General features: G+C 38.9%; 4 protein-coding genes and 3 long non-coding RNA genes across 26 annotated transcripts; 3 read left to right on the forward strand and 4 right to left on the reverse strand.

Annotated features, from left to right (window-relative positions):
• Nucleotides 1–4,323: 4,323 nt before the first annotated feature.
• SLC5A9 (solute carrier family 5 member 9) lies at nucleotides 4,324–27,591 on the forward strand. The gene is made up of 15 exons (XM_031602115.2): nucleotides 4,324–5,881; nucleotides 6,004–6,870; nucleotides 7,714–7,785; nucleotides 10,101–10,205; nucleotides 12,030–12,194; nucleotides 14,715–14,820; nucleotides 15,049–15,129; nucleotides 15,885–16,090; nucleotides 16,854–16,989; nucleotides 17,869–17,976; nucleotides 18,141–18,291; nucleotides 19,485–19,653; nucleotides 20,204–20,419; nucleotides 25,321–25,468; nucleotides 26,807–27,591. Exons 2-15 carry the CDS (start codon nucleotides 6,517–6,519, stop codon nucleotides 27,013–27,015), a joined length of 2,226 nt encoding a protein of 741 aa, XP_031457975.2. The 5' UTR covers nucleotides 4,324–5,881; nucleotides 6,004–6,516; the 3' UTR covers nucleotides 27,016–27,591.
• Nucleotides 27,592–31,717: 4,126 nt separating this feature from the next.
• Nucleotides 31,718–73,007, reverse strand: SPATA6 (spermatogenesis associated 6). Of its 2 annotated transcripts, none has more exons than XM_031602125.2 (13): nucleotides 72,821–73,007; nucleotides 69,023–69,160; nucleotides 67,461–67,509; nucleotides 66,533–66,574; nucleotides 65,124–65,248; nucleotides 60,682–60,762; nucleotides 57,894–58,172; nucleotides 56,219–56,306; nucleotides 54,705–54,745; nucleotides 53,543–53,721; nucleotides 44,998–45,097; nucleotides 42,041–42,129; nucleotides 31,718–38,404 (listed from the first exon to the last, which is right to left on the reverse strand). In XM_031602125.2, exons 1-13 carry the CDS (start codon nucleotides 72,866–72,868, stop codon nucleotides 38,224–38,226), a joined length of 1,440 nt encoding a protein of 479 aa, XP_031457985.2. In that variant the 5' UTR covers nucleotides 72,869–73,007; the 3' UTR covers nucleotides 31,718–38,223. The 2 variants fall into 2 exon arrangements, with proteins under 2 accessions (XP_031457985.2, XP_031457992.2); XM_031602132.2 differs by lacking the exon at nucleotides 31,718–38,404 and adding an exon at nucleotides 38,435–39,132 and having other exon boundaries at nucleotides 72,821–73,005.
• Nucleotides 73,008–91,858: 18,851 nt separating this feature from the next.
• LOC116234502 (BEN domain-containing protein 5) lies at nucleotides 91,859–946,821 on the reverse strand. Of its 6 annotated transcripts, XM_090146639.1 has the most exons (14): nucleotides 946,632–946,821; nucleotides 930,307–930,429; nucleotides 901,640–901,764; nucleotides 732,976–733,070; nucleotides 607,528–607,744; nucleotides 494,976–495,015; nucleotides 297,433–297,522; nucleotides 273,753–273,867; nucleotides 239,432–239,543; nucleotides 189,863–190,015; nucleotides 175,607–175,769; nucleotides 104,550–104,646; nucleotides 94,051–94,214; nucleotides 91,859–93,854 (listed from the first exon to the last, which is right to left on the reverse strand). In XM_090146639.1, exons 1-13 carry the CDS (start codon nucleotides 946,720–946,722, stop codon nucleotides 94,091–94,093), a joined length of 1,545 nt encoding a protein of 514 aa, XP_090002765.1. In that variant the 5' UTR covers nucleotides 946,723–946,821; the 3' UTR covers nucleotides 91,859–93,854; nucleotides 94,051–94,090. The 6 variants fall into 6 exon arrangements, with proteins under 6 accessions (XP_090002765.1, XP_090002766.1, XP_090002764.1 ...); XM_090146640.1 differs by lacking the exon at nucleotides 91,859–93,854 and having other exon boundaries at nucleotides 93,896–94,214; nucleotides 494,976–495,012; XM_090146638.1 differs by lacking the exon at nucleotides 91,859–93,854 and having other exon boundaries at nucleotides 93,901–94,214.
• Nucleotides 288,869–292,269, forward strand: LOC149916884 (uncharacterized). The gene is made up of 3 exons (XR_016469408.1): nucleotides 288,869–288,939; nucleotides 291,477–291,543; nucleotides 292,192–292,269. It is a non-coding gene; the product is annotated as an uncharacterized LOC149916884 (long non-coding RNA).
• LOC116234514 (uncharacterized) lies at nucleotides 843,557–844,722 on the reverse strand. Its single transcript, XR_004168138.2, has 3 exons — nucleotides 844,678–844,722; nucleotides 844,249–844,390; nucleotides 843,557–844,135 (listed from the first exon to the last, which is right to left on the reverse strand). It is a non-coding gene; the product is annotated as an uncharacterized LOC116234514 (long non-coding RNA).
• A 14,624-nt stretch (nucleotides 946,822–961,445) lies between the features above and the next one.
• ELAVL4 (ELAV like RNA binding protein 4) lies at nucleotides 961,446–1,035,603 on the forward strand. 13 transcript variants are annotated; one of them, XM_090146647.1, is made up of 7 exons: nucleotides 961,446–961,961; nucleotides 996,033–996,273; nucleotides 1,018,201–1,018,304; nucleotides 1,027,588–1,027,741; nucleotides 1,028,137–1,028,362; nucleotides 1,029,695–1,029,733; nucleotides 1,033,898–1,035,603. In XM_090146647.1, the coding sequence occupies exons 1-7, from the start codon at nucleotides 961,917–961,919 to the stop codon at nucleotides 1,034,223–1,034,225; spliced, it is 1,137 nt and encodes a 378-aa protein (XP_090002773.1). In that variant the 5' UTR covers nucleotides 961,446–961,916; the 3' UTR covers nucleotides 1,034,226–1,035,603. The 13 variants fall into 13 exon arrangements, with proteins under 13 accessions (XP_090002773.1, XP_031458044.1, XP_090002771.1 ...); XM_031602184.2 differs by lacking the exon at nucleotides 961,446–961,961 and adding an exon at nucleotides 962,134–962,368; XM_031602210.2 differs by lacking the exon at nucleotides 961,446–961,961 and adding an exon at nucleotides 975,924–976,118.
• A 3,715-nt stretch (nucleotides 1,035,604–1,039,318) lies between these two features.
• On the reverse strand, nucleotides 1,039,319–1,112,212 carry LOC116236135 (uncharacterized). 2 transcript variants are annotated; one of them, XR_016468974.1, is made up of 7 exons: nucleotides 1,112,063–1,112,212; nucleotides 1,059,697–1,059,775; nucleotides 1,055,848–1,055,948; nucleotides 1,051,686–1,051,864; nucleotides 1,042,029–1,042,123; nucleotides 1,041,724–1,041,924; nucleotides 1,039,319–1,040,290 (listed from the first exon to the last, which is right to left on the reverse strand). It is a non-coding gene; the product is annotated as an uncharacterized LOC116236135 (long non-coding RNA). The 2 variants fall into 2 exon arrangements; XR_004168498.2 differs by lacking the exons at nucleotides 1,039,319–1,040,290; nucleotides 1,041,724–1,041,924; nucleotides 1,042,029–1,042,123 and adding an exon at nucleotides 1,045,950–1,047,062.
• Between the last annotated feature and the right edge of the window lie 32,901 nt (nucleotides 1,112,213–1,145,113).

Here is a 1,145,113-nt window from a genome sequence, read left to right on the forward strand (position 1 = left end):
GCATCATGTAAAGTGGTGGCCAGCCATGGTGTGACCTGTAGGCAAGCATCTGTCTCCTCTGCATCAAGACCAATATCACCCTTCTGCTTTGGCTTACCACATACAGCCAATAGGTGCCAGGCCCTGTGATGTGGTTCCCTATGGAACAGTCACAGGGCTCTTGTTTATCCCTTGGAGCTCAGAAGGTGTTTGCTGGGGATCACATGAGGTAGCAGGGGAGCATTGGTCCTTCTAAGCATCAGCCCCAGCACTAGTAGATGCCTTGATCAACACAAACCAGTGTAATAGAAAATGAAAAGGTTTGAACTGTGAAGTCCTTAAAAGGTTTGTGAAAATAAATGGTGGAGTGGAGGAGAAAGACTCCGTCAGAGCCACTGGCAAGGGGAAAACTGAAGTGTTAAACCACTGAGCCCCCGAACGTTGATTGAGATGTCAGAAGGGAGAATGTCCCTATTCCAGCTCCTAACTCTAAATTAAAAGATGTCATTCTTCTTTGCCATTTTTCTCTGACATGAAGAAGAAAGATTTTTCTAAATAGTCACCAAGCAAGCTTCTCTGCTAAAAGTTAAAAAATAAAAATCCTCGTGATATCTTAGCTGATATTACCTAATTTTGGTGCCCAGCTCAAGAATTTTTAAGGCTTGGAGTCTACAGTAGCAAAACTCCTCTGATGCTTTGGCCAGCAATAAGGGCATTATTTCTTTCCAGCATCCCAAACTGGAAGAATCCCTTTCTATGTACTCAAAACTGCCTCCTAGAAATCCAGCTCTGCATGAGGATTTTTATCACATCGTGTCCTCAGCTTCTCCAGGGCATCACAAAACAGCAGCATCCTCCCACGTGAAATCTCATCATGCTGCGCAAGCTGATGGCAGTAGTTTATCAAGTCAGATATATTCCTCAGGACGCAGGCTGCTTGAGTAACATATAGGAGTTACAGGAGTTATTATTATCAGGGTGCAGATTAGCATTGAGGGTGTTGATGGCGAATGTCATAGCCTTTCTATTTCATTCTAATATTTGTTTAGTGGGAAGCTAGGTTTGAAACTCAACCAAAGAAGCTCCTTATTTTTATTTTATTTTAGTTTTGTTTTAAGAAATCTCGCCCTGGAGGGAGCTGTCATTCTGGGATGCTGATTAGCTTTTGCAAGTTGACAGGGAGCAAGGCAGCTCTCTCTGTAGCACTCCCAAGTTCTTTCACCTAATCACACCAGCACTGCAGGCACCATGTGGAGGAAATGTAACCCTATCTCACTGCCTGACAACTCCTTCAGCTCCAGACTTTGTTTTCTCGTTCCCCTCAAACTGTAACAAACCATTAAGTTTGATTTTTTTTTTTTTATTTTTTCTTTTTTTCATTCTTTCAGCAACCATTTTCGCTCTGCCTCCCTTTCTGGTTCTTTTCCTTAGGGATAGTAACTCTGAAGACTGTATTCGCTTCGTACACATTCTTTATCCTTAGAGCTTTTTGGCATCTATTGTATCAACTGGTCAGAGGATCTGCAGCATCTTTCAAAAACTCTCCTTTTTTAGCTGGGGGGAAAAAATAGTTGTAATATATCTGTCCAGATTGATGTGAAAAATACTCCAAGCAGAAACAAATTAACAGGATTCCTAGCAGGCTCTTATTGCAGTTAAAAAGAGGGTTCTGTATTGTGGAGTTTGATTCAGAAGATGTGGATTTCATTCCCAGTTCCTGAGAGTCCATAATGTGGGGAAGTGACATGAAATGTGTCTTTCACATTTCACACAAGCCCAGGTGTGAAAAACAGCAAGTCCTGTTGATGGACCAGTTGTTGGATCAAGAGCTGCTGCTCCAGACCCTCAACAATTGTCTGAACCCAGAAGAGCCTGGGGAGGAGAGTGCATCCTTAATAAAATGCCTGCAGAGCTCTGGGGCAAAGCAGCAGCTGGGACTAAGCTTTCCCTTGATTCTCCCACCGAGCTTCCGTCTTTCTAAACAAGCAGGTTTGTGCCAAACATTGACTGATAAGGGGGAGAATGTTCTTATTCCAGCTCCTAACTCTAAAATGAAGGACATACTTCTTCTTTGCCATTTTCTCCCTGACACGGAGTAGAAGGATTTTCTAAACAGTCACCATACAGAGATGGATCAAAGCTGCCAATACCTGCCTGAATCTGCATTTCCAAAGCACATGGGCTGTTGACATCTGTTTTTTTTTTTTTTTTTGTCATGGAGCCTTTTCTCTTGAAATGGGTTGCTTTGGTATAAATTTAATTTACACTTTTTAGCTGTGCATGGGGAATGCTTTTTTTTTTTTTTTTTTCTTTTTTTTTGCAAATGTCAGAATGATTGAGCAGTGGCTGCTTTGTTCCTCACAGTGTAATCTGGAACAGCACTGTGTAAAACTGCACCAGAAAACAGGGATGGGTACGAGCCCACCTCTTCCCCTGTCTGGCAGGAGCTTTCCAGGTGATTGTGCACCACCTCCAGCTTTTACCCATATCAGTTTAAGTTCCTCATGATTTCTCAAACAGCAGATTGCAGGAGAACAACAAGTGAAACTGGTTGTTCCTGTAGCACAACCACACGTACCCTTGGCAGGGGCTGGGAGGCATTGGCTTACCTGCTTTGCTGGAGAGCTTGATGGGCTCAGCAGCACAACTCAGCTCCTCCTGCATTCCTCCTTGGCTGAAGTCTGGTGAAATAAGGCCGACTCCCTTGCAGCTCCTCTATTTCTCCTGCTTGCTTATTCATTATTTTTGCTTCTCCTTTTTCCTGGTGGTAGCTAACGGCTGCAGCTCAGCATGGCCTTGCTGTGCAGCATCACCCCAAATGCTGTAATTCACAGCCCACATTGCAGGGACTGTGTGGCTTTCATTTCTTCCGTGTTTCTCAGACCATACTTTGTTTGCACTCCAAACCTGAACCACCCTTCCAGAAAAGTAATACCCAGAGTCCCAGTACAAACCACACGCAGGTCTCTTTGTGTCTTAAATTCATTAAAAGCGCTCTTAGAAAAAGGATTTATTCCCAGGGCTCTTACCCAGACTTCTGCACGGAGCTGGCAACGACATTAGGTAATAGCTAAATCTTCATTAGTTATATCTGTTTGCTTTGTGCCTCCGTGACAGTGATGAAAGCTGTAAATAAGTGTATTGTCCCATCTTAACAAGGGTAGCGTATCCATCAATAAGGACACTTGCTCTGCTGAGATCTTCGCAAGGCTGTACAGGGGAGTAAATTAAAGAGAGAACAACATCCTTCATTTAAAGCGTCCTTGTTCTGTCACTTAATGTTTTACCCTTGCTAATATCTTTCAAAGTCTGGCTCTTAGTCAGAAAAGTCACTTGGTAAATATGACATATTTTATCCAACCTATGTCTACTTGGTCCTAGAATTATTTTTCCGGGCAACTGCAGCTTGAAGCTTCACCTGTGGCATCTCAGCTTTGTTTCCCAGCAGTCACTGGAAGTCTGCAGATTCCCTGTTCAGTCAGACATGCACCCTGCTTCAGGCCGGAGCAGACAGATGTTACCTCTGATCCCACCTGGCCGGATGGACATCATAATAATGCAGGGAGAGCTGAAATGCTGGATTTGCTTCAGACTCATTGGACAGTCCAGGAGTGAAAATCGGAGTGTGGCCTGCAGAGGGAAGAAAAGAGCTGTGGTAGCACTGCCTGGCTGCCCGGGGTCTGCTCCTCTCCCACCGCCCTGCTGCTCCTCAGCTGCTCCCCTGAGCTGAAGCACTGTCTTTAAGCATTACGTGCATTTAAAGCCTGATCACATCAAACCAAAATTAAACAGAAGGTTTTAATTCGAGAGATATTCCTTCTAAGCGAGGGCTGGGAGGAAAATATTGGTTAGCTGAATGCCTCTCCCATCCCTGTTGCTGGAAAAAGCCCCCAGGAGGTGAGGTGAGAGGAGAGGCTTGGCTATTGTCTTCCCTCATTGCATTGTTATGTGTATATTGGCCAATTTCTGCATCCATTTAGAAATTCACTAATTGTCACTGGAGCTGTTCGCTGACGACTGTGAAGTAGCTTCATAATGAAGAGGAAGTCCATTTATTCATTAACATTTGTAAAAATAATGACCTGTCACTTAACCAAACACCGTTTACCCCAGAAACACTTGCTCTTCTGTTTTTATTTTTTTGTTTTGTTTTGTTTTGTTTTTAAATATATATATAGATTATTATTTCAAGCTGCACTCTTTGAAACGCCACTTCTAATTTCCCACCTCTGAAGGGCTCATTCTCAGCTGCTGTGATGTGAGTCAGAGAACAGACTGCATGAGAAGACATTAAAGGTCCTGTCACTTCTGCTGCACGGAGAGCAGAGTGCGTTAACGGAGCTCTGATGCTGTGCTCCAGGAGGGCTGCAGCTCTGAGATACTGCTTGAACAGTGGGTTTGGGGGATTGCTGCTCCTCTGCAGTCTGCTCTGCTCCTTGCCTGAGCATTATTGTGGTGCAGGAAGAGGCTATGAGTGCAGGGCTTGGTGGTAAAAGGTCATCTCTGGTCAAAGAGGTGGGACATACAAGGTAGCCCCAGCCCCAAAAAGAAAGGCTGGGAGATGAAGGAGGTTTCTCAGGAGGAAAATGGGGAGAGGATGGAGGACTGTATCCTTCGTGCTGGCCCTCTGTGCCCATTACACCTATGAGCAGAGCTGTCACTTCCACCGACACACGTTTATGCTACAGGTGATGCTCTGGCAAGGCCTTGTCCCCCTGCCCAGCAGCTCACGACAGTCCTGTGTGCCAGGCTCTTCCTCAGCCATAACCACCCCCAGGGATGAAAGAAACCAACCCGTCCCTTGGCTGTGAGAAAGCAAATTTTGGCTTTGCTGATGTAGCCTGGATACTCTGTGCTGTTCTGCCTGCTGGGGAGGATAGTTTGATAGTTTTGCAGCTATCCAGAGCATTTGAGGTGCATTGCTATGTCCCCTTGGGATTGAGAGGGAGCAAAGGAATTTGCCTCCCCAGGAACCAATGGAGACCTGTCTGCTTTCACCTGCCACACTTCTGCTGCTGTAATAGCTTTCACTATTTGTCACTGTGTTGAGTGTTTATTGTTTCCTGGGCACGTGAGTTTCCTTCTCCACCCATCCTCTCCCAGGGCAGGGAGTGCCACATCTCCTGGTGATGAATGGCCACCACTGTTGACTTAAGAGCGCGGTGAGCAGCAGGTGAGCACTGTGCTGCTGCTTGGGTCACCAGAGCTGTGCAACACGCTCCTCACCTGGGGACAGGAGTCAGGGAGTGCGTCACATCGAGCCAACATGCGTCATACCCTTGGCTGTGGGCAGGGACACGGGGCCATGTCCTGGGGGGCTGTGGGAGGAGCATACCTCCATGGCCAGCCCCAAGGAGTTGTGAGCAGAGCAGTGGGACCAGGACAGGAGGGCCACCAGACTGCCCAGCTGCAGAGAAAGACATAGCCACTGACAAGGTATGTTCTGTTTTCAGGATGCAGCCAGTGCAATCCTACCTTGCTGCACCAGCAATGGGGTCAGCTCCATGGCTTGGGATGGTGCAGTCAGTGAAATAACACTTGAAGGGTCCTTCAGGCTAAAGCCAATGTCATGCTTACTGGTTCAACAGGCTTGTGATACCTTAGAGCCGCTGGGAATGGCTTGTTAGGTGGATTTACTTTTCATGGGGCAAGCTTTCAAGTGCTTCCAAGTGCTTTCAAGTGTTAATCGTTGCTGTTTCGGCGCCTTGGAATGGTGGGGTGAAAGGGGTTGAGTTGTGTGAGGGCTTTGAGTTGTGTTCCCCATGGAGAGCAGGCTTCCTGGTTTGGGAAGACCAGAGATACTGACTTGTTTGCTTCTTCGGCAGGAATTTGATGCATTTCAAGATTAAGCTACAGCCTTCTTGCAGTTCGAGTGTCACGGTGTTGAGAGGGAAGTGTGTGGGTGAGTGTAAATGAGCTCTGCATGCGGAGAGCTGCCTGTTTGCAATGGGGGATTTTGGCTTCCAGATATTTAATTTCTGGTAACTGTACTTCAGATTGTTGAAACATTTCAATCTTGAAAAGCATTTTGCAGATAATGAGACCATGGGGAGGCACTGCTCCCAGAGAGCTTCAGACTCAGAAGTGGAGGTGGACAGGGGGCCTTCCATTAGCAGCGCAATTAATTAGCAAGTACGTAGCCAGAAAATGCTGGGAAAGAGGGAAATAAAATGAGAGAGTGGTTTTGATGCCCCTCGTGCAACCAAGAACAAATGAAGCCTGTAGAAGTCTGATATTTCATGGGGTGAGGGGAACCATGGATGGCAGAGAAAATGAGGGGAGGCAGGAGATGATTCTGCATGGAGCATTGGGGGCTGCCAGGAGAAGCCCCATGTCCTGCAGCCATGTCTAAGCAGGGTCTTTCTAGGTCCGTGTGGTTCTCAGTTTTTCACTGCAGTGGGGCACGGCCAGCTCCCACCTGCCTGTAGCCCAGGCCAGCTGCTTCTCCTGCTGCACTGCAGCTTCCTGGAGCCATCCAGGGGATCTGGCAGCAGCTCTGCTTGTCACGCAAGCAGCTTAACTCCTTTGCTTCTGGCTATGTGCATGCCAAAAAGCTCATCTGTCTCCTCTCCTGCACTTTCCCTGTTGCTATCTGCACAGCAAACACTGCTTCACATGAGCTCACCTAGCTGCAACTCTCTGCAGCATGGGGCTCCCCGCTCACACCTTCTTCACCCTGTTAATTATTACAAGGGAAGCGATGAAGGCGAACGTGCACCAAAGTCCAGTGTGAAAGAGAAAATCATTAGTTCTCCCACAGCCATGAGCCAGCCAACTCCAGCCACCACGGAGCCACCCGTGCTGCCAGGGGAGACGAAAGCTGTCTTTGGGGTGGCAGACATCATCGTAGTGGTTTTGTATTTCATCTTTGTCCTCGCTGTTGGAATATGGGTGAGTGCCTGCAATGAATGGGTTCAGCTCTGCCTGGGGCAGCATTTGGTTCTCCCCAAACCATTTCTGGGTACAAAGGTGTCTGCCTGCAGGAGGCATCCTCTGCACACACCATTATCCCAGGCCATAATGAGCAGGCCTGGGAGGTAACACACCCATGAGCCCCTGTCCCCACATGGAGACCACTATGGGGTCATCCCCTGGAGGTTGTTCTGAGGGAGGTGTAAACCTCCTGTGCTGCAAAGTAGTCTCATGCCAAGGGATGGACAGGAATGGGACCAGGTCAAGAAGAATGCTGGGGCCAGGGGTGAGAAGACCATAATGAGATTTTAGAAGCTTTGGAAAGGTTAGCAATTATTTATTCATGTTGCTTTATGGAGGCCTCTTTTATAGAGATCCGCAGTGTTCTGCTTGGCTGTTTTTCTCATTCCCATTGAGTACATTCCAGAAGTCATTAAATAGGTAAAAGTGGCTTCCTTCCAAACCTAGACTACCAGAAATCTGAGTGAAGAGAGGCAGAAGCAATGGCTGAATCCTGGCATCCTTAACAGATGCTCTGAGCAATTCTGGGAGCTGATGCTGATGCCAAAACTTCAGTCTTCTCCCAGCTTGGTGGCAATGCTGCTATCTAGTCTGAGTGCTGCTATGCTTCAGCCTGCCACAAAGCCACCTACAAAGTTCTGAGTCGGGTAAGCTTGCTGATTTGGCAGCAATCAGGGGAGCAGGACTAGGGTGGCACAGGATACTGCTTATAGGATGTTTCAGGCTGCTAGGAAGGGCATTGGGTCTGGCCTGAGCGTGAGAGAATGGAGGAAAATACTTTCATTTTTCCTGTGTTTCCAGTCATCAATACGGGCAAGCCGGGGAACCATTGGAGGTTATTTCCTTGCTGGACGATCCATGACCTGGTGGCCTGTGAGTGAAATGCATTGCTCTGTTTCTCATGATTTGAAAGCAGATCTAAGGAGGGCAGGCCTAGAAGAGGACCCTGTACATGCACTTTTTGACTATAGGCTTCAGATGAAAAGGATCCATAAGGAATCACCTCAGGCAACTTTGCCAATGAACTGTGGTGTGAAGCTACCAGGTCCAAAGGGCAATTCAGCATCTTCAATTTTTTCTCAACTTCCAATTCCTCTGCTAAAGTTAGCAATAAAACCATCCATACAGGTGGATGTGAAGGAGATCTGATTGCCCATTTGGGGCTCAAACTCTTTGGTCCCAACTCACTAAAGATTCCATTGTCCCCAAAGACAAGAGAGCATTAGGTAATCTAGCAATGTGCTATCCAGTAAAAAGCATTTAAAGACTGAAGTAAAAATAATCCCAAAGCCCAAGACTATCTGAGCCCTCGCTATTTAGAGCAAAGTCAAGATTATCGACTAACGATGTAAGGGATATAAACTTCAAACCACCAAAGTATAAATCTTCTCTATGAAGAAAAAGGATCTATTGAAGGCATCTTTTCTTGAGAGTGAAAGGTACATATAAAAATAATTTAAAGTTTGAAAGGAATAAAACCACCACAGGAATAAATATCCTTCTCAGCCAATGCCAAACTCCAGTACCATATATCTCCCTAGTGAGTCGTGGGTAACGGAATGCACTTCTCAACCAAAACAGTGGTTTTTTAAAAATCTTTTTTCCCTTTGTATGTGCATTGCCCATAAATTCACTAGGTTAAATAAATCAGACACACATATGTGTCTGTAAGTTATTTTTTAAATATTTTTTGTACTTTTTCTTGGCCACCTGACTTTTAATGAAAAAGCTTGATTTGATGATTTTCTCTGATTAGGAGGGGAAAAATTGAAAAAAAAAGTACAAAAAATGAATATTTTTCCCCTAATAACATCCTTTTTTTTTTTTTTTTTTTGTTTCTTTTGGCTCAAACTGCAAATGGCCACAGACTCTGCTGGGTACAGCCTGACTCTTGGCATCTTCGACTTAGAACCCTAGGTCCATAACGACCTCAAACACTGTTCAGTTTTTGAGTCTGTTAGTCCATTTATAGAGCTGATGCCAACTCTGCAGTGCCTCTTGGAGGGCTAGCTCCTCGTGGCCTTCACCTTGAGTATGTGATTGGCTTACCTGTACTTTTTTTTACAGAGGTGACATATTTCTGCAGTGTGTTTGCCTCAAATAAGCTCCAGTTGCATTACTGCTCCTGTGTAATACATCGCCTTCTGTATTTTTCTGTCTGATGTAGATATCACAAAAAGAGTTTACATTTCTTGAGAGCACCAATTGCAACCTAAGTTGCAAATTCAGGTAGCAGCAACCAGCTCTCTAATCAGGAGTTTTCTTAGACAAGAAGGCAGAGCTGCTGGCAGGATCCATTGTGGGTGTTCATGCCATATTAATGTTTTACCTTGCTCAAGGATGAGAAGCAGATCAAATTCCATCACCCTTTGTTTCAGTTTAGCATTACTTGGGAGAAAAAGTCTCCTCACAGAAGATGTAGCTAAAAGCAAACTCCATCTGGAGAGAAACAGGCTCAGCTTGTCCTTAGCATCGCTTCTCATTTGACCCTGAGAGATTTGGCATTGTTGTACAGAAGAAAGTGAGGCTGTATGCCAAACAAGAGTGGTAACTAAGTCTGCCTTGTTTAAATCACCTTGGAGTTTGCTTTCTTCCAAATAGAGTGTCAATGAGCCATGTTTGGGACAGTGTTAAAGTTAACCTGAGGAATTAGCACATTCCATAATGTGGAGCTGAATATCTTTGAACCCATGTGAGCATAGTAAACAATAAAGAGCCAGCATGTTTCCAACACTGATCTGGCTACAGTTCAAGGATATCCTATCTTAGGATGGGCTTCAACAGAATCCCCAGTGCTGTGCAAACCACCACATGCATGCTCTGTGCAAGACTAAAAGAGGACTAAAAGATGTGGAGAGCAGATCCCAAAGGGTCAGCAAGGCTTCAAGTTGCCAGCTGTGTACCAAGGAAATTAAGAAATCCATTACATTTCATAGACACTAAGTGGCTGCCACCAGCTTCCCTCAACCACCCATTTTCTGTAAAGCAGATGCTTATCTCAGGAGAACCATTGCCAAAGTGAACCCTGATTCTGAGGGAGGAAAACCCAACTGTCCATTAACACCCAGGTACCTACCTGCACGGAGATGAACATCCTGGGGAAAAGGAACACCTGGGGGAAGTACTGGGGATGGTACAGAAGTTCCACATAGTGATTTGATTTTGTGTGCCTGTGCCATGTGTTTCAGATTGGAGCATCACTGATGTCCAGCAATGTGGGCAGTGGCTTACTCGTTGGACTGGCAGGCACTGGAGCAGCTGGGGGTCTTGCTGTTGGGGGCTTTGAGTGGAACGTAAGAGTCTGTTGTGTTGTCTACTGGGACATCGTGGTTTGCAAAGGGACTGTGGGTTTCTCTCCAACATCATACACTAACAGTATTGGCAACACCATGTCTTGGGGGCAGGGTTAGTGGGCCATATTGGTGGTAGATGGGTGGTTGGACTGAATGATCTTAGAGGTCTTTTCCAACCTTAGAGATTCTATAGTTCTAAGTTTTCTAACCTCAGGAGAGAACCGTCCAGAAATTGAGGCAGTCTTAGAAAGATGAGATCCGTTTCTTTTAGTTTAAGTGCAATCCACTTAAATGATTAGCTCTTTGACCTTCCCTGAAGCACACAGCCGTATTTTTAAGCTTTAGTTGCTGCACATAGAGACTAAAATGAAAGATAACGAGTGCTGAATATGTACTTGGATAATTGCATGATTCTGGAAACAGGGACTTTGTACTCCTAAATTCACTGCAAAACCACGAGAATCAGCAACACTGCATTCACCTGTCAGCTGCCGAAAAGTGAAGTCTCTGGGGTGAACGTTTGGGTGTGAAGGCAGGTTTCATTCTGCCCTATTGAAATGCCCTGGAAAATTGCCACTGACACCACACGGAGCATGAAAACCAGGCCCTTTGTGTGTGATGCTAATGATATTTCTCAGCTGCAGTGATGAGAAGAGAGACTAGCGCCAGCCTCACAATAAACATCACTCACCTAACTCTAAATCTTTTGTCTGTATCAGCAGAGAGTGCTAATGGTGCCGGATACTTGCCAAGCACAAGCAGGACCCGGCCCACCAAAGGCTTTCTCCTGAGTTATCTATTCACTGCAGCTATTTTTTTTTTTTTTTCTAAACCCTTAAGATCACCTTTAAGTCCTTTGTGAAGAAACCTGAGCCTGCTTTCAGGCTGATGCATGTAAGACATATCACTGTATTTTAAGTAAATCTATTCGAGTAATTTTAGAAGCCCACGAAGACAAGATTGTATGTCAAGGCAAATCTAACTTCATGAGTTTAGATTCATTTCTTTCAAATTGGAAAGGGACCTTAGGATATGCCATTATTCTCTTCCTTCAGCATGGGACATCGCTCAGCTGCAGGGATCATATAGGCATCTTTTACCTGAGCCAATCTCTGCCACTGCAGGAGACACGGCTGTTCTCTTCAATCACACTCAATCTCTGTCCCCAGAGCTTGGTTTCATTTCTGATAACTTAAATAACCAATCAAAGTAAAATCTGACTAATGTAAGGTATTTGGGAAAAAGGTAATGTCCAGAACATGGAGGAAGTGAGGTCTGATAATTCAGTGACTTTTATTTAAGCTCAACTTCTCCTGTCTGGACTTTTGCTGGGTTTCAGAGAGGAAATACATGATGGGAGATGCCTTTACAACTTTCTAAAAACTCTTCACCTGTGGTGAAGCTGCTGAACTGCCCCTTTATCTACAAGTAACAGAAGCAGATCTGCTTCAGCCTGAAAGGAGAACATCCCAGCAGAGTCTTGCTGTTGCTTATTTTTATGCTCCACAGGGAGAGTCTGCAGCCTCAGCCTCATCACTTGCTAATCAAGCAACAAACAGATGCTCTCATCCTTCTCTGAATCACTTAACTCTTCACTGCCACCACATCAGTGGTTTCTAAGGCCATCAAATGCAATTTCAACTTGGAAGAACAGAACACACCGTCTCACCCAAAAGTTCTGAGCAGGGAGAAAAACTCAAGAGTTCTTCCCAAATAAACTGCATAGCACCTCACACTTCTTTCTTTGTCCATTGGGACAGAATAGGAGAAAGGTGTTCCTGTGTGCTGAATCATGTGCCTTTCTTTTCTCCCTCTCCCCACCAGGCTACCTGGGCACTGCTGGCTCTTGGCTGGATCTTTGTACCTGTTTACATCGCAGCTGGAGTGGTTACCATGCCTGAGTATCTGCAGAAGAGATTTGGAGGGCAGAGGATACAAATCTACATGTCTGTGCTGTCCCTCATTCTCTACATATTCACCAAGATATCTGTATGTATCTACTGGAGGCAACCCTTTTGGCTAGGGCAGTGGTAGGTCGTCCTGGCAAAATGCAGGGATAACTCAGATGTCCTTGAAGAGATCAGCTTGGCTACCAGGAACAGGATCAGTGTGTTTGTAGTGTGCTGCTTTGCTCACATAAATAACTGCCTCTACATTGATCATGAAGACCTACTTTGAGAGAGACTATTCGTTAAACAGCAATGCACGTTGAGAACTATACAGGGATATAGCAGCTAATTACTAAATAGTGTAAGTGCCACACTTCTTCTGCCTATTTTTCCCTTCCATCAAACCAAATCTTTGACAATATAGACAGGGGAACTGTGGCATTACCCATCTAAGGATCTAGCTGGCTGCATCCTATAGACATGAAATTCTTTTATATTATCATAAACCTGCATTGTCCTATAAATTATTTTGCTTTTGTTTTTGTAGTTGAGTTTTCAACATTAAGAATGTTGTGATTATTCCTCTTTCTTTCTATCACTTGTGCTGCATAAGGAAGGAATAGGAAAAGGGATAGGTTCTGGCTTAAGAGAAAACTCAGTGTCCTTTCTGGATCGCTTGCAGCATTGTACCCTGCTGATAGTTAAATGCAATGTAAGCTGCTGGGTATTTCATTTCATTTAAATGCCATTAATAAAGAGGAAGAACTTATGCTCACGGATTTGATAAGCACTACCTGTGCCCTTGGAGGGAGAGGACTGCATTCCGAAGTCCATTACAGGGACTGAAAATGTCAGTCTCTTGTCTCCAGCGGACTGCTCTACAGCAGCACAAATCAGTGTTGAATAGACCCTACTGAAGTGTTTGGATCTCAAACTGCCTCAGAAGATGTTGAATGGAGATGAGGCACCTTTTGCTGCTGACTTCAATGCCCTTCCAGGTTTATCATGTATCAGGCTCTGAAAAGTGCATTAAAATGAGCTTAAGGCTGGAAGCATAGGATGGATTTCCCACCTGTTGGCTGTATTGCCCACTGCTGCCACCACTGCAACACCCCAGTTGTTTTGCTCTCTGGGTTGGAGTATTGCCCAAGGTGAAGCCTTGAAAGGACACTTTTGGAGTGGAATTCAGTACATGGAATGCTCCTGTAATAGTGGTGTGTACAGCTACACCCTCAGTGTATTTGGAGAAAAAAGACCGATCTTTCTGGATAACCTTCAGCAGAGCACTATTTGCCAGTGCTTTCCAGAGCAGGACCCTGGCCCCAGTCATTGCTGTTTCAACTCAGTGGTTTCTTCTCTGTGCAGTTAATTCACATGTGGCTGATGGATGTGACTGGTGGAGTTTATGGGCATGATAGGTGCTTTCTATTAAGCACAGTGCCTTTGTTTGTAGAGAGCTCATTTAGCAGCTGGCTGGACAGCAGGCAGTTGGTTACAAGAACAATTTTTCTCCCTGTGCTTTTTGCTCACATGTAAGTTAGCAACTAGGACATTGCAGAGCCCTCCCCACTTGCCAAGAAGAGCAGAGATCTCAGTGCACAGTGTTGTTGAAGGACTGATACCGTACAGCTAGAGACCTGTTTGCATTCCCTGCTGGGTGGGCAGCAGAAGGCAGAGAGGCTCCTGCACTGTCCTGACAGTTGCTGTCCCATCTTGGGATTGCAGAAAGCAGGAGCTGCACAAGATGCTTGCTTTTAAGGTGCTTATTTATAGAAATCCTGTCCTATCCTTTCTGTCTTGCTTTCCAAATGTCTTTACCTCTATCTCACCTCATACCAGGTTTACAGGTGCTCTTTAGATGGATTTCCCAACACGTACACATCTCCCATATCACCTTCTGCATCTGAAAGATGTTATCTGTATAATTCTGGGTTTCGCCCGGTTTTTGGTTTCAATCTCTCTGGTAGTAGGTCCAAACAAAACAAAGCTGATGGGGGTTTCTGTATTTCCAGGGAGGTTCTCAGCAGGTATAACCTGTTGTACTGGAGTCAGGCTGCTGACGTTTTCAGATAAATAAATCATAGCATAAGATACCAGTGATACTTCAGAGGGCTTTCTAGCTGAGAGTGTCTCTTGACTACTAGATCACCAGGACATGCTGATGTGCAGAACCTCTTTCCTTCTGTGGATACACAAGCATAGGCTCTATGGCCCCAAAGCATGGGATCCTGTGCACCATGATTGGCTTCATAGGCAGTAAATGGTGTGGGAGTTTCCACCTCTGTCTCTCTGTGTCAGTGAAGATCACGTGCCGTGAAGGCTGTCTGTAAAGTAGCCCTCATTTTGATGGCTTTGTGATCTGTTGGGATGTAGGATTTTCATTTTCATTCTGCTGCTCCCAGACACTGTGAGCTCTGAGCTCAAGGAAGCATTCTTGCACCGAAGGTTCACTGCCATCAGTCCCACAGTCTCTCCACCTCTTCCACTTCACCTCTGTAATGTCTTTCTTTGTCAATGCTTTCCATCTGCAGAGGGCTGCAGCCTGCTTTATTAGATTTCACTTGTATTGAGTACTGCTATCAAACCTCCTTTTGTAAATTATTATTTGATTATATTCCAGACAGATATTTTTTCTGGAGCATTATTCATCCAAATCTCTTTGGGCTGGAACCTCTACTTGTCCACTGTGGTCTTGCTAGTTGTGACTGCTGTCTACACTATAGCAGGTAAACTGCTGGCTTTAAAACACTAAATTGTGGGCAGACCCTTTAGTATGTTCCTCCTGGGAGTGCTTGGAGCAGCTATAGGGCCCTAGGATCCAGCCCTGTGGCAGCTTTCCCCAGTGAATCCATACTGAAGTCACAGGGCTGGGGCCAAGGAAGTCTTTCCCAGAAATACAGGTTTCTGTGTACATGGGGACACACTCTATCTGTTGTCTGTCGTTCTCCTAACAGGTGGTCTAACAGCTGTGATATACACTGATGCACTGCAGACCTTGATCATGGTACTGGGAGCTTTGGTCCTCATGTTTATAGGTAAGGGGAACCTTCAGTGACATCACGCACTAGCTTAATGATCCCAAGGTCATCAGAGCTTATCAAGCTACCTCACCCTTTCAGGGAAGGTGCAGAAATGAGTTTTAATCACTCACAGAATAGGTGCTGGCACAATCCTCATTTGCCAGCAAGTCAGACTTCCATCATCCTTTGTACTAGCTGTCTGGAGGCAAGGTTCTGGATAACTTCACCTCCCTACTTTGGGGTTGTCTGGAATTGCCAACAAGCTTACAGAACTCATCCCCAGAGACAAATTCAGCTCTCACTGTGCTCATGTAAATTCAGAGCAATTCTGCTGACTTTCCATGTTGACTTTGGGAGTTACTGTGGGTTCACCTGGGTGTAACAGAATTATAAAAAAATAAAATAACAAGGAACAGACCATCATTAGTCTTTGCTTTATGTCTTCTTGGCAAACAGAGATACAGTTAACCCATGTTTCGTTTCATACCTCCTCCTCCAGCTCTTGGAGGGCATATGAACAAAGAGTAGGTGCTGAGGACACTGTGGGGATTAGGATAACAGAGGTTTTCCTGCATTGATCCTCTTCCAGGATGCACTGCTAAAAGCACAAGGACTCTGGGCAAGATCCAACTTAGTTCTATACATGCATTGACTGCCAAAAGCGAGAGCGGAATGGAAAGTAAAGAGATGAGAGAAAGATAAGTGAAAAGAATGCAATCAGTAAACTCAGATAAGGAAACAAAATTAAATTATTGGCATTTTCTTTTCAGGATTCGAAAAAGTTGGCTGGTATGAAGGACTTAAGGAGAAATACAACACAGCTATACCCAAGGTCATAGTCCCAAACACGACCTGTCACCTCCCACGTGAGGATGCCTTTCATTTGTTCAGGGACCCAGTCACAGGTGACATTCCTTGGCCTGGCCTCATATTTGGCCTCTCCGTGCTGGCTCTTTGGTGCTGGTGCACTGATCAGGTAAAGAAAGACTTTTCTTCTCCGGGAGCCCCCTGTAGTTTTATTTCCAGTCCACTCCTCACTTTGTAGATCTGTGAGCTGAAACATGACTGTGCCTTGCTGTGTAGGAGTTACTGCCTCTGTTACTGGATTAGACCACTCTTTCAACTTTCTCAGCAAGCAGCTAGTTTTGTGCACTTCTTGGAGTGGAAAGAGCAGGTGATTTTCATCCAATTTACCCACCTGCAGGCTGCAGTTTGTGCGATGAGGATATAGCAGTACAATCTGGAGCTGGCTCTGCAGTGACCTTGTGTAGATCTCCAGATAAATCGCTCGTATTCCAGAAGGTCTCTGATTTCTCATCCCTATCCAAGCTACAAACAAGGAAAACTGTATTTGTTTCCTACAAAATTTTGTTTTTGTTGTTCAAGGAGGGATAATCACCAAAACCCACCACTGAACTTTCACTGAATCAGACTAGTCTGCTTCATTCCTTGTCTCTTGCTGCTGTACAGCTGCTGCCTCCAGTCCCCAAGGTGGCTTCGTTTCAGTCAAGGGCGAAATTATTTCTGTAAGGAAATTTCCACTCTGCCCTCTTGCATAGCCTGTGTGCTGAGCTCTGAGCAGGCTGCAGACACTGAGATGGGAAGGTTGCCATTGGCATGCAAAACAGCCTGGGATGCTGTTGGGTGAAAGTCATCCATGAGTAGGAGAGGAAGGATGGATCCTGCTCTCTCTGCAGTGCTTCTGTTCTGCTTCCCATTCTCTTTCTGATCAATTGCAGGTAATAGTTCAAAGGTCTCTCTCTGCCAAGAACCTCTCCCATGCCAAAGGTGGATCAGTGCTGGGAGGATATTTGAAAATCTTCCCTATGTTTTTCATTGTCATGCCAGGAATGATCAGCAGAGCTCTTTACCCAGGTGAGCCTTCTCATGTTCCTCACTGTAGAGTTTTACACCTGCTATAAGCACTAATCCCACACAGGTCCTCCAGCACTTTCACACCTCAGGCATACCTGCTTTCTTCATGCTTTTTTGTTGCACACATGTGTTCCCAGGCCTTTCCTCCATCTCCAGTGCTCTCACAGTGGCAGAAGTAACTGGGAGTATCCTTATGGGATTGTGCTAGAGGGAACACAGAGATCATGCTATGGATATTGCTTGCTTCTGTATAGGAAGTTGATAAGGTGAAATGCTTGAAGCATTGAGGTTGTCCTTCAAGTTCTGTGGATTGTTTCCAGTAGGCATTTGGTGAGAGTTTTAGCAGGCTGCCATGCAATTTCATGCAATTCCTGGTAGACTAAGTGCAGCAGCCCTCCTTTGTGGAAAAAAAATATCAGAATTCTCCTCATGTTGTCTCCCAAGGAACTTTCCTTGCTCATTCCTTCAGAGCACACCACTTCCTGGGGAGAATGCCCTGATTAGAAGGCTCATACCTGGAGGAAGGAGCTTCAAGTGCCTCTCTACCGAGTTCATCAAATAGGATGCAACATCCTTGGGAGCCCAGCTGGCAGGATCATGGAAACTGTACAGTTCCCACAGCTTACAAATCATCAGGCATTAAAAATATGTAACATCCAGGAGACAGAACTAAACAGAACTGCAAAACCATATATCAAAGTTTCGCCTTTATTTTATGACACAAAGTGTTCTTCAGCTCTACTTGCTTTTACTACATTTCGGCTTCACCTCAGATTTGTATGAACTTACACAGGACATCAAGATTTGTTCCCCTGGGTTGTACATCCTACGGCTCAATAGAATTTATGTGACTTCTTGTTCTTTTCACGTCTCCTACAGATGAAGTGGGCTGCGTGGACCCAAGCATCTGTAGAAGCATCTGTGGAGCTGCGGTGGGTTGTTCCAACATTGCCTACCCCAAACTCGTGGTAGAGCTCCTGCCTGACGGTGAGAAACTTTTTGGAAGTGGGCTTGAGACAAGCTCTATGCAGAATCAGATTGCCTTAATCCATCCTAAGGACAAGGAAATCTTCCTGCAGTTATCAGCCATTGGGATGCTAAAGGAGTGCTGGGAGGCCAAAGGTTCAGTCCTGATTTTTTTGCTCCCCCAGGGCTCCGGGGTTTGATGATTGCCGTGATGATGGCCGCCCTGATGAGTTCCCTCACCTCCATTTTCAACAGCAGCAGCACTCTCTTCGTTATAGACATCTGGCAGCGGATCCGTAAAAATGCTTCGGAGCAGGAGCTGATGATTGTGGGCAGGTCCTTACGTTTCTTTATGTCTCTTTACTGGCATCATCTGTTTTGACAGCAGCATTTACATTCTTCAGTCTGGACACACTAAGAAAAACCTGGTGCCAAAGACATAGAACAGAAACACAGCCTGGGAAGAGCATTACAGTGTCCAGCTTCATCTCAGATAGACCTGGTCAAAGGATACATTGAGCTTACACAGCTGTGCTAGGTAGATTATTACTTCTCTGTTAGCTAAACTTAGCAAAAATACTGCCTTAAATCTGCATTTTAGGAAAGGCAAAGATGCTCTGGAGTCACTGTCACTGGAGGTCTTTAAAAACATGATTTTCACATCAGGCTGTGGCAATATATTGCAGTTGCTCCTTTTTGGGGAAAAGAGCAACCTTGATGAGCTGGGCCTCCCAGCTCTCTTTGTCTGTGATAAGTTATAGTGGCCTTTACAAGCAAGCCTTAGTACTGCATTGTATCAGGGGCACATAAAGTTCTCCTTTTGATAGCAGAATTTAGGCTGCATTCTGCATATTTGTGCTATTTCCTTCTCAATTCATAAGTACTGTTTCAAATCTTTATCCTGGGATAGGTGAAGGATACAGGCTGTACCTCACTCTGCCACTGTAGAGTATGGAAGTACCTCTTCCTCAGCCACATGGAGAAACCTCTCTAACATGCAATATAAAGATGATGAAGAGATATAACATGCACTTGAGACCACAGGATCAATTTTAAAAATGAGAATGTGAGTTGGAATTTGGCAAAGGCACTGGACCAAGCATGATATCTGCTTGGAGAGGAGGCAGAAAGGTTGCTATTGATCGCAAGCTTTCATCTCTCTGTGGCATCTGAGAGAAAGTCCTTTGAAGTACATGTCACTGAGGACGTGTGAAGTTGAGGGGTTTGCATTGGCCGAGCTGATGGTGTGAGCCACCAGGCCCTTGAGGATCTCTCGCATGTTGTCTGGCAAGTCCCAGTGCAGCTTAGACTGAAACCTGTGAAATTACCTCTGGGATTTGATTGATCTGATAGTATAATAATAGTAGAGAATGATTTTCTCTTTTCCTGTGTAAACACCATTCTTAAGAGTGATGTCTGGATTTATAGGGTAGGAAATTGTGGAAGCAATCGGAATTTGCTGCAAAACTTCATTTTGAGGTTGACTCCTCCAACAATAGAGCTCATGTAATTTTATCCTAACCTTCCAGAGTCTTCATCCTCATCCTGGTAGTCATCAGCATCCTCTGGATCCCCATCATTCAGTCAGCCAACAGCGGGAAGCTCTTTGACTACATTCAATCTATAACCAGCTATCTGGCTCCACCAATCACAGCGCTCTTCATCCTGGCCATCTTCTGCAAGAGGATTAATGAGCCCGTAAGTAGCATGTGAAATACCAATTGATGCACATACTTAATTTCATAGAATAAATTATTAAATCTCCCCTCACTTCCCAGCCTTGGAGATTCCTTAGACTCAAACCCACTCCAGCTAAAAAGTGTGATGAGTAGAAGGCATTTTCCTGGGACATATTAGTAGATCTTAATCTCTAGTGTATGTGTTTTGCTTCCAAGAAGCTACTGCAAACAATACTTCTTATAAGTCTCATTTGAAGTCACAAAAGTCGAAGATGTTCTACACTTCAAGGATGGGATCTCAAAGTCTAGATGGAGGCATGTTGCTAGGAGGAGACTTGCATTATCTGTGCTCTATCAATTCCATGTTCAAGAGCAGAAAAATAAAATGAGGATTTAAAACTAATCCTCCTTTGATGTGTGTCAGTATGGGATTCTATCAGTCATAAAAGGTTTTGGTCTATGAAAGAGCTATATTAATAAAAAAAAAAAAAAGGAAAAGAAGAAAAAGAGGAAAACTTCAACCAAGGGTATTGTGCAATGAGTGTTTCTTTATGCTTGCCTTCCCTCAGGGTGCTTTCTGGGGCCTCGTGTTTGGGCTGGCTATTGGTCTCATTCGGATGATCATGGAGTTTATTTATAGTGCACCATCCTGTGGTGAGGAGGACAGGAGGCCAGCTGTGCTGAAGGACCTGCACTACCTCTACTTCGCGCTCATCCTCTGCGTCCTCACCGCCATTGTCATTGTCCTCATTAGTCTCTGCACCCCTCCAATCCCTGAAGAAAAGGTAAGTGACTTTTCTCAGAAACCCCATTTGGTTTCCAAAAATCTCTAGAGTTTGTCCTTTTCACGCCGTGGCTAAGAAATGGGGTGTAATGCTGCAGAGAAGCACTTGCTCCATAGCTTTCTGTTCCCCAGGTCTCACAGTGTTAATGCTTCCTGAGGCACTGAAATTGAGTGTGAGTTTCCATGCTGACACTGGAGCTGGGCAGACACCGCAGCCCATCATAGCTGGAAGAGAAAGAGAAGGAGGGGGAAGGAGAGGAAATCATATTACAGAGCACTGCTGAGGAGAAATTAAATATATCTAATTGTAGCATCTACTCTGTTTCAGCAGAGCCAGCATCAATCTTGCAGGCAAACAAGATTAATAACTTTTGCAACATGGGCATTTAGGAAAATTGTCCCAATGTGATCTCAATTACATTTAATAACTTTGAGTCAGGCGCAACTTTCTTTTACTTAACACATTAAAATGGTGCAGAGTCGGGAGGCTTTATGTAATAAAACCTCAGAGCAACTCTTTACAGTGCAAAGTTTTAAAGCAGCTGTCAATATAACAAAACTGCCATCTACCTCCAAACAAAGTTACTGGATAGATTTAAAATACATTGTATTTTATTTTTTTTTTTTTTCTAACTGCGTGAGGAAATGAGGGTGATGCTATCACAGCATTTTCTATCTGTTGCTTCCTCATAACTTGCAAAGCATTAACCAGCGCCGTCCATGTTTGATTGAATGTTAGTGGTGTCAAAGATACCCAGCTCCTAAAGATTACATGAAAGCAGGTGCTCAGATAGAGGAGAGGCAGAGAGAGATTGTCTTTGTGTCTGCTTTGAGATAAAGTCTCAGCTTTTATTAGCTATCAGAGGATCCACATGGGAGAGAAATACTGGCAAGGAGGCACCATTAGTTCTGCAGCTTACGTTGTTCGCTGCTGCTCAGGGGTGGCCAGATGGTTGCCAGCAATTAATTACTGTGGTTTAATGAGTTCCCACTCATCATCTGACCTGTGATAACTAAATGTGTGCAGTGCTCCCTTCCCACAGCAATAGCAAGATAAGATGCATTAGCATAGCACTGGCAAATAGTGAACATTCATACCCAGCAGTTCAGAAAATGAAGAAACTGACCGCAGCATCTGCATCTTTTTGGTCTGAGCTCAGAGGTGTAAAAGCATTTTCTCTTAAGGAATGTGTGTGGTGGGGGAGGAGGTACCAAAAATATCTTGTAGACGGGTGAAAACCTTAGAAAAATTAAAGTGTAATCACTGAGTCTTAGAACCTTCAGAAGGACTGCTGCCTAACCTGCCTTGATAGACAAAGTTACCTTTGTCTCTCACATCTATCTGAATTCTGTGAACAATATGGGGTACGGTCTACCCTTAAGAAGATGGTGAACAGTCTAATTATCTGGTCAGATCTAGCCATTTTGTTAATAATTACATCACTAGTGCTTCTTTGCTTTGTATTGTGTAGTTAATGCAGTTAATGATGTGACAGTGAAATGCTGGACACAGATGCTCAGATAATCATCTGATGATGGAGATGTCAGATTGAGGGCAGCTTTTGCCCTGGACATGAGCGTGTAAATAGGGCTGGGCCATGCCTGTAACAATGTGGGCTTAGAGTGCACTGCTGAGGTGCTGTGGGGATGCTGTGACACCCCCTCATCATCTCAAGTTGGTCTGTGGCTACGCTGAGATGGTTCAAGGACAGAAATATTGTGGGAAGAAGAGCAGGAGGTAGAAAGCAGAGCAGGTAAGTCAGGCCCTAAGTCTGGCTGAAGCTGGCACCTGAATTCAGTGTTTGGCCACAAGCTATTTTGGGTTGTTGGGTTTTGGCTTGCAAGACAGGAAACTTAGGTGATGAGACTGTATGTCCCTATAACAGTGGCTGAAGAGAAAGCTGGTAGTGGGCATCCGGGCTGGAGGTGTGTGAAGTTGTGGCCCTTCCCAGACCCAGTGCTGGGCAATTCACATCTTCCCCCATAAATATCACTTGGGGCTAATCTGCCAGCCCTTATCTGTGCAGCATTTCGAGAAGTAATGATGAAAGATACTATATAAGGGCTAGAAATTACACCATTTATTATGTCAAGCAAAAGTAAAAGAAAAACAAGCCTCTAAAGTAAAAGCCAAATGAAATACAGTGATAGATCAGATTTCAGCAGATGTAAATCAGCATAGCTCCACTGCCTTCAAAGACCAGCAACAGCTGCTGAGCACAGTTATGCCACTTTATACAAGCTGAAGATCCACACAGGACAATTTTAAATATTGAATCCCAATTCTTTTCAGATAGCAAATGGGAAAAAGGAGAAAAGAGATTTGTATCTGATGTTAGAAAGGTATAGCTAATGTGCCTGACTTTAAATGAATTACAATCCGAGAACTGCAAGCTGTAGCATTTTCTCCTGCTGTTTTGGACACTCTCCCATCCCTGTGGTGATTGATGCTGTGCTGGAAAACAACTATGCAAGGAATTTGTTTGGTATGCTCCAGAGTTCATATGTCTTCATTGTAGGTAGTCCATATTGTGTCACGCTGTCCTTGAAAACCCTGCAAAAGAGCTTACAATTAAATTTGAGACTGTGAAGCTGAAACACAACTGTCAGGTGCCAGATGGCATTTTGGAACAGAAGGATTTATTCGAGTTTACAAACAACAAAAGAAAAACTTTGCTGAGTTCTTGTAAACTCCCCTGTCCAAGGAGAATGTGGGGGTGGAGAGAGAGAGAAGCAGCTCCCAAAGTACAAGTACTAGACAAGCAGGTCACCTCCTCTGGGGTCAGGGCTCATGCTGACATGCTGATGGATCAGCAGTTCCAGCTGATGTGCTCTGGAACTCAGGACGTTTTCTCAGTGTGCTGTGGTCTGGATTCAGTGCTTTCTTTAGGTGTGCTGCCTGAGAGGAGCACCAGGCCAGCATGTACTGGGCTTCTTTGGTGTGTGTCCTTCAGCTGATGACAGAGAGGAAAAGGGTGACCTTGAGGAATTCAGTCATCCTAAAACTACTCTGGGGAGGTTGAAGCTGGAGAACAGATATGAGGCTTCACCAGGGAGCCCTCTGGGGTCCTGGCTTGCTGTGTAAAGAGGTTGGCACAGGCAAAGCACCACTTTGACAGAATTATAGAATGGCTTAGCTGGAGGGGACCTTAATGATCATCCAGTTCCAACCCCCTGCCATGGGCAGAGTTGCCAGCCACTAGATCAGGCTACCCAGGATCTGATCCAACCTGGCCTTCAGTGCCTCCAGAGATGAGGCAGCCAGAAGCTCTCATGGTAACCTGTTCCAGCTTTGGGGTGGTTCAGTGATGCTCTTCAGTGATGGAGTTACCTGTGTGTCTGTACTGCTGGGAATGGCTCTCACTAGCAGAACCTGAGCCCCAGGGAATCCCCAGCCCTGCAGGTTTTGCTGCAGTATGAAGGGGGTTGGTCACACGGTGACACATGGGAAGAAAAGCAAAAAGACAAAAGTTTCTCAAATCCTTCAGTACTCTGAAACTTTGATACGTTCCAGTGACATTTCCCAAGTGATTAAAAAAAAAAAAAAATCCTTGAGAAAGATGAGGATCATCAAATCAAAGCAATTTAGCACATCGTGACAAGAAAGATTAGCCCTGCCCAATGCTCATCTTGGTTGAAAATGATTTAAATAAAGCTATAAATCTTCTGGAAATTATGCAACATTTTGTGTCAGCTGGAAACTGCTGCCTAGATTTGTGTGTGTGAAATTCAAAAATTAAACTCATGTTACTTTGTAAAGTGACCCATTTGAGACATTCATTTCCATACAGGCAGAGCAGGGGCACAGTTTCTCATCAGCTAGATGTGTGACTTTGCCTAACCAGGGCTTTGCTGCCCCAGTCTTGTTCTATAGGATGTCCATGAATTTGGGTAATTGCTGTTGTATTGTGTGGCCTTCCTGTTTGGCTCAGTGTCAGCACGTAGGAGTTAGAAAGAGGCCATCAAGCTGCTCAGTGTGCCATAGTCGGCCAAACAAGCAGCAACCCCCAGCTTAAATTTAAAGACCTGAGCCCCTGGGATGGTTAATGCCACCCCACAGCTGGCAAAAGGACTGCTGTGGTTTGCAGGATTAACCCTTCCTATGACCTCCTTGAGCTTCCCATCTCCAAGATGGGAGAAGACATTGAGACCTACCCTAGGATAAGGGCTTCTCTCATCCCACTGCTGTAATACAGAGATTGCAGCCACAGAAACCCTTCCACAGCTCATTTACACACATGGCTTTTGAAAGGATGATGCAAGGAGCAGTAACTCCAGAAAACTGGAATTAAATATAAACAAAAAAAAATCCCAAGTGGAAAAAAAAAGTAATTCAGACCAACAAGTCTTACAGCACATGCTCAGACCTGATGCTTTTTTTTTTTTTCTTGTAAATACACCTGTTGCTGTAACGCACAGGATAACCATTCCTGCAAACTGCCACCTGTTTATCAATACTCTGCCTCTGTCCCTCTGCACTGCTTCAGTCACAGAACAGAGAGACAACACTGCTGCTTTTCCACCAAGAACTACAAGAGAATCTCATTTGGAAGTGCAGGTTACTGCTTGGATGTGAGCTTCTCTCAGCTGTGAGGCTTAATGCTCATACAGGGTTTCTCCTGGTAGAGACAGGGATGGAACTGATTAAGCAAAAAGAAAAACAAACAGATGGAAAGAAGCTAGATTAACTCACCATTTTTTCCTCAGCTTTTCAGCTCAAGCTGGCTGCTACTACCTTTTGTTTCTAGCATGTAGGCGACTTCAGAAAGGGGAAATGGCAGGGGAATATCCACCACCCCCAGAACCAGCACTGTTTTGGACCTGTCCCCAGAGAGAGCCTTGACTTGCATACCTATCTGGGACTGGCAGGCCATAACCTGTGTTCTCCATCCTTCTTTTCAGCTTGCTTGCCTGACTTGGTGGACGAGACACAAAAAAACTCCTGACATTGACCTGAAAAATTACAAGAGTGAATCGGCACAGATAAACCCAGCTAATGGAGAGCATGACTTGGTTGAAAGCGCAGACGCATGCAGTAAGGAGGAGGCAGGTAGGGGGCCTGGCTGTGTACAAGCACACTCGTGTGCATGTGAGCACACACACACTTGTCCAGCCACAACACGTGAGAGGTCAGTTGTTGGACTAAGGGCTTGTATTTATGGGTATACCAGTTACAGAGATGGAAATAATGAAAGTGTTGTGGCTTTTAGCCTTCCAGACAGATCTGCTAGCGTGTGCTTTCTTCTCATGCTCCACTGAATAGCTCAAAAGAGCTGCTATTTTTGAGAATCAGAGAAAACCCGCTATTCAGTAAAATGCTTTTTCTCCACCCCAAAATCAAGTCATTTACTCACGCAAACTACCCTGATCAAGTCCTGCTCTGGTTGCAGTGTTATTTTAGCCCCTAAGGCCTGGCACTTCATGGCATGATGGACTCCTTAGATGGGAGTCAACAGCCACCTACTGTGACCCTTGGGGTGGAGGTCTGTGCAGCTGGGATGATGCTCTTCATCCCATTGGCACTGGAGCTTTGTGTCATGACACCACATCTCTTTGGCTGGCTCAGCAAAATGCTTTTGAGGAGATCTGTATCACTACTGCAAGATTTCTTCACTCCCTACTTTTGTTGGTCAGTTTAAAGGACATTGGTACCAACAGCCAAGCTAAACAGAAGTGAACAGAAAAAAAAGCAGTACCTTTATTTTTCTTTTTTTTTCCAGTAGAGTAAGCTTGGGTTTAAGTTACATACAGATGTTCATCTACTTAAAACCTATTTATAATTTCTTATCAACTCCTAGTTCTCTTAACTGGCTCATTTTTTATAAACAAATGTCTCAGTAATTTGGTAATTAGTAATGATGGGAAAGGAAATATGGAGTACAAGAACTGACAGTTTAATGAGTTCTTCGATAACAGCTTTTTCAAGGCCTTACGACATTCTGCCTTTCCAAAAAAAAAAAAAAAAAAAGGTTATATTTGGAAAGCACAGCCAATGAAATACACACAGCACAGGACTGACAATTAAAACACATACTTCACCTGGCCTGTCACATGTAATAAATCAGCCGGGAGAGCTCTAAAAACACCATCATGCTGTCAGGAACTTGTGAATGTGGATGGAAGATGGGCCAGGGAGGAGGGGGAAGAAGTCTGTTAATTAACTAATGAATGATTGGCTTTGCAATCAACTAGCTACAATCAGGCTGTGCTATACTTGGTAGAGGCAAGTATACTTCCACTTCCCATCATCTCCCATCACCATCTTCCATCTCCTATCCCGGGTGCACCTCAAAAGCCATTGCAGTTTGGCCAACACAATCTGGCAGGAGGAGGCAGGGAATTGTCCCCACTAGATGGTAACAGTGATATTTTCTCTGTGTTTCAACAGTACCCAAGCCTCCCTGCTGGAAAACACTGTATCTGTGGTTCTGTGGTCTGTCCCCCAGCCCCACACCAACTCTGTCCCAGGAGGAGAGAGTTGCCCTGGAGCGCAGACTTACCAGCATTGAGGAGAAGCCTCTCTGGAAGGCTGTTTGCAACGTTAACGCTCTTCTCCTGCTGACCATTAATGTCTTTCTGTGGGGATATTTTGGCTGAGATGTGGTTGGGCAGTGCATGGCTTTGGTTTACTACAGGTCTTCTCATCCTCACGTCTGAGCCAGAAGCTTTGGGTGACAGATTCTGGTGATGGTCCCCATGTGCCTGGGCATGGCCCTTCCCCAAGGCACTGCTTGCTGGAAATGCCTGTGGGGCTTGGTGGTGCCATTCCTGAGCCAAGGAGTGACCAAGACTCAAACCTGGCTGCAGACAGGATACATGAGAAAGCATGTGGGTCGAGCCAGAAGAGCTGGGGTCAGCTTTAGAGCAGAGCCATACCTCACAAGGAGCAAATGTCTGGAAAGCCTGGGGCTTTACTCCTCTCATGCAACCCGACTGCCCCACTGTTTCAGGGGAAGAACTTCTGGCTTACATTGCTGTGGGGAGGGAGGCTGAAACACTTCTTGCAGACTTTTACATGGTCAAATTGAGATGGGGTCAGGGTGTGATCGCTGAATTAGTGACACTCCAGGTTCCTGTAGCTATCCCAAAGCTACACTGGACAACCCCCTCTTCCCCCTGCCCCACATTGGCAGCAGACAGACCCATACCAGCCCCTGGCCTGTCCCTATTCACTCCCGGATGAATCCTGCCTTTAACAGCATTACCAGCAATAAAAGTGCCTTAGTAACAAAGCCAATTTTGACTCCAGGTTATTGTGGCTATATATCCTGCACTGACACACCAAGGTCTCCCTGGGACCACCTTGTCATAGCTGTGGGATGGAAATGAACACTCCTCCATGGGCCGGGTCACTTGGACTCCAGGCCCCTCTGCCTCCCCTTGGGACTATCGTGAAACATGCTATAGCCAATCACATTTCCACTTTATGAAGAAAAAGTGGAAGCACTCACTGTTAATAACACTGCATGGTGGTTAGGGCGTGAAAAGCCTGGAGAAAGTTAAAAATCCCCATGGGGTTGCGACCATTTACTCCACCACATCCAAACTTCCAGGCATGGGCTGTATAGGGAAGTAAGGGCACCCTATGAATCACAGTACCATGAAGATGAAAGAATCACAGATAAATTGGGTTGGGGAAGGGATCTCAAAGCCCACTTACTTCCAACCCCAGCCATGGGTTGGGTGCCCTCAGCACATCAGACTGCCCAGGGCCCCAACAGCCTGATCTTGGGCACCTCCAGAAATCAAGTTACCAGCTGCAATTAATAGCTGGGTGATGTCTAATAATAATGGACACATTTCTAACACTCAGGCTCCCACCTCCTCATCTGAGGCAGAGGTGCTGTGTGCTTCTGAGCCACAGAGCCCCCTAGCAGTGCTCAGCTCAATGCCTTTTATTGTGTTTTTTTTTTTTTTTTGGACCACATATCCTGTAAGCTATCAGAAATGAAGCACAGAACAGGATGAGGAGCAAGGAGCAGTTTTTAAAAGCATTTGAGATTGTTCTTTTCCCCTAAGAAAAATGCTAGTTTTACAGAGATTAGAAGTAGAGCTTACTAAGCCTTTTATTTTTAACAATACAAACAGTTCTGATCTGGGGACTTCATGCCCTGACTCTTCCCTTCCTCATCTCACCCACACATCGCGGAGGACAATGCTTCCCCTAAAACCATGATGCCTGTGTCAGTTAAAGTGAAATACTTCAAGCGATGCGACTACATCCCTTAGCTTGGCCACAGAAGGAAGGGAAAGATTCTATTTCCCTTCTTGGTTGAAGACTGGAGATGAAGAGAGTTCCCATTCTGTGCTAGTCCTCATTTCAGTCCCTCAGCTCCTTCCTTCTGCCTACACCCACATGAGCTTCCTTTGCATCTCCAGCCCCTCCATTCCAGCCTTGGTGACTTCCCTGTGGGTCACACCTGAGCAGCACAGAATGAGCACATTCATGAGGTCAGGAGACTTCTAGCACCACCCCCAGGAGACGTGCACGGTGAGGCAGAGCCCGGCCATGCCACAACCATGGTCAGGCAGCGGCAGCTCCGTGCTCCCCTGGGAGCAGGCTGTCATCACCGCAGAACACGGCAGCCTAGCTCCTCACTGTGCTGATGGATTGCAATATCCTAACGGGAACACATCGCTTTCAGGGCTGTAACCAATATACAAGTCCATTGGCAGCAGATGTTATTAACGATGCCAATACATATTTTCTTATTAATCTTCCATACTAGGCTTGTGTCTATCTGCAAATGATTATCATTCATTTTCCTGACAAATCTATCAAGATCATTTATTACTGTTCAGCAAAGGATCTTCTTTTATACAAAGATTAATAACATTGCATTTTATCTGGCTGGCTGAGCCAAAGGAAATGAAATTAACAATGAACCCTACAAACGTGTCATCACTTTAATTTACCAGAAAATATTTTAAAATGTTATTTAAAAGAATATATGCTACAGTAGGCACAGTTTATTACAAAGGAAAAAAATGAAATGCCATACATACATTTTAACAGGGTGGAGAGTAAGTTAGCAAGCAGGGCTGCGTTGTCTCCGGTTCCTTGCACTCATTTTCTGGGCCAGAGGGAGCAGGGCATGCAGGCATCAGTACCCAGGTGAAACACAGCTGGAAATTGCGTCTGGGTTTTGTGGTGCTACCCAGGATCTCAAGCTCTGATCCCTGCAGGCAGCATTGCCCTCCTGTATTCCTTTGAGAGGAAACTTCATCGGGATAAAACTTACAGAGGTCTGAGGGAGAGAAGGGGACATGGGCAGGTATGGAGGACTCTCATGGTTGCTACTACAAAAACAAACACACCTGTGAGCTTACATAGCCATGCTTCTTTTCTTTTGCTTTTTCTGCTCCTGGGTAGGGTTATTCCCTTTCTTATATTTGAAAAAAATCAAAACAAATGATAACTATACGCCAACGAATATACCGTATATTGCCTACTTTTACTGCAAGTAATAACAAAAAAGCTTAATGTTACAGTTGCTTTTGCACTGTTTTATTTGTTCTTCGAATCTCAACTCAGAGCCCAGCTCTGGCGGAGCCCCCACCACCGTGGGACATTCCTCAAGTTCCCAGTGCTGGCCTGAGGCATCCTAGGCAATGGGATCCCACAAATACCACCGCTCATGTATCTATTTCCCACCAGCCAGCACTTCCAACACCAGCATATAACTCCTTTTCCTTGCTGGGTGGGGAGAAGATTGCTTAAAATAATTTTGGATTATGTAGTCAAGAAACGTTTCTTCAACACACAATAAAAAGCCAAACTTCTTACCTTCAGTGCATTCATCTTATCGCACCAAATACAGGGACAGAAGCAATGTTTTAGACACCAGACAAGAGAACAACCCTGCTAACCTTAAGCTTTAGCAGTTTCAAAATGCTGATGTACTGGCAGGAGGATTTTTCAGCGTGCATTTGTGCATCTCCAGGGAGCAGCACAACCACACGTGTTAAACCTGCTGGCGTTTAACCAAACGCTTTATCACTATACAACAAAGTCTTCCTGAGTCTTTTTAATTAAAAAAAAAAATCATCAATATTGTGCAAGTCTAAATAAAATTTTAACATGTGAGAAAAATATTTGCCATTTCCCAAGTGCACCTCAGCCCCCAAAGCCATGCATTTTTTCTTCCCCAATGAGTTTTGAAACTCCTGGAGTTGGAAAATGATTCTGCCTCTGAACGTACACCAAGCACTGGACACACGTCAGAGACTCTTAAAGGTTTCAAATCATTCAAGTGCAGCAGGGCAACCAGCAGCTCTTCAATTCCTGACCAAAAATCCCACATCATGCCTTCCCTCCCCGTCTCTAAGTTTCCAGCACCTCTGTCTATTCATCTCCATCACAGGGGATGGGAGATGCTATTTCAGCAGGTGCCATCTGGTCAAAGGCTGGCACCAAGGTAGCAGTGTGCTGCTCAGGCAGCCCAAGATGTCAGAAGCAAGAACTGAAATATCACGCAGCGCAGTATTACTGATAAGCTGTCCAAGCAAGACCAGATGGCATCACCGCACCAAGGACAATGAGCAAAGATATTAAGATGTCAGAGTATGAACCAAGTCAGTGTGAGCTGCTAAGTTTGTGCCATTCGTGTGCATAGTTTCTGGAAAAGAAGCTGTCCAGAAGCACAGGGCAGAAATGCCCCTGGAGAGGGCACATGAACAATGCCCCAGGAGCCCCAGGATGTCCCATTGGCACATGGAGCACTCAGCTCCTGCTCTATGGGACTACTAGCAGGCTGGGCTAGCAGTACTCAGCACTGACTTGGCGATCATGGGGGCAATTCCTCCAGCTGCTTTCTGGTTTAGAATAAGCAAGCAAGCAGGCTCTACTTTTAGGCCTGGGGGGAATGAACACAGCCACCATTTTAAGAACCCCATCTTTTTTGTTGTGTTCATTCAAACAGGAATGCTGTGCAAAACATTCAGCCCTCACTCCTTCCCCTAGCTTCCACAAAAGAAGCATTCCATTTAATATGTGAGGCTTATAACCAACTCACGCAGTGCAATAGTTCACATCAGTTTGAAGGAAAAACATTCTGCTGGAAGCACAGGCAAGTAGCAGTGTCAATTTTTCATTAACCTACAGCCACTGTCTCTGTAGACTTCCAGCTCTAAGTAAGATTACTGTTATAATTTCTTCTAGTCCCAGAGGGAAAGGGAAAAAACTTCACAAAACTTTTAAGGTCATTAAAAAGAACCCAAACAAACCACCTTTAAATTGGAGGTAGTTTCAGTTTACTTTCATATTTCAAAAATCAAATCTTAGCTTCAGCTGCACATCACAGCAGAAATGTCAGCTGCTTTGTTTCGACATCTTCCACGAAAGAAGTTCCGGCTCATACATGAGCTGAATGCCAAGCAAATAGATTTTCCTGGGGAACAAAGGAAGCTTTTCTGTTTGTTTTAAACATATGTAAATAAGAGTCCCAGGAGCGGAGCTGCCTGTCACTTCCACCAGGTTTGCTCTCCTGCCACCCGGGCAGCAGCCCCAGCCCTTGGCCTCAGACCTCAGCAAAAGGAGAACGGTTTAATACACACTCCTTTTTCTTGCTTAGCGAGGTCCTTTCTTTTTCTTTTTTTTTTTTCCTCCTTTTTGATTTTTCAAGCTCTAGTTAAAGAAGGGAATTGCAGAACTACTTTGGCCCTCTGTCACAGTCACTGCAGCGATGCTGAAAAGCGTTTGGCAGATAAGATCAGCATCTGACAACGTATGACTGCTATCAATAAACAGTCAGGGCTGTGCTCCCACATACCGGTGCTGCATTGAAGACTGATGGTACCTGCTAGCTTACAGTGGGCAGAGAAGAAACTGAAATAGATCGGTAAGAAAAATGACATAAAAAAAGAACAACAAAAAAAACCCAAACTGAAAAAAAAACAACAAAAAAAACCACAAGGACACCATCAGGATTTCTGTCTTTTCAGTACCTGCCATCTAAACAAGCTGGAGTTATTTCCCCCAAAGTCAAGAGACAGCAAGGAGCACAATCCCTTCACGTACCCATCTGCTATTACTCACATTTGTTTAAATTTAATACTAACAGATCAGTGCAAAATTAAGAGAGCTTACAATGCCTGTCACTGCCAAATGGCTCGCGTTGTATCTTAATCTCCAGCACTCATTCTGGGTGTAACACAGGCGAGCACTGAGGGCTGTGTCACTTTAAAGGCCGTGCATAAGCCACCATTAAGAAAAATCCCCAAGTACACAAGAAGCCTCAATTTTGATTGGCCGCGTCGCCGTAACTTATTGATCATTCAAATCACTCAAGTATTATTCAGTGTTTTCTTCTCCCTGCTTTTTTCATCTCTTGACAAGTTTACAAAGACAAGAATGGTGCAGAGCTTAGCTGCCTTACATGCAATATGCTGCCTACACGGACGCCAGAGAAGCAAAATGAACCCCAGAACATATGGCGCTCTGCTGACAGAGCTCAGAAAGCAGTTCTGCATGAGCAACAAGGAACATCTTGAAACGCACAAGACATATGTGTTTTAGGAGGAAGATTGAAGTGTTTCATAATAAAACAGGACAAAGTGAAATACAAGTGCTGTATAAAATTTTAATTAAAAACCGGTTTTACCCCTCAACGTGAGTATACAATATGCTTCACAGATGGATTTCATATTTAAGTATTATCCGAACCAAAAACGTAAATGAGACAAATAAAGCCTTCAAAAAATGGCACAGAGGCTAAAATGTATGTAAACAGTAGATGGTTGTGGTGAAAACAAGGCAGACGGGGAAAGCAACCTCTCAGCAAATGTTCACTGGTGGAGTGCTCAATGGGACACTTCATTCAACTGCAGTCATAGTAACAACGCCATCGGCGCAACATCCAAACAGAAATTCAAGTCAGTGCAACAATATAAATACATCTGTGTTAGAATTCAGCAGTGTGAGTGCTGCTTTCGTTACTTCAACATCTATTTATGGGTTTCACAGTTGTTTTGTAGACAAGTGCAGAAAGCACAGAGAGCCTTTTCCCAAAGCGCTCCCAAATCCCATCCCTGCCCCATCCAATCACAGTGGTTCCATGCCATCACACCAATGTTTGACCAAATAAGTTTTCATAAGGAAGAGGAAATCCATATGAACCAAAGGGGACCTTGTTTAGTAACAGCAAACACCTTCCCCTGAGGAGATAAGGCAGCTCAGACCCCACCTGTAAAGAGTTCTCTGTCAGAAGCAATCATCTAGAGCTGCATAGAAACAAACACAAAGTGCAGTCTCCACATTGATTAAGAAAGGAGAAGGATTGCAGTTCCTCCATGCTGTCAAACAGACAAATTATCACTGCACTTCAGAGAATTTCTCTCTGAAGACAAACACAAGGAACAAATCACATGTCTGTGGGAAGCCAACATTGTTAACAGAAAGAACTACAGCCACCACTTTTTAAGGGTTTTGGTTGATGGTGCTTCAATTCCGTGGGCAAGCAGCAGAAATCATGAACAACATTCAGGTTTGTGCTTAATATTCCCTATTAGATGCTCTTGATCACTTCCCACAACACTAATTTACAGACATTCAAAGGAACTGGGCAAAGACCAGCTCTCCGCTGCTCCTGGAGACCATCACCAAAACCATTTTTGTCACTGAAGTAGCTCATTAATATGAGCTACTTCACAGAAATGCTGTTGTCTTCTAGAATCAATTGTTTTCACTGCAGTCAAGCAGTGAAGAATTTCCACCAATTTAAAAGTTTCTTCAAATTTCTTGCCCCCTAAAAGATCTCTTGATACGTTGTCAGCATCCTGATAACAATCACTCTGTAATAGCAAAGTAATTAGCTTAATGGTTAGGTTTTCTATGACCCAGAGATTCCACATTACAAGATTCATACAATTAAGTAGCCACTACTGAAAAGCTAAGAATTTTGCTGCATAGTTCAGTGTTCCAGAAAACACTTTTAAGTTTAAAAATCAGGAAGATCAGCACTATATAATAGGCTATCCCTGAACACCATATAACCTTTCCCTTTGCCAAGTTGCACGCACCACTGCACCCCCTTACTTCTTGGGGAAGGGATGAAAACAAAGTGATAGATGTTAGCAGTGCTGGTTAGCATACCTTGAAGTACGAGTACGATGAACCCAGATCATCCAAGAGACATAAACTGCATAAAATGCCCATTGTGAGAAGATCTGTAGTAAAGATCTGTGATAAAGCATTGTCTTTTTCAATAGTCTTATGAATGTGTAAGGTTTCTACCTTGATAAGTTTAAGACTTGCTTAATACTTGCCTTATTAAAACATAATAAATCTGGGAACATTTGAATAAGGTCTTTTTAGTAACTTGGAGATGAGATGGGAATTTTCAGCCAGGCTTCCACAAGAAAATTTCAGTAACATTCACTTCAGGATCCCAAAACACTTTACAGTCATTTAATTAAGCTTCAATAGAGCACAAACTTCCTATTTTACAGCTGAGGTAATAGCGAAAGGGAATTTAGCACAGACTATTTAATACTGAGCAGAGCTAAAACTTCTGTTATCTTATCCCCATAAATAGGTTCCCAACACCAATAGGTAGATTTCTTTCCATTTTGGCAACCTACTAAGTAACAGTAAAGTTCAAACACGATGCACAATCTAAATAACAGCCCTCATCTTCAAAGCCACTTCAGATCTGTCATTCAAACACGCCACCCATTTATCTCATAAGGCTGTTCCTTACTCCATCCACCCCTTTGCCTCCTGCCCCCAGCAGATCAACTTCAGCTTCCCTGCTTCTTGTTGAAAACTTTGATAAGGCAAATCATTAATAAGTCAGATATTTTTTGCATTTAAGCCACAACAGGTCAACGACTAAGTGATTTCCAAAGCAACTGCTACTCAGCAAAGGATTTGGCATTCTGCCCAATAAATAGACAAATATATGCCTAGTGAGCCATCCCAGGGTCCTAAGCTATATCAAGTTCTTTGTAGGAAAGGGAGCATGCTGGAAGTTGGTTCTGATTTATTAAAATGAAAGTGATTAAAATATTACACTGATTAGACTGCATACTGCAAGCAATACTGGATGCTGAAAAACATTTGGTGATAATACACATGGGTTATAATAGCTCAGGGAGGGCAAGAGAGAGAGATAGACTGTACAAAAAAAACCACACTAATTCTCTCTTAATCTACCCCATTATTTCTAGATTTGAGTAGGCAGCTTTCCTTTAGGAGGTAAAATGATGGAGGTGGAACGATGCCATCCCAATGTCACTAACAGACCACTTTGTGGATGGCAAAAGATAAGGAATGAGCATAGAAAATGCTATTTAAAGCTCCACTCAGGAACCTAGAAATTTGCATTTGATAGAAGGGATTTAAATTGTATTAGAAGGCAAGGTGCACTAAACAATTACAGTTTATTACTATGTTGGTTCGTTGCCTGAACCTATACTTATCGCATGCTGCAGTAGCAAAGGAGCAGCAGTGCTCAGTGCACTTGAGCTGTATGCATATTAATTGGAGGGTTAGCTGAACAAACAGGGAAGGGGCCAAAAGCTTTTAAAAAACAAGTGGCTTGCAGATTTTATGGACAGATAGAGTACTTTGGGTTTTAAGTCACATTTCATAGAATAGCTTTCCATTAACCCAACTGGATTTCCAGCACAGTGCTTGGAAGAGAACTGTGCAGTATCACAGCATATAAGCTGTGGAATGACTCTGACCCAAGAGAGAAACATATCCTGCAGCAGCTGATGCAGAAAGACGTACACACCATCTCTCCCTGCAGCTGGAGCAGGGCCAGTGACACTCAGAGCCTATCTGCTTCACTTGTTATGCTGCATACAAAGGCTTCAGTGAGAATGTTCATACTGGTCAGAATTCAGTACGTGACACTTCCGATTTCTCCCATCTAGTTTTAGTCCATGATGAAAAATCAAAAGTTGTCATTTTACCATATGCTGTGATTATTCTGTTACATCCTCTGGATCTCTCCAAAATCTTACCCAGAATTTTCATAGTGGCCTCCGAACTCTCTCATCCCCTGCTTGTGCCTTGAGCTTATTTTCCAGGAGCAGCAAGATACCTTTCTGAACTAACCTGGGGTCATGGGACTAATGACAAAATACCAAGTACTGGTAACACAATACTCCTTGGCCACCATGTCTTCAGTGGCATGGCTCAGGTAAGATTTTCTTTTTCACATCTGCAAAAAAAAACAACCCAAAAACAAAAACCCAAAAAACCATACTACTTCTTCACAGAGTGCCTCAACAGTTATCCAAAGAGTAAGGCTGTGCAGCTAATACCCTTTGAAAGCACTAGTGTGTTAAATGGCAGCAGGGACAGGAAGTGATCAGTGTTAATCCACTTCAACTTGCTTAACTGTTACAAGGAATAGAAACGTCTGTATGGGAGACACTTCCTCTGAGAGTCCCCTTTCCTGAAGCAGAAGCACACAACCTTTCAGCATGCTTTCCTACCAGCATAATTGCTTACCAACTGATTTCTCAAATCAATTACGTTGTCTCAGCATTAAAGTAGACCAACTTTTTGTTTATCTAGGCATGCTGGCAGGTAACAGTCGTATGTTCTGCCATCTGTACTGCAAGCTTTATCTTTTATCCAATCATAACAGGTAAAAATGGCATCGGCATAACTGACTCTGTTCACTTAGTTAGGAAAGGAAACAGAATATGCACGTGTTCCCCCCCTCCCCACTCTAAAAGGAAGCAGGAGATGGACACTCTTGCCCTTTTAAAGCATTCGGCTTTTCAATAGATGGGCAACTTGCCCTGGCTTGCTAATGTGGGATCTGTTCAATGCAAGGCTGAAAAGGTTCCATCCCTCGGGATAGCATTGAACCGCTGATGAACATTTGGTGGCCTTTAGCAGAAAGGATGCGATTTCTGCCAACAGGATCCCAGCAGGCTGGCAAGGACAGGCTCCAAATTAGGTGGGATTGTGATGCAGGCACTTCAGAAGGCCTGTACTGGATACATGAGCTTGCTGACTATCTTGCTCCAGTCTTTCCCCCTCCCCACTCCTTTCCCATTTGTATTTTTAAAAACTACAATGATATTTGCAAATGTCAGGACTGCATTCAAGAAAGCCTGAAAACACACAGGGTACACAACGAAAGCTTTTCTTCTAATACAAAGACTGCTGATCTGGGTAGGTTTCTTCTAAAATTTGACATTATTTGAAAATTTGTGACTAAAGGTGCTTGAAATCTCATTGAAAGCATGCCTGTAGGTCACTATTGAAGTCATCTTTCCGCCCTTCTCAAAAACAACCCAAAGCTAATTTTCTAGAAAACAATTCAAATTCTCTCTTTCCCAGAGCAAACCATTTATATCAACCATCACACTTACCCTCCCCTTTAGATACCCTCACTGAAAACTAGGACTTATTGCTTCTTCTGTTACTACATAGATTTAATTATTTAAATCATAATTGACTGCAGCTGAAACCCGACCTATGTCAGGCAGGCACCTCCAGCAGACATATTAGTCTTTAAAATGGCTATCTTCAGAAAGTCTCAAAGGAGCAACATCACTCTCATCAACTGTGGATGGACTTAGGGCTTTTTTTGGCTCTTTTTTGTTAGTTTTTTTTTTTTTTTTTTTTTTTTTTAAATTTGGAGCAGAGGTGTTGTGGTGGTGAGGGGGGGAGGGTGCTAATAGCATTCATTTGGCAACCCAGACCAAAACTCCATTTCTCCCAAATCCTGCCCAGCCATAATTACATCTTAAAAATAGAGTACAAATATTTGTCACTTAAAAAAAGTTTTGCTAAGAAATATCAACACTGTGTACTGTGCATTTCCAGCTGAATTGCCATCAGGAGTGTGCTTTTTGGTCTGAAATAGTGCCAGAAGCTTTTTGGTACATGTTTCTATATATTTTCCCAAGACTGTCTTCAAAGATTGCTCTGTGAGGTTTCCCTTTGTATACAGCTGCACGGTTAGACCAGAATTCACCATTATCCAAGTGAACAGCGATGTTCTGCTGCACTGGTGAACTGTCAACAGAAAAAAAGATAAGAAATAATGATCAAATGAGATAAATGAAAGGAATCAGAAGTGCAAACCAACAGAAATCCAAGTACGAAGCTGCTAACCACAGATTACCTTTCACAAATAGAAACAAAATCTGCACTGCAACTACTCATCAGAAATGGGAGCCCACCCCACATTATTCATTCACACAAAATCTCCCTTACCTGACCATGTGCATTTGATAATCCTTTCCAAAAAGAAGGAATTAATTCTCAAAGAGCATGAAGTCATTATGCTGTATTTTGATAGGCAGTGTGACTAGGCACTGAGCCCATGCAAGAGCAACACAGTTGGATGTCTGGGTCCTTTGAAGGTCAAAATGTAACTACAAGCAGCTATTTCAATATGAAGACAATCTATCAGGGGTATATTAAATTACTGTGGCTGCAGCAGTAAAGTGCTCTATCGGAAGCATCTTGGATTAAGTATTCTACCAAACACATTATGACATAATGGCAATCAAGCGCTCCCTTTCCCACCCCATCTTATTTGTCACCATTTCAATACCAAATGCAGTCCGTTTACTTTGAGAAATTATTTCCCTTATCTACAAAATAAAATTTATTCTCTGAAAATCATTACAAAACATTGACAGATCCAAAGCATGTATATCTAAACTTCATGACTGTGTACCTTCTCTTGAGACTCTCAAAACAAAGGATCATGGTATATAATGAAGTAAGCTATTTTCCTGTAATACAGCATGAAATAAATAGATGAAAAATCAGCAGAAAAATAACTACTGAGGTGACATTTGTCACATATGCTAAGATATTTAGGCACTTATGACACTTAAAAATTAGGACTGAGTTACCTTCAGCCTTTCAGTAAGGTTCTCGCTCTAGGAAAAGAAATGGGAAGCGTGAAGCTTGTGGTGACCATTCTCATTTGGGAAATGGCTTACATCTCACAGGGAAGTTTTAGACTGTTATATACACATAATTTCTTGATCTACTATTGTCAAGCCAATCCTCAAAACTTTGCACTCAAGTTTGCACCAGTAAGCATATAGGATAGAATTGGAAGAGGGCTCGTGTCACAGGACTCACAAATACCTGTAGATAGCTATATTAAATCATAAGGTTTTCAATTTAAGAAAGGAAAATGTGAGCCAAGAGAAAGATCAGTAGTATGAGTTTTTTTTTTTTTAAACTCACATATCTAAGCTTCTATTCATCCACAGAAAACAAAAGTAGTATTATGCTGATATCAACTCATACCTCATTTAAAAAGATTTATATAAGCCTGCAATATTAAAGGAGGAGGAAAGGTCAGCTTCTCACTTTTGCAGATAAAGCCTGAACATTTTAAGTCAGCCAACAGCATGAGGAAAATTTAAACCTACTCATCATCCTGGAGAGGGTGATCTGCTCACTACTGTTTGGAAGCAATGAAACCAACCTACCAAACGGTAAAATCAATAGAAAAGTTATATTGGCCTACGTTAAATATAGACAAGTCAATGCTTTGGGCACCCATCAACGATTGAACTTTTACCCTTTCCTTTCCCCAGTCTGGGTCACCTCAGTTCCAACACAGAATTCTCAACCAACAAATAAGGACAGAATTTGCAAATATACAATAAACAGCTCTAGCATCATTTTCCTTGGAGCCCATTTCCTGTAGTCAGCTTTGTACTTTCATTTTCATCTACTGAAAGCTTAATCTACAGAGAGACACTCAAAAAACAACCAATTTAGCTCCAGTAAGAGAAAGTCTCTAAAAACAACAGCAACTTCCACAAACTCCTTATTCTGCTTCTGACAAAGAATTGAAAGCATGCATGCTTTAGCTTTGTTTTAGACCTTGCACACCAGATGCTTAGCACTGGTGTGGACACAGAGCCAACCTAGAGAAGAGTCCCTCCTCTGTCTTGACTGGAAACGAACTGACAACCTGAGCTAAACAATCTGGGAATTACACTCACAAATCATATTAACAGCAGGATTTCTGCACGCAACTCCCTGCTCTGAAATACCTGTCAGATGCTTTTGTTCCATCATACATCTCCTTTAAGAGTCCCAGAAGTTCTTTTCTGAGTGAATCATATACTAAATATTTCACAAAACATGGACCTCTTCCTTACTCCCAGCGGTTCTGAATCACCTGCTTTACTGCCAAGGTTTGGTTGACAGAACCATGTCCTTCTGTGAACTCTGTCTCCGTCCTTGTATCCTGTTTATGAGCACTGAGGTGAACGCTCAGCAATCAGACTGTCCTCGAGTCCTTTTATGTCTCGCCCTTCACTGAATAGGATTAGTGCTGCTGGCCTCTAAACCCAAGGAATGGTCTTTTCCCAAGCTGACTGCCACATTTCATAACCCATCACTTCTTGATTCTCTAGTATTAGGATTTGTTTCTTCTTTTGTTTCATAGTCTGCAGTCTCAGCATCAATCTCAAACTCCCAAAGCTGCCTCAGAACAAAAACTTGCACTTTCTCTCTCAGAAACACATCCTACACAATTTAATTGCAGCATCTCTCTGCACAAAGGATAAGGAGGCAAAAAGGCTACACGCAGAATACAAGAGTGAGCTCAGGTACAGAAATACTAACAACTTCTGCAGCAGCTCCACATCCACGTGAAAATCCAAGACTAACTAGATCCCTTCCATGGAAAAAGCTGTAAATTACAGGAATTAGAAATCCAATAAGTGAATGAACTTATTAAAGCATACTTATCATAAGTCAAAGTTCACTACTAGCTGAACACTGAACTAACTCTCCTTTTCATATACAGAGGTGACTTGGGAAGCCTATGTTAAAAAATTGGCACTATATTTAATTAGCAAAGTAAAGCCTCTTTTTTTCCCCCCTCAAGTGTCAAGCTCTCTCAAATTCAGCACCATAGTTCTAGGAGTTTTGTCATAAAGAAAAATAGAATCCACACAACCCTAAAAGTGCTCTGCATTACTTCATACCTTTCCTTCAGCAAGTACACAAACAGTTATACAAAATACCACACACATACATAGATATTATCAGTACTGAGAACTCAGACTACAGAACTGGACAAAAAACCCAACAAATTAACTGGTGCCTTTTAAGTAATATTTTCAAAAGAAAACCTAATTATAAATATGAGGGCAACACAACAATTAACCTATAGAAGCAAGGTGTTCAAAATGTCTTCTGAAATACGACACACTGAATCACTAGACCACATCTTATGTATTTGCACCATTTTTTAAGATGCTCCTCTTTTCCAAGCATTTGTTTTGGAAAAAAAAAAAACAAATAAATTATCCACAAGCCTTATTAGTAAAGGAACCTTAAAATTACTTTTGCACTCCTGTAACTTTAAGAAAAGATAACCAAACAGCTATTTTTTTTAAGTTACAGTTATTTACTCAGCCACTGATAAAATCCAACAGCTTCTGCCCATGGATCATTTTTATGACCAAATCCAGTAACAAAAATCAGAATTTAATGAAGATTATACTGACACAAAGCCAAACAGAATGAATGGTATAATGATACTTAAGTGTATTTTTGTTTTAGACAAAAAACCTTGGTAAATCTAATATAACACAGTTCAAAATAGGAAGAGAATTTTTTTTATTATTTAAGGGGCAATATAATGATGGTTCAACTCCATACCTGCTCTGCAGATCACTTAAGGATAAGTGTGCTTTATGTGAAGATTGTCTCGTCTTAGTCAAGTTTCCATTTGATGAGTTACTTTCATCCTAAAAAAAAAAAAAAAAACCAACCACAAAAACCCAGAAATCAAATTCTCATTACCTTGGTTTCTGATTACAATGATCTCATTTCAAAAATACTTTCTTTCCACTTAGAAAACTATTAAAGTGCTTACATTTCTTGGGGGGAAAAAGAGACAAAGTGTAATGAGCCAAATGCTATTTATGAACACTTTTAATTAAGTTCAGCACAACTCAGTTAATAATTCTCAGGTAATAAACTGGAAAAAATTTCTAGACATTGTAGATCTAAAGAACCATGCAAACAGCATAAGCTTCAATAACCCAAAAGCATGTGGGTTAAATGCTATGAAACCTACTGCTAACTGCTTTACTTTTGTTTCTTGTAAAAGATGGGAGAAAGAACAAAAAACTTACTGTTAACAGCTTTGCCACTAAGCTACCATTATTCATGTAATGCATTTTAACAGACAGAAGTATTCTACACATCTGCGTATTTCCCATTCCATACACAAGGCAGAGAACATGCTTAAATGCTTATTTACCCTTCTCAGGTATGTATGAGACAGGATATCTCTTTTGAAATAAGCTAGCTGCCCTCCTGAGGTAGGGTGGGAGAAATTTCATCCATACAAATACACAACCACGTTCACTCTCCTCTGAAAGGCAGAGATGCTACTGAAGAGAAGGCATTCAGTGATGTTTGTAGCATAAGCTAATTGATGCAAAGATTAGTAAACAAAATTACCTTTCACACTACATAAGAAATAAACTTGAAAACAAGATTGTGAAGTTGAAATAATCAAACTTGTCGGTAACACAAGCCTGGGAGAAAAGACAGTAAATAAATACAGTAGTAGACAGCAAGAAGATATAGAACAAGCTGAATGGCAGGAGTGTGGATGTGGAAAAATCTAACAATTTATTGCATTGCAATACAGGTAATAAGCATGTTTGTAAACAGGAAAACTCTTCTTTCAACAGTCACAGGCTACACAGTACTGAATAGAGAGTGGGGTACAGTAGTAAATAAAACTCTTCAGCATTTGCCAGAGGCAAACTATGTACTGGAAAGAAAAAAAAAAAAAGAAGAAGAAATATTATGATACTGCCAGAATGTCACAGTGGAAAGCTACAGCAGACACCCTAAGGAACCTGCAGCAGAGCTTCAGTCACACTATTTTTACAGAACGCTATGGAAACAAAATTTTGGAAAACACAGATGGAAGCTTCTGGGAATGGTTGTTTAGGATTACATTCTTCGGAATAAAACAGAGTAAGAGAGATTTGTTAACCTTTCAAAGTTTGGAAGAGCACCCAAACTGGAGCCAGAAATCCACTCACCCCATTGCAAGTACATAAAATCATCAAGGTTGGAAAAGACATTTAAGATCATCCAAGTCCAACCATCCACCTTCCACCAGTATTTCCCCACTAAACCACGTTCCTCAGTACATCTAAATGTTTCCCTACACTTCCTCTGCTAAGCCCTCACTTTCAAGATGACCCGTTTACCTCAGCCATCCACTGCATAACAGCACAGTCTAGATTTCTGTCAGCTCACAATATCATCATTTTTGGATATGAACTGAAGAAGGTACAACACAAACTGGATCAAACAACCTTAGCTTGCATAAGAAAAATCTTTTTCATGGTTGAAAACAAAAAGTGCATCAACTAAACTGTAAATAAAGATTGACCAGAAATGAGAAAATTATCAGATTGAGACAGTACACAAGCAACACAAGTCGCTGCCCACGATGGCTACAGCTGGGGAAATAAGTAAATAAATCAAGACTTCAGAGCCAAGGCAGATGTTCTGCAGCAGCAAATTAAGACAACAACCTCATTTTTTTTTTTTTTTTGCCCCAGCCCTCTGCCAGGAGTAAATGGTAGTTACTGCATCTCAGTCAGCAGAGCACTATTGGTACACTTACTTTCTCTTCATTGAAATGTGAGGTGGGGAGACCAAGGCTCTCCCATTTTTTATCATGCCTCCCACAGACACAGTAAACTCTGGCAGAGGGATGAGGTGGACAGCTGGGGACAACAGTAGCCTAAAACTTCAGCATCTGTCAACACTCCTTTTTCTAAGAAAGCTGAAGCAAAAAAAAAAAAAAAAAAAAAAAGAGATCTTTCCCCACTTTGAGAGGTTCATCTCTTTGAACCAATCAATAACATCAGTGAGGCAGATTGTCAGACAAAAAAAAATAATTTCAGAGCTCCTTATCTCTATTCTACCTACTCTCACCCTTATATCCTTTTACCTTTCCTTTACCTCATCTCAGACTTAAGACCCCTAAGTTCTCTGCAGATGAACAATATTTTACAAATACTTTGCTGAAAGAGGTCCTGTGCCATGAGTGGGTTTCTCAAAATTGCAAAGTGGCAAAAAATGACTGTCTAAAATCAGACTTCAAAATTCCATCAGACTCAAGGACAAAATATTCTGATCCCAGGCTTAATATCATTAGATTTCATTTAGAGCCAGCTAATTAAAGGGAGGGAAAAAAAAATCCACACACAACTGGAGAATAATATTAGCTCTACAAACAGCTGGACGCCAGCAGCTGTTTATGTGCAGATGCACAACATGTTAAGCCACGGTGTTCTATAATAGATCACTAACATTTTTTGCTTACAGTGAAAGCAGAGGAATCAGATATAAAGAAAATTTAATTGTCTTCTATACCCTTATGAGGTTGCCACCTGTCCACAAGAGCTTCACACAAGGAGGCTACTGAAAACAGTGAGAAAGAGTTCAGCTTACTTATTAAATTCAAATTTCTAAATCACGTGTGCCTCAAAAGACATCATAATAAATTCAAGAGTAAAAGCACAATTAATTGTCTTCCTCAGTCATCTTGGAAAGAAGGACTTAGTATGCAAACTTACAAACACCAGGCGCTGTCTAGCACTGTGTGTCCTTAAAATATTTTTCACTCTTTTATGGATTTCATCTCCATTTGCTGGTGGAGGCCAACCACAGTTAAATCTGCAAGAGGAAAAAAAAAAAAACAACACAAAAAGAAAAAATATTTGCAAGTTGAAAAGCTCTAACATACTTTTCCGTCCGATTTTTATTTTATTTACTAAAAATTACAAAGCATGCATAGCTTCCTTCTATTTGGAATGTATGCAGTGTTTAGATTTGATTCTTTTTTTCCTCTGGAGTACAAGGAAATAAACATTTTGAAGCACTGCATAAACAACATGCATCTACAATTCCAGCACAGGATACAAAGCACAGAAAATGTTGATGATTTTGTAACAAGTAATATTTCTGCAACGTCTGTTTGTCCCTACAGAAGAGAAAAGCTATACAGTTATGCTATTCCCAGTGATCAGGTTTCATTTTTTTCTTTTTAAAGCAAATATTACGCACATGAAATTCTTTCCACTGGATGAAATCAACAGAAAGATAACCCCAATGCAAATAGGAAAGCCCACAGAGTTCAAAAAAGGCAAATTCACAATCTTGATTTCATAGGATGGAACTACATCTTAAGTTGTTTTGTGTGTTTTTTTTTTTTTTTTTAAACATCAGAAATAAAAATAGTTTGCTTAATATGGGCAACTTAAAACCCAGTCACTTTTGGATCTTCTTTTATGTTTTGCAGAACTTTTCTTCCCCAGTTTATTCAAGAAAGAAAAAATAAGGTTCTCATCCTTCTCAGCAAGTTGGCAGAAATTTCACAAATTATTCTCAGACTATTAGAGGATGATCAAGAGATCAAGATTTTAAGAATAGGGTCATTTACACTCCAACCTTCAGACTTTAGTACACTCAAATATGTATTAAAACCAACCAAACAAACAAACGAGAAAACACTAAGAATGAATTAACTGGGGAAAAATGAGTTAGGAGACCGTGTAAGTAAAAACATCATCAGAGCAAATAGAAACAGGGTGCCAAACCAGGACAGTGCATCTACATTTCAATGTTTCCTAACATCCAAGAACCTGACTTGTGCCAAGAAAATAAAACAAAAACTCGTGCTAAATATGAATATGGTTCAACAGCCAAGCAGTCAGCTGTAGATCAGCTGGACTGGGGCTATGAGCCTTTCTGTCCACTTCTCATATCCTCTGTTATTATACAGCAATACAAGAAAAAAAGTGAACAGTTCTCTGCTTTTGCTTGTTTTATTGTCCCGTGTATAATTAACACGGACTCAGTTATTGTTTGCCTCTCCAAATCTCTCTATTCTAAACAGCCCCAATATTTTCAACCCATTTATGAGTTTCCTTAAATCAAATCACCCATCTCTGAACACTTCTATTTTTCTCCAAGAAAGGGTGCCAATAAATGGCACAACACTGTGAGGATGAATCATATAGTTTATAGGGGGGACATATTTTCTGTATTTCTAATAACATCCAACATTGTTTATCTTTGGTTCATTACAGGCAAGGGTTTTCACAGAGCCGGCTGTAAGAACATCCATATTAGCATCCTAAACATTTTCAATTAATTTCAAATCCAACAGCACGTATGGCAAATCCATATAGTTCAATTACATACAGAATGCAAGGATCTGTTGCATTAAGAGTCCTCACATAATTTTTCTTAAAAGAAAGCAAAGTAGTATGTTTGAATTTTGTTAAGAAAGTGTTACCTTTAAAGAAAATAGAGGTCTAAGTCATTTAGGCAGGCAGGAACATTCACTTCCTTAACCCAGTCAAACTCAGTTTGATGGACAGCATTATAAGGTGTGTGCTGTATCACTAGCAACATAACAAAACCCTAACCCTGTAGTCGTGCTAAAGCACATTACTTTGAATGAATCAGATCATGCAGGAGTTAAAAAGCTCTTGAAAACATCTCCTGGCTTGCAATTAGCCCTTACAAACACCAATATTATAGATCATCCAAAGCGCACGTTTAAAAATCTGCATTCTAGATGCAGTGAGTCTTTTCCATTTAAGAAATAAAAGCTAGAGTCATGAAGTCATGGCATTTCCTTCGTATTTATACAGTAGCTGCTGTTCTTCCAAATCCAGGTTGCTGGCAGCGAGAAGTTGGAACAGATTACCTTGGGGAAATAAATTTTATGAAATTCCTATGTAAGATTTCACATCATTGTTATTAATCTCAAATTTACAAATATCCTTGGAGATATGTGCATTTACTTTTGAAAAAAGAAAACACAGTTTGCTACTATATTCACTTAGAAAATATCTGGCTACGTCTGCAAGAAGAAAATCCAATTACTTAAATCAAGAACTATTAGATTTCCTTCTCCAGGTGATTTCATTGATCAATCCACTAGTGTGCGCTGTGGTATAAGAAATGTTGGCCACTCACATACATCCCAAACTTAATTTATCAAGGGAAAAATAGAATCAAAACCTTAAGTATGATTAAAAGCAGTATCAGCTTATTTTAATTAGTTTTGCTAGTATTATCATTGTCTAATTTTAGTAATAAATGTTGAGTCTAAACTATATTTAAAATCATAACGTTAATATTTACATCCACCAAAATGCAAACTAAAATAAATTCCTGCCTTAAAATGTAATCCCATTACATACCCATAATCTGAAGTGAAACCTTTTTATGATATGGTAACTCTCCTTCCGGAAACGTTTTAAAAACAGGCATTAGAGCACAGCTTCTTAAGCCATAAACAACAAGATTCCATTTGCCTAACATGACTAATAGCGTGTTTCTAAAAAGACTGGTTACTTATTTATGTGATTAAGGTGTCAGTATTGTACTGCAACACTGAAAGGAAAGTCATTTCACTTCGATGACTGTTTGTCCTGATAAACAAAATAAACTTCTATAGCTGTATTCTTTGTCATACTTTCAATTTTCCCTGGGACTTGCAAACATTCTGCAGTTACATCAGTTTAAATTGTTTATTGATTCCAATAGATTGTATAAACACTTTGGAAATATAGCTCAGTGACCTAGAAAAAGCCAGATCAATCAGAGAACTTCTCAAGATTAATTTCAAAGATGTTGTGTTGAGTACGATCAAGGAAACAGAACCATTTTCCCTTGTAATGTGACTAAAGGCATTTATACTCTTTATGAGATAAGGCTTTTTTTTTTTCTTCCTTTTTTTTTTCTTTTTTTTTTTTTAAGGTCATGCAGACATCTACCTTGATAGAAGAAAAAAGAAGCCAAGCACAGCTTAGATCTTGTGTTAAAGATTAAAGCTGTTTTTTGCATAGAATTTTATCCATTAGGACGAAATACTCCATTAGAAATACAAACAGAATACATCCATCCACATACTCTAGTAAAACAGCAGCTTGCAAACTTGAGAGCAGTAATAAATAGGAATTTTCAAATGTCAGACAATCCAATCATTCATTTGCACAAAGCAAAAATGTTAATACCACATTTCAGCAGGAGATACTAATACATTTCAGATCAGTAGAATTAATGCAAAAGCCTGCTGCAGAATATTTGCATTGCCTATCGTGACCCCCTTCCCTCACCATCACACCTCCCAGCCTTGTGAACAACTCTGTGCATCTGGCCTCCATGAAGAATTCATCAGCTTCAAAGACACAGACTTCATGCTGAGCAAAACCACATACAAGGACAAACTATCAGAGGACAGAAATCAATGAAGTACTGTGGTACCAGATTCACAATTGGAGAGGATGTTACTGTAATTGGGGGGAAGGGAGAAAAGAAATAACTCTTAAGCTAAATATAACCTTGAAAATAACAATCTTACAAGAATTTGTGCGTGGAGCAAAAGAGATTCTCAGAAAACCCAAATATATTTAACTCTGAAACAGATGAAGAGTCACACATCTTACAATCAGGATGTTTATGAGCGTGCACAGAAAGTGGAGAAGTTACTTTATACTCGCTCAAAAGGACATGAAGTAGTAATGTAGCAAGATGAACTTGCATCTTGATATATACTGGTCTACAACGGAGGCACAACAGAATGGCTGAGCTGCACTTAACAGTTCTACTGGACTACTTCATAAAGGATACAATTTTGTTTTGCCTTTTCTTAAAATACCTGATGGCTATAAACCTTAGTACAGATGCAGCTGTACAAGTGCAAAAGTGTTTCAGAGACTATATTGGTACATACATTATCATTACAATTCATAAAAGAGTAACAATATGAAAATCCTTACATTCTCACAATATTTGAAGTGAAAGAAGTATGCTGCTTTCACAATGTAGGATACCTACTATGAAGCAAAAACAACTGCACACTGCCAATGCCTTAAATCAAAGAACAGCTTCAGCATGTGGAAGCAGAAGCTGACAGTTGCTCTTCTTCTACAGAAAGAAATTAAAGAAAAACAAACACCACCAACAGAAAAAAAAAAATAAAAATGCAACCCCTTCTAAAGAGTTTCTTTCATTTCCAAAAGCACCGTTTACTGTTACAACTTCAGTGCAGAGATGTAAAATTCACAGATGCTTTCTTTTCCCCTCTAGCCTTTAAAACTGGGGCAAGATAAATCATCCTCATGTATTGGTTAAACGTTGGAATAGGCTCCCCAGGGAGGTGGTTTAGTCACCGTCCCTGGATGTGTTTAAGAGCTGTTTGGATGTGGTGCTTGGAGATGTGATTTAGCAGAGGGTTGTTAGAGTTAGGGTACTATGGTTAGGCTGTGGTTGGACTTGATGATCCTTGAGGTCCCTTCCAACCTGAGTAATTCTATGATTCTATGATGACATGAGTTCCAAAAGGCAGACAGCTTCCAAATTCAATACTGCAGCTCAAGATCTCAACCACAGGCCCAATAATACCATCAAAAGTTCTAGGCATTCTTGCCCTAGATGTTTAAAGATATTAGAAATGAGCTGCGTTTTCTTGTACTCTTCGGCAGCTTTCCCATTTCTTGAATATGTTTATTCATATTCAACTTAGAGAATGCAAAATAATGAAAGCTTCCTCAAAAGGTGAGAATGATAAACCCAAAAGCTTTGAGAACCACTTGACTGTGAAACTGAATTCCAAAATATTTGGCTAAAATCAAGCTGGAGACCGAGTCGCAGTCTCTTCCCAGAGCAAGCCACCTTCTGAAAAGTCTGCTAAATTATTTAGAGTTCCAATTAGTAGCAGAAAGCTCTCATAACTTAAATATTTGTTCTCGCAGAAGTAAATCTTAGGCTAGGATGCATTCTGCTTTCTAAAATATAAGGTAAACTACCTGCGGTTAGGATTTAGTAGGATCCAGTATGGCATTTCATGCTGATGTTTCCCTAGTACTAGGAAAAAGACAATAGAAAAAGATGGTAGAAAAAAGATGGTAGAAAACCAGTATAGGAATATTACAGAAGCTATCTGATCCAAGCAGTTAACCTCTGTCTTGCTTCAAACAGAACTTAGATTTCTGTTAGATTTTACAGTAGGTAATACCACATTTCAGCAGAGCAACCAGAACCTCAAAAAGACATTGGAATGGCCTTTGTTCTGGAAGTGATTACTTTGCAGATCAATAAAAAAAATCCCTTGATCTCAAATGCATCAGAAATAGCTTTGTTTCTCAATGTGGGAGAAATGATCAAATGACTACGACTGCTGTAGTCTCTTGAGAAAAGAATTTCTTTTGTGCCATCATATAGCTCCATTCAGAGGACTTCTATCACTAGCTTACTTTTCTTTACAGAAGGATGACTTTAGCTTTGTATTTTGCTGCAGATTTCAGTGCTGCAAGGAAGGCTAAGCTTGCAAGTCCCCGAGAAAACCACCACCCTCTAGGCATGCATGATGATATACAGGCACTATGAAAACAAGGACTGAAGTCAAATTTTCCTCTTTTGCAGGAGTTCTAATGCTTTCACAAAGCATCTATGCACAAACAACCAGCCTGTGGGGGCAAATAACATTTTAACCACATTGATTGAAGCTGGCCAGACATCATGAGCAGGAAAGAACACGCATGCATCATTGCTCTGCATAAGAAATAAAATCAAAATATAGGGCACGAAGATGCACAGCCTCACCACTTTATTTTGATTCAGTTTGCAACACAGCAAATGCTTTCCTGCAGCGACCTAAAAAATGAAAAATGTAAAAATAAAATATGAAAAATAAATATTCAAAACTTTGGAGGCTTGTCCAACAGTAAAACTGTTTGCCGTTCTGCTTCTGGCTCAACTTCAGTGGAAAGGGGGAGAGCATTGATTTAAGGTCTCTCAAAAAGGCTCACATGAAAGAAATGGAAACTGCTACAAAGGATGCAAAATTCCCAAGAGGGCATTAGGCAAGACCCCAAACTTCTGTATCACTTAAAGGTATTGCAGTGGCTTAACAACTATTCGGCAGGTTTCTGGGGGAAGTGCACCCAAAATGGCAGACACTCACTTCATATTCACTTCAAAACAAAAAAAGGAAGAAATAAAGAAAGGCTGAGGTAAGTCGTCAAGTTTTGTATTGACCATGGATTGATCAGATGAATAAGTAGTATGTATATGTGAAGCTATTTGTCTTTGTAATTCAAAATAAGATTGAGGAAAAAAACATCAAATCACTGTCAGATAAGACATCATCTTGCAAATACTCTAAAACTGCCATACGTCCAATAGTTCTGATTTCCTCTGTATTTCTATAATCTATAGAGCAGCATTTGCATGCATTTCCAAACATTGACCTCTGATCCACGCTTGTCATTCCAACAAATCTCTGCATACAGTCAGCTAAATCCATTGTTATCTCAGCAGCATAAACACAAAGATCAAACTTTCCAGAATATACCTCTTACTTCCTTCTTTTTTATTTTTATTTTTATTTTTAATGTCAGAAGTAAATTCCCAGGTCTTTAGCATAAAAAAATGCTACATTTCAGAAGAGCTAAGAATATTTGTTCTAAAAAGAAAAGATAACTTCAAAAATCGCTTATCTGTTCTGGAGAGAGGGGCTGGTAATGAGAAAAGGCAAGAACATTCAGATACTTTTAAGATGACTTGGAGAATGACTAACTTGCTGAGTAACTGGCTCAAACACACAAGATTTCCCTGCTATCAATACAAAAGACTTTGTCATCTTTAAATATAGAGTTATTAAATAAGCAAATAAACAATCACCATTACAACCTTACCCAGACATGGCTAACTAGTGCACAATGTCAGAAGAGGAGACCACATGAGAGAATGTGGGGAGGTAGACAAGATGATAAAAAACCAAACAACACACTTTCTCCAAACCCAAACACATGCTGATTCTCACATAACTCACAGGAAATACTACTACACAGAAGAACAACCAAGCAAGTTTTCAAGCAGAGAAAGATGTTAAACCATCAACTTGATCTGAGTACTAAAAAATTCAATCCCTACCTGCCATCTGTCATTTTTCTTTTAAAAAGAGAAAACTGAGATAGTTCTCCTTTTTTGGAAATAGGAGTATTAGAGTGTGTGTAGGCTACAAAATACACCCTTTGAGCACTCACTAAATGAAGTACCAATTGTAATAAGGAGAAAAGAATCAGAAATGAGCGCGAACATGCTGTCAAAATACATACACGAGTATGGCTTTAGATAAATACTTCAGAATCAAGGGACAGGACATCAGTTTGATCCTAAGCATCTTCAAATTGTTTTAGGTACTTGGTTATTCAGGCCCAGATTTGCATACAACCTTCCTACCCCCAGAAAGTCACCTAGTAACCTATTAAGCCAGATGTATAGCAGGAACATCATGTACCCAGGACACATACTACTTAACAGGAAGTAGGGAATACTCTCCTTGTGGGATTGGAGTGCTTAAACATGAGAAAACTGCTTGTTGAAATTTCTTCTGTTTCACCCTCACAAGATACTGGAACTTCTATGCTTGCCCTACATGCTCACCTAAGGATTGAAATCCACCAAATTAGGGGATATTAATATAAGAGGACTAAAAAAAAAAAGAAAAAAGAATATATACAGAAATGAACACACACAGAATTGCTACAGAGGCCAATACTTCAGCTTAAAACAAAGCAGAAGAATCATCTCAGTCTGTAACGATACTAATTATAATAAAGTTGCCCATGGACATTACTCAAACTAGTCACATATTTGACTACAGCACAACCAGAAGTACATACTTACAAACACTAAGGTGAAAAGGACAGAAGGAAAAAAGGTTTCCACATAGCTCTAAAACATCCTACTTGACATATATCTATATTTGTATTCCTGATAGCCTAACACCCTCTGAAACGTTACTTATTTACCTACTTAAGTTTTCCCTATTTAAGATTTGGTGGATACTGGGGACATGTAATCAGAAGCTTTATTGTTTGAGGGGAGGTCAGCAAGAGTGAGGTCAAAGATCCTTTTCATTGCCATAATATTTGTATTATAATCATTAAGCAGAGAGGTGATGGCGAACACAGCTCCTGATAAAAAGTCTTTTCATCCTGTATACCTCCAAACACAAAACCTATGGTCATGCAAGTACTGTTATGATCTGCTCTTTTTAATGATTCCAGAATTTCACAAACAAAAACAAGTTATTACCTTTCCCTTAGAGAAGATCGATTTAGTACAGAACTCAGAGAATGCTTCTGAAATGCTGAAGGTGCTGAACGCACTAATGAACCACCAGAATGGACCAGCCTGTTGGGTGAACTGGAGATCACATCCTCACTACAAACATAAGAAGAACTGTCACGGCCTTTCCCATGAGTAGATCTTGCCTGTTAAAAACAAGAAGAAAAAAACACCAAACCTCGCTAAACTGCATCATGAATATCAAGAGGTACAGTTTTCTTTTTTAAACTGAAGGGTTACAGGCTTTCCATACACGCAGGAATATCCACTTGCTGGAGAAGAGCAGAGATCCCCATTTTACAAAAGGGGGGATTTGAACTAGGAAGTGTTCCCTGCTGGTATCTAACACGCTGTATTATAACAAAGCCTGGTTTTCAGGCTTGCTATCATCTTATTCTGACTGCACAGTGTAAAGTCCCCCATTTCATAGGGTCATCAGAGATTCAGAGTGATGCCCAAGAGTCTACACCAATAAACCTCAGACCTCTCCTCCTAGGACCCCTGTTTAGACTTATTTTTTTCCCCCATGACTTTTACTTCCTCCAGGAAAAACTCTGGTCAATCTGCTCATCTCCTCATCAATCTTAACTCTTCCAATTACTCCTTTCATAGCACCTCTTAATCTGAAGTACACCATTCAAATGTCTCCATGAGTTGCCCTGGTTTACAATAGAACAAGATAGAACCCTGACATTATCTCTAGATCCTCCATTTATAAAGCACCTAAAATCTTAACAATTTAATGTGAAATGACAAAATAGTGGCTTGCCATTTGTACTTGAGCTACCTTTGCATAATATTCTGGAAAAAAGTTTGATCTCAGAACGACCAGGAAGATTACTATAAGTCACTTCTCAAGGCTCTTCTACAGTCTTACCACAAGCCTTAACGCCAAGGAGAAGTCCTTTACCTACAGGCATGAACATATCACAGAATATTGTTTTGCATTTGTATTTAAAAATAACCCATCAGCAGGGATAAATAGAGTTATATCAGATTTTAAATATCCTTCGTCTTGTTTTTGGTAGTGCAGTAGATAGTTACAAACATACCTACACAGAACAAACCTCCTCACTCAGGGCTTCCCCCCAAAACCAGTTTGTAAACAACAGCACTACAGAGTACTCACTTTGGTTTTCTTGGGTCTGTAGCTGCCAAGAAGAGAAAGATCTAGAGAAAGAAAAAAATTGTGTACTTGAAGAAATTCAAAAGAAAATTTGAATGCCCGAGTTTTTTTAAAAAAATCTTTTACAAAATAGCTTACCTCTCCTCCCAAACAATAATAGACCAAGTTATTATTACAGACTGTGAAACTCTAAACAGTCTTCTCAGTAATATTTCACTATCTTCAGATGAAAACAATGACTTCACATTTTACTCAATACAGCACAATACAGTTAATACATTAAGTCAGTGCAAGCACAATCTTCTATGTAGACAGAAGTAGCATATTTTGCTAAGCTATTATTTGTCTAGATCAATAAAAAGTAAAGCTCTATCAGTCTGAAAAAAATCTCATTTACATTACTCTACCTTCCCATGCTTTTTGGAACAAGCTTCCCTACAGCTACCTCCTTCTCCTCTGATCACCTCCTCATTCTTTCCCTCACCACTGGTTCACAAACACAAGTTATGAAGACCACAAAAGCAGAGGAACTATTAAATCCACACCAGCTCAGGGTGTCTGACCACTGTCAATATGCACCTCACGCCAAAGAGAATGACATTAATTATGTCTGCCTTTTTTATCAGTTGTATCAGTCTGTACTGAGCAGCCCTAACGACAACCTATTATCGTCTACCTGCACAAAAGCAAAACCAGACTAAATTGTACTGTAATCACAAAAATTTATGCTTTATAAAAATTAGATTTAAACTTCAATACACAGAAACGTGACTAGTAAACCATTTGGATGTTAGTTGTGAAGCAGGTCTCACTCTCCTAACCATTGGCTAGATACCATCAACTCATTTGTAAGTACATAATGATATCAGATGATAGTAGGTCTATTACATTACCTTGATACAACAGATTGATATGCACGATCCCAAGAATGAGTAACCTTTAATATCCTGCACCCAGTATTATTACAAAGAAAAAATGTAAGATTTAAATTTCTTGTCCTGCACCCTTTATAAAACACTCAGTTACTGTTGCCAGTGAAAGTGGAAGGAGACATGCGCATGCATCCTGGATGCCCATTAACAATTGTAAGCCACAGATCCACTTAAAAAAAAAAAAAAGCTGATATAAACATTATTCATTTTTGGAGCAACAGAGCTCTCGAATTTCAAAGTGATCAACATTCCAGGCCTGACTAACACACCCACTGACTGAGGTGCTGATTTGTTACTCTATGCAACTAATCAAAACAGGTGGATGGAACAGAGTGCCTGGACACTCTGGTATTTTCTGCTCTTACTTTCCTATCACATTGAACTACGTTCCAATTCCCGAGGTAAAGAAATATGCAAACCCACCTTTTGCAACAATAGGGTTATTTCACTGCTCTTATTCTTCCTATCAAAGAGGACCAGGTTTTTCTCCATTAGAGATTGCTTCAAACCAAAACAAAAAACCCACCTGACTAAGCTATTGGAGAAAAAAAGCATTAATGAGAGATAACAGTATTAAATACTGACCAGGGGTTACCTTGGACCAAGCTTCCATTGAGCCTTCTCGCAGGGTACAGCAGGCATAAAGCTCAGTTCCAGGACTTGGTTGTTCTACCTGAAGCAAAACTACTGTTAAGAGGTGCAGTATCAGATGTTTCTATCTCTACACATATTTTTGATTGTTTTTTTTTTTGTTTCATAAGACCACATCCAGTCCTTTCTGAAAACACTTATTCAAATACAATTTAAAAACATGTTTATATGCAATAATGGTAATAATATAAACATTAAGAACAAAAACAGTTCTAGAAAGGTCTAGAAAGCTCAGAATGTCATGTTGTTCAAAGGAATAAAAATGCAGATATTTCTCCTTCATTTATAACGTTTTTATGAAGATATCTTTTTAAAGACTACTTGATACCACACATTTATTCCAAATTGTTCAGACCTTACAAAGTGCTGCTGTTCCTAGTTTAATAAGTTATATTTTAACATAATTTAATTTTAATTGTCATGCAATGTAGTACTGCCAAACCAAGAGATCTCAGCAATAAAGATGCTCTAAAAGGAGCATTCTCATTCTAGAAAAGCCATGATGTCAGGAAGGGATGCACTAAGAGACAAGAATTTTCCTTCCTGTACAAATATAACAGAGCAACTGAAATCAATAATCAGTATTTACAGATGTTGTAATTAAATTGTGAACTTCACCTATAGATCAAAAACCAGAAAAAAATTGATTAGCGGAAGATAAAAGAAAAATAACAGAGACAGATAAATAGAAGGATGATGAATAATTAATGGATTAATAAGACTAATTTGAATTTCTAAAAAAAAAAAGTACCTACAAGTAGAAGAAAACTTGTGAAAGAATTTTAGAATTTGATAAGCTATTACTACTTGTACAAGAAAAATGAAATAATGTGAGAGGTAAACTAATTAAATGCTAAATTATCTCAACGGCTGTAACAAATGTTCAAAATTATAGACAAATCACGTCACAGCACAGAGTCAGAACAATTCCATCTTGGCCCCTACACCTTTTCAGCAATATCCTTAAAAAAGTGTATGGCCAAATTGTAACAAAGCAATTTGCTGGAGAACACCTTCATCCAAGAGGCTGGGCAGTCTGGACCTGCAACAAAGCACTTAAATGAAGTTTCTTCAAGTAACTACTTAATTTCAGAACAGTTTTTCCACATACAGTTCTCATGAAAGTGCTAAATGCAGGCTGGTTATCAGCTGTAAGTCAAAGTATCATAGATGTAGCTTTGAGTAAAGCAAGTGTTTCAAAGATCATAGAATGCTAACAAAGTTGAAAGAGGCAGTGTACGTGTTCTTAATGTGACTAGACACTTCTTCTTTAAAGTCTTATTCGGGATTTTTTAATACTAATATCAATTACTTCCAAGTTGAATTTATAAAGCTATTATACTGTCTAGCGTGCTGGAAAAAAAGAAATGGGGCCTCAGAGAATTTAACCAAGATATTCATGAAAGAATTTGATCTTTGTCTATTACTAACAGATAAAATTAACTAAAATAAAATTCTTTTATATTTAAATAACTACATGACAGGCTGGAAAGGAGAAAAAAATTATTCATCTAAACTAACAGATGAATGAATTTTTGGAGCAGTATTCAGTGAAAGAACAATGTTTGATCTCAGCTTAAGCTAGAAGTACTTTGTAGAGAATACAAACCCGTCTAACTACAAATGGAGGTTTATCAGTTTCTCTTCTGAATTCGTAAGGACCCAGGTTTAAGTGGGCCAGTCGTTGCCTGGCTTCTTCTGACAGCTCACACATCCGTCTTTTTGTGTATGGAGATGGAGAACGTGACTTGGAAGCTATGGTAGGCTGCTCATAGCTCTTTCTTGCTACACTGTGACTGTTTTTCTCAGGTGAAAGCATGTTTTTCTTTGGTAACTTTGTTTGCAGTTTTCCATTTGGAGTTGAGTGATGCACCCAATTCAAATCATCCTAAAGTGAAAAAGAGAAATTATCTGCTTTGACAGCATGCAGAACAAAGACCACTGACAGTAACAGAAACAGGGAACTAATAATTTTAACAGAAATTGATGCTGTATGTCAGCTGAAATTCCTCTCAGAAGACTATAATCAGACAGCTATTTAAAAAGCAACAATGTATTTACCATTTTGTCAGAATCCAAAAGGAGGTTAAAACACACATTACCACATGTTGGAAGTTAAGTGCCTAATACTTCACTCAATTAGTTTGTTCATTTCTTTAGCATACAGAGACTGTAAAAAAAACAAATTGAGTTTTGTATCAAGTTCATTTAACACAAGCTTTATCTGCATTAGACATAAAAAATTGTGCAGCTTTTTTCATCTGTTTAAAACTTCTAAAATACATATCTTAAAAGTCTTCTCCATTCATATCATTTAAAGTTGCCTAAAATTCACAAGAAGTGTAACTGTACTCTGAAATTTATATTTTCTTGGAACACTACTTGCATAGAGTGTGTTAATCAAGAACGTTTTGTATAGGTAACAAACTACAACAACAAAAAAAAAAACAGACCATCTTTCCAAGATCATCTTCAATCAGGTGAATACTTTTGCAAAAGTAGAAAAATAGCTGTTTGTATTGCTGCCAGTTTACATACAAAGTATGTATTTTTTTCAGCCAAGGTTCACAGAAATCACACCATTTTCAAATACTGCTTTAGAAGTTTATCTCCAAGGAGATACTGCTTTTAAAATACTCACATTTAACAGAATGGAGGAAAGTTGGGAAATAATCACCCTCACCAGCTCTCTGTGCACACTACAGTACATGAGCATTTTGTTTACTTGCTTGTTTTTCACTGGCAGAGCCTACTTAACAATTCAGATTAGCTCCTCTTCCAAATAATTATCAAATTTTCAGTGACCAATTTAAAAGTCTGCAAAACTCATTCCAACACTGAAGTTTTATTTGAAATACATTATCATTCCTTTGCAATTCTTGGCATTAAATGCACATTTAATTACTCTGGAAGCACTATAGGTCAAGGAATTCTAGATTATACAATTCTTATCAGACTACTAAATCAGTGGCATGTTTTAACTTAGAATACCACAGTATGAATAATTAGGCCTTACAGTCAAATTTTACCTAAATTCCCATGTTACAGAAGCTCAAAAATAAAAGCATGGCAAGATTTTTTTTTTCCAGTTAGAAATTACTTTTTAAGCTTGAGGAAGTTGCCACTGTTCTTAAATATGAATGCTGCATGCATTATTTTAGTTCAGAAGAACCTAGGAATAAAGTGTCCAGCTTACCTTTGTGTCTTCCCTTCCACATATGAAACAAAGATGAGGTTGAGTGTTTTGTGCCAGCATAGCACGAATCTGGCATCACAAACACAGTTCACATTGCTTTCTGTTGCCTGTACTAGCACTTGTGCAGCTGGTAGTGAGCCACAGTGTGAAACTGTCCCAAACAAAAAAGAACCTAACTCTCTTCAACAGAAGATGACTATGCGTTTTCCTGGCTTAAACTAGTTGTGAAATTAAATCATCACTGTAGTCCATGAAAATTTAATGGAGATTTCGTAACATATTAAATACTTTCAAGGTCATTCTTTAGTTCCAAATCAAGCTGCTCTTACTGAAGTCCCCTTCAATGAGTTCAGTTTTCTATCAACACTAATTTTCACTAGTTTTCTTTTTTCTTTTTTTTTTTTAAAGAAATTCTTTAAGTGCCTCAGTAATATATTTTGCTAAAATTGAATTTTCTCAGTGAACTAACGAACAGTACCACGAATGGATCAAAGTCACCTCATCCTTTTTGCACACATACCTCCTTAACAATTCCATTTGAGCGATGCTGCACCATTTGCAATAAACGAGAAAAGGAGGAGCATGTAAGAGTAACTTTGTGTGACAGTCTGTCCCAGGAAACTATGACACAAACCAGTGAGATCAGAGAAGAGTGATACAAATTGATCTAACACATCAGAGAGGGTATTTCTCCCCAGTCTCTTCAGCTACTACTTCTTTAACTTTACTCACCGAAGAGACAGCATTTCTAGATTAATAGAAGGAATTGGTTTTGCAATAGATATCTTTGATTTGAGTGCTACTGACATCATATATTAATTGGTTTGTTTTTGATAACGTACCTTCTCTGACTTCACTAAGTTTCATTGTCCCACCTTAATTCTAAGTGTCAGTAAGAAACAGTGAGAAGGCATCTTCCCACCTACAATACACCAGGGATTAACACTTCAGCTGATCACAGAAAATAGAAGGTGATAATTGTTTCAGATTCAAGGAACTCTCAGCATTTACTGTCATGCACCAGACCCACTCTTTACTCATTCCAACATTTAATCAAGCTGTCAAGCACCCATGACAACTGCTTTAACCACAACAAAAGAATGAAAAAAGTTTGAAGTGAGCAGTATATGCAAAAAATGGAAACGAAGGCTATCAATATTAAATCTAGAAATTAAATTGCAAACAATTAAATTATGCTAACCTGTATGTGACTCCTTCCTGAGCTCAACAGACTTTCAGTAATAAGGGAGCTCGTAGAAAACCTCAATTTTGGTGCAATTCCCTAGAAGAGAGACCATAATTGAACATCAAGCCCCAACTCAAGATAAAGGGTATCAAAGAAGTAAATGTCACCTAATGTAACAAACCATCCCTAATTTCCAGCCATTTCCTTTGTTAATTTCAGCCTTTAATAAAGATAATTAGAAAAGACAGAACAGCAATGGTAAATGTCAAGATGCTAACATTTGCATTTCTGACAATTCAATTACAGATGATTATATTGCTTTCGTACAACAATTAAGGTCTGACTTTCATTTCAATACATTTCTTAGTCAAAAGCAATTTTAAAGATTTTTCACACCATGCTGTACAGCACCAATAAAAATTCCAGTCATGATCTGAAAGTTTCAATAATGCTAACTTCAGAAATTTATTTATAGTCTCAACTGTGTCACCTTTTTTGTAAGAATATTTTGAAAAATCCATCAATTACACTGCAAATAACTATTCACTTGTAACAGTGTCATTAGGAGTCCCCTTTGTTCTGTAACTCCCAGAGCAACATCTGATTCCTGTGGATCGTCTCCAATAATCTGCTTCTTTTCATGATCTCTTTCGTGATCTCTTAAGCACATGGCTGGCAAGAGGCAGGCCTAATTTGACTGTTCTGGAGGCAGTGGAATTCAGCTGGACCTCCTGGTCAACCAGCACACGTGTACTAATGGATTGGCAGGCCCCTGCATCTCTGAGAAACCACAGACAAGTGTGAATAATCTAAGAGCACCTACCACAGCTCTGTAGAAGCATATAGGGATTCAAGTGTCCCTAAAACTTCCTACTCTCTCTTCTTTCAAAACAGAGAGCTTGCTGTACAGCCCCAGGCATCTGCATGCAAAGACGTTTGTACAACTGAACGCAAAATTACTGTGAACCAAAAAGGAGCTCATCATTTTGTGATCCTGCCCCACAGCTGAGAATTAGCAGGAACTTCATGAGTGAAGGTTACTGCTGAACCAAAGGATTCCCTACCACCTGCCTAAACATGCATTCATTTCCCACAAGGGTGTACGATCCAGCCCCAGGTTAGATTATGAAAATGAAATGACAAAAATGCCAAGAAAGCTCAGTTAAGCAATTAGTAAGAGTCTGGCATTCAATCAAGTCAAGTTACGGCATATAAAAAGATTTTAGAGCTGACCATCTTTAATCAACTCGGTTTTACTACTAATGAATTGTCAAGTGCTATCAACAATTTAAAAAAGGACACATCAGAATCAGCAAGTCTATAAAAAGCAGAGCACCTCCTGCTCTTACAGAGAATGAGAACAGAATTGTTACGTGCTTACAGATAAAAAATCATATAAGACCACAGTTCTTCAGATAAATGGTTCATGGAGAGCACATACAGGATAGCACTTGCATATACAGGAGCGGGTCCTAAGTAACTTATAGATCAACAGAAAAAATGAGATTTCCCTTTTAATATATTGAATATATAGCATTATATATGAATATAAAGACCATTCGATAGCTCTAAACACTTTCTACAAATGAAAATCCAGTTAGAAAGTTTTGTGGCTCTATTTCCCTTCCACTGTGTTAGTGGTGCCAGTGGAAAACTTGTAGTGCTCTTGTACCAGTCACTGAACAGATATGACATCAATATAATATTAACTTCCTCATAGGAAAACTGTTAAGGTAGATCATATTCAATGGAAACTAAGTCTAATACATGTTATGTTCTTAGAGAGCATAAGAACATAACAGAACACCTCCCGTTGGTATGCTAACGAAAGGCAATGAAACTGAAAAGAATATGTTTTAAGTAACGTAGCAAATACTGTATGAAGGTGGAGAATGGAGATAAGAATGTCTGTCAGAAGTCACCACCAGTTGAGGTTTAAACATATTCTGAAAAGCAAGGGCTGCAGAGAAACACAGAAGAGCCAGCAAAAGCCTCAGCTGGGCAGCACTGGACCAGGAGAGATAACTTGAGGCATATCTGGTATGCATATTGTGTTTGTAAGCTTCAGAAGACGTTTAGCCAGAGACATTATCAGCCAAGTGCCAGATTTCTGGAGGAGTCCTGATCCTCTCAACTTGGGATTCCTTCCAACTGGCAGATTAGCAGTGTTCATCAGACACTGCTTGTCACTGCCTATCTGAACTCCACAACTGTAACCTCGCTGCTGCTACCTTTACTTTTTTAATAAAAGACAGTTATTGGGAATCAAAGTGCCAGAGAAGCACAGCTGTCAGTCTAAAATACTCAAAATCTCAGCTAACCATGAATAACTTTCTATGCAGGAATAACTCAGCTTGAATAGCACATGAATAACGTGAGTGATTTTTGTCCGCAGGACCTTGTTTAACACTTGGCCTTTTGTTTAGTGTTTACACTCAGTGCTTGGTGCTGACAGGAGACACTTGCCAGTACTGCTTAGGGAACACTAGAAGATGGAGGCATTTGAGACTTCACAACTTCTGGAGATACAAATCCTCTCATTGCAATCCCATTTGGCAACCAAAAGAGGAGCCACAAGTAGCTATTTGAGAGACTTCCTCCAATTGCATCAAACACAGCTTCGTTATTACTTCTGGAAATGGGGTCAGTATGCCAAAATCCTCTCTTTGAGCTGTTCTGATTTTCTGTGATGGAGATGCAATAGAGTATAACTGATGCTTCTGCAGTCCTCATTTCAGGGCAGAGATGTATTTTATTTACACTGCTGCTGAGGACAAGGAAGGACATTTCTGTCTATCATCAGTCAACATTTAAAAGCTACCAGTGTCATCATTCAGTTACACATTCAAATGATGCTGAGCACATCTGCTCACAGCTCACAAAGTATGACACCTTGTTTTACTAGAGAATACATAATTTTTTCTATTAAATAACTGAATCCAGCAAACAAAAACAATGCACAAACTTCTCTATGCATTTCTAATCACTGAAGTTTCTCTCACTGACTTATAACACCAGCACAACTGTATATGTGGCTGCATTGAGAACTCTGCATTTAAGGTCTTCTTTGTTTTCAGCATGGTTTTGCTGACAAACATATTTTTAAAGACTTAGTTCCCTGAACTAGTGCATAGTGTGGTTGCACTCAGAAGATGATGAAGTGATGGGAAAGGAACAAACAGCAAGATGTAGGAATGTAGTGTAATTGAAGGCTGGATACAAAACTACAGCAACTTAAAAGCTATATAAATGGAGACTCCTCCTCCTTCCCTCCTCCTCCTCCCTCCCTCCCGCCACCAAAAACATTCATAGGATAAGTTTGATATATCAAAGAGATGCCATGACAAAAAATGCCTTTTTCTTTCTGTAGGGACAATTTAAGCTGCTGCAGAACAATACATTTTGTATCACAAAATCACAGCTTTAATTCATTGAAATGTAGCACAGCATTAGACACCAAATTAGCACTTCTAATTGCAAGTGACAGGGCAATTTCCAGGTTGCCCTTGCAGGGGAAAGATTATACCAGCTAAACGATACCAGTGACCTTTAATCAGCCTTCCACCCACCCCAACAAAGTGTTTTTTAATCCAATCACAACAGATAGGGCAACTGAGTCCTAATTCAAATGTTCTGTCACTCCACTAGTACAACTTAAATTTCAAAACACATCCCCTATGCCAATAGCAACATCCTTTCTGAGGTATTCCACTGACATAGAAGATCCAACAGTCTTAAACTCTTTGATAGGGTAGTGAGATGAATTCATTTCCACTCAGCGTGCACTCGAGCCCATATCACCAAAAAATTAACATTAATCCATTGCACTTGTTCTGCCAATTAGTTGTCATTTATCATAGTTTTCATAAAATTGTAGAAAAGGCAGTTATTAAGAGAGCATGAAAAGGTTGAACAGATCTTGAAGAACAGGCTTCATAACTGAAAAACAATCATATAGCACTAAGCTAAATTTCAGTCGCTTCTTTTTTTGGTGGTGACTTTGGACCTCAGAGAGGCCCACAGAACAGATGCCATAGAATTGTATGCATCTGTAGTGACTGTCACAGTCTTAAGCATTTACAGTAAACGAAAACAAAAACTAAAAGGGGAGATTAGAGAGGAGGGTTACATGGTTTTTTTGTTGAGAATTGTGAATTTGATACAAAATCTCCCTCTTCAAATACCATCTGCATCATGGATTAAAATGAAATAGAGACATGTCACAGAATCATATGCAAACCACATGGAAATTAACTTCTTCACATTAAACACTTTTATGAAGCATTTTGTAAAAACCACAAATCCCTTCACTGAAGGTGCAACTGTGGATTTGTACGTTCAACACCTGAACTGGTAATATCTATCAGAAGAAATCGCTTTTCATTTTGAAGTAGTTCAAGGAGTTTGTCCACTGAAACACACTGTATCATAAAAACAATCCAAAGACATTGACTCACAGTAAAATAAGACGACCTCTTCATTAAAATCTCACGATCTATACCGTGGTGCTGATAGGTAAGCTTAGGGTTAGGGAACAGGAAGTCTCTCGTATTCTCTTCATAAGTAGCAAGAATTTCTCCAACAAAAAGAAAACATGCACTTTAAGTAGAAATTTGAATTAGCAGCAAGGCTCTATAACTCATATCACAGTAGGGAATAATGTCATCAATTAAATCAGCAGCAGAAATATTCAGAAACTGGCCTAAAAGCATGGTTCACTTATTTAAAAAGTATATAGAGAACAGCTGAGGCAATCTTCATTAGAAGCCATGGGAATTTCCTCAAGGTAATCCCTTCAATAGCTTCCTGCTTCTCTACTTTCCATGACACAGAAGAAACCAGCAGTTTTTAGCCAATACGTCGTCAAAAACTGTCTTATCTCATAATACAGAATGTTGATGCTTCTTAAATAGCAAATTGTTGTCAGGAAGAAATGCAAGCAACATCAAAATCAACACCTCAAGATTCTTCAAGTATTGTGGTCTGCTACTTTCTTTTAAAATATTTTCTTTAGGGGAAACCCATGAAAGCATGTTTTTATTAAAAACAATTAAGTATTGCTATTATAGTTATTTTGTCAGCTTCCACTGGGATGTATCACACCTACCTCTGAGTCCTGAAATTATTGAAGTCAAAATCTTTTAAGCCCCCCTGCCCCCCCCCAAAAAAATCCACACTCAGTACATTTTCTTGAATAAATAAGTCCAATGAATCACCTGCGAGAAGCAATTGTTTCTTTGAAACTACTAAAGGCAAGTAACAGAGAGTGCTTTTAATACTAGTTTCCAAACGAGTTCTCTTTCAAACTTGACTTTATTTCCAATAAAGACTTATATTATTCATGGGAACACTTGAATTTCATTAAAATAGATTTTTATAATCACACAAACCAATAACAGAAGTATGACAAATTGCTATTTATTATTGTCACCTATCCCAAGCGACCTGCAATACTTATAGTGAAGATAAGAGTTTTCCCAATGGTCACCATTAAAACAGAAGGGAAAAAAAAAGAAGTACCATTCTGAGAACAAGATGATATGCTCTGAATTTCAGACAGACACTGCAAGTGAATCGTGATGCAGTTAATAAGCAATGTGCTGGATGATTTCAGTTTATTTTTATTTTTATTTTTTTTTTTAGTATTATCACTTTCCAACATAGCAAGTTTCAATATTCAGTTCTATTTCAAGAATGAGATCCTCTTGATCTATTAACATTTTATATTCAAAGAACTATTTGTTGAAATGCTTCCTATTTTGTTTTTGCTTTTGTTTTGGAAAAAGTGATTGTGCTGTAATGGGCAACGTCCACATGGAAATTCACCTATTAAACTGCATAATTTATGAAGAGACTGATACAATACCTGGAGGAACGAGCTGTATTAGTTCAAGTACTGCTGTGTCAACTAGAAAGGAAGAAAAGTTTCTTTGTAAGTTAAAAAAAACTAAAATGAGAGGTTACTTAAAGAAAAATGAAAAAACTGCTCACTGATTGATAGCACTGTACTCAGTGACACCAACAATAAGAGCAAATAAAGAACAAGTTGCCTAATTCCTGGGAAAAAAACCAACTACAGATGAACACAATGGCATTAGCAGTATACAAAAAGCAACTCCTTCACTAAGAATTTGTTAAGTTCTACCTGCTTATAAGTTTGTCTTTGGAAATATCTTGTAAAGAAGATTATGCAAGCTTAACCACTTTTTCAGCTAACTCCCTGTATTAGGGAGCATACTCTTGCAGTTTGCATGCAGGGCTGATGCTGTCTCACTAAAACTCATTATGCTCCAGATGTGGTGAGACTGCTTACTGTAGGCATATATCATTTTCTTAAATATATACATCCCCACATACAGACGTTTTGTGTGAAATTAAGAAGTTTCATTTGAAATTAATCAAATAAGTAGTCAGACAGAGGAAACCATTATCTGTCTGGATAAGCAGTTGGATGTCCTGCTAATTAGGACATTTTCCCCTTGTATAGCATACAGCTTACATTTTAGAGGCTTTTTCTTAGTTAACAGTATTTTGGAGAAGTTGGTACTATCCAAAAGACAGCAAGAAACTTATGCCTCTACTGATAACAAACCTACACTATAAAGTCACTAGTGCTGTGGTCCTCATTTATTTAGTATAAAATGCACATTTGTTATCCACTAACTTTTCAGAGGACAGGCTTCTGATAAAAAAAAATAATTGTAACATTATTGTAATCCCCAAAATATCTTTAAATCCCATATGCAGATAACATTAATGCACACAACACAATATGCATAAAAAGCAGAACCTACCTTCTAGCAACTCCACAAGGTCTCCAGGATCAACTATATTAGCAAATATCTGGAAAGTAAATAAATACTTTTAAAAAATAATGGCATAGTCAAAGTCATCACATATCTCTGAAGGAAGAAGGAAAAAAACTAAAAATCAATATTCTTCCTTGCTTCAGATGGTTGTCAAGAGTTCTATCCCTCTCGGAAAAAAAGAAAGGAAGCTGGAATTATCATTTGACACACGATCATATTCATTGAAAGCTAGCAGTTCTTGTCAGATGCTTTCTAGCTATTTCAGGGTTACCTGCCCTAATTTAAATTATGAGCTATTGTGAAGAGCCAAAGACACAGAAGAAAGTATTGTTTGAGAAAATTTCAGGAGAGAAAGGTAAATTACTGAATGCATTAGAATTCTGATAGAAGAAGAATGTTTTTTAATGTAGTTCCACTTTAAGCTTAACTTATTCATGTACAGAGTACTGTTCAGATTTGATTTAAACTAATCCAATGGCAAGAGATAGCAAGGAATTGGGCAGGAATTCCTGCAAAAACATTTCAATGGATATTAAGCACATAATGGACTTCCCTGTAATTTTGCACAAAGTGTAGAATGGTATAAATCACTTTGCTGTTCCACACCTCAAACACTTGATAATACCAAAGCACAGTTCACCACAAGTATCTAGATCCATTCAACAGCCATTTGAAAATAGTTATTACTTCAGCTTTCTTGTTAAGCTCTTTTCTAAGTAAGTAAATTCTAGTGTCCTGGAACTCCCCTAAATTACAACAAAAACAGTACTCAGTACGTTTCCCTTAAGTAGACTGTGGGATGTTTGCCTTTAATGAAATACTGTGTTCTTTTGTATTTTTTCCATTCTTCAGTGGTTGGTAAAATTATCACTGTTTTTATATTACCTACATAACAAGAGTACCACTGATGTTTACTCAGTCTGGTTTTGAAAGTGCAGGGGGACGCTTAAAGGAAAAGAACTAGAAAGGGCAAAGTACTATTATTCACAGGTAGTCAAGGAACCAGGTCATATCTGTATGATTTTGTGTTTCATTACCCCTGTGGTACTAATAATGAAGGTAGCAGGGATTCAGAATATGTGATAAACAACTATAAATTAAAATGCCAAGGTACTAACTTGGGAATTGTGGTGACAAACCATGAATAAAGGATCTCAAAAGGAAAACTATGTCACCAAAAGGGTTTGAGCTGCTATCCTATCTTTCTACTGATTAAGCTGACTCTCCCACATCTTATAGTTTTTGTGTTAGATTTTTAAATCAATAATATTTAGTTCTTCCCAAGCTAGTAAAATAGATACTGAAAAAGGACAGTTGCTAAAAGAATGAATAAATACCTAAAAAATTATAATTTTCAGCATGTGTATTTCTTCAGTCACTGTGTAGATAATACAGTTGCACACCTCTGTTGTGCCAAAAAAAAGGCAGAAGTTATAATATTACACTGACCTCTGTGTGATTACTTGCACATCAGGGTTCTGCAATGAGCTTTTGTGTGTATGAGATATGTTTTATTTGCCTTGTATCAGCATTTGACATTGTCTTACCTTTTCAAATACTAGTTTTTCTTGAAAGAAAAGTGGAAATGCTGCAGGGACGCACCGAGTTTTTTTGTATTGCCCAAGTATAGAGACACTGAGATAGAGCTCCTCTTTGTCTTTCAACAGCACTCCAGGGCAAGTTATCTGTAAGAGGAACACATTCATTAAACTGAACTTCAGTTAAAGAAGTAATGGCTGTTTTCAGGATAAAAATGAAATGGTCAAAGCTGAAACGGTTGATTGCTGAGAGTCGGAGTGGAAACATTTCTTTTCTAAAGGAGTTCTATTTGTACTGAATGACAAGGAAAATTTGTCACCGCTTTAAAATAATCAAGAACAAGCTTACTTACAGTAGGAACATGTTCCACTGTCTTAAACCAAACCTAAGAGCAGTATCACGATCTTAGGACTGTACAGTTAAATAGATACTCTGTGCATTCATGAGTTAATCAAGGGTCACATCATGTTCTAAAAGAAGGATGGATGTCTAGAATGAAGCTTACATGATGCAAAGATGCAAAAAATAAAAATAAAAAAAAATCCAAACGTAGCCTACGTAATGAGTGAACGAAGCTGGTAGATGTATATGCTTCAATTCCTGTACTCTGTTCAGTCACCAAAACAGAAAAGTTTATTTGTAAATATAACAACTGAATTAACATCACATTTTAATGTGCAAATGAGAAAAAGTAAATGTTTTGCTCCTATGGGAGGAATATCACACAAATTGTTATAGGAGAATTTTGGCCACCCAGGAGCATATTCAAGACAGGAAAGACTTTTCATTGGGCTGCCAGATATGGCCACAGATTTCTCAACTTACTCCGGCCAATTCTTACTCATCAATTAAGAAGTTAGCATGCTTTTAAAGCTCTGATGAACATCAGATATCCTTAACTGTGTTTCCACTGCAATGATGTACACAGATCACTGTTAGCTATTTTCTCCAAGCCACATGGTTTTATTCTATTACCCATCCAGAGAATTGTCACCTTTCACTTCATTTCTACTGCTCACTTTTTATAGCAGTATAATAAATATGAGGTTGTCTCTCCTAACATAAGGTTGCTGCAGAAAGTGTTCAGACTTTCAATTGCAAGGCACAAAGACAAAGGAGCAGAGTGACAGGAATTAAAATAAGTGCTTTGCTTACAGTCCCTTACTCCCAAATGAACATTTTACTTGAGAAATTCTTGCTGGAGCTAAAACAAAATTACATAAACAGCAGAACAACAGCCTCGAGTGAAAGAAAATAACAGAAACCAATGTGTTAGAGATTATTATAGGTAGAGTCTAAGCTTAAAAAAAATAAAACGTTTCTACTCATAAGTATGCTAGAAAAGAAAGAAAAACATTTCCTCTCCATGTAAGTTAGGACTTCAAAACTGCAAAAGGAGTACTAGAATGATGAATATTCTGACTGAAATAGACTACCAATCATTAAACAGTTTCATGACAGTGGCTGCAAGTGCTAAGAGGAGTGAGTAAAACAGAGAGGTTTCATTCATAAGGGCAAGACTGTTCCCAGACTACACACTAAAACTTCTATAGCTTGGCTGGGACTTTTCCTCTTAAATTTATGATTCTTCTTAACCAGGGCTTTGCACCCTGCAGAAGGCAACTGGAAGAAAAGAAGAGAAAGGTTTGAATGCATCAGGCATAGCAAAACTGCAAGCAACAGTTAGGGGATACGTATTCTGGTAAGCCTTTAAGAGTAAGATCTTACAAATCAGCATGTGTAGTGTGCTGCTTATCTACAGTGTTGTAGAAGCACAATTCATTGTCTGGGCTGGAACACCAAGTCTACATGTTCATATAACCTCAAATCAGCTCAAAAAAAAACAAAAACCAACAGTGGTACATGTATATCCACAGTTCATGAAGTGTGTTAGGTAATACACGCTGCACAGAGCTGCAGAACACTGAAGAGACAAACTGAAGTCCTTAACTAATTGCAAACCTTTCAGGCAGAATAAGGGACCATTTTAAAAACGGTATAATAATTTTCAGAATTAACTGCTCTTACAACCAACCAGGGGGGCTATCAAAGAGAAACAACTGTTACCATGTGCAGTTCCAGAAGGATGAAGACATGCCATCCCTAGTGCTGGGACACCACAAACTGCCATAATGAAATCACTGAATTCACCTCGTGGGAAGGAACAGACTTCTATTGTTCCAACATCTGATACAGTGTTCATTTTTTTTCCCCTCCTACACTCAATACTCAAATTATACCACATATATGCAACCAATGAGAAAGGCTGGCCATGAAAAAAATCCCTTTAGGAGCCCATCACTACCAAACAGAAAGTGTTCTGCATGAAGGGCAATGGACAGTATTAACTTCTGTGGAGTGCTAGCTTACACAAAGAATAGCCCTTTGGACTCAGAGTTACAAAAATAATCTTCTCAATATAAAGAGATGACATTTTAGTCTCCTTACCTGACAGTAATCCACAATGCTATTAATTCATCTTGCTGCTTAAAGCTTTACATACTTCACTGCCACATTTGTGAATTCTCCAAGTAGCAGTGACATGAAGAATAATGTGAATTTCATTCTGTTGCTACATGAGCAATCTAAATGCCAGCAGCAGAGGTAGGAACCAAAATTAGTCTCAGAAAACAAATAACAATGAAAGCTCAGTCTGAGCAATCATGAATTATTCAATTTAAACTAATGGCAGGGTAAACCAAATATGGTCTTAAGCTAAGGTTTTCAATTTTAGAGGAGCAGCCTTTCAGAAATGAAGACGACTGCCTATGAAATAAACCAAAGGACTCATGCATTTCAGATAGGAAAACACCTTGGAACTTAGATTAAGTTAAAAGGAACTAAACCAAACTAGAACACGTATCCTAAGCAAGAGAAAATCAAATATGACAGAATTTCTGACACGGGTCAAAAGGTTTCTAAGAGGCTTCAGAAATATGCAGAGCATTGAAAAAGAACCAGAAATTGAGAAAAAAAGGACAACGCTGTCTGGCTGAAAAATAACAACTGTGAGGCACCTTTGAGGCAGAAAAAGAGACCTGAGCAATTATACCTCATCAACCAGAATATTAAATATGAAATAATAAAGGCTATGGAGGCAAATATGAGAAGGAAAAAAGCCTGGCAGCACGTGTTTAATAAAAAGAAGACCAGGCAAGCAAAACTCAATGTTTTCTGGGCAAAAGGTATCTAACTTTATCTGGGCATCAGTAATGTCACATGGTGCCACGTGAGATACTGCTACCTACGATGCAAAGAGGGAAGTTAGCAAGAAAGTCCTATGGTAATATAGAACTGGCCGAAGGACAGCATCAGTGTAATGGTCAATTACATCAATTAAGGGTTGCTATTAAAAACATTCATCTGTATACGTTGGAATCCACATCTTTAAACAACTTTATTGATCCCGGTCCAAGAAGTCAAGGAACACTCATGAAATTCCTCAATGAAAATTCAGAAGTCAGAGGTCACGAGAAAGATACAGAAAAAAAACAGTAATAAGAACCAAGACAGACCTATTGTGTACATAACATCACCTGGTTTCACTAGAGAACCTCACTGTGTTCAACAGCGCAGCTGTGAAGGGACCAAAGTTAAGGTATGAAGGATGAATTGCAGACTGTTTTTCTTTTGTTTTCTTCTATTTTTCTTTTTCCCCCCCCTGACATCATCTACGGTAACCGTGAGACCCTGTGTGCACTGCCGAATTCAATTCTAACCCTGATCAATGCAAACTCCTTCCGGAAGGAACGTGAGTGGCACTCCGGCAGCAGGCAGGCCGCAGGAGTCGCGGCCCGGGCACTCACCGAGCGGATCTCCAGCTGCAGGACGCAGCGCAGCACCTTCCGCGGCATGGAGCGGCCGGGCCGGGCCGGAGGTGACGGCTCCCGACCCGATCCCGAGCCGCGGGCCGGACGCCGTTGTCACGGCAACCGCCACGCTTCCGCCTCCCTCTGCGCATGCGCACAACGCCTGCGGACGGCGTCCGGGCGCTGAGGGAGGCGCTCTCGGGGCGGTGCTCAGTGACGTCATTCCCACAATGCCCCGCGCCTCCGCCCTCTTCCCACAGTACTTTGCGCTCCTTGTATTTTTTCCTTTTTCCTTTTTTTTTTTTTTTTCCCTTTTTTTTTTTTTTCCCGTTGTTAAGTTTGGGTGCGTCCTCGGGTTTCTCTGACATCAAGAGGGTTTTGGCCCTCTTTGAGCAGTTGTCTCAGAGTACCAGCTGTCATGTTTTACACCAAAATAGCAACTTCTATCTGCAACCTCAGACTGGGAGGGATTTAAGCCTTCAGATATTTCCAAATTCACGAGAGCTGCTGGAGAGAGGAGAGGCAGCTCAGCGTGCCAATAATTGCTTCCAAAAGAGGGAAGTGGCACAAACGTATCCCACAAACGTTTTAATTTCACATTTTCACAGACTGGCTATTAGTGCTGTAACAATTGGACAGATCAATACAATGGGAAAGACGTTACAACAAAGGTGTGAGGAAGAAAGGACCAGCACGATAGCAGGATGCTACAAAGGAAGGGAAGAAAATTGCTCACCCATATCAGAAGATTCCAGGTCCACAGGAGAAAGCCTCAGCAAGGAGAGATCTCCAGAAAAAGATCATTTCCCCATCACAGTCAGTCCTTAAATGGGGTCTAAGAGAGGTGCAGCCAGGTTTCACCCCTTCTGGTCACACAACTGAATTGCCTTCACCTGTGTTTCCAGAGCTGACCCAGCCCTTTCCACAGGTGCTCAATCAGTGGCTCAGGCTGTGACTCAACAGTTCCCATACGAGCACTACATGATTGGGAAAGAATCACCATTCTTAGTGTGTTTTGGTTTTTAATTAATACTGTATGTATATACTAAGGACACAGAACAGTCAACAGTGGTTTCAGTTATTCCTAGAGATACATTCCTAGATTTCAGTCTGTTAAAATAAAACAACTGGAAATGCGGGCTTTATGTGTATTTTGGTGATTTCTATGCTGTGAGCCTGATTTGGTTTGTGGTTTTTGTTCAAGCAAAGGCAGGATTCTGCATTTAGGGACTGGAAAAAAAAAAATCAAACCACCCTCATTTGTGACTTGTACACCTCTAATACATTAAAGAGGGATTTCCATTTGGATATGAACATTTTATGTGCATTATTGGTCTCAAGCTTATGAATGGCTTTCCAGAATTAATAAGAAGGAAATTCTCAAAGATCCATAGCCTCAGAGGTTAAAATGGTTTACTGCATATTTTCAGGTACCTTTCATATAGAATCATAGAAACATGAAGGTTGAAAAGACCTCTAAGATCATCCAGTTCAACCCCAGTCCACTCCCACCATGTCCACTAACCACATCCCTCAGTCCATGTCTCCACAGTTCTTGGACACCTTCTAGGACAGTGACTCCACCACCTCCCTGGGTGGAGGTGCATCACCAGTCTGTGCCAGCGCATCACCAATACGCATACTTTTTGGAGGGATAAATAACATGTTAAAGATTGTGAGGTATGAGATTTTTATGATAAGCGTGGCCATATAAGACCAGAAGACAGATAAATGCTGAAGTAAAAAAATGGCATCATGTCTGTGATGAAAATTCAACGTCTATGTGCAGTGACCTGGAACAGAAATGCTTTATAACCCTTGAAAAAGGAGCACAAGGCAAGGCAGAAAGTTTCTCTGCAGAAATAACAAAGCAGTGAGTTTCAGCCTTTTTCTCTGGTAAACCAAGAAAAACCTGGAGAAGGCTGGAAGGTTACACAGTGAGCGCAGAGATGCTTCTCCATCCCTCAGATCTACAGACACTCCATTTCACCACGCTGGACCTTGGAAGGGAAGGATGCTGCTGCAGTGTTTTTCCTGTCCAGCCCTTTCTGCAACACTGCGAGATCCATCTGTATCTTGTGGTCATGATGAAGTGCATAGTTTACTCAAATATTTGCACTGCAGGAACAGCGATGCAAGGAAATCCCGTCTTTCAGCACAAATCCATTTGCTAATAAACAAAATCAATAAGCAAAACCACAGAGAGCATGCTACTTTAACAGACCTGAGATTTTTACTGCAATAAAGTTTCCCTGCTGTGAAAATGAGTGAATTCCTTTGCTTTTACAAAATTAAATCTTGGAATGCTACTTCTACTTAGTTCTTTGTAATACAAGAGCCTGGAAGAGAGCTTTGCATTTATGTTAATGTTTTTTTCAATCTTCTCCATTTAAAATCTCCTTTTCCAGTCCTCTGAGCCCTTCCACATATCTTCAATTTCATCAAAATACTCAATACTCATACTGTCAAAAGATTGAAAATACTGGTTTAAGATAATTATCACAACAATTCTACCCTATTTTTGCAATAGTCCTCAGGGTCAGGCCTCAAGAATTTCAGCGTATTGGTATATGCTAGAACAGAGCTGAGGTGGGAAATGCACAAGAATCACAGTTGCAAACAATAAATATTGCAAAGTCCAGAATCTAAAAAAATACTGTGGATTAGAGAGAAATGGATCAGATAAGACTGGAGATCAGATAGCAAATCTAACGTCACCGAGTGTGTCAGAGATTTGCTTCTGGTTAAGAAGCCATGAATGTTTCTCTCCTTAAACTTAGGAAGCGGTACACTGGGTACAAAGTGGTATTTCACATTTATTCCAGCTATAAGAATGAAGGAAATATAGGAGCTTTCCACATTTTTTCTTCCTTCTACTGCAGTTCTTGTAAGAGTGTTGTCAGAGAGCCATTTCTGCCTACTTTAAGATCTTAATGTTGTTGGAGCAGCCAAAAAAGACCTCAGCCTACGTATATGAAGTGCCTCTATTTTACATAACATCACTGAGTATGATTGTCTTGTCATAAATAACTGTGGAGAATTCCAGGAAGACATCTGCTCAAATAACAGCAACAAATTATGAGATATGGAAAGATTTCCATATTAGAAAAAGCAAACAAACAAAACATTAAGACTGCTTTACTTTGGAGAGCAGAAAAGTAAGATGTAATACAAAGAAGGTACATAAGGGATTGAGTAATTTGTAGAAATGTGTTTTTCTATTTACCAATGCCTATTTATCCTTTCAAAGGACACAGGCAATGAAATTAAAAGACAACACAATCAAAACTGATAGAAGAAAGTACTTTAGATAGTGGAACTCATTATAACAAGCTACATTCACCAGTGTTCAAAGGAGAATCGGAATGCTTTAGAGACCCTGTAGGACAATACCCACATGCATTGCTTTTTTTGATCTTCTCACTCACTGCTAGGTTAAATGTGCAATTCACAAAAGTCTGTTCCTGTGCAAAGAATTGTAGTCGAGGAAAACAGCCAGAAAAAGTTAACACTAAACAATCCCAGTGCACTATAGAGCAGAGCTGGAAGAATTTTGTAATGTGAGAGATTCTAATAGGATCTAAGGGGAGCAAAGTGAATTGCATTACTGCAGACAGTAATGTAACAGGGAAGGTAGACTGTTAGATTATTGATGAGGACAGAGGATGAAGATTACCTGAGGGTGTCAGCACACTCTTCACAAAATACATTTTCATCTAATCTTTCTACTTTAAAGCAGGAAAGAAGTTGCTCAGAAGTTAGCATTCATTAATATCCATGGCTTTAGAAAGAGACCACAATGGCTTTGTCGATCCCATCGTGGTGTGGTGTATTACATTCATCTCGCTCTTTCCTATGCTGCAAGGACTCAATTGGGCAGAGCTCTCAGGCTTCCTCGATGAACCTGCAAGTTACTATGGGCAAAAGGCTGCCTGATCATTTTGTTCTTTTGGGGAAGCCTTGGCCTTTCTTTCCTGTGCCCTCCCAGTCTCACTCATGTCTACCGAAGAGCATTTTTCACCATGCATCTGGAGAAACTGAGCACCTATCAGCACACTTCACTGTGGCTCAGCCATTCATAGGGAATCTTCTGCATTGCTGCTAAGCCAAAACTCACTTTCTTGGCTATGACCATTGACCTTCACTGATTCTTGATGTAAGTCATGCCTGCAGTAGAGAAAAAAAATAAATAAGGCGAGCTACCCAAAGACATTGAAATATTCTTAGCATGTAAGCTGTTTTTCAGGTCTGCTAAATTCTTTCTTGACTGGCTCCAGCTAAGGAAGAAATCAAATCTGATTTGATTACAGCCACTAGAGGAATATTCCAGATCTTGAATTCAGCCATGGTAATTGGAAACTTTCCTTGTAAAGGAACGATCTAAATTCATCTAAGAGATAACTTCAATGCATTCAGTTTTATGAATTCACAAATGGTACAGATACAATCAGCCAATACAGTATTAGATTTATACCCCTAGAAAGTTCCTGGGCTCTCCATTAATCAATTCAAAAGAGGTAATACTTTCCTTTGTGTTTTAATTATTTTTTAAAAATTATCTTAGATGGAGGCGTTGCCCCAGCAAAGTTTCTGCCTGAAACAAAATTATTCTAACCAAGTTATAAACCCCTGAAAATAGGGGGTTTATAATGGGACTGCTGATAGACCCTTAACAATAGCGTTGTGAATTGCGCTGCTATAATTAATGATACTTCAGAAAGATTTATGGTCCTTAGACAGAGATAAAACAGAAATATCATTGCTTCTTTGCCTCCCATCATTTTATCCTCTATGAAATTTTATGCGAAATAAGTCAAATGAAAAATGTAAGCTCTTAATCTTTTCCCAGAGTCCTGTCTCCCACTTGATGAACACTTTTGTAGAATAAATTAGAGCATTTTATTCCTTATGCATTTATGGCTTTGTATTTAAAAAGCAAAGAAAAGAACATTGTCAGGTTGGCAGAACAGCGCAAGACAATGGTTGTGGAGGAAGCAGAATCTTCCAGCCCTTCTTTCCAGTCCTTCTGCCATCCCAGAGATGCAATTGTGGCCCTGTAGGAATGTGGAGCAGCTGGTGGGGCAGTGTCCAACATGGTGCCTCTGTGCCACAGCGAAGGCAGAATGTTGGCACTGGTGGCTCTAGCTGCAGCAGCGATAGCTCAATCGCCCTAGCAGGAAGCCAAAAACTGGGGATCAATTACAGCCATTATGTACCTTTGTGTTGAAAAAAATGCAGGATACAAAACTGTTAGGTAACATAACTGGGAAGAGTATACAAGAGGAAGTTGCTAGAAGCTGAAGGCAGAAGAATTTGAATCAGAAATTAGGCACTGTATTTTAACACAGGAATTGAGTAACCACTGGAATCAGCTCTCAAAAGGAAAGTGAAATCTCCATCTTCGACAATTCCAAAAGAAAATGAGGACCAGCCTGAACCCAACCTGCTGAACAAAAGAAGATATGACAACAGAATTTAATTACTGTTGTCTGTGATATCCAGGAGGTTGCAGTAATGGCCTGACATTACATTCTGTCTGTGAATGTTGTGACTCATAAGCATATTAAAAACTAAAGTACTGCTAAGTGGGCAGAGCCACAGAGAGGGCTCTGACCAGTTTGCTCTGCAGTGTGCACACTGCAGCATGACTTCTACACAGTGCTCACAGGAGATATCCATTCCCAGCAGAGGAGTCCCTATTCTTTCTTCTACAGAGAGAGAGTTTGGCACCAAAGAATCGTTGCAAGAAACACTGTAAAACAGGGAAAAGTGTTGTCTGTGGGCAGCTAGAGTGGGACAGCAGCTGAAGAGCAGGCTGAGAAATTGCAGTTTGGGGCATAGGCCATCTGAAATGGCAGTTAACGATCCAAATCCATCACATCCCATTGTAGTCCCCGACTCAGGCTTCTGTTAGCCTCATCTAGCTCGGATGGCATCTAGTCACTTTTTTTTTTTTTTTTTTTTTTTTGAAAAACCTTTCTGCAGCGTGGCAGGAGATTTGTCCCTCTGCCCATTAAAGTAGCAGTGTTTGAGGTTCTTCCATGTTAATTTGATTGACAGCAAAGTCACTAGAGAACCTCAAGGACTTTCTGGCTGGCTTGTTTTCCTGGTATAAATTTTAGTGTGGTGTTCTATTACAGAAGAAAAGGAAAACACTCTCTTCAAACAAATGCTGGAGTTACTCACTTAATAGGGTGCTCTGAGATCTGATCTCAAATTCCTCATAAATTATAATATTACTCCTTTAAAATTTCTCAAATGTGTCAAGAAGATTATTATTATTATTGTCTTAAACAGGAACTTTCGGTTTTCAGTGGAATTCACTCCGGATGGCAGAACATTTTTTTCCTTTGTGAGGAAGATTTGTAAAGGGGCAGGATTGCAGCTATTATTAGAGTCCATCCTAAAGAAAATCATCAAATCCTTTAGAGCACTAGGCAGATCTGGGCTAGGGAGCATAACAGGATGGCATACAGCAACAGAGAGAAAATGGAGCAGGAAGAAAGGAAAAATGGAAACCCAAAAAGAAGAGCAGACACCAATTAGAATTCTTGCAGTCTGTAGCAAGGGGCGAGTGTAAGAAGCCATATGAAAAGAAAGGGGAGAGTGGATTAGTGTTAATCACCGATACAGGGAAGTAGGAATGATTTTAAATGAGCTTTAAAAAGCAAAAAATTGAGTTAGCAGTGCAGAAGAGAATTCCAGATCAAGCAAGTGTGGGAGCAAAAATAAAGTGCCGAATACCAGGAGATAATCTGAGCCTAAGCAATTAATTTCTTATGGTAATTTTGGGGGGAAATGGAAGCTTCTCTCTCCCCCCCTCTCCTCCCCTCTACGGAAAGCACTATTTACCCATTTCCTTATTCTAGTGAAAGGGTGCTTTTAGTGTTAGAAGTCTTCAACCTGATTTTTTTTCCCCTCACTTTTCTAATGGTATATACATATGACACCCTGTTACAGGAAAAACAAAGCACTGAGGACTAGAATTTGCCAGTCTCAGGTAATAACTTGGCCCATGCACAAAGTTCAGAGATTTGCCTCTGGAGCTTCAACAGGTATCAGAGCTGAAAGGCTGGGCAGGAGCTCTCCTTACAGATCGGGGATATGGAACATCACCTAACATCATTATTTTACCAATTGAACTGCCTGTAAAAGGAGAACAGTAGCAGTTAGCCAGTAATTAAAAAAAAATAGCAAAACAGAACCAAACCACACACAAAACCAACCAAACAAAAATGGTAGTACAGATTGTCTGTTCTTGCACACTGCTACCATCAAGAAATCCTATTTTTAGCATTGGATTTATCTGCAACATAAGAAAGAATAGTGTGGTGTTTGAGTTAGGGTTTCTTTTATATCTGAATCATCATTTAAAGGTTAATGAGGAAAATAACACTGTGAGGAAAGGTTGTTTCCTCATCAGTTAAACACTTCCTTTATAAAAGATCTGTGTATTTTTAGCAGATTAGGAATTTATCATTTGCTACAAAAAGCCTCGATCAGTTCCTTTTTCCTTCAAATTTTGCTACAAGTTACAATGAAGGAACACTGTCATGAAGGGCTGTTAGCATAGCACCACCAAACTCCAATGTCCACTTCTCTGCGCTGGGATGTATTTTGGTGATGACATCAGCCTGCTGATATGGCAGAAGACGACAGGTCCCACCTTACGGCCTCAAACCAAGCTCTAAGGGAACAGAAAAACCCAAACCTGCTCCAATTCCTCGCTCTGTGCCAGGGCTGCACGTGCCACCTTCTCCAGCATGACAGGACTCTTTTAATGACCAAAGTTACACACAAAACCCACTCTGAAAGCAGGGCTTCAGGACAGAAATGCCTACACAGCTGTAGCAGCCACTTCTCAAATGTGCTGCTGCTTATGAACTGCAAGAATAATGTGGTGAAATGTGCCGACTTTTGCAGTTTTCCCCTCTTTTGTTGAAACTAATGAGTCACGATTAGAGTAATGCTTTTCTGTGACTCTGAAACCATTTTGCTTAATGAGGTACTAAGTCTTTATAATTAGGCCCAGAAGGGAACTGGGACGTGGCCCCTTAAGAGCAATAATTATTTAGGTTATTTATGGTAATAAAAAATTGAAAATAGGAATTCTTCCTCAGAATGTGACTATTTATTCTTTTACATATTGCCTAACAGGCAATTACCCTATTAAGGCAACGTTTTGTTGCTAAAGACATTAATTGAAATGTAAATTAAATGTAAATCAGCTAATTAAATTGATATGTAATGAACTTGTCATGCAGGCCTTTGAGATCAGATGCATTTTGCTAATAAACAAGTGTTATAATAGTGCCATTGCTCACTGGAGTTAAAGTTGTTTAATGTGTTGCATCTATAACACACTCCCTCTCCAAACTCAGAGGTCTGGATGGCGTGTTAGCAACCAGAATAAGGCCAGAGCTGGGAATTTCCCGCTTATTCCCTCCAACTATTTCCTGCTTGACCTCCCTACATAGCAAGATCAGTGCTGCACAGCCCATTGCCTGCAGCCCAAGCACCCTGTTCCTTCTGCACCCCAGAAACGGTAAAACACTTCATAAAGACTCTCACCAGGATGATGCTGCAGTATCCAATGGCCTCTGGAGGTGAAGAGCCCAGCCAAGTGCCAGCTCTGTCTTTCTTCTGGGTGTCTCATCCAGGTGCACTTCATTAGCAACTTAAACAGATACCTGTGGTGGTGGCTTGGTCTGTGGAGAGCAGGTGTGCTCTTTTGATGCTTTTTTTTTTTTTTTAGGGCAGTTACCTGTCCACCAGAGTTTTTTAAAAAAACTCTTGAAGCACGTGCAGTATCACTGCATGTTGACATCATCACCTCCCAGTTACCTTTTATCTTCTGCTTGTTTTATCACTCTGCTTTTTCTCTTCTCTGATTTTGACTGCAAGCTGTTGGGATGGCAACATTTTTTTTCCCCCTGTGTGCTGTGTCTGATTCAGAGGGGGCAGTGAACCCTCACAGCAGCGGGAGGACAACTGGACATTCCTGACATACAAAGAAATAGAAAAAGAAATGATCAAAATTTGCTTGGAGATTATGTTGAAAATGTGCAAAGTGAACACTATTCCTGACATCATCAAGTCAATCCAGTTATAGGAGGCTGAGCAAAGATAACCCTCTGTGCTGTCAATAACAAGTAACCTTAATCATCAGAGTGTGAGCTTGTGTCAAACTGGAAATAAGGGGAAGGGATATGAAACTATCAGTTCTGATATGAAACTATCAGTCTTCCTGCAGCTACGTTTTGAGCCAAACCCACTGAAATTTCTAGGATAAATTCAAGTCCTGAGTTGAAGGTATTGTGGAGGGTGGAATCCTCCCCTCCGCCAGAAGTATGGGCAGAATTCACTGTCTACCATCACACAACACTAAACCAAATGTCACAAATTTAGCTTTTGAAAAAGCCCTGGTAAAAACTTTAGAAAGTCCACTGCCTGTTTGCAGTGAAATCGTACAGATATTTTGTATGTGCAGTCATAAAACTGAAGGAAATGGGGCACAAAGCGCTGTGGAAGAGTGGCTTGGAGGGGCTGAAATGCTTTTGCAGAAAGTTTTCCTGGACCCATCATGCCATTGTTGCACCTGAGCATTCACACATAATTGTTCTGAATTGAATAACTCTGATGCTGCATTTGTAACTTCTACGCAGAAACCTTCCACTCTGCAATCCTTTGGGTCTAGGGTATTTAATAAACATGTCAACTACCACTCTCTTTAGCTTGAATGCAGCATCTTGTTTTTTCCTGCTGAAGAACACTCCAGTTTGAAGTTTACAGAGCAATTAAAGACCCTCACGGGGCCCCTGATATGTAGAGATTGTCAGCATATGTAGATTAGTAATTGTCAAGTTTCTCCCTAAGGCCGGAGAGCTCTTAGTCAAATTCCAGAGATCATCAAGTATTCAGATTTCAGTGGGCTTTGTTTCGTACACAACATAGTGGCATAATTAAACTACAATGCTTCTTTTCCAATAAACTTTTGGATCTAGCTATGTTTCCATTAATTTATTTTAATTAGCTATGATTGGAAAATAAAAATGAACATCATTCTAAAGCTGTAACTTTGCTGCTTTGAAAAAAAGATGCACTGGGTACAGCTTTCTCTTTTAAACTGCTGGGGCTTGGGGACCATACTTACTGACGTGGCTTGCAAAGGCCTGATGTAGGACAAAGAACAGCAGTCCAAAGGGAGAAGCACTCCAGTTGCTTCTCAGCTGACTTGGGCACAGGTGATTCAAGGATGCCCCCACCTTGAACTTCATTGACCTCCTGGCTTGGACTCTACCTCAAATTTGAGTATGTTCTTTAGTAGTTTCTGTGTCTTTGGATGTTGATTCAAATAGTAATTGAAAAAAGAAATGGTTTTAAGGTTAGAAAAGGAAATTAGTATAAGGATTTTAACAACCTCAGCCAATGCTGTGATGGTCTGCTCCAGCATCCTTGCTGAGTCCCCTGTCCTACCAAGGCAGTTCTCTTCTACAAAGCAAACAAATACATATCTAAATTTAAATATTATTTTGCTTAAGTACTGAAGAGGAATTGTGCTGACTTGCTTTGCCTCTTGAATGGTCAAACCCTAAAAGATCAAATCACTGCTTTAATACAGTAATCCCTGGAAGCCATGGGGTAACAAAAGGAAATGGATGAAGTTTTCAGAAGATCCAAATGCCTGTGCACATTCTGCTGTATTCTCTGCTGAGGCTCTCACATGTTGCATTGTGGACCCTGGGCTGGGAGAATACAAACTGCTGGTCGTTGGTCTGCATCCATTGTTTGGGTCCTACTCCATCGATCCATGTCCATTTGTAGACAAAGCCTGTGGTAAGGAGCAAGTTGTAAATGTGTGTGGTGTTTTTGGCATACAAACTGTGATTTTTTCAAATCAGCATGTGGGATCTGAAAGTTTAATTCCTAGTAAAATAAAAAAGATTTGGACACTGAAATAGTGATGGCAACCCCAGAGGAGACAGCTAAAGCATCCCCAATATCCCAAAAGGATAATTACCAGCATGTACTTTCAGAGTAACTTCCTGCAGTCTCAGACTGACTTTGAAGCAAGGATCTATCATTTTGTCATCAACCTTTAAGTCCCTGTGTCTCCAAACTCCTTTATGGGCTAAACGTTCATTTCACAAAAAATCACTTAAATTCTTCCAGTCAGTAGCTATAGCTGTAGACCTGAAGTGTCTTTTCTCTGCTTGGCCCACTGCATATACATCTTGCTTCGTTCTTTTCCCAAGGCCTGTTTTTGTGCTAGGGCATGAGAACTGGATCCAACGAACAAAGTTTGGCTTTGAATAGTTGCCCAGGAGGAGAATCCGAAGGTAAAAGAGTCCTGATAAAAAGAAGGGAAAATAAACCTCCTCACTTTTTTCCTATGATGATACTTCTCAAAATTATTAATTTTGCTTGTCCTCTATCATATCTTAGGGCAAGCTACTTTTCCTGACTGAATTGCAACGTGGAGTTTGGTTCGGTGGGCTTAACTGAAGCGTGGCTATCTGGCAAAGGCTGTGTTATCTGTAATAAAGTAACTCCTTCAAATTTACTTTCTTGATCTTGTACTTTGGTTGGGCTGCCAGTCTTAATGCCTGGAAAAGTATCTGTCACCCAGGGGCCCTCATTTGAAAGGGCTGTAGGTTTTTAGGGGCTGGATGGTGTCATCTCTCCACATCAATTTTGTCAATGTATTCCAGGGAGCGAGCCAGCCTGAGCAGTGTGCTAATGTCTCATCTCTTCTTCAGCTGATGGCAGTCCTGGCTCAGCGAGATTTCAGTTTTCCTCACTGGACTTTTCTTTCCCTGCCCTCCCTAAGCTATATTTTCTAAGCACCAATTTCACTCCAAAATTAAAGATGAAATTTAAAGATTAAGGACTGCAGGTTTTTTTTTTTTTTCTTCTTTTTTTTTTCCAAAGGCATTTTGATGTCTCATACTCATTGATTGAGTTAGGTATCTAAAGCATTCAGAGGAATCTGGCCCCAATCCAAAATTATTTGATGTAAAAGGCCAATTTGACTTTTAAAATGCTCTCCATTTTAATCGCCTACTGTGCAATTAGTAGCACACATAACAACTGCATTTTACGCAGCATGGGTTGGCCAGGTGTAGAGTGGTGCAAAGGATCCCACTACCTGGCTTGGATATAAGTGCCAGAAATACCGAATACCACGTGTGCCAGTCACAGTCCCAATCAATTCCAGTTACATCAGTAGTCTGACTCCAAATTCAGATGCACCATGGCGTCACTTAGGTCAGGATACAGTACATAATTCCTATCTTATGAGTAAAACCTCGTTAGTACCATAAAGGCAAAACTGCACATTATCCAAGGAGAGAAGGTCAGAGCTTTGTTAGTTGTTTTTCTCACTGAACAAAGGGTTTAAGATTATGTCTCTGCTGAAGAGCACTCTGTTACAGTGCATTTTTAAGTTAGAAAACAAAGAAGATTGGAGGGGCCATTCCTGCAATAAGCCCTGTGTGGGAAATCCTTAAACGAGATTTGCTGGGCTATGCTGGAAGCAAGATCAGAGCTGAACACAATGGCACATGCTCTGTCAAACTTCGCATGTACAGCTATACCAATCCCTTTCCCTGTGTTAGAGGCATGGGAAAGTTGGGCTCAGGTGCTGATTTTAGTTTAACTCAGTTCACCATTCTACATACTACTGTGGGACACCTGTTCTCACTAGCTGCACCCATTTCCAGGGTGCTGTCCCAGGAGCCCACAGTCACAAGACATCAATTTGTTCTTCCTCTGAAGGAACAAAAGTCATCACTAAAAGCAGATCCGTATTCATTCCACTTCTTCCCTTGGCTGATATCTCTAAAGTGTTAACTGCTGAAAGCATGGACATGAAAACCCACCATAGTGAGAGCTGATTAGAATTCAGCCTGCTGTCTCACCCATAAATAGGAAATAGAGAATACATGTCTATGATTAATTATCCATAAATGGCTGGCTTCCCCTATACCATACAAACACAGTCCTTGTATTTATCCAGCTCACCAAAAGACCAGCAAGCAGATTTTTCCTGTCAGTCAGGACCAGGAATTTAAAGAAATACATAAAGTGGAGGCTCTGTGTGTGTAGGTAGACATGTACAAACATCTGCTTTTCTCCATGATTTACAGTGTTCATGAGAAAATCAGAATATAATTTTTCTTTTCATAAAGCTGTGCTTGTCAATAGATCAAAATACACTGAGTCATCAAATCATTCCTTTAGTTAAGAAATGTTTGTGACGTTAGAAACATCAATCTATAATCTGTTTCTGTTGTGCGTTGTAACTTGGCCAAATCTGAGACCTGTAGAATCACTGGAAAAAAGAATAAAAAACAGGTGTTATACAGAAACTAGAGCTGCAATCTGAAGCACAGGTGGGTAAAGGCTGCTCTTAGCAATTGGGAGTGTACCTGCTTTAAAGCACCAGCTTGATTGCTGTTCAGCTGAGCTCACCAGAGCGCAGCTGCCTGCTCCATCCTCTCCTTGGTAAAGCCCAAGAGCTCTCCTCATTTGCTGTGATTTACAGCCCTGGGGCTGCCCTGCATGCTGCATCCCACATCTTCAGCATCTGCTGTGGCTGGATGCTAGGTGCAGCTGGCACCTCTCACCAAATACAATTGCACAGGCATTGTGGTTGTAGTGCTGGTCTGAGAGTGGGAGGTGATGCTCTGGAGATTTGGTCCCTCTGCCCCGTCTTCCCAAACGTCTTTAATCAAATCATTTGTTTTCTGGCTGTCCCAGTTTCCCCAGGTGCTAAGAAGGGATGAAGAGCTACAAAAACTCTGTAGACACACTGCAGAACAGTGAGAGAAAAATGCTGCAGGAGACTTAGATATCATTATATGATTTGCTGCAGCGACTTGTATAGTGGTCAGGACCTGGTATAAAAAACAGGAACAATATCTTAGCAAGGATGTTCTTGAGATAATCTCATTCAACAGCTCAGCTCATGCTAAATCACCTGGAACATTTTGCCCAGGGTTGTGTCCTATTGGGTTTTGAACATCTCCAAAGATGGGTGCACTGCAGCCTCTCCAGGCAGTAGTTCCAGAGTGTGACCGTTTGCATGGCAAAAAATGAGTTTACTTGTGTTCAAATAGAATTTTGTGTTTCTTTTAATTTGTGTCCGTTGCCTCCTGTGGATTGTGTGGGTCCCACACACCCATGAGCTCCCAGCAAGCCCCAGGTGGGGACTGAATGTGACAGAATCTGCTCTGAATGGTGGGTGGGTGCACGGGCCTTGGAGACATTCACCGTCAGGCTGGACAGGACTCTGAGCACCCTGATGGAGCTGTAAGTGTGTGTTCATTGCATGTGAGTTGGACCAGACTACCTTTAAAGGTCCCTTCAAACTCAAACAATTCTATGATTTTATGAATTTGTCTGATCCCTTCTGAAATCTGAGGCATCTGTTCCCTTTCGTCTTGTGCATCTCTTCCCAGGTGAGAATTGGCTACCTTTCCTGGGAACCCGCATCTGCTCATTCAGTCACTGTGTTAACAGTCTCACATCTCCTGGAGATACTCTGGCACTGTCCTAGGGCCCAGCCGTTAGCAGAGATTGTCTAGCAACAGGGAGCCCTCGCTGGGCCTGCCTCTCTAATTGTAAAACATAGTGATTACTTCCACCACTACCAAAAGACAGCTCCTTCAGAAAAAAAAAAAGAAAAAAAAAAAAGCTCATGCCTAAAGATGTTATCATGCATAATTCAGGGGAAGAAATCCATACTGCATTTAAAAGATTACATCTTATCATCCAGGGTACTTATTAGCTTGATGATTTAAAAGTACACAGGGATAGTTTCTCCTGTGATTTTGCACTGGCATACTGCAGTCGTGCTGATGAATGATTTGCCCTGCAGCCTGGTTTGGGACAGAACTTGTTTTCTGATGCCAGAACTGGCCCAGCCACGATTGGAATTGCCTGATGCATGATGGGCAACTCAGCAGCACTAGAAAGTGTTTTAAGAGAGCGAAGAGCTGACTGCGTTGGATGTGCTTGAGCTTCTCAAGTGCAGAAACAGTGGGCCAGTCCATACAATTCCTAATACAAATGCTTGGTATCATTATTGTTAGTATTTTTATTAATTTACCAATAACTTTTCACCTAGAAAGCTCACAATAAGAAAGGATTTTGTTCTGTGTGCATTTATTAATTAGCACTGACCCATGCCAGCACTGCCCTGGGACACATGCAGTGTGTCCTTTTTTTTTTTCCTCCTCTTCCATCCTACTTCTTAGTCAAATCTCTCTGGACATGCTATGTATTTTCCACCCTGTGACTCAGAATCAGCTTCTCAAACTCTTTGGGAGTGTGACAGGGCTATGACCAACCAAGAGGGAAAGGAATCTCCCTTAGGGGAGGAAGAAATGAAAGTGCAAAGTACAATATGTATTGCCAGAAAACAACTTCCCCACTAGCTGTGCCTGGTTTCCCTGCAGGCCCTGCATTCAGCATTGCAAACAAGAGCAAGCAGCCTCATCATTTCCTGCAGCACAGCTCAATATGGGGCATCTCACAAAGGCATCACATAACATGGGCAACACGGTGCCTAAAAAAAATTCCTCCTATAGAAATTCCTTCATCCTTCCTTAAAATGAGGCATGGTAGCAGCAGAAAAAAATCCCCTTGATGGGAGTAGTGGTATGGACTGGGAGTGAAACTAAAAAAATCACCCATCTTCACCTTTAACCAAAGGGAGACGGGTGCAAATGCTCAGCAATTGTTCAGGCTTAAAGTACCAAGTGTACTTTAGAGCTGTAAAGGTGCAAAATGGACAGGGGACTTTTCATACTCAGTATAATTTTGTCTGTGCAGTGGTGGATTGCAGACTTCTTCCCAATGGCAAAACTTGCTCTAGCACTTCATTGTTCTTTCAAACACTTAGCTGGAAAGAAAATCTTCCTTCATATACCCAGGTGATTGGTACTGCAGGTGAAGTTAGAGCTGGATGGTTTCTGTTCCCACTGCTTTCAGACATTCAAGCCTTGCTGGAAAAGCAGCATTTTTATATTTTGTAAGTCTGAAATATTTCAACGACAAACAGCTTTCTTATGAGAAAAAAGGTGGAGAGGGGCTCTGATTTCAAAATTTTCTTGTGTGAACCTTGCTACCCAATGCCCATGAGCTCAGCCTCCTTTTTGTTTCTTTCACAGGAGGATTTAAACCCCTCCAGACTCACTCTCCCAAAATAGCATATACTGTGCACGCTAGCCTGCATGAAATGGGAAATAAATCACGGTCCCTGGCTATGACAGCCCCTGACTGCCACAGTGCTGTAGCACAGCTCCCATAGATGCCCTTGGATCTCCACTCTGAGCTACCAGATGGGGAAGAACATGAGTAATGAGAAGTGCTCCTCTAGGCCCCACCAGAACCACAGCAAGACATAGCATGTCTGAGCTGATCTGAGGCCCCTCAGACATGCACTTACCTCCAGAGAACGGAATAGATGTTGGCCAGCTGTGCTGGGACCTGTGGCTCCAGGAAGCCTTCTAGCTTCTCCATGCCTGAAGACGATCCAGTTGCATTTACATGGAGATAGTGAGCAAGTCAGCAGGCTGTGGGTCATCGTCCCCTTCCAAAGGGTGCAAACAAGGTGTGCGAATGCAAAGAGATTGCATCTAACCATAGTGCAGCAGCTGTGTCAGCACACATGGTCCTGCTAGCCCTGGACTTGCACAGACCCCACGAAGTTGCTCTCTGCTGTTACACTGGCACTGTGGCCCACAGCACACCGATACGAAAGCACACAAGGAAAACCATCGTTACAAAGTGCTTTGAAATCTTTTTCACTGCAAGGGCAGAGAGATGTGCAGGGGACAAAAATCAGCTCTTTTGCCAACCGTGTCAAACGTTTTTAACAACCTCTGGTACAAAACAATTCAGTGAGCTCTGCTTATGAATTGTCACCATCCAGCACCATGCTTCAGGCTGCGGAGAGAACTGCTTTAACTTATTTTATGTGAAAAGAGATAGACATACATACACATATAAAGCACGCACACATATAATATAGGAGGCAGAGAGAATCTGTATCTACATTTGCGGTATCTTCCTGCACCAGGTAAGGAAAGCATCTTTCGTCTTTTAAGCGGGTGCTGTATGCACATTGTTTCCTTGCAGTCTATCTTTAGGTTATAACAGTTCACAAGCTTTTTTTCTGCAGATGTGTTATTCAATTACTTCAGGGCTTTTCCATTTGTAATATTATGAAGCAATGATAGCCAGCAGACTTCACCTGTCTTTTAGAGATAGCCAGCCTGGTAATTTTAACTCTGCCCATTTTATCCACACCAGTAAATCTCATAACATGGTTATAGAGAGATTCCAATTTTTGTAGAATCTTCTCCTGGGAATTCCTGTATACAATATTGCCATAGTCTGTAATGGACATAACCTGTGATTGGATTAATGTTTCCCTAGTGAAGAAGTCAAAGCATTTCATGTTCCTATAACTGGTTTGTAGCTCAGCAGTAAAGGTCTTTGGTGTGGCAGAGAAAATAATTGCAAACTCAGCCCCAATCAGAATATATAATCCCCTCACAGCGAGGGTCCAATTCAACGCAGTTAGACTGCCTGTGCAGGGGTTTCTAGCAGGATTTTCTTGTCAGGAGAGCAGAATGCACAGAAAACAAGTTAATTTCAGTATTTTAATATTCATGAGCCAGTCCTGGGCAAAGCAAGGTAAAGTCATTGCTACTCCTCCAAGGGAGAGCCCTCCTGCTCCCAAGGCAGAGAGCAGCAGCAGGCAGGACAATGCAGCGGGGCTCCAGGCTCCCCACAAGGAGAGCCCCCCACTAGGGCTCACATAAATACATGCATTTGTTCCCAAAAGATAATTTATGTCCTGTCAGACGCACAGTTTGGGCCTTGTATTGTCTTCTGAACCTTTCAGGATCCCTGGTGTTCCCTTACCTTATACCCCTCCACCTTACACACAAGAACAGGAAGGAATTACTTGTTGAGCATACAGTGTGCAGCACTTATGGCTGAGACATAGATCTACTTCTCCAGGAAGAAGGGGCTCAAACCACAGCAGCTGGCTGGCCAGAAACAGGCTGTGAAGTGGGATTTGCCTGCTCAGATGTAGGAAAAGGACCTCAGTGCTCACATGGGGGAAGCTGAACTAGAGACTGGGAGCAGCTCCCACGATGGTCTCCCCAGGCACTCGTGAAGTGGTCACACACAGTGCCACACGAAATTGTAAGCCAGCAGACAACTAGCAAAGGGCTCAAGCTCTGCCCCAGAAAGCCAGGGAAACCATGAAAGCAGAGGTGGGTCTCTGGAGAAAGTACTATAGATTTGCTCTGCCTAAGGGATTCAGAGGCAACATTATAGAGATCTCAAGGTGGAAAGATGAGTGGGAGGCAGCTATTAGTGGAAAGAAGATGTAGAAGACAAACTGAGAAAGAAGTGAAATATGAGAGCAAAGAATCTGAACACAACATGCTGGAACAAGGATGGAGAGGGTGGGCTCCAGAACGGGCATGCTGCCTGACTGTAGAGCAAGGCAGATGCTCCTGGCAGATAACCTTATGTTTGGATGTTATGGTATTGCTAGGCAGGTGGAGGGGATGGGAAGAAGGTTACCAACATGGGAGCTGACAAATGGGATGTCATCATTTCCCATATGGGTAACTATCTCCAATCTGTCCTTTCTATCTGACTAAAGCTTGGGATATCTCAGCAGAAAGGATACCACTCTGGCAGAGATGAGGATTCTACATTAGGTCTTCACAGAGCTGAAAATTGCAGGCTCTGGGGCAGATGTGGGTGACAGAAAACAAGAAGTAGAAACAGCGATTTCAGGAAAATCCAGTTATTAAATCTGAACTTAAAAGGCTGACTTTTACAAGTCAGATGGCAGGAATCTCTGACAGCTGATATCAGGGCAGCCCAAGGGCTTACCAGAACCAGCTTTGTCCACTTCTTGGTCTCAAAGTGACTCTGGGAGCCCTTGGGGAAGACGGAATCTGAAAATGAAACAACACGCACATTCCACATCTGCTTTTATCACTTTATTCATATTTCTTGAGCAAATCCTTTAGCAGCTAAGCAAATATCTGAAACTCTCTTTTTATATATATGCATACATATATAAATAGAACCATTCAAAAATAAATAACAAGGAATTCTGCAAATATTTTCCCATTGAATATGCAAAAGGAACATTTTCCTCCCAGTATACCAACTTTGAAAGTCTTCCACTAAAACCCTATAAAACCCAATGATAGTCATAAATTAACAGTAGATTAATTCAAAGGAGAACTTATCCCCCCTCTGCATACCTTCTAATCCATATCTCCAAGAGGTCATTTTAATTATCACACTGTCACAGCTATTCATTACTCTGCTCTAGGAGACAGAGAGCCAGCACTATGCCTTTTGGATGCCTTGGAATTCATCATACGAGGGCATTTTATTCTCCCTAAAATGCTCAGTTTAACCCTCTCACCTTGAAAGACTGACAACATCACATTTGCTCGGTATTTTAAACCATTCTCCTTCCAGTGGGGTATCTCGTTTTAGCCAAGTTACCCTTTTCAGAGACAAACTAACTAACTAATGGACTAATGAAAGCTCAGCAAGCAGCTGACTAAAGCACAGACACAATCAGCTCAAGTTTTGTCAGATCCTGAGTAGTTTGCCCTTTTTCAGAGGCATGCAAAGCCCTTTTTTTTTTTTTTTTCCTCCTGGATTGTACCTGCTCACTCTTTCTGACTGCAGTCATGCTAATCAGATGGAAACCATGTGCCAGTAGCTCCTATGAGGGCTGTCTGGGTGGTGCAATAGGACTACAGAAGAGTGTGTGAGGTCCTGAGACACAGAATGCAGACCTTTGTGTTTGCTTGTATGGCAGAGACCCCAAAGGACCTTATGCAGAGCTCCCTTACACCTGTCATGACACTGGGACGGATACAGTATTCAAAGACAGATGAGCACATGAGGGCCTACTAGTTTCCTGGCTGCATAAACACAACTCAGGCTGCTTTCTGGTAGTTCTTTGTAGGATCATACGTTGGTTTAGTGTTGGTAATGCTCAGGCCCTGCAGCCAGTTCTCCACTGCTGAAGATACAGGGAATATTTTCACAAGGGACAGTAAATTTAAATAGCCTGGGAGGTCCATTGCCTATAATTTCCAGTTTTTCTCATATCTCTTCATTTTTTTCCCAGAATACTTTCTTCTCTGTCTAGCCCAGCATGGCTACACAGCTGAGCCTGACCATGTTTCTAGATTGCAAGGGTCATGCCCTGGCTTAGAGAAGAGGAGCAACCAACCTCACATCCCTTACTACAGAGTGTGTGGGACTGCTACTTCAACTGAACCACCTGACACCAAGGGGAGCTCATTCATTCTTGTTTCACATATCTCCCTTCAACCTCATTCTGGTTCATCCTTTACCTTTCTATCCACTGGGTCTCAGCACCTTCTCTTTCAGCGCTACCCCTCGCTGACACTGCCTCAGTCATAAATCTTTTGCAAGCCCACTCTTCCCAGATTCCTACCAGCTACTGCTGCAGGAACATGGTTTCTGCCTGTTAGACAGGGCTTGCAGTGAGTTTCATGCCTGCACCCTGACAGGTGACACCACTAGCATTTCTCATATGACCACTTTTCTCAAATGATCTGATAGAAGAGCAAAAGCCTAACCATGCAGCAGATGATAAACGGCACACTGAGGAGCACCTGCCTGACTCCCAGAAGCTATTTATCAGGCTCTCATAATGCAAGCTAACTGGGCTAGGACATGCAATTGGCATAAAAGCTTCTGAGCCTGCCACTAAATGGGGAGACATCACATGGTGAAGCAGGGAGCCAGGACTCCCTCATTTGCTCATTGTATGGATTACCCCTTAAAAGAGAGGGAAAGAGAGGGGCTGGTGGAGGAAGGGGAGACTTTTTCATTTTAACAAATAGCTTTTCAGCCACCGCAAATGATTTCTCCAGATCTATTGGGTCACTCTTTTTTCTTTTTTTTTTCTTTTTTTTCTTCCCAGAGATGAGAGCTAAAAAAAAAAAAAAAAAAAAAAAAAAGGCTTGAAATTGATTTACCGTCTATAAATAAAAAAGAATCAATGGTAAAATTTCTAGCTAATTTCCCTCTCCTTCGTTCCCCTTTGGACTATTTGTTACCTTAGAAATATTTATCTGGGAAAAAAAAAGAGAAATATCAGCAGCTCCAGCTGCACTCCTCCACCTTACCACACAATCCAGCCCTCCTCTCTTCTCTTCTCTTCTCCTCTCATTGTGCAGGGAGCGATTGGTCCTTCAGGTGTGCCTCGCTTCTCTTCTCTGGCTTGCTGTCAGCATGGCTGGTCCCCTGGCCTTGCTGGGTGTTGCATTTAAAGACTGGCAGCTTTTCCTTCCTGCCAAAAGAAGAGAGAGAGGACAGGTGTTATGAATGCTGTGGTGTTCCTACAGCAGGTAAGCAAACCCTGGGTGGCTGAGCTCTGAGGAGATGCACGTGCAGTCTCACAGAAAAGTGCATCTGCAAGGGAGGCTTTGGCTGCTCAAGAGAAATTAGAGGTGGTTAAAAGAAATTAGAGCTGGTACCCTGCTCCTCTGGTCAGAGAAGGGTTAGTCCTTCCAGAAGACACTGCACTATTTCTGAACTCTCCAAGAGAAAGCCCCCCCTGTTTCCCTTCAGGCCAATGCACTTACAGCTGTTTTCTCCTCACCGCACTTCTGAAACATTTCGCATCATTTCTCCCCATTATCAGCAATCGTGTCACTGTGAATATTTCCTTCTGGGGCAGATACTGCTTCCAGGACAGCTGGTTCCCACGTCTGCTCACCTCTTCATTGCCCCCGCTATGAGGAAGGCTCACAGCCATGGCTAAACTCTGCCCATGTGGCTGGGGAGCACCCATCACATTGCATGTGATGCCAATGAGTCCAGCACTTCCATTAACTCCAAATATTTAATGATAATGTAAAACTTTACTTGTCACTGTTGTTTGTGGCCTGATCCTTTCAGCACCCTTTGGGCTGCAGGCCTCGCAAAGCAGATGGAATTCAATTGCTGACCTCTGATGAGAAGAATTATACAAAATATAAAACCCTCTTTCAGTGATGCCCCAGGAGTTCACAGGCTAACCAGTGAGCTCATCACAGCCTGGCATGGCAGCACCAGCCCTGTGGCTTCCCACAGCCTGTCCTGGATAGCAGAGCTGCTTCATGCGGTTCTGCTCTCACTGTGCGCTTCCCAGGCAAAGTGCTGCTGGGTGTGTGTTTACAGTGTGCATCCTGGATATTTGCTGCTTTAAGGAAAAGTAAATCTCTAGCCTTCATTATCTGTTAATTCTGTAACATTTCTGTTCTGTTTACTTACACAGCCTCTTTGCTTAAAGGCCTTAATTAAACCCCCCCAATTCACAGCCCACCACTTCCACCACCCTCTGGCTCCTGACAGTTGTGTGTCACAGCATGACAGGCACAAACAGCCTCAGCCTGTCTGTCTGTCCATCTAGCTGCTGGGCAGAGCCAAACCTAGGAACCAATCCTCACATCTTTGTACCCTGAGATATAGCTATGATGGGAGGCTGAACATGAAGGGGTCCTACAGCCCTGTACCCCGCTGTGCTGGGGCTGTGCTGGAGCAGGAATCTTTGCCTTAGCACACCATGACAGAGTCATGGAATCACAGAACATCCTGAGTTGGTAGGAATCCACAAGACCTATTGAGTCCAACTCCTGGCTGAGGGAGCTTTACTGCCCCAGCCCTCCCCTCCCCATTGCCATCACAACTGCCACCAGTTCAGCATCGACTGCCTCTTCACAGTTCAACCAACCTACATATTTTGAAGAGAAAAACACAGAGACAAAAATAAATAAATTAGGACCCTGTGAGGGAGACCTGAGAGGCACACAGAAGTGAGAACAAGTGCTTTCTCTGGTTCTGTGTATAATTACATTGACAAGATCCTAGACAATGCTGGAGACCCAAACACAGCAGCAGCTGTGGACCAAACAGAGAATCACACAAAACGTAGGGAGGCACATCAGTCAAGCCATCCCTGCCCTTGGGCTGCCCCTGTTACTGCTGACAGCCTGCCCATGCCCAGCACTGAACAGGCAGGGCTAACCCCAGAAGAGGCAACCTCCTTCCCAAAAAGGCAAACTGGGTTGTCTGCTCTTTGCAAGAGAAGAAAGCAACATAAGAAACATGCAAAGAGGATTTTTGCATCTTCATAACACCTGAAAAGCAAACCTCGGTTAACCAACTGCACTTACAGCAGCATTTTTATTCACTGCCCTTTTTTAGCAGCTATCCAGGCATTATTTGTGCTGAAGCACCACAACTATCAAGCACTCAGCTCACACCAGATTCTTGTGACAAAGTGATTTTTGGCCGTACAGCCAATTGATAGACAGTAGTGATCAAATCACAGCCCTGCTGCGTGCTCATCACACATACAACAGTTAATCTTGCAGCCATGCAAACTGGTTTGCAAATCTCAGAGGCATAGCAATTACAATACCAAATTTATACTGCATCTCTCAGTCAACTAATTGTACATCCAAAAAATCACCACTTGAATAATCTGAATACATTCACCTTTGGTGCTAAAAAAAAACCCTTCAGTACATGCGTGATCTCAACATAATTTTGAGTTATGGAACCCATGGGAAAAAATGCCAACCTCTGATTTCAACAGCAAAATTGCTTCTTTCTAAATACAGCAGGAGTGTAATTCACATGGAGGTCTGGCATCTTGGTGTTTCCAGAGAGGCTTTTTTTCATGCTCTACAAAATGGAGATGTTGCTTGCTTTAGCTCTCTCAGCCCGTATTTAGGAATTCAAGCCCTATATACATCTACACAAAATCTACTGCACATGTTCACCTCTAGAACAATTGCATTGGTTATTTTTAATTGTTAGGAAATCTTAAAGATCTCAAAATGAATTATCAGACCTCCAGACCAGGCTGATGTTTTAGATGAGCTGCGGTTTACACACCACTGTCCTAGAGCAGCGCAGGTGAGCTCACAGCCTGTAAGCACACGTGTGCTCTTGTGGCATTTTGGGCTCTTTCACACACACTTTTCTTGACATTTGTTTCCAACTGGTGAAACACGTTGAGGTGGGGAGTGATAGGTGTTAGTTACTTTGCAGCTGGCATGCTGAGAGGGCCAAAGCAGAAGAGAATTCTGTATTTAAACTGCAAAGGGAGGAGAAAATAAGGTTATTCAAGCCACATGAGTAGGAGCGAAAATGAATCATCAAGGCTGAAAAATGGCTAACCTCTGATCCCCGAAACCATGAAATCTGGTTGCTGTCGTGTGTCTGCTGATCTAATTTTTACACTCTCCCCTCCATCCAAAGGAGATGTGTTTCCATTGCAGATGGGCCGCCATTGCAGCCAAACAATCAATGCCTGATTACTTCAAATGCTTCGCTCTCAGGGATGCACAATTAACCAGGCCCACATTTGACACTGCAAGGGGAGCACAGTATTTCCTGGGAATGTCTGACAAGTTTCAAATGTAAAAAACTACAAATTAAATGACCCAGCAGATAATGACGGTCAGTGCCCTGGCAGTTAGATAATGTACATGCTCCAAAGCAAGGCAATTAGAAGCTATAAAAACAAATTTACAGTGTTAGAGCAAAGGTCAGAAATCCTCAGCCATTACCGAAGGCTTGATTTTGCTTTTTTTTTTTTTTTTTTTTTTTTAAGTGGTCACCAGTGTCCATTTCAAGAAAGCAAGCAAAAATTCATGTACGTGAGGTGGCCACTCACCTATTACAGCAGATTATGATTTCTGAGCCTTACAAATCCCACTATCTCAGTGCATGGAGAATAATACCGGAACTATCTGGCAATCTCATCAAGTTCTTACCGTGAGGCTATACCTTTCTGAATGCAGGAATCAGTCCAATGGTGCCAAGGCACCACATTATAGCTGCAAAGTCTCTCTCAGGAGACTTTGCAGATGTCTCTCCCTTTGCCACTGAAGGTTTTGTCTTGTCCTCAGTCCTCCTATTTTCTAAGGAAGCAGCAGGAGAGTAATGCATTGCTAGCAAAAAATGATTGTCTCTTCGTGTCTTGAGTTTGTTCAAATTAGAAATATGATGTCAGGATTAACGTGCTCTATACACCAGACATTACCTAAGTCAGCTCATTCAATACATAGCAGCTCTCTGTGCTTTCACAGTGGTGTTCTCTATCCTGCTCCTTAGAAATAAGAGGAGGGTCCACACAGTGGCGAGGCTGGAAAAAACACAGATGCTTTACATTTGCTTACTGAGCCCCAGCTTCTTCAGAGCAGCAAGCCCAGGGAAGGAAGGGAAAAGCAGGTGGGCGTCTCCAGGGGTATCTACATGAGGATGCCCGAGAGAGCTAATCCAAATACATTTAAGGTGTAAACCATGAAGGTGATTAGTCAAACCACAGTAAGCTCCTATGTGGATATGCTCCTTCAGAGTTAAAGTAGCCATAATTCAATTCATTCATTTAGCTCATTTCCAAAAGTAAATTAAGGTAGAGTAAATTAAATTAAACCATCTGACAGCACCTTCATTTTGAAAGGGATTGTTAACATGGACCCAGCCTACTTCCTACAGTAATGCAGATTACTTTCCCCTGCTGGGCAGGCATGCTGGCTCCCTGGGCCAGTCCTGAAGTGGTGTGTTTTTACACACTCTTTACATGGAGATTTCTGAAAGCAGGACCAGTGCTTTTTGACTGTTTGCACGTGCTTTAGAGTGCATGCCTAAATCCAGGGTGAAATCCTTCCAGCCAACACTGGCTCCCAAGTGCTTGAGGAGGCAATTGTTGTAGTGGGGTGTTTTGGTAAGCTCTGCAAATCTCCCCAAACCCTGCAAATGGATCCTTTTCATTGAACCCACGCAAATGTGTCACAGTTTAAAACCTGAAAAGCTTTCCTTAATGACAACTACAAGTATCAAGAGTTGCATAAAACGTGTAGACATGCGTGGGAGTGAGCTGACAGATTATAATTACCAGTTGAGAAGGGGGAAAAAATAAAAATTATTTTTTGAGGCAAAACATATAATCTTCCTTTAAACCATAGTAGTGCTCCCTTTTACTACCCTGGAAATCAGACTGAAGTTGTTTGACTCCTTAGCGGGATTTTATTTTTATTTCCTTTTAAAGATGCACTGGCCAATGTGGGAGGATAAAGTGGGGCTTTATTTAGACACTCATATAAGCTTCGCACTGTTTGAACAGGAAGAGAAGTGGTAAGATGTCCTGCAGGCTTCCAAAGCATTTCTGTCCTAGCTGGTAGGATTGCCTATCACTACAGCCCCAAACAGCCCTTCCAGGGGCACAGGGAAGATTCTTAAATTCAGACTGGTGCAACCTGTCACTACAAAAGGGACACATCTGTGGGGCACCCATTGGCCAGCTCCAGGCGAAATGCCCAAGATAGGCTTCAGTCCTCTCTTTTAGCCAGGCTGGTGATGGAAGGTTTTGCAGGTGATTCTTTTTTCTCTTTTAATTTCCTCCTTTCTCTACAAGCAGTAAGTAAGTAGTTTTGCTGATTTTCCTCTGGAGCAATACTGGAGGAAGGAGCTGTATCAGCACCATTCAAGAGCCATTGCCAGTACCCTGAGACTGAAGTGGGGTGATATAAGTAGCCCAGGGAGGTGAGAAGCCTGCGTGCACCCTGTGTGGGCAAGGGAAATGGCCAGACATGCTAATGTTTAGGAGTACTTTAGATCACATATCATCTAGAGCACCATTGCTCTGACAAAATTTATAATACTTGCTAGGGCGTGCACTTTTTTTTTTTTTCTTTCTCCGTTTTTCCCTAAAGACTGCTTTCCCACTGAAAAATGGTGGGGGGAAAAGATGACAAGACAGCATTTTAAGTTTGGGGGAAGTGAGCTGTGGTGACAGCAAACAGAGCCCCAAGAGAATGACAAGAAGCAGCCATCTACGTAAAGCAGACAGGTGGCTTCACTCCCAGCTCTCATTTCAGACGTGGCCAGGTCAAAGAAAGCGCCGACAGATGCAGGTAAAACCTCAAAAATCCTGAAGGCAGATCTTAAAAGTTTTTCTGAAAGACAGCACGAGTGGACGGGAAGAACGTCCCAGATCCCATGGGACAGAAGGACTCCCACACATGTGCCAGAAAGCAGCAAATCCCCAGGATAGCATCAGTCAGAGCCTGGAGGCCCACACAACCACTAAACATCTCTTTAGTGTCAGATGGGGCTCAGCATTTGAATGACTGAGTTGTCCTGGCAGAAGTGTCTCTTTATCAGACTGTGCCCATACAGGAGAACACATTCTCCATCTCCACCCACTATGATGCAGATGATGGTTCCCATCACCTGAGGATGACGGGACAGTCCCGTGGGCCAATCCAATCTGGTTGGATACACAGCTGTGAACTTATACATCATCATTAAAGCTGCAAAGTCAAGCAGCAAGAGGAGGAATTACCAGAATAAAGGCTGTCAGAGCAATTTTAATTCAGCCTCCTGGCAGATATGCCTTCTGATGCAGTCTTTAATTACCTCATCACAGCCTACTTTTTCTTCAACAAGGCTGCTGCTTCATTCAGGGCACAACAAACAAGCAGCAATTAAAGAAGGGTCAGTCAATATTTTCTTCTGTTTTTTTTTGTTGTTGTTCAGTGTGTAACTCCAGGCATTATTTGCTGCATGCCATCAAGTTCCCTGCTCTTAGACAGAGCTATTCCTCTTCTCCTGAACTTCATGAGTATCAGTACGTCAACAGAGAGCTTCTCACATAGGAATGGATCTCTTTTCCTATACCCCAATGAGCAGAGGGCCTGGGTTTTACCTGGTGCAGAAATATTCTGCTGGCCAGGTGGGATTTTTCAGGGTACTTATGAGATGTCTGTTCAAAGTCTAGCTCCTCTAACCTTTGTCAGAGCCAAAAGCACTCAGCATTTCCATAATTTGGACCTCAGTGAACACAGAGAACCAGAAACATGGGACTAGCAGCTCTCAGAAAAACAAGTCAGCAGTTTGAGAGGCAATAGCAACTTTGCTGACGCTGCTGTGCTGAAGCACAGCTCTGCTGCACAGTCAATGAGCCAGGAGGGAAAGAACAGAGCAATGCTGGCGTGGGCAAAGGCCTAAGGCAGCACAAGGTGACTTGCATTTGCAAATTTTTGCATGGCAAGATTTCTGATTTCTTTTTTTTTAACAGATGCACTCTGCTTTCTCTTCATCTCTTACAAAAATTTTGCCTTTTATACCGAAGATTTCAGTGGAGGACATTTTTTACTTTCAACACAACCAGTGCTAACCCTTACTCTGGCACAAGTAGAGAAGTGTGCTCAGGACAGAGACACAGCAAGAGAAAGAGCAGCTTTTGTCTCTGACTCAAAATCCCACTCAAATTCCCCCCAGTGAGTACAGCAGAAGCAGAATTTGCTAGCCACTGTGCAGCATAAAACTGCACTGCAAGAAGAGGAGAGGAAGGGCATGAACTTCCATTGCCAACCAGACAGCTGTGCTCTCCTGCTCTGTCCCCACTTAACCCAGCCTTGAAGAGATGTCTTTGTGTGCTGGTGGACTTTCCTGAGCCTTTCTGAAGCACACTGAAGTGGCAGCACTCTGTTCTCCAGCAGCTTCTGTAGGCAGCATACAGGTCTCACTCTTAGAAATTTATAGGCCTATTGGTTTATCACTCCAGAAAGCGTTCAGCATTTTCAGCAAGGCTTTTAATTCATTAGCTCACATATGAAAATACTCTAATCTTCCTGCCCTCCCTAGCTGAGTCATCGATGCTTTCCTATCTTGCTGCAGACATATCACCTTCAGAAAAGTAATTGTTTAGCTTGCTGGTAACAATGGACATCATCTTTCTGAACTAAGTGTTCATTTAGGATCACAGGGTCCTTGCAAGAGCAGGACTGTGGGATACATTGGGGATACCACAGGTCCAACTGTAGATCCAACCAGTGAGATTCACTTACATGCACGTAAATACCTTATAAAGATACAGCTATTCCTCTTTCCATCTTGGAATAAGCTTTACAAGTGCTTGGCCCCACATTCAGTTTTTGCCCTGTAACCAGAGCTGCTGTTCTTGTTTCTTGCTCCAGACGATCCTAATTCAGTTCTCAGTAAACTGCCTGTGTTGTCTATTCTCTAATATAGCTGTTGTCAGGGCTAAAGGTGCCTGAACCTGGGCACTAGCAAATACTTGCACCAATTTTCAGGACCATCCCTTCCTTTCTGTGCCTCAGTTTCCTTCTGCGCACCACGGCGATAACGAAGTAAACATTTCCTTCTTTAAGGTCCTTCAGTCAAGAGGTACTCTGGAAGTGATTCAAGTTGCTGTTCATTTCCAGGGCTATCGTTATAACACATTTTGGCCGCATTAATTCCCTCAAACAGAAATCATTCTGCCTGCAGTAGACTAGGACAAAGCAGCCAATTAGTTGTCTCTTAACTCTGCAGCTTTCTTTCAATGAGTATGTGGAATCTGGTAATGTTTTAATATATTTTCATAAACTGTGGTCACAACATGTCCAGTTTCAAGCTAATAAACATACCGTATAATTAATCCTGATTACAGAGATATTTAGTATCATTTTATATATTCTATATATTTCCCAATGCCACTGCTCAGCCAAGGTAGATTTAAAACCACAGCTATCTTCCTCCTCCTCCCCAGCAGTTTGCAAGGTTTTCTTGTGCACAGGTTTGCAGTTAACATGACAGCTTCAAAGAAGATTTCATTTCGTTGATGTACTTTTAATAATAATATACACAGGCTCTGATCAAATGTCAGGTGACAAGACCCACGAGACAAATAGAAGGCATTTGTCTACTTACAAGGAAGACCAGCATTTGAAAGCTATCAGGAAATTAACAACATGAATTTTCAAAATCTATTCCTAAAACATCTGTTGGCTTTAGGCTGAACATTTACAGTATTTAGGATTTTAACGTGAGACAGAATCCCCTAAACAAAAGATCCCTCACCCCATTAGATTCTGGTAGTGGGAGAAGAGAAATCTGCTCTGTTCAACTCGATTATAGATGTGTATCTTTCCCTGCTGGCATGGCTGTCTCTATAGAGATGGACATGGATATTTGATGAGATTAAAATGCTTCAGTTACCACTGTCAGTGGTTCTTTAATTTAAAACGAAGAAGGCAAACAAACATTCTTTTTGATGAGGTAACTGAATGATGCTACGGAAAAGCACTTTGCTGTCAGGTGGTAATTAGGTTCAGTAATAGTTGTGGGTTTTTAGCCTTGGAGGTTGCGGCCCCTGGGAATCTGAAAGAAATGATACATTCAATTTCCAGAGGAAAGGAAGATGCTGGATGCTTTTCTCTGCTAACCCTGCAGGTCTCTGCAGATAAGAGCATTCAAAGCTGCAGTGCTGACAATCCTCCTTGAGCCAGCCTAAACTGTTGTGTCGAGATCACGAACACAGAATGGAAGATGGACCCAAAGTAGGGCCTTTAAACACCTAATGCAGTCAGGCTGGTTCGGACTGTATGCATAAGGAACTGCCAGAATGGCTGCACCAAAAGGATTTTTAAAGTCTGCTGAAGTGTATTCCAGCAATTGCTCTATGGCCTGGGCTGATAATTGTAACATCCATCTTATGCATCAGTGGAAAGTCTTCAGTAGGAAAGTGTTTCTTTGTAAACAAGCAACTGTTCTCACAGGTATTTTTTTAAGGGGAAAAAGGGGAAAAGAAGGGAGTGATATTCAAGGGTCATCTGCATTCCTTGCAGGAGAGGAACAATTCCATTTGGAACTCTATTTTCCATTGTAAATACAAATTATGCTTGGCTGTAGTATTAAAACAAACAATTCCAAACTTTCCAATTGATCTAAATGGACTTAATTGGAAATTTTGAGTTTGGAGGCAAAAATGCTCTGTTTTCTGAACAGAAACAAATTCTGAACATGGTGTTTCCCATACAACAGGAGCTCTGATTCCTGTTCAGCTCCTCTCTTCACATTATTACCCATCTTTGTTCAAATAATGGCAATTCTCAATCAGCACTTCTGTAGTATTGCCACTGCTGCTCATGCAAGGTAAGAAACTGAAAGGACATCAGCGGTCCAACACCATGCAGAGGGCCAGCAGCACTGCAGAGAATAGAGCTTGGGCATTTCAAATCCTCTTTTCATACCTGTGTGCCTTGCCTCTCTAGTGGCCTTACTTCATGTCCAAGAAAAGAGACACTTTTGGACAAACAGCCTACACGGGCTGAAAAGCTGGATTAGGGATTCACAATGAGGGGGAAACCTGGTCCTAACTGCAGAAGAAGCCTGCCATCCAGCCGTCAGCGCAGGTCCAAAGTGAAATGAAGAATACTGCCTTCAGCACAGGCTTGCCAATAATCTCCTGAAGCACTGAAAAAGTTTTTCCTTCCAGAACTAAAACTTTTCAAAATAAAGAGAGTCTGATTCTCCTCTCACTCCTGGGAGATAAACGAAGGGTAAGTCCATTAAAGATACTGGTGTGAGATTGGTGTACAGCAGACAGAATTCAGGAAAGATATTGATATCTCCCAAATCCCCTGAATATTTTTTTCAGGCATAAACCAGGTATCTTTCCTGATCATAAATGCTTTACTTCCGAATGGAATTTCAATAAAATAAGCACAGTTAGATTGGCATGCTTATTATAAAGCCATAATGAAGGAGCACTGAAGTTTAGTCATGAAAGGTATTAAAGAAGCAGCCTCACTGAAGCAAAAGAAAATGCTTTCTGACCTACCGAGTTTTAGGAGTTGCTGCCAGTGGTCTTTCCACCAAGGAGTTCAGCTTGTAATAGTCCAAGAATGTCCTGGCCACATTCCTTCCAAGCTTCATATCTGTAAGTTTTTAATTAAGGAGTATTTTTGGAAATAATTAAAGGTATTAATAATAAAAACACACAGTCCAGAGGTAAATTACTGCTATTTGACGCACGAGCAAGTTTTACATTAGCCATCCCACAGTGCTTAGACCTCAGGCAAAATGACTTACATAAGCAGATACAGCAACGGTCATCTTGTTTGCTTCTTGTTTTCACAGGTAGATGCTATATAAAAACCACAGACAGGAGGAAACAGTCTCTCTTTCCCTTTACACTTGGCTGCAGATCCCCGTGGTGTTCATGAAGTAACAGACTAGACCAAGGAGCCTTCCAATTTTCACACTCAGAGAAAATAAATACCTAAAAATGTTTGGACACAGGTGGCATTTCTGTGCTTGTGCCCAGGAAACAAGGTCAACAATGTCATGGTACAAACCAGACATGTACCAGTATAAAAATTTATCACTGGGATCAGAGCAATAGCCCTCCACCTTTAGAATGGAGCTCCCACACCATCCTGGAAGAATCTACAGTTCTCTAGTTGTGTTGTATTCAGAAGCTAAAATGGTGGTTTAGCACTGATCTGGAAGAATGCCTTGGAGAGCTGTGCATTGCCTTCAGGAGGTCAGCAACACCACTGGGGCTCCTCTCCCCTCACTGGCCACGATTTCTCTTTTGGGTAACCCTGAAACCCAACACTATACAGATGAGCTGCTGAAGAGACCTTGTGGGTGCCTGAACCTCCTGAAGACTCTGTTGCCTAAAAATAAGCTGAGTAATCCATGACTGCATTAAAAAATAATATCCAAGATCATATATTCATTGGGTGAACCTCCTCCCTATCTGAAACATCAGCACTAGACCTGCCTGTTATAGAGTAGCCCCTGCTTATCCTCTGCATGATGATGTTCAACCGGAAGAAATGCAATGGGTACCATTATCCATAGCTGCATGGCTGAGGACTCTTTTAATTGCTTATTTTGACCCAATGCCTACACACACTCCAATAACTATGTAATTTTCAAGAGTGCTGCCCCAAATGGTCATCAACAGCCATTTCAGGATTTCAGGGGTGTTAATGCAGAAGCTGAGGTGGGCATGCAACCTGGGGAACTAAATATACTTCTGCATCCGACATCCAGCAGTCTAGGAAAAGAAACCATTTCTGGGTTGTTTTGTGTGCATGTGTTCACATTCCGTTACACCAATAGTTATCTGCTGATGTTTCCATTAGAGGAAAATTCCAGAAGAGCAGCATCCCAGGGGTTTCCAGCAGCGGCTGTGAAGACGTTTGCTTCTAAATGAAGCTTTTATTATCCGCCCACTTACATTAGACACATCAAAACAAGTGAGCATGAGACATCGGGTTCAGGCATCGCTGTGGGCTCTCTGTTTATCATTTATTTATTTATTTAAAAGAGAGGTAAAACTGACATGACTCAGTCTCTAGCTCTAGTTCTTCAACCAAAAACTATCAGCCGGCCACCAGCTCTGCTGGCATTGCTATTAAGCCCTGATCAAGTGGCTGAGGATGACTCCTGACACTAATTTTCTCCCCCCATTATCTGGTTCCACTTCTCTAGTTTCCATTCCAGTGCCTGGGGATGGTTATAGGGATCTATTCCAGGCACACTAATTGCCATTCTAATACGATGCATGCTGTAGGTACCTATGTTATTGGTTCCCCAGAGAGGTGGTAGGTGCCCCATCCCTGGAGACATTCAAGGTCAGGCTGGACAGGGCTCTGAGCATGAGACCAAGCTGTAGGTGTCCCTATTTAGTGCAGGGGAGTTGGACTAGATAATGGTCCTTTCCAGCTCAGCCCAAGCAGCAGATGTTCATGGCTGCTGTCTGCATGGACAGAATATTGGTTGGATGGGGACATCAGCTGTGGCACTACCTGGTGAGCTTCCCTGCAGCTTGCTGGCACCAATGGATGAGGATAACCATACGAGCTCAAAAGTTTAGAAAGTTGGAGGCAGCTTAAAGTTTAGCAATTCCAGGAAGGGCACAGTTTCTTTGAAAGTATTTTGTGATTGTTACTGGAATTTGGGAATGGCTGTGGGTAGTTTGGTTTCTGCAGTTGAGAACTCAAAGCAGCAGCAAAGGTTAAGAGTTCAAAGTCTTCTGAGAAAATGAGAAAGAAGGGGAGAAGACTGTCAAGCATTTAAGGGATTGAGAAAACTAACATGGCTTGATCTTGTAGTTTCTTTCATTTACTCAGCACTTTAAAGACGCAAAGTGGTAATTGGACTCAGTAAAGTCTCTAGGACATTTTGTCAGTGCCACTTTCAGAAGGCTGATCCGCCAGAGCTGGCCCTGCTGCTTTTTCTTTGTCTCTCTACAACACGTGCGTTCACATGGTGGGCAATGCCTGACACACTGCACCAGGGAAGGAAACGCTAAAATGAGAGTGGATGCAGCTGAGGAAGTGACTACATGAGCTCCTCCACGGTGCCTTACAGCTCTGCTTTACTCCTGATTTGGAGGAATTCTGTTCTACGGCTGAACTGTAGCTCTTGGAAAATGCTTTCTATCAATAAGGACTGGTAACCACTTCACCTAAGCACAGCTGGAAAATTCCAGTGCAGAGGACTTCAAGAACAGGTTGAACCTATGGCAGATAAGATCAACTTAGCTCTAGCTGGTTTTGCATGAAGTTAGGGAAAAGAAATATAGAAGAACCCCTAAGGCCCATCCAGCCCCATTTTCTACAGTTCACTCCATGTTTTGCAACCCATACAGACCTCCTGTTTGTTAAGTTTACAAAGAAGGTAAAGGCATTTTGCCAAGCACAGACACAGAAAGTAGATGGACATTTTGATAAAACTGATCATGCAATTCTGTGCCACCACATCCAACCACTGAAAAGCCACAGAATGGAAACAGCTTGTAGTCTGGAGTAAGATTCAAGGCAGCATAGGATAAAAAAAATGTACACATTCTAATATTGGCTTCTCATACCATCCCACTGCCACTGCTTTGCCAGCCACCTCCACAAAGGATGAGCAGTTTCTGTCACAGAAAGCAGGTACCTGATACATAAAAAAGCAGTAACAGTCTGCCTGTGCCTGCCTAGCCTGGGCGAGAAATGGCCTGACTCACTCAGAAGTGCAGGTGGCATGAGTGTGCAGAACTGATAGAGAAAAACAAATCATAGCGATGACATTTGCATTTATTTTGGGTGCACAGAAGACCCAGACTCCATTTTGCTTCACTAAATACCACAGACACAAAAATAACTGCAGCTACAGCCAGAACTCGCCTTTTCTGGGTAGTGTGGTGGATTGTTTTGTAATCGTCTTTCCTTCTGCTAATCACACAGGCTGTGTTTTTGCCCACAAGAACTCTCTGCCCAACTTCAACCACACCTGCAGGCGATTGCCCAGCTACTCCCATCACAGGAACTCCCATGGGACAGCAGAAACCCACCTGGAAGAACCACAATGGAAGCAGCTGGATGAATGTCTGTCTCTACTGCCTGCCAGGATTTTCTCTCCTCTCCCTTCCTCCTTCATCAATTTGTTGTTCTCCATGCTCTGTATTCGTACCTGGAAGTGGAAACCAGCATCCCCAAGTTTCCTTCTGAAAATGCTGTTCCCGCAGTATTTGCTCTTTGACTGGCATCAGTGGTTTTGGGGAGATTTCCGAGCAGTCTGTTCGTGCACAACTCTGCCAAATTTCGCAGATGTTAGGAAGTTCAGATAAGACAAGAACCAGGCAGAGCTCTCTGCAAAATCCCCCACACTTCTGATCTCCACCATGCCTCTCCCCCCAAAGCTTCTGGCCCTGGCATGAAAACAGGACAGAGGAGGAGTGTGGATCTCAGAAGTCATTACTAGTTTTCAACAGAGAAGATTCACTGATCCTATTGTGAACAGTCTGCTTCAGCTGGAGCCTCCAGAAACACGCACACAGCCTTATTCTGTCTGTGCGTGAAGGCAATAAGAATCTCAATTTGGAAACCAGTTAGCAGTACAAGTCATTAGGGGAGGTACTAAATGTTGCTGCTTTAATAGCTCGCTGATCATTTAATAATATTGCTGCTGCAGAGCATGGTGGCACCATTCGCCTGCTTTTGTTTTGCTTTTTGAAATTCAGGGTCATTCCACTTTGAAGTGAGTGGATTATCTCTCCTTCCTCCTCTTGCCAGACACTGCAAACTGCTTTAAATAATTAGAGAAAGGATGGCTCCTTCAAGCTCGTCGTCTCATTTTCATAAGGTCCAGTGTCATTGCTTTGGAACAGGAAGAGAAGCGGTGGTGGTGGCGAGGATTTGACAAGGGCAAAACAGTTAGCAGCCCCCACTCATCTTTGATAAGTCCTGCGGGGTCCCTGCCAAGCAGATTGGATCTCTGTTTTTATGTCTCATCTAGAGGACAGCACCTCCATCAATTTAAAACACCGCACTGGGTTATTAGTTTATGGAATTCATCCAAGTTTACTCCTAAGCAGGATTTAAAATCGTGACCTTCCAATTCAGAGGCATCACTTATCAGACCCACGCAAGTCTTTTGTTTCCAAAAAACAGCTCTAAGTTATCTTAAAGACAGACAGAAGAAGGAAAAATAGGGAAGGGAGAAAGAGGGAAGGATTCGCAAAGAGAAAGAGGGATGAATCTTTTTAATAGCTCAAATTAAAAACCAGAAGAAGCTCTTTGTTTGACAAAACTGAATTCTGCAGCAAATCTCTGTCCACCACAACAACAATCCTGTTATTTATGAAAAGAGGGATATTTTGTGTGGGAGAGTCCCAGATGACTGTGGTCAGTGAGCATACTGTCAGCTTTGTACAATCTCAAGAGAAATATGGATGAGGTTTTCTCATCTCTTTATAACAGCTTCCATCAATGGATCAAACCCCTTCCTGACTTGAACAAGAGCTCTAATGGAAAATGGCATTACACAGCTTTAAAGCACAGTGCTATATCACGCCCAGCCTGATCAGAAACAGTCCTCTATTTTAGCAGAGCTGTTTTTGCCACAGTCACTTGTTTTGTTTCACAGGGCTGACACTACAGTCTGACAAATAAGAGAAGTTGCCAATGACACGTTTAATTGTGTGTGGGGGGGGATACTTCAGATAAAGTGCAATTGGGGCAATTCGTAGGCTTGGGGAGGGGGACTCATCTGTGGCTTTTCAGAATCACTAATCACAATGCAAACCTGGCTGCTGATGCTACATCCTTGTTCAGGGCAGGCATATCAGGAAACCAGGTTCACATACTCCAGAGTATCGGGATATTTCAAAATCATTAGCAAAGGAGGAAATTTCTAAAAGAGCGCGGGAGTGGACAAGACTTATCATAGAATCATAGAGTGGCCTGGGATGAAAAGGACCATAATGATCACCTAGTTTCAACCCCCCTGCTATATGCAGAGTTGCCAACTACTAAATCGGGCTGCCCAGAGCCACATCCAGCCTTGACTTACCCCTGTTCTTCCTACTGACTTTCTTGGGAGCAGAGCCAGGCAAGCACAGACCACACCATGCTGTTGGCATTGCAGAGCTGCAGGGTACATGTGGGCACAGCTCCTGGGAGGGTCTGCTATAGTCATGGGGCTGCTTGTAGCTCCTGTGTGAGGCTAAGAGAGGAGGTGGGCATTGTGGGAACAGATTGGCAGTGGATCTTCTTCCTGTCCTTGGAGACATTCAAGGTCAGGCTCTGAGCACCTGATGGAGCTGTAGGTGTTCACTGCAGGGGATTTGGACTAGATGGCCTTTAAGGATCCCTTCCAACTCAAATGATTCTGTGATGCTCTGCTGACCATCCTTTCCTGGTATGTGGCAGGAGGTCAGATGAGAGAATGGCAGCTATCCCCTCTAGCCTTAAAATCTACCAGTGTCCTGAGCACAGCCACCTTGGAAATAGCACAGGGGCTTTCCCCAGATACTCTCTGACATAAGGAGAGTATTTCTATCCCTAGCAGCTTCTGTTCCTGATCCAAGGTGGGACTGGGCAGCACAGATGCTTTTGGAAATGGAATGTACTGGCAATGACGGGTCTTCATTTTTATTCTTTTTGTGCGTTACGAAGGAAGGAGCTGGGCGGAAAGACTCTGAATGACTATTTCAGGCTTTCAGGTCCTTTTCCTGAAAAGCTTGATTGTGGTGGAAGAAATTACGAAGATGGAAGTTGTACACTCTTCTCCCAGAGCAATCAGAGGGCTGTAATTTTCCCTCCTCCTCTGACAGGGGTGGCTGGAGAACACGTACCTCGGAGAGCAGCATTTTCTCTCTGCCGGAGGGACTGTGTTGCAAGGACCGCGCCGCACTTCCCATGAACTCATTTCAATATCAGCTGTCGCATTTGCCCCTCACATGAACTCAACAGAAGCAGAAGATCCCAGCCAGTGCCTGGGGTGTGGAACGGACGAGTCTCATGGCAGGAGGTAGAGATGCTGCATGGCAGATCTCTATTCTCCCTCTACCACACACCAGCACCAGCAAAGAGCCACCTAACTGAATACATTCTGCTACCAATGGAAACCCTATGTTTCCTGAGATTGAACTGCAGAGCTGCCTTCACATGTGGCCAGGAAAGGGGAGCTCTAATTTCACTGTAGGATTTGAAATATGCAGACGGGGCATCCAGAGCAAGCACAGAAACAGGGAGGTGTGAGATGTCTCAAAGCAACACTGAAAATGCAATGGGTCCACTGCCCATTCTTAACTCTGAATCCACACGCCATTTACCAGCACTATGAGCATCATTTTGCAGGGATGTCTCTGACTGCTCCATTATCGTAATGCTATCTTCACATTGTCCCCTGTAAGTTACATTTTATCCATCTCACTGTCCCTTACACCACTGGGAGATGGAAAAGGGCCCTCCTGTAAATTGTAATCTGTCCTAAGCTGTAAAATGACAAAAGAAAATGGTTTATTTAATACCTTGGCAGCCCTGACTCCTGATGAGGTTATTTAAGGGGCAGAGGTCAGAACGAAGCTGACAGATGAGAAAGAAAAGCCCAGAAAGGGTGAATTTCAGCATCAGGATATTTGAATTCATGAAAATACTGCATCAGCATCCCTCTATATACTGATATACTCTTAAAGTGATTTACTTAAAACCTGGTTATAATAGCTCCTTGTCAAGTTGTCCCCAGATGAATTTGGGCCAGTATTTACTGGCCTCACACTGCTGTCTGATTGATCGTTAGTTACAGTATCAAGAAAATCCCAGGATAAGTCTCTTCTTGTGATTTTAGCATTTCTGATATTGTATTGTTTAATTCTGGTCACTTGCCAAATCTGGGAAGGAGCCCTTGGGGATTAGCTGACCTCAGCTCTTTACACAGTCAATGAAAATTGCAGAGCTGATTCTCTCATACAGATACACAGAAAACGGATGAGGGGAGAGGAAGCAATTTTCAAACGAAAATCCAGCATTCACAATCTTCTCCTATCATTGATGTTCTCAAAAACACAAGGGGAAAAACAGCAAGAAAACTAAGTGTTAAACGCTTTTGTTATCAGTTTGGTTGGGAATGCAAGAACAATGCAGTTCCAATATAAATTAAACCCTTCAAAATACACTGGAGAAACATGGGCGGAACTTTTTTGGGATCCACCACAGCTCAGCCATCGCTTCACGTCCAGCAGTCCCCATTAGAGATTCCACTCACAGCTTTGTGCAAAACATTCACCGCTACCCAAACAAAATCAGTTTCAAGATAAATGGTAGAAAGAATGTTTCAACACACCAAAGTGTGGATAAAGCGTTTTTCATCTCTAAATTGTTGGAAGCTCATGAATTGTATAAATCATAACTAGGCATCAGTAGTCTGTTGCATGCTGCATTTTCCTCTCTTCAAGTGCAGCTTGCATTCTGAGGCAGGACATAGTAGCTTTGACAAGAGCTGTTCTAAACGGAAGAAATTAAGAGAAAAGAGGAATTAAGAAATATGAGAAATTAAGAAATTGAGAAATATTATGATTGAATTTCTTTGTGATGTAAACCTGCACAGAACTGACTTTGAAGTTTTTGAGCAGAGGAAAGATAAAGTGAACTGCAGTGATTTCAAGACTCACAGTGATTTTCAGGGACGTTCCTCCCCTGGCTGGGTTTGAATTGCTCAAAGACCCACTGGATTCCTCTTGCCTTCCATCAGCCTTTGATAAGTCCCTTTAGGATAAGGCAACGTCTGCATTTGTAGTGGGCAAAATGCGAGGAAGAGATAGCTTATTCTCAGAAATTGGCTCACCTCCTCTTTCAGACTGTCCCGGGAGGCAAAAGGACCACGGCCTCAGAGGCTGTACCTTTAAAAACACTTGCAGTCTCCAAGTAATAGTCGTGCTTCAGTGTGTTCAACATTTTGGCTGAGCTCAGTACAAAGTGCAGTGATTTAGAGGTGGGAGATCAGGCGGGATTCAGCAAATTCAGAATTATTTATTTCTTTAGAGCAGAAAGTCTGGCTACAGATTATTTACTGCAAATGGGTCTGTTTGGGGGAGGGGAAGAAGGTGAGAGGGTAGAGAGGAGGCAAATTGATGGATTGAAATTTTTCAATTAAAACAAGCAGTTTTTGAAAAAGATTTAAGGTTTTATTGAAAAAAAATTGGGAAATAATTCAAGAGTCTGGAGCCCTGCTAAAGTGAAGATCATAAAGATCTAGGGGGAGAAGAAAAAAAAAAAAAGCCCTATTCTGTGTAATATCAGGAGGAAGGAAAAAATGTAAGAAAAACATCATTATCTTTGTTTCTTCTGCTATGTTAATGTATTTCTCTCCCTGCGTTATCTCCAGCATCTGCAAGTATTGATTCTGAATAAGGCACTGTGGTGTAGGCTGCAGGCAGCAGAAAGGTCTGCTGGGAGTAACACATTTCCAGGGCTGTCAGATCATGAAAAAAGACCTTGGGATTGATTTTACAATGGGAACTCTGCTTGGCCAAATCTGAGACGGGGAGTCTACCCTCCCTGCAAGGACAAGGATGGGCTGAGTAGCAGAGAGCTTCCAATTCAAGGGATGGATCAGTGGTGCCAGAGGTTCTGGGAGCTTTGCTTGGGCAAAGAGAGGAAAGAGGAGTTACATGAAATAAAAAAAAAAATACAAAGAGAACAAGAGAAGTTACATGAAATAAAATACATCTGGGTGGGGAATATGGGCCATGCATGCCAAGACCTCATCTTTGTCTTGTTTTGCTTTCTTGGACTCAAGACCATGCCACTTCAGAGCTTTCTCTGTAGGGACACCCATGAGCTGGAACAAAGCTCTCTGCAGGTCAGCAGACACACCTCCCTGGGAGGTGGTCACTCCAGAATAGTGCTGGTGAAGGACAGTAGAGATTAGGGATGTTACTAGCAGGTAGAGAAAACTAATGCTATTTTTGCTTGCATAAGGCAGGAGTAAAATATTACTGCAATCTCCATCCCCTCCAATTAATTTCCTCTTTTGCTATAATAATTCCCATTCCCAGATAAATTTAGCTTTTTCTAAAACCTTTGATTTTTCCTTTGTGTTTTACGCTCAAGCTGGAATGCAGTGATAAGGGACTACACACACATATATATTTAATCTACATACACACACGTATAGTTATATATAGTCCCTGCCACAAATAACACTCCTCTGACTGCTGTCACAAAGCCCTTGCTAAAACAGCTACTCACCCAAACTGGCTTGCTTTCCTGCATCATACCCCAGAGAAGGACTGCTGGCAGCAGAGCGTCTGTGTCCAAATAATGATGCTGGAAAGGTCTGCACTCTCCCCTTCTCCACTGCCTGCCTCTTCCCCTCACTTCTCTGATGGAGTTGGAATAAACCTGTGCCAAACTCCACCACCTCTCACTGAAACAACAGCTGACTTTACTGGAGTGGCTGAAATTACACACATACGCAGTCAGTGTGGGAGAGGCTCTTGTTTTATAGAATGGGCAACTCAACACAAGTGCTTGTGAGGGGATTTGGCACTAGCTGGTGGGGCAGCTTCAGAGCCATTGCTTTTGCTAGTGAAAAAGGCTTTCAAAACAAGGTGCTTTTGACTATAATATAACCAGCAACCCCTGGATTTTATGAGAGACCTAAGCAGCAACCTCACATCTCTCCATTTTCCAGAGTGTCACTTACGGTTATAAAAATCACTTCCCCTTCACATTCTCCTTCTAGAGGTGAGACCTGTCTACTGCGCTGCTCCTTACACTGGCACAGCTCCTGTGCAATAAAATGAGAGCCTGGGCTGAATGACAGTCCCAGCAGATAAAGATAACATGAATAAGAGGCTGTTTCCCCCCTCCTTTTCTATTTTTTATTTTTGTAAAATAAAATAAAACAAAAATATTCTTATGTAACCTTCTTATTTTCCTATTAAACTCTTGTATTTTGAGGCCACATCTCATTTTGCACTCTCACTGTCTGCTTGTATTCCCAATCTCTATCTATTACTATTAATAACGAGGAATAATTTCGTTCACAAGTTTCTGTACCTCACAGGAGAGCTCCTTGCTCTGCATCGCCTGGAGAGACCTCCCCATTGCCAGACCCACTTCCTTCACCAGTGTTTGCATTGAAACACTGTAGGACACACACCCTTGAGTGCCAAAGGAGGTTGGCTGCAGCTGTGGACCGTGATGCACAGTGCCTTCCCCAGTCCCTGCAGAGCTGGATGGCTGAGCCCCCAGCTGTGCCCCAGGCTCCTGCCAGATGCAGCACTGGGCTGTGGTGGCATCAAGCAGAGTCAGACTCTGCTGCTCCCAAAGCTGGTTAAATTTCTGTTTAGTTGCCTGGGGATTATCAGGAGTCCAGAAAGCCTGAGGAGGATAAACTGACAGGAGACGTGTAGCCTTTGAACCATGAAGTAGTGAAGAGAGAGGGCTCCACAAATGGGTGGAGGCTGCTGTAGAGCAGGATAAACTTCTATACAGCTGCAGGTGATGGGACAAGAAACGATGGTCTGAATTCACAAGAAAACAGCTTGAGATTAGATTTTGAGGGAAGCTTTCTAGTGATAATGAAGCACTGGAAAGATATCTCCTTGGGAGGCCATGGCATCCCCATCGTAAGGAAAAAAGCTATAAGGAGAAGGGCAAGCAAAATTGATCCTGCTTGAGAATGGAGGAGTGGGCAGAGGGTTGTGCCTCTAACTCAATGCCCTATGTTCAGATCTCGTCAGGGGCACCTTCTCCGCCAGGATCTTTCTCAGTCCTTAGTAAGGAGGGTAGGACCAACCTCTACTTTTGCGTTCCCAGGAGGAAGAGTAAGGGGCATAAATCCATCCCTTTGGAACCACAAACCTGCAAAAGATCACTACAGTTATCTCACCATTATGGCCTGTGATTGAAAATTCAGATCCTCCCTAAAGGCTGTACACGCTGCTATCTTCAGCTGGGCTAAATCCCAAATCCCCTGCCCCACATTCATCTTCTCCTTATTTCTGAATTTAAACACTGTTTTTTAAAAGCCTCTCCACCTTTTGCTACTTATTAAAATATTGGTTGCACTCTAGCTTGCTTTTCCAAGAGGTCTGGACAGCAGTGCAGGCAGTTCAGACAAACAAACAACCAAACAAACAGAATCCATTAGGAACTGCCACTCCTGACTGTCGCCTTTTCACATACATCACGTTGAAAAGGTTAATGCTTCCCAAAAGGGGTGGAAGAGACGGGCGGAGGGGAAGGGCAGGAGGGATCCAATCCTGTGAGGACCAGATGTCAATGGTACTCAATACAGCACAGAATGGGCTCCCCCACAAGTAAGACAACTGCCCGTCCCTTGGCAAAGCTTCTCTTTGAGGGATCTATAATTTATTAGGGAAGGTGGAGCTCTGAATAAATTGTGCATAGAGATGAAGAAGTGATGATCGCTAACTCAAATCCCTGGGAGCTTGGCATTTTCAATCTTTAGCTCCCATTTGTGTCCCCAAGGTCCTGACTAAGTGAGCAAGCCAAAGAGCTGAATATCGACAAATCATAATGAGCTCATTGAGATCTAAGCGTTGCAATTAGCAGGGTGGAATGGAGCAGAGGGGCTGGGAGGCAGACTGTAATTATTAATAATGTTGATAATCACTTACATGTAGTTAAAAATATAAATACATCCCAAAGCTTGATGGCATTAACTACCTTTCAGTTAGCTCCATGCCCAATAAGTAAGCGATACCCCACACCTGCAGGAGATAGGGGAAAGGTCTCTGTCTCATAGCTATACTCATCAGGAACCTATAAATTGTTGGCATGGGTGGGAGGTTGTTTAAAAGAGATACCATCACTGTACCTCCCATCATTAGCTTGTGTTGCTAATGGACTTGTGGAGAAAGACAGTTCAGACACGTGGCTTATGCTCATAGAATCATAGAGTTGTCTGAGTTAGAAGGGATCCTTAAAAATCCTCTATTCCAACTTCCTACTTGTTCACCTGGTAGTTCCCCCTCTGCCATCTCCCTTCATTAATCTCATGCATCCCAACCTTTAGATAGCTCTAGAGTTTCTCACCCAGATGACCAGAATTCATTAAGTCAAGGAGCACGAGTGCAATGAGCACCATGGGAGGAGAAGCATGCTTTGCTGTGAGACAGGCTGGTATCTCCATCCTGCAGTCACAACAGTAACCACGGTGTGTTACAGCGATACTCGAACCATCCTTAGAAGCACTCCAACTACAGCTCACCTCATGCTGTTTCTCTTGAGCCGAAGCCAGCTGGTTTAAAAATAGCTGGAGTACCTCTGTGCTGCAGATATTTCCCTGTTCCTGAAGATTTTGACCAAAGCGACTCTCCCACAAAGTCAAGCAGCCTGAAAGATGTAAGAGCTGGATAATCAATTGCTTTCCTCGCTGCAATGTCCCGTCTCTTTGTGGATATTGAATCAAAATGCCTCTTACAAGAACATAAGAGACATAATGGAAGAGTTGGTCCAAACAGAGATATGTTTTGCCAGCCAGAGGGGAGGGAGAAGGAGCAGTGGGCAGCAGTGTCTCAGAGCATAGCTCACAGGGAAGATTACATACTAGATCAGCAACACACCTTCACCTGCACAGTAAGCAGGAGTGACCCTTATTATCTCTGCAGTGCACTTCAGCAATGTAAAAGTAAAGCGTTAAGTCAAGTTTAAATGGAAAAACAGATAAGAGTGAAACCACGAGAGAAGTGGAGATCACTGCACATCAAAAAGAAAGACATTTTTTGGGGGGGGGAGGATGTGAGACCCTGCTCTGCCTGTACCACTGATTTCCTACCAGGTGAAGGGAGTATTTAACACACTGAGGGTAGGCGTGGGCCCTTCTTGGAGCAAATGTATAGAAAGGACAGTAGTGGGGACAAGGCAGTAGAGCTTAGTGGGGGAGCTTAATGAAACCATGGAAAAAGCAGAAAGAAAAAAAAAAAGAACAAAAAAAAGGAGGGAGAACAGCAGCAGGCTGCACTGCAGTCAGACAAGCTCAGAAAATGCAGGCAGCGTTCAGTGAAACTGAAAGGGAGAAAAGCAACGCTGGAGTAAATGGAAATTGTTCAAAGATAATTGAATGTATGTCCAAGTGCTCGCGTTTGCCAGCTAGCAATAAATACGCTGCCTGCAAAAGCAAGCGAGTGTGGGCAAAGGGAGAAAGTGCAAAAAGCAATCAAGGGGAAGCAAGAAACATATGCATGCAGGGCAGCAGTGCTGTAGGGTACAGGAACAGGAGACGAGGGACGACAGGCTGGAGAATGAAGCTGTGAGACTGGAAATGAGGCAGAACTATGTATCTTGAACCACATTCAAATAGGGCCCTTAGGCCTACCTCGAGCATGCTGGAAACCTGAAGAAAGGCAGCTGGGTCGTGCTGCCAGGGACTGGCAGCAGTCAGGAGAGCCGATGTGCTTGGGGCCACGTTCTGGTAGGATGACCATTCAGTAGAGTAAGAAGGTACAGGTAATTGGTCCTCACTCTGTGGACAATTTTGCAGGGACTAAAGCAAGTGATTTTCAGCTAATAGAGAAATATACCTGAGTGATTCTAGTAGAGAAAGAGCAGAGAAAGCAGAAAGGATAGGGAATTTTTGAGCTCTCGAGAAAAATCCTTCAGAGAACAGAAATAAAGGATTCTTTCACAAGAAATACCAAACCAGGTCAGACCAAACAACCCACCCCAACAGCCCTTCTTTGTCACCAGACAGTGTTCAAAGGAAGAACATAAATGGTTCAAGTGAAGATGCCCCACCTGGTCAGAGGAGCAGCATGGACACCTCCTTAGGGTGCAGTGCCTGAGCTGGGATCAGCTAACTGCCCACATCAGCCTGGGCACAGGCTGCACAAACATCAACCACCCATTTTCAGGACTAATTTATCTTCTCAGTTACCAGCAAAACTAACCAAGATCCAAAGAGCCCTCTGCACAGGCACACTTGGTACAGCTTCAAGTACAGACCCGAGAATCCATATTGGCTCCAGCACATTCCTGCATGCCAAAATTAACACAGGAGATAAGATGCATAAATACCTGGTCACCACAGCAAATAAAGCAATTCTTTGACGGAGCAATAGAAAAAACCATTCAGAGGCTCACAAGCTCCCACATGTGGATTAAACCAAGGTACAAAAGCAGATGTGATGTTTCCAACCCCACCAAGGAAATCTAGCAGCAAAATCAAAAGTAGGAACAATTTCCTGACATGCTCCATAGGAATATGCCTGTCCTTGGCCAAGGTGATTCGTGTTTGAGAGGAGGCAGCCTGGACACATCATTTCATAAGGAGAGAATAGCATCATCAATATTTCCACAAAGATTTCCTTTAAGGAAATTGCTCCAGCTACCTCCATGCTTACAACACATCCCTTTTCTCAGTTTGCAAGAGAGAAGCTTTCTGCTGGCTCACCTCTCACAACCAGCCTGTGATACCTCACTCACATTCAGCCCGTGCAAAAACAAGGCAGTGAACCCACGGGTGTGGGAAGCCCACTTGAAGCAGCTCACCTGCCAAAGCCCAGCTCCCATAGAGAACAGCTCACAGTCCAACAACCAGCCAAGGACTGCTTGGCAAGTCATCCTGAGCTGATGTAGCCTGGAAAATGTGGGTCTGTTTGCAGATCATTTGTCATGCAGGAGAGCATGCCAGACTGATCAGAGAAGGTGAAACTGACAGAAGAGCCAAAGTGTCCTGCAGCTGGAAGAGTACAAGAGCTGTGACCCGGCCCTTTTTTCAGCCCAGCTCAGCACCTGCACCTGCACTTCTTTGTTTTTCCAGAAACACTTGAGCTGATTATAATTTTCTTTGTTGTTATCTTTAAAAGTTTTTTTTGTTTTTTTTTTTTAATTTTTATTTTTAATATCAAAACAATGATGGGTGCTTTTCACTTTCAAATCTGGTAGCTCAGAAAAGAACACGTGTGAATAACAACTCTTAAAACATGGAAAGGAAAATATAAATAGGTCCTTTCCTTACCTTGTAACATGGAAACAACCTCAATATTTCAATACTTTCAGTGCTACATTTTTTCCCCTCTTATGCAACCAGATCAGCTCTAATTAGTTCTGACTAGCGCATCTGCTTTAGCAGCACCTGATCTACATGGCAAGAAAACCATCAGGGAGAGTCCTGCTTTTTCAACGTGCTTTGGAGAAGTTTCATGTTGGATTAACCACTGAATCCAGTCACAAACCCAGAGAACAAGGGTGAAGGTAATTCAGGCTCCCAAACAAGGAGTTAAGGGATTCTAGCAAACCAGACCTGATGGGGGAAAGGTGTCTGGACCAACACCTGTTCACTTGCCTGTGACACCCATAATAACTTGTCGTACATTAGATAAATTTTGTGACAGCCGATCCCACAGCCCCGCTGTTCCTGTCCTGAGAGCCTGATTCATATATTGCACTGTTTTTCATGCATGCTAAAATCCCCTTTATTCCTCTCTCTACTGCCGTTGCCTTTGATTGTACAGAAGGGATTTCTAAATGCTTATTTACTACCAGCCCCTTGTAATTCCGGCATCTTGGAGGAAAGGCAGACCAGTTCATTTTGAAGCAGGACGTTCATCTTTTCGACAGCTCGCGTAGACCGGGGCATCAATAAATTAAAGCTTCTAGGGATTAATTGATTGGAACAAGGTTGGTTAACTTTATGACTAAATGGGAACTAATCTGCCAGCAGACAGAGCGGAGCTGGGCTACATTTGTACGCGGAGAGTTTGGGCTGAGAAGATGAAAAATTGATGACGGTAATAAAAATACAAACAGGGATGCCAAATGGAAAAGGAAAAAGGAGGCTTTCTCCCTAAAGAAAATGTACACAGGCTCCGTTAGATCTGAAATGATATCTCCCTCAACCTCTTTTCTTTGTGAAAATCACTACTTCTGAAACAGAAATTCTACTGAAGGAAAGATCCTATTATCAGCAGCAGTCACATTTCACAGCAATGTGATTAACTGCCGGTCACATGGTCCCTTCGCTCACCACTTGTAGACAGCTCAATAATTTTAATGAGGAAAAAAGAGCGCCTTTCTCTTCCTTTCTTCTTTCCTTCCTTCCTTCCCCTCCCCCTTCCCTTTCTTCTCTCCCTCTCTTCCCTCCCTTCTCCCCCCTAGACTTCCCTACAAGGCAGGCGGTTGAAGCTGACCCTTAAGGAAAACCCCTCTGGGACCTGGATATCACTTATCAAGTCTAAATATGCTCCAGGTTGATGTGAAGAGCGGCAGCCGCGTCTCAGAAATCTCCCCTCTCAGAACAAACCCAGTCACCTTGGCCAGGAAATGTGCTCCCTCCATCACAGTCACACTTCAATCACCAGTCTCTCCCTTGTCTCCGCTCCTGTCCTTGGTTTGGAGTATTTACAGCCCATCTGTCTGTCTCAAACACACTTCTCACTCAAGAGGGAAATTAATCTCTCCTTCTCTCCTCTCTCTGCTTTCTCTCTCCTTCTCCCTCCCCCTTCCCCCAACACTTGCAATTTGCCATGAACAGCTTCCCTTTTCTCATCTAAAATTCTCAATGACTTTGAAAATTGACTGCACCCACACACCTGGGCACGGCAAGAGATAATTGATTGCATTTTTATTTCGTCTCTTCCCTAAACTGTTTTCCTTGCTAATGGCCAGTTCGCTGCCTTTTTTTTTTTTCTTTCTAAACTGACACTCGATGTGAGGGACTGAGGGAAAGGAAGAAATAACCAGCTGCTGAATATCGTCTCGTCTGCCTCTCCCAGGAATTAAAAGCTCTGTGAGTGATGAGGTTCCTGCCTGGAGATGGATCAGAGCTCCCGGGTCCAGGTGATAGAGAGGTTTGCAGGCAGACTCTCTGGTGGCTTTGCAAAGGGACGTGTCCTGCAGCACCGTGAAAAGTAAAGGTCACATAGGCAGCACAGCCAGGAGCTGCAGACACCTCCACGTTTTCCTCACTCATCATTAAGATCAAGTTACTTCTGCACCCTCTACAGACTGAGCCAAGTCAACACTGTGCAGGCAGGGAAACTGAGGCATGACTGTTTCCATGCAATGCCATGAAATGGGAGGCACACAGTTGGCAAAGCACCGGACAGGGAGCTGAGACAGACCAGCAGACTGCCCAGCTAGGCATTGTGTGGACAGAGAAACCAAAATACACAGATACACACATTGACCTTGGCTCCAAAATCCAAGGGAAGCAACTGAAAAAGACAGCCAAACTTTTCAAGTGAAAAACTGGCTCTAATATCTCTGGCTCAGTTTCCTCTTGATAATCGTAGAATCATGGAATGGTTTTGGTTGGAAGGGAGGTCAAAGATCATCCAATTCCAGCCTCCCTGCTGCAGGCAGGTTTGCCAGCCACTAAATCAGGCAGCAGATCAGGCTGCCCAGGGCCGCATCCAGCATGGCCTTCAACACATCCAGGGACAGAGCATCCACAGCTCCTCTGGGCAACCAGCGCCAGTGCCTCACCAATAATGAGTCTGATCTGAGAGGTGATTGGGAACCTACTTCTCATCATTAGGAACTGGTGGCAGCTATCTTATGCCTGTCAGGTTGAAAAGATGTTACTGGTGTATTTATTCCCAGCAAAAACCTGCCTCTACTTCCATCCTCTTCATGGGGAAGAGTAAAAGATGCATCGGTATTTGTCAATGTTATGACCGACTCAAGAAACAATGGCAGCCCTTGTGAATAGCCAGAAAAGTAGGGTGAGAGAGGCTGGGAGCAAAGGACAAAGGTGGAAGAAAGGTACAAACCAAAACATTCAAGTCATTGAATGTGAGGAAACCTGTAATAACCAAAACTGCTCTGAACTCATACTGAAATGGAGCCACAAAAGAGGATCAACACGGCGATTAAAAGTAAGACACGGGGGATACAGGATAAAGTCATCATTTGAAACAGAAGGCACCCACTAGATAGGTGAGTACTTCCTACCTGTAGCTGCCTCCTTGAGGTTTTGTTTCTTAAAAGAGAAAGCTGCTTTTGCTGGGTGGTGACCAACAAAGAGGAACATGCTGTAAAGATAGCAATGCGTCTGGTGTGCACCAGGCCATCCATCTGCGGCTAAAGGCACAGCAAGATCAGTCTGGAGACAGATGGCAACTCAGGAGAAGCTGCTGCTCAAAAGGCACACCATCATTTGACCCTCATGTCCTGACAGGTTCTGCTTATCCAGATTGCCTGGAGCACCTGCAGACACCCCTGGGCAAACTCACATTTGTATCTTACTTACAAAATGGTAACAAGAGAAAAACAGCCATAGCCTATTGCTTAGGGGAGGTCGTGAGCATCCTGGAGAGCATTTCTTTGAGAAGCGACATCTAGCTATGCCATGAATAGATATGGAGCTGCTAAGGAGAAGGACAGGAAAGGACTGGTCTCAAATCCCCCCTATTAACTTGTCTTTCTGATTTCGTGCTGTACACAGCCAGCACGATCCTGGCACTGAAATCAGATTTCGGCTTAATCCTATACCTGGGAGCAAAAGATTGAGGAAAAACTGGAGAGAATTTGCAGTCATACAAGATTTCTGCAGCACAAGATGACAGAAATCCTGTGAAGCAGCCTGATTTTGCCTGATTACAGACAAAAACCTGAAGACATTTTAGCAATATACAGTTAAAATCCATCCTGTGCTTTAGTTTCTTTTTAAGTCTGTACAGAAAAACTTGATCCAAAAGAAACCTGGCTATCTCAGTCCACGGCTACAACCTGCCCAGGAAGCAGTGAGTTGCAGTTATGTGGGCTAAGTCAATTTGCCTCAAGTCTCAATAGGCCAAAGCTACTCTGCTGTTTTGCTGACGCGTAACAGACAGGAGCATCTTTCACTTCTAACCTTTCCAGCCTGGATCAGCTGATTACATACATCAAATACTGATGTCAGAGATGAGCAGAAGCAGGAACAGTAGGAAATAAGATTTAGCTTACATCTTCATTTAATTTTTATGATCAGAATGTTTCCAAACCCAGTTATATCCAAGAATATCCTCAAGCTGGATGAAGGTGTCAGGCAGAAGTCAGACCCTTCCTTTGTGTTAGCCACTGCAGAAAGCAGAAAGGACAGGCTGTGCTTCTAGAACAGGATGGGTGCTGAAGGAGCACCTCCCTGGGATGCATCTCTGAAAGATATCAAAGCCAGATTTGCTGGCAATAGCATTTAGAGGGGGTGGATGATATTTTTAGGAACAATATAGGTTTGTTTGAACTATTTATCCTTTCTATACAAAACTATTTTCTCTTCTATTTCAGTAAGTACACAGTTCCTCTCCAGATTTACACTCCCAGGTATTTGTATAACCTTCACTCAGGGCTCACAGATTTAAGCATAAACACATTTTGATCCTTTCCCTTCACCTCATCTCTGGATTTCTCTAACTGCAAGAACGAAGAAGCGCTCCCTGAGGTGAGCTCCCCTCTCATCAGCCTGCGGTGACCTCAGGTCACAACCTCTGGCTTTGCCAAATGTGTGCAAACACAAAGTACGTACATACAGGCCTGCAGTTCAATTTGGTTTCAGCGTTCATTTTAAAAGTCAAACCTTCTTGTTATTTATTATCAGTCTTTGGACAAAAGCAACAATAACCATTTCTGGTGTGCTGACCCGCCATGACCCACGTAGCTCTCTTGGCTCTGCACTATTACCAAGGACCTCTCCCAAGCCAGTGGTTGTCAACAAGAGTTCATTTTTGCTGGTCCAGCAAAGCAATAAGCTCAGAGGTGCCTGAATGCCACCAATTGGCAATTTCTTCATTTGCTGTCTGGAGATCAACTCCCCTTTTCTGAGCACTCCATTAATAAGCATCCCTCAGCAAAAGGACTGAGAGACCCAGCTCAGCTCCCTTGCTGCCTTACAGCACCATTCCTGGGGCCACCTCTGACTCAGCTATTGGATACGGCCTTCTGCAAGCCTATAGGAAAGCAAAATCTTACAGCTGAAACCCAAAAGATGCTCACTCCTGTGCACCACATGACTTTCTCAGCAAGGGCTTTTGGCTTTGCAGTCAGGCTGCTTTATTTTACAAATTTCATACAAGAGGGGAAATGTAACAAACAAACCATTTAATTAGCAGGTATTCTAGGAAGCAAGAAAAGAGCAATGCTGTGGAGAGATTGACTGTATTTTCTCTCCATTTATTTCACAGAGACTGAAGTGTAAGTGACAGGAAAATAAGTAATAATAAATCCTGAAAGAAAAAAGTATTTTTTGAAAAAAACCACAGCTTAACAGCATCTGTTTGAAGGCAGTCTGTAAAATGAGCAAGGCCCTACTTGGCCCAGGCAGTTTTTGATCTGTACTGGAACTGTTCTCTTTGGAATGTCATATAAACACAATTGATCCTTCAGCTGAAGCACGGGAGAGTTGCACTGCTCACACCCATTCTCACTAATGAACATCCCCATATTGCAGCAGGAAAACAGGCTTCTGGAGGATCAGTATATCCAATGTCCCTGGAGGCATTCAAGAACTGTGGAATTCTGGCACTGAGGGATATGGATATTGGGCATGGTGGGCTGGGGTTGGACTAGGTGATCTGAGAGGTCTTTTCCAATCTTAATGATTCTATGATCACATACTTACATAAATTTTTGTATTTCTCTCTCCTTAACTAGGGTCCAAGTGTGCAAGCATTTTAATCCTCACAGCTTCTCTTCCCCTGAGTGATACAACCCAAGAGTTAAATACGTGGTCTGTCCAGAGCAGCTCTGCAGTGTCCTGAACATACAGTAAGCACAGCTTGCCTGAGTTGTACACCAACTGAAAATGGTGTGATGCCAGGAGAGCTGGCATTCTACTAGCAGAATCATTATGGTTTGAAAAGGCCACTCAGATCACTCAGTCCAACCCCAACCCATCCCTACCATGCCCACTAACTATGTCTCTCACTGTGATATCTACACTTTTCTTGAACACCTCCAGGGATACTATGGCTTATAATTCACCCTGCTTCTCCAGGCTCTGTTTCCTGGAGACCAAAGTGAGCCACTCTACATGGAGCCCTGCAGCCACTGGGCCATCCATCAGGCTCCAAACCTGCCAGTGCTGGCTGAAAATAGTGTGCAATTACTGTGTTTGCAAATGAGTGTATCCTCAGTCACCGAGAAGTGAATTTAATGCCATTTAGTAGGAAGAGCAACAAGTAAAGTGTGATGGAAATGTCAATCACCTTCAAAATGAGAAGTATCAGACCCTGAATATTCAAAGAGGAGGAGCCTATTGAGGGAGAAGACACAGCACAGCTCTTTAAATGGTGACACTGTCTGTATCCGAGGCTGCAGGAGGCTTTAAACATGAAGGGAGCAGAGGGATACCTTACAGACCTGCACAGTATTTCCCTCCAGATAATCAACACCAAGACAGAGAGAGAGGAAGTACCAAGGCACCAGAATGCTCACCTGCAGCCAGAGACATTGTCAGATCTGACTTTCTACAGCACACCAGAAACTTGCAGCTGAAGGAGATGAAGAGGATCAACTCTGTGCCTGTCATGCCCGAAGTTGAGGTGGTCCTAGGTCCGTTTGACATGGAAATGTGTCCACATGACAAAGCCTGCTGCCAGGGTTGACACCCTTGTTCCCTACTATCACAGAGAAACAAGGCACTCAGCAGTCTATTGAGAGGTCTTTACTTTTCACCTCTAAAGCTAGTCCTCCCAGATGAGTGCTAAGACACAGCAGCACACTTAAGCTCTTCAGAGGACACATTTTTCAGGCCTGATAATCCAGCACTAAATTCACACACACACACAACATTCTCATAATAAGACATAAAAGCAATTTCTTGTATATGTCACACCATTCACAATATCTCACCGCCATCTCTGGGGCATTCAAATACAGCACAGTGTGACCTGCAAGAGACTCAGAGACACTGGGTCAGCTCTGCATGCAGGGTTACTAGCCTTTCCCTACACCCTGGTGGCCTGGCTGGTAATGGATGTTTCAGGGAAGAGCCCAGAAACACAAAAACTGTCTCACACCAATTGCATTTTAGAGCATTGTGCTCTGAAAAAATGGTCTGCACTCAACAACTCTCCAGAGCAAAACAAGTTGGAGGCAGCTGTAAGCACCTGCATCTTCAGGGAAACCTGGAGCAGCCTCTTGGTATCCAGGAGACGCCCTTTGAGAAAGACAAACAGCAGCTCAGTAAATAGCAATCTGCATAGTTGTGCTATGCTATGTTCTTATTCAACCAGGGGAAGCATGCCCCAAACACTTCTGCCACAGCTGGAAAACACTGTTGACAATGCAAATTTCCTGAGCTACGAATTTAGTCACTCATGACTATTGCTTTGCTCCTGCCTCTTAACCTCAGTCAAAATCCACTCATCTACCTCACTGAAATGAACTGATTCCTTGCTGTTTTCTGTAACAAATACAAACAGCACTAAGTGGCAGCAGTTGGGCTCTCTCTATAAGCATTTGCAGTGTTTCATGATGGGGATCAGCCTCTTTTCCCAGGCAACAGAGTTATGATGAGAGGTCATGGTCTTAAGTTGCATCAGGGGAGGCTCAGGTTGGATATCAGGAATAACTTCTCCAAAAGAGTGGTTGGGCACTGGCATAGGCTGCCCAGGGGAGCAGTGGAGTCACCATCCTTGGAGGTGTTCAAGAACTGTGGAAACTGAGGGACATGGTTAGTGGGCTCAGTGGGGATGCGTTGGGGTTGGACTGGATGGTCCTAGATGACTTTTCCAATCATTATAATTCTATGATTCTGTGTTGGAGTAAGTGGACACCAGGACATACATACCCACAAAGTGATGTCTTCTGAACAAGTCATCAGCATTTGCATGAAGAGCAACAAATAAGAGGGCACTTTAAATGTGCATATTCACAGTGGTGCATCTCAGTGAACATTTAAAATGCACATCCATGAGTTCTTCTACACATATGGTTAACCATGCAGCAGATGTACATGGCTGAGTCCTGTACTGGCATGGCTGAGCATACTGCAGCTGCTGGCCAGCACAAGCAAAAAGGAATCAACTCACCTGGGTGAGGGTTGGCTTGTCTTGCTGCATGCCCACCCCTGGAACAAAGTGCCTGTCAGTTTAGAGGCAATCAGTCTGTATCCCCAATAGTAACAGAAAAGGTGAGAAAGAAAAAGAAAAGAAAAAAACAATTTACCTTAATGATACGGTTTGGTTAAGAATTAAGTGCTGATGAAAATTTGAAAGCTAAAGCCCACTTTTTAATTCACAGACCAGCTGCAGCACAGCATGCAGAAAGTGGGGTTGTCTGTTTCATTTGCTAAAACACCTCTTTTCTAGCATGGTGATGACTATACTCTTCTGTAATTCAGTTTAATTGAAATTCTATGCCTGTTAAATTCTGAGCCCTATATTGATCAACATATGTCAACTGTGGAAAATTGTACTAAATTGTGTTGTGTTACTGTGCAGCAGTCAACTGTCCATTGGTGTCTGAAGTTAGTTTATTTCACCTACTCACAATTGGACCTGCACTGATATTACATTTAGAATTGGATTTTCTGTTCTTGATTTTTAATAACTAGGATTTGTACCACACTCACAGAGATAAACAGAGGCAGCAATTTGGGCCACGAATCCATCAGAGCCCAGACTGGCCAGGAGCTGCATAGGAAGCCTCCCAGGACTGCTGTGCAAGGTGGTGCTGGAGTTTCACCCATCAGCTCCCTCCCCAGTCTGCTGGTTCTGATCTGATCCCATTACACAGGGTACACGGCAGGTAAATATTTTTCTGACCATACTTCTTCACAAAAATACTCCCCAGGCCCCCTTTTCCTGTTCTGAATTAACCCCCAATGCTTTTTACTAGAATCACAATGCTGAAATGTCACATCCTGAGCACTGGAACATATGAACTTCTAGCCAGGTAAGAGTCCCTGAAATATAAACCAAGAAGACAAGGACAAAATTACACCAGTAATACGTACCAGTATATGCAGAAAACAATAAAGGGACCTAAATATGCTTGTTGGTTACTACACTAGCATAGAATTTGAGTAAAGTGTGCTGCAGGGGATCAGTAGCTGTGGCTTTTTGGCAGACCACACTCATCTCAGGATTCGAAACTCAGCATCTAGCACTCCAAAAATGGAAGGGGACTAAAGATGACATTTAAGAGATTATAGATTTTGACACTTTCCATAGGTGAATTTTCCATTGTGAGCAGTTTTCCCTTTGATGGTAGAGTCACTGTCCTTTGAAGGTTTAAGAACAATGGAGATATGGCAGTGAGGGACGTGGTTAGGAGTCATGGTGGTGATGGATTGGAGTCAGTCTGGATAGTCTTAGAGGTCTTTTCCAACCTAATGAATCTGTGAGTCTATGATTCTAACAGGAGACTCATAGAAAAAACAACTTACAAACAGGACTTTTTTCCTCTGCAGCCTAATGCCAAGAATGCTCTAAGAGGAAAGCAGAATGAAGGAGTTCAATAATTACGAACAGATTTGGGGATCTACAGACTGTTGCTCTATAGATATTTTTTCTAGATTTATTTCAGATGGAAGTGACCAGCAAGCTTATTTCCTTTTCTGTCAGTCACTGGATAACTAAATCTTTCTGCCAAATAAGATAACAAAGTATTTCTTCACTTATTACACCTTATTTTGGGTTTGCTGGTTCTAGATCCTCCAGGTTAACTGTCTGTGGCCTCACCTCACAAGCTGGCAAGGGTAGAAGAGAAAAGTGCAATGAAGAGTTGGCTAGACAAGAGGACAAAGAGCGAGACAGCTTTACCCATCTGTTGCTAGACAAAATCTGGCTGTAGTTATCTTTTCCACTTGCTAGCCAATGTAGAGATAGTTACGTGTCCCACAATGGCTCTTTCTGGATAGTAAGATGTTGCTTTAGGCTGACAGGTTTCCGCATGGAAGATCTTCAATGTATTCTACCAATTTGCTTTTGAGGAAGGTTTATAGGAGCAGACTGAGCAGCGCTATCCGTGACAAGATTGGAATGGACACTCAGAGATGCACAGCTCTTTTATCAGATAGCTCGCCCTCCAGCTGGGCGTGGGTGGAAGACCCAAGGAAGCAAATTGCCTGTCACAGAGCTTCTGAGTCACACCAGTGATCATATGGCCACTGGGCCTACATCTGCAGTCTAGCAAAGGGGCTGGAGATCAAATGGACCTGTTAAAATGAAATTTAAACATACAGACTTCTAGGAAAGGACTGTCTGAGGTTGTCCAGCTTCTTTCTCTGCCTTGGGTTGCTCGACAGCTCCTGACAGATGGGCACCTGCTTTATTCTGAATGCAGCAATGGGTATCCCTGAGCTTGCTGCCCCCCCTAGACCTTGCTGTTGCACCCTCCCTCACTTTTTGCTGCAATTTAAGCCCATCACTCCTACTCTCAACTACCATGACCATGGAGGACAGATTACTCCCTTCTTTGTAGTCACGCAAGTATTTAAAGACTGTAACATGTTCTCCCTCTATCCTGCTTTTTCCTTTGCTAAGCGACCCTGAGTTGTTTTGACCCTTCCTCTCGCATCCAGTTTTCTAGATTTTCAATTGTTTCTGCAACTCTTCTCCTCCTGACCCAAATTTTCTTGAAAAAAAAAAACCCACACCCAGAACTAATTGCAGTGCCCCAGCTGTGACCTGATTAACAGTAAGCAAAGCAGAGGGGTCATCCCAGTACCTATTTCCAAGGCAGACTGCTGTTTTCTCCCCAGAGAAGAAAATTTGTGTCATGCTGGAGAACCACAGTTCCCTGAACCTTTTCATTTCTAGTTTGTTGCCTGCCCCTGTCTATTTGTACAGCTGATTCTTTCTGTGCATAGACTCCTGCTTTTGCTTTCTGAATCGCATCCTCCCTCTCTCTTTTTTTCAGAACATTTCTCCAATTTGTTTGATCTTCTCAAGTGGAAGCTCTTGCACTGAGCAACCTCTACAAATACACGGTGCAGTTTAAATTCCCTGGTGTTAAAAATATATGCTTGACCGTAAAACACTCTACTTTTTATATGGAAATAGCAGCTCACTGGGAGAAAAGTGGTAATGCATTGCATAGCATGCTGAAACAATCTAAGAAAAATAAAATCTATTACACACCAAAAATAAAAATACAAAGAAAATAAATAAAGAAATAAAGCCAATGGGACTGTATTTACGAACATATCAAAATCTTCCTACGCAAAAGCATTTACTTTCCATGCAAATGCAGTTTTTTACTTGCTTTTATCTCCATTCTATATGCACACTGTACGTCTCAGGAGTCTGTTGGGTTGATTTGTTATTGATTGGGGTGGGAGCGGGTACATTCAGAATAGACAAATACTTCTTTAGCAAGTAGCACAACTATTAACTCAATATCCATTGGCCTCAAAAAGCAGTTCTGTCCTCTTTTGTCTGTTTTCTCATTTGGTTTCAACCACCATGGGCAGATATCTTCAGCTGTCTTCTCTTTGATGCACAACAGTGGAAGCAGCAGTAATTAGTTCTAATCACAGGGAAGAAAAGCATAACTGTGGACCATACCCGATGGAAAGATATGGTCAGAAGCTCTCTACTCACACTCCTGTTTGCCTGCACCTACTATACACAATGAACTGTGAAGCCAGGGGAGAGGAGAAGCACCTCTCACTCAATATTTTGTGCTTGTAGGCAATTAAATAGAGAAAAAATAAAGCCCTGTTTAAGTTTTGACACAAATGGATGTAAATCTTAGAATAACTGTTCATGGTAAGTGAACAACAGAACCTTAGGGACACATCTGCTACCAGGCTGGGACAGACTGACCTACCCTTAAAGGACAACACACACTTTATGATTCTCCCAGTTCTCCATGATGCGTCCTGCCTGATATGTCCATACTACAACAGTATGCATGAGCAGAGACTCAGTGATACTGCACTTTAAAGTGGACTAAGGTTAACCACTCCAGGGCTGTTTAAAATAAAAATATGAACAAAGTCTTTCTCATTCACAAGCTGCCAACTTTTCTTAAACTTATTTTTCCAAACTCCCTCCATAAGTTAAGCCTTATGAAGTTAAAACTCTCATGTCAACCACTGAATTTCTCCCAACTTGCCCCAGGACATTAGGTACCCATGCCCAAAGCAATGAGGAAAAAGAATGTTGGTGGACAGACCTCATCTAGATATCCGAGTGGTGGTGTTTAACTCCTTGGCCAGTGTTAGGTCAAAGTTCTATCATATTTCTATAACAGTCAGATGTGCTACCAAATGTGTATGGTGTAATCCTGGAGGGAAAGAGACACTAAATCCTTTTAAGAAATGCCAAAGGTAGAACAGTACCTATTGAGTGTTTTTAGAGAAACAGCTATATAAAAACCAAAATAAGTTAGAAAAAAAAACCCATACAAAATTGTATCCAACATAATTATACTGATATAAATTCAGTGTTTAGAGTGATCTAGGTTTCGTCGTTCAGATACCACTATCTTTGGGCCTAAAGCAAGTCTGTCAATAGCTTTGCAACAGAGTTTATGGGATTTGGCATGGGGATTTAGACATGTTTTTTCCTTTTAATTAGTGATGCCTCTAAATTTCACAGCATACTCTGAAATTCCATACCTTCCTCAGATTTTACAACCCCTTTTGCCTCCAATAATCTGAACCGGAATAATCTTACATAAGAGCACCAGTGCTTCCTTCCCCAAAGGATCCAACAAGGAGCCACCTCTTGAAACAGGAGTAACTGCCTAGCAACATACAGTAATACTATAAAAAGTCCAAGAGAGGAACAAAGAACAAGAAGTCTTCACAAGAAATTCAGGGGTATAAAAGACCTTCACATCCACATCACTGTTTGGTTAAGCGAGATAGCTGCTGGAATGACCAAACATTAACATTAGGCCTTAGTATTAGGTATCATACAAAATAGGAACATATAGATTTAGTAAGTAAATAAATAAGGACAGAGTTATTTTCATATCCTTTGAGAAAGCGGAAGACAGAAAGACAGTTACTCCAGCAAGCACAGACACGGTCCTGTGATCAGAAGTGCTTAGTGGAGAGGTCTGAAGAAGTGAAAGGATGGACTCTGTTCAACATTTTGGATTTGTGGCAGCTCCTGGAGGGGCAACTCTTTCAGTGTCCCACTGCCAGGTGAGTACAGGTGGACATTTTAGCTATTTTTGCCATTCTGACTCTTGGCTTCTACCAGAACACAGAATTTTAAAAAGCAACAAAAGGATGTTACACAGCTATTTTGGACCCCACAAAACATTTGGTTTACCCTTGGGACAAACAGAGTCAATGGTCCTTGGAGCCATTTTGTCTGGTATTTGTTTTCACTGCTTATTGTATGCGCTCAGGGAAACACTTCTTGTGCTATTTCTGTAGCTTTAGCATCATACTGCATAGAAGGCAAAAATCTCTCTGTCCTCGTCTCTCTGACATATCACTGGAACGACAGACACAGAAAAGAACCCAGCAAATACAGTGTGTCAACTAGCTAGGGGCATGCATAAAAGGAAGCAAAGAAGATGTAATTTCAGGTATTTTATTATATTCCAATTTTCACTCAATCTGATTGTAACCAGGCAATTTCAGAACCAATACTTTCTTCTTTCTTCCCAGATAAGCCTCAGAAGCAAGGACTTTTTTATCATTATGAGAATAACTCAATGCAGTGTTGATTTAAACCAAGGACCATGTGGGATAACTTGAGGCCAGCTTGAAACTTGACCATTTAACAAGCAGTGGACAAATGCATCACATCACTGTGTATGCTGTGAAAATACTACTTGGTATTTTGATCTTAACAAAAGAATTGATGCATTTGTAAAGAATCTGCTGTGGCCTTTCAAATGAGAGAAATCCAGATGATATATGAAAAACATTGATTAATCAGGTAAGCATCCCAAAAGTATACCTTATTTAATCTGAACATGCATACAATTATGCATGAATAATGTTTGGTGGGCCTAGAGAGCATTTGTTCTTATGGCAGGTCTTCACTTCCTCCTAAAGCCTCATGAAAAGAAGAGGCAACAACACTGTCACAGTGAAACTATGCTTTTAATATCACAAGGATTTGGGTTCTCCATGAGTTGTAATGGGAGAACTATCAAAGGAGTTCTTATTTTTCAATACTTCCTTCACTAATTGAATTACCAGATACAGCTGTCTGAATTCTATATTAAAAAATATGACTGGCCATTCTGTTCTCGATTTCAAGTTTCAGGTTATTTTTTGCTAGTTTGCTGTGATGTTGTTTTGTTTTTCTCTATAATGTATGGGGACAATGTGATCCTGAATGCTGCAGCAGAGATTTCAAATTCCAGACCGTGGCTGGGAGGAAGTGGCACTGACTTGGCAGGCACAAGATGTAAGTTCTGTTCTCGGCTCTGCAATTAATTTGCTATCTCAGCTTGCACATGCCTTTTTCTTCTTCTATAATACATTTGTCCATCTAAATTTTACAGCCTTCTCAGCTAGGATGGGCTTTCTGTTAGTGTTTGTGTCTCCCATCACTCAGTAGGGCTTGTTTCCTCTGGAACCTTGAGCAGCATTGTATTTCAAGCAATTAAGAAGAGCAAAAAGCCCGATTATTCTGCCTAAAAGTCTGTAATGGAACTGAAACCGGGCAGATGGGAGAACAGATACCACATCATGTGACTATTTTGCTCCATTACCCAACAAAGAATCAACTGTGAGCAGCTCTGTACAGTCTGTACAGCAGTAGGTTTTTGCCCAGAGTATTCTGTAAATACTGATAAATAAATGATTATGCATTTACCTGTGATTTATTAACCAGCCCTAGAAGCTAACACTGGAGCACAAACTATTCTAAAAATAAATGGGCGTACTTTGCTGTCACCAGTAGAGGCATCTTCGCTACTGCTAATGGAGAACTTGGACTGCAAACTCTGCAGGGTACAGACTTTGCTCTGCATTCATACAACAGTTAGCACAGTGGGATCCTGGTCTATTATGAGATGTCATGGATGCTAAATTTACACAAATACACATTTAGTAAGAAGCCAATGACAGATGTTTTGTGGACACTCAGGCTGCCATATTATTTGGATTACGAAGTTCTACTTCAGCCCAAGCAGTTCCAAGAAAATACTGTATTAAGATATCCCACATATTTCCAGGAGCTTTCTCATGCAATATTCAACTACCTGAAGTGACTCAAAGCACGGCTAGTATTAAAGGGCGTACTTTGCTGTATTCATCTGTGAGCAGTTGCATGCCAAAATCTGAGCACACAGAAGATCCAGAATCACAGATAATATCTGACAGAGGTCTTTACATCATAAAAATTCAGCCATCAACATCTGCTGAGCTGGGTCCTGTTCTGAATGAGGCTTATGAAGAAGCTATTGATTAAACTACAGCTTTAGCTCTGTTTACCACTTACATACACACGCAAACAAATAAAAACACTCCAGAGCTGAATAGCATTTGAAATTATAGGAGTTTCCACTTCCAAAAGCACTTAAAAACATTAACCACAGACATACATATATGTTTGCTGTTTAATTGACATTGTTTTCCCAACTCCTTCAAGTCACCTGTAATATCAAGTCAATTAAGTATTATTTTCCCAACCTATTTACTGAGCTACCTAGCAATCAATCCACCTACACACACACAGAGAACAAATGCTCATGGGGGATGGTAGAGCTCGAAAAACTGCTGAAAAACTGTCAGCCTCCTCCAATGGCAACCAGGCTGAGAGCTGTACAGGATTATACAGCCTGACATCTTGCAGAAAATAAGTCTGTGGGATAAAAGCTCCATATTCCTACAGCGCCATTGCTTCTCTGCAAATCGATACACTCCTGCATGGAGGAGCATTACTATTTCAAGTTGTACACATGCTAACTATGTTTTGGATTATAGTGGTGTGAACAGATAGATATGAACGCATTTCTTTTTCACTTCTTGGTGCATGGCAGTAACCTGGGTCACCCAAGTGAATTCGGTTTGGTTCCTGACATTCTCAGGCACATCCCAGGGTTCCTAGGCATGTCATGCAGGGCCTGACCCCAAAGAGGCTGCACACAAACTTGAGATGCAGCAGATCCCAGACACTTGGTCACCTCATCCCAGCTCATTCACCAGCTCACAGAAGACTCAGCTAACTAAACGGTGATCTCTGCAATGTATTTCATAGAATCATTTGAGTTGGGAGGGACCCTAAAAGGCCATCTACTCCAACTCCCCTTGAGTGAACAGTGACACCTAGAGCTCCATCAGGTGCTAAGAGCCTGGTTCAGCCTGACCCTGTCTCCAGGGATGGGACACCCTCCATCTCTCCGGGCTACCTGTTTGATATCTGATTTTCTATGTGTATGGCAGTGATGAAAGAAAGAGAGATAAAGACATAATTAATCACTTTTCTATAAACCCAGTCTAAATTAGGGTTAATTGGGCTCACAGCTGATGTACTCACAAAGTTTCACTGTAGTCTCACCCATCAGGGAGCGTGCAGGGTCATGGAGCAGGAGAGCTTGTCCTACCCTCTGCCACATCAGCTTCACTTTTGCCATGAAAGGAACTCTCACCGTGGCCTGACATATAGGACCCATCTTGTGAGAGGGCATACGATCCCACTGACAAATAATTTTTTGTGTGTGTTCAATTCCCTAACCTTGTAAATCAAAGAATCAGACCCTTTTCTTCCTCCCTTTGTCTGTGATGGTTCTCCAACTTAATTCCTGAGCACTACTGATGTCCATAGCACGAGGGGGCTCCAATTGACACAGGAACATCAGAGTCTTTCAACGTGAACCAAACAATAACACATCCTAGCAGCACGCTGTACAGACCCAGCATGATGCTGAAATCAGAGATGGCTATAAAGCTATTTCAGTGAAAACTATTATTATTTGCATTGCTTCATTTAGTAGAATGGCAAGTCATATCCCTGTACAAATATGTACCATTTTGGGCTCCAATCCAGGCATTAAGACAATAGCAACTGTGACTTGTCAGGTGAGACAAGATCAATCAGGCCAGGATTTGGAGTTCAAATTACTACTGGAAATGGAGCTTCTTGGGAGCTAAAGCAATCTAAATTAAAACACAGCTATTCACACCACCAGAGCATCTCCAAATGGAATTTAAAGATTTTCTTCACAGAGATCAGACAGTAATGCAAACAAATGACAGTGAATATTTGTTCACATTTTACAAGCCTTTGGTTTGGACATTTTCACCTGTTCTCAGTACCTAAGTGTGTATTTAAGTGATCCACGTTTCATGGTCCAAATGTTGCAGCCTTTCAGTGTTCTCTGCAAATGGGCTGGCTAGCAATTCCAGCTGGGGAATAATGCCAGATGTTTCCCCCCGCTCACCTGTATCTGCTAAGATGGTCCAACTTCTGAATTCAATACCAAACAAAAACTGGAAACTTCCTTTCTCTTCAGACCACGCTTCTTTTAGCAAAGACCCTGTTGAGTATTTTCAGAGATGTTCTATGAGTTTTTTCCTTTCCACGGTCAGCTCAGAGCTGAAGGGAAGGTCTAAAATTTGAGCCATCACAATGGCTCCTCTGCTACTTTATCCCTAATATCTATTTCTCCCTTTATGCTCTCTGTGCTAATCTTCACTCACTAACCAGTTGATGTGCCTACGCATCTCGTACAAAGAGACACACTGGCAGCTGTCACAGCATCACTGAAACCATTGTTTGATGTGGTGCATGCGTACTCTTTTCACAGCAATTTTAGCCTGCCTTTTCATCACATTCAATGCGAATATACCACAAGGAAGGAACAGAATTTCAGTTTAAATCAGCCACTGTTATATACTGACGACAGTTCTGGAACAGACATTTTATCCCTTATTGTTCTTTTTCATAAGAAAAACACATTGCCTTCCATAAATCTTTTCTGTGAGCCCACAGGGTCATCTATTTGCCAAAAGAGCAATTATTGATTATTCCCAGTCTACAGCTTCTGTCGCTATTCCTGGAAGTGCTTGTCCATTTCTAATCAGAGCTAAGGTTATGACACAGCTTTTGTCATCTGCCTTATCAGAAAACAGCAATATCCCTACAATATCCAATGCACTGGTGTAAAGCACTAGAGAAAAAAAAATGGGTTCTTAGTGAAGGATCTGCTTTTATTAGAATCCCATGTGTTAGCAAGGTTGATGCCCCATGTATCAGTCAAATCAGCTCTGAGTGCAGTCCATCCTTTGAGTCTGTCTAAGCAGGAACCTCTGACAACTCCTTCTAGCACATTAAGGCTTAGAGGGAAAAATAAGTAGTGTTTCAAAATACCAATTAGACATAAGACTCAACCAGGCATTTAGAGTAATGATCAATCACTTGAAATTTCAAATCTGAGTGTTCTGAACCTTCTTGCTCACCACATAATCACATTCTCTCGCCAAGAGACAGTAAAAGACATGGATCTGCTAACTGCTGTTCAGAGGATTTGCTTTTTTTTTTTTGCTGGGACTGACTAGCCCTAGGACATGCAAGTGACACTCCTTCTTAGATCATTAATTTGAATCACTGATTATGGTTCGAAGGGGCCACTATGAAATGAATTGTTAATAGTTTTTATGTATATAGACAATGTTTTGGGCTGGGATGGGATGCCCCATGACAGCCTTTACATTTCATGTGTTTAATACATGATACATTACATACCAGATAGTATACATACCAGATACATACCAGATACAATACATTAATACCAGATAGTTCACACTCATTTAAGTGTACCAGCCTTGGAAAATAAATCCTCAGATAACCCATACAGTCAAATAATCCACAAAATCACACGTGGAGGGACAACTTTGGGCAGGGAAACTATTAGGAAAAATGGAGCAGACCATGGGAGCCAGACACAGCAGAGCTGGTAGAGGAAAAGAGACGCTGAGGCAAATGTTCCCTTGTCTTATCTATGTGTGTAGGCTGAGACCACACTGCTGCTGGAGCAGTTTGGCTTGTTTGCTTTTTTTCTTTCCACTGAGAACGAGCAGCCTGTTCATGAGAGAATGTAAGACTATACAGAATAAATGAGATTTGAAAACTGCATATTTTCCACCCACACTACAATGGGCACTATTGCTGGCAGCCAGCAGTGGGAATAGCTAGATAGACAGCCAGCCTTAATTAGGAAGAAGGCATATTCTTCTCAGGAGAAAGCCAGTGTTGCAAATGTTCATATTGAGCATGTTCCTTGCATTTTGGATGTAGCACCATTTTGGTTAAAAATGAATGCACCGTAGTCACCATTTTCAAAATTCTACACAGGATACTCCTCCAGACAAACAGCAGAGGACCTTTAAGATACTGTCTGTCCTTTCTTACTCCGTGAATTGTAGATGATGCATTCACCCAAAATACCAAGCATCAGGAACAAGGTCTACAACATCCATGAGGGCTGAGTCCTCAGGAACACCACAGACCAGTGAATTAGCATTTAAACAACTGAGGCTGAGATGGAAAATTGTTCAGGGTTCTGGTTCTGAGTTCCTGCGTGACCTTGGCATGTATGGCCATGCTTGGTCTGTGCATCTTTGGGATCGTCTGCATAAGGCAGGAGCAATTACATCTCCTTAAATTACAACAATGTTATTAGGGGAACTTCCTTTAGGATCAAAGTGGTTAGGTAGATCAGAGCAATCAAGAGCTGACCAAACAAATACAGCCCTTCACTTATGACTCCTGACACATCTCTAGTTGGCTGTCAGAAGCATCAGGCCCTCATCAAGTACACCCTGGCCACTCATCCTGAACCTTAAGAAAGATGGAAGAAATCGTTGCTAAAAAACATTTTGCAAAATGATTTTCTATGTAAGCTCAGCATTTGTAGAACAGTTTTGATGTCCTTCCTGTATTTGTGCTGTTCTTAGAAAATTGTTTGAAAACAGAAAGCTGATTACTGTTCATGGTGAAAAGCTGAAATGTTGTGTTGTTTATTCTGCTTTGGAAGTGGTTAGGCTGCAGACATCTGAACCTGGCTCCATTTCATTACTGTATGGCTTCCAGCCTCCCCTAGAGATACACTCACACGCACAGCCCCATCCTCTGCCCTCCCACTAGCAGGCTGCCACCAAGCCAAGAGGTGCTGCTTCCTCTAACGCAGTCATCAGTGTCAGCACATGAAAATGCTGACAGATGGAGACTGAAAAGTCATTAAAAAAACCTACCATCACCAAACAACCACTCCTGCCCTGGAGACCAAATCCATCAGCTTTCCACCATGTCTCACTCCTCTTGCCTGCTCATGAACTGATTTCCTAAGCCCCCCTGAGAGAAGGACCTTCACAGGGCCATGGCACAAAGCTGCAAAGGTGTTAGCTAAGCTGGGTTTTTTTGTTTCACACTGTAATTACACATCAATTTTTTTAAAATGTTTTTCTGGGTGTTTTTTTCAGAGGCAGCTGAATCTCTCTGGCCTGTCCCATCCAGATGGTGCTCCAACTGGATGCATGCCTTTAGACAACACTTTTCAAACTTGAACTAAAAGCCCAATAATTAAAAGTGTAACTGAATTAATTCTGTGCCTGTGAAAGAAACATAGCTGCAAGAGAATGTAAAGAGTCAAATTCCCTTTGGCTCAGAAAACAATGAGAAAGTCACCAACCTACCTTTTGGTGTCCAGGGCCCAGATAGAACACAAAGGTCAGGATCCATTTCTTTACTCCCTGCATGGCAGATAGAGAGAGCCCCAGGAGGTGACAGAAGTGATCTGTCTGCTAAGCAGGAACATCTTGGCAAAGATCGAGGTACAGGAATAAAATCACCAACTATACCTTAATTTTAAGATATGGTCTATGTATGCCTGTTTCCTAAATCCCATCACAGCATAGCCTGGGTTCAAAGTAAGATGTGATTCCGTTCCTCCAGAAGTTGGCATGATTTGTTGTTTGTTTGTTTGTTTGTTCAAACTGAGAATGTAAGAAGGGCTAAGAAAGTCTATCAGAACTGAATTGAGACCATAAAGCCATATGATAAGAACACTGGTGGGAAGCAATTATTGATTTTTGATCCTACAAGGTAAAGGATTTCTATCCCTTCTTCAATACTCACGCAAATATTCACCAACTCATGTTTATGACTCCAGAGACTGGGGAGCTAGCATGATGCCCGATGCAAGAATAGCAAGCTAGTACATGACAACCCAGAAGAAACTAAATTCAAGCTCCTTTCAGATGGCCTACTGTGTGATTATAAAGGAAGCCCCTTCTATCTATATGGCTTCACATTAATTTTCTTCATCTGTTTCACGCTTCTCCCCCTTTATCTCCCCACTTCCCCAGCAATACAAATGATGTTGGCTTGGACATATTTTCTCTCCAGCAGTTTAATAATTTGGAGACAGTGATGCATCAGAGCTCTCTGTTGGAAAGCGCATTCAAACATTTACCATTCACTCCTACACTGATTACTCAGAGTGCTTAAATAATAATAATAGCAACATTAAAAAACAACAAAAAATACCAACCTAAAACAAAAAATGGGAATATAGAAGTGTATACAGCGTTAAAATAAACTCTGGGTTCCTTGCCAAACTCATTAATAATTTTGGCTTTCCAAAAAAAAAAAAAAAAAAAAAAAAGATTTGGATTGCTCTGCTCTTCAAGTATCAAAACATCCAATTAACACAGCTAATTAGCGTCACAAACAGCAGTCAAAAGAATGGTAATTTAGATTCAGGATTTCAAAGGTTTCTTAATCCCAGGCCAATGCAACTAATCTCTCAGAGGCTGAAAGTGTTTTGTTATTGCAATGCAATTGTATAGCATCCCATCAATTAGTGGCATTGCAGGGAACACTCACTTGCATGATTCATTTGTCTAATCAGAACAAAAAAAAAAAAAAAAAAAAAAAAAAAGGGAGGGAGACAGGAACAACAGGAAAGAGAAATCAAGCTCCTTTAAATATGCAGTATAAATTTTTCCTAATAATGTATACCTTAGCTGGAAATAATTGTGAATAACACGATGTCCTTCCCAAAACTGAGCCAGCAGGCTGGAGGATTTTTGTAAGTTTTTGAGAGACTATTAGGACAGAAAGGCCAGCCACAGCTTGCCTGTGATTAGATAGGGTGACTGATAAGAATATTTTCTTAGAAAAGAAAGGAGAAAAAAGTTTGAATGAAAAGACCCCTTTCTCACCAGCCTTCCCTTTATGCAGGAAATAGACGAAAATGACAAGGTCCTATACTAACCTTTACTCTGTTATGTCCTAATAACAATCAATTGCATATTACCCAGGGATTTGACCCAAGAGCTCTTAGCAATCCTAAGGTACTGGTATATCTTGCAATATCACTTGCATTCTCAAAACCTTACTTTTTCCAATGGGAAGAGAAGGGAAATTCTTGGCCAATGAAAGCCATAGTAAATGTTCAACCCTTCTTGCTGCGTTAAAGGCTTCAAGAGATCAGCAGAGCCAACAGAAAACATGACAGTCTTTATTTGTCATAAATCTCATGACTTTCAAGATAACGTTCTTTTCTCACTTACAATTTCTCTTCACCAAAAACTAACAAGAGCTTCCCTTCAGGTAGAAGGCACAGATCATAAATGTGCACAGTTGCAAGAACTATGGACTGGCAGAAAAACTAGTCTGCTGTCTGTAGGACAAGAAGAAAGCAGAAGGTTTAAGGACAGAAACTTAGCTTAATGTAATCCTATCACCACATCACAGCAGAAATAAGTAGCAAGTTGAAAGCACTAGTTTTTCAATTTAATGTGGCTGTCAAAGACTTCTTCTCATGAACTCATACCTAGATGTAGTTAACATGGGGAGTGGCGTTTACCTGAAGCACTGGTATAGCCTGAATCCTGACAAACACCAGCTCTGTTACTCTACTCCTTATCTTCACACATTCTCAAAGATGTGGGGACACACTTCCAAACTCAGGCATATGCCTGCCTAGCAGGAAAAACACAAATTATTCAAGAGAGCTTTGCCAACATACCTTAATCAACCATCTCACAGTAGGACGCAGTACAGAATGAGGGCAGCATAAAACAGCCTTTACCTTAGGAACGTGGAGGAGGACAAATTTAGTTGTAATGAGCAAATAAAAGAAAATAAACAAGAAAATAATCATCCTATAATGAGACAGACCCATGAAAATAGGAACAGAGTTTATGCAAAGGAGGTTGAAAACATTCAGTAATGTTTGCTAAAAATCAATCTGTTTTGGCCAGTGAGGAAATTGCTGGTATTTCAGCTTTGCAAGATGCCTACTATGCTCAGGAAAAAGGCAGCTCATCCTTGTCTAAGACTAGATGAACAGAGGAGCACTCGGTACCACTGCTGAAATCACTGTACCCATCTTTGCAGCACGACTCAAGTCACCAAGATTTGAAGGAATATTTGCAATACCCAAGCATCTCTGCTTGTTCAGAATTTGTGAGAGTTCAGTTTTAAAGATTTAAGTCCAATAAAAAGTGAGGAAGGTGCAAGTTCAGATATAATTTTTTTCTTAATTTGCCATGTTTCTGTTTAATTCTAGTAAAGCTCATCCCTAGTTTCTGATCAAAACTTTACAGCTTATACCTTTGTCCATGCCACAATACTTGGTCCTCTCCAAAAGTGATGCAAACTTTTGTTCATCTGCTGAACTTGTTATTTAAAATTATACAACTCAACTTTTACACCATACCTTCCTCAGCACCAAGAGTCTGGGATGCCTCACATGTAATCCTTGCTCCAGCCTATAACTTGACCTTGCAAGTCACTTATGCCACAGTTTCCGTGCTAATCAGTTCCGGGCTGCAGGGATGCAGAGAAAATACTTAAGTTGGCACATATGAAAAAAAAAAATACATAGTATCTGAGCTCTGGAACCAAACCATTGTACTTTACTTGCATGACAGGTTAAGGTAATTATGACAAAGAGGTTTCAGAATAAAGATGATAAATCACAGGTTTATTTTAAGCACCCTTCATGCAGAACTGAGCTGTTCCATTTAGCCCAGATCTGGAAGAACCAGAGTGATTCAACCATTACAAAATGCCTTCTCCTTCTAGAATCTGCACACACTGTCCTAGACCTCCTCACAACAGAGCCTTTCTGCTCCGTTCCCCATTGGGTACATATCCATCTGCCAAATGAGCAGTGGTTCTATTGCAGAGGCAGCCAAGGGTTCTGCAGCTATGGATGCTTACAGTCTATCATAAAATGGAGCCCGTGCTTAGAAGAGGCTGGGGATGAGATGCTCACTATACAGTCCTACCCATATTACCCATTTTTAATTTCTAGAAAAAAAAAGGGGGAAATCCTGAAAGCAAGTGGACATAAATCAAAACAAGATCAAGGAGCTGGGAAACGAAGGAGGAAACCTTTGTCCTCTGCAGTCCAAACTTCTAGCTACTGTATTGGACTGTGCTTAATAAGACTGCATTGAACAAGACAACCCATGAGCAGAACAGGGTCTGTAATGAGTTGAGTGCACAGCCAGCCTAACTGAAGTCAAGAACAGGGAACATACAAAGGCTGGGACCGCCCTCTGCATAAGCCCAGTACATGATCCCAGTATCAGTTCTAGTCCAGGCAAAGCCAGTATAAAAAGGTTACTCAGAAGTGAAAAAGTTAATGTGCAAATACAGTGTTCACTCCTGAGACCATTACCACGTTTAAGGCATAAAGCACTAATGAAGATGTATAGACTCAATCTCATGGACTTATGGACTAAATCTTTGCCTCACTTAGAGTAAGCTCTGGCTGCTCTTGCTCACTCAATCATCCTTAACACACACATTGCCATCAACTGCTTCTTTTGTCCTCTACATTCAGAGATTTGATACAAAATCTAAAGAACAGCTAATTATTAGAGGGCACTTTGTTCTGACAAACTCTGCAGTAGTTGGGCAGAGCTGTTGCCATTTACTCAAGAAAAACAAGAGAAAAAAGCCCAGACAAAGCAAGAAAAACTCTCTCAACACTATTCTCAACTGATACAATTTATTAGAGATGATCCAAATTAGAGCCATATCTATGATTTCTTTTGTTGTTTCAGGACTAAGAAATCTGAAATCAAAGTCTGTCTGCATTATGTTTACAACAGAATGGGTCTAAAAAAACAAAGAATAAAACCTCTCAAACCAAAGAAAAAAATGGAATTGCACCAATCTGGCAGGATTAAAACCTGAAAGGCTGGTATCTTTGGGAAACCTATGGGAGGACACCATAAGGAGACTGTGATGCTTTCTTTTACAGTACTGAATCCCAGGGCCAACATGACACACAGTAATAGGAGTGGGAACAGTGATCCTGAAATCCCCATAAACATATCCTACTGGTAAGATAAGCACCACACTAATGCAGGATGTTCTTGGCAGCATGTATGCATACAGGTGACAGATGGAACTTGAATACTGAAAAAACTTTGGGAAAACAACTCAACTTCTGGGCATTAAATATTCAAGTTATTTGGCACTTTAACAGTTGTTCTGTTATTGTATTAAATACGATCACTATCAAACAAATAAAGACACCTTCTGGTTCTGCCTCAAAGGAGAAAGTGGTATTTTGATCAAGATGCTTCAGCATTTCCCACCTCCTGCTACAGCTTGATAACAAAGATCATGGACAAAAGAGAATGGGTAGGAGCAGTTATCTCAAAACAACAGTGCAGAAGTTATCAGGTAGCTGGTAAAGTTCGGTTTTAGTTGAACTCCTCCTTCTCAGTCTTACTGAGGATCAGGCAGTAAGGCCTGCTTCTGTTGTGTGGCTAACTAAACCATGGCAAAGCATGTGCTCATAAATTATGTGTATACTGTACCTATCTATGTCTATGGGATCAATGACCAAAACTGAAGCGCCGCTTTTCCTGTGAAATGTGCACAGATCATTCTGCAAGCCTCATGTTCAGAATCTGTAAAATGGAGGGATATTGCCCTTCATTCCCAAAGCAGTCCTAAATTCATGAACTTAAAGGAGCTCAGAAGTACTCTTTACAGACAGCACCTTTAGTACCAGTTCTCATCCTTTCCAGATGTGTTTGGAAATGTGCAAGAGATTCATTGCAAGAGAGAATCTTTGTTTGATGAGAAGAAAGTATCTTGAGGTCTGGACTTCCTTCCTAGTGTTAGTGAGTCTAACACAGGTACTAAAATATAATCTTAGCATCAGTGCTATGTATATTAGCTGAGAGTTAATAGATAGGTACATAGATCTACATTACAATTAATAAGCCTAGCCAGGGAAAAGCAAGTCCCACAGCACACCTTTTAGAAGCAAGACGTTATTAATCAGCATTTTAACGAAGCATAATTACAACAGCTTATGGCTCCCACCAGGTAAAGCAATAATTATAGGTGCAACCAAATAAACAGGGAAAATAATTACCTATTTCTCAGAGCTAATATTAATTTAACCAGGCTTGAAGTGATGGCTAGACAGACAGCTCTGTGCTCGTGCACAGCCAGACAGCAGGAAAGAATAGTTCTGACTGAAAAGAAAGATCACTGTCACTATTGCCAAACAGGGAGAAAGGTACACAGTCCTTTTAATCTCCAAGACATGTTCCAGATTTCAAGCAGATGATGCAGTTATTCACTGGGCAATGAAATTCTTCCCATAGGCACTGTGTCTGTTAATTGCATATTCTCTTGGGAAGAAGAGGTGAAATGCCCTGGGCTGACACACAGTCACGATGGATGGTAAGCAGGAAAATACATAGTTCTGAGCAAATGGAAGTTAGAGAAGGGCCCCCAAAAATATGTGGGTTACCATGTATAGAATCCTAAAATCACAGAATTGCTAAGGTTGGAAAAGACCTCTAAGATCATCTAGTCCAATTGCCAACCCATCACTAGCATGCCCACTAACTATGGCCCTCAATATGCCATATACCACAGCAGAGGACTGGGTTCAAGGAAGATGCCTGCTACAGTGCTGTACACTAAATAGCTTCATTGTTTCAACTGCAGCCATGCAAATGGCAGGCAGAATAGAGGACACACCAATACACTGATGACTCTCAGATCTGCTCGACAGGAGAGTTATCCCTTGCCAGGAGTAGTCCCTGAGTTAGACCTGCCACCATGCCTGACTTTGAGAAAACGGTACTGTTCAGATGGATCAGCAGAAAACATTTAATAATTACTTTCCAGGGCAATTTCTGCTCTGCTGTACTTTCTATCCAGGGAGAGCGGCAGACGCAGACGCATCAAGTGCTGCTATAATATCTGGAACACTCCAGGCTTCCTCTGCATTATGGTGGCATGTAAGCACACCCCCTCCTGGACTCAGTGAGGCTTTCTGATTGCATTGGGGGTCCCCCACGGCATTCCAACTTGTCTTGTTGCAAGCAAGTCCCTAGCATGTGATATTAAAACAAATCAGAGCCTTTGGATTTTTTGTCATGATGCTCCTATTTCACTATGGAAACACAAACAAAACAGATGTTGATGATGTGTTGCACACAGACAAAATAAATAAATAAATAAATAACTCCACAGCCCAGTGGTACCTTTTCTTCTAGATCTAATGATGCTAAATACTAATAACCTAATGATTTTAATACATGCTGTTTTAACCTGGTGATCCAAAGGAAGGAGGTGGGGCCGGGGAGCGCGGTGGAAGCTGCCAACCAAAGGCTGCTTCTCTGAAGAGCTGGTGACTGCACTGTGGGTCAGAAATGGGGAGGGAAAGCAGAAACGGGGAGGTAAGAGGAATAACACTGTGCAAAATCACAAGCAGATGGGTTACAAGACTAAATGACGCTGCCAGAGATGTCATTATGGCACAATCATAGCATGGCCCTACCAACCCACATTTGTCCTCAGGCCACTTTCCAGTCCTCTGAGTGTTTCAGCAGCACTGTTTCATTGGGGTTCCCCAGTGCTGTTTCAGAACAAATTACACTGGCAAACAGATTTGTGGCAACGCATCAGGTTGAAAGACCAACTATGCCTTTGAAAAGCATCAATTCCTCAGAGCGGTACAAATCAGCATGGACTTGTCTAGCTCTAGTGAAACAACAGCTTACAGCTGGGTCAGGCTCACTGCTACTGGGAGAACCAGATATTCTGGGAATTCACTAAAGTTGTTTAAGTCAACAAACGTCCTCACTTACAGTTGTAGGGTTGTATGGTCCTGGTGTGGGAGTCAGTCCTGGCCAAAAGCATGGGCTTCGCACTCAGGAGTGGGTGATCCTTTGCTAGGGTTCCTTTGGTTTAATCACCAGAAGAGCTCGTTTATTCTCTTTCTTTCCTATTTTGTTTGCACCAAGCCTGAAAACATTCAGTTGTGTTTCATATTTAGCAAAGTGTCATTGCAGATTTGTTCTGTTGCAAGAAAATCAAGAAATGACACTTGTCAAGGACAGAACTAAAAAAAGAAAAGGAAAAAAAAAAAAAAAAAGGAAAGGAAAGGAAGCCATAAAAATAAAAACAAGAAAGAGGGATTTAAGACATTTTTGAAATGAATAAAAAGACAGTGAGAACATTCCTTAAGAATGCACGTTCTCCTCAGAAGCTCCAGAACAAATTGGTTGGGAGAAGGTTTGAATACAGTCTTGATATATTTCAGCAAAGCTAAACCAAATCCCAAAGCCGTTTTAACTGCACCACCACTAAATGGAGGCTTATGCCACTGTAATTTGGGCTTGAATTGAAGACATGAATGTCAATAGAGTCAAGAGGTTTGGATACAAGTGGGGTGGAAAATTTTCCCAGAGGAATAGATTTTACCCCCCTCACAAAACATGTAAAGCAAGGATTATACAGAAAATGAAGCTACTTTGCCAACAGTAGGATATTTAAACCCCTCAGGCAACTTGTCTGTAATTTATTATTCTTTTAATTTAATTTTTTTAAATCTCTTTCTCTGCCCCCCTCCAAACAGGAACCATGAAATAACACTGGAAGAAGACACGTGGGGCCAAATTCTCATCAGCTGGAACACTCTAAGCTCAATTTGAACTGACAAGGTGCTTGCATGAGGCTCTGAATCAAGCACTTTCCCCGTGTAATGCAACTTCTTACAACAGAGGGAAGTCTCAGGGCCTCTGTATCTAGAGAAAATTTTCTGCATTTTAAATGCTTCCAAATAGCTTCACTATCTTCTGCTTCAGTTCACCTAAATTAAGTACAGTAATAACTACCATCCCCCATCTCAGAAGAGAGCTATGACATTTGCAGGGATATGTCAGCTCATATATGAGGGCCAAGGGGTAGGAAATTCTTAACTGTTGATGAGGAAGAGAACTCAGCCCATGCAAACCATTTCACAAGAACAAGGTTCAAAGCGAGGACATGAAGGGCCTTAACCAAACTGCTTCTATTCAGCTGCTATCCAAAAAATGCAAAGCTTCCATTGAATTTTCTCCCAGTCTTACTACTTGGAAGCTTATGTGATGCTCCAAGTAGCTGCAGGAGTCTTTCTAGGCAATTCAAACTCAAAGATCCTGCTTCTGGCTGCCAGAGTGACTTTTACAAAAGTTTTCCATGCCACTTTATTTTGAGGGACATTACCTTAAGTTTAGATTCCAAGAAGAATAATATAGGGAGGGTTTTGCATAGAATGAATGTGCACTTAGTGCATGGTTGATCAAAGCGGGATTCCTCTGTCCTGCTCAATATCTGACTTTGCAGAGCTACGCTGACAAACAAGTCTGATGCTTTGAACAGAAAAGGAAAATGCAGTGGAACAATGTGAGTGCATGAGAGATCAGCAAGGATGGTAGAACAAATCCAGGGAGGAGCTGCATAAATTCCCCTGCAGAAAGAAGGGCCTGAAGTACAGGACAGCCTTCCCCAGCTGGCTGCTCTGACCTCACACTTGGTAGTGAATGGCACCACACAGCAAAATGGCAAAGTATCTCTCCCTGCACTTTTTTGTGCATATGGATTCCCTTGACACCTATGGAACAGGTGAGCTACAGTGAGATGGGGAAGCTGTATGGAGGGGACCTTTGAGGCCAGGACTTTACCCATTCAGCTCAGCAGTTTGGTTGCTCTCAAGCAGAGCACAAAGACAGACCAGCCGCCCTCATCCAGCTCCCCCTTTCTCTCAGGCTACACAGGCTTACAAAGAATTGCAACTTCTGCAGGTGTACGGTATCTTCTATACTAGTATAAAAGCAGAGGCTCCAGGAGCCATGGAATTATTTGAGGTTTGCCCAGCATTTATTTAAAAATGCAATTGAAGTTTCACAGTTGGAGAGCAAAACTTAATGTTGCGATAGAATGAAGCCCTAAAAATATATATAAAAAAATAAATAAATCCATTTTAAAAGATTCCTATATACATCTGGCAATGCTGCATTCCAGCTTCAGCAGAACGTGCCCTTCCTTGTACTTCGAACTTCCCCTGCATGTATTTCCCCAGGGAAAAAGGAGAGAGAATTAAAAAAAAAACCACCAAAAACAGAAGAGGAAAACATAAATGTAAAAAGTTTGAAAACACTGAGGCAAGGATTAGGAGAAGATGCAGTGCCAGAAAGTGATTCATTTACAAAACCTGCCCCGACTGCCAGAGCCTCTTTGACTGAACACAGTCAGCACAAAAATGAGTCCACGTTGTATGCAATGAAAATGCCGATGAACGCCATTCCCTGTGCAATGGCTTTAAAATTGATTTGAGGGGTGAGGGAGGGTTTTGTTTCACCTTCCTTAGTGGGGAAGCCAGACAGAGCTTTAAGCTTTATTGACTCTGGTATTATAATCACAGTTGCTAGTCTTTCAACCTGTTCCAGAATTGGAGGAAGGTTTTCTTCTCTGTATGACTAGACACTGTAGCATAGTCGATTCTGTGCTGAATTGAAATTCATCAGAGCCTGCTTTGTCTCAACAGAGTAATAAAAGCCTAAAACGTTATTATGCATGAAATAGTTATGGAGCTTATGAAAGAAAGGGTTGGTTTTTTCTCCCTTGTTGCAAAAAGGGGAAGAAAGGGGAATATCTGACCTGACCACAAGAAGAGAGTGAAAGGAAGATAAGCCTTTTGTATAAAATTGGCTCTACCTGTAAAAATGTGTAAATGAAGCAAAAGTACCAAATGGGTCTCAAAGAAGGGACCCAAAGGATGCAATGAGAATGCTCAGTACAGGGAACTTGGCTGAAACCCGTCTCAGCTCATAGAGAATCTGGTGTTTAAATACAGCTACAGTCTGCATGCAGCTGTATTTACAGCTCATTTCTTGATCTTCTATCACGAAACATGAGCAGGTACTCCACGGCACAACAGAGCAAAACTCGATCCTTCCTGGCTCTATCTTGCAGAGAATTATGCACCAGCTGTAAGAAGGTATCCCAAATGAAATATCTATGAAAGTTCCTCAAAGGCTCTGCAAGACGTGGATGCAGCCAAGTTATGACCAAGGGTGGGAGAAAACCACTGTAACAGGTGAAGACACTTTGATCTGTAGAGCCTCGTCTCTCCCAGCCTAAGCATTGCCAGATGAACGCCTGTGATGTGGACACAGCATTTCGTGCTGCTGCAGGCAGGCTGGGGGTGGTGCAGCAGCGTTAAATCTGGATGCACATCCATTGGAAAGGGGTCAACTAAGACAGGCACTTCAGCAGGAGGAGCAAACCCTCTGCAGCCTTTCTCTCTGAGTGCATATTACAGTTAATTAGCAATTAAGTAATTGAATTATACAAAAAAAAAAAAAAAGCACAAAGGAGACATATATGCATAGATCAATATCAGCCACTAGTATGTCTTTCATATCTTTGGAGTTGCATACACAGAGAATATAAAGATACAGAAAGATGCTTCAACCCTGCTGAAATGGGTGGGGGTTGGCTAATCCAGGGAGGCACCCAGCTGTGGGCACCCATCACACTGCAGTACAAACACCTGCATTAGGATTCCTTGGTCCACTCGAATGCTTCCAGGAGCTTGGAATTAAGAACAGGATCCTAAACACATGCTGAACAAACCCACAGTGTCCATGTTTCCATAAACAGCTCGATATAAAACACACTTTGTTTATCCCCCTGAAAAAGAGGCTCATGAAAGTGCCCAGTCTTCAGCTCCCTTGGATCCTCTCCGAGGGGGGCTTTCAAAGCAATAACTATTAAAACGTTACTGCCATTTGTCTAATGCAATTCTATGTTCTGCATCCATCTTTGGAGAGCTGACTTTCATTAACACTTCAAAAATAATTTAAGGTTTTCACGGTGAAGGTTAGAAACTTTTCACAGCTCAGAGCTAATAGCTCTGCTGTTTACATGCTATAATGTCTTGATAACCTTTTCAAACACACTGTGGCCGGCAGCTGGGACCTGTCCCTGCTATTTTTGTTCCCGGAATGTAACAGCAGAAATGCGATGACTTTGTGCCCCCAAAATGGTCACATTTCTTCTCTTTAGGCTTCTCTTCCATTACAGAACTATCAGAAAGGGCCTCACCTTTTCAAGGGGCTCCTGATGTATTGAAATACAGCCCTGCTGTCCTTTCCTTGGTGAAATGAAACAAGCTGATTGCCTCACTGGAAGCCCTGTTTCCAGTGAAGGCATAGGAGGAGGGCAGGCAATCTGCCTTTTCCGTATGGGGGGGTCTTCGAGAGGGCAATGAACGTACATGAACCATTTTTGGCAGAGTAAAGGTAGGATTCTTGCAAAAAACGTGCTGCAGCCCTCTTGCCTTGTTTTACCTTAGTTGGGTGCAGATTACAAATCCTTACTGAAGATAGGGCAGGGTGGCAAACAATAGCTGAGTGCCCTGGCATTCACAGGCTACAAAATGGAGTCTCAAAAAGCAGAAATCTCACTTGCTCCAGACTCCTGCCCATTCAACAGCTGGAATGGGGAAGTTGGGATGTAAGGATTATGCTTTATCTATATATATTTCTGAAAATGTCATGCAAGACTAATTTCAGCATACTGCCCTTACTGGGCCAAACAGTGATCTCATATAGACATTACATCCCAAGGAAGGCTCCAAGAGGGGTTTTCTCTCTCCTAAACCCAGAAGAAAATAAATGCAGCTGCTGCAAACTTCTATTGAGGGAAGGCCCTGAAGTTGAGAGCATGGGAACAGTCCATTCTTATTGAGTTGAAACATTAAGAGTCCTGGACAAAATGTAAAAACAAACAACTGAGACACGATCAACTCACTCAAATTTACAACATAGGGCGATGTCCCCTGTGATGTCCCCTCTCTTTGCTGGATGCAGCCTTAGAGCAGTCATAGGCACCAAAGAACATGTTTGCAAACAACAGGGTAAATAGGCCTACGAGAAATTGTTCTAATGATCACATTTCTCTGCCTGGACAAGGAAGAGAAAGGCAGAGGTCAGTGTGTGCCAAGCCCTCCACAGTTCAGAAACCAGCTAAGGTGAAAGGAAGGCTACGAAGGCACAGTGACTATGGTGGGCACTGGCTGATAGCACACAGAGCACCTGTTCCTGAGACAGCACATGGAATCCTAGAGAACAAAATGGAAAGTACTTCTTGCTTCTATAAGCAAGCAGAGTGAAGACAAGTACAGCCTTCTGACCTCTATCCAAGTGCTTTAATTTTTTGAAGTTGGTAAGTGATGATGAAAACTTTTAAAAGATTCCTTGGCTTGGAAGGAGAGGAGAGTAAATCATAGAGTAAGGGATACGCAGTACAATTTATTGTGGCTTATTTAGGCAGCTTGGCTACATCCTCCATGGAAAGCTGCACATTCAGCAGAAATTTTGCAAGGAGTTAGTGTAGCAAATGAGAACAGATAGCAAGCAGGCTACAGAACAGCAAAAGAGAGTCATCGTTAATTAAGAGACCTAAATGATGAGACCTGCTGAATTAGGTCAGTGAATATGCCCCTTCCTGCTCTAGTTTTAGGTTGTGTAAATGACTTCAAGCGATGTCGTTTTCAGAGTCCCTGTAGTTGCCAGTGGGGCCATATAACGGACGTGAGAAAAGCAGCCAAGAAATATCCAACAATTTAGATCTACTCTAGAACTGGGTCAACATACGGCAAAAGAAAATTAAAGTCAACAAATGCAAAGTAATGTTCATCGCCACACTATGCTTGGAACCCCTGCTAAGCCTAATTTATATAAATGGCTTAGAGAACCTGACTGAAAACTGGTTAAGCCTGCTGACAACACAAAACTGGGGAAGTGGACACAGAGGGGAAAGGAAAAAAAGCAAGCAAAGAAATTCTACACAGTCCTTCACTTTGCTAGGTAATTTGGAAGAGGTACGGCAAATAACCCTTAATGTTGACAAATGCAAAGGCAATACAATTTATTTGTGAGATCTCAGAACAAAATGGGAATTGCCTTGGGCTTCTGCAAGGGGAAACAAAAATGGCTACAGCAAGAGAAGAGCAGCTTTTTCTGAGATAGACCAGGTGGCACACCCACCTAACTCATTTTTAAACTAAGAATGGGATCAAGCTGAACAGTAAAAAGAAACAACACTGAGGTCGCTTAAAGGTAAACAGAAAAGAGCATCAAAATGAACATACATCTGCTATTACAGCAAACTCTTTAGCTAGCAAAGAAAAAAAACTGTACTGGTAATATTCTGCCAAGCCTGAGCATAAGCAGGACCTTGATATAGGTGAATGCAGTAACCTTTGCATAAGGCAGAGGAAAAACAAGAACACGAGCTCCAAAATGAAAACCAAACCTCTGGGAGAAGAGATTTTGGGGGAAACTTGTCTATTATCTCCAGATTATTTCTGATTCTGCCCACTCAAACATGTGCAGAAGAGGCTTTTTCCCACACAATCAGGTCTTAAACTGTTTGCAGATGAGGCAGGGAGGGAATAATTTTGCAGAACTATCATGCAGGTTCAAACACCACCCACTCCAGCACAGACAACTGACACAGCAGCATAGCGCAGGCTAGAGACATCGAGCCTATAAATGAAGCAGAATCAACTTATTATATAAATAAAACTTGCTAGACCGTCCTCCATCTTCATGAGAAGCAATAAAAGATAACCCTTTGGAAGTCTATTGTTCAATTTGGACATTAAAAACCACACTGTACCAACGCTCTGACAAATACACTACACTGGTTGTGAAAAAGTGACTGACCTAGATACAACAAAGTGAAACATACTGTAATAGAGAAGTGGGCAGCAGGAAGACATATAGGACAAATGTGGGCTTTAAAAGGAGAGCATATGAGAACAAAATCAGAAAGGATCCTAAAAGGGGGGTGGGAATAAAAAATACAACACAAATGACATCACAAGTGCTGTAGTCAAGGAAACAAAAGTTTCATTTTTTTCCCCTCCGTTCAGAGCAAGCAATCATGAAATGGACAGAAAGAAGAATTCAGAGCCACTCCCATTTTCTTTCCTGAGCATATACAACTTTCAAGGACAATGAAAAGAAGGTTTAGTCAGTATAGATTTGGGATCTAATATACACAAGTCTCGATTTTTCAGTGCTCAGTTTTGTAGTAATTGTGACTTTTGCACAGGACTTCGATCAGTGCATGTGGCATCCGGCCAGAAAACAATTTACATTGTGAGAACTCTTTACCTGCCCTTCACTGGGCAGACTTTCAATCACCACCTACGTGTTAGAACAATCTAACACTAAGTTAAATGCTTACAATGTTATGACAGAGTAGCTGAACTCCATTCTGAACCTCTTTATGAACCTCATCTCCTTTGGCATAACAGCAAAGAAGGTATTACTTTCCTTACCCTTAGCTGACCTCTGGACGACAGAACCTGCAGAATAGTTCAAAACTCCTCCTTCCACTCTCCAAGGTTTCTACTCCTCAGCTGGACAAACTTGAGAGAGCAATTAAGAGGAATTGCACATAAGCATGCCTTCCAGCCTGCCCAAAGAGGCAGAGAAAGGTATTTTCCCTAACACATTTCAAATCACAAAGCAACCAGCTGGCCCACACCCGAAAAAAAGACAAAGGATGAATGTTATACATTGTACTTTACCGTTAATTAACCAACATATTTTAAAGTCCTAACTTGCTTCACTACACCTAGGGTAACATAAGCAAGTTAACAGTCCCCACTTTTACAGACCACCCTCTCTGAAATGGATCCCAGTCATTCCCAAATATAAATTCAAAAAATGCTGTACTTGGTCTTATTCAACTTGCTTATTATTTTCTTGACCCAGTGTCACATGTTTAGTCACAAGGAGATGCACATTCCTCTGCTGCAAATCACACAACTGTAAAACATTCACACAAAGCTTAGCCAAGCACTGAGGCCATTTGCCCTGTGCCAGATCAAAGGGACCACAGCACCTGCATCAGCTCCATTCATCCCACAGCATTCTGAATCAGGAGAGTGGGGACAGTGCTACAATACCAGTGTGGGACTGGAGGAAGCACAGTAAGTCTATCCTCCGGTGTTCAGCTTCCATACAAAGTCAAGTCTTGACTGCCCAAGAAAAAGTGCTTTGTTCGCTGCTTGTAAATTAATTTCTTGCCTCCTCTGTAGAACAAGCTTAGAAAAAATATCTCCTTATTTCCTTTCAAGCTATTGTATCTTCTTGCATTTTTGTGTTCTTTGCAGATTCCTAATCTTTGAGTCAGTGCTGTAAGTAACATTTAGATATTGAATTGGGAATGACAAGTAGATCAGTGGCTATTAAAAATGATGACCTGATGCTGCCTCTGGAACAGGAAGTCCTTGATGACCTGATTGCAAAAACTGGGTGGATGCTTCAGTATTCTCTGCCTTATGTCTCCCAGTTTGCTTCAGTTTTAGTACTATTCAGTCAAACTCAATTGTCACTAAAAGCTTTATCAAAGTGCATAGCCTTGCCTGAGGTCAGACCAGTCAAATCTTGAGCCTCATATGAACTGTTCTGATGCATAGAAAATGTGTTTTTAACAATTCCAGCCTCTCCTAATAAACCGGCCTGTCTCTAAAGAACACTGATTTTGAAACAGAAATAACCTCCGTCTATTATGGTCTGTGCTACAAATAACACCAGGAAGAATTTTTTTTTTTTTTTACCTTGTTCACTCTCATCTATTGAATCACAATTCCTTATATCATGTTTTTGTTCATCTCATGCTAGTGGGACATGAAAACAAGTTTGGGTAGGTGTGTTGCCTAAATTTTCTGCTGCACACCAGCTGCCCAATGCAGCTCCATTCTCTGCAGTGGATGAGTATGCTTATTCCCCATTTCAATACCATCTCTACCACTTTTCCTGGGGGGAAAGCATCTTTTACCTAATATAACTCAATATGTGTCTAACAAAATACTTCTTCATATGATATCTATACATTTTAAAGCCATTTTGGGGTGATGAAGCAATACCTTTCCCATTTTCATTCAGTTTTGTGAGTTTTCAGTCAAGCAGAAGCTTTGCCAAAGTGCTCAGCGTTGCCCTAGAAGGACCAGACCAGGCAAGCCCTGATCTCATGTGGATGCCCTGCTCAGCACACTGGGTTCCCTGTATACACTGATCACCTTTGGAACTCCTTGCTGCCAAATATCAAGAATTGTACAAACTCGTCAGCATTTAAGAGAACAGACGACAGAAGTAGACCTTGGAAACACGCTTTAGCTTGCGGATCAAGGGAGAACATGGGGCAAGCAATGACAGAATGACACAAGAGAGCCAGCAGGTGCAAAGCAAGACAGTTGACAAGAAGCTGACATTCTTGACTTGCAGGGTTTCTTCCATGAGGAAGGGATTTAATACATTTATTACCAACCAATTTACACAGAGAGACAGGAAGTCAGCCGCTACCCATGAGTCAGAAGGGAATCAAAGCAGGGGGAGGAAGGAGGTGAGAGGAAACTGTCCCAACAACCATCAGAAACACCTGATCTTCCTCAAAGCTGCCTTGCTAAAAGTATCCCTTCACTGCTTGCCCAAAGGCAACAATCATCAGCTTTAGTGCCCAAAACAATTAGACTCACACAATTTAAAGGCAGGTGGGAAAACACAGAAGAAAAGCACAGCAAAATGCTATTCCCTGTTGGCTTCTTAGAGAGTGGTGAGATGGGGCAGCAGGAATGCTACAAGGAAAAGTGGGATGGGACAAAGGGAACATGCATTATACAAAAGGCTGAAAAGGCTGAAGGTGTCTGCCTTGCTCATCTAACCCGCACGTCTCTCAAGCAAACGAGCAAAGTGCTGTCTATATTGGTTTCCTGGTGGGCAGCAATGAAGGGAGGCAGACAAAGTGATATTTCTCTCTCTCTCTTGCCTTGAGCAGGTGCCAGCAGAAAGCTTTGGCAGCTGCTGAGTGTTGTGCTCTGGGATTTTCTGCAGCACAGAGTGTTGGTCTCACTGCCGCAGTTGGATGACACCAGACCTGGTGGTGACAATGAGCCTTACAAGGAGAAGTGAAGGTGTAAAAACAAGATGAAATCCAGGCTGTGCTCTTTTGAAGGGAAGAAGGCATTTACTGACGTCAAAATCTGCAGCCAGTTCCATTTGAGATGTGCATCGTGCCCAAAATGAATTTGAAAGATCACAAATTCAGTTGGAAGATTGATTTCATGGCCTGAGAATCAGAATATTAACTCTGTGCAGCTCAACTTCAAAACAGGCCTCCTTTTCCCATTTGTGCTATTCTTCTGTGCTATTACTCTTCTGCCAAGGCAGGGAAAGCACTGCGTGCCAGCCCTCACAGCCCACCAGTATCTGAGAGGAACCAGAAAAGCAGTGAGAAGACTGGGGACCAAGGACACACGAGTGGTGCAGTGGGAGCCCAGGGAGAAGGAAGTTGTACCCAAGGTGCCAAACTGATGTATGTATGCAAAGTTTTCCACCATCCTCACAGCAAACAGACCAAACCACCCCTTGGGCGACACTGAGCACGAGACCCTGCTCTGTTCACTGCCTCTTCATGCTTGTTAAAAGGAAACATCCAAAATACATCCCGTGTGCACATGCTCCATCCAACCCATCCAGCTGCTCCTATTTTCAGCCCAACTCAAAATTTCCACTGTCTGGAGCAAAGGAAAACGCAATCAGTTCATGTAATGCCACAGAAAACATATGCAGAACCAAGTGCTAAAGCCAGTCAACAGCAGGATGAGTCCCGGACAGGCAGACACCCACAGAGAGTCATAGAATCACTCAGGTTGGAAAAGACCTCAAAGATCATCCAGTCCAGCCATCCCCCTACCAACAATATTGCCCACTAAACCATGTCCCTAAGTGCCACATCTCCATGGTTCTTGAACACTTCTAAGGACAGTGAGTCCACCACCTCAGTGGACAGCCTGTGCCAATGCCCAACCACTCTTGGCAAAGAAACCTAAACCTCCCCTTGTGCTACTTGAGGCAATTACCTCTTATCACAGTTATCTAGGAGGAAAGCGGACCCCCACCTCGCCTCCTTCCAGGGCTTTGTAGAGATAAGGTCTTCCCTGAGCCTCCTCTTCTCCATCTAAACAATTCCAGTTCCCTCAGCCACTCCTCATCATACCTGTACTCCAAGGAGAGGTCTTGGCTGTCTCCTTCTCCCCTCCAGCCTTCTCCAAAGCCCCAAGCCCATCGTGAAGTCACCATGGACAATGCAACAACCAGGGGTTGGGGCAGGGGTGGTGGTATTTGCAAAGGATCAGACACAGAGCAGCCAGACAGCTTGGAAACAGACTCCCACCAGGATCTGGCCTTCTCGGGCTGTTTTACCCTGCAGCGGTTTCTGAAGCACAGCGTTTGCAAACTCACTCCCGCTGTCCCTGTGCCACAGCTCAGCTCTTCCGAGAGTCACGGAGCTGATTAGGTCTCTGCACCGCCTTCCTCAAACACTCTCCCTCCTCAGCTCATTTTCTGTTGATGCGCCCAGTGTGGTTTTCTAACTCCTGACAGGGTTAATTGGCAGGCCCAGTAGGGGAAATAAAATGTTTCAGCTCCGTGCTTGCTTTTTTTTTTTTTTTTTTTTTTGTCCTTGTTTGCTCATGAGGCTGTGGGAAGCGTTTGCTCCTGAAGGGTTAAGGAGCAAGCACAGCAGGCAGCTCGCTGCTCCAGATCTCTCCTTTTTATTCCTGGCCCCTCTTCAGGCTGCTCAGGTGCACATTAAGGCCACTGCAGGGCCAGCACACAACCCCTGCTCCTCAGCCCCACACCTGTGGGCATGGAGGCCACAGGTGAGGGGCAGGGGGAGGGCCAGGGCTGAGCTGTCAGATGGGCATGGCCACTGGAAGCCATTTTGGACCCAGTGAAAAGAATGAAAGGCAAGGAAAGCCTGTGGCCCTTTTTCTTTTTCACAAAGGCAGAGGCACCCTCACAGCTTCTCCTCCGATAGCACTCTCGTTCCACATGCATTTTTCCATCAGTTTCTAGTGAAGATTTATTACTCCAAGTGATTATGCTGCCAGCCAAATGAGTGGGGAGCAGGAATATCCTTTCTTCTTGCATTGCAGCCACTGCACCATTTGGCTCTCAGTGGAAGGAGCCAAGATGGTTTCAGTCCCTTTTTCTTGCAACTATTGTTTATTTGCAGCCTGACAGCATGTGGGAAAAGCCATCAAGAATCAGAACCCCAGGGCATGGAGCTGGGTTATTATTCACCTATTTAAAACCTGAAGGAATGGGGTGGTCAGGGAAGACTCCAAGACAAAAACTCCCTGTCAGCACTAAAGGCTGTCTTCTCCCCAGACATTTTGCACTCAAAAAAGAATTAAGAAGTGACTGAAAATAGGCGAAGAGGTTTGTGAGGAAATAGAATTGGCAAAGAAGACGACAACAGTAGTATCCATCCCACACTGAAAAGCTAGGCATGTTACACAAGATGGCCATTGCCAAGGAGATGAAGTGTGCATGGATACACAAAGAGATCTTCCCAAAACCTGAGAGTTCAAGGTTTCTTTTTGCAGGTAAATTTATTTTGGGAGGGGAGGTGTTTTTGTCATTAATTTTCACTTCCTTGTAATAAGAATATTCCCCTGTCATGTGAGAATGCAGCTGCAGCAGTAACACTGTGTTATGCCTGGATGACAAGAACACAAACCCAAATACAAATAAAAAGAGAGCACAACCGGTCTGATTTTGGCTCCTACCTGAAAGAAATGCAAGTGACAAACAGATTGCACCAAAAAAACCATCTCTCATGCTGGATTTCTGACATTACTGGGCAGATTATTAAAATGGTAATCAGTAAAAAGGGCAATTTCAATCAATCAACTTCATCTCCTAAAGAGAAGCCACAGGAGGGAGAGTGAAGGAGTCAGGAGATCTGGTTGTGCAGATTTAGGCAAATCACTTTGCTCTGTGTGCCTGTTCCCTTCTCCTTTTATCTCACCAGACTGTGTCCTAGCCCTGTGTCATTGTCTAGACAACATCATTCCTCCTCCTGTCCTGTGTTTTCATTCAAGAGGGCTGCCGGAGGAAAGGACAGGCAGAGCAAAGCACCAAGTCTGCGAGCTCTTCACAGAACCACAAACAGAATTCAGATCCCTCGTAATCAGTAAGTGGTCAGGAATCCCTCTGGCAAAACGTACCTTTTTTCCTTCCTTACACTGGTCCAGCAGAGAAGGACAATGTGCTATTCTGTTAGCAGCACCCTGTGCGTTGGAGTTGAAGGCACAGCCCTGCTGGTGCACTGTGCGTGTCAGCACAACATCACTTCTGTTCTCAGTTTGCTTTGGCAAAATTCAGAAAGTTGCACACACAAATGCAATGTTAAAAAAAAAAACCTGTTATGATCACAAAGCTGAAAGCCTGCTAATCGTGAGATGCAAGAGGAAGACTGCATGACCTGCCCAAGGCCAGGCAGAGTCAGTGACTGAGTTCACAGCTGAACACAGCTATCCCAAAAGCCAAAATCCTCCATACATACCAAACAGAAAGTCCCCAAATGCCCTGATCAAACAGGATATAAACCTCCTACCAGGATCACTGCAACATCAGGAAAAGGATGTGTTTCTGGGGGAGCTGTTTCTACCTGCAAGGCTGGGGATCTGGCATTCTCCCCACCAGGCTGCAGCAGGACTGCTGGGATGAGGTTCTCAAGGTGCCTGCACTGCACAGCACACGTGGGACATAAATATATCACACAAACTCTGTCCTTTTGGGTTCTTCTCTTTCTCTCCATATTCCCATGTCACTGTGCGTGTCACCCTGGCAATACCAGGTTGTTTATCATCACTGAGTGCCTAGATTGGCCCCACTAGAGGAAAATCAAAGAAAGCAGCAGGGGCTGAGGTGTGATGGGAAGAAAGCAAATTCTTCCCTCTGAGAAGCATACGTACTTCTCCTCAGCTACCCCATACACACCCACACACAAGCACACATTTCAGGCTGCTCGCCTTCCCCCCACCAGTCGCTGCTTTCAGCCTGGCGAGTCCCTGTGCTTCTCCCCTTTCTCTGCTCAGATTCGTGCCTCGTTTCTATGGATTTCTGTGTCAGCTCCCTCAAGGATATTCACTGGAATGGACACATTTACGGGATGACTAACATTCTGAAAGCAGGTGGTGCTATTATAGTCATACAAAAGCCACCTATTTTTGCTGCCTTGCGCTGTCATCCTGTTATACTTTGCTTTGCTTTGTTATCGTACCAACTTCTCAGCACCATTACTCTGGGCTGCTCCAGTTCTAGGGTCGTCTGCAGAGGACTGATAGAGGGACACCTTTGTTCCCTGCAGAGCTAGTTTGGTTCTCCCCAACAAAAAGAGAACTGAGAGTTTCTGTCTGTCATAATTCATTTGCTTCACGAATCTTGAGAAAATACTGAAAGAAAAAAGTTCTGGTATGTATGCGTACCTAATGCACACACAGATTCATGTATATATTTTCCCATGCTGAGTAGTAGCTTTAAAATGAAATGTTAGAAGAGAAGTATGTTCTCTTTATCCTTCTATCATACAAAGGATAATCCCTTTGAAAGCCATAAGGTAAGTCATGAGTACTAGCTGTTATTTCCAGTGGTGTCTGTTCACATTAACTACTGAAACATCTCAACTTGCCTTGGCTTGAGAACCCTTAGGTTGTCTCATATCTCAGATCTTGTTATGTGCCCTTACCTCCCTGCACTGCTGGTAGTGTGGTAACAATGCGAGGGTCTGACCAAGAGCAGGATTTCTTTGTGCCAGGTGCTGTATAAAGCCACAGACTGTCTCTGCACATCATTTAAGCACCGAGGACTGAGAACACGGGGAGAAACACAGGCATGGAGTTAAAATAAAACTGCATGATTAGAAATCACATTTCCTGAACCTCTGTCCTGAGATCTCATTTAACTACCTAATAGCAAAGTGACCACGAAGAAGCAACATCAGCGAATGGCAGTTTTAAAGTGCATGTAATAGAGCAGGGACCACTGCAGGAAGAGCCTCAAGCAGACCAAAACCTCCAGAATCTCTTCTGTCCTTTTCACCTTGAAAGGAGAAGCTGAATTTCTGTTTCCAGCTCGGTGCTTTGCAAAACCTGGCAATCCTGACTCCAGCTCCTTTCACTCCTCACAAACCCAGTGGAGGGCAGTGCAAGTTGTATATGTGATTCTCAAACTGGCTTACGCCAATCTAGCTTGTGTGTGAAGGATTTGCATTCAGAGAGCCTACAATAAGTACAGAATTATTAATACAGCAGTGTACTCAATAGCTGAGACTGTGCTTGTTACCGAGAGGGGGAAAAAAAGCCACTACCCTTCTGCTACAGAGGATCTAAATGGGAATCAGGCTCAGACTTGTTTCATAGTGTAAATGCCCTGACCTGTTATTCCCTACTTTATGACACAAATTCAGCTATAATCAATTATAGCTTGAAATGCTCCTTAAATATAAAGAAAAATCCACAGCACATGCAAAGGCCCCTGACGGTAACTGATGCAATAAAGCAGAGCAGGAAACTCCCTTTTCTTATTAAAGGCTGAGTTTAAATCCTTCCACAGACAGATGCAGTTGCTGTGCTGTTTACTGCTAACCTTGAATTCACATTAACAAGTGTATCAAACTTTCCCTTCCCCTTGGAGTGCTCAATGTGGAAACTCCTCTGACAGTAGCTGCACGTCCTCCTCCCCTCACATTTTATCATGGAGCATTCCCTCCTAATCAATACAGGTCAACGTGGGATCCCAGAGGGATCCACACTGAAAACTATTGACATCAACAGGTCAAGAATAGACAATATATGATTTATATACAGCAGAGAGCAGAAAACATAAGCAGGAGAAGGATTCCAAATTCTCAGCTGGTGTAAATCAACACATCTCCAGATTTATACCAGCTAAAGACAAGGCAAGAAAACAAAACAAAAGAAAACAATCATTTTTAATGACCTCAGAGATGCAAACAAGACCTCATAATAGCACTGTCCCACCGAGATGCTGTGACACAGCCAGGCTGGTACAACAGGGAGGCTTCTCACTGACCTCTATTTCCTGCCAAGGCAAGCCAGGACATAGAGTGGACAAAAAGGAAGAGAAAACCTGCTTTGTTCCTGATTTCAGCAGCCATCAGAAAAACACCCCCTTCTCTTCAGTCGCGTGCCATTGAGGAATGAAACGTTTCATGCCAGAAGAGGGCACTTGAACTACAGGCAACACAATATGTGCTGCTGGTGCTGACCCAGGCAGGGATCTGGGGATGGGGAGACCACTTCTTTCTGTCCAATCTGGCTGCATTGCGATGTGCAAAGAGGCTGCTGGGCCTCTGCAGTCCTCCACAGAGAGAGCCCTGAGTGCTCATCCTCGCTACTTGTGCTGCCTTGACCTTGCTGAAGGTACACTCACCATGCAAAGACCTTGAGCCTGTGCTCTAAGGTCATGCAGACTCTGCAGGGGGCCAGGTCTATTTTGAAATAGCAATTAATTGCCCCACCTACAATGCAACAAATTACATCCTGTCCCTATTCTTGTTTTTATGCAGAGAATGGATTATGTGCCAAGTGAAATTCTCCCCATGATGGAGCTTTTTACAGCAGGGCTCCCTCTCCTGCCCCCATAATAGAATCATAGAATCACTTAGGTTGGAAAAGACCTCTAAGATCATCCAGTCCAACTGTCCACCTATCTCCAACATCTCCCACTAAACCATGTCCCTCAGTACAACAAGACCTTCTGGTGCACAATAACATCTAAATTCCATCCAGTTTTTTCCCCATCACAGGCCTTAGTTGAGTCTCCCTTTTGCTCAGCTACCTATTTTTAGAAATCTTGCCCAAACTGAGAACTGTTTCTTTGCCAATTTTGGCTGACACCAAAAAAATCAGCTCAGTGGGGTCAGTGTATATGACATACACACACACACACACTGGTTGCCCATCAAAAGGGCCCTAAAGACAAAGACTGCCTTTTTCCAATTGTACCAACTGCTTCAATATAAGGTTGATCTCCTTACAAACCTTACTTGTAGGAGCACATACATGGGTATACAACCCTCCAAACATATTTTGTCTCCTTGAAAAAATCTTGCCAGCAACACAAATTTCAGACATTATGCAAAAAAAAACCCTGAATCATAGGCAAGAAAGACCAGAAAAGATGGAGAAAAACAAATGGAATGATACAGCAAGTCTGAGAAGTTAGGTCTGCCTTGGAGAATTTTGTTTCTTTTCTGTTGTGTTCCCTATGATGAATGTCAAGCCATTTTTTTCCTTTGAGGTAACACTAGCACAGAGTAACAACTAACATATCTGAACCAGTCCATAAACTCCCATTCCATCTATCTATACCACCTAATTCTCAGTGTCTCCCCCAGAGTGGCTAGTCCTCTGCATCTCCAAAGTTTCCAGACACATAAATAAACCAAGCACGGATAAATTGGGACTAAAGATCTGTTTCTCAGAGAAATCTGGCAGCTGCCTCAGTTTATTGGCAGTTCATTTATCATCTCAAGAAAAATATTGATGGTTCTGGAGACACAGGTCCTTTCTGTATCCTGGTTGAAGGAAGGCTGCCCTTCTAGACAGGCTTTGGAAAGAAAGTCAATGCAACAAATTCTACTTGGCAGACACATGAAGGATGTGATGCAAACAGGAATCATTAAGAGAGGAAGAAGGGGCAGTAGGATGATAACTCTATTGGCCCAGGAGGGACCCAACCTCACATACCTCATGGATATCACAGCAAGAATATGAGAATGTGCAACTATTAACTAACAAAATCATAGGCTGCTTCTCAAAGTGAGTTATTACTGCCACACAATTCAAAACAAGGAGTTTGAAGCTGTATTCTGCCACCAGAACCAACCACTTATCAGATATTGGAAAAATCCAAAGAAAAATGTCACTTTACACATGTCTTCCAACACTGTTTCAGCCAACTATCTGCAGAAACTAGTCCAGTGTGAGCTTTTGCTACATGCAACAATCTACTGCCTGCAGATCCTTCTTTGCCACACAAGAAATCTCAAGTAGCCAACCTGCAAGCTGGAATTCTGAGGGACTGGGAAATGAAGAAAGGATAAATGGGCTGTTATCTATCATTTGGTCTTTTTTTGGCATCAGATGACAAGCTTCTAGTTTAATAAAAGTTGCTTGGTTTTAAAAGAAGAAATAACTGGTCTGACAGAACCATACATGCAAACTGACTGTGGGAGGAGTTGGATAATCCAGGAGTTGATTTGCTGAGAAAGAGTGATGCACACTAACCATAATTACTGAAAATATAGTATTTGGGATGTTGCTTTAAAACAGCAAATTTCAAAAGCCATGTATTCCCTCAGCAGTAGTTGATTCCTGGCCTCTCTTCACCAGACTGCCAAAACTCCAGCCCATGATCAACAGAAATTAAATTATCTTAACAGACTTTGAATCCCTCTCAAGTTTAGGAAATGGGAAAGTACAGCAGAACACACACGGATGGTTAAGCATATGAGGAAGTGGACACACAGTGATTGCAGCGTGTACTCTGAACCTGAAAACCATATCTCTCATGTTGGTGCTTGTATCTTTATCCTGAGCACAAGCAACAGTCACAGTGTACAGTGAATGCAAACCCTGCTGTTGGAGTCACTGGAGTTGATTCTCCATTGCTTAGCAACTCATGTGGTTGTGGATACCTGGAAAGAAAGTGCTAAGACGATATATCAACTCCAGAAATGAAAGAATGATTTTGATCTAGAAATGTTATTTCACTCACAGTGTACAGGATAAGTACTCAGAGAATAACTAGGTCGGCTAGGAGGCTTCAAACATGAAAAAATGAGGACTGAACCCCATGGGGAAAGCAGATGGGATCAGTGCCCCTTCCGGTGTAACAATTAGGAGTCATAAAAATAATGTTTGCAGGTGGTAGGCTTAAAACAAACAAGACAGTGCTAAGTTGTGGAAATCCCTGGCAAGGAGTGCTGTGGATACTAAAAATTTATAGAGACATCCACTTGAGTGTTCCTACGTATGATAATCAAAATCTCTAGTTCTGGAATTCCAAACCACTAATTGCTCAAAGCAATTCTCAAAGGGAGAATATTCAGGGGAAGTATCATGATTTGCTTATTCTATTATTAGATTCTCGGGCATCTGCTTTTGCCCTCTGTCAGAGACAAGACACAGCAGAGGACTGATTTTGATCTGAGCTGATTCTGGGCTGTTCTGTTAAGAGATGAGACATGAGAGAATCAGCTCATCCCACTCTTACAGAAACACAAAGATGACTCTCCTGAACACTACTTCAAAGCTGCAGATTATCTTTACTTTCTGATTGAGGCACGTTCAGACTTCCCTGATCTGAACCCTGGACAAAGTGTCACTTCTTGGTTACAAAAAAAGCTGTTGGCTTGGGGTGAGCATGTAGTGGCATTGGCTTGAATGTGTATTCATTTCACCCATGCACTCTACCTGCCAGGCTTTTCGCCCCTTTCAACAGTAGCTTGATGGAGAAGGGGCATCTGCTTCTCAGGATACCATGACAAATCCTTTGTTAAGGATTTCAGTGATATTAGGGATAAAAATTTGTAGAGAAAAGGAAAGCGAAGGGAGGTCTTTCCTCATTAATGACAGGCAAGGAAGGCAGTGAGATGTGGGATCTGTTTCCTTGACTATCATTGTCTTCCTCTGGTTTCTAACAATAGAGATGCAGCTGTCCCTACTAGGGAGATTAATTTTGGTCTCTGTACTCATTCAGGCAGCTATTTGTCATGAAACTTGCAGGAACGTAATATCTCTGAGACCTTCATCACTGTCAAATTCAGTTGCAATTGGTCAAGCAACTGAGACAGACATACACATACAGCAAGACACTAATTTCTTTGCTGAGTTCCCTAAAACATATCTCTGATTCCCTTTCAGGAAATTGGTATGAGGAACTAAGGAAGTAGTAGTAAAAAATAGCTTCTGCTCCTGCCCTAGAATTCCCTTTAATCACAAAAAAAGCCCTGCTGAGCCTCTAGGTGGAAAAAATATAAAAGAAAGAAGCAATAGTTTCAGTGAAAGAAAGCACACAGTGGGTAAGAAGCAGAAATTGGGTGTGTCTGAACAATGAAACACCACTTGCGAAAAATCAGATGAGACAACAAGAAGTCATAGAGGCACTGTTGCAAGGCACAGTGGTAATGATCTAAATCCCCAAACAAGATGGACCAGCAGAGAGCAGGAGACCCAGCCAGAAGCGAGGAGACAGAAGACAGAAAAGATGGCAAACGTGGAGACACGCAACCACCACTATGGGCTGGCAGGAAAGCACACAGGTCTATCGAAGAGACATTACAATTTTTTCTGTTTATTGCTTTTTGAAAAACGCCTCATTTTGAATGGCTTTTTCTCATTCCCATTGACATTTGGGAAAGCTCCAAAGCACATCACTGGCGGAAGCCCTCTCCCAACCTCAATCTTCAACCCACAGATGTTACTCTTTAGTCATATTAACCGTTCCTCTCAGACATTTCCAACAAATCGTTAATATCTTTTAAGCCTTGCTCTCCATTGCCTTTCAGATTAGCCTTGCCCTTTCCTTTGCACTTAAGTTTAGCAAGTGTTACTAATAGGAATTTAACATTTACCAAAGAATTATTTTAACTACATGCCCAATAGCATTTGTAGAGCATTCTGAGTACCCAAGAGCCTCGCTATCAATTCCATATGCTTAGTTTTGTCAAAGTTGCTGATAAGACAATGGAAAAATACAAGTTTACAGAAAAGCCAGTCCAGAAGAGTAATGTTCAAGACCTTGATCCAGTTCCAAAAGGGATAGCAGTGCCTAGAGGGAGCTTTCCTTTTGTTTATATTAGCCACAATTCTTCAATCCCTTATGTAAATCAACCTCCTGACCATTCAGTGAAAGCATCAATTGTGCCTGGATGAAGTTATTTTCTCCTATAGGTATAAGAAATAGTAGTGAACAAATGTAGCAATATTTATTACTAACAGGCAAATGATTTTTTTATACCACCAACAAAAACATTTTGAATTATAGAGTTTTGTCCGCTAGTTTAGCTGGTCTTATTGCAACCACAAGTCATTGATAGCTCAGATGGAAAGCACTGGGGAGGATTTCAATCAGTAAAGCCTCAGTGGCAATCTGGCACAAGTTAACATGCAGTCTCTCGAGAGAAACCCCAAAGGCTGAATTGGATATAAGATCATTTTTGGAGTTGGGCTTCTTCATCTTGGCTGGCTCATATGTATCAGTCTTCTCATGTCACTGGATACAGCCCTACCTGGGCCAAAGAGAACCTTCTCTTCCAGCACAGAATAGAACACAGCTGGCTGAAAGTAGGGTCACTATTTGCACGTGTGCTTCTGTAAGATGCTTCTGCTCCTAATGTCCCCAGGGTTCCTATTCCCAACTAGGTTTGTAAATACTGAGAGCCCTCACGTCTGACCTGCTCACCTTCCTTCCCCTCAGAAAGCCATGAGAACGCTTACTGAACAGAAGGTATGCCAAGCACCCAGACATGGGGAGAAATGGACCAAGTACGTAAGACCACTCTCAATACAGCTGCTACCTGCAAGATTGTTTCCCATCCACACGTGTGGTATTTGATGGCTGGCTCCCAGCCAAAAAGAAACAGGAATCATATGGTTAAATCCTCAGGAAATGCTTTGAAGATACTTTCCAAGACTGATATTCTATACTACTGAAAAAAATATATTTCTTTAAAAGAAAAAAAAAAAATCCTCACTTTTATAACACTTTGCACTTTTATAGTATCTCTCATCTGAGGCTATCAAAGCACTCTGGGATACACATGCTAAGAAATCCATTGCAAAAATTACAGATATTCCTAACTTGACTGTAGTCACTTGCCTTAATTTCCATTTCTTTACTGACACTCCCAGATGGTGTCTGCATAGATTGATACAGTCAATGCTACAGGCAACGAGATAAACAACCTACATCCAAACATACCCTCCCTCACCCCCCCAACTCCTCCTCTTAAATTATTTCTCTACAGCACTGTCCATCGTATCGAACTCTACGGAGGAAATAGGTGCGAATACAGCAACACCATGCAATGCCTTTCAATTTGGTTACACTGCACTTCATTAAACAGACTTTGTCCTTTTCTTAATTTTCTTTGATCAGGTTCCCCTGTACATACCTGATATGAACAAACACACAGATTCCTTCTGGGTACGAGCCAACAGCTGCAACCCTGAAAAATATCAGCTTCTTATATCATTAACTGAGTTTCCATGGTGCCCTGGGGCAGAGATATTGATGCTTGACAGCATTATCACTATAAAGTAACTTTACAACTCTATAATTTAACTCTATGCTTCCAGTAATATTAAGAGCATTTGAAATTGTGGCTGTAAACCTTGACACTCTTTCACACAGACTGGGGATTTGAAAGAGGATTTTGTTTTCTTTCCTCAAAGACAGCCGAAAACATGGTGTTGAGAAAGAATCAAATACTGATGATGTGCAAGGAGGTCACTCTTAGGGAAATCTCTGCAGAATCAGGATTAATGCTATTTTTTTTTCTTTTTTTTTTTTTCCTGCAACACACAGAAAGGAGCCTGTTTTCTAGGAGCTTAACAGAAGAAGGATAAAGAAGAAGACCTCTGGAGGTCTTTTTCTGACTATATGCCTGACTTAGAAATCATCTTGGCAACAAGTTCTAACTCGAGTTCAAACATAAGCCATGCTGGGTAACCTCTGAGGAGCTCCCTCGGATTTATCAGCATAGCCTTGCATATCTCACTGGCTTTTGCTAGTAGTGTTGACTTTACTGGATGGGAATGAACCTGCGAGGGCTATAATCAGGCACGTGAGGATCTTCTAAGGATACTGCTAACACAGCTGTGAGGATCAAGGCAGGCAGCTGCTAAGAAAGAAAAAAGATACAAATAGCCAAATACATTGCCCTAAAGGACTAGCAGATAGATGAAGCTCTAAAAGTTATAGATGCTTTTATTATAATTGTTGTTTGCATACAGATTTCTTTTCTGCTGGACAGGCACTCAGTGAGATCCAAGTAGAATCCAAGAAGAATTTGCATATAAGCAAATGACTCTTTTCTCTAGAGGATTTAACTTCTGTAGTCCCCAGAGGTCAAGCAGCAGGCTGGTAGCCTGGAGAATAAGATTCAAGCCAAGTGGGTCCCAGCTGTCCCAATGGTCCAAGACTCAATTACCTGTTAGACACCTCAAGAGACTCCAACCAATCCAAGCTGTCATTCTGCATGTGCTGACAAGCATGGACACAAGATGTAGCCACAAAGACATCTTTTACGTCCATAAACGTAGGAGTTCAGCAGTGCAACTGTACCCTGTTTAATGAATATAAAGCTTCCAGTTCAACATATACAATGAAATGGCAAAAAAAAACAAGTTGTACCTTTACAAGTTGGTTCAGCTACAGCATTAAAGTATCAGGCTCATTTCTCAGCTGTTTGTAATGTGATAAGACTTATCTTGGGATAACAGCAGTAATGTCTATTTCTTCTTCAAATGTGACTTCCAAAGCATAGTTTTGTTTTGTGTCTTTTAAACAAAAGAAGTATCATTGAATCCCTTCTATATACTAAGGATACTACATCAAAGAAGTAAACTGATGTACTTAGAAAAGCCAGACAAAGGGGAACTATTCTATCAGACCCTCGTACAGGGTTGCAGTCTCCTGCTCCACTCAGAAGTGATGCCAACAGTAAATCTGTATAAACAGATGATTAAAGGCCTGTCTTTGGGTGGGGCCTCTCCTATCTAGGGAAAGCTTACCATAAAAATAATACACAACGAAGCCAAGGACACACTGATAATTGTGGCACCCACTCATCTTGATTATTTTCCCTACGGCTACCAGGCTACAGTCACACCAGTTCTTGCCTTGTCTCCATCATTTCTGTCTGCTACTTCTTGGCAAGGCTCAGGAGGAGTGAAACCTTTTATGCTCTCTTATGGGATACCTGCTGTGCAGCAGGGATCCAGTTCAAATGGTCTGAAAAAAAAAAAAAAAGGAACCCAATAGATGTGAAAACTGTTGATGCGAGGCTCCTTTAGTGGCCACTCTTAGGTCAGGTTGTGACAGCTGCTGATCAGTGGCTGTTGAGGAAAGCAATTCTGGGTGTGCTATCAGCAGAGCTCAGAGTTCTTCAGCTGCGGATTCATCCTTCCTCCCCCTCTTTTATCCTTTGCTCCCTGCCCAGCTATGAGGCTGTTGTGTACCTAAGACAGCTCAGCAGCTGAGCTTCTGGTGGTGAATGCTATGGAACAGTTTACATGCCTCGTGTCATAAGCCCAGTAAATACTTAGTAAAACATGGTATTTAATGGAAGCATATCAGCTCATGTTAAAGCTTCTTTACCTTGTGCTGAGCAAACTGTTGCTATGCTGCCTTTTTAATCAGTTACCACCAAATGTGCGTGTGTGTGAGAAGGGTTTTAAACATTTCTCTGCCCATTTACTTCCATGCAACAAACTGACAAGCTCACAATCCTCTTATTATGGCTTTGAAACACAGCACATTCACTGTTATCTACAGCATGCTATCACAGGATATTCTGTGGAGCCAGGCTTATAGAACATATCCCTAATGTTTCTTGTAAGCCAGGTACATATCAGTTAGGCACACCACCAGGTACACCTGAACCTCTGAAAGAATGTATAACAGGATGTTCAGGAAGTTACACCTGATGCAATATTCCCATAGTGCAAAGCACAAGAGGCACTCCAGCAATAAATATCACTGATACAATGCTAATTGATGCCTGAGACATTCATGTAACCACATTAGCTCTTTTTATTTTAGAAGAGAACAGAAATTCAGTGCTCCACAGAATGCTGTTATCCCACCACAGAGATCCCAAGACATAAACCCTCTGCACAGACTGATGGAAGGTCCTTCACTCCCAGATTTCATTTAAAGCGAATTCTGCTCTTTGTTTTTACAGAACAAACCAGATGTAATCCCCTAAATGCTGAATCTTTGAGGTACAGTTCTGACAACATCAGAATTCAAATAATGCTGTTGTGTTGAATGTCTGTCTCCCATTTTCTTGTATGTAAGCTGTTTATCCATTTATTTCAATAATTACTGTACTTCAGCCATGCAAGTCTGAACAAAACGCATAATCTTATCCATTGTAGAAACATCTCTAATACAGACTCATGTAGAGGTTGTGATGTAGCTCCTAATCCCCAAGGAACACGAAAAGATTAAAAAAAAAAAATCATACACTTTTACAATGTCATGAAAGGGGGGTGGTACTTTGATCTTATTTGCCTTGAATGCTGTAAAGGAAAGGCTGACAGGTAGAATTACATGCCACCAGTGCAAACAGCAGACTATTCACAGTTTATTCAGCTTTCTCACCTGTCAGATGGGTTTATTTCTACCAGGCAACTCTAGAAAAATGTTAGGCTAGATGAATATTTTTGTAGATTCTCAATGAGCCAGTGTAGCTCACTTCTGAATATGGGGTATGGTCTCTGTAGTCTCTGTTCAAGACAGTGGGTTGCATAAAATCTGTGGGTTGCCTAATGTGGAAGTTGAATCACAGCCTATAATTTTGAGGAAATTTGAGCAATTTCAGCCATCCTGATCCAGGTTCTATTAAAAACAACAACAACAAAACAAAAATTGACCAAAAACAACCAGACAAACAAACAAAAAAACAACATCAAGACAACTACCATAGCAAAAAAAAAAACCAAAAAAAAACCAAACCAAAACAAACAAACAAAAAAAAAACAAAAAAAAAAACCCACAAACCAATAACATCACTATGGGATATTCATCATAAGAAATAATAATTTTTAAAAATAAGTCTTTGAAGGCAGATTTCCTGAATATTTTCCCTACCAGTTCACAGTATTTGGGCTTGCTACATTTTCTTCATTTATTTGCTTGACTTGCTGTCTGCATGTAGCTAGATAGTTAACAGAAGCACGCCTGTCCTTGGAGGCCAATGTGAGTTGACTGGCTGTGCCTTTGGTTCAGGTCCATTAAAAAATCTGAGCATTAATTAATCACTGACTTGCAAATAGCTTGGAAGAGTTGTTCAGGCTAAATGGGAACGTTCTGCAATTGTTTTACTCTTGGTTACAGTCACTTCTGTGTGATGAAAACGTCTCCCTTGCCAGGATACAGTATGCATAAATCCAACCACTCCTGTGCTAGAGCAGACAAGACCAGAGTCTGCATCAAGCAGCTCCTTTTCTTTCTCTAACTAGGAAACTGCACACTTGAGGAAGAGCTGTCATAAGTAGCCCTCCTGAATCCCATTGAAAAGGCAATAATAAAACCTACCAGGGCAAAATGACAGCAAAGCATATGACATGGGCAGACAGCCTTCTGGAATCCTTCTGGAAAAAGAAACTAAGCCAGCATGACCTGCAGGTCATCAAGAAAAACATACTCAAGGGAATCATGATCACATTTGTATAGGGACTCTCCCCACTCCTCGCTGCAAAAGCTATTCTTGATAAATAAAGGATAAATAAGCAGTTGTCAGTACAAAGAGTGCTAAGTGAGGAGGAAAATTAAAAGTGGAATTAAGGCACATGTCTTATAAGGCCAAACTATCAACATAAGAAAATAAATATCTAAACCAACATGAAAATTTTGTCCTCAGTGGCAACATGCAGGCATAGTAGTTAAAATGACTGGAAAAAAGGACTTTGTATTTCAAATGCTCAAGACTTCTAAGTCACCTTAACATATTCAGTCTCCTCTCCCAGATTTTACCTTCCATGGAAAATCTAAATCAAAAAATAACCATGCAAATGATTCAGAATTATTTTCTAAAAGCTACCAAGATAGAATGACAAAACAAAACAAGATATTCAGGCTCAAAGTATAGGCAATGGTTATTTGATTGAGGACCAAAAAAATAAAAATAAAAAAAAGATAAAAACAGGTCATAAGACCACAATTCTACAAACTGCTGAATACAGTGAGATAGCCAGATGGATACGTGCCTTTTCAACAGTGAGACACTGCACCTACGAGTCCTCAAAAATGCGGACAACATTGTCAGCTTTATTTGTAGAGCTCGCTTTCCATTTCTTTGTCAACCAGTATTAAAGATCTGGCCCTGAGGCAGCTGCAGAACCTAATGAACCCTTTAGAGCCTTTTGGCAGCAGTTCAAAGGCAGAGAAGTTATTTTAACTCAGTACCAAAGATGCACTTTCAACTTGCTATTAAAACAATAATACAAATGCAGGTATAATGAGAGAATAAGGAGAGAAATGAAGAAAGAAATAGAAGATTGTGGAAAGGAATGGATCAGAGGCTCTCCAGGACTTGTTTCCATAGTAAGTGTGTGAGACAATCTCCTACAAGAGGGAAATGGTTTATTTGATCTAATGTGCCTTTCTCTTCTTGAATTTCCATAGTATGGAGAATCAATATGAGGGAAATTAAAGCATCAGGAGCAGACTCACATTTCCACTTGTGTGTCCCTATCTCAGCAAACTCTTATTGAGATAGAAGTATTTACCTTAAGTGCTCTGTTCACGTGCTCTGCAAGAAGAGGCAGGGTTTCTAAAGGATACATGCTTCTTCTGTGTAAGGGACAGCAGCAGTAGTTCCACCCACGATGTAGCTGTAGAATGAGACTTCCAGGGTGTAGCAGTAGGACGTATCATTTAACAGCCCACCAAGAAAACGCCGGCCTGTCCCTGCTTTCACAGCATCTCGGTTGAAGGATGTACTGGACTGCCAGGGAAAGAACACAGAGACACAAAGAGAGTTCGTAAGTGGAACAAGGAAAGGGTTGGGAAGCAGATTGTTAAAATAGAAAACAGTGAAATTCACATTGCCAAATCTCAATTACGTTATTTGAGACTGTAATATTTTTTCAGTGGTTGCCTGGAGAGACCATTAATGGAAATACGATTCTGGCACACAGAACTATAAATAAGGCCTTGCAAACTTTCACAAAGTTAATCTCAGTTCACAAGTAAGATTAGCTTTTCTTCTCCCCTTGTGGATAACACTTAGATAAAGCCTGTTGCATGTATGAGCTGAAAAGGAACACTTTACACCCTTCATTTCAAATGCTAAGCCATAAGCATTATTTGGATATTGGGTTTCTTCTTTCTACTGCATTCTCCTATACCACGGCCGTTCTCACCAGCCTGGGCACTTTAAGCAAAGTAGAAATACAGCAGTATTTACATCTTAGTGAAACTTTCTCACCTAGGACATTTGACTGGTTCTTAAATTAGGTCACACAAATTTCCACTTCACTAACTTAAGTGTTAACTGGGTGTTGCTCTCCCAGTGGAAAAATACACCGCGCTGTTTTACAGCACTAGTAGCACAGTGTTAAACACTGTGTTTTGTGCTATTACTGAAGAACTGACTTTAAGAACCATGCAGCTTTATGACTATTCATTTGAGGGATAAAGGGGAGGATTCCAAGTATTTCCAAAAACGAGTTTTAGCTCTCTTTTGAAGGCACAGCAGTACAAAAGGGAGATGGTTGAGTGGGGAAATATTCATAGTAGGTGGAATGTTGGACTGGATTATCTTGGAGGTCTTCTCCAACTTTGGTGATTCCATGATTCTATCTGGATACTAAAGTGGAGCTCACCATTAGGCTAATCAAAGTCTCAGAACATGTTCCTACCAAACACATAAAAATGAAATTTGATTTCATTTTGGTTAGCAGACCCTAATAACCACTAGACTGAGTCACTTTGGGTTAAGCATAACCTAATGATTGCTGAGGGGAGAAAAAGACAACAAAAAGCCCTAAGTTTCATAGATCCAACTTGCATTGGTTGCATAAAAAGCCTTTATATCTCCTGTTTTACGACTTTTAAGTTGCCAGAGAAGATAGAAACAAAAAGGACCCTCAGCATATAGTTTACAGTTCAGTCATTGTTCCCATGCTGAATTATCTGAGCAACCCAGAGTTCTCTGATTGAACCTTAAAGACTTGCATATTTTCTTATTAACATAATGTTAGTATGTATCAAAACCAGGGAAAATAAGACTTTTTATCTTGTCTACAAAAAAAAATAACAAACAAGAGATGCAATCATTCAAAATGCTAAAATTCTATAGACCAACAGAATCACACTAACACTGAAATGAGCAACAATTCTTGATGAATAGCATATACCAAAAGATATGAAGAATGGAAATACCTGTAGGCTTATTAGCATTCTCAATGTTTTGAAGTCTCTCATGTTATAAAAAGGAAGGCTTTCCAGGTTAATTAGAATAAGATGGAATTGGGTTTCTTATTAGCATTATATGTAGGACTTTCTAAACGTGATATCGCCTTAGTGGTAACATAATATTGCAGAAAAAGGTACACTGAATTTATTCTGCTATATACATATCCTGTTTTTTTCCTTCAAATTGCATGGAAGAATCTTTGAGGACGGTTTGAATACTTGTGGGACAGAGAAGTAGGGCACTCTTAAGGACTGATGGGAAAATGAATTGTTAATTTGCTGTATGGAATAAAATACTTGAGGAAATCTGGAAGAGGGAAAGCTTTCTGACCTCCTGCAATAGAAGCCTTCAAAGGACTGAGACCCTGAAAATGGAGGATGTTGTATCTTGAGTTAAGATCAAAAACAGAAAGGAAGATGATCATACTCTGGAGATTTCTTCATAATGCAAGCACATTGATTTCAGTGGATAGAGCTTCACGGTCAAATGAATGTCTGTGGTAGAATATTTACTGTACTAAAGCATCAGCTGGTGAATCTGGGTGTGTGGAGCCAGCTCAAAATAAGAAGATAACATGTCAGAACACAGTGGTGGTTTGTGAGCACAAGCATCACTCGCAAGAAAAATGAGCTAAGTCTATTGCTCTGCTCAGCACAAGCAAAACAACGGAAACGTTGGAGAAGTGATTCAGGGCAGGCATTAGGACAGAAACGCTCCTGTCGTTTGGAAGCTGAAGTACTTATTGTCACTGAGTATCTGTAAAGATAGTATGTTTACAAAGAAATTGGACAAGTATCTGCCAAGTATAATTCATCTTTCTTCGGGATCCAGTTTGGACTTGAGGTCCTTTTCCAACTGTAATTCCCATAATTTCAGTCAAACTAGATAAAGGTTACTAGTTGAATTTCTCAGAGATGATTCTTGATATAAATCTTACATAATATTTTCATCACAGTTCTTGGCACAGTAAAGGAGGACCATGCCAACAAAATTTGCTGATGACACACCGTGGAATGAATCATCATTATGGAGGAGGCTCTGAATATCATACAAAAAAGCAGTGGGATGACTTTAAGGACCAAAGTGATAGTAGTCAGATGAAACTCAGCTGCACAAGTGCCAGGTCGTGTACTCAGAGTCTAATAAAAAACAATCTCTGCTATAAGCTGAAACCTCATCAGCTGGAAATAGATGAAGAGAGTCTGATGTATTACTTCACTGAAGTGATTTTTGCTTTCTGGCAGAAAATAGCTCAGAAGTTGGATCTAGTTATTGGCAAAATTATACTTGCCATATTTCAGAAGTGAATCGTAAGTGGCTTAAGTAATTTAAAGAAGGATTTTTAGATGGCCAAGAAGAGAAAACAAAATTTGGATCTTTCCATAGTTCGGATTTTTTATAATGCTATTTGGTGTTGCAATTTTCTCTTTTCTTTTTAAAGAAAAGTTCGAGTTTCACCTGTGCAAAATTATTACAAATAGTGGCAATGGCATGAATTAAATCATCTGTTCATTTCCCTGCCAGGTAGTGCTGCAGTTCCCACAGTGAAAAAAAAAAAAAATCTCGAGTAGAAAGGAAGATTTGACTGAAGCAGGTTGAGATAGTGAAATATAAAGTAACCCTTCCAAGTATGAACACATGCAGGTTTTGAAACGATGGTTTGGACTTGGCTCTAAAACAATGTTACAAGCAAGAATATGATTTGATGTGTAAGAAGAAAATAAGAAAATTCCAGATTCAAGAAAATTCAAGTAATGGCAAGGTCAGGCAGCAGGTACTTGCTTGAGTTCTATCTGTTACTCACTAGAGTCTCAACTCTAGATAAATGGCATGGAAAAATATGTAAGCACTGATTCCTGATCTTGGCAACTGATATTGCTGAAACAAAGAGGATAAAATCCATGTATTATTATTGCAAGGAAATAGCCTTTTGCATGCACATTTATTTAATCAAACTTTACTCTGGGGAAGAAGGGACAACGAGATGGGGAAAGAATGTAGGTACCAATGTCAGAAAATGAGTCTATTGTTTCTCTCTGGGAGAATCTATTGCTCTAAAACCCTTGGAAAGCTGAACTGAAGTCATCATTAAGCAAATGCACTGAGCAGGCACAGCAGGAGAACAGCTAAACAAATATTTATTTCTCTGAGGCTGAATCGCATGGGAGTGTCAACAACAGCAGCAGCAAAAAGTACAAAATCAGAGGAGGCAGGGTTGGGGAAGAAAAACACCAAAGACTTTGAAGTTCTTAAATAGAGATATTTGTACAAAATCAACAGTAATTCATTATTAAAACACACAGATACATTAAAGCTCACAGAAGGACTCTGCCTCCTAGCTTGTGTGAGAAAATTCAGTACACAAATTAGCCATCTTCTGGGTTAGGAAGTGCCAAGTAATGATAATTCACTGCTAAAGGAGTGGCAGAGGAAGGATGAAGGATTCCCTCACATTCTGGTGAGAAGAAATACACCAGAAAATGACACCTGGATCTTACAAAATTGGGAACTTTGAGGTGTATCTAGCCACTCTCTGCATCTCAGGCATTTGTGGCAGATTTCCCAGGCCTCCCTATCCGATCTCATCCCTCTTCCCCATGCTCTGCTGAACCCTTTCTGTATGATTGATTTTTCCCACTAGGAATGACAACGATCATCCAGGCAGACAAAGAAATTTGCAAACCAATTGGACAGTTGTGGCAAAAAAGATGCATGGGATGGAAACTCAGGAAAAATCTGCATGTGAAATCTTTACTGGAGGAGTCCCATGGAAAAACAAAACAAAGCAAAAAAACATTCTTAGCCTTTGGCCAGACTTCAGTGTGCTAGAATCCCTAAATCCAGGCAGTCTCTTGGCTGGTAAGGACACTCAACCACAGTGACCCTCAGTGAATTCAACAGCTTAGGCAGCTGCAATACAGCTGATGGATATCTTCATTTTCTCAGTGCTCCTCTGTTGTCCTGCTAGAACTATAGAATCAATGCCCTGAGCAGTCCATATGCACATTGTAAAGGCAAACAGTTCACTATTTCTGCATGTTCATATCAAAGTACAAGAGGGGCTCCAAAAGACAAAGAAGGAAAACAACAAAAGTCTGTAGCTGAGACTGAATGTACCCAAGTCTATCCTTTGAGTTCCTGGTGTACACTGAGTTGTTCTGCTCAGTGACTATGTGGCTTCACAGGGAATTTGTTCTGCTATAGCATCAGAAAGCCTAGGGTTACACAAGAGGGAATATAGGAAGCATATCCAGTAAATGTGGGTCCACTGATCTGTGGAAAAAGAGATGCCAGAGAGGGCTGAAATAACATTCAGGCTCAGTGTCAAGCTGGAGATGGATGGCAGCGTCAGTTCTACCTTTCATGGATGGCAGGAGAAAGGGACATGGTACAAAAACTGTTGCTCTCTTATATAGAGCTATTGGGGAATGAATCTTTGTTTTCTTCTCAAATTGCTCAACACATTAGAGAGAAAAAGGATCGAGGCATTACCACAGTCAGACCTTACCAGGCTCCTAGCATGGTAACCAGGCTATAGGCTGTGCGTCACTTATGATCAATCTTGAGGTGTTTCTCTAACCCAGCAAGAAAGGAAAATACGAAGTACAAGATGACTTAGAAAATGAATTAGGAAAGAAATCATCAAACAGACAGAAATCCGCTCACAGGCTCTAACAGATTGAGAAAGATGAGTTTCTGATTTAACAAGGTCTAGGGGGTTCCTGTAATCCAACAGATACATTTTACCAGCTGTTCACATCTACTGAAGAACTATTGATTGCTTTATGTGTCCATGGAAAGAAGGAGCAAAGTGCACAGGGTTTCAAAACCTTAAGTTCTAGTGTGCTCGCAAATGTTTTCCCAAAGATAACTTGTCTTTTCAAAGAGAGTATCTGCAAACTCAGAATAAGGAGATCCTCCCATATGCCAATATAGATAGCTGACGTAGGTCTAGTAACTTATAGAAAAGGAAAGAGCATGTTCAGTTGTGTGCTCACAGAAGTCAGAGTATCTTGCTAGAAATCTTCCCTGGAGAAGAGCACAGACATAAAAACTTAGAGGATTCATAATTAAAGAATGGTTTCATATTACAACACATAATTAAAAATATGCTGGGTCACCTTATGCCATTTCCATTTGGGAAATGAGCTTTATTTCACAACTGAAGCTATCTCTTCCTTAAAACAAAACAAAAAAACCCTCCACACCTTTTGTACAGTTGAGCAGTAAGCACTTTACCTACTGGGATAAACTGGGATTACGTATACAAATTGCTTCATTGCACAAGCAGTGGCCAAGTGTAAGCAGGACTAGGTTACAGTCTCACCACAAATCTCTATTGATGCTTCTCTCTTAGCTGAAGAGCACACTTTATTTCTAAAGCAGATCTGACCTCTATAAGCCCTCAACTCACTGCCCCAGTGTAGCAAAAAAAAAAAAAAAAAAAAAAAAAGGGTGATAAAAAAGTTAGTAGTTAGTGCTCTAGAGAAAAGGAATGACATAGTTGCCATCAAGGAAGAATAGACGTGCCGTTGGGAAATGGACTGGAGCCCAGATGATGTCAAATCTATCTCAATGAAGAGTTTTACGCTACCAGCTATAACTCACTCACTCCCATTTTCTAGAATGCTTTATTGAAGTCTGTGAAAGTTAGAAAGGGAGCACAGAAATGCACTGACTTTGAAATCTTTTCTACAGAAGACTGTAAACAGTGCAGTTACCAATTCTGACTCTTCTGTTAGCCCGTCCACAGGGTGCTATAAGAGGGGTGCAACTGGCAGCTCACTTTTCCCATAGAGATAGATCTAATTACTGCCATGGCACGGCCAGCACTCACTGCTTTGAGCCTGTCACTCTCACAGCTATTAGCTCACTAAGCTATCTTACCAGCAAAACTGATCTCCTTACTTCTCCAGAAGCAACGAGGCAACTTCTCACTTCTAAAGCCAACTTAACTCTCTCCTCACACCCATCTCTCACCAGCTCCATTAACTCTCTTAATAGACAGGAAAGTGTTTTTTTTGGTGATAGGCAACCGACTTTATGCCAGCTGGGTCTGGAGACATGGAAATCATGGCATTTAGAAGGCTGCTATCAGGCAGCCATCTTCCAATTCATTTTACAAAGAAGCTGCAGATAGCATCTGAAATGTAGACGGATTACAAAAAAAAAAAAAAAAAAAAAGGGGGAACACAGCTTAAAATTGCTCCTTGACTCATCTCACCTTGCAGCTTTGCCATGTTTGTGATGCACAGGAGAGAAATGCATTTCATCTCAAAATCATGCATGACTGATGAAATCTGGGAAGAGGAGATTTTGAAAAGTTCAGGACCGTTTCAAAAAAGGGATCCCCCCTACTTGAAGGTATTCCAGATCCTTTGTGGACAGACAGACCGGGTTGATATTCTTGTGGAAAGAGTTTTCTCACATCTTTCTGACAGTTCCACAGATAACAGCTTTTTGTTTCATAACTTCTGTGCCCAGTAGGGAGCACTGAGGTGATCAGAAAGCCTTGGGTTTAATAAGAAAATATTTTCTGAACTGGAAAAAAAGAGAATTCAATTTGTAGAAGTCTGAGGGAAGGTGTACAGAGGAGATCTGACATGGTTTGCCCAGAATTCCTAAGAACGTGAAAGAGAAAAGCCTGAAACTGAAATCTTAAGAGCAAATATTCTCAAATCTTAAAACGTTTTGACCAGCTCTACTGCCTGGCTCATTTTAATTCCTTCTTACTGCTTGGAAGCAGCATCAGCATCACACTGTAGGAGTACCATGAACTCAACCTGCCTAGCACCACACTGTCAGGCTTTAAAGCATTTCTCCTCAGAGAAATAACAGTTTAAAAGTATTTTGTAACCACACATCTGCTCCCTCAGGATCTCCATTATTCCTCTGATGTTTGTGAATGGATACCAACATCTTTCCTTCAACCCTCCCAAGTGTCTTTCAGTCATGCCTGCTTGAAACCTGCTGACAAAAACACACATTTGCATGGCCATTAACATAGGAACTAAAAGGAGGGAGCTTTACAGGCTCTCAGTTCATGCCTCAAAACTAAATCTACCAAATTAGCTTTTCTTTTAAGATAGAAAACCAACTGGGTTTCATGCTTCATGGTTTTAGCTGTTCACCTGTGAGAGTTGCACTTGACTTCTTCTGGTAATCTGTGCTCCCCTCTGTGCAGTGCTCTGCTGCTTTTCTCTGCACCTTGGACCAGTTACACTGGCAGCACCAGCATGGGCATTTGGCCTGTTTTAACATTCCCCAGCACCCATCCACATGCACTGAAATGGGTTGTACATAGAAGCTCCCACCTCCTCAAGCAGTACAGCACCAAAGTGCACCCCTACAGAGCGGAGCGGATACTTGTAAGGGATCTGCACATGCTTCTTGGTAATAATAATAATAAAAAAATCTGCTTTCCTCTCTCCTCCTCTCTTTCTTCCTTAAAACATAAAAAATAAAAAAAGAAATGCAACCTCTGCTTCCCAGAGAACATCCTTCCCCAAAGATGCCAAAGCTAGCATTTTCTAGTCTAAACTCTACAGAATAATCACACCATTTAGAAAATAACTTGTGTCTCTGGAGTTCTCACTTTCCCTATTTGTCAGTAGAAAATGAGACGTTTCCACAAAATATACAGTAAAATAGCCTTTAGCAATAGCGTGCAATGTTTCTCTTTACAATAGTTTTATGAGCATGTGTGCAGTCTCCTGGGAGTGCTTTCATAATCATTTATACAAATGATAGAAACTTAGGACAATGAGAAGCAGAAAGGGAAATACAACCATCACACAAGCAGTTGCTTTGAATACTCTGCAGAAAAAGTGGTTTGTTCTGTGGCAGAGATTTTTTGCTCCTGCTCTTTTGTCTATCCAGAGCAGGAGATTACAACCCTTCCTGAGGAGATGTTGTATGCACTACATCCAGTCCTCCTGGACTGTCTGACTACTCCAGAAACGGTTCCTTTCTGAACCAGGTTTTATTCTACGTCTGTTAATATATCATGTACTAAAGTGATAATACACAGAAAGAGATGCTGGGAAGGGGCCAATTTCTCAATTCTTGACCCACTTTCCACTCCTCCTTCGTTGCACAGTTTGTCCCAGTGCAGTGAAATTTCACAGAACTGTAGAATCATTAGGGCTGGAAAAGGCCTTTAAGATCACCCAGTCCAACCCCAACCCATCCCCACTGATCGTGTCTCTCAGTGCCACATCCCCACAGTTCTTGAACACCTCCAGAGACGGTAACCCCTCCACCTTTCTGGGCAGCCTGTGCCAGCGCATCACCGCTCTTTCTGAAAAGAAATTGTTCCTAATATCCAATCTGAATTTTCCCTTGGCACAACTTAAGGCCATTACCTCTTGCCCTAAATTTGCAGCACTCTGCAAGAGAGATGACTTGCATCTGAATGTGAAGGAGCTCCTTTTATTGGTGCCATTCTAGGAGGCTGCCAACTGTTCCCACCACCTTGGCATTTGATAAAAATTATGAGTGTCTCTCTGAAATGATGTAAATATGCTATAAAATTATAGAAAAAGTTATTTCTTCTGCACCTAGTCAAAATTTCTACCTGTGTGGGGATGGAAAAGGGACTGCAAACTTATGTGCACAAACAACAGAGCAAAAAGGTGGTGAAAGAAGATCTGTTTACTCAAACACTTTTACTCCCTTCCTTTTCCTCTTCTTTGTAATACAAGTCAATTCATCTCTCTGTATTAAAAAAAGAGGAGTGGACTGGTTCAGCAGTAATGGAGCAGTTTCATTTAGCTGTGAATGTCTTGTGAGACAAAGATCTATCATGATCAGAAAAGAACAGGCTTTACAGCCTGTTCCTTGTGCCACCAGACAAATGCTTCCTCTCTCTCCTCACCCAGCCTCCAAGAATAAATAATAAATGTATGGAGAAACTGTCCAAGAAGCAAAGCAGCGAGCAGAAATGCATCCCAGAGGGGCAATGAAGTAAATAAAGCTATATTCATCTTCCTGGAAATGCCTTGCTACAAGATAATAAAAAAAGGAGGTAGGATCATTTCTTGTCCTCCAGTTTTAACAAGATTCTGAGGAGATCTGTTAAGCTTTCACGATGTTAACAAAACTACCTGAATGCAATAATGCAACTTATTTATGCTTTCTTGGACAAAGGTCTTTTTGGCTGGCACAATAGAGAACTATTTAGGAAATAGTGGGTGGAGACAGTTTAGATTTTACTTTCGGATGAATTCCAGGTCTGAGAAACCTGCTCACTGCTCTCCCATTCCCTGCTCAGTCACATGCAATACAAACTGGCTCTTCTTTATTTCAGAACAGATTATTGAGTTTGCTCCTTCGCTGTTCACCAGCTGTTATTACTCCCTCTGGCACTTGTGCCAGCACTTCCTTCAGAGACAACCCCAAATACACAGGACTAAGAAGGAGATGTCTAGCCAGAGTAAGTGACAACAACTAGTTGGGTCTGCCGATGATAGATAGAGAGAGGTTTGCTGGAAGGAACACGTTTCAACTAAAAAGGCTGGGATGTGTAAGGGGGATACCGTGGAAACAAGTAGACCTACAGGAGACCTAAAGGAAAGCAACAGAAAATATAGATAGATTCAAATCTCTTGTTTGGTTGACTTTCAAATTTAGACATCCAAGCTAAAAGAACCCAAGTAAATCACAACAACAATGAAGAAGTCAGTTTTAACAACAACAAAAAAAAGTAATGGACCAGACCATTCCATGTTTGAGATATTTCATCTTGCTGAGTCAATGATACTCTCAAAAATATGTTTTAGGTCACTAGGTTATGACACTGAAAGGTTCCAAAAGGAAATTAGGTGGGTCCTTGCTCAGGGATTTTACTACTGAGTGCACAACATGGCTTAAACCATGCAGTAGGCTATGCGAACTGCTGCCGAAGATACTGGCACTTGGGAAACGTGGGTCTTATTCTCTGATTTCCCCAGGCAAGTGCCTTTCGACCTGCTATTCTTTTCTTTCCTGACATGACTGGAAGCTTTTGCAGTACGTGGTCTTTCTCACTAGGTTTACCTACTGTCCAGTGTAGTGGGATCCCAAGTCACTACTAGGGTCTTTGCTAGAGCCACGGCACACAAAAGAGTATGACAAAGAGTATTTCAAAGGAAGCTGCTCTGCTGGAAGATTGAAAGCAAGAAAAGAAAACAAGAACTCAAAGGTGTCCCAAGTAGCACCAGTTTTGAGTCAAAAGGAAAAAACAAACAAACAAACACCCACAACAGAAAACAATCACAAGATTAAGCCAAGTACTTCTAGTCTTTTTCATCTCACTGCAAAGCAAAGCAATCTTTACAAAATGATAATGCCATCCATAAAAGACTGTGGTTGTTTCTTTTAAATGAACCAGAGCGAACAGATGGTCTCCTCTCATACTATCACAAAGGTCAGAATTAGCCACCCCTAAGACTAGCAGGTTCTTGAAATGTTCAAGTGCTTGTATCTTGTTGTTATGACTAATCCACTCTCCAGAACAAGAAAGGTCAAATGAAGAACACTCCTCCAAATAGTGCAACAACTCTTAGCCATGGCTGATGTGTAATGCGCTCCGACGTGGTGTCAACAGCTGCTCCTGAAAACCCAGTGAGTCAGCCTTTCAGAAGAGCTTGTCAGCTCTCACTGTTCGACTTTTCATACAGATTATATTTACTCCCCAGTGTTTAAAAATAGCCTTCCTAAACCCTGAAATCATAAAATGTTTTACTTCCAGAATTGTCCTCTTCCCCTGAGACAGCTGCCCATGTATCTCTCTCATGTATCTGAGAGCAAACCTTCCTAGCTCTTCTTTCATCCACTTTTCCCTTCACATGCTGACAGCCAAACCAAAGGCAGGCCCCAGTATCTGAAGCCACATACAAATAAAGGACTTCTGTCTCCTTTCACAACTTTTACCTTCAAACCACAGTCAGCCCTCCAGCGTACTGTGAGGTTAAGTGTTCTGCTCAGCAGATAGAGTACAGAGATGCTGGTTGACTTGCCTTTGGTCCTACAACACACGTAGGCACATATCCCCTATTCTAATCACCAAACTCCCTTGCATGCTGTCATTTAAATAAGAAGGCCTATTGGAAATGACAGGTGAAGAAAGCAGTCCAGGCATGAAATGCACCCTAAAGTATATTAATAGAAGGTTGCCAGACAAAACAGCACAAGGCATTTGATCGCATCATCTAGGCTTGTTGTTCATGCTCCTTTGCATCTGGCTGCGTGATTTCTGCCAGATTCTCAGCTGGAGGAACAGGCTAGGATTTGCCTGCTTCCCCTAACCCGTGCCGGGCTCAGCTGCAATCATGCAGAGCACTGAAAGAAATCCCTTTGAGTTGGGATTCATTCTGAACATGTAAAACCCAGACAAATGACTGCTTCTCCAAAGTGAATCCCATTTCACAGCAAGTAGGTTATTAGTGTGGAACTCCATACAAGTAGCCTGCATTCAAAAGCCCTCTGCATTATTAATAGAAGATGAGCTTTTGACATCAAAGGAGAACCATTATGTATGCTAAACGGTGGCAAAAATTGTACCCGCACTTCAAACCTTTTCAATTCTTTGTCCCTTGTAAATCAATCAAGGTTGACAGATGCTTTAAGGAGAGTAATCTTTTCAATGATACTGTCAATGGATAACATAATGGAACATTGTCTCTGTGCTGTGTGAAGACATGGAGCTAGTCAATTATGGACAACACTTCATGCAGCCGCCAGTTTTCACTTGAAGTGCTGCTGTTGAAGTATTATAATCCCAACAAATGGCCGCAGCAGCACACAATGTAAATGAGACCTCCTGAAGCTTTGGAAAATTAATTAGTAACAACAGTGGTCCATTCCCACACTTTCAAACACCCGCCTGGTAATGTTAACGATGCACTTCCCCCCTTCCCTTTGAGCAGTCAATAGGGCATATTTACATACACTATTTTTAATCTTCAACACTTTTCTTTCCCTCCTTTTTGAAAACATAGGAAGCTCTGGATTCTTTTCCTCTCTTTCCAGCAGCAATATTCACCCCTGATATTTCTAACTAGTCACATAACCCACATGGCTGCAGCTGAAAACAAGGGAACAGAAACTTTGTCACTCAGAGCAGTAATATTCACTCCTCTTGCTTCCCAGACATGGGACGGTTCATGGCTATCTCCTTTCCAACACCTCTATACCCTCAGCTGTCCTGATAAGAATGACTTGGCTGGATGGCAGGGGAAAGGCTTCTGGTCTCCAGAGATCAGTAGAACGTGGGTTGGAAGCTCAGCACTCTGAGTGTAACACCAAAGTTAAACCTGTGGTGCTCTAGATGTCAAGATGCATGTCTGATAGCTGGTTTCTACAAAAAGGAGATTGAGAGTCAAAGGGTAGAGACTGCTCTGTATATTTGCCTATTGGCTTCCATTTCCTACATCATTTTCTCAAAGATTTTTCCATTGTCAACTGAGACTTCCACTAAGAGGAACACAGTCTCCCACAGTAACTGAGAGAAATCCCACCACGATGAAAATGGTCTTTTTCCCAATTGTAGCAAATTTTGCTGTGCAGACACAACTACTTTTGCGTCTGATATTAGATTTTGTTTCTCTAGAGCTAAACACATGGAATGTTTCTCTACCACCACTGCCACAGGCTGCTTGAGATGACTCTGCAGAGGAGGCAGGCACTATGCCCAGCTGGAGAAGACTCATGCTTCTCTCTCTGTACCAGGAGGATGAAGTATTAGCAAGAAGGGGATAACAGACTGAGAAAATATATAGTGGGTAGCAAAAGTGGGTAGAAACATAACAGGTGTAAAACCAGGACCTAAAAAGTAGGTTCTTCCACTCCTCTTTGCTTGGTGCAGGAATCCAAAGTGACTTTAAAATGAGTTTGTTCCTACCCTATGTGCCAAATGTCACTCACTGCCCTTCCTCCTGACCACTGAAAGTTGCCCTAAATCCACCAGCTTCTCCAGAGCAACTCCAACAAGTGCTGGATAAAGATCTTTTCCCTCTATTTGAAGCTCACTCCTAAGATATATATATATATATCCTCTACCACCTCATTTATAGGAGCTTGCCAACTATTTCCAACACTCAGAGATAACTGCACACAAACTTTCTTCTAAGTTACAAGACACATATTGAGCGATTGCAGATTTTCTTGAGAAACATTTTCCCATAGTAGGATCAAACAATTTTAAGAGCATATATAACCCTTGTCACAACTTGCAACAGAAAATTATCTAACCTTTTTCATCAAGTTTATTTTTCTAATCTCCACTTGATATTATAGCATTACTTAAAGCATACAAGTCAAAAGGTTGTGAATGTAATGTAATATAAACACTGAAACATTAAACCTGATCCATTTGATAAAAAAGATCTTCTGATAAAAATTAAATGTATCAATAAATCAGAAGCAAAGGTTATAACATGGAAAATGAAGAACCTGCTTCTAACAATACATGAGATCACATCGTACCACTTTGGGAGAAGGTAAGAGGAAGGATTATGGCAAATCACGACTAAAATTTTAAATAGTCCTATATTCATATTAAAATTAGTACAATTCAATTCAATTAAAAATTTATCATCAAAAATAAACTGGGCACACAAAAACGAATTAAGATAACTTACATAAGAGAAATCTTCAGCATTCTGACAGAGTAGCTTGGGGAAAACAGCCTGTCGCTGAAATCTTTCCTCGTTTTCAAAGATGTTCCCATACATGAAGCCATTCATCATGGTAGAGTGGGCATGGATGTCAATGTAGAACTCCAGGTTAATCTTCTATTAAGGGGGAAAAAAGCAGACAAAAAAAAACCAAAAAACCACAACGTGAGATAAATCATAACTGTGTTCTGTAGGTTATGCCTTCTGTAAATCTAATACTGCCATTCCACAAATATATCCATGGTGCCAATGCCAGGTAGCCATGATAAAGACACTATTAATGCATCCAGCCATTCACACCTTCTTACAGAACCTTGACAGACATTTCTCTATCTGTCCTGAGCAGGCTGAAACAGTTATGCAGCACAGATAACATGCAAAATAAAGCTAAGGCATTCTTCTTTGCATTACCACAGGGTCACTGCCACTGATAAAAATATGTACCTTCCAGTTCCAGAGCAAGATTGTTAAGGCATTACTGCATGGCTGTGTGTTACATATACAAATCTATCCATTCTGGCAGCTCAGAACTGTGTAAGTAAGAACTTCATGATTTCCCATGCAGTTTATTTCTGTTTATAAAGACAAATACCACAATTTTCTAATCCTACTTTACACATGGAAATTTGTTTTACTCTACTTTGTGTCATCCAACAGAAAAAAAATACCAAAATAAAGTGCTGTGAATGCCTGCTTCCAGCTTGTAGCAACCCTTGCCAGTAAAACGCAATGTGCAGCTCTCCAGACGCATCTGGTCTGCACACAAAAGTTGCTCGGGCTGCTGGAGAATACTGAGCTACATATCAGTCGAATGTATTACAAAAGCAGTTCATGTGACAGCAGTGTCAGCTCTTCTAGACAGTCTCTAATGGGGGGAGAACATCATTTGGTATGTGATACTAATATGATACAGATTTACGTTCCCTTGGCAGAAAACCAATGTACAATACACACTGAATGTTTAGTTTAATTAAACAGCCTAGAGAGAGTAATACTGCATCTTATTAAGCCTCTCCAATGTTAAGATGTTAGCTAATGCAATATCGATATCTGACCATGCTTCATAGAAAAAAGAACATTTAATTGAATTTGACTCTAAAACAATAAATTGTCTGCTCGTGCCAAAACATTTTGCTGTGCTGTAGAGGACCAACAGGGCAATAAAGCACGCATCTGCAATTTGGAGATATAGCACTAAGGAGAAAGATTAGCATTGACAGGATGAAACACCACATATGACTTTCTTCCTCTCCAAACATGCACAAATTAAAAATTAAGATTGAATAATGTTGTTTTTTTTTTATTTCCATAAGATAATATCCCCATCAGAAACAGAATTTGCTGAGATCAAATGTACACCTCTACATCACCATAAAACTGATTGTGTTGTAGACTTCAAACAGTGACTTAATGTTGAAGGGAGGAGATAATCTAGTTGCAGTGGGTATTTATAAAGCATGAACGTCCTTCACAAAGAAGTCAGTGACCTAAGACATGTTTATTGTAGAACAACTAGAAAGAGTTCTTCATAGGGATGTAGTTATTAATGTAAAGTAATTGAGAAGCACAGCAAGATATACCATAGACTAGTATCACTTGTGTCTTAAACAGCACAATTAAAAGCGGTGGCTTAGATGGTATAATCTGTGCTGAGGTATCATATGATACTTCTTCATCTATAGTTCTCAAATTGTTTCCAAAAGAAACTAACAAATGCACAGAAGCACAGATCAGTCATACAACTTTCCATATGGTAATAATTCTGTGATTCTGTGATTATCTGGCAAAAAACCCCACACCTGTACAATATGTGTAAGTGGAAACCCAGCTTAGCTTTGATTTGACCAACCAGCCTTACACAGTATCAATAGACAATTTTCAAAAGTCTCTTAGGATTCTTACTAAAAAGTTACTGATAAAGGTGTTCAGGGGAATTTTAGATACTCTCTTGGTAGTACTGAATTTTTTTATTTTTTTTTTAAGATCTTTCTTGATTATCAAAAACATTTTATGCCGGTTATTATTTGTGAGCAAACACTGTCACGGAATCATAGAATTGCTCAGGTTGGAAAAGACTTTCAAGATCATGAAGTCCAACCACAACCTAACCTGTCCTGCACAGGCACCACCTTGACCTAAAGATTACATTTCCAGATTGCTCATTCGGAAACCATGACATTCAACACAGAACTCATCACCTAGACAGGTGATTAAACATTTATCCAGCTACTCATTACAACATATTTCAAGAGAGTCATTTCTTAAGTCTGCCAACAACCACTCTTCAACTGTTTTTCTCTGGTCTTAGTTCCTTACCCTTCTAGTGAGCACATCAAATCTCAATTCCACATATTCCTGCCCACTAAATATAGTCCAAATTTGCAATGCTCCACTCTATTCAGTAAGTTTTTAAACATTGTTTGAGTAATTGCCAGTTAGATACACTGCTCCCAGACACTGCTGTATGTTGGCAGAACAGTATTTCAGTGTTTCACGTTTCTTTTCTTCTGATCACATTTGTTATTTTAATCAAAAGGAAACATCTTGAGCATTATCCACTACAGAACAGAATGACTTGGTCCACTGTTAATATAACCCAAGTTCCTAATGGAAAAATTCTCTTCATTCAAAGGCATAGAGATATTCTGGCCTCCACGTGGTTGATAATAGTCTACCACTAGGATATTATTTCAAAGTAGTAATAACTGTGTTTGCAGACATGTTCTGCAGAAGAAATAGGATAATCTGCAGAACAAAAATGAGATGTGGTGAATTTTAAAGGGAAAGCGAAGTTAGTAAATGTACATGTCTATTTAAATGTGCAGACATGAACACACTTAGAACATAATCCAATCCAATCCACTGTTCAAACCCATGGACATTTGACAGTATCCACTCAGCAGAACCCATCCTGGCTATGGCTTCTAATGACGTAGCATCTACAAGTGAGAATGGGAATAAAGTTAGATAAGGCTCAAACTCTGATAATTACATTTGCTTCAGCTTTTAAGCAGAAAATAATGAATAACGAAGCTCAAACATTTCCAGCTGCCATCGTTGCCTTCTTAGAGACTACAAGTTACATCCTACAGCATTATATTAAACTCATCATTTTCTGCTTTAGAGGTGGAATGCAAAATGATTCAGATGCCTTATAAAAGTCATCTATCAATTTAATTCCCCCAAGTGTCTTTTCTTTGTGCTTACAAGCAGCAGCAGAGAGCTTCTCTCTCATGCTCTCTTTTTTAAGTAAAGCTATAATTACCTGGATGACCTGAGCATACAGAGTTGAGAAAACAAATGCAGACCTGCTATTTCTCTCCTCTGTGTGTCAAAACACTCACTAGATTGACAATGATTGAACCCCACTTCCTAGAAAACAACAGTTAACATCCTCTCCTTTGAAAAGAATGGTCTTTGCCTCTTCTCGATGCTTACTACATAAAAAGGGAGTAAATGAATAAGCAAACAAATTTCTGCTCCAAAGTTTATTTGAATCCCTGCCTTTACGACACATTCTTTTTACTGTTCTCTTGGGTCAGAATAAAACTTCTGACAGCTTGAGAAATACACATATAAATTAGGGAGGGGAAAATGAAAGAAACCGTGGACAGAGAATGAAAGCTCACATTCATTGTTACAATGTGAAATAGTACTGAAACTGTAAACTAGTGTGTGATACCATGTGAAGTGTTTAAAGAAAACGTTCTCACTTGTCTGAGTATTTATTTCATTAGTCAAATGCCTTTAGAAGATCAGTAAGGAGCAAAAGGAAAGAATGATGTTAATAGCCAGTGCCAAGATGACCAAAGTTGGATTTTTGAACAGTACAATTATGATTCTTAAGGAAATAGAAATTAAAAAAAATAAAAAAATCAATAAAAGCTGTAATAAAAAGATAAATATGCATTGAGCCCAGAACATGGGCCACTAGAGAGGTAAGTGATGCAGGAAAAAGCCAGCTCTGTCCACCAGCTGTCACTCCAATATGGATATTATTAATTTTTGGACATAGCAATTAGTTTAGACACAGTCCCAAAGCTTTCTTTAGTCCAGTATATCATACGGGGGATGGGATAAACTCCTTGCAGTGTTTTATGCAAGACATTAAAACCATAGCTTGTCGTTAGTGGACACAACAGCCTCCAGGCAGACTTTCCAGCCTTACTGCTCAGTCACTGTTCTAAGCAAATAGACATGTAACAGTTGGCACCACATAAGGAATTTGCCCTTTTTTGGTCAGAAAGGATTCAGAAGTTCTGAGAACACCTGCTCTTTGAAGTTTCTTCAGGTTTAGGGTATCTCAAAAGAAAATTGTGCAAAGATCTCAGACATATGTTTTCAGATATGTACCATATAAGCCCCATGATAATATTTTGGCAGCTCCTACATGTGATACCAGAAAACACAACAAGCTAATAAGACAAACCAAGGAAAACTGACCATTCAGCATCACATGTTCAGCAGCCGACATTCAGCTGGAAGCCATCAGTCCTTGCCTTCTCAGCTCCAGGGCACTCTGCCCAGTGCCCTGATTCACTCTAGGAATGCACAACACCCATCTATCACTGACTACACAAAGGAACATCAGGCAAAATGCGGGCGGTCTGTATATGATTCATATTTTCAAACTTCCCCTGAAATATCCAGATTTCGATGAGGTTAATCGTACCCAAATCACTTTTCTTACTTCTACCTTCTTCCACATTTGTCCATAAATCTGAGAAGACTAGTATAAAGCCTCAAAAAAAAAAAAAAAAAAAAAAAGTTGATTCTATAACCTCGGGAGCAAGCGAGGCCCACAGTGTCTTCTCCAATTCTACAGATGATACAAGTAAGCCATGCCACTATTTCAGAGACATGCCACTACCTCTTTGTAACCATAGAGGCAACCTCATCTTTCCCCTTCCATTCATCATCTCATAGTGATCTGTTTACCACTGTGCAACACCATGGCAATGGCAGCAATAATTTACATAAGCAATTAATAGTAGAAAAGTGGCTTATTACTTTTAAAAAACTTCTAAAGGTTAAAAAGATTTAAAAAGTATTTCCTCTTCTTGCTTCTAGTGAATGAGAATATGTCAGTTTAGATACACCCTTATTCTTACTGACATGAAGCACAGCAGTCAATTGCTCCTTATTCTTATAGATATAGACCTTTGCACAATCTGAGAATGTCTTAAGTGTTCCTGAAAAACAGCTTGCAAAATCAGTGGTGCATCAATGTTTGTGTGACCTCCTAGCAATTCTTCCTGGCATTTCAGTCATTTTTTTTCAGATTGTCTCAACAATGTTCTGAAAGCTGTTGTTTTACAAATGGACTAGTCCAAATCAGCTGTAATTTAGAAGTTGTTATTTACCCATCTGATTACACGCCAATTTCTCTACCTGAATGATACTTCTTAATAATAGGCACAATCTGACATGAGGCAAAGAGGATGGAGATTTCTGTTGGCTCCATGGATTCATGTAGCAAAAGGATGGCATGTCCAACAAGACTGCTACCATCATACCTGTCTTACAAAGAAAGAGATGCTTTTATTGCAGAAAAACATAGGACCCCCTTCAATGAACTTGAAGCCTACTCTGGATGCTCATCAGTAGGGTTGAAAGGAGCTGAACGTGTAGTTTTAGACCTGGAGTGGGCAGTCAGCAACCTGCATATTCTGATCCTGGTTCTTTCTTTATCTGCTTGCTCCTCTCACCTGCCAGTGCAGATAACAACACCTCCTGAGGATTAGCTGACGTTTGTAAAGCACTTTGAAGGTATAAAGCATCACCGTGAGTACAAGTTAAGTGTTAATTCATCTGCCAGGCTGATTCACTCTTTGACCCCTCTGCAGAGACTTCCAGTTAGTGTCAGCTCTGGCAGTTTTTGCAATTCAGGCACCTGTCCACCAGCTACGGGATGGAAGCCAGCAATTCACACAGGACGCAGAGAAGCCGTCAGATGGTGGTAACATTTGGTCACGACAGGGCTGAATTGGATTTGAAAGGGTGACCTGGAGGTGAAAGGCTCTAGCAAGAAGCAACTGCTGTTCAAATGCATATTAAATTAGGAAGGGGCCAAAGAGACAATTTTAAGACCCAGATCAAGCTTAGACAAGATTTTTGAGTCAGCTGCATAGGAAATTCTTGTATAATTTTTACCCTCGATGAAAAGGAATCAAGAGATACATTCTTTCTGGATTTTGGGCCTGACCTCCAGCCAAAAAATGTGAAGGGTAACTCAGAACAAGGAGAGTCATTGTTCTGTCACATCCTTTCTGTCTCCTTTATACAGGAACAGACATGCAAATAAAGCTGGAGATATGGGTTTTGACCTCAGCAAGCTCTGAAGATTTTAGTAGCCTGCATAATAAGAATAGAGCATTGGGATTGAAGAGGGTATCAGGCCATTACCTCACACTAAATGTACAGGGCCAACTGAGATCATCAACAACTCAGACCTCACTTGCACATCTGTACTTTGCATCCATTGACACAGATACCACACAAGATCTGGATCCTCTGTATGCCCAGCTGGAAATCCTGCTGTGCTCACTTGTCTGCAGCAGCACTGGCTCTACAGAAAGAGAGCTTTTCAGAAAAGGGAGGGGGAAGTTATGGTGAAAAGAATCAGAAGCTTTTGGGGAAAGGGAAAGAACAATATAAAATAGAAGGAAAACTAGTTAAAAAAAAAAAAAAAAAAGCAAAGTTGTGACAGCATGGTTATTCTGGCAATTAACAGCAAAAAAATTGAGTTACAAAACAGAAATATCTAAATGACCATGTTGTCACTGGGCAATCCAGTTTGACTCTTGTCTGGTTCTTCATGTTTTCTCAGTTGAAATGTTCCCAATAGCTGTATCAGGGAATTTAATACTCCTTAGTACTTTTCCTTAGACAGTTGCTTGCTGTGTAACCAAGGGCAAGTAATGTAATGTCTTTAGGCTTCATTAGTTGCTGCCGACACCTGAAGCTATATTAAGTTCAAGAGTTCCTGTTCAACTATTCACTTCTTAGCAGTGCTAATATTTTTCTGTTTTACAAATAACTTTTAATTATACCCTCACAGAACCTTCTGACCAGGGTACAGTCTTTACTTTTCAAGTACATAAATAAGGCCAGAAGACATTGCCTGCCTCTCTTCCAATTACAAAGGCAAAGATAGATTCAGAAGCGATGGGTAGGAATTAGGACTCGCTGTCCCTTAATTTCTTAGAGACTAATCCAGTTGGGCAAAAATACATGTAAGCAAATCAAATTTTCTAATGACCAACTTCTATTGTCTCTCAAATAATATATGGTATTACTCATTATTTCTCATTAAATAAGTGACAGCTGGCAGAATATAAAGTCATCTGGCAGAAGACCTAAGGCAAACATAATAAAGTACTTTTAAAATTACCTTTTACCGCACAAATCACTGCCACCAGATTTTGTCCAAAACACAAACATCAATTAGATAATTGATAAATTCAAAGAAAAATATTCCATCATCTCACACAAAGAAGTGAATGCAAATTCTCAGTCAGAAAATCCTCAGATAACATGTTGCCAGGAGCTCTGTCCTGTTCTTCCAGCCTGTCCCTTAGTATCCACAGTAAGCCATTGGATACTGAGCCAAATACACCTCGTATTTATCACTATTCTTATTATCCATTTAGCCATTAATTCATATTGCAGAATATGACTTTTGTAGGTCTTAGAAAGTTAATGCATTGCCTGTTCACGAAAAGCATGCAAACAGTGCTTGAAGACAGACCAGTGTGGAGTTGGAAAGAGACAAATATATCTGTATGCAAACTGCAAACCCGTCCAGTCAGGTAGAAAGAAACAACTTGAGATACGTCATTCAAAGCCTGTATGGTCACCTTCTTCCGTGGGAAGCAACAGGAAGGCTACAAATGAACACTGTGCATGTGTTTTGCTAATGATGGACAGCTGAACAGCAAACTAATGATCTCTCTGTCTTCCTGGCACAGCCTCACCACAAGCAGAAGCCATCCATAGCTGTTAGTCTTATTCTGTTCCTCTGAAAGTTGTTTCCTCTTTACTTGCACTCAGGCCAGTGACAAGTACATCCAAAGAAGAGATAAAAGTGAAAGCTGATAAACAGAAACATAAGGACACTGAAAGAAATTAGGGACTGTACAGGAGCCATAGCTACTTGTGGGAGGAACAACAAGCTAAGAAATAAAAAAAAGAAAGAAAGAATTGTCCATGACATTCTCTTGTTGACCCAAGATTCATTCACAGCTGGTAGAACAGGTTTTCCTGAGTTTTACAGACTCAGAGATAGCTCACCCTTACAGATCAGCATAGCATTTCACATCAAACTGTAGAACATTTTCTCCATACTTTACACCCAGTGGTATTTATTACCTGTACAGTGCTATAAAAGTTAAAATGTAATGGTCACTTTGGAAGGATCTGCTTTTACGACTAAAAGCATAACACATCATGCCTTTTGCAAGGCACTTATCAGCATCAGATGCATCTGACATTTTTCCCTCCAATATTCCCCAACCCACATTGGCTGATAGGCAACTGTGCTGCTGCAGGCAATACCACCTTGTGTTCTGCCCATCAAACCAAACAGCAAGGCAACTGATGGAGGCTGTAAGTAAAGCCATAAGATCTCAAAGGAAACATATGCCTTCTAAGTACATATTGGGGACCACTATACATACATACATATAAATATATATATCAAACTAATTCCTATGGAAAGAGTGCGCAGGTCTCACAAAACATCTGAGACTCACAATTTAACACAGTGATATAAGAAGTAATCAGAGAGATAATCTGAAGAGCGTTCACTAGGGCAGGACTAAACAAAGCTAAAATAGCTCATAAGAAGAGTATTTCCCACTCCAGAGAGTTGCAGCTGCTGACATTCACAGTGGTTGACAATTTGCTCTGAATTATGTGTATATCAGATCAATGTCTGATCTCTCCTAAACTATCTAAACCATGTCTCCTAAACCATTAGCACTGATGGTCCACGTTCTGATTTCACATTGAGTCACTAAACACCAGACTGACTAGCCAGTTTATGATACACTTTACTGACTGCTTCAGTCGATTGGCTCTTCAAAACCATGTAATTTGGGTTTGTCAAGCTATTCTGAAAGATATAGACAATTTTGGTAACAAAAGAACCCTAAATATGTTGTTATCAACTTAGCCATCTCACTAGCATGTGGAATCAAATCTGAATCAAAAGTGATGCTTTCTTCCCACACTAGGCTAAGGACCCAGCCTCCTGCTCTAATTAGGTTTGGAGATCTGAAGTCAGGCAAATCTGACTAATTTGTACTTGCTGCTGTCTTATAATCCATTTTTCCTCGGTCTAGTTTGTTGCATAAATATAAAATTCCAACAACAGATAGCTTTCATTTTTTGGTCAAGCCAAAAAAAAAAACGTTTTTTGGACTCTATACTGCCTCAGTAATCCCAGGAGTTTCTTCAACACGTGAATAAAACTGAAATCTGAATCAATCTGGTGGTTTCTTCTCTGATCACTGACTATACAGGGAGTGAACAGTGACTGCACTCCTAATGTAGGCTCGCTGATTTACTGCTGAAGTTAGAAGTTGTTAATTCTTTGTTACTGATTTTTTTTTTCCTACAATCAAGACGATATGCCTGACCTTATATATATATGACACTTAGAAACTTTAAAAGTTTCAAATCAGTAGTCAAGAGGAGGGACAGTAAACAGTTCATTGCAATGGTATCAGAGTGCTAAAGGAAAAATGGCAGTCAGCAATATTACTAGCACTTAATATTGCATACTGGCTTGTTGCTTTATGATCATTCCACAAATTGACCCAACCCTTATCTAGAACACAGAATAATACTTGAATACAAGGAAAGAAACAGTACATCTCCCTCTGAAAAGCTGGAAACATCAACAAAACACATTTCAGAATAAGACATTTCTCCATAAATGAATGAACGATGAATGAATTATTTATGTGATATATTTGCTGTCTGCTTGTTGAAACTATTGGAAATACAGACAAGTCACAGTCACATGTGCCCCATGTTTGTCATGTAAAAAAACACATCAAAATAGTTCCAAAGGGCTGATTTCCTTTCCCAAAGATACATCACAGGCTCTGCTAGCCAGAGGAACCAGAGAAATGCCACAGGGTTTACCCTGTTATTCTAAGAGACAAAGAAACAAGATAGAACCCAAACATTCATGACAGCTTAGTGAAAGTTCTCTGGAAGCAGAAAGTGATCACATTAAACTTCAGCAGACAACTAACTCATGGGTAAACCAAACTTTTGGTGAATTTGCTCTATTTCTTCATATTTTCCCCAGCAGTTTGGTCCCCTCTATGCTCGCACACATCACACTGTGAACGGAGAAAGTCCAGAAGTATACTTTAATAAAACTCCCATTTCTCCCAAGAACATTTTCCCTTCAACTTCAGATTTCTCTGAAGGGAGAAGATTTCTGCTATCTCTGATGGTTGGAACCTGATCCTGTCATCATTAGCTTTCTCAGAAACTCTTCATTTGTTTAATGCTGGTCTGTAATAAGAGGCAGGAAGGATAGTCATTTTTATAGCAACTACCTGCCAACAGAATTCATTTCTTTATCCCTTCAAAATCTCACATCTGTCCATGTCTCCAGGCACTAGTGGAAAAAGCTCTGCATTAGTTATTTTTATTATCAACATAAAAATCTTTCCATTTATTTATTTATTAAGAAAAAAAAAACCCAGCTATCTACAAAACTCAGTTCATTTTGTCCTTAGGCAGACATTTAAAGCTATCTGCCAACTTCTTTTCTTAATAACAAAATAAGCGAAGTCTTTATTACACAGAGTGTAACAAAATATGTCCAGCTACATTTACCCAGCTTAGACATATGCCATCCATTTATCAGGCAAGAAGTCTGTGACTGAAAGAGGAAACACCTGATAAAGAAAAGGGGCCCATTTCTGAACCTCAGCCACGGATGAGTGCAGATGATGATGCTGAGCCTCAAAAATGTGTCCTGTCCTGATAGGTAGCCAGGTCCACACTGCACAATGGAGCAGGGACAGATAACAAGAGCCCAGAACAGTCCAGTACAGACCTGTCCGTTCAGAGCAAGGAAGGCTCAGCCCTGTGACTAACCTGCATTTGGGACTCAAGCGTGCATATCTGGATGATGCTACACCAAATGGCTCCTCCAGTTCATCTCTAACATAGCAGAGAAGGAAAAAGCTTGTAGAGATTTGCCCTTGGGAGATGCCATCACATCCTCAACCACCAGCTCCTCGGCCTGACCAGCCCGCTTCCAGGCTGGGGCTTTGATTTTGCTTCTTGACAGCATGACACGATGAAGGCTGAAAATATGGACTTGATTTAGTGGGCGATACTGGTAATAGGAGGATGGCTGGACTGGATGATCTTTGATGTTGTATCTAACCTTAACGATTCTATGATCCCAAACCATTTAAATTCCTTGCACAAATGTCTGTTGGACTCTGATATGAGAACATGGTAAGTGATGGGAATTGCACATTTTGTCCAGAATTTTGTGGCCTACTTCAGAGTAAGCAGTCTCTGAAAGGCAGGGAGGATTTGGAGCCCCAGCCAGGTTATGTGTCAGAGCTGCTGCTTGAACTCTTTCTAGGCTAGCGACTGGCATGTGAAACCCAAACAGCACATATTAAGCTGACACAAGATGAAACGCATTAGGCAGATGGCATGTTTTCTCTGCGCAAGCCAGCACCGAGCATTTCCTCCTAATGATCTCCTGTTCTTGTTCTCACAGCAAAATTAGTTTTAAAGGAAAAAGAAACAGAAAAATACATAGCATGATGAGAGCTAAGATTGCTGTCTGAAAAATACATCAACATCAACAAGAGAAGGATTTTATTCTCTCAATTCCATGGCTTTTATTTATATATATATATTATTTATAAAAACAAATACCCTATTTAGTCAGATGTGAAAAGTCAAAATTTACATTTAAATGGAGGCATTTAGCTGGTTTTTTCCCTCTCATCTTTTGAATGCAGACTATAAAAGACTAAAAACTCTCAATTTTCCTAAATGAAAGGATAACAGGAGAATTTTGCATTCTGAGAGCTGTTCATTAAATGAACAATGTTAAAGTCAGCAATGACCAAAGCCCACCTGATCAAGGGGAAAGGAGCACTGTCTATTAGGCCTGATGGGGATTTACTCAACAGCAGAGACCAGTAGAAGTCGCATTTTCATTGTGCCCCGTCCCCAAGGAGTAAATTATGCCAAATATAGCTCCCTGAGAGCAACATCTACATTTTCAGATGTACAGTGGGTCACTACCCAACTGAAAATCATTGCAATTTTAGAGATTTCAGAGCTACAACAGCACAGGTTTCATTGTTGGAACTACTGTGGATGTTTCAAGGCATGAGGTGGACTGCTTATAAGAGAAAATAAGACAACCTAGAACAAGTCCATAATTGCACTGTATTAAAGCTATTGTAAAATAATGGAAGTGGAGACAAATACTGTGATGGCCCCTAAAGCTTGTCAACAATTAACTCTTTTTTCTCCTACCGTTTCTTCCTGGCAAGGAAAACAAGTTCTGACTCTAAACAGAGTCAATCAAACAAATACACTGTAACGTGCACAGAGAGTGCCATCCCAGTCCATGGAAAGATGCAGCACTATTTTTATCCAATTTATCTCGCTGGAGCAGCCCAGCAGTAACAGATGATATACCAGAGCAGCTCATTCAGTCCAGAGCTGGATTGCCACTCTCTGGCTTTTTCTTAGATGGAGCTGATCCACAGTGTTAAAAGGATACAGACAAAAAGAAACCTCATCATTTTTAAAACCACAGTTAACCACAAATCCAGTCACCACTCTGTGGGGCTTTACATCAATTGTTTTTAACTCTCTCTTGTGTGTTATAATGACAGAGGCTCATACAAAACAAATGAAGAAAAAAAGAATAAAAGAAGAATCACAGAAATAGTCTGGCTGTATTTGTAAAAGCAGAGGAAATAGTACATAAATAGCTGGAAAAGGCACATATACAATCTAAATGCCTGCAGGTAGGAGTGCTATCGCTTACGTACCCAGCACTAGGAACTCACTAACTAACTTGCTCTCTTTAATGTTGAAAACAGTGTTTTCAGTACCCCAGGACACTACCCCTAGCACTACTTTACTATTGGGAAGTATACTTTAATGTTTGTCCATCGTGGCATTGGCCCCTCCATCTCCTGTTTGTGAAGGATAAGTAAAATACAAAGGACTGAGAACATCTTAAACTTTTGACTCTGAATTTAAGCTTATCCTGAGACAAAAGGGTTTAAAGTGAGCCAGCGAGAGAGCCATAACATATTGTCTTCAACCTGTATCAGATTTCTCCCCAAACAACCACCAGCATCTCCTCTGAGCACCCTGAGACCATCTGTCCTGCTCTAAGGAGTCTGCCTAAGAAATAAAAACTCCTCATCTCCTTCTCCAAGGACTTTACAGCTGTGTCCATCCCCATAGAACCCTGTGATACTTTCTCTAGGCCTGTGCCCCACTCCAGCCAAATACGTAGCATGGGTGGGTCCTATATGTGCTCCTGGTTTCCTTTGAACAGACATCCAGAGGTGTGAGCAGAGGCTCCAAAGGACCCCCATGAACCCACCTGAGCTGAAGCCTGCCCTGCAAGGAGGAGACTGTACAGATGTGGGTTTTGCTTATTTTGTTTGTTTTCTAACACCCACAGGACCTTGTTTTTATTTGTTTCTCTACTTCAGATGGCAGCACTTCAAATCCATCCAGTTGCCTGCAATCTTCAAAAGCAAACAAAGTCTGTTGACACTATGTGGCAGGTTTCCCAGAACCACTGTCCCTTCACTTTGATGAACGAGCTCACAGCCACTAGGTATGCAGTCTTTCCAGACACGTAGGTAATTAAAGCCTACCTGGTATTTTAACCCAAATATGATGTATAACACTGAGAAAATGTTGAGAACTGTATACCATTAATATGATTCCATCAAAGGGTAATGAATATTGTAATGCACCGTAGGAAAACAGTTACTGTTCATGGACACAGACATGTTTCACTTCAGAAAAACCCCTAGGATGCAATTTTAGCCTCTAGAGTGATGTCAGCTTGAAGCAAATCTGATCTTAATATTATGGGATCCTGTGAAACATATCCTGCATTGCCATCACTTACCATGACCAATTCTAACAGTCCACAAGGTCTGGTATATTTGCACACACTTCTGTGGCATCCATGCCCACAATGTCCAAATCTGACATCTGTTAATTCCATGCAAGTGAACTCAGCTGGACAAGAGGATATAAAATAATATAAAATGTCAGCTTTCATGCTATATGGATTAAGCCAGCCATGTAATCAGACAGACTTTATGATGGGCATGTCATGGGTAAGCAGTGATGACAGAGTTTATCAGTTACCAAAAAACAGTAATACATATGCTTGATTCTGTCTCTGTAGGAGATTTTCAGTCAGCGGTCCCTAACTCAGGCACACGGTTATCACAGCTGGTGGAAACGTTAAACCTTCTGGGTTACCTTCCAGCTCCAGCAAGGTTTAGCATGCCCTTGAATTAACCTTGAATCTTACCCAAGGGAATAGCTGTGCAATAAATTGAAACAGGCAGCTCCAACCAGCTGCAAATACACAGGGATTGGGACAGGGCAAGGCCAGTGGAGACTCAGCAACAAAGCTAAGGTACAGCTGTCTACCTTCTGCTTGTCTGCTCGTGTACTGCATTATGTGAGTCATCAGGCTGCTGTGCTCCTCAAGGCAATGGCAACTGATCTCCAAAGGGTCAGGCATCACCTGAACGTGAATTACATTTCACACTGAGTATGTAACTTCTTTGAGATGACTTCTCTGCTGGCACTGCACCACCCTGGCGTGGAGAACTACCTGTCAGGTACCTGCTGAAATCCCTCCTATGTACTCAGCTCCTCTGTATTCAGTTACTGGGAGAAAAGCTACATGACAGGTCTGAGTCATCTAAGGCATTCTTCTTGCCCCCAAAGTACTTCCAATGGTTTTTTTTTTTGTGTGTATGTGTGTGTGTGTGTCTGTTGTTTTTTTCCCCAGCAAATATTCTTATATCCTTTTTAATAGCCAAGCTGTGGGGAAGACAAGCATTTGCAAACGTTTATCAAAGAAGAATGTCAGTTGCATCACAGTAAGTGGACCAGCTCAAAGATACAGAGACCAAAGATACACAGTATAAGCACCCACCAATTTCAAGCCATCTTCTGTGCTAGTATGCTGAATATGTACTAAAGACCACCACAGATAACACTGTGATTGGAACACTTGATTACTTGGAAAAAAAAAAAACAATACAGACCATCATACCCTGCTATACCTTTTCATTTTCGGCAGGGAGGAGTTGTTTGCTTTGTTTTTAAAAGGTTTTCAAGTTCCTGTAAATGTCATTGAGTTGTGTATAAGGCTGTGGCATTTTGCTCTCTCTAATACCAGGAAATTCATATACAACATTTGCAGCTGTTTATCTCATAAATACAGAGTCTGAATCAAAGCATTATGGGAAAAGTAAAGTGGATTGTTTTTTCCCTAACTTTTCTGGAACTCAATAATATCATCAGTTTCTCTTTCTCTCCCACTTCTATTTTGTCTTAAGGCTCTGCATCTTGGAAGACTGTGAAGCTGCTGTGTGATTTTTATCTCCATGATTAAAGTGTTACACTTTATTGAGCTCTTTGCATCAGCACCAAAATCTGCAATGCAGGATTTTACATAACACTTCATTTTCTCCTCGCACCATTACTGTTATTAACCTGGTGGCAATAAACAGAAAATACAGTTCGGTTCATGATGTACTCCTGAGATCTTTTTTTTTTTTTTTTTTTTTTTTAACGTGTGTGTGTGCATAACACAAAAGGAAAAAGAATGGAAACGAAAGAGCATCTACCCCATAAAAGATTGGGAATGTCTGTATAAACCTTCATTTCCCTCAAAGAACAATTGCAGCTTTTCAGAGTTAAAAGAGAGATGCTGTTCCACAGCATCTGTGTGCAAAGATTTCTTCTGAAACTAGAGATCAGAAAAGAAAAGAATATCCAAACAACATCCAAATTCTCTACCTCATTACAATTCTTCATTACGCTTCTGAGATGGAAGATTTGAATGATAGTCTGCTTTGGGACTCTGCACCCCAAATAACCCAAACACTGCAGTGTTTGAATTACGGGATTTGGAGAACACATGATCTGTCAGCATAAGGGTATGAATGGAAAGTCAAGAGCTGCATGTGCATGCCATCGCAGGTGACCTTCACAGTCCATTGATGGATGTGTCTCAGAATGTGTCTCAGATACGAGATCTCCAAGTACCAAGGAAAAGAGCAGGAGTTCAATATCCACATGTGTAGGAATGTGAGTTACCAACAGAGATCCTTTTTTTGCTGAAGTGGGAAGAGACCTGCTGTTTCTGGATTAGAGGCTAGAAGCAGGGCTGCAAGAGCCATGCAGAAAGAGATGGGTCATCTGGGACCAGCTGGTCACCAAAAAGCCTCATAGTAACAGAGAGAGAACAGAGATAAATATGCCAGTACAGGGAATTAGCTAGATAAGCTTGTCAGAAAAGGAACATTCAGGAGCAAAGCCACTTTTGGTATGAACAGCAATGTTTGGAAGCTTAGGTATCATTTTCAGGAAAAACAAAAATAAGGAGGGCAGGGTGCATCTCTATGCTCTTCTTCTCTGCCCTTCAGATCACATAAGCACTCATTTTAAAGTCCTGAAGTGCCGTGGGAGGAAGAAGGGAGAAGTCTAAAAGTCTATTTGCAACCTGCCTTCAGTTGTTCCTACTGCTCTCCATGAACTGTGCTATGCTGCAACATGCACACAAGGCATTTCCTTGAAGGAGCAGTTAAGAAAGATGATGAAGATTGGGCTGAGTGGTATTGCTACTGCTCCCATCCAACGGATTGCTTACCCTGAGAGGTTCTGGTTATTTTTTGAAGGATTGTTTTGTTGTTTTCTTTTAAACCAAAAGAAAGCTTTTAGAAAGCTCTCCAAGCTTCTGCCCCCTACTTTTGTGGGTTTCTGCTCTTTAGTCTCGCTATTTATTTTGCACTTGCTCTTTACTCATAAATGCTGCAGTTTGAAATATAGCAGAACATTTTTCAGTCTGTCAATGTGTTGTTTGCTGTCAAGGAGACGAAATGTTACTACTTTCCTCTGGAGAAGCTTAGGACATGATGGATGAAATGTCACAAATAATTAGACTTTTCTTATGAATTACATTTTTTTTAAACTTGTGTTTTCATGTCAACAGGTATGTTACAGATAGGCCGCATGAAAGGACCTGGGGAAATTTTAGTTCTCTGGAAAGAGCAGTAATGCAATATCTGCTAAGCCAAGGCACAGCTCTGGCCAAGACAACCTTTAAACAACTTCCATTATGAAAATTCTGGTCTATGAGAATCTGAATCCATTGGCAGGAACAGAAAGGACCGATCCAGTTCTTCAACAGTATGGACATAATTGTGAATGTAAAGGTTTTTTGACATAGTGTGACCTTAATCCCACCCACTCCAGCATCTTGTTTCTGACTGTGATCATTGGCAGCACTGTTAAGCCCCAGACAATAGCAAATCCAGTGATAATCTAAATAAATATGAGGCTTGGAGGGAATAAACAATGCCGTTCACTTTCACACTTCAAACAGAGATGTACTGCAGAGAGGCAGATATTCAGATTGCATAGAATTATCTAGAAGACAGACATGTAGAAATCCTACAACTCTGAACTCTGGCTTGATTATCATGGCTAATCTGCATTTCATGGATAGGAGACACAGCTGTGAACATCCCCAGTATCTGCCAAATATCTGAGGATGCTGAAGAAAACTGCAGGAAAAAAAATATCACAGGCATTCACATCCTACTTCATTATTGTTATATGAGATTCTAAAGCTCTCATCATTTTAATCTCTAAGTTTATAAACTGCCAGTTGTTATAGTAGGTAGGCAGTAAATGCTAGATCATACATAACATTGCAGCTGAATTACTGCTTTGAAATCTTGTATCACATGCAATGATTTTAAATTGCTTGCTTTGCTAGAGAGAGGCTCAAAGAATGTGAAGCCGTGACACCTAAATCACACTAATCAATGATGTAAATCTTAACTGACAGCATGTGTCAATAATCAGGAAAGCTCTCAGGGATGAAATCTTGGGAATTACACACTGTTTAGGTCTCCCTTTCATGACAAACTTATTGTTGTTTATTGTAGAGTCATGAAGAAAATACAAAGATTAGCAATAAGAAAGAAATTACCCTTTGACATGGAAAGAAATTATTACTTCTTATGTAGAGCAAAAATAAGTTTCTGCATACAGTTGCTAAGTGATCTCAGCTGATTAGAAATTACTGAACTAAAATGGAAGTGTTGTAATGAACAACCTGAAAGGATCACTGGAGTAACTGCATGCACATATACACGTGCAGAAGGGAGAGGGAGATGTGAGGACCCAATGTTCCTAAATGGAACACAGTTTGCAGGGAGCTTCCAGTTAATTCAGATATAAATTTTAGATACCAATATTACTACAGCAGGGCCCAAGGAAATACATAGCTTGCTCCAAAAGTAATGCCTCCTATTTATTTCCACGAAAACTACAAAAGATACAAAAAGCAGAACAGCACTGTTTGATAGAACAAATTCTCAGCTACAAAATGCTATTTTGCAACATAGACATCACCATTAGTTCTGCCTTTTCACCAGAAATGAACAAGAGCCTGTATGCCATGCTTGTAAAAATCTGCACCAGCGGAGATGACGCACTGTCCCTGACACCACTGCTGAAATGTACCACTCACTGCCTCATGCTCGCATCACCTCTTGATCTCCATAAACATTCACAAGCACCCATGTATGTCAGTGAGTGCCATTTTTTCTGTGTGAAGAAATTCAGCGTCACTCCTTTGCTTCACTTCCACGCCAGATGCCATTTTGTCAGACTGCCCCTCTGCTGCCACTTGTCGCAGTGGGATACTGGCAAGAAGGTACAACCTCTACTGCCATACCACCAACATCCACCTCTGACATTGTGGGCCAACATAACAAAACAGGGAGCACTATTTTCAGAACACCCCTCACAGTTTTCTAATACCACAGCTGGGGAGGGGGAAGAGAAAAGTGAAAAATGTTGGGTTTTTTTTTTTTTCCTTCATCCAGAGAATAGGGCTGAGATCACTACCTCATCCCTAAAGATGACAAACAACAAAAGAACATTGCTTCCCCATGGATAAGAGAAAAGAAAGGGTCTGAATATCCTCTTGACTGTGTCACTTCCTTCCAGCAATACCTAATGAGATTCTCTGTTGAGGTGAAACCTGCCACACATCCTCTACATCAAAAGGGACCTGCCTCAGACCTTCATGCTACCTACTATGGTAGGCAGTTGCTTCTGAAAGTGAAAGTCCCCACAACTACCAGAAGTCACCTATTGCTCTGTGAAGAGCTTCAAAGTTGATAAAAACCATCACAAAGCACTTCTTTTACTGCTTCAGAACTGTTTATAGTGTAACAGCCATGTGAAGATTTATCAAAGGGAAGAGTTAAGTGCTTGTGTTTTTTTTCTCCCTTCGTACAGCCCATCATAACATACATCATACAGTAGCGGTGTATCCTTCCTCTTCCTTCACACTACAGCTAGATGAGGCTCAAGAACATCACCAAATTTCCTGCAGTGAAATCATATCCCAACGTAAATAATATTGGCTCACACAGTATTGGCTGTGTTCCACACAAGTTGCGATGAGGACAAGGCAGCAGCTACCTGGGAGCATATCTCTCAGGACTTTGATATTCTGTGGATTCCTGTGCTTGGTTCCTGACTCATTTATCACACACTGAAGGTTTTACTCCTGCCACAATGCTTCAAGGAAGCCGCTCCGCTGTTTCCCAGCCAGCAGAGATGGAAGGGGCAGGAAGCCTCCATATCATGAAATGATACGTGCACTGATTCCTCAGTTCCGCCACAGACTTTGCATTTGACCTTCAACGAGTCACTCAAGTTCCTCTCAGCTCTCACTTTTATAACAGCATTGCCGAATGCTTGTCTGTCTAATCTTCATAAATCACAACCTCCTCCTGGAAGACATTTGCTCATAGTATATGGCAGGGCAAATTCAATGGGATGCTGATCAGAACAGAAGCTCCCAGGAACTGCTGTACTACAAATAACCCACGGTTACACAGACCTCAACACTCTCATTCATCGTGTTTCTGGAGGAAAGTGCAAGAGTTATGATAATAGGAATATCCAGATAACCTGTTGTTTGAAAGATACTGTGTACTTAAGAAACTGCCCTTACTTGCATTCAATGCTTTGTAACTCAGGTTAAATCAATGAAGGAAATATTCCTTCTATTCCCATATCTCAACAACAATCAAACAAAAGGTCACACAATATATCATCAATAAAATAACATCTCTTGAAAATCAGTTTTGCCCCACAGTTTTCGTATACTCTAATTACTTTTGAAATAGAAGTGTCCTTCTTTAACCCTGTCAAGAAGTTATAGGCACAACGTTCAGTTTCCATTTAAAAATCAAAGCAGAGAAGGGTTGGGAAAAAAAAATAATAATCGCTAACACAATGTCAGTTGGGTTGTACAAAAAAGAACATGGAGATAAACGTTATCCTTTTTAGTTTGCTACCAAAACAGAAGATACTGAACTAGAGCATGACAATAAAATCAAATACACATATGCAGACAAACTGGTGAGTTGAGTCTCCAGCTCAATCCAAGCTGGAAAAATGATCGGAGGGGTGGGGAAAAAAATAATTAAGCTGTTAGGATAAATGAAAAAATAAATAATGTTTTTTAAATCTTTAGGTTTAAACACATAAAATAAACTGTTCCTGGTAACAGGAGAAAAGTCTGAGGGCTTTTTTTCTTTTTTTCCTGTTAACATGGGATTTTTATTCTGACAATTTCTCTTTAATGTTCCTTGAACATAGGCTACTCAAGCTGCACATCAAAAATATACTGGCTTGGAGTTTAATTTTGGGACATTTAACATTACGTTTTCCCAAGAAATGGCTGTTCTTTTCCTGAATTTCATGGCTCATTGAGCTTTCAGGTAAGAGATGGTTTTACAGGGATATGTCTCTGTACATTCTTTACAGTCCTTATAAAACTGCCTGGCCGGCTGCAGCACTCTGATTGCCTGGGGGACAGTTGGCAGGGGTAGGTTAATCCATGTGACCCCCATAGTTCAACTGAAACTACTGCAAACTTTCCAAACAGCCATCTTTATTTCCTTGCCGCCCTCTCTCCAGTTTCCAAGAGATACCCAGGCACAAACTTTCTCAAGGACAGCTGGAAACAAAGAGATAGGTGAACACAACATGTTTCTTCCTGGAAAAACATGCACAGCAGTATAGGCAAAGATTCCAGCATACCCATAGATTTACAATCCCTTAGGTACCAACCCAAGTGAAAACTCACGTATGGCACAAGTGTAACAATTAGAGTTGTGCTGAACTGTATTTCTATACCAACAAGAAATAGAATTAATCTGCTAGGAGGGGTGCGTTACTAGCTGGTAGCTGTCCTCTCTAGAAACGAAAATAACGTGCTTACTTTTTGATGGAAATGACAAGCAGATGCAATCCTTTCCAGGTTATCCTTTATCCTACATGGTAGTGCATTTGACTTTTAAACAGACGATGGGCTATCTATCATAATTATTCCAACCTGGTGCAAAAGGGTAACTTCACGCTGCTCACACGCCTTTTCTTCCCATCCTCTGAAGCAGCATTATTCAGATTTGCTGCCTGAGCCATGGAGCACTTTGCAGCTCTACCCTGCCTCCTTCCCATCTCTTAACACCTCTTCTCCTATTCCTCCCACCCCTATCAGCACTGTCCCCCCAGCAGAAATTGCCACACATCTGTACAAAGGACAAGCAGGAGAATAAGGTGACAGTTCTTTAAGGAATGCATAAAAATGCAAATTAACAAACACCAAATTTGCTGTAAACATTAAATACTTCAGACATGAAACCTTCTGTGCTACAAGAGTGCTTTCAGCATTATCTATTCACAGCAGTTCCTCTGCTCCTGAGGGTCATAAACACTGAGAGATGGAGCCAGCAAAAAAGCTCTAGTTGAAATTCAGCTCACAGCAAAAGCAATTTCCGAGTGTGCAAAGTGCTGTCAGCAGGCCTGATGTTTGTGTATGAAATATAGACAATATGACTGGCCCATCGGCAGTCACTGTCAGCCTGATGGATGGTGCCTGAAAAGAAGTAAAGCGGCTGCCGTTAGGGCCCAGTCTATCAGATGCTTGATGGAGATTCGGGGGCTTAATAGAGGTAAAAGTTTCTTCTAATCGGACAAAATTTCCAGCGGTGATCACAAAGAAAATAAAAGGGATAGCAATGCAATACGAGGGCACAAGCAAGGCTTTCCCATCTCAGCCACAATACCAAGCACAAAAGGAAAGCAGTGCGGTCTCAATATCAAGCAAAATTGGTATCTCTGGTCCTCTGACCTTGAATGTCCCAGAGCAAATGGGGCAGACCTATAGCTCATTGCATGCCCAGGTGTCTTCAGGGCTTCACCACAGCCCATTCTCCCTGGCAAAATGATGTCAATCAAGACCTGTAAGCAGGAAAAGTAGAGACTGCATATCAGGCACACAGTGTGGATCAGAGAGCACAGGTGACAGTCAGTTAATTATTACCTGTGCCAAGCAACCATGAAAATCCAAAGGCTATGATGAAATAATGTTGACTACCTCAATAAAGCCTGAGTGGTTTGCAATTAGAAGTGAGGTTGCTTTTCAAAGTTCAGCTGCAAGCATGTATCCAAATTATATATAGTTTGAAGCTAAATTAACCCAGAGCTTTGATCCATCCCTATTTGCAAAGTCAAAGCAGGACTGACAGCTAGCTTTTTTTTGGTTCCTTCAGATACATGAGAAGGGAAGTTCACAGCAAGGGACAAGGAATAATTATTGCAAGTTCAGTCACGGAGTCACAGAATCACTAAGATTGGAAAAGACCACTAAGATCATCTAGTCCAACTGCCAGTCCATTCCCCACCATGTTCACTGGCCATGTCCCTCAGTGCCACATCTCCACGGTTCCTGTACACCTCCAGGGAGATGAACAGGACAGAAACTCTATCACCTCCCTGGGCAGCCTGTGCCAGTGCACTATCACTCTTTCAGAGAAGAATTTTCTCCTAATATCCAACCTGAACCTCCCCTGGTGCAACTTAAGGCCATCACCTCTCATTCTATCACTGTTAACCTGAGAGCAGAGGCCAACTCCCATCTTGCTACATCCTCCTTCAGGGCATTTTAGACAGAGATAAAGCCTCCTCCTGAACCTCCTCTTCTCCAGACTGAACAATCCCAGAAGACTCAACCAATTTTCTTAAGCAACATGAATTAAATCAAAACATACAACGAGAAATACAAAGCATGCACAAATAGGAAACGTTTTAAGTCCATCTAACATTTTGGAAGAAGCAACATATATGAACAAAAAAACTTAATCTTAAAATCCTTCATTTTCAGTGAGACTTTTTACTTTTGACTTCAGTTTTAACAGCTTCTCTTCAATTAGAAATAGAGTTGGGAGTAGCTGCTGGGGCACGTAAGGAATTGAAAAATGGTCATTTTATCTCAGAAATGTTTAAAGTAGGTCATGTTCTATCAGGGAAAAAAAAAAAATAAATGAATGTTTCAGCAGCACTGGATGCTGCAATACTTAACTCCAGCACAGAAGGACAAAATGCACCTGGTTAGTTCCTACCTGACTTTCCAGAAACAGCCTACAGCTTATCAGTGGTTCTCTCACCTGCTGACCTGCTGCACACTCTCTAGGAATGGAGAATTTCTCCCCTGAACAGCCTCTCCCCAAAGAGAGATGGTCAGAAATAGATCTATCCCTGCTGTCAGACGAGGATATGGATTTGAGACAATACTCCTGGTGTTTCTGCACTACTCAGTGGGTTTTCTCCCATGACCCCAGTTCATTCTGCTTCAGACTCAGCTGGATATTCTGCATCCCAAAGCTCCATTCCAGGATTTGTCACAGGGGCTGGCAATCTCCTACTTACCAAACATACGCAAGAGCAGACAGAATTCAGCCTGGTAGCAAAGCAAGCCCTGACATTAATATTCTTTAGCACCAACTCCAGAAGAGTTGCTAACAGTGAGCTCTAAAAAAAAAAAAAAAAAAAAAAAGATTGCTGCATCTTTAACAGGTTTTAAACCAAGCTCCTTTACCCTATTACCAGCACCTGATGAAAACGAGTACCCTATTGAACTCACCAGCGGGCCATTAGAAGTGTGTCAGATTATATTAACTAGGCAATTAAAAAAAAACACCCAACCAGCACTAACAAGGAGCAGGCAGCACAGCACACAAGGAGAGCCTGTCTGTCGTTTTGTAAATCCCCAAATTAGTTTTGAAAGGCCACTTTCAGCCTGGAGTTAAGGCCAGATTTACCCTCTGCGCGTCTGCAATTGGCTGAATCTCCGCAGTAACCTGATGAGACTGATTATCTATGATAAGTGACTGACATTGGACTGCTGCCCACGAGGCGAAGGAATGAACGCCGCTGTGACCCCAAATCAGGAATTTTTCTGTGGTCAGCTCACATAAACTCCTAGAAAAAATTATGACTTTTCATTCCATGCAGGAGATCAAATAATTAGGCAAACAGATGTGCACATATTAATAACAAAAGGTGTCTGCGTGTGGGGAGTATCCAACTGCAAACAAGCCATTTATTTTAAGACTAAAGTGTTGCTGAAATTCCCAATCAGAAAAAGAAAGAATGATTTTTAAGCGTGGCATGGGAGGCATTTTGGAGAACTGGGGGGTAATTTAAAGCAGAATATGCTTTTTTGATGAGACTGCCAAAACCGAAATGCCTCTGGATAAAAAATAAAACAAAAAAAAAAAGTTAATTTACATACAGACAGAGCTGTCAGGCGAGTCGTCAGCAGAGAGAGGGATAACAAGTCTTTGGATAACAACTCCCTTGTTAGGAAGATGGCAGCCAGAAGCAGGATCAAGGGAAAAGGAAAGTCACCGTGCAGATGTTTTAAAGGAACAGTTAGCATTTTCTGTGGCTTTGGGGGGCTAAGCACTGCAGCTGCCTTCTCAGTGCAAGCACAGAAACCACTTGCATGAAGTATGTGTTCATAGCTGGGGGAAGTAAGAGGAGGGTCTGAGCAAGGAATTATGGCTGCAGACTCCAATCTCAACTCTTCACATATTTGTGCCACTGCAGAAGGGGCAGGAAGGATGTTAGTGTGGGAGCTGAGTCAAATTTTCCTTGGCTAAGATAGTCTGAATTAATTTAAAGAAAAAATGGATCAAGTTACAGGCCCTGTCTAAGAAACCTCAAAAAGTAACCTACACACAGTCCTTGAGAGCAGCTGAATGAAAAGTCCATGATGAGTAATACAAATGAAAAGACCCAGTTCCCCCAAAAGAGCTGCAGAGAGCAGATTTCAGGGCCTCATCAGCACAGCAGCTATTCCTCATCCCCCACTGCATGCCTGCTACCCCACCAACAGCACAAGGACCACTGATATTCAAGGTAAGGAAGGCGTCCCCAAAGTGCTTCCAACTGTCCACATGGAAAATCAAGCAGGAAACAATATATTTATCACATTTTTACTGAAACTAACAGAAATTCAGCTTCTGACAGTAGGAGCAGGTTCAGCAGCAGCCTGTATCCTCTCAAAGAGAAGAGAGCAGAGCTGGCCAAAGTATTACTGGTAGAGACTTCCCAGCTAAAGGACTTTTCAAACCAAAACATCTTCTTATCTAAAAGATATGTTTTGCACAGGTGTGTTTTTCTGCTCTTATGCCCTAGCAAAATAAATCTTTAAACTGTGTTTAAGCTAAATATCACACAGAGGGCTCATTCTAATAGAAAGAAAATCATGGCTTCCACAACCCTTAGAAAGGAGAAAAAAATCTACAATCAGAACTCTATCAGTTTTGCTTTACCATACCATTTTCACGTATGCAGTACAAAGGGCCTACATGCTGCACAGAACTGTACACAGTAGGGTAAGAAACCACTTGGCTGGACTGGCTGATCTCAAAGATGTACTTATCTCTGTCTTCCAACTTGCTAGGGGAATGACAAACCTACTAGGAAGTCAGTACAGGTGACTCATGATTATCTGCCTTCACGAGTGTACCCCTTGATCACGATGATGTGATTGAAGATCAGGTGGGGTCTAGTTTCAAAAAGCAACGTGCACCCCCAGCTCACACTGACATCATCTACTGGATTGTGCAAGGAGTTCACTGTATTTGGTCTTATGGATATATAGTAAACCATCATATTTTTTCAACAATATATCTGTTCACTATTTCTTTTGAAATATTAGCCAGAGAGCAGGTATTCATACATAATTTCAGTGAGGTGAGAGGAGAGAGACGGAAAATCTCTAAAACGTCTCTTACTTTACTTAGCCAATTTAGTAAATATATTCAGAATAATAAAAAATAAATAAAAGCTGAGGTAGTCTAGTATTATGTGATGTTATATTTTTGGACAAAATGGTGTTTTCAGCCATCACCACCACCATTTTTTCAACTTTCCAGTCCATGCTTACATGTAAATTTACCCTATATTTGGATGGCATTTTTCTCAGGCTCATTCAAATGCCAGAAAGGATATTTCAAAGGAAAACGAAACCAAACTTTACAACACAAAGAATATACATGGGGAGGAATGGGGGAAGACTTTATCTATATGCATACAACTGGCATTTTTCTGAGCTTGTCTTTACAAAACAATATGTGCTGCTGCTCTGACATGATAGCAGTCGATTTATCCACATGGTATTTAAAGTGCAGATGATGTGACCCTTCTGCTCCAGTCAACTCACAAGCCATAGATTCAAAATCCACATATTAAGTGGATATTATGAAAAGGTGGAATTTTCAAATAAAAAAGAAGCTGCCACGGTTCAATAATTTGCTTACCTGATGTAACCAACTCTACAAGGCCAGAGCCCACCCACCACATGCTAAGTATATTTGACAAAAAGGCATCTCCACAATATCTTAGTATGATTCCCATTCTTTCCCATGTCATGACTCTTACTGAAGTTTTCCAATGCTGTGAAGCCCAGTTTTACAAACACAGCAATGTGAACGATAAACAATTTCTTCTGAACAAACATCCAAATATCTGAATGCTTACACAGATCTCACCTGAACTTCAGACCCCATCTGGCTGAAGCCCTCATTAACAACTATGATTTCAGTTCAACATTCAGGATCAACTGCACTTGACAGCCACCAGTGCTCACCCAGGCTGTAGTTTATGTACTGGAATAGAGTATCTTTTACTTTGTCCATATAGGTCAAATGCCTGCTTTCATATACAACTAAAGGTTGAAAGAGATCACTCATGACTGCTATTCAGTAAGGCCCCTACCAACACATTTCTGAGAGCTCCAGGCAATTTGGAGAGGAAACATGGTGGGAATTATGGGTAAACAGCAGTAAACATTAAAATGAAAAAGGGGAAAACAAACGTTGTTACAACAACAAGAACATGAACTTTTGGGCTTTGAAATCTGACTGGATCAAAACTTGTTTCCACTAAGCAAAAATGAAAGAAAACCTGAAAGTGCTCAGTGAGAAAGCTACTGATTGGAACTATTTATTGATTCCTGCTTTGTCAGTTACAAAAAAATAGCATCATCAAGGGAAAAAAAAACCACTAAGTATATACTTTTTACCCTTGAAAACATTAAAACCACATTACCAGTCCTGGTAAACCTTTTCACAAAAGAAAACCTCTCTCCCCTCCATGCGTTTCCCATATGTATACTTTTTATTATTCACCTTTTCCTATCAATAACTTCCAGCACTTAGAATGTATGTGCAGTATTTAATAAGAGCTGGTGCGAATGTCAAAGGTATCTTGCTAAGATGTTATGTGTCAAAAAGCGATCGTGTTACAGCGTGATGGATTAATATGAAGAAACAGCTTGAAGGTAAGGTATTCATTTTTTTTTTTTTTTTAATGACAACACTAATACATTTGTTTCAGTTCTGAAATTAATTTCCTAATAGTAAGAAAGGTCAAAATGAATGAGGAGCATATGAGCCTTTTTGTCATCTTTAACAAATTATCCCAAACAAGCCTGTCAGATCAAAAGGGATAACATTTTGAGTAATAAATGTTAGTACTGATTAACTGGTCAAAGTTAATTCTTTTCAGGAGCTGCCATATGCAAAAGGTAGAAACCCATTCATCTGAGTTTTCTTTTTTTCTTTTTAATTTATCACCCCTATCATGTTTTCAATATAGCTCTTTTGGAAGTAGGCCTACTGTCATCTGTAAATAATATCCGTTAGATGAAAGAAGGCAAAGATGTTATCTTTAGTAGTGTTCAGATGGGAATTGACTTCAACTCTCAAACAAGTCAAATTAACTTAAAAAACAAACAAAAAGATCCTCCAGTTTGTGCAACACTTTTGAACTTAAATTCAAGCACAAAAGCTTCTGTTTTGCAGGTATATTGAAATTCTAACCAGTTTTTAAATACCTGCTTTTCAGTAGGATTATGGCAGAGATTTCTTCTGAAAGACCTGTTCTCCTAAGTATGTAATGAGTTAACACCATGTTACAGAATCCAGAACTTACAATCAGAACAGAAACATCTTCATTACACGAGGTTCAAAACCGGTAAGCTCAGATGATGCTATGGGTGGGTATATTTTATACGTTCAGAGGGTCTGAGTAATTAAACCTCCTTGAAGCAGAGAAACCTCGCTTCCCTCAGCTAAACACTTCCAAGGCAAGGATGATAGCCAATAACATTTAACAGATTTTGTAGGCTCTTCACATTTGTCACCTATAAGACTTAATCAGAAAAGGAAAAATAGGCCCTATACTTTGTTTTTCCACAAACACCAAAATGGATGGTAAATATGCAAGTTATACTCAGCAGGCCTCAATACTTGTTGAACTAATCGTTATGAACACCTGGTTATAAAGCTAACATACACACAATTTAAATAGAACTTTTAGAAGCCTGCATTTCCTAAATGAAAATTCACCCTAGCTCTGCAGGGACCAGATATGATGTGTAAGATGTAAGTTGCTGGCAGAGTGTCTGCGTCACAAAACAGAGACAAACTTGCTTTGTTTGTCCAAAAATACCAGTTGGACTAAGAAAAATTAGTACCTTTCCTCCTAAAAGCCTTGTTTCATTTCTACTCTGAAAGCAGGATGATCACAGTAACATTATAGCTCATGTCACAGGAATACCTCACATCTGCCAGAAGTCTTCCTTGTGTTGTCCAAGAAATCTGAAATTACTTGACACCAAGTACACACAAGCCTTTTGGCACACCTGAAAGTGAGGGAAAATTCAGATTGTCCTGCTGCTCAAGTGGTACCAGTACTCTTTGACTGACATTTTGTACTTCCACAGACTTCTTTTTAAAATAAATCATTATAACTATACAAATGTGTATTCTGCATGAATATCGACACTTTCAGCATCAGTATTCTTGCTCTTCCTCCAGATCTCTGCCAGCCATCTGAACACCTCAACAGTCTTTAAAGATAGCTCAGCTAAAACAAAAATGTCAGACAGCAAATGCAGGTGATGCACAAAGACAGTACAGTGCAATTGCATGCATGCAGAAAATGGCTGGTTTCTGTGCCATACTATACAATTTATTGGCCTGAGAAAGGGCTTCTATGAATTTAACACATCCAACTGCAGTCATTTTCTTGGGAAGGATGTTACCTTTCTGTCCTCTCCCAGTGACAACCACTTTAAGAGAACCAAGTGCATTCTCTAAGTCTATTTGCAACTCAGTTTCCCCATAGCAAATGCTGACATAAGTTTATTCATCCAGTTCAGAGAGGCATGGACCCGCCAGTGCTCCCAGAAATATCTGACTTGCTCCTATACAGTATCCTCCATAAGGAGTCTACTCCAGCAGCCTATTAGATATCACAGTTAGGAGATTTTTTCCCCTAACTTATTCACATCAACTTGTACTGTTAAAACTTTGGTGAATATTGAATAAATCCTTTCCTCTTCAGGGCTTATGCAAGTCAAAAATCTAGAAGAGAGCACAAAGTTTGAAGGCAGGGAGGGAGAGAAATATGCTGGATTCTGATAATTGCTCTTCTTAGAATAAAGGGTTTCCAAATTATTACAGTTGGAAGGATTTCTGCAGCACAGAGAAAGCTATATCAGTCCATACATATTAACACAAGATTGGGCTTTCTATTACGATATCAACACTTTTCCAAAACAGACAGCAGCATGACTAATCTCAAAGCTCCAAAAAAAGAAAGCGTCTCCTCTTTGTTTGGCCTCTGAGATCTTCCAAATATTTTTTTTAAATGTTACTTTCTCTTCACCTCCTCCTTCTACCAAAAAAATAAAATTAAAGAAAAAAAATAATAAAAATCCCCAAGAAGAATTTAAAGGGAAAGTGCACATTCAAATATAAAGCACAAAAAGAAAACCTCCAGTGGTAGATTCTTTCTGGCTGGTGAATTTATTCTAAACTCAGTGTGGAGAAATGAGTAAAATAAAGGTCAGACCCTGTGCTGGGAATTCCCCTGACCTTTCAGGCTGCATCTATCATCGGTATTACATAGAACGTGCCATTTATCACACCAAACAGAGAGCAAATCTTTAACTCCTTTTCTCTTCCCAATAGTACAGACCCAACAATTATTCAGATTTTAAAACGCAATCGATGTTTATCCAGCTTCTTTTTACAGCTCTGCCTCTTTGGGCCTCTCACTTCACCAGCCATTGGACGTACAGTACACAGCCGATAACGCAGAGAGCATATGAGAGCTGATGCAGCCTGGGGAATGGGTGTGAAGAGGTGGATAAAAACTGCATTTGAAAAGGCTCTCAGAGCCTTTTAAAAAGGGCTTGCTTTCCTACTGACACCTGGCTCATTCGAATGATATTTGTGACAATCCTCTCCAGAATTCAGGATCTTATCTAGGGAAGTCTGTCATAATTGAGGAAGAGGGATCTGCGAAAGAAAATTTCTGGCCGTTAGGAAGTACCAGGTGATTATTCTGCTATGCTTTTCACAGAAGTACTGGCAGATGCTTAAAAGAAACGTGGCTGCTCTGCACGGAGCGCTCCAGCTGTGAGCACACCACAGCACACTGGGTGTTGCAGCCTGCTCGGACCTGCCTAGTCCCTCAGTGCACAGCATCCCCCACCAGCACACACCTGAGCTTCTCTGACACACAGATGGGCCCTTCTGACAGCAAAGGATTGTCAGCCCAGGAGTAGAGATCAGAAGGAGAACATGGAGAGGAGACATGGCTCAGCTTCCTCAATGCTTCGCTCCATGCCAGCACAGGGATCTCTGTTCCTCTGAAAGCTAGCTCTACACCTAAGCCATATGGTGCCCTGGAGCCATTTGGTGTCATTGGCTTGCATTTATTACATGCATTACCAGCACTAAGGATCAATCTGGGCGCTCCCAAGCATCTCCCTCACAAAGAACGAAGGAAGACAGAGCAGTTGCCAGGATATTTATGGAAGGATGCATGGGGCAACTATATTTGCAGAGGGTTAAACAGCCTAATGCACGTTATGAGCATCTGTGTCATGAATCAATGATTAAAGTAAAGTTTCTTTCATCAAAATTCAGCTATCTCAACCATGGTAAATAATGGGCTAATTAGGCATCTCCTTATTCAATGTCCAAAGGGACAGACCAATTCCTGGTGCAAAGTGAAACATTTGTCGCAACAGTGAGAAAGTCATTTTGAAGTCTGAAACCACCTAGAGCAAAAGGGATCATTTACCAAATGATTCTCGCCTCAGAAAGCACCCCCACCTTCCTCTTCGTGCTAATAGGGCTTGCAAACCAACCTGAGTTGGGTGAACAAGATGAGAATGGCCCGATCCGGTGCAAGATGGACATGAAATGTAAGGCCTAACTTCCAAAATGTCAACTGTTCAGAAAAGAAGGAGTGGGAAGCTGCAATGGTCTGTTGGCCAAAATGTATCAATTATACATTGTCAAGGGGACAAAATTCAACCAGAGAGCAAAAGAGGCAGCTTTGGTAACAAGAGTGGACTAGTTTTCCTTTCATGGACCCAGCCAACTATGACATCCTTACAGCAAAATAATTTGAACAGAGGCACAATCTTTGTTTGCTTCCAGACTGCATCCCTCCTCTACTGCCTCAAAACAGGCTCAGCTTCTTTTTCTATTTTCCTTTGGGTCTTTAAGCAGTTCAGCACAGCTATCAGTGCATCACCCCGTTGTGGTGGGAACAGCAGCACGCTCCAAATCTGGTTGTGGCTGCAGTACCACTGAGGTGGCTAAAGTCATCTGAATGATGGCTGGAGTTAAGAGGCAGTCTTCTAAGGTTGACTGAAATAACTGGTAAGGATTATATCCCATTAGAGAGGCTACAGATGCACATTTATTCTGAATTAAGGCTATTTCTTCCCAAGCACTCTTATCTATCCCTTACACATAGCTCAATCTCTCCTTCAAGCAGTGAAGTGCTGCTGCCAGGTGACTGAATACATGAAGGCCACTTGGCACCAAGCAGTCTCTCAAGCAAAATTTGTAACTAACTTTATGATTCTTTAAAAATAGCCAGATGAAGTTTCTAGTTCAAGATTCTTTGTTTTGCTGGACATTAGATAGGAGAACAAGTCTTCAAAGGAAACAAACTGGGTACCTCCTTTATAATACTATAATCAGCAGCTCCTCTGAGAAGTCTAGAGAACTGCTTCTTAAAAGGTTTTCTTTTCTTAGCACACCACCTGAATGCATCAACAAGGTTCTGTATGTTCTGAAATAAGCTGGCCCTGTGCCTGCTGTGGTGCTCCCTGGACTCCTGCATTGCTCTCCTGAGACAGATGGGATTTTCCATGGCAGCTTGCAGCAGATTTAAGAATGGAGAGTTTTTCTGAATGCAATATGGTCATGAGTAACACGAGCAGTTTAGTAACCTGCATGTTATTTGTTTTGTTACTGAATTCAATTCATCCACTTTATTACAAATGAGGGTGTCACCTTGCAAAATACAACAGGCTTGCTCAAGTATTGCCAAAAGTACAGTAAAGACGTTTCCTCCCCTATTCCATGAGGTTATTCAAAATTGCTTTAAAACACTTACAAGACGTTCAGGAAAAAAACTAACATCCTCTCCCTGCCCTTCTATCTCCATTTGTCTGGCTATTTGTCCTTTTGCACCTTTAGCAAAATTTCAGCATGTTTTTTTTTCATACAAATCTCATCTGAGAATTGTTTCTGAAAGCTAAAATCCTCAAGGCCACTACGAGATGCATTTTTAAAGATATTTTGAGCGAGAGGAAAAAAACAGATATTCTCCTTTCATGAATAACATTTCTGATGTCAAACTGTTGCAACCAAATTTTCCCTATTCGTATTCTTAGTTTCTAAACATGTCATTTTGACCTCTAAATTTGTGTCTTGCTCTCTTCCTCCCCTTTAATTTTAATGCACAGGGGCAGATTAGCACCATGAGAAAAGCAATGAGTACCAAGTATAAATAGTCCAGATGAACAGTTAATAAATGGGGTTTACTGGTACTGAAATATAATGCTCAGAAAAAGCTGCAACAGCATCTAAATGCTTGAATACCAGAACTAGCTGTTTTGTTTATGAAAGTCACAAAGAAGGCTAATTTTCGGATGTTCAGGTAGCAAGCATGCCTTCCCACGTTCAGGAGAGTGGAAATCACACTGTTCATCTTTGAAAGTTTCACGTGGATAGAAAGACCTTTTCTAGACAGCCAGATCAGAGAACTTTGACCTGCATATTTGTATGCAAATATGCAACATCCATACTTAGAAGTAATTTTACCCCAAGGCTGCTAGACCTAGGTGACACCTCATGTCACAGATCACAGCAAAAGCCATCTTCAGAGCATCTTTTTCCTCAAGCAGACTTCTCCTCAGTGCCTTCCTAGGCAATGTAACTGTTTCCAACTTCTAGGCATCTTGGCCAGGAACGTGGGGGTAAAAAGCATGTAAGAGCCATTTCTAGAGCGTGTGTTGCAAGGCAATGTGCATGAGTGGCCTATCTGGGAAGCAGAGGGTTGAAGGAAATCCTGGGGCTTGAAAACAGAGGGAAAGCGGGCAAGCTGTAGCGCTGAAAACAACTTCCATGCTCAGCCCAGACAGCTGCCAAACACTTATCTTATCTGAAGGGCTTTCAGTGCACAGAGGGAGTGAGCACTGATGTCAGGATGACTTTAAACATTTGCAAACCCTAGGGTAAATCAGTATCACTGTCCTTTCTTTGTGAAATGTAACAATTCCCTAAACAAACCTTTTGAGCTTCCCCTACACATCACTGTATCAACTCTACCAAGCTGAAGGAAGCAGTGGGCAAGTAGAAACTATACTTATGGAGGGAGAATAACATCTGTTCTGCCCGCAAACTGGTCTGTAAATTCCAGTCTGAAAGAATAAAAAGAAAATAATCAAATTCCCCATCAAGTACCAACGTAGTTAGAGGGTATCGACTTTGTTAATAACAAAGTTCACAGAGGTACAGAGCCAGTCAAGCCAATGTCTAGCTTTATTCTCCCTCCAGTGTCCTGAAAGAGGGTGGCAGCCAGCAGTGTGCTCAAGCCAAATTTCCTTTGCACCAGTTAGAGAGGTAAAATTCCTGTCGGCTTAGTTCTGAGTTCTGCAGGATGGCCCCCTACAGCTCACCGAGGACCTGTGCTGCAGATAGCATGGACCCCCCTGATGCTGGGCAGCCTGCAAAGCCAGATGGCAGCTCCTACCAGGCATTTTGGCCCCGAGTACCTTTTGTGATGGTCTGGTAAACAGCTCCCAAGCTTTATTCCAAATGCTTGGGTCTTTCCCCCAAATTGCAGCACAAATAGATCCAATTCTGAAACTCCAAGGGGAAAAGATGCAGATAAATATTTTTATAAATACCTTATCAACAGGAAAACAATGTGTAGAGCATACTACAGGTTTAATATATGTATAGGCACATGCACTCCTTCTCCTAATACTCTTGGTGCACAGATATTAAAGGTTTCAGAGGATTAATCAACCTGAATGGCAAGAAGCAGCCACAATCATCATTTACAATTTCCACTGACTTCAGTAGAAGATTTTGTTCTGGTGATCTCAGAATGAGACTGAAAACTAAGCTAATATTTCATTTGGATGAATTTCCATTTCAGACATGGCAAACTGCATTTGAAGTTATTTCCACTAATAGCATAAAATCACAAACGTCTATTATGATATAAATTTTCATTGCCCTTTGCTATACAATACTGCAGAAATGAACAAAGTAGTTTTGCAAAAACACTGCACGCAGTACCACCTTCTTATACAACAGCAGTATATATCATTTTGACTAACACAGCCAATAATCTCTAAATATTTGTTTTTTGCAAGCAACAATCCACTACTGTGACAGATGTAAAATCCGTGCAATAAAACGCAGGGGTCAGACATCTCTTAGCACTGCTCTCTAGACAATCCACTCCAAATCACACTTTCAAGGGTCTCTAGAGTACAACTGAGCAGCTCGCTGCCTCTCTCCCCTCTCTCCTTGTAATCTTGTTAGAAAGTAACCATGCCACTTGGAGAATGATCTTTGGAATTAACAAAGTAGGATGAAGATGATACGCGATCAAGCAATCAGCATTTTCTGTCTCTCTCTCTCTCAAAAAAAAAAAAAAAAAAAAAAAAAGAATACAAAAGAAAACAGTTTGCCCTTTAAATCAGCCAATCTCTCCACTACTTTGGTTTCTGAGAAAACACATTTAATGAGCTAATAGTTCTGTTCTCTCACTGCCAGTCGGTAGTCTCAGGCCTCTTGCTTTTAAAAATAGTCTAAAACATCTTTTCTTTTTTTTTTTTTTTTTTTTTTTTGTCATGATGAGACATTTATCATTGCAGAACTGGAATAATTCTCATTACAAGGGACAACTGGGATTTTGTGCTAGGAAAACCAGGTAAGCAGATTTAAATGGTTTTCTAAACAAAGATCCAAATCCCCGAACAGCAGATTCAGCGGTTCTGACTTCTACCTTTCTACTTTGAGTTACTACATTTAAGAATTTCGGCTCAAAATCTTTTCCCTTAGCTGTTACCTTCTACTGAAAATTTCTTGTAGAACTGAGCAAGCAAGGAGATAATTAAGTGATTTGCCTTGAGCTGTCAAGCTGGACAACAGCCCAGCTTCCTCCCCATTCTTATTCTTGTTCAGGTCTGTTTCAGCAACTCAACTTTTTTCATTTTTCAAAAGAAAGGAATGCTTGGCTTATTTAAAAACAAAATGCATAGGTGTTCCTGCACAGCATTGCCAAGGTGGCTTTCATTTCCCAACAGCTGAAAATTAGGATAACCTTTAAGTGTTCCCGCTTCGCTCAGCAGATGAAACAAACATGAAAAAAAAAAAAAAAGCTTTCTAATTTTACAAACTTCCAAGTGTGACATATGCTGGGTACCGACACATGCCATTTTCCTGAGTCACCAACATGTGGCATCCTGCTGCTCCGGCACACTGTGGCTGAGGGATGATGGAATGTGTCTGCTGGTCACAGCAATAGTCTGGTACCCTTAGCAACATTTGGCAAATCGTGAACCTTTGCTTACATCAGGCCAGATCAATACAGCCATTACCAAGGGACATAAACAGAATAAAAAGCTGTCTCTATTGCATGAGTTAACTGCAGCAAGAGGAGAACAACCAAGTCCTGAAGGGCAGGTGCACAAAAGGAGCACAGGCAATAATGTTTCCATAGACTACAAGTCATCTGAGAGGATTAAATCTACTCCTGCTGAGATTTAATTCTACAGTGAGAACCCTGTTTGGGAGAAGTCATAAAACACCATAAATTCCCTAGCAGAAGACCAATACTAAGATTGAGGTGGTTTATTTAAAAAAAATACAAAACAATAGATTAGTTGAACTCAGAACAGAAAAAAAAAAGCGTTCAAATATTGCTGTGCTGATGGGGTCTTTTCCAGAGATGACTATATTTCAGGAGGGCATAAACCAATATCTAGCTTGCTTTAGAACTCTGGATTTAAGACATAATTAGAAAGGACAGAATCTCAGAAGTTACTTTTGAAAATTCAGACTGAAATGCAAGCTCCATAAATAAAAACATTCAAAGCAACAATCTTTTTACCATAACAAAATGGTAATGTTAACAGTATTCTGCAGCGATACCATCTGCATTAGATTCTGAGCTAAACCATCACAGAATCACCAAGGTTGGGAAAGACCTTCAAGATCATCCAGTCCAACCATCCACTTATCACCAATAGTACTCACTAAAGAGAGTTCATCAGGAACACAAACGAAAAAATCAAATTCTAGACATGAAAAGGGGAAAACAGACCAAAATACCATGGTGAGAGAGGCAGCAGAGCTGTACTCATGTTACAACCTTGGCATATAGCATTTTGCAGAGCTCTTTTTAGCACCTCTAAGTGCATAGTTCCTCGTCTGCTCAACTGCAAACACTCCATGGTATGTGTTTACCTTAACTTAGACTCTGCTGTTTACACCAGGCAACCCTCTGTTTCTCCCAGACATATGTTTATGTTTACCAAAATGTGATCCCTCCTCTTCTTCTTGGCTTATTTTGAGAAGCAGTGAAATAATTAACAGCCTTGATTCTAAAGAAGTTGCCCTGACACAAGTAACCCTAACAGAAAGGAAGGCAGCAGCTCACATCTTGGGAGAGCCCCTGGCTTTCTACACATTTGGGTGGCCTTATTGATCACACTATCAGATTCTGCAGCTCAAGCCACTAAAGTGACCCCGATCAGTAATCCTACTCTACACTGCAGTTCCCTACATGTCAGTTTGCAGAAGGTAGATACGCTGAATAGGAAAGGAAGTAATTCATTAAAAAAAAAAAAGAAAAAAAAAAAAAAGAAAAAAAAGATGAGTTTAACAAGCCTTGACCAGCACAGGAATAGGGTTTTGAGGATATCTGGAGAAAGATTTGACATGCCAGATGCTCCAGTGAGATAAAATGTCTGAGCTTTTTTAGATCAGTCATTCTCTCTAACAGCTAAGCCACCAGAAGTTGGGGAAGCTCAGACTTTGATGCCCATTTAGGAAAACCATGATGGATGATATTTAGTACTATGTAAGTCAGACTAGATTATCACAGTGATTCCTGTCTGGTTTTAAAAACCTATTGATCTACTGGTGTCAGCACTGCTGAAGACAACAAGTAAAAGCCTTCAAAATACTTATAAGATGGGAGCTATTGCTAACTTTGATGCTGTAAAATTCCAACAATAGGATGTACCTACCAAAAAGAATATAATGAAAACTCTTCTAATGAATGCATTAATTTTAATTGGATTTTTTTTTTTTTTTCACTAGGCACATTGTAATCAGATTCTGGAAAGATGACTGAACACATCCATATAGGAAACAACAGCCTATCATGTTAACTCAAGAGTTAAGCTACAGTTTTCTTGTCTGAAAAACTTTTGCCGGTAGAGATTTGCATATAGTGGTCCTTTGGGTTTGGGATAGTTTCTAAGCATACAGTATATATGCTTCACAACTATGCTAGTAGTGAAGGTAGTCAGCAGAAAAGCTTTAACAAGAAGAGGAATTAAGTCTTGTTCCAATCCGGCTTGAGCAGCATTATGAATAGGTCACATACATCATGAAAACCAGCCATGAAATATAAGAACTTACAGCCATCCAGAGACTGATTAATGATTCAAATAAGCAATCTCTTTGTATAATAGCACTTAGGGAACATTATAGACACAGTCCCCATTCAACAGCTTAAACTGGGCTCTAGATCAAGAAAGCATATGCAAAACTGCAGAGTTTCTGCCTGCAAAACCCAGTTAATAATGCTACAGGCAATAAGCTATTTTTGATGCCTGCAAGTCTAAAAGTGTGGTTTTTCAGGTTGAAGAAAAAATAATAACTCAGGATGCATCTCTCCTTCATTATAATTCTTATAGGATGAATTTTCAAAAATGCAAAGATACTGGCAACTTAAAATCACAAAGAATATCTATAACAGTTTTCACAAGAGCAATAGTATTACTCATTCAGCTCTCTGGTCATCCACTCTGCAGCTAAAACCTATCTGCCTGAAATAGCCACACTGGATGCATTAGTTCCTATGCCTCTCTTTAAGCTGTTAAACATCTGCTGTGTTCTTCTCCCAGGATTCCCATTTTCATGCTCAAACTCTGGAAGGCAGAGTAAAACAGATGCAAGATGGAAAAGAGCAGTAGAGAATCGGACCTGTAGAACTCTACTTTGGAATTAGATACACCAAGATATCAAGGGACCTAACCTATATTTTTAGGTATGATCACATAGAAAATATAATGTCCTCCACTGTATGAAGATAATTCTCTTTCCTCCTAGGAATATCACACAGTTTTTACGTTTTCCTCTTCTCATTCAGAATATGGTTTCACAGATTTTTTTGGCACCTTAGTGATACTCTATAGCTCTGCATGCTACCTCCAAAAAGTCTCATGTAGCCCCAGGTACCATAATTACAGGTACCTGCTGCAGAGGTAAAACAGGATTATTAGAAAGGAAAGGGAGAGCTTTCTTTTAGGCAGAAGTCCTGTCATTCACCCATGAAAGCAAGAGTCCCAGCCCTGCCATCACTCACTCACTTCGTTCTCCCTTTTCCTTGGAATAGTACAAAAGGCTGTCAGATGCTGGTGGCAAAAGTGCATCTAAGAAAACAGTGCAAGCAAAATCACAAATATGATTAGTATTGTAGCAAGTACTAACTTTTTTTTTTTTTTTTTTTTTTTTTTTTTTGCATTTTGTAGATCTCTGAGCCTTTGCTAGTTTACTTGCTTCTCCATTTTTGATAAGAGAACATGCCCTATAGATTTTTATATACAAACTATTTCAAATTCCTCATTTTCATTTTCTCTATCCTTCATTGGAACTTCCCTGCTCAGTAATTTCTGAGATCAGGTTTTCAGAATTGTACGCTTTACCCAAGACACAGGTAAAACCATGAAGTACCACAGTGATGAGTCTTTGCTGTCTTGAGCATAACTGGCCATCAACAGGCTAGAGGCACACGTGCTTTTGCATTTATTGACAATGGACTTCATCTGCCATTGTACCACTCAGTATCATAAGATTCTTCTGTGATGCAACTTTGACTAAATCAAACATTGTGTAACACCAGAAAACTTCATTCGTTCTTTTTCTGAACATTATGAATATTTTAAATAATCTCAAGTGATCTGCAAATGTAACTTTCATCTGTTGTGAAAATTTCCCTTTAACTTAACTTGTCTTTAATCCTAAGGAAAGCTGCTCATCTCATCCAACAGGAACGTGGATTCGTAATTTCTTTAGAATCACTTGGGTAGCGATTTTCCCAGAGCTTATTAAAATTCAAAATATGCAACAGGCAGTGGCATTTATCTTCATGTTTATCAATTCCTCCAAAAGAGGCAAGCGGACTTGTGAAGTATAAATTCCTCCTCCAAAATTACATGTAGCATTATAACACTCTTCCCCATATAATCTGACTTGCCCCTTATAAAAAGCAGCTCTAATTCGGGAATTCCCTCTAGGCTACTCATAGTGAACACCAAAGCAAATAATTCATTTAGCATTTCTGCACTGACCTTATTTTCCTTGAGCACTTCTTTTACATCTTGATCATCTATCAACCTTATAGACCTTCGGGCAGGCTTCTTGCCTCTGATGTGTTTGAAAAAGTTTTTATTATTAGTTTTTACGCCTTTAGCAAGTTATTCTTCAAAATTGTTTTTGTCCTATATTATTACAGTTTTGCATGTAACTTGCCAGAGTGTATTGGGGTTTATTCCTTAGTTCATTTGAGCAAGGTTTCAAAGAGTGTCCTTCTACTGCTAATGGCCTTCTTCAGTCTAGTACTCCCCTTTGGTAACTTCTCCTATGGCCTAATTTTTTAAAATTTTTTCTTTTTTTTTTTTTAAGTTTGTGGAGTTTCCTAAACAAGGGCACTATGTGTCTACTCCTAATGGTAAAGACAGAAAAATGGATTCATAAAATGGTGTTCTTACATAGTTGCCATGTCACCAGAAAGTGTTGTTTTATCCTGCTCCGCTCTCTTAGCTACTCCTTTCAGTTTTCTTCTCCACCTTTATGCTGCTCCCTTTTCAAAAGTGAGTGAAAATCTAAAGGTTTTTTAGCCCTTATACTCCACAAGGAATGATGGATTTGAGTATGTTTATTACTACAGAATGATTCTCTGACAGTTACATCTTCAATCAAGTCTTAATCCTTGCTCAGGAATAATAATAATAAAAAGAAATCTAATTTTCTCTTCTGGGTTCTCTTATTTCTTTCTGGAAGATGACATCATTTTAAAAGTGCTTAAGTACAGTTTCTGTGTCAAATTTGGTCATGACATTTACTCAGTCACCAGCAATATACTCTCAGTCCTTGTAGCTTCAGTTGCTCTCAGCATGCTTGAAAGGACGCTTACTGTTACCAGCTTATTTGGGCATGATATTTTAATGCATGAGATTGTGAGATTTGTACTTGTTGATACAATTTCAGCCCCTTTCTTTTTTGCTTCTGAGCTTTCTTTTATCTGCAGTGTCACTCCTCTACTGGCTTGCTTTCCTCTGCTATTCGTGAGTAATTTTACACTGCTATTCCAGTGCCCACTGATTGAGATGCTATTATGTCAATATCCTCATTTAAAATCAGCATTTCACTTTTCCCATCTTCATTGCATACATTGGGCTAATTGTCCACTGGCTGGGTAAGCCTCTATTACAGCTATCTTGCACCAGTAGAATAGCACGAACAGACATAGTTAGGTCAAACACTTGGCCAGCTGTCTGTAAATCGTTTTTGAATACTAAGAGCTCTTTTGTATTAAATAAAAAAGCCCTGGCAGTGACTTTGCCCCTGTGTCTTAAAAGGCAAATGCAATCCCAGGCACAAAATTGAGCTGCATGAACAAAGAGCATGTTCCCAATGCTGTCTGAAGTACAAAAAATAAAATGGATCAGCTTGTTCCAGGCATTTCCACTTGTGTCCTGTGAGAAGCCCCATCTCTAAGAATCTCTGGCAAGAGCCAACTGGAATTGACCATAGCATCTTGCAAGAGCTCATTCTCTTCTGAACTCGTCAGCTGAAATGCAGCCACTGACTGAAGCAGACTTACCAGTGCCCTTGACTCTGATCTATTTTATAGAAGCACTTGCTGGGGAGCAGGCACGAAGGGGGAATTCTACAGGAGTAAAAAAAAATTCTCAAACCCTGTATCTTCCTTGAAAACAGAGAAGGGGAGGAGAAACATGAAGCCAGAATTGCTGAGGAGGAGCTTAAAGATGTCTCCCAGGCTCAGGGAAACTCTCAGCACAGCACTGAACGCGTCAGCCACTCCCTGATTAATGGTGCTCTCCCCAGTACAGACACTAAAAGAAGAATCTAATAACATTACAGCTGTTGGAATTAAAGAAGGTAAAAGCAGAAAGAAGATGTGAGAGAAGGAGAAAAATAATCTCTACAGAATCTGTACATGCATACCGAAAAAAAAAAAAAAAAAAGTGTATATTATATAAAGGGAATATTTTCCTTCATTGACAAGGGGGAAAATTCTTTGAAGAGATGGGTCTGATTCATCAGCAGGGTGCTGGCAGATGCCCCTAGAAAAACAGAGAACATGACTGTACATCTTCAAAAACTATTTTAGGAGACATTATTTCCTCAGAGGGATATTTGAGTTGTGTTCAGCCCCCTAGGCATGTCCCAGGAAAATACAACCATGTTTTGATGGTAGAGAGGGTACTAAAGCTTTGATGGATAATATTTTGATCCAAGGTAAAAGAGAAGAAGGGTTTGACTAAAGGCTCTTAAGAGATGTGGAAAGAGACAGATCTGCCGAGCCGAAACTAAGAAAGCAACAATGTGAGCTCCATGTAATAGCAATAAAACATCCAGAAGAAAAGATAATAAGGTGTGCAGTAGATCACTGCAAAGTGGAGGTCATAACTAACATGTCTGCCCCAAACAGAAAAACATCAGTACAAAGATTTCTCAGAATGGTGAACTACAGGAAAGAAAAATGTGCCTGATTTGGATGTACAGAGCAACCACCTGCAAGTGCTGCTGCACACTGGTGTCCCAAGTCACAGGTTGCAAAGATTACTACCACACTTCGGAAACTGAAAGAGTTAACCAGAAGGGTACCAATTTAGGAATATGATAATGGAGAAAAGCTTTGAAGCATCAGGTACAAAGACCACATCAATGCAATGTCATTGCATTGGAACTGAGAAGATTTTGGGTTTTGTTTTAAATCCTACAGACCAAAGTTTCATTCTTTTGTGAGAGACGTAGGTTAGCTGAAACACTTCCTACTTTAGATACAAACATTGCCAAAAGAGGACAGAAAAAAAAATTAAGAACTATATCTGTGTCAGAGATTACCCCCACAGTGAAATGATTCGACAGCACATCGAGTGCAGAAAGAAGCTTGGTAGATGGAGGCACATCCCCCAGGAATCTAGAGTACTTGACAAAAGCACAGTGAAGCAATGCCCAAACACATCATTGAGTAGCACAAAAACAAAACAGAAACAAAAAACCTGCTCAGTTTAGATGGAATGCAGGTTGTAACTCCCAGAGCTCTTACAACAGTCAGGTTGTTTGCAGAGGGTGGCCTAACACATTCCTTCCACAACCATTACTTTGAGAAGGAGTCCATGGTTCCAAGTGAGACTTCATATTTAACAATGGGAAGAGCTTAACAGGAATATTTTTTACTTTGTCTGAAGTATAATGTTAGCTAGAGCATTACTAACTCCTATTATGCTTGTTTAACAGGATGGCACAAAGTAAAGTCAAAATACAAAGCACTTGGTAGAAAAATCTACAGAATCAGACAATGATCTATCTATTCCATTGTTAAATTATGACCTAGCAGCAGTGAAAGAAGGGTTGCCCTCGCTGGCATTTTGTTCAACAAAGGACTGAAATAAGAAATGCACTTACAGTTCTAAAAAGTTACCTTTCAATCAGCTTGGACTGACAAGATGGCAGTGCATTTCCACAGCTGTAACAAACCGGCACAAACACAAACATCACAAAAAGCAGCCACAGGGTTACCTTAGTTGAATACTTGCTGTATAAGAGATAAAATCTCCTCTAATTTCATAAGGAGAGAACTAAGAAGCAGCATATCAGCCATTTTGCCTCAGAACAACTCAGAATAGCATGCACTAAGTTAGGCTGAGAATTATTGATGAAAATTGGTGCCTGATGATAGCTGTTTTGATGCCCAGAGTAAAACCCATCAGGTAGAAATGACAACCCAGGACTGGATCTGTAGCATACATAGCACTCCCCTAGCTTTGCCACACTGGTCTTCACAGGCCAAGCTGTCTCTCCTGTCTTCCAGCAGTAGCGATGGTGCACTGAGGGAAACCAGCCCCAGATAGGGATGTCCACTTGTTTTTAAACAAGGGTTTATAGATGGATGGTAATACAGAACCAACAAAGAGTACAGCCATTATGTTTGGAAGAAGACAGATATATTCTTGTGAAGAGAAAAGCAGCTATCTGCCAAACAATATAGACCTACATTGGCTTATCAGACAAATGCTAGGTCTTCTGTAGTCTTAGCACATGCACACCCAAATCTATGTGGATCAAAAATAAGGCCTCCGCAGATGCAGCAAGACTGAAAATTATGATGCTTTTGTCTAAGCCAGGACACGGAATCTTAAAAAATCTCTCAAAACCAAAGAAGTGGTTATTCATCCTTAACTGCCACCCCCCATGCCTGCATTACTATGTTTACTCATCCTTTCTTCTTATTAATTCCCTTGTCAGCAGATGCCCACAAAGCCCGTAGGCAGAGTCCCTTTTCCTCCCTCACAATAGTCCATAGCAGCAGCACATTGCCATCAGCAAACTCATCAGCTCATGTAGCAAGTGTCTGTGTGGTGCATCCAAAGGTTCCAGCCCAGCAGATGACTCAGACTTGAGCACAGTGGCGTTACATTTTGGCTGTATGTTTGGTTTTGAATCAAGGAAAGCCTTCACTCAGAATGGTATTGAAATCATGCAAAGGCCGCAATGCTTCAAAGCGAAGAATTGAAAGGGAAATGTTTCCTGTATAAAAATAATTTAAGACCTTGGCATATGCGTGTGTGGCAAAGGAGGTGATAATTAGTGGGCACACATCAGGTAGGTGGGGGTTTTGTGTTGGTTTTATTTTTTTTTTGTTTGTCAGGTTTCCAGCTCAGTCAGGGCACAAGATTAATAGTGTCTAATATTGGAAACATTTGCATGCAGGTCTCTAGCTTCAATGAAAATAAGCAATGGAAAACAGGTGAATGACATGAAACCAATCTGGTCCCAGTCATCTTAAATTATCTCTGTCAAATGAGTAGGTGCTTCTGCTGTATCTGTTTCAGCCTCTGTTCTCAAATCATACAAGTACAATGTAATTGTCTTTCATGGAGGTGCCAAGAAAAAATAATTAATTTTTCTGAAATGCTCTCATGGTATAGAAATAAACAAAAATAAAAAGCCCACAAGGAGATTAACAATCCTATCTTCAGTGTAGGACCAGAATAGTGCACAGAAAATACAGGATGAGGCTGTACAACCAAAACTGAAGCTCCTGAAACAAGATTCCAAATGGCTATTTATTATGGGAAAGTTTCCCATTTGGAGATTTCAGTGAGGCAAGGGTCTGACCAAGAGTAAAACACAAACCCCTGTGATTAAAGATTATATGACAATGTACACGCTCAAGGGGACTGAGCTGGCATTGAGTATGCCACCTAAGTTCACTCAGTGAACTTGTTCTAAAGAGTTATTTGCTCCTCAGGAAAACTGCTGTATTGCTATGCAAAACCAGTCCAGTCCATCAAGCAGTTCTATTGCTCTCTGTTTCTGAGGCTTCATGTTATCCCAGAGATAAGCTGTTTGATCGCCATAAGACCATCTATAGTCTGAACTTGCCATTGCTGAGTATTTGATCCCCTATCCAAAACATTTGAAGACCTGCTTAACTAAGCACACAAGGAACCCTGCTGAAGTCAACCAGACTGTTTATGTGTTTAAATCCAGCTGTGCTTATATGATTTATCAGATTCCTTGCCTGGACTACAGACATCCGTTCTCCCAACAGCTCTCTACACCCCACTGAAACTTTCTGGTCCCACTGTTCACAGTTGCTGAAATGGTTCATAAGAACACTGTTTGAACATCCAGGCAAAAGTCAGCTGAATTGGTTTAAATACTCCATTCATGTTCCAAACAAATTCATCTACCTTGGCCCAATAGGAAGAGGGGAAACATCTACATGTATCACAGAGGTGGGAAGGCAGCATCTGGAGTATGGGAAGAGAATGGTACACTTGTAAACAGAAATATCTTCAGCCAACAGTAAAAGATGAAGAACAAGTCTGCCACTTCAGTCTCATCTGCAGTACTGACAAAACTAGACCCAGAGCTGAGAGTACCCTCTCAATTCAAATTTGGCCTACAAAATGACAGTGACTTACTATCAGGAGTGATTGTTTCAAAATCAATGACAGAGAATGATGGAAGCTTTTGGTGTCTGATTTCTTGACCCATCCACTTCCTCCTAAAATGTGGTCTTCATGAAATTTGAAACGTTAAAAATAAAATAAGCACACATTGTAAAACGTGTGAGTAAAAGAGCAAACTAGAAAAAAGAGAACTAGAGATGCTTTCGTTTATTTTTATACAGTAACTACAGTAAACACTCAGCCCTGGACCATGTAATGCTGGAATCATGTGGCATTGTGTATGTGCCTCATACCCACTTGACTTATTTAGTCATCCTCCCCACTCCAGAATGAACTTTTTTCAAAGGAAACAGCTTATCTTTCATACTGCAGCAGCAGAAGAAAAATCCTCCTATGCAGCAATACTTAAAATGTGGTTTTATGCTCTTATGGCAGCTAATTTTCCTTAAATGATTTAAGGGAATGAATATATCTGAGGGGCCTGCACCAAGCCATTCTGGAATAGCAACATGAAGCTGAACTTCCTCTGCTTTAAAGAACATAATCTGCTGCAGGCAGCTCCTCGTGACAGATCTTGTCTAGAGGGGAAGGGATGGAGGTTATTTTTTATTGCAGTACTTTGCAGGGATCATTACTTTGCATTTTATTTCATTTCATGCTCCCCAGTGGGGGGAAAGGTGACAGGACAGACCAATGTGGATGCAGATTCTCTGATCCATCATGGTTTGACAACAGCTCCTTACCACTGGCTCACCTGTGCATGCAACCAGCCATCACGTGCTGCCCAGCTGAAAGGTGTACTGCACACCTGGACTGTAATTACAATTTTCAGCAACCTCAAGTGATTCAAAACAAGTTTTTATTCTGGCACTCCGTCAGTAGGGTCTGAGGCAGCTGACGTTTTCCCTTTCTGTCACAGCACTTTATATATATATATATATATATATATATATATATACATATATATACATATATACACATATATCCACACACACATATACATATATATATATATACACACACACATATATTTAAATACAAATATCACTGGATCAGGAAGAGTAAGAATCTGCTATTGCCTGAAAAAAATGCAATCAAACAATAATCCCTTATACAGCCTTGTATTTCTAGGGGTCTCAGAAACTATCCTCAACAACGGTACTGACTTTGGGATCATAAAAGCAGGCAAGAAGTTTTTGGTGAGTAGCTAATTCACTGAAAAATGAAACTGAAGAGACATCTGGACTTTGCTAGAAGTCTAATTAAAAAAAAAAAAAAAAAAAGAATCCTAAATTGCATTTTTTAAAAAAATTAAATAACCCTGAAAATGAAATGTTACATTTGTGTCTGAAAGGCTCCTATTCTTTCTCAGAAGGAAATGAACTGGAACTGGTTCATCTCAGGTTGATCACTGGGGAGGGATGGGAGACAGAGAGATGGAGGAGAAAAACATTCCCATTTCATAACAACTCCAACCAAACATTTCTTCTGATTTTTCATTTCAGCCACCAGAGCAAATAAATTGATTCTTTGCACACAGGGCAACAGGAAACTACCAGAGTCTTTAAAGCTTCTCAGGAATGGGACAAAGTTGAAAACACTTCTTTTCTCCCAAGAATAGCTTTAGTTTATTGATAGTGACTTTTAACTTTGACAAGAGGTGTTGCTTTACTAGTTAACATGCTTTCCCTACACCCAACCCTCTCATAATTTTTAAGGACTTCTTTGTCCCTTGAAAAAAAAAAAAGAAAACAACTTTCTTTTCATCTGAAGCAGCCTGCACACTCTGTCTTCTAGAAGGAAATTGTTCTTTGGAGTAGCAAAGATCAAACTATCTGGAACACTCCTTCCGTTTCATTCCATCATCATCACTCTAATATTCAGGATGGATGAAGAGCTTTAGGCACAGAGCTAGGTATGCCACAAACAGAACAGAAAAAAATTGCAAGCCAAACAATTAGCAGACTTAGAAAATACAATAGGATTCCTCTCCTAATTTAGGACACTAACTATTGTCTTCTTTGTGCCTAAAGCCCCTTCTGTACAGGTGTTACTGTTATCTGAAATGGTCCAGTGAAGATGTATTGGCAGAAACGGAGTTAAAGTGAAGTAGCTCTTTAGCTCTTGTTCTACACAAGATGTTGCCAAGGGTAGGAATACTCTTTCTTTATTAACGGGGCAAACCAAGTCCCTTCTTTTTTTTAAAAACAAAACAAAACAAAACACTATCAGAAAGAAAAAAGAAAAAAAAAATCCTCTATGAAAATAAAGATCCAAAGCAAAAAAAGAGAGGACAAATATCAGGAATTCCATACAGAATAAAATAATAAGCTGTAAGATCTACTCTTATTTTTCAGTAGTGATTTTTTCCTACCCATCTCCATCGTTGTTCAGCAGTTTTTCTTAGGTGCCACATTCAATAATCCTTCTGCGCTTTGATGTCAAACATTCAATAGCTATCTGCCTGCCTCCCACTTCTCCATATTCCCTGCAATCCATCTCCTCTGATTAGCTAAGATTTCACCTTCGAAAACACCTCTGCTTCTCTGAGTGAGCATGAGTGTGTGCGTGTGTATTTATATAATATTTGCAAATATTATCTCCCTCCTGCTCTGCATGCTACATAGCAACCCCTGCCGGAGCTATGGATTAAGCATCAATGCCATTCAGTAATTCAATTTGGGGGGCCTGCTGTTTCAAATCCAGCTCAGGACATCACGAGAGCAGCTCAATTGAATTTAGGGCCCGCTTTCAGCATTACTTCATATTTAATCCGAGCTGAACTTCATTTCACTTGCTCTCTTCACTAAGATGCTTTCTGCAACCAAAAGATACTTCAGATGTTCCCTGATCTCATGCAGCGGGGATGGTGTGTGCTTACTTCTCTCTTATATTAGTTTGCCACTGAATTAAGCCATGTCAGGGCTGCTGGCTTGCACAGCGCCCACAGGAGGAGACATCTGAGGTGAGTGGCTGCTGTTCCCTTCCCCACTCACCGGGTTGTTGTACATCTCCACGATGAGCTGCTTCACTCCGTGCAGGGTGGGATGAGCCCATGGAGATGGATTTGCCCAGTGCCGGTTTAAATCGAAACCCATCAGAGAGCACCTGTGCACACACAGACAAAAAGAACACAACAAATATATATATGGGTTTCCAACACTTCTGGCTTCAGATGTAGAGCTATCTTTCATTCAGCCTCCTTCCCCTTCCCAGCACAGATGCTCCCTCTCTCCTTCCCCTTCCACCAGCTGGCCACATGAGTGTAGAAAAGCCTGCCTGTGCCTGGGGGTCCCCATCTGTGCCGTGTTGCAGCTGGAGATCCACAGCTACAAGGATGAAGGGCATCTCCAGGCCTTTACTTTGCCCTCAGTCAGGCCTTGACACAGCAAAGCTGTTAAGAGCATTGAAATCAATGGCCATTAAGTACGTGCTTAAAGGATTTAAAGCATGAATGTAACTGTTCTGCTAACCCAGGGCCTTAGTTTTTTCCCCTTCTGCAATTGCCTGTACAAAAGTTAGCCAGCCAAGACACTAAGTTAGAATGCATTCTGGCCAGGGCAGCGAAGTGTATATGCCACCTTGGCTTCTCCTTCCTTCCCTGACTCATATACCTCTCAGTATGCCATCTGTATGTTTTATTTTGCTGCTCTTGGTCCTATGGAGTAATATTCAATTCTGAGTGAAGCCCCATTGAAATCTTGGTACGGGAAACACTCAAGAAATTAAAAATCTGGAGGAGGCATAAACAGAAGAAGGAAATCATTTCCCTTTTTGCTCCAGAGATCACCAGACAATCCCTGGCCACTGATATAAGGTGGGAGATAAGTCCCTTCTACTCTCTCAAGCTGAGCTTGGGACCAGTGAGAAGAAGCAGAATGTCAGGAACTGCGATCTGAGATCACCACAGGAATTTTATGAAAGATTACACAAAGTCCACAGAAATAACAAAAGCCCAGGCAAAAATGCAACTTTCTATATAATACAAACAAAAAAAATCAACTTCATTGCTAAGCCTTAAATCTTCTTGAGAAAACAAGGGCTTTCATTGATCCCTGGTCTATTATGAAAATGCCTGTTCAGCCTTTATCTTTTAAACACACCTATGTAAACAATAGAGATTTGCTCCAGTGGCATTATCTTTTGATAAAAATTTTAAGAATCTGAAGACTGAAAAACATTAGTTTAATTGGCAAAAAGAAAGGGAAATGCTCTCACTTCCCTAGCAGTCGAAAAAGATGACTGTGTACATCAATCCCAAACAAAAGCTGCATACAGACAGGTGAAATACTAAGAAAGATGAGGGGATGAAAACAGGATGTGGTAGAGAAAACAGCCTCCTTGTCTTGGCCATAACCAGTTTGCTCATCCAGAGAACAGCTGTGTGTCTTCCCTGGACACCCCACCAATTCCGCATACAACTAAGGCTGTTGTTTCCACCCCAACATAAAACAAAACATTACAGAAGCTCTTTTTTTTCTCTCTCTCTCTTTTTTTTTTTTTGTCTTAACGTAAACTCTCTCTCCAGTCGGTTCTCCTAATCCTATTTTCTTTTGATCTCACAGACATTGATATAAAATCAGAAGTACTTTCAGAGACATAGGTGGAATTACATTGGGATAAAACTGGTAGAAGTACAGAATCACAGGAATGAGTTTTTCATTTAACAAACAGAAGCTGTGGTGATCATCATGAATCCTATTATATTTTGAAACAATTCCCAAGAAAACAGCATGCACACCCTACAGGAAAACTTTCTTCAGAGATCAGAATCTCAAATCATATACCCTTATGGCTGAAATCTCCCATTTAAATATTTCAAACTAATAACACTACAGAAAACAAGCATATTTTGATTTTACTCTCGCTCCAAAATACACTGAAGTGGGCAAGCTATAGTGCAGCAAAAGCAAACTTTAAATTCACACATAGGTTGTCAATATTCTATCTTGGGCTTGGGACTATTTGGATAACACTATATAAGTTATCCCTACAGGGAACAGAAGTAAGCGATATCTAATTTTTGTAAAATACCCAGGTGTTGCACTTTGCAATAGCTAAATTTTCTGTAATGTCTTGTTAGTAATGAATCTCATAGTTCAGGCAAGAAGAATAGTTGAAGATAGTTGTCTTTGCTCAACAAGTCTTTATAAATAGAAAGAAGTGATACTTGATAAACAAGTTATTCATTTGGGAAGCTCCTCTGAGCTCTATTTAATAGGATCCTAAATCAATTTCCAAATATCATTTAGCCAGTCTTTGATGTGATATCACATCTTTATCAATTTAACAACAATTAATTTAATTTCTGATGGAGGCATTATTATTTCTTTCCAGTATAGCAACAGTGTAAAATTTTCCTTTTTTCTTTTCTTTCAAGTCTGTTTTTTATTTCCTTTTTGCCTAAAGACACATTTGTATCTACCGCATCCTTATTATTTATCTGCTGCAAACTTGTGGTCTCTCTAAGGTAACATCAAGTTGTGTTCCTTGTTACTTCAGATTTGATTATTGACTCTATTACATGTAGAACTGTCTCCCAAAGCTCACGTATATCAGGACATGACCAAAACATACGGCAAGAGTCTCCCACATGCCTACTACAGATCCAGCATTCATTATACTCTCCTGCTCCCAGATGATGCAATCTCCCCTGTGGTAGTACCTCCAATGCAAGCTCAGGATAACTTAAAAACTGCATCTTGAACTGCTTTGTAATTCCCCCTACCAACCTTTAAACAGTTCATTTCTAGTACACATTGCATGCTATTTCTATTGCTTAACTATTCATCTGCTCCTTTAAGCACTGAGTAGGCAAAGTGAGAATATAGGTAAGCTATGGAAACAGCAGCTCTGCAAAGGGAAACAGCTATGTACCAATATAACAGGGTATTTGTCCATATTTAAGATCAGATCTCTCCCTTACTCGGACTGCAAGTGGCTTCAACACGGTTCCTTCTATGACTAAGTATTTCCCAAATTGGAAAAGGACTTCCAAATATTTCCTGCTGAGATTAGATTTATTTTGTGCAGTAATCGAACTAATGCACTCTGTACAAAAATAAGAGGATAGAAAATAAAAAAAAAAAAAAAGTAACATAAACCAAGCTAGATAAACTCTATCAAAGGACAGTTTAAGAAAAACATTTGAAGAGTGATAAGTAAGAAAAGAAAGCAGGAGATGTCACAGAATCCAACAGGCTTAAGAGAAGACAAAAGTGGTTCCAAAATTAGTGATAGGTGAAGGAGGTGAACATCTCCAGGGTAAGGGCGTTGGAAAATGCTACATTCCACGAACTGATGAACATGGAAGATAATATTGATATAGAGACAGGTAAGAATGATATGTACAGACGAGAAAGGTGTAATCAGGAGGAATTGAGTTTCCAACAAGCAAAGTAACAAACTGTTGCTATTACCTCACTGCAGTCATCATTCATACTATGAAAACCTGATGTTTGTATTACAGAGTAATTGCTGGTAAAAATGACATATATGTCATTTAAAATATTTAATCCATTAACAATTGCTTGAATTTTGGACTGTGCTAGTTAGGGTTTGCTAGATATACATGCCATTTAATATCTTTTTGTTTTCTGACAATTTATATTTAAATCAGGTTCTATCGTTATTCTGATTGAATTGGAATTTGCTTTTCACAAATGTTCTTCAGTCTTTTTCCAAAATTTCTATTTTCTACCAGTAGATAAATTTATTACAGTGTTTACAGATTTACATAAACACAGTACAAATTCAGTCAAAGCAAATGAGCTTCAAAATTGAAATGGAAACTGAAACATTTTGCAGTATTTATCCCACCCTACTTGGGAGACAGCCAGATCTCAAGAGGTTACCAGCTCAATTCAGTTAAACCAAAAAATGTTCAGACCTGCATTCAGCTTGCTGGGCAACTGTCTGGACAGAACCTCCTTGCCTCCGGGGGCTTAACTTATCAGAGGTTTTACAGACTTCTTAGACATCTGCTGTAATGAAAACATTCTCATCTCTTGCTAGAATAGAGGAAGGTTTAGTATCAAGGCATATGCTAGGTTTATTGTTAGGGCTGCTTTCCTATTCTTTCAAGTTATGTCTTTACTTTCTGCAATCTTCAAGTTTCAGAAACCTCCAGGACCTCTGCCTTCCTTTCACTTGGGTTCTTCTCCCCACCCCCTGTCCCCCATTCATTTTCCCTACCACGTGAGTCCAAGTCTCTCACTAACAGACCCATTTCCACAAGGTGAGATACAGAGAATAATGGAGGAAAGGAGTTAAAGAAATCCTTTTTCATGGCATATGATTTAATACAAAGAGAACTCTACACTCTTCCCTTCAGCTTTGTAAGGTTGCGTTGGTTCATTGGATCAGTACCAGGTGAATCTCTAGATAATGCTGCACATAAAGCCAGGGAGTTCAAATCCACAAATGGCACTACTGACAGGGCTAGGATTTGAAATTGAAAAGGTAGTGGGGGGACCTCAGACTTACTGCAATACAAGTGGAGACAGAGGGTAATTGGTCTCCATTGTTGCACTTCGAGGCAAGAGTAACAGCAAGAAACTGCTGGGAGTCTGCAGCCTGCAATATCATGTGAGAAGAGTAGTTGTGCAGCATGAGAGTGAATACAAGGGGAGCACATGGAAGACTTGTTTCTTTTAATAAATATATCATTTTAAACCTGTTATATTCACGGCGTTTTACAAATCAACTCTACACCTGCTGTTGTTGTTGAAGTCAGAGTCTTCATTAGTGCACATTTCATCATCTGGGTGCTTGGGGTTTGCGATTTATGCATTTGCCTATTATTCATTAAAGAGGATTCATTCAAGCCCACATGTTCTAAGGCAATTAGGTAGCAAGACATTCTAACGCTCCAGCTACAAAGCATCCCTCTCCCATCTCTCTCTCCCCCCTTCCGAGCTTTCTGCATTTTTAATTTAGAGCTCTGGAAACCTTCACAAAGGCTATTTAACATAACCACTGCAGCGTGCTTCAGGCAGAACACGAGTGGCCATACAGAGCAGAATAGCATTAGCTACCAGAGACCACACGGTGGAGTAGATGTTTACAGAATGAGTTCTGCATGGTGTACTGACATAATTTTAAACAGTACATGACGGTTAAAGATATGTTTCTCCATTTTCTGTGTAAACAATGTTAAATAAGAATAAACACAAAGGGATATTTTCTCCTTCTGATGAATACGTGCATTTCTCAGAGCTGGTAATAGGCGTAACAGACACCAAGGAGAATATGCCTCTGCACCTGACATGGGCAGACTCCCTTCTCTGATCTGCAGGATACATCTCAATTCCAGTATTAAACTCTCCCTCCACAGCCTGAGCCCTCAGAAATGCCAGAACTCCTGGCTATGAAGCAAAGCATTGGAAATAAAACCCACCCCTCATAGAGAAGAATCCTGCCCTGTGAGTGTTCTTGGGTGTAAGGTGGTAAGAGCTGATCATCAGTACAATTTCTCCCTACACATTCTCCAGTCCACTTTTCAGTCTTTCAAGAAACACCATTCCCATCACATCCCCAGGGAGGCAGCCCATAGGTTCACCAAGATCTTTCTGAGGCAGCCTGTTTCTGGCTCCACACGCAGATCTTTGCAGGAGCAGCTCATCTCTGTCTCACCCCAGGAAGGTGTTCTGGGACTCCCACTCCCAGCAGCATGCTGAGTCACACGCACATCAATCTAGCACACCTAGGTGCTTTAACCAAGTTACTGACACCGCCTACAGTGCTTCCATTTTCAAGCTTGATTCATTGTTTGGCCTTTTCAAAACAAAGCATATAGTTCACTTAATGAGAAGAAAACAGCAGTTTTTTCTCCAACTTTTGGATCCCCAAAATTTCCACTGCAGATATTGACCACCGCAGCTTCCCTGATGCAGACCAAGAGCCACCTACAACTCATGGATCACAAGCTGTAAGGAGAATCTTAGCTTCACATGAGATTAATTCACTGAATCTCCACCTCTCTGAGTGCTCCCTGCAGCCCAAACTCCTCCAGGTCCTCCTTCCCAGTCTTCCCAACACTTCTCATCTTCCACATGATCTCTCAGAACCTTCCGCTTCAGAAAGGCAGACATGCTTTAAATACATGACACCTCCCAGTCATTAGCGAGCACTCCAGCTGCTGTATGCCAACATTCCCCATGTTACAACGTCTATTTCACACAGTTCTTGTCAGATGAAGTTGGCAGTCTTACTTAACCTACTCACCTTCAGGCAAGAGGAAAGGAGTAGTGCTTTCCCTCTAGACCGGTGTTATACAAACATGCCCCAAAAGATGGTTCAGCTCCTACTGTCAGATCTATGACACGTGGAAAGCTGCAGTTCAAGGAACAAACCTTAACATCGCAAACCCATGCTCTGAAGAAGTTTGGATATGCCACAGCTGCACAGATACATACAGCCTTCATTCAACTCTGTGTATGTCATTATTCTGACAGCCTTCAACTATGGGAGCACAGGGTTTTTTTCCACAGGGTTCTTGCTCTATTCTGCACACAGAATCAACACTGTTCATTAATGAGAGGATTATTCAATATTTTGTCTCTTCCTTATAGCTCGATACGCAGCCCTAGGCTCCTGCTTACTGCATGCTGCCCAGAGCTGTTCTGGAGACAGAGCTATTCAGCTCCTCACAGCTTTCCTAAAGTGCTCAGCACTGCAAGACACAATTGCTGTATAAAACACTGATGGACTTCTTTTCCCAACTGCACTGATACAAGAGGGAACTGCATTGTCCCCAGTTCATAGGAGAATCATTGGAACACACTGACTGAGGTAAGAGGTGCCTGCTAATTTGGACCACCATATCCAAGAGGCCAAGGACGGATATTTTAAGACAACTTCACGTTACATAGCATGCTACACATTCAGCATCTACCATACGCTGATTTGAGTTGAAGCTGACTGTGCTCAAGGCCCAAAATGACCACGTGAATGGGAAGAATATTTAAAACAGCCAAGTTTAGGAATTAGGAGAGCTGGAGGTATGGTTCCTATCAAATGGTAAGATATTAATAGATGATATATGGCTTTGGGTGTTTTTCAGTTATATCTTAATTCAGCCATTTTGTGTTTTTGTTTTTAATTCCAGTGCTGCTGCAGTTAACTCTGAGACCCTGCATGGTTTGCACTCTGCCTGACCTTGCCCTTACTCTTCTGTATAGCATTAACCAATTACTTCACTACACTGCAGGCTGCCAGACATTTTGCATCCAGAACCACCACTTATGTTATGACAGTGATGCTACACACACACACACATTTTCAATAGGTCCGTGTCAGAACTCAGCTAGAAAAAATCCATCTCCACATCTCAAAGGCCTTCTCCTCTTTGATACCCTGAAGTGCAAGTCTGACTTATTACCAAAACTGTCAAGAAGATGTACTCTATTCTGATGAGATGGCAAACAGTAAAGCAGCACAGGACTGGCAACCTGCAGCTGAATGCTAACTAGCAAGATTTAACTGCCCAGCATCGGAGAGCTCGACTGCTGGCTTCCTTTTAGAACTATCCTTGCTAATGGGCTTCAATATACTTAGGTATTTCCCACTCATACGCAGCCAGTATACTGATTGTATTCCTGCACAGTCTTGCCATATCTGCAACTAGCTCCTCTTGCAAATGTGTTTTGGATTGGATACATAAATATCCATCCATTTTGAGCTGGTGGAAGAGAAGGCTCTTTTATCGTATCTGCACAGGGATACTCAATCCATGCATGCTGCCTGCAAGCAGCCTATCCATGCATCAGTAGCTAGCAGCAGGTAGAGTCATCTGTTAAACAGTCACTCCAATACAAAGTCCCTTTACCACTATTAAGTGAATTTACAATTGCATGAAGACCTAAACAAAGCTACAGGTTTCATAATGTTACAGAAGAGGGAAAAATAAGCCAGTGGTTAACTTAGGGTGGTAACATAAGACTGTGGGGACATCTTATACAGCCTATAGAAAAACTGCAATGCTTAAGTTCTCCTCTCATAAAAATAATTTTATTACTGACCCTCCATGGTGTTTTAAGAGGAAATACATAAGGATTATGAAGTACTTTGGCACTACAGTGATGGGGATATATCAGGCTCTGTAGATGGAGATTAAGTGGTTTATGGAATCACAGGAAGGTTTTCTGACATAGTCTGAATTTTAGTGAGATTCACTTCCAGTAAGATTGCACTACTTCACACTTAACATTCTCTTCTGAAATGCTTCTAAAAGCAGTAAGATATCCCAGCCTATTTTATGAGAGAAATTCTCTGAGGTTTTATATGTATATGTACAACACATCTACATATACATACACACAAATATGTCAGCGTTTCCTCTTGCTCTTTCAACCTCCAGCTCCCTGTAACTAAAGATTTTTTTCCTCTCTCAAATGTGCCTCCATTCTCACTTTAATTTTCAAGGTCATCTGGCCCACTGGGTGTGTTACATATTGCTATCTAATTAAAGAGAGCATATTAACCTTATTCTATTAGGTTGTTTTAGTACCTGCCAGATGAATATTGTGCATTAGCAAAGGGACAGCGTGGCCAAGTCAGTTAAAAAACAGCAACACACAAAATACCAGAGCGTACATCTTTGGAAAGTCCACCAGAAACTCTGAGTGTGATGCAAATGTTCTTCCCATAATCACTGCTGCAATAAAATAACAAACATTTCATAACCAAAATAACACCAGCGCCAAGTTTGTCACATAACATTTCAGAAGATGGCAGGCAAGCTATAAAGCCCTGATCTGCCACTGATTGCAATCAACAAAAAAGCCCAGATGCTTTCAAAGGAAGTTAAATCAGGCTCAGATCTTTCCCAATCACTTCTTAATTTAAGGGGCAGAGTTTTACCATCTGAGCTTCACTGCATGGTATTGCCTCAGCCCAAACAACACAGAAAAGGAGGAACTCTTTGATAGCACGGTGGTCTCTGTTCTATTACCAATTTTTACCTCAGATCACTTTGGCTTTGCATTTTCCACCAGTCCCATTGGTGGAAATGGGACTTTCCATGGGATCAGTCCCATGCTACACGCCCAAGGCAAGCTACCTGGCAAAGATTTACTTTTTATATTACCCCACGGCATCTCCTCTTACTAAGTCAAAACAATGTAGGAGGAGATCTGGTGCCATTGCATGAGATAGGGGTCAGTTGTCTGAAATGGATGCTTGTCAGATGCAGAAGAATGGGAATGTAAAAGCACTCAAACTGTAACTTCTATGAATCACTGCAACGCACCAGCAGAATGTGATTTGATACTAAGCCAAGCTGAAACTACACATTTTGATTCTGGTGCACTGAAAGCATCTCATTGCAATGAATAATGGTACAGTGAAAGATTAGTCTGAGAATCCTGATGAGAATGTTAAATCTGAAAAAAAAATCAGGGATTTGGAGCATTCGCTTTCTTTGTTGCTATCCATAGAAAACGAGCATTTGGGGGGAAAATAGCCAGAAAACTTCTTTTTTGCCTATTGGTTAATAAAAATTTTTAGTATTATACAATTTCCCGTGATTTATGGAAGAATAAAACCATTTCCGAGGACACGCAACATCTGAATTAAGGAGCTGAGGATGAAGCACCATGCCAAATTAAATTTGCTGGTAACCTTTATCCATGCAGACCAGGAGAGATTTCAGGTGGAAGCTGATCTTAGCATACTTATTATCCTACTTCTCACATTATACTTGTTGATCAAAAAAGCCACTGTGTTGCCTAAATATTTATGAGTGAAAAGCTTCTTGTCAGTCCAGATACTTGAGTTAAACCTGCCATGCAGAACTGATGCTTTTTTCTTATGTAATCCTTAAAGAGATCATCCAATATGAAATTATGACACACCACTGGATCTGGCTTTCTACATCTCTTCTCATCCTTAGAAACTTTGCTTTCAAACTTTGGCAGCCAGAGAGCTCCATAACTGTCAAAGATGAGCACTTCTTTCAGTCTAACTGCGTCTGTCTGGCAACATGGTCTATATTATTTTCTAGTGAATTGTCCATTCAATCAGACAAATTATTAACAGATATTAAAGCACTAAGATACATAGGAATACTATAATTATGCCAGCAAAATGAAACAGAAGTTCCCAGCCATATGTTAAGTTTCCCAGAAACCTTGTATGCCATTGATCAAAAACTGAAGTATGGCTTCAGTATAACTTCAGTCAAGTTTTATAGGAAAGCTTGCAATTGCTTCAGTACCATCTCTGAGAAATTCTCTTGCCTGTTGTTGTCAACATCACAAGTGCAAAAGCCAGCCAATATCATCCCCTGTTAAGAGAACAAGTATTCATCATCTCAAGTATGTTATATGTGAAATTTAAGATGCTGCAGCAGTGGTAGGAAATGCAATTCAAAACAATCTCAGGGTTAAAAAATACAAATGCTCACATGGCTGTGCATGCTGCAGTACCCAGTACTTTTTGCCTATGACTTCTATCCTGTAAGTTAAATGAAATGGCTGGTTGGGTCACGCTGTTTGTGCCCATGTTATCTTCCAGGAATTTGGGGTGTCAGTGGATGACAATGTCAAAGACTTTCAGTTCTTTTAATTTCTATGAACACAGGCAAGTAAGCAGAAGAAAAGAGGGTGCCCCTATGGTCATTTCTACTGAAGAATATATTACTTAATGAACTAAAACTTTATTAGGCAACAGAGAATCCGAATGTTAAAAACATACAAACAACACCACCACAATAAACAAACCAAAAAACCATTCATTTCTATCCAGAGACTTTCAACATGTGACTGGAAAAAGCTTAAGAAACAAATATAACACTAGGGCTAGCTCTTCTTTCAGATAGGAGTCAGACTGAAAACCTCCAGAAGCCCACGTTAATATCTTTTTCATTTAATTCTGTGAAAATCCCTAAATAAAGGGAAAGTTTCAATTACTGCTCTTAGCTCAGTAGACACCAGAGAACCCAGCTGTGGGACAGCAGGCTTCACAAGAGGCCTCTGGAATGATTTATTTTTCTTTATGCATATTTGCAGTCTAACACAGTTCAGCACTCTTGAGATACAATCCTATAGCAAAAATGTACAATGAATGAGAACATATATGAGTGGGAAGTGGAGGAGCAAACAGATTTCAATTTCAAGCTTTCATGGCTTAGCATAAACAAACATGAAACAATTCATCCTTAGAATATAGAGGTGGGAGGAGGATATTGACAGTGTCCTCTAGACACAGAGAGACTGAGAAGTAGGGAGCCTGGAGCTAAGAGAACATTTTAAAAACTGTTGAAAGCCTTAGGAAAGTTAGAAGCAAAGATGAAGCTTGCCTGTTTCATTCACTGGGCTGTTAGTGGAATTCTCCTACCCCGCTACCCCTGAGACTGTTAAAAAATAAGTCAGCCCTGTCAAATGTTGCTTTCTCCTTAACAAACATGACCTTTTAAAAATCTGAGTTAAAATTCAGATTGAGTGAACAGATTCTAGAGAAAGCCACAGGAATAGCTTCTAAAGAGCTTACTCTCAGATAAGGTTCTTTATGAATCTGAAAAGCCTAAATGAATTTTTTATTTCCCCCCCAACATGTTGTTTTTCACAAATTCATCTTTTGCCCATATTCAAGCTGACATGGGACTAAGGTTTTAATGGGACAGTGCAATGATCTTGCAGTGATCATTAAGCGATTAGAGAGCTTTCTTCTGTTCCAGATTTGTATAGACACTCATTTAAGCTGTAAGCAGACAATCTAAATCCCACCTTCCCAGCAGACTTTCCCATTAGCTTCCTTATTCTCTCAACATTAAAAGCAATGAGGCACTGCATAGTTGTTACTCACTGCTTCAGCACCAGCAGTGCCTCCCATGGTAAGCTCATCTTGAAGCATAACTGAAAAAGCCATGGAATATTAGTTCAGACTACATCCATGATCCATCTGCTTCTAATATGAGGAAGAAAACCTAAGTGCATCCACCCCGTCCCACTGTGCCATCTTCCCAGTGGGGTTCAGGAACCAGCCCTCTCAGCTATACTTTGCGTGGAGAAGTGCTCCCATATTCTGCAGGAAAGACAGAAGGCTACTCCATGGTGCTGATATGTGGTTTGTTCAAGCTAAGACAAGGATCCAAGTGCTGTGTCTTCCAGTACGGACTGAAGTAGTTCTTTGAATTTGGGAGTTAGTGCTTCCACCTTAAGTATTTTGGAAGTGGACTCTTGTTTTTCCTTTGCAACAGAATTTCAAAGCAACTTGTTCTTAAGGCCCATGAAATGGGATTGCTGGAGGCATGTGGAGAAAAGAGCAATTTACTACTTTCAAAATCAAATTGTTCTTCTCTACTGGCTTGACCTGAATGCTTGCCAAGAACACTGTGGTATCCCTCTCTGAAATTCACATTCAAACTCACAGTGTGGAATTAATCAAATAAAACAAACTCTGACAGTAGTGAAATGGGTCACCCTGACCACAAATGAGCTTGAAAGAGAAGATCTAAGTAAACAAATTTAAGGCTTTCAAAATTAAGTGGTTCACCTGTAATGGTAACACATGGAAACAATAGTTCTATGGCCAGAACAAAGACAAGATGAAAATGACTTTCTTCCATTTGAAAGAAAATATATTGAAGCCCGGAAGACAAGAACAGAGACAAAGGAAAACAAAGTGAAACAGTTCATAAGAGCCCAGACAATTCAACTTCTCCCATCAGCCTCTGGAAAATGGATAACTTACGTGTGGTGTGATTGAATTTCACTGCTCTGTCACCCTAGCGGTAGCATCTTGTATGAAACTCTGTTTTATGAATTAAGTTTTGAGACAGGGCTGAGAGAGCAGGAGTTATGCCAATCTAATCAGGATGTGACAAACACATGCATCAAAATGTTGCACTGTCAAGATCCAGAAGCCATTTAATTCCAGAAAGATTTTTAAAGTTGAGAAAGCAGTTTTGGCAATACAATTAGAAATGATGAGAAAGAAGATGAAAAATCCAGGTGGAGAAAGATAAGAGTTGTTTTTGTTTTTTTCTTCAAAATATATCTTCAAAAATTTGGGCACATTCCTGCATGGTTTCTTACTTTCTTATGCAAAGTTTTGTTTTAATCAGATGAAGTGCACAGGCACTTTCTTCCATTAATTCCATTTGTTTTCTAATCATCTGATAAAAATGCAGTGAAAGGTACATGAAATGAGATAAATCACATCACAGTGAAACCCATAAGGCCATTAGATAAGACACCACACAACACTGAGTAACATATCCCAACAGAGGAGGTTAAATATAATAAGTCATATGCTAATGTCATTGCCACGCAAAGAAATAAGCATGCCAATGCCATGTCATAGGAAGGAAAGAAAAATTCACGAGCCTGATTTGTAAGAGCTCCTACACAAAAGCAGAGCACAGAAATAGTCTGTGATTATCAATAACATGACACCAAATTGGAAAGCATGTGCATTTAAGAGAGACGAAACCAAATGCTTCCTTCAAAAGAAAAAGAACATCACAATCACTTTGTATTTCCCTGGTCTCAGCTTGCATTTCCTATCTAAATACTGAAGATAGCTTCAAAGGATAAGTACAGATTAGCAAAATACTCCAGGTGATTGAAAGGATTAGTATTATTGTTTAGCACAATGCAAGGTGATAGAAAAATCTACAGAAAAGAAAGGTCTGATATCTGGACAAACACTCGAAATTACGCTGCTGAATTTTTACTTTTTTTGTAACAACGTCAAGTGTCACAGTAGATGCCTGAAAGCAATTCCAACTAAAAAGTGAGATTTAAAACTGAGGATCTTGAGCAACAACAGGTGGAACAAAAATTCCTAAGTGAAGTGCTATTTTGTCACACAGAGAAAAATCCATATGCTAGTAGCAGAAGCAAAAATATCACGTTCTAACAAACTGCACATAATAAAAATCTAAAGAAACATTTTCATGTAGGAGGGAGGATGAAAAGAAAGAGAAAAAAAAATGCACCAAGAAGAGAAAATATCTTAAGAGGAATTCATCCTGTATCTAATCCTGATCAGGTAGAAAGCATAAATACCTGATGTCCTCACCATGCAGGCTAATGTAATCACATCCATCGTCATGTTCTCTGTTCTCCCCACCCTCAAAGAGATCCACACTTTAGTTACAGGCTTACTGATATGTTCCATTTCCCTTAGATCCCAAGAATGTAGTATCAAACAGACCAATTCTTATCAAACAGATCATTTCACTGCATGATGTGGCTAATTAGTTTATGTCTAGGTGCACAACATTGACCTGAACTTCACTGTCTATTAAACTATGAGCCATTTCACATAGCCTGTAATTAGGGATGGAGATTTTGCATTCAGATATTACAGTTCTACAGTTTCCTCAACTTTCAGAACTAAAGACTTTGTACTTCAAGAGCTTAATCAAAGCCTCTAAAACTCAGACATCCATGGTTTGCATTTCATTGGTTCTTGGAACATTTCACAGGCATTAATGAAATATTCTCCAGAGCTGCAGCAAGGCAGGTGCATGGTATTAGTCTCACTTTGCAACTAAGACGACTGGGAAACAGAGAGAGATTGAATGAATCATCCAAGATCACGCTGGACTTGTCTGACAGAGTCACAAATAGCAAATCAGGTCTCTGAAAAAAAGGAAATAAATCTTCCCTCCCTGCAAGAAGCAGAAAAATATTTGGTTTATTCTGACTGCGTGTATCCTCCATGTTTCTGGGTTACAGCCAGCAAAGGAAACATTGCTATTCCAAGCAAGGTCGTTCCCACAGAAAACCCAGACAGACCATCAGCTGTAAGTAACAAGTGTACCGAAACAGCATATCCTCACAAGAATTTCATTTGAATGTTTAAGATCCAAGATACTCATGTAAGGATTTAAGATGCCTCAGTGAATCTCATTTACCAGAAGAGAACCCCAGCTCCAAATTTACTCATGTTTTCTCATGGGCAATTGTCAAGGCAGGAGTAAAGAGCAAATAGCATTCATAAGGAGGCCACGGGACAGCTAAACATGCCAGGTTAGCCAACTATCTCCAGACATGAAGAAGCAACTTGCCCTAGACTGAGGCAGGCAACTTTAGCCAAGATAAAAGCAAATTTGTGTTGATGTCTCTTAGAGCACCTCACCCAGTGTGTACAGGTGTGGAGAAAATGAATAAAGACAAGAGCCCTACTTGCCACAAACACTAGAGATTTACCCCCATTCACTGGGATGAATGCACAAATGTAACTGTAAAACAGTGTTTCGTTTGGGTTAAAAAGGATGTTTGCTTTTTAGTCTGTTGGTAATTCTGACAGGATGACTATCAGACGGGTCCAGAGAGAGATGTAAAGCAGAAAAAGGCCAATTATTATCTTTATTCTCCTTCAAAAATATTTGAAACTGTTTCCCTGTAATGAACAATACACAAGCATATTACTGAAAAGTGAAAGGAGTCTTACCTATGACAATCAGAACAATAATTGGGACAGTTTTCAAAGACAGCAAAATCTTTTCCCTCCAAATTTGTGACCACAGCTCTTCAGATTCCCTTTACTCCTAGAATTAGAAGTCAGGACTTCCATTTGTGAACAATGGCATTCAAAGTGCAGACACGTGCTCAGCAGCCATTCCTGTGGCTATGCTGCTCACACTGGGACTCATGGTTTGTTCAAACAGAAAAATAAAGTTGTAAAAACCAAAGTCCTATTGCAAACACAGTGTGCTTTTACTAATCCATCATTACAAGAAAGGGACATTTGAGCAAAGTTATTATTTGACTGTTTACGACATGTGGAGAATGGAAGCAATCACCAAGTCTGACTTTTGAATCTACTTCTAGAGCATTGTGCAAACTCAACCCACAAACATATCTACTTCTGTCACAACAAATGCCAAGTTGTCAGGAAGAAATTAAACGAAATTGGGTTTTGAATTATGACAAGATTAAGAGAATACTAGTAGAGAATGGTAGAGTTACAGTTAAACAGTGACAAAAATACAAAAATAGAATACACACAATGAATCCAACAACAGTGGGCCAGATCCAATCAGCGTAACAGTCTGTGCAACTCTGTTGAGTTGCTCTGTACACAAGGATGACAGTAAATTTACTCTAGCTAGAGAGCAGACCTTCTGACTCATGTTAAACAACTTACGGAGGGCAGATCAACCTCACTTCCCTTCCCAACTCTCTCCACTCCTCAATTTAACAGAGAAATCCACCCAGACAGCAACTTAGTTCACCTGGGACTGTGTTGCTGACCACAGACAGCTCTAAGACATCAGGCTAGAGTAGATGACTGACTTTCAGCTAAAAGCTAAACAAAGTGAATCCAACTCTGGTTTCAATTTCATTTTGTGAAGTAGCTGCTAACAAGAAAGAGAACATAGCAATCTTGTATTTTATAAAAGGTATTTAAGTGTGTTATATCTACTGTGCAGAAATCCAGATCTGCAGTGCAAGATCTGACAACTGAAAATAGCAAACCCCTGATCAGGTACACAAAGTCCTTCATGTTTTCAAAACACTAAAACCCCAAGGGACACTGTCCTCAAGCAATTTCAAGCCATATTTCACAACCCAAGGAGGTGCACAGGTTTTGGCTTTTTTTTCTTTTTTTTCTTTTTTTTTCTTTTTCTTTTTTTTTTTCTTTTTTTTTTTTTTTCCCCTATTTTCCATTTAGTTCTCAGAATGGAACATCCAAACCTTTGAAATTCTCTCATGGCTCATTTGTAGGCATCTCACTGCATCCGAGTGAGTGTGGATGAGAGGAATAATTGAAAATGGGACACGTGGGCATCAAAACAAGCAAAATGTCCCCCTCCTTTCTTTTTCTTCTGGTTCATGCTTTTAAATGAAATCCCAGGCTGTCTTCCAACTGCTACTCAGAGCTGTCACAGAGAAGGAACACGTAGAGAGCACTTAAACGACTGACTGACCTATTTCCATCCTTGTCTATACTGCTGCATCTAAACCCTTCGTTCTGAATTCCACGCACATACATGCACACGTGTACAGCAATTTTTCTGAATACTCCCACAAGGAACTATTTCCAAAGTCTAACCTCATCTCCTAAAGGAGCTCTCTGTAGCCTCCAGAACAGCTGTTAACCCCTCGGCCTAAGTGCCCTCCTTAATTAGGTGAACTTTTGGGAGCTCACCCTTTGGGGGAAACATCAAGAGTTCTGGCTCACTACCTTGTCTTCTCTTGTATCAGATCTGTTCTTGATTGGATGCTGTGTTATATCCAAGGAACCTGTGTACAAGGTTATTTTAATTTCTTTTAAAAATGCAAGCACATAGAACACAACTGTGTATTGAATAAATCTAAAATTACACTAATAGTCGAAGCTCAGTACAGAGCCAAAGAGCACCAGTAGAGCACCCAAATGGCTCTTCCCTTCCCATAGCACTCTAACCAAGGAGCCTCAAGAGTGGCAAAAGGTCTCAACAGCTGAGGGGCTCTCCAGTCTTCCTCAACTCTTATACAGCAACAAAATGAACCTTATTATTCTACGTGACTCCTGTGCTACTACTATATCTGGCTTCCCAGGAAGCAGCAGACATTGTCTCACTGATCTGGCAGAACCTCAGAGATATAGAAAAGTTAATTGGATGAAGTGAGACTTCGAAAAACAAAACCAAAAAGCCCTCTATGAAAAGACCTTCAACAAAATATTTTAATGAAATCACTAATCCACAGCAGTGTGATGGAGTGGTGGCAGTATTCTCAATATTATAGTGAAACCAATAATGCTTAGGAGGAAACTTTGTTGTTGTTTCTCCAAAACATGCCCTTCATATGCTTCCCCCCTCCTTCCACCCCTTTCAATTAAAAGGGCTGTAAAACGAGAAATGAAAAAAATGTTAATGAAGGCAATATAGAGTATTAAAAAAAAAAGATTCTTTTTGAATATGGCCACATTATCCTTTATTGGCCCCTGAAAAAGGATAAAGTAAATGTTGTTTCATTATTATTTCTTGTTGTAAGAGAGCTCTGACATGAGTGAGTATAATTATTGCTTCTGTAATTTTGTATCATTCCCTCAGTAAGTTTTCTGTCTACTGAATGTGTTTATTATAAAAAGAACCCCTGGTCAGCAGGGAGCCAAGAGCTGCAAAATGCTGTTGATGGTTTGGGAGTAGAGCATGCTGTTGTAGAGTTTTAAAAAGCCACACCAAACTGATCTAGAAAGCTAAACTTTGTGGATTCCCAAAAACGGTGAAGAACTTCAGAATATTCGTGTACTCTCAAATGTCACAGCAGACCCTTAAATTCATCTTGCCTGATTTTTATTTGTATTTATTTATTTATTTTCAATGCAGAACTTGATGACACCAAGCATCTATACACATATAGCCAGATAGGACAAAATTTGGTTTCCAGCTGCAGTCTTCATGCAAGGACAACTTGCTGCTTTCCTTCTTAGCAAATGACCATCTATCCCCAGAGCAAATTTTAGCTCTTACACTCTAGCCCCATTTATTGCCCAGGAATAATCCTAAAATTGAATCAGAGTATCAAATGTTTTTATGATTCTGCCCCTCAGCATCATTCCCAAAAGTCTCCTGAACTTTGTCGCTACTCAAGTCAAAGGTCAACACAAAAAGTGTGTCCCACACTAATGGCAATCTTCTCTCATTTCCTACTGGAGCTCACATTTGTTATATTTTGTAAGTGAAAGATGTCAGGTCCTTGTCTGCAACAGACTCAGCCTATTGTAAGATAGCTAATTCTTAATTTCTTGTTAGCAGGCTCTGTCCCATAACATGTTGCTGAAATAATTGACACAGATTAACTTTAAATACACACCCCAGAGTAGCTGTACTCCAAGTACATAAAATAAGGAAGCATGCTTAGCTGAAAGCTAATTTAAATGCCAAAATAAGTTTGCGAATTTGCACTGAGTCCTCCCTGAGGAACCAGGCCTTTACTCCTAATCTCTGGGCAGCAGATTTAGTATTTTAGAAAAAGAGAAAAAAGCAGATGACAGCACCTTCCCTCCTGTTCAGTTCTATATAATGAAAGCCTGCTGTCCATCCTTTTCAGAGATTAAAGGACTGTGAGACTCCTACATAGTTACAGAGACATGCTACACAGGCAAATGCCCATTAAATGATACTCTCTTCAAAAGGAATTCAGTTATTTAAAAATTTGTGATAAAGAGAGCTCTGAAAACAACTCAAAGCATGTTGACCTTATAGAATGCCTGGAAATAGTCTCCAGTAGAGCCTTGAAACATGCAGTTCTTATGTTCTTGTTATTCACAGACCTAAACATTTATTGCAGAAACTACCACGATCTTATTTGTGATGGCATCAACTGCTCCCAGAAATACATTCTCAGATAAAACCACATCCACTCATGTGCAGGATAAGTATAGAGCTACCTCAAGAATTAGAACAGAATAGTTAAATTGGAAGGGACCTACAAAAATCATCAAGTCCAACTTCCTGACCACTTCAGGGCTAATCAATAGTTAAAATATATTATTAAGGGCATTATCCAATTACGCCCTTTAACAGAAAGCCCTTTACTAGTTGGTAATCTTTAATGATAGTTCATAAACAACCAGAAGAATTCCATTGATTAAACAAAATAACAAAGGGAAACATCTCCAATGACATTTGCCAAAGATTTCTTTCTTTTCTTTTCTTTTTAAAGCAGGTACAGAAGCTCAGGATTCCAAGCTCTGGATAAGTTCAACAGCCTCAAGAGAAAGAGAAAAAAACCTAAGTACATTAAGGCATAATGCTGTCATGCAGCTGAATGCTCTCCTCCAAATTTCATTCCTCATATGCCATGTATCCCAAGATGTCTCATCCTGCCCCAAAACAGATCCTTAGCTAACAGGACAGAGGCAGCTGCTCTAGTCTCAACACTGATGCACTTATGCCTGCAGGCAATCCCTGGAGAAATTTTACTTGCAGCTGGTTTAGGTTTGCTTGTCCTATTGGACTCATTCACACAAAAGGAACAAAATCGGATGGCAGCAGCTGTGTTAGGAAGCCAAGCCATTATCAACATTTATACGGCAGAACTGGGTGTCTGGCCTGCAGGAGATGAGAAATCCCACCAAGAAGCATGTACAAGGCCACCAATGCACGTGCATCTATGAAATGAGCAGTAAAATAGGAATCAAAAGAGAAAGCCCCATAGATATGAAAATCCATTTATCTTAAAAAACTGTAGAGTCTTTACACAGGACCAATGAGAAGCTACCATTCCAATTCCAAAGCTCAAAATTTCACAATCAACTATTTAGGTGCTTGATCTTAAGATGTGCTACAGAGGGTCCTGAATTTAAAAACAAAACAAAACAAAAAAAGCGAAACACTCCTCATCTGGATCCCAGAACCATTTGACATATCTCACTGTCAAAAACTAAAACCATAGCACCTGAGAACCACCCTCTGCTTATGAAAACCTGAGCTCCAGTTTCCAAATCCAGTGCAAATCTAAGGCTTTCTTCACAAGTGGAACTGCACTGCCCAGTTGGCTGTTTGCATCATCCTGCTCCAGCAAGACACAGTGAAAAAGGCACAGGTGCATATAAAAAGCAATGATGCTCATTCATCCTGTGCCGTTTTCTTGAGGTACTGTTTCAGAAACACGGAGTGGTATAAAATAAAGCTCCTAATATCAACCAGTTATACTGTAATAGTTCCAACTACGGAAATGACTGTTTGGCATTTCTATTATATTTTTTTCAATTTATAGTTGGCAACAGTTCTAATTTGTAAGAAAGCTTGTCTTCAGATAATTAAATAGTAGCATGAACACATACATGGAGTAGTTCAGGTGACCATTTTAATTAAGATGACCAACCACAAAATAGAGTTCCCCTGACAAAACTAAACACCAGGTTTTACTTTGGCCAACTGGTCAAAGTCAGATTGAGTCTATTCAAGAGTTCAGATTTTAACACAATTTCTGTCCCTAGATATAGGGAAAATACAGAATTGTTTCCAGCACTAAACAAGAAAGGTATGCAGTATCTGGCAGATCCATTTATAAAGAATACGTGCATAGTATTTACTTTGCTCATGCCAACACTTATTCATGGCCTGCTTTCAACTTGATGAGTCATTCCCAGTGCCACTTTTATATTATAGGTTAGAGAGTTTATGTTTTCAATTAAAAAGAGAAAAAAGGTTTTGTTTGTTTATTATTCCTTATCTGACTGCTAAAACAAAACTCCATGTCTAAGTAGCCATTCAGGAATGGCAGGTACAAATCTGTTCTGATCATTATAGCAATGATCAAAATGGCCAAAGCTGACCTTCATCCTGCTTCTGTGGACTTTGTACAACTACGAATTAAAATGCTTACATCTTAAAACTAACACCATCTGTTTAATACAAGTTTTCGGGAAAGTATCAGCAAAAGTTAACTGGATTATGAAGTTTTATTCCTGTGGTGTTTCTTCTGTATCCTACTAAGCTTACATGGTATCAAAGCTTAAAGCTCTCTGCATTGGACAGTTGAAAGAAAGAGCCTCCAGCTTCTACTGATTCTAATGGAATTTGTCATTTGAAAGGAATAAATTGTCTCCAGAACTTTAATTTGTAGTATACTTCAGTTGGATTAAATGATTTAAGTAGGTAGTGCGTCTAATTTTTTTTGTTCAGATATGTATAATACTAAAGGAAGACCAAGAGATCATCAAACATACAGGCTTCTTGGAAAAGAATTCCATCTGCATTGAACAGTGTTTTGATAAACCCACATTTGAAAGCTAAAAAGTGGCTAACTATCATCCTTCTCGATTTACCACGCCCTACACACACAGATATCTCCCTTGAAGCATTGCCCATTCACAAAAATAACCAATCAACAATGATGACATGGACCTGAAAAACCCAGAGTTCTTAGAATATTGATCTAGATTATTTCAGACAGGAATCAGACATAAGTCTGAGATAAATTCATTGCTTGAAATATCCAGGTTGGCTGAGGTTCTCTCTCCTCCAACTTCAAGATGAAAAAGGACTTGACTGAGTTCCTCTAAGGTAGCAGTCATTTGAATTCCATGGGAATTTATGAATCCTCAGCTGTGTTGTTACTGTTAACAAGAGCTGACAGTTAAATGCATTTCATTAACAGAAACTAGAATAAGAATGACAAGACTTTAGCAGATCAGATCTGTAATTGAAAGGGTGACCAATGTAAGGAATAAGAACTGTCTGCTAGGATTGTGCTTGCTTCTCACTTATACCAATAAAACGGTGTGCATCTCCTGGGTGTGACCTGTTTTTCTCTTACACAAGTTAGCAAAGCATCAGCAAGATAGAGATGTCAAGAGCAAGCCTACATGGCCATTAGTTTCTCCTGCCATGTCAACACCAGAAGTAAAAGTAAACTCTACTGGAAGAATTAAAAACAAACAACAACAACAATAATTTTAGCTACTGAAAACATACAGATTTACAAGGGCATAGCAGAAAGTGAAGGAGAAAGACTGGCAGTTTGTCATTTGAGTCTTTTCAGTCTTGAAAGAGCAGACAGATTTACCCATGGACATCCACTGGGGTGCAAAACTTGCTGGGAGGGCTTACATGGAAAACTGATATTCTCATTGTGTAAGCTTCCTCAATAGCCAGCACTGCCAAAAGATTGACTGGGCCTTAAACACCTGTGAATTTCCAAAACCTACAGAACAAAACTACCTCCAGATGCACAAAATGGCAATTTAATCCAGGTGCAAAAAAACCGAGTAGAACCATAATACTGCTCAGCTGCAATAGAACAGCAAAAATCCTAGAGCTAGAATTGAAATAATGCTTGCACTGGGAGATGCCCAAGCAGTGAAGAAAGGGAGAACAGAGGAACATCTAGAGGTAATCCATTTTGAAGAAATGCACCTTTTGGTTCAACCTCCCTTTGCAAAATGTATTTTGCCATGGAAAACTCCTTCTCCAGCTTCACTAAATCTAGAGAAGCCCTACTATCCATTGATATATGAAGATTACTTATCCTGATTGTATAGTTATCTATTGTGTTTCCTGCCACTGACCAGAGGGGAGGGAGGAAAAGAAATAATCACAAAAGAAAGAGAAAAAGCCCTACTATTATTCATCCAATTATATTTAGCACTTTGTCTTCCCTTGCTATAACAGTTCACTTGATTGCCTTGTACACCTGCTGCGCCACACTTTTAGCTCTGAAAGCACTTTGGGAAAGTGAGGATCATTTATGATGTGCTCGTACAGCATCTAGCAGAAAAGGATTGTGGCTTTTGGTGAACACCACAGTCTTATCAATCATCTGAAAATTCAGTCTCCTTTGCTAGCTTGTTACAATTAGAATTAATATACAACATTTATTATTAATAATACAAAATATTGGAAGTTTTGCACAGTTCTGTGTCATCCTTCTTGCAGCTCTTGAAATTACCAACTCAATCTTGCCCTAAGACTTTCCATAATGCAGATTACTTGCTGCCTTGCACAGGATCAGATCAGAGCTCAGCCCGCTTTGCAACTAGGGACTGGAGTAGTTTATAAGGAGAAATCATTCCCTCACCTAGCTGTTACTTGGAGATCAAATACAAGGCCTCTATCTTCCTTTCTTCCCAAAGGAATCACACAGAGGCACCATGGAGAAGTTGAGACTCTTCCTAGATCCAACAGAGCTGGCAGACTCCCAGGATAACTGCTACATTAGCCTCAGGGTGCTGGAAAGCTTCATCCTTATGCAAACACTGGGATGTCTGAATGGCAGCAATGAAAGGGAGGGGGCAGCTAAACCTCCCCCACCACAACAGCATTCCAGTATTATTAGAAATCCAGCTGTTCTCCACAAACAGGCAGGATTTACTATTCCCCTTCCCCATCCATTATCATTGTATAATCTATACAATTCATCAGCTCAATGGCTGTGTCAGTAAAGAAAAGGGAAAAAGAGCATTAGTATTCAGAGCACACGCGCCACACAAGACAGCAGGCTTATGATCTGCACAACCTGAAATAAGCACTTCTCTTCCCTGGGGATGTGGGTTAACACTGAGTAGCTGCACATTAAGTCACGTATACTTCTATTAATATACATCCTTTCCAGTCTGGGAGGGGAAGAAGAGGCAGAATACCTGTCCCACTCACACTGGCAGAGATGGATACTGCTTGTGTGATTCAGCACTGTGCATCCACAAATGTTACATCCATCCCTTTCCTGACCACAACCCATCCATGTCAGCATTCTTCCTCCAGCTCCCGGGCACCAACCAGGCAGAGCCATCAGCTGTCAATCAGATGTCACATACACCTCCTCCCAGGGCATCCTGACATCCCCCCTCTGCCTGGTGCCAGAGGCAGCAGGGAAAAGGTAATCTGCTAGAGATTAATTGCTCCCGCTGCCACGTCAGCACCATTATGTTGGCTGCTGTATTCTAAGGGGGTGGAGAGGGAAAGGGATTTCATGGACAGTTTTTTCACCACATATGTAACAGGACATAACAGCTGCATGGAAACAGCTCATCTCCAGCTTCTGACTCCATGAAGCCCCTGAGTGGGCAGTAAAAATAACCATTTGCACCTACTAGCAAATAATAATCCTAAGAAAGAGATAGTATAGGCAAGGTTGTTTGTGAATGCACCAACAGCACTCAGGAAATCAGTGGTCATCCCATCCTTTGTTTCTAGGGTGTCCGGGCTAACTGCACAACAGCTACCAGCATCTCAGCCTCCACTTCAGAATTACCTTAAGTACATTACAACCAAACCATCAACAGAAGGGATCTGTCCCTGCTCATTCCTATCTCTTGCTGTGGTCCCATTTTCTGTGCAAGAAGCCAAGTGAAAACCATTTTGCCGAGCTGGATTTCTGCAGGATCAATCCTTTTCTGGCTCATAGTGCTGCCACACAAGCACCAGTTGTGGCACAAAGGAGATGGCAGAGATGTGTGGCCAGGAGGGAACAGAACTGAACTGCCCCTTTGGCTGCCATATCACACTCTTCTTAGCTTAAATCACCTGTGAAACAGCAGTCTCCAATCTACTCCAGCAACAAAGATTTGTGTACTAGTAGCTACAGAGAAAGTTTCTTTTACAGACGTAACCTAAGTTTTCAGACAAACACCTTGAAAACTCCTAAGATTCAACACATAGTTCATCTTCTGAGAGACTTCACCTATGCAAATTAGCATAAGCAAAAAGGCATCCTTTCTTCTGCATAGAAGTGATACATCACAGCTCCAAACTACTGAGATCCATTACTGGAAAGGACCAAAACAAGGCTCCTCTGTGTCACCAAGATTAGGGACTCTGCAAGTCAGTGTGCTAGCCAAGATGCGTAAAGGCATCTTCCCCTTTACACTCCCCAGAAGTGATGCACATCATTAGGTTATTGAATGCTGTTTTAATAAAACCATATTGTTCTAGATAATGGATGTTTATTATTTAGATTTGTCTCATGATTTTTTTTCATGTTATATGACACTGCCCTTAGGTCTAATATCATAAATTATACAGCAAGCTGCCATCATTTTAAGTGCCACCATTTAAAACAAACAACAACAACAACAAAAATAACAACAGAGCAGCTGCCACAGCGGAAAAGAAAACAACAAAAAGCAACTTAAACAAACATTCCCTTAGGCTGCTATTGTTTTCCTAGTAACTTGGATGGGATTTCCCCCTCACTACCCACACAGCAGCAGATGGAACAGGAATACACAACATCTCCATTGATATGTGAGAAATACTTCCACCATAAGCTGAAGGGGAGCACTAAACCCTTTGCTTGTGTCACATCATAAATACTGACCAGAAGCAAGGAGCTTTTCAGAGGTCCTGGGAAGGATCAGTGGCTGATGATGATCTTCTGTAAATTGAGACCTCTTTTTCATCAGCTTTTTCATCAGCTGCTTTGCCTTAAAAGTGGCAGGCAAATTTGTAGGTCTAGGTAATCAGATGCTGATTAAATAAGGAGAAGTGCAGAATGGACACGGTGAGAAAGTTTTTAAGATACTACCTGTGGTGAAACAATCCAAAAATAGGATACGAGCTAAGTACACGCTGGGTGTTCCTATGCTTATGGATAGAAAACAAAACCCCTTCCATGTTATCCCTCTAAGTTGTTCCCTGGAATGAACAGTGTGTGATCTCATTAATGCAAAATTTGACCTCAAATTGGTCACTTCTACAGGAAAATATTTTGCAGTTTACATTTTTCAGTTACTTTTTGCAAAGAAAAATATTTTTGGCATGAACCATCAACCAAATGTACCCTGGTAAAGCTAAAATATGACAGTAGCCTGGTTGTGTCCCCTGGACCAACAGACAGCAGCATCTAGGAACCCCTCCAGAGCCAGGAGAGTATAGCCAAGTTGTTCCATGCTGGACAGAATCCTCTCAAAGTGAGGGAAGGAGGCAGCAGTCTAGTGAGAGTACAACAGCCCTGATAGCACAAGAACATCTTGAATCCCCATACACAGCCTAGCTGTCTGTAGGGCTGTAGGTGTTCAAGAGCCCCATCCTGAACCAGATCTTCAGCAAAACAGCAGTATCATTAATTAAATTTGGGGGAAAAGAGGAGACAAAGCCTTGGGACTCGGAAGCTGGATCCCCACTGCTAACACCTATGCAAACACTTCCCACACCATGCAACATCAGCCCATAGCTGCTGCAGAGACACCTGCTAGAGCAGGAGGATCTCTGGTGTAATTGCAGCAAGGTGCAATTCAAGTTAGAAGCTAGCCATGTCCCATGTGAGCAGGCAGATGCCTGCAGCTTGCTGATAAAAAAGGCTGTTACAAGGAAGGCATGTTTTACACTTGCCTCTGGAAATAGCTCGGAAAACCATACCAGCAGATGGCACTTGTAAATACACGGCATACTTCTTAGGTAGTGTCACAGCAATAACTTCCTGTGTCCAGCAAACAAGCTTTTGGAGCAGCCCTTCAGTCTAAAAGCTGCTGAGGGTGGCCTGGCAACTGCTGTTCAAGAGGTAGAGCTCAGCTTGATACATCATGAGATAGTGACCAGCTCAACGTGTTTCTGCCTCCTCTCACTTGCAAAACCAGAAATAAAACAAAACACAGCTTTGATTGCATAGGTATATTTAAAGATGTCATTTCTCTAAGCAATATTGCTTGGTACCTACACAGTGCCTCAGAGCAAAGGAATGAATGCAACACACTAATAATCGTAAGGTCCACAGCTAACCTGATATATGAGACCTAATTTATTCCTAAATTGCAGCTAGGGAAACCAAAGCACAGATCCACTGTAAATAGGCTGAAGTTAACTGTAAGTCTTTTGCAGATTAAAAAAAAAACAACAACAAAACATCTCGAACACTGGTGACTTTTCTCATTTGTTTGCTACTATAAGCAAGAGCTCGAATCACCATCCAGATATAAAAGTTAGTCAAAGGACAGAGAAAGAGAAGGAAGTCCAACATTAGTTGGTTTTACAGCTGAAAGTAGAGCAGAGGAATCCAAATAAGATCATTCAGATCTAAGATTAGCTATTCAGGAGAGTAGGAAAAGAAATGGGCATTTAATCACCCCTATTTATTGCAAATATATTCTATAAGAGAAAGATATGCAAAAATGAATTCAGTGAAGGTCAAGAATAGGCTCCTACAGCAACACACAGACATAAATGGCACTCGGGTACAAAACTTCGATTCACTCGGCTGGGATTCATGAGTTGGGTGCTTATCCTCTGCATAACAGCCCAAAGGTAATAATCACAAATGGTCCTATTTAAATGGAAAATAAATAGCCCTGTCTCTTTAAGGACATCATGTCTCATTCTCAGTGGAATAATGGCAGATATAAAAACGCTATGATTTCAATATTTCTCATTATGACTTTTCTCCCTGCTTCCATAAAAATAAAAGGCTACTCTGTAGTCCCTGATCAATCTAGCTAAAAGAGAAGGGTTTGCTTATAACAACAAAATAGCAGCTCCAACACTAGTTACGTATTCATCACATGTGAAACCGGTCCCATAATGCTGCCTTCAAGCCCTTGCAACAAGTTGTATTAAATTAGGTCTTTTTTTTTTTTCCTGTACCAAAAGCAAAATAAATATAGCTTTATTTAATGCTACTAAAAGGTTCAGATTCAACTGGAACCCCAAGGCATGTGGCTTTGTTGTTAAAGCACATATACTGACTCTATTGATTGGTGCAGTCCTCTGTGCAAGAGAATTTGTCACATCAATAGCAACTGAAAAATACTCAGGAGCTGTAATATGGTTTAAATGAGCAGTTACCACGTCAATATAAAGAGCATTTTCAATGGCAGTAGATAGGAACCCTCTTGCAAACCTGGCATTTGTTTTAAGATAAAAGATGACCATTTTTTATTTTATTTTAAACAAACAGAAACTTTGTTTGTTTGTTTGTTTAAATTAATAGTGACCAAAGCCAGTAACCACAATCACTGTTTTATGATTGTAGCATTTTGGGCAATAAGAACCACAATGGAAAGAAAGCATCCACACAAGAGAGGAACAACAATGCTGTGAAGAGAAGATCTTCACTGATTGTTTTGCCTTCCTGGACTTTTCCAGTGCTGATGCCTAAAGCACACCTGATCACAACTGAGGAATCACTTCAGACTCTGCTTTCAACTCAGCCCATACTGGAAAATCCACAATAGACCCAAATGACCAGGGAGAAGGACAGCACAGATCATTTCTGAACGTTCCTTAATTCCAAGCAGAAGCTGGGGAAAGGAAAGCTACTCTTCTGCCACATCTCATCCCCTCCCACCTCCATAAGGAAGAAGGCGATGCAAAGAAATGGCTGATGCTAAATGTGATATAGGCAGGTAGGGAAAGTGGTTCACTGCCCTGAGCAACCTGCAATCTAAGTTAAGAACAAAAACAAAGAGAGAGAGAGGCCACTGAGTAGGCGGTGAAGCTGACAGCAGCCTGATGTAGGCAGTGCTTCCCATAATGGGGCAGGAGCTGAACAGCCTTGGGCCAGAGGAGACCAAGCGCCAGCACTTCCCTTATCCGAGCTCAACTGGACAGGTACTAGGAAGATGGATCCACTACACATAATTAATGAAAGAGAAATCCCATCAGCTCAGGAGACGTATGGGAAGCTGTGCAGATGTATAACCTCTGGTTTGGTCACAGGTGTATTAAAATCAAACAAACAAAAACCAGAGAAAACTCATAGCAAGGAACAAATCTCCATCTCATGCAATTGAAAAATGCCTCTTTTTTTTTTTTTCTTCTTTTAAATAATATGACATAGTCTTATATTTTCAGGGTATGGAACATACTTTTCCCAGCAGTTATTTTTAGAGTATAATTCTCTCTCAATCACATCCTTTCATCCCTCGGTTTAATGTACCACCAACATTTTTGTCACTCAAGCAAAATCCCACTGAAGGCAGACGAGAAGCGGCATGTGCTGCAAGTTTTGAAGGAGATGAGAAATTTCACACTATCCTGATATCTTCTGGGTAACTGCTTATTTTATGATGACTAATAGGCAATTACTATGGTAATACTGCAATACAACATGTGTGAGGTTTGGGAATGAGAAATTATAGGTAACTACTTTGGACTCATTTCTATGGTAACAAAAAGTAATTGTCATTAAATACCAGTTATAGTGCGGCTGTACCTGGTAATTATAGATTTTTTAATGCCCAGTAACATAAATAAAACCAATAAATTTATTCAAAAGGTCCATGATTGTTTACTTATATGCTGTTATATAGAATACACAATGACAAACGTCTAATTAGGAAAAATAAACTCCATCGAGAGCTTCATCTTGTCATCTGAGATAGATATGCAGTTTTTCAATTCAAAGCAATGCATGTTTTTCACATTCATGAAATGAAGCTAGGAAAAAAAACCTTTCCCATTAGAAAAACACATGAAAAATAATCATGTTAGGCAAATGTCAACATGCACATGAACAGCCATGTCTCACAATAAGTCAAGTAATAGTATGAATGACATGGCACATCCAGCCACTGTGAACAGTGAACAATTACGTATGTGGGTATATATATATATATATCCTCTGCAAGTGTTAATATCAAAGACCAAAGACAGTCACCCAATGTTACAAGATACAGTTCTAATTCAAAGCTAAGACGTTTTGGATAAAATCCTCTTATGCTTTTACTGTCAAATGTCCCTTCAGCCATTACATGTGAACATCAATGTTTCACTTTTACTATTAGTCACAGAAATAAAGTTCACAAAAAACCTTTGTAGGACCAATCTGAAGTATTTAATTTGATCTGAAGCAAAGTTTCCTCATTTTATTTCAGACTCTTCAATAGGGATCTTACCAAAAGAGTTTTGAAACAGATCGTGCCATTATTAAATAAACAAAAGATTTTTCTTAGAAAATACTAAAACTAATCACTTTGTTTCTCTAAGCTTTCCTCTCACTTTTTTTCCCCACTCAGAACAAACTGTCAAATTAAGCCCACTTCTGCAAGCAGTTTCAAGTTTTTACAAAACTATATTTCCAAGGCTAAAATATGCAATTTGTCTAAAACATTTCATGTCAAAACAGCTCTCATTTATGTATGAACTCTGCCAGCACCTACAGTGAATTTGGCTTTCCAATCTCAGTAGGGTTGGCCTCCTTTCCAACCAACAAATTGTTTTGTTGAACCCTCACACAAGCAAGTAGGAGACTTTATTGGCTTCAGAACCATCGTACCTAACAGTGAAACAAGAAAGGATCAGAACTGGCATGTGCCCTCTTCCCCCATCCACACAAACTCTTAAAGCCTCTACAATCAAGATAGAAGGATATTCCAGTGATGACATATCAGAATATTTCAGCTAATTCATGGCTTTAATTTAGAGAAGGGTGGCACTGTCACAGCTGCCACATCAAAGGCAACACAGAAGCATTAAGAAAGGGGAGCATTAGTGGGTCACACAACAAAGCCTTTAGAAAACAGTCAGGATATTTCAAGCACCTTGTCATGGCATTTCCGAGACATCTCAGTGAATATCTGCCCAGACTAAGAAATACATCCCTTTTGGTGCTAGTATGGGGTTTCATCTCTGGAAGGTGAGACTGACAAATTGGAACTAATCTAAGACAGTGTGGTACAGTCATCTTGCCTGCAGGGACACATTTCAGCATTCAACTGCAGAATGCCAGCTTAAGAACAAGCTCTCGATAAAGGAAAGTTCAGGCCAAGCCTGGGGATGCACGACTTTTAAAGCAAGAACACATTTTTTTCTTAGTCTAACTCCACCTCCCTGGGGATGGTAATAGATTCAGAAGATGATAATGCTGTAGCACAAGTAGAGAAAAGTCAAGAATCTCTCTTCTCAACAGCAGTATTCCTTTGCTTTCTAAAATTGTTTCACGGTTTAATTCATCAGAGAGGGATGGAGAAGTGCACAAATATACTTATTTTTGGCATGATCTTTCATGATGAAAAAAAAAAAAAAGTTATGCCTCATTTTCATCAAAAAGGGGTCTTTCAGTTTTGTTGAGAGCTCTGGACAAATCACTTGCCAGAACAGAGGGACAACCATGCTAAAGAGCCACTGTTTTAGCTAGGATGACCCTTGGTTTTTTGTTCCCAACTGTATGGGGCCCACAAGTATACTTTCCAAACACTTGCACATACATCAGTAAAGTTTAACAATCTTTTTTTTGCATTAAACCGGATATCAAAGGAATTGACATTCAGTCCCATGATGGTTTCTTTTAGAGCCCCCTCAAAGTATGTGCAACATAGAAACAACATTCCTCACAGGTATTTCTGTGCCGCGAGCAGTCATGTTTTATAGCCGTGATATTAAACTCACTTGTTGCTGGTTATGAACATTTCACCACAAGAAATCCCCTGTAGAATTACAACCTATTTGGTCTGTACCCTTGAGAATGAGCAACAATTTATAGATAATAGACAATTATTGGTATTATTGTTGCAGTTTTGGCTTAAACTCCTAGATCTTAGTTCACAAGCAACTCAGAACAAAGGAAAAAAAAAATATTTCAGAGAATTGCACAGGGACACACCATCCACAAGAGTCCTTCACCTCCGAAAGCAAAAACGAAGAAAACCCCATCAGCCAAATGTTACCATATTACCCTGTGCAAATGTGTATGCAGAACATGAGAAGGAGTACCTTCCATCCGCTCTACAAGAACTGCTGACACACTCAGACTTTTAACAGTGCTCACTACACTTGGGATTTCAGAGGACAGCAAAGTCCATCTGACAGCATACTTTGCCAACCGTATAAAGCTGTGTAGCACTGGGGTTAAAACAAAATTTCTCCCCATGGCAGAGGATCAGTTTACAAACTCAAGCATGAGGTTTAATTACCCATTTCATTATCTTAACTTGCATAGCTCTGAACGTGCACCTTCAGTGAACCAAAGAAATAGTCAGTAGCTGCTTTTAGAGAGAGGGAGATAACAGGAAGGAGAAGTTCAAATGACTAGAAATGCTCTTGCTGCTTATGGCACCACAAACCTTGTTTGCAAGCCAAAGAGGGTTGCCCCCAGCTGATACCTCTGTGTTATACCATGCCACATTGAAGATTTCTGAAAGTTCTATTTATGTGCTAATCCCAACAAAGACCAAAAGAGATGAAACAGACTTATCTAGTCAATCACAGAGAAGCCAAAGAGTTAAATTTTCAAATACTAGCAATTGATCCTTAGAGATTTTTTTTTCTTTAAATTCATCCAGCAAATTCAAGCAAATAAATTCTGATGTGCTTGTGGATTTTGTATGAGCAGGAAATAAAGTGTTTGCTGTAAATTATTCACTCAGCACTAGTTAACTACAACGCCGGCACACTATTAGGCTTTTTAATATTCTTCTCAAGATAATAGGTAGTATTTTGCTTATTACCCTCATTTTTAACTTATTAGTTACATTAGGGCTTTTGTAAATAAAGTGAAGAATTGCAAGGAAATCAAATGCTTTTCCAACTACCTCATTAAAAGTCCTTTTAGTTCAGGAGGGCTGAAAATTCTGCATATCATGAAAGGCTAAAACAATAGCATAATACCAGGCTCAGCAATTCCAGATGAATTCACTTGCCCTTTCGTAATACCTGGGTTCCCAGATGGCTTTTCAGGTTATGAGCCATATGCATGTCTAAAGCTGCGTGCCTCTCAAAGGGTATAAATAACAATGCAGGAGAAAAACCTACAGGGCAGGTGAATTTATGGCAGGAAAAGAAAGCTACTTAATTGCAACTGGACTTGCCTAGGTGCAGGGCACCTGCAACAAGATAACGTAGTATCAGATTGTAGAGCCATTTTAGGGCTTCCTTCCTATACGGTGACACAGCCATTACAATAAATTCCTGGTGCTGTGAGACACCGCTACAGCAGCATTGCTCTCTGCTTTCAGATTAGCTGAGCTGAGTGAGTATCGGTGTAGCTGGAGGGTGACTATTTGTCCTTGGAAGTTTCACATATAAAAGTTGCATAAGCGTGGTGAAATTACCCAGGCAGTCTCCTAACACTTCAGTTTAGGAAGCAACAAAGCACAGGCGGACTGAGAATCATGCCTGAAAACAAAAAAACAGAGCCAGCAGCACCAAACTCTGCAACTTCTATCTTCTTCCTCAGTGGTCTCCCCACCCACACAATAATTTAGTCTTATTCTGCTTAGCAATGCAAAACCTAATTAGATCAAACCTCAAAGTAGCCTGGCTTCAGAGTATAGTGTTATTTAGTCTTGCACTGTAAGCAAAACCGCATACACTATGTATTACAATTCTCAAGGGTTCCTCCAGAGAACTGTGTGGTAGATGTAATTGCCCCCACAAACTAATCATCAGCTTATCAACTGCTTTTCATTATCACCTCCAGCAGCACATCTATTTTGTAAATAAATGCATAAAGAACAAACAATTTTAGGGAAAACAAAAGATTATCTGGGTACGTTCTCAGCGGAGGAGGAGGTAAAGCAGTAATTCAAATACTAAAATGAAGCAAAATTAGCATAGGGTGGGTGATTATTCCATTCTATGTATCGCTATCTATTACAGTACAATAATAGACTGAAATCTGTGACTTTAATGGATGATCTGGGTAGTTGGAGGAAACTGTGATTGACTGACACATTTACAGAGAGGCTGATGAGCAGCATAATGAATGCATTTATAAAACATAGCTGAGGTCTAGCTCCATGCTGACTTCAGCTCCCACACATAAAGGAGGCTTGCAGAGCAGATATCCTTCTATCTTGGGGAGTTTCTGCCTACACCTTGATGAAAGCAAATTTGCCATTGTATCCCCTTCCTCAATGGGAATTTCAGGAAGCTCTGTAGTCACATGGGAACCTCCAGTTTAGAAGAAATGAATGAAAATAAGCCATTTGGTACAAAACAGAACAGAGTGCATAAGGTAGATATAACAATATAGAGATTAACTCTCCATATCATACCTGTAATTTCCTAGGTATACTCCATCAGGATTGAGCATAGGTGCAATCTTGAACACCAGGTGGTCTCTCAGTACTTTTGCAATAGGATGCTGGCTCACAAGGAAATCAATTATACCTGAGAAAAGCAAAAGATGAACTTGAAGAGAGTGGTCTATAGCATCAATAATTTACAGGTATCTATCTCAAAAGTCACATATGAAAGATTACACTGATCATTCCTCTTGGTTCCTGGCAGTGTTTTGCTTCAAACAGAACCAGCCACTAGCAACTACATAGCACTTTTTACTTTAAAAAAACATCTCCAGAAATGACAACATTAAGAATAAATATCCTTAGCCCATCTTGATAACTCAAGTACAGTATGACCACTACATTAGAACCAGCCAAGTTACTTCTCATCAGCTCAATCACAACAAACATTTTCCTCTTAAGTGATAAAATTGAGAACTAATGATTAGTTTAAACTTGGTACCTTTCATGGCCAGCATGTACATACATGGGCATGTACTGCCACTCAGTTCACGAGTGGCAATCCATTGACCTGGCCTCAGATTTGTTCAAGAAGATATGTAGATCTATCGTAGACACGGAGATCAGGTCATCTGAATGCATGAAGAGATATAAAATATCCTATTATATTCAGGAGAGTTACATCAACTCTGTACCAGGTACAGAGAAAACTGTGCGTCTGACAGTTTGGAATTCATAAAGTCAGATTCATCACTTGCTTTACACCCATACAAACCAGGAGCAACTCCACTTCATCAAGGCAGATCCTTTATTGTGGCAGCAAGGCAAATGACAGATCCTAAAGCCCTTTCCTCCAGGCACATCCAGCACCAGACCCCACCAGGGCTCTTGCCTCTAAGCTTGCGCTCAGGGAGTAACTCATCCTCTCCTTGCTCCAAGGTTGGCACTGGGGCAGGAGGCAGGCAGCCTAGAAGTTCCATTCATTGCTTATTCCCCCACTGAGTTGGTACTGACAGGAATAGTTTCCAGGGAAGAAATGTCGAGATAAATTGAGTTCCTGTGTAATCTCAGGACACCCACAGATAGGTCATGACAGTTTGCTATTTATTGTAATGTCCATCCTGTGAAGCAGGAACCATTTACTGAATTTCCCTAGAATAAATCAATCACTATGCTCTAGTAACTGGATAAAATTAAGCAGAGAAAAATTAAGGCTGATCATGAGTAAAATTTCAGTAATGGCAAGCTCTATTATACTGTGGAATCATCTCTCCAGGGGAAGAGTGGAACCCCATCATCAGAAACATTTAACGTTGGACAAGGCAAAGCCCTAGGGAATAGATATAACAAGCAATAGTTCAGCACAGAAGAGATGGCATGGGCTAACTAGCTGACTTCAGAAAGTTGAGTTTAAACTTGATTCCTTACAATGCAGTAAAAATCTTCAGAAAAATACAAACTAAAATCCAAATATGTGCCAGGTTAAAAACACTTGCTTATGACTCTGTTGAAACATTCTATAAAAACAGGACCCAAATGTCACACTTGGTGTTGGTACTTCATTTGGCTGAAATCATAAGGCCCACTCTGTATTTCAAATATTAAAAAAATTAAACCTATGTTGCTTTTGGAATTATTTCTAATTTATTGAAGCATAATGAGTAAAATGAAGTTTATGAAATGCCTAAGGTGGTCAAGGTGTCTCTGACTGTAAACATCACCAATTTTCTCATCTATTAGTGACTAAACCTGAAGACTAAACCCTTTCTGCAACTGGGTTTTCCACAGGAAAAGGGACTAAGCCTGAATTTCTGAGGCAAATTAGCATATACATAATAACATTGCTCAGGAAATGTTTTTTTGCAATTATCTCCACCCAGTGAAAGAAACCGAACACCAATCTGCATTGGGACTGGTGTTCTGTTTTTTGTTCATTATACAACAGCAAGAACAAGAAGAAATGACACAACTGGACCCCAAATAACCAAGTCTCCTGTATGTAAACATAAAAGGCCTAGATAAGTTAAACTGCTGTTGTGACCGTTCTCTGGCAGTGTCTAAACATAACCCACAGTTAGCACAACGGAAGGATTCCAACCTACTGAAAGGGATTCAATCCTCCACTTAGGTCCTGGCTTCTGGAGACAATATGCTGGTTTTAATTTTAAAAAGCTTGCAACTAGACTGAAAATCCTACAGCTGTTTGTGTTTTCTTTAAGACGTGGAAGAGTTAACCACCCAGAAACACAATCACTAAGGTTGGAAAAGACCTTTTCTAATTTTCTAATATCCAACCTGAACCTCCCCTGGTGTACCTTAAGGACATTACCATTCATTCTGTTACCGTTATCTGGGAAAAAAGGCCAACCACCACCTCACCACAACCTCCTTTCAGGGAATTGTACAGAGAGATATGGTCTCCTCCTCCTCTTCTCCAGACTGAACAATACGGAATCCCTCATTCAGGAGGTGGCACAAGAGCCCAGTGTCTCAGAGTTTTGCTCTGGCTGTAGCTATGCCAAGGAAGAGCCTTGTCCAGATTCTGCTTGCTTTCCTCCTGTTACTGATGCATCCACACTCACAGAGCTTGCAAAGGCAAACCAGCAACTAGAAGGCACAGTAATCAGCTTTGCAGAGTGAATTATTATTCCCTAACCAAGCAGATGCTGTAGCACGAAAGGCTCTATATAAACACGTTATGAGTGAATGCTGGCTCTTCACAACACACTGTTGCACCAGGAACACTAAACAAGAGGGAACAAACCAATCTTGGACACACAGCAGATTGGTAGAAAATCAGACCCAGCATCTCCCAGTGTATCCTCAATCTCTTAGAACATTCTGCAGTTATGTTCACCCAGTCAGAAACGGTTTACTCTACTTGCATAGTTAGGAGAACATATTACTTAAATCTGACCAAGACTTACCCCATGACAGAAATACAAAGCAAGTGGTAAAAATAACTGACAAAGAGAAGCCTGGAAGAAAAGCAACTCCAAGGAGCACAAGAGAAGCACCAGATGAAAATGTAGATGAACATCACCATGGAATTATTGTAAGCATCCAAATAATCAATACAATTAGCATAGACTTTTGTCTTTCAGAGGAACCTGATGGGCTCTGGATCGATAACATTTACAGTAAAAAGACAGATATCAGACTATTTAAAAAAAAAATCATACCAGAGAACTTGGTCTTGTTAATAAATCAATACAAACTAAATTTTACAGCTTCTGTAATCAGCAAGAGACATATCAGTGTATCTCATTAGGCTGGGGTTAGGAATTTGGCAGCAACCAAAGCCCATTTAATATCATTTACTTCAAGGCAGACATGGCAATACAACAGATGCCCTAATTTATTTGTTGATCTTTGTATTAAAATAACAGTTTGCTGGTAAACAGGAAGGGTAATGATGCCAGTCACCCTTGTTAGTGGCTAATAATTGCTTAATTTGTCCACTAATTGACCTGTGCTACTGTTGAAGCACTGGATCATGTTGCAGGGCATGAAGTAAACAAGGCCACTGTAATGTTACTTTAGAGAATGACTTCTGGAAATAGAACTACTTATTGCTATAAATTTTCTCTTCACAGATGAGCAGATTAATTGGTCTGCCAATTAGTTTGCTATTAAAGAAAAAAACGGCTGCCCACAGATTACTTGGATCTTCGAACCACAGCCCCAGTTTGGGTCAAATGAAATAATCCAATCTGAATCAGTCACACCATCTATGAAAAATACAAGTATTATTTAAAAACAAAACTCTACAGCTAGAGGTCAAAGAAAATGTCCCATTAACTGCATATTGTCTCTTCAAGTCGCTTCAAGATAAAAGAAAGAACTGGATGGAGTAGACCTAGTAGGGCACATGAAAGTGTGTAGAAGTTCTCCAATTAAAAGAAGCAAACAAATAATAAGTATTTTGGTATGTTCCTTTCTGGAAAGTAATTAAAATAATCATTTTTTAAATAATAACATGCAATTATAGATGCTGCCTGGAACTAGAACGGCTCAGAAATCAGCAATCAGCCATGACACGAGAAGAGGCTTATCCATAGGCCACACAAAATCAAGTGCAGACTTTACATTAACTTTAAGGAGCTTTTCACAGTTGTTGTGAGGGGAAGGAAAGAAAGAATTAAAAACAGGGGAAAGGAAAACAGTGCTGACAACTGCAAGCTGTTAGATATGCTGTCGTAATGGCACTAGAAATCTTAGCAATGAGCTGTTGTTTTTTTAATCAGTCCTTTCTGGCAAACTTCACTGAAACTGTGCCAAATCTGGACTAGACCTTCCCTACTAAGAGTCACGTTGCTGCCGTAATTCTTTCTGAAGACCAGATGTGCTTGCTGGAATTTCTCCTGGAGCTCAGCACCTCGCACCTACCATAACACCAGATCCTGTGACGCTTCTCTTCCCTAACCCAGCTTATGGTGCTTCAGCAGCACCCTCTGCCACCGTCCCTCCTCCTGTAATGTGGCAGAGTAACCTTCTCTGCTTACCCAGAAAGAACAGCGGAAATTGTGTTTCCTCAGTCAACTGCTTTAAACTCTGTTTAAACTTCCTGCCGCCTCTAACATGACCTCTTCACATTTGCTCCTTCCAAAGCAAAGCCTGCACTATCCTGTTTCTGCCTCACCACATCCTTTCACTCTGACAATACATTTAATTGTATAACTATATCATACATTTGCCCTGTTCCTACTACTGAAAACCTAATTACCACAGATCTTAATGCAATATGGCAACTGCTAATGCAAACGTATCCTGGACTGTGTTCTAGCATATGCCAAGAAAGAAGAAATGATTAATATTTTCAAACCCTTTTCCTAACGTTGAGTGGTTAGCTGATGATGTCCTACAGTCAGCTTGCCAGAGCTCGTAGGTTAAAGAGAGCACAACACTTAAGCACACAAACATACGGTATATTCACTGGAAAATAAATATGAAGGGAGCCCTGAACGCTCATCCTTGTATAAATGTTGAAATGTCCTGTTAAAGAAAACAGAAACCAATAGGAAAGACGTTATGCTCATTTGTGGAAAGTAGGAAAACAAGAATGTGAGGTTTGTTGTCTTGTCATTAGGCATGAAGGAACTCTGTTTTGGAAAAGGGATCCTGGTCTGCTCATCCCTCATCCTTTTTCTTCTGTCTGCAAAAAGGAAAAAAATGATGGATAAAAAACACTTCTCCATCCCAGCGTGGCAGGAAAGATATCATCCTCACATTGAACCTCAGCACAGGCCAAAGCAAGGCCATGTGGGGGCTGCAGAATGCAGATCTGTGCTGTCAGAACAGCCCCCAGGACAGTCAATAGCCAGAAACAATCCTATAATATCTTAGCCTGAAGTATTTCCAGTATTCAACCCCACAGCAAGAGGTGGAGAGGGAACCAAAAAAAAGCACTTTAATGGTGATAAATGAGCAGAGCTGACTCACAGCAGGATTACTGACATGATCTAACGTCATGCTGACGCTGAAATTATTATCTCTACGAAGGATCATTGCATGTGATCCATAAGCAGAGGATCATTGCAGATGCTGACCCTACTCCTTCTCAATAGTGCTGCTCCTCCCCTTAGCGCTTAGACCCCCACTCAGCTTTCCACTGGGACAGAAATGGGAGAAGGGGGGGTATAAGAAGTAAAGAGAAAACAAGAAACCTTATCCTAACAATCTTATCAATACAGAAGGGATTCATGGATTTGCAAAGTGATGCTTTATTAATTGTTTTCCTTGTCTTTCCAGAAGTTCCTTTGGAATCCGTGGCAAAAATAAGGTTTGTTTCATAAAAAAATAATAAAATATGAGTAGTGAAGGAGCACTGGAAAAGTAAACCAGACACACTGGTTATAGTGCTAGATGAAGGAAATCTCATTGCCTGGAGTATAAATTAACAGTTTCCAGCTCTCAACCCTAATGTATATCTACATGCATATGCCTGAGTGGTTGCTGCAATTAGCAAGAGTAGGAAAATCCAGCACACTGCCTGTTTTTCATTAACTCTCTCTCTGGACAACATCTGTGCACACAAACACGGGAGAAATGCTTACACTCAGAGAGGGATGCAATGCCATGCACAAAGACGTCAGGGAGTATTCATCACACCCTACCTTTCCTCTAGCTTGATGCTCAGATTTCATCTCCCCGCAGGATAGGCTCAGAGCTGAACTGTACAGGCCTGAGGGTGCCACACACTGAAAACTAATCAAATGTTAGAAAACACAGAAGCTGCCAATGGTTCCCATTGACGTGAAGCTCTCAAAGGAGGCAATGGCTAAGCAACATCATTACCCATGACAAGACAAAGAGGAGCCAATCGAGGCAAGCAAAATGGAGTTAGAAAGGTGACCTAGATGCATTCCCTACACATGTTGAGGGTTAGGTTGATCTGGATTACCAGAACTTTTTAATCATGACACAATTTGTCCCAACCAAACAAATCACTATTTTCAGCGTTAAATAAGATATCATTGCTTGATTGTGTCACTGATTGAAAATGCGTCAAAATATCTCTAGGTTTATTTCAGAAGGGTTATTATTATTTTTTTTTTATTCTCTCCAGTCATCATAGCTGTTAAAAAAAATAAAATAGCAACAGCTACCTGACGGATTGCACACATGGCCCAATTTCAGCTATCTTTAAAGAAGTTTTAATGAACCAGAGGCAGAAAAGTTGTATGCTTAACTTCAAGGATTCAGCTGTGATAAGCATATTGATTAGGAGCACATCAAGCTGTATTATGGGATATTTGTTCTTTTATTTACCATTGCTCTCTCATCTATTCTCTGCTGTAACTCTACGTCTCTTCAAAACACAGGATTAAAAGCAAAGGAAATTTCAAATAATGGGATAAAATGAATGTGCAGGAAATGAATGGGTGAATTAGATTACAGCAGATGAAACACTGAGGTCTCAAATGCAAAATGCAGGGAGTTTATTTAATTTGTTACTCTTTTAAAATGAAAATATGCTCACTGACTTGAATCAGTAATTTCCCTGTTTTAAGATATGTTAGGCCATTACAGCTAGGCCTGTTTCCAGAGCAGTGAAATAAATGGAAAACAGCCAGTCTCCCAGGGAACACACTAGCTCACTGCATTTTGCCAGCCCAATGAAACAGTGCTAATGTCAGCTCCAGAGAAAATCGTGCTTCTGCTTTAGGGCTGCGTGCAAAGGAATTGGTAATGACTAGCAACAAATGCTTAAAATGGCAGAGCAAGGCACTATGGATTTTAACTCAAGTTTTAATGTGCTTGGTAAGCACTCGGAGTAATTTATTCAAAGAATGCTTAAAAAAAAATTAAATTGTCTCCCTCCCTCTCCACCAGTCAGCATAGGTTCCCACCAATAATGATCCTGGCAGTCAGTGTGGCTGAAACACAAACACAGATGAAGAAAGCCAGAGGTGGGAACAGCAGTCAAGAACCTCCCAAATGGGTTCTGCCAGAGACACATACAGTTCTGCAAGTACCTGACCTGATTCAGGGCATCACACCTATTCACCTCCACCCCATCCCTCCAGTTTTTCCCATATGTTCTTTGGTGTGTAATTGTCTGAGAACAACAGCTGGGTGGTCAGCCTACCTGGACAGATCAGCACATCACAATTTGTGATTAACACTTGCTTTAATATTTTACAGCTCTAAAATTACCAACAACTCTGGCCATTCTAGGACTCGAGTATTTCAATTATGTTCCAGAACACCCAATAAAGGTATTAAAATCCACCTCGTACTGTTGTATGGAACCAAATGTATTTCTGCCATTACAGTCTCCAGTAACATTGAGATTACAAATTAAAAAACTATTTAGGAACTTCTTGCCACAGTAAAACAACCCAGGACTGCTGATGGACCATACAGTGCCACTAGGTAGGCCTTTCTGCCCATTTTAATGGGCCTGCTGATTAAGAACATACGGGATAGAGTGGGCTGGAAAACATCCTGTGGATTCATTTACTTATGCTTATACTCTTTGTTTTTACATAAAGGAAATACACTTACATAATCTATCTTTCACGTGCACTGATTGTTCCATGCTTTCTGCTTGATGTCTACGTTTAGACCACTCAAACATTGCCCCCAAACACTGAAGAGTTCTAACCACATGTTCTCCAGATGTATTTCATGCAGGGAGACCATGCAGAGGAATGGATTTAAGTGTCAACTAGTCAGACACAAAAACAGCAACAGAGAATTAGAATCAATTCAGTCCAAAAAAAAAAGAAGTAGTGAGTATTTGGGATTTCCTTTGTATCTATATGAGCTTTGGCTCTTTCATCATAAAAAGATTCACGTTTGCTTGGGAGAATATGTGATTGCTGGTGCTGGGGTAGAGTACAACATCCTGATGTTACTGAAAAGACATAGATATACACTGCCAGTAAAACATAATTGCAGTTGGCATTCTTGATGGCTAGGGTGAGGGACCAGGAGTCAGACTGTGATCTATCTGTAGCACTGCTGATTGTTGGCAGGTTGTTACCAGACCCTGATATTTTACTAAGTTCAACTTGAGAAAGCAGTACCTAGATTTGCAGGGCAACAAAACTGGTATCTTCGGGGCCAAAACCAGCAGATGGATTTCGCAAACAAACTCATGGAACACATGAGTGCTGAATACACTTGGAAATATGGTAACTATTAAGCAACAACAAAAAAGGTTGCTAAGTACTGTAAGCAAATCCTGAAAATTTTTCTATTCTTACTCAGCTGGAAAAGATCTACAGGAGGTCTGTGCTGCTGACTGTCCCTTCCCTCTCCCAGCTCTTCCTAAAACCCAGCCCAGCACAACAGAAGGCAGTAAACATTCTAGCAATTGAGACAATGAGAGTTGCTGGACACTTCAGAAATGCAAGCTTGAGTACTCTCAGCACTACTGTCATCTTTTCTTCCACACAAATCAAGGAGCACTAAATGTGCTCCACAAACCATAGGTGGTATTCAGCATCACAAAGCATCGCCCCAGGTAAAATGTGGCATAAAATGTGAATTTTTGTCTGTCGAAGCTGTCAACCACAAAAGAGGCAATCAAACATTTTGTGAGAGCAAGTCTAGTTTTTACTTTGTAAACTTTCCACATTCCTTATTGTAACTAGAACCTTATCCTGCTTGAAAAATAAAATTACTAAACAGAATTTGGCTGATGGAACAAGACCACAAGAAACATCCTGTTACAAAGGACCACCATCATCTAGGTCATATTTTACATAAGGTTACCGTGACAGAGCAGGCTTCTGGCATGCACTGAGATTTGCTTTGATGCTGTAGCAGTTATTTAACACCTGGAGACCTGGAGGAACTTAGCAGTTTGAGCCTTTGCCTCATTCATTGGAACCAACAATTTATGGCCTCAGGACTCATTTTGATGCAATTGATTTTTCAGGTTTTAGAAAAAGGCATAAAGAAAAGGCTAGATCCTCAACAGCTTCCAGCATGGGGGTTCATGGCAGCAGCAGGCTGCTTGAACATTTGGTCAGAGAAGCAGCAGGATGTTAATGGCAACATCCACCTCCACCCAGCACAGCACATGGTACTCAATGTGAGTGCAGGTGGTGTACCAGCTTAATCTTTCCCTCTATTTCATTGTATCCATTTCTTCGCTTCTTTACAGTAATGAGATCTCCATTAACTTCGAAAATAATAATAATCAGACCCACACAGGAAAGCAGAATGAGGCCAAGGCTGGATTTGTTTGGTAAAAAGTGCCGGAATGAACAGAAGGGAACAGACTGCCTCCTGACCTCTGCAGAGATGAGCCCGTTCTTCAGCCGCTTAATTACCCTGATGGCTGATGTCACTTGCTTAACTACAAACTAATCTCCCCCGGGTCCCATGGGCAGTCATAAATATCTCCAGGAGTACTGGAACAACTGCAAAACTTGTGGAATCAACTTGAAAGAACATGCCAGGCTGTCAAAGAGAGGACATATCAGCAAGAGCGTACAGCTGCTGCAGAACTGCCCGAAGAGTTCATAAATTCTGTGCACAGCACAGCCTGAGTGGGTGGCTTTGTTTTCTTTAATTTTCCTAATATGCTGTAAGGAGCTTGAAGTTCTCTTTGCATCAAAATGAGTCGATCAACATCCCCTAGATGATGTCTCTTTTCCTCCTGGGAAGAAACAATAGAGTTCCTGGGGAAACACTGCAGGAATCAGATGATCTTGCTTTATTAATGAATTACTTGGGATTTATCAGAATCGTTCTAAAGACGTTGCTTCAGAAGACGATGCTTTTGGTCATTATTATTCAAAGTCTGTCCTTCCCGTGAGTGCAAGTCCTCCAAGACAGCACTAAAAACATTTCCTGGATTATGGCCCTCGATTTTTACAGAATTAACTAACATTAAATACAGCTACAATTTAAGCCTCAGAATTGAACCGATACGCAGGACATTCTGCCTTCCATGATGTGTAAGACAAGAGGGTCACAACCCAGGACAGTGCCTCGATGGCAAGAGGGAAAAAAAAATGCAAGCAAAATAGGAAGATCCTGAATGCGTGAACAAGAAATTAAGCAGGCATGTTCATTTGCAGAGTTAACTCAGGCATTGTTTCCTACTATCACTATCAACTAAAAAAACATCAGTCTTCTGATCATGGCACTGAATGAGAATTTCAGCTGCATACCCATACCTTGCACAGCACAAACAAAGAAGAGAAAAAGAAACAAAATCCCTTCATTCTCGTTTTCTATTTGAAGAGTCTTACAAAAAGCAATAGTCTAGGTTATTTTGTTATTGCTGCTCCACCCAGGACCAGTCTCAACCCCCCACTAGCTGGAACATGACAATTTACTTCCCCCACCATAACAACTGGAAATCTGGACGTCAGAAATTCTTCAGGGACCAAGAAGGGGACCACACCACAAGCGTGAAGTTTCCAAAGTTGCCTGCACCCAGAAAAACATTCCCAGCAGAGCTCATAAGGAATGAAAACAAACTCTTTTATGGACTTAGGGAGAACTAGGCAGACTTTGTTCTATTTGGGAAACCTCTGAAGTTTGCTGGACTATAAGGAATAGCTAAAGATGTCATTTCTCCTTTCAAGCTTTTTGACGAATTATTTCACCAGGACTCCAAGCACCCCCTGTGCCCAGAGCTATCTCCTCGATATCTGGCAGCTCTGTCTTTCTCTGGGAATACTTCAGCCTCTCAGTTGGCTCAGTTTAACAAAGGTGGGTGATGGGAATGGAAGGATGAACTAGAGCTACCTAATGCTTCCCTCCAGGACGTGCCATATAACACATTTTTGCATATTAAATGCAAATATGCAGCCACAGTTTGCTCTTACTCTTACAGTATTAACTGAAATAAGGTCTACACAAGTCTACAGAAGACAAATAATAACTACATATGAAGATGGATAGATCAGCCTAAGCAAAAATGTGCTGCAAAGCAAGAAGGCAAAAGGTAGATTTCTCTAGAGAGAGACAGAATACATTTACATATGAAAATCAAATACAAAGCAAAAAGGAGAAAAAGGCATTGCATAAATAATGCTAGGAAAAATGAAAAATCTGTAATTTTAAACACATTCTAAAAATGGTTTCCAACATCTGCACGTGTGTTGCTCAGTCAAGCAGAGACCCTGGAGCAATAGGGTATGAAGCAGACTAAGGAACACTAAGCCATACAATAGAACATAAAAGTCATTCACAACTGTTCTTTTCAGTTTCCTTCAGCTGTGGAGAGCCACAAGAGCTTATCTGGGATCATCTCTACTAAGTTGCCTTCACCTTTAATAACCCAGTGACAGTTGTCTTTGGCTACTGTTGGTCACAAGTGGAGCACTTGGCTATACAGGTCGCTGGTGTGATCAGCTCTGCTTGTGTGGACATAGAGCACACAATGCCGGAAAGCGGCAAGAGCACATGAGGAATGAGCCATCCCTCCAGGTGCTGTGGTGCCTTCATGTCCTGGGCCCCTCAGTGTGGGATACACACACGGGATTCAGACCGAAACAGGAATCTGAGCTGAGAGGAACTTGGGTAGAAGCACAGACTGAATCTTCTTGTGCTCCAGCTCAGAGATTCAGCCTGCTCAGCTGAAGAGTAAAGCCAAAGAGTTCACTCCTCGGGACTGAACCCCAGGTCTTGGCCTCTACTGGAGCTGTTGCTTTGCAATTCACATAGAAAGATAGCACAAGAATTCTATCACATTCTCCAGATTCTAATGACGACAGCCCCTCTCCACAGAAAACCTGTAAGGTTTTTTGCCCTTCTTCCCCCTCTAGGGATAAGTGATCACTTTCTGTTACTGTTGATACATGAACATTACATTAAGTCATCTATACTGGCACCTTTTGGTTGCCTCATTGATTTCTACTCTACTAGGCTCGCAGTGCATATTGCTTCACTTTTATTGGATTTTCCAATCCTTCTATAAAAAAACAACTAAAAAGGTGCAAGGCAGCCCATCTCTTTTCACCCAGGCAAAGTCACTTGTAAGACTCCTGAAGTCAAGTGGGGCAGAATAAAGTCTGCAGCACTGCGCATTTCTCATGTCACCCAATGAAGCAGTACCTCTAAAGTGGACACCAATTAAATTCCAAAAAACAAAAAGAGAACACCTGCTGATTCAATAAAGAGCTACTTCACACTTTCCTGTGGTTTCCACAAGAAACATGAGAGGGGAATCAGCACCACAGCTGACCTCGCTCTTTGCAAGAGATGGCTACCTTCCTCCTGAAGCTAGTGCCAGCACTCCACCTTCTGTGGGGTTACACCATAGAAAAACATCTGAAAGTGCCACAGGTAAAACCAACTCTGAGAGAAAAGTAGGCCTGCAAACATTTCCCCCTTGATAGATGTGAGCTGGTGGTGGGCACAGCAAATAGGACCTAAACTGAAACGAAACAGAAGTCTTACATGCATGGCGAAGTCTGTAACTTCAGTTTCTGCAGACAATGAAAGTAGGGACTGTATGAAATATCTGAACTACTTCTGGGTGACTCACGAGCTGACCAGACTGAAGGAGAAAAAACAAGAGAGAGATTTATTCAACAAAATCCTAATCCTCTGGGAAGATACGATGGCCAAGAAATTGCTGGCTGCATCTGAATTTTCTCGCCTTGAATTCAAGATGAAAGATGTACATCCTCAGGCTGCTTCCAGAGCTGCTTGAGGGGACTTGTTGGATAGCTGCTTACACCAGGCTCCAGGAAGAAAAAGCTTTTTTTCTGTGATTTTAATCTTTATTAAAAAAAAAAAAAAAAAAAAAAAAACACAACAAAAGTAACCATATCTCTACATGAAAAAAACAACACTGCAACAGCTTTGCTTTACTCCTCACCAGTGGAGAGGGATCTCTTTTTATTCACAGTGCATGGTATCCAGGCAAGAATAAGCTCTACAGAAATAAATGAGGGCCACTCTCTATCAGCTAAGATGAGCTCCTGGCTGCTAAGCAGCAGAATAAGTTGTAAGCCCCCACCTCCCCTCCAAAGAAAGCCTTGCTGTGAAAATGAAGCTGCACTGAATATCCTGAAGGTGATGGTAATTAACAATGAAGATGGAATGTTCAGAGAGCAAGCTGTCCTCACATGAGTAGGTCTGCCACGAGCATCTCTGCATGAAGAGGTAAAATTCTCCAGGCAGGTAAGGAGTACACATTTCCATCTGAAGAGCACTAGGGAAGAAGTTAGCAAGATATAACTTTCGGGGCTTCTCTAAGCACTGAGGAGCTTTGTTGTTGCTGCTTCAGGAAGAAAACATTTCCTTAGGAACTCCGTTTGGAGACATTTTTATTGCAGAATCTACTTTGAAGCATATTAAACTAAGTAGGAATAATAAGATGCTCTTGTTCCAGAATAAGAATTTCTCAAGAAATAATCTACTGCACTCTACATTCACAGCCTGCCTCGATGCAAATGAACTCTCAAGTGCCAGCAAGCCCTCAGACAGAACCTCTCCCCAAGCACTTAGCAGCAATGGGTTTAGACTCCGGCAGCACTATGACCACATAAACCAATGTCAAGGTGTTATTTTGCCCTTATCCTTAGCCTCTAAGAACATCACCAAGAAGAAAAAAAATAAAAAATCAGAGGAATCAGAAGGGAATCAGAAGGGAAGGAGTGCCACTGAAAACACCAGGCAGGCTGAGACCCCAGACTAACATGAGCACTGGAGAGTAAAGGTTTATTTCAAAGCCACTTACAGGAGACACTTCTCAGCTGCTGGATCCAATGCAGGGCAGCCAGCCTGCCTGCAGTGAATTACAGGTTAATTTCCAAGGGATTCCAGTTCTGATCCAGGAGAGCAGAGCTTGCTATTCCCCATTCTTCCCAGAAGAAGACAAACATAACTTTAAAAAGATGTTACTCTTGTACCATCTCTTGGAAAAAAGCATTTTTGCAGCTCCACTTTGCCACCATTTGATAGATCATAGAATCATAGAATGGTTTGGGTTGGAAGGGACCTTTAAGATCATTGAGTTCCAGCTCCCCTACAATAGGCAGGGACATCTCACACTAGACCAGGTTTTGCTCAAAGCTCAAAAGGCCTGACTGGCTTGTTCTGCAGCAAGGAACTGCATCCTCCTTTTGGGTATCATGACTTACCATACTGTTATTATTCGTAACATATCTGTTCTGCAGTCACACAAAAACCTGGCTCATGTTTGACCATAACATAAGGCAGGACTCAGCTTTTTTAATATTTTGTGTGCTGGCTCAAAATTGAGTTTTTCTTCTAACTTTAGAAGGAAATGTTTTTGTCATAAAGAAGTCCTACACATTTTTCCTTTCTTCCCTTTTTTAACTGTGAAAACAAATCAATAGTTGATTTTTTTTCTTTCTGTTCCCAATCCCCATCCCCTTCGTATTTTTTTCCCTCAGTGATAAAATGACAAAAATGTGGGAAGAGAGACAAGAATACAAGATTAAAAAAAAAACAAATACAAAAGTGAGTTCTCACAGTATTGCTAATAAAGCATTCTTTGAAAATCTGTGGTATTAAAAAAATTAACTAGCTTTTCAGTCATCTCCAATCATCTATTACATAAAGAAAAATATTAAAACCAATCTCCATGTCAGAGTACAGATGAAGGTTGTATTACATGTTCAGCAAGGGGTAATAAGACACCAGAACCTTGAACTTGGCACTATGGAACACATCTGGAAATGGTTACTTAGCAGCCATTCCAAAAACTAAGGGCCCAGTTTTCCTGGGAAAGATGACTTTCAGGGAGGTGGTTATGTCACTGCTCCTGGAGGTATATAAGAAATGTTTAGATGTTGTACTAATGGACATGGTTTAGTGGGGAAATATTAGTGGTAAGTGGATGGTTGAATTAGATGATCTTGGAGGTCTTGTACAACCTTGGTGATTCTAAGATTCTACGATCCCAAACCCACATTCTAATTCCTTGTCCGTAAAGCATTTAATAGAATTTTGTCCAAGTGTTATCCATCAAAACAACTTGCACAGTTATATTTCTTTCGAGATAACATTAAGCAGGATTGGTAAGGCATGTATGTCTCCTTTTGGCTGGAGCATGTGCCCTGTTACCCCCTTCTCTCAATCTTTAGAGTGCAAACCAGGACCACATTGAAAGAGAAAGATGACCTCTAAAGTGCTGTTCTCTCAGGGAGGAACTTGCTTTCATCATGAGTTCCTTCTACTTGCCCTCCGAAGGAGATATAAGCGGCAGAAGTCAAGGAGACACTTTATAAATGTGTACACAATACTCTGACACACACAAAACAGGTGAGCAACCTGTTCAGGGGCAGAGAAAGAATTTCATCCAGGTGCCCTCATGTCAAAGAAAAGTTTTCAGCAGCCAAGTCCTAGCCACACGTGAATGCAGGCTCCTTAGAGGAGCAGCTACTGCAGAGGCAAAAGGAGAAGGAAGGCAAGCACAGGGCATCTCTGAGACAAAGGAACTGAAAACAAAATGAAAACAAAAATCAATTCAGTTGAACTGAGTCAGGGCAGGCAAAGAACAAAGGGTCAGAAGACAAAGCTAGAAACGATAGACTAGCAAGATTAATATCAGTTGTGAGGAAGAGCTTAGATGCTACTGAAGGAGAAAGAAAAAGCTTAAAGAAAAGTGTGAAAACAAGGAGAGAGCTAATTGTGAAACCAGACATGCTGCTACAACACCTGCAGCTTGATCAGTACATACCTCACTGTTGCCCTTACAGAAAGGGCTTCAGCTCACAGCATAGACTCCTTGAAATTAATGACAATTACTCACTGTGAGCCATTGCTTTTTCACTGACAACAGAGCCACTCGGGTGGGATCTAAAGACAACACTCAACTTCTTTTTTTTTTTTTTTTTTTTACAGCCCTGTTCTGATTTTTGCATATTCATGCTCTGGTCTAACTGCATTTGGGCATGACTTCAAGATTTCCCCACTAGCACCTGATCCACCAGCACCATGAGACCCAGGGAAGCCAAGCTCCTTGGGGAAAGCTATATGCACAGTGCAATGGATGCTCTTGGCCATAAGCCATACCTCCTACAGGCCTGCTCTCTCAATGAGGCTCAGAGAAGCTATATAACATGAGCATAATACCACTCCCCAAAAGAGCTGCCCAAAGCTATTCAGAGCCTTATGCATGTAAAATGGCCTCCATCTAACTGATAATTGGGAAGAGACAAACATCTTCAAAATCCACCTGGATTTCAGTTTCCTGCTGAAAAACAGACCACATTAAGGGGAGCTAAGTGACCATGAAGTTCAGCTATATCAATATTTTCTCTTTTTCCTGTCCTCAGACACCAACAAAGTGCCACAGTGTACTGTTACAAAGATGACATGCTCTGGCTTAGAGGCAGATTGGTTAGGGGTGGGAGGAAATGATCTTCAAGGTTAGTCACAAGTATAAGCAGTGAAAAAACATTGCAAAACCAGTGTGTTTAAGAGATTAATTGGGCAATCCCACCCGGAGACAAAGCAAATTTGCCTGCTGTTGTGCAGTGAAGCCTTTCTCAATTCTCTCTTGAAGACCAAGGGCTCCTTTAACTCTGATTACTGTAAAGAGGATTAGTAAAGCAGAGGTAGTCAAATGCCTGCCCTGGGCAAAGAGCAAACTGAATCAAACAAAACCACTTGACATTTCTTAGCTGGGTAGGCAAAGCTGACCTTGTTGTCCTAGGGACGAGGAGTTAAGACCAGTCCATTCCTACTACAGAAGATGCAAAGTGAGCATGCAGGTCTATGTCTGCCGAGCTCAGCTTCACTGTCCCACTGCTGCTGAAGGGATACAAAGAGCGAACAGTAGGAGTGAATAACAAAACCACAGAGCCAGAAAAATTTAACCTCATTATAAATTTCCTCCAGCTCAAGAAACCAGTTGCGTAACCTCTCATGCCTACCTGAGACCACAGCAGTTTGATTCAGAATGTGCTATCTTGTAATACCTGATATCACTTTGGGTAACAGAAATTCTTCTTATGGCCTATTTACATCAACATTTTTAAGAGGTGCTTTTATTTCTGTTACTCCAATATAGGCACTTTATATTCTCAAAACAGCCTCCCTCCCCCGGGATACTTCACACTAAAATCCCATCCAGGAGATTTACAAGGGACAGACAATAGTGTTTTTCATGTTGCTTTAGAAGTCAAGGAGAGTGTTTCCCTTTGTATTAAAGCTTAGGAGCTGTGCACTTAAAGGAAAAAAAAAAAAAAAAGTGCTAGTGAGAAGGATGAATGCAGTTCTAGCAACTTTAAGAGAGCCCTGCAGCTCATTTTATGGTTGGGCTGTTGAATTCTGTTGTCTTTGTCTGCTTCTCATCATTAGGTTTCCTGAACCCCTACAAAAGAGACCATGAACTGCAGCTTCTGTTTGCCACGCTCCCTCATTGCTTGTAAGTGCTAAGCTGTGGCTAAATGAACAGTGCTCCCATCCAATCCCACCACAACATACGCATAATATCTTATGTACACAGGACGCCATTCATTTCATAGAAAGAGTTTTCCTTTTCTTTTTCTTAACTAAGAGCAGTCACATCTGGGATGGCACTTTGCAATGGCAAAATGTGAGATGCATTCTCTTATGTATTGCAGCTGGGAGAGGAGGTCTGCAAGGGGTACTGAATACTGAAAAAGAATGGAAGCTCAGCATTTTTGTACTTTTGTGGCAGTAAGACAGTATGAAGCCCCTTAAGGAGGAGCTTCTATTTAGTTTCATTCTCTTCAGTAACAGAAATGCAGTCAGCAAGCTGAAACGTTGGCAATAGTACCACAAAGGGCAGTCCTGTGACTGAGAGCTGCTGCATGGCCAGAGCAGAGCACCGTCCTGCACTAAGAAATGAATCACAAGCTATGTTGTGATACATATGGAAACATTCACTTCTTTGAGCCTAGATGTAACCAGCGTAGTATAAGCATTTGCTTCCAGCTGCTTTCATTTCGCAGAGAAGACAGAACTGAAACCTGACATTAATATGACAAACATGTTTGTATAAGATTCATGTATTCTATGGAATTCTATGTTTTTTTTCCTCCTCTGTTAGGAAATACAGCTGAGAAATGAAGATTTAGCTTGCTAAAAGGAAAAGTACAACAATTAAAGTACACAGAATGAAGTCAGAACTGACACAAAGCTAGGATTTATTCCAACACAAATTCAGCCTCAGGTGAAGTCCAGCAGACAATGCCCTCAAGCCCTGAGGATCCCAGCACTACCACAGAAGGCACTTTTTCAGCTCACTGTTTTCCTCCAGCATGGCTGCTAGAACCAAAGCATCCTATACCAATACCTATGGAACACAGTTCCATTTTTCTAGGTGAAATTTATCCTCCAGAAACTGATAAGCAAGATTATCACCTGTGTTAATTCAGAAAGTTTCTTTTCATGTGTAAAGGCTTCATTAGCTGCATATGCTCTTGTATTTAAAACATGCCCTGTCCTGTCTTTCAGCGATCACTTACACTCTTATTGCTCTAAGATTTATGCTTAGTGAAGGAAGCAGAAAAGCAACTTTTAATCCAGGTGCAGCTTATTTCTCTTATTTCTTCAGAATGAATGACGAAGTTAAGCAGAAATTCCAAGCAGGAGCAACAAGTCCCTGAATGACTCTACACATTTGCAATATGTCTGCCACAAGGGAAAAAAAGAAAGAGAAAAAAAAAGAGGGGAGGGGAGGAGAGTCCCAGTTCTGTTGCAGCAACTTTACTCTTCTATTATTTCCTTCTGGGATCCTCCAGAAATATATAAACAAATAAATAAATAAGAGAACATCTTGAATCTGTCCTAAAATAAAATCCTTTGTAGCACACAAAGGGGAAAATAGCACCTTAGTCATGCAGAAAGCAAGCTCAATAACCCACTAGACTGGTGAGTTATTGTACAACAGCAGAGATAGTTGGTGGAAACCTTATTTTCAGGTAGTCTGTCCCCTTCTATCCCATTGTTTAAATATAGAATTAAAGTTTGTACAAATGTTGTCAGGTTTTTTTTTTTTTTTTTTCTGCCCTCTAGTGGGAAGAGAGTGGGGGTTAAAAACAGACAGAGAATGTTAACTGAAAACCAAAAGACATTGACCAGTGTAGTCTGGTTTTTCATTTCATATCATCTGATTTAAGCTGAAGCTAGAGGGAGCATCCATTTAAACAGTGGTAATGAAAAGAGATTGATTGAAAAGTCATTTTTGCTCCATTTCTTATGGATAAGAGTCCCAGGTGCCTGTTTTCCTTACATTTTCTTTTTAATGGCTGCTCCCTGTTCAGCCCATAATCTTCAAGGTCAGCTTCAGGTCAAATTGCATTTAGTACAAGATGATCTGCATCTGCAAACCCGGCTGTAGGATCCCTCTCTCATCTCTATAGCACTGGATTTTCCATTCTGGGCTCCCAGCTCAGCAAACTTTATCTAGATTAAATGCTTATAGGACCATATTTTATTTCTACATTTAAATGACATCATGGACATCACACTGGCAAGCATATTACGAAGACAACAGATAGCTCCCATTCTAACAGAAGATGCTGAGTCTATGAGGACCAGTCCATGCCTAAGTACATCTAGAGTTGCTAGAGCTGCAGGTGCTAGACTTGCAAAAGCCAAAGCATACAGAACAAATTTCAACATGCGAGCCAACAAGTCTCCTACAACACTCCACGTGCATTTGTGGCCTCCCACAAAGAAAATCTAGCAGGCAGAGGAAGGAAAATAAGACTAAGAACACTGGAAAAAAAATACTCTTGTTGCCAGATCTTAAATGAAATTCAAGCCTTTGGAAAGCTGTCTTAACGTCAGCAATTAGAGGGTAGGAACTCGTAGACAGATTTTGCACACACGTGCATATTGCGTGTGTATGTAGGCATTATCTGATGTTTGGTTCCAGCTGTAAGACAGAATTATCTATCTACTTACTTAAGATACTTGTCCTAGAAGTGCAATGTGAAACTAAGACAGTAAGTAGCATATATTTTTTAAATAAAATATTTTCTGAAACAAAAATACTGTTTGGTTTTCTTTTTTTTATTCTTTGGGGGGGAGTGGAGGGAAGGAACAGAGGGGAACTGTTTTTTCACTTTTCAAGAGAGGCACAAAAAAAAAAAAGATCCAAAATCATAACTTCAGAAAACTTCTCAGAAAGCTGAACAGCCCACAAGAGATGAATTCAAGTTGTAAAATGAATTCACTTTTATTTTTTTAAACGGTAAAAACTCTCCAGTAGCAGCAGTGACTCTATTAGAAAACGTTCATAAGAGTAAACTGAAAACAGAACCCTCTACATCCTAGACCCTATTCCTACTTTCTCATCCCCAAACATGACAAGCATCAATGCTCACGATGAGTGTCACAGCCTGAGGAGGAGAGCACTGTCCAACCTTTGGATGTAAAGGGTACTCATGCGATGCATTCTCTGTTGACTAACTCTCCATCTCTGACCTCGAACTTCACAACAAGCAGTTAAGAGCTATCAGAAAAATGTCCTAAAAAGGCTGACCTGAAGCATTGTAATAACTCTTAAAAGACCAAAACAGAAACAAAAGGTTTGTAATCCATCTTTCTGTGAAGAGGCCCTTTGGGGTTTTGTCTGCCTTTTAATGAAGAGAGCTACAGCTCAGCAGCTGCACCACGTGTGAAATATTATGGCACTTGTTTTTAACTGCTGGGCGAGGTGTTTAATGATTCTAAAGAAGTCTGGCTACTGCTGCTAGCACTCCACAGCAGAAAGGAGAATAACATTTGCATCTGAGTTTACAGTACTCTCACATCTACATGAATTTGGAGCATTTTCATCAAAATCCCAGTTCTTCAGTATGAAGTATGAAGAGGGATGACCCAAACAATGCAGGTCTGAATGGAGAGAAGCATTTATGGTCTTTTCCCACAGGTACACAAATGTTCTTGTTTAGGTTTTCCACATCTGGATAAGGTGGAAGACAAAAGTTCCATAGTCAGGACCAAATACATACTGATGCATCAAGGTTATGTAGCTTTCTTCTCAGGGCATCTTGCCTAACCAGATAGTGGAAGCTGTAAGAATATACTGGTGTCAGGCCCTAGGAAACTTGTGTGGATGTTACAGTAGAGAGCAGGAAGAGATGCAGCTAGCCCAAAGACAGGTAAGGAGTTAGTTACAAGCTTAGTGCCTTAAAAAAGACGACAGATCCAGAACTGAATAAAATATTCAGAACAAATTAGAAGAATGAAAAATGAAAGCTTGTAACTTATCATTGATTCCTCTGTTGGCTGATTATCCAGGCCCAGGCAGTCAAAATACTGCTCTTCCATATATAAGATGCTGCTTGCACCTGGGGAATCTTTGGGATTAGCTTCCATATCTTAATACTTCAGGTGGTGAGTATAATCAAGCATTCGAGAAGAAATCTCTCTACCGAGGAAAAAAATCCTGACATGTTCCATACGCACTGATTGGGCTTGCATTTGGATATTAAATCTGCAGTATCTAACTCTGCCAAAATTCCTCCCAGGACTCCAGAAATAAAATTCCTTATTATGCCTTCACTTGACTGCCCAAGGGATCATTTTCATCCCTTCTTTTGACCCTACCATGCAAAAGTTTCCAAAGATGGAGCAAGCACCCAATTTCACATCTGGCAATGCTAGAAACAACGCAGCAACAGCCTTGAAATGTTTGCCATTTCTACTTGTCTTGACACTAATTATACACACAAGGCAGCTTCATCTGCACTGGGCAGAATGGCTCGATGCACAGCGGAGTTCAGTGCCTTCAGATCTGTGCATTTCCAAGTGAGTGAAGCGTGCATTATAACTGCAGTCACAGCAAGTTTCTGATGTGCTCCTCCAAGACTGACCCCTCCTTTCTTTTTTACATTCCCCCTCTCTGTTTTAATTTTCCTGTAAAATGCAAAGTTTTTCTCAGACAATCAGAGCATGACTTCCATCCAGTTGCTTCATCAGGCTAAATTTGCCACCTGCTTTTTCACATCCTTTCCTCCCCCCCCTTGTTGTATAAACTCTCCATTATCAAAATAATATCACTTACAAAACACCACCTCAGCAGCATGCCTCAGCCCTCATTTCACACGGCTCTGCCAGCAGCCATGAACAGAATCAAAGCATCCAATTAAAAAACCATATTCATTAACAAACACCATGTGTACTATAATGCTCTACATTGACTATGCTACCACAGGAGATGGAAAACTCTGAGTTTCCCTGCACTCGCTATGGAGGTCTGGTTTCTAAAAGGAAGTGTTTTACCTTTGCTACTCACAGGTGGGTGAGAAGAGGCTTGGTACTTCCTTAGCCCATCGGGCTAGGACAGCAGTAGTAACAGCTGTTGACCTTCTGCCTCAGAGAGATGCCAGATATGGGACTTGGCCAATATGAGAAACATACAGAGAAGACCATGAAGCCATGCCAGACCTTCCCTACTGAGGTCTTTTGGTACCAACAGGACCAGTTGCAAACCAATCTGCAGCATTATGAGCAACCAACGTAATAAGCTCTGCGTAAGCTTGATTGATGCAACTCATTGGTTAGGCAGGGCCACATCCGAGCTGATGTAGTAAATTAACACATTCCCTTGGTTTCAGGGAAGTTGCATTGATTTATACCACCAACAATTTACCACCGTGAAAAGTCACATACCGTAAGTACAATATTTCAGACCTATACAATGAAGCTATACGAACACATGCCAGGATTATTTATTTATTTGTACCCACAAGCCTGGGATTTACAGCTCTTTATAAATATGAGCTGGGTAATTTGCTTTCTATTTTTAGCAGGAATGCTTTGTGCAGGGAACAGCTGTCAGCCAGTGGGAGCTGTGCTTCTCAGAGCAGCAGCTTCAGACAAATAGAGGCCTCTTAGAATTACACTGGAGAACTAGAGCCATTGCTTCACAGTGGAAAAGATGCTGAAGATAGTAGATAGTGAGAAAAATTATCACTCAACTGAGAACCACTCCCCGAATTTTTCCATCGTTTCTTTTCCTACAGGAAGGAGCCTTATGCCATCATATTATATGTATGGATCTTGAACTGTCAAAAAACCCAGAATAATCTCAGAGCCCATTGTTCAGTTTCGACCAAATTCAGCAGACGTTCACAAATCTCAGGATTGATATATCCTCACAGATCTCTGGGTAGAGGTGAGAGACTCCCTACTATCTCCATTACGGAAAAAAACATCACATGAACTCAGCCTTCTATCAGACCAACAAAATTAGGCAAATCCAGCAAGTGAATCTGTAGGAAACCCAATCTGGTATTTCCATTTCTTACAAAACCGTGATGTTGTAGGCACTCACCTTGGCACACGAAGGAAGCAGGCGTTTCCCCAGGATGGACTCGTGCAGTGATGAACACCACTTTCTGTTCAGCACCTGGGCGCAGGTTCACTGCAGCATTGGCAGGTGGCAGAAGGAAAAAAAAAAGAGACAAAAGATCCTTAAACTGGGTTCCATATGTAGGACACAAAGGAACATTAATATTAAAGCATATCCTTTTATTAAAATTGGTCATACATTATAAATAAGCACAATCTATAATTAAAGCAGGCAGCGTCACTGGGTCTCTGTACCAGGCCACAGCAGCAGACTGCACAAGGGCTGCAAATCTAATGACACGCAGCCAAACCTGCAACAACAAAGTTAGCTCTCTTTTCAAAAAACAAGATTTACTACAGGGAGTTTAACTGCACTGTAATTGCTCTCTCACTTGTGATAAATATCCCCCTGGGGCAACAAGAACAGTGGGGGTCCATTCACATCTTAAAGCCAATTGCACCCTGCATAACACTTGATGCAAGCCTTAGCAGCACCAAAGCATGGTGAAGTGCTCACCGATTACATTCGTTATCACGGGCTTTGCTTTGAGAGATCTTTCGTCTCCTATTTGGGTCCTCATCTGCTCTGATGAAAAGAGATACTCAGGAATATCGAAGTATGGAAAGGAGATCAGAAGTAAACTGGGGTGAGACAATAACTACATGAATTGCGTTAAGGAAATTACTTGCCCTGTTACATTAAATAGCAAGTACCTCTGAGGTGGACCATAAAAGGAGGCTAATTGAGCGCTTAATTCCCTCCCCCCTTCTTCCCTTAAACCGCACTGCTTTGGCCATTTGCTTAGTTGTAAACAGGTTGGGTCACACAGCGTGTTCCCTCTGTGCAGTGATAGCATTCAACAAATAGGAAATAAAAATTATGCCTCTTCAAAGTGGTTTTGGGGATTTTAAGGACCATGAGGGGTTAGGACCTCAGTTATTATCTTTCCTAGATCTGAACACACACAGCAGGGGAAGTACTGGACACAGCAGGATTCAATTTAAATCTCTGCTGTGTAATAGTTTTTACATTGAAAGGCAACTGAAAACTAAATCCAAGCTTTAAAAAAAAAATTAAATTAGGTATATGCATTACATGCATATCCAAACATAGAAAGATATTTGGGGTCTGAGATCACCTCAGAGTTTTCTGGTTGGTTATTTTTCTGTTAAAAAAAAAAAAGTTCCTGGTTCTTATAAGTGTTCAGTTCTCTCAGTTTTCACATCTAACAAAATCACAGAAATAATCAATACATTTTGGTTGGTTTTGATTGTTCTCTGGAGGCAATGGGACAACAGATCTCTGTCAGGCATTTCTTTCCTTAGCCCTTCTACATGTTCTACAGCTGCTCACCCTGCAACTTGACCAGTCATTCATTCTTTCATACTCCAACTTCACCACTCTTGGCATTTCAGAGCCCCAGAGGCAAAGAAAAATAAGAAAGAATGTCTCTGACAAACATAGCAGATGTGGGGTCAGTTCAGTCTGCAGAAAAAAAAGTGGGAGGCAGTAAAAAGGAATACAACACCATCAACTAGAAGTTGATGACCACTCCACATCATTTGCATTAACACTGAGCAGTGTGGGAGGAAGGAGATGCATCAGCAAACCAACTTTAATGAGCAGGAAAGGAAGCCTATGGTGACAAGTGGAGTTTTCCAGGGAACTCCAGGAGGCGTTTTAATTTTAGTCTTGGTCTACCTGAGATTATTTCAACTGCAAGTAAGTTAAACTAATTTCCTTCCCAGTCAAATTTATTTGCTTATGAGGGTAATAGGTGAGATCCCTATCTCTATCTCAACCCACAAACTTTTTCATCTCATTTTCTCCCGTCCCACTCAGTCAGCTGGGTGGGAGTGTGGCAGCCAGCCAAGGTCAACACAGTAAAATCAGCAATAGATACAGCTACAAATCACTATCTTGTATTTCAACATTCAACTAAAAATGCATCTTTTCTATACCAGGATGGATGAGACCAATAGAATTTGTAATAAAAAAGGTTAGATGTGTACCTTTTCTCAGTAGATGCCGAAACCTAAACTACAGACAGGCACAACCCACTTAGCCATGAATTATCCAACTTGACAAATGGAGAGAATGTACTTTGCTGTGGTACCTCATGCCCCTACAGCCACCGTAGCAATGAATCTTTGAAAATATCAGATGTAAAAAATTTTCCAAGGAAAAAAACATATCGATTTCTGGAATTATTTTCTACTCTTACTTCTAGCAGGTGTGTTGAAGACTGGGCTAACCATTTTCCTTCCCATCTTAAGTCTACTACTGCAGTCACCATTAACTATATTTGCGTTGCCTGAAGAATTTGACTGAGACCTTAACAATTTGCCTCTGTATCTATTGGCAAAACAAATTCCACATTGCCTTCCTTTCTCAGGTGTTCTGCAGTATGAGATGGGCTGTTGCCAGCATTTTGTATTCAAAACCCTGTGAGCCGAAGACTCCACAGAGGAAATGAAAAGAACTCTATTGCATTACACTTCCCTGTGCTGTCTTGCCTTGTCTGTGTCCAACAGAGCTACAACATCTGTGTTGAATGCAAACACTGATGTCGTTGCTGTCCTGGCTGTCTAGTCTCTGCCACGTTAAACCGCTTTAGCAAATCAAATCCAAGCAGCATTTACTGTACTCTGGCTTTTCCTGAGGGAACAGATTAGCACCTAATACCATTTGTTCTTGTTACTTCTGGTCACAGATGTCATTTCAAGTAGGAGTGCACATCTCAGCACCACATGTTGTAAAAGTATGTCATTTTTGGTCCCTACCAAATCTCACTGGACAAGGTGGAGTTGAATAAACACAAGCTCTTCTTGCCTGCTTATAGTTGGATTGCAGGCCACTTCCCAACATCCCCTTTCTTAAGACTCACGTAGGCTGTGCAAAGAAACTAAGCAGGTAAAACGGGTGCCTTTCATACCACAGAAATAAGCAAAGACTACACTACAATTTCTGAAAGTCAGATGTCTATTCTGAGTCCCTTTTCCCTGGAAGGGGCATAAGCAGGATCTCAAGTGCTTTGCAGAAGAACGCACGGGAGGTCAGCTGTGTGCAGGGGAAGCACCTCTACAAGATGCCCTCACTGCCTCTCTTCACCTTCCACCATGTTTAGGTAGTCCCATGTAGAGCACAGAGGAGTTTTGTTCAAAGCCCCACTTGTACCTGGATTCTACCCAGCAATGGTCTTGCTTGGCATGCTCTAAACTGGATCCAATCCTCTCAAGTTCCAGATTTTCATTCAGGCTCTGGCCCTGACTCTGTCAGGTGCTTAAATACATGATTTAGTTTGACAGACTTCTATTGTGTTTAAAAATGGGCTTAAATGTAAGTGTTGGCAAAAGAGCTTTGCTGAACTGGGGCCTTTTAGCAGGAAGCCTGCTTCTGAGATCATTGTCACAATGTTTTAAAGTTGGAGATTGTGCAACTATTATCCTTTATTGCCCATTTTATACCAAAGTCTCTCTTCTTTCTTTTTTTACATCCCTCTTAAAAGCAAAGCTATTTTGGAGCATTTAATATTATTTAATCTCTCTACTCTGGCAGCATAGAAATTACAGGAACCATTACAATGGTCCTGTGTGCGTGTATGCTTTATTGATATATATGCTGACCTAATATCAAATTGATTTTGCTCAGCTTTTCTGCTGACCATAGAAAAATGCAAATTGGGTATTATATTTGCACACTAATTTTACTGGGCCCTTGTGTCTTCATAAAAAGATAAAGTTTGGGCTAATAAAAATAAAACATTTCTGGTGCTAATATAGGCAAATGTTTATGTAGGCAGGTAACAAATTGGTTTGTCATTTAGGGGAACATAAAGAGCACTAAAATCATCTTTAGGCAAAATAGATTGGGGACTTTTGCTTAGCTTTTAGCTTTCATTTGCAAAATCAATTTAATGTAACACACTGTCTCAAAGACAGGGTGACACAGGATTAAGACATTCATTGTATTCCCCCTCCATAACTGCTCCTTATTCAGAGACCATGAGATTTAGGTTTGTTCCTGCTTAAAGCAAATTAAATGTACTCCAACCAAAAGGGAAAAAGGAACGTTTAGGGTTCTGCTGTACGTGAGCATCCTATAGGGACAAACACAGAGGAGGAATAGGAATGAGAGGCTCAGAGTGTTCCAAAGGTAGTTGTTGAATGAGTTATCAACACTTTTCAGTGCCACCAGGAGTCTGAAAGTGTAATACGTGAACGGTCTCCTTGCCTAGCTAGTTCTTTATTCCTCCTTCAAGTCCTTTGTAACAATGCCTTTCAGGTCTCTTTAACAGCCAACAACCTCTGCTGAAATGCAGCTAAGTGAACGTCAATGACAGTTTAACTAGACAGGCATATATCAACAGCCTAACTTCTATTTACTGAAATGAGTTGACCCATTAAGTTCTTTACTATGAGAGTGGTGAGGTGCTGGAACAGGCTGCCCAGAGAGGTTGTGGATGCCCCGTCCCTAGAGGTGTTCAAGGCCAGATTGGATGGGGCCCTGGGCAGCCTGGTCTAGTATTAAATGGGGAGGTTGGTGGCCTTGCATGTGGCAGGGGGGTTGGAGATTCATGATCCTTGAGGTCCCTTCCAACCCTGGCCTGTGTGATTCTGTATTTAAATCCCAGAGCAGGTACTATTTCCATCCAGCTTTTGCTTTGCATCCTTTACTTCCCCTTCCCTCCCTCAATTGCAAGGTATTTTGGAGGGGTTCCGTGCAGCAGGAGGTTACATAAACAGTTTCAATGTTAATACTTGACTGCATTTTCAACCTAATAGCCCAGTAAAGGGATCTGACTGTAAAGGAAAAGGCCAGAAATGTCTCCTGGTAAAATTGTGCTGAAGCACAGATCAAATGACACTGCAAAGCTATTTGCAAATCAGAAATGGCAAATGATTGTGGGGCAAGATTCTCGTTACCTCACAGCCCCCCCCCCTTGTTTTTTTTCATCTCCATTAAGTTTTGGAAGCAATCATTTTTCTATTTGGTCTGATACTGCCAGCTTGCCACCCTTCTGAGGAAGGAAAATTAACCACATGCAAAACCAGTCAACGTACACTTACATCGTCTTTCCTCACTCCTCCTCTCTGCTGAAAAAAAAAAAAAAAAACCACTTCCAAAAAAACCTGAGGTTTTGTCTTTAAATTATACATACCCTTTTGAACGTTAGAACATACAGTTCTATGAATAAGAATAGCAGTCTGGAATATGAACAGCACATTATCGTCCTCAAATGGCCAAGGTGATGACAACTCATAATTAAGGATGCAGACAGTAGCATTTAATGTCACCTACCTGCATCACCATCATACCACAACAGTTTAGCAGGCAGGTCCCCAGCCTACTTTCTTTTTCCCTCTCCTGCTTTGCTATTTATAAAGTCAGGTTGGAGTGTAGATAAACCCTTTGCCCTCCAGAGACCACAGGCAGGCAGTAAATTATGGGAAAGCTAAGTGGTACATCAAATGTGTCTCCTCAAAGCTATATATCATCTTGTTAAATTTGATGCCTAATCCCAGAACCCCAGAAATCATTCCCCAAATCCCACAAAACGCTTGTGTCCTTCAGCTGGTATAGAACAAGAAAATAAAGTTTACCAGCAGGAAAAAAAATCATTCTAGCCCTCTTTTTCTAAATGTCTTCATTTTACTTGGGTGTCTTTCAGTGCTATTCTGCAGCATTAGAACACACCCATCTGTATTTGAATGTATGGATGCTGATCTGCAATACTTTCTTTCTTTCCTTGCGTTGGATATCATACTGCAAACTGAACAAACCAAAACACATCCCACTTATCTCTTTTTAAATATGTTACAGCAGATGCAGATAGAAAAGCAGTATCTTACATACACAGCAGCGTTTCTCCAGTTATCACGAATGACAGTGTAAAGAACTACAGCTGTTCCACAAACTCCTCTTAACCGAACTCCACAACCACACGTTAGTGAGGAGAGGTAAAAACACCAAGGAGCTGCCTGCAGCCACAGAAGCAGGCCTCATCTTTAGGGAAGGAATCAGTGCAAACTGTACCTATCTTGTTCTGTCTTTTCATAGCTATCTTCCCTGTAGAAACGCTCCCTGTCCCAGCAGCTTTCACTCTGTACAAAGGGCTAGAAATAAAATATTCAGATGGAAGACATTTCCACCTGCAGTACTACAGTTACATTGGTATCTTTTCAGTTTGTCTTTAAAATCCGGGGATTCAAAAGATATTGCTAGGGCGTGTTATAAAGCAATTCTCTATCAGCTCTCTCCAGTGGAGAGGGCTAAGGCTATGTTTGTTTGCTACAAGTATGCATGGACTGAAAGATAAGGGAATAATTTATGTCAGAATTTCAGCCAAGATAGCAAAGAGGGAATTACCAACCACTCATAGAGTAGTCCAGCAGCTACAGGAGCAGCCAGGACACCTTTGTTCCAGTTTTGCTGTGGATTTGCCTGTGATTAACTTGAGTGCTTAGATTTTTTCAAATTAAAAAAAAAAAAAAAAGAAAAGCATAAACATATGCACAGAAGAGGATAGTACAGCTTTATCCAGAATTCTCCTAAGTTTCTAGATGCAGAGTCGTGTCCTTGCACCATGGAACCTTAAAATAAATAAATAAAAGTAAAATAAAAGGGAGAGCTGAAGGGGCTATCAACAGTTGTTTGGAGATGCAACTTCAGAATCCACTAGGCTGGCACTTCTACTCTCACAAGGCCAATGAACAAAGTATTAGAGAATGGACTAACTGCAAGACCAGCATGTAGAGATCAGGAAAGATGTGCCTGGATACTACCCACTGGAGCTATGCCTCACTCTTCTCTTAAGCAGCAGCCTCAACAGACCTCAACAGGAAAAGGAGTGGAAAAAAAGAGAAGTATGAAGCGATAGACAAAGCTGCATAGATATCTACACAGCTATTTTGGTCTAAGTAAGGTGTGGCTCATTCTGGGAGGAAAAGAAGTGAAAAATAATCAAGGTTTCCTTCCTCTGCCAGCAAAGGCTGAAATCAGCAAAGCATTGCTGCAATGCACCCAGTGTTGTTACTGGATTCACATCCCATATTCTACCTCTCAGACACTGATATGAACATCATGAACCGTTCTCACTTATTCTTCCCAAAATACCAGTTATAAAGGAGTAGAGACACTCTATGCTTAATTACAGAGACACAGGAGGTGTTGGGTTTTTTTTTCTTATTTTTCTTCTTGCTGCATCAGATCCACCCTGGAAAGAAGGTGAGGAACTGATAGGGTTAAGAAGAACAAAGTCTTCTGTGTGCAAGGCCCGACTTGAAAGCAGTGATCCCAGGCAGGACATATAAGGTGTTCTGCAAAAGGTTTTGGCCTTTATTGAACTATGACAGTACGTTCTTTGGTAGCTGAGCTTGCAGTCAATAAAAAGCAACCTGCTGAAATGAGATTCATGAAGAACACTGCTCTTCAGAACATGACACTGACCTCCAGGAAGCACCAACACTGCCTTCAGAGAGAGCCTTAAGTCTGCAAGACAAAAAAAGATGCTTCTTTCTTCACATTCCCCGCTTGCCTGAAATTAGAATTCAGACCTGAGCATGTAGCACCAAAAAAATTAAGGTGCTCAGCAGAGGGGCTTATATATCCAATGCAAATTTCAAAATACCTCAGCAAGATGGGGGATGCAGACAGCCCTTAGCTCACCACAGGGCAAAACTCATACATGTCCTTAAAGCAGGCCCAGAAGCAGTCCTGTCTTTACTGTAATCTTAGACACTGGTTTCAAATTAGGATAAGAAAACAGCCCTTTTTAACGTAAGGGGGAAGGCAAAGATGGGATGGAAAGCAGCTCCTCACTCATGAGAACTTGAGTTACCAGCTCTTTTGCACACATAAGAGTATTTAGCCTGTACCATCTGTTCTGTGGCCTGGCAAGATAAAGTCCTGCCACATTCTTGTCCTTTCCTTCATAGAAGAATGGTGAGATGCATGCCCAGAGGGTGGGCACATTTGTTCCTCATTAAGGACCAAGAATTAAGTAAGCCACCATTTTGATTCACAGACTATTAGATGGCTTTTTTCTCTCTGTTACAAAACCAAAATGCTTAAATTCTACCTGGACACACAAAATCTTCCAGCAGTCTACACCAGCCTGCTATGTCTGTGCCCTGCCTTTCTGCAAACTAAGAACAGATCCTCACACAGACAGAATTCTTCTATAACATCAGCATACAACCCATTAACTTCACGTGCACAAGTGCTTACCAATCCTAGCTGCCCAGAGTGGTGATGCCCTGTCCTTGGGACATTCAAAGTCAGGCTGAATGGGGCTCTGAGCACCTGATGGAGCTGTAAGTCTCTGTTCATTGCAGGGGAGTTGGACAAGATGGCCTTTAAGGGCCCCTTCCAACTCAAACAATTCTATAGTTCAATTATTCTAATTGAGCTTTCTGTCCCAATATTCAGGAGTAAAGTCAAATGGACAGTATATTGCACATGTGAAAAATCATTTTGTTGTCTGCATGCACATACACACTAGAAGGCTGTGCTCACATAGCTAGTCATCAAACTGTTAAAACCAATCTATACATATGCACCGTCTCTCTCCCAAGGCAATAAGCCTATGGAGAGTTTTAATTAAAGTCAAAGGAGCTTTTAAAAGTGGAGGGGGAGAAATCTAGCACAGCAAGAAATAAATTAATAAAAACACACTCCAAGTTGAAGCTCAAGGGGATCACTCTCAGTCATCATTTATTTAAAGGATGGGACACGTCAAAGATTGGAATGTCAAGTGGGAGATGCTGTGAAGCAGCAGAGGGCAGAAAAGGGGCTGATGATCTGGATGCCAGGGCTCCTGTAGCAAACCATTTTTTGTCAGTTTGGTTATATCTGTGCCTGACCACCTGCTGCTTGATATTCACTATGTCTCAAAGTTAGTCACCAAAATATCTGTATTCTCTTTCACATTTGATCTGGCGAGGACCTTTCAAGCCCGTCTAGACCACCCTCATCTGGCAAATACCCCATTTCTACAGAAAATGATTCCATTGTCTTACGCGAGGATATTTTCTTTGGTATTCATCAAGCAATTTCCTTTGCAGAATTTCAATCTATTTCTCACTTGCCTCTTCTGTTGGTGTTGATATTTTTTCTTAATTTCGCATGCCCTTTTTTAGCTTTTGCTCAGGCAGTGAAATATTCCAGAGGAACTAGGTAACTCCTTCAAATGAACTCCTATATACAGGAACACCACCATGCTCAATCCTCACGTCCTAATGATCTTTTTATGGAGAAAGCTTCAATGCTCAGATAAGAGCTGGCATTCTGCTCTTCACTTGCCATTCTCACAGCCAGTGAATCATATCTTCTAGCTTTTTCCATAGCAGGGGGTAGAGGTTTCTTCACTTGAGGCCAGTTGCAAGCAAGCAGTGCCACATTGCTCAGCTTTAACAACTCCCAATTTCAGCTGCTACAGCAAGCTCTCATCACCTCTGCCTGTCTGTCTTGTAACAGCTCACTGGGGTGTAAGATGCTTGTGTGGATCAGTGTCCTCAGCAGTCCCTTAGGTCTCCAGACCTGTATTCAAGGGAATATAATGCTTCTATTTGCTGCTCTGTCACAAACCTCCCAGCACTGGATGCAAATGAAAGTAATCATCCATAATAAATCATGTGATTATGCTGGAAACCCATGCGTGTCTGATCCTTCAACTACCAGAATTATGGAGATCCAATATTAACTGCATATCTTGACACTCATTATCTCATTTACAGAGTGTTGTGCTGTCTATTCTTCACCAGCCAGATCCCTTGGTAGGGACAAAAGCTTCATGGATTGGTAAGACCCCACATCAATTTATATGTAAGAACATGGAAATGTAACTCATTTCCAACATAAAATATTGAAATTTGAAACCTAATACATATATTTATTAATGAATGTAAATTTAATTATGTTTTGCCCTTTTCCACGAAGAAAAAAAAAAATGCCCTCGTCATGGAAAGAGGGTTAGAAAGGTTAAAAAAATAAAGAAAGTCAAAGTCATTACGTTCCAATCAAACTTGATAAATATGTAAATTACAGCAACTAAACAGTTGGCTTTGACAAATGACTTCCATGTAATGGATTTTTCATAGTAATGAGGCTTCAGTGCAATTGTTTTTTAAAGCCTTATATTTCTCATCAATACAAAATGTGAGTCAGTATGCAGAATGGGGATATTTACTTTAAAAAATTAAGAGGAGAAAAAAATGCAGACAGTAATTGATATCACAGAGGGATGCCACATCCTGTGATGGTGTCCTTCCTTCCATCTACACTGACATGTTGTTTACTGCTCCTTAATTAAGTAGCTTGAACTTGATGTGCTACTCAATGCCAAAGAAGCATAAAGCCTAGGACTTTGTTGCTTGTGATTCATTTTTGATATATTCATCCATCCAACTCTACAAAGGGTGCCAGCTACACATGCTGTGCAAACCCTACAAGAACCACAAAAAATGGAGAAAAAAGGAAGAAGGTCACTTCAAAGAACTTAAGTAACCTCCCTGCCCACATGAATCATCCAACCTCGTTAAGGTCTTTGACAATTCAGACCATGTCAGTCATCGTGGCATCAATGCATTCCCTTCTGTGCAATCTGACCATGTCTCTTCAAGCTGTCAGCTCAAAAACTCTATTGCCCATAGCCTCATCTTTATCTCATACAGATATTCTAATATAGGTTGGATTCTAGAAAAGGATTTATGCAGAACACTCTCATTCAGAGTATTCTTCTCAGTTGCCTTATCACTATCCTGAAAATGATCTGGTATTCAGCAAGACATCTCCCAGTTTTACTCCAGGCTTCACCTTTATTTGATGCAACCTATTTGGGAATCTCGAAAGCAGCAAAGGTGACAGAAGCCAGCAACAGTTTTTCAAAACAAAGTGGCAATGATTGCAGTGAAAACACATCCAGAAACCTTGATGCGTGTTTAGCCTCAGCAAGGACCCTACCACACAGGATTATGGTTGTGTTGTCCCACTTAGTGCACACTGTTGGCAAGCAACCAGGCAATCACTGGGACTATAAATGGGACTATATTTGGACAACCAAACTCAGCAACCAACTATGTTGAAAAAGGCTCCTTTGTCAAAAAGCAGTAAGTTTTTCTCTGCAGACATCTTGCTGCATCTATAGAAGCATTTCTAATTTTTTTCTGATTTGAATGGGAAGACCCAAATTAAGTAAAAGGGGCAAAGAGGATTAGCTCTCCCCTTTACCCCTTTACCCCATCCCCTACAAAGCCAAATAACACTGGTGAACGAAAGGGTGAACGAAGGGACTCAGTTTATAGATGTATGGTTCAGAAGTTCCTGGACAAATATAGGGGAACTTTCAACATGGAAGAGTATGTCATTTGATTCAGTTTTGGCTGCTCAGCTTTTCTATTTGAATGGAAGCTGAATCCATGCCCCCTTAGCAAAAGGATCTTTGCCACCCGGCATTTGCATTCCTGAGCCAGGGCTACACAACAGAGCTTAGAGTTGCCCCAAACATGATCAGATGGTCCAAAGGTCAGCCAATACTGGATAGTGACAGATCAAAGACTGTACTGCTGATTTTAAGTTATTTAAGTAAAAACAACCCTTCTCACCCCAATCTGTTGAAAGGACAGAAAAGTGAGGAAGGGAAAACACAGCCAGGGGAAATGTCAGCTGAAAATAAGGACAGAGGAGGTGGAAGAGGGTGTTGTTCATATATCTTCTAATAAGCCTTATAAACCCTGGCTATAGCTCTGCATGCATGCATTTCTTTTGCTGATATAGGATGCATACTCCATGTAATGCTATTCTTGTGAGCCAAGAAAATCTGCATGTAATACAGCAGGAGAATGCTAATGGCTTTCAGCGGACCTGTAATCCAACACTACCTGCCTTTATCAAAGGTAAATTTCAGAGCAAATAGTCAACCTTGGGGTTCCTCCTTGAGTTACAAATCGGTGAACACAACACGACCACATGCGTGCCTGTTCCAGCTAAGCGTCCCCCAGTTGCAAAAGAGGTACAATCCTTCCCAAATATCCCTCAGGCTATAGCAGAGGTATTTTTCAAGCAGCCCTTTGTCAGTAAAAGAAAAGCAATTTCAAGCCCATTCAAGTGATGAATTCAAGTGGGTTAAACAGCTTACCCAACTCAGGCTGCTAAATCACCAGCGTAACTACCAGCAAAACACCTGCATCCCATCTTTCCCCATTTCCATACCACCAGGCTGCGAGGACTGTCCCTGCTTGGTTTGACCCACATCTCTGACAGAAGCTACATTACCCACTCTTCTTCCATTAAAAAACATCTGAGATATTTGGAGCGATTTCAAACTAAAGAAAAATGAATAGAGAGAGATACTCCAGACAAGTAGAAAAACAACAGCACCAACTGATAGGCTTAATCGATGGTCCTTTTCATTAGAAACTACCAGTAAATGACAGAAAAGCTTAATATGAATGGAAATTTAGGTCAGCACTTGCAATGACTGCCTTCTGAGTTTATGAACTTATTTAGGAGAAACAGAGAATAGATTACTCTTAATTTGCTTTATCTTTGCATTCCTGATCAATTGATTATAATAACTGTGGCTAATGAGAAGGAAGATAGGTTCTACAAGTATTACCATACAGACAGCAGGCATGAGTCAAAGTGAATTTAAGCAGTTTTGTTTCCAGAGTGATGGTGTAATGCAGAACTGCACGTTTCCAAGGCAGAAAAGGAAAAAATAAGATTTGTGACATTAAGTTCAAGCAGATTTTCAAATCATTGCGGAGAACAAACAAACAAGCCAACAACAAAAAAAACCCCACAGTTTTCTCTCAAATCAGACATGTCCAAACTGACATTTAGGACTATACCCTAAAGAGATTTTTCAGAAGTTGTCAAGGCTGAACCCAAACCACTGTCCTAATTTTCAGAAAGCTTCAAAAATAATGGAAAACTTTTTGAAGGTCATTGTCCTCTGTCAAGCATGTGATGTAGCACTGTCTGAAATACGAGAACTGAAGTCCAAAATCCTGTGTTCTTTTTGTTGGTCTTCCACTAAACTGATGAGTAACCTTTCAAAAGACACTCAAGAATAAATCCAAAAGCAGATTTAGCAACTAAAGTAACCTAAATCCTATTTAAGCCCAAAGTTTAGATCTTCAAAAACTGCATTCAGTTGTCACGAAGTTCAGGAGATGCCTGCATCCACAGGCAGAGTTCTCCTTATCGCCAAGTCCCTCACAAATCCAGATGCATCTCTTTCTCCCTCTACTTTCAGCAAACATTTTCAGACTGTGCTGAATGGAAGGGAATCAAAATAAACCATAGCAGTAAAAGCACAGAGGCAACAACACCCGTTTCTGTCAGTTCTTACAGCCTCAACAGTCTTGCCCAAAATATGGGAAGTCCCTTGGTACAAGAGCTCACTGTAAGTACCTACAGCCCTTTTTTGTCTCTCTAGTTTTACAATCAGCTTCCCCCATTTTAATAACACTAATAACAGTTACCTGTGGTTTTTTTGTTTGTTTGTTTTTTAATACATCACTTTGAGATACTTGAATGGAAAAGAACTTTACATCTGCACGCATTTATTACTGAAAACAACTCATGCATGCTTTTCTCTTTACTGGGAAAATTTGGAAAGCACTTTTCCAAAATCGGCACCTCGATCACTCAGTATTTTATCTACAAAAATGCAGACTTCAAGGTTTTATTTGCTTGAATAGACAGAAGGCTTCAGAGGGAGAAGAAAAATATGGCTTTCTTAAACATTTTGTTTTCATAATCTATTCCTTTCCTACTTATCTGGCTGTGGATCACACACATATAGTGGCCGTTCATGATGTCCAGATGATACTAGTAAGTCAACAGTGGATACATTATGCTTTTATTTCTAACATGAAATTTACTACTTTTTTGGATAGAAATAGAGAACATAAGCTGCATACAAATGGGTCACAGCACCTCATGTTTACCATTAAACACGAATTAAATCTGAGTAGCTTGGCATATCTCTATAATAAAAAAGGCACCGTTAATAAGATTTCATTAAATGGAGAGCTAATGTGTAACAGCCTTATATCAGATATGTGAAAACAGAATTTCATAACAAGGCTGGGAGAAGCATTATCAAGGACCTAAGTAGAAAATCTGTCTTTCTCGATACTGGAGGAATTTATATTTGAAGAGTGTTCTTTCCTATTGAGATCTTCATTGACTTGTACAAAAATACCGCTTTTAATCTCAAATCCCCACTGGCATTTTCATATAAGCACTGAAAATGCTATTGGGCTTTAGAGATTTAATTTAATGAAGGAAAAGTATTTCTATTAAAGTGTGTAATTTTTTTTTTTTTTTTTTTTTAGTTTTTTTTTTCCTTATATATTTAAACACAACATATTGTGAGAAACCAGGGAAACAGGATTATTTTAAGCTCTGAAAAACTAACCTGTGCCCTTGTAGACTCCTGCCTCACAAAGAAAGCTTAGCAGCAGCAGCAGAGCCTGTAGGTGCACCTGAAAAGGGACCCTACTGTCCCAAGTCACTTATGCACCAAGAATGCCAAGCCTGGAGGAGAAGGTAGCAGAAAGAGGAAAAGAAATGTCCCCATGCAGTCAGGTTGTTTATGCTAAACTGCTGCATCATTAAGCTCCATTCTGAAATGTCAAAGATGGCAAAAACTCACCAAATAGCTACTAAATCTTCTGCATTAATGGACTGATCCTCCCATCTATTTGTGTCAAAAAGTATTAGGTCTGGCTGGGTAGGAAACAAATTCACTGTTGGGGTAAATGAAAGCCACTCCATCAATTTGGGCAGAAGGGCGCCCATTGGCTCCTTTGATGAGATAGACTCTGAATGTGCCACCATGAATTCCCTGCACATTAATTCTAACAGCACTCCTTTTGTGAGGCTAAAAATCTTTGTTTCTTCTGTGGAACACAGATCATATGAGTCGCATTTATCGTATGAGTATTCATTACAAATACAAATTCCTTTTCATATTGAAGAAAGAGAGTGCACTTGACACCAGGAGGCCTCTCAACAGGACACTGCTAGGGCTGACAAGATGAACAGTAAACATAAGTAAAAGCAGTTGTTCTGATTATGTGCAGGACTTATGCAAAGTTAAATTTCCCTGTTTGGGGTTGTTTTTTTATTTTTTATTTTTAAAAAAAAGGTTATGCTTTTATATAACAACGAAGCAAATCATAGATAGATAACAATGCAATCCCCCTATAAACCTATAATAAGTTCTTACTACAACAACAGCTGAGCCAAGATATTATTTGAGTAAACAGACAGCAGAAGAAAGTAGTCCAGAAATAAATTCTGGACTTTTTATAAGACTCACTGCTTATCTTATATTAAGACAGCAAACTCTGCAGAGGGATCATTTATATAAGGGTATACAGGCAACTGGGCACCTAGATGCTTTCACAAACAATCAAAAGGATCACTTCTGGTTTCTGAAATGATGTAACCTCAGCAAAAGTAGGACTGAGATTAACATCTAGTTCCTCACTGCTGACCAGCAAAGGGGATGTTGGCAGGCCTTCAGCCCCAGATCGTTGTCACAGCTTTGACCTTTCAGTTCCCTTTCCCACATTTACCCACTGGCCTCAACTGCTTACATTCTCAGACCTTTCAGGCATTTCTCCTTAAGCATGAAGTTGTAGACCAAAAGATAATTATACCATTAACTTCAGTAGATCTAGGGTTCTCTTTTGTACAAAATAAGTACATTCCCTTCAGTACACTAGAGTACCTCAGTATCTGAAGTCCTCATAGCAATGAAATAAGCCAACACCATGATTGGGAAATTCACTTAGCTTGCTGCACAAGGTACATGATCGGTGTCAAAGAACAGTGGTTCATTTCATAAGTTAAAAAGTTTTGAAGGCATATATTAAATATTACTAATCGGGGGACATGAGCAATCACCTGTAGTGTTTGGAAGAGCAAACAATGAAAAATAATTTTCATTTAAATCTAATTAAAACATGGATGAAAAAAGAATCTATGAATCTTTTATTAAAGGTAATATTGGTGGATATTTAGACTAGACATTTCAGCTCAGCAACTATTTCATCCTAACTACCTCAGTTTATTTTTGTGGTGGGCATAGGCAAGCATGATAATCCATGGTTTGATTTCATTTATCTCTCCTGAAATGCTCCCCACCATGTAGATAGCTCAGCAAAGAGAAGGACAGTTCTTAGGTTTGAAGCAACACGTATCCAGGAATCTCTGGTTTGATTTAACGTATACTCAAAATTATGCAAATAGCCACAAGAGAATGTTTTTTGCGTTGAAGTGATCACTGTTATCAAGTGCTTGTGCAATGGCAGTTCTAGTACCTCACTGAAGCAAAACAAACAAACAAGCACAGAGCTTCACTCTACATAAAAACCACAGTCCTTCCTTGTATGCTGTCACACCACCGACAGAATACTTCCATTCTTTCATATACCCAGGAGAATAACAATCTGAGTTGATGTAAAATTTGCATAAGACAGAAATCCATCTAGCCTCCTGACTCATCTCCAGCAATGGTCAGCAATGGACATCTATGGATATAAAAGCACATGATACACAGAAAGGAGTCATTTCTCAGCCATTTCCTGACAGATTCTTTCATTTTAGAGATGATTTTTGTTTTAAAACGTCCACAGATTTTCCATCAGAAACAAGACTTACTGTCTACCCAAATCTGTTCACCCAAATTTTGATTCAGAACCATTTTGAAACAAGTTGATACTCCAGTCATGAACAGCCTCAAACACTGGATGCAGGTGAAAATTTCACAAGTGATCCCTGTCACTACAGAGAACCAAACAAAATCCCAGTACTGTAGAAAAAAACACAGGGTCAGGTTCAAACCATGAGGGAGCATCCTTCAACCAGCATAAATTGTTACCGCTCCACTGAAGCCAATGGAGCTCTGACTGCTTGCCTCAGCTGAGAAACTACCCTGAGTCACTGGCTCATCTCTAATGGCACTGCCAGGGGACAAGGTGGGTGGCAGGGAGAAAACAGTTCAAGAGGAAGGCTGATGTAGGGAGGCAGATGGTGTATTTTTTGAAAGAAGTTGGCAGAGTTAATAGAAACTCTCTCCCATTGCATTCTTATGCAAAGCTCAGTTCTGAAGGTTACCTGCTTCCCCAGTGACTTGAAATGGAATTTTTTGTAACGTAATCTCTTCAATCTGTCTCTTCCTCTATTTACAGAGCATAAAAGTAACCATAAAATGCCACTGTTTTTGAGCAAATCTAATCTGCCCTTCCAGTAATACCAGGCCATGCGATGATTATCTCATTTTCTCTTTGACAAATGTGGAATTATTGGCTGGTGATTGTCAAAAAAATGCATGTCTCTACATCAGATAAATAAGAGTAAAGACAAATAAAAAATGTGAAACACTAAGCATAAGCAATAAGAGGCTAATGTCCCTGACTGGTGACCTGTTCTGCAGAGTTAGTGACATATAGCAGTCTCATTTTTTAAACTGCTTATGGTTCTAGTCCTTTTTTCTTATCCTGGCTTTCAGTCATAAAAGAGGAGAAGAAAAGTAAGAAAAGAAAACCTTTTTGTTTCGGCACACCAGGGAAAAATACGAGATTTAAACAAAAAGAAAGCAACAAAAATAGCCTGGTTTTGGAATCTTGGTTTGGGGGAAGACAAGACCTCTCTGTAGAGAGAAGGTCAAAGGTTTCTAGAGGGGAGGGATTGCTCAGTTATCAAGGGATGGAGAGGAAGAGTGAGTCAAAGCAAACCTCACTGAATGCAGACAGAAAATGGCAAAGATGATACAAAGTTAGCATCCATTCCAGACATCTAATTATCAAGGACTGGGAGAAGAACCTGTCCTTGGAATATCCATAGCATCATCAAGTTCAGCAAGAAATAACAAACAGTCAAAATGAAACAGTGACAGTCTCAGTAGGAATGCTACTTCTGCAGCAGGTACACTGCAGGGAGTGCCAGAACACTGCCAACCAACCTGACATGACCACTAAAAAGCACAACAGAACTTTTTCCCTAAAGAGAAGCAAAGAAGTTTCACTGCATGACCGAGCAGCCTATAACCATATCTTAGACAGACCCAGTACCTCAGACACTAAATTCAGAGGAGAACCATCTTCTCCCATTTAGCTTGACTCCTACAGATAGAAGCCTTACATATGTTTAGTGTGCTGACAGCAGTGAAGTTCGTACATCGGTCCCAGAAGTCAAGCAGCACAGAGTCAAGCTAATGTGAGATCCCCTTTGCCAGCACCAGCAACAAACATTACATGGAAGAAGGTCACTCGTAGCCTCAGGCAGAGGAATGAACAGCTCCTCTAGTTTGCTGGAAAAATACCGGAGAGCAAAGCCTGACAAAGGATGTCCTGAGGCTGCAGGACAGATAAGGCAGGAACCGATCCAAGACGACACTCAGAAACCTTTTTGAATCCATGGGACTTAGAAGGTAAAAGAAGAGCCAGGCACCTAAGTGCCTTCTTGTACCCTGACTTTCAACCAGGATTCAACCCATCTGGCTTTAAGTATTTAAGTAAAGTGTCAACTATCTCCAGAGAGCAAAGCAGGTCTTTGTGAGATCAGGCAGCCTCAGCAGTTTCCAGCCTCCTTGCACTGACTGCAGAGTGAGCTTGGAGTCTCCAACCCAAGCAGCTCAAAGCTCTCATTAAGCCAAGGCAAATCTATGGTTTAACCTCTTTCCCTTTCTCCCTCCACAAAAGAGGACCAGCCCTTTTCCAGTGCTATCAACCAAACTTACCATAAGGAATTCTCAGTGTGAAAACATCATCATGCTCCTGTTTTTCACAGAAACCTCAGCAAAACTTCAAATCAATTCACAGATATGGTCCCAGTAGGTGTAATACTCCCTGTTTTATTCCAAAACTGAGTAATCCAAAAGACACCTTGGGAATACAGTATGGTGGGACAAGAGGCAGCATAAATCAGGTTTGCATGATGCAGAGAGCAAAGAATTGCAGTGAAACTACTGAAGTCCTGCCCAGGTCCAGTAACTGCATTAAAGAATCCCCATTGCAGTCATTGTACTTTATTTCTGCACTTTCATTTTCCACTGTCACGAGGCACACTCCAAAGACATATTTGCATTACCAACGTGTTACCAAAGTGGAGTGAAACAGCTTAAAGTTTCTTTTATAGACAATACATCTATTCACGGTAGATAAAGGGATTAAAGATCCTACTAAAATCCATTAGAATCAGGAGTAATACTGCCACATATAGTTTTATTTTGCACTTTTATTGTACCTTTCCTCCTAGGATCCTAGAGCACTTGTCAAATAAGAAATTAGGCTTTGCTACTTTACCAGAATAAAAAGTCTGCTTTCAAATAGAGAGGACAACGACAGTGACAGCTGAAGGTCACACAGGAACAGAGCCCGGGTGCTCTGGCTTGTGGGTTTCTGCTCTAAAGCCCATTCCCTTTTTCAATTAGAGGGATGACAGCACCACATAGACATGGTACTTAGGGTAAACATTTGCTTGAGTTCTTCATCTCCTCCTACCATTATCTGCACCATTTTTATTTGAACGCCTCATTTTTTTTCCAGAGTTTTCTGCAAAATTCAAATGAACCGTGAACAAGAGAATGAGAGGTTTATTGAGCCATAGCAGGCTAACACTACCCATGTTGCAGCATGATTCGAATACTTAAGTGGCCCAGATGCTCTAGCATTCAATTAATGAATTCTGGAGATTTGGGGAGGGGGTGGAGAGAAAAAAATTACACAAGATGTTGGCTTTGCCATTGCATTATCCTAGGTGTCTCACTCTGATGTAGGTTAATGAGAAGAGTTCAAATGCTAAGACATAATTAAATAGCAATAATTAAGGAAGCTGACACTGCTAGAAGTAGCAAACTGAAATAAAGTAGGATTGTTTCCCTTTAAAAGAAAGAAGGCACTTATTGTTTAAATACAACCCTAGCAGGTTTGTGAAACGGTTTCCCATCTTCCAAAACACGAGGCAAACGCTCATTAATTGGTATCATTACATGTTTAATGTTGTTTGCCTTGCCTTTCCCAATCCTATTTGCCTATTTTTGGATGGTAGCCTCAGCACAAATGAAGCCCATTTGGCAAGTCTGCACCCTGATCAGAGACAGACATGTGGTCATCTTGGCTAATGCACAGCTGAAAGGTGTTCATATACTCCACAGGTAAGCACGATATGAAAACTGACAGGGAAAAGAATTGTAAAGCAAGCAGTGCTCTGACCCATAATATTCTGGGAGCACAATCGGTGCAAGACATAAAGCTAAGTCAATGTTTGGAAATGGCAGAATTCAGATCCTGAATGCTGTGGACATTTTGGAGCATTGGTCGTCCATGCTGATTCACAGTATGCAGTAGGAAAAAAAAAAACAAAAAAACTTTCTGCTGTGTTTCTCACACCAATTTGCAGCTGGTAGTTAATATTCATCTTTTTGTTAATGACATCAAAACTTCCCACTGTTCAGAAAATTTCACTGATTTACCGAACACTTAAGAATTACTCAGTACTGTCAACAGAGCAAGCACTGCTATGGTAAGCACAAGTTTTCCTGCTTTTGAAATCCAGCTCTGGATTAATGGAAATCAGGTGACACGATCCTGCCAAAAGCAGTACTCATGTACAATGGTATTCTAAAAGACATAACCACCCCATCACTTCTGCAGGGGTGGTTATTCTTCAGATGGGTTATTCTGATGGATAAGTCCAGGTGGATTATTTCAGCTAGCAGAATGAAGGACAGTGAAAGTGCTCCATAATTTTGTCCATTCTGAATTCATGTGGTCCTCGTGGGTCCCTTCCAATCTCAGTTGTTCAGTGACCTCCTGATGATGACCCAAAGACTTGACAAGGAAAAGTCAGGCCAAGAAAAGATAATTTCCAGCCTGCAAAAGGATGTTCAGTGATGAATCACCAAGCACAGTACCATTTTCCCTTACATTCTTTGTAGATAAAAATGGATAATTCCTTTTTGTCACCCCATTAATGAATCCCATTTCCTTCCTTTCTGAAATACAATCCAGGTCTGCAAAACCTAATCACAGCCATTTGCTGAAAGATCTTTCAAAAGAAAGTTTTCAGTCCTCAGACCCAGAAGGATAAGCTCAAATCATTTGAGCTGAAGTGAACCTCATGGGGCCACCCAAGTAAACCAAAACATCAGATCAGAAACTGGATCTGAAACTTAGGTCTGTTCCTGAATTGTGAGATTATCATCCCAATCCAGATTCAAGCTTGCACTGGTGGAAAGATGGAAAGATGAAGAACACACCATCTAGATCTATTTTTACCATTCTTCCACCTGGAATGTCTTTTGAGATAATTTTGGGTACTGATTATCAGCTTTAAAAGAAAACAGAAGTTTCCATTCCCTGCATACAAGCAGAATCATAAACATCAGTTATGTATGAGACTGCAGCTTCTCTACTGCATATCAAAACCCAAAAGGTGCTTACTACCAAATGTACTTAGAAGTATTTGTTAAGTAAAGTATGAAATTTTAAACAGATTTATAAATATGGTCTGAATATTGCAGGTACAAAAAAAGTGTGATAGATATTCTAGCAAAATGCAATTTCCTTTTATTCACTTTTCACACTATTCTTCACAAGAGCATATCAGTAAATGGATAATGTACATCTAAGAGGAAAAAGTTAAGTGCAATGGAGAACGAGCATTGCTCCTGGTTGGATAAAAATAAACCCATGTTCAGTTACATTTTAGGAAGGGAAAGGAGAACGTGCCATTAAAGATGCTGTGTAAATCAGCCCTCCTTAGAAAGTGGCTTATCTAAAAGAAAAAAAGAGTCCAGCATTTCAGCTCACTATTGACCAACAGCTTCGGCAGTACTGATACAGCACCAATCACTGCAAACACCTGAACAGCAGTATTTCTCCCTTTGAAAACTTGGCAGCAGTCAGTCAAGGCAAAACTTGCAGCATTATTATTAAGGTGCAGAACTGGCATTAGAGCAGGAAAACAGCATGCTCTTTTTCATCTGAGTCTGACCAGTATTTGAAGGCAGGCTTCAGTGGGTGAAAATCCAGTGCATAATTCCACTGAACCTCTGTGAATGCTTTCTTTGGTCATTTAATCTTACTCAGAGGCAAAACTGATGAGGAAAACACCTTTAAGAATAAGACAAATCAACAGAAAAATACCAGCATTCTTATTCCCATTACTAAGCTGTGATGACCTTGTTGAGTGGTGACCAAGGGGAGTCTGGTTACAGATGATTGGTGGCTGAGCTTCTGACAGTAGAAATATGTCTCTTATTATAAGTTTTCCTCTAAGTTAAAGCACTCTGCTCTCTCTTGCTACCTACAGATGTTTTAAACTTGAGGCAAGAACTTGGCAGGAGTTTGAAACCAAGCAAAATGCACTATTGCTTATATCCATGGAAGTTGTACAGTTTGAAGCTCTGCAGACAGAATCCTAATTATAACTTAGTAAGCTCTTCCACAGGCTGATTCCCCAGTGGTAGAACCTGGATAATCAACTTCCTAAAGCTAGTCACAGAAAAAGACTCGTTCCTAGGGGAGCACCAAGATGGAAAGATCATCCAAGTCAGACAGGGATTACAGAACAAGACAGCTGGTTCCAAGAGATCAACCACCCATGGCAGCCATGCTACCAGCTCAAAAACAAAACACCACTCACCCATCAACCAAAACCTATATGATAAAGCTCTTGAATCAAGTAATTACACCCATTTCATGAACTGCATCAGCATCCAAAGGTTTCTCCCATCATCATTTATCACATTAAAAACACTTGCTCACTCTCAGAGATTTTTTGCGGAGATTGAACAACTGCCAGATACTCAATTTGCATGCAGGAAGCTGTGGAAGAAGACAACAACCTTAAACTGTCTGGGGCTTTAAAAGCCATAGTTCTCGTTACAATCACCAGAGAGCATGCAGCTATACCTGTACTCAACAAGCCCTTGCTGATCACATTTGTCTCCTTTCCCTCCCCCCTTCCCCAAGGAATTTTTTTTTTAATTGCTTGGATGGTTAATAATTACTTCATGAACGCTCCTCAATTCAGCAATTGTGAACTGCTGAAAGTTTCTCAGCAAATTGTTAAAGAATTTACATAGCAGCATTCCAGGCCTTAGTATACTGACCAGAAACAAAGAATACTGGTTATATTTAACTGTTTTAACCTTTGAAATATCTTTAAAGGAAGGGTACAATGTTGGTAGTCATAACAGTTTATATTAATGGCCTTTAATGGAGTACAACATGCAAGGACTAATGTTGACACTTAATTTAAAATATGATCAATTTGAACCCTTCAGGTAAATGGTAACAACAGGGACAGCAAATACTCAGAATCAAAAACTTCTAGGAATATCTTCACGAGATACATAGATATCTCAGTATTTTGGTGCTCAAAATTTCTTCCAGACTCATTACGTCTTCATGCAAAGTCCTTTCTTATTTTTGAGAAAATATTCTGGAACGAATGTACTAAAACACCACAGTCTTCTAGTTTGCCAGTAGAATAATATGCACGCAGTAGAGGAGAAAGAAAAAGAAGTGCAAAGAAGAGAAGCAGTACATGGAGGTGGTGAGCTACTGTACATCAGCCAAAGAAAAGTTTGATCAGGTTCGGTAACATACTGATGGTAAAACAGCTGTAAATAATTTAAATAAATATAATTCTGATATTATTTGTAACCTTCTGTCACCTTTTACATCACATGTTCAGCAGCACAAGAATTATACCATTGTCTTTCACCTACCAATGGCTAGCAGTTCTGTGGAACTCCAACGCTACGCTATCATAAACTCCTCTGTTAAGCTTATTGTCAATTATCCACAGGGCATACATATATATATATTTTTTTGAAAGGTGAAGTTAAGAAGAAGAATGAGATTGCCAATATAAAAAAAAAAAAAAGCTTTTTGAAGAGATCAAGATGATTCCTAAATAGTTGGATAATTGGCTAATGAACAATCAAAAGACTTGACTATGCTGCGGTTTCTTTCTTTCAGAGTGCTTTTAAATGCATCGTTTCATCTCTCACTGTGATTTATACTACTTTTATATAGCTTGCATTACAAGGAAGTCGTGGCCTCCAAATTGCTAGGTCCTCTAGGAACTCAATTATTCACCCAATGAAAAGCTCCATCTAAAACCCTCCATCTAACCATTTTGTTCTGGCAGGGAATTGTAATGAAGCAGTGTCCCAGTCAAGCATGATGGTGGACAAGTGGGATATTTGCAGGCAGCACATTCAAAATCATATACAGAGAGTATTAGGTTACTGCTGGGCCATCAATTTCACTAAATCAAGTTTTCTCATAATTAATAAGGCGGTTATTTTCAGTTTACAAAAAAAAAAAAAAGTATAATCAAGATCATATAACTGCTATCTCAGAGAAAAATCACAAATTTTTGCCTTGTGAAATTGCCAAGACATTGTTATATTTGAGCACAGTAATGTGAAGTTATGATATGTCCTTCAACAAAGTGTGCACAAGATAGATATATAAAAAAAAAATCTAATACTGTCTATTTAGAAGCATGCATACTCATACTCCAGCATCCATCCTCCTTCATGTCAAATGAAGCCAACACTAAAGGTAATAAATATCCATCATTTAAATTAATTTAGACAAAAAAAATTGCTAACAGAAAATTTTACTTACATTTTACTGAAAGCACAATATTTATTAACCTATGGGCCATGTGCATATAACAACAAATACTATATCCTTTCCTTATTCAAACGTTTCACAATTTAAAAGAAGCAGGAAGAATAATGAAATTAAAAAAATAAACTGAGGCACATAAAATACTGCCACAGTCATTAACCTTCTGTTTATTGTGAACGCACACCAAGTTTATTTTTCAAAGTTAGGCCCTTTTAACCTGCCATGCCTACGTTATCATCTGGAGATGCACATACTTCAAAAGACAGCATTTCTAAAGATATAGGAGGAATTCTGCAGGGGAAGGCATCAGAGCTTCGTCCATTTACATCATTCAGGGTAGTAACCTGTGGCAGAGTATCCTCTGTAGTATCCTCTTCCCCTTTTGCATTTAAATGCTAACAGCTCCATACTGGGAATCGAGTTTGTACAAAGCTAACTTTCCATAAAGGAAACAAACCATGCTAAACATCCATCTGATGTGTGTTTTACCTGGGGTACTTTCCTCTCATTCCCCCATAACATATTAAATATCCTCAGGAAACAGCACAGTATTAATACAATATTCCAGTGATCCACTTATCTTCACCAAATAGTCCCCCTCACCTCCGTCACTCCCCTGAGCATGAAGACAAATTATATATGGTTTTTAAATGCATTCTTTTGGTAATAAAGCAGCTTATCTTATCAGTTATTGCATGTATTAAAGTGTTGTCCCCTAGAGGTATAATTTTCCACTCTATCCTACCCTTATTTCAGTATCTGTTAGACTGAACTAAATTTACAATCTCTGTGTACTAATAACTGACCTTTGGCCTTGAGGTAGGAACGCTGATCCCCAGCTTTATCTGACAATTCCTGTTTTCCTGCAGTTACCCCTGAAAGTAAATGAAGCTTAGTTTGCTTTCAGGGTTTATTGATTAAGTACCATAAAGGATGGTTGTTGTGAACTAACTTAGGTCATAATCGCTTAAACAGGTCTCAGGAGCAAGAATAGTCATTTTCTTGCAAAGATAACTGAAACCACACAACCACATATGCGAGATAAAACACACATGGGTTTTTAGGGTGAGCTGGTGCTTTGTGTTATAAATAAATATCGTACAGAGGAGTGCGTTTCCCCTTTCTTTAAAATGTCTGCCACCACTTTCCCTTAAGCTTACAAAAGGAAATGCTGGCGATCATAATCTTTGAGATGCTGCTGTGCAGTCACATATTTTCTTCTTACACAGTGGCTTTCATCATGGATCTCAAATTACTTTTTGAACACTGATTAATCCCCACCTGTGAGATAAGCATTCTCATACACATAGGAGAAAACAGTGTTCAACAGCTTATCCAAGGACACAGAGTTCCTGAATGGTAGAGCTGGTAAGTGAACCCAGACTGGCTGGGGATCACATTAGGTGACCTCCAGAGGACCCTTTCAGCCTTATGCTATTTTATGTAATGCTACACAAGTCACCGCTCACTTAAAATAGTTTTTATAGTGTGCAGTGTGCTTATTAGATGGCAGCCACAGGACTACAATGTGCACTCAGAAGCTGCTGAAGCTTCAAGTCTGCATGGAAGCAGTCATCCCCTACACTCCTCATTGGACCATGGTGTCATAGCATCCCTTGCTGAGGTGCATCCCAATGCTGAGGTGCATCCCAATGCTGAGGTCCCAACAAATGCTTCACTCTCCTAGGGAGTTTCACTGGACATTCCTCTTTCATTGCCATCTGCTCTGCTTCTTCCAGGTTGATCTCCCACACCCCTTGGCATGACACCCCGTCCAGATCTAGCCCTCCCAAATAAGACTTAGAGAAGTTTGTCTCCACATCCCGATTTCAAAATAAAATTCAGACAACCTACAGGAACAGCAGTGGGCAGGAAGATGTCCTCAGGCTGGAGAGACATTATGTTGGAGGAGGATGGAGTGAGTGAGCCTAACAAGAATTTAGGGCTTAAACTGGCTCCTGATGAAGACGACATCAGATCATCTATCACCTTCTGATAGAGTTAAATCCAGGATTTAACCTCAGGCCCTGGGGAACAAGTTTAAGTAATCAACAGAATTTCCACTGAAGAACAAGGTACAGAAGAATTCCACTCTCACTAAAGTCTGCAGGGTGAGGGGACTGCGCTGGGAACGTGATCAAAGAAACTAGCCTATGAAATTCTGCATCATCAACTTGAAATAATTATGTTTTAAACTGAAAAAAAAAAAATAAAAAATTGTCATTTAACTTGTATGCACTGACCGTTTCTTAGATTGGTGTTTGATATTTAAATTACTTCTCATGAACTAAGTCTGCTTGGAAAGTATCAGGCAGATATTGGCAGAATTCCTACACTAATATGTACAGATATTTAATATTTTCATAGAAAGTGAAGAAGACAATTGAATTTTGTTCAATAAAGTGCTGTTTAAACTTCAAAATTAAGAATGAAGCACATTAAAATCTGAGATAAACTGGATTTTAAAGAAGCTATCCAGAGAAGTACCATTTTTAGTATGTGCAGAGATACAAGTTAAAGAAAACATGCAAAAGATCAGATCAATGGAATAATCTGTGCTGCTTATTGGAACACTGCTTTGTTTAATGAGCAAATTTCTGAAGTCTTTCAATTCTACATTATGCATTTCCTGAGCATGCATTCTTGCTATGCTGAACAGCTCTCATCCTATATCAAAGAAAATTTTCAATTGACCAGAAACTAAATCCACATCCAGTTTCTCAATCTTTCTGCCTTTCCCTTTCAGTATATGGGTTATGCCTTTTATTTTCTTGTCCTAAGTTTATGGTTGTGAATGAGAACAGTTTTACCTTTGAACACAATTATTGTGCTCTACTCTTCAACACAAAGAACCAGGTTCATATATTTCTTTGAGATTCAGTATAGATTTCCATGACATGTAGTCAGTAAGCACAACAGAATGACAAATTCATAGGGAATGGGTAATATGCCTGTGTTCCTCACTAATCACTACACAACTCCCACTTTCCGCTTACTCATACTCTTTTGATCATTTAGGAACAAAAAAAGTCAAGATTTATGACAGTTATTTTTGCAAGATTCCTTAAAGAACCAACATCATGGGACTTGCACAGAATTATCTGAAAAATAACTAAATCTGGGTTCCCACAGAAAACACTAAAGCCAGCAGTGCTGGCTGAGCATTTCTAACACGATCCAGTTCAGTTGAATGCTTTCCTGCAAATGCTTTGCCAGCACTACACAGATCACGACTGTGGTTATGCTCAGTGTCGACATTCTTCAGGCTGCAGAGCGATTTGTAGATCACAATCATTATTATCCTGCTGTCTAAAAATCTTTAGCTGATATTGTGAAACAAACCTTGAGGAAAAAAATTCAATCAGTAAGTATTTCAAAAACAATACCATGGAAAGAGCATAAGAGAAGGATATGAATGAGCATTTGCTGTGCAGGTGTTGATGCTCTGAGTTACCTTTTAGAGAACAACAATAAGGGGAAAAATATCTGTGCATGTTATAATGAAAATTTCTCTTTCACTAGAAGGTGGAAGAGATTATTTACTGAGTTCTCTGAGGCTGAAATATCTTGTTTCAAATCAAAACTCTTGAAAATATTAGAAAATTTAAAATCAGATGTAGTCTCTCAGGATGTTCTGTTGGACTAAGGGTTGACAATTGATTTTTCTGGCCTCAGAAGCTGATCTCATCTAGGATTAAAGTCAGCTGTGAAGTCAAACTCATTCCCTTCAATGAATCTCTCATCTTACAAGAAAAAGGATATATATTTTATACACACACACACCATGGTAGCCCCTCAAACTGATTAAAGCAGTATCTGTGCAAAGAGAATCTGTGTTGCAAGACTCTTAAAATCAATGATACTCAGTAAGAAATGAAGCACAGACACCGAATTCAATGGAGAAAAAACTCCAAAAGCAGAGCTCCTCATCATTACCCTACGATCTAAATTTAGAAAGCAGATTAACAGACTCTTACTTGGTACTGTTACTGTTTGGCTAAACATTTCACAAAGCAAAGATGTTCAGCAAACCTTTTTCATACATCCCTACTCCTCCATTTTAGGATACAGTTAGAAATAACCTTGTTTACCTCGTAAATAACACAACTATATTCCCTGACCTGGGAGAAGAGTATTTGGTGACATTTCCCCTTCACAAAATACAGACTGGTTTGATGATAGTTGCATTCACTAGATTTTGGTACAAATGAAAACAGGAAACCCTCATCTTTTACCTCCAAACCTACTGCCCCTCCAGTTCTTCTCAACATGCCACACAGCGTGGTTGACTTCCTACAGCACGGTCTGATTTGAGCTTCAGCAACAGCTGTGCATAACCAGCTTAACCAGCATCAGCAGAAATACACAAAGCATCCAAGAATAAAAGCCCAGATACACAATCAAATTATTGAGCCTGAGAAGCTACCGTGCATCAGCTGAGACGGTCGCTGTGGTTCAGCATGCTCAGACTGAGAAGTAAATTATCTTAGCTTAAATCTCAGCAAAATGTGCCCAGGCAGAATGATGTTACTGCTCCCAGCTGATGCAGGTAACCAGACAAGCAGGTGCTATTTTGTCAGGTGTCTTTAGTGCAGCTGCTGAAGAAGTACAAACATGTGAGAGTGGATAAAGTCTGGGTATACACTTCTCATATTATACAACACAAGGTAATATTTTAAGGAATTATCCTTGAAAATCCTCACTGCACATTTGGGTACATGCCTGAGGTGATGAAGGCACTGAAGACTTGTGTTTGGTTGTTTTTAGCAAGCTTTGCTTACAGATTCCTCAATAGTTCTGGTTCAAGATCTTAATGCTTTTCTTAAACACAAGCTTCTTAGTTGACAGAAAACAAAAACTTCTCCCCTAAGCAAAACACTTTACTGCTGGAAAGATATTTAACTTTTTTATACTCAGTCTTGGGAGGAGAGAGGGGGAGGGCACTGAAATTTCCTGCTCTAAGTTACTCTCATCGTGCTGCATCAGAGCTGGCTGAATCAGTCACACTGCATTATGCTACATGGCTGATTTAGCTGTGTATGATGAGTCACTGCAGTCAAGCGTCAGCAAAGAGATGTGCTACTTAAGATAAAATAATAATAATAATAATAATCAGGGCAGGTGCTGTGTGGTTAAAAAGTTATCCATAACAATCATCTTTATTTTGTGCCTAGAAGCCCCCAGTGGGACTGCTGGCCTGAGCACTGAGTGTTTGTGTGGGGAAGTGACAACATCCTCTGCCATCACAAAACATCAGAGCACATAGGGGAAAGTCTGCAGGAGTCTGCCTCTGGATTCCCAGCCTCTGGACTATAACAGACCTCTAAAATATCACAGCAGTAAGAAAAAACAGTTTTTCTGATGTTTTTAAAGAAAGGAGAAGAGGGACAAGGTGAGACAAAAAAGGATATGGGCTCTACCAATGAACAAGATGAGCACAGAAGTCAAGTTTCACCTTTACATCTCACCTGCCCCTCTTAGGTATCATTTGTGTGCCATGGAAAAGCAGGCGAAAAACAAACAGGTCAACAGCATGCTTTGGTGGAACCTCCTTCCTATTCTGCTTGTCAAAAAGAGTTTTTGGCACTTGAACTAATTTTTTGTTTTGCTTTTCTATCGCATCTAGTGTTTGTATTTCAGTGCTCACGGATCACAGCATAATCCCAAAGAAGTACAAAAATCATTCTCCCAAGATAGATCTCTTATTCTTTCCCTCTGCCTTCATTTCCTACTTCCTCTCATTTGCTTCTGGATGCCTGAGTAGATTTAGATTAATCGTAGGACTGAAATGTTACATGGAAGGGTTGTATTCATGCCTGATCTAGCTACTGCATCCTACTGTAATTCATGTACATCAGTAATAAAAATAATCCTCTGGGAAAATATTGCTCAGAATGGATTTTTCTCTGTGACTGTCAGCATATGTTCATTCCAAAGAAAACTAAAAAAAAAATCTGAAATAGAAACCTTTAATGGGAGTATTTCTAGGTAGCTGATCACCCTAGTTCACTGAACAGTTTGTTTTCAGTCTGAAATGAAAAGACCGAAAAAAGTACAAAAACAAAATATTATTCACTGCATTCTGCACATTTGTTTCTCTCCTCCATTATTACTTTGCATTTCCTAGTTGAAGAAGCCAAAGATCAGAGTTTTCCACATATTGCAGAATCTAGTCAAGTACCACTTAATCACTTGCCAGCAGCTAAATGAGTGCTCCAAAAAGACCAAGTCCTGTGCTCTTCACATGAGGATAATGTATCAGAACGCAGGTGCACCACTCTTCTAAAAAGCAGAGTTCACATCAATTTCTCCCACTGCTAAGTCTCATTTAAGCAATCTTCTAAAATAAGCATATTCTAATTGAACTGCTTACAGTACTTGACAGCATATTTTGCTGCAAAAAACTTAAAGTGCATTCCCCGTTACTAAAAGGATGAGGAAACATAAAATAAAATAAAAGTTCATCCAAGGCCATAAAAGATCCCAGATTTCTTCAGAATGTATATGCATGATGTAGGCCAAAGCGGGCAATAATTTTTAAAGACTATTTACTTACGGGGTATATTAGCAGAGGAAAGGAAAAGAATTTTCCTTTGCTTCACTACACACACTGACATGAACAAGTAATCATTCAAATGCTTTTAAGATATGCAGTCTTGCTAGTACAATTCTTTGGAGTCACAGAGAAATGAATGTAGATTACAGCAGCAATAGAGAAGCTATAAATACACATACTCTGCCAGTCGCATCTGCTGCTTTTTTTTTTTTTTTAATATAAGTTCATAGTATTGATATATTTCTTCTTGTAGATGATTTAAACAGTTATTTAGGATGTCAAGATTAAAAACAGTCTTTTAAAGAGCAGGTAAAGTTATGATTCCTAGATTTTCTTTACTATGCTTTCCAGATGTATATTTCACCTCAGAAAAAAAAAAAAAAACAGCTTCCTTATGAAGTATCTTGGCCATTGATCAAACGTAGGGCCTTGAAAAAAATAGAAAGCTTAAAATAAACAGTATTATCTGGGAAAATACAATCAAATAACACACCAATTAATCCAAACAACTGTTTTGCCAGAAAGGATTAGTTTTAACACAATTTGAATTTCAAAGTTAAGGTAATCTCCTTCAAGTTCCCTGACTGTTCATGCATATCATATCCACATTTTCTAAATGACCTCATGTTTTTGGTTTACAGTTGAAGTGAGGGATGTGTGTCAAAATACCAATGACATTTTATTTCCCTTGTTCTCAAGCAGAGATAGCACAAATCCTCCCTTCCCTAGCTCAACCCCTCCAAAAAAGCACCCACACTGATTGCTTGACATTTCAGGGCTCCATCCAGCTCAAAATCAGAAGCATTTCTAAGCCCTAAAATTGTCAAATGGTGACACAACTTTCTGCCTAGCTATCAAGAACACTTTTAGTTTTCTTTAAATTCATCAGCTCCTGACACTGCTCCCTCAGCCACATATCAAAACAAACGTAGAATGTATGGAAATACATTCTAACTGAATGTATGTTTATTCACAACAAAAAATGAATTACTCAGACTAATAATACTAGAAGAAATCCTTTCTCTTCTGAAGGACTTGGTGCAAGCACTACGGAAGAAGTCAGGACCTCTGGCAGTTTCTAGTCCAACCAACTACTCCAGAAGTGCCAGTTTCAAATTTGGATTTACAAATAGCCACCATTTACATACGTAGGGTCATGGAATTCAGTGTTCCTGTTTAGTCAGATCTCATTTAACAGCTGTACTTGAACAGAATATCAACACATCCATTTTCCAGAATAATGCAGCAATTATTATACTATACAAATACTGTACATTACAAAGATAATAAAGAGTCAAGGTGTCCCATCCTGTTTGCAAGGCACACCAACTGCTTCAGTGGCCTCTGCAATTACTAACCTATTGTAATGCAATGGAAAGTGCAACAAGGACAACAACACAGCAAGGTCTGAGGCTGCAGCAAGCGAGGATACGCTCAAACACAACAGCCATGTGCAAAGAAATAAAGAAGATTACCTTTGGAAGGTCTCTGGTATACAGGGATCTCCAGCAAGATATCCCCTTGCCTCCACTGCTAACCCTTAAATGAGGTTCTGGGAAGTCACTCCAGTGCATCACACACACCTGAGCTCCCCTGGGTGGGAGCTGCCTTCCTACCAGGTGCTCAATCACTTTTCAGGTCATGACTAGCATTTCCACTATACCTACCAACCAGCTCGGTCTCAAATACAACAGAAAGCATATTAGCATTTTGGACCTCATGGAAGGTGATCAGAGTGCCATTAAATAGCATTTAATTCCCTGTGCCCAATGAACTAGCAGCTTCTCTTGTAGCACTTTGGACCACATCTGGCAAGCTCTGCAGGTGAGTAGGGAAGTTAATGTGGATAAGATTGATCAAAGCCCAGAAATGAAGTCTCTTGGTGCTCCAGTGGAAAGACATTACTAGTGTTAGCATCATGCTAAATTGTTGTGTAGCTATGTGTGCAAGACTTTCTGGTCTTGAGTCATTTAGAAGAATGTCTTGGAAAAAAAAAAAATAATCCAGCTAGTGGAGACACAGGTGGACACCCAGGAGAGCTGGTATTGAACACACACTCTCTTTTCCAGCATCTCAGGGCAATTATGCATGTTACAGCTGTTCCCAAGGCACAGCTGAGCTGCGTGACTTGCACTTCCATCAGCAAGTTTCAACAGATCACACTAACCTTGACAACTTTACAGCAGCCATTTTTTCCCACACAGAACAACCACAATTTTCTGGAATAATTTCTCCAATAGATTGGAATCAAGTACAATTTTCTTATACAAGAAACAAGAAGGTTCCTTCCTCCCTGTATTTACTATGCATTTATTTTTTTTTTAACCATTGTGAAGAAAATACCACTTTCTAATTCTCCTTTATACTTAAATACCTCGGTGTTTCTCTGGGGGGAAATGGTGCATTGCACATTTTTGTTCTGTAACTTTTGATTTTTCAGATGCCTTTTTTTCTCCCCTCAAAAATCTCAAATGGAGAAAAAAGGGCTGGCAAATTTTTCTGTTCTATTTACCTATGATTAGAGTGTGCTGAGCAGAAAGAGAATAAGTTTTAGAGGTGGTTAAATTGGCTACAAGTCTGCCTTTCTCAGCAAATTCCACAGAACTCTGAATCACTCCACAATTTGACTTACCACAGAAGTTTGATGTAGCAGGCACTAAGATAAAATAAATAAAACCATGACCCAAACAAATGTAAATGAATAGACTATGAAGAGTTATGTGAACCAAGAATTTTCCTCACTATATATTAATTTCTTAACATGAGTTGTAGTCTGTGTAGCACTAAAGATCCAGGACCTTTCAGACCAAGACTAACAAAGCAAGACATATATCTTGTCTAGCTGTAAACCTTAGAGCAGCACTAGCAAATGCAACTTTTTAAAAGGTAACACCACAGACCTTCCAGAGCAGTACATAACACAACTCGTCTTTATTAGGAGACAAGCATCATTTTTCTCAAGGGAAACTATGTCCAAAAAGAACAAGAAAGGAGATAGATCAGTTAATCTTTCAAGAGATAGAGGCAGATCTATGTGAAAGGTACCATGGAAGAAGGCATGACAATGAAGGCTGGTGATCAAAACAAAGGGATATGTTATACAAAGAACACTTTAACAAAGCAAAGAAAAGGACCTCAGGAATGAAGAGATCTGCGAGACACTTGCAGGCAAAAGCAATCCAAACTTGATTTAGGACAGCAAATAATAATTGCATTCAAAACACAATGTGACTGTCCTAAAAACAAGCAAACAAACAAAAAACCCACAAGAAAAAAAAAAACAAACCAACAGCAAGTAACTGCCAAATTATAAGGAAAACGTGGAAAGATTGCACTTTATCCTTTAAAATATGCACTGAATCTTTCACGTAGCATGGCAAACTTCAAAAGCCAGTATCATTCTGGAGATAATATTACAACGTGCACAAAGCTATTTGTCGAGCCATAATGAAATGCCAAAATTAGTTCTGATGGAACATGCAATTGCTTACTCCAGACAACATTCACTGTCCAAACAGATAGAGATTTTCTAGTTAGAGAGCAATTTTTTAATTATTATTTTTAATCACCACTGAAGTCATCTCATTAATATGAGCCAAAAGGAAATTGACCTAACATAATATACTATGTCAGAAATGAACAAAAAGAACATTCCTTTCTAATCAGCAACCATTTTCAATTAAAATGTCGACATTTGGATTCGAGCTTATTGCAAGAGACTTGCATTGGCTAATAACCTAGCTCTCCTAAGCTAGTCAGTTTTATCTGAATAAAAGATCAAGGTAGATCTGTAATTAATTATTCCTTCAGACAATCGCATACTATATATGGAGCACAGAAAAGCATATGAAAGGACTAGATGCTAAATCCTGGACTCTCTTGCAGTAAACTTTGTAAAAATCCCTCAGTTTTATCCTCAACCAGCTTAAAATTTCCCTTTTTATTGGTGGCATTTTGGTTTTGTTATAGCATCCCTGTTCTAAGGAAGCCTAGACATATCCAAGGCAACGGCAAAAATTAAGAACAACATTTTACTGCATGTTACAAAGGCATTCAGTTTGCTTCCAGAAGTTCCAGCATTTCACGTAGTCAGGCCTAAGACTGATGAGCCCTTTTAAGAACACACAGCTAACCATGCTGCCACCAGAACACGTTTTCCCTGTGCAAATTCAAGAGGCTAACACAATAAGTAACAGTGTCTAGAAGTTTGGCGGAGAAAAAGAGGTCATCGCATGTTTGGCAACACATCATTAACTTGCTAATTACGCACTAATGGACATCTGATATTTCAAAAGCACTACTTGATGCAATTATGTTCTGCTTTCCTACATTAAAGGAAAAATGGAACAGCTCTGCATCATCCACCTGCTGCATTTTTGTATGCTTTCTGATGCCCACTTAGATCAGAATAAATGAATCGATGAATCGCTTCTACTCTCCATTGGTATCAGGCAACACATACACTAGTTTTAGTACTTAAAAATATATACCTTTGATCAGCAACCAGTATTAGAGATATGTGCTTACTCAAAGACTTCCACAGAGTTCAATGGTAATAAATTACAAGGTTAGAGTCACACTGCTGTATTGCCAAATTCTGCTGAATGTGTCTGTTAGTCCCAATCCACAATGCCTGAGCCCATGCTAACAAAATAATAGCTCTTTCCTGTTTTATCTCATGACCAATTGCACAGGCACCTATTTGGTTAGCTAGGGCAGTAACAGCACAGCTGGCTATGATGGCCCAGAGCTGACTCCACCTACCAGCCAAAAAGAGTAAAACAACGCGTTTCCATCAGCCTTCCCAATAATCCAACATGTTTCCATCAGCCTTCCCAATAATCCTGAAAGCTGCTGTGACTTGCCCACCACCTCGCTGCTGGTTGCTTTTATTTTTCCCTTATTTGCCTTTCTCCTAGCACTACAAGATTTTCCCCTGCGGCATGTTTTACCCAGATGTAACAAATACCTGCTTTCATACAGTTGTTTCCTGTGGACTTCAAGGTTTAATTAGCAACTTAAAGGCATAATGTTGCATTGTATGATTGGATTGGAATCCCCTTAGCAGACACAGCTTCAACTTTCACCTTCCTCAGAGCTTTCCACTTCGTGCAACGTGAACCTAAATAACTTCAGAGCCCTCAGATCTGCACAAAGGGACCCCATTGCTGACAGACTGTTATCCTCTCAGTTCACGAGCAGGAGGGCCCAGCTTCCATACAACATCCAAGGGGAATTAGCACACGTGGAAAGGGCCAGTGAACCCTGCAGAAAGCATCCCTTCCCCCACCTAAGGTCAACAGCATGAAGGCCTGCTCAGGCACTCACACACCACAGATGTAAACCAAACCCATCAGCAGGTATTTTCTGTGCAATGCCTAAAAATCCAGCATCAGCCCTTCGAGCAGATGTTGACCCAGTGCACCTCAAATATGAAAGCATTCACGTGACTTCCTGAAAGCACTTCTAAACCGTTTAAAGGACAACACAGGAGATCCAAGAAAACAAAAAAAATAGCCCCAGTGAAGGAGAAATGAAGTTTCATCAGGATAGGTCTGGTTACATCTTGCCCCCAGAGGGCTTTTTCAAAGCTTCTGGCATTCTCAGATAATTTTGCTGCCATGATTTATACATAGCTGGGGAAGACCTCAGATGAGAATCGCATGTAGAAATCTGCAGTGCTGCCAGGTGGCCTCTGGAGGGAAGAAAGTGCTGTGAAACTTCTGGAACAGTTTAAAGCTCTGAGTCCCTGCGAGGCAATTTGGATTACAGGATGGCCCATAGCAACATGCTGTTCTTGAATACACAAAGCATAAATACAGCAAATTGAGTTAATAGGTTTTGTATTGCACATGTTGTTTTGTTTGCAGACAGTGCTACCAGAAACAGGCTCCAGTACAGTCCATCTTCTTTCCTGACTGTTTTGTCCTGCTCTTGCCTGTTTATGTAAGTATTCATTTTAGAGTAGCAATTGCAAATCTACAAGCACTATGCAAGGACTGAAAGGAACTGCTCACATCAGTTGCTTTCTCCACCCCAGACAATCATGTCAGATGAGTCATGATCAGATAATCCCTTAACAGCATCTGCTTTCCTCCTTTTTTCTCTGCCCCTTCACACAAGCATTTCAAAGTGTGTTTCATCTGCCAGAGATGTCCCTGTCTGATACCAAACTGGCAGGTGTCCATCAGCACCCATCACCAACTGAGCATCCAGAGTCATGCATAAAGAGCACTGCCACCCACAGCAGATGAGCAGAGCCCTGTAAAAGAGAAAATCAAGTTTGCTACAACTATCCACAAAGGAAAAAAAAAAAAAAAAAAAGTACAGATTTAAGAATCTAGTCTTGCTATATTTAATTTCTAAGCATCAGATGGTCTACCACACCGCTGTCACCTCATGTGTGCAGAGTAGCTACAGCTTGGTGTGTGCTTCCTGCCTACTAGGGAGGCCCCAGAACACACCGTTCCTTAGCACCAGACTCTAAAACAGGCCTTTAAAAAATGACATTGTATCCTACACATACTTTGGGTAAATTGCACAGATTTATTTTGTTTTCTAGCTCAGAGATAGCCAAATGAGTGATTCCATATGTTTGTAACCTTTCCCCAATCTGTGGCAGATTGCTTTATAACCGTTTGCAGGCAGCTGATACATCGAGGGCTTGCTCACCCTGTGCAGCGGGAGCAGTCTTGTCAACTCACAGACCTGCTGTCCATATGCAAGCCTGGGCCCTTTCCAGTCTGCTCTAGGGGCCTGGTCCCTGTTGAAATACTCCAGAAGGTCTCATTTAATCCCAGCAGCTATAACACTTGTCCCTATTATCTAGCTTACAGTGCACAAAAAGACAGACAGAGGTGTGGTTACAGCGCTGAAGAATGAGGGAGTAGAGAGAAACAAAAAATCACAGAAGAGGAGGGGGAGATAATAAAGCTTAAATGTGTGTTAAAAGAACACAACATGTATTCAGCTAGGAAGACCTGACATATTTCATAACAGCGTACACAATTGCAGACTGTCCCAAGGCTTTTTTTTTTTTTTTTAAACTATAATTCATAGTTTACCTCACACTTGGCTGGGCAAACCAAAGCCCTGCACTCAAGGTGCCTGAAGAAACAGCACTGCTTTCAGATCTCACAGCTACAGCAAAATATTCTGCTCATCATCTCTTTGATCCAGCTCATACCAACACACACAGATACCCCTGAGAACTCTCCCTCGACGGCATAGAAAGAGCAGGCCATCAGCTGGAGAAAAAGGCAAGGAAGATTCAACACTGTTTTCATTAACCACAGGGGCTACAAAAAAAGCCACGGACCCACCTCTGCAAAAAGAAGGCATTAGTTCTAAGGGAACAGTGCGTCAGGAGAATGCATCATTAGATATGGCACAAAGCACTTTATGGTGGGTGGATATTTGTGCTAGGAAGTAAGGAACAGGACAATTTAAATATGAATTTGGCACATGCATCAGCTCACTTCATTGACACAAACCATTTGAAAAATACATCAACAAGCAATCAAGGAAATGTTCCAGCTGGGTTTCTGTGTCTGCTTCTTCTGAGGCATTATTATCCCTGAGTCGTAATTCAGGGACACTTCAATACAAGACAGAGAATCTGATGTCCAATGTCCTGCTGATTAGCTAGCAGGTTTAGCCAGGAGACTTGGAAGATTCCCTTTTTGAATTAAAAAAAGCCAGTTGCCAGCACCAACTGATTGGCATTAATGCAAATAAGCAATTCCAGAGTCACGTGTCAGCATCCCATTACTGCATTACATTATGCAAATCAGACTCCAAGAAAATGCAAATAGACAAGAAGAGACTCTAATCTCAGCAGGCATCACACTGTCAAGTGCAGCCCCAGCTGCCAGCCCCTTGTAGGAGTTAACACCCCATTTCCTGCAGAACAGGTTGCAGTCTGCACTGGCTCACCATTTACTTCTATTCCTTCTCTGTTTTCTCAGCATTAAGGGCTGGCACCTGGGTACTGAGGAGTGGGGGACTAAGGGAACTCCAATACTCAACCCATGCCTTTAGCATCTAGGAAAATGGAAAATGCCACCCCGGCATGTTGAACTGTGCCGGCCATCCTGTCTGCTCCCAGATCAGGCCTGAGCAAGTCCAGAGAAGTTTCATGCTCCAAAATATAAAGGGAAAAACACAGGTGGAAAGATATTTCTTTAATGCTTTCCTGGGAAGAAGAAATTTGCCAAGCACTGAATTCTTCCATTTAAATGCATACTCAAACCACCCTGCTACCTGATTTTGCTCAATCTAACAGTGACTTTTGTTTTAAGAGATCTAGGTCTGACCTAATTCATACTCCCTGTCCAGCCTAGGTGTGACCTCAATGCTCCCTGCCTTTCACTTTCTATCTGCCCAGTGCTCTTTCTCTACTGTTTTGTCCTCTCTCTGCACTGGGCTGTACTAATCCTATCTTTGAATCCCTCCACTGACTTCATTTAAAACACCACAATAAACCTGGACTTCTTTCTCAACTCACAGAAGCCTAATTCCCCCAGCAGCTTGGCTCTCATCATTTCCTCCTTTACCTTATATCCCATGTTCCCTTTAACACTCCCAACCAGCTCCTATCTTTGCTCTCTCTCAAAGCCCTCCCTTGCATGCAGCCCCTTAATGCATTAAGGATGTCTATTTGTTAAGTGCCTGATCCTCTTCCTCCATTTACATCTTTCCAGAGAGACACTGCTTCAGCAAGGACTTGCAATTTAATTGTAACAAAAGAGCCACGTGCAACTTTAAGACCAAGCTTTGATGATCTGATCCTTTCCAGACACTGCTTGGATGTAATATCCACTGCTCTGCTCAGCATTCTAGAGTACTGAAGCAGGGACTGTGATTTCCTGTTTCATGAGGCACAGACCACACTGTCAGAGCTTAATAAATACTGGGCAAAGTTTCACGTCCCTTTAATTAATTGCATCATTTGACCCATATTGCGGAAAGGGAGGCACAAAAGCAATAGACAGGAATCTTGCTATCTGTAAAAAACTGATGAAATACAATAGCAGCATCCAAGAAACACGTAAAGAACAAGAGATTTTCAAAGACCTCATCATAACCTAAAGCAATCCTACTGCAGGAATTACATGCTCTATTCAGCCAGAGAAAGAAAGAAAGTACAGAAAAGAAAGTTCTGTCCAAAATCGAATTTGTATTATACAAAACATGTTGGTGGGCATAGCAAGTGGGCAGAGGAGAAGAGAGAGAACAGAAAAAATCCTTGTTTTTGCTGTGTAACATATTGTACTAGTTTTTTGCAATTCAAGATCCTGGAGTCTTTTCCCAGTGGATAACTGTTGGTTTCACATATTGCAAGAAGAGTCAGGAACTGTAGCGGCAAAATTAAATGCAAGAAAAGGAACTGAAGCAAAAAAACAAAGAGGAGATGCTTTCACACTACCAGGATAGACAAAAGACTTTTCACAATATAGTAAGCAGCCAGGAACTTCTTTTTGTATATCATGATATAAGATAGAACTTCCCCTAATCTTGTCCTCAAAGCCTACAATCACATCGCAATGCCAGTAAGCACGGCTTTGACCACATAACACCAAACCCATCAGCTTTAGCAGGGCTGCTTCAGTCAATCATCAATCCCTGGAGTCCATCAACAGCTGATATTCACAACCCTCCATACTGATTTGGCATGGGAAAAATTTATTTTCAGCAGGACATCAGTATCTGCATAGAATGACATCTCTAGCGTTTGTCTTGTTTTCATGGAGGAAAGTGGCTTACTTCCATTTTACTAATACACGTACAAAGGTCTGGAAAATGGATGTTGGGAGGGACTGGCAGTATGAATGGCAGCAGTTGCCATTGGAAGGGTTCAGCACCATTAACTGTACTGATATTAGCTGCGTGCAAGTCACTCAAAGCGAGGCAGCAGAGTTGCAGTCTTAATGACAGTGTCTTCAGGAGATTTGTTTCAAGAGTAAGGAACAAGAAGAAAAGAGCATAGTCTCAGCAGAGGAATGATGAACATCTGGTCTGAGGCAGACGACACTCTGGAAGTGATGGCCATGCAAATCACCGTCTGTACAAGCTCAGAACAAAGAGCACACACAGCAGATGATATCTCGGCTCATGCTGCCACTTAAATGGGATCTGCTAAGAAGCAAACATGCCATTTTCATCCGCACCAGATTTGTTTTATGACATGCTGGGCTTGACTGAGCTTCTCAGCTAAAGGCATGAAGAATTCCCGAAGCCAAGGACATTAGAAGGTGGGACATTGTGCCTGCCAAGTCACTCCTCCTCCCAGGATCTGGAGGCTCCCAGCTCATTCCAGATCAGTTGCAGCACACTGGGCAACCTGCCAGCTTGGCCCTTCTCAGGCATCAGTCAAGTATCATTAGGACAAATCCATCCACACGAATAAGTGGGAAAAAAAAAAAAAAGAACAACAAAAATTTTTGGAGCAACCAATCTATAACACCTCCCATTTATTTCTATGGAAACCACAACAGGTAAAAAGAGCACAGTAACGCTATTTGATAGAGCAATTCCTTAACAACAAAATGCTGTTTTTCAACCTAGCAACCACTATTAGCCAGTTTGTATGGATGAGCTGATTAAGACTCTCTTCATCTCATGGTGTAACAGATGTGCAGTCATCTGGAATGTGGCTTGTCTTTCACGTCACTGTCACCACTGCTGAAATCATGACCTTCCTCACTCTGTTCACATCCACTGTTTGGTGTCCATACACATTCAGCAAGAGATGATGAATATCAATGGGTGCGATTTTTTTCTGCATGGAAGAATTCACTGCCACACCTTTGCTTCATACACACTTTTATGTCAGATGTCGTTTTCTTAGGCTGCTAATTTGCTGCCATCTGTCACACAGCAACAAAATGGAATGGAATATTGGTTCAACCTCTACTGTCATATCACCACCATCTGCCTCTTTGATGGGCCAATATAATAAAATAGGAGGTATTACTTTTGGAGCAGCCCTCATACATAGTGCAATCAACTCTCTCCATCTGTTTGGGCTTTGGTTTGAACCCATGTTTCAGAGACACCTTAAGATGAGAATCAAGATTTAATCTGAATATCCAATAAAGAATGGGGCATGCCAGGATAGATAGCAAGGAAATCTGAGCTATGATACCAGCCACACCTCTCACCCTGGGACAAAGCTACAGCTTCACCCAGATTTCCTATTATTTTCACTCATACATTACAGCCAAGAGTTGGGTTTCATTTCCAAAACAGCACCACTTTCCCAACTAATGTCTTTCAATGCTTTAAAAATCTTCATGTAAGAAAAAAGACAGGCAAACAGTTCATGAGCAGCCCTGAGCAGAAATTGCAGGGATTGCTCTGCACTGCTGCCTTTGGCTGATCAATCCTTGCTCCAAGCTGTGTGCCCTCAGGGTACAGACATTGTTTTAGAGGCAGAACAATGTGGGAAATTTGCACACTGGTTTGTAGTTCCCACAGCTGCCAGTCCAGTACTGAGGATGTAAACACCTAACATATCTTGAATTAGGATTTACTGCTCTGAGTGGCAGCTGAATCAACCCTCCATGTTGTAAGCATGTCCACTGCTCCCAGCAAGGCCCCTACAGGAAATTTTGATGGTGGTGGGGAGAAGGCAAACCCCCATGAGGCCTGGGCAAGAGCAAAACTTGCAGTTCACCACCAACACAAAAAACCTCAGCAGCTGAAATTAGATCTGCACGGGGCAAAATGTGTGTCCCTGTCAGCTACACAAGCCGAGACATGCAGGTCATATAGGAAAAGCCTTTTTCCCAGCAGATTCACATCGGACCAATGCAGACAGCCAGAATAGTACAGTCTTCAGCTAGAACCTCTTAAACTACATTTAGGCCTTCCCAAGAGCTCTCCCATGTAAGCTTCTCTGATCTTAGAAGAGCTGAACCCAAATTGCCATCTTCAATTTGGGCAGAGGAAAATGTCATAAGAGCATCTTCTCAACTGTTTTCCACAAAGGCTTTGGAAACTCATTTTTGAGACTACCACCTTTCAGTCAGATTTGGTTAGCTGATGGTAATCAGCAACTCCAGAAGTTGTGATGGCACACTATGGAGGGAAGGAATAAAAACAAATCATGGGAACAAAGCCTTAAGGACTCAGAGTTGAGTACTTAGGTTGAGGACTTGGCAGGTGCTGCCCACACAAGTACAATTTGTATAAGCGCTATCCAGTGGAGCAAGCACTGTATGTCTCAGCTGGCAGCTGAGAGTAGGGACGTAAGTCACAGAAAAGAGTTGTTTTCTGAGCCAGCCATCACACAGAAGTAACTCTTCGTGGAGTTTTTCACATGCATTGTTAAAGTTGAATTGTTGCTTGAAGGTACAGAGCAGAAAACCAACAAAATCAAAACAGACTTTCAGAAGGGCAAGGAAATATGCCAACAAATACACTACACAGGGCTTCACCTTGTCAAGATTTTGGCATGCACAGCCTCGAAGAAACAAAAAAATCACCTTTTGCCACTTGCTCTAAGAAATTTCACAATCCTCTGAAAACGTACAACAGAGTAGCTTGTAACGTCAAAGCTGATAAGCAGCCCCTGGATGGAAGACAAGGCAGCTCTGTTTTGCACCGAGATATTTTGTCATGAAACCAATCAACAACATTAATGGCAAATAAACTTGTTCATTAAAGTAAAGTTCTCTCTGTTCACGTTCTCTGCGCTGGCAGCTGGCTTCCCTGAGATTGCATACTTCAACACTTCGCCCCAGAGGAAGAAATTGGGGGGAACGTTTTTCTTTTTATATAAATAGGCATAGTTTGATTTAACCTCAGAGAAAAAGCCATAGATTTCCCAGCTAGCCAAATTATGAGAACACATGGAAACTACATTGACATTTGGACTAAGCTTGTTTATATTTAGAAAACAACAACAACAAAAAAACAGAACTGACTTTCTCACTGTCATTCTGCCTCTGACAGTAGTCTTCCAACTAGATCCAAAATACTTGGAGAGAAGAAAAAAGATGTTGTAATAAATGGAGATCTCAGAACATTCCTGAACATCCAAAGCATGGGTTATTCTTCCTAATATCCCTCGCAACTTCTCCTGCATTCAGTAGCACATTCAAGCCAAAACCAACTCTTTGGTTTCTACTAGAATATTAGGATCTCTGCTGAGGTTAAGAGGGTTGTCTGAGAGAAAGAGAGAAAACTAAGGAGCTGTAAGAATACCTATTGGTCTAACTTAGACAAAAGTGTTTCATGCACTTTTTAGCTTTTAATTCCCTAACTGAATTTCAGTAAGGGCTCTTCTGGACAAGGATCAGTAGAATTCCTAATCAAAACCACGACATGCAAAAAAAAAAAAAAAAAAAAAAAAAAAGGTACCATTTCTGCTTCCCGACATGAAATATTTAGTGTAAAATCCCATGAGCTGCACTATAATGACATCACACCAACGGAAGATGGAGAGAAAACCTCCTAACAATTAAAAAGATCCTCGCTGAGAAAACACACAGGAAATAGTCATGCTGTCATTTATGCAGCAGCCACAGCACATCGGACCGTACTGTACAGTACTGCGTGCCCATTTGTCTCGCTAATGGGCTGCATCAGGAAACAATGAAGACCATAAACTGAAGGAGGTATTTTTTGTTTGCTTTCAAGCAGAAGGGTAAGGTCAGTTAAAAAAGACACTATAGTACTATCCAGATCTGCCATCAGAGCCTGTTCCAAGCGTTGCTCTTCCCTTAACAGTCCCTGTGCAAGCACAGAGCAGCTCTGAAAACATCAGAGATACCCCAATGCAAAGGAGAAAGGAGCTGTGTGTAACGCGTGTTTAGTTTTCTGACAAAACCAAAATTCACGCAGACCAGCAAGCAAATTTCTTTCTACCTTCTGCATCTCTGGCAAAATTGCTGATGAGGGTCTGGTTCCAAAGCCACGACTGCCAATATGATAACACACAAGGCAGAAAGAGCACAGCTTGAGCTTTGGATGCCAGGCTGAGCATTCAGCACCAGCAGGTACAGAAACCTTGTTTTGACTTTAAACCTGAGCAAATCTGATCTGGAAGTTCACTGATAGAGAATAAATATGGAAGAAACTGATTTCAAATTGCATCTTCTGAAAGCGTGAGTTGGCAGGACAAAAATAGCAAATGCAGTAGGTACCTGACTGCCATCGTTACTTTTGTTTAAGCAGAGATTGCTGCAATGTTCAGGAGCTGCATAAAAGACTCTGCAATATGCAATCAAGTCACAGGTCTGAAAACACACCAAGAAACATCCAGTAACTTTCACAAATGATAAGAGCGGAGCAGATAAAAGAAGTAATTACATCTTCTTTGAAACTCTATTTAGCTATTTTTAGTGCTTTAATCACGGGGCCAATTCTTTTACCTTTCTTCACATCACATTATCCTTTACTCTGCAACTATTTTCACTGGTAAGGCTATTGGTAAATTAGAAGTTACTATTGAGCCAGAGTTAGGGGAGTCAGACCCTGTCCCCAAACCTTTTAAATCAGAAGCAGAGACTCTGACCAAATGCTGTATCATTGCTGGGAAAAAACAAACAAACAAACAAAAAATTGAAAAAATCTCACACATCTCTTTACTTATTGGTGTGATGGATGTAGTCCAGAGCTGGAGGGTAAGGTTTCTCACTGTGATTGTTAGCCAGTGGCTCTCTCCAGGGCTGTGCTAATCAGACTGAGCTAGATCACAGTTTGATGCAGAGAAATACAGATGGCTATTAAGGATTGGACTGGGACCAGCTCATTCACAAATACTATCAAGCTTTCAGACACCAGAGCCACTCCTGGGCAAATCCCAGAGTAAAAGTGAAAATATTTTCTGAACAGTAGGCTTTTAGCATGAAGTTCCACATCTAAGCCTGCCATGACTGCCAGGCTTGGGAACAGCTCCATACATTGCTCCACACTGGTTCAGTGGTCTGCATCAGGGTAGAAAGATCCAGAGCCAGCACAGAAATCCTCTTGATGGCTCTATTTTGTGTTGTGGATACATCAGCATGAGTCCAGCAGCAGCCCTGGGATAAAGGGGAACAACCAACCCTAAGGAGCAGGCAGGTCAGATCTACTTGTGTTTACTTTGGAGACTTGTAAGATTTGGCTGTCAGTGCAGAGCCAGGAGATCATCATCAGCATTTTAAATAAGCATAAACACTTGTCAGGCTTTGCATTTCACCAAAACATGTCAAATTTGGATTAGATTTCAACTTCAGCACTTCATCCCTCTCCAGATTCAGATACTCTCACTCAGCACAGAGCTCTCAGCCCTCCTTGCTCAAGTAGGGAGAGCTGATTGCCCTTGTCTGTTTCTTCTTCAACCCCCAAGCATTTTGCCATGTGGAGGAGAGCAGCAGAAAAAGAGCAATATAGGAAGCAACCAAAAAGAAGATTAGTGTCCCACTCTGGTATTGGTTAATGACTGTTTCTGAAAGAAGCCATCTTTTATTACTTTTTGTTAAAGTCTTTTTCATAAAATAAGAAAACCAACCCATGCATTCTGGAGTATGCGATGATTCTAAAATAGACTTAAATAGCAAAAAGAAAAAAAAAGCAAACAGGTGATCCAGATACAGTGGGATACATTGGGAAGCATGGGATTGCAGCTTGCAGGCTGCCACAGATGAGGTGAACAAGAATGATTCAGAACAACTCTCACATCATATAGAACATGGGCAAAGTGAAATTACGTTGCTCAGAGGAGGATTTCCTGCCATAGCCTAAGTTACCACCAGCATGAATGAGGTTCAAGGCAACGTGAATTAACCACAGCCACGGCCCTGGTATGCACTGACCTAAGTCAATTGAATAAATGGGATATTATTCCAGAACTCATTTTCAGAAGAAGCCATCTGACAGCTGTTACCTTACGAATGGCTCTGTAGAAACAGGTGCAACGTGAGCGGAAAGCTTCAGTTTCATTCCTTGCTGAGCTGTAGCACCCAAGACAGATAGTTACAGTAAGGACTGTGCCTTCAGAGAGCTGGAAGAAGAGCTGTGGAGACCCAGTGGCCTCTCCACAGAGGAATGCTATCAGCAGCCATCTTATGTGGTGAGCAAACAAGCCTTGCAGAAATCAGACCTCAAGCGTTGCATGGCTTAATTACATTCTGCAAGGTCTTTAAAGATCATTAGCTAGAAAAGCATTGGAAATGCACACTTATTACTTAAAAGAAAAAAAATATATACACATATATCTTTCTTGACTTCAACAAAGCATTATGAATTAAAAGAAGAAAAAAATAATCATCATCCACTTAAAAGGAATGAAGCATCAAACATTTGATTCAGAATGCAATCACAAAACAACACAGTATTTACAAACCATCCTTTTGAAATCACACACAGAAAGGGCAGATGCATCTGGATTCTCAAAAGAAAAGAGTAGCTCACCCACTTGTTGTTTTGAGATTCTAAAAGGATCAAAAGGGCCATTTTAATGCTCCAAATCCTCTTAAAAAAAAAAAAAAAAAAAAAAAAAACACAACAACAACAAAACCCCACAACTCTCAAATATTTCAAGCAGGCTGGATGGAAAGGAAAAAAAAACAGATAAGACACATGATGATTTAGGGAGATCTGAGTGCAGAAACTTGCAAGCATTTCCACTGAATGCAAAGCAGTAATTAAACGCTTCCTATAGAAAAGAAAGGTTGTCCCTTGGACGCTTCTGTCAATCTGCATTTAACAGACACAGCAGCCTTCTCATTGAAGCACACGAGCGCTCCAGCACTTTGTTGAAGTGACCTTAGCTGTCAGCCCAGCCTGTCCTGTTCAATATCTGTAGCTCTGCTCAGTGCGTTATGTGAACATGTGTGGAGATGAGAAGATGCAAAAAAGAAAAGCATGATGAACAGGCAAACCATTGGCCCCAATTAAAAAATTAAACAGGTGTCCTGAGACTGTCAGCCTGAAGATGGAGCATCTACATTTAATTAAAGGGATAAGTTTAGCAGAAAATGCCACTCCAGCTACTGTCAGAATGCATGATTAATTTGTGATAAAATATCCAGCACTGTCTAACAGAAACAGACGGCTGGGGGACACATATTTACACAATCACTTGTTACTTCTTCAAGATATTACCAATGACCCTGGGCTTAACATCAGTGCATTAAAGTCAAGAAGAATAGATGTGAGAACTTCAAGCTCACGACTCGCTGGAGGCATTTCGCAGCAGCCCCACGCGATGGCACAACAAAGCCTGGAAGCAAAGAATAAGCAGTAGGGTCACCTGCCTCCTCCTCCAGTCTTGGTTCATCAGTCCCTCTCCCCACAGTGACACGAGGGCACGGCTCTCCCTTAAGCTCATCAGTGATGCAGGTTCCTTCTAAGTGATTCCTTATCAACTAGTTTCCCTGCTACAACAGCAGGTACTGCACCCGCTGCTAATCAGCTACTCTTTCTATTAGCAGATTGGGTTTTTCTTTCCCTCGCATGATTGATATACTCTGCTACTGAGATGTTAAGCAGCTCGATTATTTCTGCTCAATCGTAGAGACTGTTTTATAAACCATTTAGATGAGATAACATGCAGAACCATATCTTGAAGTCTCACTTCTCCTGCCTTGCTGATCAAAATTATAATTCTGTGGTCCTCATTGTTTTTCAGCTGATGAGAGGAGCTGGTTTTACTTCCAGCTCCTGAGACTGCAGGTGAGACTTCCAGAATTGTAGCATTTTCTTCCCAGAGAGGAAAAGTTGCCTTGGGTCACCCAAATTTCCTCCAACCTGTGGATGCAGTTTATGCGTTATTTCATGCAGATATGCTGGAACAGTTTGACGAATCAAGCTAAGCAGGCTCTGGGGATGACACATTTATGGAACTTCTGCTGAGTTTTTTTCTTTCCTAGATTGGTGCTCCAGCATACCAGAATAGATAAAAGAATCTCAGGGTTCTCAGCATTTCACGCAACAGTCATTTTCAAAAATCAAATACCCAGTTCTTTTCATACTAGTTAACAAGCACATGAGACTTGTACTGAAGAAGCCAAACTCTTTCAGAAAAGAGACACTTCCCAAAACACAAAACAGTACAACTAATATTCAAGAGGATATTATCTGATACAGCTAACATCTGAATTTTAGTTGCTTGCCCAGGAAGCTTTAGTAGCAAGCCCAGGGAGAAAATAAAAGTCAGGAATCACTGCCTTCAACTCTGCTTGACATCACTAATTTCCTTCTACCCCTATCCATGGCCATGCTCCTAGCATAAGACTTCTCTTCAGGTTAACTTCAGCAGAGATCGTTAAGACTCCACTGAGCTAATCTCAACTGCTTTATAGATGTAGGCACTCAGACATCCACAAGTTACAGTACGAGAAACGATCACAACTTGTTCTAGCATACGTCCTGTACATTTTGTGTTTGTATAGGTTTAGATGTAACGATCTGCATGTTCAGAACATCTAGGCAGAATGATCCTAGTTTCTCTGTACCTGCACAAGAAGCCTACACCTTCAAAGAGCAAGAGTTTATTCAGAGCTAGGCATATGGATATTTTCAGATCTAGAATCTCAGATGGATGACTGTCAGGCTCAATGCAGACCGTGACATAGACCTAGTTAAGCTTTTTTATAACTGTCTTTGGATTTCCCTTAGCTACTTATGAAGAGATTCCTTTCAGCAACCTTAATCAGAGTGCATAATGCCTTTAATAAGTGAAAAACAGCTACCTATCAACTACAATCAGCAAGGATATAACCCTGGAATATTGCTACTTCTGCTTTCAGTAGATAAACAGAGGGAGAAGTAGATAATACTATTAAAAATAGATATTCAGGCAGACAAAGTTTGTAAATGCAGACATTTCTGATTTGTACAGCTGTATGGCTGAGCCACTCTCGTCTGCTCCTGAAAGAGTTCTAAGGACACAGGATGTGATACTAGCACTGCCCAGCCCAGCTGCATTAAGACAAGGTGTACTCTTATACGTTGCTGCCCAGAAGTACTAACCATCAAAGGAATGGCCAGAGCAGCCCTTCAAACATGCAAGGTATAAGGTCATGAGCATTTACTTGCACACTACATGAATTCATAGTTACAATGTTTAATACAAAACTTATACAGGGTGATTTTGTGGGGGTCAAAGATGCTTCCCACTTCACACAACATAACTTTCTCTTGATGGCCACATTTAGCAGCACTATGGGGTTCTGGCAATCATGAAATTAACTTCTCTGTGTGTCACAAGGCTGTCTATTACCAGATCTTCTGGTTCTTCTTCTTCTAACTGTAGGACACAACAAACCTGCAGGCATAGAGAGCTTCGGAACTGTAGGCACAATCCAAATACTAGAGAAAGCCAATAAAAGGAAACAAAGGCACAACCGAAATATATAGTCGAAAGGCCCTCTGATAACTCCTTGGAAAGTCAATATACACGTTATTATTACCTGAGAATGAACTGAGCTAACTGTAGAGTTTTTGTCTCTGTTCTAACTGTTAGATTTCCATTCTGTTTCCATTTGCTTCCAAAGAAAGAGGGATTTTTGCAGGCTTTCTGCAGTTCTCGCATTTTCAGTAATTAAACTTATCTCTGAGGGAATCACATTTAGGATTACCAGGTTTCCTATCTCAAGGCTAATAGGGTCAAAATGCTTAGTTGCCCTCCTGCCTGCCAGTTTATTGCATTTTGCTAATGGATCATTTCCTTCCATGGGGATAACATATTGGCTATTAGGTGTTCTCTTGTTGCACTGCAATTTTAGGTGGTCAGGAAGCAATAATAAGCGCTCTTGCTATATGGGAGACTTTATTGCCAAATTAAATAGAGTAACAAAGCAATAGGAATAACTTCTTACTCAGTGTTTGCTGTCAAAGACAAGATGGACACCTGTAACTTGCTCAGTAGTTCTCCAGTTTCTACCTTGCTTATGCTCTCTTATTTTACTGCACTTGTAGTCCCAAACCACAATACTGCTCAGTTGACCCTACTTAAATGTCCGTATCATGGAAGATTCCACGTTTGAGGGGTTTCTATTTAGTCTAACTCTTCTCCTGACAAGCTCTGCACGTGCATTAGTAGTTTTTCCTCAGCGTTATTCTTGCCCTTATTTTGTTTTTTCTCACACTTACTTGCCTAACATATCTTACTGCAGTAGTCAAATATCTGACCAAATATACATTTCTGTATATTAGAAAGGGGGGGAAGACTAAGAAAAAAAAAGGAAAATGCAGCATGTGAACAATTCATCTGTACAAAATGGAGTTAGTATGCAAAATGGCATTACTTAGTCCATGTTCATACTGTCAGAAATTGCTATTTCCTTCCACTCTCATCATGCCAAAGCAACTTTTATGTGTCTGTGACAAACTAGAGCTGCGGTTGTATCTAATACATTCTGCTCTTGATGCAAAAATGGGATAATAGTGACTTGCCCTTCCAAATGTTGATTTTCTGGTAGAAGCATTTAATATTACTTATTAGACACTACCAAGTGAATGAGTTAAACTGATAGAGGTTTTTTCCAAGTTTTTTTTTGTGTTTTTTTTTTCTTCCCTTTAGTACTTCAAGGCCATTACATTGCACAGAAAGTAATAATCACTTATCAGGCTCTCCACTTTGCACAGAGCCTTATTTCCATAGAGGTGAAAATTTAGTAGTTCACTCAAATGCTCTTATTTTAAAGAATTTGGTGCAATCAATGTGAACCTCATATTTTTGTCTTTTTTTATTAAAAAAAAAAAAAAAGGACTAAAGACAGCCAATCTGGCAGAGTTTCCATTCTCAAGAGCTCAAGACAAGATGAATTAAAGTTAATTGGGGGTAAAATGAAGCACTTTAAAGTGCATCTCTGGAGCTCAGAAAACTGGAATAAGCACAGAAATCTATTCAATTATCTGTGACTGTGAGATTTGTTTTGTGGAAACCGTAGTACTCAATCCACTTGTTCTTACTGCTCTCAGTGCCCTGAACCCATCAGAGCTCATAGGCTAAGCCCTCTGTCTGGGTCAGTACTACAGCTGGAGAGTCAACAAAACTCAAACTTGGGCTCCATAAGAGATGGTACTGATAGTTCTCCAAACAAGAGAGCTTCTCCTCAAACCAGTCACCTCGCTGGCATCATTTTACTGATCTGATTGAAGTGAACAAGAATAGAGAAGAAAAAAGATGACATTTTAGAGAAGATGAAACTGAAGGCTTATCGCTTGCTTCCAGGATGGTTTCTGCAAGTAGAGGACCTAACTCCACAGGCCAGCTGCTACCTGAGTTAATTCTGATTTCTTTTGTTCTTTTCTACCAAACACAAACTTACTTACAACTAATCCTAAGCAGTTTGGTCAAAAAACCTAAACTATACCTTTCACCCCAGAAATGGCTGCATTTCAGCCTTGGCTGGAGCAGCTGCCACATACACAGTGGTACCCTAGCATAACAAACACAGATTCTGCTTGCATGCACATACCTAGCCCAGGTCTAACCCTGCTGTGATGTGTACCCAGAACTCTGCATGGGCTGCTCAGTCCCAGCTATGCAGGGTGAAGGGCAGCAGCCTGCACTGGGCTCACAGATTATCTCAAGCATGGTGCAAAGTGGAAGTTTGGCAAATTAATTTTTTTATCCCACCTAATGGCATTGCAATATAAATGAAATGTGCCTCAGACTGGTCCAGGCATGTCTTTGGCTGCAAAATAGATTTATCACGCTGCATACAATCTATGATTTGCTCTGGGATTTCTCTGAGTGAAATCGAAGTCATCAGCATCCTCTAAATATCCTCAAAGAGTGGAAAGACAAGGAATAATCACGTACAGATTTAGCTCTTAATGGGATCCTGATTTAGGCTTCTTGCTTTTCATCCTCATGGCTTGCAGTAGGTGAGCTGATATGCTTTCTTTCTGAGAAATCTGCACAACTAGCCAGGTTTTGTTTTGTTTTGTTTTGCTTTGTTTCCTTCATTCTCTCTCTCTCTCTTTGTTTCTGTTGGTAGCTGCGTGTGCATGTTTGTCTTTGTTTTTGTTGAGCAGGCAGCTAATGAGAACAGGGGAGGTAGGTGAGAAGGGAGCTGCTTTCTTGCACTGGGCACACTCTGCCTCCTGTACAGCACTTTTCTGCAACTTACTGACCAAACTCCCACTTCAGCAGAGGCTTCAGGTGCAGGTGTGCCTGGAATAGGAAATAAGCTCTACTGCAGAGAGGGAGGGCAGTGGGGGAAGAGCTGCGCCTGGCCTTTCTCACACCTTTTGACTCAGCTGGATCTGTAGGTCTTACCTGCTTCTTTGCAGTTGCCTTCTACAAAAGGCCAGGCCATGAACTAAATTTCAAGGCTGAATTTCCAGTTATGAGGAGTCTGGACGTCAACTGGTCCTTCCAGGCCACACATTAATCCAAGGTAGAACGGTACAGCTACAGGCGTGACTAAAGAGCGTGCAGCAGCCAAACAGGCTGTGCAAGAAAGAGCCCTTGCTCTCCCAAAAACTTAGGCCATGAACCAGAATGTCTTCTCAGGCTATACTGTGGGTAGATGAGGATTGGCACTGCCAGTCAACTTGAGTCCAATATGATGGTCACCATCTTAAAGGATGCCAAGTCACAGACTGCTGTCACAACAAATGGTAATTTCTTCAGGTAAATCCTTTGGTAGGCAGAACCCTCAGCTCTAACCTGCAAGCTGACATGTGATACAGTAAATCATGCTCTGGTTAAAGGGAATCATCTTGCAAAAATGTATTGAAGTGACCCCAGGCTCATGAAGTATTGATGGAAGGTCTTCATTTAAGTTCTTCTTTGCTTGAAAAATAATAAACATTCTTTTTTCCCCACTTCCTTTATGTGGTTTCCCTTTGATGAGTAATAAATAAAAAGGCAGTTAAAAACAGAAAACAAGTGCAAAGCCCTAGATCTAAAAGGGACAAAGACTCCATCTGTTACAGAGAAATCCAGCAATCCGAGTACCAGTACAGAGCCCACCTGCCAAAAAGGTTTTATGTTTATGTTAAGTGTGGCTTTAAGGAACAGAAATGTTCTCACAGATAAAGGCAGCCACAAGAATGACTAACTGAGATGCACAGACAATAATTCCCTCCTTTGATTTCCTTTGCTGTCACCACTATCTGTTAGACATCTGAATGAAAATCAGCTTAGAAACTTTGATCCCTTTAAAAACAGAAAAACAAACCCCATAATCCAGAAATCCTTAGAGGAATATAGAACTTCAGTGGCCTCCTACACACAGTCATCAGCGTAAGGCTGCAGCTGTGGGGAGGGACGTGTGGGACCCTGTCATCCCCAGGGACCCCAGGTCCCACAGTCCAGGTAACAGACAGGTGTCCATTGCTCAGATTCACATAAGGGGACTCTGCTCTTCATCTCCACGAGGAACATGGCTCTCCTCATGGCTTGCTGCTGTGTGGGCTTAAAGGAAGGGGAATTTACGCCTGGTATTTCTCTGTAGAGGATGAAGCAGATAGCTCTACCAAACTGGAGACCCCCAAAGACTTGGAGTCTTCTAAACAGATCTGTTTTCCACCTCACTGTGTTTTGCTCCCAATGTATCCAAGGCTATGAAGTGCTGGGCGCTTGCTCCTCTCAGCCACTTGAGTGAGACCTTGAGTGATTTCCCAAACATGGGCAAAACCACTATATTCTGCACTCCCCATCCTTGGGTACTGATGCCCCAGTACAAACACTAACACTGTGCGCTGGGTATTGCAGAGCCATCAATTGCTTCAGCACAAAAACACAAGATCTGCTCTGATCCCAGAGAACAACCTGCTCACGCAAGTGCCGTGGAGTTAGAGACTTCACAAATGACCCCCTGATCACCCCAGCAAGCTCCTGCTGGGCCCAGGATGCCAACACATCTCAGGAAAGCAAGCTAAGCTCTAGAGCACAGAGCAGGAGCATGACCTATGGGTCCTGTTTGCAGTTATTTCCTCCAAGCTAGTGCAAAGCCATTTCTTTTAATAGCATTGGCCTTGACTTACCCCAGGCAGCCTCCCTGCAGGGCACACAATCAGTATCTGAATCAGCTTCACATGCTTCCTCTCCTCAGTGACCTCCTGGGCTGTGCTCCTGACCATCCCATTAACTTGTCCTTAGGGGATGGAGCCACACATGAAATACCTGAACTTTCCAAAAAAAGCCCATCGCATCCATGGCCACTAAGCACAATGTTTCCTGCCTGTGCCCTCCACATAGCCAGATGTCAGACACTCAGGTCTGAAGCAAACCTCATTTTCCTCCCCTTCTCCAGCACAGCAGTCCTATGAATGGCTTCCCCCTCGCCCCAAAACAAGCTAATAAGTATTACTGCATTTCTGCAGGCCTTGTAGAAGGGCTCAGCCACCAGCCCTATCTGCTGCAGATCAGGTGCCTCCTCTCCTCAACAGGCAGGTTATGGGTGCAACACGCACCCTAAATGATACCCTTCAGGAGGGCTATAGGGAACAGCCCCTTCCTCCAGCCCCAATGCCCTGCAAAGGAGCACTGGCCCCAGCATTACAGAAAATGAAGTGCAGCTCTGAAAAACAACATGCTTTAACACCCCTGCACCCTGACCATTAACTATAATTGTATTCTACATCAATCACATGAGTTTTCCCCTTAAATGTTATTAAGTATAATTTCTGCTATGCAAATAGTTCCAGCTTCATTAATGGATTTTTGGTTTCCAGTAGAAGTTACTCTTTGATGAATGTCTCCAGATGTCAGTATCTGAAAAAAGTATTGGGGGGAGGAGGGAGGAAGAAAATTCTCTCTGATGCAACGTAAAAAGTCTACTGGAGAGAGGGGGTTGGGAGAGACAGGAATATAATTAAAACAATTAAAATTCCTATCTCATGACCATTTACAGATGCTCTAAAGTGGCTCTAAATTAAAGAGAAATGTCACAGAACATGGATGCTTCTGCCAAAAAGCAGCATTAAAAATGACAAATTCCAAACAGCCTGAAGACTCTTGTTAAATCCAAGGAGCTTCACAGCTCAACCAAGGCAAACTGAAGGGGTAGACCAAAAAAAAAAAAAAAAAAAAAAAAGAGAACCAGACCCAGCAGTCAGCTGCAGAAATGAGGAAGAGGTGTCTGGGGAAAAGCTATCTGACAGAATAACCAGTCAACATGAGACCTACTGATTTTTAGATTTATTCCCACCATATCAGAGGTCTTTTCTATTAGCTAGTCTTTAATGGACTCAGCCTTTCTGTTACAGCACTCCCAGTTATTGCTTTTTCCAGTTTGGTTTTTTTTTTTTTTTAAAGTGTCAAAGTGGAAGATATCTGCTATCCAATTTTACTGAATGAAGATTCTACACATCTGTCCAAAACAAAATCAAACATCACAAAACAAGACCCCGAGTCTCAAATCAGTGGAGAGAGGCAGCTGTAGAGTCTGCGTATCTTATGCTTTTCTCACTGCTTTTTGTTTCATTTCTTTTTCTTCCCCCCCTTATCTGCACTGCTGGGAAAACGCTCTTTTGAAATATTTTCTCATTTGTGCTGTGAGAAACCTCTGCTGATGTGCTTGGGTGGGAGACCTGTTTTTATTTGTTTGCTTTTCTTAAAATAAATAAATAAGAATGAAGGGCCATCTGCCTAAACTTCCCCTTACACTTTTCCACTTAGGTTTTCACCGGAGAAACTCAATTATAAGAAATACAATAAATATTTATTGAACTGGTGAAAGCACTAGCATATGCTGCACACGCTCTGTTTTCCTGGATATTTTTTTCCCCCTGCATCAAGCCCTTGTTCTGTCAGAATTGTTTTCATGTTAGTATTACTCAGTCACTCCCCATGTGTCAGTAAATGCAAAACATGCCTGCTGTGAGACAGAGAGTGCGGGTGCCACTTTGCAGTTCCTAGGGATGCGAGCTGGCACAAAGACAAAGCACACACAAAGGATGACAGGCACCACAGCCTGCTTTTCCAAACAACAAACTGTGGAAATGATAATACCTTGGGAACGGGGCTGGAGTGTGGGGGGGAGGATGCACATAGGCTTCAAGAAGCTGAAATTCAGTCGTCCTTGGTGAGGGAGGGAAAGTGGACCCACGTGGCACAGCTACTTCAGGAAAGCAACATCTGTGCGTGGGGTCAGGTATTACAGCCTGGTAGCAGAGCCCATTAAGTGGCCATCTGTAGATGGTTTGCTTATTTACAGGCATTTCAATAGCACAGCTCATCATTACCTAATAAATGTTAACGAACTTGGCCGTGTCATGCTGTTGTAAAGGAGGCACGTTTTCATTCCCTTTCCAGCCGACAACAGGCATTAACTCTGGATGCCTTCACTTGCAGCCAGAGCAGTTCCTCACTCCTGGAAGCCCGCCTGTGGATGACCCTAGGAGAGAGGGATTTGGCTCAGGCTGTTTTTTCAGCCCCTGTCCAAGTCACTGAGGATCCAACTTCCAGAGCACTTGGGCATTGCTCAGCACTACTGGGCCAGCTGCTGGAGCCGTGTCCAGTGCAAGCACTGCAAGAACAATCAACTGAAGTCATCACCATGGACCAAAGCCGGGCATCTAAAATGAGGAGCATGGACCTATATGATCTGATCTCACATCACACAGAAAGACCATGGTTCAGTCCGGAAATTAGCTCAGCCTTTCAGCTCGCAGCACAGTGCCAGAAGAAATTATAGGACAGGAAATTATTGTTGACTGGATCCATCATTATTCTTTTACCATCTGTTACTTTCAGGTTTAGTGTTTTTCATAGCTCATGGATTAGTAGAGAAATGTAGCGCGGTTTTTCACCAGTTGCATTCAATTTTTACTGACCAGAAGATGAAAGAATAAGCTCAGATCTTGATCAGGGGTTCACATTCAATTCCCAGGGAAGATTTCTGTCATGAAAATTGTTACAGAATCATTAATGAGCAGTTATAGCAGAGACTTATTTAATCTCTCATCCATCAGATGGCACCTTTGGCATTGCTGCGACCCAGGCTTCCCATAACACCTGGTACTTACATAGTGGTTCACCTTCTCTACGCACTTAATTGGCATAATAGATTAATGTTTATGGATTAGCTGACTCAGAAGGAGACCACCACATTCTGGGTTTCTGCTATCCCCTTCTTTTGACACACAGCCGCCTTTAGTTGCTGGGCAGGAACTGCTCATTGACCTCTTAGGGTCCAGCATTTTATAGGTTTTGAGCAATGGGCTATGAATTCTCCCACAGATGTCCATTACGAGTAGGCCAGTCAATATCTAACACTCATAACACTTTCTCTGATGGAAATAAGGAAAAAAAAGACACGAGGAAAGAACAGACACTTAGGATACCTGGTCTAGTGGTTGGTGACCCTGCACATAGCAGGGGGATTGAAGATGATCATTATGATCCTTTCCAACTCAGCCCATTCTATCATTCTATGATTCTACTACTGAGGGTCAGGTGGCACCATCACCTTCAGCTGGTATCTTCAGTAGACAGGATGCTATACGACACCATGATCATCCAGAACATTATCAAAGACATTTGGTGGAATTGCCAGAGTAAGCATATACTCCACCGAGTCCTCAAATAGATTTACCATACATGCCCATCCATCCACTATGCTGAGCATATGTTCATATTGATACCACTGTTAACTGAATCAGAACCAATAAGCAGGTTTACTTAGCACGCAGCATTAGGTGTCTTCCCAGCAAAATCTTCTTAGCTCAAGGAAAAATTGTGATTCCTTTAGGCTCTGAAGAATTAGGAACCATCAAGTGACATGCAGTGGGGTACCAAAGAAGAGACTTTATCACAACAATCCCTTCTGACTGCTAAATCATGTGATCTCAGCAGTAACCATCCTCTATTTCTACAAATAATATCCAAGAAAAGCTCCAGAAGCTCATTTAAATTTGTGCTATACATTTTTCTCCACCATATAGCCAGTTCTACCAGGAACACCAATTACCCCACCTCCACTGCTGGCTCCAGCTCTTAGACATGAGGCTCATCAGAAGACTCCAGCTTTGAGAGGGAGACATACTAAGTCAGGTTCTAAAACTATGCAAAACCAGCGTTCCTATTAAGCAATCATGGAAGTTTTCCAAAGCCTCAAACCACTGGAATAAGTGCAATCCCTGTCACTAGGCTGTCTGGCACACACAAACACCCCTGCAACACAAGCACCATCAGCAAGCAGAAGAACACTGTTTTAAATGCCTGTGCTTCCCTCTTTCAGCAAAGCATACCAGCACCCTCACTTCAGTCAATGAACACTGTTCTTAAAGGATAACCACCAGCTTAAGAGAAGGCTTAGCATGCACAAATGCTGCTTGTAACAAAACACTTTAGGATAGAAATAATATTCTTAGGCACCTTCTTTGGCTAGGATTTAATAAGTGTGAAATCAATGTTATAATCAAATATAATACTCATTTCCTAGAATAATCCTCTGACACAGCAGTTGCTATTTCAGCTGATTAGAAACATTGCTCAAGTAATAGAAATTCCTGATCAGTAACCCAGGAGTCCAAGGCAAGGTTGTTTTTTTTTTTTTTTTTTTTTTTTTTAAACCTAAGGCAGTTACTTCCCTTCATCCTAAATGTTTACAAGTGGAGAAACACCTGTAGGAATTCTTCTGTTACCATCAACTTAAACATCATGTTCTCCCAGCAGCAGATAAATAATGGATGATTAAGCTTTTGATGCCTAAACACTGATGTGTTTGGGATTAACAGGCAAACCTGTGCTCTTAAGGTGTGTTTTATATTTTATTTTTCTTATTTCAATAGGCAGGAGCAGGGAGGGAATTTCAGACTGCGAATCTCAGCAAGGGAGCACAGGAAAGACCTCAGGCAACAGCAGTGGGATGCTGCCAGTCCTGGGTGAGTTCTACAGGTGGGAAGCGTCTATCTTCAAAAGGCTCCCCGTCAGACAAGATAGATTTCACTGAGGAGATGAAACTGATGGGAGGTTTTCTTTCTGCGTCTGCTTTTGCCAGAGCAGACCTACGCATGCGTGAAGGAGTTATGACTTGACAGCACATTGCAAAGCTTTCCCTTCTTATCAAGACAGAGCAGCTGAGACAGCCTCTTCTATAGCTGGCTTTTTAATTGAAAGATTAGAAGTTCTCTTATGCAGTTGGCATCAGACAGCATTTCAGAAAAGTCACACAGGTGCTTGATAATCCAACAGCCTGCAGGATGGCCAGGGTCACTTCATGGGAGGGGAGGATCCTGGTCCTTTTACCACCAGATCAACTTGTGCCAATGAAGAGCTCCATCCAGCTCCCCTGTTCCATATGGTCTACCCCAATTTGTTGTAAAGAGAAAATTTTTCCAAGAGGCATCTCAATCCCTATTGCCTAAGTGCTTCTTGGCACCAGCACTGCAGGACCAGGGTACGTTCAGGGCAAGGACCCCAGTGCAGACAGCCGAGTCCTGGACTGTGGCTCAGGCTGAAGGGGCTCTGGGGACATGCATGTAGGAGGCAGCCAGCTGCAGCTTCTGAAACAAGCCTGGGAGAAGGGATTGACTTGAATGGAGAGAGAGGAAAGGACAAGCTGGCAGCAGTGCTGGAAACACTTTGTGCAGCTTGAGCACTCATTTAACCCATCTTTGACTCCTGTAATCCTCCAGAGAAGCAGCAAACACTTCTTGGCCAACCTTCCCCCCCCCAATCACTTTAAAACTGGGGAACTCAAAAGCTCAGACCATGAAGTCTTACCATCACTGCACAGCAGAGAAACAAAGTAACTGCCAATATACAGAGAAACAGAAACCAACAATAAACACCTTCACAAGAGATGGTCCCAGTCAAAATAAATGCAGATGCACATTTCCACTTGTATCTGCACTGCTGTACACAGCCCAAGATGTTTCCAGACTCAAGTGATTCATTATTACAAGAAACAGACAAAGAACATGAAGATAGCATCATTAAAAATGAAGATAGTGTCATTAAGAGAGCACCTCATGCAAACACCCTCTGCTTCATGTTGCAATGCTGAGGGATGACACCACCCAGCCTGCTAGGGGTGGCTTGGCATCCCTGGCACCCCAGTGCATGGAGGCACAATCACTGCCTATAAGCCAAACTTTGTTTTCTTCTGCCTGATGGAAATGAAACACAGCTTAAATATGAGGATGTCAATTTTTTTTCAGCTGAGAATCTGGTCCTCTTATGTTTGAATAAGGCCTCAAGGAAAAAAATGTCAGTAAATAAAAGGAAATTTGCCTCCCTTTAAGCCGTGCAGAACTCATCCATCACCCATCTGTCCACCTTGCACCTCATTATTTATTATTCAGGACTCAACAAGTCAGCATGCCAGTTCAGATTTTCCCTGAAGAAAGCTGGCATCTAGACAGACAGCCACAGCCACCAAAATGTTTCTTTTCTATTCCTCCAACCTCCTGTACTCCATTCTTCACAGTGGGAATAAATACAAAACCCTTGAAGTAAATAAAATGGGTTTTAATGAAGGAGCAAAAACAAGATGGAAACAAAACAAAACACAGAAATCTATTTTCTTTAGTCAGACTTTACCAGGCCTCCATTAAATCACCCTTGTGGTTCCTTTCCTCTTGAGTTTGTACCTACAACAGGTTTGGTTTCGGGCACATATAAAGCTTCTGAATACACAATGCACTTGTTCAAACCAGAGGTCCAAAGCATAGCTACAGCCATGCTGCATCTTTTCTAGTCAGCACTAAAGAAATAATTTGGCTTAGTGGCATTGTTTCAAAATCAAAATATGATAATGGCCTCCAGGAATCCTCCCATCATGCAGCACTTGGTAGCAGTGCCCCAAGGACTGGCTAAGATAGGATCCCCATTGTACCATGAGCCACCCATACAGCTCCTCCAGCATCACAATGTCCAGGTTGCTCATGAAGGCATGGCTTGTCTTGTGGGTCAACTGACTGCTGTGCGTCTGAATTGTAGTTAAGGTATCTAGCTCTGGATTTGAATTCTCAACACTTGATGCACTAAGAGAGATAAATGCATGACTGTAGCCTTCACCTCTTCCATTTCAGATTTGCAGGAGTGTTTAGCAGGGAGCATCACTGCCAGCCACACAACACAGGCCAATGTGGGGCCACGTACTGGCTCAGGTTAAACATATCTTTAAAATAAAGCTCCAGGTGCCTTTGAAAAATCAGGCCTTTGCCCCAGACAGAAAACAATCTTGTGGCAAATATAGAACAGGGTAAATGAAGTGCCTTCATTTCCACGATAACATATTCCTGCCTTTGTATCTTGCATCAAATAACAGCATCCTCCTTTATAACACTCAGAGCAAGAATATTTATTAGGAAAAACATAAGCCAGAAAAGGTGAGATTTCCCCCTGCTCCGTTATCTCAAAGTTTCCTGCCTGTCAGTCTCGCACATTGGCTGGTGCGTTCTTTCATGTAATACATAAATATAATTTATGCAGGAATGTATCTGCCAGCGTGCATGCTGCAGGGCCCTATCTTGTGCATGCATACAGCACATCCAGGAGCTAACAGCTCACTGTGTCAACTGTAAGATATGATGAATATGGGGAAAAGTGGGTTCCTTTTCTCAGACTGGAACTTCCTTCCCCTGAGCAGGGCACACAGTGCTCAGGCAGAGAGCAGGCAGTTTGGAAAAGAACCATCCAACTGCACATGGGCTGGGCTCCGGTGCATGTAAGCACACAGTGTTTCCACCCACATTTACAGGCGAGGAGCTTCCAAGATCAGAACAGCTCTGGTGTGTCCTGGTCAGTCACGCATACCTCCAGCACCAGGAGGTGCACACACATATGGCATCATCTGGTAATGCAAAAACATTTATCAGCCCCTCGGTGTTTGTGGGACCCCGAAGCCTGGTTGTGATGCAAAGCAGCACTCACAGTACTGCACACCCACTGTGAATTACAGCTGCATCAGGTGTGGTAACAGAGTTGCCTCTCTATCAGTCTCCCCCACTAAGCATCACATCACCATCATATCACATTACAGATAGCACTGGAAGATGTCATACAAACGGTGCTCAGCTTCACACACACACAATCCAAAGCACAGTATTCTGGGGCAGAAATGGCCTTCTCAAATATCTTGTCTCTAGAAACAGCAGCAGAGCTTAAATGTCAATTATTTCATAAATATAAACCAGCAAGATTTACGGTTCCCCACTGCTGTTCTTTTTCTCCATTTTTTTTTTTTTTTAAATATGTATCTACTTTACTCCTCTAGCTGCTTACTCATTTGCACTTACCTTTTGGTCTGATCATGTAAAAGGTTTTAGAAGAAGTACAGAGGAAGAATAAAAACATAATGGTTTCTCACTGCTCGAGGGCATAACTCTAATTAAAAAGAACATTTTTGCTTTTAGCACCCAGACTTCTCTCTCTTCAAAAACTGAACTTTGACATTTTCAAACTGAGATTTAAAACAAGAAAATAATTCTCAGTAGTGCAATGAAGGATTGCCTGCACTGTACAATGGAAGAGGGTTGGGGTGAGGGAGAAGGAGGTATCAAGCCAGCAGCCTTAGCAGGAAGCTGGTCCTAGGAAATTGTGATTTGCTCAGCAGCAGGACCTCACCTTCTACTCACGCATCAGCATCACAGCAGGAAACCACAGAGTGAAATGAAATCATAGAATCATTAAGGTTGGAAATATCACTAAGATCATCTAGTCAAACCATCGACCCATCACCACCCCACTAAATCACATCATTCTGTTAGACACCTACCCTTTCCTTTAACACCTCACCTCCAAGGATGGTGACCTCACCTCCTCTCTGGGCAGCCTGTGCCAATGCCTCATTACCCTTCCAGAGAAGGCTTAAGGAGTTCCATGCAACACCAGCACGACCAAAGCTATCTACAAGACCTGGGAAAAAACTGGTGCTACACATGAACCTCCTTTTGTGGATTTTCCAGCTTCTCAATCAATGCACCCAGAAATGTGCAAGTGCTACCCTAGGCACCAATATGCTGTAATGCCCCTGCTTCCTGTAATGCTCCCCAGTACAGTATGACTTTCCCAAATTATTCCCTTTTGTCTTAGATGCTCCTCCTCATTCCAAGCCAGTTGACTTGAGATCCTCTTTAGAAATGTTTCTTAGGTGCTCTTAGCTATATAAAGCAGAGTGTTTTAGCACTGAACAAACAGGATGTTCATAGCAAAGGCCTTCTTCTTCCACATACCCCAGAGAATGACCATTTTTACTGTGCAAATGAGAAAGAGACTACTTAGAAATAAGAATAGGAGAACATTGCTTAGCAAGAGTCTAACGCTATATTTTCATATATGATGGTCAACAAGCCACACTCACGCATACATGCAGAGCAAACACCAATCCTGCAGCCAGAAGCTCCAGAAAAGACCTCGGGGACAGGCCAAGCAGTGCTGGATGAGAGCTCCTTGCTCACTAATTGGCTATGGAGGCATCTCTGGTTGCAAAAGGTCCCACATCAGCAGCTCCTAACCAACATATGGCTGTTTTTCTTCCTTAACTGTATATCCTTATAGTCAGAATAGCCGAACAGATCACAGTGTATTTTGCTGCAAATTCAGCATCTGCATAGCAAGTAACTCCTCATTTTCTGCCCTTGTCCCTGCTTCAGGGGGCACACACATTCAGCTGCCCTTTTATGTCCTTGGGTGAATTGGCAGAGCAAACCCCAAATCTGCCACAGGTGCTGCTAAGGAATCACAGGTGTGGCAAACTAACACCTTGATTCCTGCAGTGTTTCTGCTTATGGTCCCTTTACTTTTGTGACAGATAGACTGTAAGTTTAAAAGAAAAAAAGCACATTTTAGAATTAGGTATTACAATCACCTAAAAATCAGTCAGTCTTGGATTTGGAGTGGGAAAGATATGGAAAAGGAGCTCAGAAAAATAGAATCAGTAAACACAAGATGAAGAAATTTTTTTCAGGTTTGGAATCAAGATTCATTGAAAGCCACAACTCTGAAAGGTGTAATAATTAAAAACTGGTAGCAGTTTAAAATTAGCACATTCTACTCTATTTCAAGTTCAATAGATCACAGCATATTTCATTTCTTCGTGTAGCAGGAACAATTCAACTGCTATCACTTTGAAGGAATACTAGTGTTTTATTTTTGTTTCACATTTACTAACAGCAAATCAAGAACTGCATATGTATGGATTTCCATGCTGAAATTCAGATCACCAGCTAACAAGGGACTAAATTCTTTCACTATTTCACATCTAGCACATATTACTTTGCAGTGTGCCTGCAGATAGGTCTAATGTGACAGAGCAGACATGCTTTACCAGTGAGAAATCTGCACACCAATGGGCAGCCCCACTGCCTTGCCCCTGCAGAAAAGCAGATTCTCTATAGTCCACCATTAACCAACCTGGCTGAAGCCCTGAGCTCACCAAGCAGAACACTGATGAAGAGCTATCAGAAGAACATGTGTTGCCCATAGAAACATTTGTTCGTGGAGTATCCTTGTGATAGGATGTGCTGGAGAACTTGGAAGCAGCTGCAGGATAATTTATTGTTGATTTGGAGTTCTCATTCCATGTAATGACTTTAACTAGATGCTGGATGATTGACCAGCTCCATCCATCAGATGCTTCAAAAGAAAAAAAACACACTGGAAGTGTTACTGCAGACAGATTTTCTCCCCTTTGCTCATTTGCAGATGAGAGGAAGTGTTTTTCTTAGTCTTCACTGGCAACAGCAAATATATATATGCATACATGTTGCTGAGGAAGGGTCAGAGGGAGTAAAAAGCAAAGGTTTGTCCAGATCAGAAACCTTCAGAAGATCAGGGCATGGATCCAAAAGCCAGCTATCTTACAGAACTCCCAATCATCCCCAGACTTTCTTGAGATGGAAAAGGGGAGTCATGGACCATCCCACCCCCATCAGTGAGAGGTTTGGATGGTTTGAGAATTTATATCACAACCACAATTTCAATGTCATTGTCCCCAAGGAGAGAAAAAGTGAAACGACCACCTGTTCTACTGGAATTTTTAGGGGGCTTAATTCACTCTAGCAGTTTCATCTGAATGAGAGCAGAGGCTGCAAAACTCACCCACCAACCCAGCACCCACACAAGTTCTTTTTTTCTTCAAATCATTCAAGAGTGATTTAGACACTTGAAAATAGCCCCAGACTTTAACCAATTGTTTGCAACTGAGACATAATTCAATTGTAATTATTCTGCTGATTGATCTTCAAGTGATAGATTTTCAAAAGAACCTAATAAAGAAAAGCATTCAGTTCCCATTCAAAGGTGATAGGATTGATACCTAATCTGTCTAGGATCCTCTGAAAAATCCACTTTAAATTAACCTGCAGAGAAACTTCCCACTTTTGAGAGTATAAATTAGTAGAATTGACTATTACCATGTATAAATCCGATGAATGCTAAATAACATGCTCCTAAAGCATCTGTCCATATGTCTCCATCCTGGGCAATGCTATCCATTCTAATTCAGCTCTGGACCCGTGCAATAGAAATACTCTAATTTCTACTAACCATATATTAGCTTTGGCATATGGAAAAAAATATGCAGCAATGGGAGTGGTGACAGAGCCTGATTCTTTTCCTTATGTAATCCACAATAAAACAGCATTAAACCTAGGTCTCTCCTCTGGAAAAAGCCAGGACAGACCACTTCTGTCCCTGTGGGGAGAGCCCAAGTTGCCTAGCAAACACATTAGAAACACTCATGCATCTCTTTCAATGGGGTGAAAAGTCTTCATAATTGTTTTATAGTATTGTACTGAGACATGAAAGCTTGGTTGTATACCATAAGTTCTAGGACATCAAGTGAGAAACTGAATTTCTTGATATTACTGAGAACACCATTATTACAGAACTTCAGCAACGTCCCAATGGGATTTTATCAGCATTTCAGTGAAAAAGGAAACATCATTTATGCAAAAAGTGAACCACAATTATGAATTTATGCTTTTCAGTGTGTAGACACTAATAGCATGGAACAAACCTGAAACACGGCTAGGGAAACTGATTATTTGTCTGTATTTACCCAACAGAAAGTACGTTTAAATCACAGGGAAGAGTCTGGTGATCACAGCGTTTCCCTTATGTGCTTATTCCTCTGCAGATCAGAACTGAAAGGGGAAGAACTAGAAACACGGGCAAAAGTCTTGGAGAGTTAGGCCACGTGACTGGGGACCTGCCATCCCCGCTACTTCACTCCATTGATCCTTGGGGATGATTGTTCCAGGTGGAAAACCAGCCCAGAGGACACCTGCGATCTGGGAGCAGCCATGCAGCCCAGGACTGCAGACACCTGCCCAGCTTTAGAACTCGACTCAATCTGACCCAGCATAAGCACTGGTAGACCTCCACTGCTTTGCAATAGGTAGCTCTCAGAAAAATGGCTTCCCTGAGCCAAGGACTAAAAAGCATAAATTTTCTGGTTCTGTATAAGGCTAATTCCTTCCCTCTGCATGGAAATCCATGTCTTCAAACAAAATAAAGCTTCCTCCTTCCTACCACGGGTGCCTCCAAGCAGATGGAGGTATGTTCCTATCCCAAGCCCAGAAAGGTTATCTAATTACAGAAACAATACTTACTGGATGCACTAATGCTTCTGCAATTTTAATAGCAATATGATATCTAGGATTTATATTATTTTCCCTTTCTGATTAATTATTTACACAGAGACAAGCTGAGATTATTAAGTACGTGTGTGCTTTGCCAAGCTGCAAAGAGATTTGAACAAAAAAAGAAATGATACAGACTCTAAACTTTCAGAAAACAAGAATCTGAGTGCTTCCAGAGTGCAGTACTCTGCATCAGCGCTACTGGTGCATTGGCTCAGGGAAAAGACTTGACCCAACACAGTACAACTATAGCTAGCTAGTGTGATAGTAAGCTACAGCAGAGAAAAGAAACTCATGTGTCAGCCTGTCGACCAAAGAGAGCTGCATTTATCTGCAAGCCTAACAAAATGCCTAACACAGGAGCACAGACAGCTGGAAAACATTCCATGGAGCAGGGAGCTCCCAAGGACCATTCACCTACTCCCCATGCAGCATGTCCCCAAGGAAGGTAGAGAAAAACTAAGAACAGTCAAGACCGCAGAGATGCATTTATCAAACACCCAACCCGCTTCAAAGCACAGCCAAGAGCTCTTCAAGTAGAACTAACTCTGTGGGAAACACATTTATATATTTATTATAAAGAGGGGAAAGAAGACCAATGACTTCTGTTTAAAATTTATCATCTTTTCCTAAGATCTAGTAGTTCTTGGAAATTTGCCCCAGTATTTTAATGGGCACGCAACAGTGAGTTAGTACTAAGTGGCAATGTCGAGCCTGGCATCTGTTCAGGTGGGATGATATCATTTTGAATATTTCATTATAAAATAAAATAAATACAAGATGCTCTTAAAGCCTTGGAAAAAAAAGTCTACCAGCTCATAGAAATCAGAACTATAACCACTACGCAATCTCCAACACAAATCTCTGTTTTATATCTGAGCAAATTCCCCTGCACTTGTTTATCATTCAGCATACCAAACGTCACTTTGTTAACTTCCTAAAGTCCAGATGTTTACAGGAAACGATGCTGCGATCCTCCTCTGCTGCAGTGGTGAAACTAAAATGAGGAAAGGAATTAATCCCACAAAGTTTTGATCAGATGGCAACTTCGCTTTGATTTGTGAAAAGCAATTTTAAGAAAAGACATTTTGCAGAACAGAGAGTCTCTGCCCCAAAGTCTCCTCCTCTGACTGAGAGTTTCTGGTCATTAGGAACATCAAAAAGCAAAACCACCACCACCACCCACCTCATCTGGAGAGGATGAGAAAGCAAGTCCTCAGAAAAAGAGGCTCCAAAAAAAAAAATCTGTGTGGTGTGGCAGATTGGGTGTATTCCCCTATTTTCCAGCAAGAACTTGACAATAGAGTAAATCTCAGGTAGCGCCGAAGCCTGCTGCATATGGAAAAGCCAAATATGAATAAGAAGCCCTTCCATCACACTGTCACAGAAAGCAGGTTCCCTAGAGCTTGAAGGAAGGCTATGCCTTAAAACGGTTTGCTCTTTAATGGGCTTTTTCTTTGCAATCAGCATATGAACTTAAAAAAAAAAAAACACCAAAAAAACCCCACAACAACACTGGTTTGGTTGCTGGAGCATGTAGTCCTGGGCCTGAACCCACACAGCTCCCAGCATATGAGCACCTGATTGGCAACCCTGCCATCCAGAGCTGCTGCACAGCTTCTGCATTATGGATTGTATTAAAAATTCTGATTTTAAAGGATTTAAAAGAGGTTTATTTTTTAAAAATAAGAAAAATGCTTTTGATGCATCACCCTCCTAGAAGCCAAGACAATGCATTTCTAGAAAGAGAAATATAAGCAAGAAGGTCTGCAGGTTGGGGTAAGGCATATCTGGATGCTCCAGAGCCAGACAGGCTTTGTAGCTCTCCTGGTACCAGTGGGGTCTGAGTGGAGGCAATGGCTCCATCAAGGCTAATAGCTATTGCCCTCATGCAATAGAGAGAGGACTGGATGGATGGATGTGGCTAGTGTTATCCCATGCAGTAAACATGTTTTCCAGAGGCTGGTAGGCTCTGCTACCCAGGAGAGACAGAGTGCAGTTAGCTGCTGCCTGCATGGACAAAGGCATGTATTAGCACTTGTCACAACTTCAAGACTCCTTAAAAACTCACCTCTATGAAAGGTCACGCATCAGCCTCCAGCATGCTGCCAGAACAGATGGTGTCCTCTACGTCACATAAGTAGCCTTCAGTAGACCAGAGAACTGACCCCAGTCCCCAGATTACACCTTGACCAACCCACTTCTAGCTGTGGATTCTCACATCAAAGAAACTAGCTTAGTCTTTGTTGCATTGTATTTACTTCTGTTTTCCAATACTAAGGAAAAGCAAACAATGTGGAAAACCTTTAATTTCACATTTTCCCCCAGCTGGTAAAAATGATAGCTGGATATGCACACATCAGTATAATCATCTCCTAAACAAATGGCACAATGACAAACTGAGGGGGTGGGGACAGGGGGAGCAGAGCGCAAGCTGGTGTTTTCAATTTAGAAAGTATGCATTATTTACACTGCCATTATTCCACTCAATTTGAGTTCACACTTTAGTCCTAATTTCAGTATAATCAAAGTCAATGAATATTTAATCAGCATTGCTTCCAGAAATTGAGTAATGCCATTAACATAATGTCCCCAGGACTTCAGTGCCGATTTTCCTCAAAAGCATGGGACTTCCACTCCTTCTGTCCTCCCCCCCTCACTTTAACCAGTTGGTGCTCTGATCTCCACCTTGGCTGAGTTTAACAAGGTGGAACTTGTCTAAAATGCAGAGAATGGGAAAACCGTTTCCCAAACATCGAAATGTCTCACACCCACATTGATCCAGTCCCAGGATGGTTAATGAGATCCATGCATTTCTCTTTGAGGTGACTCAGTATGGAGAAGAGTCCTAATAACAATAATCCATTTGCACTTCTGAGGAACCCTTCTACAGAGAGGCTCCAGTCATTCTACAAACATTAATTAAGCCCTTCCCTTCCCCTGCAAGGGGGCACTTATTAATGTGATAGCTAAGCTACAGATAGGAAAACTGGAGCAGGATGAGGTTAAGTGCCTAGTTACAGTCACTGGGAATCCATTTGGGTGGAAGTTAGGAGCTCTGAATGGCTCCAAGTTTCATTTCCTAACCAACAGACTGTACTGCTTCACTAAAATACGATCAAGAGAAGCAGCGGTACCTATGAATATTTATGAACAATACAAAATTACAGCATAAAAAATTGTACAGACATTTCAGAGCTGCTAAGTGATGGCTCCAGAGCTGCGTCTCTGTATGCACAGAGCACTCAACAGTCTGTGCACACATGCCCCCTCCAGCGGGGCTGCATCTAATCTATCATCTTTTCTAACATGACTATCACTGTAATATCTCAGCAATGCCTTCAGCTGAAGACCTATCACAGCTTTCCATCTATCTGGGCTAGCTTATAAAGCTTTCCTTGGTGGTGTCAGAAAATCTGTGGGGCATATGTTTTTAAATACTGGATAAATTCTCCTCTTTCCCTCCCATAAATCTAGCTACAGTCTTGGTGCAACCTGAATCAGAAGCGATCACTTGTTCTGCCATAAAATTAATCCTTATGTATATTAATTGGGATGAAACAACATTCAGTTTTGTTCACACAAGATACGCAATTAGAAAATCTGAAGTTGCATACAGAAATTATTTTGGAAGTCGCTCTAACCCAATTTTAGAGGGTTGTGGCAGCTTGGGATCATCACATCTTGAGAAAGACTCTTCCACATGCATTTTCTCATCCAAGGTTATTTCATCAGTGCTCCCCCATGGTCATCAGTTTCCACATCTAACACTTGCTCTGACAAGGCTCCAGCATGGCAAAGACACATAGCAGTGCAGGTGCTCTGCATATAAGGAATGAGAATTGGTTAAGAACCAGTGGAGATTTCTAGACTGTACTCATGCATGTGGCATATAGAAAACTTCAAATCCAACCCCGAAGAATGGCCCTCAAAAGTATTTTATCCAAAGGTTTCACAAAGTTCTCAAAAGGTTTAAACCAGTATCACAAACATCTGATTATTTTGCTGAATTACACCTGGTTGTGGCCAGCTCATTTGTAGCCCTGCTGGCAAGGCCATACATTTGGGCTAAATTAGTGACAGTGGAGTTAAGCAGCATCCAACAAACTTATTCTCTAGAAATTTTCCTCATGTAGGCAAACATGAAGATCTGGTTTACAGTCATTCACAGAGCCTTATTCACAGGTCACCTAAAGAGTTTCCTCTTGCAGATCAAATGAAGGAAATAAGTGACACATATGGAGCATGGAGGGAGGAATAAAACATTGCTCCACAGAAAGAACAAGGACCTGTACTCCTTAAGCAGGAGCAGTAGTAGTGATGCATTTACTATACTATGAAAAAAGCTTGTACGTGTTACTCTGGCATTAACTATTATGCAATGATAGCTCCCTGAAATCTCAGGGGAATCACCTCCATAAAAGTCAGGTAGCATTTTTCTAGCCTATCTTGCTCTTAATACCAACCATTTAGAAGTCAGAAGCATAATGGTTCTGTGTAAGTGACATATTCTCCCTCCTGTTGAATAAGGTTATGTCAGCCAACACCCTCTCTGACACCTTCCTGATTATCATAATAGCTTTAAACGTTAGTCTTGGAAAACACCATTATTACCCTGGCTGAGATTAAGGTGTCACAGCACCAGTTGTGTTTCAGCAATAAGATGGAAGGATGCTGGTTCTGCCCTTAAAAATCCCAACTTCATTAGCTCCAAAAGAAAAACAAGTACTCTGACAACATCCAGAGGTGCTTCCCTTTAGGAAGGAACAAAAGATATCATGCAAGTCCACAGCTCACCTAGAGCTGGAAGGGCGCTCAGCTTTTGCAGCAGTATCAGGGAAGGCATTTTGCAGCGTGCTTCCTGACAGGCAGGGTAAGAGTTAAGCTGGAGGGTGGGGGGAAGTAGAGGATTGCCATAACATATCATCTGTGGGACTATTAATAGGGTACAGGTTATAACTTATTCATGAACTTCTGCACTTTTCACTCCCACAGTAAGGCAGGGCAGCATGGGAACACTTAAGAACGACACTACTAATGCACCAAAGAGAAGGGAAACGGCTCTGGTGCTGATGCACATTAAACCTATAAAATTTTCCTCAAGACTCTATCAGATCAATCAAGCAGACACGGATACTACAATTAAAAGATTTGCCCTCAGTACATCACTATCCTCTCCGGGTCTTAGAAGCCTTTGGCAGATACAGGGTACATTAAATCTTTCTATCTTGGGCATACTTGCATAACTTGTATAAGTCCCATTTCAGCAAATACTTAGGGGCATGGTCAGGCTCAACATGCAGCACACGTCTGCCTGGGGCCTGTGACCATAGAAGCCCAGTGCCCTCACAGAGGCACTTCCCTTGCTCTTTGCAAGGCCAAAGCAGTTCAGAGTCATACCTCTCCTTAACCACACCACAGTACAATTTACATCACACCAGTGTTAATTCATTACTGATATCAAGCAGAAAAATTCAAAGACCTTCACACCCTGGAAAATCTTTTCTGTGGTTTTTGATTCTCATGTCCAAGAAGAGGTTTTGAGTGCTCTTACAGGCTGGTGAGAAAAACTGCTCACATTACAAGGGTACAAATGAACAGGCAGCACTCACACAGCTATCACAAGAAATGTAAAAGCCCAAATTGACTTCGCTCTTTCAGCAGACCAGCTCACACTGGTCATGCCTACTATCCTGAAGGGGACCAGAAGTATAGCACAACTAAGTTAAGACTTCACAGATATGGCGAAGGTGATGGGCTGAGACAGTAGTGAGGCTGAGGAAGAAACTCAACTATACCTAGTGACCAAATGTTTTCTTCTCACCTGCTTTCCTGGGAAGAGATTTAGCACTTGTCAGTGGTCACTGTTTTATCTCCACTGTCTTAATTGCCTTTCTGCTAGTTAGGGCTCATTGTATGTTATATTGATTGTTTTCCCCCACTAATTGACTGTGTGGTTGTTGGCCTCTTTAATTGCCATCCTGAAAGGCACTGTAAATTGTCCTGCATCAACATTAATGATGGCAAAAAAAAAAAAACAACAACAAAAAAAACACCACCACAACATAGAAGTGCCAAGGAATTTCAGTGTTGACACAGCAGGGAGACATTTCAAAGTAGGCAGCTTTTATACCCAGTCTAAGCACACAACCTAAGGCTGAACTGTACCTATTTTCCAGCAAGGTTACATAAGCAAATGAAAATGAGAAGTGCAATCCATAAGCCCAACAAGAAGATTCCTAGATATCTCCACTAGTGACAAAAGAAAACCAACCAGTTGCAAAAGAAGTTACCTTGATTTTAAGAACAGAGCTACTGCCTAACCCACGAGATTTTTGGAGCTCAGCTCATTTCATCCCCTCCTTTTGCTAGCTCCTCCTATAAAGATGTTTTTATATTCTGACTTTGAATCCTGGTTCAGAGCCATGAAGTTCCATATATGTTTACCCAGATGGTGGATACCACAGCATATCCTGCCCAAATACACGTGCTCTGCCTGGTTCTTCCTCTGATTAACTGAAGTCTGATCCAAGCCATGGGTATTGTGATATGGTTAATGGGTATGTGCTTTAGGTTTCCAGAAAACCTTTGTTCGGATCGTAAGGCATTCACTGCTTTTTGAAGACATAAGGATGCTGACAGAGACCCAAAGAGATTTCCCAAGGCATATAATTCCTGCTGCTAATGCCAACAAACTGACTCAGTCATTTTAAGGCTTTCAAAACTTTTACAAAGCACTCAGAGTCAATTTTAAACAGTTAAGTTGCTCTACCTGGGTCAGTCCTTCAGACCCCGTACCTGCAAGCATGTGCGTGTGCATATGCAAATCCAAACAACAGCTACACTGAACAGGAAGAGTCATTCACACAAAACATATAGATTTTGTGGAGATGACAGAAGACTACAAGAAAGGGGATGAATCAAAGCCTAGAAAAGAAAAAGAAAGTGTTTTTTAAAAAATATTTAGCTTTTACAGTTGGAGTCTGGAATAAATTTGCCCTCATAGATCTCATTAAACATTTAATTAATCATATGCACTTTTATCTTCCAGGGTTTATCCCAAAAGAGTACTAAAACCTAGTTCTGAATGTTGGTTCTATAATGGAAGGGCAGCATGGCAAAGTTCATCAGCTGCTCTCCTTCCTTCAATCACTCCACCTGGATGAATAATTTAATTTTCTTCTCAGATTGGAATAAAAATCTAGTTTCTTTACAATTTCCTAAATTCCCTAAAGTAGTCCATACAAATGGCAGTACTGCAAATAGAATGAGGGCTAAATAAAGAATTAAAAAGCTACCAGTATTTCCAGCCGGGCTGTGTACAACCTTGTCCCAGTGCCAATTATAAAGAACCCCAACAAGATGCTCGGCCAGCTCCACGTCCCCGCACCTGGCTTTGGTGAGATGGGTTGCACAGTCTTCAGCACCTGGCAGACCCCCTACCAACCCAGCTACTCCTCCTGGGTGTTGAAAACATCACTCCTTCCACCTTCACATGCACCAGTTCAATGGGCAGCTAAAGGCACTGCTCAGTATTGAGGGCAGAGATGCTCATCGAATACATGCCGATTGCCTCTTTTCCAGAATAGCATCAATACTGCAATTGATTCCAGGACTTTTCTTAGAAGAAACCCAGTTTAAATTTAATCCTGTTGAGCAGCAGCTGGGAGACCACCAAGGGAGGAATGTCACTTATTTCAGCAAACAGTCAAACAGAAGTAGGCTTTACAAAATAAAAAATATATATATATAGCAAGTGGAAAGGATCACATCATCTGGCTACTTGGTGTTCCCAGAATAGCACTGTATACAACTGCATGAGGACATTTTCATCATACAAGTAAAACTATCTTCCTAATTTATCCAGAGTAGTGCCATTTCTTACCATCTTTACATGGCTTTTCAACCAGTCAGTACAAGAGTCTGTATTCCAGTTGATGAAAAAACACTATTTAAATTCACATCCGCTGTTTCTACACATGCTAACCTCTTCACCATTCTTTCTCAACCTTGTCCCAGAAATAAAAAAGCAACCTAAAAGGAATCTACCTGCAACACTTGAAATCGTTTCCCCAGCTTCCTCCCAATCATTTGAGTAGTTCACATTGTAAACAAGTAGCCAAGAGAAGATGTTTTATTCTGCCACGTTTACAGTCCTTTCTTTAATTTCAGGACGCTCTTTTTGATCTGAAACAGAACAATTAGGAACTTGCAGCTGAAGCAGAAAGAGGAGGAATGCAACTGAAGCAAGGAAATCCTGGGATGCAATCCCATCTATCTTCAGATGCCACATCCTCAACAGTATCTGCTGTAACCACCAATTCATTAGAGCAATGCAATCTATTAAGTAACAGCCACCAGCTTGTCCCACCTCCCCCCCCCCCAGTTGCCTCTACAAAGCAGCCAGTTAAATGCTTACAAGGTAGAAAGCCAATACAGAACCATTTTTCTCAGGCTTCATTGTTTCCCACCATTTAAATTACTAACCTTCAAGCACAGGAAAAGGGTTTTTTTTTGTTCGAAGCATCGGCTTTGAGCTGAAGTGATAGGTGTGTGGTAGTTGTGCATGGAAAAGGGATGTGAAAAGGGATGTGAACCTTTCTGCCATGCTGGGCGTGAGCCCACCAGCCCTGTGAGATCAACTTCTCTCTAAAACTAGATTCACACTCTGCAGCTTGGAAAAGAACAATACAAACATGCACACACAGATGAACCCACCTACTACACACCTCACTGTAGTACCACTGGAGGAATGGTTCGTTTCATAAATAGGAATATATGAGATACTCAGAATTAAACTTACTGAAAGGATAGACCCACTCAATACTTTTGAAGTCCAATCCAATGATACATTTCCATCTGCTGACAGTTTAAGCAAGATCATTACTCTGAGCATTAACATTCACCTTTGTTCCAGAACAGACACCTATTATTGCCTTCCAGTCCTGTCCTATCACCTGTTGAAAACAGTTCATCATGAGGAACAATTATGTGTTCTCCATCAGTCACATATAGTTATCATGTTGCATCCTACACATGACACTCTGTAATATTATTTAACAGCAAACCTCTTGCTGAAACCTTATTATTTCCTAGATATATTTCACTTTGTTGGCACAAGCAGAGAGCGTGGCAGAGGTTCTTAAAACAGGAAAGGAATTCTTAAATCTGCATTTTCAGATGTTGGCAAAACTTTGCAAGTATATTTTGCCTGTGAACAGCATCCTACCCACCAGTATTTGCTATGTCTGAAGGTGCCAAAAAGCAAGCCTGAAACACACACAGGGAAAGGGGCTGAGCTGAAAAAAAGCCAACTTAGTATCTATCTGCTCACAACAACCATCAAGCACATAAACGAGTCCTGCACTTTTCTTTCCACATTTTCACTCTGTTGCCACTCTCCAAAGAGAAGGCAGCATGATGAGCCAGAGGAGAGCAAAGCAAAGCATCCCTGTTTCAAGATCTCATTAACTGGGAAGTTAATAAGTGCACTGAAGCTTTCATTCCTCAAGCTGAAACAGGAAAAGTTAAGAGGAGAAAAATAAAGTACTTTTTACAGTGTCAGAATTTTTATTTCTCATTTTAATGATGTCTCTGTACATTTTAATAGCTGATCCTCCACAGAAACCCCAAAGGAGCAAGGTTTAAGGAGCCAGATCTTACTGGAGTGTTTGCATCCACTTTTCGAAAAACCCCTTCTTTCCACAGAAAATAAGAGTCTGACTGAAAAGCTAAGAGAATCCTCACCTCCATATAATCTAGAAGCTTATTAGTGGCTTTTTGACTCTTGAGCCGTTACAGTTCACTGGTTTCATAGCTTTAGACTTGTCTACTAATATCTTCCTTGGGGCCACATACCTTCCTCGGTCTTTCTGCAGCCATCTAGTGTTTAGAGAGCAGCTTGAAGCTTGAAAAACTAACAGCAAGAATGTATCAAGAACTAGTAAATTACAGTTACCAGAAATTAACATACCTAAGCAAATACACTAATATTATTCAAAGCTGTTCTTGGACACGTTAAAACATCAGGACTTCCATTTTGCCAATGAGTAGATACTGGCCAGAAGTGATTCATGGTTGGAGCAGAGAGACAGGAGCAGCAGAGGATGCAGATCCCACCAGGACTTGACCCTAGGAGTACCTTCACTACTTAGAAATCTCCTTTAATTTGGACCTCATCTTCACTCCCATTTGTTTCAGAGAGAGAGATTGGGATACCCTTGCAATCACACTCTAGATACACCAGGATAGATTTTTTTCATTCTAAGTTTAAATATTCTTTAAGAGACATTTAGAGGACTTTTAAGATGCTTGAATTCCTTTCATTTTCTTGAGGGAAACTGAAAACACCTAAACACCACCACAGATTTCTTTGGATGAATTTAGTTACCTGCCTTTACTCAGCTAAATACCTGTAGAAACCTAGTTACTATAAGTACGTTGATCACACAAAACAGCACCAAAAGAGAAAATGAAATTTAGCGTTACCCAGCTCTTGATCTCCCCCCAAATGCCACAAATTAAGGAGAAAAATGGGTATTTCTAGATTCACACCCAACGTACCAACAGCACGGTCGCTATTGCTATCCATACTGTCCCTGGAGTCGCTCAAGTAAAATCAGGGAATTGTTGAATTGAATTGAAACTTGGAGTTCGTGTTATATGGCACTGAGACTTGGTGCCTGGGAAGCCACAGCAGGGGCCTGAGTTCCCATTCCTAGCACAACACGTCTGCACTTGGCTTGGCTCCGTGCCCTCGCAATTCCACAGCTCTGTCCAACAGCCACAAAGGCTGTTGCTGGAGAGAGGAATTCAGCATGTTCCCACTAAGCCAGACTGGCTTCCACAGCTTAAGAAAAGTTCTGCTTTCTCTTGTGCCCTCTACAGCTTTCACTTCGTGTCATTTCCCTTTCAGCACCAGGCAAGGCAAGAGGAATCGCCCTGGCTGTTGGAGTCAGCTGCTGACAATACATTAGACTTAAAATCCCTTTTAATATTCTACTTAGACACACTGTAAAGGAAGAATGGATATCCAGAATAATTAAAATATGTTTAATTTGCATGGAGCTCAGGGCATTGTTCTGACATCAAACATCACTGTCAACCATATGTGGAATTTCAACTGCCAAGTGCTTCATTTATGTGAAAATTAGCTTAAGTGTACAAAGAATGAAAAATTTATGATTATTTCACTTCTTAATAAATGCAGTGCTATGCATTAATTTAGACTTCTAAAACAATTTTGACAGTGACAAGGGAATCCTCCACAGACTAAGTGCTGTACTGTGCTGTGTTTCACATGTCCTGTGGAATTATGTGGCAGAGCATTGAGGCAGTTAGATTTTTATGTTTTTAAACAAAGATATTATATAACTATATCACTTAAAATACTGCTTCAGTTCACTCTTTCTTTCCCCTGTTTTCCCATGAGGAAGCATGGAACCTATCAATAGCTTTACTGTGCTACACAAACACATTTGCAGGGAGAAGAAGTGCATATACATTACATTGTTCAGTGTAGCAGGCATTGGCAACTTTCTCCAGACTTCTGTCACATGGGAAAATGACTTAGATGGTGACAGCATCTTCCCCAAGGTGCTAAGATCTGACACCAGCACATTATTTTTCATGAGTATCTTCTGCTCTGCATAATAAGATGCCATGTTTTACCACCTCTCATTCCTTATGGGCCATCTGGGCTTTATCTAGACCTAGACAGCAATCCCTCAAAGTATTCATGTTTAGGGAAACCCAGACCACGAGACAAAATGTTGGCAACACCATAAGAATGACTTCTTCCAGAGGCTTCCACCTCTGGATATATCATCTTTCCTATAAGGACTAAGTTTGCATTTTGCTTTGATGACAAAATTAATAAAGAGGTAAGATAAATACTTGAAATGCGATATACAAACCTTGAATAAAAGCATAACTGACATAAAGAAAGAAGTTTCCAGCTGTTTGTCAGCCCACACAAGTCTGACTTATGCACCTTATAAGATCTATGATTTACTGCCATAGTCTAGTGTACATCCTTCTCTGTGCATATTGCACACCCAAAATCTACATTAAAAGAAGGTTATTAAGACAGTTCTGCAAGAGTTCAGTAAAGAGACCAAAACCAACTTCATTCTGCCATTTCCTAAGGTGGGGCTCTTTGAAAATACACCAAAGAGCTTTGCTCTTTTTTTTTTTTTTTTTTTTTTTAAAGCAAAGTTATAAAAATGGAAATTCTATCGCATAGCCTCACCTTGAGCGCAGATGAATTATAAACAGGTTTGATCCTTCAGATCCACCTAGAGCTCTCAGCATGTGAGCTTATCTGGTAACCAAAAGCAGTAAAAGCCTTCATCCTATCTGAGAATCAGCTCTAAAAGGAGATGAGATCAGAAGTATACCTTGCTATTAGCTTTCAAGGCTGTTCTCTGACAGCAAACTAGTACTAAGAATAAAGAAAATTAAGACCCATTCCAGCAGCCAGAAAAGGGTTTGATCTCTCAGGCCCAGCTCCTCCTGTACACGCTGAGACATGAACCATAATCCCCAGTTCATAGTTGGGTTAGTTACAATGGTTGTTTTTCAGGTTAATACACAAAAGCTCACTTATTTTTATTTTTGCTTTTTTTGGGGGGGCATTTATGCTGCAAGTGCAATCGAATGTTTGATACCACTTGCTACCTCAGCAGGGGAAATGCTGGTGCATAACAGAATGGCCCAGCAATAAATTATCTTCACGGACTTTATGCTGGATGGTAGATATCTCATACCAGATAATCACTTTAAGTGGAATTTCAGAAGTATTCTGCTCTACTCTTAATGCATTTTCACCACAAATTAAAGCCAATTTTAATTGCTGATTTGAATAGAGACACTTATGAACCTTAATATTTCTCCCACACTTTTTTCCCTAAGTTTTTCTACAGTCAATAAATTAGATGAAAACTGTATTTGTAAAACCGCATGTGGATCATTTTCACTGAAAGAATACAACAGAAAATTTAAAGGAAATCTAGAAGATTAAAGTTTAAAGACAAATTAGAGGCTGGCATCTGTTTCATTATTCATCTATCAATTTGTTCAAGACATAATTTTCCTCCATTATATATAGAAAAGCTCCATAGATTGTAGTAGGAAGTTTTCAGCCAGATGATACTGAGATCATTGCTTCGTTCAATATTTGCTGGAGGAGTTTCCACCCATAGCCTAACACCAACATCCTGCCCCAGGGTTTTGCTCCTAGCTCATGAAAAGTATTTTGTCAAGAGCTCTGTCACTGTGCAAACTTCTTATACCACCACCATTACACTAGAGAGGGCTGCAGAAGTGGAAAAAGGAAATATAGAGCACTACATTTTCACTTTTACCCCCAGTCTCCATAACTCACCCTTTCACCACTGCCCTTGCTCCACCTTCAGACAACAGATTCACGATCATAATTAAGGTTGGAAAAAACCACTGAGGGCATCTAGTCCAACAACCTACCCATCCCCACTAACCACATCCCTCAGTGCCACACCTTGAAAGCCTCCAGGGACAATGACTCCACACCTCCCCGCAGCCTGTTCCAATGCATCGCCACTATTCCAGAGAAGAAATTTCTCTTAATATTCAGACTGAACCTCCGCTAGTACAACTTGAGGCCTTCATCGCTTATCCTATTACTGCTTCCTGGGAGAAGCAGCCAACCCTCACTTCACTCCAACCTCCTTTCAGGGAGTTGTAGAGTGTGATGAGGTATCCCCTGAGAGACATCCCCCTTTTTATCTGCAAGCTGCATTTGGAAACACTGGCATCACACACAGAGACACCCAGGGAGATCTCAAAAGTAGATAAAACAGAAGAATTCAGGCAATGTGAGCTGAGGATCTGCCACCATAACATTGTACATCTGCCCACAAGCCAGTTTCCCAGAGAGAGGCAAACACAGATAACACATATTGACCACATGGTGTACTAATTAGCTAATTCCTATTTAAGTTTCCACCCAGGGTCCTGCAACACATACCCCTCCTGTGTGTGCAGATGGTGACACAAACACTGGGGGAATTCCTCACGGAACAACATCTCTGCGGTCCTGCGGCTGTGCTGGCGGCAGAGCTCAGCTGGTGCTCCTAATCCTCCAAACAGGAGGGATAGGATCAGCTCAGTCACTGAAAAACGGATGCTGAACACATCCTTCCCACACCTCCTGCCAGCTGCTTGCAGCAGGGTTGGCATGAGATTTACAGCCAGCTGCTAACCTCAGCAGGAGGTGCAGTGCCACGAGAGCAGGTAGATGAAACAGGGAGAATCTGTCAGGAACTTAAGAGAAACAAAGAGAAGGAAAAAACAGTAAGAATTAAATAGAAAGAGGGGTTGGGGGATAATTACAAAACAGGTATTTTAATGGTTGCTGGCAGAAGCCCCAACCCTTGTATTTAAATGGCTTTTTTAATTAAAAAACAGCAGGCTTTGAATGCTAATCTTTCCGAGCAGAAAGCTCCTGATGGCTTTCCTGTTTCCAAAAGACTAAATCAATCAGCAAGAAGGCTAACCCCATCTCGGGAACATTCATTTCAGAAGGGCTCTAACTTCCAAAGTCAAAGCGCAGTGCATTTCTGTATGCACAGAGCAAGATATATACTAACACTAGAAGTACAACATGCAACAAAATGCCCAATAGTGTTTTAGCTTCATGGTTTTGGTTTTTTTTCCTAGATCTGATCTGTCTTTCCTTGTTACTTCAAAATGTTTTTTTCTTTTTTTTTTTTTCTTCTTTTTCCCTAGCTAAAAATATCAGTGGAGGCTTGCCAGGCTAAAATGTGCAGTTCAAGTCCCTAAGTGTTTGGGTAGGGAATATTCCAATTGCTCCACATTTTTGCCTATGTAAACTATTTAACTTGCAAATCAGAAAGCAATGTTGTATGACACACTTGGGTTTTTCTTGGAACCTCAGCAGACATGCAGTGGAAAAAAAAAGTATATAACCACCAGTGAGAGAGAATGATGTCAACCATGTAGTACAAAAATAAATTGTTAGCAATTTCTTATGAACTGAGGTTTCCCAAATGTAAAGCAATTTAACAATTTTGTGCCATCGTAATTCACAGTATCTGTGGATAGAGGGATTTTAAATGAAAAGCTGGCCTTATTCTATTCCATGTCAAGAATTATGCGTCATTTTGTTTCCTCCCTGCATTTTATATTTGAAGTGTTAGAGAAATAAAGCCACACTGGGGAAGGCCACCACCAGAAAACAGCATAAGAAAGCCCCAATACAGCAGCACTGTGGAAGGCTTTATGAAGATGACCCAAATTAAGAGAACTTAAAGCCTCTTGCAAGCCAGCAAGTTCCTGCAGTGATGTCTGTGCTGGGGCTGCTCACCCTGCTATGACTGGAGGAAGAGATGGTGGTGTCCCGTGCTCGAAGGCACACATACACATCCTCCTATCTCCAAACACCTGGTCTTTTTCAGCATCCTCATGCAGCAGAACAGATGCTGTAAAAGTCCCCTGGCCACTGCTTTCTGTCCCCTCACTACTGTGTCATTTCTTCCTCCTCTGTCACTGTGTCAGCTCCCACTGATGGAGCTGACCTCCCTCCTGCTCCTCAAAACATTGCATCAAAGCCCTCCAGCACACACATCCATCTCCTGGCACACCACACTACTAAGGAAAGTACATTCGGAATTAGAAGATGATTACAGTTTGCACTGTCACTGGGGAAAATATAAAACCCAGCAGGCTACCAGCACAGCCCATGCCTTTAACTGAGCATGCCTTGCTCAGGCAAACCACGTGTGAAAAGAATCCATTTCAGGCAAATATTCACAAGGGAAATAGCAAAGCATGGAAAAGAAATTGGGTATCCTGTATCCACACACAAGGAAATCTTCTCTGCTGGTCCTGTGAAGCGTAGAGATGCTTACGAAACATTTTGTGGCAAGCTGTTATAAAGATGATAAATAAGACCATCACTGATGCATACAATTCTCCTAACATTTGCCTACTTCACAATCCAGTTTCTGTAGGGTTCCTTTGAAAGCAGCTTACTGTCCATTGAGTAGGTCACTGATACAAGGTCAGAGATTTATAGAATAATTAATGTTGAAAAAGACCTCAAAGATCAATTAATCCAACTGTCAACTCATCACTACCATATCTACTAAACTATATCCCTAAAACCACATCCTTAAAATCTCAAAGATGATTCAAGAAGCCTCAGAGATGGTGCCACCCAGTTTATGTTATCAGCCCCAATACATCTGGATGCCCTGCATAGCTAACATCATTACTTTGAGGCACCCTGTAAGCCTCCGAGAAGAAAGACTTGAACATGTGCTCCATGGATTGCTTGCTTGGTTGCTCTTTTCTTGAATCAGGCTGAGCTTTTGCTGCAAGGAATTTATCCCAAACTCACGTTGCAGGATGCTGATTTCTAATAATGAGAGAACACAAATCCATTTGACAAGAAATGTTCTCTTTCCATTCTCATTTTATTTCACATCATATGGCCTTAACCTCAGGTGAATCTTCAAATAATAAGTCAGCACTCATAGTTGCAAAGGAATCTCTACAGGAAACAAAGACATCGAGCACATTCACATCTTATGTTTTATTGCAGAGTGCAGCAAGAAAGCATAGGAACATACTGACCAAGACTGGGCCTTTCCTTCACATTGAGTGCAAGGAACTCAAAGGATTTTGCAGGCTTCCTTGAATTGTGCCCCACAACACTGCCATGATACTTTTCTCCCCTTTTTCAGATGGAAAAAAATAGGAGAGAGATGGGGTAAGATTTCCACATAAAAACCTGAGAGCAATCCATAATCTTGATCAAATGTACTTCACATGGATCATTCTGCTACAAAACTATTCAGCTGATGCTTTGTGCAATGATGGACTGACTTCGTACATTCTGCATTTAAGCATCACGCTGACACTTGCCATTCCTGGCACAAATTTTCTTTCTGGGGCATATTAAAGATAACAGATCTCCTTGTGTCTGAGACACAGATTCTCATTGTTACTCCAGACACTGAGCAGGCCAGCACTACAGCCATACCACAAAGGCTTTCCAGATTGATATGCTCTATCCATCGAACACCAGCGCGTGGATCAAACAAGGCTGAGCAGTTGCCATCCACCTGCTTCTCAAGTGCAATGAAGCAGAAGATATCTACTCTGACAATTTGAAAGGGGACTACAACCAATTTAGAAGGAAATGATTGCACAAAGTCCAACCCAATGCCTCGAAGAACATCACAAAGCAATCCTCCTTCACTTAGTGTTCTGGGCCTGTCACTCTCCTGATTTAAAAATGAGCTTAGGTAAACTAGTGGCACAGCCACAACTCACTCAAACACTTCCACTCAAGAGTACTATTCTGCCTTGCTGATAACTTTATAATTTAAAAGACTACTTCTGCCACGTTTTCTTATTTACTGAAAGAGATTTATATGTATAAATATGGCAAATCCATCCACATTGACAACTGAGAATCTTTGTTTTCTTTTGAAAAAAAAGGAAGAGCTCTGGGTGTTCATGTAAACAAACATTTCGTTAGCACACCTAGACCTAGTTTTCTGCTTATGATAGAGCTGCAAGAATGTGATCAGTGCTAGCTGGGCATTCAGTAAACAATCACTGGGAACAATATTTGTTTTAACACCGCTCCTTAATCCTTCAGATTTTCGTACAAGAGATTTTTTGTCAGGTCAAACACTCTCGACCTTAGCACAATTTGCTATCATGGAACTGCAGGAACTATTCATTGACTTTCAGACCCAAAATACAGTTCAGCATGTTCTTAGAAACTTCAGAAAGAAGCCTAGTTGTGGCATCTCATCCTGTAGTCCCCAGTGCCTTTCACAGTTATTTCCTTGCCAAGAATCAATGCAGCCTGTGCCCCTCTGTGCTCCAGGACACCTCAGAGACTGTCAGAGCAAACCTCATGGGACACCATTGGAGACATCCCTGAGAAGTCAGTGAAAAGCCAAGATGAGTGTTAATACCTTGGGGACAGTATGAACACTATGGCAGAAGAAGCATCCCCACAAAAAAAAAAAAAAAAAACACCACACAACAACACTAAAAGCACAAGAAAACCCACACATTAAAAATAAATCCCATGAGCTCATGCTTCCAGGGAAGCATGAGGAAAAGCATGCTGTAGTCTTTTAGATATATGAATGGTCATATAACGCAACCTAGTAGAAGTCAACAGAAAAGGGTAGAGAGCTTAGCAAGCATCACATGTGCCAATCCCAGAAGCCCTGCTGGAGCTGGTGCCTCTGCTGCCATGGTTCTCACTGCATGCTTGAGATACACAGGCTGCTTCCACCCAACCCTGGGGCAGCAGATCCTGATGGACCAATCCTGATGGACCAGACAAAAGCCAATGCAGCCATGCTTTGCCCTCCCCTCCATACAAATAATTAGCTGGAGAGGCTCTAGATTAAGAAAATGAGGTACGTTTACCTTTTTAAAATACTTTTTAAATGTCCAACAATATATTCATGGATTTATTTACTTTAACATCATGACCACCCCTAGAGCAAAGAAGTTGGCTTTCTGGACAAAAATCTAAGCAGGCTTTGACCCAATTGCACATATCTTCCCTTCTTTAACAGCCTTAGATACAACCTATATAGTTACAAGTTCCAGAGCTGGAAACTTCATAGATAAAGCACATTCCATGTACTTTACACAAGTTCTCTTTGAAACTAAACTGATAATCTGGAACAGGGTATGTCTTAAATGTTAGAATTGTTTCCACAACAAACCAACATAGTCATTCCCTTTTAGTTTGGCTTCTGGAATTTTACACAGGGGTAGCTCTTACCTGCAAGTAATGCAACCACTGTACACATTGCTACAGATTCTGCTCTCCCAGCTGAAAGATAACCTGCTCCTTTCATTGCCCTCTAGATCAGACACATTCCAGACATGCACTGAATGAGTGCTTGAAGATCAAGAATCACATCTCTTCTCTAGTCCTGATCTGCCAAGAGTGGAAAGTCAGGGGGTCTGAACACCTCAGGACAAGCAGTAGAAATTGAGATGAAGCTCTTCTCCAGAGAAACACAAGCACAACATCATCATAATCCTTCAGATGTATCTGGTTCACACGTTACAACAGACTCCTGTCACCAAGGCAACTGCTATGTGAACTCCAGGGGAAGAACAAGGTCCTGTGTCCTTCCCCATCCCCACTTGGGATGGGGAAGGCCACCTCTACCATTCACCAATACCTCAGTCTGGTGACTGGCTGTGCATTTTGCCTCGCTCATACTACGTGCTCACCACGGTCTCCAACTCATTCCCTTTTTAACGGGGACACGGACTGGCAGTTCCCCTTTGGTGCCTATCGAAGGCAGTGGCTGCAGCTGGATAGCTAGTTCTATACTTTGCTCTGCTTGGAACTGGGCTTTCAATGACATAATTATAGGCCTATATTAAAATGTTATATTTAAACGATCTTATTCTTCATCAGCAAAGGATATTCCTAACCAAAACAAATTCTTCTATATCATTTATTGTATTTAAGATAATTTAATGGGTTTCTATTCATGCTGGAAGGCAGCAAATGAATAAATTCCATAGCACTTTATTTAAATATTTTAGAACAAATCTTGAAAGATGTTTTCATTTAGCTGAAAGCAGCTTAATAGCAGTTTTTTTTCCCCCTCTGCCACAGTAAAAAAAGTATGGGTTTCTTTTTATTGCGCTTGTTAAAATAAATGGCATTTTTAATAAAGACTGTCCCCATAACAACATATATGATTTGATCATATTATGAAATAAATGTCATGTGAGATTATACATTTCAAAGTAGACAGTTTATGTTCTTTTAGTTATTAAATTCAATCAACTTTACTCCTTTTTTTTTCCTGAAGGCAAGTATGGTTTTGATTAAAATGTGACCCCAAAAGCAGAATAATTTAAAGTGAGAGTGTATTTTCTATTTTTGAAGGTTTATCTACCTTCCCATAGGAACATAAAAGTTTTTTAAAAAAGTGTCTTTCAGTGGCAGAATTAAAATTTGTTTTCCTTTGACTGACGTTTTTATTCCAGAGAAGAACATGATACAACACAGGGCTGTACAGGGGAGAACTTATATGTAGTGATAACTAATGAGATATTATGGTTTTAGTCCATAAAATGGGCTTGATACAAACATGCTTTTGGAATGCTTTAGAGCCTCCTCAGGGGATACCACTCTTATACAGAAACCCAAACACCTACATCAACTATCAGAACTCAGCATTTCTGATTCTCCCTCTCTTACCCATCAGCTCCTTCATAAGCATCTCTCTTCGCCAATAAACATGTTTTAAGCATGCCAAAACTCCCCATATTTAGCAAGTCATTTCATAGGAAGCCCACAAGTCAACAACTGGCCCAAACTTCAGCTGAAGTTAGATAACATACTTTCATTTTCTAGTCTTGATTCAGTGCAAAAAGCTGCAATAAAGTCTATTCCACCTGGTGCATTTGTAGTCAGCTCAATTAAATACAATATAAAAAACAGCCTTTTTTTTTTTTCTAATAATCCATACAGAATTCCCATTAGGGTGCTGCTAGATTCCCATTCCTTATTTAAGTATACAAAAATAAGATCTTTAGAAAAGAAAGCAACATTATATCCCTGAAGCCCCACTTGCAACACTGAGATGCAGAACCTGCGTTGGGTTCCCCCAACCCCTGCATGCTGTTATCCCTATCTCTAGCACTCTGAAGCCCTCCTGAGTGCCTTCCATTTTTTAGACACCTCCACTACACGTGTCCCACTCCAACAAATGAAGCTCCCATTAATAATCACTGATAACATGGGCTTTGGTTCGATATTACTTTTAATCAAAACATCACCACCTATCAGAAGAAAAACAAGGAAAAAAAAGTGCATTGATGCACAGCCACAGAAATAACATTTGAAAGCACATCCCAGCTCAGTCAGAGCATAAACACTGAATATTAAACCCACACCTAAAGCTACATGTGCCGTCACCTAAAACTATCACTTCATTTTCTGTTACTTGCTGTGACTTAAGGAAACATCGCAGACATTGCCATCTGTGTCACTTTTAATTACCAATAGGACGTGCACATGACATATTTCACAGCTCACCCAGAAAGCTGGGCTGAGGCTTTCTTCCACTGCTTTAGTTTGTGACTTGGGCGCTCACTGCGAATCATGGTGGAACAGGAACAGCCTCTCATTTGAGAAGAGGAAACAAGCTTCCAACTGAGACCTGCACGTAGCCCTGCCGTCCCCTGATTAGTGAGGGTGCTGATTGTTAATGCTGTAGATTCAGTGTCGGCTTATAGGTAGCACCATTTAGGTTGAAAAAGACTGTGAAGCTCATCACATCTAACTCTCCACCTGAGAAGAGACCAACACCCTCCTTGCTGCAGTGGGCAGAGCCATCCCCATGCAGTGAGCAAGGACATAAAGAGAATGCAGAATCAAAGGCTCTGCCTGGGACCTCAAGCTCTATCAGAGAACACAAAGCCTGGATGAAGGGCAGAACTACACATACTGCCAAGAGTGACGACAAAGTGAAGTCACTGAGTACTGTCTCATTCATTGCAGTTGGATGGATCAAAAGGGTGGGAAGCGGGCTGGGCTAGGAGGAAAGTCAACAATGGTCTCATTAATTCTGACAGCTCTGAGCATAAAACCAGGCTGAGGGCAAATGATTTCACCAGCAGCGGGTAGTTTCCATGGGTCTGTCCTTGCTGCTCTTTCTGTTTGCCCCTCTAGGAATCCAATGCCTCTGTTATTCCTTCTCAAGATGCTACCAGGTTTTCTCTGCATTCCCTGGCCCCAAGCCCTCCTTCTCCTGCCAGGAGGATATGCAGGGGCAGGGTGGATGGGGATGACAAATCAGCAGGAACCGCACTGTTACCGCAGGCAACCAAGTTCAGCTGTGAATAAATCAGAAGTGAATAGCACGAGGTCGGATGTTTTACAGATACTTATCTGATCTCCTCATATCCTGTTAAACCTCTCAGGAAATATTCAGTAAAATCTAATGCCTGTTCACTGGAAGTGACATTCTTCTGCAATTAAAAATGACTGGAAATGGCACTGCGCTGCTCAGCACAAAGAACCCAGACCACAGAGAAATAAAATAAATCTCCTCCTCAGAACCAGCTGTGGGGCATCTGGGGAAAAGCTACTCAGGAAACTCAACCAGAAACAAGGGCCTCAGACCCACTCCTCTCCCATTTCCCACCCTCCTGCTTGTCCTCTCTTTTCTGGAGCTAACTCTTTCCTGCTCATCCCCACTGGGATAGGATTCACACTGACCTCTTCTTATCCAATGACAAAAGACAAAAAGTGTAACTATACCTACCAGCATCTCTTTGCTGTGCTGATAAGTATAGGAATAGAGCCAATTAAACTCAAACTCCAGAAGCCAATCAATTTTTTCACCTTCTGTTGGAGTGAATGCTGCATCTTCTCCTCAAGTTCCCTCCCTAAGTAACAATCCCATTTACTTTTTGACCTCTGAAAATTAAAAGAAGTTTGGAGCTCTCTTTTCTTTTCAGAGCTGACTCCATTTACTTGTGAAATTGTTTATTCAGGCAATTCCCACTCTGTAGCATCAAAGTTTGTTGTTAATAGTTGCAGACCGTTAATCTACATGATGAATATAACAAAGCCTGTGGAAGAATCCCTAATGGACAAGCATGATAAGAGATGGGAAAAGAGGCTGGCAAAGCTCCAGGTAGACGATATTTTTGTGCCTGACCTCTTTAATTGCTCAGACACCAAGTTGACTGGTAGATGAGCTTTAGAGCCAGCAGCTACCAAAGAGTTCTTTAATTTCTGTGAAAAAAAAATGCAATTTAACTTTTCCTCTGCAGCACAGAGGTAACATTTCATCCATTACATCTCACCATAGTGCAGAATTAGTTTAAAAAAGAAGAAGGAACCTCGCAGCACAGTGAAGGTATACAAATACCTCTTCTGAGCTTTCTTGCCAGAGTAATATCATATTGCCAACAGGGTACTAGGGGATTTATTCTCATCTCAAGGTCCAGATGCAGGGAGCTGAGCGTGAGGAGCGTGGGATGATGTACTGGCTGCTCACTGCAGATTCTTAACCCAAGTGACCATCACAGACACCATTTCAGCAGCCACATTTCCTGGCACTGAGGAAACCCGTGACGAAGTATGAATAAGAGTATTTAATAGAAGAGCATTTTGCTATTACAAGGAATAGCTTTTATTTCAAATTGTAACAAACTCAGCAACACTTCAAGATAGAAGCAATGAACCAAATAACTACAGCTATTTTTCCTCATATAGTTTGCTGTCTACATAAAGACAAAAATATCTCTCCGCTGCTGAAATCAGCAGCAAGGTGGAATGATAAGCTCCTGGGGCAATTCCCCAAGTAACTGGAATTGGCCTTTCCTCCATCAATCCATCTCCATTCACCACATCATGGTATATTCACTCTTTGAGAAATTGTGAACCTCAAAGACTCTTAACAACATACCTTTAATTTTACCCTTGCCTCTTCAGATTTGAAACTGGAAGGAGAAAAAGGATCAAAGTCTTCATAACATCATAGAATCATTAGGGTTGAAGACAACCCCTAAGATCACCCAGTCCAACCCCAACCCACCCCACCATGCCAACTGACCAACGCCCCTCAGTGCCACATCCACACACTTCTTGAGCACCTCCAGGAACAATGACCCCACCACCCCCCTGAGCAGCCTGTTTTGGAGAAGAAATTTTTCCTACTATCCAACCTGTAGCATGTCTCAGCTCATGGAACCAAGACAGAGTTCCTCACTAGGTTTTGTGCTATATCCCGTCTATCAAAATTAATGATGTCTGTCTCTCCAAAAACTAACATTCAAAAACCAAAACAATAACAACACACACTTTGATAATATCCTATATTTAAGAATTAAAAACATTTCTTAGATGTAAATTAAATCTCACAAAGCACAAAAGAGTTGTCTACTGACAAGAACATTTACTGAAGGAAAAAAAAGTTCAGATGATTGAACTAATGACTGTCAAATGAGGAAAATGCCACAGGAATTTATAAAGCAGAACTCCCTCCTGAAATCAGCGAAAACTTCCTGGTTCAACATTACTGACTTCTGCGAGCAATTTGGTTTTGATAGATGCTCCTATTTTTTGACTAAAAAGTAGGAGTTATTACTGACTTCCGAGGTTGATTTGGAAAAATAATTCCTTATTGAAGTCTCATCAATCCAGAAAATATCAAAATCTGCGCCTGAAATATCATCCTTCAACCTGAGATATGCAAGAAATCTCTACTGCTGAGGAGAGATCCGCAAGATGGATTAGAAAGAATTTTGCCTTTGGTTTGATGTTCAAATTAGATTACTAATTCACAGAGTCCTTTTACTGTTTAATAAATTCAGATGAAAAGGAAAGATACAAATTCGTACAGTTCTCTCGCTACTTAATGCATTCAGATGAAAAGGAAAGATAGAGCGTAATCAACACATGCATTAATTTATGCAGATCTTTCCCCAGCCTCATGTTTTAAAATGTCTTTTTAGATAAAAGGCCAATAATACTCAGCATTTTTCATCTTCAAAGTGCTTTGAAAATCTTAACTACTGAATTGGCACAGCATACCCATCAGGTCCACACAGATTAGTATCCCTATTTTAAAGAGCAGTTCCAGGCAGAAAGGTTTCGGTATTTCCTCACTTAACCAGAAGTCAAGGCTAGGTGCTAATTAGCAAATTCATAACTTGCAGTCACAGCCCTTAGATTACATGCCACGCTCTCACTAAGTCACATCGTATAGGCAACGTGTGTTTGTCAAATCTTGAGAATACTTGTCCTCGGGGGACAGAACTCAGCAGGAGAGCCTGCAGTGCTCCAAAACCAGGGCTGTAGCAGCAAATTCACGGCGTTGTGCAAGGCAGGTGTCTTACACAGCTCTAAACCTCACCTCATTTCTGTCAAAGCACCCCAGTCCAGACAGCAGAGGTGAAAAGAGGAGCCAAAGGCAGGATGGCAGGCAGGCACTGCAGAAACAGAGCTGATAAGCAGATTCAGACCTTCTGATTAGCACCAAGGGTTATGTGAGCAGATGCCTATCTCATGCAGAGGGCATAAACACATCACAGAGAGGACTTTCTGCAGTTTATTTACAAAGAACACTTCCTATATCTGCTACTAATAGTTTTTTCTTGTAGTCGGGATTCAATCTGCACTGCACCACTGGAAGAAATTCCATTAATATCAGCCCCAGCATTTCTCCACTTAAGTTCACTATTTCCTTTCTGTAATATATAGGCACTTCCACGCAGGCTCAGGCTATGAAACAGAGTCGGGGTGCACTGTGATGGATGTGCAGTGGATCACACGTGCACCGGCACAGACCTGCACAGGGAGGTGGTGAGGCCACCATCCCCAGGGGAGTTCAAAAGTTGTGGAGGTGTGACACAAAGGGACATGGTCAGCTGCATGGTGGGGTGGATTGGGGTTGGACTGTATGATCTTAGAGGTCTTCTCCAACCTCAATGATTCTACGATTCACTTTCACAGCTGAGGACATGGAGAGAAAGCACGCAAATATTCCATAGAGAGGCAAGATGCAGACATGCAAGAGCAAGCCAGCTCAAAAATCATAACTACATGGAGATTTACAGCAGGATATACTCCAAGCTATAGAGAAGTCTTATTTTTTATAACAGTCCTTTACTCTTTTTTTTTTTTTTAAAAAAAAAAGACGTATCATTGTTTTTTCAATTGGGGCAGGAGGTGCCCTCTGGCAGATGCAGATTTGCAATGGTTCCTTCCTCAGTCATCTACAACAAGGCATGTTTATGCAGAGTTACACACTGCTTCCCTGACACAGCAATGAGCTGAGGGCCACGAGGTGAAGTGTCAGAGAGCTGTTCTAGCCAAGGGCCCAGCAGACAAACAGTGGGATGAGAAAGAAGAGTTCACAGGAGTTCAGCATGCAGTAGTACTGTGGTTTGGTTCGCCCTTCCCTGCAGCATCAAACACTGGGGTTGTATCTTTGCTTTCAAATCTTTCAAAACGCTCAGGAAGCCTCCAGAAACTCTGACAGTGGTTTGGCTGTGGGAGTGCTGAAACCGCTGCTGATCCCTTTGATGGTGACACAAAATTATCTGGCAGCTTCCTGGCAGAGGAACTTCCTCTGTCTGTCCCCGGTGCAATACATCACATGCAAATCTCAAAATCTGTGCAGCAGCTCTTATCATATATTGTCTCAGCATCCAGCACAGCAGGGTCCCAGGCATACATAGGGCTCTCCCCTGGCTGCAGCTACGACGGCTCATCAAGATGTGCCTCCCAGACACCAAACCTAAGCAGAGCAACTTAGAGAGCTCAGCTTTGAGCCAAAGGCCAAATGTCACCTCTCAGTACTACCTGCAATTATAACTCGTTAATGCTCTGTCTCCAGGACCCAACTGCAGAACTATCACAAAGATAACAGGCCCACCCCCAAAACCATAACTACCTTCTGACTGCAGAGCTTACAATGCACTTCATCCAAAGTTTAGGCTACTAAAAGAAGGCCGGTTGCTCCATGAGAAAATTAATATCCGTTTTAGCTTCCAAACATTTTGGCTTTTTTTTTTTTTATTTAAAGTACGTCCAACAAAAGCCTTATGCTGTTGCCATATACAAAGCAGATAACAAATGGCATATACAAAGCAGATAACAAACGCTAAGGAGTGGAAATCTGTCAGCTACTAATATCAAAAGGCAAACACATAAAGAAGAGCAGAGAAGTTTTTCACTGCATCCTGTTCATAGCCAACAAACCGAGGGTAGTCCCAGCCCCTCCTTGCCTCATATGCCCATCACATATACCAGTAGCACAGCTACCAGAAGCAGAAACACACTGGAAACTTTAAAAACAACCAACCAACAAAACAAAACCAATGCAAACTAAAAGCAAAACACTACATTCACTTCTCCCTTCACTGGGCAGTGTTATCCACAGAGTTTTTTTTCTGTGGGTCCAGGAAGGAAAACTCAGTGTCCTTTGGTACTCAGAGCTCCAGGATCCTACCGTAACATCACAGGAAGGTTCTTCTCATCTGTAATGCCAACTCCTGCCAACGACAGAGGGGTCACCCCCTGCCCATCCATTTACTGGAAGGCTAGGCAGCCAAACCTGCCTAGCTTGGGTTTGCTGATGGCTCTCTCTCTTTCTCTCTCTCTAGATAGTGACATGTTAACAGTGTGTCCTTTTTGGTCTGTTAGCTCCCACTTGCAGCAAAACAGCTGTGTAATTTTGGCTAGAATCCAGAATTAAGATAAGCCATTTTTTAACCTCTTGATACAAAGGTATTTTATATGGTTCCCTGGTACATCTCCATAAATAGAAGCCCACTATAAAAATAAACTACCATGTTCAAACCACTGACCTTATGGTACTGTGTATCTTGAGGTGCTCCACCATGGCCTGGTCCTGCATGGCATCTGAACAGTAGGATTATAGAATGATTTGTAAGGACCCACAAAGTTCATGAAGTCCAACTCCTAGCTCCACTCAAAATCCAAACCCTACATCTGAGGGTGCTATCCAAACACTCCTTGAACACTGGCAGCTTGAGGCTGCAGGTATTGCTTGCCTCGTGTCCTGGCTCATGGTACTGCAGCAACTCCTAAAACCACAATGCAAACCAGAAGATCAGCGAGCCCTGCCTGCAGCAGGGCTATGAACCCAGCCACTGCAGGGCTCAGCCATGACTAATTAGCAGAAACCACTGATAGATATTAAATCTGTCACTTTACAGCAGCAGCCTCCCCTGAAGTGCTCAAGAACAGCTGTGCTGTTTCACTTGAACTCAGTGGTGGAAGGATGTTGAGACTGAAAGTTTGTCTTTTTTTCCAACTTAGCTCTCAAATGAAGGTACAATGGCTGTCTACCAACACTGCTTCCCTTGAAGAACCAGGACATCTCCACTTCAGAGGTTAAATGAGGACTTGGATACATATCTGCAAATGTTGACAAAAAGATGTCAAGCAAGTGTATGTAGCATCTGAAGGATACACTGTTGCTGTGCCACTTGCAGAGAGGTTATTAGTGAGTATTTCACATTGTGGTGGAGGCTGCTCATCTTTAACTGCAGGGTCACACAAAGCAGGAGCAGTTATTTGCTTGCATGAGCAACTGCGTCAGCGAGTGGCTATTCAGAGTAAAGCAGCCCCGCCTGCACTCTGCTCAGCAGCCATCAGCAAACAAAGTCTGATCAACTACCTCCATTTGTGCCTGCATGCTTGAGAGGCCTGCAGATATTAGCATTGATTCAGTTATCTCAAGAGCTACATACGTGATAACCACGTAACCGAGTTTTCAGCCGGCCTTCATTTTTCCTCATTCAAAAGGGGAGCAGATGAGAAATCACCCATTTACCCATTTACTTTTGGCTTTGGTACAAGGCAGCACACTGCAAAGCAGCGACCATCCGCTCCATCAGCACGGAGCGCCCAAGTCCTGGTCCGGCACTGGGGTTGCTAAGCAATATGGAAATACAAATAATAAACGAATAACAGCCACCTGCAAAAGATTACATGCTGAATCGTACCTTACCATGAAAGCTTATGTTTCAGACTTCATCTCATTTGGATTCAAATTTGCTGAAATTAAATTTTAAAAGATGGCACGATTACTGTGCAGAATGTTTTGAGATATGTAAACGCTTTCTATTCTATTACTGTGAATCACTTCAGAATTTGCTCTCTCTTTTTTTTTTTTTCCAAGGCATTTAAAGCACGCAGCTCTGTGGAATACAATGGCTGCTTTGCTTATGACAGCACAGACTTGAAACCGTTTAAATATATTTTTCTGTCAGCGTGTATTTGTGATTCCCATCGTTATTTAAAAAGTGACTTATTCCGTGTACAAATGTGTTGTTAGCATGATTGATGTCAAAACTGTGTTTGCACTCCACATCAGAGAAGATTAAAAGCTGCTCCTAAGAAAGGCTCCTCACAATGCACAGCAATGTAAACACGCCATACTAGGAAATCTCCCAAAGGGAACTTCCCCCCAAAGGCCACCTCAGCTTTGGTGTATCTGCTCTGAGCTCAAGCAACTCTTGTCACAACCACACGTCCCTTAAAAACAGAGAACCCCTTTCTCTGCAGTTTGGGTCTGGAACTCATCAAGAAAACTCTTTAGTGGGTGCAAAGAGCAGCTCCACGCTGTAGGTATGTTGAGGGCCAGCCGCCAGGCCACGGCCAAGCAGACACAACAGGAAGGAGAAAGGAATGCAACAAGGCCTTCAGACTGCAGTGCTAGGGGTAGACTGTGCATTTGGAATTGGAATCATGCAGCTTTAATTAGATTTTTGTTGCCACAGCCCCTGTGGACACGTACCTAAAAGCAGAGATCAAGGCAGGAGGAGGGAAATGGACAGGCCCAGAACTGGTGGCATGACACGGGTTGCCAGCCCTATGAAAGCCAGGTGGAAAACAGAGCAGCCATCTCAGTTGCAAATTATTACAACTTTGCAAAACAATATGCTATCTGGGTAAAGTAGGAAATTCATAAAATTGTTAAGGTTGGAAAAGACCTCTAAGATCACCCAGTCCAACACCAGCCCACCCCACCATGCCCACTGACCTCATCCCTCAGTGCAACATCTCCACAGTTCTGGAACACCTCCCTGGTGCAACCAGTGCATCACTGCTCTTCAAAACTCCCTTAGGGTCACTGCAGCCTTAAATGCAATTGTGGGAACTGGAATTGTTCATATACTCCATTTCTGTTGTTCCTTCCTCCCCTGTCGGGTGCTGATAGCAACTCACTCTGACCACAGGCACCTGTCTCACCCCCAGCAGCATGCCAGCTCCTGTTCTCAGCACATCTCAGGAGATGCAGTAACCCTCCACGTGCGCAGCATCACAGCAAACCCTGAAGCAGCTTGATTTTTCTCAGCTTGCTGAGTTTTAAGCTTGCATTTACTGTAGACCAAAAGCTCTCATACGCAAACAGACGTACAAAGCTATAATTTGTAAGCTGCAGCAATTTAATTGCAAATTTCAACCTTCAACACCAGAAGATTATCTTGTGTAGGGATAAACGCTGTACTCAACCTTTCTGCACCGCTGGGGTGGTCTTACCATGTACCCAAAATAAACATAAAAGGTAATTTCTGTAATTTATTTTTTTGGAAGTGATGAACTTTGCAGTTGGCATGCATTCTCCTCCTGTAGGTCTGGCTCAGAGTCAGGAGGTTGGCTTTATGGGATGGACTGGTAAAGCTGTGTGCAAACCTTGAAGTAGCAACTTCTATGCAAGCAAATATGTTTTGTATTCCTGAGAAACGAAGCACGCCAAGATGGTGCTGATGCAGCAGAATAAACGATGCCAATCCAGACTACAAAGGAAGTGCCACATTGCACAGCCAGATGCAAAGCTCAGTATTTACTTTTTCCATGGATGCATTCTCTGTAGCTGGGCTCCTTGGGAGATCTCACTCTGCATTATTACTTAAGCTTGCAATCACCCCTCACGTTGAGATTAATCTCCACAATAAACACCACACTGACAAACAGAATTGGAAGCATAAGGGAGAAACGTGGATATTTGTGTTCGGTTTAGTTTTTTTCCATATATCACACGTGCAGCTCGAGAGTTGGTAAATTTCAAGTGAATGTTGCCTAAAGTCCTTAAGATAAGCATTACCAAAACAGTAAACACAGACAAATGTGGCATTAGATGCTATCAGCTCACCTGACCTGTTAATCTGAAGTATTTATATATACACACATAAGTAAAAACAACAATGATGCTTAACCAGGTTTTATAACAGTACTTACAAAACTTAAACACATGGCACCCCACGAGAGCACACCCAAAGTATTGGTGGCTAAAGTATCCAGGCTTCAGTTTGAAAAGCTGCCCAGGAGAGGATATGAAATGCAATTCCCATTAAACTAATCTTCCAGATAGCTTTCCAGATCTCAGCCTCAAGTTTACATTGACATATCTAAAGGCATTTAGAAAACGTGGTATAATCTCCTATTAAAAGGCAGCATTGTTTGAGTTTTAGAGCAAAGGACCCAGGATTATGCCTTCAGTGCTAATTTTTGACATAAGGTGTGACGCTGAGCTACTAACCAGGTCCCTGTTTCTGAGCATTCTCACTCATTTATTGCTCACCTGACCCACTGGGCAAGACTGAGGCTCCCACAGATCTTTACCAATAGTTTTAGAATAGACAGAAATATACATAAAAGCAGAGGCAGTTTTGACATACGCACTGTTTAAGAACACGCTCTTGGCAGAAGGAGGAGGGAGTGTGCTAGAAACATTACTAATGGCGCCATGCTGGAGGTTAACATCAACGTGATGCAGGAACAGAGGAGTATCAGATGGGAAGAAAACAGGACTTTCAAGAATGGAGTAATGGAGCAGAGATCAAGTTCGACAATCTAAATACGAGTTCCTAGAGACCTACAGAAGGCCTGTTGTACAGCAGGAACCCAGAGAAAAGATTATAATCTCAGCAAAGTCATTGATTACCACTAAATTATGAGTCCTCAACATGGCAAAGCCATGAAAAGAGCAGAAGATATTTCTAGAGAAAGGTATTTCTCAAGAGATAATGTCACTGCATAAGGTACTGTTACCACTCCAGATAAAACTCAGTACAAAGCACCACTGATCAAGAAAGATCTGACAAGTACAGAAGAAGCAAAGATAAGCAGGTGAATCAGTGAGCATATCTTCCAAGTGAAGCGTAAAAAGCAGTTCAGTCTAGGAAAGGTAGAGTATGTATAACCAATCATATCTCCAGAGACAAAAAGAATTAGAAGAAAATATGCAAAGTCTCATTTTAGGACTAGACAACCCCATTTCCTAATGAACAAATTGAAACTGGAAGGGAGGGGTAAAAACCAAGCCCTGACAAATGATGTTCTAGGCTCATCCACCATCAAATGTAGGAAGAGCAACACTAGGGCTTCAAATGTGTGGGAGAGGTCACTTCAATCTCGCGTGACAAAATCCAACAAGTCTGTACACATCCAGTGCTAAATAACGACTAGCTCCAAATTCAGTAAAACCTTGGCATCTGACAGAACTCTAGGCTTTGGAATAACCTATTTTAGTGCAGCCAAACAGTTTCACTGTAAGAAATTATGGTGGAACAGACATTCCTGGAAAGAAGTGCTTGCTATACTTCCCACTGCCAAAAAGAACACGTTGATCTTATATTTTATAAATGTTTCCTTTCCATAGCAGACTGTGATGTTTACATTAGTTTACCCTAGATGTCATCATCTTATTCTTCCATTAGGTGAGCCCGTCCAAATTAAGTTGAATAATGTGATACAGTAATACACTTATCTTTGATTCGACCTGAAGTGATGCAATCCAGGCTACAGTTGGAATCATTACTATTCATTCTTTCTCATAAGGGAAGAATATATATTCTGATGTATGGATTTCTGATTTGATAAAGTACTTGTACTCTAAACAAATGCATCCTTCTCTGGATTTCAGCATATTGACATATCCAGTATCCATAACACTCAAGTCAGCACTCACATTTTCTATCATCATCTTTTCTACAGGCAAAATACCTCCAGATGAATTTAAGGACACAAGAAAAAGATTGGCACATGCTTGCAGTCTTGGGAGACAGGGATTAACAACAACAGGACTTTCAATCCTGAGCTCAAACTCCACTAACCAGTGCCATGGGATTTGAGGTTCTGCAAGGATGTAGGTCAAGCCAGAGGGGACAGACAGAGTCCTGCAGGAGCCTGGAGGCAATTAAAAGCAGTGATGCAGCTGAGCATCACTTCCCCCAAGATAGGAAATCACAGGCAAGAACCATCTATTCATCTTCCATATGCCTGACAAGAAAAGATGACTTGGTTATAAAGCCTTTCAGATGTAATGAGTTACCAGAGAAACTCTCAAAGGATGTCACTAGTTACCAAAAATACTGCTCAAGTATTTAAACAAAGAACAAATCCTGCAGTAACAAATATCTGTTCTTTTAATTGTGCTTTTCAGACTGCATCCTTCCAGTAATTCCAACACAGGCCCCTGAAAATACAAACATAACTCTCATACACAGAGCACAGGTAATACTGGCCAACAGGACAACCTTCTGCCTAAACAGCCCCACTAGTTTGAAGTTTGTGACTCAAACCAGATGAGTCTGTTAGCCAGCAACAGAAGGTCTCCAGCTTTTGCAGAACTGCCTGAATAGCCAAGATGCACAAAGTGTATGGGAAGATTCTGAGAGAAGAAAAAATTATCAGCCACAGATGAACCTATCTTTGATTTCATAAACAGATGGGATCAAGTTAGCTTTTCCTTTTCCTTGTCACAGGTTAGAGATGAGGGAGTGAACACAGCTGTTCAGGTCCTATCAGCACAAAACAACTTCAGGGATATTTCTTGGGGGGGGGGGGGGGGGGGGGGAGGGAAACATGGTAGATGCACAGAAGAATAAGCTGAAGGAATCTCTTACAAATCACTGGCTAGACAGAAACCCACCCATAAGTGCAAATACCAAACTCCATCGCCTGTATATCACTAACAACTCCACCCAGAGCAGACACCCTGTTAATTTTGCACAGGTTATAACAACCTGACCATTTTCAGCATAGATATTAAATGTATACAGAGTGACTGGAACGCTATGAACAGACAGCGTGGGGGTAGATAACACACCACAGAAGTACTAAGGATACAAATGCAAGCTAATACTGAAAGGCATGCAAATCATCCCAGTGCTATTGACACCTCTGAGGCAACAAGCCCATGGTGGCCCCTGCAGAGCCATGTTGTCCTTTGTGCACTGGCACAAGCTGAGCTGCCATAGGAAGGGGATCAAGTGGGACCTTGTGAATCCCACCACGGCTCAGACTACGATGAGACACTAAATTCCTTCTCCAAGGAGGACAAGCAGCTGGTAAATCTTGCACTGCAAAGTTGAAATCTTTGGGGTCCAGCTTCTACTTGATCTCCAGAAGGGAAGTCTTATCATTAACCTTCCAGTTAGTTAAAACCTACACAGCCCTTCCCAGCTCACACGAGAAGAGGACACCCTTCAATACCCCCCAGAGAGGGAAAAAGCCAACTTCAAGCAACACATTACACGTTTTTCCTGAGCTCATCACCTGAGGGGCAGCATTTGAACAGGACTGGCTCCATGATGCTGTCCTGCCCATCTGTTGTGAATGGAACCTGGATGAACCTGCAGGTCAGCTTGGAATAGGCAGTAGCATTCATTTCAAAATCCATAGGAAAGACACAAATATCAATAGACATTTAAAAGAGAAACAATTTCTTTTCAAAAGTGTGTGGAACACAAAATTTCTGACGCCTTTTAATGACACAATGTCACAACACTTATAAGTTACCAGGTTAATTAATGGAGAATATTCAGAGATGAAGGAAACTCAGAAGAACCTTGTCTGACAACATTCAAAATTCTCAAAGGAAGGAAAAGGCTTCTTAAAAAAGGATTAATTACAAGTGTTTTCACTTTACCTTGATATGCTTTGTTTACATATTTAATTCTGTTTTGACCTTCAGAATTCTCAAAGAACAATTTTTATTAAGCCATCTCAGTGGAGGAATTCAGCAGTTCCTTATCTTGTCTCTGAGGTTAACTGAGAATATTAATTATTTAAAGGAAATAATCAAACAAAATAGTGCAATTCTTATCTAAAGCAACCTTCAATTTGTTGAAGTAGGCATAGCAAGGATTGAGGCATAGCAAGCTCTTCTCCTGGCAGGTCCAATTTCTTTATGTGGTTTTGGTCAAAGGCTACAGATTGAGATATTCCAATAAGTTATTATGCCTCTCTATAAGGAAACCCTCCTTTCCTTCTCAGCATATATAACAACAAAACAATAAGGACTCCTTGCCTTTTCTTGGCAGTTCCTATATATCAAACAAGAAATCTCCAAACACCTCTCTCAAAGATGACACAAAGTTAAACGATGCTAAGATGACCGCAGTCTGCTTTCCTTCTAGTTTTATCATTTTATCTCCACTGTATTTAACACAGCTCACTTCTTGCTCTTTTTAGCCCAGTCCCATATTGCCATCCCCTGCCCAGCTCAGCAGAGCACTCTGCTCTAATTACAAGAAGAAACACTTGGGCAAATAGGAACAACGTGCTCCGTCTCATTGTTGGCACACACATAGGACTCAGTCAAAGAGAAAAAGCATATAGAGATAAATACAACGTTGTCATAACAGAGCTATACTTAGCTACACAGTTAAAAAAAAAAATAGAAGGGAATTACATTGCAGCATCAGTTGATCAGGAACCAATTAAGTACCTTTTTTCCCCCCCTTCTACAGAGGCAAATTACATTTGCCCCACAAAATTAAATTACAACTGGCGCATGTGACATTCTAATACAAACTGACGTGTCCTAAAGCATGAGACTGTACACGTTAATTAAACCAAATACAGTATTCAAGAGAATGTCAACAACTCTTCTGTAGGTAGCACTTCCATAAAACTAAAATGAATTCGGATAGTCATAAAGGAAATGCATCACAAAAATGAGCTGCCATTCAAGAAGTGCAGGGCAGTGAAAGAATGAAGAAACTCAGTCTATTGAGAAGTGCATGAGTTGTAGTAATACTGAATCAAAAGTATATTAAGATAAATTCAGAACAAGGAACTGGAAATTAAGTCAGAAAAACATACAAAAAAACACGGTAGAAGTCAAGTAGTGAGATAGCTACTTGCTGGCTAGAAGAAACTACTAGTGGAAAGGATGGATTTAACATTTTGATGCATTTTCAAGGCTGCTTCTTGCTCTTAGCAGCATGCTGCAGCCCAGCAAATGCTTCTCTCTGAAGGAAAAGAGTGAAGTTTTCTGGTGGGGACCACACTGCTCCATTCAATGACCCACCAAGCAGCCACACCGCAGCCTGCACTGCTTCCACCCAGCACATAGCACAGAACTCAACAGCTAAGAGGAACATTCTCAACAACTCTACTTACAACACAGGATCTTCAAATAACTCTTTCTTCTTGAGGTCAACAGGTGGCTGCTTTTTGTATAGTAAATGGAAAAAGGGAGTACCATAAGGCAATTTAATATCATAAATCAGCATAATCTGTCAAAGTGCAAAATGCTTTCCATTGCTCATAGTATAGAAACAATAATCCAAGCTGGAGTAGTAGCAGGGATAGCCATGTCTATGAAAACAAAGCAGGTAAACCTCTATTTTAAGGAACAATTTCAGATACTGATGAAAGCTCGTATTTACAGGAAGTTCCATCTCACAACTTTGAGGCCTCCATATAAGAGTAAAATTTTCTTTGCTACATACAAGATCTGCTTCAGCACAGCAAGAAAAAGAAAATGCTGCTACATTTAGTCCCTGAACTGCAAAGCATGCCTTACAGCAACAGGAAGAACACCAGATCTCGCAAGGGAAGACTTGAGCTCTGTGTAACTTATCTCCAAAAACAGCAAGTAGATTTTCACTTCAGAACCCTGTAAGCCATGGATTGTGAGGTGCTTCTGTCCCCTTCTTTTCAAGGCAAGGGCTTCAGACCACCTCCTGCTTGCAAAAGTAACAGAAGAGGAAAAAAAACAAAAAACAGATAGGACTGGCCAACATCAGAAAACTATCAATTTATGTAATTACATGGTGTAACTGCAACACCATGAAAAGCATTGTAATGGCAACAGAGCAGCAAAGACCTAGGCTATGGAAAGTGAGGACTTGCACAAACACAACAGCTGTAGGAACAGAAACAAAGCAAAGAAACTGCTTACCTTCTGAAAGCCTCAGGTGCACAGGAACGGCCAACAAGATACCCTCACCTTCACTGCCAACCCTTAAATGAGGCTGGGATGGGGTGGAGCCTTTGGTCACTCAGGCACATTGCATGCACCTGTGTTGGCCCTGCCTTCTCACCAGGTGCTCAATCACTGCTTCAAGCTGTAACTCAGCATTTCCACCACACATGGCACAAAGTTACACAGAGTAATGGTATATTGTACCTGTACACATACAGCTACGTAACTGCGTAAGACTGCAGAAGAAAATGCTGATTACTCTACTTGTTAAAGGTTAAATTTCTGGTATGTAAGAGTGATTGAACTTCTGTAATTAATGAAAATTCTCACTGATTGTATCCTTAAATGCCAGTCAATCAGCTTGAGATTTTTCTCTGTGGCTGCTGACTTAATCTAAACCACACATATTAATTCTCTGTGGGAAGGTGCAAAGCACAACCTGCTGCAAGGTGCCCTGTTCCAGCCATGGGTCCTGCTAGAGGGAATCCCTGCTTCATTTTAAATTTAGGAAAGCCACAGAGTGGAATTGGTACATATTTACCAATGCTGTGATAAATAATCTTCCCTATGTACCTACAGAACAGCCATCCTCTCAATTGTCCAGCCTTACTCCAGCAAGAAGGGCAACTCCTTGCACTGCACTTCAAAGCAGAGATGCTACAGCCTTCACCTCTGGTTAGTCCCAAATTCCTACATCCCTGATTGATTCTTCCTGTCAGAATATACAGTGAAATGGAGAACTTGCATGAGTATACACTGGTTGTGGAAGAATGAAAGCATTCTTGCAACTGCAAAGAACCAGCAAGTGCCAAAGCATGTTGACAAACAATTCAGTAAAAATGCAAAATCCCACTTTCAAAAGTTTCATAATTAAAGGCACTTTAAAAAAAGGAAATGCAAAGCAGTAAGTTAGAGGCTGATGCTTTGCCCATCTATACATAATGGATGGCAGGCCTACTTATGTTGAGAATTATTTTTTAAAGGGAACTCCCACAAACCTGCAGAGGACTCTGTATGTAAAGGGAAGAATTTGACACATGTGGTTCACAGATTCAAAATGTCCAGTGGACTACTTTCACTTACTAGAGGGCTGATATCTCAAATTAAACATCAAAAAAGGTGTGTCCCATTAAACTTCTATTCAGTTAATACAAGAAAAATTGAAAACGTGTGAAAATACAATTTAACTATGCTGCAATTTAGTAAGATTATTTCTGTAAACATTTGGGAATTATTTAAAGATATGTTCAACTATAAAGGAAAGATTATGAAACTCTCTCATGTTATGGTTTTCATTCCTCTGTGTCAGGGGCTGGCAGCAGTGTGATACGGCCATACCAAGGCATGTTCCCTGTGCTGCTATCCCAGTGCAGCTTCATTCTGACTGTACCAAAGGGTGTTTGCAGCCAAGTCTTCTGATAATTAGTCTATCTCGGGAAACTGGGACTTTTGAGATGTTTTCTCCATCCCAAAAGTAAGAAGGCTCATGATGACATGATGATGGGATATGCAAGCCCCAGCAAGCATACTTTCTTATCTCATGTTTCACAGAACTTTCTGCAATTCTTGTGCTATAATGAAAGCAACCTTTTAGGTGTTCAGTAAATTTTCGGTGACTCAAAAATTCCAAATCACTAAAGACAAAAAATTCATATTAAAGTAGGTAAGCCCAATTCATTAAAAATAGGTATAAATACTAACAAGGAGTTCAGTTCCATTTAGGTTTTATTATCAACTCAAGTTGCTATGCTGCAAAATGGGGAGGAAATTATTTCTTTCACAGAAAGAAGTTCTCTATTTATCAGGCAGCAAAGAAAAGAACATTCCTTTAAGGCTCAGCTTCTTCCTCTCCTCCCAGAGTTGCTTTTACCTCTGCATTGGCCCTGCCATTTTGGAACTTCTGATGTCACAGGTAAGGTATTTTCAACTTTTGGATCAACAACTGATGTCACAATTGCGAGACTGTTATTTCCCTAGAGGACTGAACAAGTGGTATCTGATGCACAGAGAGAAAGTTATTGTTCAAACGCAACAGCGGAAATAATTGCAAAAGTAAAGCAAATGAACAGTCAAGTAAATTAATTCCTTTTTGAATTACTGTTCCTGTTTTCCAAGTCCAAATGATTCTCATTTCCTATTTAGGAAGCCTGAGGGGATGAAAAAGTGTCCAAGATGGTGAAATTAAAAATTAGCTACTGAGCATGAAACATGCAATAATTGTACTTCATAGCATTTTTATTGCCCCAGTGTTCTATGAATCACTTCACCATCCCACACTGTTACGACGAAAAAAATGACACCAATAAAGTCAAAGCAATTGATGTTATGACTTCATCAATCCAAGACTAAAGGCATGCACTTAACGGCAAATATTTTCAAGAAAACTACCACCTCATTTTGAGGAAGCAGAAATTTCATCTTTATGTCTTCCTGAAAGTTAGCCTTTCTCATACCAAATGATGGAACAGTGGAATATGATGCCTAGTGTCATTCCTGTGTCCATATGACACAACCTTGCTTTCTCTTCCAGAAACCAGCCAAGTTTGGGGCTCTCAAGCAACACGAATGCAGTTAACACAAAGCCAGGCTACAGCTAATACAGCTGTCCTAATTCCAAATGCTCTCATTCCTTTGAGGTTTTGCATCAAGATAGTATTATTTTAACAATGAATTGCACTCAGCTTTAGTTTTTTAAAGTCTACAAATTCAGGAAGCGTGAAGCTGAATTATCTCTGCAATTTCACTAAAACCAAATAAAGTTCAATTTATTGCTACTTAAAACTTCCAAGAGAACAATAATCTACACTTAAGACAACATAGCCGCAGCGCAGCGATCTATCAGATACGACATCAAAGGTACAGCAAGCAGAAGTCACCTCCCGCAGGGAGATCGTGCCTGATCTGACAGCCATGCTCAACAGCTACCCACGTGCAATCTCAAATTCCTCCTGCTGATAGCTGAAATTCGACAGGACTAAATAAATAAGAACATTAGTCTGGATGTGTTTAAAAAATAATAAAAATCCAAACAATCCTCACATACGCTTCTACCTCTACCAAACATCACTAAATCCAGACCCTTTGTACAGCCAAACAGGATGACTTCTTTCTATAACAAATACTTTCTTTTTTATTGAGTGGGTAGGTATCTCGACCAAGGTATTAAAATCTCTGTTAGGATTCTTCCCTTTAAAATAGTAGCTCATTTCCCTTATAAAATCATTAATGGAAAATCAAGCCTTTTTTGTTAACTCTAGTCTAGCTTCCTTGCAGGAGTGCCAGAGGCTTTTTAATATGGATCAGGTCATGAATATACATATTACAAATTGCAGCAGCACTATGTGGCAACAAAGGACTCAGATCATTCATAGAACAGTAATACCTTCTTTCTATTTTGATGAAAAAAGAAGTAAGCAGCATGCACTGATCAGGACAGAAGTTACTTCCTCTTAAATCTGTGTTTTCCTGATGCTTACAAATCCAGGTTTACAGCATGAAGTAATAGCACAGCACAAACCTAAGAATGATGAACCAGGAGTATTAAAGGGCAGGAGAAATCCTCTTTCACGTTATGCCACAATTCAGTCCTGTTTCACATGAAATACAAAGTTAGAAGGCACTGCTGTGGCATAATGTTTCCTAGTAGATTCCTGGCAGATGCCCTATGAGCAAAGCAAAATGGTGTACAGACACAATTCCCAAAGAATTAATGTACCAATAAGAACAGCATTTGTCAGAAAGGCAGAGTAAAATAGCGACATTAAATTCACAGCTAATTTATCAATCAATATTTCAATTGAGAAGAGCACACCCTCTTAAAACCTCTATTTTTTCTTAGGTAATGGTGGAACAAATGACAACCAAACCCTATTTCCTTACTTGAAGCAGGCACACCAGTAAAGGCTTCTATGGTTTGTGTATGGGTTCATGGGGAGGGAAAAGACAAAGTAATGGCCAGTCTGAAGTACAAAGATGTTATTTGTACACACCTGCTAACCATTACAGGGCTCTCCACGAACTGCTTTATAACTACATTGAGTGAAAAACTGGCTCATGATTAGCAAAAGCTTATTTCCAGAAATATAAACATTATTTAAAACACGACAAATCAGCATATTATCTTCAACACACCTTGTTCCTTTAACTTCAAGCAGTGCTCACGCTAAATGCCAGTTGCCCAGTCCAAAGGAATTAGCCTCCACAACACTTCTCGCTGTGGGGAAGTGAACCTCTGTGTGTTATCCTAACACACTCCAGTTCAACTCTTCTAAAAACTGCCTGCTGGACCAAGGGTGGAAGAAACTTCAGAAGAAATAAATGAAGACTTCCGAGATACCTTTCCCACTAGAGTACGTGGGAATTCTTTTACAGCATTAACATGTGATGGGACAAGTCTGTCAAGAAGAAAGCTGAGAAAGATGGTGCTGGTTTTAAAGATAGAATCTTTGCATTTTAGGGGCAGCTAGACTCCTTACTTTAATTAAATTCTAATCTACTTTTCCCAGGTTTCAGAAAGTGCTGTCTCAAATAGACTTATCTTCTAAGAAACATAGCATCTTCTTCTCATTAGAGTTGTTACAATGAAAAAACATTAGTACTAAAGCCATAAAAGACTGAGGAAATCGTGGACATTTTCCCCCCAAACTAGTGGATTTTCTTAATATCACTTAAAAAAAAATTGTACAATCACAAGTCTGCTTGAAAAGTGGAAGCTTGACGTTTAAGTGTTTCTTCTGTTCTGTTCCTTAATTAATAAAAGGATACATGCACTGACATTATAAACACTAATTTGCTATTTAGCATCCCAAATTAGGGAGCATAAACATTTATGCACTTCATTAAACACTACCTAAGAACACTTTGAGATTAACAGGAGACAAGCAAGGCTGGTAAAAGCAATTTCAGACTAAGCATTAACCACCGTAAAAAGACACTCTCTCTCTTGCCCTCGCTACAAATTCTCTCCAGCTCCATCCTAGTGGTACCAGCCCCTATGAAATGAGATTTGGAAATCGGTGGGATCTGACAGACCTGTTCTGGTTTAAGGGAAGAGGTTGGAATGCAGAGTTATGGACAGAGAAAGCACTCTTTTGGCAGCACGACAAACTTAGATTGGCTTAAATCAATCACAAAATTGCACCTTGGAAAGCAAAAAACAAATACTTATGTCCTAAATTAAGACATCATTTAAGCACACGTGGCATACAGAAACAGATGAAGTGGCAGTTCCCCCATCTCACCTCCAGCACACTGCATGCCCCATCCCTTCCCACTATCCCAGCTCTGGAAGGAATCCTGACATCACCCCTCACACATTATCTGTGCACACAGGACACTGCAACAGGCTCCATGTCATGGTGTGCTGGTGCTAAAGGAGGATGAGAAGAGATGACATGTCTCAAATTTACATCAGGAAGGTTTCCATGGTGGAAAAGAACCAACTGGTGACACTCAGAACAGACAAGCTGAAAGGCAGATAATCACAAATATGACACATCCTCAAGACCGATCGGTACAGGTCCTAAGTTATCCCTACAAATCTTATTCTCAAAAATGTTTCATCCTTCACGAAACAAGAATTAAGGCTATTTTCTTCCAGTTACAGACAGCAAGATATAATTCAGACACACAACAAATGATGTCTCCTATCTTTGTGTTGCAAGACTAACTTCAGGGTTACAAATGTATTTTTATTTCTAATTCAAATTTGTGCTAAAATAGCTGTGGTTAAATTACAGACTCACAGGGAAATGGCATTGGATTTTCTATTATACAGAATCTTGCCATAGTGTAGCCATTTTAAAAATCTTCTGAAAATACAAATGTTGTATCAAGAACAATAACATGGACATACTTGAGAGCTTTGTACCAAAACCAGAAATCTGAAAGGCTCCTTGGTTCCTGAAAAAGAACGGCTTTATATATATATATATATATGAGTACATATTTACATCTTTTTAAAAAATAAATTATGATTTTACAACTTTGGATTTTTTTTTTAATTACATTGGCAATAGTGCTCTGACTACATGATACGAAGTGAAAAAGAAGCATTCTCTCTGTGTTTTTGACCAAATATTTATAAAAAGAAAAGCGATTAAAATTTCAGTTCAGAAAAACATGTTGTAAAATACAATAAAATACTTTTCTATAGCAAAGTGAATTTTATGGAGTTCTTCCTTTTGAACAGATTTTTCCTGCAGCCTAGATGCACTAATTCCAGTGAAACAAAATATGTGCAAAATGGGTTTGTGTTTGTAGGATTACAGCCTATGTACAGAAGTGTGGGTATCCCACTGCAACTCGTTGGAAAACCTCTGAAAATTTACTGCTTCATTATAAATGGACTTAAAATCTATCTGACAAGACTTAAAAACAGATTCCACTATAGTAAGGCTTTCTGACAGAACTGCTCAAAAAATGAATCCGTTATAGAATGAAAGTAACGTCTCAGGGCAGCTTCTCCCATCAGCAAAAATGCCACACAAGTAATAATAAAAAACAACACTTATGTAAAACACTAAGATTTTATTAAAAATCCAAAATTTATTGCAAATTGAACTTTGCACTTTCCCTCCTTTCTTCATTTTTACATGACTTATTGATATCCATGATTTTTTCACAGATGTACTTGTTGACTTTGGAGAGTCTCTGTGCAATTTCAGTTTCATCCACAGTTTCTTGTGCTATTCTATCATACAAACATTCTGGGGAGAAAAGAAAAAAAAGGAAAGCGTCATTAGTCTATTTTTAGAAGAGAACATAGCCCTGTTTCAGGCTAACTGCTCAAGAGACATCACTGTTGAGTATTTGTTGCAAAACAACAGAAGCTGTCATTGATTCACTGGCTATTTTGTTAAAGATTTTTTTCACCAGGATTGAATCTTTGGCATGACAACCTTCATGTTACACCATGACAGCATTAAGAGGCTTTCTATACAGAGACAAAGCTAACTCCAACCTTCCTTGTCAGTCTTGCCCACCTAACTCTGATATTTTTTCATACCTCCAGAGTAGATTTTGAATCTTCTCCCACATGAATGGTTTCACAACTGTTATTTACAGTTCCCTGTCACTTCTATTACTGCATCTTCAAAACATTCAGTAAATTATAATGGTTAGAAAGAGAAGCAGTAACCAGTAGGATAAGCCATCCATTGATTTTTTAATTATTATTATTATTTTTTTAAATCTGTACATCATACATTAGCATCTGCACCTTTATGGTATGCCCTGTCCTGGGGCATACTTTGCTTTTATTAGTAGATTAGCAGGGGAAAGAGCCATCTTCTCACAGGTTTGCACAATGCACTTCGTGTTCTCAACTGTTACACAGAAAGCAAGCAACAGTAATAACTGCAAAGCAATGAAGACAACGAGAGTAGAGACAACCCTGTTCATGGTGTCGGCAGTTCAGTACCAGGACTCAGCACAAGTTCCTGAAACTGACACAACACATCCAACTCCTTAGGCACAGGCACAGGCTTTTCTTTTTGTTTTCATAACCCGAACAATGTGTTTTGTTGAGTAGGCTACTAGCAATAAACAGCTTCCCAGACTGATTAAACAAACTCAGCTCCTGCTTTGCCTATTCCAGTGGCCGTTTATTGCTTTATATACAGAAAGCCATAGAGATTATCACTTAATTAACATGGTTTATAGCATTTATAATGCATCACATTAAAAAGTTATGAAAATTAAGTACTATGCATGCTTTGTAGTTCACTTTGAAACCTCTCAGAAGTTTTATAAAAGGCTATTTCATGTTAACAAGGTTTATAGCAGTGCTCATGCATCACACTTTTTATAATTTCTTTGTTACATACCACACAGTAGAAAATTTTGAAAGAAGCCTGAGATACCAGACTCATTAAGAACTAATGCTGTTACTCAGAAATCCATTTTAAATATACTACTCTGTGTCCACAGAATGATGAGAGCATCTAAAACAATATGAATTTTAAGTTGTAAGATATACACTGAATATAAAATAAAATTAACCAGCATGAAACCCAATAGCTGAAATGCCAATGATAAGGAAACTATGATTTGAAGTATGACGCCTAGGAAGAGGCATTTCACTGAGAACCCAAAGAAACCCAGCATGTTTATGGGACAAACTTGTATTGCTGCAATCCCATAAATGTGGCCCAAAAGGTTGCAGCAGATACACTAGAATGGTGAACTTCCAGTACAGCACAGGCTACAGCCACAAAAAAGAATTACTTGACAGAACTGATACATCAGCGTTGGTTCTTAAAGTCAGTATGACCCAGACAATCCATGACTATGGATTATCACAGTTCTTCATCTTCTTTCTCTTCCATTTCTGAGAGGCTGCAGAAACAGTAGTTTAGTAGTTTAGATGGTGGTTCAGGGGCTCCAAAAGTTGATTCAAGGATTCTGCTGCTTCTTTGCCTTTTGACTTCAGAGAAGTATACACACCTTCTTATTTCTGACTTAAGCAAAGATTCAGGTAGACCTGAACTTGAAGGTCTACTCACACTGAAGTCTAACAAGAAACGTTACATCTTTCTGTGATACCTGAACAAAGCCACTGGCCAACTACCTTCCCTGCATTCCAGCATTTGTCCAACTGTTACTCTTTTTTTTTCTTCTCTATTTCTCCATTACATAACAATTTCTCATTTGATTATTTCCAGCTTTCTGGGAGTCACTGTTAATTTAATGGGGCAAGATCTTGAATATTAACACAAATGAAAAGATCACAGAAATGTGGAAAACCATGTTTATGCACTGCCTGCTGCCACCTGAAAGTATTGGCCATGCAGTTTAAGTGGCTGAAGAGGAAATGGTGCAGTCTCTAGTCCGACAAAAAAAGAGTAAAAGACAAGGTGAAGGAAACACTGAAAAGAGAAACATGGAAAATCAGTGAGTAAACAGTAGAATTCAAGTGATGGTGGCAGGAAGCCAAAGTTTGACAAAAAACACAGAAAACGGAGGAGATGGGGAAGAGCTGAATTGCTGGGGAGCATGAAGTTAAGGAAGAGCACAAAAGGAAGAGCTCAATCTGCCTTTCACCATTTATCTGTCGGAGTGCACTTCCAAAATCACTAATCAAAACAAGTTAGAAGAAAGTTATCATTTAAATAGTGTAAGCAACACAGACTGGCCCTGACTGAAGTAGAAGAGCAAATTCTCACATAAGTAACCTTGCCAGCAGCAATGAGAAGCAACAGCCTCCAGCTGAGAAACTAGAAAGCTCACTGCAATGAACAATAATCCCTTTTTACTGCAGGTTTGTCAGTCCATATCTGTAAACTGGGCAATTAATTCTTTTTTCTACTCGGAGCAGACAAGCCACAGAGTGGACTCCTTACATGTCCAGTATGTCACTATGTATGTTAGGATTGTACCAAAAGGTCCCGGTCAGAAGTGGAAAATCAGCATGGAACAGCTTGCATTTCTATATTTATTCTCAAGATAAGTTAATTAAAAAAAAAAAAAAAAGTCTTTTACTCATTTCTTATGGAGTAAGAAAAACAACAGCAGGAATACCAGCTTCCAACTTTTCCCCACAACACAAAGACACAGACACGCACACACTCAAAGAGGAACAGTATTTCTTAGTTCCAAAAAGTGGTACTTGCAAGGCATGTTACAACCGCACAGTTCACAGTTAAGAGCACACAGTAGCTAAGAACAGGAAATACAGAATAACGAAGCTCAATCAAATTGCAGAAGAAACTTTAATAGGGAGATTTCTTTCAGCCCTACTGCAATTTAGTCTGGACACAAAACCAAAAATCCAATTTTGCTAGGTATTCCATGAGGAACTGCCTCAGTTGTAACTTAAAAAGAAGGCTGAAATACCGAGAGAGACAGAAATGAATGCGAAACACAAGCATGATGATACAAAGGGTCTGAAATTCACTGTTCATTTTAAATAAAGGAGAAGGCCTGCTCTATCTCCAAGTACTAAACGCATAGACACTGGCTTGCAGTTACTGAAAGTGTCACTGCAATTTTTTCCTGCCAATGATTTACACTTCCTGTTCAAATTCCAATTCAAGTGCAACATTTAATTTTTACTATTTACATTTTCTCCACTTAAAAGGGTAAAACTATTATTTCTCAGCTTTGAAGGCATGCATATTTTTTACAGACACAACTATAACTGTTTCTGTGCCTCATGTCAGAGTTGGTTACATTCTGGATGGAAGAATGTGGTAAAGCTACTCTCAGGCTTGTTAAAAGCAATAGGTGCATTTAGAAAGATTGTTATGTTACAAACAAATTCCAGAATCGTGTGGTATTCTCCAAGCTCAGAGTCCTGTCCTGGAAGTGGTTCAGAATGATGATCTTCTAGAACCTTACTGAAGTCAACACACAACTCTGTGAAGGACTGTGCTGTGCACAGCTATTGCAATGTGTCTGATTTTTCCTGGATATGTATGCATTGACAATGCAATAGCAATTTTAATTACAGTTTTTAATCAGTTAATTTTACATGAGCTGAGAAGAAGCATCTTTCAACTCAGTGATTAATGGTTAAACTTCAAAGCAGGAAGCAAAAGTTTTCAAATAACCTACCTCTGACAATGCTTAATTTGTGAGGTGAGAGAGGTGGCTTGGGAACGGCATCTTTCTTTTTTTTGGTTGCAACTCCTGTGACACTTCTGTTCTTGAGAACATCTGTTCCCCAAATCATAACCGCTAGATTTTTTGTATACTTTGAATCTCCTTGTGTTACTTGCAGCTGGTGCCATTTCTCCTCATCTACCCAAATTCCACTGCCAAGATGGACCTAGAAGGTAGTAATAATAACAGCTTATCTACGGTACGTAGCACACAACAGTCTCCAAGTGCTGTTTGAACATTAATATTAGGTACTATAATAACAGTAATTAGGGTTGAAAAAAAATCCATTTTGCCTAACACTGAAACTTCTCCAGCTTTGTGGGTCAGGGAGTCCCTCTTCTTTTCTTTTCCTCAATTCTTCTTACTCTACCTTTTTAATTTGATTTCTGCCCACCCATAGCCTACCTCCCAAGACTATGATTAAGAACAGAGATAGAAGAAGGAAACAGGAAATATATCCAGTATTATTATAAAGGTATGCACAGCATATAAACCAAGCACCAGCCTAATTTAGGAGCAAAATAAAACATTTTCTTTAACGTGAAAACTTCCCTTTCCCTTTGGCTGAAAAAGTCCCGGAGCGGTAGAAAAGGGGGGTAGCAGAGAAGGGAATACTACCTAAGCCATATCCTGTTCCTGCTAGCAGGAATGAGCCTGATTGTTCAAAGTAACTTGATGAGCAAAAGCGATTTTGAGAGTTCCAATTTCAGCATAAGCCAAGAGACTTCATAAGTGCTGCAGAAATCAAATTCTATAATAAAGTCTACTTAGCCTGAACAGTCTATCCAGGTAAATACTGTTTTGTGGTAAGGCAATGACCCACTGCTGCAACATCATAAACTTTCCATTACCCAGATACAGGGAGCAGAGATATTGTATTAGAGTAGTAAAAAGGGATAATAACACAGGTACTGAGAAATGCAGCATAAAGCCACTATAGTCTCCAACACGAATCTGCTTGAGTGTAGTTGTGCTTCGTAGTCTTGCTCAGCGCTGAATATGCCTGGCTGACTCCCACAGGGCTACCCAGAATCCCTTCCTAAATGTTCCCAGTGCTTCAGACTTAAGACAAATGCAGGACAAGAACTTGAGCACCGTCCTTAGGCTGGCACTGTGCACATCTGAGCTGATAAGCCTCCTGATAACCGGGCTCTGTCAAGGAACAGCAAGGAAAATGACTCCACCTCCACCATAATCAGCAGGGATCTGACATGAGTGCAACTAGTAAATCCAACTGGATCCAAATGCTGGCCCTGCGCAGCAGAACCACAGTTAATATTTGTCCTGTATCTGTCTATGCTCCTGATCCTTGGAATACAGCTCAGACACCTGCAAAGCCTCTGCACGCAGAAAGCCTTGTTCACATGCTGATTAACTTCACCCTGCTGGGCCCGCACTTGCTCGGTACCCATGACAAGGCAGTGCATGACTGAGCTATTCCAATCACTGATAGAACTCACTGCACTGGAAAACAAGATGATAGAACTTGCTTTCAAAGAATTCTGTAAAAGTGGAAAATACCAAAAATATGTATCGACCGGACTGTTGCATCCAAAATTCAGGTTTCATAAAATCTGATTAAATGGAGGTTCTTTCTGCAACACAAAAGCTTTAGTAAAACTTACTGCCTCCTCATCATTAAAAAAAAAACATTCTGTGAACATAACTCTCTCCTTTATTAGGAGAATTTGTTGGGCTTAGCTGTTTTCTTCTTAGTTTTTCAGATTTTTTACTTCTTTCATATGGTGTTACATAAACTGTGTCTGTTACCCATATGGATCTGAAGAATATCACATAAGTCCCATTAAATTCACTGAACATTGGACAAAGCTACTGTAAAATTTTATATAGCCATAATTTTACAGCCCATATTCAAGCAAATTCAAGCAAACTTCCATTTCCCTTTAAACAGAAGCCTGCCTTAATTATTATTGTGGGCTATAGCCTGAAGAAATATTTTATTATTACAGCATCTTTCAAGAGTAAGTAGTTGTATAAAACCTTAAACAGGAAAATAAGAATGGTTTGGCTACCAGCTACTTCGTAAAAAAAAAAAAAAAAAAAAAAAGTAAAACCATAAAGCAAGCTGCCTCTACTGCAGGAATTACTGTACTAAGAGGATTCTAAGAAGCTTTTCATAAGTCCACATTTTATTTACATTTCATAATAGACAGAAATGGAACTAGTAATAAGCACAACATGAACGCCCTTTCTTTCTTTCATTCCCTGTTGGTGAGATTCTTCATAATTCTTTGAGATAATTCAAAGTTTTGTTGTGCTCTGTATATATTTTGTGAGACACCTTCATTCAAAGTGAGCAGCCTGTGCACAGAAAAGTCACTTTACAGGTATAAATCGGCTATTTGTGGAAAAGTTACCAGTAAAAATGAACACAAAAGCTACTTATAACTGATATACGGAATGCCGTGATGTGAGATTTTGGATTGCTATATTAACTAAGTTCTAGAGACTGCCCCCTATTTGATCAAAAAATCTGATTCCTTCTTCCTAGAAATTGTTTAGTCTTTTAATTGTTCATTAATTTTAAGTTATTTAATATAAAGCATAAAGTACAGCAAATATTTTTGATATTTATGGTTCTGGCAGATCACTTCTTCTTTGAACGTCCTTCATTTATTAAAAAAAATAATGATCCCTGATACGAAACCCCTATGGTAACAGGAACGACGTGACAGACAGCCACAGCCACAGAAATCTTATGTCTTTCTTTTTCTATTTCTAGCAGTGTCACAGCAAGAAATTTAATCTGTCCATGTCTCAGTTTACCTCTCAGTAGAACAGGCTTGGTACTGTTTCCTATTACTCCCAAAGTTATGGGAAGCTTACTGTATCAATTCAGAATTCATTACCTTCTTGCTGGAAGAGGTGCCCCATGGGCCAATCCCTTGGCTTGATGAAATCAATGGGAACTTTGCCCCTGACTTCAGCAACAGCAGGATCAACCTTTAAGCCCAGTGCAACAAGAAGAGCAGCAAATTCAAAGCAACGCTCACCATTGCAACTGTGCTAACAAGTGCAATATATTTAAAATGTATCTCAGAAGATGGACTTTTTTTTTCCCCTCTCCAATGAATGCCATGGGCTCTTGTTCAGTAACTCTGCTGTCCCTCTGGAAGAGACAGATTTATCTGCATGGAAAGAATCCTGCTAAGATCAAACACAATGCCACAAAGGAGTAAGATTTCTAAAAAAGTATTTCCACTACGCTAGAAATGTACATCAATACAGGAATACTGGAAAGAAAAAAAAAAAAAGACATGAATCAGGAAAATGGGGGAAAAAATGCTATCCAACACTAAATAAATTACTAAATCTGATCCGGCTGAAGCACCCCTAAAAATAAGAAAAAATTAAAAATATCCCCAAAATACAAAAAATAAAATAAGGTAAGAGATCTGTAAAGACAGAAAACTTGCAAGTGTCAAGAGGCTGGCAGATGAAACAAAGGTGCAGAAAAAGCTGCATACAAATACTAAAGAACATACCCTAGCTTACAAACCTTACGGAGAGAAAAAGTAAACTAAACTGTCACACTAGTATGTTGTAAGTTTTCATTGCCAATAATATGCACACACAAAAAAAGCAAATGACACATGTTAAATACGTGTATTAGGCAAGAAAAGCTACCTGAAGAAAATAACTGCCAAACTGCCAAAATTACACCATTTTTCATATACGTTTTGTCCTCAACAATTATGTTGAATCATCTTTAAGAAAGACAGGCACTTTTGCAGTCAATCTTGTAACACAGATCTGAAAATGTAGCATGTGATGCTACTCCATTACTAAATTCTACTCCATGTGAAGGCTGAAATGGACACTTCCTCCTAAAGGGTTCTCAGATTGTGGAACTGAATGCATACATATCCTAAGAGAATGGATCTGCACAGGCAATGCTTAAGGACATATGGTTTTGTAAAAGAAATATCACGTTAATTTAATCATAATGGCAACAGCTATAAAAGCAGGCCTCTGTGGATAAGCAGACAATGGATTAAACATGCTGGAGTCTGAAAAACTATCAGTCAGGTGCTGGCATACTGCAGCTAGACTGCATTTCACCAACTTCATAAAAGCATCTGGAAAGCAGAACTACTTCAGCTCATCTCAAAGGCAACGCTCCTACCATATTCAGGGGAGCCCATTTTCATTCCAGGGTTCATAATTATCTGCTGGACTCCAACCAAAGCATGAAGGTTTCTCTGCAATATGAGTATAGCACACTAAAAACATTAAAGACCTTCTAAGAAAAAAGGTATTTTTGTTAAACAGACTAACGTAACTTTATAATGTGTGTCACTGACTGTTGTATATTCAGTGGATTTACGTATGTCATCAACTGAATACTCAGTGCATGCACATTAATTTTATTTCTTGTGTTATTCAGCATTCTATGCTTTCAACACTGAGCATAATTTTCAGTGCTGTTCACATTTGCATAATTCCATCATTTTCCTCAGCATTAACAGCATACCTTTGCAAAAACAAGGGAAGTTTGTATAGGCTGGTATCATGCACAATCCCCAGGATTATGAAAACTCCACAAGAAAAAAACACCTGAAGGACATTTACAAACTATTCATGCCACATTTAATTTAATTTAAAATACCTTTCCATTCTCGAGAATATACTTGTCCATTACTGGAACAGGGGCAGGAAAATACGTTGATGTATTTGCTTCCTCACTGAAGGTCTTCTGTACCTCAGGTTCAGGCTCAATTGTTTCTGGTTTTACTTTTTCAAGCTCAATGGCAGGTCCTAGACAGTTAAGAAAAGAGAGCTGTCTGCTATCCCAGAGAACATGGCATCAATCACTTCATCACCCGTGGTTAGCGTAAAATATCACAGTGGTCAAGTTCACAGTAAAGTTAGAAAGAGCCCAAACCAAAATCCTACTTGTGAACATCAGTAAGCAAGAGCAGGATAAGTAACTCTGTCTTATAAAGATTAAAACATTCAATTTAAATTTAAGTGTTTAATTTTATTCTTAACACGTAAAAACTTTAACAGGTGTGGATAAGACTGCTTCAGTGCACACTACGGGTATTTTGCTGCAGTGGTAGTGAATTTATAAATCAAAGGACACAATAGTAATTCGCCAAATAAGAATTACTATAGAGTTATGTAGAAACCTACATAATTTACTGATAATTATACCTAATATTATATGGATAACTTATATTTAATAGAAATTTGAAAACTCTTTAGATATTTCTGAGCATCTACAAAAATGTCACGAAGGAAAAAGGCTTAGGCTACTTATGCTGAAGTATCATGCAAAGAAAGATTATTCAAAGTTAAAAACAAAATAAAACCATAAATTAGAATTTTGATTCTCCAATCCATCCAAATCCATCCACCACTCCAATTTTTATTTTTAAACTAATCAACAAAAATTAAGCACAAATTAAGTAATAGAATAATGTTAATCATTTGTTTTCAAAGGAGGATAATCATATTGTCAGTCATCATCTTTTCTTTTCCAGGTCAAATTGATCAAGTGCTCCTAAAAAGGCAGAAGAATAAAACAAAAGAATGCGTGAACTGGATTTTATTATCCCATTCATGGCAGCAGTTAAACCAGTTAAACCAGAGGTCTCGGAACAGGCTATGGTCTGAAGCCTGTCCGGGTTTCTCGATGCCTCTTAAGCTCATGAGAAGATCCAACAGCCACAGAGGTCCCATGCAGAGAGAGTGGTTTGTTAACAGCATAGCTGCCAGCTCAGAGCCCAGACTATGGCCATCACCCAATTCAAGAACTACAAGGATAAACTCACCTACTTGTAAGAGCTACAGCGAATCACATATTGTGATATTGCACAGATTCAGCAAATGACAATTCAATAAGCATATCACCATTATGGACCAGCAGGTCAAAGTCTGAACTGACCTATGGCTGCAAGTCAGCTCAGAACAAGAGCTTTCGGGTCACTCTCCTTAAACAACTCCTGCACTGGAACAACCAACGTATTCATTCCTCCCACTTTGTGCAGTTTCATTTATAGATTATCGCACGGTCATATCAGCATTTCCCCAACTGCCAGTATTTGACCTTTATCCTATAGCTTATTCTGTACCTACATAGCTAGCTAGCTGTTCTCAGATGACTGCCAGTCAATGCTCAACAACAAGAAGTCATCCAAAAACAAGAAGTTGACTTGCACAACTACACAGCAGTGCCACCAATAGTGTCTTAAGAGCCATATGCAATGCAAGCATGGCACAAAGAGAGAAATCACAAGAACATAACATTTGCATTACAATTTCACAGTCATTTTCATAAGCACTTGAACTATCATGCATATAACATGGTGAGACTGAAACAAACTGAAGTTTCAACACCTGAAAGTGTTAAAGTGAGTCAAATTGGGGGAAAATCTTGATTGACTGAACCATCCGGAGTCTTTGTACAGATCTTCGTGCTGGCAGATGCAGGGATGTAATTGCCACGTGAACTTATGATGGAGAATTGAACTTTTGGCTTTTTAAGAAAACACTCTTCAACAAAGTGCTATTTTGAACATTCTTCAAATGTATTCCTCTTATACTTCGAAAACTGCTTCAAGGAAGATACCTAAGTATAATCACTTTCTTCCTAGAAGGAAACATTTATCTCATCTAAACACTTTTAGTAGTTGCTACTTAGAAGTCTTTTACTGCACGTTTATAGTAATATATTGACACAGCTGGGATCTGGTTTCCAGAATCTCCCAAGAAAAATAGCTGACTGAAGTCCACAGTAACCATAGCTCTAACAGGTCAGTAAGATCTCTAATTCAATTCATGCTTTGCTGCTGAAATCACCTACAAAAAGCCTTTAAAATATCTCCTTTTATACTCCACTGATTCTTCTTCCCAAACAGAAATCTGTCTCTAAGTAGGTAGTCTTCCCAGTTTCTTTCAGTAAGTACTAAAGAGTGCATTTTCAGCTCCACACATTATGAGTTAGGCATGCAACTTGCATTGTTACCTTCATACCAGTGGGTGTTGTGTGCCTAATTTATCATGCACCATACTTTAAAAGTTCTATCTCTGTAGCTCTTGTGCTCTGCATCTTATTCTAAAAAGAGCAATGAACAGGGACATATATATATTAAAAAATGCTGCCATCTAAAAGATTAATAACAATAGTACTCATTACATACGGACTGTGAAAAAATAAAGACAATTATTCAAGAGACAACAAGGAAACAAATGCTTTCTTGAAAAAATCTTTTCTGATTATAACGTTTCCTTACTATCTGAGAGGCCCTCAACTTCAAATGCACTACAAAGAGGCAGAAGGCTTCTCTTTAAAACACCTCCTGAGTTAACACGGTCTACGAGGATTTCAGTGAAAACAGCAGGAGTCTGAGAAATGATCATGCTATTTATATATGCTATTTCCTGTACTCCTACTTGCTAGAAATGTTGGATTTTTTTCATCAAAAAGCCAAACAGATAATGAGAAGCTGAACAGTAGTAATTCCTTAAGCGTATGCTAAGACGCACAAACACCTGGTCTTTCTCCCTGTTCTGTTGTCCGTCTCATGACCCTGTAAACTGCATCACCACAAAGACAACAGTTAAAAGAAGCTCTTTGTGAATGAATTGAGGTGGGCACACCCTTAGGCATTAGAAGAACGTTAATTCCTAGCAGTGCAACATGCGTGTCTGAAAGAGATCTACACTCAAAGAGCATCCCTGATACAACTTCACTACTTCTGGTCATATACAATCACAGCAAACTATCCATATCTTAATTTGGAGACCCTTAGTTTTAGAAAAAGTTCTTGAACTTCTCATCTTTTGTATCTATTTAAAGTTAGGCAAATAGGGAAAAGCCGTGGATTTTCAAAGTCACATCACTCTCTCTTAATAAAACCAGGGCAAATTAGTGTAGTTTCAGGTGCAACAGAGCAAAGACAAGCTACAAGGCTTCCTGACATCACAGTAGGCAAGTGCAGAGAGGCTTTGGCCATGTACATACTTCAGGGAGTATGGGCAAGGGATACTGTGACTGCTTCCGCTATCATCACCCTCTTCCCACACTGCACTGAGCCCTACAACTCTGGTCAAATTCTTGTATCCTCCAGGAAGTGATCCATATTGAAATGATGGAAAACCTTCTATTATTACCCATGGATCAGTAGTGATTTCACTACCGCTGTTGGCCACAACTGCCCTCAGGTTCTGCTGTCCCCATGTGAAACACTGAGAATCTCACTCCTCCCACAGCAGCAGCTCAGGATTTAGTAGCAGAGACGAAGGCCTATGTCTGGAGCAGAATATGCTGACTTCTTAATTCTCACTGAAATCAGCATATTGATAGGAAATTAAGAGACTGAAATACTTGACAGAATGTTAACTCAAGAGGGTGTTCTATATTTGATCTGCAAGTTTAAAATGGCAACAAGGACGTGTTTCCCACAGCTGCAATTCATCAACACAAAACAGCTGTCATCCCATGCAAGCAAATCAGAAGTCTCTATGGTGAAAGAGAAATGCAATTAGTTTGCATTAAGTTCAGCCTGCTAGAGGTAAAGCTTAACTTAAATGACATGTCATTTGAAACTCTGAGTTTAGGAGATCACCACAACAACCAAAGATAGATTTAGGATATAACCTATTTTCTGAATCATTTTCAGAGATTCTTCACATACTCAAACATACTCCATTTACAAGACTGGAAAAGTAAAGAAATACATACATAAAGATTTTTTTTTTCCTGATTAAAAACAGCACTTTTTCATCAGTGTCATCAGACTCTCTAATATATAAGTTGCTGAAGATAACTCTCTTTCTAATCTTTCTAGAACTTGTTTTTTTCTCTGTGAGAGAGGCTACAATGAAAGGCAACAGTTAGCAGCAGTTAGTATACAACAAGTCTATACACAACACACACAATACACACATAACACACATGACACACACACAGTACAGCCCATTGGGCCAAATTCTACCTTTGTCATCCATGAAAAGTTCCAAAGGGATCCAGGAGAGAACCCACCTCCAGAATGTTTTTTTTTTTAATGTTACAACTAATTATTATAAAGGATTTCTGGAAGTTATTCATAATTAGTATTCGTCCAGGCATACAATTAACTTGTTTTCAATGTATTCAAGATTCAATATTTTCTATTATGTAGCAGAGGGCATACTGATAACAAACAGGTCCAATGGATGAAGATTCCGTTTTTTTTCAGCCTTTTTTCAAAAGTTTTTCTTTTTTTTTTCCCCCCCCCTTTTTCTTCTAAGTTTTCTTAACATGGCTCCAGTGAAAAAAAGCACCCCCTTTCTTAGAGTGAAAGAAACGAGACAGAATTCAGAAGCTGTCTCCATTCCATTGCTGGTCTCACCACTCAAACTGTTGTCAAGTCTATCAACTAAATTGGTATTTTAGCCCCATTGCCTACAAACATCTGGTTGACGTTCCATTCACATAAATTCCAGCTAACTATTTGCAGATGAAGAAACATCTCTCCATCCAAGGAAAATTTTTAGAGAGCTCAGTAGAATCTACTGCCAACCACATTGTGCTTTTTCAGATTGTGGAAATCTTGCCTGTTTTATTTTAAAAGTTAAATATAATGTTTATAATAAGTAATGGCATTTTAATTACGCAGAGCATAACAACAATGAGCGTTCACACCCAAACACCCAGTTTAACTCCTCAGCCTTGAGAACCTGCGTCCAAATCTGCCAGCACACCTTAACACATGCTACAGCACAGGCACATGCTCTATCAGGTTCAGGTTTGTACGTGAATGGAACTCAGATCTCCATGCAAACTGCATGCATTCGTTCAAGTAGAAGAGCCAATATCCAACTAACATGCAAAAATTAATTTTCCAGATACACAAAGGCAGACATAAGACACAGCATGCTAAGTTTGGATGCGTAAATTTTAACCAAGTTTCAGTCACCAAGCAAATCTTCAACACAACAGTTCCACATTCTATTAGCAAATAAATATAATTCAGTAAAATATTTGAAGGTATTCCAAGGGTATCATCTTCAATGAAAAGGATGAACTTTTTATTTTGTCTTTTTTCCCATTTATTCCAACATAATGATTAAATAATTGTTATAAACCAAAACAATTTAGCAATTACTCAAGATATTTAAAATTTAAATCCAAATTACACAAACCTGTATTTTGTAACAAGTGCTGATAACGGGACACTAATATAGAAAGTTTTTCTTAATTAGTCTTTAACAAGCCATTATTTTTCAAATAGCATGGCTGTTTAAAGCCACTGCCAAGAAGTTTAGGTGTATTCCACATTCCAGTGTGCTACTGACAGGAAGCGGGGGCAGAAAATGGGAGGTAACACAGTCACTTACATAACAAAAAACCCTAACTGAAAGAAGTAAAATAGCTTTTGCCCAAATTTTCATTGCACTGCCTTTTCTTTCTTCTTTTTTTCTTTTTAAAACTGGAACATATTGGTATATTTTGCAGATTAAACTTTATTATCTTTTTCAGCATATACTGGAATTTGAAAGACCTGTTAAAATACAGCTGCTTAAAACGAAACTCTGATTCAGCCAAACCAGCACAAAGACCTCTACTACCATTAAAGAAAAACCCAGACATACATATCATACAAATTCGACGTATATTGTACAGCCATAGCAGAAAACCCTTTTAACATTCAATGTCCAGTTTAACAACCACTGCTATTCTTCAAAAACGTTTCCATTACTATTGATCACATTTGCAAAATTCATTAAAACTTGTCCCATTTAAGTCCGGCACTTACCACTACCTAGTCTTAGAAGCAGTACATCCTGGAGTCTCCTGTTCAAGTCTCTGAGCTCTTTCATTTCTGACACGAGTGCCCCATATTCCTTTAGCTTCTTTGCTTGCTGCACAAGCTGCCTCCGTGTTCTTTCAAGCTCCTGTTGAATGTGTCTCATTTCTTCTTGCTGCTGTTGGTAACTCCTCAGCAATTCTTCATACAGAATCCGAGGGACTACAGCATCGTCCATGTTGTTCATCCCTTCTGAAGCCTCCATGAAAGCCTCCTCAGGGCTGGAAGTATTACTGAGACTCATCCCATTTTGTTTTTCAAGGCGAGCAACAACTGCTTCGATGCTTTTGTGTGTACCTTCACTTTGTTTCCTTCCATCTTGCCTCTGAATGTTACAATAAAAACAATAATAATTAGTAAGGTTTAATATTATTATAAATTAAAATTCTGCAGCTTTGTGGACTGTTAATATTCTTTTACTTATTAAAAAAATGCAAAAAAAAAATAATAAAAAAATGCCTGCAAAAATGTTTTGCCTACCAAATTCTTATGAAGACACATGCTGTAGCTATCATGCAGGTGTAGTTCAGCAAAATGCATATACAAGTTTCTGAGGCGCAGAGGTCTTTCTTTCAGGTCTTTCTTTCTGCATTTGTGCAACACTTGCAAACTGACTGTAAAATAGGTCACTCCATTCCATATACAAAGCTAATTTATTAAAAAAAATAACACTGGATCTAGATCTCTTCTGTTTAAGTTCATGCTTAACATCTAGATTTCCTATAACAATGGCTTTTCTGGTAGGTAAGAGAGACAATCAAATATGTTTGTCACCTGCGATGACATCAGAGATCAAAGGAGCACACCATACAAAGCTGCTGTATGCATTGAGGGCTTGTCCTTCCCACACATGAGGAGACAAAGCCTTCTGACTTTTCCTCTGCTACATTAGCCTAACGGGTGAATATGTTAACACTATCAGGAAACAATGAAAGGGAATTGAAAACACTGAAGTAGGAGACAGTATGTATCATCTAGTCTCATTTCCCTGATCAACTGATTGTTTCGCTATTAGTTCTACATTGCAGAGGCTTCAACTCCTTTGAACTCTTGGCAGAAATTTACCTTCAGTCTTCTAAATAAAATCCAAACTCTATAAATTAAAGCACACCTGTTTTGGGGGGCCCATACAGCAGTAATAAAATGTAACAGTACGTGTAAAAGTCACTACGTTTTATTGGCCATATATGGAAAAAGTATTTGAACTTCCAAGCAACTGCAAGGAAAGCAAATGTAGTTCATAGACTAGAGACAAGAAGCTGACACTATCGATTCCCATACCACAATATCCATGAGTAATGTGGCAGAAAATGAGATTACTTCATGTTAGGCCTGCTCCACGCATGCTCTAAAAAAAAAAAAAATAAATGCTGGCCCACCATAAAGAGATGTACTAGCATCATTCCTGCAGCTGCGAAACACATGAAGCCACAGAACATTATTTTATTCTGAAGGCTGGCAGGCTTTTAAAGAAATCATCTGATATCAAAAAATAAATATGGTTACATAGTGGGCTTCTGCAATCTGGACCTAAAAAGGCAACTGACAGTTATAATGTAGGGATGCTGCCTTGTCAGTTTGTCTTCTCAAGAAGTACTGTATTTGTGAAGTCTCAGAGTACCCCTTCCAGTTCCAAACAAGCAAAGTACATTAGGTCATAAGTGCCACCGAGAACAGCTGGTCACTTTTAAAGCATTCTGCACCCAAGTGAAAGAGCATCATTCCAAAAACCTCAAATGGCAATTAAGCCATGTGAGACCATATAAACAGGAAAGTGTCTGATTGCACACGAATCAGCTTTTTGAAAACCCATACCATACCCCTCCGCTCCTAATTTAAACCAATTACAATAAACACAATGTTTTAAAGAGATCAAAAGCAGGACTGGAATTCTTAAGCTATGAAGTCTGTATATGCCCCAAGCACTTCCTCCCCCCCCAAAAAGGAAAAGAAAAAAAAGGAAAGTCTTCAGTACCTTACTGTGTCTAAGCTCCACATCTTCTTCCCCATAATCTGTAACCTCCCCAGCTTCTTCTACGTGATTGAGAGAGAGTTTGGGGATTTTAATTTTCTTCTGCATCACACTGTTCTCAAGGTCAGTTTTGTCCTCTAAAATGTATATTGAAAGTAAAATTTTGTTACATTAATCAGTGTTCTTACTTCCAAATGCTACATGACTTCAGTAAGACTCGTTTGAAAAAAAAAAAAAAAAAAAAAAAAAAATCTCCCATGCTTCATTCCCCTCAAATTAATGCATGGTGTAACTCAACTGATAGCCATTGACAATGCTAGAGTTTCAACAGGAGATCAATCTGGCCAAACCCAAGCTTAAGTATCGTAAAATGCCAAGCTAAGTTTATTGGAATCATCAGAAGTGTCAACAAGTAGGTAGTACTATCACTAAATAAGAGTTAAAGATGCTGTAAATAAGGCAGCTTCCTAAAAGCATCTGCATCACTTTAAGTTTACCAAAAGTATTTTCATATTCATCATCTGTTGCTGCAGTTCAGACTCTGCTGAGGCTTAAAGTGAAAATAAACTTGGTTATTTACCCTGTACTGTACTTGTACCAACAATCAGCAGCACAGATTTATTTGCTAACATGGCAGATTCTGCAGTCTTGCAAAGATCAAGGCAGGAAAAGGAGATGCTGCAGGACATGTTGAAATCTTTGAATCTCAAAAAATTTAAGTAAAATATTTTCAAGTATGAAAGATTGTAAAATACCTCAAAATTAAGTATTTCCTGAAAATACGTTTGAAGCATTTTAATATTTTTGAAAAGATGCAAAGGGGGCAGGGAACCAAGAGTACAGTCACCCCAAATGTGTCTGTGACCTGTGAAATTCTTGCAGAGCAAACCAAGTCTAAAGAAATTCACCAGCTTGGTTACCCATGCAGGACTTCAACAAGGAGTGATGCCTTTAAAGTCTGAAGTGTTGTATTTGTGCACTGAAAGCCTATGAATAAGAAAACGTTTTGAGTCTTCTTATCCACCTGCAAACTGTATTTCAGAAAGTGTCCCATGAATATTTTTGAAGGTGCTAATGAGGATGACATTTCTTAGTGTTTAGTTGCATTGACTTCTGCTTTCTCACATTAGCATCTCTCCACAGGACCTTGAAATGGTTAGAGTTGACAACACAGAAAAGGGAAACAAAGGTAAATCACTGTTTAATGAGGAGCGAGGCATTCATTAGAAATGAATTACACAGATGAATGCAATTCATTTTGTTACAGATAGAAATGGATCTCTTGTAGGCAAATGGTGATATTACAGCCCACGGCTATGTAAAAAGAAAAGGCACAGAAAACGCAGAATAAGACATTAGACAACCTGAAATGAAATGCAGATGGTTGCAATAAATACTAAGACAGATGCAAAACGAAACAGATAAACAACAGAAAACAGCTAGGCTTATTTTAGATCATTCTCTGTTCCCCAGAGCACCATGGATGCTTATCCCAGTAAAACAAAAAAGGCAATCCAACTGTTTCAGTGTTGGGAAAAAAAACTCATAAAAATACACAGAGAACAACAGCACACAAAAACCAACCCTACATTTCCATTTATCTGGAAAATACAGGTTCGTCAGAAGAGTGACACAGCTCACTTCTACTGTCAGAGAGCAGAGGATAAGATAGCCTTTACTAAAAACAAACAAACGCAAACATACAAATTTGATTGAAGGATAGGTTAATGGGTATTGGTATCTTCTTGGAAGATTGGACATTGAAAACTAAATAAATCCAGATGGAAAGAAAAATATACATTTTTCTGTGACTATATACTTTGGTGCACTGGAGTGTTTCACTAAAATATGTGCTCACAATTCTTTCAAGTGCACATTTATTGCAGAGCAAGCTTCCCTAGGCTGCTTTGCCAAACCATCTTCCACAGAACATGAAGAACAACATTCTACATCTCTTCTGCATTTAAAGAATGTAGATCTGTTTCTCTGGTCTGAAATAACCCTTGGCCTCATTACAAGGTGGACATAATCCAATTGCTTCACATAGTTACCTAAAGTGCCTGCTGGCAGCTACCTGAGGTCAGCCCTAGCCAGAACCCCAGGCAAACTGGAAACGGACACCATCAAGTTCTGCCCATGGCCTGGGAAAAAAAAGGCTTGAAACACTTCTGGAAAGGAGTCACAGAGGAATAAGTGCATGTGCAGGCTACAGTGAAGTCAGCAAATACTTTCTGACATACAAAACATTAAAATAAAAACAATTTGGAAGAACAGAAATATTTTTCTTTTGGTTTTGGCTTTCTATTTTTTAAGTCAACTTAAAAAGGTTAAAAACGCATTCTATGCTCTGAAGAACAGAAATGAAAGAAAATAGCCAGTTTGGGGGTCAAATAAAACAATGCACATTATCTGAATTCTTTACCTTTCATTCCCTCCAGTTTCTCAGTCTGCCTATGAAATCTGTATTTACATGACCTAACAGGTGGACTGAAGGTAAAAGTGTATTTATATACCTCCTTACGAATGCTTAGTTTATCAATTTTCGGTGTCTGATTATCAGCACAAGTCTCTCCTGTGTTTGGCAAATCTTTGTGTTTGGTTTCTTGATATTACTGCTTGTCCTGTAAATGAGCCAGTGAGTTGAAGAATAACTTTTCCCCACATGCACAAAATTTGAAGAAACAATGGTGAAAATGAGTCTGTGTAAATTAAAGCTCAGGATTTTTTTCATTTAGTTGATGAACTAATAATGTTATGTTCCTCTGTATCCAGTAAAACTCCATACAATGTTTTCTTACATACGCTTCTAGGCCTATTTATACCTAACACAATTCATCCAGTGTGTTGGATATTAAAACGGTCTTTGTTGTTTTTTTTTTAAAGTACATTTCTAACGTCTGTTGTCTTCCACATTAGCTGCAGAGAGAGCCAGAAAAAAAAATATCTTAATTTTAGGATAATGCTTAAGTACTGGCTCATGTTCTGTAAATATTAATGGAATTTGGAGAGGGGTAGGAGGGAAGAGAGACTAGACTAGAGGGAAGGGTAGGAGAAACATGAATGTGCCTTTTGATCTGTTCTTCTTACAACTCCATTTCTGCTCTTGTGTAAGCCTACAGAAGGCAAGGACAAAAGAGCAATCCAGAAAACGTGAAACATGCACAAATCCTGAGCCAGGAGAAAACCAGGATATGAACCTAAACAGCTGGACAAGATGCAATTTGCTGACTGGAGCTATAGAACACACTGAGAAAAGCAGTCCCAGAAATGCTGTCACTCAGAGCCTTTTGCAATAACGTGAATTGTTTGTCCAGACTTTGCCCCCAGTCATTTAAACCTCGACACAAGTTAAAGATTATACCTTCCCTTTGGTGGTCATAAACAGACTGTCACTAAGTTGTATCTACTGCTTTTCCTGTGCGTGAAATAAGCGATTTAGTGAAACTGACCGCTGAGAAGTAGCACTTAACATAGCTAATTAGGTACCTGTAATGGAATAAACAGCACAGAAGCACGATGCAAGCATGGACAGCATTGAAGCCCTCTGCCCTTTAAACAGGCATTCCAGAAGACCCGGAGCACGAAAAACTGCTTCTGTGCACAGTAGTCAGAGAAAATGGTATTTTCAATACACAGAATGAAGAATGCTGGAATAACAGTACTCCAGGAAAAGGTCAGGCTTGGAGAGATCTCACCAGTCAACCTCACCAGGTATTGAAGTACAGGGCTCAAGAGCCAATGCATGTGACAGCACTTCTCAGTCCATATGGCCATCTCCCATTGTTCCTCAGCTAGCAAGAAGAAAGCAAACTGCTGGGAAATTTCAGAGTGGCTGGGAAGACTTTGCCCTCAGTATTGCCAAAAGAAAAGAAAAGAAAAAAGCCAAAAAAACATGCCTGCATTAGAGAATCAGTATCAACTAGCGAAGGATAAACTGTTCCTGGAATGTCTCCTTCAGTTGGGGCCTTCGTTTCAGCATCAGAATGGGTGGATCTGAGCCAAAAATGCAATAGCTTCGAGTCTACAGCAGCAGGGAACTGAGGTAGACAAAGTGAATTTGACAGGGCAGGAAATGAGTTGGTTAAATTCAAGTAAAAATACGTTAGTGACCTAAAATTGAAAACCATATTCTGGAATGTAGAGTAGAACTATGGAAAACTCAAAGTCCCTTTAAAACATTCCTTACTTTCTAAATTAATGGTACGTACTGAAGAAACTAATCCCTTCAAAAAATACTTCACATTCTGTTTGTATGTTTGTTTGTTTTCTAACTTCTGGAGTCAAAGATGAAAAACTAGAGGAAAAGAGCTCTGCACCCTGAGTAGATGGAGGATGGAAGGTTTTGGATCAGGCCAAATAAGGGGCTCAGTGATGCTATAAATCTTACAATAATAAAATCAGAGAACCTTGAGCAAAATTCATCCTTTCCCTAAGCCTTCAAAAAAAATTCCACCCCTTGTGAAAAATGATATACTGACATTTCAAAAAATTTAACATCACTCGTCCCATTTTTAGGCATATACCCAACACATATGGGCAGCACCTGCAAAGAATTCAATGCAGCAGTAAGGGGGGAACTGCCTCACTGCTGCCTGAGAGAACAGCATTGCCTCAGTAGGTTCTGCACTGCTTTCAGTGCACACTTAAAACAAGACAGACACTTGAGAACCAAAACAAAAAACCCACAGACAAAGGTAAATTTGGCGCTTTAAAACAAATACAAGCATGGGCACCACAGGGCATGGATTCCTAAGTGGCACTTAAACACAAATAAACAATAATCAATATCGCTGTGACTGAAAATGAAAGCAGTGTGATAATACAACAAAGAAAACCAAGCTAGTTTATTTGAAAATGGAAAGAAATGAAAGAGCCGTAAGTTTCTTGCACTAGCTAAGGAAGTCAAGAGGAAAGACTTTAAGAGGAAGATGTGATTTCAGAATGTATAATAACCCTGCATGCTCAGAAGGCGATCAGGACATAGAGGAAGAAAAAACTCTTCTTGCACAAACTACCCCTGAGCTTAAGACCTCTACCAAAGGAGAAGAAACTCAAAACCACAATAATATACAACACAGTGGAATGGATGGTGTAGGAATGCAAAAGGTATGTGAGGAAGTGAGCCACCAAAGTTGAAGCAGCTATAATGAGGGGAGCAGGCAGAAAAGGGATCAAACGTTTCTGCGTAAGGATGTCAGAGAAGGAAGCAGGAAAGAAATTTCAGGAAGTGAGAAAAGTAAGGAATAAAAAGGCAACGCTGAGTGTCCATCATCAAGGCTAATATCACCATCAAAAATCTAAGAACTAAATACCCATGAAAAACTGAGAAAAAGACAGCAACAGACAACTGAGCGACTAGGGAAATGTCTTCAAAAAGAAGTGTGCTTCAAACATCAGGGAAGAACACAACAAGCAGCAACACTGACAAATAAGGCCAAAAAGCACGTACAGGTGAAGACACGCTCTTGAGAAACCAGCCAGAAAGGTTGCTAAACCTTATGAATTGCATTTGAATGGAGAGAATAGAAGCCAGACTGAAAATAACTCTAAATGAGACTGGGAGAAGACTTGTTAGGTTTGGAGATATTGGGTAAGGAGGATGATATACCAGAAACCTGAGTCAAGAAAGCTCACTGATGATGTATTTCTTAATTCAGAAGTTAACATGAAGCCTCTCCAACAATAATTAACCAAAAGCAACATGGCCCAAAACAAATCCAAATAATAATTTATATAAGTTTTAATTTGTTTATTTTTAACTGATACAAGTTATTGTTCTTTTTATAAGCAAAACCCTCCCATTTAATTTATTAGGAGGATTAAAACAGTGTCTGCTTTACTGGTACTGGCAGTAGAAAATGATGGAGCCATTAAATCAAGTAAAGACATGCGGACTGAGAAACATGATATCAAGGTGGGTGATTTTTAGTTGTTTTTGTTTTGTTTTGTTTTCTGGTTTTTCCCCCCAGAATGGCGAGGACAGCTTTAATCTTGGATCCAATATTTACTTAAATACAGACCTTGAATAACTTGATCTCTCTGTCTATCTCAGTGTCTCCATCTGCCCCACTGAAGTGCTGTGCAGATTTGTTAATATTGTACAACACTCTGAGCATGTCACACATAGAATCATAGAATGGCCCAGATTGGAAGGGACCTCAAGGATCACAAAGCTCCAACCCCCCACCACAGGCAGGGCCACCAACCTCCACATTTAATGCTAGACCAGGCTGCCCATGGCCCCATCCAACCTGGCCTTGAGCACCTCCAGGGTTGGGGCATCCACAGCTTCTCTGGGCAGCCGGTTCCAGTATAAAGGAATATAACTATTTTGAAACAGTTCTCATAATCCTTTCAGAATCAAAAACAATAATATATTATTACCATTAAATGAAAAAATATATATCCCTGAAAACAAGCATAACATTAATATCCTTTAAGTCTTTACTCCGTACCTATATGCAAAACTCAATTATGGGAACTACTTTTCAAAAGTCTGGATATGCTAAGTATTTCATCAAAATTTATTTATTACAAAAGCTGTTTCTTTTTCAAAAAGTTCAAGAGTTCATCTCAAGACATCATCCTCCCAATGACAGCTACAGTTTGTCAATTTGCTATACGTAGTCAGCCTGAATCACATCAAAGAACTTCATTAGTACCAACCCTCGATAATGATTTCCTGATCACAAAGGCCAGAAAAAGCAGCAGCCTACAGGGAACTCTCCAGGAAACCTCCACAACCTCTCTGCCTGAGGAATGAGTTGGCTATGGAAATAGTGGGTAGATTCATGTATTTTTTAGTTTCCACACAAAAATTATGTGGTTCAGTTGGTGCTATTTTTAAAGGGTTTCCTGAAGCAACAACAACAGCAACAACAAATACAAAAAAAAAAGCCCCAGCAAATAAAGACTAGCACTTAGACTAGCACTGGACAAAACATTTTACAGTCAAATTAAGAAAACAAAAACAATAAGTTACATTAATCTCCCTTTTCACTTCCCTGCAAAATTTAGCATATTTTAATTAGTAAATGTTAGTTACCATAGTTACCATCCCTATACTACCTTTGAAGTCAATTTTATTAAAATCCTGAAATTCATATTTTTATTGTACCATAGCTAAGCTTATGCAACATTTACAAGCATAACTTGTGTTATATGCTATAATGTGTATATTAAGACCAAGGGAAATCACAATGCTGTAGGTGACCTGTAAGGGCGTGTGTCATAAAAATATACTAGTAAATGACTTCTGACTCTTCTGAAGCAAAAAGCAAACATGACTTAGGAATAAGCAGGTCAGCTGAGACCAAAAGATATTACTTTCCACAGTAAGATATATAGGGAGAGATAACTAGAGGGCAAAATCTTGCAGTAAAATTGCTTTTAAATTCCTTTTCATTAGCATTTTATGTTGCTTATGATACGTACCCATCACCACTATCATAATAGTTACAGGATATGGTTTTAAAAGTTCTAAACTCCTTTTCGATGCTGCCACTTCAGCTTTGCACTCATGAGCCCTACTTCAACACTGAACAAACAGATATGATAAAGAAAAATGGTGCCCTTGTGCAAGCTCTTTAAATCTCAGACACACTCCTACAGTACAATATAGAAGGAAAAAAAAAAAAATCCGTCCTTCATCTTGAAATAGTTAAAAATGAACAGGAAATGGACTATGTTTTGAACAAGCTTGCTTCAGCACTGCTGGGCTCAGCTCTGCTCAGTGATTGGGTCACCCCAATGCAAGCCCCAGTGCTCGGGTAGGACAAAGTGGGCTGGCTGCTCATGGGCAGCCATGCAAAGTTCAGCCCATAGGTACTCCTGCCCTATCCCAGGAAAACAGACCAAAGTCTGTGACAAACCATTGCTGGAAGGCTTCCTACAACTCCTTCATGGCACTACCTCACTCGGGGCAACACTGTGTCTGAGCATGGCCCAGACCAGGGCATTGCTACACTCTGCTCTACCTAATCCAGCTCCCCAGGCTGTCTGAATAGTGAAAGGATTCAGAATGATTTCACACATCAAGATCACCTGCTGACCTAAATGCTGCACATTCTTGGTATAACCTAAAATCCCAACTTGTAAATTTTCACCTACTCCAGCACTTGACAATGTCTCTCCTCCATTAACTATTCAAAGCAGGGAGCTTCAACTTCAGATTAATCCACCCTCAAACTTATTCAAAACTCAGCAACAAAATCATTTAATTGAAAACTTCCGGGAATGGAGACTTTACATCCTTCCAAAATGCAGCAAATTACCTCATCATGAGCTGTTCAGACTTTAAAAAGAAAAAAGAAAGAAAAAAAATCACCTAACCTACTTAAATAAAAAGTGGAGCATCACATTTTATGAAGGGACAAGGAAGAATATGGATGCACACAGGTATTAACGTGCCTGCTGTGGCAGGCAGGGAATTGCAGTCAGGATCTGATTGAGACGTGCTTGCTGTGATGGTGCAGGTGGGAAGTGCTAAGGGCAGTAGCTAGAGAGAGCAATTATTTACTGCAGTCAGGAAAGAATGCCTCCAATTAGAAGCTGGTCACTATTAACTTGTCAACAGATGCAGCCCGGAGTAGTAAACTTTTAAAAAGTTCCTGTACATTGATTTGTTCCACCTTGCTTTGCAAAGTGATGAGCATTAGAAGTGGCTCCAGCAGGGTCACGTAAGGATCACACTAAGGTATACACATGCTTATGGACAAAACTGACAATGATTACATCGGACAGGAGCAAAAGAAGTTGCAAGTGGCACACCTGTTTCAACAAGAGGGACGAGAAAAACAGCTTTTGTGTTTAGATGAAAGGACACGAAAGAAATAAAAATGAAGGGTGTGGATGATCAGAAGGAAGACTCAAGCTCTTTCTGAAAAACTGTCAATTTATTTTATCCTCAGTGAAAAAGAGCAGTTAACATGCCACCTCAAGAAACTGCCTTACAGTGCAGCTTCAGTCCGCTGAGCTGTATTTTCCATTCAAGAGGTAAATAAAGTGATTCCTTTATTACTACGTAACATCAGTTGCCTGTTAACCAAATACTGAACTTGTTATGGAACAGAACACTCATTTTAATATGCTTTCTATGGCTCAGCTGTCTACAACTGCCCCAGTCAGGTGTTAACCTGCTTTGTTTCAGCCTTAGTCTTTGGCTAACTTTTGAAATAGTTGAAGGTTCCCCAATCACAAGCAGCAGTTCCCAACCACACACACAGAGGAACAACAGACATGTACTGCTGCTCAGAACAATCCCTCTGCTCTAATACCACTATGTACTACTGTTGAAGTTGTCAGAAGACAGTATTTATCTCCTCACCATATCAACTCTATCACAACTATGTGCTGTTCTGAGCACACCCAACATTCTTCCCTTTTCAGTTCTCCTTGCCTTGCAGCATCCATAATATTTCTCACTGATGTACAGATTTCCACGCATCCAACCTCAACACAGGGATCAAAGAAGTGCTCCTAGACTCCTTCAAACCAAGACAACTGTTTCACGAATGATTTACAACACAAATGCTCCAATAAATTTTGTACTGTGGGCGTGAACATATACCCATCTCTAGGTGAACTGGAGTGTCAGGATGGTAAAAGTGTATCTTTTTTTATTTTTATTTTTATTTTTAAGACAGTAGAAGAGTTGTTTCAACTAGATCTTGTATCAGTATTCTTTCTCTACTCCTTCCTTTTTGATGTTGCTAAAGAGGAAAGCTAGGAGGTTTTTTCGTACTCTAATCTCCCACTGTAACAACAGTGTTAGATCATGAAAATATATGTAAGCAGGTACCATTTTGCTTACTTGAACAGCTTTGGAACATCAGTGTACAACCTGTTGAAACTCTACCAAGAAAATAACAGAGCATGTTGAAATTAACTGAAAATAAAAAGAAATTCCTCCTCCCACCTTTTTATGTTTTAATTTAATATGTATACTATCACAGTGATTCTAAAGACTGTTCCTAATGGGGAATCCCCAAACCAAAGCAGTAAATCCTCAAAGTCACTGATAGACTAACTTGTGCAGACATGGGTTCCGCTCCAGAAATTCCAAATCATCTCAGTATGTACATTTTAAAGATAAAAGTTATTTTACCCACTTTATTTACTTCCCTTTAACATACATTGTAATGCTTCAGGATTAAAAGTTCTATGCAAGTATGTGGCACATTACTGACTTTTAAACTCCTCTTTTACACAAGCAGGTTGCGTAACATCAGATTTGTAACATTTGCTACAAGTTGTCTTTATCTGTTTGCCACACAAACTTAATTGGTCACTAGAAACCAGAAGTATCTTCATGTAAGATCAACCTTTATCTCCAGTGTTTTAACCACTATAAAATAAACATCAACATTAAAAATTTGGTGAGAAAGTGAAAACTCTGAAAGTAACTAACCCTTTGGCTATAGCATGTTTAATTCAGTTACGGAATTTTTATATGGTAGAGGAAGGAAAGAAGAACCAGAATAAAGACTCTTGTGAAAAATGTTGAAACATGTAACTTACACATACACATCATATGTATTGAGATGGAGCACACATGATAAAAATAGTTCTGTTTCTTTGTGTTCCTGGCTCGGTAGGAAAAGTTCCTATAAAAACTAAGATCTCTGAGGAGCAATTAATGCAGATCTCTAATACAGATAACAAATCTCGCCCTCTGGAGAAACAATATATACCGCCTTGTTCTGGTTCTAGAAAGATGAAGAAAACTGTCTAGTAGACTTCTCTTAGGAACAAACTCTATCTGGGATGAGTGAGTTGACTAAAGTAGGAGCACTTTCTGCTGGAAAACTGAGGCAACCTTGTAGGCTCACCACATGAGCAGAACAGCATGACTGAAAACTCTGAAACACTTGAGAAAGGGCTCTTCCCCAGTAAGAAAGAAGAAGGTGAACTCCATGTGGGATTGAACTCCAAGTGGCCTCTTTGAGAAGAGGCCAAGCAAACCCCAAGCAGTGACACTGCTGTCTTCCATGTACACAGCAGGCAACGTGCAAGTAATTCATATATCAGTTCTCCTGTGCTACACACAGGTCACACAAAACACTGTATGTTGGCACAGGATGACAAAAACTTTGCAGAAGAATCCACTCCTCTGTCAGCCCGTGTTATTTCTGAACTCTGGAAATACCCTTGCAGCTATTCACAAATCACAAAAACTCTACAGGGAAATGATGTATAATCTCTCCTGTTTCTTAATTGTTTATTGCCACTATTGTATGCAGGCCACTGGTACAAGTCACTCTCTGAATCAGGGACTAGATGGACCACCATCTAACCTACTTCAGTAATTGTTGTATCCAAAAATGAAATAAAAACTAGGAAAACACTAGTTTTACATGCCTGTAGCACTAAGCTGCCCTGTTTGGGGATGAGAAGCAGGCACGGCCTTCGCAGTGCAGGAGAGCAGATTCCGCAGCCCAGGCCATATTTGGGGAAATGGCCATGGGCCGTATTCCTCCCCCAATGTGGAACTCAGGATCAGAACCCTGCATCCTGTTGGCCGCACAGTGACACTCAGCTTGTCCCATCCTATGGGACACCTCCACACCAGCCAGCAGCTCGCTCCAAACACCCTCAAACTTTCTTTCCATGCCAGCTGTGAGGAGGACAGAGTTTTCTGTGGCTGCAAGGAAACTACGGAAAGTCTTCGTGCTGCCAACAGGACACGACATGGGGACCACACAGCAGCACCAGGGTTTAAATGGCCAAAGTGCGGGTTTGCGTTTCAAACGTGCAGTTGAAGCGGTGCTCGTAGGAAAGGAGCCGTGTGTACGAGAAACGTGGAGCAAACACACTGAGCACCACCGAGCCCCACACAAAGCTCTGCTTCCCCCGCTGCCTCCCAATTTGGGAAGTCGCTTAAACTAACAGAGCGGACAGAAACCAGCAACGCAGCTCCAGTGTGGCAACACGAGCTGCGAAGGTACAGAAATGACTCCATGCACTATAAATACGCTGGGCAGGGAATCCTTCCCTTTTTTTTTTTTTTAAGCTTAGGAAGGGGGGGGGGGGTCTCCCAACCCGGCCCCGCTCCCCACCCCTCGGTCCCCCCGGCCCAGCCCCGAGGGTCACTTGCGGACCCCCCCCCCTCCATCTCTCTCCCACCCTCTCAGGGCTCCGACCGCCGCCCGCCCCCTCCCTCAGCCGGCCCTGCCCGCGCCCACCTGCCAGCGCCAGGATCTGGGCCTTGTGGAGCAGCAGGCGCTCCCCCCACTCGCCGGTGCTCTCGTCGTCCTCCTCCGCCGCCTCTTCGGGGTTGCGGTACACCGTGTAGACCTTCTGGTTGTCGAAGTCGAGCTGGGACGTGGGGCTGAAGTCCTGCACGCAGGAGACGGGCAGCGCGTAGCAGACGTTGTCCTCCAGGAACCGCACAAAGGCGTACATGGTGCGGCGGCGGCGGGCGGGGCGGCCGCGCCGGTCCCGCACTCCCCGCTCTGTTATTGTTCCTCAAAATCCGCCTCTGCGCTCGGCTGAGCTCGCCTGGCCGCGCCGCCAGCCGGGCAGCCCCAGCGCCGGGCAGACACGAGCAATCCAGCGCGGAGCGACGCGAGCCGGGCTGAGGGGTGGGCGGGAGAGGGCCGCGCTGTCGGCGAGGGCACCGCGGGTGCGGCCCGCCCGCCTCGGGTTCGGGGCTGCGCCGGGCGGGGAGGCGCTGCCCCTGGGGATTCGACGCACCGAAGTCTTTGCGGTGCAGGGCCCGTGCGGAAGCGGGGCCGTTCCTGCTCTGTGGGGGTACGCGAAGCGCGCACGCAGGCCGGGGCAATACTTGGAGCGGTGGGGGAGAGGAGAAGCGGGTGGGTCGCAGGCGGGCGGCACCGCAGAACGGCACCTATTGGCTCAGTAGCAGCGCAATCCGAACGTGCGTTGTTCTGTGAGGGTCTCGAGTGTGATGCTACTGCTCTGTGGGGTGCTGAACCAGCGATGGTAACGTCCAGTGGCTGCTGCTGGAAGAACTCAGAGGCTCCTTGCCATCCCCCACGTGAAGATGTTCTATGCACGTGTATGAAAACAAAGCTGAGGGACCGTGCCGTTCGTTACAGCACAAGTTCCCGAGCTGCTGGAGACACGTTTATACTCGCTGTGGATGTTTTGAGCTTTCTGTATGGAAAAAAAATAATTATTATAATGCACCTGCACCAGTTACTCTAAGCCCGGTGTCCAGTGCTGAGGTCTGCTGTGCCCAACTAGTTTGGGAGCAAACTGACAAAGTGGAGGATTGTGTAAAGGCCAAACAACAGCACAGTGAGTCACGGACAAGAGAGGGGCATTTCTGCCTGTTTTTCTGCCTGCAGAAAGCCAACACAAAATGAAACCAAAATACTGTATCTTTTCTGGTTTGCAGGTCCATGAACGTTTGGAGTGATATCTCTACCCATTGCACTGAGTTTAACCAAACTGAACTTGTTTTTCCTAGCTATCTTCTATAGACTTCTTACGTGAGAGCAGACCGCAACCCAGAAAAAAGTGAAGTTTTGACTGAGCCCTGGAACTGTTTGTCCAGAGATTGTGGAGTCTCCTGCACACTCCGAGATAACACGTCTGAGCATGGCCCTGGGCTACCAGAAGTCATAGAGTCACAGAATAATAGAACATCCTGAGCTCAAAGGGATACACAAGGTCCCCTCCCACCTCAGCCATTCTGTGAAAGCATCAGAAACTTGGTAGTCTGTCTCTTAAGCCATGAGAACATAAGGAATGCATACAGGTATAGTTAAGCTGATACAAGTATTTCAGTAACAGGCTGTAAACTTCCCATACAATAATGGCAGCTTTATTATTTTAGCAATTACAGAGTTTTGCAAATACTTCAGCGTAAGATTGGGGATTTAAACACCAGTGCTTTATGTTAACAATAAAGTATTGCCAGACTGGTATGTAATTACAGGCAAATATAAGTCTGCTACAAAGTATGGATGACAAATGTATTCTAGAAGCGAGGCTGCAAGGGAAATGAAATTCCAACAAAGATTGTGTTGCTGATCAAACAATAGCAGCTGCTGTAGGGATCCTATCTCCTCCACCTCACGTTATGATGGAGGTAGAAGGAGCTGCAGAGAGACGACAGAACAGGCCAATGGCTAGAATTACTCCATGAACACTTAAAATTACATGAAGGACAATTTTATCCCACTAATTCAGTGGCCAGTGAGGGATTTGGTATGCCAAATCTTACTGGTACTGTATTTCCTCTGCAGCGGAAATCTATTAGCACCATCTAAGACTGCTGTCAAGGGAAAGGAAAACAAAAATGGAGAAACTGGAAACAATAGGAGGAACTAAGAGAAGCTACGGATGCAGAAATTAGAGTAGACCTTGAAGAAGGAAATTTCTCATCAGCCTGGGTAATTTGCCCCAATGAAAGAAAACAAAAGGCACTTGTGTAAAGGCTGCTTGCATCACAGTGTGCTTTTTTGTTTTCTTTTTTACAAAATGGAACATTCTAAACTAGCATTCACAACATTTTACATTTGAAGGTTCAATTACAGCAAAATCTGTAAAGATCTTCGCATCAGTGGCAAAGAAAAAGGTCTCAAATCCTTTAGAAAAGCTGTTTTACAGTTCCCCACTGAAGGACATTTTTGGGAACAGATTAAGGGTCGCAATGATAAATGTGTGTTTACACTTGGTCCCCAGCACGCACATTGAGCCAGAAGGCACTATAATGCTAAAGAATTAATAATGATCCCATACATTTCTCTTCTGCCTGCAAGAAACTGTGTTAATTTTTGGCTCTGAAATCTATAAATAATCTGCATCAGTTAGCTGTGAAGCAGAGGAAGAGATGGGTTTAAGCACAGAATACACAACACCGGCACTCTTTTCTCCTTCACGCCTTCCCCATTTCCAGCCAGTTGGTTGAGTGCTATCTAGCCAGAGAATATAGCCTCAAGTTTACAGATGTCAAGCTATTTTATGGGTGGATGTTCTAAAATGCATTGTTAAGGGAATAACTGGATCCTCGCCAGATTTAAATCCTGTAGCAATTTCAGCCTTTTAGAAACAATGCAACCCTGCTGAGAAGTAGATTGTCATATTTTCAAAATACAAATGAAGCCTCAGCTTTAAAAAGTAAAAGTGTCACTCCAAGAGTCAGGAAAACCACAAAACACATCCCCAGCCCTTCTGGGACTTGTGAGCTGCTGTTTCCTGGAACACAACCTATATTTTTCTGCTGCTATTTTTCTTGAAAAGTAAAAAAAGAGCGTTAAAAAAAAAAGCTGATGCCTGCTGTTTTGATGTGTTTTCACATAAAAATACAAAATGAAAAGCTAATGGTACCAATAATAGTTACGCAGGTGCTAAATCTCTTCCACAGCAAAAGATTAAAATTAGGCTCATCAGTCACATTACTTCTACCCTTTATACCAAAACCACAAGGGACGCCATATTGACTTTAAATGTACTAGTGAAAAAAATTCCAATCTTCTTTTACCGTTCAGGTGAAGGGGCTTCACTACAACCTGACTACTCAGTAATAATTATATGTTGGACTACTGTAGGAATCCCTATTTAGATATGTGGTTTAGAATTTTATTGTTTTCTTCTGAATTTATTTCTTTTCCAAGCAATACATTTCTTAAACATTTGCTTTAAAGCTCAAATGTACCCTGAGAGGTGCGTTCACAATTATTTAGATAATCTACTGCATTTTAACAATAGCATTTGAAGTCATAAAAATAGTCATAAGCTTAAAGACTCTTAACAACAGTCAAGAACTGAAGACTATTCAAAAGCTTATGTATGTATACGTATTCAGTCCACTCATAATCTGGTTAAATTTTGATCAACAGGTGGTCAGAAAATACCTCAAATTGATCTCTTCCACAGTATCTAATTTTCTCTCATGATAAAGTGCAAGATAAAGTCATTTCCACGTGTAAATAAGCAAATCTCCCTATGAACAAAGTCATATACAACATCTTGATATTTTGAACAGGAGAGGGTGGCTGAAAGGAGAATCTACTGGTAGGCTGAGCAAGGCGACATTCCCAAAGGTTGATCCCGCTTTAGCTTTTTCAATAATGTTTAATTCTCAAGACAACATTCTTCTTTCAGCATCATAATGACTACACAAAATTCAAATGGAACAAATAAGGTCCAGTTGCTATATAATCCTAGAAGACAGACAAGGATAATGCTTCTGTCCTGATATAATTTCCAAAGTGCTCCAATACCAAGAGGAAAGTACCAAGATTACATAGATAAATTCTTAAGATTTAATCTTTTGAATTCTGTGTCCTTAAACCATCCCCAGAAGAGAAGGAGAAGCACTGCAAGGCTGTTTAGTCCCAATTCCTGAGAGTGGTCTAACCTTTCTTGAGGCTAAGGATGCTACTCAATCTTCTTTTACATTAAACTCGCATGTCCTAACAGAATACTCTTTCAAAGAAATGAAACCTCAAAAACACTTTATGGCTCTATTCACACAAGAGACATTTATTTCCCAGAGGTAGCTGGTATATTCTGTAGCATGACAAAGTAACGTTTAAGCAAGTGATCGCTGGAGGAGGTGCTTTCCTTGCTGTTATTGGCTGGCTGGAGAAAGCAAGGGCCAAAGAAAGTGCCAGACAGTCATTAAATCCTGAAAGTTCCCAATCCAAAGATCATCATTACAATTGTAAAGCTGGCAAATAAATAATTACATTCTTTGGATTTTTTTGCTGCATTGAAAAGACAAAATTCTGGTGTCTGCTGCTGTGAATACTGATACTGTGGATACTGTAAGATACTTATCTTTCCCATTCTGGCATGCTATAGGATAGGTATGAGACTGGCAACCCTTCAAGAATGGGTGCCAGACTGTATTTTCCTTTTCCAAATTACAGGCTGAATCTGCTCACAGAAAATCAACAGGAATCAGGAGGTGCTGGCAGTTAGCGTGATCTTGCCTTGGCATGGGGCAACGGCTCTCCCTGCTCTCACCCAGTTATTCACTCAGAGAGAGCCAGAAACTGGGTCCTTCAAATCATTGTGACTTCCAGCTCCCATCCTGCTGCGTACCATTCAAAATCTTGACAAACACCATCCACTGTATTCCAGCAGTATGCTGTTTTCCACACTATAAACTTGCCTGAGAGGAAAGCAGGGAAAACAACATTTTCTTTGAGCTAACTCAGACATGGACTCACCTTTAAAATATGTCCTTTTGGTACCGCTGCCACCATTTTCTAGAACTGTGCTGAGCACATGGCTGCGGTTGCAGTCCTAATGAACTTGCTACCATCCACTGATGGTTTCAGCCCACATATTTTCACTCTATCTGGCCCTGAAAATTTGATCTGAAATGTTCCTTTCCTTTATTTAAACCAGATTTTTTTTTTTCCCTGGCTTTTCATAGTTATTTTAGTAGTAGTATGACTGTAGCTTTACATATATACATTTTGCACCGCTGCAGTAATGTCATTCCTTCCATACCATATGTATCAAAGGGACTTTAATTTGGAAAGGTCTCAACTCTACGTAACCTTCTGGCTTCAGTGTAAATTACAGTTACCACACACTGCCCATGATTATATTATGCTTCAGACAGAGATTGTGAGTTAGACAGTAGTCTTGACCCTTTTCATATTTCCATTTTGTTTGGCTTTTTTTGTTCTCACATCTCTACAGCACTGTTCTATCTGTAATCAGCATTTATATCTCATACTGACAGGGAAAACAATCCCATAGCCCTTTTCTGCATAGGCCAATACTGCTTGAGAGGTTTACAAAAATAATATGAGATACGTGCAAAAGAAAAAAAAGTCAACTACTACCAACTGCATTTTTCTAGAATAGTACTTCCATATACACAACACTTTTACTTTCCTTCATAAGTCTGATTTCAGCAGGAGACAGGAGAGATTCTAGAGATGAGTTCTACATTTTTGGTGAGGTTCTTGACAGTCATCATCATCAGGAATGGGCTTGCATAAATGAGAACAGAGTCAAAACTGCTTAAAGTGATACATTTTCATAATTCGGTGCTTTTAAGTTCATACTCATCTTGCTATTTCTAATCCTTTTCAGGGCTAGCTATAGTTCAGTATGAAGTGAGTTTTTAGAAAATATTTCCAGGAATTTATGCTCACATCTCGCCACTTCAGAAGAGAAGATCAACTTTTCTACTTCTAATGAAAGTCACATTTGGAGATGGGCCAGCAGCTCCTTTGAAGAACCTCAACTAATGTGAGCAGTAAAATCCCTGTTTTGGAAAGTGAATGGAGATAACAGAGCAGGATAATCCCTGGAACATTTTAGAATAAAAAAAAAAAAAAGCCTTCCTCAGTTGTGTCTCATTAATAACCAAATTTAAGTTAATAGAACATAATTTGTCATGTTTGGCAAACTGAATGTCAAAACTGCTAGAAACAGAATGTGCAAGTGGTCACTGCTATGCAAATCTTTCCTACAGTCCACGAACCTCTCCTCTTCTTCTAAGACCAGACATCACTATCATTTATTAGTTCAGAATGGAGTTGCACCTGCTCTGCACTACTACGTGAATTAAAACAAAACAAGACGACAAAAAAAATCAGCTCACAAACATTAACTAGAAGAGCCTGCTGTCACCCAAGGAACAGAAATTCTTAACATGCTTTAACTATAACAGACAGGAATTCCTCTAGTTCTTCAAGGAGGGCTTAACACCAATTACCTCACATAACAAAGAAAATTGGCAATCATCTCTGCCCCACTTGCAAGGAAGCTGTTTCCCCCAAAGTAGAAAATGCTAGAGGAATCCAAAAAAACCAAGAGGAGTTTGAATCCTCCAGGCACTTCATGTTTTGCCAATATTTTCCACAAAAGCATGAGCAACATCTACTGTACGATAGTATTTAACATTCAGGAGAATCAGTCTTTTCTAAAGTCTGATCAGAAAGAGGCACCTTCATAGTCTGCCACTGTGTTTCTCATAACAAAGGAAGCTTTGTTTCATGAAGAAATATCTTGTACTAAAATATTGTAGGGAAACTGTGGTTGTTTTTGTTTTCTAAACAAAGAGGAGAATTTTCAAGTTTCAGGTTTCCTTTAAGCACTCTTCTAACACGAATATGTTTAAAGATCCTCTATCAAGTTCGTGCGTGAAATGTCTTCCAGCCGTTAGTATATTTCTATGCAAATACAGCCATGAAAGCTAATAACTGAAATCTGCATTTTTTTCACATTTTCAGCATATTATACAACTTCTTATTCTTTGCTGTTTTGTAACTCACATTAGCCTCTTATCAATAAAACAAAACTCAGGTTATATTGCCTCCTGCTTAAATTTTCCACAAACATCAAAGCTGGACATTTGAATAAGCAATTTAATGTACACATTTTTATTCAGTTCAATATACTGATATTCTCCTGGTAGGAATAAGAATTCTGCAGAATGAATGCAGAGAAACACACCATTCAGAATATGAATTGGAATATTCTTGCAATGCTTTTCAGTGAGGATGGTGTGATATTAAGATTAGATCCTGCATATAATCAAATTTTGATGCTTGTACACACAGTCTGGTATTTCTTTTTCTTTATAAGGTTTGTATGCAAAAGCACAGCAATCCAATATTTTGAACATACACTGTCTGCACATCCTACACAGTCCAAACTGATGAAAAAATAATGTCAATGAAAATAAGAAATGGTGGAGCAATGCAGTATACAGACTTTGCTAAATTCATCATAACTAGTTTTACCATTCTGAGGCCATAAAATACTGCAAATCAGTCCTTCTAGAACAGCTAAAGTACACAGGGCTTATGTCCACTCCTAAATTCAATTTTGGTGTACAGATTGACTCTTTTGGAACTGTAAATATTTCCATAATCTTCTGAACTCTCCAATATGATACAGACAGCATTCTTCCAAATGGCCTATATCTTCTAAATTCACTCCCTTTTATTTACCAGTACATGCAAGAGGTAATAAAATAGAAAAGATGAGAGGTGGAGAGACAACAAAGATTATATTACATGCAGAGGTGTTACTACTGAGAATAACCAGTTTTTAGTAAACATAAATAGAAAAGAAACCTATTTTTTATCCAAAACCACAAGAGATAAAAAAAAATCAAAAAAAAAAAAAAAAAAAAAAAAAAGAAAGAGAGAAAAAAGAAAAACCAACCACAGAACAAAAGAAGTCTATATTTTGTTCAAAGGATGAAATAGAAATAGCACATTGCAGTAGCTCAAGATACTGCTTTAAATAGTCAGTTGGCTGGAGAGCGTAATATATAAATTCTCAAAATATATATACACAAACCTCTTTTCAAGCACTCACTGAGCTATCCTTACCAACTGGCCAGCAAGGCCAGGCATGCACCACAGTGCTATCTCCCATCTCTTACCAAATATCTCACCCTTGGGTTCCTCGCCTGGCTGAAGAGATTCAGACCCCCACTCTGTGCCCCCAGTTGTAAACATCCATTTCTTCAACTATGCAATCATGAATTCCAGGGTCAACCCCTCCCCAGGAAAATATATGTTTCTACTAATCTCAGGCTCAGTGTGCAATATTATAGTTGACTTCTTGTTGATCACTTCTGAAGGTAGAAGCATAGCAGGTAACCAGGCTACTGCAAGCTAACTCATTCAATTGAGAGCAAACTACTGTGAATTAACTCACATTTGCCAATTGTAAGAATACATGGGGCAGCGACTGTAAATCAGCTGATTTGAGGAAAGCTTATTATTCTGCAGTAATTTATGTTAGGGTCTGTATTCTAGAGAAAAGTACTGCTGAAGTGGGAAACAATAAATGTAACTAACAATTAGACTTGCTCTTAAATGCCTTAAATACCTCCAAGGTAATGTTTCCCCTGACAAATCATTCTCAGGCAACATATTCACTGCTTCTTGCTTTGCATTACATGTTTCAGCTTGTTTGGGTTTTGATTTTTTACATCTTCAGACTCTAACACAATTGTAAATGAAAAAAATAAATAAATAAAAAGGTTGATACATGAATATGCAACAATTTTATTTTTTTTTTAATTACCCTCATTGAAAGACCAAGATCAATATAAACTCCATATTTAGGAAATCTAAGAAGAGTATTAGAATTTCCTCTGTCTTAAAAACTCCTCTAAAATGGCAACTAGATCTTTGGGATGCCCTTAATGTGCATCAGTGGAAGATTCTCAGTAATCAGTACTTCTGTGATGGAAAGTAAAATGAGTTTTGGTTTGTAACTTCCATGCTTTAAGTTTAGAAATTTTGATATGATTTATCAAATTATATCTAGACAGTTAAAACATATTCCATCCTTCAGCCTTTGGATGATATATAAATAGACAAAGAGACACTCCTACAAGGCAATATGCCAATCTGAAAAATGCTAATGTTATAGTCAATAAGTCAACAGTCTGCAATGTTAAATTATGAAATCAGAAAAAAATCTTGTTCACATTCAGTATGGCTATAAAGATCATTAGAATTCCCAATGTTCTATGCAGGACAGTAAAATTCAAAGACAACTGTACTCTGCCTCAATAATCACGATCTGCACAGCACTTTCAGGTATTGTCACAGAGATTAAAAACACAAAAACAGAGCAGAACAGCTCAGCATCAGATAATCACAAGCAATTCTATGTCAGCAACAGACAGCTGGAGACATATGCCAGCAATATTGCAAAAGTGGTAAAATGGAGATTTCATGACAGCAAGGACGTGGGATTCATACATTAAGCTGAAACTCAACCAAAATCATTGAAACTGTTGTTCACAAGTAACAGCTCTCTGTCACAGTGTTCAGAAAGTCTAGCATTTGGCATAAAAAAAAGTACTTAGAGCAAACATTAAATAGAAGAAAGTACTACTTCTCTTTAATATTTTGCATGTTGAATATTTGTATGCTTTCAGTTGATTTGTACACTTTCATTTTGATTATCTTGGGTGAACAGATTGGAATTCTTTTTCCAGAGCAGGTGGGAGAGCTGTCCAGTTATGTACCAAACCCATATTTTGTGAAAATTTTAAATGATGGAATTCTATCAAATATTTATTTTAAGAGTTTCACTTCAAATCAAAGGTATTAAAAAAATATATTAATAAATATTCTTTGGTATCATTTGTCTTAGCTTGAGTCATTCTACTGTTCCCTTCACCTTAAGTTTTGAGTATCTATCAATTATCATGTTTCCCAATGCTCTCACTTCTTTAAACATCTATTGCTAAAAACAGAATATATCCGAGAAAGAAGCTTAAAAAATCCTTTTATATTTATTGTCTTGAATTAGAAGAGTGAGAACAAGGAAAAATACTTTAACTTGGGAGGCAAAAATAATCTACTTTTCCAATGTTTTCTTTCTGAGCCTTCTATGTAGTCACTCTCCAAATCTCTTCTTGCTTTTTTTTTTTTGTAGTTGGCTATATAAAATCAAGATTAAAAAAATAAAAGGTAAAGGATCAGAACCTGAAAAAAAAAAAACCCACACAAAACAAGTTTCTGATTTACACAACCAAAACAAAGCCTTTTCTGTGTTAGATTTCCTATAAAAATGGGAAATGGCTTGAAAATATTCACAAGAAAGAAAAAAGTTCTCTGATGAATTCACAAGCTCTGCACGCAAACAACAGCTTCAAAGTGATGTTGTCTGTTACCACGGGGAGGTGGTTATACCTGAAGATTTTCTGATTTCATTGCTGAAGCTCTGACTTTGTGTGTCAGACATTTTGTCCTGGCATTTTTCCATGATATGATTCCTGAAGCTGTGATTTTCAGGAGTCTAATGGAGATAAGTGGCTTGCAAAGAAACCAAGGCCACCTAGGCCTTTGTATTTTAGGACTAGGCACTTGATGCAGGTTAAAGAACAATGCAATGCTTGAGGCACTGATGAGAGATTTGGGAAAACCAACAAAATAAGAGGCAGCAGCAGGGTATGGCAGATTGAGTGCAAGAACAAATGCCAAAACGTTCTTAAAAGAAAATGTGCTGGAAAAAAAAAAATGGATAAGAGGCAATGGATACTAAGAGTTTGAGGGCCTCAGGTAACTTGTTTTCATGACTGATGTATATCTGGAGCAATTAAGCAAGTGATTTGTAGAACTGTTGTTTTTACATCTATGCTTATATTACATAGAATCATAGAATGACTGGGGTTGGAAGGGACCTTAGAGATGATCTAGTTCAAAGCTAAGTGATAGTGGTATCCAGTTTAGTTCAGTAGGTGGGGGAGACAGGGCCTGCCTTTAACTGAAACTTCAACAGCTCAACAAAGTTCATATTTTAGGTGAATGGTGGTCAGTACCTCCATCAATCTAAAGTAGGAAGAACCACTCCTCCTTCATGTGATTATTGGTACCTCAACATGTAGCATAGTCTGGCCACCTAATTTTCATGTGCCTGAAGTGAGACATAGCAGAATTTAAGCTATGCATTCTTCTTTCCTCCAAAATTAACTCTTACGTCAATATGATAGCTTTTTTGAAAGCCAAGCACACAATCTCCAGCTTGGGGGTATATTGAGCCCCGCTGAACCACCACGCTATCCAAACTGAGGCACAAAGCCAATACACCTGGCCAGAGAGGCTCACAGAGCTGATGTTTCAGTAATACAGAGCATATGCGTGGTCTGCCTGCTGTCACAGGGGGTGGCATCTCAGACCGTCCTACATCTGTTGATGAAAGTCTGTTTTAACTTGTGTTTAGGAGTGCTACCACGCAAAATACATTACAGTGGATTCCATGCTTCTCTCATCTCCAGCTGGAAGACAGCCTGTCAGATGAGCACTACTGGAGAAACACAAAAGCCACTTTGCACAGCCTCACCTTACTGAGGCCAGAACGCTGACTGCTGCAAAACACATGAATCAGGAGTGGAGCGGAGTGTAGAATACATTAATCAGAATGATCACTATTGCAAGATCTGCTAAGAACAAAGGAAACAAATCCAAAGAAAGTTAACACTAGAAACCATTTGCACGGCTCTGTGAGTCAGCTAACGAAATAACCGTCAATTGTAGACATGAACCTTTTGTGCTTTCACACAATTTAAATATAAAGTAATTTGCATTCAGGAATCCAAGTCTCCCTGAAAAAAAAGATTAACAATTGGATTCACTTTCTTTCCACAACCTTTTTTCTCCCTTCCTTCCCCCCGGGGGTGGCTATGATAAGGTCACCTTATTAATGCAGATCCTCTGTTTTTCAGAAAGCAGCCAGGAGTTTAAGTGTTTCACTGTGAAATGATCTATGAGATGAGAACAGTCCATTTTTTATCCTTGATTGATCATTTCAACATGTATAACAGCAAATCCTAAGGGACACTGCTCAAATCCCTGCTTCAGAATGACCTAGAGACTCAACACTGAAAAGTGTTGCGCTCCACTACACAATCCTTCATAGCTTTTTCTTAACTTAGCATTTTGCTCAGGACAGGATATAGTTTATGTGCATGGTTACAGTTTTCTACAGGAAAAAAAAAAAGAAAAAGTCTTACAAATAAATGGAAGTCTTAACAGCTGAAAGTCGTGTGTCCCTACGTCCAGAGGAGGAACAGAGGCAGCAGACAGTTAAGGCTTTTTCTCCAGACACAACGTCAGGAAGATGCCTGTGATCTCAGTTCAGGTGTCACGGCTTCTCATTTCCTCGCCAGCCACCAGACACCTGTTTCCCTGCTCTTAATAACCTCTGATAGGAACTGCCTAGTGCCAAATCAGGAACTCTGCCTCTTGTATGATGAGCTGAAAATAAAGCTATTCTCTCTCATTTATTTATTTATTTTTAAAAGATATTCACTGCGCATAAACTTCATCTCAGCTCCATTGTTGGGTTATTCTTCTCTATTCTATGCACTTCCAGCCACCTAATCTTCATTTTGCTTTTTTTGGGTGACTTTTTAGTGACGTGCACAAACTCCTTAAATAAATCATTACAAATATAATTAGCAATGGCTGGATTACAAAGGATTCTGGAGTGCTTGTAAATTAGTAGGCGTGCAAGCCTACAGCTGCCAACAGCTGATGCAATATTTTATAGTATTATTTTCTAGATTGCAGAAGGGACAATTATTGTCCTCCCCTGTTTGTTGTGGGTTGTTTTTTTTTTTTCAGTCTGACAAACAATTAAGCAATTTGATGCTTACACAAATTTCCCAGGGAAACACCTGGTGGAATTTAAAGGCAAAGGTTCTCTATGCCTATAATTCCCAAACACATGTACAGAGACCAGGGGAGACAGAAGTCTGAGACGTTAGCAGAAATTAGAATTTAGGAAAGAATTCACAGAGATATCACTCTATTCTCAGGAGTATTTCTGAGCATTTGGGCATTGTAACCATGTAAAGAGCTACCCAATCTAGAACTGTTTGACCCTGATCTCCCCAGTTTTTTTCTTTCCTCCTAAATGCTAAACTCAGAATTCTGTATCATGGTAGCATAAGCTAGTAATTCCTGTAATCATCTGATAGAGCAACATTAATTACAGAGACTTTTTATAGACCACACATATCCTTGCATCCCCTTATAAAATGCCAACCCACTTCCTGTCCAGAGATGATTACAATCATAGAGGATGATCCTGCAAATACCTCTGTAGGACAGAGCATTTGCAACCATATGTATGTCCAGTTAAGCTACCAGCAGTTCACAGGCTGGGACAAAAAAGCTCTGATTCACATATATGAGAAACAACCCGTGATGACATACTGTCTGTGCAATGATGAACAAAGAAGTGCAAGAACAAGTAATAGTTCCCCACAGAAGTTTTAAGACTAAAAACAAAATTCAGAAAACTGTATCAGGAAGGCCTTGTGTAGTTACATTATGATAACGATGATGTGGTGAAGAAGAGAGGAGGAGTGTTTGGATTACAAGTGATACGGGTGATAATTACTGAGATGTGCAAAGACAAGATTTGGATGCGGGCCTTAGCAGGGAGAAAAGGCTTAGCACTGATACAGAAAAGACCGGGAAGCAATAAAAGGATTCAAGGAGCAAGAGGTTTAGTTGCAAGCAGTAGAAGAGGTTCTTAACCACTGAGTTGTGTTTTGGTAACTGCTCTTAGACCCAAACAGGGATACAGAAGGTGATGTCCACAAAAACTCTCTTAAAAGCCACTGATTACAGATCGGTCTACTATGCTGACTTCCCGAGCTGTGTGATTGTTTCAGCAAGTGAGTAGGTAGTGCAAGCCACGCAATGAGTGAGGCAACATTACAAATACCATAATTAAGCAGCTCAAGTAGTAACCCTGAGATACAATGACCTTGAATTTATCGGATATGCTATTCCTTGGAAACTGCCTTTCACTTACTTCAATTTTAGGGACTAATATAATCCTTTTGAAGGGATGAGTAGCACATGTTGTAGGTATTTTGCCTAACGAGTGATATTTCACTAATTGAATGTTATTTAATCGACTAGTTTTAGAAGGCACAGCATAAAAACTTATTTGTAATTTATTACTGATGGATACTTAAAATTCACTGAAAGTATCAATTGTCATTCAGCAATAGCATGGTCTGAATATTTATGCCATTTTATTTACCTTATGTCTGATCCATTTCACAGACAGAAAGAATTTTAAGACACGTTAGAAAATCATTTCCAATGATAAACATCCAAAAATGTCAAAAGGAATCTCTCTTAATCCCTACCCAAAACAAAGCAGTTCTCCCTCTGTGTATGCCCCTCTATTAGTAAAGACCTGAGTTTAGAGAGAGCCCTTGCTGCAGTCTCTATTTAGTATCACCTGGCCTCAAATTTTTCCACGTGAAATGAAATTCTACCTAAAAAATTACCAATATCATGCAATGATCCAGGAGCAGAATAAAGCAAGAATAGTGTAAAAATGACTGGCTCTGGTGTAGAGTATTATAAGGTCAGCTGTCTATTTGCTAGTCAGAGTGACTATTTTTACAGTGTGGTGTTAACTGAGACAGGGGCTGCTAACTATTCCAAGGGTTGTGTTAAGGCTCTTGGTATGCCCAGTGGGAACAACAGCCTTCCAGCAGCCTGAAACAACTCACCTCACACTGAGTTGCCTGTCCCTTAGTCTGTCTGAATAGCTTACTGCCTGTTGAAACCTAAAGATGCACTTTCAATAATATCTTTCTGCAAATAATAGCTAGATCTTTGTAAAAAGCACATTGTATTTCCCAAAGTGAATGAGTTCATTTTTAAACCTATTATTATATTACTGAAGAATACTGCAACAAAGTGCATGCACATGCACAGCCAAACAGAAGTCTGTCTAGTGAAGACTATAAATATATATATAACTGTACCCCTAACAAACTACAGTTTGAAAGCACAAACGTAGCCTAGGAGAAATATGGAAACTAAATGAAAAAGGAAGCAATTAAACGAGACCTTTATTTGGATAAAGACAGTTGCAACACTATAAGCTGAAGAGATTTTACTGTCCATTTCTTTTCAGCAGCATAACTTGCACAAAAATGCGAAAGATGGAGATGAAACCACCAGGAATGGCAATAAGTCAAAATACAACCAGGCAACAGCTGTGGGGTGCTCACAGCAGGCTTGTATCATGAAATACAAAGCATCACTGCAAAGACAAGCTGAAACAATTGCACATCTTGGAATAAAATACATAATTCTTGTTCACATTTTTATTACTGGGTTGTTTGGTGTTCGTTGGTGTGGCTGATTTTTTAAATTTTTTTTTTTAAGCTGTTTTTTTTTTTTTAATTTGTATGCAATATCCTGAGTTGAGCCTGGGTTTCATTGAAATCAATAGTCTAATTTTTTTAATGACCTTCACCTGATGCTTATATATTGGTCTCTTGGGTCCATGAGGGATTTGAGGATAGAGGGAAAAGCAAAACAACAACAACAACAACTCAACCAAAATAAAAGAACCAGATTAAATAAAAAAGCCTATGCAAGCTGTCTTCAATTATTGACAACTTTTTGAATGATTACAGTTAAAACTGGCATGCCTCCTTGAACAGCAGTAAAGCATTTTAAAGCTAATACAGCAGTTGAAGGGCTCAGGTTTTGGACTCCCATCTTAACATAAAACTGTAATGTTTCGATTCAACGAAACTTGAGCAATTAGTAATCACACAGTTCAGCAGCTGACATATTCAGAAGAGCAATCCCAGGCAGTGTCCTACACTTGCCACTAGATTTATTTGTCAGAGCATTTGTTTTTTAAATCTGAGTAAAAATGGATTAAACAGAATGAGATTAATTAAATACATAAATTCGGGAACAGAAAAAAAAAGAATCACTGCACACGTTTATTTTCAGATCACTTTTTACTGGGCAGTTTGTGTACCTAAGAAGCAGCAGCTACTGACATCGAGACCAAAGATTTCTTCACTTACATCATAGAGAGAGTGTTTTTTTCACTCATTTTTCTCTACTTTAGCTGTCTGAAAGCTGTGCAAGTCCATGAAGTTCCTTTCAAGACAGCTAGGAAAGACATACGTATCTAGGGAGAAACAGAGGTTCCTTATATTAAGAAAGAATAGGTTGTTCTCTGGAAGGTCTGAGATCATATTCTTTGCATGAAATTTCTCAAAAATTCAGAAGGCAAATATAGAAGAGCTTAAATACATGTATTTAGTCTTCCATACTTGTTCACCTTTTCTTTTACACTAGAGTCTACAAATATCACAGAAGAAGAAAAAAGTGAAGAAAATTATACAGCAAAGAGTCCCAAACTGAAGTGTTGTGGTATAAGCCTCTTTCTGGAAGCAGCATTTTTTGGGACAGACCTGGGAAGTGCAGGGAGGCAACCCTGGGAAGTTAAGGATGGCGTGTATCCACTGGGGCAGAGAACAACAAGCCAGCAAAACCATCACTGCTCCTCTTTTATCATCCCTTGTGAAACTCAACAGTTATGAGGGCTAAATGTAATGCTGCAAAACGCCAAATTTATCACTTAAGGAGAAAACATAAATAATCAAAATATTGGGTAAAATCTTTAACATTCGAATAGGCTGCATCTTTAAAAATGCAATGATATTCCAGCGTTTCCTCCTGGTATTTTTATTCAGTGTGTCAAAGAGCTTGTTAACAGGTAGACTTCTCAAAGCCTGCACCACTGCAATTCATGTCACTGCCCCTGCTTGAAGCAGCAAGTCTTCAAAAGCAGCACATTCACACAACAGGAAGAACAAATGGAAAGTGAAAAAAAAAGTGCACGTCAGAAGTGCTGTCCATACTTGGCTTCTCTGGCACTGTTCCTCCAGCACAATGTTCCCTGACAGCATCTGCAGACAGACTCTCACTACCTTCCAGCTGGCCCAAAAAGTATAATCTATCTCAGTGCCTGCAAAAATCACATAATCCTTTTCCATCAGGATTAATATCCAATGCCACAGTAGTCTGATACATACAGGATGAAGTCTGACACCTGTTATAAAGGTCACACAAGGAAACAATCTCTGCTGTCCTCAAACCAAAACCCACAGCTGACTGATTTCCATTCCCTCCACTGTGTGTGTTGAGGAGGCAATCATCATCATCATCATCATCTTTTCTTTATTTATTCCAGTAAACAATTTTCACCTGGCAAGCTTAAAGCCTGCATCAGGGTAGGTATGTTCCAGCTTCAGCAATAGTTCAGAGTAGAATTAACAGCAGCATCTCTCCTTCCCTGTGCAGTCCAACTGCTGCCTGTCCCCCTGTGGAGATACCTGTTGTGATTCTTGCAGGAGAAAAATGACCCATTTTCAGGTACACACAAAGAAGCATTACAAAATAAACCAAAGTGCTGCCTGCAGTTCATCACAAGTTACAGAAACCTCATCACCTGCAGAAAATGTGTTATTATATACATGGCACAGATCATAACTGAAAGTTGAAGGCTCAATAGTCATAAATTCAGCCACAACCAGTAAGGAAATGTATTTTTCCTCATTCATTTTTTAGCCAACAGTATGTGAGCAGCAGTTTGAAGAGCAGGTGAAGCAAGAAAGCTTGGAACAACTGCAGCACATTCAGACAACATAAGGATAGGATCAGAACTTGTTATATATTCATCCTGTTCTACCTTGTTAAAATCTAATCCAAGTTGTACCACCCTCAAGACCTGCAGGAGGTCCAGAAGAGCAAATCAAGCTTTCCTAGACATAACAGAGCAGGCAGGTTTTGCCATTTGGGATTATTAAAAGATCCCACTATACATCCTGACCCTGCAGGCTGAAACAGGTGTGCAAGTTACCTTACACAGAGAGATGGAGGAAGTTGTTCTATCTGTAAAAGGTAGGCTAGTATTTTGAAGTGTAGGCACACACATTAACTAATTGAATCACTGTCTTCTAATCTTGAAAAGCCAAGCTGCTGTTATTCCAGATTAAATTGCAAATGTTCCCTGTCTTTGGGACAGTAATGCAAACTGGAAGCTGGGGACTATCCTTCGTGTAGACTCTAACTGCTCTCTTTTCTTTCCAGGTTTGCAAATAGCTGGTATTACACTGCTTACTCAGATTGCTGAGCTCAAAAGTTCTGTCCATGCTGGTATTTAGCCATTGTTTGTCATCTTCAGCTTCAATGTTTCATAATTTTTCATAACAGTTCAATATTTCATAAACAATGTACCTTAAGAAATAATAGCTATACATACATCTTACTGATACTGTGAGCATCAGCTTACTAACAGCATTTCATAGAGACCAAACAATTTATAATAAATGACAGAATTAGGAAATAAGTTATCCAGACTGAGTTTCCTGTTCCTCCCCCTCCATCATTTTCAGGGACTCTGTCATTGGTATCAAGCTGAAAAGGCCACAGAAATATTGCAGGACAGGATTAAAATTCAGAATGAGCATGACAAATCGGAGAAAGAGCCTGATGAAAAAATGGTGACAGATCAATAAGGACAAGGTAATACATAAGGAATAACCAGCTGCACAAATACAGGCTAGAAGACAAGTAACAAGAGTGCTATTTTGTAAGAAAAACTATAGCGTATTTTAAATCAGAAACTCAACACCAGTCAATGGCATCAAACTTTATAAATGAGGCAAATATTGAAAGTGGAATTTCATCTGTTCACTGTATTCAGCACTTGTAAGGCCTTAGTTGGATCCATTAAAAAAAAAAAAAGTATTCTGCAGGAAAGCAAAGTTCACAAAGGCAACATACAGCAAATGACTCAAAGGAGAAAAGATGTTCGGTATCAAGAAAAGCTTCAAGAAAAAAGGAAAAAGAAACAAACTTCTTCTGTATCAAGAAAAGCTTCAGATGTTTAAAAGTCTGTTGCAAAAAAAAAAAAAAAAAAAAAAGGAAAGGAATAATTTACTCTCTGTAGTGGCCCTCTGTAAGAGGGCAGAAGGAATGGATTTCTCATTTCAGCAAAGTCAATTTAGTTTAGATATCAGTAGACCTTTCTGACCTAACACTGCCAGACACCATAGCTACTTCCTACAAAGAACAGGAAATCTCTGTCTCAACACTACAGAAACACCCCTTGAGCATGTAACAGATTTCTCTGCCTTGGGATAGGAGACGGGTTAGATGCTTGAGGAACCTCTTGGTATAATTATTAATGACTTTGTAGTATGTTCATAGAACCATGTAGTTTGGGAAAGATCTCCAAGATCACCAAGTCTAGTCATCAACTCAACCAAGTCCCATCACTTACTGATGCCCCTTGGTGCTATGTCCACACTGCTCTTAAATAGCTACAGGGTTGAGGAATCCACCACCTCCGTGGGCAGCCCATCCCAATACTTGACCACCCACTCTGTAAAGAAATTCTAATGATGAATTCAAACATCCTCTGGTACACCTTGAGATCAATTCCTTGTGTCCTATCTCTTGCCAACAGAGAAAACAGATTGACATTCTCCTTTTTTCAGTGTTGTTTCAGGTAGCACAGCGCAATGAGGTCCAATCTCCTTCGCTGGTAAGGTGTTTACATTCCTTTTGTATAAGAGTGTTAATAAAAAGGAGGCCATTTACAATTACAATTTTCTGGTCCTGCAAAATGCAGTAATTGCATTGAATATTCCATATTGCATTTTAACCAAGACACCTGGAATTTAGGGGGAGAACAGAAGCATGATAGCTAGATATCTCCTCCTGTATTTTGCCTGCAACAAATACAAACGTTCTTTTGCTACATGGATGGTCTAGGAGTGGCCATGCACATCTTTCAGTGTGGTAGAACTCTGTTACATGGCCATCAGGCAGAAATCAAAGGGACTCGTTTAGATGCCATTGAGGTTTATAGGCAATAAAATTACAGATGCTCTACAGCAGTGTGATTGTATCAGCTGTGGGCAGGGAACCCCTCAAGCCACTTCTCTGGGCTTGCTCCCACAGAAAGACTAGGAAGTACAGTTGCTTCTCCAGCAGAGAATAAAAGCATCCAGACTAAAACAATGAGTTGGTGGCAAGTGTGTCAAATACTCCTGTTATTTAGTCAACAACAATTCAACTTAATGTATGTGCTTTGAAGGTGGGGGAAAAAGACTGGAAATAAGAAAATGAACCCTGGTGAGAAAAAAACATATATCCCTTTTATTGCTTTTTGTGACCCATATTTTTAAGCATTTATTCACATTGACTTTTTAAAGTAGAGAAATACACATAATTTGCACTTCGGGATAAGTTGAAGGTGTCCATGCAATTTCATGGATGGCAGAATACCAATTTTGCTTAAATGATAGAGTCCCACCACATGTCTCTTATTTAAATGACCTGAAAATAAGAGATATGAAGGCATAAGTAAAAGCAGAAAATGAACCTAAATATATAAAACTAGTGCAGTAAGTGATATTTCCCAGTGTATGTTTCACTGTGAGAACCAAGCCCACTCTCGGAGATTGTTATCCCTCACATTAGCTCTCTTCAGAGCGGTCACCCCGACCACAAGCAGTGCAGAATTCTGCTGGGTATATGCACAATCACCGGGTCACTTAGAGTAAAAATCCTGACTCACAAACAAAGCCAGGAGAGGCAATTTTTTTTTTTTTTTTCAGAAACAAGACACTAATTCTGAAAGAGCAATATAGTCCTCCTGTAGGACTTACAGTACAATAAAATCAGCAGAAGTTGGATACTACCCAGGATTCCCATAGTATTTGAAATGTTGGCATTGCAAGGTATTTCTCTACCAAGTCAGAACTAAAAAATAAGCAAAGAAAATAAAAACACTGAGATGTCCTAATGACAACAATACAAGACCTGGTTTCCAAAAACCCAAACATTTTGAGTTTATATAATTAAAAAATTAATTTCAAACTTAGCATAATTCCATGTTTATCTCAACTTCATTTAGTGAACTTTTGTTTCATCTTCTCCTCCCCTTCCCCTACCTGTTTGCTTTCTTTTTCATACATTTGCCCCAAGACTCTGCAACATCCTCTCTCACTTCCCTTAATGTTTCTCTGTTCCTCAGAGGAACCAGTTAGTGATTAGTTTTAATAAAATTTTCTTCATTATCTCTGCTAGCAACTAGGAGGAAAGCAACTGTTATCTTCTGTGCCACAGAGTCTACAAAAATCAACATGCTCCATTTAAATCTTGTCCTACTTACTGACTTCTAGCTTTTTCTCTCATATGACTACCAAAATAAAAAGCCTATCCTGGCTATTTGGTAACATCTGACTTCTGAATGATATTTCTTGACATCAAAATCAAACTAGGACATTTGACTGCTAACAACAGCATCCTGGCGGCTGGTCTTACCCAGGGGGTCACCTGCCCTCCTGGTCAGTTAGAGCCCATGCACTTCTGTCCATCAGCCTCTTGCCTGTTCTTGATCTGAGAACAAAGCTCAACTCAAAGACAATTTGGCAGATAAATTCTAAGAAACACCTCAGTAATAATCTCTAGAAAAAAAAAAAAAAAAAAAACAATGGAGAAAAACGTTTTTTCAATGTTCAGAATGAATGAGGTTTAACCTATTCTTCCTAGAGATCTAATCATCAGATTCTCTGCTATCGTGTGCTTTAATTTATCTATTACTGTATAGAATCTATTCCTGTTCCCATTCACTTCAGCAGAAGCTGGCTGGGGTGTAAGATCTTAATGTCCACGAGGAAGAAAGAAAATAATCCGTGCAGCATCAACTAAGCTGGCAGAGCACCGTATATTATCTGTAACAATTTCAATGGGTCACTTGTTCCAGCGGCACAGGAGATCACATTTTTCAGATCTGATCATTTCACATGGATGACAGTTGGGACTGAACCCATTTGAGTTCTGAATCTAGATGTGTTAGGCACAGAGGACTGCGCCTGACTCACCAGCCAGAAGGCTGCAGTAAGCAGCATTTGGGTAAATGAATCAGAAGTCCATTCCTTCCTGCACATTCTTTATTCACTTTCTAAGTGTTTAATAAAAGCTTTACAGTAGTGTTTTTGTTTTGCCTAATTCTTTTTAATTTCCCTACACTTCACTTAGCTGCATTTAATTCATACAATATAAAGTATTAGGTTTGTGCTTCCCTTTGGGCCAAGTCATAGTGCTTCCAGGAATCATTAAGGCACACATGAGTCTAGCAATGTAAACGTACTTGTAATATTAAAAGGACTATTTAACTAGAGCAGTAAGTGCTCATTTCCTTTTCAGATTTGTCACAGTTCAAATGCTAAAAGCAAGTAAATGCTATATTTTATCACAGACATATTATTCTATTATTCTGACATTTGTTCAAATAGCGTGTTTTGTTTTTTATGACCTTAAGAAAAATAATTGCTTTACTAAAGAGGGGAATACATCCCTTTGACTTTTAAAGAGCAACAGATTTTGGCATGGTTCAGTACTAAGACATTCTTGCACAGTTCTGCTGTAATTAGTTTTCCTGCTTTGGGGATCTTTTTGAGACTTCTTACTTTATTATAACTGTGTCATCTTTATACACTGAACAACAGTCGCTGTTCATATTGTAAGGAAAAGTTCGCTAAGAAATGAACAGTAGAGTTTTCAAGTGCTCATCCCACGTATTAATACAAAAGGATGCACTCTCTAGTGTCAGCATACCAATGCCACAAGACATTTCTGCAGCACTGAAATACTCGCCAGCCCTTGGTGATGAACAAAAGTGTCCATTTTAGAAGAACTCTAAAAATGCAGGTGGCTAGTTCTAAGCAAAGTAGGACAAGAACATCCTGTTAGACACTGCACAAATGCAGAGGAAATTTTACCAATCTGACATCTTCCCCTTGTCTAATTGCTCTGAGGGGAAAAAAGTCCACCACTGAATATTCATGTACGAATCCATGTGCATCAGTCCTTGTTTCTGTGCATTTGTTTTCCTGACTTCATTTTTAAAAAGGCGGCATGCCTTGGCTTTGTCCCTGATGCTGAACCCTTTAAGTTGTAGTTCTTGCACAGAGCCACAGTTCTGCAGTAACACTCCCTATCCCCAAGTCAGTGTGTTCTCTTTAAAACAAACCAAACAAAGCCGCCTACAGCCCTAGCGAACCGCTTAGTCACACTGAGGCACTGCAAACCCACCCAACAGTGACATCCATCACGTTATAAATATCCCATTCCCATTCTCAAGCAGATGGAGCACAGCACTTGCTTCACTAATCAGCAGAATATAATTCACCTAAACTCAAACACAAAACATTCTTGCAAGAGGAAATTACTCAAATTCACCTAATGTTTTTCTGAAGAAATGCAAAGCACTGAGGGAAGCGTATGCTTTTGCTGCTGAAAGCTCAAAGGAAAATACTGAAAATTAGTGAAAGACAATGAACAGAAAGCCCCCATATGTTGTGGGGGAAACGAAGAACATGCTGTAGTACATACCACATTATCAAAATATAATCAAACATAAAATGTTTACTCCTAAAACTTGGTAAATCCAGCAGGCATTAGAAATGGAGCCGTAGTTCACACCAAAATATTTATTTGTCCTTTCTGCCTGCTCATGTACTGATAAGATATACAGCATGCATAGATGGGGAGCAAGAAAGAAAGGTGGGGAAGCACTGAAAATAAGATTAAAAACATAATTTGATCAATATTGTTGATTTGGAAACACAATAGAAGGCTAAACCAGCAAAGTATAAATGCTGAAAATGGACTGGTAAATGCACACAAAAATATTCATTTTCTGTTCTTTTCTGTTTCAACTCCGATTCCAACTTCTCAATGCACACTTTGGCAAAAAAGTGTGGCAACATTTTTGTTCTTTCTCCCCTCAGTTCTCACATTTCTGTACCAGGTCACATTTATAGACACTCTCAGATGTTCAAGACTAAGTGACCATGCGAGTTCTTCTCATCCCAATCAGTACCTGATATTCGGAAATCTCACGACTAAGGCTTCATGACCCCAGTACACAGGAAAGTCATCAATAGTGGTAATTAAAACACAAGTGTCTTTCTCACTTTACAGCAGGTGAGACGATCAAGAACACTGTTCCCTGCAGGTATTCTTCAATACCATCTTGTGACCCCCCCCCACCTGGTGGGACAAACTACATTCTGGTAAAAATCATGAACTGTAATAGCATCAAAAATTTCTGCAAGTAGAATATTCCTAAAAGCACAGAGGTTGACTTTGACCTTGAAAGGGGACTACTGAGAACAAAATTATATAAAATTATATAAAATTCAGAAATCAGGAGCCTGATTTGATTAAGCCATACATCTGAGTAACTGGAGACTTTACAAAATCAGCACTGTAATATGTATGCATGCACAGACGGCTCAGTGGAAGCTTGCAGCATGAGATACTTGGGAAGCGAAGGTAATTCCACCTAGAGGTGTGCTCAAGGCCAATTTACAGCACCGTGTAAAGGTCATATTTTATTTAACTGAAAATATGGCATGAAAAGAGTTACCTTGCCTTACCCGAGGAACTTCTGAGCAATGATTTATCGGCTTCTTCCCCAGTATTCAAACGAAAACACCCACTGAAACGCCATTCTACCTACTGGCTCATTATCTTACTGGGACTGAGAAATTAAACCAGGTTTTATACACAGCTTGTGTGCATCGGAGTGCACACTCCTATCTAGATTTCAATGTTTTTCAGAAACTGACATGGAACTTTGATTTTCTTATTTAATCAAAAATTTCTATAGCAATGGAGGTTCTATTATCCCATTCATCCGATCTTGATACAAAAATAATGATAATAAAAAAAAATTAAAATGAATCCGATGCTTAGAAAGAGCCAATTATTCACAAACAGACAATCAGGCAACACTGAACCACAAGAAACCTTTAAACTTTGGAAATGAGAGCGAGCTGAATCCTGCCTGAGGCGCACTGCGCTAGCTGCCACCCTTGTAAATGCTGGTGGGATAAACTGCCACCAGACTGGAAATGACACTGAAAGAGCTGGAGGGAGAGATGCAAGGGAAGAGCGGGGACTTTGTAATGCTTGGGTGGGAAAAAAGGTCACTCTGATGTTGGGGAAGGACCAGAAGAATATTTCTTAAAGGGTTCTGTATGCATATGAGCTTTAACGAGTTGGGTATGAAGCTAAAGGGCCAAATTATGTATTTTGAAAGAGTTCTAAATGAAGGAACATATGTGTTAACATATTTCAAGTGATATGTTTTAAAAACATTATCAAGCTTTTATGCACATGTTGCATCGTTCAGCTCCTAAATTTTGCTGCAAGATCTGTGGGAAGAGATAGCCTGCTTCCTTTGATTCGCAGCCTTGATTCTGTATGCTGCCTGAACACAGTCCCAAATGTGCTCTCAGAACAAAATTAACCCCTGATGGGCAATCACACAATACATTCACACGGTATCTTCTGTTTCAGTGATAAAAAGTTATCTATGACATTTTCCTTCGCTTGGTAGATCAGCAATGCTTATACTGCAATCAGTGACACTGCACTAATGTCAGACTGGTTTCCACAATGGTTATGTAGGTGACATTTTTCCTAACACAGTACACAAAATATATAATACTACATAAGCAATATCGAGAAAATTTATATATGTGCACAGTAATGTTTTAAGGCATTTTATATTTATTTTTCAACTTCTCCGTATGCTCAGAAACAACCAGAGACCCTGAAGGCTCAGTGGGTTGGGAACCTCTTTACCCAGTCCTCATGGGCATTCAGTGCATCCTCAGCCAAACATCACAGATGCAGAAGGCATTCCCCTACAAAAAAATTCTCAAGTCGATCCTAAAGAACATTGACACACACAACTGGTATTTGTACCGAGCTTTTCAGCACCAATTATGGAGATCAAGGGGTTCTTTGATGACAGAACTCTAGAAGCCTGACAGGTATTTACTGTACCAGTCAAATAAAAGACATCTGAGAGCTGCAAGAGCACAAACGCACAATGACAGCATGGAGAATGCAGAAATTGGCAACGAAACTTCCCAACGATTACAAAACCCAAAATAATTATTACAGATTTGAAGATATAAATAATGTACCACAAAGCCTTGCTCCGGTCTGAATGCCACCCTTGCGTTGTCTTTAAATGGATATTTGTAATAAAAATATCTAATTTACTTCAAGGTAATTACGAGAAGCTTGAAGCTGATGTGTAGTGAGTAGGTTTGTGTAGAGAAGTTATGGTTACAGCAACAGGCAGTGAGTACTTCACATTAGCAGTTGTCCTAACACCGCAGGTTTTTCAGTGCTAGGGAAGAAGGATCTGAGAATGAAAATGGGAAGAGAGGTGGTAACAACACGGTTAAGGCATGGAGATTCCGGTTCCTGTCCTAATAATTTCTTTACTAGTTTTAGTGGAAATAGAATGGGGATCTTATTTGTCATTTTCATAAGGTTTTTGTCTGTTTGCTTGTTCAATCAGTAGGAAGTTGCAGTTGGTACACGAGTAAAAGTAAGAACTTATGAAAATAAACATGAAACAAACCAAATGCAACACAGGCCTGATGTACTGAGGCTTGATCCTGTGCCACAAAGCTTGGCAAAGCCTACAGGAAGTATTACTGCACATCCCCCTACTCCACCCCGCTCCCTGAGCAGAGGTGGCCAGCACTGCTGGGACCTTCCACTGTCACGTGGGAGAAACATTCCCTCTCTGGTAGGATCTGTCTTTACCATACCCACAGCAGTCCAGAGAGACTCTCTTTAGGTTGCTGACAAGGTGCTGAGTTGCTTGTTAAACACACAGATATGTATGCATGCACATGCATTTACAGTAATGTTTCAGCATCCAGCTCAAGACTTTCATCATACTTGGGGCAAACTAGACAACAGTTGCTGTATTTTAGATGCAATGATGTCCCATTATTTATTGCTTCTAAGTACCAGTATCCTTTCATCAAGCTCAGCTAAACATCTCTGCTGCTGGATTGAGAGCTCCCCTCCAGTTGTCTGTCACAACACCTAAACGCTGCCATCTCACCACATCTGCTGTTTATTCCACAACCCTTTTGGCTCCCCCTAGCAGAGAGCACTCCCCCACCTTAGGAGACCTGAGAACCCTTGTTCTTCACCACGAAACTTCAAAAGGGTTTGTCAGTCAGATGGATGAGTGGTTCACAGCAGCTAAAATTACTGCTGTGACAGCATTACCTGTTAATTTTGTACCTGCTGATAGAATCTCTTCTTATAGTTATATATGCACCCTCTTTAGGAAGCAGCCAGTTTCACTAAAACATCATTAATATAATTAATATATTTCATTACCTTTGTTCTGCTTCAGTTATTTTTCAATGAAAAAGCTGAATAATTTCAATAGCTAGGAGAAGAAATAATGTCAACTCGAATACAAAATTTCTTCATTATGATTCCTGAGCCTGATTTCCAGTGCAGAAGTAGAATGTATTCATCAGGATGATGGCAAAAAGGGAAACAATAGGAAGCCTTTGTTATTTTAAATAGTTAAGTTGTTACACAATATGATGGACTTCTTCTGTTGTACCTTAATGGATAGTAACACAATCAATAAATGGCTGTAACAATTTCGTTCTGCTTCACCTGCTGTAATTGAAAAATAACTCAAGCAGAACTTTGGAGTAGTTTGTGATGTATATTTTATCTTCTGACCTTTTTTTTTTTTTTTTTTTGATTAAGATAAAGATTACGCTTTAGTGAATGGAGTAGGTGTAATTGTTATTACAAACACCTTTCAACAAGCTGTTCTACCCTGAGAACAATCCTGCAAGGCTACCATACAAGGAACGAAATCAAGAGGAAAAAACATGGATCTGAGTGGCACGAACAAGAATGTCATTGGTACAGAGAGGAAATGGGAAGGAATGAGGTCTTGACATTTGCTGCCTGAGACTACTCAAGCTAGAATGGGCACCACTCCTTCTATTAGAGCTGAATAAAAGAAAACTATTGGACTAAATTCTGATTATTTTTTTTGTGAGAATAGGAAGTAACTCAAATAATTTCAGACTTTTTTTTTTTTTTTTTTTTTTTTTTTTTTTACACATGCATAGAGCAAAAATACTACTCCAGTTGTTTTTTTCACTCAGTTGCAGTATTAAAACACAGGTATTGCAATTATGTCTAAATAATAGCATATAAGAAGAGCTTCTGTAAGAGAATCCATAGTGGTGATGCATTAATCACAAGAAGGACTGTAAATTACAGAAATTTGGAGTGGAAGTTACATTTAAAAGGAAACGTGGAAACAATTAAAAAGCACTTACCTGCAACATACAGTTTAGGTGCATAGGAAAGATTAAATAATAATAAAAATTAAGAAGTTAATTCAGTTAGGAGTACAAGCTCATTGGCGTTGTGAGGTAGCTGTTCCTGACTGCACTTTGTAGTACAACAGAACCAAAAGTGTCTGAGAGCCTTCATGGAGTCAGTTGACCTGGTGACAGGTGGGAAGAGGTTCCCATTTACTCTCTTCATCAGTTGTTGTTGGTTTTTGCACGCATACACTGCTGCCCTGTATTTTCCAATGCAAGAAGATAAGGCCAAAGCAATATGCCTTCAGCTTAGTGCAGAAGGACAAGTGAGACATTTGTGTTCCTACAGCAACATTTTTCATCACCAGCCTGAGCACACTCTGCCCTTCACCAATGAGTTAAGTTCTGCTGTGCTCTGAGACAACTGCTGGAGACCTCTTGGCAGGAAAGGGGCGTCCTGATCAAAGAAGTGTTGGAATTTAATGGTTTCCAGGTATGACCCCAAGTTTAATGGCAGGAAGCTTTGTTTAGAAGAAACAATAGCAGTAGTGATTATATTTTAGTATTTCACATAGCCGCCCTCCATCACGTAACACGTTCAAAGACAGAAGAGAGAATGATTTGCTGTACTGTGAACTAAATGCTATTAATGAGTAAGTCTGAGCTGAAGTAGCCAGTGAAAATAATTAGGCAATGCAGCAATAAATCTTAACATAAAAACTAAACCAAAATACAGACTTGCCTGCTGTTAACTGATATAGTTACTCTTATAGTAATCTCTTATGGTAAACTCTCAAATTCCCGTTTTCTGTTGAATTTGTCAGGCACCAATACTGTTTGTTTAAACAGCTCGCGTTCCTTTCAAAGGAACACATAAAGCATCATTTTTTGTGTGTGCTTTAAAGTATACTTGGGGAAAAATAATCCACTTAAAAAAGCCTTCCAAGCTAAAGTCTTCTCTTTGGGCACTTCAGTCCACAGCAGTCTCATTTTCTGGGTTCCCTCACTGCTCACTTCCCTCTAATTAGAGCCAAGAGAATAGATCACAGCAAGTTACTTACTCAACAAATTTAGCTTCCTTTCTGCTCTCCAAATGTCTGCAAGCAGATTGCAATTTCCTCAAAATTGTTCATTATTCAAATTTACTGTATATATTTTTCCCCCCTCTGAGTATTTCTCTATGGATTGATCAAGAACAGTTTGCTTTAAGTATTCTGTATTCAAATTCCCAGCTGCCTTCAGTAGTTGTGATTAAATATAGAAGTCATGTGATATCATTCCTGCTTCTCAAAAGCAAAACTCTTTTTTAGACACCAATTTGGCAAAGAAGTTAAGCATGTGCCTAAAATTAAGCCTAAATGTTCTACACCAAGGAAAGGAGACTATTCACCTCATTAAAGTTTAACATGCTTTTGATCACTGCCTTGGATCCAAGCCAAACAATATTTCCTTGCCCTCAAACAACACAAGGAATTTTACTCATTTACTTAGAGCATTTGTTCCTATGGCTCCAATCTTTTACAAAATGTTTAACATACAGGACATCACCATATTTAATATTTGCCCCCACTGAATTTATCTCCCAGTCATGTACGTTCTCAGTTACAATGATCCTCCCAGTTTGAGAAACACTCTAAATAATACTGTTCTAAATTATATATCAAGGCAAAGAACACATCATTAACATTACTGTACAATACTATGGCTCACAGAAAAATTCACATCAGAGGACTACCAGAGGTCCTACAGCTAATACCCCACCAGCAACTACCACCTCCAGGGAGAGTGGCATCTAATGCATTTAAAACTTATAGAACTTATAGTACTTACAGCACAGCCTTGCGCTGCTATCTACTATCACCACTCTATAGAAAAAAGTTTATAGGAACAGGTTCACCCAAACCAGAACACCCTAAGAGCCAGAATGTTGTTCAGTGGGCATGAACACCATTATGGTTTTTACAGGATTCTTCACTTCTAGGCATGTCAGCATCATCAGGTCCACAAAGTCTCTTCAGGTGGCTGGTATTTCAAAATAGCATCAAGTTGTATGGAACTAAATAGTTACATAAAAAGCCAATCAAATTCATTACTGAATACTCTTCCTAAAGTTATAAAATACGTGCTCTAGATCTCATTTCAAGCCATATTAGATTTTCATTTCATTCAAAAAAAGTTTTTCAAAAGGTTTTTCACATCCCTGCTGAGTTGTCCCAAAACTGCCAGGTTTCCTAATAGTCTCTCCCCTTTCACAAAGTTCAGGTCTTATGGATCCATTCTTCAACACAAATGGGCATAAGAAGAGGTGACCTATGATCAGCAGGCAACGTTAGCAGTCTCTTTGGTACTTCAAAAAATCAAATGGAAATTATTTCTGTTATAATGGGTAGCAGCAGGTCTCCAAGAGGTTGCAGGAGAGTCCATCTGATAAAGTTTAACACCTTTAAGTTGTGAGAGTTCACACATTTCATCTCATACATCTGCACCAAGAGCCCAGTGCCGTTCCTAGCAGTCTGAGCTGTGAAGCTTTCTCCCATCCCAAGGCAAAAACATTTTCATTTGGTTAATAGCAGGTAAGATCTCTGAAGAAGAGAAAAAAACACCAAAACACCAAGTACTTCCAGTGTCCATTAATCAATAGGCATCACATCTGATCTTTCTGGTGCTGTCACCATGAACAGAAAGAGCAATGACCACAGGATTTACTTGCAGAGGAGATTACAAAGTGACTCCAAATGACAATTCACTGACATAAGATACCTTACACAAACAAACCCAGCCCTCAACACAACTTTAAGGGCAGATAAACCTCGGAACCATTCAGTTTTTGATCTCGATAGCAGTGCTCAAACCCTGTTACACAGAGTGCTTCTCACTGCATGGATCAGCATGTCTAAATTATCATATCCAGCACAACTCACCCAGACCTGGCATTTGATGCATGTGGTGATGGCACTCTAAAGGAGGGGTCTCACTGCACTGTCCCAGATTCTGAGTTCAAATAAGCACTCATTTCCAAGCAATCTTAAATAAAAACACACCCATGCAAAACAGAACTTGCAAGCTCATTTTAAAATATATTAGTGCATGCAGAGGATGACCAGGAGAGGGTGTCCTCATTGCCTTTCAGCAGTTCTGTGAGCTAAGAGGTACCCAGGCATTGAGCAAGTACCACTCCACTGAAACAGAGAAATCCTCAGCTGGTGGGGTTTTAGATTTTGTCAGTAAGTAGGCAGGTTCGAAATAATCATCTAATGAAAAGGAAAAAATAAAAAAAAAAAAAAGAAGAAAAAGCTGATCTTTTTAAGTAAATACAAAAGAAGACTATACAAACTTACAGAAAATTCACATCTCATAATTTCACTGAAGATCTGGAAATGTACAGTGATGCTGGGTGTTACTTAGCAGACTGTACCGCACAAAGTGCCATCCCTCCAGTGTGAAATGCAGATTTTGATTACGCTGTCAACTCTCATTCACCATTTCCTATAGCCTGTATTTCTAGAACTGAAAACTATTTATATAACATCCATTTATGTTGCACCTTGCATCCCACAGCATCCAAGAGTGCAAGCCCAACTGATACACTAACTCCATGTAGGGATCGTTTCACCTGCCACTGAAGTGCAGCAGCTGCACATGGGTAATCCTGCAGACCTCTTTGCGAAGGGAAACAGCATTGGTCTGTATGAGATTGAAATGCATTGACACCAGCAGAAATGTAATAGCTCAGATTGTGATCTGGTGCTAGCACACTGAGAGTAGCTAAGGACCATTACTGCATAACTGCTCTCCTGTCTAGCTTAACATTCTGCAGGTAACTTGCAGATTTTGAGGATAGTGCCCTAATTAATCTTCGAGTGCCTTTTCATATCCAGCCTATAATTCCTACACATTTGGAAACTGTTTTAATGAAGTGCACCTATTACTTTAATGCAAAAACTAACAATACAGCAGATTTTATCCTCTGGAAACCACAGTTTCTAAAACATATTTTGGTGAAACCTTTGGCAGCCAGAGGTCAGGCTGCTTTAATTGTACATCAGCAAAGAAAAAAAGGACTAGCATATATTCACACCTGAAAAGGCCACCAAAAAGGGAGAAAAATGCAAGGCTGGGGCAGTAAATTTTTTAATGCTTATCAGCTGCAGAAAGGTATCCACATAATAGACTTCACAGGACAAATTTATGGTTCTGCAAATGTTCCCTTCATTTAAATCAGCATTTCAGTGACTTGATATCCGCAAATCACCCTAAAATCCTGATGGGCTGCAATACTAAATGCCACAATGGACCATATAACGTTCATTCTTCCTGGTAAACAGGGAGGAGGATCTATCATAATGACACTGAGGCCCTTTGAGGAGCCCAAGGTCTGGCAATTATGCATATGAAGCTGAGTGTTTAAGTCCAATAATGGGGCTTTAGTGATGGATGGATCATCCCTTCCTGTACTTCTAAGATGCTTGTGATAGCTGAATTGTCCCCAAGTGGCACCCATAAATTTTGGCCTTTCAGAAAAGCCCACATATTGTGAAGGTATCACCCAAAGCCCTCATTAGTTAGACAGTGACCTTTGCTGCGTGACTATCAGGCAAAAGCCTAGAAAAGGCCCGTGTTCGATTAGCACTGCAATTTGTTCATTATCTCCTGACAGGAATTTGCAAGTGTCAAAGACAATTCTGTTATGAAAAGGTCAAGATCTGAACAGTGGGGGGGGTGGGGCAGAGAGGGCATCACTCTTAGAAATTCTACCCCAGCACTAACAACCTCCGCCTGAACCGTCATCTGCATCGTTCCTGGGTACCAGGAGGCAGGAGCAGGTAAATCACAATTTCACATAATTTGTCTTCACGGGAGTTAAATCACTTCAGGATAAAAACAGGTTTTCTGCTTTTTTACTTAAAATTATGGAAATTGTTTCTGACAGCAAATTGCTCCTAATTAATTTACGGTCTCTGCTGGGAAAACGCACTGTACTGTTGATTTCTACCTTCTACAGACTTAATTATTAAAAAAAAAAAAAAGCAAAATTTTCCTAAACTATTAACTTCTGTGCTGCCAGATTTAAGACTTACTAGAACTGCAAGGGAAACTGGTTCTAGGTTACGCCGTGTGCTCAGAAATAAACGTTACCCTCCAGTGCCATCCCAGAAGTATAAGGAGGATTATTACTATTTCAGAAGACTACATTTAGTTGGGCTTTTTTTGAGGGCTACAAAGATAGTGAAGGGTCTGGAGGGCAAATGCATAAGAAGTGGAGGTAATACCTCAGTTTGTTCCTAGAGCAGAGGAGCTGAGGGGATGCGTTATGGCAGCTGTAGCTCCTCATGGGGAGCAGAGGGGCAGTGCTGAGCTCTGCTCTCCAGGGACAGCAATAGGACTCAACTCTGGGTCCACTGACCTCCAACGTGTGGAACACAAATGACACGTAACTGGAACAAGATGGGAAAGATACAGAACTAGGAACTCACTGTCTGATAAGATATAGACTGCAGCAATAAAAATTTCATCAGCTCTACCTCACATGAAGGGCTGTGCACAAGAGCACCATTATTAATTTGAGTTAAGTGGGCATCAGATGTTTAGGGTTGAGGACCGCCAACACCAAGTAAAAAGGAAGGAAGCAAAAAGACAGCAAAATCTTTGAATTAAAATTAGAGTCAGAGTGAAGTGGATGGCCAAGATCAGGAATAGGCCACTAGCACTAAGAGGAGGAAACATCAGAAGTCTCCGTTTTGAGTCACATGCAAGACCCACCTGCACCTTGTGGACACAACAGAGTAGACTGGAATCTGATGGCTGAAGGGGCTGAGAGGGCATTTCTCCCAACATACAAAGACAAAAACATCCCCTTCCTGATGCTAAAATCTCTGCCAGCTAGCCTCCAGCTGAGCCTTAGTGCCAAAGTTCCTCATGGCAACAGAAATGGAACAGCCATTATCCATTTCCCACCTATTATTTTCTTGAGACACAGTCCATTCAATTACACTCTTTATTGGAATTCAAAAGTTGTAGCTATCTCCTTGGCAGCTGATGATAAAACCTTTGATAGTGCACACTGGCATTGGGCAAAATGTCAAAAGACCTACTGTACAAGCACAGAAAATGTGACCCACTTTTGTAATACCACAAGGGTCAGAGTCTTACATTAAATCCACTGGGAAAGTTTGGCACAAGCCCATTTGATCCATGATATTTAATTCTATGAGTCAGATTTACTCAGCTGCTATCATTTTCTAAGCTGTCCCTGCTGAATGATTCTCATCACTCATCGCATGAGAGAAAGTAGCAGCAGATCACAGAAGAATCTAGAAAATGTTGTTCTAATATATATATATTTTTTTACATCACTCCTTCACTGACAACCATGACATTTAAGAAGAAGGAGCAATTGGTGAATGCGGATTCGGAGCACTCTCTGAATTACCATCAGTGAAACAGCAACGCAGGAACATGACGGATGTGCATATTATTAAAGTACAAACATGTATACTCAAGCTCGTTACTCTTTAAACCTGAGAGTGCAGAAAATGGAGCATGCCATGCAAACAGTTCATATTCTCACATAGAAGAAAAATGGTAGCTTAAGATTATAAATGAGCAAATTAGGAGTTAACAAACAGCCCTGCAAAAATGTGAGTAGCTATTTAAAAACAAACAGGGAGCAAAAGATCATCAACATCAAAGAAGAAATAAGCAAAAAAACCAACAACAACAACAACAAAACAAACAAACAAACAAACAAAAACACAACCAACAACAAACCATCCCAAGTCCTAAAAGCCCAGAAAAGCAAAATTTAGACAAGGACAATACAGGCACATGGTAAAGGAGGCCAAATAACCTTATCCCTGCCCTTTCACTAACAACTGGAAAAACATAGTCCAAACTAAAAAGACAAATTATTTGATATCAGGATATGCAGAATTGCTCTTACAAGAATACGAAAACAAACAAACAAACAAACAAAGCATGAAAGTAAAATTTGTCACTCAGCAATCTCCAATATTTCCTTTTTTTCTTATAAACAGTATTCCAATTTACTTGCCTATGAAGAATGGATTATTTCATTTTGCAGTAAGTTTTTCTTGCCAACTATAGATCAAGTATTGCATCTCTGCAAAACTTCTAAACACGGATCTTGATCTGAATTGTAAATAAAAATTCACAACATTTATGAAGATGTGCTTGATGTCCTTCACTGTCTCACAAAGCAGGCAGACACCACAACTGGAAGTCATCTCAGAAAATTATAACCTAGGCACGCAGTCAGCTGCCTGAAATGTTGCTTTAGCTAACTGCTGCCACTGGAGAAAAAGCCTGAACTACATGACAGTACTTTATCATACAGCAGGTTCTACCAATTCAGCTTGAAAGGGAGCACTACTGAGTTTTGTATTTAAGAAAAGGAAGATACGAACGTAGTAATTACAAAATGGAATGTGTTATTTTGTAGGAACTTCTCCATATAGGAAAACTTACTGTTCCTATGGATAAAACGCAGTACGAGCGAACGTGTCATGAAAGATAATCTAGAACAGCATCAGAGATAGCTACTGTGAGATTTCATCAGGTAGAGAAAGCAAAAAATTCAACATGCAGTAGGAGACTTTTATCTCAAAACAGACCCCTTTCAGCCTATGGCACTCCCAAGGAGTCATGTGGAATAATGGAATTCTAAACTAACAGGCTAATGTTAGTTCTTATCCTGGAGAGAAGAAGGCTATTGGGTGACCTAACTCCAGCCTTTCTGTACCTAAAGGGAGCCTACAAACAGGAGGGGAATCAACTCTTTGAAAGGATAGATAACAGCAGAACAAAGGGAAATGGCTTTAAGTTGAGGGAGGGAAGATTTAGGTTGGATGTCAGGAATAAGTTCTTTACAGAGAGAGTGGTGAGGTGCTGGAACAGGCTGCCCAGAGAGGTTGTGGATGCCCCATCCCTAGAGGTGTTTTCAAGGCCAGACTGGATGGGGCCCTGGGCAGCCTGGTCTATATTAAATCTGGAGGTTGGTGGCCCTGCATGGGGCGGGGGGGTTGGAGATTGATGATCCTTGAGATCCCTTCCAACCCTGGCCATTCTGTGATTCTGTGAATATAACAACTGTGGCAGGAATAGTCAATGAAAGTAAACACCAAGGAAACTCTTGACTACTGCAATGAGTGTGGTTGTGGGACTGACCCAAAGGACATCTGGCAGCTTCAGCTGGTGCAGGACGTGGCTGCCTGCCATAGAGGATGAGTAAATGGACAAGAGCATATTGCACCTGCTCTTGGGCTCACGCTGAGTGCCAGCTTCACTCCAAGTGCAAAATGAAGTACTGGTTATTAGCTACGAAGTCCTCAGTGATCTAGCAATTCAACGACCTCAAAATATCAAACATGACAACTCTATTTTCTTGTGGCCTTATTATAGGGTAAAAGCTATCTACCTAACAGAAATATTCCCTGATCACCAGCTCAAGTGCTCAGCATCCTTAGTGGCAACCTCCTGATTTTACGTTGCTGGTGTGAGCATCTCTGGACTTGGTACTCAGTTGTCCATCTGAACATTTACTTCCTCCATAAAGGTTTCAATAGACAAGGCATCTTGGACTTGCATTCTCCATGGCATCAGTAGTGATTCCTCTTCCTTCAAAGATCCAAGAACTTTTCATGAAAACTTCAGCATAAGCAACTTTAACAGTAACACAGATGATGTTTGTTGAGCATGCACTATTTATTTAGAGTTAAGAACTTCATTTAATGTTGTGACACTTCAGTACTCCTGTAGCAAGCAAGCAACCTTATAAATGCCTGCAGCTATGAAAGTGGTTAGACGGACGAGAAAGATTTAGGAAGAATGAGATTTAGGAATGAGAAAGAGCAGGAATATTGTTTGAGTACAACAACTGATTGGTGTGAGACACAAAACAGAAGCTGTGTCTCCCAAAGCTCATCCAGGCTCTGACACTGAGTCAAATCACATCAGTTGTGAACCTCTGTTTGTTAATCACAAGAGATGAAAAAAAGCCAGCTCACCCCAATTCTTACATGCAGGCCAAGGTTATGAACTGACAAGATACAAAATATGACACTAATATTGCCACCATTAGTATTTGTGAACAACCAGCTTTAACACAAAAATATTTCCAACAACCCAAATTCTGTGTGTCAAAACAGCAAGTTATTTAACAACTGAAGAAAACATCTAATCTTTCTCATGCTCAAGGGACGTGACCCTTAGATTTCCACAGTATTCCCCACTTTTCCAAATGCCCTCCCCATGCAAAATTAGACTACCTGCTGGCCAATTATATCTCCTTTACCACTACTGTATGCTCTAAAGAGAAATATTTTAAGTTCAGAATTCTAATGACAACATAATATTTAAGCATTCAGTGTTACAGGTACAGTGATTGAAGCCAGAATGCTCCATAGTTATCTGAAGTATCTTAAAGTGAAGTATTAGGCTACCAAATTCACTGATTTGATCATAATCCTCCAATGGTGAATCTTAATTAATTATCAACAAAAAGTCCACTTATAATAATTAAATTTGATGATAAATTTTTTTAAGATATTTCTTTCTGCCAGCAGAAATGCTCCAGGACAACGTCAGTCTGGCAGACATCAACAAAAACACTCCTCCTTGAATTTGTCCTCAGTTTTCTCACAGGTTAAGGAAAACTCTATCTCCATTTTTTGCGTGGAGCATGCTTGCATGCAATAACACTTGACCTTGTTGAACTATTACAAACTATTAGATAAAAGATAATGGCCTGCAAAAATAATTTCCTTTATTCTTTATGAAAACAGGCAGACTATTCAAAGGAGAGACTATTAAAATATTTTCATCAGGGGGAAAAAAATTGTAGTGTGAGCTCACTACTTATTAAAGATCAAAAAATCCATACTTTCAAGCATGCAGTATTAATCTTGCTGTTAACAGAACTGCTTATTCCAAAGGGTGCATGGTATTGCTGTGCTCACAAGATATAAGATGACAAATTCATCAAATGTCAAACTAGCTGTTTATACAAAAGAAATAGAGCAGAGACAGGAACTAATAGGGCTTTCAGTGTGCGCTAGGTAAGCTGCTTTGTCTCCACAAAAACAGCCTACAAAACTGAATTCCTTGTGCTTGTTTGTGGGTCAGGAAATAGTACTTCTATAGGATGAAGAGCAAATCTTGGGGAAGCAAAGTAGAGCCAGGCAAAATGCAGTCTCTGCCAGAAAGCTTTTTACACAGACCTCACATGCCTCTGCTGGAAAAGAGGTGAGAGCTTTGCATCTGGACATTGCAGCTGCCAAAGCCACCCCAAGAGTGATAGAGAAAAACATAGAGGAGGAATGCCAAGGGCAGCACAAACATCTCCGCCAGCATGAAAACGTGATGCCAAGTGAAGAGCACAATTGCATGCCTCCACCTTGGAAATGGCATGCCTGTTTAATAAAGGGAATTTGGATGAAGAAACAACTTGCCTGGGCATATTTTTTACACATTTTTAAACTATGGAAGAAGAATAAGTGACAAAAACACTCGTGTCTGCACCTATAGCGAGCCCAGAGGTAGTGTGAAAGCTGCCAGCATAACTAAATGAAATCTGCATTGATGCCAGCCACAATCCTCAACTGAGCAAAATATTGCAGAACTTGGCAGCTGGGTCTCTGCCATTCAAACAGGTGGAGAGGAGTACAAATGAGACCTCAGAATCGGGTGAGCCCCGAGCCAAAGAATCAATGGATTGAAATGATAATGCCAGACATTGCAGAAAACAGTGGAAATAAAGGGGGAAAAAAAGAAGAAGAAAAAAAAAGACAAGAGAGAAGCTGAAGCATGACACAAACACCCAAGAGAGGCCAGAAAACCTTGCAACTCTCAACAACTAAATAGGAAATTGACACTATATTTCCTCTATTTGTATTTAGATAGTAGACTTCATAAGGTCTAAAGCACTTTGTTATTGGACTAGCCTCTGGACCAGACTGGGCACATTAACTCCACAATTCACTGAAGATGCAATATCCGTGTTGTCATGCATCTGTTTGCAAAAATACAGATTATTCCTTCCTTTGATCCCTGATAAACAAAAGCCTCAGATGCCTTTGAGAAAATATCCTCATCAATATTGAAACACCCACAGAGCAATCTACAACAGTCAGGGAAATAACTAAAATGGGAAAACGGAACATTTAAACTGCTGCCTTCCAGAATCTTCTTTATAAACAAAGGAAAAAGGGAGGAGTCCAGAGAACAGCAGTGAGTCAGGCAGTTTTTACCTTTAGATCTGCCATTAAATCACAGCCCAAGATGGTGGTGAATCAAAAGTCACTTCCATCTGTGGACTGTTTGCTGGCAAACTGGTTTAGCAAATATATTTGTGGTACCAGTGCCATTCCTTGCTGTCACAACTGACACTTAATTAACACACTTGCTGACAGCCCTGGGGAAAAGGCCAGAGGCTGAATGAGCATTAAGGCTGGCTTGAACCGTTCTTCCTCTGGCTTTCTTCCTTTAGGGGAATTGTTGAGAGTTGCTGGGACACTGTTGGGGCTGCCAGGGCTTGTTGGGTCTGCTGTGGGCACACACACTCCCAACTTTGATATTGAAGTCTCTAGCCTAACCGAATCTCCACAAGTTTGTTCACTTATAGGAAAAACAAACAAATAATAACAACAACCAGAGGACACAGTTTCCAAACAATGCTTAGAAGTGACCTCACAAAGCTAGAAATAATTGTCAGCATTCAGCATGCTCTTCATGAAAATTCAAAAAATAACCCAGACCTCAAAATGTTTATGGATAAGAAATGTGCTTCATCCAATATTATTTCTGCTTATGCACAGGAGCATCTTGCTTCTAACACCGTTCTGGATGTGTTAGGTTACCCTGTCAAACTTTTTAAGTCTGCCACTGAGAAGAAAAGACCAATGCGGTGATAAAACTGAGGAAACGTTCTCAGACATTATTAATGCACCAGCTTTTGCAGAAGGTAACAACCTTGGTGTGTCATTAAATAAGGTCTTCACACTCCCAAAGCTGATATCTAGCGTGTAAAAGAGTTGAGCCCTTATACAAATGAAGAGCAACCCTGGAAGATAAACCATGTTTATACTAACGAGGGAATGACTGCTACCAACTGAGAAGTCATCCAAACAAATCTGCTAAATGGAATAGTATTGTTGGAGTAAATCAGCCTCTCATTTGGCTTTAATTCAGACTTCTATCAAGTAGCTTTTCTCCTTACAGGCCATTGAAGGAATCAAAACTAAACAGATGAATGAATAACAAAGCATAAAGAAACCCTTCTCGTTGCATTCATCCACTCTCTGATCAAATTCTTTAAATGTTTTCCCCATCACTACCAAATTAAAAAAAAAAAATCCTCTGTACTGTTTGGTAAGAAGTCCTAGAAGTTCAAGCAGAGAAGAGAAAGAAATGTTTCATAAAAGGGAAACCTCTAAAAATAATTCACATAGAATATATGATATTTCACTGATATATGTATAAATGGAAGATAGTATCAGTGAGGAATATCAAGTCCTTGTTGAAGTGAGATGAATTGATTACTAAGAGTTACTCAGAAACAAAGTGTTATCATTAGAAGAACAGTCTGGCATCCAGCTAACCTACTGCTTCATTACTAGCACCAATCAATGCCAATTGTTTGCTGAGAAGAAAATGCATTTGGCAACAGAGTACTGTATTGTGCTGGGATACCCTGCATTATGAAGTCCTGAGGCATGACATGTGACATAACTTTTTTTTTTTTTCCCTCCCAGGCTGTAGAAAATATAGTGCATTAAATTGTAATATCAATTCAAATAAAAAAACTTTGAAAAAGGATTTGAAATCCTGTTTTGCAGCTTTAAAAGAGGAGACTGGCTCTAGATACTCAACAGTGCACCTACAGCAAGCTATTCCCATATATCAGATGCAACGTAAGCAGACACTTTGGAATTGCTACTTATAGTTTATCTTTCAGCTGGCAGAAGCCTAAAATATTGCATGTAACTTCCAAGGCTTGCAGTCAAACTGCAAGGTAGCAATGAGTGAATTCTTAGTAGACAGGTAAGCCTGTGGTTCTGGCTACACTGGTCCTTTCTGAAAATTAGCTGGCCTCTAAAAATAGTAAAACATATTTCAAGGTGGAAAAAAATCAGAACGTGAGTGTATCCAATTAACTGATGTATTAATAAATTTCTGAATGGTTTCACATCTGAAGATCAATAGTTGTGTTTAGCAAGGGCAGAAGTCCAACCCCCAAGTGATAAGAACTAATAGCTACTAAACATTGTTCAAACAATAGAACAGCAAATACTTAAATGCTTGCCTTTCCACATGATGCATTCCAATGACAACCATTATTTTACTCTGTTAACTGATTTTTCACTCACTAAATTAAACAATACCAAAAGTAATTCAATTTCAGAACATTTCTGGCGATACTGAGTTATAAACAAAGAAGGGAGATGGAAGAACCATTTGACAATTAGTTAACTGACAAGGCGTTTACTTACTCCATATGACATCCCAAGCATTTTAAGTTTTGAAGCCAGCCTCTTATCTGCACATCTCATGCTTCGGCTCACATCACGGAGCAATCTTGGAGCACACAAAATGGATTCCCCTCAGATGAAATCAAATCTGAAGATGTGCTCCAGCCACCAGCAGACACCAAAGTCAGCAGATGAGACCTAATCCAAAGTAAAAACCTCAGAAAGATACAGTAGGGGCGTGATGTCTTCAACACCAATTGTTCTGCTCTAAAAATTCATTCCTGCCAGTCTATACAGTGTGCCAGTCTAAACACAGCTTCAGCAACATGATTTAGAATTAGATCTGAGCATTTCTCTCTATTGTCACCATTCTGGTGCCTCTTTGGGTTTTCAAAGTAAGTGTTTTCTGATATTTTAGTTGCACAGAGCAAAGGGGAACAAAAATTTTGGTACTTTTCACTTCTTGCTGCTGTGACATAAGAAGATGGAAAACAAAACGAGTACTGCAGGTTGTTTTAATTCCTGTCAAGGCTGCTCTTAGACTGCTTACATATTAAAATTTTTGTATAGAAAATGTTTCCAAAATAACACGGCCAATGCTTCACACTGCTGTTGACAAATAGTCCAGACTCTCTTACACCCTCCCTGCTGCATCCCAGGCCCTTCCTTGCTGCCCTGGCAAAGCCTGTGTTTACATACCTCACTCTCCTGCTTTTCTTTGCATGCCCTCTCTTTGGATAAATCAAAACGATCCTTTTGGTTTCTGAGCCAAGACAAAATATGCATCCACACCATGGATCTTTCTTTGGGAGCATCCCAAATCTTTGAATCCTTGTTATTCTTTAAAATTACTCTAAGGTTGAGTAATAGCAGCAGCTTATTCCACTACATTTGCAAGAGAAAAGGGCTGTACGTATGTATAACTTTTGACTCTGAACATTACTACCAAGGAAACTCGAATATGAACTCCTAAGTAATGCTCTTATTTGTGGAGCTTGCTGAGACTACTATCCTTACAGGGATTCCAAATCAATCCTACTACAGGAGGTAACTGCCACTACTAATAAGGGTTTTGTTTGTAATTTGCTGTACGTTTCCTCAGGATGTCACTTTTCTCATCAGGCAAGCCTGCAGGCACTCACTCAACTCCAAACAATATAAAGTCATTAGATTCTTTTGCCTTGTTAGAGAGAAAGCCCAACTTCAAACCACACACACACAAAAAAAAAGCCTTGAAAAGCAGCAAAGCAACTTCAACATCATGCAAGCTAATTTTTCTTTTATGTTATTAGTTTAACATTGTGAGTTCCCTGCTTCCAGTTTGACCTTTAACTTTGGTGAGATGCTGTCAGAGTCCACATCTAAAATAAGAGTAACATCATTTTGTTTCAGAAGCATGGCTGCTCTGTTCACTCCTTGTATCTTTATATCTTTTGACAACTTTTCCTTTTCTGGGACACTGAAATGTAGCCCAAAGATTTCCAGTCATAGTTCATCACATTGGACACTTTGTTCAAAACAGAAGAGGAAGGTAGCACAATAGAAATGTTATTTTTGGTAGACTGCTCAATGGCATTGCTGATTCATGTATTTATTTTCTGTTTTCTATCCATCTTCCCATCTGTGCTATTAACTTCAGAGTACTTCAGCAGACAAATTATTATGCCTTATTCCCATGTTACTCCTGTTTATGTCTTCCTTGTTTAACGTGGCGTGAAATATTTTAGCTAGTGTACATGGTGTAATTGGTCACCTAAAAGTCAGGCAAGAATACACTTCTGAGCCCTGCCTCTGTGTTAAAGCCACAATTAAACCCAAATTTTCCTCAAAGAATTCTACTATTCTATGCACCAAAACCTGGTTCAAAACAGGAAGATCAAACAAATTCTAGACCAGGTTTTATTGTACTTCAACTAAGTGTGAAAACATACTTACTTTACCAAATAGAGTAGGTATGTAAGGATACTTTTCCACTCAGTACGATCAGTATGGGGGGAGATGGTAAGAAAGCTCTGCTTTTATCTGCATTCTCTCCATGCTGCTCAGTTCTCTATGTGCTGTTACAAAATCTTCTTTATCATGGCAATATCAGTGCTCATTTCATATCCCCAGACATATACAGCCAACTATAGCCACTCTCCAATACCTCTGTGCCATTCTTGGATACCTAAACAGTTTATGGTACACATATAGAATTTATACTTTGCAAGATAATTAAAAAAGTCTGATCCAGTCTAATCGCTTGCAAAACTACTCAGAAAAAAAAATAAAAATATTTTTGGCATATAACTTTCCAGACTATATCTAGTTTAATTACATGTCAGTCAGAATCCCAAGTTATTTTCAATCAATGCTGCTCCGTTAGGCAGGCTTTGGGTGAAGTCCTGGCTTTAAGCAGAAGAACTGTGAATTTTGCTACATGCAGTATGAACTGCATATAATGCAACCTGATCCAGCCAGTCAAGAGATCAAGGTTGTGCTGTATGACTAACTGCTCTACATCTTTCTCAACCACTCAACAGTGATGTTTTAATCACCAACAAATCATCATTAGCGATTGCATTGGGCCCACTACCGTGAAAAGAATCCCATTAAAAAAGAGCCCTATTGAAGCAAGATTCTCCCACGATGAGTGATTTGTGAGATGTGGCAGCTGACTGATCTTAACCTATTTAATATGTTCTATATTTTAAAAAAGTTGTAAGGCACTAAATCAAACACCTTAAGAAGATCATGCAGCTAACTTTATCAACTAAATTTATAATACACTCAAGCACTGAGATAAATTACTTGATAAACCCCCTTTCTCACAAAATGCTGACTGCTTTTCATTCGTGTTTAACTTTTCAAACTAAACCTCCATTAGTCTTTTCATTAATTTCCTGGGGGTTATTGTCAAAATATCAATCCATGAGAGCCTGAACCGCACTACTTGCCTTTCTGAGTGTTTGCACAATGAAATGGTATCTCCCCATGTTCCAAAATCTACTCATTACTCGTGACTTTGGCTCTCATGTGATCCTAGCTCCTCCAGGACTCCTGCCCAAGGATTGTCACAGCCTGCTGATTTGGGAGTATTTACCTTTAGCACTGCTAAAAACAACATCCTTTTCGGTTACTACTGGACTTGAAAGCATTTCATCCCAAGGCGAGAGAAACCAGAAGAAACTCCTGCTGAACACATCTGCCTTTTCTGCATCCTCAAAAAGAATTCAAACTTGTAGAGTTGTAAAGAGTTATAGTATATTTGCAATAAAGGAGATGCTAGCAAATATACTTGTAGAAGTTTTAGCTTCGAGACGTTTCCTTCATTTCTATTGCTTACATAAAAAACATAATCATAATATTCCCTCCTATTTAAACTTCATACTTATTTTTGTCCCCTATTTGTATTAAGGACATATATTTGAGTTTTACTTTCTAACACTCTTGCACATTTCTGTTCAATTATTTCCTAGAAATTTTATACAGCTGCAGAAATTCAGCCCGTCTCAACCAAACCACATTTGAGATTGTAATCATCTTCTCTTCAACCTTAATGAATATAAACTTGTTATGATCTCTGTTGATGAGGCAACCACACACTCTGAGGCCAGTAGAGGTTTTTATTTATTATTGTATTTATCCAGAACCATGCAGTTTAAAATGCAGTTACATGGCACTGGTTGCAGCACTTTTTAAATATAGGGGAAAAAAAAAAAAACAACCAATGACTTTACAACTTTAGAAATTGAGTTCAAGCTCTATTTACACTAGTGGCGGATGCTAGAGAAAAAAATATACATACATTTCAACTTGATTTCTTTTTAAATGAAAGCCATTTTACCGATCATCCATGCTGCTTTTTGCCAGTGTTTTGCTAGCTTTACTGTCTATTTTGAGTCTAGGACAACATTACTACATCTGATTTGTTCTTCAACTTCCCTAGTATTCTCAAATATTCTTACAATTTTGACTGCTGCTGTGGTCTGAGCAGACATCTGTAATGACTCAGATACCATTCTCAAGCAGTAAAAGCCAGGTTAGAACTACTGCATAGAAATTTGGGACAGTGCATCTGTTTATCTAAAAAGAGCTCCTTAACTTCTATATTATGGAATATAATCCTGGGAGAAATAACTTGCTTCCTGGACTTCCTCATTCAAGGTTAAGTCCATCACAGATGAATATCACTCCTGCCAGCCATATTTTAATGAAATCAGAAAATGAAATTATTCCAGCTTAGGATCCATTGTGGTTCATCTGCCTGAGCTGCTCATCTGAGTCCTGGAGAGAACAGCAATTCAATTATGTCTGTCTTCTCCATGGTCCTTAGAAATGCCAAGGCAGCACAGGATGACCTGAGTTTCAATAGAAGAAATCAGGCTACATCACTGGCAGAATTACAGACAACTGCAATTCAACTGTATGGCATTTATACATCCATCCGAACTGAACAAGGTGCCTGACCTCTAGTGAAGTTTGGAGGAAACAGCAGAATGGACACTGTTTTGTTCTGGAACTGATCATCTATGAACAAAGAGTATGGGTAAAAAAAAAACCAACCAAGAAAGTGCTCCATCTTTGGAAGACACTGATCAATGAACCACTGAGCCGCATAAGGCAACAAAATGAAATGAAAGTCTTATGAATACACTACAGATTTCCAAAGGCATTCATGTTTACTGGACGAGGTTTATAGCTAGCCAGATGAGCTCTGCAATCCAGTGTCCAGCTTTTTGACTGATCATATAGATAAGCACGTATAGGTGATGTTCACATAAACAAGAATTCTTTTGCATTGAACTTGGCAGATAAAGAGCTAAATACACATCACATGCAGATTTAAATCAAAGCGTCTCCTTTGCTGTTGAAAAATGATATTGAAGGTTTCAATAAATAAGAGATAAATATGCAAACATTTGAACAAAAATATAATTAAAATAAATGAGAGAAACTCCAGTTTTCACAGCTGGTCATTGGTGCTAATTGCCACCTCACTTTTTTCTTTTCTTTTTTTTTTTTTTTTTTAATTATCTGCTATTGTGTTTCTAACTTCTCACTTTCAAACGCAGCCTAAAAGCATTCAAGATACCACCAGCCTACCAACCACTCACTAAGTCCATTCACCAGCAGGAACTCTGAAAGAATGGAGGATACGGGACAGATACTCCTTTTTCACTACTGCCAGTGATTTAATTATAAAAGCCATCCCAGTAGGCTCACGCTTCGTATCAAACGCCAAATGGGCAGAAGCTGAGAGACTCCTCCACCCCAGCCTCTGGTATGTCTCAGCCTCAGTGGTGAGGAATTGGCTTCTCCTGGGATAAGAGGCTAATTTATCAGCTATATAATGATGCATCTCTCTCATTTCATCCAGCTGCCTCCTTCGGAAGAAATGGATGGTTAAAGAGACTTAGATCTAATTAATAATTAATGTTCAAAGCAGATATACAAAATAGCTCATATTCAAATGGGAAATCAAGTTTCTAGAGATGAAATAATAAGAAGTACAAGAAAATATTCTAAGACATTTATCTACGCATTGAAATAGAAGTACTACGGCCTGAAAAAAATTATGAAAAGAGTTCCTGTTATCTGCTCCTCCTTGCTAATAAATAGCAGGTCATAGTACTCTGAAATTTTGGTTTGCAAACACACAGATGCATAAGGTTCTGTATCCTAGCTCTCTTCTCTCTCAGGAAACTATGCCTGGCAAGGTGGAGGATTTACTGGCTGATTGGTCCTTTGGTAGCACTGCAATAAGCAGGATAATTATAAATGTTGATTGTGTGCCAAAGGGTGCAGGCAAAAGTGGACAAGATGCTTCAAATGAAGCTGATGGCATTAACCATGAACAAGACTGAACGCGAAGAAGGAGAAAACAGGCCTTATTTTTAGGACTATGCTAGCAAAACCTCTCTTGCAGAAAGTGAATTATAAATATGCTGGATGCCAAAGTAATGTCCATGGGGGGAGGTAAGGGATTGCTATAAAACACAGTATTCTAACTACTACAGATGTTGCTGCTAGAATTTACAGCTTTCTCTGCGTGCTTATCTCTCCTCACCAGTTTCTGCACATTGAGTCACATTCAAACATGGGCCATTTTAAGCCATCTTTTTATTATTTTAACCTTTTTTTTTTTTTTTTTTTTAAAGCTACAATTAATTTCTTCTGCACTATTCTGTAACGTTAAATAGATTCAAGACGTGTATTTACAAACCACATGCAATCCCATTTTGGCACATGTAAATTACATGCAAATACATTCTAAATTAGTTTGTTTATCACTCCAGAATTCTAATCCAAAGGCTTTGTTTTTTTTTTTTTTTTAAGTTTAGTTTTTATTCTGACATGTTTACAAATGAGTTTGACTCTGGAAAATAACTTAATAAACTCAGGGTTAGCTATGCAATTAGAGGAGGCATCTGGGAACCATAAAACCTGGAAAACAACATTTACATCTTTCATACATCCAAGACTCCACTTTTCTTTCTCCCTTGAATACATCATTTCAAAATATTGCAGTTATTTTTGTATGAGGACAGACAGGAAGAATTCATTTTTATAACCAATGACCCCTCTCTCCAATGAGCAATTCATGGGGTTGTGCTGGATAAAATGCACAAAGTAGAAGATTTCATTACAAAAAAAAGAAAATGAAAAATAACTGAATTAACATTGATCATGACTTTTCAACAGCATTTCTTATTATTACGGCTGGGAAAAGTCTCCTGTGGGCAGTAAAGCTTTCCCATGTATTATTAGCCCTCTACGGAAAGCTATGAAAAGACACAAATCTGTTTTGTCAAAGGACAGAAGAGCATTTAGTTATAAGAGAAAGTATGGTCATAATCCATTGCCAGGTTAAAGGTGAAGAAAACAGAACTATAACACAAAGCCTTAAGAGAGTAATACTCCTGCAGTTAATTCCTGAACACCACAGTCGAGACGCCTGGTTTGTGGGGAGAATACATTCTCAGGGCAACCTGACATCTATACGGTTTATATTTATTAGCAGCAGCGCTGTTATATGGCATCTGTTTGTGCTGGGTACAAACGCACAGCACCACAGGTCCTGCTTTGGGAGGCATTTGTCGAGATGCCACAAGTGCTCCTGCAGCCACTGCTACAGCCCTGTACGGCAGTGATCGCCCTCGCCTGGGCAGAGGGATGGGGACGCCTTGCTTTCTTTTGTTCCTACAAGCAGTGCAGCCCAGAGCAGCTGTCTTTGGATGCTCGGGCCGCTTGGGAACCTTTCCTAGAATATAGGATTAACAAAAGGCAGAACGTTGGGGTGAGAGAGTTGAGTCGGGCATCATGTGTTAACACAGCTCAGGAGCTTGCATCAGATCTTTGACAGAGATTAGGGGTTTGGTTCAGATAAGAGGCCATTTGGGTGCTCTGGATCACATCCCAGCCCAGACTTGCGGCAGGTCTAAGTGACCAGATAGGGATTCATTCTGCATCAAACCACGGGCCCTGCACACTCCCAGCCCCTGGCAAGTGCAGCAGGCAGACAGGGTGAGCACAGGGCATGGCAGCACAGCAACATTTAGCATCGCTCTGAGACTGTCCTTACAACGGGCAGGAAAATTAGGATCATTACAAATGATTCCTCCTTTCAGTAGTCCCTAGAGGATAAGGACAATAGCTGCAGCTGAGTAACAGAGCAGGTAATGTAATAAAAACATCAAGAATAATGTAATCCCCTGCTGTCTTCTAGATGGTTCGAACACGCTTATTTTCATTTTTATTTGTATGGCCCAGCAAACATGACTTTGTGGCTTACGCTGCCCTCCCCAGGCCCTGCTGCAGACCTCATCCCATTCCGCCTGCATCCCTGGCTCCGCTGCCAGCACTCTGTCCCAGCACAAACAGCACCTGCACAGTCCAGTGCTGACATCCCAGCCAGCTGCCACGTCAGAAGCAGACCGCAGTGACAGAAGAGTATTTCACCTTCCTTTAACCTGCTTTTAAAGGACACTGCAGTGATACAACCGCCTCGCAGTACCCACGTTATCTCCTTTAGCAGCATCTCAGATAACTCCCCACCACACTGCGCTGTGCTGGGTGATGAACAAGTCACTGCTCCACTGTGGGTTATTCTGCACTTTCAGTCAGATTTGCAAAGCCATAACACCTTCCCCATTCAAATCTCCTAAAAAATTCGTGCCTTCAAGTTACAAGCTCAAAATAATAATAAAGGCTCTAGGTCATCCTTTCTTGTGGGTGTCCCAGTGACCTTGGCTGACTGCTTTAATAGAAAGCGTTCTGCAAACCAAAAAAAAAAAAAAAAAAAAAGCCCACTGGCAATTCTTAGAAAAAAAAATGAGCTAAGAAAAGGTTCTCTTGTGCAGTTCCAGCTTCCCTTTTCCTCAGTCTCATCCATTTAGCTTTGTAAGCGTCAATGCTTGGCCATTTTCTGTTACTGCAGCAAATGAGGGAAAGGGGTAGTGGGACAGCAGAGGGAATCTTCTCAAAAATAAAAAGCAGTTCTATTAAAATCATACCTCATTTTTGACATTCTCTGTCTATTTTTCCTGCCATCACCCCTGCTTTGTCTGTTTCAGGTACCAAATACTGGGGGGCAGCTCAGTGCCACAAGGTGCACATCCAGCACAACAACATCCTTGTGGGTGGGGATACCCAGGCTGCTAAAATAGAAGTGGAGCACAGCTGGATGTATGTGCCCACCTAGGTTTAAAAATAAAATCACAAGCAAAGGTTTGGGTCCAGGTGCACTGGAATGACAGCACACTCAAGCCAGCAAAATCCAGCAAGAGCCAGGGATTGTTTCTGGCAGGAATAGCACCCAGCTCAGGCCCTGCTGCACTGCCCTCCATTTTGTGATGTCAGTGTAACCCCTGCTGCCTCCAGGTAGGGAGAATATACTGATCTTGCACTGAGTCTCATTCAGGTTGCTCAGCAGATAATTAAAAAGACAGACAAAAAAATCCTGAATGAAGGAACTGTTTCCATATAGATGCCCTTGCTAATTAAAATTTCATTAGAAAGAAAGGAAAAAAAAAAAAAAAGCTTTCCATGCTCTCTAAAACCATCTAATACTAAGAAAGGTTGTTGGATATTTTTTTGGTCTTTTTTTCTGAGAGAGAGAGGAGGAGATTATTTTAAGTTTTCCTCAAGCTTGCCCAAAAAGAGAAGCAGCACAATACACCTGTGCACAAAATTGCTCATTTTCCCTCTAAGTGAGCTCATTCTGCACATTGTGAAGTACAACAGAAAGCATTATGTGCAAACATTTACAGCATGAAAAGCCTCGTCACCTGGGATACTCGCTGCTTTCTGAAAAGTCTGATCAAAGATAAAAACCAAGACAACTCCTTGTAATCAATTATGCACAGATAGTCCTCAGTGTATGTGCAATTCATAAATATAATACTGAAAACATAACACGGATTTACATGCAGAAAAGAAATACGGACACGGACAGAACACTAATCTGCCGATTGGTATCTGGAAGAGACAACTGCAGCTCCATAGGTGAGGCAGCTCCTGCCCACAGAGCTGTGAAGGTCGCAGCAGGACGAGCTAGATTCGGGTTTTATTTCTGTGCAGGCAAAGAGAACTAACCCCCCATAGAAATGCACACACCCAAACAGCACATAGGGTTAAAGCAAGCCACTACCTGGCAATCTAGCTTCTCCTAAACGTGGAACCACACAGTAATGCCTGTCTCATTGGGCTTCACCTTGGGGACAAACCTTCTGTGTGCCAGGGGAGACCCGCAGCCATCTCCAAACACAGCCATCTTTGCACTCAGAAGGGCAGAGGAAGATACACTCAGATTTCCAGCTTGTACGAACACCATCATCATCACCCTCACTAATACCAAATTCACACTTCGAGGCCTTTTCTATGTCTTTTTCGCTCATCTTTATGGCAGTCAACTTAAGGAGTTCACACTGCAATGTCAAACCTTTCAGCAACTCCAACCCTCCCACCTCCTCCCCCCCAACTATAAAATATTTATATTTCAACGTGAAGATTTATTCCTGTTTTGTTCTGGCTGACATCTTTTTGTCGCAGGTCTTGCATACTTTTTGGCTAGGTGAGCCCCAAAGAGTACACAGGAACTTAATGAGCAGATCAATTACTGGTCATAAGAAAAGATACTGTCTCTTTAAAGGTTATTTGAAGGTTGATTGCTATCTTATTGCTTATATCCTGCAAAACTATTCAGCCTTATGAATGAATTTGACCTTTTTATACTTACTGGGAAAAAAAAAAAAAAAAAGAAAAGAAAAAACGAAGAGAAGTTAATTTAGAGCTCTATAATACAACACTTTTTCCTGGAGAAATGAAAGGGCATTCAAATCGATACCTGCACAATAACACTCTGATGAATGTTTGCACCCAATTTTCTCATTTTGCTAACTTGAGATTGGGCATTTTGAATAGTTCTCAAAGAACATATTCTTTATGTGCTGTGAAGTATGTGGTATTGTGTCCAAACAATGCTAGAGGATAATCATTATAGGAGTATCACTGGGCCTGAAAAGGTCAGTTAGTTAGAAATGTCAGCTTTCAATGCAGCCATGCCGGACCTCCCTATGTAAGGATCCAATTAAAGGGACATGCCAAGGTGCATGGAAACATCATGGTGACCCAGAATAATAATAAGGTATTGTGGAAAAACTTGATATTTTTCTTCAAAAGTAATGGATTAGCCTTTAGTATATCCTTTCTGCAGCCTTATTTTGATTTCGTAAATATCACTTATTCTACATGAATCCAAAAAAGGTCATTTAAAAAAAAAATGCAAAGGTGGGGATGAAACAGTCTTACTAAAAGTAAATATCGGGTAACTAAATGGAAAAACTCTGGTTATTGGAGCAAAAAGGAAAAAGAAAGTCATTTCAATAGAAGGCAGAAGTGCGATATTTGAGATGGATATATATGATGTTTTGGGAGACAGATGGGCATAAATCAGGAGAGACAGGCAGACAGGTGAGGGCAAACTTACTCTCCTGGGACATGCTGTGAGAGAGGACTTTCTGCACAGGGGAAAAACAGAAGGAACAGTAACACCAGTCAGTGGATACCTGGAATCTCTGCAATTGTTCTTTTCAATCCAACGGAGAGGTATAAATAAGAATTAGGAGGATACCAACCTGCACAAATAAGTAATTACAAGCAACAATATTAATCCTCCTTATCACAGCAAATGAAAATTTTTACAGCTGTTCAGATGCTGTGAAGATGCGGAATCGGATACAGTCAAATTTCTTAATCAGGCTCAGGACGGCCAAAACCAACCTAATGGCACTAAAATGGCACTGCGAGTTCTCTGTGCTCTCTGTTAGTGCATCATCTTGCTAAAGGATCACCAAGTGTGGAACAAATTTCTTCCAGTGTTCCTCGGGTTCGGCTAAAACTGACAACGCTAATTTCACTCTGAGACTTCAGCATGTGTGTTTTATTTTTCATGGCAAAGAAATTCTCGTACCGTGGGTTCAAACAATTGGGGTTGATTGCTTTGCAGAGCAGCGAGGTCCGGTTCCTCCAAGTTACTTTGGAATACCATGGGCACATGGGGAATTAATACCACCACCATACCATAGTGATACAAGAAATTATTTCCCTCCTATTCATCATCTAGCAATGAAAGACTCTTATTAGCAAACAAATACATAATTTCTTTTTTCCACCATCTTTCCAAAAAAAAAAAAAAAAAGCATGTGAATTTTCACTGCCAAACACGAGCAATAATCACGTCAGGCTGTTTAAAAACCCAGACACTTGACACCTCCTTAGTACAAAATCAATGTCGTATTAATTAATAAGGACCATCAAAAATAGTAGCCAAGTTTTAGCAGCAAACAACTTTCTGTCACATTTTATTACTCTGTATCGTTTTTTACTAATACCCATCTTCCAGCTTCATGACTCTGGGTTCACATTATTTTCATGCTTCAATTAGAAAGAAGAAGATAGCCAGACCGTCCAGGAAGGTAATGGAAAAGTCTTGTAGGGGGGCTTAGTGGTGGAATTTATGGCTAAATGAAACTTTCAAATATACTATAAAACTTCTCCTTCCTTTGCTTAGTTTTACTTGAGGTCTCATAAGCAGTAATATGTAGAAATGCAAAACTTAATCAGCTAAAAAATAGAGCAAATCCCACATATCATTTTATGCAATACCAGGAGAGCAGAAATATATTTTCCTAACCAGAGAAAATTAACTAGGCAACAGTCCTATATCTATAATTTAAAGCAGTAAAATATGTATGGCAGAAACTAAAGCCACCTTAAAAGAATTCCTGTAGCAGCATATCACAAATTAATGAAATGGAGACATTTTTAGAGCATGCTGCACTGAAGATATTAAAAGGGGGGAGAATATTTCACCCCACAGATAAGTCTGATAAATACTTTTTAAATCAAGCTTTCTTCCCTATTTAAAAGTGCAAGAGCTTGAATATTAGGGGACAGCAAACACACAGTCATTAGCATTCCCAATCAAATCTCAGTGTCACTCCACAGAGATCAGGGATATTTCACTCTGTCAGTGTGTGTAAATTCCTAATGTGGTCAGAGGAAAATCTGAACAAATCGTGAGGAAGGAATTATGGAGTCAGCTCTTACTTTATTTCTCCTAAAACAGAGCTGAAAGAGACTTAAAATACTTTATATTCCACGCTGTAGCCAAGCTGGGCACTATAGAATATTCAACTACTGCAGGTTTTTTAAATGCAATCAATTTACTGCTGCCAAATGTAGTAGGTTTATATACATCTGGGAAACATGCACCTACGGTGCTGATGAATTTCTCCTGACATTGCACTGATTTCAAGAGAATGTTGTTTTAAATTGGCAGTAGAGAGACTGGTAGAAAAGGATAAAGCCCTGAGGACGGCTGAATCAAAGAGAATTTCAAAAGAATTTTCCTGATGGTTCTTGGATAATATCACATGTTAGCTATTTTCAAAGCCAATAGTTTCCAACGCACTTCCATTTATGGTATCAATAATTAAAAATATTTCTGTGGGAGATGAACTTACCTTACCGAGAAGAGAAACTGGAAAGCTATATTATTATCGTAAACAGAGGAGATGCAAAAATCTTTGTCTCCAGGAAAAAGCTATAGAAACAGGGATATCTTATTTGCAACTATTGAGTGGTTACCACGAAACGTGACACAGTTGCAGGCGCATGTTCAAAGCATTAGAGAACACGATCACATAGAAATTAAAGGCAGATCAGATTAAGCCACCTGAAAATTTGGTCCTGAAATCTAAAGTCTAGAAGACAAAGTGTAGAGAAAATGTTTTGGATCAAATTCAAAGGCAGAAAAGCTAAGTTTAAAGAAAATTTAAATTACCAAAACTTAAACCTCATTATGTCCCACTCCCTGCCAGCACGTCCCTGCCAGCTACTAATGAATGTTTAAAATCCTTCCCCCACCCCACTGCGCACATCAGCTCTGAATCTGGCACCCTGAACCGTACAGCACGTTGCAGTCTAATTGTAACTCACATGTCAAGGGGCAAGAAGAAAGGAGTGTGGCGAGAGCATTGATAAATTTAACTCAACATTCCTCCAGCTACTCAGCAGTACGGCAGAGCCGTGAACTCCCTTCCACATTTTACATGGGTGTCAGTTACTTCAAAGGGATATATTCAAGCATGAGGGAGTCTGGCTCGCTCCCAGCTTATGCATCATTTGTGCCTGCCTTTTTCTGGAAACCCACGGCAAAGCAAAAACTTCCTCCAGTTTGGGGCACATTGTGGAGCTTTCCAGAGCTGCTTTCTTAGCGCTGGAACAGATCAGCTGTGCACCTTTGCATATGAGACATCTCTTACTCTCTGCATTTCTTCCTCTTGTTTTTTTTTTTTCCCCCCCCGCATCCAGAATGCCCTGAGTTTAGCTTACAGATTTATGATGCACACCTGTGCCACTAAACACACAAATGAGCAATTCCACCAGTGCCATGCATACGTGATTCAGTGTTCAGAAGGCACCTTGAGCCAGGCAAGAGGCTTCTCCCCGTTTTAGCACAGCATGTCCACCTACACAGTCACTGGAAGCTGTTTTCAAATATAGCTATTCTGACCATCCCAATTAGTTGCTGTGTTGATTTAATAAGTTGCTGTATTAAACCAAAAAATCTGAAGCAATAGCTACTTACTGCAATCACACCGATGCACAAAATCAATGAAGTCAACCTTTCATTGTACCAGTAACTTCTGTATTTAAAATTACAAGAAAGGTATCAAAAATTCATTTTACAGACGCGTCTCATATAAAGTTATTCTGTTTCTCAAGCTTCCTTTGGTCTTATTTAATCAAAATTAAATTAAATTAAAGTAGTAGGTGGTCTTCGGTGCCCTTATCCAAGATCTGAATGCCTGTTACGATTAAGACACTCAGAGGTCTCTTTTCCTTTTCTTTCTCCTCTAGAAGCAGAGAACACTGAAGATATGAAAAATGAAGAAAAAAAAAAAAAAGAGCCATGTTTGTCCTTGAAGTTACAGTTAGAATAGTGACAATGGCTGTATCACACTGTATTGTTGCTTTTATCAGCAAGTGCCCTGAGCATACATTAACATAATTGCAAACTGCATGAAAAGTGAACATGCAAAAATGTGATGCAATTGCCAATAGCCTCAAACATCTGTCCCAACAAAGTGTTCCTCCTCCTTATTTTAATTCTTATTATTTTAACAAGGTTAGTGAAGGAGAAACCATGTCACAGATGATATCTACATTTAGAGTGTCAGAACAATTATTGATGCAAAATTGTTATCCAAGCAAATGAGTCACATTTTGTTCACTTCCCAAAACACCTGTTCATTTCCTAACACGTTATTCCCAGTTAAAGCCAGAACTCATTAGTCCCAGTTAAAGCCAAATGGAAAGCTTAATGTGCATATACAGCTGGAAAACTGAAAAAATAACCAAAAGGTAGCACCATTCAAGCACAGCGTATATCTGGAGTCTGGAGCTGGTGGGCAGCGAACTACTATAGCAGCCAACAGAATGAAACAGAGACAAAAACCAGCAATAAACTAATAGCCACCCAGCCTTAACAGTGGAGATCAAAGAGAACTACCCAAACAGCCACCATTTTAATCATGATACTGAGATCTTTGAGCTCACTATGCCAAAGAGCCCACCACATCCTCAGTGTAAGATATTTTGGTTTATCTTCTCAATGGGTAAACAAGAAAGGCCGTAATGAAGAAGATCATTTAGCACATTTCAGATTTCACCTCAATATTTTCTGTCCCACATCAGGGTTCTCCAGAACCAAGCCTGGACTTCCAGTCTCCCACCACACGCACACACGGCCGCTGTCCCATTGCTCCCCAAACTGCTCATGTTTGCCACTGAGAAAAGCCAAACTCGCATTTCTGTGATAGTCAAACACACATTGTGAATTTGAGGGCATCTGCCCTGCAGACATACCGCTAACTGTAACCCCACGAGGCTTAAAGAAATATCAACACTCAAATTCATAGAGTAAAGGTCTGAAGAGGCAGTTCTATGAACGGATAACTGCCCGGGGCTTTGCCAAGCACAATATAGCTGTCACTTGTTATTATGTGAAAGATTTTCTGGGGAACAGTGTTTTTCATTTTGCATTTCAGAGACTGGGGGGAAAAAACAATACATTTAGACAACCATCTCTTTAAGAAAAGAGAAGAGAGCCATGCGGCAGAGCTCACTTACCGGGGCTGGTTATTGTCAGAAGGTCAAGCTGCCGTCTCTGCTGAAAAACAAATTATAAAAGGAATTGTTAAAAGGAGACTAATTTTAGTGGGTGAGCTTAGACCTGTGAAGTAAATGTTCTGACATTTATAGCAGAATTAATTACAAGTTACATGGTTCACAGTAACTCTTTTGGATGGGATCCGCATGTACTTTATGAGGAACAACAACAACAACAAAAAAACCCAACAACAAGCTCAGTCCTTTTAACGTGTTTTTATTTGCACTTATAAAGTGTTACTATTTCTTCTTCGGAGCATATACTTGAAATGGATAGCTAGAAGCACAGATGGACCGATATATTTATGAAAGCAGTTTCTGATTCCATAGGGAAAGAGACAAGGAACCAAGACAAGAAATCCTAAGTTCTTTATTCATATCAATCACTGACTCATAGCCTGGATGTGATCAAGCACAATTACATTGCCTTGGGGTAAACCTTTCAAAGACTTGTAAGGGGATCTAGACAAATTCAAGACTGATAAAAGGAAAGTTTCTTTTTATGCTGAGCACAGCTAGCCTGCAGATCGCATTGCCACCAGTTATCCCTCACCCCAAAGCCTGCCAGAATTGATCAACGCTGAATATTTCTACAGATAACAAAACACAGGGACTTATGATAGCATATATCAAGTTTAAACCAAATAGTTGTTTCTGGAAGGCCTGCAAGCATCCATCACTAGACCATCACTGGAATGGCTACCCCTCATCTCACAGACAGCCTGTTTCTGCCTCTCCTTCCCAGCTTTCTAACTTTGTCTTCTCCCTAACTTTGCCCATCATTAGTGTGTCTAGCTGGCATTTCAGATTACCCTGTCCAGTTTAATTTCTCTCTCCTAATCTGCTCAATAATGTCTGTGTTACTTTCATTTATTGTCAGTCCTATTGATCTTTTTCTAATCTAATTCTCATCATTACATTCACTGTATTCTCTGGGTGACAGCTTAAAGTCCTTGAGGAAGAAACACTGACTTGGTACTCCCTACAGTGAATGTTCATCCCTGGAAATTACAACTGATGAAACTCCTTTCCAAACTCATTGTTTCTCTGCAAGTAGAGCTTCACTGGCTGAAGTACGTGAACACAGCTGACCATCTACTGGATATACTTGAGATGCAAACCCAAAACTGAATTTGGCCTGTTGGGAAGCTAAGTGAGGTATCAGGCTGAGAAAAACACATTTTTTGAAACACTGCTGGCCTTCAGTACCTTAGCTCTTGTACAATGGAAATCACCTTTGAGAGAAACCTAATTCCTGTCTGCTTTCATAATTATTTCTTGTTTGCTCAACTCTGACAAGGCATTTTGAGTATGATTTTAGCAGTATGCTTGACATTTGATTTCTTATAAAACACTAAGGCCAAACTAAGACAAGCATGCCAATGTACTGGTAAAATGGAGCAGAAGAACCTGCCCTACTGCCTTGTGTTTCCTTCACAAGAGCCATTCAGAAATGTTATCCCAGCTGTAGTGAGTTCTGCTCACTCCAGACTTCTCCCAGAGAGCAATAATGCAAAGTAAGCAATAGTACAAATGAAGGACCTGTCTCCCCAGTGGGAGCTGTAAGAAGAAATGTCTCCTAATGAGTTGAATTTTATATAGACTCTGTGCCTTAATCCTGAGTCACACATATAAAGCTATGAAGTGCTAGGACTTAGCACCCACTGGGCCAAAAGCTTTGCTTACATTTCTCATCACAACTGGAACTCCAAATGCTGTATATCTAATGAACAGCTAGAGCAGAAAAGTAAAAGCTTCTCTACTGGGGAAAAAAAAAAAAAAAAAAAAAAAAAAAAAGGTGGAATATAAATAGTCTACATTAAAGAAGGTTGCAGACTGTAGAGCATTTGAAAAGACAGAAATGCCTGTGTAGCCCAACTGGCCCCCAATCCTGACCTAAAGCTGTTAGCTAGGTTTAGAATAAGCACTAAATAAAAACCTAAATTGCTTAAGTCGATACTGCAAGAAGATAAAAGCATACAGAATAGGCTAAACAAAACATGAAACAAAGTGAAACTTTTCTTCCTGATAGGATGCTGCCTTCAAACTGGCCTTGGGAAAAAAAAATAAATTAACTACATGTCCAGGAAATCTTTGTGTACGTGTTGAACTTTAAGCACAAGTTATTTCTCTGACTTCAAATGGAGCAGCACTGATATTTCACATCTAACACCTAAATGCTGCGAGGGCTTTGAAATGCCACCAGGCTCTTGGCCCTGACTCCATCCAAGCACTCCGGGCTGCAGCTCTGTGCTGACTGCCTGACCTGTGCACCCAGGAAGAAAAAATTCCTCTACTCTGACCTTCAGCAGACCTTGAAGAGGTTTCTCTCATTTAGCACAGCAAGGGAAGCTTGTACACGCTCACCCAAGCCCTGGAGAGAAGGAAACAGCAAAACACATCTCAAAATCATGCATTTAAACATGCAAAAATGCACTAATTATGGATCCAATCACTTTCCGGAAATTCAAGCCTGCTCTCAGATCTCAGGGGCTAACTCTCTGCGGCTTCCAGGGCTCAGCTGGATGCAAGCAGACTAGTAACTATATGGATATTTTTTTTTTCATTTCTACTGGCACACTTATGAGTAGCTATAAAAGCAACAGAATTTGGATTTAAAGAGAAAGGCATTACACAAAGTGCCCACAGTTAATAAAATAATTGCATCAGAAACATCATGGCTGTGGGGCTTGATATATCCTCTTCTCCCTTCAGTAATGAAAGCTGCCACCTGCAGCTGTTACCCCCTTCTAGCATGATCACCCTCTCCTTGTTTTGACAGATTTCTTGAAAGACTCATCTCAAGATGTCTGGCTTCTTTTTGCTTTGCCTTTAGTAATTTTCCACTTCTCAGATATCTGCCCCTGCAGAGATACTTGGGGCCATCCCAATCTTCAGGCAACCTCAAGTCCCAGGAATTACTACCAGAGCACTGAGTAAAATATAATGATTATCATTCCCGGTCTGAGAAGAGGTGAGAGTGTCCCATATCACTAATGCTGCATTTCACCTACACTGGCAAAAAGGCACTCCACAAAGGGGAAAAAAAAACACATTAAAATGATTTCCGTAGCATCAACCATAAATGGTAAGTGGAAAACAGAAATATTCCCTTTATCATCACCGTACCTCCAGTGCTATAATCCTGTGCTACCCGTAAGGGGCAACATTCTCATTTTCACTTTGCTGGTTATTTGAAAGCCCAAAGGCACGAAGAGGCCATTGGTGATTCATACTGGCTTCCCACTATGTGCGTTTTTCCATCACTGGTACTATCCAGAGGCACAGTCCCTACAGCACAGGGCTCTGCAGCAAACCTGCAGCAGATCGTGTTCACTTCCATAAAATTAACAGTCTTTAATTAATGCAATAAGCACTGATGAGTAATAAATCATATTAAAATACAAGGAAGGCAAATTTTTAATACATTAAGCATTGATTCACTCAATAAATATTAATCTATTAAGCATCGAGAATTAATTACTTTAAAAAAAAAAAAAAAAACCAGTTGAAAATCCTAGCTGGTGATCTGGTCTAAAATGAGCAGAATGGTCCCTGTTCACCCATAATATGCACTTATTTTTAACTAATTCTGTAATTTATCACATTAAATAACTTGCCTAACAGCAAATCTGGAATATTATTCTATTGCCATATGCAATTTTCTCGACAGATTTTTAACTCACTCCATATATTGCTCCCTAAATTTCTCCTTGCAACTCCCTTTTTGAGTATCTCCTTTCCCTTCCTTGATGTTCGTGGTCTTTAAAACACTTGCCGACTGGTGTCGTTTAATTTTCACCTCAATTAACTCAGTGAGAGTTGCAAAACTAGAAAAAAAAATGTGTGTGGGGAGGGAAATTAAATCATTTATTTAAGTTTAGCTTATCTATGAGATGCTCTTTCACACACTGCTCTCTGCAGTGTTCCTCCAACCTTTTACATAGATGTGGGATGTGCTGCAGTTGCTTTGACTCTTATCTACAGATTAGCAAAAGAGAAGGAAAAAAAGCCAGATGCAAAGATGCCCCATGAGACTGATATGGAGCTGTTTCTGTAGCAACCGATGATTTTCTTCTCATGTAAGAATGAACCGTGTCATATCTAATTCTGAATGTATCTGGGCCTCACTTGCCAGCCAAAGCTGTGTCAAGTATAAAGTCAATATAGTTAGAAAGAGTGATAAAAAAAAAGCAATTATAAAGTCATCTTCCTCCTCCTACACTCCTCCTCTAACCAGGATCCAAAAGATATCCTTGCCCCTGCCTTCAGCCCTGGAACATCACCTCCAAGCACCCAACACCCAGCAAAGATAGGAAGCATTTCAGAAAAGCAGCTCGTCTGCTGAAAGCTCCCTCGTTCATCCCATGCACCCTCATCCCAGGAGATGGCAGTGCTCTGACAGGGGTTCCCTAATTGATTATCTATCTATCAAAAAGTATGGTTTTACGTGGGCCACGACAAATCTCCTAAGTCCAGATCTGAAATCAACTTCATCTTCAGAAAGCCCTTGTTAGGTCTGTGCCACTTTGTTCTGCAGGCAGTGTTCCCTGCAGCTCTGAACCCAAGGGCAGGCTGCTATCTCACTAGCATCTCCTCCAACAATTTACCCACACAAAGCTGGAATTGAGACTCTGTGAGCACAGGATTGTCTTCCTAAATGTATTTTATCCAGACCGGTCTCTTCTCTCGATCTCTTCCATCCCAATTTAATGAATAAGTGTTCTCTTCGTACCACCTTTAATCTACAATGCAATTCAATTAGTTTAAAATTAAAATCAAATGCATGGTGACTTTTTTTCCTGGAAGATTTACGACAAGTTGTTGGTATTTTTGTCTCTTCTAAATTAATTTCTAAATTTTAAATTCTAAGTTAGTTTTCTTCTTCTATAAACAGGCTGTGATGACAAGAGAAATCGTAAGCCATGAAGGAAAGGTTTAGGCTGTATCCCATCCATTTGCATTGCCACAAGATGGGTAATGAAGGCTTAAAGTAATGTAAGAAGAAAGTAAATATGATTATGCAAGCATTTCACGTCTGTCTAGTTTCTCAAATGAGAATTTCTCTACTCACACCCTCCTTCCCTTCAGAATGCATGACATTGCTGAACAGAGAATCTCAATTTAAGTAATGACCCCAATAAGATACTAATTCAAATCCTGTTAAAACGGATAATCTGATGCTTTAAAGCGTTTTATTATTATTATTATTTGAAGTTACATTATGATGTCAAGCAATAATCTTTTTTTTTTCCTTCCTGAAATCACAAGCTTTTGTTCATTGAGTGAAACAAGATCTCACATTTTGTACTTCCTTTATTATTAGCTGCTAACGTTCCCTGACTCTGTGATAAAACGAACCAGTCAGCTTGTTGACACTTGACTGGGGTTTAAGTAAATTGCATCTGCTGTAGCCTACACTGTGGAATCAATTATTGATAATATAGGTGTGGGGGAACATTTATAAAGTGGTTTGGGATATGTTGTTGCTCATGCTAAGAGCTATAATGAGCATTTAAAACCATTTTAACAGTGACCTCCACAGACATTTGATCTTTGCAATATTTGATAATTTGATTTTGGTTTAGAATCAAAACCAAGCCAAAATGATAAAAGACAGCAGTGATCCATTAAGCTACTTTGCTCCTCCTTACAGTTCACATATTACTCTACTTAATATCTGACACTCGCACATTTCTCTCACAAAACCTTCGTGTCAAGGATATGTTTCTCAGGCACATTGCTGAACAAGTAGCTAAAACATATTCCTCTCGCTGCTTGGACTGTTTGTCTCTGGAATACAACACTCATACATAACTTATTATTTATTAATAGGCTCCTCCCTAGTTCTTACTGCCCTGCTGTGCTCAGAAGCTATTTAGAAAGAACATCAACGCAATGGAGACAGGAAATACTGAAAAACCATGTGCGAGCTCTTTGGGCACATGAAAACACTCTCTAGTTCCTCTAGTGGTAGCAGTAAGTCACAGACCCGAAGGCTCGGTGAGCAGATCCACTGAAAGCAGTGGATCACTGCCCAAAGCAACAGCTGTGGGAACTGAGCAGCCACACAGAGGTACCAACTTTCTATGTGCACCACAACTTTTATTATTGTATGGCCACACAATCTTTTCCCCACGTATTCTTCAGTGACACCTACTGGTGCTTTATCTGTAAGTTGCCTTATTTACATACACAGTACTCATAGAGAGTATCCAGAGTCTAACTGAACTACTAGGAACCAAAAAAGTTCATCATATCCCTATAAATATTTGCAAATGCAACAAAAAGTCATTAAGACGCTCTTATCTCTGGAAGGAGGGAGAAAAGGAATGAGCTGCTTTGGAATGAACTGATCCTTAACTTTGCCAGTGAGAGTTATGAAGGATGACAGAACATCTCTTAATTTTATTCTATATTTCTACATCTGTATTAAAAAAAAAAAAAAACAACAACAAAAAACAGCATCCTCATACACTCTGGTGAAGCAATATAAAGAATTGTAGCAACTATATCATTAATGATGTATATGTATACAGTGAGGTATAATTATGTGCACATCCTCTCAGACGAGTACATAAAAGGACACCTTTAGCAATTTCATAGTGCAGGTCTCTCAGCCACATCAAAATACGGCAGCCAAAACCAATCACTTTATTTAATTCAAATAGCAAACATCTCAGAGCTCCCAACTTCATAGGATTCCACCTTCCCAGTTAATGCAGGTCTGTAGTCACCCCACATCTTGTATAGAGTATACAGAGTATATGCACACACACTGGTATTTTGCCCCAGTGAAGACTGGAGAAGAAGGGATTATATAGCCAGTATCTTGTCTGTGCTTTGCTCTGCTCTTCCCTAAAAGCTTTGTGCCTGCAGGAAGCAAAGAAAGAGGATAAGGCCCATTTCTCTGACATCCTGAGAGTCTGACCCCACATCCAAATTTGATTCAAACTTCTTCGCAGTTCTACAGACAACGAGGTGGCTGCACATACCTATTAAATGAAGCCTACATACTTAGTCTGCAAGGGTTTAGGATCTACTCATTCCACAGTTTAACTCAGCATTTTAATGGGTTTGTTTTGGTAACAAACCACAGAGCAGGTTTTTCATAGTTTGGTGTATTATTATGTAAATTGCAGAGCCGAGGTTATAATCCTGTGTTTGTGACATCAATTACTTAATGCCTATAGAGATTACTGTAATGCCACAAGCAGCGGATTATGTCTCAAAGTACAGAGTAAGTAGCAGGAGCTAATAAACTCTTCTTAAATTTTATTTATTTTGGGGAAAAAAAGGAGCGAACAGGGCAGGAAATAATATACAGACCACACAGACTGCTATCAAAAAACAAAATCCATACATGACGCAGGTTGCTTCTTAGGCATCATGCAGCCATTCCTTAGTTGTGAATTCCTTGTTAAGTCTTATGGAGGAAAGGAGCAGCATTTGAAGAGAAAAAGGGATAGATCAGGAAAAGCAATTATGAACTTTAAGACTGCACCATTTAGGGATGTGGGGAGAGGGTAAACAACAGTGTTCAATGAATGTTTAATTAGAAACAAAGCATATCTACCTATAGCAGTAATGGGTTATTGACTAAGGAGCCATTGTTTATGGGTTGTTTTAGATAACAGACGAGACAGATTAACCTCCAACACATGGAATTTTAGAACTAACAGTGCCATTGCAGTATCCTGTGGAGACACACTAAGGGAAGCACAAATCAAAGGTTCCTCTCCCTGCTCTCCTCCATCTGGATCCTGAGCTTGAACTTCAGCCATGCACACCCTGATCAGCAGATCAATTCTCCCAACCCCTCCTTTTCTTTGTATAATTAACTAAATATTTATCAAGGTTGGGATGTAAGCTCCAGTACCCTCATCCAACCTGAGCAATCAAACCAGCAGCTTGTAGCACTTGCCCCACTCTGTCCATGCCAACTAATATTTAATTCAACAAACCACCATTGTTCCAGAATAGCTGGCACGCTCTGGGGGCAAGAAGTCTGACTTGAGTGAAAATAAAATATTGTTTATAGAACCGTGGTCTTCAGCAAAACAGAGGGGAAAACAAACAAATGTAGAACTAAAAATCTGAGAAAGTCAATGGGAAGTTTCCCGAAATACAATAAATTTTCATTAAAAGATTCTTCCTTTGGAAAAAGTTAAATATTTCCCTGTTTGGGGAGCAGCATGTGTTTGCACCCAGGCTGGCTTGTGCTCTGTGTTGGTATTCAGCTTAGGGCAGCATGTAATCACAAAGTGAAGTTCTGCATTACAGCATTGGCAGCATCCCCTACCTAATACACCTGGGCAAAGTCAAAGGAAACACTTATTTGATAAACCTTTAAGAAACAGGACTCCTGTGGCTTTGTACCACAAGGACAGCAATATGAATAGAAGGTAAAAAAAAAAAAAAAAAAAAAAAAGCATAAAAGATGCAGCACAAAAGTTGAATTCCTTCTGAATATAAATTTTCCAAAAATTACTGCATTTTCATGCATAAAACCTATGAATTATGCGTTAAGAAGTCCCTATGATCCAGAAACACAGTGAAAATAAACATGAGAATGCACAGCTTCTCTTGCTGCCATTCCCTCTGACTCCCCAGAGCCCCATCTCTCTTCCCTCTCCAAGAGCTCCCTGGCTTTACATCTGATTTCATGTGAACTATCCAGTTGTGTTTTATCTTGGGCATTATTTTCTATCACAGCGTCAGAGCGTTCCTGAGATGCAGGTGAGCAGCGTGAGAACAACACAGGAATTTCCAGGTCCTGGTTTCAGTGATGGAAGGTATTCTGCAAACACTCAAGGTCTATTCTCTTTTCTCTCAAAGATGCCAATATTTAAAGGCAACCGAGTGACTCGCACACAATGGTAATGCATGCCACTTTATTTAGAAGAAGGCCTCAATAGTGTGTTGCATTTCTGGAATCTCTCAATCAAGCATCTTAGAAACAAAATATATATATATATATATATATAAACAAATAAAAAAATCCACCTCAGCAGTGTACAGTTGAGCTCTACAAGCAAAGCAGACTTTTGTCAGTAAGCCTCCAGTAGCTGAGCTTTCTGTATGACACAAAGCAGAGCAAATACTGGGAGAACTTTATAACTGGCAAATGGTGTGCATGAGATCTACAGTCTATATCACCTCCAAAATCTTTGTTTAGTGATTTCTGTTTGAACCATCAGCATTCCGTTTCAAAGCCAACAGTTATCTCACAGCTGCAGCTCCAAGCATTCAAAAGGAAAAGAAGAGCTTCTTACACTTTGGAAGTTACTTTTGCAGTTAAAATGACTAAAACCATATATATGCACACAAATACATGTAGGTACATGCAATCACAGACATGTGTAAACATTCATGTGTGCACATGCAGTTGCGTATATACCATGGTGTGTCTATTTACTTTTGCAGGAGGAGTACATGTGTATACAATTTAACGAACATTATGTACCTATAGATAAGGAAATGACATAAGACAGTACACTGAGAGAATCACAGCAGCACAACTGCCATGGGTGCATGGTTAGAGAAGCTTCATTTTGAGAAGCCAAAGGAAATCTGCATGAGGGAGTCAATGAAACTGATTTCCAATGCGCCAGACTGGAGGATTTCAGTTTCTAATCTTCAGTTCTAACTTCACCTGCCCTCTACTCATATCACGTTCACTTTCCCTCTTTCATTCTCCTTTTTTCATTTCCTCCACGCAGATGAAATGCTATAGACCAGTATCATTTGCATTTTCAAGCTGCTAATATTATGGGAATGTAAATCAGTAGACTGGAAATATCAGATTCCAAAGATTTGCACAACAGCTGGACAAAAATAGCATTTTTTCATTTGCAGCATGGAGGCAGCTAACTCCATTCCTCCAAGTCCTGTTCCAGCTGTCAAGGTAGTTTTGTAGCCAAAGATATATCTGCAATAAGGACAGGTAAGACTAAGAGGAGAAAGAACTGTGCTTCCATGTGGTATTTAGGAGGATTGCTTTCTCTAGCAGTATTTTCTCTTCATATTGTTCAAATTTATTTGTTTATTGTATACAAGTCAAGACAATATGATCAAAATAATAGTGAAAAGTTAAATTAGAATCTAGTATGTTTGGACAAATATAAATTTATATGTCCAACTACTGCAGTCTCATCTAATTTCAAGCTTTTCATCTCATTTCAGGTTGAGTCTGTTTTTTTCCCCACAGTCTCTGGCCGTGAGTTTTTCTATTATTCAAACATATACAACTTTCTCCCTTCCTCCCCCTCCCAAACTGGACCACTGCTTCTCATATTCACTTAAAAAATCACACAGGGCAGTCCAACATCACTCTTCTAAATACTGAGTTTTAAATTACAGCCACTGTAAACACCATCCAGAAGTCAAATGGCAGCAATGGGTACAGGCTATGCCCACAGATAAAAAGAACAACCTTACTTTCCAAACAGACCCAACACTTCCTTATTCCTTTCTAAAGCAATTTCTTTGTAGCTTTCTATGGCATATTCTAAAATCATCATCAAATTTCTGTATCTGAAAAGTCCTGAAACACAGAACCAGGATCAAGGTCCACTAAAGCTGCAGCCTTCAGCAAATTTCCCCAAAATTAACAAGGAGTGATGAGACTCCTTACAGTCACTTCTACTATTATTCTGCCTTTGTGCACTTTTCAGCAAAATTCACATTTAATCTGTGGATGGTGATTTTAGAAATGTTAGCAAAAATCAGTAAGATGGAGACTACTGGAACTAGGGTGCCACATAACCTTAGACATCCAGATCTGAACGTTTTGATCCCACTTTTGATATTTGGCACTTTAGCCCAAACCCATCTCCTGGATTCTTTAATCCATGAAAACCACTCCAGAGGCATTTTTATTCACAACTGTTGATAAGAGCTATACACATTCTATGCATTATGTTATATCCAAGGAGAAAACAAAAACCCAGTTCATCAGAATCACTGAGCTGAGTTAACTTGCCCGAGAGCATCCTCAGATGGATCCATGGAAGAAAACGAGGCCACCCAGATATTACTGTTTCATTTCTCTCTTTGGTCTATGTCAGGTTATTCTGACTAATGAAATAAGGAACAACATTTGTCCTGTACAGCTAACAGAGATAAGAGGACTGAAATCCTCTTTTCATTAGCCTAGTTGCTAACTGTTTCAAATTATTGCTCTTTTACTGTTGTGCTATAAGCAATTCATTGGGGGCCTGCTATCTGATATACATCTAATGGTGACTAAAAACACAGAGCAAGAGCTTGTCAGAAGTCTGACCAATCTAAGCCTGTTCTGCGAAGCACCCAAAGCAGAAGGACATCTGTGGGAGAGAAAAGGGAACCAAATATTAACTCAATGAATTTTATATAAAACTGATGGGTTTGTCTCAGTGTGCTCCATCCAAAGGCTGAATTTCTTCAATTCCACTTCCTGAGACAGTCACTGAGGGCAGACTGTGCTCCTCAGAATCATATCTCCAGAAGACAAAAGCTGAGATTTATTCACAGACACGCTGCAAACATCTAACAATGAAAGGAGTAAAATAACACATCATGAATCTACTGCAAAGCAGTTCTTAGGTTTACACAGAAAATATATTTATCTCAAAAACTTGAAATGTGAATGTTTACTTATGATTTGAGAGTCGCTCCGAAACTCAGACTTTTCAGAAAAATGTAGTTCTGCATTAAACTGCTTCCATCAAAGTCATTTATTTATTCTTCCAATAGGTTTCCAAACATTCACTGAACACGAGTCTTAAAAATTAATTCTCTAGATGTTAAAAGCAACATTTACATACTGTGTTCGGGAAAACATTTGACTTTCCCAACAAGTATAATGTTTTTTTAGTTATTGAAAGAGCTCTGCTGTGTCAATAGTAATTCACAAGGAAGAACCAGTCCATCATTTCAAGCCAATTTCACAGTTACAGGAAAGGTGAACAAAGTTTCATAGGTGAACACATGAGGAAAATTTATCCTTGCTCTTACCCTGAACTCTGTGGTGTCAGACAGCTATATTTCAGGACTTACTTTAAAACAAACAAAACACCAAACATCCACCCACATCCATCCACAAACGTAAACGTTCCAATTTACAGTGGCAAAACCAAGTGTCAAATTCGCTCCTCGCAGAGAGCTTAAATCTTTCTTTTGGGCACCAAAGACAGAGAACATTTTTTCTTTGGCAGTGGAGCTCCCCTGAGCCTAGGTTCAGCTTTCAGAGGAGCCATGGACCAGCACAGGAGCTCGACACACTTCACCCTCACCTGTTCCAGACCCACAAGAGGACAATTGCTGGCAGATTTATTCCTTCCAGACCACCTCAGAAGAGAAGTCTCTTTACTGCCTTAGTCATGGCATCAGATACATATCTGTGCTGTCACAACTGAAGAAAACATGCGAGTTCAAGTCTTTTTTAAAATCCCCAAGCAAACAGATGAAACAAGTCAGATGACAATAATAGAATTAGTATTTTCCAAAGATGTTTTTAATGGAGTCTGAACAGATTTCCAGCCCAGGTGATCAGAAAACCAAGTGAAGTCATTTAGGATTACTGCTAAAAGGCTTCTTGGGATTAAAAAAAAAAAAAAAAAAAGGTTTTAAACGTCTTAGGGCAGAAAAGACTCTTTCCATATTCAGAGCTGGCAAAACATTTCACACAAAATACCAGAGAAGAAAGCGTTCAGAACTGCAGGTGCCATTAGGAAGGTGGTTTTGGAGGAGATTAGATAGAAATAAGATGAAACTTCTGGGAAAAACGAATAAACAATTAAACTTGCTCCCCCAACTCTTTGATCAACAAGGAAATCAGAACTGTCAGCTTTCATCCACCTTGCACAAGGAACTAAAAAAAATAAAAAACCAACCAACCAACCACAAAATGGTTACGTTTTGATTCAAGCTGCACAAAGCTAATTGTTACCAACCATGGCTTTTCCTAATTAGGCATTTGAGGCTCTCAGGAACATGAAATTTTCTAGTCTGGGGAGTGCTCTAGTGTTGCTACTGTGTACACTATGAATTATGTGCAGATTTTTATAAATTGAATGATTCCTCTCTTTATGATGACAGGCACATTCACATCATATAAAGTTGGGAATGGGGAGAACTAAACAAAGGCACTGAGTTCTGAATTGATCACCTAAAACATCTGCTGTATTACTCCAGAATTGCAGCACATATGGCATATAGGAGCATCCAGTGTTTGGAGGCACACTACCTATGCAGAACATCTACAAAATGTCAGAAACACCCGTTCTGGCCATTTCAGTCTTAACTCTGAATGTTATTCTTTTAAATAAAATGCATAACGTTATTTGTGGGTTGATTTTTTCTGTTTTATCATGTATTTTGATTGCAATCGACTTAGCTGCTGCCCTAAGTCTCCTGTATGTTTCTTTAAAGGACTGAGAATAGTAATGGTGTTCAAAAAGACAATAGGAACATAATGGAGAAGAAGAAAAAGTTATCACCTACATGTGATCCTTCCCATCTCAGCCAATCAACTCCTTGCACTTATTCTGAATCTTACTGCTATTATATTACAACAATCACAAGGCAATCTTCACACAATACCTATTAACAGCAAATCATTGGTATGCATTTCTAAACTGTATTTTACTCTGATGCAACAAGTCTGCTGTATGAAGCTCCAGCCTTGCCAAGAGCAGTGCATGTAAAGTGATATTTTCTAGAAAGCTGACCTACAAGTGTATTAAGCATCCACTGTCTCAGGAGCATCAACGCATCTTTGAGAATCTGGTCCTAAGCATTTGAGTCTCACTAAGGAAAGTCATGATGAAGCCTCTGAATTTGCACTTGAAAAATATTCAACAGAATATGTCACATGATGGGATAAAAGTACTTTAAATATATATATAAATTATCTATTCTGTAAGTTTCATCTTATCTGTAGGCCAAAAGGGGAGATAAGAAATGCTCGATTGTCACATCCACAACAAACAGCACCCTGATGGAAAAGAGAGCCACTGTGCCAAGCAAATACCAAATGGATATCTGAGCCATAGAGCCACAGAAGCCATCAGACTGAAAAATTCTTCAAGAGGGAACTAGTCTAGGGAGTAGTAGAAGCTTAGAAGAGATGGCAGAGATCACCTAAAATACTTGTAACTTGTGTGGTCAGAGTTCCCTTTAGCCATTTCAGGCTCAGAAAGAGGTAAGGGTAAGCTATGAATCAACGCTTACTGAGCCTCTCTGGTAAACTTACTATTTGATGCAGACCCAACAATAAAGCTTTCCCCTAAAGATAAACAGTAATAAAAGAGCTTCTGCTTTTGCAGCCCTTTAAACCTAGTCTGCTGATAAAAATCCGCAATACATTGCATTCCTAATGACTCTTGCTAAAGGTTGCCATACAAGCAATTACAAATAAGAAAAAAAAAAAAGTGATAATTTACCCTTTACATCATCAGACAAACTGGGAGGTTCCTATTTACCCTACAAACCTTGTCTTTCAGAATAAATCATTCTGGACTGGATAAGAGGTGAATCAGACCTCACCTTTGATACCTGCAACTCACATAAACAGAAAGCAGAAGGGACCCATACTAGAACAGACAAAATGATATCTCTTTTCCAGTAAATCCAATGTCCAAACAGTACTGTCCAAACTGTGAAAATCATTATTTTCAATGCCAGAATGCTAAAGTATGATATTTAATGTAAACTACATCATATACTTAATAACATCAGCTAGCTGTATAACTCCAAAAATGAAAAACGTATTTTCTTTCTTTGTGACCTGAAGTCACTGAGAATCCAAAGAGCACCAGCCTGACATCTCACATTACCCGTGTCACAAAATTCTTCTTAACCAAAAAGGCCATAAGCTTTGTATACAGCATGCTGTCCTAAATTCAGATCTCCTTAAAGAGCAGATCACAGAAGTAAACAGCATATATAATTCTGTGAGGGCTCCCTCTTTTGGTCACAACAGAAATACATCACAGATCATTCCTGTAAGGCTCGTCACAAGTTCTTTGCTTTCTCAACTGAAAACCTCAGCATCAGTAGCACGGGCTGATTTTACTGCATGGTATGTTTTGAAGAAAAACTCACGTGCATAGAAATCTTCACTTACCAACCCAAAAGGGGCTGCTGTTCTTGCCCTGTGACATTGCCTGCGTTGCCCTTCTGCAGAAACCTCAGACCACAAGAAACAGCACAAAACTCCAAACTTCCTCAAAGATCTTTCTGGGGGCTGGCCAAGAACAGCAACAGGCAAGGTATGATTGGCTGAGATAAAACCACAAGATTAAACTTGAAAATAGGACACAGATGAGAGAGCAAGGAACAAGTGCAGAGAGTGGCTTTTCATTGATTTTGCCTTCCTGGGAAACGTGCCGGAAAGTACAAAGGGTCCACAAGAAACTTCCTTTCAATATTAACGCCAGCTTAGACTGTGCAGCTCTTCCAAGGAAGTTTAACTATAAATTAAGCTGTCAAATGGAAAAACCTCAAGAAAATTTTCATTTCCTGCTATTGGGATTGCTGGTACAAAAGCTCTTACCTAGATGAAGGGTTTCCAACACCTGTGAAGGAGCAATGCCCTGAAACCTGGAATGAATTAGCAAACTTACTGCACCTGGCCTTTCAGTTGACTAGGGGACTGGGATTTTCAAGGGAAACATCTTCACCTGAGTTGTTACCATATTTTTCAAAAAAAAAACAAAAAACAGAATTTGGGGTCTCTGTGTTGGCTGAGCTTGCTTAAGAGCAGTTTAAGGCAAGTTCTGTAGCATTTATTAGCACAAAAACCAACCAACCAACCAACCAAACAAAAAACCCCACAACCTAGAACTGTTAATTTGGCCTTGGAGAGGAAAGGGTGAAAGGCTTTGGTGAACTTTTTCCCTTTACTTCCTTGCAATTCACATCAATTGATATTCTACAACTCTGATTTCACACTGTGGAGCTTTTTAGCAGTTTTTGTTAAGGTTATTGAAATTTAAAAGTTCATTATGTTACAATTCTCTCCTTTTGGCCTCAAAGGCTCTGGTATTACTGCTGTCCAGTGATGATGCAAAGCAAGGGGTACTGGCTAAGTGAGCTCAGGGAGAACCCTTTATAAAAATTATAGGTATTGTGAGGTCTTTCCATTTGACTGTCCTGTCTGCAAAAGGCAGATTATTCTAGATTTATATACATAAGGAGAATATCAGACTTCTTATTAAAAATTAAAATCTTTTGAGTCATAACAGAGATCAATATACCACAATTCAGAAGAAGTAGAATGACAATCCTGTGGTTAAGTAATTGAAAGGGGAATTGAGTAACCTGTCATTCTCTCTGCTCTGTGCAAGTTAGCTCTGGATGTCATAAGCATTGTATCGTAAGCTCCTGAAGGAGTCAGACATTCTGTAAATGTATGAAAACAATATAGGCAAAATCTGTTCAGGCTCCAGAACAGACCCAAATAAACTCCAGAATCAGGGCTGATAACTTATTTTCATGCCATGCCATTGGCATCTTTCTCACATTCAACTGCTACAGCTTATGAAGTAGATTATTTGCCTTCATTTTGAATTTACCTGACTTCTGTCAGAACCTAAATTCCAATGAATTGCTGAGTATTGTATCCTTATAAAATACACTACTCAGCTGCCAGCAGACATGCAGATTAGCCTTATCCTAAAGCATCTCATCTCTATTTATCCCGGGATAATTAGTCATATAAATTAGAAGTCATTACCAAAGGCTACAAAACCCTTTAGCAAAGGCTTGTTGACAGGCTAAATGTGTTTAAAATACTTTAAAGTTCTGGGGTAGGAAGAGAGGGGTATGTGGGGGGTGTGGGAATAAATATCATCATAATAAGAAGTAAATTCTGACATGGAAAATGAGGCTGCATTAATCTGTATTCATTCCCAAAGAAGGACTTACATTATTGTATGCTGCCACGGTGATATATAACAGAGGACATTTAAAATGCCAAGCCATAAAAGTGTATTTTCTTCATTACATTTTCTTTGAATGCTTTGATCTTCCCATTTTACACTATAAGTTTGATTCATCATTACTTTCCAGTAAGAAACTGCCACATTTGATTGTGGGAAGAAGAATTCTTATCTAATTGCAATTTGTAAGTACAGGATTTAGTTTATTGTTGCCTGAGAAATGGAACTGTCTAAATTATTTTCCCTGAAACTAACATCCTCAACAAATAAAAGCAACATATGATAGCTGGGCATAATTAAAGAAAAATGACACCTACTGTTACTTGAATAAAGAAAATGTGTTGATGACAAGAAAAAGAAAAAACATGTGATTTCCCTGCAGTTTTGGTGAAACACAAAAGCATCGCATTTTCGTTCTTTAATACATTTGTTCAATGAATTGGACAAAAAAAAATAAAAAAATAAAAAAAAAGAAGCAATCCCTTTCTCCAAACCAGCCTGTAACGTACAGTTATTTCTGTGCAGTCAGAGCAATGCATGTCAGACATTTTGGATTTACTGTGCATGCACAGCAATCCTGCCTTAGCTCCTGTGTGCCCAATAGCCTTTTCTGAGCAACAGCACAGAACGAAGGAAACATGGAACAAAAGAGAAAAAACAGCCATGAAAAAATGGGCGTGCAAAAAACCTTTCTTAAAGGACCCGATTTATAGCTTCACTCTCAACAGCCATTTTGATCTTTTAACATCTCCATGCGTATATTATGCAATCAGTTCTCAGATAACTTCCCACATCTTCAAACCTGCTCTTTTTCCTTCACACTTTTCAAATTCTCATTTCTGTTCTCTCACATATGCTTATCTATTCCATTCCCCAATATTAAGCAACCCTTATAAAACCCCCGTTAACAAAACATTCAATATTCTGTTATCATTTGGCATTTTACCATCCAAAGTTTAATGTATGTGTGTTTTTTGCTTTTCTCCTTTTGTTTTCAGTGCTGTCCCATTTTACCCTTCCTCACAGTATTTATATATTCATGACATTGATAAAATAGTTTTCAACTCCATTGGGTTTCAATAGGGTTATGGAAATCACCTAACTTTAACTATTTGATAATAAATACGCAGTGATAACTCTGCATCATGTATTCTCCTTTCTAAACAGTGTAATAACAGTATAATTTATACTGTATTGGAAGAAATGCTGTTGTGGTCTGTACAAGTTTTCCAGCCCATTCTGAAATCCTTTGAGCTCCAGCTACTTTCCTGCTGGTATGTACTCAAGACTTGAATGTATATTTCTACCTAAGTTGGCAACGCAGGTCTGACTGCAGAAAGATAATAATAATGTGCAATATACCTATAGAGAAATATGTTTTGAATATGGCTAGCTATTACAGAAGGAATATCTATTGCCATCTATTTTGCCACTATAATTATCTGTTACTTGTAGCCAAATGTATACCACAGTGATGAGGAACACTATAAATCCCTACAGAGAATAAATTATCTAATGATGTTTCTTCACTACTCACAAAGTCTCAGTATCATGCCTCAGAATGGAGGCCATTGTTCTGAGCAGGAGAGTAGCAGTTACAACTGGAAGATTAAAAAGCAATAATAAATTTCAATGAGCTACTTTTTGAGCCATCTGTAAAGTGTCTGTCCACAAACTCTTCAAAATTGCATAAGCATGGTGGGGAGATATGCAAATCTCTCTTTTGGAAGAAGATTTCCAGTTTGCATTAATAAATAAATAGTGAAAATCAGTTCTTCTAAGTCTAGAGGATGTTTGTCCAGGTTCTGAACTGGGCGTTTGTAAGCTGTCAGAGCTGGAGAAAGGTCTTACTATACTAATGTGATAATAACCACCTTGAAGATTAGTACCCTTTTTACAATCATTTCACTTATCACAGGTACACCTCATATTTCACTTTGATTCATAACATGTACAGTCGCCCTCAGCACCACTAACCACTAGGAAAAAAAATGGTAAAAAGGCAGAAGAATCCTGCTCTGCATGAATACTATGTAGCATCCAAGAAACAGCTAAAAAACTGGTTATTCCAGCCTGAATGTGGGCACTGTGTTTACCAGCCAGGGCCTCTCTCAGCAGCTGTTATGAGTTCCTCTGTAGCTGGTATCACTGCCTGGAGGCAGAAGTACCTTCTGACCATATCTGTTTATGAAAAAGGAACAATCAGATTAGAAAACACTTACTGACATTAAGTGTCCATTAGACGATCTCCCAAGGTCCCTTCCAACCTCAATGATTCTATGAAATATTCTTTTATGTCAATAAACACAAACAGATCTGATCAAATATTGATTTCCAGCACTTCTCTTCCTGAGGCAGCCTTCCTTCTCCATATAACACTGTGAGTTAGTCAAGTGATGGGGAGGATGAGGGATGTTTTCCACTTCTGTGCCAGTGCCCTCTCTCCTTGAAGCCTCAGGGGGTTCTCTACAGATTCAAGATGAACAAAACACAGATGGCTTTGAAGAGAGCTCTTTCTTAGGGCTGTCAATATTGCTTTGGGTTTGTGAGGTTTTCCTTGACTTATTCAAAGAAGTTTTGTACCAGGTCCAGGATGCCTCCTTCAGCAAGTGACATATGACACAACCTTCTTCACCAAACCTACCCTATTAATAAAAGTAATACCAACAAACAAAAAAGACTATTCCCGACATCCTAACCCACAAAGACTTCTTTCTCCTGAAAAGAAAAAAATCCTTATTTTCCCTCAACTAAGCTGTGAATGTGGCTGCTGACATTAATTTCAAATAGAAGGTGGTCAGATAGCGTGATGTTAAACAATAACTCCTTAGTTGTATGGAACAATGGGCAGTCCTCGACTCACAGTATGGCAAAATATTTGCTGAGCTGCAGCAGATGTTCTCCATCCAAACTGCACAGGTAGCCACTTGCTTCCTGGGGCACTTCACAATAGCCTGCTCCATGGGTAGGACCTGCCTAACCTCCTCACTTACTGCTCTTCACTTCCTTTCACCCTCTTATCCGTTCCCTTCTATGCATCAGAGAACACTGCACAGAGAGCAGAGTGAAATTCCTGTCACCGTTAACAATTCCTTAAGGGCAACGGAGTCCTATGTGTTTCATTTACTTTGCTAACTGTACAGTATTTAAACCTCATCTGAATTGGTAAGTAAAGAGAATATCCCTGGGGCTGCAGAAGACAAATACAAATTCCTACTCCAAAGGTGTGCAGCTTAAAAGGGAAGCTGGGATAAGACAAGATAAAAACCTCAAAAGAAGAATGAAGTCTATGCTATGTGTGCAGCTTTTTTTCTCCTCCTTAGACCCAATAGAAGAAGGGAAGTACAAAAAAGCATGGTTACAGCCAGTGAGCAATGTAGGACACAACAAGAGGATCTCCTCTGCTCATGCAAGAGCAGGATTTCATGGGGATTCTTCTAATTGTGTAATAATTCTTATTTGTTGGGAAAGATTCTGAATTCCTATAAAAAAAAAAGAAAATATCAAAATACAAACTTTTTTCCTCTAAAGATCCTCCTAAAGTACCAAGATAGTACATAGTGCAGGAAACACCACAATCATTTGGGAAGTTAGGGAAGGAAAGGGAAAACCCTCCCACTTTTCTCCTTTCTATCAGAAGCATCCTTCCTTGATCAATGAGTTGTTTTTATACGTACATGTTTTCATTGCTTTCTTATATTTTACTAGATTTTTTCCTTGATGGCAGAAAACATTTTGAGCATGGAATAATTTTTAAGTACTTCATACATTTGTTCTAAAATACAAATAACTTCAAAATATTAGGCTTTCATGATGTGAAAATACATTTTAGACCCTAATGGAGCTAATGCTGTGAAAGCTTAAGTCAGCATGGGAAAAAAAATATAATAATAGCCGTAATATCTCCCTCTGATGTGGGAGGAACAGTTTCTGGCCTTTTATACAATCTTTAGGCAAGAAGTATTAAGAATGACTTAGAGATACTGATACATTTTGAAAACAAATGTGGTTACTTAGCAATTAGTAAAAACTCAAATATTTGTTTTTAAAAAATCTTAGCATCCACAAAACCAAACTGAAGTCAGCTGAGTACTGCAGTTGTTCTGTGCTTCTAGAAGTCAGTTGCCCATTTTTAATGGAGAACGGCAAAATACCTCGTGGGGATATAGTGCAATTTAAAGTATTATGAAGACAAAATACTAAGCACCGCTTCTTTCAGAAGACACCATTTCATCAGGGCAGTTTTAATCAGCATGCCTCTGAGAGAACTGAGCTCAGCTCCACAATATTTAATGTCAAATGGCTGCTGGTTAGCAGGGGTGGCAATTCTGCTTAGTGGGGACATCTTCTAGTGATTTAGCAGTGATTAGTGTTGCTCAGTCTCCTGCTGACTGTCACTGCTCCTTTCTCCAACAATAGCTGTTTGCTTTCCTCAGCTCTTCTGCCTGTTAAAAACTGTTTTTAATTTTTTTTTTTTTTCATCATTCCCCTATTCCTGCATGCCTCCCCCTTTCCTAATAAGACCTTTGGTCCCATGGGCTTTGGGTGTGATAAGCTGCAGCTGGCCCAGCTGGCAGCACTGCACTTTGTGGGAGTGTTCAGTCCCTTTTACAGTGCAATCAAGATTTAAGTCCCCCTCTCCAAACCCATTCAGTGGCAGCAAAATGCCACCAGTTTTCAGCTCACTCAGTGCCTGCCTTGTCTTAGAAAGCGAATCATCCATAACCAACTTAGTTCAACAGATATTTCAGCAAACAGATCAATTAAGAAATGCAACATCTGCTCCTGTGTTTTGGACCAGCACTACTCTTCTGCATAGTCCATCTTTAGTGTGCTCATTCTTAAAATAAAAGTGTTTGTGTTAGTGCTGCCGGTCTGCCAAATTCCAGGACTGCAATTTCATTCCAGTACTTGAAATGTGTAACAACATTTCACTGTCTGCTTCACACCACAGTTAAATCAGTGGTCCGTTTTTTGGGAGTAGGTCTGGTTAGACGATACTTCATTAAATTCCTAGGAAAAAAATAATCTTGGAGATTTTGCTAGCTTTATTCAAATTTTCTTTCAATGTAGCATGAACATAATGCCTATTTCGTGACATGAAATAGCAAAAATGATATTTGTTTTTTCTTTATTTTCAGTACAGAACGGTAATCCTTCTTTCCTTGTAGGCTATTCTGAGCACACTTATTGTATCATGGAAAGACGATCCTTTGTCTAAAATATCAGTTATTCATTATTGGTTTTGCCATCATCTGGAACAATCTTCAATAAGTTCTTAGTTTCCCGTCTACAGAAATCAACCTGACACTGAAGCTGCTGTACTCTACCTATAATAGAGATTATATGGTTTCCTTTATAAATATAATGACAATAATAGGCAGTAGGATATTTTAAAGTGTCTTAAATTAGGGGTGATTCTAAAACACTTACTGGATTTTATTACTAACAGCCAGAAAACTTTAAAAGAGGCCTTTGAGCAATAGTTATATTCCTGGCATCTGCCTCTCTTTGCAAACTTTAAAATTTGTTGGTATTCAGATGTCATCCACAAAATGATCATATATGAACACTTTTTGAAATGCAGAGTGGAAAAGAGAGCAAGCTGTGCAGTAATTCAATATTCTGGAGACTGCAGCCTATGAACCCAAGACAATAAGGAGTTTATAACAATGGAAGTCTGCAGTCTACTTACAGTTTTGATATCAGACTTTTTTTAATCAGAGAATGAAGTTTATCAGTGTTGATCTAAAGTAACCTTGGGCACTGCTAAGGCAGCAAAAGGGGGAAAGGAGCCTGGATAAAATAATTGCATATAAATACCCAGAAAGAAATTGCATTTGATCCCAAGTACACATAGAATATATTACCACGAGGATATTTTAAAAACACTTACTAAAACTGACTGAACAACAAGAAATTTCTTGGGCATAAAATGGAAAATAAAAGAAGCCTATCTTTAATAAATCTTTCATAAATAGTCTTTCTAATTCTTTAAAGACTGCAGGAGAAACCGTCAGTTGGCGTAAATAGTTCTAGATCTGCATCTTAAAAAAATGACTAGAAGCAAGGCCCACTTAGTTGCAATGTTTGAATCCCCAGATTGTAAATTAGGAGCCATTTCAGAACAGAGACACAAAATGATGAATCCATTCACTGTTAAAACTTGAGTTTAGCTATGCTGCTGTATTGACATTATCTAAATTTAGGTACTCAATTTAGGGGCTTTTATTAGCTGGCTAGCCTCTCTTTTTAGCAGCATAACGACAGTCTGATCCAGAGGGCAATTCAGAACATATACGTGATGGTCCTCTGGCAGCTCTCCTTCAGTTCTGCACAGTTATCCACTCTGTCTTCATTTCCATGCCTGAGTGTGACAGTGAGGGTAGCCCCTCAAGACTGTACACTTGCATTCCTTGCCTCCTGGAGCTGGCTGATTTTAGAACTTTATATATCTTAAGAAACTAATCAACTTGTCATCTATTGCAAGCTAGATGACTTGGTTTGTTATTGTTAATAGAAGGAGAAAATCACGTAGCTTTACAGGACGAATTATTTGATTTCTCTCAGATAAATGGAGAGAATCATCTTCCAGAGATGCTTTGCGCACGCTAGCCATTAAAACCAATTGGTTGGCTTGAACAAGGTCTCCACTACGGTTTGTTGTGAAGTGAAATGAAACTCACCCTAAACTTTATGAAGAGTGGAAGGCACATGAGCTACTTACCTGATACATCTGGTTGCTGATGCTTCTTTCTGAATTAGGTGATTTGAGATTAATTTGAGTAGGAGCATTCTCAAGAGTACTAAAGAAAGGATGCAGAAAACTTCAAGTTTAAGTCTCTTTGGCAAGAGATACTATAGAATAAGGAAAACCTAAAAATAGGGAAATGAGTTTTGAAATACTTTAAACCCCATTACATAAGCACAAATAACAAGCAAAACAAGCCAGATGAATTTCAAGTGGGTACTAAATACTAGCATTCTGAATCAGACCCAGTTAACTTTAATGGCTATAACTTATATGAGAGAATAAAAGGTAAGAAGGTTAAGGGTTGAAGACATTTTGTTCTGTTTATTCTCTGAAATCCAATTAAGTTTAGTTTTTTGAGAAGACAAAGCTTCAAGAACACATATGAAGAAATGAAAGAGATTGAGACTCCTGAAGGAACAGGAAGAACTCTTGATACAAACATTGCCGCAGCCAAAAGGGCCAATTCTTTGAATTAGGCTTGAAAGAAACAAGAGATCTGCCCAACAGTCTGGAGTAGAAGTTTTTTTTGGGTAATATTTCTGATCTTTCTGTGCCTCTAAAGTCATCACCTCCAGCAGCTTGAAATCCAACACTACTGCCTGTGCTAGATACCTGTATTCATTAGCACGAGCGTATAACAATTGCTGAGGCTCTATCTGAGCACTGAGGTTAGGGGCTCATTTGTGCTGCACTGGTTGTACAGTTGAGCAGAAAAGCTGAGATGCATAAGACGGTATTGCACAGCCAGATAGTTTATGAACAAAAAAGACCTACCCCAAACATAAACAAGATGAATAATAATAACTAAAGCAAACAAGTAAACAAATGAAAAAGCAACAGATAAGCTGTATTTGACTATAGCTGTTTTAAGAACATTCTTCCCAAAAGTTTATATGCTCAGTAACTAGGAAAACCTTTGAGAAACATGTACGTGGGTAAACGTCATGATGCTTTTGCAGCTGTGGGGGAAAAACACACAGCCATGTTGGTGAACGTGAGCTATAATCTTCCAGTCATCAGGTCCACACGTGCTTAACTGGTTGCTATATCTGTTCCTCATAGGATGTTTTGCTTCCCTCCACCCCCAAGAAGTTATATAGAATGTAAAAGAAAATAGCTACGTCATATTGGACAGTCATAACTGATCCATGAGGGACAACTACATCAGATAAAAATAAATAAATACACAGAAATACAGCTTGCAGAGACAGATGAAAAACAAAACTCTGCTGGATGTAATGGAATTAGACATGCTCTATGTTAGTCATATTTGCACACGTATATGAAGAGCACATCTGCATAGAAACAGTTAGTGTGAGAAATGACAGGAACAATGAAATTATTTCCATGTAATTGTTGAGATAGGGAAACCTCTTTGTAAATAAAAAGTATAACAGGGATGAAGTGACTTTCCTGTTCTGAACAGGACTTTAAAATAATGGCCTGTAAAAGCATTCATTCATTTTCACACTCTCTCCTCCCAAGTCCCCTCTTTAAGTTCATCATGCAGTTTTAGAGTCTGAAATGATATTAACTTCTATCAGGTTACTATACTAAGTAGAAGAAATAGTAAGCAAGTTAGGAAATAAGAGATCTCTGTAAAATAAAAGTAACAGAATAAAACTAATTGTAATTTGTGGAAGTAGAGGCATAGGTAGATAAGTATCTTAAGGGAAACCATACAAATCAACCATTTGTGCTCTGAGAAAGTCAGTAAGATTCTGAGTCATCTATGGTCTATCAAACAGTAAGTTCGAAGGAGAACTATCTTCATAGACTTGTTTTGAAAATGGTAGTCTGTCAAATCACAGTGTATGGGATCTATCTTACTTATCTTTAAAGGATAGGCATCAAAGCTAAGCTGGTCAACTAGGCTTCTTTTAACAGAAGAGAAACAGGCACCTCCAAAGGACAATTAATCTTATCTATCTTTACCAGCAAGTTCAGGATGGAATAAATTGCCCTGTAGATGTGCTTCTCTCTCACCATCTATTACTGAGGAAATCTGGACAATGAGCTTGGATTAGATGCTTAATTCTAAATGATAAAGTTAGGTAAGAAGGATTCTTCCTGATAAGACAACAGACTAGTGTGTTCTCCTTGAGTCACAGATAGACTTGGCTGAGGAAAGCAACAGAGAATTGGAACCCTATAGTGCTAGACAGAGAGTCAATAGCATCAGCAGTAGTTGAAGGGCATGAAACCAGCTCTCTATTGCATTGTTGTCTGTGCAGTTCTCTATTCCCTGTAGTGCTAATTCTCCTCTTTTTCCTTAATCTGGTTACTTGGGATTAAAATATGAAAGCAAGTAGAGGGGAGTTTTAATAAGTAGCTGCAGGATGGCTTTGAGCTACCTCCTGTTACTCTGAAAGAGTCGATGCCAATAAATCTAGTACTGAGTAATGGTAACGACATGCATGGTGTTAGTCTTGGCCTGTTTGCTTGAGAACGATGAATGCCTCACACGAGAATCATAAATAGTCTGGTGTCACAAAACGAACTCGGTGCTTATGTAGCACCGATGCTTGTGAAAACCTATGGGTTTTCTTTCTTCATGCTTGTTTTCAGAAAGAGGCCTTTGGAGTTTATGTCCACATCAGTATGAACACGGTGAAAGATGCAGTGCCTTCTTTTAGTTGGAGAGAGGGTTATCATGTTTCTGTAAATTATTTTCTGAGCCAGTTACTGTAGCAGTGAAGAAAAAAACAGATTAATAACAAAAATATTTCTATTTACTATGAAATCTCTCTGAAATTGGAGATTGGAGATTTCATAGAAGTAGTAGACAGGACTGAAAAGCTGCACAGCACCAAGACAAGGAGAACAACAAGCTAAGTAGTCTGGGCCAAAATTGTCAATCTAGGTAGGGGTCCATTCTTTAATGGGAGACTTGGAGACTCAATAAAATAGACAATACCAGTGGCAACTTACAGGCTCAGCTATCTACATGCAATTGTGTTTGTAGAGATCAATTTTGGAATCAAAATGTCTCTCCTGACAGCATTAATATTCAATACCAGTTATATTAGAGGACACATTTACTCTAGATTGGACACTCAAATCTATCTGAATCCATCAAACCAAAGCAGGCAACAATACCAGTTAGACTGCTTCCAGTTCCTGCAGATAAATGTGTAAATGGTCACATATGCATTTCTTTGTCAATTTTAATTTTATTTCTCTAAGAAGTATGTTTTAGGACAAAAGTTAATATCATTTTGAAAATGCTGACACTAGAGGTCTAAGTCTTTATAAAATGGCCTGGACCTTTATTAAGCGAGAGTTCAGGTTTTTTTAGCTGTTGGGCATTAAATATTAGTTCTAATTCCTAAATATATCTGGCATCCAAACATCTCTGAAAGTATTGAGCGATAAAATCTCATTATATCTGTTCAGAAGAAAACAAAAAGCATTTAAAAATGACAAATATCAATTGCTGAAATATCTAACTGTATGGATAGCCAACATACATAATCCCTATTCACAAAAATAATAATAATAATAAAAAATATAAAAAATAAAAAAAAAAATTAGAGAAACAGTACTTCAGAGATAAATGTGTCTGGATATATAACCAGGATTGGACAGGCTATTACTGCAGATTTCCCACCCTCCCAGGCACTGTCAGTATGTCTTTCTTTTCTTCAGGTGGGGATGCCCTATGAGAAGACATCTGCAGTGGAACTGTGAGTATGAACCAGTACGGTGATTTCCCAGTATCGACATTATGGGAATAGAAATAACACTTGCCTGTTAAACTCCTGACTCCAGAACTCCTACAGCTTTGATTCACGTCTTCCAAATGTAGTTAGTAACACAGATAAATGCTGCGTTTCCACTCCATACCATAGAGCATCGCTAGTTCTGATTTTCCTATGAAAAGCACTGAGAGTCTGCTCTGAGTTAAACTATACTGCAAATTCCTGGGCTTCTTGGAGCCCATGGACAGACTCTCCAATCAGACTGTGTTTCGAGCCAAATTTTCTGCTGCCTTAACACCATTAGTGTTGGTGGACTTGTGCCAGCACAGAATTTGGCCCTTGAACTTGGAGTCAGTTTTCTAAAAACCTGTCCATTTCTAAGCAACCAGAAAACACACTGCTGAGGGAGCACACAGTAAAGCAAATAAGAAGCATTTTTTTTTTTTTTTTTAAATCTGTGAGTACTTTTGGTCTGCCACCAAAAATAAATAGCGCCTTCAGCTTTGCACCATCTGCAGCACCTGTAATTGCACAGTTTGGACTCCGAAAGGGCCTGCAGGCTGAAACTGGTTTTGTTTTAGGTCTTAAATCTTGTAAAGCCTCCATCTCTTGTGATGTAATGGAGATTTTGTAACCTCTTTTCCAGGTTTAACTGTCTCACAGTATACGTACAATTCATTGCACTCACTTTAATCCAAACACTGTCTCTAATATGTTCTGCCTATCTTTTTCACAGTTTGTTAGTGATCAGAAAAGATTTTTCCACTGTATTCTTTTCCCCTACTGTTCCCTTTTTTGCCTGCTGGCAATAATTATAAGTTGTGCAGGACACAAAAAAAAGCGGATATTAAATAGACTGTATATTATTAAAGATACTGTCATAGGCTTCAGTCCTGAACCAGAAGTCTGACTAATACATATTTGTCTTCCTTTGGCACATAAACATAGTCATTATTCCTGACAAAACAGAAAAGAGCAGGGAAAGAATTGTAGCTATTTAGTAATAATTTAAGGTTTTCATTTATTTCCTTGCAATGCAGTAACGTACATGCATCTGTGTAATTGTTTCTCCTATGCATTCTAGTTGAAATGCATCCTACTTTCTTGATTCAAGACAATGAAACATTTATACCCTATATTCTGGGATTAATTTATATCAGTTGTTTCATATTATATTATTAATATTAACAAGCCACTCCTCCCCTTTAATTATCCTTTCTCTTCATAATAATAGCTTCAGTGAAAGATTCCAATTTGCTGGAAGTGCTGCACAAAATTTCTTGCCTTATCGTAATCCAAAGATGTTGGACCAACTTTTCAGGTGTTACAGCATTAGCTGATTTATACCAGCTGAAGGTCTCATATCTTATTTCAAGCTGTGTTTAACTTCAGCTACCAGGCTTTTAGATAATTTCTCAACTTGATCGCCTGCCGTTGTAAAGTTGGGATATTCTTTTTTCCCCTTTTCAGTGTATATAGTATATTCAGGAAGTTTAATTCCATAAAGATCTCTGGTCTAATGCGCAGTGAAAGAATCTTCTTTACCAGCACCATGTTACTACTTACTATTTTGTTTTCATGAACATTGGCTGATTACTGCTGAATATAATTTCTACTGGAATCAAATGAATTGCTGGCTTGTATTTAATGCCATTTTCCAGCTCCGCTCTATTTTCTACACAATGTGGAAAAGAGAAAAACCACTGTTGAAGTTCTAGTGGAAGACCAGGATTAAGCTAAAGCAACTTGGGCACAAGCTCTGACTGCTGAGCTCTGGAGTCTAGACATACTTTTAGATAAAATGTCTCCAATCAATTTAACAACACATCAGCTGAGGAAAGATCTTGTGTCACGTTCTAAGAGTGAGAATCAGAGCATTCTGAATTTGTATATAGATAATACATAGGCTTGGATATGGGTTTTATTTCTGTCTGATCCAAGAAATGGAATTCACTTCTTAGGCATACAAAGCACCTGATAATACTATCATAGTATTTTGCTTCTAGGTAGTATTTATCCTCAAATGATCTGAAAATGTATTACATTTAGTGAACTGCACAGCAGTTCTGTAAAGCGTAAAGATATGAGTTGATTATCAGACAGAAATAATACTCCAGACATACATATTTCTTTACTTGCTGCATTAAGATCTGGTCACTGTACCTCAAACAGCATTAGCTGCTTGAAACAGAAGAAAGAAATCCTGTGGACAAATATCTCTATAACAACAGGAGTTATATCAAAGACTGAGGGTTCCTAATTTAGAGGGAGAAAAAAGATACAGAAAACTAATAATGGTAAAAAAAGGATGAAATTAACTGCCATTTATCATTGTTAAATGTTGAGGTATAAGGGCAGTTCTATGAAAGAGAAGAGATGAACATCTGGACTGCCAGCTTATCTTCCTGTCCCTGACCTCAATACTTATCTTGTCAAGGCCTCTAAAATAATTCTCTGATGCTACTCAGTCTCTATATCTATAAATGAAGAAAAAATAATAGAGTAGAGTAGAATAGAATATTTCAATTCAGTTCAGTTCAGTTCAGTTCAGTTCACTTGGAAGGGACCTTCAAAGATCACCAAGTCCAACAGCCTGACCAATTCAGGGCTAACCAAAAGTTTAAGTGTATTATTGAGGGAATTATCTAAATGTCTCTTGAACTCTGATAGCTATGGAGCATTGACCACCTTGCTAGAAATTCTGTTCCAGTGTTTGACCGCCTTCATGGTAAAGAAATTTTTTCCTAATGCCCAGCTGGAACCTCCCCTGGCACAGCTTTGTGACATTCCCTCATGTCCCACCATCAGTTACCATGGAGAAGAGGCCGGCGTTGCCCTTTCCATTCCCATCCTCAGGAATTGGCAGAGAGCAAGGAGGTTGCATCTGAGCCTCCTTTTCTCCAGACTGAACAAGACAAGTGTCCGCAGCTTCTCCTCACAGGACTTCTAGGACTCACATGCCTTCTAGCTCTTTTACCAGCCTAACTGCCCTCCTCTGGATGCTTTCAAGTACCTTGACATCCCTTTCATACTGCGAAGCTCAGAACTGTGCACAGTATTCCAAGTGAGGCTGCAACAGTGCTAAACATAGCAGGAGAAGAGCCTCTTTTCTGGCTATGCTGCATCCCAAAACACAGTTTGCCTTCTTGGCTGCCAGGGCACACTGCTGGCTCATGCTGAACGTACTGTTGACCAGCACCCTATTTGTTATTATCAAATATTCATTTTCTAGAATATAAGCTAATACCCCTTGTGACTTCTATTCTACAATTACACATTGGTAAGTAGCCACGATACAATTAGCAGCTTGATCTTCTGCCCAGGATGAGGAGAGATTCAGATCAGGACCATAATTTATAGAAACCACAGGATTCTTACGTTGCACAAGTTTCTTCCAAGAAGTAATTAGAGAAGAAGTAAATACAGGTACAGAAAAAAATAATTTCCTATTTCTAATGTGTCAAGACCAAATCGGGACACTTTCCATTCATCTCAAACCTTTCCGAGTATTAGGAGAGTCACTGGTGTACTCTACCACCTCCAAACAACCTCCAGTGTTGTTAGCAGTACCATCCCAATCTAAAGCATCTGCTTTCATTTCTGATCAACAGCAGGAAGAAAAGCATCCCCCATGAATAGCTGAGTTTGACCTGAAGATAAACTTTGTTATCGTCCTCATATTCTCTCATCATTCACTTGGTAAATTATTCTACCTTAGTACCACTCAGGTCACTGTTACGAGTTTAGACAAGTGAAAGCTGGATGAAACTCCACAACTACAACTGGAGGCTAGTAAGATGTTAAAATGTAATGTCAGATAATAGAAAAAAAAACTTTAATAGAAATGAATAGAAAAACTCTTACACTTTGAAAAAAAACCCTCTCATATATATATATCGTTCACTGACATGGCATTGTCCAAAGAATACTGATACCTTGGATTCTGAGAAAGCAAGCATACCTATCTTTCTGCATAAGAATTTATTTGCTTTTGACCATGTTTCTGTGAAACTCTAAATATTTCTTTTCAATCATCTAAAGTTTGTGTTTAAATAAGCAGTTCAAGCTGTATGCGTAAATCCACTGCATATCTGTTTGGTCTGAAGGCAAATTGATGTGTTCAGTCTACTGGAAGTAGAGCTGTGAGATTAATATTCCCAGTCTGTTTAAACAAAACTTCATGAAACACTTGGAATAGTTAGTGAGGAATACTGCAGAAGATAGTCTTCAGTTTGAGTCTGGTATGTACTCTTTTCTCAGATGTATGAAAAGATATGTGACATTTACACCTGCCATGAGGATAGATTACAAAAGGACTTTGGGCAATAATTTGCAAAGAACACACTACTTTTCCCTGTGGGCAGCGAGGCTGGAATATCTCATCCATGTATACAGTTCATGCAAAGTGATACCACGATTGACTTTGAGAATCCATTGCCAATTCTGCACTTGTCATTGTATAAAACCTGTAGTCTCTAAAAGATTGTGTTTATTTTTCTTAGTTCAGCATTCATGCATGCACATACATACATGAGCATTCACTCTCTTACCTATCCTTCCATTTTGTGTACACATTCAAAAGACTCAAAAAAGGGAAATATGCTGAAATAACTTAATTTACTTTGCTCCTAAAATTGTTTCAGTCATCAGGATGTAGGCTGCTGTTTATATTAGATGTCTGTCCCTTGGGTAAAGAGCTACCTAAAGGAATGGAACTTTGGGGAGAACTGCTTTTCCTGTGAGAATTCAGACTTTGCTTATGAATTCCCAACTCTCAGGCTTTGCAGCTCACAAACCACCAAAAGGGAGAAGAAAAAAAATACAGTCAGAAGATAAAGCATGCATCAGTGTCAGAGCAGAACAGGAAAGTGCAGGCACTTTTCTGTTAAGTTTGGGCTTTTTTAGCAGCTTCCTTGTGGCCCTGGAGCACTTTTCTGGCCAAGCACATTTAGCCCCAGCTCAGCTGGGCCTTTCACAGTAAAGCAAGTCAGTTGTTAGGAAATAGAGGTGCAGTTACAATACAGAAACCCTGATATTGTCAGTTTGTTCAGTTTACTGTAACATTTGTTAATTCCCCTTTTTTTGTTCTGTTTTATGTTCTGGATATTTCTAGCTCCTACAGAAACCCAGAGAGGCCTTGTGGAGGCCCTGTGGAAGCCCTGTCCAGTGGTGGAAACAGGAACAGCTAATGTGATCACTTGCTCAGAAGGTGGAAGCTCACTTAGATACACTCAGATAACTTTCTTCTTGCATGCCTGTCAACTGGATGCTGCTGAAGCCAGGTACTAAAACATACAGACCTGTGATCTCCCCCTCGTTATACATGAGGTCTCCCCTTCATTATCCATGAGATGTTATCTCATTATCCACCTTAGATGCTATTATTTGGCCAGACACATGAAAGTAAAGAGTACCAGGCTAAAAGCATCTGTCAGTATCCAGGAGCTTATTACATGGTCCTGAAGCACAACACTGTACAAAACCATTCCAATCACAGCCTCATTAGTATATGTGTTAAGGAAGGGATAGTCACACATATCCAAACATCAAAAGAAGCTAAGTATTCATCCATGCTCCACCTAATAATAGCATGCTCCTGTCTGTTGCACAAGTCTGTGCTATAGACATGGTGACATCAGCATTAGAGACCCAAGGGACCATTACTGATGCCCACGTAACTATATATATATATATATATATATATTTTTTTTTTTTAACAAAATCAAGCCTTTAAATAGCAATATTTAACTGTTCTTATTTAGTCACATCTATAAGGTTTTACTCATGCACTGCTTAGTATTAACATGCTGTGTTTATCTCTGAATACCAAACTCTTTCTGTCCAAAAAATGATACTGAAAATGCATAAAAGCAACATACTGTGAATAAACAGCTTATCTTGGGGGAGAATGATAAAATTCACAATACTAAAAATGGGGAAAACCTTCTTCACTGTTGAATTTACCATTTATAGATTAATCTGTCCATTTTGCTTCTATGAAAAGCTTTTCTGGCATTCCACTCAGAAAAACAAAATCTACATTTAAATGAATGTAAGAGTGTACTACAGCAGGAGCCTGTCAGACTGTTTTATACCTCATTGCTATAATGTAATGTTATTGATGCAACCTAGATTATGTTTGAGAAATGAGATCGTGCAAATTCTCTCTCATATATCAACCAATGTGGCACAAAGTATTAGGCTGCAACATTATATAGTTCTGAAACTATTATATGACCTCAAAGTTCCCTAAAAGGCTTCAAATTGGCACAGACTAAGAATTTGCTAAGGGTATGTTTTCAAAGGGAAAAGCTGTTGCTTGTTTATGGCTTAAACATTATACTATGCCAGTAATAAAATACCAGTGATGCATGCAAATGGAAATTCGTGCTGCTTTTTGTGGTAAAAAGGTTAATTCCTTTGGACGAAACCAAGTCCCTGGATACAAAGCATCTCAGCCACCTGACTAACATACAGAAATTTCAGTACAGTCTTATTGTATACAAGGGCTAGGAAAATCTAATAATATCCTGCTTTTTTTTTTTTTTTTTTTTTTCCTAAGATTCAGCAGGTAAAAGCTCTGATTGAATTTCATCTTGATTTCATTAAATATTCATAAAGGCCAATTAGAAGGGCAGCTAAGTAGGCCACAAGGCCCCCTTCCATCATCCTGTCAAAGGCAGTCCATCAGACAGTCCTGTTTGCATTAGGGCCTGGTAGTCAATATCTTCATTCAATCTTTATGTAGTATCCCTCTAAATCACTGCTCCATCCCACTTTATGGCTTTTATGGACAGACAAGGGGGGAAAAAAATCTAATAATTCTGAAGGCAAGATGCTTACTCGGTAGAAAGCAAAATGCAAATGAGAAAAAACATCCTCAATCAAATGTTGGAATGAAAATCTTTTCTTTAATGAGCAATGACATTGGTAGAGCACTGATTACATTGAAGAAAAACTGTTTAAAATTCATAATCAATCAAGCAAGTTTATTTTAACCTTTCATGACTAAACCGCTGGGTTACAGTTTAATTTATTGATGGTGCTTATCTCTCCCTCCAACCACTAATTTTAAAATTACAACCCATATAGAATATGCTGAGTTGAGTCACAAAAATATATACTGATGTTTATATTCAAAGAAACCTATTAGCTCTGCCTGTTCCCCTTTAAAGATTCAGTGGCCTTTCTATACACGCCATGTTACATATATTTGCAGTTTATGTGTCTGAAATACATTAACTCCACTGGTGCCTGGCTGGATTGAAGTATCATGGCAGTTTTCATTTCCAGCTCTATTTCCCAGACACAGCTGAGCAAATTTTCTTCTTTCTGGACGAGCATAATAAAATGCTTCATCATGCCATTAACTACTCATACATAGCAATGGGGAGCAGAGGATACTTCCTTGCTTGGAAAGTTATTGCCATACCATTAGAAAATGGGGCAGATAGGCTTTTTGTGTCAAATTTCTGAATTTCTCTGTATCATATGCTACTGAGAGAAAAACACATTTGCTTTACTGCTGTGGACTCTCCTCCCTGAAGAACTTAAGGAATACTGTGGGTTACAGCAAGGAAAGTAGGCTGGCTTACATCCTATTTGAGTCAGTTGAAGTGCTGTGAGTTTCAACACCAAAATGTCTTCTCCAGATATTTTAAAAAGATTTTCAAGCTCTCTCTTCCATTTCCTGAATGTAATGTTATATTTTTTAACCTAACACAGTGTATGGAAATGAAAGTTTAATCACTATGTAATTAAAAGGATGATACTGTAAATTCTGGAGACCTAAAGGGAATGAAACCCACTTATTTCTAAGGGCTTTCTGCTGGTTTCTTATTAGATGGGCTTTATCTGTTGAATTTCTCAGTCTGCTTTGTGGTAGTTTAAAGTTCAGTACAGAAAACTCTCTTAACACTTTCCTGTACAGCAAGTATGAGTTTCTTTCCCACAGTATTAGTCAAGCATTCAGTTACACAAGTTCCACCTAATCCTTCACTAAGATTTTCCTTTCTTCTTTGTCCTTAGTTTAAAAAATGTACTTAATTAATATCTATGTTCTTCTTTTAGTGACAAAGATATTGAATGATGAATATCACCAGGAGTCATTAGCAAGTATGGGACACAATTGTATGTCTCTATTATACAGCTTCACCTGAGGACACCTGATGATCTAAAAATGGATGCCATGAAAACGACTACATTTTGGAACAGTCTTCCTTTGTTTTCCCAGTAATGGACTAGATTATTAAAGTCTACTTTTTGTATTTTTTATGTTCACAAAATTTAGTCCACTTGATTTCTAACAGAGACCAGAACAGTCATTTCTATTCAGTTGTCTATCCTTTTCAGTATGTATACACCTCCATTGCCATTGTATCTGAATCCCTGGGCAATTCTGGTCTCACAGTCATTTCAGAGGTTGAAAAAGATTGTCATCCCATTTAATGTACACTGTAAACTACTGAGAGACAAAGATTGTCCTTTTGGTCTGTGTTTATACTGCACCTAATCCTGCTTGTTTATGCCAGGCAACAAGCATGAGAGGGAACATAATACCAGCCAAAGAGGGCTGCCTGTATTCCAAAGAAAAAATGTGACTTCCAGTTATTGCAGCAAGCCGGCATATGTGCTCTGCAGCGTACCCCAGATCTTCTTCCCTCACTGGGCACATCTCTGTGCCAGGTCCACTAGCATATCCCAGATACAGGGGAGCATCCTGGACACATCTTGACTTGCTGCCTTGGCAAATGCCAGTACCCTTCCCTATGCTCCATCCGCATTTCCAGTGAATCCAATAGTCTCCATCTCCCTTAACAAAATCTCTTGTAAGTAAATCATACAAAAAAGGCTGCAGCAGCTGCAGCATGTCAGACAAAGGAAAGATGTTTATCATTTTACTTGGTTAATAAGGAGTTTGATATGCCCTCCACAGACCATTAGAATGGTTGTATTTGAAACATTTGGGTATCATTTTAACTGAATATATATTTCCTGCATGTTCTCTGTTTTCCTTCCTAAATCTTAGTTCAGTTTCAGTGCCAGTTACTATGAAAAACAACAGGCTTCTTTAAGATAATCTACTCTATTGTTTTTTTCTAACCATAAACTGCTGGCATTGACCATAAACCATCCTAATCACCACTGGCAATACACTTGTGTTGCTTTCTTAAATTGTGAACAGAGAAAATCCCTGTCCTGTAAAAAACAAGGAAAATGTCAAATAGCTCAGTTTGCAGCCTGTGTTCAAATGATTATTTAAAGAGTTCATCCTGAATAATTCAGAACTTAAGTAAACTTCTTCTTTCCACTCCTCCACATCCGAGTTAAGAAGAAATACATCATATATTCACTTCTTACTTGTATTTGCTACAATGACAGCCAAAAAATCCCCAGCAGGATGTTGGGAACCAACAAAAAAAAATCACAAACAAGGCAGAATGATTTTGCTACGACACAGACTCATGTGAACATGCATTTTTTTATACGTTGTTTGGTCTCTTCTTCCTGAAAGGGGCATAGCAGAATGAGAGAAGGTACAGAGAAAGGCTAGAAATGCACAAGATGACAGAGAAGCTGCTTAATGAGGAGACTGTGAAATTGCTGGGACTTTTCCAGTTGGAGAAGAGAAGGCTGTGAGATGTGATTGAGGTTTATAAAACCCTGGAGGTAGTGGGTAAGATGAATTCAGAATTCAGAATAACGGAGCTGTTGCTCTCCAAACCTAACAATTAAATCCAGGTGCTACCATTCTTACTGAACTTAGCAGAGCAGTGGCTTAAAACAGATAAAAGTGTATTTTTTTAAACAGCAGGCACTGAGCTTCTCAAATATGTTGCCATGGGGGGCTGTGGAGGCAGATAGCGTTGGCAAGTTCAAAAAGAGATTAAAAAACTCAGGGGCAGCGGATCCATAAATAAATCCAAAAGGGAACAGGCAGGGATGTGTTCTCTAATGTCCCTAATCCAGTGCTGAGGGGTTGGGAGGGGAAGACACTGCAGGCAGTGGCCAGGCTCATCCACTCTTGTTATACAGCATCTCCTGCTGCCACTGGGAGAACAGTGCACAGTTTGACCGTGGTTTGACTCAGTGGGGCATTTCCGATGGTCTTATATTGTTCTGGAAAAGTGAATCTGCTCTAAAAGTTGTGCAGCTTGCACTTTTACATGGCTGTTAAAAAATAAAAATAAAAAAAATGTTGAGGCAAGAAATGCAACATGACATGTTTCTAGCAGGTTACAAAGAAAGCATAACTGTGCGTATTTTGGTGCGAAAGACTGAAATGTCAGGGAGGCAAGAGGAAGGAAAACAAGAAATACAGTGGGAAAATGGTGTTCAAAGGACTAAAAACATGGTCCAACTGTAGATGGAAGTGCATAAATCATTTGTGGCCTCAGTTCTGCTTGTCTGTTAAATGAGGTTTATGCTATTTATCCTGACAGAAAACACAGAAGCCTAATGTGCTGTGTTTCAAAGAGCTTTGTAGAAGCTGAAATGCAAATTGCTGTAAGATCCAAAATATACATAACTCAACAGGGAAATTTTCAATAATTTCCAAGAGTGCAGTTCATGCCCTGCAAAACTCAGCTTTTAGCTCTGAACACCAGCTTTAACAGTGAACCAATGAATAATGACGTTGGTTTCATAAACCATGCTCTCATCACCTTTTGAAGACCACAAGGTTGGATGAATACATAAGTTCCTAACAATGATAGTCCAACTGACACTGGAAATCACTGCCCCTTCCAGAGCACGTTGTTTTACAGTAACAATTCTAGTTCATAAATAAAAGAAAAATGTGGCTTTTTATTTGGATAAAGAGAGCTATTCATGTGGAAAAGCTATTCCTACTCCCATACAAAAGAAATCCGTTCAGGAGCAGGCCATAATGATTTTTGGTAGCTTTCAGATGTGGTTACTGCTCTAAATGTCAAGAAGAATCAAGAGAATATGGTTTGTTGTTTGATTTTTTTCCCCTCTTCTTTTTAGGAACACATTATTCTGTCCCTATTTCAGCATTTTTTTTCACATCTTTGTCTGGATACATGATTACCTCCAATAGGCAGCCCAGAAAAACCAAGAGAGAAATAGGAATGTTTCACTTTATCCCCTAAGAGCGAGTGTAATCATGTTCCCTTGCTGATTTGTGTTTGGAAATTACCATTCTAATCCAATAGTTTAATTTTATTATACCCTTCAGTCTAACAGACCAGGCAGAGAATGTGTAATCACAAACAAAGGGCCAAATCCTGCTTGCCATACTAATGGGAGTAGTCCCACTGATTATAATGGGACTACATGCAAGCCTTACCCTTAACTAATATGAAGAGATAAACGTACTTAGACTCTAGGGTAGGGTTTTCCTTTAGGCTTTTCTTAAGGCATATTATTGAGTTTTTCATACACGGTCTAATGTAGTGGTTGAAGTACAACCAAGGCGAAAAAAACCCTTCTTCATTAGAAAGTGTAGGCATAATATTTAGCTTATGCTGAGATAAAAAGGCTGAAAAGCTTCCAGCTATTTGGAAGCTAGCATTTATATACATGTACTTGAAGTGTTTAAATATAATATATTTCAGCATCCTTTCACAAAAGCAGCCATTTGGGCCTTCAGGTCTGAACTCCTATATGTTACTACTTTTTGCACTTCAACAGGATTATTTGCAAATCAGAGTGATGATGGGCAGGAGGGGTGGGAGGAATCATCAGATCCTTCTTTACTTCCTCTGTTTGCTCATAGTTCACCTATGAAGGGTTGCTCAGCCCAAGCCAAAGCCCCTTTGAATTGTGTCCTTGTTTGGTCACACAGAAGTCTGCAAAACTAAGTATTGGGGGAAATGACCCAGTTATTTCTAAGCTTCCAAACCTATATTTGCATAATATTCTCAAATAATATTGGCAGAGACTTCAAGGTAAAGGAACAAGATATAAACTGTACCTGAAACTTATAAAAGATGTCAGGAAGTACAACTTTAAAGACATGTTAAGGAGTTGCAATATAGAGCAAAAAAAGAGCTATGAAGTGAAAAATGAATCCTGGATAAGTACAGTCCCATGCTACCTATGCAGTATACACACAACCAATGCTAGGCTGTTAATAACTTACTTTAAAATCATCAAATTGAATACTTCTTATTATCTAATGGTCTGTATAACAAAGATGGAAATATTTGGAAAACAAACCACAGAAAATAAATGGTAAAAAAGGAGGGGGAGGTTTGCCTGCTTGTTGTTTTTTTTTTCTTTTTCACTGTTTTTTTCCTCTGAAACTGTTAGTTCTCAGTTATGTTTCAGGACCTAGCTATCTATGCATAAAAAAAAATTTTTCAGTCCTTTAGCATCATAATGCATATTTCTTTCAGTTGAGCAATCTTTTTATCCATTTCTCTGATTTAGTATACTACAAACTAAATATAGCTCTAAAGCCATCACACTTATACATTATCAGGTCATATGCGCCCATTTTGAATTTCATTCTTGACTAGATGTTATTTACACAGAACATCTTTCCCTGAACTCATAAAAATGTCTAGCTGACCATGTTTCTGATATACAAGAGTCAGTCAATATAAAAGATGCAGCATAAATTGATGACCAAAAACTTGCCTTCCAAGCCATCATCAGCGGTGTAATAAAAATGATTCAAACACTTAGCATGAGTCATACTGGCAATTTGATGGGATCATTGTTTCTCAGAAAGGAAGCCCGTACAGAAACCTATGTGCCGCTCACTACAGCAAACTGTTTTTATAATAGCATATATAAGCTTATTAAGTGCCAGGGCTTGTCAGAAATAAAGCCTTACCTAAACGCTACCATTCCTCAAACATCCATGTCATTCCATTCATTCTTCCAAGAAAGCCCGGGGACACTGCAGCCTTACAGCATCTCTCAAAATGGGAAAAAATATCCAGGCTATTTCAGGTGACAGAAGTCTTTTCCAAAATCAAGGTTCCTTTCCAGAAAATATCCTGGCAACTACTCCCTCACCTCAAGATTAGCTTAAGGAAGAAACACTTCTTTTGTAATTGAATTGATAAAGCTTATTTGGTAATTAATTCATCTTAAGAAACATATACTGCTAAGGAGAGGCAGACACTTCCAGAAAGCATTTGAACTAACCAAAGATCAAATTCACTCTATAATTGTCTTTTTCAACACTGATTACTGAGAAAGCCCCAGAACAAGCTCCTAGCTTGGAGCAAAACTCAGCCAAGTGCTGAAACAGGATCTGTTAGGGCTATAGACATGTACAGATGGAGACCAATATCTTAACAACCAAAAAGCCATGCACTCCCACTTTGCACCAGTGCCTGTTCTGCAAAAAAATATTTTGCTTAAGTGCAAGGATTCAAAAAGACATTGATGCCCCCCCCCCCTCCCCCCACTCCTTTTCCCTTATTATTATCCCAAGAGCTCATGTGGAGGGTTTTGCCAACAGAGAATCTTTGAGGCTGAAATGGAGATTAAAGGAGATAAAGAATCATCAGGACTGAAGAATCTGAATTGTCTTCCTAAAATAGAAAAATTGGGAAGCTACTAGGAACAGTACGGAATCAGGGAATCTTTCTGTCTTTTAACATACAGAGGAAAGGAATAAAAACAAACAAAAACAAACAAACAAAACACAACAAAATGATCTGCAAGCAAGTCAAACACCTTAAGAGGAAACGTTTGAATTTCATCCTGTGTGCACACTTGTAAAAGTGGCTGCAGCAAAAAGATACCATATGAGGACAAATGTGCCTGAGCCCTTACCAACTGCTGCAAGAAGAGAACCTGCAAATCCTCATTAGCAGGGAAAATGAGCAATGAATACAGGCTCAGAGGGCGAGAGCCTGGCAGCTGAAAGGCAAAATGGAAAGAGAGGGGATGAAGAAAGGACAGAGCCTGAGCCAAGGAGATCAGGCTTCAGGGCAGCTCCCACAGAGGAAGCTATAGTACTGGATGGGGTAGATGGGGCTTGTGCTCATCCAGCTGGGCTCCAGGCACATTTAACAGCTCTGCAGGGGAAAATGTGCCACTAAATTTCTCTTTATGGTTCTGATTTTATACTCTTCCCTTCTCCCCTGGTGGATTGTAGGGACAGGAAGTTTCTTTGCAGGACACCAGAAAACAGTCAAAACAGCTTTATTCTGATTACACTTAAAAAGCAATTTGGGACATCCAGAGGCAGGCAAAAATCACAGATACAAAATGGTGGATCCACAAACTATAATAATAGTAAATGACACCTATCTATATCATATTTAATGAATATTTTCATTAGTCTTTGCCAGAGCCACAAATAATGTTGAGTGATCAGCAACAAACTGATTTTTCTCTGGAAGCTAATGCTGGTCGGTGTCTGAATTGTAGTTATTACTCCACTATTAACTGAGAGTCAAAAATCTACTCAAGAATTTCCTTCCTCATGCAAAGAACATAAAATACAGAAGTAAGAACTCCGTAGTGAATTAATATAAGTGGCTAATGCATGTTGGTGAGTGATACATGCATTTTCCTCCAACTGGAACCACTCGTACTTTCAGCAGTTAATATCTGATTCAAAAAGTCTGAATTTTAGCCATCATATAAAGCAAGGAAAAGGACTCACGGTTAGCTACAATGTGGTATACCAGGGCAAGCAAGCCAGATTTCTATTATCCTGGTGAGATTCCATGACTGCATTAAGCCAAGCTGCTTGACAGCTATGAAAAAGACAGCTTCATCCACTTTTATCAGAACACTGACCTTTTCGAGAAATAATAGAATATATCCTGCTATCATTTCTCACATGAAGCTCCTGTTGAGGTCAATAGGAATTTGGCGTCAAAATGTGAAATCAGTACTTGGCCCATGATGTTTAGTGCCACATAACAGGCTATTGGGAAAGGATCCAATGTTAAGCATCAGTTCTCATTAATTACACTGCAGATTCCATTTCTAAAGACTTTCTATCATCTATTGTGCAAATTAAATACTGAGAGCCAGATCCTCAGCTGATGTAGATCAGAATACCCATGATGAAGACAAAGAAATAAGGTCAATAAAGATCAGTCAATGAACTCAATACAGCTAAGTAAAATTATACCACAGAGAATCTGGCCCAATGAATAATTCTCTTGTCTAATCAACATTGCAGATTTTTTATCTGCAGTGTCTGATCTTTGCTGCATACCCTGTGCCCCTCCATGTGTGGAAGGTCAAAAGATGGAACTGGTGAAAACCCTGTGTAAAGAATATACGACAGAAAGATGCAGCATGAATAAATCCACTTCTGAATTGCAATACAGCATTGTGCTCTAGTAAAACAAGTAATGTCCTTTTCTGAACTTAGTGAAGGTTTGGATTTTTGTCATTGTGAAACAATATTATATTTTACCATTGTATAGGCTTCTACTTACAATTCAGAATAAAGGGGATGATCGCTTTTGTACCTTGCCTACTCGTTGTGCTGAATTATGTTCTCTGAATTATGTTCTCTGTATTATGTGTCAAAAGAATTAGCTTATATGTTTATTTTGGGATGCAGTCACTGTTAAGTGCATAGCTTTCCCTTCCCTTGTCTGAATCTGAATTACCCAGTCTGGAGTCATAACTGTTCTTCATCTTAAAGAAAATATATTTGAAATATCTTTTAGTTTATGAGCTTATAACACAAGCATGTCTGGAGGTCAAAAGTGTTTACACAGGCATTCACATAATAATATTTGGAGAACAGTTTTAATTCAGTCATAGAACTCATTTTACCAAGCCAAAAATGTTATTATTTTTAACAGTAATAATTAATAGTACCATAACTTACTAACAAGAAGACAGGACTCTCATACTCTATGAATTGCTCAATTGCAAACCAAGGCAACAATCCCCTCCCAGAAAAATAATAATCCAATTGAGTCCAGCCACAGCCTCTACCACACTCCTCTGACCAAAAAGATTCTCTGTCCAAACATGATGGAGAAGTCAAAGATGTATATTGTATGGCAACATCCTCTGCACAAGTGTAATTTGGCCAATAGCATTTGCAGTAAGTCATTACAACCTCAGTATTAATTTTGTAGAATTGAAAGATGGGGATGAACTTGACATATCTCAGAGCATCCAGCATCCTGACTCATCTAGTGAAGCACTAGATGGAGCACTTACTGCTGCATCTGGAAGAGGCCCACAGAAAAACCAACTCTTTACTCTCCTCCCCATTTGTAACAGACTTTCAACTTGTGTTTGAAAGCCATCAAAATACAAAATGATCTTAAATATGGAAGCTGCATGACAACATTTCAATTAAAAAGCTTTCAGGAAAAGGTCGTGGAGAGCACCTATAATATATATCAAAAGGTCTTGGAAAGAAGGAGGTTACAATATGGGTCGCATCACAATTATGGTAAATTGGGTAAAAGAGAGCTTCCTGACACTGTTCTAAGCCCAATAAAAGTGATTGAGAAAGTCACAATATGACAGATATTAATAACTACTACCTATAATGCCTGACATAGTACCTTTTATCTCAAAGGATCCCAAAGCACTTTGTAAAGCTCTACATGGAATTATTTCTTTTATCACGACTACGTTTCCATATTTCTCAGAAAGTGGTGGACTGATGAACTCTACACAGTAACACAGCATGAAATTTTTCAAAATCCCAGAAAATGAAGAATACCTTTTCTGTTTGAAATTTTGGCAGGAAAACTGCATTTGTGGCTAACTTCTAGTTATTATAGTATATTTTCAATAGCAAATATTCCAAAGTGCTGGTGCACTTCTGGCCAAAACCAAGAACATTTAGTATTACTAAATTTTTAGAGGTGTGGCTACATGGGCTTTTCAATATTAATCGAAAACATATCCTAAAAATATGAAAAAGGATCTAAAAAAATGTCCCATTACCAAGTATAATATATACTCATGTGGTTCACACTGCCATCTTCCCACCTATTTGTCTTGACCTCTGTGGTCATTCTTTAAAAAAAAGAAAAAAAAAAAAAGAACAAAGAAAGGGCAATGCAAAAAGTTAACCCCTTGCTATGCCCACAAGGCTGCGAGAACTCATGCCTGGTGTCAGAAGGATGCAAAGTTACAGGAAAAGATCTTCATTCCACAAAACTTGTCTCTTGTGTCTTGGGAGGTGTTAGATCTCTCTGACTAAGAATTTAATCTGTAGTTTAATTCCCATGTCAGTGAAGGCTGAAGAAGTAATTATGTCTAAGTAAATGATTTATCTGCAAAGAAAAATAAGTACAGCTGCATCTCTAACCCTTAGAATCTTCTTTTTTTCCAGGTCCTACAATTGAAAATGTGCTGCTTTTTGTAGGGATTTTCAAAGCTTTTATGATTATAAGATAAATATCTACTTCATTTTCCAAAGTTAAACAGTTCAAGGCCTTTAAAAATCAGTGGAACTCCATTTATTGAATTCAATAAGCCTCATACCAGGATTCAGTTTTCCAAAATATGAAACCCTTCCTTATTTACAGGAATAGGCCATATCTGTTTGTTGCCTTGAATTTCTCCCTTGTAAGCATGAAAGTTCAAAGCTGCATTGATGTGTTTTAGCAAACTGTGTAGGTAAGAGAGCATTGCAGTACTATGGATCCTACACATAACCACTCGCATATTTTCTATTATTTCCTAGGGATCACCTAAGATCTGCACGTGGGGATTTCCTCTCTCCCCAGCCCACCACACACACACACACACGCACGCACAAGCACACACACACACACAAAGGATTATTTTCTACTGACATTCAGCTGCCAGCTCATTTTATCCCAGTCTTTATAAAATAATATCCTAAGTAGCCTATTAGCTTTAAGGTCAAAATCTTTGTCTATTTTCTAAATCTGTTCTCTGCTCTCCCCCCTCCTACTTCCTTTCCTTTCATTACCCTTTCCTATCAATTATCTCATCCCTGCCTGCTGCCCATCTGAGCAAGCCAGCAGGACCCCCTCAGTGCCCGCCAGATTGTCTCATTCAGCTAGCTCTCAGGTTGCTGCTGATTGCCGTCTTTATTCATTACCAAAACACTTGCTACATGGTGCTTGGGCCCTGGCAACCAAACTCTAAATCCTGCCAGTGAGAACGTAATTACTAGTACACCACAAACAGAGAATGGAGTCTGCTGTGAGTTGTTAGAAGCAGCCGTGAGATAGACCCGGGCTATTTTCCTGTAACTGTAGCTGACTACTTGTTTGTCACTTGGTATGTACTAATGATTGGCCTTCTTCGTTTTTTTTTGTTTTTTTTTTGTTTTGTTTTGTTTTGTTTTGTTTTGTTTTTAACAAGCTTTATCTGAGACAAAAATGCAGCTCTAAACAAACTCACAGATCTGTCAAGGATAGCAATTTACAGGTGTGGAATATGGTGTAAGAGGGGTTCTAAATGAGATTTCATCTACAGATTTATGAAGTGTCTGGAGCCATCAGCACTGCTTCAATGTGGAAGATATCCTGAGAGCTACTCTGATCCACGGAGTGTATGTTTAGGGACAGAGTTCATTTTCCTTAACAGTGTGCTGAGCCAAAGGAGTTACTAGATACTGTGTGTTTGACAGCACAAAGTCCCTCAGCCATGATTTGCTTTCCTAAAGGAGTCAGACATTCCTTCCAAATGTTCTTGATCACAGACTATCCCTCTTATTATATGCAAATAGCAAGAGTACTCTGCTCTAGTTTACTCCCCTGTACTTATTATTCTTCTCTTTAAATACTATTTTCAAACTTTTACTCTTTCACCAGGGAACCAAAGCTGTCCAGTTTTGTTATTTCTAAAACTTATTTTCCTAGGGGAAGATCTTTCTGGCATCTGCTGAAAAGTTCTGTCTGTCTTTTGCATCTGCTCTTCAAATCCTTAATCTTTAAAAGTGCTCACAAACGAGGAAATGCCTTAATGCTAAGCAGTCTCTAGCAGATTTGAAAGTGAAATTCAAGCGGCGTTTATCTCCCCATCAATGGGAAGGATTTATCCTATTACCTATCACTGCCATTGACAAGCATTGGTCCTGTCCTGTAAATCTCCAACATGTAAAGGGAATCAAACACATCTACAACTTTTCATATAAAATATCACCTTTGATCCAAGCAATGCAGAATTGTATAAGAACACTTATAGTGAGAATACTGCATATCACAAGAAAATAATTGATATACTTGAAAGAAAGCCAAACAGATCATTTACAAAAAAAAAAAAAAGAGAGAAGAAGAAAGAAAAGAAAAATCTTTCATACCATAGAGTTAAAAAGACCTTGCCCCTGGATTTGTTTGCAGTGCTTTGCTTAAGGTTTAATTCTATTGATTACACATTCCATTTTCCAAAGTGCCATTTGCCTGAAGGAGCAGGTGGTGTTTGCTGTTTCCATTTAACTGATATATTAGCCATGTGGTGCACTGCATCAGTGGGCAGTATTAATCAATTTACGGCAAGATGACAGAGAGAATCACTCACAGCAAAATTGTAAGGGGGAAAAAAAGGACAAAAGCAGGAAAATAATGACCACTAATGGGGAATTTGGAAAAAAAAAAAAAAAAAAAAATCCATGCTTTTAATACTTCTCTTTCACAGCAAATGGAATTGGAAGAATTTAAGAACAGCCAATGTTAAAAAGGAGACAAATATCACCATGTTCAGTGCAGTACTTTTTGTAAGCACTTTACTGTTTGGCATTTTGTAATGAGTGCACAAAGATCTCAGATACTCGCTGAGAAACTTACATTTCATTTTCTTAAATAAAAGCAAAATCCTTTATGCAAAATCAAAGTTGATTTAGATCTCTTCCTGGAAGAACAATTCAATTTGTACACGTGAGAACCATCTTTGTGCTATACTATTTTCTGCACTATTTGAATAAAATTCTGAGGTTTTGATTCTACTATGAAGATTTCCATGACAGTGAGTGAGGTGGTTGCATTTCTAACCACCTGGTTCCTTCTATTTGTAAGATTACATTTTGTATCCATAGTTTGATGAAGTCATCATTGCCCTGTAATTCTTCATCATCAACAATACAACAATACTAACGGCTTCTGGAAGATGATGGTGTAGAAATACCTCCTGTAACACTGCAAATGCCTTGCAGACACAGCAATCTGAGGAACAAGAGAAGAGGCACAGTATTTATGTCAGGATGTCAATATGTTTTTTCAGCATCTAAGTATATTTTAAGAACTGGATAGAGGTTTGATGACCTATTTAGATTCTCTCCCACCTCTCAAGGATGTAGAAATAGAAAAAAGAAAATCTGTCTTTCTAGGGAAAGGAAAAGCAGAAAAATGATTGTAATTCTAGCAGGTCAGATGAGCTAAGACTGAAGGAAGACACAATTCTTCCACCACACCACGTGAGTAGTGCAAAAAAGCCTCACATAGCAGTGAGCATGACATAGCTAAAGAGGAGGCCAAAAGATCAGCAGAACACTTTTCCAGCCAGCACACTGGACAAAAGCATGAGGAGAAATGTAGAAAACTTTGTGCGTGCCTATACTTGATCTGAATTTTCACTGTAAATGCACAGTCATATCCACCTAGCATAGCACCTGCGCTCCATGAAGGGTTTATAATAGCAGGGAAATTAAAAAGAAGTACCAACTTTCTGGATCCAGTCATAGTAATAAAGGCAATTTAGAAATTTCAAGATTGGAACAAGAGCATCAAAACTGAGAGCTCAGCAAATCCACCCTTGGCAATATCACTTTTGCTAAAATGACTGTTTCTCATTGTTTTGTTGCAGAAAGGGGACAAATTCAACAGTTTCCACTGCAAGGTTAAATGCAGGTTAAAACTGTAAGGAATGTGAGCCCATGTAAAAGGGAAGACAACATTTAGGAAAACTGTGGTGCTCAGGGACATGATTTAGTGGTGGGTTGTTAGGGTAGTATGGTTAGGTTGTGGTTGGACTTGATGACCTTTAAGGCCTTTTCCAACCTGAGCAGTTCTATGATTTTGAGTTCCTGGGAGGCATATTATAGGTCTTTTCAATCTTTTTACACATGTTGTCTCCCAGTAGCTAACTTATCCTTGACTATCTGCATGCATTTCATTGCTTAATATTCTATCCCTCCTTAAAATAGTAAAGTATCACAATGCACTGAATCTGTGCTTCATAAATTAACAAATAATAATAAAACACCGCTTGAGGAACCTGTCTAAATGATATAATATTAGCATGAATCACAGCCTTAATGAGAAGCAAGGAAACATTTGACAATGGAGTATGATACTGCATAATTCAATACAATAAAGTTATAACAGCTCTCAGTAGCACTACATCATTAAATAATTTTGGCCAACTTTTCAATTAGATGCCACAAATAATTTAAAGCTGAAGTATATGCTTTAATATTATCCGAAACTTGTTAGACAATTCAAACTTGATTTTTTTCTTCATATGCATTCAGGGTCTAATCTTAGGGGAGGTTTCTGTATTTTTGGTCTCAATTACACCTGGTGGCGTGAAGTTTCCCACTGGATTCCATACGTAGGGACTATTCCTGTAGCAGAGACTGTTCTTACCATCCCGTGAATAATTACTAGTTTTTTCTAGATTTATTTCTATCTGCTGTGGTATTCAGTGTAATGAACTATGTAAAAGAAAAGATGTTACATAGCAGCTGCTCAGTGTTCTGCCATCTTCGTCAAGAGATGGAGCTCTATTTGTGCATGCAGATCTTGGGTAGGAGTTATTTTTTGTTTCAGAAGATGTAATGTGTCCAAACAGCAGTAGGAAGGACTATCCACATTTCTACCCACAGAAATGCAGGACATGGAAATGGAGCTACTGACATCTAATTGAAATTCCTACTTTAATATGAGCTAAGAGCTCATTGCCCAGACATTTAAAATGCTTTTCGTGATGATGTAAGGCATAGATTACCAAAAGTCATGATGTAGGAGCAGGGCTACAGTCTTAATACCTCTACATTATTGATTTTCATGGTTTTTTGTTTTATGTAACCAAACGTATACTTCTGGGGTCCGCGTCCTCTAAGAGAGGAGTCAAAGGAAAATAGAGTGATCAGCCTTAGCAACAGAAGCGCACAGTCCTGGTGCGTATTCACTGCACATTACAAAGTTGCTCTTCACTTCTCTTTACCCCACTGCCTTCCCAGCATAGTGTGATTGCAGCCATAAGCTGATTCTTCTTTTTCTTCTAGGGAAGAAGAGCAATTTATTTTCTTAGTTGTAGCACTGTCCTCCTTCGTGGTCTGATGCATCACTTCGAGTCACTTGGCATGATGCAAGAGAGGGAAAAGACTGGCCCTCATCAGCAATTCTCTGCAGATATGCCCATGAAGAATAAAAGCAGCTCTTTCCATACCAGGCTGCTTATTAAACAGCTCTTAATGGTCTGTAAGACCTTCCCTCTTCCCTCTCCAAAAATGTACACTGTTTTATGGGACTTTTGGGAAGTATAGGCTGACTACGTAGCACTAGAAAAGGATGAATTCTAATTAGGAGATAATGTCAGTGGAATAGAACTTTGTCATAGGATAATGATCCCCTGCTGTTAGATAAATATCGAAGCAAAACTTAGACAGTTTTTGAAAATAAACAGTGAGGTGATGCCAAGATGTTTATATTCAGAAAGGGAAACATTTATCTCTCTGCAGTATTTCTATTTCTTAGGGGTTTTTATAATTAAACAAAACCAATCCTTCCCTCCTACCCAACAGAAATCATCTTCATTAATGACCATGGTCTTGCAAACCGTCATGAATGTCAGATCCTTGCTGAAATCAAAATCAGAGTTGTAAATCAGTCCTGAAAGATTCACTTCATGGAAGTAATACAGTTTTGAGAATGAGATCAATAAAGCTTAGCAACTATTACTACTATTTTTCCACTTATTAATAATCAAATTACTAGCTATAATGAGCCAAACTACCTTTTGGCAAAACTCCTTGTCTATGGATGTACGCCAGTAAGCAGTTGGTTCGGTGTTTTACATTTACAGTATATGTATTCATTGGGCAAATTTTGATCTGTTACCTGTTTATATTTGGAACACATCAACAGCCAGTGGAATTCCAAAGTGAAAACTATGCAACATCCAGTCATTAAATCTCTCACGGTGTATTTCTTTAATTTACAGTTTCTTGGAACAAAATATATGATCCAAATTATAACGACATTTTAAAATCTCCAAAATCAAACTGGATGTCAGTCTCAAACTTAGGCCATTTCTTTTATGCCCCATTTAAGGGGAAAGCCCCATTCTTGCTCCATTGCATAATTTGTGATTCTGGCAAACAGTTCAGGTAACCTTGTAGATCCCAGGTCCTCAGACGTTTTGGGGGAAATTATACAAATCATTATCATTGACAGACTGATGAACAGGCCTACCCCAATGCAGTTTCACATCACTGATGCCAGCACTGGAGTTGTTTCTCTACCAGCACCAGAAAGATTGTGGGAGGAAATATTTCAACTGTGCCACCAAGGCATCGACATGCCAACATGCAAGCAGCCCAGACATGCCAGCAGTTGTAACTCATCTCACATGACAGAACCTACAGCACAAAGATTCAGCAGCTTCCCGTCAAAATTTAGGCTCCACTCTACCTCAAATTACAGATTCTGACGATTGACAGTGAAGTGACAACAGATCTTTCTCCAAGAATAAGCATACTTTTAGTTAAATTGATTTAATGAATCTGGGACACTTACGTATTGTTTTTCTCTTCTGTTATTTTCCCAGGATGGTGTCTAGCTGCCAGAAATAACATTCAGGAAAACTCAGAGGGGTGGTTATTCTTCTATATGAGCGTGTATAAAATAAAATCAATTAAAAAGCACGAATGCAATTTCTAGTGGCACTTCGCAATGACTGATTAATATATTTTGAATATTTTCCTCTGTAAATTTGCTTTGCTTGATTCTCTTTCCCTTGGAAACTGCTATTTAGCAAGAACTAATCAACATGTCAACATTTTGTTTATTCTTAAATAGCATCATTTATTACTATTATTACAGTGTCACTTTATTTTTTGCCACGGAGAAGGTTCCAGGAGCACCAGCTCCCCACACGGCCTGCCTGTTTGACATTCAGGATGCTTGCCCCTTCTTCCACTGCAATGACAAGGTTATACACAGTCTGCAGCCCTGTGAAAACAGGTTCTTTTGGAAGCTGAAGCTCTGACAGACTTCGAACACAGCAAGGCATCCATGACATCTCTGCGTCTGCCATCTCCATTCTTGCTTGATTAGCTCTTGGTTACCTCAGTGATAATGTCTGGAGGCACTGATTAATGTATAATAATGGTACATCCCACTGGAAAGATAAGCTTATGGAAGATCAATTAAACAGTGGCAACTTCACAGGCTACAAGCTAGAACAATGGTACTCGCAGCCTTTTCTTGGAGCTATTTTTTAATCAGTTTCTTCTGTCTGCTCTAGAATTTTCATGTAAAACAGTAACTATCATAGAAGGAAGAAGAACTACACTGAAAATGAAAGGTGACGGTACCCATTAAAATTACAAGGGAAAATGAATATGAATCAAGGCCCCTGAACATTCCTTCAGCTGTCAGAAGGTTACAAATTCTGCTTTGATGATAAGACAAGAAGTTTTTTTCAAATGCAAACTTGCCATAAATGGTACATAGGAGAATGCCATTGTTTCATGCAATTACATTGTTGCCTGGGCAACCATGTACAAAAGTTAATGTAAGTACAGGTTTAAAGATGAAATGTCTCCTAAATTGGAATAAAAAAAGCTATTTAATAGTATAGATGATCCACAAGAAAAAAAAAAGACTTGAATGTAACTATAAAAAGACTTCTCGAGCAGGAGTATAAATTAAAGGTTACCCTCCTCCTCCAGTTTTTTAGTCAGTCATTTTAATGATAATAAAAGCAAAAAATCTTCAGGTGCTAGATGTTAGATGTAACAATGAAAATTTTAAGAACGCAAATATTATCTTGCTAGGAGAACATTTGAGGGAGATTCAGAATGTAAATAATGAGAATTTCAAAAGATGGCTGTTTTTATAAGGGCTTTTAAAGTAGACAACAAATGCTATTGCCCTAGAAAAGAATACTACGGGAAAATATTTTATTGAAATGTATCCAGGGATTGCTCTTCCAATAATTATATTTAATGCAGATAGAGGAGGGAGAGCCTTTACTGCAGTGGGCAGCCGGTTTTATTGCTGGAATGATTACACTTCCTCCTATCACTGGATTTAATAGCAGCACTATGGCCCACTATGTCTATTGCAATGACTTGTCCAGAACATGGTGGCTAAAGATATATTTGATTGCAGAACTAAAACACATACATAGGTGGATGTAGTTGGCAGGGTATTTTCCATCCCTGGTCTCATGCCAAAGGGGAGAAGCATCCAGAAATCATGTGGGAGAGATTAATGAAAAAGGAAAAGAGCAGAAATAGAGATCACCCTTCTTATGCATCGCTCAACATAAATAAATAAATAAACAAAACAGAATCCCAGAAACAAAACAGAATCTACAGAAAATCCAGCATTTACAATCTTATTTTCTACTGAAAAACCTGCCTGTGATGACAATATGAGAGGAAGAACATTCTGTAGAGTAAAAGAGAGGAAGAACACTCTGTAGAGTTAAAAGAAAATCTTTCTCAATTCAGAGGGAGGATTTAAAATATTCTATCTCACTTTCCTTTTTTTCCAAACATGTGTATTATTTTTTCAAGAAAGATAAAAGGCAGAACACTGCCTTTGTTACTGTCACCTTAAATCAGAACGTCTCCTGTATTTTAGAGGGACAAAACACAAGAAAACATACTGAAACGAACAATGCTGAACTATTGGAGACATGGAGTAGCTGCCCTCACAGGTCTTTTCCATCTCTTACTTCTTTGACTCTGTGAGAAATGGTATGAATACATAATAAAGTCCAACACATATTCAGTAAGACACCAAGGAACTGAAATACATAATAGAATAATACAATATTGCCTGTGTTAGGAAACAGCAACTGCATTTTGCAGGAAAAGTCAGGTACGAAGCAAAGAGATTCCTGGCTGATGTTGAAAGAAAAACCTCTTTGTGCTAATCCAGTTGGGCATGATTTTCACAAGTGCAGAACACTTAAAACTCCACTTGAAGTCAATAGAAGCTGCAAGTGCTCAGCACTTCTGAAAATCAAGCCCTTTGGGAACTGGTAAAGAACAAAGAGCAAAGAACTTGTGCCTCAGATAAACTGACTGTCAAAATTTGTAGAGCTGCCACCGTCTTCTCATTTAAACATGTTCTTAACACCTTCCTCTGCCTCTGAGTGATAGCTACAAGTCACTCCAATCTGGCACTGGTTAGGCAAGCAGCAAGCTAAGATTTCTACTTTTATGCTAATGTATTTGCTTCAGAATTATCATCTTGCTTGTACAACCCCTCATCTGTCCTTGTTTATCTATTTAACACACCTGTTGTGCCTTGTTGTGCCTTGTTTCCTACCCAGATTGATGTTATTACAACAGATACCTTCATAAAATAGCAATTACAGGTAATCAGTTCTCTTTTTTTTTTCTTTCTTTTCTTTTTTTTAATGTGTTATTAAGGCTTTTTCCTAAGTTGGAGGACCAGAAAATCCATAAATTATTCAGCTTCAGCACAGTGGTTATTAACCTGAGCTTCTAGAAATGCAAAATCGTCAAGCTGACATTACAAACCACAGGTAATTGGGAGGTATCAATCTCAATCTTCGTGCTTATGTCAGATTATTTCAACACATTTAAGAACTAAAAGGGAATTTGACACTGAACCTGGCTCTGAAAAAAGGTACTGGTCACTTCAACAGCAGTAGTTTGCTCCTGAGGAAATGTGGGAGCTTGAAAATACCTCTGTGCAATAAGGAAATTAGATCTTATTGGAATTCTTATGAGGAAGAAACATCTTGGCATGACTCATAAAATAATAATAGTATGAATAATCCTTTGCACTGTTTTAGAGCCTTCTATCTCAGGAGCTGAAAGCAACTTTATAAAAATTTATGGATTAAGCCTGACAATACACCTTTGAGGTGTACCATTATCTCTGTTTTATGGATAGAAAACTGAAGGCAAACAGATTCTAAATGTATCACTAAATGTAACACTTGGAGAATGCTTCAAACAGCCCTTGCAGAAAACGTAGGCTGCCTGAGGAATCGGGGCAAAATTATCAATTCATCTATCATTATAAACCAGATCATACCAACTTGATTTTGAACTTGATGGTCATTGACATTTGATAGATCTTATGTCTCAATAACTGTTAATTTCCTCCTGAAGTCTGGAGGGTAGAGAAAGCAAAGATCCAAGGCAGTGTCCCACTGACATCAAGTTCTATATTTTTTATGTCTGTTGGAGATGGGAAGAATTGGGATTATCATGGTGGGTTAAGTGGGCACAGATCCACAAGATAACAGGGTTAAATATTTAGGTCTCTCCACAAGTGATGCCACCTATTTATTTCCATGGAAACTACAACAGATACAAAGAGCCCAATAACACTATTTGTTAGAGCAAATTCTCAGCTACAAAACATTATTTTTCACCATAGACACCACCATTAGCTGTGCATTTTTGCCAGCAAAGAATAGAGCCTGCACGCTGTGCTCATAAATATCTGCACTAGCAGAGATGAATCACTGTTTTACAGCTCCTGTGATGGCATCATTGCAAGGAAAATGTTGCCCACACAGTCCATCTTTCATTGGCCAGAAGAGATGAAAGTCACGTTCAGCATCTACTTCCATACCACCATCTGCCTCTGTCAACATCTACTGCCATACCACCATCTGCCTCTGACATCATGGTCCAACATCATAACAAAAGAGGAGAGCAGCCCTTGTACTTATGCTAATAGAAAAATGTGCTCTTGGTTAATAAGAAAAAATTAATTTGGGACCACTCCCTTAGAAAGGAACTTAAAATACCTGAGTGCTAAAATGCATCTTCCAATAACTATATTTCATTTCTGCCTAATGACACATGCTTGGGTAGCCACACCTCCAGTGAAATTTGGAAAAGATCTTTGTCTGAAACACAATAACTGTCAGAGATAAGCCAGAAGACCAAAGTTTTACTAAAAATTGTGATGTGGAAATTCTTTCTGTAACAATGTACACAGTTCCAGCTAACCCACTTTCTGTAGAGACAGAAGAATTATTTTCAAAGGATACAGAGGTCCGCATACCAAAATGTATGCGAATTTCCCAATGCCACTTATATACTTATCTTTATCATAACTGAGGTTCAATCACAGTGCCAATTTAAAATAAGTGCAATTCAAAAATCTGAGTGACATTTCTGTGCACAACTGAAATAAAATTTCACTCACTGTCTACAGTCATAAATGCGGTCATGCAGGAATGTGAATGGGTAAGCTTCAAACTGATGAAAAATCTGTCTGAATGTATATCCTGGAAACAAGCCAGAATTATATGTTTATTAAAACCCCGGGATTCAGCCAGGACAGATCTTACTGACCACAGCAAATTCTGGGAGCATGCCGTTGGTGGTGTATTATTCATGCACTGCTACATAAAATTAACACAATGTGGATATATTGGCTACAAGCCCAGTAAAAAAGCTCACCCGTAATACGTTTACTATTACTAAGATGAGGGAAAAAAATTATTTGCTTTACCTTCTTCCTAAAGTGACACAAGAAGCATAATGTTCACAAATGTAACGTGGACAATTTTCAATCTTCTGGAGATTTTAAAGACTGCTTTAAGGGTCACATGGATTCCTTCAAATGAAGTTTTTATATATGAGGTTGCAGGACTACCTACTTCATTTCATCTCTGTTGTAAAGCTCTGTTGGTAATATATAAATCATCATGCCACCAGGGCTAGATATCTTTGAGGGGTCTTTGTATTTGAAGCTCACCTAATCTCAAATCTGATTCTCTTTATCTCTTCAGATCAACTGAGCATGGAATATGTTGGAGAGCAATGTGGAAGCATAGCTGATGAGTTCCCCATTTAATAAAAACTTAGCAAAAAATAAAAAATGCCCAGGACTTCAGAACTTTCCCAGATTCAGCTGCCTTTGCTCATGCTCATCACCTACATTAGGTAAGCAGTTAGCAAAAGATGGATTTACAGACATGGCTTTGGAGAATGCTGCCAGTACAGTGAGTTTACACAGGACCACAGGGTTCAACCAGCTTGACTCACTGCGTGATGTGGCAGCGGCGGTAAGAAGAGGATCCCACCTGCTTTTTTGATTCCTCAACGTAGGGGCTCCCAACTCCCAGTGAGCAAACACACCACCAAGCACACCAGAGGGAAAGCAGCAGGGTGGCACCACAGTGACAAGCCAATTCGATTTCAATTAGCATTTCAGCTTCAGCTGACAAGTCAGAAAGACAGAATGGGGGGAAACATGCACACACGGTAGTGGTACTTGGTACAGAAGTTCAGTAGACAGGGAAAAAATGTAAAGGCTACTTGATTCGCAGATTGACTGAGTGGTAAAAATCAGTTTCCTTATTATTTTACAAGACAGAAAACTAAAGGGGGTGGGTGGGATTGCATAATTAGATGAAATTAATTAAATCTGAAAGAAAATATCAGGAAAATCTGAGTAGTTCAGACACCTTTTAAAAACACTGCAGAAGGAACAGGCAGGGGGAGCTCCTCTACTGGCCAGGGGTGATAGAAAGCCCTCCTGAAAGACCACGGGCCACTGCCATCACCCAACACAGGCAGCAGTGGCCACCTGCTTATTAAAGTGTCCGAGTTTACCAAAATTTTAAGACTGTGGGATTTCCCGCCAGTTACAAACTGAGTGGATGCAGAAGTGAGGATCTCTTACGATCGGCATTTTTGGTGAAAATGAGCTACACTTTAGATCTATTTTCCCTTGGGGTTTTGAAGAAGGAGGACAGATGGTTGGATAATTTATACCATTTGGCATGCGGCTACATTTGGGAAAAAAAAAAAGAGAAAAGAAAAGAAACCGAGAGAGACAGACAGACATGAGCTATACATATCTGAGCAGAGATGCAGTCATTTTAGACGCAGATTTGCTCAGGCACACCACCAGCATGTGTCTCTAAATATTATAACGGCAGTTTTAAAGGAAAGATAGGGATTGGTGACTCCACTGCAGAGAAGTTAAGAATGGGGAATACGAACACAAATTTTAAACTGCCCCCCCATCTGAATATCTCAAATGTGCTTCCGTGAATACACAATAATGCTTTTCATGTCTTGTCACTCTTTCATCCTAAGAGCTCAGGTTTTAGTGGTTTATCTCTTCCAGTTCTTCAACCTGAAGTAAATACCACAATTGTCCTGCACAGTGAAGAAACAAGAAAAGCTCTGATTTTACTTTTAGAAGTAAACACATTACAAAAAATTCAAATGTGCAGTGCTCATATGCAGTTGCTTGAACTTCTGAGCACCTGGAAGTGGAGATAAACTCAGTGGAGCACTGAAGACTCCACATTCTCATGGGGAATGAACTATGGGGCACTACATAGGAAAACACGCAAATCTGAAGGCCATTTTCAGCCTTTCTTCCTGTAGAAATGAGGTTTATGCAAAAAAACCCTCTAGTCTGGCAGTCGTCTTAATGCTATCGTACCCACCAGTCAATATTAAGAAAATTTCTCAAAGCAATCTCACCAATATTGCAGATAGAAGGATTATATAGAGAGAGACAAAGGAGAGGCACTCAGAATGGTTTCCTGGCTGGGAAAAACTCACAACGTACATTCAGTGTTGCCACACACCCAATGAAGCAAAGGCAGTGGGGAACCAGTACATGCAGCCTGCTGCTTCCACTCTTCCCTGCTTCTCCCCCCCCCCAGCTGCTGATGCTCACCTCAGCAACCTCCACTCCCTGCCCTGGTTCTCAGTAGCTAACATTTACTCTCTTAAAACCTGTTTCTGGAACAGCCACTTTAGGAAGGTCTCAGAAAAAGCCAAAGCAATCAGAAAACGTAAGGAGAGCTGTGTCAAATCTAAAGCTGTAAATATTAAAAAGCTATTGCATGAATATTGCAAAGCTAAATGCTGCATGTTGGCAGAAAGCCCGCAGTTGCCAGTGACCTTCTTCAGGAAGGGAAGGCCAACCTCCAAACCACTGTGCAGGGGGGGAAATGTTTGTGTTTATCGCGCACATAAAGATGCGCTGCTCTGTTGACCAACTTTGCGGGACATTTACAGTAGTTATTAAACCCGATCTGTATTGTTTCAACCTTTCCAGAGCTCTGCTGATGTTTGTACAGTAAATGCTCTCATCTAAAAATGGGAAAAAATGAAATTGAAGCATGATGAAATAGGACAGGAGGGCCCTTGCAGTTTGTGTCCTTTCTGGGCATGGGGCAGAGGTGGGAGAGTAGCATAGGGTTCCAGCCCCAGGAACCGCACTTTCTGAAAGCCAAAGCAGAAGGCAGCAGCTCTGTCCTGGCTACACAAGCTGCCACGGAGGCGGCTGTGGCTGGCGCAGCCCCTGCTGGGTCTGCACCAAAAATCCCTGCTGGAAGTTGTTGGTGTGGATGGGGAGTGAGACACCCAAGTGGCACTCTGAAGAATGATGAGGAACCTTCAGAAAGGCTTAAAAGGAAAAGCTCAGCACTCACAGCTCCAGCAGAATGAAAACAATGTCTTGCTTTGTTCCTTGGACTAAGGCGTTGGGCGAGAGACCATTTTTTGATTATGAAAAAGGCAGACAAATCCCACCTACATTAATCAGGATTTACTCCAGGGAAACAAAAATCAGAACAAGTTTTAAAAAATCCCAATCATTTTTACAGGGAAAAAAGTACAAAAGAAGATCGTTTAATGGTGGAAGTGTTGGGGAACACCTTAGACACATCTCTGGCACCAGAGGTTTTTATTCACTGGGCTTTTAATTTGTTTTCACAGCGGTTTGAACAAATTGAATTTGTTAATTAAAGCGGTAAAATGAAATGCTGAACATTATTGACTAGATGCTAATTACATTAGAAGAGATATCGGGGGAGGGAGGAGTCCTTGTTTTCAATAGCCAGGACAAATCATATTAAGAAAAACAAGTGATCAGTCTGAGCCTAAATTCTGCAGGGAAAATACTGTTTACATGTTGTGGTTGAATGTTTATCATTCATGATCTTCAATTGGCAATACCAATAGAAACATGATTACTGCAGCTTGCTGTTGTACCTCTTTTCAAATTTCACTCAAGTTTATAACATTCACTAAGCAGAGGTCATTACCCAATTAAATGCAATGATGCTCATTGCGCTAATCAGGGAGGACATCACTTTCAAGTTGGCCTCATCAAAATGCAAGCAGTTCGCATTCCACCTCTAGAAAGCCCCTTGAGCCTTCAAGCTGTAACTTTTAGTATTAAAAAAATTAATATCAATTAGATTGTTTTGCTTCTTTGCACTGCCTTTTATTTTATGACCTTATTTTCCATTTGAGCATATGATTTTCAGTAAAACTTTAATCTCACCTTTCATGTGCTCATATGAGAACTAGATTACTTAGAACTTGATAGTGTTATATTCAATGTATGTAATTTAAGATAAGTCTATACAATATTCCTGCTGGGTAGCGCCCAACATCCAGATTCTGTTATGGGGATAACTAGCCTCCATCGTGTGTACGCTTTTATTGAACAAACATACGTTCAGCAAATGACAGTATGATCACTGTCTTCAAAGAAAAATTCCCTAAAATCTCACTGATGTAAAAATACAAAGAGCCTTTCCTTCCCAAGGCACCTAAATCAGGTCTGAAAATATCACTGAGATCCTAAATCACTTAATTGGTACTTAAAGTTGTACCCAGCATGTGTAAGTTTCCAAACTGAAGCAAGAAATACAAAAATATGAGAGTCAAAATCCGGCTTCTGCTTTCCCAGTTACATCAACTCTGCAGTACCACCAGGTATAATAAAGATTACTTTCTGTATCACTGCTATCAGAAGGTGATTCAGAATGCAGAGTGAGGTTTTGCTGAGTAAGAGGAACCATTTTTAGATGGACAGTTTTCATCCTCTCTACCATGCTTGTAATCATGTTCTACTTTTTGAACACCACCAATATACTTAGGGCTTTACAAAAGCATAAGGAGACTTTTAGAAAGAACGGGAGGCATTTCATTCTAAAAGGCTTCAAAGTCTCTACTGCCCATAAATAGTAAACAATAGATGATGCTGCATTATAAAGAAACAAAGAACAACTGTAGCACAGAGAACTGGTTTTAAAGCTTGCTGAGCAGAGGGAATAGATGCCTTTCTTTAGAGTCACAGCAGAGAAGTGGCAATAAAATGATAAAGAACCAATACATGCAAATGAAATAAGCCAAAGCAACAATTTATATGTCTAGGAAATAGGGGCAGAGCAAAAAACGGTGTACTGCAGCCATCAGTAACAGCAGAACCAGCTGCAAAGCAAGGCACTACCACCTGCATTAGCTTAAGAAACGAGTGCAATAAAGCCCTAAGCACAGGAAGGTGATAAATTAAAGCTTCTCAGCTCTGGCATGTTGAGGGTGTCTTAATAGGGACAAAGAGAAAACAAACAGAGATACTCTTCTCTTCAGTTGTTAGGAGCATGTGCTTTGTCCCCCTTTCCAGTACTTACAAACAACGCATAGAATGGCCTAAATGGCACATTTGTTGTTTTATTTCTTTTGGGGAGTTGATTGCCTGAGAGCAACCCAACCTGGTTGCACTCAGTCTGGTCTCAACTGCAAATGTTCACCCCACGTATAACTTCATGAATTCAGGCAGGCTCATTGAATTTGCGTGCATGTTTACTTGCACAATGAACGACACTTCAAAAATGGTGCTAAGGAGTTGGGGAGCTCAGGGAACAGGGCTGCTCCAGAGTATCTGCAGCCTGGAACAAAGCCAGCCAAACTGCTGTTCATAGCTTAGAAACTACTCTGTGCATGTGCAGTTAGTCTGGTAGAATCAGTACAGACCTGTTATGCATAAGTAAGGTATAACTTGTAGCTGATTTTCACAGTTGTTCTAGCTACTCAGAAAAGTAGCAGCTTCCTTCAAAAAGAGTTTTAAAAAATTGTCTCCCGCCTTTTATAAAGGACGTAGAATGTGACCTTTTAATATGGAAAATCAGATACAATACAGACAGATGACAGTTACAGCTTTGGCTGATGAGTCTGCAGAGACCTCTTCAAATTGCAGATGTACTACCTGGACCTCTGGGAACCCATCTCTTAAGATGACACACGTTTCAAATAGAACAAGGAACTCGTTCTCAGCATATTCCCTTTTAAAGTTCTTACTTAAAGATAGCAGAATAATAATTGAGCCTGATCCTACTTACCTAACCTCATTCTGCCCTTTCACTGAGCATAACTAAGCTGTTTGGGATCCAAAGCAAACAAAACCTGGGTCCGTTAATTTCAAGCATCTAATGCAATTCTTTATATCACCCCCTAAACTAGATATGAATCTAGATCTTAATACATTTAAGTATATCTTTGATGTATCTATCAGCGAGTTTTCTTAATTGGATTGGTAATCCAATCCTCCCATACACCAGCCCTTCCCTTTGATAGTTCAAATAGTCTATTGATATATGCTTGATTTATACTCTAAACTGAGTGGCTTGGGCACATGGTTTGTCTGAGAAGCCTCCTGAACAATATTCCTTGGGCTTTTTAGAATAAGGTGCATATACCAAAGTAAAGGTCAAGCCTGATCCAAATTCTTGGCTAAAGAAATAGAAGAGATAAGAATTAGAAACCTGAAGTAAAATGCATGAAAATGCCATCCAGGGGAAATTATTACCAATAATGCTTCTGAGCTCCTGCTGTGTTGCTGTGGTTTTACAGATACTCAGTGTAGGTCTGTTGCTCAACAAAAGAATTTAGCTCTATGTCTGCATGAGAGAAGGAATAAATTTGTTACAATCAGTAAGCAAAATCCAAAAGGATTGGACATCTGCCTTGGAATCTGCTTGCTATACAGAAAACAGTTTAATTTTGGCAGTGAAAGAAATTTAAGAAGTGTACAGGACCTAATTAAAGGAGACGTGCTTAGAAAACAGATATTAAAAAAAAAACAAAAACAGTCCACTAGTTTTGGATTAGAGAAGAGAAACCATGAAGATATAGAATAAGTTTTATGGTTCTCATTTTCCTGATGTTGCCAGATGGCCTACATATTCAAATTGACTTGATACCAGCACAGTATGACAGAGACACAGACCTGCTGGAATGTGCCCAGAGGAGGGCCAGAAAAAAGGTTAAGGGAGATGGAACACCGCTCCTTTGAGGACAGGCTGAGAGCTGGAGCTGTTCAGCCTGGAGAAAGCCTGGGGAGACCTGAGAGTGGCCTTTCAGTGTCTAAAGGGGAGCTTCAAGAAGGAAGGGAACAAACACTTTAGCAGAGTCTGTTGTGACAAGGGGCAATGGATTCAAACCAAAAAAAGGGAGATTTAAATTGTATATAAGAAAGAAGTTTTTTTACAATAAGAGTGGTGAAGCACTGGAACAGATTGCCAAGAGGGATGGTGGATACCTCATTCTTGGAGACACTCAAGGTCAGGCTGGATGGGGCTCTGAGCACCTGATGGAGCTGCAGATGTCCCTGTTCATTGCAGGGGAGTTGGACTTGATAACCTGTAAGGGTCCCTTCCAAGTCAAACGATTCTGTGATTCTAAGATCATGATGAAAAATTAAAATAAAAAGCCAAGGGTGTCAGTACTAGAACCCAATTTGGACAGTCATTTAATTTTCAATTTCCACTAATTCCTAAGTGTGGTCAATGAACATGAAGAATTTCAGTACATTTCCTGCAGAACAGATTAAAGCTACAATCAAAAGCAATAAACTAAAACACAAAATATAATTGAAAAAGAACTGCGAGACCTTGGTCAGCCTAATGGAGGTAGGAAGCAATTTGTGAGCACTCATTGAGCTCTGTCTGAACAGTTCCCCCGCACCACACCAATGATGAGGCAGTAGACCATAAAGTTTGTCACAGGACTGTTAGAATCAAATTAATGAGGAGATAAAATGTATTTTACCTCGGAAAGAAATTATCTCCAGGTTTATATTAGAAGAAGAAGAAATTTATATTGAAGTGGGTTGGGTTAAACCTATCACATATTTGCATTTATTTGGAACTGAATCTGTACTGAAGGTGTTACTAGAGCTCAAAGATTAATATATACATATGTAGATATATATACTTACACACCGTATTTTCCCATAATATTTTTCTGGGAAGAGTGCACCTGCCTACACAAAGCCTAGACCGTATTCTGAAATGCTACAAAGCAAGCATGTAAAAGTATGAATCTTCCTGTAAACTTTTTTATTATTATTATTATTACTCCTGTTCAGTAGGGAAACTGCCTGCTGACATGCAAGATAATCCAAATTCGAGGGCTATCCCAGCACTACAGCAGGTGACACTGTGAACTAAACACTGACCTATGTAGTACAAGTGGTAATCATTGTGTTCTCCATTACCAGCAACACTGTAGAACTGTTACCAGTAATGATACCCATCACAGAACACTGTAGCTAGGTGATTTAAAGGAGAACAGTCTGGATTTTGAATTTTGTTTGTTTATTTATTTATTTCCATTCACATGCTGTGGAGCTTTAGCTCTGAAGAGCTGATGTTATGTCAATGCACTCATTACAGTTTAGCTGAGGTCTGTGTTTTGTTCTTCATATATATTCACAGCATACAGTAAACTCTAATTGCTCCTTTGGAGCTGTTACACTGTATGCTGTAAATGGTTATTAACAATACTATTCATTCATTTACATGTAATGGATTCATAATAGCAAAAGTAGAGTGAAAAATCTTATGCTGTAATATGAAAAGTAGATACTGCAGAAAGGCAGCATTTTAATACTCAATACCCTCTTTTAATTATTTTTTAAATATCAATAGGTCCTGCTTCAGTAGCTTGTAAAATTACACAAGCCAAAGCAGCCTTGAAGTCAGGGGAGCACAATGAATAGTGAGCACAAAGCCAGAGACTTCCATGGGCCTAATTGCTCCCACAGAACTGCCCACATTAGGGATGGGAACCCCCTCATATGGAGAGCGAGCCAGTGAAATGGTTCCAGGAGGGAGAGTTTTCCGGCCAGCCGAGCTGTCCTGTCCCTGGCAGTACCCCATGCTGGACACTCAACCTCCAGACAGCCACAGGTGCTTCGGGCAGCTGCTCTCCACATAATGGAAAATGGAGGAGGAACCAGAGGGAAACCCACCAAACAGAAATTCATATCGTCTTCCAAAATCGACAGGCAGAACAGCCTGCTCATCTTTAATGTGCCAACCTTCTCACATTAAAACTTCTATAGAAGAGAAATTAAAGCTGGCATAAAAGATCCAAACCACTATGCATAACTCAGAAGTGAAGCATCTCATCCCAACAAGTGCTGCCCTAGAGGAACAAATCCCACTCCCTCTGAACTGGACAAGACCCCAAAAGACCTCCTGAGGGAGCACATTAATTTTCTGACATGATATACACTACAAGAGCCTCATTTTTCCATTGCCTCAGATAAAAATACCAACAAATAAGTCAAATGAATCCAATTTAGAAAGGACAAAGACTCCTCACAGAATATGTCCAAGGTGCCCACTCCCCATAGACACGGTGGGAGAAGCCTAATTGACCCTAACAGATGCTAACTCATTATTGGCACAGGGAGTGATGCAGAGAGAAAAGAGCACCTCTGAGTCCCTTTCTAATAAAGTGAAGGAAAAAATGGTCTTTCAGGTTCTTTTAGAGTTTCTTTATGTTTCAAGCTCACTAATGTCAACCAAAGGAATAAATTTGAAAATGGAGTTCCTAGTAAACCATGAACACACTATGAGGTCTGACTGACACTGCTGTGAGAAAGTGGTTGAGCTTCCAGGATAGGCTCGTTCAAGTCATGTTTTATTTATCTAAGGGCTTAGTACAGTTGTGAATGTATTTTCCATGGATTTTTTCTAATAACCTAGGATGACTGTAGTGTTTCTCTCAGCACAGCCTCAGATGGTGGAATAACATGAGAAAATCAGGTCTCATTATTTCAGCTTAATAATTGGTTTCTTTAGTCATCCAGAAATCTAATGGAAACTGTAAACATCAATACAAATTTAGCTTTAGTTTGTATCCTCTGAATACCACTAATTTAGCCATTAGTTAGATTGCTTTGTAACCTAAATGCAATGCCTTTGTTCTCAAGCAACAAGATGAAATAGAAAAAAAAAAAAAAAAGTGTTCTTAGTGATCAGGACAAAATACACGTCTAAAAGGAGTTTTCACAGAAAAAAATCTCAGCAGATTCATACATAGCATGTAAGGTTTTGGTGCTTGTGTCTAGCACAGACACAAGGAAAAAATCATGTTTTTAAAGGATTCACCAAATAAACTGCTTTTTGAAGCTGAATCCAACCCAGTAAAATCCACTAACAGTTATTTATCAGAGAAGAATTTGTTTGAATAATTGAATACTTCATGGTGAATAGTAAAGAGCAAATGTTGTACCTTCTTTTATTGTTTCCTAATTTCATTGGGTTGTACAAAGATACTATAATCACACTGACATAAGCCATGTTCTAATTTACCTTAGTTTTACAGCTGTTGTTTCTGAGCTTACACTAAAGGTCAGTGGTACCATTTGTTGCACTGGCTTGGGCATTCCACAGTCTAACAAATTAGTAATATTTTGGGAAAATGGAATCGAGAAAATTATAGCTGCTATGCCATTTATTTCTGTCTGCCTGTTGAACAACTATTTCCATGTACTTTATATCTGTAACTATTTAATATAATTAGTTGAATGGCAATGACATTTTTTATAGCAGTGGAGATAAAGAGCTAATACATTAACCCCGAGGACTCAATCTTTCCAAGGTGAGAGTTTGCTCATTATATTCAAATTAGCAGAAATACAAAAGCATAGGCAGTTATACAGCCTATCTTATCTGCAAATATATGAAGACCATTCCAAAATGATTTGATTTTTTTTTTTTCCCCTGGCTTTAAATAACTGAAAAGATATACATTTGGTTCAAGCTAAAACTGAGACTTAAACTATGAATATCACAAAAGAAACCAATTGCTCTTTTAGATCTGAACGACAATGTTTACTTCTATAGCATAACTTCCTTTGTTCATAGGAATGAAAAATAAAGCTTAATATATTCAGAGCTTCATTGCTATTAGCAACAGACAAGCTTGCTTTGCCTCAAATCACAACTGATTAAAAATAATATGCAATTGTAATTATCAAGATTGTATCCAGTCACAAGAGCTACTGTATTGCAGGCATATTCAAGCCTTCGTGGGCAGAGGGCAGGGAAGGAAGTTAGAAAATCTTAATGTGAAAACTATTTGTATGATCTGCATCATGTGTTAATCTACAGCAAAAACAAAGTCATTTATTCTGCATTCCTAGTTTGTACTTTCACTTTTAACTATGTTCTGAGTAGTGCCAATTACCAATGTGATAGTTACAGACTTGATTATTTTCTTGATTTTAGAGAGTACTGTTCCATTGATAAGAATCTCTGGTATACAGTCTGTATCACACAATGCTGCTCCATGCCTGATATTGAGTTAAAAGGACCATAAATCCTGCTTGGCAACCTGGTCTGCTGGAATAATGGAGAGTGCTTGGCAGCAATGGCTGAGCTGTAATTCAAGCTCATCTCCTCAGACAACTGGAGAGGGACACACATGGCCTCAGAACTCATTTCAGAGTCTGAAAGCCATTAAACATCTTTTGCTGGCTTCTACATGAAGGAGTGTGATGCCAGAACCTCAGTGCCAAGGGATACCCAAAGGGAAGGCATATGGTCTGCTTTCACTTGTGCTGAAGAGTTCATTCTTGTTATTTAAAGAAATAATGGAATGTATGAATCTTTCTTTATCAACAGCCTGGCTATTTTAAAGGAGGAATATTGATAAGCAATTAAATAAAATACAATCTCACAGTATTCTTAACACTCTGTGTTGGCCGTGTCTGCAAAATGGTGGGATGGCCATCAGAGGATGGAGAAGTCCCAGAAAGTAATGCAGCTGATTGCCCTGTTCCTTCAAGGAGTGCCTTGACAACTGCAAAGGGTATCATCCATCTATGCCAGTCATGTCATAAACCTGTGTTGTGGACATTACCTATACATGAGACTAAGAATGCTACTCCTGAGGTGTAGCAAATAGAGAAGATTCACACTCTGACAGCAATGGAAGCTTGTAAAAGCAGTCAGTGCTTCCCCTTACATGATCACATAAAAACCACCATTTTAGCACACAACTGAAATCCATTAAAATTCATGTCAGTGTTATTAAAGTTACCAGTGCAGAATGTTAGAGCTATGTGCCGAAAGCCTAGAGTTGGTTTAGACCAATAGGTACAGCGAGAAAGCTCACTGTAAGTCCTTATTTCATCCCATGTAGGAAAGGAATATTTAGTTGCTGTTGGATTTGCAGACCGTCCTTAACATCAATACTAAATATAACCAACTATCAGAAATAAGTAACAGAAAGAGCAGGTACAAAGAAATGGAATTCAGGGAGAATAAACTGGAAAGGCGTTAGATTGCTCTGCATCTTTTCGCCAAGTGTATTTATAGAGAAAAAGGAGCGGAGATGGTGCTGCATAAGCAGACCAATGCTCAAGCCTTTTAGGTCTGCTACTCTTTACAGCTCATTTGAAGCCTTGGCTATATTTGTTGAATCAATACTCAGGCAGCTGTTCTGATAATTTCACTCTGATGACATTTCTCCTGGAAGGACAGACAAAGGGGGAAAGCAATCATCTCAACAAGGTCCAAAGTCCTCAAAGGTTTCCAAGTCAGAAACAGATTGAAACATCAGATACCAACTCTCTGAGATCAACACCATGAAAATTTGCAGCTGGTAGCTGAGTAACATTAGGTGACCTTGAGTCATGATGAGAATGAATGTTGCAAGACAAAGAAAGGTAGCATTTGTAAGAAAAATGTAAACCAATTTATATATAACAATGCCTTTCAATTTAAAAAAAATAAATAAATCTCTAAATAACCACATCAGGAACTCTACCAAAATCTGACTTCTAACTTGATCAATGCAAATTGGATGCAAACCAGATTTGAAATACTGTGACATATCTGTTCCTTCCTGGCCTCATCTTTTTTTTCCCTTTAGAAATGAACTTTGCAATCAAATGATTGCATAAGAAGAAAGATTCATAAAATAGTTAAAAAACAAGTCAGATAAATGAAAGCAGGTACTACTCAACCTCCCAGAGTAAATACACTAATGGAAGGCTAATTAATCCATTAAGACACAGGCTACAACAAGACAATGAAACTGAACATAGAAACATCAATTTTATAACTCACTGTGCTATAATTATTCTCTGGCTCAGCAAATGCATGCACCTTTCAGAAACCTACAGTGCCTTTCATCTTACATAAAGAATTAAATCTTTAACTAACCCACATAGAGGAAATACAGTTTCCTGTAATGTTCCCACATTACTCCCTGCACACTGCTAGATATTATCCATTTAGAGCCAAATCTGACTATTTGCAACATGTGTAAATGTCTCTGCCATGATTACACCTTCCATAGCTACTTGCACAACTGAGTAACAGATTTCTAAGCATGAAACTAGACTATTCATGGGGGAGGTTAGGAAGAACACAACAATCTTTAACATGTACATTAATCATTATATGTAAATGGAGGGTAAATATATTTCCTTTCCAAATACAGACTTAAAAAAAAAAAAAATAGCAATGAAACTCTCCAAATAATAAAGTTTCTAGTATGTCATCTCAACAAGTTTTCCAAGCAACATTCATCCAGTCAAAAAGACAAAACAAATCAGAATACATCCTTCTGTAAATCTTGAACACAAAACAATGTTCCACTTACATGGCAAAACCTCTCTTGTACTCTGTTCCTCCTCCATGCATAAGAAACCTAGTGATACTAATAGTTTGTATAAATATACAAAGGTTGAATCCAAATTAGTCACATGAACAAGACTCTCCCTGTAACTTATTTGTGAGGTTTCCTCAGATTCACTGTGTAGATTCTATTGCTAATGTTCTTGTATATTTACATGGAAGTACTAATTTACAACGCTTTGCCCAGTGCTGACATACACACAGTCAATTTGCTAGTAACACACATAGAGAGAAGCCCATAAGTTTGTACTGCATTACAATACCTCTCTAGCACTGCAAAACAAAGAGAAGGAAATCTTTCAAAGGTTTTGCTGCAAACTGAGAGGTTAGTAACCAAAGGTCAACTTTACCAGCTTCTTTTTTACCTTTTATCAAAGGTAAATCATTGCTGTGTTACTTGTTTGCCTTGAAGCTGCAGAAATTAGGCACTGACTCCCTACATCCTGTCATTCCTGATCCTATCCTTCCAGTTGGCAGAAGTGCCAGTTTAGTGCTAGCAAATGCAAAGAATCAATATGCTGGCAGACACAAACAGCACGTTGAGCCATCAGACCATAACAGCCTGAGATCATTTTTATTTTTTTCCTTTTTGTTTTTGTGCTGCTTTTTCGCTACCGTCTTATCTGAAGTCACTGGATAGAAGCCATCTATCAATCAAGTGAAGTCTCAACAAGGTTTATTACTCAGCTGCTCAAAACAGAGAAGAAAGATCAAGCCTCATTATTATCACGGAATATGCTAGAATACACTTTATTTTGCAGTGATCCTCTTTCTTTGCCACATTAACGCAACGACATAATTTTACTTGATCCATAGGCCAACAGACTCACTGAGAAATGCAGCTGAGAATTTCTGTGTATGAAAAGTCTCTGAACAACTTGGAAGAACATTCACAAGGTCTGTGATGCTGCTGGTTGGCATTTTATTTACCCTACTTGATTCTATTTGCATGTGTGCCTGAAGGAACCAATGGTCTTTGAATTCTTGGAAATGACTCCTCCAGTGCAATCAAAACACATGCTTTCCTCCATACTAATGCAAAATAGATACCTTTCCAAAACTTTCGTTGTCTTCTTCTTGTAATGGTATTGAAAATGGTATCTGTGTTTTCTGACTTCAGTAAAACTAATCCTGAAATGTTAGTTAGCCATGTATTTACGTACATCCATGGATGTAGGCCACAGAGATTTGCAGAGGTGTGGGAATCTTACGTGAGCCAAACACCACCTCCACACTGAATTCATCTGTCCTCATCTGTAATGAAGATGATCATCTTAAGGATGAGTCAGAGTGGTACAACGCTGGCATACACTAATAGCCTTCTTTATAGCTGCTTAAGGGACTGGAGCTGGCTCTATTTATTTCCCCCTTAAAAACTTAAGTTTTAAAATTAGGCAATCCCATTGTAATTTTATCATAATTAAAGACTGAGGCATATAGTAATAGCAACACTCTCTAAATTCACAGATTCATTCTGGGATTTCTTAGTATCCTGTAATTAACACGATGAAGAACCTTAAAATTCACTTAGCAATTAGCAGTGATGAACAAAAATGAGTTGCCTTTAAGGCTCTTAGGCCGTATTCACACATCCTATTTTAAGAACCAAGCTACTTAATTTCTACACCTGCAAACTACGCTCCTGGATTTAGAAAGGATGATTCAGACAGTTTAAGTTAGGACTGGATTTTTCTTAGAACCAGAATCACAGTGACATAATTTGGATCCCAATGCACACATTACTTCCCAGTAAACAGCTTTCTTTTCCACTGCCGGTCCCACTGAGTTCTATCCTGTTCTCTTATTTTAAATCTGAGATATGCCACATATAAAGGCTTTAAAGCCCAGGTCAAATAGCAAGAGAAACCAGCTAAAGGCCAGCTTTGCATGCTGTGACTGATACTGTCTGGAAGGATTTCCAGGGCATGTCAGTATTTTATGTGTCAAAGGACACCGTAAAAATGCCCCATACTTTAGGTCTCAGCAATGAGTCTGAACCTGAGGCAGCAGGAGAAGCATCTAGCTGTAAAAGGATACTTTGCATATTTAACTACTTTATAAGCTCTGCAACAGCAACTTAATGGTGCTGTACAAATTCCAAAATTGTTATTTTAAATATGAAAAGAGTAAATACCAGTCTTTATTGTATTATCTTTTCCCTGTGCCACCACAGAAGGTGCCAACCAATGTAGATATAAGTGCATAAGACTGTGCTAACCACCCTTTTTTTTTTTTTTTTTTTTTACTATTATTTGAGATTTATGTAAAATAAGGAAGCATTCCTATAAATTTTTAGATAAATCAGTACTCTACAGTAAACTACATTTTTCCACATTCCATCAAATGGAAAGACCTCTGAATTTTACTTACTCCAGTTTATGAGAAAGCAGTCCTTCTTCAGCAATTAGATTTATCAAAAGAAAACTTACCCTTTTAAAATATTATTTTGCCAAAAAATAGTATTAAGAAAATAAGTAATTTCTAATATTCACTAAAAGAATTTCACAAGACAAATGATTTTATCTCATAGGAGTAACGCAAGCAACAGTGGACAAAGACCAACAGGAGATTCTATGCCAGCCAGTGAAGGGAGGCCATCGGTAGTCTTTTCTTGATACCTAATATTTAACATACCCTGCTTAATAACACACACTTCATCAGCCTGTCATACCTTACATTGAAAAGTTTTACAATGACTGCAACTGACATGCGTCATTTATTTCCACTTGAGCCAATTAAAGTGCAATGATTGGAAAAGCACTCTCATTAAGTGATTTACATTTGGACTGCAGAGCTGGGCAAATCTGGAGTTGTGTGATAACCTCATCTCAGTATTTTTAAGGGACTGAGAGAGACGTGAAACAATACCAAACAGATTAGGGCATTATCTATCTAATTAAGGAAAAGAAAAGAATTCTCAACTGGAGTGATTTGTCCAGTAATGTATTTGTGTGTACTTGTGTTGTCTTTTCTTTATTATTACAAAGCAACAACTGCTTTTGCAGGTATTTTGCACCTGCAAAACTTTACCTGTGTAAATATTAGAGCACTTTACTGAATGGTTCAATCTCATGTCTGTAAACTAGCCAGTCTTCACCTCCTTGAAGGTTGGTGGCAACATGTAGGTGGTACATTGCTTTGAAGGTAAACATATTCACATCTCTTATGGACACGGACCCAGTGGTCCAGTCTTGCTGCCTCTGTCAATACAAGGGAATGTTGCCACTGACTTCAAGGGGATAGAGTGATGTCACTGGGCTGCAAACCACCTCCCAGAACAGGAAAAGATTGTACCCCTACCTAGGGTGAATCAGGCAGTCACTTAGAAGGAAAAATATTTTACATTTCATTTAGAACCTGGGGTAGGCAAACAGAAACTAAAACAAACCCTTGCATTTAATTCCCATTGCAGACCCAAGCAATTAGTCTGCAACTGCCGTTTTATGGTATCCTTCCTCTGGTTGTTCTAACTGGCTGTATTTTCCACCGAATACCTTTAGTTGCCTGAAAGTTCAAATTGTTTTTTTCTAAGACATGATTGAATGAAGCCCAAGTATTCATATTCTAGAGTTGAGGCTCTGATTATTATGGTTACAGTGAGTTTGGGTTTTTTTTGTTTGTTTGTTTGTTTTCAAGGAATGGGGGCTGTTTCCTTTTAGCTGTTTTTCTCTGAAGAATTCCAAAACCATACTGGTGGATCAGTTCCTTTTGCCAAAATCTGTACAAAGACAAAACAAACAAACAGCAATAACAACAAACAAACAAAAAACCCACAAAAATTAGGATTTTTCCTCTGTCATAAAGAGTGCTCAGGCCTTCCCTTACTCTTAGTCTGACCCTAGAAATTTAAGAGACACTATAAAGTAGAAAATGATTTTCAAAAGTTTAGGTGCTATCAGTAGGCTTCGAGTGAACTGATACGGTTATTCAGAATAACACTAGAAAAATTACCTGTTGCATCTGATATGCCAAAGCACTTTAGATCATATTTTAGCTTTAACCAAGAAATTCATGAAGACTTTTGGGATGAAGAATGAGTCTGAGAAACAACCTAATCTTTATACTATCTTTCTTTGTGACCATGGGAAAGGCATTCATCTTATTTACTCCATCTTTAAAATCAGGCTAAGTATATATTATTCATCTTCAAGCAGGGCTGAGTTATTGATGACAATGGCTGTGTAACTGCTCACCATTATTTATTATTATCAGAAGTGAAAGCCTTGCAATGGATCAGATAATAAAACAAAATCTAATCATTTCTGTTTATCACTGAGCCAAGCTAAACTGAACTTGATTTTGTTGTAAGAGAACGAACATGTCTGTGCATTCCTTCTCTCTCACTCTATTCTGTAATACAATGACTGCACACTCCTACATTTAGAAAAGCTGTCGAGAAAAAGCATATGCAGAAAGTTTACCACAGATATCTCTGGCCTGTAAGCCCGGATTTTCAGTGTCTCATGATTTCTTTTCTATACTACAGACAGTTTTGAAAGCTGAAATCAGTCTAGTACATTTTAAATATCATTCTTATTCCATGATTAGCAACTTCATGGTGATGAAATCCATATACAACATATCTACAAGCCAGTCACAGTGAAACATAGATTATACTGAGATGAGCAAAACCATATTTTGCAATTTGCATGGGCAACTGATGCAAGTCCTGAAAAGAACTGATGAATTATTGGTTGGAAGGAAACATAGGCCTGTGCCCATTTGCTGGTAAAAAGGCCAAACATTTCCAGGCTAGAAAATTCGATGGTTGAGATAAAAGACACAAAATTGTTTTTAAATAAAATATTTTTCACTTTTTGAAGTAGGAAGTTCACTGAAGAGGTTGCATTACTGCCGAAGTCATGATCATAAGCATACCTGGGCTAACCTCTTCTCATTTAATGGAAAACAGATACTAATATTTATTGTGCATCTCCCACTAGGATCATCACTGGTCCGTCCTCCTTTCCCTTCAACAGAGGGGCTAAGCTGCTGCTACTAACCCATATCTACATAAATTATACAGAGAAATCAGAAGGTTGAAGCGACTGTGGAAGATCCGTTGACTGCTTGTTATAGTTTTATCTACACACTGGTAGCTGTGTAAAGCATTTATGTTCACATAAAATTAATGCTTAGTGCTTTTAAATAGTTGTTGTTTGCCAACAAAGGTTATATTTTTTCCCTTGCCCAAAATATATTTAGAGTAGCCCATCGATCATGAGTGATGTATAGGATACACAAAGTGAAGGCTACCAAAGAAATGCTACAGTGTGGCATATTCGATTATTTATGGAAGTCAAGAAAAAAATAAATAATGCTGCTCTGCTGGATGAGTGTCACTAATGGAAGTGTAACTCACAACATCTTGGCTACCTACATGAGTGATTAATTAAAAGAAAAAATAGTTAATCAAGATAAACTTCTGCACCTAGCTAACAGAGGACTGAAAGTTTATCATGTCTAAATATGTTTCTCATACATTTACTGCAAATTAGTTTTTGAAAGTGAATTTCAAGGTCTACTGACTCTGAGGTTCACTAACTCAGTTTTCATTAAGTTTTCACAAATGATCTACTGTAGCATTATTCTTTTATAGTGGTGCAGATTTAAGGCCTACTATGAAAAGCAATTATGCTGTCAGAAAAGTGTATTTTGACTTATTAAAAAATTGAAAGGTTTCATAAAACTATTTATTTTGTTGTTCATTGAGAGTGCATGTTATCAGTGCTACAGAAGCATTTTTCTGGGATGTATCTCTCAACCTCTTCTCATTGTACCTTCTTGTTGAAAACTTGAGACAACCTTACTTAGCAAGTATGTTTAAAAACTGTGTGGATAAAAAAAAAGTAAAACAACCTACTTCATGATTTTGCTCTGCAACTGGTCAACTGAATTTGTTTTTCTAGATTCATATTCCAGTAACAATACACACGTGTTAGCTAAAAGTACAATAATTTTGTTTTAGTAAATACTGAAGATGCTTAAAAAGAAATCTTGATATTAAGCAGTCTGATGAGTTGTACAACTCATGTCAAGAAGCAATTTTGCACAAATTTTGTGGATCACTTGTTTCAACTGCATTGCATTAACTTTTTCCGATTACCTCATTATCTCCCAGAGTGTTATTTTTATATCCTATTTGAGCACTATTCATCTAAAATAACTATGACTCAGAGAATAACCATAATGCTGTCTTGTAGTAAAGGACTGAGGAAAGCTTAAGATATGAGCTAAGAATTTATCCTTTACTTGTTACACAGCATCTAGGAATAAATTCCACTATTTGCCCCCTGACTTCTTTTCAGAGAAAGAGACTAAGAAGTATTCAAGGAATGGACAAAAAGGAGGTGATAACTGAATCAACTTCACCTCTGATCTTGTTACACAAAAGCCACTATAGGATACACAAAAGGAAGAAGAGAGAAACTTGTTACTCAGATCAGATCTACCTCAAGAAGACGATAGATATGGAAGATGGACACTGGCACCTAACACCTACCATTTCAAGTCTGGATTATTTGAATTTTGCTATTGTTACTGATTTTCTCTAATTAGATCAATCCCAGAGGTTATGCACTGTTATTGTTTAAGCTATAAATACCCATTGCATCCATTAGGATCTTTACTTCAAATTAGTTTATAGAAGACAGAGAGGAAGTTTTATAGTAATTCCTGAAAAAAGTTTTGGTTATGGTACTAAAAATGAATTGTCAGTGGGAATCAATTCTTAATTGTTAAGAATAACACTTATTTCGTTACCTCATTTAACTACTGATTAAGCCTCCAGCCTTGTGAACATACTTCATGTACGTGCATTGATACTAGAGCATGTAAGACTAGGTAATTATATTCCTTATTCTAAAGGCTAAGGGACTATTTACCTTCTGAGAGGTTTACAAAGGTCCTCGTATTTTTAATGGCTCCACATCTAGTAACTTATAGAATCATAGAATCACAAGGTTGGAAACAACCTATAAGATCATCTAATCCAACCATCTTCACACTACCACTGCTACCACAAGCTATTAAACCATATCTCGCAGCTCCTCATCCAGACGCCTCTTGAACACTGCCAGAGATGGCGACTCCACCACCTCCCTTGGCAGGCCATTCCAGTGCCTGACCACTCTCTGAGAGAAAAAGTTCTTCCTTAAGTCTAACCTAAACCCTCTTCTGGTACAACTTGCGGCCATTTCCCCAGGTCCTGTTCGTTGCCTGGGAGAAGAGGCCAAACCCATCTTCACCACAACCTCCCTTCAGGAAGTTGTTGAGTGAGATGAGGTCTCCCCTGAGCCTCCTCTTCTCCAGACTCCAGGTCCCTCAGCTGCTCCTCATAAGAGTTGTGCTCCAGACCCCTTCGTTTTGTTGCCCTTCTGTGGACACGCTCCAGGGCCTCAATGTCTTTCTTGTAGTGAAGGGCCCAAAACTGAACACAGTACTCGAGGTGCGGCCTCACCAGTGCTGAGTACAGGGGGATGATCACCTCCCTGCTCCTGCTGGCCACACTATTTCTAATGCAGGCCAGGATGCCATTGGCCCTTTTGGCCGCCTGGGCACTCTGTCGGCTCATGTTCAGCCGAGCATCAACCAACACCCCCAGGTCCCTTTCCTCTTCACAATCATCCAGCCACTCGTCCCCAAGCCTGTAGTGCTGCATGGGGTTGTTGTGGCCTAAGAGCAGGACCCGGCACTTGGCCTTGTTGAACCTCATTCCATTCACCCCAGCCCAGCGATCCAGCTTATCTAAGTCCCTCTGAAGGGCCTCTCTACCCTCGGGCAGATCAACACCACCTCCCAACTTGGTGTCATCTGCAAACTTACTGAGGGTACACTCAATCCCCTCGTCTAGGTCATCAAAGATATTAAACAAGATGGGCCCCAGTACTGCCCCCTGGGGGACACCACTTGAAACAGGTCGCCAGCTAGACTTAACTCCATTAACCACCACCCGTTGGGCACGGCCCTCCAGCCAGTTTCTTACCCAAAGGATTGTGTACCTGTTCAGGCCACGGGCAGCCAGTTTCCCCAGAAGAAGCCTGTGAGAAACCATGTCAAAGGCTTTGGTGAAGTCTAGGTAGACTACATCAACAGCCTTTCCCTCATCTACCAGTCTGGTCACCCAATCATAGAAGGAGATGATGTTGGTCAAGCACCACCAGCCTTTCATGAACCTGTGCTGGCTGGGCCTGATCCCCCGGACACCACGCACATGCCGTGTGATCTCACCCAAGATGATTTGCTCCATTACTTTCCCCGGTACCGAGGTCAGGCTGACAGGCCTACAGTTCCCCAGATCCTCCTTACGGCCCTTCTTGAAGACGGGAGTCACATCAGCAAACCTCCAATCCTCTGGGACCTCTCCAGTTAACCAGGAGCTCTCATAGATGGCCAAGAGCAGCTCAGCAATCACCCCCACCAGCTCCCTCAGCACCCGAGAGTGTAGGCCATCCGGTCCCATGGACTTGTGACAGTCCAGATGGAGGAGGAGCCCCCTGAATGTCTCCACCTGAATCTCTGGGGGTGCTTTCTGAGTAGCATCCCAGACTTCCAGATCAGGGCATAGAATGCCCAAAGGATAACTGGTCCAGCTATTAAAGGCAGATGTAAAGAAGGCATTGAGGACCTCAGCCTTCTCCTTGTCCTCAGGGGCCACATTCCCTGCTGCATCAAGTAAAGGATGAGAATTGTCCTTGGTTCTTCTTTTGCCATTGATATATTTATAAAAGGATTTTTTATTGTCTTTTACTGCAGTGGCCAATCTGAGTTCAAACTTGTTCTGCAAATAACCTAATCAGAGCTAAAGGAATACACACAGATTTAAGTGAGTGTGAATTCTTTATAATTTACTTTCCCTAAGTTGTGCATGAGGTTTCACAGCACAGAGATCTGGCTTTTTCACATCTCTTCCTTTCTATACCATCTTCCAATGGCTATTCATCATTTCCCATTCTGCATCTGAAATAGCATGACTTCAAAGGCTGTGACTAACATCAGTTAAATATTATAATTTCTTTTTACCAAACTATTAATAAAGAAAATGATTTTCCCCCAGCCTATGTGATAAAGAAAATCATTCACTCATTTTGTGTTTTCTTGGCAACGTATGTTTCCTCTTTAAATCAGATAATGTCAAGAATTAGGAAAAATAATCATTTATCTGATGTCAGTAAGTTGGCCAAAGCTATCACATTTATCATCACGTAGGAAGCTCTATTACATTAGAAAAAATTTTGCCATTCACATTTTTTTGAGTCATTCAATATTTAAAAATTCATAAGCATCTTTGAACCTTTTTAATTGTTCCTCTAAAAAGAACAAGTGGTGAAAAAAATAAGATCTGGACTTTACTTGATGGGAGTTTATTAGAATGCTGGAAAAGTTTGCAACAGTATGGGAAAAGCTTGGTTTAAAATAAACTTATGTGTGCTTCTCCTTGCAAAAAAACTTTTCCAGGCATTTTTTTCTTATACCTGTCAAGTTTTTTTTTAAGAGTGGAAATCTTAGTAATATCTTTAAAACATTTTTACCTTAAAATCTAAAGTACTACTCCAATGAACTAGCACTTAGTAAGTAACAAATTAGGCCATGGTTGTTACAGAAAACTCAGAAAACTAATATATATATATATATATATATATCTACAAAGAGCAACTTCTATAATACCAAACATTCATTTTACAGAGGTGGCTAGATCTCAGGCAGTGACCTGATCCCACAGACTTTTTCATCTCCTTATAGAATGTTTTGCCTGTCCAGTAGTACTTAAATGAAAAGGATGATGGCTTCTGCAAAGCCTGCATATCCCCACAAAAGTCTTTTGTACAAGGATGTAGACAACAATACATCGACATCTGTGATGAATCAGAGTGGTCACGTGAGAAATACCAAGCGCAGCACACATTCTGGTAAGAAACAGCTGAGATCTGTTCCAATTTAATAGAACTACTTCTCTTGTTAGCAGAATAAACAAAGTTTGTATTTATTCTGCAACTAGTTATATAAAATCATATCATGCGAGCGCCTGCTAGCAGAGTCTGAAGCAAGAGAAAGCAAGCCAATCTTGTTCATTTTCATGACAGATGGCATAGAGCAGTGTTTAAGGCACTGGTGGGAAAATCAAGACGGAGATTTTACTCCTGGATTCCCCACAGTGCTGCAGTACAGCCTGTCAGGCCAGCTCACCATTTGGGGCCTCTGTTTACATTTTCCATTTTCTGTGTTTCAGAGGAAAGTTTGTCTTCCTGCATGTGCTCACACAGTGCCTGCACAAAACAGCCCCAGTGCCAGTGGGAGCACTGAGCAGTGTCCCAGCATCAGCAATGCTATTACTTTTATATAAACTTCTTATTTACTCTATAAAGGCACTATAGTGCACAAACAGTATTTAATCAGAAAGGCAGTCTGGTAGAGGTTTTCTCTGGAGCACAGTTTTGGTCTATTATATGTAAGAACTTAAAGTTCACTGAAAGGGTTATCTGAATTCCACGGCTAGAAAATGAGTGAATTTTTTTGCAATAAATTCATGCAAAGCCAAGGCTGCTGAACTTCAACAGCTGACACTGGCTTCTGCAGGTGCGAAATCACAGATGGTTACATGTCATTACTGCCACAGAAGTGCTACTGAATTCACTAACGTTTGCCAGGCTGTGCAGAATACTGTACACACAATATGCTATAGAATTCAAGCAGCCCTGGACACCGTATATTCTGGATACTCAACCGTGTTCAATGCAATTATCTGAATGTCTAGGCCCTACATTAACATCCGCATCTTTGTTCTTCAGATGTCACCTTGTCCTTTTAAAAAAAAGTCACAATTCACCCTCGACAGGAGTTCATTCTGTGCAAGACAGGTGGCAAAGTCAAAATAGATATATATAAAACCTTCAGTCTCAAACATGGTCTTCCTGACACCGTCTAGTTGGAGATGAGAGCTTGGCCAATCACCAGTGCCTATTTTTTGTCCTTGTTCTCCCTCCTCCTGTGGCAGGAAACAAGCCGCAGGCTACTGCAGGCAGTTCATACACTGGGACAGAGCAGTCTCTGTAGTTTGGAACTGATTATTTTGCAAAGGAATGGCTGTGATCCTTCCTACCCTCCACAGAATACATCACAGAAACCAACGAGTCCTCGTGTTTGTACAGTCAGCACGCACCTTTCTCACTGATTTAAGTCCCCATTTTTCTGCCTCACTTAAAGAGGACTTTTTTTATATTGAAAATGCACTCAGGGTAAGAACCAATTTATAACTTTTTTCACATTCTTACTGCAGCCAAATAGATTGTGATCAGAAGCATTTTTAAACTACAATTCTACTAATATCGCCCACTTGACAAATTGCCCATAATAGGTGAGAAAACCAAACAAAGTTATAATTATCCAGACTTCAGAAAACAAAAGCATTGGCAATGGCTCATTTTGTAGTCCATTTTGTTTCTACTCAGATACTTACATTCCTTTAAATGGAACAGAGATGAAGGACAAAGAAATATGTAGAAGTCAATGTGCTACTAAATAGAAGCTTTACAGATTGACCACTAAGTTGCAGTCATCCAGAGGGCAAAATCTGTTTCTTATGTATTTTCTGAGATAGAGAACATTTTCTGTAATGGGAGATTACATAAAGAGTGTTGAGAGGATTTTTCTTTTTTCTCTCTTTAAAAAAAAATACAAAAAAATGGTGGAGAATAAGTAACCACAGGCTAAGAATTCACCTTTGCTAACCTGTCTAAAATATAGTAATTACAACACTGAGTAAAAGTGATGTTGTGCCAACAGAAATCCATGGCAGCTAATCACACCGCTGTGTGGTTGACCATGTATTTAGTGCTAAAAACAAATTAATTCCCAAAAGATAGCTAATCCAGCTTTTTGAGCCCCCTAGTAACATTGTGGAGGCTGTGCACTAATACCTAACAGCATGTACTTTATATCATTTGGTGACAACTTTTCCAGTAACTGGCAACCAAGGGCTTTTTTATTTGGATTTAAAAATTCTCAAAGCAAACTTCTGAAGGGCCAACTTATATAACACCATTTAATTTGCAATTATTCCAGATCCCAACACTATGTGAGCTCCTACTGAAGACTGTTCTGTTCTTCCTCAGCCAGAAATTTGCTGCTTATAACAACGGACCAAAGTAGGAATGTACCTGCAATATCAACAAATTTTAAACCACCCAGATAAAATACAAGTGGAGAAAAATACAATCCAAAACAGCTTCTATCATACATTTTGGATAGACTAGCACTGGATTGAATTAAATGACGTACAGCTGCACTAATTAAAACAAAAAATGGCAGAAGTCCTATTCCTTCAGTGGAGAAAGGATCTTTCTCCACACGTTTAACCCATGAACAATCACTTACATCACATTGATGAAATGATAAGAAATTATTTGCTATCATAGACTCAAATCATTAAAACAATTTCATAAGACCCTCTCTCTCTTACCTCCAAAAAAATACATCAAATTTATCTCAGAAATTACTTTTCCTAAGTGTTCTATTTTCCTTCCACATTATGCAGCAGCATTAGAATACCATAATGTTATGGCAATGGATGTTTAAGAACACTTTGATAGTGTTTAAATATTTTTTTTTCCTTTTACTACTGATTCATTGTATATTCCAAACACACCCTGGAGCAAAACATTTGTTTTGGTTTGGAAAAGAAACAGTGGAAAATTTATTTGCTATATTTATCTCACTGTCAAACCCAAATTTGAAATCAGGCTTCTAAAGTACAAAAACAAAACAAAATGAAACAAAACTGTATACATCCCTTGTTACTGTCATAAGTACATCACTTATCTACCTAGAGGCAACACCTTCCGAGTTAATTTTCTTTTCCTGCAAGTGTCTATAATGATGAAAATTTTATACCAAGTTCTAAGGACACTTACTTATCCTTGCTTATCTTCATCCTTTTTAAATGTATGTTTTAAAAAGTACCCTTTTTAAATTTTAAATGTACCTTTTTAAAACAACCTTATACATTCTTTTATCATAAGAATGCACAAAATAGTGCAGCACACCTGGATAAATAATTCTAATAGTGAAGGAAGGTCTGATGACCCACAGCTGATAAATCACCCACACCCTGGCAAAGATGGAGGACTGAAAGGACCACAGAGACTGGAATTCAGCAAAAATGGTATGGGAATCCAAGTCAAAGCAGTAAATATTTAGTATTTTAGTCATGATTGTTAAATGGTGTTTTTACCTTCATTAACTGCTTTTTAAAGGTTGTTTCCTTTATCATCAATCTGTGGAGAGGTGACAAATAGTGGTTAAGAACAGTGGTGAAATTTTTGCTCCACTAGCAAGAAAATTGAGTGAACCAAATAAGTAAAATGAGTAAAGTTGGTGTTTTTGTTTTTGTTTTTTTTTTTTTTTCCCCCCCCAAATAAATGTATTTGAAATTGATTGTATCATTTTTTATATTTTTTTGTTTGGACTGAAAGGCAAACAGATATCGAACACTCAGAACAGTCTGTGCATCTCACTAAACTTTTGAGATTAAGAAAAATACAGAGGGTAAATTTGTCTGTTGCATAGCCAGGAGGAACTGAATGGCCCAAAAATAGGAACTTTGTATAAGTGCAAGTGCTTCCTATTGCCCATATGGAAAGGAGTTATTCTCCTGTAGATCTGTGTCATATTTTCTAGACCACTGTGAATGTCTCAGGTAGTCAAGGGTATCCAAAAAAAGCATTAGAAAACACTACTGGACAATTAAGTCTAGTCTCAAACAGTGCCAACAAACCAGAGTTAACCAAGTGTAAGAATGGAAAAGCTCCATCTCTGAGGTGTTATAAAGCTTTTAACTCTCAAAAGCCATTAACCACTTTGGGAAAGTTATCTCATTCACTTTATGATGGCTATGTTTCTAGATCTGATAAGCAAATATTTTTCTCAAACTTCTAACTCCATTTCTTGTCTTTGATTATCTTTTATATTTTTCCTAACAGCACTGCTGCATGCGTAGTTCACTGCAAATGCCCTCTCTAGGGGGAAAAGAAATTTTGAAGAAGGTGGCTCTCTCCTTGGGCTAATTTTAAGTGATGTAAACTAACTGAGAGTATCTTTCATTTGTCACCAGGTCAGAGTGTGCACATAAGCAGTTACTATGGAGCAGCTCATGCATTGCAAATTAACACCTCTGTTTAAATATCAGTAATTTATTCACATGCTCACTCCCTTGATCTCAGCCAGAGAATTGCATCAGCTTGCAACAGCCAAAGCAAGACAAAAATTAGTCACAACTTAGCCACGGTAATATATTTGATTTACAACATTTTAAAATAATCCTTTGACATCCAAGCCCTCAATATTTGTTACAAAATTTTGTTTTGTAAAACAAAAATTATATATTGCTAAAGAGATTTATAAAGATAACATCTGTTAGTGTTTGAACTACTCCACCATTCAGCTTTCTATGCACAGAGATGGGGAAATGTGGTAACTACAAAAGCCTTTGGACTAGAACACTGCTTACGCAGTACAGCTAAAATACAACAAAGACACACTTTTGATAAGAATTCTGTATTAAGAACACACACACCTGCAAAACAGCAGTAATGGCATTTTAGCAGATGCAATTTGTTCTCTCTTCTGAATTCAGTCAGTGGCTCTTTAGCCATAAGACACCAGTATGAAGCCATGGCTCTGTTCCCAGGAGCTTCATCTGGTTCAAAAAGTAAAGGAGAAAGTAACAATAGCAGCATGCACTAATCAAAACCTAGTTGCATTGGCCAAGAGGGAAAAAATAGCTGGGATGTATAGGATGGTGCAGGAAGAGCTGCAAAGTCTCCACTAGGAACATGGGGCTATAGGAAAGCCTAGGCACAAACACCCAGCTCAGAGCAGGATGCAAATCTGAGAATGAAGGGCAAAAAGAGATGGGTAAGAGGAATAAGCTAACACTGAGATGAAAATGAAGGAATTATACTTTTTTCAAAAGGAAACTAGAATCCAGTTTTATACTGAAGAATAGGATGACAGAATTCCAAGCAGGAAAGACAAAGAGCACATTTTTGTGGATCTCAAGGTTGTGCTCTGTCCTTCAGAGAACCCAGAGAAGTTTATAGAGCAAGATGCTAAAAATATTTCTCAATACTAACCCAGCAATGCAGATCGCATTAACATACAGCTTTGTTAGGAATGATATATAAATTAAAACTATTTGCAAAGGACTGGAAATAATAAGCTCATATAGAATGATAAATGTGTGTTATTAATGTTCTGTTGTCTTAATTGCAAGGCTTTTGTTCTCTATTACAGAATGAGAATATTGCCTGCAAAACAATTATTCTCCTGATTGTTGGTTAGATTAGCATTTGCCACAGGGCTTCATGCTTCACAAAATATTTTTGCTTGCATAAAGAAACCATGAAAGACAGGCAGATAGCAAACAGAGAAGTCAAAGAAAACAGATCGTGTTTGCTCTTTCTGCTTTTATTATATAGCTGGTCACACATGGATGGGAGTACTTCCCACATAAGAAAGAAGCAAATAGAACTCACAAGCTCTAATACAGTTGAGAGTCTGAAGCGTGGCTATTCTGTGTGTCATTCTAGCAAAACAGACATTTTAAGTAAATCAGATATGGAGACATTTTATGTGAGTCTTTCCCTTCGTTTTTAACATGACCAAACCTGAAATCTTCATATTTGTTGACATACTGCCTGCTGGTGTTATAATATAAACATCACAGAATTGAAAATACAGATAAATAAATGCTTCTTTAAAGACAGTAATGGCTCAGCAGGCCATAGTTTTCCAATCACTGATATGAGTCAGAACTATGACTCTGAAATGGTGTTAGAAAGAACAAAATATCAGCTTTCATCTGCAGAGCAAGAATCGTAGCCCTGACCATTCCTCTAATTAAAGATGCCCTGCCTTGTTCTGGAACATGTCTCAGCCAAACAACCACTCTGCTACTTTCCTGCCTACCTCAACTCCCTCGTACAACACCACTGGGATGTGGAAGAGTGTATGCTCTGTGCTCAGCAAAGTAGCATGGCTATACTGTCTCGATTAGTATTTCTAAGCTGCTTTGAGATATTTCTGTGAAATGGCGAACAGGACAAAGGACAGACAGCTAACTTCTGCATGGGAGCAAATCAGAACAAGCACAGCACTGAAGGAGATATAAAGACAGTTTGTGAAAACAGCACTGTGATGTTTATACCAACACACACACACACACACACAAAAGAATGCAAATGAAATCTTCCAGCATTATTGATAGTAACATCAAGGTTACAGTATGTGTGCATATCATGTCTTATTGCTGATTGAGATTATCGCTAGTGTTTATTCAATCAATATCAGCATGTCTGAGGGGACTGAAAAGGCACTAATAAGGACACACACTGTTTAGGGTAAACACAGAGCTGATTATAGTGACACTCACTTGATTTGGCAACTCAGATTTAAATGGACTATTTTCAAGATGCTTGGCATAAACTATTCACCTGACAATCAGGAAAACAAAACATACCCTCGTTTGAGCTCTCCTTTAGTCTTACAGCAACAACCCAGTAATACGCTGGGGGCATGGCATAAAAGCAGAGACTCAGGCCACCGTGAATATGACAAATATTTAGAGTATAAATGTTTTCATCATATGAATGTTTTTATCATATTCCCTTTTCTTTAACTACACACAGAAGCAGGCAATGAGAGATAGAAGCCAGATAAATTATCCCTCCACTATTCCCCCTACCAAGTACTCCCAGGTTGCCAAATTGCCCGGCCTCACCAACTGCAGCTCATGGAGGGATGTGACAAAGGAACATGTGCCATAGGATAGCAAAACAGAGAGCTCACAGGAGCTCAGTTGACTACTGAATGTAAGTTACAGCATGGCATTCACAATGCATAAAGCACACTGGTTTGCAAATCACAATCTTTTCCATATTGCATACTGCAGATATACTCACCTTGTTTTTATTTAAAAGATCATAGAGATCATTAGAACCCTGAGACTGCCCTCAGAGAAATAGTTTGTTCCAACTATGCATTCATATACATATTCATATTCATGCTGTTTTAAGGAAAAGGAAGAAACAATCTTGCCTCCATTGAGATTATATTCTGACAAGAATGTCAGCTGCATCACATGAGACTTTGTATAAAAGAGGACTTGAAGGCATAAAATTGAAATCAGGAGGAATTTTGGTACAAAATTTTGGTACCCAGTTGCAATCCTGAGTTGTAAATCTCAGCTGCCACCTGTATCCTGTTCACTCAGCATTTTGTGGCTGTGGAACTGACTACAGACTAACTTCTTTGGCACCCACACAGAACTGCCTCCTTTTTGACAGAGCTGAGCAGCTTGGCTCATAACCCAATCAGGCAAAAGGAGACTTGGCATTGCTAATGACAAAAAAAATAGGTTTCTGGAGAATGAAATGCATTTTATGACTTGCTGAAATTGACTAATTCTAATAATTAGCAGGAGTACAAAAAGGCTTGAATGTTGCATTGAAGACCTTGGTTTTTCTATGCATGCAGTAGCAGACTTTGGCAGCTGTGCTCAAGTAGGCCAGGATGATATTACATCTGTATTACGATACATCTTTACCTACCGACTGGAGCATATTAACACAATACATGAAATCTAAGTAAGTGTAGATTTTTGCAGACGTAGGAAGTTAGAACATGAATTAGAAACCAAATTACATAAACTTTGTTATTATTTTCTTACCCCTAGGTCCAATCGTGCCAAATACCTGCCGTTTCCTATGAAAGCCCGGTACAGCTGAGAATGCTTAACAGTTTGTCAAATTATATCAGAGCAGATTCATACTGCACGTCAACAGAAAAATATTCAGAAAACTGACATTTGCTCTTTCCTTTGTCACAGGGCAGTATCCCCCTTGTTCGAATGCAAAAGTAAACAAATTAAAATAAATCACATCACCATCACCCATGGGTAAGTCTGGAAGCTGACACCTGTTGTTTCTTTTGAAGTATATTTCTTTAATAACAAAACAGTGTGTTGTTTGAAAGGTATCCCCAGTATCAAATTCTTAAAAGAAAAAAAAAAAGTTGCAAGTACAAAAAAAAATTTTTTTTTTACATTTATCCATGGTAAAATATGTCCATAGTCACACGAGGTACAGATGTAGATGCCTAATATATTAGGTAAGTAATATAGTTTCATACTGTAATAGCTGAAACTTTCATCTTGTGAATGTAAAAATGAATACATTCTAACCGGAAGATGCAATCCTAAGCCATGTATCACTAGGGCTGTTTACTATTTGATATTGGCAGTCCATCATTTCTAAGTATGTTTGGAAGGAATATTTGGACAGTGCATTCAGCAATTTTAAAGGTTGCCCTAGTACTATTTACAGGCTGCAGCCAGAAGTTTATTTCTCTAATTTCTCTTTTCTAGCAGTTGTGCCTAATACCTCTCTCATGATAAATACAGATCCCAGTACCCACTCTGTCTTAGAACTAGTTCTCCCTGCCTGTAGTTCACCACCCACTCCACTTTTGCCAGTCTCAGAAAACAAATGTTTGCACTGCCAACTCCAGCTACAGCAGTCCTCCAGTCCTTACTTCTCGTCTTCTTTTCCGAATCGCCTTACATGTGAACATTACATTATTCACAGAACTAAAGGCAATGAAAGAACTTGCTGAGGAAAGAGTGTAAAAGACTGAAGAGAGCATATACACAACAACTGGATGACATTGCCCTTGGTACCTCCTTTCTATTACATGCCACAAGGGCACCTGTACCTTGAGATTTGTGGTAAAGCTACAAATTGTACAAAATGCAGAGCATTCTTCTGTGCATGGCACTCCCATATTCTCACAGTGTAGCCCAAGTGGCATCACAGTTACTGGGACTCCAGGTCAACTGCCTATCTACACAGGTGGCCAGGTGTAAGGCAATGGCCAGCTGAATCAGATGTCATTTTGGAGCACGCTGAGAATAAAAATAAGCTATGCAGAAGCAGCAGGAGCAACCAGTGGTATAGTGACTGAGAAGCCCTGATGCAGAGAGAGGGAATGGAAGACTGAGTTTGATGATAACAAGGATAAGAAGTTGGCAAGAAGACTGAATGTGGAGAGAGAGTTCTCGATAAGCCCTAAATTTTGAAATTTAAGAGGCAAAGTTTCTCAGATCTCTTTAAACAAATCAAAAAAACAATGCTCTGAGAGACCTGGAAAAACGATACTACATCACCATTCAAAATTTTCTTCCTCAGCGCTCTTCCTTCCACAATCCTCCCTCCTTCCTAAAAAGCATTATGGTTAAAAAGGGTGAAAAAAATGCAGTAACTGAAAAAGTTCCTATAAACTAGGTACTGACATGACTATCTATCTTTAAGTGTGAGCATTCATAGCTCTGTTTCAAAACCTATTCAAACTTGGATAGCCTTTTGTGGGGACAAATGAGGCTTCTGCCAGTTTTTACCAAGTTATAAAATTTTCAGCATCACAATAAATTGCGAGACAAGGAGGAGAGAAATTCAATTTAACAAGTAACTCGTAACTTTTCATTGAAGGAGTGCTCAATTGTGGGACAAGAAAGAAGGAGTGAGAGGTATGGCGTGCATCAATACCTTATCCCTTTCTTTCTGGGTTGTCCTTGGATGCTTGTCCATAATTTACTTTCCCAGGGGAAATTTAGCACAAGTGTAGCAATTTTTCCTTTCATCCTGCTGACAGTCTAAGCTAGCCTCAGAAAAAAAAGGGGAGATAAAAAAGAAAAAAAGAAAAGGATCCATAGATATTATTTACACAGCAGATCATGTATTATTTTTACCTTCAGATGTTCATATTTTGATAGTAGTACTAACTGCACACCCACTCACACACACTGGGGTAGCATGATCAATGGTAGGGGTCAATAATCCCATTTCAGAAGCAGTCCTACTGCAGAGTGAAATGAAACAGAGTAAAGTCTAAAGTAATGAAATGTGACAGAGCCACATTTGCTGCCATCCTCCAAATATGGAGAGAAATACATTTCTACATGAGGAAATCCTAACCAGCAAGTCAAATCTAGTCAGATAACAAATAAGGCTACACATCAGTAATGGATGACTCCCATACTTAGAATTTGCCTTCTTCAATTAACTATAATATGATCTCACAAAGTCTGATTTTTTGTTAGAGTATGAATGATTAACCTTCAAGTTTCCTTGTAAGCAAATGGTCTATCTCATTACTTCACAATATTAATCAAATCTTTTATTCTCTCCTCATATTTGTTGTGTCACCAGTGATATTATAACTACTTCAATTGGCTAAATCAAGAAATGATCTATAAACAATCACAATGCACTTAGTATCATAATTGTCAATGCATATCATTATATTGGAGAGGGCTGGAGGTGGCTAGCAAATCTGACTTTGATCTATGGGCAATCATAGACCTCTCTGAAGCCACCATTCATTCAATATAAGCATCAAAACCAACAGTACTGCATTATAGATTGTCATCTTTGAAACAATGGAAGCCATCGGCCAAAGAACAGAGTAGATTCAAAGGTTAGGAAGAGGCTGAATTCAACGGGCTTAAGTGATTTCCTCTGGCAACCTGAAGATGTAAGTGTTCAGACATTCATTTGGTGAAGCGTTATACAACTGTATCAGAGATGTAGGATTAAGAAAACCAGCAGAAAAGAGGTTAAGGATATATGCCCCTAAAAGCAAGCTGGACATGCAGAGGCTTCTTTCTTGTCTTCTATTTGTTGTTTTTGTTTTTTTTTCCCCCCAGTTTCACAAATAAATTTCTATGTTCTGCTATGGATAAGAGCGAAGTTTTGGTATATAACTATATTCTTAGTTACGTATTCATCCTAATCCAGCCTTATTGTCCTACCTTATCCCCGCTTCTGGACAATTAGTTTCCAATTCTACAAAGTGAAAAATCACAATACAGACAAAAAATGCAACTGATTTCTCCTGAAATTAACTCATGCAGCTTTTGACTTACTTCAAAATGTCACTAGGATTAAAAAATCTGAAATTCTGTAAATTCAATAAAGCATACGATCAATGCCTAAGAACTAATTAAATGAAATTCCCCAGAACTAGTAATTACAGAATTGTAATACAATGCAGATGTTTTTGATGGAAATACATCTAAACAGGTATTACCCTTATACTGTCCAATCTTTTGATTGAAAGTCTAGTAGGAAAGGTGAATATGCTGCAGCTGTCAGCCGTGGACAGGACAGATTATGAGGAGCAGGTTAGTTTTACAAACAGCATCACTGTGTTACTTGGCCAATATAATTAGGTGTTGGAAATCCAATTATCTATTTATAAATAAAAACATAGCCTAAAACAAGGACTGACATAGCAGCAGAAATTAACTAAAAATTTGGTAGGCATAAAAGAAAAAAATCAAGTACCTTCAAGATAACACGCAAACATGAAGAGGCATGAAGCTTAATAAAATCACGTTATAGATATTTCAGTAAGAGGGAGATCAAGGAAAAGATTGGCCCACTGTTTAAGTTAGGAATGAAATATAATAGATGATGCTAAAAAGACTAACAACTTTAGTCTTTATGACAAAGGCTGCTCTGAAAGTAATGCCTTCTATTTTATTATGTTGGCCAACAACGTCAGAGGCAGATGTTGGAGGTAAGGCAGTAGGTTTTGAATCTTCCTGCCAAAACTCCATTTCATTCTGTTGCTGTGTGACAGGTGGCAGCAGAGGGGCAGTCTGACAGAAAGTTTCTGACACGGAAGTGCATATGAAGCAAAAGTGCGTGATTCAATTCTTCCATGCAGAAAAAACGATACCACCAACATTCATTGATGCTTGCTAAATGTTTACGGAGATAAAAATTCAATATGAGCACAGTGATGGGTGGGTGGTGCATTCCAGCAGTGGCAACGGTAACATTAGGTGACCTCTGCTGGTATATAGTTTTAAAATCATGGCATGTAAGCTCTTGTTCATGGCCAGTGAAAATGCATTGGCCAGTGGAGGGAATTGTGTTGGAAAATACTGTTTTGTAACTGAGAATTTACTCTATCAAATAGCATTCTTGCGCTCTTTGTTTCTTTTGTAGTTTTTATGGAAATGAATAGGAAGCATTATTTTCAAAGAATTGATCTATGTCTAAGGTCAATTGCAGCCATGTAGCTATCACAGTTAATGCCACTGACAAAGAATCAAATTTGATCCTCAAACAGAGAAGGTCCAAATTTCAGTGTACTTAGCTAAGACAGATATTTTTATATACAATTCACTATGAACTTCATCTGAAAGTATTTAAACAGCTAGCTAAGAGTCTGAAAGCTATTTGGACTTCCCTTTCAGAACTTATAAAGGACAATGGAGAAACTGGAAGGCAAAAAAAAAAGGGGGGGGGGGGGGCAAAAGTAATATCTATTTTTAAAAAAGGAAGGCTTAAAAAAGAGAGAGAGAAAGCCTGAGAATCATAGGCCAATCAGCTTATCTTCAATTCATGGAAAAATACTGTAATACATAAACAAACTATTTGTAAGCATCTGGAAGATAATGAGGATATGTATAATATCCAACGTGGATTTGTCAAGAGCAATCATGTCAAAGCAATCTAATTTTCTTCCCTGATAGGATATAACAGACCTTCTGGACAGAGGAAAAGAATCAGATGTCATGTGTATCTAAGAATATTTTTTGACCCTCTTCCGCATTATGTTCTTCTAAGCAAACCATTGAAGCATGATTCAATTGAAGACAGTACGCAGTGTGTGTGACACTGATTCAAAAGGTAATACTCAGACAGCAGTTACCAACAAACATGTCACTCCTATCAACAGAAAAAGAAATCTCAAATTGAGAATCTGTACGAGTCTCTCTTAGGTTAGGTAGCATTTAATATTTTGATTAACGATCCAGAAAATAGCATTATAAACATACTTGGTACGGCAGCGTTTTGCTTGGAAGCATTACAGGTGCTTTGGACAACAGATCAGAATTCAGAATGACCTTGGTTGAATTTAAAGGCCTGATTTGTAAGCTATAGAGCTTGGTCAGTAGGGATAAATGTAAAATACTGTATTTAGCCAAAAATAATTAACCTCATGGGATGAGGTACAACTGACTTGGTAGCATTCTGTAGAAAATGAGAAGTTGTTTTGGATTACATGCTGGATAACCAATCAAAACTACCATGATGTTCCAGAAAAGACAAGCATCCTACTGCAATGCATAAATTAAGTATAGCTTGCAAGTCAGAAAAGAACCCACTCAGCACTGATAAAGCTGCAGTTGCATTATTTCATCTACTCTGAAGAACTGCACTTCCAGAAAATGAGGTTCAACTGGTGACAATACAGAAGAAATTGATGAGAATAATCTAAGTCAAGAAAATATCTCCATAAACAAAAATTTAATGAATTAGGGTTATTAGAGAAGAAATAAAAATTGATATAAATAAAAAGTAGCTGTAAAGGTGTTTTTGTTTTTTGCTTTTTAAAAAAAAAAAAAACACAATACACAACCACATACAAAACCAAACAAAATGTCTATTCTTTGTGCTGATGTCAGATAGTGCAAGACATAAAGGATTTAAAGAGCAGTCAGGGAGATTCAGGATAGATTTTAGGGAGCATCCTGTTCTAGTGCTTCATTACTTTTAGGGTAAAAAAAAATCTTCCTTATATGCAATCCAAATCTTCCCTCCTTTAATTTGAAACCATTTCCCCTTGCACCATTACAGCAGACCCTACTAAAGAGTCTGTTCCCTTACTTCCTACTTCTTAGATATTGAAGGCTGCTCTCAGGTCTCCCCAGAGCCTTCTACTCTTCACCCTGTCCTCTAACGGGAGGCATTCCATCCCTTGAATCATTTTTGTGCCCCTCCTCTGGACATGCTCTAACATGTCCTCATCTCTCCTGTATTGAGGACTCCACATCTGGACACAGTACTCCAGGTGAGATCTCACCAAGGCAGAGCAGAGGAGCAGCATCACCTCCCTCGAGATGCTGGCCATGCTTCTTTTGATGCAGCCCAGGATACAGTTAGAATTCTGGGCTGAGAGGACACACTGCTGGCTCATGTCCAAGTTACCATCCACCAGTACCTCCAAGACCTCTTTATAATCCAAGATTAATCCAACTCAAGAATTAGATTGACATTTTTAACAGTGAGTAATCAGACACTGAAACAAATTATCAAAGGAAACAGTAGATATTCTGTTTCCTGATGTCTTGAAATCAAGACTTGATGCATTCCCAAAAGACAGGCTTCAGTCATACATAGGTTAAAAGTTCAACAAAAGGCCATACAGTTTTAATTCAAGAATCTGCAATGTCCAAGAGGGTTGCCACAACTTTTCAAAGTCCAAAAATTAATTGAGAGCCTGATCTTCTTTTCATTTGAAGAGGACAACCTCTCTATCCTTAGACTGATATAATTATTGTGACCTGAAAACACTGGGATAATTTCTACTGTACATGGTCTTTTCATACCTGCTTTTCATGCACATGCAGGATAAGGAGGTATTTTGAGACATCCAGCATGGCTTCACCAAGGGCAGATCATGTCTGATCAATCTGGTAGCCTTCTGTGATGGAGTTACAGCATCAGTGGATAAAAGGAGGCAACTGAAATCGTCTAGCTGAAATGACCGCACTCCAATTTATCTCTAAATTTAAAAGATATCAATTTGAAGGCTGGACTATTAAGTGGATAAAGAATTGGTTGGATGGACATAGCCAGAGGATTGTTGCCAATGGCTCCACATCCAGCCGGAGGCCCATCATGAGTGGTGTCCTTCGGGGTGTCCATCTTGGGACTAGCGCCCTTCAGTGCTTTTAGCAATGACACAGATGAGTGGAATTGAGGGGAACCTCAGAAAGTTTGCTGATGACACTAAACTGAGTGTTACAGTTGACACAATAGAAGGGAGGGGCACCATCTAGAGGAACATGGGCATGCTCAAAAAGTGGGCACATGAGAATCTGTTGAGGTTTAGCAAGGCCAGGTGCAAGCTGTTGCACTTGGGTTGAGGCAATTCTGAATACAAGTACAGACTGGGAGAACTCATTGAGAGCAGCCCTGCAGAGAAGGACTTGGGAGATATTGACGGGCAAAAAAAAAACTTGAAATGAGCCAGCAGTGTGTCCTTTGAGCCCAGAAGACCAACTGTATCCAGGGCTGCATGAAAAGAGTAGTGGCCAGCAAGGACAGGGAGGCAACTGTCCCCCTATACTCTGCCCCTGTGAGGCCCTATCTTGATTATGTCCAAGCCTGGGGCTCTCAGTACAGGAAGGATGTGGAACTGTTGGAGTGGGTTCACAGAAGGGCCACAAAGATTATCAAAGGGCTGAACCATCTCTCTCCTATGAGGATTGATCAAGGGAGTTGGGCTTGTTTAGATCGGAGAAGAGAAGGCTCCAGGGAGATCTCAGTGGAGTCTTTTAGTACTTGGGGGGAGAGAACATACAGGAAGGAGGCTGACGTTTTACATTATCTGATAGCTATAGGACAAGCAGGAATGGCTTTAAAGTAAAAGAGGGGAGATTTAGGTTAGATGTTAGGAATAATTTTTTTTTTACTCAGAGAGTGCTGAGGCACTGGAACAGGTTGTCCAGAGAGGTTATGAATGGCTCATCTCTGGAGGCAACAAAGGCCAGGTTTGGTGGGATCCTGGGTAGCCTGATCTAGAGGCTGGCAACTCTGCCAATGGCAGGAGGATTGGAACTAGATGATCTTTAAGGTCCCCTCCAACCTAAGCCATTCTGTGATCCCATAATACACCGAGAACTCTTTTTTCCATTTTGAGCTCAGAACTCAAAAACTTCCGCTCCCATCAGAACAATGTGGAAAAACAACAAAAGATAATAAAATAAAATAAATAAAAGTAAAATGAACTTCTGTTGGTTAAATAAAAAGTTCTAGACATCTAAACTGTTAATTTGAAAGCATATTTCTTCTTCAGAACTTTAAGTCTACTATTTAATGTGTTATTTAGTCTGTTAAAGTTCTGTCTACTTTAAGAGCAAAAGGATTAATGGTTTCAAATTCCAGCATGTTGACCTTTATTCAACATTAAAATGCTTATTTGAGCATTCTGCCATGGTACCAGTAAGCCTCTGTCTAATGAAAACTGTAAGGCGATGAAAGTTTAACTCCCATATGTCCATGGATAAAATTATTTTGCAATAAGTTTAGGGGATCTTTACTACACACACATAAAGTTAACACTGATGCAAAGAATATTAAAACTGCAGAGTATACATGCTATTACTCTGGTTACATGTTAAATGTTAGAACAATATTAATGAAGATAATGGAGAATTAGAATGTTTAAGAGCTCCTGTTCCCAAGTTAATGCCCAGAATAACATAGTAATGACAGCAATTTTAAGCAAAGCAGAACAAAAGCTAATCATACTAGTTACTCCTGCAATAAATTATAGAAATCTACTTCCAAATACCACAGTTTTGAAGAAAACCAAAGAAACAATCTGCATATGAGAATATATGGTCTGCTAAAATAGCAAAACAAATTATGGAATAAGTTGGCAAGAAGGATTTTGACTGTTGCTGAATACTAGAATGGGTAATGACTGAGATGGCAGAAAGAACTATGGGAGAGATGAAGGAGATAGAGAGCCTGGATGCTTTTGCAGATCTACAGGGCACTTACTGAATGCAGATAAAAAGGTGTCTTTATAGACAGGAGAAGACTGAGAAAGCCAAGACTTTGATCACATCGGATCTTTACTGCTGAGATACTGATTAAAGTAACAGCTATGCAAAAAAGCTAAGCAGGGGGACATTTTTCTCAAAGATTTCCATTCTTCCATAGTTAGTTTAACAAGTTGTGCAATCAAATGCAATCTAGGATGTGAAACGTACAGAGATACCACAGACAATAAATCAAGACTGAAGCTAGTACTCAGATAAGATTTTTGTCCTACGGTATTTTTATAAGTCCTTTTTCTCCATAAAAGATTACCAGCCTATCTCCTAAATACTGAAAAATTATTGGACAAAGATAGTTGATAAAAAACAGATAGCTGGTTAAAAAAAATTGCTCAGAGCCTAAAGACTTGAAATAATTTCCCTAAAGGAAAAAAAAAAATTACATGTAAAGAGAATTTTGAGCTATGACATTTTAAAATGTAATAATCATATAGCCAGGAATTAAAATGTCTCATACCTTAAGTTGCTCATGATAAATAAATTAGGTATAGGACACCTAAAGAAGAGCAGTATCAACTCTGAAGGTATATGAATGCTTAAGAAGTTGTGAGTAGTAGATAAGAAATTCAGTGTATTGCATGACAGACTGTCACATGCAAAATAACAAACAAAAAACAGCTTTTGTGGCTTTGAGAAGAATAGGAAGAATTATTCTAATTCAAACTTCCCCCTGTATTAACAGAAATCCAGAAAAATATGTACAAAGTGCACCAGTGTTTTGCTAAAAAACCCCACAACTCCAGAACTGCAAATACAATTCAAAATTTCTGCCTCTCTTCGAAGCCTAACTTCACTGTTTATCCACTATCCCCAAAGATAGAATAAATTAAAGCACACAGCGTACCAGACTGGAAGAGGAAGAGCTGGATTCTGCTTGTTAAACAAAAACTTTACAGAAGTTATAGACTGCAAACAGTTTATTCTAATAATTAAAAAAGATGTTGAAAGAGTTTATGTAATGTAAATCTGTCACTGTTTGGTTTTCACACAGAATGTGCAGTACAGCATTTTACTCATGACAGGGCATCTCAGAGTGAATAAGAGGAATAAAGGGTGAGCAGGAATGACAGAAAAAGTTCTGGAAGGGCTTTTATAATATACATACTTTTAGGAAGTCGTGACATTCTACATAAGTATTTTAATATTTTTTTTTATTCACATTAAAAAAGCACAGAAGTTCAAAAGCAGAAGTAGATACTATAAGTCTTTTCTTACTCACTTAGACTGTAGAATAATGAAAACCCATGAGCATTCACTGAACTCTCTGATTTCATACAAGTAAAAAATGCAGTACTATATATATATATATACCTATTTGCAAAGGATTAGCAGCCAGAACAACAACTAGATGCTTCCTCTGTGCAGCCTCACTGCACAAGGGATGTATAGGTCATAGCTAAATCACAGTGAGGCACTATTACTATTGCCAGGAACATAGACTCTCAAATACAAACATTATTGCATTCTGAATCAAAATATCATTTGCCATATTATCCAACCCATTGCAAATTTTATGCCGTACAATTTGAAAACCTGGTCTGAATTTATCTTCAGATGTAGTACATTGGACCTGTGACATGAAATAGGCGAAGTATTAAAGCATGTTCCTGCTCTTGCTGATTCTCACCATAAATGTTTCCTTCCCTCTGATCAGTTGTCTAAGCACCAGCGTGTTACAATCAACTTCCAGCTAGTTAGTTAAGATGCTTGCTTGCCTTTCTTCTCTAAATGCAGCACACTCTTGGGAGTATTGATCAGTGACTAAAATGAAACACAATAAAACAAAACCAAAATAACAAAAAACACACCCAAATGAAATTCCTCTTTCTTTTCTCTCTTTTTTCTACAGCCACTTTTTTAAAAGGTCCTTTCATCTCCTCCTCTACCAAGAAAGCACATTACTTGATGAAATAGAAGGATAATGAATCTAAAGCCATTCAACACCAAACTACTTAGAAATGGAAGGTAACTGTAGAATTTAGCCTCCAGCATTTCAGTGTGGCAGCACACACATGCACAAATTACTTTCTCAGTTACAGTGTGGAAACTCAAGAAAATCCAGCCAATAGCACTACCAGATTTTATGCCACTGGGAACAAGAACACATGGATGATAGGTAGCATGTCAAAATATTGAACATATTTTTATAGTTTAAGATGTGTTATTTCATGTGATTCCTAGGTCTTTACTTTCAAGTAGATTATGCTATTATCAGGAAGAGTTAATTTCAGCAAGAGTATTGAAAACCATTCCCCACCTCTCTGTCCATCCCTCCAAACATAGAGTAACAATGGTAGAGGAAAACAGAACAATGTACGTTTAGCCTGCAGTGTTATATAATCCGTCTGTTAACAAATGCAAGACACAAAGTAAAGTCATATAACCCAATTGAAACAGTTAGTACTGGAGGTTGATTTCCCTTGGGAACTGAAACATCAAGAAAGAAACTGAACCAGTTAAATATAACCTTTTTAAAGGGCAAAAGAATTCAAAGGTAATCAAGGATTTTTTTTTTTCATCAGAAGGGCATTTATAATTATATTCCACTTTTATTTATAACACCCCTTTTAATGTTGATACTACAAAAGAACTCCACAGAAAATCAGCCTTGACTTATATAATAGGATTCAATCTACACGTGGTTTTCATATGCAAAGCATTCCTGATATAAGCTATACACTGACAAAGGTGCATTTCCCTTAAGAAACAAGGGAAATGCATTCTCAAAGCAGGTTGTGAAGGTTCAGCCATGTGCTTTTCGCTACTATTTTTAGGGTCACTTGAGAATAAATCCTTACCTCTTGTTTTGAGAAAGTAATATCATATGACTGCATAAGATACTAGACTAAGCTCAGAATGTAGTGTTTAACTTCCTCTATTATCCCAGAATATGCTTGACCAAGAAACCTGTTGCAGCATATGCTCCTGCCATCTACTTGTCTACCAGATACTCATGTAATATCATACTGTAGTTTGTTGCCTTCGAATGATAAAACAAATAAATCTAAATATCAGAGCCATGACACAGCAGTGTTGCTCTCAAATTACTCTATGCAGATTAAAATCAAGCAGCTTGTATTACCCAAATACTTGCAAACATTGCTATACAAAAACATCTGCAGAGAACTGCCCCACAAACACCGTTCTGCGAAAAATAATAATAATAATTTAATCTCAAATTTAAATAAAAGAGATTGTTTGCATAGCACCAGCATACAGAATTCCACAATGGATTCTAATGTCTGTATCTGCTGAAACTCAGCAGAAATACTCTGCATAAGTGTAACTGCCAAACAGAGGTGACAGGGCCAGCTTGTTTTGTTTTTTTTTCCTGCAGTGGGTAATCTGTTGATACACTGAGAAACTAGTATTAGGAGATGCTTTAGTCAAAATGCTGTAGGTTATTAATCACAGCTTTGGGTTTTCTGACAGGATGTTTTGATAAAATAAATCTATTTTAAGTGACTGTAATGAAATACTAACCCATTTTTGAAGGGCTTTTAAGATGTTTTTAAGAAGTTTCAGATCAAAGACTCAGTTAATGTAACCTCCACGCATTAAATATTTAGTACTTACTCAGTCACTTGAGCACTCAGGCATCTTGACATTATAAGAGGGGGAGAGGGAAATTGAGTTTAAGTCAGTTTTGCACTGTGGGATTTTTCAGTTTTTATGTTAAAATCCCAGACATGTAATTTTAATACAAAGGGGTCTATTCTTTACTGTAGCATATGCACCACCCATTAAGAGAATTTTTTATGCACCTGAATAGATGGGAGAATAAATCCTCTATAGAGTCATTTCAGTGGAAACTGTTGTGCTGTGATTAAGATCATGATTGAACATTATTCTCTCTCTTAGCTTTCTGATGGGTGAAACCAAATGCACACACTTCTCTTCCCAGAGCAGAGTAGGGACTTGCAAGAAGACAGAAATTTAACAATGGCAGCTACATTTAAGCAAGACTTTTCAGACATTTGGATTTTTCATATGAGACATTTCCCCTTTCTGGCCTTCCTGAAATCCAACAGTTGTTCTCACATGTTTCATTTCTTCCAAGGGACATGATCAGAGGTTTTCAATAAAGATCAAGATGAGGGAAATAATCCTGTCGGGATTTATTAACATAGATGTCTCAAGTTCATAAACTGCAAATCATTAGGGGCTGGAAATGCTTTCTGGAAATTCAGCACGAAATATAAATTCTGCAAGTTCTCAATTATCCTCTTTCCTGTGAAAACTCACTGAACGTAGTTGGGATGCAGATGACTACAAGCAGAGCGAAGGCATTCTGATCTCATTTCTTGGCTTACATGCAGTGAATAATGGATAGGAATGAAAAAAAAAAAATCACATTAAAAGAGGTCTCTGAAGCTATTGTTATGAACTATCATTGACTCATCTTAATATTTGGTTTCAGAATCAAGATAGCTATTGCTTATTTCAATTCTATTCAACATGTGGTCACATTCAGGTTGCTTCATATGCCTAGTTCTGATAAGGCTTCAACAATATCAGTGTGGAAACAGGCAAACAAAAAACAAAAACCACAATAGTTCTGCCTACATTTCATTCATCACAAACATTTTTCCAAAACACACAATTCTATTGGAGATGATTGGACCCTAATTCAAAGTTCAGAAAGCTAAAACTGACCTCTGAAGTAATGATAGCAATACATATTCCCAAACCTGGTAAGCATCATCATTTCATGACCCTATTTGTCATAAGTGTCTTCTGAATGTTAAGCAAGCACAAAGACTGTATGTCATCATTGGTGACACTGAAAGACAAACAGCTACTGAAAACATCTACATGTATCTTATGTTAACTAGATGAGCTCATCTTTTTTTTCCTCAAAGACTTATGTTCCATTTTTCCCCGCTTTTACTCCTGGCAATGGCTCTGGTGCACCTGCTTTCTCTGGCCACATTAAATTATATGAACCAGAGGGGCAAGAAGGTACAAGAAAGCAGTTCTGTACATAAAGTTAGCATTTTTTGTGTGTATTTGCTTCTCTGTACACAACACTGTGAGACTGTCAAATAATAAATCAAATAAACAAAGGCTTACACTGTTTAAGAAGAAACTAAGGATCAGAAAAAAATCCAGAATAGAAGCCAATACTAAACTTATAATGCATATAAAGTACTCCAGTAATTCCCCCATTGATTTATCCAAGAGGTAGTAAAGATTTATCTGCAAGGTATTACCAAAAAAATGTCTGTCCTTTGTTTCCTTATATTATTAAGAGTAGAGACCTGCATAGAAATGACATAAAGAGATACCAACTCACAGGTTATACTAGAAAAATTTAGGTGTACAAGTGGAAATTTAAATTCTTTCTAGAATGTTATAAGTCAGTGACATTCTCAAAACTAGCACAAGCTTAGGCAGATAATTTAATAATTGGTTAATTCTGAAAAACCTTTGAGAAAATTTTTTGAATGTAATCTTGGAGAGCCATTGCTGTAATGAAACACGGCACAAGAGAGGTCAGATATCAGCTCTCCTTGCATCACTGCCTCTGTAACAGACATTGCACTCAAAAAGAAGGCAACATTGATGCAGAGGGAGTAATGAGACTGTGACCATTGCTGCAGTGTAGGTGTCATGGGAAATGAAAGAAATAATGGAGGTAGATTTGGTATTAGTGGAAAGAACTTCAAAGGCCTTCGACAAATTTTATGGAAACTGACAGCAATATCATGAATTATGATTTGACTGTGGCACTTTTAGGTGCTATATAGATTTGAAAACAATGAAGGGGATAAAGGAGAGCTTTTCAAAAGTTAGCAGCAATAAATAACTCCAATAGTACTGACTGGTAGACAGGAAAAGTTAAAATTATCGCATAATAAATTTCCCTTACAGAAATTCATGCTATTCTAGTAGATTCTGGTTTATTATTAGATAGCATGTTTAAACTCGTCATGAACATGACTTCCTGAAACCAGGATACATTCATATGCAGTGGTCTAGGATGCAAAAGAATACGATTGGCATGAAACAATGTCCATGTTAGAATAAGATAAAATGGACATCTGAAAAAAAAAAAAAGACTTGGCTATACATTATCTGTTTATGGGCAAACTGTTTTACATCTTTGGCATTCGGGATCATTGGCAGTAAACAACACAAAATCAGCTTACCCAATTGATGTAAAGTTGAAGGTCTCTCCTAGAGAGATTTGACTCACACTGTCCCTGGAACAAAACTGCAAAATTTAGTATTCTTGTTGGCTGCAAAGAGGGGTACAGATGGGTAGTCCCAGCACACAGAATATAGTATGAATCTGCTGTAAGGATTTCTATTCATAATCACTGGTGAAATACATCTGCCATCAGCGTTACACTGATAAGTGTGGCCAGGGAGATCTGATGATGTATGATCAGTTCCAGAGGTTTGCTAGGGGTTTACTATCATATCTTTTTCTTTGCAGTAGACTACAGTCATTACATCGTAATTATTATGGGGGATTTTTGAGTCAAAAAAGAAAACATTTTAAGATCTAATACCATTGTAATTTCTAGTAAGCATCCCTGTAGTAATTCCTGAGAAGCCAAATGATATGAATTGTACATTCTATCAAGGACACGTATAAATAATGTTTTCCAACAGCATATACAGTCTGTGCTGCTGTTACTGTATAGGCTATCCTACATCCTCACACTTGTAGCGCTTGGGACGTTAAACACAAAACAAAGCCAAAAAGATGAATATCTTAGTAGAAAAATAAAGCAAACAATAAATGAGATCAGGAAAAGATTTTGAAATGCACTCCTCATTCACTCCTGCAAAAGTGTGCTTCTGGAAATTTTGGATTTTTCAGTTTACTTCACTTGATATTAATTTGGTGTTTCATACTGATGTTAAGAGTAGAGATGGTTGTTATTCAGGATAATTACAAACTATCATTTTCCCTTCTTTTCTGATTTAACTTTCTAATATGAAGAGAGTACACTATGTATTTTGTAACATACAAATATCAATTGTAGTTTTGAAGGAATGAAGTTCAGCTCTCTGAGAGAAAAGGTTTGTTGTTTTTTTTTTTAATCTCTAACTCTCTGGGAACATGAAAAATCTGAGATTCCAGAGACCCTGTCACATTTTACTTCATTACTGTCATAGCAACAAATGATCTTGAAGTATAGTATGCAACATCTATCACCATTTCTATTATAGCTCTAGATACTAACTTGTTTTTGTTAATAGCTAGCATAAACTAGTCTCTGTACTCTTTGGAATTTAATTGATGAACTGCAAAACAAATGGTTATAGTTAATAAAATTATATTTTGCCATCTGTGTCCAGTAATGAGAAAATCTGAATTATAGGAATGAAGAAAAAATGAAGTTTTCTGCCAAACAGATCAATACATCCCACCTCTCTGTCAGCACTGAATTAGATGTTTTATGTTGCTGCATATTTCCCTCATTGGTTGCTATGGCTAATTGGAATTTCAGCCAAGATAGGACATATAGGAATTCTGTTTGATCACATGGAACATAATATCTTTCTACACGTCTGTGCAGTATAAGCCTATAAAGTTATTTGGTCTGTGTGCACCCAAGTCTAATTTACTGGAGGACTGCAGTGGAAGCTCTGCTGTGATATCTGCTGTTAAAAAATCTTATCTAGTTCTACACAAGAAATCTAGAGGATATGTGCAGTTTTATTTCTAAAGCTGTGAAGGATTTCAAAATCAGCTAGAGATGAAGACAAATGTGGTGCTGCCAGAGTATCTTGTAAGGATGAAGACAACAGCTGAAAATCATTCCTTTGAAACATACATTCTTCTTTCTTTAGTTCACATGCTGAGCTGTTTGTTCTCTTGAGGGTGAGAATACATACTGTCTGGATTCTTCGTTAAGGTAAAGAAAACACTTCAATCACATATTTAAAAAAAAAACTTACAGATTCTCTGGGACCACACAATACCATTAATTCCTGAAAGAACAAATGGTCCTCAAGCAAAAGACACCAAAGTACTTTATGTTGGTAACTTAATTGCCTGAGGCATAGTAAAGATCTAGACAATTTCCCTTAATATGTAGGGATGAAGACAGACTACAGGGCAATATGAAACTAACTCATTTCCACTCACTGTAGGCAAAGATTCAATGCCTTTGAGCAGTAATGCTGGTCTTCTCTGACCATTACCCTTCAGATTTTGAAATATTCATAGTTTGGATTAATATCAATGTCCAGGTCTTAGACAAATCTTGATGCATCTTACTGCAGTGCCAGAATTCCTCCTATTTTTCCAACACATCACCACCAATCTCTGTTTTAGCCCTCATCTGTTAATCTATAAAAGTGCCCTTAATCGGTCATCTCTGACATTCCTATAAATTCTCCATTGGACATAACACCTTAGCTGTCATTTTTCATTCTCAGAAGGCAAATAAGAAAAACAGACTTGAGGTTTTGGGTCACATGAACCGTGCAAAATAACAGATTCAATTTCTAAATATCTTCTTGCATGCTGAGGACAACACTTTGAAGAGCTCTGCAGTTATAAATGGAGCCTGGTTTCCAAAACATTAGATTTCCTTTTGGTATGTAACTATCAAGAGTTTCACTTCATTATCTTTCTTCTGTCAAAACATCTGAAAGACCGAGTTCGTATTTTCATATTTCCAAATCTGTATGCCAAACTCTGTTTGCCCTGAGGAGACAAATCAGTTGTACTATCCATAGTACTGACCACAATGATCTATTCTGAAGAGAAATTCCTTTTAAATTAATTCTGTTTACTATGGATAAACTAGGATAATTAATATCAAAGTCTTTATCATGTACGGCTTCTATTTAATTCCAGTTTCTGTAGTAGTCTCATTACAAGATGGCTGCAATGACACTTCCATCAGATCGATGAAATATTTTCTGAAACTTTTTTTTTAAATGAGTACTTATGTAAATTCCTGAAATTGATTAAATGCCTCCTTTGTCTTCATCCACAGTACATGTTTATCATCAGACAAAATTAACATCAGATAAGGTTGTAAAAACAAACTTTCTCTAAAAACGTATGTCCATCATTCTAAGAATTTTGAGTGAAAACTTTGGACTGGGCCTAAGAATGATGTTCTTTTTCATAGAAAGTGTCACGCAACTGAGACCTTTTCAATGTGTGTTCAATTCTGAGACTGTTCTCTGCTGCCACAGTATGGTGCTCAGCTGCTGTTTGAAAGCATGAATAAGAGGATCTTTATCAGAGAACACAGTTATTTTCACATATCAATATAATTGGTTGCTACATAAGATATCTTTTGAGGAGCATTTAAAATGCTTTAAATTGTACCTTATATTTCCTAAGAAATGAAAAAAAAAAAAATTATCAACAACAAAACACACCAGCTTACAGTTAAGTACCTACTATTTTACACTGAAACTCTTCTGTCTCCTCATGTTATTTGTACTTTATTTTGTCTTCAAAACAAAGATAAATATTGCTTTCAATATTTCTGAGTAATAACAACACCTCAAAAGTAACTAGCATTTCCTAGAAATACATTCTTTTTTTTCCTTGGAACTATTATGATCTCCTAACATAAAATATATATGAATATAATCTGATGTCTTAAAATAAAGGTGACAGCAGCCTCTCTTACATGAAATCTTGATGTACTTATTCATCGCACTATCCTTTGATTAAAAAGGGCCACTAAATCCACACTGCAAATAAAAATGGACCTCAAGCTATACACAGCATTGTCCACTGTGCTTTCTATAATTGTAGTAGGTAGTGGCAAGCCTTATTATTTCTTCAAGTATATATATTCAAATATTTAGTGTCAACAGTAAGGGCACAATCAGGCAGTTTGGACCACAGGAACTACACTTCCTTCATCTGCATTAAAATATTTTCTTATTCTTATTATACATTTATTTTTTCATTCCTATGTGGTATAAAGATATAATGCAGGTTTCCTTTTGACACACAAACTGAAGTGTTTTTTAGAGCCATCTTTCAGCATTCAAGGCTTAAGGACAACCAGGATAGAGTATTACTGAATACTTACAAGGCAGGGATAAAGAGCTACAGAATTGGCACTCATCTCTTATGCAGAAGGCCTCAAGTGAGTACCTGACAGATACATTACAAAAAGGACTTCTCTTTACAATTGGGCATTCAGCATATTTACAGCAAGCTGCAAAAAGGGCTGCAGAATACATTACCTGAACCAGTTTATCCAACCAGATGTGAATGAGTGATGAAACATCCAAATATAAGGTAGCAGACAAGCGCTTCCTTAAATCAAATCTGAGACTTCCTTTTATTTGTTGAGTATTATCTATTAGGTATATTCCATTATAAGAGAGATGATGAATCTGAAGAGTACATGCAGGAAGGTTTGCAGAAAACTCACATCCTGACTGAACATGACAGATATTTTGGTTGCTTGTTATTGAATGGTTTATTTGTTATTTTAAAAGGGAGAGTAACTGGCTCACAAGTCTTAAAATTTAGTCCAGTGGGAAATTTATAATATTAGGAAGTTATTTGAAACCACTTCTATCTCACTGTAAATTTGTTTTATTATTGCACTACAAGGAGTGAACAAAACCACTAGACATTGGTTACCAATGACAGGAAGCAAATTCTTTTCATATCCTAGTACCAGCTCTCTAATTCAGCTCTCAGCTTCAGTGTACAGTAGGCAAAGGTGAAATGTTAGATAAGCAAGCCTTTGGGAGCTTACTGAAGCAATCATTTTACAGGAACTGAAATATAAATCAACTAATAACCAGTTTCATTTACATTCATACCAGACTGAAAACATCATTATTCCTTGTTACTTTGTAAGAAGTATGCTTGGCCAGGAACACTGAGATTCTTTGCTCAAAGTCTAGGATTTTTTTTTTCCTTTACTCCTGTTGTTATAGTGCTAGTGCAAGATAATGGCTATACATTAGGGCACTGAGTCTTTATCTTGCAAAGTGTTGATTGCTTTGACCTTGAATGTAAAGGCCCTTCTAGACATATGTGATTTGATTGGAACTATGCCAATGACTTCACCAGGACTATTTAACAGGCTTACGTTTATTTCTGTGTTTATGTGTTTTTCTGCATTAGAATCATAATATTCAGCTTACACAAATTATATGAACAAGACTTTGCCTAAAGTAATTAGATTTTAATACATTATATTTACATTCTGTATTTACCATAAAGCTAAATCAATATATAGTTCTTTCTTTGGTTAAATTAAAAGGGATAAATTCAAATCCTTTTGCCTAAGCAGACTCTAACACTGTTAAATAAGCCTTCAGTCCCAAGAACTCAAACCTACAGTTAATGTCAGCCAGGCTAACAATTTTCAGGGTCTACAGATGAAGAATATACATTAAAATATAACTCTGTCCTCACACATACATTACACAACAACTACACTGGAGATCTAAATAGAAGCCAACTAGAACACAGTCAGAATCCCAGTGGAATCAACACAGTAAAGGGTTACTGGGCAAACACAGCTAACAGTACCATGTAGCACAATTTCCTCTACATGCGAGTACATTCGGTATCACTATACATGGTAATTATTGCTTAATGCTGTGCTGGAAAAGAGGGAGTAGGCATGGAAGAGTTCCCTAAGGCAGAGGGCATGGCCCAAGCTGCTGGAGTTCAAGAAGCATTTGGATACCTCTTTCAACATAGGGTTTGAATTTTGGGTGGTCCTCCATGGAGCCAGGAGTTGGATTCCATGATCTGTGTGGATCCCTTTCAACTCATGATACTCTATAATTCTAAGATTTGTTACTTAGAGTTACATTAACAACAATATATGTGAATCTTTCTAGAAATGATTTTAAGATAGAATACATTATTCTTTCTAAAATTTAAGACTTAACCAGCTTATATATGTGGTAAAGTTTCTCAGTATTGCAAGATCTTAACTTGCAAGACTAACAGTTTTGTCTGCCTTTCCTTGTCTGTAAATCTCACTAGCTAGTTTATCTCCCAGAATTTCCTTTAAATTTTAAGAAATTTTCCTTAAAAGTGAATATATGTATGGAAAATTCCTTGTTACTTTTCACGTTATTTGGCCTAGTGGTTATGCACTCACAGAGCGCAGGGATCATATACCAAAGGATGACACCAAGGCTCTGCATTTTCTTTTTATGGGGTTGGCCTCATTGATCGCCAAAGGTATCTTCCAACCTCTGTGATTCTGTGATTGCTGTTTGCACACTGTGATATTGTACATTACTGATCATGTTTTAATTCCAAAAGTGTTGGTGTTACCTTTAGGCCCAACTCTACTTCTGCTAATACTCAAACCCAGCTAAGAAAATATTTGTAGAAACATATAGAACCTCATTTATAGTTTTGGGATAACATCCATATTATGAATAATACGGGAAAAGCAGAACTATATGTATACATAGATACATAACTGATTAAAGAGTATGTGCCCTAAACATACGTGTGGGTGAACTTTCACATTCCAGATAAATGAGAAGCTAGTTTTATGGTTTGGGGATTTATTTTTTTTTTTAGCATTACTTCTGTGTCCTATTGCAGACCAAGTAAATTACCACAAATTGTATTTAGATGACATTTCAACCTAGTTGCAGTCAGGTCCATTGAAAAGTACAGAATATGATACCAACATGATTTCCAAGGCATGATACATCACACTGAAACCTATGACTTCTATTTTTTTTTTTTTTAAGATGAAAACTATAGTTTTCTTTTATAGAACCATTATTACATAACCTAACGCTGTACACAGAAATGGGAAATTTAACCTTAGAAAAATTGTCTATTTTCTTTGCTTCATGCTTTAAAACAGTCATAACTGAGCAGTTAAAAATGGACCAGTAGATATCAGTAGAACTGATTAGCTATTTTTACTGAGGTACCCAGTAGTTTAGACATCAAATAAGGGGTATTTGATCAACGAACCAACAACATGCCATCGGCTGTGCAGGTTTACAGTCTCGGGGCCTGATTCTGATTCACTCTGATACCACCATAAGAAGTAACTTACGTAAATTAAAAGCATACACAGAAGTGGTAGAGCATCAGAATGAAGCACCTTGTGCTCCAATCTGTTTCACTCAGTATCTCAAGTCTGACTTTAGAGACTGGCTCACTTACAGGGCTCTGCATTAGACATATTGCCTTCTTGTTTTAAAATATGTATGTTTAATATTTAATTTAACAGAATTCCACATACTAGTGCTTGTGCTCTGTGGAAATCCCTTCGAGGCCCGCGGTTTTTATGTGCAGTTGCAATACTCCTCAAGCATAATTTGGTAGAACCATTGCCTAACGGGGTGAAAGGAAGTATCTGTCAACAATTAATCTTTTCTGTTTTTGAAGTGAGCAATAAAAATATCGCCAAGCCAGTTGCAATTTGCAGGAGCCAGTCTCACCAATACTTATTTAATTTAGTATGTGTGATAGCGTAATGCTAGTAGAGGTACAGGTCTCATCAATCGTCCACACACTTCAAGTATGTGCAGTTAACTTAGATCACCATCTCTAAACAATGATACTCAAGTGCTTTGCTTTGCCAAGTCTGTGGTACTGTTTGTAACGCTTCACATACAGATTATATAAGTAGCAGAAATTGAGCTTGTGTTTATATTTTCAAATAAAATAATGAATTATTTTTCATTATAATATGCTGTACAGAATTGCCTAATATCTGCCAAGATGACAGACTCATTCATAATGTGCACAGAAAACAACTGCACCATCTTTTTCAAATGCTTACAGATTTTGAACGTATGATCTGCTGGGACAATCCATACAAAGTCTGAAGTTATCTACAGGCAACAATGGCAAAATGAAAACAGCAGTTTAAATGACACCTGGGTGGCCATCACAGTTAGCTTGCAGGGGAGACTATTTTCGAGATCATTTGGCACATCCAGAATGTGGGATAGCTCTCTGAAGTAAAGCATTTAAACATTAAAAGGTCAGAAGCAGAACAGCTAAGTTATCCATTCACACTGGCAATGGGAATCTTTGCCATTTGGCTCTGAACCACTTTGCCATTCTGCATCCTAATGACAATTACATGTCCCACACTGATATTTCACTTTCAATTTTCATAGAATTAGTGAAAGCATTTAAGGAGTTAATGGAGGCATAGTACTTTCTTTAGAGAAAATATGAAATTAGATTAGAAATTAGATTGCCTTGAAAACATTACATGCAGGAAAATGTGCACTCAGAAAGCCTTCAGGAGCAATCATCTGAGCACGGTTTCTTGTGACTAGCATTTCACTGTTCCACTACAAAGAAAAAAATAACCACATAGACCTGTGGCAAGATTCTGTTGTCTACAAGAGGCACAGATCAAAACTTCATAATCCAGGAGAACTTAAATTGTTCCAAACCATTCTCCATCCTCACAACCCTAAATTAATGAAGCGAGCTGTAAAATCAGCTGGAACAAACAAAAGGCATTAGTGGCTGTATGGCATTCAGCAGATACGCAACAGCCTTCCCCAAACATGCTATCATGATTCAGTCCCACACCCAGCAGGAGGACTTCAGAGTTTGTCCTCAGAAGGCATCTTTACGTTTCCTTCCACCATGTGCTACCAGGGGTATCGTCCCTTCGCCAGGAATAGAGCTTTTAAGGGCCTCGTTATGCCAATCTGATTCCTCTTATCTTATGTAAGAGGCCAGCGCGGGGATGGAGCTCTCTTTTTCAGCTCTAAATCTATCCTATATGGCACGCAATTCTCTAAAGTACAGCCAGCTTCTGCTTTGATGAAGTACTGTGCAGTGAAGACTGAAGGATGCTGTTTTTCACCATTTAAAGATGTATGATAGCAACAAAGCTCTATGTTAAAATATTTAACTCGCAGAGAACTTATGGAAATTGTCTATTCAAGCTCAGCAAAGACATTAAATTACCAAGCTGTTCTAGGACAGTTGTGTGTGGAGAAAAGCCAGAAATGCTCTGAGATTGTAATGTTACTTACAAAGTTTACAGCACGAGCCTGATTCAGAAGCTTTTTATACATATCAGCATGGTGAGCTGCAAAATGTTACCATATCAATTTCTGAAAAACATACTGTGTGTGTACATATAGATAGAAAATCAGGACTTGTACACAGCACATTTCCTGCCACGTTTTGAACGGCATCTGTTTGTTTAGTTTGCTGAAATATGAAAAATAATGTTTAGCAACTACTGGCAACACAATGTTAACACGATTTAAGAGTTTAGCTCTGTCTGTCAAAATGCAGATAAAAGACAAATCTTTCTATCTCAGTGTTTTAATCAGTCAGATCAGGGTTCTGATGAATATGCAAATGTGACTGTTTATATACTATTTTCAGAGTGAAAGGAAACAAATTTGGTTTCATTATAGAATTAATGATAGCTCTGTCCCCTAAGATTAATGAGTAAAACCCTACACACATTAAAATGATAGCACTCCTTCCTCTCGCCCTCTGAAGATTTTACTACTTTTTTTTTTTAATTAAAAAAAAAATTCCTCATGCCTTTGTAATTGTTTGTCCTCCTAATTGGAATGATTAATCATTAATGTCAGTTCAGAGATATGTAACAGTCCTCTTTAGAGCAAAACCTGTGCCTAACAGACAAAAGGGTTAAGAACAAAATTTTTTTGTGAATTTTGGTTTTGTTCTTCTCTGTAGATTGAATGAGTTTTATGCCATGCAAAGAACTCAATGGTCTGACCTAATGGTGGAAACCAGTTCTTTATTCCAGAGCAGGTTATTCATATGATTTTCTTCTTATTTTCACAATATATGCTGGGATTCTTTTTAAAGCCTGAGCTGCCATAACCAGCAGCCTTCAAAAAAACTGCAGCTTTTGTTTTCTGACACACTCATATAAGTTTGGACCAAATCAAATCTCAGAAAAAAGATTAAGACTGTGGAACACGTGCACTATCATGCCTGAGAAAACAAAAGGGAAAAAAAAAATCAGCAATTTCTTTTCTTAATCTGATGATTTCTGAATTGATATGGCAGTAGCCGATTCATGATTTCCAAATCTTCAGGACAGGAAACATTTCAGGTTGTAGCGAATTATGTTCTGCCTTAACATTAAACCTTGTTCCTCCACCAGAACTGTCATATTTCATCTTCGTGTGGCCACTACAGTCTATATATTGAGAGCACTAAACTCCTTTCAGTTGAATTTACCAAAGCAGACATTCTTCAAACTAAATAAAATAAGTTGCTTTTAAAATGTTTTGCACTACTTTACCAGGAAAAGCTATATTCTTGTTCAAAAGATGCTTATTTCCTTCTGAATAGAAAAGCTTTTTCCATAAAGACAAATAGATAGAAATCTCTAAAAAATCACATTTCTTCAAGAAAGCTGCTTCAGTTACTTCCTTTAGTGGTCGATTGATCCTACATGGGAATTTTAGCACTGCCTTGCATATTACAAAGGAAATATTTTACATGAAATTAAATTAGCGTTTGTCTATAGTTCACCATGTCAGTAAAGCTACTCTGTGTGTCACTGACAACAGTAAAACAAATACGTGTGCATGTCTACCTTAGCAGGGATGACGAATTATTCTCTGTAAGCATTTAAGGGAAGCATCCATACTGAAGCCTTGCTAGTTGGTAAAAACGCCTGTTACTTACCACGCTGAGTCCTAGCAGTTCTCTGCAAAAGTAGTCCATGTTCCTCCTCTGTAAGTTGTCAAGATAGTGCTGAAGGCGAGTATAGGTGTAAGGGTAGCAGTAGGCAAATTGGTAAGTGTCGTTCTCACGGTCAAAGCAAAAAGCAAATGACATGACATAGTTCTTCCTGTGGTCCGGACAGCGATAGTAATACACATTTTTGGAGGGTATTCTTTGCCTAAAAAATAAAAACAACATATATAAATCAACATATATATGTTCAGAAGAAATCTGAACTAAAATGCTTTCTGAGATTCCTATTTCCTGTCGTATAAATGAAGTGAATTAATTTTAGACAATACAGATCCCAGAGCCTGCATTACAGAGCACTCATGCACACAAATTCCAAGCTCGGGCCTGTGCTAGGCATGGCTGCTGTGCCAGGTCTGAGCTTGTAAGGCCAATATAGCAGGAGAGAGTTACACACAGTCAGACAAACCAAACTCAAGAAGTGCTGAAGATACATAGGCAGCTGAGTTGTGTGTTCCTTTGCTATCAAGTTTGTGCAAACTCATAGTGCTACAGAGTTTCCAGCCAAACCTCTGCCTGGAAGGTGGCTAAGGCCTTTTGATACACAACTGGTTCATCAATGCACAGGCAAGGCATAATTGGTGAAGAAATTACAGTACAAGTATATACACACAGTACGTAGTATAATATATGCATGATATACATATACACACAAAGGAGCTATCCGTCTTAGTAGTCAGGGGATGTATCAGCACCTAGCCAATGAATTGAAGAAGACATAAATTGTTAAGGGAAAACAAAATCGGGAAACAAACAAACAAACAAAAAAAAAATGGATTGGGAAAATAACCTGGTCCTAAATTAGAAAGTGAAGGAGAAAAGGATGTTTGGTCCTGTTCCAAATTGGATTGCTGCCCTCCTGGAGAGTTCTGGCTTATAGTGCTGACATGATAAAAAATAATATACATGATGGTAAATAATTACAGTACAGACATTTATTTACGTCATTGCTATTAAGCTGGTATCTGTTTAAAGAATAAAAAATGTCTGCCTGACATCTTTCACCCAACTTCGGTTATTCTTTAATTTCTCAAAGGAAATGAGTAATGTTTCAAAGGTGCATCAAACACCAATTCTATAAACCAGAAGTGCTCAATATTTCTATTTGTGTCCCTTCTTCATTAGATAGATGGACTTTCCACCTTTATTTAGGCAGGAGATTCTCTAGTCATGCCATGTACTTGTAATTTGATGTAACTAACTTACCAGTCCTGTTTGGCAACAAAACACTGCAGTCCTACAGACTCTAACTGATTCAATTACATAACATTATAAACGGGTCTCATCTAATGATTGGAACAGATCTCAGCTAAACTAGGATCACGGTGAGGGAAAACGTAATAAGATTTACAGACAGCAGCAGTAATACGTCTCTTTGTAATAGTTCCGAGAAACTGGTCTACTGCAGAGCATCAGTTATGGCCTTTCACTGCTAATATGGAATGGAGGACAAAAGCCTCTCATTATGCAGAAGTACGCTTGCCAGTGAGCAGCAGTTAAGGAATCTGATCAGCAAGACTCAGGAGCTACAAAGAGAAACAGAAAGGAGTTGAGATGTTCTTGAAAAAGTACAATAAAGAGCCAGTGAAGCAGTCAATTAGACTTGAAATAAGAATTTATTTGCTTTTATTAGTCTGGTTCCTGAACTTTCTGTCCTTCACGAATTTCCTTCAGCATTTTTTGTTTTAAATAAGATGTTTGTTTATCATTAACATCTGAAAATGATTTTTAAGCCACAAATGCAAAAGATAGAAAAAAAGGAAAAACTATTCCATTTTTTTTTTAAAGTAGCAGTAGGGGAAAAATGCCACCAGCTGTGTGCATGCAGTGCCCTAACCTAATAGGTTTCTCCAGTATCTTAACATATTTCTATCATTCACCCTTACTCCGGAGTGCTATAGGACATCCCTCATTTGATCTCAAATCAAGCAGATGATATGGCACTGGGTAAATGTATTCTAGCTCCCAGTCCTCAAAACGTAATGCAAGTTTAAATAGTGTGTTGCTGAGTTGTTGAACTTTATTTGTTTCAAAATTAGCATGGGAGAAATAATAAAGGACAAGCCTCACTTTATGCAATAAAAAATTCATGTAAAATGAGACCAATAGGAGGAAAGTCAAGATTTTAGAAAGGCTAATACTAATTGAAATTCATCTGCTGATAGTTAATGTTTAAATGACACGTAGTTCTCCTTGGTTCAATAACTTTCCACTTTTAAGCAAGTTGAAGACAACTTTGTTAATGTATTAAAGGCACTTTTGATATTTCGTTCCTTCTCTCCTTCATTATAGAAGCTAAGCATCTGTTTTATTATCCACTTTGACACATCACTTTATGGCTGCATTTGGCTATTATGGCTAATCTTGATGTCTAGGACATCTGGTATTGACATTTCACTATCTGGTGTCTGACACAACAGCAGAAAGCATGCTCAGTTCCTAGGTTTAAATTCACCCTCTCAGGGCAGGAAGTGCCCAAACTCTTAATTCAAGCGATATCTTCAAAAAATAATTATAATAGTAGTCCTGTCACTGCTAATCTATTTTTATCTCTCCTAGCACTTTGTCACTGCTAATCTATTTGTGAGTCATATAGAAAAAGAGAGTTAGTGTTTAGATACCAACAGCACATCTTTACACACGGTAGCCTAATCAGATTGAGATCTTATCGGGGAATTAAAGGGAAAAAAAAAAAGGGGGGGGGGAGAGAAAAAGAAAGAAAAGAGACATACTGAGACCAACTGAGTTTTTGATAACGAAAAGACATTGCTCAGTTCTTGAATTAACCTTTGTGTCCTAGACGCACTATTGTTTACTCTTTCCCTTTTTTGTTCTATGCCTTCTGGAAAAGGACACCCACACACTGTGGCAGCAGCTGCTCCTATTAATTTAAAGCTATTACAAAAATTAAAATTAAACCCAATTACTTTGGCTGGTTTATAGCCGGAGAACGGCTTAGTCTGATTGTTCCCTCTGGTTATGGACAAAAACAATATTCCTACCTAAAGGCAGCTGCCAGTGGAATACTAATGCATGTAGGCCTGGCAGAGACAGATCCTGAGTGTAACTGCATTTCTTACCAGAGGAAAATATCTTATCATGGATCTGCAGAAATGCACCAACTTCTTACACTGTGAGTCACAATGAAGTTGATTTGTAGTTAGAGGTAGGAAAGCAAAACGATAGCGGAAAGCTTAATACTCAGATTTGTCATTTTGCATTTCCAGGCAGCTCGCATGAAGAAATGCACCCTGCTAATTGATACACAACTGCCTGAATTTTCTCGCTTCTGAGCAGTTATTTAAAGGAGAACCACCCCGATTCCAAGTACAGCCACAGAGCACAACATGCAAGCAAGTCATTTCCAGTCTGTCTTCAGAAATACATTCACAGAAATGAAGCTTAATATTTTACATCGTTTTGAAACAAATTCAGACTGCTTGGGTCTTATCTGACAAGGAAGCTGTCCCAACCCAGCAGATTTGTTACTCTAAGTGTGCAAGTACACATGCCTGTCTCTTCTTACACGCCTTCTTCATTGCTGTCTGGAGTCGGAACATAAATCCCACTTTGGCAGAGTGCAATAAAATCAAATTTGTTAGTTTATCAGCAAACTGAGGCCCTTGGTCAGAGTCAAATCCCTGGGTAACATCAAAGGCCCCAAAATTGTACCCTTTGCTACTACAGTAGGCAGTAAGAAGCATTATGCATAACTCAATATCCTAACAATACTTCTATTCTGAATATAACTTAATTCAATTTCTTATCTAGAATTTTGAGCTTAAAGCTAAATTTTATGGTTTGTTTTTTTTTTTTTTTTAACTGTTGTTGTTTCTTTTTGAAATCTGAGAGCTAATCAAGTTGTTGCAGAACAAATATGGGGGGAAATATGGTGTCTGTTCCTTTTTTTAGGTTTTAAACAACTAGGGATGTTTATTAAAGATTTTTCCTTTTAGTCCTTTTGAGGGTCATTTTCTCCATGTTGCATGACTAAAGAAGAGAGTTCTTGCCTAGCAAAATTTCCAATGACTTTAGTGAGCAGATTAAGAACAGTCCAAAGACTATTTAATATGGCACTCAAGAAGTATTTGTTCAGTTACTTGACTGTACAAGACTGGGTTAGTCATATCCCAGTCAGTAGGCTTCCATGTAAAATGATGACCTTGGAAGGAAAGACAAAAATCTGCAGGTTCTGTAAAAAATCAATGGCCAAAAGACAATGTCAATGTTTGGACTTGGAAGGAAACGCTCAAGTGAATCTGATTGCAATGCTGTGTTTGCTATGGTGATATAATGTGAGATCATCTTCAATTGCCAACAAGTTCCAGATATAGGGATAGAACTTAATAATTCTACAAATTTCCAAGCTTTCTTATATCACTCTTAGGAGTGGGGCTGAGTCATTGCCTCAAAGGAAATTATGCCTAGATTTTAAAGAGATTCGAAACACAAAACCTGATCCTGATTGTGAAAATAACCTTAAGGTATTAACCTTACGATAAACTTATTGGCTCCACCCAAAATACCAGACAAAGCATTTGGAGCTAGATGTCCCTTGTATTAACTGTGAGAAATCCAACCAACTCTGGAGAAAATATGAAGTCAAAAACATACTGCAAACTCTTCTGGGAGACAGTCCTTTTAAACTGCAGGCATTAACAAGTCCTTTCTCTGTTGGTGTAAGCCATTACCTTCCTTCTTGCTTATTGTTGTCGACAAATGGAGCCAACTATTTTCAGAATTTCTGGTGAATTCGTGACAAAATAAGTTTATAGATTTCTTTTTTCTTTCACAGAATTTTGTATTTGATTCACAGAGCTTTGAGTGACTAAATATATCAGGTGGTGTTAAATGTTTTTTGCATAAAACTGAATGAATTTTGGCACAGCTCAGTTTCAAACACTGTGAATTACGTCCTGCTTTCACTCTTGCTAATATTAGGAGAATATTCTCAGAATATTTTTATCACCTTGCATCACCTACTCAAGCTTCTTCACCTATGCAGATATCTAATTTCTTCTTCCTAGGCATAAAAACTGAAACACTGTGTAAATCAATGGCTTTCATAGAAACCAGGATATCTAGACATTAAGCATATGGCATTCAAGGGGTTAAAGTTAACTGAAATAATTAAGTGACCACTATAAAGACAATAAAGACATAATTCAAATTATAATGAACTGATCCTGATTGCTTGTGAGCTTTATTCTTTATAACTTCAAGTGGAAAACATTGAGTATTTCACTGTCTTCTTTCTTAAAATGAATTAAATAAGTGACCACAATAAGAAGGCTTTTTTTTGAAGAAGAAGAAGAAAAATAGTACCTACTTTTTTTAAAAAAAAAAACATTTTAAACATTTGTAGTAAATGCATCATTTAGAATACAAAAGTCAAAATCTGAGAAACAGATTCATGTGAGAAAATGTTGTGAGAATAATTTCCCATATTTCATACACGCTTGAATACATTTGGGGGAACTTATTAAGAAAGGTTTTTAACAAAACTGTATCTTCAGCACGGTGCAGTGCTAAGTAAAATTCAGCAGAGAGAAACAATAAATAGAATGTAGCAGTGGGAAATGTCCTTTATCCTGTGTTTGTGGAATACCTCACAGAAACTTTTTCCCTGCCCATGGGCCAGTCTTCTAGGTCCCGCGATAATATCAGTAACAAAAAAAATAATGAAACTACTCTACATAAAACCAGAGGGAAATAGCTGTAGTCATTATTCTTATAAGTGACAAATAATGGCTGAGGAAAGTGTGTACCTTGTGAGAAGCATAATGAAGCAGTGCAGAAGGGTCAGCAAGTGAGCCCTGCTAGCAGATCAGCATCATGAGATATACAGCAATGCTGAAACCTGTTCTTGGGCTCTGCCAAAAATGAAATCACCCTTTGACTCACTAAAACAAGCATAACATTATAAATGAGATAGCTGCTAAATTACGACCTGGCAAGTAATAATCTTTTAAAAATAACCAAATGATTCTTTTAAACAGTTTCGCATAAGACAGGGCAACACTGACAGAGCTGTTGTTTCAGGGTCTCCAAAAACTTAACAAGGTTTTGTTGGAGGTTCTCTTCACTGTTGCCTACCACTTACAGGTCTATCCCCCCCCTAAATACTAAATTTGCTCACTGAGGTCCAGACTTGGCACAGAGCTCTCTGCAGAGAAAACATTTTAATATATCTTAGGGGAGCTGTCAGTTGCCAGCAAAATCCAAAAACTTTTACCAGAAGCAGGTACAAGTGGGGTTCCCAATGGCAAAACAGCAGATATTCTTCTTTGCTCCCTGCTGCCTACATTATAACCAAAGATACACTCCCTCTTCCATCTTTTGTTTATTCTGTCCAGTTGCTAAAGATCACACTGCAGAGACTTTCCTCTGGTTCAAATACTACAATTATTCTACAGAAGCTCTGTTTTAAACCACAGGGATAATGAATGGTGCTGGTATTTCTTTGCTGTTGAAATATGATTTGCCTACTGACCACAGGTGTTCCAGCCATGTACTGCCTCAATAGCAATAACCCTATGCAGTGCTTATAAAAGAAGAAGGAAAAAAGCTGACTTTCCACAAAAATATTTAAGCAAGAAAAGGACATTAGTCATTAGTGGAATTAGTCATACATGCACTACAATCATTTGAAGAGGTGCAAACCAAAGAAGCAAGAGCTAGCGTTTCTGTCCCAGAATGCTGCTCGTGAGAAAGAAACAAACACAGATTTAAAATAAGTAATAAGAGATCAAAATAGCAGGGAAAAAAAAAAAAAAAAGTACTTGATAAGGTATGGAAAGTGGGAAGAAACCATCTCTGAATGCTGTACCACTGCAGTTTCAGAGTTTGAAATGTGAAAATGAAAAACGAGCTCTTTCAGAAGTAATTCAAAAAGAATAGCTACAAATACTGCTCAAGAAGTGGAGAGATTTAAAAGACTTAAGTCAACATGAATGATGTTGTACTAGAAAAGGTGAGGACAAGAAATGCTCCACCTCCGCATATAAATCTGAAAACCACATGGCAATGCTCGTCCTAGCTATGACCTACACCAGACTGTTTGGCCATAAAAGAACAAGTCTACTGACAGTTTCAGAAGACAATACCAACATCAAAGAGAAATGAGAACATTAAAAGGAAAAGAAAACTTATCACTGGCAAGACCAGAAATGAAAATAGGTTGGAAAACTGAAGGAAGAAGACAACACCAGTACACCTCAGGCAAGCCAGCTCCAAATTGGCCAGAAACAGGTTACTGGAATGACTTGGAAACGAATGACCTTTTCGGACTTCCCCTTTTCCACTATCTGTAAAAAAATATTCTTGAGGGAATCACATGCACTAATTTTTTTACTTTTTTTTTTAAAGGCTACTCAGTGAACAACAGTTTATGCCCATTCAGAACCTATTCAAAATACATTTATTTCAATTACTTTTTTCTCTGACATTCAGTTCAGAGGAATACTGGAGAATTTCACTGAACAGTTTAGCCATCAGCATAGTATTTCAATCTCTTCATGCTCAAATTCAGTATTTTACCCCCTTATTTTTTCTTGTTTCCACTACATTCTGACTTACAGCCCCTCCAGATTATATTGACAGGAAAACACATATTTACAGGATAACACAGGCTATAAAATCAAGTCCCTGCAATGTTTGGAGCATGTGTGGCCCTGGGAACAAGGGATCAACCTCAATCCCAAATTTAAGTCCCTGGACTGCACTACCAGTAGACCACTGGGTCATCTCTAATAGCCTCTTATCCTCAATTACCTAATTAGCCTTTTCTTCTCTCTCTTCTTCTCTCTTTCCCATCTGCTCGTCTATTCCCACCACTCCCTGTTCTTCTGCAAGAATAATTTTTAAAATCTATGTTAACTTCATTTAGGTTTCTCTCAGGTGACTTCTCTTCTATGCAAGAATAATTTATAAGTCTCTTAAGAGCCTCAACTTGAGGAATTATTTCAGTAATATTTGAATTCTGAAATCCACGTTAAAAATGTTGACGATTTCTCAGTCTAAATACAAAGCTGAGATTGTTAATTTATTTTGATGCAACATTTAACTAACTACCAAAGGAAGGAGAATGGATGTGAAACAGGTTTTTACCACTAATATCGTGGTTAGTGAGCTGTCATTAGGAAGCTCTGAAGCCCTCTGGAAACCACAGCCATATCAACCTATATTATTTCTGTTAAGGATCAGAGTATCACTGTGAGTAGATGATGTATGAACAGGATAAAGACAAAAGAAAACAGGAAATTGTCACCACGGATCAGACTTTGTTAGCATGGCAAACTTACCCATAATATTGTGCTTTATCCTATCCTCTGTCTCCACGCAGTGAAGCTTGAGTTCAGTAATTCATTTTTAATGTCCCATTTCTTACGCCTTCTAGCACCCTGTTCGCTTTTTCCACCATAACAGCATCTCAAATGGCTTCTGTTATGGAACTGCCACCAGCAATATTCAGTTTTTTTTCCCCTTCAGTTAGAGGATAAGAATTTTGCTTGGTCTCCTCCACACACAAACTTTTCATTTATCAGGACTAAACTTTGATTTGAGTAATTTCTTTAGATCGCTCAGAAGTTTTTAACAGTGTGCTACAGGGTTAAATTACTTAAGTAATTGCATCATTTCTAAGTGTTACATCCCATCCTTCACCTCTCTCCCTAGATCATTAATAAATATATTTAGCGTATGACCTGGTAGGTAACTTTAAGGAATGCAGCTGCTAGCCTTTTATGGTGATGAAAACTGCTCATTTAGCCCTCTGCCTTTTTGTCTCCTTGTCGTTTCTTGATCTATGACGATACTTGCCCTGTCACCATATGTGACTACTTAGCCTCTGTAGCAGTGTCTTGTGACAGACTTTGTCACAAGCTTTTAAAAAGTCAAAATCCATTATATCAGGCAGCTCTCCCCATAAGCCCGGTAGCTGAAACCTGAAGGTGAGGAAAACCTTCCTCAGAATTCCCAGGGGAAAGGGTATGTCAGCATCTGATAGAATCAAAGAGAGATAAACAGAAAAGACTGATAGACAAGCCAGAAACACTTTCTTTTTTCATGTATTGTAATTATATTTCTGTTAGAAAGGGTTACTTCCTTACACAGAAAAAGTGTAGGGAAGTCTAGATCAACTAAACTCTATCCATCTATCAAACTGAATCAATTCAGGCAAAAAAAAAAAAAAAATGTTTATTAAAAACAAATATTAAAAACAAGCTGAAAAAGAAATGCATCACATCAAGTTAGCACATCCATTTCACTTGACTATCTGGCAATACCAGCTGTTCTTGAGCTGTAAGTGAAGGCAGGTGAAAACAAGCTGGTGAACTAGTACTTGTTACTGCTAGAAAAAGATGACTATAGTCACAGTTATATTTCAGAAAGTGGTTATTGTTACTTTGGGCATCTACCTTGTCAGACTCCTCCTTTCTCCTCTTTACGTAAACATTTTATTATGTCATCTGATTCCTATTTGTGAGAGGGAAAACTTCTCTCACTGAGCACCAGAAAGCTCAGTCCTGGTGTCCCCAGGACAGGGATGATGTCAGCATGCTCTCAGTGACCACCGTAAATCCAAAACTGGGTCACTGTTCCTGTCAATCAAGTACAGAGAAAAGGGTTATCTAATTCTCTTTATTCTCTTTTTAGTCTTTATTCTTTCCCATGTGGCTAAGAGAGGGCACTGTCTGAGGCACAGTGCTGGGCAAGAGGGACTTGTGGTCTGATGAGGCATGGCCATGCCCATTTCTTTTTACAGGCACATCCACCAAGTTCTGAGCAGTGTAGCGAGACACGATTCTTTCTAGCTGAAGCTGTTCTCATTAAAGTCTCTCACACAGTGATCTTCCAGGTGTTTTATTATTCCCTTTTAAATTCCTGTTTCGACCATTTGCAGTGTGCAGATGTAATGCTTACTGGTCTAAATATAGGATAAACCCCAGATACTTGCCAACTCTCTGGAACAGAGCTTGGTTTTAATGAGAGCGCATATCTTTGTTAGCGGTTCAGCTAATTCATTCCTAAGCTTCTTCAGAATTCTTTTATGCATAAATCATGTGGGGCTGATGATTTACTGCTTTTTAATTAATCAATTTGCCCCATCTTCTCAATCTCTGATAGTTCCTCATCTTTATTCCCAGGAAAGAACAAATCTAAGATAGGTTCTTCCAAAAACTAGTTTGCTATAAAGGCTGATTTATGATGTAGAACCACCTGATTTCTGAATGAAGGCACATCATTTTTATAACATATAAAAGATGTGACAATGTGAGGGCAAAAAAAAATAAATTTAGCATTGCAAACTTTTTATTTTTTCCCCATTCTACCTATCTTGCCTATCTACACAAAAATTCTGTTCTACATTCTCCTCTAATATCTCCTTCATACTCCATCTTCCCACTTTCCTCTGTTACAAAAACATAAGAACATCCGCAATCCTTGATGTTGTCACAGAACAACCATCTTCAAACATACTGCCTTTTCTCCTACAGGAAAAGCCCATATTTCTTTTCTTTTTCTTTTTTTTTTTTTTTCTCTCCACACCAGTATTAAGCCTACTGCTAACAATGCCAAAACTGCTCTTCTAGGGCTAAACCTGCATTATGATCTGTAGACCCACACTTGAGCTCAAGTTCTTCATTCATTTGTTTTGCAGACAGCACTCAGAGCCATTGTATGAAACACAGAAGGGAAAAAAAAAAAAAAAAAAGCCTGGAATGAAAAGTCTCAGTTTTCTTAGCTAAAAGAGGAACAGTAAATACAAGAAGGCTCTCTCTTCAAAGTTGAAAGTGAACACACATGCAATAGAACTTTCAGTACTTTGATTTACAGACCAAGAGCTAGGGCTTCACAGACATCCTGCCCACCAACTCCACACCATTTTGGCCCCAACCCCTCTCCCCCTCTGATGTCACCTCCAGGAAAAAAACATGCAGATGGCCACTGAGACATTAAAATCTTCATTTGGATAAGAAAAAAAAATTTTTTTTTCTTTTTACTTAATTCTTCACAAGCTTATTCACAGTGGTCTTGCTGTCAGCAGATACTGGTTCAGAAATAACCTTATCAGGTTCTTTTCCTAGGTAATATAGTTGAACCCACTGCAAAGGTGTTGGCCTCAGTCTACAGAGGAAATAACCACAATTCCCTCCTTCTCTCTTTTCAAGCATTCCTAGTTGCTGACCCATGGAGTGGTATTGATCTAAGAAGAGACTAAGTATCTTGCCCTCCCAGTCACTTCTTATTTACAGTACACATAGAAAGATGTTAGCAGACAGAAAGCTGGGAGTGGAAGGACCAGGCAGCCAGAAGCAATTGCACACACATGGGATTTCTCATCCTAAACACCAAGTTAAAAAATGAGATGCTGCAATGGTTGGTGTTGAAGACAGGATGAAATGAAAAATGGTATGTGTTGCGTTAATCTTGTTTTTCCAAACTATATGTGTAATATCAGTCAGGTCACTCCAATTTTTCACAATAATAGATCCAGCATCATTTTTCTTGACAGCCCTTCTTTCATACTCATTTGAGGAAAAATCTGTGTTGTTTTCTTTTCCCCTACCTGAACACTGTCACGAAATGGAGCAACTGCAGGCCTTATGCATATTTTAAAGTACTGTCCCACTCACCCTGCGGAGTTTGTTTAAAATACAAGAGCATTACCTTTCTTAACCTCTTCTGCAATACTACGTAGATTTGATGAGGAGGCAAAGGGGATAAAGGATCCATTTTGTTAAATTACATAAAGTTTTATTTAGCCTTGAAAGACTTTACACATTTTCTTACTGTTAAAGGTTATGACAATTCCAGGCACGTCCCTTCCTCTCTACAGTGTTATAAAACAAAGCAGAGGAATGCACACACTGCCTACAGGTAGTGAGGAAGCTGATACGTCATGAGAGTATGGTTATGAACTGCAAAGGCAACCTGACTCACAATATACGAATCAGTGATTACCAGTGCGGTGTGAAACTTTGTGTTCTGCTAACAAAAGTGTTTTTTTTCTGTGTTCTTGGGAAATGCATGCAGTTTAAATGACAGAAGACCCTTCCCCCCTTTACCACTGAAATATTCTTTGAGTCACATTTTCAGCGTAGTCTGGGGAGAGGCTTGGCAATTTATGGCAGGTAGTTTGAGATCCAAGCAATAAATATGCACACGCAAAAACCGTGCCTACAGTGGTTTCTTGGTACACGCTGTAAGGCTCCAGAGAGGTTACTCTTAAAATGGCTGTTTAAATGTTTGTATTTCCAGAGCCTGATCAATGAGTTTATCTAAGCAGATGCTTCAGCTGCTCTAGCCCAGGCCCACAACCACATATTCCTAAAACCATGTGTGATGCCTGAAGATTTCAGATAAGGAGAAAGTGGCCAGGCATAACTCCACGAGAGAGTCTTACATTACAGTGTGTAATGATAAAATTAAGAAAAGGAAATACAGAAAACATCCTCAGATGTTTGGACAGTCTGTGTTTTTCAACATTTTCTGCACTGATAACCTCAAAGAACACCATGAGTAACTTCAAGTTGTAAATACCAGTCTTCAGTATAAACTGATGTGAAAAAACCTACCATCAGCTCTATCAGCTTTATCGTTCTATATTGCAAATGAAATATTAGTAGGCAGTAGCAATGATGGTCAGTTTGTTTTAAGCTTTTACTCTACAACTAATACACCAGCGTGTTTGACCCCTGTTTACACAAAATATCAGTCACAATTTCCTATTTGTTAAATGTTACAAGAATGTACTGAGGTATTAAATACACAATATGTATTAATTCTTATGGTGGAATATTGGCAAATTTAGCTATGTAATACTGAAGTAAGATTGAAAAAAATAAAGTATAACTGAGGTAATAGGGAAAAATACATACACGTGAACTTAATTAAAAAAAGAAAGCAATAATCTATTATGTAGCATACTATTAAAGAAAGGATAGAAATGTTTGTGTAAGACTGCTTCAATCTCATTTTGCCTACAGTAGTACATTAGATTAGCTCTAAGCAGACAATCCTTTTGAATACAAGCCACAGATTTAAATAAGGTTTATAAACAGGGTTAATCATTAAAAGACATGAAGGTAGATATCATTTCCTATTCCATGAATTACTACAAAAATTCATTGTAAGGAAAATGTGTACTGATAGGCCACAGAATCACAGAATGGCCCAGGTTGGAAGGGACCTCAAGGATCATGAGACACAGACAGGGCCACCAACCTCCACATTTGATACTAGACCAGGCTGCCCAAGGACCCATGCAGTCTGGCCTTGAACACCACTTTGTCCTGCTGTTATCTACGCTTTCAAAGAGTTGATTTCCCTCCTGTTTGTAGGCTCTCTTTATGTACTGAAAGGCTGCAATGAGGTCATCCCACAGCCTTCTTTTCTCCAGGCTGAACAAGCCCAGCTTCCTCAGCCTGTCTTTGTAGAGGAGGTGCTCCAGCCTTCTAACCAACATTGTAACCCTCCTCTGGACCCACTCCAACAGCTCTCTGTTTCTTGTATTGAGAGCACCAGACCTGGACACAGTATTCCACATGCGGCCTCACAAGGGCAGAGCACAGAGGGACAACCACCTCCCCGTCCCTGCTGGCCACTGCTCTTCTGATGGAGCCCAGGATATGTTTTGTGTACATCCCATGCTGACTGTAGGATATCAACGTTTTTTCAAGGGAATGGGGTAAAAGGCCAAGACTTGCTCGTAACACTAAATAAAACCAAATCCGAACACAACTTTTAAGTGACAGTTCCATTTGCACAGTTGCTGTTTTCCACCAGTTACTGGCTCTCAGATGCTACAATGCACTGTGGCTTTTAAATGACAAGGCAGTTATCACATAGCCAGCCCATACAAAACTGCCTATCTCTGTTATTATTTCAAAATTGCTAGGATTAAATTCAAAAAAGATTATATAAATAGATGCAGAAAAACAGTAAGTGTTGTTTTAAGTTGAAATTACAAACAACGGACAGGAAATTAAATGACCTGAAGAATACATAGGAATACACACACCAACAATAACCCATACTTTCTTTTCACGACTCTGTCTGATGCGTGACTGGATGAAGGCTGTGATTTGTCAGATGAACACTCTGTAACATGGCACAGTGCCCCAGAACACAATCAGGAAAAAACTCTTTAAAAGTGCAAAGGAGAAATGCTGCAGACGCGAAAACAAAGCCCCAAGGAAAGACTTGTAAATGCAAAATTTCATACCCTTTATACCTGACAAAACAACAAGAACTCTCTGACAGTTGCCTGAGAGAGAAACAATGGATTTGGCAAATTCAAGAAAGTCAAGGAAGGCTGTAATATTGTTTATTAAAACAACAAGATAAGCTCAAAAAAAAAGGAGGACAAGTCCAACCAGAAGTGCTCACATGCCATAAAGTTTTCTGATTCTCCCACCTCATTCAGTTTGTCTTGCAAAATACATTACCTTTAACCTGTATTCACTTTCTTATATTCTTTCATCACCATTATTCCAACAACGGCTATGGCACCTTCACGACTCAGCATACTCGTTAAAGGTCAGCTATGCCTTTGATTTCTTTACAGTCTCTCCTAAGGAACAACTAAATAACTCATCTTTCATATCCAGTTTTCTCAGAATCAAGTCTCTCAATCTCCTCTTTCCCTTCTGTCACCTTGCTAATCAAGTCGTTTAGAACAGCATCTTCAAAACAGAAGTGTTATCAATTTCCTAGAACCTCAGAATCAGAGGACCCATACCTTAACATCTGGCATATCTCTTAATTGTTAGTACGCATTCCTGCAGTCATTATTCATCTTTGAATTACTTCTTTTTGATCTAAAAATTTTGATTCTTTCCCAGGCTACAAGATGAGCAACTGGAAGAGCTCACAAAATTGTCAGAGGCAGAACATTACTGGCCAGCCAGCTGACCAGGGAGAATTCCACTTGAAGTTTATAAAAGAGACTTATACTAACAGAGACCCATACCTAACTTCAACTCTTACAGGTATTATTAAATAATACCCTAAGACAATCTAAAAAAATGAAATCTTATAAAGCAGTAGCAAAATTAAAGATTTCTTTTATATTTTCCACCGTGCCAGTCAGACTTGCACACTGCAAATACTCATACATTAGCATTTAAATGTCTTTATTTCATCTCAGAGAATGACCCTATTTCTATCAATACCTTGCTGTATCTCACAAGCCTTTTAAGACCAGTTTCAGGCATGTAAAGAATAATGAAAAGTTCAGAAATTTATTTTGATTTCCTGCAATATGCTACCCAACAGTTTTCTGTTGTGTTATATGACCTTTCTGCCTAGCTAGTGTTTTGCTATTGATTTTAATTACTCCGTTTAATTTACTGCATGCCAACACAAAGCTGTTTACTCCTACTTGCCAAAATGTTGTCGTAGTCTCCCAGAGGAGGGCAAAATGAAAAAACTGTATATGTTTTACAGTTACATGCTATTCATTATAAAGAATGTAATAGATTCACTTCATATAAATGTCACTGCTCTCACATGTAGCCACTAAAAACACTCGAGCAACATACAGGAAAGAAAATGTTACGCCAGTGAGAGGAGAGGCGGAATATAAAAGCCTTAATTTATGAAAGGCTGCCTTGAAATAGTTTGGATTTTCTGCTTTGCCATTCTTCTCCAAACAAGTGAGGGAGTTAGGCCATATGTTCCCTTAAAAATAAATATGTTCCCATCCCATAAAATCATGGACAGAAACAACGAAGTTCTGGAACTACACAGTGATTACTGATGAAGGTAAACTTTACCCTGCCTCCATAATAAAACTGTGTATGAGAAAGAGGGGATGTTAATTTCTGCCTGATCTCCTCTGTGTTCATTTCCTCATGTCACATCAGGGAAACTGAAAGTATTACACACCAGAACAAACTGCTTTAGTCAAGGATCCTACAGAGTGTAGCAGAATGTCGTTTCAAGGAGAAGGAAGCTTATTTCTGGGATAATGGTCCAGCCCTTTCACCTAAGCAGCATACTTACTGGTTCAATTACTCTGTGGGTAGTCATTTAGATCGGTATAGTAGGGCTGGAGAAAAACTTGACTCTCTGGTCAGGACTCACAGTGGAGTCATGGGAGTCCCATTACTCTACTGTAATGGGAATCTAATGAACTTAAGAGACGAAAGCAATTGCCCCAGCTTGCTCCACTGAAGGAGCAAGAATGGCTTTTAGTGCATTTTTGTCATCTCCAATGGACTAAATGTCATAGTTTTCAAACAACAGGTTATCTTCCATCTATTTGATTTCAACATTATTTAAAAACAAGACAATCTGATGATGATGCTGCATTATGAAAGCGTCACCAATTTTGCTCATTCTTGTGGAATGATAAGATCTCTGAACAAAACTGAACATCAAAACAACAGTGGCTAAGACAATTAAAATCCTCTGTTTGAGTATCTTGTTTGCAGTATGAGATAATCTCCTGAAGAACCTTTGAAAACTGTTCTTTGAATTCGTGGAAAAAACAGCACAAAATACGTGGAAAGTTTTTTGAAAACATTAATATTTCATGTTACTTTGCATTTGTTTATTGTGAGTTTGTTTACCACAACATCCTTCCAAAATTAGAAATTCTAACCTGTGAATCTCAGCACCACAAAGCACCTGTGTAAATAATAATAAAGACAAAATCTTGAAACAGCATTTGTTCAAACCCATAATGATTCATGTTGAAAATATGCATGGTTCAAACATTTCTAACGACCTTGATGTCAGCCATAAACTGAGTAAGCCTTCTCTAAAATCTAGCCCTAGGTTTGCTCAATGCAGGAACAAATTTTCTTGAAAGCCTCCACAAATCTGCCAAGAATCATAATGAAGCAGGAATGCTTGCAGTTACTTTGATTTTCTTTCATCGTGCTTTGTACATCTGTAAGATCAAAGTGGTTTTGTATGAGAGACGCTTAGAACATTGAATGGTTGTTTAGGACTAAATCTGAAAACAATCACAAATCTAAATAAAGCACGTATTCTGCCTATCCAGCGTACAAAGGACTTAGGCACCTCTGAATGTGATTACACTACAGTCAGCACTGATGGTAAGAGGCAGTAGAAAATGCCAAGGACATGGGCATTTCATATGCTTTACTCCTCTATAGACCATGATCCTCTACAGGATCATAGGACAATTCAGATTGGAAGAGACCAGAGGAAGTCATCAGATTTAATCAGGGTCAGCTGTGAGATCAGACCATGTTGCTCAGTTTTATTCAGTCAAGTCTTGAAAACCTTCCCAGATGGAGGCTGCACAACATCTTTGAGCAGTGTTTTCCAGTGCTTGACAATGCTTTCACTGTGAGGACAGTCAACTTTAATGTTGCATGCTGCTGCCTCCTGTCTTAGATGCATCATGTCCCTGAACAGCTGAAGGGAATTAGACACTTCCAACTTAAAGTGGAGACTATTCCTTTCTTCTAACACACAGACCCTGGAGACAGCAGCAGTGTCACTTGTTCTGTGTTCTTAGTAGTTAGGCCAATAATTAGGAGACCCCTGCCAAAGTGGTCTCCAGGGAATGGAGCAGCCATTCTGCTGCCAGCTAGGCTAAGATGGGAACGGCCTCTCTCCCTACACACATGGCTTCATTTTACCTGAAGTGGTTAAGAGACATGTTGGAAAGAAAGCAGTGCAGTGGAAATCACCTGTGCAGAGAGAATTTGGTAAGGTTCTCCCTCAAGCCACCATATAAATACTTGTTTTCTGCAAAGTTTAGGAAGTTTCTATGCTTATCAGATCAGGCAGCACAGCTGGCTGAGGAATACCCAATTTACAGTTCTTCTCATAACACATTGCTTAGGACTCAGCTACTGATATTGTTATGACTAAAGTACTTAGGGATAAATCCAGACATGGAACTTTAAGCGTCCAGGAAATCCTTAAGTCAAAACACGGGATCTTACAAACCACAAATGCTTGCAAAGCCAGACAGCTGCTCTATAAGGACTTGGACAACTTTGCTACTATACTTGGGTTTCAAGAATTACAGTCATGCAGGATGCTCACTCATGTCCCTGTAAAGAGATCCACCTTCTTGGTAAGGCAACTGGTAAACGTTTCGTATACCAAACTGGTAGCTGTACTAAACGCAGTGGATTTAGGGCAGGCTCACTAATACTTTTGAAAAGATTAAATAGATAAATGAGGAAAAAAAATGAATCAAAAATAATCCCATATTCAAAACATTATTCCCAAATTCTCCAGGTGGCACTGTGTACAAAATTATACATCTAAACTTAATGACTAGTCTTCCAATATCCAGCATACAGCATTATTTAATAAAGTTAAATCTGAAAACACAGTAGGCGTGATGCTTGCTGTCACTAGCACCTATCTAAAAGAACTGCTTGCTGTAGTAAACCATGGACCACTCATGACAACAACTGTGCCCAGAAGAGTCTGTAGATGCCATCATAAAATTACATACTATTTTATTTTTCTAAATGCATCAATAATAAAATGCCAAACTATGCAGTGAAAATTAATGTGGGTTCTGAGAAAGACCCTTATCTTTTGTGCACGTGTGCTGTACACAGATCCAATGAAGAAATGGAAGTCTGTTCCCCATAACTCTGTAAGAAATGAAGACATACTGATGATGTGAATAGCATACTGTTCCATACTGCAGATTTTGTTGATCGTTCTTAAATGTTTTAAGTAACATACGTCATTAAGTTTACTCTCCTACATATTTTTAACACTTTACCATCCTCTGCCAGATAAGCACTTCCATTCATAATCATAGCAACTCCTTTTGTTTAGTAGTAAATACCAAAAAACACCAAACTAATATTTTACTATCAGAAAAAAAAATAGTAAAAAAATAAAATAGACAATATTTTCTCAGACTCAAACTTGTTATTTTATTGTATATTCCAAGAATCTATAGAAAAACTACATTTGCCTATAATGTTGAGAGCTGCCCTTGCCTTTCTTGGCAACTGAAGTAGCTAATCATGTGTCACAAATCTTCCTTTGATTAAAATAGCTAATTAGTTACCACTTCATGCAAATGGCACCCACACCAAGAAGGAAATATCCTTACAAAATGCTTTGTACCCAACCTGACAGGTGAAGTACAGGTTGTTTCTTAGCAGCTCTCAAGTATTTTCAGATTGACTACTGTGAAGAAAGGACTGCATTTCTGAGCATACCTTTCATACAGCTGAAAAGGCAAGGAAACCTGTGGTTGCAATGGGAGAATGGACTTCAGAAGACCTGTCTTCTGTCTTCAGCTCTACTCATATGTTGTTTTATGATATTTTGAAAGTAATTTCATCTTTCCAGGTCTCCATTTCCTGCTTTTAAATGATAACCCTGCCACTTATTAAGATACCTTAAACCAGATATCTTATCACTTATATTACACTTAAAACTGTGAGTTTGTCGAGATACTTATTTTAAAAGGTGCTTTATATGTTTTTACTTTTAAGAAGATAATAGCCTTTTTAGAGGTTCTTTAATTCAATGAAGAAAGAATCCTTGATCCTAGGAGACCAGTGGAATTTGTCCTTTGTCTGACAATACTTAATGGATCACAGCTATGAAGTTCTCAATAGGGCATAGACTAATAATGAAATTCTAACATGACATGGCTTTTTTATTTCCTTTCTTTTTTCTTTTCTTTTCTTCTTTTCTTTTCTTTTTTTCTTTTTTTTTTTTTTTAACTAAAATTAGTATTTTTCCCTTGAAAAAACATTACAACATTTCTCCATTATTTCTTACAATAAATCAACCTTCATCCATTAGTAGCTTGGTGACCTTTACAACTTTTGAGCCCAGAATTTCCATATGAATGGGCCATGTTTTTTCTCACAATAACCCCAGTTCTCTCTCCTTGAATATGGTTGTCCCTAGCGCCAAGTTAGCTAATTCTTCCAAGAAGCCAGCTAGCAGGACCACAAATTGGAGGTTCAAAGATCATCCCCAAACTGATGCCTCTTCAGTGGCTACAGTGGCAATGACTGAGATATTTTCTTAATTCAGATTGTGTTCTCTGCTGCCAACAAAATTACTCTTTATGACCTTGTAACATATGAACGCTTCCTATTTTATACAGCATCTAGTAGCTACTCTGCTAAAGCCTTGATTTTTAAGATTTGAACTCCCAGTTTTACTACATTTTTAAAATACATTGGACTACTTCATTTATTCTTCTCTTCCTTCCACATAATATCCTAGATACTTTAAAACGGTATCACTTTTCTGACATGAAATCAGGCTTTCTGCCAGAATTTAGCTCTCTAGCTTGACCTTCTGGTCCTCTTTAGCATTTGCATTTAGCAGTTAGACTATTTCTCTTTTCTTTTTCTTTTTTTTTTTTAAACTGGAATACATTTTATTACACAAAGATTCTTAGAGTATCTATATTAGAAGTGCAATTACATTCACCACATTGTTTAACTTGATTTAAACAGTTACGCACTATCCAGACAATACAAATGTGTTTTTACAAACCTTTTAAATCAAAACAAGACAAAAGCACATAAAAATTACTGTGCCCATTAAAGATTTTCAGACTTTCTCCCAAGAAATCAAAGACTTTTAAAAATACCAGATATCTTTGTAAAATGCTCAGTCCTTCAGCCACAGAAAACTACAGAGCAAAGTACTTCATGGACACACAAGAAAAGCTTATTTTCAGAGGTTCTGGCTATGGCTTATCTCTCTGGAGAATATATAAGACAATGCCTTTTCCCACTGCAAAACCTTTTCATACATTCTTTTCAGCCCTGGCTAAGAAAGAAAAAATGTCATTTTATCTCTAACTGATAACTCTTCTGATTCAAAGTAAGGCGTTTATCTAAAAGTAAGCTGCAAAATGGGCACATACATGTGTATATACACACACACACATATGTAAGTGTATATATATAACATTATTTTACTGCCTATGTATATGTTATTGTTGTCACATCTCCTTAAAAATAAGGTAATACCCTACTCTCTGTTCTGTTCCTCTATTCTCAAAAAATAAGGTTTATTTTCTTACCTGTACAAATATATACACTTATATTAACAGTTGTTCTGCAAAGATGGTCCCATGATATTATTCTTCTTTGACATTTGGCCTATGAAGTCCAGTTTAAGTTAAATAAATGAATAAGTAAAACATGTTTATCTTTAAAATGATGGATAGGAATATAATTTCCTTTACATAGTTTTTTTGTTTTTTTTTTTCTTTTTTCATTGAAATTCATAATGCGGCTACTTCCACCTTACTGGTACAAAACAACCTTGCATTATACTTTTCTGGTAACAAAATAAAGAGGAAAAGGTATGCCATAATAAATTCTAAAGGTGAAGAAACAGTTCTGTTACTGTTTCCTCTGCAATATCATAGCTTTGCTAATGGCAGCCTGCTGTGCAGTTAGAAAAAAAAAAAAAGAAGAGGAGGAAGAAGAAGAAAGAAAAAAGGAAAGAAAAGAAACCCAGTTAATTAGAGTACAGTTGCTGCTTTATTGCAGCATTACTGCTAAGTGCACTGAGATGCCTTCCCATCGGCAGGTGCCGGTGGTTGTACAGCTCATTTAGCCTGGGTGAGTAATGTCAGTTCAGGAGGAGAGAAAGGCTTGTGTCTTCAAACTTTCAATCTGCCTCCATTATCTGTGATCAAGGTGGAACCACAGGGGAGTGGAATTACTGGCAGGTCTAGGACAAGTGAAGAGGCAGTGAATCTATAAGACATATTAATCATCTTTCCCTTCTCTTCACTGGCGCCAGCCTGTGCCTCCGACTCCCCGGCGCCAGGCAAATGGATTCTCTGTCCCCACAGGTACAAGCAAATGCCTTTCAGGGGCAAGTAATCAGAATAATAATTACTGACACTGCTGAGATCAGCCCTAACCAGTCCAAAAGGGAAGAGAAGATATTACGGGAGCAATGTATATCCCAAACTTTCCTACCAGTATTTGTAGCATTAAGATATTTTTCAATTACATTAAGCATTTTCAAATAATATAGTTCTAAACCTATGTATCTCAGTACTGTAGTAGCATTGTTAACATTGTATGAATATATTAAATCTTTAGAGTTTCTTTTTCAAACACCATTTGGATCTGCGGCTGAAGTGCAGATACCACAGCATTTATATTACAACAAGTGTTAAAGTCCAGTCAATACCAAAAACAAAGCAATCCTTGCGTGCTTAGCTTAATTCTGAAACAGAACACAACTCTGTTTTGTTTTAGCTATTCCTAATTATAAATACAAAATAAGCATTAGTAGAAAAATTATTGTATACACTATGCAGGTGAACGTATATCAATACATACAGGCAGATATATATTAAAGGCAGAAGCACAATTTAAAGCCAACTAATTTAACACAGGACACAGCAAGCCTGTATTTTATTGGAACATTTAGCATTTTTAGTCCCTTCCCAAAGCATTATTTACATTCGTGAACACATAAAATACAGTGCCACATCCAACCTGCATAGAACAGAAAAGCTAGTTCTATTTCAATTCAGCAATTGTATCAATACCTAAAGAGATCAGAAAAACAAAAGCAGGCAATTTGTTATATTTTTCATCGTGAAGCATATTTCACGTTACAGCATTCTGCATTTTAAAGCATGAAATAGGAAATATTTCCTTGGTCATGATTACAATCAGTTCAATATCTGACTGTTCAGGTACTGAATTCAACGCAGGAGTGAAACAGCAAAATTTCAAATTACTTGCCAGAATTACATGACAAAACTGGCTCGTTAACATGCACTGATTGATGAACCCTTCATCTAAACACAAATCTCAGCTTCAAGAGTTTACATCATAAAATATCTGACCTTGAGTTCAGCTTGGAGTTCGCCACACACCTGCAGCCATCTAAGCAATAATAAAGCTAATATTTGTGCAGGCCACTTTGCGCTAAGTACCAAAAGCAGTAAAAGAAAGATTCAAACAGTAACATATGTTCATTTATTTTCAAATCAGCAATTTCAAAGTTTACTGACAGAGAGTACAGAGAAAGGGAATGACTTGGAAATGCAAAATCAAATCAAATCGCTGCTTTCTTGGTGCTCAGCTGCAGCAGCCGCTGCCAAGGCGACCAATGAGCGCTCCCTATTGATTTTTCCACTGGTCTTAAGTGACTCTGGACACTGATCAATGCTTTAAAAGAGAAATATTAAATCTCATAAAGAAAAATGCACATCTGACTAAAGAGCAGCAGTGAAAGGAAAAGTTTGCCAATAGATAGAAGGATGTACATATTTAATGATAGTCAGGCTTGCAGAACTCATACGGCCAGGCGAAGAGCAAAATTAAGCCTGCATCTTTTTTGTGAGAAACGCAGAATGAAAATTTCTTTCACGTGCTTTCACATCTATTTAGAATTTCATCTGTCCGAGCAAATAAGTGCTGTGCCCAGGGTGATCACTGCTGTTAAAGATATATAGACCCCAAGCAGTTATAAAATGGCACTGGAAGTCTGAAGTTAAGACTTCTGAAATAAAAGATGTTTCTAAAAAGACAGGTCATAACTATTATTTTCATACCCTACTGTTTATTGTAGTTTATCTTACCCCCTTTTTTTTTTTTTATGACCATATATTTTTCAGGACATCCATCATTAATTTATCAAATCGTGTGTATTTTTCCAACTTGGATGTCTACAAAGGGGAAGCCAGATACAAGAGCAAGCCCAGCTAAGACCCTGAGGATAGATACACTGTATTCAGATATCAGCTGGCGTGACAGTGCCTAATCCTGAGTAACGTGCCCAAGAGCCAAGGGAATGCTATTTCTCTCCGTTGTTCCAAACAACAGATGCTGTCAATTAACTTTAAGCAGCGTCCAAGAAAACCCTTTTGTTATATTTTGCAGTATTATGCAGAAAGTGTCACCTCTGGAAATGAGGGAACAAGCTGTTTTTCATTATCATTCAATTGTCCCAATCAATCTGACAATTACAAAGAGAAAAAGTCTTAATCACTAGACGCATGCTAGTTTCTGCTAGTTTTACCAGCTGCAAAGGAAAAATAAAAGAAAGATCACCTCCGCTCCCCCAAACAACAACAACAGAAAACCACACTGAAAAACTCAAACACAGTTTTCCTACTTTGAGATTTAATCAAAAAAATATACCTGCATTAGAGTGAAAGATAATTAAATACACAGTGTTATGATAAGCATGGGAACAGCCATTGCAACAAATTAGTGAATAAATCAGCTTCCGCTGTTGATTTACTGTGGCTTTCATATAAGTACCATTTGCTGTGTACAAAGAAGCAGTCATCAACGTCTTATTCATTTGAATACAAGAAAAGTTGTTCATTGAAGTTGTGACTGGTGAATTTCCATACAATTAAAGAACAGTATGTACAAGTAATGTAAGAGCTTTCTGAGAACTGCTGAGAGAACTTGTGTAAATACAGATGGCCTGCACCATTTACCCTACTTGAAAAAGGGAGCCTGCAGAGAGACAGTGCCACAGCGAGGAGGGCAGCGCTTGGACCTCTTGCTTTTCTGATTCTCCTAAGGAGCCAGAGGGAATAAACACAGAAATACCAAACAGTGGATGTCAGCACAGTGAGATGGTGCAGCAGTGGTGGCAGTGGGTCACCACTGCTGGTGGAGATGTTTACGAGTGTGGCATGCAGGCTCTTATTCATTGCTGGTGAAAATGCTTATCAAAGGGTGTTAACTTGAAAAATAGTGCTTTGTAACATAATTTTCTCTATCAAATAGTGCTATTGTGCTCTTAGTAGCTGTTACAGTCTTCCTGGAAATAAATAGGAGGCATTACTTGCAAAGCAACCTACGTATATTTGGACAGTACATAATGGTTTCAGTATGCCATCAGGAATCTCTTTTCAGTAACATGAAAATGGACTCCTTCCTATCAACGCCCAGAATAGAGCAGCAGACAACAGTTTTTGGAAGAGAACTGGCATAGAGCCACGCAGAGACACCTACTGGATGTGAGTGACATCAATTAGAATAGGTATTCCAATAAATGCCAGGTATGTGACATTGAAAGTATCTGTTTGATGCAAGTCCTTTAGTGTACGCCAGTTATGTTTTGTCATATATCTTCAAACAACTCAACTGTCACTAAAAACACAGAAAATTCAGTATTCAGAGTATTCACAACCATGCTGCTCTGGTTATCAGCATCTAGCCATTAAAGATGGCATTAAAGAAGGGCCACAAATGGAAATTATTTCAGAACTACTGGTAACCCTGCTGAATAGTTCTACCTGCCATTCCTGAAGGAAGCAGGGGTAGCCAAAAGGGCTGATCTGTTGGGGAAAAAAAGAGAAAAAAAAGGCCCACTTTCTCTCATCTAAGTGCATTGGATCTTAAACAAAAAAAAAAGTTGCAATTCAGATATAAGACTCGTAATCACAGCCAAAAGAGTGTAAACAGACACAATTCTGATACATAAACCAGGATTTCAGGTTTTGTCCTCGGGAAATCTACTAGTCACAATAATTCCAAACTATATAGGGAAAGATATAAAGATCAATGCACAAAAGAGTGTCACAATAAGTATTAAAACAAAACACATATTTTACAGAAATCCATAAGATTTAGAAGAGGATGCAATGGTATACCTGAGGCATAAAGAAGAAAGTCTTTGTTAGCCTTTGTTATAAATAAAAAAAAAAAGAGAGAGAACACTGAGGTACTGCATTTGGCAATCACACACACAGAGCTTTATACACTCAGACCAATAAATCTATGAAATTGCAGCACTGATCTATCAGACAGTGGGAACAATGGAGAGAAAAATGAATACATTGATTCCTGGTCTCTAGAAGAAACTCATGGACCCTCCAAAGGCCATCTGCCCAGGGTGTAACAAAAGTAGTCTATCAAGACCTGGCCTAAAATCACAAGGAGATTCTGATGCAAGGGGCAGTTGGGTCCAGAGTTTTCCCAAGAGGAATTACTGTGTGACAGACTGCAACACTGCTCATTCTTCTCTTCCAACTTTTACTGTGAATGCTTCAGGCTAGTCAGGATTTCGCTAGAGATATACAAGATAAATCTGGCAAAAGGTTTTTGTCTCCCCTTGGCCTTTTAAAGGGTTTTTTTTTTTTTTTCTATTTCACTCCTGATTAATCTGCAAAATTTATATAAGTCACTCTTAAGGGCGCATCACAGTTACTCTGGTTTGCTGACCAATTAAAGAGATTGTATTGCCATAAAAAGCATTTATTTGACAAGCTAAGGTTTCCTTTACTAGCTAAACAGTAAACTCCACATAGAGTCACAGTACCAAAATTTTAGTACCTTCTATAAGTATAGAAAATGGCACTTCAATTTTATTTTTAAAAGGTTAACATCCATGTATTATCATTTTAGATAGAGATAATGCATTTTTCTTGTGTGTATGTCTATTCTGAGAACATACAGGAGCATCAAGCTAATTCATCTTTTAATAGATTTTTTATTTGATTTCTAGTTTGTCAAAAGCTAAGAAATGTGAAGGTTTGTGATCCATTTCTCTTTGCAGAAGTAAACTGCCTGTACCATAGAATGAAATCCTTCTGTGTGATAAAATGGGAAGATGAGGAATCAACATCAGAATTGAACTAACATGTCACCTCTTACATTTTATCTTGATAGTGGGAGCAGAAAAAAAAAACTTTTACTTGTAATTATATCTGATCTGCATATTTTTCTTATCAGTCTTTCAACATTTCATTTTATGTTGTTTCCTTCTTGGAAGCTATTCTTCATTCTACTGCCTAAAATTCACTGGATATGGAAAACACAAAGCAGATAACAAAGGCAGTAATACTATAAGGCATACTATGAGAACTGTGCAACTTCAATTTATGGTGGGATAATAATTGTATTTATGCAAAACTGCAACTTTGGACTATGTGAAACTATTCAAAACAGAGTACAAACAGGAGAAGAAAAAAGGAATTTTTCATTTTCTGCTTTGCTATGCATCCTGAGAATGGCACATGCAAAGAGCTGGAGGAACAGGAAGAAATCCTCAATTCACATTGTTTCCTCTTGGTTTTCACCAAATGCAGCAAGCTGGTACTTCCTCAACAAGATATCTTCATATATATGTATAATTTTTTAAAATTTTTTCTCTATTTTTTAAGAAAAAGAAGAAAAAAAGAAAAAAAAAAGAAAAAACCTTCCAGAAGCCAATTAAAATGTAGGCCAAATGCTTGGGGAAATTTTCTGTAAACACAGGAGGAGAGTGCCAGCTTTTTGGAAAGAGTCTGCTTCTAATAAACGTGATGGGGAAGGGCTGCATAACAGACTGCTAAGGGGAGAATGAAACATGCAGCAGCTTTCTCAACAGAAAAGAGTGAGATCTAGCCAGTGTATGATCTGAGTCAACAGAGTAGGCCTGAGTTCATTTATCTGGGTAAAAGATTGAGAAAATAAGGAAAATAATTTTAAAATGACTAGAGAATCATCTGGCTACCAAAATTCAGAAATACTCTTTTCACAAACATTTTCAGAACTGTGAAAGTGGCCCTTTGGCTAGAATACCAACTTGTACTTTGGGGGACCCAGGACCATTTCCTTCACCCAATGGAGATGAAAGGACAGACAGAACCGCTTTCAAAAACAAACTTGATAAATTACATTTTAATAGGGATGAATTTAAGATAAGCTATAGAACAGCTCCTAACCATTAATTAGGCATCTAAGAAGCATGCCCAATGTGCCCAAACCATATTAAGATCAGGTAGGAAAGGACATTTCTTAGAATTTTCAACAGTGTATTTTTGATCATCTCCTCATCCAAACCTACTCCAAGAGAACTCTTAATGCTCTCTATCCATTTATCACAATGGATGTACCAGGAGTTGAGACAAAATAATGATGAAAAATAGCCCACCTATTCTGTGGCTAAAAGCACAATGAGAGTCCTCAATGATAGTAATAAAGCAAGCATTAATGAAGAATGCTGATTGTTAATTTATTAGCAAGATATTCAAATGACAGTGAAGAATGGTTGTTAGAGAAAATGACTTCCATGGGAAGATAATAACACATAACAGGAATGTAAGACGTAGATATAAGCCATTCTATCATGTCCATCTCTAGAAGATTATATGGGCTATTGTGAAGATGACCTTACTGGAAAGTGTGCAAAGCACAGAATACACCTCTGCATCAGAAAACTAATTAAAAAGCCGCAGGATAAAATAATTGAAAATACCTTTAACTAATTCAGATCTCTGCTGATAACAAAGCAAATTACAAGAATCTCATACAAGTTCTTATTAAGTATTTTAACTTCAGTTTTTTCTGAATTATATAAAGTATTTTCCTTGCAAAATTAGAGCATTTTTATGCTTAATAACTGAAAGTGTAATGTATTTTATGCTATTATAAAATTGTGTAAAGGTTATTTTGCTGCTAGTTCACTGCATATTTTCATATGCAAATGATACAAATTAAATTATCTCACATAGTAGCAGAAATTCCAGCAGAATAGTATTTTTAATATAAGTCATCATCCCCTCAAGTCATATAATAGATTAAGAATTGCTTCTGTATTTATATTTTTTCATTAAAAATAAAATGATTAATTTCACAAGTTAATTTACTTTCCCCATCACAACACCAAAATTGAAATTAAATTTTCTAATGCTTAGAGATATTAAAGACTCGTTTATTGAAAGCAGCTTATTGTTTTAGGTACATTTTCTTGATAAGTGCATGTTACCAATATACTACTACAATACTTTTAATGATTTTATTGAACAAATTGCGGATTGTTGCTTGGGTTTTGTTATGCTTATAGAACTCATATTTTTCTCCTTAGGAACACACATAGATCTTACTCTCATTTTTACACCATACTGAGTATTTTACTAATTTTGACTATCTGAATGGGTTATTAGCATTCCAGTAACCTTGCTCACGGATTCTACTGAAAGGTTCAGCTGCAGTACAGCAGCTGTCCCTTCTGCAGGCCTCAGTATGCTTAGTGGAAGTGACCTGCTCTCCTCCATGCCATATAAAAGCTCGTCTTATTTGGGTTTCTTTCTATTATAACATAACCATTACTGCCAAAGACTAATATTAGTCAATCACAGCAATAGATTTCTAAGAATAAAACATAGAAAACTTTCAGTATTTTCATAGTCTCTTTTTCTCCAAAATCAAAACATGTATCTTTTTAATAATGTGTCTTACTCCTTCTTTTAACCAAAAATGATAGTTTTGCTCTATGTAGACTTTTACACTGTGCAAAAAAAGGTCAATGAAGGCTCAAGACTGGACATTTCCTTGGAGCAATTCCGTGTAAGGAGAACAAGAAATACAGATTGAAGGTAAATTATCCCCTCCGTTGGGCAAGAATCTGCTTAGTGACTAAACCACTTGAAAGTTAATCATATCTTCAACCAATCCCATCAACATGGATGTGATGAATATTTGATTCAGACTAATTAATACACAAATCCAAACATTCTGCAAGTATGTGGAATAGTTAGGCAGTGAAAAGAAAAGAATACAGATAGTGTTATGTTATACTACCATGCTCCAACAACTACTGCAGTCCCACCCATGTCACCTTCACAACTCCAAAAGACTTGCAGCTGCCAATAACAATAACCAATGATGATGTAGATGCACTGTCATTCATATTTATTTTGTTTTCCTAGAAACATAACACAGAGCTCCTGGTTGTTTTTGTTCTAGAGGAGAATGTTCTCCAGGGTTAGGATGCATATATATGATAGATGTAATATTTTTTATTTTCAAAATTCTGAAGGCCTGAAATAAGATAACCAAAGGCACTTGTTATATTTTCCTTCAGATCAGTTTAGCAGTCTCACACACAGTCAAATAGTTTACAGAAAGAAAAAAAGCATTAATATTAAAGTGTAATGCAAAAGTAAAATTATTAGGTGATGATGTAAATGGAGATGTCCAGGTACAACACTTATGTGTTTGTAGGATGTCCTACCTACATTCTTCCTCATGGGTTTGTAGGACTGGACTCTAGTGAATAAAGTGATCTAGAGGTCATCAAAAATCCCTTAAGTCACATCAGTTGCCAGTTTATAAGTAGATCTCAGGTGCAGAAATAGCGAAAAGAAGAAATATCCCACTGGAATATGGGAGAAATTGCTAACAGAACATCCCTAGCAGGATCAGTTTATATACGAACCTGTGTCTTTCCAGCAACCGTCCACAGAAGCTTTATTTCCATTAAAAAAAGTATACAGCCTTACAAAATTAACTGCAGGAACTTCCTGGCATTAGTGCATCATAATCAAAAAATCCTGGGAAATTCAGCACTCATGTTAAGCAAAAGTATAAAATAAAATAAAAAATAAATTATTAGAGAAACACTTCATATCTGTCTGAGTTTTACTCAGAAAAAAAGAATTTACTGATATATATTTCTTTATAAGAGAACTAGGTTTTTTTGTAGTGCAAAGAAATTCATATAAAAGATATTTAGAAACTACATAGGCAAATGTTCTCATGTTTTCATTACACATCCTGGAAAGTATAACAAAAAGACATTTTCAAAACAAAAAAAATGTCTGAATGAGCCAATATTTCAAAATGATAATACATGACAAAATATATCAAAATAATTATAAAAGTGATTCAGAGAAAAATGACTGTACATATTTTAAGTTAAATAGCAAGCTGTTAGTCTAACCAAGAAAATCTCCTGCTTCGCATTCATTTTTTCTTTCTGGACTTTAAAAAAAACAATGGCTGAGGATGGGAAGAGACCTCTGGACACAGCCTAGTCTAGCTGAGCAGGTTCAGTGCAGCAGGATGTGTCTCCCAGGATGGAGACTCCACAATCTCTCTGGTTAACCTGATTTACCCTTCTCACCATAAATAAAATGAAATAAAATAGCTTTTGTCTTTAAGAGAAAGGAAGTTAGGACATAAGTTTTAGGCATGCCAAGGTTTTCAAATTTTGCTCATAAAGGATAAATTGTGATCACAGATAGGAAAAGGAAAGTATGTTAACAAGCAACGGGGAGTTGATTAATACACAGCTGAGGACCTAAAAATGCCATGAATTTCCTGGCAAAACATGTTAACAAGCAACAGGGAGCCGATACAGCTGAGGACAAAAATTCCATGAATTTGTTGGCAAATCCATATAAACTGCATGTGTTACTGCAGGACACTAAATGCATAGTCCTGTGAGATGCTGAGTCTCACCACAGCAACTAAATTCTTTGCAAACTCAAATCCTGTTCAGGGTTCAAGACTGATCTGTTTAAGGACCATATTTTTATTACCTTTAGCACACTGTTTACACTTCTTAGAATGAGTCTATTTCCTTCTAATTACAGTTTGGCAGATCATTACACTGTTTGTTCAAAGATGCCCTGAAAAATAAGCCTTGAAGTTACAGAAGAAAATTATTTCAACAACTACACACAGTTACAGTCAAAATCCCATCAAAAACATGGACTTCTCAGTGACTGACCCATCACACTTCTTTCTAGAACCTGGATGATCTTCAAGGAATGGCAACTACTTAACATCCCAGCTGGGTCAAACACTCAATGGCGTGAATTACAGACAATAAGATAAGTGAGCTCTTTATATAAGAGCTGATGCATCAAGACAGCCTAAATTTCATCCGATTCCATATTCATTTACTAATATTGAACAAGGAATTTACAGTTTCATTAAGATAACAAGGCATCCGCAGAAATCAAAGTAATGCCATCTAAGAATCCCTGAAGTAACAGTGAGTCCAGTGAAACCCTAACACAGTGCTGGAGTCACTGTATGTACCCTAGCAATGAACCTCAGAATAAATCCTGCCTCTGTTGCCATCTTCTAGCCAAGGTCCAAGATTGAAAGTTGAAGCTAAAATCATTCAAACTATCAAGAAACTAAGAGCAACATGATGATTATTGACCACCAAAAAAGGAACCTAAAAGTCTATTATCTAGCATCTGTCAGTCAAGACTGGAAACATCTCAGAGACACACTGTAGCCCAGACTGACATTTTGGGGTCACAGCAGCATTTATAAGACTATTACTCTGAAGTCTGCTCTATGAGATGCAATACCAGATAACCACAGTTGTGCATGATATTCTCAGCATCAACGAAAGTAGCACTTCCTGCATAATTATGAGCATAGATATCATTTTACTTCCCCTGTATACTTCAGTCCTCCTAAAAGCAGTTATTCCATGGGAGGAGGAGAGGAAATAAGCTGTTTTCTTGTGTACAGCCAATGCCATTAGTGAGGTGATCAATATGTAGAACATTGTATAGTTCACAAAAGATAAAGTCTATTTATTCAACTGAGGAAAATGTGGTAGGGAGAAAAAAAAAGGGTAAAGGGAGGGAGGTCATGCAGGGCTGACAAACACAAGCTAGCAGTAAAATGCTTACATTTTGATCCTGTTTAGGGGTTGTATTTTTCAAGTGGATCCAGAAGAAAAAAAATGCTGCCTGTCTTCTATTTACAATATATTTTCTTTTAAAATTATAAATTGTTTTAGCTGGAACTGTTAGCACTATGCTGACAATGCTTAGTTCTATTGATTTTGTGATGGAATATTATCTATTTTGCTGAAGGTTTTGCAGAGCTGTTTCTAATCCAGTGATAGATGTTGGCAAACTATCCTTAGGAATTTATATTCTGACAGTTCTTGCAGTCTGAATATAATTAATAAAAATGCTGTAACAAACTGCTTGGTGAAACAAGGGCATGGTTTGAGTCATTTCATTACAAACTTTGACTAACAAATTGGAATCAATTTGTAAAGAGAGCAGAAAAGATTATTTTGGCATTTGAAGTATATTTTGAATGAGCAAAAAATATAAGATATCTCTTTGTATACCCATATTTAACCCCTTGTCTCTAGGAGATCCATTTTATTACTTCTGGGATTACTTGTTGCAGTTTTCTCTTCTTGCCTTTCCTGGCTGCTCACCTATATCTACCCTTTTCCAACTCTCTTGAGACTCTCTATGAATCTTAGCAATAACTTGAAATATAATGAGTGCAAGAAAGAACTACAAAACAACCTTTGGCTTTGTAGCAAAAGAAAAAGACAAAGCAAAATAAATAAATAAATAGGTAACATCATTTCAGTATAGAGCTAAGCTTGTTTGATAAGGTTTCTGATATAGTTTCCCAAGAAATTCAACAGAAAATAAAAATACTCCACTTGAGCAAATTAGAAGTGAAACAGGCAGAGCATTAGATAGCATGCCACGTAAAACAAGGGCAAGGTTCTGAACAATAGAAACAGCAAGATGTTGGATTTTGTCACACTAAGTCTAGCTTTTCAAACCATCTGCTCCTTTGGGGTGAAGGAGTTTGTAAAATGACCCTATACGTGACTAGACCATATAAAATACAATGGCTAGACACATGGTTCTTAATTAAAATCAGTGACAAAACAACAAAACATCTGCTAAAGAAAATGCTGTACAATGCTTTACACCTTTGTAATATAACTTCAGTTCAAAGAGTTTCTGTCTTAATAATCCTACTTGAAGTGCTGCAAGTATTTTCCAAATTAAAACAGAGATAACTGTGGTTATATTTTTTATGCTGGAAAGGCCCTTACAAATTTTCTTTATTTGGTAAGTCATCTCTCTTTTTATCATAAATGAAACATAACATGATAAAAACAAAATAGCAGTGTTACCTCAGATTGGATTTTAACTGTGATTTAAATAAGGGTCTATAAAGCCAGAGCTGCTGATGGCTCTGGGACTTGCAGCTATACTTGGCAGCAAACAAAGAGCAGCTACTGGAGTGAGTGCCCAGATGAACTGATGCATATAAGAAAAATGAAAAAATATTTTATCAATGGACAGTAAGAAATAACATTTCTAACTTGCACCGAGTCTACCCTTCATGGCCTAAATAGAAAACATTATTTTGGACCTGTGCAGATGGACTGAAAATGACTCCAGGAACATTCATTTCTTGTCATTTTTAGATAAGACACTTCCAAGGTATCTTCCTGGTATTATTTTAATTTCATAGTATGTAATTTTGCTCAACAAGAATTCTCCAGCTTGTTAAAAAAACACTTGATTTCAACTTATTAAAGTCATATTTAGTAGCAGCAACTAAACAGTTTATTATTCATTCTAAACAGTTTGGAGATTCTATAGATACATAAAATAATCCTTCTTCAGTTTAATTTCCATATGAGCACACAAAGCAACTTGCCAGTAAAAATAAATTATCTGGGAAGCAATCAGAAAACTTCACAAACATTAAATAAAATGCCATAAGGTACTGTACCAGGAGTACCATACCATAAGGTATTGCATGTGAAACTGTTTTAGCAAATATGCATTGCTAACGCTCATCAAGGAACAGAAGAAAATCCTAGCTTCTATTCCCCCAATCCTTGGAGAAGAAAGCACACTATAAATAGATGTTTAAAAAACTCCCAATATATCGCTGTTATTCCAATATTTTATCATTGCTCTTTTACGGTATCAGACTTGCCTCCTAAATGTATGTGAGAAGTTAATGTTTAGAGCTGTGTAAACACAAACTTGGAAGGGGAAAATATTCAATCTTGAGTTGCAATTAAGGTTGAACACTGCCTGAATCCACTGCTTTCTTTAATACTGCTATGTCCTGTTGATAACATATTGAGTTTGAGCTTTGTTTGCTGAGATAAGATGCTTGAGTTAGACAACAGAATTGCACAGATGCTGGTTCGAGTGAGCTGGGAATGTCAGATTGAGAGAGAAAGTAAAAAAAATGTCAGTGTCAGCCCTACCACAGTATAAGCTGGTGCAATACATTTGTGCACCACGTGATACAGTCTTGGTCACACCAGTCCACTTATGAAAGGCTTTGATTTGGTCTCTAAATGGCAAGCCCTCAGAAGGGGAGTAGCTGGATATGCTATTAGTACCCTCAAGTAGTGTACACAAATATGAGTACACATTCTTGTTCCTAAGCTACCCTGTGAAACTGGCAGAATTTCCTATACTCCAATTATATACATACACACACAATATTAATTTATATTTTCACATCCCTAAAAAGTAAGGAAGGATAAACATAAAAAAATGCACGTTTACAGCAAGTTGCAAGACCACAGGTTTGTTCTATAGGACAATTAAGTCTATTTGAGCATCATTACTTCTACTACTGTGACAAAAAAAAAAAAAAAAATTAAGCCTAATTAAAAGCCTAAAGTAAATGTATAGCTATAATCAGGTATCCCAGTTCACAAGGACCTCCCTGAATCCCAGTCACAAAATAAGAAATGCCCTTATGAGAAGGCAAACATGTTTAACACTTGTGCCTGCAGATAGGTTTTGATACCTTCACAGTACTTCTGATGTATCTTCAGTGTCATCTTTGGGATCAGATCCTTCCTTTTAACAGAATATATACCTAAGAGTGAGTCGAGGCCCTCAGCTCTGTAAGTTGAATTTGTGAGTGTTCTCATTTCCCATTATACATTGCCAAATAGACTTTGATTTACAATATTGTTTTTTCCTCCTAAAAACAGCTGCCTTGAGAAGAGTGACGTTAAAGTGACATTCAGAAAACTCACTTGCTAATACATCTTAATTAAACAATTGGATTTGAATACTTAACCACAATTGTTAGGTTTCTGATGGATTTTTAGGATTCCGTACAAAGCAGAAGTTATTTTCCCCTTTAACGTTAGTGGTTCCCTGGCAGCCTACATAAATACTCCAAAGGATACAAAGGACTTAAAAGTAACATTCAAGCACTAATTTAAATGGAACAGCAGTTGAGAGAAAAATAAAGGTTTGAATCTTCTGACATATATTTCCTTGCATTTACAAGTAGGTTAAATCCTGCAGTTGAATAACTGCAGAGAAAGAAATGAAACTGAAGATATGAACATTTCCATTATTTCTTTTTTGTGAATTTTTATTTAAAATCTTCCAGTGATAATAATCTAACAAGGCTTCTTTTTTCAATCACATTACATTACTAAATGAAAACAAACCCTTAAGCTTCCTTGAATGGAGATTAGGAAAACAGCAAACTCAGCACCAGAAATAAGTAGTGCTGAAATTTGTCAAACTCTTCATTGGCCACTGCTATAAGACATGGAAAAGAAGACTTCAATATCATTTCAGCATAAGATTGCTCAGATGATTTTCAGTTCACCACTATAACAATTGTCAACAAAAAGGTAAGTAGAAAGGTTTAAAAAAAAAAAAAAAGAAAAGAAAAAAAAAGGAAGAAGCTTCTACAATAAACTTCCCTAAAAAAAAACATTTTTCAGATTTCATGTCCTTGATTAAATCCCGAAGAAACATTGTAGAGCATCAGCATATTTCTCTGTTCAACCAAAGGGACACTGTGAGGATACATCCTCATGCTTTCCTTCTGGCTGACCCTGGAATCAGCATAATATGCAGCTAGCATAACCTTGACCACTGCCTTTTGCATTCAACAGGGAGTTGTGTCTTATGTTGCATATTCCTTCAAGTTATCTATGTCAGTTTTTCTATTTTTGTGTGTTTAGACTGTTAATTAAACAATTCAGCAAGTTAATCAATGCTGATTTGCTAAACAATACATCTTATTCCTAATTTTTTAAACAAATATGTAAGGGAAATATTTCCAAAAACAGAACAAATTTAAGGGATGGAAGGAGGGGACAAAAAAAAAAAAAAAAGAGGAGAAAGAATAAGATTTAACTTCTCCTGTCAGAGACTTTATGTTGAAGTATAGCCTTGGATGAGAGCTACAGGTTTTAACACACTTAATGAAAAGATTCCCAGATAATTCTTTTTAAGACATTCTCTGTCCAACAGAGAAACTGAATAATTCACATTTTAATTTTTGTGTATGAAAATCTAAGAAGAATAAGAAATCAAAGACTGAATGAACCACCCCATCATTTGGGAGACTTAACAATCGTAATATTCTTTTTTTTCTTAAGTTGAACATTTCTTTTCATTAGATTTGAAGATGAAATCACAGAAGTTTTCCACTGAGGAAATTTTGATTTCAGTTATGTCCATTTGTAAAACAGCCCTTCAGAAATAAAGCCTCCTTCTACAATTCCCACTAGCAGTAATGGTGCCTGTAGAGCCAGCAGCATAAAATAATGGCTGAAAACAAGCTCTCAGATATTAAGGAAGATGCCAAAAAGGAGATCTGGATGCTTGTACAAATTCAGATTCTCATTTGGCAATGTTCTGAAGGCAAACCTAATTAAAGGTTACACTTGGCTATGTTGCATTATCCAGACATTACAGATTATAATTGTTTTAGGCCCAGACAAGTGTTTTGTTTCTAACAAAAAATATCCCACATCTAAATTAAACATTTTTCTATTTAAGACAGTGGGCAAAACACCACTCAAAAGAAAAAATATCAGAAATGTAGCTGTATGAATAGCTACATAGTTTTGAAAACTTTCAGTAGTTTTAGCAGACAACGACCGGAACTTCTCCAAAGTCTCCTAAAGACACCTTGAAAGCTAAATGTGGTCAGGACTATATTTTTCCTGTATTTCCCATGTCATGGGGGTGATTACTAACTAACTCACTGACTATCCCAACAATTCCAGCCTAATGGCTAAGAATAAGGTTCCAGACTCCACTCCCTGCACTGTATATTTATCTTACATGGGATAATCAAAGGATAAAAAGAAATACTGTGGAACAGCTAATGTCTGACACTGTGAACATTCAGGTATTCAATGCAAACCAGAGCAGATTTGAAAACATATGATGAGAGTATTATCATAGTTTGATTGGTTGGGGCAATTTCTTGGGACCAAGGCAGAAGAAAAATATACATATTCTCAACTTACACTCTAAGTTTCTTAAATATTTGGGAATAAAAAGGAGAAAAGTCATGGTTTACTATACATTTAGAACTGGTTTAAGGACATCCACCAAATCAACTGCTGGCAAAAATTCACTGTGCAATTGTTATGGACTGGCTTAGTGCATTCATGCACACACGTAAAAAAAGACAGATGTTAGGGGCTACTCACAATGGAAATCTAGGTATTGAGCTAGATCAGCACTTACACAGCTTCATTGGAGCATCAGGCCTCTCAGGTACAAATACCCTAAGACTTAAATCTTGATAAGCTAGATCTTCCCAGGTTCTCAGCCCCTCATCATAGCCCTCCTAAGATTAGCCTCAAATTTCACATTGATGAGCCCCATCAAAAAAAAAAAAAAAAAAAAAAAAGCATGTCAAATGCCTGGTTTCAGCTAATAGTTCATGCTGAGACAACTATTTGACTTTGCTGCCTTAGACTAAAACTTTCAGAATTCTATTTGCTTAAAAACAATAGGCTTATTTATGCACAGATTTTCAGCCTCTAACAGACTCACATTTAACAGAGGATGGCTATGTTTAGATATTCAACTACGTAAATACAGTGCCTTTAACAATCGTCTGGGTCCCTGAATAACACATGTTTACAGATAAATCAATGTTTTTTCTTATGTTCCAGCTGGATATATTTCACCTGAAATTGTGCAAAGTAGATCCTATTTTGCTTTACACATCATCAGTAAAACTCTCAGCTGAATTTTGACTGCATAACACGTGCTATTAGTGACAAAGGAAGAGGAAGAAGCAGAAAATTAGTCTATTTTCAGGAGCAGGAGAAAACTGCAGAATCTGACTGCAACTGTCTATACTTTCCAAGCATCTCTGTGTCATGTGTTATGTCTTGCACTGGTAATAAAAGAGTACAAGTGTGAAACAAAGAATAGGTACAAACATATGTGCTACTCCTTTATGAAAAAGTCAGTGTTTTGGGATGCTAATGTTTTAAATTGTTATAGATTAAAATAGAAGATCCATAAGTAACATGAATTTTTCAGGCTCACAACTTCAAAAAGGACTTCACGCTGGAAATACAACATCCAACACATCAAACAAATTCTAATGCGCAGAAACCAAATTATGTTAAAAGCAAACAAGGTTATGACCAAAAACAATAAGAACTTCAAAATTCATGGTTAGTCATGATACACCATATGTCCTCCACCACCTAGCCACAACAGGGTGCCCTTTAATTACTCGGTTAATGTGATCTTTGTGTCTAAGTGCTGGAGGACATATGGTACATTTCACTTGTAACCATGAATTTCACGTCTTCAATGTTTTCTGTCAAAATTCAAATGTTCTTTTAAATGTATACCCATATATGTTTGAATTTTTATGCTGGCTTTGTCACCAGTTTGAACCCTTTTGCCATTCTGTACCTCAAACTGCAACATACACCATTCCAGGTGTAAGCTGACAGCAGACTGAAATTATTACAGTCTTATTGCACAAAACAAAACAAAAACATAACACCTACTTAATGACTGGGAATGGGGGGGAGTGATGGGGCACTAACTCACAAATTGTACAATAAGAACATTTAGTTTCAAACTTTACAGCTGAGTTTACACAAAGATATTTTAAGTGAATCAACTGTACTTCTGCTCTCTTCTTTAGGACTATATCAGACAGCAGCATTACAATTTATGGCCATATGCTGCTGTCTATTAATGCACAATATTTTTAATATATTTTTTCATTTCAGGTTAAAAGGAAGAAGGTTGTGTCAGTCTGTTCAATTTGTCTTCAAATGACAGTTCAGATAGGCACCGATGAATGAAAATGCCATTCTGATGTGCCTAATGTATTGTAGGCAGCAATCAGATCTTTGGTATAAACAAGGTATAACAGGCTGAACATGGTATTCCTCATCTGAAAAGGTGTCAGCGTCTAGACAAAGAGGATGACATCCTTTAAAGTGCCTTTGGATATTAGACAGCGATTCAGTGCACCCTGGACTCAGATGGTGGTGATGTGGCTGATGTATGTACAGTCAAGACAATTAAGTTACATTAATCACATTCTGAGTCAATTACAGTTCCAGGGAGATTTGGGATTTGCCTTATGTAGGAAGAAGGCTCATTTTATGTTTCAGTTACAATAAAGAATTCCTCAAGCATCTCCTGTGCCGTTCAGGGGTTTAAATTAAAGACAGCTACCATACCAGCCACTTCTACAATGTTTCCTTCCATTCCCCCGTACATTTTAATATAAACAGCAGCCTATAAAGACTTCAAATACTGCTGCTCAGAATAAGAAGATAAAGATCAAATATTGTGCCAGAAATGTAGGCTCAAACTGCACCATGCCATTTTAAAGATTAGGAAACTTACAGACTGCTCAGTTTTACAACGAACAGCAGTCAGCTAGAAAGCTGCAAATGTAGCTCTACGATGGGTCAAGTTTACTTTTTCAAGTTCAGTGCTGCCTACTGCTACTTTTAAATCAAGCTGTATTCTGATGCTTGTCTTTGATCTGCAAACAAATTTGAAATGCAGTTACTCACCTGGAGGAATATTATGTACAAAGCTGTATTCCAGCATTCAGCTGCTCTTAACCTGCACGCCAGAAGCCCCTGATCTAAGCTACTTTTTAAAAGGACCAAAACAAAATCATCTCAGAATTAATCACAGGGAGAGCACTGTCAAATCCAAGGACATAACCAGCTTTCTCTATCAATGGCTAATATATTGGCATTTTTATACTGCAATGAATGATTATACGGAGGACTATTTCTGACTATCAGTGTATGACCTCCATTCAAAATAAGGGAGCAAAAAGAATTAAGGCAGGCAGAGACAAAGTTATTGGGGATTTTGTGGGTAAATTCCACACATTCTGACACAAAATGAAAACTCTGTAGCCATTTATGATTCAGTTTGCTTGAAACTATGCCAACTGAATTATAGTTGTTTGGCACCAATCTGCCGAAATTCACAAGATAAAGCTAAATGTTTACAAGATAATGCAGCTCACTACACAAGATGGCTAACAGCACTCTCAGCTAAAGATTCACAGCTATTCAGGAAAAAAATACAAAGTGGCGTAAACAATTTTCTATGAAACAGCTTTTAAGACACAGCTCAAGACAGATGAAACCACCAGAGATTACAAACAAATTGTCAGAAATTGCAGGTTCATCGTTTCAGAGACCCTCTAACTGGCCAATATCTTTCTACAATTACCTTCAAAGAAATATTCCATTTCTGTTGACAAGAAACTCAGTTTTCATACTTGCAACTTTAGAAGACCATTTGAGCACAAGACAAGGCCGAGCTGGTAGGTCAAATTAATTACAACTCTGTCTTATTACAGTTCGTATACTGGGAAACTGTAACTGCTCTGAATTCATATATAGCACAAGAAAACATCATTTGAAGTGGAAAATTGAATGGAATAGAATGTGGAGGATTAGTTAATCTCAAACAAAGTAAAACACATGACTTTGAATCCAAGTTTCCTTATGGGAGATCAAGGATTATGCTTATTTTAGCTCTGGTGAGTCGGATATCTTCAGACAAATAAAGCAGCAAAAACAAAGCCAAAAAGGGAAATTCAAACGTACTCATTCTTTACTATTTTTGTACATAGAGCTATCAAAAATGTTTTAGCTTAAAAATATGACATTAGCCCTTTTAAAATGCAGGGTATTTTTGTTGTTGTTGTTTTAGTAATGGATACATAGGGAAATCAAATTTTTACTTGAGTCAACAGCTACAGGACAAGGAGGAAAGTGGTTTTAAGTTCAGGAAGGCTTAGACTGGATATCAGAGGGAAGTTCTTTACAGAGAGGGTAGCGAGGGAACAGGCTGCCCAGAGAGGTTTTGGATGTTCCGTTCCTGGAGGTGCTCAAGGCCAGGTTGGATGGGGCCCTGGGCAGCCTGGTCTAGTATTAAATGTGGAGGTTGGTGGTCTTGCCTGTGGCAGGAGGGCTGGAACTCGATGTGATCCCTGGGAACTCTTCCAACCCAAGCCATTCTATGACTCTATGATAGCACAGGATCATATACCACTCTGTCTAAAAATTACAGGAAGCTGTATGCCTCACAGGCTTTCCTGGCACATTCGCATCAACAACAGAGTGCTTAAATAAAGTTAAGTGACTGCACACATTAAAGCTTGCTCAGTTACACATACAGATCAACCAAATGAACCATGTTTATTAATAGGAGACCTAGAAAAGTAAATTATGCAGAGTGTTCGAGTGTTGGGTTCCTCATTTATGTCTTTAAAATTAGAGTTTTGCACGTCTGTCTTGACTGCCTCAATTCAACAAATGTCTCATCAAAATCACTGATATTAAGCTGCAGCAGCGTTGACAGCTTTCTGCAGAGTCATGCAGTAAACAGACTTAAACAATGAACTAATTTCTGGCAGGGGTATTCCTCCTACAGGAGCAATCCATGCTGAACAGACACTTGTCCTGTACTATTCTCTCTCCTATATGAAGCAGTATTTCTCAAACTACCAGCTTCACACTGTTCATAATCTTTAAACTTGTATTACACCTAGAAGTAGAATCAAAGCAGCACCAATTACAAAAACAGCAAAAATTAGACAAAAATAAGCTAAAGTGACAGGATGGACTATAGGAAAAAAAAAAAAAGAGAGAAAAAATAAAGAAAGCAGAAAGATAAGCTTACCATTAAGGAGGTAAGCTAGTAGCTGCAGCTTCATTTTTTCTTTTCATTCCCCCCCCCCCTTTTTTTTTTTTTAGTTTTTATTAACTGCTAAACATGAAAAGATTTTTTTTTCCTCTTTTGTCCAGGAAAAAAAAAAGTTCCCTTGTGGTTGATTTTCATCCAGTTTCTTCATGAAAGAACTATCAAAGAAAGTTACACTGTATATTACTTTTCATTTCAGAAGGATTTCAGCAATCCCTAAACCTCCAATGATATCTTCTTGACAACCTAATCTCTTTGTAGTGGTAGCTAAATTAAACCAAACTGTCATCAATGAAAGCTCTCAAGAGTAACTCAAGGATATTCAGAACACGTGGTTGGTAAAAGTACAGTAGCCAATCTTTAAAAAACACTATTTAAGGTAGAACAATTGATTGAAGATCCCAGTTTTCACAAGGTATTTTTATTCAATATTTATTCTTGTCTATTCTCATTCCCAAAATGTCTGCAAAACTGCTTATTTGAAGTTTAGCTTCCAAAATTACTTTTTCACTCACAAAAATAAAATAAAATAGAATGTTGTAAACTTTTAGAAGAACAAGCTGTTGCTGATCCAAGCACAAACTAACTAGAAAGTTCCACAAATCATGTTTATGTATCATTAGGGTAACCCCAAACACTGATATCTATATAAATATTTACATGACATTACTTGTCTTAATGTATGAGCTCTTATTTCTACGAACTCATTCAAATACTGAAACGCATGCACAAGTGTTTTCAAGCCTGGGACCTCTATGTCCTTCTAGGTTCCTTGCAGATCTATGTAGGTAAAAACAACAGACAATATATTTTGTAGTCCACTTCCAGCTGCACAGCAAACCTTTCCCAGAAACTTCCCCACCTCCAGCATGCACATAAAATCTGAGGACTGGATTATTAGAAAAAAGAATAAAAAGAATAAACTCTTCTTCAAAACTATCATAAAAAGCAGAATGATGCATCCCACATCTATTACATATCCTCAGCATGACACTTCAACAAAAGCCCATCATAGCTTTATCTTACTTGTTCCATAAGCCATTTATGAAATATTAAGAAAGACCTTTTATTCTCAAAGCCCCTGGTGGACCCCCCTAAGGAACCACGACCCATCTGTTCTCCCTCTTCCTCCAATAGCTGCATTCCTAAAGAGCCATGAAACATGCTTAATGAACTCTGCACAGGTACCAAGGCTTTCTCACCACTGTAACACACCTGCACAAATCACTGCCATCAAGCCAAGAATGATTAGAAAAGTAAATCTCATTCCTGTGCAAGTGAGGAATGAAGTTATTGAATCCTGCTTAGTTCCGTGAAAGAAGGAATAGATTTTTATTCCTACACGTTGAAAGAGTAAGGAAATAAGTATGATATAAATGTTACTTTGCCCACATAGGTCTCTTAACAAGCTTTTATACTTGGCAAAACCTCAAATGTTTGATAGTGGGAGCAGTTTAAAGACCCAGGCAGGACAGAATTTACAACCACAGAATCCACATACTTCACAAGCTGTAAACTCATAATTCAGATAATGTCACTTTCATTTAGTTAAAAGTTAATAAGGCAACATGAAACACTTCTGAACCAGGAAACAAAAGCTCTGAATTCCACAGTGAATTGTTTGCCAGCTCTGTACCTTTTCCTTTGAATGAAAAAAAAAAAAAAGGCCATACTAAAATATCAGTAATATTTGCCTTTTCAGAACCCACTTAACAGATTTTCCATGCTCTGAATACAGAAGGGGATATATATAGTGATAAAGTTTAGTACTAAATGTGACGAACTTTGACTTCTATATTGAGACTCCCTGTAACTACAAATGTCAGTGATGGAGAGTCTGAATGTCAAAGCACCAATACAGCCATGGTGACTTTCACTCTGAGCTTTCTCAGGCCAGAAAAATAAACCCATTAGAGAACACCTAAAGATGTTGAATACTAATTTCATGCAAGAAATGAGGCATTCTGACTGAAAATCAAACTCCTTTCTACCAGCCATACACGTAGCTTTGTCTGTATTCTCAGTCACACAGGGGCTGGTTGCATAACATACACCCAGAACCACCTCAGACATAAAGTGAAGTTGCATACTGTCAAACATTGGATATCACTTCTTTAGGCTTATATGCTATTCTTCCCAACTTATTTTTTTTTAGACAAACATATGAGACAAGCACAAACAAAACCTCTCAACCATTGTATTACGGGACACCAAAAGTATTTGCATACTGTCCCACTTAAAGAGTACAGTAAATGTTACCATCTTCAGAGACGTGGACCTGTTTTGTCAACATTATGAGTAAATCTGAAATTTGTGCAACACAACAGAATATTTATTTTATGATGAAGGAGAAACTTAAGGAAAGGAAATAATATGCTTACTTTCCGAATTTCTAAGAAAACAGCATAAAACAAAGGAGGCAGAAATCTACATATAGCATCCACAGCTGGATGTTCTGCAACACCTACCACAAGCCAGGCGCTAACAGCTGGATGGAGGCAGCACCCTGAACTTCCAACCTCACCCAGCCATGCAGGTGACAGCTATTTAATGAAACAGCATTTTAAGAGCATGAAGTGAGAAGTCCACGCTGGGTGTTATTAGCGCATTGTTTCTTCCACGCGACTGATAGAAACAATAACAGTTAAACGGTATCAATCAAACACGATTTGTTACTGATGCTGTCACCTGTAAGTGTTAGTTGCTCTCCCCATGCTCTGCTATTTACAGTTAGGGAACATACAGCCAGTATCTGTCAAGCTGAAGCTCTTTCTTAACTGTTGTCACCTAACACCATATTTAGACATTGTAGCACATAAAATACCTTTTTCTCACTCATCAACACTTCGTAGTGAAGTGTCAGGGCTGTTTCTTGATTGTCCAAGTTGTATGGGGGAATACTTCATCTTAGTCACATGAACATATTTATTTACAGGTGATGAAACAAGTGAACATGTAATTATTGTAGTTTTGACTCCACCCCTGTCTTTTGCTCAGAACATACAAAAGCTTTGGCGTTGAACAGCACAGATACTAAAAGTTAGCAAAAACTCAATATACTAAAAAGAAAAAAAACATCTTAAATTTCCATTCAGACTTCACATGATAAATTACTTAAAAGGACAAATAGAGTATTGTCATGTTCATCTCTGTTTCAGAAGGAGCCTTACAGCACAATTTTTATTTTAAATAAAAATACTGCAAAAGTTAAATAATTAAGAAAAATCTTCAAGCCTTAGTAATTGGAAGGGTCCCAGAATCCCTTTTTATTTCATGCTGAGATGCTCAGAGAGTTGCTCATATTTAATTGAAAATGTATTAACATTACAATTTCAAAGGATCAAAAATAAAGGGAGTTTCCTGAAAATTTAAACCGGGCTTTCAGTGTTTCCTGTTGTGCAGAAGAAAGATCTATTTTTAATGGTATAAACTGTAGAAAAGGACCTAAAGAGGGCAATTTCTTCATTCTTCAGTGAAGCTGGTGGGAAGTAAAATGGTACATAATTAGTTTTTGGTGGGTTTTCCTTTCAAATATATTTAAAACTTTCTGAAGGTTAATGCTCCCACGCAGCTGCGTTTAAAGACAAACTTTATTTGAATAGCTTTTTTTTCCACTAAATTTAGATCCTACTAATTTGAATTTACAAATGCTAAACACTACTCCTTTGAAATCCTTAATAGGTTTACATTTTTATTTTCATGTTTTATAACTCCTCCTTATGAGATTGCACATTCATTTAATGTTAGTTATTTATCCTTCTTGATGGGTCATGGATACTCAGAGAAACCCTTGATAATACAGATAAAAATATGTATGAAAGATAAAATGGAAATAAATAAAGGCAATAAGATCCTATTTCTAAAAAAAAAACGATTCTACTAAGCTCTACCTAAAGGGAATCCAAGAACACCCCATTTGAAAGAACTGTTGGGAAGAAATATAGTCAAGACCCTCAATATTATTATTATTATTGTAAATTTGGTTTATTATTCCATGTGTTACCTCTTAAAAATTAACCTAACAATGACTAGTTACTTGTTGTACACATGATTTTATTAAAAAAATGCAACTAATGACGCAACTGTATTTGGGAAGCATCATGCTGACCAAACTATGCTTTTAATTTGGTTTCCAATTACTGGAAAGTTTAAGAGGTTTGATACATAAGCCAGTTTGAATGGCTTAAATCAATATCAGTAGAATGAGCAATTGGCGCTTCTTAGCACCATGAATTAAATGATTACATCTATCGTTTTTCCTTTATGATGTAAACAAAGTTATGGCAACAGAACACTGCCACAAGATCAATGTCTCCCGCTTAGAAAATAAATTCTTCAACACTCAGCAGCAGGAGATTACTGTTGTACAACAGTCTACGCCATTTTCTTAATTACAGCAACATCCTTTTGCTAATATATGGTCAGCTCCAATTTTCTCCTCTGTTTGTTGTAAGCAAAGTATATGGCAACAGTGTCAGCAGAAACCAACATAATTTCAGTATTCCGTCTTCTGGGTGCAAATTTTTAATTCAGGCATATATTTGTGCTGTAGATTAGTGGTGATTTTGACTTCCATCAACACTTCAATGATAAGTTACTTAATATCATATTACCAAAATCATGTGTAATGGATCTCAGAGATGCCAGAGGTTCAAGTTACCTTCTTCAAGGGATTGATACGTCTCTGCTATCTAATACCAGTGCTCAATTTTTCATATTAAGCAGAATTTAGATCCTCTCTCCAGGGAGACACTTTGGAATCACTATAGATAACCTTGAGTGTAAATGTTTTTTCCTCCTCTGTAGTTCTATGTACAGTTAACAGGGATGGCTTCAGGCATTCCCAGGAAACCTCAGCTCAAATTTCATGAGGTTCAGTGTCCCAGGACATCTCCTGCAGTGGAATACAGCTTCTGCTGTTACTGTTATCTCTGGACAGGGAGAGACTATTGCTGCTCACTGAGCCTGAGAGAAGTGGATAAATCAGCCATTAGCTTCAGTGAGCTAAACACACAAGAAGCTACTGACACTGCATCTCCTGGGTAAAAAGAGGTATGAGACCTCATACCTCAAGTCAGTGTTTTGCAAGCAGAAGTACTAACAGGCTTTTTATTTAGATAAATTTCGTGTCTGCCAATTGCATACCACCTTCTTTAAAGCATCCTAAACTTGAAAAGGTTAAACACAAAAGTGAGGAAATCAGTTTAGCTGCTTTATATCCATCCATTACGTTACCACCTTCATTCATTATACATGCGAAGACACCATTTGGGTATTTTTAGATGACAGTCACAGCAACATCTGCTAGTGATGCAGCCTCTCCTAAGTTCTCTCTTCTAGCTACCCTAATAACTAGTTCTTGAATTGGCCTAGAAGGACACAAGACCACAACAACCTCTGATAGCTTAATGCAGAGCCATCTAGAAATCACATTCACCTTGCTAAGTCGCACACAGTAAAATATTATCCTGTCCTCTGTTGAAATAAGAATTTCAAGCTTGACAAAACCTTTTTGAGTGTGCCCAAAGAAAAGACAGAAATAGAGAAAATCTCAAAAATACTTCTGCAGTGTTTTTCATGGCCCATTCAAAGAACAGAATGAATGACACTGTTGGGAAGAACAAATGAAACAAATCTTTCAAGTTAGAAGTCAGATACCTTGCAGCATTCAAGGAAGAAAAGCAAGAAACAGTAGCATATAGAGGAACCCCCCCAACAGGCTATCCATTATAAAACGTCATTGCCAGTCTACTTAAATACACAGTACACAGTTAGTGCCACTGTAGTCATTTTAAAACTATTTAAATCATCCATCTTTTCCTTCCATGTTCTATATTTAAATGTATTTTTCATATAATCTAAAACAGAACATTAAAGAATCCAGAAGATTGCCAGTTATCTTATTTTCCAGTTAAAAACATCAGGTAATTAGTGTAGATTTGAATTCACAAATATCCAGTCTTTTTTACATGTAAAATTCAAATTCAAATTTTCATCTGAGAAAAATGTCCAAATATCCACTCCCACAGTTCTCTATGAGTTCATAAGTAGGTTAAAATATAATGCTGTTTACTCAGGCATAAACAAATACAACTTCCAAGAACATATTAAAGGAGGTATTTATCTCTCTAATCAATAAAATTGAACCCATGAGTTTTGTTCTTTTCATGGAAAAAATATAAATAGTTCCTAGTTAGACAAGTTATGCTATTTTAGATGTCATGCTCCAGAAAAAGAGATCATGTTACATTTGGGCAATGAGATTACTACAGTAAGAGAAACAAAATATTTTTTTATCATGTTCTGTCCAGTGAGTGTATCAGATTTCATCCTGAAAAAGTCCAAGCTCTGACCAAATTATATTACACTACAAGGGCATATTAGAGAAGCAGCTTACGTTACAAATTTCTGCCCTCATCTAATGAGGCAATAGGCTTTGGGATAGAGTTACCTGTTTCAGAATAACCACCTTCGTATTTGACACTTCAAAATGATGCCAAATAACAAGAGATCAAGCCCTTGGGAACAAGCACACAATTTCCAGAACTCAGAAGAGACTTTCTGCCTTCTTGGTAACGGAACAGACAGACTGAGCAGGGATGAATCTGGCAGAAGACCCTTAAAAAGGCCAGAGAGTGTTGCACCACCAACTCTTTGTAAGCTGAGCAAGTAAGATGCCTGCATTACTAAGAACTTAACATAGTTATTGCTTATTTGCTGGAGCCCATGTGGAGATGACTAATGATGATCAAGAACATCTGATGTGACAAGGCTGTGCTGTCCTGCCCTCAACTACAATACAGTCAGACTAGATTTCTACAGTGATCCTTCTCTAGCACTTAATAATAAAAAGAAATCCCATGTTGAAGATGGGAATCAAGAGCTCAGTTTTGACCTTGAGGTGGTTATATTACCTGAAGCAGCTGGTAGATGGGCTGACTGGGTTACTTGCACACACTCATATCCGCAAAAAGATTTGGCAGCAGTTACAGATGTCCTAAAGCCAGCCTTTTTGTTTATAATGACTCATTTCGTAGCTGTATTATCAGAAATTAAGTGCAATGCAAGTGATACAGCTACTTTGCTATACTGGCATATAAATGAAGATGAAACATCCAAGAGAATGGTCCTATTAAGGTCTGGAATGGCTGGACAATTGCAAGGAAAGAAACAAATGGTTTATACATCTGAGTCATCAACAACTAAACTAAATTATTCAAATGTGAAAGCTGTGAGAGCTTTCATTAATGAACACATGGAGGGAAAGATTCCTCATGATAGCCCATAAAGACAGGTAAGGCAAAAAGCAGCTGTAGAAAAAGCAAATTGTCTGTAATAATATTCAATAAGCAGAAATAAAATGCTGGTGTTAAACACAGAGCTGGAACAGAACATTTAAAAACAGCAAGATAGTTGGTTCAGGCAAAGCATTTATCCCTGTCCAGTACACTTTTATGAAGATGTTAAAAAGAATGAAGGGTTGCAACTAAGGAATACCGTGGCTGAGCTTTTCTGAACAGAGACTTCAAGGAAATATTGTGAAAAGTCCTATTTATTCATAGTTACAGCTGTAAAATTAGGAGATGCCAGCAGCAATCTTACCCTCTCACACTTGCTGTGGCAGGTTATTCACTTCTGTTTCAGTGATAGCAAAGCGATTTGAGTAGGTGCTGAGTTTAGACCAGTAGAAGTGACAATCAGTTAAAAAGAACTTTATCTACATATTTGGTACCAGACATCAATAGGACTTACGAATACCACACGATTAAAATCATGTATTTCTCTTGCAGCCAGTTGTCATTTTGAAGCAGATGAAACAGAGAAACAATTAGACAGTAAAACACGGGAGTATTTCTAGAGAAAAATTATTCCTAGGTTTGAAAACTGGTTTAAGCCTATGTGGGCCGGTCATAATGAAACAAATTAACATGAGAAGTGGGTAAATAAAAACAGGAAATGAACTGCAAAAAGAAAAAGAGTACAGGAAGAGGCAGGGAAAGATTCCCCCAAGAGCTGATATACTTGCTCATGGTCAGGGTTTCTCCCAGCTGACCTACCACACTTTTTGATGCAGACAACATCGCTGGGCTGTGTCATTCACTTTTCACCTAGAGACATGCTATTCTTCTATAAAAGCAAAAAATCTAGGATCTACACACATTAGTTTCATTATTCAAATTCTAACTACACTTTGTGATAAATTATATTTTGCTATATGTTCACAGACTAGATACCACCAGTTGTGAATATTAGTAGCTTGTTTTTAGGCAGGACAGCTACCAGGTGTAAAGATGCTGTGCTGGAATTGGGTATGTATGCATCACTTGGGCCAATATTTTATCATAATAGGCTCAGTATTATTTTGTACCTAGAGAACTGTCTGCAGCTATCAGTACAGCCAGATGATAACACCACAGTCAGCTTTTCATCTTATTTTCAACAATTGCACTTACCTAACCCTTTTATAATCAGTCTATTCTACACCATAGCTGAAGCCATTAAATACACACATTTCAATCTTAATGCTGGGATGTATTAATATTCCTATTCTTGAGCATGTTTCAAGACAAGTGACACTGGGCCAGCAGTTTTAATTGCCTTGAGTTGGTGAGAATCAGATACAGCCAAACACTGTCATAGTGTAAATGAAAGTGTAATGGGTATCTGAGATAAACAGAAGCACAAACAACTCAGCTGTAAATGAGCAAAATCTGTTCATGAAGCAGCCTTATGAAATATTTGAGCACTTCTGTGCATTACAGTTTTTCTTGACTGTTAGTAGTCAAATTCTTCACCCGTTACCAAGAATTTCAAACATAGTTTGTCATGTATCATGTGAAAATGTGCCCTGAAACGAAAGCCATCTAAACTTCTCTCCACCTGTTTCTCAATTGCTTTCACTGGCTCCAGAGCTCCCTTCCCACATTTCACAACCGCTGGCAACCCAAAGCTTTTACAAGAGCTTTACAGCCATCAATAATATCACCACTTACCCATGCTGCTAAACACAGTGCTGATTCTGGGCTTCATGTGCCCACTCCCATACTGTTGCTGCTTATGTAACTGGCCCGTCTCTAGGGAGGGACCATGGTTTCCCTTTCAAAAGATTTTCCTAAAAAGTCTCAGCTCTTGTTAATTGCTCCTTCCAACACTCCAAGGTTCTTATTTCCCACACTTAGCAGAAACTGGAAAATATACATTTCTGCCTGGTAGCATACAAAAAGATGTTTCAAGAAAAAGGACTACACAGCATCACATGATTGACCACAGACCTATGTCACCTGTTAGAAAGTAGACATTCCCCCTATACTGTGATAAGCATCTATCCAAAAAGAAGCCCCATTACACAATCTGACATATGTATACAGCACTGTTATATATAGAGTTCAAACAATATCTGAGAAGATGCTGTTACTTCAATGGGTGATTTGCAGGCACTTGAGGAACCTCTGAGCAACCTCTACAAAGCATTGTGGCAGAGAACGAGAGAGCTAGGTCTGGTTAATGACAGAGTAGAGAGGCAATGAGTTAAGATACATTTAATAAAAATATTTTTACAGTAAAGACCTGATAAATTCATAAAATGAATAGAATGTAGTTGCAATTCATTTCTTATTTATCATTTTTATCAGTCCTTTCATTTTAAATGTATAAGTTATTACACAGTTTGAGCAAAACTGTTTAATATAGCCATACATCAAATGCACTACCTAACATGGCTGCCTGCTCAGTTAAAATTACAGCATCAATTCTTTAAATAATTATTCCTCTGTAGAGGTAAATACGTACTTTTTAAGAATTGCTACTTCAGATGAAATGATTTGCAAGTACTACTCATAACTACTGAATACAATCAAAAGGTGGCAGCAGGATTGCCATATTTACCTCCCTATACATATTTTTTATTTGCTTCATTTTAAAAGCAGACACCATTTTCTTGATCCCTCAAATAAAGAAACAACTCACAAACTTCATTATGGACTTAGGTGTTTAATCACGTGTACATATGAACTAATATCCAGATGTGAGGTGTCTATACCACCTAGCACGCAGTGTAAGAAAGGTACCTCAACTGACTATTTCAGATTTTCCTTTCAGGTTTCCAGGAATCAGCTTGCTACACAGTCACTACCAGCAGTTAATTTAAACAACCTAAAGTGACAGAATACCATAGAGCAATTTCATGTTGTACCATGACGTGTGCACAAGCATTAGCATCACAACCAGTGTTACAGCTGAAACGTTAAAAGGAATACAGGAATAAATAACAAAATATTAATTTTCAGGGTGATCTAGTTTTTGACTACAGATACCTAACTCTAGGAGGATGCTTGTATTCCAGTCAACAAAACATTAGCATCTAAAGAGAAACATTTAATACAGGAATGCATGAATCACTGAAAGATTGCAGTGGGTGCTTTGTCTGCTACTGTCATTCTCTGCATGTGACCAATAATAGAAGCTGGCAAAACTCCAGCAGCTGTGTTTAAATGTCTGTAATTTTGTACAGATGCCCACTAACACACTGGACAGCCTGCGTGCATGCACATGGGATACCATGGGAAAGTACAACGGGTGGAAAAGAAAGGGCATGTCAAAATAGCAGCAAGTTTGCAAAATGAAACACTTGATTGTTAAATCTTAACTCATCCTTTTTCTGCATATGCAAAACAACAAAATCATTACTGCTGATTTTCCCTGTTTGGATTCCAGTGCTATTGAGAAAATAGAAGGCTGGACACAGCGCTGATTACCAGCTCTTCTGTACTTTTCTTTCTCCTTATGGCCTTCTCCACACTCAGCTGAAAGGAAATCTGTCAGATTTGTGCATAGGTTCATCAGTGGCACTTGTTACAGTACCCTCATAGTTCCCTAGCACAACGTTTATCTAAGCAACACTGCATTCCATGAGGCAAAGCAGAGGAAACTCAGAACTCCTACCTCCAACACAAGATGTGCAATTTCCCCATCTGTAACAGAGCTATGTAGGCAAAGCTGGACATTCAGCAGCTGGGATTCAAAAGCAGAGCCAGTAGGGAAACCTCATTTCACCCCTGCTCCCAGTTAGCCCCTAGAGACAGCCATCAAGGGTGGTGGAGGTCACTCCCTGGTGTGAATGCAGCAGTGGCAAACATTCCACCAGGGGCAGAAAAGGAATGATGCAAGACAGCTCTCTAGCTGGGACATGGCTGAGAATGGGAAAACTCCACTTTTTCAAAATAAGTAGACTGAACCTTTCTGTCAAGATCACAAAACACCAATCTTTACGTAATCTGTGGTGAATCTTAAGGCCTTATACAAAAGTCTAAAGTTCTAGGACACCCATAGATCGCTTGTATTTGTTAACATGGTGTACTGTACAATCAATGAATGTACAGATGTTATAGTTATGAGATGTACCAGAGAGCTTGGTCATGCAGTTATTACACCAAAGCAAAAAAGATAGGATGCTTACCCGTGTCCTGGGCTCACTTATGAAACTCCAGCAGAGTGGATCTCCAGAAGAGATCCTTCCCCACTGGCGATCAACTCTTAAATGGGTCTAGAAGAGGTGCAGCCAGGCTCCACCCCTTCCAGCAGCACAGGTGAATTACCTTCACCTGTGCTCCCTGGCTGACTCATTGCTCGCCTCAGGTGATCAATCAGAGGTTCAGGCCATGATTCAGCAGCTCCCATACACATGGACTAAATAAGCTGTATTTTTTTAAGGGAAAAATAATAGCAGTTCGTTTGACATTCTCCATAGTTGATGGTAATAATACTTAAGACTGAAACACGGGTTCATTCTGATCAACAGCTCCAAGCAGGGTCTGCTAAACTCTACACAAGCTGCAGATTCCAAGTTGCTCCCAAAAGTTAATCTATACTGGACCCCATTACAGTAAAATCCAGCAAGAGGTGAAAATCTATAATTAATGATCAGTGTCAATTTAGCATTTCCCACAAGCAATTCTAGAGTGTTGAAGCTGTGACATTTTGTGAGTTATCAGAATCAATTTAATTAGTTGAAAAATGGTTATTCTCAGTATAATGACCACTCTAGCTGTTTCTAAAGTACCCAAGGAAACCAGCGTTTACAAGCATTCAAAAGGACTTACCTGTTCAGAGGCTGATATGCTCCATAAAGTGGAGGATGTGACACAGATATGGTGCAAGTTAAAAGGCTATCAAGAAGATTGCAAAAGGACATACAGTCCTAATGTTTCGTAATAATTAAGTGCCCAGAAACAGCTATCACAGCAATTACTATACATGCATGATTGATGCAGACTTTTCCAGGTTTTTAAATTATACTCTAAATGATCGTGTCATGGCAATTCCAGAAAATGACTGGTCTTTTTGCCGCTAAATTACCATCCAAAAAGAATGGACTGGGAACAAAAAAAAAAAACAAAAAAAAAACACCGCCTAATCAGTTCTTTAAATAGATAATGCAAGACACAAGAGTTATTCAGGATATTAATAAGACTTAGAGTAGAAAGCAACAAGTCCTGAGACAAAACCTCACCAATTAGGAGACTTTTTATGTTCCATTATGTTTAACTTAGAAGCCTTTGTTTCCCTGCAGTCTACAAGCAAAAAAAAAACTCTTTACATAGCAAGTTTCTAAGATTGCCTAACAATCAATATTTGGGAAGAGCTACACGAGAACTTTCCCTTGTGATTTAGCAATGACTCTGATTCCCCAAGGTCTATGTTACTGACATTGCTGCAAATGTAGTGCAAGCAATGAAAAATGGAAGCAGCACGTACTGTGCTTTCCCCATTGCCTTTGCTCAGGTCGTAACTCAATCTTGCATACACTGTAATTCAACCTGTGGAGATCCCAGAGGGTGCTGTGTAAACACCATGTGAAAACTTGACTCGATCATTAGAACAGCATAGCATGTTTTGCAGATTATTGAAAATATTCTTGTTGATCACTTAGCTCAACTTTCTTGCGTTAATCAAGGCTTCAGCTGATTTATCAATTATGAGCTTTTGTATTAGGCAAACCATCAGAGCACTGTGGCACCTAAAACGAGCCAGGAGCCAAGAAACAAAAGCGATATATGTCAAATTTCTGTATGTCAGAAAGACAGCTCTTAATCTCTCCCCTAGACTGTCCCTTAAGGTGCTGTAAGTCACTTGACACAGCACGCCACTGCTGGTTCCGAGGCGCTGGGCAGCTGACGAAGTTCCCTTGAAAGAAAACCTCTGTATCTGAGTGAGGACAGTGCACCCTCATACACATTCAGCTGAAGCCTGGCACACACTCAGCCCCAAACACTCACCACTCAAATTGTTAGCAGGTATTAGCTGTCACGTTACATTAGCCCCTCAACATGCTATCTTGCATCATGCCAGCATATAATGTGATTTAATGGAACATGACGTGACATATGTGATGTGACGTGATGTGATGTGACAGCTACCATTTAAAGGGGAACACACCTATTTTCAAATCAGATGTCCATTATCAATTAAGCTGCTCTGATGATGGTCAGACATTCATATGTCAAGCCCAAGCAAAACTAACCAGCATGTGTTGTCTGTGCTACCAAACTGATGAGCTGGGAATCTGCCAGCTCCCCAAATTATCCTTGGGTAATTTGACAGATCTGTAATAGAAGACCTGTATATCGGTTGCACATCGTATTTGCTCAGTACTACTAAAAGAGTGTTTTTGCCATTTCTCCTCTTCATCCATCATAATTAAAATCACCTAAAATTCTGACTACCAACCTGTAACTTCTGTTCTATTATTATCAGCTGCCAAGGTTGATATGTGAAAATAAAAAGTGGGCAAAGGATTTTTTTTTCTGTAGCTGAAGTGAACAAAGTTCTGAAAGCATCACAAACACAGTCATTTGACTGACCAACACAACGTGGAACTAATATGAAAGTTAGCAAGAGTACAGCATGAGTAATAAAACCTTTTTGAATTCACTTCTGCACAATGATTTTTCTCCTTCAGTAGAGAAAAGACATTAAATGCTTTTTCTTAAAACCAAAGATTTGCATAGGCGCAATGAGATTGTCATAAATCTGTTGTAGGCAACAGGCTGTGTAATATATGCATAATTCAGAAGAAGAGAGCTCGTAGATGAGTTTAGCATACAAGTGAAATTCAGACACACTGTAGTGCAGCCGTTTTACAATGCATAAGGAATGCACATCATCCTCGTGCAGATTAAAGTATTGATTCTTCATCATTCTATAGCTTAGCCATTAATATTCATGCAAAGACTCTGGTCACCTTGCAGGAACACAGGCAGCAGCGGAGAATCAGTGCTGTTCTACGTCAGCACTTCAGAGCTGGAAAGCTCTCTGCACACACAGTAACATGGCTCCCTGCTAGCGATGTGCCTGCAGTTGCTGCTCAGTTGACTGTTTCTGATGATCTTGCTGCTGCTGCCTCTAGATTTCCCGATGCAAAAATTGCACTTCAAGGCCGGATGGCAGCTTGAAGGTCACACGCACTGACGCCTCGTATGCCAGAGACAGGAAGCCTAATTTTAGCCCACAAGAAACCAGAGTGCTGATTAGAAAAAATGAGATTCTATAATGCTTCAAAAGCTTTACAAGGGAAAACGATTCTTAGCACAAGATATCCCATCACACCTATGCTTCAAAGATGTCAAAAGAAAAGGCTAGTTGGTAGAAATGAATGAAAATAAATTATACTCTTGTCTAAAACAGAAAATATTGAAAGAACCTGGATATGTAATAGGCTAACACTGTGACTATTTATCCTACGCCCATCCAGATTTATAGAATAATAGGCAAATCTGTAGCAAGTTATGAGCTAAAGACAGAGGAAATCTGCAGCATGACCAGCAATCTGTGCCCCCTTTTCCTTCACAAAATGCTCCCAGATCTGGTCTGAAGGCTTACACGTAGGTCTGTCTTACCAGAAAGGCTGGTCTCAAGGCTGGCTTGTCAAGTCTGCACAGGATGCACTACAAAGCATCAATGGCTGTTCTGTGAAAAGACAAGCCACAATCCAGACGGCCAAGCACAGCTGTCACACCATGAAATAAAGAACATCTCGATCAGCTCAGCTGTATGAATCAGCAGATTACAACCAAGGAACTGTGCACAGGGCTGAACATTGGCTTCAATGCTTTGGAAACAACAATGGCAATATAGGAGTATTGCAAAGTTTGTGCCAAGTGACTTGCATGAACATTCACACAGGAACAGAAAGAACACTGTATGCAAGTTTATCAGGACCTATTGAACCAATAGGAGGCTGAAGTTGGCAGTTACCTGGATCGCATCATTACCAGTGACAAAATGTGATGTCACCACTATGAGTTGGAATCAAAACAGCCTTCCATGGAGAGGCAACATACGAATTCCCCATCAAATAAAAAGTTCAAGACACAGACCTCAACACGCAAAGTGATACATACTGTCTTTTGGGATGGGAAAGAGGTGATCCTTCTGGATTACCTGGAACCTGCACAAACCATCAACTCTGATCACTATATCACATTGCTGACAAAGCTGAAGTTGTGAACTCCCTCAGTTGGATCAAAGAAGACAAATTTCCTCTTGCAGCATGATAACAACAGTCCAAATTTGGAACCTTCTGACTTCCCTCTGTTTGGGCTGATGAAAAATAGATTGCATGGGCAAATCAGTGTTGATCTGCTTTCAGGCTGTATTCCCATGTTTTGCACCATCAGGAAGAATGCTTATTTGATAGTAACAATATCTTCACTACCAGGGAATTTCTGTTCCCATCCACGTTTTAAAAAGTTCATATCAAGGTCAGAAATTGCATTTTGGATTTAGACTTAGTGTTCCAAGTTTGAAGCATTTAATAGTATTTTTCAGAATAGGAGTACACAATCCTTCAAATTCAGATCAATCTGGAAAGTCATTCAGAACATGAGAACAACTGTACTGAGTGAAACCAAAGACTCTTCTAGTGCAGTATTCAGACTCCAATAGTGGTCATAAGTATATATGTAGGAAAGAGTATAAAAGCTGGACAGGTATAAATGATATTTCCCCTAATATTCACTTAGGCCCTTCTTGTTTTCCACTTAGGGACTTCCTGAACTAGATGTGATATCTACATGTTTAATTAACCTTCAGTGAATTTCTCCTCTATGAACTTGCCTCGTCTCCCCCTTAAACCAATACAAACTTTTAGCATCCATCATTCTTTTGGCAAGATCAACAACCTACCACATGAAAACCATGCCTTTTTATTTGTTTTGAATCTGGTTCCTGCTACCTTCATCTGATTTCCCTTGGCTCTCAGACAAGACTGGGAAGAGAATATGAACAAGTCTTATCTGCACACTCTAAGATTTTATAGACTACTGTCATAGCTATCAGTCTTTTCCAGACTGGAAAATCCTCATTTATTTAATCATTCCTAACTCTTCCATAGCTTTGCTCATCTTTTTAGATCTTCTGTGAAGTGCTATTCAGTTCCATTATGGCCTTCTGGAGATTGGGGCCAGGTGGGATGGAAGGACTGACACAGACATGACACAAAAAACTGTTCTTACTCAAGGTGCAAAGAGATCATGGATTTTCACATAACAATGTAACGATACTCTCCACTTTATTATGCTCCTTTTCTAATGATTTTTAGTGTTAAATTTGCCTTCTGACATTGAGTACTGAACCGACACACTCACACTTTCCTATTGAAAATGGAATATCTAGGTTCAGAACATTCAGGATAAGATCAAAATATATTATCATCAGCACATGAAGTTAGGATATTTTTTTTTGTCACATGCATCACCTGATATTTACCTATACTGAATTTCATGTGCTATTTTATTTCACACTTAACTGTATCTGTTTCTCATTCAATAAGCAAAACAGGACAGATTATCTGCATAGTATGAGCAGCTCCTAGACACATTTTTCAAAATAGGCTTCAATTGCCCCATTAACACTGGATGATAGAATTGCTCCTGCATGTGTGAGGGTTTGGGTGTTGGCCCCAGCTACCCACAGAGGCTTATAATCAGGCTTATTTCATAAAAGTAATATCACATCAGTAGAGGCTACACTGTGTTACATCCTCTATTCTTGTGCTTCTGAATACATCTAAGAAAAGCTGTTCAGAAATCTCATACATATTTTTCACTGAGAACTGAAATAATGACACTTTCAGATATAGTTACATTTCTAAACTTTCAGCAAAATTGAGGTGGAATTCAAGCAGACTCTTGCCTGTCTACCAATTCCAAAGACCAGTCTTACTTTTTTCTACTCATGGTGCTAGTTCTTCCTATGTCAAGAGGATGCCAGTGTTCCCAAAGGTTTGCAGCTTTCAGTCTCTTTCCAATCAGCTACGATTCCAAAGTCCTCTGGCAGCCTGCGTGACTCCCATGGATCCAGAGATCTTGGAACTGCTGGTCACTGAAGAACAATTCTTTTCAGTTTCTTATTTTAATACATGGTTTAAACAAGCTAATCAGTTGTGTTGATGCTGTTTAATAGTGTTCAGCCGTGACTAATGAGAATCATGTTACTTTCTGCCTGCAATTATAGGAGTTCCCACATTCAAAGCGTTTGCTGCAGAGTATCTATTTCCTCCCTGAAGGAAGTTTGACTGTCTTTGAAAAGAAAACTGTGTTGGATCTTTACCAAACATAAATATTGATTTTGATTTTAAATTTTACTCCAAAGTTGACAGGAGAAATAGGCAAGAAATACTCAAAAGACTTTTGCAGTACTAATTTTTTTGCATAAATTCTACCACACACAAGTTGTGCAATGAAAGTGTTTGGATTCTTGTTACCTGCACATATTTTCTTTTCAATTTCACTGACACTAATATTAAAGGTGCACAATATTTGATAAATCACACAATTAGAAGGATATTTAAAACCAAATGCATTAAGTTGTCAATGGATAGAATAAAGACTTCAGATATATTTCAGCATGGCAATAACTTATTTATATGTTCCCACTAGTAACTATTTCTTGAGAGGAAAAGATGACAATTCACATATATCTTTCTACTCCCTAATGAATTATTTCATTGCCATATGAAGAATTTTACAATTCAATAATCAGCTGCTTAATGGCTTCCCATAAAAAAATTAAATTAACAATGCAAACATGGCTTAGGTTCCCAAAATAAAAGAAAAACAAAACAACAGGAGAATATCACAAACTCAAATATTCCTAGAGCATATTTTAATTTAAAATTGCCTAGCATATTCACTGCTTGAAAAACTTCAGCTACATTGGAATTCCAAAGCATCTCTGTTTTCAGAACTGTCATCTATTTTTTGTTAGTATTTAAATACATTCGGAAGTATCTAATTTTATGGATGAGAACCACAAGCAAAAAAATCCCAGACTATTAAACTTCCTTCTAATTCCCATTTAGATCTTTTCTCATAGGTATGCCACATCTTACGCTAATTCATGCAGATGATCTTTACTCCCACTGATCTAAAAGGGCAATGTGAATGATGTAGGGGCACGGTATAGGTCTACTGCATTTCAAATGCCCAAAATATGCAAAAAAAAAAAAAAAAAAAAAATTAAAAATTGGCAGCTTTGTTAAAATATCTGTTCTTATTAAAATAGAAATAACGTGCTTCAGCTACTTTTTTGACTACACAAATTAGTAATTGCAAAATAATAGGACTGTTCTTTTAGTACAGGAAAGACTCAGTAGTTTTCAAACAACAATCCTATGTGATTTTTTTTTAGAAGACCAAATACAATCATTGTAACCCCCAGATTAAAGTGCCTTTCTCCTTCCATTATATAAATCCTACACCATATTAGAAGACAGAATCATATCTCTTTCTCCATTATGACCTCCATTATGATTGACAGCAATCTTCATCTGCAGGGGCCTGCATTTGCTCTTACTGAAGTTAATGCAAAAAAATCTAATTGGTTTCAATGGCAGCAGGATATAATCTGAGGCCCCATTTATGGGTCTTTCTGCAAGAAACACAAGGAAAACATTTGTGACCATTATCCCCCCCTCTTCAAACATTTTATTCTTTTTGTTTTATCCCACATTTCAAATTTTTAAAATAGTTTGTCATTACTGCTGGGGCTAAAAAGAAACTGTGATGTGGGAAATATATTCCATGGATGCCTAAACTTCCAGTTCTTAGAGATTACTGGCTGGCTGCAGTATTGTTCCACAGTGTCAATTTCTATGTTGGATATTGTTCATTTTTGGAAAGATGTTCAGAATTATATTTGGATTCTGCATTAAAAATAGAGCTTTTTTTTTTTTTTTTTTTTTTTTTTTTCCTACATGAGTTTGAAGATGCAAAATGTTAGATTAACTGTGTTGAATTTTCATGGAAGTGCTGGAGGGCAGATTCTAAAGCCACCATACTGACCTCAACCTTGTTATAGCATTCTCCGTTGCTCCATCTTAAAAAGCCCTGCATATCTGCAGCCTTTGAAAAGTACTCACGAGAAGACTGCATGGCCATTCACATACCTCCACTGAGATTTAACTAGAGAAAAAGGATTTACCACTGCCCAAAACTTGGGCTTGTGTAGTCAGAGCCCTGTAGGTGCTTGTCTTTGGATGAAGCAAGTATTTAGTAACTCTCACGTTCTTAAAAGGTCTATTCTAAATAATCTAAAATTCGGAGGGAATTTCTAAGACATGAATTGCACAATTTTGATTCCTAATTGTGTTTAATGAAGATCAGACATACAGCAGTTTAAAGGCAAATATACAAACAAAATCTTCAGTCTCTACATCCTGGTAACCAAACATTTTCCTTTGCAGAAGAGTCCAGGACTCCCTGCACACTGTGCTCTTTCCATTACTACCACAGCCAGGAAAAAAAAAAATGAGGCAAGTGAAGGGGAAATACAGAAAAGGCAAAAGTGTTTTCAAGCACAAGATAAAAACATATCCTGATGGTTTTACTGGATGCTTTTCACTGTTATTGGTTTTCTTCAAAATATTTGAAATAAAGCAGAAATACAACTGAAAATGTTAAAAGGAAATTCAGTGAAGATGAAAATTAGAAGAAAAAAAGATTGGCACTTGTCTAGGAATGGGAAATCATATCCACTATTTCCAAACAGAACAATAGAAAAGATCAGAATCCACACTGCTCACATTAGTAATGCAAATCCACAACTTCAAAAATGAAAAGAATTGAACTCAAATCCAGCATTTGCCGGTGTTTATATTCTCAGATCTTCTCTACAATCAGATCTAAATCCAGTACAAGGTGACTATCTCAAATACCAAGAAACTAACTGCAGAAAAAGACTTCCCGATTACTTTTTTCCCCTCAAAGCAAGTATTTCCATATTGCTAAGAAATTATTATAAGGAGAGCCCAGCTGTGATCTATTCACATATAATAACACACAGTTCTTTTCTGAGGCATATTATTTACATTATGGATTTATTATTGTCTTCTGTTATGTTGACACAAAATAATCTTTCATCTCCTTCTATGCTAAAGAAGTGCAAGCATCCTTTGCTCCGTAAATAATTCAAAGACATAAATATTTTAAGAACAATAAGCAGTATATTTTGGAGCAGTAGAAGAGAAGTGAAATTAGTTATCTGTATCTGAGATCTTGATTGCAGCAGCATAATTGTTTTTCAGTTTTCATTATCCTACAGTGAACCAAATCTCTCCCTTTACTTTCAAACACTGAATGTTTGGTTTTATCTGCAAGAGCAGTTTTGATGAAAAAACAGAAGCACTCAAGCATGAAATTTCAATGCTTTCAAAATTCCTATGCTAAATAAAAGGAAAATATACTTAAAACAATTTGTTTGTCCTGCATACATCTTTTTAAAGTATGGTATAATAATCTTTTTCATAAATATTGTGCTTATGGGTTACTGGATGCAACCTGATTGTGTATTTGAATATAATTAACTTGTGAGAACTTTTCAGTCAAAAGGAGTTTTTTCCTTTATCAGACTGTAATAAGATTGAAGAAAATTTCTCATTCTTTTGATATTCATATAGAAACTATAGCTGAAATGATAAATCAAAACTGACTTACAGTCAAAAGTAATAGAAGTTTAGAAAACTAAAGAATGTGCAGATGCAGCAAAAATTCATTTGGGAATCCCTTATTACTAGGTGCTGGTTTTTTTTCTCCTGTGATCTGCAGACAGTTCTCAGATCTGCAATGCAGATCTCCAAAATTTGGAGTAGATAGGCTACAAGGCCTGGCGGGAGCTCAGCATTAATACTGTCAGTGCAGACACATAGTCTTCTTTTTCCCTTAAAAGATTAACACAAAATCTGTGCACCTCTTTCTCTTCTCAGTGTTGGATAGGCCTACTCTAAAACAAGTGGAATTAAAAAACAGGCCTTGAGCCTCTTTGCATTAAGGAATTTAAGTCGCAGCTGATCAGTTATTAGTTTCACAATAGACAGTGCAAAAAGTTTCAGAAGAGGATATAAGGCTATACATTGTGTTGGTTCATCGCTTCCAGAACAAACAATAATCTGCCTCTGAGCAGCCAACTCCTCTTACTCCGTCTGTCTCTCTATCAGGATATTTTGTAATGGAGTGTTTGGCTGCAGCTCTTAGGCAGTTGCAAACATCACTGCTATGGGCAAGTGCCTACATTCCCATAAATTTAAAACTTTGATTTAAATGACAATTCTGAGGCCCCCCACAGTCATTGCAAAATCCAGAAAAAAACCTCTATTTGATGAAAAGATTTCTATAGAGATGTTTGCAAATGTGCTTCTATTTTTCAGCTGTTTACATCCATATAAAAAAAGAAGCATGCCCCACACTTCAGTAATTTCTAAGATGGCTCTCCATTCAGTCCTGCACATCACACTACACAGTATGACAAATACAGGACTTGGAATTAAGACAACTTTGTCAAATGTAAGATAATTTTGAGGAAGTGATATGATCATGAGACTGACTTTGATTTCTCTTAAGAAATGAAATTTCCTATGTTTATCTTTATCCATGTAAAACAGGGAGGTTTTATAAGCAATGTTTTGGTTTTAATCATTTGCTCATAGCCCTGTGGTGCCTTCTTTACCTTTTCTGAAAAAATATGTTTTTTTATCCTTTGTTTACTTCCCTCTTCCTGTTTGGCTTAGAAGCAGAGGGTTATATTTAAAAAAAAAAATCTGAAGTCCAGTAAAAGTTTAGTAGATGCCCCTGTGACCTTGATAAAGGACAGAATTGAAAAAGACTGCTGAAAGGCAGTATAACTAGAAACTGGAAATATTCCATTAGAAAGGACAGGAAAAATAACCTCTTCAATCCCCAGAAATATCAGAGATCAAACTTGCCAAACATTTGCCAAAAATGACAAGCAACTGTTACTACAACCACCTTTTAAAACTCATTTCCAACCCTACAAACATATTTCTAGCCCTAGCAGAAAGCAGATCATAAATTGGTAAATAGGCTTTCCAGCTGGTGAAAAACAATTAAATGATCCAATACACATCTTCTCATGGGCATTTGAACATCCATTATTTTAAAATCTAGACTAACTTTAGGAAACTATGTAATCAATATCCTTCCAACTCCAGACATCTAGGGAAGACATTTTCCCATTGTATAGCACGTTTGTTTTAGTCATTCTAAGACCATCTGTGGTGGATTGAGTCTGGAAACCTCTAGGACTAGGTGGCTTTTAAATCTTGACTGAAATTCCAATTTATCTCCCTCTTCTTGTTAGCTCACCATCTCTAAGTTGTCATTTTGGAACAATGTTTCTGATGCACTTTATCACAATGAGAATGGCTGATGAGGGGCCATCACATGTATCACAGTGAAATATTTGAAAAAAGGTTATGCTGGAACTGTAAGAAATTGTCTGTATAGCCATGGATTTTGTTTAGATTACTTTATGAGGGAAAAAAACATGATAACAAGACATCCTAATTGACTGTATCTCATAGACTTTAAAAGTGTCAGAGCGATTTAGCCTTTAAAGAACTACATAAAATATTTTATCACATCTCTGCCTCAGTAACTTTAATAAACTATACAGCCTTCAGGGACCAGGCTCCTTATAAATTAAGTGCCTTCAACTTGCTGCACAAGGGTCTTTATCTCTTGTCAGCTTAATTATGTGTTTAATTTTATTTTTAACATTTTTTTGCATTGACCCACACCAATAGAAGCCTAGATTGTTTAATTAAACATACAAATATGGTTATATCTAGCACAATCAAAGCACTAATTTGTCATACTAATGTTCTATACACATTGTAGTGCTAATACACTAGTTTAGACTAAAGTTTATCAGCTCACCTTTCCAGCAATAATTTAAAGTTTAACTTTGTTCCACCACCCTCTTACAACTAATTGGCTGTAGCTTTTCCCCAGTGTCTCAATAGAAGCTAGACTCTAATAAGTTATTAAGCAATTACTTATGCATTATTGCTTATGCATGTGTGTTCCAAATTTACACTCTAATACAGAAAGGCCCAAATGAGTGTCTGGGTAACAGAACACAGCTGCATATCACTTTCTCTTCAGCAACAAAATTTCTAATATAAATATGAGACTAGAACAAAAAAAGCTGTGTTACAAATCTACAGAAAACATGCTAGAAAGACACAGACTTATCTGACATTTGAGGTCCTCAAGACCAATATCACTACTAGCCAGCATGAAAGGTCAAACACAATGACTGCCACCATAAAATGCAGAAGAAAAAGAGAGGAGGTGCAAAGCACAGGAGTCAGGCCTCAAGCTTTGAGTTACTCTTCATTAAGGAGAGATCCAAGAGCTTTGTGATTTGGGAGCTGCTGGGAAGCCACAGTGGTGAACGTACCCCTAGGGTAGGTCTGTCTTGAAAAATTATATCTCCCTTTGGTGGATCTCCACTTTCCAACTTTCCCCTTTGCATTGTCCCTTTCTCATCACCGAATTATTAGTGTTTCAGTCTGATGAATTTTTTAGCCAGTACTGAGATTTTCTTTGACAGGCTGACTCGCTGTCTGTACACACCAGGACTGGCAATAACAGTAAGCTAAATTTCCCTATTACCCTCTTGTGGAAATCTCCTGAGAGCTGGTAGCCACATAACATGGTACTGGAGGTCAGTTGTTTCAAGTGTTCTGAAGGTCTGCAGCAACCTCCTTACACTAGCCAAGCAACAGTCCACACAAGCCAAAACTGCAAGTCTGGTAATAAGATGAAGGGGTATGCACAAGATGTTTTACTATTAGTCATGCAGTCTGGTCACAAGTCTTACTAATCCTACACACTTGATAAGGGAGAATGGCTAGCAGTGAGAAAATCCTTCATGCCATGGAAATGCCAGCTAGCACAATGGCTAGCTAGTACTGAGGGCTTTTTATAAATATGGATTTGTAACTCAGATCAGAGGAATTCAAAAACACATTTTTTGATGCCTTCAGTGCCAGGATGACACTGGGCAGTAGATAGGAACAGGGCTTAGTGACATGAGTTTGATTGATGATGGCTGCACTGTGCAAATGATATGCATAGTAACTTCAGAAAGTGATAGAAAGCACCTGGAAAGAGTTTGCTTTGAAGGTCAAAGCTGACAGAACCTTTATATACGTGGGAAGATGCCAGTGGAGGAGCAATAACTTTTAAGAAAGCTACAAGAAGTAAGAAAACTGAAAAATACAATTGCAAGATCTTGTGGAATTTATGGCTTGCTTGGTTAATATGTCTGTCTGGCTGACTGATAGTTCCATTGTGGTAATAATACAATAGTTTAAAGTGAAGTTCAATTGCCCATCTTTCTAGAAATAACATAGAATTTTCACTTTGTTTCACAGAACCCCTCAGACCGACAATGAATGGCTGCCAGCTTTTCCAAATGCATTTCAGATGCTAATAAGTTATTAGCCAATTACTTTTGTGCCACATGCATCCAGGCATATCAGCGCATTGAATTTAAAGATTCACTCACACTTAATGGGAAAGTTTGAGAAACATTTTAGTTAGAATGCTTGTTTAAATAAAGCACAGATTTGGGTACTTTTCTGCATATATCTTTTGAAGCTCTTCATTCTCAAGAATTTCATCTGCTCTTTGGCTTTTGGCTTAATTTGAAACTGTAATGTTTTACTTGTTATTCTCCACAGAGATTAATTATATTATTAATTGACAAATTTAAGGCAGAAATAGAGAACAGATGTATTTCAGAAACACTCAGCTTTTAAAGAAAAATATCATAATCTTGTGTTAGTAGAACTAACTGTGATAGGTACATACTGCAGGTGTAAAAACACAAACAGGTAAAGGTGAACCATCAAATGAAGAAACTGATTTAAAAAACAAGTATGTCATGTCAAGAACAAGTATGCTTGTTCTCTCTAGCTGCAAAGCTAGCTGAATTAAAGACATCATTGAAAGCACCTACTTTTCAAAGATACTGAATCTTCACAAGAGTGGTTTCCAGTTGTTAAAATTAACAATTTTACTTTTTACCTTTAACAGTGTAAATCCAAACTTCCCACAGTGGATGCTTGAAGACGTCCCTTCAATTACTGTAAGACTTTTAGACAGATTACAAACTCTTGAAATCACAAGTTGTTCATCTCTGTGCAAGTTTTAATCCTTCAACTGAACTCCACAAAATTTCATATTTGATTTTGTGGCAGCATAAAGGTAAAAAGGAAAACCACCAACTGGCCTAGAAGTAGTTTAAGATAGGAGCTCAGGTTCAAGGGCCTATCCTCTGCACTGTGTAACAAGAGAGGAAATGGATTTGCAATTGGATAACAGGATGGCTTAGTAATTTCAACTCCTTTCCCGTTGGTGGACATTTAAATATCCAACAATGCCTGCCTCAGAAATGTTATGCTGTTAGCCAAATGGAATTGCATGTGATCTACTCAAGAAGCACATGCAAATTATAAGTCTGGAGCTATAGTTGCACAGAAACATGTCCAAATCAAGATTTTCCAACATCCTTAATCTTGACTGTTCTCACAGAGATGATTTTGCTACCTTATTGCTGTTTCTTCTTATAAATTGACTTAGGGTTATAGTTTTTTTTACAGATAAAACACAGTCCACTACCAAGTAGCTACTGGGTGAAACAATTTTCAATGTTTTTTTAACATGTAACTTTTAACAATGTTAAAAAATACCATATCATAAATTGTATTTGCTTTTATTAACCAGAAGTAGCAGGTTCTCACTTTACCTGCTAAAACCATCATTACTTCAGGTAATGGAAGGAACATTACTTTTACTTACAGTGAAGGAATGGATTTCTTCTGCAATTGTTTGCTTTCAGAAGTTAAGCATGTCATGTAAAGTCAACAGCTACTTTACTTAAGAACGCCATGCTAGGTCAGTACCATTTAAATGTCCATTTGCCTTTCTCATTTGCTGGAAGCTTGGACAACTGCACCCCTTAAGTTAATCCTAACATTTTAATTAGTTCAGAGCTGACAGCTATTTGTACTTCCAGTAATAAATTTTAAAGGCATTGGAAAGTAGATTAGTCTAATTTAGCAATGCCTGCTCATGTGTTTCACTTCTCTGTTAAGGACAGACAAGCTTATCAGATGAAGATCTAGACTGAAAGGGAACCTGTATTTAATAGTACTTACCTGATCTGATGGCAGCAGAGAGCATAAGAGGAATTCACTTGCAAGTAGAGTACCTAGAAATGTGGCCTAATACTTGGAGATGGTGGCTCTTTCATCAATCCATTTGGCCTTCCATAGTTCTGCTTTGTTGCTTCTGTACTGCTCTATTAGCAGTAGCTGCAGCTACCTATGGAGGTCACAATGTTTGCAAGCAAATTAAATTGTTTTCCTCCTTTCACACCTCTGGTTAGTCTCTTCATACATATCACTAATAATAATCTATACTAATGGAGATCTTGTCCAACTCAGGCTACAGGACAGCATTTATGACAAAGAAAACTAGTGTGCTCACAGGTAAGGTCTTAGTGGAAGGGGAGTTTTATTTGTGAGGAAGCTGATTCTTCAATACAGAAAGCTTGATGGGGTCAGGTCAGATTTAGCCAGTGACAAATTATGCACCAGTCATTATTCTTCTATGTATACTCCAGGGAATGAAAGAGAAATGAAAACTCGTTCCAGAGTACACAGTTATTCCTCTGCTATATTTTATATGCTATATAAACACATTTGGGTTTTGTTTTTGTTTGGGTTTTTTGTTTGTTTGTTTCTCATATCTCTCCAATAGTATGAGATGCAAGACAAACTGGAAAAAGAAAATATTGTAACTTTACAAATGCATTCACTGTTGTACCATCAGGTTTGAACTTTGCATGTTCTCCCACAAATACAACAGGAATGCTCTTGCTGTTACTGAGGCTGAAAATGACTAGATAATGCATTTCACAACCATGCCAATGGTTATTTTCTTTCACTCATCATCTTTTGTTCACTACCAGTTATTTCAGTTGGCAGATGTGGTTTTGCAATCCTCTATAACAGTATCTGCTAGCACTGCATAGCTGAAAGTTCTTCCCAAGAGCATCTTTAGATATTTCTTATGTCCACTGAAGGTCTGTTTCCCATTAGTTATTTCCTTACAGAATAATTTCTTCAGTAAATGCCTCTTGTCCAACTGTGGAAGGCAATCTCTTTATCTGAGTATGATAGAAAATGGTACTATACATTCTCTTTTCAGCTTCTGGCTAGTCTGGCACAAAAATGAAGTGACTCCTCAATAAGGGCTCAACTAACCCCACTGCAGATGTTTCTATAATTTCTTTCTATAATATTCTTCTAAATTCCTGCAGGGGTGGAATAGAGAAGAACCTATCAAAGGATATTGCTACCAAAGGGGCAAAAGGAGCAGAATGATGTAGAATATGCTAGGTCAAATCTGTTTCACGATACTAAATTCACATCAAACTATAGAATGATTTAAAATATTTTAAGATATTCTCCCAGTGCTTTGACTGTAGATAGAAATTTGTGATACCCCAGAGATGTCAGTTATTAATTCAAAAAAGTTTTTCAAACGATTTAGGAATTTATGCTTCTTTTTTTTTTATACCCTGGCCCTGTATGTGATCAAACAATATCTATTCAACATGCAACATTTTCACAACCACTTAAATAAAGGTATTTAAAATTCACTTCAAGTAGTCAGTTGTATTAGTGATAAGAGTTCAGTTTCTTTTGCTAGAAATATTTTGCAACCCCATGCATATATACCCAGAGTAAGTGAGAGTAAATAATTGCTGCAAATATGCTGAAAAACTGCTAAAATTTAGACTTTGCTAACAACTAATTTGATTTCTCTGTTACATTAGAATCATCACAAACACTAATTTACAGCTGGTAGTCTCAACTGTTTATTCTCTTGCATGTTATTAAAGATGAGCATAAAAGTCTAAAACAAATGTCGAAATATTCAAATTGAAATTTCAAAACATTGCTGAAATTTTATTTTTACAATATATAATTATTACCATAAGAAGGATTTAAAAAAAAAAAAAATCCTGCTCTTTTTCAGAAAAAATCACTTTATCAAGAAACACCAGCCAGTTCTATAAAAACTATTGTGATTCATTTTCAGAGGAGATAATTCATATCATATGGAGTACTACATAGCGCAAGACAGAGCATTCGGATCTCTCCTGTTGAATGGAAATAACAGCTGGGATACATTCTAACAGCATCCAGGTGGGAAATACAGATGTGGATCAACTTTTGGAAGAGTTACCCAGCAGTGCCATTACAACAGACACAGGCAGCATTACCCACTTCCAAGTCCTTCAGTCAAACAGAGTTGTCAAGTGGCACCTCGTACTTTTCTGATATGAAACTCTCAAAAACGTCCAACAGTTGGGTGCCGTCAAGCATTTTGCTGAAAACTGAAGTTCTTAAGCAAGAAAGCCTAATAGGATGTGTATAAAAATCATGCAAAGTGTTACTGAGGATGTGACAAATCACGGGATAGGAATATCTTCAAAGCCCAGCAGCATGTGCCAGTCTGTGCCCTGATTACTGATTAACGTTCGGAAACATTTCAGAGAGAAGCCTGACTCTAGATGGAATTGGAAGTGATGTATGTTACGTGAGATGTACATTCATTTTCATAAGTGACTCTTCAGAGAGTTTTGAAAATTCCCAGAGGGACCTCCCTCCAATGATTTAACAAAGTGATCAAGGATCAAGGCACCTAGAATTCATGAACAGCATGACACTACCTCCCTTTCATGTCTGACATCCTAAGGACAAAGAAACTATGAAAGGTTCACAGCCGTAACAAAACTGAGAGTTGTTAAAATACAGCACTGTAGCAGTAATGATGACAGTTAAAAGGGAATTAGTATGAACTCAGCAAAAACTTTCCATAAAACAAATTTTTCTAGAATAATTACTCTCTAAAACCTTTCAGTGTTAATCAGTGATACTTTTTGCACGTCCCACAGTCTTCCATTATGACTCCAATAACACAGCAGTATATCAGTTGAACCATTATTGTTTGATACTCAGATCAGGGGGGCAACATTCATGTCTATTCCCTTTGTTATACATTGCCTGTAAGACTACCTAGCTATTCTCAGATGCCACTGGTGTCTACTTTCCTCAGGTTATGCTCACATTTAGATAATGCACAGCATAAACCGATGCAGTGTCATGACGATGATAAAGAGACATCTGTATTATGCCACATTCAATACCCCAGAATGCTGGAAGGGAGGACTGACATGCTGCACTAGCTGTGGTTTACCATGAAGATCCTGAAGTTTTACTAGAAGAACATTTCCAACTACTAAAGAATTCTCCATATATTCATCAGTAGAAATATGATGAAAGCATGGACAGATATAAGAGCCTAGATGTCACTGAAAAAAATGAACTAATAGTTTCTCAGCATCTTGTAAACAAGTAGACACAAACAAAAAGGATGAAATAAAGTAGACAAGGATACTAATGTCCATATGTTACCATAAGAAAAATTACTTTCAGGGATGGGCATCTGGGGCCTGCAGATGCCAGGTTTGTTTCATGAAAGGCCATGGCAGTTAACAGTGCAGTGACAGGGTGAAAAGCAATGGAAAACAGCTGATTCTTGAGTACAATCCACAGCAGCAAAATGCACTTCTACCTTGGAATGCTGTTGCCAGAACAGGTTAGGACAATATGATATTAACCTTATGACAATGAAAGTACGTTAAAAAGCTTGACTATCAGACAGATGTTTACAACTCCCATATTCTGCAGTCTAAGTTTGTTAGTAATGCCATATCTGCATATGATAATTAGGCATACATTTCTCTGCCACATATAGAATTGAATCCTAAGCTCTCTTCTCACATCCCTGTTGCTTAGCAGTTACTAATATCATGTTCTCTGATTCAGTACGAAGCTTCCCACATTTGGCCTCAGGTCTCTTCATTGGACTCCTGAAGGCACTTATTTGCACAGTTAAATTGCTTTAGTTGTTGAGAAGGTGAGAATATGCTTCAACAAGTCAGGATAGGTAACAACAGCTCCACTCAACCCCAACTGAAGTCTATGAAAAGCACTTAAAAGAAGAAAAAATAAGGAAAAACTTAAAAAGATACAATAAAAATTGATCTGTTTAGCATTACTAAACATTAAGCATGGAAATATGATGCGAGTAAGGATTGCAAATTTGGACCCTGTCTCAACACAAATATAAATTTAAATATAATTTGTTTTAAACAAAGATGAGACATCCATCAACAGATGAAAAGAGTCTAGTCCCCAATATTTTATTCATATTCTATTAATTTTGTTGGTTTCTTTATTCTCTCTCAAAGAGAAGCTTATACCTGGAATTGCTATCAAGTCAGGGAAAAACCACTTCAACCCATTTACATTCAGATTTCCACTTTCTCAAAAATGCTTGGATCTGGACTCATGCTCATCTCCTTTTATCTTTGTAGGATCTAGCACAATTTCTGAACAAAGGATTTTTAACTTACTTCAATGTACAAAATCCAGTCTCTATGAAAATGAGAAGAATTCTAAAATGAGAAGAATTCTCCTTGTCCCTAGTGACCTTGGGATAAAAGGAAATATATACAATAGCGACTGCAGCTATACTGTATAGTTTATATATAGTTTTACTGCTCTTTCCATTTTACTGTATCTTCTCCTATATTAATGGGAATGGCTTGCCAAACTTACAGATCTGGCAAGCATATTATATTTGGAAAGTACAGTAAAAGCAGGTATATTTTTAATGTTTTACCATCTGCTTGGTAGGCTATAGACAAACATAATGCCAAACATTGCAGTTTTCAGTGAGAACTCTTTTGGTAACCTCTGTCTAAAATTTGATTACTGTATTTGGAACATTGATTTAGCAATGAAAGTAATGACAATGCCATCATTTAAAACTTTTATGCAGGAGCAATGAAGAGATACACTTAAGTTCATGTTTGCCTAGTCTTCCCTGTCTGCTTTAAATTATGAAATGCATTATTTAAGGAGAGTGACAACAGCTCTAATTGCAAATAAAAACAGGGTGCATCCTTGCAAAATGGCCCAGTGAGACATTACAACTAAGCCCAGTACTATAAAAACAACATATAAAACCTGATAGATTATTAAAAAAGCCCAGTGACAGATTTCATGGTCTGTTCGCTCAATATTGCATTTCTGAAGGAAGCATTCTTGTTTAAATTTGCTCAGCTAGGAATAGAAATGCTTACCATTATTTGTGTGTACGTGAAAGATCCTGTGATAGACTAACACCTCACTGTACTGCACAAACACAGTAAAAGACTTGCCTAGCAACAACGGATGGGTGATCTGTATATTATAGATACATTCTGTGTCCATTTTTTTTTTTTTTTTGCAATTTTTCTTTTCACATTTCTCACTTCAGACAATTCCTGCCTAGTACCAGATACTTGCATTGTCCCACTGGGTTCAGAGGTACCACAACAGCTCTTGTTGACCTACTGTGTTTGATCCCACCACTATAGCTTTACTAGCTTTACTTGTTCTTGAGGAAGAGTACCTTTTTTGTCCAAAGCTCAGCTCTGGCAGCAATCTCTAATTGTTTCTATCACACCATGAGCATTTTCACTTCTATCTTTCAGAGATTGCATGAACATTCCTCCTTAGAACCACCGAAAACCTGGAAAACAATTCCCCCACTTTGCACTCGTTTTAAGGTCTAGTCATTATTGCTGCACAAGCAAGTTGATTTTCTTTCTAATAGCAGAAAAAAGTTGACCAACAATATCAACAGTGGGATGAGGCTCGATGTTCTACACAGCTACCTCTGCCTGATAGCAAATCTACTTTATTCTCCCTTCATTTATTTTGTCTGAAGTGTATCTGTTGCAGTTTAACCCAGCCAGCAGCTGAATACCTGACAGCTTTTTGCTCAACCCACCTGCTTCCACTCGTAGTGGAGATAAAAACTATTTACTAAGACAGAGAAGAAAGAGAGAAATAACAGTAATGATAATGAAGTATGGATGTATAAATAGGCATAAGAAGAAAATCATCCCCACCCCAGCTGACACTAGGACAGTATGCTTCCTTAACAGGTTTAGAGCTTCAACTTTCCAGAACACATGACAAAATAGGCAATGTTCTCATAGCATCTCCCAACAAGTGTGACAGACCAGTGACTTTGCTTTGCTTCTTAGCTGTCTCTCAATCATCAGGAATAAAATTAGGAATAAGATTCGTTTATCAGTCAGCATTCAATTGTATGTTCTTTACGTCATAATTTATCTCAAGTTTGTCAAGATTCTGTCAAGTTGCCTATTGTGACACGGTGTCTTACTCTAGCTCTGTCCATTGATATGAAAGTCTTGAAATCAGGCAGATGGTTTTGTAAGGCAAAGACTGTTTTGCCTCAGGCTAAAAGTGTGTAGATTAAAGGAAAGGTTAATACAAAAATAATTCAAGGTAAGATAAAAATTTGACAGATGTGTGCAGTTCTTTCGCCAATTCATTTTCTACCATATCACTATAGTATTTATATATTCCAGATCATACCTATGTGAAACTGTGCAAAATTTATCATGGGAGTGAAGATCTGAAATTAATTTCTAATCAGCAAAGAACATCCTGACAACATTGCTAGTTTAAATCCCCTTAGCCCATAGGCCAGGAATAACCACAGCAGGCTTTGCTCTGAAAGTCCTCTGTGCAGATATTGTGAAGACCTCATGATATAGATTATCTGGTATGACAATATCACGTTCTGCTTATGGGGAATGTCAGTGCAGGCTTGTGAAATGATCTTTAAAAAGCAAATTAATTTTTAGAAAAACGCTATCATCTGCAGCAATGTAATCAAGATGTTGCATGGAAATTGCAGTGTCTCCCATTTTTAAAAGTGCAGGGAATAAAACTCTCTCCTTTATGCAGAGATTCTGCCTATAAGTTAAAAAGTTGTGCATACCTAATTAAAATCTGGCAAGATGTCTATTTCTATTTGGGACAGAGGGATGGAGGAACATGAGGTAGATACCAAAGCAAGCAATATTCTAATGGAATAACAAATAAAAACATTATTCCAAATTTGCCCTACCAGCTGTGTCCCACTAATGCCAAAAGGGTCAATAGAAATATTTATGATTTGAAAGTGTATCTTAAATTTCTTGTTTTACTGAAATAAGCATTAGATAAAGGTTATAATGAGTAATAATGAATAAGCTTTACCCAGCTCTGATGTTTGGTTTACATAAACAACCACATCTGGTAGTATACTCAACAACAGAATCATACACTATGCAAGAAAACTGTTTCTGAGAATATTGGGTATTGGATACTCAAAACAGGAAAAAATTCTCAAGTTCTTGCTGCTAGATGGCTCAGAATTCTCTTCCACATAGTGTCTTTTCCACAGTGTTTGGCATTATTTTAGAAATGTTTTGTATGTCTATAGTTTTATTTTAGAATTGTCTCAAATAAACCAAGCGAGACTTCAAAACAAGATAATTTGGGACATATGTTCTTTGTGATTAAACCTAAAATTTAACTAAAACAACTTTAACACAATAAAAGCAAAGTTTTTGATAATGCTTTCTTAAGTTGCATCTCAGGTTTTGCACTGTCCTGCCTCAGGAAAAGGAGATAACTTGTACCACATCTTTTTCACTACAAACAGTTCAGGCCCAGGTGTTTAGGACCACTATGCTGACCCTAAATGCTTACCAGGTTTATTCAGGGGCTACAGGATCACAGCAGCTTGACAGTCAAACTGCAACAGTGGCAAAACTTTTCTGCCCACGCAGTTTACATGTTGGCATTCAAACCCAGCCAGGGAGCTCAGAGCAGAAAGTAAGAGCAGCAAGGAAACTTGCTTTGGAGTCACACAGCTATAATATCTGACACCTACGCTTGAATACAGATACCAAGGTTCACCCAAAGGAGCCTAAGCTTTATATTCAGAAGTGACAGTTTACTGGAAACTCACTGCCTTAGCAATGGAAGCCACATTTTGTAATGCTGAATGAAGCAATGTCTAAATACCTTAGAAAATCAGACCTCAGAACTGAAGCAGGTCTAAGAGCTGCCTGGATAAACCCATGAAAGATTTGTAATCCTCCAGTCCCTTCCCATGCCCTTCCTTTCTGACCACAGATACTATCCTTATTCAATTGCACTACTTAGACATTCCTCTACTTGTCTCAGTTTCACTCACTCACTGGCATACCATTGTTGGTGACTTCCTTAGCACAGATTTTGGGGCTAGATCCTACCTTTCTTTGCCAGAAGGAAGATTTTGAACTCCAGCATTTTCAGAGGTTTTTTCTGCAGTCAGGCATATCTAATGGTAGCTATTCTGAACCAGTCAACATCTGCTTCAGTACTTTTATCTCATTTTTATCAGCTGTTCATAATGTCCACCACTCATTTTCTCTCATTTGCTGTCATTTTATAGGATATTTTCTCCATTTCACTTTCACATTTCACTTGGATTGAGACTATAGTGAACACGTGCCTTTGGAATGTCAATCACCCGCAGTGTTTTGTCTGGCTTCCTGAGTATAATACTCAAAGTTTAATGTAACAGAGCCACGACTTCTATAGCTTTAAGAAAGCTGTCCGTGCTAACCTTAGTTTTCCCTTTCAGCATGACTTCTAATTTGATCAAACCATATAAGTATCTAGTGTGAAACAGATGGTGTGTGTTTGGGAAAGTTTAAAAAGGGAGCATAATATACTCCCTTTGGCGGGCGACTCTGAAATGCATCTGTTCTCTCTGCAGCGAGGCTCTTCTCCCTACTGCAGGCAGGCACTGCGAAAGCCTCCACGCACAGTGCTCGCAGTGTGCTGTCTGAATCATGCTGCTCACATTACCTTCAAGTCCTGGGTCCCTTTTGAGCTGAATGCTAATCAAGGTGGTATTTTTGATAAAGGACAAGTATTTGAAAAATTAAGAGCTAGGCTTTCAGAAAACCATTTTGTTCGTGATCTCCGGACTGAGGTCTAGAATGTCTTCAGGATATTCTGTCTGAACAGCAGAAGTGAAAACCACATCAGGTTTTAAGACAGACATACACAGCTTGCGGCCCACACAGCAATGTCAGCACAGGGCAAGGCTGGAGCTGCAGCATCTGAGTTAGTAACACCCACCTTGCCATTTCCATCAGATTCTGAGCCCAGCAAGAGCCAAGAGACATTCAGAGACTTGAGCAGTCAGGGTGAGAGGAAGACCCCACACCGAGTGCCTTCTGTCACAGGTCACCTCTTACGAAGGGAAAAAAGAGTTGGGCGTTCCATTTTCAAAAACATGAAGCTCTCACTAAAATGGTAACAAAATCACGTATTACTTCTTAGCCAAGGTAATGACTATGAACTTGTTCTGGAGTCCAAGGAGAGGGAAAAGGCGAGTCACTGGGTTAAATCAACACTCACACTAACATTAATGTGGTTTCCTTTGTACCTTCAGCAATACAGATACAGTTTTAAAACTTAACCCCACACACAGCGTCAGAGCAATCAAAGAAGATCAGTGCTTGGCTTAAAGATGCAAGCAGAAGCATTTTTGGGGCCCAGTCCGTGGGATGGGTGTAACAAGTAAGTTTTAATGAAATGACCAGCAAAGAACACTAAGAATGTCTCATCAACAATTACCTTTGCATTAAAATACTGATGAGTCACAAGTGATTCTGCTTGAATATCCAAAGCTACTATTTGCTGCACAGATACTGGCTTTAAGGAGAAACTGTACCTGTGATTCCAAATTCACTGTTTGAGAAGCAATGTCCAGATCAGAAAATATAATACAGAGTCCATACCAGAACAAGACTAGCAAAAAAGGTAATCTTGTAGAGCACTCTTTATCCGGATTGCTGTTCCTCCTATGCAAATTCTGTTCTCAGAAGAGAGGGAGAATCAGTCCGTACATGGATTGTGTGAAGAACTCACTGGGATCCAGAATTCATCTATTTTATTCCCAGTATTTTGGAGCATTTCTTTAAATTCATCAGCAACCGCCCAGTGGGAAAAGAAGACAGATTTATACATCTGCTTCTCAGCAAAGCAACTTCTTGCACTGATACTAAAAAATTCCTAATTCAGCTAAGTGCTTTGTGCCTTGCAGTATAATAGCCTTTAAAACTGACTCATTACAACATTCTGTGACACTAGATGTATAATTTTGGTTTTGAACTTTACTAGTTCCAGCAACTTATTTTGTTTTGTGGCATTTCAAATCAGATCTTTTCCTCTCTCACATTTTAACCAAAGATAGAGGAACTAGAAGCCTAATCTCAGCAGCACTTCAGAGTAGTAATAATCCTGTGAAATGACCTCTTGGTTACAGTATTCCCCAAATACCATTTTTCAAAAGTCTCTTTTTAACGTAATATAAAAATTTAATTAAAGTTAATAAAGTGCTTTGAGACTGCTGAATTAAGACAAAAAATACAGTCAGTAAAAAACTGTATTTAGTACTAGGAGTAGTTCACAAAAATTAAAAGGCACTGAGACAAGCTCCATTGTGAAAATGCAAAAGAATGGTACATTCAGTTATTCCCATTTTCGTTTTCTTCTTCAGTTTGCAGGATAAAGGGTTAGCCACGAAATGCACAGCTGTTAGTCAGACACATAACATATAAGCCAAGTTTCACAAAAAGCATTTGCCTGCTCTACAGATATTACTTCATTAATCTGAATGATTAAGCACTCTATATTATCACTTTCTAAAAGCATATAGTAATTAAAAACTATGAGGAAGTTCTGGAAAATGGAATTCTGCACTTCATACTGTAACCCCCAGTCTCACTTGTTATAAATACTTAAACAGAAAAAATAAACTTTATTATTTAAAGGCAAATAAAACTATGCTTCTCTCAAACTGGAAGGTCCCAAAGGCTTCATATTCTAAAGTCTTTCCTCTAAAAGATTTTTCCAATTTATTTTCAAAATAGAAATCAGCGGGACAAAGCACTAAAGGGTCCCTACGGAATGGAAGTGTGGGAATGATCTTCCCTTACTCTGCACTCAGATTTGTTTAACTACAGAATTGCAAAGCGTTTGGCTACGATTGTGACAAATCAACTCAGCAAACACAATGCTGTCCATGACTTTGTGGTCAGTATAAAACAAGACAATAAGAATTCAACACTTTTATCTAACTCTATTCAAATACCAGAACGAGAGGATCTGAATATAAAGTCAAATACATAAATCATGGCCAGCTAAGCTGATTCTTCCCATTCATCTGTCCTAGCATCAAAACAGCTACTTGTCTTTGGCAGTCAAGAGGGAAGATCTAGGGCTCATTTGCAGCTGGGGATGTAGCACCTCAGCAAGGTGCCATGAGGGCAACTGACTGCTACAAGGCTCCTGCTTCTCCCACAAGCTAACACTGCTGCCCCTTTCCTCTCATGGCTCTGGGTGCACAGGCAAACCTAACTGTATTCAGTAAGCAGAAAGTCATCTTTCAGGGACAAGCAAGCTCAGAGATTTCCATACTATCAGTAGCAACAGCAGGATTTGTGCCAATATATAGCACAAATAATATATGTGCAAGATCCCAAAATCTAAGTATTCCCTCCAAAAAAATGTTTAAAGGGTTCAAGATTTGCTCAAATAAATTTTAAGCTAGTTCCTGCCTAAATCTCACAGAGTGGGAAAACTTACTGTGATAATCAATCATCAAAATTCAGGACACCCTACATAAAGTTTGAATAGATGTCTATTCAGGCACCTACTCCTTGATTTCATAAGGATTATTTATGTAAGAACTGCAACATGTGACAACTTGTAAGTACAAAATGGTGACTGCCTTACACTTTCAGGCAATGTTAAGAGCAAACAAGAACTACGTATCCTAATTAAACATATGCAACCCTGATGATAAGGATCTGGGCAATAAAAAAAAAAGATCACTTTAACATACTGTTAAGACTCCATCATTAAAAATGAATTTTGCATAAAGTGAGACACTTGCAAACATTAGCTTTCTAAAGAGTACCAAGATGAATTTGATAGAGCTTTGTTGTTTTTTACCAAAGCTACTTGCAAGCATTTATTGTTTGCTTGCCACGGAGGAATACTAGTGAGTTTGAAAGCAACTGAATCCTCTGATCCAGTAGTGCAAAATCCAGTACGCAATCTTTTGGGGAAACGCTGTGCCTCCACTCAAAGTCAGCAGAGCAAAACAACTGGCTCATTTTATTTACAGGTTCAGATGTTTATCGATAACCCTCAGTGATGTGACTGATGCACAGCGTCGCTCATGAACATTACTATCAAACCCCTGAGTACACTAGTTTTCAAGTCTAATGCTCAAGGAAAATATTTGCTGCTGCAGTTTTACTTGTATCAGAGTAAATTGCGTAATTTGTAAAATCTTTGGCAAAATGTTCCTTTCAAAGAACAGTAATATATAGAAACAATATGAATATAATTTGCTTTTAATTTACAGCTGCAATAGAAAGCCATATAAGAAGTTTATTAATCTCTGCAATATGTCTGAGTTCCAAAGGTAGACTTTAGTTTTGCAGACATACGGCACAACTGTAGAATACAAGAAAATGTAAGATGGAAAAAATCTAATTCTTGCACGTACTACCAGTATCCAAAGTATCCAAAAAGGGAGGGGGAAGACCAACCCAAGAAAACAGGTATTTCACACACACACAGGAATCATATTTAAAAATGAAAACATTTAGAACACATGCCATACCATTAAACGTTATAGATAATTACATAGCAACTGAATGTTGATTATTAACTGAATATTAATTTGAATTCTTTGCAATGCACATAGCTAAAAATGACTCTGGCATTAAAACTAGAGCTAAAGCCAAGCAAGTAGATGTTCTGTAAAAAATAACCCACTATTTCTTTGGTTATGACAGCAGAGGGAGAGGGAACAACAGAGAATAGCCATGACTACACCTGGCTTTCAGCAATCAATTAATGGCCGACAGCAGCCCCAGCTTGCAGATGGACCAACAATGCTCAAAGCTGTTCCTAAGTAGCTGCAAGTGCTGCAGCCAGTGAACCTGAGCACAACCACTGTCAGAATAAGATAGCAAATGCTGCTGCCACTTACAGAATTGAGCCTGTCAGAAACCTCATTTTGTGCCATGATAAGAATGTGATCTTCAATATTTTTCCTACAATACTTTCATATTCCAGTGTGAAAGACCTGTACAAGAAAAATTAATGACCTCTTGTTTGAGCTGTTCAGCTACAATATAAGAGTCAGAATCCACCCTCCCACTTAGGGCCTATGGGCCTTCTGACTAGAAAAGCCTTTCTGTGTCATTAAATCATACTTCCAAGGAATAAAAGGTAGTACATTATCTTATCTACTTCAAAATTCTCTCAAGCTAAAAATGAGGTAGATTTCCTCTTCTATTGGAAGCATCTCTTTCCTGGTATTCAGAAAGACTCCTGACTTACAGCCTAAATTTATTCATTGACAGTGTTATCCATTTGTTTTTAGTTTGATGCCAATTTTCCTTCTTGGACATCAATCCTACATTTACAAGAAAAATCCTATCGTTTTTCAGGCTTTGCTTTATTGGAATAGACAAACAAAGCTCATTCGCTGTGTTTGTTCTTTTCTTCCCTGACCTTCTCTGCAGCTGTGCCAAGGGTGGTCACCTTTTATGAAAATAGATGGTAAAAGATGTACACAAAACTCCATAGTGTGTCCTTTGTTATTAATGAATACATAGTGTACCCCAATTCAGCCTGGAGAATGACTTTTTCCACATGTGGACTAGATAGACAAGATATGCATGAAAAGATTTACGTTCCTTGAATGAGTAATTCTCAGCTAATAAGCTACCTTCTTCAATGAGCCGTGTACGATGGTTCCTACAATAGAGACAGCCACATAATCCACAAATGCCAAACTGAGAAGTGTGTAGGTGTAGATAATAAGATTTCATTTATTTGTATGTAATACAAATTGAGCTCATGATATTTTGTCCCTCCTGTCTAGCTTCAGTATTAATTGAAAGAGTTACCACGTCTATTAACTTAAGAGAGCTGAGGTAGAAGCTCACTCTTCTACCAAAGAGTATAAATATATTTGAATTACATCTTGAATGGACAAAATAAAAATTGACCTGAATTTGACTTCCCACAGACCACAGTGAATCCAGTTAACTCTGGACCAGAGGTGAAACATTCTTAAAAATACAATAGAAAATGCCTCAGTAGATCAAAGTCAATAACCTTTTCCATCTCTTCACTTTAATTCCTAAACAAGCATCATAAAAGTATTCTGTACAGTGTTTCTCTAGGTTTTTTTTTTGCATTTAATCTTCCCCTATAATATAGCTTGTCTATTTTTTCTATGTTGGAGATGAGTCATGTCACACTCCAGTCACCACTAAAATCCTACTCCTTGTACCTACATGTGTATCGACATATGCTCAGGTTATTAGATATTTCAAGTATAAGTAAAAGAAAAATACCATAAGGCATTCTAGTTTTGTCCATTAACAACTGGTCATATAATCAATAGCTGAGGTATACTGGAAGCATTAATTATTTAAAGGAGTAATGAGGACCATTCTGTTTATGTGTGCCCTTGTAACTGTAAGAAAATTGTGGTCTGAAAATCTGGTTAATCACACAGCTCCTACTTGATCTGTTCCCAGAGATTTTTTTTTGCTCTTTGAAATTAATTCTAAATTTAGGGAGACACTGAAACTCAAGACAAGATAAAATGCTATGAACCATGCATACCTTCTTTTTCAGTCCTTTTAAGTGCATATGTTATTGCCCACACACATCTAACATATAATTGTTGGCAGTGATGTTTTTGGCTGGCACTTTCCTTAGTGGTTGAAAGGGTTTTTTTATTGCTAACATGAAATGGTATGATTGCCTCAGAGACAGAATAGGGAGTGGGAAAAGTTCGTACTGAGACAGTGCACTTCCCAAAGTAAGTTAAATATCATCATATTCAGAAAATGCTTTGCTGAAAGATGAGGTCTGTACCCTTGCTAAAGGATTTTGGGATCTTGTTGGTGTTTGGTAGTTTATTTTACCAAATTGTACACAAGGCTAAGGGACAAAAATGACTCCATTATATTTCTGTCTGGCACACTTACATGTGCCTAAGAGTAGATCTCTGAGATGAACATTTTAAAAGCTAGAGTGTCTCAATCACATTATTCAGTTGCAGCTGCTGTGGATACTTGCTATTCCCTGGCAATCAGAGGGCAGAAATTGCACATAGAGCATCTGAAGAAAAAAAAGTTGGAGGTCATGTAGAACCCATTTCTGTGGTTTTCTGTTTGTTTGTTTTTTACATTTACAGGCTTAAGGTCCTTTGATTAGACAAAGGATAGATAAAACTGGGAGAGTGACTGCAAATTTCCACACCATTCTGCCAATTTGCCTCAAGTCTAATCTGGAATCTGCTTTAAGATGTCAGAGGGAAGTTCATCATCATGCTCACTGAAGCTGCCAAAATAATGTAATTGTGACAGGTTTTGTTTCTTGTTGTTATTGTGTTTTTTTTGTTGTTGTGTTGTTTTTTGAATGTGAATGCCATCAGTTCATTTCACACAGACTCCCAAACAACCATCAGATGATAATGTATTTCTGTCAATACAGACCCAAGCCAAAACTGAACTGGCAAGCTACGAATGAAAGATTGTGTGTCTGTTACCTATCACCTGGGCTATCCATTTCTTCTTACTTACACTTATTCTTAGTTTACAAATAAACTGCCATTCAATGCCAAAGAATAAAATTAGTCAGAGAAAAAAGGGAACACTTAAAAATATGCACGTCATGTCCGATTTTATAGCAGCAATAAATAGTGAAGACGTGAAGTGGGGAGGAAATGCCTTGGGTACACTATTATTTTAACTACAAATGTCTCCTGTAAAGCATCAAGCCCCATTCAATAACCAGCCATCTCTTATTGTCCTTGGTGACAACCACTGTCATTGAAGTGGGACACTGGAGAAAACCTATTCTTGTAAGTTAAAGATCTTTCCCAAATGATAATTCTCCAAAGTGAACACCCATATTTCAAACATGTCACAGCCACAATCCAGCACCACTGTAAGCTCATGAAAACAGTTGCAATAACCAAAATGATTCCAGACTAGTTATCATGGCAGACAATTTGATACCAACTGTGTTTTCAAGCTTTCTATGTAAGATGGTTCATTAGACTTGTCACCAGGAGTAACACAGAGGTAATGTCAGTTCCATGGCATTTTACTCAAATGCTCTCCAGGAAATGAAAGTAGGAATACTGGGTTAATTTGTTTCCACCTGAGTGGACTGGATCCTTCTACAGGCTGATTTTATTTTAATGCATTTTGAGATTCAGAGGACTAAGATATAACTGGCATTAAATGCTAATTTTGCAAGACAATTTCCATTTTGTGGATAGGCATCATACACTGTATTTTAAAAATGTTTCTATTGAGGGCTGAATCTCTTCTCCAGGCACCCTAAATGCCCGCTGTTTTGTTTTGTGATTCAGCAAAGAGATTGCTTAACAAGGATAAGAAAGCATGGATAGAGGAATGTCTCTTGGACTGATAGATACACTTCAGCATCAAATGAATGGGGAGCTCAGAAGAACACCTATTCAAAGCTGGTCACAAAGTATATTCTTAGATGAAGTTAACTGAAATAATGAGTATGCAAAAAAGAAAGTTACCTCAGAGTCTCGCAGGCATGTCTTTCTAAACAGCAAAGCCACCTTTTGGAAGAATTGGGTTCAAAAATCAACATGTTCTTACACATGATTCTCATGACTTCCATGACACCATAAAACTCAGTATCATTAAAATCCTATTAAAAATTTTGTTGCCACTAGGCAGAATGAAATGAAGGAATAATTGGGACTCCATGAATTTAACTGGTATATGAAAGGAATTTTTAAATGTAAAGTTCTTTGTCTACATGGAGAAACTATAGGTGCTGCAGACCAAGGGGAAAAGCAGTACCAGCATTTGATTATCTTGTGTACCTGTGTTTTCTGGCTTCAGCTCCAAGTAGGGAGCTTCCAAACCTCTCCTAGCAGAACAGAGTCCATACCGCTTGATTTAAATTGAAGATTTCTTAACCTGAACTCTCTTGGCTTTATCATTAGGATTGCTTCCTGCTGGGTCACTCAATCTTTGCCTCCAGTCGAGCTGGTGTGTAGCTATAATTGAGCCTCTTGCTGCCACCTGTAGCACGGAATCTGCTGAAACAACCCTAAGCCTACGCAGTATTTTGGGAAACTGAACACAGTGACAGCAACCCACTGTGCTACACACAGCTCACCTGACAAGTTTTTACAGAAAATTGAGTCTAAAGTAATAGTTCAAGTACTGAAAAAGACCTGACAAAACCAAAAAAACTAACCAACCCAAACCTACATTGCAATGAAACAGAAGAAAGGAAACCAATCATCCATTTTAATAATTAAATGTCAAAGAAATAACTAGAGTTTAGCATCAATGCCACAGACATTGTGACTGCGTACTGTGGTTTTCAAAATTTCTGTCAGAGTTTTTACTTTAACAGAACACTTCTATCTGTAGGTGGAAGCCTTTGTTTTTCTGTCACCTACAGCCCCACAACCACTGGGAATCTGGGCTATTAAACACGTGGTTTACAAAACATTAGTATTTCATATTCCTCCACCTTAATTACTAACGGAATGCAATTAACTGATTCTCTCATGTACTGTGATACCAGCTATAACAAGCCTGATTCCTTTCTTATTGTGGAATAAATTATCAGTAACTTCATTAATGTCAATATTATATTGTGTAAAAAGGATGAACGGATGTAAATAGAGAAGAATTGGGACAATCTAATATTAGGGCAATATATTAGCAAAATATATCAAGACAAGGAATAACAAAAAAGGTATTTTACTGGCTTAATACATTTTAAAAACATTTAGAAAAATGTGTTCAAAACTGTATTCATTACATTATCTAAAATGCAAGACCTGCAGAGTTTAGTGAATGCTACCTAATGTCTTACCAATCCAGTTCTGAAAGGCAGTACTAACCAATGATTGTGTGTCTATTTTCACTTGCATGGTATTCTCCCTCCACACTAATTTAAAATTTCACATTAAAGTGCCTCCCTAAGCTGGGAGTGTGTTTAGTTTTGTAATTAAATGTAAATATCATACGCATTCATATGTATAAACCTGTTTTAAAACCTATAGGAGAGTAATATCTAGTCTTTAAAATGTTACCTGGGAAGAAAAGGAAACAAGTAAAACATTTGCATGAATTTGAAGGTTTGAAGATCATAGGTTAAATATTTAATTCCTATGACTGCTGCCCAGTATCTTCCAAACAAAAGACCAGTGCCACAGCTTTCTGACTTGAGGGCTTTTAGTTAGTCTCCAAAGGTCATTATCTTAAATGTGATGAGAATATAAAAAAAAATTACAAATACCTTTTAGAGGCTACAATTTGGCACATAGACAGTTAAAGGCTCTATGTGTTAATAATTTGTCCCTGATTTAGAAGATCTCCATTTATCAAGATCCAAACTGTACAGTCTGCTTGGAGGAGAATAAAAGTGGATAAGAACAAGAAATACCATCCCCCCTCTGGCTACACACCACTGATTCTTTTGCACCTACCAAGTAGAAGGACTTGACAAGATATATTTGTTTTTCAGTTAATATTCATAAAAGGTGTGAATAAGATTCAGAACTTTTTAGTACAAAGCAAATCCAAACAAAAGGAATACTCAAATTAAAACTCTTTCATTTTTTCAAGACACAGCAGCCTTTTCTAAGCTTTATTAGAAAATTATCATGCCAGCTGTCTCTTTTCCCTGACTGTTATTCACACAATATGCCTCTCTCTTGTTTCTTTTCAGCTTTGTACATGTATAATAATGAGTTTTCTAGAATGGAAAACCCAGTGGAATATTAAAATTGCAAAGAGCAGCTCTTTGAGTTAATTTCAGTAAAGTGCATCACAACACAATACAATGTTGTAAGAATGAATTTCTAATAGGAATTCATTCATGGAAAAATTAATTAAAGAAAATGTTATTGCTAATATAGCTTTTCATATATGTGCTTTTATAGACTAGCAATAGTAAAAGCTAAACATTTAAAACCTGAAGTGTTCGTGATGAACTTCCTAGCCCATATAGCAAATGGTATCTTTTTGTGATATCATAGCAATATTGACTTAAGTACTTTTATAATGATACCGTTAAAGAACAAAGTTTGGTCAAGCTTGCTCCCATGGTTTTATAGTTTTACCAAATGAGAAACGACCTGCTTTACTCATCACCAAAATGACAGTCACTGGATTCAAGCTTTTCATGATGATATTCACTACAAAAAGGTGAGAATACAATGGAATATACTAATGAACAAAAAGAGAAGCTGTCAACACATAAGAAGATTACGACAGTACATACAAAGAACCAGAAAGCCTTGATGAGTAAAGCAATAGAAGTGTGATGAAATTAAGTGCAGCAAAGGCTATGCAGCTGGAGGTTACTAAGAATTTATACCATAAACCACAAATACTATAAAGAAGAACACAGAAGAAAAAGATAAGGTGATATGGATGAACTCAAAAAACAGCAAAGGATTTCAGGTAGGGTGCACAAGTACATTCACAGCCAAGATCAAGGAAGTATTCATAGAACAGCATAAAGCACTGTAAAGGTCCTATCTGGATCCTTGATTACAAAAATGAATTGGAAAATATGCAGATAATTATATTAAAATAATTAGAAAGGAAAATCCTATCAAATAAATGGAACCTGTGGGAATCAGCTTGCTTAGAAAAGCCAAAACATATTGGAAAAAAAAAAAAAAAAAAAAAAAAAAAAAGCAATATACTAAGTTGTTATTTATTGACAAATACAAAGCCAAGGAGAAGAAAAGGTAAAGGCTAGCACTGGAACAGAAGAAAGTGGCCACAAACAAAACTGAAATAAACTGCCTATGACTAAATTTACACTAGAAATTAGAAGGTTTCTAGCATTCTATCAAAACATACAAACAGCATCCCAAACAAATATTTTCCTAGCTTTATGTAGTTTTTAACTAAAGCAAGCAGAAAAATAAGTCTTCAATGCTTTAGGGTTGTTTTGTGTTGTTTTCCTAACAGCTCAACCTTGTCCAAAATCTTTGCCCACGATGCCACAATTAGATATCTGAATACTTACCACAGATACCCACTGCTGGATTACACATCCCTGAGGTAACAAGACAACCAGAAACAATTCCAAAACAAAGGAGTTCATAGTAAGATACTTCATGAAAAACATGGGTTTTTATCTCCTTAAGCCACAGGGGTATCAAACTTGAGAGCTTACACGCCACATCAAAATACCTGGGACATCCCACGTGAATATGTCTAAGTTGATGCACATAGGAAGAAATTTATGTTTTTAAGGAGTGAGCTCAGTGGAGATAGGAGGTACAAGACATCTTGAGACATGCCCGGACTGTAGAAGTTAAGCAGATGGGAACGGCTCCCCAATGTCCTGGGCAAGGTAGCCAGAAGGAGATGTGGTGAGAAAGACTTAAGTCCCATAGAGATATTCAGGATTTCTACTGATTCCAGACAACCACTTGGGAGTGTCTTGACTACAGACTGCACTGAATAGCATGAATGTTATCATCTATGCTGAATTGTCTCAACCTCCTGGTAAACATAAGTACATTACCAAATGCTCTTTACTCTACCTTGCAGGCTTTTCTAGAGATACACACACAGATTTAACTTTCTGAATATTTTAAACAGAAGTTTCAAGTGTTTAGCTGCGTGCAGGAAAGCAAGGAATGAACAAACAGCGATCAGAAGAGGACAGGCTGCTGGCACCTGGGAGACCAAGACAGATAAACCATTTCCTGGCAAGCTGCTTCTCCCCTCTCTTTGGCCTGCTTTTTCAGTACATAAAGTGCTATTCAGAATATCTGATAAATAAAGTCAAATAATGGATAATTTTCCTGGAATGTATTACATACATTACTCATTCATATATTAGCATGATTCAAACCTGTTTGAAGTGATCTGAAAAGACACACTGTGCACAAAGCTGCATATTTACTAACAAGTTCTACAGATCTGTATTTTAGCTCTTTGAGGCTTTTTGTTGCTTGTACTTTTATTTCAAGGTCTTTAGAAGTGCTCTTTTTTTAATATTGTCTAAACATTAAAATCGAAGCTCCCTTAGGAAGAATGACTTGTGCTCTGCGCTGACTTTTTATCAATCATGTTAATTTGGAAATAAGCTATTGATTTGACTTTTTATTCATCATAGTCAAAAGTGGATTGTGTTAGCCCCGTCCCATTTGCCCTTAATTAACAACCATTGAATCCCCATATTAATTAGCAGAGCTGTTAGATATTTTACATCACTCTTCACTACAGCGGATAATTAAAAGTCCCATTAATAAAACTCTGCTATTCGTAATTTTATAAACCTATTATGAAACAATAAACCTGATTACACTATAGCATTTTACATGCTTGTTTATTGATAAGGTACTACTTTAATTTAGAAATTATTCACAGTCTTCTAAAGATTTTTAAGTGGTGGAATTATTTCAATTCAACTAACACACGAAACTTATGAGATGACTGACTTAAATATTTCCTGCAACAGCCCAAGAAATAACTGTCACTACTGGAAATGAACAACATTTGGTTTGTGCTCGTTTTAGTTTGGATGATCTTGATTTTTGGTGCATTTACAAAACCACAAACCTTCATTTTTATTTATAACACTGAACAAGAGACTGATTGATTCCCACTTGTGCGCAGGAGGTGCAGTCCAGAAGACAGCAACTTTAAATGACAGCTACAGCTTAATTGGCATCATCCAAGGGAAGCTGTCCTGCTGAAGCACTGAACCATCATTTCCCTAAGGCACCTTGGCCTTGCCATGTCCCCCGTCAGCATCACTTTTGCATTTTCAGATGAATCGCCTCAGGGCCCTTTGCTAGAGGATCTATGCCAAGGACCTCTGAAACCACGAAGTTCGATGTCTTAAAACTTTTTGTCACAGTCTTTGATGCAAACTAAGTAGAAATTTACATTCATAAAAATCCAGACAGGTGACAATTGCCAAAGATGTTCAGGTGATGGTGACAAGGTATTAAAAGCTCACTTAATCCTACTCACCTCGTACCCACAGTACAGTCTTCTGAAGATTTAAAATAAAATCATAGGGCTATTCATAAAACTTCTGTTAACGCAATTTGATCCATTTCAAACTCTTCTATCACAGGCTAAAAAGCTATAGGATTATGATTTGGTAAGGGAATCTACAGTTGCTGAGTTGCAAAGGGCAGAATAAATCATAAGAGCAACATTTTGGAAAGGGGACATCACATTTATTTTCAGTTACTTGCTCCAAACCTTTCTTCAAAAGAAGCATTTATCTCTCTGTCTCCCTAATAGTAGCTCCTTTATTTTTAACTGACTTTTAGAAAAGCTTAGTCACTGATTTCAAGGGCTTCTAAGATATCCAGTGAAATTTGCTGCCACATCACTCTTATGTGTTTTCATTATAAATTAGTCTAGAGTGCAAACTCACCAATTAGTTTTTTTTCTTTTGGGAAAGCTTCAAAATATGGGGGTTAAAGCCTGTCCCCCAGATTTTGAAAACCTTCTGTCTGAAATAGACGACTCTGACTCGAAACAGAACATTATGACATTTCATGCCAGCCCTGAAAAAGAAAATAGGATGACATTCTGGAAGTCAATTTCTTAACCAAAGAAATTCACTTAAATTTCAAGTTTAAAGTTAGATCTAATTCTGCAACCCTGTTTAATTAAGCAATCTTTAGCTCTTTTCACTGAGGACTTGTTATTCCCTGTTGCATTCTCAGTAGGACTAGTTAGATTTGCTGAGTTTAATTTTTATCACAGTTCTCTGGCTTTCTACTTGTCATGTACTCCCAGGCAAAAACCACCTGTTAAAAAAGCCCTACAAGCTTTCATTTGTAGTAAGAGGTTAAAAATTAGAGAAAAGAGGCAGAAATGTATGCCAACTCTGACATTCCCTCAGGAAACGTTGCAAGTTAGGGAAAATTTTCAATATTATGAAGTAAAGGCTTGGGCTGTCATTTCTGTGGGAACTGCTGATATTCTATTGCTATGACTTTCGTGAAAATGAAACTCTGTGTGGGTGAGGGCTGTATTTAAGTAGAGTGGCTGTGAATTTATAAAATGCAGACAAGATGTTCTGCTGCAATTTAAAAATTTACTAAGAATTTACAACTGCAAACAAGCAGGAAAGACACCTCAATGCCAGCCTATCAATATGCAGGTGGAAGATGGTGAAAAGAGCATTTCCTACCAAGAACCTCTCTATTCCAGTCATTCTTTCAACTAAACATAGGCTCATGCCACAAGTTAGTGCTCAGGATTGTGCTAATGCAAGTCAAATACAATAGGAAATGATAACCTACCTAATGTATCAGCATCCTGGAATGATGCACACCTTGAGCAAGCTGTGTCTTGTAGGAAAAAAGATACATCTATACCATATTCTGCTTTTGCAATTTATTGTTCATATATTCAGAATTCAATATGTTGACTCATTTTCCAGTACATTTTCAACGCAATATGATATTGATTTAATGAAGTAATTTCCTGACCCTATCTTAGCATCCAGGTATTCTGATGTTCTCCACTGCTCTCTCTATAACTGTTTGGGAGCAACTATGGGCACAAACCAAATGCCCAGAAAGTTATTTGTAATTTGAAAACTCAGTACTACTTACAAGCTTCCTAATATTTCCTACAAATACCTATCTCAAGGGATTTTAAAATAGTTACACATACCAAACTCCTGAATATGTTTTGTTTTGAAATCAGAATTGTTTTCATGATTTTCCTAAAGGAAGAATGAAAACATACTTATCGCTATTAACTGTTTAAAAGTTTTTATCTACTGTATTTCAAGAGTAGCTGAGAAGAACAGGAATCTTAGTAAGGAGAGTAGTCGATTTACAGGCATGAGTTTCAATCATCTATCAAACACCCATTTTTAAATGATCACGCAATGGATATGTTAGTAACAAATTATAGGATTTTTCCTGCTTTTTTCTGAAATTAGTGGAAACAAATATTAGTCAGTATGTGTAAAGTATCAGAATGCAGTTTGAGGACAGATTATGTATGATAATCTGGTGAAAAGAAAAACTTGCCTGATTTTATACTCTAAGCACGAATATCTAGAGACTCAACTTCATCACTGCTATATTTAAAATATCTTCTCTATAATCAGTGCATCACACTGACACATGCTAGTCATGGATGCAACGCTCCATCTATAGAAACACTTCATTCATAACTGAAATACAGCCACTTCAGATGCAAGACACTATCAGACATTTCACAGAAACATGACATGACAGTACTTCAGAAAAGAAAGTGAAGAATTGGAACTTTTAAGGGAAATTTTGGGGAAGAATATAATTAGTTGACTTGTAATGTGGCCAAGGACTCCTTTGCTGGCTTTCCAAGAAACATTGCAAGACACCATCCACCTATACATTAAGCATACACGAAAGTAAACTGTAATAGCTAAGTCTGTCTTTGTGGGAAACAACTAAAGCCTAACTCAGTTACAATAAATGTCCTCTTTTGATTAAATTTCATGAGCTCAGTAGTCATCCTGTGATTTGTCATACACTTAGTAAAAGATGATAGTTGCAGCTGATGAAAACAGTTAGATTGGTAGGTCTACGATCACCCAGACTACTCCCTCTGTTTCTTCTTTTTGAGTCAAGATAACTAGGACCTCTGAAGTCCACAACAGATGCACATTTCCCCATCTAGCTATTTTTACTGCTCTACAGAACAAAAATTTAAGGCACTGTTTTGTATTATTAAAAATGCAACAACAAACATAATTCGAGTAACAGCCCCTGTTGTGATAAACAATAAACACAGAATAGAAATTAAAACAATAATTGAGAAACCTGGAGAGCTATAATGACATTTTATTAGAGATGCTATGGACTGTATGCCAACAAGATTCCAAACTGAAGTCTTTCACCCTATGCAACTATGTTGTCATTCACCCTCTCCATTAATTCTCCATTATGAAAGGGTCCCTAAGTGGGAAGGAGATGGTGAGGGGAAGACAAAATAATATATAAACTAGTTCAATAAGTATGCTGAAATTTTTCTGTTGCCCTAATCTGCCATCTGGGATGCTGGAATGCAAAGAAAAGCAGCATTTGGAGTTGTGAATACAGATCTGGTGTGGTGCATATTGTTTCTACTTCTATGGATTCATCACTCTTCTACAAGCTAATGCAATCTACATTCCATAAGATCGTAAGGCAAGGATCAGGAATCATCCAGCAAAGCTCTTGCAGAAAATTTTCTGTAATTTGCTATTGAGCTACGTGATATAAATTACCATCCCCGACCTAAAAAATCAGGCTTTGCTGGTTCCTGAACATAGTTCATTGCCTCAAATAGGTGAGAATGAGTAAATCTTTCTTCTGCCTTCACATCAACAGTTCTTCCAGCTAAATTTCTCCATCCGGCATGACAAGTGATGAATTTTGATTCAGCTTCAACCCTTCAGCCAGTCTGCACAGACACCTCCACAAGAAGTAGAACTTCACACAGCATACCCTTACATTGCTATACTCACAAAAGACCCACAACAGCATGGCACCTTTGTGAGTAGCAGTAGATCCTTGCAGGTTCTACAAATGTTTTATGATCACTGCAGAGGTGTGCATATGTAGGAAGAGAGAATCTCTGCCACCAGTTGACTGAGGCCTTTGTTCTACACTTATTTTAAAACAGTTTTTAAAAGCATCTGCACTTACAAAGAAATTCTGTGTTTCAAGGAGACATTTAGAAGTACACAGTTTGACACAGAAAAGTGTGCAGAAATCCCTCCACTAGTAAAGAACAGAAGACCTTTTAATAAAATTTCTAGAAATAAACACCCTTGATTTTGAATCACAGACTTTAGCTTCGCATGAAGTTATTAAACACACCAAAAGCAGACCACAGAATCTCACCTCCCCCAGCAATAAATAAAAAAATTAAAATAGGAACTAAAAAAAACTAAAAAGAGATTATTTGCAAACTTCTATTTCTGTATTTTGACTGAGGACAATAAGCAGAGGACCACTTTCCTGAACAAATATTCAGTCCGTCTTCCCTACACAGCTTTCTCTCCCCAAAAAGTTTTATTTTCCTGTGCATCCTGTCTAAAAACATCCATCCTTGTTATGACAGGTCCAGAATAATCTCAGGTTTCACTGTCACATCCCAACATCTGCCTTCACAGCTGTCTCCCCATTGACACCATACTGCCAGCTGTACATTGTAGCTGCAACAACCTGGGGAGCCAGTACAGCCGGGTGAGCACTGCTGAATGCCACTGCAAAGATCAAGATGATCAGGCACATTGCTGCTTCCCAGCAGTACTTAGGTCTGAAATACTGAGGCTCACCAATAGCACCATACCACCTTGCAAATCCTTTCCTGTTCTCTCTTAATGTAACCAGCAGTTTAATTTAAAAGCTCAAAATCCCTCTTCCCCCCACCCTCCCCGTCTTGACCATAGAGCAGATATTAACAAAGAACAAATTATACTAGCTTTTGATCCAAAGCACATCCTTTCAGAAACAAAGCACTACTGCATTATGTCACAGTGGTTTATTTTCTGTGGCATTCAGCTCAGAATGTTCCTTCCGGAAATTTATAGCCACATTAAAATGAGTCCTTGTGAGAAGGTAGAAGAACAGGGTGAAAAAACAACAAAGGCAAATACAGTTTCAAGATACTGCAAGGCTACAGATTTCCGCCAACATAGCTGCAATGATCATGGATACAAACTGGTTCAGTCCCTGAAAAATTGTCTACTACAGGAAGACTTCCCCAGCATCCTCATAACCTAGATCTTACAGATAAGCAGGAAGTGTGGCAACTTGGCTGTAACATTATACTGAGTTTCTCCTACAGATGCAGACCTACTATGTTGAATCGCATTCATCACATAACATTCTGCAGAATAGTTATTCATTATAGCCATACTTTTTGTCTGCTAATTTTAAAATTTCTGCTTCTCTAACTCAATAAAATACATTCTTCAAAGGAGCTCAAATATAATCCGCAGGTCAGAAATGCACAGTAAACATGGCACTGAAGTCTATTCAGCAAATTTTTAGATTAATGAATGCTTGTCACCTTACTGCCCGTTGTCATTCCTCTCTTGCAAATGAGGCTACAAAGTGATACGGTAGGAAAAAAAATGGTGAAAAGAGAGGTCAGTAGCAATGCTGAATCAGACCTTCCAGAGCATCCAAGTTGGTATCATTGCTACACAGTGCAGTGCCAAAGTGACTCATTCACAGTGGGACCGAGTGTCCCAGTACCTGCAGCCTATTTCCCATCCATCAGCTGGGTAATCTACACTAGGATATTTGAAACACCATTGTACTATTTTTCCATCTAAGAGCGAGTTTGGCTTTGAACACAGCAATAGTGACTTTGCAAAGGCTGATTTATCAATGATCTTAAGAAGCAACTGTATTGCTTTAGTCTCTACTATAAACCCAGCAGAGGATTTATTATACTCATCGACATTGATATTTCTACCCTACAAACTTAAAAAATCCATTATTTAATTTCAGGCAATTCTAAGCTGCTCATATTTCCCTTCTGTACAAAACTTGACTACAAGCTACTTTCAGTATTCTTAGTTGTCAGAAAATCACATAAAATGCTTAATTATAAATTTTGAGGTTTTAGTTTATCTGGAAACCTTTTGCTTTCTTGAACATTTTTCTAGAATATTTACTAAGAAAGAACTCCTCAATGAAGAAATTTAGGACTTTAAGTTTCTATGAAGCATTTCTGAACCTTATCTACCTCAGCTGCAATTTGACTGCAACTTCAGTCTCTGCAATGAAGAGATGGGTCTCTCAGATTATGGAGTTCATATGTTGGAGCCTCTACAAGCTGACTGCAGGAGATGGTAAAATACCAGGCAATCTTAAAATACAATGGAAGAACACCATTAAAGTGGAAATGTGTTTTTAATAAACTGACTAAATTTCCTTATATGCATCATAAGCTCTTGTATCCCCAAGAGGACTTATTAGATCCAGATAAAATGTTTTAGAAAATTCCTATCACCTAACTACTTTAAGCTGCATTAATCATTTTAAATTCCACCCAAATCATGAGCAAAAAGTCTGCTCTCATCTAATGAATACAAATGCTTTCCCTTCCATAGCTAAATTTCTCAAGCTGAAGTTTTACAAACATTAATGGGAGATGTTCACAGAAAATCCATTAAACAAATAAAAGATTGTGTGTGCAAATTTCCTGTGTAATACGTGGGGTGGAGATTCAGTCCCTTTATTGCTTAGCATTTTCTTCTCAAATATCAGGGGTGGATTTTAAGTATTTCAAAGTCATTTTTGGACACTTTTTTTTTTTTTTTTAAATCTCATTACTTATATCACTTGAAAATTATTTTCTTGTAAAATCATCCTGACACTTTCCCAGCTAAGAAAGAAGAAAAAGAGGAATGGCATAAATCACACAGGTCATCTTAATTCATTTACCTGGGTCTCTGCATAGCATGTGTAGCACAGGAATACAGATGTTCTGTGTGAGATTAAATTCCCCTGCTCCAACATTTGCTGTTATCTAAACAAACAGTACTTAATTCCAGCAGTTTTGATTGACTTTCAGACTCCAAAAACTCTGATCAGAAACTTTTTCTTTTTGAGGTTCACAGGCACCATTCTTTCCCACTTGATAATTTGTATTTCTGCTGAGCTTCCAGCAGATATCACATGATGCCAGGGGTACAAATGGGAGAAGCACACAGATGACAGTTACTCATTCTACTCTGACCAGCTGTCCCAGTGTAAAGTGACACTAGCAACTTGATGAAAACAGCTGGCTGAAGCAAAATCTAGATCATACGATATCAGATTAGTCAAGGATTAATGGTGAAGGCACTGTACTGGGATTTGAGAGTTCTCGGTTCCTTTTTATGCTCCATTTGTGACCATAAGTAAATTACCCAGGCCCAGATTGCTGTGAGGTACACACTAAATTTCTAAAGATTTCAAAAATATTTATGTTTCCAAAATTAAACTTCTCAGATCTGATTTTAGCCATACCTGTCAATACCAAGGCTGTCTTATTTTCCAGTCACTACGGGAGATTTGGGTGGGTTTTTTTTCTGGTCAAGTCTACATCAGGCTCGGTATCGTTGATGGATTCCTCTCAATTGGACCAGAAGTCTTAGCAGCCAGCATTCCATTCAGACTCACAGCACAGAAACAGCTCAAGTGACTATTAATGCAAGATTCAGCAGAGTTTACCACTGTGAGGCACCCACAAAACAATTTCTAGAATCTCATGAATGAATTCAGTTAGACTGAATACAAAATGAGAGACAAGCCAACCAACCTGGAAAGGACTCTGCCTTCTCAGTGTGAATAAGGTATGAACCCTCCAGCACCACTTACATGGAAGATGTGGAAACAAACACCTACACAAAGCAGGTTCCTCTATCCTTTTCTGACTGGGAAAATACGTTACAAATACCAACCACTTACATTCAGGAAAAAAACACCAGTTCAAGAGCTTCCTCTGCATGTCATCTGGTGCTCTTGGGACTCCCTCTTCTCAAACACTGAGTGACTGGCTGACTTGGGTAAGTACAATATTTTTTTTTAAACTTCAAGAAGGATCAGTATTCAAACGCAAGAAATCCAGTAGAGATTTTATGTTTAACTCTTCTAAGCCTTCTGTAAAAATTCTAAACAGTATTCAGAGGTGCAATACAGTTTTGACTTCATAACTTCTGAGTTTAGGCATACTTTCTGTATGAATAATATGAACTCCAATAAAACTCATCCATGCAGTAAGCTCACTGAAGCCAAAGAAATTACTGTTATGACTACTTCGGTCTACTGTCTCTTAATTAGCTTCTTTCACATTCAATTGACTGCGCTTTAGCTAGCTCTACAAAAGCAAAGGTTATTGTATATAGAGAAATTGGTTTGCCACAGATATACCAGCTCTAAATCATACTGATCTCCCCAAAACAAGGAGTCTCTGCACACAGATCTCTCCACCTCTGCACAGAAACAGAAGGTAGCTGTCCCATGGTTCAGGCAGCTGGGCTGTGCAGAAGGTTCTCTGCAGGACTGAAGATTTGCAGCTGGGTGGAAGCTGGCCACGAGCACAGGGCAGGTATGCAGCCAAACAGCCAGAAGAGAATGAATACAAGCAGCATTTGTTTTTTCATCTGCGCTGGCAAATTCTCTTTGAAGAACACCCTGGAGATACATGTTAGCTAGGAAGCATCTGATGCTGCAAGTCTCCCCTGGGGTAGGGAGAAAAAGAACTTCTGCAGTTGTAGCGGGGGCACAGGGACACTTATTGACCTTGTTGGATGTTAGGGATCTACATAAATCTCAGAGAAGCAGAAAGGTATAAAGGCTACGTCCCTGGAGTCTTATACTAGAGAGGAAAAAATATACATTTTCCCAAGCTGCAGAAAGTCAGTGCATACACTAATGAGAAGAACCACGTGAAATTCCTTGGCCTCACCACAGATATTCCCCAAAAGTACACAAAGTGGGTCACACATGAATTTAGACAAGGATTGATTTCTTATATCAAATATTAAGTAGCCAGAGCAACTTTTTGAACACAAAACTCATTTGATCAGCATTCATCAAAATGGTTGGGGTTAGCACCCAACATTTCAAATGCTCATACAAGCCTTCTCAAAACTCCCTAACACAACAAAACACATTCATGTTTCTCATTTCACACATCTCTTTCCAGTGCATCTTTCTAACATACCAGTAGTGCCTGACATCTCTTCTTTCAGAATTTTGTTTGCTTTCATTTTAGTTTTCTGCAGATGCAGACTGAATGGATCTGCTCTCTCTCTTTTCCAGAGATAAACCAGTCAGTCTTCTTGGTTTTGAACTCTCCAGATATTGCCATGATATGGCTCAACTCATTCCGGTCTGCTCTTTGGGCCCATCATACATAGTATTTACTCACTTAATTCCTATTTTCCATTACAAAGATTCTTTTGTAATTAAAACTTCATATACATTGAAGATTAGAACACAGTGTGAAATGCAGTGCTTCACAGATCCAAACAGAGGTAGAAGCTTAGAGAAGCAGAGCATTATCCACGTAGGTGATAGGGGTTTTTCAATAGAGTTGCTTCAACATTTGAGTAAGGATTCAGGATAGGTTTTCAAAATTATTCAGGAGAATTTCTATAATTTGTTTGTCCAAGCAAGCCTAATTCAATGCTTCCTTGTGCATATTTAAATTAGGATGTGCCAGTACTTTAAAGGGTGCATACTCCAGCAAAGGCATAGCATGTCATATAAAGGGTTTGCAAGACAACATCAAAATCAAATAGAACGAATGAAGTTCACTAATACTTAAGCCATGTCAAGGCAATGTTATTCTAGCAGGACCAAAAGAAATCAGGAAATGCGATTCTGGTAAATCAGGTACTGAATCATGAAATACTTCCTTTATATTTTAAATACATATATAAATAAAAAGAGTATAAATTTAAAAATCCATTTTTAATATCTTCCAGTCAGGAATATAACCCACAGTGATAAAATACAAGACATTTATCTTCATTTGCAGGGATGACATAACACAACTTGTTCAGTGTGCTTTGCCACTTGTGAATTCTGTCAGCACCCCAAACATACAAAAATCAACACTGCTATTGTACTCATCAGTGCCCTTTTTTATTTCTTCTTCTTCCTATAATGTGTATTTTTTTCATCTTCTAAAAGGCACAAACAACCTGTCAGATATAGTCAAGCATATGCAAACTTCTAACTAGACAGACAAAAATAATCTTTGTTCTTTTCCCCCCCATGTGCTCTGTGGGAGTTTTGTCTTGTTTGTATGATTGATCAGTTTACATTTTACTTCAGCAAGACTGTTTTTCAAACATACGCGTGCAGTTTTAAAGCAGAAGAAAAATATTTGACACAGACCTTTTATTGGCCAATGCAGATGCAGTAAAAAAGAATTTCAGTAAGACTGTAAAGTGTATCAAAAATAACATTGGAAAGCTTAGGATAAATGTTTTTTTTTTTTGCCACAGTACCTTGGTACCCAACAAAATTCCCAGAAAGAGAAAGTGGGATTTCTAATAATTACTTAATTTCCTGTGTGTGGGGGCAGGGGGAGGAAGGTCTCCTGGGGATTGAATGGCAAATGAAACATCAGAAAATTGGCAAAATAAGTTAAAAACAGCAATGATTGCATCACCTTTGGAAAAGGTCACGTTTCTCTTGATCGCTCTAGTGTGCTATAATAAGAAAAGCACACTCGTACTTCCCATCTATTCCTCTACACGTTTTCTCCTCACATATGACCTCACAAAAATGGTATTAGAATACATATATTTTCCAGCTTTTGTATTTGAACACAGTTGTTTGTTTCTTTTGTCAGAAATGAAGGTAAAAGTACTGTACTACTTGAAAGACATTTCCTTGATTTCACACTCAGCAACCTTTAAAATCACTTAAGATCACTTCTCATAACCTACCCTTACCTTCAATCATTTTACAGCCCCAAGTTTTATGATTTGTGTATCTTGTACATCTCAAATCTCCATGTCTATGAAAGTCAGTGGGAGATTTAGGTATACACTGAATGCAGAATTAAATTAATTGTGCATTAATTACTTCTAATTCACAGCAATTCTACAATGATTTTACTGCAGATGCACATGACTGACTGCGCACTTTCCCAGAACTTGCTTTTGCAAAACACTAACCTGAATTTCTTCAAATTTGTTGTAGTACTATTTATCAAACTGAATGAAAAACTTTGAAAATTTTGACAGAGGGTTAGCAGCCATGAAAATGAACGATATCACTACAATACTGCAACATTTTGTACAGATTTCCAAGGCTAAAATGGCACTTTGTCCTCTGCATAACATTTCTTCCTTGTGCTAATCGTAGTCGTCACTGCATACTCTTTCCCTGCTGAATGACGGGGTAGAGGAGCTTTCATTCCTAAAATAGCTATGATTTTATGAGTGTGCTCATCAGCTAGTTTAGACAGTGTAATTTAACTGAAGTCAATCCCTGAGAAAGTATTACGAAACAAATTAGAAAACATGGTGGGTAGCAACAATGCAGCGAGCTACCTCAGCCTTTTGCATTAACAGTATTGGGTGCTTTTGCAACACATTAACTAGCTTATTTTTCTAGATAGGAATTTAGAAACCTCTACAAATAACTCAGTATCAATAGTAATCAGCACAGCAGGAGCCAGCATCTTTAACATTCCTATATTTTCTTTCAGAATGATACTTCTTGTTTACCTTGAAGATTAAAGGAGAATCCTATAATTTCCAGGAAACAAGTAGGTTTGTTCCTCAGTGTGTTTTCCAGATACCCACCCCTCATTCTGACACTCTCAATGACCTTAGGCATTTCAGTTGACCTCTGCAAACCTCAGTCAGCTCAGCCAGAAGGCAGAATCCCTTTGAAAAGCAGATGTTACATCAGTGCCGAGTTTTCTTGGATAAGTGCATTTAAATTAAAACAAAGTTATGACTGCTCAATGACCTTTCAGTACACTTAATGTCAAGGGCCTTTCTTTCAGAGACTAAGTGTCTATCTGGAATTGCTAATGCAATTTAAAAATAGGAATAAAGAAATCAAATTGTAACTGCTCACATACAAACACAGAGGTAAGGACTGCATTTTCTTTCATCCCGTATGCTTTAGCTGTATTGCACCTCTCCTTTTGGTTTATTTCAAGATAATTCATAATAATGCAATGTCTTACAGCTTTTCATTTGAAGTTATGTATTTATGTGGAATCTTTCATACTGAATCATCTCAAAACACATCCAAACAAACTCATAGGCAGAAAACTTGTAGAAAATTTGTAGAAATATGAATATAGTTAAAAAAAAAAAAAAAAAAAAAAAGTTGACAAAAAAAACAATGTTGTGTATATTTAAAAACCACCAGTTCTGTTTAACAAGGACACATTCCCCCACAGCATTCCCAGTCCCTGCCATCTCAGCATGGGCATTTTCACCTGCCAGGTACCCAGTCCTCTGCTGCATGGAGCAGCTGTGACCCACGGGAAGAGCGGGCAGAGCAGGGCTTGGTGTGAGTGACTGACAGCCCCAGGGCTGGGGAGACTCTGCAAGTAGAGACACCTGACCCAGTCGGAAGTAGGTGTTAATCAGCTCCTCAGTCAATGACTCAGCATGCACAAGCATATTTCAGTATGGTTCCACTGTAATCTCATCTGGATTTAAATCCTTTAAATCACTGCTTGCTCTTCTCAGGGTTATACCCTCTTTTAAGGCAGGGAAGTACAGTGCTCATCTTTTCTCCTCTCAAATAAAGCAAGTCAGGATTTTTTATTCATTTAGTATGTGAAATTGGTTACCAAACAGTTATTTTCTAACCAGATCTCCATGCTTTCATATGAAACTGTTTTTAGTGCAGCTCCCTAGGAAGCATCATTATAATCCTGCTGAAATTCTGCTTACTAATTTACGCTGTTATTGAAGTGCTACTACTTGCAAGGAAAAATGTAGCACTAACATAGAAAGGTCACTCCAATTTTCTCATCAACAGTGCTCTGAAGTATGAGAAAAAGAGAAATTAAACAGAAGTTTACAAATTCCTACATCCAACCCCTCCAAGACTGCACTGTTCTAAACCCTTACTAATGATCTACCTATTGAGTGTTATGTTAAGGGTGCTAGAATATCAGCCTTAGAGGCAAGAGATACTAATTGCACCCATAAATTCCAGAAAAGAATAAGGAATGTTGTTTTGGTCCATGATTGCCTTTGTCCTCATCCTCATGCAACATACTTTTCCAGAACTAACTGTTGCGGGCTGATGTGGCTGAAAGTCCGTGCAGAAAGCATATTCTCATATATACCATGAGCCATTGTACAGGGAAGGAGGAAGTGAGAACAGAGCAGAAATGTCTGACACTTTCCCAGTTGGCTGCTGCCAGCTTGCTTAAAGAAGAGCATAGTAGAAGGTTCCCTTCTCATCTGCCTCCCGACCTCCCAGCTCATATAGCCTAATCACCTATCAATACAGTCAATAATAACAAAGTATTCTTGCCTTTTTTCCTTCTTCCCCCTATTCTATTCTATCCACTCACAGATATAAACAATTTTATGAATTTATGAGCTGTGTTTAACCACACGGTTCCCCAGAGAGACTGGGGAAGAATCCCCAAGAAGACTAAGTAGGCCAAGCACAGGTTAAGAATCAAAAGTTTAATTCAATCTATAATATACTGCATAATATTTTAAAAACATTATTCCTTATATTATAATGTTGGTCTGTTGAAAAATGTGCTCTTGTCAGTAATAAAGGAACATAGTAGAGCTTCAACCACAGCCCTGAATTTCCTAATTAACAAAGAGTGTCATTTCCAATGTTTGATGACCTCCTAGTATACAGTGGGTTTAACCATAAATAAACAAAAAAATAGTAATTATTAATAAAGAGGGATTATAAGTTAGAGGTTTAATATTATACTGCTACTATTAAACAAACACAATTAGTGTAGTTTTAATGCACGCTTTTCATTATCTTCTGGTGGCTTGAACACTGAAAAATGAAATTGCATGGCCTTTAATAAATAAAATCCAAACATTGTTTATGCTTTCCAACCCTGCAAAGAGTAATTGACTTCATCACTTGAAAACATACACATTTTTGAATCATTCTCTGGAAATTAACTAAATTCCCTTCAATGTGTTCAAGACTTTATTTGAATTTCAGATACCCAAGATCACCCATTCACTCAGACCAAAGCAGCTTACAAGAATACTGTCAAAAGACAGTATCAAAAGTTTTGTTAAAGTTGAGGTAAATAATCACTTCCCTCTATCATCCCTAACTCCCATTATTTTATCAAGGAATGCAATCAGCAATGTCTCATTTACCTGTGGTAAATCCACACACCATCCACTTCACATGCCCAGCCTTGTCCTGCCAAAGAACCTGCTCCACGATTTTCCCAGGGACCAAGGCGATGTCACCTGGCATACGGTTCCTTGTGTAGATCTCTTGGCAACTTTTGTACGTGGGCAAAACATTTGTCTTTCTCCAGTCACTAAGAACATCCCTCAGGTTTTGTCATATTTCAAAGGTGATAGGCAATGACCTCTCGAGGACATCTGCCAGCTCTCAGCACTTTGAATGCTACCCATCTGCTCCCACGGACCTCAACGAGTCAAGTTCCCTTAAGCAGCCTCCAGCTAAACCCTCATCCATTGCTGCTAACTCTCCTTGAACCTTGCCACTAAACAGGCCCTAGAGACCTAGAAGACCTTGTCAGCAAAGACTGAAGGAAAGGATGCAATGATAGATAATGAAATTCTTATTGACTGTAAAAGCCAAATCCAGGCCTACACAGGGGGTGCTGTCATACTAGCCTCAAAATTACCATAACGTAAAGCTGAGCAATAAGCTTAATGTATTTTTTATGCTGTCCACCGCTCATAACCTTATCACTTCCTCACACCTAAGTGATCAATCAATTTCGTAAGCAATTTCTTCCAGCTTGTTTTTGAAATTAAGTGGCAGGATAGCCAACACCATAATCCTCACATGCTCATTCATGTTCAGCTTCAACAATTCTGACATGCAGGTCATAAGGTTGAATTGAGAATAACCAACAGTTCATAAAGTTAATTTGAGAACATCCAAATCTGTAACCTGTGATCAGTTGAAGTAGGAATCTCCAGCTACACAAGTGGTACAATATATCTACCCCACTGTACAATCAATGAATATACAGATGTTATAGTATACCAGAGAGCTTGGCTACAAAGTCATTACACCAAAGCAGAAAAGATAGGACACTTACCCATATCCTGGGCTCACTTATGAAACTCCAGCAGAGTGGATCTCCAGAAGAGCTCCTTCCCCACTGGTAGTCAGCTCTTAAATGGGTCTAGGAGAGGTGCAGCCAGGGGTGCCACCCCTTCCAGCAGCACAGGTGAATTGCAGTTCCCATGCACCCACACACAATAGCCAGAGAACATAATAACTTTTGCAGTAAATTTGTGAGATGTACACAAATCCTTTGAAACAAAACATAAACATTTCCTGTGAGAAGCAAAAGCAGCCAAATGAAAACAGCCTGCTATGATCTACGTCTATTTCATGTCTTCTAGATAATCACGCATATGATTTTGTCTTAATCTTGTCCATCATATGTTTATCTGTGCTTGCTGAATGCTCAGGCATGAATACTGAGGGACTGTGACTATCAAATATTGGGATCTAGAATCATATATTCATTGTGCCTCTGTGGTTTTATTCTTCATAACAGCAGTCTGTCAAAACTGAGTTACCTATTTGTTTCTGCAATACAAACAATGGCAGCGAATTACTGCCTCTATCCTCTGCTAGGATTGCATAGTAAATCTGGACAGCAGATTGCCCTAAACAACTCTTACAATACGCTCTTCTTTTAGGCACTCACCAAAATAACTGAAGGGACCTAATTAGGACACTGTTGTTTGAACATATAGGCACAGTAGTAGCACCTATACTTAGAACAAATTGCAGCTTTCGTGGATTCCAAAAGCTAGCTGATCTCTAACTCTCCCCATCCTAGAAGTGTCACTTCTCTCTTTACAGTAGCATTTTAATGTTTCCACTTCTATTACCAACCTAGATGTTCTTTTCTACAGTTTCTGCATTTCCTACTGAAAAAAAGAAGACATCATACTAAAGCTGTTCCCAAAAGGGAACTACATTGTTCCCAATTCCTCCCCAGAACCCTACAGTATTTGCTCATTAGTAATTTCTTCTGTAGATTCCCTTTTACACTTTTGTACTCTTTGTTAGATTCTACCAGACTGCTTGCCCCATTTTCTAATCCTGATGTTGCCATGGTATCATAGTAAGTATCAGAAGTAATGACTCTACAACAGCAAATCACCCTTTACTGAACCACCTTTCTACTAAAAAGGACACAGTTTGCCTCGATGAGTATTGCTCTCACTAACCCTATTTGGAATGCTTATTTTATGTATACAGACTATATTCCTTTAAATCAACTGGAATTTCACACACTAAGAATTCCAGATTTATCTTTTGCATCTTCATTACTGATGTACACCTATGACACAAAAGAATTTACTAAAATATCTGCTCATTTGCTCTTTCTGCTTTTTTCTTATTTGAAGTCTTTCATCAACAGATATTTACCAATAAGCTAAGAATGAGTACACAAAGAACCTTTTACAATAATAACCCTTACTAGACTAAGAAAATGAAAAAATCAGAAATTGACAGCAATTCATGATTTAACTTGCTTATGCAATGTATACAGTTTAATTCTTGGGAGTGAATCATTTGTATTATTTCCTCACTGTAAAACTCAATTTAGTATCCATTAAAAAACCAGAATGGCTAGATTTTAACCTACTATTTCCTTAGCAATGGGGCACTACATGATTGACAATGCAATTACCACTGCAAAGGTTCTGTTATGCTTAGCAATACTTAAAATAGAACTTCAATATTTTCACATACAGCACTGTGGGTTTTGTAACTCCCTATTTTTGTGCATCTCCAAAGATCTTTACAGGTTTGAGAGAAATTTCTGTTACCTTCGTATTTGCAAAAAAGGGCATGAATATAAGACATTCTACCATTACTGGCAAAGTACAGTCATTCTTTCGTAAACCTTTCTCAATTTTAAGGATCTTATTACTTGAAAAACAAGACTCATTTTCAATGGGTTTTAGGTCTAAATTTACCTAATCTAATCCCAGGTAGTTTACATTCAAACTGCCTTGATATCCACTCCTTTCCCTTTTCTACCATTTCACTTTAACTCGCCAGGTACTTCCAGACATTTTTGAAGCTTCTGAAATTTATCAGATTCAACCTTTATCCCTGAAATCCCTGAACCAATCCCTGAAATTCATCCATGAACATCAAGAATATACTGTAGTTTTTGTTCCACTGCAACAAATTTTCATTTCACTTTTAGACTCAAACCTTCATTTTCATTTTTCTTTTCATAGGTTGCATTTCTGTTTGCTTGTCTGTTGCTACTGTGAGATACATAGAACATGGTCTTTTCTTTTGCTGTTTAAAAGTATTCTAGAACATTATGAGCACTGGAAAAAAAAAAAAAAAAAAAAAAAAAAAAAAAAGATAATATTTGATAATATTTACATTTCAGTCCCTACTTCAGAAAATAAAAAATTTAGAAATTAAATCTAAACTCTAGATTTCAGTGAGGTGTTAATCAGGAATGGCAGAAGATTTCTTTAGCCATAGTCCACCTGAGCATTTGTAGTTTTCACTCAAAGTCAACCCCTTTTAATTTGTATAAAAAGCTAATTAACTATGACTACCCTCCTACACATACAGACAGAAAGCACAAAGCTTCGTCACTGAGCTAGCAGAACGTGCAACATGTAGTGCATAAACAAATGCATAAACAAACTAAAGAAACAAACAATCTTCTTTAAGTTCTTAGTAGCAACTATCCAGACTAGGATCAGAACCTTCCATATTCACTTCTGTGTAAAGTTAAATATTTTGACAGGAGAGACTTAAAGCACTGAAGTCTAGCTGCTTGTCCCTGTAGGAGTCCTCCTCCCATCCCACTCTACAGGGTTTCAGCAGTAAGGCTTCTACCAATTTCCTTGCAAGAATACTCAGACTAATGTAACACTGCTGATAACTTTCAATTAAAAAAAAAAACAACATGAGATTTATGGAATTCTCATGAAAATGTTTTGATAATATACCATTTCAAAGGCACAGGCATGACTCAGCGATTCTGATGGGAATCCATCAGGTTCTGATGGGAACCTGAGTTCAAGGTTCTGTTAGGACTGACGATTTGTTACCATAACTTCTTAGAAGAAAGTGTCTAAAAGCTGTCTTAAAGCTTCTCTTACTATTACAAAACTCCTTTTTGATTACTGACCTGTCCCATAATAATTTTTACTGGCTTTCATCACAGTCACTGACAAAGGTTCTCCATTCCATTACAGAAGACAGTGAGATTCCTTACTCTTCTAACTGGAACCAGCAGAAGAAATCAAAAACACAAACCCCACTGAGAAATTGTCTTCCATAAACTTGAACTTTGATCATATGACCTCAGTTTTCCAGAATAGTACTACCACTTTGACAATTCCAAAAAGCAAGCCCAGCTCATGCTCTTAGAGCAAGATACAAGACAACTTTTTTGGCTAATCAGTGCCTGTTGGGCTTATAAAATAAAGGATAGAATTTCCCAGTATTTTCTGAGGATGCAAAGAAAGATGATTAAGCAGCTGATATAGTCGAAGAGAAAATGCAAATTTTTCTTGGCACATATGCAACCAGTCTTCTAGGTCAGAGAAGAAAGAAAGCAAATGGATGATTTAAGGAATTTTTTGTTTTTGTGTTTTGGATGTTGGTTTTTTTTTGGTGGAGGGGATAACCTTGTGGGTTTTTTTTTTGTTGTTGGTGGTGGTGGTAGGGTTTTTTGGTTGTTGTTTGGTTTTGTTTGTTTTTTTTTTTTTTTTTTTACACACTATGAGTATATTTCAGAAGTAGAGCATCATTCAGAAGCACCTTTTAAAATAAAAGTGCATTCCCATTCTTGGAGTGTTTGACTTTACCAATCTCATCTCTGTGCCTTTACTTCAGCCTCAGTCTGCTGCTCTACACACAGCTGCTGATCTCATCTAGGCAGAGAGTATTTGGGAGACAGTTATTTGGATTAGAAGCAAGTGTGAATACACAGCTGATGACAATCTCTGCATGGCTGGCATTTGAGAGGAGACTACTATATCCAGCAAGTCACTTAAATTTGTGCTTCACTTTGACTTCAGTAAACTACTCACATTTTCAAGATTAAGCAAGTGCTTCACTGGACTGAAACCACAATATCCCATAATATAAGAGAGTAGAGGTAAGTAGCCTATCTTACAGTGATGTAAATCTAAAATAACTCCAGCTAAACCCAAAGGTTTCTCCAGATTTATACTGACACAAAAACAATTCAAAATCCCTACAGCCACTATATTCAGTTCTTTATATTACAAGTTCATCCTTTGCTTTCTCAACAGAAGTACCTATATAATCATTTGCACGAGTTATATTGGCTCAGAATATCAAGTAACACAGGATTCAGCAGATCTAAGAATTATGCAAAGACAGTTTTAATCAGCTTAATGTTTAAAATAAATTGGTTTTTAAAAGTCTATCAAATGTGCAAAAAAAGTTGTTTGTGTACCAGCAATTAATGTTACAATATTCTTTCTGTACAGCTAAGGCCTGAATACACTGGAAATCATATACAGTCATTCCATGAGGAAAAACAAGAAGCATAATTAGAAAAATGCAGTGTTGAAACAAGTGTGTGAATTTCTACATTTTCTTGTGTGTAAATTAGAATTAGATGAGAGAAAGAAGGAAAGAAAAGGACATTTGAAGGAAGCTGGAAATATAAGACTCAGTACAGAACTTGGGCTAGACCCACATCTGATGGACTCAGTTTTTCTGCAATTAGTGGAGACATCTGTATCCTTGGTATTGCCTAAATATACTCCAATTCAAAACAGCATTGCCTTAAAGTTGTCCTTTCCATTGCTAGTTTTTATATGTATAGCATACCTTGATGCTGTTTATAGATGTAGATGGATGGGTTATGAGAAATGAGCATTTACTATTGTGTTGTGTTTACTGCCTCCAGCAAACTTATTAACTATTTGGAACAACAAATTAAATTAGCAGTATAAGTAATTACCAATAACTTTTTTTGTTCTAGGAGTCTGAGGAGAAGTTGGTTTGAAGCCAGTTCTGATCTAGAAGGGAGATTTTTTTTCCTTAATTTTTCTACAGTTCAGAGATGAAGATGGGAGAATGTTCCTCACTCAGCTACGAATGGCAACATCTTCAAACATGACTTTCCAAGTCATCTTACTGAGTGTTTTGCAGGTTATTTGGTCTCGTTCCTAGACAAGTGACCCATTCCTTCAAGGTGGGTTACTTGGGAGATCAGCACTGTCTTTGGTGTCCTTAGATTAATTTAAAAAAAAAAAAAAAGGTTATTCCTTGCCTATTATTCTTCCCTTTTTCTTTACAAAGGCATTTTGGCCTTATTACTTGTTAGGATCAGAAGCAAAACATCCATATCCTTATAAATTAGAAAATGTTTAATAAGAACGAGCTTAAACAAATTTTTATTATAATGAAAGGATTAAGGTGCATGATAGCATTAATATTTAGGAAAAATTAAACAAAATTGCTTTTTATCTGCTGCAAACTATGTTAAATATTTAATATGTCACATTATAGAGGCACCACTTCAAAGGGTATGACAACCTTTCCATTATGAACCTCCATTTCAGCAGTTCAGACTTAGCTGGAAAACTTCTAACTGCTAAATCTTAATGGGATATGCAGGTTTTCTAGGCAGTTAGAACTGAGACAAGCTTCTGAACTGCACAGAAGTTCTACAGAAGAAAGCCCTGCAAAGACTAGGTCTGAATAGGCCATCTCTTGTGGGCACTACTGACCCAGCACATGGTTTATTTAGAAGGGCACTCTGAGTTTAATTGTTCTGGAGCTTATGGGAAGCCTTTTTTATTGCTTTGGAGTGTCTGGGTATATTTTTATACAGGTTTAAAGCACTAAAAGTCATGCAAGTATTCTGAGGTGGGTAGAAATGTGATTTTATCAGAAATCTAGCAGCAGAAAACCTCCATGTAAGCATTATGAGATGTAAATTCTGGGTCCCAAATTATAATAAATGAATATAAACATTCCCTTTAAATAAGAAGATGTGTTGAATCCTGATAGGAGCAGCAATATGCTTCTGAAACGAAACAAACAATTTTCTGCACTGTGAAGGCCTGGAAACTTTCACAGTTTATTTTTTAAAGCTCTTAGAAAAATCTGAAAAAAAAATAAAAATAAACAGCCCAAATCAAGACGGACCTTCATACCAGGCTGCATATTGGATGTAGTTTTAAGATAATAAAGTAACAGCGTAATGTAGTAAATTTGGTAGTAGATTTTTCCTCCTTTCAGATCACTGAACTGAGAAGCAAATGAAAAAATTCTGAGTTTGCTCTGAAGCTGATCCTTACAATGACCTTGAAAAAAATCTATTATCCTTTGCCTTTATCTCTCCTCCTGTAAAATGCGATAATAAACACTAGTTAAGCGTTATATTTTTATCTTGTGATGGAACTCAGAGTGGAGACAATGAAATGTTATAACCACCTTGGCTAGAGCTAGCTGATTCCCTGAAATCAGCCTTCTGCTCATGCCCCACAAAACCCCAAGCAAAAATACACAGCTCCTCAGAACCTGTCAAGATCTTGTTATTTACTTGTTTTAAAGCTCTTATTCTACCGCAGTTGACTTTCATTTTATCCTCCCAAGGCAATTGTTTCTATCTATATGCACAGCCAAGACAGCTATTAGCTATTTGACTGGATAGTACTTCCGGAGATATACTTTCAGCCCTGTTGTACAGTCCAAGTGCAGTAGCACTATTTGAAGTAGGAATATATTTTTTTTCCCCTTTCTTTATTACAGAAGTTTTACTGAAAGCTTATTTGTTTGCAATTATAAACTTCACAATTTGCTTATTACTACTGCGCACATGAAATATGACTTTAGCTTCTGAGTACAGCTGAGTTCCCATGTCTGTATATTCAACTTCTTGTCAAGGAACTGTTTTCTGAAGCTCATATCTTACATTCAAGAAGAGAAAAAATGAAACGAGAAGAGCAGAAGTCAAACTGTCACAGACACAGCAGTCACTACTAGCATCCAGATTTTCTGACTCTGGCCTACATTTGCCACATCTGCCACAAAAAAAATGTGCATTTCAGCATCTTCCAGTGTTATATTCTCAAAAATGCCTTTCAGAAAATGAAGATAAAAAAAATGGGTGTTCAACAGCAGGTTGAGGTCTGAGTTTCATTTACTACTAGTAACACAGTAAAAAGATTTTATTTAATACAACTGACTTAATGCTTTTATTGTTTAATATTGCTTAATCTCGACTTCAGTAACTATTGTGCTAAGTGTTGGAGGGCTTCAACATTTTTGATTGCTTATAAAATGACATTTACATTTAAAAAAACATTTGGATACCGACAGAAGTGCATAGGGAGTATAGTTTCAAAGTAGAATTTAAAATATCTGTGCTTAAAAGATTCATCTTAAGCGTTTCAATAAACAGCTTTTACTGAGGCATTAGTGACCATTAAGTTTCATGCATGTGGCTCATGCTGTCAGGCAGAACGTATTAGTGATACTTGTAGATGTTGTCTGTGAATATATACACCACTTGTGCATCTGCTGTAAAGCATCCCAGCTTCACTTACCAGAAGGCTTTTTAAGCCTTGATCCACATTTTTTGGTGGCTTGAAAAGAAATAGTTTTTATTAATTATGTGCTGAGTTAAAACTACAAACAGCCTTTATGTGAGCACAAGATTTTGTCAGTTGATGCATCTTTCTGGCATTGCACTCGACAAGAATTAGAACCTTGTAAAGAGATTTACAGCAACTTTGGGGCTTGAAACCAAAATAGTCTAGCAACTTTAAAACAAAGAAAAAATAAAAGCCATACGACTTCAATTGTTAATATTAAGGAGCTGAAGCAATATATATACACTTGGACAATAGAAATTTCATAAACAACCCTCCTCCTTCCCCCCCCTCAAGAAAGGAAAAAAAAATACAGCAGATGAGTATGCCTGCTAAAGTACAACACTGTGCCATTTTAGTGTCACCACTTCTCTCTCTCACACACACAGCATTTTGACTGTGATGAAGAGTTGGTAGAAAATGGTTTTCCTCACAGGCAGAATTTCAGAGGAAGCCACACAGTGGCAGTACTGGGAATGTAAATGCTGCGCTCTATTGTGCAGTGGGATTAAGAGTCTTTAAGGAGCTAAAATACAGTTCCCTATGTATGACTGCAGTTCAGTTCAGTGTTACTTTATATAGAAGACATCCTGGTTTCTATTGCTCTAAGACTGGAAGAAAAGCACACAGTCAACATGTAATTTATTTCCTTCTGTAATTTTAGTATCAAGAGGCCTCAGACACAGAGTTAGTCACACATTTCACTCTGGGCTACTATTTTCTCTCCATTTTTATCCACGCTTTCATTTCCTCTCTTCAGATATGTTTTTGAAGCCCAGCCTAAACTTGGAATACTTTGCCAAAATATAAGGAAAAGTAAACAAACTGAAGAAGCATCCCCCACGCACAGACAGACACACACCACAGACATTTCTGATTCATCAGGCTTATTGGTTTCTGTACTTCCCTGGTACGTGGAGATGAGTTAAAGAGTATTAGAAATGACAAATTCAGAATGATGTTCATTTTCACAGTATTGGGAGAGTCCTGTCAAAGAACACCAGTCACACAGATCACAGATACCAACTTCTAACATACAAGTATCAGGGCAGGTAAGGGAATACTTTAAAATAAATCTGTGAGATTCATGGTTACAGAAAAACATGATGACTGACTGCTACACAGCGCTTTAAGATTTTTTCAAATATTGATAAGCCCCCTCCCCTGTGCACCCTGTTCTTTATTGGCAGATATGCAGCTTAGAGTCCCCTTTCAGACTGATGCACAAGCCTCCAGCCCCATGTTTACTAATGAAGATAATGGCAGGAAAATAGGGCTACATCTGTTACAAACTTTCAAAAGAAAAGCTATTTGTACATTATTCTAACTGCCTTATACTTTTCCCCACTTACCTCTGTGCTTCATGGGGGGGCAGGGACAGACCCTTGATTTTGTAATGGCACAAAAGCAGCAATTAGACAGCTTTCCACCAGGTAACCATTTGGTGACCATACCTGGTACAACATGATGAAACACCAAAGTGCCAAGACTATATGTATTAACTCACTACAAACCCCATGTGCTCTACAGACATAATGTAACTGTTACCATAACCATATATGCACAAGGAGTGCGACACAGCACTAAAACACAAGGCTTGTCTTACTCTTACAGAAGAACACACTGTGTTCTTCATCTGCCTATTTATACCCATGACTCCCATCTAAATTAAGTCCTTGATTTCATGGGGGGCATCAACAGTATTTCCTCTAATTGATTCTTTCTTTTAAAGAAATATTCTTTAAAAGACTTCTGACTGCAGGGGTTAACACCCAGTAAATTTGAGCAGATGTCCTTTCCTGCTTACCTTGACTTAGCTTTTATTGACTGAAAATGAAAGCGAAGCCCATCTAACAGCACCTGCAGCTGCACTTCTCCCTTTACTGAGTCACTCCTCAAGTTCACGAAACCCACGTGAGCCAACACTTCCCAAGCAGGATTTGCACTGCAGCCTCCTCCACCAGCACCCCCAGAAGAACAAGAATCTGTTATGAGGGCCCAGAGAATTATGTTTCTGTATTAATAAAAACCTACACACAAACACACATATGCTGTATGACTCTGCTTCAATGACTGAATGACATTTAAAAAAACATAGGAACATTAAACTATCCAGTAGAGTAGCAGATGGGGAAAATTTCTTCTCCTTATCAAAGCTAAATTGTTGTATTGCTACTGGTCTCAAAGCCATGAGGTAACAGTTCTTTTTTAACTACACTGAGAAAAATATTAGGAGAGGATTTTATCCAAAGGGCACAGTATATTATTTTAGCTTGGATATTCCTCAACTTCTTTCTATGGTGACTCTATTCTTTCAAGTTGAATCTCCTTTTATCTGGAGCTGCAATGGTCTTTCCTATAAATTTGCTGAAGGGTATCACACTCCCAACAAACAGCTCTGCAAAACTCTTTGTAGGATGAGTACAATCTTTTTTTTTTTTAACTGAGCAACGGTAAGTCTTATTTAAGAGACTAACATAAATTTTCTTCCTCAGTTACAATACCATCTTCCAGTTAACTTGAGAAATTTGGGAAATTAACTTCTCCATCTGAAATCACATCCCTGTTGAGTCCAGCAATGCAAATTTAAATGGTTTGTGTTACCAGGATTTGGGTGCTGGAAAGACATCTTAATGGTCAGTGCAAACAAAGCACACTGACATATCAGTCTCCCATCTTCAACACAAGACAGATGCAAGCACCTTTTTTCATGTCCTTGCTGTGTTAATTCCAAGACTCAAGAGCATTTGTTGGTCACTTAGATGTGTGTTGTTTTTCTTTTTATTTTAAAAGGAAACAGAGGACCTCCATCATTCCCATTGCAATTCTTTCCCAAAGGGGAAGAAAAGCAGCCACAGCTTCCAGCCGCAGCAGGGCATCACAGAACCTTGATCTGATGATTATGACAGGGGAGACTCGGCCACTTACAAAACAACTGAAAGCATAAAATCGTGCACCCACATCAGATTCTGGAGTAGTGGAATGCCTCCACTTTGCCTCCCATGACAGGGGAGGCCCGGCCACACGGCTGTGCTGAATGGAGCTTGGGACACGCAGTGCCGTCTGACTGCTGTGATCTCCCAGGAACTGCTGTATGGCCACAAACCCACAACACACAGTTGTAAGAGGATAGGATGAGAATTTTCAAGAAGGTTTTGAAACCCTTAACCTTCCCACACTTACTTACAGCCTGGGAGGAGGTTTTTATAACAAACATACACAAACTAACAGACTGGACTTGCACATTTATTGAAGGAACAGAGCAAGAAAGGAAGCACGAGCATGAAACCAATTTTGCCATCTTCTATATGCAACATTCATCCCAAATACGATGAGTCCAAACAGAACTGCATGTGGATGCTCTGCCCAGCACGGAACCACAAAGGCCAGCATTTAAGCTTTATTTATATCCAACAACTATACTTCCCTGTGGCTGCACAAATACACTTCAGCCACAGCTCACCTGCAACACAGCTGTACACATGCTAAAGATAAGCCCCAGACTAAGGGGTGGTACTAGTGACACTGCCTAACCTAGCAATCAAAGAAATACAAACTCCAAATTCCACCAGAGTTTTACTAAGAGCAAGTGGTGATACACACGGAGCACCAAAGGGGCTGCTCTGTTGACACCTATTTTAATGGTTCATCTTCCCAGTGGACCATATTCAAACCAAGAGCCAGCACCTTTCAGTTCCCTCAGCCAGCACAACTCTTCTCTGAGAATGACTCTTACTTTCCAGAGGCAGGAAACCATCAGCAAAGCCACCAGCTTTCCACTGAGATCCCAGAGCCTCATCTTCCCGTTAGACCAAGCATCTGACAGCCAGTTATCCTGTCTGAGAAGTACTACACAGAAAGACTGGAATTAATATTTGCTGCCAAAAAATATTGGATACTTTCTAATCACACTAGGGAAACTCGCTAGGTTTTCAATCTCAGATACTTAATACAGTGAAGCAGGAAGACATTTCACTTTCAAGCTAGAATTCAATAATCCTACTTGAAGCAGCTCGAAAAACAAGTTTTAACCACTGCCTCAGCATCTAGAGATGCAGAAAAGATCTTTATCATTAAAATTTAATTCTCTCAAACCAATGGCATATCATACAAACGTTAATTCATAAATTAACCTTTCCAGTTGCAGCATTAAAAAATAGGATTTTGTATTTCATTGTTGTATACAATTGTAAAACCATGTGAGAAAATTCAGGATATAGCATTCAATATTTTAACATTGTTCTTACAATATCAATGGGCATAGTTATTGCTTATTTTTTCCACGCTTCTCATTTCCCACGGTGCAGCAAAAATATTTATTTTCCATTATACTGAAAGAAATTGAAGTAATTGCTTTGGCTTTTACCATAGCACAGCAAATTTCAGGTGGGTGTGGATGACCATTTTACTTTTATCAGAAGTTCCCAACAAACATTTCTCCATCACTTTTGCTCCGCACACAACATTGCTACTGTTTTGTTTTTTTCATAGCAAGTGAATGAAAAAGGTTGCTAATGATTCAAACATTTAAAAATATTAGTTTGGCCATTATGGCTAATTTCTCCTAAAATATTATTCCTGATATATAACAAAAGCACAGAATATGCAATATATAAATTCAATCAGTACTATGGTTGGTTTTTTGTTCTTGTTTAAATATGTCAAAAGATCTTTAAAGATGCAAGTGTAAGTGAAAGAAAGCAAAAATTTACTCTAACTATACTGTGTCCTGTTGCATTCTCAATTATATTGCCATAGATTATTACATCTTGTTAAATTCAACTTGTCTAGCACTCTTCAGACCATTAAAACAATCTTAAAGAGATGTTACATTTTCTGATTACAGTTTTTGGGTCTTATTTGTACAGCCTTGTGTTAACAGACTGATTTTCAAGTACATTTCTTGGTGACACTCAGCTTTGTCTGTGTAGGGCTCTTACCACTAAGTACTTACGACTGATAAATGCCATTCTTAACCGAGGTGATTTTCATTCTGCTTCGCTCCATTAGTTCAAAGTACAAAATTGCAATGAAAAGCTGCAATGTCCTCTTTGGTAGTTTGACTCTGCTTTGAGTTCAATGCTGCCTGTATTTGTCTAACTTATAAACTCAATCTGGAGGAAAGCACTTCAGTTTTTATACCACCAGATTTTATTTTTTTTCCCCACCAAAGCTACCAAGGTTAGGATCTCCTGTTTTTTGAACACTTCATGCACTCAGTTCCACCAAATACCCATCACTTGAGAAAGGAGAACGACCTGTTCCAGGATGGGGTGCAGCACACAGCTGCAGTCATATTTTGCAGCCATTCAACTCAATTCTGTGGACTGCAGCAGGTGAAAAAAAGCTACATTTCACTTGTTTTAGACTTCCAACTGCAAAGTTTGTTGTGATTTGCACTGGAGTGAGGGGAAAGTATTTTCAGGCAGCATCACCTCTTTAAGATTTCTAATTTCTCATCAAAACCCCCCATAATTATTTACCATAGACCAAAAATGTACCTAATAGAACAGACTCATTTGTTTCCTACATGCTTCAAACCTTTCATGAATAAAGTAGTACCAAGGGTAACCTTTCATGAATACAACCTTAGGGATCACAGAGTGCCCTCAATCAATGCAGGGAACTCATGTTGACAGAGTATATGGGAAACAGATTGAGGTATTAAAGCACATAGCCTCTGGTGTTTTAGTTGTAAATACTATAACCATCAAATATTTAGACTCTTATGTAAGCAGTATGCCATTTTTTAAACAGTTACTGCTTGGAATAAATCTTTAAGGACGGAATTTTCAGAAGTGCTCAGTATTGGCCTAACTTTGCTCTTACTAAAATCAATCATAAAATTTTCACAACTCTGGAAGAAGGCATTGTCTATTTATATGTTTCCATGGCACTAAGCACAATAAGCCTTGATCCTGACTGGGGCTTTTGCACTCCACTATAATCTAAATAAAATGATATATAGGAAATCAGTAAGATAATGATGAGGAAACACACACACAAACTAAATAGCCCAATTTTTAAAATAATGACTGGGAAGCCATTTGGAGCTGCTTATATTTTCTCTGAGTCTTAATTTTCATTTGCTTTTATATTAATCCAATTTCTTTTCTATTAACTTTCCCCAGTACAACTCTGTGAATCTTAAATTTCCAATACAGAATCCAGTCAGTAAAACATAACTTGCTTTCTTGCTATAAACTATTCCCATTTCATTTACACAAACACATTAGCGTAGGGATGCAGTTCATCGTTTTATAAGCAAAAGATAACCTCTCATCTATTTCCAAAGGCTGTTGCTGATAAGAGATATATAACCTGCTTTAAATTCCCAGGAATAGCTACTTTGGCTGGGTTGGAGAAGGGAGCATTTGTTTTTATGGTTTTGCAGACCCAACCACTCTGTTTTGTTACTTTACAATATGTACACCAGCACTGATTTATGCTGGAATCAACATCAGAGGCAGCTGTTTTACTTTCATATACACACCCTCCCCAAATCTACTTAAAATGTCTTATTTTCCTTCAAAGAACTTCACTAAGATGAAGACAAAAATCTTGCTCATTGTCTAATATGGGACTCTAAAAGTTCAGTAAGATCATGTCCTTTTCCCTATTTTCTCCAAATGAAAACTACAAGTTACTGAATTTGAGTCTATGGTTCCACAGACAGCTTTCTAGGTATTTTCCTAGCAGCTCATTCCCTAACTACTGTTTCAGACATTTATTACCACCTTCCTCCAGTTGCACCTATGCAGCCAGTCAGATTTGGATCTATGATGAAGCAGACCTCCATTTCTAAAAGATGACTTTTAACCATGGCCAGAGACCAGCACGGTGACCCTACGCAGAGCTGCACCAGAGGGAGCAGCTCTTACCAGGTAGGTCCGCACCTGGCTAAAACCTGCACTGATATACATCTATGTATTTCAGAGAAAATGTGTCTGAACCTCCAAAGGCATTCTTACCAGATCCCTCAAAATAAAAAAAAAAAATAGCAGCATTATAAAACTGGCAAAGGCACAAACTTCCAGAGAATAGCCAAGGTTGTAAAATTGGCCAAAGAAAGAACTAGGTAGTGATAAAAACCATGTTCATCTTCTTTACCTAAATTCAAGTTGATATTACCAGTAACCCTGGTCCACCATATATTTTACGGTATGCACTACTAGTCTTTCAGATTAGCAAGCCTTATATATATTTAGTGCTTTATTCTCAAACTGTTTCACCACAAATGACAGCTCATTCCACAAACAGCTTATCTTATGGCTAAAGATATATAAATACATACTAAAAACGCTGTTGGAAGTCTCTGAATGTATAATGCAGCCTGATAGACATGGTAGTGATTGTAACACTGCATTGTAGACAAATGTTAAAGAAACTTGGCAAGAAACAACACGTTTCAGCTACTCAAAATGCAGATTTTCTCAGTCTTGTCCCCTTCTGATGAATGGAACATATGGGAGTATTGTTCATAAAACTTGCATTGCTGTTCTCCATGTCTACCAAAATTCTTCATCATGACAATATTTACCAAGTTGCATATACTCTCAAATTTGAATTAATTACCTAGATTTTCTTCTGTATTTCCAGGTTTATTGCAAAAGGAAAACACTTTAGAAGCAATGTGTTGTGAGAATTTAACAGTAGATGTTATAGCAACAGAGGTAGGGGAGTGCTTTCTGGCGAAGGCAGCTATCCAGTTAAAAGCTATCAATGCTAAGTGAGATAAAAAACGGGAAAGAAAGTGACGGCTTTGCCAAGAAGCAGTTTAAAATCTGACATTATAAACAAAACACGTTTAAATCTAGACATAAATCTTCTCTTGTATGATGTAGCTTCCATAGCATTTGAGCTAGCGTTATTACTTACATACAAACATTTCCTGAAATACAGTATCACAAGTGCAGAGCAGCCTTTAACCTTGTGTTCATCCACTCAAGAACCATGTTATTTATTATCCTTTGTCCCTTAATTACGGGGACTTCACCTACTGCTCTCTGCTCATTTGAAATGCAGAATAAAATACAACGGATGTCTGAAGACTTAACAGGTGTCAACCAGATATTTGCCAGCTACCACTACTATTCTACTGGGAGGAGTTGCTGTTCTATAAATACTAATTAGACTTCTGCACATGATCTTGCTGAAATACCTAAGGTGATGAGTGGCCAGTTGTTACTTTTAAAAGATTAGCACAATTTAAAAAACTAATGTCCCCAATGAGGCAATGCTCATATTGAATAATCAAGAGTTATAGCTGTTCTCTGCCCAAAGGGAATATTTGCTCACTTCATCATTTGGAAAATCTGCTGCCTACCAAGTCACTCTTCTATTTCACTTTGAGAAAGTTGTAAAACTTCATAGAATATAATGATGAGGTATATGTACTTAAATGGTCTTCCACAGCCATGCCCACATGGTAGATTGTAATAGCTTCTAAGAACAGAGATTTCAGTTTGAAATGATTAAGAAACCGCAGCCAGAGTAGATCACACTAAAATGAAGCACAAAAGAGAGAAACTAAAAATTGCATCAGTGTAGCAAAAATGCAATTTACTGTAACCCACCTCGACCTCAGCTCTTCACCTCCACAAATCAGAAAGACCCAAACAGAACAGGTGTCTGTTACACTGATCCTCTTATTTGAAGTAGTCATTATCAAGGAAGAAAAAAAACACTATTTACCCAAAATCTCAGTGTAATAATTCCAGATTAGCAGATAATTGTCAGCAAAAATGCTAAGTGACCATACGTGGCCGATTCCACTGGCTTGAAATAAAGCCTTGATTTTCATTTTTTGAAACGTAACTGTTGTAACATGGCGTGACAGCACTGCTTTTCTATGTATGAGCTGTGATTCACTATGGTGAGATTTGACTGATGTAACTGACACAACCCTATACTATTAAGTAGCAACCTAGCATGCCCACAAAAAAACACACCCAGAGAAACAGAAATAGAGACACGAAACGTGTTTCTATTTTTTTGCCTCTATTTCTTGTGAATAAGCATTCAGTAAATCCATTAACATTTACAGTGGAAATGCATATCTTTTTAATCATTTTCCTGGTTTTCTTTTTAAAAAATAATCTTATTCTTTACCATGAAATCTGGTTTTTCCTTATCATTCAGCATACTGCTTCCCCTTTTTAAGTAGCTCATTACTGGAAATGTTTGGCTTTACTTCAAAAGAGAAGAATATGTCAACACCAGAACATCTGTGTCCACACAGAGTGCTTTGATGACAGTGATATACCCCATTTACATCACTAACACTGAGCTAAACCTTGATGCTGACTGCATTTAAAGATCTTACCCCACAGGGCAAGAGAATGCGGGTCAAAAATGTTGATCTGTGTTTGACACACTCTACTTCAAGAGCACTTGGCAATGATTTGTTCCAGAGTCAAGAATCAAACTCGCAAAACAACGCAAAGCTCGGAGCCATGTTCACATAACCACATTCGAAACAAACATTCAAATTCACTGTCTCTGGAGGCCAATCTGCTTTTGATACAGAGGATTTTGCAAGCTATATGGTCAAATTCTATCCTGAATACAGCGGGAACTTTTTTATTTCAGTCAGAAAAGCATAACACTGCTCAAATGCAAAACAAATATTAGATACTGCCATCATAAAACTCAAACCTGATTGTATTTAAAAAGGCAGAATAGTTGTGTATGACATAGCATTGCTTTTGCCAGTGTAGCTAGAGGAAGTTAGGAGAATTTCAGTATGTATCACATGCCTCTACAGGCAGGCACAATAATGGCGAGTTCCTAAAATATTTAGTACAGAAGAGTTCAGAGATGAAGCTATGGAAAATATGGAAAATCCATAGAACACGGCTTCTAGTAGTTTTATTTCTTGAATTTTTTTTTTAATATGTTGTGTTTCTTCAACTTCCTGTAATTAATATCTGCTTTTTCTACCAAATTACATTATATTTACTAAATCACTATGCTTGTTTAATTTTTAGTATAAGGTGAAGAGCATCACTCTTCAACAACTCTGAATCTTGAGTACGTTCATGTAAACCTCAGTACTTCAGCAGCATGAAGCAACTCAATTCAGTACTGCTTTCTAGATTAATTCATAAGAAGCATCAAACAAGACCAAATCAATGCAAGCCAAGAGTTGCCCTACTTGTGTTCAAGCACCACAAATACCTGAACACTGCATGTGCATGGAAGTCTTATTTCATTTCAGTAGAGAAACAGAAAATTATATTTACAGATTTCATTAGAACACCATGGAAACAGATAAAGAAGCTACTGCAAGAGGCACAACCATGTGGAAGGCAGCTCTAATAGAAAGCATGTATTCAAAAATAATCTGTGTTTTCCCTCTTGAAAAATATACATATAATTCCTATAACATCAAGACAATTATACTGAAAAGACCCCAATATCACTGAGGGCCCTGATAACAGTATGAATTAATTCACACCTTCAAGGTACAGCAAGTTTTCATACGTGGGCTATTAGAAAAAAGAAAAGATATTTTAATGCAATAATTATCTTTTTTAAAGAAAGAAATTAGAGCAAGGATTTCCGAAACAGGATTAAAGTATGGTTGTAGCCCTGTAAAAGGAAGCTGCATTGCACCTGCTGCCTACACTGTGCATGGCTCCAGGCAATGCTATTCATTCCTCACTTTCATAGGAGCAAAATACATCCCCCTAAAAATATAAAACACAAAAATAAATAGATCTCCTGGGAAGCAAAGGAGAAATCAGTTTTAAAAATAGTGAAGGAGCCTATATGTTCTAGAAAAACCCCATTTTGCATTGTTTTGTAAGATTTACACTTTAATTTGAAACCAAAGTAAGGCATAAAATTTGTATGAAAGCAATATCTGATTTATATATAGACTTAACACACAATATACTTAGCTGCAAATACCAGACTCCAGTGAGAGAAAGAAAAGGTTCTGAAATATGATTAAAGTCTGATGTTTCCCCAAAATACCCCAAAAAGGTTTTTTGGAAGTTAAATGGTAAACAAGTAACATGATTTTTGCTACAAAAAAAAAAAAAAACAATAACAATGGATTTTTTAATTAATTTTCAATGTTATTACATACACCTATTGAGCTGAAATTGACTCCAACTACTCGCTGTTTTCAGAGGCAGCTTTTTTCTGTCCAGATGACCTTTCTATCTAATTTCAAAAAAATAAATATAAATAGGCCTACCTGTTGGTCAGACAAAGAGGAAGTGATCTTACAGTCACAAAAGTTAAGACTCAGTGAACTGAAGTTTTCTGATTGTTCAAGTATTTAAGGAAGATATATTTATAAGACTCAGATTACATAAGATTAATAATTAACCAATAAAGACTTACAAGAATACGTTACTGTACACTTGTGGTCTAACCTCACTATCCATATTCAAATAAATCTAAAGACAAATTATATAATTCTTGAGAGTCTTGCATACATTTAGACTCATTAGATTTACATATTACTCACAGTAGACATTTCATTACAGTTGGTCTAAAAAATGCACCATCTATTTGTGTTCCATATCTGCATGATTTTCTATGTATATACTGCATAACTTGTGACCAAGTTGTTTGACCTTCTGGTGTTTTCAGCTGCATCTACATCAATATATAAAAGACCAAATACTGCTTATTGAATTGAAGTCAACTCAGAGGGCAGAGTTCACGCTCTTAACTGCGACTTCCCAAAAACAAGGGGACCGAATCCAAAAAGCCTTTTAGAAATTCTGTTTACCTCACAGCATTTGGAAGAGTGCACTGTTAAACAAGCCAAACCAGAGCCAGAGACCATGCTCACAGCTGGATGGTAAGGAGATGACTGAACAGAAATTTAGCCAAAGCCCCCACTGTTCAGTGTGTTCAAACAGACATAGCTTCAGTCACACTTTTTGGAACAAGACACTGAAACATCATCACAGCAAGGCTTGAAGAGGCCTCTAGAATTCATCCAGATCACTTGCACCAAAGAGAACCTATTCTCACAACATTGCTCACACATTCAAATTCATTCTTACTCTTACTAAAAGCTCCACCTAAGCCAGAAGGTCTTCACTATAAAAGAATCCCAAGTAAAACACTTTCTCCCAATAAGCAAGCCTTTGAAATGATAACTTACCATTTTTGTCTGCTTGTGGATTTCACCATTGGAGCCATTCCATCTCTATAGAGGCTTTTTGTTTTACTGAAGTTGACGACATTGAAAATTACTCTCTAGAAAAAGAAATAAATCTCAGTTATAAATTATGAAATACTCTACACATTTATCGTATATACCAGCTGCATAAAAACATAAAAAATATGGAATGGATATGTATCTTACGCTTTGAAGTACTTTTAGTCTCCACAGATCTCAGATAACACAGTCTATTCCTAGTATTTTGATAGCCTACACTTTACATCTCACAGCAGTAATGTACTTTGAATGTAAACTTAAATTTAAATGGTTTTCTGGTAGGAATCCTATCCACACAAACAAATAGGTTACTCAGATTCAAAAACAGAAAAGCAAGTCCAGTTTATCTGTTGAAGATGTTGGTGGAAAGCAGGCAGATAGGTAAACTGATCTCACAAAAACCTTTCAGCTGCTTCATCTCTTAAAGATTCTTATTTCTACTCAGCGACAGGAAAAATAAAAACTTCTGATCTTTTTTTTCCCCAAAGAAAAGGTTATTTCTCTTCGTTCTCTCTGACAAAAGTAAGAACTCTCTTCTGTAAAAACTACACAGCATACTTATACATCAGAAATTGCACATAGCCATCGCTGGTTTGAATAAGGTAGTGATGAGAGCCCAATTCTCATCTTAGTATACACTGATAGCTTGGGGAGACTACAGCTGGCATTTAACGGTTCAAAGAGAGAAAAGTCTAGATCTTCACTGGTAATGGACTGATACCAAAAGTAAATTCATGCAGAGGGAAGAAAAAAAGACAAAACCTTCTTCCCTACCATCTGTCTGCTGTAAATCACTTCATGCAGAATTACTTAGCCTGTTTCTGTTAAGAAAGTCTGGAGTAGACCAAGCTCATTTCATGTATTACATTAACCTTACAGATATTAAATCCAATATAGCTGGTTTCTCATACTTCTGATATGCAACATTAGTGTACACAGAAAAACTGAAACATGAACACTAAATTAACTTTGATACGATGTTCCAGGATATACTAATACATTTCATTTGTATTTCTCTCTGTACATTTATTTTCCGCTGCTATCAGTGAAGACTGCTAAAAATTGTATTTGCCCCTAGATATTCACAAATATATTTTTACAGCAAACTATTATAATATTTACATTGTTAAATAATGATTCATGGGAAGGCTGAGAATTAAGTGGCCACTGCTTGAAATCTAGCAATTCTGACTGAAGCAATAAGATCAATTAAGCTTTCATATGTAAAATTTCACAAAAACAAACATGGACCTTCCAGGCAGTCTGTTCAGAACACAGTGAATTATAACATTGAAGTGAAAGCAATCAGCAGTGGGACACTGACAACAGGAGCCAGATACAGTTACATTTGCACGTGGGGCAGGTAAGAATCCAGGCAAACTACACACATATACTTCTAATTAAGCATCTCTGTACTCAAGAAAAAAAACAAAGGTTTTTAGAAGCATGGTAGCACTGAAGATTTCATAAATGCAAGCAGAAGCTGCTACGTATGCAAACCCTGCAGATTAGTCAAAATTTAAGAATAATCTGTGGGTTTTACTGGAAATGGCTCAAAGTTAGCTAGCTAAAAAAACACACCACTTTCTTAAAGCTGCTAATTCAGTTTTGCATCAACATTAATGAGCAAGCTACGTATCTATGCACATGAATTTACAGGTACTTAGAAGTATTTTGAGTTTTTGTAACAGCCACGAGGTAAGTTATAAAAATAAACTCTTAGTGGAAGTACACAGTTTATATAACTTTATATTTGTAATTTTCAGCACTGAGGATGTTGCCTATTTGATGAAATATCTAACTTAAGAGATCTCCAGTTATTTTCTATCCTACATATAATTATCTAGCTTATAGCCTTATATGTAGGTATGTTTATATATATATACACACACACACACATGCATTTCATAACCTACATAAATCATTTTCCTATACTACAGTGCTGAGTTTTTCCTCTGTTACTCAACTTCTTTCATATTTGTGAAAACAAATTAAGTTGCTACAAATTGGTTTGTCAATCTCCATGTTTGCACAGAGTGAATGAAACAAACAAGATCTCCAAACCAATTGCCTTAAACTTTGGATGCAATCATGCCACTGTTGGAAAGAGAAAGTTGCTAATTTTGTTGCATACTGACTCAGAGCAGACAGCTGGTAGACAATGTTCTTATTCCAATCAGGCTTATTTTGTATAATGAGCAGGGCAAATGTACACAACTGGGTAAGCAACGTATACAAAAACAAAAATATGCAGCTCATTTAACAAAGCACTGCAGATTATAACATTTCAGCCACTCGTGTTCACCGCAGAGTAAGCAGTTAGCAATGCATGCAGTTCTCCCAGCACGGCATACAGTTAGATTGGCAGAATGAAAAATTTAACGGCACAGAACAGAACTTTATCAACATACACCGCTGAAGTAATAAAGCACACAAACCGAAGCGCTCAAATAAGCAGCAGAACTCAGTCAAGTATTCCTGGTGATAGTCGAAGTAGCCCATGCAGCTCAGTCAGTGAAGTGTGCACAAACGTAATGAGTACAGTACACGCACCTCAGCCAGAAAAACATGCAGCTCACTCCATAAGGTATGCAAACTTCTCTGAACACTACAACAACAGCTTGTGATACAGCAAGCATAATTTTCTGAACACAACTAGTTTTATTTTTTTTTTTAAGTTTTGCTTGTTCTATAATATATCAGTTGTAAAGCATAAAGGGCAACAACACCAGATATATGCTACGCACACTGAAGCACTCTTTGAAGAAAATTATCACTATACTTTTTTATGAATTATAGAGACATACAACGGGAGGCATTTAATGAGCAATATAATTTAGAAGCTCAAAAAATGAGAAACTACTCGATTTTTAAAGAGAAGTGCAAAGTTAAGAAAATAAAACTAGATGAAATGTACTTACAAATTCCCTAAGAATTGCTCTGGTCTCCAGAGCATCAATCCAGAGAAAAACGGCAGAGAAATTTCACAACAAAAATGCTTCCTTGTATTCGCTTCGGAAGGTATAAATACCACTAAAAGAAGCAATATTCTAACTTGTAAGTGAAGTGAAATCACATAATGATTGTTTTTGGTATAGCATATTTTCAATCTACTGCGTCATTCTAACAAATGGCTGCAACTTCTGGGTTGGTGGAAGAGGCACAATGCAGAAAAGCCTCTCAGAACACCAACAAGCACAACTGAACCCCTTCAGGGCACACATCAGAGTGCACTGGGACTTGAGGCATCTGCTGCAGTCGTAGGTTCTGTGCTTGGACTGCCAGGGGTGAGAGATACTGGACAATGTGAGACCACACAGGTACTTACTGAAAAGCAATGTCCCCCTTCCATGATGCATGCACTAAGCACCTTGGAAGCATCTCGCTGTTAAATTCATTAAGATAGAAAAATTAATATAGATCTGTCTTGCCCTTATCTTAAAGTTTACTGATAAAAACCTGCTTTTCTGGTAGACCTTTGCAAAGTTGTTTCAGGAATTCAAAGCACAGTCAAATGTTAAGGTTTGCTCTGGGTTTATTTTGTTTGGATGCTTCTTTTTTTACGGTTTGTTTTTTAAAACATGAGTGAGGTAAAAACAACCCCTGAACACAGGCAGAAAAGATGGCTAAAGCACATAGCACCACTGGTATTATCACCAGAAACACAGATTCCTGACTGGGGCTGGAAGGTGCTGCTAGTTTTGGAGGGGAACAGCACACATCAGGGGAGTTTGGCATCAGAGCTGAAGTCATTAAGCATGGATGGCCATATTTTACATCATATTCTAACACGTCTCTGTAAGAACAAGGTAAGCCTTAAGGTAAAAGTTAAAAGTTCATCATAAATCATTCACATCGTGGCAGGTTTTCCATCTGAATCTACCAACACTGAAGCACATCTCCGGCAGATCAGTCACCCCTTCACTAAAGGCTAAGTGCCTTCCCCCAGGAGAAGGTCACACTAAGCCCCTTAAAAAGTGTACCAGGTTTGTTTTGGGTGATTTTCTCCAGCAAACTTCTCAGGAATAACAGAGTTGCTATGGTTGACATTAAAAGGAGAAAACAAACAAACCAAAGAACACCAAAAGAATTCAGCCTGAGGCAGACACCTGGCACAGTCAAATAGCTACAAATATGAGAAGTTATATCTAACTCAAAAGAGGATTGCTAATAAGAAGGGCTTTCTTAGTATTTATCTGACACATTTTAAATATTAAGGACTATATCTATGTAGTATTAATAACATAATGCCAATTCGGTGGACAATGATTCATGCTACAAGAGTAATGCAACCTTCACTACACAAGGACTAACCATTCAAATGCAGACAGGAAAAATTTCATCATTTAACCAGACAAGGTAATCAAGCTGGGCACAGAAAAGCAATACTGGAATGCATCTGCTGAAATTAAGTCTGCACTCTCGTGCCCTGGACAAGTGTTAAAGATTCAGAAGGCCCAAATACTATGGCTTCATTTCCTCTCCTGCTGATTCTTTAGATATTATAGTATTTGGGGAATTCCTGAAATCTACAATCTGCAGTATTCTGCCAGCTGAGATATCCTTTCCTTTCTCTCTACTTTCTCTCTTTTGTTTGTTTGTTGTTTCTTTTTCCCATAGGATCTTTCATTTCTTTTCTACAAATGAAAACTTTCCTCCTTTTTAAGATCAGATCTACTTTAGAATTACATTCTATTTAAAAAAAAAAAACAACAAAAGAAAACAAGAACAACAACAAAAAAACAATACACAAAGCAAAGAAAAATGAACTTCTCAAGCCAACCCCACAAGTTGTGAGATTTTAGACTCGCCATTTCTGAATGTAAGAAACTGGCAACATGGGACTGCTGCCTTCTCTCAAAAAGAACTGCATTTTTATATTTGTGTCAGGAGGTCTTTGGAATCTTTCATGACAAAGCACCTTATATAAGGCCACATAAAAATAAATTAGACCAAAGGGACTTCAAAACAGAGAGGAAAAAACTGTTACCTGCAACTGCTACAGATGCTGAAGATCACAAATAATACAAACACCCATGAAATCCCCAATGAAATCTTACCAAGGTCATCTTTCTGACCTTTTAGAATTTAAATCATTCATTACTGCTAACATTTTAAAGTAAGTCACACTTCCTTTTCTCCTTTGCAGGAACATACATCCTTTCAGACTGAAAAGTTCTAAACATTGATAGCATTTTGCCTTTTCAGTTAAAGAGTTTTCAAAACCTGCTGGCACACAGAAGGGGAAAATAAATACTCACCTACTGAGAGAGGATGTTAGCAACCATCTTGGGCTCCACCAGGCTCACTAATCAGTTGCACCTGTGTCTTGTTAACTTGTGAAATTGTGAAGCCCTTGTAAGGTAATGAAGTCTTATGAAAGTGATGCAGAAAATGGCTCAAAGATTGTGAATTATAGGAGTTTTTCCCTCCGTAGAGATCCTCACTTTGCTACTTAAAAGACTGAAATGCTAAGATGCTACAGAGAGCAATGTGAAAATAAGACTGAAAGGATTTTAGACCTCAGATATACTGCTATGCAATGTCCACATCGCAACCTCTGCTGCCAACCTGTTCCAGCACCTCGCTACCCCTAACACAAAAACCACGTTCCTTATATCCGGTCTAAGTCTCGCCTTTTTTGGTTTGAAACCATTTTCCCTTGTCCTCTCACAACAGACCCTTCTAAAGAGCCCATTCCCTTCCTTCTTATGGCCCCTTTTTAGATACTGAAAGGCCACTGCTTGAGATGCTAATGACAAACTTCCCAGTTTGAAAAAATTACCAAATCAGGGCCCGTACCCCATTGCAGTGTCCTTTCTGTCAGTTCTTTCATCACCTCCAAATTAACACTTAAGTGCAGACCCACAGTTGCAACACCTGTGTACAGCAGCAGTTCTCACTCAGCATCTCACTGTTGATGTTAATTTTGCTCACCTGGGCCTGGGAGGGGGATAGCGTGCAGAAGGCCACCTTCTAATAAAGCTTTCAAAGGGAGCTGAGCAGTGATTTAGAGAAATCAGTTAAGTAGAAGTTTAACAGCAAAGTTTTGTTAGTGTTAAGCAAGGTATTCTTTATTGGCAGCACTGGGATAGCATCGAGATAACGCTCCAAGAACGTTCCATCAGTTTGTCGTTCGTGAACAGGTTATTTTTTTTCACATGTATTACATATTCGTTACATTCCCAAATTCATTATCCTACCCACCCCAAATGACTGCCCAACATACACAGCCGTATTTGGCGAACTTCAATATCACCCAGCCTTCCAGCACCATGATGGTCCCCTATCAGTCCGTTGTTAGTTCTTGGGGTGGTCGTTTACTTCCTCTTAACAATCCTGTTGTCCCAAAGATTGCTGTGAAATGCAAGGACAATCGAGAAGACTCTACCCACACCAGCAAGGGAGACAAAGGGAAACAAAGGGAAACGTCTTGTCTGTTACATTCTAGGCACTCCATTGTTTTTCCTTTTGTTTTGTTAAAGCAGACCAGCCTTACTTGTCTCCTCATCTACGATACTACATCACAGTTACCATCCGCAACATCTAAAGACTACTGTGGTGTTGCAAGCAAGTATTAATAGAATATTTTGTGTAATTGCTTCTCCAAATCAGCAGGAACCACTATTCTGTTCAGTGTTATGCTGTGGGCTGACCACTAATCTGTGTTGCGGGACCTAAACACCGAGTCACACAGACTTCCCATTCAACCATTCTTGGGAAAATAGCAAATTTATTAGTAATTTATAAATTTAAAAATTATTATAAATTATTATAAATTTATATTAGTGAGCAGCCTTTCCCACCAACAGAAGCCAGCTTTCTAATAATGTTTTTACTTTCCATCAGAGCATCAATAATTCAAGACCTAAAAAGTGTCTTTTTAGAAAGCTGGCAGTTGAATGAAAGATGAACTCAGGGTCCTTGCTTCCTTAGGCCAAAATCACCAAACTTTTGAAATTCTGTCATAAAGTATAATTTGTTTTGTGCTGATTCCTCAAAAAGAAAATACTGAGAGTCCTGACAAGGCATATAACCAGGCTACAGATGTACTGAAAACAGATTTGAAGCTGAAAGCTTCTTGCCAAAATTTTCACTTCTTTTTAGCAAATTATCAACAGAGGTGTAGGAAAAAATATATATATATATTTAATCAGCTCTGGAAAAAAAAGATATTTTTATTTTCTGTTTCTTCTCTTCTCATTTATGCACAGACTTTGGACAATCAATCCTACTTACGTTACAAGCTAATTGTAGTACTGTAGGAATACATGAGCAACTTTTATCTGACCTTTGACTGGATGCACGAACCTTGCTGCTTGTAGCATTTACTTTCTCAGCATACCTGGGTAATGTTTTCAGAAATCAGTTGAAATAGTAAATAAAGAAACAATGGGTTGTCTTCCAGTGAGACTTTTTATACTAGCTAAATTATTTCCTAATATATTCCATGTCACGTAGCAAAAGTTGCCAGATGACATTTGAAATATCGTCGTGTATTAAACTCTTTCTACACAATCACAGAAGCTATGTGTGTTTAGGTTCCATACTCATTTCCATCAATATTATGGCTGCAGGTGGGTAGTAACAGCTGGCTGTTCTGGAACACATTTGCAAAATTTGCTGATATTTCACATCCCTCAAGAGGAAGCAGCTGAAAAGACTCAAGTTTTCCTTTTCCTAATAGATTTTTTTAGCCAGTGATGAAATGCTGCAAAGTTTGGTATGATTTAAACTAATAATACTGATTCTTTGTCATGAAAAATAATAATAAAATGTTTTCTGACCCAAATACTATCCACAGGATAGAGCTCACAGGAGGCTTCAAAACAATGAGACCAGTCTGAAAAAAGTGAAAAGAACCAGAAATAGATGCTGTGCCATGGTTACCGGGAACCACTGTCAAAATAATAAAAGCCCATGAGCACAGGCATAAAATGTGCTACTGAAGATCAGAGAATGAAGTGGCAAGTACTGATTGTGGGAGCATCCTCCTCACCAATCCTTTCTTCTCTGTAAGTCAACTTTTATACTTTTCTGAGCCCTTCAAGAAGTACAACAGTCAGCCTATGATCAAGAATCAAAGCTACTTTTACTAACAAGAGATTCACTCATCAACAAATTAGCCATTTGTGATGGATAACTGATGCACAGCCATAACTGCTCAGGCTTAAAGCATACAGGTGGAGTGCTGACAACTCTCACTAAAATGCTGCAAGACAGTAGGTGAAAGTAGAACTAGCAATGACAGAGAAGCAGTAATATTTGTGTGGATCAAAATTTTGTTCAACTTGTGAAAACACAGACAATAATAATCACAATTTAAATAGTATTCAAACACAAAGGCAATAATCCATCTGATACCCAAGCTGGACGGTGAGAAAGCAAATACCTTTTCATGTTTGATTGCAATAAGCAAAAGAAAGATAAAGAAATCTCTGATCGGAGAGAGATTTGGATGAAGTTTTTCCAGCAATTGTTTACTTGTTTTGTTTTTTGTTTTTGTTTTTGCAGCTGGCATTACAGCCATTGTTTGTTTAAAAAACAATTGTTTGTCTGAAGCTTGTGGAAAAAACATGTGGTAGAAAGAAGGATATTACAAAGCATAGAAAGCTGAAAGGCACAATGTATAGAAGAGCTCAAAACCAGCACCAATATATTTGCTTCAGTATTCTCTGAAGCATTGCAAAAGCAAAGTCATTTTGGTGTAAACAGCTAAGCATTACTGCTGCCAGTGGTAGTGGTTAGGTTACTAGGATCCTAGCCTTGCAAACATATAAAACCACTCTGTTTATGGCTCTAGAAAATAAGCACAGATGGGCTTTGTGTCCAGGTCATTCGCAGAGGTCCTTGGTTTTCTCTTCTTTATAATTGAAGTATTCTGATTGTTATTACAATAAAACCTTTGATTCTTCTCTGTTCTGCCATACATGGTTGTGAATAGTAATGGAATAAAGATTTGCTCATATTCTGCTTCCCCTGTATTGAGACAGAACTAGAATGGGATCCTTAGATCCCAAAGAAGCTGCAATGTCACTGGAAAACCACTCAGAACAGTTTTTTGTGGAAAATATAAACCGTATGTCATCATTTTCATAAAATTAAGGGATACTTTTATGGCACATAACCTCTTCTTTTCTTCTATAAAATTAACAATCCTTGCTCTTAAGGATTGTTGACTTACAATCAAATCCTTTTTTAATATTTCAGCAGTTAAACAATTCACCTATTTCTATAAAGAAACATAATTGACATGTTAGTGTACATTGGACTCAGCATTGACAACTAGAAGTTTGTTATACTGATTTGAAAAATTGATTTCTAAATTATTTCTAAAGTATTCCAGCATGATTTCTTGTGTTTTCAGTTTTCACTACTTAAATTCCTCCCCAAGTGTTCAGCTTTTGTAATAACAGACTATTCAACGTTTTGTACAGAGGTAAGTAGAAGGAAATCTGAGCTAATTCCTGCTATTTTCATGTACCTGTCTATTTGACATTTAGAATAAGAATTCAGAATAAGAACCTAACTAACCATAACAGGAAGGGAATATCTGAAACGTCCTCCTAGCTTTGAAAATCCTGTTCTAAAGCTGAAATGCTGAATGTTAGATTCAAATGATGATCTCTGTCCACTTGTAAAGGTGATTTACAGCCTGTAAAAAATGTATTTTGGCAGTGCAATGTCATGAGCTAAACAAAAGAAACTGGAGGATTTGAAGAGGAGAGTTCAGTGTCCTAAAGCAACATGACCTGTGCTGCAGTTGTATAACACAAGTGTCATTCCAACCACACACTAACTCCATATTCAGAAAGGAAAAAAATGACAATGAACATCTCAGTATTCAGGCACGCAGCATAGCTGCAGTCCTGCAGTTAGGTCCTTTTTTTTTTTTTTTTAAACATCATTGGTATAGCTTACATCTTATCCTGGCTCAGCTTTAAACATGAATGAAAGATATCTATTTAGCCACACTTTTTAGTGCTCCCAGAGGCTTCAAGTTAAGTAAACACTCACAGTTCCTTCCTAAAGAGGGGGTGGATTTCTGATTCAGGTTTTAAGACAATCTAGAAATATGGGGAAAAATGCTGGATTTACCAAGATCCTATAGTCTCCATTTATGCTTAGCAACTGATCACTGTATATTGGAAGTGACGCTTCTGCAGCTTTGGGATTCGGGGACATTTTTATTACCATAGAAGATCAACTGTAAATGTAATATTGTTTTGGTAGTTTATGTAGAACAATCTGAAATGTTATGTGAATAAGAGGAATTTGAGAGTTGATCATTCATCTTTATTGACTTTGAAGTACTTTGCTCAAACTATTATATCATATTATCAGAAACATTGAGTAGACACTGAGCAAGACTGAGCACAATGGTAATTTTCCACCAAAAATGAGTCTCCAAAAAGAGATAAACATAGAACAGTACTGAACATCTTATAAGAAATTGCATCTTATTTAACCAAAGTCCCTTTAAATATTTTACGGATTGGATTTTACTTCATTTCACTTCCAAAAGTTAGTGTAGAAATCTGTTTCAAAGTGTCCTCTTGGTAGGGAAACCATTACCTGGAAATGACTGCTTATTCTTCTGCAAGTCAGCTTTAAGGCCACTACAAATGCTCTGTGCATGTTAACAGATCAATTCCACATTTACTAATATGCCCACTTGGTGGAATATTAAAATTGCTGAAATCCCTTCTGAGGAAATGTTAGAACATTTCTTCACAACCAAGTATTTTAATACAACATCTCAACATTAACCCTAATGCTGAGGAAGACCTTTTGCACTTTGTGTTATTCAAGCTAGATCTGTTAAAAAGACTTAGAGGAGTGGTTCTGGAAACTACATTCAAATACAATTCCTTCAATATTTTCACGCAGTTGGAAATCACAACAGCAGAAGACACAGATTATCAGCATCAGATTAGCAAAATATTTGTAAGCAGTGATCTGAGACATTTCCCCAATTCCCTCATGAAATAACCGCAGGTGATCATCTTCAGTTTTCCAGAATATGGTTCAAACTCCAACCATACCATCTCAAAACACTGATGCAGTTTACACGTATTTTTGTTTTGTTTTAGTGAAACGCATATGACAAGCCTCCCTTTAGTTTCACTTCTAATGTATAGTTATCATATGTCAAATTTTGCACCAAGAGCCAGCCTATAACTAACCATCACAAAGTCAAAGATTCACAACATTACTTTCATGGCCACGCATGGGGAAAGGAAGGAATCCACTTATCAGAAATGAGGCAAGAAAAAAAAGAAATTTATGCAGTGGCATGAGTAGGAGATTATGACAAAGAATACTAACACAAGCTTCAAAAATAACAAGGAGTTTCTCACAAAATTGGGCAAGTGGTCTCCCAGCAAAACACAAATAGCCATCACGTAGGAAAACTCTTTTCTGTGCTCCTTACATGATTGACACTGATGTCAACAGGAATTTTAGATATGACTATGAGAAATAAAGTGTTGATTCAGATTTGGGGTGTCAGCTGCAAGAAAGAGTATGCAGAGCGTCTCAAGAGGGTAGAATACTCGGCTAAGCTCTGCCCTAGTTCTGGATCATTAGGGATTTCCTCGGCATAAATCAAAGCAATTTGAACACTGCGTGCTCACCCCAGTTGCTGTGATCCCAGCGTGGGAAAGCTGAGTCATTCATTCTCTGTGATAGCACTAAGTACAGATTTTGGTGCAAAGACTCTCTGAAGTGGGCATCTTCTTTCTTCAAATGACAATTCAGCCCAACATGCAGAACCTGTGCACACCACAAGTTCAGATCAATATCCGCAGATAAGTAAGCCTTTCCCATCAAGAAGGTTTTGTTGTCTCTATGTATAAAGGCAGTTTAATAGTAACTGTGGGCTTATTTGTCTCTACCACGGCAACTTCTAGGAAACACTGACAAAAAATTGACTATGGGGTCAAACATAGCCCACTACTAAACACTGTCTCCTCCTAAAAATGTAGAGCAGATACCTTCTTTTGGAGAGAGCAATTCCTTTTCTCCCATTGTGTACCACGGCTCATGTTTAGAGATGCTTTTTTTCTTAAGTAATTGACTGGGAAAAGTGACTATAGGGGAAAAAAACACAACTTTATAGGATAGATTAAAATTTTGTCCAAATTTGTAACTCTATTACCCTAACCATAAACAAGATTACATGATATTTTACGAGAACACTGACAATTCTAAAACCTATTAAAAATATGAACAAATCAATAAAGATAAAGGAGAATTATACATATAAGGAACATCTTTATTGAACAATTCTTATAGATCGTCTTGAAATAACGTTGTTATAGACATTTGCTTGGATGATCTTATTGCTGAATTTTAAGGTGATAACTATAGTAGTTTTCCATTATGTCCACCCCAACTGCAAACGAGAGGAAAAATCCAAAAACATTCAGACAGAAACATATATGAAGCTGTCTGTGAGTAGTTTCAGGGTTTTAATCACATTACCAAGAAGTGGGGAAAAGGAAGAGCATCTTTTTATAAATATAACTAATGGTAAATGTGTTGAATTAGCTTGTCACTTCTGTTAAGAAGTCTTATGTAACTTATAGGTGTTTTTTTTCTAATGACGGTCATTTCAATCTTCATTAAATATAATCCAGATAAACAGCCTTGAAATGGTCTGGTAAATTTAAAAAAGCTGTTTCAACATCTATTGAAACACATTTTCTTTCAATTTCATAAATTTCCATATATAAATGCAAGATTGTAAGAGTAAATTGTGGTTCAATTCAAGGGCAGCTGTTGTACCAAGAATTTGGTATTGCCAATAACTGGATTTTAAGATATATTTTTATCTCGGTAGATGTTTAAGTGAGTTAAAATGATTATTTCAGCATCAGAATGTCTCATGGCAGAGACCTTGATGTGTTACACAAAGTTTTGCAAATAAATATGCTATTTCACATACAGATTTCCCTTATGGAAAAAACAACTGGACAACTCATTCCTCTTTGCTTCTTTCACCTCAAGGACAACCTCTCTCAAGAAAAAAAATCAGTGCCTTATTTATAATGGCAGATCTCAGGTTTGATTCTGGCAGCTTTTGATCTCTTGATGGCCCAAAAGCTTTAAATACACAAGAATCTGATGCCTTTTTGGCATCCTGCACTGTGCCTGAACCTCAAAAGCAACTTTTACTCCCAGAAGTGAATTACTGAAGCAGTGTAAACAAAACACAGACATCACGCAATGATGAATACCTGAAACAATGTCTTTGTCAGATAGATGACAATCTCTGATCACTTGAAAAGCATTTTTAGAAACTAATCTGCAAACAAACAAAAATATAAAATATCGAATTCATAACATTTCAAATATTCTTTTTGGAAAGCTATACAAAATTTCAAATATGTTCATTCTTTGAAATATTTAGACCCTGAGAAAAAGATCCTACATCACAGAAATGCATATAACCTGGTTATGACATAACTGTCAGGATACAGAAAATTATCTTCAGTGAAGCTCTCATATATGATATTTTAGAAAATAACAGCATAAATTAGAGAGACATAAAATATTTCATATCACTTGGAGAAGTAAATTCAGATTAGAATGTGACAATGACAGCTATTTTATCCCTAGAAACCTCTTTTTGGATGAAGTGTATTTATTAGATAAGACCTCTAGACAAATGCTGAATATTGTTGTCCTAAATTTCAAATGTGGGAAAGCCTAGCTTTTTTTTTTCTCTCTCTCTTTTAAGAAGTTATTCATTAGTTCTTATGAAAGCTTAGGTTTTTTTTTTTCTTTCTTGTGATGAAGAGAAGGGAAAAGAGAAGAAATAAAGAAGGATAGGCCAGCACTATGGTACATAATATTTTGTTTGTTTGTTTATTTTTGTTTTAGTTTTAGCATCAAGACAGTAAAACTGGCTCACTAATTTCCTGGTTAATATCTCTTGGTGCTGATTTAAGGATGCAAGAAGTCATAAAATGCTAGATATGTGCCTCAGTCTAATAGGCACCGTCCATTATATTTGTAAGGAAACTGGAAACAAAGATAAAATGTTGTAGACTAGTAGGTTTGATTCTGTAACCTTTTATCCTACATGAGAATAAAGACAGTTGATATAACATCATTACTAGGAAGCAGAGCACTTTGAAGATGTCTGTTCCTTATGCCAATTTATAGTGGAGTTAAATTAGCAATGAAGTACTGTACTAGTAATACATTCATTAATCAAAGGAAACAAACAACACAGACAACAGATACGTGAGAGCATATCTGAAAAATATTCAAAGAGACTGGGGAGTGGCTGCAGAGGATTTTCCAGTCTAATGAAATTCCCTGTTCTTAGTCTTCTAATGTCTGTGTGCAAAGCAACGGGTCCCACTCTGACTAAACCTGTACATTTACGTTTACAACAAAACCTGCTAAGTCTTATGCATTATTGATCAGTGTTGGTGTGCTTAGCCTATGCATCCTATTTACATTACATTTCTTTTTATACTGCTAGGATCTAACGTGGCTTTTACAAAATGAAAGCTCTTTCCACTAAAACCCTGCAGTTTGTGTTCTTTGTACTTTTTCACAGTTGTGAGCAATTTAGAAGGTTAGTCTTTCAATACTAGATAAAACTGGCAATATTTATTGGTAAATAAATGTCTAATCATCATAATTCAGGAACATTTTCAATCTCTTTTTTTTTCCTAAATAAATAGCCAGAAAATGATCTCCTTTATAGACAAATGCTACTTAAAAGGGAGCTGTGTCACAACTTATTCTGATGTTCTAATACAGAGATTTTGTACCTAATTCTAAACTCAATGCAAGAACGTTTTAAATTAAAATAATAATAATAATAATAGTAGTAATAATAGAATGGGCATTCAAAGACAGTCGATTCATTCCCTTTTTTTTGCAGAAGCAGACTTTGTCCATTAAGAACCTGTGACCATCCTTGCCTTCCCAAGGCGAGTGGCAGAGTGGCTATACAGCCCCAAAGGCAATGGGGGTGACATGAGGGAGCTCATTGAAACATTTCTTGTTTCAAGACACGTTCTGAAAAATTCTGATTCCTTATGCTTGCTTCAGACTGTCTAGAGCAGACGATGTAAAGTTCAAATCTCTTTGCTAGTAAGTGCAACCAAATTCGCACACTTCCTGACTTATATTATTGTACAAAGCCCTTACAAATATCTGGAGAGAAAGTTTTAAAACAGTTCCCTGGTTTCCAAATCTGCTGAGAGCATTCACAAAGCAGTTTAAGCATCAGTGTTTCTGAAATCAGAAAAGGAAAATCATCAGCCACTTCAAGCAGGTCCTGCTTTGACATCAGAAAGTCAATTCACTCAGCTTAGCAGCATTCAATTCTCAACAACATTTTGTTCTGGGTCTCTGTCAAGTTATTCTAGGCTGTGAAATTGTCAGGAATGATGGATGACTATCAGCCTTCTGCTATCTTCTTTCGTTCTCCTTAGAGATTTGCGGCTGCTGACAGCAAAGCAAATTCCTCTTTTCTTTCCTTTTTTTTTTTTGCACAACATACCAAATGAACAACAGTAATTATGAGAAAGCCTACACTACAATTATTTTAGCACTTAACTTTGTATTGACATCTGTAAGAGACAGAGCTCTTTAGATTGATTAGCTATGATATAGCTTCCTTTTACTAATATTGCTGCGTTCATCCTATAAATGCAATTTTTCCCCTCCAAAAAAAAATTAATTAATTAAAATTGAACAAATTGAACTAATTACAGAAAAATTCTAATACTTCATGAATATAGCATATTGTCATTGTGTCAGTGCTTCCAACTGTACAGCATTTCTAACATAATCAGAACTGACATAAGAGAATAATTTAAGGATATTAAATGGAATTTTGTTAGGACAGATGCTAAAGCTGCATTATTGTTCCACGTCAAAATCCTGACTTGAACAAATCCTGTTTGGCCAGCCAATTGCAGCCCTGGTGTGCACAGGGAAAAAAAATTACTGCAAGCAGCATTAAACCTACTTACACATCGACAGAATTTTGATGTCAAGTATTTAAACCATTTACTAAAACTAAGTACAGGAAGAAACATCTGGTCTGGAGAAAAAACAGTTTAGGGAGGAAAAGAGCAATTGCGAGAAAGCATAAACTGGGACATCATTGAACCCCATGACAATTATAATGCAGTCTCTCACGCCCTCATTGTATACAAAATACCTGCAAAATTTATCACAAACAGTTCTCTAGCAATTGCACAACATTAATTAATCTCCATTACTCTCAGCCACATAGCTGTTCTTTTCAATTAGATGTCATATCTACTCAGCTCGGTACACAGGGCTACATATAAAAGAAAACCTATTCCATCTCACCTGATATGGTCAATCCTGAAAATTTAGATTGCATACACCCAAAGAAATAATCATCAGATATCATAATTGCAAGTATCATTAAATTTAAAGAAAATCAAAGCAACTCTGCTTTCCAAAAATGACATGATTTTTTTTTTTCATCTAGCCCCATAATATACCATGACAAAAGGCTTACATTTACCAGGAGTTTTCCTTGATCATGTTAAACACATGTGAGGTAGAAATCAATGTTTCTCATTCCCAAGCTCCTATTGTGAAGTGGGAAACATTTGCAACTTATTGTGGTTTAGAAATTGAAGATGAAAGTGGGTGCATTAAAATGAGGTCATATTAATGTAGAGATTTCCTCCTCTCCTCAACCTTTTTTTCTTTTAATTTCCCTTCTTAAGTCAAGTAGATCTATGCTGTTTCTTATAAATAGAAAGTGTTTAAGTCATTAGACACTTACTACAAATTTTGCAGAGGTTATTAACTAATTTGCTATTGTCTCAGAATTTTCATGTTTCCCTCAGCTTTACTAATGGATAATCAGTTGGTTATGAAATTATTATCTATGAGTACATCCTAAGGAAAAGAAACTACAGAAAGACAGAAGCTGCTGCTTTCCAGATTTATTTATTTTTTATAAATCTAGGCTATAATGTCAGAATTCAGCTCAGTGCCTTCGCACGACATTCTGCTACAACCAGTGGATTTGTCAGAATATTTTGAAGGTTCTATCTTTGATATGTATTTTTATTTATATGAAAAGTAAGCTGTCCGCTGTACTGAAGTACCCATCAAGAAACCAGGAATGGTTTCAGCTGGTATAAACATTAATTTACTTTCATGCGTCAAACTCTTGTGACAGAATCCTGTCATATCACTTACAAAGGGCTTTATAAGTGCTTAAGCTGCACAGTTCACTGCCATGAACTAGACAAAAAAAAGGTCAGTTTAATTATTATTATCTATGTATAAAAGATTAGCTCACTTAGATTACAAAAAACTTTCATCTGTGAGCAAGAAGAGCTCTTTAACACATTTGCTTGCAGGAATTTGGCTGTTTTAATTTTAAATAAACTTTGTATAGTTGCAGTATTTTATTATTTTATTTCTTTTAGAAAACTTTGATTGGAAACAATGCAAGTCAGGATAAATAGTGACTGCAGAACCTGTCCCCAAAGAAAACTGCCACCATCTTAGTAACAAATATACTTTCAAAACATCATGCCAATGCCAGATCAAAATGTACCAAGATATTTAATCCAGAGATCTGTAACATACGAAAGACTTCTTCAAATTTTACATTGAAGGTAGCAATCACTGTGACCATATTATCACAATTAATCATTATTCAGATAAATTTACTTACTGTTATTTTCAAATAGAATTTCAATCTTTTTGTGTAGTAGGAAAATGAACATAAGCCCTCCTAGGAAAAGTCTTAAATGTCTCCCTCAAAAAGTCATAAATGGAAACTGTGGTATATAGTAATTTAATGTCAGAAAGCAAGGTAACAGACATAACAGTCCCATAATGAGATGAAAAGCAATTTAAACAGTAATCTCATTCCCTAAAAGTAAATAAACCTCTTCTGCTTTTCCTTTTTGACTTAGCTTAGCCCTATTTGTTTTATCTACATTTAGGCTTCAACTTTAATCATATCTCAGACGCTTTTACACAGAAGAACTGCAACAGCAACTGAATTCATCTACAGATATTTGCCTGCTTGTAACTGTTTACTCTGAAATTTCCCATTTGCTGCCAACTAGAATGTCCAAAGTCACAGACCGGAGATAAGGGTTTAAATTCCACTATCAAGAGAATCACCTTCTCCACCAAAGAAGCTAGAACAATATTTAAAGATACTCAGTTACTTCCAATGCATTCATTTTTTTTTTTTCCTATACCAATGGTAAGATTCAGATATGTGTATAAATAACCTTTACATCAAGTAGTGTAGAATTTGTATTGGTAATCGCATTTTCTTAAATAAGCAAGTAGTTGAAAAAAAGTAGATGTTCTATATGCATATCTGCCTGTATGGCTAAAAAGTGAGTGAAAGGGAAAGGAAAAAAGAATGCACATTCTTCTTCATGCGTATGATCAATTAAATACTAAAAATTAAAAATAGGAAGAAGTTTGAGCTTACATTTCCAAAAACAAAATCACAATCCTCGCCACTCCAGTGGACATACATGCACTCAATACAGCATAACCAGTCTTTGAAGGAAACCATATGAAATTCACGCAAAGTCAACTTAAACCTAATTTCCTTGAAATCTCAGGTAACCATATTTTCCCTCAATCCATCAATATGCTCCAGTCAGACAAAAATGTTACATCTGCCAGGTTATTTTTTTCATCATCATATTGTATCTAATGTAGGTACTCTACATGTCAGGTAGAAATTAGTACTTTTTCCTCACAATGTCTCTTCATGAAACACCCTGACTGTACCTACTTTGGGGACACACAGGAAGAGAACTTTGAAACACCTCATAATTCAGGAGGACAGAATTTTTTTAGTATGTCATGTTCTTCTCTAAGATATGCACTAAGTTACCGTAAGCAGGAACATATTATTTAAATCAGATTTATAATCATTTTTGGAAGCTTCTAATGTGTCTTCTGTTTTAATAAAACCATAAAGCCCTTTGCATGCCTTACCGAAAGAGCTACTCTTTGTCTTGACATATTTGAAGATAAACCAGACATTGGTTCCATACATTTTAAGAAATTGAGAAAAACAGATTTCAGGATTGAACATTTCCTAGCTGAAGACACCAGAATTATGCATGGAAAACTACAGGCCATGGTTATTTTCTTCTCTGAACTCAAACACATGTCAGGGAAGACAACTTCAGTCATTTCTTTCCACTCCATCAGGATTTCTTTTCAGATGAGTTACATTTTCAACAGAAGAACTCATAAATGTTTTTTTGTAACCTATCCTTTAATCCTTTAAGGCATTATATAGTCTTTGAGCAAAGATCCAATTTTAGGCAGCATCAGAAACAGAAAATGTTTTAAAACATTCTGATGAAAACCTCAGTAATGTTTAACCAACACTGAATTACGCTCACCTTTTATTTCTCAAAAAAAACTTTAAGACTCAGATTAGGCAATCGTCATTTAACATGCAACACACTCACACAAATAGATGAAAGAATTTTTAAGAACCATTTTACTACAGAATGCAATAATAATTATCCAATAGACTTGCCTCATTATTTCCACGTTAAAGCTTGACCAACTGAGATATCAGCAATATTGCAAGGAAAAAAAATATGATAAAGATTTCTCTTGTAGTCCATTAATAATGACTATGCAGAATATTATGAAAAGGGTATCACCTGAAAGCAAATACTTATTCTTAGTTTCTGTTAGTCTACAGGCAGACTGATCTCTCTAAGTTAATGCCAGAATTATCACCTGAAAAGGGTCACACTTTCAAAGCTCAAACCATTTGGTCACAGTCTGCCTTTTATATTTCTGGATATTTCTAATAGACTTTCACTTTCTTCTTCTAAGTAATCAAATAACTATTTCGGAATTAAAGTGTTAGAATCATTTGATAGTGTTGTTTTGAAAAACCAACAGCCAAGTAGAATATAGTTTTTTAACCAAAATTTAAATTATTTTTTCCCCATCTGAGAAAGGAGCTAGCACATTTTTGACCATGAAATCTTATTCAGATGCATCATTTTAGCCAGGTTGAATCCTGAAGGAAAATTCTACTTCCATTCACAATCGAGTGACCTACCTTTATGACTACATAATGAATGCAATTTGCTGCAGTCAATTTATTGTTTTCATATGTTGATATTTTTTAGCAATGATATTTTGTTAGAGTTGAGTAGTTCTGATTTTGGAAGCTCCAGTAGAATCATATTTGTGATCCACATTGGTCCTGTTTTGATTTTTCTCTGACGTTCCTCACTTACTGTGACAGTACTGAGAAGCATGGTCAGGTCTTAAGACAAGATGTCGCAGTTGTTGGGCCATCTTGTAGCATGCAAAACAGGATGACACAAGCTCATGTTGCAACATCTCCATCTCTTCCATCTTTGCATCATTCCACTTGCATGGTTCGCTTACCCACACAAAATAGCTATTGTATGTAACCATTTTAGGCTATCTTTCTGCCACCTGCAGAGATGGATTGTGCAAAACTGAAGATGTCCAAAACAGTACTCTGATGACCTTCATGTAGTTTTTTAAGAGTCTGTAATAATCTAGATTTATTCTGCAACACAATCACATTTCACAGTCATTTCAAACATAATGACACTCCCAACACTGAAAGCCCTCCATGAACTCTACACCATATCTCCTTGAAAACCTCACCGAAACTGCCAGCACTCCCAGGGGCAACAAAATTCAATTTTGCTTACACTGCTGAGAAGACTTAAGCTGTCTCTGATATGAATAATAAGCAATGATCCCGTTGGGCTAAGCACTGCACAGAAACGTAACAACAGAATTGGTCCCTGCCACAAAGAGCTTACAAGCTAATTAACAAAAAAATAGGTTTAGTCATATCTGTAAAACAATGTAAAGATGTAAGTGGGATTTCCCATTGTGTGTGGTCCAGCATAGTGTAACATTCAGCAAAACTTCCAGTCCAAAAAAAGAAAAAAGAAGCAGGACTTTGGTACATTCTTAAACTATCTTTTTAAACATGGTCTCTTAAAACTACCCAGAGTCCCAGAGAAGGGACACGTGAAAGGAACACACCATAGATGCCTCTGTGTTACAGCCAGCTTTTCTTACATTAACTCACTGTGTTGTTTTTGCCCTCGCTGTGGTATTTAAATATTCTGTGATTCTCCCCCTTTGCTACAAATTCAGTAAGATCACGGTGAAGTATTCCTCCCTCATGACTTTTAACACTTTAACAATATGAACAGGATATATATATAATCCAATACACTGTTATATCCTCCCAGGTCTACTGACAGGTAGAGGTGATAACTCTGAGCTGTGTGAGCAGCACTTGTTATCTCACTGATGTTACTATTATTAACCATTTCACTGTGGATGACGTTAGCACAAACACCCTGCAAATTTACCTTACAGTCAAAAAGTGACCTCACATCTTTCAAGCTACAAAGAATTCTCAATCCACCTGCCAAAATTGACCACATTTTTTAATACTCATTTAGCGGACCACATGACAAAACTGCAGCAGCACGAAAACAGGCTATTAAATTCAATGAAATATGAACAGCTCAAGATGCTACTGAGAAAAAGGATGAAAAAGGGCACTCTAAATGGTGGGTGAAAATATCAGTTCCAGTGGTATTCCCAGTGGTAAGACATTGTAAGTGCAATGACACAAAGCCAGTAGGATTCATTTGCAAAAATGTCCACAAGTGTTTTCTCAAGGGGTAACACTTATCTGCCTGCATCGGTTTACAGTGCAGGAAATTCCCAGGGCCATACCTTAGTGTCTCATTCTTTTTATTACAGATTCTTCATGGCTGCAGGCTCAGAGGTATCATTCCTGTAAGCATCAGGAGGCCTGAGGAAAAGCTTCTCGAATAAAGCCAGGTAAAACTCTGTCTAGACAAGAGAAGCAATGTAGTTTTGAGTCAGAATGTCTTGGGTTCCAAGATGAGGAGTGACACCCAACTGTATACTGAGATCTTTGCCCACAGATTTATCTCTGCCTGACTACAGCATACTGCTGAATGACTTGCTGACTGCAAGTCAGCACTGGTTCTTTGTTGATTCTTACAAACTCTTAATTTTGCCATCCAGTTGCCACTGGGACTATCTTTCCTTTTTTATATAAACTTTAAAATAGTATTAAAATTCCAGACAAATCAAATTGGCTTTCTAGAGACCATGTTAAAATTACAAGTTAATGCATGCAACTGAGATGGGATTATAGGAGATCCATTTAAAACTCTAGTCTTCACAATGTAAAACACATGGACTGACCACAGTTTTTCTCTTGAAGCAGGCAATATGAAAATGCTTTATCTTAATGTGCTATAGCGCACAAAATTAAGGATGCAAGCCTATTATTTCAATCCATAAGGGAAATGCTGTTTTTAATTTTATCTAAATTAATTAGAAAGACAAGGTTTAAAGAATAAGTAATGTCATGAAGGGGATGTTACTAGAAAAAAAAGCACCTCAGTTGTTTATGAAGTAGTCAGTAAACTATGGTGTTCTTTGTACATTCTCCTGTCTTTTTTTTCCCCCTCTAAAAGATTCAAAAATCAAAGCTGGAAAAAGACACAGATAAAACTCCTTCTAAATAATCCAAGGTTTTTTTAATATAACAAAATTACAGGAAAATATGCACTATATGGCTTTTTAGATGCAATGGGAAAATTCAGAATACTGTTCTCAGAATTCTCCATTATTAGTTTACTTTTGCTGCTCTAGCAGAGAGAAAATCTGAAATTTCTGAAATCAGGCAGAATGGATCTCTGAATTTAGTGTCTATTTTAGAAACATATGCCTTAAAAAACTGAAAGCCCTACGCACTGCCTTCTATTTTTGAAATTTCTATGTATCCTCTAACAGGATTTTTACGTTATTTGGAAATGCAGGCAGGATCACCCTTATTTGCCTTTTCCTCTCGTTATACGTATGTATTGAAATACATTTGCCATACATTTTCTAAAACCATACCCAGAAATATTTGGGGAAGGTTGTCCCTTCAAACCCTGAAAATTCCAGATGCTTCTTTAGGCCCAGACTTGTGAATTTGCATTCTATTCTCAGAATATTTCAGACTATCAGAACTGAATTGTTTAAGATTACAGTTGTGGTGGAAAACAGCTTCTGTGTTTCCAAATACTTTCATCTCTTCTTTGTTTTCAAAAACTTTCAGACTCTGTTCTATTAATTTTTCTTTGCCTGGTTGCACAGCTAACTGCAATATAAATCATCTAAGGACATGGATTTATCACATCTGTAAGATTATTCTCAATACTGTCTAAAAGGTACAACCTTTACTTTTTCACCCAGCTGCATTTCCCATTTTCCCATTTTATTCAGCACGTTAAAACTAGATGCAAAATACACTTTCTACTTAGTCATGAAATAACTCTGATAGGATATGACAGCTGTGCAAGATGGAGAAGACCTTTAAAAGGTTCACAAAACAGGATATGGGGAGCCTGAGACACTGCCACCACATGTACTGCCAAACAGGAGTCGATTAATCAAGATAACCTGGCAGGAAAAATGTTTTCTCAAATTTGTGACACAGAGCTAAGGCTGGTTTGTCACTGTGCACTATTAAAGAAGCAGTATTCAGTCCCAAGTTTCAGCCCTGATTCTGACACAGATAACAACACGTAACCTTGTGGTAAGTCATGGACCCTGTGAACCCCATTCTTCATCTGCAAAACATGAATGGTAGCACTAACCTGTCCTTTCTGGATATTATCAGTCTTAATTAATGTCTGTACAGCACTGGGAACATCAAATGAAACATTTTTTTAGATACAGTTACTGTTTAATGTATAAACAGGAAAGAAAATCTAAGGGGAGGGAAGAGCAGCTTCATTGCCAATGCATCAGCTCTCCTATTTGCCCTCATTAGTCCTTCCTGCTTAAAACACTTTTCCATCGGAGGAAAAACAGTATCTGCTTCATAAAGACGGAAGGATATTTGCAAATGAAGTAACATCTAATACTGTGCAACAATCAAGTGGAAAGTACTGCAGAACTAAGGTGCTAAAGTGAAGAGCATCCAACCACAGGCAGTGCAATGGGATTTTGATCCTAATAACACCACCAAGTGACAAATACGCTGGCTGCTTAGATCCAAAATCTTTCAAAGCTTTTTCAGTTTAGCACTTCAGCACTAGTAGCATAACAGCAATAGAAGCTCTGTTTTGTATCCCTACATGATCATTTCAAAGAGTCCCCTCACACCACAGATACTCAAGTAGAAAAATGTTGAAATGTGAGTTAAATATCAGAAAGTATAAAAACTGACGTTTATCTGAAAGTATCTTTAATAATGGTTCCACGTCTTCAGAAAGACTGCTCCCAATAACACCTGCCTCCTTCTGTTCCCCAGAGGAAACATTTCTATGACTCCAGTGTGAAAAAGGAAAAATAAAAAAAAGAATGGAGCAAACCTACGTGTGTAGCTAAAGAAAATGGTTCCTGAATTAAAACAAATTTGACATGCATTTTTCAAGCTTGCTCAGCCTAGATAGGTTTAAATATAAGCAGCTTTGCCTGCATATAAGCAAATAAACAGCGGAGGAGGGCATGACAAGGAAAGGACCAAGTCAACACATGCCTTGTAAAATGAGAGCCTACAATTAAGAAATAAGATAACACCAGGAGGCTTATCCCCATTTCAGTCACAGATGTTTCTTTATGATTTATATGTGAAAAACAATATCAAAACAAACCAAATCAAAACAGTCTTCACATTTAGGGGCTGTGAATTTGTACTTTTTCTTCAGTTACAGAGTGATAATTAAGAGAAGACATTTGAAACACCCACTTCAAAAACCTAACATACTTAATATAGGGTAAGATAACGCAGAACTTAGTAAAGATGTCAGCTCAGTCTAAAATCATAATTACTGTGTACAACTTGCTCCTGAGGGGTTTTCCCAGTAGAAATAATTACATTACTTCTAGTTCCTTTTATTAAAAAAAATTACAGATAGGCATAACATGTAATTTTGCAAACAAAAAATAGTGTTTTCCTTTTATTCCCAGATTTTATATTTCCCTGACAAAATGCTGCAGACTGCAGGGAAAACAGTAACATGCAGCTTGGAATAAACTTTAACACTTTGAATCAGATTATATTTAAATTAAACAGCTGCACAATTAATGATAGAATAAGCAAACTTCCTAATTACCTGAAGTATAACTAATTTTTGTGATTGTGTTATCTGTAACCTACCAGCTGGACTACTGCATTCATTTCTTGCCCACATCTTAGGCTAAAGAAAATTCTGGTTATTCTGAAAAAAAGAACAGTAATAGGAGGGTGACTAAGTAACATATTTAGATTGCAAACACTATGAAACTTCTGCTTTGTTTCTACATAAAAAAATGTTATCTGGCCTTCTGTGGAGCACTTAGCATCACCTCACAACTCCCATAAAACCTGAAACTTTTGATGGAACAATGCATGCTTACAAAAGATATCAGGTTGTTTAAAGTCTTCAAATGATGAAGTCTATTACGTTCCTAAGTCAGTTGATCCAGATGTTGAATGTGACCCACTGCTGCAAGTGTGTTCTTCCATTCTATAGGCCCTATTTAATTCCAGTCTCTTGTTGCCCCTATGCCTTGGTCAATGAAGACTAAAGATGTGTGTTGTCCTCCACCTGTGTAAATATCATTCATGAGTCTTGGCAGTGTCTGGCACAATGGTTTTCAGCTCCTTGAATACTAATGCAGTAAAAATAATAAACCGTATTAAGAGTAAAATTGGCATTTATGGTATTCTTGTGATTTTACGTTGATAGGTATTTGTTTTCTATATACTAAAAAAATTTCTTTCTTTAGAGAGTCACTTCATCTCTGCATCCCTCACTTGTGTTATGCTTGACATCCATAATAAAAATAACCCATAGTCAGTATACTAGTTCTATTCATAATCTGATCTTGTGGTTTAAAAGTACACCTCTGTGCTCACGGAGATGTGTAACATCTACCAAATCACATACAACATATTAATACTGGATAATGGCAGAAATTTTTTTTTTTTTTCATTTATGTGCTCACCAGTTTTCATACAGCATTCACAAAATTTACAACCTATTTGTTGCAAATCAACAGAAAGAGAATACAAGAACTCACCTGGACTCTAATGACTTCGAGTTTACTCCTTATATTTGAAGTTAGGGAGAAAGGAGGTTTTTCTTTCAGTTGAAAGATAATGAATGCTGATTCATTAACCAAAGCCAGGCAACTGACGACCACAGTCACACTTTCCCTAGCGAGTTTCAAGTCTGTGAGTCTGCAAAAGACATATTTTACCCCTCCTATTTAAAATAACAAGACTGGAGGTAGAGTAAGGAGTGCAGCAAAAGTGATAACTCCCTGAAATGTTGTGATCTCTAGGCAATTCAAAAATAAATATCTATATGCTATGATTTTAAAATTTGAGATAAAATCATATAGTGAATTTTAAATTAATGACTGAATGCATCCATCTGAAGTTTACTGTGCACCAAAACACAGATAGCCTGTCCTCATTTCCTTCTATGCAACAGGATATGATGCTGTCAATCACCATGAAACAACTTGTAAAACAAAATTCCAAAGGGCAACTCACAACAGCACCTCAGGCTCAAACATTCTTAAGCTGAGAAAGAAAACCATAGTGTAGAACATTTAATCCAATTGCTACAAGTAGTCTGAGCATGAAGAATGATCCAAATAAACCTTCCATGTAGGAGAAGTTCACTTTTGGTTTAGAACTCTGGGCCTGTCTTCACAAATTTCATAAATCAGCTGTGAAAACAATTCCATTCACAGTGTGAAGAAGATTTCTAAGCTATTCTATAACTCATTAAGTGTCTGTTAAAAGTCAAATCAATTATTTCCTCACAGACACCAAACAAGTTCTAACTGCATAATAAAAGGAAGAAACACTATTTATTAAGTAACAAGTCTAATTATTTCCTGAGCAATCACATTCTCTTCCCCTTAGAACTATCATTTCCTTTGTTCTCAAAGCCTTCAGCTCCTTCCCCACTCATTTCTCTCTCCTTTACGAATTTCTTTGTACATTGCTCTCTTTTGGTTGTAGAAAGCGACTAAGAAAGGACTTTCTCTCAAGCAATTTTTTCAAGAAAGAGAATATTTATACCCACAAGAACTGGGTAAAACTACACAGGATTTCATGTTTTATTTCATATTTTGTCTGAGGAGAACTTGCCATCCTCTAAGGAATAAGCTCCCCTCCCCATGGCTTCTAAAACTCATGCTAGCTCTGTGAAAAATTGAAAACAACCTGATTATTGAAATGGTGACAGAAAATTATGTATTATCTCTGGATGACCTCTGTGCACAAGTTCACTGAGCCAATGTGGAGCTTCACCATTGTTCAGTAGCAATTATTTGATCAAATGAAAATGATGACAACTTTACTTTCTTTATTATAATCTTCTCCGATTCCATCTTCATTTTGAGTATTCAGCATTATATTTTATTAAGCATAACCTGATTACGTGAAGACACAGTGATGATATTGCTCTTGACTAGGGTATTAGAATGACCTTGAAAAACATAATTCTTTTATAACATTAAACAATTGTATTAAAAGTTCTGACCTCTGCTCCCTGCTATCACTACTCTTCATGGACTCGGTAACACAGAAGTAAATTCAAATGAGAGTGAAAAGTGCAGTCTCTAAACATACTTAGAAAGCACAAACTAGCCATTCTGTTCATTCCTGAAGGTCAACCTTCACCTGAAGGTTGATCATTCAAAGTTTCCAGAAGTTAAGCATCAGGTTGTAAGCAATGTTGTTCACATCTGAAAAAGAACAGGCTGAAGAGAAGAAACAAAGTTTCCTCATAAGGGAAACCATGCCCATTGCCATGGGCAATCAAAATACCCAGCAGAGAGTCTCTGTGCTCTTCTGTCTGACTTATTCTGCCTTCAACAACCACTGCATTAGCTAATTGCTCACCAAGAGGCAGTGTCATCTGTAGTGATGGTGATACAGCTTTGACATCATGAAGTCCTATTCTTGCTTCTGAGCTCTGGATTCCCTCCAGGGGGTCCAGCTCAGTAGGGTACAAGCATTCCCAACTTCATGCAAGCCCAGCTCAATCCCAACCCCTTTCTACACAGTCACTGCATACACTTGAAAACCAGGTGCAAACTTGAAAAATAAGCAAGAATGGGAAAAGCTTAGATTTAGCTGGTAGAAAGGAAATATAAGGCATAAAACGCATGCAATAGATGTTCAAATACCTGATTTCCCAACCAGAAAGCTGACTTAGAAGTTCAGAAGTTCATTGTTTTCAAAGTAGTTTTCTTTAGCTTTCAGAAACTAGCTATGACTATTAGATCTCACTGCCAAAATTCAGGAAAATCACTGTTGAATATCTCCATTGCCCTAGAGTCAAACAGAACATATTTCAAATTATCCTTCCATCTCTCAGTTTAGGATTTTAGCCACTGGATTAGAGACTATTTGCAGATGTGAATCCTCTCAGCCATTATTTTGTATTTCCAATGGCAGAACACTTGTTATCAGATCTGTTCTGATTATAGATTACAGCAGTTCATAGTTCTTCAAGACACAACTGCAAAGTTTGTTCTCCCAGTCAGCTATTTTGACCATATTACTCTTTGAATTCATCTACTGGTTTGTCTTCACAGCTACATCCAAATTATTCTCTTTCACTTGCAAAACTTTTCTCAGGATAAGATTCAAGCATGCATTTCAGTAATTTTAAGAAACTCCTCCATCCCTAAAATATTATGTATATCCCTGTCTATTGTGTATCCAAATTTGACATGCTGTAATGAGAATAAAATAATAAATCGTCACATTCCTAACACTCCTATTAAAATGATACAGTGGTTAAAGAATTATTTAACAAATAGAACAGATCATTGCTCTGCCACAAGAGTATAAATCTACAGTAACTTCAGTGACACCATTGAGATTTACATGGCTGTTTCTGGGGACAATATCTGACCCATAGACCTTTGCAAAGTAGATTTGTTCTATGAGGTTTTCATAGATAGGACATAAACGAGGAATACATCACATTTTAATAAAAGACTGTTCTTAGAAGTGAATGATTTTGCACTTGTTGGAAGGTGCTTGTCAAATGAGAAATAGGAGTGCAGGAGGAACTGAAGAATAGCAGCCTTGTGTCATGGGTAGTCTTATGAAAGGCAGCCTTGAATAGAGTGCACTATAAAGAAAGAATATTGTTACATTTTCTGACAAGGATGTGGTTTGCTAAGTGATTCTTGAACTCCACAGGGGAACTTGTCTCTTCACCTTGATTTAAAAGAACGTACACACAATACCACTTAAACTCAAAATATGCCCAAGCTGTCTTCTGATTTTACTGAAAGAATCTCAGAACAAGACAAAACAGATGGTACCAAAGCCCTTTTCTTTAGCTAATACTGACTGTACTTACAACTCTGAAAAGAGTGAGCAGTGTTTTAAGAGGAAAAACAGGCCTTGTGTTTGGATTATTTTTTTTTTAATTCTCAGGGCTTATAAATACAGCTATTAATCTGATTATTTTCCACGGTGTATTGATTCAGTGCAGAGTCATCCAAGCTAACTGATAGTATGAGAAACTAGTTCCTCCGTTTTCATCAATTTCAACAGGAGAAGAGAGCTTACTTAGTACATATTTGAAAGAGAAGATAATTTCTCTATTTAAAAAAATGGAGTATAGATTATTATAGTTTTCATTAGGAGCAACTCCATAGATCTGCAATTTCTTAAGTCAACCTAAAGAAGCACGAATTCTTTGTTGTAGCTGTAGGTATTACAGTTAACTCTAAACTGACTAGAGTTCTTTTCTAAAAATACAGTGCTTATTTTACCCTTTCTGTCTCACATTTTAAAGTTATATTTACAAGTACAAAATCAAAAACCCTGCACTCTAATGCACTCTAACCCGTGGAAAACTGTCCACAGTGGTAGGATGCTCAGATTACTACAGAAAATTTACAAAGAAATAGCAACAGAAATTAAAACAAACTGTTAAAAATATTTATTATCTATGCTTCCGGAGGATAAAAGGGCTGAAAAGAGCACCAAGAATTCAGAGATTGAAGAGAGCCTTTGTTACCATAGATACTGGGCAGGTGTGTCATTTTCAACTATAAGCACACATTTGATAAGAGGCTTCTGACTACAAATGCACCTGAATAAAATAAGGAGTTGTAAGAAAAAAATGAAAGAGATAGAGAGACCGAACTATTTCACACCTCCAGCTTATCTCACATTTTATGTTTTATCAAGTCTCTGAAATTTTCATCTAAACAAAGAAAGAGCAGATTTTCAGAATTTACTGGGTTGTGAGCTTTCAAATCTGTTCACTCTTTCCCTCCATCACTTTCGTCTAGACTTTTATACAAAATACTAATGAGATGAGTGGCATTTCTAGATATCCAAGTCTGTCTTTCAGACTTTTCTGTCTGGGTACACACAATTAAAAATATTATTTTTTCCCTGGAGATCTGTGAGAAAAAATACAGGAGAAAAGTATCTGTTGGCAACAGTCATTGCTTAGAAAAGGTAAAGAGACAAAATGTTTAAAACTACAATTTCACAAAACTTACAAATATATATTAGTAATGCATTTGCTAACACTCAGCAGCAGTAGCATTCTACACAAAAAAAAAAAAAAGAAAGATAGAAAATTCATTCAAATTGTTAGTCTCAAAACTATATTCATTAAATACAAAGGAAAATGTAAATATAAAAGTTACAGGCAGAAGTCAATCTTCCTTGGATGTACACATGATTACCTGCAGAAAACTATTAAAGTTGTTTTTATTAAATGACATCCACCATTATTCTTCAAAAACAATTGATAGTCTGTGTCAACTTCATGCACATCAAAAGAGAAAAGTGGAAAAGAGACAATAAACAGTAAAATATCTTTTTCTTTTTTTTTTTTGTTCTTCACTGTAACTGGAGTATATTAATTTCCTTGCAATTAGATTCAGTGGGCATAATGGCTTGAAATATGAGCTGTAAACAAAAGTTCAACCTTCCCACTAAATCTACACATTTGCTTATTTGTGAGATTACTCTCCATTAATTTCACTTGTTACTTTCTGACAAGCTAAAGGCCGTCTCTTACAACACTTTGCTAGAAGTAAAAAATAAGCAAAGGTAAAAAATAAAACACCGATGTGAGTCTTTCTAGCCTACAAAAAGTTTTGTTTCAGCTGTGGACGGTAATGTGTTTTAACTATTTTATGTGTCTGTAAGCTTACCTCCCTTATAACAGCCTCTTGAACATTGTGTCAACATTCTCAAGATCTTTTTTTCTGTGAAAGAATTGCAGCTTTATTGAGACAGCAGAAAACACTGAGCAAACAAAAGCATAGCAGCTAGTTCAAAGAGAAGGTAGGCCTCTGGGAAATATAAAAACATAAGTCATTACAAGGAAATTAATGATAATCTTTACCTTTAATGCTTTCTTTATGACTGTGAATAATAACTTGCTGTACCTAAGCTATGTTTTTAAGTGAATCCACAAGTGTAGGCAAGAAATGACTTCCGCTATTCCAGTCATGCTTACAAGGACATATACAGAAACAGGCTGCAAACAGCTTTTCTCTAGCTGGCCTTCTTTGGTCTAGAACAATAGTTTTAGCTCCACCTTGAATTGAAAAGCAATCTTACGAGATAGACAATAAAACAGTTTTTTCAGCTTCTCTCTAATTTTTCATCACAGTGTTTCTAGGAGGTCCGTATCAATAGTGCCATCTCTAATGTCTGCAGATGGCATGATATAGCCATAGGTTATACGCTCATCTCACATGCATGGTTTTCAGAAAGCGCTGTGTCTTCATTCTTAGGCATTGAAAATGCCTTCTATCAAATAAAACAAATTGTATCCTGACCACATGATGTCACTGAAGCTCATACTTCACAAGAGCATGAGATATTACATTGGCGTCCTAGATAAAATGCAATACCTAATTCTTCACGCTGGCTTTAAGATACAGTCATGTTCTTCAACTTGACGATAGTAGAGGCTTCTATGACTAATTACTCTCAGTAAACCATAATACTAATAAAAATCTTTGTTTGGAGGAAATCATCCATTAATTAAATGTTTATCTCATGAGGCCATTCACTAATGTATCCATTTATATGTTTCTGCTAAAAGCAAACAGCATATATATATGTTTTTCAAAAAGGCAGAAGCATAAAATATTTCCCTGAAATTATCTTGAGGCTATGTTCCAGATAAGAAAACTTAATTCTTCATCTCTACCCATCAATTCTCACCAAAGAGCTATTCAAATTCTGATGCATACCATCAATCTAAGCGCAGACAGCAGTACTACCTAACGCTGTGTTAAAAAATAAAACAACCTTATCTACCTACTTCAGTGATTTCTTACATTTGGAATACATACTAATAAACAATGTCCTTCCACCAGCCAGGAAACAGCTTGACCTCATTCTAAGAATTCAACATCTTAGCACTACAGAAAATATTAAACATCAAAATAAAAATGGACCATTTCTTAGTAACTTTATCTTTCTCTAGTACTCAACAAAACAGCTGGAAACACACCATCTCTTGGAGAGATTTGGCACCATTTCTTTCATTTTTTATGAACATCAGTTAATTCTTCTTCATTTTACCTGTCGGCCTTGATAAAACTGACAGTCAATTGCCATCTGATACTAAACTTTGTTTTCTGAAACTATTCATAAGGAAACTCATAAAAGACTGATTGAAAAAAAAAAAAAAAAATCCACACAAAAAACAGTTGACTAAGCTTAACGTTTTTGAGTAGGACTACACATAGTCCTAGAATCATTGTCACTCTTCAGTTTTCAATGACAGTTGCGTGTTTGTTTACTCATTCTTATGGACCACAGCATCATTCAACAGATTTGATCACTAGACTAGGAAACATTACTGAAATTCTTGCAGAGCACCTTTCCCTTGCCTGGAGGGACCTATACATGGTGCAGAGATGAATGACTACACAACCACTGAAGACTTCAGTTGCAGAAACATTCCTGCCATCATTATGGTCTCTTGTCAAAACAAGAACACCCCATTAACCATCAATAGAATGCTGAAATTAAACTTAAGAGCAATTGCATCTCATTCTTCATTAGCTGGAAGTACTCAGCTGCAAGAGTTTGAACCAGTCTTCAGTCTGATGATTCTCAGACTCCCCAGCCACCTCATCACAGAATCTGTCATCCACCTGTGACTTCGACTAGAAAACTATGTCATGTTTAATGTAACGACTAGGTTTCATTAATGCCTCCTAATGTCTTCTGTCATATTACTTCCTTCAACCAGCCTGTTTGCCATCCTCTCCCACATCCCATGAGGTTCTTCCCAACCACTGTCCTCACTGCACAACTTCAAACTCCTGTTTGCAGAAGACAACAGCAGTAGACACAATAAGGTTCGAGCACACTTCCTTTTCTTTGATGCCCTGTCTTTTCTGAGACTCCTCTTGATAAAGAAACCATTCATAGAAACTTCAAACAGTGCAGTATGCAGCAGTGCCTCAGCACAGAGATTTTCAAGGACACACAAAATCTTTGCCCTCTACATTGGCTTCTCTTAAAGTTTAAATAAGTCTCTGCCCTCCAAGCACTTTGCATGCCCATCCCAGGGCATCTAAAAGACAACAAAAACTGCAGTAGCAAGGATTTCTGCTCACAGTTCTGTGCCTAACAGAAATGTACAGCTCCTTCAGGTAAGTGACTAAGGTTTTTAACAAGCTAATTGGGGGCCTATGATAATTTATGCTATCTATATTCCAAGTACAAACACTCATTTGACCTTCTGTCTAACAACAAAACCATAACATAATTTTAAAAACAAATTGTGTGCTGCGTTGTCCTTTTTTTTTGTTTGCTTGAATTACATGATTGCCCTACAGCAGGACAGGGCAGAAGAATCACTTATGATTAATCATATGTCTGTATGAATGGTTTAACAAAAACAAAATGCTGTTATTTCTTAACCAGAATTCTGCTTTTGTTGATGTTCTCCTCAAATAAATAGAAAGAGAACCTCAGTTGTACCGCAGCACATGCAAGGAAGACATTTGATTCTGGCCACATTCATTTCCAGCATTCTCATATTTTCCTATAATTTTATTTTATTGTTACATGCAGGTATAGTTCATTTATAAATCTGTTACAGAATAAAAATGAAATCTGCTCAGACAGGTCAGATGAAAACTAAGTATTAACTACAGCAGAGGCTGGAAAGCACTACTGTACTCCTTTTTATTTTTATTTTTTTTCCTGGGAATTTAAATTCTCCATTGAACTGTGGTAATGGTTGAGAGATAATCCCTGGAACCACTTAAAACAGAGAACTTTGTTACTGCTTGTCCTTATCTGGATAATCAAATCATAAAGTCCAACTGGCTACCAAAGCAAAGCTTTCATGCTAACTCTAAAATACCTCAAATGTAATTTGTTCAGTAAACTGCAGTACATTAAATTTCTATATTAAGTAAATTATAAGGAAGAGTGCACTTTGCAAAATTAAAAAAGTGCTCCGTTAACTTATCTATTATTCCTCTGGGAAACTTTCCAAAGTGTGTCTAGTACAATTAGATACTTTCTTTATGGTCAGTCTATAGCCAAGAAAGAATTGTTACAACTCAGCAAATGTGTTTCCATTATAGTTGTAGACTCCTCTTTATTTTCCAAGGTGAAAATCCCTGATCACAAACACCATTTTTCTAGCTTGAATGTGCAGATTGAAAACTTTTAGATAAAAATAACTACCTAACCGAATATCTGGCAGTTAGAATCAAAGCAACATTGATCACTTGCACACCTTTAAGTGACTTTTTTTTAAGTACTCTTTGGAAGTGCATTTAGAGTGGAAGTAAATAGGGTACATGATAGAGTGGATTTATTTAAGTAGAGTCTCAGTGTACAGGAACTAACAAATTGCCTTCATTGCATTCTATAAGATATAAATGAGATATTGTTTTCAATAAGTTTTTTTAAATGAGAAAAAATATTAGCATTTCGGAAAGATGTGTAAAACACTTGACCTAAATTGATTAGGCTTTGGGTTCTTTTGGTTTGTTTTTTTTTTTTTAATTATTTGGTTTTTTGTGTTTTGTTTGTTTTTCTGTAAAATCTGTCATTCTGAGTTATTTTATTTTTTTATTGTTTGGATACTGAAGGCTGGGATTGCAGGTGTCTCAATCACCTCTCAATTTGGACAAACCAACTGATCAATACTTTTAAGTGGGCACTCCTTATTAATCACTGTAATGACAAAAATCTTATTTGTTTGAGAGATGAGATCACTCATTACCTAGACTTTGGGTCAGTGATGTGCTTGTTAGAATTTCAGCATCATCCTTCCCATTGTAAACACCTCCCCCCACTTCTTCTGCTCCTGAATACTACCATCCTAGGCATATTGATAAGGTTGTCTATGAACAGCAGTCATATTAAAACCGGAAAATACCAAGATGTATATGGTCTGTGAACATCACCACTCAGATTCTCATTTTATTCAGTCATTTAAGATTTCAAGTCCTGTGTTGTGTATGACCTGGCCTTCAGCAGCTGACACAAGATTGGAGCATGCCTTTCTGAACATGCTCACACAACAGAAGATTTTACATGGTGAGATGATTCTACACAGTAGTTAGACAGAGCCTTACCCATACTGGGCTGCTGCTCTAACTGGCTGCCAACTGCAAGGTGATTGGAGAGGTACCTTCAGCACATCCTTTGTGCTTGCAGGAATAACATTTAAACAAGATCATTCCGAAAAAATCTTCTCACTCAAGTCTCTCTCAAGGACCGAGACGTGTTTATTACTACTTAAACACTAAAAATACACTAACAATTTTCTTTCCAAACTGTGTTCCCAGGGCACAGCTGCAAGGTGAAAGACCCCATACTGTGTGTTGCGCAGTCAGGTGAGGAAGAAGCATCGTGGAAAGCTTTCTGGCTGGAGACAGCCAGTGCTGACTCAGGTACAGTGGAGCCTGGCAGACACTGTCATTCACATACTCAGCCCCTTTAAGGAATTAGCTTGAAAAATAAGCTCGAGAGATGCTTCTATGTGTGTCATCATGCCAGCTGTCAGGGCTCTGACAGTCCCATCTCAGCATGTAAGTACTGGATCAAGGCACCAAGGCCAAAAAAGAAAGTGTTAGCTTGTCTTTTGAGTAGTTTAACAGTGTCAGTAATGTAGACAGTGAGCATGAATGTAGACACTGTGTAGCATGAGATCCGATTCCTTATCTCAGGCACTTCTCTGCCAGTTCTCGAATTTGCCAAGACAATGCCAGAACTGTCACACACAGTCAAGCTGAGGAACATCGGGGGAAAATCCCAGTCATCCAAGAAGCAGCAATAAAGACCAAAGAGTACCAACCAGCCCACCTGGAAGCTGCAAATGTAATGAGCTATTTGGAAAAGATCATGACAATCTCAAGCTCAAGCGATTCCCGTTTCTGCCAAATATGAACTAGTTCTGCACCTCACTGAGCTCCCTACACAGTAGGTCTTGCTGAGTGGTGGAAGTCGAATGCAAGCTCACTTCCACATCTTGTAAACCTGGCTTTGTCTTCACTTGGAGCTCTTCCCAGCACCGTTCTTTCTGAGAGGCTCTTCAGCTACACTGAGGATGTTACATCTAAAAACAGATGCCAGCTTCTGCCAGTAAATGCAAAATGGCTTCTCGCCTTGAAATGTAATCTGCCCACGCTTGAATTTTGTATCAGTGGCTATTTGTAATTTTATTTTAACTATTCTGTGGATGATAGCTGTGTATGTTATGACTCTAAATAACCAGTTTTTTTTCTGCAAAATATTATCACATAAACTAAAGCACTTATCGGATATTCCCCATTTTAATTTTTAAATTGATCTACATGTATTGAAAACCAAAACCAAACAGCACTTTTTTCACTCCCCAGGATTCTTTTCCCTTATACTCCTCAAATCATTTGTCACAGGTTTTTATATAAAGCATATATAAAACAGCATTTATATAAAATACTCTGACAGACATTTGCCTTCCCACTCTTTCATACAAAACAATCTCTAAATCTTCACAGGGGATTTTAATCCTCACTATATTCACATTTAATGTATAGCAGATGATTCAACTGCTACTCTTGTTTGCTTGAAGCTTTCTTTTAGTGGACAACTTAGGAGGATTGCCGTGGAAAATAATGGGAAAAAAATCACTATTTCATATGTTGTACTACAGTCTCAAGACTTCATCTTAACAGGGGAGAAAACCAGCTCTCATTTAGAGAAAATAGTCAGTGTTGACGAAGTCATCAACATTTCTAACTGCATGTGTTTGAGTAAGGTGCCCTGAACCACTTTCTGGAAACAGTTTTCCAAAAAACAGGATCTCATTTTCCAGCCTCCCAGCTTTAAACCGGTATCTGCATTGCTTTTGTCATGCAGAGTGTGGATCAACATTACATTTGTAGACAAGAAGGTACTTTTCCTGCATGATCATCTGGCAAACAAATGCATGGGCCTTCAAACAATTCACATACTGGAAAAAGCTGACAGTGTGAATGCTACATTGCATTATAGCTATCTCAACTGCGTTAGACCTCTTTTAAAATGAAAGATTACAACTTTAAGTAGTCAGCCACTTTCACTGGGTGCTCACAGATCCCAAAGCATTAACATACGGTAAGTAAGGAGAGCAAATCTGTGTCTGGGACATCTTACAATAGCCCAATCCCCCTCCTGCTGCACCAAAGAAGCACAACCTAAGATTCTGTGTGGACTTGGCAGTATACACGAAGAAATGTCTTCTCAGTCATTATCAGACTGTTAGTAAACAAGGGACATTAAGCAGTGTTCCTGTTCAACAAAGACTCTGCTGGGTAATTTTGGTTCATTTACCCCTAGTTAACCATTAATTGCTACATAAAATTTTAATCTCCATTTAAACAGACTATAACTCTGTATCTGTTTCCATGTCAGCCTCAAGACAGCAGTAACTTTGCAGCTGTGGAATACAGACTGCTTGGTATTTCCTAAAGAGAAAGGTAACATCAAGCACAAACAAAATGTTAAATGAGGAACTGGAAAGAAAAAAAAAAAAAGTTGCTGTTGTGAAATAGAAGGGGGATGGGGTGGGAATTAAGAGAAAGGAGACTTTGAAAAGCTCAGATTTATATATATATATGTATATATACACACACACACTTTATTATTAGGGTGAATCTTGCCTTTAGAGACTGGTGAGTTTTTGAACATTTTCTGAGGGTAATCCTCTGTGATTAAAAATGTATATTCTTGGTACCACAGCCAAAATACACAAGAAATGTATATTCTTAACCAAAACTGAAAGAGCTTTGCTCCCACACATTTTTCTATGGCTCCTGCATATGACTGACTACTGTAGATTCCCAGCAGTTGTGGTTTCTGCTGGGCTCAGTCACAGTCTCTAGTCACTAGGCAGTACTACCAGAACAGTGACTAATGTCAAAATAGAGATATTGATTCAGAGCACAACACCCTTACCAGAGCTTCAAATAAAAATAGCACATTTATAAACACTTCCTCTTGATGTAATCACAAAAGATGAAAGGAAAAACTACCATTCCTCAGGTGCACCTCCACATATGTAGGAGAAGCCTCCTTGCTTGATGTTTGGCAGTGGCAGAAAGGGACTGATCTACATCTAGTGAAGCGAAAAGCAGATCTCCCAGAGGCAAAGGCAAACGCAAAGCAAATAGCTCCTTGGAGTCAAGAGTTCTAAAGAAAGAGAGAAATAATGACAATCTACTGCTTCCCTCAGCCAAAGTGCTAAATTTTGGCTCCACTGATGTCAGTGGGAGTTTGTTCCTGACTTCAGTCACACTGTAATATTAACTAGCATGTTTAAGCACAAATGAAGAAGGCTTTCTTTAACAAATTTAATCATCATCTTTTATCCTGAATGTTAGGGAACTTAGTCCCAGCTTCAAATTTATTCTTACACAAAATCTTTTTCTGTGCCTCCCACCTCTTGGATTCTGCAGGCTTTACATGTAGTCATAGGCAGTATTTAATCCTCATTTCTATCCTTAACTAAATGCAGCATTACTGAAATGTTGAGTTTCATGCAGGCCCTCTGTCTAGAAAGGAATTTCCTGCTGACTTTCAGATATTTTGAAGTGATCCTGTTCCTCAGCCTTTGGGATTGTGTATTTTCAGCAAAAACAAATTCTAGCCAAATAAAGAAAGGCTACGTACAGACTATTGCTGACAATAAATTGCAAAACCATTAACAATACATTTTACTAATACGCTGCTCTACAGTATTATGCAATTACCAGGAAGCATTCATAGACAAAAGTTGTTGTGTTATTTTTAAATGATGGTTGCTATCTTCTTTGTTAATTATGCAAAATAATTTCCTTTACTACACAGATTGTCTTACAAACGACTATTTTTATCATTTTTGTATGCTGTTGGTCTAAAAGCAAAAGTGTAGATCTTCATACTGAGACATGCTTAAGACATATTTAAACAGATCCAGGAAGGCATATATCCACATTTTAATTAATTTGCCTTCAAAGGCAGACACTGGTAAACCGTCTATCTGGACACAAATCTGTTCCCTGGTCCTCAAAAAAAACCAAAATATCTCTCACCAATTAAACGTAAATGTAAATGAGGGAGATAATTTGTTTCTTTTTCTCAGTAAAAGTCGGGGGTGAAAATGAATATTGTTTGTTATCTGACTTCTGTGTCAAGGTAGAAATAATGAACAACAACCAGTAAGAACCATGAGACTTTCTTATTCAGATAGAAAAGCACATCTAAGGATGAGGATGCTTTGTGGATTCTTCTACTGTGAGACTACAGTGGAAAGAAATGGATTTTTATAAGCCATGTGATGATTTTTCAGACAAAGTGATGCCAAGAGCAGTTTGCCAGAAAAATTTGGGCTTTCTCTGCTTGATATCCAATATTATTAGAATACTGGACAACACACAGCAAATGCAGTCTAGGAATCTCAGCTGTAATGTAAGTAGTATATACATCTACTTTCTTATTGTGAAAATGTTAAGGATCCCAGTGAAGAGAATCCTAAATATGTAGTTGATAAACTATTAGTGACATATTTTTCTGGAAATTGATTTACTTTTCATTTTAAAACATCCTTGGCAGGAATAAACTCAGTGTCAATAGGGCTAAATCCACAACACATCCCTGTAGATTGCATCAACATTCTGACACCTCAGGAGAAACTTGCATAAAAGGAGCTGTCTAAAGCCACGACTGCTTTTCAGCAAATTCTGCAAAAGGAAAGTGAGTATAATGGTAGGAAAGAAGTAGCAGTCAATTGTTGCTGGATATGAAGTATTCAGATGACACCAAAAGCCTTCACCTTCACCACTTCACTGTACCTTTTGAGGAACATGTAACAAAACTTCTGAGCAGTTTATTTGCAAGACAGAGCTCATGTCTTCAAATACCTCATCAAGTGAATCTGAGACACCGGCTTTAAACACCAGTGTGGTCATTCCACATCTATAATTTGGTTCTACTAATGCTCCCGCAATCCGTATGTAGGTTGCTCCAAAAGTAATACCTCCAATTTATTTCCACTGAAACTAAAACAGATACAAAAAGCACAATGACACTATTTGATATTTTTCAGGGGCTAATAGTAGGAATTTTATAGCATTATGCTATACGTAGCATAATGCTATAAAAATTAAGTAGCATATTTGGCATAACACTAACCTACCATAGAATAAAGCAGAAACAGCAATCACTGCTGTTATATGTAGGAGATGAAGGCATAAAGTGAGTACAAGCCATTGATATAAGTCAGCATTTGCCAGCCACTGCCATAGAGCTACTGCAGATATCTCCCATTCAAAGTGAAGCTAAAAACAATGAATTGTTATATACGACTATGAAATAACTAATGGCATGTTTATGACCTTCTCGGATCAAAAGCAAATTATAGCTTATAATGAGAATATTTACACAATAATGTGAACTCAGTATGCTGCATATCAAATTTAAACACAAATCAGGAACTGGAATGGTAAAATGCCACATAATGCTTCATTATGATTCAGGATAGCCAGGTGATAGTTCTAGTGCTTTGCTGATTATAATTTCTTTAGCACTCAATGTAATGAAAGAAAAAGCAGGAACAGTGGAAACATTTTGGCATGATTAAATGGCCACTGTGTTCAAACAAAAATTCTGATTTACATCTATCCTGAATTAAATAGCTGCCAGAAAAAAAAAAAAAAAGAGATTAATCTAATGCCTGGGCAGTGGAATGGGACTTGTGATTTGGCTTCTTGTGCCAGAACCATGGGACACTGCACCAAACCACTGTTTTCAGACTTCTAATTTGTAAACTGGTCATCATCAGGCATTTTAGAGCCTATGTACTGACTTAGTAACGTACTCAGGAAACACACAGCAACCTATCTATCTTTTTTGACTGCATGTCTTAACACAGAGGGTTCCATTGTAATTGAACATACACGGCATTATGAAAGAATTAAGATTTAATTTAAATACAATAGATATTACACCTTCAAAGATATTTCTATGTATTTTAAATATCAATGTGATATAGGTAAGTTTTATTAAGCCTTCTTGATAATTTCTTAACAAACACAATATGAACAGAAATGTATGTTATCAAAACACTGATGCTGAATCTTATTTACTTCATTCTTACCATAGTAAATATAGTAGATACATTAAAAACATACAGCAATATTTTACAGATAGTGGGAACCAGACTCAAGAGACCAGTCAACATGTTCAAGGGGGCAAGGCTGCCTTGCAGGCTGGTGGTCTGGGTAGACAGGAGCCTTGTGAAACTCATCAAGGAGAAATGCAATGTCCTGCAATCCCTGCACAGAGAGAAGCTGCACAGAGGGGTTTTTCTATCTCGATTCCTGGAGGTTTTTAAGATCTGAATCAATAAAGCCCTCAGCAACTTGGTCTAACTGCACAGCTGACTCTGTTTTGAGAAGGAGGTTGGACTACAGCTCTCCTGTGGTCCCTTCCAACCTCAATTATCCTGTGATTCCACGATTCTGTAATTAACAGAGCATGAATGCTAAGCTGTATTAAATTGCTTACTTCTTACCGCAGCCTCCTAACAAACTTTTTTTTCTAATTATTTTTAAGTAATGATATGGAGCACTAGTTTGTAGTACTCTCTGGTAAATAAAACAGCTATGTAACTTGCATTATTTGATTGACTGCACAAGATCTGACATATTATAACTGGTGCAGTGAAAGAAGCATGTGGATTTATTGCCAGCTGAGTATATTTCTATGTTGAAACTGCCTGTGACAAAGAACAATTTAAGAAAGGAAGAAACCAAGTCAGTAAACTACAGCACAGCTGGATACATAATCAAAGACCCGTCTCCTGGCTTTAAATTTCCTGCATATTTACTAAAGCACAGCTTTGTGTACTCTTCTCTTCCAGCTTTCAATCTTAAAGGCAATAGAAACTGCAGGAAAATAAACTGTGAAGTTTACCATTTTATCCTAAATTGCATTATACATTTTTAGATAAAGCCTCAATAAGCTGCATATAGTCAGTTCTGTAGAATTTTACATAGAGAAAACAGTAACCCACATTATTGGGCAAGGACTTGTATGCTCCCAGCCCTTCAGAGGTTCTCAAGATCTCAAAAGACTCTCAAGATCAAAGATGAAAATAACCATGATCAGCAAACCTGGAAGAAAAAGAGTTAAGACCGTCGTTGCTAAGTTGTAGCTGTTTTTCTCTCCTTAGCATGCATTTCCAAAAGACAGCCAATGCAATTTATTGGCTCTCCCATCCTGGATATTGACAGAATGAGGTAGAGGCTAATGGCTGAATACAGCAATGGGCCCCATAGCAAGAAAAAGCAAAATAAGCACATTGCACAAAGCTCTATTTTTTATTAAATACAGTTTAGAGCCTGGCATTAAGGGTACTGTTTTTTGTTTTTCTAAAAATCCCAGATCGTTTGAGGACAGGCTGCCAAATTCATCCATCAACTCAGCCACTGAAATATTTGTGTTCTAAAAAATTCATACAACATGAGCTCTCCACAACCTGCAACTGTGGGGACTTTTATTTTTAAATTATAGTCTTCCACTTCAATTAAGTCTTTTTTAAAAGCATATGCTTGCATTCGGGAAAAACAAGTTTGCCTTCTGTGGACTATATGGACATCAAAAGAACAGGTATTTTCTGCCTGGAAGCCAGAGGATGGGAATTTTAAGCATATTTTTAGTTGTGTCCAAGGTAGAGTTAAACCTTTCTCCCGGAAAACCTATTTTTTCCCATTTCTACTGCTCTGTTATCTTGAGATAAAACAACCTCTGAATTTTCAGAAACAGAATTTTAGGCAACAAAACAGGCACCTTTGACTTTTGCTTTCACAGAATCAGAATAATTCAGGTTAGAAGGAACCTCGGGATGTTATCTCATCTAAGCTTCTGCTTAAAGCAAGTTCTTTATTCTGTAAGCAAATACAGTCCATGTATAATGATTACGCTGGAACTTAATTAGTCTGAAAAAGATAGCACTCTAACCTCTGTCCAGATCTCTTTGGCAGCAGAAGGATGACATACAGTTTGAGGTGTACAAGAACATAGCCTGCTTGTGAAACAAAAATAGACCTGACACAAATGTCAGAAGGCATAAAACATTACAGGGAAGTTGAAAAGGTAAAGCTGAAGTATGCGCATGAAATAATATAGACAATTTGCGTTGAAAAACTCCCTTCATGACAAGGTTCTCTATTCAAAATAGTTCAACTTTCTAAGGCACAGTAAAAAATTGTAAAAAAACAAAACAAAACAAAAAACAACAACAACAAAACCTTAACATCAGTTAAGAGGGTGATTATAATCACCTTATGAAGGAAATACCCATCAAACTGCACTTCTAATATATTCAAGTCTTTGCAAGTATCTACATGATCTTTTGATTTCATATAGTTATAATTAAAGAGAGAACTCAGAGTAATTCCTTAATGCGAGGGTTCTGAGGGCAGCAGCACAGAATACACAGAAGTGCAGTTTCACCCAGCTGTGACTGCAGCATTGCAGTAGGCCCACAGCTAGCTCCTTGGCTCCCCTTTCCTTTCATTCCCTGCCTTGCAACCTCAGCAGCTGCAAATTCTAGACGGAGCTGCAAGATTGGAAAGTAAGTCCATGGACTATCAGGGGCTGCAGGTTCACTGAACCTTGTGGCCTTGCTATATGTCTCTCTAGGCAGCTCTTGGGTTCATAAGAAATTTGTGCAGCAGTTAGTCCTCACTGGTGATGGCTCTGGTGAGTGAAAATTCATTAGCCAGTTCTGTGGAACCCAGCCATGACAACAGCACCAGTGCAAGTAAAAAACACTGCCTGCATCCAGCTGGCTCCACTAGGTCATGTTTGGATACAAACAGCCTCGCCCATTGTGCCGTGTCAGCTTTACAAGCCTGGAGCTCAGAAAATAGATTACAGACAAGTTGCTTCCTAGATGTTTTGAATGTCCAGACTGAGCAACATTTGACTGACATGAAACCAGCAGAAGATAAGAACAGTGTGCTGGCTTTATCAGAGTACATTTCTCCAAAATAGACATTTAGCCAGAGAGCTAAGATGTCATTGCAAAGCAGTGACTTCCCTTCAAATTCAGTTAATATTCTTCATTGAACTGTAAGATGAAATTGCTTGCTGACACTAAACTTCTCTGCAAATTTCCATGCAAGGTGTCTTCCTTTTCCTAGTCTAGCAAAAGGAAATGCAGCACAATCAGTAGCCTATGCTGCATTTGATATTTACTATGATTTTATGTTATTCTTGTGGCAGACAAACCACCAGCTTCATTAAAGTTGTAACAGTATTATCCCTAGCATGTGGTAGCAAACCTGTTAGTTATGCATGGCAGGAGAACTTTATAAAGTAAGCCATATGTGGAAGTTTAATTGTTATTTGTTTATTAAGTCAGTTGTAAAATCGTTAATTATTTACTATTACAATGGCTAAAAAAATCCAATAATTAGTTAAATATGGTGGTTGCTTTTTTTTATAATGAACCAACACCACAAATTCTAAGCAAATATTGTGCTATCTTGCACTAAGCAAAGCCTACAGCACTGCTCTGCAGATTTGCTACTACAAGACTGTGGTGTAAGTAAATGGCAGCATAAATGCGTATTATCAGAATATGTAGTTCAACCATCCTAAAAAACCCTGGGAAAGCAAAAGATTTCTACATGCTGAAAAACACAATAATGGAAAAAAAAAAGAACTAATATCATTACTTCAGAGAATGCTCAGTGTGTGATCAAATTCTCAGCTTACATGCAGAGAGTAAGTCACCTTCTACCTAGGCACATAGGACAGTTTGACCACAGCTGATAACTCCAAAAGCATACATCTAAAATACTCTTGCAGTTACCACTTGAAAAAATAAAATCTGTATTCGTCGAAAACCTTGTAAATTACTGAAAAAATCTTAAAACTTCCTGTAAATGAAAAATAAAACACAAACAGGTTTTTTTTTCCTCTATGCTTTCTTTTGTTCTCTAAACAGTTTTTAAAGGGAGTTCTCATTTGCCATTGAAGAGATCCATTTCTTTTTTCTTTTTTACAGTAACACACTAACACCACAAAAACCACACAAATAAAATTTCAAACACACCAACACCCTGAACTGTGCATACAACTGTTACTGGCTCGGGCAACACTTGGTGACAAAGCTTATGGCTCTCCATCTGTCACTCAGAAAGCCAGAAGTATCACTGTGCAGCCCCTGCACTGAGTTCAGTGACCTGCAGAATGGGGCCAGGCAGCCATCCTGAACCGGCTGCTACAGAGCTGAGGATGGAGACTGCACTGCAACAGAGGGGACAATGTATTTGAGTTAGGAGAACTGATGACTTCACCCCAGAAGCTTTCTTTATATGATCAGGTGATGTGATAGCCCACGGGATGGAAAGAGTACTGGAAGAAAGAGGAGGTGATGGAAACTTGAAAAGACTGTTCAACTCTGGTTGACTGAGAGTCCCTGGAAATAGACTGTTTGGTCCAAGTTCTTGAATCTATATGAAACAAAACTCACACAGATAAAACTCATCCTTTTGTACATGCAAAGACTTGCCTACACCAAAGATAAAACTGTGTATCAGTCTGAATCCTAACTGTTCCAAAGACACCAGCCTTTTAAATGTGCGAAAACAAACTAAGTGGTAACAGTGTAATAAAAAGCCTAATGGAAGACTTCCACATTGCTATCAGTAATCTAGGAAAAAATACACGTGCATTCTCTGCACAAGGAGTACTGATTGGCCGTCAGAGAATCTGCTAGTGCTCCTGGCAGGCTGGTGGGTGCGCACAGATCAACACTTTCTGGTCTTCAGATTGCGCCTGGATGAGATTTTTGGATTTAAAAAAGATGACACAACTCGGGGAAGCCCAGATATACGGTTGCAGTAGCAATTAATAATTTTTATAAACAGATGAAAGTTGTAATTAGTTTAAACCTCACTTGTCTGTTTGTATAATATTTTTGAGCAGATGGCTTTGGCTAAGAGTTACGATTTGCACGCCCACTTGCATTTTGCAGTGATAAAATAAAGATGAAAGATACATCTTAGGTCAATGCCCTAACAGTGAAGGATTGATCCCTACAACATGTAAACCAACAGCCAACTATTTGCCATCTGATGCACACAGTTATCCAAACAGAAGGGATCTATAGAGATCACTAGGCATAAAGAGAGGGGGATGAGATGCATAAGAAATCAGAAACGTTTACATTGGTAAAGGAAAAAATATTTACTGCTGAATTAGCCTCATGGAGAGTCAATAGTCATGAGAGAGCAAGGCTTCAGCTACAAAAATTAAATGCTTTGTAGGATGGGGATTTAAAACATCTTACAGTAAATCATTGGCTTTACCATCAGTGCAGCAATGACATCACTGCTGCTTCCAATATTTGTGCAGAAATGGCAAGAAAAGTAGATTTCTCTTTGCAAAGTGGGAATTCTTGCAATCACATTTAGCTATACAGCTTTCATGCACCCTTGCTGGTCCTAAACCAGAGGGTCACGTCAATTCTTTCACACATTTTATTTATAAGAAATATGCATAATGATGATGGGCCCAAATATTTCAAGGAAATGTTTAACATTTTGTTTACTGTTCATTCACCACTATTGTGTGCTGTATTTTAATTACTAAATTTCCTTTCTTTCGACCTGTTTGTTTCTAAAGTTCTCCCTGACACTGGTTTAAACCCAGGCTGAAACTGTGTTTGTGACTGTCCCTACCATAAGAACTTAGACAGTTCTTTTCCTTTTTGCATTTAAATACGCAGCTGTTCTGCAGGTCTTTCATCAATTCAGCTCCTACATAATCCATATTTAGCAGTTTCATTTACTATAAAAAGCATGCTATATATCCTGTAAGGAATGGTTCTGCAAAACAAAGGAAAAATGTACATAATCCCATACTGCGCGTGAATCCACACAAGTGAAGACCCTTTTATATTGTACACCATATCATATCTAAACATTTCCATCTGATTTTCTGTCTCCAGTCTGTACTTAGCTTCTAAATATTCTAATTATTATTTGAATGATGGCAAGTGAAAAGCCCCACTAGCCAATTGATGTGTGCTTATCACATCTGTAATTCTCATTTATGCATTTCTAAAGCCCCTTTCTGAGCTTGTATTTAATCATTTGCTTTAAAATAATAGGAGCTATAATTAAAGCCTAGTAGTAACAAGACTTAACAAATAACAGTCAAAAGAGAGTCACCAACTGCTAAAACACAGAAAACGAGGAACATCAAGGCCACCTATCAGTGAAAACTCTCTATAAATCAGAGCAACACAAACAGTGCTCAGACCTCGGGTGAATGTGTGCATCAGAAATTCATAGGCTAGATTGACAGATTAGATAAATAAATCTATTCCCTTCAGTCTGAAAGGAAAAAGATACAATGCCGGGTACACATATTACAATAGGAGCTTTTGGCTTATTATTCAAGAAAAGAATAATCTGAGACTCTTTCTTTGACAACAAAATGGAAAACAGCCCTTAACATGCCTTCCATGGATTTTCTCAACGTGTACAGCTAAAGCCATTAAATAATTCTGAGTTCATATTCCCCCTTCCCCCCCCAAAAAAAAAAATTCTTTTTAATTTAAAAAAATGAAAAAAATGGCAGATGTTTAATATGTATATTTAATAACATCATACAGAAGATACAAAAACAAATCTAACAAACACACTTTTGGGTAGTTAAAAAAGATAAATATTACCCGTTACATCTATTTCTGCTTCACCTTTTATTCCCTTATTTTTAGATTTAGTTGGATAGAGACTCTGAGGGATGGTAAGCAAAGATTAAAACAGCAGGAAAAAGTTACTTGTGCATAAAGAAACGCATAAAAAGAGAAGGCCATGGGCTGTATCAGCTTTCCCTAGAACATAAATACCTTTCTGTTCTTTATAGGACAATCAGTGCATTGTAGATGCTCATGTGCCCAAGAGTCGGGCTACTGAAGAACAGCAAAATAACCATCAGGTGGATCAAGCTGCCAAAATTGAGGTGGCTCGAATAGACCTGGATTGGCAGAACAAGGGTGAATTATTTCTAGCTCGGTAAGCCCATGAGACCTCAGGCCACCAAGAAAGAGATGCAACATACAAATGGGTTAGAGACCAAGGGGTGGACTTAACTATGGATGCTACTGCACAGGTTATCCATGACTGTGACACATGTGCCACAATTAAACAAGCCAAGAGGATGAAACCTCTCTGGGGGGAAGGGCGATGGCGAAAGTATAAATATGGAGAGGCACGGCAGGTTGATTATATCACCTTGCCACGATCAGTGGTAAGCATTATGTGCTTACTATGGTAGAGGCAACCACTGGTGGGTTGAAACATATGCAGTACCCCATAATACCACCCGAAACACCATATCGGGTCTTGAGAAACAAGTCCTGGGGCGACATGGCACCCCAGAAAGAATTGGGTCAGATAATGGGACTCATTTCAAAAACTCTCTTGTAAATACTTGGGCCAAAGATCATGGCATTGAGTGGACATATCATATCGCCTATCATGCACCAGCATCTGGTAAAATTGAGCGCCACAATAGGTTGTTAAAAACATGGTTCCACAATGGGTGGTGGAACATTTAAGCACTGGGAGAAGCATTTGGCAGAAGCCACCTGGTTGGTCAATACCAGAGGATCGATCAATCATGATGGTCCCGCTAGCTCCCTACATACTGTCAAGAGAGATAAGGTCCCTGTAGTACATGTAAAGAACATGTTGGGAAAAGCAGTTTGGGTCTTTCCACCTTCAGGGAAGGGCAAACCTCTTTGCGGAACTGTTTTTGCCCAGGGACTTGGGTCCACATGGTGGGTGATGCAGAAAAACAGGGATGTTCAATGTGTACCACAAGGGAATTTGATGTTGGGGGAATGCAGTCAGTAATTCCATGTGTTTATACATAGATTTGTATGTGCATGTATTTATATTTTGTGTGTATATATATATATTAAGCATGATGTAGTGATGTAGAATAAGGGGTGGAATGTCATGGTTTTATGATTTTCGGTTATCAGTATTCCACATCATAACATCATGTAATGCACTGGGGGTTTGACTGTGGATGTTCAAGTGCTGGGTGCCTGTCTGGAGGAGAACAACATCAACATTCCCCAGGGGGCTTTGCAGTCAGCAAGGAGATGCAACTCCCAGCAAGGTCACTTGCTGTTCTCCTCTTTGCCTGCGCTTCTCCGTCTGCTCTTCTTCATCAGCTCAACTGGACTGCACTTCTCACCTCAGCATTGTGGTGAGGCCTATCCAACTTTCGCGCAAACTCTCTCTCTCTCATTATATTTTGCTGATACTATATTTAGTAAATTAGTTTGTTTCACCTCAGATCGTTGCCGCTGTTTTCAATTATTTTGGGTCCCCTGTTTCCCTTTTCCGGAGGCGCGGATCTGTGGATCCCTCCACCCCACTAGTCATGGAACCGGACCAAACCAGCCCATAAACCACTGACAATTATGAATTGCACCTGCATCTTTCTGGGGCAGGACACTGAGTGATGGAGACATGACTAAGCATCCTGCTGACAGCTTTTCAAGCACCAGGTGCAAAGTCAAGGGTAGATCTCAGAGTCAGAGTGCTCCCAACTCCGAAATCTCTCTCTGTGCTTTTGCCTGTTCCTGACATCAGAGAAATTTCAATACCAAAGAAAATCCTGCAAATTTTGAAGCAGATTAACTGTTTTCTAGACCCAAACATCTGCTGAAATAACCTGTCTACTTCAAGAATCAGATATTTACAGTATTCCAAAGCTGACCACATAAAAATCACAAAGTCCCTCTGACAGTCAAAGGAAAGAGATGATAACAGGTACTACTTCTTGTGCCTTTTCCAGCCCATAAAATCTCCCATGATACTAATAAAGACAAAACACAAATCAATATTTAATAAAGGAATTTCTCCAATAAGGATGAAGTTGTGGAAATAACGACACACATCAACATCCTGACTATAACAGAAGTTGCCAAAAGAGTAAGGGTATTGTCTGTTTTTGTCCACTGAGTAGGCAAAAAAAGTGATGATACAGGTCTATACAAATTCAGTACTACTGAAAGAACTTATTTTACATTTTACTCAAGCAAGGAACATAGGAGTAGAAGTTCTAATGCTTATTATTAAATAATGTAATTCTTTGCATTTATTCTGTACTTACTGAATGAGTATGTGAATATCCTATAAGTGTTTAGACTGACTATAAGAAAAAAATTTTTTTTACAGTAAGGGTGGTGAAGCACTGCAACAGGTTGCCAAGAGAGATGGTGGATGTTCCATCACTGGAAACATCCAAAAGCAAATTGGACAAGGCTCTGAGTACCTGACAGAGCTGTAGGTGTATCTGTTCATTGCAGGTGAGTTGGACCCCATGGCCTCTAACAGTTCCTTCCAACTCAAACAATTCTGTGATTCTATAAATCTATTGACTTACTCCTAAATGGTAGAGCACTGTTGATTAAGCTTTTACTTCGTGGAAGGGGAAATTGCTCAGATTGCACATTGTGTGATATTAGAAAATCATAGTAATGTAAATATAACCAATCAGTTTTTCTTACACATTATTTGTTTTTTGATGTTACTGGCAAACAAATAAAAACCCTTTCTAAAATAGTATTGCTTTGAACCATTTAAATTAGTGGTGGAAGAGAAAGGAAACTAGCAAGTACAGTAAATAGGAAGTAAAGCAAAGCAGTAAAAAACACTACCAGTATCAAAAACTACATGTAGCTTCAGCAAGATGAGAGAAAGAATAATAATGTATGGTGAGGTGACCAAACATACCAACTATATTTTGGGAAGTTTTAAAGTTTTTCTATTTCCTATGAAAAGACAATAAGAATGAGGCTCCGCAAAGAGTATAACTTACAAACACTTATGAATTATTCTATCCAATACGAAAACTCATCAGTTTAAAAAACCTAATATTTATTTCTGAATGTTGCAAACAGATCTTGCAAAAAATAATTAATTAATTCGCCATTTCAAAACTGGAATAGATCCAAAGGGGTGTACAGTGTAGCAGAAGTCTAGAAGACTCTCCTTTCTACTGCAAAAATTACATATGAGACAATATTTACTAAGGGCTATTCTGGTGCTACAGAGACTCAAATTCCAAGTGAAGTGCTATGGCTTCATCACAAGAGCACCTTGTTTAATACCAAGACTACTACTTTTATTGGCATTAACAAAAGAAATACACTGTTTCATAGTTTTTCAATAGATAAAAATGTTGTTAAACAAAGCTTCTATATTTCCCCAATTTATGAAAAGGCTGTCGCTGTCAGAGCTGTGCTAGAATAGTGTTACTGCAGTTGAATAAAGATTCAGAATTTTATTTTGCATTAGAAACAAAAAAAAAGAGAAAAAGTCAAAATGCCATCTAAATTAAGTAGATTAATTTTGAATGAGATTATGAAAATAACAAAAGGAAACACAACTCAGCAGCCAGAAAACTCCCCAGAATGTCAGCTTTAAGCAGGCAGAAATTGTTTCTCCCTGGCTACTGAAAGTGAGATTCCAGTAAAACATGATAGAGGTTGTTGGCAGTGTCATGTTAGAAGTTTTTCCTGTACTACAACTAAGCATGCAGATGTTACAAGGGCATTGTTTTCCCATGGTGCTATTCTTGTTCTCTTCAGAAGTATAAACAAGGCTTCTCACTTCTGAGTATAAAAACTTGTACATGATATTAAGCAAACAAAAATGAAAATTACAATCAAAGAAGAAAGATTTGGTGAAAAGTAGGCCTTGGGAACTGAAATGCAAGCCTCTATTAGTGTGTTCAAGAGAAATGTAATGTCTTTTACCCTAGAAGACCATTGCTTTCACTTTTCAGAATCTTTGCAAAACAGGTGTTTTGTAACTCTTAGAAAACAGTCCTTAAACACCTTTCAGATGCTCATTTAAACATGAATGCACTAACATCAATGCTGAGAAAAGAACTGGACGATTAGCTAGTCTGATTTTCATGCGTTTTTAGACAGAAAGATGAAAAGGCACCTTTTTGCTGTTTTCTGAGAAGTAAATGACTTATCCATCACCTTAAATTTTTCAAATGCTTTATTCTTTGAAATGAAAAATATTAAAATAAGACACAATCAGCACAAATTTGCTGTTAAAAATACATCTTTTTATCTTTTCATTTCTATTTGCATGGAAAATGTAAACTTGAAGCAAAGTGACCTTGGTTATAAAAAGTAAGAAAGCAATGTCAGAATTGATAGGACCTACCATTAGTATTTCATTCTGACAGGTAGGAAATAGGCATGTCAGCAGTGAATGTTACGGACTGAGCTGTGGCCCTGATCATAGTCAAAGCGGTAAATTTCTTCCTACAAAAGTAATTTCCATCAAAACAAAAAGTGCTTAAATAATACAAGTATCTAGAGATGAGAATAGCGTTCTATGGCTGAGCTCAAAGACAAATAAATGAAAATTCAATACATAGCTTTTCTGTGTGTAAAAGTCAGAAAAATAACACTAGATGTAAGTAAATAATACAGTGATTAAATATTCAACTAGCTCTCTGTTTCCTAGAAAGTTTTAATAGAAAACGTTGTACAGAGAAAATGAATTTACAGAATGTTTCATATATAGCCATATCATTATAGACAGAACATCCAAACAAGATCACTGAAATTAAACAAGTAACACCTGAACCTTTGTTCTTTCTATCTGGACATCACACACTAATTTTGGGTCAAATAATCATTCACATGTACAAAAATCAACAGATCCCAGGATTAGATAGGACCTGTTGGACCAAAGTGTACTTTCCTAAAAACAATCAGTAATCAGACTTTGTGCTATTATAAAACAAAAAAATAAAAAAATAAAAAAATAGCAAGACTAAATTAAGTACCTGTCAAGCTGAGCTTTCAAAGCCATGACAATTCCAACACAACAAATTGAGAGGATTATTCATTTTTTTATATTTGATGTTCAAAGGGCACTCTGGACTTAATTTCCCAAGTACAGCTTTTAGACATTTAGATTTACTACCTTACTGGACTTCAAGATGAGCAGCTACAGTAGATGCACTCGTTTATTTGTTTCCAAAGAGGTATTGTCATCACAGTGTGCAATTAAATATGAAATAAATCATATTGCACATTTACATGCAATACAGTTTTTCTCACTGTTTATCCAGGTGAATAAACAACAAAAACATTTTTCCACAGCTCTCAACCAGATCATTACCCCAGAGATCTCTTCCAACTTCACCTTCTTTTCTATTTACAGAAGAAAAAACCCCAAACACATCTGAAACACTAGTCCCTATATATGTAATATAGGTATAGAGTCTTCACTTCCATTAATACCATTTGAATATTTTTAATGTGAAAAAATATTAATAGAACAACACTGGAGCAATATTGCTGCTACTTGCTCTACTTTTCCATTGTCTCTTTAATAGAAGCAAGAAATAGACTTCTTTTTAATTATTCCATGAAAGATTAAGAAGTAGATCATTAAAAAATGTTGCATCAAAATACCTTTTATAAAGATTTGATAAAATGAAAGATTTTAGGAACATCCAAAAGAAAGATTGTATAGAAAAGCATCTGAGAAAGATAGGAACCAATTGTTTCAAGATTTTTTCCAATAGTTTCTCTCTCTTTTATGATGTTTAAGTATAATATAAGGGACTTCTCACAGCAGAGTGGAAAGAGAAACACCTAAGTCTCTCTGATCTCCCTTACCTTTAGGCATCAACTTCTGTTAGTAGCTTTTGAAACTCTTTTCCCTCCTTTTCTGTGGAGTACGATGCCTTATATCTTGTTTACTTACAATTGCTGAGCACGCATACGGTTGAATATATGAACTTGTACTCTTCATATTGTCAGAAAAACTATCAGAATACTTATACTAAATCCTTGTACTTTTTACCTTATTTTACTAAAGGATTACATATCTGTCCTACTCCAGTATAAAGCATGCCTTTTAATGATGTACTTTTAGAAAAGTCTAATTAAAATTCAGTGCATAAAAGTGTGCAAGGGTTGATAACCCACAGAACTCAGCAGACCTTAGTTAACATTCTAATGCATCCTCCATTTGGAGAGAGACAGTAAGACTTTTCCACCTCGGTGGCAGACACTAATGATACTTGCAAATATGACTAATGTCTTCATTGGTGAAAAATTAATGCACCAAAATAATTTTTCTACCTGGGGTTAATGAACATGTCAGATGCTGAAAATGAGTTGTTTGAAAGTAAATTACTGTAATCTATATTTAGAAGATTCTGCTCTTGGGAAAAAAAAAAAATCTATGGTGTGTTTGATGTCCTCTGCTTACTTTTGCCGTGATTTCTGCTGTCTGCCTTGTGAGACTACATTATGCTGACTTTTCTATTGGTACATCTGAACATTTTCTCTTTTCTAGAATGTCCACTTTTGCATGCACAGAAACCCGGTTTTATTTCGTTTGCAGCAAGCACTGTAACAAATATTCTTGCAGTCATATAAGCAGCAGTACTGAACTGAATTCCATAAAAACCAGTTTGTGTTTGATACGGATAACCCCAAAGCAATGTCTCACCAGACATTGGAAGATGCAGATGCACACTTTACAGATTTTCTTTCATCTCACAAGAAGGGGATAGCTTCACAATTCAGATTGCTTTGTCCCTCCTGACTCCCCTTTTCCCATACCAAAGCAATATGAATCCTGTATGCAGCAGTATGAATAAAAACACCTTCAATAAGGTGGATCAGAGAGAAAGGAATTTCTTTGTATGTGAAGATGTACCTTCAATCACTGTAGATCGATCACTACGAAATTTTCACAACCACATTCTTTGTTCGGTGGGATCCAGTGGGATCTAGAAACTGATAACTAGCAGTAAATTTCACATATAGAGCTTATTCCCCATGTTGGAATCATCCTTTCAACTGCGATTATATCTTCAGGAAATATGTAAATGAATTCATTCTCTAAATGCCTTTTCTAACAGAGCACAGAACTCCAACTCCACATTTAGCACAGGAAGCCTAAGTCCATGGCATTGCTTTTGAAATGTGCAGGCAAAGGAAAAAAGATACAGAAGAGTATGTCTGGCTTTTATTAAGGTCCCAGCTATAGCTCCTGCTGGGTTTAAGGAGCTGGAAAGACTCCTGATCAAACATTAAAGGCTTCAAATCATGGCAAATATTTTATATTCCTTCACACTTCATCCTAAAGGCTAAGTATTCCCATTGTCAAAACAGTTGCACTTTTTATTTACTGCTGACACCTTGTTGGCTGAAGTTGAGCCATCAGAAAGCAGGGGACAGATCTATCAGTGTCTGCTGTGATAGGACAAGCCAAAACACTTCCAACCTAAAAGATGAGAGGTTTAGACTGGATATGAAGAAAAGACTGTTTTTCAGTAAGGTTAGCAAAGCACTGCAACAGGTTGCCCAGAGAGGTAGCAGATGCCCCATCCTTGGAGACATTCAAGGTCAGGCTGGACAGGGTTCTGAGCACCTGATGGAGCTGTAGGTGTCCCTGGTCATTGCTGGGAAGTTGGACCAGATGGCCTTTGAAGGTTTTTTCAACTCAAATGATTCTATGATTATGTGACTAATTCTAGCCATAAGCCTTCTGGTACGAGATGCAGTGATGCTCACCTGTGTGAGCAGTTACACTGTGACTTGTCTACATGATTTTGTTCAAAAAGTAGAGGCTACCATAAAGGACAACGATTTGTGAACCTGAAGTATTATCTCTCTAAATGCACCCAGAAACAAAGCAAGCCTCTTTAAAGAAGTGGTCTGAAGACCATTTTATGCTCACACTACGAAGTCTCAGAACAGACAGTTTTCTACCCATATGCAAGTTACCTTGCAACTGTTATGAAACACATCTGTTCATACATTTAGTACTTGAGGTTGCTTAAATGTTCCACATCACTGAATGTTTGGGCCAAGTATCACAGATTCACATCAAATAAGAATGTCTAGCAAACTTAAGCTGTAACCTGAGCTAGCATTCAGAAGTCAGTCAGTTCTTGCATTTGTCATGAACACCTGGATCTGAAAGATTCACTTCCCACTGAGTGAATTCTCTGAGAATTAACAAATTTATGATATTAGAGAAAAAAAAAAAAAAAAAAAAAAAGCTAGAATTTAGGTCTTATGCTACTGAAATAAAAACTTCTCCAATTAAAATGTTTGCTATTTCTTCAGAATGCAGTGGGTAAAACATTAACATCTTTTTCTATTAACCCCTTTTCTCCAGTTTCATATCAACTTTCCGAACAATGATTGCTTTGTCTCATTTGTTGTTTTCTACAGTACTTTGAGTTACGATAGCAAACACATTATGGAACTTTACTATTCTTAAGCAAGCTGTCTACCCACAAAAATTTCGTCACTCCATTTTGACAGATCAAGTAATAATTTTATCTACCATGGGAGAGTATAAACTGTACCAGTACAGGAATCATAGTGGGCGTATAAGCTGTAACCATCATAAATGACACTTTTTATTCCCTTTGAAAATCCTCCTGATTTATTACATTTACTTAGAGACTGTCACAGCTTATTTTTACTAGACACATTTTTTTATTTTTTTTTTTAAACATTCCATCAAGTGAGCTCCTGTGTGATGCAGAGCAAACTGATAGAAAATGGTGACACTCTCACCCAAGCTGTCATTATTCAAAATGATTTCTTCTGCTCAGGTTGTTTTCATTTAGTAAAATAATTTGATTTTTTTATGTCTGCCCACATTCTATTCACAGGAGGCAAAGGAAGCTCAAAACAATGTCTTCTGCATTTAATATGCAAGGAGAATGCTTAATAGAATCATTTTCAGGATAATTAAAAGTCTGCTGATACATTTTAAGAAAGTGTGAAACAAAGTACAAAATGAATAGAGCCAAATGGCATTTGCTTATTTCTGTAGAATAAGTGTTAAGTCAAAAAGGTCATAATTGCTGTTTTGCATAAGGAAAACAGTTAACAGGGTTTTAGAGATATATTTTCTGCAGTAAAACTAAAGCTGACTGTTTTCATACAGAATTTAGTCGAATATCACAGATGAAAAGGCTACAGAGCATTGCTGTTGGGTCTGCCTGTGATATCAAGGAAAAGAAGTCCACATATTCAAATGCAACTGAAGAATGGCTTGAGTTGAAGTCAGTTCCAGCTTACATTTATGAAATGGCACACTCAGCCTTGATATTTCCCTCTGAAACAAACTTGACTTTTTCTAGCAAACCAAAACACATTTCTACCCGATTCATTTACATGACATCCATCAGAATGCTAATGCTATATAATTAATAAATGGCTGCACTGCCCTCCCCAAGCCCCATCTCCATCACTCTATAAAATTTATCACTTCAAATCATTGATCTAAAAGAAATTCTCTAAGTAGTCACCTTCTGAGGCAGATATGTAAAGTCTGTCAGGAATCATGGGAATTGTGTGTGCTCACGGAGGACAGCCTATGGCCAGCAGCTGCGCCAGTTATCTTGATTATATTCATCTTTTATGAAGTGGATAGCCCCTTATCTGGCTTTTTTTATGACTACAAATTAGTTCTTAATTACAGTCAGTCATTGTAATTTCAGAGCAACCGCTAGCTCAAGCACTGACCCATTTTACTGAATTATAAGCAAAATAGATAGCATAGATTCCTTTATTCCCTTAACAATAAATAGTGAAAAAAAATATGTAAAATTTGGCATTACTGTCCCAATCCTGCCTAATGTTAAACAATATCACAACACTTTCCTTGGCCTGCTGCTGTTTACCTCCAAAAAACAGTTACTGTAGAACTCTGCCATTTAAGTTAAAAATAAATAAATAAATAATTTTGTATGAAGAAGGTGCTATTCAAATAACTGCAAGTTAGGTTTCTCAGTGTATGCCCAAGACATTCTGCTAGTTTTATGTGGCAGTAACCAATTGTCTCACTGACTTTACTCATGACTGTTTTTAGGTTGAGGGAGAGGAGAATTATGCCACAGTCTTTAATTATCTGCATTTAAAGAGTGCAAGCATTGTAGGGATCTCCATTCAGAGACAGAAAAACTTACGGCTGACTTGAATAGTTAATGCTATGCACTGATTTCATGAAGCACAGAGCAAGTTACGAAAGAAGTAGGCAGTGTTTCTCTGTAGAAATCTTACATACTACGCATACTACATTGTTCCTACATCATCTTTTATGTGTGTGTATGGCTGTCATCATCATAGACCCATTCATTCTGTTATGACACGGATTTGCAAGACAGATAAACCCAGTGAAAAACAGTGGAGTGAGATCAGCCTTGAATTTACTTGAATCCTATTAATTATTACCTGCAAATTGCAGAAGGGCATTTCTCCTTGATTCCAGTAGACTCAGTGCTTTAGAACCTGTTTGTTGAAGTTATTAGTTTTAGTCAGCATGTATTCTGTGTCACGTGTTTTTCCACAAGGCTCTGTTTTCCTGCTTACAGCCCTAATAGCCCAGCAGGCACATGTGCCATGTGGCGGGATGGCACAGTGCTTCTTCAGCTGACGTGGAAGAAACTTGAATGCAGCACTGTGCTGAGTTCCCCTACAGATATTTCCACCAAGTGTGCACTGGTTTACATAGCAGAGAGGGTGCATTCTGCTCCCTGAACCCACTAACACAGGTGAACTAATCCAAGGGCACAGAAAGAGAGGGAGAGAAGGGCACTGCCTGCCTCCCCTCTGCCTGCCTTGTGGTCCATCTGTCCCAGAAAACAGAAGCAGAGCCACCTCTGCAATGCTTTTAACTGCAAAGGCATGGCAAGTTCCTTGCATCCTTACCAAAGAGCACACTTGTCACAGAAAGCCCCAAGAAAGTATTAGAATTCAGCTGCCAAAACTAGAAAGACCAACACACAGCTGCAGTCCCAGTGTCTGTCATGTTGGAAAGTGAGAAAAAAGTAACACATCCACTTGGAGCACTGACAGATACTGAATAGAAACTGATGATTTTCCTGCCTAGGAGATAACACATACCTAAAAAAAAAACCCATGCAATTGCATTATATATCCAGAACTCGAACAGAATTCCATATAGAGCAAGTAATCCACTGGAGTTCTTTAACAAAGATGTAGGGATTCATTTTGTTCATTTAAAATAAAAAAACTGAAATAACATCCACAATGAATAAAGACAGTGAGAACAAGCTTAACTAACATTTACCAGAACCCTTTTCCCCACTAGTTTTCAAGTTGTTCTTCCTTACTCTTTTGCTTGCAGGCTAATTAATTATACACTAAACATACTGCTAGTGTGATACAAATCATTAATTAAACATGGTCACAGGCTACAACATTAATTGTAACAATATATTACACTTACTGCTGCCTGTCTCTTTCACCTAATAAGAACTCAGCAACATACAGGGACTCCAACTTGGTAAATATGTATGTATATTTACTACAGTAATGATCTGCACAGAACAACACATCCTATTTCCACAGGGTAACAGCTTGGCAGTTGTGAGGAAAGCTGCCTCTCTTTATACCTTGATGGGAGCTTACTACTTCCTTGAGTTCACTCTCAGAAAAAAGAAAAAAATAATCCCTGAAAAAATTGACTGCTTTTTTCACTGCAGGTTCTCTGGGAATGCGAGGCCTGAGCTGAGATGGTAGAAAGGGCAGGAAATAGAAGGCATGGACAGAAAGAACAAACGTCAGCAGATAAGATATTAAGCAGATTTTAGGGTTCTGAGGCTGGCAAGCATACAGGTATTATTCTCAGCAAGACCAAGCAGATTCTCTAAAGAGATTAGTAACATTTACCTTGAGCACAAGAAACATTCAGAGAATTCATCACTTGGTGCCTACAGTGCTGAAAACACAGCGTGTTATGGTAGCATTGACTATTATTAGTGTGCTTACCTGCAGCTCCTATATCCTACCAGATGGCTCACAGTGCTTTTAAATTTTCCAGAAAGAAAATACCTACCCTATCTGTAAGAATGCATTGTAGACATCTTTTGGAATAGAATATATGAAAATAACTGTTTTGGAAAAAAAAAAAATACAAAATACAAAAACAGATGTTTGAGGAAACCTTTTTTGTCTTCCACTGGGTGTGTCAGAAATTGCATGCATGTAGCACATAGCAATAAAGTAATTCACAGCATACACCTAAGTGAACAAGACCTTTGAGGCAGATTAAACTACAAAAGCATAAAAGAGAATCAAGAGCTAAAATACCTTGCCAAAGACTGTGGGCTTTTTGCACCTTTTTAGGAAGAGAATCGTACCACAGATACACAGTTATTTAACAGATCCAGCATTCAAATGATTTGTGCTGTTATTTTTATGTGTACAGTATGTGGGAAAAGTGCTTTTAAAATATGATGGTTACTTTTCAATTCTTTCATTATTTCTCACTGATTGCCAAAAAGGAGCTTTATGACACCTTCTTTGGCAAGTACACTTAGCACCTCAGAGCGCTGAGCTTCATTCCTTAGCATAAGATTTTTTAAATTATTTTTTATAAGCCACAATCCCTTCTCTACTTCCACTGCTGTGGATGAGGACATCTAGATACCATCTTCCATCCAGTTGTGGATGGTAGCATCTCCCATCGGACTTTCTTGACTATACAAAGCATTTATTTGGCACCTTAAATCCAAGCATCCTCACATTTTAAAGACACTAACAAAGTATTAGTTGAAAGACAAATTCTGTCCAATATATATATAAAAAACTCTAAAATCCTAAAGCCCAGGGAAATAAAAGAAAAATGAATCATTTTTTTTAATTAAATATTTTTTAATACTATACAAGTAGAAAATAACTATTCTAAAATCAGTGAAATTGCATTTGTACAACATTTCTGTCAAGAAAAGATAAACGCATAGTGAGTTCACACTTCTCATTTCTGGTGTTTTATGTTTCTCACATGATTAGAAACACAATTTTCTTTTGTTTGATATTTTATTTTTAATCATTAATTTCTTCTCCTTTGTCAGGAGAAGAGATTCTTTCATGCAACAGTGCTTTCTATAAACCTGATTATTGTTACTAGAAATACTGTGCTGCAGTAATGCTACCATGCCTGAGCCATGGGTTATGATCCTATAATGGCTGGCCAACTCATTATAAAAGAATGATTACGGCATTAAAGAATTTAAGAACACATATCGTACTTAGGGGCACCAAATTCCCTTCATCCTTCCTTAAATTCCCTCAAGACCTTTTCAAAGAAGGAAGTGCTTGGACAGAATAATTTTTCTATTTCCAGTAGAACTACAACCTAATCTCTTTATTTTCCATGTCAAGACTAAGGAAAATTATCCTATTCATACAGATGTGTTTCAGGATTTATATATAGGTTTTCTATAATTTCTTGTTCCTTGCTCACACAACAAGAGTACCTGATACAGTAAAGTTGTGACAGAACCTGACAAAAGCAAAAAATTCCAAGTGGAGGATGACACTTCATACTGCACTTACACTGTGGTGAAAGACATATACAAGAGGAGAAGTTAATGATAGAATGTCAGACATCACTTCAAATTTTCTGGCTTTTTGCAGATTTCCTGCCTTCACTGCTTTATGTAAAACAAGTTATTTTTAAATTTGAAAAACAATACAATTGTATGTCAGAAAATTTGTATTTTTTTTTGCCTGTTACATTGTTCCAACATATAACTTATTACTCTAAACCTTGTTCCCCAGATGATCCCAGTTTCAAACACTACCATAATCAATAGAATGATTAATATACTAAAAATATACTATAAAATAGATATTTATCTCTTTTTTCCTCCTTAAAACAGACATAAAAAAATTAGTGATACTTTTTTTCAGTAACCTGATATGATATTTTTATAGTGTTTGTTAAACTTTATCCATTGAAATCAGGTGCAATTTGGCTCATATTACAGTAAGCTTTAATAAATTCCATTTTATTTAATACCATTCAGATATTGCAAGAGAGTAATAAGGTCACCCCTCAGTCTCCTTTTCCCCAGACTGAACAGCCCCAGTTCCTTCAGTTCTCCTTGCAGGGCACATTCTCCAAGCCCTTCACAAACCTTGTTGCCCTTCTTCGGACCTGCTCCAGCACCTCAATGTCCTTTCAGTACTGAGGTGCCCAAAACTGAACAAAGTACTCAAGGTGAGGCCTCACCAATGCCAAATACATGGACAGGATGACTTCCCTAGTCCTGCTTACCACACCATTCCTGATACAAGCCAGGATGCCATTGGCCTTCTTGGCCACCTGGGCACCTGCTGGCTCGTATTCAGCCAACTGTTCCTCAATACACCAAGGTCCCTTTCCAGACAGCTTTCCAGCCCCTCCTCCCAAAGCCCGTAGGGTTGCCTGGAGTTGTTGTGAAAAAAATGCAGAACCCAACACTTGGCCCTTCTGAAACTCATACAGTTAACCTTGGTCCATCACTCCAGTCTATCCAGGTCCCTCTGTAGTGCCTTTCTCCCCTCAGGTAATTCAACACTCCCTCCTAACTTGGTGTTGTCTGCAAACTTACTGAGGGTGCACTCAGTCCCCTCATCAAGATCGTTAATAAAGATGTTAAATAGAAGCAGCCCCAGTGCTGAGCCCGGGGGGATGCTGATGTGTGTTTGGAAAATGAGAAACAATGCTTTGCTTTTATTTTACAGACACATTTCATGTTTTAGTATACATATTCTACTAACCTGTTTTTAAGAATTGATAGTAGCAGAATGAAGGTGATGGTGATATAATACCAGCTCCCTTCGTTCCACTGCTCTGCTAGAAACATCATCATATGATCAGGACATTCATAACTCCTGAGATATTAGGCATTATATTCAAGATTCATTTCCCCTCCCCAGTCTCAAAATAAAAACTGTATATTCTTCCTTCACACATGTATGAATGTCCCATTAAAATTAATCAGAAATGTGCTTTAAAAAAAGACAACTGTTTTCTCTAATAAAAATTAGAGGATAATGTGTTCCATTTTCCAAAGAAGAATTTAAGAAGCTTTCTAGGATTTTCTCTAAACTACATTTATATTCTACTGTGTTGATAGAAGCACAAGAAAGCACAAGAAACGTGCTTTCACGTATTTCGATAGTTAAGCTCCACTCTTAAAAATTAGGTGCTTAGGAACCAATTAAATAACTTCTTAAATAGTCCTAGCACTTGCCTTAGCTAACACTGTAACACAAGTGAGAGAGAATAGTCACCTCCGGTCCCAGTTTGGATTCATATTTCTCATTATGAGTTGTTTCTCATTAATAATTGTCAGGAACAAAAATATTTTGGAAATTTAATCACACCATTACTTCCACAAAGGCAGTGCTAACATAAGGACAGAGCTTCAGGAACCATGAAAAGCAACGTTTTACAGAGGCTGCCTTGCCTGTTAGAGCAAACTCATACATAACTACAAATTTAAAAATTATAAATTCCTATAAATTTCTTTATGTCGTAGGCATAGAGGAAACCACTGCAGATTAATATCTAGGAAGTAACATATTTGCTTTCCTATTTCCTTATCTGTCTTGTGAATAGACAGTATCTGGAAGTTCTTAAGTTGACTTTTCAACTCCAGCAATCCATCCGATGTTATGCTGGAGACAAATTTCATCCATTTTTGGAAGTGGTTCATTACTGACTATACAGTAAAACGAGTTCTTCAGATTCTGACTTCAGAATCTTTTCTGTTTCCATATGCATGGAGAGTACTCATGGGAGATGATGCAGGCCATTTTCAGGAGGCTGGCTAGTAGGTTTGTTGGCATTTTATTGTGGGTTGTGAGGTTTTTTTAGGTTGACTGGTTTTTGCTGGCTGCAAAAAGTACTGTGTCAGATGCATCTAGTTTTTGTATCAAGAGATCTTTTATCACAGTTGCCACATCTACACAGGATGTAGCTCTTTGTTTACCTATTGTGGCAGGGGTTCTGTAATAGAAGCAATGCTTGGCGAGCTGTTACTCCAGTGCTTGCACCAAGCATCCTGAATGCGTATAAAGAATAGAAAGATACGTGTAAAATATCACCTAGACAAATCAGCAGAATTTGTTCGGCAAATGCAAAGCTGCATGATCAGCTGCCAGGATTAACTTCACATACTTTTGGCCAGAGCAAATCTGGAGCAAAACTACTGTTCTGCTGTGCTGATACCAGACAAAGAAACTTGGCATCACAACTAAAGTGGTCAGTGATGCTCTGCACATTCCCCAGTGTGTATGACACAAACAGCCTATGCATACCACTAAAAATTACTGCAGTCCTGGAGATTTGAGGCCATTCTATATACTCTAACAACTACTACTCCCCACTGTCTCTAAAGGAATCATGCATCTGCTTGCTACTGCACAGATGTTTGAAAAGTCATGAAAAGATACTGCAATGTTTGTCATTTTTCACAGTGAAAATTCCTGCCCTTCCATCTTGGACAAAACCTTGGCTACTTTTATTTGCTATTAAGAATATTTGACTGCAAGAAGTACACAGGCCTGGGGCTCACCCAGATCAAAATCTCATTTGACTGGAAGTTCAGCAAACACAATAACATGCTTGATATTGCTCAGGAAAGGATTTTTTCCAGCAGATAATTAACACAATACAGGTGGTCTTGTTTGTTTCTGGACGCAGATGTTTTCTCTGACTTTGAATTCTAAAAATTTTCTCCTACCCTATAGGTTAGCAAACAAGTTCAAAATTTTTGCTTTTCCCCTTTCTTTATTTGAATGTTTCCCTCTCTGCATTTGAATGTTTCAGAAGGAAAATCACTGAGACGTGGTTTTTCACCTTGTAATATCTACACAAGCACTCAAAAAAACCAAACCAAAACAAAAAAAAACAACAAAAAAACCTGCTGTAGATGTTAGTGCTGCTCCATTGTGGGGAACAGCAGAACTTCATTTAGAGCTTTAGGCAGGCAGTATGTTAAACTGTTGAAATGTTTGTGCCAATGACAGAGGATTTTCTCTTTCATTCATTTCAACAGCACTTGACCATCTTCACTACTGAATGCATAACACCCCCAATTTTACAGAGACTGTTCACAGGCTGTCTAAGAAGCTTTCAGATCTTTTTCTAAACAGAAGCACGTTGAAGTTTTTCCACTTTTTTTGACCAATTACCTGCTACCATGTGAACATTTGCTTCTGTTTTGTGTTTCTCTCTGTCATAAGCAACTCTTGTGTTTGCCAGTTCTTTTCTACAGATCTTGTGCAATATACGTTATACAATTACATATATATATATATATATATAATATATATATTCAATATATATATATATATATATTGAGGAACTTGGTGGAATCATCACTTTTTATGCAATGCAATCTTTGTTTGCATTTGGCAAGAATTTAGGAGCACTACACAAAAGCCCTTTATACAGTCTCTTACAGTTTTTCATTTGCTTGCCATCTTTAATTTAATTTCAGCTTAGACACAGGGAAAAGATTTTTTGCCAGAGGGTGGCAAAAACAGGAACAGGCTCCTCAGGGTGAGGTAATGGCACCAAACTGCCGGAGTACAAGAAGTATCTGGACAATTTTCTCAAATACATGGGCTGATATTGCATTGTCCTGCTTGGAACCAGAATGTCAACTCTATGATCCTTGTGTGTCCCTTCCAACTCGAGACACTCTGATTCCCTTATTTAAGTTATATAATTGAAATATAGAAAGATCTGGTATATCATCCAACATCATCTTGGTGTCTGCTACCATAAGCAATTTAGTATGTGGTCACTGAATGTTTTATTTTTTTTATCTGTAGATGTGGAAAGAATCAGAGTAGAAAGAACAGAACAACAAGCACGCAGAAAGATATGTATGCTAGTTCATGAAGCTTCAACCAGATTTGCAGGCACTTGAAGATGATGCCATGAGGGCATCAACTCTCTGAAGTCTTTTACATCTGAAGAAAAAGACTGCAGAAAAGCTGTCATTACTGTTAAAAAAAAAAAAAAAAAGTGTGGAATATTCTTACAAAGACTGAAAATGACCCTTCCTTTTGTACAACATCCTTCTGAACCAAAAGCCTTCATGATCATTATATTTGCTAGGTCCTTATTTTGTTCTAATTACTGTCAAAGTAAACAAACAGAAAACTATGCAAAAATCTGGGATAATAATAATAAAAAAGCAAGACTTACTTTCATTGTTCACTAGAACATAGGACTTTGGAGCTGTATGAAACAGAACAGCAAAGCTTACCTACATGCATTTCTAATGTAACCCCTACTAACAATTCCTCCTAATTTTTACAAATACATTATCTGTGTTTTCTGCTTGGTCAATACCTTTTTGGTTTTCCTCCATTTTGATAGAAAGAAGTATTAATTCCAAATATACTACAATATAAAATGAATATACAATTTGTCTTTTTTCTTTTTGCAAAACACAAAGTTCCTTGATTTTCTGAGCTGTCTCGGTAAAATTACATTTCCATTAAAAGCCTGATTGCAAGGCCATGGCCAAGACCATAATAGTCTGGATCATTTTTAGCCAAGCATTTATAATCCCATTTTTCTTACCAATGTAGCTATCACAAATATTTGCCTCTGTGAAAATGACATAAAACTGAGTGGAACTATGTTGCTGACATTTTAGTCTACATAAACAAGTAAAGGATAGATCCAATACGGAACTGACATATGATATTTACTGTATAGAAAGAACTTATTACAACCTTTTCCTGTCCCATGAGGGACCTCTCCCTGAGGCATGGTTATAGTTCTCTGCAGTAAAAAATGGCACACCTTGCTATGAACAGCCTCTTGCTTCAGGGCCATGGACTCTTCTCTCTACTCTTGCTACCTCTATCTTATAGCAATTCTTTAAAGGTTATTCATTATTATTAATCCTATTTTCTTCTCTCTTGCTTTTCCACTCCCCACTGAAACTTGAAATGGTATTAGCACTTCCCAACAGCAGTACTGTATACATGTGCCTCAATGGCTATTGTACTTAAAGGTGATATTCCCTCAAAATCTTTTCAAAATTTCCATGTACTCCGCTGCTCCCATGGCTTACAAAGATGGGCAAACCCAGCATATAATATATACAAATGCAGCTATGACCTTACAAGATCAAAGGACCTCAGACCAGAGATAAGAATTATTGGGACTGTTGCTATGACCAGGATATGTTAATTAATTTATCACTTTTATTTCTGACTCTAGTTTGCCTTTATAAATATTTCTTTCCTTGCTAAAATTATATTTTAAATTTATGCTGAGCAGTAAGAATGAGTTTATCATGAATAATTTAACAACATAAAATATTTGATAAAACACATGGGATAAGCTAGTTTACGTAACTAAACATTCTAAAAGATATAAAGTTGGCAATAATACCTGCTTTATCATCATAAAACTTCACAGCTTTTGTCTTTGGCTAGGACTCCATTTTGCCATGTTCTAGGTACTAGATGCTATATAAGCAGAGAACAAAAACACTTTTCGTGCTCTAGATGCTTTACCACAGAGAAGACAACAAGGGAATATAGACAGATAGAGATGTATAGAAGGTGGCAAGATGATTAGGATAATTGTGGTAGGCAGCAATCAGAGCACAAGAGCAACACTAACTGTCATGACAGAAAAAAAAAAAAAGTTTAGGAACAGAACTGTCCTAAACCACAGGAATATATCAATGATTTGTCATCTATTTTCACATTTTGAGCTGAAACCCCCATTTCCATTCTTCAAACTCATGTTCTCTCTGAATAAAAATTTGTAGTAAAACATATGCAGAACTGTTGCCTTCACTAGGAGAAGCCCCACTTGCTGGTAAATTCCCACTGTTTCATTTAAACTCAGACTTTACACTTTGTAAATATGTTACTGATAGTATTTATACAGGAGTATACATTTATATGAAAACAAGATTTTATACTCATATTAGTGTTGTTAAAAAACACATAGCTTGAAATTCAGACCCAAACCACCCTGGCAGAAAAAAAATAAATGTTGAAATAACCAAATAAAATTGATAATAATGTAAATATTAACTTTTACTCTGAATAGTATTTGCCAACTTATCAGGCTTTTAAAATTCACTGTATGGCTACATTCCATCCCAGCCTGTGCAGATAGATCTCCTCCTGGGGACACTGAGCATACCACTAAAGGGAAAATAATTGTAGGCAAAATGTAGTTACATTTTTTTCTTATAGTATTATACAGTTAAATCAGCATGTTGTATGCATTGTTATGGAAACCAGTGGTATTACTTTTTATAATTGTCTTGAAACCAAAGCCCACTGTGCACATAGCATTAGACACCCATTTGGCAGATGTAAGACCCATACTACAGCAAATACTTCCTTGGAGCCATGGCAGGGGTGTCCCCTGAGACTCTCCAGCCACATTTCTTGCAGCCTATTTCCTGCATCTACATTTGCTGTTGCCAAACTCGCCTCTGAGGCTGCCCAGGGGTCAAACTTGCTGATGACCTCTATGAGCTGCCTCAATTTCTGGACAGTTTTGTTAGACTTCTCTCTGGCCAATGAGCCTCTGTAGTTAATTTTTTAATATTCTATGATTGGTATTGAGGAGTTACAATCGTGGTCCTAAGAAACCAAATTATTAATATCTCCACTAAGTCAATGTGTATGGGAGGGGAAGATATTTAAGCTCTTGTATCTCTTCAGATTATCTATATCTCAGTGAATTTGATTGCTTGTCTTTGTTGGTGAAAGACAAAACATACATCCTTAAAAAACTTACACTGCCTCACATAGCAGATTCTCAACATCAACTTCTCTCTAAGTGGGTGTGAATTACAGTCACACAAACAAGAAAGCAAAGCAGTGTAAACATTTCAATTAGCACTCACATTTCAATTCAGAGATGTAGCATAAGAAAAATAATTACAGGTCCAAGCCAGGGGTGTACACTTTGCAGATGCAAACACAAGTGTGGCTGCAGGGAGGAATCTAAGTGTAGGTTTCTACATTTTTAGTCACAATGTATTTGCTGAATTCCAACATTCATATTTACAGATGAATTGAAAAACAAACTGAATTTATATGCATTTATGTTTCTTCTGTCAGTCTAGTCCTCTCATCTTGTCTCAGACTTGAAGTGATATCAGCACAACTCACACTGCCAACAAAAACAATACTGAAGCCATACCAGAGGATGAAAACGAACTATAAGTAGATAAATGCTTACTATTTGGCACAGTTTCCCCCAGACTCTAGTGCATTATTTCAGTCTAAAACCTCTTTATGCACCCATACATCACAGATGCTTTTTACAGGGCAAAGACAGAGCAAAGTCTTCCCCTAGATCTGTAAATCTGTACATTGCAAAGTGGTGAATCTTGCTGTTAAATCCTGACTGTGGCCTCAGGTTTTACAACTATACATATTTGACATCATTAACTTGCCAACCTTGATGATTCTGTGATTCTGTCATCAAAATGTTTGGGGGAAAAAAGAAAAAGCCCCTGACTCTGTTCATTCTCATAATTTTTTTCGTTTAGTTAAGAGTGGAAATATTTCAAACCTGTAAAAATACCTCACTGTTGACTTAAGCCACAGCAGTGTATCTATTGACTTCCAGTGTCTTGGCATAGCTCAGGCTTAACATAAAAAGAGAATGCTTCCATCCATGTGTCAGCAATATGATAAATAGCAATTATGTGGAAGGCGAGAGGAGACCCATGCATTTAATGGAATTTGAGTAAAACTTCCCCCCACAATACATCAAAGAGCCTTCGGTTCTCTGAACTGATCACAAAAGGCAAGTGAAGCTGCAAGCTTTGGCAAGCAGAGATCTGCTGTCTATAAATGCAGCATGAAATATGAAGCCTGAAACATAGTGTGTCCTGGAAGAGAGGAGGGGGAAGACTGAAAGGTTAGGACAAGAAAGAGCAGAGCATGACAAGAAAAACTGAAGATGCAGATATTAAATAGACAATAGGTTTAGCAGGAATGACATATACAGGCAGACAAAAAGGTATGGCATCATCTTGAATGGCACTGAGGTTCTGAAATGAAACAGAGAATAAAAAGAAGTGATGGAAAAAAAAGAAAGAGATCAACAAAGAAGTACAATAAAGAGAGGAAAACAAAACTGTCTGAGATATGAAATGGTTCTAAAAACAAAACAAGAATCTTTCAACAGCATAAACACAAAATGAGGAAAAAAGATGAACAAAAATGGTTAAGAGCGTGCCTCGGTTTACTGTTGGCGTATTTAATATGCTGTAATACGTTGAAAGAAGATAACAGCTATCATCTTCTTCATGTAGAAAAATATCTACCTAGTAAGACATGCAGTCACTCTAGCCTACAGCCACTATGACTGGAGACACATTGTGCGAGTAAATATTCTGTTCGACATAGAAGAAATATTTGAGCAAATGAGAATCTATTTTAGAAGACAATCAGCAGCCAATGCCATATTGTAACAGCACCCATAGGCAAAAAAAGAATCAGAAATAAGCAATCTTCATGAAGAAGAGCCTTTAATGTATTGTAGATGCAAGAAAAAGATTTATTACACCTGTAAACTCCATGAAAAAAATGAATTCTGCTGGAACAAAGTAAATATTTACTAAATAACAAGTTAGATTTGTGAATTTTAAAAAGTTCTTTTTAAATATATTTTATGATTCAATAGTTGAGTTTACCAATTAAAAAATACCCATCTCTGGAAAGGAGCCTCAGTGTTGAAGGATGAATATTCTGAATGAAGTTATCTTAGTCACCAATCTCAGAGTTTAATTTACTCACTTTGCCTTCAAGAATCCAATAAATATGAGTAGGCAATTTGAAAATTATTTAATTTGATCCCTAATCTATATACTTCAATAATAAATGTAGTGATTCTAAAGAAGCTGTTAACTGAACAAACAACAGAAAGAGAATCAGCTGTCTACCATATGTTTCTTATTTACTTAAGCAAAAATATTCATTTCATCAATCCAAAGTCCATCCAAGTCAATAGAAAGAATGATTTAAACTCTCTTTGGAATAGAATTTATGTTGCTTTACATATAAACCCTGTATTGTACATTAGCCCTACAACCTTTCTGCACCTCCTCAGTTGAAACACTAAAGAGAAGTTTTAAGGTTGTATTTAGTCAGTGTTTACTGATCTGCTAAAACTTAATTTGCTAGCAGCTCAGCACAGCAACTGATTCAGTGCAAAGTAAGAGCTCATTTATACACTCATATACCTCTCTTTTTGAAATAAACATTCTATTTTAGAAGAATGTACTGATTACTTCACGTACATGAATGTAAACCTTCTCTCATTTCAGGATGATTTGCTGTTTGCATTTTTTTTTTTTAATGAAAAACATTCAGAAACAGACTATTTGTTTCTTCGCAGCTAAATAGACTCCCTAAAATTTGAGATAAAAACCTGGGTTGAGCAAATAAAGATATCATTTAAATATCTTAAATATTAAAATTTATTCAACTACCTTAATTATTTAGATTTAAATGTAGCATTTAAATATTTAAGTATTGCATTTAAATATGTATTAAATAAAGATAAGAGAAAATATTCTGAACACACAAAGTATAGAACAGCCCTTAGGAAGTTACATTAGCCTTAGTTCTGCAACAATATCTTTGTGATGCAAAATACACAAATATGTACTTTAGGATTATTCTATCATATATACTTTGGATTATCTCTTTCCTATTTTGTTCTAACACAGTTAAAAACATGCACGCTTCACAGAACCAATCTTCCTGTTGTGCATATGTTAAGTACCTCCATGTAAAGCTCCCACTGTCACCAGACCCTGCAGACCCGTAAAAGATGGCATTTACAACATGAAACTACTTTTTTTCCTTCTAAAGCGTTGTTCTTTAACAATATCAAGAGACAGAAAGTTCTTTCTTTTTCATTAAATACTGACATGTTACACCTTCTATTTTATTCAGAGAATTTTTTTTTATTATTTAAAAAAGAAAAAAAAAAAAAAAAAAGGAAACAAGAAAGAGGAAAGATCTCTTTGATACCTCTATTTGACCTCCAAAGAGTCATTACAGCTGCTAGGCCCAGAACATTTTAAGAAACCAAATGCTTCTCCCAACATGAACATTACATCCAGGACACAATACCTTTAAAGTCAGTACACAGCAATCTGCTGCAGTAGTCAGAACCACATTTTCCTCCTCTATCAATACCTAGAGCAGAAATTCTGATTGAGTCAATCAAATCCATGTCAGAAAGCAACACTGATTCTAAACATTTTCAACTGTTTTTAAAAGAAGTCATATTTTCTTTTTAAGTTAATTCAGTCTGAAATGGTTATCCAATACATGGCAGACAGTGCAGAGACATAAGTTAAATAGCCATAGCCTACATGAGGAAATCCTCTCATCAGCACCATATAAAACAAGTTTTGGACATAGAAGTTGCACTTCACTGTGTTACTAGCACATCCTTTTCTTCCTTGGCTACCTCACTCATACCTGAATTATGTGCGTTTGCCTCTTACAGTATCCACCTCCAGATATCTACCCTACCTATACAGCAAGCTACACCTGCTCTTCCTCCTCCTCTCCAAAATGGCTGAGAATATGATGCTTCATTAACGAGAAATAGGTGGTCCTAATCCTCCAGTTATATGTTAGTTATAGATTTTATGGAGAAAATTCATATCAGTTGTTTCAGTGACAAACTGATGTTGAGTTCCACAAACCACAAAGACAGTGGGAGTATATCCTTTTCGCATCAAGGTATATTCCAAGACCGCTTAAATTTAACATAGTCTTCCACAGGTTTATTTTCTAGTTGCTGAACATTAGCAAACAATTAATACTGTTGTATTACATAAATGATTTTTCTTTCAAGGCACATGTATAATTAGATAGCTATATCAGAAATACTATATTTAATCAAAAAGCATTATATAAAAATAGGTGGATTAAATTTCCCAGTATGAAGATGTTAGCCTAAATGTTTTGATTGCATTACATCCAAATCATAAAATGAAATTTCTACACTATAAAAGCATTTTTAGTAGATTACAAAATGCTTAAGTAGTAGTTAAGACTAATTCAATAAAAATCAATAGAAAATAGATATGATTATACTTTTTCCATCTGTATTTCCATGTCATTTATCACTTCCTCTCAAAATACATGCCTGTATTTTCATGAAATTATTTATTATTTGTATAAGCTCTATAATTTGTGTTTCAAGAATTTGACTAAGTTTATAAACAGAAATCTTACTTGTAACCTACATTATTGGACTTCTCCACTGAAGTTCTAAACTAAATGGCTACAGCTAATAAATGAACTGTTACTTAAGGACATTTTTATTTAAGGTAAAGAAACCGCATTTTCCTTGCAATGCTGCAGCCACGTGTCAAAGTAAACTATTTAAACAAGTAACTCAGGAAGAAAACTTATCCCCTAAACACCAGATTGTGTACAAGAGCAAGAAGATAGCCTCTGCTCCAAGACCAGCCACAACTATCACTCCTACACATTCTACTTGAAGGCAAATTAATTCACCACACATTGTAACAAAAGTACAAAGAATTTATGAAGACAAAGGGGCACATGGTGAAAAATGAGCAGCCTCCACAAACTGGATCCTGAAGTTCCTTACTTAAGTTGAACTCAATCAAATTTCTCTTTCAATAATATTTAAATCCTTCTCACCATAGATCTCAAAGTACTTTACAAAGTAGCATAAGCCATATTATCTCATTCAAGTTAAAAGAGATTGCCCTGAGGAAGTAAAGAATGGGAATTTTAGGATTTCTCTCAAAAAAAGTTATAAAACCTGCTATTGGACAGATCTATTACTTTTCCCTCACCAAATTACTAGTTTTCTTTATCAAATTAGTAAAAACAGCATCACTGCATCTTGTAATAGTGAAATATACAGTAGAATAAGGATAAGAGTACATAGGTCATGGTTACATACTTAGGGGTTTTCTGAAGTAAGAAGGAAAATGAACAAGTTTTGTTCATTATTTCCAGGAGAGAACAAAAATGAGAAAAGTGATTTACAAAAAACAGTGAGTCACAGAACAATTTTAGCACTTGCCCAGGTGGAAAATGGAGATTTGGACAGTACCAAATATAATTACAAAGGTTTTTTCCAATTCAGCTTAGTGGCTATAAAGTACTGTTAGATGCAACTGTTATCTAGGAGGCTCTGTTGTAATGCCTGGGATATTGAAAAATGCCTAGAAAACTGGGCATGCAATCTTTCCTTAAATTCAGACTATAATTTAAGTTTGAAACCACCAAGAGATTCTGGCTCTGTGTTGCACCTAAGGAGGAGGCTTATATACCTCAGGTAGAGGAAGACAGCTCACCAAAGAAGTGTTGGAAAAGGCCATGCACTTCAGCAGTTCTCAGCAGGGAGTCACTGACTGAAGAGGCTGCGGAAATGAGAGATACTGAAACACAAGAAATATTGAATGGACATGCTTTCCCCTAAGATCATTTAGTTATGAGATATAAATCAGAGAAAATACAGGCCCCCATTTTAAACTGATTGAAAGAAATACTGAAAGAGAGTATTTTCAGAATACGAATTGCATTGAGTGGAGCCAGGGCTGTAAATTCTTGCACATAACTCTGGATGCGCAGTGGAATGAACGCACAGAAAAAGCCTCTCTGGAAAATCCCGGATACGTACCCGCCAGAATGTAGATACCTAATAGATGGAGGGATTGCAAAGATTACACAAATTAGGTGCTTAAATTCAAATTCAAATTTAGGGAGCATTTGTTCTGCAGTTCCCAGAGGTATTTTTTGAAAATCAAATCCATTTTTTTTCTATAATAGCAGGCAATTATATTTTTGCACTTGAGATCATATTATATTTTGCGAATTTACAATATCAATATTTCTCTCAAAGTTGTAATTTTCTACAGATGATCGTAAGAGCTAAAAAACATTCATCTGACTAACAATACAGGAAGACATATACATATTTCAGGATTAATGATAGGGTGCTTAAAGTAGCTTGCAGTAATACTCTGAGAAGAATAAGAGGTTGTCATTTAAAAAAAAAAGAAAATTTGGAGATTGCAAACTAAAATTATTCTGCACAGGTAATTCTGTTTGATACTTTTAAAATACAACTTTACTCATTTCAATGAACAGAAAGGCTTATTATCAGATACTATTCTGTTTATCATTATTTAAATTGTGCTTGAGTGCTGGAATTATCTTCATAAGACTGGACATGAAAACATATACATTTAAATTAACACACTGGTGGCTGCATCTTTTTCCAGCCTTCACAATTTCATTTTTTTTATGTTTATTTTTTTTACTAACACTGGTAGAGGAAACTGTAAAATACATTTTGTGGTGTCTGCAATGACAGGGTCACCAGATCCAATTCAACTTTTTTTTTTTTTTTTTTTTTTTTTAAATAGATGTCATTAGAGCTCGAGAAATTTATTTAACATTCCCTAGCCTACAGAATAAGCCCCTTGTTACAGGGAAAAAAATGCCAGTGGTAACATACTTTAAAAGCCTCATCTTCTACAATTTAAAGGAATACAACTTTCGTGTATCACTCACAGTATGAGGTATTTATTTATAATGTTGCAAACTGTCAGCTCCTGTTTTATTTCTATTATATACGGGATGTCAGGAGCTGTCAAGACTAAGAGCTTTACCAAGGGACAGGGCATGTTAAAGGCAGCAGATTAGGATGATGCTGCGCTGAACGCATTCTGGTTGCCATTAAGAGAGCTCTTACAGAGCCTCGACGAGATGGGCAGAGATTTCAGCACCATGGACAGGAGCTAACCGAACGCATGGGGCTCAGCGGGGACTGCGAAGTGTAAAGAAATAAATAAAGGTTTTGAAGAATTCAAATCTGCATAAATAAATACGTCAGGAAGACAACAAAGCAACAAAGTGCTTGTTTTGGGGAAAAAAAAAAAAAAACTCATTGCAAAAACAGGCAGAAAAACAGCCATTAAAAAGTTCTGCCCTGAATTAGACCATTATTTCTAACAGTTTGAGAAGCAAAGTTCTGGAAACCTGTTTTACTATGAGTGTTGCATTAATAACCTGGCCCATAATAACCTGTAAGTCCTATTCTCTGAGAATAAAATCCATGTATGTATGCCTCTAAGGTACGGTGTAAAAGCTACAAGCTCACTGAGAACAAAAAAAGGACACAGGAAGCAGATTAGGAACATTAGCACAGCTCTCAATCCATTGATAACTTCGTCACATGTAGTGTGCTTCCTTTTTGCTCCAAAGCACTACAGAAAACTTATTCATCTAACTGATTTTTGGAGTCTGCTGTTTCCTCTTACACTTTTCTTCTATCTTTCCTTCCTCACATTATACACTCTAATTCTTGCCCTTGATTTTGTCCTGTCCACTTCTCTCCTCACACAGACTATTCTTTTTGAATGCTAAATTCCTTTTCATAATTTAACAGTCCTTTCCTCTCCCACACATCCTGGCACCCTCAAGTGTTATTCCCATCTGCTTCTTTATGCCTAGGATTGAAATATTTACCAGAAACATAGTAACTAGTGAACTAAATGAAGAAATTGAGCCCATTTTCCAGAGACAATATGCATTAGCAAACCAAATTTTCTTGCACATCTTCATGTATACTGATACCTTCAATCTTGTTTGGTAAGCCCAAGAAGAAGTATTTGGCAGGGATTGAGAAAAGTATCTAAAATAAGACCAAGATGCAGTGACTTTAAGAACTAGAAATGCACATTTGTTGCAAGAAAGAAACTCCTGCAAATTTTATCACCACATATGGAAATTTTTACCAGTGTGCTCTTCTCAAATTCTAACCTATGTTTTCTCATATTCAACCAATATTGTATAATAAATTTGGAGAGAATTTACTCATTAGGCTTTGTAGTAAAGAAGGAGCACTTCCTCTTTCCTTACTGTTTTCTGACATATTGTGCATTTGTGCTGCTGAGATGAGACTATAGATAACAGTAGAAGGGATTAGCAAAAGACGACAGTCCATCTTTTAGAGACTGTTCTACACTAAACTGTTTCTGCTGACTGGCAGCTGACAGTCTTGGCAGCATCCTTTCCACAAAGCCCATATTTCTTCGAGGGTCTTCTGCACTATATTGTTCAGGCTTAAGACAGTAAATATGCTAACTTGCTGATATGAGATATCTCAACAAGCAATTTGAAGCCTGATGAGGATGTTACATCCTGACCCAGTCTTTCTACCATGACTAGGAAACTGTGCTACACAGAGCCAACAACCCAAAGAAAAATGGAAGCAGCACAAGAAAACAGAAAAGAAAGTTGCCTTCCCTTACACTTTATCATCCTGGAGCACTTGAACTGCATACCACCACTACATTAAAACTGCAGGCTTGCCCAGAAATAGATGCTCTGACCCAGTAAGCATTTTGGTTGACAGTTGCAGTGACCACAGATTTCTATCATTTTCCCAAGGTGTATTTTTCCACTACTTCTCGGTTATACTTTTCCCTACATCTGCTAGTTCTGATTATCTTTTCTCTTTGGGAAAAAATAATAATTGATAGAGGTCTATAAAAATTTTGTACATTTATAACCATTACGTGCATTTCTCAAAATAGAGATTTCGAATTTTAAGGTTCCAAAAAGTCTTTTGGATAAAGATCTAAAATATTGGTTTATTAGATGATGACGATAAATTTCAGATTAGTTTAATGCAGGAATTGCTGTAGGTATATTTTAACTTGCAATTGCTTTCCTTCACTTTGTACAAAATGGAGTAGATAATCTAACTTGCTTCTTTACATACTAATCAATTCCCAAACATCCGTATCTCCTTTGTCAACTGTGCGTACTTCATTAATATCGGTGAACACTATTTAAACAGTATTCTCATAAATCCCAGATATGAAAGAACAATCAACATGTCAACTCACAGTTAGTGAGAGACTATCACACATCAGATCTTTTCAATGTTTGTGATTCTACTGGGATAATATGGATTGAAATAGTTTATCACAAACACAGAATGGAAGGTCTCCAGTGACAATAGTACATCAGTGATGTCAAAACACTGTCAAATAAAACTATTATTCTTCCTGCCAATACTTTCAATTGCATCACTTTCCATCATTATGTTGTAATTTTCCCTGTATATTCATTTTTCAAAATTTAAGTTATTATTAATTTCACACACGCATGTCAGTTCAGACATTAAACAGAGGGACATTTTCAGTGTTCAGAAGTTATGTTTTTCATTACAGGAGTACAATTTCTAGTTTATAATCATTCTGTGCCACACAGAGTACAGTAAATGTTTTTAAACACTACTGCACACATACATGAAGAGTGCAGCAAAGCAACTAAGGAATACTCTGGAATTGAAGATACTCAGTCTAAATATAGGCAATATAGTCTATTGAACGTAACCTACTGTAACAATGAGCAGAAATGTTTTTGTCCGAAAAAAAACTTTTTGCCACATAGTCCTATCTCCTGCACAAAAAGACAAGCCACAGAAATCTACCTCACCTTCCTGGAAATATTAGTAAAGTTACTCAGAAAAAAAGAATAATGGAAATGTCTTTAAAGAGATCTTATAATTTTGTAAGGACTTTGAAGTTACAGTGTACCTTAAAAATAGGTAATTGCATGTTACCATTTTAAAACATCTTTCTCTTGTGAAAACAGTAGCTAGGTATGTAGGCATCAAAAGACACACTTAAGTTACTATTCAATATCTGTGTAACTATGTGTAAACAGAATCTTTGCTTCAAACATACCGTCTATGAAAGGGAAATAAGTTACTCACTTCCCTAAAGTACTCTTAAATACCAGATGAAGTGCAGTTCCTTAACATAAAATAGTGCTATTCCTAGAAAATTGGAAAAAAAATATATTACTTAATTGCTGAGCACACTACTCATTATGGAACTCGTCATAAAAACTACTGACAAGTAATGTCAGTTTTTCTCTAAACCAGTCTTTACAACTTCTTTGTGAAAATGTTCACCTTTTCTGTATCACTACACAAAATAAAAACAAAAATATCAAAATGCCTTGCACTGTGCATATAAGGAAAGAAATAAGCCGTCAGTTAGCGACCAGCCTCACGGCACTCATATTAAAGTCTAACAGTACAACAATTAAATGCAGATAGATGTCTCTAAGTTTCAGTCACAGTTGGCAATCCTAAAGACTTAAAACCATTGAAATGTGGAATTTTTCAGGCTGAAAGACATTGTAATATAAGTAGCTCCAAAAAGACTATCAATAATTATACTGCAGTTTCATCCATTCTAAAAATATTCACGCAGTGGAGATTCTTAGTAAGTTTTTAAAGTGTAGAAATACAATCACAGATTATAGGATTACACTCTTGCTTTCCGTATGAAAAAAGTCACATGCAACTGTTCCTTGTTAATGAAACATAGACTTATGACAGAATACAAAACATATGATATGTGTTCTTGCAAAACAGTTTGTTGCATATAACCCTGTAATGGCAAAATGAAAACACTGATTCCTTTCCCTTTAATCTCCATACTTCTTTTTGAAGATAGCATTGGAATGACCTTTTTTAAAAAATGAAGAAAATAATTCTGTCAGTAACGTTGTCATTTTGCAGCCTGCCTGTGCTTGTCTCCACTGACCTTCTTTCATCTACTTAATGTCACTTCTGAGAGGAAGCACCTGCACGTGTAGCTGTACCAATGCCCTAAGTTCACTAAGCCTGACTCTTGGGCTAAAGCCTGAGATTATCAGTAGATGTGACATTTAGGGAGGTTCCACTGCCTTTAGTGACATCTCTAGCAGCTAAGAGAGAGTCAATGAGAGGTTAGGATTTCTCTTGAATCCTAGGGGCAGTTTGTTTTCTAGAAAAGCTAGTAGGCTACATAAACAAGACTTTAACTGGTATCATAACTCCATAAAGTAAGGTACATTTGGCATCCTACCCTCTGTAGGATTCTTTTACCCTCATCATAGAATGGCCTGGGTTGAAAAGAACCTCAAAGGTCATGTAGTTTCAAACCCCTTGCTATGTGCAGTGTCACCAAGCACTAGACCAGGCTACACAGAGCCACATCCAGCCTGGTCTTGAATGCCTTCAGGGATGGGGCATCCCCAGCCTCTCTGGACATCCTGTTCCAGTGCATCACACCACCCTCTAAGTGAAAAACTTCCTCCTAATATCCAATCTTTGCATGCCCTGAAACAAATTATTTTGAAACAGATTAAAAAATGGAAATGAAGATTTCCTCCTAGAATCAATTGTAGTAATCTGGAAATGCAAAAAGCAGCATCATATTTTGGAAACAACTCTCCCTGCATCTGCAGTCTGTTCACATAAAACTTCCTTTAACTGTGGAGGTGTTTTTGTGTTGTTTTTTTTTTTCCTCTTTAGTAACTGTTTGGCTTTCATTTGAATTAAAATAGAAGGGCTGTAGCAATGCACATCAATCTGGTTCAGCCACTGAAAACAGCCTTTGTTTTAGCAGTACTATATATATTATTGAGCTCGACATATTTATATTTATTGACATTACTTTTCAACAATCTAAGCACTTGTTCCACATGTGACCACCATCAAAACTAATTTCTATTGCTATTCCTCTCTCCTTTATCTAAGTTCTGTTCCACTTTTTTAAGTAGTCATTTGACCTTCTATATATGGTGGTCACAGTCTCCCCTCACTGTTACAGTAATTTTTCCATTAATAATGGCAATTCCTTTGGCAAGAATGAGATAACTTCAGAAATGACAATGATTAAAATTGTGTACATCACAAAACATGGTTCATATTGAAGATGGAACTTAGAGGAAATTTAGGGCCTTTTGCCCATCTGATCATGAACAACCAAAAAACACCACAGGAAAAGCTAGAAAAAGACTTCTACATCCAGTCCTTCAAATTAGCAAGGTAAATAATTTATACTTCTCCAGGAAAAATACAATGGGAAGAGGAAGAGCAAGTTAAAAAATTATTAACAATGTTTTTGATATTTCTATTTTATCACTTTAAGAAGCGATAGGAGGTGGTTTACAATCCATGAAAAGAGACTACAGTGCAACGAACATAGTGTTTCACATTCGTTTTCCCCATGCTGCATTGCAACGCAGTCCAGAAGGCTGAGTTCTGGTCAAGCAGAAACTAATTATTTTTTGGTAGACAAGTATATTTCTGTAGGATGACGCTTCATTCAATACTTGTCTCTAATGCATTTAGAATTTTATTATAATCCATGTGACCTGTTTCTATTTTAAGCAAAGTAATTCACCAAAATGACATTGATAATTCAAAGCAAAGTTTCACAGTCAATCTTATGAAGTACTGTGTGAGGATATTTCTCTCTTATCTCAGTATATTATAAAAGTAGAATTTAATCTTGAATCTATGCAGTTTATGGGAAACATTTTTAAGACATAGGCAAGGCTAGCAGCAACTGTTAAATTGTCACTATTTCTTAGATATTATAAGGCCTTCCGAGAAGGACCGCACTTTGTATGTTAAGTTTTTTAAAATACTGAGTTAGCAAGTAAGGCAACAAGATAAAGTAAATCTGATGTGATAGGAACTCATATAGCAACTTGCACCCGAAGCAAAAAGATCAGCTTGTGATTTCAAGCTATTCTGCAGCAACTATCTGTGTAAAATTTCTTTGAAAAAAAATTGTTTTACAAATAAGTCAGAAGACTGGTTCATTTTTCACACAGTTTAACACCTTTTCTATGTGCAAAGTTAGATATAACCAGTACCTGGACTCTTCCCAGATTCAGTGTGTGAGACAACCTTTCAAATACTATTTCACCATCAGATGCTTTATCTTCCCATCTAAGAAATGGCAATGATATAATACAAACTACTTCAAAATTTACTTGTGAGAAGTGTTTAAAATAGAGCTAATCAGTATATACAACTTTAACCAATTAACAAGATTCTTCATAATGTGAAATTAAATGAAAAAGAAATATCTGACTCAGCTCAGCATTTGTTTGACCACACCAGAAATTATATGTTCAGCTTTGGTTCCTCCCAGTCCATAAGAGGCATTGAAAACCTGCAGAAGGTCACCAAGAAGACTAACAGGATGTAGAAATTAACATATGAAAAAGGTTGAAGGCCTTGGGTTTGTCAGCCAGAAGGGCTGAGAGCAGTAACAGCACTGCCAGATCAAAGCTGCATTTATCAGTCTGAGGTCTGAGTAACGCCTTGATGACTTGACAGATCGTAATCCTACTGAATGTGATGTTAGAAAAATGAAAACCTATACTTTGTCTTGCTCTGGAGCATTACAAGATGAAAGAAATCCAAGAACAGTCTATGGCATTGAAATAGCCAATAGCATTGATCAAATGGAGACAAAGATCAAATCCTTGACTGTCCATTTTTGACTTCCTGAGAAATGTTTGCCAATATGACTTGCCAACGTATTTCTGAAGTACGGGAAATAAATAATGCATATTATTGTTCTGTAAGAAAATACACTATTTCCCCAGACAAAACACTCTTTTATATTAAGAAGCTGATGTGACACTTTCTTACTTCTTCGTGCAAAACACTCCTATATTGTTGTCTGTATTAAATGGATGCTTTAACGAGAAGCTGGCCAGAGGCTTTATCTAATGTTCTGCCACACAAAGATTGAGTCTCTTATCACAAAAAAATATTCCGAAAAATCCTTTGAGTTGGGATGTTGAAAATATTTCACAGAAGAGATGGATATAGTGTGATGTCATATTCATTCTGGTATCCATTGTACAGTGGCAGTAGATCTAGAAAAAAAACTAGAATTGATTCCCAAAGCTGGTAGACAAAGTATAAAAACTCTGATATCTGAGCAGCTCTTAAATGACAAGACGGCAAACTGTTCACTAAACAGGTTGAGGCAAATTGCACAGCTACAATCACCTCTGATCTGGAACAACATCACTTTCTTTTCCATGAATGCAAAGATTCCTGCTACATCTACAGAATGAGGATAGACATCACCATTTACGAGGCTGTTCATTCATGGTAGCTGGAATGGAAATATCAGAAGGCTGTAATACAGCACACAAAATTTGGTATGTGCAGAACTTCATCCACTCATGAATATAGCACTGCACCCTTTAAAAGAATGGACCACTAACCACTACTTAACAAAGCAGTAAGGATAATACTCTCCAAACATGCATCACATGGGAAGAATAGTAACAAAGCGGTAACTGAAAATGAACATAACACACATCATTGGCAATACTGTCAGAAAAATCAGTTTGAACAAATTTAAGCCTCACATTGAATTTGTTATTTTTCAAAAACATTTCTGAAAATGCAAAACACTTATAGAAGCCAAGAATTTACCCAAAGCCACGTAAAATGATTTTCTTAAGTATAAGAGATAGATAGGTATATATTTGAAAACATAATTGGGACAGGAAAAAAAAAATAATATATATGTATAGATTGAATTGCATTCAATAACATAGGAATATTTTCATTATATATTCCATTATTCTGACAATATGCATAATGCAACCACATTTGAAATTCTTTTAAGTTTTATTGTATGTTCCAGAACAATACTACACAGTATTTTCATCTAAGAAGGGATTCTGGAGGCAATCAAATTATTTACTTTTACTACAAAAATATTTTAAAGGAATTATATATAGATAACAAAAACTGCAAAGCACACAATGAAACAGTGCCTCGCATTTTTTATTGTGGTTTAAAAGAAGAAACTAGTTAGTGAAGTTAGTGTCATGTAAATGTAAATTAATAAGCATAGGCCATAAAACATACCACTTCCACTTGTCAAAGAATTAAGTACTGTGACTGAACTGCTACAAATGGCCTGAAAATCAGGTAGCTATACATACAGAATTGATTATGCAGTTTACTATTAATGATCCTTTCTTTTTTTTTTTCCCCTCTTCATTTACTGGAATTTGTAAGTTGAAAAAAAAGAACTTAATCTATAAATGAGATCTTCTCCAACTTGGTGCCATGCTGGCATACTTCCCTTCCACTTCAGTGGTTGTTAAAAAACATTTCCTAGGAATGTAATCAGAGCAGGTTCAAAAACTCAGTCTTTCAATCTTAGCAAACCATATTTATCTATAACTATGACACTTATCTATAACTATGACACAAAGCTGATTAAAAACAAAATTCATCTCTTAAATACAACTCATGTGAAGAAACAGAATGAAATCAACTGATGTTAATATCAACTTCCACAAGTGAAACATGATGATCATAATTGCAAACATTTAACCAGCAAACATTTAACATCCCTGAAGCCTTGCTGCTTGAAACATCTCTTCTAGTGTGGAAAAAAATATACACAGAATGCAAGAACTGATCAAAATTTATATTACAAAGGTAATTTAATTATCTCTCTGCTCTTCCAGTCTTCAGTGAAGACTTCATTTAAATAACAGCGTGTGAACTACATCTATAGTAACTTTTGCATGTAAATTTCAGTTTCTTTCTTTAAAGAAGTGTTCACAGTCCTCGTCCATCACTTGAATGTGCTCACCCTACACACCTGTCCTTGCTTTGTGTTGTTTCATGGAGCAATTATTTTGGCCGTTTTACTTGACTGATCCTTTTCCTGCCTAATATAGGCAAATAGGTAGCAAGGGAAATACATTGCTGCCTTTCTTCAAACAGATCTTAGATATTTCCATCTTCTTTATTTCCAAGGCAAGTTAACATCCAATGAATTTCAGCATTTGCTATAAACATACCCCTCTTAATTAAATAACATATTTCTAAGCATTTGCTTTTGACAGCATTTTGAAATTTGACTGTACATTCTTGCTTTTTTCCTAGCCTGCACAGCAATATAGCACAGCAAAACTATATTTGTGTTGAAGATTGATAGTTTGGTCTATAAATTTTAGATTACAGAAGACTAGATGTTGTGTAAGTAAGTGAAAAAAAAAAGCCTACTGTCACCAAATATTAATCAATTCTGGATATCACCATTGCATTCAATGTTACTGTCAAAAGATGTGAAGTATCCTGTATGATAAGTACTGTGCTGTCCAAGAGCAGAGAAGGGAGGAGGGAACAGTCTAACGAGAACTCTGTGATTAATAGGGATTTATAATTAATCCCACCTTTTAAATCTTCGTGTTTAAACAGTTAAGCTGCCACTAGAAGAGGCATATTGTCAGGAAAACCTAATTGTTTTTCATTTTTGTGCTGCCTCTATGACATTCCCGTACATTTTTTCCCCACACACTGAAATCAGTGGCAATGCCAAAGAGAAAATATCTTGCTTAACATAAAATCTGCCTTTCCCCCAAGTAAAATAGCTCCTTAAGCAGCTATGAAATTGAAACCAAGCATCTATTAGCATTGCACCAATGAGCTTTGGCATTTGACAATGAAACTTCTCACTGCTGTAACAGTCTGCTAGTTAGTTTACTGCATTTGCAAAGGTAACATTTAGCTTTAATGCTTCTTTTCTATTGTTCTAATGACCTTTTGTGATCTCATACTTCATTAGGAAAAAAAATGCGATTTTAATCAATACATAGTTAATAGCAAAATATTTTAAAAAACATTTACTCTATGTCAAAACTCTCTAATATATCATATGCAGTATCTGCAGAAAACAAAAAACGTATGAAGCGCAACATCACTAAGCACTGACCAGCTTTTATTTTAATAGTGTTCATAAATGGCAGCTAATTTAAGTGCATTGTATTGACTGATAATGGAGTCTCGGTTATTGCTCATCTCTAGAAGTATCTATTGATATGTAAAGCAAAGACATTAGCCATGTAATTAGCCCGCAGCATAACTATCATCCTTCACTCAATCATTTCACTTCCAACTGCCCAAACAATAGTAATATTTCACAATGTTTTTACTTGAAATAGCTGGTGCTATAATCATAGTGTGAATTTCTTATGAAAAGCTCCCACAGATAGTGTACATCATGCTGGGAAAATGAGTTTAAGTACAGGAAACCGATTAAAACTCTAACAATCTCCTACGGATAATTTGTTAAAGGGGTTTTGTTACTTTGAGTTTGCTCTAAAAATAATCTTGTTCTTTATTAAAAGGTTCAGCACCTTAATAACTATTTAGGATTGTATAAGAATAATCAAGGCTTTTTTCTTTGTTGGCGACATATTTTTATATTAAACGTAAATGCAATTTTACAGTTAGTTTTAATAATATTTCCACATATTTCTATTACATTATTCACATGATTCAGTTCTGAAAGCAAAAAAAAACCACTAAGCAATTATTTAAAAATTCCAATTTATTTTAAGATGGAGTTTCAAATGAGAGGACTTTTATGAGGCTTTCTGCAATAGAAAAACCCTAGACTCTGTGACTTACACAATTCCTATCTTCCTTTTGTCCTATGTTCTTGTATTTTTGAAGGCTGTTTTCAAGACATATTAAGCTTTTCATGCTCTAACATTAAAATAACTCTAAGGAATATGTATGTCTACAGTGTAGTTTAAGGCTGACTTAGCTAGACTATGGTTGACCTTCAAAGACAAAAGTCATCCCTCCTCATTTATGTCTTTATTGATATCTACAGAAAAAAAAAACATCCACATTGCTTGATTCCAGGAAATGGTCAGCCTCAGGGAGGAGAATCAAATTCATGTTTGCTTCCCAAACATTACTAATTATGGGCAATAGAACTAGAAAGCAAGGAACAACAACAACAAAAAAAAAAGTAGTTAAAGAAATAGAGCCAACAGACTTCCTTCGAGATGATTGGAAAGTTCTCCATGTGGGGCAAAAAGGAATGGACTAGGAGAAAGACTTATCTCAGATTACAATATCAGCAGATCAGAACATGCTGTTAGTAGAAGACATTGAGAATTTTTTCAAGATTAGTTGAAGACTGTCAGGTCAAGAAGATCATAGGGTGAGCTTTACATATATTCTCTGACTGAACTGCCTGAAAGCCATAAAACAGCAGCAGGTGAATTAGAGACCAAATGGACTCCAAGAATGATATCGTGTATAAGATACATTAAACTAAAGACTACCTTCAGACTACAGTTGTAGTTTAAGACTATAAAGAGTGTCACTAGATGCAAGTCAATACAGCGGTTGGAATCCAACTTAACAGACACCTGGAATGGAGAAGTTTACCTTCTTCTAAGTCTTTGTCATGATCTGTGGAGTACAATAGCAGGGACTGACCCTCATTAGCCTCAACAAAAAGAAAACCTTTTTGTCTACCTCTCTTTCAGATGTGATAGAAAAAAAAAATCTGGTTTTATTGCAGATGGGATAGTCTGCTTTGATGTGGATGGAGTTCACATTCCAGGAATGCTGAGTATTACAAAATGAAGTAGACTTGTGTTTCCATAAAATATTAATTACACTTTTCAGCCCAATCAGATGACAGAAACACTTCATACTTTAAAAGAGAAAACAGAAATTCTGGTATGTTTTTGCCAATCCTGAAACTATTACTGCATCCTACCTTAGTCTTCCTTGGAAAATTTTGAGTTATGTAAAATATTTCCTTGGAAATCATTACTTATATACCTTAGTATAATTCCATACTTTCATCAAGAGAGATTAGAATAATCCACAAAGGAAAAGAAGATAACCCCCAGTACAAGAAAGAGAGCTGTTGGAGAGGGTCCAGAGGAGAGCCACAAAGATAATCAGGGGGCTGGAGCACATCCCCTACAAAGACAGCCTGAGGGAGCTGGGCTTGTTCAGCCTGGAGAAAAGAAGGATGCAGGCTGACCTCATTGCAGCCTATCAGTACCTAAAGGGAGCCTATAAACAGGAGGGGAATCAACTCTTTGAAAGGGTAGATAACAGCAGGACAAAGGAAAATGGTTTTAAGTTGAGGGAGGGGAGATTTAGATTGGATGCCAGGGGGAAATTCTTTATAGAGAGAGTGGTGAGGTGCTGGAACAGGCTGCCCAGAGAGGCTGCGGATGCCCCATCCCTGGAAGTATTAGAGGCCAGATTGGATGGGACCTTGGGAAGCCTGGTCTAGTATTAAATGTGGAGGTTGGTGGCCCTGCATGTGTCAGGAGGGTTGGAGATTCATGATCCTTGAGGTCCCTTCCAACCCTGGCTCTGTGATAAATTCTACCTGAAGAAACAGAATTTCCCTAAACAGTACCATAGTTCAGTGACTGAACCAAATTTATCAGTCCACTCCTGTACTCACTAAACCACAGTGTCTCCTAGCACCTGGCTGCAGAAAAGTTGTTGTATCATCAGTGATTTAAGAGCAAAACATATTTCAGAGCATGTTAAACGCATTCTAAAAATTGTTTACAATTAGAGTGAAGAATAACTACCATTCTCTGCCTTCTGGTTCTTACCAAGCTCTCATTTCAGTAGTGGTCTACCCTACACTTCTTCAAAGGCAAAAAAAAAAAACAAAAAACACCACAGCACAATGTGCTAAGAGAAAAAACAACACACAAACAACCTGATTTCAACCCCCTTCTCCCCAGCCTATCCCTAGGAAACTGCTCATCTTCAAACATATGAACACTGTTAATTTCTATGAATTTCAGTAAGACTGGAGAGCTTTAAAAACCTTGCATCTATGTATTAAAGTTAATATTTTGTAGCTTTCTCCAGTCACATCACAAACATTCTTCTTTGTATTCCACTTTCTTATCTAGGAAAAGATAAGGCAGAATAAGGTTTAATTTTTTTCTATTAAAATTCTGACCATTCTTAACAATTCATAAAAAATTAAAATCTCATTCTCAAACATATCTTTAGTTTCAGAGAAAATAATTGGAAAATTGCTGCAATTTATAAGAGCCTATATCATACACTGAGACAAATTTATGTAAAGTAAGAGAAAGTTTCACTATTTGCTAACCAGCAGGCTTCCACTGCTATTCCAAGAATTCCTGTTCCAATAAAGTAAAATAAATAATTTTACTGAGCAAAGATGGAACCAAAGTTGGGGAGTATTTCACGAAATATATTATCCTAAAATCAAATATGAAATGTCAAGTTGAACAGATGAATAAGAGTTGAAAATACAATGTGACTAACTAGTATTGTTCCTAGTAGTAGTGGAAGTGAAATGGCACATATTTTGTTTTATCATTTACCATAGTTTAGGGCCTTATTTTTATGGACAACGTGACAACACAACACTGGAAAATGTGAATGAATTAATTCGAATTATACTGCAATAGATTCTTTCTGACCTAACCCACATATAATGAGGGCGGGGGGGGAGGGGGAAGGAGTACACAATTGCACTTCATAACTTGCCAGAGTCCCAAGGTGAAGCAAGAGTTATTCTGAGATGCTCAAAAAGAGAAACTGTTTGTAGACTCTTAAAAAAAAAAAAAAAAAAAAAAGCAGCAACTAAATACTGAGTGCTGCACCAGATCCATTTGTTTAATTTCAGGGAAACTGCTGTTATAATTTGCATAAATTGTACTTTATTGATCCACAGAGATTCTTACTGCAGCTTGTCTTCATCCAGAGAATAAGAAACGTCTTGTAGGCATTGCTGCACCAGAAGAAATATTGCAAAGGTTTTTCCACTGAGTCAAAAGTTTCATCCTGTCACTGAAGATGATTCTGGGCTAGAGCTACTTTGACTGCTACAACACTAACTAGGAACACTGAGGATTAGCTGTAGGTTTAACATGAGGAAATACATTAGAAGTAGAGATGAAAAAGAGTATTGTTAAGCACAGAAAAACAGGAGAATAAGGATAGGAAAATAAGAACCTTTGTGCACAATCTGAGTTTTCTGTCTCAGGCTTTTTCACAGAGAGGAAGTACACGATTTGTGTGGGACTGTGGTAAATATAGGTCTCTGAGAGCAAGCAACAAAGCACAAGGGAAGGCCCCGAGGACCCAAGTTTCCATGCAAACTGCCACTTCAACTCTCTTAGCATGTGTATTGCAGTAGACAGATAGGGTAAATTAGACAGCATTTGTACAATGCTGTGAAAATTGTAAACGTTGTAACAGTATGATTATTATTATGCACTGAATAGATGCAAAGAGCTCCATAAGACCAAAACCAAATAAAATAAAATTAACAGCCAACATAGATATTATAATTAAACACACCCACTACTATCAGGTGCTCAAACTAGTTTGCATGCCTGTCAGCCTCTGCATTAGCCACAAGTAGACACTGAGAAAAAGGAAGAAAATAAAATGTCTATTAAGCCAAAGGGTATGGGGAAAAGAAGAGGCACTGAAGCATGATCCTCAGGCAGATGAGCCTTAATGCTCTGCCCACCCACCAACCACACATAGCTGTGGGTTAAAACCCAAACCAAGGCTGAACACAGGCAACAGAAAATGACATTTATGACATCTTAAGGTTAGTCTAACATTAATTAAATGGTCAGAGTGCTTCACTATTATACTCTTTCCTTATTACTTTTGTGGATGTTACTATTCTATTAAAAAGTCATTTCCAATTAGAATTTCATAATAAATCTGAATGTCAGAACTCCCGAAGTGAATGTCATCTTTGTTTAGAGGCCACAGGGAAGAGCTGAAAGCTAAGATGTCCTTCAGCACTAAAACTAGCACAGGATCCTGAGTGCGGCATTAGACCTCGATCTGCCTAAATCATAGCATTCCAGGACTGACTGTTTCATGGAAAGTTATGCACTGCAAATGGCAATGCTGCACTGCTGCAATTCTGAGGAAAAATTAGTGCAAAGCAACTGCAAACACAGCACAGCCAAACTTTCAAATGCTACGCACGCCTCAAAGTTTCCCACCCAGCATTTTGCCACTGAGAAGTCCTATTTTCTTCTCCCTTCCTTTTTACAACATCTGCTCAATGTTTCAAAGCAGCTATGGTCTAGTTGTGGCTCACTGTTCTAAGGTCCTTGTGCAAATCTGTGTTTCTCTAAAGAGGATATAAACATACCCTCCCAATCAAATCAAGGACAGAAGTAGCGCATTGTTTCACTTGATGAATGCGTGTTATACAACTAAAAAAAAAATGGTGATACCAGCACATTCCCAGACTTCATGCATATTGGTGCATATCACATAAGGAAGCCTATATTCACTTCTATGCTTCACTCTCATTTTTCTCTGAACGTCATTTAATCTTCAAAAATAAAAAAACTAAATTCACTGGTATGCAATAAAATAAAAATCCTGGAGTCAACAGGAAAATCTGTGACTGCTACACAATACTCAGAAATCGTCAATGGCAGAGGTGACAGAAAATTAAGAAATATACAAACAACTAAAAGCACTAAGCATATGCAAAAATACACAAAATAATAAATCAGTTCTGTTCGCTGAGGTTAAATTGAGCCATATGTTTATTTACATTTGGAATTTTATATAAGAGAACTCATGATGAGAAGATGATGTTGCTGGTTTGGGGGTTGTTGGTTTTGTACATTTGTTTTTAACCTTTTTTTCTGCTTTATTGCCTTTATGATATTTAAACTTTATGTCTTTGAGGAGAGATTGGATCTTGTGCCCAAATGCAGTCTGTATTCCATCTCACGGGTTTTTATTTTATGATAATCTATAACATCCGTAGCTTTATTAATTTCATGGTAAGTTTTAAGCAACTCTAAGTTTTGAGAAAGATATGGCACGAAGAACCGTTTCCAGCAGTTTGGGGTCTGATACTTACCATACTAAGGATGATGTACAAAGTAGAAGTTATCCCAGATACAGACTTACACATTAAGCAAAAGTTTTTTCCATTGTAACAAAGATGCCTCATACGTAGAATTAAAGGTTTTCTGGACTATGGAATCCATTTTTTATTAAATGCTGCTTACTATGACTGCCAAAGCTTGCTGCTTTAGAGAAGTTGCTTTTTGACATACAAAGTTTTACTTCCCCTTCTGCTGAAGAGAAAAGCCATAGCAACAAGCATATTGTCATAGAATTCCCAAATTTGCTCATCAAGACAAATCCTGGTCCCATCAAGGACCACCCAAAATTCAAACCCTATGACTGAGAGCACTGTCCAAACATTTGAACTCAAGCAGCTTGATGCCAAGACCACTGCCATGGGGAGCCCAGACACTATTATTAAATTTGGGATGTCTACCACTAAAATAAAGTAGGCATGAAGAAATATCATATTTAGAATAATAGCAAACTAAAAGATGATAAACTGCATAAAACCTAGCAAATTTGTTTCTTCACCCCAAGAGCAATAGGTAGAGGATATCAGCTAGTCCATCCAATATATTTTCTTGTAAAAGAACACTTCTAATGAGATATTTATGAATGCAAATATGGTAGAATAATTAACTGTACAGACTAGTAACAACGAATGTGTACCAAGTTGCCCATCAGGATTCCGTACGTGGGCCTGATTACTTATAGGGGACAGATTCTCCTAATTGGGAAAGTTCAACATAGGAGTTCATCAGTAATAAAAACCATATAAAATACAGAACAGTAAAATACTTATTGAAAGCCTGTCAGAATTTACCATGAAAGAAAGGCTCTCAAATTTAAGTTTACTCTTTTTACTTCGATTTAAAAATTCTCAATAGGTTTTCTTTCAAAGCTATACATCTTCCTGTTAATTTTAAAATAAATCATTTATGGTGATGATGTTTTGTGGCTGTAATTCTATTTCACTTCTCAGGTATTTGGATACTCAGTTGTATTTTTATTTTTTTTTAAAGTACTTCCTAATAGTTAAACTCCCAAAAGAGAACAGGATACGAGCCAAAATTTTTTAAGTGAGATGAACTGAAGCCTAGAATACATCTGTGTTTACACATGGTCTGTTAGTCTGCAAATATATGTGGGCAACTGTGCACACCTAATTCCACAAATTTGAGTCTATAAACTCATTTACTTCATTCCCAATTGACACTGTCAATGTATCCTTTACTCTTTTTGCTGAAAGAGGACCAAATGTGCCAACCATGATGACGACTTCTGATGCTGCAAACGCTTTCTATGAGAAACAGACTGGTAGAGGCGGCTGACTTTGCATATGGTAGGAAAAAAAATGGATTATATTAATGTTTATTTACTGTTGATATTTTCCACATTCAAAAGAACAGTCTAGAGTCCACTGCCTATACCTTGAACCATCTGGTATCTGTTATTAATTGTTCTAACCAACCTTCACAAGGGAAGAGAAATATTGTTGTATCTTCTTTTATCTTGTCTTATAATAGGAATCGTGTTTCATAGTGTTGAAATAAATTACTTGCACGGTGATCAAACATCTTAGCTTCGTTTCAGCATTTAATCACCCGTGAAAATAGTTTATTGCTTCGTATACTCCAAAGCCATGAACATTAGTTCCTAACTATTCTATGGAAAGTGTCTTTCATTTTTATTTTTCAATTACGTCTTAAACTCTTTCATTCTTTTTAGCAGGCACTTTGGTGTAATCCTTCTGTATAAAAATCCTTTATTTCTCTAATATTTATTTCCTTCTATAATGTTTTTATCTATTACAAGGGAAAAGAAAATGCAAACTTGAAATGGCTAATTTCACTGAGACTACTTTATTTCCATTCAAAATACAAATTACAAAGTCTTAGAAACTAGTAAGAATGAAAAACCTTAAAATAAAAAATAAATACATCACAAGACTAGGGTTATCCTAAAATCCATTATGTTTTCTAGGCCACACATCAAAGCATCACTGCTATGTTGAAACAGTAGTCCTGCATCAGTTCTTCCTGAAATCCCTACCAGTTTTATGGACAAACAATAATTCAGTTCCAGACACTTCAGTATATTTTGTGTAAAATATTACATTTCTATTTTGTGGGCTGATTCTAAGTCATACTGCCCTCTTAAATGCATGAAGTGACTCCAGTCTTTTCCTAATTAAAAAAAAAAAAAGATGGCTATCTATTATGAGTACTTAGGTAAGATGAACATGCAGACTACACAGAGGAGAGAAAGGTAAATTCTGTTCACTAGTTGGCACTCTTCGGGAGTACCGCGTCTTATCTGAGGCTTTCATTACAAGAAGAAAACCAAGATCTGGAGATGCTAGAAGATAGAAAGGGAGATCACTTGCAGGACCTGGAGCTCTCAGTGCAGAAGAGGCCAAGGAGATGGTTTTCATGCTGGAGAACGGAAAGCTGTAATTGAAGTTTTGAATATCAGAAGAGGAAAAGAGGTGGCCACAGGTTTAACAATTTCAAACACAGAATGGCTTGGGTTGAAAGAGACCTGAAAGATCATCTTGTTCAATTCTCCTGCCATGGGCACAGTTACCACCCACTAGATCTGGTTGTCCAGGGCCTAAACCACCAAGGGAATTTCCAACAAGCTCAAAATAAAACCTTCAAAATTATACGCAAATATAAACTCTGTGGGTTTAAGTATCCACTTTTTAAACACTTCCAAAAGTCTATGAGAAAGGCCCTGACCAGCTTGGTTCAGCTTTGAAGTAAGTCCTGCTTTGGGCAAGAAGCCGGTCCAGAGACACGCAGAGCAAGCTGAACTTTCCTGTGATTCTTTTCACATACGCACAACAGAAATCATCACCAGCCATTGCTTAAGAATACACTAAGTTGGTTAGCATAATAAATGACTTCATTTTAAAAATAGTGAAATGTGAAAATGAATACCATTCTACTTTCTACTGCTTCCCTCAGTACTTCTGTGATTTAGCAAGTTTTGTCTTTCATCCCAAACACCAAAGATGTTCTTAAACATGCAGTACTAAATTCTTGTATTAACTGAGCCAATAACCAGAAGAATGAGACTGTGATGATGATTTGCTTTTATGGTTTTTCTCGCGCTTGTCATGTAATTATGAGCTGCACTGTCCTATTTACCTTCAGCCAAGATCTGTAAAATGGGAAAGCTATAAAGGAGGAAAAAAAAAAAAGAACTACAACACCGCTATTTTTCAGCCCCATAAGCTTTCCCTATAAGCTTTAGCTTCCATATCTGTATATAACAGTGTTTTCTTTTGTCTTAATTGACATTATACTTTTACCCTCAAGCTGCCTTTCTCCCAAAGCTGCTCACCCTGCCTCTATGCAGCCCAACCCCTCTGCGCCAGGCGCTGCAAGGCCAACACTCTCAGCCTTTTGTCCAACTGCCTGCACAACACAAAGGGAACTCTGCAGTCAGGTCTGATTCCGCCAAATGTCCACTGGTACAGGTTCCCCTGCTAATCTCCACCCAGACAAAAAGAAGGGGTTTAATCCTTGAAATCCTCTTAATGACCTTTCAAAGATATTGTCATCAATAGTCTTCCTGTGGCCCCTCAGGCAGAGCCCTGTGGGTTTAAAAATCTTTCTGTATAACTTTTTATGATGTTCACTGACACCAAAACTATAAAGCACTCATTCTGTCCATTGTAATATATGACTTGCAGTGGGGAATAAATAACAGCTTTTCAGACAAACACTGAAGTCAGGGCAAGTTAACTTGCTTTGAGTAAATAAACGGTAGGAAACTCCAGTTTTTGTGAAACGCATCCCACTGAGCTCAATTCTTCCCATTAGTCACACAGTAATTACACAACTGCACACTGCAAACAAACCTCAGACTTCTCCTTTAGTCTTTCTCAGTTACTGAGGACTCCTGATGATACGGACATTATCAAGTAAAAGCATTAAATTCTTAAAAGGCATGCTTTCCTTTCATGGGACAAAAAGGAGCATTACAAACAAAACCAGAAATTACTAATAATTTCACTGCAGAAGCACAGGAAATTGTTAGAAACATCACAAACGGCGCTCCAAATGATCATAGCACTTAAGTGACTAAGCAGCTTAAATTAAGGGTATTTATCTTAACTAAACATGTAAAACATTTATACAAAGGAAAACACAAGAAAAGTTAACTGGTCAAAACAGCAGCAGAACAGGACATCAGCAGAGTTTTGCTTCTGTTACCCTACAGCACAGTTTTTAAAGCTTCTGCTATTTCAAAGTACATTGGTGTCTAAGCACTTTTTTCCCACATTTCTTTACACTCATTCTCAACTAAAGTGATATGGATTTGAACCTCAGCAGAGCTTTAGTTTTTACATGTAACTACAGTGGTTCTGGTATGTCCCTCTTAAGAGAGTAGGAAAGAAAACCTCTACGCTCAGTTCGGTTAACATCACATAGTTGGTTTAAATTGTCAGTTGCAAGTTCACTGATATTTTGTGCTGCACTGAAAGAACACAGTGTCAAAATAAGTACCTAAACATTAAATCCCACCAAATAGTATGAATCTCAACTCATAAGACGACATATTGCCACAGAAAACAAGGCATGATATATTTTTATTCAGTTCTAGAAAAAAGTCTGACAGATTTCGCTTTATAAGTTAAATAAATCAAGGAGAAATATTAGAAATACAAAGTAAAATAAATGTAGGTAATCCTGTTACATAACAGCATAACTGGTAACATATTTTAATTACTACATTATCGTGATTTGAGATGGAATAATTCTAATTCTCCCAATAATGAAACAAGTTTATTTGAAGTAATTTAACAAGAGTCTTGTTCCACCAAATAAATTAATATTGACTAAGTTCATCTCTTCCAAAATAGAGCAGGTTTCTGCTTTGTGAATGCCTTACACTAGATTGTTCCCTAACTTTAAAAGGTAGCCCATCCTATAATGCAATTCCTCAAAACAAGATGATTGCTAGAAAAAACAATGTTTAGTAGCAAGTCTGTTGCCACTGAGCCTGTCTTTATTCAGATAATAAAGAAACTGAGGCCATGCTGTTGTTGTTTGGATTTTTCTTTTTTTTAATAAATCCTGTGGTATAATAGAATTCAAGAAATTATATTCAACCAAAAAGCTGATTTCTGTCATTACAAAGTGGGTTTTTATTGTGCATTTCCTACACTATAATTTAGCTATTTTATGTATGAGGGACTACAACATACACCCGTTGTTTGTGATTTGAGTAAATCATGTGAAGAAGTCAAATAGTTGAATATTCATGTGTAAAGGATTGTCATACAGCTATGAAGTGACAAAATGCTCTGTAGCAAACACATTTAACTTGGGCAAGCTTATAATACAAAGAGAAATCTAAAATCTGGAAGATCCAAGAATCATTGAAACCTTTTTTGATGTGTGAAAATAGTGAGATGCCTTTAAAAAGTTTAAGAAAGCTATATTTAAACTGATATCTTTTTTCTTTTTTTGTGTAAGGGAACTTACCACGTTTTAGGGCTCAAATAAAAATGATACTGACAAGCACATTTTTCTTTGCCAGAAGTAAAATACATCAGATAAAATACAGCTGTGCCTTAGGTCAGTGTAATTCCTGCTGTATGCAGTCAAATAAAGGTAAGACTTCGTTTCCACTCTTTATATGGTCTTTAGTAAGTGACTCCAATGAAGATAATACCACAAAAACAGGAAAGTATCTTGCACTATTCAAGAATTGATCTCATTAAGATCAAGCTCCACTGTGAAAGTGGGAAAAATGCAAACAGCCAACTTACAAAACTGATCTTATTTCACAGCAACCAATAGTGGTATCTAAAAGTAGATATTCATGCTTCAAATATTTCACATAACAGAGTTTGTAGTGAGTTACTTCTGAGCAAATGAGTCAAAGTATTGCCAACAAAAATAGGTGGAAAAAAACGCACTGTGCTTTCAAAGAATAGTTGTATTAGTCAGTTACATGTTTGTAAATTGCTCTGCATGAAGTATTTCAACTGTGGGATTACTCAGGCATTTATAAATGGATAAATTTAATGATGTAGAAATAAAAGAAACTGTATGTAAAAAAATATTTATTAGAATTCTTCAAAAACCTGTTTCACATCTTACCCTTGGTAGTATCTGTTGATGACTGAATGGGTTTTCTCATTAGGGAAAGTATTTTCACATGAACTAGCTTCAAAGCATGCAGTGTATGACCAGATTCTCAATCCTTCTACAACTGCTGAGAGTACAATACCTGTAGATAACATATGCATCTCTTTGCTGTCTAAATGTTTCAATAAAAGGGCATTGGATGACCAAGCAGTGTTGCCATAGTTTTCATACCATAAAGGAGAGCGGAGAATGGACTTCATTCAAAGTTCATCAGCTCTTTTATTCCATGGGGCTACAAACCTCAATAAATCTCTCCAATTCCTATTCCTGCTCAAGTTCTACTTTTTTCTTTCATGGTTAGAAAGGAAGAAGCAGAATGAGATCTTCCTGTCAGCACTCTCACTCCTCCCAATCAGTGGTCAGGAAGAAGGAAAAAGGCAAATTTCTTCAGATTATTTTGCTATAAGAGAGTCACTACAGCATAGTTTTTACATACAAAGCATTGCAAGTCCCAGCTAAAAGTCTTTCAAACTTATTATTTCCATTTCGCTCTGGAAGTCACTTATAACAGTAACATTGCATTGCAGGCTCTTTAGAGAAATCCCACAGTACTCCATATCTTTAATCTTGGATTCGAAGTGTGTATGAAAAATAATGTAATACTTTGGATATATTAAAAAAATAGGATTTTTTTTAGACAAACCACGTTTGCTTGAATTCACCTAAGGTAGAACAAAAAGAATTGAGCCTCCAAAAATTCTGTAAGAGAATATTCAAATATCCAGTTAGTACTACATGCTGAAAAACAAGATTACCTCTAGTGTGATTATTTACAAGCTAATGGATAGCCCACACATCACTGAGGAGGAGCAGGTAAAGATTCAGTTACAGATGACTGCACGGTTATAAACATCAAACAACAACGTTCCAAGGAAATGGGAAAGCTCAGTGACAACTGTCACACAACAGTGCCCAGCTGCCTTTCTAAAATTCAAATTAGGCCAAATGGCCTCAGAATTGCTCATAAAAATCAGGATATCAGACCAAATATTTAAATGCAGCAAAGCTAAGGGTATGAAAAAGCTCTGAATCTCTGCACAGTTGACTTTTTTTGACCACTGACTAAAAATCATTTTTAAAAAACAGCAACGATGAGATGTGTAATGTGAATTATATATCTAATGACACAAGTTTACCTCGAGAACAGTTGCATAGCTTCCAGCAATAGTAATTTTTCAAGTCACTGTGATTTCTATTGGACATGTCATATGCATGTGCCTCATGGCAGAAGACTGCACTATTTTTAAGAGTGCACTCTGTGGTTCAATTGTGGCCTTATGATCAGCATTGCCACAGGTGTCATGAATCCAAACACAAGTTTACTTCCAGCACAGTAATGATCTCAGGTGCTAAGGACAGCACCTGGGTCACCAAATTCACACACGTAAGACATGTCAGAGAGCCAGAAAAGTTAACCGTGAAAAGATATTTATAACCCATTAAGCAATTTACACAGTAGCAATTACTATTGTACACGTGACTGCAATATTATCTAGGTTGTGTCCAGATGATCAGGATGAGAGGCCTGACTGTAGCCATATTATGTAGCTACAGACATGCTGCATTAGATTGTACTGAAGGAAAGGAGCAGGACAGAGGTGTAGGGAATACCACCTACTGAAAAGGCCCTGGGTAACTCACCTGTGACAAACTGCACAGAATTTATTTTGCAAATGACTCAAGTCAAATGAGGAAACAGCAAAAGCAGCTTTCTACTATCACCTTGTAAGTAAGTCTTGAGAAGGTTGCCAGTGAGGAGTATTTTGCTGTGTAAGGAAAGGATTCCTTTTAGGTGTCAGAAGCAGGCTAGTCAACTCCGCAGTGACTAACATTTGCTTCAGTTTGCCACAAGTTGAGAGAGATGGAGGCTGGAGACAAACCACCTCAAAAGTAGATATAATTAAGTGTTTTCTCCCATTTTCTCCCTAAACAGACTGCGAGAGATGTCTGAAAAACTGCAAAGAATCATCAGCCTGAGGCAATACAGTGTGTCAATAAGGCTGCCAAATGTCATCAGCGCAGCTGCACTCCAAATCCTTAGCCTAATCATTCTGCAGCCTTATGTCAAACATGACTTGCCACCTATTATTCAAAATACAAAAACAAAAGAAAACCCTCCAGAGTGTTTTTTTTTTTTATAGCTTTACTTATTCTTAGATAAGACTCATTGTGTCAGCTACATGGTAAGGAGCTGAAATGTTGTGGCAGTTGCACATTATTCCTCTCAAAAGGAAAAGTTCAAAGGAAGTTTCAGCTTTATGACGACTTCTCTGGCCAATCTTTGCCAGAGTTGAGAGTTCCAATACAATTAGTTTAGTTTCTCCTCAAGCAAAAAGAAAATGTAAAGTGCCAGGGGAAAAAAAAAAAAAAAAGTGTGAAAAGGTAGAAATAAAAACAGAACAAATTATTTGTTTACAGGAATTTTGCTTAGATAGCTCTGTGGCTTGAGAACAGAGTTTTGTAGATACACGACTTCCATATCAGTTTAATAAAAAAAATTCTAGATTTTAAAAAAATTCCAAATTAATGGAAATAATGCTTTTCACTCAAGGAAACACAGCTATAAAGAAGTCAGGTAATTTTTTGCTCAGAAACCTAACTCATTAGGCAGAAATCAGTTAAAATATGTGCCAGAATGAAATGGATGGAGAAGCTTTTGGGGAACAGAAGAAATCATGTAATTTAGAAAAAAAGATTCTTTTAAACACCTTGTCTGAGGCTGGGCTCCTGCTACTACAGTTAAATCAATTGAAACATGAGTAGGGCTTAAAAGAGGCATGGGCATTTTACATCGCACTGGAATACATCATATTGCCATATAATGCAAAAGAAAAGTGCAAGCCCAGTGTGTGACAAAAACTGTACCTCCATTTGTTACTTTTGACAAGATAACAGGAAACAGTTTCTGAAAAGTTGACAATCAGTGAAGCACAGGACAAAAAAAGTCAAATTTCTCTCTCATTTGTTGACAGTACAAAACATTTCTTTTGTCTTCAAAAAAGTCAATCCACTATGCCAGCAGCATTATTAAGAGCTTGGCATATATACATTTTTATATTCCTTGTGCAAGATATACATATGTTTTACTAACAGATGATTCTTGTTGAATATTCATGAGGGGGAAACATCCATCATCAGAAAAGGTAAAATAGAGGTAGGGGTAGAAACCTGAGAACATTACAGCCAAATGCATGGAGAGCCTTGCTGGCAAGCTTCCAGGTGCCTTTAGTTTAGGTTGAGAACTGAAGGAAAAAAAACAATACTAGAAGCGCCACGTGACTGACAAATACATGACTAGTTTCTTGCTGATTTGAAAGTTTGAAATAAATGATACTAAATAATTAATACCTACTTATTAATACGGGCTAATTATTCTAACTAAAAACAACAACTTAGATAATACAAAAAGCTGTGATACATCATCCTTGTCCTTATTTTAGGTTTGGATGAATTAAAGTAATTAGTTTGCTCCCCCCCACTGCTTCAGAAAAATCCCTTTCAGTTTGCCTCAAAGTTTTATTCTTCAAGAAATAAGTTTGGGCACTATGGCAAAGCCTAGAAGAATTACAAGTCTTCTCCATTAATGCATCAAGGGTGCTTGTAGCATCCTTTCATATTGAGACACAGTGAGCTTCGTGCACTCACACTGAGGTTTCTGGAGATGCAAAAATAAAGCTTTAAGAACGATGAATTCAGTAAGGACTGCTAGAGAAAGCATTGAGGCCAACCCCCCTTTAGAGTATGTTTAAAACATGCAAACCTCATAGTAAAATCCTATATTACTCAGGTCCAAACACTGGCAGTGACTAACCAAATCATCACCAATTCAAGCGATGAAAACAACCAGCTCGAGGATAAGATTTTGATAGACTCCACTAGTGAGAAGTAAGATGTGAATTGCAAGAGAATAAACAAATCTTAGGATAAAAGATCTTTCTTTTTTGAATTTGGTAATCTACACTCCCTGCAAACCTCCCAGATGAAAAATGGTCCTTGCCCTGCCCAGCTGTGCTAAGAAAGGAACATTCCTCTCCTGTTGTTCAGATTTCCTCTTCTTTACAAGATGTCCTCAAAAAATCATTTTGGTGCATGATCACCATCATTAAATAAACAAAGATACCAATCTAATTAAAGAATGAACTACACAGCAAAACGCAGCATCTGAGTTATTTATTACATTTATCCATGCAGTTCAATTCACTCAGCACGGTCATCTCCAGTACAAACAGAAGTCATTAGTGCCAATTGCTAATGCTGTTATTAAAAGTTTAATAAGGAAGTGCTTTAAGGCAAGCTGACTTATAGCCTCTTATCTGTGTATCATCCAGCATTCGCAGATAAATATCATCTTAAATGTGATATGCAAAACAGAATGGGATGCTATAGTTTCTGCAGATCTTTTTAGGTACTAACCCTGCCTTTTATTAACTTGACAAGTACTCCAGATCCTTCATGATGAAAAGCTTGTTTAAAGATTGTTTCTTGATTTGGTCTTAGTTACTTGCTGTTGTTGTCTGAAGCACCTAAATTTAGCAAGGAGCAGTGTTTCCATCACTTCCCCTTCCCTGATGTGGGGAAACACAGCACCCCTCACAGACACACTCATACCTCTTCCTGTAACACAAGCCAGATCTTGCACCCTAAGTAGGAAATCCAGAAAGCTATGAAACTCCCAACAGTACCTGCAACATCAAAAGACAACTCAACAACAACATTCAGGTTTTAGTTGATTATAAGGGATATCTGAGAAAATTTCATCTACTCCCTACTTCCCAGGAGGCAGAACCAATGACATATTTTGTATCATGTGCTCTCCATCCTTTCTTTCTGCTTACATACTTCTAACTGCTAATTCTAGTCTGTTACTAGAACAATAAAAGTGAACTTTGAAGTCTAAATATCTTTTTCTCATTCAAGAAGTCTTTATGGAATTCTTTTTATGTTTCCAGTATAAAGAGAAGTCGCTCTGGAAGAGAAAATAAGCGTTCATTTTACCTTAGAGAAATACTTAAATCTCAGTTCTTAGGTCACAACGCAGTAAAAGCAGAAATTCAGAGTTGAATACTTCTGTACTATGTAGTTCTACTGATCTGATTACCCACATGACAAAGATCTTTCCTTTTCTTTTTTTAAGAAAGTTATTTCCCCTAGTGATTAACATTGAATTAAAAAAAGATAGTGACAGAAGATATCCATTTTTGTTTATATTTTCTTCCTTGGATTGTCACTCATCTCTTTTAGCACTCTCACAATCGCATACACCAAGATAAAATTCATATTGGAGAGAAAATGATAGGAATTCAGACCATACTCTAGAAGCTCCTGTTGCATGGTAGAAACACACCTACAAATATCATACTAAGTATTTGAAAAATGCACACAATCAAGTTGGTTGTGAAACACTTAACTTTAATAATGCCTTACTTGCAATATAAATTACTACTTGAAAACTACCATGTTAGCTTACTTAACTTTAGAGCATCAGCATCTAGCGAATGTAGGTGCTGAGCCAGAAACATTCAAATAAAATGGAAAATTATTATGTGTGCTCGACTGCTTGCACTTAAAGACACATATCCTAGAGTACTAGACATATTGTATTTCCAATTTGAAAGAAGAAAATTGATCAAATTTCACATATTTTGAAGAAGCCTTTCATAGTTTCCTTTTTTAGAATGAATCAATAACATCAATGTTAAAGGCTCTGACTGAGGAAAATAAAGACAACTCATACCATTTAAAAACATGAAATTTAATATTGAGGAGAGTGACAGGAAAAAATACAGCTTTATGAAGTGAAAAAAAAAACTACATCAAAATGGTTCTTTCTAATGCCATCCAGTCAACAGCTTACTATTAAATATTATTTAACAAACCTAAAGGTTCTATAAATTCTCTAACTTAGATATTTTTCTCCAAATACTTGTCAATTCATATTGCAATTTTTAATATCAGAGCCTGGCCTCCAACAGTATGAACTTTGCTATTATGAGCCAGTTCTACATATAACCTATGGGGAAAAAAGCACATTCATGTAAAAATTAATGCAGAATAGCCTCATTAAAACAAAGTTCTTAATCAGATGAATGAAGTTGTACTAATACTACAAGGATTTTGTGTTTTGTTGACAGAAATGCAAATAAATGCTCAAGTTTATTATAATTCTGAATTTATTCAGAAGAATAAAAATCTTTCTATTAATGGAGGCAACCATGCTCAGTGCAGTCCTTACACAAACAAATCTTCCCCTGAACGTAACATAATACGGGGAGCTTTAGTTGGCAGTTTTTGAGTATACACTGAAGAGCTGAAGAAATAACGTCATTTTTTGGTGATTACATTTCTAAAAATTTATTCAGTGGAAGTTTCACCAGAAAAAACAAGAAGGTCAGACTAGACCTCAAGGTCCTTGGAATAAGCCACTGCCCTCACTGCCAGTTTCGATTTCTGATAACTTACCATCATTTATGTATTTTATTCAAAGCTTCATACTCCTTCCAGAACATAACATGGAGTCAGTAGAGAAAACCTCAGCTATTCTGCTATCTTAGCTCACAGCAGTGCCAGCAAGACCACATCAGGAATCCCACCAGTCTGGGTACCCATTACTCAGTATTTACAACCTTTCAAACAGTTTCTTTTCAGTCTAACATAGCTCCTTTGTAAGCATAACATAGCAGGAGAAGGACTGAATCAGACAAAGGTCCATCTAGCACAGGGTTATGTCTGCCAGTGGCCATTATGGAAATGGTATTTCATGACAACTACGGAGTATGCCCCAGTAGTCATTATTTTAGTAACACCAAGAGCTAGCTTGCATTCTTTAGTAGCCCTTGGAGATGTTGCCCAACTTTAATTTGTCTAATGACTTCAAAAAATCTATTTTTAAAACAAGTCCAGCAATATAATCTACAGGAGCATTTTCGGCTGTGTGAAATCTCTCTGCCAGATAACAAGACCGGGCAGCATCCAGTAAAATTGTCTACGCCACTCTCAAGTTAGTAGATATCAGATGTATGCCTTTCTATGATCTCTCAAGCTTTTTTTTTTTTACTTATACTATAGATCTTTAAAACAGATTACAGAAACCGCAGTGTGAGAATCCCATAGATTCTGGTGTGCTAACTTCCCTAAACTTCTCTAACGTGAATGAAAACGCTAGTTTTGTTTAGCTTCTGTTATTACCTTACCCTTTTGTAAGGCAAATGTTTCATAGTCCTACAGATTTCCTGGTAGGTTTTCTGATTCTATGTGAAATTTCAAACACTTTTAGCATATTGTATCCAAGTATCCTTTCAGCCTACTATATTGCCATTACTATCTAACTTGGCACTTATACATACACGAGTTTCTACACTTTTTTTTTTTGTATTATTCATGCACTCAGTTCAAGCATCATATAAAAAGCAGAAGACAACCTAAATAATCTAGCTACTAATCATTTTACCTAGCCAAAGCTGGGACTGCTACCCTCAATTATAAGCATATACACATATATACACATGAGATCATGAGCTAAAAAAACAGTATTTCTGTTCTATGAAGAGGTTCTTTCTGGAAGCAGAATTATCAGTAATACATATTTCAATTCTTATTCATAAAGTCACAGTGAAGAAGGAATAAAAAAATGCCACAGGCTATTCCTGGAAGTCCTCCCATGAGTTTTACTGTAGAGTTTCAGAGTTTTCGTTTGTTTGTTTTTTTCCCCAAACAAACTCTATGAAAAGGCCACAGTGCATAGTAAAGTTCTCTTTCTGTGTTCTACCTATGATTATCTTAGGTTTTCTGGAACAATGCTAGAATATATCCCAATGATCCAAACACAGCACAAATGGTTATATAGAACCTGAAGCCTATGCTGCACTGAGTTCACAGTTTAGAATAGAATCTTTAGGAACAAGATGGAATAATCAAAATAAAATTCAAGCCTGTTTTACTTTTCAAATTGAATACCAAAGAAACACTGGTCACTTGCTAGAAATTTTCTTACCCCCACCTTTTGGTGTCAAACATGTAAATCAGTTCACATCCAGGCTATGTATTTGTTCAGGTGATTAAACAAGATTAAAATAACTGTATTATAATCTATTTTTCTATCTCTTTTGAAGGGGGAGGATCTCCTGCAATGCTGTCTCAGAATAAAACATGCTTGTTGGGGGAAAGAATTCTCAGTTTTAAGTGACAGCTGTCATATCCTGTTATGGAAGTAAAATTCTATTTAATAGGCTTGATTGTGCAATTTGCTGCACCTACCTTACATTGTGTGGGCTCACTTGAGCACGTCTGAGTTGTACTGCAGAATCAATGCCAAAATAAAAGAGAAACATGCATAGTAGAAAAATGGAGAAAGGAGAAATACGAGAAAAAGCACACACATTTTGTCACAAAATCCAGACCTGGCTACAATGCAATTGAATCATAGCTTTGGCAGGTGAGTTCTCTAGAGTGCTCAAAGATAGGTTAAGGGTTTTTTTGTTTTTTTTTTTTTTTTGTTTTGTTTTGTTTGTTTGTTTGTTTTTTTAAGGATTAGGAAATCAGATTTGTGTTTTAGTATCAAAAAAGCACCTGTTTTCTAAGTGCAGATCTGATTATCAGCCTCATTCTGCCTTAGCTCTTATCAAGGATACACAAAGTGACCCACAAAGCTCATGCAATACTTAACTCTGGCATTTAACTCATTAAAAGCCTCAAATGTCATCAAAATCATTTAAGAAACACACTTTTACATTATAGATGTATAATAGTACACATCAAGTACCATATCTCACAGAACTGTAGGGGTTAGAAAGAATCTCTGTAGATCATCTAGTCCAAACCCTTCGCTGAAGTAGGCTCTCTGCTTTAGGTTGCACAGGAAAGCATCCAGGTGGGTTTTGGACATCTCCACTACCTCTCTAGAGAGACTGATCTAGAGGCTCTGTCACTCTCAATGCAAAGGGGTTTTAACTCATGTTTATACAGAACTTCCCTGTCGTTCCAGTTTGTGCCCATTGCCCCTTGTCCTGCCACTGGACACCACTGAAAACTATCTTACCCCATCCACTTGACTGCCACCCTTAGATATTTATAAACATTGATAAGATCCCCCTCAGTCTTCTCCATGTTAAATATATATACATATATTTATGTATATATAAGTTATAAAGAAATAAATGGGGGAAAAAGATTAAGGACAAGCATTTCAATCCTCAATGTGCAATATGGCAGGCAGCAAGGAGAGAGAATACAAGAATTGTCACCTATTGACATTTTACTGTAACTAAACCTAGCAACACAAACCTGTTGTTGAAAGTTTTCCCCACATGTTCTATACCTGACTGAAATCTGCCCGCTACCATGGCCAAGCAGAACAGATCAAGGACCTTTCAAAGTACAGGTATAAGCACATTAGGAAGGAGGAGGCACAAAAGGAAAATTAGTCATTAAGGCTGTATTCCCTGTTCAGCTTCCCCTGCAGGTTGGTCCCTAACCAAAACTTTGGGAAAGACTGTTGCAGCAGCAATTCTTCTCTAAGTTTCATTGAGAATGGTCTAGAAAATAAATATGTTCTATACTCTTAAGTGGCAATTATAGTTTGTAGTTGAAGAAAAGAAGCAAATTCAGTTTCACTAGGGGACCATTTTCTTCACTGATAACCAAAAGGCCTGACAGTGAATTAAGATTTAGACAGAAATCCTATGCCTAGCCTACTTGAATGAAATGATGATTTTGCCATTAACACAGACAGAGTCAAAAAGTTCATTATGCTCATGAAGTTAGCATTACTTCCACATGCAACCCTTGCCATGAAATTATGAACTGCATTTCTATATAATTTCCTAATGGGCTTCAAAAAAAATCTTACAAGATATGATATGATGAACTCAACCTCATCCAAATAGAAGAATCATCACTGCCACGACAGAAAAGAGCAACGTTAAGGCCAAACCACAGATGAGTCCTTGTGAAAGGATTGTCCAAAGTATACTTTCCTGCACTTTCCTTACTCTGCAACAAATACTGCACTTATTTCCTTTCTTATGCACTTCTTTTCAGCAAGCTAGCTGTAGTAAAGTTAACAATTCCATATTATAAATCTTTTAAATGCAGATAAAGAAATAGACAGGCATTTGTTCTGTTAGACATAGCCATTGGAAATCATTCTGTTCCTCTGTAGTAGAGAGAATCATAAGGAATGTCAGGGCTCGACTCAGTCCCAAATATCCCACAAGACACATTACAACTCATGACGCCCAGACAATCTGAAATGGTTCTTGGTGTTCGTACAGTTTTGCTTACTGAGTGATTCACTTTCTGTGCTTCAAAGCATTACATAATAATTTGGATAAATGTCTTTTCAGTCAATTATTCTTAGAAACTTGAAGTTGTCTACCAAAGGATGCTACTTTTAACAAAGTTAACAGAACTAGGGAAAAAAATTCTTACAGCATTAAAAGATGATGCAAATATTCATGAAGGGCAAAGCAGATGACCCAGGTAACCACAAATTGCAGGGAAAATAGAGGAAAAGGCTGATATGGGATTCTGTTGATAAAGAATTAAAGGAGAGAATATAAATAATGCCAGACAAAGTGATTTTACAGGAAGTGAAACTTGTCAAAAATGATTTTATTATTTTAAACTGAAAGTAGGGTTGATCATGTTAATCTCACAGATGTAATATACCTGCACTTTTATGAACTATTTCATTCCATGCTGCATGAAGCTAACCTGAGAATTAGCCTTAGAGAATATCAGTAAGTATATATTATTTAGATATACTAGGAATCTGCTGAACTGACAGTGAAAAAGTTTCCTGAAAACACTGTTTGCAACCAGACGGTAGAGCTGACTTACTGACTGTATTTCAAAAGTTTACAAGACAGAAAGCACAGAGCTAAGTCAGATCAATACCACAAACTCTGGAAGACATAGCAAAACTGAACTGGGAGATCTCAAGTCAGTTCATAGTCAAAAGCGCGTTTAAAGTGAACATTATGGTAACACACTTTTATTCTCATGAGAAAGCATTACACTCTACATGTGCAGTCCTCCAAATAAGAGAAGCATTACAGAAAACAAAAGTATTTAAGGGAAACAGTAAGCATATGAAATCTGGAATAAATAGAGAGAAAGAATTGTGCATGATTTTAATTCTATGTTCTGCACCATATTAATTTGTTACTAATTATGAAAATGTTCCTCAGTTTCATAAGTGATATTGCCTCTAATATTTCACCCTTTCCCAGGCAGTTTTGAGAAGCAATTTATGTATTTTCATTATATTAAGCTGTTAGCACTAATCGATGTTAATATACTAAATTACATGCAGCAATTTAAGAAATAATCAGTTTTAAATTCAACTATGCTGTTTTTCTCATGATGACCTTTTAGAACAGGTATACCTCTGCCAGCACAATGAAGACAACGTACTCCACACAGAGTTTAAAATAGTTTAAAGTGTTCATAAATACATTGCAAATTTATTTTTGCAAGTCCAAGGAGATTTCTTCTCTCTCAGACAAGAACATTTACTATAGCATTTCGAGTAAGAATAAATAAGAGACCAAATATTTGTGCTGCTGTTGGCTGCAGCAAAGTTAAAGGTGTTGCCTCAAGAAGTATTCACGTTCTCTGAAGAACCAGCCTTGTTACATAATGGATATATTTTTTTTAAGTATCATTATATATTGTTCACAAGACAGATATATTGCGTTTATTTAATTCAGCTATACTTCTTTAATAGCTTTCAACTAAATTTTGAAGTACTGTTGGAAATCGCATGTAGATAATTTTCAGATTAGAATTTTTGTCTTTCAGCAATGATATAGATATTATTTCATCATCTTTATTGCAGAAAAAGACAAAGTAATTTTCCAAAAGCACCTAAGCTTATACTCAATTTATGTGCTTCTGAAAATGGGAGTTCTGCTTCTACGTTGTTGGGCAATTTTGAAAGTTTTTTCCAGTTCTATCCACCTGCTCCAACTTAGTGAAAATCATAAATAACCCAAAGCTCTTACCTCACAGTATTGTAAATTACTGCGCTAAAGCCTCAACATGACAGTAGGAGTGCACAAAAACTACCTCATACAAAACAGAGCTGCACATAACCCTTTTCTCTATGAGAAATTCCAGATCCAGAGCAAACAACTTAAACAGCAGATTCTCCCAGGTGCTCCTATTTATATCATTTCTTCAGCTCGCAATTTGCAGAATGGCTGAGTAGTCTCAGCTGCAACTGAAGAAAATAGGATGTATGCATCAAACAAAGCACTGCATACCAGTGAGTGCTCAAAGAAATCAAGTCTCAAATGTTCCAAACTGGGCATATACAATATGCCTGATGTTTGTCTATGCTTGAGAGCAAAAATAGTTTATCCTCAAGCTACATGGTTTGAGGAGTCAATTTATTTCTGATTGTAGGATATTCCAGTCTTACAGTAATGAGTGCTACAGAATAGCCCATGAGGAAGTTAATTTTTCTGCCTTTAGCACAGCATTTAAATAGCATACAGTAAACAGCATATACTGTAGCCTGGAAGCACACATGAACATGATAAAACAAAATACTGAATCACTACTCATTAAATTTCTACTTTGTACTAGAAATAATATGAGATTATGTATTTAGAGACCATACAACAATACATGCTCACACAGAAGTCTACGTGGGCATCTCCAGCTCCTCAGTAGTCCACAATCAGTCCTCACACTTTTCAGAGGTACCATTCTTATCCAGTATTTGTTGCATCTCAGTTTCACATAACTCTTCCTTCACTTATTGGCTTCTGTCATAACCCTGAGTTCTCATAACTATATAAGCTCTTAATGCCATCAAGCCTTCACAGCCTTAAAAACTTCACTTGTTATTACAAGGTCTGTAGAAATAGAATTAAAAAACAGGATGTTCTAAGACCCATCCTCCAATTTCTATTACCTGTTTGCCAGTCTCTACTATATCAGTCCCATGAAGGCGCTTACCAGCACATACCTCAAAAACAACTGTTTAGTCCTTTCCTCCCCAGTGAAACAAAGCTGCATCCAATCATACATTTGAATTAAAACTCCAGGCAGCCTAGTTTTCAAATGTGAGGCACCACAACTTCAGGAATATTCTTTTCTTAGCAAGTTCACTGGGTTAAAGTATAAAAAACATGGTGGTTAAAAGTTGATGTATTTCACAACAACTCAAAGGAGCAACCAGAGTTTTTCTCTAGTGCACTCCCACTTTATGTTAAAGAAGTAACTGTGCTTTTAAAATAATATATATATATTTTTAACTTTAAGAGTAATTTTTGACCTCTATAATTAGATGTTGGTGCTTAGAGACAATGAAATCGCTTCTGTTAAGTTCTCTGCAATACCAGGCAAAGTATTATTACAAATATCAACAATTACATACAGGAAAAAGTTGACTCACCCAACCAGCGATAGGGTTTTCTACCTACAGACCACTTCTTCTCATGAGGCAGTCCTTCAATAGCCCCTCACTTCAGAGGCTAGCCTTTAAATGAGCTCAGGGAGGGATGGACCCTGGGTTCACCTGGGAAGCACAGATGAATTGCTTGCACCTGTGCTTCTTGGGCCAGCCACCCCCTTCTGCAGGTGCTCAATCATCAGTCAGTTCAGGCTGTGACATATCAGTTTCCTTACAGTAGCATTCTGGTGGTTTTCATGGGTTTACATAGGCCCATAGTAAAAAATAGCATTAAAGATAGTATTCTAGAGTTCTAGTTTATTGTCTTTCCACTATGTTTATGCCTAATTGCTTGTTACTGTTGAAGAGAGAATCATGCTAACTCCCAGCCACATAAATGCAACCTGTGGTCTGAATGACAAGCTAGGCTCTTCTTGGCTCATGCATCTTAAATAGAAAAAAAAAAACACAAAAACTAAAAATGGAGTAGAATATGCTAACATGAACCATGTGGAAATACAGCCTAGCTTGCTTACCCATATGTTGGGATGCTCCATACTGAACTGTGCCCATCTGAGGTTAAGCCCAGGCTCAAACACTGTGGTGGTCATACAGGTGCAAACTGAAAATTGTCATAAACTTTCTCATTCCGTGCTTCTGTCTCTGGTGAATTACACTAACACCTTTTGACAGAAATGTTATCATGTTCTTTATTTCAGCACCTAAACTAACAGAGTGAAGTTATGGTACATCACCGTGCAAGTAACCAATGGTAAATGCTTACTTCTTAATGGCAAGTACTACACCACTTTGCATGGCATGCTAATGTTCTGTAACCAAACAAATGGACACAAACATGCATGCTATACATACTATTTTTATATGGAAATGTTAGAAAATTACTTTATGTAATTTTTCAAGAAAATAGACTCATTAACTCATCGGGTATATATAAAAACAAAAACCCTGCACTGAAAAATTTGGCAGCAATTTGGGGAAAGGGCCTGCAGACACAGCTGAGACATCTTTGTTCCTGACTTTGAGACTGAAATGTCAAGTAATTGATTTAAATAATCCTAGTACCTTCCTAAGTTAAATGAGGCAATATGACCTACCAGTTTGAGCATAAGACCCAGAACCCTTTGTCATTTCTAATAAGATTATGCAGTGGATTTTTTTGTGTGACCATAATCAGTTCATGTAGATTTTATGAATTAAAGGAACCAAAAGACTTGCCCGACTTGCAGTTTCTTTACAGCACAGAAGGTAAATAAAAGTACCATTTATACCAGACTGATTTCCTTTCTGAATTTATTCTTTTTATCTCTTCAGACAAGAATCCTTGAGGATTTAAGGTTAGCTTTGGAAAGATATGCTGACTTCCTAATTCTCACTCACTTTTATAAGGCAAAGATCAAAATTTCCCTGAAATCTGTGCCAAAATATATAATATTGTAAGAAATCAAGAGAATTTTAAGTAACAGCTGCATTAAAATTCATTAATAGAATAGAATGTTATTATTATGCACATATTTCTTAAACTAATGAAATAAGCAAGCCAGATGCCTGCAACCAATGTAAGCAAAGCAAATATCCTCTCCCTTCTGTATTTTGAAATAGGCATCAGAACAAAGATAGATGCTATGGGAAAAAAAAAAGAAAAAGAAAAAAAAGACTTCCTTAACATAATTATTTCAGTCCTATTTCTCAGGTCACAGTTACAGCAAGAAACTGCCATTTGCACTGCATGAAAAGTGGGAAGTTGAAATCATACTCCCTCACCATGCACTGACTCCCCTGTTTATCTCCCTTTCAACCTTTGTTTAAGGAGATATGAAAACATTGGAATTTATTGTAAGCCTTGAAAATTGTGTACAGAGCACAAAACATTTTATTGTTGCACAACAAGCATGCACACACAGAAAATTTAAATAAAGACTCAGTACATTTAAAGCTCTTTGAATTACACAAAAGGCCATTAATCTGAGTAATCACATAGAGAATGGACCAAGTATTTTAACATAGTCAAAATGTTCAGCTAAATTTACAGTAAAAAAAAAAAAAAAGTGTTTACTCTTCTCTGAATGGACTTTCTGGTATCATAATTTGCATGCATGGCCTCTTATTCTTTCACTGGGCATCACAGAGCATAGCTGTGTCTTCTTCACACCTTGTCATTGGATATTACACACATTGATAAGACCACTAAACTGCCAATCTAGCTTGTTTAAATGTTCCCTAACCAGATACTCCTCCCACACCCTTTCTTGCACTGCACTTTACCAATAGTATCAGGGATCTGGGATTCCTGACAGTTGCTCTTAGCAGCAAAGACTGAGAAGTTCAAATATTCTTAGTCTTCTGTGTCTTTTATTCCCTGTCCCATGTGGGGTTTGGACACGTTTTCCCTGTCTTCCTTTTATTGCTAAATACTCACATTAAGTTTCCTTGTTGTCATTCAGGTTTCTAGCCAGATTCAACTCCAAGTGAGCTTTGGCTTTCTAAACACTATCCCTGCGTGTTCAGGATGTTTATATTTCTCCCAGGTCACTCATCTTTGCTTCTACTTGTGTGGTTGGAGGAGTTGATTCTTAAAAATTAACTGTCTCTCCTGGATCTCTCTTCCCTCCAGGGCAGTAACCCATAGGCTTCTTCTAGGCAGGACTCTGACTATACAGAATGAGATCCTTCTCTTTTGTTCTTTTGTGTCCTCTCAACGAGGTTGCATCAGGTTGTCCTGTCTTTTCAGGACTTCAATTTGACAGTGGTGGGAGAGATGTAACTGTTAATTTTATCAGTGGTAAGATATATGGTGGTTTTTTTCTCAGCCCTTGATGAACTAAATTTCTCTGGAAATATGAGTGTAACCTATTTCTAACAGTAATGGACGTTTCACTTTGACTAAAACTTTGTGAAGGGAATATCAGTCTTTTCTGTGCCAGTACCTTAAATTCACTCCACTTCACCTGTTGAATTCTCAAGTCACATGATATTGCAATAACTCAATATTTTAGCTGCAATTTATTACAAAAAACTTTAGAAATCTACCTATGGCCATTAACATTCTTTAACTAAGGCTCACTGAAACTTATTAGTGCTACAAACACATTAATGAAATACTGGTGGTGAGAATTTTAGTGAAGCAAAATCAAGATATAAATTTTCAATTACTGCTCTGCACATGAACCAGTGCATAAGTATAACCTAATAGATACACATATTGACACACACATTCAGCATTCTGTCCAATAAGATTCACCACACCTAATAAATGCTAAAATACACAATTTCAGTCTTCGATTCTAGAACTACGTCAAATGCCAGAGGAAAAAAAAAAATAATCATCATCATCATGTTTCTGTTTTTAGCACATCAACCTGGCTTCAAATAATCTACTACCTTAAAAGCTGGAGGTGGAGAAATGATACATTAGCTGACCCATGTCAGAATAGTGGATTTATGGCTATAGCTTGTACTTAATACTAAGTACTTCTCCCACATTTTCTTTCCTTCTCACTGACCTTGACTACAACTTAATTGGTAAACAGCTTTTTTCTATACAAATGCTAAATGATTGTCATGCTGTAACGTCATTGTAGACATGATGCTCCAACAAAGGCTAAGTTTGCAGACCATTTCTCTCATAAACAAATGTCTCTTCTTTTTACACTTTTAGTTATGGTTATGTGTCACAGAAATGTTGTTCGGATAATGATAACCATAATAGTTTTTTTGCTACTCTCTTCCTAGATGAATATCACAGCGGAACAGGTCCTCTGTTAGCATTTGTAGTAACAAATCTTACTTAAATGGGAGAATTTTGAAATATGCAAAAACAGAAGCAGTCTACAAAGAAATACTCTATCTGTGTAGTATAAATGCACATGCATTCATATACATGAAAACAGATAGTTTTATGCACAGAACATGTGACAGAAAAGAGGCTTCTCCATAAGGAGGCATCAGACATTTTTCATAAGGAATCATCTAATAAAATGCATTCCTTTGTGAGCAAAAGATCTTACAAATAATATATTGATTAATCAACCAAAAAAAAAGTTTAAGAGAGGCATTTATTCTAAAAGAAAAACCTGTAGGGAGAGCGTTATCTAAACAGGCACTCTTAGTCTTAAGAGGAATTTTAATCAGGTTTCGCATTCCTTCAATTTATATTTCAATAAGCTGACCTACATAAAGATATTTTCAGGCAATCAAACCAGAAAACTATTGGACATAGAGTGGTCTAGAAAGCAACTCAGGAAATGAAGGAAGAGCAGAACTTAAACAGGAACTGTCAGAGCATAATGACACTGTTGTGGCAGGAAAAAAATCTTCCATGGTCATTCATAAGTCATAATTTCTATTTTGTCTGTGTTCATCAAGCTCATTGAGTTTTTGAGCTGTGCTGTGGAAGACATTCTAAATAACCACCCTGACCGAATGGGCTCAGACATGGGAATGAGCAGTGTGGAACCGAATTTCTGCTCAGGGAATATCTATTTTTAGAACTAAATCTATGTAGAAATGTTGGAAAAGAGAATGATATATTACACTTGTAATGCTGGAGAAGATACTTATAAAAGGATTCACACACAATTCTCCTCATCCTGTTCAATGTAATGAGGAATCACAGTACCAATAATAAATGGCAAAGGAAAAAGAATGGATATGTTCTGAAGTTGTTTTGCCTGCATACAGACTACTTTATTTCTCAACTGAGTGATAAAACTATTGTGTTTGCAATATTGACATGCACACTTTAATTCTTTGTTATACATAAATCAAATTAAATTATAGCCAACACTTAAAAACTGTGGAACCTCTATAGAAGTTAAACATGATTTATATAATGGAATAATTCTTATTGCAGGCTGAAGAATAAATAGGAGGTGATTCAAAGCACTGGTACAGAGCTGCAGTCTTTTCTCTATGTCCTGTCATGGACACCACCAATATGTCGTCCCTGTTACAGTGATTCCCCAGTTTAAATGGTCTAAATTGTATCCATGCTTTTTAATGGCTGTAACACGCTTTCCAGAAAACTTGTAAAACCACACTCTGGATAATTTCTAGACACAAAGCACCCCTTTGATGTTGTATTTCTGTGTTCGTTATTCTATAAGTAATACATATCTCATATATGGCATTATTCAATATTAAATCTGAAAATTGTTTCACAAAGGAAGTCAATAACAACAATATTTTTTTCCACTACACAGATATAGAACATGAGGCAAGCAGGTAGGCAGATTTGCCCTACACAGTGAATATGGTCTCCTGTGTCTGGGTTCAGTGCTCTGTCAAACACAACCTCTGCTCTTAGTAACTGATACAAAAATGTTTATTGTTTTCTTACTATGCTGGGATTTATTTAGCTACTCTCTGATGAATGCCTTTTATATATTTACAGTGTTATTTATGTGGGCATCCTTTAGATAAGGGTTGTCTACTTCACTGACGAATCAACATATGGAGAATATGCAAATGCTTACCTAAATAAACGTTTCTGGAGAAGTGATACATTTCTGTGTAATTCTCACACTATCTTTATTATGTGACAAAGTTAATAAAAATAAGCAAGGTGCAGCCATGATGTATTTGATGATACAATGATAAAATTTACACATATAATAGGAACAGATTTGTTATACTGTTATACCAAAAGCACAGGTGTCTTATATAAGGGAGTTAATACTGCCATTACAGGTGGAATATAATTCTCCATACCACATCATTCAGAAGTATCAGCTGCTTTTGAAACCATTCCCTTCTATTATGCTTTGTATCCTTACACAGACAAAGCTCTTTCAGAACAAAAGTAAGAACTGCTATTTCGAAAAATATGCATAAAGCAAGCTCCTGATAAACAAGTTCATCTGTATCTTTAGAAAGCCCAGATTAAAGGCAAGACTCATGAGAATAGGTGCGTGCAAACCTCACCATAGCATGCCACTGGAGCAAAATGTTCTGCTTCCAAAACCCAATTTTCGGATATAGCAAGAATGGGTTCATTTTATTTTATAGTTAACAACCTTCCCCAAAGAATGGCTTCTACTCACCTACTGTTCACAAGCAGAAAAAGCAATTTTACCTTGTGAATACAATCAGTTTCTCAAGAGAAAGTTGCAGAGATTCAAGCAGCACCAATTATTTTACTTTTTGCAAATCTAACAAAAATCAAGCTACGTGCTGTTATCACTTGTGGTGCAATTTTTTTCACATGGCCAGTACCAGGACCTGCAGAGAATTCAATCAAGTTCTAGATACCTCAACCTCCCCTGAATCTAATGCAGTTAGAGCTTGGAAAGCCCATCCTAATATTTAAGAATCAGTCAACTAATTTCTCAGGCCCAAAGAAACCTTGAGCAAAGTTCAGAACATTAGTATTGCTCAGACAGTAAGACATGATGCTTCAACCCGGTTTTGGATCACTTTTCCAGAAAAGTATAAAATATTAATGCTTACCAAATCCAGTGGCTGCTTAAAATGAAAAGTGTGACCATTCAAAAGCTCAAAGGTGTCCTGACACAAGAGAGAAATCCAAGTTTGAAAGCCCTATTGTGCTGACCTTTGGGCACTATGCTTCAGAAGCTTCCATGTGACAGTCATCTCTTTTTCTTGAGTGTTTCAAAAGGAAGATGAATCAAGAGTAATGCTGGGCCTGCAACTGAGTGCTGCAGTGCACAAAGCAAACCTCCCACAGATAAATAGCCTAACATACATGTGGCTGGAGTAGCAAGGAATATGTACTGATGACCACTAAGGAGCTCCATGTTTTTTCACGGTGCAAAGAAAGTTTTCGTTCTTTCCAGCAATAACTCTTCTGTAAACAAAGCAATGTATTAGGAAAATATATATATATAATTAAAAAGAGGAATTGTCATCCCATGTCATTCAGAAGCTAACAAAAGAAGTTAACAAAAGATGGAAGTCTTGTATACCGCCAGGCAAACTTCCGATTCAAAAATCAACCACTTACTAAGCTTGTTCTAAAACACACTCTTACTCAGCCTATGTGTAGCCTGTTCTTGACAGTCAATACAAAATGAGGTGATAAAGGCCGTTGTAGCTTCTCTTTGCAGAGTGCTAAGAATATGTTTATCTATATAATGGAAGATGCCATGAATACTTATGGAAACTATTTGGGTCAAGAGCACTCAGTGCTACATTTTCCAGGTTCATCAACTTTCACTCATGCACCTAAAAAGAAAATGGCATCAACATCAAAGACAATTCAGTGTTTACAGATCGTTATCAAATTCACTACAGATGCAAGCAAGATGCATGCTATTGCAGTTTTTTCAGTGATTTTTTTGGTTGTTTGGTGAGTTGTTTTGGATAGTTTTTTTGGTGGAAAAACTAGTATTATTCTAAGTCCGTGTTTGTATACTGTGCTTTAATGGAAGTGTTCATTTAAGCCATTCTACATTGAAATACTGTGCCTAAAACATGAGGAGCACACCCTAACTCCTCAGCTCTCACGACAGCACAGCTCTCTCTCAGCTTCTGCCTTTTACTCTGGTTTTAGTACAGTCCATCTGAACATCTGCCTGAGGCATATGCTTGAGCCTTCTACTAATGTCACGACCAGTCTCTTTTCTTCAGTAAGAGTATATCAATTTTTAAATTTAAACTCTGTAATCTATTTTAGGATACTCTTTCTTTAATCTGTGAAATAAAAATGCAACAGGAAGGTGAATCCCGCTTTAATTTGTTATTGCCATTCCTGTTGTGTCATAAAAATTCCTTAAGTGTAATAATCTGCTGATTGGCACGTGTTTTGATATAGAACCAATAAATATTACATATTTATTTATTTATTATTTAATTATCTAATTATCTTTATTTGTAGTAACAAATAAATTACTTCCACAGTTGTCAGCTCAAGTTTTAATAAGGTAAACATTTATTTTTAGCACTTTTCAATAATATTTATATGAATTACTATAATCTTTGCAATTACTTCCTCTAATTCTTACTGAATTTCAGGTCCTTCCTTTTCCTGTTAACTATTAAGCTGTCAGGAAAAAAAAAACAAAAAAACACGTATACACATTTTTCTTTCATCACTATTATTTCAATTAGATTAATATTTCCTGAGTTTATAATTAATTTGATAGAAATGTCATTCTAGTAAAAAGTCAATACTCCTTCTGTTCCTTGCTGGCAAACTTTCTCTACAATGTAGAAATTTATAACAGTGCCAGAAATCATCAATTTGCCTAAATATGGACACACACATGTCAAATATTTGTTTCTTTTAAATAATTTCTATAGCACCTATAGCCATGGTATTTAGATGAATCTTCATTTATTTATTGTTAGAAACATAATATAAACAATTAAAGGTGATATTTAATAAGAATGTCCATCATGTCATCATGTTTGCCAATACTACTACACTTTTTGTGATCTAAATGTATTTGTGGAATTGCTCTATATCTTAGAATGAAAGAAAACTTATGACTTTATATTTTGAAATCTTGGAGGCCAGATTATCCTAATCATGTCAGTACAAAAGTATACATGCTGAATGCATAAGATATTTATAATACAAAGTACTTACAACTGTTGTGATGATTAGTAGCAATTTTCACATGAAAAACTGCATATTAATTGTTTCAAGTCTAAAGCCATTTTTGTACTCTAGTCTGTGTATAATGTGTGAGATAATTCTATAATTTTAATGCTAGAAGTAATATACCTGTAAAAATGTTTTTAAATATGGAGCAATGACAATGGGGAATTCATAGCCATTTCAGACCTTTGCAAACAGTGATATAAACCTCGCTATCACAATGAAACAATGTAGTTAGCATGCATTTTATTGAGTTATTCCTTTATGGGACTACTCTAAATTCCACTTGACACTACTAGATATTGATATTTATTCTTTAGAAATGATTATTAATTTCATTTCTACTTAGTAATTTTTTTTTCCTATTTCCAAAGATGTAGCTACATCTTTTTCTAAAAAAAAAAAGCTAAAATATGAGTAGACACTGCAATAACGAGGAGTAATTTTTGACCATGAACACAGTTAGGTCATTCTAATAATCAGTACTGCATTGTTTTTATCATATTTTTTCTATTAATGTTTGCTTCTGATTTTTAAATATTGAGTGCCATAGCTTCTACTTATTCACATTCTCTTTTTATTTTCTGACATAAGTATCTGCTGAAGGCCACAAGCGATTGTCACAGATTGACTTCTTTCCAACCTTATGCTACCACCTTTATGTTTTTATGTATCACCACTCTTCGAAAACCATCCTAACACCCCACTATCATACCTTCATCCTCAGATGTAAATGGATATATAACTTCCTGATATTGCAGAAGAATAGTGTTTTCTTTCATTCCATTAATTTTTAATAGTTTCCTACAGTGAATCAAAATTCTCTTCCTTCCAGTGTTTTAGCTTTTAAATATTTACAGGTCATCATCATGTGCATTTCCCAAACATTATTTGATCATATCTTACCCAAGGGAGCATTTAACCAAAGGATGTGCTAACCCTGATGTCAGTGCACCTATGTATACCTTTTAGTGCATGTTTTCTTTCGTTACATCATGACCTCCAATCCTTGTCCATGGTAGCAAGTAATTATTTTCCATTTCATTATTATTTTTGTCATTTTTCTCTCAACTTATTCAACATACCAGTGTTTCTCTGAATTGAATGTCCAAAAAAAATTGTAGTCACACTTTAAGTTGCTTAAAAAAAATTCACATTTTATACCACTTTCGTAACTCCCAACAGAAACATGGTTTTCAAAACTAGAAATTTCATATCTTATATGGGGCACCGTTTTGCCACCTTATCTAATGCCTGCTTTGTTGCTGTTGTTTTACATTTATCTAGAGGACCTAGAGAAAGAACAAAAAAGCAAGAATCGTAAGCAGTGAAGAGGTATAAGAAACCACATGATAACTGGACTGTAAGAGATGATAGTAAACAGTGACAAAGTATAGACTGCTATATACCAAAACTACTCTTCATAGGCGTTTATTTAGATAACTGCAATTTCATATTGACAACACATCCCTGGTTAGATTATGGAAATATCTTTAATGTCTCAAAAAAAAGAGGCGTCGCATGACATAGACAGTCTGTTTGAATGCTGATTATCCCTGTAGTTAGAAAAACCCTTTACAATTAAATTTAAATATTTTTCTCGGCAAGTAAAATCCCATGGCATGAAGATAAGAAGAATCATTGATTACTGTATCTTTAAACTGCTTCCCTCTAGACCTCAAGTTTCTTCTATCTTTCTTCAAGTTAACTCTACAGCAATAGATCACTGTGATGTTAACATCACAGACTAAGGTAAAGTGTAATATTTACGTTTTAAACACCACAAATTTACAGTTACAAATTTCAGAATAATATCTGTTGTTTGCAATCATTGTTATTTGGGTTGAGCTTTTTTGCCATTCAGCTACAATAATTCAAATTCAGTTTTATTTCTTTGTCACCCTCCATTTCAGATGGCACGCTTCCTAATAGAAGATTTTACAGCTCATTCTAGGTTTACTTTTCCTTCCTATATTTAACACTCTGGTCTTGCCTCTACTGAATCACTTCTGCAGTTTTGTCAAGATCACTCAGAATTCTCAGACCTTCTTCCAGCAAGCTTGCTAGCGTTCCCACTTTAACTGATTACAATAAATTAACTGATTACAATTTGATGAAAACCAAACTGAGGTAAGAACTGAATATTTTGCTTGCTCTGTAATTCATTTTGATACTCAAAGTGACCTTTTATAATAGTAAAAAAATTGACATTATTTAGTATGTGAGAAAATGGTAAATGCTTTATTTGGCTGCAAAAAAATGCTGGTTTTTGCAAATATATTTTTACAAAAAATAATCACACTAGAGATGTTTCACTACTGCCTGTGTTCAAAATCCACAGAGCTTCAGAAGGGGCAGAGGGAATCTTTTGGTTGGACCTTCCAATCTCCCCAAAACATTTCCCCCATTTTCACAAGCCCCACAGCATGCATTTTGGGCAGCCTGCTCAGAATTTCTTTTCTAAGCAGAAATACTTGATAATATGGAGATGACTCCAGTGGGTTAATTGGAAGCTGCCCAGGAGAAAGCTGAATTGCTGGCAACCTAGCTCCAAAATTCAAACCTTTCTGAGCCACAATGTGCTAATTTTTATTAATTATTAGATTATTAAATAATATTACTGCTATATATATATTTAAACTAAAAAATAACAAAGACTAATTTTGAAGGTGCAATGACAGTGGAAGGACATCTTGCTGAAGAAAACTAACGCATAAAGCACTTAAACTATGACAAAGAGGTGAAACATTATTAAATATAATTCATTTATTCACTTATGAATACTGTATGTGCATCCACAAAGGTATGCTTCTTAATGTAATTTAATAGCTTTGAATGCAATTTTCACACTATTTACAGATCTGACCCTTCTCTGCAACACCAGTTTCTCAATAATCAGCACTTTCATGTTTGCTAACTTCCAATAATATTTGTAAAATAAAGGACATACAGTAAAGTTCACGTCTGCTAACTTCAGTCTAACTACACCTTGCTCCATACAGCCTGAGAACCATCTTTGCTATGTATTCTAAACAAAGAAAGTCTTAGTTGTCTGTCTTTCCTTCTATAAATTATCAACCTAGCAACAACGTGATTAACTATGATTGTTACTAATAAAAGCAGTAGGTAGTTTCCTGCATATTTGCATTTTAGTTTCTAGACAGAAAAAGCGTCTCTCTAATACTGGCAGAGAATGGATTTGCTTCATACTAGAAAGTATTACAGCACTGAATAAAGTCTTTCTGATCAAACCATACCATAATAGCTTTTGTCTTGTGTCACTTTATGTTAGCCAGCATCAGAAGAGAAAATAAGCAGAGGCTTGCTATTGTGCCTCTATTTTAAAAGGGCCTTCCATCTGGTAGGAAGCAGAAGCCATCAGCACTGTAATTAAAATGCAATTACTGTCCCCCGCCGCAATCCCAGGACGACCATTCCATCTGTGTGATATACAGTGTAAAAAACACAATTTTTTGCACTTTTCTAGCTCCATTAAGTTTATTCTCTTTCTATTAATTAATCTAACAGCACTAAGGGGTCGTTCTTGTTTTGCAAGCCATTGTGTCACAAACTGCACACTCACAAAGACTGAAACCACATGAATTTTTAAAACTCTCCGCTATCCCTGTGACATAAAACCTTAATTACTTTTGACTAAATCTGTAATTAAAATATATCACCGCAGCAGATTTACCTGCGTGTGGGTGTTGGAGTGCATGCTTCTGTGACTGTCACAAATGAATCACTCTGAGACAGTGTTATAAAAAGGGAGATGTGGATGCACGACAAAAAAGATGCAGAAAAGGGACTTTGAAAATGAAAAACTGGTAGCAATCTAGGAAAAAGTTGTGCACTGGTAAAATAAGAAAGAGTCATTTACTTATTTTACTGACTTTTAAAATAAAAATGTTTGTATTATATGTGGAGACATATTGGATGCCCCCAGTTTATTCCATTGCAATCCAACATTTCAGTGCACTTCCATGACCTTATAACAATAAAATATGGCAGTAAGTAAAATATCAAATTCTACAAAATAAAATTTCACAATATTTTTTCATAGCAGTCCACCTAGTATGATTAATAACATATAATAATGTATAATAATAAGGCAATTTCATAATCGACTTCTTTCATTCACAACTGTACTGTCCAAGGCCTTCCATCTGCCAACTCATAAAATCTTAAAAGCTTTGTGAGAAGTACAGGAGTTGCATATATCCAGACAAAAGTGTTAGCTAAATATTAGGGTGAAATCCTAGCCATGTCACAGCTTGTTAGATGTTTGCCTTTGACTTCTGTGAAGTCAAAGAGCATTTTGTTTTGTTTTGTTTTTTTAAATACACGTTGTTAGGCAAAAACAGAAAAACAAAACCCTCTGCAACGGATCAGCTGCAAGAGGTGAGCTCACTACTATTGAACCTCAGCATGAGAATCTTTGCTGTAAAATGTCACGCAAAATAATATTTAAGAGCCCTGGCAAATAATAAATTCCCATTTCTGGTTTTGACTATCTTGGAACACTTCAAGGTTCAGCATGTGCATAAGTGTTTTTACGAACTCAGCATGTGGGCTCAATATGTCTCCAGCAGAAGAGAATTCTGGCATTTCATAGATTCCTTAAAGGGTACGGCCAGAAGCATTGTAAGATGTTTAAGCTAGCTTCCTGCAGCTCATAGGTCACTAAAGATGCCACTCACCCTCTTATTTAGTACAAGGACTTGGGTTTTGCTAGCATATATCGAGCCCCATTTCAAAGATGTCACAAGACAAACAGTCCCATTCTAAGAGCTTGCTCCAGTAGTTAATGATGCCGATCAGTCAGAATTTGTGTTACTCCCAAGTTGACTTATCTGTTTTAAGATTCAGGCATTAGTTTCTAACATGCTTCTGTACTTTAATTTTAAAAAGCTTTTTAATACCCAGTATTTTCTTCCTGTGAATTTACTTGCACACTATAATCATGTTACCTATCAATCTTCTTCTGATAAGATAAACAGATTGAGCTATTTATATTCTCCCACTATAAAGCATTTTCTTCAGCTCTTAAAATGCTTCCATCTTCTTGTACCTCATGTAATTTTAAATATGTGAGGAACAACTGTGAGCAAAGTATTCACCATTCTCAAGGTAAGTCAAGAGGCTCGCTGCTTTAGGTGGATACTAAAATAACTCAAGTTCGGGACTGAAACATGACATGGAGAAAATGAATCCAATCAGCATCCTCCTACAAGGAAGTGGCTCCAGGGCTCGGTGCTCCTGCCGATGCCATTGACCACTTTAGCCTTCATGCAGCAAGTTGTTAATGATAACATAATTGACAAAAGCCTGGCTGTCTGCAAGGGAAGGCACCCAGGCCAACCAGCTAAACTGAACCTGTAAGAATTTAGTGGGTTCAGGTGTTACAGTCCATCTGGAACCAGATGGTTTGCATATAGTTCACCTCTGTGTAGGAAAGCAGTTCTCACATGCTTCCTATATATGTTGTTATTTAAACTGGGTATTCTTTTAATCACAAAAAGTGATGATTTGGTGTTTGTTAAGTAATAATAATAATAATAAAAAGTGATATCAACATGTTGCCTCGTTTCAAATGCTGATTATTCCATAAATGAAGGTGTATTACTCTATTGAAAATTAGTAGAGAGAAATGTTATGATCAACAATACATGATTTAATGGGTAAAGCATCAAATTCAACACTGGTTAAGGATAAGGCATTTTGGCACTTACGTATAAAAAAGCCAAACTTAAAAAATTACAAAATTTTATAGGAATGACTTTGAAATAAATGTAATTGCTTATAATTTGAACAAAGTTATTCGTCATAAATATGTTGTTTGTCTGACTATAATATAATTTTATGACAAAGATTATTAAAATAATAGGTCTTCGTATGACTCCGTATGTTTATTTGAAAGAATATATGAGTACAGTCCTTTGTTCTGCTCTAATACTGATCTACTCATTATCTAGATCGCTTCCCCTCATTTGTAAGCATAACAGACATAAGAGTACAATCTAGTTTTAATTAATATTACTACTTAGTGGCCCACTCCTAGATCCTACTGATATATTTAGAAACTAAATAAACTGCACACAAAAAAACAGCCAATCTAAGAAAGCATATACATCACATGGTAGGCCTACACGACTTCATTTGATTTTCAAGAGCATTGAAGAGGACTAACTTCACTCTGCCAGATAGTCTATGAATACAATCAATAAGTGCACATCCCCAAATGTTGTTTGATGGCACTAATTTCACCTCCCAGGACATCCTATAGCACTAGCTATTGTTCTGCTATAGGAAAAAGAAGTCTATATTGAATAGGAACATCCTGATGGAATTAAAGTTACTGGCGAGAATCTGGAAGATAACTACAGATTCAGCTGTACACGCAGGCTCAAACGCATCTCCTGCCTAAACATACTATAAACTGGAATGTCAGCCCACACTAACAACGAATGTTAATAATTGTATAGAAGGACAAAAGAAAATTGGAGTGTGGGGAAAGAAAGGGAGGGGGGTGTTACAGCAAACTATGAGAATACACATTTAAAATGTGTTATCTGTGTCAGACATTCCTTAGTCTATGCTCTCAGTGCCTTAGTGTGCAGAAACTGCCTGCTGCCTGTGTAAAGGTAAGAAAGCAGTTATTGACTGCTGTTGTGAGGAACAGCTATGTACTAGCATCTGTTTTGCTAACCCAGCGCATAAGGCAATACTAAATTACCTTTTATATCATACAGTCTATCACTGTTTGACCCTCCAGGCTGTTTTTATTTATAGAACGTTGTTTCTAGTTTACTTTAGTGTTTTCATATTAGATAAATATTCATGAAAGTGCACTCTTCCTGAAATTGGGTCATTTAGGCATACTATCCCATTAAAAATAGATTTACTTTTTTTTACAGGTGTCATCCATTAAGGTAGGACATAGACAAAACCAGCCAATTGTGTCTGTCAAAAAAATGTTAGCCCTTCTGGAAAGTCAGTCTTCTGTCCTTTACATATAGCACTTAATAACAAAATGACTAACTTCCTTTCCATGGCATTTATACTTTGGGGAATTTTTACTGTTGCAAAATTTGTACCTGCAGGTTTGAGGAGATATTTTAGTCCTTCCAAAGTGCTCTGACTGACAACAGGCACACAAATAAAAGTACGTTCTTATTGGCTAAGATGTGACCACAGGATTTTGGCTCAGGAGAGAGAAGTTTCTCTCTTCACTGATTACACACAAACAAAGCAGAAGACAAAAGAAAACACTGATGTGGTCTCTCCTTGAGAATATGGGATGGGAAGCTTGTATATCCACAGAGCAGTGGAACTACAATGATTCTGTTTGGTATGGGTCCTGGTCATATAAATTCATGTAAAGTGTGTATGCACCTAAGTGTGGGTTCTTAAATTCATCCTTTGTCTTCCATATAACTAAACCACAGCAATTCAATTGGAAGTACTGTGGAGGAAGACTTTTAGGAGTATGTGTAGGGAAGAAATAACATCTGTGACAGATGAAAGAAAGAGCTTGCAAGGCTTGGATATAGATCAAACAAAGAGTCAGGCTGATAGGTGTGATCAAAAGCACAGGTTTGGAGAAATTGAGACAAACAGGTATTTCTATAGAGCAGTCTATCACTCCCCTTTAGAAATTGTTGTAAAATGGGATGAATGGCCCCTCAGAGAGCCTTGGGAGTTTTTGATGTATAGGAGAACTTCAACATCTGATCTAGCCTGGAAATCTAGACTTGTGAGAGAGGAGAGAGATAAATGTGAGAGAATCAACTCAGTAGACACCAAGGTCAGTGAAGAAGGAAGGTGAGGAAGTGCTCCAGGTGCTGGAGCAGATTAGCCTGCAGCCACTACAGAGGAGCTTAGAGAAACATGCTCCTGTACAGTCCATGGAGTATCACAGTTGAGAAGATATCCACTTGCAGCTCATGGAGGACTCCACGATGCAGCAGATGGACATGCCACAAGGAAGTTGCAGTGCACAGAGAATACACACTGGGGCAGGTTTTCTGAAAGGATCTGTGGCCCTTGGGAGACTCAGACTGGAGCAATCTGTTCCTGCACAGAACAGGTACAGCGCACTGTACTCTGTGGAAAAGATCCATGCTGGAGAAGTTCTTAAAGATCTGTATTCCATGGGAAGGATTCAGAATGGAACAGTTCATGAAGAACTGTGTCTCACTGTGTCCCTTAAACACACTGGCTACTCAGTAGGTAACTGCCTATTGCACTACCTATCGAGGTTTTTTTCTTGATATTAATGACACAGCTTTCTCTTTAAAGTAAGAAGCAAACTCACAGCCAAAATCTTATGACAATTAATTGCTCAATGATTAATGATATTGTTATCTCCAATGCAAACTAGTGAGGCTTTTGCAAAATGCTTAAAGAGAGAAAATCATGTTAGCCATGAAAAAAACTGAAATTTTAATGCAGGTTAGCAAAAAATTAACTCCTTTTTAAGTTTATCTAGTTCGACACCCTAGTCAAGAGCTAACACATGCTGCTTAAAAGAAACATACATATAAACCTGGAAAAAGAACATAACACAAGAAATATGTCTTCTTAATGATTAAATATAATTATATTCTCAAATTTCAGAACTTGTAGTTCTGCAAGCTTCATTTCCATTCTACTCATATGACAACACATTTCAATTGTAGGCCTTTCCCTATGATTTCTATTTATTTATGTACCTTATCTCAGGAAGGTACCATTTCTGATTAAAATGAAGTAGTCTGGTTGTGGTGTACAACTTCCCAGAATCTTTAGGCCTACGACTTCATCTTGACAATGCTTGGTAGTAACTATGTACTATTTTCCTGAAAGAAGCATTTTTCTTTATTTTACCAGAAGCAAAACAACTTAAGGAAGAATTTATAGTAGAGATGATCTTGTCTAGTGGGAGGTGTCCCTGCCTACGGGAGGGGGTTTGGAACGAGATGATCTTAGAAGTCCCTTCCAACACAAACCATTCTATGATTCTATGAATTTTCAGTAATTGTGTTTAAACTCTTATTTTCTGAACTCAAGAGCTCATTATCAAAGCATTGTTTTCTCATTCTTGTGGCTCTTCTCTAGAGCATTCCAATTTATCCAGTCGCTTCTTGACTTTATTTTTATATTCAGTTCATAATTTACCCTGATTTTACCCTGGTTTTGTTCACAGCCTTTCTTTCTATGATAAAGGTTCCCCTCCCAGATGGACGTGCACACCCGTCCTTTCCATTATTTATTACTTACCCAGTTTGTGGTTATTGTGACCTTCATCAGCATTTTATTTTCTTTTGTGATAGTAATGATGAGTAATATAAGTCTGAGAGTTCAAAAATTACATACTACTGTAGGAAGCTGTTCTTTGCTGAAGATATTAAGACATATATATAAGAAAAAAATTCAGAGGAGGTCTGTATTCAAAGCTTTGAGTACCACTTCTCATGCATAACTCACATGTCCTCAGAGGAAAATATCTTCAGATTAAGAGACCATTTCCAAAGAGGATAATGCTATTTTCTTCTCAAAAAATAAAAATCAACGAGAGCAATAACACTTTATTTCACATCTGCCAAGCTCTATTTGATCATCACAGTGTGACTACTATAGCACATGTAGTAATAACTGCACCTTTACAGAGATTATATTAATATTATATTTTCAAACATCCCCAAAGATTTATCAGTCTGGTGTAAGATCTAAACACTTTAAATTATTTTCATTAATTTATCTTCCTTTAGTATGAACTTCAGGGAACTCAAGATATAATTCTGATCCTGGGCTCTCTATGCAGATTTTGATAAATATATATCGGCCATTGACAAACTTGATGAATCAGATACTTTTCTTCACATTACTTCATTGATCAGATTAAAAGTTCTCATATGCTTTTCCCTTACGTTCTTCTGTTTCAATAAAAGCAGATACTGTGCTGTGACAGGAAGAATATGGGAAATGCAATTCACATGGATCTCAGGAAATCTGGCCCTCCATTTTCAAAGTACGCAAGGAACTGCTAAAATAAGTGCAGACGGTTTTGTGAACAGAAGAACATGATGAAGGGATTATTTTGACTAACAGTAAAATAATTTCAATTCTGAAGAGTTAGAAATGGTAGCAGTTACATTCTTCAACCATACCGAAACAATATAAGTTGTCACAAAGTTGTAAAATAAAGGAGAAATTGGAATTATTCATAAGAATATTTTGAAAAACATAAAAATAAAAACTGGAGACCTCATAGTCTCTAATAGTTTGGGCTTTAACTACTTTAGTGATTTAATTAGAAAAAATAACACCAAAAAACTTTAAATAAAGAAAAAAAATGGCAGGATGACACATCATTAAATTCTAAAAAAGGTCTAGGAAATAAGGCCTGCTCTTACCTACAGTAAACAATCATTTATCACATTGAAGAATAAATGATCTGATTCTTATAGAAAGTGTCAACTTGAATACAGGATAGATTTAGACAGAAATTGTTTGGATAGATCCCTTCCTGATCAGACTTATAATGTTTCTTTGATTCTAATATGACTAACCTATAATAACTAGTAAAGAGCTGATAGTTATTTTCCCTATAAAGCTGCAGAGTACTCAATTTTGACTAGCAATTTAAAAACCTGCAGATAAATAATACAGTGACTAAAAAGTACTGTAGAAAAATGTTATTGCTGATAGGTGTTAAATTTGATAAGAACTTTCTTTGCAAGAAGCCAGCCATTATTTGCTGCCTTCTGTGGAGCTGAAAGGAACTAGGTCATTCTCTACATTCCCCACAGCCCCCTTTTTGTCCTTAAACATCTTCACAAACAAAAGCTACCATTTTTGCTTTGCACACTGAGATCATTACAAGCATTAATTTTTGTCCAGATGTACAATTTTTTTTCTATCAAATCAGACAGAAAACAAACATTAAAAAAATTTAGATATCTGCTGAAATATTTAGCATAATATGCTACATGATAATACGCATATTGATTTTTTTTTCCCAATAGCTTTAAAAGGTTCTTATTGATGGAAAGCACATAATAGTAACCACACCTCAGTTAAAAATTGCCACCAAACTGACTCAAAATTCAGGTGGTTCAGCAGGAACCAAGTAGGCAACTACACAGGTAAACGAGTAAGCATAATTTCATGTTGTTCAGAAACAGCAACCCAAAAGCAGCAGTGAAAATGTCATGTAAATTAATTTGTTCAATCTACAGCTAATTGCTTTGACCTCAAAAACTACTAGATTATGTTGTGAAAATGACTCTTTAACTTCCAGGGTTTGTTTTCCTGTTTGTTTTGGTATTGTGTGTCATACCTACAAGAAGTGGATGACATCCTTAGTCTCAGAAGGCATAGATACAATATAACTTACTGTTATATAAACATTGAGCTAATACAACTATATTTCTTCCAGTAACAAAGCTAATTAAGTTAGAGTTAGATCACAGACAAACTTCAAAAGGCAGAAGTTTTAACAAATGGAATAATTAAGTGATTAGCTTACAACAATATACTTTGCTTTTAAAATTCAACAAACTTTTATACAGATTTCCAGCTTCTACTTTTATGGTTATTATCTCAATAACTGAATGGAATTATTTTTTATTTTATAGCTACTTAACAAAACTACTTTTATATTGAATCTCAAGGTCAGATTTTGCCATGAAGATCCAGTTTAAATTGTTCTATTAATTCATTTTTTTGATACATAAAGGACACTCTTAGTTAAGACCTCATACCATAAACACAGGAGATCTAGACTTCCTAATTAGATTTTATAGTGGCAGAAAATGAAAAATTCAACAATAACTAATTGTGCTAGTATTTAAATACATATAAGCTTTCAATCACTACTTGTTTTACATGAGAGTTTGTAATTAACAAAACTTTACTGTCTATTTTCACTTTTAACAAGCAACAGTTAAAAGAAGTTGTTAGAATTTAAAAATCAATTGTATCATCCTTCTAATGAATCACACCTCATGTTTAGCACGCTTTATTCTAGAGCTAATTATGTTGTACACACAAACATTCCTAAGATAAATGTTTATTACTGAAATGATAACACGACTGCAATATAATGGCAATATCATGATGCAATTACAATGAATCACAATAATCTTGAAGTGTTTTGAGGTACTTAAATATGCAGTACACTTCATATACTCTATGTTATGCTGTTCTGTTTATATAGGCAAAACAGAAATCTATATTATTCACATCATTTTGCTACTGTTGTGCATTGCTGATATAACCCTAATGTCTAGGAGATTAAGAATTGATCAGCATCTCTCTTCTTCTGGGTGCTGCCAGAAAACAGAAATAAGAAATTATGTCTGTCAAAGGAGCATTACATACAGTTCACAAAGAGGCAGACATATGGGAAAGCACAAGGAAGCAGTGAGACAGCACTGGTCAGACTCAATGTTTGTATGCTCCCCATACACCAGCAGTCTAGCCCTTGTCATACTGTTTTATAGTATGTATAGAGGGAGGCAAAATTGTGCTAGAGAAGAAGAGAAAAGCAAATAATGGATAAATTTTGTGACTGCTATCACTAAGCAGTCAAATAATAACTTGTAGTCATTCACACACTGCAGTATGAAGTTTGAGGTAGTTATCTGTGTAATCTTTCTTTTTAAATACATCCATGATGTTTTAACATCTAAGGTTGTTTAAGGCTACTCAGATGTTCCTTAGTAGAAAATATTTTCTTTCCTAAAGATTAAATGTATTGTAATAAATGTCTTCATAACTGTAAATATGAATTTTCCCCACACATTTAAGTCAGCACATTGTCTCTCCTGTTTTTCTCTTTCTACATAATTAATATAGATAAAATACTGAACTCAGTTTTGGGGTTGTTTTTTTGTGGTTTTTTTTTTTTTTTTAGCATTTATGAAATATATAATAGTAACTATAATAAAACATTTGTGTCTTAATCTGCCTGCTTTTTGCATTCAAAGTGTCCCTTAGCTCCCTTCTGTAGCCCATTTTCGTTTTGCCTTTTACATCTGGAAACCCTTGGTTGGCTATTTCCTCTTCTCTCACTAATTGGATGCTTTCCAGAGACCTGAAAAAGACTAAAACATATTCCCAAAATAGCTCTCAAACACTAAATAAGAATCAGGAAATTAACAGAAGTATGGTAAGAGAATCATTCAGACTTTTCCTGCATTTATTACCATCCAATCTGTATTCTGGATATTCTGAATTTAAGTTCTTTAAGAAAGGAAGCTTCATCTTCAGGTTATCTGCAAAGCACTTAGCACACCTGGGGTGTTAAATGAATAGTTATAATAGATACATGGGTGAATAGCATTAAAAGGCAGTGGGCACAAAGACATTCACTGGATCACCTGTTTTGACCAGCCTGATTAATGTGGTAATTGTGCATGCATTCTTTAATGCGCAGACTTCCTTCAGTGACAAAAGACCTATTGTGAGTGGCCACTACTTCTGCCCTGGTAATTTCACTGACATTCAACAACTTCCAATGTTGAACTCCTTGTTTCACTTTAAAAAAAAAAAAAAAAAAAAAAAAAGTAGAAGAATAAAGCCATAGTTTACTCAATGAAGGAATTATTAGGGAAAAGATAGAAACATTTTTTTAGTAATTTTTCATTCTATCTTTATTTTTGAAGGGAATCAAATTTAGCATCCTCACTTCCCAAAACCTTTGGCCTCCTAACTAGCTTAATTGGTCTCTGTTCATTTCTTACTCAGATCATTTATAAACTGCCCCTATGGCCCCTGCTGCTTTTTCAAAGCAGCATATGGCCCTTCCATTCATGACAGCCACCATTTCTATTAGTGAGTAAAGGAGAAAAAGCTTCATATTCAGATTGCACTAGAAAAAAAAAAATGGAGCAAAATCTGGGATTCAAGAGTGAGGGTATTAATAGCAACACTAACTCAGAAACATCACCCATCCTGTATGATTTATAACATATTTTGTGAACACGAAGAACTAAAAGCTCAGTACTAGGGCTACATTTGACAAAAAAAGGAAAAATGAAACAGTTGAAATTTGTAACAATACGTATTTGTGAGACATGCTATTGGAACCTCAAAGATCTCTTTACTTACAAAAAATAAAAGCACAAAGCCTTTATATGGAATTAAAAAAATAATGCCACATATAGCTAATAAGGCTTAAGACAAGCCAAGAGCAATTAATAAAAAGTAACAACTCAGTATTAAACTGATAAACTCACAAAATATAGAAAATAGAAGAGTTGAATTCCGAAGAGCTAGTATCCCATTCCCATCCCAATGATTGAAATCTACGACTAAAAGACCAAAAATATGAGTGGCAATTGTTATACTTAGTCCTAGTTTCTATTAACTATGCTAGCAGAAAGATACACTTTACAAACTAAACAAATTCAATTTGAATTTTAAATAAACAGGAAAACATTGTCACAATTATAGCAATGAACTCCTAGATCATTATTCCTTGCAGTGGCCAGCAAGCGCAGACTACTAATGCAAAATAACCCACAGAAGGCTGGCCAGTATAGACTCAATCAAGATTCCCATTTGTCTGCTGGTATAGATAGATACAACCTCTTCAGATGTAATGCTTCACTATTAGGCCTAAGCTGTTAGGCTACAGAACCTAGAACTAGGTATGGCCTACTGTTATATTTTAAACTCTTGCAATTTTTGTAAATCTAGTTCAAATATCTAAAACCAAACAAAAATACTATCCATTCTATAAGACTTAGGAATGTTCATGGTTCAATTTTATTTTGTCTGTTCTGTTTATAATTTTTCAATCATCAGAAATAAAAACACCTTTAACTTCTCTTTTTTGTTCTTAGGCTTTTATTTCCATTTTTTATAGTGAAACGATGTAGCTTCATTCTGCCAACTGGGATGAAAGGTTAAAACATTGTTAATTGAGATACACTAAATATTACTTTGAACAGCAGAAGCAACTTTTATGGATGGCCATATGAATTCAATAAAGCTGAATTAACATGAAATAAGGCTCATGTAGTACCTGCATATTTACCAATTGATTTCAAATTTTCTTCTTTAATGTTTATTTCTCTCATTCAGAAAAAGTACACAGTTCACTAAGTAACTTGTTTCAGTCCAGTAAAGACTAGAGGTACATCAGCTTCTGAACTGCGTAATACAACATCCCCTGTTCTCAACATATCTTTATCTTTTCTACAGATTTGGAATTAGAAAAGTCCTACAGCTGAGTTTTGTCTTGAAGTTCCTTTTAATGAGTATGTTTTAAGTGTATTTCTGATCTGTTGACATTATTTAGAAAATAACTGGTTCAAGTACAAAAAGAAACCAACACTCTAATCGTATAAATTCAGAGTACGTACATGAGTACTTTGTGACTAAGTCATTTGACCTGCTTTAAGGATGACAAAATCCAGCTATGAATTTTTTAAGAGGATGCAAAAAAAAAAAAGTCACTTAGATTCTTGCCATGCACATATCTTCTATTATTAAATAGTTCACAGGAAAAGATAAGCTTTCCTGTATGTAGATACAGGTCTTATTTCTCAGTAATTTTATACAGGACAAATTTGTTTCATACAATAAAAATTATAATAGAAACATAAATTTTAATATAATAGGCCATATTTCAACAAATTCAATTTGCATTACCTCAGTGCAGGTGGTTATTTATTGCAGTGCATGTACACATAATCTTGATGTTTTGAAGGTGACTCAGACTGGCTGAGTAAGTTAGCCAGGGACAGCCAGTGAAAGCATTTACTCAGCATCTAGAGTACATATTACAAGCTCAGCTCTGCATGAAGGGCAATTTGGACCATGAAGAAGCAGCAAACTGAATCAAGGACAAGTGTAGTTTAACACTTCCCATCTCACGAACAGAGAATAAAATCCTATTTTTAAAGGAAAAAATCTGAAGATCAAAACCTGGTTTACAAAAATAGTTCAAGTACAGCCCTGAGTACTTAGCATCATCCATAAGAAAACTATGCTATTATATGGCTAAAAACACAACTACTGTATATATATAAATATATATATGCATATATATGTACACACATATATATATTCCCATGTATATATATATATAAGGAGCAAAGGCACAAATTATACTCTAAACTGAACAAGTACATTTCTCATTGACTTTAATAAAAGTAGAACACATCCATTTGGCAAAGATTCCCCCAAAAGACATTTTTAAGAAAACTGTATGGAATAGCCAAATATTTATTCAAGATAGACTACTCCCCAAATTGGATTCATTTTTAGTGACAGTTAAAAAATATCATATTTACCTCAAAATTATAGTTTTTCTTGTTTAAGAGTAAAAGAAAAGTGAGTTACATTAGCCCTTAAACAAGATTTGTTCATTAAGAATTTTGTCCAAGTCTCCTGTCCTGATACTGCTGATGTACTCTGCTGCTATACTGACAGTCCCATTTGTAATGCCTTGGCAGCAAGACCCATTTAAATCAATAGATATACATGTATGTACACAAACTTTATCTTTCTGCCAACAGACTTAATTTAGATGCTTTAATTTAAACAGCCCTACGGATGTTATAGACTACACTATACGCAACAAATACAAATATTTTTTCAGCTGACTTTCATTAAGTTACTATATTTCACACCAAACGTAGGTGAATACACCTAAGAATTTAGGTGTATTCTGAACTGGAGATGTTTCTTTTGGGGAAAAAATAATTAGAAACAGTAATAAAAGGTAAGAAATAATAGTAACAATATCAATAATTCATGTAGTATTTTACACAAATACATATTATTTTAAAAATATATGTACTTTTGTCTTTTCTAACAGGTGAAGCTGAGTTAACAGTATGGATAACCCCTGTATATATAGTGAAAATATAATCTGGGCAGAGAACTTCCTTATTTCCAAATTCTCTCTACAGAATAACGTTATGGGCCCACATCATTGTTTTCAAGGTATTGACATGCTTTTTCTCAAGTTGTAACACACCTCGTGATTTTCCACTTTAGAACATATCAAAGGAATCTTTTGATTAAATAAGACTCAGCAAACTAGGATGATGCATATTCAGGCCTTCATACTGTAAAGCATCCAGTAAAACAAACTCCTCATTTGCACCACAAGGAGACTTTCACTGATGCTGAACACAATCAACGTAAGTGGAGGTCCGAATTTGCAACTTCACAGGACTTGACCCCAAATCAATTAATTAATATCTTAATTCTGAAACTTATTTGTTATCATAAAAGCAAGTAGTTTTATTCAGCTACTTGCATAAATCAGGCTTCCATATGTGAATTAAGGTTTACATACAAATCCCTATGATTATCATTTGTCAACAGGAATGTGTGAAACTGCTAATTTGAATGCAAGAATGGTTGCACTATGCAGTTTGTACATATTTCATAGTGCATATTTTACATTGTTCTATATGCAAGCCAATTTTAATGCAAACTACTTAATTTCCCCTAGGTAATGAGAAGGTAAAGAAGGTAATCAAGATGTAAATCAAGATTCTGCTGTTTTCCTGCTAGTATGAATATAACATGAATTAAAGTTTGATTTACCAAGAAAATAAGCATTGTTCTAAAGCAAATGGTTTCAGATGTCATTTACTGCATCCCACTAACACATAGAAGAAGCAGGTCTATCTTTGCCACTGTAAGCAGCTTTTTGTTTAATCTACGTTTAGGATACATAATGATGGACACCCCATAATTTTCCCAGGCAGGCCATTCAAGTGGTTCGCTGCCTCCACAGTTAGACACCCTCACCTAATAACTACTTTGAATTCTCAGGTTAAGTCTGTAAGTTCCTATCCCAATCACAATTTCTGATCAGTCTCTTCATATTCTTTCAGCTGTGTTCAGTCAGTTCACAGTTTCCTTGAAGGGAAGTATGCAAAATTAGATATATTTTGCCTTTCTCATGCTATACAGAGCTAAAAAAATTTACTCCACATGTTTTGTAGGTTATGATTTTGCTTCTATGTTGAAGGATGTCGTCTCTCGTCTCTCTGTCAGATTATTTTGAATTCAAAAACTGAATTTTTGTATCTCAGTATACTAATTATCTTTTCCAGAATGCTATTGTTAACTAAAAGTTTAATTCTATCATCAAACTCTAGAGGAACTCTAACAGAAGCAACAGAACACCACAGAGTCCCACTCAATACTGTCTTCAGTTGTGACTCTGAACCATTAAAAACCACCCTCTACATAGCTTTCAAAGCAATACTCTATCGGTCATAACGTAATTTCATCTAGACCTTACTTCCTCCTTTTGTTACTAATAATACTAGAAATATAAGAGACAAAAACCTGGATAAATCAGGATTAAACAGCATTTACTCTTTCTTCTCTAGCCATAAAACTTACAAAATATTCTTTTTTGAAACTATGCAGGCTTTGCTGAATTTATACCTCAGCTTTTCTTGGAATTTCACATTTGCTTCACTTCAGAATTGTTTTATACAGAGTAAAGTTAAGCCATCTATGTCTTAACTGTAAGAAAAACTTAAAAAGCATTCTAATATTATCTCTCTTTTATTGAACAAAAAGAACCACATTGCTTTTACAGTTTACTGTGGGGAATCTTTCCTCTTAAGAGACAAGCTGTTGTCTGGTAAGAACGCAAATGGGGAAAAATATTGTCCCCAGTGTTTCAGCATTCACTAAGATGTGTCAAGCTTAAATGAATCATTAAAAAAAAACCTACAAAACTTCTCTTACAGGGAATCAACTTTGAAAAAGAACAGACGAGAGAGCGTTTTGCAGAATATGAAACAGAGCTTGGAATTTATAGTATGTCAGTACTATCTTTGAACATCAATTATAACCATGCACTAGTTACTTTGGCCACCAAAAAAAAAAACCCAACATTTCTTAGCCATATTGTGTTCTTATTCAGTATCATAGCAATCTGTAATGATATTAATTTAGCAACATTGTTGTTGGAATAAAGATGGACCCAAATTGAATTCAAATACCCCTGAGTCTCACTTAGCTGGTAAATAGACCAGGACACAGTTGTTAGATCAGGTCAGAAAGGTAAGAGAACTCAGTTGTGCTTGAAGGAGGAAAAATGAAAATGAAACAGATGCAAGTGTAAAGAGCAAACTAACAAATTAAAAAAAAAAAAAAAAAAAAGATTATTTAGAGAGAAAATGCATTTCCAGGGTATATCAGAAATACTTAATTTGGAGGAATTTTTTTCTCTTTTCCTTTAACAAATTAATTATGACAAGTAATCTTGTCTTAACTGCAATCTTCAGTCCTAGGACTATACAGTCAGCATGTCAGTAAAGTACTATCTAAAGAAATTTAAATAAGTCATTTTCTGATGTTTCAAACCAAACCTCTAAGAGGTTCACTAGTTGTGATTTCCTTTTTTTTTTTTTTTTTTGTCAGTTATGGATAGCTCTGATTGTCCTTATCTCAGAATTACTCTGCAGTAACATCTGCATTACTCCAAGTTGCAGAACTATAGAATCGTAGAATGTTTTGAGTAGGAAGGGACTTTTAAACACCATCTATTTCTAACCGCTCTGCCTATGGCAAGGAAGCCTTACACCAAATCATTTTGCACAAGATGACATCCAACCTGACTTGAAAAGCTCCAAGGAGGAGGCATCCGCAATGACAACAGCTAGGCTGGGAGAAAAAAAGAGGTTTAAATAATTCAAATAATAAACAAACCAGGCTCTTAGAAGCAACCCATTATGTTGACCTATTCTACTGAATTGTATGTAGTGTCCAATCTTGACTATAAAAAATTTTTTTTCTTGCAGTAATGAAAAAATACTGAATGACTTCATATGCCATACGAGACCAAACAAGATACAACTCACGTGCTTTAGTTTTCTCTCCTCTGATCGCACTGTGAGATGTAGCACCTCTGAGCCTTGATCCTCAGCACCATGTGACACTGGAATACCCCTCTAGTTTACCCTGATGCCATCCTCCTCTAGCATTCAGCTAAAAGATTCTTTTATTATGGATGTACTGAGGTTTTAAAATATTTCCTTGCACACTTTATTTCTAGATATGTAGAAGGACGGAGTGTTCAGCAATTCTAAATTTTCTGTTATCTAAGGATGATTAAGCCTGATCACCTAGATATTTTGGAAGTATATTCACATAGCCATAAGACCTCCTGGCAGGCAGTAGTCAATAGATATCATTAACACTCTTCGGTGTTTGTTTAAAGTTATCTTTGGAATCAAGTGTCCTTGGAAATAGGACAAGACAACACACACAGCTTAAAATATTTGGGGAGAAAAAAAAGCAAAAAACAAACAAACAAACAATCAAGAAAAAGAGAAGAAAGGAAAAGAAAGAAAGAGGAAAGGAAACAGAGAAAGAGGGAAAAAGAAAACAAGGAAGGAAGGAAGGAAGCAGGAAGGCAGGCAAGAAGGAAGAAAGGAAGGAAGAGATGGAGGAAGGAACGAAAGAAGAAAAAGCATCCTGAATTCCTGAATTATGGAATTTCCTATCCTACAAATGCTAGATAGCCTGGCATTGGCTTTATATCTGCGACTTCTAACAGACACCAGCCTAAACAGAACAGAAGATGTAACCTACTATTCTGGTTAACTAAAGGAAGTCTTTTCAGCTTCAGTGCTGAACACATTTGGTGAAGTTATGAAAGAAGGCTCTATTTCTACTTCCATACGTATGCCTGTTTGTAATTGAGGTAGCAATTATTTCAACGTTGTGCAATATGTAGACTAGCTACATATTCTAAGCTGCCGTTCTACAGTTGACATTTTTGTGACTGGTATGTATAAATAAAGAGCAATAGCTCTTGCTCTGCTAGTAATTTTTACAGCACGTATTTCAATCCAAAATTATTTAATGCACACTTCCTCATTGTTTTAAGTCTATGTACTAGTTATACACCTTGTCTTGGAGACCAATCTCTATAGGTGACAGAGCCCTGGATTTTGTCATTTTTTTCTTTACATGGGAGAGTTTCTGTTATTGAGTGAAAAGGTGCTGTGGTAATCCCCAGAGACTATACCAGAATTTTAAAAGAATTTGTTGCTCAGGAAGTTAAAGGAATGAAATAAAACCTACTCAAAGAGTAAATTTTCTGCTCCTCTTTCATTGTTTGTTCTACACCTACTGATAAGGATGAAGTTCTCAGCTCCTATATATTTATGAGCCTGAGTATATTGTGTTTAATGACAGTGTGAAAAGAGAACACTGTTTCTGTCAAAAATTGCATTCCTTATAACATTTTTCCAGCTGTTTTAGAAACAAAACTTCTGTAATTTTGCATTTTATATGTATCGGCTTTACTCAGACAACAACTGTGAGAGAATTACAAAGAAATGATTGAATTTTTTTCATCTTCCATTGTCCTGTTCAAAAGTATCTTCTGACACTAGGAAAATACTATAGGATGTAACACCTAATTAAGCTTCAGAAAATTAAGCTTCAATTGTTTTGTAAGACCGCTTGGCTGATAGATATTTTGAACTTAACGTTAAAATTGTCTCTATATACCATTACGAACATATAGTTTGCAGATGAAATACAACTGACATTTTCTAACCACAGTAAGATGGAAATAAGAAGTAAGATAAGAAACAAAGACCAAAATGCAATCTAGTGAATATATTTAGCCAACACTTATCTATGAAAGGCATCCCAGAAGATTTAATGTTCACTAGAGATCATAATCTCGACTTCATTTGCACCTTCAGAGCATAATGTCTCCATCTGCAGTCCTGCTGGCATTACTAATTAAAGAATCATCTACTGATTTACCAACATGAGCTGGCATATAAAAGAATTCACAAAAAACTGCTTTGGAATGAATAGCCTTGCAGTTCTAAAATCCCAATTCACTAAGCCATGATAACTTTAGTGCCATTTGGTGGGAAACACTATATAGATATCCATAAACATACTTAACATGTAAATGGTAAAATAAGTGTTTTCCCTTTTTCCTTTAAATATAAGGTCATCTCATATAAGTATTGTCCAAAAGTTGGAGGCCATGAGAAATTTTTTTCTTTATGTTATAAGGGCTCTGCATGCTGGCTGGTAAAAGATTAAGAAATCAGTAAAGACAGCCAGCTACATGAAAGCAAACATATTTCTACTTCCCAAAGACAGAAATGTTATTTAGAGACGAATTTCTCTGGAATTGTGAAAGTATACTATAAGCAGCAAGTTCATCTTCCTTCAAACAACTAAAACAGTTGATAAAGGAATTAAAAGAGATTGAAACAATTTAATTTTGATTAAAACAGACTGCGTGTTGCAGCTGAAGTTCTGTAGAAAATGCCAGACAGTTATAGACAGCAATTTTCTCCAAAAGAAAAAGACATAATGATACTCAATAGTTAGAAACTGCAACTAGACAAATACACAAGTAAGGAACAACATTCTGTTAATGGAGATAATTAACAGCTAAAACAACTTATTCAGCAACTGGGACAATTTCTTCACAATTAACAGATATTAGGTAAAGGAAGGGATGGTCATTTCTTGTAAGATAGCTCTGCATTTATCTGTAATTGTAGTAACCCTTCTCTGTACTGGTTAATCTTTGAACTCCTTTTCAACAACAGTAACCAGAATTGAAGGCAATAGGTCTTGCCTCTCATAATGACACTATTGATGCCTCACAGTCACAGATAATCAGCTAATATACACAACAATTTCTCATGTTTTGTGTTTAGCAATTAACAGCTTCCATTTTATGACAAATTCATTTTATTAACCACTAAAATCTTTCAGTGCATGTTGTCACACCTTATTTCAACTATATTGCTTAAATTTTACACGATCCTCCATGTTCATCAAATCTGATCCTTGTCTTTAATGACAATGCTTCCCATCTTCATATTATTCTTGAAATTTCACTGGCACTATACAATTATGGTAAAACTACTAATGAAAATGCCAAAGAAGCTCAGAAGCAGATAAAAACTATGTTCCAATGAAGAAACCACTGAATTGTTGGTCTGAAATTCTTCCTAATGCCAGGAAAAGGAAACTTAAATATCCTCAAACAAGCCAGAGAAAACTCTATCACTGTATTTCTATTTAAAGAAAGACCTGGGATGTGAATTACACACTTTGTTTGAACGGTTTCCTGCGGATGAAATTTTTGTTTACTGAACAACAAATAGAGCTCTGTATTACTGTAGATTGACAAAGCACTTTTCTGCAGTGCCCTTCCAGAAAAAAAACAGTAGTTATAACTTTTTTCATATGACAGATAGACAAAAAAGAAGCTTGCCCACATATAAAGCGAGAAGGTAAAGCACGTATTTACAAGACGGAGACAGTAAAAACTTCAATTTCAAAACTGACTCTGAAGCCTGAGTGAGGTTATCTGGTGCACTATATATAACGTTTAATAAGCATCTCTCATCCTTGAGCCTCACACATACATTGTGGTTTGGAGGATCAGTACTTCCTAACATCCCTGCATTTTAGTGATACCACTCCAATATGCATGCTGAATTTAAAAATGTAACACTTTTGCAAGTGATACACATAATAAATATAAAAGCAATAAAAAACAAGAAAATAAGAGACAGAGACATGAGAAAATTTTTTGCTAAAATAATACATTTAGGGAAGTATGTTCAGAATAATAAAGGAAGTAAGCTATTTGTTCAGCAGAATGTAGCACTGTATTTTTATTGAGTAAATTAAAGAACAGTATGGAATTTGATGTTATTCCAGCTTTCAGCTATATATCTTTTACATTTAGTTTAATTAATAAATATTCCATAGCTGATTACTTCTGTAACATAGGCCTGATATTCAAGCTTCAAAAATCAGTTCATTTCATGAAGAAAAAAAAAAAGAAAAAAAAAACAAATTTATATCTCATCACAACAACCTTAGAGGATTCTATAATGGCATCCTGTAGTCTGCCTACTCTCTCCATCCTTCTAAGAGAAAAATTCGAAAAGTTCATGCATGAAGGCATTATTATTTAAAAGTCTGCAAAACCAAAATCAGTCTGTACTCTGCAAAATTTAGTATATCAATATATTTGCAGATATAAAGTTCATGTCTATTTTTAATGCAGTAGTCTGCAAAGAGAATCCTAGAAAGATACCCACAGTTTCCAACTTTGTGCTAGATTTACTTGCTCATTTTAAAATTAATCAAGGAGTAGTTTACTCATTTTAAAATTAATCAAGGTATAAATCTCTACAGAACGTACAGAAACACTCCAGAAATATGAGCTAGTATTACTACCTGGAAACATATTTTTGTAAATAAAATCACTCAGATTTGGAGAAAAATTTACTCTGCAGTGTCTAATGCATTCTGTTAATTTGCATCATAAAACATAATGAAATCTGTCTAAAGTAAACATTTTTTACATTGCAGGAAATATTGTTTATTTAAATGAAGAGTTTTGAAAGGATTGCAGTCTTGCCAGATAAAATACCCTTCTCTTTTAAGGCTTCTTAACAGAATATATTTTCCCTATCCACATCAACAGTAGTCGAGTTGAGATTAGTAAAATCTCCATTTTCCAGTTTTCAGATATATGATCAACATAACATTTATGGCTTAATTTTCTTTTAAGGGATTCTTATTTTCAAACTCTTTGACTTTATAATATTTATAAAATATATTTATATTTTTAAAGCCTTTCAGTACCTTTGAAGTATTATTGTCCTCATTAACACACAGCATTTTCCAGTTTAGTACAATGCAAGAATGCAATTCAAGGTCTATTACTCCTCCATATCATTTAGAAAATTGTCAAATAAAATTATACTTGTCACCAAACTTGGCAGTACTGCACTGATCAGTTTCATCTTGGTTGTAATTATTTTTCATTTGTGTATGCTCAGTAATTTTTCATTCTATGCCTGTCCTCTACAGCAGTTTCACTTTCTACATTTGACTTACTAGAAATTGTTGTGTATTTTTGTATTTCACATTTCTATATCCTACAGTACATATGTTGCTTTACACCTATATAAGATTTTTGTACGAATAATTAATGAAAATAACAAAAGTGATTTAATAACATTGTTGCTGCTTTTGTCTGATTATTACAACTGGAACAAAACAGTTCCAGGTACAGTTGTTGACTAGACTACTGTTGCATACTGGTTCACATTTCCTTCCTGCCACATATACAGCCTCCTTAATCTTTGCTCCACTGTTCCATAAACATTTCCAGAATATTTACCAAGGTGATTCTCTTACCTTCATTCTATTAATATGTTCACAGATTTTGTTGTTTCATATTTTTTGGTCCTTTCCTCACAGTTGGGATTTTTTTAGAAAATCAAATATATTTATTCATTACAATTAAAATCTTAGTAACATACAATTCTGCATTGATAGAGACTTTCAGAGGTTCTGCAAATTTCATTTTTCAGCTCATCTAAACCAGAAGAAATAACGTCAGGCATTTTAAAAGGACAAAAATAACTTCCTTATTTCCCCAATAACAGGATTACTTTGCTGGCTTTTTTTTTTTAGCTCTTTAATATATGACAGTAAAAATCCTCTGACATTAGAGAAGGTAAAAATTATAAGTTCTGATGCTACAAAGACTATTAACTTTCAAACAATTATTAATCTCAACTCCTCAGTCCCTATTATCATGACTCTGAATGTTCTTCAAAGTTGGGAAAAAGAAAACAAAAAAATTATTACGGTTTATCCCCCGTTTTTTCCAATATTCCTCCCTCGTTAAGAGTAAAACTTTACTGAAGGCCCCTAGACATCCATCTCAGTTTCTGTGAAAGTTTTTAGCTCCCATTTAGCAAGGCCAGACCTGATGAGCAATCTTATTTCAGGTTGTTCAAGAAAATACTGCTAGATAAAGGGGCATGGGCCACTTCATTTGGGAACTGCATTTAAGCTCATGCTTCAACCTTGACTTTCGCATGAGCTGTATGTATACATGGTCTTTGCCTTGTTAGATACTCCACTCTGACCCCCGGTCTTGCCATTGGCATGTCACTCTGGACATGCATGGCAGTATGGATACTTGGCCAAATCTGGCTACCATCCTGAGTCTTTCCCTGCTTCCCTCACCCGCAGGAAGTCCACTCCTGCCTCCTTTGTATGCTCCCAGCTCCCTTCTCACAAGAAGCTTCCCACTGTTGTTACTTCCAAACCACTATTAAAATGCTTCTCTTTGTGTTAGAACATTCTTTGCCTTTTAGCTTTTATTAAGAAAATCAGATTTTTACTTACAAGTTCAACTATTACATTAAATTTTATTGTTCCAAATTTTGATTCATGCTGAAAACCAACCTATTCAGTAATTATAAGAATTTGCTTCTCGAAACGAGGATAGTCTCCAATAAAGTCTATTTCTCTACTCTTGAAAAATTCCTTACATCTAAGTGAAAGTCTGTAACTCTGACAGGGGGTCTTGCACTCTGTTCACTGTTCATACAGCAAAACTAGAATTGCCATTCACAACAAAAGTGCTAAGGGCCAGGATTATGAAAATCCTATGAATTTAATGCAATCCATAGAAAGAATGGCTTGAGTTCAAAGAAACATTAAATATTATCTAATTCCAACCCTACTGCCATGGACAAGGTTGCCACCCACTAGAACAGGCTGCCCAGGAAAATTCCTGTCGTTCCTATAACAAAACAAATATATTTCATATTTAAATCATTAAATAAATATAATATTAAATAAATTACTTAAAATAAAGAGGAATAAAGATTTAAAATTTTGCCAGCACAGTTTATCACTGCAGAAAGTCTACCACTGAATGTAAAGCTAAAATAGTGAATATTTTCCTTTATAACATAATTGTGGAATTTCTGACCACCAACAGTAGAGGAAAGAACGAAAAAAAGAAAAAATTAAAAAGCTGTAAAAAATAACTGGAAAAACGATCATCAGTATATCATTGAACATTATCATTACCAAATAAAGTTTCAGTCTTGGAGGAATACAGAGTGAGTATGACCACAAAGACATAATGCTTCAGTGTGGTAAAGAATATTAAATGTTACTATCAAATTTAGACTTGCTGATGCATGAACTAGAGTTTTCTCTCCTCTGATTAGGTGGTAATTTTCACTGGGTCTCAAAAAAAAAAAAAAAACAGCTTATATTTCTGTCCTATCTTTAGTTCTTGCTATTCTAAGAAATCTTAAAGGTCAAGTAAATTATAGCCACATATACAACAATATTTATAGAAAACGGAAATTTATCCAAATATTTGGGCCAGTCAGGTTTTTCCCTTTAGCACATTTTTGGTAGACACTTTCCCACACCCTACAGACACATAAAGCATTATATTGTATTATTAGGCAGTATATTTGCAAGTTTTCTATCTATTAACACTCTCTGATTTATCTTGACGTAATATAGACTTCAAGATTGCAGGACAGGCAGAAAGACTAGTTTTCATACAGTACTATCTTATTTTTTTGTAGTATGTCACTAAAAAGTAGTTGTTCACTGGCATTATTTAGGCTGCTAAACAAGAATTGCATTGTCTATTTCTATTTTCTCTTCATGCATCTGATACGATATTTGTCTTTGACTAAGAATATTTTATTTATCAATCCCTGACTAGCTGACTAACCAGTAGATGGAAAATGCTGGTAGTTGTTATAATACTACTATGATCAGCCTTTTACTCAGATCACCATTCCAAACAAACAAAATGGTGGACTGCAGTGCACTGCAGTTTGAAAAGTGAGACTTCTAGGAATTGTAGTGGAAGATTATAAATAACTATTACTGATTATAATGTGTTTGTGTGGTCTCAGGATTCACACAGAAAAACTAAACAACTAAAACCTAGTATTATGAGAAAAGAACCACATTCCACAGATTTCCCATATTTGATACAGTTCCTACTCAATACTAATCTGAAATTATCCTTCTGCAGCAGCCATGCTTACAGCTTTATTTCTACCAATGCTTTATTGCTCTGGGGCTACCCAAGGAAAATACGAGGTCACAAATTATGTGCATTAATATTTTATTTATATCTCATAACATTGAGACCAGAGTTGATATTAATGGAAGAATGAATGTATTGATCAAACTAAAGTACAGTCCTGGCTCTGCACTGCTCCCTTCAAGTAGAATTCTAGTGCTCTAAACAAGCTTAAGAGACTAAAAGTCTACATCTACTATTTTATGTGAACCTTTAAAAGCACACACAGAAACTTGAACTAGGAGACTCATGCAACTATAAGAGCACTTACAAAATAAAATGTATTGCTTTCAGATATAGTCTTCAGCTTTTTTTGGTGAAACGTCTTGTTTTCATTATTGTGGTAACACCTTTAATTACTGCAACATTTAGAAATAAAAGTCATTATAAGTTTAATTGCTACTCTCACTAAAAGCTACACATTAAAATGATTTGATGCTATCAGCATGTATAGGAATACATAGGATGCTCTGAAAGTAATAACTCCTATTTCTTTCTATGGAAACTACAAGAGATACAAAGAGCGCAATAGCGCTGTTTGATAGAACAAAGCACTGAACTCTCTAAGTTAGAAGTTCCTTTCACATCCATTATTGTGTTCATACAGTAGTATACACAGTAGATGTAGTAACACATATTGTGTTACTACTGAATTTCTGCACTTTTTTTTATGATCCTGCTGTTGGTAAGTGGAATCCCTCATGGAGGCAAAGCAACTGCTTACCGTTCAATAAGCCCATGCAAACAGGCCTGGATATCCAAACCCAATAATGCTGGGTTTCTCTAGGGACAAGAAAAACAATACCACAAAAATAAAAATTATATCAAGCAACATGCTGGTTGAACTGCATTTAGTTTTCCTTATACTTTGAATCAAAATAGAAAAAGAACATCAAATTGGTAATGTCCGTGCTATTTTTGGCTTAGTAATACAAATTTTAAAATAAATGGTAGCAATCATTACTGTCTATTTGTTTTTCTGGGTTTGTTTGTTTTTTTAAGAACTCTACAGATTGGAGACATCTTTGCATATCCTGTTGTTTACAGCTGTTCCATTATACCTTGGAATGTAGGAATCACACGAGCACCTGAAATCAAAATGACTGTTTTCCCACATTGAGAACTTTTTTTCTGAATAACGTGCAGTTACTAAAATCTATCAGAAATGTGTTTTCTGCCCTTATGCTACTCAAAGTGAAAATTAGAAGTGTGCCTTTCAGAAAGAGATCACAATCTAGTCATTAACTTTTCTTTACCCCTCAGTTTCTTCTTATAAAGCAAAGTGAAAATGAAACTGTTTAAGTTAATATATTACGTACAACTAACCGAATGCACACATGTGAGGACATAGGAAAGTGAAACAATTATGTTCCTTTCCAGTTTTATATGTGATAACAAGCACTGAGTCTGATCATTTGCTCTTTTACAGGCAAATACATATTCTGAATTCACTCAAGGACTACAAGATGAGGAACTCAAGACTAATTGTTAAACACATTCATGTCAATTACATTTAAAACAAAAGTTTGCCAATATGTATCTTAAGTAAAACAGGAACTTGGAAGAACATGCCTCAACTTTGCCGAAACAAGGACTTAAAAAAGAAAACTGAATTTTGCAAGTAGTACCATGCTCAAACCATAAATAGGAACAGTGTCAATTAGGTGTGATATTAATATGCTAGCAACAGTGTCTGTAGATACACTGCTGAACAATACTATTTGCTTGTTTCACTACAAAAGCCAGATTTGATTAGTTTTCAGTATGTTTATTTTGGTTCTCTACTACTATTCCTGCAAATGCACACTTGTGTCTGAATATTGAAGAATTTTATCTTTCACTGTGGTAAGTACAACTAGTCTTGAATGTCAAGCATTAATCCTAAAAAGGATGTACATAAGCTGAGCATGTAAAAATGGGCAAACACACTGCTCAGACTGTAGGACTTGCTGTGTTTACAACAGAAAGCTTTTATACACACTCATCTAAATCTGAGTGGGCAGCCCTGGGAACCTGACCAACATGTTTCTGAGCTTTTAAATGCAGTTGTAGAATAGACAGTGATGATACGTTTGTTTGATGTGTTCATGTATTTAAATAATGGACAACTTCAGAATAAACACGCTTATCTTTCACTTGCACTAAACATTATAAATATACCTAAAACATTTTTCCACAGACCCTACTGAGTGGTCAAATTCATGTAACCATTGTCTGATGGGAAAACTTACCTCTTTCCCAGCAAGTTGTTATAAATATTTAATGCTGCTTAATCTCAGTGAAAATTAGCATAAAATTTAGCTTCAAATACAGTTTGACTCTCATCACTCAGCATAAATCTACAACTCTTATAATCCCAATAAGATATTTGTAGAGAGAGGAAAATGCATATGTTTGTAAATCTTGAGTAGGTGTAAAGCAAATCTAAACTAAGATAAAGGATGTAAGTTAGAGATAGTTTTTTAATATAAAATTTACATCAATTAGGAAAAAGCTTTCATATTTCTGCGTTTTATGTGACTACACTTTTCTTCAGTAAAACAATTTTACATTAATCTTATGCTTGATTGACATGTTCAAAACATGTTAAAATACAAAGAAAAAAGAAAATGTAGATTATTTACAGTTCAATGTTGTATCATCTATTGTCCATAAGTACTGCACAAGCAATTTCTGAGTGAGTGCATTGGTGGACACCATTTTTTAAAAATTTCTATTACTAGTAATACAAACTCTTAAGGTTGCATAGCTGAGTATACAATCATAGAAAAGAAACTGGTTTTAAGTGGCTGTCTTATTTAAGTAATGGACCAATTCTTATTTCACCAGTGAAGAACTAGTGTAGCTACAACACTGTGTAAGTTGCTTTGTGTGGACAATACACATGTATAAAATAAAGAACTAAAGGAACTGATTTTCACCTTCCATACATTTTGGAATTTTGCTCATGTAAATCTACCATGACGATGTTTTTAAAAAGTGCATTTATTCATAAGATTCACATAAATATTTAGTCTGTAATAGCCAAAAAAGAATAAGGAAAATAGCTGGTTTCCTAACTTTTTGCAAACAAGCAGAACCATTAACAGTAGCCCAAAATCCTCTTCATTTAAAAAAGACATTGCAGTAAAACTTCTGATATCTAAATTTTCAGAAAGATTAAATTTCAAAACACTTTTTGTGGCACTACTTTAAAAGACTATATACACATCCTCAAAGGCAACAGTATATTTCTTTAGGAATATGAGATACAGATACAACAGTCTTCTATCATAATGCATTTCTACCTTCCTACTTTTTAAGCCAGCTAAAGTTAAACAATTTCAAAGTCATACTCAGTCTGTACTTCAGTTTCTTTCAACAGAGCACACTGAAAGCAAAAGCACATTGGCTTGCCTTTCTACATCAACACTGCATTTCAATCTTGGTCATTGTCCACTCTAATGGTCTTGATATTCATTTTTAATGAAAATGTTCAGATTATGTAGCATGTTTACATCTATTGATATGAGTGTATACCAAAGTACAAGCTGTGACTTTGGATAATCAAAATATCCCTCTGAAGGTATCTATGAATAAAAGCTTTATTTAAGAGAACAACAAAATTTATCCAATAATCCATTGTAGAATGGAATAAAGTGAAAAAGAAACAAATGATGCTTTTTGCCTTACGATACTTCACTAGAAATGAAGATTACAAAGGACAAGAAATTTCCCAGAAGGACAAAAGGCTTTTTAGATCTTCTAAATCTTTTGTTGTGCTTGTGATTACAGGTTGAAATGATTGATTTTCCTCTATGACAATATCTTAAATGTTTGTCACACAGTCAAAATTTAAAGCTTGATAGGTCCACAGTACAATTTCGAAATCATTCAAAGATGCTCAAAATTTAATTAAGAAAAACATTAGACCAATTAAGGCTAAATGGTAGTATAAAATATTAAGGTAAAGCATGTATTAGTCTGACATTTGCATTTTTATGAAGTATGAATCACAAAGAAATAAAAACTGCTGCTAAATTTCAGTTAAGTCCCTTTTAAAAAATCTTGTTTCCATGGCAATGCTGCGAGTAAGTTTTCAGAGGATGTAAGATATGGATTTTTTATTTAAAAAAACCAAAACAGTTTAAATGAGAAATCGCAACATTATGGCCTCTTTTCAATGTTCTAATATGCTTGAGAAGCATAGAAAATAAGTCACTAAGACATCAATGCCAGGATGAATGCAGGAGGACAGACCCCTACTTATTCTACTGGTTTTCAGTATGCTTCTAACTAATCACAATCACCAGCATAATTCTGCTGCAAATACACTAATTGTTAAACAGACAACAGTATCTTTTCAATCTGAAGGCCTAGTACTGCCAATTCAATTAGGAAAGTTTAATAGCAACAACACTAATTATCAAGATGAGATGGAATTCCACTACAAAGGCTACCTATGACAATATAACTCAGTGATTCTCCTTTTACATTCCAAATCTAAGAAAAGTTGTTCAAGTCTCTAATGAGTAATCAGGGATTGAGGTTTCTAGTCTACAAAAATCCTGTTGTGGCAAAAAAAAGGCAGAAACCTAACACCCAAATCAATACTGTATTACTCTCTCCACAGGCAAGAGCTGCTGGGTCAGGAAAATCATGAAAAATTCATAGCGGAGGTGGTCAAGTCATCCATAAGATAGAGAAAATAATGCTGTATCTAAAGATCCCTTGAGCAATCGAAGACATTTTATAGATTTCACTGAGGATAAGTGCTGGTTTGTTTCATCTATGTACCTTAATACTGTTCCTCTCTGATTTCTAACAGTAAATGAGGATGTTTTGGTCTATATTTACTGTCTTTCTTATTTACTTTATTAATTTCTTAGTCTTCGTGCTCCACTGCAGCAATAGCCACCCACAGAATAATTCTGAGTCATTCCTTCCAGTAGAAAAAGAGGGTAACACATCACAGAGAAGTCTTCATATAAATACCTCAACAGGTAAGCATAAATTTAACTACCAGAAAAAGTTTAGAAGTGTCTTGCTCATTTCTGTGCCGTCACTTCTCCAAAGGGACACTGGCAATAGGCCATCATTCATAAAAGCTAAACTGAACACTATAAAACAGAAATATTTATATTTTTTCATGCAAGGGTAATAGACAAAGAACAAGAAATGCATGTGGACAAGATATAGAAACAAAGACTTGCACACAATAGCTTGTTGTATACATCTTCATTCTCAGTACAGCATCAAATTTTTATCTAACAAAACAGCAAAACAAAAAAAAAAATAGTGAAAATGGTCCTGAACAATACGTATGTAGGTTGCACCAAAAGTAATGACTCCTATTCATTTCAATAGAAGCTATAACAAATTCTAAGAGCTCAATAACATTATTTGATGGAGTAAATTCTAAGATACCAAAACACTATTTTTCAATATGGTCAGTAATTTGGACATTAGTAGGAAAGTCAGGTAAAAGATGTAACCTAATTAAAACTGTACAGAATATGTGATAGTCAGAAATGCCTGCTTCTGCTAGAATCTCTTGACTACCATAGTACACAAGCATATTCATTAGACATGATAAACCCAGGTGCTGAATGATTGAAAAAAATCTACTTCCCACTTTCTAAAGTCTCTCAGCACCAATTTCATTTTCCAATTGCCATATAATTCTTGAAAATGAAGATATTTTCTAGATTTTTTTTACATTCTTGATGCAGAAATGAAAGTAGCTATGCAAAGTTATAGTCTATTTAATCATAGATTGGTGTCTTTTTTACTGTTAATGACATATTCTTATTTTTGTGAAAAAACAGAACCTACTATTCCTTTGTCTATGAAGTGGATGTTATGTCTGTAAGTGAATAAGCCCTAGTTTTACTTCTCTGTCTTTAAGTTACACCATGCTGGCTGTTACAATAAACAAAACTAAGTTACTAGAGATGGCACACACAGTGCATTTTACTTTACCAGCTTCACGTAATGCCACATGCTCATGGCTCTGATTTTTGTCATCCTCATTTGCACTGGCCAACCTCATCTATTGACATGGTCACCTACACTGTTCTAGGAAGTATTGGGAGTCCCCCTGCATGGATGCAGTTGTCCCCTCAGTCCACGTCAAGATTACACATAGACAAAAAAAATTTTGAGGTGGTTAAAGCCTATGACTTTCCCTGGAAAGTGAATAGTAAGTATTGTCTTTCTCGTAGAAGTTTGTAGGACTAAGTCACAGGCACCAGTTGTAAAGAGAGCCATCTCTAAGTGCCTTTATGTTTCTGCTATTTCTCTAATTTGTGCCTCACATTACTGCATGTATTGTGTAGACAGTTTCTAAGAGAAAAAGTGATTACTGATGAATGCTCTTCTCTTGAAGTACTAAAGTTATAGGTGGGTGATTTTCTTCTCAAAATGAATGTAGGAATATGATCCCAGAAAGGTGGGCTCTAAACAGGTTGAGAAAATGTCTCTCCTAACTTTCTTTGCTGGAGACTAAAAAGCAAAACAACATTAAAGGTATTTACTTCAAATGTCTCCTGATGTTTAAATATTTGCTGTGTACACCACAATTATGCTACTGTCATATGTTGTTCCATTATCACTGCAGGAAGCTTTGAATTTTCTGCAGTCATATTTGAAAGTACATTAGTGAACGTATAGAAGATTGTGCAAGCAAATAAAATGGCCAATTTTCCAACATGCTGACTGTATTTTATTAATCTCACTGAAGTCATTGGAAACTTCTGTTATTTTGTCATTCTCAAAGAATGTGTGAAAATCGTGATTCCATAACAGAGACTTTGTGAAATCACTTGTGGTAGAAATTCCCCTTGTAAACTGCATAAGAAAGCAGAGATTACTATAAAGTAGAATGGTAAAATCAGCTGAAAGGAATAACTAAATTATTATTGGAAGCATGTAGCTAAATCAGTGTACTTGGGATACATGCCAATATTATAAAAGACAATGCACATTAGTATGTATCACCAGTATACTGCTGGGTGTAAAGAAGTGGTCAACCAGACTTACCAAGGATTGTACTTGAACAGCAGACTAGAATATATAAGGGATTTTTTTCGACACTTTATTGAACATTCAATGTGTTAAGGTTCTCCCAAAAACATCTCCCAAATACATGACCTTATGATTAGGTAAATTCCAAAAATGACACTGGTTTCTAAGGGCTGACAAAAGGAATCACAAATGAGACTCTTTGAGGATAGTTGTGGATTAATATTTTCACCTTAGTAAAGATGGAAGAGAAGTTACCTTTTCAGTGAAAGACATACACAGGGCTGAAGTTTTCATTTTTCAGTGTTCTTCCCTATTATTAGCTGAATTCTGTGCAGATAACGATTGTAATATACCTAACAGCAAGCAATCCTCATTGCACCTTTTTTTTTTTTTTTTTTTTTTACTATCCTACATAGAAGTTCAATTTACATTGCCTAGGTCAAAAGTACTTTAAAATATTTGCAAAAGTAGCATAAAAGATTTCAATTTGTCTTATTTTAACTTATAGGCATTTATTATTTATTAGCATTACCACAGCTATTTGTGTGGTAGACAGATTATTCTTTTTATTCTTACACCTATTGCTACTCACAGAAGTACTTTGTTCTGAGATGTTCCTAGGCAAGAGGTGCATGCAGACACAAAAATATACTGGTTTCTTTAGAAGAGAATGAATGCTTGAGGGTAAAAAAAATCTAATAAACAAATCAGTGCAACTTACACAAAGATAAGGATAACAACTACAGAAATGTTTAAAAACTTTGCAGTTAATTATACACAATAAAAATAACTATACCTGAATGTATTTTTAAAGTTCCATTCATTTTCCATAAATAGTACATCTTTAATAAAATAATCTGTTTAATAGAACAGAATTTACAGCTCGATTAGTACTGCATTGGAAAGTGAAATAGCTGTATCATTTACTGTGCTCCTATCATGTCACATAATATCTCTAACAGCATGCATGCTCTCACAATATCCTAACCTTAGAATTCTTAAAAACTGTGTTTCATAGTAATGTAAAGGTCTGTACAAACAGAAAAGTATTTCAATGTAGAAAATTTGACACTATCACTGCACTTTTCTTCAGAAATGTTCATTCCTTTCTTTGACATATTTTTGGCTTGCACAACAGGGTGCCAAACATTTGTGACAGCTTACAATAGAAAAACAATATTGCTTTTAGTTAACAATGTTAGCTATGAATATATATTGACAGCATTTTCACTGCAGATTTGCTGCCAACATAATACAAAGCAAATAGCATTCAATATGTTGGAACACTCAGGGGAATTAAAGAGTTTCAAAAACAAATTTATGGCATTAGGTGCTGAATGCTAAATCTAATGAAAATGCAAATTCAGAAGTATCTCCTGCACATACTTCATGCAAAGGAATGCAGTTTGATAAAGTGATAAAATTCAGATTGTTTTAAGTCAGGAGAAAATTATGTTAAAAGCCTCTGCTTGGCTGACTTTTTATAAAGCCAGTTCTACCACAAAGACTAATATTTTTCCTAAAGTCTTTCTGCTTTGTTTCCTTAAGTACAACTGAAAGAGATCATAATAAAAGCCAAATTCCAAGTGCTCCCAAATGTTTTGAGAACATACAAATACATAGATGCTTAATTTTCATATTTGTAATTTTACAACTATCCTTATACAACTACAAGCATCGCTGTTCCTTTGAAATAACAGAAGCAGTTTTGCTAACAAGTCTGAATGTTTGTTATTCTATACAGTAAGCAATGTGGAGCACAGGACACGTGATTTAACCTTATTACAATACAGTAATGTACAGGAGTGTTGCAGTGTCACCTCCTCCATCACTGACAGTCCTTTATGTGAAGTGATATTAATAGTTTTGAAACCATTCGCAAAAAAACAAAGGAAAGTTAGCAATAGCACTGTCAAGAAAACCAAAATTGCTACATTTTGTAGCTGTCATATGATTTGTTAGGATTTGTTGATGTAGATGATAATAAATATCAAGGTTCAACACTTAAAGCTAACAGTACTGTCCAGACAAAAACACGATGTAAGCTTTAAAATAACTTTAATTTCTAATCAATCAGTACCAATAAAAATACAACTGACCTACAACAGTCTGCATTTGCTTGTTATAGCTGTTTTCTTACTCATTTTCTGCTATGGGATACTGCTTGTACCTGGTTGCATCATATATTTATAGCTCTTACGCTCACATATGAATGATTCCATTTCTTATATAAAACACTATGGATTACTTGCAAACTAAATAACCCTACTACACAAATGGCCATAACTAGCAGAAATAAGAGTTGAAAGATAATATTAAGACTCCTTGTATCTGCCTGGGTTTTGTTTTAATTCAAATGGCTTTATCTAAAGCTTCCAATTTGGGAGAACAAGAGGGGGAAAATTCCTGCTTTGCCAGATGCATTTTGCAAAGTTCTATCCAAGTGATCTAAGAATAATTCCTGAGTCTCAAATCTTCTAGTAAGTATTTGAAAATACTAAAAGTGACTGACTTAAAATTGATACATTCTTATAGATAAATATAAAATTATATAAATCGTGGAAGAAAACTATTGGGTTCCTATTCTGACTAATTGAATTGTTCAAACACTTTGTAACATCTAAATAACAAAGAAGAAAAAAATATGGAAAAAGTATCTTATTTCTTCAACAATATGTGTATTTAACCACTGAAGTGTAAAATTACTATAATCCCTAATTATCAAACCCAATGAAACATTCAAAAATTTCTGAATACAAGGCTTATTAGAGAACTGAATAGAACATACTTTAGTACTGAACTTGACCTCCAACACCATGGGATCCAAATTATTGCACATTACAATAGTCTCAACTACAACTTTTACGTTATTTCTACAGCTACGGTAAGAGAGCCACAACTCTACACATAGAGCAAAAAGGAAAAATCAAGAACATTGAAGCTTTCCTTTCACTGAGCCATGAATTGGAAAACCTTCTTCCAAGCACATCAACCACAATTTGAACCTCTATGTGATAAGCATCAAGTGAGTAATTTTTTAAAAAGCTGAAAGACACTCCCAGTAGGGATGGTGGAGTAAACACAGTTAATTTGTTAATATTTACTCTGTTTCTTTTCACTGACTGTCAAGGAAATATTTTCCTTTTTTTTTTTTTTTTTTTCCAGTATGTGCTTGGAAAGGATTTCCTGGTAATCTACATTAAATCTCACTGAAGGGTAACAACAGAAATCAATATGCGTCTCTGAAGACTAATCTAACCAAACATTTACATTTAAAATATTCATTTGTATTTATGCATGAGATATTCTTGGCAAAAAGAAAATCTTTTCCTCTATGCATACAGTCTCTTTCTGCAGGCTTTTATAGTTAGCAGACTTTAAATCAATAAAATAAATATATATTACTCAAATTAGTTTTGTGATAAAAACAGCTAGAATTCATGTAAAATAATGGTTTACTTAGGTAGGAAGCTGTATTAGCCTCTGCTTCACATAAATTTGTTTTCTCCTTCTGCAGCCATGGGGAGGACACAACCCACAGGGAACAGCTATTATACTTGAATCCTAGCTATTCCAAACCCATGGAATTGCCATTCCACACGCCTGCTGGAAGGATATACTGTTTAATCTGGCTATTGAGGCAACTCTAATCTAACACAAGGAACTCAATATCAAGTTTTAAGGAGCAAACATGTCCTACCACAAATCCCACAATATTCTGTAGTCCTCAAGCATTGGGATTAGTTTTGCCCACGGAACTGCACAGAATACAAACACACAAGACGATGCAGTATAAGCAACATTCTACTTCCTGCATCACTTCTGACAGTCGTGCACTAAAGTGTGTAAATCCTGCAAGGAGAAACCATATCTCAGTGCACAAAAATAATAATCTTGTGTATGAAGCATCACATGAGTTTTCAGAGGGTTGTACAAGCACACTAAACAAGCCTCCACAAAACAAAAAAATATTCTATACAACTAGAAACATTGTGTAGAGAATCAGCATTTCATTATAGGAGAAACAGTCAGATTCAACATTCCAAGGAAAGCCTTTTAAGGTTTGAGCTCATGGTCTACAGTGTTAGAGTTCAGTGTTAGAAGCTAAACACATAAAAAACACAAGAATGTTGATAAGAATGCCCTTCTCACATTTAAAAATTTTAGTGAGAAAGTGGTTAATTTGTTGTCATTTACACTGGAATATTATTAGGGAAAACAGCAAACAGAAGCAATCTCATACAGTAGCAAGCTTAGAGAAAACATAAGTTTGGGGCAGATTATTTATATTGCTTATACCAATCTACTAAAAGCTTCAGAAAGATTATCCTTCCAATGATAATGTAAACTACAGTCAGCAACATTCACCAGCTTTCACAGAAACACTTGGAGTTGTTTTAAATCTACACTGAATACGTTCCACTGTATATGCATTCTTTAGTAAAAACAGTAATAAAAAACTCATTTCTTCTTGAAAAGCCTTCTGAGTTTTAGCTACAACATAACATAATGCATATTTAGACTAGCACGTTATTTAGTAAAAGATGTCCAAACAAGATGATTTGATGTTGGAATAGTCATCTCAGAACAACCAGGGCAATGTAAGGTAAAATAATTGTCAAGTCAATCTCTAGCTTACACTTTATTGCAGAAATAAATTGAACTCTGCTCTAGCTTTTTGACACGTAATTCTGATACTAATGGGTTCAAATCCATTTCTCTTTTCTCTCCTTCCTAACAGGAAGCTTTATGTAATACTGTGTCAGAAATCTACCAGTTACTGGCTAATGTTTCCCTTAAATAAAAAGTGTCTGCCTGTAACACTATTAACAGCTGCCATCAGTTTACAGTAATGAGCTGCAGTTCATCACAGTAGCACCAGTATGAAAATTAGAAGCTTCCATAGAGCTTCTCAATTTGCAAAAAAAAAAAAAAAAAAAAAAAAAATTAGAGCCATCATGAGCAGACATGTATAAGCAGACATTGGCTATTTAAGGCTTACAGGCCAGATCTTACACCAGTGCAAATATACACCACCATTATAATTATAATCAGTTGGTGATACCATATTTCGTACTAAATAGCCAGCGGTTCTGTTTTTGGGGAGGGTTGGAGGGGGGGGAGTCAATATGTAAATCCACTGCTATTCTTGATCTCCCAAAGCAAAAAAATTGTTGGTTTTTTTCCCCAAAAAAAGACTTCACAGTTTCTTCAAAGGAAGATTTAAGGATTTTTGGCTTTAGAAAAAACTGATTTAATTATATTTATTGTAATATCTTTGTCACCTATACTGTGCAGAGGTAACTTCCAGTTTCAATTAATGTAAAAATAAATAATAGCTATAAAATCAGGGGCTATTTGTTTTCTTTCCTCCCTGCATTTTTTTTTTTTTTTTGAAGTTGCATAACTTATAGCTTACTATCTCCAGAATTTGACAAATCAATTGTATGTTTATAAGAAATATATCAATAGAACAAAATACCTGATCCGTTATTTCTCATAATGGAAAAAAAAATGACACTGAATATTAACCAGCACATTTAAAAAAGAAAATAGTCTATATAAACCTTGTAATTAACCTGTAGGAATATTGCTTCAAGTTCACAAAATATACAATCAAGTTAGACAGACATGAAATATTTCACAGAATCCAACAGCCCCTGCTCAAAATAATCTGGAGCCAACTTCTGGTGACTTCTGATCATTTAGAAGGGTGGGAACTCTGTGGTATCACAACACAGCATGATGAATAGCCATCAGGCTGGCCAGCAGGTAACCAGAATTCTCCTGCAACGTGTGCAATGTGCACAGATCAGTTCTACCTATACTGCTGACAGAGGTGTTTAAAATGAGGATTACTTTATATTTTCCTACTTCGTAATAGTATATTTTTTAAGCATCAGCAACTGGACATTGTCCAGGTGAGGGTACCAGACTAGAAGTATCCTTAGCTTGACCTGCTATGTGAATATGATTCCATTTCTAACTTCCACAAAAACGATACAAGACAACAATGCTGTAAGTGGAAAGATGGATGAGAATCAGTGATACAGGACACAATACAGCAAGAACAAGTGGGCTGCTTTTCCATCTTTTTTCATTATTAGACAAATATCCCTCAGCTTTCCAGAGCAGTTCCAGACCCGCATTCCAGAGCTGTAGTCCTTGTCACTATATGCATTGAAGAAGTTTCCATTATTTAATGAGAAAGGCTACTTCAGCTAAAAGTAGAACTAGTTGCTTGTGGTTTTCTTGTGCAATCCAAGAGCAATATGATTTGAATTCACAAGTCCTGAGTCATGACTGGATTTCCACAAAACTTACTGAAAAAAATGTGGAAATACTTGGACTGAAAATGAGTTGCTGGTTGGTGAATGGTGAGTGAATCTCCACTAGCTAAATGGGTTTCCCAAATACACACTCTTTCCAACAAAACAGAGTGATATTACTGCATCATGTAGTACTTATTACTCTGATGGAGGCTATTGGTGCTCACTATAGTGAAGGGTTTACTTCTCACAACACCAGAATTCAAGTTTTTTCTGATTTTCCCCTCATTTATTGTATCAGAAACGCAAAGACACTCTGGGCACAATGACCCAATACTAGGCTCACATGCTAAAATCACAACTAGCATAAAACAATGATGAAGGAAATGGGCTGCAGGATCTAGCTCTCATTTCATCTCTAACACTTAAAATGCAGAATAGAGGATTCTTAGAGGCATATGCTTAATAGACTCATTCAATCACTGCCATAGCACTGGTTGCTTCAGTGCTCTTTCCAAACTATTTCTAAGCTAACTGTGTTCTACAAAATATCATTCCTTTCTTAGACTTTCTTGGCAGAAAAAAGAAAACAATTTTCTACAATTTTTCAGCACTAGCTTCACTTTCTAGAACCGTAGAATGGTTTGGTCTGGAAATAACATTTAAAGATCATTTAGCCTGATTCCCCTGCTACAGGTAGGGACATCTTTCATGAGAACAGATTGCCCAAAGCCCCATCCAGTCTTGTCTTCAAAATTTCCCAGGATGAGAAACACAACTTCTTATAATATAACTGTTTCAGGATTTTACCACTGTCATAATGAAAAAATAATAATAATAATTCTTACATATAACAAATCTGTATCTACTATTTTTTACTTTAAAAGCATTACTCCTCCTCCCATCACTACATGCCTTTATAAAAAGTTTCTCTCCATCTTTCTTACAAGCCCCCTTGAAACATTGCAATGACAACATTAACATAAACACTTTCCATTTATAAAAAGAGTTAAACAGATTTGCATGAAAGAAAATTAAGATTGGAAATAAAAAAGGAGGTATTTAATCATAAAGTTTTTAAAATGAAAGAAAATAAGCATGTCACATCACTGACATCAAGATCGACATAATGCTGATTTTGTTTATGGCATTTATAACATATTTTTGACATTTAGAGTGACAGATGCCATCATACTAGGAAATTAAACACACCTGGCCATTAGTCTCCTGTAAGCATAAACCAGAGTAATATCTCAAACACACAGTATGTTTGCAGTAATTAGAAAACACTGGCATCTAAAATTTTCTTAGTGACACTTGGAAAAGTTTATGAATTTAACACTGTCATGCCAGGAGAGAATTTCATCTGGACAGCAGTTGTTTTACTGAATATTGTCTGTGTTTACTAAACTTTGTAACTTTTCAAAAGATGACAAGTCATGACAATTTCGGATAATTTCATAGACATGCACACTGTACTGAACTTACAAAACTTCAACCTCAACCTATTACGAGCACAACAACATTATTGATCCAAAATAAAATTATGCATACTTGAAAGGATTCCAACTTGGAAGAACCATCGTTTACAAATTTAATTTTATACATGACCAACATAGGCACAAGTTTCAAAAATGGAAAAACTATTTTTCTTCAGAACTGCAGAATGTTCAATTGATTTTCTTGTTTTTTATTGTTGAGATGAACATAAAATTTATTTCAAATGTCATTGTTTTGTTTCTTATTTAATTAACATTTCATGTGGCTTCTTCAGTAAATAATTACTTCAATTACTACTATACATATCATCTAACCCTAAGCACTTTGCACTTTCAACTTACAACAACATTAAAACGCTTTCTAATGAAAAGATCAATGAAACTACTTTTTAGAAGTTCTGAGGCTCCTTCAAAATAATCCATTATGTTTTCTAATACACATTTCAGATAATTCAAGCCCTTCTCATAACAAATGTAATGGATCCATATATCACATGCTACAGTCCTATAAGATCTTACAAAATTTGTATCACGAATCTGGCTATGTCATTCCTTCACTCCCGCTCCCCCGAGCTGAACGGCATATGTTTTATAAAAATATAGTTTGCTTACCCTGTATTAAATGCAGTTACCTAAAAGATGTCAAAATGCACTCAAAATAGCCTGTCTCATGTTTTAAAGGTATGCAGATATATATGTAAAAAAACATTTGCAATAATGATCTCCAGGTTGTTTTAGGACAGTAATAGAGACTTGAGAAAACTAAAAAGCCCAGTGCCAGTGATGAATATATACTGAAAATACAATGAAAAATAAACTAAAGATTGTACACATTGCAATTTGGTTATTGTTGTTTTGTGGTTTTTTTTTAATTCTTTTTTAAAATTATTCTGTGGGGGAGGGAGAATAAACTATTATTAAGATCTCTGTGAACTTATAATGTCCAAATATATTAACTGTCTTAACTTGGCATCCTGTTTAACTTCTAAAGAAAATTAAGTTATCTTATGCCCTGCTCCACAGAAACACATAAGAAAAACAAGAAAACTTGAATCAGTATTCTATTCTCAATCCAGCTGCAATTGAATTAGAAAAGATAGAATGCCTTCTAAGTAAATAACATTTGATTCTTTGATTTTAACCTTGGTTTACTTCCTAACTATAGATAATGATCAAATCCTTTGCCAAATATCCAATTTTTTCCTCTCTCCTTCTCAATATGTTTTGTCAGTATCTTTATGATGGAGATCTCCTAATGTATTTATCAACACTTACTGAACAAAATTTGGCACTATTAGGAAAACCCTTATGTTGGAAATTCTTTTTTAATCTCAGTGAAAATATCACTTCTGAGCATGATTCATCAGCAGAGTTGTTCAGAGTACATACACGTACAAAATAGATTGTATAGCCTAAATGTGCATTGGTATAATACGGCTGCTGTTCTTTAGAATAATTAATAACCTCAAAGATATTTTTCATCTTTTCATCACTTTGCTGCATTCAACTCTTATCTCTTCTCAAATTCAGCAGAAGTAAATTTGCCAGTACAGAGATCATCCTTCCCTACCATGGCTACTGTATCTGGAACACTGATGGTCTACACCTTAACTAATATTCCTAAGTATGGCCCCAAAATGAAATAATTACTACTTTCACTGTAAAATCTTCTGAGGTATACTTGCAAGTTCTTTTTTATAATTTATCACATGTACACACATTTCTTTTTTTTTTCCTTAGTTCTCAAATTAATCACTGTTGCTTCTAACACCTTTAATGACATTCTAGCTCAGAAGCAATCGTGCATCTGAAGCACTGTCTATTTAAAATACTTGAAATGCAAACTAGATGTGACATTTGTTCATCCAGTTTTCAGTTTCACAAAGAAGGTTAGCAAAATCACAGACAGTGTTGTAGAGGCCATAGTTAAAATTAATGGGAAAAAAACCTTACCCAATAAGGAGCATTGTCCAGAAATAGACAGTAGCCTGTGATAGATGTATAATTAGAGAAATTGGTGGCTTTGCCCATCAGAATGGGTGTTCTACAGAAAATCCTATTTTCTTCATTCTCCTTTTCAAGGTTATTGTAAGTGTAATCATAGCATGATTACAGTCCTTACACAGAATACATCAGTTGTGAGTTTTTCTGTTGTTTGTTCCCATACCGGTGTTAATTGAATTTATTGAACAAATTACTAAAGGAATCCACAGTTCAGATCTTATCAGACCAACTGACTTGCAAGTCAGAAACCATATGGGGAGACCAGAAGGCCAAATTTTACACTTCACAGGCATATTATATAATGTTTCTTTCTACCCATAAATGTAAACCATTATCTACTTTATTTTTCCTTGCTAAAAACAAAACGTAAGATTTGCCTAACAAAATGACGTTGATGTTGAAAGTCCAAGTTATAAAGGAGGTTGATTACCAGTTTCCCCATGAAAGAAAATTTATACTGGTTCTAATGTAATATAGCAAAAAACATCAAATTATTTTATCATAAATTTCTTTTATCATAAATTTCTAAAAGTAATTCTGAAAAAATTCTGGCTGTCACTGCTGTGCTACATAACAGTTCTTCTACCTACCCCTGTTAGTGAAGTACAACAGGGAACTAACACATGTGTAACATAAGAAAGGAAGCAATCACTCTGAAAAAGACTTATGTACGATAGTGAACAACAAATTAGGTATGGGTTTCCATAGTGACAAAGTAACAAAAGGCTGCTGCAGTTTTCAGCTGTCTATACTATGAGAGCAACAGAGCAAAGGGACCAGAATCTCTTGTCTGTAAGCTGGCATGCTAGTGAACTCAGAATTGGCTGTTAAATGCCAGTTCCATATTATTAAGAAAATTTTGTAGGAATAGGAAGAGGAATAATAATAAAAGAAGTTCTGCAAGAAGTAAAACCGTTAAGTGCTATGGATTTGGATTTCATGGTTGGATTCTCTGCTATCTTAAATATGCAAATTTCAATGAGTACTTTTTCCTGTGCATCTCCTCTGTGGATTCTCTGATGTTGAATAAGAAATGATCTCATACTACAGCCTTTCTGCCAGTGGGAATACTAATGGGGTCTTTTGCCCATCTGGCTGTTTACTTTCCCGAAACTTACAGGAATTCCTGTCCAGTGGGGTTGAAATTGGCTAAGAGTTAAAAAGCTATTGAGAGAGAAGGGAATGGAGAAAGATCATTAACCACACAAAAATCTGGGCTAGCAAGTGTAACATAGTCTGTGTGATCATATAAGACTTGTTTCCCTAGGAAACTGGCTAATTATCAATGGGTTGGAAAGATTCACTTATGAAAGTCCAAAAGTCCCAAAGCAGAAAAATACTGCAAGCTGAAGTGATCTGTCAGATACATGACAGAAAGAACCAAACATGACAGCTAGGATAAGAGATAAATGCTGAAGAATGTGATATCATATGTACATGTTAGTCAAAGATGGAGAGGATTTTTTGTATCAGGAGAAGTTATTAAGCAGAATTACAAGTACGAATAAAGTGATTAAATAGAGAAAAGTTTTAGACAAAATATCAAGCAACGGTATTAGTGAGAGGAGTCTATGGAAAGGTTTCCAAATACAAGTGGTGAAAGCTCCATGGTTTAAGACAAAATTGCACTATAAAAAAAAAACCAGAACAACACATGGACAGTGAGATTGACAAGAATATCTCCAAGATTTCTCCTCATATTTCTCTCTAGATTCATAATACACCACAGTGCACTAAATATACTGTAAAAATTACTACTTTCTAGTAGTTGAACTGAAAAATAAATGAAAAATACAGTGTTTGTATCATTCTTGCCTTTCCACCTTGCCTTTTTCATTCACTTTTTTTTTTATCATTTTGCCACTTTTAGATGTCAGTGTCGGATGCAACAGAAAAAAGATGAAATGGATGATTGCTAAGCCAGATAGTGAAAGGAAGTTGCTTGTTTTCTCATGATAAATTTGAAATAAATTTCGTTATGAATAAAAGCTTTAGTGTGACATATTAAGCGAGGCTGAAGAGACTCTTACCATATGAAAATTCTCAATTTTTTTATTTTAAATCTAAGTAAACTACTTAAGATTTTTAAACAGTGAAAAGGAACAGTAAGAAGGTAATTTAATATACCTAATATGAAATATTAGTAAATTTAGTAACCTCATCTAAACGGCTGAAAACAGACCTGAGATGTGTTAACACAAAGATCTGTCTACCTATCACATTATCTATATGTTACAGCAACAATAAGTATAATTTATATAGACAATTAGTTACATAGAGTTATTAAGATATGTGCTTCTGCCAGTAAAGAGATAGAAGCTACTTGCACATTAGTGCAACAGTTCTAAGCAATACAGCATGGGATGGTTTTTGTTATTTTACAGCAATAAAAATAATCAAAATGCACAAACCAGGTTACACAGAACATTTGAAATAGCAATTTCTAGAATTCATTTAATATAGCTGAGATGCAATGACTAATACTGCCATGTCTGCTAGCACAAAGACCTAAATAAGGTTCCAGACTAGATTACGTTCATGCAGGTCTCATTTTAACGGAAATTGGAGAGATGAAAAAAAGATTATAGGAAGACACATTATAAAAACAGACCTCACAAGTCAAACTTAATAGTGAAACTGTTCTCTTTCATGTAGACAACCATGAAAACAAATATCCTGTAAGCACTAGATATATATTGTATCTTTCTACCAGATCTCTTTGCCTCCTTGAGACAGATTCTCATTCATCTCATGACTATATAATTTGATCATAGTTGACTAAGGCACAACAGGGGAAAGGGCCTGTCTGATAAACTATCAGGCTCCAGGAAGATAAACAAACAATTTCATGATTCTAGTTGTAACAGGAATAGTACAGTGGTGGATATAAAGATATTAGTCTCAGAGGAATACAAGTATCAAGATTCTCCAGTTTTTCTCTAAGTGTGGGGTTTTTCCACCCATTAGGTGAAAAATCAGAGTCTGATTGTGATAAACAATAAACTACCAGAATAAGATGTGAAGAACATATGGAAAGTGGAAATAAATCTTTGTCGACTTGCCAATGTGAAAATATTTTTTTTTACTTTCACTTGTTTTTTTACTAACAAAAATACTTACTTGCTCCAGTTGTTTATCGTGTTTTCATTGTCCTGGTTTCATTTTTTAATGAAAATATTCGTTATTTAAAAGTAGATGAAGCAGTTTCCTATCAAAGTTCTTTCACATTTGAAGATAAATGTTTTCTGCATGGCCCACATAAAAAGACTACCTCTCTTCTGTTACGAGACACAACAGTAGTATCTGTTTGAATGCAAACTCTTTGTTCTAGATGTTTTAAACGAAGGCTTGAGTGCTAAGACTTGAACACATCATGGACTTGGTTTTCATATATAGATTAGAAAAACGTGTATTTAGAATACATCAGCCATTATCAATACAAATAATATTAGGTGGTAATTCTTATGCTATCTTTGTAATGATTACCTGTTTTAGACAGCAGAAAAAGCATGGTGATATCCAGCCAGAATGTTAATTGCTTTTACTTACCAACATTCAAAGGACAAAAACATATTTTACAACAAATTGATAGTTACAAGCCCTGGACAGCATCTTTTTTCTTTTAGAAGGAAAATATAAGATATTCTGGTGTAATCAATGTTTAAAGCTGTACATATTTAAATTAATATATACTTACCTGTGATTCTTTTACATTTTCAACAGTGAAGTTGAACCAAACTCGAAAGCGTGGGTTACAGGTATCTGGTCTGATGAAAAGGTCATACTCAAATTCCGTGATGTAGTCCACTCTTCCAAGATTACCTACAAAAAGCATTTGCAAAATAATCCATTTTGGTAAATGGATAAGTCCCAGAACAAGAACTACAAACAGAAAAGTTTTAATATTAACTTTGTGGTTTAAAACGTATATTGCATGTATAACGAGCTTTACAATAGAACAAAATTATTTTTAAATGACTGAATTATGGTCACACAGTAAAATACATAGGTCACTCAAAGTAGTTTATTTCCACAGAAACTTCAACAGCTACAAAGAGCCCAATAACTGTTTGATAGAGCAAATTCTCAACTACAAAACAGTATTTTTCTATCTAGTCTCCAACAACAATGAACAAGAGCCTGCATGCTGTGTTTGCGAAAATCTGTGTGACCATCCACAACGTGGCTTATATTTCATGTTGCTGTAGCCACTGCTGGAACGCACCACCCACCACCTCACTGCACTCACACCTATGTTTTTCCACAAATATTCAGCAAGTGTCAACAAGTTTCAGTGAGTCCATTTTTTGATGGCACTCCTTGCCTGGTGTGCACTTCCACGTCAGATACCATTTTGTTATGCTGCCACTCTGCCGCCATCTGCCACACGGCAATAAAACATAATGAAATACCATACCACCAACATTTACCTCTGATGTCATGGCCAACCCAATAAATTAGGAGGCATTACTTTCAGAGCAGCCTCACACATGTCAGTAAAGAATATATACCAGAATACACCAAAAAGACAACCGCAAGGGCTTTTATTAATCGACTTCTTTGAATCTTTCAGTTAACAAAAATGATAGTAGGAAGTTTATATTAACTTTATTTTCCCACTTTGTGGAAAAAAATAATCTCTAAATCTCTTTCAGGTCCCTTTTGCATGGATTTCTTTCCTTCCATTTGCTGCTCATGTTAGAGCAACTCTGAAAGCCTCAGATTTTCACCCAGCACCTCTGGCTGGTGCTCACTGTCCCACCCTTCCCTCAGATGGCAAGGACCTCACATTTTCCATGATTCAAAAGCCATCTTAATACTTCTTTACAATACGGGGACAGTAACACCTCCTTCTACAAAACAAATGAGGCTACAAGCCTTCATTTTTTTCTTGGAGACTTTCATGGAATAAAAATTTTAAATGTAGTCAAAGCCAAACTGTCCCCCACAGCATTATTCAGCAAGCAACCACACAGTCTGCAGAAGTGAAGTTCAGCACTGGGAAAACTTGCTAAGTGGTTTTAAGTTGCTAAATTGGCATTTTTCCTTTGAGATGTGCTAGGATATATAATACAGGATTTAGACTGTCCACTTCACAGTGGACTACAAAAACACTAATTCAAAAACAAAGCTTCACATTTTCCTCATCCAAAACAAATACCATTATATCACACCTTATAATTTGAACTTTGCTCTGTTACAATTTATGCCTGTAAAACTAACTAGAACTATAAGATGAACCAATCTGTTGTTGCAGTTTCAGATATATTTGTGGATTTAAGTATATATTCCCAAGTTGGATATATGCTGTTCAAATAGTTACTTATAACATCATTGAAACTAAACAACTTCCTTCTCAGCAAGTCTCATCTCAGTCAGTATAGCTGATCATCAGCAGCATGCTACTAAACATGAGCAGAAGTAGGAAAATTTGGATCATCAGCTGTTTTGGGGTGAAGAAGCAGTAAATAACATTCAAATCTGTTCAGCAATACATCTGTAGAATTCCTTCATTAAATTGTTACTGACTTCACCAGTTGAACAGCAAGCACTTTTAACTTTCCCTATTTTTAATGTTATCCTCTACTTTACTGCCCACAGCCTCCTTTTCAGAGGAAGATTCTTCTCACTGATTCCCACTTCAGAAAACCTCTTCATGCTAACAATCTGTTTCTAACCACTTGCCTGAAGGACACATTTGGAATTAGAAATATTTGGGGGGAAGAAAAGCTACACTGTGCAGCAAGAATATCTTTTGCAAACACTGATAACACCACCTGCTGTGCAGGGACTGCGGTGAGGAGATACTGGGCCTGCTCCAACGGCCCCTCCTCAGCACATGGCCAGGCCTCTCAGCAATGCAAGGGGTGAAGGAGTGCTCAAGGAAGGGCAAAACATGGCACACAGACTGAGGGAACAGATAAGGAGCAACCCTGCAAGCACCACAGCCAGAGGAGGAGGCATTGATGGGTGCTCCAGGTGCCAAGGGCCAGACAACCTGCAGCCTGCACAGGGAGCACACAGGAGCAGGGGGCTGATCCCTGAAGGCCCTGCTGCCTGCGCAGGATGCACACATCAGGGAAACATACAGGGATAAAAACAGAGCACAGAGGTGCTGTTAGAAACTGAGAACCTGCCCTTCTCCATGGCCCCGTGCCACTCATTGTGGGGCAGGAATGAAGGATCCTTGGTAAGAGGGAGGGGTGGGGAAAAGTGGTACTTAATTTGTCTTTCTTGTTCGCTATCCAACCCTATTTTAATTGGCAATAAATTTAAAAGTTTTCTTCTCATCGACTCCATTTTGCCTTTGATGGTAATTGCTAGCTGACCTCCCTGTCTTTGTCTCAAGCCATGAGATTTTTCATCTTGTTTTCTTCCCCTCCTGTTGAGGAAGGGCAGTGAGAGTACAGCTGGGTGGTCCGAGCTGTGTAGCAGCATAGGTTGGATTCCAGTTACCTCACATAGGGTCACAGGGAAACAAGAATAGGAACAGGCCACTCTTCAGGTCACGGGTCACAAGCCCTCTCTGGACATAGCTTAATGCATAGGCACCCAGAGTCATGGCAACTCAAGTGGTCTGTGCAGTACTGATAGATCTTCCAACATGAAGGCAGAAAGCTGGATGAATACAGGCTGTGGAATAGGTCCTGCTTGTAAACCACAATGTGTAAAAGCCTCCAATGTTTCCAGTAACCCCCCATGCAGAACAAATACAGCACAAAACAGCAGGCACAAAATCTGATGGAAAGATTTCCAAACAAAATTTAATGTTTTTACTTAAGTGCAAAGATCATTAAGAACTTCAACTGCAAGCCATGGAAAACTAAAAGATTGAGTGAATAAATGAAAACAGAGCAAAAGGAAATCTTGATTTCTGACCTATCACATACCTCAGCTTCTGTTTTAAATATCAAACTGATCTAAACTGTTCCAGGGACAGTTTGCTCACTCAGAGCTACTTTTTTTGCATAGCCCAGAGGATTCCTGAACTAGAACTGGTCAGTGAATTCACTGATGGTGAAAAGCTGGTCCCAGTCTGCCCTGGGAGAACTACATACTCAACTCAAATCCAGCAGCAGCTGCAGCACTGTGTGAAGGATTTCCCAAAGACTCCCAACACCACTTTATTCTATTTATCCCAAATACTTGCTTTGAATACTTACCTGCTTAATGCAGTATTTTCCTTTTGTGAGTTGTATCCCACTTTATTGCCATTGCCTTCAGAACTGCTCCTTACTAGTTTCCTGCACAATACAACTCAGCTGCTGCAGTCACCTGCAGCCATGTGCAGTTTAGTATCATTTGTACTTTCCATTAGCACAGTATTTCTTCTGTCTTCCAGATGCTAAATAGGCTGGACCTAACACTAATGCCTCTGGTAACCAATTCAACAAGTTCCTCATGCTCAATAGGCTATTGTTCATGGTACCACAGCCTTTGCTCACAATCTGTCAGCCTAATTTCAACCCACATAGCAATGTCACTAAACAAGACAGCAGTTTTGGTACAAAGAAGCCTAGAACTGCAAGAACAAAACACTTCCTGACTTTCATATATGCTTCATAAAAAATGAACAACTTTTTTTTTTTTATATCAAAGAAAGAAGCCTCCCAACATTAATCATAATTGAAGTTAACAATTTCACAGTGATCCTGAGAAATAAATATATTCTAATGTGTGAGAATTATGTGTAGGATTGAAATATAACATAGCATTAGAAACTAGGAGATTTTAAGGGATCACCACTGTATAGTTTGTGATTTGCATATTTTGTGAATAACTGTGTAAAAGGTAAGATTTTAATTTTATATTTATCTTAAATACCATTATTAATGAAATAATGTGGTCTGCAGAGGAAAACAACAAATTAAGCAGTAAGATTGGAATTTTGACATTTTAAGATATTTCTTATTTCTCTTCTTACAGCTTGGGTGCATTTGTGGTTGTGAAATCACTGACTATCTTAAAAGTAAAATAAACAATTTGCTGAAGTAGTCAGCACTTTACAAACCATTAAGGAGTTGGTCACTCTGAGAATAGTTGTGGCTTTTTTCCTCTATTATTTTACTTTACAGAAATACTGGCACAGATTTTGTTTTAAACTCGAAGGAAGATGTGAACAAATTAGGTTCCCAAATGTCTATAAACTGACTTTCACTTAGCCCTGAGGTCTCCCTGAGGTTTGTTTTTAAGACATGCTCAATTTTCAGTCACAGTTCTGTTCAATACTCTTTACATGCTGAGAAAAGAAGAGACATCCTTTTCTTTAATCATTCAAGCTGAAATTTTTAATTATATTTGCTTTACAGAGTAATGTTTAGTGCAATGCTCTCAAAATGCAAGTAGTAAAAGGGGTCAATGACACGTTTCAAGTTTCTATAAAAGTCAGGGAAAAAACATGTTACTATTTATTAATCATGCAACACACACTTAGTCCTCATAAAATATTAACATATATTGCTTCCTACATCAATAGTAAGTATACTTTACACAAAGAAGGAAAACCTGTTTAAGAAAACACTAGCTAAACTTACTATGCATTTTAACAATTATCATAAAAATGCTAGAAAAATATAGATATGTTAAGCAATCCTAAAATCTTCTTAAACCACACATTGTGCTTTCCTACAGAGAATTTTAAGATGAAAAATAGACCTTGAGGGTCTTAGACAAGCCTGAGGCAATATAAAGAAAAAGGTCAAACACTCTGCTAAAAAGGACCGTTATCTTCAGAACAACAACTTATCAGCCAGCTTGCAGCCCTGCTTATTTACAGTTATTGGTCCCAGAGGAAGTGCACTTCAGCGCAGGGCACGATTACTTTGTAATGAGTTTGCCAGAAATGGTAAAGGAAACTAATTTGTAACAATGTGCTGTTCCCTGCACATGAACTTTCTCAGACACTTTTTTGTCCAGCAATGAATAACTAACTTCAGCCTCCCTAATAAGCAGTGAAAACAGAAGTGCACTAAAAACGACTAAGTTGCAAAGCATGAATGTGCTGAAATATCAGTGATTATCCCTCTCAGCTGTCCATTACAGTACTCATGATGACCACCAATTCCCCTGTGGTGGATACATAGAATGCAGGTTTCAGGGGGTGGATTTGCACATGAAAATTAACACCATTTGGAAGAAAATAGCCTGCACCTGTCACAGATTAGCAACAAAAGGTCAAATGCCTCCTTTTACACCTAGAGCACTTGCATATTGTGTGCCTTGCTTACAGGAGCCTAATTCTAGTTTCTTAATTCCGAATAGCGAGCACTATGGTGAACCGCGGAGGGGTGGGGGAAAATTAACCTCGGCTAAAAGCTATCAATAAATCTATTGATCAAGTTACATATGAATGGAAGGAGCCGAGGCAATCTCTGCCTCTAAAAGAGGTAGTTTTTCAAAAAGAGAATTACATAAAGTGCTCTTCTGTTTTCGTCAATATGCTGCCAGGTTTTGAAATACTATTTTTCATCCACACAATAAAAATCTTGACAAGTAAGAAATAGAAAAATCACTAATACACTTGCAGCTGCATTTCAATCTATACAAATTCTTTAAACAAAAACAACCAAGGAACATATTGGAATATACATCATTTTCACCAGCTGAACCTGAGATCAAGTCTAAACATTACCATACAGTATTAATCTATATTTTCATGCAATTCCATATCTTACCTCATAAGGTGAAATCTAGAAAGTGGAATACTCACAACAGTATTCATACTTAAAGATCACAAAACACATTGAGATGATAATGCAAAGAAATTTTACTGATATGTCCTAAATGAAAGCAGAATCACTGGGACCAAGATCTGTAAAAACTCTTTTGTGCTTTTTTCAGATGAAAGTAATCTTTCACACTTCTAAGAATACCAGTTGTCAATTCCCACTAGCTTTATGCTCTTTATCTGTGGAACGATTTTATAAGAAGTAGTTTAGCACTTAGGACCAAACAACTTGTAAACAGGATTTGATTTTTACAGGATTTGATTTTTAAATAGGAAAAACTATGAAGTAACTACTATACTGAAAACCTCTGATTATTTTTGCATCATCTGAGCTTCTGCCCAAAGCATATGTCAAATCAAGATTCATGAAACTGCAAAGAACACGATTTGAATCAAAACAAATACCATAAGACACATATGCATAAGTAAAAAGTGTAGAATTAAATATTTAAATTATTGAAATTGTATTTATAAACTGCAAAATAATATTTACACTGCTGCAGTTAAATCAATATTTTGAAAATAATCACAATGCTTTTCAAAATTAAGCATTTTGAGAACCTGACATTTCTGTAAAACAATACTGATGATCATAACATTCTATCAAAATCCACATAGCCTTAGAAAAATATTGTGTTATCAAAAACAGGCAAAGTGTTTCAAAAGTATATGGCTGGATGCTTCAGACTTCTATTGATAGTCTCTTCTCTATCTCACCCAATATCAATTAAACAAGTTAAAATTGCCATGCTTTCATTAAATTTTAAAACTTCTATTAATAATGACATCCAAAGGGCAGCAAATGAGTAGATATTTTGAGTCTAATTGTGGAAAAGGACTTCGTAGGAATGAACATCAATTGGTAAGAGGCCAGCTCACATCACTGGAAAGAGAGATGTACATATTAATACACAACTTTGAGAAGTCAAACCATTCTGAATGAAATTAGACAATGTGATAAAATCTAACTGTGACTGACAGCATGTCAAAATTCTAGCTTTTACACCTTTCTTGTCTATGAATAATAAAGCATAAAATACATCTTTTTGGTCTTAAGTATATATAAATTTACTGGTCTGCATTTGTTTATTTATTCCACTATGAAATGATTCAGCAATAGCATGGAGAGTGCTGAATCCAAAACTTTAAAATGCTCTTATCTTTTCTAATTCAACTTTTCTTGGTGAAACATTGATTTAGTCATGTTCCTCTGGATTCATCATTACGAAAGCATGATCTAATTCTCCATACTTTGTCAGGATCCTACTTCACATTATACTTTTTCCAATATTTTTCCTCACAAGTTATATAAGTAAGGTGCATTGGGCCCATTCCATAAAGAGTGTTCTGTCCTATCAAGGATCACAAGGATCAAGTGACTGCTTGAGTGATCCTATGAAGCATAATGAATAAACATATAAATCCTTTGTGTTAGTATTTCCAAAATTTAACTTGATAAACAGTGTGGTTTAGACTAACTCACACCTACAATCTTATTGAAACTTTGTAATTAGAGGCAAAGGCAGAATTTATTACTCCCAGCTTCTAATTCATATCATTAGATTAAAATAAAGTTGTGAGATCAGCCTCTGAATCAAGAAAAAAAAAAAGGAAAAGGCCTCTTTTAAGGAGGCCAAAGATTTTTCTTTAGTGTAGAAAATTACTGAAAGCAAAAGCCTTTGCAAGAAAAGAACCTGTCATTAATATTTTTGGGGCAGTACTTTGAAGGTTCTCCTTCAGTGGAGACACTATTAAAGATTTCACAAAATAAATTATTCAAATCCTCTCAAGCATTTGTCCCAAAGGCTACTTAATCATATTACCTGAAACACTGCTTTTAAGATCATTCAGAAGAGTAAACAACACCATTTAGAAAGAAAACAAGCAGGAGAGTTTCATATGAATTTAGAAAAGGTGGATTAGAAACATGTATAGGCAGGAAGAATGTACAAAAAAGATACGTGTCATTTATAAAGACATGAGGTATACAAGAGCTGCTCCAAAAGTAATTCCTGCCATTTTATTAGATTGGCCCACAATATCAGAAGTGAATGCTGGTGGTATGGCAGTAGAAATTGAACTTTCCCAACAATATTCCATTACATTTTTTTTTGCTGTGTGACAGATGGCAGCAGAGGAGCAGTATGACAAAATGGCATCTGACATGGGAGTATGTATGAAGCAAAGGTGTGAAATTGAATTCCTCCATGTAGAAAAAAGGGAACCGACAGACATTCATCAACACTTGCTAAACATTTATGGAGACCAAACGATGAACGTCCACAATAGTGAGGTGGTGGATGATACACTTTAGCAGTGGTAACAGTAGTTAACATCCCCACTGACATAGATTGTCACAAGCACGGCATGCAGGCACTTGTTCATCACTGGTGAAAATAGCTAATGGAGGTTAATGTTGAAAATACTGTCTTAGCTTAGAATTCACTCTATCAGGTGGTCTTACTGTACAATTTTTATTTGTTGTACTTTCCATGATACTTCTGGAGTAACCTTCATCCTGTTTCTACCCAAATCTTCAGGAAAGCATAAACTAAGAGAACTGGATTATTTTGTCTATGTACTTTCATTAACAAAACCTGTTTCAGTGTTGATGTCAGTTTAGAGAACAATGACAAAAAGCAACAAACAATTCTAAATATTTAACAGTCATTATTATTGGAATCAGTGACCTCAAGAGGTCCCTTCCAACCCCTCCAATTCTGTGATTATTGCTCAAAATAACCACCATGTGCAAAATTGTAATGGACATACCCATATACTAAAAGCATTATTGTGTAAACAGCTGGTTTACCAGTATATATAATGAAATTATGATAAAATCTTGCTTCAGGAATTTTATAGTTTTGATCAAATCAGATTGATATTTAATCCCTTGCAGCCAAAGAACCTCATTTCAAAACTGTCATTATCAATAAATAGTGATGCTTTCCGTTGAAGGAGCTAAAAATCTCGAGCTGTAAATAATAAAATATCAATGTTCATTTTGTATAGAAATCGTAAAGAATGAAAAAAGCAGTATTTTTAATCTGACATCTGTGAGATTTTTAAGAACTGCAAAAAATATCAGTAGAGTCCAAGACTGCAGTATAAATACTCCAAATGAAGTAGAAATGATTTAAATATAGAAACTGGCAGCAATAAAGTAGAAGGGCACAAGAGTACATGGGAGTGTCATGAATGCATAAAAAGTGGTGGCCCATATCCTAAGGTGGCCATTGTACACCCACTTCACCAAAACCACCAAGTGCCCAGAAAAAAACAGCATACTGCTGTTTTCTCTGCTCCTTGTTTATCAGCTCCCCAAAGACCTCCAATGACAGATGGGCAGTTATTTATCCATGGCAGTGAATCTTTGTTAAAAGAAAATGAGAATACAATTGTGTATTAGTATCATGAAACTAAGCTTTTTTAAAATACATACATATGTTATCAGAACTAGTAGCTCACTATTTTGTATGTACCTCGTCTTTCAAAGAAGAACTTTAAAAGTAAGAGCATTTGGGGAAATTTCTGTTTGTAAGTCATTTAGCATATAATGGGTGCTACCCTAAATAAATAATTAATAAGCTAATAAATAAATTATAAGATCTGCAGCCTTAACCATAGAAGTAAACACCAAGGCAGATCAGAGAATATGAACTATTTTACCACAACAGGATGCACCATTATTGGTACATATTAGGGAGAAATATATCTACTTATTTTGCTCAGGCATGATGCTCAATACGCATCATTAAAGGCTGGTGCTGCCTCTTATACAAGACATTTTTTTTTTTTTATTTACCTGCTGCCTAGACATCACAAATGGGCAAACAACACATTACAAATAGTTAAAACATGAAAGCTACACATCTTTATTCTGAAGTACATTACAGTAGCCCTATTTATTTAATGCTTACTTCTCAATATTATCATCATTTCACAAAGACTATGTGGTCTAAGACAAAAGGCAAAGCAGTTCTTTCATCCTACAAGCAAGGATGTTTCTGTTCATTTATTACAGCATTATTATTATAGCATTGCAGTAATTCCGCAATTGGTCTAGTTTAGCACCTGACTTACAGATCTATTTTTCCAGGTGAATTCTTCCACAATGTAATTACTAACTGCCACTTGAGGAAAATTATTTGATAGAAACCTCAATCAGTCTCACGACCTATAGTTAAATTATTTCCTCAAAGACCTCTCCACAGTCACTACAGCTGTAAATAAGTTTGATTATCTGTTATTATTACTTAAGGTAATAAAGAGTAGAAGTTGAAAGGCTTCAATCACCATCTTGCATAGGAATCTTGCATTTGAGATGCATCACATGTGGAATTTTTTTTAACTAAGAAATTGAAGATGTTATAGCTAACATTTTCTTTCTCTAACTTAAACAAAAGTTTCAGTGAACACTGACCTGAGATAGACTTTCATTACAATGCCTGTCCTACATAAAACTTCTACCATGGCTGAATTTAATCTCTATGCCACTATGAATGTAGTCAAAACAACACATTTTGAGGGCTAGAAACATTATTCTCATTCACTACACTAACCCCATTATTTAATTACCTTGAACTAAAATCACTGTATTATAATCTCCATGATAAAATTTACAGATAAATTTTCCTGCAATCTAGGCACATTTTTAGCTATTTCATCAGATTAAACATGCACAGCTTCATCATCTACCTGCTGATCCGTTGTACTTACTAGTATGATGCATTTTTACACCAAGGTGATTTCTGTGTTCCCATTTATTATACTGTATTTTTAGAAATAGAATTTGTTCCTTACATTCTTTGGATTCCTGTGCCCTGCTATATTATCAGTCCTCCAGTCACCAGCCTGCTTTGGAAGTACTTCTTGAACTCCAGTCTTACCAGCAATTGTAAAATGCCCATACCATTTAGAACTCAGCTTTACTCCGGTGCATAATGTACAATATATATATACAAGAAGCTACATATGTTAGATCAAAATTACAGCAGCTTTCTTACCTGTACCAACATGGATGTACAAAAAAACAACTGCTTGCATTCTTTTTTAAGATCTAGTTAAAACTTTAAACAATCTAGTTGATGTAATTTTTTTAATCATAAGCGATTATTTAAATATTGACATTTAAATGGCAGCAACATGTTTTTGTCTTCTGCTATAGTTAGAGTACTTTACTATATTTCAATGTCTGTCTTAATTTGGGGTTCTTTTTTTCTATTTTGCAAATCCAAAAGCATTTTCTTATTATTTCAAAGTATTTCTATGTTTGTAGTAAATTAAACATTAATCTTTCTCTGCAAATGTCAAGTGATATTTAAATGTTTTCTGGCAGATAAATGATTATTAATATTAATGCAATAAAATCACAGCTCTTTGTCCCTTCTTTGATATTTAAGAAAAAATTAAGAATGTCAAAACAGCTCTGTGAGAAGAGAATTCATTGGTCTACAATCCACTCTTCATTAGCCTGAGAGGTAAAAAATTACTGATCTTGTGAGACAATGTGTTTATAGAATCAGAAAGGGTTGAAAATGAATTACTCTATCAGTGGTAGAGTGTGTATCACTTCAATGTGAAAATGCCTTGTTAAAGTTCATTTTAATTTAAAGCCCCCTTTTTGTCATTCAAAAAGCTTTAGCACAATGAAAGAGTCTTTGTCACTTTCATAATTAGCCCTTCTTGCACTAAATGAGAATAAAATCTGATCAGAAGTCCATGCAGGCAAGGTCATAAATCAAACAGAAAAGCTCCATGAACAGTTCTGTAAGATGTCCAAAGGCACAACACAGCTTAGAATTAAAGCGCTATAGTCTAGATCTACTCCCAGAAACGCAATATAAAAAAAGCCCCAATAATATCTGTTTGACAGGCTGAATTTATCTCCATATTCTGTAGCCCTATAAACACATTTTGCTGTTTAGATACAAAAGCAATTTCAGCACCAAGGACAATTCAGGAAAGCAAACAGCTGTTAAAGTACTACTATTACCGTTAGCCAACCAAAGTTAAATTAGCTTAACTTAATGCTCACACTTTAAACTGTGGCAGTAAAAAAAATAAATAATGTCTTATATGATAATTGTCATGAAGTGGGAACAAAACTGTATTAACAGATAAAATTAAAGTTGGTTTCCTCAGGAGTTTTATATACATAAAGTGATCGTGCAGCTTAGTTCAAATGTAAAATTGATTTTATTCAGCTTCCTTTCATTTTCAGATGCAAGTAAAAAGATATTTTGAGAAATGTAATAAAATTCTCAGCCTTGGACAGTTATGGTAAGAATGACAGCACATTACATGGGGATCATCATAATACCAAAAGAATCCAAACCATCAACATAATATTTTACTCCCCAGGTTTACACAAGTGAAGATTTCATCAGAAAGTAATGCTGAAAGCATATAGAGAGTAAAGGGCAAAGAAAAGGGAAGGTAGACAATGGAGGAAAAACTGTTAGAAAGAGGAAACGGGTAGGAAAGATGTTCATTTCACAATCGGATGTATTATGTAAAGTTAAATTCTAATTTTAAGTATCAATCAGCTGAGATCTGTAAAACAGCTACATGTACAAAAACAGTAATTTTTAGGAACATACACTGCATGGATATAAACATATAAGTAAAAATCTGGGTATATCTGTGATTTTGAATACATCATTACATACATTAAAAATGCGCTACTATCCTTTATAAGCATTTGTTTTGTAACATTATTCTCTCTTCCAAAGGAAGCTCCTGAAGTTTGAAGTTGTGTATGTAACCAAGTAAATACCAAGCTATTTTTCAAGTAATGGTTTTGCCATACGTATATGAAGTGTTCCTAAAATTTCAGGTTGCTTATACAATGAGCAAAAGTAATTGGATTCAATATTTAGGAAACATTAAGACTAGTTCGCTAAGCAATAGATTTAAGAATCAACAGTATGGCAGAAAGAAGGTGTTTAGTCTATCCTGATACAGCCTCTCACTTCAGGACACCAACAGTAAACATCTTGTATTAGTTACATGGCAGTTCCACTAGTCTGTGTTCCTCCTGCTTACAGCCACCGATGCCTGAGTCATGAAAGATTGCCTCGTCTGTCAGAAATAGAAGTATCTAAAAAGTGCAAATTGTGAACTACTGCACAAACAAGCCAAGTCTGAAAACTGACCAGGGCATAAAGATTAAAGAAAGAAAACAGGTTTGAGATGGATGGCATATTATAGAAACTGAACTGTCTAGATGTTTTTCCTGTAAGAGTACTCCAAAAAGCCAATAAAAAATTTAAAACAGAACATAGAGGTTTTTTCTATATAGTAAACTGGACTGTCTTTTGAATAGAGAAAACTAATTATCTAAGTAAGAAGGAATAAAAATAGGAATCCTTCCTGCCCATTGTGACCTCGAGAGGAGCTCCTGTTCCCACAGCTACCGGTATTCTCCTACTCAGTGAACTTGCTAGAATTGCAACAACTTCCATATAGCTTCCTCTGGGATATCCTGGATACTCAGTGGCCAAGCCCATATCTGTTCCTTGTGGCTTCTGCCAGTTATTCCTGGTACTCCAGCCTCACTGCTGGCTACAGGACTTACTTCACTCCCTCACCCGCTTCACTTCATGCTCTGGAAGCATCTCACCTCCAACAGGTTCAGCTGCTCTCAGAGGGTGAAATCTCCCTTGTCTCCAGATAGCTCCACTGTGTTCTACCATGCACCTTTTGAAGGGGCATAAAGCAGCATAAAAACACAAGTGAAACAAATACTCTTTCAATAAATTTAAATAGTAAACTTCAACTTTATTAAACCAGCACTGTAAAAGACACCTTCAATCTTTCTCCCAGTTTCTCTACAATATCTACTGGAGCTCAAATATTATGTATATATGCAGATACAACGCAAGTGCTACAATTAAATAACTCAGAATACTAGTTAGATCCTTCTCAGCACGCCATTTGCATTCAACTTTCACACGTCCTCACAAAAGAGGGAAAGGATCCTACAGGAACTACTACAGGATACTACTTTCATAACCCAGGATTTCAGGTTTCCCATTTTCAAAGAGGTAAAGCCAGCCCAACAAAGTCTCCCACCATTTGTTTGTTTGTTTTTACTGTTACTTATCATATTTATCTTCAATACACAAAAATAAAAGTGGTAAATCATGACTTTAAAAGGTCTATGAAATGTGACCATTATTTTAATTCCTATTTTATCTTGTAACACTATAATGTGGTGGAAAGCACAGCAATAATAGCAGGGTAGTAAAGTCCTAGGCTGCAGCAAGTAAGGATAAGTCCAAATGCAGCAGCTTGAATGCAGAAATAAAGGGAAAAGAAGCTGCTTAGCCTTGGAAGGCTTCAGATGGGCAGGAATCTCCAACAAGATACCATCACTTCCACTGCCAACCCTTAAATGAGGTCTGGGAAGAGGTGAATCAGGGCTCCACTCCCTTCTGGTCACTCAGATGCACTGCATGTTCTTGAGCTCCGCCGGGTTGGCCCTGCCTGCCCACCAGGTGTTCAATCACTGTTTCAAGCTGCAACTTAGCATTTCAGCTACAACCATAATCAAATTCTTAGCCAAATACTGACACTACAGTTAACAAAATGCACAATCTCTCCCAACTATGCCTCCACAATCCCAGTGCTTTTCTGACAGCCAAAAAAGGGAATTGCTACAACAAAAACATTATGACAAAACAGTACTTCATATCACAGCTATGCTAGTAGGCAACGAAGAGGAGTCAGAGGACCCAGAGAGGTCATGAAGATTCTAAGACACACAGACAGGAGAATTTATTTCCCTATATCCATGTAATAGGAGCAAGTCTTCTCCTTCCTAAGCTGAAAGGAAACACAGTTACTGGAAGGGGAAGTACCACTTCACAATTCATAAACATGTTGTCAGCTTCTCTTTCTGAGTATTCCCATCATGTTGCAAGTCTGATTTTTATCAATCTCTTAAGAAAGACAGGTAGCACCTGGTTTTACAGATACCAGTTGGTTCCTAATGAGGAGGAACAATCTTTATTTTTCAGCAAGTCTTCAGCTGAGATGCTTTATCTGTGTAATTTTTATTCCATATTAAGAAAGCAGTCAGATTATACTCTTATTACTTATGTCTATATATAGGCTGAAGTACACAGTATAGTCAGAGGCATATTTGAGTCAATAAGCTATTTGCAAAACCTTGGAAGGAGAGCTAAGTTGGAGGTTTGGGCTATCTACAGGCACACTCTGCAGGAATGCTCCAATATTAATAGATAAAGTCAATCCTATCAGATACTGACTTTTCTGTTCTTATAATAATTCTTTGCTATCCAGAATTTTCAGCCCATCAGCATGTCCAGTTAAGCTTCATTTAGGATTTCAATTATGTGGATTATTAAAAAAAAATCTTAATTTTATTGCATCTTCAAGTTTGTTATTTCTCTCTGGTAGGACCATAGAAATACAAAATGAGAAAATAAGGATGTATACATTAAAAACAGATTCAGTTTTCTTAAAAGATAGTTGGGAAAAATGGAAAATAAATCAATATTGTGAAACAAAAAAAATGCAGTGATTGTTGAGCTGTTTCTTGTGTGCATGACATGACCTTGATCAATTACAGCTCAAACATCTATTTTGAGTCTTCAAAAGCAGTGACATACACAAAGCACTATTTCTATTCAAAACCAGTCTTACTGGATTTCTAAAGAGAGCTAAAGAGAGGTGCTAATTCACTTATTTATGTAATAACCCAAAGGTGTATTCAGATCTTTTCAATTAAAATAAAAAAACACTACTTTTGTTATATACTGTATTTTACTGATGGTACATAAACCCTGTCAGAAAATCCATAGCAAGGTCATTTTATGCTGAAATTTAAACTTAAAATAATTCTTTGTTTGTATGTAGGAAGCTACTGGTGTATTAATAAGTCCTTTGGTATATAAAGCACATTAACCAGAAGATAAAAGGGTTAATTAAAATTAGTTTTTAAATATATCCAAGGTTAATTGCAATTTTGAGTTTGAATCTATGTGCACACACTTGTCATAACATGTTCATTGTGATGCACAAGAAATCTCTATATTAAATGCATTAGAAACATTTCATTCCTGTGCAAGGAATTGCACAAAAAAGATTATCACTTTATGAACTAATTATTCCTATTTTTAATTTTAATAATATTCAATCTGCATTACTTTTATAAGGTATGCTTCTTTATGTAGAAATAAAAATGTTTATATTTACTGCATTAATGAAATAGGAGCAAGTTAATGTTGTTTTAAATGTTACTATTAATAATGAAAAATGTGTAATAAGACTTTAAGCGTAAGCATCCTAAAAGATACATAGATGTCACAATGATTGTTACACTACAGACATACCAAGCAGACACTTAATTGAACCTGATTGTAATCACTCAAAATGTTCTTATTTTCATGTCATCTAATCAGTTATCTTTCTTCTAGCATTCACTCATATTGACCTCTGGCCCTCTGACTAGCAGAACATTTTCCCAACTGCCACATGACTATTAATTTATAGAAAGTTTCACAAGCTTATGAGTCATCCAAAGAAAACAGAAATCACTGTATTCCTACTGAAATTTTTCCAAAGATCTCTGCTTGTAACCAGGCCCTAAAGATCTAGCATAATTATCTGTCAGCATAAATCCTCCGTGCTGGAGAAAAGTTTTAATATGTACAGTCAATGTTTTTATGGGGAAAGTTTCCCATCCAAAAGAACATACAGACAGATTAAGCATATCCTGGTCCATTTTTAAAAAAATTAATAAAATAAAAATGGAGAGAGAGATTTTGGAAGGATACATTTAAGAAAAATCTTTCAAGGAGCAATTGTGGGAATATTTGGAGAGAAAAATGAGAGAATGGGAAATCATAACTGAAATAAAATGGACTGAAACATTTCCTGATGATAATTTAGTGCAAATGAGGGAAGGAAACAAATATCGCTAAATCCAAAAGGATAAAGAACACACAGAGAGGAGTAGTGAAAAACAAAGTAGATGCTAATGGAAAGAAAATAACAGAGTCCTGGAGATGCAGATAACAAGCATTAATTTGATATAGTATTGGATATATGCACTCATGAAATGAAGCCCAAAATACTCACAGTACAAAAAAGAAGATACTTCAGCAGTAGCATTTAGAAAAATGCAGAGAGGAAACAAAACCCAACACAGGAAAAGATTATGAAAACCAAGCAAGAGAATGGCAATTATTTGGAGTAAGTGAAAATGAATCCATCCTAAAGTTACTGATACAGGAGAACTGGAGGAAATGCAGAGCAATAGCCAAAAGCTGAATTTACAACTTAATATCATCTTCTAGCTTCCAGATAAGAACATAGATTACTTACTACACTGGTGTTCTATTCCTTGTCTCAGATTTACTATTTAATAGGGAATGTGTCTGACACATTTCAGAGGATTAAGTGCATCACATCACACTGTCCAACACAGGCACAAACTGGCCAGTTCAGATATTCTGACAGCAATGTAACAGCACGATACTCAGAGTAAAATAACTATCTCAGTATTTGTCTAAAGACATTTGGGGCTATGCTAGCACTGCTATGTAACCTAATACGCATGTGTTTACAAAAGGGATTGTTAACTCCATGCAGGTATATATATGTTTTTATATGATCACTAGAGCACTGAAGATATTTCATCATATAACTTAGCAGCAACATGAAAGGTATATATGAAAGCCATCACATAAATGAACCTTAATACAAATAAAAAAGTGCAAATAAGAATAAAGATAAAGGAGGAACGTAAGTCTCTAAAAAATCCTAACTTATCAAAACTCATTGTGAACAAAATTTCTTAAGTCGAAGACCAAAATGCTAAAACAAAAATCTAAATGTACTGCTCTCTTTCTCTATGTTGTATGGGTTTTTTTTCCAATATTGCATTCATGAAAAAGGTAAAAAGTTCTTCAAATCAGAAATTTGACATTCATTTACCAACTTGGAAAAGGTTACTGGAAATAAATTATTCATTACAGTACATAGCAACACTAAACATTTTTAAAAAACATAATAAATCATCCTTCCTATGAACACAAAGTTATAGATTTAGTTGAGAGAAACAGAGATGTGATTCTACCACTAATTGTTGAAATATAATAAATCCTTAATGCACTAGGGTAATTTACCTTCCCATTATGGTACTGTAGTAGTTCCTGGAATTCCAGTAGCTGTCTAAAGAGCACATGTGATAACATATGGTTTCTTCCCAGTTTGTTTTCAGAAATATAAACACTAAATCAAAATTAGTATGCTAAAGGCCAAACCTAGAAAGCAATTAGGTTACTAAACAGAATCAATAAACACAAACCAACCTTGAACATATCCAAAATGTTTTTTAAATACTGTTAAGCTGAGCAAAATACTTTCTGTTAAAAATCAAACAGTATCACTCAGAGAATAAAAATTTGACATTTGATGTAGAAACACCACTTCTTAATTATGTTTTTCAACATTTATTCTTTCAGGACTACAGACCATTACATATCTCAGAGTCTTTTGCCTCTTCATACATTACAGTGGCAGCTAAAGACAGTAAAGCTCTTAATTTGGATTGTTAACTTTGGAACAGTTATTCTAACTTTAAAAAAGGTAACTATCTTCTAGATCAATTTAAGTGACCTCTGGAAATTACCAAGACCATTTCTGTCCTCAGTTCAAGGTCAGTGAGAGCAGAGTAATGGCAGCACCAAACTGTGTGGACAGTATTCCTTCAAGTGCAGGACCTGATGGAAATTTTCAAATCATACTATATTTTCACTGCTTCAGCCCGTCTCCTTATTCTTTATAGCATCACTGCTGGATCAAATCCTAGTAGATATAATACAAGATAAGATATGAAATTTCCTAAATTTCATTCATCATCTGGTTTATATGAAACTAATGCAAGGCACTCAACATTTCTCAACCACTTTGCACTCATTTCACAAAGCTGCTAGGTAGTCAAGAACCAAGCCTTTTGTGCTGCTATCTTCTTCATAACAGGAATAATAACACAGGTTATTGAACTAACTGAGCAAAATACCACTATTGAGTCTAGCAGAATATTCCAGCCTTCTCCCAGGTGAAAATATAACTTTACAACTACCTCTTGGCTACAAAATATTTACTACTCTGACAGCACTTCACTTTATTCTGAGTACAGCCATTCTTTCTGATCCATCTACATACCATCATCTGCATAAAGAAAATTACAAATTTATTCTATTTCTGGATAGCTCTGATTCAAAAAGGAAGATATAAGAATAAACAGCACAGGGAAGGCAGAGAACTACAATGGGTAAAGGGCAAGAAGTATCTCTAATAAAACAAACAATACTGATTTTTTTCCCACTGGCACTTCTTCTCTGGATTTTCCCTTGATTTGAGAACTCACCAAGAGGAAGTTCTGTAATAGTGGTTCGCAGCTCTTCTCAAGGTTCAAAATCAGAGAAAAGACTAAGGTAAAGATAGTGTCTGCAATGCTATCAATTACATCCACCAGAAGAAATTGACCCAAACCCAACTACAACTGAAAATTAACCTGGCTCTCTATTTGAAGAATTGATATTTCAAAGTGATAATTTCCTTAGTAACCAAAGAACAGTTCACCTGTTTCTCTGATGAGTAACTGTAGGTTTATTCAAATCCAGGGATTTCAAAGGAGAATTCTGCATCTTCACATCAAATGCTGTTATAAATATTCTTACATAAATCACAAACTCAGTTGGTTTTTTTTTTTCCCCTTGTACTTTCAACAGTTACAGGCCCCTCTGTTGTGTCACTGTATATACCTCTCTCTATACATTCATGAGTGATTAACTGATGTTATATTCGTGTTCATATTAGCATGTGCAGTTTGAAATAAACACAGCTGCATTTATGTCAATGATTTTATATTCAAATATATCTGATTATGCTGAAATAAACACAGCTGCATTTATTTCAGTGATTGTACATTCAGATAAGGGTATTTGCTCAATGTAATGTAATGTTCCTTCATACTGGCAAGGACATTGCTATTCTTTCTTATATTTCTATCATTTTTCCAGATGGAAAAATCTGAATGAAGCCAGAAAAAGGAAACTGGGAAATTTATCTCAGAACCCAGTATACGTGAAAATTTTTTTACTTATTCTGAAAACATCATAATCATCTCTGTACACAATATTTTTCTTGTTGATCTTCTATAATTTATTTTCTGTCAAAGAGCAATTTTAGAACAAAAACACCAAAATCTGGAAGTTTGATGTAAATGTATGTAAGTAGGTACTAGGAATATATAGCATTAAATCTTAAGAAAGGACCTGCACCAAAGGTGTTTCTGGATAACTGCTGTTAACGATAGCAAAGCATCTTCAACCATTACCTTCGTAAGAAATTATTTTGAATGGAAACATTAACTTTAAGATTTTCCTTCCAATTATCTGATCAAATTATAGTTTTGAATGATGCTACGTTGTGATTATATCTTTTAATCTATTTTTAGAATATAGTCAAATATAAAAGATTAACATATGAACTAAAAATGACTAAGCATTTAACCAGATGTATCTACCAAGTGAGATCAAGGTCTAAGCAGAAACAGTGCCAGAAAGGGATCCCTAGATAAGAGAGTGGGAACAATTCAATCATTTAAAAGATACCCTTCTGAATAATCCCTCAACTTACAGCAACAGCTTATGAAACTTCTGAGCCAAAGGTGGTGTCAGTGTATAGTAGCTCTCAAATGACTTTATTTTCCTGGTCTTATCGGATGTTTTATTGGTAGAAAGCATGACACACAAACTAGCATCCACAATATCATAAAGGAACAAGTTCCACAACTTAATTAAGCAACATGCAAGTAATCATTGCCCTTTGTTTCCCTTCCACATGTTATCTGCTGCTTTCATCTGATAGCCCTTTTTGTACAAAGAGATGGGGAGCCACTGTTCCATATTCAATGTCATTTTGACTGAGAATTATAACTCCATACACCTCCAATATACACTTTGTCAGTTGTCTCTTTTCCTGACTAAGGAGTCCTACTCTATTTTGTTGTTCCTCATAAAGAGAATATTTAATTTCTGCTCTGAACTTAAAATTATCCGATCTAAGACACTTCTGTATCCATTTCCAGCTGTTTATTCTCAATCTTCTTCAGGCCAATCAAACAAGTCAACCATTCCTGTGCTTGTATTTGCTGTGGGGATGCAAACATGGTAAGAGGCAGGAAGGAAAGGTTAAGTCTTGAAGAACGCAACGTGATTATCAAATAAACAGACTGAAAATGAATATCACACCAACTACAGCTAATTCCCTAATTTTTACCAATACTATTATACTCTGTAGATCTTATCACATTATCATTAGTTCCATAAGTCATTTATATCCATTTCTCCCAAGTTAATATACTTGACTAATACTGTATTTGTTGGCTGAAACCACATGAACACAAAGCACTCCTCCATTTGTAAAAATGTCTTCCATACTTGTTCTGTTTAGATATATAAAAGGTTAATATTTAGTTCAATTTGAAATGCTGACCTAGCAAGAAAGAAATTAATTTGGCATTACAGCAGTAACATCAATTTCCTATGTAACTTTAGTAATGCATTTACTGGAAAGAGATTAATATCAATTCCATAAATCATTCACATGCTTTTTTCCGGAGTTTGAGACATCTGAGTAATGTCATATATGTTAACTGATATCACTTTGTGCATGCTACATCCATTAATCTATGCCCAGGGTCATCATTAAAAAATAAAAAATATTAAATCAATCTTTTGTTCTTAATTTTTTTGTGACTTCTAACCTGCAGTAGCCCACAAGTATTGATACTCTGATAGAATAACACTACTTTGAACTGGGAACAGACATTTTCAGAGGAGGGAAACATTTGTTAAATTATCCCTGCTGGAAGCAATAACCACTTAATATCTTTATGTGAAATATGGTATAAATTACTGCCAACAAATAAGAAAATAACTAAAATAAACTGTTTCATTAATCAGATACACCTCAATGCCACAAAAGTAGGCTGAAAACAGGCATCATCACTAATTATAATATATTAATGCTCATTTATTTTGCTTCTACACTGCATGTAAGCATTCTTATAGAAACAAAAGCCAAAAAATCTACCTGATCTAGCGATTCTAGCTAAACAGGGCCTACCGTGAAATAGGAAGTCTGGAATAAAAATAAGTTTTGGCTCCAAAAAGCAGGTTGGTCTCCTACCAGCAATGTTTAAATGTGCTGGAAGAAAGTAACTTAACCAGTGTTTTTTTAAAACTTTTTATTTCTATTACTATGTCATTTTTACCCTTGTTTGTATTGTTTTATTCACCATCTAGTACATTATAGCAGTGCCAGCAAAATCAAGGTGAAAGAAAGGTATTTCTGTTCCTTTAGATGTACACACAGTGTTGTTTGACTATTTTGGAAGCATATTACAATAGTACATTAGATAGACAAAATGCAACTACTTCCTATGGTGTACTTCAATTTTTCTTTGTCCATAATACTAAAAGCATCATCTTCTGTACCATCTTAGTTTCCTTTTTTTTTTCCTTTAAGTTTATACAAACAAAAATACCCATTTCAGAAAATTTCTTATAACTCAAATTTTACAGTAATTTTGTAATCATTAGTAAGATTAATCTCATCTAATATTACCTGTCTGAAGTTACATGTCAGGTCTTAGCAACTGGGACACAAGTATCCCCGAAGGGCAATTCATCCTATACTATCTTTGGTTTTATTCAAAAGACATCTTTGGTGGTAAAGCTTAAAGGCCTATTTCACGCTTGTAAGTGGCTACAATGAGATCAGCAGAATTACAATCACTTACTGTAAGTTTAAGTGTTGCTTAAAGTGTTTTATAAGTGCATTATCCTATTTTTGAAATACAGAAAGATATTTAAAACCTTAACAAAAAAGATACAAGGGTACTTCTCAGTCACATGAGATCTTTTAATACATTGTATGTCTTAATTTTTTTCCAGTTGATTGAAATCATTTTCACCAGCACTGAATTTTTATCAGATTTCTAATATGAAATATTTTATAAACCAGCTGCAGGAAAAGATACATCAATGTTTGTCAAACATATTCACTGTAAGGTGGTGGTATATCTATCAACATAATAATGTGAGGCTTACAGTAATTGAGGTTGAATCAAAAATCTCACAGAACTTTAATTACAACCTTTTGAACATAAGCCACAATACACAAATTACCCAATCACAACATTTTTTTCATAAAAAATAAGAATCCATCCAAAGGATGGAAGATTTAATGACTCTTGGCGGAGTTCCACTTCTGGTTGAAATGAGAATAAAAGCAGACGGCTGCTTCATTTCTAATTTCAAGAAACAGTATTTTTAACATTTAAACAGCATTATATTCAACTAACAAGCCAAAATATGTATTTTCAAAACCTTATAACAGGCCCCTGTATTTAACAGCATGAGCACTGAGATTTAAGAACCTCTGTGAGCCAGTCTTATTCTTTAATCCTCAAATGTAATGATAAAGCAAGCAATTTGAGCTATAAGCAGCAGAAACTGTCAGGCTTGGGACATCAGGGTTTTGTTTTCTGTTCCTTCCTCTATTGCCATAACTGTCCTTGCAATTCAACACCTAACAGTCTACCACTAACTTCTGTTTCCCATGTTCCCCATGACATCCTTCCAGGCAAGAGAGGATGTGCTGTGGTTAATCCAGAAGTATGTACAGGCCAGAATGACCAACCAATACTCCAATGGAGACTGACAATCCAGATATTAAACAAAATGAACAATACTTTAATTCTCTTCGCTTTGACCTTCAGTGAAGACATAGCTGCCAGTGTCAATGGTTTTCATTTGCCAGGTCTCTACATCAAAAAATCAGGGGAAAGAAAAAGACACTCGTTTTGATTCTGCCTTCAAAGCACTCTGTGACTAAGATGCCAAGACAGCTATATCCTGAAAAAACAGTCCTTGCACAGTACAGAAAACGGTCTGCAAGCCTCTCTGGTACACATGTATTCTCAACTCAGGGGAAATTTATTCCTATCAAAGCACTATGACCAATGCAGTGATCAAGATGATTGCTCAGTGGATGTCACCTCTTGCAGGCTTTTTGAAGGCTACAGAAACACAGATTGAATACGTGCCAGCATGCGCCATGCTTTGTACCCTCCTAGAACAGTCTCTAGACAGCATTTCAAAGAACAAGTTCTCCATGTTGTCTGATGGCACCCTCTAGAGTACTCCAAAAATCCAGCACACTTGAGGTTTCTCCATATTTGAGTTGATTGTGCAAGGAACTCTGTTTGAACACCCAGAGAACCCAATAAAGCACCAACGTTCTCAGAAGAAAACATTAATTCAAATCCACAGATTTCAATCTCTCCATGTTTTGTGGTCCATTTCAGAGCTACAGAATTATTTCTAATACCTTACAATATTATACTCCAGCCTGTTCAGCCACGCTTTTGGGCTTAGAAGAAAATCATAATGTCACTTTCAGGTCCTTCATTCTATCTGAGTCCTGACAAAATATTTCTGTAGCCTGCAAAAGTTTGGTCAAACCCTTGAAGTTCCCATGCTTCAGGATTATTGCCCAAACCCTCCCTATCGTAGAGAGGGAACATCAGACTGGCATTCTTCACAAAAGGTTGAACTGGCATCTGCACCATAAAAATACCAGATTCTTTTTAAAGACCAAGACATTTGCTTCATGTTTTCTTTGTTCACTTTGCAAAACAGATTTGAAAGGTTTTGTGTGAGTCACATAAAATTAATAAAGAATTATTACCTTCTACAAAAGAAAGTGAAGCTGTTACATAAGTTCCCAGAAGAAAAAAGCAGTTCTTTCATCACTGGGGAATACTAGTTTATAATCTCCAAAAATGAGCAAATAAAAATAAACCCTAACCACAACACTAGAGAGACCATTGACTAAACCAATGCCATCAGAAATAAGTTCTAAGCCAATACAAAATAACACAGGTAACTAGCTAAACTAAATTTAAAGTCATTTAGATCCTCACAAAATAAAATGCCTGAAATACCAATTTGCCCTGAAGCTGTTAAAGTACCAGATTCCCTAAAGAACATCAAAGTTTGGGCCTGATGCAATTAGGAAGGACTTCTTCGTACAGCAGGAGTGAATACAACCCTTTCCTAGAAGGATTTTATTTTGCAAAATTCTCAGTTTTTCTAGAGCAGGGGATAAGAGAAACATTTACAGAGCACTGCACTCCAGCAGGATAATTTGATAATGTTTTAATGAATAATAGCAAAAAGAAACTATGACTGACCCAAAATCATACATTTCAAATATGAGATTTATTCCCTTTTATAAGTTCTATGTACAGATAGTTGTGTTTCTATTCTGTCCCAAAACTAACTCATACTTCTTTGGAAAATTAGCACCCAAAAAATACATCATGACATATAAGTACAAAAAATCTAAGTTTTATTCTTTTATGCTAATGATAAGTGAATGTGAAAAGTTTCTACTGGACTTATATCCTTAAATATTAATAAAGACAACAAGGAAGATTCCAGTTGTTACCACATTAGCTCAAACTATGGGAACACAAATTCAAATTCCTTAGATATTTGCAAGTTGATTATATTCTCTCTGCTTTACCCCTCCATCTGTTATTTATAAGATAAATGATTCAACCTCTATTCTTCCTTTTCAATTATTTATTTATTTTACAACAAATATTCTTTCACTACTATTAAATTCATCTAGAATAAATTAAGTGCAAGCTACAGTCTAGTTAGCTAGCTCATCTGAAAAGGATCTGGAGAGTATAAAGGATCACAAATTTAATAAAAGTCAATAGTGCCATGCTATCGTGAAAGAGATTGGACTGAGTCACAGAAGTAAATAGATTGCAAGGCATATCATGCAATAAAGTCTACAAGGTATTGGCATCAGCATATCTGAGTATCATGTTCATCTAGGATCACGGCACATCAAGAAAGGCATAGAACAGCTGGAAGCAGTCCTGAGGAAATAAAGAACGATAGGAAATTTGGAAAATATGGCCAGTGAGGAACTATTGAAAAAATAGCAGTTATTTAACCTGAAGAGTGAAAGGTCAAGGAAAGATAACAGCTTTCCACTAAGTCAAAGAAAGGAATAATCTCCTTTTTGTGCCCATCATATTGGAAAAGAACTAATGCATTTTTGGTGAGAACATCTCATTGAAAGAAAAAGTTTCTTATAATGAGCAAACAGAACTATGAGTGAATTGCTGCTTTCTTATTGAAACATTCCTCACTGAATTCTCTGCAAGAAGGGAAGATAAATATCTGTCAGGAATAGTAAAAGTAGTATATTTGCCTTTCAATAAAAGAGTGGACTAAAGAAATTACATCTATTTCAGTTTGATTTTATGATTTTATAAAAACAAGGTCCTTCTAAACAGCTAAATAGGCATTGCTTTTTAGACTACATGAAAACACGTCTGCCTCAAATTCACACTCCTGAACACTACTTAATATAGTGACAGCCATCACAAAAAAATGAAAGATAATTAATAGAATTTATTTTACATGTGTTAATTTTTTTTTTTTGTTTACTGTTTTCTACAAGTTAAGTAATCTTTCTGTTCTAAAAAGGTACATACCTCCATTTCTGTAATATAAAAATTAAAGAGTCATTGAAAAATAAATGTAGAAGGGACCTTTCAGTTCTATCAACCAGATATTTCAAGAAAACACAGAATGTAAGGATAGGAAAGCCACTTGTGGAATTGCATTTAACATAGCCTTTATTTGGAAAGACAATCATTAAATTACTCTCTAGGTATCAATGTCAGTCAGTTTTGCTTCATCCTGTCATAATTTTATCAGGACCACAACCACTTCCAGGGAAAAACTCCAGCCTGCAGGAGTTCAATGCTCTCAGTGTGGTCCTGTAAGGAGCCAGGAGTTGGAGTCCATGATCCATGTAAGTCCCTTCCAAGTCAGAATACTCTATGATTTTATGAAATGCTGTATATTACTCTTAGGTTGATGTTAGGGGATAGCCTTAATAACAATTTGATCAAATATTCAATAAGCAGTTAATTTGTTTTGACCCATTAAGTTACTGTAAACAATTATTTGGCTGACATAACAATAAAGTGAATTTACAAATTAAGTAAACACATTATTAGTATTCTTGCTAATACATCATCATCATGCAAAAATAAATGAAGTTATTAATTTTATTTATATTTCTATTTTGGAGGTGTCTGAATATGCAAAGCAACAGAGACTCATCATGCTACAGTGTAAACAAACAGTATTTCATACAGCATCTGCCCCTACCACATGCTATAACTGTCAAATTAAGAATATTACCTTTGAACTACATCAAAGCTTTATTTTAAAAATACAGTTAATTCTATTGTTCAAGAATTGCAATTTGACCACGACAGCATTCTTCACATTACTTCGCATATAATTTCATGGCTGCAAGTGATCCTTCTTTTCACTTCATAGCAGTTTCATACAATAAACTCAATTTCTAAACTTGGCTAATGAACAAATTTCATGAACTGTTTTCAGATTTAAAAATTCATAAATTGATAACTTATGAAGTAGCACGTAAAATATTTTAAGAAATGTGTTAATGTTAGAACTTCTAGAGATAGAAGAAATGATACTATTTAGTAGTAACTGTCATTTACACCTTTTACACAAAATAATCAGAGGATTTAAATAACTCAGTTTAATATTTATCCAGGAACTGGCAGCTACTATTCTACCCTGAGGCATGTAACTCCTCATAAAATCCTCATTTTACATGACACTCTAGCAGTTTTGGCATTACTAACATCTCTCACATAAACCATGCTGGAAACTATAGTTTATCTTGCCAAATGCCTTTTGTACATATGGTGTTTAACAGCACTCTGCAGGTCTGTAAGCCAGTAACAATAGATGCAAGCTAAAAATCTAGAGATAAGCATACATGTAACATGAAGATTTAAACTGAGCTATATGTTCATATATATTATCTATATACCTTCACACACACAAACATACATAATTAAAAAGATTATTTAAATTAGTATACTAACTATAACTTTTGTAAAAATAGTTTCTCTTTCAATTTGAAATAGCTTCCTAAAAACTAAATCTGCTCCCACTGACACCAGAGTCAGAACTTGGAACAACCTCAGCAACGCAGAACTCAGCCACAAGAAACACAAACAAGAAATATATTTGAAGAAAACAAGTACACATTTATAATATTTTTAACTACCTAAGGATGGGCTTGGTACTTTGTCAGGTTAACCTCTGCAGCAAACTTGAGAATTATTTTTTTTAATAACATTTATAATATCCTGAATTTTCAATTTGTTTCTATAAATACTGCGTGTATAACAATGCATGTAACACTAGAACAAAACCCATTTATGTATCTACATTTAATAAGAGAGAAAGACACAATGAAACTTGTACTGTAGGTAAGAGGTTTCACATTTTCTTATTGTGCAGTCTGATTCTATGTCATCCCTGAAGCAAATCAGTGAATAAAACAGTGTTTAATACAAATCTTTAAATTAAGATGCTTTTTATCAAAAAGAGTGACGTATGTATTACTATATTGACAGTTTGGTAACAAAGAAATGTGAAAATGCTTACCACTTTCAAAACAGGCATCAAATACAAGATGTCCTTTTTTAGGCTGTCCAGAATACCCAGCTGGGAGAACAGCATACTTGTTCACATTTCCTGCTATGATTTCATCACCTCCTATGTCACTACCTGTTGTAGCAAAAGCAGAAATAAAGCATGAGCATGAAAAAAAACAATTGAAAAACCAATAGATGGATGCACTTCTCTAAATAATATGAAATTCCCACCAGTCAATGAGCTCTTTTTTTTCTTCTCCAAAGTTCACTCAAGAACTTGGTCAAAATAACATTTGTATATTAAAGCTTCTCTAACAAACCACAGTCTGACTTTTTGCTTTTCCGTGTCCTACAGTTGAACACTCTCTTATGCAATGAAATTTAATCTTCAGCTGGATCTACTTGGTTTGACTTGAACTCTCTAGTACACATACTTTGCATGGACTCCCTAGAACTGAACACCTATCACAGCACATTCCTATGGGCATTAATGGAATCTTTTTCCTCTATCCTGCTGCCTGTTTTCATGCATCTTAGTGTAAACTTAGAATCTCTGAGAACAGTTAAGTCCCATTCCTGTTTGTAAGTTTAAATTTCTAAGAAGAGAGATATATTCATGGAGAGGTGGTCATGTAAACCTTGCTTTCTCAGCAAACAAGGCCCAGAAAGTGAACTTGAGCAGAGAAAAAATTCAAAAATAAAGTTTTTATTTCAAAATAAAATATGAGGACAAATTTTTTACACTACCACACAACTTTTGTCAGAATGCAGCATTAGTGCATATATATTGAAAACCTTGTCCTCTCAAATTACACTGTCTAGTAAATTACAGTGTGTACAAAATTTGTTTCCAAATAGGAATGCAAAAACAGTGATTTTTTTTTCATTTGAGATATGTAGAAGAAAATAATTTAGTATTTCTATATTGCATTATACATTTTAATGAAAGAGATATATAGTAATATAATTAGCTGTTCATTCTTCCAACACTGGCTCATTTTCTTCATTAATTACTGTTTGGACAAAAATATTTAACAATAGAACAACTATATTCTGTGTTATGGAAAACTAGAAGTAAACTTTATGTCTTCAAGTGCAAAAGGTGCATGATGGAATAATGGGATGATAAAATCTTATTTCATTCTGATAAATAGAGCTACGGACACTTCTAGAAATAGACTTTTGGTCTGAACTGATTTTTTGACATTTAAATGGGTTATAGGCGATGATGAATGTGACATAAAGCTCAATTTGTTTTATTTTTATATTGAAAACTATTTCACACAAATGTTACAAGCAATTCATATTGCCCTGAATGATGAAAACAGCTTATTAATTAAAAGTGACCTTTCCATACATAAATGTATTCCACCTCTTGAGGCAAAACACCTTAGCTGAGGTAACAAATTACATCAGTGTGTTAGTGACACCACAGCTAAAGGGTCTGGAAGCCCTTCCATTATATACCCATATTTTCAGAGGCATATAAATCCAGATTTAAAAATACGTGCATCTATGTCAATACTTGGCATACAAATTTGCAGTCTTCCATAGAAGAAATTTGAAACTTACTTTCTTTGAGAAGTCCTGTAACAGAACAGAATTTAAACGTTTTCCTATTTTATCATAATACCAAAATTGATAAATTAAATACTGTGTGCTAATATTTTTTAGCCAAATTATTATTTGCAACCTCAAGGTTATTAGTTTTAAAAATGAATGGTTATAAATAGATAGCAATTTGTGGGTAATTGTTTTCTTTAAATATAGAATAATTTGCTTAACCTTATTTTCATTTTTTTTTCCCCACTCTGCAGAGTCTGAGCAAAACATATCAGCAAAGCTGCTAATGGCTGGTAACATCAGAGGCAGACCTAGACCTGAACAGGGCATCCATGTCCGTATGGCCACGATCATATCATTCAATACAACTTATCCCTCTGAATCATGCAATTAATAACAGCAGCCACAGAAAAACAATCTCCTGCGTTGCAGTTCAGTGCCACTTTGATGAAGAGACCGCATGTGTCTGTAGCAGTTGGTCAAATTCATTGTAATTCAACACATCCAAAATACAAAGCAACATTCAGGGAAAACCTGCAGATCTCCCCCAACAATGCTGGGGTAGCCAAGGACCAAAGTGAAAGAGAGGAGGCTGGGTGGCAGCTGAGTACAGCAGCAAGAACGGAACTTCTCTTGGTAAATGCTCACTTGCAAGTCTCAACTAGAAATTTCGGCTTCTAATTCTTAAAAGATTGCTGGGAAATACCACTTAGATAGAGATGAAATGAGGAAAGGTAACAGCAGCACTGCCACTCCAAGACGATTATAGGACAAACAGACAACACTACAAAACAACGTTATGTCCCAATTGGTCTGCCTCCCTTACCTGATATAGAGAATACCTAAGCTGAGCTTGCACTGTCGTATTACAAAATGAGACGTGGCTTCACACTTGTCTGTTCAGCAGATGCAGCAAGTGTTGCTCGTAATACATTACAATCTTTAGATGGTGAGAACCATGTTATACAGTGCTGTAAGGCCTCTTCCCTTCACAAATGGGGAGCCCCATGTAGTTGCTCCTGGATGATGGCAAGGATGCATAACTGAACATTGTGGGGTAGGGTAATAGCACTCCAATCACAAACAAAATGAAAGGGGAAGAAGAGAATTACCTTAAGAACATATTGCACTATTCTCAAGAACAAGTTGTCCTTTGGAAAAAAGGTCAGATAAGACAAAAAAAGAAAAAAGTAACTTAGCAAAGAAATTCTCTCATACCGTAGGTCTTATTTGGTCAATTATTTCCCTTATAGGTTGAAAGCACATGGCTGTTTATACAGTTTCTTCATATCTTAAACACCTAAGTTCCCAGCAAATCCCTAGCATTTACTTCTACCACAGTATTCAACTTCATCAGCAATTTTCTATGAAGAATAAAATCTGTAGCTATACAAAATCTTGTAAGTCATTATAGAAGGTTTTAAAATACAATCTGGACAGTGTCTTTCAGTGTCTAAATTCATCACTATTGTCACTGCGGTGAAGCTTCACATCGAAATAGTGAGAATGAACAGAATCAGTTACAAGAAACTTCTTGTCTTAGCAGGAAGACTTTGGAAACTTCCAGAGCTTCTTACTATTCTGAAGTTCAAAGGGTAAAGCAAAAAATTTTTTAATTCAGGCAAAGATGAAAACAGTATTTGCTATAGTAAACATCATGCAAATTCAGATACTTTTTCTAAAAAAATACCTGCAGCCTCTAGAGAAAGTAATAGTTATTCCTTGCACTGGGTAAATAACAAACCCACTTCCAGCTGTGATGAACTTCAGAATCCACAGAGATGGCAGCAAGCAGCTACCCCCATGCAACATTAACTTGCAGAGAGCACAGCTGCATGAAAACAGACAAAACTTCACCTGGAAAACCCACATCATACTCATAATCAGGCTTACTGCCCAACAAGGATAAACAAGTGGAAAGGTAAAATAACCTGAAAAGACCCAATAGCCGCAACTGATCTTTGTCAAAGTGTTTTGTTTAATATTAAAAATGTCATCAAGATGCCTCTCAGCTCATTCTGTTATCAGGACCAAATTAGGATTCTTGCTTTTGGCTCTGTCCGGAATAGGAATTGAATTCTGAATGACCCATTGCTATAATCAGAAAGATTAACACAGTGGAAGGGCAGTACAGGAATGTAACAAGAAAGAGACCAAGACCACCATGGATGGGATGGTAGTTTAAAGGAAAAGTAAAGATGCTCACCTGTCTCCAAAGACCTAGAAAGACTCCAGAAGAGAGGGATCTCAAACCAGAAAACTTTATACAGGGACAGTCATCCCTTAAATGAGGTCTAAAGAGGTGCAGCCAGGCTCCACCCCTTCTGTTCACACAACTGAATTGCCTTCACCTGTGCTCCCAGGGCTGAGCCAGTGCTTTCCCCATGTGCTCAATCAGTGCTTCAGGCTGTGACTCAACAGTTCCCATACACACACATCAAAATCAAGTCACTAGGTCTAAAATATACACTGTGAAAACTGTTTTATTTTGAGTGACTTCCTGAAACTTAATGGCTAAATTAATATCAAATAGAGTAAAATTGTTACAGAATTTTAAAACCTAGCTACCTTGCTAATTTCAGCTACCATACATTCCCTATCTGGATATTGCCCAATTATGATGATAACTTGCATATACTGCTTAAAGATCTGATTACCAGATTCTCATCCTCCAGAGGCCAAGAGGAGTTTCCAAGTATTGTAGCAAAGACCATCATCAGCCATAAACAATATAGTTGTTGTAAACCCATATAAAGAAGTGCATATGGACTCTCAGTACAGTCTACAATAAACAGAAATTTGCTCAGGTGTTCAACAATAGTTCCTAATAGCTTCTGAATGTAACAAGTCCATAGATGAATCTTGTTCAACTTATGTTTTGGACTAGAAACTATTATGAAGGATGTGTCAATAATAGTGTCTTCTCCACCAATCAGAAAACTGAGAACAGAGTAATTTTATCAAAATTATTTTATATCTGTATTTATAGGGAAATTCCAAGAAATCTATGTTGTTAATAGCTCATTACGTTCCACTTTTCTTTGAATATTTTAATTAAAAGATTCAGTTAACAATGTTCCTAGGCTTCTGCAACACTGGTAGAACTTATGTCTGCTACGAGTTCTGAATTCTCTATAGCTATCCTAAAAGTTCTACAGGCAGCAACAGTCAGGAGCTTGGAATTCCAATTCCACTGGCTTCAAAAATGCGATGAAAAAGAAGAAAAAGCAGTTGTCAGTTTGGTCTTCACAACCACACATCCTGAAGAACGGACTGGGCATGACCCTCAGAATCTACACACGCTGCACAGTGTTGTCAATCTGAAATTTACCGAACTCACTCTATCTGTAATCAGAAGAGAAAAGGAAAAAATTACATTAAGACTACAAATCCCAAGATTTTGGAAAAATACCCTCCATGGTACCAACCATACTTGATGTCTCATGTTCAGGTACTGTGTGCCCACTTGCCTGCTTTACAGGTCAAGCAGAATAATGAGAATGTCATAATACCACATTCTCTCACAGCTTGGTCTAGTTCTAAAAAATAGTAACATCTTGTATTATTATTTAGAAACACAATTTGAAATGTAGCATCTTTACAGTAATTGTCACTTCAATTACTTTACTCCCACAGTTTGACCAACAGACTGCTTGTCAAGAGACTGTCTCACAGCACTAAGAAGATATTCATAACCAAGAATGCATACAAAATAAAAAACAAACACAATTTTTGCAGAGACTACCAGGTAAATTCTGAGTTTTGCAAAGGTTCTGAAACCGCTCAGGAAAAATAAACTGCCAGCTCATGTTAACAACTAGAAGAAGTGTATGGTAGATTGTGCAAATAAGAAGGAAGCATTGCCATTACTTGTTTTTCATTTTTGTATGTTTTTACTTCTACTGAATAGGCTTCTTTTTCTACAGAGGCTACCAGGCAACAGACCCTCTTAACCTTCTAAATGCAATTTCTTGGCTAATGCACCATTAACTTTTTCTTTTGGGTCAGAAGGCCAAGTACACCTAAATATCTCATGCTTCTTTCAATATATGTGTCCAAACAGAGGAGAGGAATGGCATCAAAGCTGAGAGTGGAAAAAGTCTGGTTCTTATATGCAAATACATCAAAGTACAATAATCAGTGAAGATGTTCACATGAAGCCTGTATGAAGGGCTTGGTAGTACTGCAAAGGACATTTTGCTTAAGTGCTCAGTTTGAGCAGACAGTAGGACGCCTAAAAGGAAGCAGAAACAGAAAAGTACATAAAGCTGCTTTGCCCATGACAAAGTTGTCAACTTACTGGCTGATTAAGCATGAAAAGATGATGAGAAATCTGTAATATTTAGTCCATTAAAAAAATGGATCCAGATAGAGATCCAGTTATCAGTCCAAGGTCATTTATACCTCCTTTCTAAAACCAAGTGAAGAAAACTGAAGACAACATCTGGCTCTGAACATTGATCCCTCATTTCCAGATCCTGGTATTACCTTATGAGTTTCTAGGAAAAGAGAATATGACTTTTTCTGTTTGTTTGTTTTATAGGTAATATTTCTTTCCAGTCTTGAACCTAAAAGTGTAACTTCATTATTTACTTCAAGAATATTTATTTATTATCTAAATATGGACAGTCACCAAAGATATATATTCTTGTCAGATGCAAATGGAAATTGAATTTTTTGTAACCCTTTAGTGAAACCAAAATTATCCAAGAAGGTATGAACAGTTTTCCTACATAAAAGAAGAAAAAAGATGCAAATTGTGTTTCAGATGCAGTAAGGCAGGAAAAAAAATAATATCCATTACTTTTTTTAGTGTACTTACAATTTCTAACCTCTCCATTAGAATACTCATCACCAGAAAGGAAAAAAATGGTGAAAAAATTAACAGTGCTAAATATGTTCACTGAAAAATATGTTTATTTAGAAACATTGAAAGAAACAGTGAATTTCATCTGATACACTGATCTATTCCTTAACAAGTATTTGGCATTTGATAATATCAAAAGTATCACAGGATGCTACAGTTGCTATAGTAGCAATACTTCTTTAAACAAAAAACAAACCAAATAAAAGCATAAAACATATAAATTGTAAGGAAAAGTGTGATGCATCACATACATCTCCCACTAGCAGAGAAAGGAGTAAATAATAGCCACAGAACTCAGCTAGTCCTCAGAACTACACCCAAAAAAAAAGGCAGTTGTTTGAGAAAGTCCATCCCATAAGAGATGACTCAGAGAATTAGGTCTACATATGAACAATGGGAGGTGATGAAATGCCAGTTGAAGACTACAGAGGAATTCAAGTTCTAGGTCAGCAAAAGATTAGGGAAGAGAGGGAACACTTCCTACCACGGAAGAGGAAATAAGGATTCAGTGACATGGGGGAAACTGAAGAGCTAAAGCCAATGCCCTGTGTCGTACTACAGATTTCTTTCTCAGGATCTCATGTACTTTTGAAATGTATAAGAAACTGGTTTCCCAGAGAAAAAGACTGCCCACTACCTGCAAAAAATACTGAGTCAAAATATGCATACAATTGCAGGGTTTGGAAATGCAGTCAGTAGAAAATGTCAGGTAAGGACAAAAGTTTGTTATACTATCCACAAAACTGGAGAAAGAAGTTGGAGAGTGAGCTTCTTAAAATGCTGTGAACATTTCCTATGTTTCATAATTCTGGGGAGGGGAACACACAAAAAAACAGTTTTTATGCACCTACTTTTGTAGTAACATGGAGAAGATGGAAGAAGTGGTAGAAAAGGAAGGGAACGATCTGCACATACATGGTTCCAATATCTGCCCAAGGTATAAAGCACTGAATAAGTGCAGGATCCCTAGCTTAAGCTGTCAGGTACACTATTCAGACACAAGTCTATACTGGATATTTTCAAAAGCCTTTCTTTGATAAAGTTTTTAAATGCAGAATGACTACCTACAAAATGCTTACTAAAAGATATTTCTGAGTAACCTCAATAGCACAAGCCAAAAGATGTTGATTCAGCTAGTTACAGTTGGGGCAGATCAAATTTAATTTTAAATGCAGAAGGTTTTCAAGAGGCAGACTTAATCCATACTTACACTGAATAAGCAGCAGCAGATCTGACCTACAGACTATGTAGTACAATCATCCTCTATTGCTTTCAGTATAAGAACACTACATCCTCTCAAGAATATTGGCTAGTTTATAAAAGAAATTTATCAACAGTATTTTTGCCATTTATGAAAATTACACCTTTCACATTTCTCTGCTGCTTCCAGACCCTTGTATTTGAAGAGATGTCCATACCATATTTTGATGGATGTTGGCTTATCTGCTGGGAGCCAGAAAAGGCCAAAGAAAGCCAGCTATAGATGGGATGCCAGCTATAGATCTAGATAAAAACTGGACTACGTGAATTAATTCAGGTTTGGCACAGAGGCAATGCAGCTTCTACCTTGGATCTGGCTTTTCTCTAATTCCCAAGTATTCCCCAAAAACCATCAGGTGTGGTACTACATCAACTCCATTCTTCAGAGGTATTTTGGGTTTTTTTGGTGCCTATTTTGTGGTTGCAGTAATTGCTGTGAATGGATCTGTCTAAAGAAAAAAAAATATTTGAATATCACCATGTCTAATTGTCAAGAGGCACGAATTCAGTTCCTGACTCAACTGCTGACATCTGTACACCGGCCACAGATCCTTGGCCATGGGAGACAGTCTCCCATAGTGGCTCCACCAAGCACAAAACCTTGTGGGGGAGCACATCAGCAGCTTTGCATAGCACCACCCTTCTCTTCAACACCCTGCATTTCGCAAATGATTGGAAAAGAGCTAGTTGCATAGTGCTGCAACTGCCAGGGTTAAGTGCAACAAGTGAAAATTGGGCCATTTCTCAGTTCAGGATGATCTCCATACTGTGCATTAGGCAACATAATTTTTGCATTTTTTTCTGGGTTGAAGTTCTACTTTTCCTTCACTCTCAAATGTGCACAATCTAAAGATATGGTTTTACCCTTGCCTCTTGTTTATATTTCGTTTAGCAGAAGGCATGTTTTCCATCAGTCAACAGTAGTCTTGTACACAGCAAGACAGATTTTGATTCCTTCACTACAAAGTTAAAATTTTCTTAATTAGAATACATCAAAAAATAATTTGGGGATTTTAGTACTACTTTTGGAATAACTTTTTTCCCCAAGGTTGTTGAAATTAATCAACTATTAATTACTGCCATAATTATAATTACTCATTGAAAGAATTCCTTAAAATTCTTAGATGAGAATAGTGTCTCTCCCTCTCCTTTCTGAAAAAGTCCCTTCCAAAAAGCAACAGTTTTCAAGCCATTGAGGATTTCTTCCACCCAGGCACTGCCCACACAAATAGCTGATATTATTCTTTACGTAATAAACACTACAACATAATCTAGAATTTCATATCAAATTAAATCATTAGATCATTAGGGTGTTTTATTTTACTCACAAATTGTAATCACTGTGGAGCAAAAGGTTTAAGTGTTGTTTAAGAATCCCTGTTTTCTAACATAAAAGTGTCAGCAAAGCAAATTTGATCCATTAAGTCCCTTGCATCAGCAATGTAGTAACAGGAACACTACTGAGCACACTACTAATACACCATATTCAGCAGCTTTTTAACTGTGCAAATGCTACATTGATACAATATTTACAGGAATGTGAAATGCATACAAATTATTTCAAATATTCAGAACACAAACCAAAATTCTACCTACTCGAAGATTTAGACAGAGAAAGCTCTATGATCAAATTAATAATTATTTGTACTCCTTAGAAATAAAATAACTGCCTGATATAATGTTATTCTGTGCAGTTGCAAAACATCAGCAGTACTACAGACTACAGGCACAGGTAAGCAGTCCACAGGCAAGTTTGTCACACAATCCTATTTTACATGGACAGGTTCCCTAAAGAAACCACACTGACTTTGGATTTGTACAGGTTATTTAAGGAATGTTTCATTCATCAAGTGTATGCTATCTCATGTGCAGATTATATGCATGAAAATATAACAGCCACTTGATAGGTGTTATCCTATTCTAAAGTTTACTGTAAAAGCAGAGTAGCTTTACTGCTTATTGCAAATGAAAACACATCAGCAGACCTGTAATGAATCCAGTTGGACTTCCTTTGGAATGGATTCCTGCTGTTCTGCTTTAGTGTTTCACAGGAACTGGTGTTCCTCTTGCTTTTGAAGAGATTGAAATTCAACACATTTTTCAAGGTGATTATGAAATAATACATAAAAGTGAAATCTTGCCAGTTCTCATTCACGACTGAGAGAGCCACTGCTTAGTAAATAGCTGTGTGAATTAGCAAGCAAATGAAATAAAGTCAGCTTATTTATGTAACAATAATATTTCAAGATTACTATTTTCTACCCACACACTCTTTTTAATGGTTGGTTTTTGTCACTACAAATCTATGAAGTTAGCCAGTTAACCATGCTGCAAGAACAGGGACAGGTATATTAGTAACCTCATGTACCACATTGTATCAATGTTTTCTCTAACCTTAATACATTACCAATACATACCTAAACTAAAATCAATCATGAAAGCACATTACTATACACATTCATATGTGAATATCTTTACTCGTCAAAGAGTTGTGCTAACAATTTTGACACACAAATCATAAAATTACTATTTAAAAATAAACCCCACCAAACGTATTTCAAACTGATGTTAAAAAGTATGGCACTCCAAAGTTCTTAAATGACAAACTTGCCCTCTGTGGCACTGTCAAAAAATAAAAAAATAAAAAAATGAGGAGTTACTGAGACAACATGACAAGGAAACTGGTATATGGGGCACGTAAATGTGCACCTATAGCCAATTCTCAGTTCCTTGTAATTTGGTTTACCTCTATCATAGATTAATTGCAGACACAGCTTGAGGCTGGAAAGACTTATTATCTCAGGTACAATGCAAACTAAACATAGCAATTCTGTGTCAAAGCCCTGCATGTCAACTACTTTTGGGGATTACTTGAGAAACCTGAGCTGGTTTCTATACAATCAGACAGTTCTGGAAAAGGGCAGTACAATTAACCCTCCAGAAACTAGAGTGAGGTAGCATGGTGCAAACAGCCAGGTGGGTCTGCTGGAGCCCATTTGCAACCTTCAGTGCCGCTGCTGAGCAGTGGCAGCACTGCTGGATCTGAATGATGCTAGCAGTAAATGTCTGTACCAAATTCTTCCCCATGTCTTGTAGCACCTGAGTCATCCAAGGTTTGGTGTTGTTCTGCTATAGTGGTATCCTAGCTCTTAAAAAAAGGAAATGTAAAGATGATACGGTCCTTTGACTCTGTTGCTCGTATTCCTAAGCAGGTGTTGCTGGAGGAGAGAAGAGCAGGAGGAAGGAAAAGGCTAGATAAGTTGCCCAGTTCTGTGATAGATAACAGCTATCATTATTAGGTGTCTTATTTGATAATCCTGCTTGTGAGGCAGATCAGTTTCCCAGTCCTGTTAGCGGCCCCACATGAAGATCAAGCCAGCAACCTTTTAGAACAGGAAGCTGAATGTAAAAGCTGTCTTCATGAACTTAAACTGGACTTGAAAAATATACTAATGCTGTGTAGGACACATAAATGCATTGATGTTGATGCGGTTTTGGTTGTTTTATTTGTTGGGAGTTTTTTTGTTTGGGTGGTTGGTTTTTTTGGCATCAGATTTCTGCGGATACGGTGACAGCAACACTAAAGAAACTTGCAGAAACTTGTTTTACAAATCTCGGTATAAAACCCATTTAAATTCACTATATGTCTCACTTTACTTTTTATAAATTCAAAAACCTCATCTCACAAGTGCTAATAATTAATAGGGTGCTTTGAACTTCTCTGAAAGAAAAACGTTGGGAGGCTTGAGGTAAGTAACTTTCAAAAGCTTTGATTATCTGTCAAAGAAAAAAAGTGTTTGAAATATGGCTAGGAAATGGTAAACCATTAAGAGGTGGCAACTGGAATACCCAACACATTGCTGTTTCTCTTTCTTTTTCTGAAATTATATCTTCTGGCTGTATAAAAGCTTCATTAATATTTCTCAGATTTCCTTATATGGCAAATTATGCAACAGAACATGATCAAAGCTAAAAGCACCAAAAAGATATTAGCAGCTCTTCTTCAGCAAATTCTTCCAGTGGGGATTGTTTCAACTACATAACTTAAAAAGTGGGAAATAAGGTGAGTATGAGTCTAGCAGTAATATACTGTAATGATTATTATATCATTTTTCTGTAGAAACTATTATTCATCTCTATAAATAAAAAGCAAAGTAGTTAATGGTCTTAGAGCGCTAAACATGTACTAATAAACTTTTCTGTAGTATCTCCCTGACTTCGACATGCCTTAAATCAAGTACCCGTGCTGTCAGTAACTTCTGGCAAACACGTTTGTTGAACAAAACGTATTTTTAATTTGTTTACAAATACATACTGCAGCATTTTATAAACATCTGCAAATAGCTTTTTACCATGTGGGAACATCTGCAAGTCTGGGCCCAATACCCTTATAAATTGCCTGATTTGAAATCTTTTCCTGCTGATAGGAGGATACAGGAGGCAGATGCACTTCCTTTCCCCAACACTGGGATTCAGCTATGCATGCAGACTAGTAAACTGCAAAGCTACATATTTGTGTAGATTAGGAAATAAGCTTTATTGTTTATATACATGTGAACATTGTGAACATTCAGAAAGAATTTAAGAAAGCCTAATTCAATTTAAGAAATTAAATTTGCCTAGGAGAGCAGAAATACCAGTGACATTTGGTGTTATTTTAAAGACCAAGACTACAAATACTGGTGTTAAAATAGTTAGGTAATTTACCCTATTTTAACTTTCTTCATGACAAAGCAAAAGAATGAGAGTTCAGTTTCCCATAAGGCTTATATTTAAAGAAAAGAAAAAAATTGACTATATAACTGGTTGTCTTACTGAATTCAGCTCTTTGTTTAACAACTAATGCCACCTAAAAGAAGGCAGGAAGTTCTTCACACTAGAACGCATTCATACCATACGTGATCAAATACTTTTCAAAGAATAATTATTCTTTGAATAATAAAAAGCTCTCCTTCAAAACAGCAACTCAGCACTATCACTTTAAAGTCAGATAAATACTTTCATTTGATCTTCATGTTCAATTTATGAGAAAGATAAAATGATTATGTAAATATTGATAGAAGTTGGTTTACAGGTTAAAAAATAAGCAAGTTCAGGCAGCCTGTACTCATTCAGACCTGTTCTTGAAACTTCCTTTGACAATTAATAAGGTCATACTTGAACTGTAAGAATGATGTTGATTTTTGAAGAAACTCAACTGAACTGGTCATCTTGCTGCATCCCATGTTTCTAAAGATGTGAGACATCAAGGGCCATTGAGCAGAACACCAAGAAGGCAAACCAAGAAGCACCTGGAAGTAACTCATTAGTCTTAATCCTTTTCATTCTCCTGCAGACTTTATCCCAAACTTGTGACATGGAGAACCTAAACACAGAAGCTGACAAACTTACGGCTTATTGCAGAAAGCTGATCTGAGAAGTTCAGAGGAACCAGACAAATAGAAAGAAAGAAAGAAAGAAAGAAAGAAAGAAAGAAAGAAAGAAAGAAAGAAAGAAAGAAAGAAAGAAAGAAAGAAAGAAAGAAAGAAAGAAAGAAAGAAAGAAAGAAAGAAGGAAAGAAAGAAGGAAAGAAGGAAGGAAGGAAGGAAGGAAGGAAGGAAGGAAGGAAGGAAGGAAGGAAGGAAGGAAGGAAGGAAGGAAGGAAGGAAGGAAGGAAGGAAGGAAGGAAGGAAGGAAGGAAGGAAGGAAGGAAGGAAGGAAGGAAGAAAAGGAGTTGATTTGCAGCACTGTAGCCAAACATCAGAATACGGGAACTATTTGAATGGATTAGAACAAATGTCTGCCTAGTCCAGAGTGCCCAGTAGCAGAACATGAACACTGCAGTAGACAGATATGAAGTAACCTGCCTTCTATATTAAATCTCAGTCTCGTTTGAAACACACAGATTGGCTTAAGCTATGATCTAAAAAATAATGCTAAGTATGACAGCGTAAGAAGGGTTATTGGCAGTCTTTGTTTTGTACTTCATAGAAAGTTGAGTGTCCTTATCCTCCTCCTCATGAGAAAAAAATGAAAAAGGCTTACAAATGTGCAAAATCTACTACAGAAACAAAAATGTTCTACGTGAAAAAAGAATTAAAATATTAAAAGATTTTATAAAGGAGCAATAACTACAATGATCAGTGCATGAACAATTAACATTTAATTTCCTATGACAAAAGAATAAGGAAATACAAATAAAACTGAAATACAAAATTCTTACATGATAAAAGGTATGTTTTCCATAATGTTTACCAAAAATTGATATACAGAACCTCTTGACACAGCATGATTTCAAAACTAAATTTAGGCAGGTTGAAAACATCTCAGATGTGTGTAAGCAAACAAGGAGAATAATAGCACTTCCATAACAAGTGATCTGTGTTGCTGTAAAGCATGGGTAAATTACCTTCAGTCTTCCCGTACTGCAGTTTCCTCATTTGAAAATTAGAAATAACAACAATATTTCAAGAAGGAAAGATAAGACAGCTATTATTTGTATCTCCTGACTCAGGATCAGAAACATTTGCAAAAAAATGTAACAGCAAGTGTAACAGAGTCACACTGGCTAAATGAACAATGTTATCCTTTGATAGCTTTGTTCTCCCTGCAAACCATAGAATCTCGGAATCATACAATCACCAAGGTTGGAAAAGACCTCAAAGATCGAAGAGTCCAACCACACAGAAACATTTAGATGTGTGTAAAATGCAGGTTCCAGAGCTAGACTCAGATCTCCTCAAGAATGTCCCAAATCTGACACAGCATGATGACGTCAGAAGTACGATGTGCCATGAACAAGAATATTCCATACCTGCAGTATATGACATCAGTGGCAGAAACCTACACTAGGTGTGGGGAGGTACAGACACTTCTTCCAGAGCCTACCTTCTATGTCCTCTCTAAATAAATAGGCCAAGACCACAAGTTTGTTTCATTCAGATTGCTCAAGCCCCATGCAAATATCAGGACTTTTTTCTATTTTTGTGACTTTTTGCATTTAAATTACTCAACTAGTAATCCAGACAGGAAGGGGCCTGCAAGTTAGAGTTACAAAACGGCCAGACGGGCATTGAAAAATTGAAATGAACATGTACCTGGAACACGCAACAAAACTCGATCTCAGCACAAGCTCATGGAACCAGTGCATTTATAAGAAAATGATGGATTACCCAGCTGAAATGGACATGATAGAGTAAAAAACAAAAACCAAATATTGTAAAGATACAGATTTAAAGAATATAGCAGGAAACACAATGTAAAAGTTACTTTATGCAGTAATCCAGAAATAGTGAGCAAGTTCTACCATTTTATATAGAAAGTTACTGGCAAGCACATAGGCAGAGGTGGATGAAGTTTGCAGAAAAGCTGACAAAGTCAAATGGCCATTGGAGATGTGTTCCATTCCATGGTGCAGTCAGAGTGGATCAGCTGTGTTTAGTACAGTGTTGTACAGCAGATGAAACAAATCACCTGCTCCACAGAAAGTTTAACGTATAAGAAACTTCTCAACGTGGTTTCAGGGGTTCATAAAGCATAGGCTTGAAACAGACTGCGAGTTCAAGAACCTTAGGCCAATCAATTCAGATACAGCCCTTGTGGTTTTGTTTTTCAGAGGACGAGAGCATTTCACATATTTTTCACTTTATTTCACCTTGAGTGGTCCAAAAATCCAAAGTCAGTTCTATGGATAATGCATCTTCCACACACGTGGAGCCACTTCTGGGGGATAAAAGCACATGCGCAGCAGCACAGCAGGCAACGAAAATGAGCTTTTGGTCCAGGAATCTAGGAAATTCATGTGTATGATGTTGTGGGGTATTAAATACTCAGCAAAGCTGTCACCACCTTTGTTTCATCCTCACAGCGTTGATAAATTTTCATAAGCTAGTTTGGGAGCTTTTGTGAGGTGGAAAAGACCTTTGCTGTGTTCTGTTAGAGAGCGCTGTACCTAGACAATCCATAGCACACATGAAGAAGCCCAGAACTTGAGCTTCACCTACAAACTTTTTTCACACACACAGCCAGAGCTATCGCCAGCGGGGTCGGAACGGGACAACCCCACTTCAGCCCTCGGCTGACAGCGCAGCAGGTGCCATAAGCGAAGCACTCCGTACAGAGCCAGGGACAGGACAGGCAGCGCCTGCAGGTCAGCCCAGAGCCGGCAGCACTGTGGTGCGGCTTCAGTTCCAACCCTCCGCCTTCACGTATCATTTACTTCCCGTTCTAGGTAAAGCAGGGAAAGGTTTCTCGTGTGAGGCACTCCCTCCCGCCAGTCTTCGCTCTCCTCCTCACCACAGCGCTCCGTCCCCGCGCGCGGCGCTGATCGCCCCACGGAGCCCCGCAGCCGCAGCGGTCCCCGCGCGGGTCCTGAGCCAGCCCTTCCTCTTTCCCTGCCCCACGGCCACCTCGCCCCCGGAAGACGTCCCTCCGGGAGCGGGATTTGCCCCTCCTCGCAGCTCCCCGTGCAAGGAGCTCAGTCCCTGCTCCGGGCCCCTTCTGCACCTCAGAGCTTCCCTCCCTTTCCCCGGCGAGAAGAGCTCCGTCCCCCTCGCTCCGAGCGAGGCGGGCTTTCTCCTCCCTGCTGGAAGCCCCTCGCCTTCATCCCCTGGAGGTGGGGTCTCTTCCCCTCTCCCCCCGCCCAGGCGCCTGCGGCTGGCACTGACCCGTCTCTGCCGTCCTGCTCCTCTCCGCCATATTTGTTGTCATCCCCTCAGCCCCCCCCCACGGCGCGAGACGCTGCCTGGGCGTCGCCATGGCAACGCACGTCACCGCCAGGGGAGCCCCGCGCTCCCCCTCAGACCGCGCGCAGCCGCCGTGGCGCGGCGGGAACGGAAGGGAGGGGAGGCGAGGGGTGTGAAGGGACGTCGCGCTGACGGAGCCCCCCGCCCTGGAAAAGCCACCCCGGGGCGCGGCCACCCCGAGAGCGGGCTGCGGTCGCTGGGCTGCGGTCGCTGGGCTGCCGCTGTCTCCCAGCTGGCGAATGTGGCGGCCGTGCGTGAGGGGCCGGGCCGCGGGCAGAGCTGTGCCACCATCCCGCCCTACCGCAAGGCCGCACGGCGCTCTGATTAGCACTTACGGCCACTTTTTTCCCCCGTTTTTTAGGGCAGCCCAGTGGGGGGCTTCATTATGAGTGCTGTGTTGCCCGTCTGTCTCTCGCCCTAGCAGGTGAGTGCGAGCATATGGCAAACACGGTCAGGCTTCCTGGGGACGGGAGGCTCCTACGTGTGCTGCGGGCCCGCTGGGTGACACCCAGCGTGTGGCAAACACAGCAGTGAGTTGTGTGGTGCGGAGGGGATAATGGCGTGTGTGTTTCCCCAGAGGCACGGGGTGCTGGGTCTGACCGTGCGTGCCTCACTAATGCAAGCCTGAGCAAAACCTTCATCACGCGTCCTTGGTGCGGGCTCCAAGCCCAGGTGAGGGACAGGCAGTGTCACAAGTGCGGGCACGGATCCTTCAGTCGCTTGTATTTGCATCCATGGACAGACACGGGGGATAAACACACTCCAAACTGAGTGGCTAACTGAAATGGGAAGTGTGCGTGCAATGCTAAGCAATGGAAATGGGCAGGACTGTTCATAAACATTTATGTGTTTGCTTACTTACAGCTAATAAATTAATGTTACCACAGAGACCGGTGATCTGTTAGTGAAACACTCCAAGCCTGAAAATCAAGGCAAATGAAACTGTACCTTTCTCCATCTCTCTGTCTTCCTATCTGCTATGTGCATTTTCTGCTCCAGTGCAACACCTGATAACAAGACTCACATGGTTCTACACAGCTAGATTTCTCTGTAGGATCTGTTACCCACTCTTGTGTTTTTCCCTCGCTTTTGCAGCCTTGTCAATTATTCCTTCAGTTCATACTGTTCTGGTTATTTTTCTCTTCATTCTCAATATATTTCTATACCACAGCCACAAGTTTTCAAACACAGCCACATTCCTGTTCCAGTGACTGAAATACATGTCTAAAATAGTGCACCAACGGGGCTTTTTGATGGGGTTAGATGTCCTGTTGGAACATGGATATTGTTCTTTGCTTTGTGCCAGCACTTAAAAGCCATCAAGGGACATCTAGATTCAAGCTCTGGAAAAAATAATGTCTATACTTCTTCAGCCTTCATAAACTACATGTGGTAACTAGGATACTGCAAAGGCTGGTTTGTCTCACTGCTGACAATGAACTATGGTGAGCACCGCACCCCATGCTCTCCATTCACACCATTTCCCTGGACTAGGAAATCTCCCAGGCCTTGTTTGTTGCTCGGCAAATGATCCTGGGAGACCTCACTTCAGATTATGCTGCATGTATTCTCTTCTGTCCATTCAGGCCTCATTGATGACTGCTTATATCAAGTGTTCTGCATATTCATTTGGAAATGTTATTAGCACTAATTCAAGTTTTTAATGTACTTTACATTCTCCCCTGGAAACTCTCTCCACGCATTACTGTACCTCCTGCCTGTCTGTCACATAAACTACAGATTTAACCTGACTGCTTTTCCTTTTTATTTTTCTAGCCTGTTATCAACTCTGGCTTTTTCTCTGCAAAGTTGACCATACCAGTATCAGCAGCTAGGGCAACTTTTTTGTTTCTGCTCATCTTTTATCCTGTCTGTATAACTTCTTTTATTTAAGGTTCCCTGGTAGCCATGTCCCAGTCCTTCTTAAAATACTTTCTCATAACATTCAGCTCTTCATTCTTTTATCTAAACTTTCCTTTTTTATCTAGGTCTTACATAGTTCTGTCCAAGTCTGCAGCTCTTGTCTGGTTTCTTATGTCCCCAAGTCCCCTATCCCCTTTGTTCTACTTGCTATTCCAGCTTTAGTGTCCCCTCATCCATATTTCATTCCTATCTATTAATAGTCAGATAGCATTTTTCATCTGTAAATTTCTAAGAATTAAGTGCCTGTGGAGAAGCCTTCCAAATCAGTTCTTGGTATGACCTTCTCTTTATTCACACTTCTCTGAGAGACTCACTTCTATGGTGACCACAAATACTAATCCAAAGGCCTTTTGCCTCCAGCTGCCAGACTAGTAACTCAGATATTTGTAGGTGTATTGAAATAAAAGATATCTGGGGAAAGCACTTCTTTTTTTTTTTTTTTTCAGTCAAATTAGCTTTTCTCAGTTAGCACACTTGAAAAACCTAGAAATGCCACGCTCAAGTTTTTTTTAGTCTGAGTTTAATGCTATGTTATAGTCACCTCACCAAGCTGAAATGATGTTAAATATAGATGATATGCAGTCTTTCCAAAAACAGTAAGCTAATTTGACTTGAGAGAAGAACTGGAAAGTTCATATAGAAAGTTCTTTTGAAAAGGGAAAGATACCTGAATGGTGTAAACTTAAATAATGAGGACTGAAAAATGAGGGAAAGAACGATCAGGAGAAGCACTTGTTCATTTTTATTTATGCATTTTTAGAGCATGTGAAAAGATATTAGGGTGCTCTTTAGTATAAAGATGTCTATGGTCCCTTCCCTTCCAAAGCTAATAATCTAATTTTGGACATCATGAAACAACAGGGAGTAACAGAATACTACAGCAAACTGCTATCTCCTTGGTTATCTTCACATTTATTATTTCAGCCATATTCTTTATTTTATTGCATCCCTCCTTCAATATCTTAGCAAGCAGAAGCTACTTCACTTTTATGGCTCTTCACAGCTTATTCCCACCCTATCATCTTTTAATATCCTATAGAGAAATCAACGTCTTCCCCCCACACATTTCATTCAGTAATAACTCTACTTGTTACATTTTCAAACCAGCACCTTCTTGCTTTCCCTCACTGCTGCTTCTCACTCCCACTCACCTAATTTTTCTCCTTCAAATCCCTCCCTAAAAATCTCCTATGCTGTGATGTCTACTGAAGAAATGATAATAAATAGTCAGCTGTGTGCCAAGATTACTGTCTGTCAGTGTGACTGGTGTTGTCTTATTCTGATCTTTGTCTGTCTCTGGCATCAACTTGTGCGGACTGAAAGTGACTTGAAGCAGGCCCTGTCTTTTTGCTGTGTTAGATATGGGTTCCTAGAGTGGACTCTTAAGAAGCTTTATATAAACAAATAAAAATAAACTCCAATCATAGAAATACAAATGGAAATACTGGCCAAAACCAGGACGATTAGGCAATTATTCAGTTATGATTCATCAGCTTAGACAAATTTACATAAAAATTAATGTGACTGACAACTCCGTTCTAAATATCGAGGAAGAAATTATTTTTCTAAATATGGATTTGTGCTATCTTTCTGTTTATTTATAGTCTATAGGGACTTGAGGAGTATGCTATTTTTCCAATCTTTCTTGTATTTAAAATGTTAGATTTTCTATTGTTTTATCTTTTGCCACTGCCCACAATACTATATGGCTACAAAAGAACGTGAGACAACATAATGCCACAAAGCCAAATAAAGAAAAAATTATTTCTAATCACTTCTTTTTTTCTTAACATGAAGATAATTCAGATATGTCAAAAATGGATTGATTTGCATTGTGCGTTCAGTCCTTCCGATTCAACGAGAGGTGGCTGTGGTCAATACATATCTGTTGAAATCTCAAATATCTTCCAGAAAAATCAATAAAACCTCAATTTTACAATCCTGATAATTTCAGAGTATTTACAAAATTGGCAAGTTAAAAAAGAAAAAAAAAAAAAGAAAATGTTTTTATACATAGCAAAAAAGAAGCCAAGAAAAGGCATTGCTGGTTTTTCACAAATCATTTTTAAATGACTGTTAAGGCTGGATGAGAATGGAAAGTTAGAATATTAATGCACAGGTTGTGCATGCATTTCAAGCACCTCACATATGGTGTATGGTACGATAACGTTTTTCAAAGTGGAGATATAAAAATCTAAGTGCAATTATATAGAAATCATATAGAACTTTTTCTTTTCTTTTTTTTTTTCCCCCCCACCATTGAAGAAGTAGTGCATGAACTTGAGTACATGCAATGCAGGTACTTCAACTTTGTTTGACTTCTGTCAGAGCAAAGGCCATAAGGTTTCATCTAGAAACAGGCCACCAACATTGGCTGTGAAGGCAGAGCAGAGGAGGTATCATCCAAATAAAATAAAACATATAACAAAATTTAAAAAAAAAAAGTCTGGCTTGAGTTTTTAGCCAGGATGTTATGGTCTGGTAGATTCAGACAGAAAATGTAATCTGATAAAGAGCCAAAATGAAAAATCAAAGCCTATACTGAGGTAGCAAAATTGAAGTGAATTTTAAAACATGCATACATATTGGAGAAATGTTATAATCTTATTATTGTAAACTCATTCCACTCTTTCCATTGCTCTAGCATTTATTGCTCTCATTAGTTATGTAATACATAAAAGCAGATTGTAAATTTCTTGGGTCAAGACAGTATCTTTAATGTATTCTGAACATGCCTAGTATATCTTAAGATGTTCTATACAAAAATAATATTACCTCTTGGGTTCTTCTGAATTATTTCTAAGCATAAGAAAAATTAAAATGCAGCAAGTCTGGAAAGGTCAGACTGTGTCTCCCCTCATTTCGTGCATGACTTCAGAAATAATCAAAAAGTTATGCTGAGATAACTGATATGAGACCTGAGACATCATGATCACAAAAGTTGGATCAATTTGTGCCCATGCAATCAAAGCACTATCTCATTTCACTCCTGAAAATATTTTTTTAATTTCACATTTTATGGATATTTTTGAACTACCGGGCCCTAATGATTGTCCTCATGGATGTTTATAAGTATTGTGTAATTACACAGAGAAAACACTGGCCTAAGGAACCCAGTGAGTAGGTTACAACCATACTGAGTACAGGTGGGCAATCCGTGACCCCAGGATGCCCCATCCCTGGAGACTTTCAGGGCAAGTCTGGATCAGGCCCTGGGCAACCTGTTCTAGCTCTGGTGTCCCTGTTCATTGCAGGGGAGCTGGACTAGATGACCTTCAAGAGTTCCTTCCAACTCTAAGGATTCTGTGATTCTATGATTTGTTGCAAAGAGGTTGGTTGCCAGTATGAGCTTATGCCTTGCAATTGGTGAGGAAAGGAAAGGCCTCCAAGGGAAAGTTTAGAACTGGGTGCAGAATGGAAAAGTAAATGTTATCCAAGGACAGGAGCAAACCAACAAAAGTGCATTTTATCTGGGAAAGGTGAAGGGCTGAGTCAGATCTCATGGTGTCTGAATGTGTGGATGAGGACAGTTGAGGAACTTTCAAACTAATGTGTAATGTATTATAGCCTGGTACCTTGATGTTTCCAGGGAGTTAACATGATTCTGACAGTCCTAGTGGCTGCTTCAAACTGAAATATATGATTGTGTGATGTTTTAATATATTTATTGAAAAATATTTAATAAATATTATTTTTCATGAATCTGTATGTATTATTATTTTCCAGTCTGTTCTCTATACTTATATTTGCAGGCGTATTTTAAGCATTGTATGTTAAGATTCTATATACTCCGCAATTCTCTTGTATCTTTTAATCATTTTTATCATCCACAGGAGTAAAAATCTTTTAATGTAGGTTCTGTACCTCTAGAAAGATGAGAGAGGTAAAATCAGCCTATGACAGAAGTGAGCACTCATGGGCTTTAAAATATATATATATATTTTTTAAATGCATCAAAGGAGTGAATTCAAAGGGTGCATGTAGATAGCCTTTGGTAGTTAGGTTGATGTGTGGGCTTTAGATCAGTGAGACTCAGCCATCAAGGTCCTTGCTTGCCTTCCGCTTGTTTTCACACTCTACAGTGAACAGCAAGAACAATTATGCTTTGCCAGTTATTCCATCATTTGAAAAGCCCACTCTAGGGCAATGAACTGATCTGGTTTCCCGAGTTTCAGGCCTGGATGAGTACATATGGTCCTGATGTTTGTGGGGGTAAACCTGAGATTTACAGTAAGCAAGAATGTTTAAAGAGAACTGCTCCATTCAGTGCAACGAAAAGTGATAAAAATGTTGGTAAAATGTCCCAGCCTAGCATTGCACACTTACAGAGATTTACACAACAGGCAGGATTTAAAACAAACATGCAAATAGATGCTATTTAATTAGGACCTTCACCAAAGAAAACACCTATATATAATTGGGTGAGGGGAAGTCTTTACTCAGGCAACATTTATTGAGATATAAACAATGTCCAATTGCAAAAACTAATTAAACAGCAGGGCTAGGGTAGCTGTTTTGCCTGCATGACTAGGATATAAGGTTTATAATCCATGCTGTTACAGGACAACAGCAAGAACAAATAACTGTCTATCCAAAAAGTCAATTATGGCCTTCTCTTAGTAATAACATGCTCCAGAGGTCAAATAATAATTTTCTTTAAGTAATATAGTCGGTTTTCTATAGAGATTGAAGCTTGATTATTGATCAGTGTTTGTGAAGAAGCTGAAAGCAGCAAAAACAGCCTAATAAATATCACACTCTATTCATACACATTAGCCCACCATTAGGTGCCCCTTCATGCCCTTTGCTCTCACAGAGCAAATTCTCTGATTTAGAGTCATCTGCCAATGAGGGATATCTGGTTTATGAAGGACTCATATCAATAACCATATAGCATTTTGAAGTTTCCTTTTAAAGAAAATTCATTTACAAGTAAGACAGATATTTGTGTGTATATATATAGATAGATAGTTCGGCTAAAGCCAGTTGAATGGCAGGTGCAGGCAAGTCCCTGTAGCTACAAGTTCATTGACAAATCCATCTCGCAGAGCTTCTTCAGAACTTTAATAAGTGATGGCAGCCAACATTTCCCTAAGCCTCCCAGTCTGCCTGCAGGTTATTCACAGGAAAGCTCTAAACTGCAACACCATCTCTGGCGCTGGTCCTCCTTGGCAGCACCACGCCTGTCACTATAGCCAGTCCAAATGCAATCCCTGTAACAAAGAAACTTTCTTCTTGCTTATCCTCTTGGTACAGGTGGCATGATACATCACTGCGCATCCTAGAGAAAAACAGGTTTTGAGGTCAGACACAGGCTCCCACTTCAGTGAGCACTCTCCTTGAATGTTACTCTATTAGAGGGGACTGCGAAGTACCACTTGTCATATGCCACGAACAGCTAATAACAAAGTATCTCCCAAAGAGTCCTCTTCCAAACCAATGATGTCCATGAACACTATTAAGACATCTTTTTGTTTTTAACAGTTATCTTGACCCATAGTAGAGTCAAGTACATTCACTGTACTCTCCAACTGTTGCCATCAAACACCACAAATTCTGCGAGAAGGCTGCATACTGAGCAGCAATGTGCAAATGCACTGAAACCTTAAATGAGCGAATAGCCTTTAAAAGCACACATAATTTTCTCTCAGACCAAGTATCTGAAGCAATCCAAGTGGAAAAACTAACTTTAACATTTTTAAATGTTTTTTAAATCCATACCCTCTAGCAATGCGTTATAATGAACAGCAGATATACAACTGTACTCAAAACCTTAAATGTTTTCACAATAATTTTTACTTTTATTAATTTAATTTGCTGCATTTTAAGTCTGAAAGTAGCAAGGACAATTTCAAAAGAAAACTTCAAAAACAAGATATAACCAGAGACTTTTTGAGGATGAAAGAATACATGTAAGGAGGATCAAGACCCTACAGTGAGATCAGCTATTAGCTAATTAAATATGTGACTAAAATTCATCATTTTAAATAGCAGACGTATTGATGGTGAGCAATCTGGTAGGCAAACAAATGATAGTGGATTTTTTTTTCATATCTTCAGAGGGAAACATTTATCTTAATAAGATTCACTATGCCATAATACATGTGGAATAAGTCAATGTCTACTAATTAAAGGACACTGTCAACTTGATTTTCTAAACAGCTAATTAAAATATGTAGTATCTAATAGAGCACTTCTTGCAAAGTACTCTCTGTTTAAAAAATACATTCCTATAAAAGTTACTTGTTTTTCTATTCCCTTGTGTTTGCTTTTTAATTGGTTTTTCTACAAAGGAGGATCTGCTGAACTAAGGTTCTATTTCTGTATCAAGTTCCATTAATGCACACCCCTGTACTTACGCAGAAACCAAACGATTTGTCAGTCTAAATGCCTACATAAGAAAACAATGACACTAATCCTAAGGGTTGCTGTTGTTGCTGTTTCAGGAATGACAAGGTTTACTCTTTGTGGGTTTTTTTCGGGGGGGTTAGATAATCTGTTTGTTACCTGACAGTGTAGAATTTTCAAAAATAATACAATTTTCACATTGATAAGGAATCTTTAGCCTTCATTTTATAGATTAGATTAGTTTCTCAGAATATGCACACTTCTCTATTTCTTATTCTGATTCTGTATGCAGCTTTTCCAAGAGAAAGAAGTTGTTGCAGATCTGTCAGCGAGGCTCTGGGAGTAGGAGGATGTTTGGATTTCCGGCATATTGCAACACAGTTCTTGGCCACGAGCAAAGCTATGTGTGTGAATCTCATTTTATATCCGTTGTTTGCAATACCACATATTTTAAGAGAAATTTGAAAGTCTCTGTACTCCTAATGCTAGATAAGTGATCACAATTCTTTCCCGAAAAGAAACTGAGATAGCAAAATAAAGATACCTTTGCATACGTCATGCCGTGAGAGACTGTGGATGAACTGATGCTGTCACAGAAATAAAGCAAGCCCAGTTGTATCTTAGACAATTTGAGTCTGTATTCAAAGTTCTTAGTTCAAAGCCGCCTATTACTTGCAATGCTTGCTTCCTCTTTACAAATTCAGATTTAACATTTTCTATTGCATTCTTTTTGCCTTAAAATATTATTAGCCAACTAATCTTATTAGTCAAATTCTTAAAACTTATCTAAAATGTGTTTTTGTGGTGCAGGAATCTAATACAGTAAATTATGAAACTAGCACTCCCGTTGTTTACCCTTCTCATTTCTCCCAGCTAATACATAGAAATCATCACCTTTCCAGCCAAGGCATATGTAATGTCCTTCAGAATGCATCAGAACAGGTCCTTCACCAGCTGGAGGGATCCTTGTGGGAACAGCATTAGGTCCTTCCTACCTCAGGCAGCATGCAACAAGCTCAGGATTTCCAAATATTTTGTCATCAACAACGAAGAAGTGATTTTAACATGTACTAACAGCTAACACATAACATGTTAACACATTATAAACACACCCTTTCCTGTCATGTAAAATGTGCCCTTTTGGAGGTAAGTGCACAGTTCCTCCTGAATGATAGGGAAGTTCAGTGGCTGTCCAAAGAGGTTTTGACAGTGTCTTTAACTTGTCTTTTTGACTTGAAACCAATCCTTCTCATTGTAAATAATTCCAGGAAAAGAAATGACTGTGAGTTGTACTGCCAAGGACTTGGGGCAGATGGAAAATTATTTTTACCCTTCTATAACTGTAGGCATTCTGCAGTGTTACCAGGAGTAAAAACCTGTTTCAGTCATTAATGTAATCAGGTATGAATCAAAGTAACCTCAGGAGATGTTTGTGTAGAGAAAGCAGATATTCTTTTCACACAAACAAGCATTTTTCTTATCCTAACTTCATTTTAATGCATGTATATCTTTAATAAACAAAACCATTATTTTGAATTGTATCACGAAATTTCTATCTTTAATATTGCTCAAACAAATAATGCTAAAATGTTAAAAGCATTCTGTTTTTTTGTTGTTTTTTTTTTTCTATGCACATCTAACATGCTCATTGCCATAATGCAAGACTGTTAATGCCAAAAAAAGTGAAGCAGTGATCTATAATTTCAAAATGCCAGTGATTCCAAGCTGTCACTGATCTTGGAAAATTTCCTCAGTAGCATGTGGAGATCAATAACTGTTTATAGACTTTTCAATCCTGGTTTGTATGGAGCATATTATTACGGACTATGTCAAATCTCTTAACTGTGAAGTGGAAGTCTGGTATCACACACAAATCCACGAAAATCCCATTCTGCTAAGACAAGAAGGACAATCTGGAGACCTATAGGTTAGTCAGCATTTGCTTTTCTCTGGGAAAATAACGACACACATCCTTTCTGGAGAAGGAGGAAGGGAAGGTGATTATGAACAGTAGTCAGCATGGATTGACGAAGGTTTGCCATGCTTGACCAAATGTATCTGCCTTCCATGATGGAACGGCAAGGTGTGCAAACCATGCTGTACCCCAATGCTGTAAAGAAATGAGATATGAAGTGTTCATATGAAAAACACAATCAAATTACATTATTCCATTTAATTAATTCAGATGTATAGGTGCTACTGTCCTCTTAAAATCATAGGTTTCATCTCTTTAGTTACATCTATACTGTAAACTCCCTGGTAAGCAAGAAGAGTCCTCAACATGACTAATACTACTACAATATAGTCATTTGTTACATGACTGCACATTCTAAATGTGACAGTATTTAGCAAACGGTAGAAATGCACACTGGAAATGAAACATACATTTTCTTCCTAATTCCTTTAATAAGAGTGTGTAAACATGTTAAATTGTGCAGTTTCATATCCAGTGTCTGATTTCTAGTATTACCAAAGACTGCCTCACTCTTTGTGCTGTGTTATCATGAATGAAAAAGACAAGCTATGAGAAAAGCTTACATACAAAATTAAAGTGGCTACTCTAATTCTCTAACTTTTGCGCAATTAAAGTGGCATAAAATGTGAGTCCTAAAATATGATAAATACACAGAATTAGTAAGCATGGAAAAATCTACAAGTTCTTTTTGGGTATACATTGGTAGCTTTGCCACAAACTAAAGCCAAAGGATAACTTCTTTTAATCACATGAGAATACCACACTCAACTTCCACTGGTGTAGTACTATGTATATCAGTAGAGGAAGCAGTATGAACCTATCCAAATAAGAAAAAAACAACATTAAGATAAATATATAATTCATCTTTGTCTTTGTTCGTTTTTGTTTTTTTTCCACTTCAAGCTGTGCAAACAAGAAAAAGTAGAAAAAGGGGGTAGAAGTCTTGCCAAAATACAGTTCAAGAAGAAGGAAAGACATTTAAATTGGTACATAAAAAAACAATTGTTACACTGGTTGCTGAAGGGAGAGTGAATATGAAGTCACATGGCTCTGAGGCCTGATCTTTTAAGCCGCTCCTAATTAAATGCATCTTTCCTCCTACTTCATGCTAAGAGTTTTCCAGGTTACTGGCTGTATTAAGTGAAAATTAGATGCTTATTCAATGTATCTTCAAAGTTGATTGAAAAAAAAGATAATGTGTGAAGTCTGTGTTAAAAAAGAACATTGCTGATTCATTCTAATGTGCTTAGAAGTTCCTGAACTTCTATGCCTCATCAGTACCTCATAGTATAGGTCAAAATCCTTAGCAGATAAATGCTTAATCCAAGATAAATCGTAATAAATCCAAATGAGATTAGACCTGTACTGAAATATTCAATGAATGGTGTAAAAACATGTTTGAGTGACTGTGATAAATCAGTTGGACTCACTGACTAAATTATGTGGAGAACTTCAGAGAGGGTGCAATAGCAGTCAAAAGAAAAGCGGGAATTTACTGATAAATGCCACTTGGGGGGCAGCGTGGAGAGTTCTTAACCAACCTCTCTTCTTAACGCTATTCTTCTGATCGGCTAAAGGGCTGATCAGAGACGAGTCTTCATGGTTTAAATCAGTGCTCTGATAGTCACCTGCTTTCCAAAAAGATGTTTTATTTATTTCTTCTTCCCTACTCCTACTATTCTGAATCCAAGTAAAACCAGAAAGAGACTTAAGGCTAATCAGTGGGATCACCGTCATTTTCATCCCCTCTCTATACAGAAGCTTATGAAGACTGGATGTCATGTTCAGTATTTATAGTGAGCCACATCTCTGCATATTTTCAAAAATCAAGAAGACACATTAACTAAATCTTATAGAGCTATGATGGGCTAAATGCTTTATGGGTAGAGCTGGACAAGAAGATTAATAAAAAGTAGTTTCCCTCTAAAATCTGAAATTGGTATAGAAGTCTAGAATCCTTCCTTAGCTGGAAGAATGTTCAGCCATCTTTCTTGTAACACAAATACAACCTCTTAGCCTTCCTATTATAATCAAAATGATGCTGTCCTGAAGGTGCAGTCCCAAAGCCACATTTTTACAAGTCTTTTCTTATGTAATAATAAAGCATCTAACAAATTCTGTTCTATAATACCACATTGCCTTACATTCAATATCTAATTATAATTTAAAAAATCACTACTCAATACACTGTAACATGATCTAAATGAAAATCCTGAATGAATCTGGCCATGTAGTTTATAAGCATTCCTGAAGAATACTCATTGTTGGAACATTGGTTGCATGGGAGTTTTGACTACGTGAAGAATCAAAGTTTGTATCTGATGTCCTTTAAGCCTTTTATGCGCTTATAGCTTTTATAGTCAATTGCAAAGATAAGCTTTGTAATGGGTTTCTACGCTTACCTTGAAAATTATACTCTCCCTCTACTGCAAAAAAACACATAAATACTTACTTCTGACAACATTTGGTATTTACTCTAAAAAGCGGTATGCATTAGCAATATACTGATTCAGAGTACTACACTCTGAATAGGAGATTTCAACATCATGCTCGTATAGCCCCGTGAAGCTATTCGATTTTGTCACCGACATTAGTATTTCTTATTCATCGTAATGTAATACAATCAAACTGTGATGATTTCAATAGTGAACCAGGTAAGCCACTTCTCATTAGCAAATCACACCCCCTCCATTCAGCCCAGGTTCCTAAACTTCTATGGAGCCTATTGTTGGGTGCTCAGATTAGACAAAGAAATGGGGCGGACTGTGGGAGGAGTAATATGAATTAGATGCTCAGGTAGAGACAGATGTGCGTAGACAAAGCAACACAGGTGCTTTCCTAATTCCTGTGTAGAATGAGCCCTCACAGCCTTTGATTTGAGACTACACAGCATTTTCATTGCCTACAACATAGGACTCATTTTTCTGAAGGAGAAACGTAAGTTCTTATTTTAGGTGTTTTTGTTGGTGGCTTTGATACGTAACTAAGAAATGAAGTGACATGAGAATGAACTAAATCTATTCTGCATACTACATAGTTAAAGAATACATTAGCACGATTCATTTGTAAGAAACTTATTGATAACAATCCACGTTTCTTCGTATTTGAACAGACCTACTTAGATGTCTTTTTTAGAATAACAGTTTCAGCCAGTACTCTGAAGATTACAGAAGACCTTCTTAGCACTATTTACTGTTATAGTTTTAAAAGACAGTTAGGAATATGCTACGAATCCAGACTCGTATCAACAAGGAAATATCACATAAGGATCACTAACTGTGCGATGCAGACCTTTTCCTACGCTTGTGGAGATATACTTGCATTGTAACCAATATTTAGTATAGTTTTTAAAAATTTTTTCAATAATCTAATAAATCATTGGAAACAACTGAAATACGGAAAAGTACAGATTCAATATACTGTAAATTAAAAAAAAAAAAAACAGCACATCTTTTTAAAAGATGTAATTTAATTTAGGCATACAGGACTTCAGAATGAAATGGTTTTAGAAAAGCTGTGGTCTCATTAGGTGATATCTTTTAATGGACTATGTCCTTTTTGACTCTTGTTTGAAACTGGACTTCTCAATTTTTAAGAATATCAATACCATCTTGAAAGATGGCTGTAGAGGCTCAGAGTCAGGAAGGATCTCCGTAATTCTGTCAAAATATACCAAAAGAAAAGGTGTGGAGTATCTACAAGTACAGCAACACAACTTAGGTTTGGAGAGAAGTATTTTGCTACCAGCGTATTGCTTAGGGGTATGACATTTTTCATATATTAAGACTGTTAGAATGCACTAACAAAAAAAAAAAAAAAAAAAAAAAAATCAAGCTTGTTTCCAGAAAAAAAAGAAAAAAAAAAGAAAGAAATCTTAATTTAGCTCTGTCTACTTTTCTGGTAATTGCATTTCATAACCTCATTTTTTAGAATAATTTGTTTCATGGGATGCCTGCACAGACAATATCACAGGTCCTTTCTGTATGTGCTAGTTTGTCTCTAAAATGAGGATTTTGACCAAACTAATAGACAGATGAAGCCAAACAAACAAATTGCTGCTATGCTAATTTCTGAAACAGATGGATCTGATCCAGTATTTGCTAGCAAATGCAATTCATTGTCAATCTAACACAGAACCATGTATGTCTTTCTGTCATTCTGTTATGTATAGCATATAGGGAAAAATCTGGCCGAGGATACCCCACCCACAGCTAAATTTATACACAAAGAACTGAAAATCAAAGTCCATAAACAAGTACAAATTCTGCCATCCTTAGTGGAAGCAGAGATTAGGCCTCTGTTTTGAAGTCCCAAGTACAGATCTTCAAAAGCCCTGAGATGTTAGGGCGACAGTCCTCCCCCACTACGTGGTAGAAATACCCTTGGAATTAATGCAGGTTGCATTCCGGCTTGCAGCACGAGCGTACCAGACAAACCACACTGTAAACTTTTAGTTTTCTGGAGATATTTTATTTAAATAGCTGTGGCTTTATTACCCCTAATCGAGCTGCAGAGAAAAAGTCACTAAAAAAGCGAAGGGTTTGCAGCCAGCCCCCCGCCCAGGCCAGCAGTCAGCCTGCAGCCCGCTCAGCTTCCCCAGGCGGTCTGCCTCTGCTGTTGGTGCATCTTCGGCTAAATTTAGCCTAATGTTAAGAATGACCTACACAGCAAGGAAATAAACTGTTTGAAAAAATATAGGACAAAGCTTATGTTTAAGGGAAAGCTTCCCACAATGTTCTATTTGTGGCACACGATCATACATTTGTGTCACATCATCTTATCCGTTCCTTGAGCATTGATTGAAAAAGAGGCTTTTTAACCTGCTCAAAATTCGTCTTTGTACATCTTTATCGGAGGAGGTCACTGGCGGCAAGGAAGCACCCCCAGGCAGGGGTCTGCGCGCACTGCGTCCCACCGGCTGCCTTTCATTTATTTCCAGCTCCACTCCGCGAGGCACCTGGATGCGTCGCGGCCCCGGGAGGGAGCAGAGCCCGCACACCCGCTGGGTACGTTACCCCGGCTCGGTTCTTCCCCTCAGGCACCCACCTCCGGGCTCACCCCGCCCGGGGCTCACCGAGCCACGCGGCTCCCCTCCCCTTCCCTCCCCACCCCGGCTGCCCCTACAGCTGCCCCGACTGCCGCCGCCGCCGAGCACGGAGCCGACTCCCCGCAGCGCCTGCCGAGATAAAAAGCCCATCCCCGCTCCCCCTAGCCCTAATCCGCCGGGCGCTGCCGCCGACAAGATGGCGGCGCCGCTTCACGCCGCTGCGTAGCGCCGCGTCCCGCCCCGCTTTGCAGCGCGGGAGACCCCGCAGCCGCCACGTGCCGCCGCAGCCACCGTCGCACGCGCTGCTCGGGCCGCCGACTCCGCGCCTCCTGCAACCCGCGGCGGAAGATGCGCGTGCACCGCGCGGTGAGGCGCGGGATGGGGGCTGCGGGGGGTGGGGGGGGAGCACAGTATGGGGGGTCCCGCGGGGCCGGGGGGCTTTTAAAGGAGGGCTGGAAAATGGATTCGGGGAGTTTTCTGAACTTTTCTTTGTGGGATGGGGGAAGGTGGGAGAGGGCTGCAGTTAATTAAGGTCTTAGCAGGTCGCTTCGTGCTCAGCAGCGCTGCTTATTGCGATGTTGCACGTAGACGGGGGGGAAAGAGTGAACTTGGCGAGGATTTCGGTTTGGGTGCGGTGACGTCAGCACAAGTAATGTGCTTTAGTGGCTGCTGATCAGCGCCTGCTGCCCCAGCACGTGCTGCAGCACCGCGCGGGTGAGGCTGCTGTGTGCCAGCGCCTGTCTGCTCGAGGTTAAAAAAGAAAGACCAGCGCGAGCGGTTAGACCCTTTAAATTAAGCCATTCCCATTTATTTCTTTGTTTAAAACACCTTGAAGGGCACTGTGAGGAGCGCGGGGCTGTGGGGAGCAACCTGCGGCCAAAGCAGAATCCCGTGTGCGGTCAGGGTGATTTCGTCAGCTGTGCTGGGCGATGTGCGGGTGGGGGGGTGCTGAAACAACGAGAAGTAAATCAGATTTGTAAGTCAGGTGGCGCTCAGAAGCATTGCAGTGTTGTGGCGTTTATTTGGTTGTTAATGTTTGGCGTTGTTTTAGGGGAAAGCAACAGAAATCGTAGTAAATTAATTCAATTAACGGTTGGGGAAAAAAAAAAAGACTGATTAGGCAGTGAGGCTTATGGCTGTGCAGGCCTTCGTGCTGGAATGAGCCTTTTCCTTCACCAATTGCATGAGACTTCCATTGGCCTGTCAGTTCCTATTGTATGTAAGACATCTTAAAGCATTTCAAAAAGTAGGATTTTGGTGCAGAAAGAACTCCAAAAGATAGATTTTTCTTGATAGGGTGATGGGTTCATTTCTGCACTGCTCTGGGGCGGTGTGGAGGCTGTTAGTTGTAAATCATTTTGGTGTTGGCGTTCTGGCATTTTGTGTGGTTATTTCTTTTTGTACCTGTTTTTATTTTTTCTTAGCTATAATAACCCCAAGTATCCCTATTTGTTATATTAAACTTGAATTTTCTGGAAATAGATATGTAGCAAATAAGTTCTTTAACTCTGTCGGTGTTCTTGGCCTATTTCTGACAGCATAACTACCTGGTAGTGTTCAGATTGGCCTGGTACTGTTTTGAAGAATTGGATTAGTAATCCAAGTGGATGTATTTCTATGGAAGGGTACTACATGAGATAATGTCAGTTAGATTGCTATTATCTGTAACTTCTTTTTTAGCTTTAAGGAAAGTTCGTACCTACCAGATAAATATGTGGAATTGCATTGTGTTTTTACATTGGTCTGGCAGCCTTGGATACAAGAGCAGGTGGAGTGCAGTGGCCCTAATGTGGCTGTGCATCAGGACACATTTCTGTGAGCTCTGGGTTTGTTCAGAGTGAATAGGGGGAGTGCATCATAATTAGAATTCTGGCCTTGTGAGAATAATACTGTCCTAGGCAGGAAAGAGTGCCTCAGACTAATTACAAAATAGGCCTGCTCTGTGAAGTTAAGTTTCTGTGGTGTGTTCTTCAGTTTTGGGAGAATTTGGCTGGGAGAATCTTGCATCAGAGAACAGGGAAGTACAAACAAGATCAGGATTAAACGGCAGGCTGAAAAATTGTGCCTAAACTGTGTAACAGTGACAAAATAATTGTGATCACTTACAATTAGCCTGTTTGGTTTGCAGTACCAATTCAGATTTTTCTAAGGAAGTATATACGCTTGTGTTTTTTAATTAGCTCTCCTTGATTTTTCTTGCGTATCTTAATTAAAAGTTTGGTGGTTGTTGTTAATTATGATGTACTTGTTTAGCTTTTTGTTTAGTCTTTGTTCTGTTTATGAATGCTGCCTTCGAACAGCATTGCTCTTACTCAAACATCTTGCCTGATCGTTTTCCTCTGGGGTTACAGAAATGATAATCAGCCTTATGCTTGTGCTGTTTCCAGGTGCCAGCCAGAGACTCTTTGGAAACGACAGCTCAACAAACAGGCATTCGTGCTCTGCCCTGACCGAGTGCTGCTTGTTAGGGACCCAATTTCAAAGCATTAAGTGCTGGTCACTGGCCTGACCTGCTGGTGGGACTTGGTGTGTCCCTTTGCTTCCAGTTGGAGTTTTGTGCTTCCTTTGTTTGGTTTTAGTATGGAAAGAGATTTTACAGTGGAGGATCTAAGTGTGTGTTATGCTTCCTGTAGCCTTTTGTATTCTAGCAGTTTTTGTCCCCAAACTGTAGTAACTATAGCACAGAAGCACAGAAAACTCCTAACCTCCTGTAAAATGGAATAACGTATAAATATTACAGTATATTACTAGACTCAAAAAGCAATTGACTTGTGAACGGGGCTTGATGGAACATTTTATTCACAGTGTCTTTTCATTATTTATTCAGATAATTGATGCAATGTTTGAAGTCCCCAAAGTGCACAGATGCTTCTGCAATTTCAATGACGTAGTAAACTATTTTTCAAGAAAAGAATGCTTGTATATCCTCACAATAGAGAAAATATGTACCCTTTGTCCTAGTAATGATGTGAAGTTAATGCATGGGAGGGTGAGTTTGGGATTTCCATAAATTAAGGGTTTTTCCCCCTCTTCAACAGTTGGTTTTAGTGCTGGAAAAAGTAAACATAGCTTCCACATATTATTCCTTACTGAATTCTTAAAATATTAGCTCTGATAATCTCCTACCTCCTCCTGATTGTCAAAAGTAATAATAACAAATGGTATTAGTGAAACTACACTGATACTTCTCCAGTTCAAGAGTACAATGAACAGATGCCTTCTATTCCCGTCCACTTCAGCATGTTTACTGTGCCTAGGTCATATTCTTGTTTTCGTGTTTCTAAGTGCTCCTATAGCTGCTTCCTTCTAAATGCAGTCAGCTGCTCCCTGATTTGGTTTACGTGCTCTTAGTGTCTCCCTCGGGTTCTCTCCATTCACCCGTCTTTCACAACAGACTCTGCAAGCTTTGTTAATCAGCTCATCCATTTGCATTAGAACAATTTTCTTTTCCAGTGCAAGAAAAATTGTTTGCACCCCTCAGTGCTTGCTGTCATTCCTAAGTTTGAAGCAAATCTGTCCCCGTGTCTAAGTTTATTATCAAATTGATCATTTGCTGTACTCACAGCTAATTTTGTGGGGGGTTTTTTTGCATGTGTGTCCACTTATGTTATCTGGCCCCTTGCCTGCCTTCTAAAAAAGGAGAAAAATCTTTCTTCTTGATTGATTTCTTCCACTTGGTTCCTTTCATCTTCTTCACTGACTGGTAGTTTTGTCACTTCTGGGATTTCATGCACTATTTCCAACACGGTTGACTTTATTTGAACCGTTGTCCTCCATACTTCCTTGCAATGTAGAACTAGAATCCTTGCATCTTGTTATTTAAGTTAGCCTTTATTTCTAGTTTTCAGCTAGGTGCGCTGGCCTGCTATAAAAAAAAAAAATATAGCTGCTGATGCTTCCTTGAGGGTAAGATGTAAATAGTGGATTTTAATCTTCCCTGCAGGCCTGTTCACTGTGTACCCTCTTAGTCTTTATTTGTGTGTAAGAAGGTATAATTGCAAATTTGTACTGAGTGTTTTCACACCCCAGTTCATGCACTTTGACATCCTTTCTAGTTGCAGCAGCCCATGTGAGGTTACCTTCGGTTGAGCTGTTCCTCACTGCTTATGTAGAACCCCAATCCTCCAAAGTGTATCAAAACTGTCATAATTTAGTAGGAACACTGTTACTGGAGAGGCTTGCTAGGTCTGAAAGAGAAGGTCTGGCACCCTTGGGGCAAGGAAGGCTTGCCCATCTCCTGTGCACCTTGCCCTTTAAGACCTCAGAACCTCATTCTTCTAGGCATGTTCTTTGGCCAGCTGCAGGATGCTAAAGCACGCTGTTTTATGTCTAGCTGTGAAGATTTACTCACCTTATGCATGCTGTTTTATGGAAATAATAATATCCCCAGCTAATCTGATTCAGTTTGAGGGATGTTGCAAGCTAGCCCATGCCTGGGTGATCCCGGTTTCCTGGGGTCTGTAGAGCACTTGGCTCTGGCTGCTTTGGGTATGTAGGGCTTGGTTGTCCTGAATCAGGTTATGCTGCAGTGTAGTATTGAGTACTAGTGGCTTTGCTAGAGGTTGTTGCTGTTTTCTAGATGGGAGGTTAGCAAGCTTTATTACAAAAGTTTTTATATGAATCCAGTTATGTACTTGAGACTCCTGTTTCCAGGTCTGTCACTTGCCAGTAATTTATAACCATTCCTCATTCGAGCAGACGTGTTTTCAAATAGTTTTTGTTAGTGACTTATTTAATCTTAGTTTTCTAAGAAAAGTCCTTACTCTATCCTGCTTGTTTGTTTGTCATGTGTTCTATGCTTGATGGCTTTCTAACCCCTTGGCCTATCTGGAATGAATGACAGAAAGGTAGGAGTTTCAAAGATGCTAAGCTGATACCAGTTTTGTGAAACTTCTTGACCAGTAGAGCAGGTTCCAGAATTAAGTTGCTTAAAAAAAGGACAAAATCTGAACTTGCAGTTTCACTTGGCTTTTGGATTGTCCTCACTGTTTTGTTGTCCTTCAACATGTGTCTGGGAAGGCTGTTCCTGCTTTGATGGTCACCCAAGTGGTTTGGTCTGAGTCTTGAGGATGACTTGCATGCAGGTAGGAAGAACCTGCAGGAGAGCCTGCTGTGCAGTTTGTGGTAGCTTGTCCTTGCAGGCAGATTTGTGATACAGAGGAAGGAACAAGAAGATGAAAAGCAATAAATGCTGTGGACTTTGCAGTTCCATGTCATGCTGGGTGCTTTCCAGTCCATCAGCTAAACTCACAGTAGCTGTGAATAGTGTCAGGAGGCCTATTTCACACAGCCTGTAAGGTCTCTCTTATTATTAAGTCAGAGTCTTGTCATGTCTTAACACTGACAGGGCAGCCAAATTTCCCACCTTACCACCAGGGCTGTAGAGAAAGTTGTTGCAACAGTGCTTTCCCACAGCTGGAAGTGTGACCTGAGGGGTGTGAAGCTTGCTTGCTAGCCCAGACATCTTCCTCCAGTAGAGGAAAGGATGAAGCTGATGCCAGGCTTCTCTCTTGTCCTCTGCTGGTATGTGGGGGAAGATATTAAGGTCAGCCCCAGGCTCTGTGTGCTGTGACAGCGTAGGTTGTTCCCTTTACACAGATGGTCTAGCTAATGAGTACATTGCTGAGTAGAGTTCTAAATCAGGGTTATTAGCACCCAGAACTAACTACCCTTTATGAAACAGGAGTTCAAAGAAATAATCTGTAATAATGGGATGCTGCAGTGTAGCACAGGCATGTACTTTGTGGCTCTGTGCATGGATTTCACTTATGAACACCTAAAGGGTAAGATGATAACACCAGAAGTACCAGCCTACCTCCTGAAAGGTGTTCCCAGAGGTCACATCTTTTCCTGGCCCCTCTTGAAGACAAAGAAGGCTCTGAGGAGTGAGGCAGGGGAGGCCCAGGAGCTGCAATTTGATCTGATTTTCCTGCTTGCTTATCTGAACCTGATGCTGCTCTCTAGGTCTTTTCCAACCTTAATGATTCTGTGATTCTGTGTGATTCTCTGCAGATCATTTGCCTGGAAACCTGGCTGAGACTTTGCCAGGTTGCGTTGCTTATCTAGCGTTGAATGATGCTTTGGGGGATCCTTTTGTCACTCGATAGCAGTCCCATACCACATGCTGCTTGCTCCTTGCTGTTAACTTGTCAGATGTGGCACTCAGTGGTCACCTGTTAACAGAATGGTTAAGCTGAGTTTGTGGACAGGATAGTGAAGCGTTGATGGGTGAATTAGGCACTGCAGAGCATCTGGCCTGTCTGTCTTAATCTGAACCTTACAAGCAATCTCTTGTGTGGAAACTGAAGTTTTTCTGGGATCTGAATAAAGTAGAACCTTCATTATGCTTGCAGTATTTTTAAAACTATTTCTGTCAGTCTTGTGGAAGCACTTGGAGCAGGATATTAGTGTTTACTTTTACATGTTGTCTTCAACAGCATTTTTAGTATCTTTTTATTTTGGTTTGTGTAGTTGATGTGATGTATCTGTCAGATGTTTTTCCTTCATTCATTACTTAAAAGCTTGGGAAACATGCAGTAGTGTCTAGTTCTGACAGATTCTTTTAATAAATTACTGTTATGATCTTACGATACAACGAAAAGGTTGGCCTTGCTTTCCACAGGGAGAAGCGAGTGATGGGATTCCAGAGTTTGTTGCTTTGGGAAGTTTTGCATCTGTCAGCAATGTGTGCAGTGTGTGATCTCCATCATGGGTGTTTGCATAGCCTGTGGCATTATGGCGGTGAATGTGGAATGTCTTGATGGTGAAGACTGGAGTTGTGAACTGATGTCAGTGGGGCAAGATTTGTACCTCAAGCAGTCTGGGTGTGAGGAGACGCATGGCATTCTGTGCAGGTAGCATTGAAGCCTTTGTGCCATAGCCAGTGGTAGATGGAAGGTGACAAAGGCAAGAGAAAGTCTCATTTGTCATGGTTTAGCAGAGGAATTGTGTTCTTTGTTCACTAGGTGTATGCAGGTTACTTGAGCTCTGTTGAAATACTTTCCAAGAGATTGCTTTCTTGATATATGCTACTATTGGCACTGGGGCTATGAAAAATGGTAAAATTAAAAACTTTATTGGGCAAGTTTAAACTTTTTTTGCTCAATGTTAAAGAACAATTAAGTTTTATCTGAGCAGGGTGTCCCTAGATGCGGGTTACTGTAGCAGTGAGCAGAGAACTTTCGAGTAGTTGCTCGTAGTAACTAGATAAGAAGTAGTGATGTAAGTGCTTGCGTGTGATAAGAGGGGCGTAGACGAAGGTGTACAAGGCTATATAAACTGTTGTCACGAGTTAATAAACGCCATTTTACCACCCACCACATTGGTGTGCACCGAGGTAGATGGACAGACCGAGATGTCCCTAACGATTGCGAACACCTTGATGAGGCTGGAGCGGGCCTCCGGCTTCAGGTTACAATGCATCCCATGATATTATTAAAGGAAAGATTGTTTGTTGTATTGGGGAATCCTTGTAAAACATTAGGAAAACTTGAAAGCATATAAATGTGTTTAAGTGGTGGAGTGAAATACTCTTTAAATTGCAGGGAGATAGCCTGTAGCTGGGTAGCTTTTCAGAGCAGCTGTTCTGATGCAGTTTGTTGCTGTCCTGTCAGTTATAAATTAGATGGGTTGGAGCCCTTTTCTTAGTGCTTCCCTGGAAATCCAAGCACTATATATGTATTACTTAGGAATTGTAACCAGAGTTGTTTTATTAACAAGTTAAACCTTCAGACAAGTTTTTATTGCTATAAATGAATTTGGAATAGGTTTTCTTTTTAAAAATATCCATTGTTCTTCATCTGCTTTAATTCAGAGAAAGCTGAGAAGTATTTGCAAAGTTATGTCTGACAGTGCAAGAAGTAATGTAATGAAAGTAGTAAATGCATTTGTAAGTTTGTGAAAGTTGGGCAGGAAAAACTTAAGTCTTTCAGACCAATGAGAGTCATCCAGATCCTAGGACATGAGCAGCACAAATCCCAGGGAGAAAGAGCCCCTTGATTTTCTCTGCTGTTCTTGTAGTTGCCTTTCTCTGACCCCTTCCTGTACATGTCTCAGTATGGAGAGTTCAGAATCACTGCTGGCCCATCTTGAAATACTGTGCCTGCTTTTTCTCCTCCACCTTCTAGCCTCTCTGTACCTTACTGTTGTTGTTACTGTTATAAAATTGTCACTTCTTTATTGTGCAATCCAGATTCCAGAAGTATGAGTCATGTTCACGATGGAGCCATTTGTCTCTGAGTTGGGATTTGGGGTACTCTTCAAGCATGTTTTTAACCCTTACTTATCTATCTGTAAAGTAAAAGGCATAAAAATAGGTGTAGTTTAGGAGCTTCCTGTAGAGAAGCTTGTGTCCCAGAGATTATGCTTGTACTTGCAAGAAAAGCTTGATTTGTTCGTTCAGCTGCTTCAGACTTGTTTCTTTGCCTTTTAAGCCCCTTAGGTTTGGGTAGTATGGCTGTTACTGTTAGGTGCGTGATAGGGCTGACTCATTGAAACTGATAACTTTTAAATCTGAAATTTTAAGACTGGTTTACATTCTGCCTACTATTACTGAAATGCTCCAAGAGCCAGCTGTTCTAATAAGAAATTGTGACAGCTGATAACTCTTAACTCTTTGCACTGTTTCTGTATTTTTTTTGTCTTCCCTGACTCTATCTTTCCTGTGTAGTTGCAGGCTGAAGGAGATGTAACCCTTCTGCACTCTGCTTGCTGGTCTCCTTTGATTCCTGCTACACCTCTCTTCTCATCCCCTATCAACCACCTCACATCTTCCCCAGATCTTCTTCTGATCACCATCTCAAAGCTTGGAAAAGTCACCTGACTAATCCCCCTTTCAGGTTTTTAGCTTTGTTCATATTGATATTATTTGGCCTGAATACAAGGTGTGTAGAATGCTGTGTAAGAGAAGAGTCTAAACCAAATCCATCAGCCTCTCTAAAACTAGGCAGTGCTTGTTGAAGGGCCCCACTTCCACTTCTGTGAGGGTTTTTGTGCTCGTGGATAGGCGCATTAAAAATGGCTGAACTCTTGTAAATCTCCCTGGCAAGTCTAGACTTATTCAGTGTCTTAAGTCCTTTCATTATTTACAAGTAAATACATTTTAAAAATGCAGTCATAAATCTTTGAAAACTTCTTCATTTGTGCTTGGTTGAAACTCAGCAAACTTTTTTATGCAAAGCTGACAGCAGGTAGAAATGTTTACCCTCTCTTTGTAGGTGGGGTTGAATTCTGCTCACAGTGATGGTAAAGCATGCTGCTGATTTCATAATGTCTGCTGTTGAATCCAAGTTTGAAAATCTGTAGATTTAAAAGGAAGGAAACAATATCGGGGGAAAGTGTTGAATTGTGTATTTCTGAAGCAAAAGTAAAGCAGCCAGGAAGGGAGGAAAGAATTGGCTTTATCTCTCATTAACATGTCTTCCTAGAATATATTCTGCGTCTTACTTCAGTGCAGTGCCTCTGGGTTCTTTTAAAAGGCATTGAATTTTGGCCAGGGAAGAGGAGCGGTATGACTAAGGGATGCTGTGGCCTCTGAGGTGTCTGTCTGCTGAGAGTCAGAGTTGTGGACCTGTGATGCCAACACCAGCTGTGGGAAGTGTAGGACAGGTGCCACTCCTGTATATCCCAGCCCTCCTGGCCCTTAGTGGGGCTGTCTGCCTCCTCAGGAGCCCTGTGCAGCTGGCATGGGGTGAGTTTCCTGGGTTGTCACCACATTCTTAGATGTGTGTTTATTCACTGCCCTACATGCATGTCCAAATCTGAGTGCGTTGCTGAGACTTTGCTCATGATCAGGGCTATTTACATCCACTCATTTTGTTACTTCTGTGCTCTGCCATGCCCTTGGGAGCTTTGTTCCAGTCTCCCAGCTTTCACACGTAAGTATCCACAGTGGGATTTGCAGATATACCCGTCTGTGGAAAATTGGTGTATGATACTTAGAGCAGCAATGCAGCATCCAAATTACACATCTCATAAGGCATGGGGAAAAAAAAGGTGGGCAAGCAACATTAAATAGCATATTTATACGGAAGCAGCTGAATTGTGATTTCTTTAGGAGGCTTAAGTATCAAATTTACCTGTTTTTTACATCTCTTGTCTCTTTACTCCTGGCATTTTTGAGGAGCTAGATCCTGAACTCCTCTTGGATTTGTCATTGTTGCCACCACTTAGAAAGGTGACAGGGTTTCCATGGCATGTTGAGTCTTCCCGCATCAGGGGCGGCTTCAGCACATAGGCAGCATGTTGCATCAGCCTTGTTCATTTGCTGGTGGGTCCACAACAGGGACAGAACAGGAGGCAGTGATGGGCTCTTGTCCCTGTGAGATGCTCATCAAATAAAAGAAGGGAACAGAAGCTCCAAACCACAACGGTTGCCTTGTTTCAGTACTTATCTCCTCAAAAACTGTCCTGTGTTCCATTTGTGGGTTATCACTATTATTTTTATACATTTTTATAGTGAGATCTTGAATTCAACTCCTCAAACACCTAATAAGTTCACTAACCTCAAAGAGCAATAGTCTAAAAAGCATTGCAGTGCCTTGATTTCCACGAGATAGCTGGTGAAGTATTTTATTTTGCTGGGTTTTCTAACACTACTCAGTTTAAAAAAAAAAAAAAGTTTATATACATACCAGATATATATATTATTAATAAGCTGTTGAAGTAGCAGCAGGTAGAGAAACCTCTGCTCTGTTGTATCCCAGTTCCTGTACCCATTCAGAGTGATCTGTTGGACTGTTTTTTTGGTTGCTTTTTTGTTCTGTTCTCTTTGCTGAAGTCTGATCTGCAGTGAGGTGCCATGGGCTGTTTGACCCTAGTTTTGTTTGTTTGGATTCATGACTTCCAGCGTCCTTGAATTTCCCAAGCAGCTTCTCACATTTTCTTGGCATTTTGTGGATGGTTTTAAGAGACAAACTACTTTTTTTGTGCACGTTAATAAGTGGCTGTGCCCTGATACATTTCCTTTGTCTTCTAATGCTTTATTTAAGGTAGACTCATGCAGTGAGTTTGCCGATGCTGTAAGTGGTGGATGAGTTCTTAATTTACTGTGAGATCTGCTGATGAAAAGGCTATGTGTGAGCTCAGTGTTGTTAAAGATAGTGTTGATGTGATAGCTTGAAGAGGAGACTTTCTGCGGAGGTTCTTGAATTACTGCATAGGGCAAACCCTAGTGCTTGCATTGTGTAATGTCCTTTCCTAGCCTGTTGTTTTCTATTAAATCACTTCAGAGTTCAAATCCGTCTCTTACTCTCACATGCATCTCCTTTGTTCCTCATCCACCTGCACCTTCCCATCTGTCAAGCAACAAAATGATATTTAATTCTGATCAAAGAATAACTTCAGTAGAAATGTTTTCAGGAGGAATAAACGTAGTTCGAAGTGTAAATGTTCAGTCCTCTGGAAGAGTGAAAAATGAGGCGATGGAAAACGTCAGGCTGTAGTTCGCAGGCAGCAGCACTTAAATGGTTTGCTGTAATCATATTAGGATAGAATTAAACTGAATTCTTTATTTTGTACTGCAGTGAAATAGGACTGTTACTGATCATTTTCTCCTCCCTCATGCTTTGATGATTAGCATGAAAACTCGAGCAGCAAAATTACAGGAGTTATGCAGCAGTGCACAGAGGAACTGGTGTGAAAGAGCCTGAGCTGGAGTTTTGTGTCCTTGCACATGAGAGCTCTGGTGCTTTCCTAATAGACTGAAAATGAGACTACTGCTGCTTTATAAGAGGTCTGTTCCAGCCACATTGCTCTACAGCTTGGCAGATGGTGGCATGTGAATGGTTTCATATTGATTGGATGGATTTGCCTCGGGATAAGAGGAGTGTGGGGCCTTAAAGATGCACTTCTACCTCTTTTTTTCTTTTTTGTTCTGGGGGGTGGGGGGAGGGAGGAAGGGAAATGTATGTTTATAAAACACTTCACTTTAAATCAGAGGAGTATGCAGTAATTCAAGCACCGAAGTTACCTGGAAATAAAAAGTCCTTAAATAGATTATCACAAAGTCCAGAAAGCCAAGGGTACTTATTTACTGAATGATTATGCTTTTACATTAGAAGAAAGTGACACTTTTAATTAGTGTTCAAGGCATATGGTGAATGAGAAAATAAGCTTATTTCATGCAAACAGAAATCGATGCAAATAACCTTTCTCCTCGTATAAAAAGGGATGACTTGAAACTCAATACATATTCAAGAAGGTTAAGTCATTACTGCATCACTTTAATATTAGTTAAAGGCCAACAAAGAAAACCACTACTCTGCGTGTACTTACTCAGCAAGGATTGCTGTGTTTGAAAGAATTAGTGATACTTTGTAGGTGAAAAATCTAAAGAAACCCTGGTCCATACCGTGCTTTTGTCATTTTACCACAGTAAATAACCTTTTGGGTTCTGTCGTAGTGCAGGAAGTGGCTGGAGATCCCACAATTCTCATTCCTGTCCATCCTGGCCCACAGAGGCACTTGATATTTATCTTTGTTGTTCCTTCTCACACATCTGTGTTGTGTTCTCTTAGTGTGTATCTAAATCCTTTGGTAAGAAACAACTTCAGAAGTTTGTATAGCACCAAGCACAAAGGATCCCGATCTCATCCAGGCTTCTGGGTGTTGCTGTAGAGCACTGAGTACGTTTGTGTTTTATAGTAATGGAAGTATTCTTGAGTTATTTGGTCTTAATCAGGAAAGGGAGGGGGGGAAGCTTGCAGACATGGGAATGGGGAGTTTGATAAATTTCAACAGTGCATGACTCTCCAAAAGTGTGTCCTTCCCATACATTTTTCAGTCATGTGCTTTGATGCGTGCAACAGTGGTTTCATAAATGAATTTAAGCCAAACTATGTCATGGCATTATCTTATCAAGTTGCCTGCAAATTTGCTCGGAGGTATAGTTAGTATTTTCTAACAGACTCTACCCACATGTGAATTATTTACACACTGAATTTTGTGTATTCCTGAGATGCTGTCACGCTGAACTTGATGCTAATTTTGTTCTGCAGTACAGACCATTTCAATGGGTGTGTTTTCCCTTCTAATTACATTTTGTTCTCTGAACTGATTGGGTGTTACCATTTAGGCCACTTTTACTGAATGAAATCGTCCTTCATAAATTTTAAGGTTCCTTTTGAAAAAAAAAAAATAATGGTGAAAGTTTTGGTGTTTTTTTTTCTTAGTTGAGCTTGCTTCTGGAGAGGGAAGTGCACAAAACAGTGCAAACCATATATATGTATTTAAATCATATACGTGCATTTTTTTCTCCTGCTTGATAGGTACAGTGCTGTGGGTTCCGCTGTATATTACAACCTAAAGCGATTCCAAGAAGAAATCTTTAAGATGGTTACTTGAATCTGTGTACACTGCCCACCTGGTGGTTATGGAGTGAACTGTTACTTTAAAGAATAGTTTAAACAACAGCCATGTTTGGGGCAGGCTAATCTTGCAAAGAGAGCAGTACATATAACAGGAGTCTACTGTGTGATAAGGGGAAAATTCAGCTCACTGACTAGATGTTTTAATGTGCGAACTCTAGGGAAATAACATATTGACTATTCTGTTGTGCGCAAGAAAATTGAAGAACCCTTTGCAGACAGAGGGCTTGCAAAGGATTCTTTCTGTTTCTCTTAACCAAAATCTGTGGCAAGATGTTTGAAATCAGCAGGACGCTTAATGCTGCTTTGTTAAATAATGAGGTAATATTTTGTCACTTTTTCTGGGCAGCATCTGTTTTTTCTTCTTTTTCCTATGTTTATGAAGGCTTCAGATTAATCTTCTGAAAGTAAGAGATTAAAAAAATCATTCTTGAATTTATTATGATTTTTTTCCTTTTGATGCTTTTGGAGAATTGGGTTGTCTTTTATTTGCGGTTTCAATCGGCTGCTGTTGCCTAGGACATTATGCCACGTAAGGCTTCTAAACTGCACAGAGTAGGTAGTTATTAACGCTGAATTGGCTTCTGGTATAGTCCATCTGGGCTCTGTATGAGAGAGCTTGCTAGCGGCTACTGATGCTAAGATACCCGCAACCTTTGGGATGTATGCGTGGTGGAGAGGGGCTCAGTGATATGAGATCACTTCTTTTAAGGGAAACTGTCATTAATGAGTCAAGAAACTGCTCATTTATGGTAAGGAGAGGGAGGGGGGGGGGGTGGGAAACAACCCTGTGATTTCATTTTGATATTGGATTAGCTGTTTAAGACAAGTTTCTATTTTGTGGGGATGGAAGACTGCATTAAAAATATGCTCGCTGGTGGATTCTGGAGGGGCTGTATTGAGAATTTGATGCTTTACGAATGTGTCACAACTGTGATGCCGTGGCCAGGCGCTTACCCTGAGAGATAAATGGTACTGTTGGAAAGACGAGAATAAGGTTGACTTTTTCAACAATAGGATTCTGCCTTTGTCTTTACGGAGGGAGGCCTCTGAGGACGGTTGAGCGTTTGTTTTAGTGCTCCTCGGAAAGCCTGTGTGTGGGGTGCTTTTGGGGAACGCGGTCGGTGTGCAGAGCACCTGGATTTATAGACAAACGAAAGAGCTGATGTATTTTTTTAGGAGAGCAGCGTGCAATTATTGTTTCAGAAAAATGGCTGAATCTTCTGATATGCATAACCAATTTATAGCAACGAAGTAAGCTGAACTTGAAAAGACGTAAAATAATTTCTGGATTTCCTTCTTTAATTGTTAACCCAGAAGAGACCTTAAGTAAAAATTTGCATTACAAATTTAACTTCAGTATTCAATGTATATTTGCACGCAAATGTATGGTAATAAAGTGGCTCCGTAGCATTGTGATGCCGGTGTTCGGTGAGTGGGTCACCTCAATATTCGAGTTAGGAAACAGATATTCCCGAGGAGTTTAATCTCTGCTAGTTTTTACCAAGCTAGAAATGTGCTCACAAAGATGTATGGTGAGAGAAACCCTCCGCAGCCTCCTTAGATTGTTCCTATTTTAATCAAATCCAGTGCTCATTCCACAGCTAGGTTGTGTGATGTCTTGTAAATGTGATTTTTCTCTGTGCTGGGTCAGTTTGGAGCTGGGCTTTGTAATCTGACTGTATTTCATACGTTGTATTCGTGTGTTCGGTGAGCATGTGTATGACTGAAAGAAATGTGAGATGTGCGGCGTGTCAGCTCTGAGCTGAGCAGCTCCGAGGGGGCACGTTGATACGGGAAAATAAAATGCAACTTCCAGAGCAGCGCTTATCCAGTTCGGTATTTTCGAAGGTGTGCGTGGTGGTTTGTACGGAGGTGCCCTTCTTTCTCAGAAGGAGCTCTGTGGGCTCGTCCCACTGCTCCGCTTTTACCTCGGGTTTGGGAGCGCTCCGTTAGTACCGAACTGCGAGGGACCGTCTTTGCTGCCGGGAACGCCCGGATGGTGGAACGAGGCGATCCCTGCGTGTGTGCGGAGCGGTACGCTTTAGTGGGGGTACGTGCGACCTCCAGGTCAGTCGCGATGAAAGGATGCCGCGCCTTGCTGGCCCGGCCAACCTGCGGGCGAGGGATCGCAGGACGTGGAACGCGAGCGCGCTGCTCTGTGAGGACTGTCGCTGACCCGCCGCGCTGCGTGGGGCGGCGGTTCTGTCAGCGGAGGGCCGCGGGTGTGCGCGCGGTGAACTTGGGCGCGCTCCGCTCGGCACAATGCCGGCCGAGGGCCGGGCCGCCCCAGCCCGAGCGAGGCCGAGCGGGGGGCGTTGCGGCGCGGCCGGTGGGGCGCACGGCAGGCCTCGCGCGCTGCTCCCCGCCGGGCGGCGGCGCGCGGAGAGGCGCGGAGGGGCCGCGCGGCCCTCCTCGGCGCGGGCCTTAACGAGCGGCGCGGTTCGGAACCCCGCCCGGTGCCGCGGCGGGCGGAGGTCAGCGGCTCATTAACACCGTCAATCTGGCGGCGGCTCATTTCAATAGCACCTGATGTCGCGACGCCTCCCCGCGCGGCGGCGGCCAATGAGCGCGCGGGCGCCGCTGACAGATGGGGCCATAAATGGGCGCGGCGCGGGGCCGGCGGCAGCAGCGCCAGCAGCGGCAGCGCCAGCAGCGAGCGGGCAGCGCGGCCCCACCGCCCGCCCCGCGCCCCCCGCGCCCGCTGCGCACACTGTGCTTGGTGGATCTTAACAAATACCAATAAAAGTCAGGTCCCCGAAACCTTAGCCAGTCTGTAGAAGAGTTGAAGCCTTTCAAGACCCAATATTTGCCATTAAGAATGGTTATGGTAGGTATTGGTAGACTTAAGCTCGGGGCGCAGCGGGTGTCTGTAGAGGTAGACGTAGAGGCTGACATAGATTTCCCCAAACGTGCATCGCTCTCCGCCTGTCTCACACGGGGGTGGCTTGCTGTGCTCGTCCATGATCTCTCCCTCTCTCTCCCTCTCTCTCTCCCTCCCTCCCTTTCATATTTAATGTCTGCGCGTCCTTTAATAAAGGATGTACTCGTTGCGAGGTGGCGGTGCGCTCGGAGCGGAGCGGAGCGCTGATGCCGGGCGGTGCGTGGCGGGCGCGGGGACGGCGGCTTTGTGCGAGCGGGGGGTGCGTGCACGGCGGCGTTCGGAGATGCGAAATCCTCGGGGGGGTGGGGGGGAGGAGAGGGGAGGACAAAAAAAAAAAAGCCTCGAGATTGGTAATTTTCTTTTGGTGGACTGCGCAATAGGTATGGTAATTTTAAAAGCGAGTGATTTATATGAGCTTCGGTAAATGCTGCATATTGTATTTCAAAGAGTTTCCTGTCATGACCTCATAAAAAGAGGAGGAGGCTGTGTGTGTTGCAGCGCCTAGTCTATGTCGATTTTGTTGCATCGCTGGGCAGCCGCGCTGTAAGAAGGAATGTCAGCTTTTACATAACGCTCTCTTTGCTTCCGACTCGGTGAGGGGCTCTGAGGGTCCATCTTGGCGATCCCAGATGGAGTGGAATGGCCTGAAGATGGTAAGTGAGCGCGGCGCCTCGCCCCGCCGCACCGCACCGCGCGGGGCTCTTTGTTCGGGAGCCGCCACCGCGATGGGCAGCGCCGCGCCGGGCCGGGAGCGCCGCGGGGGGTGCGGGTGGCCCCGCGTGGGGCCGTGCGCGGGGAGGCAGGTAGTGCGGGGCTGCGCGGGGCCGGGGGCCGCGGTCTGTGCGCTTTTTGCATCTTTTTTTTTTTTTCCCTTTCTCCGTACCGAGGAGAAGGGAAAAGCCATATTTCTGTGCGCGGATAGTAATTCTATTTTTAGCCCGCGCTGGCAGCCGAGGGACCCGAGCCGCGCTCTCCCCTTTTGTGCTCGCCTTGTGCAAAATGGCACGATCGCATCCCGGGGGCGGGGGGCCGCGCACAATGCACCCCCGCCCGGTCCCCTCGCCGCCGCCACGGAGCGCGGCCGGGGAAACAAAGCGGCGGTCTTTTCCCTTTCTTACAGGATTGCCTTTGTCTGCCTGCTTGTTTTGATGGGTGTAAAACAAATAAGATTAGACTGAGCAGCCGAACTGAAAGCGATAGCTGGGAGGAAAAGCCAATGAAAGGTTGCCGGGGAAACGAGCAGAGGGGAAGCTGAGTGGGGGAGCAGGTGGCAATCATGTGGGAATACTGCAAACAGTGTAAAAAAAAAAAAAAAATTCTAAAAAAAAAAAAGAAAAAAGCAGGGGCTACCTCGATTATCTGTGCTATTCTTTGTGGCAGTCACAACTTTAATTATTCTTTATAAATAGGTGTTAATTACATTTCTGGCTCAGGCTTACAGTGATTTCTAGAAATCTGTTTTTAAGCATCTGTTCTTTCTCCTTTGCAAAAGAGGGTTATCTTTTTTTTTCTCCTCTTTTTTTTTCCCCCTCCCTGCTGTGAAATTGTACGTGCAAAAAATGGCAAGGAATCCTGCGAGGCAGTATTAAAAAAAAAATGTAAATTATATTGAATGAAGTTGACAGAGGTATAATAGTGAACTCCCACAGCTGATAGCTTCTGCAAATCATTTCTTAGAATTTTCCAGCAAATGTCCCTATGAGAACAGTAGGTAGAATGAATTTACCCTAAGCGGTGATTTTGTGTTAAGTGATATTGGTATTTTTACAAAATCAGATGGTTATATGGCAGGATAATCAGTTCAGGGGAGTTCACCAGATCCTACCGTTTATGCGCTGAGCAGAATTGATGAAAATAATGGGATTATTTTCCTCTCCGTCTCCAGCCCCACCTTGAGCCACCGTCTATTCTCCATCTGCTGTAGCAGTGCCACTTCCAATGGCAGGCTGCGCGTGGCAACTTTACTTTGGGAACTGCAGCTGAATATTCTGCTGGTGGTGATGGGCTCTCATTGTGGTGGCAAACAATGTGCGATAGAGAAGTGCGTCTTTAAGCGAGGCTGTCGGTGCTGGAGCGTTAAACGGCGCAGCGGCTACTGAGCGATAGACGGTAGTGTAAGAGATATAAAAATGTGGTTGCCCAGAACGTGCTCATCTATCACACATCAGGAGGCACAAGAGGAGCAGAGCACGGATACAGAACACGCCTTTCTTTCTGCCTTCGTTTTCAGACTATTTCTTACTTTCTTCCTTTCTCTCGTGCACAATTACTTCAAATGCAAATCGGAGCAGGGATGTTAGTGCTCGATTTTAGTAGGAATAAAAAGAAATTAAATCCCCCTTCTGATTTGCTTTGTTTTTAGTACTGCTTCTGCTGCAGTCCTTTCTGTAAAGAAGTGGCTGAATGGCCCTCTGAAAGCTGCACTGCTTTACATTGTAAAGGGGAAAAATCTGGAGGGTGTGTGTGCATGTGTAAAATTGTGTATTTCACAGCCTGTCCGTGTGCAGAGATGTGTTCTGACAAGTATTATAGCTGTATGTGTGAGTAAAATGATTTTTCTTCCATCTGAAACAGAGATGCTGTGTTCTAAATCTGTTAACTTAGTCACGCCAATAAATAAGGGTGCCTTTATTATACACAGCTGCATTGTTTAAGAGTCATCAGCTAGCACTTACATTTTCATTTTTTGTTCAGTTTGGTATTTCTACAAAGATGTAAAAATGTAGTCCTTGTCCTATGGCGCACGTGTTCCTGCCTTAGTCTTCCTCTTTTCTTTGTTTTAGAATGATATTAATGAATACAGCCTGCACATAGTGGCATTCTTTCTGCATGTAAGGGATCACACTGTAGATCTTCATGTAGGAAAATAGCCGTGAGGTTAGTGAAATTAGTAGTTAGATTGCTCGGAATTACTATAGAAAGATGAAAACGTAAAGCCTCTTCCAGTTTAAATACAAAGGTGGAGAAATTGCAGCTGTGTTTAGGCATATTTTGGAAATAAAAAAAGAACCACTGCTGTCTTGGTGAACACCTAGTCAGAAAGGATGAAATTCAGAATTAGGTTTTGATGCAATGTGAATCCTGCCCATCAGTTTAAAATCCTGTCTCTGTGTACTTCACTAATCAAGTTCCCATGTTAGACACAGATGTCTCTGCTGTTGTCTGGCTTTCTTGCCTCTTCTGCTTTCTTCTTCTTTATTAATTTTTCCTTTTTGAGCTCTCAAAGTGAGCCCGAGCTGTTGTGACAATGGATGAATTAGAAGGGGTGTACTTAAAAATCTCACTTGAATGGGTTTGGAATAGTCTTCCTCATCTTTATTTGCTCCTGATAAATATTTTGACTCTATTGAAAGAAAATCCGTTTGTGTTAATCTTGCATATATTAATTTTTGGAAACATCTTTTAGGTTACGATGACTTTTTCACCAACCTTCCTACTTGAAATGCTGTGAGGGTATTAATTAAATGCAGGTTATCTTCTGCGTGCAGTTGTCGTACTGGTGGTACATAACCTACAGCCTCTCTGCTCCCCGAGGTTTTTTGGGAGAAATAAAGTCTGATAGCATCCCACATTCTGGCAGGGGAACATAGTGTCTTCTTTAGGAACTTGTACTTTGAAAATATTTCAGCCGGCACTCCAGGCAAGAAATGGGCAGTGGTAGAGGATGTTACAGTGAGAGAGATGCAGATAACTTGACAAATCTACTCGTCTGTTTTGGCAATCTGTGTCCGCTAGACAACTAATTTACATGCCTGGACACATTAAAATGTACATTTGTTTGTCGGTGGGACAGCTGACTGGATACACTTGGATGCACTGGCAAATACTGCAATGCAGTATTTTTTTCAATGTCATTGGGGTTTTGGGGGAGAAGTGGGTGCAAAGTTTCCTTTGCAAGTGAAGCGATGATAAAAACCATGGTGCCTTTGTAAATGATAGGCCAGATTTCACAAAATTTCCTTATCTCTGGAAAGGCACCCTTCCCCCATTGCACTTCTCTCCTTCTTTCTCTCCTTTCTGGGAAGGATGGAGCATGCATGTGTTTTATGTGTGTTCATGCATGTGTCTTTCTGTGCCATTTGAATGGATGCTAAAGGAAGTGCTGGCATTGGGATGAAAATGGAAAGGGTATTTCTATAAGGTAATACTCTTGAATTGTTTGTGCGTACATCTGGTTATCAAAAGCGTAGGACTTACAAGTAGCTCCACAAGAAGGACATGTTTTCGCAGAACTCCGTAGAAAAAGAAAGAGGAAGGTAGTGTTTACAGTTTAATAAGTAAAATAGATTTAGTTGTAGTAAAATCAGTATCTAATATGGATTTAGTGTAACGTTTGAGCGCATTGAAACATTTGAGATGCTGTCAAGTGAAGATGTTGGAGTAGTGGGCATTCGAATGAATTTCCTTGCTTGCTCTTTTTTCTTCCTTCAAATGATCAATCTTTTTGAAATACCAGAATATTTAGGTATAGGGGGCTTTTATAGGTCACTAGGTATATAGTAAGAAGAAGGGAGAGAGAGAGTCTCAAAGTGTCAGAGGCAGTAATTGTCTGGAATTAACTGTCTAGGAAAGGAAGGAAAAGCTTGGAGGGAAGAACGAGGCACAAATGTGAGACTGCGCTGTTCTACTTGGGAGGTATTGAGTGATAGATCTGAGCTGGTGCTGTGGTGTGATGTCTGCTGATTTCTCAGAGCCTTGACTTTGCAGGTTTGTTACTTACCTTGTTCATGCCTTTAATTATAACCAGTTTTGGGTGATAGCTTGGGGCAGTGAAGATGAGACCTTTTGTTGTTTCTTATTTGAGTATTCTGAGAGAATGCAGTAGTGGTGGAACATCACTGTTGGAAATCAGGTGCTTTCAGATGAGATACAGTAAGAAAGCAATTTTTTCAACTACCTAATATTGTTCTATTTGTCTGTTACGTTGCTTGCACAAACTAAGAATGGGCTCAGTAATACCACTGTTAGATTTATCTTTATTTTTGCCAATGATAATCCACGTTTTCCCTAATCATCCTGGATCACCTAATGAATTATTTCTTCTTTAGGGCCCCATAAAGTGAAGGAAGGGGCTGAGCATCTTTTACCTCTTGTTCTACCTCGATTGCAATGTATTTGATTCTGCCCTCAATGAAGAAAATCTGTAAAAGTCAAGAAATAAATCCTTATTTAAACATATAAAATACTAAAAAAAAAAAGACATACAAACTAGACCTTTGTGTCCTTTCTGAAAATGGGTTAGTTATACAATGAAAGACAAGCTTGGCTTTGATATTTAGAGTTGTGATGTATATAAGATTCTGTAGTAAGCTTTTGTTGCTAAGGCACATGCAGTTGCGTCAGCGATGCTGTTGTGATGGAGAATTATGCATTCTTGAAGTCTCAAATAATTTTCCCTACGTTCACTTATTTTTTTTAATACTAAATTCATATGAGATGCTTTGTAGCAATAAATATCTTACAGTTGGTGTATTTTCCCCACTGTGAGATTGTGCACCAGTACTTTTCAAGGTTGGGGCTGTAGAGTATTTGACTTCTGAGCTTCCGGGAGTCATGGGGCTGCAGCACGATAATCTGTTTCAGAACAGATGCAAATGAAAGTTGCTCTCTAATTCAGTGCTTCAGGAATGTTCTCTGCGTAATGCCTTTCTGTCCACGTTGGTGACTTTCAGTGTTGGCAGAGGGCACTGGCACCACTGGAGCCCTTTCAGTAGCAAAGCTCTTTGGAGTCAATTGCTCCAGTCTGGAGTGTTTGCAGAGCTGTCAGGTGGCCACTAAGCTCTTCTAGTTCTTGCTTCCTCCGAAATGGCTGGTGAGGATGTGGTCCCATCTGACCCTCCACACGCAGCTGGAAAGAAGATGGAAGGTCACCGCACTGCGCTTGGGCCTGTGCATTGCCTGTGATTGCGTGCGAGCCTGGTCGGAGGAGCTGATGGCTTCTCTGTATTCACTCCCTGGTTGAGTGCTGCTTAAAAGCTTTTGTAGGTACATGAGGGATGAAGGAAGCTTGTCCTTTTTTCTTTCCTCCCCTTATGAATTTTTCATTATGGCATACTTGAAAACTGGCAAAGACAACAATACTCACAATTTATAATTTAAGATGGATCTGACTCATCCCGTAATGTTCTGTGCAGTGGCCCATTGAGAATGTGGAATTCCAGGAGCTGACTGTCACGTTATCTCTTGTGGGGCAGATGAGTACAGTTGCCGTAAGTCTGTGTTTTTTCTACTGTTGTTAGAAGGAAAACTGGAGTGTTTGTGACTTGAAAGCTGTTATCATTAGGGTAAGTATTATTGGAAGACTTTGCATAGGGGATTTTTGTTTAATGTAGGTCAGTTAAATTCTACATGTTTGTTACGATGTGTGGAAGTTGACCTGTTCATAGTAGTTCAGGTTAAAGAGTTTATGGTGAATTGGTTAAAATACTAGGTGCCTTCTGGTGAGAGTCAAATGCAGTACATGGGGAGGAGGCCAGGCCTTTCCTCAGCCCTCTGGAGCTTCGATGTGGCCTTCCCTGGTCTTCTGCAATTCTGTGTTAGATAATCCAAATTAACCCATGTTTAAGCCGCTACTTTGTGGTGAGGTGTTAGCACATTATTCACTTGGAATCAGATTTGGGGATACTTAATGAAAAGATAAGCGCAGCGCTAAGTTGCTGTCCTTGAATTCACCTTCTACTGGTAGACCTTGGTATTCTGATGGTGGCCAGTGGTGGCTTCTACCGTGTGTAGAAGAGGCTGAGGCTTGTGGGCACGCTTGTCCCTTTCATTCCTGCAGAGCAGAAGGCACTGTCACAGTGCTGTAGAAGTAATAATGCATGTAAACAAGTATTCCTTAAATAAAAACAGTTCTAATAGCGTTCCCTGCATATCTTTGTTCCAAATGAAGTTACTGGCAGTAGATGAGTAGGGGGAAGTTCATTTTTAGCAGAAAGCGTGAACGCTGGATATTCTTCCTAATATGCATGTGCCAGCTATTCTGTGGCAATATTGCAGTTTGATTTCCTTCCTGTAAGAGCAGCTGTTCAGGGAATTAATCTCTTTTCTTGATGCAGAGGGCCCTAAAAAATGTAATACGCAACTGCTGTGGTGATTGTGGCCATTTTCAATGTGACCAGGGATGGAAGGGCCTCAGTGATCCAGCACGGTAGCATATTGTTCTCCAGACTAAGTGGGCCAGGACAAAATTATCATTTTCTGTTTCGTGTGCTCTGTGAGAGATTCCGGAGTATGCTTCAGAATTTGACATTGTGTTTGATAATTTATAGAGCACAGTTTATATTTAACTGTAGACACACTAATCCAGGAAAAAGAGGAGTGTATTTTTAGACTCCTTTTTTATTGTCTCTGCTTGTCATTACTCAGCTACTGAAAGAAGTGTTCATAAATGTAGATGCTCACTGGGATAGAAATTGAGTTTAATTTCCATGATTAGTCCTTGCTACTTAGAAAAAAAAAAAAAGCATTTGCATGATGATCTTTGGCTGTCAAGAAGCTTTACAGCCATATGTGGTCCTGGTGGCTGCTGCAGGAAGATATTCCCACTCCAGAGTGACTAGGCTGAATGCCCCAGCAACCAGAGATGCTTAGAGGACTCTTTTTTAGCTTTAATAATGATCCAAGGTCACCTCGAGACAATGACAGAGTTCTTGTTTGAGGTGAAACACTGATGGACTGGATCCAGCTCTAAAGAAGCTTTGAGTCTATATGCTGAGGATTGGATGGAAAGGCTATTCAACAGAAAAGGTATTAGCATTGTTTCTTTTCTTCTTCCTTCAGTTCTTAAGTACCTATGTAAGCTGTTTGTCTGTGTTTGGGTTTTTAGGACAGCTCTGCCTTATGATCATTAATGCTTCCACTTTCTTAATGGTTGCCTATTATCATCTAAGCAAAACAGTGTATAGGGTTTGAGGTTGGGCTCTGCAGGTGGCCTGGGACCCGTTGTCTTCATGCATCTGCACCTGGCAGGAGCATTTATTGTATTTTAACCAGGGCTACTTTATTCAATCTTACTCCTTCCTCTTAGGAGGAGTTTCAAAACATATTTGAATGTTCAGGGTATGTTCATTTATTTGAATAAGAACTTAGTTAATGAGTTTATTTAGGGAACTTCAGGAAACTTCAGGAAGCATCCTAGTAATTTGAGTAAGGAAGATGTTTGGTTTGGTCTGGGGCCTGTTTCCTTTTCTTAGTATAGACACTATTGGAGTTTGTCAGGGATAAGCTAGTAGGATCTTTTAGCTGTACCTATGATAGACACATGTGCTTGATATTTTGTCCTTCATCAATTGAATAGTACACTATTAATCTGTGGGTAATGGTCTTTGATCTCAGCATAGGTGCTTTTTCTGCAGGAGATCTTTCTATATTATTGAGATATTTGTCCTATACATTGCTTTACTTAACTTTGTCTAAGCAGTTTTGTAGATACTTCACTTGTGACAGCATCAGACTAAGCAGCTCCTCTGTATCCTAGAAGATCAGTTCTTATCACTTACCAGCAGGAATTTCTCAAATCCTCAATTTAAATTTTCTGTTTGTGCCCATTGCTATCTTATGTGGTCGTATTACTCCAGGGTAGTTCATTTTAACTTTGTCTCCATAGCACCTTGCAGAAGCAAGGATCCCTATTTTTTTTTTTTTGTGAAAGTATTCCTGGAAGTAATAATGGTGTGTTACAGGGCAGTAGAATTAGAGGTTAGTTACAGAAATGCTTTGAATTTTTGTTCAGTACTAGTCTAATTCAGTTGAAGACAGGACAGGGAAAAGTGCTGTCGCTCTGCAGTAAGCTAACATTTCTAATGAATAAAATGGAAATTCCAGTGTTCCCCACATCCGTCTGAAGATGTATCTCTTGAACTTGTGAGCAGTAGTATCGATAGAGATGTTATTGCCAGCAGTCAAGATGTACACGTTGATTAGTGCTTCTGAATTGCATTTACCTGTGTGTCTTCATTAAGGTGCTGTTGAGGACAGAGCCTGTAATACATTGGTTGTGGTGTGTTTTGCTAAGCTATAAATTCCTACATAATCTTTGCTTGTCTGAAAAACATGCAAGCGATACTTTCTAAAGAGAGAACAAATGGTTTAGGAGCAGAAATCTTATTGCAGAGAACATTAATGAATCTTAAATCATTTAAAGGCTTTTGTAAATCATAGCTTTTGCTTCTAGAACTTCGATAGTAATAACAGAGGTGGGGGGTTGGATGTCCCTGGGCTTCAGGGGGAGCCTGCTCTGGCCTGCCTTTGCTTTAACTGCTGGTAAGTAGACTTCAGGTTTTTTCCATCTTGATCCAGTAGCAGTTTTACAGTATGGCTTGTAGTACAGTTTTCACTACCTAAATGTGTGGCTTTCAAATAATTCTAGGTATTCTTTAAAGGGAAAAAAGATGGAGTTGTGACAGGTCTACAGCAAATGAAGACTTGCAGCTCTCTGCTTATTGCATTAACAATGTATAGCTGTGGAAATCTGCATAACTACATGATGGGACATAGGTATTCTCACATCAGTAACATAATTCTAACAGAAGTTAGTAATATATAACACAGTAATGTAGTCAGTAAAGTAGGTAGCAGCTAGGAAACAAAATTGAGCTAAGAATAGAGTTCAGAAAGTAACTAAAACTATAGAAAGATTTTTAAGTACGTTTAATTTTTGTATGGATACTTGTATTTTTAGGTTGTTTTGTTTACACTTAAGAGCTGCTTCAGTTGTTTGACCCTAGCATTCTCTTGTATTTCTTTTGTATTATTAGTGCTGTGTGGTATCCAGGCTTTTGAGAACCTTGCCAGTCTTTCAGGGTTTGTATCATACTCACCGTTTTTTGGTTTTATCACCCTGCAGAGGCAGATTTCTAAATACAGTTTTCCTAGTCTCCATCTTCTTTTCAAGACTGATGAAGCAGTTAGTGGGAGACTTCTTTCCTGCCTTTGTTGCATCAGTCTAATAAAATGTGATTTGTTGCAAAAAAAAAGATGCTTTCATCAGATTTTGGCTTGGAGCATCAATCAGAGAAATATGTCATCTTTCTGCTGAAACTGTTTGTTTTTCAGACTCCTTCAGCCTTCATATGCATCTTGAAAGAACAAGTAGTAGATCCTGATTTCTGAAAAAGCCAGGAGGGAATAAGGAGCAGTACAGATTGATTAAATAAATAAAGTAAACCCTTGTGAGATTTTAGGAATGGAGCTGTCCAATATAAGTTTGGCAGAGGCAGCAGGATGATTGAAACCATGTTCTTTCAAAAGGCAGTGTCTGATCGTGCTTCCTCTGCTTGGGTTTCAGAAATGTCTGGGCCTTTTGGCAGAGGCTGCCCTAGAGGCAAGTGGGCAGGAACACTGATGGCCCTGTTCTGGCACACAAGTAGGCCTGCTCCTTGCCATGACCTCTTGTTCAGGGCCATGATGTGTGGCACACAAGGAACTATAGAATATTCTAAGCTGAGCTGGTTGTAGAACTTATCAAGCTGACCCAAGATGCATGCATTTTCCTCTCCTGGTGTTTTATGATTGCTTCCTCTGATGCTGCATTCCAGGGCTGTGATTGAATACTGTGAAATCAAGGCTGAATTTTCTTATATCTTCATATGTAAATGAAGTTCAGTGTCAGAAATGATTCTAAAGTATAACTGGTTGACTTTCTAGAAGTCAGTTTTCTCTTAGAGTTAACCTCATGCAGGGGTGGTAGGTAGTTTCCCTGATGCTGCTTGTTACCTTGGTTCTTTCTATCCCTCATGCTGATGGAATGTTTTGGGCAGAAGCAACTTAGAATGATGAAGTCCAGCTGCTTGGGCACTCCAGGGCTGTTTGGCATATTGCTCTAGGCCTTTGCTTGATTCTTGGAGAGCACTGAAGAATAGAGTAGAACTGTGCTGAAGTTTCCAAGATGCGTAATTTCTCCATAGACATCTTAAAGCAAAGGATCTGCTCGCCATGATGGAAATCAAGCCTGGTAGAAGTTCATAAAGAACCACTGTTACTGTGGATTGAGGTAATACATATGATAAAGTTGTTTGCACATTCTCTTTCTGACAGTGTCCTTTTACAAGTGCGTGCTTTATTGTGTGTGGGGTGGCTGCCCGTGCTTGCTCTCCAGTTCAGCATGCTTCCTGTTGGTTTAAGGAGCGCTGAACTACAGGACCCTAATTGTAGTGCTTCCCAGTCCTGTTTCTCAACCTCAAAGTACCTGCTATGAGGATAAGAAACCACATGAAGTTTTTGATATAGTGCATTTGTTCCTATCTGTTGTGTGGTTATTGGACATGTAGATCTGAGAACGGCTTCCTCTACTCAGACCTTGATGTTGAAATGGATCCAGCTTACTTGAGTGTCTTGCCTTTTTTTTCCCAATCTTTTTTGTCATGGAAATCAAATGTAAACCTGTAAATCCCATACTTTTTGGGAGAAGAAAGCATTTATTACCACTTTGTGAGGTTCAGATAAATCACGAGTTGGTGCATCATAATGCTGTTTTGCCTTTTACCAGTTTTGTAAGGAAAGGTAACCCTATGACTAGGCTGGGTTTGAGAATACGGAGTTACCCTTCTAGAGCTGTCACAGCTTACCATGTGTCTACAGCAGTCTGCTAAGATACTTTCCTTTGGTTTATTTTGCTTTGCCCCTTCTGCAAAAATTTAAATAAAAATAAACTCTTTCATTGTGTTGGTGCAGCAGCAGTCCCTGTCCTGACAGTATTTGGCATAACTTGATGCTGGTATCAGTTCTGTCCTTCAGGCATTACTGTGATAAGTCATGTTGCCAATAAACTTTACATTCATTGTGCTGCAATTTGGAGGCAGGCTGTTTTGTTTTGGCATTGTCACACAGCAGCCTGTAACAAACTAGATCAAGGCAAGCTGAGCTATGAAATTAACTTTCTTGTTTGAACAGAAGTAGTCTACTGAAGTGAATGCATTTGTCTTCTCCACTGGGATCAGTTGTGTGCTCTTGTGGCACCTGGTAAATGTTAACTTGATGAAAATCTTTGGACACCATTTCAACTTCAGTACAATGCATTCTGAAACAGATCAGTAAGAAGACTGTAGCCTTGCCACCATCAGCAGTGACTGCTCATCTTCAGCTGGATCTTTGAGCCATATCTCTTTTTTCAAGACATCAAATATCCCTTCCTCTGGAACGGAGGAGAAGAGCACCTATAGGAGTGTGTAGGTCATTGGGGAGTAAGTCAAAATATGGAGGGTTTAGAAGAAAAAATAATTTCTGGGATATTGGATTTGCTTCCAGGCAGGTTTGCTGAAACCTCCTTTATTTCATGTTCACGATGTATTTATTGAGTAAATGATAGCAAAGTCTAGTTGTGTGGTACATAAGCCTTAATAAAAAAAGTAATTGACAGTGAAATCTGACAGTTGTGCTATAGAGGAGAAGCTCTGTGCAGCTCTAGTGCAGACTCAGTGCCTCGCCAAAGGTCAGCGCTGACGGAAGCACACAGTGTGTCCATGAGCAGAGGGGTGCCTTTTGCCCATGCTGCTGGAACTCTTGCTTATTGTTTTTAAAAATTCCAGTGAGAGGAAGATGAGATTTGTCCTGATTTTTATGATCCAGCAAAATTCAGCCAAAATGTAGAGTTGTGCTTAATGCCATGGAAGTGAGTAGAAGGAGCAGCATGAAACTGGAGTAGGGCCATACAGTGCTGGTGGAGGGCTGAGGAGGGCCAGGTCTTAAAGCTGCTTGTTTCAGTGCCTGTGAGGGACCCTTCTGGCTTTGGCATGGTGTTCCTGTTGGTGGGGGCGGATGGAAGGCCTGTGGCTGGGCTGCTCAGGCAGCTCCTGCAGATTGGGCTTTTCAACCTGCAGGGAAAGTTCTTGTGGGATCAGGCTGGTGTGCTGTGCTAACTGACTTCCTTGCTTTCAGAGGAAAAGAAGCTGGGAGTTTAAAAACCTGTTTCTTTCTATAGAAAGAAAAGCATTGTGACTCTGTTTTGTTTGAGAGGTTCTGTTTGTTTTTCCTTTTGTCATCTTATTCAGGAGATGGCTGTGGGACCTCTGCCATGGCACCATTTGTTTTCTCATGTAAAAGCAAACAACTTGCAATGCTAATTAAAGAGCTTTTTAAGATGAAGTAAGAGCTTTGCATTATTTAATTTTTTTTGAGAGAATGTTCTGAGTTTGTTCATTAATGAACAGTTAGAAATTAAAATAAAATTAGACCTCATGAATTCTTCATGAGGTGTAATTTACCATCATTCTTCTTGGCATTTAGGTGCTGTGAACAGTTTATTATTCATAGATAACATTTTTGACTTCTAAGTCCTCAAAATGGAGCTGTCCACATGAATCCTTTAGAGTTCTTAGAATTTTTTATTCAGGCTCTTAAGGGAGAGATTGTGGTATGTTTAAAACACTTCAGTGCCTGCGCATACGCTTATTTTTAAGGTTGTTAATTGCTACTCTATTTTTTCAACATCTAAAATTAATTTCTCTTTATTGTGGAAAACGGGCAGCAGAGCTTATGTAACTTGGATAACAAGAATGAGTGTTAAATAATATGCTGAGCACACACTCCTCGCAGTGTAGGTCTGTGACAGTCTTTCACTCCAACAGACAGACCTCTTTCAGTCTACTGAGAGCAAATCTTGTAAATATAAAACATGTATATTTACATTTATGAAGCCATTGGCTATTGTTTATGCATGCAATAGGAAGATAAGCCTGTCTTAATTCAGTCTGTGGGTAGTTTTCTAAATGATTCATTAACTGTGCTTTGTAATGGTAGATGGATGTTACACACTTACTGTAATAGCAACTGAAGATAAATGTCAGTCATTGTAGCTTGTTTAAGCTTTGTAATCGCTTTGTTTATACATACAGGTATTCTTTGCATTATTGTTGGCACTAATAATTCAGCAGCACTAAATTAATTCAATTAATTTGAGAAAATGTATAAGGAGATACAACAAGTATTTCTGAAATATAGTTTGGAATGCAGGGATTGCTGTAATGTGCATTTGCTGCTGATATTTTGTAGGAGGGGTTGTACTAAGCCTTTTGGTAAGCAGTGTATTGCAGAATGCAGGCAAGGCTGATGCTGAATTCCTGAGCAGCAGAGCTTTCCTTTGTGAGATCTGTCAAACTGAAATACCTGGTGCCTGGCTGATGCATTGCCATACTGAGAAAAGTAGTATACTAAGAAGCAATTCTTATAATTCAGCGGTCTGAAATGTACTTAGAATTTGAGGTATGAGTTGCCTTTTTTAACTTCAAAAAAAAAAATCGCAGTCATAGAAATTTTGGTTTTGAATGTTACAAACATGGAACATTCAAAGTATTGGTGCTTAAATTACTGATGTATAAAAATAGTAACTGCAGCTTTTTCTTCAGTTATTGTTAATCTCTATATAGAAAAGGAATGAGAGGGGAGCAGAAAGCTGTGATTCTGTACCGGTAGCACGGGCACGTTAGCACATGTGGTTGTATTAGTGAGATTCCAGCTAAAGTAGGTTAGAGAAGGGCTGCAGAACAACAAAGATGTTGCTAGGTTAAAGTAGTGTGTAAGGAGGTATAACTGATCTTTAAGGAATTACTGTATATTTATATTTCAAACAATCTTTGTATGCAGCCACTGGTGGGTTTTCAACATTTTACTTTGTTGATATCCAGGTGAGCCCTTCATGAGCTAAAGATGAATTCATAACCTCCTTCCATACTTTAGGATTTTATAAAAAGTACTAACATTAATTAATGTTATCAGCAGTAATTACAACATAATGAGAATGAACTATTTGCTGAGGAAACTGTAGCATGTACTTGAAAAATATCCATATTGTGATATAAGTATTTAATTCAGAGTCTGTCTTCATGTTGTAGACGAAGTGAATGGTATGCTGAAACTTTACATGAGAATAACTACATATATTCAAAGAGCAGTGTGCTGACAGCTTCTTAATGTTAACTGCTATCCATGTTCTCATTGATTTGTAGGGTTGAGGACAGTGTTAAAAAGAGGACTGGGATTTATGTTTCTTGTTAGTGTTAATTTAAGTTTTTGCTAATGATGTGAATCGGTACATATGTGCAAAATAACTGATGCTCCTTTGTGCCCATGAGAGCTTTGGATGCTTCCCCTGGCACTTAGCTCCTTTATGCAGAAATGGCTCTGTACAGACTTGAAATTATGCAGTAAATAAAACACCTGTCTCTGTTATCTAAATTTTATGTACAGGTCCATTTGTAGTGATCTACAATTTTGTAGTGCTTCGAAAGGCCAACAGGAAAATAAATGCTTCTCTACTACTGACAAATGAGGAGATCTGATTGGAGCTAAGAGCAACCAGGAGGAAACCTTGGTGCCTGAGGTCACACTGGCTTATGCTGAGATCTTTGGAGATGCTATGTGAGGAAGTGTATTTGTTCAAGAACAGGCTTTACTGAGCAGCCTAGGTTATTCCCAATGTTCTCTATTTGTTAAATACCTTAAACTGTATTTACTGCATGGAGTAAAAGGTAAAGCGTGCTTAAAATGCAGCTAAAAGGAGTTTGTGAAGCACAGAAGTAGGACACAGCCAGCTTCGAATTTTGTTGAATAGTTTTTTTTTAAGAGATTGAGGTTTCTGTTTATCGTGGGAAACTATACATAGCTTTTGTTGCTGCTGCTAATAATAGGTGACGTAGCTCTGTCAGCACGCTGTGCTGAAGGCCAGCTTCTGCTGCAGTGGCTTCAGAGGGCCAGGACCAGTACCTAAAACTGCAGTGTGTCTGGTGGCTTTTGTATTGGAAAGAATACAGTGAGATGACTTAGAGCTGCTGCTAGCCATGTCTGCGTCGCTGCCATCTTCTGACTGAACCTGGCTAACTGTCAGGTTGTGCTTGGTGGGGCAGGACCAGGCCTTGTCCTGCCTGGGATGGCCTGTGCTCTGCTCCTCAGCTCCTGGGGGGGACAGTGGGAAAACCCCAGCTGGATTTTACTTGAATGAGACTGATATGGTGTGTGTATGTATATATAATACAAGCATGCTGAGCTCGGTGTATTATCTTTAGGGTTTCAGGAGCCTGCATGGGCAGCAGGTTATTAGCAAAGCTTAGGATTGGAGCAAGAACCCGCTGTAAGGCTAGAGATGCGGAGATCAAAAGATTATCTTCCAGCTGGACCTCTGAGCTAAACAGATTTAGTGGTGTCTGAAGCACTTAGTGAGTAAATATGTGTTGGAAATCGGATTGGGGAAGAGAGTATGGCTAATTCTGGGTAAGCAGAAGGTCTGCAGTGCTGAACATATGGGTGGGTGCTGCCTCACCTGAGGTGTTTGGGCACACGTGGCTGCTGAAGTGGGCAGTGGGGCTCTGAGGCTGCTGGCTGCCCCAGGATTAGCACTTCTTTGGAACTGTTCTGCTTTGTGGCTAAAGGCCTTGCTGTTTAAGCGTAATGTAGCAAGGTTTCCTTTTATTTGGAAATGCTCAAACCACGTAATGTATTCTGGAGTCCAGTAATCAAAATCAATAGCAATTTAAAACTTGTTTCCATAGATGAAAATGAAGGATTATTTAATAAATGTAGCTTTAAATAAAGATTAAAATATATCAATGTAAAAACAAAAAATGCTGACCGGAACTTAGTCTATTTAGAGACTTAAGCACCTTGGTACAGTTAATTTTAGATCATACTCCTCTGTTCTGGTGCCCCCCTCTCAACCCAACTACGAGCCTAATTTGTCGCAATACATACCTCCCTGGCTTCAAAAAAGAAAGCTAATTAAGTCATGAGTAATTATTATAATTACAGGATGAGATGAGCACAAGGCTCAGTGCTGGTAGCTCTCCTCCATGCCCTTCCTGTGGTGCACCTTCCCATGGCTCCTGCTCACTCTGTCCATCCGTGGGCACAGCAGGTCCCTGCAGAGCCCTGAAGCACCCAGGTTTATTTTCATCCATGTCTGTACAGCTCTGCTGCAGACTGCGTTCTCCTGTGTATCCTGCAGGCAGAGGGGCCTTGCATGCAGCTGTGCCCACATGATTGGGCACACTTGTGACAACAGGGACACTGTCACCTGTCTGTGTGAGCAAAATAGCTTCTTACGTGGCATTTCGGAGAAGTCTTGGTGGAAAAACTGGACGTTCATGTTTCAAGTTAGAACCACGTGTTAAAATACCATTCTGCACTGAATAAGCTGTATCTGATTAAACCTATCCAGTAACTTATCTGAAGACCTTTGTATCTCTGAAGATTGCAGATCCAGGGCTTTATTATTTAAAGAGGTGTCAGTTAGTTAGTGAAAAATAACTGGAAAATATAGGTCATCCCTGGAACCAGTAAGTGGTATGCCTTGGGACACGGTGCCTGGATTAACTAAAGGCAGCCCAAATGATGACACTTTGCAGATTGGCTGTGCTTGGTTAATGTTGTTGTCGTTGCACTTTGTGATACAGTTATTAAATAGGTAAAATATTTTACCTTTTCGTATAGAGCCGTACACTTATTTCATCTGATTTAATGGAACTATAATTTTAATTATGATTATTACCTTAAATTATAATTAAATTTATGTGGTTTAAATATACATTTGTGAAAATGGCTGTGTGATGAAAGCAGAAATCAGCTTTGCATTAACAAAAAAGGATTTTTAAACTGCATCTTAGTATATGCTCACAGCCAAAGACTAGCATGACCTACTTTGCAACAATAACAGAGGAATCAAGCCGGTTTCTTTTGTTGAAATATCTAAATTGGCCGTGAATGCTACCTACTCACTCGTTTGTAAGTATCTTTTAAAAAAACAGCATTTATATCTATGAAACTTAAGGTTTCTTCTCTTTTTCTTTTTTTAACTTAGATAATTAGCACCATGGAGCCTCAGGTGTCGAATGGCCCTACTTCCAATACAACCAATGGACCCTCCAGCAACAGTAGAAACTGCCCTTCCCCCATGCAGACGGGGGCTGCCACAGATGACAGCAAAACCAACCTCATAGTCAACTATTTACCCCAGAACATGACCCAGGAGGAATTCAGGAGTCTCTTTGGGAGCATTGGTGAAATAGAATCCTGCAAGCTCGTGAGAGACAAAATCACAGGTAAGCTGTTGAGCGTTGCTTGCTTTCCTGTACATCAGGTTCTCTTTACACTTAAGGTCAGCAAAACCTCAGTGCTCGTATTGCAAGTGCTTTGAAATACTGCAGGTATCATGGCAAGCTTCTTCTGATGGTGAACCTTTAGTTTTCAGTTATGTGTACTGGCTGCAGATCTACAGGTGAACCCTTGTTCTTCAGCCCACATACAGCTCTGGGGAGTGAAGCAGACATTACCAGTGTGCGTGCATTTAATGCTTCCTAGGCAACTTCTTGCAGCAGAGCTCAGATGATGACATGGCTTTCCTCATCATTCTTTTATTTTTCCTGATTAACGTTGACTCAGTTGTACAAACGTATCTGAATTGCTTGAGCCAACTAACAGTTCATAATTCTGACTTTCTTGTGGACTTCATAGTACCTTCATCAGACTTCTGCACATTAACATTTCAGAGCCACAGTGGTTCTGTGTGTCCATCACAGCCCCTTATCTCTGGCTTCCTGGAACAGTAGTGGTGTGTAGTTAGGAGCTACTGCTCCAGATCTCATTTGAACACTTGTGATTATTGTGATTATTGGTTAATGAACTTTGTTCCCTGAAAACAGCATAGTTTGCAGTGACCTCTTCTTCTGTGGGGTGGCACCCGTTGATTGGTGCCTTTGGAATGAGAAAAGCTTCCAATTACAGATCTTACCTCATGGAAGACAGTGGTGTCTCCACTTTTGCTAAAGAAGGTGTAGGTAGGTGCTGATGTACCTCACTTGCTCTGCATCCTTGCTGCCACAGCCAGAAATTCACTGATGGACAGAACGGCAGCAGGGTGAGCAGTGACTTCATGTAGTTTGCTTTATGGGTTAGTTTTATAGGTTGTGTCTACTTGCACTGTAGGTGGTAAACAGCTGAAACGTCTCTGCTGTTCAGCATGTCACTGGTGTTATGTTTAGCACCAAGTGCAGCAGACTTGGGAAGGAAAGGGTTCTAGCACAGGAGCAGCCCCTTCTCAAGTGTGTGCTCTTGGCAGCTTGAGTGTGCATCATCTGGAAAGAGGCACTGTCAAAATGAGGAATTGAAAAGACAAGTCTTCATACCTACATCTGTAACAGCCTGGCAGCTGTTTTATTGGCAGCATTAGGATTATCTGCTTAGTGCTTCTAAACATGCAATGTTTCTTTTTTATTTACTTCCTGACATACAGCAATGTTCTTGTTTAACGCAAGGCACATAATAAATGGCAGTAGCCCCAGGGCAGCTCAAGTCCTCAGAAGTGTAGTCCGGCAGAGCTTTCTGTTTGCACATTGACCATGATGTATCTATTTCAATATATTTTCTGATTGGGACACAGCTTCAGGGTATGGAAAAAAAACAGATTGAAAAATCAACTTGACTTCTTTTATTTATTCTTCTTTTTCAACTTAAAAGAAAAACAATTTGCTCGTGCACTCCTTTCCAAAAATTTCCATGCCGAGAGCTCAAGTTCTCTGCTTTTGATGCCTGTCTGTCCCAGTACCCCACTATGACACTTTTGATACCTATTACCCGACAAGCTTTAGCCCCCCAATATTTTTTTCTTTTCAGCCTGAAAATGATTTGGGAAAGAACTACAAGTTACTTGAGACCCAAGTGAATTACTAACTCTCATCTACAAGTGTGCCTCGCTTGAATTTTGATTGTGGCAGGTCTTGTATTTTAGTAACTTTATTTGCCTCCTGTATTTCTTGTTGATGGGGATTTCCTTGAAACAGAATCTCTGAATTCTAGATATTGTGTGTTGTTTTCGTAGAGAATTGGCAGCCTTTGTAAGGAGAGCTGTTACTTCATCTGCTTGTTCTATTTCATCTGCAGGCTCTTGCCTTTATATTTGAAGATGTGAGAAAATTGGCGATGTGATCTCACATTTTTTGGGTAGTTTTTTACCTATAATTTTTCCTTTAAGATTATTAAGAGTTAAAGTCAATAACTTCATAGCAAATATTCCTTTTTATTTAAAAAATATATATATGCTTTTTGGACACAGTCCCTGTGTGATGTAAGAACCTCCATGTTTTAAAAAGTGATGCGAGTGGAAATTAACCAAACCAAATTCGGGTAGGAAAAAAGCTACCAGGATTGTCCTCCAAAGCCTGTGCTGTTAATTTTTGAAAACAGAATTAATCTGATCAGGTTTGAGACCTGTGATGATACAGTGTCGCTACACTTCAGGGTGCATTTTTAACTCTTGTATTAATTCAGGATTGCTAAAACAGTAGGCTGTTACAGGAGTAGCTGACTTCTCAGGGGGTTTCTGCTGCTTTTCCATATTAAAAATCACTGCAGATTTATTTGATAGTGAAGCTGTACTGTAGAAGAAATATTAAATTCTTAAGCTACTTGCGCTGAACTGATGGAGGTCTGAAACAATTAGTTTGGGTTTGTCTGCTTTTGAATTTTTTCCTCAAAATCATTGTTTCCTCAATTTTATCTTAAATCTCAGCTAAATGTATGCTGGTAAACAAATGTTAAAATATTTGTTTAGAGGCATGGAAAAGGTCACAGACCAAATGTTAAGTAGCTAGTCTGGAGAAACCATATTTAAGTCTTCCTCATATTTCCGAGGCTAGATTGAATTTTTTGTGTGAACCAGTTAAATTCTGTGTTCCCTATCCCGTTAAAGCAGGTGCACAGATACTGTGGAAAAAATATTTAGACTCTCAAAATGCTATTTTTTCAGGGTGTTAAAGCTAACCAAAGTCTGTTAAAGTATCTCTTTGAAAGAATTTGTGGTCTGAGCTGTTTTATTTTAAGTGGATTAAAGAGTACGTGTCAGCAATAATCATCTGCTCTGAGTCTTTTTGCAGGTCTTTTACAACAGCACTAGATTTTTTTAAGGAAATTGATTCGTGATGTTACCCCTCGTTTTGGAAAGACACATGTTTAAACAACCATGTTCCCTTACTAAAAAATATATGCTAATTTGGTAGTACACCGTGCTGAGTTGAATAGGAATGACAGCTTCCAAGACAGCCTTTAATTTGGTATTCAAAACCAAAATTGTAAACTTGGGTTTTGTTTGGTAGCTTTGCAGAACAGGCAGGATATACAGTAGCATTTTTAAAAGATGCTAATGACTTGAAAGAGGAGATGGAAGTCAGGCATAAATTTTAATTATGGGGGAGGGGCTGTGATAGGAAAATGCTTTTTTCACTGCTGAGATTTTTAAGGGAGCAAGACAAGGAAAAACAGACTGAAGATAGTTGCCTTCATTTGGCTGGGGTGTTTAATAAAAGCAGAACTTGTGGTTGTAAAGTGTGCTTATTAAATTCTTCATTTACACTACCTAATTAATTCTAGCATTTTAAATTAACAGTGAAACTGGTCCCTGCTGTACCATTTCATAGCTACTGCATATTTCGTCCAACAACCCAGTTGTTCAGGTTTAATCAGCTGCTTTCCAAAAATGAGGAGAAGGAATTTGAGTTTGAAAAAAAAAAACCACAAATGGCATAAACATTTTAGTACAGCTTTAGATGAAAGGAGATGACTTTATGGAGAAGCGCTATGGTTTTCAGATGGATATGAGGCTCTATGCTTACAAATGATGTTAAAACTGCATGTTTTTGCAGATGCACTTCATTTCTTCTTTTGTTCCAAGAAAGAGATTCACCACTAGCTGACTTAAGCTGGGGAAGGGAATGGCTTGTTCATCAGCATTTATTTTCTCAGAATTTCCTGACCTTCTGTCCCATCCTTGGAAGTAAAAGGTTCAGTCAGTGTAGTGTCCGTCAGAAGCACTGCGAGCACTGCTGGCCAACCACATCCTTGTTGTCTTTGTGGGTGGGAGAAGAAAGATGCTTGTTTAAAAAAAAAAAAAAAATTATTTCATTTTTTTTACCCAATCTGAGCTCTTCTGAATTAGGTTTTTTCTTTGTATTCTACACAGGAATTCATATCACCTGATCTTCAAATGAACAGTATCTAAAATCTTCAGATCTCAATCTTTTCATACCTTACGATGATTCAGGCACACTGTAAAGCAGAATATTTATTGATACAGAATTTCTGTGCATCACTTAACATATGACAAGAGTTTGCATATCCCTGCTTGTGGTGCAATTTGATGTTCTTTGCATGCGTAATCAAGGAACTTCATTGCTCCTATCCCCAAAAAGCATATCTGCTTTAAATTGTTCCTTTTGAATTCCTTCTTGATTATACAGTTTCATGTCTTTTATTTTAATTTCAAGTATGACAGGACTGATACAGACCAGGATTAAGATTGCAGTTCAGAAATAATCATGGCATTGTAAATATAAATATTGATGATTCAAAGGCAGAATGAAGAAACAGTTGACTCAAATTGGTATCATCTGTGTTAGAACATGTTAGGAGAGAACTACTGACTTTTCAAGTAGTGGATTGTCCAGCCAGCAACTGAAAGCTACAAAATGGCAGAATCAGAAATTATACAGTATTGTGAGTACAGGCACAGTCTTCCATGTGAGCAGTGTTCACAATGTCAGCTTGCTTCTGCAGACACCAGTAAATTGAGCCTGCAGTGGTATGGATACTCTGGCAGTACTCCCAGCACACCAGTGTGAACCTGTTCTGCTCCAGAACCCCATGAGGGGTGAAGCTGGTATCTTTAATCTCTCTGTACTAGTTGGTTTTTTGAGCTCCCTGTATAAGAGATGGCTTACAAGCAAGTACCAGGATGTGCTGCTGTGAAATGAAAGGCACACGTGTAATTTAACCGGGACTAGATGGTGAATGGTGCTGAACTGTTGGTTCTGTCTGAGATGCTTTGTGCTGAGGTTTCTTATCTGGCTCTTTGTGAAATCTAGGACTTAAATTTTTTTTTTAAAGCAGTTAGAATTCTCACATCCAGGACCAGTGACTTCCTGAGAGCCTTGCATGGAAAAGGGTCTGTATCCTCAGGAGAAGCCATTAATTGGCGCTGCAAGTGGTGACAGTGACCCTAGGAGGCAAGAGGGAAGAAAGCCAGGTATTATCATGTTGCCTAACAGTAAGAATCTCCAGAAGGAAAGTTTCTGAGTCTGACAAAGTGTGCAAAAGCCAGAAAACAGTACTTAAGCATAGTAAGCCAGCCTCTTCTGGTATTGGCCCACTGCTTAGAACTAAGCTTTATTTCAGTGGGAGATTGCTCCTTGATAGAGTAGGTAAAAGGGAAATCACATTACCCATCTTGGGGTCAGGAGGGAACTTGGAAGGCTCCAGGAACAAAACCAAGACCATAATAAAAGATGCAAAGTAGAATCAAGACTACTAGTTGTATTTCTCTTTAGGAAAGAGACCTTTATGTAATACAGTTCATGACAGTAGATGACAACTGGATGGTGTAGTCTGAATTGGAAAGACATAGCTTGGAAGTTGCTGAGATATTAAAATTGTACAATTGTTAAAACTAACATTTGTTAACATGGGATGAAGTACCTATTTCATTTTAAAATGTTTAATCACTTATGTTCAGGAGCTGTAGGAACTTCATGTACAAAGACAACTGGCACTTTATATATGTTTGCTGTAGCAATTTTGTAAAAGGGCATACCAAAAATGTTTCCTGCTAGGAAGAAGAAAATAGCTATATGGCCCATATGCAGATAAGAATAGCTCGCTGTGAAACAGCCTGATCTGGGCATAAACTGCTTCTACATTAGATGTCCTGTTCGCTGACTGTGCTTGGGAAGTTCATTCTGTTTTGAGATATTACTGGTTCCAGCAGTTTCTGCCCATTCAAAATACATTAAATAGATAGGATTACAGAATGTAAGGATTAGATAGATAAGATTTATAAAAATGTTTAGGAAGTATGTAAACTCATGCCTCATGGCATAAAGCCTACCTAATAACAGGGTTTAGGAGAAAAATACCTTGTAGAGATGGTTTATTCCCTTGTTGACTTGGAAGGATATTGTGGTAATTCTCTGTGAAGCAGTGATAACTAGTCACTGATCTCTGATTATTTATTTGGTACAGATCTTGTCAGATCAGCTTGACAGCAGCTGCTTTGTTCCAGTGGTAGATGAGAATTTGCAGTCCTTCAGAATAGAACACTGTGTATTGTGGCGTTCACCATTTACCAAGTGAATACAATTCTGGGATTTAACTTGTGTTTAGAGGCAACATTTAGTAGCATACAGCCTGCCCCAAATGGGGGGATGAAAAAAAACTTGTAAACAGTAGTATTTTACTTCCCTCCATTTCACTTCTTTAAGAGTAAAGGGCTTAATACTTGCTGAAATGAAGTAAGGCGGATAGATGAATATGCAGCAGAGCCAGTACTCTACTGGGGTTCTTTTAACTGGAAAATAATGTCAAATTCACTGAATTACCTTCAGTTGTTCAGGAAGTGATTCGAGATTGGCCTCATTATATTTCAGCAGATACAGAGGAGATGTACGTGAGAGGTGAGTCCATGGTCAAAATGCAGTGTGGAAAAGAGCGGTCAGAGTAGCACAGCTGAAAGTATGTCCTCATGAAAACAAAACTCTTGTATGTTCTGGAAAAAGGGACTTTCCACAAATCAGGTGGAATACAGAGCGTGCTTTAATTTTTGGCTATAATTGTTTTTTGTAACATCTGTTGCACATGGAAGGTAAAATACTGGAAGACACAAAAAGCAGACATGTCAGAGTCCTTTAAACCTAAAATCCAGAATTATTATAACTGTATGGTTCTGAATGTTATTAAAGGCTTGATAAAATAACTAGGTCACCAAATGAAGATCAGTTTATTTTTGTAGCTTCTGATTTCTTGAAGTATGTTCTCTGCTGGAGAGGAGATAAGTAACACTGAAATTAAGTTTTAGCCTATTCTAAGGGCTGCGGATTCAAGACAATTCCCAAATATTGATCAGCTAAATGAGTATTTGCATTAAGTATGTGAACTAAATTCATCGGCACTGTATGGGAAGGAATACAGAAGTAATGATGAGCATCTTGGCAGATTTCTAAAAATGTATTTGGCTTGAGTTGATGTCTCTTCTGAACACAGGGGAAAATGTTTAAATTTGCATCTGTCACTTGCTTTATCACCTCTGCAGTTGTCTGGTGTGTGTCCTGCATGGGTGAACAAAGAGTTTTCATTTCTTGATTATTTGGGAAAAAGTAATTGAAGTAAGTGTAGAGGCAAATAAGCCAAGAAGGTTTGACCCTTGAGCTGAGAAAAACCTTTCTAATTAACTGAAGTCTAGTATTAAATGTGGAGGTTGGTGGCCCTGCCTGTGGTGGGGGGATATAAGATTCATGATCCTTGAGGTCCCTTCCAATCCAGGCCGTTCTGTGATTCTGTGGCTAAGCAGTCTGAGTACTGGGACAGTTCTGAAGTGTCAGATGCTTTCAGTGTGTTTAGTTTACTCTACAGTTCTTTGTTTTGATGGGAAAGTGTTATTCACTCAAGTCTAATGACTTGCAAGTACTGTTTCCTGTAGAGCACTAGCACGCTTACTTCTGGAACTGTGACCTCTTGGTAGGTTATTGATGAGGCACTTCCATGTATCTGCTTCCCTTCTTGTCTAAGGCTTCCTTTGTCCTTCACATGTATGAAGATGTTCCATCTACTGTGAAACAGTCAGGTGAAATGGGTTGGTTGATGAAGTCCTCTGTTAAGTGACGGTCTGTCCTTGGTTCCAGTGTTTTGCTTTCCCTTTTTTTTTAAACCATAGTGCCTTTTAATGTACAAGGTCTATGCTTTAGCACTCGTCCAGCTTTCCAGTATTTAACTTCTTTGTTTCTTTCCTTTTAGCACGAGGAAGACAAGGAAGGATAAAAGGGAGAAAAGGAATAAACTCCAGTGAAGCACTGGGAGATGGGCAGCAGCGTCTGATGCTGTGCCATCTTCTAGCTGAGCTGGGGCCTGTTAAGGCAGCAGTAGGCAGTGCACGAAGAGATGCTTCACCTTCCAGGGCTCCAAGGTTGATTTTTCCAAGCACTCATCTATTGTCTGCTGCTCAAGATCTTCTGCATTTCAGCCATGCCACGCTGCAGCAGTTAACCCCTGCTCATCTGTCCAGTTCTCTCCTTAGACAGTTTGTCCAAGGACAGAAGTGACCTGTGCAAAACCACTCTAAATAGTTCTGAAACTGCCCTAGCTCCTGCATTCTTTTCACAAGACTCTGCTTTTTACTAACACTGTGGTAGGAGTTCCTTCTTAGCTATAAGATTGTATCTTACAAATTGTGATCTGGATGATTTGACCTGCCTGCAGTAGCTTTCTCAGACTTTGTGAGCTAGGAAGTTCTTGCCCCTTCTGTTGCGGGCCTGATCCATCATCACTTCTCTTCTAGAGTGCAGATGCTTCTCCCTACAGCTGGAAGAGTACTGCAAGAATTTCTTCAGTTTCAGCTTCTGGAGGTAGTCACCTTGAGACCTTCAGATCCAGATTGCAATCTGCTGCCCATGGGAATATACATCTTGAGCACTCCCTCTTTTTCCTCTCTATTGCTGCAATCCCAGTTGTGCAACAGACTGCCTCTTCAGACCCCATCCATTCTAAATCCCATCCCTCAGATCTCTGCTTTTGGGGTCATTCTGATATGTCTAACTTGTGTGAGGACCCATTTATGTGATCAAGTCAATCTGTTTCCCATCTGTGTCTCAAGTGAGTGACCTTCTGCAGATGGTAGCATTTCTTCAGGGATAGCTATTAAATGCAGGCTTTGCTGGACTTCAAATCCTTCTGGTTTGCTTTCAGAAAATTTCAGGGGTTCAAACTCCAGTGTTTCAAAACTTAAGGTATCAGAATTAAGAGGGTCATTTTGTAATCAAACAGTTCTTATATGCAAGAGTAGATGGGAGGAGGATTTACTGGTTTCCTACACTTAAATATCATTAATGCTGCTTATCTATTCTGTACTGGCTCTTAATAGTTTAATAGAATAGTTTTACTTGGTAGCTGAAACTGCATGTCCAGTAAGCTTTGTATGCAGCTCAACAGTAGTTACATGATTATAGTAAGTAATCTGTTAGCTATTGGAAGTTGTTCTGATGCTCAGCCTCTGGCAGCAAATGGGCATTTTTGAGCTTGGACTCGTGATTCATATCCTTTCCTCAAGCAGTCATTGGCAAGAGAATTATAACCTTTGACTTCCTATACGGTGGATTGTATAGCACGAGTTTTGTTTAGGCCCTCTGTATCTCAGTCTGTATCTCTGTTTAGACTCGAGCTTTGTTTCAGGTTTTACTCAGATACTTCATTTCCCATTTGTGATGCTTATCTTAGGGCCCCCCTCTCTTCCATGTGAGATTTTGACTCTAAAAATGTAGAGGAAGAAGAGAGAAACTTCATGTCAGTGAATTCTAGACAGGGCTCTGAGCAGCCTGACCTAGCTGTGGGTGTCCCTGTTCATTCCAGGGGAGTTGGACTAGATGACCTATAAAGGTCCCTTCCAACTTGAGCAATTCCATGATTTTAAGCCCAGGTCTATTTCTCTGACTCTGCTCACCAGCTCTGTTTTGGCTGACTCACTGCTTTGGTTTGTTGAATGCGTTCTCCTTGAGCAGGATCTGTCACTGACTTTGCAGGTGTTGCTGCTTGTTTCCGTGGGGAATTTCAGTGCAAGTTACTGACTTGCAGGTGCTGCTGAAGACAGGATATTGGACTAGGCAGAGCGCTGCTCTGACCCAGTACTGCTGTTCTTATGGCTTTCATAGCATCTGTTTAATCAGTGGAATATATCTGCTTGAGGAAAAAAACTGAACTCATTATTTTTATTCACAGGAGCCCAGAATATTTTTCAATTAGATAGTTTTTAAAAGGATGTTGAAACAGCAGTTGGATGAAAAACTGCACTGTATTCACCTGCAAGCAAATAAATGGCAGCATCCTCAGTATGATTAATTGTTGCTGCACTGGAGGGGATGCTGATTGTGTGGTAGGAGGTACAATGTCCTTGCTGCCCTATACAGATAGTCTGTTCTCACACATGTTTTTAAAGCACCTGAATTTACCATCCACGGGCAGCTTCTTGCTTACAGCATCCTAGGACCCAGAAATGAGGCCGTCTTCCATAAGAGATGCTGTTGGTTAGATGGAGGGGGTGTTTTCAGTTTCCCTGGTAGGTAGGGCATGGTAAGATAGGACGTGTAACAAGGAGAAAGTATTTTCCAGCAATTCCTTTTTTAGACTCCTCTGTTCTCCTACATACTGTATCTGTGTCATTTTTATTTACCCATGCATCTCTCCCCCCATTTTTTTCTCTTCTTTCCTGTTCTGGAAACTTCATTCTTAAGCAAAACAACTCCAGACTTTAAGAACAGCAGCTTGGGAGTCAGACTGGCTGGTAGGTCCTTTGCCCTGGTACTTTGTACTGTGTTGGAATAGCTGCTTTGTTACCTTGATTTTTCTTTTGTAAAGTTATGGTACCTTCTTGCTCCAAGTGGAAACAAGAGGAAGGAAAAAATGTGTAAATTGACTGCTCCTTCTGTCCTGTCCCTTCCACTGCTTACCCACCTACATGCTTAATATTGTGAGAAGTCAGTCACCTTACTGAACTCATCTATCAAAATCTGTACCATGTTCTGTGGTGATCACCCAGCCAGAACTGCTTGTGATTGTGACTTCTGCACGTGGTGTATCTAGAGCCGTATATGTAGCATTGAAGAACATACTCGTAGACTATGTTACCCTTAAAAAGGCTTGTTTTTCAATCTGGAGAAGAATCAAGTGAAGAGTATGTTAGTTCTGATAGCCTTGAAAATAGCATGTGGAAACCTGTGCTTTAGACCGGGGAGAGGAAGGAAGCAATTACTGAGAACTGGTTTCCTTTTCAGTGAAATTATCAACAAGTTTGAGTGATAGAACTGGTTAGTAATGCACACAACAGTTCTGATACTTTCTGATTTAAACAGCTTTCATTAGTTCTGTAAGTATCTGAGAAATATTAACAGACGTTGGAAATACTTTTAAAAAAAATCCTCTTGTTATGTGGTTCTTGAAAGTTCTACATTGAAGCTGAAGCAAGTTTAAGTAGGCTCAATACAGTCAAATACTTATAGGTAGCAGAATTTCATAGGTAGTACAGCTCGGAATATGATTACGTGATTTACTTTTCTCAGCATCTTCCCAGATGCTATGTAAAGTAATCTGCGTAAATCTAATACTAGAGATTAACCTTTGGAGTTGGCAGGTTGCAGCTTTTATTTGTTTTCACTGATCAGATCAAAAATGCTGCAGACACAGGTTTTGTTGCTAATATTAAATCTTGTGTTCTGGCCTGTAATAAATGACTGTCAACTGTTCTCTGTGCATTGGAAAGACTAGCTAGTGGAGCTCCAAGAGTTTAATTAGTAGGCTGCTTGAGACAGAATAGGCATTCTGAGTCACTGTTCAGAATTGCTGTGAGATTTCTTAGTCTTGTGGTGGCTTTTGGATTTTTTTTCTGACAGCCTGTTTAGGTACAAAACCCAAAATATTGCTAAATTAAATCGTTTAATGACCAAAGTACCAACGCTTCTCGAATCTGTGGCCAACCACGTTTCATATAGCTGCTGTTTTATGTCCTACATAATTTGCAAAGCATACTCCCTTTTCTCCGGTTTTATGTGCCTCTGCCATTTCCTTTCAAGTGTTACTGCTGCTGTTTCCACACAAAGTGCTTCCAGGCTTGAAGATTCACTGGATTTTCATACTTCAGCTGTGCCTTTCCTTTCCTGATTCCTCCGGTTATGTAGTTCCTCTGTGGGAGAGCATTTTCTTAATCTTGTAACAAACATCTATAAACTCAGCTCTGCTGTATTTCATTAAGGCAGAGTTTTTTCTCTGTGCTAGTGATGTTCTGATCTATTGGGGAAGCTGAAGCCCAGTGAGTAGCTGGGCTCTACTGTGGCTCTGCTTTTCTTCTCCTCTTCATCCCTCTGCTCTCGCCTTCTACATCAGCACATTTTGCAAACAATCTCTGGATGTCTGCTATCTTACAAAAAGCTGAAAGTTTGGTGTACTTGCACCAAATCTGTGTGAAGTGTGATGGGATCACAGCATTCAGAAGTCACTGTGACTTTGCTTGAAGCCTGACCTACATCAGATTAGTCTGCCTTCCGTTTCTGTTCCCTCATTAAGTGCTATGTTTGAGTTGCTTTCTGCTCCATCTAAAATTTGAAGATAGCAGTTTCTGGGATAGGATGCAGGAGAGGAAGGTGCACTTGCTGTCATTGATGTACCTTGCTGATGACCAGCCGGGTCTCACTGTTGGGATACCTTTCCTTTTGGGTTTTGGACCATATGATTTACCCTTCTTAATTTCACTCTTTGTGTAACACTGAGTAACACGCTTTGAATATATTTCTTCAGTCAGTCTTTAAGTGTTTGAAGTATCTTAAGCTTTTGGTTCTCCTTTTAGTCTCCATTAAGCCAAGGGGGTAGCATGTTCTAGCCATTTTACATTGTATGTTCCTAATCTGTATCTTAAGTCATTTCAAGCCCTAAGTCATGCTTGACTTAAAACCATGCTGATCATTGACATTTGTCCTCAGTTTGTTGCTCTCCTTCCTGCATCTTCAGTGCATACATTTGTTGTTACAGTTGAAAGTAGCTGCTTGGTTTTTTTATACACTGCTCTTCCAGCAATGTTGTATTCCCTCTGCATGATGTGACAGCAGCCTATTTTGGCTGTGGAAGGCTTCCTACCACACATGACACATTTCTGTCTAATTCAGTGACTCCTTTAATTGCTATTGCAAATTTCTTTCCACATGGCTGCTTCTCACTTTCTGCATTGGTTTGTTTTTCATTTCTCTGTGGTTTGTTTTTGCTGCTTCTTATTGAATATTGTTATAATTTAGCCTGTTACGTTTCTGTATTCTGTTTTCTTGTGTTCAATTTGTCCCTTCTTCAGCGTTGAATGTACTGCTTAAGATAGATAAGTCATGGCTGCTGCTTTTCCATTCATGCCTGTTTCCCAAACAGTGGATTTTTGTAGTACAGTCCTAGTTCTGTTCAGGGACAAAGTGGGGAGGAGTGCAGCCTTGCTCTTCTCAGAACAGCTGCTAATTCAGGGGCTGTGTGGTTCCTTTAGGGAAGGGGGAAAAGATTGAAAAAAAAAAAGTAGGAGGTGTCAATGAGGGGAGGGGAAAAATCCTAATATTTGTTCAGAAATTGAACTCTGGTTGTCCTGTGTATGACAGGACATGTCTTCCTGAAGACAGACTTGATCACAGCATCCAGTAGTGTGTATGTACCCATGCTGAAAATGAGTTCTTGCATTTAAATAAAGCTGATAAGAGCAGAAAAGAAAAATTACATATCACAAGAGAAAGTAGGCAAGATATTCTGCAGCATGTGGAATGTGTGTGTTGTTTACAAGATTCTCCAGCCCAGCACAACACACAAAAGCACTGTGGTCCAATAATAAGGTTACTGTCTTGCAAGGGGTGGGGGGAAGGGGGAATAGAGCTTTAGTTTCCTGCTCTGATAATGTTATGCTATCCAAGTTTACCCTGGAAATTGCAGTGCCTTTCAGTTTTTCTTCCTCCAAAATAAGAATCAAAGTACTTTCTCGAAGGTGTGTTTGCATGGAAAGGTGTGTTGCAGAGATAAAGCACTTCCGTGCTATGGTAATGGGAACCACAGAAGGCTCCAGCCAAGTCAGCAGCATCTGTCTCAAACTGACGCTTAAGCTTTGCATGCAGATTAGTCCATGTCCTCAAGTACAGTAATTACACAGCTGACTTTGTTAGGGCTCTGTATAGCATGCAGGTAAGAGCAAAGTAGTCTTTTGCATGAGATGCAGAACATCTGAAATGCTAGAAGCCTTTAAAAAGACTCTAAAGCACTATATGCAAGAGTAAGCATGTTTTATATTATTGTTGTGGTCGTGTTTAAAAGGGAGTGATTGCATGGTTTTGAACATCTTCCTGAAATTTCTGTGAGAGCCTTGTTTTTGGGAGGATCTAGTGGTGCCTGGATGGTAGCTGGCTCTGCCTAGCACCCTTGATTTTGTGTTGTTCTGTGGATGGGTGTGTAGGACTACATTCAGAATGAGAAGCATGTCAGTGTCTAATTTTGAGGGAAAGCAGCTGCTGTCAGTTGGTATTTCACTTCTGTAAGAATTGTTACTGCTTCAGCATCTCCGAAAACCAAGACATTAAATAACGTTGTCTTGTATTAAGGGATTTGTCAAAATTGCAAGGAAGAACAAAACTGATTCTCTTTTAATCTCCTCTGGTATTGCCTGGTGAAATCAAGTTTTCACTTCAGGCAAGGTTTTGGCTGAATGACCTTGTTTTCTGCTGTGGGCTTTTGGTTTTTGAGTCTCTCGTTTTTGAGGTGACTGTATTCTGGGCCCAGTGGTTTTCCTCATGGCAACAGTGAGATCAGGGATCACAGATACCTCACTAGCAGTAATGGTTTGATTGTTTTAGCTACATTTATAGCATCGGCTTCACATTTTGGGCAATGTTTTTTTTCCTTTCCCCTTTTATTCTTAGAGGCTTGTTGTCATGGTATCTGGCACTTCCCATTCAGATATTAAAATTGAGTGAGTGGTGTCTGTATGTCTGAGTCGTTTTCCCTTTTATCCTCTCCCTGAGGGAGTGCTTTACGTGGGATGCAGCACGCTGTTGGCAAGGGCTTCCTTCTGGGGATTCTCAGTTATCCAGAGCTGTGCCTGCAGAGCAGGCCTGGGGTGGAGAAGCCCCTTCCACTTGGGCTGGGTGGGATTGAGTCCTCAGTGCTGAGATCACGTTGGGAGTCTGTTGTGTAAGTAATTGCCCCCAGAAGAGCATTGTCTTCTGTGCAAACAAGCTCTCATCCAGGTCTCTCTGACATTCCTACCACTGCCTCAGTCTTGGCATTTCCTCCCACATACAGGCAGAGCTCAGGCTTTGCTGTTTGGGGATCAGGGCTTTGGTGTTTTAAGGGAAGAATTTGCTGAGGGATCTTCTTCCTGAGCGGGGTCAGCATGTACACTTCCATAGGTGTCTTAGCTAGATCTAGCCTTCTGCCTGTGGAGCAGAGGGATTTTTTGCTGAGACTTGGGTTTAATTGTGCTTATCTATTCACTCCAAAAGCTCCAGACAGTTTTTTTGGGGGCATCTGCTAAAAGGGTTTCCCTGTATGAGGCTAAATCCTGCCTTTCTTCTCTGGTGGGACCTTAGCAGATGCATCTTCCACTGCTATTTGCATCTTGCCAGTAACGGTTTTAACTAAGAACTAGCAGTGCTCCTCAGTTGTAGGTGTACTGTGGCATCAAACCTGTCTGAGGTTCTAGGATGGGCTGTATCTAAACACAGCTAACTTGTTATTCTTGAGGAGCATCTTTTAAGAAGAGCTGATAAGGTTACCCATTATACATTAATTTGACAGAGTTCCTGAACAAAGCTTCCTGCAAAAGTGAGGTAATAAAAAAGCTATTCCTCATTTGTCTCTCATTTTTTAAGGCTACATATTTTTTCCCATAAGTTTGGCAAAAGTGCAAGTCCCATTGTGATGGAAGAGGATTTCTCAATCCTAATGGACAACATTTCTTGTATATATCCTAGTCTGTACAAATATGTAGCATGTTTGAGTAGTACAGTACTAGTGTAGGCTAGATTGATGCTTTGAGAGCTGTGCTAGGCACAGAGCATGCTAGCTACCTTTGTAGTTGTGTTATAGCAAGTTGTGATGGCCTTGGTTTAATTGTTTAGGCTGAGGAGGGATGGGTGTTGGAGCTGCTTCCCTCCCATTTGGCTTCTGTGACTGCAGAGTGCATTGCTGGGGTGAGAGCAGGTTTTGCTTCTTGATGAAGTAGTATGGAATGAATAAAACTAATGGTACTATTACAGAAAAGCTTCAGTCCTATGCTTGGATATCATTTTCCTTTAGTCAGAATTTTCTCTACATATTTCATCTTCTTTTTCTAGGTAAACAGCATTTTGTTGATAAATGTTACGGAAACTTCATACAAAATAAAAATACAGACAATTCACTTGACCTTCTTTGTACATTCTGAATGCATCATCTCAGTGGCATTTACGTAACCTTCTCCAAAAGCCTCTACTTCATACAGCTTTTCATACAAGTTGCAGGCGTTCTTTGTCCTTCCAGGAACGCATTTGAAACACTCCTGAGATGGATTGGAGGCTTACAAGGTTGTGCTCTGAAAGAAGGCTACCAGGAGCAGAACCTTGAGCATCAAATCTCTTCTGAGGCTGTCATTTAGAAGATGGAGAAAACAGCAATTCTTTTATCAAGCAAGCAAAAGTGATGAGCATGTTCTCTTGCTACTGTTGATAGTATTTTGGGGAATGTATCTAATGAATGGGGGTAGTTGGTCAGGTCCAGAAGTGCACGTGTGTGCATCTAAGTCACATGTGGGCAGTGGTTGCTGAGTTCGGCTGTTTCAATAGACACATTCAGCCTGGCAGTGCTTTCTTCCCTAAATGTTGGCTGAGGTTTAAGTGGTTGAAAATTGGAGCCAGGAGCCTTGGAGAATTTGCGGTAAGCATTGTTCTGTTCTTTGGTCCTAAACCCAGAGTGACTGAGGGCTGTTACAGTCTGACGGCTTCTGCCTGGCTAATGCGAGATGAGCTGTCAGACTTGGCCTAGTTCTGGAGGAAGATATCATGTCACAGAGAGGCATCGGCACTTGGTGCTGTGCGTGTTATGGCTGTCAGGCGGGCAGCTTTAATTAGCTATTACATTTGGGCAAGAGGCAAAAAAACACAGCTGAAGGAAGTTAGCATTGTTGCCCTCCTGTTCTCTGCTGTTTTCATGAGTAATTCTTTGTAGTGGGGACCATAGATTTTTAATATTTCTCTGTAATCCAGAGAACAGACATTACTGGGAGGTTGGAAATCTGTACTTCAAATACTGATGTTGTTAAGTTTCACCTTGATCTCAGGCACAGATTAGCTTCTTAACTGAAAGAGCACTTCAATCGTGGCTCTTCTCATGGTTCTTCTCTACCATCTTCAAGGCACTGGTATTCATCATGAAACATGCAGCACTGTGCCCAGGTCTGGTGAACAGCAGTTAACCATGCAACTAAATTGGATTACAGCAACTATTTTTTTTCCCTATTCAAGTGTGGGGTTTTTATACCGCAAAGAATCATTGTAACCCTATTGGCAGCATTGCAGGTTGACGCTGTGGTTGATTATCTCCATATTTCTGAGTCTTTTGCTTCCCTTGCAAATTTGTGCTTGGGAAATACGCTCAGGGTTGTGGTTTGCAGGGCTGTGATCTTGAGTGTGTGCTGTCTGAAGGTATGTGGCTACTTGGAATGCTTTGGGAGCTTCAATTGCTTTGTACCTGAGTTTTGTCCTCTTGGTTTACTTCCTCTCATCCTGGTCTTCTGCTGTTTGCAACATTCTGAAGCCAGGCATTTGTTTTTTTCCACTTGTCAACGAAAATGTTTCAACCGTTCAAGGCCAAGATCTGTTTACAGAGGGAGATGGACAGGAAAGCATCTTTCTGTTGACTTCTTATTCACAACTCCTAGTTTGAAATGTCAGCTGATATTTCTTAATTCATCTAATGTGTACCATGTTAATTTTTAGTCAACTAATAAGCAGTAACAAATCAAGTGCTTTATAGAAGACTGAGTCTATCAATGCTACTAAATTGACATTCTTAAAATTTATAAGTCCAACTTGTAATCCCATCAAGAAGGATGTCAGTTCAGTTTGACAGAATCTATTTTCTGTAGAGCTAATTTGATTGACACTGATTATATTACCCTTCACTAATTCTTTATTATTAGAGTCCAGTATCAAATGTTCTGTAACTTTGCCTTGCTCAGCACTAGGCTGATGGACCTGTAATTACTTGGGTCATTCAGTCCAACCTCTTTCTATTTCAGAAATAGAATTCTTTCCTTCAAGCTCCTGGAATTTGCTTAGTGCTTTAAGAATTACTGAAAATAACAAGTCATTTGCCTCTTAGTTTTGAGGGCTGTTTTGTACAAGTAGCACAGTCATCTCATTTAAACGTGAACAATGCTAGGAGCAGCTGCTTTCTGTCCACCTGAGTTGCTGGTTGTACTTCATACTGCTTCTTTAGCTGTATATAACACATCTGCTCTCTGCCCCACTGCTATTAAGATCCGCTAGTGAGTCAGTGCTAGTTTGAAGGTCTCTTTGCCCTGCAGCTTCTTAGTTTTATTTTTTAAAAAAAGAGGGTTATTCTGAACTTTCCTTGCCAGGAGTTTCTTTGGGCTCTTTATTTACCTCAATTTCCGCTGGTATTTCTGTTGTAACTTACGTTGCCATCTGTTTCCCCTTTATCTCTTCAAGTACAAATGTGGCATTGGCTCAAGCAGACTGTGTGGTAGAGGCAGGCAAGTTCAGGCCTTGAAAGCCTTGGTATGGTTTCCTTAATAGTTGCAGGTTTTGAGGGTGTGTGGTTGAATGTTCTGAACAGGTTATGTTTATTTTCCCACCTTGCTCATCTGATTTCATTGTGATCTCAGTGGCTTCCAACTCTGAAGTGAAGCCTTCTGAAATAGTGAATATTTACACTGCAGGCTTGGACTTGGCTTCGTGTTTGGGTTTTCTGACTGTTTATTTTAAGGCACTGAAATTTGGATCACTTCTAGCACTAACTGGACCTATTTGTTACCTCGTCACAGGAGGTCTGCTACTTACTTTATACAAGTTTCACAAGTAATGAAAGAGTAGTGGTAATAGTACTACAGTAAAGTGGTGTTTTAGGTTCGTTTGGAAATATCTCTTGAGTACCCTACTGAATCTCAGCATGCAGTGACCTATTAGATTCCAAATCACAGAAAATATTTACTATTTACGGTGCTGTTCCTGGGAAGTGTAGCATGGGAATGAACTTCAGTGTCTGTGTGGCATCCCACTGAGAGGTCCAGCTGCCTGCTTTGTGGTGCCAGATTGCGTCCTAAGAAATGTTGCCCTTTTTGAGTACATGCAATAGGAATATGTAATGGAGATGGATAAAAACCTAAGTTCTTACTTGCATATTCCTGAATATGGAGAAGAAATAAAACTCTTTCCCAGTAACAGTTTTTAGTTATTCATTTTTGGAGTCTGTTTTGTCTGACATAAGGTGTGTTGCTCCTGAGAGTAATTTGAAAATAATATTTTTAGCTGGGTATATCTTTCTTTGCTGCTTAGCTGTAAATGTTTAGCACAGTAAAACTTTATGATGTCTGCCAGCAGTCGTAAAGCTCTGCACAAAATGATTTTGGTTCTAGGTTTATTTTCTTTCCAATTTCTTTCTTTCTGAGAGAGATGTGTCTGTCTTCATTAAACAGTGGCATTCAGGAGAGATGTGCTGTATACCAAATACCTGAAAGCACAAAGTAGTCCAAGCAAAAGATCTTTCTGAAGAGGCATGCTCTTAATGGAAAGACATTTTTCCCTTCAGCTTCACTGTTGCAAAGTGAAGCATATGGCCTCATGCAGCAGTTGGGGACTTGCTAATTGAAGCAACGGCACCAAGAATTCGGACTGCAAAGGCTGTGAGGTTTGGGCTTTTTATCTTACGTTGTTGGGTTTTCTTTAATTACCAGGAACTCAGTGTTCAGAGTGCTGAGTACACACGTCCTAACTTCTTTAGAACAGCCATTGAAGTAGTTAAGATACTTAATATGAAGACACAATGGATAGCTTATGGATAACAAACTTTCAACTGTCAGTAGTTACATATTCTATGATGTTCAGAAGTATGAAGATTACATATCTGTGAACCTACTAGTCTAGGCAAAATTTTATGACAGTGATTGTTTTGTTTAAACCATGTTCTACAGACATGCACACAAACAGCTTTCTTCATGTTAGTATCCTTTGCCTTGGACAAAATGCCTGTATATGTTTCCAGTGGTAGTGAGAACTGGAGATGCTGATACCGGAACTTGAACAGTGTTACCAGAGAAGTCCAAGGAGAGGATTGAATGGCCTGAAATTTGTGTTACTGTTTTCCTGTATTAACAGTCCTTGCACGTAGCATGGTACAGCAGTGGTGGGACACTGAAGCCTGTGTCTGGACTGACACAAGTCCCAGCACCTTGTCCAGCCTTGTTAGCTGTGTGTGTCTGAGGATCAGTGTGTGAGAGATGGAAGAGCAGGCAGATGGACTTGGGGTACCCAGGCCCTGATCCTTTTTATCTTCTATCAAAACAAGGGTAGCTTCCTAGAGAAGGGCTCCCTTCTCCCTAGGAGTGTACCAAGCAAAATGCGTTAAGGTAGATTCAGATGCACAGGAGCTAGGGCTGTATTGAGCATCTTGGGCAGGCAGTAGGAGGAAGGCATAGCAGGAGGAGCATCTGCTCCGTATTTCTGCTCAGGCAGCCTTCAGTTCATTTTTAGTTAATGCTATGTAAATCAGGTAAGAATTATTTTTTTGCTGGGATTAATTCAGTTCTCTAAGAAGACTGGGTATGTTTTTAGACTTTTGTCTGAAGTTTAAATTGATTGGATGAAATTGCTCCCTGAATATATTGTAGTTTAAGACAGCCATTTCTTACCCATACGCCTGCATGTGGGCACTTAAGGAACGAGCTGCAGTGTTTCCATGGATTTTTAAGGTATTCCGTAGTGTGGTTAGCAGCTCTTAGTGCTTTGATCAGATTTTGTAAGACAGAAGCACTCCCTATTTGTGGTACAGCAAGCACTGTATTTTTGGTGGTGTCTGAGAAAAACACAGATGCTTTTTTTGTAGTCCAGGAGACAAAGAAACAAAGCCTTGTGCTGAGGAGGCAGAGTCCGTGCCTGCGGGGTACATCGAGGCGCTCCGTGTGCGGCTGCTTTTTCAGCCACTGCTTTCTTCCAGTGAGAGGGAGCTGGGGTTGTTGCTGTGCGGATGGAAACCTCCTGGCAAGCCAAGTCCAAGGGCACTGCTTTAGGGGGGTGTTCCCACTCCCCTTTTTTGCTAGGTTTGCTGACATGGGCAGCAACATGGCCAAGGTGCAGGAGGCACTGCTTCCTGCTTGGGCTCGTGTGGCTTTTGGGGTGAGCTTATCTGTGCCTGTGGGGTCTTAAGTACGTGTGCCTTAAGGAAAAACACAGCAATTACTGCGTTTTCCAAATGTGCAAAATAACTTCAGGAGGAGGTGTGAGAGGAAGGAGGGGGAAGCTGTGTTCTTCTACTGCATTCAGATCGATGCTGCAGTGTGATTCCTGGGGACTGGGAAGAGGTGTCTTTGGTAGGGCTTCCATGGCCCCCTGCGGACGCACTGCTCTGTTCCTGTGCTGTGTGAATGAGGTTCTCGTGCTGCTGCTGCCTCGCTGGTGCCGGAGTTCCTAACTGGGTCTCCTCTTCCTGCTGCACACACGAGCAAGGTTTGGCTAGTCAAACAGCAAAAACAGAAGCTGTTGGAATGATTTTGGCTGCTGAAACGGGCTCCTGCCATCCCATGCACAGCAGCAGTTGTACTGTTTTGCTTTTGCTGTCATCTTATATGTGCCGAGGGAGGCTTTAATGCAATCTTTTATCCGAGAACTGTCCTTTCTCCTCCCATTTCCTGGCTGCTCGCTGAGCAATGAACTGAGATGTAAAGGCGGCTGTCTGCTTCCCAGTCAGCTGCCTAAAGGTTGATGTGAAAACATTGTTTCCTAATTCTTGCATTTTCAAACACCTATAGATTTGTTTATAAACTGTAGCATTTGTGTGTTTATAATTTTGAAGTGGTGGCCTCCTTACTGTTCTGGCAAGTCAACCAGTTAGGTTTATTGGGAACTCTTATGTAATTTTGCTGATGTCAAGCCTTGTACCTTTACAGTGACCTCTTGGAGAAGGGTGGGGCTTGCTTCCTTCTGTTTTGCAAGTAGGATCTTCAGAGCAAAAGCTTTAACAGTAGGAGCTGATAAAAAAAAAAAAAAGTTCTGGGTGGTAATGAAGTAGTGAAGAATGGCATACAGACCATAGGGGATAGTGGTGGTGAAAGGAACAGTGAAGAAAATGTTGACCATGATAGTGAAAACTGTGTGCTTCCAAAAAAAAAAAAAAAAAAAAAAACGAAACACTCAATCCTTTTTTCTTGTTTTTTGTTTCAACAGGGCAGAGTTTAGGATATGGATTTGTTAACTACATTGATCCAAAGGATGCAGAGAAAGCCATTAACACTTTAAATGGACTCAGACTCCAGACCAAAACCATAAAGGTAAGACAATATAAAAAGCCTTTTGCACAATTCAGGAAGAAGATAAAGTAGTTGAAACAGTTTCTGGCAATTTCACCACTACTTCAATCTGTCACTGCGAGGGCCACTCAGCTAACAAGCTCCTTCTTGGAACAGGGAAAAGATGTGCAGGAGATGAAATCTCTTCTCTAAAATTGTAGCTATTGTTAAGGAGCCTCCTGTTACTCCCTCTCCCTTAAAATGTTGCAGTGAGATTTAAATGTAGAATAGAACAGCCGCAGTGATGCTGTTACCATAAACAGATGTAAAATACAGGACCACGTATTTGTAATTAACTTGCACATTTTCCTTTGTCTTAATGGGAAGTACCTTCACATGGAATTAGTCTTCAGTGACGCTTGTGTCATTAGCAGGTATTGAAGATGCATCTCTCAAGTTCGGATACTTCATTCTCAAAAAAATCTCCATTTCCCCATCCTTAGTCTGATTTACTCTTTTAAAAGCTGGAGGGATTAGAGATCCCACTGAAGTCTCTCATTTCATTGTTGTAATAGACCATTAGTTATTCAATGACCTCTTTTAGTGGTCTCACAAGAAAAGCAAATTTCTACAGTCGTGTTGTTTGCTGCCTGGCTGATGAAGCTGTTTCAGAAAGGCTTACAGAAGATTTCTCCATCCTGAGATCTGATAAATAGTGCAGCTTAGGACATACGAATAAAAAACTGAAGGGGACAAAGCAGCAAATGTGATTCAAACTGAAGTAGATATTTGAGAATGCTGAACTTAGATTTGTAACATTTTCTTAACATTCTTCTGTGTTTCAGTTGTGCTTAAAGGTGAAAACGTTATAGAATATTAAAATAGAATAATTTTGTTTTGAAAGCATCCATGGAGCATGAACCAGTTCATCTTAGAGAAAGTAGCATATGGTCAGTACTCTTTTTCTCCTTAAAGGGTGAGGTTCCTTTTTTAAGGCAAAAGTGTCTTTATTAGTTCCTTAGCATCACTGAGGATCATTTTTAGCAAGCTTTCCCTGCTCTGGCCGGTCAAGAGCAGAGGTTCTGAGAGCTTTAAGCATAGCAGTTGCATGGACCTTACTCCTTCCAGGCCTTCCTTAGACCAGACAGGTCCACCCCATAGGTATGGATGCAGGCTGTATGTCTGGGTGCTCTCCACCTGATTTTGAAAAGTTAAATCGAGAAAAAAATTTACAGGAAAATACATGGCAGAGCAGCAGAATCTCCGGTCTTATCTACCACTGCAGGTGGAAATGTGTGCTTGGACTCAGCACTTTCTTCTGCTTACAGTTAAAAGCTGAGTAGTGAGTTGCTCTCCAGATTACTCTTACATTGTCAGGAAAGGTAAAATATTTGGAGAACTCTTACTGTGTCTTAAAAACTTCATTAAGAACTTAGCGCTGCTTTAATGCTGCACTTGATTTAGATCTTTAAAAACTGATCTATATTTTGAACACTATTCAGCTTTATCAAAGGTGCTGCATTTCTTGTCCTAAGTACTGATTTTGTGTTGTACATTTCTTATTTTTGTGAGCCAGAGCAATGCTGTTGTATTTGGTACTCCAGTTACAGAACCATGTAAGCTTAAAAATAACCTCCAAGAACTCCTGAAACGATTTTACATTTCTCATGAATGCACTTAATTAAATTGCAGAATTAAAAAGGGAAGGCTTAATGGCTTATCTTTAGTAATGAAATTTTTGTGCTACGCAGAAACCTATTATGCCAGAATTTCTTACCAAATATTTTTTCCTTTATTTTTTTTATTCCCTTCAAATTTTATCAATACTGATTAGTTTATTAGATTGGAGTTTGTTTCATGCTTATTAATAGCTGCAAGACTTCTTTGGAGCATGCGACATTTTGTTGGACCCCTGAAAGCCATTAAATCTAATAAGCAGAGATCATCCTAACCTACATGTACAGGAGCTGTGTAATTTTGTCAGGGGTTGGAAGGAACTGTATAGACTTCTTTAACATGCTTTTAAATATTAACACTGTCACCAACAACCAAACCAAAGGAATCTCTTGAAGTAGCCAACCTTTGTACAGAGGGACACCAAACCAGCTGCCTCTAACCCTGTTCTTAATTGTAGGATTGTGTGGCTACCTTACCTTACCCATGGCTTTTTGTATTTCTGAGTTGTATCATTGCTCATTTAAAAAAAACTTCCTAGATGAAGTCTGCCTCCCTAGCACTGCTGTAGAGAAGGAGGATTTCTTGTGTTGGTGCTAACTGCGCAGTGAACCATGTTTTCCCCATTCTGGCAGTGCCCGTGCCACCAGCCATGTCCCCACTGCCTGGAGCAGCAGAGCTGTGCTCAGCACTGTTATGTTCTGCTCACCTGCTCCCTGTGCAGCACTGCCCTGCAGTGCAGTGGGGTTCACTGCCAGGTTCTGGAGCATGCTATCTCCTGGAACTCCTCTGCCTCATTACTAGAGCTGTTACTTTAGTCTAGCTAAGATGCCTTTACAGTTACTAAAGACTCACCTCCAATGCATTAAAAAAAAATTTCTCAGATGATATATGGAGAGGGACTTGGTGGCATATCGCTCTGTAGGCTAAAAATAAGTTAAAACACTAAAATAACATTGAATGGGAAAAGTAGTGAGCATGAATTTATGCCGTTCTCCTTGTGAGCAGGACTCAGCTTTTGTTCCGTAGTGCAGTGCTCATGGATGGGTTGAGCCTTCGGCCTCTGCCTGTCTGTGGGTGCTGGATAGCTGCAGCCTGCACTAGCACTTCTTCAGCTGCATTTTGTCTGAGAGCTGCCTGGATAGCAAGTTCACATAAATAAGCTGTGCAAGGCCTTTTAGAGACATGGATCGCTTCCGCACCCCAAGGTCACCTTGGCCCTGCTGGCTGTTCCCTCCCATCTCCTTGCTTCAGCAATCCTGTGTCTGTGTGCCTGGGCTGGGTGATAGCTGGCTCCAGGGGGGTCACATTTGCTCTTGTTTTTTGACCCCCATAAGCCTTAATTCCTGTTGACGAGAAGAAAAAAATAATTTCGATAGCTTCCAGTTCTGCGTGTGTCCCCAGATCCTGTCCTTTCCACTTCTGTGACATCTCGTGGCAGCCGAATGTTCTCTCTTCCTCCTGATGCGTTGCAAAGCAGCCATGCTGGCTCCGGAGGATCTGGCTTCCAGCAGGATCAGCAGAACAGCCCAGCACAGCCTGCTCTCAGATGTGCAGACTAAAATAACCGAATGAAACGCATTTTCTTATTTCATTGTTATAATAAATAATCCCTTTTCACTGAAGCAGCTAAAATATTTATGTGCATTTTATTTAAGTCAGTGATGCCCTTTCAAGTCAAAGTCGAGAGGTGACTATTTGCAGAAATCTGTTTGGGGAAAGCAAGCATTGAGGGAAGTGTTATGCGTTCGGTGGTAATAGGTTATACATGCTATGTTCCTCCTCAGCTGATTGCAGGGCATGTGTTACTTATGCTGTTTCATAGCACCCTCATTTTGTGAGGGGAGGAAAAGGGCTTCACTTCATTTTTACAGCTAAAGGTTGGCATAGTTCTACAAAATAATCTAGAATGAGGGAAGATGCAGCGTGTGTTGAAATAAATGTATATTCCAGAAATTGAATCTATTTTTAGAAATTAAATTTGCCCATCCATAAAGGCGTATGAAAGGTCACTGCTGCTGTTGAAGATTGCCTCGCAATTCAGTTGCATCAAATATGAGAAAACAGTGTTTGTGCATGGGGCAGAGGCTGCTTAAATCCTACGCTGCCCTGAAAAAATCGGGCAGCATCTGAAAGGACACGAAGGAGGTGTTCTGCTATTTACTGGTGATTCAGGTGACCTGGTTCACGTTGGGGATGCTGGAACAAGGGCAGAACAGAATTCTGAAAGCAGGTTTGAAATAAAAAGATAGCAGCTGACCACCTGAAGTGCAGTCTTATTTCCCCTTCTCCTTCCTTTTCTCTGTTGCCTGAGAAATAGGTTTGTTTTGTTCTTCTCCCGCAGGAGCAGGTAATGTGCTGTGCCAACTGCTGGAGTGGAAAGAACCCTGTGTGAGGGGAGAAGGGAGCTGGGTTCTGTGAGCCTTGAATTCCTTTTGGTTCTATCTCAAAGCTTTAGTGGACGTAATACCAAAGAAATAGCATATTCCTTTCTGGTCAGAGGCTGCTTCTGTGTGTCTCAGGTTATTCTCATTTTCAGTTCAGTGAAAAAATAAGGGAGAGAACTGCTACTATTTTTCTGTCATTCATATGTTTACTTCTGCTTTAATCTGTTCTGATCAATAGGACGGGGAGGTGGTAGTTGAAAATACAGCAAGTAGGTCTGAGGGAGAAAATACTCCTGTATGTTCTGGAAGTGAAGTAACAGTGTTACTACTTGGTTACTTGGTTCATCTGGTGTTTCTCTAAAGGCCAGGTATTTCTACAGCATTCAGGCTCTGTCTGCAACTCTCTGCAAAGCTGCAGCCCGTCCTGTTGCTGTAGGATAACCGAAGATCAGCTGCCTCTGGTTCCTTTTGTTCCTTTTGTGGAAGGAACAGCTGTTGGTGGTGGGTCTGAGCGGGGCTGTGGAGCTGAGCACAGGGACAGTAGGGCTGGCTGTGTGTTGTGAAGGTCTGCATGTGCTTCTCCACGGAGCTGCAGCGTGTGGTGCACACCTTCCTTCTCTGAAAACTCAGGGTACGGGATGTGCAGCTGTGGGTTTGGGATACGGCTGCTCTGTGCCTCTTTTGGTCATCAAGGTAATCGCCTATCCCGAGCTTCTGCATGTCAGAATCCTCACGAGAGGCATATGCTGCAACTGCAGCACTTGGATAAAGCCTCGGATGGAAGGATTGTTCAGATCTGGAAAGCTGTGACGAAGTTTGAGGTTTTTGCTCTTTAAGGGCTTCTGTCTGCATTCTTGCTTGGACTTCAATGCTGGTTAACAAATCCCTTTGCCTGCAGCGATGATGTGACTCAAAGGACCTTTCAGGGGTGAATTTGAAGGTTCAGATTTGGCTCTGCTGCTTTCAGCGGGCACCAGAGAGTCTTTACCTGTAGTTTTGTGCATCTGCTCTTAATTGAAATGTCTTTTTTAACTGCTTCAGTTTTGCCAATGAGCTCCTTTTCATTCTGCAGAGCTGGAGCAATTATTTCTTAGCCCAGCTCTTGATACAGCCAGAGTGCCTGTAGGTTGTCATCTGTGGATGCTTCTCTTAAAGTGTTGGAATAGACTGTTGCATCTTATCAGCAATCGTGAGTCCCAGCAAAACAGCATTGAATTGCTATGTGGCAAAGTGCATTGTCAATCTCCAAAAGCCCCTGTCACTCCACTGCCATCCTCAGCCCAGGCCTAGGAACAGGAGAGGAAGTAGTGCCTCTGACGTGAAGATATTCCAGATCTTAGTTCTTGGGTGAGTCCTTACAAAGTTAATTCTCACTGAGTTTTGGCACAGGATTGAGGCATGGATGAGTGGCTGTGAGGAAACAGTGTCTTCTGGCTGTAGTGAGTTGTCTGGAATTATGTCATGGTCAGGAAGGGAGACTGTGCTTGTGTGCTCTGACTGCATCTGTTAAATTGCTTCCAGTGCGCATCAGTGCCATAGGAGGTGGTGGGCACAGGACAGGTTTGTCCCCATTTTACGGAGTTGGACCTTGCATGAAAACTGAGTGACTCACCCCACAATCACGCCAGTGATCCTACATCTGAGAGCTCATCATGCAGGCAAAACAAAGCCTTTCAGAAATGTTTTTAAGGTCACAGCGAAGCTCAGTACTTCTGAAGATGTGATACAGGACTTTCTGAAGGCTGCCCAGGGTGTCACTTAACAGTGATGTCCTCTCTGGAGCAGACGGCAGCCAGGAGGTCACTCTGGTTTGTTTCATGAAAACTTTGAGAAGTCCAGGATTAGCATTTGAGCTGAAGGAGTCTTTGAAGAGAAGCAGCAGTGAAACAGTTAGGAGCTTCATTCTTGAAATGGTGGCTGATAACATCCAGAGCCATGCCTTGGAAGACAAATGGGATGCGTTCATGCCTCTAGGTGCCTTTGTGGGCTCTCTGACTTGGAAAGACCAGACTGCGTTGATTTACATGATGCTAAGTCTGGAGGTTAGAAATTTTTTTAAAAGGTTTTCTGCATTGGGAAATAGTAGGGAATCAATAGGGTAAGTAATTGCTTTGACTTGGAGATTCTTCTTTGCTCATGAGCAAAGAGAATGGTTCATTACAGTGAAAGGTATGAAATACTGGACCCCATATCTCCCTAGTAGTGTTTGGAGTGAGCAGTGCAGCCTAGACTCTTTAGAAGGCAGCTCATCCTGGAGAGAAGCCCTTATAGGTTGATGCTCACAGACGAGAGGTTTTCTAGCTAGGATATTGTTTCTAAAGTATATAGAGTAACTAACATTGGAGGTCAGTAAGCTGTAAAATGAATCAGATGGTATTTTATCTTCCTTGCAGAGGAGCAAAGAATAATCTTATGTAGTGAAATGCAGTATCATGCCCATACAAATGGACAGTCACTTGAATGCTGAGAAATGCCCAGTTCAGGCAGCAGTTTGGTGTGCTTCGACTCAAGCTGATTTCTTTTGGTGGCTGAGATTTCCATGTTCTTTTTTCAACGGGCCGTTTTGTTATAGAGCATTAACACTGCTCTGAGCAATGTAAAAATAAAGAATTAATGCAGCCTTCTTCCTGAGTCCTTTATAGTTCAGTGATAAAATGAGGGCTGATTTCGGCACCCATTTTAACTTGCTTAGTATACGTTGCTTTTCCTCAGATGGAGGGAGGGTTGGGATGGATGTTTTCTTCCTTAGGTAGTTAATACATGGGAAGACATCCAGTCCTCAGCACTAACTGAATAATAGCTTGAAAGCAGGATGGTGTGGTGTAACCAATCGATTTGTCATTGGCTGACCTCAGAGGGAAGATGAAAAAGATTCAAAAGGAGATAAATAATTGACACTACTGCCTCATGTCCATTCAACTTGCAACCTTTTCTCCTTGATATTGAAGAGAGCTGAGTTGCTTTTGGCAGCTTCTTTCTTTGGCCCAGGCTCCCCTGCAACCCGAGTGTTTGATTTCAGGAGGAAATAAGAATTAGATCTGAGGGATGATGCGTCTTACATGTACTGAGAGAAGATGAATTTCTGAGCATGCAGGCTCTTAGCTCTGCGTTTCTGCATAGCCCACAAGAAAAGAGCTGAGCCTTTTTTTTCCTACGTAGAGGTGTGTGCATGTACTTATATATAAAATGTCAGGCACTCGGTGCTCTGGGAAGCGGTGTTTTTGCATATCCCAGTACTTTTCATCTTCCCTGTAATGTGGCATTTGGTTAATGAATGTGCCAGAGTGAGAAAACCCAAAGGAAACCTCTGGCTGTTTTCCTAGAAACTTTATTAATTTTGCAGAGCTCAGTTTTGAGGAATAGGAAAGGTCCCTACCCCTGCTCCAGAGAGGCTCTTAAGTGTTTTTTTAAATTGTTATTCCTGAAGCAGGTTAAGCTGGAGGTGTCTGAACCTTGGCAGTAGCCTCTTAAGGTAAGGCGCTCGCGGGGTGCAGAGAGGCTCTGCTTGGCCTGATGTTGTGGTGTGAGCCTGGCTTTGGGCAGCAGGCACCTCTCTGACCTCAGGAGATGGGTTCAGCCTCACGCTCTGCACCCGGTGTGGGGCTGATCCCCCTGCTATCTGGCCATGCTCTGAAACTCAAAAGCCAACCCTGTTCCTGTTCCTCGTGCCTGGCAGCAGGTCTCAGTTCTGGGAGCTGGTCTTCCAGGGTCTGTGCCAGATCACACCATGGCCATGCAGCAGTACTTGCCTGAGGGGTGAGCATGAAGCCACCAAACCACACGCAGCAAAACTGATTTCAAGCACCATGTCTGGTGTTTTCCAGCTTGTTGGGCCTGTGTGCTTCCCCTGAGCTTGTCTCAGTTGATGCAAATGTTTTATTTAATCTTTTTTTCCATCTCTTTCCCTAAATTTTTTTACCTCCTCTTTTTAGCCTTCTCTCAAAATGTTAGTTTGAAAAGGTTACGTATAAATGTACAAGTTACAAAGAAGTTGCCAAAAATATTAAAACGAAAAATCTTGAGTTTGTCTGCTATTATGTGCAGAAGATAGTGGAAGCAAATATTAGTCATTCACATCATTTTCTGTGTTGAGTCAACATCTATTTTTAGGTGTGGAGCGCATAAAGACAACTCTTTGACACAGAACACATAAAGACATCCATTTGACATCATTTGTGTTGGGGCTGAGGCTGGGGGAAGAGAGGAGGCCGATCACTGGAAGCATTATATTTGTGACCCCTCGCTTCTTCCAGAAGGCATTTTAAGAGATGGTGCAGGAATGTACTGATCTGTTTATATTTAAATCAAGATGAAGTACAAAATATTCAGGTTTAGATCTGACTGTTTCAGATGTGCTGCAAAGTAATTCTTCGTGATCTGTGCTGAATGCTTGCAATTAGGCCTTATCTGGGAAGTGTTCTTGTTCAATTTGCTATGCTAAATGCGTATATCTTAACAGTGCAGAGGGCTTTTCATGCACATATTACAATTTATAGATCTGATTACAATTTATAGATCTGATTTTTTTTCTTTTAGCTCTGGATTTGTGTTTTTGTAGGCAGAAGAGCAGTTGAAAGATATGATTTAATAATTTTTTGATGGCATACATGCAGTGCCTCAGCTTGCTTTTCTTGTTTATTTGGTCATAATATTTTATGGTCTGGTTTGGGCTTGCAACGCAAGGGAACTTCTTGTGATAAACTGCAGATATGACAGTGAGTGTCAGTATGCAGTTCCCTCAGCAGATGTTCATTTAGTTGAATTTTACCAGCTCTTTGCTCTTCATCTAGAGCAGGTTTTGCCAGCTCAGGATGAGAATACAAAGAGTACAAAAGATCACTCTGAAAATAACCTGATCTGCTTCAGGTACTTGAAGAAAAGCACCCTAGAACTTGAGGATGCTGTGTGTTGTAAGGTTATTGCACATTGGATGCAGTACATCATCCACACACCCACAGCTCATGGGGGTAAATTTACAAAGCAGTGTGTAGGAGGTCACACATTAATCTACCTCTGAACAAAAGCTATTTTGTGCCCGTGCTTAAAGAACCCTTGCATTTGTTGTCAAAGTCTCCAGCTGCCTTTGTTCTTGTAACCTTTCCTGGTTTGGTTGGTTTGGATTTTTGACAGGTAGCACCTCGGCTCCAGGGCTGTTCAGCCTACTGCATGTAAGGTTTATTCTCGTGGAGAAGAAAATCTGTGTCTTAAAAATGCAGAGGGCAGCTCTGCTTACTAACGGGTATTTCTTTTTCTTAAATCCCCAGGTGTCATATGCCCGTCCAAGTTCAGCATCAATCAGAGATGCGAACTTGTATGTCAGCGGCCTTCCGAAAACAATGACCCAGAAAGAATTAGAGCAGTTATTCTCACAATATGGGCGCATCATCACCTCACGGATTCTGGTTGATCAAGTCACAGGTTAAACAAAAAAAAGTTTCCTTGACATGTGCATGTTTTTCCAGATGGTAAAATTGCAAATGCTTGCTGGTGGTTGGGTTGAAGACGATGTGATTTTTTTTCTAGTGTAAAATACATATCCAGTATCTATAGTTATTACTGCTTAGAGTTGTACTTGTATGCTTTTTTTAATAAGGGGTTGGAAAAAACAGTGTTGTTTTCTTGAAACAATTATATTAAACATTGTAGGATCTAATTGCAAAGAACACAACTGGGGAATGGTATTTTTCTTTATAATAAGACTTATCTTAATTTGCAAGCAGCGTGTTAAATCAAAATGAACATTCTGTTTCATCGTGACATAGATGAGGCTGTTCCTGCATATATTCATTTGTTTGCATGTTTCCACTTCCCAGGGGTTTCTCGAGGTGTGGGATTTATCCGTTTTGATAAGAGAATAGAGGCGGAAGAAGCCATAAAGGGACTAAATGGCCAGAAGCCTAGCGGTGCTACAGAACCAATTACTGTGAAGTTTGCCAATAACCCCAGCCAGAAAACAAGCCAGGCACTCCTTTCACAGCTGTATCAATCTCCCAACAGACGCTACCCTGGACCGCTTCACCACCAGGCTCAGAGATTCAGGTAATTACCTGGAAAAGAACTGAAGTTCTACCAGCGATGACGATGTGGGGCAGGTGCTGTGCAGGAGAAATGTGCTTTAGTTGCGTAGGCTGACCTGATTTTCTTTGTAAAATTAAATATTCTTTCCTGGAGAATGAGGAGGAAAATCTGCTGACAGCAGTAGTCATGTCGTATTTACTAAAACAGCTGAAGTACTGTACTATCGGATCTCATGAAGCCTCATAGAAAAAGGGAGGACAGAACAAAGTTACACTGAAAATCAAGTGAGCAGTGACTACCCTGTTCTTAGCAGTTTTTTTGGTAATGCTTTTATTTTCTGCTGTATTATTACAGTTTTGATGCAGCCTAGACTTTGATGTTAATGACAATGGATTGGTAGCAGGAAAAAAGCTGAGTCTGTTCCAGTCGGCAGCAGTATCATTAAATTTAGCCTAAGATATCTGCTCTTACTGTGAAGAGACCTTGTATTAGTGCTTGATGTGTTTCCACAGATATCTTTGGAGATACTTTATTGTATATATTCTGAAGATACTGATTCCATCTGATACATAAGCCAGTGTTTGCAATACATGATGTCCTCGTTATTCTTGTAACAGCTTTCAGGCAACTCAGCATTCAAGTTGAAGTCTCTTTTTGGGGAAAAAAGTGACTGCTTCCATAACTGAGTAACTTTACCAAATTACTCAAAAGTTATTCTAGTTTTTCGTTGGCTAAGTGCTAATGAATGAAGATCATAAAGTAATCTGACTGATTTAAAAGCAAACACGTATCTGGTGTATCTTACAATGCAGCTGTGTCCTGTAGAGTTACAGCTTCAGTAAAGGGCTTACAGAAAGCAGATGATTGTATGCATTCTGCAAAATTTTGTGGTCATTTGAACTGATGTATTGTGCAGGATTGTTACTAAGTGTACTAGTGGGGAGATTATGTTAAAGTAGCTAAAATCAAGATTTTCTTCAATTCCATTCATTTTGTACTGTCATTCTTTCCAAGTTAATTTGGAAGGTGAGCAATTGAATTTTTGCAAAGAGTTCATAATGCTGTCTAAATTGACAAACCAGAAGTCAATCTTGTTAAAACCAAATCAAACCAGAAGAAGTAGGGCTTTTGTTAAGGCCGTAGATGAATTACAATTGCTTTAAATGCAGTGGTGGAAACTTAAGCACAATCTCAAACTTAACAAAGCAGGCCACGAGTTGTTAGGCTCTTTAGATGTGTGGGAAACTTGTTGAACATTTCTTCTTTGAAAATGGAACGCTATTAATAATAGTTCCATTGAGCGATCTTGCCATCTGTGAGACATTAACCCAAAGACCCTCCTTCTCTTTTCAGGCTGGACAATTTGCTTAATATGGCCTATGGCGTAAAGAGGTAATTAGAATTCCACAGATTGCCAGATGTCCGTGTTGGCACAGATTGGTGCTACGATTTATTTTTTTTAATTCACTAACTTTATTTTTTTTAATTCCTTCTTTTCTTCCACCAGCATGTCAAATTCTTTTTAAGTTTGGACTTCAGTTGGTTTTGTTCCTTTTCAAGGCCACACAAATTCTGTGGGTTTTTCAACCTTTTTTATTTACAGGCGGGCTTCTCAAATGGTTGAGGTGCAACAGCTACAAGCATTCAAACTCAAGCTGTCCTGTCCACTTGGTTCAGAATCAGAATTATTAACTTGAGTTTTTAAATCTCTGATTTGATTGTGTAATGTAACAGCTGAAAATGGAATTTGGTTACTATTGTCTCTCAGTTAAGACCTTCATCGTCCTACATCAGGCTTCCCAAGTTTGACTTCAGGCTGTAGCTGTGTGCACCTTAATCTGCCCTACGTTTCTTTTGTTACAGGTTTAATACTTTGAGATTTTAGTGATGCTTGATTTATTTTTTGTTTCAAGTAGCGATGTGTTTGTGTGTATGTGCTCTTGTGTGTGAAAGTCCAGCTGATGTGCACTTCTGCTGTTTCATCAGTGTGTTCAATGTCTGATAGCTAAAATGAGTTGACATATTGTCAGTGTTTCTCCTAATGGCACACATCAATGCAAGCAGACTTTACAGCAAAATAAAGGTGTAGTCTTACTCCTGATGTAAGACGTCCAGCTATTCCCACAGTTAAGATGAGAAAATACTACTTAATCTTCTGAAGTGGTCTGCTCACCACACATGGAAATGGCTTGATCTTTTTTACAAAGCTCATGCTGTAAATGGTATGGTAAGTATATCTGTAGCTAGCAGAGGACAGCAGCGTACTTCTAACTGCTGCCACAGTAGCTGCTGTACAGAGATTGCAACAAGACTGCTTTATGGAAGTGAAGCAGTGCTCAAAACAGGCTGCATGCTTTCCCTGCATGCTCCTCGTGTTCATCAGTGCACTGTTGTCATGACTGTGTACTTGGTGGTGGTCTCAGAACTAGCACCAGAATCTATCATGCTCTGCTTCTGAGTTCTTCCCTCTCCTTTGTCTCTTGATGAATTGCCAGAAACTGCAGGACTCAGAGCCTCGAGTATTTATCAGATGTGAATAACTCTCAGAAGATGGTGGTACTCAGGGAGTTTTCTTTGGGTTTTTTTACCTCTCCAGAATTGCAGTGCTTGGTTCTGACTAGCAAGGCTTCACAGTTCTGATTTCATATTACCTTCAGAGAACAAAAATGAGTTTCCTGCTTGTTTGTCATACGTCTGCATTAACTTGAAATAGCAATGGCTTGTTTGTTTTAAATAGTTGTTCTTCAGGCATTTTTAATTGGCTTTTTTCCTCTCTTCAGGTCTCAAAATTTTACTAGCAAATTCTGTAATTATAAGTGTAAGGTCACTAGAAAAATACTGTATTGACTTCTGACTCTAAACTATGTAGTGTTCCTAGGTTTGGACCTCAGTTTGTTCTCCTGCATCCTGTATGTAGAGAAATAAAGACAGCAGATAAGCTGTACTTGGGTGGACCACAGGTTTTATTGACACTGACTTCAGGTCATGTGTGTAACTCAGAGCTCTGCTCCCAGCACTAGGTAATGTTGTATTTGTGTCAGTAGATCTGTACTGGTTTCGTGGATATTTTCTTGGAGTCATATTAGCTCCTGTGCTCATGGCCCACTGGTAGTTGAAAGCTGTGTAGCTCCTAAATGTTTCAAGGGGAAAAGCTGCTCTTCAGTGAACTGTATGAAACTTTACTCCTTTGTATCCATGCAGAACTTCCTAATGCAGAATTTTATGGAAGAGCATGGTAGGCTCTGTCATTGTACAGGTTTTACAGTAATGTCACGTACAGCATTGTGTACATATTAGTGCTGTCTTCACGTTAAATTTAAACATAGAGAAAACAGTCAACTGTTTTCCTGGCTTCAATATGTTACTAGCACAGTTGGCACTTAACAGCAATGGGCTTTAAGTTCCATCTTCCTGACTTTAAAGGAATGTGAAGCTGTTGGCTTGTACAAGCTATTGTCCATGCTGCCCTGTGTACAGTTCCACCATGTCAGGTGGTAGAAAAATCATATAAAATGGCTTTGTCCTGCCATCTCCATTTCCTGAGCTCTAGAAGCAAGTTAGCAGAGCCTTGCTGAACGAACCGTTGTGATATTGTTGCTAGATCCGCTATGTGGGAGAGGAACTAAAGGATGTTCACTTGTGAAAAGTGAAGTTCAGTAGGAAGACTGTCATTTATTCTTAATAAGCTGTTTTTACAAACGTCTGTGTATGTCTGAGGATCCGAGGCTGTGAGCGTTTGCAAACTGCTCATTTATAGTGTAGCAATACCCCAGTGATGTTCTTCAGCTCCAAATGTGTATTCCAAGCATCTACTCTCCTCAAATATATGTATTAAGTGCCATCAGGAGTCAAAAGAAGCAGCCATCAAGTATGCAGTTTCTTTTATAGTTATGAAGTATGCACTGCATAATGTGTGGATAGCAAAACGGGTGTGGAAACATTGGAATTATGAAAGAAGTCTTGGAGCATGAACGAGCATCTTAGTGATGCTGTGAGTGCCCCCCTCCATTCCCTCAGTCCTCACTCAAAATCCTGAGGAATAATTATTCAGTTTTGGTATTAAAACTCATCATTGAATTGGTGTGAAACTGGGTTTTTATTAAGACTTTTTTCTCTGTGCAGTTATCATTTTAAAACATATCCCAAAGTGTAGCTTCAGAAATCATGTCATTTTTTTCAAACTCTTGAAGGGAAAATTATGTTGATCCTGAAGGCTGATACTGCTTAACATCCTCATTAATAACCTGAGTCACAGGCTGCAGCACACCTCCCTGTAACTGGGCAGCACTGGTGTGGTGCAGGAGTGGGGGCAGTTCTTGTGCTGTTGGCTGTGGCTGCTTTTGTGATAACTTTGAGCTGGAGGAACCTGGTGAAATTCAGGAAAGGCAAATACAGAATTCGGCCCCTGACTGCTGTTTTCAGATACCTGCAAGGGCATTAAAAAGAATATGAAACCATGCTCTTAGAGGTTGCAGAAGGGCGAGAGTCAACAGAAAAAGGCTGCAGCAAGGGGAAATTCAACTGGATGTATGGGAAGAATTGTGAATAGCGAGGATGGTCAAACCCATAGCAGAGGCTTTGCATGTGAAGTTCTCACCCTTGAAGACTTCAAAACCTTTTGTGGGTGAGGTCCAGTCTCACTCCATTTAGTCTGGCTTCAAGCAGAAGGCTGTTCAGATGTCCTCCATAGGTCCTGCCCAATCTGTGCTTATCTGTGCCAGTTCTTTGTCCATGAACACATCACCTGGCTTCAGCTTTCTAGTTCACATGTTCAGATAAACACAACAGCCCCCTAAAAGGCAGTGCAGGGAGCTTGGAGTTCTGTTAGATTTCCAGGAGCTTGTTTCTCTCTCCATTGACTATCTGAAGAGCCTGAGATCCTGCTATGGACATGGAGTCTCACAGTATGAAGGTATTAGTGACATGCCCACTGATTACATTGATGGACTTTTCTACTTTGTGATTGTTGCATAAAATCTTTGTATATTTGGCTGACTGGCTTTAGGACTTCTTAAACTGGATTTTTTTCCCAGTTTGTCAGATAAGGGCTGTGAAGGGAGAATTAAAATCTACCACTTCCAGAGCTGTCTGATAGTACGTTCAGCCAAAAGAGTTTACTGGTACAGGTGAATCCTGACAACAGTATTTCAAAGTATTTCATGTTACTCTTTCAGTTAAACTTTGAAGGCTCTGTTTTTTGCACGGCAAACTTCTTAAAAGCAAAGCGTTAGTTTTCCATCGCTCTGAAACTCCTCCAGACCTTCTTAAGCAGAATGTGAAGACGATATTTGACTTGAAAGAAATGCTAAGGACAAACTTCTGGATGTTTATAACATTTCAGTTGGCTTTATCCTTGAAGGGAAAAGCCCTTTTGCCCAGATTCAGTCTTTTTTTTATCTAGTAGAGGAGTTAGAGACCCAGGCTGATAAGTGGTAATCTTCCAGGGATAGGATTGAGAACCTAAGTTAATACCCAGTTATTTACCTTGAAATCTTGGTTCCGTGTAGCTTGTACCAAGAGATATATTTAGAATAGACCCCTCTTTTTACTTGGTAGGTTCTCCCCGATCACAATTGATGGTATGACGAGCCTTGTCGGAATGAATATCCCTGGTCACACTGGAACTGGATGGTGCATCTTCGTCTACAACTTGTCTCCCGACTCAGATGAGAGTGTGCTGTGGCAGCTGTTTGGTCCCTTCGGAGCAGTCAATAACGTCAAGGTGATCCGCGATTTCAACACCAACAAGTGCAAGGGATTTGGCTTTGTCACCATGACCAACTACGACGAAGCTGCCATGGCGATTGCCAGCCTTAATGGATACCGTTTAGGAGACAGAGTATTGCAAGTTTCCTTTAAAACCAATAAAACCCACAAATCCTGAATTTCATATCCTTACTTACTAAAATATATATATATAAATATATATACGAACAAAACAAAACAAAAAAAACTCTTCAAGGCTTATATTCAACCATGGACTTTATAAGCCAGTGTTGCCTAAGTATTAAAACATTGGATATCCTGTGAGGAACAGGAAAGGATTTTATAATGCTTAGAAAAAAAAAAAAACCTTTGATGCATTGAATGTTCTTTCATAGCTGTCGTTGTTGAATATAATATACATAGATAACAATGTGCAGGGATTTTTACCCGGCCAGCTAGTTTTACTACCTTCCTTGAAGGTGGGTCTTTTTAAGATGACCATTCACTCATTTGAAAAAAATAAGAAAACAAAAACAATTTTTACAAACTAATGGGATTAAAAGCGAGAAAAAAGATTTTTCTTTTCTTTTCTTCTTTTGAAAACATTGATCTAATCAGATTGGTAAACCCCCCTGGTAAATTAAAGAGGAACAATAAAAATTGCAAAAAGAAGAACATAATTTTGCAACTTTTTTTATTTTTCCTTTTCTTTTATATCATGTGAACTAAACAGTCTTCTGTTAGGGAATGGGGTAGAGGGGGATACCTGATGACATAACAATTTAAATAACATTAACAATGTTGCCAAAGAGGTGGTCTCTTTGCTGAAAATGGGTTTCAAGAAAAATCTATTTTTATAAAATATAAAGAATTTTTACAAGAGAATCTGGATTTGAGAAAAAATATTTTGACTGGCTAATTTAGGGGAAATTGACAACTTTGTCATGTTCATACTGCACTGGTAACTTTTTAGAGATCAAGATGTGTGTTTTAAACTGGATTAGTAGATTGTTTTTTGAAGGATGGGCTACAAACAGATGATCTTCGTATCTTTTCATAGCATGTAATAAAAATATTAAATACAGTACGGGAGAGTGTTCTTCCCAGGCACGCAGTTACCCACAGTCAAAACCCAAAAGCAAGGAGATGAGTTGCAAGATGGTTTTTCTTTAAGTCATCAGTATGGGATATCAGCAGAACAAAAGTTTAAAAAAAAGAAAAAAACTTAATTTTGATCAAAAACTTCCTTGGTTTGAGCAGTAGGTGCTACGAAATTATTTACATATCTTAGTATCATAGTTAAATGTAATGTGTTTAGAAAGAATACATTTGCTTTAAATTTGTTAAGAATTTTCAAATTCACTTTATAGCCCATGCTAATATAATTGGGCTGTGTTGGCACATTTGGAACACTGTTTATGTTGCTTGAAACACTTATTTATTTAATTGCCGATGTGATGCATATGGCCAAAATCAAATATAGCTAGTTTGGCTAGTCTACTTATTTGTTTACTTAAACTATGGGAAGAAGCATATTATTGTGTCATTTTGTTGTGTGTGTATGTGTATATATAATATAAATATATATATATATAAAGTTATTTTTTCTTTTGGTTAATTTATTATAAGTTGTAACACTTTGCTAGTTTTGTTTGTATATGTCTTAAAATGTTTTCTTATGATACTTAAGTGACAGAGGTATCAAGGTAACTTGTGTAGAAATATTGTTTGATATATTGTCATGTTTGTTGTGAATATTTTTTCTTACTGCACAGTAGAAAAGAAAACAACTGGGTCTTTATTTTAATGTAATTCAGATTGGGGAAAACAGAGCTAAGGGAACAAAATGACTGAGGGGGTGCTCTCCCATGTCCAGTGCACTGATCATTTTAGTATGTTTGTGCTTTGTACGGTTATATATTTAAAACAAAAAAGGGTCATGCTCTTCCCTGAGTACTAGAAACAGTTACTCGCTATGCATAATCTAGTTGATAGTTAAATTTGCTATTGCTTTTCTTGTCTTGTTATATAAAATCTTTTCAATACAAGTTTAGTCTTAATGGTAATAAAACGTTATGGTTATTTATAACTTGTGCTTATTTTGTGCATTTTTTCCATGCTATACCCACTAACTGCATGTAGACTAAGTATTGTTTTTTCACACTGAAGAGGCAAACTTTTGTAGTAGACAAATAACTAAAGCAAAGGCTGCATCATAATTTTATCAGTTTTTTACTTTAACAATGTTAGATTTTAGTTTAAAGGAACACTCATTCAATGTTCAGGGAAACCTTTATACATCATCTGCTATGAATGAGCGCAGTTTGCTGGGAAAGTTTTGATGCATTTGCTAAGCATTAGTGGGGAAGGCATGTCAGAATCTTTTCTCTACAATGTGTTTTACTATCTGAATAATAATAATTTAAAAAAATCTTTCTTAGGACCAGGCAGTTGTATACTTTAGTTATAATGAATGACTTCATGTTAACCTTGCTAGTTTAGATCATTTCTGAGGGAAAGTATTGTAAATGTTTTTTTCATAACCTTGTTGTGTTTGAATTATTTGTACTTTAATTGTCCAGACAATAAATGAAAGTGTGTAGAATGGCTATGGACTTTCCACATTTTTAACCGTGTTCAGATGTCGTAGTGATCCCAGCCACACCTTCCATGAGGGAGATGTTAGTCTGATCTCTGAAGCAAGGTCTCAGAGACGAATGTCTTGGTGGGACCAGACTAAGAATATTCATTATATTTGTTTTATCTCCTTCTGAAGGCAAGGAGGAATCTGCCATTTAAGATGTTTGACACCAAAGACCAAATTGTAACTGTGATTCAATACCTTTATTTGAATGTGGGAGATGCTGAAGGGTTTCTACCATATACGATGTTTTTACACAATGAAAATATGAACTCAGTCAATATCAACTTGAAACAAAAGTAATGAGAATTTCAGCATTAATATTTTCTAAGTCATTTAGTTTGACTTTTCTATGACCAGGCTGTGAATGTCACGTGAGATGAAACAGTGTACATATTGCTGTACAACAGTGTGTGACCACATTCCCAATTTAATTCTTTTCACCATGTTATAACAGTTGATATTTCAGTTGACTTGTTTGAATCCCATTAATGCAGATATTCACTTCATGTTTATGTTATGTAACATTCACTAATTGAGAATGTGTACCTTGTAAAACTGCAGCATTGAATCTCGTAACAGATTAGGAAAAGTATCAGTGGGCTGGATGGACTGTGCAATTTTTCAGCTCCTTCACCTATTAATAAACTCGTGTTTTTGTGAGATTAAGTTACCCTGTTGATTATAATAATTAATTTCAGGCCCTAGCATGAGTTGGTTCTTAAATTTACGGCTTGCTTTATTCAATCTGCCCCTTCTCTGCTGTGAAATACAGGAAGCAATGGCTCTGTTTAAAGACTTGGCCCTGAGGTATGCCTTCCATTGATCTACCCATCTCTTGATCAGGTGTACACTTCAGGGCTTTAACATGCACCAGTCCAGTTCTTTTTATCTGAACTTACTTTGTTTTAAAAAATAAACCTACCCAGGCAGTAGTGCTTGTAATAGAATGCCACCAGGTACACCACACCATCTGTTCCCTTCACCTGATTTATTTTTTTCCCTCCTTTCTGCTGTGTACCTCACGAGGCCAGACCAGCAGTGAGAAGGCAGCATGGGGCAGGCTGGTAAAGGCAGGAGCCTGTTTATGCTCTGGGGGTTTTGATGTTGACTATGAAAGGGCCTAATTTCCTTAAATCCATTTTAGGCTCAGCTGCTGTTCTTCAGCATCTTCTTGATGTAAGGTGTCCATGTAGTGTACTGCACTCATAAACACTCTTACAGGAGCTGTACAAAAGCCTGTTTAAGAAAAGCAAAAAGCCTCTGGTGTCATGGCTGTGGTATGTAAAGTCCTGATCTGCTTTAGGAGAGCAGTACACCTGTGTGTGCTGCATAGAAGGGGCTACAGGTGGTGCCTTTGCCTGCATCCATCCTGCCTGAGCAGATCCAGGAATTCCTACTGAAACACAGGCTCTGCTCCAAACCACTGCTCCCTACCACTCACTCAAAGTAATCAAGTTTTATATTCCTTTCATGAAAGGGTAATCACTGTGCAATTAGTGAGCCTGCTGCCTAAATGGAAAATCACCTGGGGGGTTGGAGTGTGCTTCCCTCTGTGCTATACTTGGGTGGGATGGGATGGGGTGAGGGTGGGCAGGGGCTGGTGGTGGGAGGGCCCTGAGCTGCTGCTCTGGGAGCCTGGCTTCCAGTGCAATGGCAGCAGCTCTGTCACATGCAGCCTCATTCCTCATACCGTTAATTGCTTCCATTGGCACTGCATAGGGGCTGGATGCACCCTGCCTCACCCAGTGTTACTGAGCACTTGGCTCAGTTGTGGGGGCAAGACAGAAAGGCCCTGGGGACTGTCCCTTTTTGCCATCCCTTGGAGCAGGCAGGGCTGTCACCTTGCACGTCCCCTTCAGTGGCCGCAATGAGGTGAGGTACAGCCGGGTCAGCGAGCGAGGACTGGGCAGATTCGTTCCCTGCCCTGAGGAGCTCAAAGCCCAGGCTCACTGCACAGCAGTAATTCATTGTTCATTGGGAGCAGAATGAAAGATCAAATCCAGAACATTACAAAAGCTTTGCTGTCTCAGGCTAATCCAGTATTTCTAGTCTAAAAATAACTGACTTCTGAAACCCAGAAGTGATGGAGACAATGCAGCCGAGCTTCAGTAGGTTCTGAAGTGGGCAAACCAAGAGCTGCTGGAAGGAACCAAAAAGCAAAACCCACACACACCTCACAGGGCGTGCAGCCACTGCAGCCCAATGCTGAGCAATCGCTGTGATCCCAGGGGTGGTGAGGGGTCACTGCCACTGCACGAGAACCACATGCACTGGTGTGACAGGCACAGCTGAGGCCATCAGCAGAAACACTGCGTGCAGGGAGCACAGAGACTGACCCACTGAGGTGTCACCGAGCTTCTGGAGCTCCTTTTCTCATATCCCACATTTCAGAGAGCCTGTAAATGCACTCAGAAGGGCTGCAGGAAGGAAGGCAAACAGAGGGACAGATACATGGTCCAATTAACTTAAGCCAACCACATCCGATGTCAGGTTCATCTATCATCATATTAGCAATTTTCTGAAATGCCCTTTCAGCAGAAATAACTGGGAAGAGGATGTAAACACACACACGTAAGCAGCTGCTTTTCACACAAAGCTTGACATTTTGCCATCTACAAGCTTGTATCACATTTGTAAACAGCCAGCACATTTTAAAGAGCTTGAACTATTTTGTATTAAATTTCACTCAAATTTTAAATGTTAAGAGGCTACAGATTATTTCCCACTGAAGTAGCAAAAGATCAAAATCCCAAGTCTGCTACCTGAGCCGCTCCCCAACAAAGTGCCCTCCTTCCATCACAGCAGTGGGATCACCAGCCTTGCCCCAGCTCCTGCTGCTTGCTCCCATGTACGTACAGCACACGGCCACTTCCTTCTGTCCCTCACACCTAATGCACACCATGTGCTGAGTGCAGGATTCTACCCCAGAAGCCATCAGTGTTGCACCAAGGGCCACGAGGAGCCAGGATTCCTGCCAGCAGCAGCTGCACAAACCACAGCACCCTATCAGACCCCACAAGACTATCAAATAAGGACATCTATTTCAGTAACAAACACTGAGATCTCGAGCTCTCAGACTGCACACAGGACTGGCAGCACTGCTATGTGCTGTAGAGGAGCACTGAGCCTTCTCTTACACTGTGCCTGAGTTGCACGAGTCCCAGCAAAATGATATGCAAGAATTAGCTTTTTACAAACAATGCAATTCTGATTTTAAATCAGCACATGAGACACTTAATTAATTTTGTAGGATAAGGGATCTGTTGCAAATATACAGCGGTACACCCACACATCACCATCTGCTGTGGAGAATTAAATGTACAACTCACAAATGAAATCCTGCAAAGTTGGTGCAAAAAGGTCCTTGCTTGAATTTAAACAAGGCTGTAGAAACCTGCAAACACATTGCAAAAGATCGTGAAAACAATAACAAATTTGTCCATCTGTGAGTAGGTTCTAGCAGGGTTGGGCTTCTGTTTTGTTTGTGATGTCTGTTCATTTGCAATAATTGTTGCAGCTGACAATGCGAAGCCAGGAGGTGTGTTTGAACTCCTGGTGGCTGCAGTCACTGTGGAAGTGCTGCCAGTTCACACCTGGTGCTGTGGGTTTAGGGAGAGTTAAAAAGGAAAAAAAAAAAAAAGGAAGAAAAAAGATAGAAATCTTTTTTTTTTCTCTTCAATTTAGCAACAATTTTGAAAATTTGGCAAATCTCACATTGGTTGTGGATGTTTTATTATTAGCATTATTAACAAACACAGTTCTACTGAAGAGAAGAAAAATAAACATCAACAAATACTGCTGCCATAAAAAAAAAATTCCAACAAACACAAATATCTGTTGTATCCCTTTGACTCCATTGAAGCCTGGTGTTCCTATTCCAATATTCCCTCCTCATTTTTTAACACGCTAATTTAAGCTGTGCTCTAGGTTTTACACTTGACAGAGCCACTCAATACCATGTCCCATGTCCTGAGCTCCTGCCTGTCCTGCACAGCGGCAAGGGGCGGTTTGGGATATGGCACGGAGCTGAATCACTATTCGTAGGCAAGAAAGGCAATGACTTCCGTGGGCCAAGGCTGCCAGCAAAACGTGCCTCGCTGCTCGGTACACGAGCTGCCTCAAGGCACACACGTACGATGCTACCAAACTCATCAGCATCTAGAAATCTACACCACATCCCCAGCAACCCATGAGGTCATGCAGGAAACACAGGGCGCAGCTTCCCTCTGCCCCAGCCGCCGTGTGCTCCGCACTGGTGTTCTTAAGGGACGTAGCTCATTTTTCAAGAAATGAGAAGACTCCCTAAACTCGTTCTGAGGTATGCATGCTTTCTAATGTGTTTATCCCCTCACACCTGGGAAGGGCTCTCAGCACACACACAAGTATAATTTATGCTAAGGGGCCTGTTACATGTTTTGCTCAGATAAAGTGTGTTGGTAATTAAGAAATGCAGCATCAGAGGTACACCGTGCATGTAAATGTGCAGAAGGGATTCTATCAACTGAACGAACGCCACTAAAGAGTATTCAAAATCTCAACCTAATCAGAAACCTACGCATATCTATATGTATTTATATCAATATCACAAACCCTGTGACATCCGCAGCACTGCTAACATTCTGACGAGAAAGCAACTGAACACAGCTGCCTTGGGCAAACTTGCATGCATAAAAAATGAAGTGACTTGATTAATCAGTGAAAGTTGCTGAATCATGGGCTCGCAGCCATGCCTGCATAGCCTTGGCTATTGGTGGGGAACCGCCAGCGTGGGATTTAGATGAATTTCTATCAGCTGGTCCATGGGCCTAAGTGGCCCTTATCTTTGCCAGCACTTTGATGAGAAATGTAACCTCTGTCCTGAAAAATGAGCCTTGTCAAAGGGCTAGAAGTGTGTAAAGGGAGGGAATCCAAACAGAACTGGTAGAAGACATATATTTGAAGAAGAGAAAGGAAAGCCGGGAGCAAGAAAACCCTGACTCCACTTGGAAGCCACCTTGAATGAAGGCAGTGGAAGCTGAAGGTAAATTCCTACCTGAGCAAACACCATCAAATTCAGCAGTGTCACCAGATGAGCAGGAATAAAGGTGGGCTATGGCTGGGAGGGAAGCAGAGGCAGCCAGGCAGTGCAGCCAACAGAAAGATGCCTTGTCAGAGTCACTTGGACAGCAGTACAGCCACAACAGGAATAGAGGAGCACTTCTACGTCTCCAGGGCATAATCTGCTTTGCCATGACTTTTCAAAAGGCAGAAAGGCCAAGGAAAAACATAAGGAGCAATTTTTTTCCAGAAGAAAAAAAAAATACGAAATTTCTAGGGAAAATGTTATGTGACACTCACCACAGAAGCTCACTGCGTGGCACACCCTGCTCTATGTCTTGCAATAGTCATCCCCTCTCAGGAGGATGGGAGAAGGACCCTCCTTCTGTGCCAGCCTGTGTTTGGAGAAAAGAAAAAACTCAGAACCGTGCTTCACAGGGACCTGCAGGGCTGTGCCTCAGTTCCCTCTGCCTTCTTCCCCGCAAAGCACAGCACAGAAGCCCACGATGACACATCTGCCAAACCCTCCTTGCCAGGCAGTCGGTCAGAGGCTTGGCTTTGCTTTTTCAGAGCATGCGGGGATTGTCCTTGACAGCATCTAGAGCAAAGGGAAAAGAAGGGCATGCAGCCTTTGTGCCAAACCCCATCCCTTTCCTTTACACTGTGCTGCACTTGTGAATGTTCACATTAACATATATTATATATATAATGAGTTCATGTGCCAGTAATAGAAGAGATTGTCAAACTGCAGAGGCTTATCTGTGAAAATGGCCAGAGTGATGTTTTGTCAGCTAAACTGAAGAGGCAATGCTGAACAGGATGTTCCCTGTGCTAGAAACCAATATGTCTTTGGATACTCACATATATACTTCAGTGTGTATGTGTGTGTATTTTCAATATTAAAAGATAAAATATAGTTTATAACATGGCATAGAACTAAGTTTGTGCAACGGAAACAGATTTTTACAGCTAAGTAGAAACCTCTTGAGAAAAGGAGGTTTATAATGGAAATGCTGACAGACTCTTAACTATAGCAGTGGGATCTTCCCTGCTATCATGACCAGATAAACCAACAAGGTAATTCAATGTAGTGTTCCAGCTCTGAGACACTAACATACTCCTCCTGGTCCCAGGTGCTGGGGAAAAGTTAAATATAAAACTTAATGAAAGCGCGGTGACTGACTGCGGCGCTGGGAGTTGTCCCTGTGCCAGGGACTGGAACTGCATCCCACAGAGGCTCACGCAGCGGCTGGGGCCTGTTGCAGCCTTCCTAGCTCAAGTCACAGTGCCCTGTAATGAAGCCGGCAGAGAGCTCACAGATACAAACCCACTCACTGCACTTGTAGTGGGCCAAGAAATGAAGAGGAGCGCAGGGCACTTTCAACAGCATATGGGGCTGCTGGCAGAAACCTGCACTGCTCCCTGTGAGATTGCTCCCAGAACCTTCAGTTTAGCAACCAGGAGGTGGGGACACCAGCTCCTCCAGCAAGCAGCAGCTGTGGGCAGCTGGGGCACGCCTGGCCGCACAGCTCTGGCTCTGTCCCCTCTCCCTGTCTGGGAGGCAGCAGCGGGGTTGTGCCGAGCTGGCAGCAGTCTCCAGCTCGGGGCTGAATAGAGGACAAAGCTGGCGGCAGCACTTGCCATGCTTTAACACCCAGGAAAGCAACGTCTGCTGCCCCTTTTTGCAGCACATATAAAACTACCAGGGCTTCAAGGAGGCGCACACAGTGCTCCACCTACGCACGAATCCTGAGCTGCCTTCCTGAGGTCGGTGGGCTGGTAGCACTGCCTACTGTCAAGACCGTCTGACATTCCCAATTACAAGACCCTACTTTCAGCTGCTTATAACTGTCATATTTTGACCAGTAACTTGTCATTTTCCATTCTGGGCATCTGCCTCAGGCTGAATTTTTTTGGAAAGCTTCAGCCAAAACAATATAGCTATTCCCAAGGGCAAGGCCAGGGAACAATGCACTGTTTTGTAATGGTAAAAGAGAAAAAGAACTGACATCCTCTTCTTTAAGATGCACCACGTCTCCTCAAGCTTTGGATAGGGGAGCAGAAATTTAGCCGACCTGTGACCTTTGTATTAAGGATGCTCCTTTCATTGCTTCTGTGAAAATCCATGTAAGTGTGGCCAAGTGAGAGCACTTGAAAAAAATCCAACCCAACATCCTCAGTAAAGACTTTCTGCAATAGGAAATCCAAAACACACTGCAGATCCCATCCTGCAGCGCTTGCCTTGCCCTGCAGCTCACCCCAAACACGGCAGTCCCTTCCAGCCCCAAGCAGAGCTGCTTACACAGCACTATCCTCAGCACAGCCTCACATGCTGTGGGTTACCGGGTATTATCGCCTGTCCAGAGCATCAGAGACGTTCCCTATGGCCCTATCAATGTGCTGTGGGCATGAAGATCACTTTGTTCCAGCATCCAGACCACAAGGGGAATTAATTCAGCCAGGTTAACATAGGGGAGACTCAGGCCAGGTTCCAAGAGGAACTGCAGCCACAAGGAGTGGTAGGGACAGTTTGATGGGTTGGGTGAAGAGAATAGGGTCAGGCAGTGGGGCAGGGATGGGAAGCCCGGTGCTGAAGACTGAGAAGGGGACTGAGTCTTGGGAAATAGTAGTGGGGGTTGAGACCATCACAGTAAAGAGAGAGACCTGGAGAAAGGATGAGACACAGGGAAGTAGGCAGATGATTTGCACCAACCGGCACTGCTGGCTCTCCAGGACCAGCAATGGGCTGCAGCACCCCGAGGCTCACTATCAGAAGCTGCCAGACAATCTGTGTGATCCTGCCACGCCCGGTGGGAAGCAGCAGCTTTCCATCCCCAGCACCACATGGCTCTTCTGAGCTCACATCCCAGTAGCAGGAGCTCCGTGCTCTGGCAAGCAGATGCCAGAACGAGCAGCATACATTTAGCAGCCCCATGCAAAACATCAGGGTTAAATGACCGCCACAGGCTGACAGAGCAAGAGCTGGCAGCAGCCACATCTGCAGGACAGAAAAGGCATTCAGCTGCCTCACCCAGGACTCTTCCCCGTGCCCACTGCAATCATCACAGCCCTCTCAGCTTCCACAGCACACAAATAAGCAACCTGCAGAAAGAATGTGTGATGCTCAGGGATTTCCTACACGTGGGAAATTCCGGTCTTTCAATACGTCCTTTGAACAGAGAAATCTGGATGAGAGAAAATGGAGGGTATTCTCATCCTCAGAACTGTAGTTAAATGGTGCACCGCCTTTACAAAAAGCTGATGTTTACTACTGCAATACATTCATTTTTAAGCTCAGGTCATCTGCTGTAAAAAATTACTCAGACCATTAATTTTGGAAGCCAATGCTGAGAGATCATGAATGTTAAGAATTCTAATTATATTGGGTCTAGGAAATTTAATGAATAAAAGAGACTTTTCATAAGCATCTCAAGCCGTAATATTTTAATGCTATTGGCATTAATTAAAATATCTGGAATTTTTAAAAGAACTCCCTTCCTTTTCCTTTTAATTTTTTACTTCTACCACTGGAACAGCTAAAGCCATGAAAAACAATGTTCTTTGTGGTTGATCATCTCATTTATAATCATGTCATGGCAGCAGCAACCTTTTGCTGAAATTCTGTTTATGCTTCAAAAATTTCCCCCTAATAACTCTGTCCCCATCCCTCCCCCCATCACCAGCATGCCCAGATTTGTCTGCACAGGGCTGTGAAGATAAAAGTCCGGATGATTTGGCACAGTACAAGGGACTGAACTCCCTTCAGTGTCTGATTAATGGTACTATCCATCTCAGAAGATAGTGATTCCCTCCTTTACAGCTTAGGGGAAAAAACAGACTAACCTTTGAATTCATACTCCGTCATCTTCCTCTGACATTTGTGGCTTTCTGCAGGACACGGGGCTGCGGCAGAGCAGCAGTAGTGCCATTCCCATGCTGAGCATTACCAGGAGTGATGAGGACACCCAGTCTTCTGCTTCACGGGGCCAGGAGCTGGGTTTGGTGCCCTTTGCAGAAGTACTGGCTTTGCAGGGGATGCAGATACAGTGCAGGGCAGGCAGGCCGTGCAGCCTTGCTCCCTGCTATGTACACTTGCACCAATTGCAGCTCTGCTGAATGCAGAGAGCACTGCCCTGACTCAGAGCTCTATGATGGGCGCTTACACCCTGACTTGAGAGCTCATCTGAGCCCAGAAACATCAGAGGCTCTTTTTGTCTCTTCTTGAGCTCACAGGTTTTTATTTGGATCTTTTTTTGTAAATATACACTCGCTTGCTGGTTATTAACAGTGGGACCTCACCTTATGTGATGCTATTCTCACTTTTCTGAGTATCTAATGAAAGGAGGCACACAGGAACTGCCATGCGCTGCTTAGCCACTTGGCTTGATGGAGAATGGAGTTTTCCGGCAGCTGGAAGCATGGGAGCTGCTCTTGGTGCAACCGTCATCTGGGCAGCGGCACATCAGGCACAGTGCAGAAAGCTGCCCCCCTTCTGGGGCACTTTCACTTGAAAATTCACATGAAAAGGCCAAAACTGTGGTTGCCTGAAAGGAAAACAGTATTTTCTGATGGATCAGGGTAAGCGCGGTTTTCGCTAGAGCAGCAAATAACAAAAATAGGAGGTTGCTTTTTATTTCCACCAAATTGGGCACAGTCTCCTCTGTCTCCGAGGCACTTGGCACAAAACAATGCTGCTCCTGTTGGGATGCTGCACGCCAGTGCATTGCAGAGAAGAGGCAGGTCACAGTTCCCTGGCAGCATTTCCCCCTGCACACAAATATGCCAATTCAGCAGACTTCTCAGCTCGCTGTGCTGATTCCTGTGCTGGGCACAGCCAGGTGTCACACAGGTGAGGCTGCGCACAAACATGCAGGAGGCCCAGAGGGCTTTATCTGTTTTCTCCATGCGGCTGAGAGAGCGCTCAAAGGCGCCTGCTGGCTTTGTATGTTCGGTGCCGTGGAGAAGAAAATCGATGTGGGAACTGCAGATGGCTTCAGTGTTTCAGGGCAACCCAGACTGCCTTCCAGTGAAAACAGAACTGATTTACTCGTAAAAGCTTAACTTTACTGACCATTATATTTTATTTCATTATTCAAAGGCAAACACTGAGCAAGCATTTTCTCACCATGCCCAGTTCTTTCAGGTGGAAAGGGGTGAGAACCGTTTGTGCATCCAGTCAGTTGTTTTATGACTTTGCATGATTTCAGTAAGCTTTTCTTCCTGATGTTTTTCCATGCCCTGGGATCCAGTACCATCTTCTTGTTTACTCTGCAATCCAGTGCTATCAACCATCCTCAAGTGTTTGTCTCATCACCTCTGAGACTGCTCCCCTACCTGGGAAAACAACAAGGGACAAACTTTCTGCACTCTTCAGGTTTTTTCTCCCAAATAAGCCAGAAAATAATGTTTGGTTCCTATTCTTAGCTAGCTGTGGACTCCCTGCTGAGACCCCCTGCCCTGTCAAATGCTGACTAATCGTGCCTGCAGCAGAAGTAATCCAAACCAGGGAGCTATTCAACAGCAGCAGAAGGATCCATTAAAACAGATTATGCTCTCTACTGCCTTTCAGCCCTCAGACGAGAGGCTCAGCACGCCGAGGCGCTGCCCTGGGGCACAAGTACCCAGCAAAGCCACCCTGCAGAGTCCCCTTGGCAGCTCTGTGAGGCTCTTGCCTTCAGCAAATGGCACAATTCAGGCCAGTGAGGTCTGTGTGTGCCAAGGGACCAGGACTGCAAGGTGATGCTCACAGGCATAGTCCTGGAAACTGCTGGGATATTTTTGTTTAGCTTCCTTATCCTTGGCACACAGGCAGCAAAGCACCTATGTATTTGATTCCTATTTGATTTCTCCTCTGAATCTTCAAGGGGTGCAAACCCCTACAGGATTCAGTCCCTAGAGAAAAAAAAATGCACTGTAATGATGGCCTGGAGGTAACTCAGCCTCCAAACTCTGCAGCTGCCAGGCAACAGGAAAGGCCCAGGACTTGATGAGGAGCAGGATTCCTGCCAGATGCTGGGACAAGCTTCGGGTGTTCACAGCCCTGACCTGGGGGCAGCTCAGCCCCAAGCTCTCTGTCTGCTCTAGACACAAGGCCAGCCATGTGGGCTTGGGTATCCTTTTCAAGATTCTGTCTTAGGCTCAGCTTTTTCTTCCAATACCAATTTCTGGAAAAATTTGTGCCTCTGTCCCTCCACCAGCCAAACATGGGCTCTGTGGCAAGATACGCTTCTCTAGCCACTGCTGCTCAGATCCTGAGTCCTCTTTCCTCTCAAAGTGAACCTCTGGGCTCTTCCATTCAGTACCTCAGCCCAAGAGCAACTCCAGGCATTATTACTCTTGGGCTAACGATGCCAGCCTAGCTGCCAGATTCATATCCTTCCTTCCAGCCAGTGGAACAAAGTATGCAGATCCTTGTCACATCTCTGAGCTTAATGCAGCCATCTCTAGCTGAGCCGTGACCATTGCTAATAACACACTGCTGCCCTGCAGCGTGTCAGAAAGGTGATGCAAGCTAGAGGATGAAGGACATTGAGTTTCCTTGGTTGGACAGTGAATAGCCACTCCTTCTGCTCTGGAAAGCACCACCCATAGTCAGTGACACGTGGCTGGACCTTGCAAGGCTTCCTCTGCCCACCTTATTTAATTGTGTAACATGAAAGCCACGGCCTGAGACAGTAGGACAGGCATATGCAGAGTGTACCTATTTACCTTGCAGGTTTTTAAACCTACAGAATTCAAAAGGCTATGTAAAGCAACAAAATCTACACAATTTAAATTGGCCTGACTTCTGAAGGCTGCAGGTTCCAGGACCTGAAAGAAAGCCTGCAGCTAGACTGAGTAACTGAGGGAGGTCCTTTCAGCATACAAAGATCAACTGAAATTCAAACGTACCTTTACGCCTAGTTTTTATCTAATTTCAGTTTCACACAAAATAATGTTGCCCTAGAAATAAAATTCCCCAGTACGTCTGCCACAGCTCTACAATGGCCATTTAGCAGAGCAGTAAAGCAAAGCACCAGGTACTTGACAGCTCTCTTTGTGTCACTCACAACATGCCTTCTAATTCTAGAGAGCTACTGCCATGTACTCCAACAGGGTTTCTTTGCTTTCCTGAAGCAGTTACATGACTTAAGAGTTTGGTCATCTTTTCTGCTAATAGGAACTGTATATAGGAACAGGACACATGTAGAAAGCCCTGCACGTTAAAATCCAGCTAGCTCAGGACACCAGTAATAGGATCTACGCAGCTCTGCAAAATGAATTTTTATGATTTTCCCAGCTTAACATGGTAGCATTAATATTTCATTACTAGATTTCACTATGATTTTGGTCCTGTTACTGTCTCAACCAATTTATTGCTTGAGAAGGTTATTTTTAATCTTCAGCAGTAACTGAGAATATACCCTCAGAAAACCTTTCCCAGTGTGGAAATTTTTTGCTATTTAATTGTAATTGAGGTGATGATGTATTCAACAGCTCTTTACAAGAAAAAAAGATATACAGCATTCTTAAGAGAGTGGGGAGGAGGCTTATCTCTTAGTATCTAGATCAAAAGTTTGTATTATCCACTTGTCTTAATTTTTAATTATGGTATTTCAGAGACTCAGAATGGAGAGAAAGAGTTAAGAAGATGTGGTCTGTTACAGTGAAGCACTATCGCTCTGGCAATTTGCCTTAGTAAAATGAAGGTGTTTGTTTGGACTCTACCTCAATGAAGGTTGAGAGTATAAAGGCAGAGCCCAGATTTGTTATTCTCTAGGCATGTAATATAGGACCCTGTGCCCCAGAGCCAGTCCTGGCAGCCAAGGAATGAGAAAAGGCCAGTGGCTGCCCCAGAAAGGTATGGGAGAGGGGTGCAGGGAATTCTCTACTGACCACTGATATGAAAAAAAACTCTCTCTTCAGTGCCCTGGAAATCCAGGCTGTTCCCAGGCAAACAGAGAAAGGCACAGAACTGCCAGCCCAGTCCCATGGCAGAGGGTTTGTCTGATCTAAAGCATTCACACTCTGCCAGTAGGTCACCAGAAGATTCCTCCTGCCTGATCTGCTCAGGTTCTTCCCTGAATTCACTGTGGAGAAGGATAGTTGTGCACAGTCCTTCACACGTACCAAAATGACATACCTAAGCCCATACTGGTACTCCACCTTTGAAATGTATCCTTTTTTTTTTTGTCACAGCAAAAAACACAGTGCTGATGCAGTGGCTGTAGGTGTACAGCTTGGCAGAGCATTAGTATCTGTAGACTATATTTCAAGACACAGATTCAACATGTTCTGATGCAACAACCTCACAGAGGTCTCTCTGAACACCACCTCATCCTCCTCCTCTCTCAACCTCGGCAAGAGCCTGGAGGATGGCCCTGTTCCTCCCTCTCCATCAGCTTATCCAGAAAATATCTGTTCTTCCCTTTGTCAGCTGCAGTCATAGCAGCACCTAGCCCAACGACAGCCTGAAAGGATCACTGTGGTACACATCACCAAATAAGCCCGAAGTTTCAGTGCAGTGCATATAACAATAGTGACACATGTCAACAGCACTCTGTCAGATCTCAGTACATTTAAGGTACCTGCATTTTGAGGTGTTTTACTGTCCAAACATTTCTCCTAAAGTTCCTTCTGTGGTAATCATAGCTCTTCTAATCTACAGGCTTAAAACCAATTCAAAGCAGAACTGAAGGACACAAGTATTGCAATCTGACATTTCACAGTTCTCTAAAATTTCCCAGCTCACTGCTGAGTGACCCCAGACAGAAGATATAAATGAGCGCATCAGTGTTCATAAAAGGAAGTTTTGGGGAGAAACCAGGAGGTGGGCTCATCATTATCCCTTTAACGAAATCCAGAAATGGCACTAATTCAAATCAAATGGCCAAACTTTACACTTACGGTACCAAACAACTTGTAAAAGCCTTCCTCAATTCTAAGTACTCAGTATATTCTTTATGGGGAAGATGAGCAACAGAGCAGACTTCCCAGTGAAAACATTTTCTCCCATAATCTTTTCTCATCTGAGAATTGTAACGAGTGCAAGGAAATTACAAGCTGCTGTAAAAATTACAGAGACTAAAACTACCATTTTATCCTGCATTAGAACAATTTTAACATTGTTAGAGGAATACATCTTAGCAATTTTAAAATTATTTGAATCATGACAGAAAGACTCACAACTGCAATATTTATCTTTCAGATTCATCTTAGGGTGTTCCTGAAGATGTGTGAGATGTCACATTACATGGCATTTTTGGGGGACTGGAGAAAGTCACTTTGACAAGTAGCACATGTAAATTGCAGCCATTGATTATGGAGGATTTAATTTTATCTACTCTGCATTCTTGGTACGATAAATAAAAAAGATTTCAGTGGTTACTGTAGGACTGCAACAACTTCCACAGAAATGCAATTTATAGTCGCACATTTTTTCACAGCGAGCTTTGGCATACATTTGATTAAATTCTGCTTTCCAGAGCACTTAATGAGAATTCTAATTCTCTGGAGATTTCTGTAGGCATGACAGGTAAAGAGGAGTCTATCAAGTCATAGCTGTGATTGTTAGTACAAGGAGCTGGCTCCTTTGAAGAAAAATAAAATTCATAAGCATGCATACATATCTTTGAATATTGCCAAGATACATATTGGCAGAGCAATAAATAGTGTGAAGATTTATTACTTCTCTATTTATCAATGCATACAAATCCAAGACACTTGTGAGGTACAGAGACATTCAGGAACATGTTTGAACTTAGCAGCTCCAGCAAATCGTGTTTGCTCTGGGTTCTGTCAAAGAACTTGAGATCGATTCAGTCTCTAATATTCAACAAGTTATCTCATTGCTTTCCCTGCGTGCCTGATGGGGAATGCCTAGGAACTTTCTCCAATGGACCCAAAGTTGTCTCCTGGCTGTAGACCATATACTGCTATAAATAAACAGGCTAAAACAGCAAAATACCTCTTTCTTACCTGATTCTTTTGGTATCGTTTCACCTCTGCTCTCAGATTATGTTCATTTTTATAAGGACTGTCTCATTCTCACAATCTTCTCCTTGAAGTAGCTTGGCATAAAGTTTCATTTTTTTGATAGGAATTCTGTGAATCTCCAGACAGTATGATTCATTCTCCATAAATCTGTAGCTGCAATCCTAGGTGGGGCAAATGGAGGGCTGTTAAATTCAGCAGAGAATTCAGTTTCAGAAGAGTTTTGTCCTTGCACACAGAACTAGGAGAAAGACAAAACCTCCCACCACATAAACTGTTAGGAGAAACTCCTCAGAGCTCAGATCTAATATTGTGAAGGTGGAACCCTTGGAGAATGAGGGTATGTGATGCTGTAGCTGGATGTACAGCACACAGCTCACATGGGTGTTCCTGAGCTGCTGTGCTCTCACACTGAACACAAAAGTTTGCCCTATTGCAGCCTTCCTTCCGCTTGGCCTGCTGATGAAATGTGTGAGTGAAATCCTGAATATCTCAATTACTGGGGCTTTAAGATTTGATGAGAAAGTATTCTAGACATAGAATACAACGTGCAGATTTCAAGTTAATGGAAGAGCTCAATATTTTACGTCCACCTTTCAGACAGGGAACCAGGGCAATACGGGCAAGAGTTCTGCCATTCAAAACAATTGGGCCACCAGTAAAAGTGGAAGTACCCCAACGCTCACTCATCAGGTCCCAGTATTACTCTTACAGTGGGTAGTCTATTCCTGCTGTCATTATCATTAGTTCTGGAATTAAACTACAATCAGAATCCTCCTAAAGAATATAAACACACATAATAAATCTTAGTACCCATTATTTCAGTTCTCACTATCTGAACTCAGTTATTTTTAATACTGACCAATGCTCGGTAACTAATTCTTAAACTGGAATTAAAAAATAAAATAAAACACAGAAACAAAAACAAAGCACATGCAAAGAACAGATTAAATATAGTTTGTGCTTATGCTGATTTCCAGAAATAGGCTAATAAACATTGCTTAGATGAAAGGAGTCTGAAGCGTTAAAGAAAGAAATCAGGTCTCACTTAAGTGATCTTTTAGCAGGAATCAAATTAACAAATATAATATGGATTGCTGACGAGGTGCTTGATCATTCTCTGCAGTAAGGATTTTTTTTTATGTATACATTACATTTATTTATGGATTTATATGTATGAGTTTGTGTATGAGCTGATTCTATTAACACTTCATTTGAAAATGATAAATGGCATTTTTATTTTAAAAGAAAATATTAAAAAGTCTTCATTTGCTACAGTAAGTTAGAATATATGACATTACTATGACATGCTGTATTTTCTTCTCCCTTAAAAAACACAAGCCTTCAGTGTAGGACTACGCTAGTAGGAAAGTATACAAACATTTTATTTAGTCCATAGGCAATTTTCCTCTAATTCAATCTGAAATGACACAAAGTATTTTTCTGTAGGAAGGTGGAGGACAAAATAAAAAGGGAGACATAAAAGAGACTTAATGAGATTGTGGAACTCTTTCTTAAGCAGTACAGCATCTTAATTTCTGGTAAATTCAAGCAACCTCCATCTGGGGGTTGATTCTGTCAGTCTGTATCTATGTCTGTCTGCCTTTATCCATCTCTCTAGGCATTCATTGCTGTGGTTTGGGAGCACCACTGAAGGAAACAGGAGCTCTGCATGCAGCATAGCTGCAGAATCCAGCCCCTATTTGACAATGATCAAGTCTGACATTGACAAGCACTTATACCCCATTCTCTGGCTTTTTTTTTTTTTGCCTCGGATACACGTGTTGTCTGGCAAAATTTAAAAATAAAACATTTAATGCTATACTGTGGTCAGTTCTCATGTGCCTCTGCAGTGCAGGGGGGAGGGAGAGGAGGGTGGAGGCAGGCATGGCTCAGCCTTCTGCACCACTCGCAGCAAGGTCAGCCAGAACTGTTGGAAGAGCAAAGTTGCTGCCACCCAGAGCACGAGGCTCCCTGCAAAAGCTTCCCTCTCAGAAGTAAATCACCTGAAAGGTCCAAGAGAGGCTGAGGCATTATTCCCACTGATTCAGGCAGCAGATTTAGCTGGCCACACCCCAATGTAACTAGCTCCTGAGCCTCAGGGCTCTCTGAAAATTTTCCATCAAAACTTTCATGGAAGTATCTGATTTCTTTGAAAATGTCAGCATGTTTTTATTTCATTCTTGCTAGACAAATTGAATAAGGAAAATGGAAGAGATATGAGCAGAAATGCAGAAAAAAAAAGTAATGGCTAGGGGAAGGGAAATTGTTTGGTTTGTCAATGAAAAGCCAATATTTTCAGCTAAGTATTCTGGATTAAAATTGTACTAGTCAACAGAATATTTGGGGAAGCACACCACTTATTTATGAACAGCCCCATTTCAGCTCTTTATGGACTACAGTTGATTGCTTCTCTCTTCTCAGTACCAAGGACATGGGTACAGGCAAAACACTCCCTCAGTCTCCAAATTTGCTGAGCCTTTACAAGTGTCACCATCCTGCCCTGGATCAGCTGGGGTTTCATCTAAGGGAACTTCAGAGTTAAAAGCTGAAATTGTTTTGTAGGACCATGGAAATAGAATGAATGAGAACAGGATGATTGAACAGAGACCAATGTCCTACAGAGCCCCGTCTGCTGTTACAGCATGAAGACGCGTTGCTGAATCCCTCAGATGTACCCATTTCCACAATTAAGAGTGGTTTTCCCCACAGGTCCTGTTAAGTGCTCTTCCAGAAACCCACATCTTACATTAGAAACTCTTTGCTAAAATACAAGGTAAAATTACTGATGAGTGGTTTACTGTTAGTTGTTTATTTATCAATATTGTCAAAGCTAAAAATGTTCCTCTTCATTCCTGTCACATTTATGGCTGTTCTTTAAAGCCTTCAGTATGTTACACCACAGTGTCTATTCCCCCATCAAATTATTCACCTTTCCTCTGCTCCTGCTCTAGGCTGAATTTCTTTCAAACATTAGTGGCCAAAGTTGTTCTCCACATTCCTGGGGAAGTCTTACCAAAGCCTTCTTGCAGTCCAATTTTGACTGGAAATGCTTCTTCTGAAATAGTGCCAAAATATACGCCCAATTCTCCTGTATCAGTTCAACTAATAAGCCTTACCTTATATTAGAAATTGTCATTAGTCCCCAGCTACATGACCTTGCTACTTGACCTGTTGCATGTAATCCCATTTATATTTCCCCAGTCCTTGAGGATATTTTATTTGTTTGGTCTGAGGCTCCTGGCTATTGACAATTTCCTCCCAGCTTAAGCCATCAGCACATTTCTCTAGCAGGTTCTTATTCTTTTTGTGTCTAGCTGATTAATGAAAATATTAAGGGATACAGGTCCCCAGATTGTGACTTCAGAAACTCCATTTTTATCTCCCTTTAACCTGGTATTTCTTCTTTCAACATCATCTGTTACCTCCTTTAGCCAGTTCCTAACCATTTTACAATTCTGGGTATAATCTTCATTTTTTCCAGTCAAATGATTCCCCATGTATCTCTGTGTCAGATGCTTCTCTCACAGTGGATATACATCACATCCACTGCTATGTTATTTGTCTAAAAAGATCAGGATAATCTAAAGAAAGATTATCAAGATAATCCAGTAAATCTGCTTTCAGTAAACCAATACTGTTATCCCACTTCTTCCATTTGCTGTGTTTTCTGTTACTCTTCTTTCCCAAAGCCTGGCATATTACTGATGTCACGCTAATATACCTACACCCAACTAGATTACAGTTTTTCCTGTCTTAAATATAGGAATCGTGTCTGAAATTTCTCATACCACTCTACTTGAACATATTCTAAAATATCCTTCAAGAACAAATGCAGTTTCAAATGTCAATTCCTTCAAACTACTGCGACACAAATCCCAAGAAACAGCTCCTTGATTTTTTGCATCATTTCCATTCTTCCATAAAGCCAATTTTTTCCCATTCAAGTTCAGAGTCATTGCCCAAATTGGCTACTGAAGCACAGAAAATCATCAAATTTTTGGAAATCATCTGTGCTATCATTAAATTCATCCCCTTTTAGCCATCCACAGTTTCTTTCCTTACTATCATCTAGTCTTGATTGTTAAAATACCCTACCATATATTTTAACTTATTTTTCAAGTTCTAAATTGATATTAAATCTTACCTTTGCAGTTTTAGACCTTAGGTTTCCTGTTGATCAATGTATTTCCATTTCTGGAAGACTGCCATTTTTGAAGTTACAGAATTTTCTTTCAGTAGAAATATCTGTAACAGAACAATATCAGAAGAACATTTATTCTAAAGCATTGCCAAAATTTGTTATTAGCTATTATACAGCATAACGCAATTTCTTTATACTTACTTACTTCGACAGTGCCTTATATTTGAAAAGTGTTGCTTCACAGATTCAGTACAGTAGATTTAGTGAAGCCTAACATTCACGTCTGATTGGAAAGCAAACTTCTAACCCTGTAAGCAGTTGATACTGCGGATTCTTCATGGCCCACCCGCTATGCATATTGATTGGGCTAAAATGTAACCATGCAAAGTATTGCTGCAGCTGGAAATGTCTCTCAATCAAAACAAGACTCCTGGATCCAGATTTAATCTTTCTCTGTATCAACTTTGCAAGTCAAAAGAGGGTTTCACTAATAGTCACCTTTGAAAGCTCACTTTCAGATCTGCAGTCAAACTCAGCCTTTATTTTCTTCTCCCTAATCACCAGCACCACAGACTGTATAATTAGCAAGTGAATGACAATTCAGGGCCTGCTGCAAAGCCCGAAGAGTGAGTTCATTTGACGATCAGGCCTTTTAATTGAAACTGCAAAGAGGATATAGCAATCCACCCCCTTCTCCATAGCAATTTTGACTTTGTAAGGCTCTGAGCATAAAAGTATATTGTGGGGTCTGATGCGTTTTTTGTTGACTAAAGGAAAAACAACTCTCTAAAATACACACTTGTCAAACCTTCAAGTTAAACCATGAGGCTGCACATTTGCAAAACCCTTTCTCTGAATACAGTCATCCTTAGAAAGGCTCAGAGTTCTGGAGCTTTACAGGTTTTTGAAGCTCACTGCAATCCCACAAATTCCCAGCTTATTTGTATCATGACAAAGGTTAGGCTCAAATGCAGTACAGATCTTGTTGCATTACAAAACATCTATTTGTAATGTCAATTAATTCTATTCCTAATATTGGGTATATTAGATATGCTCTAAGGTGATGAATCATTTTCCAATCATTCTTCCGGGCTATACATGAAAAAAAAATATCCTATTGCATCCGTACTAAAGGGCAAAGCACTTGTCTTAAGACTCAGCTTAAATATAAATCCACCACTGAACTCTATCTCATATTAAAACCAAGGATTAAATGCTGTGACAAATTAGGGTCTGAACTCCAAGGCACCATGTGAAAAGTAAGACCATACCTGCTCATCCAAACTGGTGTGGCTGTTGTGTAGCATTAGTTGCCATCGTTTTATGTTTTTTGGTTTTCTGTATTCCACATCAATACATCATGTAGTGGAATTAAAGTGTTAATGCTCCAATTCCAGGTACCTATCCCTATACATTACGGAAGTCACGGGATCTGACCCTTCTGGGTGGGGCGGTCTCTTACTGCCTGGCAGTGGGTGCTGGAGGTGCTTTCCTAGCCGTTCCAAGCTTTTCAGGTTTGACTCGGTCTCAGGAACTCTCTCCTATCTTATTTAATTTATTAGTCTCAATTTCAATTAGATTGTATTCTATTGTGTTATCTTGCATTCCAATATCATAGTTAGTGAAATAAGTTTTCCTCCATAGATTGTTGCTGCTGTTTTTTTTTTCCTCCCTCCCTTCCTTCCTTCCTTCCCATTTTGTGGGGCCGGGGGGGGGTGGGGGAGCAGGGGCCTACTGATTGATCTAGTTAACTCCGTGACAGTTATAAACTATTTTGTACAGCTATTCACAATTATCTATCCCTCTAGATTATTTATGAGTACTGGTGTCAGAATAAAGTCACATTTGCATATAAATAAATTATTTTGGTGTAGCTTTTCATATATATATATATATATATATATATATATATATATATATATATATATATATATATATATATATATATATATATATATTACACCAGAACACCTGTGCAATTCATACACATGATGCTTGAGTAAAACTGCTAGTATCTCATGAAAAATAAGGATCATCTCCCAGTTTCATACACAGGAATTGAAGCTTTTACAGGATAAAAGGTTTATTTGATACCACAATTGGCATATTGCTGCCTATATCACCATTCCAGCCCTACACAACTGGACAGTTCAATTCAGCATGACGTGTTTCTCTAACTCACTTAAAATCCTAAGTCCTGCCTCCCTGGAAATTCAAATTGTAGCTTCTCTGTGCAGTTGGAATTGATTAACATTAAATATAGCTCCAATCATAATTTTAAGTATTTTATAATAGTATGCAGCAATACCCCTGCTTCTGTACCACTGAAAAGGCTATTCCTATCTTAACACTTAGAGAAGACTTTGAATGTCCTATATCCTTGGTACTGATTTACCACCTCAGTTAACAGGAATATGTTACTAAGGAAAGTGGTTTATTTCTGTTTTTCTCTATTGGAGTATTCTCTAAGTGAAGAAGTGTGTGTCTCCTGTATGAATAACTACCCTGTTTCCATTAACAAGTTGGCAAAAAAAATACATTTTCTAGTGCTTCAGCATTTCAGGTAAATCTGTTTGTTTTGTTCCTTGGCACAAAAAGTGGAACCTTTATTCAGATAACCAGAAGGATGATTATAATGAACTGAAAAAAATTTAACTGCAAAATACACTGCTTGGATAATGCAACTTTTAGCAATAACTTTTTTCTGTCATAGATTTTGCTTTGATTCTTGTCTTCTGTTTCATTTAGAATTCCCAGCCTTTCATTATTAAATTATAGCCTACAAACTATTAGAATTTACCAATTAGAACTGACAGATACTTTCTCAAAGTGAAGTGTTGATTTATTACAAAAAAATATATATATTCACATCCTACCCTTCACATATAGCCAGCATCTGCCCAGCTTACTCAGAGTAGCTGCAGAATTTAGCAGCCCCCCATGACCATGTATAGTTGAGAAGACAGATGCAGCTTCAGGATGTATCCAGAAGGTATTTCCAAATGCAAAGGGTGAACACAATGGCACAAGGAATTCACATGTTTATATTCGTAACATGAATAATTCTGCACCTCAGGTTTAAAAAGAAAAACTTCAATGGGCACAAAGAATGACAACAGAGACAAGAGGAATGAGGGACAACAGCAAGAAAGAGAGGGGAAATGGCTGCAGTAAATGGACAGTTTAACCTGGAGAACACCTCAGACAGAAAAATATTCCATGCTACAGGTTAATGTTAATACTAAAGCAAAATGTACAAATGGGATAAATTTAGGCTAGAAATTAGAAAGTTTCTAATCAGATGAGCAGAGATGTTCTGGAACAGCCTTTCAGTAAGACTGAGGAAATAAAATCCAACTACTCGTATAATGGAGCTTAATATAAATGTACAGGATTACACAATTTGAGCAGAAGAAACAACAGGGGATTGCACTTCCTGCTTGTTTCCACTGTGAATTAACAATGCAACAATCAGACTTTTACTTCAACTGTTATCAATAACAATGTGTAATTTTACGCGTTTTATGTACTGCTAGAGCTGAGAGCCTCTTCCAAACTCCCCCAAAATAAATGCAACAAGCACAAAAGCACCTAACAAGCTTGTGTGTTTTAAAATGTGGTTAAAGTGGAATGTGTTAAGAGGAATGGGGTGGAAAGCAATTGAACCACAGCTCAGCCCAGGTCCAAGCTACAGCAGGTCCCTGCTTGGGAGGGAAAGCAAGAAAAATGAACTGCAGCAATGCAAAATGCTGCCATGGAATGGAAGCAATGACTTCTGTTTTTAAGGGAGCAAAAAAAACTATCCCCATTCATAATCAAGCAGAAAGGCAGAGAGCTTTTCAGAAGAACTACCTCAGAACTGAGCTGGGAAAGAAGTCCTTGGTCATGGAACACCTGCCTGCAGGTGGAGCCTGCCAGTGACATCAGGTACCTGTGAGAAAGGGAGATAAGATTTGTGAAAGAGGGCCTGCTTCTAGCCCTTACAAGTTGAGCACAGGTTAGCAGTCTTGGGGAGGAAGGAAGCAAGAGGTTTAATCTACAGATCATTGCTTATAGTGTGGTGGCTCTGTAATAAACATCACCTTTTTAGAATAAGAATGCAGTAACTCTGAAAAGGAGCTAGCCCCAGTATTTAGCTTCTAAATTCACAGCTGGTGACCCAGAAATTCCCTCCCAGTTCTAGGCTTATTTCTATGACAAGGTTCTCATGAACAGTTATGGAAAAGACACTGCTGCTCTCATTGTATCAGTACAGGAGAGAAGGACTTTGTGACTTAAATCATGTTGCATCTAAGTCACTAAAGTTGCAGAAGCAAGATGATTAGGAGGGTCATATCGGTGCAACAACCTTATGATAGTGAGCAGTACAAGTTCTCACTCTGAATCAAGCCAAAATGCCAGAAGAACATTAGAAAGAAGGATGCTTCTGGCTCCTTGTTCCTATGCACAAATTTCTTCTTCGTCCTGGGATCAAATTAAAGGAGCAACTCAGTGTTCAAGTCTTTCACGTAGCAATAGCATTTTGATTTCCCCAGTAAACTGCTTCTGTCATCAACTTCTGTGTTCAGTACAAATGAAAAAAAAAAAAAAAAGAAACAAAACTTGTTCTAAAGGAAGGTCACTTCTGAAGCCATTTCTGTGTGGGAGATAGAAGCTTTCTTTCATTTCAGAGTGGTATAACAGTACAACCAGGACATTCTTCTCAGAGCCAAATCTGGGCAAAATTATTATCTCTAAGCATGCTCTTAATGAATTATTTTGAGAAGCCACTAGCACAAAAGAAAATCCGTATATAAAAACTACTTCTTATACCAGGTATGAATTTTCTAACTAAAGGTGACAATCTTCATACTCTGCAAAATGTGCACAGAAGTAATAAATCCAGTATTAAATAATAAGTTCGTTATGCCTTTGGCTATACTGCAGTTTCAGCTGGCTTTTCCACATTATAACCAGTCACTGATATGTATTCTTTAGATCCACAGCGATGGGAGAGAGTTAAATTTAAGAAATATAGGAAGAAGTTTTTGTGATATTCTTTTTGACCAGAAGTGCACCATACAGGAACTTATCGTGTATTTCATTTTGACGATGTTTTCCTATCATTTCACTCAAATTATCATTCATGTACAGTATTTATTTTTAATTTAAAATTAAAACACTGAATAATTAAGTACCATAGAGAATACTAATGTGTGGAACAAAGTGGGACAAATAGACTCTGTCTACAAGATTTCTATGATCCTCTCCCCATTAACATAAGCATGAGTTCTACTGGGTATTTACATATTAGATTTGGCAAGCAGTAATACAATGAGAAGTAATTTCTGCATTAATATTTTCTTTTCAAATAAGACAAGTTCCTGAACTTGTCAAACATAAATGCAAAATTATGAAAAACAATCTTAAGCAAAAACTCTTGTTATTAAAATGCATGGCAACTAATTATTGATCTGATGCTATTCTGCATAAAGACGACATGCTTGACTGAACAGAAATATTTTAAAATCATTAATATACATGTGTTTATTTTACTGAATCTAAATTGGAAGTGGTAGATTATTCTTATTGTCTAATGAATTAGGAAGTGTGACAATACACTGTACGGTGCTGATGTATGATATCTTTCTCCTTATACTTTCTGCCAAATTAAAACTAAAACTAAAACTCTACTGGAGACCTTGAACAGCCATAATATGAAAATCAAATGTGAATTGATATTAGAAAAACCATAGTACCTTAGATTGCTCCAGGCAAACACACAGAGATACAATACTAAACACTGTCTTTGTATAAGAAAGGATACGAAAAAATCTCTTGTGGGACATGCTGCCAGTTGAAGCTGAAGCCCTGTCAAAACTGCAGTTTCTTCTGTGGGAACATGGTGAAATCGAAAATCTTTGTGCAGCTGGGGTTTCTCTTCCCTTCAGTTTTTCACTTAAAACAAAAGCCTAAGTGAAATTCAGTTCACTGCAGATTTGCCAATGCATCATTTCACTCTAAGGACAGATTAATAATTTCTGAACTTATTTCAACTGAATTTCATGGCCAAGATATCCTGTAATTTTACATCTCCCCACAATGACCTTTATACTGTACTTATTTTACAAAATACCACTGGCAACATTTTTTCTATTCCAACAAGCTTCAGAATACATATATCTTGATATTACTCTGAAATTACTACAGTGTGGAGTGCTCTGTAAATAATCAATGACACGTAACTCATTCACTGTAAAAGTCTGAAGAGCATAATACTGAAGATTGCTCATCTTTAATGCTCTTTGTACAAGTCCAAGTTAACATTTATGGAAGGTACAAGCTCATTTTGATGAATCCCTAAATCAGCCACACCAATATAACTCTGGATAATCACAAACATATATCGTAACAATAGCTACGCACCTGTTGCACAATGTGACTTCCCCACAGAAAGTGCTTGACAATACAATTCACATCTACAGCCTTAGCAACCCAACATCTCTTCAACATCTTCTTTACAAGCAGGCTTGTATCATCCTTAGCACATTTCCTTTCAGTGATTCAAGGAGGCAAATTAACAAAGGCTGCTCTCACAGCTGATTTTTTTTTTTTTTTTTTTTTTTATAAGTTTCTATCCCACTGCCAGAACACACAAGGCACCCAAATGGTATGTGATGCACCCAGAGGCATCAAGTGATTGAACAAATTCCCCCAAGTGTTCACTTCCAGGGAGCGTTAACACGTTAGTACACTGCCTGCATATAGATATCCTATCTGAAAGTGAATTATTATATCTCTGAAAAAATTTTCAAGATTAAGACTCTTGTGTATTGCTAATGCCAGAGAGAACTAGATAACAGGTAGGAATTTTGTTGTATAATATTGGAGACAATTAGGAAAGTTAGGACAGTTTGCTCTTATAGAAGGTAAAATATATTCTTAGTTATACTGGTGACCCAGGGATCAGCTAGGTGAAGTAACATCTCTCTCCATAGATACCTGGCCTTCACTGCCTCCCTTCTGCCAGCATGCAATGCTGCTCCAGCAAACATGTGAAATGATTACTCTAAAGAAAATACACAGGGTATGGGATTCATTAACAGTTCTAATAACAGCACACCATAAGAGATAAAACTCTTAGAGCATCCACAGGAGAGCAGCAGAGATGGTGAAAGATCTGGAGGGCAAGATGTGTGAGGAACAGCTGAGGTATCTCAGCATGTTCAGCTCAGAGCAGAGGAGACTGAGGGGAGGCCTCTGTCTCTATCCAGTAGAAGGGCAGTCCTGAGCTCTGCTCTCTGTTAACAGTGACAGGGCTCAAGGGAACGGCATGGAGCTGTGTCAAGCCAGGGTTAGGGAAGTTCTGCACCAGAGAGTGGTCAGATACTGGAATAGGTTCCTCGAGGTCACAACACCAAACTGCTGCAGTTTAAGGAGCATTTGGACAGTGATCTTGGACATACAGTTTGATTTTTTGGTGGTCCTGTTTTGGACTCAACAATCTTTGTTGGGCATTTCCAACTTGGGATATTCTGTGGTTCTGTTCTATAATTCTCTGGTCCTTTGTGCTTTGTCAGCATTGAGTGTGCAATATCATGCCACAGTGATTCACTGCTCCTCACCAGGACATCTATTGCTGTAGGCTCTCCTAGCAGTGGCAAACCACTCTTGAATTGCTCTCGTTATTCTTCTGCTGATGTATTTAATTGCTTTTGTAGATATTGATCTGCTTTTGGAGTTGTTGGATCCAAACATCACTTTCCATGAAAATGTTCAGGAGAGGGATTTCTGTAGGACTGAAAATCTCCAAAATTCTTCTCTTAAAAACTTCCCTTAAGGCATTATTTTCAGAAGCAAAGGAATGATTCATATGGAACATGATACCAATAAAAACTGAAACAAGCAATAGTTCTTCATTATAAAACCCTAAGAAAAAGTATATTCACAGGTCTAAACCAACATCTTTACGGCCCCAAGCCTTTAGGCTATCTCTGGGACCAGTATCTCCCATCTGCTGTTAGTAAAGCTCTGATAAGAATCAAAGAATGACTTAGACTGGAAAGGACCTTAAAGATATCTGGTTCCAACTGGTTGCCAACCACTCCATGAGGCTGCCTAGGGTCCCAACCACCCTGGCTTTGAATGCCTCCGGGGATGGGACATTCACAGTTTCTCTGGGCAACCTATGCATAAGCCTCACAACTCTCTGAGTAAAGAATTTCTTCCTAACATCTAATCTAAATTTTCCCATTCCCCGCTATCAGACAATGAGTATGGGTGTGGCAAGCAGGACTGTGATTTTTATTTTATTGAAATCAATTTGCCATGTCAAACAGAATATTCCCTGAAAACTTCTCACTAGATTTGAGCAGAGTTTTCTATCTTTCAGATAAAATAAACAAGACAACCAAAGAATAAAGCTGTAGGTGACACTAAACACCTTGAAAGAAATTGCTTCATTTCACTTACCCAGCAAGACCACATAAAGATTTCACAGCAGAGTATGCTTTTGGTTTTTCAAGTAGAGTTCATTCAAACTACATCCAAAACAACGTTATATATAGAAATAATACTCATACAAAGTAATCAACAAAAGAAGGTTAGTGCAAAATTGTCATTCCAGACTCTAGGGATTTGAGTGAACAATTGTCCAAACTTCCAGTTTCTCTTTACAGAATCACAGAAACACCAAGGTTGGATAAGACCTACAAGATCATCCAGTCCAACCATCCACCTGTCACCAATAGTTCTCACTAAGCCATATCCATCAACACAAAATCCAAATGTTACCTGAACACCTCCCTAGGCAGCCCATTCCAGTGCTTGACCACTCTTTCAGAAAAGTGGTATTTCCTAATGTCCAGCCTAAATCTCCCCCGGCACAGCTTGAAGCCATTCCCTCTAGTCCTATCACCAGTTACACATGAGAAGAGGTTGACCCCCAGCTCACTACAACCTCCTTTCAGGTAGTTATAGAGAGCAATAAGGTCTCCCCTGAGCCTCCTCTTCTCTTCTCTGGTAGTACATAAGAACTCATCTCATAAACAAACCCCGCTATGTTACGTGCTTTATGAACTTTGGAGCATTACAACATTATTTATACCAATGAACACAGTTAAAATTGTAACATTTGTTCTCACACTGATCAACTCCTTCCTTTCAGTCTTTCCCATCACTGAAGACTGTCTAGAATATAAACATGTAGAAGTAGAAATAAAGATTTTTAATAGATCAGATCTCTATGAATTAGAGTAGCTTGGATGGGATCAGCAGATTCAATAGATCCATAGCGATTTACAGCAGCTGGAGATGCATATCCCATGGCATATTGGCCCCACGTACATATTTGGGAAGAAAAAAAATCAGCAATACTTTTACAATGTTTTACATGAATCTTCAATAGAAGCTCAACAAATATTTTGAACCTTCACCCTAAGAACATATTGAATTGTGAAAATTGTGCTGTTCTTTTGATGTAGCAAGTTGAGAGCTCTTACTGAATCAACTTTATAATGAATTCTTTCAGATACTGATGAAAATGGTTCACTTAGCTTGATTTTGAAATTAATGTGGTAATTTAAAACTACTTTGATAAAAAAGGTTTAATGACATCTGAAACCTGAAAAGGATAAAAGATGGAGACTCAGCAAATAAAGCATTTACTGTTTCTGTTCTTCATCATTAGCTGATGACTAACATCAGTACTGTTTCCCTGGACCATTATTTGTTATCACATAGCAAATAGCTCAAGTCTAGTTCTTTGTGCCTTGTGGACAGACATGACATGAAATCTCCCAGGTAAATTCTGGCTGCACTGAAACTAGTAGTATAACTCCATTACTTCTATGGTCTCAGCTTGCTTTTAACCTTCACAACATAATTTAATGAAAGAAATTGAGAAATAGAAAATGCTATAAGCTGTGGATCACCAGTTCATTGTCACGTTATATCCTACAATCTCAAAAAACTGCAGTATTCACCCTTGATGCCTAAAATTATCATCTCTGAGGACATGTTCTCGGTACAATGTAAAAGATGAGGACAAGCAAAGGATTATTTTCAGAGGCTTGGATTTGGTCATCAATAAAAAGCTGTTCATATGACCAGGAAAAGCCTAATCTTATTTTCTCAGTGCATTAGGAAATGATTCATTATCTAATCTTATTTACATCATGGACATCCAAGTCATTCTCTTACTCTTTTTTTAATCCTTAAATCCCAGATAAATAGATTATACCAGTACAATTTCTGTTTGAAAATCCTACTTCTGATTGCCTTCTGGTAAAAAAAAAAACAAAAAAAACATACTATCGTACGTATTCAGTCTAAGCATTGGAGTCTAGTCATCATCTGAGGTAAATGGGGATTTCTTCTTCAGAGATGTAATCATCTGCATCCATTTTCTGAGTTTACATCTACTGAAATATTGGCTAATATTTTGAGCAGAGAGAATTTCAGGAATCATCAAGTATTTTCTAAAGCAAGTGTGGTTAACCATCATATTACATCAGTTGCTCCATAAATTTAATATCATGCATTAAAAACAGCTCTCAGTGACACAATTTTGGTATCTATGCCAATATAAAAGTGGAATGTGTGGTTTGAACATCATGAAAGAACACAAAATTACTTTAGATGAACAATACAAAACTTTATATGTTCTGTGGAATTTCATGTTACACGGATGTATGTGTGTATGTATATCCAAACAACCTGTAACATTTCAAAATGAAAGGCTTTTTTTTTTCCAAAAACGTTAGCAGTTGTTTTGTCCTCAATGCAGGGGATATTTTTTTCAGATAGTCTGGCCCACATTTTTAGCCCTTGTAAATCTTCTTATATTCTGTCCAGAAATACTTCTGAGTTTTCCTGAGAAGTCTGGAGGGCCCATTTTCCTTTCTGCAGAAGGCAAACTAGTGCACTAACGCACGGCTGCTCCATACTTCTTCCTTCCCCCCACACATTAAAGCCTACTGGAAACCCTCCAATCCTAATGACCAAATCCACCATATTCTCTGTAAGTCTAGTTACTGCATAAATGCATAATTCTGATAAAACAGAATTACAATAGACTTGTCATTTGAAATCTTAATTTTGCTACATGGTCCCTGTGATCACAATATCCAGTGCTTTCAGCATTTACAGGGGTTCTCTTATCAGAGAAACTGAGGCAGAGACAAATGACATGACTTGCCCTGCTACTGAACTCAACTGAACTCAAACTGAACTCAAATTTCCTCAGCCTGAACCTGATACTTTAACTACTGGACCCATCTCTCACTAATGTAGTAAGAAATTTAAAAGAAAATTGTATGTTGTACCCATTTGTCTCTACATTAGTCTAGCATTAGATTTTATTCCCTTGGTCTACTCTGTTACTAAAAGTGTATGAGACACTGATCCAAAGACGACTTTCAATTGATTAATGATAAGGCTCATAATTGTGAATCTGTATAAATACAAGGTTGCATGAAATCCTAGGAAGACTGATTATATAATGAAATATTTGAAGAAAAAAAGATACTAACATTGTCCAGAAAACAAGAGCATCCATATTTTTCCTGAATAGAATATAACTACAGATTTCTCATTGATTGATAGGAATTCTTTTTGTTTGTTTGGGATTTGGGGGGAGTTGATTCCTTGGTTTGGTTTTGGTTTGGTTGCTTTTGGGGTGTTTTTTTTTTTAATCAGTTGGTTGAGGTTTTTGTTTATATGTTTTGAGATTGTTTATAGGGTTTGGCTTTTTTTAAGAAAAAAAAAGATGAGTGTGTCTCTGATAAAATCAGTGGCAACTTAGACAGGATTTGCAACATTCGCTATATTGTCGTATCCTCAGACTAACCACTTTAGGATTATTCTCTATATTTACAAAGAATACAGGTGACACAAAAGCAGAGCTGACCACCAAAACACTGAAGAATATAGACATTTATAGAATAGTTTTGCTAGAGCTAGTAGAAAAGAGAAGGATATAAAGGAAATATAAAATAAAAAGCAGAAGAGAAAGACAAACCCCAGTAAAAATCACCCTTGAAAATCATTCTTGAAATTTATAAAGAAATATTTTTCTGATCTGTGCTAGTATCCTCACTGCATACTGTAATCTCCTCTGCTGTTCACACAATACTGGTATCCACATAGCAAATAATGCTGATATTAACAGAGATGCATGAAGACTGAAAATAGATGATTTGGTAATGAGGTAGTTAACATGAGAGTAAAAAGCCCTAGGTGTACTTGACATCCATCTAATCCATCCTCAGTTCAACAGGCAGCAGCACTAAACAGGGTTTGTAATATGCTAGAAAGAGGGATATCTGTAGCCAATAAAATTACATTTTTACTTTATAAGACCCCATGGTGATGGACCAAATTTGGAATTTAATGTTCAATTTCAGTCATGAGAGTGGAAGACAGATGTAGATAAAATGGAGAAAGCACAGCAGAAAGCAACCAAATGATTAATGTACTAGAGAAGCTAACACAGTAGCTTAGAGAATGATGAAATGGGAATTTTTTAGCCTCAAGGAAAGGTGATTAGGAGGTGAACAGACTGAAATATTTAAACTACCTGTGGGTTATTATAAAATTAAGCTTGAAGATCAATTTGAAGTTTACTGACAGATCAGAAATAAGGGATGCGGGATTCCATGCAGCATTCTCTCAGGTCACTGGTATACAAGTGAGACACATGAGATGCCTGCATTTGGAAACTGCAATACAATCTTTGTGTACTAAAATTTAGGTATAGCCTTTGAATAACCTGGCATAACTGCTGGGAACTGAGGGCTTGACCATCTACAGCATCAGCAGCAAAATCCATCATGAGAAAAATTTTCTGGGTGAGTAGAAACTGCTTTGTCCACAGCATCTCCATTCAGAGATGGGGCTGCTTGCATCTTGTTATACATACACAGTGACTAAATGTCTGGTTCTCAAATGGAGCACCCCGTTCCCTGCCAGCAGTAGCGACTTAGGAGGTAATGTTCAGTATAATCCTTGGATGATACACTCGTTCTTCACTTAGCTTTAGTCATCTCAGGTAAGTCAGGGCTCTGAATTTAAGCTAGTCACTTCAGCTCACACTGCAGTCACCAGTGAGAGGAAAAGATCCTGCCTAGGCAGTGGTTTGAACTCATCTTATGACATGTGCCTGAGATAGGTAAACTTAATTGCTCTCTAGAGGTGCCTTTCTCTTTCCATTATCTCTACTGGCAGCCTCACAACTAACTAGGCTTCAGTCCCAGTGCTAGGTACTTTCTGGCAAATGTTACCATGGTGCCTCTCAGTTATGAAGTGCATGCTGGAGTTCATGGTCATACAGAAAGAAAACAAACCAAAGAGAAGTCAGGGCCATACCTTAGACGAGGTGGATGACACTGAAGACAAGATTTAAGTCTCCAAAGTGAGAGAGATGATGAGGAAAGGTAAAGAGTTCAAGCTCACTTATAGTCATTCAGGAATCCAGGAGTTAAGCAAAAATTTTTGATGAACAAACAGTTCTCTTTGTCACTGATGGATGAAGGCTGTGAATCTGCATTGAGATAGTACTGACACGGTGCTTAAACAATGCAGACTAAGAAAAATAAACTGTACCCAAATAAAGAAGGGAATAGGATACAGTGGCTATTAAGAGTGAAATATGATGTTTTTAATTAGCAAATGCTAATTGTAGAACTGAATATACAATGAAATGGAAGCATCAAATCTCAGGTGAATGTAGGCGATAGCAAAATGCTATTAATCTGAGAAGGTATAATGAGGAAAACAAAGTAAGAGAAAACAGAAAGGCTGATTGTTTCTTCCAGAAGAAAATGTTGTTATCAATGAAAAATAAAGTGGAGACTATTTTTCTCCATATTGATACAAATTTTATACAGCATAACTCTTCTTGAATTATATTTTTCGAATTAAGAAGCCTAAACATGAATGATATTTCTTTTCCAAAATAAAGTAAACTTGAATAAATCATTGAAATTCAGTTACATACTGAAAAAAAAACAAAAGGAGAAAAGTGATCAATTCCACACCAGTGATATAAATAGGATTAAAAAGGGGAAAGAGAGAGCATTAGGTGTATAATTAGATGACCAGAAAATAAGACAAATATGTAAATATGTAACCAGACAATAGGCAAATGAACCAAACAAAATGGCCAATGTTTGTACTTTTAATGTTAATTTAGTATTAACTGGTAAAAAATTAATAGGGAGAACGTACTTTTTGATGAACTCAGTCTCCTTCAGAATCTAATGGTTTTCTTTACTACCTGTGCGAGTGAATCAACAGGGTCATAATTCTCCAGGACTTCATTTCAAAAAAATGAACCAGGCTAATCAATAAAACACAATTTGAATTAGAATTCAATGATGATATTATCAGATCTGAAATATTTGTAGGGAAAAGGCCATTACATCACGTATTGCTCTTATTAGTGTCAGACTTTTTACAATTGTAGAATAAATTGTAAAAATATGCAGAATACAGTATTAGACAGAAAAGAGGTTATGCTGTGCTGGTAAATATTTAAGATCAGATAAAGACGATAAAATCAAAATTAATTCCATCAGAGCCCTACAGATTTCAGCTGAAGAGTCTGAAAGCTACATACAGTTTTACTGAAGCATAAAATCATTGATATACAATTACCACAAATACCAGAAAAAAATATTAATATTAGTTGCTATGCCACTCCAAATCTATTCATTTTTTTCTAACATAAAATGGTTTGATTTTACAGGGCGGTAAGATAAAAATGAACGTGAAAAGAGATTGCAGACATTGGGACTATTTACATTAAAAAATATAAAAAATGGTTATGAAAAATAAAAGTTTAAAATGCAGCTTTACAGCCCTACTCAATAATCTGTGAATATGCATGCCCTTTAACAAGTACAAAGGCACAACGAGGCTGGTTGCTAACTTGATAGTTTTGCTTACTTTGATACTGCTACCTAACCAAGACTCTGAAAAAGTGCTGCAGTAGACCAACAGTATATGCAGGGTGACAGCAGTAAATATATTAAAAAATAAAAACAAGAGTTTTGAAGCACCTCACTTCAGAGCCTGCACCAAACTTCACCTATCAAGTTTAGTAGGAAGATTTGACTGTCACCATTATTCCACAGTTCCAGGAGAACTGCATCTCCTCCCGCAAGGACCAGCACTGACCTTTGTTAGAAGCAAGGCTGGACAGCATTAATGCATTAATCAGTCAAACTGGGCAGTTTCTTTCCTTCTTCTTTGTGTGTGTTTTTTAGAAGAAAATAAAGGGCAGCATAAAAAGGAACAAAAGAATCTATCCACACCATAAGTACTAAACTAGTACACGTGTTTCTTTGTAGGATGCACATACATTTTAGAAACAATTATTTTTCCTCTTGAAAATATAATTATGACCTTCAATACATCCAGACAGAAAGACAAGATTCCTATCGTTACTTCAGCCTTCCTGAGAGGGAAGGAAGATGATCTGTCTCCTATTAATAGCTCCAGAAAAATGGCAGCATGTTTCTGCTCACACTCTGACAGGGAAGGACTTGACTGTTTGAAAAATAGGAGTTGCCAAACGTGCTCTGAGTAAAGCTAGGGCTGGTCTTATACAGCTGGCAGTGCAAGTGTAAGATAGAAAATGAGCCCATGGCAATATCACGTAAGGAGAGGCTGAAAATTATTGTGTGTTTTATCAGAAACTTTGCCTGAAAATGTCAGATAATCTGCAAACAGTGAAGGCTAATGATGGGGCTCTTCAAACACAAAGACTCATGGCTGGATGGCCCCTGGGAGAGTCTCTCTCTTTCATCAAGACCAAGCCTGAATAATGCGTTGCTTTAATAACAGTTTTCTATTCCCTAGCTAAATGGCTCCATGCCTTCTGGAGAAGCATGCAAGGGGAGGGTCAGGAACCAGAGACATCTCATGAAATGCTGCTGTTGCTCACAAGGCTGTGCACACTCACTCACAAAGACAGATAAAGAAAGGGGAGAAGGGCCCTCCAGTCCACAGACTATGCGTGCTTTAGTTAGTGTGCCAGGCTTCAGGCACAGGCTAACTCCTTGTTATTCATCCCTATGACACAATACCAGCTACTGGACTTTGAGGTCCTCCATTGGGTCCAACAGAACAAGAGATGAGTTGTTAAAGTACAAAACAGGACATTGGATTTTGGGTCTCTTCTCCCTCCCATGCCACCAGCATAAAGCATGATGGTAAATGTCAGCTAAACACTCTGTGCCTGTTTCTCACTTATAAATAGGGACACAAAAGGTTTTGTTGGTTGGTTTGTTTGTTTGTTGTATAGAGCAAGGTAACCCTTCTTATTGTAGTCTATAGCATGCTTTCACATCTCAAGTTGATAAATACAGAGGAACTGTACATTATTATCAATCTTACACATGGCAAGGAAGGGCTTTGGATGTTATGAGGCCTTCCTTGTTCTCCTCCTGCCTTCTCATCCCCTCAGAATGCCCCAAACATGAGCTGAGGAGATTGTGCTGTTAATGATAGCTGAGAGAGGGCCAGTGGGTACTGAAGTGTGGCTTTGTCAGTTTAATAAGTTGCTGCTCTTGCAAAAATGGCTGCAGTCTCTAAACTTAACCCCTGAGAACTTCAATTATTTTATCTACCAATCTTTTGGATTACTGACACCCTCTAAGGGAAAAGCTGTTGTCTCAGATTAGCCAAAGTAGCTACAATGCTGTCTTCCTTAGAGACGGAGGATGACTTAGCTGTCTTATCCTTGGGAAAATCTATATAATCTGGAGATTAATCCAGAAGACCCTGATATTTTGCAGCAAAAGGCCATTCCTAACAAACTGATTTCTCTCTAGCAAAGCTAGCTTTTCACGTTCTCTGTCAGCCTGGAGTAAAAAGAGCTGTAATTGTCCTAATAAAAGCATTTTAGCATCACGGATAGCAACTGTCATAACATAATTTCTTGCCTAGATAACATTTATCCAGAGTGCAAAATGGTTCCTGTATTCCTCACTGTGAAAGGAGACCTAATTGCTATCAGTTAAACGAAAGCACCAAGGAGACTAGATGAACAGCCTTCTCTTGGCTCTCCTACAGTTACGTTAGGCTTCAAAATACTTGGTACTGTATGTGTGTTGACTTTGAAATCATTGTGGGATACAAAATAATGCACACTGCCTCTCTGAGCTGCTTCATTAGCCTGATTTACCTCCAAGGTTCCCGTTTCAGGCAAGTCTGATGGTCTTGCATACAAAAGGATCAGCCACAGTGCTCTGCAGCAGGAGCCGAGCCTTTTGTCCTCCCGGTAAGAGGGAATACAGAAGAGTACAAAACAACAACAAACCTTCCCTGCAAAAGTAGTCCATCAAATTAGCAGGGCACTTCAGATACAAAGATCTTGAAATTCTCACTTTTGCTCTACTTTGGAGACAAAAGAAAAACCTCTTTTAGCAACAAAACAAAGTCCTTGACATATAGCTTCTAAAATAACTGATCGATCAATCTCTCTCTCTCTCTCTCTGTCCATCTATTAAGAGAAGATTGCATGTTGTTTGAAAAGAAACGTCCAAGAAAGCTGGACTGTGTGACAAAGCAGAAGCCAGAGCTAAGGCAGCCAGTAAAAGCTGGCTGCTACTGAGGATGAAGCAGCAAGGCAGGCAGAGCACAGCACCACTGGAGCAGGGTTCAGGAAATGCTCAGGTCATCCCGATGCCCTCTGTAAATGAAGGCCCGAATGTTATCTCAGCCACTCTTACCAGTGACTGTGGGACATTTTAGAGTGTGACCTTTTCAAATGTACATAAAATAGTGTAGATTGTCTCCGCTCCTGAGGGCATCTGTAGCATGAAACTAAAGGCGGCCTCACAGTTGGCAGAAACTGTGTGAGGCTTTCTGTTTACATTTATTTGTATACAGACACTGGCTTGTTTGCTGCTCTTTCTAAATGACTGCCCTCTGCATTTCCTTGGTTTTACATGCGCTGCAGTTAAGCCATTTTTTCCGATAAATATGGAAACTTGATGACTTGAAAAAAAATCCTTCCATGTCAATTCTGCAGTTCATATTCATGCTGAGATTGTATCTAATTTTGAAAATCTTCACACTTGTGCCCTGCCATCATGTGTAATCTTTTATGCATGGCTACCTCCACTGCTGCTGAAGCAGTTGCTATGCGACAGATGAACCTGCTCCGTGGGGCCCTGACATTAGTAAAAGCAAATTGACCACAGGAGCACTAATCTAGCATGAAAAGCAGTTGGTGCCATGCATTTCCTAGAGAAGGATTACCTAATCAACAAGCAAAACCTCCTTTTAAACGTGAGCTGAATTACCTGGGTCTGGATTTCCCTGTTTCACACCTTTTTGCTATACCAGATCATCCTGAAGAGTGAAGTCTGTGAAGGTGCATTACCCAGGAGAAGCAGGGACTCACATCCCATCAGATCCTCCTGCTTGCACCCTGGCCTGCCTGCAAATTTGTCAGTTGGGCTGATGGTTGCTGTAACTCGTTTCTCCAAGGTTACCAAAAGCTGGTAATGAAGACAAATGAAGATAAAAGATGGGCAGAGAACAGTGAATGTCACCCTCTTATCACAGCACTGATATGAACTTCAAGTGCCAAAAAAGGGTTAGATGTGAAAGCGATCAGCTAATCCACATGGAAACCAGAGTATTATGCCTTCCTCACAAAAAGCACCACAGCACACTGCTGCCTTTCTTGGAGAAAATGATCTCAGGGGAATTATACTTTGCCAGCCAGATCACTACTAACATCATTATTAGTGATTTAACCCTGCAAGTACTAGGCAATTTTCTTTGAATCCATCACCAAACATATGATTATATTAGAGAAAATGAGTCCTGACTCACATAAGGGTTCAGCTGACCTGTGTCCTGAGTGTTTATGAGAAGGATAAAGCTGATAATCTACTGCTTTGTCCTAGAGGTAGAAAGGCTTTTTAACCCTTATCTTGTCACAAATTAACAGACTTGAAGGAAAAAAAATATTTCAAAAGCCACTTCTGAAGTGGTGGGATTTTAGTGATGGGGAGTATATTCAGGAGGTTACAGATGGTCTGGTGCTGGAGGATTCAAATTTGCCCAGGTGAAGATCTCTGCAGCTTCACTGCATGCTGGTGAGATACAGATCACTGCACAGAGGGCAGGTTTCCCTTGCTCTCCTGCTTTTTGTTGGTTTGGGTTTGTTTTTTTGTTTTTGTTTTTTTGCTGTGGTCCAACAGAAAGAAACCTAACAGCACAGAGTGCAATGTTACTGATGTCAGAATACTTTGCATCCAGATATTACAGAAACAGCATCTCATGTCCAGGACCTCAGAGTACTAGATCTGAGTTTAAAGTCATATCTGGCAACCCTCTCACTACAGCTCAGCTTGTGCCAAGGACTCAACACACACAGTTCTCATTGTAGATAAGGTGGCTCAAATTTCTCAGGAGGTATTTGGAACAGAACAGGATGAGAACTTGATGACATCTTCTTCAAGGGGGTAATACTGAAAACTGAAGCATCGTAAGGCTTATAAAAGGATCTCAGACAGGAAAACAAAAGTTATTTCTTACAGAAACCTAATCTGTTCCCAACTCTTCGTATGTCTTGGCTTCTGAACAGAACAGCAACTACAACAGAACTTGCTGTCCTTAAAATAATCAATACATTTGGCTCATCAAATGAGTTTTCTTTCTGGTGCTGATCCTGTTTATGATATAATTCTTGTCAAAGCATATAATAGAAGGGTTACTGACTATTCACTGAGTGACATGAAGGGACTTAGTGGTACAACTTCCATTAACCTTAAAAGGATCCACATGGCTAAATCTCCACCCTGAACATTTAACCTCTACTGTCTCTGTCTCTTCTGTCTGTATAAATTGCCTCGAAGAGTGAAATAAACATATACATATATCCTGCCTTTGACAGAGTGCTTAAGCATACACAGCATAAATTCAGCATACCTTCACACTGATCTTAGACAGGTCCTGCCCCTCAAGAACTGATTGCTGCCCTGTGCACATTGGCAGCTCACTTTAGAATCCTTGCCCTGTGCATAAGTAAAAAGATCTTTGTATCAATTGAGCTTCAGTTCTTTGCAGTATTACACTAACAGCCTTCTGTGCAGGATTATCTGGATTATGTCCTGCCACAGACAAGGAGATACCAACATTCCATAGATGTAGCATGACCAATCACAGATGAATCAAGATCAGCTGTAGGACCAGTGAGAATTTTGGAGAGTTCAGTTCATACTGAGAAGAGTCGCTTAGTTCATACTTAAAAAGTGCTCTGGCACAGATCTCAGGGCATCAGCCAGTGGCAATATCAGGCATTTGAATATGTTCATCAAAGTTTTTGGAATTTGACAACTGTGCTGGGTTGTTGGGTTTGTTGTTTTTTGTTGTTGTTGTTGTGTTTGTTTGTTTGTTTTTGCCAGGAACATCAAAGCAAACTTTGTATCAAATAACCAAAATGATTTGTCTACAAAACGTTCTGTAGTTCTAACCAAATCTATACTTCCATTGCCTAGGCTTAGCTGAGGGTCACCAAGTATAACTTCGTTTCCACCTCAGTGATATCAGCCAGAAACAGCTGCATATCTGTACTGGGTAAAGTTATCTTCTACACATGCCCTTATTCATCCTCTCAAGCTGGTGTAAATCAGCCACTGGTTAGACTTGGCCCCTAGTAACTGAAACACAGAAAACTTGGATTCTTTCGTCCCCAACCTACTGTGCAACAGCAGTTGTGCCATTTCACTTCTCCATGCCTGCTGGCAACAGTATTTCCCTTTTCTATGTGATTCTGAGATTCTTCCTAGGTTGCAGTGAGTTCTACTCATAAAATGTTAAAAATCTTTAGATTATATTTGTGTTTAGATTATGCTTATTTATAGCTAGACCCCACTGTCGGGCCCAGAAAACCCTGTGAATTCTTGGCCTCAGAATTTACTGAGCATTCTGGCACTTACTGAAGATTTACCCAGGAATCATGACATCTTTTGTACAACTCTCACTTCCAAGTGGAACATTTTTTTCCAGCAAAGGACTGATTACAGGGTACAGAACTAGAGGGCCAAGTCCATGCAGATCCAGTTGTCAGCTAAAGTATATTTTAACAAACATAAGCTAAGAAGTGGGTTCAATACTCTTAACGTAAAGCCACTACAAAACTGCTTCTCTGCCAGTTAGAGTTCCTTCTGTTTTCATAACCACTTTAGGTACATTTATTCTTGCCCCAAATTAAATAGCTCCTCTCTCTTCTTCCTCCACCCTTCTCACAGCATGCATGCACACAGTCCACAGTTCAGTACGTGCTTCTCTCCTCAGAGAGAAATTACATCCACTCAGTCTTGACTCAAATAGGTTCAGCAAACTCTTTTAGGACATGCAACAGCCCCAGAAAAGCTGTGCAACGTGGCTTCTACAAGAGTCAGAACCAGCTCTAGACAGCTACAGAGGTGCTCTGGCACAGCTTTTCACCTGAGCAAATAAGCACTGCTGCATTGCAGTGTACTTCAGCTGAGGTTCAGGGCTACACTAACGCTGCTGTTTCTACATTTGAGTGCACCATCTGGATATAGTAGCTTGGGCAGGTGCTTGCTCAAGGCTTTCTTTGCTGTCCTTCAACACACAGAATAGCTGTGTCCCCACTTGTCAAGCAGGCTCGCCAGTCAGCTGCCCCTGTCACTCTGCTGTCCTTTCCAGCACCTGTTTCAGGTTGACTTCATTTTCCTTGAAGGTAAGTGATGAGAATTATACAGATGAGATCGTTCGAAACTCATCAGCATTTGTACACTGGTATTAATGCTTCCCTCTTTCTCCTGGAAATACTTCTCTTAATGGATCTTACGATCCCATATGGGGCTTCTTCCCATTCATGTTAATTTAATCTCTCCTACTGTTCATCAGAGCTTTATTCCTGCCCTAACAGCCACTTCCTTCTTGGAGCAGTGACACAAATTATCATTAAGCAGGGCAATGCTCAAACCCTCAAGGGCTACAATTAGGTTTCGGGGTTCCGTGTGGGAGGACAGCACCAGACTACTATAATCCTTTCTTTATTCTTTAATGATCATTACATTCTCAGTGTATTAATAAAACTCATTTCCTATCCTTCTGGATGTGCAAGACAAAAGTAATTAAAACAAAAATTAAGAAGCTCTTGTATGTAACAATGAGAGAGGCCCAAAATCAGCTTTCAGCAAAGCCTCAACATCTTGATTCCATGCCCAAAAAAGTCACTGGAAAACATCTCACTGACTCCTGCAGGGTGAGGTCAGACTGGCCATGAAGCACTTGAGAGTTTCATGTTTGTATCAATGGGCAAAAACTTCCCCTCCAGCATTGGCTGTGAGAAGAGCCACTCCACCCTACTTCAGAGATTAGCACCGTTTGTGCCTCATTTCACCAGGACTCTGAATTCCCTGAGTTTCCAGGTTTCTGATCTCACAGTGAAATGGGGATGGAAATATTCAGAAAGCATCCCAAGTCTTATGCAATTTCCTTCTCTTTTTCGTAACAAAAAAAAAAAAAAAAAAAAAAAGACAAGGTATGTTAGACCCTATGCACTTTACAGCAAAATACTTCCTGTGCCCGCATTTGTGGCCTTCTCCTTCATATTCTGGTGTCCTGAGGGGTGGGTCTATGCCCCTTACCACATGGCCCATCAAAGACTGTGAGCACATCTGAGAACAGAAATGCATGAACTCCAAACTCAGACTTGGGAGAAGAAGAGCACAGGAAGAAAAAAAAAAAAAAAACCTGAAGCCCAAACTTATATATGTTTCATGTGATGAAAACTAATTATAAAATCAGAATGCATTACCATAATTGTTTATATCTGTGTTTTAAGGAATTTGCTGTCTTCTGAATCTAATAAACGAAGGAACTGAAGCTTGACTGCTACAACAGTTTTTAATCTGTTTGGAAATTAGTCCAAACAATGAAGAAATTCTTTTCAGTATCACAAGAAAATGTTACAGTAAGGAAAGAAAAAGGAAAGGAAAGAGAAAGCTTTAAAAACAGAGGAACAAACAAATCTGCTTAATTATGAATTGGAGATAATTAGAGGTAGAATGTGCTTGGTTCACCCAGAGTGCAGGATGGGAAACAAGGGGGTACAAAGCATTGTGCTGGGCTCTCCAGTCCCACAAACCCCAGCAGATGCTGCATGCATCTCCCCTAGGCAGTGGGGTGGAGGGCCCCAATACCCCAGCTAAGAAGGGCTGGCAGGCTGCAGATAAGGGCTGTGCTCTAACCTGGACAAAATTTGGGTCCCAGCACTCCAGTGAGCTCCATTTTCTCCCTGAGGTTTAGTAACAAATGAATTTGGTACATCCTTGCCCAGCTAACTGTAAAATATCTGTCAAATATCACCAAATCTTAGCTTCTATCCCTCTCAGCAAGGTAGGCTCCAAGCATCTGCTCACATCTCTGCAGCTGAGGCAGGTTCATTTAACAGATAAAACACCAGATAGAGAGGAAATGCTTAAGAGTAGCCAAAAGCAGACAGAGGTTTAGTATAACTGTACGTTATTAGCATAGATTCTTAATCCCATAGTTTACTAAATAAATAAATCTTATTCCTTTACATCTCATTTCTATAGCAGTTCATCTCATCATATTGTGCATAAAGTTGTCAGAGATGCCCAAGATTAAACAAATTTTGGCCATGATTGCAAGGTATGCAGTTTTCTGTCAGGTGGGAAGCACTATATACGAGGTAAATATTATCAGGCACATCCAAAGAGAACAGTAGTGTCACAAAGCCGATTCAACAGCCCCCACAATTCTACAGCACTTGTAGTTCATCCCTATCCAATTTTTCATAGAAATGGTCAGGAGGACTTCACTAGCTTCCTGATGAGAACATGTTTGTGCCACCTGAGCTCAGCTAATTTTGCTAGCTCAGATTCAACAAAGTCTCCAATATCTAAATGAGCAAAGAGAGTAAATAGTGCTTTTATGCTGTTCGTGCATTTCAAGTGCACACAAGGATGCAGTAGCGGGGAGGAGTAGACCAGCTGCTAATGATGTTACCTGTATTATACCTGTACCATGCATCAAAAGGCAACTTTGGTTTAGGAATGGGGCCCCGGGCAGTCTAATCTAGTGGGTGGCAACCCTGAACATGGCAGGGGAGTTGGAACTGGATGGTTTTTCAAATTCCTTCCAACCCAAGCCATTCCATTATCCTGCAATTCCAGTCTTGCAAAGCACCAAACCACGCATAGCTTTCAGCATGAGTAAGCCTGCTAATTTCATGGTACATCTCATCTATCTAAAGCTGAGCATCAATGAACCCATGTATGGATGCTCTGCTCTCAGTCCAATATATAGCACCCACTCAATTTTGCACAGAACAGTAAACTCAGCACACTGCATTGGAATATTGCAGCAATTCAGAAGTGCTCCAGAGCTGCTCCCTAAACAGAAGTTAAATCTCTGACTCAGAAACAAGTCCTCTGACATTTTGCCTGTAGAAGCCAGTTAAAAATATCCTTTTAATCATTATTTGGCCCAAATAGTCTTTTGCAAGGGAGAAATAGTGAGCATCCAAGCCTTGCTGCAGACTGAATAAAGCCCAGTAATTTTGCCTGGCTGAAGAAACAGGTCTTCCTGAAAGCAGAGATCAGCTACTTATCCACAAGGCAAAGCACAGTGGTGTGAATTTCTCACTCTCCTCAGCAGATGTAAAGTTCTCCTCATTTTTGTTTTTGAGCAGAAGATTCACATCTGTGGCTTGATGGGGAAAAAACAACAACTACAACAACAAAGCTTGCTAGAGGACTTTCTGTTTCTAATCCAGATTGCATACATTTTCCACATGCTCCTGAAATTTCTATAGTAATAGGTGCTATATTGCTGCATGGAATCTCAATGAGTTTCATAACAGTATCTCATCTGATGTCTCATTATTCTTAAAAATGAAGTTGTGTTAGAGGTGTCTGCTTCCTCTACTTTTTGTCCCAGGGCTTGAAGAAGGCAGCCTGGTAGCAATTGCTTTTATTTTTTAAAATAGTAATTCCTAAATAATACAAGCATCATGTGCCTCTCAGATGGAGATCATGCTTTATCTGTATGCTTAACCAAGCTGCTTTCCTTGGGAAAATATCACAGCTGGGATGTGACCTGCTTCTAGGTTCTGATTTCATTTCTGAAAGAGCGCAGCCCGCCATAGCTTGTTAGCCCTGTAGGCAGGAACTACGTGCTACTGACTCAGGCCAAGCACACTGTTAGCCCTCAATAATAATAATGAGTTGTGAAAGGAGTTCATAACCAGACGTGAGAGGTAAAGAATGTTTGAAGAGCAAAAGTTCACAATATTCTTGAGGATAATGGCATTATTTCAGGGGAATCTCTCTAAGCAGCACATATGAGAGAGGAATTTGTCCCCTATGGGCCACGCCGCCAGGTTGCTTGCTGACAGCATATATTTTAGTTTCCCAGCAGTGATCGAAACAGGCATTTCTTCTTCCAACCCTTTGGAACCACTGACTTTCTGAAAACACAGCCTCCCGGGAGGAGGTCAGCACACCAAATTAAGCAATTAAACATAACAATATAAAGTATAAAGGTAACAAAGCTGGCAATTGATTTGTAATACTTCGTGTAAACCTTGGTGTTACAGATTTTTGATTTCTTCAGCCTGGAGAATACAAGGCAGCGAGGAGACCTCATTGCAGCCATCCAGTACATAAAAAGAGATTATAAAAACGAAGGGAATCAACTTTTTGTTTGGGTAGATAGAGATAGGACAAGGGGGAAAGGGGTTTTAAGTTCAAGGAGGGAAGGTTTAGATTGGATGCCAGAGGGAAGTTCTTTACAAGAGAGTAGTGAGATGCTAGAACAGGCTATCCTGTTGTGGATGCTCTGTCCCTGAAGGTGTTCAAGACCAGTTTGGAAGAGGTCCAGGGCAACCTGCATCTGGATCTGGAAGTTGATGGCCCCGCCTATGGCAGGGTTTTGGAACCTGATGATCCCTTTCAACCCAAGCCATTCTGTGTTTCCATGATTCTTCCTGTTCGGACAGGTACATTACAGGTAACCACAATGTTGCTTCCTCAAAGACAGTGGTATCAGCTGCCCCCTGCTTGGTATAGCAAACATCTGAATCACAGAGAAGTGTCAATGAGAAATCCCTCAATTTCCCTAAGCATCTTCCAGGTGCCCTGCATAGCTCCATGCACAGCGTGTTCTGCTGCTGTAATGAACTGTTTGCAGTTGCTACAGCAGGATGTCCTTGTGTGAGGACACGGGCACCCCAGCTGTACCCTGTGCACGGGAAGCAGTAGTTTGCCCTGTTCTCTGATCCTCTCAATTTTTGTATTCTTCTCATCAAAAGATTTGCACAGTGAAATCATCATGCAGAAACTCAACGTTTTTGCATTTGAATCATATGTATGCCTCAGCTTTCTTTCCTCCCCCATTTTGTTTTGTACATCTTCCTGTGCCTGTAAATGCCCAGGAAATGCTGTAGAGTATATCCTTTTGGGTCCCAATTAAGATCCTGAACTGCTGTTCTCTGTATGATAACAACCTGAAGTGCTGACAACACGTTACCTGTCAACAGGCAAATGAAGGCCAACCATCTGTTCTGCTATAAATTGTCTCCATTACTCTCAACTTGAAAATCCACTTTAAAGACTCCCCAATTATCTAGCAACCAGAGCCAAACGATGCAATGCTATTTTAACTAGAATCGCCATTGTGTAGAAGAAAAATAAACATTAAAAGCTCAGAACAAAGAAAGATTTTTGAAAAGCTGTTTTATATCTGATTTTGTGTACAGCTCTGATGTGCATGCTGGAGCAGCCCAGAATGGCAGAAGCAAAGAGTATCAGATTACTGCTGCTCGAAAACCTGAATTTCAATTGATAGGGAGCCAGCTAACCGCTCCTGCTCAGGAGCCTTTTGTCTCCAGATGCTGTGATCACAAACCTCCTGCAAATTGCCAGAGCTCCCTGCACACACAGTAGTACCCTGTGACCAGGCACCCTGCACAGGGACTGCAATTCAGCCTCTCGCAGCCCAAGATACTGGCACATCAGTCCAAGACTGAAGGTGAGATATAATAGGAAAAAGCCTCAGACTGGTTTGCTTTGAGCAAACGAATATCTTGCATTTAATTCCAGTGTTTTTGTGCCCAGAGAAAAGCAAAACCAGCAGAACCAGACACTACAGCAAGGGTTCATCTCTTGCTGATGCCCCTGTTTTCCTGCTCCTCAAACATTCCCTAGGCTCTGGGCTCTACTCAAGCCCTTTACTATTTGCTGGGTTTTCTGCTTTCATGCATTTCCAGATTCCCATCTCCTGCACAACAGGCTCACAAAGACTTTCTAAATAATGGGATTGCAACCTTTTCCTTTCCTCCTACACACTAAGGAAAATGTGACCTGGTTTGCCATATTTGTGCCTTTGCACCATAAACTGCACACAGAAGCTATTACTTATGCCTGGGAACCAGTTCACCTCTGGTACACTACCCCTTTCAAAAGGAGGGCATCCAAGTACAATTTCACCAAGTCTGATGGGAATGGCAAAAAAAATAATAATAATAAAAGATGGTTAGTTTAGTCCAGGTTTCCAACACTTTGTTGCACCACTGATATCTGTATGCAGAGTGCAAAATAGAACGCAAAATAGGGAGAGAAGGGCATTAAAACACTTTCATTATTCTTAGGACTTTTAGAAACACATTCACCTTTATGACACCTTATTGACAAGACACTATTTGCAGTTTGCAATACTTAAATGACACAGAAACACTCTGAAAATGTCTGTAAAATACCTAGCATCTAAACAGCAGCAATTGATCCAGTGTATTGGCCCAGCAAAATTAAATGACTGATTTGTATACAGCTTTGTGTTCAGGAGTAGCAGTTTGTGCTCTGTAGTATTTACTAGGGAAGTTAAACACAAGGGAGTCGACAAGGAGTAATAAGATGTCATAGTTGTCTTCATTATAAAATGCATTTTTTGAAACATCATATTTCTTTTTTCATCCAGAACAGAGACAGAAATTTATAGACTGTAGTAGATATTTCCAAGAAATACAAGTGAGGCAAAGGTAAATGTCAGTCTAATAAATCAGAATCATATCAGTGTGGCCACTGTAATAAATGTAAATGAGGAAGATCATTGCCCTCCAACACATGTAAGACACAGCCTTCAATAGTGCTAGGAATACATGTTTAGCACAACCCTTGAGGGTTCCACTCATGGGCTTCACATCGTTCCTCCTGCAAATTTCAGAGCAAAAGAAAGCTTGCCTCCTACTCTTAATTACTGAATTATTGTTGGTGTTGTTAGCTGGCTAACCTGATGGGAGTTTGTTTCTGGGGTAGGTTTGTTGTTCTCCCTCCCAAAACCTGCAGCGAAGTTTCACTCAGTACAGTTCTGTTTGCCTTTGCACTAGCAGCACTGTGCAACCCTCTGTATTTGCTGCTGGCGTTTTCAGCTTCCTACCCTTCTATATATCCATAAGAGCTGACACACGTCTCCTTAGACAAGACTTTCAAAAACAACAAAATGCAGTGCTGTCTTCACTGTGCCAGCTGTTTGTAGTATACAATCTGAAACCATGCAGACTACTTAAATAGAGCCATGAAAGCAATATTCAGCATGCATTCAATGAGCTGCACATTACTTTACGTGATACAGAATGTAACTGCACATATTTCTGTCTCTCAGCCCCCATGTCCCCATCCCAAAGTCAGGAAAGCCTGAGTGAATTGTTAAAGCTGGTAGAAGTTCTTTGAGATGGTGACTTATAGAAGAGTTGGTCTACTTGCAAATACGCCCCATCGATCACTTAAAGACAACATCACGTTGCATTACATTTTTATTAAGTTAGAACAAATCTGGAGAGAATATAGGGAATAAATCAGTACTGGAGCCCAAAACCAAGAACTATTTTATACCTTCTAAGAGATCACACATGAACAACATCATTTCACGTTGTCTCAAACAAAGCTGAGATTAAATCAGTCATTTAATCTAACCGAGGTTCAATTTTACATCCAGATACCCAGAATTTCATGCAGTCCCACATCTACCTTCAATACTCAAGCCTACAGATGCCAGTTACTTAGAGATTTGGGGAGAAGAGAGATGAGCATAGCATACTGGCTATTAGTCTAAACAAATAGAGCCAATAACTTGTTTGTGTGACATGCCTGCTTACTCTGTAAAGTACAGCTGTCTCTTTCCTTGCTGCTCCAGTCAGGAAGAGTTCATAAAGGACCTGGATATCACTTCCTAAACAAACTGTCACAACAGTATTCCAGTAGAAAGCCAAATGCATTATATATAAATGCCAATTAACTGATGTGATGTACAATAAGGGGAGGAGGAAATGTATATCCAACTAAGTGACAGGTATTTCAAAGCACCACATAATTAGCTTTGTTTGGCTATTTTGATTTTGTTTTTATTGGCAAGAAGCAGTATGAAAAAAAATCTACTAATTAGATAGGAAGTTCCCCTGAAGACATCTATCAACTGTTTCTATTAATACAGGCAACTGTGAGTAGGTAGGTAGGAAGAAAAAACATTCAGAAACAACTTTTAGTTAATTAAATTGAGGTCTGGATGCAAAATACTTTTCCCCATCAACAAATGTTCAGTCACATTTCCAAGAAAATTGGCTAAAAATTTTACTTCAGAGTGAAAGACAATCCTAAAACTGAGGATTGTATCAGAGTTCTAATTTCTATCTACTTTATTACTCATGATTTCAGCACAGCAAAATTAAGTACATTATCTCTACAGATTGCTGTACTTCATGAAGAAAGGCTCTGCTACTCCGAGGAATAGGTGTGTTTATGCAGTTTTGGCATGACAAAATGTGGAGGATGGCAGACTTTTTTTTTTTTTTTTTTTTTTTTAAAACACCTGCACTCTCACCTTACTTAGATACACAGTAATGATACGGCGTACAGAAACACCTCCAGCTGATATGACCAGATCCAACTTCTCCTGGGGAAAAAAGAAGGATTTTTCCTCCTTCCTTCCGCTCACAAATTTTATAGGAGACCTTTCCTCAAACTCTGGCTGACCAGCCAGCAGCATGACACACTGCCATCCACTTCTATTCTGCAGGCCAGGCTGTCAGTCAGCTGAGGTTAAACAGTATAAGAATGTGTTAACAGCCCCAAAGATTTAGATCTGACAGGTTTCAGTAACATGCAACCATAACGCAGAGGCAGTGCTCTCTGGTCATAATGATGCTGCAGGGTAGCAGGGGAGAAAGCAGGGTGACAGCATATGACTTCATTTACATTTAATCAGTATTTAGAGCCTTTGCTCTGTTTTGCAAAGGCAGCACAGAAAGGGCACGTTCTCTTCCTTGCATAAGCTAGAGCTGTCACAATCTCCAATGGCATCTTTATATGCAGCCTATATAGATGTTTGGCACTGCTTTTGCATCATTTTTACAGTACAGCACCATAATACCTATGGTTAACTTAACTGGGATGTTTACCTGTATGTGCTAGACCTAGGAATCTGCCTGGGCTTGGAAAGGACACAGAATCACACACTGGTTGAGGCTGGCAGGGTCCTATTGGTCCATTTGGTCCAACCCTGCTCCAACAAGGCAACCTAGAACTGCTTGCCCAGGATTACAATCAGCTGGCTTTGGGAAGTCTCCAAGGAGGAGATCCCACCACCTCTCACGGCTACCTGCTCTGTCATCTGCACAGCCTGGCATCCAGACATGAGCTTCACAGGACACAGTATGATCTATGAACAAAAGAGGAAGTAACAAGAGCAAAAACTTACAAAGCAGAAGTGATCTTGATTGCCAAAAGTCTGTAGAGCCTCATTTCACGCCTCATGATCAATCACAGAATGGTTATGGGCGGAAAGAGTCCTTAAAGACCATCCAGTTCCAACTGCCCTGCCATGGGCACAGACAACTCCCACTAGATCAGGGGCCCAAAGCCCCACCCAACTTGGCTTTTAAATGTGAAGGTTTGAGGAAATGTCTCCTTCAAACACGAAGTATGGATTCCTGCAAGGTAGGTGGAGTAGAAAGGATAGACGCAGAGACACTTAACAGGGGAGTGGTAAAGCAAGGTGTAGTAAAGGAGGTACAGAGTCTTCAATCCCTATAGACCTGGTTCTGAGAGGACTGGGTGAGTATATCCAAAATGGAAAAAACACACAGTTTTAATGTCTGATTTATACATGCCTACTGCAGTTAGAAGTAAAGGAACAGCTGGACAGTGAATTTGCTAGACAGATATAGCACATAGTTCTTTGAGTAGCATTTCTCTTAACATTTACAAAATAACTAGAACTCACGCTTATTTTGCTTCCCTTCCCTATAACTGAATTCATATTCTTTACCACCTGCGTGTGCAGAATGGAATAAATAATGATTACCACTGTGATAGAGAACTACTGCTAAAATCCCAGTAAGCCATCAAATGGCTGTTACGTACAAAGATAATGCAGTCAATAGTGGGGCTTTTTCAGCAGGGTTAGGCAGCAACACTATATGTGCATGTTTTATGAGTTACAAAAATGGGTATTTCAGTATAGGCACCACATGTAGATCAAACTGACAGACTCCTTTGGGATTAAGCCCCATCACCTTCTGAATGCAAGACAAGCATAAAACCACTGCAGCAATGGAAAAAAAAAAAATCAGCTTGAAAATAATTAAACAGCAAGGCAGCCACCCATAATGATATTCAGCAGAACACATTAGGGACAGTTTGCTGGGAATGCACAAGAGCACTCCAGTTGTTTAATTAACATTGAAACGGCGGTTCCACAAGAACTAAAAATCCTGTTAATTTATGTGTCTCTTAATGATGCTCATTTAAATACTGTCAACTTTTCTCTAGTTTAATATTCATGATTTCTAGTCATTAAAACACTAGGCTCAGCTTGTGGATTCACTGAGAAACACAAATTGTTTGATGATGATGTCAGTTCTTAAAAAGTTTTTTCCCTTAAAGTGTAAATCTCTCAGTGCTCATCACTAGGGTCAATGTAGTCTGATCTATAAATATCATTTTTATCATTCATATAATACAATAAACTACGATGTACTCTCTCACCTTCAAAGACGAGCCCTGCTTGCATTGTCAGGAGTTATTTATGTAAAGGTAGTTATCTTTTTATGACAGAGCATTTCAGCTGGTTAATGTAATGGCTTTATATATTGGGATACTGGGCTCAAGTCCCACTTTGGATTGTAAAAACTATTTTCATCCAGAGTAGGAAACATTACATTAAAAATAATTTTAGTGCTGAAAAAGACACTCGCAGCTGGCTCTTAAAAAGATACTGCCAAGGTAGGCAGAAGTCAATTTTTGACCTCCCTGTAATTGGTATGTATATGGTCTGAACAAACATTTGCTTGCACAAAACTTTTGTGTATCCTGTGTCGGTGACACTGATCCTTTCCTTACCCTGGCAAATGTAGATGAAATGTCCCTGTACTGTCTCTACAATAGAAAAATGTAGAAAACTGTAATCTCCAATTACTGAAGCTTCTCCTGAAAAATATATATTAGACTTCAATTGTCAGAGAAAATCCCTTATCTTTTATTTAAATTAAAAAGTACAGCTTAATTTTACAGTTAATTTTCATCTTGAAGACAAGAATTTAGGTTTCAAGAAGCTGAACACTTTCAGCAGGGCAGGGAGTAGGACATTTGAGACAGGACAAGTACAGACTATTACGGAAGGATATGATCTTCCAATACAAGTGCATTATTTCCCACTCTTTTCCATCTAAGTATCATACCATAACATCATCTTAATTTCTTGTTCAGTTGATGCCTTTCTATTTATTTATTTATTAATAGGCAAGGAACATTACTCCTCTGACACTTCTTTTTAATACCCTAACAATAGTGATACTCTATTTCTCCTATATGGTTTGTAAAAAAGATTACTATAGGGCGCAGGTTCAGGCTTAGAGGATGTTATAGACCAGGGCAACTGAAATCTTGTTAGCACACCAATTCCCACTGCATACCTTTAAGTCCTAAAGCAAAGTTCCCTGCCTGAGGTTGTTTTGGTTTTTTTTTTTTTTTCTGTCCCTGTCAGATTTCCAGTACACATTCAAATGCAACAGTGCCATATAATTTTCCTGAAAGACAGTTTGTTTGGCATTTTAGACAGACATCCAACACAACCAGATGTACTTTAGTACACAGAGAGAATAATATTCTGTGAACCAGACAGAACAGAACTAACACCACCTGATTAGTAGCAAAGCCAATACTTATCACCTACTTCTACTCATTTCACTCTTAGCATTTTATTCTTTCCCAATTGTTTCATATTTATAATCTGTATTTCATAACTAAATAGCTTAATGTAGTTTACCTTCAAAAAAAGTCATTACTAGACAGTCTAGACATCAGCCTAATTACCAAAATGCAATCCAATGTCTGAAAAGCTTTTATGCAGTTACTGTTGCTATTTTCTTCCAGATGTGTTTCAATAAAACAAATAAACCATATTAACTTATTGTGTATGCATTTTAACGCAATATACCTTCATTCCAGCCTCATGCATCCCAAAAGAGAACTTTGAATTTATTTTTATCACCTGCTCTTTTTTCAGCCCAGAAATGTATTTTCTTTATGCCTCACAAAGACCTAATTAATAAATGCACATTTCTGGGACCGTAATTTTGAAATGCAGCCTGATAAGTGATTCTGCCTTGATACTCATGCTCATCTCTGTTCTGCTCTTAGTCCATAATAGATTCTCTCCAGTAAAAATGCATTTTAGCTCTAGACTGATCTGCCGCTTCACAAATGAGTGATCTATGCAGTTCTGCTGTTCCTACTGTTTTTCATGCTGACCACAGAAAAAAATATACTTATTAACATCTTCATTTTCTTAGGAGAAAAAAGACTTGAGCATTGTAAAAGCAACCCCTGAAAATAGAATGCTTGTCTTTAGGTAGAACACATGAATTCTGCCTATGGAAATATGCAACTTTTTACTCCATTATAGAAAATGTTTATAATATAAATCTAATATGATAAAGTGCACAGCTCTTCTGTTCTGATATTTATACCCATATATCCAATCCTTACGATATTGCTTTAAGTAGGCAGTTATCCTCTTTTTTAAACTTAGGCATTGTATGTAAAGTGGTTCCCAAATGAAAGCTTCTGTTTCATTAAATAGATATTTTGTATAGCTAGCATGAAGTAATCAGCATATAATGCCTATTCCCAGTACATTTATTTAGTAAACTTCTCTGGTGTCCCTAATCTTGGCCACTAATAGTTCAATAATTAGACAAATTACAACAAACAGAACAGTCTCATTCCTTGTTTTTGAGGCACTTCAACACAGAAATATTCTACCAAGAAAAACACTTTCTGTGTACCTGCACATTGAAAGTAAATCTCTTTTTAGACTTTGTGATGTGCTAAATGTTGCAGAGGAATTTCCTTGTACTTAACTTAAGGGACTTCTTTGTCTAAAACAGTTTTGTTTGCATCAGTTTAAGCAGTTGTTGTCTATAGACCTGTCAGGACTTTGTGGAAAATAATGCTTTCTGTTGAGTCAAGACGGAGGCTGGTTTGGTACATCCTTGTTTGGGTTGAGCTACAAAACTATTTTTAACTGCAGAAAGGTATCTGTTAAGTATTTGGTTTCCACCAGAAAAGAGCCCTCCTGAGGAAGACACTTTGGTTCCACGTGTTTCTAAGAAGCATCCAGAGGCTACATGACTCTTTCCTAGTTTTAATAAAGTGGTCATTTCTATTCCTGTGTCACTGGACTCTGTATCTCTGCTATACAGCAAGGCATTTAGAAACCCTGCAATGTTTGCATGTTTATTAATAGCCATCTTCACAGGGATATGTCAGCTGCATATTATGAATCCCTTTAATTTGGTTGGCCTTCTTTCTGAGTCCTCTTTTTGCTTCTTGCAACCATCTCAGATCATCTGTTAGAACATCTGGCTGCTAATGTGCCTAATTTGCTCCCCATTAGGAAGAAAAAAAATGCCAAAGGGCACTTGTCTACAAATGAAAATTTGAGTTTGCAAACCCAGTTTTGGCTCTTGTTTTCATCCATAGTGGTTCTATCTATGAGTGAATATTTCATGCATCTTCTCATGGAATTCTCATTATTGCACCTGTACAGTGCAAACTTGTTGCTCTAAATCTACATGGGCAATTCTAGATCACTTTTTATTTTTCCCCTAAAACCACCCTACAAACTAAAATACATATCCCTCTACAGTTGCTTTAAAGGCTTCCCTTCCAGGACTCTGATGATGAATTCTGTTAGGAATTGTCTACCTTATGACTACAGTGTGATTTGCTGTTTTACCTGGTCTTTTTCCAGTGCTACTTAAATCTTCACCTTTTCTTCTGACATGGACATAATTTTTAAGATCAGGGCACAGTCAGAGCCTATGCCTGTATCTAACACTGCCCTGTATCGAACATTGATGCCTCATAAGAGATGTTAGTATGTATTTTTAGAGACTGAGAGAAATAAAGCGTATTTCCTTTAAAAGGTAGGAACCTTCATGTGCCCGCTCCCTCTGGTTTTTGTAAACTCATTCCAACCTCTATGCTTCAACAACTGCTACTTGATTATGTACCCTGTATTGAGCTGATGAGTATTATCTGTGAATCCATGCCTGTTAAGCACAAACCAAACACTAAAAATATTGAGGTCTTCCTCTTTCAATGATAATTGAATATACAATATACAATAAACGTTGCTAACAAAGTTGTCTTCCTTCTGGATCTGTTTTGATCCTTTTACGGTCCTGCACTATTTGTGTAAAAACAAATAAAGACTACTTTCAATAGTAGTAGAACAATCCTTCCATAGAGAGTTAAAATGACCTGTTGGCATTATTAATTATTTTTCCTTTAGATTAATTTCCTGATGAATTAGTAGCCATGCTGTACTTTTTTTCTTCCTGTTGTGGAGGGGATGGGGTTTTCGCTGTTGTCATTTTTTTCTTCTCAATAAAGGATATCTTTTGTACAGTTAAAAATCTGGTATGCTAATTACTTTTTCTATTCTTTTATACGTAATATTGATACTATTATCATTTAGGAGCATCTTCTCCCTATTACTCCTGTTGTTTTGGTGCTTTTTGTGTGGTTGTTTTTTGGGTTTTGTTTTTTTTTCCTTTTACATCTCTATATTTGCTAATCAGCCTTCTTGAGGTTATGTTCACCTTCATACCCACTTATATCATAAATTTAAACCATACTCTATCTATGCTATCTTTTTTTGCTTTGCACTGTATTTTCTGGTATCCACATTAGTAACTGCAAACTTCCTTAACATAAAGCCTTGTAGTTATTATTTGTTATTTGTTGGAAAATTGTTTTTTAACCTGTATTTCTATAATCTTTGCAAAAAAAACCTCATTATATACATTTTTTGCCATCAAGGCAGTATTTTTTTACAGTACAAGCACTGTTTTATTGCATTCAAAAGACATCCCAATTCCCTTTCTCTTATGGTTAATGAGCCCTCAGGTGAAATGTACTTAACTTGAGTCTAATCAGTGCCTATTTGTTCTTGCTTCCAGCAATGAGGTCAGGAACTTTTGGACTTCCCGTGGCACACAGAAAGAATGAGTTTGACTTACGTGATACATATTTAGGATTGCTGAGAACTCTGGAGCATAGTCATCCTATGGAGATGTTTGCAGATTTCTGCTAATAAATTCCCCTTGGTTATGCTGCACTGTTGTCTCTTTTGATGTCCAGAAAACTAATCACTATAACAACTCTACTCTGCCTGGATGACTTCATTTATTGCATCCTCATACTTTGATACTTTTCAATTTTATTTGACTATAACAATGCAAAGCTTTAGGCAACTGCATGTCAAGCAGCAAGTACATCTGTGGCTCCTCTTTCAAACACTACTATTATCCTTACACCCCTGTTTTTCAGTACTAGCCATCAGATTATAGACAACTTCTTGCTTATTCTCTCTCCATCCCCATGACTCTAGTATAATTGGTTGTACACTGGCCCAGTTTCAATTGGAGATGTAGAACATATCCCTTGCTACCACTGTAAAATAGCTAATTTGCTGATAGGAAGAATATTTTTATTGAAAGTTGGAGGTGGATATATGAACCTCCTCAACAGGAGTGAAATTGAACCTAAATTCCTTCTTTCCAAGGAGAACATTCTCATCGCAAGAGTCTAGTTGCTTTGTTTGTCCTATACTCTCCATCCCTTGCCCCTTTTGCATTCTAAAAGGAGGAAGAATTATGATATTTGGATACTCATCTGCAGAGATCACTGACTGCAAGCCCCTAATAAACAGAAGAGAGGAGTTTGGATGCTCCCATTGGCACAGCATGCTGTTCATTTTAAGTTCTTTCCTATCATTACATTTGTTCCTTCAACTCTAGTCAACATACAAAAACCCAAGCATCTGCCTTTGGCTTTTGAGCTCTATTCCCAGAGCTAAGAACCTTATTTTAGGCAGTGCAAGCATCAAGAACCTCAGTCCCTTTTGGGACCTATCTTGGTGAGCTATTTTTCTAAATCTGTCTCTGGACACCATAAGAACAATCTGTTTCCTGCCAACCCCAGACATACTGCTGTACCCAAAGAAGCACATCTCTGCTTGGTTCACCTGGGGACACCCAAACTTGCAAAAGGAATTGTCAGAACAACCTTATAAATTCAAAAGTGTTTCATTAAATATCCAGAAAGAATACTTCTCTTTTCTTTAAAACAGCACTGAGATAACCTTACCTCCTTCCTTTTAATAAATTACACATCAGCTGAGTGGACATGTAAATAGGAAAGGGTTAAATAATGACAGATTGTTTGGTCTGGGTGGAGAATGGTCCTATGGTAGTACATTTATAGTATTTATAGTATTGATTTATAAGAATGAATTTGTTTACTACCTAAGCAAATAAGTAAAAATTCAGCAAAGTTAAGAGTGTTCTTAACTTAAACACATGCTTATATCTCACAAATTTTACAATTCAAATACGTGGTGCATTCTCGCTCCCAGTTTAACATTGTGCAGTTCTTGACAAGTTAGTGAGTTTCAGTGGGACAGAAACATTCTATGAAAAGATAAACTGAACTTAAAAATATATTATATATAGTAGATTGGCAGATTTTTTTGGTTTGGTTTGGGTTTTTTTTTTTTAGTAAAAATCAAAATAAGCAGGAAACTTAAGGAGAGAACAGACTCCCATCTCCTGAGGGGAGGACCAAGAATAAACTTTGCTGAAATTTACTTGCAAGCACAAAGTACTATTTGACCAGCAAAGACTTAATTAACTTTACATATAGCTCAACACTTGGCTGGATTAAACTTTTGCGTTCATTCCATTACAATGCTAAGCAAGTTTTGCCTTAGAATGGACTTAGAATGAATTCATAACTACTTGTAGAAATGTCATGCAAGAAGTCTCAATGCAGCCTCCTCCACTCAGTGTGGAGAACTGGACTTTGGCATTTTAGGAGATGTGCTGCTCCTGCTGACAACCAGTCAATGCCCAGAAACTGTCTGCCAAGAAAAATTTGTGTGTGGATGCAGTGAAGATTCAGAGATCAGATTTTATGAGGTCTTCACCATCTCCCTCCTTTCATGAAGCAGCAGCATTCTTTTAAAAGCAAAGGTTCGAGTGAGAGGTGCTGTCTTGTAGCAGAGCATCACAATAATCATAATCTAAAACATTCCCCCAGTATCAAAGCATGACCAGACACAGGAGAAATGTCAGCGTCTAAATAACCATTCCAAACAAGAATCTGCAAATTACCTGAAAGTGGTAAAATGTCCTAGAGGAGGATCAACAGCAGAGCAATTTATGAACACATTTCATTTCAGTTATTTATTTAGAAAAATTAAAGTAAAATCTTTACCCTTCTAATTGACCATAGGGAAAAAAAATATTTTGTGAATGTAAATTACAACTGTGATTAAAATATAAGCTGCACTTTCTTAATATTCATAGTGATGTCTGCTACAAGCAGCATTAACATAAATTTATATTTTTTCTTATCTCTCCAAAAACACATTTTTATTAAAATGAGTAGTTTATTATTTGTGATTATCTTGGTAGGAGTTGGGGTTTATGACTATATGAAGAATTTAAGCTGTCATCTTTTCTTTATCCCATATTTGCCAGGTTGCCTGGTGGTTCATTTGTTTGTTAAATGTATTAACCTACTCCAGCCATTATGCACTTCATAAACAACTGTGAACTAATCGGTATTCATGTGCAGGGAGTATTTTCTCATGGTAGAGAAGTGATACAGTCAAGTTTATAACCAAATGGTAAGTCAGCGCACTAGGTTTTTAAGTTTAAATAGTAAAAGAAGGCAGAGTTCAAAATGTTGTAAGAAACATTAATCAGATGTTTATGAAGCATTTTGTTCTGTTCATTGAAAAGGCAAGCAGAGAGCACTAGAGTAAAGTTTTGTGATCAGACCAGTCATTCAAGGGGTACATTTTCCTATCTCTAGCTATGTGTGTGCAAAGAGCTTAACCCTTCCTTGAACTCCTTAAAACAGCTTTAAACAACTTCACAAAAAAAAAAAAACAAAAAAAAAAACACATTATCTAACTCACTTAAAACTTTTCCAGCCTGCACCCCTTGCCCCTGGGACACTGCTTAGCCCTGACCTTGAATCCACACAAGAAAAGTATCTAAGACTGGAGTTCTCAGCAGGAGCAATCTTTCAGCGTGGTGATTTTCCATGAAAGCATTTTCAAGCAGCAATCCCTAACAGTCCTTGCCTAAGCCTGGGACCAGGCATATATCAAGAGATCCAATTTACATCCTTTTGTGAATATACTTTTTACCTAGGGCCCAGCAGAACTGCAGGACTTATCAGTGGCAAACAGTCCCACTTCAGGAGAGCAATGGCTGCACTCAAACCCTGAGACACTTTATTTTGATCCTACTTGTGAACAGGTAAGCTGTTCATAAGACTGTCCAGCTTCATCTCCTCTGCTACCAAGGGAGTTTTTTCTTCCTTATCCACAGCACAAAACCTTCCAAACCCTAGGTACCAGATAAGGCATTGTGCGGGGACTTGCAGCAACAGTTTGAGCAAAAGAAAAAGTGTTGGAAATGCCAAGGTGAAGTCCAGTGACTTCTTGAACCACTCCTCGACACTAAGGAGCAGATTTCCATTAAAGGGTCACTCTTCTTTCTGAGGTCAAGCAATGAGCTTCTTCATTGCATCCACACTGACATTTGCTGAAATATTTAGAGAGCAGACACACAGAATGGAGCCATAAATTGCCTGTTGGCTGAGTTCAGTTTTGCTCCTTGTCAAGTGCATTGCTTTGGCTGGTAGAAATTGTTACTGAAGGCTTTTGAACAAATATTAAGCATCAACAAGTTTCCTGATGTATAAGTAAACCCTGCAGTTGCCTGCAAAACCTCATGTCCATTTTCACTTCTGTTTCAAAAGCAGCTTCACTAAAATTTGAGAATGAAAAGCTGTTTTCTGATTTCTGTTAACACAACAGAGCATGCAGGGGTACCTACTCTATTGTGTGCATTGTCCTCTGGGAGGAATATATGTATAATGATCATATAAAAAACATTCATATAAGGATTAATCAAGGACTAACACTGCATTGTATTTTTTCCATACAAGCACAGAACATGACATCTCAGAGTTTACTGTCTCTCCATTCTACAAAATGCCGAGCCTGCCACAGAAATCAAATGGAAGGATTTATAATTCCGAAGTGATATATTAATTTTTTCATCAAATCAGTTACAAATAGCATGCTGATGATAAAAATAAAAAAATAAAAAAAAAATGTATTGGCTGCCTTTTTTGTTCTTTCCCTTAGCTCCAAAATGGAGTTGAATAGATAGGTTCACTTTTGTAAATGCATGGGCCCCAGTCACTACTACTTCTAGGTTTTTCCAAATCAAAAGTATGTCTGACATGTCCTTTACTGGAGAAACATTTCAGCATGAGTTATTCCATATAGATTTTAACATAAGTCAACAACTGTAGTAATGCTACTTTCATTTTACATCTGTACATACCTTATTGAAACAAACGCTACATTCCAAGTTTAAGCAAAGGTAAATGATTTCAAAATCTGAGTGCATACCCAATTTTTAGATGCTATTCTGAGTCCAAAGCAGAGACAGTACTTCACCGTTTTCCTTGACTTGAGAGAAAGTCCCACAAAAACAGTGTCACTGTGCTATAGACTTAACTACTCATCACCACAAACAGAAGCAGGGATGTTTCTCCATGTGACAAGGCCTGGCTTATAGAAGAGATAAAAGGGGACAGGATCAAGCTACAGGTAGACTTTAGAGGCTCCACAAAGAAAAACATCACTTTTGACCAAGATTAAGTGTTTCATTTAAAACCAATATCAACATAACCACCTGATTCACAACTAACTAGAAGTCCTGCAGCTGAAATCCATTAACTGAACTATGACTCAGAGCCTCAGAAGTGCTGAGCCACCTAACTCCCACAGAAATCAAGGCATCTAAATACCTATAAGGATGGAGGCCTTGTCACCCCTTAATAAGAGAAAGGCTCGTAAAGCTGCTACAGGTTAAGAACAATCAGAAACTGCAAAAAACACAGTCAACTAATTAAGTGCTGTTTTCTGCAGATATATTAGTACTCCTCACACCTTTGCTCCCAGATCTGCTGCAGCTGGTAGTTTCAGTCATCAGTGCACTCATGCTAAGGCTGCATTAGCAGAAGGCAGTTTGCAAGTGGGTCTCAGGTTCTGGATTCACTTGGGAGCATTCACACACTCTGGATGCCTTACCATAAATGCTTTAAATTTTACTCTTGCATTTTTGGGAAAACAGCAATAGTGGACAACATAATTTCCTTAAACCTGTTATAAGAGTCCCACTTCTTCCTAGTGCATATCATCTTCACAGTCAGAATTGCAGAAAGGGCTACAATGCAACTCCAGAATTTCCCAGATCAGCTAGCACAGAGGCCACAGCCACATATCTCTCACCAGAGGTTATGATGGTGTTTGCATGCCCAAGATTTGACTTATATAAGCTTAGAAAGTCAGCCATTCCTTCATTTGGGGAGGGCCCTAAAGAGTCTTTGTACTCATCCTGTGCCTCAAGTTAAAAGACAGACACATTCATAATGCATGGACTTGTGATGTGCGCTCCACGACAGCTGCAATCTGTGAACCAGGCACCCAAACTCCTTGAGAAATGCACTTGCTGTGAGCTGAGTCCACAGCCAATGCACCATGTACCATCCCTCTCCTCCACTCTGTACATTCCAGCGGTACTCTTTTCTATTCTCCATCCTGAAGGTTACACTGCTAAAAACAACTCTTCAGCATCTGCATATTCAGAAATGATACACAAAGACATGTGTCTACAGCCAATCACTCCATATTCTCTGAAATGTCAGTTTTGGTTTAAACATACTTTTTAGCAAAGAAGACTTGGAAAGCTTCTGGTCATCTTCAGTCAGTGAAAAACTTAACTGGCAGTTAATTACATTACAAACGTAGTTTATTAGTCTATATCTCACATAACTAAAATTAATAAATGCAAGGCTTAGATTTGTTCCTTCAGTAACAAGCCATTCGTATTTTCTGGCGAGTCATCTTGCTTTCCTGATTGCTCCCATTACAGGCTCAGGAAAGAGCACCAACTACTTCAAAATGTGTCCAGCACTAATGCACTTCTGACACTCATATCACATAGCCAGAACAGAGATTCCCTGGTGCTAGCAAGCTGCAGCTCACCAAAATGCATCTCTCTAGCTGGCTCGAGGATCACAGAATCACAGAATGGCCAGGGTTGGAAGGGACCTCAAGGATCATGAATCTCCAACCCCCCTGCCACATGCAGGGCCACCAACCTCCTCATTTAATGCTAGACCAGGCTGCCCAGGGCCCCATCCAAGCTGGCCCTGGGATGCACCCAAGCCCCTCAGAAACATCTCAGAACAGAGACCAAGCAGTTCCCTGGCCTGCATCAATTCAGGTGGATGAGCTGCGTTCTTCACCAGCTCCACATACTTCTTTGGTTGGCCTGAAGGCTACAACTGTGATTAAATCCCTGAACAGGGTATTTTTCCTAGCACATCACAGTAGCTGAAATCAATAGGTTTTACAGTAATGCAGTAATGGACCACATAATGAGGCTCTTGCTGGAAAACTTCCAGTGAAGACTTGTGCCTGAGGAATTCTTCACCTCTGGCTTAAAAAAGGTGAGGGGTAAATGTTTCAGATTTTAGAGTTTCACAACTCAGTGTTTCTTTTAACTTATATATTTTCTTACTGGAACTGGCCATGGTATTTATCAATAATCATAATATTTAAATCATGTGCCTCCATGAATGATACCTATTACAATCACACGTGCTGTAAATGACCCACTTTAAAAAAGGAACAAAGCAAAGCCCTTTTGGGTAGAAGAGATGTCCATATTCATTATGTATGTGGCACTCCAGCAAGAAAATCAAGGGCTCTGTTTGAAATAGATTTCTCTCCAATCTTTCTCCTCTCTTTTCCAGGGCTTTCAGAGAGGGTTTTATTTTTTCCTTGATGATACTGTGAGGAAATACCTCTCATGTTGGATTAGCTTCCTGAGCTGTCTGCTGCATTTCCACAGCTAGCTTCCAAGGTTTTGACCCCCAAGAAACCCAGCAGAAAGAGAGATACATTGTGAATGTACATTAGCTGCCCACAGTCTATCTCCCTGCATACTTCACAAACTGAGAAAAGGTTTCAGACCAGGTTCTCTCTGGTGCCCTAAGGTTTACATTCTCCTGTGTTGGTTTGAACGTACATATAATGACCAGATCTTGGTGTACAAATACTTCATGCAGAGATGTAGGAGAGGTTTCAGGGCATCCCTATTCCCCTGACTAGTGATACAGCCTGAGCCACAATGTAGCTTTCAGTAGTCTGAAGGGAACAGACGCAGGTGGGACCTTTCTCACCTTTCACTAATTTTTCGTTAGCGAGATCTCCTGAGGATTGCTTGTAATGACTCCCCTCAACAGATGAGTCCATGGCATTGTACTCACCCCTGAGCAATCTATAACAGAAATGAAAAACAAAACAAAAACACTTTCCCTGATGTAACATCCATTAGGTGACCCTACACAGGGATGGAAGAGCTCCATCGTGATCTCCACAAATGGTTGGCTTGTGCCTCGAAGCGCTGGGCTAGATTCGATTACACCAATCATTATTTCAGTTCATGCAACTCTAGACTACTAGTGATATCCAATCACTTTGGCACACTGGGAATTCAATCGAACGTTTATACTAAAGAGAACTATTTACTTCAGCCCCTAGAGGCACCACTTTAAAAAAAAAATCTCTGAATATCACTGAAATTAATATTAAGACTTTATACCCTCATGTATTTTTGAGGATTTATATATGTTGAGATATCATTTTTCTTACCACTTATCCTCTTACATACTCCCACAATATCTCATCTGTGGCATTTTCCCAGATGGGGCCCACAGCAACGTTCTTGTAGCTTTTGGCTCACTTTGCATTCTCTCTTAACAAAATCCTTGATTTGACGAGGTCTTCTCTGCTACAACACCCAGAGTGCCAGACACCGCCTCGTGCTAAACACATCCCTTATTTGCTGCACAACATCCTCTGGACATCACACACCCCAAAAAGAGCCTGATTCTTCTTTGTCCCAGGGTCTCCTGAGCAAAGGGGAGCAGTGGGTGCACCCACACAGACCACAGAAACAGCAGAGTTCCAATTTGGCATTCAGCACCGCGTAGGCAACAAGACGTCGTGAGAGGCAGCAGATAGCTGAGCTCTTTATTACTTCCCTACCATAATTATCCATTTTCCAAACATGTTCCAAGTGGAACGAATGGCTGGCAGCCTGCGTACTGGCTTCCACTGGCTCTGCCTTAGATTTCTATTTCTAGGTGTGAAGGCCTGATTTCCAGAGGTGGATAACTTCTGAAACTGAACCTTTATCCTTTCATTTACATGTGATTTAGCAAAAAATTAAAGTGTACATATCAGTGCCACAAAGCCAAAACGTCTGTCCATCTCTCCATGTTCATTTTCCCAGAGCACACTCTTTCTGTCAGTGAAACTGGCACTCAGCAAAGCCACTGCTGGCTGCATGAGGCTCCTACAGTCACCCTGAAAATGCTCACATGCAGCATTTCATCTGATTTTATCTTTGTATGCTCAGCACAGACTAGTGTTTTCTTCCCATCCTCCCATCACAAACTATTCTTCTTCCTTAAATAGCGCACGCTCTTCTCTCGAAGCCATTTCTTATTTTCCTGAGTTGATCACCAAATATGCAACTGTAACATACAGATTTCTTACGGGCATCCCTCAAGCTCACAACATTTCTTTCACGGCTCAAGTCAGCAAACAGGACAAAACACCTGCCAATTATTTCCGTGAACTAAGCCAGCTTTCCTAAGTCAATCAGTGTGTTGCATCCAGATATGTAATCATTCTCTCCTTATCTCAATCTGCTAATTCTTGATGCACTTCTGGCAAAACAGGCTGATATTTAGAAACTTGAGCACCTCTTCACACAACTGTTTGCACACAGGTGTGTCATGAGGTTCTCTTCACTTGTTGCCTGTGTCAGGAACTTCAGCCACATGTCTTATCCTGAACCTTTGCAGAGCAGAGATAACAAATGACCTGTAACTCTCATAGGAAGAGCTACAAAAAATGTATTGAATCAATACAAATTTGTATTGTATATTGCCACGGACCCCATAAAGTCTGTGCCATAAATGTAGCCGAATAAGTTTTTTTGGTTTTGTTGCTTTTTTAAAGAAAAACATATAGCAGGATAAAAAGTTGGGGAGTAAATAAAACCACAATTCTTATTTGTATTAGATAACATTCCTTTTACAAGATATCCAATTGATTTTTCTAGGAAATGTCAACATACAAGTGATTGCCATGTGTTCTCTGAAAATTGATACTACACTTAGGAACACAAGAATTTAAAAAAAAAAACCTGCTAATTGAAAGCTTCCACTGCCAATTACTACAGTTGAGTTCTTTACCTACAAAAGTCTTCTAAGATTCTTTATTAATAATTAAAAAAATATCAGAATTTTGCAAGGTAGAAACTCCTAGAGGTGCAGAAGTCCCAGACTTTATCAGAAAGGAAACAGCATTTCATGTCATTTATTCAAGACAAAGTTGGCATCCTCATCCTGAAATTTTTTCTACAAGTCTATCTTCCATCTGTGCCTTGGCTTTGCCCTACAAATCATAGACAGTATGAGACACTGAACTCTAAAATTGCAATGCTTTCTTATTTAGATGCTACATGTCCAATAAGCATCCCTTATCTGTCCCTCAGTGACATCATGGGCAGCCTCAGAACAAAAATGGAACACGGAGGACAGTATCTATGCAGGGCTCGTCAACACACAATGCACCTAACTGGCACATATTTGGAGTGGTTTCACAAATCCTGCAGTTCAGACCTCCTGCCTTACAAGGTGAACACACAGCCACAGATGAGTCCTCACATGGCTGAGGTCACTGCTACTTCCTGCAGGAATGTTCCAGCAGATCTAGAGCAGAGACTGAATTCTGACAGTACACGAAGTGTAGGGGCTATTTCTGTCCTTTTGTTTCTCAAAAATTACTGGGGAAAAAACAAAACACACTTGTCTAGACGTCATTTTCCAAATGTGTTTGGAAACTTCTCTTAATTACTGACAAATGAGGATAACCTTTATCTTTTTCTGGTTAGGACAGATTTGCTCAACATAAAACAATCCTATATGTCCAGCATGGAGTGAACTATATCAGAAGAGGCTGACATAGTCTCTTCTGGAGATATCCACACTTCATTAGTAACTAACATAGAAAAGGGTATGTAACCAGGCTACATGCAAACAAATCCCAAGAACCTCAACAGGCATTTAGCTCCTCATAGCCAAGCAAAGCAACTTGCTATATGCACCACAATCTCTACGTTTTACCTTTCTACATAACCACAGAACACCATTACTATAACAGGAACATGGTTCTGCAGACATCAGACACACTGACTCTGTTTCCAAGATCTCTACTAAAAAGCAAGCTTATGCCTTTAAAGCCCATACAGTCACACCCAAGACACAGCCACCTCCCCAGAACCAACAGCAGGATATTCCATGCAGTAATGGAATTAAACTTCAGGGATGTCCGAGCAATACAATCACATACCACACTGTACCTCTACTAAGAAAGCATCAATACTGATTACTGTCTGAGATGTCTTTGTCAAACACTTAATGAAGCACATATTGGGTCTACAGATCTGACTGACAATTTATTCTAAATAAATCCACATACCAAAAGATTTAGGTGCCAAAAGCTGAAAGAGTTTTCAGTCTGATTTTTTTTTTAGCCCAGACCATGATAGCTATATAGCAATATGTCATTTGAAGTTACAGTTGCCTGAAAACTCGAAATATCAGGAGATTAAGTTTATAGATTTCTATGACTTCCCCTGAAATCTCTCTTTGACTTGACCACAAAATGCAGTAGTAACAAAACTCCCAGGTCCCTATTTATAATACAGAGCAGAGATGCTGTTTTCTAAGTATAAGCTATTACCAGTATGGAAAAAAAAATGGTAATCTTATTATTTGTTTGAATTTCTTCTGCTTCTCTTCCTGCTCTGCATGGCCCACATGTAGTTGAACTAGCAACTCTTAAAGAATAAGAAATTTCAGAGTGAGGAAGGCTCCAAGGCAAACGTCACAAAGGAAAAATGGTTGTGTTTCATCAGCAGCAGATTTTAGAACCTTCCCATTCCACTCCTGATCTTACAGCCTGCATAACTGAGCTACTCAGTTATGTGGCTCACCAAACCTGCCTCATTGACCACAATCAACTGAAGGATGGTAATGGGGGAGAGGGCAGGGAAGGGCAGGGGCGAACAAAGGCAGCCAGGAATGTGGGAGGCCAGGCTTTCTTAAAGCAGAAATGACAAGATCAAGTAATTATTGTGTGTGAAATTGATAAATGATAAAGCAGACATCACTTAACAGTCCTAACATTGAAGACAGATGCTCTTTATGCATGTATGAAATGTCTCTGCTGGGCTCTGCTGCTGTTCCTGACTTTGCAGATTTCTTCTGTAAGCAAAGGCAAGGCATTTATCCCAGCCACTGGCCCCTTCCTTTCTCATTGATTAAGGGAAACAAGGTCAGCCACCTCCATCTGCCCTATAAAGCAGAGCTGCCTATCACACCAAGCCTCCAGAATCATAGGACAAAGCTTCTTTAAAGTCTTCTATGAAACAATCAGTATGACAATTGTAAGCCTCCATGTTATGATGCAAGGTAGAACCAGGATCTCCAAGTACATTATCTGATCCTTGCAACTCCATTCCTTTAAAAATGCTGTCAGAGCATTGGCCCACCAACATATTACACAGTTGTGCATGATAGGTCTCCCCCTGGACTACATCATGCTTGGCTTTGTATGCTGCTGAGTACAGCAGACAGGAGTCAAACACCAACTATGCTAACACTGCATAGATCAAGCCTAGAGCATTTAAAATTATACAACTAAAATGTAAAATGCAATAATATTACTAAAATGGAATAAATATTCGTTCAAACAAACAAACAGTGAAGCCCAAGCTGCAGGTTTAACATTAAGCCATAATTACTCCAAATCTTCATTAAAGCACTTCATGGAGAGAACAGTTCCTCCATAGAACTTAGAGCTGCTCATCAGAATGATTCTTATATCTCAGACTCAAACACATGGATACAATAACCAGCAAAAATTAAAAGTCTGTAAACTTTACTAATATGAAGAACAAAAAAAAAAAAAATTCAAAAGGGAGGCCAGGAGAAGAAAACTGCAAAACCATTAAAAGACTCATTTAAACCAAAAGGAGCAAAGAAAACTCCAAAGCTGGGCCAAAACGTCATCTTTCAGTAATCCCCTTGTACCTGAGTGTCACAGATAATCGCACCTTCTCTTAGCTGAGACTCTGAGCAGTGGGTGACCTTCTCTCCCAAGCGTGCTTCAATAACCAAGTACAGCAGGGGAGAACTGAAGATGGCATTTCAGCCTTTAACTGAATTTCCCATATTTCTTCAATTTGCACCAGACCCTTATGTTATTTCAACTTATCTTTTCTCTGACAGCACACAAAGCTCGAGGTTCAGAAACTGCTGTTCATACGCACACCGACATGCACGTGCACACAACAATGAATTATTGTACCAAAAAATTATCTGCACAATATCTCATTAAATATTTGTTTTCAGAGAGATTATGGAACTGTTCTCTTTCACACAGCCCCTGACCAAGCAGTCCTGGCAGCAAACACACAGCCAAAACACTTGGATCGGACTGACGCTGCACCATTAGCAAGAGTCAATAATTCTGTAAATCCAGTAAGCAATTGCAAGTCACTTTACTCACAAATGGCTTTTTGAAGGATTTTTTTTTGCATTTTTAATGCTCTGTTTTCCAAATAGGGTTGCTCTATAAACGTAGAGAAAATACCAGCTGAATAGTATATGAACCCTGATGTGCTTGTGGGAACAGCTTTCTCCAAGCACAGAACAACAAAAGGAAAAGCAGAAAGGCTTATTTTACAGATAACTGCTGCAGGAAATAAGGTAATTTTTAAAGAAATGGTTCAGCACTGTTAACATGTTTGTACAGTATACACCTTGGCTGCACATCAGCTGTTATTGGATAGCAGAAGCTGTATCCATCTGTAACTTTCATTAAAACAGAACGCACTGCATAATTATATTTGGATTCTTTTTCTTTGCACGGGATACCAGAAAATCTTTTTCTCTGTTGGAATACACACAATATGTGAGATTTGCACTTACAGCTTAAAAGAAAAAAGAAAAAAAAAAAGAGTGCATAGCATCAAAGTATAGCATGTAAATTAAGCATGATAAAAACGAAACAGGAAGAAACCAAAACATCAAATGGCTCTTACTTGATATGTCTGCCACTCACAGCATCTCCAAATTTAAAAATAAAAAAGGGTGTGTCTATTTCAGAAAAATATACACATCAGATAATTCCATATTAAAACTATATACACACATATATATATATATATGTATATAATCCCAAATCAAAGGTGGATACTCTGCGTTTCTCTTGTCGCACAGAATAGAGTCTGCTCCAGAAAGGCTTTAAGTGCACAATTCAGAATAAAGCTCTCTACTTCAGGTAGTGCTCAGTTACTAGAAGAATTGCCTTGATGCCGTAGCCTTGATGACCGAGGAGTAGCAGGCAGACAATACTTCACATTTGGAGCTTTAGTCACTCCTGGAGCTGGCTCGGTCACAAGGAATCATTCCGATTCTCAGCACGTTTAACACATTGCCATGCAAGGAATAATTTACTCTGTTGCACCCTCTAGTGGGATTACTTTATAGTAATCAAATTCTCTCAATTTTGTTAGTTTTCTATTCATAGTACACGTGTTAACTAAGGAGAGTCACAAAAGGATGTATGTACATTGCCAGACGAGTTTACTCCAAGGTTAACTGACACCTCTCCTATTTATTGCTACTTTCCAGTAAGGCATATAGCACTCTGATGGAAACAAATTTGGAAAAAAAAAAAAAAAAAATCAGGAATTTTAGAACCTAGCTTAAAACCCAGAAACTATGTTCAGCTTAAAACAACTAGAAATATTTTCCATTCAAAAAAAAAAAAAAAAAAAAAAAAAGGCTTTTTTTAAGGTCAGGGTATATGTATAATAAGGAGAGGAGGAGAAAATGTGGGTTTTGTGCATTATTAGTACTAGTTACCTTAGAAGTGTTCTGTAACTTTATGCAAATTGGAAAACAGCAAAAAGTCACAGTAACGTTAACATCGTTATTTAACTTACTGTCCATGTTGTTTTTAACTCAAAATATTTACTATGGAAAAAATCAGGCCCATGATAAATGAAGCGAAAGGTGAGGGAATAATTACCAGGACTCAGATCTTGGAACAATTTAAACACATCCTGATCTGTGGTTGTTGGGCTAATCATGTTCTCACTGAGAAGAACTACTTGTCAGTCATGTTAACTGGAGCCAGGCACAGTTCACACACTCAGCATGGCCACTCTTGGTGCTTCACACAAACCACATATATAAAGCATTTGGAAAAACTGGTCCAAGTGGTGCATTCAAGTGAGCTACGCCTGGATGGGACATAATATGCTTTGAGTTAGGAGTGACCTTCAAGATCATCTGGTTCCAACCCTCAGCTATAGGCAGGAACAGTTCCCACTAGACCAACTTGCTCACAGCCCCATCCAGTCTGGCCATGAATTCTTCCAGGGAGAGGGCATCCACTCACTGGGCAACCTGTTCCAATGTCTCACCACCCTAACAGTAAAGATTTTCATCCCAATATCTATTCCAAATCTACCCTCTTCCAGTCTAAAAGCATTTCCTCTAGTCCTGTCGCTACATGTCCCTATATAGAAAGTCTCTCCCCAGTTTTCCTGTAGATCTGGTAACAATCTCATCCCTGCTCCAGCTTCCTCACAGCAGCTACAGAAGCAGAGAGAAGCACAAACATATCCCAAAAACCAGGAGACTGGCAGTGCTGGAGTGTGGAGCACAGACACTGTTCCCTCCCCTGGAATCACTGCTGTCCTGGCCTAGGCAACGTGCCATGGGCAAGCCAAAGCACTGGTGTCAATGAGCAATGGAGATGGCCCAAAAGCACGTGCTCTATCACCTTGAAGGCAGCTCCTCCTTCCCACAGGCTGGAAGCTGTGCTTGGTCTCAGTAAAGATCTCATCATTTAAGGTTTTTAAATGCAGATATAAAGATGCATAAACAATAGCCAATTGCTTTCCTCACTGCATTATGATTTAAAATATTACAGCACTTCTAGCAAGCCCTGACATCAGGCACGAAGAAGCAAACAAAGAGGTCTAGCTTATCTTTTGTGCTTGGATGTATTTTGTAAAAGAGTATAAAGGAAATCAATTTTCCCATCATAAATCTTGCTTACTCTCCTTATAGAGGTGATGGCTGACTTCCATGTGAAAATGTCAAAATAAAAGCGCTTTGCTCTCCAAGAGACTTTGGTTCAATCAGGCATAATACAGCTCAAACAACCCTAATGTAAATAAATGCACTGAAAACACAAACGTCCACAGGAGACAGGGCTGTTAGGGCCCCCGTGCTTCCACAGGGAATATCCCTCTGCTGCCTAAACAGACATAGGAACATCTTCTCTTTGCTGCTCACCAGAATGAGTGTGGGCTTTGTAATCTGCTGAGCAGTGATTTTCCCTCATTCATTAATATTCAAAATGGTTTCTTTCTCTTTCCCTGCGTCCCCTTAGATGGTTGACCAAAACGTTTGCATGACAGACCACCCCTGTTAGAGTGCTGGCTCTGACTCGCTGCCTGTGTAACTATGATAATAAGCCATTCTTAAGGAGTTATCAATGTAAGTCCACACACACGGCGGAAGACACGAGTCTGTGCCAGCGAGCCCTTGTGACGCAGCTCCTGCTCTTCTGTTTCTCTGTGTCTGATACACATCCCAACCACACAGAACACAAAAAACTTCGACAATTCTGACAATAAAACGTGCTAATGAAACTACATTTATGTGCTTCAGATTAGAAAAGAATCATCACTAACAAATAAGCTAAGAAGGTCATTACCACTTCACATTAATGAATTACCAATTTGGAGGAAATTGCTTCATTGTGGAACCAGGACACTGGAAAGAACAATATTATGTATACAAAATTAAATCTAAGCAAATCTATCTGACAGGGAAAAAAAAAAAAAAAAAAGAGTACATATTTCTAAGATCAGGCATTTGCAATTCACAATAATTTTATCTGGCTATGTATCTGAAACAAGAAGAAAACATGAGTGCATATTTTGTAGGGAAGTGTTGATGACAGAGGTAGCAGGATGAATAAAGAAATAAAAATAAAATTGCTTCCAGTAACCTGGCGGCAAAAACTAAAACACAGTGCCATCAATATCCATGACATCTGTGAAGAGAGTCATCACAATGCTAAAAAAAAAAAAAATCATATTGCATTTGCTCTGTTAAGGTAAGCCCTAAGATCTGGCACCTCTGTTTCTCGTTATAATGCTGTCAGTAGGTGAAATTCGCAGGACAAGCACTGTGTATTACTTATATCCTACTTAAACCTGCGTTTACCCGGTGTGTGTACTATCATCTGTTACACATGCACGATCCTCTGCTACACAGGCTTCTTGTTAAACTCAGTTTTGATCCAAATCTTAGAGAAATCTTTTATTTCAGTGACGCTTATGTAAAAGCAAAACCTTTCAATACCATGAATTTGAACTTGATTTTCCATACAGAGGTGTTACGTTTAATTTTGGAAGCATTCCCCATGTCCTTATGCTCATGCTGATATCAACACCTGTGCAAACTCAGTGTAAAATGTGATGAAACCAGAATTCCCCAAGCACATCAGCAGTAATATTTTGCACCCACTTGGCACAGACGCAATTTATTATGAGATTAAACACAGTGGTGAATCAGCCCTTCTGTATTTAAAACAATAGCACACTCTTTCACTTACAGATAGGATCACCAGATTTAGGCACAAAAGAAAAACTGTTGACCTCATCTTAAGTTCTCATAGATCTCTGTAACTATTAGCAAGTAATCATGTGGCTGGAAGGCACTGCCTAGGAGCAATCCAAGAATAAAAAAGTTGATATAAATCAGGGTAGAAATACACAGACATGGCTGTGTCAGAATAGCTACTGTAGAGCTTTTATGTTTGAAAATATTAAATATATGCAAAGCATAATGGAAAAATGTTTAAAAACTGAGTCGTAATGGTGTAATTATATAACTCTGTAAGGAAATACTATAACCAAGTTTTAACACCTCTTCAAGATTACTGATTCAATGGGGAAAAAAAAAATCCAGGCTGAGTTTCCAGCTCTATAGTAGACGCTGCATAAAAGAGCTCCCTACGTTATGTGAACGTTGTCTGTAACACATAAACCGTATAGCAGAAGAATAAATTATCAGAAAATTAATTGGACATAAATAGAAAGCTCTTGTGTGTTTGGTTTTAGCTATCAGCAATTCAGCACTCAGCTGATCACAGGCGTTGTTTTAGTCAATCAAATAAGATCCTTTGTGTTATATAGTGTTCTATATTCTGTAACTCTTATAATTTGAGCTGAAGCAGTTATCCTTACTACCTTGTGAATACAGTCTGAAGGAGTTACAGAAAATGCTGATATACTTAGGATGACCTTCTTTGGTTCAGTGGTGTTACAGGCATATGTTTTTTCTTTTTTTTTTTTTTGTTACTAGGAAGGAGAAAATTACATTGAGCTAAAATGAATACTAATGAAACCCCTTAGTTAGCTTTCTTTGTGATAAGAATAAAAAATTGGAGATATGTTCCTCTAGAATCTCAAGCAATTTTTGTCCTTTATTCTGATAGAAAGATTACTGATGGTAGAGAAGGAGAGCAAAGTAATTTCAGAAAATATCTGCATTTTTAAGAATGCTTTTGTTGCAAAAATGTTGGTGTGCAATTTCTTCAATCTACTTTTAAGGCTGTAAAGAAAAAGTACCTATTTGTTCTGCACTGCAACAATGCCAGCTGCATTCAATCAACTAAAAAGCTGCAAGCCATAAACCTTCCTCCACAGCTATAGAAGAAAAAAAGGCAGGGCCATAAAAATTCATCAGGATAATGTAGAGATGAGGCGCGTTTGAATCACCATCCCTGCAATCAACCAATCACTCATCCTGTGGCATTTACAGCACATCTCATTCCCCTGTTCCTTAAGGACAATTGATTTTCCTGATTCCATTAGCATAACGGCAAGGAAAATGACTGCAGTGCAATATTTCTGGAAACTTCCAACAAGTATGCTGTGTGCTGGAGTGTGACCATAATAATAAGCTACCTAGCTAGCAACTGCGTGTGCTGCTGCTGCTGCTATGGTATCGTATCCGAGGGAAAAGGACACAGACTAAGCAATTTTGGGTTCACGCGTAGAAAAGGAAAAAAAAAAAGAAACAGAATGTTTTCACAGAATATAAACCAAAAACTCACTTAAGCAAATAAACATAATTTCAAGGCGGGTTGATCAGTAGGCAACATCTAGCAGGCCCTGAGCATTATTGTGTTATGGTTAATAATTCCATTTTCTGAAACATTAGTAATACTTCTGCATTCCTCGATGGCTTTTATACTCCTATTTTGCTTAGGTTTAAAACAGAAGAAAATGAAACTTTAATACCACCGTTTCCTTATAAATATACAAGAAGAATGTGTTGGTGGGTTCCCCAAAGAATTTCCAACCTCTCACCACATTACACAGTCATCAGCACTAAGCGGGGGTCTCCACATTTTTCAGTTTTCTCTTTAAGTTCAGTGATAACATCCACCCAGCATAAATTATTCAAGATGATGAAATTTTATTGGTGAACATGCACTGCCTAAATTTAAGACTGTACATTATTATCTCTCCTTGTAAATGTATTTTAAGAATGTGGTAAGCTTTTTGAAGTGTAATTCAGACACTACTGTATCTCAAACAACATAAAATACTTTTCATCTTGTGAAGGATCCTTTAGACTTCTAAGGTCCTATCTGCTGTACATTTTTAAGTCCCTTTATAGTTTCAAACCCAGTGGGTTATGCATGTTAAATTCAATCCCTAAATTGAATTCAAAGTTGATGTGAGTCTGCCTGTAGAACTAAGGAAAGCCTTCCTATCACATGTACCAGAAATCAATATTTTTAACTCCTCACTGACATGCTTTTTTTCTACATGCTATTCCTAGAAATACTACAGCATTGCTCATGACAATAAAGAAAAAAGAAGAGAATAAGAGAAACTTAATTTCAATTGCATCCTATACATGATTAGCAGCATAGCCCAGATTCGTATAAGCCTCATTTTTTACTATGATTATTTTACAACCTGTACTCCTATTCATAAATGTGACTCTCTTCTTCCTAAGCACAGTAGAAACACAGACTATTACTGAGAACCCAAAACATACATGCAGAAGATGACTGTAATAAATATAAACAAGAGATGTTGGCTCACAAGTAAAAGTACCCCAGAAGAGCACCAGCCCCACTCTGGAAATGACATCTGTCATTTTAAATTTACGGGGGGATGGAATGGGACAACATTTCAAGTACAGGAGAAGATTTAGCATGGAAATAGTAGCTGAATTTTCACTCAGATGGTAACCTTGGAGAATAACTTTAGTCACACAATCACATAGAAAGCACCATGAGTACTTACAGGTACAGAACCTCCAAGAGTATTCCAGTAGCACGCTCCAAAGTCTGGAAAGTTGGCCACACGCAACAGAACACAATACACCAAAACCCCTTCCTAACACTGTGACACAGCGAAACTGAGAAGCAGAACCAACAGAATCACTTCAGTGGGAGAGCCCAATAGTTCAGGAGGATTAATGATAAACACCTGGCAGCCCTACATCATGCCTGGGTGGGGCTGAGTTCACAGCTATGATTAACGAGCTCAAAGGTGCCAGAAACATCCAACAGTTGTTCCCCCATTAAAAAAGAAAAAAAAAAAAAGAGAAAAAGAAAAAGAAAGAAAGAAATATGGAGACCAATAGAAATGCTGCCCTCTGAGGTGACAGAGCACCTCAGCACGTAGGTGTCAGGTGAGTGCTCCTAAGAGTCCTATATACACTGAGGGCAATCAGAGAACAAGTTTGGGCCAAACAAAAGGAACCAGGCAGAAGTCTCAGGACACTTGTCCCTGTGATACCAATGGCAGCAGTCTCCAAGCAGCATAAGCTCTCATGCTCTGTGTCCCTCCACAAAACTTCAGCACAGTGTGGGCTGAGCTCAGCACACTGCATCCACTGCTTCCCACTTGACTGTTGCTACCTTCTGGGTTTGGGGTTTTCATCTCTCTTATCTTTCATGATAAACATGGTTTATGTGTTATTAGGGACTGTTGGGATCTGTTAGGAACCAAAGCATTTGTAAACTGAATGCAGGCTTCAGATAACATTTTCAGCAGAAGTAAAATGGTCTACCCAAGAGGCCATGGGTTCCTGTTTCCAGCAGCTCTCATGTATATAATGAGAATAATGATATACCATAGCTTTTCCAGAAGCCTTACCAATGGTCAGTTGATATTTGGGTAGTGATATGACACCATAGTTGTTCTCTTCAAGAGATTATCAGGCCATGAGGGGGTGATGCAGCCATTGGGTGTCTTTGACATGTACATCTAAAAACCAAGGTACTAAATACCTGCTGAGCACATGCTTATCACCGCTAAAATAACAATTCCAGAGCTACTTGATATAATAAAAAAGAAAAAAATATGGAGTCCAACTCTCAGACATATAGCATTGAGTTATTCCACTGAAGTATCCCAAGTTCACCAGTATCGGTATGTTACACTCATACAATGCTCCCTGTAACTATCAGTTCACAATTTCCTCTGGAAGCACTCTGCAATTCCTACAGCAGCCCAGACAACCTTGCAGCCAGCATGAGGAGAAGTCATCTACTGAAAGATGATCACAACATGGAAACATGCACATACTCAGCACAGCACCTTTATAGGCACTCCTCTTCTAGAGAGCACTCAGCCTGCTGAAGAGGATGATGAGGTTAATCTTCTCCAGCTGCAAAGGGCTGTTGGCAGCATCATTTAGAGCCACCTGGGTGGATGTTGCATGGAAAACAGTGCTCTACTACCCCTACAGCAAAGCAGAGAATTATAGAAGTGTCTCAAAGCTATCTTTCCAACATCTTTCTGACTTGAGGTGTGCACTTGTCGATCGCCACCTTCCAAGATTAGGGCTATAGGCACAAAAAGTAATCTACTGATTTAAATTTTAGATGTCTCAAGCACAAATTTTATTCAAAATAGAAGGAGGCCAGCACAAAGAGGAAAGAACATTATGTGGGGTTTCATAGTTGGTCAGGAACTCAGCGTTACAACACTCTGAAAAACAGCACTATCAGCAAAGGCACCCTATAGTGTGAGGGCATCAGCTCTCAACTAACCGAGAGGAAATGCAAATCTATTAAGTCAACACCAGTTGTCTTTGACCTATTTAGTCCTTATCTGCCCACAAGCTTACTCTGATTTACTTAAAGCAGTTTATTGAAGATGAGCTAAGCTCCTGTTACTAATTGGCAAGCACCTTCTTTCACGTCGACCTAAATGGTTTAAACTCAGCTAAAAAAGTCTTGTTTAAAAAGCTCAAAATGTCTACACAGCTATCTGTTTTGCTTTAACTAAGCTGTTTTAAAATTGAATCTTAATTTAATCTGCATTAATTGATTCATTTTAATTAAGGTGCATGCTTGAGCCAAACATATTGCCTATTTGCCTGCTGACCAAAGACCTGGTTAACCAGCACGATCCAAAGCAAATTCATTGGGCAAAAGACACCTCGCATCCCCAAATGCTACTTTGCTGTTTTGCTTCCAGGCATCAGAACCATAAAGCTTGCAGGTCCACTGAAGTGTGCTGAACCTTGATCCTGGAAGTGCTGTCACACAGAGTGAAAATGAGGTACATGAAAGCATGAATAATGTATAGCACGTTGCACTACATAACTCCATGGCATGCAAATGTCAAGAACTGGATCGTCAGCAGAATATTCAGTCCAATTCACAGGCTGAGTATAGCATTAAGTGCTATTTTTTTTTTTTTTTTTTTTTTAATTCAAAATAAAAAAAAATATGGCTCAGGAAAGCTTACAGCTGAGGTCAAAATATCAAGAAATATCACTACCTCCGGAAGTCAAACCTGAGTCAGTTCTGGCTGGGCCAAGGAATCCTGGCTCCATTATAAAGCCATCTGTCTTAGCAAGAATGATGTTGAGCAGACAAGTAGATTCATTTCTTTCTTTCTGACCCCTTACTCATGTTTCCCAAAGCTGCTCCTAACAGCTTCACAAATTTCTGCATTGGTTTTTCCTATTCCCAGAGCTTCCAAAAGTTTGTGCATTGGCTTCTCCACGACACACCAGACACTCTCAGATCCTTTCAAATCCCTCAGCCACAGCAATCCTGCCCACATGAGTTCTCAGGGCAAGAAAAAATAAACAACAGAGCATAAAATGTCAAGAAAAGGATGCGGCAACAGAGTGAGAAGACTTTCCACATTTTTATACTCACTTGTTTCTCTGATTTTATTTTTTCTGACTCACAGGATCTCTTATCCCTCACCCCACTCCCTGTTTAACCATCACTTATTCCTTGCTCATCAGTACTTCCACTTTGCACGGAAAACTGACTTTTGGGGCAAGTAAAGACTGCAAGTTAAGTATCCCTACAAATGATAGTGGAAGAACAAAGGCCTGATATCTTGTACCATGACCCCTACGAGTTTAATGTTGCCTCTAGTTGCCAGAAGAGGCTTTTTATCTTTCTGTGTTACCTCTTGGTCACTCTGCAAACAATTGCTTATATTTCTTTCCCTTCGTTGGGAATCAGGCTCAGATGCATGACTGTGGTCTGCATCTCCAACATCTGCCACCTTCTTTCCAATGCAGAATCTGTTTCCATTTCAGGGGCAAATTCTACTTGCTTTTCTGTGGGCACCAGTGGAATCCAGCAAAAAGAGTTGGGAAATCCTCTGTACACACAGGACAAACTTTGTAAAAGAGTAGGGCAAATTCAGTAGTCTTCAGTCCTCAAACATAAGTTGTGTGTGACAGCAGGATCTGCAAGGTCACTGTGGAAAGAGAAGGCCAAGAGAGACACAGGACTGAGAAGACCAAGACTCCATCTTCTTCTGCTTTGTCTTGGACAAATCTCCATTCAGAAGGTGTCTATCCCTGGATAACAGATACATTCTTTGAGAAAAGGTCTCTTGTTTTCCATTTAAAATGTGCATTTTAACTGCCACTAATTGCTCTGCACATTAGTCAGGTGCGTAATTAATAAATAATAATAATAACTTGATGCTGGTTCCATCTGGCATCTGCTGGAGAGCTGAGCCCTCAGTGTGGTTTGATAATGCTCTCAGCACTTACCAGACAGACACCATCAGGCCACTCTAGGGCTGGTATGAAGAGACAGTCTGGGCAGCACAATAGGCATAAGCAGGGGAGGGGTTTGTTGTTCTGAAGGCTGCTAGATTTATTTAGTATCATATAAAAGCCCTTAGAAAAAAACTTCTTCCTTTCTCTTAACAGCCTGCCAAGAAATTACTTGGGGGAATGGGGAAAATGCTCTTTAAAAGGCTATTAAATGTTATTGTTAAAAGAAGAAGGTGCCCATAATGTGATGCCTTCCCCAGAGCAGTTTTTCTTCTCCCCAGAACAGCATCTCAGCTTTCTGTTTGTTTTGCACTACCAAACTGAAGTTGACACTATGGCTCTTGATGAATTGGTGCTTGATATCATTGCCAATGCTAATAGTTCTACAAAAGGAGACTATTTGGTTTTATAATTGCAGCAGTAGCTACATCAGGCACTCAGAAAACAAAACAAAATAATAATAATAATAATAATTAACCCTTTCAGTATCTGAGAGGAAGACAACTGCTATTTCCTTTCAACTATTTGGGGTGGCTAAGTAACACCCAGCTCCTGTCTGTTTTCTGATGCATGTATATGCAGAGTGACCACATCACCTATAGGGCTGACCCCATGAAGATGGAAGTTTGCAAGCATGCTTCTTTATACAGTTCAGGGCTGCTCAAGATCATAAGCATTACAGATTACCACAGACAAAACTTCAAAGCAAGCTTCTAGTATTGCCTTTAATCATTGCCTCCTGCCTCACTGCTTCTAGTCTGATTTGAGGACTGTATTCTTAAACAAACCTCTGGAGCAAGATGATTATTTAAACCACTATGAACACTGTAAAGCTTACCAGTGAGAGAGCCAGCCGGGAATTTATAACATTTGGCAGTTTTTGGCACCTGATATACGTGTGCATAAGCATGCAAAACAGTACATGTATAAGATAGAAACATTTTATTCTTCCTAGCTTCAGAGCTCTGTGCCCATCCTACAGCAATTGGCAAGCTGGCACCAGCTCCAACACTTGACTCAGATTGGATCTGAATTTATTAAACTGGTTTTAAGCAGATCAGAAACTATAGGAGGGGGGGTGGGGAAGAAGAAGACCATAATTTCATGTCCTTGGCACTGATTTGACAACAGGCAGATCTTTTTCAGCACTGGTGTTTCTGTCTTACTGGCAGGAAAGTAAGAAGAAACTGATTTTTCAATTATTTGGTTTCAAAAGCCTAGTGATGTTTAAGTCGGCACTTGCTGTACATACAGCCCCCGGGTGACATCACAGCTTTGAGGTTCAATGCTGAATGTGGGCTGGGTGGGGAAGAGGGAAGCAGGCATTTTGCAAATCAGACTGACAGACAGCACTCTGAATGGCAGCTACCAGCAGCTGTCCTGGCTTTGAACTATAACAGTTTTATTTTCAAAAGTTAGATGAGGAGCATAAACTCCCCATCCCACTTTAAGCTTTTTTAATAAAAATTCAAAGTGAAGAGCTGTCATAGCCCTGAGTAAAAGCAATTGAAAGAGCTACAGTTCACTACAAGTCTGGGAATAGGAAATTTTATTGTTAAATTTCCAACAGTTGTGGGAAGAAAATGAGAAAAAGGGAAAGGAAAAAAAGAGAGAGAAAGAACTGGTAGTGGGCAAGGGGTCAAGAAGAAAGAGACTAGTTCAGTTGGCTGTTGTTATAAGATATACACAGTTGCCTGCATGCTGAGTGCCACTTGAACACACAGCAATGCTCCATACATCAATATACTCAAGTGAGCAAATTCTGCTAGTCCTTGTGCCCTTCAAGAGTGTAAACAGATTGTCCCAACCCCAGTGCCATCAGAAAATCACAAAGGTACACTTCATGATCGCTACTACCCAGCTAAATGAAGAGATTCCAGTCTGATCTCAGAAATCAGGCTTACTTTTTCTTTCCTTTTCCCTTAAAGTGGCTAGTGCAAGGCAGAGGAGTACATGCAAGGCAGTGCCCATGCAGTAGGGAGAATTATTTGCTCTGGGGACTTGATATTCAAATAGGTATAACGTCTTCAATGTGAAATATTGAAACCTGAGAGAAGAGACATAAGGAAACCCCAGACTTATCCCTTTAACAAGTCTTCTTTGTTATCTGAAAAACTTAATCAGGAATTTTTATTACTCCCAAATAGCATTTTAAAATAAAAACTAATCCCTTCCAAGCTGCCTTGGCATACAGTGCTGAAACTTGAAGATGGAAAATATTCTTGCACTCAGTGCTTCCTAATTCTTTCAGGAATTGGACATGGGGCAAGAAAACCTCCAGGGTAAAACAATGGGAGCAGAGGTCCTGTAGGACACGAAGATGATGAATTCCAAGGGAGCAAGAAGAGCAAAACATCAGAGGAAGAGATTTTGGTTAAGGAAGCAGAATTGCAGTGGAGGGGAAAGTCTTATGGGAAAACAGAATAGCAAGAGAAGTGAGGCATAGCAGAGGAAACGCACAGAGTGACAGAGCCGCAGGGCCAAATCTGTAGGCAAACCCTTGAAATCCTGGAAACAAAACTGCAGCTAAAGGACCAAGAGAAAAAAAATATGAAGGCAGTGAATCTGAGGGAAGGTTATATCTACTAAGTTATAAGTTAAAATATAAAATTTACAAATGTGAAAAATCTCAGAGATAGGAGTCTCCGTACCTCAGAGCTGCAGTGCTATCACAAACGCTTGAGATTCACACTTGGGTTTGACAACCACAGTCTCCCATATTCACATATCTTTCTGTGTCTATGTGCCATATTCACTAGGCTCTTGTACTACAAATATCACTGGTATCTGGGCCATCACAAGTCAGAATTAGCCAAGCTGCTCCTCTTGAATCAGAAAAGAAAAGGTTTTTATTTCATCCATTAAATTCCTCTGCCCCATATTCCCTCATTTTCTTCCTTTGGGCTTTTTTGTCTTTACTTAAAGGTCACTGTACATGGAAATTTCAGCAGAACTGATTCAAACTCTCCTACGGAAAGGTAAAGAGAGAAGTACATATAGACCTATCAGGAATATAAATTAAATGCATTTGGAATGAAACCAAACAATAAACAAAGAGAAAATCTGAACTGAAAATTAGCTTTTCTAAGGAAAACTGTCTTTAAGTATTGATGCCAACACTGGCTCTGACTTGACCGTATTATAGGCTTAACATGCTATAATATTTGTCTATCTATTTATTGACCACTTAAAACTAGATATTAGAGCAGAATCCATTTTACTACAACTGACTAATTTAAGACAACAGATAAAGAGTGACATATGCTGTAAACCTGAAACAGCTCAGCACTATCTGCCATTAATATTGCTGACAGTAAAACCTCAGCAAAGCCTAGTGCAGTACAGCCCTAAGAACCTACCTTGCACTCAAGCAGTGCTGGGGCCTGTTCTGCTGCTGCTTGATGTTGTTGTGGGTTTTAATGAAGTTCTGGATGAAGAGCAGTAGATATGGAGCTTGCAATTTAGTAGAGTACAGGTTCAGTTACCTATGTAGCCCTGCTTTTGAGATTTGAGAGATTTGGGTGACTACATGTGCACTAATCATTTGGCCCTTGTATTTTGGTAGTGTTAAACATTGGGTTTGAATGGTAAATACTCCATCTGTACCATATATATGAACATATAACTGGTTATCTATTTAGATACCTAGATATGAGGCTAAGGGAGAAACCAGTACATGTACTGCAGATTACAGATAATTGCTGTTCATCTGCTGATCCTTACCCCCCACAGAACTGTGTAAGTTAATGAGCTTTGAAATATGAGTTTCAAAAAACTTTCATTTCAATAATATTATACACCCTCAGGCTCCTATTAAACTTTTTTTGCAACAAAAACACCATTCAACCAAAATTCATATGTGGATTACAGTGATACTGCACCACAGGAAAATGCAGAGAAAATTAAATAGAAAAGAAAGCAGAATTTCTACTCTGCTACTTATCTTAGCTATATTTGAATTAATAGGCAACAACTCCTAGAGATGGGTGAATGGCCTCCAATAAAATCAGAACCTGCTTGGCCTTCTACTGCATACATGAAAGGAGCAGCTGGAAAGCTGAAATATCACAAGATTTATTTCCCAGAATTTCCACCCTGCACAAAATGTAGCAAGCACTACTCTTCCTGAATGACTTTCTATCAGGCTATAATTCTCATCACACTCCCAAAGAGATACACACACAGCTCATGATCACAATTTGTACCTGAGATACCAAGGCTGGCCTTGAGCCAAGCCAGGACCAAGTATGTGATTCATGCAGCAGGGGCTCATTTAGTAACCTGTATTTTCAGTTACATCCTCATTTGCATTGGCACCAGCTCCAGTGTTGTTACAAACACTGTGCAGATATAGCTCAGGAAATCCCACACATGGGATTTCCAGAAAGATCCAACTTAGAAATTTAGATGCAGATGGGTGTTATTTGCACTCTCAGCTCAATCAGGGTCTGTTTTGCAAAGTTTTAAGGAACTTGAACAAGTAAGATAATGATTAATGACATTCAAAAAGCTCACTGGAAATCAGTCAGAAGAGGGTGACTAGGTGCTTCTGAAATTCAAGTGATATATTATCTCCTTGCAAAATGTGTCTTTGGAGCGCTTTTGAAAACCTACCTTTCATGTTTCTGACACCATTAATGTACACATATTGATGTGGATGCTTATCCAGAAAAGCTACAGTTCAACAACACTAGTTTTGTGAGCAAAGAAGGCTAAAAACCACATTGCTGGACCTGTAGCTTCAAGAAGTTTGAATTCTTATCCCAGTTCAAGTGTAATCTGAATTCACCTCTACACATCAACATCTGCACTGAAGCTTTTGCCACTGTGTCATATCATAACACAGTAAGTAGAATCCAAGAAGTAGAATCCAAAAGCAACAAGTATAAGCCAAGACTGCATGGTGAGATGAACTCTGACCTCTAATTAGTGTCTTCTATTTTAAACCTTCAGATTACAAGTCTGTGATTTGCTTCTGAGCCTTTAAGGAGTTCCATGTTATGTTGGGAAATCAAGTTGCCTGGTGCCCATCACAGGACTTGGGTATTTCCTTCCCATCTTCACGATTTGGCCTCAGATCTCTCTGATTCACAGAATAAAGTAAATGAGACTGAAGTGAATTTTTAAAAGGCTCTGTTATCCCTGTTTAAGCTAATTGTGTCATCCAGTTCAGTGCAGTAACAATCACATGCAATTTCTGTACTAGGTTCAACCTTATACACAAAACCTTTTCAACACAGTTCTTTTAATATCCCTGTGCCTACACAATTCCAGTGCAATCCAACAGAGTAGGCTGGCGGACTCACAACTGGTGGCTGTTGATTTTTTTGTTTGTTTATTTGCAGATCATCAAGAGCATGCGAAGAGTGGGTATGTGTGAAAAGAACTGCAGACTGAGCAGCTTAAAATTGGATTGCTTGAGCAAAAAAACATTCTCTTTCTGCTTGAAATCATTCAGGACTGAATTCTGACCTCAAGGTAAAGCACAGAAAACTGGATTTGAAGAGAAGAGGATCTTCAGCTGATTACAGGAGCAAGCTCTCCTTTCTGAAGTCCAAGGGCACCAGAAACATTTTTTTACAATGTAGCCCTATAGCTGCTTGGGTATCCAACTTATCTGACCTATTACGAGGCAGTCTGGTTACAAATTTACTGAATTTCTTTTCCTCTCGCTATTTCACCAAATGCAGTGAGGACTTATCCAGAATGCAGCTCTGCAGGAAACACCTTGAGACATCTATCAGGGAAATATCTCCAAAGTAGACAGCTCCAGTGCAGCTGATCAAGGCTGGTTTCTGCAAGCTTGATGATTTGAAAGCCTCTCATCTAATGCTTACCTGGAACAATGGATGGTCGGAGATGCACTGTGGCTTGAAATGTTAAGCTGTAAAGATTTTAAATGCTCTTTCTTAGCAAAGGCCTACATTACTTTCACAGCAAGTGATGGTATCTCGGTGAACACTTACAAAGAAACTGAAGGCATTTTTGGCTTAGAAGTTCTGAGTGGTCTCAGCGGGCTTTCTCTCTATTGTCAGGTGAAGCGCAGCTTGGAAAGCTCGCTGGGCACAAAGTGAAAACTCTTATGCACACTGTAGGTAACAGAGCAAGTCAGAAACTGCTTCAGTGTGGAAGAGTGGGAGAATGTGTGTCACAGCACTGGTAGTTTTGGTTCAGCCCTGAAGCTCTGCTGCCTCTAAGATCAGCCACTCTGGTGCCGCAGTGAAGAAATTAGTCCCATTTACCAGCGCAAACGAGGCCGAGCTCTTCCCCACCTCTCCTGCATAAGCACTGGAGAAGGATCTAAGGCAGCTTCTTCAGTACAGTGGAAAGATTTACAGTGCGGACGCTGGGCAGGGCTTGAACATGGATATAGACCACAATTAACTGAGAGCCTGAGGGACTCTTCCTCAGTGAAAGCATGTTAATACAGTTCTAAAGTGCTGGCTGCGCTCTTTAGCCAGGTTGAGGTGACCTATCAGAAAATGTGAGATGTGTGTGGATAAATGGTCCATATGCTGAATATCTAGGTACTTAATGAAAAATTTCCTGTAATAGAAAAATATTCCATGCCCCATACTTTTTATTGACTACTTTTGTATAAGTGTACCCATTTAATAGCAATTTTCATTAAGTCATTTTCTATGTAACATCAACTGAAAATCGCTTATTTCCTGCTCCAAACAGCAATTAATGGCAATTATTTTACACAGCACCATGCACTGCTACAGATTTTTCAATTTTCCACTCAGCTTCTCTGCTTTTTTTTTTTAATTTTTTTAGTTTAATTTTAACTATTCAAAACAAGACACTGAAGTGGTGATTTCATCCTTTTTTGGGCAGAAGGAATCAAAAATATCCAACTATTAGAGCAGCAGGAACTATATAAACAAAAGAATAAAAAGAGTGCACCATTGTGCCTCTAATTTTGATTTTAAGGAACGACAATATTCATAACAGAAAATCTAAGAAATTGTCATATTATACAGGAATGGCTTTTTTAACACTACAAATACCAGCCCTTTGCATTGTACTCTTCTTGTGATGAAGTGGCAAATTTCAGGACTGCTTTCTCTCAATGGTGATGAATGGTACAATATCAAGATTGTATGACTGCAAGATCATGGTCAGAGCTCAGCAGTGCAGTGAAGACTGGACATCAGGACTGATTCCAGGAACAGTCAATGCTTTACTTCAACTTAGCTCTGGTCCAGTGGTCTCAAGGCTAAAGAAGGAGCAGAACCATATGAAAAATTTCCTGGATGTTTGCTTCCCTTTTTTTTTCCCCCCCAAAAAATTGATTTCACTGTTGCAGTTAACGGCAAGGAACTTCTGGTATCTTTGAGTACAAATAAGAGTTTTCATTCTAGTGACTGAAATGAAGACATTTTTTTATCTTTACAGGAAAAATATGTTTTCTTCATTTGTTGCAGATGTATTTTGTGAATCTCTTTTCACAACAGTTAGTGATTGCATATTCTCTACAATCATAAGCTTACACCCTGATCTACTGCTGCCTCCTCTATGTGTATTATGCAAGGACTGAAAGAAAATGCTCCAGACAATGTCTTTTGCAGCAGAGCCTCATACTGCCAGCAAAAGTTCACCCTCAGACACTAAAACAATTGAAAATCTAGCTTCAAAAAGTTTTTTTAATCAAATGAAATGATAGACCTAGTTTTTATTCTTGTGGCTGAAGTCCAAAAATACACACTTTGTCAATGATTTTTGAATTTAGCATTTTTGCGATAAAGCTCTTTGAGCTTCTTTTCAAACAAACATGTACAGCTTTAAATGAATAAATCATGCAAATACATGTTAATGTATACATAAATTAACACAACATAATAAGGAAAACGAAGAAACAAGATTACAAATTTTCTGCACCTCCAAAATATGAGAGTGATATTTGCTTTAGAAAGAACAAACTCATTTAGAGAAAAAGCATAGATAGATCCAAACAAACCCAAATCACCACTGAAAGCTAATTTTATGTTCAGTAAAGAAGGAAGATGTGCTTCCCACCACAACAGACAAAATCCAATTAAATTAGGCAAACGTAAAAACACAGAAACAAAATTTAATTTAGTAAATAGAATCTCAGAGTTGAATTCTGCTGCCCATTCCATGTCCACAGCCCACACAGAATGAGCTGGTGATTCCAGGGAATGGTGTTCAGTCAGCATGAAGAACAGGGGCAGTCAGCAGGAGAACCAGCCTCAGTTTTTGGATAGACTTTTCATGTAATATCTGGATTTTCTTTTCCCTGTCTGACTATTTCCATCCTTCTTTTCTAATCTTGAGAGTTTCTGAATTAAGAGGAAATATAGCATTTGGAAACACTGCTCAAAAGTTATTGTCTCAACATACATCATTAATACTTATGTCCTACACAACAGCATGGATTTTTTCAAGGCACTCCCCTTTGTTTAACTCTGTTCCCACTTAAGTAATGGCTACTACATGTCAGTGGATACAGAACTACTCATGGAGGAGTGCTTTTGAAAATCCTGCCAAATCCAGACCAATAATTTCTGCTATCGCTCTTATCAAAAAGCTGCTGTTACTACCAGGGTCATAGATCTGCTGTTTGCAATATTACCAAGAACTTCCCTCATTGTCTAACAACCACATACAGCAATTTTCTAAGGTAAAGCCAAGCTCCAGCACAATACTCCAAGTTTTTTAAGAAAAAACATCTCCTGATAGATAGTCTATGGTGCTGCTTACTACTACATATTCAGGGGTTAGTCTATTAGTATCAAACATATTTTGACAGATTATATTCAGTTAGCAAACAACAGGTTTCTGCTAAACTCTGCTTTCTGTTCACAAGAATCAAAATGTAATAAAGATCACTCATATCTCAGAAATGTTAAACAGAAACATTTGCTTAAATCAACTGTCTTTCACCCTAAACAACCTTCTTGAGAGGAGCAGAAAATTCAGTCTAATATTCTCTGACAGTCATTTGAAGATGGAAGGTTTTGTTGTAGGCGAGCGTAGTACAAAGTAAGGACACCTATCTGATGCATCTAATCTGTCTAACGCATTTGCCAGACCCTTATCACTGCACCTAGATGCCATAAGTGACTCCATTTACTAGTCATTTTTGATACATGGACTCATAACATGAGTCTCCACATCACTACTTTAAATATATGATTGCTTATCTGGGATGACAGCCCTGTTAGAACCAATTCATCCTTCCAGTTGCATGGACCTTGGCCCTTTACTTAAGCTAGGCTGAAATAAAGCAGATTTTTTTCCAGGAGCAGTCTCACACCCACAGGTACGCTGCCCTCACTGATTCATCAGCCTTTATATTGATGCATTTTATTATTTTAGGACTCAATTCAGCATCCAAACACTAAGTGGCAGAACTTACTCAAATGCTCCTTTTTCAGATTTTGGGTCACTTCTTTTCACGCTGTAGTTAAAAACAAGCAAATACAAGAATCTCCTACTGCACTGTCCTCCAAATCACCCAGCATCCAAACATATCTTCTGTTGTACATGCCTAATATTGACATGACAGAAATGTTAAAATACATTTCTCCTTCAGTACAAAGAATATGCAGTTTTCTGACAGACTTCAGTACTGAGCTGTCAACAAAAATATGAGTACAATAAAGCTGCAAAGTTAACAACCCATTCTATGATTTCTGGAGATGTCAGTGGTTATTATAAATGACTTTCCAGTTAATTACCTGTTTTGAAAATTAAGGAGATTGGGGGTTCACAGCTGCTCCAATAAGTAGCTTCAGTGCCCGCCTCATCCCATTGAGTATGATAAATAATATATTCTCTACCACCCAGACTGCCAGACAGTGGCTGTGTCAAACTCCACAGAGAGCACACTTTGTCTGCCATGTGTTATGGGCAACATTTATGACAAAAGTAGAAATTAGATGGTGGTTAATCTTGCTTCTCTGTGTCCCATGTGGGGCACAAGCACAGTGGTAGTGTGGCTGACTGGATGACAGTCAGAAAAAATGATCTCAGCAAATTGAGTGTACATCAGGATACAGCACACATAATGGGCCCAGGAAATTATTTTTGGTAAATTGGGCTATGAGGTAGTCTCTTTAAAGAGAAACAAGGTGACGGAAGAGCAAATTTTATTTCCTTCGAAAAAAAAAAGCAAGTTTTACATTACAGTTAAAGCACAGTGAAGAAGAATGAAATCATACTGCTCTGGGGTTTTTAATTTACTTCTTATTGCTGCTTAGACTATTTAGCTTCCAGATCATAATAAACTGCATGATAATGACAGCACCAAAAGATTGATCCAGCTTATAAAAATACTACTAAAGTAAGAGCAGTAAGTTCTTCATTGTAGTTCCTGTGAAATGCAAAAAATTTCTCATTTCACTTATGCAGGTACAAACAAGGTAAATTTGATAGTCACAGAAGACTGACAAATTAAAGCAAGTGAGAACAGAATTTGACTTAAACATAAGCTGTCATCACACCATAACAACACAGGACACATATTAAAGTTTTGCCTGAAGAGAAACTCTGAGATAGTCCCCAATAAGTCTTATCTGCTTCTAAATGAGATTTGATTCAGAATACAAAGTAACTTAGAGTCAATCCCCAGCTGTGATTTCCCTCTGAAGACTTTTTTAGATATATAATCATAGCATGAAGATCACAAGAGGTGGCATGATTTAAGAAAATCATATTGGAATTTTCTAAAGAAACTTGCTAGCTAGAATTACAATTCCTTACGTCAAAATATGAATAGAGACAGTACTAGCACCACTTCATCCCTCAGCATCTCTCATCTGATAAAACTCATGCCAAAAAGTCATGCCATTCATGACTACTGATGACATTTATCATCTAGACTCCTGCATCCCATTAAAACCAGTGTCTGCATCAAGGAACTGGGAGCTGTAGATCTACTTGATATTGGAACTGTCCAAACTTCTCTGTTGCTGTCCATGGTTGCTGCATTTTACTCATGCAAATGAACACATTGATTTGATGGGTCTGAAGATCACAAGGAGCATTCTGCACATAATCTGTGCTCTACATAGGAGTGAATTAAATGTACAATATTCCCCTTCCTCTTGGGTGTTTCAAAGAACTCCTGGGAATCTTTACAGGAACATGAGAATTTTCACTTTACTTCAATGAATCTTTTATTTCCTCCCCAGTTTTTAACAAAATGCAGGAACTTTAACTCCTAAAAGTTGATAACAGCTGGCATCTTTTTGCTTTCACGCTTCACATCTTTTCATTCTTAAGAGCCTTGTCAGTCTTGTTTTGACCCTTCAACTCCATACTTCCTTCTGTCAGTTGATGCAGTGACTGGCTTACCACAACAAAAGAAGAGCTGCATAAAAGATCACTTGCTATATAACAAACTTTAAAATTTAGCATTTTCTTCCAGTTTTGTACAGAATACAGTTATTCCCAAAAATGTAACTTCATATTGGTTAGACTGGGATAAATGAACCAACCACCCTCATTCTCCTCTGAAGATTTTTAGAGACTCCTGCATTCAAATCAAGAATCGCATTGATTTTCTGTAAATCATTTCCCTTAATTCCCCTAAGATATTTCAGAAAGTCTCCTGCCACAAGCTGCAGAGAACATATGTATTGCATTCTTAAGAACATGATGTTAGAGATGATGTTAAAATTTTTTAATATTTGCTATATTCCACAGCATAGTGACATAAAGACCCAACATACATTTCTCTACAAAGATAAAGGGTTACAGGTCTATAGTTTTACTGAAATGGCCTGCTCGTTATCATAAAATCTCTTGATACATTTTCATTACATACAGCTATCTTTGCCTGCACTGGAAAGATCCAGAAATCATGATTTTTTTTCCTTTACTTTCACAACACAAGGCCTTTAGCTAGGATGACAATTTTGGTCTGTAAGACCGTAAATATTTGTCTATTCAAAGGCAGCATTTATCTTACAAAGGCACACATACCAGTTTTGCCTCTGACAAGTTCCTTGTTTATTTATTACTCTAATAACAAATAGACTGTCATCCCTGCTGGGCCTCAAAGACGAACTAAATCTGCTGACACAACTGATTGGGAGAGGCTGCAAATTATTTTATTAAAAACTGTGCAATAGCAGATTCATGGTGTGGAAAATGCTTAAATCATAATTCTGTTACTGGCCCATGTATTCCATAGGAATAACATTGAAAGATTGTTGTAACTCTCATGTTTGTATTTCAGCACTTGATTTTCATTTTGTTCAAACAGGAGAGAATCAGTGAAGAGAAGACAAATTCTGTGTGTGTGTTGAGTGCTGCACACATGCCAAGAGCAAAGCACAGCATCTTAATTAGATGGGTCCAGGAGCTCCAGGAGACAAGGGAGAGTGACAGTCACTGGACATGCTTGATAGCTCTCTCTAAAGCAGTTGCAAAGACTTTCTCGAAAAAGCAAGACAGATCCATACATCTCCAATTTTGGAAAGACGAGCCAATCAGAAGATGATAGGAAAGGTGAGTAAAGGATCATTGTGAACTGTGCAGTAGTCACCTACATGCCCAGTCGTGGGCATCTGGGTGGGAATCACATGCCTGACACTGCCCCTGGCTCTGGGAGACATGTGTCTATGACAGAGCTACCCAGCTGAGACCCACCCCAGTGCTTCCTGAGTACTGAAGCCCTGGCAATTATGCATCAGCAACCCTAAGAAGAAAATTGCCAAAGAAATACCACGTAATAGTTCTTCTTAGCAGGATCATTCACAGACATTTCAAATGCTGGACGCAGATGTTTGCATATATGAACCGTCAGGTCGTAAGAAACAGTATGTGGCACTCATTGTCTTAGCTCCCTTCAAGGCTTAATGCCTTCTGGGCTGTTACAAAGGTCCCAGAATGAGCTTTTAGAGCAATGGAGATTTAGGAGAAATACAAGAGAAAGCAAATGCACTAGGAACAGCCCTTTTGTAAATCACCTCCTTATCCTGCAGCTGTCACCGCAGCTCATAAAGCTGTTCACTAGAAGGGAACTCCTCTCTTTCCACATTAGTGCTATTGGAGCCCAGCATTCAGTCCTCTTTCCTATAGGAAGTTGCAGATCCTTAGATGGGTTGCACACTTCTTCCAGTGGACTGAGCTCACAGGCCTTCTGTACCAATCCTGTTAGAGCTCACTTTCTCTAGTTTGTCAGCTTGGTATACTTTTCAGTCATAAAGAGTCACACCAACAAAGATGTACTATCCATTCCATTAAGGTCAAGCTGGGCTGTATGGTAAAATCTGAGACTGGCATATCTTCAACCAGAAAAGCATGTGAAGACAGGGAGATTCTTGTATACATTGCTAGGCAGTACAAAACCTGGACTAGAGGAACAAAATGTCATATAAATGCTACTCTGCTGCTTAGCTCCTGCCCATGGGACAGGGCACTGGGGAGACAGACTTGGAACAGCATCACAGTGAGCTAAGAGAAGCTGCTTGATGCAAGAAAAATTGGCAACATAGCCAGCAAATAACTGTGCAGAATGAGAGGGAGAGGATTGTGCATCAAAAGGCTATCTTTGACAAGACAGGTTTCCTAGGATGAACCATTCATGCTGAAGGAGGTGCTTAAAGGCACAAATAATCATTAACTGCATTGAAAATGCTCTTACAGTCATGCCATTCATGTACTTGTTGAGAACACAGCTGGAAATCTCTGCATCACTTAGTCTTTCTTAAATTTATGGTGATATCAGTGGTACCTGAACTTTGCTGTGGCCTGTGCACAAAGGGGAATCACATGATACCAACCTCCTGGTCACCTTCTCCCTCTCCACACTTTTTGGCTCCTATACTGGACAGATTCTTACCCTGCAGCCTTTACTGTCAGAACTGTTGTAGTCACTTGATCATGTGGTTTGAGGCACTTCCAAGGAAACCTCTCAGGAATTATTTCTGGAGATGGAAAGCAGTCTTTTAGCATGTCTTAGTATCTATTCTACATACTTTATATTACAACAACTTATTCTGCAATGTGATTACATGTTGGCATAGACTCTGATTAGGGCTTTAAACAGGAACTAACAGCAGTTATGTTGAATATGTTTTTCATCTGATGATGCACAATACCATTGATTGGATGTAGATTATATTCAGCATTAACTCCAGCTATATAAAAATATCACAAAGGAAAGTCTATCTCATGGCACAGAATACTCTTTAATTGCATGGATGATCAGTACATGTTGTGACTTCTGCTTTTTTCAAAAATCCTGTACACAAGAAAAGTCATGCCTGTAAGAGAAACAATAATCCAAGTAATTACGAAGCATTGTTTACTTTCCCTCATAAAATCTGCAGTTTTCTGATTTTCACCCAGGCTATATGATATAGCTAAACTGGTAAGGGAAAAAGAAAAGCTGGATATGTCATTGTGTACAGATAAAAGTTTAAAGTTCACAGTGTCAGGACTCAAGAAATGTATTAACTTCTTCTTGGTGACTGCAGATGCATCACAAAGCTCTGATTTTATTTTTTTCATAATAACCCTCGAACCTCATATCTTCACTGCACCTTACACTTTTGCCATCCTGCCGTCTCAGAATATCTTAACACATCTGTACTCCTTAGAGATGAGAAATGTCACTAAGTGCCCCAGTTATTTGCCCATGATCATGAAGCATGCAGCAGAACAGAGACTGACTGACGATAGGTCTCTAAGTTACTTTCTTAATCCCTGGAAACCTACGCAATGTTGGCCTTCTAAAGCTGAAAAAGGAGCCTAGAAAGATAGATATTTCAGACTCTCAGTCCAGATTTGATAGGATATACATGTCAAAGAACTGAAGAAACTAACTACCGATATCACTATAAATTTAAGAAAAAATAAGTGATAGAGATTTCCAGCTGAGTTCTCTACATGGCCAGTAAGGAGGGAAATGCTGATAAGGAAAGTATTAAGAAGGAGGGTCAAATTCTGTTCTACCTCAGCATCAGCAAAGATTATTTGGATTTGCAGCTGTGGACTGAGAGCAGTGGTATCATTGTATGTTTTGGGGAATTTTTCAGACCATCTTCTTCCTTTACCGGGCACTTCAATTGACGTATATTTGAGAGAAAATGAAGGAGACAAAATGTTAGAAGCAGAGATAAGGAGGAACTGACCTGGGATGGATGGAACAAGAAGCACCAGGGACAATCTGGGTCAGTTTTCTGAGAAATAAGAACAGCAAATTTTGTTTCCACTGCAATTTACCTCCAGCCAGTGATGAAGCCTGCATCTTCCCTCAGGCCACGTCTAAGCTAAAAACTTGTACCCATGCTGTGTCATGTATAATGTCAGTTAAGTTCGTGACTCTTTTTTTAATTTATTTTTTGGGGGGGTTTTTGAGTAAGTTAAAGCTCTAATATAGTATTGGATTATACTGGCACAAGCAAGATCTTGTTAATAATATTGCTTGTCCACAAGGAGAGCCTGCCATACCAGCAAACCTTTACGCTTTAGTTTAGGACTCAGAAAACACAGCTGGGGAAGGCATTTTTGTCAGATGGAAAATAATGATTATTAACTGTTTTAGAGAATTCTCCACCAGGTCAAATCCTCCGAGTCGTGTTACTATCAGCAGGTAGGATCAATTTCACAGGGTTGTAGAAATCAAAACTAAAATAATTCTAAACACATTAAATAGACACCAGTCTACCTAAAATAAACATTGCCATGAATATCTGCACCAGTAAACAATATCATCATAATTCCTGTAGCAATAATTTAACTGCGGGATAGTATTCATCTATTTTATCAGCCAGACTCACTGCCTTCTCTGGAGAAGATGCCTACCGGTTTGCTAATTGCAGCTTCCTTTGCTAAAAATATGACCCCATCTCATGTTTGTTGCTTCAGTGTCTGCATGAAATAGCAGAAATTTCTGCTTTGCCTCCACTCACTCTGTTCCTGGTTGATGTTCTGCTCACTTGATTTTAGTTAGCATTTACATAAACATTCCTCTGAGAACTCAAACGCCCTGGCAAGAATGACAGACAAGTCTCTCACACTTCTTATTTCAGAGAAAAGTGGAGCCTTACAGCACATGAAGATCACAACTGGTTCCTTGGTTTTAATTTTGTTTGGATGCTAAGATCAGTAACTTCATTTCCCATAAAAGCAAATTGTCAGGTTATTTTGATAATACTACAAATGTGTCACTAAGTACCATGACAAAAAACATACATTCGAAATACAGGTTAGCTTAAAAGTGGTAGCCCTGAGCTAGAATGTCTTCTTTTGTGCTGGATTTAAGTGGCTACAAGAAAGGAAGGATTTGGCATCATACCCTTGTATTTTACCAAATGTTATTGCTTACAGATTTACTTCATCTTGGGCTCAGAAATTTCAGAACAAGTCAGGCAATAAAAAAAACCAATGATGTCTTATTAGAAAGTTTCTTTTCATCCTCAGCTCCTACAAAACACTGCAAGTTTTATTTTTGCACTTATAAATAAAAGTCTTCTCCTGAAAATTATGTACAGTGGAAAGGCAGTAAAATCAAACATAAATGCGTTGAGGAAAGAAAGGAGAAGGCACAGTTCCGGGACTGGAAAACAAATCTGATATGCAGGTTACCAGTAAGCTAGATTCTAAGCAAAGTCCTTTTAGGTCATGACTTCTGCAGAGAAAATTACCAAATGCAGCAACAGAACAAAAGAAGGAGGTAATCCAAGCCTTTCTAAAACTATGTTTAATGTATTAGAACAAATAATGGTTGGTGAACACATCTAAAAAGAAGACAGCACCTTTTCACAGGAGCAAGTCTGATGCTGAAGCATTAGAGACAATGGTTTCAATTTTCATTGGTGGCATTGTTTCCACTCATACTAACATGGTCAATGGACCAGAAGGGAATATTTTCATTGAGTTTTAACAGCAGGCAAAGAAATGCCTTTGAAATTTTATATGCATCTCATCCAAGGTAATAAAAAAGCAAAAATGTAGTAGAAGAACAGAAGACCTTGATGCACCTATCAAGATTAACTCAAGTGGGTTATTATGAATAAGCTTCTGTAAGGATTTTAACCATCATAAAGACAGTAAGCATGGATAGGCAATTGCAGAAATGTACAGATACTATCAGGATGCTATTAGTAAGAGTAGGAGGAAAGAGAGTGATATAATACCCAACAGAGAAGAAATAAAAAGTACCATCAGAATAACATGAGAATGTGCACTTGCTCTGTTGATACAAGCCCTTGTGTAGATGCTGAAAGCTGCTGCTAGTTCTCTGACAGCAGAATGTGTTTATAATCATATAACAGGCTACACTCCAGGTTTTTCAAGTGACAATTGAGAGTATTCATCTACAGAAGTAAGGACAGGAATCAGTGGATTCTTTGCATAACTTAGTTTTCTTGGGGGATTCATACATTTTATTTTTCTATTTGAGCGGTGAGGAGCACTGAACTGCACAGGAAACTATCTTTAACAACAGTTCTCAATATTATATTGACCCACAAATCTTTATAAAATTATTTCTTTATATTGACAACATTCAGAGCGGAACAGATCACTGAAGACCACATGACCTCCCTGCTTCTTACAGTCACATTGCTTAAAGGACATCATTTTTTCTACCAGTAGAAACTTATCTAATAGTCCTGGCTACAATATATTACATTATTATTTATATATCATTCCTAATACCACAGAGCTTTGGGCCCCTGTTCACGATGGCCCTAATCATCCACTGTGACAAGCACACTTCTGTTTGGACTTGGATTTATTGCTGTAGTTTGTTGGTTACCTAAAGATTAAATTGCCCTTCTGTTTAAATAAAGGGCCTCAAATAGATGCTTTGTATTGTAGCAGAGAGTTAACTGCTGGATCCATTGTTCTTTGCTTCCTTATCTTCATTTATCAGCCACGGACTTTTCGAATTTAATCATGTCAATTTTCTACTTGTTCTTTACTGATCCGTAGGACAGGGATTTTCAACTGACTGCATAATTAAAACTTTAACAAAGACTCTAGACAATCTATATGCAAAATTTTAATAGTTATACATGTCCTGAGGTTTGTCCATTAAAACATGTATACCACTAAGAAGAATCAATCTATAGACTATCAAGATAGCCACCCATGGCTAAATTATGTACTGTATAGCGCATACAGTCTGGACAATAATCTGCATTACAAGATTCAAGGATTCAGACATAATTAATACCTTTTCACAAATGTATAGATTATGCTGAATTAAAGAGAGGAATACTAAGAGAAATTTTACAAAGATGGAAGAGAAAATAGTCAGATGTGTGAATTAATTATCTGACCTCTGCTTTGAATATGTCATGTCCCAATCATTTCACTTTATTAAAATACTGTATAGTCATGAACATAATCACAAATGCAATGTTTAAGAAAAATCAGATTTGACTTTCATATTTGGGTCACATATAATGCAATTCAGTGTTACTCTTTGCTTAATGGGATTTATACACAAAACTGTGTTACACAAAAATATAAAGCAAGGAGGAACAAACCCTGTTCCATAGGGACAGTAACTTTTCAACAAAAACATTTAAACAAAATTGGGTAGGGTCACTAAACGTAACAATGCCACATTACCTAATCGGATTGAGATTTTGTTGGACAAGATCATGGCATTTAATCATGTCCAAATCATATCTCTCTAGGGACAACTCTGGATGGAGGAAGTAAGCCTTTCTAAAACAGCTGTTCGTACTGAGATACCTTTGAAAGCATATAGATGAATACATAAGAAAGTCCTTGAAATTTACAGTAACTAACTTTGTTGCTGACTTTTGCTGTATTTTGGCCCATGAGATAAATAACTTTACCAACTTTTACAACTCACATGATCTTTCTTGCTCATTTGTTCATTTGTAATCAATTAAAGTATCGTCACCATTTTAATACAAGTATCAGCCTATGTTTTATTAGACAGCAGGCACTGCTAGGAAGATATTATGCTGGATGAACAGGACCAATATTAATAATGGGCTTTAACTCTAATCAATCCTTTCTCTTTACTTGTATGACAACTTCTTTAAATATTTGTTTAGAGACGTTGCTAATATAAATTTTGTGCCTTTCAAAGCTCTGAAATACTTATTATCTCTACTCAGCATTTCATATTTATAACCACACTTCACAAAGCTTTTCTTAAAGATCACCTGCATCTATTCTAAGACTGTAAGAACATGTTGTTTATGTACTTGAAGTAACAGAAACACACCAGGCTGATTTCCATTTAGAAAGCATATAGTAGCTACTTGGATATACTGCAGTGCTACAGCTCATTTTGTACAATTTATAGACCTGGCCAAAGTAAAGAAAGCACAACTGGCAAAAATATGTATTTCAATGTTTTGTTCAAAATGAGGATGAACTGGAGATTTGAGACATTCCCAAAAAAATTGCATTTTGGAGCACTGTAACATAATGTTTCCCAGATTAGCTGGGAATCACCCAGATATTCACAGTATGAAAAGGATGAGAATACTCTCTTCCAGCTCAGGGTCTGCTCAGTACTTCCACAGCCTTCTACTTTGGGACAAGTTGCTTGGGCCTCCAGAGAGTCCTAGGTTGTCTGGTTCTTTGCTTGGCCCAAAAGTCTAAAATGCAAAGTATAAAACTATGAAAACACATCTCTGAAACTGTAGGCTGGAAGCACCTCAATGGACTCCAGGCCCCCCAGCTGCAGCTCATACTGCAGCACGTTGCTTCCTAAGCAAACCATTCATGCATTCTGCTGTGAGGCTAGACTGGAGGTTAAGCCAAGGCCACCAGGACTTTCACATGTCTCATGTCACAGAGGAAGCCTGGCAGCCCTGCAGGCTGGCTGTGCTAGAGCCACAAACCCCGGAACTGTTAGTGTTTTTCTGATCTAGCAAGAGACCCACTGTGTGGGAACTGCTCAGCTGCAATGGGAACTGTTCAGGTTAACCCCAAAAGTTGTAGCTATAACATTTCCAGAGTACCAGGCTCTAGGATGAGTCAGATTTGTAGGCTTTGAATGCCTGCTTTGTGCAAGAGAACCCATGAATCTCAAGAGCCTTGGTTTGAGCTGCAGATGCCATGGCTTTCACGGCTTCAGTGCAGTAAGCCTGGGGTTACAGATCCTGAAAGCATCCTGGGCAGCCTACTCTTTCTACAGCAAAATTTAAGTGCTTGATTTAGGCATGGCTGCTGGGACACCTCAACCTAGCAATGCACCGGTGGCAATTTTGCAATTGTGCAACTACAACAGTGGGCAATTTTGTCCCCCTGACATTTTGAACCTCGTGAAAGAAGACGAACTTGTTCAGGCAGCAAACATGAATTGCTAGACCTCTGTGAGTAAACATTTGAAAACAGGGAACTAAGTGCCTACTTTAAGACTTTAATGTTTCAAACATCATGATGAAAAATAGCAGCAATGTTACCTCCTGTAGAGGCAAGACAGAAATAAATCAAGGGAGAAATTTACTTCAAAGTTCTCTATGTTTACCTCTTCCTGCCTCCTTCCTGAGACAACCAATCTTGCTGACTGAAACCAGGAACGTAGTCAAGGGAGAATTTCGAACACAAAGTGCTTGCAACAGTCCAAATGAATGTACAGTCTGATGGATTTAGAATTGATTCTGACAGTCTTACAGTACATGACAGCTTCAGGTATTACTTTTCACCTTTTTTTGTGTGTGTGTTTCTTCTCACTTTTAGGACCAAATTCTTCCCAGGCCATAGCCTCCTTGGTAGCATGCCTCTGATCTGCTGGGAACCATCAGAAATTTGTACCGGGCAAAATGCTTTCCTCTTTCAAGAAAAGACACATCTTAGAGCACAGCACTTGGCCCAGACCCTGATGGCACACTTCATTCCAAAATCTCTAGAGATCTGTGTGAGGGAAGAGATTGATCACAGATATATGGGTCTGTGAGGTGCACGTGGGTAGTGGGATGCATTTGTTTTGTCACTTTCCCTTCACATATCTTGTAGTCATTCATGCAAGCTGCTGTATTTTGCCTAACCCAAAAAGCAACAAGTTATTTTAAGTCAAGTTATATTTATTTCAGACTTATAAAACAATAAATTGAGAGAACAGCACAGGTTTTGCAAGTGACTACTCAAGTGCCACATAAGAGAAATAGCCAGACAGCTCTGAAATGCAACACAAAGGAATTACAGAGGAGATTGCGGGCTGCTCGTTAAGCACAAAAAATGGTAACAGGTAGCTTTTATGATTATGTTTTTAGAACAATGAAGTCTGACTTGGCCAAACATAAGCCTTCCCTGCTTATGTTCACTATACAGAATTATTTTCCGTCTCTCCAATACAGAATGTTTAAAGATTAAAAATATACAGCATGCAGAAAAGTGAGACTTCAGCATGACATCATCAAAGCCACCACAAAATGAGGCACAATTACTAAAGAATTCCCTGGAGCAGCCACAAGTCCTGCTGAGAACGTTCCTGCTGGGTCTCCCTAATTAATGTACCCATTTTCCACCTGTCACACGGCAGAATTAAACTCACTGCATCTCTGCTTTAATTTTCCACTCAATCAATAATTCGGATAACAGATCCAAAGTCCTGTAGATTCTGTGTATTGATCTTCTCCCACCCTCGATTTGCCAGTTGTCTCCACCAACTTTGAGCAGTACGTCACTGAAAGTCCATTTCATTTATAATGTAATCACTTTGCCAGCTAAAATGCTTGCCAGTTTTATTAGTCCCCAGAAAACCTTCCCAAAATATGGAGCTACATGAAAACACACTGAGTATTTCTTATCAACAAAAATCAATATTCTGTCTATGACTTCTGCTCTGGCAACAAAAATTGGGCTACGCAGATACACATGCAAAAATTCTGTATTTTAAATACTAGACCTTTCCAGACTAAAACTTCAGATATGGTTCTCATTTTATTCCAGTCAAGTTAACACTATTTTTTGCTGATTGGAAAAAAAGTTTTATTCATTTATATATATATTATTATATTTTTAACAGAAAAGGTTTTAAAGCAAAAGGCACATTACAAAATTCTACCCTTATTCTGCTGAGACAGCATCTATCTTTTCCATCCCCATAAAGATAGATCTCCAAGTCTCATGTGGTTTCAATGTAATTAATGCAAACCATTTAAATCTGATCCTGAAAGCTGAATGGACTAAACAATGGAAGGTAAATTACTTTTTGCTGTTTTACATCTTTTCAATTCCTTGGCAAGGGTCAAGGCTGACACTAGGAAGATTAAATAGCATGCAGCACAAAACGACCCTTATCACTGCCTTTCTGGAAAATTTGTTTTCTATATATGTAAACGGTATATAATGCTCTTGACTAAGAAGATACATGGGCATCATTACTATGTTTATACCAAGTGAATAGAAAAAGATCAGGAGATGCTCAGCTATTGGCAGGGAGATAGGAGAAGAAAGTTATTAAAATACAGAGAAGGTGCTGTTAGTAGCAGCCACAGCCAGGCAGATCCCTGCATTGTTTTCCTGAAGATAAAACTCACTGAAAAAGTTAGAAAAGTTGTGAGGAAGAGAATGTCTGATAGCAGTAGGGTCAGGCATGAGCTACAATACCAAGCTAGCTGTATTCAGTTCCTAAATCTTAAATCACTGATTCATGCAGTGCCATAGTGATGTATTTTCCAGAAAAATCGCTGCCAACACCATGCCTTTTCTGTATGTCTGTGGTAGGGAAAAAGCAGGTAGGGGAAGTCTTTCAAAGCTGCTGCTGGGTCAACTCCTGTCATTTCCCTGACTGAGGCACAAAGAGGTTTTATTTGTGCTCTACCTTAAGAGTATTACTAGAGAGTAAGCTCTTAGCTAAGTCTAACATATTAGCACATCAACAACAGTCACTAGTGACTACCTTATAAGAAACATAAGAATGAGTTTGAACACTCCTGTAAAAAGGGGATGGAAGAGATTCAGAAAGACTTACTTGCCTGGTCAAAGTTCACCCTAACGGACTGGCCACCAGTTGTACTGAAAACCTTATAAATATTTAAAAACAAAAGAAAACAGTGGACAGCCACAATGGAATCCAATTGAACACCAAATCTGTATCTGTTTTGGAATACTTAGTTAAGTTAATAGTATCCTAGGAGGCTTACATCTGTATTATGAGTGATCTCAAAGCCATTAATGGTTAGCTTTGGAAATTAATTATAAGCTTGCAATAGAAGAAAGCTCTAGACTTATATAATACTTTCCATTCTTTGTAAAGGAGTTAACAAATTATTGCTTAGTCAGCTTCATTTCCTAAGTAGGGGAGAGGAGAGAGGGAGAGGGGAAGAGAAAAGGATTTAAATATTCAAACATATAAGTGCCTTGAAGATAATAAGGAAAGGGGTTGCACCCAACAATGATTTTCTCAGGAAATTGCCTTGCCAAGAAAACATCATTTACTTGCTAATCAGGGAATGTGACCAGTTAAAAAAAGATAGATGCTAAAGAAAAGATATCTGAGAAGGGGTGTTAGTACTTTTTTGTGTTAAAAAAAAAAAAAATCGTGCAAACAGAAAAAGAACAATATACACCCCATGTCCTTGTGAACTGAACAAGAGATACTTAGCTAATGCAGAAATAGCCAAGTTTGACTGAGAAAAAACACACCAACACAGGCAGTGCAGCCCTGGAATATGTTGCTTATGGCAGACTGAGTTTCCCACAACAGAGGTCTTTAACAGAGGTCAACAGAATACTACCAGAAAAGACACAATGGGGCTGCAGCCAACTCACATTCCTGTGCTGCTGAAGGAGCACGGTTGCTTCTAGACTGCCAAGAGGCATTCTATAGCCAAGGGGCAAACGTACAAGATTCTCGTGGCAAAGACAAGATTTCTTTATGGTAGCACTTACCAGCAAGGGAAAGATGCCTATTCAGATTTTTATGAAATATATTTATGTCATTTTCCTGCCTTGCATGGACTGTTGTAAGCTTCTGCCTTCCTTCTCTCCTTCACATTTGGAAAATGTGCTTTTACACTGGAACTTTTGAGTTTGGGAATAATTCCAGTTGCACTATCTGTGAGAGAATGCCAAAAGCAGATTTGATCATCACTTGCAGATACTTGGCTATGCCCACAGTGCAGGACCTGGGAGTTCTTCCCAGATCCTCAGCCCAACTCAACACTTCATTCACCTCCTGCCTCCAGCACAGGACACAAACCAGATGGGGAAAAGCTTTTTCTCACCTTATACGTCACCTTGGAGAATGCATAAAGGCATACAAGTCAGGGAGAAACAAGTCAGGGTCCCCATGCCAAAGACAGACTGAACACATAGATAACCAATACATAATAAATAATGCCTAACTTTTCAAACTGAGACCACTCTCTAGAATCAGGCTACAATGCTTTTGCACAAGATTCTGGAACTGTTTTTGTGTGTGCATTTATGTTGCAGTAACATATTTATGTTTCTTCTTAAGACATCACTCAGGTTGTCTCCACACCCGAAGTCACAGCTGTTAGCTGCAGTGAACTTAAGTCAATCAATAGTTTGATTCCAATCACAGCAATAGCTGTGCTGCTCTAGTCATTTCCTGTGGGTCTGCTGCAAAGTGAATCATTCTTTATTAGCACTGAGATCAGCAGCATTACTGAGGCAGAAGTCCTGCAGGAGTCACATCTACTCTGCAGCTGGTCTGAAGAAAAGGGTATTTCACTCTCAAAAAAACTGTCAGTTATTTACTATTCGAACAGAAAAGCTCATAAGATATTTGCAAATCCTGTAAAGTCTTCATAGCACTGATTTATACCAACAAATCCACAGGTTGTATCATCTACCCAAACTCTGTGAGAATAGTTCATTCTTAGAAGAAACACACAGGAGGTAACAAATACTTAAAATTCCTCAGTTCCTGCCAAACAACTGATTTATCTCTTGGACCCACTGAAAACACAGTAGGATTCATGCAACTTATTTAGTGATACCTATGTGATAAAGCATTTTGGATAGGTAAACAGAGGAATCTATGGGAGGTGTTGAATCAACAGTCTGTGACATCGCAATGATGTTACTTCTGATGTGGCACACTACTGCCTGCAGTAGCACATCTTTGCCTCAGGATCCTGCCTATATATCCTAAACACTCATCTGTGCAAGAGCAGCACATTCTTAGCAGCCTCAATACTAAAGCCACAAGTTTGTGTTGTCCTGATTAGATTTTTGACATGTAACCATTTTTATTGAATAGAGGAATTAAAAAAATCTCATGGTACAAGAGTTTTAGACTTAGTCTATCCTACAACAATGCTGGATTCCTGATAAGACAGTCCAGTTGCAGACCATATCAAAACAAACCCTGAAAACAATACCTTTGAGCAGTGGTACAATTAGTTCTTTCTATTTCAATAAAAGCTTTCCATCACTGTATCACAAAGAGCTTTTTAAATATTAATCAAGCCTCTGAGCAACCCTCGAGATGCTAAAATACTGCAGTCGATGATCAATTAAACTGTACACAGTTTATCCAGTTTATAGTCAAGTTATGGCACAAGTGAAGAAACACCCAAAATTGTGCAGCCAGCTCATGCTCTCCTCAGTGGCCAGGAGCCACTTTAGCATCTGAATCACCTTGTTCAGTGTGCCCCACAGTAGCTGCACCATCCAGGTTTGTCCATTTATGCCAGGTATCCAAACATCTACCAGAAAAGTGACTACAACTTCTATTTTATCATAGGTGAGAGACTGAGGTACAAGGAGATAAATAATTTGCCCAAGGTCACAAAAAGGCCTGTAAAAGAAAATAGGGGATTGCTCAGTATTCCTGGTTCTTCACCATAGCTCAAATAATCCTTTTTAAAACATTTCTTTTTCTGTATAGTCCAGAGGGTACTGAATCAATCTGAATGATGTGTTATCCTGACAGCATGGGGATTTTTTTATTTTTTTTTACAGTTTTGACGTGTGCAATGAGTAAAACATTCTGTACTTGTAGCATTATTTATCCTCTAGCTTAACTGCAGCGTTCAAAAACTAACACTGACTGCACCTTTCAGAGCACATGCAAGAATAGCATGTTATTTGTCAAAGCTCACAAAGGCACTGCTGATAGTGCAAGCTTTGTTTATGAGACAGAACACTCTTCCCCTTTTTATGCTGTGGATTTCTGGGCAACGTCAATACTAGTTTAAGAGGTCTCCCACTCTCCAGACTCCCTCTGTCACGCGTTGACATCTTCTAGGAATCAGCAGATTTTATGCCTCTATTCAATCCATTTGACCTGACTCTAAATATGTTCCTGGCATCTGAAAAGCCGTTCCCCACACAAACATATGATGAGGTCCAGATCAATAACACAGGATAAAAACAAACAAGCAAACTAAGGCATGTCTGAAGTCTTAAGAGGTATCCACAGACGCTCCTATCTGGACTGTTCAATATGAAGTTCTGAATTGCACACAGCAGGATTTCATTTGCTACAAATAGCTTTGCACCAGCAGCATCTTCAATAATTTTATCACGCAGCGTTCCCTAGATAGGACAATATTTCATTTAATAAACAGCAAATTAAAATAGCAAATATAGTGAAAGACAAAGCATGAATAGATTTGTTTCCAAGTTTTAAAGGGAACATTGAATTTTTTTATTTTTTTATTTTATTTTTTTTTAGTATTTCTGTATTTACTTATAAGGTCACCTTCATGACAATTCCAACAGGGGTTTATCTTGTAGTGCACACTCTGACATACAGCCTGATGATTTATTATTGCTTAGTTCTTGATACTGTTCACTGCACAATCCAATCTAAGAGACACACATATTTCTCAATTCAGGGACTTCTTTTATTTTATGAAAAATCAGCTTAGTGTTTTGTGGTAAAAACTAGAGCTGGCATTTGATCTTAATTTTTTTTTTTAAGCATTTTTTTCTATTCTGTGTTTCTCTGCTGTATCTTTGATGTATTCCAGAATCATTTCTGTTTTCTTCTTTGCTTTTCTTCTCTTATACCTTATTTTAGTAGCAGCACTCAAAACAAAAATCTGCCACAGCTGCAGCTCCTTCCAGCTATTCTTATCTAGATTTCTGTTCCATACAAGTAGGTGACATAGTGATAAATTTCATAGGTTTCCTCTCCTCATTTGGGAGGGGGAATATAATTATGCAAAGGAAGGTTAGATGGACAGTAGAAATATATCACTATTAACCCACCAGAGCTCATGCAGATTTACCGTGGTTATGTGCTTAAAGAAAAAACCTGCCCATGCTCGATGAGGGTTTTTTTTTTTTCTCCTCTTGTATTAATATCAATTCAAAGGGAAGTCAACAATTCTCACTACATCGTCCCTATTTCTATGGTCCTATGACACAGTGCTACTGAAACCCTGTGTGATAGCAAAGCTGCCTCCAGTACTCCTATAGACTCCGCCATTTGGTGTCATTAACCCTCGTGGTCTGGGCTGCCCGCCATTCAGCTGCGTTCCTTTAAGTCTGCCAGTCATTAGTTGGTACGTTAAGTAGCTAATGGTGCTCTCACAATATCTGCTGCATCATGCAGGTGCAACAGAACAAACATTTCTTTTCCACTGGTGCTTTGCCCTAAATCATTAAAGACCCCAGTCCTGTAAAGATTTATGTCTGTGAATAAGTTTACCCACATGAGCAATTTCAAGCCTCTGAAACACATGTTTGTAGGGTGAGAGCCTTGATGATCAAACTCGGTATCAGGCGCATGGTTAAAGGCTTCTTAGGAAATGCTGAGCAGCATCTCAAAACGCCAAAAAAAAAATCTGCTCTGTATTTCGCTATAGCAAAAAAATATTTACAAAAGCATTTTTTTCCAAGAACAAAGATTAATAGTCACACTTGCTATTCTATGACCTTGTTATTTTCTCACTAATTGATCACTATATAAAAAATATATAGCAAGGCAGTACGAATATTCCCCAACTAATTGCTTGCTTGTAAGGGAGATTAACCGAGGGTACGTAAATTATTAACGCCATAAACTGCTTCTGGAGCCTCCCTGCTCTCCTGGGTGAGGCTGGGGGATCAGCTGGCTGTCCCCAGTGGGGCAGAGCTGGAGCAAGGTTAAGCAAGCAACCCCATCTCCACGTCTGCATCTATCAGACACCTTTGCTGACTCCCCGGCGCCAAGAAGCCAGGCGCCAGCCACCCTCTGCACTCAGAGAAGCACAGGAGGTTGCAAATGGTAAATTTAATACCGCAGCAGGAGGTGCCATTTACAGTCCCAAAGGATGTGTCTCCCCCTCTTCTCTTTCATTCTCATATAAACAAATTGTGGCTGAGGCAATTCTGAATTCTGTTGTCCTATTTTATTTTTAAATATGTAATTTACTCTTTATTTCAGTGTCTATGCAGGGTAAAATTAAAGGATTTTTGTACACATGACTGATGGCTAAAATATAATGAGGATTTGTACTTTATGAAACCATTAAAGCATTGATGAATACAAGCAAAAAACTGGAAGACATTAGTAACACACAATTTTAAAAGAAAAGGAGATTAAGGTGTCTGTATAATCGAGCCTGAACACAGTGTTGTCCTTAACTTATTTTAAAAGAAAACCAAGTGTGTAGCAGAAAAAAAACCATCAAATATTTATGTAATGTTTGCCTGATTTGCTATACCTATGATGACATGTCCTGGTTTCTTTCATTCTTAGAATAATGTGTTAGGGCGGCAAAATTCATGTAATTTTTTTTTTTTTTTTTTTTTTAAAGTGACATATTATTGGGCACTCTTTGGAAGACTAAAATGAAAATCTAGTGAAAACTGCCTCTTTAGTAATCAAAGCCATCCCCATTTGCACACTGCTGGAAAAAATACAAGAGGGCATCTTGTACAATCAGAAATGGGAAAAAAAAGATTATTTACAGTCTACATGGCAAGGAAACCACAAATCAATATTTTTACAGAGGCTGCTTAGGATTAATGCAGATTGGAGAGGTGTGAGAAGGAAGGAAATATGTGGTTGTAATGCCAGATTCAGAGAGCAAAAGTGAACATATCCATAGAAAAGATTGACGTATCATAGATTTTTGATGCTCATAGGACTGTATGAGTTCTCTGGTCCTGTTGCCAGAGAATTTGGTGGCCAGAGAACATCACTCAGTGATTTCTAAATCATGCCCAGTCATGTGAAATTGAACCATAACATCACTGTTAGAAGGATAACCTACTTCATTTCCAGGCAAATCCTTGCAGCCATCCAGTTGCTCTCACTGTTAAAGTAAATGGGGCAACAGAAGCAAAAGAAAAGGTCTGAAAGAATGGGAAAGGAGAGAGGTGGAAAAAAATAGGCCAAAAAAGTATCCAGAATCAGAAGAGCAGGCCACCACATTCACAGGAAACATCAAGTATTTCTCTTGTCAGCGTAAGTA

Source organism: Phasianus colchicus, chromosome 9 (assembly GCF_987193195.1).
Source record: "Phasianus colchicus chromosome 9, bPhaCol1.hap1.1, whole genome shotgun sequence".
NCBI classification, from domain to species: domain Eukaryota; kingdom Metazoa; phylum Chordata; class Aves; order Galliformes; family Phasianidae; genus Phasianus; species Phasianus colchicus.

Coding starts and splice junctions, on each gene's coding strand:
- ELAVL4 (XM_031602210.2), top strand. CDS start 976,002: ATGCTAAGATACCCGCAACCTTTGGGATGTATGCGTGGTGGAGAGGGG. Junction 1,028,363..1,029,694: donor CACCAGGCTCAGAGATTCAG/GTAATTACCTGG, acceptor TTCTCTTTTCAG/GCTGGACAATTTGCTTAATA. Junction 1,029,734..1,033,897: donor ATGGCCTATGGCGTAAAGAG/GTAATTAGAATT, acceptor TTTACTTGGTAG/GTTCTCCCCGATCACAATTG.
- SLC5A9 (XM_031602115.2), top strand. CDS start 6,517: ATGTGCATGCCAAAAAGCTCATCTGTCTCCTCTCCTGCACTTTCCCTG. Junction 15,130..15,884: donor TTTGGTCCTCATGTTTATAG/GTAAGGGGAACC, acceptor TTTTCTTTTCAG/GATTCGAAAAAGTTGGCTGG. Junction 16,091..16,853: donor GGTGCTGGTGCACTGATCAG/GTAAAGAAAGAC, acceptor GATCAATTGCAG/GTAATAGTTCAAAGGTCTCT.
- SPATA6 (XM_031602125.2), bottom strand. CDS start 72,868: ATGCCGCGGAAGGTGCTGCGCTGCGTCCTGCAGCTGGAGATCCGCTCG. Junction 65,249..66,532: donor AATACAGCTCGTTCCTCCAG/GTATTGTATCAG, acceptor GTTTTCTTTTTG/TTGGAGAAATTCTTGCTACT. Junction 42,130..44,997: donor CTAGACAGCGCCTGGTGTTT/GTAAGTTTGCAT, acceptor TTTTTTTTTTAG/GATGAAAGTAACTCATCAAA.
- LOC116234502 (XM_090146639.1), bottom strand. CDS start 946,722: ATGGCGACGCCCAGGCAGCGTCTCGCGCCGTGGGGGGGGGCTGAGGGG. Junction 930,430..946,631: donor GAGCAGGACGGCAGAGACGG/GTCAGTGCCAGC, acceptor TTGCTACAACAG/GTAGTGACATAGGAGGTGAT. Junction 190,016..239,431: donor TGGAGATGTACAACAACCCG/GTGAGTGGGGAA, acceptor CCCCCTTAATAG/AAGATTAACCTGGAGTTCTA.